This window comes from Stomoxys calcitrans, chromosome 1 (genome assembly GCF_963082655.1).
Source record: "Stomoxys calcitrans chromosome 1, idStoCalc2.1, whole genome shotgun sequence".
Taxonomy (NCBI): domain Eukaryota; kingdom Metazoa; phylum Arthropoda; class Insecta; order Diptera; family Muscidae; genus Stomoxys; species Stomoxys calcitrans.
Genome location: NC_081552.1, coordinates 171,147,691 through 172,281,754, shown reverse-complemented (window position 1 = coordinate 172,281,754; position 1,134,064 = coordinate 171,147,691). Strand labels below are relative to the sequence as shown.

General features: G+C 38.7%; 10 protein-coding genes and 2 long non-coding RNA genes across 25 annotated transcripts; 6 read left to right on the top strand and 6 right to left on the bottom strand.

The window, feature by feature from the left end:
* Positions 1-51,790: 51,790 nt before the first annotated feature.
* LOC106082519 (leucine-rich repeats and immunoglobulin-like domains protein 1) lies at positions 51,791-133,972 on the top strand. 2 transcript variants are annotated; one of them, XM_013245079.2, is made up of 5 exons: positions 51,791-51,927; positions 53,155-53,789; positions 122,384-123,398; positions 132,107-132,305; positions 132,365-133,972. In XM_013245079.2, exons 2-5 carry the CDS (start codon positions 53,488-53,490, stop codon positions 133,312-133,314), a joined length of 2,466 nt encoding a protein of 821 aa, XP_013100533.2. In that variant the 5' UTR covers positions 51,791-51,927; positions 53,155-53,487; the 3' UTR covers positions 133,315-133,972. The 2 variants fall into 2 exon arrangements, with proteins under 2 accessions (XP_013100533.2, XP_013100532.2); XM_013245078.2 differs by having other exon boundaries at positions 51,791-53,789.
* A 12,683-nt stretch (positions 133,973-146,655) lies between these two features.
* On the bottom strand, positions 146,656-153,030 carry LOC131997233 (uncharacterized). Its single transcript, XM_059367860.1, has 3 exons — positions 152,959-153,030; positions 152,580-152,894; positions 146,656-146,808 (listed from the first exon to the last, which is right to left on the bottom strand). The coding sequence occupies exons 1-3, from the start codon at positions 153,028-153,030 to the stop codon at positions 146,656-146,658; spliced, it is 540 nt and encodes a 179-aa protein (XP_059223843.1).
* A 9,669-nt stretch (positions 153,031-162,699) lies between these two features.
* LOC106082514 (uncharacterized) lies at positions 162,700-216,147 on the bottom strand. 2 transcript variants are annotated; one of them, XM_059360403.1, is made up of 5 exons: positions 216,067-216,147; positions 196,500-196,633; positions 196,074-196,388; positions 166,432-166,746; positions 162,700-162,909 (listed from the first exon to the last, which is right to left on the bottom strand). In XM_059360403.1, exons 2-5 carry the CDS (start codon positions 196,572-196,574, stop codon positions 162,757-162,759), a joined length of 858 nt encoding a protein of 285 aa, XP_059216386.1. In that variant the 5' UTR covers positions 196,575-196,633; positions 216,067-216,147; the 3' UTR covers positions 162,700-162,756. The 2 variants fall into 2 exon arrangements, with proteins under 2 accessions (XP_059216386.1, XP_059216385.1); XM_059360402.1 differs by lacking the exon at positions 216,067-216,147 and adding an exon at positions 200,157-200,331.
* Positions 216,148-221,802: 5,655 nt separating this feature from the next.
* LOC131994051 (uncharacterized) lies at positions 221,803-223,316 on the bottom strand. Its single transcript, XM_059360192.1, has 4 exons — positions 223,014-223,316; positions 222,938-222,952; positions 222,183-222,338; positions 221,803-222,101 (listed from the first exon to the last, which is right to left on the bottom strand). Exons 1-4 carry the CDS (start codon positions 223,290-223,292, stop codon positions 221,937-221,939), a joined length of 615 nt encoding a protein of 204 aa, XP_059216175.1. The 5' UTR covers positions 223,293-223,316; the 3' UTR covers positions 221,803-221,936.
* A 12,803-nt stretch (positions 223,317-236,119) lies between these two features.
* On the bottom strand, positions 236,120-1,077,741 carry LOC106082505 (klarsicht protein). Of its 12 annotated transcripts, XM_059361071.1 has the most exons (22): positions 1,076,957-1,077,741; positions 945,872-945,901; positions 866,961-867,801; positions 818,929-819,760; positions 776,530-776,829; positions 776,207-776,368; positions 456,213-456,680; positions 390,123-390,551; positions 382,529-383,998; positions 373,984-374,856; positions 368,188-368,418; positions 312,370-312,558; positions 311,221-312,247; positions 310,756-310,791; positions 303,176-303,323; positions 302,850-303,079; positions 298,189-298,589; positions 298,014-298,119; positions 242,534-242,709; positions 238,835-239,373; positions 238,543-238,765; positions 236,120-238,475 (listed from the first exon to the last, which is right to left on the bottom strand). In XM_059361071.1, exons 4-22 carry the CDS (start codon positions 819,676-819,678, stop codon positions 237,600-237,602), a joined length of 8,634 nt encoding a protein of 2,877 aa, XP_059217054.1. In that variant the 5' UTR covers positions 819,679-819,760; positions 866,961-867,801; positions 945,872-945,901; positions 1,076,957-1,077,741; the 3' UTR covers positions 236,120-237,599. The 12 variants fall into 12 exon arrangements, with proteins under 12 accessions (XP_059217054.1, XP_059217053.1, XP_059217051.1 ...); XM_059361070.1 differs by lacking the exon at positions 945,872-945,901; XM_059361068.1 differs by lacking the exons at positions 945,872-945,901; positions 1,076,957-1,077,741 and adding an exon at positions 939,385-940,195.
* LOC106089625 (uncharacterized) lies at positions 860,726-861,383 on the top strand. Its single transcript, XR_001221661.2, has 2 exons — positions 860,726-860,991; positions 861,052-861,383. It is a non-coding gene; the product is annotated as an uncharacterized LOC106089625 (long non-coding RNA).
* On the top strand, positions 879,556-887,087 carry LOC106089621 (odorant receptor 67d). The gene is made up of 4 exons (XM_013255529.2): positions 879,556-879,813; positions 879,876-880,396; positions 886,557-886,746; positions 886,803-887,087. Exons 1-4 carry the CDS (start codon positions 879,556-879,558, stop codon positions 887,010-887,012), a joined length of 1,179 nt encoding a protein of 392 aa, XP_013110983.1. The 3' UTR covers positions 887,013-887,087.
* Positions 1,075,651-1,076,132, top strand: LOC106089626 (uncharacterized). Its single transcript, XR_001221662.2, has 2 exons — positions 1,075,651-1,075,835; positions 1,075,897-1,076,132. It is a non-coding gene; the product is annotated as an uncharacterized LOC106089626 (long non-coding RNA).
* A 1,678-nt stretch (positions 1,077,742-1,079,419) lies between the features above and the next one.
* On the top strand, positions 1,079,420-1,081,460 carry LOC106089623 (gastrula zinc finger protein XlCGF26.1). The gene is made up of 4 exons (XM_013255530.2): positions 1,079,420-1,079,698; positions 1,079,757-1,080,628; positions 1,080,690-1,081,068; positions 1,081,138-1,081,460. The coding sequence occupies exons 1-4, from the start codon at positions 1,079,564-1,079,566 to the stop codon at positions 1,081,285-1,081,287; spliced, it is 1,536 nt and encodes a 511-aa protein (XP_013110984.1). The 5' UTR covers positions 1,079,420-1,079,563; the 3' UTR covers positions 1,081,288-1,081,460.
* Positions 1,081,461-1,099,819: 18,359 nt separating this feature from the next.
* LOC131997230 (uncharacterized protein K02A2.6-like) lies at positions 1,099,820-1,103,971 on the bottom strand. Its single transcript, XM_059367853.1, has one exon. It carries the CDS (start codon positions 1,103,969-1,103,971, stop codon positions 1,099,820-1,099,822), a length of 4,152 nt encoding a protein of 1,383 aa, XP_059223836.1.
* A 3,088-nt stretch (positions 1,103,972-1,107,059) lies between these two features.
* On the top strand, positions 1,107,060-1,110,320 carry LOC106093099 (protein phosphatase methylesterase 1). The gene is made up of 6 exons (XM_013260080.2): positions 1,107,060-1,107,280; positions 1,107,360-1,107,558; positions 1,107,623-1,107,732; positions 1,108,890-1,109,201; positions 1,109,259-1,109,456; positions 1,109,519-1,110,320. Exons 1-6 carry the CDS (start codon positions 1,107,207-1,107,209, stop codon positions 1,109,826-1,109,828), a joined length of 1,203 nt encoding a protein of 400 aa, XP_013115534.1. The 5' UTR covers positions 1,107,060-1,107,206; the 3' UTR covers positions 1,109,829-1,110,320.
* A 6,127-nt stretch (positions 1,110,321-1,116,447) lies between these two features.
* On the bottom strand, positions 1,116,448-1,125,706 carry LOC106093100 (UPF0193 protein EVG1 homolog). Its single transcript, XM_059361079.1, has 3 exons — positions 1,125,403-1,125,706; positions 1,116,827-1,117,204; positions 1,116,448-1,116,756 (listed from the first exon to the last, which is right to left on the bottom strand). The coding sequence occupies exons 1-3, from the start codon at positions 1,125,572-1,125,574 to the stop codon at positions 1,116,581-1,116,583; spliced, it is 726 nt and encodes a 241-aa protein (XP_059217062.1). The 5' UTR covers positions 1,125,575-1,125,706; the 3' UTR covers positions 1,116,448-1,116,580.
* Positions 1,125,707-1,134,064: the final 8,358 nt, after the last annotated feature.

Genomic DNA, 1,134,064 nt, shown 5'->3' with positions numbered 1-1,134,064 from the left:
CTTCTCCTTCTCCCATTAATGACCTATTACTAGAGATAGGCGATGGGTTAATACCCAAAAGGTATTTACCCGGCAAATTGAGTAAATACCCGGGTATTTCCCCATTTATACCCCAAAGCTGGGTATTTATAATTTTGCAGATATCTTGGGTATAAAAACATTTTCCAAACAATTTTTGATGATTTCGTATTCTTTGTATATAAACCTGACCTTCTGATCTCATAAAATCGGATTTTAGTTATATATAGCCGCTACATAGATCGATCTCCAGACTTAAAGTCTTGAGGCAACATATTGGTAATTTTTCATCATATTTCGATGAAATTTCTGGTAGACCCCTTCCCATTTCTGTGAAGTATGATTCAGAGCGGACCATATTTGAATATATCTGCCCTATAGACCGATCTCCCGATATAGGGTATTGAGGCCATAAAAGATCCATTTATTACCCGAATTCGATAAAATTTGGCACAGTGTGTTCTGGTAAACCTCTACCAATTGCTGTCGAATGTGGTCCAGATCGAACCATATTTGAATATAGATGCCATATAGACCGATCTCCCGATATAGTGTAGTGAGCCTATCATCAAATTACTTCTTGTTATCAAGATATAGATCGTATTTGTTTTACGATTTACATAAAGTTATACGCATGCCATTGTTTAGCCCAAGGATGAACGTTATTAATTTTGGAAAAAATCGGTCCATGTTTAGATATGGATTCCATATACATCTTTCATCCAGTGTGCCCTATCACGGTTGCAATAGTCACAATTTTGTTCCGATCTTTACAAAATTTTGCACAAAGTGTTTGACTTGGTGGTGTAGGGTAAAACCCTAGTAATACCCGACTCCGCCTGACTTTTGCCTTTTCTTACTTGTTTTATATTTGAAGAAAGAAAATAGGATGCTCGTAATAAGTAAAGCTTCTGGGTGCTGAAGAAGTCTTTGAACGATTGGTTTATAGAAGGGCTACATACATTTTCGTGTGACTACTGGAATGCTTTAGTGTACTTCTCATACCAAGCTTTAGCTAAATCTGGCAAAAATTGAAGATTTTATGGGCTCGAAAGACAAATCCGGGGATCTGATTATACGGGGGCTACAACTTTTTATGGACCTATCTGGGCGGTATTTAGTGCAGATGTGGGAGGGCATAAAAATACTTCACATACCAATTTTCAACTAAATCGGATTAAATCATTAAGTCAAGTCGAAGGAACATTGCATATGTGAGCTACAGATATCAAAATCTAAGCCGGTATTCAAAATCAAACGCCAAATATCGATGCGATCATCAACGGACATCACGCCGTGACGGCCTGAAAAGGTAGTAAAGTCCTGTGCTGCAATGCCAAAGCAACCATTATGCCATTGACTGTTAGCACAGCAACACGGCGCTACTTGAAAATATTGGAGAAAAGAAAAATCCTTAAGAAATCTGTATACCTGTTATATTTTAGGGTCATACAATTTTTGACGAAATGGGAAGACAACATAAAACCTTTATCCCTGTTTTGTAATATACGATTTTAATGGTATTGCAAAGTTCTGTTAAAAAACAACTACAGATTTTTGCGGTATTTATGATACCAAATTATGGTCCATATTGATGCAGCATGTGTGTGAGTTTTTCATCTATTCCAACTAGCCATGTATGTATTGGGTTGCCCAAAAAGTAATTGCGGATTTTTCATATAGTCGGCGTTGACAAATTTTTTCACAGCTTGTGACTCTGTAATTGCATTCTTTCTTCTGTCAGTTATCAGCTGTTACTTTTAGCTTGCTTTAGAAAAAAAGTGTAAAAAAAGTATATTTGATTAAAGTTCATTCTAAGTTTTATTAAAAATGCATTTACTTTCTTTTAAAAGCCCAATAAAATCTTCAATCCGCAATTACTTTTTGGGCAACCCAATATATAAAAACTGTAGTAGTTTTTTAGTTTTGTAATTGCGTTTTTAAACGTGCTCAAAGATAGCCTCTGTTCACATAAATTTATTTAAAATAAAATAATGTGACACATTAAAATCAACGCATCGATTCCATTGTCCAATTTTGTTGAAATTTCATATAGTTGCTATTTACGGCATTTATGGTTAAGTAGTATTTTTTCTAATTTTCGTAACAATTAGTTTCAAATTTAGTTTACTTTTTTTTAAATTTATTGAAAAAAAAAACTTAAAAAAAATTTTTTTTTTTTTTAAGCAAAAAAAAATATTTTTTTAGCTTTATGAAGGGTGATTTTTTAGCTTTTATCTTTTTGACAACACTAGTTTAAACAGCTCACGCACGTTTCGTGTTTTGTTTCGCCGTTAAATATCTTCAGTTTGGTCTATAATTTAACCATGAATCGTCTTGAATTTTATTTTCGAAATGCGTGCGCTTCTTCCATTGAGCTACGATGCTCATTTTTGGCTCAATGGGCACCTAAATAAGCAGATTTTGGAGTGCAGATCAGCCAGAAGCATTGACACAGTTTGGTGCGGTGTATGGGCTGGTGGCATCATTGGCCCGTACTTCTCCAAAGATGATGCAAATCGTAACGTTGCTGTGTATGGTGAGCGCTACCGTTAGATGATATCCAACTTATTTGCCCAAAATGCAGATCTTGACTTGCATGACATGTGGTTTCAACAGGACGGTGCCACACAACACGCGTAACAACGGACTTATTGAGAGACGAGTTTGGTTAATATTTTATTTCACGTTTGGGACCGGTCTATTGGCCGCCTAGATCGTGCGATTTAACGTCTTTAGACAATTTTTTGTAGGGCTATGTTAAAGCTCATGGCTGTACAGACAAGACCGCTTCAATTTGCGCATTGGGAGATAACATTGAAGCATTTATTCATGAGGTACCGGTCGAAAGTCAGGTCAACATTTGAATGGAATAATCTTCAATCATTAATTATAGGGACCGTACTATCGATTCAAATAAATATTTCATGCATTTTTCTGAATTTTATGTGTTTTTTCGAAAAACTTTCCTTTTGCTCTTAAAAAATCGCCCTTTATATACTTTATGGGGTTCTAGGTAAATATTTCGAGGTGTTACAAACGGAATGTCTCGATTAGAATACCCCCATCCTATGGTGGTGGGTATAAAAACGAATATCCCCTATGTTGACGAACCCCGCAAATGTGTTGAGGACCATGACGTAAATCATTTGCACCTGGAATGTCCACTCTTTTTATAGAGAGGGTGCAGTATACGCACTGGCGGATGTATTGGAGAAATACAGGGCAGACATTACTGCCATACAGAAAATGCGTTGGCTCGGAAAGGGCTTCACAACAACACCGAGTGGTGATGCCCAATATTATAGCTGCCATGAAACGAGGCATGAATTTGGTTGTGGATTTGTGGTTATTCGGAGACTGAAACACCTTGCCACAATCCGCAAAAAGGCCAAATTCTTCAACATCAGCCAGCCGTATTTGCGCCCATGCCCGACGGAAGACAAGGACAAACAGACCAAGAATATTTTCTACGTCTCCTAGAAAGAGAATATGACCGCTGTCCGGCCTATGATATTCAAATTATTCTGGGAGAATAGAAAGGAAAATTGCAAATTTGCCCATGAACATTCCATTTAGGAACAGAGGCACACTTCTCACATATCAATGAGTGCAGTCCGATTCAAGTTTAAGCACAATGAAAAGGAGCCTCCTTTTTATAGCCGTGTCCGAACGGCGTGCCGCTGTGCGACACCTCTTTTGAGGATACGTTTTTACATGGCATAGTACCACACAAATGTTGCCAGCATTAGGAGGGGATAGCCACCGCTGAAAATTTTATGACGGTCTCGCCAGGATTCGAACGCAGTTGTTCAGCGTCACAAGTGGACATGCGCTACGGTGGCTACGGAATGGAATATAGGGAAGGTAAATATCTTTGGCCCAACAGTCGGAAAATTTAGCCTACACGAGGAAACTTCCCATAATGGATTGAGGCTAATAGACTTCCCCGCGGTAAAGAGCATGGTAGTTAGCAGCAACAGATTCCAACATCGAAGGTTTCACACGGCCACATGGCTGTTACCCGATCAAAACACCAGGAACCAAATAGATCATTTTGTGAAACTGGAAGACATTCAACCATCGATTCGGACCATTATCTTGTTGCAGCAAAGGTTCGCACACGTCTTAGTATGGCAAGAAACGTACGATGGACATCGGAAAGCTGCAAACACAACAGGTGGCAACGGCATACTCTACTCGGCTGATCCAATTGCTTGAAGAAAGCACTCCCTGACAAGCCATTGCCCACTCCATGGAAAGAGCTGCTACATCCGTACTTGGGTACCAGAGGCCTCCCCCAAGGAACCCATGGCACGACCAGGAATACCAAAAGCTACGAAGCTGAATGCGACGTACAGGGAAACATTACAGTCAGTGGCAACGCGTCAGGCAAAGGAAAGGTACCGGGAGGAAATGAGAGAGGCGAAACGTCTCTTCCGCATGAAGAAGAAGGAAATTGAAAGATGTGAGTGTGAGCGAATCGAGGTGTTCAGTAGCCAGAATGAAGTCCGAAAATTTTACCAAAGAAATTAACATGGCCGATGGCATTGATACAGGCACATCCTCCTGCAGAGGTAAAGAAGAAAATCTGGTCCCGGCGCGGGACAACTGTGACCACCGCACAGGCTGGAACATAGAGGTCCGGCCTGTGGTGTGTTCATTGCAGTCACGAGAAGCTTAGCTGCGAGCTATCGGGCGCGTTCACAGATTGCGGATAGTGGAATGCTCCATACGGAGTAGCTGCAACGGCAATCGCGGACATCTGGTAACTGATACAGATAGTGTGCTGAGGATATTGAAAGAACACTTTTCCCAGGTGCTGGTATCAGATGATGGTGGTCATGAGTGTACCGCAGAACCAATCCCTGATGATGGTATGGAATGTGTCAAAAGTAGTACAAAATCCATAATTATTTTCCATACCATGTTTGATATTGTGTCCCCACCTTAGTGCCGGTATCTGTTAGTCGCGAAAGTCGAACAATAAGGTAGCAGGAGCCGATGGGTTACCGGTATGCATAAGCTCGTCTGCGCAATTTGGCTAGAAGCACGCAAACCCGATGATTGGAACCTTAGCATACTATGTCCCGTACACAAGAGATGAGACAAGACGGAATGTGCCAACTACAGAGGAATAAGTCTCCTCGCCATCGCATACAAGATACTTTCGAGCGTACTGTGTGAAAGATTAAAACCTAAAGTCAATGAGATAATTGGGCCCGATCAGTGCGACTTTAGACATGGTAAATCCACGATAGACCAGATATTTACACTGCGCCAAATCCTGGAAAAGACCCAAGAATGACAAATCAACGCCTTTCATCTTTTCGTTGACTACAAAGCCGCCTTCGATAGCCCTATGCGTTTAAAGGTATTTTAGTTTAATTCTGAGTTTAGTATCCCTGCAAAACTGATACGACTTTGCAGGATGACGCTCATCAGTTAAAACAGGAAAGAACCTCTCCGAGCCGTTCGGAACCAAACGAGGTTTCAGACGGGGGTAGCCTATCATGTGATCACTTTAATATCCTGCTGCAGAAGATTATACGAGATGCAGGTGTGAATAAGCATGGCACACACTCACAAGTGGCCTATGGCGACGACATCGGTATTATGGGCCTGTTACCAGAAGAAGCAATTGCAGCCTTTGAAAGTAAAGAAAGAGAATCAACGAAAATGGGTTTGGCAGTAAATGGAGATAAGACAAAGTGGATGATATCAATTCCCACAAAGCCCTGTAAACCCGAGCAGATAAGGAAAATGGAGAAAGTTGGAAACTACAACTTTGAGATAGTCAGCAACATTATCTACCTCGGCACTCGTCACCGAAATGACACTAGCCTTGAAGTAAAACGAAGGATACAATTGGCTAACAGATGCTACCTTGGATTTAGCAAGCAGCTGAGAAGCAAAGCCACCACTCGACAGGCGAAATTTACCCTATACAAGACACTGATACTACCTAACCGTGCTGTTGTATGGCTTCGAAGCATGAGTACTTGCGAAAGCAGATGAGGCAGTACGTGGAGTGTTTGAGACAAAAAAACCGTTGTAAAATATATGGATCAGTTTCCGTTAATGAAGAATATAGGCGTCGTATGAACCACGAGTTGTATGAGCTGTTGGACGACTATAGGATAGTTGAACGCATCAAAATATAACAGTTGCGTTAGATTGGTCATGGCAAGATGGGTGAATACGGGTTTACACGCAAGACGACACGCAGACGCGACCAAGAGCCCGATGTAATGATCTACGTTGGGCTAATGGGACAAATGTTCTGTTATAGCCAATTTAAGTAAGTATCTTTGTATAGCCCCCATATAAACCGTTCTACCGATTTCGGGTCTTAGGCTACTAAAGGTTGTATTAATTACCCGATTAAGCTGAAATCTGGCGCAATGATTTGTGTTAAGATCATCGATATCCTGCCGAATATGGTCGAAACAGGTATTTGTCTCAATATGTCGCCCATATGCACCGATCTCCCGATTTCACTGAAATTTTGCATAGTGCGCTGCGTTAGGCGTTCATGATGAGTATAATTTAGATCGGACCATTTTTTTACCCGATTTTGCTGAAATTAAGTATTTTTAAACGGGCCAAATCGGAACATTTTTGGATATAGCTGCTAAAAATACCAATCTGGCGATTTAGGGTCTTAAGCCCACAAAAGCCGCATTTATTTGGTATTGGCGATATTTGAACCACCATCGGATCCTGCCGCTTGACAGGCTTGCACTTACGGATCGCTGATTTTGTTTTATCGATGCTTCTTCTTCTTCTTCTTCTTGGTTTCATATGCTGCGCATATGAAACATTTAATAAAAGGTGACTGAGACACCAGATCTATGATGCCACCTTTCCTGGGATCCATAGTTGGGGATTATAGTAAATTGCCGGGTTGCATTGTTGAAATTTAATGTTGTTTGATTGTTTGATAGGGTTGATTGTTGAAATTTTTAAAGTAATTTGTTGGAACGTTTATAAAATTTATAAATTGCCATGTACAGATTGCAGTCGTCCTTCTGCAATATTTCCAGACAGCTAGTTCGGTTGATTCCGATTCTTCTGGCCCTGTCAATCAGTAGGTCTCTGGCGTCTAAATCCATGTTGGGGCATTCAAATGTGAGATGGTCTATAGACTGAATAGAGCCACACTCACATAAGTCGGTATCGACTATGTTAATTCTTTTCAGATGCTCTCTGGCTAGTGTATGTCCAAATCTGAGTCTGCAAATGAGGGTTATTACACCCCTAGGTAATTTCCGATCTTTAAACCATGGCGTAGTATTCACCGTACGGGATAGAGAGTAGAGTCTGCGGCCGTGAGGGCTGTCGTCCCATTTTTGTTGCCATCGACAGATAGCATTAGCCTTGTCATATGATTTTATCTCCATATGGGGTATCGCAGGATGGTCCGTGGCATCCTCATGATTCACTGCAACAGAGTCAACGTACTCATTTCCTGGTATACCCATATGACTGGGTACCCACAGAAAAATTATCGTGTAGCCAGCCACGGCCAATTGATGTAAGAGGTGTTTTATTGACCATATGTGTGGATGTGTCCTGTTGTTTCCAAATGTATCCAAGGCCGATAACACCGACCTGCTGTCTGAGATAATAATGTATTGACCAATATCATTCACCTTTATGAATTTTAGCGACTCGACTATTGCGTACGCCTCTGCAGAGAATATTGTATTAACTGGGTGTATCGAGAAGGAAGCCTCTATGTCCATATCTGGAACCCAAAATGCAAGGCCAGTCCTTTCTCGAGTCTTAGATCCGTCTGTGTATATCCTGGTATATTGTCTCCATCTATCTTCAATGATCTGGTTAAATTGCTGCAACACGATCTTCTCATCTGTGCATCCCTTTCGAACATCCATAAATTCCACCTTAGGTCTATACGTAACACTGTCGAAAGGGTGTTGATATCTAGGTATCTTTTCGTAGTCCTCGATCTTAAACTCACGAATTTTCTTTCCATATTCGGACATGAACACAGATCCCGAGAAACCGTTGTTGATATATCTCATTATATATTTTCTTGCTGGATGTGTTCTGTTAGAGATGATCTTGTTGATGTAATTATTCGCCAAAAGTCCAATTCTCTCCGGCACTGGCATGATTTTAGCTTGCTGTTCCAACGCAAGGGTGTGAGTAGAGATCATCGCTCCCAGAGCGACCCTTATGGCCTTGAATTGTACTCTTTGTAAAATAAGAGACTCGGCGGGAGAGCAATCCATTAACAACGGAGCCATGTATTCCATTCTGGGTCTTACCACTCCCTTGTAGAGTAGTAATAAATTTTGCGGATCTGCACCCCACGTAACGCCACACAATGCTCTTAAGATATTCATGAACGCAAAACAGTTTTTCTTGACATATTTGACGTGTCTGTCAAGTTTAAGGTGTGGATCCAGTATGTAACCAAGAAAACAGAATGTACTGACGAATTCGACTGAGGAACCTCCAATCAACAAACATGGATTCAATGGGCCCAAGCGCCTCCTGCCGGGTAATATCAGCATAGCCTTCGATTTACTTGGAGAGAGTGAAAGCTGCAACTCGCTCAATCTATTCTCCAAAATAAATACGTCGTGCTGTACTTTCTCAATACACCTCTCCAATGACGAGTCAGAGTAAAACACAGCTACATCATCGGCGTATCCCAAAATCTCAGATTCCAAGTTGCCAAAAAGATCATTTATGTAAACATTAAAGCTTAAAGGACTGATTACCGAGCCTTGTGGTGTTCCGGTAAATGACCTCCTCCGATAGGTCTTACCGTTCCTCTCCATAAAAAGGTCTTTATATCGTAGTAGGTTGTATAGCACCTCGCATGTATGTCCGCTAATTCCAAGTGTCCTATATCTGGATATCAATAAGTCAATGTTCACATTCTCAAAGGCGCTTTTAATATCGAGAAATAAACAAATTGTAAATTTGCCCTCCTTCCTTGCAACCTGGGCTGCCGACCAGAGGGTCACAACATTGTCGTAGGTAGATCTTCCGCGCCTAAATCCAAATTGTGAGTTATTCATCCTGGTTTCATATTCCAAATGGTGCTCGACTCTGTGACAAATCATTTTTTCGAACAACTTACGTAAACAGGACAGGACGGCTATGGACCTATATGAATCAGGTTGATCATTAGGCTTACCTCTTTTATGTATCGGAGTTATCCTATATTGCATCCATGAGACTGGAATTCGTCTGCTTCTCCACACATCGTTAAATAAGTCAAGGAGTGCATTCCTAATATCACCATCAAATTCCTTGATATGGCCATTGCGAATGCCATCAAAGCCGGGTGTGGTATCCCGAGAGGCAGCAATTACCATTTCCAACTCTGGCATTGAGAACGCGGCGTCGGGAACCTCATCTTCATAGCATGGAGAAATAAAAATAGGGCCCTGAGGACCGGCAAGTGTATCACAAAATGGATCTATACATGAATCAGGTATTGAGGGTGATTTGGGAACGTGCATGCCTCTAAATCTCTTAATGATCTTCCAAAGTTCAGTAGGTGTTATCTCTGAGTCTATACCCTCACATGTCAACTTCCAGCCACGCCTTTTCTCGGACCTGATAGTGTAAAAGTACTCTTTTTTGGATAAAGCAAATCTCTTAAAATTCTCCCTCGATGGCCTCTTCCTGAATTCGCAAACAGCTCGAATTTGTTTAGCCTTAGTCCTCTTGCAATTTAAGTTCCACCATGGCGTGTCAGGGTGATTTTTCATATCAGTCCTTGCCTTAAACTTTTCATAAAAAAGTCTAGAAAACACATCAAATTTCTCACCCTCTTGTGTCATCCTAAAAGTGTCGCTCTGAAGTATGCCCCAAACACCCTGGTTTAAGGTGTCTTTAGGGATAAAACGAGGGACACCATAAGAGATCTTTTGTTGGACCTTAGGTCTTAATTGAAGTGATACCCTTATCACACAATGCCCGCTACCTAAGGTTTCATTCATGGCTGTCCATGTTGCAATCAGAGCCAACGATGGGTTGCATAATGTAAGGTCAATCGCGGTAGGATTTGCGCAACCAAAAAACGTTTTAGATCCATCATTCAGCAGTACTATATCGTTGTCCTCTATGAATTCGACCATCATCGAACCTTTGTCGTCAATATTACGATTACCCCATATCTGGTGATGGCTGTTGAAATCTCCGCAAATTATATAGTGATCATCACTATTAACCAAAGACAACATGTGGCTAAGATCGTTCTTGTTAAAAGTGGCAGATGGTGGTATGTATGCCGACATAATTACGATGTTGCCAAAATGAGTCTCCAGTTTGCACGCGGCAATTTCCAATCTGTTGTTAGTAGTTATGATCGGGATAGCCCTGTATGTCAGTGTTCTTCGTAATAAGATGGCAACACCTCCGCCATTGGTGGTTCTGTCCCATCTTATCATGTCATATCCAGGTATTGTAAAAGCCTCATCCGGGTCTAAGAATGTCTCAGAAAGACATGCTACATCAATTTCGTGCTCCCTCAAAAATTCCATAAGTTGTGATTTCTTGTTCCTGATACTAGTGAGATTTATTTGAATTAACTTCATCTAGCACTTATCTTTATATTGTGTAAAACGTAAGTCCTGATCCTCATTAGGGATTTGGTAGTTTTCTTCAATAGGAACAGATTGTTGGAATTTTTGAAAGGGATCTTGTAAAGACGTTGTGTTACAATTGGTGGTTGATGTTGTATTGCTGGTTTTGGGTTTGACACTTGATGTTATTGGCTCGTCGTTGAGCGTCGTCTTAGTAATGTTTGTTTTTTCGTTAATCACTTCCTCCGTGATAACAATATCTTCACATGTTGAAGTTCCGATCGGTTCCATAATAATCCCGTCGGCGTCTTCTGGCAAATTAAGTGAACTGACATCCTCAGTTGAAAGTTCTGTTGGTGATATATCTGGTATTACAGTTGGTCTCTCGTCAGGAGTCACCACCTCTGATTCAGAGGCATTGTTGTCTTCCTCCAACATGCTAGTATCATTAACCAGTGTTTTCGTCTGACCTCTTCTTTTCCGAGGTCTATTCAAGCGTACCAATTTAGGCCTCTTCGAATTAATAGCCGGAAAATCTACATCAGTGTATACAAACGAATCATTGATTGGGTCTGCTGCCTGTTGATTTTGAAGAGTGGTCCTCTTGGGCATTCTCAGTTCAGCCTTAACTCTCGCCCTCTCACGTAAATCCATTCGAACGTGGCATTCGAATGAAGTAGCCTCATGAGTACCGTTGCAATTCACACATCTCACTGCGCCATTGCAGGTACCAGCATGAGAAGTGCCACAACGCGAACAAATCTCCTCAAATCTGCGACATGCCTTGGTAGTATGACCATATCTCCAGCATCGTCTACATTGTGGGGTGTACTCGATGAACGGTTTAACGGGAAATATTACCCTATCGAGCGATATGTGAGATGGTAGTAAATCGCCGGTAAAGCATATGACTACCATATCGATGTCCAAACGTGTGTCAGCCTTCTCTGGATCGGGTTTTGTCATCCGTTTTACCTCAGTAATACGTGGTTCGCTTGGCAGATAGCCGTATTCAGCACGATGACTTGTTGCTGCGTTCTTAAAAATGTGGGCTTCGGTAATATCAGTCTCAGCTGGAATTTCAACGACAGCCTTCGTCTCACACAGCTCAACCGGAATAAAGACATTACATTTACGGCGAAGATCGTCATCTGCAACAATACTATTTATGGTACCCATATCAGTGCTTATTAGACGTATTTTCCTTTTCGTGATATAATGAATGTCCAAGTCCTTGTATTTGGAGTAGAGGCTCGCACAAAGCTGCATCAATCGAAATTTGGGGCCTGCCCCATGCGGTTGAATGATGGCGATATACTCCGCTTGAAAATGATCGTATCTCCTAATACGCGGTAGTGGGATCTTCTTCCCATCATCCGTATCGAAGTACTTACTTTCGGGATAAACCATTCTAAGGGGTTTTTAATCAATTTTTTCAATTACAAAATTCACAGAAAAAAAAAAAGCTTCCTTTCGCGCCGGATTCTTCTTCTTTTTTCGTTTTATCGATGCGTCTTATCTGAGTATTAATAGGCCATATTTTTGGGATGTCAGCAGAGACTGTGTCATTATTAGTACCGAGATTAACATGGGGTGGGTTAAATACTTCGGCGAAATGTTCCATCCAGCGTAAAAGCTGGTTTGGATCCGTGAGCAATATTCCATTACTGTCTTTAATGGATATGGCCATGTTTGTTTTATTATCAATCATGCGACTGTCGTTAAGCAATTTAGAAGTGCCTGTTGTCGCAGCGAATTTAGCTTCTTTGGCGATTGACTCGAACGACATTCGTTTGTCATGTCTACACATCCGTTTCACACTTGTATCAATGGTTGCGAATATTTACTTTGCTCTACGAACATCGCTTCGGGGATTTGCATTGTTGATGAAATTGTTTGCTATCCTCCTTTAGCCAATTTTGTCCGTCGGAGATCAATTTTTTTTTTATAGGTTTTTGAAATTTTTCCTAGTACTACATCACTTGTGGAAAACAATCCCAAACAATCCCTAATCTCAGTTCCGCAATAACGGGGTGGTGATCTTATGAGATATCTGCACTTCGTTTGTTTCTGCCATCCATTATACTTCGTCTCCACATACGATTTATGCAGAAATGTTCGATTTGGTTTTTTGTTACTCCATCTGGTGACAGCCAAGTTATTTTGTGTTCGGTCTTGTGCGGGAATAACGTGCCTCCAATAGCTGAGTTGTTTGTCCCACAATAAAATCTTAATGAAATTGCAAATCAAATGCATACATTTAGGCGCAACGAATTAGAAGTAGTTCCCATAATTTTCTAAAGCGCTTGCTTTTTGTGTGTGTGCGTGATGGGGCAACATTTGTATATCCTGTCTGTGTTTATGGTTTCAGAAGAATTTGCCGCTATAGTCCAAAATTTTGTAGGAAGATTTCTTCATTAATTTGTTAACCAAATTAATGATTAAAAATTAATGCAATATCCATCATTTTCTTCCTTTTGATGCCAATAAGCAAAATACTAAATGTTACGGCGATCGGTTAACGATAACCCGTGCCGCCACGACTTCCAAATCTGGATGTAGGGCTTTCAATGGTAGAGGCTTCCTGGGTAATAAAACATTTCATTCTAAATTTCGTGCGCATCGTTTAAAAATTGGAGCAACTACGGCCACTTAAGTGAAAATCGAGCGATATATTTATATACAGCTATATCTAAAGCTGAACCGATTTGCACCAAAATTAATAGCGTGTTAATTGGATAACAAATGCTACAGGCAGACAGACAGGCGAATTCGCTCCCAGACGGATATGGCTAAATCGGACTAGAACGTAAGTTTTCTTATTTTAATTTATTTTTGCAAAACAGCTGGCACGGGATAGCTGTGAGCACCACACAGTCTGAAACATTGTGTGTGGTGTTCATTGCTGTTACGAGAAGCTTAGCTGTGAGGTACAGGGCGCGTCCACAGGTTGCGGATAGTGGAATGCTCCATACGGAGTAGCTGCAACTGCAGTCGCGGACAATCAGCAGTATCGAGCGAAAAGTCCCAGTGAGAGACCGGGCGCCACCGGCTCTTGCACAATTACTGATGTTCGATATGACAAGGCGCCTTTAAATAACCAATGGCCATCCTGTTGCGATGGCGAGCGGTCCTTTGGACCGGAACGAGTTTGTTCATCTACAGTAGCATGACGAGGATCACCACCTCCAAATGAAAATGTGGCTACAAAACAACATTCAATCTAAAAAATTATTTTTTACACATTGAGAGAATTAACAAGTACAAGCGTGATTCGGCAGGGCCGAATCTTATATACCCTACACCATAGATCGCATTTGCCGAGTTCTTTTCCTGATATCTCTTTTTAGGCAAACAAAGGATTAAAGAAAAGAATTGCTATTATATTGGAGCTATATCAAGTTGGAGTAGAAGTCATTGTGTAAATTTTCAGTCAATTCGAGTAAGAATAGCGCGATTTGGGGGCTCACGAAGTAAAATAGAGAGATCGGTTTAAATGGGCGCTATTTCATGCTATAGACTGATTCAAACCATATTTAACACGTATGTTGAAGGTCATGGGAGAAGCCGTTGTAGAAAATTTCATCCAAATCGGATAATAATTAACCCCTCTGGAGGGTCAAGAAGTCAAGATCCCAGATCGGTTTATATGGCAGCTATATCTGGTTATGGACCGATTTGAACCATATTTGACAAAGTTGTAAGCAGTCTTATCTTAACACGTCGTTCAAAATTTCAGCCAAATCGGATAGGAATTGCGCCCTCTAGATGCTCAAGAAGTCAATACCCAAGATAAGTTTATATGACAGCTATATCAGGTCATGAATCGATTTAAACCATACTTAGCACAATTGTAAGCAGTCATATCTTAACACGTCGTGCAAAATTTCAAACAAATCGGATAGGGATTGCGCCCTCTAGACGCTCAAAGAGTCAAGATCCCAGATCGGTTTATATGGCAGCTATATCTGGTTATGGACCGATTTGAACCATATTTGACAAAGTTGTAAGCAGTCTTATCTTAACACGTCGTTCAAAATTTCAGCCAAATCGGATAGGAATTGCGCCCTCTAGATGCTCAAGAAGTCAATACCCAAGATAAGTTTATATGACAGCTATATCAGGTCATGAATCGATTTAAACCATACTTAGCACAATTGTAAGCAGTCATATCTTAACACGTCGTGCAAAATTTCAAACAAATCGGATAGGGATTGCGCCCTCTAGACGCTCAAAGAGTCAAGATCCCAGATCGGTTTATATGGCAGCTATATCAGGTTATGGACCGATGGACATATTTGCCACAGTTGTTAGAAGTCATAACGAAACACGTCATGCGAAATTTCAGTCAAATCGGATAAGAATTGCGCCCTCTAATGGCTTAAGAAATCAAGACCTCAGATTGGTTTATATGACAGCTATATCAGGTTATAGACCGATTTAAACCATACTCAGCACAGTTGTTGGAAGTCATAATAAAACACTTCATTTCAGCTAAATCGGATACGAATTGTGCCTTATAGTGGCTCAAGAACTCAAGATCCCAGATCGGTTTATATGACAGTTATATCAAAACATAGACCGATATAGCCCGTTTACAATCCCAACCGACCTACACTAATAAGAAGTATTTGTGCCAAATTTTAAGCGGCTAGCTTACTCCTTCGAAAGTTAGCGTGCTTTCGACAGACAGACGGACGGATATGGCTAGACCGACTTAAAATGTCACGACGATCAAGAATACTTTACTGAACTTTATGGGGTTGTAGACAAATATTTCGAGGAGTTACAAACAGAATGACGAAATTAGTATACCCCCATCCTATGGTGGATGGGGGTATACTAATTTCACATTTTCATTTTGGTCATCGCTAGTCTAATGTACATAGTTCTGGTGGCTGGGAAATTCTAATACTCGTACTTGGTGGATTTACCTGGTCTAAAACCGCATTGATAAGACCCAATAACATCGATGGATTTGGATTTAATCTTTCACACAGTACGCTCGAAAGTATCTTTTATACAATGGGGAAAAGAGGCTTATTCCTCTGCAAACTATCGATGACACTATCGAAAGAACCAAAAGTTTAATTTTTGTATCAATATCGATCATTTTTAACACTACCGATGCCACAGACATTACCTATAGGTGAATTTTCCCTCTCTCAAAAAATGGCAACCACGAACAACGATTAGAAATCTGACGTTTTTATACCCTCCACCATAAGATGGGGGGTATACTAATTTCGTCATTCTGTTTGTAACTACTCGAAATATTCGTCTGAGACCCCATAAAGTATATATATTCTTGATCGTCGCGACATTTTATGTCGATCTAGCCATGTCCGTCCGTCTGTCCGTCCGTCCGTCCGTCCGTCCGTCCGTCTGTCTGTCGAAAGCACGCTAACTTCCGAAGGAGTAAAGCTAGCCGCTTGAAATTTTGCACAAATACTTCTTATTAGTGTAGGTCGGTTGGTATTGTAAATGGGCAATATCGGTCCATGTTTTGATATAGCTGCCATATAAACCGATCTTGGGTCTTGACTTCTTGAGCCTCTAGAGTGCGCAATTCTTATCAGATTGGAATGAAATTTTGCACGACGTGTTTTGCTATGATATCCAATAACTGTGCCAAGTACAGTTCAAATCGGTCTATAACCTGATATAGCTGCCATATAAACCGATCTTGGGTCTTGACTTCTTGAGCCTCTAGAGGGCGCAATTCTTATCCGATTGAAATGGAATTTCGCACGACGTGTTTTGTTATTATATCCAACAAGTGTGCCAAGTATGGTTCAAATCGGTCCATAACCTGATATAGCTGCCATATAAACCGATCTTGGGTCTTGAATTCTTGAGCCTGTAGCGTGCGCAATTCTTATCCGATTGAAATGAAATTTTGCACGACATGTTTTGTTATTATGTCCAACAACTGTGACAAGTATGGTTCAAATCGGTTCATAACCTGATATAGCTGCCATATAAACCGATCTTGGGTCTTGACTTCTTGAGCCTCTAGAGGGCGCAATTCTTATCCGATTGAAATGGAATTTCGCACGACGTGTTTTGTTATGATACCCAACAACTGTGCCAAGTATGGTTTAAATCGGTCTATAACCTGATATAGCTGCCATATAAACCGATCTTGGGTCTTGACTTCTTGAGCCTCTAGAGTGCGCAATTCTAATCCGATTGGGATCAATTTTTGGCACCAAGTATTTCGTTATGATATCCAACAACTGTGCCAAGTATGGTTGAAATCGGTCCATAACCTGATATAGCTGTCATATAAACAGATCTGGGGATTTGACTTCTTGAGCTTCTAGAGGGCGCAATTCCTATCCGATTTGGCTAAAATTTTGCATGACGTATTTTATTTTTACTTTCAACAACTATGTCAAATAAGGTTCAAATCGGTTCATAACCTGATATAGCTGCCATATAAACCGATCTGGAATCTTGACTTCTTGACCCCTAGAAGTCGCAATTATTATCCGATATGCCTGAAATTTTGTACGACGGATCCTCTCATGACCATCAACAAACGTGTTTATTATGGTCTGAATCGGTCTATAGCCCGATACAGATCCCATATAAATCGTTCTGTCTATTTTACTTCGTGAGCCGCAATGTGCGCAATTCTTATACGAATTGGCTGAAATTTTACACAGGTCTCCAACATATAATTTAATTGTGGTCCGAACCGGACCATATCTTGATATCGTTTTAATAGCAGAGCAACTCTTTTCTTATATCCTTTTTTGCCTAAGAAGAGATGCCGGGAAAAGAACTCGACAAATGCGATCCATGGTGGAGGGTATATAAGATTCGGCCCGGCCGAACTTAGCACGCTTTTACTTGTTTTGTTTCATTCCTAAGACTCACCAAAGAGAGAAGAAAAAGGAATGGGCGGAACATAAAAACTGTAGAAAATACAAGTAAATTAACAAAAAGAAGATAACAAGAAAGTTAGTAAGTCATTTGTAAAATTAATTTAAAGTTTAAAAGCAAATAAAATGTCCACAATCAATGGAAACAAGCCAAATAATATTCGTTGATCATACACAGTTTCCCTTGAAATTCTTTGTTTATTTCTAATCGTTGTACTTGGTGCCTCCTTAAAGAGTCGATGGTCTATCTATATCCATTTACTGTCTGTGACCGACACTATCGGTAATATTTAATTTTTTTTTCAAATTTACCTTTTTTTTAATAAACACCAACAATTCCATAATTTAAAAGCCAAATATTAGTTTTGTTATAGAAAACCTTCAAATTGAGAAAAAAGTTACTTTCTCAATAGTAACGACCATGTAAACTGAGCTAAATTATATCCACAGTTTCTGGATCATGATCTTAGGTACTTCAAATTTCAACTTTGGGTGATAGCATTTGGCAACGAGGGCAAAGGTCAAATAGGGTTTAGAGCAGCGATGCCCAGCCCTTTACGGTCAAAGACTCTTGATAAGAAGAATGTCCCATCTGACTCTTTACAAAGCTGCCAGTTGCAATAGAAATAAATGAGAAAATTTGAGCAACCAGTGTTGCCTGTATTTTTCCGTCCCTTGTCCCCGAATTTCGAATGTTTTGTCCCCAAAAATCACCAATTCAAGTGAATATCCCCAACCAAAAAAAAGAAAAACATCGCCGCGTACTTCCAAAGTATAGTTGATAGTGTGAAAAGATTTTAAAGTAAAGAAAAAATGAAACTGGCGGGTAATAAAAGAACAAAGAAAGGAATCACAGGACGTCGGCCAATGCCAGGAGTGTCTACGTATTTCCATTATACGGACGACAACAGATTTATTGCAAATTAACTTGGATATAAATCTGGTAGGCGAGTTCTTAAGTGTTGAAAAAATATTGGGTTTGGAGCAGCTAAAGAAAACTATTGAGAAGAGCAGCAAACGGCGACATAAAATGATCTTTTACACATAATAAATAAAAACAAGTAAAAGCGTGCTAAGTTCGGTCGAGCCGAATCTTGGGAACCCACCACCATGGAAAATTGGTACAAAATAAATTTAATGATTTTGATGTTGACCTTTGGAATTTTATAACTTTGTCTTCTTGATTTGGCTCGAGGTCATCGAACAATTTACAAAACCAGGTGTTGGTGTTTTATATGTAATTTTTACCAATATTCCGACCAGCGCCGATGATCTTCATCAGGGTTTGAAATTTCGAAACAAAACAATAGATTTTTCCTTTACAGAGCACAAGTTTACAGCGAACTTGTAAAGGAAAAGTCTAAAAATAAATTTAGTTGAAGGGCAAAATTTTACTTTAATTTTACAAATCAGCAAAAATTAAAGCTTCTTAGGTTAGGTAAGGTTGAAAAGAGCGTGCAGATATTAATCCGCCCCATACCCCTATGGACATACACCTAAGCCAGTAATCGGCATGTTGTGCGCTCTAAATACTAATGAAGTAAGTATTTAGAGCGCACAAAAATTAAAATTTTGAGTCAGGAATTCCGTGCTACTTACAAAATCCTTCATTGTTTTCCATACCACTCACCTAAGTTGGTTCATGTCTGGTATCGTGTCTCCACCTAAGTACCGATGTCTGTTAGCCGCAAAAGCGGAGCAATGACATAGGAAATGCTACAACATTTCATCATCTTCCCCACATGCCTTACATATACCATCATGTGCCGCACCGATTTTGCATAAGTGAACTCGTAGTCCTATGTGTCCCGTTATGACACCAAAAGCTATATTGACTTCCTTTTTACTTCCTTTCAGTAAAAGCCTCGCCCTCTCACGATCTGGATCACCCCATAGGATTTTCGCCGTCCTACTGACTGTTTCGCTGCTCCAGTGCGTCTGTCGCCCACGCCCTTAAATCGGTCTGCGTCGACCCCAAAGGCTTCGGGTTAACCAAGTTTATGGAGGGTAGTTCTCTGGCCTTCAATGCCAAATCGGCTGCTCTTTCATTCTCCCAGTTACTCCGCTATGGCCCAGCACCCAAACGATGCGTATTTTGCCATCCTCAGAGAAGGCGTTAATCTCCATCTTCTGGTTGTTATTGCCCTTATGGCCGTTTTACTGCCCGTAAAGATATTTACAGTCAGGGTCCTCGCGTTAGTACCATGCCACCTCACGAATTCCGTGATCGCCCGGATCACCGTCTGCAGGACCGTATTATGATCAGGCAGTCTAAAACAGATCTCTGTCCCTGGGTTCTCAATGTAGACCCTCAGGCCCACTCTATCCCCTAGCTTTGATCCATCCGTGTAACATGATATTACAGACGGCAATACTAAGGTTCCGTCTGTCCAAGACTGTGTCGGCCACTCGACCTCAAGTGTCGTCTAAGGTATTCGATCGGAAACCTCTTCCCTTCCTTTCAGGTTTTCTGTTTTCGCCTTGATTATACCCCGATGGGATGAGCCGCTCCCATCCTCAATCCTTTCTCCCATTGCCTTAATATTCATAGCCGTAGTGGCTGCCTCACATTTAATCTGTATGTCAATGGGTCGAATATCTAGAATAGTCTCCAGGGCCCCGGTGGGCGTGGTCCTCATCGCTCTGCCTATGCCAAGACAACATGTTCTCTGAAACTGTTGTATGGTCCTTATGTTGCACTTTTTCTCCATAGCAGTCTTCTAAACTACTGAGGAGTAAGTAAGTATTGGTCTAATCACTCTCCTGTAAAGCCACTGGACTATCCTCGGATTCAGGTCCCATTTCGAGACTACAGCCGGTCTCCATAGTGCCCAACATTTGTGAGCCTTCTCAGTACGCTCCTGAATGTGACACTTTTAATAAAGTTTTCTATCCAAGATCACTCGTAAGTATTTGACATTGTCAAATACCGATCATGGTGCGTTAAATTGGCCCACCAACGTCTTCCTCGTGAACAGGTATATTTCTGTCTTCTCTGGGTTAATATTGAGACCCCTGGGTTTAGCCCAGTCATATGGCATATGCAAGACCTTCTGCAAAGCTCGTTCGGATCTTATCCCTTAGAAGTATTGTAACATTGTCTGCATGGCAGACGTGTTCAAATCTCTCCTCAGCCAGCATCCGTAATAGGTTATTTATGGTGATCACCGATAGGAGTGACATTCAAATGCCCCCCTGTGCCGTGCCCTGTGCCACTTCTCCCTTATATTTATGTCATGGGATCCACAATTTATCCACCTGTTCCTTATCATATGGTTTACCCAGTCTTTAAGGACCGGTTTCACCCGGTACTGGTCTAAGGATTTGATCAATGTGTTGTTCCGTACATCGCCAGGGTGTTCGTTTTGGCATCGAAGGATTTCTCTATTTTATACACAACCTCGTGCAGGGCAGTCTCCACCGACCTTCCCTCGACATAGTAGTTCGATGGATGTTCTACTCTTTATTATGGTATCCACAATGTGTTCCATGGTTTTGAGTTGGAATGACTAGATTAGTATACCCCCATCCTATAGTGGAGAGTATAATTATTGGGTTGCCCAAAAAGTAATTGCGGATTTTTCATATAGTCGGCGTTGACAAATTTTTTCACAGATTGTGACTCTGTAATTGCATTCTTTCTTCTGTCAGTTATCAGCAGCTACTTTTAGCTTGCTTTAGAAAAAAGTGTAAAAAAAGTATATTTGATTTAAGTGCATTCTAAGTTTTATTAAAAATGCATTTACTTTCTTTTAAACAATCCGCAATTACTTTTTGGGCAACCCAATAGTTGAATCAATCTTTTTTATTTGCATCCGCATTTTAGGCAATTTTCAACTAAAAAATTAGTTTATTCAATAATTTTTTTAATTGAATCAGAAATTTTTCCAATTGCGATCGTGATTGAAATTTTTGTATTTTTCAATTGAAAAATTAATTGATTCAATAATTTTTTTAATTGAATCCTAAAAAAGTTGATATATAAAATGTGATTGAAAATTAAATTAAATTAAACACTCAATTCATTCACCAATTCGTTGAAAACAGCTGAGTTAATAAAGGGAAAACTGCTGTTTTCATTGAATTGGAGAATGAATCGAGTAACAAAAAGAAAAAAAAACTTAGTGGTAGGAGGCCACCGTAGCACAGAGATGAGCATGTCCGCCTATGACTCTGAATGCCTGGGTTCGAACCTGTAAAGAATATCAGGAAAAAAAACTTTCAGCGGTGGATATCCCCTTTGTGAGGAACTATGCCATGTAAAAAAAACTGCTCCCCAAAGAGCTGTCGCACTGTGACATGCCGTTCGGACTCGGCTGCAAAAAGGAGGCGCCTTATCATTGAGCTTAAACTTCAATCCGACAGCAATTTTTTGTTATGTGAGAAGTTTGCCCTGTTCCTTAATGGAATGTCATGCGAAAATTTGCATTGGTCTGTGCAGTATGTTCCTTCCATCATTTTTGAATTGAATCGTAAAATTTTTTAAATTCAATTATATTTTTAATTGATCTAATTGAAAAATTAAGTGGATATTTCGAAAATTGCAATATCTGTTTTAATTGAATCAATTAAAAACTTAATTGAAAATGTAAACAATTTCAATAATTTTTTTAATTGGTTCAATTAAAAATTTATTGCAAATTTAAAAAATTTTCAATCATTTTTTTAATATGAAATTTTTTTAATTGAAATTTTTTCAATCACCCTTTTCAAAAAAACTTTGATTGATATTACCATTTTTGTGATTGAAGCAGTTTCAATTAAATAATGAATTGGATCAATTAATTTCATGATTGAAACCGATTTTTATTTTTTTTTTTCTGTGTAATCGTCATAGTATCATGCAAATTAGTATGTGAATCACTATGTCCCGTCGGGTATCAAAACTGATATACGTAGGTACTTTTTTATTAGTATTTCTATTGGAATACCAATTCACTGCAAAAAAATGTGTGCGTGTTTTTTTATACTGTTTCTTAAATCATATTTTTAATAATAGATTTTGATTAAGAATTCGCTGCCTTTTTGAACATTGTTTTTAAAAAAAAATGATTTAGTGACAAAATTGTGTCATTTTACATGTTTTTACGATTATAAAAATGTCAACATAATGTGGGGAATTCATATTTTATTATTTGTGCTTGCTCTGTGTGAAATCGCCCACACTACCGTCACATTTTATACAGCACATTCTTTTTGCGGAATATCATTTTGTGTGAAATTTTGTTGCAAATTCGAATATTTTTAAAAAATTAAAAAATGTAAACAATTTCTAAAAATAACGAATATTTTTTGTTATTATTTTTTGATATATAAAAAAATTGAGTGGGATGCAATGGTCACGTTATGAAAATATATGCATGTATATGAACACATTGTGAAAACCTCATACGGACTGATCACTGAAGCAAGAGTTGGCAATGAAAGAGCTAAAGAAATTGGGTCAGATATTAAGTTTTTGAATAGCAGTTGTTATATACATTGTATGTTAGGTTAGGTTGAAAAAAGGGTGTAGATATTAATCCGCCCCATGCCACAATGGACATGAACCTATACCAGTAATCGGCTTGTTGTGCGCTCTAAATACTTAAAAAGGCAACCTTGAAAAAGAAAATCTAAGAATTTTGTGCTACTGACAAAATCTCTAATTTTTTTCCATACCACACCCTTAAGTGATTTCATGTCTGGTATTGTGTCCTCACTTAAGTGCCGGCGTATCTGAGTAATGAGAAGTTACTTGCATAACAGGGTACTTATCTATAACCCTCAGGATGGAACGAGTGAATATGAGGTCATATTAGCAGAGGCGCAAGGCTCCATACTTGGACCGGATCTTTGGAATGTCAGTTATGATGGAACAGAACTGCCAGACGGAACCATTCTAGTAAAATATGCATACATACATCACGGCAAGACACAGAGAAGGTGCAGAGCGCCAACTACGATAGGTGGTGCTAAGGGCAAAAGACTGTCTGTACTCCCACGGCTTGCAACTTGCGATGCAGAACACGGAGCTGTTACTCCTAACGAGAAAAAATATCCTAGTGGAATGTGCGCATAGACGACATACTCTTGAAGACCAAGAAATTGGTCAAATATCTACGGATCCGACTGGATACAAAATGGACCTATGCAGAGCAAATCAGGTGTAACTCAGTCGGCTGATAGCAAACATGCTTTCCCCAGCAGGCGTAAGCACTTAATGGAGACATGCAACAGCATCCTCTTTTATTGGATCGAAATATGGGGCCAGACACTGCAGACAGCATGCCGAACGAAATCCCTGCTTTCGGTACAGACGACGGCGGCTCTTAGTGTCATATCATCCTACCGGACAGTGGCGGAGCCTGCAGTCTCTGAGATAGCTATAATGGTTCTGATAGACCTACAGGCCAGGGAACTCCTCGAGGTTAATGGTGTAACTCTGTAGACTGATGGCAAACATGCTCTCCCGAGCAGGCGCTGGCAGACATGCAATATCATCCTCTTCTACGGGAGCGAAATATGGGGCTAGAAACTGTAGACAGTATGCCGAACGATGCAGACAGCATGCCGAATGGTTTTGATAGAACAGTCTTCCACATCGTGTGTTTCATTGGAACACATATTCTTCCACTGCGAGCGATTGACGACGTTTCGCCGGGGACATTAGTCCAGAGGATGCTGGACGACAAAAAGAACTGAGACATACGCCGAACAAGTATGAATGTGGAGGTCTGGACGCAGACACAATGAAGAAGATATGGATAATCACCAAATATGGGATTCACTTCGAAGTAATGCAAAGGCGGTTAAGAGGTGTAATTAATAATCCCCAGGGATGACGTAGGTAGGTTTTTAGTCGGTACCGTTGGAAACAACAGAGTCCGGCATAAGGCAAGACACGTACTTGTCGCATGCGTAAAGCATTTCACATCATGATTCGCAAGCAAAAAAAAAGTGCCGGTGTCTGTTAGCCGCGAAAGCCTCCGGGCTATTTATAAAGTTCGTTGTCCTTTGATTTTGAATACCGACTCATATTTTGACATCTGTAGCTCACATAATATAAAATGTTCCTTCGACTTGATTTAAAGATTTAATCTTAACTTTTATCCAATTTAGTTGAAATTTGGTATGTTAAGTATTTTAATGCCCTCCCACACCTACAATAAATGCCGCCCAGTTAGGTCCATAAATAGATATAGTCCCCGTGTAAACAGATTCCCGGATTTGTCCTTCGAGCCCTTAACATCCTCAATGTTTGCCAGATTTAGCTGAAGCTTGGTATGAGAAGTACACATAAATAAACCAATAGTCACACCAAAATGAATGTAGCCCTTATTTAAACCAATCGTTCGATAACTTCTTCAGCACCCAGAAGCTTACTTTATTACCAGTACCCTTTTTTACTTCTTCAAATATAAAACAAGTTAGAAAAGGCAAAAGTCAGGCGGAGTCGGGATTACTAGGGTCACCTTGTGCAAAATTTTGTAAAGTTCGGAACAAAATTGTGGTTATTGCGGCCGTAGTAGGGCCCATCGGATGAAAGATTTATATGAAGCCATATCTTAAACTGGATCGTTTTTCCAAAATCAATAATGTTTTGTCGTTGGGTCAAAAAAAAAAATGACATGTAAATAATTTTATATAAATGGGATAACAAATGCGACGTATATCTTTATTACAAGAAGTAATTTAATGATATCGACTTATACATCCTGTTTGAAGACTTTGTATTGTTAATAAAGTATGCCATTTGTTTAAAATGGCCGAACTTAATGAATGTGACATCACTCAGGCAAATCTGTTCGTGGATAATGTCAATGTTGTAATTGAGGCCAGAGCGCCTAAACGTGATAGGGAGAGTTTCATTCAATGTGCCTACGGGAATCGGAGGCCACCATGGCGCAGAGGTAAGGATGTCAGCTTGTGACGCCGAACGCTTGAGTTCAAATCCCGGGGTGAATATTACAAAACATTTTGAGCGGTGGTTATCCCCTTCCTAATGCTGGCTACATTTGTGAGGTATCCTGCCATGTTAAAACTTCTCAACTTAGTGGTATTGCTAAGCGGCACGCCGTTCGGACTCGGCATAAGAAAGGAGGCCGCTTATCATTGAGCTTAAACTGTAATCGGACTGCACTCATTGATATGAGAGAAGTATCCCCTGTTGCTTAGTGGAATGTTCATGGGAAATTTAGATCAGCAGCCTACGGAAATCAGTCGAAAACACCCAAACTGTTGGATTCTCCTTTCCGTATAGCAAAAATGCTGGATGATCGTTTCACGAAACTAAGTGAAAAGTTGATAGATCAGTTCAAAACGCTGTTAAAGGATTCTGAAAGCCGAATTTTAACTGAGCTCGACCAGCAAATATCAGAATTAAAAACTAATCTGAATCATGTCCATGCATGTGTCACATATCTTAACTAATTCGCCGATGAGTTCACACTGGCAAAATCAGAAATAGAGGAGCTTCGAATTCGACTGCTGAGGCAAGAAAATGCTCGTGTTTCGTGTGAAGGACGCATTAATGGTGTGCCATTTAAAAATGGAGAGAACTTGAGCAGCATTTTTGGGGATATATGCTGCTCTATCCCCCTCCCGAAGCAACAAAACTACTCATAGTCTCGGTTGAGGCTGATTGATTTTGCCGCGGCAAAAGACATGGTAGTTAGTAGCACCAGATTTCAACATAAAACTTTTCACAAAATATGGACCAGTTTGCGATCATGGAGAATATAGGCGACGTATGAACCACGAGCTGTATGACGACGATAGCATAGATACACGCATCAAACTACAACGACTGCGTTGGCTGGGTCATGTTGTCAGAATGGATGAAGAAGCTCCGGCAAAGAAGTCTTTTGAAGGCAAACACGGTGGTACACGCAAATCGGGAAGACCAAAACCCGATGGAAAGATCAAGTGGTGGGAGACACCTCGAAACTTGGTGTCAGAGATTTTAGAATGAGGGCAGAACATCGAGGCGCTTGGAACGCTATTCTACGTTCGGCTAGTGGAATAAATATTCTGTCATAGTTAATTAAAGTAAGTAAGTACTCATAGTCTCAATACTTCTGATAAATCCAACATTAACTCATCTACATATTCATTTTTTATTTTTTTTTACTTTTCTAAATTTTTTTTTATAAATTTATTCCATAAGTCAGTTGATCAACAAACTAGTTATTTTGCAAAATAATATGAAAAACGGTACCCTTGAAGGAAAAAAAAGCATTAAACCTTGGTTTAGTTCCACAACTCGAAACCTTAAGAGAAAGAGATCTTGCTTATTCTAGATGGAATCGTTTCAGAACTCCTAAGCGTCATGACGAATTTCGTGCTGTGAGAAGAAGGGTTAATGGTACAATCAAGTGGGCACAACTGGATTATTACTTATCATGCTACAACTGATAACATGGACATGGACAATAGCTTTGAATATAGGTGTGTAAGCAATGAAAAAGTTTGCATAGTTCTTCCTCAATAAAATATAATGCTGTGGGCCTAGATGATATCGACCCAAAATTTATAGGCATTATTCCCCCTCACTTCCTTCTTTACTTCCTTTTAACTCCATTCTGAATTTTAACATATATCCAACCATTTGGGAACCACATGCCAAAATGATTCCAGTTCCTAAATCTAACACTGAGTTTCGCCCAATTTCCATTTTATGTTACCTGACGAACATAGGATGTACATAGATAAATGACTAAATATATCTTAACCAGGAAACTTTGTTGTCCAAAAGACAGACTGGATTTCGAGCTGATCATAGTTGCATCTGCGCTTTAGTTGAGGTCCCTGTGAGATAGATGACGATTAGTTTGCTCTTCTGGTACTTTTGGATCATTCCAAAGCATTCGATTCTTTTGATCATCTGAGCTTGTGAAGCAAGCTCCAGAGTTTTTATACCAAAGACCGCTACTGTGGTACAGGGTATTATAACTTAGTGCATTTGTTTATAACACCCAGAAGGAAGAGAGAAAGACCCATTGATAAGCATACCGATCGACGTAGAATCACTTTCTGATTCAATTTAGCTATGTCCGTCCATGTTAATTTGTGTACAAACTACAGGTCGCAATTTTCATCCGATCGTCTTCAACTTTGACACATACATTTTTTGGCGTAGGGACGAAACCTATCGAAATTGGAAAAAATCGGTTCAGATTTAGATATATAGCTCCCATATATATGTTCGTCCGATTTGGACTAATATTGCAATCATGTGGTCATTTGTTAACCGATTGTCTCGAAATTTGGCAGGAATTATTTTCTTTTGACTCTTAATAGTACTGAAGAATCTCATAGAAATCGGTTCAGATTTAGATGTAGCTGCTATATATGTATATCGCCCGATTTTCTCTTCTAGAGCCACTGCAAGCGCATTTATTGACCAATCTTCCCAAAATTTTGTACAACACTTGCCTCGACGACAATCACAGTATCTAATAAGTTTGTTCGAAATCCATTCATATTTACATGTAGCTCCCATATATATGTTCACCCGATTTTGATAAATATTGCAATCAAGTGCTCATTTGTTAACCGATTCTCTCGAAATTTAGCGGGAGGGATTTTTTTTTTCTTAATATTACTGGTTATTGAATACTAACGACCTGCTTATACTTAATATTGGTAACACCGCTACCTTTTCTAATAGGATTAGGGAGGAGGTTTTAGATGTGACAATATGTTCGGAAAATCTGAGGTTCAGGATTGGGCGGTTTCCAAGGAGCTCTCCTTCTCTGTCGCTACATCAAGTTTAGAATAGCGTGGCCAGCGCCAAATCCGATAAGTTTCCGGAACAAGTTGAAAACCAAGTGGTCAAAATTCCGAAGACTACTCAGAAGAAGACTTGGACAAGATAATTTAGATTGTCCAAGTATAGAAGACATTGACGACAATGTCAACCAGATTACGACTGCAATAGTGGGGTCTTTCGAAGATAGGTGTCCTCTTCGAGAAAGGAAATCACCCCCAGAAAAATCCTGGATGACCGGGGAGATTCGTAATTGTGGGAAAGGGGTCCGCAGATTTTACAACAGAGCACGTCGTAAAACAGTTGATTGCTTCCTCCTGGAAGCTTTTCTACGAACAGGTCGATAGCGTTAATGACGCCTCCAAGATGAAAAAGTTTCTCTCAAAAACCCATGTCCTAACTCAAACGTTAGTAGACGACATGGGAGTGAGAGCAGAGACAACGGAGACTTTTGAGGAAATCGCATTTTCCACAGGATACGACGGGACTCACGGAGATACTGGAATCTTGGAACAATGAGGTTGATCGAGGGCTTTTCATAACGGAATTTATGATCAAGGAAGCCTTGAGGAGCTTCAAACCATTTAAGTCACCCGGACCTGATAGAACATTTCCGACGTTATCTGGCGCTTCATCTGGCCACTATTTTTGGAGCGTGCCATAGGAATTGGAAATGTAGTGTTTATACCCAAGCCCGACAAGGCAAGTTATGCGACACCAAAGGCCTACGGACCTGTAAGCCCTACGTCCTTTCTACTCAAAACCATGGACTGTATTGTGGATACCATGATAAAGAGTAGGACATCCAACGAACTGCTTAAATACAAACAGCATGCCTATGTCAAGGCAAGGTCGGTGGAGACGGAGGAAAAGAATCCTTCGATGCCAAGACGTACAAATTGGCGGTTTGCATTGACATCGAGGGACGTTTAACAATGCGCGGACCGATACATTGATCCAATCCTTCGACCAGTACCGGGTGGACGAGGTCTTTAGAGACTGTATAAACCATATGCTAAGGAACAGGTGGATAAATTGCGGGTCACATGACATAAATATAAGGGTGAAAGTGGCACAGGGCACGTCAAAGGGGGCATTTTATGTTATAATACTACTTAGGGTCCTGCATAAGGCATATGGCTAGACCGGGGGGTCTCTATGTTAACCCAGAGAAGACTGAAATATGCATGTTCACGAGGAAGACGACGTTTCCTCAATAAAATGATTTTGATATCTGACAAGGTCAAATACTTAGGAGTGATCTTGGATAGGAAATTTAATTGAAAATGTCACATTCAGGAGCGTATTGAGAAGGCTCACAGACGTTGGGCACTATGCCTGTTCACGAGGAAGACGACGTTTCCTCAATAAAATGATTTTGATATCTGACAAGGTCAAATACTTAGGAGTGATCTTGGATAGGAAATTTAATTGAAAATGTCACATTCAGGAGCGTATTGAGAAGGCTCACAGACGTTGGGCACTATGTAGACGGGCCGTAGCCTCGAAATTGGTCCTGAATCCGAGGATAGTCCACTGGCTATACAGGAGCGTGATTTGAACAATACTTACTTACGCCTCAGTAGTTTGGTGGACTGCGTTGGAGAAAAAGTGCAAAATAAGGATCATACAACAGGTTCAGAGAAAATTTTGTCTTGACATAGGGAACTGCAGACTATTCTAGAAATCCGACCCATTGATATACAGATTAAGTGTGAGGCAGCCTCTGCGATGGGCGAATGGATTGAGGATGGAAGCAGCTCATACCATCGCGGTATAATCGAGGCGACGATAAGAAACCTGGAAGTAATGAAAGAGGTTTCCGATCTGATACCTGAGATGATACTTGACGTCGAGTGCGAGGCACTGCTGCCTGTTTTAGATTGACGGAACCATAGAATAGAATCTGGAAGATCATGTTACACAGATGGATCAAAGCTAGAGGACAGAGTGGTCCTGGGAGTCTACATTGAGAACCCAGGGACTTTTATCTGTTTAAGACAACCTGTCCATAATACGGTCTTGCAGGCGGAGTTCCGGGCGATCACGGAATGGGTGAGGTAGTGTGGGATTGACGCGTGGACGTCAAGTATGAACATCCTTACGGACAGTAACCAGGTCATAAGAGCAATAACAACCAGGACGGCAAGATCGCGAACAGTTTCGAATGTAAGAAGGAGATTAACAGTTATGGTATGGGTATGCCGTAGTAGGTGTGCGGTATACTTCCAGTTGTGGTATGGGTGTAGTATGCCGTAGTAGGTGTGCGGTATGCGCCCATATTATAATTTATAACGAATTCTGTGAGGATGTCATAATCCGCATTGTTTGGGTGCCGGGCCATAGCGGAGTAACTGGGAATGAGAAAGCAGACTATTTGACAGTGAACTGCCGTCAATAAACTTCGTTAACCCGATGCCTTTCGGGTCGGCGCAGTCCTAATTTAGGGCTTGTGGAACAGCGAAAGGGTCGGTAGGACGAAAATCCTATGGCTAGATCTAGATCGTCGGAAGACGAGGCTATTACTGAAAGGAAGTAAGAAGGAGGTCAGTATAGCTTTCGGTATCATAACGAGACACATGGGACTATAAGATCACTTATATAAAATCGGTGCGGCAAGTAACAACATGTGTAGGGCATGTGGGGTAGATGATAAGACGCTGGAGCATTTTCTATGTCATTGCCCGTTTTTCGTGGCTAACATATACCGGCACTTAGGTGGGGACAATACCAGACATGAACCAACTTAGGGTTGTGGCATGGAAAACAATTAATGATTTTGTAAGTATCACGATACTCCTATCTTAGATCTTCTTTTTCGAGGTAACTGCATTAGTATTTAGTTCATAACAAGCCGATTACTGGCTTAGGTGATGTCCATAGTGGCATGGGCGGATTTCTATACGCACCCTCTTTTCAACCTAACCTAACTTAGTAAATACGAAATAAAATTTAAAGATAACATATTTATTTTAAAGTTTAACTTCGTTGGCTTATTTTCATTGCTAAAATCCTACAAATAAGAAGAAAATCTCAAATTTTGGGCCTTCTTTTTCTCTGTGTACGGAACAGACAAACAAATAAAGTGCAACACTTTGTCTTTTAAATAAAGGAGGAAGAAGATTTGAAGTTTGGAGAAGATTTGTATTTAATAAGTTCGTTTAGCAAACTCTGCAGCTTTTCAAAATTTCATATAAATATTGTCTTATGTAGCGATTGGATAAAACATCAATGAATACTCGTAAAATTCAAAGCCGACAAGACGCCAAGTAATAAACAGGGAAAATTCCGCAGTTAAAACAGTGGGATTGTTGATTGTTTACTTGTTGCAGGGAAAAACAAATACACAAAAGAAATTCCCGATATCAAGTTGAGAGTAGCTTTCCGACACATGGTATCATAGTAACTAAACGCTGTAGCTGAAAACAAAACGTAGAATTTAAGTTTCAAAAGTGTTTCATCTGCTCAACTTAAGGCGAATTTTGAGAATAGATATTCTTTTTTCATGAGGTATTTTATAGTTCCGTAAACGTCACACTCCCAGCAAGATAGCTTGTGTAATATTTAGATTCCGGGTAACTGAGATATTTTAAGGAATTGTAGAGCAGACGAACTTGGGAAACATGCTGATTGACTTAAGGCTGAGAGTACCGAAGTTATAAAATATCTGTTGCTCGACACTGAGTTTCACTTTAGGCCCTCGTTTCTTTGTAAGCTTTGTCTGAATAAGCAGATGTGAATAGGCAAAAGCTATTGGGATTTTTAAGGCAATACTTACTCAACCTATGGTAGGAACTATGAGGCAAGGTAAAACCTCTTGTTGGTTTGGAGTTTGGTTTCAGACTGCTACCATCGGAGTGTCATTCCCATACCGCTAAATAGGAATGCTCCAAAAAACAAATTTCTATTATTTTTTCAGGAATTCCATGAAAATTGCCTATTGTCGACTTCTTTGGTTTAATTACGCAAACGGATGTAGTTCTTCACTTGCATTACCATTTAAATCATGGGGATACTGATTGGAATTGTGAAAATATGCAAACATTCTTTAAAAAATTTCAATTTAGATTAGACTACTTGGGAAACCCTTTTAATTGAAATTCAACGGCGACAAAGTCTTTATGACGCAAACAATTTTCAAATTTTATTCTTTTGAAATGATTTAAAAGCCTCACTACGTCATTGGTAAAATACCAAATTCCTGAAATTTTTGTGATTTTCCCATTTATCGAAGAAGAATATTAATTTTTGAAAATCACATGAGTTTTCAATGGGAAACCTTTTTCTGGGGATTTAGGCCATATAAATGTGCATACATACGTCATACACTTTACAAGTGGTGCAAGTGGAAGCACACACACATCAGTTGAGGCGCCACATACCCCATAATGTGTATTTAATTGGCGACTTGATTTTGTGTGCGTAAATTGTTGGACAAATATTTAAAAAAATAAAAAAAAATCTATAAAAATTTTCAGTAAAAGAGAGAGGAGAGGTAAGAGAGAGAGATTACCAAACCGTATAAGAATTGAGTAAAGTGGGATGTTGGATAACAAGCAAAGGTAGACAATGACTTTCGCGGGATATCAAAACGGACATTTAATTTGCTCTCTAGATGCTCCAGAAGTCAAATCAGGAGTTCGGTTTATATAGGAAATATATATGGGGTTTTAGACCGATTGCAACCGATATGGATGTCGGAGCATGGCGAAACTATTATAGGTGGTCTCATTTGTACAACAACCACAAATCATATGGTGCCACCCGCCATCGAGATGTCACTTCAAAAACAAGTAAAAGCGTACTAAGTTCGGGCGGGCCGAATCGTGGGAACCCACCACCATGGATTCTGCTAAAAATATATACAAATAAATTTAGTTGGAGGGCATTATTTTATTCTACACACCAAACTTTCGTCAAACCAGCATCAATTAAATCTTCTAGGAACCGGTGATCGAGAGACCGGTTTACATGGGAGCTATATCAGGCTATACACCGATTTGGACCGTATTCGGCACAGTTGTTGAAAGTCGTCACAGAACACCGCATGTAAAATTTCAGTCAAATCGAAGATAAATTGCGGCTTGAAAGGGCTCAAGAAGTCGGTTTATAAGGGAGCTATATCAGGTTATAGACCGATACGGACCGTACTTGGCACAGTTGTTGGAAGTCTAAGCATAACACTACATGCAAAATCTAAGCCAAATCGGACAAAAATTGTGACTTGAAGTCAAATCGGGAGATCGGTTTATATGGGAGCTATATCAGGTTATAGACCGATTTATACCGTACAGTTGTTGGAAGTCATAACAGAACACTATATGCAAAATTTTAGCTACAAACATTTCGGCTTTCAGGGACTCAAGAAGTTAAATCGGGAGATCGGTTTATATGGGAGCTATATCCAAATCTGAGCCGATATGGCCCATTTGCAATCCCCAACGACCTTCATCAATATTAAGTATCTGTGCAAAATTTCAAGCGGCTAGCTTTACGCGTTCGACCGCTATCGTGATTTCGAAAGACGGACGGACATGGCTAGATCGACTCAGAACGACGAGACGATCAAGAATATTTATGGGTTCTTAGACGAATATTTCGACGTGTCATCTTATGGTGGTGGTATAAAAAAGGGTGGTTTGCTGTGAATGTAAAGTGGTTTGCTGTAAATTGTAAACACAGAATTGAAATCTTTATACTGTCAAACTGGTCGGCTGTTTTCACTGTTCGCTTGAGACCACCTTTTTAAATTCACCTTGATGCTGGAGGTTATAAAAGGAACGTTGTGTACATTTTTAACTAAATCGGGTAATAAATATGCCTCTTAGGGAACAAGAAATAAAATCATGACATCATTTGATGAGGGTTCTATCTTAACAAGGGCCGCTGTGTCGTATTTAAAATTCAAATTAACCTTTAGCAATAAATAGTTATATGCTCATGTAGCTTTATTCTTTCAGAAATATCGAGTTTTAGCAGACAGGTTAGTTAAGAAAACCAATGTTTCGAGGCTGAATAAATGTACATCCTCTGGAGGATGTATTTCTGTCGGCACCATCCCGTTTTGTTGAGAAGTCCTTCACGTTTGCAAGGCCGGCAAGACCGAGAAAAAACCACCTCCCCAAGATGGGAAGACGGTGCCTTTTAGACCCGGACATGATCAAAACGAGTGCTTGATCATCTCTATCTCAACTTCATAACCTAAATTTTACATTAATTATTATAAGGGATTTCCATATGGCTCAGCGTACAGCGTCCGGTTATGAATCCTGTCAAGTGATCAGAGACTTCTTATCGAAATCCATCAACTGGTTCGTCCTCCTTCGTTTGATGGTAGGCTGGAGAGTCCTGGCTGTCCTATATCCTTGTACAGGTATTAATTCACCTTTTCATTTTCTGGAATGTCATCGTCTCTGGGAATCATACATAGAAAAAATATTGACTTAAATTTGACCAATTAAATGCGGTTGTAACAAAGTGATTAATTGCTCCGATATTTTTTGACATTGAAATTCTATTTTGTATTGAATCATGACATGTAATTGCTAAAAAAGACGTATGTTTAACAAGTTTTTGAATGTACACATTAAAAACGGTATGTATCTTCTACACATTTTATGCGAACAGAAGTGCAAAATGAGCCATACCCTACCAGATGGAGTCAGCGACGGGATTGGAGTCCAATTCGATTCATTCGGTAGCAGAATGTCGCTGAGACTGCCGATTGACTGTACGGGTTTTCGGGCAGAAACTTTGGATTTGTGTGAACAGTATATCGGCCTTAAGGCATTGTTTGGAAGATTCTCGGAGACCATGACATTCCGGGAAATGAGAAGGTGGGTTAATATATGTACATGGATATCGGATATTCAGGACTCTCCAGCCTACCATCAAACGAAGGAGGACGAAGAAGTTGCTGGCTTTCGATAAGGAGTCTTTGATCGCTTTATAACTAGACGCTTTAAGATAAGCCATATGGGAGTCTATTACATAAAAATTAAATTTTTGCGTTTTGTTTGCTTGTTAGTCTGTTCCGTATAGATTCAAAAACGGCTGAACCGATTTTCATGAAATTTTCATAGATGGTAGAGTTTTTGACATCCGAAGAGTGTGGATACCCCATTTTCAAAAACGCTAGATCTCGAGATTTAAGCGAAGTTTTGTATGCCACCTTATGGTACCCCAAAAACCTAGAAATTGGTATAAAATTTTGGGGTCAAATAACCTGGGTGCGCCCCATCTCAAAACAGACCCGAACGGACATGTTTATCGGTTGGGACAATACGGGTATCAAATGAAAGGAATTTAAGAGTAGAGTACGCACTTGGTATAAAACTGTCACCCTAAGTGTCGGGAGGTCCCCCACCCTCAAAAATACCACCCAACAGGACACTTTTACCCTATTGGGTAATATGGGTATCAAATGAAAGGTAATTAAAAGTAGAGTACAAATGTGACATAAAAATGTATTCCTTAGTGTCTCAGAGGACTCCCCAACCCCCCAAAACCCTCCGGCAGGACATATTTACCGATTGGGATAGTATGGATATTAAAAAAGGTATTTAAAAGTAGGGTAAAAGCTGATATAAAAATTTATTCCTTGGTGTCTGAGGCGCCCCCATCTCCCAAAACCCCTCAATAGGACATATTTACCAATTGGGACAGTATGGGTATCAAATGAAATGTGTTTAGAAGTTAAGTACACATTTGTTATAATAATTTGGTCCATGGTGCCTACGGGGCCTCGTCAACCCCAAAAACCCCCGAAACGGGCATGAATGTCCAACGTCACAAAATGAGTATCAAAAAAAAGATCTTTATGAGTTGACTACGAACCTGGTATACACATTTCGGACAGAGTCTGGGACCGGCCCACCCACTAAATACCCTTCCATAGGACGTGTAGTTCAATCGGGATAATATGTGAATTAAAAGAAAGGTTTATGACAGTAGAGTTCGAATTTAAGGTTGATATAAAGATTCAAGTATTTGGGTCACGTCCTTCCGTTCAGTAGGACATGTAGATCGTGACAATAAAGGACCCAAATAAATAGTCTTTTGGGTTTTAGCGTCGGGTGGAACGACCCTCTCCCCCCCCCCAAAAAAAAAAAAAAACAACACCAAACTGTCATGTAGGACGACTGAGAACATATTGTACACAAATGAAAGGACATGTCGGAGGGCAATCCTCCTCCCCACATCCTACCCAAACCAAAAATGAATTAAAAATAATATATGAACCGATCAGGATAGAATAGAACAGCAATAAAAGGCCTTTGGTAGTAGAGTACACTTTTTGCCTTCACATTGGCATAGACACAGAAGGTCCTGCGGATGTTTAAAAATGTGGTACCCCAAGTGGTAACTTTGAAATATGGTTTGAATGTAAATAACCAAATTATTAGTGTGGATCTGAATGAGACCCGTAGCTCTGAATGTCTTGATCGTTACCTTCAAAATGCTCAAAGAAAAATCCATTTGCAAAAAGGCAATTTTATGTGCAACGAAGCGCACCGATCCAGTTACAATAGATATTCGTAAGTAGAATACGAATCTGATATTAATATAAGGATCCAAGTATTTGAGTCATGGCCAGCAGTTTAATAGGACATGTAGATTGGTGGAATATAGGATTCAAATAAAAGTTCTTTCACAGTAGAGTAAACATTTGTTACTATCATTTGTGTCCAGTGTCTGGGGGACCCCTCCTCCTAACAACATCAACATCAAACTGTCATGTTGACGCACCGGAACTATATTGTACTCAAATGAAAGGAAAAGTGTCTGGGGGCCACCCGCAAAAGCAAAAAAAAAAAGGAAAATTAAAAAAAAAACACATGATGACCGTTCGGGACAGAGTTCGCCACCAATGAAAAGTCTTTGTTGTGGAGTACAATTTTTGCCCTCAAATTTAGGTTGACACAAGATCCACAGATCCTCTTGTGTCAACCCAAATTTGAGGGCAAAAATTGTACTCCACAACAATGGGCCCTTAGCTCTGAATATACAGATCGTCACCTCCAAAATGATCAAAGCAAAATCCACTTTCAAAAAGGCATTTTAGGGTGTAGCGATTCGTACCGAGCTAGCTAGTCCCTTATAAAGTTTGTTTAGTTATAACTCTCATAAATTGATCTCCCTATTTGATCCTATAAGAGGCACATTTATTACACGATTTAGCTTAAAATTTGCACATACTTTTTTTATTTTGCTTCATTCATAAGAACCAGTAACAGATTGGTATTGAAACCAATACCAGTTCCAAACCAATCCAATGCCAGTATCAAACGGTACTAATCATTTTATATTTCATCCATACCATGCGGTATTACTTTGTTGCCACACGGTGTTGCTTTGCTATCGTTCAGCGTCGTGGCGGACATGCTAATCTCTGCGCTACTGTGGCCTTCAACTCAATTTTTATGTGTACGATTTGATAAACTCCCTCTTATGTCCGAAAAGTTTTATAGGAAGCAGCCAAGGCGTATTCCTTTAGTCGGAGAGACGTCTTAACCTTTCATGGAGGATCTCCACCTTAAGATATTGAGGTATGCGAGTTGTGCCTAACTGAATTTCTCCGGTAACAGTCGCTGTCTTACCTTAAGATTGATCAGTCTCACCATTTTTCGAACAAAAATGAAGGGCCAAAAACACTTGTCATGCTGTTGTTTATTTTCCCACTCTGGGGTTAGGGAGCATCCCGACATCTAGGATAGACTTTGCAGATTCTCATTTGCGAAATACTCCTCTAGCCACGCGAATATCCGTATGAGTTAACTTCATAATTATTAGTGTAACTTGAAATGTTACTTATCCTTTCCATTGTAGGGAAGCCATCAAAGTTAAAATTGCCAGACCAATCTGCGCCACCAGATTTAATTTTTTTTTCGGTTTACTGAATACTGTTAACAGATCAACAACTTTGAATGTTGAATGAAGATGCGCCAGAAAAGTCATAAATGGAATGCAATGTATTTAAAAACATAAACATTCTTATAAAAGCGTTATAAAGCGAAATTAGGTGATTGTTCTTGAGCTTATTAATCTCATAAGAATTTGCACTCAAATGTGTTTGTATGCATTCCATTTAATGTTTAATAAATCTATTGGAAAGATAAAAATTGAGAAAGCGTATTTACAATTATCCTATCTAAAAAGTTGAAATCCATGAGGGTTGGTCCTAACTAAGTATTCCGGGGTTTAAAATAGTCAATGGTGCAAAAAGTAGCCCTCAACATTTTTACTGCTTCACATGCCTTTGAGATTATTCAAAAAGAAAGTTTTTCGTGATGGAGTTCAAGCGTAATATTGTGATTGCTTTAAATTTCGTTGGAAAATTACAACCGGCTATTGTTGGCAAACTCAAACATAACAAAGTGAACAAAATGTTTGTGGATGGCGCCATAAATCATTAAAATGATCTGGTAGCGCTGCCAACTGTAACAAAGTTTGAAATGGTTCAATGAGTGAAAGCTTGAATTGAACGAAATCCACTTCGTAGTGGCAATCAAATGGCTAGGTTAGGTTAGGTTGAAAAGAGCATGCAGATATTAATCCGCCCATGCCACTATGGACATACACCTAAGCCAGTAATCGGCTTGTTGTGCGCTCTAAAACTAAACTATAAAGAAATCTCTAAAAAGAAAATTTTAAGTTAGGAATTCCGTGCTACTTACAAAATTCTTAATTGCTTTCAATACCGCTCTCCTAAGTTGGTTCATGCCTGGTATTGTGTCTCCACCTAAGTGCCGGTATCTGTTAGACGCGAAAGCCGGGCAATGACAAAGGAAATGCTCCAACGTCTCATCATCTTCCCCGCATGCCCTACACATGCTATCACTTGTCCACCGATTTTACATAAGTGAGCTCGTAGTCCTATGTGTCCCGTTATGATACCAATAGCCATACTGACCTTCTTCTTGCTTCCTTATAGTAATAGCCTGGTCTTCTTACGAACTGGATCCCCACATAGGATTTTTGCCGTCCTACCGACCGTTTCGCTGTTCCAAAATGTTGCATGCGCGTTCCTCGCGCACTCCCTTAACTCGGACTGGGTCGATCCGAAAGGCTTCGGGTTAACCAATTTTATTGACGGCAGTCCTCTGGCCTTCACCGCCAAATCGTCTGTCCTTTCATTTCCTCTTACTCCGTTATGGCCCGGCACTAAACGATGCGGATTTTCCGATCATCAGAGAAGGCTTTAATCTCCTTCTTACACAGCAAGACTGTTCGTGACCTTACCGTCCTGGTTGTTATTGCCCTTATGGCAATTTTACTGTCGGTAAAGGAGTTCACACTCGACGCCCACACCACTAGCTTTGATCCATCCGTGTAACATGATCTTCCAGATGGTAATACCACTGTTCAGTCAATCCAAGACTGTGCCGAAGGCAGCAGTGCCTCGCACTCGACTTGAAGGTTCATCTCAGGTATCCGATCGGAAACCTCTTCCCTTCCTTCCATGTTTCATATCGGCGCCTCGATTATACCGCAATGGTATGAGGTGTTCCCATCCTCAAACCATTCTTCCATCGCCTTAAGTCTCATTGCCGCAGTGGCTGCCTCACACTTAATCTGTATGTTAATGGGTCGGATATCTAGAATAGTCGACAGTGTCCTAGAAGGCATGGTCCTCATCGTTCAACGTGTTCTCTGAACCTGTTGTATGGCCGTTATTTGGCACTTTTCTCTTCATAGCAGTCCACCAAACTACTGAGGCGTAAGTAAGTATTGGTCTAATCATGCTCCTATAGAGCCAGTGGATTATCCTCGGATTCAGGCCCCATTTCGAGCCTATGACCCGTCTACATAGTGCTCAACATCTGTGAGCCTTTTCAGTACCCCCCTGAATTTGACACTTCCAATTCCTGTCCCAGATCACACCAAAGTATTTGACCTTGTCAGATATCGAAATCGTCTTATTGAGGAAACGTGGTACGTTAAATTGACCCACCTTCGTCTTCCTCGTGAATAGGCATATTTCAGTCTTCTCTGGGTTGAAATTGAGACCTCTGCGTCTAGCCCAGTCATATGTCATATGCAAGACCCTTTCGGCCATTCTGCATAGCTCGTTCGGATCCTTACCCCTTAGAAGTATTATAACATCGTTTGCGTTGCTGACGGGTTCAAATCCCTCCTCAGTCAGCATCCGTAATAGGTCATTTATGGTGGTCACCTATAAGAGTGGCGATAAAATGCCCCCGTGTGGCGTGCCCTGTGACACATTCTCCCTTATATTTATGCCATGGGTCCCACAATTTATCCACCTGTTAGCATATGGTTTATCCAGTCTCTAAAGACCGGGTCCACCCGGTACTGGTCTAAGGATTGGATCAGTGTGTGGGTCCGCACATTGCCAAAAGGCCCCTCGATGTCAATGCATACCGCCAGTGTGTACGTTTTGGCATCGAATGATTCTTCTATTTTATGTACAACCTCGTGCAGGGCTGTCTCCACCGAACTTGACATAGGCATGCTGTTTGTATTTGAGCAGTTCGCTGATGTCATACTCTTTATCATGGTGTCCACAATACGTTTCATGGTTTTGAGTAGAAAGGACGTAAAGCTTATGGTCTGTAGGCCTTTGGTGTCGCATAACTTGCCTCGCCTCAGACGAGGCGCCAGATAGTCTACCTCTTTCTGTAGTAACGCCGGAAATATTCCATCAGGTCCGGGTGACTAAAGTGGTTAGAAGCTCCTCAAGGATTCCTTCACCATAAATTCCGTTATTATAAACCTTCGATCAACGTCATTATTCCAAGATTTCGGTGTCTCCGTGAGTTCCTTCGTATGCTGTGGATAATGGGTTTTCATCAAAAGCCTCAACATGTCCTCCGTTGTCTCTGCTCTCACTCCCATGTCGTCTACTAAAGTTTCAGTTTGGACATGGGTTTTTGAGAGAAACTTTTGTATCTTGGCGGCGTCATTAACACTATCGACCTGTTCGCGCAAAAGCTTCCAGGAGGCACGTTTTGCCGCTCTGGTAATCTTATTGTAGTCCTTGAGCCGTGTGTAATACACATCCCAATAAACCTCCGCTTTTTACGACGTGTTTTTCTTGGGCTGATTTCCTTTTCCGAAGAAGAAAACTATTTTCGAAGGACCCCACCAGTGCATTCGTAATCCTGTTGGCATTTTCGTCAATGTCTTCTATGCTTGGGCATTATCTTGCCCAAGACTTCTTCTGAGTAGCCTTCCGAATTTTGTCCAGTTGATTTTCAACTTATTCCGGAAACTTATCGGATTCGGTCCTGGCCGTGCTATTCTAAACCAAATGTATCGATGGTCAGAGAAAGAGTGTTCCATGGAAACCCTCCAATCCTGAACCTCATCGATTAGATTTTCCAAACATATTGTCACATCTAATGCCTCCTCCCTAATCCTATTAACAAAGGTAGCTGTGTTATATTAAGTGTCAATATTAAGTGTTCTAAGGTCGTTAGTAATCAAGAACTCTGCCAGGGCTTGGACCCTCTTATTAGTGTTGGTACTAGCCCACGAAATGTGGTGAGAGTTCGCATCGCACCCTATTAGTACCCCGTTTCCTGTCTCCGACGTGGGTGGCGGTGTCGTAGAGTCGAGAGGCAGATAAAGTGATGCCAGGTATGCTCCACCGTCTCACCACTGCTGCATCCGACGTTGACAACTCTGGGGAAAATATATAATTCAAAATTTTATGACAGATAACGCAGGTCCTCGGCCGAATACCAGTGTTGGCATAGAATAATTGGTAGTTGATATGGTTCAGTCCAGAAACTTTGTTCTGGTTTAAACAGCTCACGCACGTTTCGTGTTTTGTTTAACTGCCAAACATCTTCAATTTGGTCTATAATTTAGCCATGAATCGTTTTACAAACGAAAAACTTTGGTAAATTATTGGATTTTATTATCAAAATGCGTACTCTGTTAAGAAAGTTCATCGCGTATTTCTTTTATTTTACGACGAAGCTAATTTTTGGCTCAATAGGTACGAAAATAAGCAGAATTGTCGATTTGAGAATAGAGATCAACCAAAAGCATTCCAAAAGCTACCAATGCATCCAGAAAAAGTCACAGTTTGGTACGGTTTATGGACTGGTGGCATCATTAAACCGTACTTCTTCAAATATGATGCGAATCGTAACGTAACTGTGAATGGTATGCTCTACCGTGAAATGATATCCAACTTTTTTTGCCCAAAATGCAAGAGCTTGACTTGCATGACATGTGGTTTACACAAGACGGTGCAACATGCCACATAGCACGCGTAACAATGGACTTATTTAGAGACGAGTTCGGTGAAGATTTTTTTTCACGTTCGGGACCGGTCAATTGGCCGCATAGATCGTGCGATTTAACGTCTTTTGACTATTTTTTGTGGGCCTATGTTAAGCTCACGTCTATAAAGGCAAGCCCGTTTCAATTAACGCATTGGAAGACAACATTGAAGGAGTTATTCGTGAATACCGGCCGAAATGTTGGCAAGAATATGCCAAATTTGACTAAGCGGATGGGCCATTTGAGGCGTAGTCACGGTCAACATTTGCATGATTCTAATTTATAATTTAATAATTTTCAAACATTAAATAATATGGACGTATTATCGATTCAAAAAAAGATTTCATAAATTTTTCTAAATTTCATGTTTTTTTTGAAAAACTTTCCTATAGCTCTTAAAAAATCACGCTTTATTAATATAAAATACATAGAAGACCATAAAGAAGGTATATGTAGGTGATTTAACCTTCGCGGGCCCAAAGATTTGTATGTACGTTGTGGTCCAAAACCCATCCGGGTGGTTCAACTATATAATTTGGAGGAAACTGCTGTATATATACCAAAATTTAGAAAAATTGAAGAAGATAGCAAAATTCAACATCCCCTCCAACGACTTCACCTTTTCAGTAGGTTTTTTTTTGAGAAGAAGAATTGCCCTAAGCCAACCAACTTCTTGGGCTTGCGAAGCTTAAACCTGTGAAGAATTTTAATGGTGGAGGCTAATAATGGCAGTCGATAACGTTTTTTTCTAATCCTATTATATCAAATATGTATTTTAATGGCATAACGGCTTCTTTAACATTGATCTAATTATAACATATTCTCGATAAATTTTTTTCTTTGTGTTTACTTCCCCAATGCATGTACTTCATAAAGTTTCTGCCTCGCTACTCTTTCTTTTATAATTTGGGAAACCATTTTTTCCGTTTCTAAGATGTGATCATGGACCCAAACAAAAACCTCAAATTCGTGTTCTTGGAGTTTAACATATGTGAACCATGTTGCGTTGAAATCGACGGGCGCCCTAACCAGCACGCTTTTTATACCCTCCACCATAGGATGGGGGTATACTAATTTCGTCATTCTGTTTGTAACTCATCGAAATATTCGTCTCAGACCCCTTAAAGTATATATATGCTTGATCGTCATGACATTTACGTCGATCTAGCCATGTCCGTCCGTTTGTCTGTCGAAAGCACTCTAACATTCGAAGGAATAAAGCTAGCCGCTTGAAATTTTGCACAAATACTTCTTATAGGTGTAGGTTGGTTGGGATTATAAATGGGCCATATCGGTCCATGTTTTGGTATAACTGTCATATAAACCGACCTTGGATCTTGACTTCTTGAGCCACTATTTGGCTGAAATTTTGAATTACGTGTTTCGTCATGATTTTCAACAACTGTGCCAAGTGTGGTTTAAATCGGTCCGTAACCTGATATAGCTGTCATACAAACTAATTTGGGGTCTTGACTTCTTGAGCCTCTAGAGGACGCAATTCTTATGCGATTTGGCTGAAATTTCGCATGATGTGTTTTATTATGATTTCCAAAAACTGTGCCACGAATGGTTTAAATCGGTCTATAACCTGATATAGCTGCCATATAAACCGATCTTAAATCTTGATTTCTTGAGCCACTAGAGGACGCAATTATTTTCCGACCTCGCTGAAATTTTGCATGAAGTGTTTTGTTACGACTTCCAACAACTGTGCAAAGTATGGTTCAAATCGGTTCATAACCTGATAAAGCTGCCACATATAGCTGGGATCTTGAATTCTTGAGCCTCTATAGGGCGCAATTATTATCTTATTTGGGTGAAATTTGTATAACATAACACACGTGTCAAACATGGTCTAAATCGGTCTATAGCCTAATACAGCTCCCCTATAAAACGATCTCCTATTTTACCTATATTCGATTTGGCTGAAATTTTACACAATGACTTCTACTATGGTCTCCAACATTTATTCCATTATCGTCCGAATCTGACCATAATTTGATATAGCTCCAATAGCATAGCAATAACTTTCTTTTATCCTTTTCTTTCCTTTACTTTGATTGCCTAAAAAGAGACACTGGGAAAAGAACTCGACAAATGCGATCCATGGTGGAGGATATATAAGATTCGGCCCGGCCGAATTATTATTTATTTTCAATTAAATTTTTAATTGATACAATTGAAAATTAATTGGATATTTTGAAATCATATTTCAACCATGTTTTTAAAAAGATCAATTAAAAATTTATTTGAAATTTTAAATATTTCTTTATTTGGATCAATTAAAAAATTAATTGGAAATTTAACAAATTTTCAATCATTTTATTAATTGAATATGCATTTTTTTTAATTGAAAATGTTTTCAGTCACCTTTTTCAGAAACTTTGATTGGTATTATCATTTCCGTGACTGAAGCAGTTTCAATTAAAAACTTATTTGGATCAATTAATTTTGTGATTGAAGCCCATTTTTATTATTTTCTGTATGAAATCAAACGATTACAAAATTCAGCGGCTTGATGGATCTTTTTCTTAAGAAAGCTAAAGCAAGGTCGAACAGAAGGTTTTGGTCTTGTGCGCTTGTTAAATTTCTGAAACCAAGCTCGTAAACCATCCAAAGAGGGATTCATTCCACTGAGAATAATTCATAAATTCTTCCTGTATTCCACTTATCTTCGAACGGAGGACGAGATGACCATACAATTGAATTGGTGACAAAAATGAGAGTAAATTGCATTTTGAGATGGATGAGAGAGGTTCAAATAGCAAGTGATTTTAGATGAAGGAAAAACTTTGTTGTCATATGTCTAAGTAGATTTCACGAAAAAAATTTTTGGCGTACCTATTTAATCTGATGGCCAGTGGAAGCCTTTAAAAGAAAATGCCACATATTTCAAGTTGGAAGTGGTGAAATAGTGGCAGCAATACTGTGACGTATAAGAAGAACCCCTGGACGGTTGGAAACTACATTATTGCAGTCTCCTAGTCGCCTTAGCCTCTGGTCAATTTCTTATAATGTTTTCCTAGTATGCTTGTTTATTCAGTCGGCTAGAATTGGTTGTTATTTAATACGAGGGTTGCCTTTTATATTTCGGGATTAGAGAAGATATTAATCATCGAAAATCAATTTATTTTTTTTTTTTTTTTTTCAAAATATTCCCCATTAAGATGCATACACTTGCATGCGCTTGAACCAATTGTCGAAGCACTTTTGCCACTCTGATTGAGGTATCTCCAAAACATGTATTCTGAACTCATCAACCGTTTCTTCAGGTGTCGAAAAATGTTGACCTCTCATTTTATTTCTAACGTTCGGGACTAAAAAGAAATCGTTCGGTGCCAAGTCAGGAATTTTCGGCGGATGACTCATCAAATCGATGCTTTTAGTGTTCAAAAACGTATCTGTTTGAGCTGAGCGTGAGGGCTCCCATTGTCGAGGTGAAGAGTGATCCTGTTTTCTTGGAAGGCAACTGCCAAACAAATGGTTGTGTCCTACTCAGAATTGACTGTTCTGCGTTGTTCTAGTGGTACGATTGCGACATGTCCAGTTTTTCCGAAAAAACTGGAGGTCATATGCTTGGAATTGTTTCGTGCGCGAGCTACTTTTGTTGGATTTGGCTCATTGTGGAACACCCATACAGTACGTGTTATCTGAGTACGTATAACCTCAAAAATGCCAAGCTTAACGATAGAGTTGCCAGTTGGCAGATTGCAACACAAGGGTTGTCCAAACCCGAAATATAAAAGGCAACCCTCGTAAATGCTATGTTATAACTATGTTAATAACTAAAAATTAAGGCTGGCGTTTTTTACAGTTGAAAACACTTATTTTCCCTGATTACATTTTTAAAACACTACAAAAATCTCAATGAAAACTTGATACTGCTAAGAAAAAATTTTCATAAGTAATGAGGGAGTGTCCTACTGAATGAAATCAGCAAGTTTCTTTGCTTCAAAATCTATTATCTAAAAAAAGTAATTACGGAAAAGTGTTGCGAAAAACGAATATAGTATCACCCATAAAGGCGTAAACTATCAAAGCTAATGTTTCACGAAGACAAAAGTGCAATCTTGAATAAACGATACTCGATATCGACTCTCTGGATTAGAATAATGTACAATTCGATTGAAAAGCCTAGAAATCGAATGCCGTGAGTTGGGCCATTGTTAAATACATTTAACTTCAATTATGTATCACTATCTTACCTTAAATAATTTGGCCATAGACTTTCAAGCGAAACAAACATATAGCCCTAAAAGCGTTCTTTTATTTGATTTCATAAGCTGTGAAGGAATTATTTTGTTTTTCAAAATAATAAACGAGTATGTATATTTGCAAATTTGTTATTTATTTTGCATTAATCTTTTCTATTTCATAATAATAATAATAATTTATTGAAAACCGCACCGCCCATTCACACAATCGGTCAGTCACTAAGAAGAAGGTGTTATCGCTTAGGAAAGCCGACTTTTTCCAAACAAATGTCGGCTTTCTTATTCGCATTCTACAAATACGCCATGCATTACTGATAAGGATAAGAGTTCTTGCTGTATGACAGTTCTCTCCCTACATTAGGCTCTCTCTCTCTCTCTCTGCCTCACTGTTGTATTTCTGATAATGATATGCGATGATCTTTGGGAAATTCTCCTTTCAACTCTCAAATGAGTTTGTGACACATACATCATGTATTCATATATGTACGCGTATGGCAGGCTTACCCACAGCATTGGTTATCAAAACAATAATCTTGAAGTTCAAAACAATCCATTCATCTCAGAAAAATTAAATTAACGTAAGTAACTATGTGCATATATGCATTTGTATTAATGTGTATGCATGTGCAAGAGTGGATCGGTAATACGGACTTACAATGAGAGTATCTTGTTCCAACCAGAGTTTGCAAGAGATTCCATAAACTGTGTGCGCAAACCAATCCAGTTGCCCTTTTAGGATTTAACTAACCAACTAATTAATTATAATAAGGCAGCAGGACCCAATGAGTGACCAGCTGAGCTCTTTAATATATGGACTAATTTGATTTTACGTAGAATATTGATGTTGTTTGAACATTTGATATAGTAAAGAGTACTAAAGTACCACGGATAAACTTTAATTCTTATGCGGTCCTTTTCCAATTTCTTCTCTAAGGATAGCACGATCCGCACCGTTTAATTGCTGGTGCATAGCAAAGTAAGGGGCAGCAAATATCCAGAAGACTTAGCTGTAAATGTCAAAACAGAATGAGCGCGTAGAGATTTGTGTTTATGCGTTGTGATGAAAAATGCTACCTACTCTGTAAAAAAACTCACAAAAGCAACGTGCAAAATTTAAAGAATTTTCAACTTTGACGACTGAAATCGAGTGCCATTATGTGTTGTAGCCATATGTAAAGTAGTGTTTTTAGGCCTTAACGTTAATAATTGTTTAACATTTGCGCATTGCTTTTTAGCAGAGCATTTTTCAACGCAAAGCTCAAAAATAAAGCTCAACTCTGTTTTGGCCTTTAAGGAGAATGAGTGCGTTGAGGAGCGTCTTGTTGAAAAATGCAACTCTGCAAACAAATGTCAATAAATCAACGCACAAAAGTTAACCAATTTTTAACTTTTACGACTAATTGCACAATCTACATGTGGCAGCACTGAATAACGCCCACATTCAAGCGTCAAAGTGTAAAATATTTTAACTTTTCCGCTTTGCTTTTGTGGGATTTGTGCGCAGTGTTACATTTTTGCAATGCCTTAAAGGCCAAAACAAAATGATTGCGTTGAGCTTCCACAAATTCTACAAAAGCAACACGGAAAAGTAAAACAATTTTCAATTTTGACGCTTGAATCTGAGCGTCATTCAGTGTTGACGGTGTTAAAGTAGTATTTTTGGTCGTCAAAGTTAAAAATTGTTTAACTTTTGCGAGTTGTTTATTAACATTTGTTTGCAGAGTTGCATTTTTCAACGCAACGCTCCAAATTCTTTTTAGGCCATAAGGGTCAGATTATACAGTGGGGTCAGGTAAAACAGTGAAACGGTTGGAAGGACGAGAAAAATCCTATGGCGGATCCGGATCGTGAGAAGACGAGGCAATTACTGAGTGGAGGTAGGTTAGAATGGTTTACGGTATAATTACGGGACACATAAATGAAGAGACTTTAAGCATTTTCTTTGTCAATGCCAGGCTTTCGTGGCTAACTTTATTCGGCACTTAGATGTGAATACGATACCATACTTGTTCAATATAAGAGGCATTGAATAGAGAACGATTAAGCATTTAGTAAGTAGAACTGTATTCCTGCCTATTACTGGCATATGTGTATGTCTATAGTGGAATGGGGCGAATTTTAGTCTACACCTAATTCTTCATTCTAGCCTAACCATAAATCCACAGTCAAACTCATATTCAATATCATCATCACGCTCTTAATACTAATAAGGTAACCTCGAAAAAGAAAATCTAAGTTGGAAGTTCTGTGCTGCTAACATATTCCCTAATTATTTTTCATACCACACCCCTAAGTCGTTTTATGTTTGGTTTTGTGTCCTCAAATAAATGTAGAGGTGTGTTAGCCGCGAAAGCCGAGCAATGGCAAAGGAAATGGTCCAAAATCTCATCTTCTACCCTACATGTCTGCCGCATCTATTTTGCACAAGTGAGCTTGTAGTCCCCCGTTATGATACCGAAAGCTATACTGATCTCCTTCTTACTTCCTTTCTTTAATAAGCTCGTTTTCTCACCATCCGTATCTCCGGGATCATCATCCCACCGACCGTTTTGCTGTTCCACAGTGTAACATTTGCATTTGTCGCCCACGCCCTTAACTTGGACTGCGTTGACTGAAAGCCTTCGGCCAAGGCTTTGACCAAGTTTATTGACAATAGTCCTCTGGCCTTCTCTGCTCTCTTATTCCCCCTTACTCCGCTTTGGCCCGGCACATAAACGATGCGGATCGTGATATCCGTATTAATCTCCTTCTTACACTCCAAGACTGTTTGTGACCCTCTCGTCCTGGTTGTTATATCCGTGAGGCCATTTTACTGTTCGTAAAGATGCATGCATGGAACCTTCATTTGAATCGATAGTACGGTCCCTATAATTTATGTTTGAAGCTTATTTTATGCAAATGTTGACCGTGACTACGCCTCAAATGGTCCATTCGCTTAGTCCAATTTTGGCATACTCTGGCCAACATTTCGGCCGGTATCTCACAAATAAATGCTTCAATGTTTTTTTCCAAAGCGTCAATTGAAGTGGGCTTGGCGTTAAATCACACGATCTAGGTGCCTAATTGACCGGTTCCGAACGTGAAATTAAATGTTCATCGAACTCACCTCTCAATAAGTCCATTGCTACGCGTGCTGTGTGACATGTGGCACCGTCTTGTTGAAACCACATGTCATGCAAGTCAAGTTCTTGCATTTTGGGCAAAAAAAGTTGGATATCATCTGAGGGTGGCTCTACCCATTCACAGTTACGTTACGATTCGCTTCATCTTTGAAGAATTACGGTCCTATGATGCCACCGCACCAAACTGTGATTTTTTCTGAATGCATTGGCAGCTCATGCAATGCTTCTGGCTGATCTACACTCCAAAATCGACAATTCTGCTTATTTACGTACGCATTGAGCCAACTCTCTTTGCAGAGCACGCATTTTGTTAATCAAATTCATAAATTTGCAAGCGTTGTTCGTTTGTAAGACCATTCATGGTTAAATTATAGACCAAACTGAAGATGTTTGAGAGTGAAATAAAACACGAAACGTGCGTGAGCTGTTTAAACCTCGTGCAGGGTTGTCTCCACCGACTTTCCCATCACATAAGTATGCTGTTTCATCAATGCGTGTTCATCAAAAGCCTCAACATATCCCACGTTGTCTCTGCTCTCACTCCCATGTTGTCTACAAAAGTTTCAGTTTGGAGTCGAGTTTTTTAGGGTCAAAAAGATGTGACAAAGTGAATATGTCCCACATTCTATAGTTAGGGTATAAAAAACAAGTTGAAGCGTGCTTAGTTCGGCCGGGCCGGATCTTATATTACTTCCACCATGAAGCGCATTTGTCAAGTTCTTTGCCCAGTATAGGAAAACTAAAAGATAATGGATAAAAATTGCCATGCTTTTGGAGCTGTATCATGGACCGATTCGGACCATACTTAGAGTGGATGTTGGAAACCATAGTAGAAGTCATTGTGTTCATATGTCAGCCAAATTGGATATGAATTTCGCCTTGTAGTTTCTCAAGATATAATATCGGGAGGTCGGTTTATATGGGAGCTATATCAGATTATAGACTATTCAGACCATATTTGGCACGCATGTTGAGGGCCACAGGAGAAGTAGTTGTACAAAATTTCAGCCAAATCGGATAAGAATTGCGCCCTCTATAGTCTCAAGAAGTATGATCGGGAAATCATTTTGTATGGAAGCTATATCAGGTTATGCACCGATTTCAAGAATACGTGTCCTAGTAGTTGGAAGTCAAAACAAAAGACTTCATGCCAAATTTTAGCCAAATCAGATAATAATTGCACTCTCTAGCGACTCAAGAAGTCAAGATCCGAGATCGGTTTATATGGCAGCTATGTCAAGTTATGAATCGTTATGAAAACAATTGACGTTATGAATCGTTATGAAATGTCAGCCAAATCTGTTAGGAATTGCGTCGTCTACAGACTCGTGAAGTTAAGATCCAAGATCGGTTTATATGGCAGCTGTATCAAAACATGGACCGATATGGCCCATTTGAAATCCCTACCGACCTAACTAATAGATAGAGAGACAAACAGCCGGACATGGCTAGATAGACTTAAAATGTCATGGCGATCAAGAATATGTATACTTTATGGGGTCTTAGACCAATATTTTGATGTGTTTCAAACGGAATGACGATGTTAGTGTGCCCCTATCCTATGGTGTAGTGTACAAAATTAATACAAATTACTAAAATATATTTCAATTATCTATTCGATCAGATTTCAGTATTTTCTTAAAGTACCGGTAAGGAAGCGCATATATGGTTATATCGACGCTTTGATGTCATTTGCTATAGAGTTGAACCCAAATGATAGACTTACTATTGACGGATACCACCAACACCACTACATTTTCTACAGAGATCAATATCAGCAATGAGCGCCAGTGTATCATCATCCCAAGAGTTGGCAGTAGCAAGTACCAGCTCAGCATCTTTAACTACTACACATCACAACAACAATGGAATGAAAATACTGCGGCAGCAGCCGCAGAAAATGAAACCACTACGATCGATTCTCGATTCTCCTCCCAACTAAAACATCATAAAACAGCCAGCCAAGTGATTTCCCAGTCGTAAACGGAACGTGTTGGAATACAGACGTCGTCTTAGTATTGATTAAAAACAGCGGCACAAGAAAAAGTTTCCTTAGCAAAAAAATAAGAAAAAAACAACGTTTCAAGCGAATCACAAAATATTGAAGTAAAAACAAAAAATACAATAAAAAATTGTTTAATTAAAAGCAGAAAATAAAATCCAAAGAAGTTATCTTTACAAACAAAACGGGAAAGAAGAAGAGAGCAAGTGACATAGGAAAAAATCAAAACAATTCAAATTCAAGGAAAATCATCCTATGTGAATAAAATTTAAAATTCCATAACGATCAATCGATCGATTGCGACCGATGGACGGACACAAAAACAACAAAGAATAATAAATCTCATGAAGTGTAGCAGAGAGAGTGAGCAATTTTCAAGATTCAGTATTCCGGGCAAGATGTCAATTGTTGGCGTTGTTCCTTTTCGGTGGAATTTCTATTAGATTAATTCAATTGATATATTGATGGGTCAAATGTCAACTTGTTGTAGCAGCACGTAGAACAAATGACTGACTGGTAGACGATTGAAGACGACTGTTGGCTTGCGGTGCTTGTTATATACGCGAACATGGTAGTCGTTGGCGGTGTGACATTCCCATTGAGTTTTGAATATCGAAGTATGGATACCTCGTTCCAGAGCCAATTGAATGACATTGTAATATCGCATTGAGCATCAATCGTAGCCTGGAAAGTATTAGGTTTCCAAGTCTCTAAAAATCGGGGATTCCAGTTTTTTTGGAACATCCTAAATCTCATGTTGTGTATAACACTTCAAAAAAACCCCAAATCTATAGAATAAAACCACCATTATTTTGAAAAACAAAATTAAAAAACAAAACTTTAACAACACAAAAAACAAAACAAAAAAGTAAAGAAAACAAAAAACAAATCTCAACTCAAGTGAATTTTATTGGTGAAATTTGTGAGAATTCATGCCGTCTGGCCTGCAAAGTTGGTGATAATTTTGATGAATGTCTTAAAAGTCGTCCGTCGTCGTCGAATTGATAACAAGTAAGAGGTTGCTGCGGCATTTCGATTCGTAGCCCTCTCGGTTTGCTTAAAGTCGTAGTCGCCTTGCCGCTGATGACCATAGCCGCTATTGACTGCAGTTGCCGCCGTCTTTGCCTACGCTACCACCTCCTCCATCCATCCATCCTCATCCTCAGAGTTTTCTGGTGATAGTAGTGTAAATTTTTGTTAGTGTTATTTTTTGTGTGATGTTTCAAAGATTTTCCCTATGGGAAAACCTAACAAACATCTGTGCCTTCGAAAGAAAATCGTATGTAATTGAGTTGACTAATTTCATTTGAATACAATAAAAAAACCAACAGGAAAAAGGCACATCTTAACTACGAATCGATGTGAAAACCGCCTGGCATTTGTGTGCATGGATTTATTTGAAATGTGACAACAAACCCACAAAGAAGGAAAAAAATCCCCAGAATTATCGCAAGGAAAGCAAATTCCAATAGTTTCAAACTAGAAATAAATGCTCATAAAAGTATTAAAAAAAGAACAAAATTAAGAAAATATCTATGATTGAGTGAAAATGCACTTCCCCGTGTTGTTAAATTAAACAGATCCTTTTTTCGAGTGTATTCAACAAGTGAAGTATAATTATCCCAAATCTTTGCAAAAATTTAAAACCTTGACATTTAACAAATATGGCATCATTTGTTTATGCCGTTTGGAGCATAACCAATGTGGCCTCGGTCCATTGTGCTGCTCGCCCGGAAATTTCACCCTGCACCTGTGAGCCCACCTATACCCATAATCATGTTGAACTGCTTTGCGAAAAAGTCGACTCATTCCATACCATCGTTGATGCTCTGTCTAATAAATTTGATCCGAATATTAATGTGAGCCTAAAAATATCCCATTCTCAGCTGGAGGACTTGGAGATGCGATCGTTTATGGATATGAAAATCAATGTGATAAAACTTCGAATGCAATGGAATGATTTAAAGTGAGTGTAAACAAAAGTTATTTTGTGTGTTTGTTAGGTTTTCTAATATTTAAGTTTTATGGCCTATACTTTTTGACATTGAAACATAAACACCGGCATTTACAAAACTTAAAACAGCTTCATAGTAGTTTTATTTATGGAGGTCACCGTGGGCAGAGGTTAGCATGTCCGCCTATGACGCCGAACGCCTGGGTTCAAATCCCAGCATGAACATCAGAAAATTTTCAGAGGTGGTTCTCCCCTTACTAATGCTGTCAACATTTGTGCGGTATCTACCAATTGGTGTCGCTAAGCGGCACCAAAAAAAGAGGCCCCTTGTCATTGAGCTTAAACTTTAATCGGACTGCACTCATTGATATGAGAGAAGTATCCCCTGCTCCTTAATGGAATGTTCATAGAAAATTTAGTTAGTAGGTTTATTTGACAGTTTTATAAAGGAAATCTGTCAAATTAGCCTACTTTAATCCTACTTTAAGTTTTGTGAATATGGACAAAAGACATTCAAAATATTGGGGAGCAGATTTTATAACTGTGTTATATATGAAAACGTTGCTTTTTTTCTCTATTCAGACAAGAGTTGAATGAAGTATTATTTATTACAATGAACAAAGTTTTCCAATAAGATTGTATAATTTCTTTTGTGTTTGATTGTTGTCCTCACGCATTCAGGGATCGCCCTGTTCTCCGCCTTCAGGACCATATTATGGTCAGACAGTCTAAAACAGACCTCAGTTCATGGGTTCTCAATGTAGACCACTAGGCCCACTCTTTCCTCTGGTTTTGATCCATCCGTGTAACATGATCTTCCTGATGGCAATACTAAGGTTCTGGCAGTGCCTCACATTCAACCTCAAGTGTCGCCTTAGGTATCCGATCAAAAACATCTTCCATTTCTTCTTAATCTGTATGTCAATGGATCGGATATCTAAAATAGTCTCCAGTGCCCTAATGGGCGTGGTCCTCATCGCTCCGCCTATATTAACTGAACCTGTTGCATTATACTTATGTTACACTTTTTCTCCATAGCATTCCACCAAACTACTGAGGCGTAAGTAAGTATCCGTCTAATCACGCTCCCGTATAGCCAGTGGACTATCCGCGGATTCAGGCCCCATTTCGAGCCTACGGCCCGTCTACATAGCGCCCAACATCTGTGAGCCTTCTCGGTACGATCCTGACACTTCTAATTCAGTTTCCTGTCCTAGATCACACTTAAGTATTTCACCTTGTCAGTTATCAAAATCGTTCTATTGAGGAAACATGGTGCGTCAAATTGGTCCACCTTCGTCTTCCTGGTGAACAGGCAGATTTCAGTCGTCTCCGGGTAAGCATTGAGACCCCTAGGTCTAGCCAAGCCGTGTGTCATTTGCAAGTCCTTTCGGCCCTTCTGCATAGCTAATTCTGATCCATACCCCTTGGAAGAATTATAACATCATATGCGGGTTCATCTGCAGTGGGTTATTGATGGTGGCCACCCATAGGAGTGGCGATAAAATGCCCTCCTGTGGCGTGCCTTGTGCCACTTTCTCCCTTATATTTATATCATGGGACACACAATTTATCCACCTGTTATTTAGCATTTAGTTTATCCAGTTGCTAAGGACCCGGTTCACCCGGTACTGGTCTAAGGATTGCATCATTGTTTCCGACGGTTATTATTACCCGAAAAAAATAGTTTGTGTTTTTCTGTCCTCATTTGCTGTCTCGTATCGTTCTGTGGTGTATGTTTATCTATTTTTTCCTTTATCTTCTACTTTCTTCTAGGGTGAACACAATTGACCTTAGGTCTACGAGAGCAGCGGCTGGTAACCGAGGTTGCTAGTCGCATGCCCTCCAACCTAACCTAACGTACGTAAACTTTTTAAGGGTTTTCGTTATGTTTGTACCTTTTCATGAATTTAACGTCTTGGAAATCGGTTATATATGGAATGAACTAAATATATTCCATTGAAGTTCAGTGTAAAAAAAAATATATATCTATATATTAATGAATGGCCACCGTAGCACAGAGGTTAGCATGTCCGCCTATGACGCTGAACGCCTGGGTTCGAATCCTGGCGAGACCATCAGAAAAAAATTTTCAGCGGTGGTTTTCCCCTCCTAATGCTGGCAACATTTGTGAGGTACTATGCCATGTTAAACTTCTCTCCAAAGAGGTGTCGAACTGCAGCACGCTTTCGGACTCGGCTATAAAAAGGAGACGCCTTATCATTGAGCTAAAACTTGAAGCGGACTACACTCATTGATATGTGAGAAGTTTGCCCCTGTTCCTTAGTGGAATGTTCATGGGCAAAATTTGCATTTGCATATTAATGGTGGGAATATAGTATTTTTGTTTGTTAAATACATGTGTACGTAAAGGTTAGCTGAAGTGTTACCAAGTTCATACTGGTGTATCTGCCAAAAAGAAACGACAACTACATGATATTTGTTCTTTTGACAGCTCATTATATTTCCTGCACGCCACAAAAAATATTTACTTCTGTGTTTTTTTTTTTTAAAGGAAGGTTATTCGTAATTCAATTCGTTCAAGCGTAATTGTGTATTTGTGTTATATATGTCCAGAAAATGACAACCGGATATTGTTGGCGAACTTAAACACCTCAAGATGAATAAAATGTTATCGTTGCCAAACTCCATGATTTTGGTAAAAAAACTGCAAAACACCTAAAATGGTTCGGCGAATAAAGGTTCGAATTCAACATCTTCCACGCTGTTATGGCAAACAAATAGTTAGACTACTTGAAAGAGAAAGGAGTTGTTACGTCTGCATGAACGTGAACTAGTTTCCGAACATTCTATGAAAAGAAAAAAATCCCAATTGCCAATTGCCCATGAACATTCCATTAATGAACATTGGCAAACTTCTCACATATCAATGAGTGCTGTTCGATTCAAGTTTAAGCTCAATGATTATATACAATTGGAGGAAATCGCAAACTCCCAAAATGACGTGAGAGGTTTTGAACCTACGAACGACCACCCGAAGTGATGGTATGGGCAGCTGGGACAGCCTTTCGCCGCTCTTCAATCGATTTCATCGATCATGGCGTCAAAGTTAATGCGATAATAATTATTATCGGGAAAACATGTTGGAAGCTGCTTTGAAGCCGTGGGCACGCAAACATTTCTATCGTAGATCATGGACGTGTCAACAAGATTTGGCGCCTTCACATAAAGCACGTGAACACCTAAGAATGGTAGGAAAAGCATGTTCCGCACTTCATTTAGTCCACTCAGTGGCTGTCCAATTCACCAGATGACATTGCGATGAGCTGTTCTTTTGGGCCATTTTAGGCAGCAACAAGGTAGGTTACATTTATAGGAAAATGTTTGCTGAAAATAGCAAGCATTGTTTGTTGAATATTAGTAGTAAATTTTGCTGCTATTGTAGCAGTAGGTCTGCTATTGCAGCAGTAGTATTGCAATTTCAGAGTAGCAGGCTTGCGGAAAAGTATTTTGCTTGCTGAAAATGACTGCTGCATAATTATGAATGGGATGTTAGAAGTAAAAATAGAACACATATGTAAATGTGTGTTTTAGTGGATGTTTATAATCACCACTAAATATACGCTTTCCATAATCTTTTTTCTTCAAATTTAGTTACAAGAGGCCATGCCAGTCATGTTCACAATAGAAGAGCAATAACAAAAAAAAAAAAATGCTAGCTCAGCCACATTTCGAAATGTATACCAATGGATGGAGCAGGTAGCTTCTTTACAGTAAGTAATATTCCAAAAATTAATATTATCTCTTCCAACAATATTTCTAAAAAATGACCTAAAGTAATCAAAACAAGTAACAGGAAACCATAAAAATAGCATACAAATTTTTTTTAGTCGACTTGTGTACTCAGAACAGCAGATTTTGTTAGTTGAAATAGCAGTAAAAAATTTTCGCTAATACAGCAGCCCTTTGTTTGCTAAAACAGCAATAATGTCTGCTTTCCCATTTCAGCAGACAAAAACTGCTGTTTTAGCAAACATTTTTGCTTTTTTGAGTAACAAATTGGTACGGTACAGATCTGACTATATTTGAATTGTAGCTCCGATCTTCCGTTTGATGGCGTTGAACGCACAAAAGACGCATTTTTTATCTAGAATTTACGAAATGTGGAACAGATCCCTTGACACTTGTACCAGTTACAGACTTACGCACTTTTCTCCTGAAATTTGAAAAAGTGAGACAGAACCCTTGAAACAGTATTAGAACCCTCCACGTCCATGTCGAGTATTGTTCAGATTGGAAAATATTTTAATTAACCTGCCATCTGGCTCATAAAAGGCGTTTATTTTATCTGCTTTAGCTGAACAGAGAGTTTATTAAATCCCCGACATCCATGAGAAAAACAGTCTAGACCGATGCATACAGAACGATTTCATGAACTAACATCTTGAGTTTTAACATTAAAAGCTAGCACCGGTACTCACAATATTTAAAACAGCTGTATTGTAGGTTTATTTGACAGTTCTATGAAATAAGTGTGCCAAATAAGCCTGCTGGGCATAAGCGTGTATATATATATATATATATATATATATATATATATATATATATATATATATATATATATATATATATATATATATATTGCGCGTCACGCATTAGCGAGCGTGAATGCGTGGCGCGACAACTCACGTACAGTATTGCCAATCAAGAAAATTATTTCCTACCAAAATTTATGTAAAATCTAAGGAAAACCGACTTAATTCTACCAAATGCTCCCTAAGCTCAAAAATGCTGCAAATGTTTGTATTTCCGCCATCGAAGTTGTCGTTTCCGTTGCAATACATCTAATTACTCACTTTAAACTCTTTAATGTATATATACTAGATCGTCGTAAAGTTCATTGATGTCCGCCCATCTGTCTGTTGAAATAACGCTACGGGCTTTGAAAATAGTATCTATAGTTCGAAGATAATATAGTAAAATGTATTGCCTCCAATACATTTTACCAACTCCGACTCCGGACAGCATAGAAAAAAAAGTTTCAACAAAAAAAAGAAAATATATTCATAAAAAAGAAATTCATCTCTGGCTTTCTTTTTCCATTTGCAAAGAAAATCTCCGATCATTGAGTTCGTCTCGAAAGAGAAACAAACAAAAATTGTAAAATTTAAAGATCTTCGCCCTAACAGGCAAAAAGCTTGAAAATTAAAAAATTCGGCAGAGCCTGGCCGGGATTTGAACCTGGGCAGCGAGTGCCGTTGTCTAGCGTTCGAAGCCATCAATACAACTTCCAACAGATGCATAGGATCATGTGTACCACGGAAGTAGTGTAATTGTAGCAGGAAAAAGTCTGTCATTACACAAAAACACATGCATTGGGAAAAGGTACAGCTGATAGACAGGGTTGTCGGGCGTGGTTAATGTGGTAAATGTATCATAGAGGCGTTTTCGCAATTGATACGGTCCTTGAAGCTATCACACCTAATATCGAAATATGCATTTCCGACCCTATAAAGTATCGTATATAAGTTCTTGATCGTTGTAAAAAACTAAGACGATCTAGTCATGTCCGTCCGTCCGTTCTTCTGTCTATTGAAATCACGCCACACTCGTTTAAAATAGGGATATTGAGCTGAAAATTTGCACAGATTCTATTTTTTTGTCCATAGGCAGTTCGAAGATGGGCTATATCGGACTATATCTTGATATAGCCCCCATATAGACCGATCTATCGCTTTAAGGCCTTAGGCCCATAAAAGCCAGATTTATTATTCGATTTTGCTAAAATTTGAGGCTGTGAATTGTGTTAGGTCACTCGACATCTTTCTTCAGTTTGGCCCAGATCGGTCCATATTTGCATATAGCTGCCATATAGACCGATTTCTCGATTAAAGGTTTTGGGCCCATAAAGGCTCATTTATTCTCCGATTTCGCTGAAATGTGAGACAGTAAGTTGTATAAATCCTTTCAACATCTTTTTTTCAATTTGGTCCAGATTTGCATATAGCTGCCATATAGACCGATTTCGCTATTTAAGGTCTTGGGCCAATAAAGGCGTTTTTTTTATCAGATTTTGCTGAAATTTAGGAAAGTGAGTTGTGTTAGGCCCCTCGATATCTTTCTTGAAGATGGGCCAGATCGGTCCAGATTTGGATATAGCTGCCATATAGACCGATCTCTCGATTTAAGGTCTTGGCCCCATAAAAGGCGCATTTATTGTCCAATTTCGCTGAAATTTGACACATTGACTTATGTTAGGATTTTCGACATCCGTCTCCTATATGGTTCAGATCGGTCTATATTTGGATATAGCTGCCAAATAGACCAACATTGAATCAATGCGGGACATCAAACGACCCACTTTAAAAAGTAATGCAAATTTGCGCATGAACATTCCACTAAGGAACTTCTCACATATCACTGAGTGCTGTCCGATTTAAATTTTAAGCTCAATGGCCCTCCTTTTTATAGTCTGAGTCTGAATGGCATGCCGCAGTGCAACACCTCTCACATATCACTGAGTGCTGTCCGATTCAAAATTTTAAGCTCAATGATAACGGCCCTCCTTTTTATAGTCTGAGTCTGAATGGCATGCCGCAGTGCGACACCTCATTAGGGAGAAGTTTTAACACGGTGTAGTACCTCACAAATGTCCCCAGAATTAGGAGGGGAAAACCACCACTGAAAATTTTTTCCGATGTTTTCGCCAGGATTCTAATCCAGGCGTTCAGCGTCATAGACGGACATGCAAACCTCTGCGCTACGGTTCATAAGAAGTATCAATGCAGCTGACTGAAAATAAATCTCCCAGAAGTGTAAGGAGACCCAAATAGAATGAAGAAAAGGCACAAATTCAGTTTTTAGGTGTTGAACAGTTGTATTAGCCTGCTGACCCTTAACGCCTTCTGTCGTTGCCACTGCACAAGCAAGAGATGGTGGTGGCAAAGGACACCAAGGCATCATATAAGAATGTATCGGTTACCATAAAAAATGTATTTTAGCGACTTAAGTTTAAGTTAAAGGGAGATAGACATGCGTGTTTAAGTTTTGTACAAGTTAACATGATGTGAATCATCATCATGAATTAATAATTGCAATATGGCAACTCATATTGCAATTATTAATTCATATCTTGGTATTTACCTAGGCTATATTGCTTAGGTTGGAGCACCTCATCTCCATTCTATAGTGGTGCGTATAAAATATAGCATGCAAGTGCCCGGAGTCGGTGTCGAGTTCAATTGCTCGACTCGGCAGCCCTGCTCACACCACACACGCACACCTCTGGTGGATACAGATTTATTCATTTAAACTTTATCATTCACATTTTAAACTTTAAGCCCATTCTGCAATGATAACTTATTACAGAATACTTTACAATGAAGAAATATTCTTAGGCCGGGCTCATTACGCAAATTGGTGATAATCAATACGAAGGCGTGTGTCATCACGTTTGCTTGTGTTTGGATCATGTCTGGCTGGGTGCATTAGCTAATTAAGAAATAAATAAATTATTTTAAAGCTTACGCGATCTTCAAGTATGGTCATTAAATAGTTTGTTACTTATGGTCAGACTACATGATATAATATTTTTGTAAAACCATTGCCCTACACCACATTTTGAAGCGGCTGAATTGATGTAGTTGGTACAAGTAATTATGTGTTTATCTGATTGAGGCTGAATTATACCTATATGGTCCAAGGGATGACTTTCTTATAGCAAAATTTCCAAATCCGATATTATTCGTGTTTCCTAGGGGCTCTAAAAGCCAAATGTTATTACTAGTTATATACCCGCCATCATAGGATGGGAGTATACTAATCTAGTTTGTAACACCTCGAAATATTCGTCTAAGACCCCTTAAAGTATATATACATTCTTGATCGTCTCGACCCTCTGAGTCAGTCTAGCCATGTCCGTCCGTCCGTCGAAATCACGACAGCGGTCGAACGCGTAAAGCCAGCCGATTGAAATTTTGCACGGATACTTCATATTGATGTAGGTCATTGAGGATTGCAAACGGGCCATATCGGTTCAGATTAAGATGTAGCTCCCATATAAACCGATCTCCCGATTTAACTTCTTGAGCCCCTGTAAACCTCAATAATTGTCCGATTTGGCTAAAATTTTGCTCGTAGTATTCTGTTATGACATCAAATAACTGTAACCTGATATAGCTCCCATATAAACCAATTCCGATTTGATTTCTTGAGCCCCTGGAACCGCAACACAATTTTTGTCCGATTTGGCTGACATTTTGCATGTAGTGTTCCGTTAAGACTTCCAACAACTGTGCCAAGTACGACCCAAATCGGTCTATAACCAGATATAGCTCCCATATAAACCGACCTCCCAATTTGATTTCTTGAGTCCTTACGAACCGCAATTTTTGTCAGATTTGGCTGGAATTTTGCATGTTGTGTTCCGTTAAGACTTTCAACAACAGTGCCAAGTAAGAACCAAATCGGTCTATAACCTGATATAGCTCCCATATAAACCGATCTCCCGATCATCCTTGTTCGGTTCCTAGAATCTAAAATTTTTGCTGGTTTGACAGAAGTTTGGTTTATAGATTACAATTTTGCCCATCAACTAAATTTATATTGTATTAATTTTTAGCAGAATCCATGGTGGTTGGTTCCCAAGATTCGGGCCGAACTTATTACGCTTTTACTTATTTTTGGCTCAATGGTACTCAATGAAACCACATGCATGACATGTGGTTTCAACAAGACGGTGCCACATGCCACACAGCACGGCGAACATTTTATTTCACGTTTGGTACCGATCAATTGATCGTGCGATTTAACGCCTTAAGACTATTTTTTGTAGTGTTATGTTAAAGCTCATGTTTATACACCGCTTCAATTGTCGCATTGGAAGACAACATTGAAGCATTTATTGGTGAGATACCGGCCAAAATGTTGGAAAAAGTATGCCAAAATTGGACTATGCGTGTGGACCATTTGAGGCGCAGTCACGGTCAACATTTGCATGAAATAATCTTCAAATCAAATAAAGATTTCATGCATTGTACTGAATTTTATGTGTTTTTTTTTTGAAAAACGTTCCTATAGCTCTTAAAAAGTTACACTTTATAAGCGGAATGTAAAATGTTAATGCCTTATTCGCATTCAAAAGAGTTCGATCCGCTTCTAGACTGACTACAGGCTATCTATCGTTCTCTCAGATTACAAATGTTGAGATATCTTCTGCCAAAAATGTGTGCTATTTTGAAAATTATACCAACATATGTCGAAAAAGGCATTTCAAAAATCTACTTGTCCTATGTAAGATGGATCATGAACTTGGAATTTCTTTAGACTTTGACATTCCGCAACGAAAAGTTATGGTGTTCTTGTTTACTATTTCATTTGACTATAAACTCTGTATTTAAATGATAGTCAACGACGTCAAATGGTTTATTATTATTGTTATTTAAATCTCGTCAAAGTAGTGTCAATCGTCACAATTAAATATGACGATTTTGCTTTTTTTTTGAAAGAGAAAAATGCAAGCAATGAAAATTCGTCAGATAGACAAACAAATTGTTTTTAAAGTGAATATGTCGTATTACTGTATTCGGATGCTTTAGGTCTACCGAATGTACTGTGAATTGCGTAGAAATTCCCATTCATTTGAATAGAACTGCTTTGAGAATTTGATTAGATTTTAAAACCGCTCTAAGTCGGTTTTCGCCGAAATTTTTCAGTACAAACATATTTAAATGAGTTGTTTGCTCCACCAAACAGAAACAAATCAGTGGAGCCAATTTTATTTCATATAGGAAAGGAAATGTTTTGTTTATAAAAAAAAAATTAAATTTGAGGGTATGTTGACCTAGGTTATTTAATAAGTTTTGCAATTTTTTTTCAAGGCTAATGAAATACAAATGTGATAAAGATGATATGTTTGCCATTGACATTCAAATTGTCTCTGACAATTCTCTGACAATTCAAACATATATTTAATTACTTAAGGTGGGCAAAATTTGATTTTGATTTGATAGTGGTCGTCTACAATACAATTTGACTCTCTTAGACATTTAAGAGCACAGGAACAAGAGAAGAAAGATAGATCCCAGTTCCTACCATTGAACCAGTTTGATTGCTTTGAAAAGTTCTATAAAATGCTAATGAAAGATCAATAATCAAGTCTAACCGGCGAGTCCTCACTGCTATTGCAGATACCGTTACTTGCAAGTCAACTTGCAACAGAAGGGAAACTTCTGTTCTCTGGCATATATTTCGAAACATTATCTGCTCTAAAAATTCCTGGGAAATCTCTGTGGCCCGATACGCAAAATTTTATTGTTACACGTTTCATTCATCTTTTTGAGAAATGTACTGTAATCGAGGACTGTTCTTATATTTATACCAATCGTCGTTACATTAAAGATCTCCGCTTGATACACACTTCAGCGTAAAGTAGAGTATATCCCAAACCATCCCTATAACAAGTATACGCTCTTCTATTAATGTGCAATCTAAACTGCCTAGAATACATGTTTCGGAAACTGTATGAGTGATAAAACGGTGTCTGTGGCTGTTGCTTGACTAAAGAAGAGCTCCCTTTACTTCACGGCAACAGTTACAGAAATTCATTTATGCATTGATTTCGTGTCCAACAAAACATCATGTCCGTCTGTGAGTCCATGTATCTTGTAATCAAGGTACATGTCGTATTTGTCGTCCAATCGTCACGAAATTTTGCACATGCCACTTTTTTGGCTCAAGGACGAACGCTATTGATTTTGGTAAAAATCGGTTCAGATTTAGATATAGCTCCTATATATATGTATCGCTTGATTTGCACTTAAAAGGCTGCAGTAACTACAATTTTCAACCGATCTGAACAAAATTTAGCATGGATTGTTTTGTTACTCATTTTAACATATCTGCAATATTTCATCAAAATCGATTCACTTATTTGGCCGTATCTGTTCAATAAAAGTCGGTTCAGATTAGATATATCTATTGCCGGAATTTATAATTTTAGGTAAGGTGTAGGGTATTATATAGTCGGCTCCGCCCGATGTTTGCCTTTTCTTACTGGTTTTATTTCGCGTCTAACAGATACCGGCACTTAGGTGGAGACACAATACGAGACATGAACCAAATTAGGGGAGTGGTATTGGAAACATTTAAGGATTTTGTAAGTAGCACGGAATTCCTAACTTTAAATTTTCTTTTTAGAGGTTACTTTATAGTTTTTAGAGCGCACAACAAGCCGATTACTGGCTTATGTGTATGTCCACAGTGGCATGGGGCGGATTAATATCTGCACCCTCTTTTCCTAACCTAACCTACTGGTTTTATTATATGTTTATTTCTATTTCGAGGCGAGCTTAATGGTGCAGAATTTTTAAATGCAAGCAAAAATGAGAGTCAGAGTATACCACACACCAATCATGAGGCAACGCGTTTCGCCCTTTTGGTAAAGGAGGTCGTCATCCGTATTTAGCTAATCTAGTCATTCCGTTTATAACATCTCGAAATATTGATCAGCGATCCCAACAAGTGTTTATATTTTTGATTGTCTTGATATTCTAAGGTGATCTAGCCATGTCGGTCCGCCCCTTTATCCGTCCGTCGGTGGGAATCTTAAAATTTGATAATTGCCCATATCGGTTCAGATTTGGATAAACCTCCCATATAAAGTGGTATTTCGACTATACTTCTTGAGCCACTAGAAGCGGCAACTGACTATCCGGTATAAAATTTTGCTTTTGATGTTCTGATACGACTTCCAATTATCGTGCCAAGTATGGTACAAATAGACGGTGCGTAACCTGATATAACTTCCATAATGTGTGATCTCCCGATTTGACATCTTGAGCCCCTGGAAGCTGCAATTGTTGTCCGAATTGGCTGAAATAAATAGAAGCTTAAATATTTGCCTGATTTGCCAGAAATTTGAAAAATAAAGTACAACGATGCTCTTCAATGAGTTAGGTTAGATTACGTTGAATGGGTTACCCACCATAGGTGAGTTCACTCGAAGGCCCTAGAAGGAAAGATAAGAGAAAATAAGATGTAAGAACTCGGACTATATCCAGAGGTTATATACGAATAAAAGAAACAGAAAGAACGAAGAACCAGAACAGGCGTCGAAACGCCTATCTCTTACGCAAGCGCGTTTGTACATTCGCTTGATCTTAACGCAACCTCCGTCGGAACCATCCCGTCTCGTCCACAAATCTTAGAAGACCTTTCACAGATATTTTTGCAAGATCATCCAGGTCGTAGAAGAACCGGCTTCCTAGCAAGGAGAGCTTGCGTTTTTGCAGACACGGACATGAATTGAGTAAGTACTCGATAAGCTCATCCTCATCAAGACTTATCCTGCAGAAGTTATGACCCCTGTCAATGTGTTCAGGGACCTCGAACGCCAGCAACTCCTTCGTCCTCCTCTGGTCGATGACGGGCCAGAGCGCTATAGCGGTTCGACAATAAACCGCTGAGTACCATCTCGCTACCGATCCCGCTCTGGCCATCTCATTTACTATATTCAGTAGCTCGACAAAATCCCGGTGACTGGTTCGCCGGTACAGACGAACCCCTCGTCCGCTCTTCATTCCTCTGAGTCCCTTCATGTCTGGGAACCCATATCAGCCTAAATCCTAATGCTATTTTAAGTTATGCTCACTTTCACTGCTGATAACATTGTGTCTAAGTAGATATGTCAAACCTTAACAAAAAAAAAAAAAAAAAAAAAAACAAGTAAGAGCGTGCTAAGTTCGACCGGGCCGAATCTTATATACCCCCCACCATGGATCGCATTTGTCGAGTTCTATGCGCGGTATCTCTTTTTAGGCAAACAAAGAATATTAAATAAGAACTATTATGCTATTGAAGCTTTAACAAGTTATAGTCCGATTCGGACCATAAATTAATTGAATGCTGAACATTGTAGAAGTCATTGTATAATGTTTCAGTTAATTCGGATAATAATTGCGCCTTGTAGGGGCTCAAGAAGCAAAATCGGGAGATCGGTTTATATGGGAGCTGTATGAAGCTATTGATTGATTCAGACCATATTACACACGTTTGTTAAAGGTCATGAGAGAAGCCGTTATACAAAATTTCTGCCAAATCGGATGAGAATTGTTCAAGAAGTCAAGATCCCAGATCGGTTTATATGGCAGCTACATCAGGTTATGTACCGATTTGCGCAATACTTAGCACAGTTATTGGAAGTCATAACTAAACACCTCGTGCAAAATTTCAGTTTAATCTCTTGCGAGGTTTTTTACGGTTGTGATGTAACTCATAGAAATAATTTGCACGTGGCCTTTAACGATGTCGTTAGATACATTTTTGGTTTGCGTAGAAGAGACCGGGTATCTGACTTTGCCAGACAAGTATATGGTGTCTCTTTCAACTCGTTCCTTAAGATACGCTTGTTGCAAATGATCCACAAGATAATTTATACCAATGAACCGTCATATCTGGCTTCTGTATTGCGTTTTGCCAACTCTACAAGAGGTAAACAAGTAATACAAATACGTCATCAATATCGTGTATCTGAACAACAGTTCTTTGTTAATGCTATACGTCTCTGGAATAATCTTCCCAATAGTATTCAAATTATAAGTAATGAACGACAGTTCAAATCTTTGATTTATAATCATTTTAATTAATTATTTGTTTTGTTTTTTTATAACTATTTTTTAATTTATTTTATTAGTAACTTTGATTAAATTGTTAAATTTTCTTTAAAGTTTCTTTTTCTCCTTTTTTTATTTTGTTTAAACCTTTTTTTAACTTAAATATTGTATCAGTAACTTTGCTTAAATTGTTAAATATTTTGCACCAATTATTGTTCTATTTAAATGAAAACTTGTTGAACTCATTGTATTTACTGTATCAATTTACTAACCCATGCTTTATATAAGACACTGTCTTTTGTATGGGTTTTATCATAATAAAATACAAATACAAATACAATTGCGCCCTCTAGAGACTTAAGAAGTCAAGACCCAAGATCGGTTTGTATGGCAGCTATATCAAAACATGGACCGATTTGGCCCATTGCAAATTTTCAAGCGGCTAGCTTTACTCCTTCGAAAGTTGGCGTGCTTTCAACAGACAGACGGACGGAAGGACAGACGGATGGATACGGCTAGATCCACTTAAAATGACATGAAGATCAAGAATATATATACTTTAAGGGGTCTCTGATGCATATTTTTAGGTGTTACAAAGAGAATGACGAAATTAGTATATCCCATCCTATGGTGGAGGGTATAAAAATGCATGGTCATCTTTGATGGTAAAGAGGAGAAAATGTTTTGTTTTTGTATTTGCTTAAGTGTGGTACTATATTCGCTTTTATCGAAATTTTTCTATAATTACTCTTTTTAGATAATAGATTTTGAGGCAAAAGAACATGCTGATTTCATGAAATAGGACATTCCCTCATTATTTATGAAAAAATTTTTATAACAGTATTATGTTAACATTATGTTAGGTTAAGTCCATTGTGATACCACAGTATCGACAGACCAAGGCTTCTGGCGGGAATCGAACCCATGACTCCTGCACTGGTAATCCAGGCATTCTACCAACTTGGCTACCGGGGCTCCCCAAGTTTTCATTAAGTTTTTGTTATGTTTCAAAAAAGTAACCGCGAAAACCATGTGTTTTCACCGTTGAAAAACGAACGTAGTACCGGCCGTTAGCAAATAATGAAAGAGAAAAATAGTCGAAGACTAAAATATTAGTGGTGTGGATGAATGCGTAGAGCGTCTGCTTTGTAAGCGGAAAGTTCTTGGTTCAAAGTTTCTTATACCCACCACCATAGGATGATAGGTATACTAATTGGGGATTGCAAATGGTCCATATCGGTTCAGATTTGGATAAAGCTCCCATATAAACTGTTTTCCCGATTTGACTTCTTGAGCCCCTGGAAGCCGCAATTTTTGTCCGATTTGGCTGAAATTTTGCACATTTGGTTTGACTTCCAACAACTGTGAAAAGTACGGCCCAAATAGGTCAAGAAACTGATATAGCTCCCATATAAACCAATCTCCCGATTTGACTTCTTGAGCCCCTGGAAACCGCAATTTTTGTCCCATTAGGCTGAAATTTTGCACGATCAACCGATTTGATTTCTTGAGCCCTTGCAATCCGTGATTTTTATTCGATTTGGAAATTTTGCATATAGTGTTCTGTTATGACTCTCAACAACTGTGCCAAGTACGGTCCGAGTCGGTCCATAACCAGATATAGCTTCCATATTTTAGCAGAATCCGTGGTGGTGGGTTCACAAGATTCGGCCCGGCTGAACTTATATATATTATATATTATATTTAAGCTGCCTTCAAAACAGCTGAGCAATTGGTAGCGTGGGGCGGGCCATTAGTGAAGGTCGAGGTCTCATCCCCCTCAAACACAGCTTTCGCCCTCCATACACCCCTCCCGGGAAAAAGAAACCTGAATATCGTAGTCCCAATCGGTACCGGTCGGAGATCCTCCTCAGTCTACCCTTCGTGTCAAGCATCCAGAGTGGAACTGTGACCGCACTTGTCCTCCTTTAGCATACCGAGCTCCCTCAGCCTAAGCGCGACATTGGTGGCGCAGTTCCGAATACGGGCCTCAATGGACTGCATGTGCAGCATCGTCTCCAGATCTGCCTGCGGTGCGGATCTCAGTGTCCCTGTGAATCCGACGAAGGCCAGTCTCTGGATCTTCTCAAACTCCCTCCTGCGAGTCCTCTTATCCATGGTCCTAAGGTACTACGCTTCCTTCGACAGTTGCTGGGCGATTCCGTCCAAGGGAGGAATCACTCGCATATACAATATGCCGAAGTTCGGAGCACCAGCTCCGTCTTCTTTGGGTTGGTCAGGATAATCTTCTCAGTGACCCTTCCATGATCTTGCCCCATCGTCGACAGAAACCTTCCTCGGACCAAAAATACGACGTCGTCCGCATAAGCATTTATCTTTGTGCCACTTCAAGTAAGTTCATTTTCAATTTACACAAAATTAAAGTAACACTCAATGACCAATACCATAAGGAAGAAACTGTGCCAATTTCATGGTTTCATTCGTTGGCACAAGGTTATAGTTTCCACAGACTAGATCAACTTAGAAGACGGTCAAGAATAAATTTGCATACTTAATAGGCTAGCCGATCAAAACTTATGAGTTAATTTTTTTGGGCTACAAATTTTAGATCCTACCATGAAATTCCTAAACTAAGTACACATTTATGTGGAGTTTACGGTTAAAACATGAACTGTACCCTGTGGCTGTTGTGCAATGTACGGTTCGTCTGTCTGCTTATTTTTTTTTCTGAGGCCATTGTGGCGCAGAGGTTAGCAGGTCCGTCTTTGACGCCGAACCCCTGGGTTCATTTTCAGAGTTGGTTATCCCCTTAATGCTGGCTATATTTGTGAGGTATGCTGCCATGATAAAACTTTTCTACCAAGTGGTTTCGCTATGCGGCACACCGTTCGGACTTCGCATAAAAAAGAGGCCCCTTGTCATTGAGCTTAAACTTTAATCGGACTGCCCTCATTGATATGAGAGAATTATCCCATGTTCTTAAGTGGAATGTTCATGAAAATTTTGTAGTACTAGTAGTTTTTTTGTAATCGAGGTGGAAACCGCCTTTTTTACCCAATCATCCATTTCCTCATATCACTTTCTAAGTCCAAAGACGAACGCAATGAATTTTCATGAAAATCGGTTCAGATTAAGGTATAGTTCCCATATTAAAATTTAGGGTTTTCCAATAACTTATTTTATTCTAAATACACGAACCAAAACTTTATTATCGGCTTGAAGAAGAATCCGAACATTAATTAATGGAACTCGACTTGGTCTATAAGGCCTCGTTCGTGGGCACTACGTTGGACCCAATTTTCGTTCAATGTTGGCTCTGAGCTCTTCCAACGTCGTCAGCTTGTTGTCATAAACCAATGACTGGACATAGACCCACAGAAAATAGTCCAATCTACCGGGCCATTATTTGAGATAACACTCTCATTAAACTCACTCTTCAATGAATCGATTATAACGTTTGCTGTGTGACTTGTGGCACCGTTCAGTTGAAACCACATGTCTTCCAGATCCATAGCTTCCAATTCAGGCCAAAAGTAGTCAGTGAGCATGGTGCAGTAGCGTTGCCCATTCACGAAGTAGTATGGCCCAATGATGCCGCCGGCATGCAAACCTGAACCAAACAGTTTTTTTGTGAATGAAGGGTTAATTCGTGAAGCACATGTGGATTTTCTCCTGAGAAATAACGCATATATTGGTTATTGGCAATCCCTTAAGTCAAAAATGAGCCTCGTCACTAGAGATGACCAACGCTCTTAAAGTAGAAAGCGTCGACTCCAAATTTCGGTAGTAAATTTTTATTTTTTGCAGACGTTGTTCGTTCGTATACTTTGACATGAAAAAATTTTGAGTTTACTGCGCAAATTGACAGTGACAGTTCGATTAGTAAAAGAGTGCGTTCACAAATTAAATTCATAGTTGTCAAGTACCTATTGTACGTCCCGGTAATTCCCGATGTTCACTAGACATAGTTACTACAAATATGGTATGGAATGTTTTATCATCCCCTGTTTAATTTCATTAAAATCGGTTCAGATTTGGATATAACTCCCACCACAATTTTCAACCTACAGTCACTATAGCCCAAAAATTGAAACCTTTGGGCTTTACTTGGCAGCCATATTCAAATCTGAACCGATTTTGATGAAATTTAACAGAGGCTTTCCGATGGGTAAACAAGTAAAAAGGCGTTAAATTCGGCCGGGCCGAACTTTGGATACCCACCATACCTCGGATATATATTGGGTTGCCTAAAAAGTAATTGCGGATTTTTTTAAAAGAAAGTAAATGAATTTTTAATAAAACTTAGAATGAACTTTAATCAAATATATAATTGCCATTTTGTTCGATAACCTTTTGCCATCTTCCTGGCAAATTTAGTATTCCACGCTCATAGAACTTCTGGCCTTTATCTGCAAAAAACTGAACCAAGTGCGATTTTATAGCCTCATTATTGCCGAAAGTTTTACCATTTAAGGAGTTTTGAAAAGATCGACATAAATGGTACTCTGATGGTGCAAGGTCAGGGCTATATGGTGGATTCATCAAAAGTTCCCAGCCAAGCTCACTTAGTTTTTGGCGAGTGACCAAAGATGTGTGCGGTCTAGCGTTGTCCTGGTGGAATATGACACCTTTACGATTGACCAATTCTGGTCATTTCTCCTTGATGGCTGTATTCAATTTGTCCAATTGTTGACTGTAAACATCCGAATTAATCGTTTGGTTCCTTGGAAGCAGCTCAAAATATACCACACCCTTCCAATCCCACCAAACAGACAGAATAACCTTCTTTTGGTAGATATCAGCCTTTGAAGTGGTTTGAGCTGGTTCACCATGCTTGGACCATGATCGTTTTCGACTAACGTTGTTGTAAACAATCCATTTTTCATCTCCAGTTATGATTCGTTTTTAAAACGGATCGAATTCATTGAGTTTAAGGTGCATATCACAAGCGTTGCTTCGGTTTGTAAAATGAATTTCTTTCAATACATGTGGTACCCATATTAAAATTGACGCCAAACAAACAAATGTAAACAAAATTTCGCGCACTTTTTTTCTAAAGCAAGCTAAAAGTAACAGCTGATAACTGACAGAAGCTGATAGAAGAAAGAATGCAATTACAGAGTCACAAGCCGTTGAAAAAATTTGTCAACGCCGACTATATTACTACTACTATATATTACCGACAATTACTTTTTGGGCAACCCAATATGTAAACCACCTTTCAACAAAATCCAGTGAAAATTGCATACCTTAAGTCCCATAGCAGTTATATCGAAATATGATCCGATTTGGACTAAATACTAATAAGTACAAGTCATTTCGTCGACATCGGACAATAAATGCGCCTTTTATGGGCCTAAGATCCTAAATCGGAGGATCGGTCTATATGACAGCTATATCCAAATCTGGACCGATCTGAGCCAAATTAACGATGGATGTCGAAGGGCCAAATATAATTCACTGTCCCAAATTTCGACGACATCGGATAATAAATGCGCCTTTTATGGGCAAAAAACTGTAAATCGGAAGATCGGTCTATATTGCAGCTATATCCAAATCTGGACCGATCTGGGCCAAATTGACGAAGTATGTCGAGGAGCCTAACATAACTCACTGTCCCAAATTTCAGCAACATCGGATAATAAATGTGGCTTTTATGGGCCTACGACCCTAAATCGGAGGATCGGTCTATATGGCAGCTATATCCAAATCTGGACCGATCTGGACCAAATTGACGAAGGATGTCGAGGGGCCTAACACAACTCACTGTCTTAAATTTCAGTAAAATCGGATAATGAATGTGGCTTTTATGGGCCTAAGATCCTAAATCGGAGGATCGGTCTATATGGCAGCTATATCCAAATCGGGACCGATCTGAACCAATTTGACGATGGATGTCGAGGGGCCTAACACAACTCACTGTCTTAAATTTCAGCAAAATCGGATAATAAATGTGGCCTTTTATGGGCCTACGACCCTAAATCGAAGGATCGGTCTATATGGCAGCTATATCCAAATCTGGACCGATGTGGGCCAAATTGACGAAGTATGTCGAGAAGCCTAACATAACTCACTGTCCTAAATTTCAACAAAATCGGATAATAAATGCAGCTTTTATGGGCCTACGACCCTAAATCGGAGGACCGGTCTATATAGCAGCTATATCCAAATCTGATCCGATGTGAGCCAAATTGACGAAGTATGTCGAGAAGCCTAACATAACTCACTGTCCCGAATTTCAGTAAAATCGGAAAATAAATGTGGCTTTTATGGGCCAAAGACCCTAAATCGGCGGATCGGTCTATATGGGGGCTATATCAAGATATAGTCCGATATAGCTCATCTTCGAACTTAACCTGCTTATGGACAAAAAAAGACTCTGTGAAAAATTTCAGCTCAATATCTCTATTTTTGAAGACTGTAGCGTGATTTAAATAGACAGACGGACGGACATGTCTAGATCGTCTTAGATTTTTACGCTGATCAAGAAAATATATACTTTATAGGGTCGGAAATGGATATTTCGATGTGTTGCAAACGGAATGACAAAATGAATATACCCCCATCCTTCGGTGGTGGGTATAAAAATATTGCATACCAAATTTCGCAAATGGGTTAAAAATGGCCACTGTACTTGAGCTGGGTACAGATTATGTTTTAATCATAAGTGTCATATAAATGTATACTTTAACGAATCCTTAAAATCCTTAACCGGATCCCTTAGCAAGTACTATATCCAACTTTGGGCGCCGTGTCGATTCGTATTTGTCTTATTGGAATCAAAAGGATAATTTGTTGTATTGTATTGTACGTATTTCAGATTTTTAGAACGTTATCCATATTATGCGGATAATTGCTTGGACTCAGAGGAAATCTATTGGTGGGCACTAAAATTAATCCACCCTGACATAATTTGTTGGTCTAATTTTAAAATGTTCTCTTGCTAAAACACCCTTCAAAAACATGATGCGGGATATGTCTCAGAGTTTCAAGATGGCACGTTTATAGTGGCAGTGTGAAAGCAAACGCACTTACATTTTGTCCATTGTGATAGCGCAGTAGCGACAGATCAGATAATTTAGTGGGATTTGGATCCACGACTCCCGTACTGGTAATCCGTGATCGCTACCAACTCAACTATCGGGGCACGCAAGAATTTTACGACATTAGAATAAAAAATTGTATTTTTAATTTTTGCAGACTCAGTTCTTGTATTTTGTCGTTTACGATTGCACTGAAACTTAACCCCTGGCACATATTGGCATTTTTTTTTATCAAGATACTGGTAATCCCACTTTGAGTTCTCAAACGCAAAGCTTAATTGGTAATGTTTTTTGTCCCAGTTTGTCTCTAAACTCGTGCGAAATTTTTTTGCGAGATCTGCGATTTACGGTCTTAACAGTGATGGGCACACTAACTCTATTGAAAAGACCAAACAGAGTTTGTGTGAGCATCATCAAACATGAACTAATTGAAATAGCTTTCTAATACAGCGGCCGAACGAAGCCACACGAAGTTTTTATACCCTCCACCATAAGATGGGGGGTATACTAATTTCGTCATTCTGTTTGTAACTACTCGAAATATTCGTCTGAGACCCCATAAAGTATATATATTCCTGATCGTCGCATCATTTTATGTCGATCTAGCCATGTCCGTCCGTCTGTCCGTCCGTCCGTCCGTCCGTCCGTCCGTCCGTCCGTCCGTCCGTCTGTCTGTCGAAAGCACGCTAACTTCCGAAGGAGTATAGCTAGCCGCTTAAAATTTTGCACAAATACTTCTTATTAGTGTAGGTCGGTTGGTATTGTAAATGGGCCATATCGGTCCATATTTTGATATAGCTACCATATAAACCGATCTTGGGTCTTGACTTCTTGAGCCTCTAGAGTGGGCAATTCTTATTCGATTGGAATGAAATTTTGCACGACGTGTTTTGCTATGATATCCAACAACTGTGCCAAGTATGGTTCAAATCGGTCCATAACCTGATATAGCTGCCATATAAACCGATCTTTGGTCTTGACTTCTTGAGCCTCTAGAGTGCGCATTTCTTATCCGATTGGGATGAAATTTTGCACGACTTGTTTTGTTATGATATCCAACAACTGTGCCAAGTATGGTTCAAATCGGTTCATAACCTGATATAGCTGCCATATAAACCGATCTTGGGTCTTGACTTCTTGAGACTCTAGAGTGCGCAATTCTTATCCGATTTGAATGAAATTTTGCACGACGTGTTTTGTTATGATATCCAACAACTGTGCCAAGTATGGTTCAAATCGGTCCATAACCCGATATAGCTGCCATATTAACCGATCTTTGGTCTTGACTTCTTGAGCCTCTATAGGTCGCAATTATTATCCGATTTGCCTGAAATTTTGTACGACTAATGACTCTCAACATACATACATTCTCTCATGACCATCAACATACGCGTTTATTATGGTCTGAATCGGTCTATAGCCCGATACAGCTCCCATATAAATCGATCTCTCTATTTTACTTCTTGAGCCCCCAAAGGGAGCAATTCTTATTCAAATTGGCTGACATTTTACACAGGTCTCCAACATATAATTTAATTGTGGTCCAAACCGGACCATATCTTGATATCGTTCTAATAGCAGAGCAAATCTTTTCTTATATCCTTTTTTGCCTAAGAAGAGATGCCGGGAAAAGAACTCGACAAATGCGATCCATGGTGGAGGGTATATAAGATTCGGCCCGGCCGAACTTAGCACGCTTTTACTTGTTTATACTGTTCGTTTGCTTCTATTCGTTTTTCCTATGCCCGCAGACATTAATGTGTGCGCTGTCCATCTATGAAATCGCGGTAGGGGATTTCAGGTATATTTATACCCTCCACCATAGAATGGAGGTATACTAATTTCGTCACACTGTTTGTAACTAGTCGAAATATTCTTCTGAGACCCCATAAAGTACAATATATATATTCTTGATCGTCATGTCATATTTTATGGGGATCTAGCCGTGTCCGTCCGTCTGTCTTTCGAAAGCACGCTAACTTTCGAAGGAGTAAAGCTAGCCGCTTGAAATTTTGCACAAATACTTCTTATTAGTGTAGGTCGGTTGGGATTGTAAATAGGCCATATCGGTCCATGTTTTGATATAGCTGCTATATAAACCAATATTGGGTCTTGATTTCTTCAGAATTTTTCACGGCGTGTTTTGTTATGACATTAAACAACTGTACCAAGTATGGTTCAAATCGGTTCATAACCTGATATAGCTGCCATATAAACCGATCTTGGGTCTTGACTTCTTGAGCTACTAGAGGGCGCAATTCTTATACGATTGAAATGTAATTTTGCACGACGTTTTTTGTAATGACATTTAACAACTGTGCCAAGTATGGTTCAAATCGGTTCATAACCTGATATGGCTGCCAAATAAACCGATCTTGGGTCTTGACTTCTTTAGCCTCTAGAGTGCGCAATTCTTATCCTACGAGGTGTTAAGTTACGACTTTAAAATTCTGTGCTTAGTATGCTTTTAATCGAGTTATAACCTGATATAGCTGCCATATAAACCGATCTTAAATATTGACTTTTTGAGCCACTAGAGGGCGCAATTCTTATCCGATTTGGCTCAAATTTTGCATGAGGTGTTTTATTATGACTTCTAACAACTGTGTCAAATATGGTTCGAATCGATCCATAACCTGATATAGCTGCCATTTAAACCGATCTGGGATCTTGATTTCCTGAGCCTCCAGAGGGCGTAATTATTATCCGATTTGGCTAAAAATTTGTACAACGGCTTCTCCCATGACCTTTAATATACGTGTCACATATGGTCCGAATTGACAAAATTAAAGACTTTCATCTACATTTAACTGAAATTTTGCATGTGAAATTTTGTTATTGTTTCTAATGTCCATGCCGAATGTAGATAAAAAAGGTGCCTTATATAAAAAAAAGTTTCTATCGGTTTAGAAAATTTGCGGAAATGTTACATAATTTATCCACGAACATCCCATTAAGGAGCAGCTGGCACTTTTTTATTATATTATTGTACAAAAACTTGGCATGGCTAAAATACATATAAATATTGCTAGTTTCCTTCCCAGGCCGACACGGGATAACTATTTATAAGCACCACACAGGCTAGAACTTTGAGCTCCGACTTGTGTGGAGTCCATTGTTACCACGGGAAGCTTAGCTGAAAGCTACAGGGCGCGTCCACAGGTTGTTGGAAAGCTTTGTTTTTATGCGCAGTAGCTGCAAATGCGGCCGCGGGCAGTCAGCGATTTTCGAGAGGAGAGTCTCAGTGCAGTGTCAGATGGTACTGGCTCTTAATTAAATACTGAGTGCCAATGGTACTCGAGATGACAAGGCGAGTCATCGTCGGATCTTGGAGCTAACGACTCTCCACAACGAGGGATACATGTGCAATCCCACAAAACCCATGCGGTTGGGGCGTTGGAACAGTAACCCGCCCCTGGTAAAATATGAGAACTACTATGAGAAACAAAGGAATAGTAAAACCGGACCCCCCAACGTTGACGACCCACGCAAACGAAACAAGTAAGAGCGTGCTAAGTTCGGCCGGGCCGAATCATATACACCCTCCACCATGGATGGTATTTGTCGAGTTCTATGCGCAGTATCTCTTTTTAGGCAAACAAAGAATATTGAACAAGAATATGCTATTGTGTAATATTTCAGTTCATTCGGATAAGAATTGCGCCTTGTAGGGGCTCAAGAAGCAAAATCGGGAGATCGGTTTATATGGGAGCTGTATCAAGCTATTGATCGATTCCATATTAGACACGTATGTTGAAGGTCATGAGAGAAGCCGTTGTACAAAATTTCTTCCAAATCAGATGAGAATTGCGCCCTCTAGAGGCTCAAGAAGTCAAGATCCCAGATCGGTTTATATGACAGCTATACCAGATTATGAACCGCTTTGTATCATACTTAACACAGTTATTGGATGTGATACCAAAACACTACGTGCAAAATTTCAGTCAAATCGAACGAGAATTGCGCCCTCTAGAGGCTCAAGAAGTCAAGACCCAAGATCGGTTTACATGCAGTTATATCAAAATATTGACCAATTTGAAACATACTTAACACAGTTATTGGAAGTGATACCAAAACACTACATGCAAAATTTCAGTCAAATCGGACGACAATAGCGCCCTCTAGAGGCTCAAGAAGTCAAGACCCAAGATCGGTTTAAATGGCAGCTATATCAAAACATAAACCGATTTCGTCCACTTACAATTCCAACTGACCTACACTAATAAAAAGTATTTGTGCAAAATTTCAAGCGGCTAGCTTAACTCCTTCGAAAGCTAGCGTGCTTTCGACAAACAGTAGGACGGACATGGCGAGATCGACTTAAAATGACATGACGATCAAGAATGTATATACTTTATGGTGTCTCAGACGTATATTTAGAGGTGTTACGAACAGAATGACGAAGGAATGTCCGCACCATTTATAGAGAAGGTACAGTATACACGCTGGCGGATGTATTAGAGAAGTACAAGGCAGATATATCCGCCTTACAGGAAGTGCGATGGACTGGGAATGGCGTCACTGCAACACCAAACGGTGACGAACTTTACTATAGCTGCCTTAACAGGAGTCATGAATTTAGCTGTGGATTTGTTGTTAGTCGAAGACTGAAACACCTTGTCTGCAGCTTTACTCCGGTGGATGAGAGGCTAACCGCAATCCGCATAAAAGCGAAATTCTTCAACATCAGCCTTATTTCTGCCCATGCCCCGACGGAAGACAAGGACGAGCAGACCAAGGATATTTTCTACGAGCGCCTAGAGAGAGAATATGACCGCTGTCCCGCCCATGATATTAAAATCGTTCTGGGAGATTTTAATGCGAAGATAGGGAAGCAAGACATTTTTGGTCTAACAGTCGGAAAGTTTAGCCTTCGCGAGAAAAAAACATGGTAGTACGGCAAAAAACCATGGTAGTAAATAGCACCAGATTTCAATACAAAAATATTTTCACAAAGCTACATGGCTGTCACCCGATCAAAACACGAGGAACCAAATTGATCACGTTGTGATAGATGGAAGGCATTCATCCATCGTGTTAGACGTACGATCGATTCGTGGAGCGAATATAGATTCGGATCATTACCTTGTTGCAGCAAAGGTTCGCACCCGTTTGAACATGGCGAGGAAAGTACGATCTGACACTGCACGGGAGCTGGACATTGAAAAGCTGCAAACACAACAGATGGCAAAGCACTCCTTGTTCCGATGATATAAGGGCGCAGTGGCAAACTATTGCCCACTCCATGGAAAATGAAAACAAATCCGTACTTGGGTACAGGAAGCCTCCTCCAAGAAACCCATGGTACGTCCAAGAATGTAGAGATGCTATTGAAACCAAGAATGCGGCATATAGAGCAATCCTGCAATCAATAGCAACGCGCCAGATGAAATTCTACCAAAGAATTAAACATCAAACCGATGGCTTTGGTACAGTCAATCAATGACCCGACTAAAGAACAACAAGTCAGCAGGACCCGACGGGTTACCCGCTGAACTGTTTAAGACCGGAGGCGACACCCTGATAAGGCGTATGCATCAGCTTGTCTGCGCAATCTGGCTAGAAGAACGCATACCCGATGACTGGAACCTCAGCATACTATGTCCCATACACAAGAATGGAGACAAGACGGAATATGCCAACTACTGAGGAATAAGTCTCCTCCCCATCGCATACAAGATACTCTCGATCGTATGAGATAATTGGGCCCTTTCAATCCGGCTTTAGACCTGGTAAATTCACCCTGAACCAGGTATTCACACTGCGCCAAATCCTGGAAAAGACCCGAGAGGGACAAATCAACACCTACCATCTATTTGTTGACTACAAAGACGTTTTCGATACCCCTTTACATTCAAAGGTATTTCAAGCCATGTCTGAGTTTGGTATCCCTGCAAAATTAATAAGACTTCAGGATGACACTTGCTGATACGCTTTCCTCAGTAAGAATAGGAAAGAATATCTCCGAACCATTCAATACCAAAGGAGGTTTCAAACAAGGAGACAGCCTATCGTGTGATCCCTTTAATATCCTGCTGAAGAAGATTGTACGAGATGCAGATGTGAAAAGATATAGCACACTGATCACAAGAGAACATATGCTACTCGCCTTTGCCAACGACATCGACATCGTAGGTCGGTGAACGAACATAGTAACTGCAGCCTTTGAAAGCATCGAAAGAGAGTCAGTGAAAATGGGTCTGACAGTTAATGGAGATAAGACGAAATGGATGGTTTCATAAAGAAAATAGAGAAAGTTGGAAACCACAACTTTGAGATAGTCAGTAACTTTATCTACCTCGGCGCCACCGTAACCGAAACGAATGACACCAGTTTTAAGATAACGCGAAAAATAATACTGGCAAACGGATGCTACTTCGGACTAAGTAAGCAGTTTAGAAACAAGGCCACCTCTCGACAGACGAAGATTACACTATACCGGACACTGGTAACCGCAAACCGGGAAGACCAAAAGCCCGATGGAAAGTGGTGGGAGACACCTCGAAACTTGGTGTCAGAGATTTTTGAATTAGCGCAGAAGATCGAGGCGCTTGGAACGCTATTCTACGTTCGGCTAGTGGAACAAATGGTCTATCATAGCCAATTAAAGTAAGTAAGTAGTTTTCTGCCATGGTTCGAAACCGTACTTTCGGCTTCAATTGAAAAAAGTAAACCACGTAAAGTTCATAAACCGTGATGGTAATTGATCTCCGTAAAGATCGAACACTGCTCCGCATTTTTTTTTATCTTTATCTTTGTAATTAGATTTTTTATGTTTAATTGCTAGAACTGCATACAACAAATGATATGGAATTTTAATAACTTCAGGATATTCATAACAAATAAACACGAGCGGGTTATGCTTGAGTGCAACCATTGAAGAGAGATGCTTTAATTCATTTTTGTGATTGACTTATTAACTTGTTGAGCCTGCCGCCAGCCTATCAAGAATATGATATGATTCTTGCAACGATGACGATGCATTCGAGTAACTCTTTGATTTCTTATTGGCGACTGACTCTGTGCGCAAATAATGAATTGAAAATATTCCATTGGGATTTCTTTAACGCTTGGCCGGTTGTAGATTCGCTATACTGATTACTTTCCACACTTCCATTTCAATGTATGGGCAGAGAGCAGAGCACAAAATTGTTTTCTTATTGTTTGTATTACTCTCATTATACCCACCATCGAAGGATGGGGGTATATTAATTCTGTCTTTCTATTTGCAAACACATCGAAATATTCATCCGACCGTATAAAGTACCAGCTGGCCGGTGTGCTTCGCTACACCAAGTTTTATCCTAAAAAGTATTTGTTTTCCAAATGTTGTCGTAGGTTAGGTTAGATTAGGTTGAAAAGAGAGTGCGGATATTAAAGCGCCCCATGCCACCATTGACATACAGCTAAGCCAGTAATTTTGTCGTACAAAATTTTTTTTTAATATTTACTGAAATTTTTAAAACTATTGCAGGACTTTGGGATATACATTAAGCTGAACCCGGCCCGTTTCGCTGCGCCTTCATCAAATCCACGCAAAAAATATGTTTTTTACCTAATTCCATATGTGAGAACCATTTGTTTATCTACTCCCAGAACCATTTGTTTTTCTACTCGCAAATAATTTTCCCTTTATTTGTACCCTATATAGCTATGATTGGCCAATATTCCGCTTCCGCTTTTTCCGCTTTTATTTTGGGGTGGTGCTTTTGGGGTAAAGGGCTGGTTCCGCCCCCTTACGATAGCAACAATTGCTATAGCCTATTGCTCTTTCCAGAACATATTCGACATCTACTTCCTACTACCTTTAATTTGAAAACCTTTCATTTGAGTCTCATATTGTCCCGACCGGCCCTCTTTTATATTTGGGTAGTTCTTTTGCGGTAAGGGGGAGGGTCCGTCCCCTAACGATATCAACAAATTCTATTGCTTTTTGCTTCTACCAGACCACATTAATAATATACTCCCTAATACTGTTGTGTCCCATATTGTCATTATCGTCCATTATGTATATTTGAGGGGGGTTTTGGGTCGGGGCGGCTATCTGAGCCTAACCTTTAATATCAAATTTGTGCCCTCCCCTTTGAAAAACAACAAAATTAATAAATTTTATCAAAAACAGTGAACATTATAAAATTCTGGGGGGGGGGCTTAATCTTTTCTGGGGGGTGCATAACCCTACCTCCGGTTTAAGTTTTTAGGCCCATAAAAGCCATATTTACTAAACGTCGATGAAATTTGGCCCAATGATTTGAGTTAAGATGATTGAAACCGGTGCTGAATACAGTCCAAATCGATCTTTACCTTAATATAGTCTCCATTAGACGGATCTCCCGATTAAAAGACTTAAGCTCATAAAAGCTGCCCGATTTGGCTAAAAAACGGATCTCGCAATTTAAGGCCAATAAAAGCTCCATTTATTACCCGATTTCGCTGAAATTTAACACAGTGAACTATGCTCGGACTTTCTGCATCCTTCTTGAGCATGGTTTAGATCGAAAAATTTTTTGGTTATAGCCCCCACATAGACTGATCTCCAGATTGTAGGTCTTTTACCCATAAATAGCATATTTATTACCCAATTTTGCTGAAATTTAGTGGAGTGAGCTTTGTTAAACCATAACACGTCCTACCCGAATATGGTATATATCGGATCATACTTGGATATAGATGGTTTATATATCGATTTCCCGATTTCAGGTTTTGAATTCATATAAGTCTCTTTTATTACCTTAGGGTCGGGTCCTAAGATCGGCTCGGCTGAACTTAATGCTTTTAAACTTGTTTGTGATTTTAGAGGGATATTGTCTAGCTGAAGATCATCAGTTAATTTATTTCTAATCTACGAGCAATACTATATGTTGCCAGGTCCAATGTGTCATTTCGATTGGGAAGTTTGAAAACGTAGAATAGATGTCCAATCCACTCGATCTTCTGCGCTTGAACTCTCCACTGAGTCACTCCATCGGAGTTTTGGCTGACTCTTTTGCGTTTTCTTTAATGGTTGATCGAGCAAAGACTTCTTCATCCATTCTGTCAACATGGCTTGGCCAACGTAATCGTTTTATTTTGATGCATTTAACTATGCTATCGTCGTCGTTCGCTCATACAGCTCGTGGTTCATACGACGCCTATATTCTCCATTAACGCTGTGATCGCTATAGTGTGATCTTCGTCTGTCAAGAGGTGGCCTTGTTTTTAAACTGCTTACTTATTTCAAAGTAGCATCTGTTTGCTAGTATTATTCTTCGCTTTATTTCAAAACTGGTGTCATTCGTTTCGGTCAATTTCTCCATTTTCTTTATCCACTCGGTCTCACAGATCTTTGTGAGAGTTGATATCCACTTTGTCTTATCTTCATTTACTGCCAGACCCACTTTCGTTTGTTGTCGTTCGATAATTTCAAAGGCTGCAATTGCTTCTTCAGGTGACCGAGCCATAATACCGATGTCGTCGGCATAGGCGAGTAGCATATGTTATCCTGTGAGTAGTGTGCCGTGCCTATTAACTCCTGCATCCCGTATAATCTTCTCCAGGAGGATATTAAAGAGATCACACGATACGCTGTCTCCCTGTCTGCAACCTCGTTTGGTATTGGTTTGGTTCGGAGAGGTTCTTTCCTATTGAATATATTGAGAAGCGTTTTGCCATTGCGCTGCTTTACTATCGAGACAGGGAGTACTTTCTCCTAGCGATTGGGTCAGCCGAGTGGAGTTTGCCTTTGCCACATGTTGTGTTTGCAGCTTTCCGATGTCCAGCTTCCGTACAGTGTCAGATCATATGTTTCTCGCCACACTAAGACGTGTGCGAACCTTTGCTGCAACAAAGTAATTATCGGAATTGATGCTCGCCCATCGGAACAGTCGTACATCTAATACGCTGGTTGAATCTTCTTCCTTCTATCACATCATTATCTATTTGGTTTCTCGTGTTTTGATCGTGTGATAGCCATGTTATTCGATATAGGAATCTGGTGCTGCTAACTACCATGTTTTTGGCTGCGGCGAATTCTTTTAGGTTTAATCTAATATCGGAAGTTTCTTCGTGAAGGCTAAATTTTTCGATTGTTGGACCCTATTTTCGCATTAAAATTTCCCAGGACGATTTAAACATAATGGACGGGACAGGGGTCATACGCTCTAAGCTCCCGTAGAAAATATCCTTGGTCTGTAGTTCCGTGTAATCCTTTGGGGCATGGGTGCAAATAAGACTGGCTGATGTTGAAGAATTTGACCTTTATGCTGATTGAGGCTCGCATCTCATCCACAGGTGTAAACCTGTAGACGAGATGTTTCAGTCTCCGACTAACTACAAATCCACAGCCAATTACATGCCGCGTTTCATGGCAGCGTTAAATCTGGGTGTTGTTGTGGCGCTCTTCCTGTATGGTGGTAATGTCTGCCCTGTATTTCTCCAATACATCACCGTATACTGCTTTCTCTCTTTAAAGAGTGTGGCGTAGTAACGCAAATCATGGTCCTTAAAACTTTTGCGGGGGTCGTCAACATAGGGGGAACCGTTTTAGATCTTCTTCGTTTTTTTTCAAAGTACTTGCTTCAAGTTTTCCGGGTGATGGGTTAGAAACAATGACTAGAAAATAATTATAATAATAAAATAAAATGGAATTAACTCGTGAATATTTTTGTATGACCACTTTTCACCACTTTCTACGTGGATTATAACTTCAAGAGTGCATTGATGAACTGAATTCTTTTTATTGCGATGAAGAGCGATTCTATAGCACTATGTAAAACTGGTTTCATGAAGTTTGTCGTGGTCGACGCTCGCTCAAAGTTGAATTCTGTAAAGGTCATCCAAAAACTGTCGTCTAACCAGAGAACATGTGTCATGTGACATACCTTTAGATAGAGGCATCCTTGGGCATACATTCGATATTACATAAATACCTTGCCGTAACAAAGGGTCGTTATCGATGGAAACCGCACAATTCGATAATCGCTCAAAAACATCGAGTGACCGTCAAAGTCGAGCCAAATCCAACGAAAGTTGTTCGTGGAAGAAACCTTTCGAGGCAAATGATTGAATGTTTGTTCGGCTAAACTGGTCATGTGGCGAACGCTTGAGCAACATAGGACAGTCAATTTTGAGTAAGTAATTCGAAACACGAACAAGAGAAGAGGAATTGTTGTTCACCATAACAATGCGAGTTTTCACACATCGGTTCAAACCAGCGTCTTTTTGACTGACCATAACGTCGAATTGATGGATCATCCTTCAATTATCTCGTTTTATTCTCGCACATTAAGATTAAAATGCGTGGTCAATGAAAATGCTGTTAAAACTTTGAATAAACAATTAGAGTGGAAATAATGGTTCGACAATTGGTTGCAGCGCGTATAAATCCTGCCGAAGGATATTTCGAAATATTATAAAATCGTTTTTGACGATATAAATTTGCATTCTCATGATAAGGCCAAACATTTATATAGCAGCCCTCGTATATACTCATTATAAGTATGCGAGCCGCATAAGAAGTCTAAGTCCATCTACTCATGCCTGTCTATCCGACTGTCTTTGGAAGAAACTGGTTCCGGTTTCCCTATAGCTCATTCTTATCGCCCGATTTTCCTTACAGAGCCATGACAAGCGTTATGGAAGGCCCTTCCAACTATATTCTCTGACGCAGATTGATCAATATACATTACGGTTCTTTATGTTTTAATAGACTTCGACCATAAAAATGCCAGTGCCAAATTTTAAGATGATCGGTGTGTCTCAATCAGTGATTTTGACTCAATCAGTGATTTTGAGTCGATCCATGTGCTTATTGATTGGTCTATCTCTCTTACTCCTCAGTGTTACAAACAATTGCACTAAGTGATAATAGCCTGAGCCACAGTGGTGGTGTAGTAAGAGAATGTGAGAGCAAAAAACATTTGAATAGTTTTTTAAATGAGAGGTTTCAAATTTCAGCTGGATGTTTTTTACCCCGCAGAAGTTTATTACGCTTTTGCAAATTTTTTTATACATTGTTACAGGATAAGTACGCGATCTCACCGTTATACTATGCAGCAATCGGAAAACAAAACACAGCTGTAAGTCAATAACCGGCACCCATCTGTCGGTTAAGGTTTATCGTTAGGATAAGCAATAAGCATACACTCAGAAAACCAAATTCCTTTAACCAGAAGAATATCGGCACCATAAATTGTATCCGGTGAATGAGAAACACGGCCTTAGTGTAGAGGTTTAACTCGGATTCGGCGCACATTAAAAATTTTGTAAAACTTTTAGACCAAACTCAAAGTTTTAAATCTTTTGTCCAACCATATCATATATAAACAAAAAACTGAATTGTTCCTTATCCGGAAATTTCAAACTATGAACAAAAAAACAATTTTAGAAATTTTATTTGAGAATTTGGTAAACAAAACTCGCCTAACTTAGACAATTCGAACTTTTCTTTATAAATAGCATACTAGTCTCTCATCACTCATTTGTTGATTTATTCTTATCAACCGAAATTAATAAGAAATCGACATTTTACGACTTGGCGCCTTTTTCGAATTAAACTGAAAATTAAACCGCAAATTAAATAAAACTGAATCATAAAAGTGATCGTAAAAATATTTTGTGGCGCCACTATAAGCACATAAAAATCTTTGTTTTTCTTCAGTACATTATTGCTGGGAGTTTGGCATTTAATTTTAAAATCATCAAATTTATATTAGTAGGCTTAAAAAGATTGCGATCTAAGTCAATCAAAACTTGTGTGCAAAACAATGGACTCTGCTAAACACTACTATCAAGGCACGCAGTTTATATTTAAATAGATTTTTTTTTGCAGAAATCAAATTGGGTAATGGTTGCACCCTCGAAGAGCTGATGAAATCAAATAAGAGATCGGTTAAATAGGATCTTGCATATCCATTAAGGACCCTATCAAAGCCACATTGTTTTGGTTGTTAGAGGCCATAAGTAAAAAACCAAATCGGATTCTCAGTACTCAACAAGGCATATCCAATGACCGTTTTTATACCCACCACCACCACCATAGGATAGGGGCATACTAATTTCGTCATTCTATTTGTAACACCTCGAAATATGCGTCTAAGACCCCATAAAGTATATATATTCTTGATCGTCATGACATTTTAAGACATTTAATCTAGCCTTGTCCGTCCGTCTGTCTGTCGAAAGCACGCTAACTTTCGCAGGAGTAAAGCAAGGCGCTTGAAATTTTGCACAAATACTTTTTATTAGTGTAGGTCGGTTGGAATTTTAAATGGGCCATATCGGTCCATTTTTTTGATATAGCTGCCACATAAACCGGTCTTGGGTCTTGGCTTTTTAAGCCTCTAGAGAGCGCAATTCTCATCTGATGTGGCTGAAACTTTGCATGAGATGTTTTGTTATAACTTCCAGCAACTGAGCTAAGTATGACGCAAATCAGTACACAACCAGATATAACTGCAATTTAAACCGATCTGGGATCTTGACTTCTTGAGCCTCTAGAGGGCGTAATTCTCATCTGATTTGGAGAAAACTTTCTGCAACGGCTTCTCCCATGATCTTCAACATAAGTGTCCAATATGGTTTGAATCGATCTATAGCTTGATACAGGTCCCGTATAAACCGATCTCCCGATTTTGCTTCCTGAGCCTTTACAAGGCGCAATTCTTATCCGAATGAACCTCTACAATGTTCAGCATTCAATTTATTTTTGGTTCGAATCGGATTATAATTTGTTATAGCTTCAATAACATAACAGTTTTTATTCCTTATTCTTTGTTTGCCTGAAAAGAAATACCGCGCAAAGAACTCGACAAATGCGATCCATGGTGGAGGGTATATAAGATTCGGCCCGGCCGAACTTAGCATGCTCTTACTTGTTCATATATGTATGCAGGAGCTTTATCCAAATCTGTACCAATCGGCTTCAATGACCTGCATTGATCAGAAATGTTTGCGGCCAAATTTGCATTTACAAAAACTCCCAGAATTGTAGGTTTAACCGACTCGTCTTGGCGTCCTACAGACGAAGGATAGAATTCTTTATTACAGGAATAGGATCGGTGAAGGATATACTAATATACAATTTGTTATATACATCACACAAAGAGCGAAACGGAATGTTTTATTCGTAATTAGATTTCGAATAAAACATTCCGTCAGTCTAAGAGGTATGTAATGTCGAGTATTTCGGAGAGGAATCGGAAATCAATGTGACCACTCAATTATTTCACTATCAATAGGGCCCTAAGCATCAAGCGTCTCCTTTCGAGCGTTAATAAATCAATAAGTTTCAATCGGTTCTCGTAGGGGCAAAGAAATTCAGCTGAGTTCCATGGTAAGCCCATGAATAGCACTTTTAAAATGGGTTCAAGACCACATAACCTTATTCTAATGTAGGCCGGACTAAGCTTCCACATAAATGCATGGTCACAGAAAAATCGTCAAATTACTTGGGCCACCGTTTTATAAAACCCAACAACGACTTTGCCTTATTGATGCATGAGTCAATTTGCAAATTAAAACGTAATCTACCATCCAAAATAACACCAAGATCAGTAAAGGAATCTAAGTTACCCAATATGAAGGGTGATTTTTTTGAGGTTAGGATTTTCATGCATTAGTATTTGACAGATCACGTGGGATTTCAGACATGGTGTCAAAGAGAAAGATGCTCAGTATGCTTTGACATTTCATCATGAATAGACTTACTAACGAGCAACGCTTGCAAATCATTGAATTTTATTACCAAAATCAGTGTTCGGTTCGAAATGTGTTCATTCACCGTAACGTTGCGTCCAACAGCATCTTTGAAAAAATACGGTCCAATGATTCCACCAGCGTACAAACCACACCAAACAGTGCATTTTTCGGGATGCATGGGCAGTTCTTGAACGGCTTCTGGTTGCTCTTCACTCCAAATGCGGCAATTTTGCTTATTTACGTAGCCATTCTACCAGAAATGAGCCTCATCGCTGAACACATGAATGAACACATTTCGAACCGAACACTGATTTTGGTAATAAAATTCAATGATTTGCAAGCGTTGCTCGTTAGTAAGTCTATTCATGATGAAATGTCAAAGCATACTGAGCATCTTTCTCTTTGACACCATGTCTGAAATCCCACGTGATCTGTCAAATACTAATGCATGAAAATCCTAACCTCAAAAAAATCACCCTTTATAAGAACCTATTGATGCATGAGTCAATTTGCAAATTAAAACGTAATCTACCATCCAAAATAACACCAAGATCAGTAAAGGAATCTAAGTTATCCAATTTATTAGAACCTATATACAAGTCACCTAGAACAGATCTAGCCCTGAAAAGAGATAACTTCTTGCACTTCTTAAGAGTAAGCGCCATGCCGTTAACACCGCACCAGTCCACCAGAGAGTGCAGATCGTTCTGCAAGCACAGTGACCGATCTGGAGAATCCACATTACAAAACAGCTTCATATCATCTGCGAATATTAAAATCCTTGAAGACTGAATAACTGCTTGAACATCATTCAAGTAAAGAACGAACAGCAATGGACCTAAATAGCTGCCCTGTGGAACATCAGAATAAGCAGCTATATTATTGGAAAGAATATTATTAAAGTGAACTTTCCATGTACAGTCTTGTAAATAAAAAGCTATCCAATTCAAAAGAACAGATGGGAAACCCATCATGTTAAGTTTAAACAATAATAAATCATGCACCACAGTATCGAAAGCCTTACTAAAATCAGTGTAAATTACACCTGTTTGAAACCTGTTTACAAAACCATCATATGCATGACACGTAATTTTTAATAGGTTGGTCAAAGTCGAGCACACCCTACCGTGTTGGTAGGGTGAAATAATTGGTGTGACAAAATGGGATATTTTACGAAAAACCAGCAGTTCAAACAGCTTTGGTATCGTACTTAACTTCGCAATGCCCCTAAAATTTTCAATAATACATCTGCTACCATTTTTTTGTAAAGGAATTATATAACTTGACCTCCTGGAATGAGGAAAATATCCTGAAGATAATGAATCATTGAATATAAATATGGTAAATGGTCTATATAACTCTTGGCATGGTCTATATAACTCGTCCTCAGTAGTAATAATCCGTTGAAAATAATTCAACCTATTAATGCCATAACCATATTTGGAACTGGAAGACAATTTGGTATAACTGCTTTGGAAAGCAGTTAGCATTCACAAACTTATAAAAACTACTGGGATTACTGTAAAGACAATTCCTCATCCTGACAAGATAGTCCGAATAAAGCCTCATAGTCTGAGTGTTGTACTGAGCCCTCGCTCTTGAATAATTGGTATAATTCAACGAAATATAACATTTCTTAAAAAGTCTACTTATAACATAACGCAAGCGTCTCAGATATGGGATTGACCATGCCGGTCCCCTTTCAGAGTTGGGCCTCACAGTGGGAGAAGATATTTTGAAAGCATCATTCAGCACATTATATGGCATGATATTATTTTTCTGTCCTACGACTTCTCAGTGAAACATTGTTCCGAAACATTGCCATTTAGAGTTTCTGTATAAGAGCCGAGTACCCTTAAAGACTACAGTCGTAAGATCAACAATACTGTAAGAGATTTGATAGCCACGAGAGATGAGGCTTACGGGCAGTGGAAATGCTTTAAAACTACGGAAAAAAATTTTTTTTAAAAATTTAAGAGGGCGCTTTGTAATCGACGTAAACGGCAGGAGGTAAGGAATATTGCCATTTGAAACTCTAAAAATACTGAGTGAGTTAAGAATCCGTTTTACTGACAATGGCTTACCTCATGTTGATGGCCAATAAATTATTGACTCATTATTCCCCATTTGCGGCACTACTTTAACTTTTACATGTATGTCTCAATATAATCCACTTTCGTCAATTCTTAGTATAAAGTCGAATGCCACAGGTCTGGACAATGTTGATCCACGAATTTTGAAAATGCTATATTGCTCTACATATGCATATATTTCGTTCAGACTACTAAAAGATTATATTTTTCGACATAATCTGTTGAATGACAAACAATCTGGTTTTCGCTCAGGTTGTAGCTACGCCAGTGTTGGTTGATGTTGTAGAGGAATTGAGACGAAACATTGAAGATAATAGGTGTTTTTTGTACCCACCACCATAAGATGGGGGTATATTAATCTAGTCATTCCGTTTTTTACACCTGAAAATTTTCATCTAAGACCCCATAAAGTTTATATGTTCTTGATCCTCCCGACGTTCTGAGTCGATCTAGCCATGTCCGTCCGTCCGTCTGTCGAAATCACGATAGCGGTCGAACACGTTGTGCTAGCCGCCTGAAATTTTCACAGATACTTAATGTCGATGCAGGTCGTTGGGGATAGCAAATGGGCAATATCGGTTCAGATTTAGATATAGCTCCCATATAAACCGATTTTACAAACCACAATTTTTATCCGATTTGGCTGAAATTGTGCATGTAGTGTTTTCTTATGATTTCCAACAACTGTGTCAAGTACGGTCCATATCGGTCTATAACGATTTGGCTGAAATTTTGCATGTGGTGTTCTGTGACGACTTTCAAAAACTGCGCCAAATACGTTCAAAATCGGTATATAAGCTGATATAGCTCCCATATAACCCGTTTTTCGGATCATTCTTATTCGGTTCCTACAAGCTTTAATTTTTTCTGTTTTAACTGAAGTTTGGTATGTAGAATAAACTAATGCCCTTCAACTAGATTTATTTTGTATAAATTTCTATCAGAATCCATGGTGGTGGGATCCCAAAATTCGTCCCGTCCGAACTTAGCACGCTTGTACGTCTTTTGATTTTTTTAGATCATTGAAAGGCTTTTAAATTAAGAAATGCGTATGGATTCGATGTAAGAAGTGTACCCCAGTTCCTAAGTGGAATGTTCGTGGGCAAATTTGCATTGTATGGATTTGATGACACCGCTTGTACTATCATGTCTTCTTATTTGAATCAAAGAGAGCACGTAGTGTTTTCCAGGGAGACCTATTCACAATGAATAAACCTATGAAGAGAAGTACCGCAGGGTTCTGTTCTAGGCATATTACTCTTTTCCTTGTATTGTAATGATATAGTTGAGTTGCCTAAAGGCTGCGATATTCATTTATTCGCTGATGATGTTCAGCTGTGTTTCCGGTGGAATATTTTTGATTCCTTACCTTTCATTGAGAATATCAACTGGAACATGATAGGGGATAAATAGATGGGTTGAGATCAATGGTCTTCGATTGAACTCCGATAGGACTATGTATTTGGTTGCATTGACAATACTATTGGCACAGTGTACGGAGTGCTCCTTATTCCTTATGATTCATCAATTTTTTTATCTTTAGAGATTCAAAGAATGATTTCTAAGGCTTACTTCATGTCCAGACTTCTATATTGTTGCGAGATTTATATTTAGTGTGGCTTCGAAAAACGAGAATATGAAGCGAATAGATTTCAAAGCATTTCACCTTCGCGACAAAATTTTACGGTTTGTCTTTTACAGCCTTTTAGTGGACGTCGAACAATGGTCCAGACCAACAAACGACAATCGCTCGAAATCGAATCTTTTTCTGTTTGAGTATGTCGAATTAAATTTTTTGCCTACGCATACGTCAGTCAAAGCTAATTTGATAATTACACTTATAACTAAATTAGAAGTAATGGGTGATTTTTTTGAGGTTAGGATTTTCATGCATTAGTATTTGACAGATCACGTGGGATTTCAGACATGGTGTCAAAGAGAAAGATGCTCAGTATGCTTTGACATTTCATCATGAATAGACTTACTAACGAGCAACGCTTGCAAATCATTGAATTTTATTACCAAAATCAGTGTTCGGTTCGAAATGTGTTCATTCATGTGTTCAGCGATGAGGCTCATTTCTGGTTGAATGGCTACGTAAATAAGCAAAATTGCCGCATTTGGAGTGAAGAGCAACCAGAAGCCGTTCAAGAACTGCCCATGCATCCCGAAAAATGCACTGTTTGGTGTGGTTTGTACGCTGGTGGAATCATTGGACCGTATTTTTTCAAAGATGCTGTTGGACGCAACGTTACGGTGAATGAACACATTTCGAACCGAACACTGATTTTGGTAATAAAATTCAATGATTTGCAAGCGTTGCTCGTTAGTAAGTCTATTCATGATGAAATGTCAAAGCATACTGAGCATCTTTCTCTTTGACACCATGTCTGAAATCCCACGTGATCTGTCAAATACTAATGCATGAAAATCCTAACCTCAAAAAAATCACCCTTTATAATGATTGAAGCCATGACTGCAGAGGTCCTAGGCTTCGACAAGATAAGAAAAAAGTATCCAAGCAATTACAAACTTATCAAACTATAATATGTAAGTTTAAATGGAATAATTAAGGTCGCGAACTTTCAAGAAGTCAGTCAGTCAGTCAGTTTTCTTTATTAAAATTTTACAAAATTTTTATACCCTACACCACTACTATGTTCAGGGTATTAATTTAGTGCATTTGTTTGTAACACCCAGAAGAAAGAGAGATAGACCCATTGACAAGTATACCGTTCGACAGACTGCCATATATATGTTCGTCTGATTTGGACTAAAAATATATCGTCATTTGTAAACCGATTCCCACGAAATTTTGAACTAGTGATTATCTTATAAGTCTCGACATTGTTGGTGAACTTAATAGAAATTAATATCTCCCATATATATGTTCATCCGATTTGGATTAAAATTGCAATTACATCGTCATTTGCAAACCGATTCTCACGAAATTCGCGAAGATTCGCATGAGGGTTTCTCTTATATTCGTTATTGGTGAATTTCATTAAAATCGGTTCAGATTTAGATATGGTCCGATTTGGACTAGTATTGCAATAATTTGGTCGTTTGTAAACCGATTCACACGAAATTGGCACAATGGATTCCCTTATGACTCCCGGTATTGCTATTCAATTTATTGGACATCGGTTCAGATGTACATGTACCTCCCATATATTATTTCGTCCGATTTCGAATAATATTCAATAACATTTTGCCTTACTTTCGAAAGTTCTTTGCTGTGCTATTCTTTGAATAGAAAGCATTTAAGGAAATGGTCTATAGCCGGACAATATCCTTCATATATCAATAATTTAGTATTATTTAGTATTTTTATTATTTAGTCATATAATAATTTAGCAATTTGTTAACCAATCTTCACAAAATTTGGCACGAAGGTTTCTCTTATTATTCTCCCGATGACTGATTAATTTTATGGAAATTTGTTCAGTTTTAGATATAGCTCCCATATATATGTATCTCCCGATTTTCACTATTAAGGCCTTTGCCGACCCATTTATCAATAGATCTGCTTAAAAATTTGCACAACGATTTACTCTGTAGCTCCTACAATATGTACGGAGTTTGATGGAAATTCTACGTATCAAATTTACGTAAATTTTAAATTCGATGACTTGGCTTGCATTTCCAATGTGGTGTGGGGTATCAAAAGGTCGGCTTCGCCCGACTTTAGCTCGTCCTTACATGCAAAAAAAAAAAATTATTTGTGGCAGATTTTTTATCCAGCGATTTTATTTTTGGACAGGAGACTAGATTAGAATTTGTATTTGTTTGCACAGACCACAATGTTTATCTTTTTGTTTGCCTATTATGTGATCGTGGGTGAGTTTGCTGTATCCAGTCTTAAGCGGAGAGTTACAATTTCGTTTTTTCTCATTAAAGGGGTGTCTCTTTTCACGTAGTCAAAAAATACAGCCTTTTGTAGTATTAAGAGTCTTGTACCAGTCAGATGCCATATGGCAGAGTTCACCTTCATATATCAAACCGGGAACCAGGAAGGTTTTCGCTAAAAATACTCGGATTTGATTTGGAGTGAAGGAGTGTCTGGCCCATAGTGCACGCAGCTTCGCGTATGTTTGGCCAAAAATGACATTCACATGATCAGACCAACATAATGTCTTGTTAAACACAACAGCTAAGTTCCTCGTGCTAGAAATAATATCAATATTCTGATTATTTATGACTATATTCGGCTCTTGAAGGGAAAAGTGCTTATTTTTATGGATTATAAGGCATTTAAACTTCTGGGGATTTAGAAGAAGTCCATTCGACGTATTCCACCTATACACTCGGGAAAGCGTTGAGTTTCGTTATGTATTCATTAACCTTATGAACGGAAACACTTGTATATATTTGTACGTCATCTGCATACATCATAACTTTGCTGTGAATTAATTGAAGTGGAAGATCATTTGCGTATAACGAAAACGGCAACGGTCCGATTTTTGAACCTTGTGGAACTCCTATCGGCACTAGCAAGGGCCAAGATCTAGGGTTGCCTACGCAAACGGATTGAAAACGTTTCTTATTGATTTAGAAACCTCGACCAATGCTCTAATACAGCTTTGATCTGCACGAATTCCTGCTTGTCTATTAGTCAACAAAGACTCACTGTGAAGGTATTGAAATGAAACGAAATTCAATTTTTCCATTTTGGAATTGGTATAATTTTGGTGTGTTTCCATATGGTGGGATATATGCTTGAGGTCAGAATAGAATTGAAGAGGTGCGTGAAATAAGATAGAAGTAGGTAGGTAGCACAATCCTTAAAAACTTAGGGTCATTATCATCAACGCCGATGGCATTCGATTTTACACTTGAAAAACTATTTAGTACTTCATCAGGTGTAACACATCTGAACTCAAATCTATTATCAATATTTCGCCTTGTCCATTGTCAAAACCATAAAAGGAATTATCAGTTCATAGATCTGGTGTGTTGGCATGTTATAATATTTTATTTGTTCACCATTTATTTGTGTATGCGTGTGTCACATTCTTTTAAACTTAAATGTATTCTGAATTAATTATGTGTGCCCCTGTTCCACTAAAGAACAGGGGCAAACTCCTCACATATCAATGAGTGCTGTCCGATTCAAATTTCAGATTAACTATAATGGACATACTTTTTATAGCCGAGCCCGAACGGCATGCTGCAGTGCGACACCTCTTTGGGGAGAAATTTTTACATGGCTGCCATATCTCACATGGCGTACAGTACCTCACAAGTGTCGCCAGCATTAGGAGGGAAAACCCCAGAAACTAAAAGTATATTTTCACCAATTCAACTGTCATTCAATTTAATTTATTTTTGTTGTAGTTGCTTAGACCCTTTGGGTAAACTTTGTTTAAATTATTCAGCTTTAAGACCTTTGTAGTTTTGCAAATAAAAGAAAGTTTTTATTGCATTTCTTTCAACGTTTTGTCAATTATTTTTATAATCTGTGATATTACAATAGTTTATTAAGTTTTTTGGTTTTTATATTTAATGTTAGGAAATGGCGTAAATCAGCGTAATGGTAAAAATAAATATTATGGAAAAAAATCGCTTGAAGAAGTTAAAAATTATTCATTTATTTTTATTTTTTTATACCCTCCGCCATAGGATGGGGGCATACTAATTTCGTCATTATGTTTGTAACTCCTCGAAACATTCATCTATGACCCCATAAAGTATATATATTCTTGATCTTCATGACATTTTAAGTCGATCTGGCCATGTCCGTCCGCCGTCTGTAGAAATCACGCTAACTTTCAAAGGAGTAAAGCTATACGCTTAGAATTTTGCACAAATACTTTTTATTAGCGTAGGTCAGTTGGGATTGTAAATGGGCCATATCGGTCCACGTTTTGATATAACTGCCATATAACCCGATCTGGGATCTTGACTTCTTGAGCCACTAGAGGACGCAATTGACATCCGGATTGAAATTTTGCATGAGGTGTTTTGTTATGATTTCCAACGACTATGCCAATTATGGTTCAAGTCTGTCCATAACCTGATAAAGCTGTCATATAAACCGATCTGGAGTCTTGACTTCTTGAGTCTCTAGAGAGACGCGATTCTTATACGATTTGACTGAAATTTTGCATAAGGTGTTTTGCTATGATTTCCCATAACTGTGCCAATTATGGTTCGAATCGAGCCATAACCTGATATAGTTGCCATATAAACCGATCTTTGTCTGGACTTCTTTACCCGATAGAGGGCGCAATTCCTATCCGATTTGGCTGAAATTTTGCATGAGGTGTTTTGTTATAACTTCCAACAACTGTGACAAATAAAGTTCAAATCGGTCTATAACCTCATATAGCTGGCATATAAATCGATCTAGGCTCTTGACTTCTTAAGCCTCAAGAGGGCCTAATTATTATCCGATTTGGCTGAAATTTTGTACAACGTCGTCTTCCACGACCTCCAACATACGTGTCAAATATGGTCTGAATCGATCTTTAGCCTGATACAGCTTCCGATCTCCCTATTTTACTTCTTGAGCCCCTTTACACATACTTCTACTGTGATCTCCAAAATTCAATTAGCAAAGCAATTTTTTTCTTTTATCCTTGGTTTATCTAAAAGGGGATACCGGGAAAGAACTCAACAAATGCGATTCATGGTGGAGGGTAATAAGATTCGGCCCGGCCGAACTTAGTACACTTTTACTTGTTATTTTTATTTTATATATTATTCAGTTATATTTCTATTAGTTAAGTGTAACTTCAACTTTTATTAATTTAAAAAAATTATTTATGTTTTCATTCAATTTTTAGATTAAAGGAATAATTGCAATTGTTATATTAAATTTGTTTCATAGGCTCACTAAGTAAATGTATTGGGTTGCCCAAAAAGTAATTGCGGATTTTTTAAAAGAAAGTAAATGCATTTTTAATAAAACTTAGAATGAACTTTAATCAAATATACTTTTTTTACACTTTTTTCTAAAGCAAGCTAAAAGTAATAGCTGATAACTGACAGAAGAAAGAATGCAATTAAAGAGTCACAAGCTTTGAAAAAATTTGTCAACGCAGACTATATGAAAAATCCGCATTTACTTTTTGGGCAACCCAATAGTATAGTTTACAAGTTTGTACTTGTTTTGCTATTTGTCAGTAAATACTCAAAAAATACAAATTTAGATGACATAACATTCTTAATTACACGCATTGTGGGATTCCCTTAGCCAAAAACATCTTTGTCAGAGTTCCATTGCAAATATTACACTACTGGCTAGTGTCTACGTTTATTTTGTTGTCCATCGTCATCCAGCTGATAGGCAGGGTCAATGTGTAGAAAACATTGATGAGAGAAATATGACGAAGATATTTAATTGAATTTTATTTTTTATGATTACATTCAATCAATGATCAGAAGGCCAATTAGGTCGTGCGACAATTAAATTTCGTATCTGTTGACGTTTCCATTAGCAACTTCTCGGGCATGATGGTGCATAACCACATGACTATGAGTTGGCTGCTGTATTGATTTTGTTATGATAACCCAGTAACAAAATTGTAAAACATTTAAATAAACTATATCAAACTTCTTCAATTTAAATTTTCATAAAATCAAAAATAAAGGTGCTTTAAAAAACTAATGCAGATCTCGGTTTATAAAGAACCTATATCATTACATTAATCGATTTGGTCGACTTATAGGGGTTTTACAATCCCGGCAAAACGAAATAAATATTTTACATTTCCCGGGTTCCCGAGAAATTTTGTTTTTAAATTTCCATAAACATAAAATCAAAATGTAAGTTGAAAATAATAGTTTTCAGTAGTGTTGCCACTTAGGAAAATTATTTCCTACCAAAACTTGAGAAAAATCACACCAAACCCGACCCATACCTACCAAATGGTCTACAAGTATATATGTTCTATACACACCACCGAAGAGTTGGCTATTTTTCTATTCCATTTGCAAAACATCAAATTATACATTTTCAAACATGCTAAGTATAAGTATATATGATGAAATCAGTTCAAAGTTCAAAAATGGCCTTTATCTTGATATAGCACCATTCATACCGATCTCCCGATAAGTAATCTTGAGTTCATAAGAGTCATGTATCCTTTTGTCCCGATTTCAATGAACAATTGTGCTGAGTTTGTATAAACCGATCACCCTATTTAAGGGTTTGTTCCCAGAAACACGCTTTTACTACCCATTTTCGCCGTTACCATAAGTTGCATACACCCTTCAATATCTGAGTATTTACCAGATCTCAACATATTTGTATGCTCCTGCCATATGGCCCTATTTTCCGATTGAAGAGATTAAACAGGTGGATTTCTAACACACAAATGCCGCATTTCTTACCCAGAATTTACGAAATTTGAAAAAGATCCCTTAACACTTGTTCCCGTTACTGTCAATATTAGAACGTACGCCTTTTTTTCTAAAAGTTAAAGCAGTGAGACGCCATGTATCAGTGTTTAGCCCCTCAAAATCCATGGTTTTATTCTGCACTCTTAACGAATACACACACATAAAAATGATTTTGAAAAACAACAACTTTTGTCCAAAAAAACGACGACAAAATTTTTTAATTTTCCTGCAACAATTTAGTTTGAATTTCAACGACCCAAAGTATAAACTTGTTGTTGAAAGACACTCTTTGCAAGCCAACATATAACAACAACAAGAATATGTCTATAAGCACGAAAAAAAAACATTTAACCAGCCACCACATGTGCTTTGCTGCACAGCTTCGGTGTGGTGGTGTTTTATTTTCTTTGTTCGGTTCGCGCTGCTTGTGTCGTTCGTTTACTGCTTTGCTCGCTGGTTCTTTTTCTCTATCAATGCTAAAATTCGTTGAGAATTTAAATTTCAGAAGTGAAATAGTTTTCAGTTATGGCTGGCTATTTTTTCAGTAATTAACTTGGCATTTATATGTTGGAAAAACGTACCAAAAATTGAGGCCAGCCTACCAAGAGAATAAAAACCTACCAATTTTGGTAGGAACCTACCAAAAACGGCAACACTGGTCTTCACATATAAATAGATGTTTTTTGTCCTCAAACATCATATTAATTCAAAATACCCTTGAATCTTCTAATGATTTTTTTTGCAACTATGTCTTATATAGATACTTTTTTTTTTTTTTTTTTTTTTTTTCATTTCATTTATTTGCAATCTATTTATAAATACAAAATAATAAGCAAATTTTGTGACACTTAAAATACTAACAGAGTTGCCAAAATTCAGTAACCTTAGCAATACACTATAAAATATTTACATTTCTGACTTAATATAATTTCTTTAAATATTTACATAGTATACTTAGTATTTTTTTAATTATTTACATAGTTACAAAGGGGAGGTCTAGAATATGATTTCTTTTCAATCTTCTGACTTCATAAGTATCATCTAGTAAGCATATAGCCAAGGCATTACTGTGATTACTTAATCTATTGAGGTAGTTGTTACTTAGTCTTGTTATTTCATTTTTAATTTTTCCTATGCCCAAATCGTTGTGAATACAGTCATTATTCACGAACCAGGGAGCGTTAGTTATCAATCTAAGAGTTTTTGACTGATACCTTTGCAAAATTTCTAAATTGGAATTGCTAGCGGTTCCCCATAACTCAATGCCATATGACCACACTGGCTTTAAAACGGTTTTGTAGAGAATAACTTTGTTCTCAAGACTAAGCTGCGATTTAGGACCAATCAACCAGTACATCTTTTTAGTTTTTATGTCCACCTCCTTTCTTTTCGATTTAATATGCTCCTTCCAGTTGAGTCGCTTATCTAATCTAAGACCAAGATATTTTACGCTATCCGATTTAGGAATCAATTCACCATTTAACGTTAAAGGAGGGCAATCATCTTTTTTAAGCGTGAATGTAACGTTTGTCGATTTATCGGCGTTCACTTTTATATTCCACGTTTTAAGCCATTCTTGAATGCAGTTAAGTTGTTTTTGTACTATTGTTGCCGCTTGAACAGGATCTGTGCTAGAAGCCAATATAGCTGTGTCATCTGCATACGTAGCTACTGTAACATTATCGTTAACAGGTATATCAGCCGTGTATAACGTATACAGCAATGGTCCAACGACGCTCCCCTGTGGTACTCCAGAATTGATATTGCCTACCTCCGATTCTTCGCTATTTACAGCTACATAAAAACTTCTCTGGCTTAAATAATCTTTCAGTAATAGATACTGGGGTGCAGGTAACAATTGTTTGAGCTTGAAGAGTAGTCCGATATGCCACACTTTATCGAAAGCCTGTTTTACATCTAAAAAGATGGATGAGCAAAACATTTTATTTTCTAAAGCATTCCTGATGTCATTTACGATCCTATGGCACTGTTCCGGCGTGCCATGATTGTGCCTGAAACCAAATTGATGGTCCGGTATTATGCGTGTTTTCTCCAAAATTGGAATCAATCTCTTTTGAAAAAGTTTTTCAAATAATTTCGATAAAATAGGTAGTAAACTTATGGGTCTATAAGAGCTTAACAAATTGTCAGGCTTGTTCGGTTTTCTGACCATAATAATTTTGGCGTGTTTCCATTGGGAAGGGAAATGTGATACTCTAATTAGAGCATTAAAAAATGTTGTAAGGAAGACGACTCCCTTCTTTGGTAATGACTTCAAAGCTTTGCCATTAATATTGTCATAGCCTGGCGACTTTTTAGCATTTAACTTTGTTATTTCATGCTGGACCTCACAGAAAGTAAATGGTTTTATCGGAGGAGACATTTGACATGGCACATCAATGAAACTGTTTATTTTATCATAGTTTTCAGGAGAACAAAAATTAAAAGGAGTGAAGGTATCCTCCAAAAAGTTTTTATATGCCTCAGCTATATCTTTGTCTGATCTGCACCATGTCCCGTCCATCTTTTTTATAGGAATTATTCTTCTCTGTGGCCGTTTCAAATATTTAGTCGCTTTATACAAATTGTGACCATTATGTTTGGCAGGACTAAGTTCATAGAGGTATTTCCCAACGCTATCATTTCTCATCTGTTTAATGCGTTTCTTAAGATATTGGGCTGCTCTATTGAAATTAGTTTTATCCGATGAGCGCCTCGTTGTTTGCCAAAGTTTTCTTAATCTTCTCTTTTCCTTTATTAGTTTCTTTATTTCAAGTGTTATTTGCACGCTAGATTTCTTATTGTTTTCTTCCAGAGGAGTAGCTTGATATGCGGCCTCGTGGATAAGTTTTACAAAATTCTCTAAGGCATCATCAATTTCGGTATCAGTTTTAAGTGATATCTTAAGGTTAAGCTCCGAATTAATATAGTTTTGATATCTCTCCAAATTTGTCTTGTACGAAAATAGAGGCTTTTCTGATAGTCTTTGACAGGGAATTGCTCTGTAGTTAAGGAGAATAGGAGTGTGGTCTGAACTCAAATCGTCGCAAACACTTATATCAAGGTATTGTGGAGAAACACCGCAATAAACAAAAAAATCTAGAAGATCTGGTATTTTGTACAGATCGGACGGCCAATATGTAGGTTTTCCTGTAGAAATTGTCTGGTAATTATTCTTGTTGATACATTCATACAACTGTTTCCCCTTAGGGTTATTAAGTCTCGAACCCCACCAAACGTGTTTGGCGTTAAAATCACCTCCAACAATAAACTTGCTTCCAATTTGACCGAAAAAATGTTCATACATACTGCAACTGATACTAAACCTCGGAGGGAAGTATACAGAATATATAGCTATGCTGCTACCATTTTCTAATAAAAGCTTTATTCCTGCAGCCTGAAGAAAACTTTCAGAAATTGCATCAAGTGTTTCATATTTTAAACTAGTTTTGATAAGAATTGCAGCTCCGCCATGAGCTCTATCATCAGGGTGATTTGATATGATAAAATCATAACCTTTTATGCGTAGAAAAGACCTTGATGTCAAATGCGTTTCAGAGACCAAGAATATGTCGATGTTATTCAAATTTAAAAATGTTTCTATCTCATTCAAATGATTGGACATGCCGTTAGCATTCCATTCTTCAATTATAATATCTAATTGCATAATCTTGACATCAACATTGACATCATATTTATTAAGGTATTCGTCAACTCTATTTGCTTTTGCATCATTACTTCAATTTTCTGAAGCAAGTTATTTTCATCTCCTCTTACAGCCTGAGAATAAGACATTGGATTGTGTTGATTTGTACTCGTATAATTTTGAGCATAAAGGTTATTGGTAACGTTTATAGGTTCAATGTTAGCTCTTGGCGTTTTTGAAGTTCTCCTATTTAGAAGATTTTGATAATATTTACAACCTTTATAGCTGGAAGTATGGTTTTCATTACAATGGACGCATTTTGGGGGCGCTGTAGGTATCTTATTGCATTCTGCTGATGAATGGTCAAGGCCACATTTGACACATCTGTAGGGTTTTCGGCAATAAGTTCTTGTGTGCCCAAATTCCTGACATCGGAAGCATTGCACAATATCATCATATTTTCTTGGAGATTCAATAGTAACTATGGCGTTTCAATTGACCGGATGTTATAAATGTCTTTATTATTTGGCCCTGGGTCAACATCAACATAAAACATTGGTAGGGGTATTAATAACGACTCTATACGCACGCTCAGGTTTTAGCTGAAAAGTATGATAACTTTTTCCCTCAGATTGAAGGAGCGTGACTACCTTGCGATAACTTTCTACATTCTTAATATTAAGTTTGACCTGACCATCTTTTAAAGATTTGTAGTTAAATTCAGTAGATTCAATACATTTACTTATCTGAGAAATCATTTTATCTATGTTATCAACATGGGGAATGAATATTGGTGGAGGCTTAGGCTGAACGTCTCCAGTGCTGGTAGCATTTACACCGCTGTCGTTGCTAGCATCATTGGCTTCATTTTCTCTGTCGCCGTCGACAGCGAGGCTGCTGTACCGATTTGATACTCCAGGTTCTTCATCGTGGTGAGGCCGCTTCTGTTGAAATATATTTGGTGAAGCAGAATTTCTTCTCTTCTTGCTCGGCACTTTCTGCCAATCAGATTCACCTTCACTACTCTCAGTGAGATTCGGGGCTTCTGTTGTTACATCGTTCATTTTTAACGCTGCTGTTGTCGAGACGAATGTGCATAGGTAAAGTGCATCAATCGTGCACACAATTGATGCACACACTTGATTTCGTTGACTGCTGTTAATGCAATTGTTTTTGCTTAGAAAACAGTTTTAAAAGAAAGATTTTTTTTTTTTTTTTTCAGGGAAATTGTTGTTGTTTTTCGATGGAAACAAACGAAAAAATATTACTTTTTGGAACTCCGCACAGTACGTCTTTATATTTACGCAACTAGACGACAACTCGTTATATAGATACTAAAAACAATAAATGACCACTTCTTATACACATACACTTTTCACGTTTGATAAACATGCATTAACTATAAACACAGAAATTTGTATAAGCGGTGGGCAAATGATTTAGCGGAAACTATTCCCATTTCAACTTGCTGCCTAATTTTACAGCAGATATCGAGGGGCCACTAAGCTGAAATACTAAAAATGGACAACAATGAGCACCACAAGGATTGGAACTTTGAGTTTCGATCTGTGTGGTGTTCATCGTTATCGGGAGAAACTTTGCTGGGAGCTACCGATCGCATCCACAGGTTGCGAAAAGTGGAATGCTCCATACGAAGTAACTGTAACTGCAGTCTCGGACAAGCGGCAGTATCGAGCGGAGAGTCTCAGTGAGAAGCCGGGCGGCACCAGCCCTTGCTTAAATACTGATCGTCTATGATGCTCGATATGACAAGGCGAGTTATTGGCGCCTTTAAATACTCAATTGCCATCACTTTCTCACAGTGATCGATGCTATGTACCGCCAACTCCACATGCAAATGTGGCTACAACAATAACAACAAAAATGTAGACCGCACAACACGGTAATATCTATCGAAAATGATTAGCTTTTCGCTGCATTCTTACATCTAGATACGGTTGCCAAATTTTTTTGAGACAGATCCTCAAAATTCTAAACAAATTTCCCCAAAAAATCCCCATAATTAATACGTTTTTCTCCAGAAAATGCCCTTACTTACTTTAATTGGCTATGACACAACGTTTTTCCCATTTGCCGAACTCAGAATAGCCTTTCAAGCTTCTCGATCTTCTGCGCTCCTTCTATAATCTATGAAACCAAGTTTTGAGGTGTCTCCCACCACTTGATATTTCCATCGGGCTTTTGGTCGTCCCGGTTTGCGTGTACCATTGTGTTTGCCTTCAAAAGACTTCTTTGCTGGAGCTTCTTCATTCATTCTGATAACATGACCTTCATGGCGACGGCTGCCGAAACGAAAATCCCGTAAAAAAAGGGAAATTACGGATAAACCTTTTTTATACCCGCCACCGAAGGATGGGGGTATATTCATTTTGTCATTCCTTTTGCAACACATCGAAATATCCATTTCCGACCCTATAAAGTATATATATTCTTGATCAGCGCAAAAATCTAAGACGATCTAGCCATGTCCGTCCGTCTGTCTGTTGAAATCTCGCTACAGTCTTGAGCTGAAATTTTGCACAGATTATTTTTTTGTCCATATTTATTTCGGTCCAGATTTGGATATAGCTGCCATATAGACCGATCTCTCGATTTAAGCTGTTAGGTCCATAAAAGGCGCATTAATTGTCCGATGTCGCCGAAATTTGGGGCAGTGAGTTGTGTAAGGCCCTTCGACATCTTTCGTCAATTTGGCCCAGATTTGGACATAGCTGCCATATAGACCGATCTCTCGATTTAAGGTCTTAGGTCCATAAAAGGCGCATTTATTGTCCGATTTCGCCGAAATTGGGAACAGTGAGTTGTGTTACCCCTTCGAAATTCTTCTTCAATTTGGCTCAGATCGGAACAGGTTTGGATATAGTTGCCATATAGACCGATCTCTCGATTTAATGTTTTGGGCCCATAAAAGGCGCATTTATTGTCCGATTTCGCCGAAATTGGTTGTTTTAGGCCCTTCGACATTCTTCTTCAATTTTTCTCAGATCGGTCCAGCTTTGGATATATCTGCCATAGAGACCGATATCTCGATTTAAAGTCTTGACCCCATAAAAGGCTCTTTTATAATCCGTTTTCACTGAAATTTGGGGCAGTGACTTATGTAAGGCTTTTCGACATACGTATCATATATGGTTCAGATCGGTTTATTTTTAGATATAGCTACTTAACTGACCAATATTTTTTTAAACACAATTGAACAATGACTTGTACCGATTAGTATTTGGTCCAAATCGGAACATATTTCGATATAGCTGCTATGGGGCATATGGTATGCATTTTTCATACATGAGGTGGTGGGTATCAAAAGTTCGGCCGGGCGAACTTAACGTCTTTTTACTTGTTCATAAAAAACTAAGTTTTATTTCCACAACCAAAGGATTGGCTCATTTTCATTTTGTCACTGCTAGTAATAAAAAAAAAAAAAACACTAAGTGCAAAATTTCAGCCGATAACAATTGCGGATTGCAGGGGCTTAAGAAGTCAAACTGGGAGATAGTTTTAATCGGTGTATATAGGAGCTATTTTATCAGGTTATAACTCGATTTGGCCCATACTTGGCAGGACTGTTAGATGTCGAACAGAACGTTACGCGCATTTCAGCCCAATCGGATAAAAATTGCAGTTTCTAGGGGTTTAAAAATCAAGTCGAAATCTGAATCAATATGGCCCATTTGTAAATGGCCAGACATTTCAAGGAGATAGCTTCGTTCGACCACTATCGTGATTTCGACAGATGGATGGGGGGACGGACATGGATAGATCGATTTCGATTGGAAGACCATCAGAAATATATATACAACGTATAGATATTTCGCATATCAATATTTCGTAGTTTTACGAACGGAATGACTAGATTAGATTACATTGAATGGTGGTGGGTATAAAACATTTTCAGTAGGACGGACTAGAGCCCATGCCTACTGTCTATATTCATGCACAATTTCTCATCTCGGGAGATACCTTCCTATCGTTAATGTCAGTATAGGTGAACATGCTTTCTATTAAATCAAACCTAACCCAAGGGTATTAACAAGCACAAAACATAAAGAAAATTTTTATACACAAGAAAATTTATTTTTAAGCTATGCTGATGGAATTTCCCCTAGAAAACCCCCAATATTTGCTTTTTTCCTCCTGAAAATCCCCGTACCCCAAATGGCCATTTTTTTCCCCCAATTACGAAAAAACCCCCTGTTAATGGAAATTTCCCCTTATCGTACAACACTGCATTGAGAGCTCAACCTGAAAAGGCATTTGGAATTTTGTTTTCATATCACAGCAGCAAAAGGTTCTTTAAAATTTTTTTTGAAACTTTTGTCGTTTCATACTGTACAGCACAAGTTGTTGAAAGGACACTATCTTTCAAACGAATAAAACGAACCTGCGTGAAGTTAACGACGTCGCTAACTTTTGTTAACAAAATTTTTTCTAACTTCACAGGGTGATACAAAGTGGCAAAAAAAAAATCTAAAAGTGCGTAAATTATCAACCATTTTCTGTCGCTAGCGACGGCAGAAAATTATGAATTTAGGAATTGAACAATGATTTTTGCCAACGACTTCCAACTTGGTGGCCAGAAAAATCCTTTGTACACAATGATATTAGCGTAATTTGATAGAGCAATATCATACCAACTTGAGTCCGGGACACGCCAAGTCCTGAACAAAGTTTTCCAGATTCCATTGGTCATCAAAACACTATTTCCAGCCTGGAGGCCTAGAAAGGACTTCGTTCAAAAAAAGTGCGAATGTCACATGAAAGAGGAGGTCATTACCTTCACAATTTGATGTATTACACTTGGCTGGAATCAGTTTTTCTTTTAACAAAGTTTCTACATTTAATTTTTTTTGTCTGTTTGGCTTTTTAACAGCCGGTCATGCGAGTCAATTTCTGTTTCATTGTTTTTCAAGTCGAGCTTAATGACCAAGCGAATGCAACACCCAAAAAAAAGATAGTTAAATGAGTCTTGAAGAAAAAAAAATTGCCATTAAAAAATTGTCATTAAGCTCGACTTGAAAAAGAATGAAATAAAAAGTTTCTAAATTTGTGTTTAGAACTGGAGGGCAGGACACTGATTTCATCCTAGCGTCCAGGAATGGAGTTCCTTCGATCAAAAAATTGGCTATTGCACATGGGTCATATCGGTTCAGATTCAGATATAGCTCCAATATAAACCGATATTAATATTGAGGTTAAACATTTTTCTAATGACAAGGTTAGTATAAAACCCATCTTACAGAGTATAGACCTAATAAACATTTGGATTTAAAACCAAATGGTGATTTTATTGAATAAATAAATACATCCAAGGTTGTCAACTTATAAATAAGTTGGACAAGCATTGGCTTGGTTGTTACCCCCTGTGGTAAATGTCAGCCAAATATAGCTGATTTTGAACGCATAGACAACGAAAAGAAGCTAAGTTCAGTAACCGGGTTGGTTAAAAAAATAATTTCTTCAAAACATTTGTTATTACACTGCAAAAAATGCTGTCCTAACTCTAAAGATGTCAGCCGATGTGAGAAAATTACATTTAACAAGTAAAAGCGTGCTAAGTTCGGCCGGGCCGAATCTTATATACCCTCCACCAGGGATCGCATTTGTCGAGTTCTTTTCCCGGCATCTCTTCTTAGGCAAAAAAGGATATAGAAAAGATTTGCTCTGCTATTAGAGCGATATCAAGATATGGTCCGGTTCGGACCACAATTAAATTATATGTTGGAGACCTGTGTAAAATGTCAGCCAATTCGAATAAGAATTGCGCCCATTGGGGGCTCAAGAAGTAAAATAGAGAGAACGATTTATATGGGAGCTGCATCGGGCAATAGACCGATTCAGACCATAATAAACACGTTTGTTGATGGTCATTAGAGGATCCGTCGTACTAAATTTCAGGCATATCGGATAATAATTGCGAACTCTAGGGATCAAGAAGTCAAGATCCCAGATCGGGTTTTATGGCAGCTATATCAGGTTATGGACCGATTTGAACGTTATTTGACACAGTTGTTGAAAGTAAGAATAAAATACGTCATGCAAAATTTCAGCCAAATCGGATAGGAATTGGGCCCTCTAGAAGCTCAAGAAGTCAAATCCCCAGATCTGCTTATATGACAGCTATATCAGGTTATGGACCGATTTCAACCATACTTGGCACAGTTGTTGGATGTCATAACGAAATACTTCGTGCAAAAATTCATTCAAATCGGATAAGAATTGTGCCCTCTAGAGGCTCAAGAAGTCAAGACCCAAGATCGGTTTATATGGCAGCTATATCAGGTTATAGACCGATTTGAACCATACGTGGCACAGTTGTTGGGTATCATAACAAAACACGTCGTGCAAAATTCCATTCCAATCGGATAACAAGCGGCTAGCTTTACTCCCTCGGAAGTTAGCGTGCTTTCGACAGACAGACGGACGGACGGACACACGGACAGACGGACGGACATGGCTAGATCGACATAAAATGTCGCGACGATCAAGAATATATATACTTTATGGGGTCTCAGACGAATATTTCGAGTAGTTGCAAACAGAATGACGAAATTAGTATACCCCCCATCTTATGGTGGAGGGTATAAAAACAAAAAGACAAAATCTTTTAATAAAAGTCATAATATAGGTGTCATTTGCTAAGTAAACAAATCTGCGTGAATTTGAAATCACCCGTTTCTAATATCAAACATGTAATCAATTCAAATGCCATATCTATAATTACGTGCCGTTTTAGCAACCTAACGCGAATATTTATTCACAGCCACAGTGCACACCATGTTTCGTACCGCTTGGTAAAATGCTAGAAATTCTTTAAAAAAGTACAGAATTTATTACATCATATTCCTGAATGAACGCCAAGAATAGCGATAGACATTAGTTTATGATGGCAAGCATTTTTTTCAGGAGCATTTGTTACCACGTTATTACAGCAAGGTCTTTAAACTTGGTAAGTGCATCCTCACTCAATATCTAAATATAACTTTAACGGCATTCCGATTCTGTTTGCAAAGGACGTCTGGTTTCATTTTTTGTTTTCGTCCCCAGGAGAGTGTCACCATCTAGTCGGCTTTTAATAGTGCAGTTCAAGTTGCTAGTCTACACTCAATCAAGCTGAGGAAACAATTTGTAATTTTCACCATTGTCTATCGTTTGGAGCCATCAATCAATAAAATTCCTGGCAATCTCTTAGAAAAGAAAACTAAATAAGTGTACGATGTTGAGGAGGACGGACAGCTAAAATGATGATATTATCATCGATGATTTGATCACATTTTAAAGATTGCAGTTGGGATGTGGCTTCTGTCTCCGCCTCATCAACGTCATCTCCGTTCCCATATGAATTATTTATTGAGTGAAAATCAATCTGTTCGCCAAGGCTAAAAGGCATCCTTGTTCCATTATTGAGCAAGCTAGCAGCCATCTAGACACATATTAATTATACACTGGCAAGGCGCCACATAATGAATGACACTCATCCGATGGAGGCCTCAAACATAGATGTTGGTAATTTTTGGATGCGTTGCTGGCATGCAGACGCGCAGACGTGTTAGAATTTCCTTGCTAGGCGCCAATAGAGACACATTCCATTTATAGCAATAGCTTGTCCAGTTTTGTTCTATTTATAAATCAGTGCATGTATGCACAGCTTCTTTCCTAGATCATGTTAGATGGCGAAAACATGTGTTAAACTGCTACTGTCTCAGGTTGTTAGGAGTAGCACCCACTTCTATCGATTAACTATTATAGCAAAGGCCAACAATGGCCTTATTTAGCGTATGATGTGCCTCGTCTTTTGAGAAGACTCTGAAATTGTTGTGATTAACTTTAAATGTAAGAGGAATTTGGCTGTTTAAAGAGGCAAGGTTTTTATAACCAACTTGATATGTTGAAGGTACGCTAATCAGGCCATAATGCTGGCACCTGTAGGTTGTCACCCTTTTCATTGAGTACAGTATGTCACCTCTTCCTTTCAGAGGTTTTGGCAGCAAAGTTAAAATTTTTAATGAAGTTCCCCATCCTCTGGTGGAGTGTAAAGCAACGTAAATCGAGACAATGAAATTCAAGGTGTATCAGTGTAGATGTAAACTGAGAAATTATTCAAAAACTTCTTGGTATCTCATTTTAGCCCTAGCTTGAATAACATCGACCGAAAAGCAATGTTTGTTGCGAGGGTGCTCATATGGAGGTAACACTGTCCTACCCTATAGAGGAGATTTTTTATTTGTAAACTAGCTGAACCGGGCCCGCTCCGCTGCGCCTTCTTTCACTTTATATGGAACAAAATTATCCTTTTACGACAATTAAAGAGCTTTTAGTGAAATACCATGCTACGAAAATAGTATATGTATATTGCTTGACTAACAGTATAAGAATGTAAATGCCTTTATCTGAGTCCCATACGATCTTTATTCATACACCAAGAATTCGCTCGGAGGGTTTAAGATCATTAACGTTTGAGTGTTTGATATACTCTATTCTTAAAAGTCCTTATTTCAGCACGATATTGTCATGATGTCCAATTTGGGGGTGTTTTCGGGGGTATAGTGGTCCCCTAGATACTTGGCCCTGAAAAAAATAGAACCTCATAAAAAACCCCATATTGTCATTGATTTAAGGGGAGTTTATGGAATGAGGTGTCCTCAAACACTTGGCCACAAAATTTTTACACTTTGGGGGGTGTTTTGGAAAAGGGGCGGTGCCTTAAATACTTGGTCCCACATTGGCATTGGTCTCAAAATTGGATATCAAATTCGTTTTCTAATCTCAAATACCTTTCATTTAACCCCTTATTGCAAATGTCACCAAATATGTCCGGTTTGGTGTGTGGGCTCAAAAAACTATCAATATTGAGATTCAGTTCCTTTAAGACCCAAACTGTCATTGAGAACAAATACGTCCCATTTGGGGTTTGTTATGGGGGTGGGACGTCCGCCCTATATTGGAAGGGTCAGCAAATACGCCCTATGTGGGTGGTGTTATGGAGGTGGGGTGGCTCCATAGACACTTTTTCCCGAATATTGATATCAGATTTCTACTTTACTCCCAAAGATCTTTCATTTGAGCCCCATATAGCTATGTTCGTAAATTTGTCCTCTTTTGGTAGTGTTCTTGGGAGGGGCGGCCCCCAAACACTTGGCACCGCATTTAGATATCAGATTCGTATTCTACACTCAAATACCTTTTATTTAAGCCGCATGTTGCCATGGTCAGTAAATAAGTCCTGTTTGGGGGGTGTTTTGGGGATGGGGTGGACCCCCAGAAACGTGGTCCCACATTTGGATGTAAGATTCGTATTCTACTCGCAAATACCTTTCATTTGAGTCCCATATTGCCATGGTCGGTAAATATGTCCGATTTAGTGGTGTTTTGGGGGTTGGGTTGGTCCCCCTAGCACTTGGTCCGACAATTGGATATCAGATACGTTTTCTCATCCTAAATACCTTTCATTTAAGTCCCATATTGTCGTGATTAATCTAAATTAATTTTTGGTAGGTCTTAGGGTAGGGCGGTCCCCCTAGGTACCCCATTCGAAATTTGGATACCAAATTTTTATTTTTAGGGTACTATAAGAGCACACAAAATTTCGCTTAAATTGCGCTACCCATCACCGAGACCGGCGTTTCATAAAATTCGGTATGGGGGAGGATCCGCCCCCCTTCAGATATCAAAAATGTAGTACCCTATTTTCACCATGGGATCATTATGCACCATCAGCAAAAATTTCATGGAAATCGGTTCAGCCGTTTTTGAGTCTATAAGAAACACACAAACAAACATACAAACAAATAAACAAACCGACAAACAAACACAAATTGATTTTTATATATAAAATGTGGAAACGCATACCCCCCACTCGTTTTCTTTGCTTGCCAATAAGCAAAATACGAAATATTATGGCGATCTGTTCACGACACGACCAGTTTTTCTAAGAAAAATATACCTGAAATTTGTACTGCTTTATTTTTTTAAGTTTGCTGTTTTTCAATTCAAGCTCTTGGTCTTTCTGTTTTTATACCCTCCACCATAGGATGGGGGGTATACTAATTTCGTCATTCTGTTTGTAACTACTCGAAATATTCGTCTGAGACCCCATAAAGTATATATATTCTTGATCGTGGCGACATTTTATGTCGATCTAGCCATGTCCGTCCGTCTGTCCGTGTGTCCGTCCGTCCGTCTGTCTGTCGAAAGCACGCTAACTTCCGAAGGAGTAAAGCTAGCCGCTTGAAATTTTGCACAAATACCTCTTATTAGTGTAGGTCGGTTGGTATTGTAAATGGACCATATCGGTCCATGTTTTGATATAGCTGCCATATAAAAACTGATCTTGGGTCTTGACTTCTTGAGCCTCTAGAGGGCGCAATTCTTATCCGATTTGAATGAATTTTTACACGAAGTATTTTGTTATGATATCCAACAACTGTGCCAAGTATGGTTCAAATCGGTTCATAACCTGTCATATAAACAGTTCTGGGGACTTTACTTCTTGAGCTTCTAGAGGTTGCAATTATTTTCCGATTTGGCTGATATTTACCATGACGTATTTTATTCTTACTTTCAACAACTGTGTCAAATAAGGTTCAAATCGGTTCATAACCCGATATAGCTGCCATATAAACCGATCTGAGATTTTGATTTCTTGAGCCTCTAGAGGTCGCAATTATTATCCGATTTGCCTGAAATTTTGTATGACGGATCCTCTCATGACCATCAACATACGTGTTTATTATGGTCTGAATTGGTCTATAGCCCGATTCAGCTCCCATATAAATCGATCTTATTCGAATTGACTGACATTTTACACAGGTTTCCAACATATAATTTAATTGTGGTCCAAACCGTTCCATATCTTGATATCGCTCTAATAGCAGAGCAAATCTTTTCTTATATCCCTTTTTGCCTAAGAAGAGATGCCGGGAAAAGAACTCGACAAATGCGATCCATGGTGGAGGGTATATAAGATTCGGCTCCGCCGAACTTAGCACGCTTTTACTTGTTTTATTTAATTTATTTATCAATATTTCAATGCAATGCATTTTTAAGATATGATATATCCAAATGAAAAACAAGACACGATTTTTATATACGAAATATCGACAAATAATTTAAAAGGAAACAAAAAGACCTCCAGCATGAATTCAGGTTAGCATAGGTTAGGTTTTAAGTGGCAGTCTGCCATCAAATACATTTAGACGTTTTCGTCCATTGTGATACCACAGCAATAGAAGAAGGAAGACGGCTTCTAGTTCCTACCGTAGAACCTTCCAGATCGCTTTTAAAAGCTTAACAAATTGCTAAAGTTTACATTCGTTAAATCAGACAGGTTCTCAAAGAAATGAGAACCTAAAATGGAACTCCTTCTGACTGTCAGTGCAGGACACATACACAGAAAGTGTTCTATGGTATCTTCTTCTTCGATGTCCCTACAGCTTCTGCAAAATTCGTTGCTGGCAACCTTCAGTTTGTCAGCATGTTTTCCGATTAGATAGTGACTGAGATGTTTGTACTAGCCAGCGACAGCAAAGCGGTAGACCTCTTCAAGTCTAGATTAGGCCACATAGTTTTGGACCATCTTTTATTTGTTGTCCTTCGGGCCTGATCCTGAAAACTTAGCTATCATATCGCTAAAGGCATACACACAGATTCCAGTTTGCCTGGAATGTGTATGATAGTTCCTAATCTCGCAAGCTCATCCGTTTTACAATTCCCTGGGATATCTCTGTGGCCCAGCACCCAGAACAGGTGAATTTTGGACAGTTCCGTCATCTCGTTGAGAAATCTGCGACAGTCGAGGGCGGTTCTTGTGTTCAGAAATACATTCTCCAGGGATTTAGTGGCTGTCAGCGAAGATATTTATGGCAATCGTCGTTATGATTGGATCTCCGCTTGATGCACACTGTAGTAGTCGGATAACCTTTTCGATATGACCAGTTGTAGATCTTTAGAATACACCCCAAAGCCCAACTGGTCGTCTGGTTTAAAACCATCCGTATAGAAGTCTATTTAACTTCTATTACCAGGGATATCGTAGTTCCAATCGGTTCTATCAGGAATAGTGGTACAGTACTTTTTACCAAAAAGCGGCCCAGATAGGGTGTAACCACACTGCCTGAAACATCGGACATTGTATCAAGGATAACACGGTGTCGGTAGTCCATGACGCGCGGTCTAACCCCCTTTCTTTTGCTTATGGCCAAGTTCAATTTTCTGCCAAGCAAAACCCCCAGGTCTTTTGCGTTGTGTCACTGTAGGTAACTTGTATCTCCTGCTGAAAAAAACTAGTTCTTTCTTGCACTGATTTATGCCTAAAACACTTTCGGTAGCCCACTTCGCTGTTGGACGTAAAGCTTCCTGAAGTATATCTCGTAGTGTGCTGGGAAACTTTCCCCTAACCGCAATCGTCATATCATCATAATACTCGACCACTTTAACACCCTTTCCTTCCAGAGACATTCATATATTGTTAATGGCTATATTCCAAAGTAGAGGAGATATTAGAGTTGATGCCTAGAAACTCCAACTCCTTCATGGTTGAAGTGAGTTTTACATTATGGAAAGCACCTTCAATGTGAAGAAATGCTACCATTGTATATTCCTTGACAGCAAGAGAACCCTCTATGCAGCCAACTAGGTCGTGAAGGCCGTTTCAGTGGAATGGCCCTTACTATATGCATGTTGCTACCGGGACAGGCGATCTTCAAGGATATTTGCCCTAAAATGTGTTTCTATCAACCTCTCAAGAGTCTTCACCATAATGGATGACCGACTTATAGGACGAAAATCTTTCGCCTTCGTGTGTATTAAGGTTTTCCTGCTTTCAGAATTTAAATGACCTTGTGTTAGAGCTGGCAAATTATTGATAATCGCAACATTCAATATTTTCGATGGTTTTAGTAATAAATATCGATACTATCGTAAAATTCCCATCATCTATATTTCAATCGAAAATGAGAAGTAAAAATCAGGAGATCGATTTATATAGAAGGAATATCAATGCACAGACCAAATAAACCAAGGTTATTAAGGTCAGTTGGAAGTCATGAGAGAAATAATTGTAGAATACAATACTTAAGCCCAATCGGATGAAAATAGCGCCCTCTATAGGCGCAATGTATCTTAAATGATACATTCAGTGATTATTTTTGTTTAGTTTTGCAAAAAATTTAACTTTTGCGATAGTATCCATCGGAAAAATATCAATCGATATTTAGACAAAAAATTAAATATCGATAGTGCCATCGATATTTTGCCACAGGTATATATGACATTCTGATATATGACATTCTAAGCCAAGGAATCAGTCTATCAGACATAGCTTGTAATTCAACCAGTGATACATTATCAGGACCTGACGAATTAAAGGAGTCGAAACTTTATATCGCCCAAAGGATTTTCGGCTCCGACACAATTTTCCCAATAATCTCCGACGAATGCACACCAGTGACGACCTATTCTGGCAGCGCACCCCTTTCGTTGACATCCGAACTTCCCCATATCTGGTGATGTGCATTAGCATCACTTCCTGCAACAAGGTTCTTTTTCCCTGCAGAAGCGGCTTCAACCAGCAACGTAATACTTGAAGGTGACATCTCTGAATCATGTGAGATATATAGGGAAGCCAGCCAGTAATGAGACTTACTGCCTAGTGCTTAGCGACGGAAGAAGAAAAACATTTTTACTACTCTTTGCAAGAATACAGGCTCTGTATCTCACATTCCCCGTCACTTGAGTAGTTTTAGTCCTGGAATTTTTAGTCCACGAACCAGTACTCCAAACATCAATGGTTCCTATATAAGAACCATGCCAAATCCCCCTGCCATCAGGGGGACCTTTAGTGACGCCGAAGAAGCCTTACAATGATGGAGATTCATCTGTAGAAACCGGATCATATTGAGGATTCAAAACTTCCAGCTGTGTTGCGTTAGCCTCGTTTTTTGATTCCGCCAGAAGTTTATCCTCACAAGATTCGTTAGATCTTTTCATGATGAGTTTCCGTGCCCATCCAGGGGCAGGTGAGAAAGCAATGGAACCGCTCTTCCTCAGAACACTGGACACTTGCGGTGTGGACGAGGCTTGTCGGATCTTGTTCCGATGCTTTCCTCCCTGTCTTGATCGTGGCCGGGGGATTTTCAGTCTCCCACTCGCGTCGTCTTTGGACCAGTAGCGGATAAATACACACACACTATTGCACATATTTGTATACGAACACAAGAACATACGCCCATGGTCTTGGAAATATTAGGCACACTAGCACATGTGCCTACCGCTGCTCTGACCATAAAAGATTCCTGCGCCAAATTTAAAGACAATGGGATGAAAATAGCGACCTGTACTTTGTACACAATTTACCATGGACAGACAGACGGACGTAGTGAATATTTCAAATTGTGGGGCCTAATCTAGCCTTGAAATGGTCTATCGCTTTGCTGTCGCTGGCTAGAACAGAACACCTCAGTCATGGTGTCCGTCATGACAGGTCACTGTCTGATCGGAAAACATTCTAATAGACTACCGTGTGTGTGTCCTACACAGTCAGAAGGAGTTTCACTTTAGGTTCTCATTTCTGTGAGGCCTGGTCGGATTTACCGGATGTGAACATTCGCAAGTTGTTAGGCTTTTTAAACGGATCTGGATGGTTTCAACGGCAGGAACTAGAAGGCATTTTCCGCCTCCGGTTCTGTGAAACCACAATGGACGAAACCGTCTAAGTAATTCTGATGGCAGGGAGGCCACTGTAGCGCATAGTTTAGCATGTCCGCCAATGACGCTGAATGCCTGTGTTCGAATCCTGGCAAGAACATCAGAAATAAAATATCAGCTGAGGTTTTTCCCTCCTAATACCGGCGACATTTGTGAGGTACTATGGCAGCCATGAAAAACTTTCTCTCGACTGCAGCACGCCGTTCTGACTTGGCTATAAATAGGAGGCCCCTTATCATTGCGCTTTAAATTTGAATCGAACAGCACTCATTGATATGTGAGAAGTTTGCCCCTATTACTTAATGGAATGTTCATGGGCAAATTTGTATTAACTTAACCTACACGTAAAATTAAGATTTTTCCTTATTTTTAGGATTTTAGCAATGAAAAAGAGCCAGAGAACCAAGACATTAAAATAAAGATGCTATCCTTAAATTGAGTTTCCTATTTACTAATAGATATGACCATCCGTTTCAAATTTTATTTTACTTCCGAGATGACCGTCCGATCATAATTTTTTGAAAAAAAAAAAAAAAATCTTAAACTTACCATCTTAATCTGAAACAAATAAAAGCGTGCTAAGTTCGGCCGGGCCGAATCTTATGTACCCTCCACCATGGATCGTATTTATCATGTTCTCTGCCCAGAATCTCTTTAAAGACAAACAAAGGAAAATGGATACAAATTGCCATCCTATTGGAGCCATATCAGCTTATGAACCATTATGTCATTGTGCCAAATCAGATACGAATAGTGCCCTATATGAGCACAACAACTAATATCGGGATTCGGTTTATATGACAGCTTTATCAGATTATAGACGGATATTTGGCACGCATGCTGAAGGTCATAGGAGAAGTCGTACAAAATTTCAGCCAAATCGGATAAAAATTGTGCTTCTATATGCGCTAGAAGTATAATCGGGAGATCATTTTATATGAAAGCTAAATCAGGTTATGAATCCACTTAGACTATACTCGGCATAGTTATTGAAAGTCGAAATAAATTTTAGACAAATTGGATAATTTCTCAATGATCGGAGATGCTAACGAAAATTTATGAACCGATTTTGACCAAACTTAGCGTAGTTGTTGGAATTCATAATAGAACACCTCACGCACAAAATTATGGATAAAGCTGGGCTCAAGAAGTCAAGATCCAAGATTGGTATATATGGCAGTTATATCAAGACATGGACCGATTTGGCCCATTTACAATCCCAACTGACCTACACTAATACGGAGTATGTGTGCAAAATTTCGTCTTAAAATGTTATGACGATCAAGAATATATATACTTTATGTGGTCTTAAACCAATATTTTGATGTGTTACAAACGGAAGGGCGAAGTTAGTATACCCCCATCCTATGGTGAGTGTATACAAATTAAACATTTACATTGTAAGACTATTTGCGTCTTTAACTACGGTTCACGGTTGTCTTGTCCCAAGGTCAATTACCTAACTTTCAACGATATTTTGACCTTAATTTTTTTTTAGATTTTAATAACAAGACGTGAAGTTAAGGATATCTTTACCTACCATTTAAAATTAAAAATTCTTAATATGTAGGAAAATATGTTTTACTAAAAGGAATTTTTTCTCAGAAAGTTGGAAAATTTATCATTTTTAACCTTCGCAAGTCCAAAACCTTCCCGGATGAGATCGTCGATTTTGGAACATCAATAACTTGTTTTCTCTACAAGAAAATAATAATAATATTTTGCGTGAAAATTATTTTTTCAACTTTTTTCGATTTTTATACGTCGTAGTTTAATTTCTACAAAATATTTTCAACTCCACCATTAAAAAAAGTAATATTTTATTCAAAAAAGTGAACATAACTTAAGTTGCGATCCATAAAATAATAACTCCAATAAAATATACAGATAATTTGTGAAAGTGGGATGAAGAATGTGTTCTCATATAGCTAAGTACGTGCCTTTGCCAAACTCATGCAGAAACTGTCTTAGTGAAGAAGTTGTTTGAATTGGGATAAATTTACTTCTTAAGAAAACCTACTGGAGGGGAGGAGTAGTTGGAACGGATGTTGTATTCTGCTGTCTTTTTCAGTTTTTCTTTCCACAAGTAAGAAATTTTCGAATAAATATGACGGTTTCCTCCATATTATATAGTTGACCCACCCGGGTGGGTTTTGGACCACGACGTACATAAAAGCCTTTGGACCTGCGAAGGTTAAATTAAGATTGCTAATCTTTGGCTCGAATCTATAAAATTAGGACAACATTTTTTCCGTGTACACAAACATCAAATATCACTTTTTTAGCCTAGAGATGAACGCTATGAATTTTGGTAAAAATTTATTCAGATTTATTTATAGCTCCCATATATATACACTTGTGCTCATACCATTAAAAAACTTTACTGGGACGTTGCGAAAGACGAAAAAATATAACGGTCTATTTTTGTCATTTTTATAAGACACCAATACTGTGGTACAGGATATTAAAACTTAGTGCATTTGTATTAAAACTTAGTGCAAACTTCCCTCCTAATGCTGGCAACATTTGTGAGGTACTATGCCATGTAAAACTTCTCTCCAAGGAGGTGTCGCACGGCGGCACGCCGTTCGGACTCGGCTATAAAAAGGAGGCCCCTTGTCATTGAGCTTAAACTTGAATCGGACTGCACTCATTGGTATGTGAGAAGTTTGCCCCTGTTCCTTAGTGGAATGTTCATGGACAAAATTTGCAATTTTTGCAGGGTTTTAAAACTTAGTGTATTTGTTTGTTATACCCAAAAGAAAGAGAAATACCTATTGACAAGTACACGGATCGACTCAGATTCACTCTCTGATTCGATTTAGCCATGTCCGTTTGTTTGTCTGTCCATGTCCAAAGTACTGGTCGCAGTTTTCTTCCGATCATCTTCAAATTTGGCACATATGTTTAGGCCTGTAGACGAAGGCTAATGATATTGGGAAAAATCGGTTCAGATTTGAATATAGCTCCCATTTAGATAAAGAGTGATTTTTTAGCTGTTGTCTTTTTTTGAAAACACTGGTTTAAACAGCTCATCCACGTTTCGTGTTTTGTTTCACTGTTAAACATCTTCAGGATGGTCTATAATTTAACCATGAATTTTCTTACAAACGAAGAACGCTTGCAAATTTTTGAATTCTATTACCAAAATACGTGTGTTCATCGCGCGCTTCTTCCATTTTACGACGAAGCTCATTTTTGGCTCAATGGGTATGTAAATAAGCAGATCTGTCGATTTTAGAGTGAAGATCAGTCAGAAGCATCACAAGAGCTGCCAATGCATTCAGAAAAAGTCACTGTTTGGTGTGGTTTATGGGCTGGTGGCATCATTGGACCATACTTAGAGATGATATCCAACTTTTTTTGCCCAAATGGCCAGAGCTTGACTTGCATGACAGGTGGTTTCAATAAGACGGCGCCACATTATTGAATGGCGAGTTCGATAAAGATTTTATTTCACGTTTGGGATCGGCCAATTGACCGCCAAGATCGTGCGATGTAACACCTTTAGACTATTTTTTGTGAGGCTATATTAAAGCTCATGTCTATACAGACAAGCCCGCTTCAATTGACGCCTGGGAAGACAACATTGAAGCATTTATTCGTGAGATACCGGCTGAAAAGTTGGAAAGAGTATGCTAAAATTGGACTAAGCGAATGGACCATTTGAGGCGAAGTCACGGTCAACGTCTTATATGTACCGTTCTATTGATTCAAATGAAGATTTCATGAATTTTTTTTTGGAATTTTATGTGTCTTTTTCTGAAAAACTTTCCCATAGCTCTTCAAAATCACCCAATATTTTTACCCAATTTTAACTAATATTGCAATAATTCGGTTATTTGCTATCGATCTTAACGAAAATTAGCACCAACTCTTTTGACTCTTTTAAATAGGAATTCATCGAAATTGGTTCAAATTTAGATATAGTTTCGATATATATGAATTGCCCGATTTTGACTTTTAGGGCCTTTGTCAGCGTACATAATTCTCAACTGATTTTCTCAAAAATTAACACAATATCATTTTCTATTACTCTTAACATGTGTACCGAGTTTGGTCGAATATTTTCATCCGATTTTGACTAATACTGCAATAATTTGTTCACTTGCTAGCCGATACTTACTCATGAAATCACAGCCTGCATGGAGGACTTATTAAATTGCCATTTAAGATAAAAATTTCGTAATTCCAATTAAACAATCTTCCACCAAAGGAAAAGAAAAATTTAATAATTTTTAAGTTAACTTCCTCATCTTTGGCTCAAATATTTTAGGTAAAGACAAACACTTATTCAGTTTATAAATATTTTTTCCATTGGAATCTTTTATAATTTTGCTCCTATATTCACCGTGTTGCAGGGTATCATAAGGTCGGCTTTGCCCCACTTCATCTGTATTTACTTGGTTATTATTCGTAGATATATCAAATATTTAATCAGCAATGCAAACTTCTAATTTTAAAAATACTAATTTTTTTATTTATTCCTATTTCAATACAATTCTAAATATAAAAAAAATGACAGAACAAAAAACGTTTTCCATTGCAGATCTGTACCTGAACTGCCATTTCGAGGGTTATCAAATGTTGAGTATTTGGGTATAGGCGATAATGAACTCGAGGAGGTGCCAAAGCATATGCTGAATCATATGCCAATAGTGAAAACGCTCGATATTGGAAGGTGTCGCATACGATCTGTGCTACAGGATGATTTCAAGGGCATACAATTGCTGACGAATCTCTTTATGCCCAGCAACAACATAACGCGACTCGATCGAAACTGCTTTCCGCCTGGCCTAGTGACCCTTCATTTGGGACGCAACTCCATCGAGAATCTAAACGGCACTCTAAGGAATCTCAATAAGTTGGAATCGCTGTTTATCAACATGAATCGCATCGTCAGCTTGGATAGCCAGTTGCCCGAGTCAAATCGACTTAAGCTAATCATTGCTCAAAATAATAGCCTCGAAAGTTTACCGGAGAGCATGCGCAATATGAATAGATTAGAAACACTCTATGTCCAGCATAATCGAATCAAGACCTTAGATCGAATACTAAAGAATGCCTACAATCTCAACGAGCTGTATGCCTCGAACAATCGACTTTACTTGTTGGCCAGTGATGAGTTCCAATTTGCCACCAAGTTGGAGGAATTGTATTTGTGCAGCAATGAAATAACATCATTGAATAGTTCGCTGTTGCCTTTGAAAAAGCTGTACAAGGCGAACTTTTCATTTAATGCCATCGAAGAGTTTTCCATGGATGAAATTAGGGGACTCCTGACTTTGAAACAATTGGACTTGTCGCATAATCGTATACGCAAATTGTCAGGAAGCCAGGAAAATAATATCGACAAGAACTCATACTTGATTGATTTCTATTTGGATTATAATGAATTAACTTCGCTGGATGGAGCACTCATGGGTTTGAATAGTTTGCGAATTTTGGGTTTGACGCACAACCGCTTGCAGCGCATACTGCCGGAAGACTTTATAGGTCTAGAGAAATTGGAGATATTGGAATTGTCACATAATCATCTGCTGACATTGAGAGAAATGCAAACTGTAAGTTCAAGATTTTTAACTTAATTGTTTCAGTAGTATGAGGGTCGTGGGGTCTATTCCGACCAAAGGCGTTGCTACAAATAAATTTAACGAAATGTGATTTCACTTGACTTTACTTCTTAATTGGTCCCAACATAGTACCTTTGGTACTGTAATCAATCTTAGAATGATTTTCAAGCGCTTTGATTTTCTTCCCTAATCCTGTAATTTCTTATACCGTGTTTCGAAATGTTTTCTCGACTTGGATTTTCCACCGTCGTTTTGGGTTTCCCCTTCAGCATGAACCTTCAACAACACTGCGATAGCGAATCTAAGGGTTAGGCAATTCCAAGTAAGGGTGGTGGCATTACGTCAGTCAAGCAAAAACCCAAAATAGGTTTAGAGTTCTCAGGCCAAACCGTAGGGCATTTTATATATATCCTTAATGAAAGACGAAGTGTCCCCATATTTCCTTACTTTAAAATTCCATATATCGTCATATATGTCCGTTTCGGTGGGGTTTCGGGCTTTGGCGAACCCAGTGACTTGGCTCCTAATTGATATGCTATGTCTACATTGGTTCGTTTTGTTATACTTGTTTTGGAAAACATCTGAACCGTTCACAGTAGTTTAAATGTTTTGAAGATTTCGTTCTCCGATGTTCCAATGCTTTTTTATACCCTCCACCATAAGATGGGGGTATACTAATTTCGTCATTCTGTTTGTAACTACTCGAAATATTAGTCTGAGACCCCATAAAGTATATATATTCTTGACATTTTATGTCGATCTAGCCATGTCCGTCCGTCTGTCCGTCCGTCCGTCCGTCTGTCTGTCGAAAGCACGCTAACTTCCGAAGGAGTAAAACTAGCCGCTTGAAATTTTGCACAAATACTTCTTATTAGTGTAGGTCGGTTGGTATTGTAAATGGGCCATATCGGTCCATGTTTTGATATAGCTGCCATATAAACCGATCTTGGGTCTTGACTTCTTGAGCCTCTAGAGTGCGCAAATCTTATCCGATTGGAATGAAATTTTGCACGACGTATGTTGTTATGATATCCAACAACTGTGCCAAGTATGGTTCAAATCGGTCCATAACCTGATATAGCTGTCATATAAACCGATCTTAGGTCTTGACTTCTTGAGCCTTTAGAGGGCGCAATTCTTATTCGATTTGAATGAATTTTGGCACGTAGTATTTTGTTATGATATCCAACAATTGTGTCAAGTATGGTTCAAATCGGTCAGTAACCTGATATAGCTGCCATATAAACCGATCTTGGGTCTTGACTTCTTGAGCCTCTAGAGTGCGCAATTCTTATCCGATTGGGATGAAATTTTGCACGACGTGTTTTGTTATTATATCCAACAACTGTGCCAAGTATGGTTCAAATCGGCCCATAACCTGATATAGCTGCCATATAAACCGATCTTGGGTCTTGACTTCTTGAGCCTCTAGAGTGCGCAATTCTTATGCGAATGGAATGGAGTTTCGCACGACGTGTTTTGTTATGATACCCAACAACTGTGCCAAGTATGGTTTAAATCGGTCCATAACCTGATATAGCTGCCATATCAACCGATCTTGGGTCTTGACTTCTTGAGCCTCTAGAGGGCACAATTCTTATCCGATTTGAATGAATTTTTGCACGAAGTATTTCGTTATGATATCCAACAACTGTGCCAAGTATGGTTCAAATCGGTCCATAACCTGATATAGCTGTCATATAAACAGATCTGGGGATTTGACTTCTTGAGCTTTTAGAGGGCGCAATTCCTATCCGATTTGGCTGAAATTTTGCATGAAGTATTTTATTTTTACTTTCAACAACTGTGTCAAATAAGGTTAAAATCGGTTCATAACCTGAAATAGCTGCCATATAAACCGATCTGGGATCTTGACTTCTTGACCCCTAGAGGTCGCAATTATTATCCGATATGCCTGAGATTTTGTACGACGGATCCTCTCATGACCATCAACAAACGTGTTTATTATGGTCTGAATCGGTCTATAGCCCGATACAGATCCCATATAAATCGTTCTCTCTATTTTACTTCGTGAGCCCCAATGGGACCAATTCTTATACGAATTGGCTGAAATTTTACACAGGTCTCCAACATATAATTTAATTGTGGTCCGAACCGGACCATATCTTGATATCGTTTTAATAGCAGAGCAACTCTTTTCTTATATCCCTTTTTGCCTAAGAAGAGATGCCGGGAAAAGAACTCGACAAATGCGATCCATGGTGGAGGGTATATAAGATTCGGCCCGGCCGAACTTAGCACGCTTTTACTTGTATTATTATTATTTATTATTTATTATTTATTAATAGATTTTTGAGTACACAATGATAGAGGTTTGAGATTCAGTGTTGTTGTAAATCTATAAAGCTGGCATAGCAAGAATGCTGTTAGCCATATAATTCATTGATATTACCAAAGGTTGGCTGATTATAGTATGTTAATCTATGTTATATAAAGTTGTTTACATATTGGAGACTATAAAAAAGAGAAAGTGCTATTTTAAAAGTTAAATTCATTTTGTATAAAGTTTCTATATTTAATACAATTTTCTAAATATTTGTATAGAGATAAAAAATTCGTGCCATTCAATATGCTTATTACTTCGTTTACATTAAGTGTGGGCTTATTAAAGTAAATAATTCTGAGATTTGTGTATATTGGGCACGAGCCGATAAAGTGGAAGGTGTTCTCGGTTTCGTCTGTGTTACAAATTGAGCAAACGCCATCGGTATTGTCTCTGAAAGATCTAGCATTTAAATTAAGTAACCCGCCTCTAGCCTTTACAATGATACTTGTAGCACGTGAAGATAAGTTCGCAGTGAGTTCCGGTATCCTGGTGTATTCAAGCTGTGGGTAAAGGTCATGGAACTGTGAGCCTTTTGCCCTAACCTCAAAATCTAATCTCTCCTTTGATTTAAGTAGTTCTATAACTTCTTTCCAGTACGAGGGTAAATGTGTCGCGTTGTAGTGCAAAGAAAATTGCAGAGATTGGCATATATTGGACCATTCTTCTGCCCAAGACATATTCAGTTCTATGATCTTCAGCGCAAGAATACGTGGTAATCGTCGACAGTCTAGTTGGAGTACTCTGTCAATGTAGCAAAAATGTGTCTTCAATGTAGAACAGAAAAGTGAATTGAATCCAGTTTCCAGATATAACATGTAGTTAGGCGTATTGTTAGGCAGATATAACATTTTCTTAATAAAGAATCTAAACAATTTCTCCACGTCCTCATATCTTACACATCCCCAAATTTCTGCGGCATAACACATTATAGACTTTGAACACGATTCAAAAATTTTAAGTTTATTAGCCTTCGATATTTTTGGGTGATTAATATATCTTGACCAAGTAGAATTTATCGCCATTTTAGACGCAGTGAGCTTGTTCTGAAGATGTTTTCTAAAAGATAAGTTGTAACTTAATTCGACACCAAGGTAAGTGTAACTATTCACAATTTCGATATTCTGATTCCCAAACCGCCAATTCAAGTTTCTAGCGACTCTTGTGCCCTTCCGGAAAATAAGTATCTTAGATTTGGCAAGGTTTACCTTCAGACTCCATGTCAAACAATACTCCTCAAGAACGTTAATCATATCTTGTAACCCTTCTGCAGTTTCAGACAGAATGACAATGTCGTCTGCATACAAAAGAACTTTAATGTTAGTATCTGCTACGTTCACACCTCCTGGTAAAGAATCGGGTAAGTCATTAACATATAAAGAAAACAGTACTGGGCTGAGTGTACAACCCTGCTTCACTCCTGTTTCCACCGAAAAGTAATCTGAGAATGCATTTCCGTCCCAGATTTTACTCGTAGTATTTTCATACAATAGTTGCAATATCCGCACAATCTTCGTAGAGAGTCCATAGCTTGACAATTTATAAAATAAGCTGTTTCTGGGGATCAGATCGAAAGCAGATGAGAAATCTACAAAGAAAGCGTAGGTAGCCTTGTTCTTCAAATTATTCAAATTAACAATGTTAACCAGATTGAATATATTGTCAAGCGTGGAGTACTCTTTTCTGAACCCAGACTGGAACTCATTTAGAATGTCATTTCTTTCTATCCAAGCAGATATCCGATTCAAAAGCAAAGAGTTAAAGATCTTACAGTTAGTGTTTAGAAGTGAAAGTCCCCTATAATTAGCCGCAATGTTAACGTCACCTTTTTTAAACAACGGTATCAAGGTAGATTCTCTGAAAGATAACGGAATCCTTTCATTAAGGAATATAGTGTTGAAGACAGCCAATATTTCTTCTAGAAAATTGCGAGGAGCGTATTTATAGAACTCATAAGGGATTCCATCCAGCCCTGGAGACTTATTTCTTCTAAGCCCTTTAATAACAAAAAATAGTTCACACAGTTCAAAGGGAGAGTCAAGGAATGGGTCGACGTAATAAGGCAAACACCAGTGTATGTTCTCGGATTCCTTTCGGTTAAGTAGTAATGCCTTAAAATGTACCATGTAATCATCAGCATTAAGATTTCCTTTTGAATTTTGTGATCTATTCTTCAATGAATTCGACAAGTTCCACCAATCCTTGCTACTCGTTACTCTGTCCAGTCTTCTGAGGTTCTCATTATAATATTCCAATTTCTTCCTACTACATAGTCTTTGGAACTTGGTTCTCGATGAATAATATCTTTTCTTATTAACATCAGTATGGAGAGCCCTAAACGCTTTAAGGTTCCTGCGCATTACTGAGCGCAAACGGAAGCATGTCCAATCAAACCACGGCTGTTTAGGCTCAAAAAATTTCCTGTTTGTGTTTTTGACATGTGCCTGTCTAATCTTTTGCGTTATACCGCAGATCATGTCGTCCACAGACATATCTGCACGGTAGTATCCATTCACTGAGGTGTTACCCAGATTTAACCCGTATTGAGTCATATTTCTATCGCTCCAATAAAGTCTTCTAGTATCATTCTGTTTAGTCACATTGCTAGAATGCTTTGGGATTTTAAGCTGGAGACAGATGGGCATGTGGTCTGAAAACGGCTTAGCAAGTATTGCAAAATTCTCAATATATTGCAACAAATCAGATGAGCAAATGCAGTAATCTATCAATGAGCTTCCCATTACACCAAAGAAACTAAGTTTTCCATCCAAATCACCTAAAGTCCTTCCATTTACCACAATACCACCTATGTCCTCAATCATATTCAAAAGCCGTCTCCCTTGTGTATTTATATTCTTATCTTTAGAGCACCTAATTACATTTATATGAGGTTGGTCCCTGATTATATTTTCGTCCAGGACTTGTTGTTCACCTATTCTTGCATTTAGATCTCCCATAATACAGAAGCTGGTTGGATTTAGACTGCTCAAAAATGATACAAACTTATCTGCATCGTTCTTCCAGCTCGTACTATTCAGATAGGTCGGGATAAGTTGGAATAAATTTCCGCTTTTACTTGTTTTGTAATATATTTTTCCTTACAATATTCACTTATTTTTTGGCATTTCAATTATTTGTTTCCAACCGTTATAGCTTAGTGAATTTGTTTGTAACACCCAGAAAGAAGAAAGATAGACCCATTTATATACAATTAGTATACCGGTTGACTCAGAATCACTTTCTGATTCGATTTAGCCATGTCCGTCTGTCTGTCTGTCCGTCTGTTCAATATGAACAGTTGTGTACAGTACAGGTCGCAATTTTCAACCTGATCGTCTTCAACGATCATCCGAACGAAGCCTATTGAAATTGGAAAAATCGGTTTAGATTTGGTTATAGCTTCCATATATATGCTCGTCCGATTTGGACTTAAAGTGCAATTATATCAATTATATACATTTGTAAACCGATTCTCACAAAATTTTGCATGAAGGGTTCCCTTATAAGTCTCGACATTATTGGCAAATTTCATAGAAATCGGTCCAGATTTAGTTACAGTTCCCATAAATATGTTCGTCCGATTTGGACTAAAATTGCAATCGTCATTAGTTACCGGTTCCCACGAAATTTCGCACGAGGGATTCTCTTGTAAGTCTTGACATTATTGGTGACGTTCATATAAATGGGTTCAGATTTAGATATTGCTCCTATATATTTGTTCGTACTATTTTGACTATTGCAGTAATTTGGTCATTTGTCAAAGGAGTCCCTTATGACTCCCTGTATTGCTATTGAATTTAATAGAATTCGGTTCAGATTTAGATATAGCTCCTATATATACATATATTTGTCCGATTTCGAATAATTCTCAATAATTTAGTAATTTGTTAACCGATATTCAGAAAGTTTGGCACGATGGTTTCTCTTGTAACTCTTCTGATGACTGATGCATTTCATAGAAATTTGTTCAGTTTTAGATATAGCTCGCATTTATATGCATCTCCCGGTTTTCACTTGTAAGGCCTTTGCTAACCCATTTATCAATCCATCTTCTCAAAAATTTGCACATATGGCTCCTACGATATCTACGGATTTTGATCGAACTTCTTCATATCGATGACTTAGCCTGCACAATCAATGTGTTGCAGGGTATCAATAGGTCGGCTTCGCCCGACTTTTGTCCGTCCTTACTTGTTGAATTTGACAATTTCGCTTTTAAGGAAATTGTTGCTAGCCCCTTATGCGGAGTAAATCTAGAAGCAACGTGTATTAGTATACGATTAACCATTAATCGATAAGGGAGAAAGTGGCACAAGGCACTCCATAGGAGCCATCAAAAATTACTTATTACAGATGCTGACTCTATTACGGATGCTGACTGAGGAGGGCAAGGGGAGGTAAGGATACGAACGAGCTATGCAGAAGGGCCGAAAGGGTCTTGCATATGGCATATGAGTAGGCTAGGCCCAGACGTCTCAATGTTAACCAGAGAAGAATGAAATATGCCTGTTGACGAGGAAGACGAAGACGGGCCAATTTGACGCATCAGGTTTCCTTTCCTAGAAGATTTCGATATCTGACAAGGTCAAATACTTAGGTGTGATCTTGGACAGGAACTGAATTGGAAGTGTCACATTCAGGAGCGTACTGAGAAGGCTCACAGATGTTGGGCACTATGTAGACGGGTCGAATGCTCGAAACGGGGCCTGAATCCGAGGATAGTTCACTGGCTCTACAACAGCGTGCAACATAAGTACCATACAACAGAGAACATGTTGTCATAAGGACCACACCCACTAGGACACTGGAGACTATTCTAAATATCCGAACTATTGACATACAGATTAAGTGTGAAGCAGCCACTGCGGCTATGAGACTTAAGGCGATGGGAGAATGGTTTAAGGATGGGAGCAGCTGATACCATTGCGGTATAATAGAGACGACGATAGGAAACTCGGAAGGAAGGGAAGAGGTTTTCGATCGGATACCTGAGACGACACTTGAGGTCGAGTGCGAGGTACTGCTGGAAGCGGCACAGTCTTGGATTGACAGTGCCCTAGTATTGCCATCTGGAAGATCATGTTACATGGATGGATCAAAGCTAGAGAACACAGTGCGCCTTGGGGTCTACATTGAGAACCCAGGGACTGAGATCTGTTTTAGACTGCTTGACCATAATACGGTCCTGCTGGGCGATCCGGGCGATCACGGAGAACGTCCAGTGTGAACATATTTATGGGCAGTAAAATTGCCATAATAAGGGCAATAAAAACCAGGACGGCAAGATTACGAACAGTCTTGCAGTGTAAGAAGGAGATTAACGCCTTCTCTGAGTATGACAAAATCCGCATCGTTTGAGTGCCGGGCTAAAACGGAGTAAGGGGGAATGAAATGGCTGACGATTTGGCGGTGAAGGCCTGTAAACTGCCGTCAATAAACTTGGTTAAGTTAGTTAAGGACGTGGGCGATGAATGCGAATGTTTAACAGCGAAACGGTCGGTATGACGGCGAAAATCCTATGAGCGGAACCAGATCCTGAGAAGACGAGGCTATTATTGAAAGGAAGTAAGAAGGAGATCAGTATAGCTATTGTTATCATAACGGGACACATAGGACTACGAGCTCACTTATATAAAATCGGTGCGGCAAGTGATAGCTTGTGTTGGCCATGCGGGGAAGATGATGAGATGTTGCACTATTTTCTTTGTCATTGCCCGGCTTTCGATACCAACACTTAGGTGGGAACACAATACCAGACATGAACCAACTTAGGGCGTGGCATGGAAAACAATTAAGGAATTTGTAATCATCACGGAATCCCTAGATAGATTCGAGGTTATTTTTTTAGTATTAAGAGCGCGCAGCAAGCCGATTACGGGCTTAGGTGTATGTCCATAGTGGCATGGGGCGGATTAACATCCGCACCCTCTTTTCAACCTAACCAAACCATTAATCGACATCCTAGTTCAATCGTGTCGCTATCATTAGGTTCGCTTTTCATTGTTGTTATGATGACTTTTCCAATTCATTGCCCATTTTCAAACGCAGTAATATCAGCCGTTTTCTTTCTTAGAACATTTTACAATACATAATACATGTGTACATCTTCTCTGTATAGGGTTCGGACATAACAGGTGCTGGTTCGTGAATCATGATCAATTAACCATTTGCTGGAATCCGCAAAGTTAGAGGGGATCTATTTTCCCTGGTTGCTTCAAAATCGAAACTGACATTACGGGAGGTCTGAAGGCATACTGTCACTATTATCTAAACACAGCTTAAATCTATTACCTTGAAATGTAGCTTAAATTTATTTCCAAAATGTTTATGTTTGTTTTTTTCCGATTTTTTACAGACAGTGCTTCCAAGTTTGAAAATTCTCAAAGTAGACTTTAACAATTTGACAGTGCTCGACAAGGACTTCCATGGCCTACCAGTCTTGTGTCAAGCCAATTTGACACACAATCAGATCACTTCCATCTCCCGTGAGCTGGTGGCCAAAACCAATTGCGCCAACCACAATGTGCCTGGCAAATTGGAATTACATCTCGAAGGTAAGTTGGAGAAATGGACGCTTGTCAGTAGTAAAATGAAAACACTACTCTTTTTCCAGACAATCCACTCAAGTGCAATAAGTTGTTGGATGAATACTGTCCCTTGATGCAAAATACTGAGAAACGCTTAAGGCTACGCACCAAGTGCTTCGAAGCCTACGAAGAACTCTGTAAGAGCCGCCAATATATTTTGATGCTACCTCCTAGTGTGGATCTTAGCCAACAACAGGTGATACCTGTTATAGTGCCCTCGACGGAATTATTGAAAAAGGCTGACAACCTTTTGCCACCACTATTTGCCCCACTGGGAGGAGGTGGGGCCAATATTCAGCCTCTGATAATAGCACCAGCTATCAAGATTATTGAAGCCCCCGTATTGTCATTGCCTAGTACAACAACAGCTACTACTTCAACAAGTACCACATCGACTTCGACAACGACCACAACCACTACCACTACTACGACTCCCTCTCCAGTTGAACCTTTGCTAACAGTCACGCCTTTGCAGCAGCTTGAGTCTGCGGACAAGTTAAGTGAGACCAACGAAAATGAAACCTCAAACAATAAACCTGCAGACACAAGCAACATACAAACCGTTACGGAAAACCTCATAGCTGAGACAACTACTAATTTATCAGTTCGTAATGCTAGTGCTGGTGAAGCAGATTCCGAACAGGTGATTGTGGTGCCGGATGACATAGTGGACCCGGTACAGAAACCGGCAATCCTGGTGGTCAATATCGATGATGAAGCCACCTCCAATGTGGCATCGAATCCTGTGGTGGAATCTGAATACGCAACAGTAGAGTATATTCCCACTGCAGAGAAGCCCAGTCCCCATGTGATGGAGATAGAACAGCAGCCACAACATCCGCCGGCGGATGTTCTCATTGATGAGGATTCCAAATCGAATGCAATACACGAAGATTATCATGCGAAAGTTTTGGCCGATTATGGCACAGCACCGCAGAATCTACTACAACCGGACGAGCCGCCCGAAAATCCTTAAAATCTATTCAATAAATTATCTAATTAATATCATTATTAATTATACACATTGTTTATTGTACGAATATATTGTATTTTAATTAACAAACACTTTAGTTAATAACGCCTGTCTAATCATAGAACTTGAGAGTTTGGAACCTATCTTCATCCCATCCCTCACTTATGTCACAATTGTATTTTGCATTCCTCAGGAAAGCTAGCGGCCCTTCCTTGCCTCTCACTGGCAGTCGGTGATGTATCGATTGATCAAAATCTATATCCCCTAGAATCCCGCTCGCTACTACAATGTTGGAATCTGCACATACCATCATCACCTTGACTACCCAGCATACATCCTACCTAACTAAATACCTACCATAAGCATGCATTTGATTAAGAGACTCTACATATTTAAAAGAAGATTCTTAATGCTAACGTGGCCTCTTAATTGTTCGCCTTTAAGTTTAGTTTAGTCGCTTTTTTTTATAATTAATATTAACAAAATTTTGATTTGTTATCTACTTGCGCTAGCATCGGTATATAGAAATACATCAAAAAAAAAGAAACCCCAAACTCGTATAGTTTGTAGTAAATTGTTAAGATATGCGTACACACATACCTACTGTACATAGATTAGGAATGATTATTTTGAATTAAACTTAGCCATCGATAATTGAAAACTGTTTTAAACTTTGAACTTAAATAACAATTTAGGGATCTATTAACGGTGTTGTTGTCATTGTTGTAACAGTGTGTTGTGCTCTCCTATCTTTTGTCTGATAGGTTCTGTTGAATATCCAGATCCAGGAACTCTGCGACTAAGGTGGGGTGTGTCCAGAGGGATCTAGGTCTGAGTCGAGTGGGTTGTTGTAGAAGTGTGTTGTGTTCTATCTTTTGTCCGCTTGGTTCTGTTGAGTATTCAGATCAAGAAACTCTGCGATTAAGATGGGGTGCGCACAGTGGGATCTGGGTCTGAGACGAGTGGGTCTGGCTGGGCAGTTAAACAGGTGAAGTGTGTCGTATGGTCCCAGGTCACAATGGGAACCCGCTTGATCAAGACGTTCTCACTCCAGATCGTATAGATCTACTTCAAGGTTTCTGACCGGTAGACTCCTAGCCATAAGATGATGATTTGGATGGTCTCTGCGAAAACAGAAGGTACACTTGTAGGATCTTTGTCTCCTGAACTGAGAACTGAGAAGACAGCCCGTCCCAGTTCGATGAGCGGCATTCTGACTGATCTGAATATTATTCCACGGCATGTCACGGAGCTGACGAGACCACACTGGCGCTGCATAACATACCACAGACTGGCCAATTGCTTTGTACGTGGTCAACAAGGTTTCTTTGTCAGCACCCTAAGTGCTGCCGGTGACTTAGCGACCTTGTTTCTACTTTCGACTTTATCGCAAATTGCTGTGGCATGTGAGGAGAATTTGCAATATCTGTTAAATGTGACGCCAAGTATTTTGGGACACTTGATGGTCGGAATTTTCATTCCATCGACCACCACTTTCAGCTCCCTCCCCACCTCATGCGTGTATATAGTGAACAATGTGGCTGAAGATTTGGTGGCAGATATCTTCAGATCTCTTGCAGCGAAATTAGAGGCAAGTTCGTTGAGGTAGACGTTAAACCTATCGCAGATGTCAACAATGGGTACGGGGCCTGTTGCCATGATCGCATAATCGTCAGCATATGATACGATGTCCATGCCGTCTGGAGGGAGTGGAATGAAGTATAGGTAGAGGTTAAACAGTGCCGGAGATATCACCCAGCCTTGGGAAACTCCCTATTTCACTCTACGGTGTTTTGATTTCTTATCCCAAAATTCTACAAATGACTGGCTGCCACACAGACAATTCGCCAAATAGTTTGGCGATGCCCTCAAATAGTTTGACACAGCTAAACGTGTCGAATACAGTGCCACGAAGACCGTCCTATCACATGGCCGGGGCTGATAAAAGCCATGGTAAATGTGTGCGGTGATGGCATTCAAATCAGTTTTTGTGCTTTGCAGTCTTCGCAATCTATGTTGATGCTCTGCGAATGGAAATTCTCAAACGTGACTCAGGTCCCTCAAGCGTCTTGGCTACTGGTGAGAGTAGGGAGAATGGTCTGCACGACTCCCCCTTACTTGGGTCCTTTCTAGGCTTCCGTAGCGATATTACTCTGCCCATCTTCCAGACATCGGGTACTATAAGAGTGTTTAAAGACAGATTGAGAACAGTTGTAAGCTACTTCTCCGTCGGGGACCAACACCTTGGATGACTTGGCGCCACGTATGACTTTTGTAACTTCGTAAATTGTGATGGCTGTCCTTCGGCGCGGAGTCCACGGATACGACGAATGACTCTCCTACTTGCCCTGTCACTCTCGGAATGCTAAATAAATTGTGGGTTGAACAACCTGGCACATCCTTGCGCAGCAAACACAAAAGTGACTGAGGTCCTGTCATCCCGTCTGCAGGTGTTCGAGAGTGCCTTAATAGTGGACCACAGCTTGTCTAAACCGGTACCTAAGTTACATTGCTGGAGGCCACCGTATCGCAGAGGTTAGCATGTCCCTCTATGACGCTGAACTCCTGCGTTCGAATCCTGGCAAGAACATCAGAAAAAAAGTTCAGCGGTTGTTTTCCCCTCCTAATGCTGGCGACATTTGTGAAGTACTATGTCGTGTTAAAACTTCTCTTCAAAGAGGTGTCGCACTGCGGCACGCCGTTTGGACTCGGTTATAAAAAGGAGGCCCCTTATTATTGGGCTTAAAATTTGAATCGGACAGCACTCAGTGATATGTTTGCCCCAGTTCCTTGGTGGAATGTTCATGGGCAAATTAGCATTTGCGATAACATTACTCCAAGTGTTCCAGCCACAAATTTCACTTATGTTCGTTGATTACCCTGTAAATTTCTAGATTCAGTTCGCTGATTCTGGGGTTAGTGGGATCCTAGCAACGAATCCCATCACTCTCGTCTGCCAGTACCACTGCCTGCGCCGGGAAATTGGGCCGCACTTGTGATATTCGACCGGTTGGTATAAAGCGAGCGGCTGCTGCGTTAATGATGTCTCGGAATTTCCTTTCGGCAACTACCACATTTGAGGTGGGTATCAGTTCACTGAAGCGGCGTCTGGTGTACTCTCTGAAGCCAGGCCAATCGGTCTTTTTCTGATTGATAAACGTCCAGCGGTCAGAGGTTATGAAGTCGGGTGGTTTGTCGATGGTGAGAATTATGGGGAGGTGGTCTGACCCCAAAGAGATGTCCTCGTAATATTAGTGGAGGCATCCCCATTCACCGTGCAAGACGTGGAGCCTTCAATCTGCTCTGCTACGCTGGTCGTTACCTTGGGGTGAATACCATGAAATGTGAAGCGCATTAAAGTCCCCTAGAACCAGCTAATAATGCCAGATAGTAACCCACCTATGTCGAGGTTGTAAGCTTGGCCATTAATTGCGACACAGCTACCAACCGGCGGTATGTACACGTTGTATAGCTCTATCTCGGCAGTACCGGAGTTGACTGCTATCCCCGTGCAATCCATGCTGGGGTCACTAGTGACAGACAAAGGCGAGATAGGTCTATACTGCACGGAATGGTGTATCACGAAGGCCAATCCCGCACCTCCATTCCTTAAGCGATCCTTACGTAGCACATAGTATCCGTGACAACTGTGCAGGCTGCAGATGTTGGTCAGTTTTTGGTTCTTCCGAATCATGAAATCCGCTATCTCGTCGATCTTGCCTTGAAGAGCATTGCAAGAAAGATACACTTCCCGGCAATATTGAGATACTGCTGTTGCGTATATTGCCGCACGGGTAAGGTGGGGGGTCACAAAGTCCGACGTCGAGGACGCAGAAGGTGAAAACGACGAATGTGATCCATTGCTATCTTTGTTCGGAGGCCACCGTAGCGCAGAGGTTAGCATGTCCGCCTATGACGCTGAACGACTGGGTTCGAATCCTGGCGATACCATCAGAAAAAATTTCAGCGGTGGTTTTCCCCTCCTAATGCTGTCAACATTTGTGAGGTACTATGCCATGTAAAACTTCTCTCCAAAGAGGTGTCGCACTGAGGCACGCCTTTCGGACTCGGCTATAAAAAGGAGGCCCCTTATCATTGAGCTTAAACTTGAATCGGACTGCATTCATTGATATGTGAGAAGTTTGCCCCTGATCGTAGTGGATGGGCAAAATTTACATTTGCATTTGCTATCTTTGTTCGCACCGCACCTTGCAATATATTCAGTGTGACTGTACTCCCGTAGGGACGTAAGGCCAGAGCAAGATCGGAAAAGCATCCATTTCATGTGCCGTTTACACCACACCGACAGCGACACCGACCAATGATGGAGGCGGGATCCGGGGTTCTTTTCAAACCAGGCTCGGACCAGAAGCTTACGGAGAAGGAACTCCAGGATGTGCCTCTCCCATGACGAAAAAGCATGAACACGTACACCGTGGCGCCAGCCTTTGCCGACGAAGATTCCATTGGGTCAATTCGGTGCGTACAACCGGCTACTATGGAATTGTTGAGTGGGTCTGGCTAGGCAGTTAAACAGGTGTGGTCCCAGGTTACAATCGGTTCACCCATCCTGCACGTAAGCATTAATCCTTGCTCTGTAAGAGTTGAGGCGCCTACATCTGTCGCATCGTAACTGAGCCAGAACTACTCCGGCTTGCCGGAGGAGGTTGGTTTCTTTTAGTAATGTGATATAGGACAGTTTCATAAAGTAATTGCATCTTGTAGGGGCTAGACACAAGTGTTGATTAACAAATTATTTCAATAAATTGGTAATTGTTAAACAAGTAAAAGACCAGGCTAAATATACCTATGAAATGGCGAAAAGAACCCTGCAAGATTTCCTAACGATATGAATTAAAGGGCTGCACAAGCCGAATTGAATGAACCCATGAAAGGTGTGACAGCATGCCATTGTCCCGTTAGGTTATACCGTACACATAAAATACATTTTAAATGTATAAAAGAGAATTTCTATGTGAAGAATAAAATGTTTTTACTCCCATTCAAAAAGGACAACTTACAAAAGTTATTGTTATCAAATAATGTCACGTTTTGGGGAAAAATTGATTTGTCAAAAATTACTTAATTTAAATGAATTTACAAATTCAAAAAAAAAATAGCTTTGAAAATTTTCGTAAGTGAATTTTTTTTGTGGATAGTTCTCTAAAGTCCCTACAAAAAGTTAGCTTGAGATGTGCAATATCTCCCCTGGATTCGGGGATATTCGATATATATTTTTTCGCAATTTTGGCAAAGACCGTATTTTGCAGTTTACGAAGACATTTGTGGTTCGATTTTCATTTTTGGATACGGCCTCGCTAACACCTCAGCTCAAACCATTCCCAATTTGAAAATTAATTCTCTACCCGTTCTCACATGGCATATTTTTAACTGGGTTTTTACTCATCGATATAAGAGAAGTACATATCTCCTATATATTAATGGAATGGTTGTGGGAAACTTTATGTTACATAAAAAAAGGCTTGCATTATGCAAAAGCGTCCACTTAATGCCTTTTTCGTTTGGCGCTAGGTGGTATTTTTTCGGGTTTTTGGTGGCCTAAAAGGCACCAACTCTAGTGCGAAATGCACTAAGTTGGTATTTGTGTCACAATATCCCCTTTGTACTCGCAGCTCATAATTTGTCGGATTTTCACACATGTTTGAAAATCCGTTCGTAAACCAGATCCTCCCCTTGGGACCGATGTTCGGGTGGAATGCACTTTTAAAGACAAACAAAATACTTTTATTACGAGGGGTTTCTTTTATTGTAACAGTATAACGTTTCGACTTAGCACACCAAAAGTCAACCATGCACGTAGCAATATTGAACGTAACTAACTTTGTTTGTTGTAAATCCTTTAGCAGCTTCGCCTACGGCAACAGTATCTCTCTTTTGTTGATAAACCAAAAACTCTTTAATAGCAAAAGTGTTTTAATAGCCGCAAACGATCATTTATTTGTCCAACCAATAATTATTCAGTTCTGTCTCTACTACGAGAAAGAAAGGGGGACAATTTTAGCGTATAGACCAATGATGGGCAAAAATACTTACACTATTGCACATTACTGTGTAAACAAGAAAATAATCCCAAGCAAACCCGTGGGCTCGTAATAAAAGAGTTTTATTTGTCGCTTTATTTTTATTTTCGTGTGGTTGACACGACGCAGTATTCTCCAACAACAACAAATCTTTCTCTCCAACATGCCAAGTACTACCTCGTTTGCTTTCGCAAGTAACGATGCTTCGGAATAACAGTATTATAACAGTAATAACAGGTTAGTATCAGAGTCTTATTGTTAGTTATTGTCTGTCAAGAGCTAGCTTTATTCTAAGCTGCCTGCTGTGGTGATGTAGATCCCAATTCACACCTGCATCTCGGAAATCTTCTCCAACAGGATTTTGAAGAGATCACATGGTATATTTTCTCCCTGTTTAAAACCTCGTTCGATATTTAACAGTTCGGAGAGGTTCTTTATTAGTTGAACTAACCGCCATTTGTCAGCTACGTTAGAACGCACGCCCGAGAGGAGACTTTTTACTCTGTAGTTGGCACATATTATCTTGTCTCCTTACTTACGCACGGGTCAAAGTATGCTGAAATTCCAATCATAAGGTTTGATTTCTTCTATCCAGATAGCGCAGACGAGCTGATGTATACGCCTTACCAGTTTGAAGCCTACGACCTTAAATAGGCAAAACATTGGTCCTGCTGCCTTTTTATACCCAAATACCAATTTGCGGCATTTTAAATATAGTGGGCAATAGTTTGCCAATGCGCCGCTAAGTCATAGTGGCAAGTGGTGCTTTCTTTCTTTACAACCGGGGTCACTCGAGTTAAGTATGTCGTTGCAATTTACTGCCTGTTTCTAACGTTTTGTTTAGGGAGCAACCATGTGGCTATCTTTTTTTTCTTGAATTGGCTATGGCAGAACATTTGTTCCACTAGCCGAACGTAGAATAGCGTTCCAAGCGCCTCGATCTTCTGCGCACATTCAAAAATCTCTGACACCAAGTTTCGAGGTGTCTCTCACCACTTGATCTTTCTATCGGGCTTTTGGCCATCCCGGTTTGCGTGTACCATCGTGTTTGCCTTCAAAAGACTTCTTTGCTGGAGCTTCTTCATCCATTCTGACAACATGGCCTAGCCAACGCAGCCGTTTTATTTTAAAACGTGCAAAACTGCTATCGTCATCATACAGCTCTAGATTCATACGTTGCCTATATTCTCCATTAACGCAAACTTGTCCATGTATTTTACGAATAATCTTTCTCTCAAACAATTCAAGCTCGCTTCGTCTGCTTTCACAAGTACAGATGCCTCAGAGCCAATAGCAACACGGGTAGTATCAGTATCTTGTATAATGTAATCTTCGTGTGTCGAGAGGTGGCCTTATTTCTAAACTTCTTACTCAATTCAAAGTAGCATCTGTTTACCAGTATTATTTTTCGCTTTATTTCGCAACCGGTGACTTTCGTTTCGGTTACGGCGGTGCCGAGCTAGAAAAAATCACTGACTATCTCAAAGTTGTGGTTCCCAACTTTCTCTATGTTCTTTATCTGCTCGTTTGTACAGGGTGTTTTGAGAGTTGATACCATCCATTTCGTTTTATCTCCATTTACTGCCAGACTCACTTTCACTGTTTCCCTTTCGATTCTTTCAAAGGCTGCAGTTACTACTTCCGGTGACCAACCTATGACATCTATTCAAATCTGTATCTCGTATAATCTTCTCCAGCAGGATATTAAAGAGATCGCACGATAGGCTGTCGCCTTGTCTAAAACCTCGTTTGGAATTAAATGGTTAGGAGACGTTCTCTACTATTCTTACTGAAGAACGTGTATCAGCAAGTGTCATTCTGCATATTCCTTTGAACAAAAAGAGGTATCGAAAGCAAACAAAGAGATGGTAGGTGTTGATTTGTCCTTCTCGGGTCTTTTCCAGGATTTGGCGCAGTGTGAATATCTTCTATATGGTTGATTTACCAGGTCTAAAGCCGCATTGATAGGGCCGAATTATCTCATTGACTTTAGGTTTTACGCTCGAGAGTATATTGTATGCAATGGGGAGGAGACTTATTCTTCTGTAGTTGGCACATTCCGTCTTGTCTCCATTCTTGTGTACGGGACAAAGTATGCTGAGGATCCAATCATCGGGTATGTGTTCTTCTAGTCGGATTGCGCAGACAAGCAGATGTATACCCCTTATCAGCGTTTCGCCTCAGGTCTCAAATAGTTCATCGGGTAACCCGTCGGCTCCTGCTGCCTATTCTTCAGTCGGGTCACTGCTACTTGGACCTTATTCTGACTATGATTGGCTCTGCGGTATCCTCTTCGCAGCCAACATCGGACACTAGTAATTGGGTATAATGTTTTTTTCCATATCCTCAGCATGCTATCTATGTCAGTTATCAGATTTCCTTCTTTGTCTCTACAGGAGGATGTGCCTGCACCAAAGCCATCGGTTTGATGTTTGATTCTTTGGTAGAATTTCCGGACTGCATTCTGACTCCTGTACATCTCAATCCGCTCACACTCACGTCTTTCCATTTCCTTTTTCTTCCTGTGGAATAGACGTTCATCTTCTCTTCTTTTCTCCCGATATCTTTTCTTCATCTAGCGCGTTGCTTCTGATTAAAGGTTTCCTCTGTATGCCGCATTCTTGGCTTCAGTAATATTTCGACATTCTTGGTCGCACCAGGGGTTCTTGGGCGAGGATTCTGGTCCATGGAGTGGGCAAAGGATATCAACTGCGCCGTTGTATCATCGGGACAAGGAGTGCATTCATCAATAAGTGTAGTGGAGTATACCGTTGTCATCTGTTGTCTTTACAGCTTTTCAATGTCCAGCCTCTGTGTCGTGTCGGATCGTACTTTCCCCGCAATGCTTATACGGGTGCGAACCTTTGGTGTAAACAGGGAAATAATCCGAATCTATGTTCGTTCCACGTATCGTTCGTATGATCGATCTAACACGCTGTCCGAATGCCTTCGATCTGCCAAAATGTGATCAATTTAGTTCCTTACTTCTTGATCCGGAGGTCATGTTGAGGCTTTTGATGAAAACCCATTTTCCACTGGATACGACGGGACTCATGGAGGCACCGAAATCTTGGAAAAATGACGTTGATCGATGGCTCATCACAACGAAATTTTTGGTCAAGGAAGCCTTGAAGAGCTTCAAACCATTTAAGTCGCCCGGACCTGATGAAATATTTCCGGCGTTACTACCAAAGACCGACTTTCTTAGCGTACCTAGGAATTGCATATACTTCGAAAGCCTGGCAGGAGGTAAGAGTGGTGTTCATACCCAAGCCCGGCAAAGCCATACGTCCTTTCTATTCAAAACCATGGAACGAATTGTGCATACCATGGTAAAGAGTAGGACATCCAGCGAACTGCTCAAGTACAAATAGCATGCCTATGTCAAGGGAAGAACGGTGGAGACTGCCTTGCATGAGGTTGTGCATAAAATACAATAGAAGAATATTCAATGCCAAGACGTACACATTGGTGGTTTGCATTGACATCGAGGGGGCTTTTAACAATGTGCGGACCGACACATTGATCCCATCCTTAGACCAGTACCGGGTGGACCGGTTCCTTAGAGACTGGATAAACCATATGTTAAGGAACAGCAGGATAAATTGAGGGTCCCATGACATAAATATAAGGCACGCCACATTGGGCATTTTATCGCTACCACCATAAGTAACCTATTACGGATGCTGGCTGAGAAGGGATTTGAACCCGTCTGCTATGCAAAGACTATGAGACTTAAGGCGATGGAAGAATGGATTGAAGATGGGTGCTCCTATACCATCGCGGTATAATCGAGGCGACAATAGGAAACCTAGAAGGAAAGAAAGAGGTTTCCGATCGGATACCTGAGACGACTCTTGAGGTCGAGTACGGGGCACTGCTGCCAGCGGCACAGTCTTGGATTGACAGAACACTATTATTGCTATATGGAAGATTATGTTACACGGATGGACAAAGCTAAAGGATAGAGTGAGCCTGGGGGTTTACATTGAGAACCCAAGGACTGATATCCCTTTAGACTGCCTGACCATAGTACGGTCCTAAAGGCGGAGATCCAAAGGATCACAGAATGCGTTAGGTGGTGTGGTGCTAACGCGAAGACGTTGAACAAAGACGTGAACATCTTTACGGACAGGAAAATGGCCATAAGGACAATAACAACCGGGAAGGTAAGGTCACGAACGGTCTTGCAGTGTAAGAAGGAGATTAACGCCTTCTCTGAGGATGGCACAATCCGCATCGTTTGGGTGCCGGGCCATAACGGAGTAAGGGGGGATGAAAGGGCAGAGATTTGGCGGTGAAGGCTAGGGAACTGCCGTCAATAAACTTGGTTAACCCGAAACCTTTCGGGTCGACGCAATTACGAATTAGGGGCGTGGGCGACGAACGTGGATGTAAAACTGTGGAAGAGCGAAAATCCTATAGGGTGATGCGGATCGTGAGAGGACGAGGCTATTACTGAAAGAAAGTAAGAAGGAGGTCAGTATAGCTCTTGGAACCATAACGGGACACATATGACTACGAGCTCCTTTATGCAAAACCGGTGCGGCAAGTGACAGCATGTTGGAAGATGATGATATGTCATTTCTCGGCTTTCGCGGCTAAAAGACACCGACACTTAGGTGGGGACACTATACCAGACATGAACCAACTTAGGGGAGTGCCATAGAAAACAATTAAGGATTTTGTAAGTAGCACGCAATTGCTAACTTCTATTTTCTTTTTCGAGGTTACTTTTATACCCACCACCGAAGGATGGGAGTATATTAATTTTGTCATTCCGTTTGAAACACATCGAAATATCCATTTCCGACCCTATAAAGTATATATATCCTTGATTAGCGTAAAAATCTAAGACGATCTAGACATGTCCGTCCATCTGTCTGTTAAAATCACGCTACAGTCTTCAAAAATAGATATATTGAGCTGAAATTTTGCACAGAGTCTTTTTTGTTCATAAGCAGGTTATGTTCGAAGATGAGCTATATCGGACTATATTTTGATATGGCCCCCCAAAAAGACCGATCCGCCGATTTAGGGTCTTTGGCCCATAAAAGCCACATTTATTATCCGATTTTACTGAAATTTGGGACAGTGAGTTGTGTTAAGCCCTTCCACATCCATCGTCAATTTGGCCCAGATCGGTCAAGATTTGGATATAGCTGCCATATAGACCGATTCTCACATTTAGGGTCTTAGGCCAATAAAAGCCACATTTATTATCCGATTTTGCTGAAATTTTGGACAGTGAGTTGTGTTAGGCCCTTCGACATCCTTCGTCAATTCGGTTCAGATCGGTCCAGATTTGGATATAGCTGCCATATAGACCGATCCTTCGATTTAGGGTCGTAGGCCCATAAAAGCCACATTTATTATCCGATTTTACTGAAATTTGGGACAGTGAGTTATGTTAGGCTTCTCGACATACTTCGTCAATTTGGCCCACATCGGTCCAGATTTGGATATAGCTGCCATATAGACCGATCCTCCGATTTAGGATCTTAGGCCCATAAAAGGCGCATTTATTGTCCGATGTCGCCGAAATTTGGACATAGAGGTAGGTTAAACCCCTTGACATAGTTCTGCATTTTGACACAGATAGGCCAAGATTTGGATATAGCTGCCATATAGACCAATCTCTCGGTTTTAGGTTTTGGGGCCAGAAAAAGCGCATTCATTCTCCGATGTCGCCGCAATTTGGGACAGTCAAGACGCATTTATAATCCGATTTAACTGAAATTTGACACATTAACTTATGTTAGGCTTTTCGACATCCATATTGTTTGTGGTTCAGATCGGTTTACTTTTAGATATAGCTACTAAAAAGACCAATATTTTGTTATACATAATTGAACAATGACTTGTACTTATTAGTATTTGGTCCAAATCGGATCATATTTCGATATAACTGCTATGGGACTTAAGGAATGCAATTTTCACTGGATTTTGTTGAAAGGTGGTTTACATATATACCCGAGGTGGTGGGTATCCAAAGTTCGGCCCGGCCGAACTTAACGCCTTTTAGGTGTATGTCCATAGTGGCATGGGTGGATTAATATATTTACCCTCTTTTCAACCTAACCTAAGAGTCAGTGCGACCTGACCCCTCACTGAGACTCGCCTCTCGAGTCGACAGGGCTATGTGACTATCACGAAGTTGAAATCTGGTGCCACTATCTATATTTTGCCCGACGGCTCGACCACAGACATTTTTTCCTTTTCGTTTTGTTTAACACGATTTTAATGTCATAGTGAGGCACCGGTTTTATGTTCTCTCTAAGTACTCGTTAAATATATGTATCCTTCGTCTGTTCATCGTTGTCTTCCGCATAAGGCTTTTATGCGGATTAAATCTGGTTTTAGTCTCCGACTAACCACAAATTCACTTCCAAACTCATGTCTCGTATCATTGCAGCTATAAAACAAAGCATTTCTTTTTGGTGATGTTGCAAAGCCCCTGGCAATGCATTACTTCACTTCCTTATAAGGCGGTTATGGCGGTAATTCCGCACTTTTACAGCAATTTTCTATAAAAGTTTGCACATTCCGGGTGCAGATTCGCAAAGCTCCTCACTTTTTTTTGCAGGTGTCTTCAACATTCGTTTCGTTCAGAGTTTTTGGTTTACCGGCCCAAAGACTGAAAGGTGTTTTGCTGCTGAAACGAAGACCGAAACTTCGGTGCATTGTTTTGTGTCACATTTTTGACAAAATAGGTTAAGAAATTTGTATGTGCTATACATAGATCTGAATCATTATTCCCATATTTCACTAGAATTTTTTACTAAAATATAAAAAAACTTAAAAAGATTCTACCTTTCGGATGTTACAAACAGTTCCATAAAAGTATTGTATACCATAATATTAGCTTAAAGTATAAACAGGTAAGTACTAACTGAAATTGGGCAAGGCTGAGGGATATAATACAACACACTGTTCCAAATTTCAGCAAAATCGGAGCAATAGTCTTATCTTGGAACTAAACTTTCCTATGGTAAAAAATACCCACGTTCTTATATTCTGTAGCGAAATATATAAACAGACAGACGTGCAGGCATGGCCAGGTCGATTTCGAATTTTACGACAATAAACAATAACAAATAACCATTTCCGACCCATTTCCTTTGCAGGGTCGGTAATGGATATTTCGATGCGTTACAAAGGAATGACAATGTTTTACCTAGCGATCTTTTTCCCCAATATAAACCCTATTTGAAATTTGAAACCTTACCAACACAACATTTATTTTTGCTTGAGGTAACATTTAATACAACAGAATAACATAGTGAATATGAAAACATATCAATCACAACTTGCGTATCCGGCCTACTGCGATGACGTGTATAAAGGACTTTTGGCGAATGCTGAAATCGCCCTTCAGTCGCCACTCCATAATAGGTGTTACAATTGGAAAGTCGTCATCTCTGATGGTATAATTTTTTATCGTATACCATTTATTCTAAAAATAAATTAAAAGAATTAACAGAAGTCACTCATGCTATAAACGATTAAAAGAAGATCAAGGTTATTGATAGCAAATATCGTTGCGCAATTATCCAGAGAAGAAAAATATGTTTTTTCATTAGAGCGTTATTAGGTCTAAATAATCAAGCTCAGTCAAAAAATAATAACTAACAAGTAAAAGCGTGCTAAGTTCTGCCGGACCGAATTTTGGAAACCCAACACCATGGATTCTACTAAAAACTTGACACGGTTCACAATGATGACTTTCTACGCATTCAGGATGCCAAAAGTAAAAAAAACAAGTAAAAGCGTGCTAAGTTCGGCGGGGCCGAATCTTATATACCCTCCACCATGGATCGCATTTGTCGAGTTCTTTTCCTGGCATCTCTTCTTAGGCAAAAAAAGGATATAAGAAAAGATTTGCTCTGCTATTAGAGCGATATCAAGATATGGTCTGGTTTGGACCACAATTAAATTATATGTTGGAGACCTGTGTAAAATGTCAGCCAATTCGAATAAGAATTGCGCCCTTTGTGGGCTCAAGAAGTAAAATAGAGAGATCGATTTATATCGGAGCTGTATCGGGCTATATACCGATTCAGGCCATAATAAACACGTATGTTAATGGTCATGAGAGAATCCGTCGTACAAAATTTCAGGCAAATCGGATAATAATTGCGACCTCTAGAGGCTCAAGAAGTCAAGATCCCAGATCGGTTTATATGGCAGCTATATTAGGTTATGAACCGATTTGAACCATATTTGGCACAGTTGTTGGATATCATAACAAAATACTACGTGCCAAAACTCATTCAAATTGGATAAGAATTGCGCTCTCTAGAGGCTCAAGAAGTCAAGACCCAAGATCGGTTTATATGACAGCTATATAAGGTTTGAACCATACTTGGCACAGTTGTTGGATATCGTAACAAAACACGTCGTGCAAAATTTCATTCCAATCGGATAAGAATTGCGCACTCTAGAGGTTAAAAAAGTCAAGACCCAAGATCGGTTTATATGGCAGCTATATCAGGCTATTTAATCAGCCGATTTAAACCATACTTGGCACAATTGTTGGATATCATACCAAAACACGTCGTGCAAAATTCCATTCCAATCGGATAAGAATTGCGCACTCTATAGGTTAAAAAAGTCAACACCCAAGATCGGTTTATATGGCAGCTATATCAGGTTATGGACCGATTTGAACCATACTTGGCACAGTTGTTGGATATAATAACAAAACACGTCGTGCAAAATTTCATTCCAATCGGATAAGAATTGCGCACTCAAAAGTTTAAAAAATCAACACCCAAGATCGGTTTATATGGCAGCTATATCAAAACATGGACCGATATGGCCCATTTACAATACCAACCGACCTACACTTATAAGAAGTATTTGTGCAAAATTTCAAGAGGCTAGCTTTACTCCTTCGGAAGTTAGCGTGCTTTCGACAGACAGACGGACGGACGGACGGACAGACGGACGGACATGGCTAGATCGACATAAAATTTCACGAAGATCAAGAATATATGTACTTTATGGGGTCTCAGACGAATATTTCGAGTAGTTACAATCAGAATGACGAAATTAGGTGGAGGGTATAAAAATTTCCCCGATCGCTATGAGTTTTTAGCACATGGTAATCGAGAGTACTAATGTTACCGCAATGTATTCAAAACAAAACGAAGAAGAACTATGAGAAAAAGAAACGTTATTAAATATGAAACATTGTGATAAGTGTTAAAGCTCGTGTCGCAGTTGCAAATATTAGTGTATGTTTGGAATAATCTAAGTTTAGTTCTATTGAGTTTTGGACAATCCTCAACAATTGTGGTAAGTACTTATAGAACAAATTTTAGCTCATAAAATTTAATTCATTGAAATAAAAAAACACTTAAACTGCACAAATAAGAACAAAATATTTGTTTTCAATGGAGTAAATCTTGTGAATTTTGTCGAATTGCGCCAAGTGTTTATAGCCAAAATAACAAACAATTCTTCCTGTTTCAGAATCTGAAAACATCTTCTCCCCGTTTTGGCCTGAAAATTTTTTATTCAGTTTTCAAAAATGTCTTTGCCGCGGGCCGTGCTTCTTGATGAGTAGCTTAAAAACAATGAAGATAAAACTGCTTTGGAAAACGTCATTTTAAGCATGATTGGGAGAGATATGAACTACCCGAAATAGAAACAAAAATATTCATAATGTATGTTTTAGCATTAAGAATAGATGGATATGTTCAAATCGAATGAAACCCCGCTTTCAAGAACAATACTCGGAATGGTTATCCGAAAATCAGGATTTTTCAGTCTGCCTTCTTGATGTTAGACCATCTAATAATAACTGTAGCAAAGGTAGGCCAAAATTCAACAAAGAACTTATTGATAATACTGATACCGCGCATTTGTAATGGAATCGGGTGCAGAAATTGAACTACAATCATAAATTGATCATAGCTTAAGAAGATTGTGTATTGCGCAGGAGGAAGTGTTTCTATCCAATCCAGGAATAAAATATGTAAATGCAATTATCAAATGGGGATGTGATGGCCCTGAACAGAGTAGCTACAAACAAAAATTTTCTGAAGAAAACCTGTCTGACTGAACAGAGTAGCTACAAACAATGTTTTTCATTTCAGTAGTGCTCCTCCAATTGCATGCTATTCTAAACGGACGAAAAATTATAATATAAAATAATCCAGCTCCATCTTCTACCAAGTATTTTCGACCTATTAAATTTTTATTTACAAAAGAAACTCGAGATGTTACCATAAGAGAAGTAGAATGTGTCAAACTTCAAATTTCGACTCTTCAGCCAGCACATATTCACCGAAAACCTCCAGATAGAGGTGAGAAGTAAGCTTATATTGTGCATGATTGACGGCAAAATCTGCAATGCACTGTCCGCCTATACATCATCGCAGGTCTGCATATGTGGAGCTTCTCCCAAAGATATGAACAGTTTGGATGCATTGTCAAATCGTAATGTTGACACAAGTATGCCTACTTTTGGTATTTCGCCATTACATTAGTGGATAAAATGTATGGAGCGAATGCTGCACATTGCTTATAGAATCGAAATAAAAATTTGGTGTGCGCGGGGCAAAGAAAATAAAGAGATTGTAGAGAATAGAAATAAGCACATCCAAAATAGATTTAGAAATGAAGTATTTTTGTTAGTGGATATGCCCAAGCAAACATGTGGCAGGACCAATGATGGAAATACTACAAGAAGATTTTTCGGAGATCCTAAAACTACTGCAAGCATAACTGGTTTAAATGGAAATCTTTTAAAAAGGTTTCATACTATACTTCCTTGTATCGGACGTGGGTTCCAAATGAATCATGTCGTTTTTGATAACTATGTACGAGAGACAAGAGAACTTCGTTTGTCCGAATATCCCTGGTACATGATGCCAGTGAGTGCACACAAAATTCTTTTTCATGGAAAAGAAATAATTACATCGTGTATTATTTCTATTGGTCAGCTTTCAGAGGAAGCTCAAGAGTCAAGAAACAAAAATGCAAGAAAATATCGTGAACTCTATTCTCCGAAAACGTCAAGAATAGAAACCAACACTGACTTATTACACGATTGCTTATATCTTCAGAACCATACATATGCAGTTTGCGGAAATCAACTTTAACGATGAAGCGAACAATTTATTCTGAAGTACTTGCTTTATTGTCCGAACCTGGAATTCTGTTCCATCTTGACACTGAATAATTTTTGTCATAAAACATTTTAATTTAATCTGTACATATATAATTTCTCTTTAGGTGTTAAAATTATTCTAATATTGAATAACATGCAAATAAATTTGTTATAAACTTATGGCAAATCTGTTTCTAATTTAGCAAAAAAAAGTGCACTTATCAGTGCGTTACGATAAAGGTATGTTTTTTAAGAAACTATTGTCATTTAAGATTGCAGCATGTACAGGGCTGGAAAAAAAACCTAAGCAACATTCGTTCACTTTTCTTTAACATCGAATAAAAAGGGGGCGGGAGGGAAAACAAAAACTAGCAGCAACAACAACAACAAGCTACTTCCCCTTCCCGCTACCCTTTCTTGTTTGATGTTAAAAAAGGTGAACGAAAGTTGCTTAGGTTTTGCCCAACACTGTAAGTGAAGTAGGTGTAAAAGTGGGCGGATCACGCCCATTATTGTTTTGACCTTTCACATAAACCCTCAGAGTATATATGCCAAATTTCAATTGTGTAGCTTCTTCCAGATGGGAGTTATTAATTTTGGCATCCTAAAAGTGGAAAATGCCACACTGTGCGGTTGTTGGAAGTCGTACTAGAACAAAACTTGCAAAGTTTGAACAAGGTCAAATAACATTGAGGCTTCCAAAAGTCAGATCGAATGACCAATATATATGGGAGCTATATCCAAATCTGAACCGGTGCGGCCCATTTGGCCCATTCCTAACGACCTGCATCCATAAGAAGCATGTGAGAAAAAATTTTAGCGGATATCTTAATTTTTTCGATCGCTATCTTGATTTCCAGTGACCCATGGGCATGGCTAGATCGAATTGGACTAGATCAAGACGATCATGAATATATTTACTTAATGGTGTCCCAGATAAATATTTGGGAGTGTTACAAAGGAAATAATTTTTTTTTCAGATAAAGAACTATTTTTCCTGTCGTCTGCTTTCGCGGTACGAAATTCGAATACGAAGTCAACGTGGTTTATTTGGCAAAAGTATGGGTAACCACACACACGCACACATACACCTAGTATTTTTTATGAGAAAACAGGTTGCAAACGATTTGTGTGATCAGTTCTTACTTTGAAAAATTCAAGTAATTTCAGCAAGTAATTTCTCATATCTGACTGTAGCGGCGATGAAATCGAGATAAAAATACTCCCAAGCACTGAATGGTGTTTGTTTTTCAAAATTATCTACTCCATAGCAACATGTTGGTTTTATTCTTTCTTCAGTGTCTCGCTCTTCAGTAGTCTGGAAATACAACAAGGCCTGCACAAAACCATTCATTGCTCTTAACATTAAGAGCGCTACGTACTCCATGAGTCATTATTGCATCCCGAAACGATTACTGTTTGGTGCGGTTTATAGACCGGCGGCGTCATTGAGCCGTACTTCTTCCGTAATCATCCAGGCGGGCACATCACTGTGAAAGGGTATCGCTACCGTTCAATGGTAAAAGAATATTTTTGGCCCCAATTGGATGATACGAAATTGGAGGACATGTGATTCCAACATGACAGTCGATTGGCCGCCTCGATAATGCGATTTGACACCGTTAGACTATTTCTTATGGGACTGCGTTAAGTCTATGGTCTATGCCATGACTTAACTACCAGGTAGTGTACCATAAACAGCTGAGTAAAATTTTTTCTCGCGAAGTGCACTATCTGTCAACGAGTTTTGGTTGTGTGAATATTATAGTTAAGAAAAATGGCGCGAACTAGCAACATACACAAAATCAGAGTTGCACTTATCACTGATTTTGACTCAATATTTTGTTGTTGGGCAATTGCCACTATCAGTAAATAAATATATCTTGGTCTATGCCAACAAGTCAGTGACGATTGATGAATATGTACGAATATTGAACGCGAAATTACAGCAGTATTGGCCGATTAAATATCCCAAGTTTTAAATCTGGTTAAAAATGCAGTAACTTGAACCAAGCATGTCAACGATTGCACAGTTAATATTGATATCATTTAGTGAAACCGTCTTGGGTTTGGAATATGTTATGTATTTCATATATATTTGAACTGACCTTTAAGAGTGGGCATGCCTTCGGTAAATTGGATACACGGAAGATTTCTCGCCTTAAAATAACCAATAAATTGATTTTTTGACTGTTTTCCAGTAACTCGCAGCCGCTAAATGTTTGGTTCCATATGGGTGATGGGTGATTATCCTTTTTCATCATATCAACACCAACGGTCACATCGAAAACTGGCACATCTTCATTGAAAATAAAATCGTTATACAAGACTTTTCGATTGTAGACATGAGAGTGCAACGATTGAACAATCGCCTTATTTGTAACTGTAAAATTTGCCTTCAATAATTCGACAGAGAAATAGCGCTACATGTAGAATTTATGGAAAACGTTAAGATATATTTTAAAAACAAATTCTTTTGATAAATACCGCGCCATCTATTGATGTTGTTGCCAAAATAAAAATACAGATGACTTTAAGTGTAGTAGAGCTACAGTCCATGACGCCAAATCGTAAAGAAGAATGCGTTTCACACTAATAACTGAAGTTTATATTTCCAAAGGCGCAAAGGTTTTCCGAATTTTGCAATTTAATATAGGCATTAGCATTGAAATGGCAAATAAGTAACTATTGTAAACTTCACGCTTAAAGTAATCTGGTATAATGCATATATGTGTGTATATCATTCCATTATTTAAATTGCAATGATTGTGTTGTTGGCTTTAAGCTTGTACTTATATTTTCCATTTAATGCAAAGAACAGTTAAATCAAATTTGAAATTCCTTTCAACAATGGCCAAAGGTCAAAGACAATCGTTTTTATAAAGTTTTCACACACTTATAGAATTTTTTTTGTTGAAACAGTAGCAAGTCTGCTGAAATGGGACAGCAGTAATTTATTGCTTAAACAGCAAACATTTTCTGCTGTTTTCAAATGGTTAATAGTTAATAACAGCTCGAAAATTTCATAAATATTTAAACATTTCTATATTCCATTTTATTTTTCAACTTTACAAACATATAACTTAAATTTCTTCAAATTTGCTTCAATTTGCTTATTTTTGATCTAATTAAATTATACCAGCAGACAAAATAACTACTACTATTAGGTTTATGCTTTTAAACAACAAATTAACGCCTAAAATGACCAAGTTTTATACCCACCACCATAGGATGGGGGTATGCTAATCTAGTCATTCCGTTTGTAACACCTCGAAATATTGATCTGGGACCCCATAAGGTATATATATTCTGGATCGTCTCGACGTTCTGATTCGATCTAGTCCGATGTCCGTCTGCCGAAATCACGATAGCAATCGAACGGGAAAAGCTAGACACCTGAAATTTTGCACAGATTCTTAATATTGATGTAGGTCATTGAGGACTGCAAATGGGTCATATCGGTCCAGATTTAGATATAGCTCCCATGTAAACCGATCTCCCGATTTGACTTCCTGAGCCCCTGGAAGCCGCAATTTTTATCCGATTTGGCTGAAATTTTGCATGTAGTATTTTATTATGACTTCCAACAAATGTACCATGCACGGTCCAAATCGGTCTATAACCTGATATAGCTTCCATGCAAAGCGGTGCCTCGATCATCCTTTTTGGGTTCCTGCAAGCTTTAATGTTTGCTAGTTTGACAGAAGTTTGGTGTAGAATGAAATTATGCCCTTCAGCTCAATTTATTTTGTATAAATTTTTTGCAGAATCCATGGTGGTGGGTTCCGGCGATCTTAGCACGCTTTTACTTGTTTTTATTAATATGTTGCAAATGCCTCAATTGTTGTCTAGAAGTTCAAAAATTATGAATGGATTTATTGAAAATTTTAAAATATTGAATTTACGGTGTTGGCTGAGCTAAGAAAATACAAGGGCGAGCGTAGAAAGGCCCAGAACTGAAGAAATTCTGCAGCTCCGTGCAGGAAACATCTAAGACCGCTAGGCTAAGTAAGATTCTATCCTCGAGACCTATTACGATGGCATATATTCAGAAGTCAGAGAATGTATACTTAGAAAAAAGTTTGCTGACAATAGCAAACACTGTCTGCTGAACATTAGTAGTTAATTTTGTTGCTATTGTAGCAGTAGTTCTGCTACTACAGCAGTAGTTCAGCAATTTCAGAGCAGCAGACCTACTGTTGAAAAGTCTGTTGTTTGCTGAAAATGACTGCTGCTTAGTTATGAAGGGGATGTTGGAAGAATAAATAAAATACAAATGTAAATGTGTGCCTCAGTGGATGTTTGTAATCACTAGTGAATGTATACTTTCCATTTTCGTCATTCTGTTTATAACACCTCGAAATGTTCATCTCAGACCCCATAAAGTATGTGTATACTCTTGATCGTCATATCATTTTAAGTCGAACTAGCCATGTCCGTCCGTCTGTTTGTCGAAAGCACGCTAACTTTCAAAGGAGTAAAGCTAACCGCTTGAAATTTTTTATTAGTGTAGGTCGGTTGGGATTGTAAATGGGCCAAATCGGTCCATGTTTTGATATAGCTGCCATGTAAACCGATCTTGGGTCTTGACTTCTTGGGCCTCTAGAAGGCGCAATTCTGAACTGACTGAAATTTTGCACTTGGTATTTTGTTATGAATTCCAATAACTGTGCTAAGTATGTCGCAAATCGGTACATTACCTGATATAGCTGCCATATAAACCGATCTTGGATCTTGACTTCTTGAGCCTATAGACGACGCAATTCTTGTCCGATTTAGAATACATTTTATACAACGTCTTCTCTCATGACCTTCAACATATGTGTCTAATATGGTCTGAATCGATCAATAGCTTGATACAGCTCCCATATAAACCGATCTCCCGATTTTGCTTCTTGAGCCCCTACAAGGCGCAATTCTTATCCGAATGAACTGAAATATTACACAATGACTTCTTCAATGTTCGGCATTCATTTATGGTCCGAATCGGACTATAACTTGATATAGCTCCAATAGCATAAATGTTCTTATTCAATATTCTTTGTTTGCCTAAAAGAAATACCGCGTATAGATCTCGACAAATGCGATCCATGGTGGAGGGTATATAAGATTCGGCCCGGCCGAACTTAGCACGCTCTTACTTGTTTCTTTAAATTTAGATACAAAAGGTCATGCCAGTGATGTGCACATTAGTAGAGAAATAACAAAAAAGGCGAGATAGCTCAGCTACATTTCGAAATGCATACCAATTGATGGATCAGGTAGCTTCTTAACACTAAAATCCCACAAATTAAAATTATCCCTTCCAACAAAATTCTAAAAAAAAAATCCTAAAGTAATCAAAACAAATAACAAGCAAACAAAAATGGCATAAATTTTTTTTCAGCAGATTTTTGTACTTCAATCCGCAGATTTTGTTCTCTGATTTAGCTGACCGAAACGTTTGCTAATACAGCAGCCCTATGTTTGCTGAAACAGTAGCAGTCTCCTATTCCATTTTCCCAGACAAAAACTGCTGTTTTACTGCATTTTTATACCCACCACCGAAGGATGGGGGTATATTCATTTTCTCATTCCGCTTGCAACACATCGAAATATCCATTTCCGACCCTATAAAGTATATATATTCTTGATCAGCGTAAAAATCTAAGACGATCTAGACATGTCCGTCTGTCTGTTGAAATTACCCTACAGTCTTCAAAAATAGAGATATTGAGCTGAAATTTTGCACAGAGTCTTTTTTTGTCCATAAGCAGGTTAAGTTCGAAGATGAGCCATATCGGACTATATCTTGATATAGCCCCCATATAGACCGATCCGCCGATTTAGGGTCTTTGGCCCATAAAAGCCACATTTATTATCCGATTTTACTGAAATTTGGGACAGTGAGTTGTGTTAAGCCCTTTGACATCCTTTGTCAATTTGGCCCAGATCGGTCCAGATTTGGATATAGCTGCCATATAGACCGATCCTCCGATTTAGGGTCTTAGGCCCATAAAAACCACATTTATTATCCGAATTTGCTGAAATTTTGGACAGTGAGTTGTGTTAGGCCCTTCGACATTCTTCGCCAATTTGGTTCAGATCGGATCAGATTTGGATATAGCTGCCATATAGGGAGATAAACTCTGCTTCGTATCAGCATGCCGTATATACCTGTACAATGGAGGGACACAAAGTTAATTTTCATTCCAAAAGCAGGAAAACCTCACCACACGAAGGCGAACCTCGGAAACAGCATGCATTCACGATCTAGTCGTCTACGTAGAGGGTTCACTCACTTCCAAGGAATATGCGTACAATGGTACCATTTCTTGACCTTGAGGATTCTTTCAACAATGTTAAACCAACTTCAAGGAGCTAGAGTTTCTAGGCATCAACTCAACCGTAAGAAAGTTTATTAATTACTTACATACTAAAGACGCATTACGGCAAGCTTAGAATCTGTAGATCTAAAAAGATGAATGGATCCTCAAGGATTTGCACTGTTTTCTCTACATTGGAGTATAGCCATTAACAATATATTATTGTCTCTGGAAGAATAATGTGTAAACGTGGTCGTGTATGCTGACGACGTGGCAATTATAGTTAGGGGAAAGTTTCTAGGCGCTCTTAGAGATATACTTCAGGAAGCTCTACGTAGACTACCGAAAGTGGTCTAGGCGAAATTCCGTGCAAGACGGATGTAGTTCTTTTCAGCAGGAGATACAAGTTACGTAAAGTGGTATCGGTCTCTTTGGAAGGAGAGAATGTTCCATTTACTGATAGCGCAAAATACCTGGGTGTTTTGCTGGACAGGAAATTGAACTTCAAAACCAACATTTTGGAAAAGACAAGAAAGGCAACTTTTGCCCCATACACTTGCAAGAGCTATTGGCAAAGGTTGGAATTTTAAACCGTGTTTCATGCACTGGGTGTGTACTGCAGTTGTTCGACCTATAATGTTATATGATGTTTTGGTCGGCGCTTGAAAAGTCCACCAGCTGTTCAATACTAAAGCGGATCCAGCCACAGTAAGGACGATACCATCAGACGCACTGAATTTAATAGTACACCTAATGCCTCTGGACATTGTGGCAAATTGCTGCAACCACTGCTGTGAGACTAAGGGAGATTCCCCTTTGGTCATGCGGCATCCTCGGACACTCTGTTATTCTTGATGCAATGTCCGATGTTAAAGGCAGTGTGGATTACACCCTGCCTAAGCCGACTTATGGTAAAAAGCACCGTACCAATATTACTGATAGAACCGATTAGAACTACAAAATTCCTGGTAATAGAAGTAACATAGACTTGTATACAGATGGTTCCAAACTAGACGACCAGGTGGGCTTTGGGGAGTACTCTGGATACTTGGACTGGTCATATCGGGAAGGCTACCCGATCACAGCTGTGTATATCAAATTGCAATTAAAAAAGTGGTGAAATGACTAAAATATTTATAATGTTATAACGACGACTGGCATAAATATCTTCTCAGATAGCCCCGTAGAACATAGTTCCGAATTCAAAGACCGTCCTCGACTGTTGCAGATCTCTCAACGAGATGGCTGAATAGTTCAAAATTCACCGGTTCTAGGTGCCGGGCCACAGAGATACCCCAGGGAATTGTAAAGCGGACGAGCTTGCGAGACTAAGAACTAAATACACATTCTAGAAAAACTGGAAGCTGTGGTTAAGCCTCTAGCGACAGGCCCGAAGGGCAACGAATTAAGATGGTCACAAAGGGGGGCTGTGAGCTTTCTAAGATTGTGTGACCTAATCTAGACTTGAAGAGGACAAGGGCTTTGCTGTCACTGACTAGAACAGACAGTCTCAGTCATAATGTCCGTCGTGACAGGATCGGAAAACAGGCTGACAGACTGAGCCAGCAACGACAAGGAATTCTCATGTCTTTGAGAACTTGTCTGATTTAGCAGATGTGAACATTGACAAGTTGTTGCCCTTTTTCAAGCGATCTAGATGGTTCAACGGAATGAACTAGAACGCATCTTCCTTCTCCTATTCCTGTGGTATCACAATGGACAAAAACGTCTATATGAGTCTGATGAAAGAACGGGACTTAAACCTAACCTAATGTTGAGGTTAGGCAAACGTAGCGCAGAGGTTAGCATGTCCGCCTATGACGCCGAACACCTGGGTTCGAATCCTGGCGAGACCATCAGAAAAAAACTTTTCAGTGGTGGTTTTCCTCTCCTAATGCTGGCAACATTTGCGAGGTACTATGCCATGTAAAACTTCTCTCCAAAGAGGTGTCGTACTGCGGCACTCCGTTCGGACTCGGCTATAAAAAGGAGGCCCCCTATCATTGAGCTTAAACTTGAATCGGAATGCACTCATTGATATGTGAGAAGTTTGCCCCTGTTCCTTAGTGGAATGTTCATGGGCAAAATTTGCAATTTGCAACCAAATGTTGACTGGCTCTGGGTTTTTTTTTTTTTTTTTGTAACAAATTTGCAAATTACAAGTTAGGCTGATTATACCACTAGAACGATATATGTTCCACAGTCTTGCCTAGACACTATAAATTCCATATTTAACATTTTAAATGTGTATAGTTTCACAGTGCCCAATGTTATGGTCAGGTTTAGGTTGGGTTCACACTTGCCAGAAAATATATTCTTTCGAAATTTCGAACTGATATAAAATTTCTTGTTATTGTTATAATTTAAAGGTAATTGTTTATTTTGATTTAATTATGTAATTGGTAATTATGTAGAAAATGTTTAAGGTAATTGTGGAAGGGTATTTTTGCTTTCCCTCGTGCACTAGAAAGTATAGTTTATCAAAGAGTTATTTCAGCAGATAATAAATTCTCGATTAAATGTTTCATGTCATAAAATTAAGGTTTTAATATTTAATACTCTTGTTAGTTATCCTTTTCATGGAGGAACCTCCTAAAGTAGTTTTCGCATTGATTTGATTACTATGGATGTTTCTTTCTCGCTAGTTTTAGGCGATTTCGAGGATATTTAATGCAATAATGTTCCAATAAAAGTTCCATGGGGTTCATGTTCGTTGATCGAGTGGGTGCTTTCAGTTGGTAATTGGTGGTATATACTAACCACATCTGTACATTCTGCGCTGCATGTTTAGGATCGCAATCCTCTCCTTGATTTAGTTGTTGTGCACTTTGAAGTAAATTTTGTTTTAGAATGTTTAGATAACCACACTGATCCATTGCGCATTCCAAAAACAACAATTTCTTTAACATTCGTACTGGCAGGCACCCATATTTGATCCCCCACCATGTTCAACCGTTGCAACCAGGTTTTCTTTATTGAGTACAGTTCCGTTCTAAGACAAAACTAATTGTTTCCCTTTTATGCCGAATATGCAAAACATGCCTTCTTCAATAAAAAGGACTTTCTCCTACTTCAGTAAAAAGTAGCTTCTCACGATACTCATCATTCATTTTGAAATCATGCCTCTCTCATTAGCACTAATTTTTTAATGCGGAACAACCTACTATTGAACCAAATCAAATCTAATTAAACATTATTTTTAATTGCTTTAGTTATTTTTGCAGATCAAGGTCGTTTTCATTTTCAAAGCGGGGAAACCGGATCACTCCCGGCCCAAGGACTTTAGGCCGATCAGTCTGTCGTTTTTCGTCTTGCAGAATCTTTTGGAAGCGTACATCAGGAATCTTCTTGACCCATCGCTGGTAAGCGGCTACCAGGGAAGATCAGTTGATACCGCCCTCTACTACGTGGTGGGTTACTAAGAGGGGAACCTGAGGGAAGGCGACTTCACTTTCACGGCCTTCTAGGATATAGAAGAGGTTTTTAATAAAATGGTGTTGGGGTTCATTCATCGTTCTCTGGTTAATATGGGAGTCCGGCTCTTCTGGTAAACTGGACTGATCTTATGCTCAATGGTGGGATCATCAATGCATTACATGGCGGGGGTTCGGTGAGGAGGATTGTGACCAGGGGTTATCAATAGGATTCTCAGGAGAAAAGAATGAAAGTGGCTGCCTATGCTAATGACCTCGTCATTTCGAGTGGTGGTCGCTTTCTCTCTATTGTCGCACATATCCTTCAGGGTGTGCTGAGTAAGCTGTCGAAATGGACGAGGGCCAATAGGCAAATTGGAGGAAATACAACGAGTTCAGAGAACCGGTTGGGTTGGATTGGGGCTGGCGCTCTTTTCGGAGGCTACAAACCTGAACGTTATTCTTGACCAGAAATTAAACTGGAGAAGTAGAAGCAGAGAGTCAAACGGGGGCTGAATGCGCTTCACACATGTCGCAACTCGGTGGACAGGAGTTAGGGATTTAGGCCGAGTACGTTTCACTGGATTTACACTGCAGTGGTTTGGCCAATCCTCCCATATGGGTGCAGGGCTATCGGGAAGGTGTAACTTCGCGGAATTTTGTAGAAGATACAGGGTATTGAGATGATGCTGATATTGAGGGCGAGAAAGAGTGGTCCGAGAGCAGCGCTGAATACGAAACTTGATGTGGGAATTGTACGTGGAGTGTGTGGCGTTAAAGCTTGCCCACAGACTGAGGGAGTCGGGGACACAGCGCTGTTCGGATTTCCTACGGTAGGCTGCTAGCGTGGGGCGACTACGTGATATTGGCGGCGCATTGACGGACCGGGCGGCTCTTTGTTCGATGGCGACTTGGAGGTCCTTGGGTCCCTCTGTCTGCACGTATGGGTCCAAGCGGAATGGGGCAGCGAGGTATGAGTTCCTGTTTAATTCGTATGAATTAGGGAGTCACATAAACCTCTGGATGGTTGCAGTATCTTCAGCCAGAGGTTTTCACGATCCTCAGGGCCTTGGATATGATCATGAGTCAGTAGCGGCGTCACGTTTTTTTTGGATAATCAGGCGGCGCTGAAGGCCCTGGTTACGGGTCGCATTAGTACGCGGCTTTTCGGAAGATGCAAGGAGCGTCTCGGATATTTGGGGGCTGCTGTCAGATTGAGCTGGGGTCCGGGCCATCAATGGTTGGCGGGTAACGAGGTGGCCTGGTTTGGATCACGGATAGTCTCTGTGAGTGCGATTCCGATGGTAAACCCTTCTTTGAATTGGCTATTTGGGATGGTGGATTCCTACTATGACAAACGTGCTGATTTGATATGGGCTGGCGTTGTAAGCTGCACGGTTGCCAAGGCCTTGTGGCCGTGATTATCGAGGTGAGGACGCCGATTGTTCTCGAATTTGGGAGGCGTGACCTTGGGTGGTTTATGGGCGTCCTGACCGGCCACTCCAATGTCAGATCGCTGACATGGCTGTGCGCTCAGGAAGATGAGATTTTTTGCAGGGTCTGTGGGAATGAGCTGGAGTTGGAGACGGTTTAGCATCTGCTGTGCTAGTGTCCCGTGATGACGGGAAGAAGGCGTTGTTTTATGAGTGAATACCTCTTCTCTTCACTGAGCTCTCTGCAGTCTCCCGACCACCGAATCATTTTGGAATTTTGCAAGGATCAAGGGTGGCTGTCTGGCCGGCCCTCCAGCCGGTGAGACCTCTTCGGTTTCTATGTCGGCTTTTTAATTTCCATTCATATTTTATTATTGGCTTTCGTTTCTCTCCGTCCTATTTTTTTTTTATTCTAAAGCGAACACAATGAACCAGAGGTCTCCGAGTGAAGCGGTTCGCAACCTAACCTATTTTTGTATATTAACACAACTTGGTGTTGCATCATTTGCGTAGGAATCCCCGAATCGTACTTGTATGAATACTTTTAAGGTCAAAACAGAAACTCTTTTAAAATGAATTGTGGCTGATCAAAATATTCGACAAAAAATTTTCGCTATGAAATTCTACCATAGATCTCTCAATATACATATCAAAACCCAAAACTTAACCTGAAAGCCAGAATTTATTAAAATTTATTTTAGGGTTAAAGTATTACTTATTCTAGGTGCCAGATTCGACAATAAAACTTGACTTTAGAAAGATGATATCAAAGGCAAAAATGTGTTGAATTTCGTTCCACAGCGTTATTGCAACAAAATCGCAGAGTTTGATAAACAATATACATTGAATCAGCAAATCAAATTTGTTTATTTGATTTTTTTTTAATAACAAATTAAAATTTGTTTTTCTGTTGTCTGGTTTTTCAATTATTAGCTAAGAGAAATTTTAAATGATTATGCCATTTCCAATTCTCCCTTTGTAAAGTAGATTTTTTGCCTTTACAATTGCTAATTCCGATCCGAATTTCGTTATACCAAATTTTATTGATTTTATCAGAACAAGGCAAAGTTATTTATTTAATGTTTACTCGTTGGTATAATTATTAAATTTTTTCTGTGATAAATATATTTCATTTTAAAATTTTCGTACTCGTCCATCTATGACGATGGATGCTATCGTTTTGTTCGCAGTGGTAAACTCGATCTGCATTTGCCAAATAACCGTGGGAATGACAGGAGGAAAGTCATTATCCTTTAATGTAAAGTTTTTTAGGGTGTAAATGGTATCCTGTAAGAAATAATTTGTTTTAATTTTATTATAGTTGCAAAATTGATGATTAATTAAGAATATGTTTGAATTTGAACGAAATTTTCCATCAAATAAATCCCATGACTGTAGAGGAAGACCTCTTTGTCAAGGAAATTATGCTAGCAGTAGTCAAAGTATAGCCATTGGGGATTCTTTTGATATCGCCGTCAAGCGTCTTGAGCCACTTTGATCTTTAATACGTGCTCAACTAATATAATCGATATCACTTTCAAATTCTAGCGAGAACATATGATCCAGAACCATGCCTGAAATTTCGATAGCTACATAGTGCAAAAGCTTTGCTGCCGGCTATCAAAGATATATTTTGATAAATCACAAAGATTTGCAACTAAAACCTGCCATATTAGAGATCATGGTATTTAACTGCGTTTCTTGTGATCAGGGAAATCTATTTGGAACAAAAGCCCTGTTTTATATTATGTGAAAATTCTATAAAAATAACATCTATTCAGTATGTTGACGTTCTAGTTAAGTATCTAGTGCAGGCTTAAGTGTGGTATATCGGTTTCCAAGTTTGATATTGGAATTTCCATCTAAGGAAATAAGTCCATCGTGAAGGGCTTAGAAAAGTTTTAACTAATTATTTATAAAATTTTGTAGGTTTTCTTTATACATTTTACAAATGATTTAACCTTTTCTTTGCTAAAATAAAACAGGGCTTATGTGGTGTACACTCATAGAAAAAGTTTACTGAAAATAGCATACACTGTCTGCTGAATATTAGTAGTCAATTTTGTTGCTATTGTAGCAGAAGTCCTGCTATTACAGCAATTTCAGAGTAGCAGGATTACTGCTGATTAATTATGAAGGGGATATTAGAAAAAATAGAACACATATGTAAATGTGTGGGTGTTTATAATCACTCCTGAGTGTATACTTTCCATAATCTTTTTTCTTTAAATTAATATACAAAGGCCATGCCAGTCATGTGCACATTAGTAGAGCAATAACAAAAATGCAAGCTATCTCAGCCACATTTCAAAATGTATACCAATAGTTGGATCAGGTATCAACACAATTTCTAAAAAATGGCTAAAGTGAACAAAGATGTAACAGGCAACCATAAAAAATAGCACACACATTTTTTTTCAGCAGACTTGTGTACTCAAAACAGCAGATTTTGTCGGTTGATAATACAGCAGCCCCATGTTTGCTGGAGCAGCAGTAATGTCTACTTTACATCAATTGGCTAAGACAGAACATTTGTTCCACTAGCCGAACGTAGAATAGCGTTCCATGAGCCTCGATCTTCTGCGCTCATTCTAAAATCTCTGACACCAAGTTTCGAGGTGTCTCTCGCCAATTGATCTTTCCATCGGGCTTTTGGTCTTCCCGGTTTCCGTGTACCACTGTGTTTGCCACCAAAAGACTTCTTTGCTGGAGCTTCTTCATCCCTTCTGACAACATGACCTAGCCAACGCAGCCGTTGTACCTTGATGCATGTAACTCTGCTATCGTCGTCATACAGCTCATACAGCTCGTGGTTCATACGTCGCCTATATTCTCCATTATCGCAAACGGGTCCGGTTTACGGTTTACGAAGAATCTTTCTCTCGAATACTCCAAGCACTGCTTCATCTGCTTTCACAAGTACCCATGCTTCAGAACCATATAACAGCACTGGTAGTATCAGTGTCTTGTGTAGTGTAAGGTGGCCTTGTTTCTAAACTGCTTACTTAGTCCAAAGTAGCATCTGATTGTCAGTATTATTGTTCGCTTTATCTCAAAACTGGTGTCATTCGTAGATAAAGTTTCTGACTATCTCAAATTTGTGGTTCCTAATTTTCTCAATTTTCTTTATCTGCTCGGTTGTACAAGGCGTTTTGTGAGTTGAACCACCCATTTCGTCTTATCTCCATTTACTGCCACACCCATTTTAACTGACTTCATATCATATAATCTTCTGCAACAGAATATTAAAGAGTTCACACGATAGGCTGTCTCCTTTTCTGAGACCTAGTTTGGTATTAAATGATTCGGAGAGATTTTTTCCTATTTTTACTGAGGAACGCGTATCAGCAAGTGTCATCCTGCAGAGTCTTATCAATTTTGCAGGGATACCAAACTCAGACATTACCTAAGATTTTAATCTTTCACACAGTACGCTCGAGAGTATCTTGTATGCGATGGGGAGGAGACTTATTCCTCTGTAATTGGCACATTCCGTCTTGTATGCTGTATGTAGTATGCTGAGGTTCCAATCATCGGGTATGCGTTCTTCTATCCAGATTGCGCAGATAAGCTGATGCATTCGCCTTATCAGCGTGTAGCCTCAGGTCTTAAATAGTTCAGTGGGTAACCAGTCGGCTCCTGCTGCCTTCTTGTTCTTTAGTCGGGTCACTGCTACTTGGACCTTATAATGACAAGGAGGTAAACATTCTATACCATCATCAGGGATTGGTTCTGCGGTATCCTCCTCGCCGACAACGTCGGTCACTAGCAGTTGGGTAATATGTTCTTTCTATATTCTTAGCATGTTATCTGTGTCAGTTACCAGATTTCCTTCTTTGTCTCTACAGGAGGATGTGCCTGTACCAAAGCCATCGGCTTGATGTTTAATTCTTTGGTAGAATTTTCGGACTTCATTCTGACTCCTGTACATCTCAATTCGCTCATACTCACGTCTTTCCATTTCCTTTTTCTTTCTGTGGAATAGACGTTTCTTCTCTCTCCTTTTCTCCCGATACTACTGATTGCAAGATTGCTTTATGCGCCGCATTCTTGGCTTCAGTAGCATCTCGACACTCTTGCTCGTACCATGGGCTTCTTGGAGGAGTCTTCCGGTACCCAAGTACGGATTTCGCGGCATTTTCCATGGAGTGGGCAATAGTTTGCCACTGCGCCGTTATATCATCGGAACAAGGAGTGCTTTCATCAAGCAGTGGAGTATGCCGCTGCCATTTGTTGTGTTTGCAGCTTTTCAATGTCCAGCTTTCGTGCAGTGTAAGATCGTATTGATCCGAATCTATATTCGCTCCACGGATCGATCGTACATCTAACACGCTGGATGAATGCCTTCCATCTATCACAACGTGATCTATTTGGTTCCTCGTGTTTTGATCGGGTGACAGCCATGTGGCTTTGTGAATATATTTATGTTGAAATCTGTTGCTACTAGCTACCTTGTTTTTTGCCGCGGCGAAAACAATTACCATCAACCCATTACTGGACGTTATCTCGTGGAGGTTAAACTTTCCGACTGTTGGACCAAATATGTCTTTCTTCCCTATCGTCGCATTAAAATCTACCAGGACGATTTTAATATCATGGACGGGGCAACGTCGTGATAACGATGGACACCACACAAGTCGGAGCTCAAAGTTCCAGCCTGTGTGGTGCTCATAGTTATCCCGTGTCGGCCAGGAGCAGTAATGTCTGCTTTCCCATTTTCAGCAGACAAAAACGGCTGTTTTAGCAAACATTTTTGTTGTTTTCAATTACAAATTTGATTGAGTATAGAGTGTTTTATGAGCTTCTTACCTTCGAAAATGGGCATTTCTTTGGTAAATTTGTTACCCGAACAACTTCTCGATATATAACCTTAATGAGATTTGCATTTTTGATGCCGTTCAAAAACTCACAGCCCGACATTGAAATATCCATTAGACTGGTATGCCGATTATCTTTTTTAATCAAGTCAAGCTTAGCATTAATTGCAAAACTGTACAAGTCTCTGACGAATTGGAAATCAGCGTAAATAACTTTTGGACTGTATAAACGGCAATTCAGGCTCTGTAAAAATTCCGCATCCCAATGTGTTACACTTGCATTGGAAAATTCAACGGTGAATAATCGCTGCAATGAAAAAAAGAAAACACACACGAAAGGAAAATGGCAAATTAAAAATGTACTACAATAGACAACGGATATAATAAACTCCAAAAACTCAATTTTTATTATTATATTATTGCATATAAGAAACTAGTTTTTTTTATAAAGATACATATACTAAATATATGAATTGTTTTCTGTTATGAGTAGTATTCATATATCTACGTACACAACATAATCTGCAGGGTTCAAAGTAATGTGCGAATGTGTGAAAGTTATTGGGTTGACCAAAAAGTAATTGCGGATTTTTCATATAGTCGGCGTTGACAAATTTTTTCACAGCTTGTGACTCTGTAATTGCATTCTTTCTTCTGTCAGTTATCAGCTGTTGCTTTTAGCTTGCTTTAGAAAAAAAGTGTAAAAAAAGTATATTTGATTAAAAATCATTCTAAGTTTTATTAAAAATGCATTTACTTTCTTTTAAAAAATCCGCAATTACTTTTTGGACAACCCAATACATCATTGCTCTACGAATATCCACATGACAACTCACTTTTGGCTTGCATATGTGTGTTTTTGTTATACCCACCACCGAAGGATGGGGGTATATTCATTTTGTCATTCCGTTTGCAACACATCGAAATATCCATTTCCGACCCTATAAAGTATATATATTCTTGATCAGCGTGAAAATCTAAGACGATCTAGACATGTCCGTCCGTCTGTCCGTCTGTCTGTTGAAATCACGCTACAGTTTTTAAAAATAGAGATATTGAGCTGAAATTTTGCACAGCTTCTTTTTTCGTCCATAAGCAGGTTAAGTTCGAAGATGGGCTATATCGGACTATATCTTCATATAGCCCCCATATAGACCGATCCGCCGATATAGGGTCTTAGGCCCATAAAAGCCACATTTATTATCCGATTTTGCTGAAATTTGGGACAGTGAGTTGAGTTAGGCCCCTCGACATCTTTTGTCAATTTGGTTCAGATCGGTTCAGATTTGGATATAGCTGCCATATAGACCGATATGCCTATTTAGGGTCTTAGGCCCATAAAAGCCACACTTATTACCGATTTTGATGAAACTTGGGACAGTGAATTATGTTAGGCCCCCCAATATCCTTCGTCAATTTGGTTCAGATCAGTCCAGATTTGGATATAGCTGCCATATAGACCGATCCTCCGATTTAGGGTCTTAGGCCCATAAAATCCACATTTACTCTACGATTTTGCTGAATTTTGGGACAGTGAGTTGTGTTAGGCCCCTCAATATCCTTCGTCAATTTGGCTCTGATCGGTTCAGATTTGGATATAGCTGCCACATAGACCGATCCTCCGATTTAGGGTCTTAGGCCCATTAAAGCCACATTTATTATCCGATTTTGATGAAATTCGGGACAGTGAGTTGCGTTAGGCCCCTCAGTATCCTTCGTCAATTTGGCTCTGATCGATTCAGATTTGGATATAGCTGCCATATAGACCGATCCTGCGATTTAGGGTCTTAGGCCCATAAAAGCCACATTTATTATCCGATTTTGCTGAAATTTGGGGCAGTGAGTTGTGTTAGGCCCTTTGATATCCCTCATCAATTTGGTGCAGATCGGAACAATTTTGGATATAGCTGCCATATAGACCGATCTCTCGATTTCAGGTTTTAAGCCCATAAAATGCTCATTTATTGTCCGATGTCGCCGAAATTTGGAACAGTGAGTTAAGTTAAGCCCCTCGACATAATCCTGCAATATGGCACAGATGGATTAAGATTTGGATATAGTTGTCATATAGACCGATCTCTCTTTTTAAGGTTTTGGGCCCATAAAAGGTGCATTTATTATACGATGTCGCCGAAATTCAGGTATACAATTTTCACCGGATTTTGATGAATGGTGGTTTACGTATATTCCCGAGGTGGTGGGTATCCAAAGTTCGGCCCGGACGAACTTAACGCCTTTTTACTTGTTTTTCTATTGAGTTGTTGTCAAAGCATATTTCCAGACGCATTCATATCAGTATCTCATAGTTAAAAAGTTTTTATAGAACACTAGCTGAACCGGGCCCACTCCGCTGCTCCTTATTTAACTGTCTAATGTCTTTTAAGGGTGGGGAAACTTCGCCCTGAATGTGAATATCGAATTCGTACCATTGTGGCATTTGGCGGGTTTTTGGCGGCCCCCAAGGCACCAGATTACAACAATAGAAACCATGTTTTGTTTTTTGTAACGGTAGGTTACGTTGGGTTAGGTTGAAATAGGGTGCAGATATTAATCTGTCCCATGCCACTATACACATACACCTAAGCCAGTAATCGGCTTGTTGTGCACTCCAACAACTACAAATTAACCTCGAAGAAGAAAATTTTAATTTTTAGGAAATGCTCCAACGTCTCATCATCTTCCCCACATGCTCTACACATACTATCACTTTCCGCACCGATTTTGCATAAGTGAGCTCGTAATCTTATGTGTCCCGTTATGACACCAAAAGCTATATTGACCCCCTTCTTACTTCCTTTCAGTAATAGCCTCAGATCACGTGGGATTTCAGACATGGTGTCAAAGAGAAAGATGCTCAGTATGCTTTGACATTTCATCATGAATAGACTTACTAACGAGCAACGCTTGCAAATCATTGAATTTTATTACCAAAATCAGTGTTCGGTTCGAAATGTGTTCAAATTTTGACAAATTTTGTTCAGCGATGAGGCTCATTTCTGGTTGAATGGCTACGTAAATAAGCAAAATTGCCGCATTTGGAGTGAAGAGCAACCAGAAGCCGTTCAAGAACTGCCCATGCATCCCGAAAAATGCACTGTTTGGTGTGGTTTGTACGCTGGTGGAATCATTGGACCGTATTTTTTCAAAGATGCTGTTGGACGCAACGTTACGGTGAATGAACACATTTCGAACCGAACACTGATTTTGGTAATAAAATTCAATGATTTGCAAGCGTTGCTCGTTAGTAAGTCTATTCATGATGAAATGTCAAAGCATACTGAGCATCTTTCTCTTTGACACCATGTCTGAAATCCCACGTGATCTGTCAAATACTAATGGATGAAAATCCTAACCTCAAAAAAATCACCCTTTATATAAGACTAGCTGAACCCGGTCCGCTTCGCTGCGCTTCTTTAACACCACATGAATTTTAACTTTCTTTTCAACTACTCTTCTTTGCATTCGCTAAGTTACGTATATATTTTGCGACCATGTTTTTATAGAACTTTTAGACTATTGTGGAAGCTTGTCACAGGGTAGGACGAGTTAAAAAAATTATACCGAAAACAGTCATAGTTTAGTTCCTTTATTTTATTTATTTAAAGAACAGACAACATGTCAAAACAGTAGTGAAAAGAATGTGATCAACTTTGAACACTATCTCCTGTAAGTCTCGCTCTCTTTTTCTTTGTTCGGGTTTAGTTGGCTATTCAAATAATTTCTATCTCCCAATAGATGGCGCTGAATTTGTTGTTGGTGATGCTCACTGTTGATTGCCATCATTTTGTCTATTTTTGAATTCAATCAAATTTCCACTTTAGTCGGCCTATTTGATGTCACCGTTGCGCATGGATAAGCATCATAGGCTTACCCATGCCAAAAATAAGAAAAAAATTTTGAGCACTAGATATTCCTTCAATACAAGTTGCAACATTAATCATTATCCATTTAAGAATTCAGTACAAAAACTTACGGCCTAGATCACTAAATTTGTTTCTTTTTGTACCCTCCATCATAAACTAATTTCGTCATTCCGTTTGTAAAACATCGAAATATTCATCTGAGACCCAACAAAATATATATGTATATTTTCGATCATCTTGACATTCTAAGTTGATTTAACCATGTCGGCCCGTCCATCTGTCGAAAGCACAGAAACAAACGATGGGATAAAGCTAGGCGCATGCAATTTTGCACAAGTACTTCCTATTAGTGTAGGTCAGTTGGAATTGTAAATGAGTCATATTGGTCTATGTTTTTATATAGTTGCCATATAAACCGATTTTGGATCTTGACCTCTTGAGCCCCAAAACACCGCAATTTTTATCCGATTTGTCTCAAATGTTGTATAAGATATTTTGTTATGACTTCCACCATCCGTGCTAAGTATGTTTCAAACCGGTTTAAACTTTATATAACTCTTTGAGCCTCTAGAGGGCGCAATTCTTATGCTATTTGGCTAAACATTATTTTAACGACGTCTCCTACGACCTTCCACATACGTATCAAATATGGTCTGATTGGGTCCTTAACCTGATATAGCTCCCATATGAAACGATCTCCCGATTTTAATTCTTGAACCATTATAGGGGTCAATTCTTATTCAATTTTGGCTAACATTTTACTCCAAAAGCATAACCAAGCATGGTCCGAATAGGTTGATAACTTGAAATAGCTCCAATAGCTTTGAAATTTTTATCCATTATCCTTTGTTTGCCTATAAAGAAATATCGGGCAAAAAAATGACAAATGAGATCCATGCCCTCTACCATGGATATGTAAGGTTAAAAAAGATAAAGGCTGCATGATAAATTTTTACCACTCTGCCCTCTCTCTGTTCGTGTTGGCGGCTCTATTCAGTTGATCCAATTGCAAACAGATGGCGCTTTTCTAAATGTTAGTGCTGCCATCTGTAAGAGAAAGTCTCAGACTTTAAAACCCAAAAAGTTAATAAAATAACTTAAATGTTCTCCGTTCCATGTCGCCCCGGATCCTTGTGCATACACATATAAACGACTGAGAATTTGACATTTCTCCCATCTGTTGGAGCTTTTTTGAACATATTGTCCAAAGATTTCCTTTGCCTATGCTGCTACTCGCTTGGAGCGGCTTAGCGCCTATAACATTGATCATCATGTGGTAGTTGTCTATAACTGACTTTATGGCTACCTGCTGATCAAATCAAATTGCCATATTAAACGATTCTCAGTGGTAAAGAACTAATTTACCGGTCTTTATATTAGGTGTGGTGGAGACATGTAAAACTTTTAATCATGAAAGTATCGCCCAGCAGCACGTTGTTTGGATTTGTCTAGGAAAGGAAGGCTCCTTGTCGATGTGCTCAAAATGGCGGCCACCATGACGTTAATGTTTGCAACTGCTCCTAACACACTGAACGTCACATCTTTGGAGGTATGGCGGCAGTGTCCTATTAGGCCATTATAACTGATCAACTGTTTCATAAAGATTTCATATTCGCAGTCCACAAACTTATACTTTGAGTTTAACCCCATATTGTCATAATTGGTGTATACAGCCGTTTGGTGGGGGCGTAGGAAATTTGTGCCATCTGCCACTTGAGCACAAATTTTAATAACGCACTCCACTTAAAAATATCTATCACTTGATCTCCCATTGTTTTTATGGTCAAATATACTATTGGAGGCGACTTTTGGAAGTTTAGCACCACCTAGATTCTTGGACACAAAGTTAAATGTCATATTCGTAATCTGCTATCAAATATATTTCATTTGAGGCTCATCTAGCTATGATCGAATTATATTTTCATTTGGGGGTGGGGCGATCCCCAATTACATGGACCTCATTTTTTATGTTATATTAGGAACCAACTGTCTAGGGGACAACCATAAAAACCCCCAAATAAGACGTATTTGTTCACCAAGACAATTTGGATCTTCAAAACAGTTGAGTTTGATATTCATAGTTTTTTCAGGGCATAGTGTTTGGGGGACCAAGGTGGGACTTAAATGAGAGGTATTGGGGGCAGAGCAAGAATTGATACCCACTTTCGAGACCAATTCTCTGGGGGTCTACCCCTTTCCCAAAATACCCCACAAACAGCAATTTTTTACTGACCATCGCAATATGGGGCTCAAATAAAGGTATTTGGGACTAGAATACGAATTCGATATCCAAATGTAGCACCATGTATTTAGGGCATCACCCCTTCCCCATAATAACCCCCAAAGGGTAAAAATCTTTCGACCATGCCAATATGTGGCTCAAATAAAACTTATTTAAGAATAGAAAACGAATTTGATAACCAATTTTGGGACCATGTGTTTGGGGGACGCCTCATCCTGTAAACTCCCCTTAAACCAACGGCAACATGGGGTTTAAATAAATGGTATTTGAGAGAAGAGCACGATGCTGATATTTTTTTCAGGGCTAAGTGTCTGGGGGACCTCCTCACCACAGAAAACAACCCTAAATTGAACATAATTGGAGAAAATTTTCCAACCATGCCAATATGGGGCTCAAATGAAAGGTATTTGGGAGTAGAACACGAAATTCATACCCACTTTCGGACCATGTTTCAACAAACTTAAAAGCCTGACCATTTTCGTAATCTACTCCCGAATACCTTTCATTCGAGTCCCATATTATCATTATCGTCTAATAAACCTATTTTAGGGGGATTTGGGGTCGTGGCGGCTCCCAAGTTACTTGCATCCAATTTTTAATTAGAAATTCTACTCCTGAATACCTTTCGTTTGAATCCCATATTGTCCCGATCGGTTCACTTTTATTTTGGGGTCGTACTTTCAGGATAAGGGGGAGGGTCTCCCCCCCCCCCCCCCCCCACCCGATATCAATAAATTATATAGCCTATTGCTACTTCCGGACCACTCCGCACAAACTGTGAAAATTTGAATGAAATCGGTTTAGCCGTTTTTGAGTCTATAGGGAACAAACAAATTTACATAGATTTTTGGAAGTGCAGTTCTCAGCTTCGGTGCTTTAAAAATATTTATACTCTATACCACTACTGTGGTACAGGTAATTACAACTTATTTTTGTATACGTTTGTTCCACATAAGAGTTGTTTCTTATATAAGAAAAGACAAAAAAAATTTTTTTTCTTAAAAACCATTTTTTTCTTTTACACAATGTGCTTATATCCGTTATACACTGTATTTATTTTATATAATAAAGTTTATTCAAACTCACCACAGTGTTAGTTGAATTAATAGACAAAATTATGATCACGCTAGCAAATGCCGGACAATGGTCACACCACATGATTCTTTGTTGATTTCCACAGTGTTACTAATCTAAATGGGTTGTGCTCTACTGTAATTAAACATTTTGCGAAAATACAAAACTCAAAACCTAAGTAAACGAAATATTTGGATAATTAACAAATAGAGATAATTCATCAGTTTTAAATATGGTCGAATTTTAACATTATGACTAAGAGCAATATTAGACGGACTTTAATCACTGGGAAATTTTTGTAATTGTGTTGTTTTAGCACAATAAATAGCTAAATTTGCAAAGATTGTAGAATAATTAGCACAGACGGTAGGACGAAAGGACTAACATGATCAAATAGGAAAGTGATATGTTTTGCAAACTTATTGACAACGTAATATACCCCATTCTGGTGGGTATACAAAACTAAAGTCATATGTATGTTGCTGTTTATACAACGTATGCATTAAACCATTATTTTGGCTACACTGGTCTCGTTAGACAAAGATGCCTGACGATGACGTGTAGAGTCCGAGTTTTATATGCACTAGCCCACCCCAGCACGATCCGCTGTGCCTTCTACAATACACTGAATAAAAATTTACTTATATATGTAATCTAATGGGTGTATCTTGACCAGTGTTGCCACTCTAGAAAATTATTTCCTACCAAAATTTAAGAAAAATCCTACCAAACCCGACCAAATCCTACGAAGTGTTCTGCAAGCCAAAAATGCGGTGTTTATACCACATGAATTTTGTTCATGCTGCATAAAATATGTATTTTTAATATTTTGAATTTTAACGGAGCACTTCTAAATTGGATTTGAAAATGCCCAAAAATTTAACGATACATTCTGACAGACGTTTGTTATATCAGATATGACATACACACTCATCTCAAACCAAAACCAAGTGGAAAGAGCTATTTCCGTTTAAAAAAATACCTCATTCTTGTTTTGTTATCATCGTTCGACTGGTAAGATCGCTATCCAGTGACAAATAAAACCCTAATTTTTCAATCCATCCCCTAACAAACCTTGTGTTTCTATTTCTTTTGCTTTTGGGATCTATTTGTTCACTACGTTCTTGTGGAGTGCAAAGTCATCGTTTCTGTAGAGCAGTTTTGACTTTGCTTTGGCTTATGAGACGAGTTCCATTTCCAACGGGTGGATTTCACACCCGTATACGCACATTTTGGTCCAGTACGAGCCGGATTATATCTGTGGATTCCATTGCTACATAGGGGAACATCGCTGTGAGAATTCAACTCCAAATCATCATTACCACTCAAATATCATAAATACAAAACAGGTTAGTTTACGTTTTTCCTTCATCTTCGTTTTCATTTCCAAACAAGTGCTGTGAGTGTGTGACATGACAAATTTAATAGAAGAAATTAACTTCAGCAATTAACAAAAGCACGTGTGGTTCTCTTTATAGAGAATTCCGCATATTTTTAAAAGAGAAAAATTATGAAAATTTCATCACAATTTAAAATCGGCTCAACGAAAATTTCGATTTGGTTATCTTGTGGCCCGTCATAAAGAAATTCCTTTAAAGAATAATATTTATTGGATCATCTATAAAAAAGGAGGGACTGCCTAAGAAAGTATAGGCCAAACATATAATTTAAAGTTTTGCAATTCGGTGAGTTTATGTCTGGATTTTTTATCGAATTCCAAACAGAAGACGTACTTGCAAAGAAATTATTGTCCATTCTGTATATAAAGCGAGGTGTTGCGAACAGGAATTCATCCATAATTTTATGCCAGCCAGGGTTTGCCGGCTTTGTTAATGTTTATGCGGCCTATGAAATTTTATCTTGTTTTCAGCAGGATTTGGCACCTTTTTAATTGTTTGTCTTATTCATACTAAATTTACAACCCAATCATTTTTAAAACATTTCCTTCTTCCCATCCCCATCCAGCCATATCAAGCCTCCTGTCTCCATTTCCACCTACTACTAATGCCATCGGTTTAATATAAGAATATCTCTTTTATATTCTTTGCATTTCCTCCTAAGCCTCCTCTTCAGTTTAATATCTCTTTCTTCTCGTGTGCTCTTTTCTCTTAAGTCACTCAACATTTTTTTCAAGTTTCACTCAATAGCATTCCTTCAGTCTTTGCTCTCTGATTTTTATCTCTTTGCCTCACTATCATCCACATTAAGGGAGCCTAACCATTCTCACGGCATAGACCACAGAGATAAAAATAGCATTAGTGAAACCCTCTGTTTGGCTACCCCACAGCCACAACCAAGCCCATATCATTACTTATTATTTTGATTTTTGCTTTTCTTTTGTCTCCACTTATGTGGCGTACTTTGACACAGTAGGCCCTCGCCGAACGTGATATAAAAGGATACTAAGGTACATATTCCATAACTACAGTTCGCGAAATCGCAAAACAAAGGATATTATTTACAGCATTTCGTGTGAACTTTGCTTCGTACATAATCTGGAGTTATCATACTGGTGGACCTGTTAAGGACCTGGTTTCAAGTCGAATTTAGAGATAATGATAAAAGTTTTTATACAGTATATACATATAGAATTTATTTTCTTTTGTTTACTAGTGTGTAGCTGATATTTTAAATTTTAGAGCTCCATTTTTTAATTTTTAAATTTTTGAAAACTTTTTCTTCGAAAACTCAAATTGTCGCAATTATTAAAAAATTTTTTTTTAATTTATTGTATCGAAAACCATCGTTTTCTATTATCTTTATTATTGCATTACCATGGAACGGGTTTTTCGGTTATTAGAGGGCGCACTGTAGTTGATTTGTGCAAACATTTTGGGTTTGCATACAGACTCCCATTGCAGCGGGGGTGATCTGCTGTATCTTCAATTCCCATACTCTCTGCTTCTCTTCCTTCGTATCAGCATCCACACACCTGGGAATTACTCTCAGCGGACAACTCTAATATTGGAAATTCCAAATATAAAAGGGTCATTGATCTACCTTCCAATATTGTGTTTTTATGTTGGCAAACAGTTGACTGGGCAATGGTGTTACATACATACATATATGAAGTGATTTGGTGGATTCTTGAGATACTTTGAATATATATATGTAGATGCCTGTAGGGGCTACCCAGCAAACCTTTTTGAATTTTTTTTGTTCATATTGAAATTTCATTTTTAAGGAAACTTACTGATTTATTGGGAAATTCCCTCCCTTTTTCATCCACATTTTCTTTTTCATCCATATTTTCATCTACATCAACATTTGCATTCAAGGTACCCTTGACTTACGATAACTTGTCTGTCGCATGGAATAACCTTAATTCTCGTTACGAGAACTGGAGAGTCCTGATCAACATCCAACTGAAACATTTGTTTAATATCCCTGTTTTGTCATCCGAGACTTGGCCGGCTTTGAAAAAGTCTCAAAGGGATATTAATTCTTGTATCTCGCTGGTTCGTTTGTATGGCATGAAGATCGAGACTTGGGACCCAATCTTTATATTCCTTTGTTTGAATTGTCTTCCCGATTCTACCTTAACTCTGTGGGAACAGACCCTTTCCGACAAAACGACAGTGCCTAAGTGGTCAGAGTTAGATTTCTTTTTGACAAATCGGCACAGGACCCTAGAATCCGTTTTCAAGCTCAAGAGACGTGAGGTAAACAATTCTACCTCCAAGACAAAGCAGACAGACGGAAAAGGAAATATTCGGCATAACACCTCCAATGTTAGGGCTTTCCAGAATACTGTTTCAGAGGAGCATAAATATCGATTGTGTCCCAAAGAGGCCCATATCATTAGGAAATGTCCCAAGTTTCTTAGAATGGATCCAAATCAAAGATTTGCTGAGATCAAGAGTAGCAATCTTTGCATTAACTGTTTTTCAAAGGTCCATACAGTGAAGAATTACACAAGCAAATTTTCCTGCCAAAAGTGTAACAAACGGCACAACACTTTACTTCATAAAGATCAGTCCACCCAGCCTTATAACACCATTTCCGGTTCACCACCGCTTCCATCCACTTCCAATAATATACAGTCCACTATTTCTGCAGGGAGTGGGGTCGTTCAGACCACAATGGGCTCGTTCATAGCGCAAGGGAGTTATTGGATTCGGGGTCGGAAGCGACTCTCATTTTGCAGAGGTTGTTCAGATTACTTGGACTGACATGCAAAAGGATCAGTGCAAATATTTCTGGCCTAAATAACACCGTTTCCGCCGCAGTGCAACGGGAATGTGGTTTCAATTTGGGTTCAAATACAGATGAAGGTATTGTGTATTTATTGCTGCGCTGGTAGTGCCATATCTGACAGCAAATCTCCCTTCCAGATCTTTTGACCCTCAGAAACTCTCACATTTCCCTGAAATTCCATTGGCAGATCCTAAATTTTCTGAATCCTCCCAACTTGATCTCCTTTTGGGGGCCGATATCCTTCCATCCATCATGCTTTCGGGTGTAAAACACCAGCTTTGTGGATCCCTGATGGCCCAGGAAACTGTCTTCGGATGGGTTCTTACTGATCCAGTTCCAGTTGAGTCGAACTGCTTCACATCTACCGTTTTGTTCTATTTCTGTGAAATCTCTCTTGACAAGGGATTTCACGGTTTTGGGAGTTGGAGAATCTTCCAAGTAGGAAGTTTTTGTCTCCGTCCGATCAGTTTTGTGAGGATCTTCATGTCCGAACAACTCAAAGGAATAAGTAGGGTAGATACATAGTATCCTTGGCATTTAAGGAGGGCTATCCAGAAGACGTCAACATTGGTCGGTCAAGAAGTTCTTCTATGGCACAGTTCTTCAGAAATGAAGCCCGTCTTTTGCGTACTCCAACGTTCAAGAAAGAGTACGATAATGTCTTGGCAGAGTATATATCTCTGAACCATATGTCTAAAGTGTCTTTTTCTGGCATTTGTGGTGAAGCTGACCACTATTACCTTCCGCACCATGCATTCATCACGCCAGAGAGCACCACTACCAGAGTCCGTGTGGTATTTAATGGTTCGACTCCTACATCGAATGGCGTTAGCCTGAATGTTATTTTGCATACCGGCCCAGTTCTACAGAATGAACTTATAGTACTCATTTTGAAATGGAGGTTATTTAGATTTATTTTAAACGGTGACATAACCAAAATGTATCGCCAAATTTTGGTTAATCCAAAACAAACCTCATTTCAACGAATTCTCTTCAGACAGGATACACATAGTCCTATTTCGGACTACGAACTAGGGACCGTTACATTTGGAGTGAATTGCGCCCCCTACTTAGCAATTCGTACTCTGCTACAGTTGGCTGATTCCAGCAAGGCAAAGACACTCGGTATCCATTGGAACGCCTTGACAGATGTCTTTTATTTTGTCGTTCAGGAATTTCCATCTGCGGTCGCTTACACGAAGAGACAAATATTATCCGAAATTTCAAAGCTCTTCGATCCTGCAGGATGGCTGCACCCTGTATTATAGTTGCGAAGATAATAATGCAAGAATTATGGATTGAGCGCACGGATTGGGATGAAGCAATAAGTCCAGAGTCCTTGGAGAAATGGACGACATTTCGTTCTAGAAATACCTCGCTGGTTCGAATACTCTCCGCAAAGTGATGTACAATTCCATGGGTTCTGCGATGCCTCGGAAAAGGCATACGCTGCAACTCTTTATATCCGTGTAAAGACACAACAATGTATATCCACGAAACTTATTTGTTGCAAGACAAAGGTGGCACCAATAGAAACTTTGTCGATTCCAAGACTAGAGTTATGTGGTGCCCTGTTACTAGCTGAAATGGTTGGCCATTTGATTCCTTAGCTGAACATTGATGACTATTCTCTTGAGTGTTGGACCGATTCTACTATAGTCCTATCATGGCTCGCAAAACAACCTTGTTTTGGGACAACCTTCGTTGCCAATAGGGTTTCAAAGATCATTGAGGTCGTCCATCCGACTAAGTGGCATCATATCGAATCAGAATCTAACCCGGCTGATTTAGCAAGTCGAGGTCTTCCTCCCCAAGATTTGATTCAAAGCGACCTCTGGTGGCAAGGACCATCATTTCTTAAAGATCCATGTGACGATTGGCCTAAACTTAAATCCACTTCAGATGAGTTATTTGATTTAGAACGAAAAGCAATTAAAGTAAATTTCTCTTACTTCGCTAAGTTTGAAGATGTTCTAGAGCAGGTTTCTTCTTTTTCTCGGCGATACGTGTGCTTGCGTATATATACCGATTCTTCTTTAATACTCATCCGAAACATCGATCAAATTTTCATCGAAAGAACGATGTGATCTTGCCAAGTGAAGTTTTATACGTTCAAAAATATGAAGCCTTATCCAATAACAAACAAATTTCATCTTCTAGTCCTCTGCTGAGCTTAAATGCTTTCATTGACCAGGAGGGTATAATGCGAGTTTGTGGAAGGCTTGAGGCCTCGCCAGTTCTTACGTACAACGAGAGACATCCTATGCTCCTCCCATATGACTATCAATATTCCAAATTGTTAGTATGATTCATTCATGAAATATCTCTTCATCGAGGGAATCAATTGGTCTTAAAGTTAGTTAGAAGCCAGTATTGGGTACCAAGAATCAAGAATCTGATCAAAGCCACGAACAACAAGTGCAACATTTGTGCGTTGTACAAACAGAAATGTCAGACACAATTAATGTCCGCTTTGCGTCCATCTCGTTCTGACATTTCCCGTCCATTTGCGCATTCTGGCCTCGATTGATGATTGACCTATAGATGTAAAGGCATACTCATGGCGAGGTTGTCGGTTCACAAAGGGGTACGTGTGCGTATTCGTATGCTTTTCAACGAAAGCTATACACCTGGAGGCAACTTCCACTTCTACATTCCTGGCAGCGTTTAGTAGGTTTGTGTTCCGACGAGGCTGTCCATTGCACTTATATTCCGACATCCAAGGTCTTAGCGAGATGACTTCTTTAAACTTCCCGGCAAAGAATCTTTTCGAATTATGCACATCAAAACGTCACATGGCATTTCATTGCGCCTGGCGTACCCTATATGGGAGGACTGTGGGAGGCAGGTGTCAAAAGCTTTAAGTCCCATTTCAAGAAAGTAGCAGGAAACTTTAGACATACGTTCTAGGAGTTTCAAACGTTACTTTCAAGAATTGAAGCTTGTTTAAATTCTCGCCCATTGTGCCTTGCTCGCAAGAGCCTTCTGTTCTTTCCGCTCTTACTCCTGGACATTTTTTAGTCGGTGCTCCTATCTTATGCCCTATTGATCCGACCATTTCAGAAACTCCAATGTCAATTATGAATCGGTGACAAAGGCTAAAGGCTCTCCACCTTCATTTCTGTGCACGCTGGAAGGAAGAATACCTTAAGGAACTTCACAAGCGCCACAAATGGCAACGACCAACGGAAAATTTGAAGGAGGACATGCTAGTCGTCGTCCGTGAGGAGAATTTACCACCAAACTGTTGGCTATTAGGCAGAATTTCGAAGGTGCGTCCAGGATTTGACAACAGGGTACGAGTTGCTGAGGTCTTTACTGAAAAGGGTACCATAACCCGACCAGTCACCAAGCTGGTTGTTCTTCCTTTCGAAACTACATCTCCATAATTGCACTTGCTTGGTATTTCAACGGTCCATTAAAAACAAAAATCCAAGTCAATTTCGTTTTCTTTTAGAATAATATGGGAGCTAATAAAAAATCTAAAAAACGCAACAACACCGTCAATAAAAACCCATATCTATGTCGCATATGTAGACATCCCCATGCTTTACGTAAATGCAAGAAATTTTTAAGTATGAATACCGTCAAACGTCAGGGGATTGTGAAGAAGTACGCTACTGTTCAAACTGATTAGCTCATGAGCATTCAGAAAAATCGTGCTTTACAACAACTGGATGCCGTTATTGCCAAAAAGCCCATCATTCCTTACTGCGCGTCAATTCGATGTTAAATTCCACTTCGAAATCTTCATCGAAATCTAATTTGCCTACTAATCCAAAGCGCAAAACCAAATCACCTGCGAAATCAAATGTCACGCCCACACCAATCCCAACGTTCACATCACCAAATGCAACCCTCTCAGCGATTTTAAGGCCAAATTCTACAACATTGCTTCCAACGGTTTTAGTGAAGGTTTTGACCCAAAATGGATTTGAGACGTTTCGATGTCTTATGGACTCTGGATCTAGATCCAGTTGCATCTCTTCTAAAACGATCGACAAATTTGGGCTGACAACGTTGACACTAGCGTAGGAAACTATATGTTCTCTCACTCTAGTCTCTACTCACGATGCAAATATTTCCATGGATGCCATCTTAAAAGTCAACAACAGAATCTCCATCCACACACTAAACAAATCAATTTCTGCATCTGTCAAACAACACTTCTCCAACATGATTTTGGCCGACAAAAACTTTTATAAATCAGCTCCAATCGACGTTATTCAGGTGTTGATGTTTACTCTCGTATCATAGCCGAGGGTTTTATAAACCGAACTGGTTTGCCGACCGCTCAAAATACCATTTTCAGCTGGTCTTTATATGGAACCTACCCAAATTAATGCGAACTTTCCATTTTATTTCTTTGGCTCTATTCAATTCAGCCAAACCTTTTACTCACATTTTTAAATTCACAAATGAAAAAAGCACTTATATATCGAAATGAAGAAAAACGTAAACTACTCTACACATTAAGAAATTAGAAATTTTATATACTTAAAAATTAAAAACTGAATTACACTAACGAATTGTTGATTTTTTTACTTTAAGTTTATCACTTAATACTTTTACCACTTGGTTTTGTGACATTTTGCAGATATACTGTAAGGCGGGCGCTAATGTTTATGCCACATGAATTTTGTTCATGCTGCATAACATTTTTTTAATTCGGGCTCAAGAAGTAAAATAGAGATATAAATCAATCTCTCTATTTTACTTCTTGAGCCCCCCAAGGGCACAATTCTTATTCGAATTGGTGACATTTTACACAGGTCTCCAACATATAATTTAATTGTGGTCCAAACCGGACCATATCTTGATATCGCTCTAATGGCAGAGCAAATCTTTTCTTATATCCTTTTTTGCCTAAGAAGAGATGCCAGGAAAAGAACTCGACAAATGCGTTCCATGGTGGAAGGTATATAAGATTCGGCCGAACTTAGCACGCTTTTACTTGTTATGTATACCCACCACTGAAGAGTTGGTAATTTTGTCGTTCCATTTGCAACACATCAAATTATACATTTTCAACTTTACAAAGTATCTAGTATGTATACTTTCGTCGTAATAATAAGTTTCATAAATGTATACCATATATATACCATCTAGCCATGTGTGTCCATCTGTATGTTGAAATAACTCTACAGCCTATAGTTCAAAGATGACCTGTATCTTGATATGGCGGTATCTTTTACACCGATCTGCAGTATATTGTCCCGATTGAGAACATATGTAAATGCGCATTTACTGTCCATTTTCGCCGTAACAGCGAGTCGCATAGACCCCTCTACACCTGAATATGGATCAGAACCGACTAGATTTGTATTTTGGTGCCACATAGCCCTATTTACCGACTGAAGGCATTGAACGCACAAAAGCCGTTTTTCATAACCCTAATTTGCGAAATTTGGAAGTGATCCCTTGACACTCGTACCAGAGAACCGCAGCAAATCACCTTAAAAATAGGTGCACATGGTAGACATGGCAAGCCCACACCTTATACCAGCAATCGTTGTTGACGCCTTCGATTCTCACAACCAAAACATAAAATACTCCTTTGAATTCGTTGAGCTATTTTAAGTGTTTTTGCTGATGAGCATAAAATGATTGCTGGCCGTATTTTATATTTCGAGCAATACTCAAGAGGGCTCACATGACCGCAACTGAATAGAAGACACACACACAGCTACCGTTCAAAGTTGTGAGAGCTGAAATTAATTTGCATGTTTTGAAATGACTTGGATAAAGATACAAATAGAAGTAAATCTGTCACTTTGAACGGACGAAGGCACACAGACAGCACGTACGGCACTGATAGAAGCAATTCTTAAACAAAAATAAAAAAGCAAGTGCAAAAAACTGAGTATATCTATGCCGCCCAACAAAACTTGATGTCTGATTTCTCTGCTTGCTTTGGCTTTATACGGCACTCATCTGAATGGTGTTCATTTGCAAACAACATACGATGTCCGTCGACCAAATTGAAAATAACATCCACTGAATGGTTACTGAAACATTCGCGCGACTTGCACTCTATTGTATTTGTGCGTGTGTTTCAAGCTAACTTTGTTTTTATGTGGCATGCAATACAGACAATTGCTTTGGTCAAAGTGGCTATTGAGTGCCGGGTTATAGGTCCGTACGGAGTTTCCATGCTACTTCTCCCATCGGACGCCTCCCCAGGTGGTGGGTTGGTGAAAGCTCATCAGATATGACGGGTACCACAGAAATAAAATATGGGGGGCGAACCAAGAAGTTAGAATAAACAGGAGGTGCCCCGCTTGCACGGATACGAATACAAACACTATGGCTCCGTGCAAAAAGGTCGACAGCGGATGAGCCAAAAGAAATGGCCAACGGTGGCGCTCGCAGATTTTCAAAAACCTAAAGGGGCAAAAAAAACCCAAGGGGGCAGCACTAGGTACCCATACGATGGCCCAATCCTCCATCCATCCAAAAATCACGATCACAGAAAGATCAACAAGTATTAATGGAGCTGGCAACCCCCCATTGACGACCTATGGTTTATGATTGGAACATGGAACGTCAGAACTCTCTCAGAAGCATCGAGACTTTACAAGTCCAGAACGAGATGTCTAACTACAACCTATACATTCTTGGTTTAAGTGAAGCACGATGGCCGAAATCCGAAACTGTGGATCTTCAAGGCAATGAAATCCACCGAATAAATGGGGTCGGTCTTTTACTGTCGCCGAGGGCAAAGCGAGCTCTTCTATCATACAATATTATATCTGAATGCATCGTGACGGCAAGATTAAATTCAAAATTCCGCAAAATATCTATTGTTCAATGCTACCCGCCAACAGAACCCGATGAAGACGGAACTAAGGTCCAATTCTATTCTCAACTCGACTCAGTGGCACGCTCTCTACCAAAAGGAGACAATTAAATTGTTATGGGAGATTTTAATGCTAAGGTGGGCAATAACAACAACAATCTACAATCAATCATGGGAATGCAAGGACTTGGCGTTAGCAGCAATGACAACGGCTCTTTATTGGAGGCACAAAATTCCTCTATAAAAATATACACAATATACTTGGAAATCACCAGATGGTAACACCCGTAACCAAATCGACCACGTACTTGTCAGCAAACTCTTTCTGATGTAAAAACTAGACGAGGGGCCGACATCGATAGTGACCACATCCTCTAGGTGGCCACTCTACATCTACGTCCCGCCGTCGTAAGAAGAACTCAAGCAAAATGCACAAAGTTCAACCTCTTAAAGTAAATACAAGTGCTGATATAACAGCAGCATGAACGCAGATGGCCACCTCTATCATAGGCATTGCTCGACGATCCCTAAAACTATGGAGAAGCAACGAAACTATAAAGGAAAAAACACCGGAAGCGTCTATGCAACGCTCTGCCACGGGCAAAATCAAGTGTAGCAAAAACCGCTGCCAGAACTGAATATCCCGCCACTTCCTCGCTGGTCAAACGCCTAGTTCGCAGATATAAGCGAATATAGTTTAATATGCTGGCAGACAAGCTGAAAATGGAGCTAACATGGGAAACATGTGTGGTGTTTACGAGTCAATAAAACAAAAGAGCGGCAACAACATAAGATCAACGGCAATAATAATTAGAGCAAAGGTGCGGTTTCATAAGCTTCGAAGGACCAGCAACAGAGGACGCAAGCTCCGACCCTCCTTGCCCCCTCTTTTCGCCGGAAAGAGGGGGCAAAATGCAAATGTCTCGCGCGCCAAAGCCGAATCTTAAGAAATTGGCTGTCCTACATGCCAAGTAGGACCACGGCCACGACAGCACCACCTAAATAGTAAATAGGGATTAAATACTAAAACCCAAAACTTTTCATTAATTCCTCATTTGCATGACTTTTTTTAAGGAAAATTAATTTTCATATAAATATATTCGTCGCTTCTCTGGAAAAATATTTTTCGATTGATAACAATTTCACTAAAATCCATTGAGCCGTTTGACCGTAATATGTACCACACCTATAATAGCCAATATTACTCATAGTTGAATTTCAACTGCTGTTGTTCTATGTCTTCTCTTCTAACAAGATTCTCATGGCCATTCAACTTGACCATATTTGGAAAAAAAAACATAATTCGAGGTAGAAAAATGTCTGACTTTCTTACAGTTTATGCATGGTTCCCAACTTTCTCTGTTTGCCGTGTTATAGGGCATTCTGAGCGTTGATACCATCCACTTTGTTTTAACTCGAAATTATTTTGCATGCGGTGGGATGACACATACTCTTCTGACTTGTCTTCTTATTTGTTTACGGGACATAGTGTACTGAGGCTCCAACCATCGGGTATGTGTTTTTCTAGCCAGATTGCGCAGACGATGATCTAATGTATATGCCTCATCAGCATGTCGCCCTGGACTTAAAGAGTTTAACAAGCAACTCGTCAGCTCTTACTGCCTTGTTCTTCTTCACCCTGTTTGCCGTTATTTGGAACCCATCCTTACTAGGTGGTATACCATCGGAATTATAAGATATATGGTATCGTCGTCAGCGCTATTCCATCAGCTGGGGAAAATGTTCTTTCTATATCTTTACAAGCCGAAGCCATTGGATTCATTTTTAATTTTTGTGTAGAATTTCTTTACTTCGTTCTCATTCATGAATATATGCACTCACACTAACACAATTACATTTCTTTCTGCGGAATACAAGTTCATCCTCTCTCCTTTTCTTCCGATACCTCTCCTACGATCGTACCGTTGCAGCCAAATAGCGATTTCGGAGTTCTTTCCATGGAATAGGCAATGGTTTGCCATTCTCCCGTTTTCTCATTGGAACAAGCGTTGCTTTAATAAGGTAATCGAGTCGACTTAAACTTAAATGGCATATTTTTTCGAAGATTAGTTACATTGGGTAGCAATCATTACCAAAATCCTTCGATCAAGGAAAAAAACTGTGAGTAATCTTTTGCTGCGGCATAAACTATTATCCATTCTCTCATGGAAACTAAATTTTCCGATCGTAGGATAATGGTTATTTTTCCTTCCTATAGGTTTCCTTTAATATCATTTGTGGGGCAGCGATTTCGGGGCGCTTATAAAATTATCGTTTCTTCGCTGTATGACTGATATCAAAGTATTTGGTTTTTATGCGGATTGTGGCTAGTCTCTGATTCACCGGAGTAAATTTGGAGACAAGGTCTCCAAATTCATGTCTTGTATCATGATAGATATAGTACATCGCGACACCATTCGGTGCTATTGTGACGGGCCCCCTAATCCATCACACTTGTTGTAAGGTGCTAATGTGGGCCTTGTACTTTTCCAATACTTCCTTCCTTCCTTCAATGCACTTTCTACGTATAGTAGGTTGACCAACTTTTTAGTGCCAGAAAATACTCGCCATTCGGTTATCAAAAACGTAATGTATGAAAGATTCGAAGAAGTTTTGCCCACAAAACCATGGGTCTAAAATCAAAAGCGAGCTTCCGATTTTTAACGAAAGTCTCCCGGGTTCAAACGAATTCATTGCGAAATCCGACGGACTCTATTCATCGTCAGAAAATAAACAGATAGTCTCCATAAAGACCAAACTGCTGATTTAAGATCTTAGTCACATTAAAGCCGCATTTTGTATCCGATTTCGCTGAAATTTGGGACGTGAGTTGTGTAAGTATCCTCGAAATCCCTGTTCAACACGGTCCAGGTCGGTTCAAATTTGGATATAGCTGCCATATAGACCGATCTCTCGATTTAAGGTCTTGGGCCCGTAAAAGGGCATTTATTGTTCGATTTTGCTGAAATTTCGGACAGTGAATTTTGTTAGTACTCTCGACGTCCTTGTTTAATTTGGTACAGATCGCTTCAGATTTGGATATAGATCCAAGACCTACGAAAGGCGCATTTGTTGTCGGATTTCGCTGAAATTTGGGATAGCGAGTTGTGTTAGGCCCTTTGACATCCCTACTAAAAATGGCCCATATGAGTTCAGAATGGATATAGCTGTCATATATAACGATCTCCCGATTTAATGTTTTAGGGCCATAAAATAAAAATTATAAACCGGTTTTGCTGTAATTAGTCACAACGAGTTACATTAGGCCCCTTGACATTCGTACCGAGTATGGTCAAGATCGGTCTATATTTGGATAAAAGTGCCATATAGAGCAATCTCTCAGTTTAAGGTCTTGAGTCGCATTTATAGTCCGATTTCGATGAAATTTAGGACAGTCGGTTGTATTAGGCCGCTCGATATCCGGTCTTGGTTTGGATGTACGTATATGCCATATATATTGCCCAATTTAAGGTTTTAGGCCCATAAAAGGTGAATTTATTAACCAATTTCAATGAAATTTAGCACAATGAGTTGTGTTAAGCTCCTCGACAGTCGTAATGAGTATGGTCAAAATCGGCCGACACGGGATAACTATGAGATCCAAATAGACTAGAACTTTAAGCACCGACTTACCTGAAAGCTATCGTCCTCGGGTTTCGGATAGTGTAAAGCTTCTTTTTTTATCAGCGATTTCGAGAAGAGAGTCTCGGTGAGGTGGCACTGGCTCTTAATTTAATACTGAGTGGCAATAATACACTAGATGGCAAGGATTCGCCTTGTCATATTGGCTACTTCAAATAACCAATGGCCAACATCAGTGTCTGCTCCCAGTTTAGGGACGGCTGGAGGCAAGCATCGGATCTTGGAGCAAGCGGCTCGCGACATCTAGAGATACATGTGCGATCCCACAAAATCCGCCCCCGGATCACTCTGAGAAACAAAAGAATAGTAATGTTGAACCCCCCTAACGTTGATGACCCACGCAATCGAAAAAAGCACAATGAATTGCAAATCTGCACCTGTAATTTCCGCACCCTTCATAGAGAAGATGTAGTATACGCGCTGGCGGATGTATTGCAGAACATATACCTAAGCCAGTAATTGGCTTTCTGTGCGCTCTAAAAACTATGAAGTAACCTCTAAAAAGAAAATTTTAAGTTAGGAATTTCGTGCTACTTACAAAATCCCTAATTGTTTTCAATACCACTCCCCTAAGATGGTTCATGTCTGATATTGTGTCTCCACCTAAATGCCGGTATCTGTTAGACGCGAAAGCCGGGCAATGACAAAGGAAATGCTCCAACGTCTCATAATCTTCCCCGCATGCCCTACACATGCTATCATTTGCCGCACCGATTTTACATAAGTGAGCTCGTAGTCCTATGTGTCCCGTTATGATACCAATAGCTATACTGACCTCCTTCTTACTTCCTTTCAAGCTTTACTTGAGACAAGGTGATTGTGGCTAGCCTCACATCAACCAGGGATGAGAGGGTCCGCATAAAGGCCAAATTCTTCAACATCAGCCTTATTTGTGCCCATGCCTCGACGGAAGACAAGGACGAGCATGCCAAGTATATTTTTAACTAGCGCCTAAAAAGAGAATATGACCGCTGATATTAAAAGATATGGGAAGATATGGAAGGAAGACATCTTTGGTCCAACAGTCGGAAACTTTACCCTCGAAGAGATAATGGGTTGAGGCTAACAGATTTCGCCGTGGCAAAAAAAACGGTAGTTAGCAGCACCAGATTTCAACATAACAAGTAAAAAGGCGTTAAGTTCGACCGGGCCGAACTTTGGATACCCACAATCTCACGTATATATGTAAACCACCTTCGCCATAATCCGGTGAAAAATGCATAATTTATGCTCCCATAGCAGTTATATCGAAATATGATCCGATTTTGACCAAATTCGGCACGGACATTGAGTGGTTCAATTTAAAGAACAAAATATTGGTCTTTGTCGTAGCTATATCCAAATATAGATCGATATGAACCATAAACGACACGGATGTCGAAAAGCCTTACATAAATCGCTGTGTCAAATTTCAGCGAAATCGAATTATAAATGCGCCTTTTACGGGGCCAAGACCTTAAATCGAGTGACCTGTCTATATGGCAGCTTTATTCGAATCTGAACCGATCTGGGCCAAATTGAAGAGGGATGTCGAAAGCCCTAACACAACTAACTGTCCCAAATTTCGGCGACATCGGACAATAAATGCGCCTTTTATGGGCCCAAAACCTTAAAAACCTATATCCATATCTGGACCGATCGAAGCCAAATTGAAGAAGAATGTCGATAGCCACGCAACTCACTGTCCCAAATTTCAGCAAAATCGGATAATAAATGCGGCTTTAATGGGCCTAAGACCTTAAATCGGCGAACCGATCTGGGCGAAATTAAAAAGGGATGTCGAAAGGCCTAATGCAACTCACTGTCCCAAATTTCGGCGACATCAGACAATAAATGGGTCTTTTTTGGGCACAATACTCTAAATCGACGGATCGGTCTACACGGCAGCTATATCCAAATGTGAACCAATCTGGGCCAAATTGAAGAAGGATACCCAGTGGCCTAACACAACTCACTGTCCAAATTTCGGCGACATCGGACCATAAATGCGCGTTTTATGGGCCTAAGACCTTAAATCGTGAGATCGGTCTATATGGCAGCTTTATCCAAATCTGGATCGATCGTGGCCAAATTGAAGAAGGATGTCGAAGAGCCTTACACAACTCACTGTGACACTGTACACAACTCACGGCGACATCGGACCATAAATGCGCGTTTTATGGGCCTAAGACCTTAAATCGGCGGATTGGTCTATATGGGGGCTATATCAAGATATAGTCCGATGTAGCCCATTTCGAACTTTACCTGCTTATGGACAAAAAAAAGAATCTGTACAAAGTTTCAGCTTAATATCTTTATTTTTATAGACTGTAGCGTGATTTCAACAGACTGGCGGACATACGGACGGACAAGGCTGATCGTCTTAGATTTTTACGACTATCAAGATTTTTACTTTATAGGGTCGGAAATGGTTATTTCGATGTGTTGCAAACGGAATAACAAAATGAATATTCTATCGACCCGTGGAGCGAATACAGATTGGGATCATAACCTTGTTGCAGCAAAGCATGGCGAGGAAAGTACGATCTGACACAGCACAGAAGCTGGGCTACAAACACAACAGATTGCAACGGCATACTCAACTCGACTGACTCAACTGTTTGATGAAAGCACTCCTTGTTCCGATGATAGAATGGCGTAGTGGCAAACCATTGCCCGCTCCGTGGAAAATGCCGCGAAACAGGATGCCTCCTCCAAGAAACTCATGGTACGACCAAGAGTGTCGAAATGCTACTGAAGTCAAGAATGCGGCATATAAAGCAACGCTGCAATCAGTAGCAACGCGCCAGAGAGGTATTGGGAGAAAAGGAGAGAGGAGAAACTTCTATACCGTAGAAAGAAAAAAGGTAATGGAAAGACGTGAGTGTGAGCGAATTGAGATGTACAGGTGTCAGAATGACGAAATATGGTTAATATATATGTATATTCGAGGTGGTGGGTATCAAAAGTTCGGCCCGGCCGAACTTAATACCTTTTTACTTTTTTATTTTGTTTATAGAACTCAGCGCCACTTCTGAGAAATGTTTCCGAAATAGAAATAGACTAGAACTTAGTACCAGGCTTTAAACGGGTGTTAAAGGCATCTGCCCCAGGTGATAACACGGGGAGTTCAACGTCCACACTTGAGTTGAAATAGAGATCAAGATTGGCTATGCTATGCTCTGTTAAAGGCACTCAAAACCCTTACCTGATATCCCTCATCCAATATCGGATGAGGTTTGAGCTTTAAGAGTATTCCACGAAGCTTACTTAGTTTCCAAACTTTAAATAACTGAAGCGAAAACTATTTGTAATGTATATTTATTTAGACAGATATACCAGGATAATAATATTAGCACACACATAAAACGCACAAAGTTAAAAACACAAAACATTTTTTAATGTTACATTTTACGCACTCGCCCATCTACGACAATATTAGTTACTGTTTTATCAGCAATACTAAATTTGAGCGTTAATTGCCACACAACGATTGGAAAGGTAATGGGAAAGTCATCGTCTTTAAGTGTAAAATTGGTAATTGCATATGGGATCTCCTGAAAAAAACACAATCAAGAACAAGTCATAGTAAACTTAAAGTGTGATAAAAAAAACGAGTCAGACACCGATAAATATGTACGTATTTCTCTTATATATCTCTTTGGCAACTAACAACTTCATAAATAAAAATTCGTATTTATTTACTTACATATATTTGCCCGATATCTCTTTATAGGTAAACAAAGGATAATAGATAAGAATTACTATGCTTTTGGAGTTATATCAGGCTATGGACCGATTCGGATATTAATCGACCCCATGCCACTATGGGCATACACCTATGTCAGTAATCGGCTTGTTTTAAGCTCTAAATACTAAAAAAATAACCTCGAAAGGAAAATCAAAGTAAGGAATTCCGTGCTACTTACAAAACCCTTAATTGTTTTCCATGCCACGCCACTAAGTTGGTTATTGTGTCTCAACCAATGTGCCGGTAGCTGATAGATGCGAAAGCCGGGCAATGACAAAGGAAGTGCTCCAAAGTCTCATCATCTTCCCCGCATGCCCTACACATGCTATCACTTGCCGCACCGATTTTACATAAGTTAGCTCGTAGTCCTATGTGTCCCGTTATAATACCGACCTATGCTGACCTCCTTCTACTCCCTTTCAGTAATAGCCTAGTCTTCTAACGATCTGGACCTTCACATAAGATTTTCGCCGTCCCACCGACCGTTTCGCTGTTCCACAGGGTTGCACGCGCATTCGTCGCCCACGCCTTTAACTCGGACTGCGCCGACCCGAAAGGCTTCCGGTTAACCAATTTATTGACGGCAGTCCTCTGGCTTTCACCGCCAAATCGTCTGCCCTTTCATTCCCCCTTACTCCGCTATGGCCCGGCAACCAAACAGAACGAATTTTGCCATTCTTAGAGAAGGCGTTAATCCCCTTCTTACACTGCAAGACTGTTCGTGACTTTACCGTCCAATTTAACTGTCCGTAAAGATACTCACACTCGACGTTCTCGTGTTGGCACCACACCACTTCACGCATTCGTGATCGCCCGTATCTCCACCTGCAGGACCGTATTATAATCAAGCAATCTAAAACAGATCTCAGTCCCCGGGTTCTCAATGTAGACCCCCAGCCCCATTCTGTCCTGTAGACCAATCCGTGTAACATGATCTTCCAGATGGCAATGCTAGGGTCCCGTCAATCCAAGACTGTGCCGCTGGCAGCAGTGCCTTGCACTTGACCCCGAGGTTCATCTCAGGTAGCCGATCGGAAACCTCTTCCCTTCCTTCCAGGTTTCCTATCGTCGTCTTCATTATACCGCGATGGTATGAGCTGCACCCATCCTCAATCCATTCTCCCATCGCCATAAGTCTCATAGACGCAGTGGCTGCCTCACATTTAATCTGTATGTCAATAGGTCGGATATCTAGAATTGTCTCCAGTGCGCTAGTGTGCGTGGTCCTCATCGCTCCGTCTAGGCCAAGACAACATGTTCTCTGAACCTGTTGTATGGTCTTTATGTTGCACTTTTTCTCCATAGCAGTCTAACAAACTATTGAGGCGTAAGTAATTATTGGTTTAATCACCCTTCTGTAGAGACAGTGGACTATCCTCGGATTTAGGACCGCCTACGGCCCGTCTACATAGTGCCCAAAATCTGTGAGCCTTCTCAGTACGCTCCTGAATGTGACACTTCCAATTCAGTTTCGCGTCCAAGATCACACCTAAGTATTTGACCTTGTCAGATATCGAGATCGTTTTGTTGAGGAAACGTGATGCTTCAAATTGGCCCACCTTCGTCTTCCTCGTGAACAGGCATATTTCAGTCTTCTCTGGTTAACATTGAGACCTCTGGGTCTAGCTCTGCCAAATGCCAGCTGGTTCGGATTCTCACCCCTTACAAGTATTATAACATCGTCTGCATAGCAGCCAGGTCTATCAAAACTCAATGTTTCAAATTTCATCAACATCGAATGAAAACGTTTTTTTATTGACTCAGTACTCTATATCGGGAAATCGGTCTATATAGCAGCTATATCCAAATCTGGTCCGATCTATACGATATTCGACAAAAAGTTGTAAGAAGGTACCAAAGCTCACTGTGCCAAATTTCATCGAAATCGGATGAAAAATTTTCCTCTTATAAGTTCAATACTCTATGTTAGAAGATCGGTCTATATGGCAGCTATATGCAATTATAGTCCGATCTGGACCACATTTAACAAAAACGTGTAGGGATCAGGGACCAGAGCTCACTGTGCCAATTTTCATCGAAATCGGGTAATAAATGGATGTTTTATGGCCTTAATAACCTATATCGGGAAATCGGGCGGCCAGTCTATAGCACACCCATATCCAAATATGGCTCCATCCGGACCACACTTCAATGAAATGGGTAGCGGTCTACCACTGTGCCAAATTTCATCGAAATCTGATGAAAAATCACGAATTTATTGCCTCAAGACTTTAAGTCTGGAGATCGGTATGTATAGCGGCTATATATAACAACATTCCGATTTTATGGGATCAGAAGGTCAGGTTTATATACAAAGAATACGAAATCATCAAAAATTGTTTCGAAAATGTTTTTATACTCAGGATAACTGCAAAATTATAAATACCCAGCATTTACCCAGTAAATTGGGTAAATACCCGGATATTTACCCAATTTACCAGGTAAATACCTTTTGGGTATTTACCCATAGCTCATCTTACGAATTCGTTCTAATGAAAAAAACGAACTGTGCCCAATATAGAGACATAAATACCGGTGTTTTCACCTCAAAGCAGCCACGCAATGGACTAAAATGATATGACCGGTTATTTATGTTAATAGGTGTGAATTTACCCCAAACATGCTGCAGGGTTTGTAAATAACGTGCACACTAAAAAATGCGCCTAAGCCTCCTTTATGGTGTCAGCTAACTCCTTTAACTTACCTTTCCGGTTTTCTGAAATTATTTTTTGGACTATTTATACCCACCACCATGGGATGGGGGTATACTAATCTAGTCATTCCGTTTGCAACACCTCGAAATAATGATATGGGACCCCACAAGGTATATATGTTCTGAATCGTCACGACTTCTGATTCGTCCGTCCGTCCGTCTGTCGAAGTCACGATAGCGGTCGAACGCGGACAGCTAGCCGCTTGAAATTTTGCACATATACTTCAATTTGGTGTAGGATGTTTGGGATTGCAAATGAGCCATATCGGTTCTAATATAGCTTCCATATAAAACGATCTCCCGATTTGACTTCTTGGGCTCCTGGAAGACTCAATATTCATCCAATTGAACATAGTGTTCATTTACGACTTCCAACAACTGTGCCAAGTACCGTTCAAATCGGTCTATGACCTGATATAGTTCCCATATAAACCGATCTAATGATTTGAATTCTTGAGCCCCTGGAACCCGCAATTTTTGTCCGATTTGACTGAAATTTTGCTCATAGTGTTCCATTGTGACTTCCAACAACTATACCAAGTACCGTCCATATAAACCGATTTCCCAACCATCTCGAGCCCTTACAAGCCGCAATTGGTGTCCAATTTGGCTGAAATTTTGCATGTGTTGTTCTGTTACGACTTACAAAAACAGTGCCAAGTACGGTCTTAATCGGTGTATAACCTGATATAGCTTCCATATAAACCGATTCCACGTTTTGACTTCTTGAGCCCTAACAAGCCGCAATTTTTGTCCAATTTGGCTGAAATTTTGCACTTAGTGGTCTCTCCACAACTGCGCCAAGTACGGTCCAAATCGGTCTATAACCTGAAATAGCTTCCATATTTTAGCAGAATCCATGGTAGTGGGTTCCCTAGATTCGGTCCGGCCGAACTTAGTATGCTTTTACTTGTTTATGTTTTCGTGTGTGACCACCTCTTTTGGGCGACCAGAGCGTGGTGCATCATCTGTGTCCGTCCGTCCTTGTTTGATGTTGGCAAACCACTTCTTAGCCGTTTGTGGCAACATAGCAGAATCTGAATAACTTTTATCATACCATGCCTAAGCTTAAAAAGGTTTTTTCTGATCAAATAGCAATGATAACTAAACACGCGAGATTTCTTTGAATCTGTGAATTAAAAATGACAAAACAAGCCTTACTAAAACCGCTTTACTTTATGAACATATTACAATTTTTTAGTTAATAGACCCTAAAATTGTTATAGACTTGGAGTTTGTAGACTTGGAGTGTTAATGCGATTATTTATATATCCCATTAACATTTCAAAAAAATTTTTGATTTTCAGCAAATATGAAATGAGTTTCAAACAATTTCCAAAGTTCAGCTTAATTTTTCATATCAGCTATTCTTACCTTCAAAAGTGGACACTTCTTTGGCAAATTGGAGACACGATGTACCTCCCGAAGTACTATCTTTAGGAAATTGCCATTCTTGTTGTATGCTAAAGCCTCGCATCCAGACATTGTTACATTCATTATGTTATTTTGACGCTCATCTTTTCGTATGATGTTCAAAAGGAAATGTAAGTTAAATTTGGATAGGTCTTTCGCCAAAGTAAAATCCATTGAAGCCAACTTTGGATTGTATATACGTAAATTCATGCATTTCAAAACTTCTCGGTCAAAATAAGTAACATTTGCTCCGGAAAGCTCTACGCTAAAGAAACGCTGGATTTGATGAAAAGAAACAAAAGTAACCATTTCGATAATTAAAAATAGTGTTGACATAAATTATTACAAACAGTCGCCGCCTCCCATCTCTCGATGATAGGTACTCACCGAAGCATTTATGTCGGTTATGCCGAAAATTATAACAGATATCGCGGAAATTAACAGACACTGATGACACCCCATTTTCAAAAATATTACTGAGTTATTTGAAAGTGTGAAGCAAGTTTTAATACACGTAAACACTGAAATTTAAATGCTGCATTAGAAAATCCAAATAATACATTATCGGCACGAATTACGATTATACCGAAATTCTTAATCTATATATAATGGGAGCAATTGTCCGTATCGTAACTGCACTTATGCATAGAGTAATACTAATGAAATGCCATATGCACTTAATATATTTTCCTTTAATAAATGGTTGTTGTTGTAGCAGTGTGTTATACACTGAGGCGACAGCCCTTGCCGATGAAGGACTCCATAGGGTCAATCCGGTATGCATAACCGGCTGCCATGTGAATGTTTAATTAATTGTGGATTTATGATGTTTAAGGCCTCGATTTGAGTTCTGGCGTTAATATCAATATGGGTCTTAACTACACACCTTTCTTTGAATACATAAACTAAATGAAAGTGCGGTTTTAAGATCTTATAGCCCATTGGCGGGTAGTCCATTGGCCCAGAAGTCATATGATTGACGTTAGGAATGTTCGAGATCTAAGAAGGGTTTCGCTTGATTTTTACATGGCAAATTCCTTTTCAATCTTGGTTCCTCCTTCATATCAACTTAGATTAACATACTGACCTCTTTAACATCCGTAAAAGTTAGTTAAAAGAGAAGTGAAATAGTTATTATGCTAATTAAAGAAGAAATCACTTTTTGCCCCTGTTCCTCAATAAAATTTCCATGGGCAAATTTGCATTTGCACTTCTTGGTCGGATGATGTAACGGCACAATGGTAAATCATAGCCCACTCCATGGAAAATGATGCAGCCAAATACGTTCTTGGTTACCAAAATACCTCCCTATGGAACCCATGGTGCGACCAGGAGAAAGGAGAGAAATTACCCGGTAAAACATTAGGGTAGCTGGAGCTGATGAGTTGCCAGCTAAACAATTAAGACCGGGGGCGAAACGCATCAGCTCGTTTGCGCAGTCTGGCTAGAAAAATGTACACCAAAAAGAAGACAAGACAATATGAGCCAAGTACAGAAGAATAAGTGTCTTCCCATTGCATACAACATACGCAAGAGATTTAAATCTAAAGCAAGATTAACTTTGAATGTGGTTTTAGAACTGGCAAATGTCGTGGACCCCGGAGGGTCCGAACTGTCACTGCGGAGAAAGGGGACACAGTGTGCTGGCGGTTGGCTGTTGGCGTTAAGAGCGTTGCTCAGTCTGGGGCGCGGTTCTTGCCAACACACCATGTCCAGAGGCAGCTGACGGAAAACCAAATTGAAACCAGGTCTGGATGGGACAGAAAACGGGGTCACACCTACATTAAGTCCGTCATATGGGAATTGTCCTCGCTCAGACTTACCGCTATGATCCGCCCTTCAACTGAGAGGCATCTCAGTGCACTGGATGGCCCACCCAACCATGGTATCCGATGTCCAACCGTTTTGGATACCCCATACATGTCTCCCTTGTCCCCCTACAGCATGGTGCACTACCCTTTCTTTACCTTAAAGATCTACTCTTCCATAATGAAATATGAACTCTAAGCCTTTAGGGTCTCGCCTCGTGATGGACTTGACGTTAGAACTGGTGTTGTTGAGCTGAAGTACCAGCCTTGGAACGTTATCGACCCTGCTTGTTTACCCTATATCCTGTCCGTCCGTCTGATAATGGAAAGTATAATGTAGCTATAGTCCTTCGTATGTATTCTTTAAATAAAAGTTTTTTTCTTTCTTTTTATAGGATGTTGTTGGTCAAGGGCTCCCAAGTATCTTTACCAAAACCTTACTGGCTTAAGAGTTAGTTCAACCTAAGCTGAAAGGGCGCTTCCTAATTTACCGGTGCCAAATGAGATAAAAGAAATGATGTCAGCCCTGCCTCTACAACTTTTTAATAATTGTTTATTTTTATTTTAAACCTTTATTTTCAGAAGTTTAGCGTCCTGTAGCTGTCTGTCCATCCGTCCAAGTCAATCGTATTGTCTTGTGTTTAGTATAGGAAAAAGAGATTCGAACTAGGGTACTTTTGGGCGTTGTCGACTGACCAACGACGTGCTGTTACCACCTGGCTGGCGGATTTTCCAATGTTGGGAGAGTGGAGGTGGCGTGGAAACGGGCGTGAACGGTTTGTCTCAGTAAGCATTTCTTTTGATAGGGATTTAAATTGTTTAGCACAGGTAATTTACTCTATTATTGTCTCTTTTGTAATTTCAATTTTTAATTCCCTTTCATGTGTCTAGTCTCGCTTTCTTTCAGGTTTTTAACAATTTTCGATCATTTAATTTCTTTAAGGATATTAATTTTTTTCTCAGTACTTTTAAACCTTTTTGTTTTAGACGTTAGCTTCTTCGTTTTTAGTGTCTTTTAACTTTTCGTTAGATTTCAGGAATTTCAATTTAATCAATATACTTTTATTTCAAGTTTTTGACCATTTTTTACTATTGAACATATTTCTTTTTGGCCTCATCGTGTTCTTCTGGGTTCTTTTTAATATCAGGGTGTTAATATTTTGTCCCTTTTTAGATTCTCTCCGTTAGTGTTTTGTTTGTTGTTTTAATCACATAAAAAAACCAAATTGAATAAAACAAACACTTTGCACCGCGGCTTCTTTCTTTCCAACGCCAAGGATATGCATATTAGCCTGCACACTACACAATCCACCATAGATCAAACTCCAAATTCGAAAAAGACCAAAGAAAGAATGAACGACACTTTTCGTCCACTAGTGTAATTTATTTGACATTTTGCAACCCATTGCATGGTAGGCCGAAGACAGTTGCTTACTATCTGCTCATAATTTTCACTTTTTGTGTTTCCAAAAAAAATTTTGCACACTAAAACAAAACCATTCTATGCGACGTCTCCTCAGTTCTCATGTGGACCACCTCTATCAGGATACAAAGATCCACCAGTGCGAAGACATATACCTTTTGGGCTGTTATCGCAGATCATCATGTTGTGGATAGATATCTACCGCCCAGAAGCCTTAACGTGGATCTACATAATCTAGAGCGTGAGGTTCAGCGCTACAAGAGAGAACCTCTAGATCAAGCGGGTCTAGATAACATTCATGCAGACACGATAGCAGATGCGGTAAATAGAGACCGGGTAAATGTAGTCCTTAGAGAACGACAGCCTCCCATAGCACCTGAAGAAATTGACCTCCCCGGCAAACCAGAGTAGTTCAGGCTCAATTACGTTCCGGCAGATGCAGCTGCCTCAACTCCTACAGAGCTCGAATTGACGTGCACGACTTATGTCCCGATTGTGACCAGGGACCACACGATACACGTCATCTGTTTAACTGCTCAGACAGACCCACTCGACTCAGACCCAGATCCCTCTGGGCGCATCCCATCTTAGTCGCAGAGGTCCCGGACCTTGACACTTAACAGAATCAAGCAGACGAAAGATAGAACACAACAAACTGCTACAACAACAACCATTCCATGCCTATATTTCTTCAAGTTTCATTTGTTGTGTGCATTTGTCATTTTTTATCAATTTGAGGCCAATAAATACCTACTGATTTAAAATTAAAATTGCTTTTTATTAATGTTTTATATGATATAATATATGTTTTACCTTCTTTTAATTTTCTGCCCGTAATTCGTGGAAACCCTTATTCAAGGTATTTGAATATTGCTCCATTTTTATTAAGTGCTTCCACGAATTGCTTTATTAAGCCCAATTTTATGTGCTACGGAGGTAAAATGATGTCTTTTGGATTGACTAACGGGATATTTATGCAATTTTTTTCACCAATTATAGCTGTTGAACGCTATAATTGGCATTGACAAAATACCACGAATACTTTGTGTTACCACCTTGCGAGCCATTCAAAATTGTTAGTACTTTCAAATCAGTCACAATTAGACACTTATGTGTAGAGCATGCTATAGCATTTAGTATTAGAGACATAATGTCATATGATTCTTTGATGTTTTTAAAATATTAGAAAATTTTTATATTACTTTTTATTGAACCGTCAATAAATAATCGCCAATCTTCTGGAATATCGCTATATCCAAGTTGTTCAAACAATACGTTCACATCGTTGCAGAAGGGCAAATTGGCTTTTTTCAATGCTTTCGTTGAAAATTGATCCAAACAAACTAGTTTCCTCGGTCCTGCGTAATGTAATGGTTACATTTTCTTACACATAGTTCCATTGCTTAAGTCTGGAAGCTAGAAGTTCGGTTTGTCTTTTCGACAATTCTAAATCTCTAACAAGATTAAATGTTGTTTTATAAATTCTCCCTTAGAAGGGGCATACTCTGATTCGAAGATTATAACATTGCTAAGAGTGGTTCAAAGCCATTAAAATCTGGTGATACCCCGTAAAGACTTTCGGAACAGCGTCGTTTTCCTTACGCGATACAGTCTTTATTAAACTATCAAAATTTGGATATTTAATATGTTGCCTTATTTTGAAATGATATACTCTTGTTTCAGTCAAACAGAAATATTGATTATTTTTCTATGCACAGGGAATGAAAGCCAATTAACCGGCAATTCAATAGAGCAACGTAAACAATTTCTCCAGGATCTTAGCGTTGAATAACAAAACAAACAGAAAACCGATGGTATATACCATTTTCCATATATTAAGGGACTCTTAACATATTCTGCATAAAGAGAAATAATATGCTTCTTCATCGATACATCTATTTTATGTGGTTTATCCACATACAATCCACATGTGTAAAACAAAAGCTGTTTCTTTTACTACACAAATTTATGTAATTTGATAATATTTTCGATCTTAGGTAAATTTTAATAAATAGACTTTATATTACATCACTTTTTGCACCAAAATCACTCCTATGTTTATTGTTCACTTACAGAAACTAGAATGTACCTGTTTCGCAACCACAAGGTTGGTTCTGTTATATTATTTATCTATTTAACCCATTAACGTTTACCTATTAAACCTATAACAACCAAGGCCATAAAAAATTAAACATTTTTGACTTTATTTATAAGAATCATTAAAAACAAACGGGTATAAGGCTTATAAAGACAGTCCCTTTACACAGAATGCTTGGTACTTTTGTAGCCTCTTCATATTTAGCCCATTAACATCTACCTATTTGACCCATAAAAAATCCACGCCATAAAAAATTGTTTAATTCATTTATAGAGATCATCCATTTTTTTTACCGAATGAAACACTTTTCTGAACCATTCCCTTTACTGTGCTCAAGCAGGTACAACGGCCATTAATGGGTTAATTCGATTTTTTTAGGCCAAAGCATATTTGTTGTTGGTGGGTGTTCAAAAAAAATATGCATCTTTTCCCATTCATTCATGCACAAGTCATTTATTTTAAGAAATTTCTAAATAAAAAAGATAAAACACAAAAAATTGCATAAGTCATCTATTTTTAACCGATTTGATTTTTATTACCCATTTTGGGAAGCTTATTTAATTTTCTTTTTCACAGTAGTAAATATATGTATATTATTTGGTACCCTTTAAGCAGAATAGACAACGAAGAAAATGTTGTTTTGTGTTTTAAGTGCGTTTTTTCATATTTCAGCCACTGTAACTTAGTGATTTGTAGTGACCTTCAAAAGAAGGTAAGAATCATAAAAATCCGTTGTGAATCAAAAAAGTAATGCCCGTTTTAGACGGAAAATCTACGATTAATATTGTAGCCGTTGAGTGAAGCCGACGTGTTTTTATTTCGCTCTTCAAAGAAAAGAAATATCTATCCGTATCTCGGAATAGGTACTACCTATAAAGAAAAAAATTTTAAAGCCTTTTGGAGTAGGCTAGAAATGGACTCGAAAGACAACATCTGCGGTGGTGGCGTCAGACCGTAGCGTGTTGTCCTCCCCTCCTATAGGTGTGGGTGCCTTGGCACCTGTAGTCGAGAGTAATGCTTCAAGCCCACAACTAGTCGTCAGACTAATTAATGAGGAAGAGACCGATAAACCAGAAGGATGCACAGTGCGTCCCAGCCTTTAAGTAAAGGCGGTGTTTCCGACTCGGATTCAGACAGCGACTGTGTCAATGAAACAGTCATCGCAGCCGAATCGAGAGATGAGGGCATCGGGATGACAGCAGAAGTGAGCGATGGCTTTGCTAAGCTCACAAGCATAGATCCGAAAAAGCGGTCCGGTGCACGACGAAGGAGACAGAGGAGTATGTACCAGCAGCGTAATCAGGCAAAAGGAAGGGATAGAACTGACATTCCAAGCACTTCTACGGAAGCTGGAAAAAGAATCAAATCTCCCGAAGAGTATAACACTGCTTAAATACTGAAGAAGGAAAAGAGCTCCCCGCTTTCAAATACTCTGGGAAAACCAAGCCAGCCATCCCGCAATGGAGACTCCAGACAGTGTCCTGCGGAGGTAGACAAAGTTGGAACAGGAACGAAGGAAGCGCGCACGGCCCCTGAGTCTTCATGGAGGACTGTGATTTCCAAAAGGAGGCCATAGCCATCACGGAAGGGGAAGATGATCGCAGAGAATGGTAAGGAACCGCCCTCTTACGCCAGAGTGGCAAGGAGGCACAACAGAGATGAGCTGACTTATGCATTCATCAATATCGGCTGTGCATCCGGTAGGATTCCACCAGATCATCGGTCCCAAGTGGAGGGTCTGTTTAACGATCGGATTTTTGAACATGTGTGGAACTCTGTAGAGGGTCCACCCATACAAATGATGAGCTGCGAGTTTAGAGGGGACATCTTTACGCTGCGTTTTGCGTCGGCGGAATGTATTGATACCGTCAAACAGCTCGTCAGACGTATTCACGCTCCCTGGGAGCTCGACCTGGTGAGAATGATGGATATCCCCCAGCTCACAAAGGCTACGGTCTTTATCGAGAGATGGGGCAGTAAATTTGCGACAGAACGCATGTTGGAATTATTGGACAAGCAAAGCGAAGGTTTTGTCGCAGAGAAGTGGGAGGTCTTCCACAGAGAGGAGAAGGAGGAAGGAACTCTCTTTGTGGTTAGCATTGATCAAGTCTCCGTAACGTGTTTGGCTAAGACTAAACGCATGGCACACTACGGGAGCAAAGCTGTCTTTTTCAAGATTGGGAAAACTAGAATAGGCAGAAATTTTCATTCTGCGACACCAGGCCGTGCAGTGGCAGGTGACTCAGCACCGCCCAACAAACAGGGGTCCGACAACGAGACAATCACGGCATCTCTCTCTATTGGAAAGACTAGGAGATGTAATGATCCTAATACTAAAATATCAGGCAGTGCAGTGTCGAGAGACCCAACACAGCCTAACAAACAGGAACCCGTCGACGGACCCATCACCGACTTAAAGATTCGGAATACTGGGATAGGTAAAGATCCTAATATTGAAACATTAGGCAGCATTAGACTCAATGCAACCCAACGAACAGGGAGCCGACGACCAACTCCCAAGAAGCCGATTTACTTAAGATTTGGAAGTCTAAGATAGGCAAAGATCTTAGTATTGAAACATCAGGCAGTACAGGCAATGGAAACCCAATACAGCTTAACGAACAGGGACCCGACGATAGAACCATTACCGACTTTATAAACTCAATTCAGTGACACGCTCTTTACTAAAAGGAGATATTAAAATTGTTATGAGAGATTTTAATGCCAAGGTGGGCAATAACAACAATAATGTACAATCAATCATAGTATTGCAAGGACTTGGCAATACCAAGAATGGAAATGGCGATAGATTGGTTGATTTCTGCGCAAGAAACCCATTCTTTATTGGAGGCACACAATTCCCCCATTAAGATATATACAAATATACTTGGGAATCACCAGATGGAAACACCCGTAATCAAATCGACCACGTTCTTATCAACAAACTCTTTCTGGGTTCGGTGATGGATGTGAAAACTAGACAAGTAGCCGACATCCATAGTGACCATATGCTCTTAGTGGCCACTCTACGCCTACCCCCAGCCGTAGTGAAAAGGACTCAAACAAAAAGCATAAAGTTCAACCTCATAAACATAGAAGACCCCGAAACAGCGCGCGACTACAAGGCAACACTAACGGGGAAAATGCAAAATAACACCCATGCATGGGCCGACATAACAGCAGGAAATACGGAGACGGCCACTTCTATCATACACATTGCTCGACGATCCCAAAAACATGGAGAAGCAAGGAAACTATAAAGGAAAAAAACATCGGAAGCGTCTACGCAAAGCTCTTCTACAGACAAAATCAAATGTAACTAAAATCGCGGTCAGGACTAAATATCGCGCCTCCACCTCGATGATCAAGCGCCTAGTTTGCAGAGTTAAGCGAATATATTTTGATATACTGGCAGCAAGCCTAAATGCAGCTAACATTGCAAACAGGCGTGGTGTCTAAGAGTCAGTAAAACGAATGAGCGGCAACAATAAAAGGCCAACGCCAACAATAAAAAATGAGGCCGGATCATTACTAACAACACCCGAACAGCAATTAGAGCGATGGCGCAGTTTCTTCAGCTCCGAAGGACCAACAACAGACGACGCAAGCTCCGACCCTCCTTATCCCCCTGAGGATATATCCACAGCCCCACCCACCTGCGAGGAAATTGAGGCCATTCTAGTCCCATAGCTCAAAGCGATCATCCAAATAATTAGAGAGGACTGAGATACAAACGCTGTCCCGTAGGAATGGAAAAAAGCGATCATGGTCACAATCCCAAATAAGGGTGATCTCACCCAGTGTAAAAACTGGAGGGGAATTACACTGCGAAACGCAATAAATAAAGTTATGGCAAGTCTTCTTCTGCACTTGACAGCATTTTGAGGAAGGAACTATCAGGTTTTCGGCCATTAACTCCCCGTGCATAATCATTGAAAAGTCTGCAGAACTTAATACACACCTACACCTTTTATTCATCGACTTCAAGTGTGCGTTTGAAACAGTTTCGAGAACTTCAATGTGGGGCACGCTGTTGAATAAGGGCATCCCTGAAAGGGTTGTTATACTAATTATGGAGCTGTATAGGAATGCTGCAGTTTCAGACTGCTTCAATGGAAAAAGGAGCCGACCTTTCGGGATCGACAAAGGAGTGAATCGGGGTTGCATCCATTCGCCGACGCTGTTTTTATACCCTCCACCATAGGATGGGGGATACTAATTTCGTCATTCTGTTTGTAACACCTCGAAATATGCGTCTGAGACGCTATAAAGTATATATATTCTTGATCGTCATGCCCTTTTAAGTCGATCTAGCCATGTCCGTCTGTCTGTCGAAAGCACGCTAACTTTCGAAGGAGTTAAGCTAGCCGCTTGAAATTTCCCACAAATACTTCTTATTAGTGTAGGTCGATTGGGATTGTGAATGGGCCAAATCGGTCCATGTTTTGATATAGCTGCCATATAAACCGATCTTGGGCCTTGACTTCCTGAGCCTCTGGAGGGCGCAATTCTCGTCCGATTTGGTTGAAATTTTGTGTGGTTCAAATCGGTTAATGTTTTGATATAGCTTCCATATAAACCGATCTTGGATCTTGACTTCTTGAGCATCTAGAGGGCGCTATTCTCGTCCGATTTGACTGAAATTTTGAACGCAGTGTTTTGGTATCACTTTCAATAACTGTGTTTAGTATGATTCAAATAGGTTTATAATCTGGTGTAGCTGTCATCTATCCGATCTTGAATTTTGACTTCTTGAGCCAATAGAGCGCGCAATTCTCATCCGATTTGGCTGAAATTTTGCATGAAGTGTTTTGTTATGACTTCCAATAACTGTGCTAAGTATGGCGCAAATCGATACATAACCTAATATTTTTTGTTTGCCTTAAAAGAGATACTGCGCATAGAACTCGACAAATGGAATCCATGGTGGAGGGTATATAAGATTCGGCTCTGCTGAACTTAGCACGCTCTTACTTGTTTTATTTTATTAGACTCCGCGTTAGAGGGACGCTATGGCATACGCTTTCTTGGAGACATCGACTACCTGGATGACACATGTCTTTTTGCGCATCGCTTGGAGCACATAAAGACGAAATTGGAAAAATTTAATAAAAATGCTGCCAAAGTAGGCCTGAAGATAAACATAGCAAAGACCAAATTGATGAGAATGGGAACATCAAATTTGACGCCGCTCACTCTAAGCGACCATGTCATTGAAAACATTGACAACTTCTCCCATCTTAGCAGCGAAATAACAAAGGACGGAGGATGGGAAGCAGACATACTCATACGTACCCATAAAGCTAGAGGCTCCTTTCTTAAACTCAAACAAGTAAAAAGGCGTTAAGTTCGGCCGGGCCGAACTTTGGATACCCACCACCTCGGGTATATATGTAAACCACCATTCATCAAAATTCGGTGAAAATTTCATACCTTATACTCATATACCTCATACCGATCTGAACTATATACGACACGGATGTCGAAAAGCCGAACATAAGTCTCTGTGTCAAATTTCAGTGAAATCGGATTATAAATGCGCCTTTTATGGGGCCAAGACTTTAAATCGAGATATCGGTCTACATGGCAGCTATATCCAAATTTGGACCGATTTGGGCCAAGTTGCATAAACATGTCGAAGAGCCTAACACTAAGCACTGTCCCAAATTTCGGCGAAATCGGACAATAAATGCCTCTTTTATGGGCCCTAAACCTTAAATCCAGAGATCGGTCTATATGGCAGCTATATTCAAATCTGGACCGATCTGGGCAAAATTGAAGAAGGACGTCGAAGAGCCTAACCAAATTCACTGTCTCAAATTTCAGCGACATCGGACAATAAATGCGTCTTTTATGGCCCCAAAACCTAAAACCTAGATATCGGTCTATATGGCAGCTATAGCCAAATCTGGACCGATCTGTGCGATATTGCAGAAGTATGTCCAGGGGCTTAACTTAACTCACTGTTCCAAATTTCGGGGACATCGGGCAATAAATGAGCATTTTATGGGCCCAAAACCATAAATCAAGAAATCGGCCTATATGGCAGCTATATCCAAATTTGAACCGATCTGGACCAAATTGAAGAAATATGTCAAAGGGCCTAACACATCTCACTGTCCCAAATTTCAGCAAAATCAGATAATAAATGTGGCTATTATGGGCCTTACACCATAAATCGGAGGATGGATCTATATGGCAGCTATATCCAAATCTGGACCAATCTGAGCCAAATTAACGAAGGATGTCGATGGGCCTTACACAATTCACCGCCCCGAATTTCATCAAAATCGAATATTATAAGTGGCTTTTGTGGGCCTAAGACCCTAAACCGGAGGATCGGTCTATATGGCAGCTATATCCAAATCTGAACCGATCTACACCAAATTAAAGAAACATGTCAAAGGGCCTAGGACAACTCACTGTCCCAAATTTCAGCGAAATCGGACCATAAATGTGGCTTTTATGGGCCTTAGACCCTAAATCGGAGGATCGGTCTATATGGCAGCTATACACAAATCTGGACCGATCTGAGCGAAATTGGCGAAGGATGTCGAAGGGCCTAACACAACTCACTGATCCAAATTTCAACAAAATCGGATAATAAATGTGGCTTTTATGGGCCTAAGACCCTAAATCGGCGGATCGGTCTATATGGGGGCTATATCAAGATATAGTTCGATATAGCCCATTTTCGAACTTAACCTGCTTATGGACAAAAAAAGAATCTGTGCAAAGTTTTAGCTCAATATCTCTATTTTTAAAGACTGTAGCGTGATTTCAACAGACAGACGGACGGACATGGCTAGATCGTCTTAGATTTTTACGCTGATCAAGAATATATATACTTTATAGGGTCGGAAATGGATATTTCGATGTGTTGCAAACGGAATGACAAAATGAATATACCCCCATTCTTTGGTGGTGGGTATAAAAAGATTGGAGAGGCTGTGACATCTCACATATTACAAAAGTCAAAATCTTCAACCGTAGTGTGAAATCTATTATATTATATGGCTGTACAATTTGGAGCTTGACACAAGCGACTAACCACAAAATCAAATAAATCACTGCCTGCGACAAAGGCTTCAAATTTCTGGCCAAATCGTATTTCAATGACCAATTTCATATAATAATAAACAGTTCTCCTGTCGATGTAGAAATCCGGAAGAGGAAATGGACTTGGTTGGATCATATCCTACACCGACCGCGCGATGATATAGCGAGAAATGTCCCAGACTGGAATCCGCAAAGATAGCGAAGGAGGGGATGCCCGAAATAACACATGGATCCACTGCACGAAAACAAAATTGGAATCAACCCATATATCGTGAAATCAGGCTAAGGCTTTGGCCAACGAAAGAGCTAGATGAAGAGAGCTTGTTAATGCCCTATGTTCACACTGAACAGTTGACTATTGGTCATATTTTAATGATTTCCTTGTGATAAAAAGTAGTGTGGCTGAAAAGGAAAAGAACAAGTGAGAATATAAGAGAAATGACAAGAATATAATACAGGAGTAGAAGGCGCACAGCGCTTTTATGAGGACTAAGGCCAGATGTTTGGCCTCCTTCGACAACTGCAGGGTATTCCTCTATATAGACAGGAGTTTAAATTTGCGAGAAACCTCCTACTATCTCCACGACCCTATCTCCCCGCTTGTTAAATACCTCTTTCATAATCCAGAAAGATTGTCATTGCGTACCCCTCAGAATTGCCCTTGTGGCACGCATGTTGGGCCTCACTTAAGTTCTACGGCGTCAGTGCCACCTTCACATGTTTTTCATTTCATATTATTGATATTTTTATGATTTGTTTATTTGTAATGTCAAACTCTACATTTTGTAAGAAGCATAATCGCCTCTTTATATTTAGGCAACATTTACGTTATGTTTACGAGAGCACTGCCAAGCTTTTATACTGGAAATCGAAGATAAATTATATTGTAGATGTAAATTTCAAAACGGGCACCTTTTTGGCAAATTAGAAACACGAAATGCCTCGCGAAATGTAACTTTTAACAAGTTGCCATTTTTGACGTTTTCCAAAGCCTCACAGATCACCATCGATGTGTTCATTATATTGTTACGGCGTCCACCTTTAGTAAAAATGTCCAATTTGAATTGTATTCTAAATTCAGGCAGATGTCGAACCAAAATGAACTGCAAGTATACAACCTTAGGGCTGTATAATTTGCAATTAATTTGCATAAAAGGAAAAAACTCGATGATAAGATCAGTAGGTTCAATTTATGCAGTGATTAATTAATTTTATACACAAGGATAGTGAAATTTTCAAACAGTTCTTCTACAGGAACCATAGAACACGTTTTGCGCTGAATTTATTCAGTCTTCAAATAATTCATACAATCGGATATTAGGGGTGTTTTATTTACCCATTTTCTCGCTTGTTTGTGTGGAGAAACATTTATTTAAAATTAAAATGACTTTTTTTGTTTGTGTGTTGATATTTGACTATTTTGGATGTGTGTCAGAGCAGCCAACGTATAAAGTATATAGCATTTAGCGGGAAAAGCGTTTTATGTATCCAAAAGCTAGCGAATCCGCTAGACTAGACAAAACACAGAAATTGTCTAATATTGCCTAACCTTAAAACTAAGCTTTTTGCTTTCTATTTGTAATAGAAAATGATTCTTCATACGGGTAATGCTCAACATCAGCTTATATTTCGTCGGAAACTAACTTCGATATTCGATCTTCTTCCGTTTAGCTGAGGTTGAAAAGAGGGTACGGATATTAATCCGCCCCATGCCAATATGGACAAACACCTAAGCCAGTAATTGGCTTGTTGTGCGCTCCAAATACTAAAAAGTAACCTCGATAAAGAAAATCTAAGTCAGGAATTCCGTGCTACTATAAAATCCCTAATTGTTTTTGTTGACAGACCTGCGACAGTCGATGGCAGTTTTTCGAATACAGAAATACGTTCTCCAGAGAGAACGAGAAAATATTTATGCCAATCGTCGTAATGACATTATATTTTAGCCATTCCAAGGATCTCCGCTTGATACACACTGCAGTGGTCGGGTAACCCTCTCGGTATGACCAGTCCTAGTTCTTCAGAGTACACCTCAAAGCACACCTGATTGTTTGTTTCAAACCATCTGTATAGACTATAACTTCTATCAGGAAAAGTGGTACAGTACTTTTTAATAAAACACGGCTCTGGTAATGTGCCTGGAACATCAGGCCAAAGAAGAAGTTCCCTTAGCCTCACAGCAGCGGTCACAGCAATTTGTCTAGCTACAATGCCCAAAGGTATTAGGTATAGCACTAAGTTAAGTGCATCAGATGGTGTCGTCGTCAGTGCGGCTGTGATGCACAAACAAGCCATCCTTTGGATCCGGTTGACCATTGAACAATAGGTGGACTTTTGAAGCGCTGTCCACCAGACCACAACACCATATAGCATTATAGGTCTAACAACTGCAGTATATATCCAGTGCATGACCTGCGGTCTTAGCCCCAAATTTTTGCCAATGGCTCTCTTGCAGGTACAGGGCATGGGTTGTCTTTCTTGCCCTTTCCAAAATGTTGTATTTGAAGTTTAATTTCCTGTCCAGCCAAACACTCAGGGGTTTTCCGCCTTCTGTAAATAGAACATTCTCTACTCCCAAGGAGACAGGTACCACTGTAGGTAACTTGTATCACATGCTGAAAAGAACTACTTCTGTCTTGCACGGATTTACGCCTAGACCACTTTCGATAGCCCATTTCACTGTTTCACATATAGTTTCCTGAAATATTCCCAAAAGGGCTGGGAAACTTCCCCGAACCGCAATTACCACGTCATCAGCATACGCGATCACTTTTACACCTTTTCCCTCTATAGACAATAAAACCGTCAAACTTCTTTATAACTAACTTCCTTATAACGAATTGTTCTGTATAACGAATACGAATTGAAAACACAACTTTTTTTCAGTCAAGTTCACCTATTTTAACCTCTCTATAACGAACACCTCTCCGTTACGAATTGTTTTTAAAGTGCAAGTTGAATTTCTCACACAAACTAAACTCTCTATAACAAATATTTTGACAATTTTTTAATACTCACCACCATATGATAGGGGTATACTAATCTTGCCCCAATATTGATATGGGACCCCATAAATTATATATATTCTGAATCCTCTCGACATTCTGATTCGATCTAGCCGTCCGTCTTTTAAAATCACGATAGCGGCCGAACGCGTAAAGCTAGCCGCTTGAAATTTTGCACAGATACTTACCATTGATGTAGGTCGTTGGGAATTTCAAATGGGTTAAGATTTAGTTATAGTTCCCATATAAACCGATCTACCGATGTGACTTCTTGAGCCCCTGAAAGCCGCAATTCTGGTCCGATTTGACTGGCATTTTACACATAGTATTCTGTTATGATTTCCAACAACTGTGCGAAGTACCGCCCAAATCGGTCTATAACCTGATATAGCTCCCATACAAACCGATTTCTCGATTTGACTTCTTGAGCCTTTCCAAGCCGCAAGTCCGATTTGGCTGAAATTTTGCAAATAGTGTTCTGCTATGACTCTCAACAACTGCGCCAAGTACGGTCCAAATGGGTCTATAACCAGATATAACTCCCATATTTTAGCAGAATCTATGGTGGTGGATTCCCAAGATTCGGCCCGGCCGAACTTTGCACGCTTTTACTTGTTTTTCTTGAAGTTCACCCAAAAATGTGGAACAGAACGAAATTCATTCAATATTGATCATTAACGCACTTGCAGACTGCCAAAAAATAAAATTGATGTAAGATACGTTACATTTTCATTGACTGCTATGCATAGTTTCTCGTATACACTCAGCAAGGTTTTGTGCTTTGCGTGTTCAAAAATATACAGTGGTGTGTAACATAACTGTTGTAGTGGAAAATTGCGAACAAAAATCGATAAATTTTAGTTTAAAATAAGTTGTGTAGTAAAGATGTATCTATTGTAACCAAAGATGATGGAGGCTCTATAAAACGAAGGAATATCGGTTTAATATATTTAGTAAATTTCCGAACGTTAGGATGCCTGAGTATTCAGATGGCTTACATTGGGTTAGAATAAAAAACAAGTAAAAGCGTGCTAAGTTCGGCCGGGCCGAATCTTATATACCCTCCACCATGGATCGCATTTGTCGAGTTCTTTTCCCGGCATCTCTTCTTAGGCAAAAAAGGATATAAGAAAAGAGTTGCTCTGCTATTAAAACGATATCAAGATATGGTCCGGTTCGGACCACAATTAAATTATATGTTGGAGACCTGTGTAAAATTTCAGCCAATTCGTATAAGAATTGCGTCCATTGGGGCTCACGAAGTAAAATAGAGAGAACGATTTATATGGGATCTGTATCGGGCTATAGACCGATTCAGACCATAATAAACACGTTTGTTGATGGTCATGAGAGGATCCGTCGTACAAAATTTCAGGCATATCGGATAATAATTGCGACCTCTAGGGGTCAAGAAGTCAAGATCCCAGATCGGTTTATATGGCAGCTATATCAGGTTATGAACCGATTTGAACCTTATTTGACACAGTTGTTGAAAGTAAAAATAAAATACGTCATGCAAAATTTCAGCCAAATCGGATAGGAATTGCGCCCTCCAGAAGCTCAAGAAATCAAATCCCCAGATCTGTTTATATGACAGCTATATCAGGTTATGAACCGATTTGAACCATACTTGGCACAGTTGTTGGATATCATAACGAAATACTTCGTGCAAAAATTCATTCAAATCGGATAAGAATTGTGCCCTCTAGAGGGTCAAGAAGTCAAGACCCAAGATCGGTTTATATGGTAGCTATATCAGGGTATCATAACAAAACACGTCGTGCGAAATTCCATTCCAATCGGATAAGAATTGCGCCCTCTAGAGGGTCAAGAAGTCAAGACCCAAGATCGGTTTATATGGTAGCTATATTAGGTTATGAACCGATTTGAACCATACTTGGCACAGTTGTTGGATATCATAACAAAACACGTCGTGCAAAATTTTATTCCAATCGGATAAGAATTGCGCACGCTAGAGGCTCAAGAAGTCAAGACCCAAGATCGGTTTATATGGCAGCTATATCAGGTTATGGACCGATTTGAACCATACTATGCACACTTGTTGGATATCATAGCAAAACACGTCGTGCAAAATTTCATTCCAATCGGATAAGAATTGCGCACTCTAGAGGCTCAAGAAGTCAAGACCCAAGATCGGTTTATATGGCAGCTATATCAAAACATGGACCGATATGGCCCATTTACAATACCAACCGACCTACACTAATAAGAAGTATTTGTGCAAAATTTCAAGCGGCTAGCTTTACTCCTTCGATAGTTAGCGTGCTTTCGACAGACAGACGGACGGACGGACGGACAGACGGACGGACATGGCTAGATCGGCATAAAATGTCACGACGATCAAGAATATATATACTTTATGGGGTCTCAGACGAATATTTCGAGTAGTTACAAACAGAATGACGAAATTAGTATACCCCCCATCTTATGGTGGAGGGTATAAAAACAAGTAAGAGCGTGCTTTGCGCGGTATCTCCTTTAGGCAAACAAAGAATATTGAATATGAACTGTTATGCTATTGGAGTTATATCAAGTTATAGTCCGATTCGGACCATAAATGAATGCTGAACATTGTAGAAGTCATTATGTAATATTTCAGTTCATTCGGATAAGAATTGCGCCATGAAAGGGCTCGAGAAGAAAAATCGGGAAATAGTTTATAGGGAAGCTGTATCAAGCTATTGATCGATTCAGACCATATTACACACGTATGTTAAAGGTCATGAGAGAAGCCATTGTACAAAATTTCTACCAATCGGATGATACATGCGCCCTCTAGAGGCTCAAGAAGTCGAGATCCCAGATCGGTTTATATGGCAGCTGTATCAGGTTATATACCGATTTGCGCCATACTTAGGACAGTTATTTGAAGTCATAACAAAATACCTCAATAACCTTCTTCTATTGGCTGAAGAAGTCAAGACCCAGGATCGTTTTATATGGCAGCTATATCAAAACATTATCCACGAGGTGTTTTGGTATAACTTTCAACAATTGCGCTAAGTATGGTTCAAATCGGTCGATGTTTTGATATAGCTGCCATATAAACCGATCTTGGGTCTTGACTTCTTGAGCCAATAGAGTGCGCAATTTTCATCCGATTTGGCTGTATCGATCAATAGCTTGATACAGCTCCCATACAAACCTATCTACCGATTTTGCTTCTTGAGCCCTTACAAGGCGCAATTCTTATCCAAATTAACTGAAATAATACACAATGACTTCTACAATGTATAGCATTCATTAATGGTCCGAATCGGACTATAACTTGATATAGCTCCAATAGCATAATAGTTCTTATTCAATATTCTTTGTTTGCCTAAAACGAGATACCGGCCATAGAACTCGACAAATGCGATCCATGGTGGAGGGTATATAAGATTCGTCCCGACCGAACTTAGCACGCTCTTACTTGTTTTGTTTATTTTTTCACTTACGTCAAATTAGACCTAATTTTGGTTCGTTACTCCATAACAAAGTTTCTCTACGTAGTATTTCGTCGGTCCCCAACCACTACGTTATAGAGAATTTCGACTGTATATTCTTGCACGTAATGACAGTTTAAGTCGATCAAGATATTTCCGTCTGTCTGTCGAAGGCACACTAACTTTCAAAGCGCTTGAAATTTTGCACAAATGCTTCTTATTAGTGTAGGTCAGTTGTGTTTGCAAATGGGCCATATCGATCCATGTAAACCGATCTTGGATCTTGACTTCTAGAGCCACCAGAGGGCGCAATTCTTATCCGATTTGGCTGAAATTTAGCATGAAGTGTATGGTCTAAATCAGTTTATAACCTGATATAGCTGCCATATAAACCGATTTCGGATCTTGACTTCCTGAGCTGATAGAGGGCGCAATTATTCTCCGATTTGGCTGAAATATTGCATGAAGTGTTTTGTTCTAACTTCCAACAACTTATCCAAATATGGTCCAAATCGGCTCATAACCTGATATAGCTCCCATATAAACCGATTATTTTCGGATTTTGTTGAAATTTTGATCAATGACTTCCACTTTTGTCCCCAATTGGTATTGTTTCAATAGGATAGCAATTCTTATCCATTATCATTTGTTTGCCTATAAAGAGATATTGGGCAAAGAACTTGTCAAATGCGAGCCATGGTGGAGGGTTTATGAGTTTCGACCCGACCGAACTTAGCGCGCTTTTACTTGTCTATACCTACCACCACAGTATGTAACACTTCGAAATATAGATCTCCGACTCAAAAAAGTATATACATATATATGTATATTCTTGATCGTCTTGACATTCAATGTCGATCTACCATGTCCGTTCATCCGCCCGTCAGAACATCCGAATCCCGATAGCCGATCCCTGGAAGGCTAAAGTTTCATCCGATTTGTCTAAAATTTGCTACGGGAAGAACACCTATGATTTCTAATGTATTGGAATCTCGCCATCCTTCATAAAACTATAATAATATTGCCATTGAATGAGTTTGACCATAAGAATGAATATCACTAGACTGATCCAGATCTAGAAATAATCTTGATTTTATCAAATTAATCTACGTTACCTGATACTTCGCTATAACTAAAAGTAACAACAGCATTTACAGGGGAGAATTCCAAAGCTTGTGATAGTCAGTACTGAAAACAGCCACAACTGACAAAACCACATATTTCTTGGCTATTTTTCCAAATGGAACTACACAGATCGAGAGCACAATAAAAACTATTATGATGGATAAAGCTGTCAACCAAAAGTAACAAACAAATAAACATCTACATAAAAACACATTTCCTCTATTTATGATGCCACTAATGATGCGAGATATGTCGTCGATTGTATCAGAAAATATTGTATGCTTTATCGATAATAATGCAAATTTTTATACCCTACACCACTTCTGCGGTACAGGGTATTATAACTTAGCGAATTTGTTTGTAACACCCAAAAGGAAGAGAGATATACCCATTGATAAGTATACCGATCGACTCAGAATCACTTTCTGATTCGATTTAGCTATGTCCGTCTGTGTGTCTGTCTGTCCATGTTAATTTGTGTACAAACTACAGGTCACAATTTTCATCCGATTTTCTTCAAATTTGGAAAAGGCATGTTTTTAGGCCTAGAGACGACGACTATTGAAATTGGATGTAGCCCTCATCTATATGTTCGTCAGATTTTGGGTAATTTGCAATAATGTTGTCATTTGTCAACCGTATTTATTACATATTTGTTCGAAATTTGATACGGATTGTTTAATAACCCATCTGAAAACATCCGCCGAGATCCATCAAAATTGGTTCGGAATTAGACTTCGCTCCGCCCGACTTTTGCCTTTCCTTACTGGTGCGATTCTTATTTTTTGGAATACTAACTTCTCTATTCTGATAATATTTTATCTGTACATATCATTTGTATACCCTCCCCCATAGGATGGAGGTATACTGATTTCGTCATTCTGTTTGTAACTACTCGAAATATTCGTCTGAGAACCCTTAAAGTATATATATTCTTGATCGTCTTGACATTTTATGTCGATCTAGCCATGTCCGTTCGTCTGTTTGTCGAAAGCACGCTAACTTTCGAAGGAGTAAAGCTAGCCGCTTGAAATTTTGCACAAATACTTTTTATTAGTGTAGGTCGGTTGGGATTGTAAATGGACCATATCGGTCCATGTTTTGATTTTGCACGTGGTGTTTTTATACCACTTCCAACAAATGCGCTAGGTATGGTTTAAATCGGTCCATGTTTTGAATAGCTGCCGTATAAACCGATCATGGGTCTTTACTTATTGAGCCTCTAGAGGGCGCAGTTCTTATCCGATTTGATTGAATTTTTGACGGAGTATTTTGTTATGATATCCAACAACTGTGCCAAGTATGTTTCAAATCGGTTCATAACCTGATATAGCTGCCATATAAACCGATCTGGAATCTTGACTTCTTGAGCCTCTAGAGGTCGCAATTATTATCCGATTTGCCTGAAATTTTGTACGACGGATCCTCTCATGACCATCAACATACGTGTTTATTACGGTCTGAATCGGTCTATAGCCTGATACAGCTCCCGTATAATTCGATCAGTCTATTTTACTTCTTGAGCCCCCAAAGGGCGCAATTCTTATTCGAATTGGCTGACATTTCACACATAATTGTGGTCCAAACCGGACCCTATCTTGATATCGCTCTAATAGCAGAGCAAATCATTTCTTATATCATTTTTTGCCTAAGAAGAAATGCCGGGAAAAGAACTTGCGATCCATGGTGGAGGGTATATAAGATTCGGCCCGGCCGAACTTGGCACGCTTTTACTTGTTATTCTTGACATTCTATGTCGTACGAACTATGTCCGTCTTTCAGTATTTCTTCGAAAGCACGCTAACTTTTGTATGATATAGATTAGGTAGATATAGATTAGGTAGAAACGAAGGATTGAATATTAAATCGCCTCATGTCGCTTTGGACATAAATCTTAGCCAGTAATCAGCTTGTTGTACCCTCCAAATACTAAAAAGTCACCTTAAAAAATCGAAGCTTGAAATTCTTTGCTATTAAAAAAAAAATCTCCAATTGTTCTCCATACCAGGCCCCTAAGTCAATTCATGTCTGGCAATGTGTACCCACCTATGTGCCACTATCTGTTAGCCGAGAAAGCCGGGCAATGACATATGTAATGCTCCAACGTCTCATTATCTTCACCACATGCCCTACACATGCAACCACTTGCCGCACCTATTCTGCATAAGTGAGCTCATAGTCCTATGTGCCCCTCTGTAATACCGAAAGCTATACTGATTTCCTTGCTGCTTCCTTTCAGTTATAGCCTCGTCTTCTTACGAGACGGATATACCTATAGCATTTTCGTCATCCTACCCGCAGTTGCGCTGTTCCAAAGTGTTACACCGACGTTCTTAACTCGGACTGCGTTGACCCAGGTTAACAAAGTTTATTGACGGCAGTACTCTGGCCTTCACTGCCAAATCGTCTGCTCTTTCATTCCGCCTTACTGAGCTATGGTCCTGCAACCAAACAATGCGGATCGTGTCATCCGCAGAGAAGGCATTAATCTCCGTCTTACATCTCCAATCTCCAAGACTGTTCGTGACCTTACCCCCCTGGTGACTAGTTTGCTGTCCGTAATGATGATCACACTTAACATCCTCGCGTTAATACCTCACGCATTCCATGATTGCCCGGATCTCCGCCTACAATCCTGTCAGGTATTCAAAAACAGATCTTAGACCATGGGTTCTCAATGTTGACCCCCCGGGCTACTTTGTCCTCTAGCTTTGATCCATCTGTATAGCATAATCTTTCAGATTGCAATACCAGAGTTCCGTTCATCCACGACTGTGCCGCTGGCAGCAGTGATTCGCATTACTACCTCAAGTGCCGTTGCAGATATCCCATAGTAAACCACTTACGTTCCTTTCCGGTTTCCTACCCTCGGCTTTGTTATATCATTCTCCAATCGCCTTCAGTCTCATAACGGCAATGGCTGCCTCACACTTTATGTACATGTCTCCTATTGGGCGTGCTCCTCATCTCTCCGCCTATGCCAGGACAACATATTCTCTGAACCTGTTGTATTATCCTAATGTTGCACTTTTTCTCCATCGCAGTCCACCAATACTTACATAGCATTTTTCTTATCACGTTCCTGTAGAGCCTGTGGACTATGCTCAGATTCAAGCCCTATTTCGTGCCTAAGGCACGTCCTGAATGTGACACTTCCTATTTAGTTTCATGCCCAAGTATTTAGAGCGCACAACAAGCCTATTACTGACTTTGTTGTGTATCCATAGTGGCAAGGGACGGATTAATATCCTAACCCTCATTTCAACCTAACGTAACCTATGTCATGGGAGCCACAATTTATCCACTGTTCCTTAGCATATAGTTTATGCAGTCTCTAAGGAACCGGTCCATCCGATACTGGACTAAGGATTGGATTGCTATGTCGGTCCGCACATTGTAAAAAACCCCCTCGGTGTCAATGCATTCCGCCATTGTTTACGTCTTCTAATTTACTCACTCCAAATGTGGTGCAGGAAAGTCTCCACCGACCTTTCCTGCAGTTTCTATTTCAGCTGTTCGCTGGATGTGCTACACTATATCATAGTCTCCACTATACGTTCCATTGATATGAGTGGAAAGAACATAAGGCTATAGGTCTGTAGGCCTTTGGTGTCGCCTAACATGCCTTGCGGACTTGGGTATAAATACGACTCTCGCTTCCTGTACCATAAATTCTGTAATGATAAGCCTTCAATGAACTCATTCTTTCAAAATTCTGGTGCTTCGGTAAGTTCCGTCGCACCTGTGGAATTTATGTTTTGTCGTCTACTGACGTTTTGGTTTGGACGTGGGGTTTTGAGAGAAGATTTTTCATCTTGGCGGCGTCATGAACGCTTTCAACCTGTTCGCAGAAAAGCCTTGTATTCCTTGAGACGTGTGTAATACACATCCCAATATACTTCCGCTTTTACGACGTTGCGAATTTCCCCGGTCATCCGGGAGTTTTGTTTTTGGGCTGATTTCCTTTCTCGAAGAGGACAACTATCTGCAAAAGACTCCTCTAATGCAGTCGTAATCCTGTTGATATTTTCGTTAATGTCTTCTATGCTTGGACAATCTTAATTATCTGCACAAGTCTTACTCTTAGCAAATGCAAATTTACCAATGAACATTCCATTTATGAACAGGGGCAAACTTCTCATCTATTAATGACTGCTGCCCGATTCAAGTTTAAGCTCAATGATAAGATACCTCCTTCTTTACAGCCGAGTCCAAACGGCGTTTCGCAGTGCGATACCTCCATGAGCAGAAGTTTTTACATGGCTTTTATGCACGTCGTAGAACCCCAAAAACGTCGCACCAGTAGGAGGGGGCAACCACAGCCATAATTCAAATCAAAATTGGAACCTGGTCGTTCAGCGTTATAGGCGGAAATGCAAACCTCTGCGCTACGGTGGCCCCAAAGTAACCTTTCAAATGTTGTCCAGTTTTCCGAAAGATTATCGGATTCGGCGATGCCCATGAACATATTGTCACATCCAGAACCTCCTCCCTCTCACCACCAAATGTGGTGAGAGTTCGCATCACACCCTATTAGTGCCTCATTTCCTGTTTGTATTACCTTCCCCACCAGTCGTTGAAGCTCCGACGTGGATTGCGGTGTCGGAGAGTCGAATGGCAGATAAAGTGATACCACCTTTACTCCACCGTCTCCCTGTAACAGCACTGTAGCATCCGACGCAGACAACTCTGAGGAAAAGAGATGATTGACATTTTTATGACAAAAAAACGTAAGTCCTCGGCCTACGGTGTAGCAATGTCGTTCCGGTGGAGATTTATCTGGATGACCATCAATCATTTGTCCTCCATCAAATAGGCTCCTTGAAAGTCGGTGATTGTCTCATCGTCGGCTCGCTGGTCGTCACTGCAATGCCTGATATTCCAATAATATGATCTTTGCCTATCCTAGCCTTTCCAATCGTGGGAATTTCGAAGATGGTCTCATCTTCAGCGGACTGTTCGTTAAGATGTATTGAGTCTCCTGTTCATGCACAGCCTGATGTTTTCATATCTTTGCCGTTCGTTAGACGAGCAATGTCATAGGAAATGCTCCAACGTCTCATGATCTACCCCACATGCTCTACACATGCTATCACTTGCCACACCGATTTTGAATGAGCTCGTTTTTTTCATTTCCCCTTACTCCGCTAAGTTTCCCATGAACATTCGATTAAAGAACAGGGGATACTTCCCTCATATCAATGAGTGCAGTCCGATTAAAGTTAAAGCTTAATAGGCGGACATGCTTACCTCTGCACCACGACGGCCTCCCCACCCAGTAACTTAATAGCTCTTACATTTGGGAAGCTTTGTTCTACTTCCAAATCATTGAGTCCCTTTTGAGTAAACATTGGCTTTAATTGTTGTTTTTTTTATATCAAATATATGAAATCCCTTTTTTTCAAAACAACCAATTGTATCTCTTTTCGTGATTTTAAGAACACATTTCAGCTCGAAATCATTTAAATTCAATTCATTCGTATTCAAAGAACAGCATAGCAAAGAACTTAAAAAAGTTTAGCAAGTGTGTGCTGTTGTCAAAACACCTGGCATGGTGGATCGCGATTTCTGATACTCCATGTATCTTCATCAACACCTTTGTCGAATTGATTAAAGTGCTCTACATATCCAACGACTATTGAGTACGGTGTAGAGCACGCTCTCAAGCTGGAATATGTTCGAAAAACCACGAAAGGATTTTAAAGATCAAAATAAAAGATAGCAAACAGACTAATCGAATTTTGTATTAAAACGTAATTCACTTTTAGAAAATAAAGAAATAATATTGTTGCCTTATTGAAATAGAGCATACAAAGCATTTTACAAAAAAAACACCTTTAGTTATTTATGTAGATGTTTGTTATGCATATGTAATTTCGCCTGTAACTTCAGAACAAATTGTCTTCGGCCTCTTAACACCCTGTTCATCAAATGCCTCCATCCTTCCGACGATTTTATAGCGACCAAATAAGTTGCGCCCATCAAACGTAAGCTTCACAGCAAAAGGCTCGTAGTGATAGGTGTGCTGCAGTAAATACATGCAATACGATATGACAACGTGTTGTAACAATGGAAAAAATGGGTCTATGTCGTGTCCTCAACTTACTCCAAAAACATTAAAACATTTTTGTTCATCCTTCGGAACGTGTTGGCCCCATACTTTATAAAATAGTGTGTCCTTTTCAAAAAGCTCGATGCACAAATCCTCCGAAACGAGGGAAAAGGGCGTAAGCAGCCAACCCAAACCACCAACTTCTTGATAAAGGGTGATTTTTTTGAGGTTAGGATTTTCATGCATTAGTATTTGATAGATCACGCGGGATTTCAGACATGGTGTCAAAGAGAAAGATGCTCAGTATGCTTTGACATTTCATCATGAATAGACTTACTAACGAGCAACGCTTGCAAATCATTGAATTTTATTACCAAAATCAGTGTTCGGTTCGAAATGTGTTCATTCACCGTAACGTTGCGTCCAACAGCATCATTGAAAAAATACGGTCCAATGATTCCACCAGCGTACAAACCACACCAAACAGTGCATTTTTCGGGATGCATGGGCAGTTCTTGAACGGCTTCTGGTTGCTCTTCACTCCAAATGCGGCAATTTTGCTTATTTACGTAGCCATTCAACCAGAAATGAGCCTCATCGCTGAACGGTGAATGAACACATTTCGAACCGAACACTGATTTTGGTAATAAAATTCAATGATTTGCAAGCGTTGCTCGTTAGTAAGTCTATTCATGATGAAATGTCAAAGCATACTGAGCATCTTTCTCTTTGACACCATGTCTGAAATCCCACGTGATCTGTCAAATACTAATGCATGAAAATCCTAACCTCAAAAAAATCACCCTTTACATGTCAGCTCTAAACTATATGTGGGTATAGCAATAGTAAGAGGATCAAGAATAATATTAAAAAAAATAGCCTTACTTCAATGCGATCGCTCGGCTGTACACCTTCCCACACAACAGTGCTGTTGCCGCTCACATCCACCAGATATTCTTCGTTAAGATCAAACTCCAGATTATCGGTACTCAAGGCAGCGTCAATACCGTGATTGTCCGGCATTTCAGGACAATCTTCAAATATGTCTTCATTATCGAAGAGAAATACATAGTCCGTATATTGATTGTCAGTGCTACCGAGTTGTAGCTGAAGCAGCAAACTGAATGTAATTGTCAATGATAAGAAACTTTTGCTCCCAACCATTGTGAAACACTTAGTTTGCTCGCATAGATTTTTCATTTTATATAGTTGACGAATAAGGAAATTTAATGGGTCTCTTTGGATCCACGGACAGAATTGGTCAAGCTCATTATTTCAGCCGACTTAGTCTCGCGCTTTTAACCGTAAAGATAAATAGATAGCAATACGTAAGCTTAGAGTAACGATGGGCAAACACACACACACATACACATTATTCCACATTATTGTGAACGGTACACAAAAATTATGCCGCCTTGCAAATAATGCAAAAAAAGTGTAGGTGTACCCATAGCTGTTGTAAAGCGAAAAATCTCCTATCATTCAGCTCGTCTCGAAAGAGAAACAAACAAAAAAAATTAAATTATTGGGTTGTCCAAAAAGTAATTGCGGATTTTTTAAAAGAAAGTAAATGAATTTTTAATAAAACTTAGAATGAACTTTAATCAAATATACTTTTTTTACACTTTTTTTCTAAAGCAAGCTAAAAGTAACAGCTGTTAACTGGCAGAAGAAAGAATGCAATTACAGAGTCACAAGTTGTGAAAAAATTTGTCAACGCCGACTATATGAAAAATCCGCAATTACTTTTTGGGCAACCCAATAAATGATCTTCGCCCTAACAGCAAATACGACTTGAAAATGAACAAAAACATTGTAGTTTTACGTATGTAACAGATGACCAGAAATATATCAATTGAATTTAATGAATTAGTGTTGCATATTTTAGGGAGCAAGAATTTCAATATTATTCGGTCGGTCGATGATCATCTTGTCTGAATACAAGTCGACGCGCGTTTGTTTTTTCCGTTTAGACTCAAAACGGATAAACCGATTTTCTTGAAATTTTTTATATCCGATTTGACCCACCTAAATTGAAAAGTTGAACAATCAAGACTCAGGGGTTCCGCTCTGCCCAAAAATCTCCGCAAACAGCCATGTTGACCGATAGAAACAAACATGACTTGATATTCCTTTCTTATGCCTTCATAAATACGGCTGATCGGACCCTCGTGAATATAGAAACCTGGACTACAGAGGAGAAATACTTTCAAATTAGCTGGAATGATTTATATTGTCGAATTTCTGTAGATCAACAACTCGAATATCTTCAAAACAATTTTTGACTTCTATATGATGTAGGGCTGCCAGGCGTGACGATTTTATGTATTGTAATTTAGATTTTTTCCGTCAATAATTGGCTTTTTGACGCTAATATCGATCTGTTTTGTGCGAGAACTTCAAGTTTTGTTGTATTTTTATTTCAATTTTTTTCTTTTGAAAAATCATTGTAATTTTTACTTTAGAGAAAATTTCATTGAAATTTTGCCTTAAGAGAAAATTTCATTTCAATTTTGTTTAGAAAAAAATTTCATTGAAATTTTGATTTTAAAGAAAATTTTATTAATTTTTTTTTAATTTTTCTAGTTTTGCCTGTTAGAGCGAGATCATTAAATTTTACAATTTTTGTTTTTTGCCAAAGATAGCAACACACACCAACCACTATGGGACGCGTTTCGTCTTTGGTTAGAAGACTTTTCAACCATATTAGGTGTGATGGCTTCAAGGGCCGTGCGTTGGTATGTTGTATTTGAATCGTATTAGTAGCGAAAACGTATCTATGCTACAATTAAGACATTCATCAAGCTCGACAACCATGCTTATTAGCTGTACTTTTCCCAATGCATGCATTTTTGTGTAATGACAGACATTCTATCTGTAACAAATTACACTTCTTCCGTACTACACATGATTTTGTTCATCTGTTAGAAGTTGTATTGATGGCTTCGAACGCTAAGACAACGGCAAGGGCTCTCGCTGTTGCTCCGTGTGCCCAAGTTCGAATCCTGGCCGGCTTTGGCTTTCCTTTTAAATATGCATATCCGATCATTAAGCTCGTTTTCTTAAGAGAAAATTTTATTAAAATTATGTCTTTGGATATTAGTAGTGACCATAAATAGGTTTTAGTGAAAATAACAAAAAGAATTCAAGCATCCTTATAATTAAACCCATCAGCCGTTTTTTTGCCATCGATAATCGAGAGATCGGAATGTATTTATATATTTAACTTTTATGTGTGAAGGTTTTATGACGTTTTTTCAGAAAAAAGTGAAGATTTTTTTCTTAAATTAGACGATTTTTACCAAAAACACTGATATGATGCGACCGTTTCTACTAGGATTAAACGTAGTACCTCGAATTGAAAGCCATGGTTTAATTCGACTGTTAAGTCTTCCATAGAAGGTAGGCATAGGGCTTATTCGAGATGAAAACGCTACAGGACGCCAGAAATTTAAGAGGAATTCTGTTCTGCACGTAGAAGAGTGAACGACTGCATCAGCTCTGCTAAGACTGAGTATTATTGTTCTCAGACCCAAATCCCTGTGGACGCACCCCATCTTCGTCGCAGAGTTCCTGGGTTTTGACACTCAACAGAATCACATAAATCAACAAGACGAGACAATTACATTCCGTGATTTTAAAAAACTGAACTATAATCTTCTTAATAGCCTTACTGATAATGTCGAATGGGATTCTATATATCAGTTAAATTCTGTGGATGATCAAACAGCATTTTTGCAGCATTATATTAGCTTAATATATAGTCAATGTGTTCCTGAAAAAACCATTACCATAAAAAATCAGCAACCCCCATGGTTTAATGAACAGTTACGTGCACTAATCGATGAAAGAAATATTGCATACAAACGATGGAAACGATACAGAACAACACAACTGCATGAGCGCTTTAAGTGTGCCAGGCGAAATGTTGGGAAAAGCATAAACGAGGCCAAAACGCTATTCTTTCGGAAAAAATTTCTGAATGCTGTTAATAGCAGATCTAAATGGAAGGAAATTCGTAAAATTGGCATAGGAGCGAAAACCAACACCAACTTTCCGCCCAATCTAAACATCAATGAACTGAATGAGCATTTTGTATCTGTTTGCTCTATATGTCCCCATGAAAATATGAACACTGTACAAGTGGAAAATCCATTTTCCTTTTGCTGTGTAGACCAAACTGACGTTTTGAACAGCATACTCTCAATAAAATCTGATGCAACTGGAACTGACGGAATAAATCCAAGATTTATAAAAATTATCATGCCAAAATTGCTGCCATATGTAACATATATTTTCAATACTGTTCTGACCAAGTCCACCTTTCCGCATGAATGGAAGCTCGCTAAAATTATACCGACTAGAAAATCGAATAATGAATACCGCCCCATTGCAATCTTACCGTTCTTATCCAAAGCGCTAGAATGCATAATGGCGAATCAAATTGAACAATTCCTGTGCACTCAAAATCTATTATCAGAATGGCAATCTGGTTTTAGAAAAAAGAGAAGTTGCACATCTGTCTTAATAGACGTTGTTGAAAATATTAGACAAAATATGGACAACAAGATGGTATCTTTTCTCCTTCTATTGGATCACAGTAAAGCATTTGATACTGTAAACCATCAAATTCTTGTAGTCAAGCTCTCAAAACTATTTAATTTTTCCCGAACTGCCTGTCAACTGATATCATCGTACCTGTCTCAAAGATCTCAGTTTGTATATTGTAATGATATCTGGTCAAATACGCTTCATGTTCCAAATGGTGTGCCCCAAGGCTCAATCTTGGGCCCATTGTTATTCACCATGTACATTATGGTCTGCCCGATGTACCTTTAACATGCAAGATACAAATGTATGCTGATGACGTTCAACTGTATACCTGCACGAAACTGAATGACTTTCAAACATGTATTTCTAATGTAAATAATGATTTGAATTTAATATATTGTTGGGCTGTTAATAATGCCTTACGTTTAAATCCTACCAAATCTAAGCTGATCATCATACACAAAAGAAGTGTAACAATCCCTGACCAAGTTGAAGTAAAGATTGAGAACACGATTGTAAACCGTGTTCAAGCAGCAACAAACTTGGGTTTAACATTCAACTCTACCTTAACTTGGACGAATCATATAAATGCAGCTGTGGGAAAAGTTCGTGGTATGCTGCGGAATATGTGGGCAGCTCGTCTGTCAACTCCTTTCGAAATTCGTATGCTTCTTGCTAAATCTTACTTAATCCCAACTCTTCTATATAATTGTGAATTATTTGCAAGTTGCAGTGCTGATGACAATAGGAAAATCAAAGTTGCCTACAATGATATTGCACGATATGTATACAACAGACCACGGTATGACCACATATCACAATTTGCTTATCAGATTTTTGATCTTTCAGTTGAAAATTTACTAAATGTTAAATGCTTGCAATTACTACATAAGGTTTTTTATAACAAAGAACCTGAATATCTTTACAAACACCTACAATTTGCTAGATCAAATCGAGGGCGCAAACTGATTCAACCTAGATTTGAATCTCAAATCACTGAAAGGCAATTTATTGTAAACAGTATTCGTCTCTGGAACACCCTCCCATCATATATACAACTCATAAGCAATGCTATTGAATTCAAAAAGGAGCTACATGATTATTATAAGTAGAAATTGTATGTAGTCTAGTAGTATAAGTTATAATTAATTAATTTATTTATTTTTTTTATAAGTTATAGTTTATAATGGAATTATTTGATGAAACTGCACTGTTGTGAACCAGCACAGTAAAATATAAGATATAATCTTGTTGTGCTTGGTGTTAAATAAATGAAATGAAATGAAATGAAGCAGACGAAAGATAGAACACAATAAACTGCTACAACAACAACATTATTATACGCATTTTAGTTCTGCACTAGACTCTAAAGTAGATGGAAAACCATCAACGATATAGGAGTTCGGAATGCGAAAGCTTCTGGGATTTATAACGCGACGTGGACGAACTCAATCGGGCTTTCGTTAATGTACCGGGCATTCAAATCAATCCTTCGTTCTAGGGATCTGATGATGGATAACTAGTTGAGGGAGTTTTCGAGTTTCGATGAGTTACTCATGATGAGGTTTTAAACTGTTTTGCTAAGGTTAAATCGAAAGCCATTAGTTCTGACAGAATTGACTAGAAGTTTGTGCGGATACTACTCACTGACCTTTTGCCTCTCTTTACCTACTTCTTTACCATTATACTGAGCTCTGATAATCACTGTTCCCAAATCAAACACGGCATTTCGCCCAATGGCAATCTTATCCTACCTTTCTAAGTATTTGAGAAAATAATACACGAACAGATTTCGGAATATCTCGATCGTGAATTATTATTAATGGCTGTGCTATCGGGTTTCCGAGCTGCCCACAGTTTCACTAGCGCTTTAATAGAAGTGTCCGAGTCAACTTGGAGTGATATTGATGCCCAACAAAGTCTGTTTCCTAGTCCTACTAGACCACTCTAAGACAGTTGATACAATTGATAATCGTAAATTGTGTTTCAAACTTTGCCGTTTTTTTTTTAATTTTTCCAATTCGTCTACAAGACTTATAGAGTCGTACTTATCTAATCGTTCAGACACGGAATCAGCACCTTTGACAGTGGGTAAGGGAGTTCTACAAAGATCTATTATAGGCCCACTCCTTTTCTCTATGTACACAGACGATTTGGATGTGAAAATCAAACAGATGCCATCGGTAAACTTGGTGAATGCGAAGCCTTTTGTGCCACGCAATCCGAGTTTGGGGCATGGGCAATGAGTGCGCACATGGCACAGAGAACCACTGAATCGGTCGGAAGGATGCCGCATACTATATTGGAGGGTTTCCGTATCGGTTAAAGATGAGGCAATCACCGGGTGAAAGGAGAATGTATGGCTTGTAGTATTTTTATAAGACACAGGACTACGGCCGCACTTATTTCAGAATAAATCCGACATATGGGGAAGATGGTAAAACGTTGGAACATTTCCTATGGCAAAGCCCGACATTTTAAGCTAACAGACAACGGCACTTGGTTGCTAATACGATTTCAGACTTAAAAAATCTTAGGGGCATAGAATAGAGAACGATTAGGGAACAATAGGATCTAAGTGTTTAAGGGTTTGCCCCACCCTCAAATAGAATATGTAAGCCTATTTGAGTCTTATGAAAATAGTGTGTCTTCGAAACAATTAGTATGGTTTCTTTTTATACCCAACACCATAGGATGTGGGTATACCAATATAGCTATTCCGTTTATATCACCTCGAAATATTGACCTGCGACCCCATAAAGAATATATATTCTTAATCGTCTTCCAACATATATGCCAAGTATAATCCGAATCCGTATTTAAACAGATATAGCCCTCATATAAACCAATCCCCCGATTTAGCTTCTTGAGATCTTAAAAGCCTCAATTTTCATCCGATTTGGCTAAAATTTGGAACAGACTTGTGTTATGACTTCCAACAATCATGCCGAGTATGATGCGAATCGATCTATAAACAGTTATATCCCCCATATAAACCGATCCCCGGATTTGACTTCTTGAGCCCTAAGAAGCCTCAAATCCGATTTGGCTCAAATTTGGAACAAAGACTTGCAACATCCATGCCATGCAATCTAATCTTGAAGATTAGATTAGACTTGTGACCATCTTGAAGAGGCCTACTGCTTTGCTGTCATTGGCTAAAACTGACGTCTCAATCATTGTTTCGGTTATGACAGATCACTGTCTGATCGGAAAACATGCTGACAGACTAAAGGTTGCCAGCAACGACTTTGACGAAGCTGTGAGGACATCGAAGAAAAAGAGACTATAGAACACCTTCCACATTTCGACTTTAGGTTCTCATTTCTTTGAGAACCTGTCTGATTAGTGGATGTGAACATTCCCAAGTTATTGGGCTGTTTAAACCGATCTGGAAGGTATCTTCCTTCTTCTGTCCCTGTGTCATCGCAATGGACGAAAACGTCTATGGGAGTCGGATGGCAGACTACCACTTAAACCTTTCCTAACACCTTTTTGTTGAACGCGGTCCAGATCGGACCATATTTGGATATGAGTACTGGGTTCATAAAAGGAGCATTTTCGCATTCCGATTTCGATGTTGGAGCTTTTTGTATAACGGTACACAACGTTGAAGAAAGGGACATAATGGGTATGTTACAACCTTGGAACAAGTAATAATCGAGCATAGTAAAATTGAAAATGCTTCTGAAAAATGTATTCTAAGAAGATAACGATCGGAAACATACTAATAAATTGGCAAGAAGTGATATCAGGTCAATAGGGTTCATGTTAAGCCGTGACCTGTTCAGTCTCCTGACCTCAACCCCATAGAACATTTATGGGGAGACATGGGAAATATGTTAAAGAGGACCGAAGGGCGGAAGGGCTATTGAACGCAGTGAATAATGCCTGACACAAAATCCGTTTAAAGCTATCCCAGGATCACCCTGCAAATATATGCCAGGATCTTGTTGAGACTCCATGCATCATAGATGTGCAGAACCCATCAAAAGCAAAGGTTATTTCTCTAGGTACAGATATAATTTAAGTTTTATTACTTAATTTTCAACTTTTGGGCCATTTGCTTTGTATTGGGTTATGTAATCCTATTATTTTGTACAGCGAATTTTTGGGAAAAAATTTATTTAATGTAATATTTTAAAATATTGTAATAATAATAATAATAAACTCCCATATATCACATATAACCAATTGTTAACACCAACAATCACATATTGATCAAATTAAAAAAAAAAAAACAAGCAAGCGTGCTAAGTTCGGCCGGGCCAAATCTTATATACCCTCCACCATGGATCGCATTTGTCGAGTTCTTTTCCCGGCAGAAAAGATTTGCTTTGCTATAAGAGCGATATCAAGATATGGTCCGGTTTGGATCACAATTAAATTATATGTTGGAGATCTGTGTAAAATTTCAGCCAATTCGAATAAGATTTGCGCCCTTTGGGGGCTCAAGAAGTAAAATAAAGAGATCGTTTTATAAGGGAGCTGTATCGGGCTATAGACCGATTAAGACCATAATAAACACGTATGTTGATGGTCATGAGAGGACGGATCCTCTCATGAGGATTTGAGGAGGAGGATTTGCCAAAATTTCAGGCAAATCGGATAATAAGTGCGACCTCTAGAGGCTCAAGAAGTCAAGATCCCAGATCGGATTATATGGCAGCTATATCAGGTTATGAACCGATTTGAACCTTATTTCAAACAGTTGTTGAAAGTAAGAAAAAAATACATTATGCAAAATTTCAGCCAAATAAAAATTGCGTCCTCTAGAAGCTCAAGAAGTCAAGTCCCCAGATCTGTTTATATGACAGCTATAACAGGTTATGAACCGATTTGAACCATACTTGGCACAATTGTTGAAAGTCGTAACAAAATACTTCATGCAAAAATTCATTCAAATCGGATAAGAATTTCGCCATCTAGAGGCTCAAAAAGTCAAGACCCAAGATCGGTTTATATGGCAGCTATATCAGGTTATGGACCGATTTGAACCATACTTGGCACAGTTGTTGGATATCATAACAAAACACGTCGTGCAAAATTTCATTCCAATCGGATAAGAATTGCCTACTCTAGAGGCTCAAGAAGTCAAGACCCAAGATAGGTTTATATGGCAGATATATCAAAACATGGATCGATATCGCCCATTTACAATCCCAGCCGACCTATACTAATAAGAAGTATTTGTGCAAAATTTCAAGCGGCTAACGACAGACAGATGGACGGACATGGCTAGATCGACATTAAATGTCGCGACGATCAAGAATATATATACTTTATGGGGTCTCAGGCGAATATTTCGAGTAGAATGACGAAATTAGTATACGCCCATCCTATGGTGGAGGGTATAAAAATTATTAATTCAATTGTTTTATAAAAAGATGGTACCAGTTCTTACTATTTACGAAGAATTTAAAATGTACGGAAATTATTTTTCACTTTTTCATCAAAATCAAGTTAGGTTCTCCCGGTTTAAATATGTCATGTACCCACCATAATTTTGCATAAGTTTTTCGGTTCTATTGACAAAATACTAGCATTCTAGAATTGGTATATGAATATACATAGGCTTCAAAATGTGTGGTTCATTTTTAATATTCTTAGACCCATGTGTATAAAGAGTTGTCGCTAAGTGGCACTCCGTTCGGAGTCGGATACTAAAAGGGGTCCCTTATCATTTAGCTTAAAGGACAATCGGGTGGCACTCAATGATATGCAAGAAGACTTCTGCCTGTTCCTTAATAGAATACTCGTGGGCAATTTTTAATGGTTGGTGGTTAATGGCCTTTAATAACCAATGGCCAGTCTGTTCCGGCGGCGATCGGTCCTTTGGACCGGAAGAAGCTTGCTCACTTACAGGAGCTTGACGTGGATCGCTACATCCCCATGAAAATGTGACTTTAACAACAACAACAGGACACAATTAATCTATATATCTGTCCACCAGACCACTCTGGAAATTGTTGGATGAAGATGAAAAGATGTTATCACAACACAGAAATATGGTGACAAGCTGTAGGCCATAATTGTGTACTATTAAAAACAAAAATTAAAACAAACATTACAAAAGCAACACGAAGTTCGAAATTCCCTCTCCCATATTTTTCCTCTCCCCATTCAACCAGAATGGGAGGATTTTATTCGAGGGAGAAATTTATTCCCTGCGAGTTTTTTCTCAGGGAGTTTTCATAATTGGGCTGATGGCAGATCCATTTGGATCTAATTAGATCCACCTTCATCTTATCCCAGATATATTTGGATCTGACCATATCCACCATAGGATGGGGGTATGCTAATCTAGTCGTTCCGTTTGTAACACCCCGATATAGTGATCTGCGACCCCATAAAGTACATATATTCTGGATCGTCTCGATATTCTGAGTCGATCTAGCCATGTCCGTCCGTTCGTCGGTAGAAATCACGATAGCGGTCGAACGCGTAAAGATAGCCGCCTGAAATTTTGCACAGTTACTTACTATTGATGTAGGTCATTGGGGATTGCAAATGGGCCATAGCATCTCATATTTAGATATAGCTCCCATACATACCGATCTCCCGACTTGACTTCTTCAAACCCTGGAAGCCGCAAAGTGTTCGGTTATGACTTCCAACAACTGTCCCAAGTACGTTCCAAATCGGTCTGTAACCTGATATAGCTCCCATATAAACTGATCTCCCGATTTGATTTCTGGAGCCATTACAAGCCGTAATTTATATCCGACTTGGCTGAAATTTTGTATGTAGTGTTCTGTTATGACTTTTATAACCTGGTGTAGCTCTCATATAAACCGATCTGCAGATTTGACTTTTTGGGTCTTTACAAGCCGCAATTTTTATCCGATTTGGCTGAAATTTTGCATGCGGTGTTCTGTTACGACTTCCAACAACTGTGCCAAGATTTCATAAATTTTTCTGAATTTTATGTGTTTCTATTTGAAAAACTTTCTTATAGCTCTTAGAAAATCAGCCTTTAGAATAAAATTATTCCCTTCAACTAAATTTAGGGGTCGATTATGGATGGCAACTCAACTATAGTTGCGATGCCAGAGGATAAAATCATGAAATAAACTAGTAAAAACGTGCTAAGTTCTGCCAGGCCGAATCTTGGGAACCCACCACCATGGATTCTGCTAAAATTTTATAAAAAATAAGTTAAGTTGAAGGGCATAATTTAATGGTTTTTTTGGACCGTACTTGGCACAGTTGTTGGAAGTCATAACAGAACGAATGTGCAACATTTTAACGAAATCAGACGAAAATTGGCGCTTTCAGGGGTTAAGATGTCAAATCGGGAGATCGGTTTATATAAGGTTATAGACTGATTTGGACCGTATTTGGCACAGTTGTTGAAATTTGTAATAGAGCAACGCATGGAAAATTTCAGCCAAATCGGACAAAAATTGCGGCTTGTAAGGACTTAAGAAGTCAAATCGAGAGATCGGTTTATATGGGAGTTATGTCAGGTTATAAACCGATTTAGACCACCGTACTTGGCATAGTTGTTGGAAGTTGTAACAAAACCCTACATGTTAAATTTCAGCCAAATCGGATTAAAATTGCGGCTTGTAAGGGCTCAAGAATTCAAATCGGGAGATCGGTTCATATGGGAGCTATGTCAGGTCATAAACCGATTTGGATCGTACTTGACACAGTTCTTGGAAGTCCTAATAGAACACCACGTGAAATATTTCAGCCAAATCGGACAAAAATGTGGCTTCCAGGGGCTCAAGAAGTAAAATCAGGAGATCGGTTTATATGGGAGCTATATCTAAATCTTAACCAATATGACCCATGCAATCCCCAATGACCAGCATCAATGTTACGTATCTGTGCAAAATTTCAAGCGGCTAGCTTTACCGAATCTTATGTACCCTTCACCATGGATCGCATATTTCAAGTTCTTTGCATGACTTTTCAATATATTTATATGATTTATATCAAGTTATTGGCCAATATGGACTGTACTTGTCATGGCCGTTAGGAGCCATAGAAAAATACCACCTCCAAAATTTCAGGCAAATCGAGTAAGAATTGCGCCCTCCAGTGGCTCAGAGTGTCAAATTGGGAGATTGGTTTATATTGCAGCTATATCAGGTTATTAACCGATTTAGATCATAATTGGAACAGTTGTTGAAAGTCATACCAAAACGACCTATGCGGGAGATCTGTTTATATGGCAGCTCTATCAGGTTATAAACTGATTTGAAACACCACGTGCAAAATTTCAACCTAATCCGATAAGAATTTCTCCCTCTAGAGGTTCAAGAAGTCAAGACCCAAGATCGGTTTATACGACAGCTATATCAAAACATGGACCGATTTGGCCCTTCAGTGGCACAGAGTGTCAAATTAGGAGATCGGTTTATATTGCAGCTATATCAGGTTATTAACCGATTTAGATCATAATTGGAATAGTTGTTGGAAGTCATACCAAAACGACCCATGCAAAATTTCAACCAAATTGGACAAGAATTTCACCCTCAGGAAGTTTATTCTGGAGATTGGTTTATGTGGCGGATATATCAGGTTATAGACTGATCATAAGTGGCACACTTGTTGGAAGTCATTCCTCAACGATATGTGCAAAATTTCAGCCAAATCGGATAAGAGTTGCGCCCTTTAGAAGCTTAAGAAATCTTATGGGGACATCAGTTTACATGACAGCTCTATCAGGTTATAAACTGATTTGAATCACTGATTTGAAACACCACGTGCAAAATTTCAGCCTAATCCGATAAGAATTGCGCCCTCTAGAGGCTCAAGATGTCAAGACCCAAGATCGGTTTATATGACAGCTATGGATCGATTTGGCCCACTTACAATGTCAAGAATTTACAATCAAGAATATATATACATTATGGGATTCTCAGACGCATGTTTCGAGGTGTTACAATCGGAATGACGAAATTAGTATACCCCACCCTATGGTGGAGGGTATAATAGTATAAAGTTGAACATTTTTGCTGGTTTCATTCAATATCAGTGTCTTCAAGGTTCAACTACGAAATAAATTGTAAAAAAGTATGCAATTCAATGCAGAATTGGAAATTTCTATAACAAATTTGTCCGTTGGCAACTCAACTGAAGTTGGGTTGCAGTCCATAATGGACCTATTAGTTTGTATATTTTTTTAGCAGAATCCATGGTGGTGGGTTCTCATGACTAGGCCCGGCCGAACTTAGCACGCTTTTACTTATTTAACTTGATTAAGCCAAATTTTTCAGGTATTACCAACTAAGGCGTAGCTTTTAGAGACAGGTACTACAAATATAAGACATTGGCAAAATTCCTTAGACTTGCCATTTTGAATACCCCCAGTTTGAATTAGAAGTATTCAAAAGAAATAACCACACTTACCATTAGGAGATAAGCATTTGCTAGACCAACGTCTGCAAACTTATTGAAGATGAAATAACAATAACAATTGAAGCAAGTTGATGTAGAGCTTGTTTGTTTTGCTTTATTTTTGTTTAAAAATATTCTCATTTAAATTAGTTTAGTTTTGTAAATTATATGTTTCCGTGTTTTTTTTTGTGAATTAAAGTAATAACAATACAATATATATAGCAAGAAAAAAAAAAGAAAGAAAAAGAAGTACGATTTAATAAGAGTAATAACATAAAGAGTTCAAAAGGTAACTCCCTGGGGCGGGAAGTAATATACAAATAAATAGTTAAATACACAAGAAGGTTGACTTTATACAACGAGAGGTTGGGCATAGTGGGAGAAAAGGATGAAATTATACAAGTAAAGATAATATTTAGAAAGTGTTGTTTTTCATTTCATATAGATGCACTAAAGATAACCATACAAACGAATTACTAATACGAAGTAGAATGAAGTACACTAAAATCCGAAACTGTAATTGAACTTAGAATTGTATGTTGTAGAATAGAACATATATTGAATGTCTACATATAAAGAACTAAATCAAAATATATGCTGCTTTTTAAAATAAGCTTAAACTTGGCCAGTTGGCAAATAAAATTTGTTTTGTTTCTTGCAGTAAAACTTCTAATATTTTTCAAAAACAAATAATCGCAAAGTTTTAAACGTTCAACGCTATTTTCGTTAGCTCATTTATTTTCAGAGCTTCCCAAGGCTCAATTCATGAAAAGTTGTAACCACTTGTACAACCCTTCGAAATAGTTTGCGATTTTCTGAATGCTGAATGCTGCTCATGATTTCATTTTAAACGATATTTGGTATGCGAGCTCAAGTAGAAAAGGCTTTAAGCTTAAGCCAACTTTAAGCTGTCTCAAAACTTGTCAGCTACTGCAATGCTTTGTTAAGTCACTGATAATCTATTGATGGTGGATGTCTGGTTTGGACCCCTGTGGCTGCCAAACTGTATCTCTATCTGCAATGGATGATTTATATCCTTGTTTCATGTAGTAAAATAGCTTAGTTTTAGCCCTTCTGTGTATGTGGTGTGTGTTCCGTTTCAGTTTTTCAAAATAAAAACAAAAAATGCATCAATTCATTTAAATAAAAACCTCTTAAAACTGCTGCCAAGGCACTGCGCCGCTTTAGTATGTATTGCCTGGCGGGCCCGAGCTTTCATCTTTAACTCCCTAAAATCTATCATAACCTTGAATACACCTTAAGATACATAAAACAAATACTTAGACGTAGTACTCTGTGTTTGTAGCGTTTGCGGATATCACGCAAACGCTTTGCGCTCATGATGGCCTTTTGGCTCGGTCTGAAGTGATTTGTATTCTGAATGCCCTATTTGTGGTTTTGGGGAATCCCAATGTGTGTGATTGAGGATTCCGTAAAACAAGGGTCCTTAAGCTTAACATAATCCCTAACTTATAGAGACCTTAGTAATGCATGCAAATCATTGGCAATGGCGAAAGGCTCTTCTTTCGCCTCTGCCATTGGCTTATGTGTTCTCCAAGTGAACCCCCTTCAAATGGGTGGAGGACCTCTTATGTAGCGCAATTGAGGCGTAAAGCTCATGGATAAATTGTTGATGTTGTCACAGCAGTTAGGTTGCATCATACAAGCTGCGCAAAAGACGGTGAACAGGGCCAATTGCATGGGCACAGCCACACGAGCAATGCGCCAGGCCCAGCCACGTTTCGACTTAGGATTGAGCTCATCGTCAGATGAGTCTAGATCATAGGTTGAGGGGTCATCGGAGGGATCTTCATCACCATCGCCTGGTGTGGTGGAGGACATTTTTAAGGCATTGCTTTGTGCCAAATCGGCAGAGGCAACGGCATTCGTTGGAGCCGTTGCCGAGGAACGCCGATTTCTACGTCTACGTCTACCCGAGGATGAGGACGCGGAAGTTGAGGAAGCATTACCGTTAAGGAGAGTCATTTGAGCATTTGCACCTGCTGTGTCTTGCTTTACATGGCCATTGCCCATATGAGAGGCCTTTACACAACCATTAGCATGTTGCAAGGATTTGTTTTCATTGCCTTGGTCCCTTTTATCGGCAGCCTGTTCTTGTAACTGCTGCTTTTTACTTTGATGGGAGGCTGCCGTTCTCACTATAAGATCCCTGCAGGTATTTTGAAGACTCTTCAGATCATTCTCAGCTGATTCCATGCGAGCCGCAATGGATTTCATGGCCTCGCTGCCGGGGGCCAAAGCCGACTCCAATTGTTTGGCCAAACGTCGCAAGACACCCAGTCGGCGTTCACGCTCCGATAGACCACCATCAGAAGTAGCACCACCATCGGATATGCCGGAGTCTGAGAGAGAACCATTAGAGGCGGTAAATTTGGCTATATAAAGAATATGATTAGGATCCAAGTAATCCTGCACAGCGGTTAACTGAAATAAGGAGAGCAAGAATTTTTTTTAGAAAAACTTTAAAATTTATTGATAAAAGCCTACATACCTGCTCCTGGCTGACATTGACCTTCTCCGATAATAATTTAGCTACCAATTTGACATTTTGGGCCAATTCTCCGGGAGTGGCCCGGCCCGTCTTCAACGCACCCTCCAAACCTTGCAAAGTGCCACGATCTTGACCCAAAGCCAATTGGAACTCCGAAAGACCACACTCCAATTGACGCCAGGCCGTCAAAGATGATGTTAAAACTTCCAATTGTGAATTAATTCTGCAAACAAGGGAAATAAACCAAAGATTAGTTCCATGGGATGTCTTTAAAATTCGTTGTGATATTTACCTTAGATCCGCCTCGTCCCAGGCTGTGTACATATCGCTGACTTCGTCTTTTAAATGTTTGTGGAATTCATTTTCCGATGTTATCAGTGATTGTAAGTCCCAATTCTTCTCCCCAGCCACTAATGTCATTGGATTTGTGCCGCTGGAAGTAGTGGTGGTACAGGTTCCTACATTGCTGGTTGCTGTTGCCATGGTGGCGGTGTGCGATTCCACTTGATTGCCATTGCTATCGGTGACAGTTATCATTGTGGTTTTGTTAGATGTTGTCGTCGCCATTGTCACCGCTGCGGCCATTGTTGTGCTATCTGCCTCTGTTGTTTGATGCTGCGCTGCGACAGCCTTTGCTGATTTGTGTTCGGACTCAATTTCGTCTTTCTCCTCCAATAATTTTATGCTGCCAACCTTGGCAGCAGCTTCCTTCAATTGTTGTTCAACAATAGCGTTTTGCAGACGTCTCTCCTGTTTCGTTAGCCAACTATGGACGGAGGCATTTAATTTAAGCATGTCCGTGCGATATGTCTGTAAGTGGGCCTTCTCATTCTGCAAACAAAAAAAGGAAAAGAACAGGAAGTTAAATGGGGCTTTTCTTTTTGTAAAGACAAAGAGGACAAATAATGATGAGAGGAAAATTGGAAAGCTTGTTACGATGCCCAAAAACAGGATGAGTTAAGAGAAATTTAAAACCGTTAGAAATCTTCAATCAATAAGTTGATAAAAATGGGAAATGAAGTCGGAAAATGTGGCAGGAACATCGACAAAAGTTGCTTCTGCCATAGACTATAGAACATAGCTGTTATATAATTATTAGATATGACCTCAAATCTGCGCTCAAAGCTATTATTATACAAATGTGGTACAAAATGGAACCACAAAAATTGAATTACAATACGTAATTTTTTGAAAAATCGCACTATCACTAGAACTTAACCTGGATTGCCTCCTCCATATGCATATGTGGTTAAAACAACAACAACAACAAAAACAACAGCAATATCGAATGGAGAGTCTCAATGAGAGGTCGGGTGGCTCTTGCTTAAATACTGTGTGCATATGAAGCTCGATATTGCAAAGAGAGTTATTAGCGCCTTGAATGGTCAATGACCATGTTGTTCCCGCGGCAAACAATCCAATGAATCGGCACGAGCTTGCCCACCTGTGGGTATCAAAGATCATTCGAGTATTGTTCCGAATGGTACACATGTTCTTATAGGGTTTTTTGGAAGATGGGCAATCACCCATAGACCTTTCACTTGAGTACCATATAGTTCCGGACGACCTACACTGATAGAAAAAGGACTGTACATTGCCAATACCGACTGGTATTATTTTGTTCGCGTCATTGGCAAATATTTTTAATACCATTTAGCATCAGTTTTATACAACACGAAGGAGGCTTTTATGAATGGACGTCGTTATTATTATTTTATTGATTAAAATATTGACGTAAAAACGTGTTCAAATTGTCGAAAACAGGGAAAATGGCGAAAAAAGACTGTACTTGTTTGGATTAAAACTAATAACGATATGGTATTAAAACCAATAATACCTATTGGTATTAATAAGGCTAGTACCAAACGGTACTTGTCACTCTTATATTTCACCTATACCATACGGTATTGCTTTGTTACCATACGGTGTTTCTTTACTTTAAATACTGTATGGTACTGAGATGAGCACGTTTGGTATCAATTTTTCGCTTAAATCCCCACATCCAAAATATATCGCTTTTTTAAATTAAGGTAAAGTAAGGGTGGCAGTCTATTATCTAAACAGACTCACTAAGACTGTTTCAATTCACTGTGATATCGCAGTAACGATAGACCAGGCCTATGGTGGGAATCGAAACCACGACTGCGAGCACGCTACCAACTTGGCTATAGGGCGACTAAAATTAAGGTAAGAAGTAGGGTAGGTTAGGTTAGGTTGGATACGAGTGGTAGTCCGTTACAGACTCACTTAGACAATTTGATACCACAGTAGCGACAGACCAAGGCCTCTGGTGGGAATCGAACCCACGACCCCCGCTCTGGCAATCCGAACTCGCTAACAGCTCGGCTACGAGACGCCTAAAAATTAGGGAAAGTTTCAGGATCTTTTGTGTATAAGATATCAGGTTACGGACCGATTTGAACTATGATTGTTGGAACACCAAATTTAAACCAAATCGGATACGAATTACTCTATCTAGGGGCTCAAAAATTCAAAATGGCATACTTGTCTATGTAGGAGCTTTATCAGGTTATGGGACGATTTTGAACCCACATACATTGGTTGGATGTTGGGTGATTGCAATAACAGAAGTCGTAAACACCGCATGCAAAATTTCAGCCAAATCGGACAAAAATTGAGTTTTCTAAGGGCTCAAGAGGCCAAATCGGGAGATCGGTTTATATGGGAGCTATATAAGGTTATAGACCAATTCCGAGCGTACTTGGCACAGTTGTTGCAAGTCATAACAGAACACCACGTGCAAAATTTCATTCCAAATCGGACACCAATTGCTCAATCGGACACAATTCTAAGGGGTCAAGAAGCCTAATCGGAAGATCGGTTTATGTGGGTGCTGTATCTAAATCTGAACCGACATGGGCCGTTTGCAATCCTCAACGACTTACATCAATATGAAGTATATGTGCAAAATTTCAAGCGGCTAGGATTACGCGTTCAACCGCTATCGTGATTTCGACAGACGGACGGATGGAAGGACATAGCTAGATCGACTCATAACGTCGAGACGATCAAGAATATATATACTTTATGGGGTCTTGGATGAATATTTCGAGGTGTTACAAACGAAATGACTAGATTAGTATACCCCCATCCTATGGTGGTGGGTAAAAAAAGGATAACACTCCTTAATATGAGAGAAGATTCCCCCTCAATTACATGGCTGCCGATTGTACACAACGGATCGTACACAGCTAGATCGACTCATAACGTCGAGACGATCAAGAATATATATACTTTATGGGGTCTTGGATGAATATTTCGAGGTGTTACAAACGAAATGACTAGATTAGTATACCCCCATCCTATGGTGGTGGGTAAAAAAAGGATAACACTCCTTAATATGAGAGAAGATTCCCCCTCAATTACATGGCTGCCGATTGTACACAACGGATTGACCCGATGGAGTTCTTCATCGGCAAGGGCTGCCCCTCAGTGTAAAACAAGATTCCCCCTGTTCCATAATAGGTCGTTCGTGGGCAAATTTGCAGACTCAAATCGGCTATCGGAACGCACCGGTACTATATAAATTGAAATTCAAAGTGAATTATATGATTAGTTTAATATTTACTAATCTTTGACTTCAATAAACCACAAAGAAGCGAAATGTTTCATTGTTAAGGTATAATTTTGCAGTTCATTAAGTTTTTGTTATATGTATTGTAAAACTTGTAAAACGCAAGCCACGACGCAGGATATAAATCGCCGATTGGATTTTTTATTACAATGTATCTGCACCGAATAGTATTGAAAGTCAATAGCAAATATAAATGTTGAACAAGATTTCTCCCAAGCTAAACTTACAGACTTAAAATTGATTCTTAATGTATGTTCCCCCTACTGCGCATAACTCCGAGTTAAACACAGCCATTTCTTATATTTGTCAAATTGCAGATATTATAATCAGGTTGGGGGGTGGGTGGGGGCAATTGCCATTATTTTTTCACATTTGATTGATAAATGGGCAACTTACCTTTAGAGCCTCAATGGCAATTTGTATGGATGGTTCTGTATCTAAAAGTTCAAATGATGATTTATTGCCCAAACGATTGAGAGCATGCTTCAAGATGATCATTTCCTCTTGCATTTTACGTGCGGCAGCAGCATTTTCACTCCAACCCAATAAATCCTCCCAGGCAGCCAATAAATCTACACATAAAAAAAGAGAAATAAAATGAAAGAAAAAGAAAATTAGCTTACATTCAAGAAAATGCATAGATTTTGGATGTAGAAAATACAAGACATTTCGTGTGTGTGTGTGTGTGTCTGTGCTTGGGAAATTCAAAAGAAAAAGTCTTCGATTACAATTACTTTAATTAAAGCCAAAACAAAAACTTAGCTTTGGCAAATACTGAAAAACAATCATTATGTTAACACTTAACGAAAGGGAAACCTGCACTACCAAAAACAAACCTTTCGAATATCATGACATATTTTTTTGTAAGTTTCCTCCAACTTTGGCCCTTTCTATTTTGTGTGCAAAAGCCACATTTTGTTTCATGATTGGGTTAGTTACACTACGAATTTGTGCATATCGAAGAAAAAGGTTAATTTCATTCATTGAAGCCTACATCCATGGCCAAAAACACGCAATGGAGATACACACTGCGAAAAAGCATACAATGGAAAAAGTAAAACTAAAAACATTGAAAATCAATTTGAGCATATTTGTCAAGAAATCGTATAATTTATTCTCTATTGCTTGCCAATAAACTTGGGCAAAAGCAAAGGTCATACACTGCAAGGTACACTCACAAAAAGAATAATTGTCCTCAGACATTTGGTGCCAAATATGGATTAGCTTCTATCAATATACTGACTTAAATTCTTTGTTAAAAAAAAAAACTTCTGTTCAATATAATGTCTTAATTTATTTCAATAAAGCGACAAGGAAAGTTTCCATCCATTCTCAAGGTACAATTTCTTTTTAACCATGCCCATAACCATCCTAAAAAAGTAAACATTGTAAATTTCTTGGATAAAGGTGAAACCCCGAAGAAAAATAAATAAATACGAACTACATACGAATTTCATTTCGTACTGAAAGCCAAAAGGTTTCCAAACAAAGAGATATTCAAGGTGTGTTTACGGTTTATGGAACTGAACTCTTGAATTTTATTTATTTATCACATGAAGGCAAAAAGAAACCGCTTCTGCAATTTGTTATAAACAAATCACTTTACACTTTGTGTGTTTACAACACAATCGTCGTCAACGACAACAAGGAAGAAGGGAGTGTTGGCAACATTCGCATCGTGGAAGTGATATGAACGACAGCAGCGGGCAATACACTCAAGTGATTATAATGCCTCAGCCTATCACGATTATTGTAATGATGTGGTCGAGGTAGTGTCGGTTATGGGGCGGCATATTTTTCTGCTGTTTTTCTTTACCATTTTATTTTTTATAAATAAAATTACTATTATTATTATTATTTGTATGAAAGTTTTTCTCCTTTTCCATCGTTTTCTTTTTTCATTTTTTTGCTTTTTGCTTTTATCCAATAAGTCCATCAAAGCCAATTAGTAATTCAAGTGCATTGAACTTTTTTATATGTTAATAACAACAACAACAACATTATCAACATAACAATCATAGATAATATGCACTATTGTATATTAAACAATTACTACATTGATTGGGTGGAAGTTGACACTTTCATGTTGATGATTAAATAATTAATCACGTCAAATGCAACAAAAACTCGAAATTGGGGAGATCAATTAAAATAACAAATGTCACCAGGCCGCACTCTATTACACAGGGAGAAGTGTCATTTGGATATCGAGAAAAATGTTTGCTTTGGTCGATTAGACTTGAGATCCCAATAAACTATTTTCAGTTTTTAACCCAAATGGATCTCTAAATAAAGTATTTGATATTATTTTAAATTACCTTTGAGATGTAATACCCGTTAATAAGCAAAAGTTTACCCATTTAGGAGTAAAAGTTTAGCTAATTGTATAGTAAAGGATTACAAGATAAAGTGGAATTGACTAAAAAATAAGTAAAAACGCGTCAAGTTCGGCCGGGACGAACTTTGGATACCCACTACCTGCGGTATATATGTAAACCACCTTTGGTCGTAATCCGATGAAAAATGCATAATTTATGCCCCCATAGCAGCTTTATCGAAATATAGTCCGATTTTGCTCCAAGCTAATTCGACACAAATATTTGTAGGACAAATAAATATTGGTCTTTTCGGAAGCCATATCCAAATATAGACCGATATGAACTATATACGACACGGATGTCGAAAAGTCCAACATAACTCACTGTATCGAATTTGAGCGAAATCAGATTATATATATGTGCCTTTAATGGAGCCAAAACTTTAAATCTAGAGATCGGTCTATATGGCAGCTATATCCAAATCTGAACCGATCTTGGCCAAATTGTAGAGGGATATCGAAGGACCTAACGCAACTCACTGTCCCAAATTTCGGTGAAAGCGGACAATAAATGCGCCTTTTATGGGCCCAGGACCTTAAATCGAGAGATCGGTCTATATGGCAGCTATATCCAAATCTGAACCGATCTGGGCCGAATTGTAGAGGAAGGTCAAAGGATCTAACACAACTCACTGTCCCAAATTTCGGCGAAATCGGACAATAAATGCGCCTTTTATGGGCCCAAGACCTTAAATCGAGAGATCGGTCTATATGGCAGCTATATCCAAGTCTGGACCGATCTGTGCCATATTCCAGGAAGATGTCGAGGGGTCTTACACAACTCACTATCCCAAATTTCAGCGACATCGGACAATCTTCAAAGTAGAAGACAACCAAATCAAGCACCAACAACAAAAACATTGGACATATCAACGAAATTATTCGACTTCTATTATGACATCCGTTTCAAATACGGGTGGATTAGGTCTACTACGTCATATAGCTCTTAAGCTACTAGTAGGAGAAAAAAATTGCATCCAATTTTCCTTAATGAATTCTTTTCTTTAGAAATATGGTCCAAATTGACTTATAATTTGATCGATTTTTCATATAATCCAATTTCCCGATTTGACTTCTTGAAAACATGCAATTCTTGTCCGATATGAATTTGTTTCAAATGTCTGCTTGGGAAAATATGTTATATGGTTGAAAGTGTAGGTCATAAGATTCGATCCCGCCGAACTTTACGTAATTTTTCTTGTTTTTTCGCTTTAGTACACATTTTAAGTTTTTAACACTTTTTAAAATTAAATTTGAGACAAATAGTTGCTCAATGTACATATCCAATAATTTTAAATTTAGTGTTGAAGTTGTAGTACAGTGTAGAATAAGTAAATTCAATATTACCCTTCATTTTCCCTTTACTACCATTTGGCGACATGAATATTTTTCATGTCATTGTATTCATATTAATTGATTTTAACTTCCAGATACATAAACGTTATTAAATGAAAATATTTAATTTGTTAATTACGATTTTGATCAGATGGCATTACCAAATACGGAACTCATCAAGTGTTTACGAGAATGGTGATGGTTCAGTTCTATTAAAGGCTATATGAGTTACAAAAATTGAATAGAGTTTCTATGGTTAATTAAGGTTGCTAGCCAGCCCAGCCTTAATGGCTGGAATTAATTGGGAGCCATGGGTGGTACTGTTTAAAGGGTGTAAATAAAAAGCGTTTCATTTGTCAATATTGGGGGATTAGCAAGCGCAAAGTAAATAACGGTGAAGTCATTTTTATTGATTTTATAACAAACTGATTACAATTAGTTACGAGATAGGCAACATTCTAGGGTGGTATAACAATTGATTGAAAAAAAGCAATGCCAAGAGTTTTTTTCTTAAATAAACCATCAGATGGAAAGGTGTATGCGGACATTAACAATGCAGGAAAGATTAAGAATAACAAAATTTTTCACAAATATCCCACTGAAGAACTTCCATATTAAGAAGTAAATAATCTTTTATTTTTTTTTTAATGGAAATTCGATCTGATGATTCCGACTTCAGTAGGGAGAGCATTGAATTCCATGCTACTCCTCAAGCATTGCTTTGTTTTTAACTGTTAAAGTTACAGTCAAACTGGCAAATATTTGAATCAAATTTTGTTTTGTCATATTTGTCATATTTGCCCAAAAAATTTCAAGTTTATACAATATTGATTTAGTTTTAACATTGGACGCTTTTTTGACACATTATACTTGTTCAAATATATATCAAATAGAAACAAGTAATTATCAAAAATAGGCTTTTTATATGCCTTAGATACGATTTTAATGCTAAATATGAGCTTACAGTTTTTTTAAGTTAACAAGTCAATCTGTCATAATTGTTCTTAAATTTATGGAGCAAGCCTAGGCGGACGATAATTTCTTCATTGCATTCAACAAAAACACTAAATATTGAACAATTTATAAAATAAAGACGGGATCTTACCAATGTAGTCTTATAAGTATGCAGAACCAGACTATTTAACCTTACGAACTCAGATATTAATACCGCATCTTTCTATATATATGCATTTAAAACAGCATCATTTGTGTATAGATAGAAGAGACATATGTATGTCATCCGCATACATATATAGTCTGACAGACAGATCCAAATTTTGTATGTCATTGAGGTATATTGAAAAACGAAATGTTTCCTTTAGGTACACATATTCCACCTGACCAATGCTACTTGTGCAAGAACCTATTGCTACATATTGACATCGATGTCCTAAGTAATTTTCCAGCAAACTCAATGCGGACTCTGCCACACCATAATATTTAAGCATTAGAATCAAGATGAATAGTAGACGATAGCAATACATCAAAAGCTTTTGAAAAATCGTAAAATATGCCAGCAACGCTATTTGTTCTAAAGTCTCCTCTTCTTTGACGTCATTACAGCTTCTGCAGAAGTCGTTGCTTGCAACCTTCAGTATGTTTTTCTATGAGGGACATAATGACCAAGACATCTGTTCTAGCCAACGTCACCAAAGCGGTACACCTCTTCAAGTCTTGATTGGGCAAAATATTTTTGAAGTGTTCCCAACCTGGATAACCTCCGCTGAACAACTTTTTTTCACCGTGATCTGATCCCAGGCGTTCAGCGTCAAAGGCGAACATGCTAACCTCTGAGCTGCTCTGGATTGAAATCAGTAAATCTACACAGATGGGTTAGTATAGAGACTCCTCAAGGATGTTTCTCGGCATTCTTAGAGACATTCCTTAAGAAGCTCTATATATGACGGGAGTGGTTCTTTTTAGCAGGAAATTTAAGGTACATGTTTGCTTTTGACGCTGAACGCTGACGCTTGGGTTCAAATCACGGCGAAAACATCAAAAAGACTCCTTGGGAGTAGAGAATGTTCCATTTACTCAAAGTGCAGAATAGCAGGGTTATTTGCCGGGGGGAATATTGACAAAAGGAAAAAACTTGCCCATCACACCTACAAAAGAACCATTGGTATAAGTTGGAGCCTTAAACCGTGTGTCATGCATTGACTGTATAATGCAGTTATCAGACCTATAATATTATATGGTATTCTGGACTCTTAAAAAAATCATCTATTGTTCAATACTCAGCCGTATCCAAAGGATGTTTGTGCATCCACAGCCGCTAATTCTAAAATTAATACCACTGGATTTAGTGGCTAGACAACTAGTAGCTCTTGGGGCCACTGCCGTAAATAATAAAGCGTTTTCTTTGGTCAAGCAACAGCTACGAGCACTAAGTTATCCTCGATATAATGTCCTATACGCCAGACAGTGTTGACTACACGTTGTCTGAGCCACTACTTAATAGCAAGTATTGTAGGACAGAATCGATTGGAGGTATAATATTCCTGGTAATAGAAGAGAACAGAAGAAAACATCTATATGGATGGTTTTAGACTGTATGACCAAGCGGGGACCCTAAACAGCTGGGACTAGTTATATCGACAAGTTTGCACAATCACTAAAGTTTGTATCAAAAGGAGATCCTTGCAATATAAGAATTGGTTGAAAGGCTAAGGTATAATGGATTAACTGTTGGTATAAATATCATCCTGGGAACCAGGCAGTATTAAATATTTGGAGATCGTATTTCAGAATACAAAAGTAGACTATGACAGATCTCTCAACGAGATGGCTGAATTGGCTAATATTCACCTATTCTGGGTGCCGAGCCACATAAATGTAGAACAGCAGTGAGGCCACCGTAGTGCTGAGGTTAGCATTTCCGCCTTTGGCGCTGTATGCCTGGGTTCGAACATCAAATGCTGGCGACATTCGTGAAGTACTTTGCCTTATAAAACCTTTTCCCCAAAAAGGTGTCGCTTTGAGGCACGCCTCGGACTCGGCTATAAAAAGGAGGCGCCTTATTATTGAGCTTAAACTTGAGTCGGACAGCACTCATTGATATGTGAGAAGTTTGCCTCTGTTCCTTATGGAATGTTCATAGGTCAACTTGCATTGTAGAGCAGATGAGCTTGAAAAATTATGAAGTACCTTACAAATTCCACGGGAAATAGAATCGAATCTATGGGTATTCCTCTATTGGCATGTAAAGTTAATTCTTCAAGATAAAGCCCAGTACGGATGAAAGATGGCTACGAATTGGGCTGTGAACGCTCCATGATTATGTGGCCTAATCTAAACTTAAGAAGGTTTACCACTTTGCTGTCGTAGGCTAGACTTAGACAATGCATTTTCACGATATGTAGAGTAGAGTTCAATAGAGTAGGACGAGTACTTATATTGTACAAGTAAAAACGTGATAAGTACGACCGGGCCTAATCATGGGTGCCCACAACCATTCAGCTTAATAAAAATCAAATTGGGAATGGGTTGCGGCTGCTATGGTTTTAAGTAGCCATATTAAGGCGGGTTGATTTGTATGGAGGAGAAAAAAATTTAAATTCGTATAGCAAAACCGTAATCTACATACAATTCTAAGAACATTTTCCGAAGAAACCATGAATCAAAAATAAAACCCTAATCCGTGCCTCTCGACTTGGAAAAAGCTATTATTTCATGCATGTATTTTTTGACGAAGGCGGGCATAAACATTTTCAAGTCGAGAGGTGTATAATAGAATTTCATTGAAGATACGTAGTTTCTTCGGAGAATTTTCTTAGAGTTTTATGACGATTACGTTTTTAACCTATATACGATTAAAAAAAATCAACCCGCCTTAAGTCATATAGGGGAATCGGTATTTAAGGGGCCTATACCAGTATATATACCGATTTGGATCATACTTAGCACGGACGCTGGAAGTCACAACAGAAGTCTCTATGTCTGCTAAATCAGGTGAAAATAGAGGCCTATAGGAGCTCAAGAAATCAAATCCGGCAATTGGTGCATATGGAGGCTATATTACTATATAGACCAATTCGGATCATACTTGGCACGGACGCTGGAAATCATAGCAGAAGTCTTTGTGCCAAGTTTCAGCCAAATCAGGTGGAAAATTGAGACCTATAGGAGCTCAAGAAGTAATATCCGGGGATCGGTTTATATAGGGGATAAACCAGTTTATGCAAGTGCTTGTGCCAAATTGCAGCCAAATCGGATGGCAACTGAGGCTTCTAGGGACTCAAGAAGTCAAATCGGACAAAAATTGCGGCTTGTAAGGACTCAAGTCAAATCGCCAGATAGGTTTACATGCAACATTTCAGCCTTGTTAGTGCTCAAAAAATCTTGCTTGTTAGGGCTCAAAAAGTCAAATCAGGAGATTGGTTTATATGGGAGCAATATCAGGTTATAGACCGATTTGGACCGTACTTGGCACAGTTGTTAAAAGTTCCCTAACAGAACATTATCTGCAAAGTTTTAACAAAATCGGACAAAAATTGCGGCTACCAGGTGCTCCAGAATTCAAATCGGGAGATCGCTTTATATGGGAGCTATATCTAAATCTGAACCGATATGGCTCATTTGCAATCCCCAACGATCATCAATAGTAGATATTTGTGCAACATTTCAAGCAGCTAGCTTTATGATCAAGAATATATATACTTTATGGGGGGGGGTCTTAGATCAATATTTCAGGTGTTACAAACGTAATGACTAGATTAGTATACCTCATTTTATGGTGGTGGGTATAAAAATAGATATCAAGCGATGAAAACGATTAAATAACGAGTAAAATAATTATAAATAAAACACTGCATAAAAGTCGCGACAGATAATGCAATAAACAGCAAATTTGGAAATGAGGCTCAAAAACTCCATACTATATTGGCGAAAACGTTCTGAAAGATTTAAAAGTCCAATACTAGTAATTAAATGATATGAAAGCAAATAAATATGGACTTAAGTCGGCTTTTTGATACCCAACTTCGATTGCAAACAGTTAAGGGTATTTCATATTAATGTGAGCACAATTCTAGAATGCTTTACATTTTTATGCGGTTGTTACAAACAAAACGATTATATAATAACTTCATACTATGGTGAAGGGTATAAATAGTCGCCACGGTAGCCGAGTTAGAAGGGTGCTTGGATTACCAGTGCAGGGGTCGTGGGTTCGATTCCCGCCAGATGCCTTGGTCTGTCGCTACTGTGGTATCACAATGGACTGAAAACGTGAGACTGTAAAAGGACTGCCACTCTTACCTAACCTAACAGATAAATCATTCTGTTTATGGTCTACAATGTCTTTAGAACCTCCGTATAACTGGTTAAGATACATTGTATTAGGTCCAGAATTTTCATTCTTCTAAATTATATGTATTCTTTAAACAAATTGTATGTACTTTAAATTCCAATAATCGCAACTTTAAGGTTTTTTAAAATAAATTTTACAAAATTACAAAACAATGCTCCTTTAAACACAACAACGAATTTTGCAATTGTTTTAATGATAATAATGCATGTGGAAAATGCATACAACTGAACCGTATGTAAGTATAAGGCGTAGCTGATTTTTGTGGTTTTCATTTTATGGTTTAATAATAAGCACATCACTGTCGGCATTCTTTTGATAGACTGTCAAGCACTACTTGCCTTATATGATCCAGAGTAATTGAATATGCACTTCACAGTTTGTTATGGAATCAATCGACTAACTATACAAAATATGTAGCTGGAATATTTTCTACTTCTTTTTAGACCTTTGGAAAGCAACGTTTTGTATTCCCTTGTCAGTATTAACACATATCGGTTAAAGCATAGGCTTGCTTTTCCTTTGTTCTATTCACATAAGAAGTGAGCAATGAACAGGTAAAAAAGAAGCTCGTATCAACTTTAGATTTTCTTCTTTTGGTATTCTCCTTCTTGGCACTAATCAGTTCTAAAACATTTCAATCTGAAGATTTATTGGGGTTTTCCTTTTTTCTATTCTTCAGTAAGTATCAAACAGGTAGAAGATTTAATTTAAGTTACACTTGGTGACTTGAATTTTTCTTTCTTTAAGTGAACCAATTTTAAGATCACACCAACGCCTCCTTAGCACACCAAGCTCTACGAAATACTGCGATAAATCACGTTTTGTTTTGAAATATTGTACAAAATTATTGCATTCATCACTGCCTGACCGATGCGTTTATGTGCGTGAGTTACGCGCATACGTAATTTTCTTTACCAAAAACAAGCGTCACGCGCAACAGGTTACTCCGCTTCCATGTGAAATCATTTAATTTTGTTTTTAATCAGGAAAAATGATCATCAAATTTTAGATGGAAGCTGTTGCAAGCAAGGAGCTTTAAATTTTTCTTTTCTTCAACTCCAATCTTTAAACAAAACTGACAACACGGGGAGGTCAAAAACTAGTCAGCCAAACCAAACGCTTGAAGAGTTGCAAGTAAACTGGTTGCAGGTACATCCACGCAGTTACCATAGGGGCAGACAGGTAGAGCAGCTAGAGTTAGTTGGCTGCTTGTGCTGTGCTATGTATTTGTTGCCTAGTGGTGGCGGAGTAGTAAAAATCTCGATTTAACCAATCGACCGGTAATAGTGGGCTGTTTATTTGTATTTGGACAAAAAAACCACATCATTCGAATATAGACAAAAAATTTTAAATGCACTCTTGCGCAGTGCAGTCGATGGTTTGGGATGCACAAAGTATGACTGGAATAAAACTTCGCCTTGTTGTTTAACGGTTGGCACACTCGTAGCAGATAGCCAACGAGCCATGGAATAGATGAGCAGTCCTCATTGAGCACAGTGGTAGGAAACAAGAAAAAACTTAAAATAATCAATATGGTTTAAAGACTTTGTATGATATTGCAAATTGCAGGGGTTTGGCGTGATAGGACATACCCATACCCCAACTATTCCGAATGAGACTTTTGTTTACTATGGGATTGAAGGTCATTTTTAACCTTTGCTTACATGAGGGGTTCTAAGTGGAAATACCAAAAATGAACTTGCTATGAACAGTAGGCCGGTAGACGGGAGGGCGAAGAATAATTGACTGTGTTCTTTGTAACCCATAAAAACATTTCATTCTAGAGATTTTCATTCTTATGGGCATATAGATCGACAGCTTTGAATTTTAGAAATTTCCAAATCGTGATATATAATGGTTATGATGGAGAACGTTTTAACGTGGAAAATTATAAAAACAAACAACATTTTATTCTTCCTCATATAAGATAAAGTTAGAAAATAATATGCAGTCGTATACGTAATTGATTAGCAGATGACACATCGTAACGCAACGCATAAGTAAACATATAGTACTTAAAATTAGGAATACATTTAGGAACAACACCAGTTTTTAACCACAATGCAGCATTGCTCATCGCTTTTTACAATAGTTGTACGCATACATAAAACGTATCACAGTTGAGTAGCACTATACAGCCCAGTAAGCATTGATGCAGAACAAATACGAATTCACTCATGAAGAGAATATTTTCTTTTTTCCAGTTATTCGATTGAATGCAACAATTATTGCGCAGTAGCTTGTAAACAGTATTTTGAATACTTTAAGCAACTCCCGAAATGTGTTGAAATTATAGAGAAGATGAATGAGACGAATTCAATTACCGTTTTGAGAAAAGTAAAATCGGGGTATATAATTTAAGGAAATGACAATTGACAGATATTGACGAGGTTTTAAAGAAACTAAAGGTATTGAGTTTGACCAGTTTTGGCAATGAAACAGGCTGCTTCGAAGTGCTTCTTCCACGAACAATTTTCGTTGGATTTGGCTCGACTTCGAAGACCCACACTGTCGATTGTTGTTTTGCCTCGGGCTCATACGTATAGATCTAAGATTCATCACATGTGGCGATTTTATAAATGTCTTTCTTTGCATCAATCAACAAACCAAACCTTATTTTACGGCCAGGTGTGTAGGCAATATCGAATGTATGCTGGTGGGAGAAATGCACAAGGATGGCTCTATCTCACGGTATGTCCCATGCCGATCTTGCACGATGACGACCAGGCACGGCATCTTTTCTGTTCTCTAGTACAAAGAGCATTTTCGATAGACCTTCACTCATTTCTTTTTTGAGCAAGCGTCGGCCACGGTGCTTGATCGCCATACAAAGTTTTCAGTTCATCAATGCACTCTTGTCGTGAAAAAATGCACTCTTGTCGAAAAAAAGTCACAAAAATTGATAGTCGTACGTCAAAACGTTCTGAGTACGATTATGCAAGAAAATCTTGAACTTTCCTATGGAAACGTCAGATTGCACCTGCCACCTGTACAGAAGCTACCTGATCCATCCATTGGTATGCATTTCGAAATGTGGCTGAGCTCGCTCGTGTACATGTGCACATGACTGGTATGACCTTTTGTATCTAAATCTGAAGAAAGAAGATTATGGAAAGTATGCATTCAGTGGTGATTATAAACATCCACGGAGAGACACGCATTTACATATGTATTTTATTTTTTCTTTTAACATCCCCTTCATTATTAAGCAGCGGTAATGATCGATGTGATCAAGGTTTTCATTAAAACTCAGTGTTCCAAATTTCAGCGATTTCGGGAAATAATTTGGCGTTTTATTAGTCAAATAATTCTAAATCAGCAGATCGTTATACGACAACTATGTGTGAAAGTCAGGAGTGAAATTTCGGCAAAATCGGTTAATAAATGCACGTAATTTGAGCTCAAGACCTTAAAGCGAGAGATAGGTCTATATGACAGCTATATGCAAATATGGTCCGCATTAGCCCATTCAAGAGTTTAAGCTGCATTTGAAAAAAATATGAATCTGTGCCAAACTCAGCTCAATATAACAATTTTTGAAAACTGTAGCGTAACATCAACTGGCAGACGGCCAGACACATGCAACGAATTTTACGAAGATTAAAAATATACATTTTGTTGGATCGCAAATAGATGCTTCGATGTGTGGCAAACGGAAAGACAAAATGATAAACTCTCCGTCGTATGGTGGTGGGCATAAAAAAAGATTATAGAAGCAGTCAGGGAAAGCAAAAGTCGGGCGTAGTCGACTGTCATATTCCCTACACCAACGAGTCTGTCTACTTGTTTAATCCATGGAACCTATGACTGAAAGACGAGGCTATTACTGAAAGGAAGTAAGGAGGTCAGTATAGCTATTGGTATCATAACGGGACACAAAGGACTACGAGCTCACTTATGTAAAATCGGTGCGGCAAGTGATAGCATGTGTATGCCATGCGGGAAAAATGATGAGACGTTGGAGCATTTCCTTTGTCATTGCCCGGCTTTCGCGTCTAACAGATACCGGCACCCAGCTGGAGACACAATACCAGACATGAACCAACTTAGGGGAGTGGTATTGGAAACAATTAAGGATTTTGTAAGTCTCCGAAATTCCTAACTAGAAATTTTCTTTTTAAAGGTTACTTTATAGCTTTTAGAGCGCACAACAAGCCGATTACTGGCTTAGGTTATGTTCATAGTGGCATAGGGTGGATTGATATCTGCACGCCCTTTCAACCTAAGCTAGTATACATCCCAAACTACGAAAGAGTATACAAAAATACAAATTTCCAAATTAGCAAGCACTCAATTTTTTTTAATTCCAGATTTAATTTGTGAAAATATATTTGGCTTAACATATATCGGTGAACTATTGTAAAGACTAACACAGTTTAAAAAATTAAAAATTATTAGGTGCCAACGACATTAAGCCAAACTAATGGGTATTAAGAAAAATCACTTGAGGCTTTTCAGAGGTTAGAAAAATAAACGCCTTAACATGATTTTTAATTTTAATTTTTAATTGATAGACTTCAAGTGGCTCCTGTTTGTGGCCAGTGGCCAGAGTATTAACTCAGAGCCAGTCATCCAGCATGGCGTTGGTATTCATGCAATTCGCACTGGGTGGGGACCTGGAATGTTGCAAATGCATTGGTTTTGGCTTAAAGCCATATTTAGTTAGTTGTTGGCTACAACTCTAGATGTTGGCCTTCATGTCTTTGGTCCGTCTTTCCAAACGTCTGTCGGCTTGTTGTCGTTATTACTTAATTTTTAACAGGCTGTTTATTAATGTTTCTTTGTATTATGCCCCTCCATACATCTCCTCTCATCACAACTACGTATTAGGACTACCACATTTGGTGCGAAAATTGTTGAAAAATTGGTTTTGTGGTTGTTTTTTTTTTTTTCTTTAATGTGCAACAAGGTGTTGGTGGTTTCCAGCTACTTGCAGATAAAATGGAAACGAAGTTGATTGTCTGTGGTACTAGACACTTATGTTGTTGATATTCGTTGAACACCTTTGGCTAATGTTGTTGCAATGTTTATAAAACAACATACCAGTTTTATTTTTGTTAAAAAATTATGATTTTCACTTAAAAAATTAAATAATTTCACTACACACACTGCCATCAGCCTGTCAAGCAGGTAACCTGGCAAATCTAGGTGCGAAGTTTGGCATAGAAGGAAAATAAAGTGCGTTGAAAATGGATGACATACGGAAATGAAATTTCTGCAAAAGCATTGCATATTTGGTTGGGCAAAATTTCTGGGGCTTGGCAAATTTACAACAAAAAGAATTGTACCTGGACCTTAGAATTTTTGAAATTATTCAGGCAACCCAACATTTGTTGTTTAATTAAACATTTGTATACCCTCCACCATAGGATGGTGGTATACTACTGTCGTTATTCTGTTTGTAGCTCCTCGAAATATTTGTCTTATAACCCAATAGAGTATATATAGTCTTGATCGTCATGACATTTTAAGTCGATCTAGCCATGTCCGTCCGTCCGCCTGTCTGTCTGTTGAAAGCATGTTAGCTTTAGAAGGAGTCAAGCTAGCCGCTTGAAATGTTGCACAAATACTTGTTATCAGTGTAGGTCGGTTGGGATTGTAAATGGGTCTTATCGGTCCATGTTTTGATATAGTTGTCATATAAACCGATCTGTGATCTTGACTTCTTGAGCCTCTAGAGGGCGCAATTCCTATCCGATTTGGCTGAAATTTGGCAAACGTGTCTCGTTATGACTCCCAACTACTGTGCCAAATATGGATGAAATCGGTCCATTACCTGATATAGCTGTCATATAAACCGATCTGGGATCTTGGCTTCTTGAGCCTCTAGAGAGCGCAATTATTATCCGATTTGGCTGAAAATTTGTACAACGGCTTCTCCCACGACCTTCAACACAAATATGGCTTGAATCGGTATATAGCCTGATACAGCTCCCATATAAACCGGTCTCCCTATTTCATTCTTGAACCCCTATAGGACGCAATTCTTATTCGAATTGGCTGAAATTTTACACAATGACCTGTACTACGGTCTCCAACATTCAATTCCATTATGAACCGAATCGGACCTTAACGTGATATAGTTCCATTAGCATAGCAATTATTTTCTTTATCCTTTGTTGGCCTAAAAAGAGATACCGGAAAAAGAACTCGACAGATGCGATACATGGTGGAGGGTATATAAAATTCGGCCCGACTTGTTAATGCTTAATTCATACTTTCACAGTTTATTTATTTTATTGTACTTATTTAATTTTTTTCTTGGAAAACCTTTAACCTTTTTTGGGCTCTTTATATATTTTTAACTCAATAACTACTTTATTACGTAGTTCTAAAACCAAATAAATCATTAAAAAACTCACTCAGGCCAGAACTTTGAAGGTGATTACAAGTTAAATCGTTTTAAAAGTTCGTTTAGACTGGCCACAGCACAACAAAACACTAAATGCATGATGTCACATTGCTGATGTAATTGCAATCAGTTTTAACTTGGAATGAATATTTTTTTTTAACTTATATCAGCCTACATGTCTCTTAGAAAAGTAGAAAAGTATAGCAATGTTGGACGATATTCGTTTGTAATTAATGATTAACTTGTTGAAACAAAAACTTAAATAAAATTATCCCCAAGAAAAAAACACAACAATATAGACTCCATATCCACTTTCTTAGTGGAACGACAGGAAGTAAAAAAAAAATAAATGAGTTAAAGTTAGTTATTCATGACCTTGCATAGGCGGTAGGAAAGCCCTAAAGGTAATGAGAATTTTTTTTATTCGGCAATCTCATAACAGCTAATGCGGTTCAACCAAAGTCATTCAAACGACTGGGTAGAACCTTCTTCTTATATCCAAGTTCAAATATAATTTCGTCTGGGAAATTTAGTATTATTGTTTTCTACAAAGAAAGTCGAACTAAATGATTATGGGAATTTTGTTAGAAGGGAAGAATGTAACTAAAAGAAATTCCTTCCTTTTAATTAAATTTTTATGATCATAAAGTTCGACTGCCTTTGGGAAAAACGACCTAAAGGGATTATACACATGACCGGCCGAAATAGCCGAACATAAATAATAATAATCGTATGGGAAACTTAAACGAAATCAAATGAAATTAAAGCCTTGAAAGGGTTCTCCAAGTCAAGTGGGATGGTCGGTTTAAATGAAAGGTTAAATATAATCGTGAACCAATTGGAATCATTTACAATCCCAACTAATCTATAAGAAGTGTTTGTATAGGGTTGAGTAATGGCAGTTTTAAATGAAAGCTTCGAAAATTATTTTACTCCTTTAAATCTTGGTCATATCGTATCAATATTTAGGCTCTTAAAATGGATTACTTATTGGATAAAAAATAATTATAATTGAAACTCTTTGCCAACAATTGGCCCGGCGGAAGCAACTTGGAACATCTGCAAAGACTACGGGACATCTGCAAAAACTAAGGATTCAATTGACGATTGCGTTTTACTTAGGTTAGGTAAGATTGAAAAAAGGGTGCGCATGTTTTCCAAGCCACGCCCCAAGTTGGTGCATGTCTGGTATTGTGTCCCAAGTGCCGGTATCCGTTAAACGCGAAAACCGGACAATGACAAAGAAAATGCCCCAACATCTCATCATCTTCCCTGCATGCCCTACCCATGCTATGACTTGCCGCAACGATTTAACATAAGTAAGCTCGTAGTTAACTGTCCGTCAAGATGTTCAGACTAGACGTCCTCGTATTAAGACCATACCACCTCACACATTCGGTGATAGCCCGGATGTCCGCCTGTAGGACCGTATTATGGTCAGGCAATCTGAAACAGATCTCTGTCCCTGGGTTCTCAATGTAGACCCCCAGACCCACTCTGTCCTCTAGCTTTGATCCATCTGTGTAACATGATCTTCCAGATGGCAATACTAGGGTTTCGTCAATCCCAGAGTGTGACGCTGGCAGCAGTACCTCGCATTCGACCCCAAGGTTCATCTCAGGTGTCCGATCGGAAACCTCTTCCCTTCCTTCCAGGTTTCTTATCACCGCCAGAGATTTACTAAATGAATTTGCAAAAATTTTTAAAGATCAGAACATAATTGTAGCTACAGTAGTCATAGAAGCAAGAATTGGATTTAAGATATATGCGGGAGATATAACCAAATCTGAACTGATTTTAAGGAAAAACAGCACTTAAATCGAAACATGAAATAAAACATTCCATGCAAAATTTTGTATAGATCGGACTTAAATTATGACTACGACCCAAAAAATATTTTTTTTTAACTTATATCAGCCTACATGTCTCTTAGAAAAGTAGAAAAGTATAGCAATGTTGGACGATATTCGTTTGTAATTAATGATTAACTTGTTGAAACAAAAACTTAAATAAAATTATCCCCAAGAAAAAAACACAACAATATAGACTCCATATCCACTTTCTTAGTGGAACGACAGGAAGTAAAAAAAAAATAAATGAGTTAAAGTTAGTTATTCATGACCTTGCATAGGCGGTAGGAAAGCCCTAAAGGTAATGAGAATTTTTTTTATTCGGCAATCTCATAACAGCTAATGCGGTTCAACCAAAGTCATTCAAACGACTGGGTAGAACCTTCTTCTTATATCCAAGTTCAAATATAATTTCGTCTGGGAAATTTAGTATTATTGTTTTCTACAAAGAAAGTCGAACTAAATGATTATGGGAATTTTGTTAGAAGGGAAGAATGTAACTAAAAGAAATTCCTTCCTTTTAATTAAATTTTTATGATCATAAAGTTCGACTGCCTTTGGGAAAAACGACCTAAAGGGATTATACACATGACCGGCCGAAATAGCCGAACATAAATAATAATAATCGTATGGGAAACTTAAACGAAATCAAATGAAATTAAAGCCTTGAAAGGGTTCTCCAAGTCAAGTGGGATGGTCGGTTTAAATGAAAGGTTAAATATAATCGTGAACCAATTGGAATCATTTACAATCCCAACTAATCTATAAGAAGTGTTTGTATAGGGTTGAGTAATGGCAGTTTTAAATGAAAGCTTCGAAAATTATTTTACTCCTTTAAATCTTGGTCATATCGTATCAATATTTAGGCTCTTAAAATGGATTACTTATTGGATAAAAAATAATTATAATTGAAACTCTTTGCCAACAATTGGCCCGGCGGAAGCAACTTGGAACATCTGCAAAGACTACGGGACATCTGCAAAAACTAAGGATTCAATTGACGATTGCGTTTTACTTAGGTTAGGTAAGATTGAAAAAAGGGTGCGCATGTTTTCCAAGCCACGCCCCAAGTTGGTGCATGTCTGGTATTGTGTCCCAAGTGCCGGTATCCGTTAAACGCGAAAACCGGACAATGACAAAGAAAATGCCCCAACATCTCATCATCTTCCCTGCATGCCCTACCCATGCTATGACTTGCCGCAACGATTTAACATAAGTAAGCTCGTAGTTAACTGTCCGTCAAGATGTTCAGACTAGACGTCCTCGTATTAAGACCATACCACCTCACACATTCGGTGATAGCCCGGATGTCCGCCTGTAGGACCGTATTATGGTCAGGCAATCTGAAACAGATCTCTGTCCCTGGGTTCTCAATGTAGACCCCCAGACCCACTCTGTCCTCTAGCTTTGATCCATCTGTGTAACATGATCTTCCAGATGGCAATACTAGGGTTTCGTCAATCCCAGAGTGTGACGCTGGCAGCAGTACCTCGCATTCGACCCCAAGGTTCATCTCAGGTGTCCGATCGGAAACCTCTTCCCTTCCTTCCAGGTTTCTTATCACCGCCTGAGATTTACTAAATGAATTTGCAAAAATTTTTAAAGATCAGAACATAATTGTAGCTACAGTAGTCATAGAAGCAAGAATTGGATTTAAGATATATGCGGGAGATATAACCAAATCTGAACTGATTTTAAGGAAAAACAGCACTTAAATCGAAACATGAAATAAAACATTCCATGCAAAATTTTGTATAGATCGGACTTAAATTATGACTACGACCCAAAAAAGTGCCATGTACAAAATTTGATTAGATTCCGACAACAAATGCGTCATGAATCACAAGAATACGTAGACAGTGACACAAACGACAGTCTCCACCTTTGAACCAATCAGATCGCTGAAAAAGTCTAATAACTTGCCATTGTTTACATCTGCTAATTTAGACTAGCCTACACAGATACAAACACGTAAAGCGGAACCCTTTCTATTTGGCAGTGATAGACAAGTACAGAGCAGGTGTTCAACAGTTTCCTTTTCAGCTTCTGTAAAAATCGCTCCTTCGGTATATTGCATATTAAAGGAGGCAACCGTTGCGCAGAGGTTAGCATGTCCGCTTATGACGCTGAACGCCTGGGTTCAAATGCCGGCGTGAACATCAAATAATTTTACAGCAGTGATTTTCCCCTTATTAATGATGGCTACATTTGTGAGGTATGCTGCCATGTTGAAACTTCTCTACCAGGTGGTGGCAAAAGAAAAAGAACGTCTTTATCATTGAGCTTAAACATTAATCGGACTGCAGTCATTGATATGAGAAAAGTATCTCCTGTTTCTTAATGGCATGTTCATGGGAAATTTAGGTAGATAGTAGTTACCAATCAGAAAGTGAGTGATCTATGAATACACGATGAGCGAGACTTCTGTTCTAGTTCGAGATACAAAAGGTATAGACCTCTTCTAGTTCAGATTGAACTACAAGATCTTGAAGTATTCACAGCCTCCAATTCGTAACAATCTGTCATCTTTTGCCCTTTAGGCCTTATTTCAAAGAATAAACTACATGTGGGTAGAGGAATACCCATAGTTTACTTTTCCTCTGCAAGGTAGTTCCTTGCAAGGATTTCCGCTTGATATACACTACAGCGATCGGCTAACCTTTCAGTTATAACAAGTTCCAGTGAATTATTGTACACCTAGAAGCCTATATGTTCATCCAGTTTGAAGCCATCCGTATAGGAGTTTACACGTTCAATTTAAAAGCAATATTGTTCAATTTAGAAGCGGTATTGTAGCTCCAATCAGCTCTATCGGGTATAGTGGTACTGGATATCGGTCATTGTATTAGGAAAAACACAATGCCCCCAGTCGCTGATAGAGCAAAGGTAAACATCTCTTAGGATCGCTGCAGGCATTTGTCTAGCCCCAATGCCTAGAAGTATTAAGTCTAGCATTGAATTCAGTGCATCAGAGATTTTATAATTAATATTAGAAGTGCAATTCCTTACTTAAATAATATTTTGAGTGTTTTACACCAACATATTACGATTGTTGAAAGCAAACGTATTTGTTTCAAATGGAACTAAAGTGAAGTAATTATAATTCATATCTGTGGTATGGATAACATCGCTCACTTATTTTCCTAAAGTGGTAATTTACTTTTTTTTAGCTATTAAGGCAAGACAAGAGAAAAGGCGCCACTATCCATATTAACACACACAAAATATAAAACTTGAAAAGAACCCGATTATGCTTATTACATTCAATCAAAACCGGCCAACATGACGCCATAGAAAAAAGGCAAACAAGAACAAATGATTTCAAGTTTTAGAATTTCGATTTTCAAATCAGTAGTCAGAAAACTACAAAAACCGCTTAGAGATATATGAAATTAAAGCATTTGGCATGCACAAGTATGTGTGCTTCAGTTAGGTTTTTTTTCTAGACTTTGCTAATTTATGTAATGAAATAAAGGGTGATTTTTTTGAGGTTAGGATTTTCATGCATTAGTATTTGACAGATCACGTGGGATTTCAGACATGGTGTCAAAGAGAAAGATGCTCAGTATGCTTTGACATTTCATCATGAATAGACTTACTAACGAGCAACGCTTGCAAATCATTGAATTTTATTACCAAAATCAGTGTTCGGTTCGAAATGTGTTCAAATTTTGACAAATTTTGTTCAGCGATGAGGCTCATTTCTGGTTGAATGGCTACGTAAATAAGCAAAATTGCCGCATTTGGAGTGAAGAGCAACCAGAAGCCGTTAAAGAACTGCCCATGCATCCTGAAAAATGCACTGTTTGGTGTGGTTTGTACGCTGGTGGAATCATTGGACCGTATTTTTTCAAAGATGCTGTTGGACGCAACGTTACGGTGAATGAACACATTTCGAACCGAACACTGATTTTGGTAATAAAATTCAATGATTTGCAAGCGTTGCTCGTTAGTAAGTCTATTCATGATGAAATGTCAAAGCATACTGAGCATCTTTCTCTTTGACACCATGTCTGAAATCCCACGTGATCTGTCAAATACTAATGCATGAAAATCCTAACCTCAAAAAAATCACCCTTTACAAAAGCTTAAGTTTCGAAATTGTGGCCACTGAAAAATATCAACAATGTGATCAATTACTTGTTGATGAGAGGAATTGCTTGTCGATATGGGAGAATATTGAATATCATATAATCTCGATACAAGGCCGCCAGCTGAAATGTAAAGGCACTTAAATGATGTTTAGAAAAAAAATATTAAAAATGTTTACCATACATTGAAAATATCAGTTACTGTGGGAAATAAATTTGAAAGTTTAAAAGTAGACAGTTTAAGAATAATTAAATATATATTTTTATGAAGGAATCTCTCAGACCTGTTCCGATTTTCGAATTCGCAAAAACAAAAAAATGTTTTGTCTATATTTTCCAAGTCTGCTTCTTTAATGATTTGATATCACTAGAGGTTCATCTTTCTATGCATAAATTTTATGAGAATATGAATTCCAACATCTTATCTTATATATAAAAATCAATTTGTGTTTTTTTGTCAGTTTGTTTGTTTGTGTGTTCCTTATAGACTCATAAACGGCTGAACCGATTTTCTAGGGTACTACATTTTTTGATATCTGAAGGGGTGGCGGACCTTCCCCTTATCCTAATTTTCAGAAACATCAGATCTCGGAGATGGGTGGTGCGATTTAGGCGAAATTTTGTGTGCTCTCTTAACAATTCCTGGGAGTTTATTCCCTACTCCCTTTTCCCCTATTCTGAATAACAATTTACTGGGAGTTTTTTCCCAAATCCCCTTTCCCTTATTCTAAACAAACTTCGAAAAAGGGAAATCTCTCCCAGGGAAAAAGTAGCTATTCTGAATCGATATAATAGGGAGAATGAGGCGATAAAACTTGGGAAAAATTCCCCCAAACAAATGAAAGGGAGTTAGGAAAAAAAATTTTGAATTTTATGTTTTTATACAAAAATGGTACCACTTCTTATTACTTACGAACAATTTAAAATGTATGGAAATAATTTTTCACTTTTTCATCAAAATCAAGTACAAATTTTGTTAGGTTTTCCCAGTTTAAATATGTCATGTACCCACCATAGAAGTTTTTATTTAGTTTTTCAATTTCATTTGCACTTCGTTCCGAGTCGGATTCTTAAAGGAGGTCCCTTATCATTGAGCTTAAAGTAGAATCGGGCGGCACTCAATGATGTGTAAGAAGTCTTCTGCCTATTCCTTAATGGAATGTTAGTAGGCAATTATTCAAAGATACTTGGCGCCACATTTGGCAGCATTTACACCACAGGAGTAAGAATAAATCCATAAGTCGCTTTCCGGCAACACTATGTCCAGCAGCCGTCCCAACCACCAAGAAAAGCGGCCGCCGCTTGGAAATGTCGATTAGATATTCAAGTTGTAGTTCCATAAAAGTAGTCCTTAAGATAAAATGGCGTATCAGGCAGACCACCACAGCATTCATACGATTCAGCTACCTTAACTCCTTTTGAAAAGGGGAAAACGCCAACATGCAGGATGTGTGCCCCGCATGCAACCAGGGACAACACGCCACAATAAATCTGTCTACCAGACCACTCTGGAAGCATCTAATTTAGCCAACGATTGTTGGATGAAGACGGAAAGTTGTTATCACAACACAGAAATATGGTGACAAGCTGTAGGCCGTAATTGCGCATTATTAAAATGCAAAAATTAAAACAAACATTACAAAAGCAACACTAAACATGTTTGTAAACTTTTTTGCCACCGTTATAACTTATTTTTCCATTTTATGTTCTTTTTTCCCAAAAAATAACAATCAAATGTTTAGCCAAAATAAAACAGCTGAAGCAAAACAGCTGTTTTCGAGAATTTGAAATTCCCTCTCCCCATTCAATCAGAATAGGATAATTTTATCGAGGGAGAAAATTTTTCCCTGGGAGTTTTCAGAATTGGGCTGATAGTAAACTAAAAAATAATGGAGTACCTGGGGGGCCGCCCCACTCCCAAAGCCTACAAAATATATATTGAGTTGCCCAAAAAGTAATTGCGGATTTTTTAAAAGAAAGTAAATGTATTTTTAATAAAACTTAGAATGAACTTTAATCAAATATACTTTTTTTACACTTTTTTTCTAAAGCAAGCTAAAAGTAACAGCTGATAACTGACGGAAGAAAGAATGCAATTACAGAGTCACAAGCTGTGAAAAAATTTTTTAAAGCCGACTATATGAAAAATCCGCAATTACTTTTTGGGCAACCCAATATATATACAGACCAATCACGACAATATGGGACTCAAATGAAAGGTATTTATGATTCAAAAAACGTAACTGATATCCAATTGTCGGACCAAGTGTTTGGGGGATTTATCCACCATGGCAATAGGGGACGCAAATGAAAGGTATTTACGAGTAGAATACGAATTTGATATCCAAACATGACTTATCTACTGGCCATGGCAATATAGGGCTTAAATAAAAGCTTTTTGAGTGTAGAATACGATTTTGAGATCTAAATGTGAGATCAAGTATTTGGGAGGCCGTCCCTCCCCAAAAATATCCCCCAAAGCGGACACAATTACGACCATAGCAATATGAGGCTCAAATGAAAGGTCTTTGGGAGTATAGCACGAATTTGATATCAATATTCGGGAAAGTATCTATGGGGAACAGGGGCAGGGGCAGTTTGCCCCTGTTCCTTATTGGAATGTTCATGGGCAAAATTTATATTTTGTATTTGTATCTATGGGGCCAACCCACCCCCATAGCATAACTCATATACGAAGTATTTGCTGACCTTTGCGATATGGGGCTGAAAAAAGAGGTATTTTAAAGTAGAACACGAATATGATATAAACTTTCAAGGCCAAATCATGTTTGCCAACTATGGAAATATGGAGCTCAAATGAAAGGTATTTGGGAGTAGACCTCGAATCTGATATCAACATTCGAGACTAACCCCCAAGTTGAACGTATTTGCTCACCAAGACATTGGAGCTCGATATTGATAGTTCTTGGGGCCCATACCCCAAACCGGAAATATTTGCTAACTTTTGCAATAAGGGGTTTAAATGAAAGGTATTTGAGATTAGCAAACGAATTTGATATCTAATTTCGAGGCCAATGCCAATATGGGGTTCAAATAATTGATATATAGATACATGAGAATAGAGGACGATGCACATATATTTTTAGGGCTTAGTGTTTGGAGGACCACCCCACTCCCCAAAACACCCCTAAATCGGGCATATTTACCGACCATGTCAATGTGGGGCTGCTATGAAAGGTATTGGGGAGTAGAGCACGAAATTGATACCCACTTTCGGGATCAATTTTCTCAAAATAGGCCACAAACAGCAATTATTCACTGACCATCGCAATATGGGCTTAAATAAAGGTATTTGGGAGTAGAATACGAATATCCAAATGTAGGACCATGTATTTGGGTCACCGCTCTTTCCCCAAAAAACCCCCAAAGGGTAAAAATTTGCCGACCATGCCAATATGTGGCTCAAATAAAAGTGTTTGAGATTAGAAAACTATTTGATAACCAATTTTGGGGCCAAGTGTTTGGGGTACGCCTCATCCCATTAACTTCCCACTAACCAATGGCAATATGGGGTTAAAATAAACGGCATTTGAGACAAAAACACGATCCTGATATTTTTTTTAGGGCTAAGTGTCTTTTTAGAATGGTATTAAACCCTCCGAGCGAATTTGTGGTCCAATAAAGATCATATGGGATTCAGATAAAGGCACTTATATTGTTATACTGTTAGTCAAGCGATATGCATATACTATTTTCGTAGCATGATATTTCACTAAAAGCTCTTTAATTGTCGAAAATAAATATTCAAAGGATAATTTTGTTCCATATAAAGTAAAAGAAGGCGCAGTGGAGCGGGTCCGGTTCAGCTTGTATACGTATATAGCAAGGTTTGCGAGATATAAAGCTAAAAACATCTTTCGTTTAGCATTTTCGAAAATAGGAACAGGCCTGTATATATACAGCTGAAGTCCTCGGGGGTGTAGAGGTTAGTTTCACCTATGAAGTAGACACTTGGAGTCATTTTTAGGCGAGAACACCAGAAAATGTTAATGTTAGTTTAGTGTTGGTTATCGCACCGCTCGTGTTGACGATTCTTTTATGGTACTCAGCCATGTAAAACTTCTTTAAAAAGTGGTGTCGTCTGCGGCACTCCATTTGTACTCGGTTATAGAAAGAAGGTTCCTTATCATAGAGCTAAAACTTGAATCGGACAGCATTCATTGATATGAGAGAAGTAGAGAGTTCGTAGAGGAATTTGCATACATCTACATTTCAGTTGCAAATAAACAATACTACCAATTTCGGACAGCTGGTTTCAAAATCTTTTAAGGATTTTTCTTTTTTGCCTGAATGCTTTTGTTTTTAAGTAATCAATCATTAAATATCATTAAAAAAGGTATCTGCTTGTTATACATTTTTGTTATCCAGCCTCCGAAATCAATAGGTACATAAAAAATTATTCCCAAGCTATATAATTAAAAGTCTAAATGTTAAAAAATAAATAAAAATCTTGAATGGCCTTGACGTTAGTTGAGGTTTTTGTGAATGCTTATTTGTTTTTTTTTTTTTTGGTTTCAAATGTTATTTAATCATGATTTTTTGTTCGTGGGTCTTCGCCAGAAACCATACAAACAATCAAACCTTCACACCTAAAATGAGATGAAATGACTTGTGGCTCGGTCTAGCGTATACATTTGCCGGTTTGTTTGATAATTAATTAAAACCAAGACATTTATTTAGCTAATTCTCACTTGGTACGTAGTTTATTGGGTTTCCTAAATAAATTGTTTACTCTGTGTATGTGGCATCTACTGCTAAACGTCATCTCTTTAAAAATAAAACCTTAATTTAGAAAATATTTGCTTAAACAGATGCGATATTTCCTATATGTCAACGAGTCTGAAGAAAATTTCACATATTGATTTGCTAAATAAAAATTGAATTATTCATTTAATTATGCAAATTATCAACCTGCAAAAGTCGCAATTATTGTCAATTATTATAAATAAGCAAAATAAAAATCAATCAACCGCACATTTCTGAGCCCAAATGGTCAAATAGCGCCATATGTTGATATGACTATGGGAGAATACTAATAATGAGGAACATGTGAATATATCCATTGATTTAAAGAAGATTTACAAAAGACTTTTTAAAAAGACGAAATCCACAATAGAACCACCCACCACAGAGCTGAGGTACCTATAGGGCTGAGTTAAGAACATATAAGTACGTGCTGAAAAATACTCAGAACATATAGTGGATGGAAATTTTTAGCTCCGTGAAAGATACATCGGAGATTTTAAAGCTACGGACGATCATTTCCTCAATATACATAAAAAGAAGGCCATCACGCTGTAAAGTAATGCACAGTGCACAGTGGTCGCTGCCATTGGCCATATGTACATACATTAACTATTAACAAATTAAGCATCTCGAAAGTATACATCTGACCGACTCTTTTTAACGGTGCTCTTGAAGAATGGCGCCAAATGTGAGAGAAAAAAATATATTACTGTGAACACCTGAAAATAGTCTCGGACTATATTTCAGCTATATATATAGTCCGATTTGCAATATATATGGACATCGATGGGCATAGCACAACTAGGTTAGGTTAAAAAGAAGGTACATATATCCGCGCCATGCCACTATGGACATACACCTAAGCCAGTAATCGGCTTGTTGTGCGCCCTAAATACAAAAAACTAACATCGAAAAAGCAAATCTAAGTTAGGAATTCCATGCTACTTACAAAATTTCTAATTGTTTTCCATGCCACTCCCCTAAGTTGGTTCATGTCTGGTATAGTGTCCCCACCAAAGTGCCGGTATCTGTTAGACGTGAAAGCCGGGCAATGACAAAGGAAATGCTCCAACGTCTCATCATCTTCCACGCATGCCCTACACATAGCACAACTAACCGTTCAAAATTTCAGCCAATCGGGTAAGCCCAATTATGGGCTTAAGACTAAAAATCGGCAGATCGGCCTAGGTGGCCGCTATATCGAGACATAGTCCAATATGGGTCATATTCGGTTCAGACATCGGTAGACATAGTACAACCGTTCCAAATTTCCGCGAAATTGGGTAATAAATGTGGCAATTATGGACTTATGACTAAAAATCGGCAGATCGGCTATATAACTGCTATATCGAAGATGGAGTAGGGGCTTTGACATTTGTCTTTAATCTCTGGATGTCATAATATGGGGAAACACATTAGCCGTTAGTCTATTCCATGTGCGAAAAAAAATTCTCTTTGTATTGAATATTCTGGTCTGCTGAAGTAGTTCTTCGAGTTTCTGGAATGTCTAGTATTTCTGACAAGCATCCTTACATCAGGAATAAGAAGACGAATGTCAGATGAACACACACCATAAAGACCGGTGGAATAGCGCCAGTCAATCCCTACCTAAACCCTACTGTCTCCAATCAACGCCAATGCTCTTCTCTGAACACGATCCCGTAGCTTCGAGGATGATTTGAAGCCCCAGTTAATACCTATGATTTGTATGCCTTATAGAAGTGGTATAATGTTGAAAAGATCAAAAGTAAGGTAGTTCTGGCACTGCATAAGGAAGCGTGTTTAGCCCAACGAAAATCACACAATCATGCCTGTTCCGGTTTTCGAAAACGGAAAGCGAAAGACTTTCTTCGCCTTATATCTTCCAAAGCTTGCCATATCTATATTGGAATACATACTCTTATCAAGATTTTATATAGTAAGAGAAGAACCGTCAAGTAATATCAAATCATAAAAGAAGAAGACATAGAAAATATAGGCAAAAATTTTTTTCGTTTTGCGAATTCGAAAACCGGAACATCTTCATGCCCAGAACATCAAGAGCTTAAAGCCGAATGAGTATGAATGATTACTCAGAGATTGCAGTCACCCGCAAATCGAATCCATTGATCGGATTCTGACTCAACAGATCATAGATGAAAATAGGAAATAGAGAAGGAGAAGGAGAAAGGACAGAGCCCTCATTGGATGAGAACCCATCTACAACGACCTGTATAGTGCGATCTCTGATAAAGCTCGATATAAATCGATGGAAGCTACCGACATCAAAAGCGACAAGCAATGATAAGAATGCACTGTGCCAGACCCTATCAAATGCTTTGAAGATATCTAGGGCCACGACCTTCCTCTACCCAAACTGGTGAATTGAGTGACTCCAGCATTCCGACAGAAATGCCATGAGGTCGCCCGTGGAACAATTTTTTCGGAAGCCATACTGTTAGTCACTAAGAAGGCTCATAAGATGGGGATTAACCATGATCTCCTTAACCTGGGAGAGAGCGGAGCATATTACAATTGGCCGGTAACTCGCAGAGTTGTTCGCCTTACTTTTCTTGGAGATCGGCTGAATGTTCGCAACCTTCCTAAAAAAAACTCCCGCACAGTAAGCAAAGGTTGTGTAATGGATGAGCGAGCGTCGAAGAAACTTGTTTGGACAAGTATTGATATGCCATCCGGGCCGGGAGTTTTATACACGTCGAGATTCTCAAGAACTCTTTTAACTCCACGTGTTCGAAAATATATCTGAGAGACTATATAAATTACCGATTGCGGGTAGTGGTTAATTGCTCACCGGCAAGCAAGAACTTCCTGCAACTATATCAGCCAACAGTTTAGTCTTATCAACCGGTTCTATGAACGTCTGGTTATCTTTAACAAGTGTTGGGATAGAGCTAACTTTTACACTTTTCACAAACGACCAGAAACTCTTTCTTCCTTCTGTAGAAGTAAGAGCCCCAATACGTAGACGCTGTTCGTAAAGAAATTTCTCGCGTATAAGCATTTTGGCAAACGATGATCTTGCTTGTTTGCGCTGCAGTTCAGTATTGGCGTTTTTATCTTAGCGCCAGTTCCTGAAAGCCTCCTCTTTCGATCTGACAGCATCGCTGCATGTCTAATTACGCCAGCTTTCATCACCTGTTTTAACCTTTAAAGTCTTAACTGGAATAAATAACTTCACTCCATTCAAAAATATATTCTCTATCATTTCAGCAGTTGCATTTTTTTCTGCCACTTAAACTTAAAATAACCATGTAAGTTTTTTTTTCGTGATAAGGGCCAAAGGGCAATGGATGACAGACGTTCATTATTTGGGCATTGTGAGCATTAGGTGACCCAATCCAACCTGGAAGAGATCTACCGCTTTATTGTCGTTGCTGATACACCGAAGACTGCAAGGACGTCGAGGATATAGGAAACTATGAAACATCTATTGTGCGTCTATGCTGCGCTGGCAGGAGGAAGTAGTTCATTGTCGATTTATATTTCTTTGAGGACTTGTCTTAGGACGCCTATTGCGCCAAATAGGCTTGGAAATTTATTCATCATTGATTTCGAATTCTTACAAATTTTCTACAAAAATTTAACTATTTTCCTTAAAGTTTTTTCTCTTTTGGAGCAGGTTAACGCTTAATTTTTTTTAGTTAATTTTATCCAATGTTATATGAGTTAAATATTGCAAACATGGATGTTAGTTCTTTATACAAAAAAAATACCAAAAATCATTATTGCATTGCAGCTATGTATAATTTTTTTTATTCTCTGTAAGTAGACATAAAAAAACATGATACAACAAACGTGCATATTTGAAGATTTGGCAAAAGCCTAAAACAAAAATCATATTGCAATTCCATTGTACACATAAATATATGTACAGCGGTCAAAAAAAGTATTCATCATTAGCAAAATTGATAATAAATTCACTTATTTTGGCTAATTGAAGAAAATTTAAAGTAAACAAATAATGCAGTTTTATGCAATAGTTTATTTTTCGTAATATGTTTTAAAATAAATTTAATTAGCGCAAAAAATGCAATTTTATATAATAACACCAAAAACAGAACAAAAAAAGTATTCATCATTGATGTGCTATCATCAAAGTCAAATTCAAATATTATTTGGGAATCCCCCTTTTCTGTTTTATTTAGTAAAGGAGGCTTTGCCCTTGACAGCAAATATTTAATTTCATTGAAAATATAGTTTTTGTCAAAATGGGTCGTAAGCAAAACGAGGTTTCTGATGAGGTAAAAGTTTTGATAATAAAACACCACAGGAATGGTTTAACTCAAACAACTATCAGTGAAATATTAAATAGACCACGATCTACTATACAATCCATCATCAGAAAGTGGACAGAAACGAAAACTGTTGACAATAAACCAAGATCTGGTCGACCAAAAGCACTTTCAGTTGGAGATGTGCGTTGGCTAGTGCGGCAAGTTCAGAAAACTCCGAAGACAAATGCGACCATTCTTCGTAAAAACACTATGGAATATTTAGGGAAGGATGTTACTACACAAACAATTCGAAATACACTCAAAAGGCATAGTTACAGAGGAAGAACTGCACGTAAGAAGCCCTTTATAAATAAAATAAACCGAGTGAAAAGGCTAAACTTCGCAAAAATGTATGTAAAACAGCCCGAATCATTTTGGAAAACAGTCATTTTTGCAGACGAGAGCAAGTTTAATCTTTTTGGGTGCGATGGAAAGGTCATAGTGTACAGAAAACCAAATACAGAGCTTGAAGAACGAAACACAGTTGCTACTGTAAAACATGGTGGAGGTGGTTTAATGGTTTGGGGGTGTATGGCGGCTTCAGGAGCGGGAAATCTTGAAATTATTAATGGAGTAATGGATCATAAGTATTACATTGACATTTTAAAGAGGAATTTAAAAGATAGTGCTGTAAAACTTGGGCTTGGTAATAACTTTCAATATTATCAAGATAATGACCCCAAACATTCTGCTTTAAATACCAAGATGTGGATGCTGTATAACTGCCCCAAAGTCATTAAAACTCCTCCTCAAAGTCCCGACTTGAACCCAATTGAACATCTTTGGGAACATCTCGAACGCAAATTGAGAACGCGCAATTTTTCGAGCAAGAGTCAAATGCAACAGGTGATAATGGAGGAATGGACTAATATAGACCAAAATATAACCGCTAAATTAGTCCAATCGATGTCAAACCGTTTAAAAGAAGTTATAAGACGCGGTGGTCGAATAACAAAGTATTAATTTTTTTAAATTATGTTATTTATTTTTTTGTTTTTTTGCAATGATGAATACTTTTTTTGTTTAATTTTTTGTGTTCAGCTGTAAAATGGCCCTTTTTGTTCCAATAAATACTATTTTTTTCTTTAAAAACAATGAAATTGTGTACATATATATCACACAAGCACTACTGCATCATTAGTTTAATATGTTTTTATTCCAATTGTCTTTTGTAGACTTATTAAAAAAAAAACATTGAATGATGAATACTTTTTTTGACCGCTGTAGGTAATTATTTTTACATTCGCCAAAGACCTTGTCATACTTTCTTCGGTTAGTAATATGAATTTGTTTTCGACGAATCGTCGTTTTTTATTGTAATTTTATTTATATATGACCTATAGGAAAAAATGCTTTATTTCATGAATGTTTGTATGGAAAATGGCATGACATTGAGTCACGCAAATGCTTAGCACAGTATAGGAAATGATTGCAATCCAAGAATTGTTCACGGAATTATACGAAAAGTAAACACAAATAGGGAAATACCAAAGTAATGCGCTTGTAATAAGGAGTTTGTATATCATAAGCAAACAACCTAAATTATTTGTAAATATGTACATAGGTCAAATAAGTTGTTAGCTATAACTAAGAATGATCAGAGATGACTCAATGACAAAATATCATTTCTTTTTTTATACCCTCCACCATAGGATGGGGGTATACAAGCATCATCATTCCGTTTGTAACAAATCGAAATATCGATCTGAGAACCAGCAAAGTATATATATTCTTGATTGTGTTGACATCCAAAGTCGATTTAGCCATGTCCGTCCGTCTGTCGAAAGCACTCTAACTTTCTCTTGAGCTGTTGAGTCTCTAGAAGCCGCAATTCTTATCCGATTTGGCTGTAATTTTGTATGAGGGATTATTTCCAACAACTTTGCCAAGTATTGTTTCAATCGTATCATAACCTGATATAGCTCTCATATAAACCGAGTCCACCGTAGCGTAGAGGTTAGCATGTCTGCGCATGACGCTGAACGGCTGGGTTCGAATCGGTGCTTATCCCCCCCTAATGCTGGCAACATTTGTGAGGAACTATGCCATTTGAAAAAAATGGTATGGCAGCCATGTAAAAACTTCTTCCCAAAGAGATGTCGCACTTAAAATTAGAATCGGACAGCACTCAGTGTTTATTAATGGAGTGGTCATGAGCAAATTTGCATTTGCATAATCCGATCTCCCGATTGTACTTCTTGAGCCTCTAGAGTGCCCAATTCTTATTCGATTTGGCCGAAATTTTGTATGACCTCTAACATTCGTGCCAAATATGGTCTAAATCGGTCCATAACCTGATATAGCTCCCATATAAACCCACCTCGCGAATTTACTTCTTATGTCCCTATAGGGCGCAATTCTTAACCGATTTGGCTGAAGTTTCGCACAATGACTTCTACTATGGTCCCCAACATGCAAACCAAGTATGGTCCAAATCGGTTCTTAACATGATATAGCTCCAATAGCCTAGCAATTTTTATCTTTTATCCTTTGTTTGCCTATAAAGAGATACCGGGCAAAGATCTTGACAAATGGGATCCATGGCGGAGGGTATATAAGATTCGGCCCGACCGAACTTGGTCCGCTTTTACTTGTTTTAATGGCTTAGTTTTTAAGAGCTACAGGAATGTTTAAAAAAAACACATAAAATTCAGAAAAATAGATGAAATATTTAATTCAATCGATAGTACGGTCCACATAATTTAATGTTCGGAGATTATTTCATGCAAATGTTGACCGTGACTGCGTCCCAGGACCATTTGTCCTATTTTGGCATACTCTTTCCAACATTTCGGCCGGTATCTCACGAATAAATGCTTAAATGTTGTCTTCCAATGCGTCAATTGAAGCGGGCTTGTCTGTCTAGACATGAGCTTTAACATAGCCCCACAAAAAATAGTCTAAAAGGCGTTAAATGGCACGATCTGGGCGGCTAATTGACAGGTCCCGAACGTGAAGATGTTTGACAGTGAAATAAAACACGAAACGTGCGTGAGTTGTTTACACCAGTCTTTTAAATCACCTTTTAGCACATTTAGTACCACAATTGGTACTATTTGGTGCTTTCTTTGTAAATTGAACTAGAGCTCTCAATTGGTACTTAGGTACACTATGGCAACCTTGATTGGGTGACTATAGGAGTTTTTGGAAATTTGTACATTTTGGCATAAAAAAAGTACCAAAAACGTACGAAATGGGTGAACTTTGTACAGGGCGGATGGATAGAGGAAGAACTATGAAATTTTACTCAAAAGACATCTGCTACAAAAGGATGAGGGTGAAACGAAAAAATGGAAAAATAGTACTGGTAACTGGAAAAAACGTATATTTAGTACCTCAATTGGTACCATTTGGTATTTTCTTTATAGATGGAGCTAGAGGTATGAAATATGGCATGCAGGTACAACTAAGAAAAATATGATGGGCGACTATGATATTTTTCCAGTTCGTAAATTTTGGTACCAATATTACCAGAAGGAGGATGATCTGCGCTGATGGAGGTCTGAAATTAGGCATATAGGTGAAATTTGGAAATATATAATGGGCGACTAAATGATTTTTTCACAAATCAAACATTTTGGTACCAAATTGGTACTTTCTCTATAGATAGAGGTCCGAAATTTGGCATGTAGGTACAACTAAGAAATAAATGATGCATGACTAAGATGACTAAATGATCTATTAAAAATTCGTACATTTTGGTAGCAAAATTGGTACCATTTTGTATTTTCTGTTCTGATTGAGCTTGAGGTCTGAAATGTTGGCATGTAGGTACAACTAAGAAACATACGATGGGCAACTGAATGTTCTATTAAAAATTCGTACATTTTGGTACCATTTGGTACTTTCTGTTCAGATGGAGTTAACGGTCTGAAATTTGGCATGTAGGTACAACTAAGAAATATATGATGGGTGACTAATTATTCATACATTTTGCTACCAAAATTGGTACTACTGGATTTTTTTTTACAGATCGAGCTAGAGGTCTGAAGTTTGGCATGTAGGTACAAGAAGGAAATATATATTGGGGGACAAGATAATAAATTAAAAATTCGTACATTTTGGTATCAAAAAGTGAAAAATAGAACGAACTAGCGTATCTACGCCTACAGTGAACGGGAAATGCTAAAATTAAGCAATTTGACTAACATCATCGCAGTCTTGACGACAATATGACATGTGGAAGAAAACGTACTAATTGCGGTGTAAATAGTACCTTGAAAGAATATATACGGCAACTAGAATTTTTTTTGGTATATTTAAGTACTCAAACGTACAAAGTGGTACTTTCTGAACGGAGTGAGCTAAAGCTCTCAAAATTTAGATACAGGTACACGTTGACTATAAATTTTGCACAATCAGAAGAGTTTTTTATTTTAAATCGTATATTTAGGTGCTAAAACATAAGTTATACTTTCTTTGCAGAGTGATCTTAAGCTCTCAACATTTTGGGATACAGCTACACCTTGGCTGTTAATTTTGGGCGACTAGAAGATGTTTTTTTTTCAAAATCGTACATTTAGGTACTAAAACATACGAATTGAGCTCAAGCGCTCAAAATTACGATTCATGTATACCTTGACAATGATTTTCCGATGTTTTGTTATTCTTGTTTTGTTTTTTTTTTGGTTCTATTTGGTACTTTTTTTACAGAAGCGACAGATTTCTGAAATCATATACGCAATTATTACAAAACTTCATAATCTTATGAACTGAGTGACTACCTAGGTTTTTGGAAGTCCTGTACTAAAAAGGTGGTATCAAAAACGCGGGGGTAGCGAAGCGGACCCCTTAATACTGGCGGGATGCTAGTATTAAGATAATTTTCTCAAAACTTTTTGCTTACAATTACCATATTGCATTAAAAGTGGAATCACCCTTTACAACTCCAAGTTATTAAAAACATTTGTCATGTACAGTATTCACTTTATGACATTTTATTGCCATAATATTTTCTTGCCACAACATTGGTTGCATGTGCAACAATTACAGTTACTTCTTGGAATTGTTCTCTTCGTTTGCTTTTTTCGCAGTATTTCATCGATTACCCATTAAGCCGCCAATGGTCAATATTTGTTCCATTTGCTTACAAGCACCACTCATTTGGTCTTAACCTTCCGCCCGCCATAAGGCGGCATTGGGACTGTATACTGCATTCCCCATTTCTTTAGATATTGTTAGCCAAATTGGAAATTACGATAATTAGTGTTGTGTTGTTTTTCTACAAAACAACTTAATGAATGAAATTAACGGTAATTCTTTTGTTGGTCATGGAATGACAAAGTTGTTGTTTTAAAAATTCCAAAAACATTCCACTCAACATTACATTACCACCACTTCGATTTGTGAGTGCTAGAGGCAGACAGGGCCAACAAAAACATTGGTTTTAAGAGGTGGGGCTAACTTTAAATGCATGACCCCAAGAGATATCGCAGCCAGTGAGAGTGTAACAAATGAGACGCATGACACACGTCATGCATACAAAGTGGAGAGTGTTTAAAACGTCTGGGTTGACGTTTCAAATGCCATAATTTTGTTTATGACTAAGCTTTGTTATGCATATTAACCCCACTGACATGAGAATGGGCTGAGTAGTAAAATAATTAAACACCTTTGAATCTTTTCAAATGAATTATTTTAAGAAAAATCATAGATATTTTGGGAATGTGACAAAGTAACAAACAACAACAATAATGTATTGTTATTCAAAACCTCTCATGTCGTTGGTTATAATTTATGGTGAAATTCTTCTGTATGCATTTCTAATCTCCCTCGTTTTAAATCTAACCAGAACGTTGGTGATTTGATACTTTGGAGGACAAAAGCCCACTTCAAACGATCTGCAGATGGTCTTCAACAGGTGGCATCTTCGCCTGCATAGCTTATATGAATATACATGATTATATTCTACAATATTTTTGTGAATTATGACGCAGGTTGTCATTTCATTTCAGAGTTATCATATGAAGAAGATGTAGATTAACAAAGGTGAATATACTACATTTGTATATACTATATTTGTACTTTGTTATCTCATGGATTTATGTTTAGCATGCACCATTTAGATAACGTTGAAGAAAAGAATGTGTATCACAAGATAACACATTAAAATCGTCAGTGATGAAAATAAAAAAAATTACTTATTTTTAGAGTACTAAGGCACAGAATCTTAGGCATTTCTGCAGTGTTGAAGAATCGAAAATGCAAATTTTTTAAATTAAAATCTAGATTGACTTAAAAGTTACATCAATTAACATTAGGACAAACAGAAGCTTATAGTTTCTCAAATATAAAGAAGAAGATTATGATTAAATGTAGATTTTGTAACTCTTAAGCAGATTTGCTAATATGCAACCACTTTATCCAATCCAATGAAAAAAAAAATGATAACAATCAATTTGCTTTAAATCAATTTGCCATCTCATGTATTCCTTATCTTTTAAAATACGTGTTTATAGTCATCTAGAAAAATCAAACATTTTGTTTTTTACTTCGACGGTGTTGACACAAGTGTTTCTTCTTGGCCGGGCCAAACTTCTCGGATATATATATATATATATATATATATATATATATATATATATATATATATATATATATATATATATATATATATATATATATATTTTTTTTTTTTTTTTTTACAACCTTTTAGTCATAATACGGTGAAAAATGCGTTATTCATGAACCCATGACCGGTACTCGTCGAACCATTTCATTTAAGATGCTGTTGCAGTTTGTTTTTTGAACCACCATCTTGGCTTTTGGCAACACTACTAGTATCATTATTAAGATTTAATGTGCGATACACAAATTTTTTGTTCACCTCGAGGTGTTTGCGTTCACCAACAATAGCCGGTTATGATTTTCCAACCAAATATAATGCAATAACACCATTACGTTTGAACATCATCGCGAATAAATTTCTTTTTAAATAAACTCGGAAGCTAATGCCGAGATACATAGTATACAGAGTTTATTTCAGGGGCGCTACAAAAGCTGACCAATAGGGACAGCAAACGACGCCATATGTTTTGCTGCTCTTTTGACATTTCTCTTCAGCAAGGTTTTCCATTGCATGATGGAAAGATATACGAGCCAACAACGAGTTGAAATTATTAAAATTTCCTGCCGAAATTCGGAGTCAGTCGCCTCATCGTTTTCATCGAAAAATCATCTTCAGCGATGAGGCTCATTTCTGGCTGAAGGACTTCGTCAATAAGCAAAATATGCGTTATTGGTCAAACAGCAATTCACACCTACTCTATGAGACATCATTGCATCCCGAAAAAATTACGGTTTAGTGCGCTTATGGACCGGCGGCGGGCATGTTACTGTGAATGGAAATCGCTACCGTTCAATGATTGTGAAATATATTTGGCCCCAATTGAATGAAATGGTCTTGGAGGACAGGATGGTGCTACAAGCCACACAGCGAATGTCACAATCAGTTTATTGAAAACCAAGTTTGGAGAACGTATTATCTCACGAAATGGTCCAGTCGATTGGCCGCCTCGATCGTACGATTTGACGCTGTTCGACTATTTCCTGGGGGCAACGTAAAGTCTATAGTCTATGCCAACAAGCCAGCGACGATTGATGAAGTTAGAGAGAATATTGAACCAAAGGCCCAACAGCTGCGGTGGTGGATCTGATAGTTGAATGTTGTCTACTGCTGAGATCTCGACTGATTGAGCGGGTGCACCATGTTCCGCTAGCCGATAGACGACTGGTCTGCAGGGGCTTTTGACGAAGACATCTGGTTAGAGTCATGAGGATAAGACCGACCCTATCTTATCTTCGCATGCCTAGGCCATCCGTCGGCCTTCTATGGCTAACGAATACGCTCATTGAAGGCGGAATAATAAGAGGCGCATAGCTCTCAGGATTATTGAAAGGCTTGGTGCGAATGATATTACAAATCTTACCGACAAAGAGATAGATTCTCTTGAAGTCCCCTTTGAAGTGTCGATAAATCATTCCGAAAATGGCTCGACAAACGAAAAAAATTCTCAATTAGTATTATATTCTTAAACTACATGACAATCTAAGTCGATATAGCGATGGCCATTACTCAGTATGTCAAAAGCATCTTCCGGTCGATATTGTTATCCGATTCGGTTTCACTTTTGCATGCTTAATTTCGTCATAACTTCCATCATACCAGCATAGTTCGAGTCGGTTCGCAGCCTCCTCAAATTGCCATATAGAGCATAATTCTATAAAAAATTATCTTTTGATAGCACTAGAAAAATATTAGATTTAAAGTTAGTATTGACATCTTATGGATACTTTCATCATAAGCTCAATCTCCTTTATATATTTACAAATGTTCAACAAAAATTACACATGCTTTATATTGAACGAACATGTCTAGAAATTATTTCTTAGCTTTTTAAATACAAGAATTAAAAGAAAAGTCTTTATAGTTCATTTGGAATTATAGGTACAAGAGGAGCAACTGAACACGTGAGGCTGTTAATGTTGACATTATTTGAGGTGATATAAATATCTAAAGCCTTTTCTTATCTTGTATGTTACCCAATCAAGTACGAGTACCCATATTCAATACTACTTTAAGGATTTTTAGTTTTTTTCATTCATAGATAATGGTAAATTTTTAAAAGCCAAAATTTCACACTTTACCTGGCATTGAGGATGTACGGGATGTTGTTGCCGATGAATTTGAACTCGATGACCAAAGGCATTCTGAGAGCTCAGTTTGAACAGCTACATCGAGTTTAAGTACCATTTTTACGGTTTTTTTTTACAATTATTTTCTTATTATACACTTTAAGAGATTTTATATTCAATTTTATTTGATATGTACGTATTGTAGGTATATATGTAATCGTGTAACAAAAAATTAACCACAACTTTAAAGCTGAAATTTCTAAAAATATTGAACACCTTGTGGTTTGTTTTTTTTTTTTATTTTAGTTTCACACATTTCCAGAATAAGATTTCAATCAGGGTAACACTCAAAGAAAAGTTTTATTTAAAATCTTTTAAGCGATTAAGAGATTGAGGAGAGCGTGTAGGAGAGGGGGGGTTCCTAAAAATATTCTCAATAACGGTTGCACTTGAAGAAAACAGCATTTTAGTTATAAATGGCAGGTTATTGAATTGCACGAATATTTTGCAGTTATATTAAGCACTTTTAGCGCTATTGCCATATTTGCAATCTCATTTTGACTAGAAAAGAAAATTACCTTTATAGCACTTAATCCTCACAAAATAGCCTTTATAAACCTGTATGGAAAGGCTAAAGTCGAGCACAGCCGACTATATAATACCCTCTACCTACCCTACAATTATAAATGCGGTCAAAATATATGTGTATATGAGAACTATATCTAAGTTTGAACCGACTTTTTTCGAAAAGATCGTTTGAAAATTGTTTTTAATACGGCCATGTAAGTGCAAATCCGGCGATAAATAAATATGGGAGCCCTATTCAAATCTGAACCGATTTTGATGAAATATCGCAGATCTGTTGGGATCAGTAACAAAGCAATTGGTTGCAATTTTTGTGCAGATCGGTTGAAAATTGTAGTTACTACGGCTATTTAAATGCAAATCGGGCGATACATATACATGGGAGCTATATCTGTATCTGAACCGATTTTCATGAAATTTTGCAGATATGTTAAGTTTAGTAACAATCCGTGCCAAATTTTGTGCAGATCGGTTGAAAATAGTAGTTACTATTCCCAATTAAGTGCAAATCAGCCGATACATATATATGGGAATTATATCTATGTATATCTGAAATGATTTTTACCAAAATCAAAAGCGTTCGTCGTATTTGTTGTCCAATCGTCACGTGCAAAATTTCGTGACAATTGGCAACAAATACAACCTTTTCCTTGATTACAAGAGGAGAAAACATGGACTCACAGACGGACGGACGGACATGACTAAATCGAATCAGAGTCGATTCTGAGTCGATCGGTGTACTTATCAATGGGTCTAGCTCTTCTCCTTCTAAGAGTTGCAAACAAATGCACAAACTTATAATACCCTGTACCACAGTGGTGGTGTAGGGTATAAAAGTAGAAAAAAAGAGTAACCCGCCAATTCATTAAGAGGATAGATAACAAGTCGAGCATGTACTTTAAAATTATGTATACTTAAATATTTTTATAGCCAGCATCATAGGAGGGGGGTATACTAATCTAGTCATTCCGTTTGTAGCACCTCGAGCTAGCCATGTCCATCCGTCCGTCTGTCGAAATCACGATAGCGGTCGAACGCATAAAGCTAGCCGCTTGAAATTTTGCACAGATACTTTTTATTGACGTAGGTCGTTGGTGATTGCAAATGGGCCATATCGATTCAGATTTGGATATAGCCCCCATATAAACCGATCCCCGGATTTGACTTCTTGAGCCCCTGGGAGCCTTAACTTTCATGTGGCTGAAATTCGTAACAAAGACTTGTGTTATGATTTCCAATATCCATGCTAAGTATAATCCGAATCGGTCAATAAACAGATATAGCCTCTATATAAACCGATCCCCGGATTTGACTTCTTCAGCACTTAGAAGCCTCCATTTTCATTCGATTTGACTGAAACAAAGACTTGTGTTATGACTTCTAACATCCATGTCAAGTATGATCCGAATCGGTCAATAAACACATATAGCCCCCATATAAACCGATCACCGGATTTGACTTCTTGAGCCCCTGGGAGCCTTAATTTTTATCCGATGTGGCGAAATTTGTAACAAAGACTTGTGTTATGACTTCAAACATCCATGCCAAGCATGACTATAAACAGTCAACTAATAAAAATTACTAAAAGCTATTTTACTTCATGTCAAAGAATTTTCTTATTTTTGAAGACAAATATATCTTAACAAAGGTAAAAATCGGTAGTTTCTAGGTGATCGACTTTGGAAAGAGAACACCATTGTAGTTTAGTTAAAGACACAAAAATGTTTTACAAATGAAAAAGTCTTGAAATATTTATACTTTGAAAGTGAAGATGCTAAGTTTAGAGAGAGCATTTTCAAAAAAAAATATATTTAATTTAACAGATAGCAACTTGTTTTTTAAATCTCGCTTCTTTGGTTTGCAATTATTACCAAAATCCTTCGATCAAGGAAAAAGCCTTTAGTTTTAAGTAATCTCTCTTTTGTGCGAAATTATAATCTATTTGTTATTACACTTTAGACTGAAACATACATGGTACCTATTCTTACTTTCAGACTTGGAGCATATTCTTTGTTCCATTCAAGGAAAAAACTGTTAATTATTATCTCAAGTCATTGCCAGTTTCCCTCTTTTTTCCTTGATTTTTATGAGGCAATGTTGCCACTTTTATTGGAAAAATTAATTACGCAGCCTTATTCATGTGTGGCAGGCACTTTTTCCTTAATCCCTTGGAAGGATATCAAAAGCTTTATGGATGTCTTATCGAAGCTTTTATCGTGATTTCACCAATTTCCGTCATTTGCTTATTTTGTGGTTTATTATTTGTAAGAGAACCAAAAATTTTTTTGCCCGCTAGACACTACGCTCTCAATGAGACACATTAGCTACAAACTTACGCACTTACATGCATATGTATGTAAATTGAGTTCAAGTGTATTGAGAACATTGACCCATATTTCAAGTAAATAACCACCACCCTCCTTTAACCTCCTCCCCTGAGCATACAACATGCAAGACGAGTTTTTATTATAACAAAACGCACATAGCGCAATGAATGTTGGGAAATTCTCTTCACTTTCAATTCATGTGGTAGATTTTCATTTGATTTATGCTTTGTTTAGTTCGAGAGGCATCATAACAGCAGGCCGGCACTTGGAAAATAATTTCCTTACTGCATTCCAAAATAATCATTAATGATAGTTGTTTTTGCCTTGAAGAGGTACTTGGCATTTTTTTGTTCTTATTTTCCTCTCATTTCTTGAGTGGTATTCTGTTATCTTTTTCATTTTATGAATTGGCATTGGAGAATGGATATGATTGTTTCAAGAATAAACGAACTTTATTTCACATTAAATTTTAAAACACTTGCTTATTATGACTTTTAGGAATGTGTGTATAAACCCACTGTTCATTTACTTTGATGTATTTCTTTATATTTTCTTAAAACACGTGCTATAATAAAGTGATTATTTTTGACATCCGGCAACTCTGTTCGTCCACTAATCCAGCTGTCTGGTCTCCTTTGTTAACATATTGGGTAAACAATGTTGCTCCAAATAGTTTCAAAATTACTTTATTGTAAGATTTATTCAATTTCAACCAACACTTGTTTCTTATTTTGAAAAAAAAACCGTGAATTATTTTTAGATATTAGAAAAACTAATAAACACTAAAGAGATGAACTCATCAACAAGTGCGACATGGTATAGCATCATTCCCAAGAATGGTATAATAAGTAATAATAGAAATTAATAACAAAATTGAATTGACAAAAGTTAAATAAAAAAAACATTAAACCCCGTAAAATCACATAAATCTTTCAACATTTATGCCATTCATCACATCATATTTGTCTAGTCATTGAAATTCTCCACACATCTCGCTCTCTTCATTGAGCTTAAAGAAGATTAAACTTTCTCTTTCATGGTGGCATATGTTTTTCTCCCTAACATCTCACCACCACCACCCATTTCTCTTTGGCGTAACACCAAAAAAACCCTCATACACATACATCTGTAGGTTTTCTTTAATTTGTTTTCTTGGCAATTTTATTTGTTTACCACTTATAACAAATATCACAGTTAATTTAGGAATTTTTGTAAGTAATTCGATTTTCAATTTCCATTGGTAATTTTTTCTTCTTATTCTTCTTCGCCTAATTGAGATTCCGTACATACGACGATGTCATTTTACGTCCGTTACAGTTGTGAAATAAACGCGGTCATTTGCTTGGTTTCATTATCCGACCGAAAGCAACCGTTGGCTTTGCGTGTTGTTCTGTTACTGAAACAGTTGGCAAAATGTGAAAAAACATTGTTTCACCGCTCGACCAAAAATGCTTTGCTCGCGCACAGCGCGCAGTATTCATTCATTCATTTTTCGTCATAGAAGGTATCACTGTTGGGATAAACGATTTTGCACATTACTGGAGGTAGTGCTTTTAAGCTATGCAGCAGTTCTTAAATGGTCAAAGCAGTTGTGATGGGAGAAGTTTCTTAAAGACATATTCGGCATTTCTTTTCTATTACATGGAGGGCGGGAATCAAGAGACTAAAAAGCTTTCTTCCCCCTCATGGGTGTTGAAAATCCCCTAGGGCTTTCCCACATTGATAGAAATTAAAATATGAAATCCCCTTTTTCTGTTTTCGTTTCAGGAGGAACTTTGAGATCACTAATAAATATATAAATATTATCAAATTTTAATGAAGAACCAACAAAAATATGAATAAGATAAGTAAAAAAAATCCTAAATTCAAATGCAAATGCAAATTTGCCAATGAACATTCTATTAAGGAACAGGGGCAAACTTCTCACATATCAATGAGTACTGTCCGATTCAAGTTTTAAGCTCAATGATAAGGGACCTCCATACTATAGCCGAGTCTGAACAGCGTGCCGCAGTGCGTCACCTCTTTTAGGAGAAGTTTTTACATGGCTGTACCTCCCAAATGTCGGCAGCATTAGGAGGGGATAACCACCGCTGAAAATTTTCATGATGTTCTCGCCAGGATTCGAACCCAGGCGTTCAGCGTCATAGGCGGACATGTTAACCTCTGCGCTACGCTGGTCTCCATTAGTTCTAAATTAGCATTTTAAAATGCTTAGAAACGATGAACCTTTCCATTTTTGGCAAAATGCGATCTTCTTTTTTCGAGAAAAAACATACCGTAAAAAAACAACAATCAATTTACATGATATGTAAAACATATTTAATCGCTCCTCACGAAACTTCCTTTGGGGTAGTGTATATGATAGAGATAGACGTACTTGGTTAATCTCCCACCCTCCCTTCTTTTTGGTGTCTCTATTAACAATAATCGAAAATGACACTCTTCGTGTAAAATCTTAAATACATAATCTATCATGATTTTGACCTCCAAAAATTTGTTTTCTTATTTAAAAGCATTTGTTTTGCTCTGAAACAACGAAAACAATTGCCAAAAATGTTTTTTTTCGAATTTAAAGTCCGTACAAAAACACAATCTGTAAGATCACATTGTACTTTGATAATCCGAAGATTATTATTGATGTATAAACAATCCCTTAGATCAACAGCTATAATAAGATTAACCAAATTAGAAAAAAAACTGAAAAAGGAAGTATTCGGTAAGTAAATAAATTGGGATGGCCAGACCAAATCTCATATACAGCCACGAATCACGTGCAAAATTAACTAAACAGTAGGGATTTTTGTCTTAATCCAAGGATTTTGGTGATGATTTCCGATAAAAAAAAAATCCGAAACGTTGGAAACTTCTTGCAAAAGCTAGGCATTGGTACGCATAAATGGAGCTTCATTGTTTCATCGTTTTCTCTACATGCCCTGCACACGGCCCCCACTAGTCACACTTATCTTGCGTAGGTGTGCCTGTAATCCTATGTGACCCGTGCAGAGCGCCGAAGGTCGTACTGATCTCCATCCTATTTTCCTTGGTATTCGCCTCGTCTTGTCCCGGTCTAGATCCCTCTCATCAATTTAAACGGTACAATAGTTTTGGCGCAAGGCGCCATTACGCGGTATGTAGTTGTCTTAAGACATGTCACTTTTTGTGCTCACTTGTAATTTCAAATGTTTGTCAAAATTGTCAATTTACATATGATTCATCATGTTTGCTATTACACCCGTATGTAATTTTCGTATGACATAACCTAAAAATGTAATAAAAATCGATTTTTTTAGGTGTACACATTGTTAAAGTTGTGAGAGAGCAAACTAAATTGTTGTGAAAACAGTTGAATTTGGTGTTGCTTTTATTCGACTGACAACAACAACAGCTGATTTCTTTATGGTTTTATCAGAAGGAATGTGCTCTATTCCTTCTGATACCGAAAAAATAACATGTGCTATTTTGAAAAGTGATTTTCATATGTTAGTTTCATTTGTATCACACAAAATGTACAACTCTAAATATGCTAAATATGACATGTCATAAGACAACTACAAGCCGTGTAATAGAGCCTTTAGCTTTTAAAATATGTTTTGTAATCATTTTGTGGCAGTAAGGCAAATTTCGCACTTATCTCTAAAGTATTTAACGGTCCAACAGTTATAAGAATCGCTTACACAGAGAGAATTTTCCTTCATAAATGTAATGATCGGGTTTCATAACCCACTGTTCATAAATATTATGATAAGTTTTATTATATTAATGAAAAAATTATAAATATTATGAAAATTCTTTATGAAATAAAATATATGAACATGATGGTTTCATACATGTAAAGAAATTTTTCATAATTTTAATAATTTTTATCATAAATACAAAAATCAATGAAAATAATTAAAATTGTCTTATTTACGAATAGTTGGGGCCAATTTTTCCAGTCAAGTTTAAGTAAACTACTTAATTTATACTTGTAAGAAGTTCACCATTTTGTAACTCTTTTCCGTTTGTTTATTTTTTGTCCATTTTTGCTCACATGCTGTGTGCAAAGGAATGAATGAAAAAACACACACACGCATACCTACATGCATGTTTTACATTACAGCAATGCACAACATGCACCGTTACATCCTCATTCTACATAAAATCTTGAAGCAATTGCGTGTTTTTAACTTTGCACCGAAGTGAAAAGTGTAAAAAGTAAGTACTGCGGATAATATAGTGTTTTTTGTGCCAACATAGAATAAACCTGAGGGTACGCGATATTTCATTAGAATTTCATAATCTAATAACAAATATGAGTGAAGCCATTGATAGACCACCAAAAATTACACAAAAAAGATAACCGTGAAGCAATATTTTTTTCAACTTCGGAACAATCATGTTCGTGTACAGCGTCGGTTTTATGTATCGGAACGATCTAGCTTTCCCAGAGGCTGGACAAGAATCGCTTTCCCCCTTCCACATTCAAGTGTGAGTACAACAGCAATATGTACAGCTCCAAAGGACTAAGATCGATAATATCATTCAGAGTCTTGCAGCGCGGCACCGCCGCTGAAATCTGTACCTTCTCTACCATCCTGCGGAGGATACAGCGGTTAAAAGCACGATGCTATGCCCGACATACATAGGTGAGAATCGTTCGAACAACAGCCTATACATACGGTGTATAGGCTGTTTGATTTTCATAAATATTATGACATGTTTCATTGAATTGAGATTTATGAAACGTGTTTCATAAATGGTATGAAAAGTTTCATTGGGACGTATTTACATTTTTTTTTTTCATAAATGTTATGACAAAATCACTAATATCATGAACATTTTTCTTTATGGGTAGTTGCCACAGAATTGGCGCTTAAGAAAATGATTTCCAACTGGATTGTTCAGCATAGAAAGGAATATCATATCAATATAAATATTGTCTGATTATTTTTGTGAATGTATGAGTAAATAAACCAGTTTTTTCTGTGGCTGGTAAATACAACAATTTTAATGAAAATAATGAAATCTTTCCTAATTAAGGGTGATTAAATTTTAAGGGCCAATGTTGATTTTGTATAATTTTAACGCGTTGCTTGATTGTGTATCTTTCCATGGTTCAAATTGAGTTAGTCTGACATTGCCAAAACAGCAAATATAATCTGCTGCTTTCAGATGGTAAAAAGGTGACTGTAGCCTAAAAATGCCGCAAATTCTTTAAAAATTTGTATATCATATATAATCTTTATATCATATCTTTTAATTTGAAATGTATAAAGCGCATAATTTTTTTAATTTTCTCCAATTTCATCAATTTTTAACGATTCGAAATATTGAAAAAATTTGCCTATGAAATGGCCAAAAATGTATTTTTTTACATAGATAATGATTTAATTATTGTTTTGAAGTTCAAAATTTGGAGATAGTTTACTATAATTCTCAAACATTTTATTTGAAATCAGTAGACGATGTGTGCTGATATCAGCAAACTTATTTCTCTGGGTGTTCACATTCAACATCGGCTCTTAAATTATAACCGATTTAGTGAGCCTTTTTTTAAACCTTCCACAATAGACCCAATGACAGATTAACTTACGTCTATGCCTTACCTTCAACCTTCCATTTCACAATGCATAAATATTCGTGCGTAATATTTGTTCTTCCCCATTCTCCCATTCTAACACAGAAAACAAGTTTGAGAACATCTTACTAAATATAACAACTACAACAACAAAAACACAGCTCAACAAACGAGCACAACAACAACAATTAATCAACTCGTACTACGTCATAACACAAAAAAATATTTTGTATACATTTCGTTCATAAAGAAAAGAACAATGATGGCGTTGATGGAGACCGAGAGATTATGGCAGATGAAGGGAAGTAGAGAACGAAGCAAAAGCCGAGAATGGCAGTCGAAATTGGAAAACGCATAAAAATAATTCAGTGACTTCAGAAAAAACACACAATGGCACGAGGAGAGGGACGAGCTGTTAGCCATCCAGACGATATGATGAGCCAACACCATCAACAACAATAACAACAACTGATGGTGTGTGTGACAATGAAACACAAACACGTTGTTTGTTTAACTACAAAAGCTTATATTTTTCTTTTAAAAAAATACAATTTTCGTTGCCGCCACAAACACGACCCCCAATAGTCAAACTATAACATCATCGAGATGAACTTGAAAGAGACATAAAAAAACATGAAAAGAGAATCAAGTCAAAAAGAGAGTTAAGATTTTAAAAAGATGGGGGAAACCAGAGAGAACACATAATACTTGTATTAATACACAAACGCAAACACCCATGTTAAACACAAAGTATTTGGGGGACTGTTCTCACAACAAAACAAAACCTAAAATATTCCCCTCTATACAACAAACACCATATGGCCATCAATAACAGTTCGTTCACACATTCCCCATCACACCCAACACAGGCAAGTAAACTGCGACTGTAAACAATCAGCCATGTGAAAAACTTTAACATTTTATCAACAGCTACACCAAAGCTTGGCAAAGCTTTTACCACCACCCAGCAAAGGTGTGGAGAAAAAAGGTGAATTCAATTGAGTTGCGGTTGAGAGGTTTCTACCAATTCAAATGGTTTTTTAACTTGCCGTTTTTTTATTTGAAATTGAAAAACTGCTGGTCGACGGCTTTGTTTATCTTTAGCAATGATTAACGGTTCATAAAGCATAATTACTGAAGCAGAATTTTTAACATTTTCATTTGAATAATTTAAACGTATCAGAGTTTGCTGTTTTTCCTTTTGTTTGTTCAATCACTTTAGATTATGTAGTTTAGAATATAGATGAGTACATATATAAGAACATACCGACACATATTAATACAATACTATAGAGATATACATATTGGGGTGTGCCGGGTTGGCATAGCCCCTTATAGGATTTGCTTTTGCTGTGAAACTCATTTAAGAAATAGGTATACAAAAGAGAAATATAACATAATATCAGTAATGCAAATTTATAAAATAACGGCCGTATTCAAAAAACTTATGAAGCGCCTTCAAATAGATTTATTTGACAGTTCTATAAAGGAATCTGTCAAATAAACCTATTTTAAATTTATGTAAAACCCCGTATAGACTGCTCAAATCCGGATTAAAGGCTCTCGTCAGCTGATTTTATAAAGCGAAAACAGATGATCGAGCAATTAAATCCGGACTTAAAGAGCAGTGTAAACGGGGTTTTAAGTTTTGTGAACACCGGTGTAAATATATATCATCTTTTGTTGTTGGTTATTGGGTTTGAAATAACTTTTTCTCTGTTCAAAACGAAGTGGAAAAGTTTTTCTTAGTACAAATTAGAGCACTATACGAAATACTTTTCACTTTTTGCTTTGTTATTTCTTAATGTTTGTCATCTTTTTGAGTAATCGAAATTTATTGATCTTTACGCCCCAATGTACAGAACATTCATTAGTAAAGGAAAATATTTTTTCTTGATTTTTAATTTGCTAAATGACGTAAGATCGCCATATACTAATGGGAATTTGTGTTTCTGTTTCAAAACAAAGAAGAGCCTACGCCTACGTGATGCTATTCACGAAATGTTTAATATAGGTACATAGATTATTTGCATACAATTAAAACATTTTGTTTGTTTGGAAACATTTATGTATAAGAAATTGCGCTTTCTAATATAAACTAAAAACAGTATAACGAAAAATTATGTAGAGAAACTATATACAGTAAAACCTCAACCAACTTGTGCTGAAAATATTTTGTAAATAATACATTTTTTCATTTAGTTATTATATTAAGGAAATTACTTATATTAAGCAAATTTTTACTCTTCCAGTAAAAATTTGCAGGAGAGTAAGCCTTAACTCTCTTTCACTATTTATTTGAATAAAACAGCTGGTTCACATAAAACAGTTGTTCGTTGCTGCAAATTTTTGCTGAGAAAAAACGTCCAGTAGAAATTTGCAAGCTATCAATTACAAAACCCTCAAAATTTTACTCGTTCTCACGCACTCTCCCGCTCTCTTCTATTGACAAATAAAGTACGCGAGCGACGACCAGTAACAATTTTTGCAAATTTGAACAAATTTTTGAGTACATTAGGTAGATGAGGTGGTCAGAACCATTGTAGAGAAAACATTTAGCAATTGCACTCACAAAAAATTCTGTTAATAATAGCTAATAATAGAGGTATCGCCCTGCGGCACGCCGTTCGACCATAAAAGGAGGTTCCATATCATTGAGCTTAAAACTTGTATCAGACTGCACTCGTTGATATGTGAGAAGTTTGTCCCTGTTCCTTTATGGAATACTCGTGGGCAAATTTTGCAATTTCACAGGCAGGAGGAAGTGCATGTTACCTTTGTATGGGAAAATATCAGCTGAACGATATGTGACAGAAAAGTTTTGAATGACAACAATTTCTTTGATCACTATTACATTTGCTTCAGCCTAGCTGAAAATACTGTAGATGGTGCCTGCACTCTAAACCAGGATGGTGGATTGGGATGTTCTCTCTTCAACCGAAACTTGTCAATGATCGTTAGCCCACATGCAAGAATGTCGATACAACACCAACTACAAGTCGGATTGGTAAAAGTTTCAGCACACACTACAGTTCTATTCCCTGTAGACCTAAAAAAGAAGTAGAAACTGTTGAGGACATTGATATGACTTTCTAAAGTCCAAATGTTCTAGAAAGGGGGGAAATGGCAACCACAGATCTAGTTAGAGTAAGGAAGGGTCGTGGAAAGCCACAAGGCCACAACAGGACTAGGGAAATCTACAAGGCTGAGTTACCTGCGCGTTATTATTGACCAGAAACTAAACTGAAGAGAGAGTCAAATTAGGAACGATGGCATTATACACATGACGCTCTTCGATAGTTGGGAGTTGGGGACTGAGACCAGAGACAGTCCACTGGATATACAATGCTGTGGTTCAGCCAATCCTCACCTATGGGTCCTGGTATGGCACTGGGCCCTTGAAAGGGGAGGGTCTAAGCGGTATGATGGAAAAGGTACGGGATATTGCGGCGGTGCTGATATCGATGACAAGGAGCAGTGCTCCGAGAGCAGCACTAGATGCGATAATTGATCTGAGACCACTGTACTTGTACATGAAGTGCGCGGCGTTGAGAACTGCCTCACAATGAGGGAGTCAGTGACAAGGTGCTTTTGGATATCGGTCATTTGACTGGCATGGAACGACTAAGTGGCATTGACGATGCGATGGGCGGATCTTTCTTTGATGGCGATCTGGGGGTTGTCTTCTCCGAGAGTGAGTTTTGGGCCGAGAGCGTCCCTCCTTTTTTGGGTACCTCTGTTTACCTGAATGGGGGCACCGTGTGTGGTGTTTTTGTTGATTCCTTTGCGATCCTGAGTCAGGAGCGGAAGTTTTAAAAAGGACTACCTTACAGCTTCTAAAAGTTTGACAACGGATGCCTCTACCGTCTTTATGTATTCCTTCTGAAGTACTCTAGTAAAATATATGGGACGCATGTGAGTGAGTCCCAGAGTCATTCTGGACTTTGGTACGCGCCAGGGATAGCTGATGGGCGGCTCTCTAGACGGTGAGACTATTTTCATTCTCGAAATACATTCGTATCTCTCTTTCTTTGATTTCACGTCTTTCTAGACGAACACAATGGACCAGAGGATTGCGAGTGAAACGGTTGGCAAGTGCAATTGCCATGCGTGTCCTTTAAAGTAGCCTAATACCATAATATACAAAAAAAATACCAGGGCGAGCTGAAGAAGACTTAGAACAGTTTTAGGATGGAATTCTGCAGCTCCGTGGAATTTACATACGATCTCTCGCGGTTACGGAATATCTTATTTTCCACACCTATAATAGTGATCTGATGTATGGAAAATGTCTAGTAAGGAAATAGTAGAACCACTCTTGGTTACATATTTCCCGATAATGGCAAACGGTTGTAAGTACCGAATTTACACGATGGATTCCTTTATCGGCAAGGGCTGCCGCCTCAGTGTACAACACACTGCTACAACAACAACAATCCCCGATAAACCCTCAACGAACAAAGTGGTTTACACTGATATGCATTCGTCAGGGATAGTTGAGGAAATTATGAGTGAGTCGGGAATCATTTGGGTAACATAAGTTCGCTGTTATTACCAAACACCAAATGCAGATATTAAAAAAATTAAAGTTTTTCGACAGCTAAAGGCAAATATATCGCTTGCTATATACATATTTGTATTATTTTTTCAATTCTTTATTGGACATTGGGCGACTACGATCGCACGGTCTATCGGCCAATTAACCGGTCCCGAAAGTGTAATAAATTGTTCATCTATCACGCCTCTCAATAAGTCCATTGTTACGCGTGCTGTGTCCATTGTTACGCATGTCATGCAAGTCAAGCTCTTGCATTTTGGCCAAAAAAGTGGGATATCATTTCACGGTAGCACTCACCATTCACAGTTACGTTATCGCAGTTACGCATTCGCATCATCCAATACGGTCCAATGATGCCACCAGCCCACAAACCGCACCAAACTGTGACTGTTTTTGGATGTATTGGTAACTCTTGCAGTGCTGGCTGATCTTCACTCCAAAATTGACAATTCTGCTTATTTACGTACCCATTGAGCTAAAAATGAGCTTCATCCATAAAGTGGAAGAAGCTCGCGATGAACTTTCTTAACAGAGCACGCATTTTGATAATAAAATTAAATAATTTGCAAGCGTTGTTCGTTTGTAAGACGATTCATGGTTAAATTATAGATGTTTGACAGTGAAAAAAAGACACGAAACGGGAGTGAGCTGTTTAAACCAGTGTTGCCAAAAAGATAATAACCAAAAAAAAGCAACCTTTAATTTCTGGCCAAACCGTATTTCATATGAAGAATTGCAATTAAGAACAAACGCTTCCCCTGTCGATGTAGAAATCCAGAAGAGAAAATGGACTTGGTTGGGTCATATCCTACGCCGAGAAATGTCCTAAACTGGAACCCGCAAGGGAAGTGAAAACCTACCAAATATACATATACACCAATCACGACAATATGGGACTCAAATGAAAGGTATTTAGGATAAAAAAACGTATCTGATATCCAATTATCGGACCAAGTATTAGGGGGACTACCCAACCCAAAAAAAGCCCTAAATCGGATATATTTACCCACCATGGTAATATGGGACGCAAATGAAAGGTATTTACGAGTAGAATACGAATTTGATAGTCAAATGTGGGACCAAGTTTCTGGGGGTCCACCACTTCCCCAAAAAACCCCCAAACAGGACATATTTACCCACCATGGCAATATGGGACTCAAATGAAAGGTATTTGCGAGTAGAATACGAATCTAATATCCAAATGTAGGACCACGTTTCTGGGGCTCCACCCCTTTCCCCAAAACACCCCCCAAAAAGGACTTATTTACTGACCATGGCAATATGGGGCTCAAATAAAAGGTCTTTGGGAGTAAAGCACGAATCTGATATCAATATTCAGGAAAAGTGTCTACCCGACCCCCACAACACCACCCAAATAATAAGTATATGAGGCTCAAATTAGAGGGTTTTTGAAGTGGAACACGAATCCGATATATATTTTCAAGGCCAACTCACTGAGTGGCCGCCCATCCCCCAAAACACCCCCCAAGCCGGCCATGTTTGCCGACTATGAAAATATGGGGCTCAAATTAAAGGTATTTGATATATCAACATTAGGGACCAACTATCCAGAGGACGCCCCACCACCATAACAACCCCGAAAAGGACGACAGTTTTATAGTTTTTAGGGCCAATACCCTAAACCTGACATATTTGCTGACTTTTGCAATAAGGAGTTTAAATGAGAATTTGATATCCAATTTTGATATAAAGATATATGATATATTTTTCGGGTTTAGTGTTTGGGGGACCACTCCAATCCCCAAAACACCCATATTAACCCACCATGTCAATGTGGAGCTTAAATGAAAGGTATTGGGCGGTAGAGCAAGAATTGATACCCACATTCGGGACCAATTTTCTGGGGGTCTACCCCTTTCCCAAACAGCAATTTTTTACTGACCATCGCAATATGGGGTTCAAATAAAGGTATTTGGGAGTAGAATACGAAATATTTAGGTCATCACCCCTTCCCCAAAACACCCCCCAAAGGGTAAACATTTTTCGACCATGCCAATATGTGGCTCAAATGAAACGTATTTGAGATTGGAAAACGAATTTTATAACCCATCTTGGGGCCATGTGTTTGGGGGCGCCTCATCGTGTAAACTCCCCTAAACCAATGGCAATATGGGGTTTAAAGAAATGGTATTTGAAAGAAGAGCACGATGCGGATATTTTTCAGGGCTAAGTATGTGGGGGACCACCTCACCCCCGAAAACACCCCTAAATCAGACATCATGAGAATATCGGGCTGAAATAAAGTATTTTAAGAATGGAGTACACCTTACATCCAAACTTAAATTCGTAGACCAATAAAGACCATATGGGATTCAGATAAAGGCACTTTTATTGTTAAACTGTTAGTCAAGCGATATACTATTTTCGCAGCATGGTATTTCACTAAAACCTCATTAATAGTCGAAAATAAATATTCCAAGGAAACTTTTGTTCCATACAAAGTAAAAGAAGGCGCAGCGGAGCGGGCCCGGGTCAGCCAGTTGTAATATATTTAATATACTTCAAGTGTAAATAATGGACACATGTATAAGACACCTTTTTTTTCTACCTGAGCCCAAACGGTGTGCCGCTGGACGACACCACAGTTTATACACACTTCAAAAATTCTATGCTCTTAGGCAATGATCAATCGCAACAAATCATGTCTATGTAGCAGGAGTCCAATAAAATTAATATAACACACACAGCATACATTATCACTTACTACTAAAATACACAACCATATTACGTGGCATTCTTCATAAATAAATAGTTGCTACAAGATCATTACTATAAAGAAAATAAATAGTACTAATGTGAGCCCATTACCTTCGGATACTGCAATTTCTAAAAAGATTTCTCCAAGAATATATGGTTGCCCAAAAAGTAATTGCGGATTTTTTTAAAGGAAAGTAAATGCATTTTTAATAAAACTTAGAATGAACTTTAATCAAATATACTTTTTTATACTTTTTTTCTAAAGCAAGCTAAACGTAACAGCTGATAACTGACAGAAGAAAGAATGCAATAACAGAGTCACAAGCTGTGAAAAAATTTGTCAACGCCGACTATATGAAAAATCCGCAATTACTTTTTGGGCAACCCAATACAAACAATAGTAATGTGTATACAACAATTGGGAATAAACGATAACAAGCACTTACTACACATACAAATGACAAACACAAGACAAGAAAAATATCAAATTATAATAAAATTTCCGAGTTTAGCATATAACAATATTAATAAAAATGCAGTGAACAGATGTGCTGTTTGATTTTTTCTATGTGAGTTAATGCAACAATTTATTTATTTATAAGTAATAAAGAATTATGTTACAATATTTTATTTTTATATACATTAAAAAAAAAAAATTATATATTTCAAATGACCAAAAAAAATTGGGATGTGAAACAAAAATATTAAAAAAATGAAAAACAAAAATAAAGATCTTGTTAAAATAAACAAAACGTTTGTGAGAAAAAAATAATAACTATAACAATATTTTGAAAATAAAGTTAAAAAATAAGGCCCTTTATAAATGTAATTTGCAATTCATTTATGCTTTGTTCAAGCAAGGATATCACAAAACACATATTTCTTAGAAACAATTCAATGCTTTTCATTTTCATTTACTTTATAAGATATTCCGAAAATACTCCAAAGCTCTTTCTATATTCGTTAATTGACAATTGGCCATTTGGTACAATTGCCTTAAGGTTCTTAGGAAAAATCTGTACAATGTGAAATACTCTAGGAAATTGCTAACATCCATTATGAAATCGATGATGCGAGCTATAAAACGGGTAATGGGCGCACATTTGCAGTCGATATGTATGTAAACGCTCAACTCACCTTTCGATTGGGTAACACATTGCGAGGACAATACCGAACTGGAGGGTCCTTTCAATACTGATTCCAAGCAGCGTATGTTGTCGCGGCAAGTGTTGATAATTTCAGCCTATATTGAAAAACAAAAACATTTTGAGCATCTTCCATTAACAAAAAAAAAAATTCCATAAAAACTCACATAATCCTCGGGCCTTAATAGATGACAACGAATCTTTAGTGCCCTGGTATCGTCCAAGCGATTATGTGATTGTTGCAATAGATTGCGTATTTCCTTTTCATCATCGCTATCATCACCCGATGAGGAGGATGTGGCCGGTATTAGCTTAATGCATTTCTCCAGATTACGCGATGAACGGCGTCGCTCATCTGCTTTGCGACGTCTCTGTGACGTATCACTTTCCGAAGTGCGTCTTAGCGATTGTGCTGAATGACTCATGCCGAATTCTAATTTTCTGGTGGCTGATTCCAATTTATGTTGTGGGAAATTGAAACGTTCAGAATTTTTGGGCGTCAAAGCCTGAGTGGATGAGGACAGTGTGACGACGGTTGGACTTTTGGGATTTTGATATTCAAAAGATTCTGTAAGAGATAAAAATCGATTATTAATAAAAGATTTTAAAGAAACTATCTAACTAGGAGGCCACCGTAGCGCCGTAGAGGTAAGCATGTCCGCCTATGACGCTGAACGCCTGCGTTCGAATCCTGGCGAGACCATCAGAAAGAAATTATCAGCGGCGCTTTTCCCCTCCTAATGCTGACAACATTTGTGAGGTACTATGCCATGTAAAACTTCTCTCCCAGGAGGTGCCGCACTGCGACACGCCGTTCAGGCTCGGCTATAAAAAGGAGCTAAAACCTTATCATTGAGCTAAAACTTGAAGCGGACTGTACTCATTGATATGTGAGAAGTTTGCCCCTGTTCCTTAGTGGAATGTTCATGGGCAAAATTTGCAAATCTAACTAACTAACGCTTCAAAATGAAAGATTGAAAATTGGTATGAACACAAAAATAAAGTTGACTAAGATATTTGGAAGCTTGATGTTATATTTCCGAGAAGAACGGCATAGGGCTGAAGCAAGTAATTTGTAGCGACTACTAAAATTAGTACATAGCTGGCAAATTAGGCCTTTTATTTGAGAACTTTGTTGGCTATGACTATGAAAGTGCTTACTAAGTTTCTTTAAACACAAATTTATACAACTGCTTCGAGAAGATCAAAAGTTCAATTATTGAGGTCATTGCAAAATGGTCAAGCAAAAATGTTTGCTGTACCCACAAAAAAGGATCACCAACCATTTTACGCAACACCATAGGATGGCGGCTTTATTAACATCTCAAAATATTGATCGGAGACCCTATAAAGTTTGCAAATTGCAAATTTTGCCCATGAACATTCTATTAAGCAACAGGGGCAAACTTCTCACATATCATTGAGTGCTGTCCCATCCCAGTTTAAGCTCAATGATAAGGGACCTCCGAGTCCGAACGGCGAACAATGTTGCCTCGGTGGACAAAAATGCAAAAATCGAAAATGAAAATTGTTATGAAATTTTTAACTAATCTTTTAAAAATCCATTCAAATAAAATTTAAAAAAAAATATATTCATATATGAGATCCCCCTTCAACTTATCGATGTTTTCGTACGAAGATTTTTTAACATATTTTTTCCCAAAAATTAAAATTTTTCTTTATGTAAGATAAAAGGATTTTTTTTAATTGGGGTGACAAAATAAAATGAAATTTTAAAAAAAGGACATAACTGATAGCTCATTTGTCAACGACAGGTGTCACAGGCATGAACATATGGTTAGTACCGTTACTTTTAAATAAGTGGCAAAAATAAAGCAACAACCGCCAAAATTGAAATTTTTAGCAGAGTGGATCTAAAAGGGGAGGACTTGGACCGCCCTAATGCCTTTTCAATGTTGTTCAGTGAAGTGTCCGGAATTAAAAAAGCTCAATTTAAGCTGCACAATCTTGCACCAATTCAATATTTTGGATTATTTTGTAAACAATTATTTTTGGGCCGCTTTCTGGAAACAGGGGTAAAAAGTCCTTTAAATTGGGATTCAGGCATAACAAAATATTCAACAAAAATGTTCGCCGGAAAATTCTACGATTGTCCCTTGAATACATCAACGCCCAAAAACTTAACAAAAACACCGGAAATCAATAAAACGGAAAACAGCAAATGACTTCTACAAGCTTAAGAACTCAAATCAAGAGATTGTTTATATCAGGTTATATACCGATTTGGATCACACTTGGCACAGTTTTTGAGAATTGTAACAGAAGTCATTGTGCAATATTTCAGCCAAATCGTATAATAATTTCGAACTCTGTAGGCTCAATATGTTAAATGGAGAGATTGGTTTATATGGGAGCTATATCAGCTTATAGACCGATTTGGACCATACTGGTGGTAGTTGTTGGGACTGTTAACAGATGTCACTATGCAAAATTTTAGACAAATCGTATAATAATTGCGACCTCTGAAGGCTCAAGATGTTAAATCGGGAGATTGGTTTATATGGAAGCTATATCAGGTTATAGACCTATTTGGATCATACTTGTAGCAGTTGTTGAGACTCTTAACAGATGTCACTATGCAAAATTTCAGACGAATCGGATAATAATTACGACGGCTGAAGGCTCAAGAAGTTAAATCGGGAGATCGGTTTATGTGGGAACGATATCAGGTTATAGACCGATTTGAACCATACTCCACTTTTTCTATATTACACTTAAATATATCTCTGTGCAAAATTTCAGAGCTCTATGTTAACTCTAACTATTTTTGTCCAACGAATGCACCAAGAGGCAACACTGTGCGGCGTGCCGTAGAGCGAAACCTCTTTGGGAAGAAGTTTTTACATGGCAATGAACCTCACAAATGTCCCCAGCATTAGGAGGGGATAACCATCGCTGAAAAAATTGTTTCGATGTTCTTGCCAGGTTTCGAACCCAGGCGTTCAGAGTCATAGGCGAAAATGCTTACTTATACGCTACGTTGGCCTCCCTATAAAGTAAACATATTCTTAATCGTCTTGATATTCTAAGTCGATCAAGCCATGTTCATCCATTCGTTCGTTCGCCTGTTAAAATCATGATAGCGTTCGAACGAAAAAAGTTTGAAATTCGAAATACGAATTGCTCTCTCTCTAGGATCTCTAGAGGCATACACGGGAGATCGGATTATATGGGAGCCACCGACGTAGCCCCCCGAAATTATTTTTTTAAAGCTAAATTTCAAAAAGTTTTATTTCCATTTGTAACCACAGTGAGGTGAAAAACTTCCCAATTGAGCAATTCGTTAACTCTCAAAGCGATCGTGTTTACTAAACCCAGCGTACCTAGGAGCATTAGAGCCTACGGACGTCCACCCAAAGTAATTTTCCATTTCAAGTGATGATATGGGTATCTGTGTGGCCGATGGCCGCTATCTCATCGTTTTCATCGAGATTGGAGTCAAAGTAAATGAGACTTATTATCGGGAAAACATTTTGGAAGCTGTTTTGGAGCCGTGGACACTCCAACATTAAGGTCGTAGACCATGGACGTACCAACAAGACTCGGCACCGTCACATAAAGCACCTGTAAACCAAGAATGCCTTAAAAATCATGTTCCGCACTTCATTTCGTCCACACAGTGGCTCTCCAAACTGCCAAATGGCAATCCGATGGACTTTTCTATTTGGACTATCGTAAAGGGCAAGATAAGGACTAAAAAATATGCCAGTAGGGATGCTTTGAGAACAGCCATTGTACGGGAAAGGGCCAAAATGCCGGCAGATTACATTCGCCCAGCTTTCAAATCCCTTTTTGAGCAGCTCAGAGGCCGAACGCCTGAGTTACAACCCCGGCGTGAAAATTTTCAGCGGTGGTTACATTCCCTTACTTATGCTGACTACATTTGTGAGGTATCCTGCCATGTTAAAATTTCTTCACCAAGTGGTGTCACGTCATTCCTATATAGGAGCAAAACAGAATGAGCGCGTTGAGTTTTGTTTTTGAGCTTTGCGTTGAAAAATTCAACTCTGCAACTCCGGCTTTGCCTAATTTAGTTTGTAGAACACATACCCTATGGTGCGAACCACAGCACACCCTATCCCGCACACGGCTCGGGATAGCTGTCAGCACCACACAAGCTGGAACACTGAGACCCGAACTGTGTGGTGTTTATTGCTGTCACGAGAAGCTTAGCTGCGAGCTACCGGGCTCGTCCACAGGTTGCGGATAGTGGAATGCTCCATCCGGAGTGCAGTCGCAGACAATGAGCGGTATCGAGCGAAGAGTCTAAGTGAGAGGTCGGTGGCAGGCTCTTGCACAAATACTGATATGACAAGGCGAGTTTTGGCGCCTTTAAATAACCATGGCTACTCTGTTCCCGCGGCGATCGCTCGTTTAGACCGCTTGCTTACCTACATGAACTTGACGAGGATCGCCACCTTTACATGAAAATGTGACTACAACAACAACAATAACATGCAACCTGAGTTTCCTTAATTTGTTGCCACTAATATATGTTAATGTAACATTTGTATCACTGTGTAACGTTGGCTTTCAAAAGTTTTTAAGCGTTGCTATGTGTCTTCGTAATTTCATAAATATTTTAATGGATTATCCATATTCAATTCCCTTCACATAAGGGAATTCTGTCCTCCTTCGAAATCTTTCAATTATTGTCAGTTTTTTGGCACAATTTTGTATCTTTCATATACTACACGCACTACTCATTTGGTTTTGCCCGAACGTATGTTTCCCTACTTGAAAAATTTGTGTATTTTTTTGAGGCGTTCATGACATTTTCTACAATACTTTGGCCAATATATATTACCTTGACAAGACTTGCGTCGAATTTCTAAATTTTTGCGACGTCTTTCGTATTCTAATTCAAGAGCTCTGCGTCGTCGAGCATGATCCACACTACTGACAATAGTGTCTTGTGTTATGACAATCTTCGATTCGTTCTGCTGCAATGAGTCCATGCGCGGCGGTGAGAGCGAATCCAAATTGTTGGCAGCCGACAGTGAAGAGCAACAATCCGATTGTGAGTCAATGAAATTACTGCAAAAACAAAACAGGCATTTTTGTTATTTATTTTCTTTAATAAATTAATTGATGTCACCCACTGGGCTGTCTATCTGTGGGTCCCCTACTTACCGATAGTCATCACCGAATTCCATCAATTTGCGTGCAGCATCCGAATCAAAACCTTCGGAATAATTTTCGGAATTATATTTCTCTTGATAATTATCCCAGGCTGTCTCTGAGAAGCTGCTGTGGTGATCTTCTGTGCCCGTTGTGTATTCTAGACATTTGCAAGGAGCAGAGAACAAAGAGAAAGAAAGAAGAAAGGAATTATTGATAGTTCTTGTTACGTATTTCTTTGGTTTCGTTTAAATAGTATAAACAAAATATGTGCTGCTCGCAATGAGCGAGCGTCTACTAGCGGGCCGGGCCCATCAATAGAAAGCACTGACCATGCACTCAGCGCTTTAAATTGTAAATGCGAGACAAGGCAAATGTTTATACACTTTTGAAAAGTAAATTATTGTTTGTTTGTTTGTTTTTTTCTAAATTTTCTTTTGAGAAACACAAAATATGCCATTAAAGTTCTCTAATATTTATATTGAATGACCACCATGGGTTTTGGGTTTGATCTCTTTTTAAATGAGGGCGTTTTCGATATGTTGTTCATTACCACAGTCGAGGACATTTATTGATGTACTTTTAAGTTAAATAGATTTTATTTGTTTCTGGATATTTTTCATTAAACTAAACCATGGGGGGGAGTGGTTTTGAAAAGGTCCTTGAGGGCGTAAAAGGAAATAGGGAAGCTTGTTAACTAACTTAAAGCTATTTTATTAATGACGAAAATTAACCCAAACCGCTGACGTTGCCATAAGGCTCGCAAATAAAAATATTGCATGTGACATTTTGTTACAAAAAAAAAGTTGCAGCCTTCCGGACCTGCTATTGATAGAATCTCAAGCAAATTATTTTTAAAATCTCTTATCGTCCAAACAATCACCAAAAAATATTCCTAAAGATCAGGATGATTCGGGTTACATAATTTCAAGTTATCTGATCCAAAAATTTTCATGCGTAAAAAGGGGCAAACTTCATGAACCCATGGTAGCCATATGGAAATATTGTCTACTCTTGACCAAACATGGTACAATTCACTGTTCCAAATTTCAGTAAAACCGAATGGGTTCAAGACCGTTAATCGGGAGGTCGATACATATGGCAGCTATATCCAAATATGATCCGATTTGCGCCATAGACGGGCCCGATGTGTAAGGGTTTACAATAGCTGTGCAGCGGTACAGTGAGCTTAAGTTAAGCTTAATCGGGTAGTAACTACGCCAGTTATGGGAGAAAGACCTTCAATCGGTAGGTTGGTTTATATGGGGGCTATATCCAAGAATGGTCCAATCTAAACCATACTCGGTAAGGACGTCCAAGAGCAAAACAAAGCGCACTGTGCGCCAGCGAAATCGGGTAATAATTGCGGCTTGTATGGGCTAAAGACCTAAAATCGGGAGATCGCTCTATATTGGGGCTACACACAACTCAATGTGCTAAATTTCAGCGTAATCGGGTAATAAATGCGGTTTTTATGGGCCTAAGATCTTAAATCAACGTCTGTTCCCAGGTTGGGGGCGGGCGACACTATCGATATTTAATATTTTGGCTGAATATCGATTGATATTCTTCCGATGGATACAATCGGAAAAGTTAATTTTTTTGCAAAATTATACAAAAATAAGCGATGCGACACTAAATGTATCATTTAAGATACATTGCGCCTATAGAGGGCGCAATTTTCATCCGATTAGGTCAACATTTGGTACAATGATTTCCCTCATGACTTCCTTTGCTTCTATATAAATCGATCTCCTGATAGGGGCTTTCCTTAGGGGCTCTTAATACCACCACACTGTGTTCTACATAGGGGCTCTGAACACCACCACACTGTGCTAAATGTCAACGAAATACCGTAATAAATGCGGCTTTTGAGGGCCTAAGACCTAAAATGGACAGATAGGTCTATATTGGGGCTATATATAACACAACTCATTGTGTTAAATTTCAGCGTTATCGGTTAACAAATGCAGTTTTTATGGGCCTAAGATGTTAAATCAACGTCTGTTCCCAAGTTGGGGCGGCTGGAGGCGAGCGTCGGATCTTGAAGCAAGCGGCTCGTGACATCGAGGGAAAACTATAAGGATTACCCTGAGAAACAAAAGAATAATTAAAACTGACTTCCCTAACGTTGACAACCTATGCAAACGAAAAAAGGGCCATGATTTACTGACCTGCACCTGGAATGTCCGAACTTTTTATAGAGAAGGTGCAGTATATACACTGACGGATGTGTTGGAGAAGCACAAGGCAGAAATAACCGCTTTACAGGAAGTACGATGGACTAGGAATGGCGTCACAACACCACCAAACGGTGACAAACTAAACTATAGCTTCCATGACACCAGGCATGAATTTGGTTTGTGGATTTGTGTAATCGGAGACTGAAACAACTTGTTTCTTGCTTAACTCTAGTGGAAGAGAGGTTAGCCACAATCCACATAAAAGAAAATTTTTTTAACATCATCCCTTTATGTGCCCATGCCCCGACGGAGGACAAAGACGAGCAGACCAAGTATTTTTTTTACGAGCGCATAGAGAGAGAAAACGACCGCTACCGCATCCTTAATATTCAAACCGTTCTGGGAGATTTTAATGCGAAGATAGAGAAGGTAAATATCTTCTGTTCAACATTCGGAAAAATTAGCCTCCACGAGATTAAGTCCGAAAATGGGTTGAGACTTCGACGCGGAATAGAACATGCTAGTTATCAGCACCAGATTACAACATAAAACAGGGAGTTTCCCAAGGCGGGGTGATATCTCCGGCACTGTTTAACCTCCACCTATCCTTCATTCCACCCTCTCCAGACGGCATAGAGATCGTATCATATGCGGACGATTGTACGATCATGGCATTAGGCCCCCACCCGTTGTAGACATCTGCGATAGGTTGAACGTGTATCTCAACAAACTTGCCTCATATTTCGCTGCAAGAAATCTGAAGATATCTGCCCCCAAATGTTCAACCAAATTCACGAGTGAGGTGAATACTGAGCTGACTGTGTTGGTCGATGGAGAAATGATTCCTCCGACCATCAAGTGTCCCAAAATACTTGGTGTCACATTTGACATCTCTTGCACATTCTCCCCACATGCCACGGCAATTTTCGATGAGGTCAAAAGTAGAAAAAAGGTCTTCAAGACACTTGCTGGCAGCACTTGAGGTGCAGACAAAGAAATATTATCGACCGCGTACAGAGCAATTGGTCGGTCTGTGATAAGTTATGAAGCGCCAGTGTAGTTTCGTCAGCTTTGTAACAAGCAGTCGAATAATATTCAAATCTGTCAGATTGCCGCCCTCCGAAGTTCTCATGTAGACCGTCTCTATTAGGAGACAAAGATCCTACTAGTCCTACATGCTGTCTAAGCAATACCTTTTGGGCTGTTATCGCAGAGATCATCCAAATCAACATCTTGTGGATAGATATCCATCGCCCAGTAGCCTTAAGGTAGATCTATATGATCTAGAACATGAGGTTCAGCGCGACAAGAGAGAACCTCTAGATCAAGAGGCATATCAAGCAGGCCTAGACAACATTCATGCAGGCACGGCAGCAGATGCCGTAAATGGCTACCGAGTGAATGTAGTCCTTGGAGAACGACCGCCTGCCATTGCACCTGAAGGAATTGACTTTCCCCGGCAAGTCAAAGTAGTTCTGGCTCAATTATGTTCAGCCAGATGCAGCCGCCTCAACTCCTACAGAGCAAGGATTGATGCCGACGTGCACGTTGTATGTCCCGATTGTAACCAGGGACCACACGATTCACGTCCCCTGTTTAACTGCCCAGCCAGACCCACTCGACTTAGACCCAGATCCCTCTGGACGCACCCCATCTTAGGCGCAGAGTTCCTGGGTCTTGACACTCAACAGAATCAAGCAGACGAAAGATAGAACACAACAAACTGCTACAACAACAACATAAAAAAAAAAATCATTAACCACATGTTTATCCAATTGACCACGTTGTGGCATATGGAAGGCATTCATCCAGCGTGTAAGATGTACGATCGATCCGAGGAGCGAACATAGATTTGGATCACAACCTTGCAGCAAAGGTTTGCACCTGTTTGAGCACGTCGACAAAAAAAAAGAAAACGATCTGACACTGGCACACGGAAGCTGGACATTGCTGTAATGGTGAAGTAAGAATCCATTTGCACACTCCATGGAAAATGCCGCGAAATTCGTACTTGGGTACCAGAAGCTATCCCCAAGAAACCCATTACATCACCAAGAGTGTCGAAATGCTACTTAAGCCAAGAATGCGGCATACAGAGAAACCTTGCTTTAGATAAGGGAGAGGTATTGGGAGAAAAGGAGAAACGCCTATTCCACAGAACAAAAAAGGAAATGGAAAGACGTGGGTCTGAGCGTATTAATGTCTACAGAAGTATAAGTAGGACACTTTTCCCAGTTGCGAGTGTCTGACGTTGGCGGCAAAGAAGGTACCGCAGACCCCATCCCTGCACGGTACGGGATAGCTGTAAGCACAACAAAGGGTAGAACATTGAGGTCCGATCTGTTTGATGTTCATCGCTATCATGGGAAGCTTAGCTGGGAGCTATCGGCCGCGTCCACAGGTTGCGGATAGTGAAATGCTCCATACGGAGTAGCTGCAACGGCAGTCGCAGACAATCAGCGGTATCGAGCGGAGAGTCTCAGTGAGAGGCTGGTCGGCACCGGCTCTTGCATAAAAACTGAGTGCCTATGATGCTCGATATGACAAGGCGAGATATTGGCGCTTTTTAATAACCAATGGCCTACCTGGTCCCGCGGCGATCGGTCCTTTGAATCGGAACGAGCTTGCTCACCTAAAGGCGCTTGACTTCCGCAAGAAAATGTGGCTACAACAACAACAACACCAATCCCTGATGATGGTATAGAATGTTTACCTCCTAGACAGAATGAGTTTCAATTGGCAGTAACCCGACTGAAGAACAACAAGGCAGCAGGAGCCGATGGGTTGCCTGCGGAACTATTTAAGACCGGAGGCGACACGCTGATAAAGCGTACGCATCAGCTCATCTGCGCCATTTGGCTAGAAGAACACATACCCGATGATTGGATCCCCAGCATACTACGTTCCGTACCCAAGAAAAGAGATAAGAAGGAATATGCCAATTACAAAAGAATAAGTCTCCTTCCCATCGCATACAAGATACTCTCGAGCGTACTGTGTGAACGATTAAAATCTAAAGTAAATGAGGGATGGTTAATCCACCACAGACCAGACCTAGGGCTGCTTAATCCACCATAGCACAGATGTTCACACTGCGCCAAATCCTGGATAAGACCCGAGAAGCACAGGTCAACACTTACATCTCTTCGTTAATTACAAAGCCGCTTTAGACAGCCCTGTACGTTCGAAGGTATTTCAAGCCATGTCTGAGTTTGGTATCCCTGCAAAATTAATGAGACTACAGTATGACGCCTGCTGATACACGTTCTTCCGTAAGAATCCGAACCATTCAATACCAAACGAGGTTTCAGACAGAGAGACAGCCTATTTTGTGATCTCTTTAATACCTTGCTGGAGAAGATAATACGAGATATTATTGTTGTCGTTGCAGTGTGTAATATACTGAGGCGGCAGCCCTTGCCGATGAAGTACTTCTTTGGGTCAATCAAGTTCGTACAACGGGCTATCATGGGATTGTATACGATATGTTAATAGATATGGCACACTACTCACAAGAGAATACATGGTACTCGCCTATGCCGACGACATCGATATCATGGGTCGGTCATCGCAAGTAGTAACTGCAGCCTTTGAAATAATCGAAAGATAATAAGTGAAAGTTGATCTGGCAGTAAATGGAGATAAGACAAAATGGATGGTATCAACTCCCACAGCGTTTTGAACATCCGAGCAGATCAAAAAAGTCGAAAGTTAGGAACTGCAACTTTGATTTGGCAAACAGGCGCTTCTTTGCATTAAGTAAGCAGTTTAGGAACAAGGAACCTCTCGACTGTCAAAAATTACTCTTAACAAGACACTGACACCGAGGCATGGGTACTTCTGAAAACAGACGAGGCAGTGCTTGTAGTGTTGCAGAGAAAGATTCTTTGTAAAATTTGTGGACCAGTCTGCATTCATGGAGAATATCGGCGGCCTATGAATCACGACCTGCATAGCGACGATAGCGTAGTTAAACTTATTTAAATACAAAGGTGGCATTGGCCAGGTCATAGTGTCAGAATGAAAGAATAAGCTCTAGCGAAGAAGTCTTTTGAAGACAAGCACAGTGGTGTACGCAAACCGGGTCGACCAAAATTCCGGAACTTCCAAGTGAGGTAAGACATCTTGAAACTAGGTGCCTGGGAGTGGAAAAGATCGAGGCGCTTGGAAATCCATTCTCAGTTCGGCTAGCGGAACAAATGTTCTGTCATAGCCAATTTGGTTTGTTAATAATCTTTCCTTCTAACAAAATTCTCATAGTCAACTTTCTTCCACTATATTTGGACCAGAAATAATCAGTTATTACTTTTTTAATACATGCTAATTAAGAAAATTTTTAATATATTATATATTGGGTTGCCCAAAAAGTAATTGTCGGTAATATAGTCGGCGTTGACAAATTTTTTCAACGGCTTGTGACTCTGTAATTGCATTCTTTCTTCTGTCAGTTATCAGCTGTTACTTTTAGTTTGCTTTAGAAAAAAAGTGCGCGAAATTTTGTTTACATTTGTTTGTTTGGCGTCAATTTTAATATGGGTACCACATGTGTTGAAAGAAATTCATTTAACAAACCGAATCAACGCTTGTGACATGCACCTTAAACGCAATGAATTCGATCCGTTTTTCAAAACGAATCATAACTGGAGATGAAAAATGGATTATTTACAACAACGTTAGTCGAAAACGATCATGGTCCAAGCATGGTGAACCAGCTCAAACCACTTCAAAGGCTGATATCCACCAAAAGAAGGTTATGCTGTCTGTTTGGTGGGATTGGAAGGGTGTGGTATATTTTGAGCTGCTTCCAAGGAACCTAACGATTAATTCGAATGTTTACTGTCAACAATTGGACAAATTGAATACAGCCATCAAGGAGAAGCGACCAGAATTGGTCAATCGTAAAGGTGTCATATTCCACCAGGACAACGCTAGACCGCACACATCTTTGGTCACTCGCCAAAAACTGAGTGAGCTTGGCTGGGAACTTTTGATGCATCCACCATATAGCCCTGACCTTGCACCATCAGACTACCATTTATTTCGATCTTTGCAGAACTCCTTAAATGGTAAAACTTTCGGCAATGATGAGGCTATAAAATTGCACTTGGTTCAGTTTTTTGCAGATAAAGGCCAGAAGTTCCATGAGCGTGGAATACTAAATTTGGAAGATGGCAAAAGGTTATCGAACAAAATGGCAATTATATATTTGATTAAAGTTCATTCTAAGTTTTATTAAAAATGCATTTACTTTCTTTTAAAAAATCCGCAATTACTTTTTGGGCAACCCAATATGTTTCTATTGCTACGTTACGTTGTAAGTAATTACCAAGGATAACTACATTTTCAAACTACTGAAGGGTATAGGAATGGTTCTACCAGTCTTCTACGTATTTTATAAAAAAAATGTACCTCTCGCTTTAAATTTTTGGGGTACCGGAGTGACAGCTTGAAAAGTGAAAAATTATTGATTTACAATAGATAAAATAAGTTTGGTTAAATTTCAAGAGCAAAAAACATTAAAATTTGAATCTTTCAATCAGTTGATTAGGATAGGACAAAGAAATTCATAATGATAATAGTTAAAACAGACAAAAAGTATATGTATCCGATTAAAAGGTAACAGAAAACCAAGCAAAGTATTTTTTGCTCATTAAGAAAATAAAAAAACAGCAAAAGAAAGCCAAACACTTGTAAAGAACAACTAAAAGAACAAATGAAACGAAAGAAAAACCAAATCAAGTAACACCCAAAAACACTTCATGTGTGCGTTTCGATCATAAAACCAAAGTAATAAACTTTTGGCGAAATAAATCATCAACCTGGAGGCAATACAACGAAAAATACTCTCACTCTCTCTCTCAAAATACTACTCACCTCCTAGTTGTTCCTCATCGTTCATGTAATTGGCCAGCTTGGCCAGGGAGCCTAGACGTGCCTCATTGGTCATGTAGGCGGTTGTAAAGGAACCCACACGGAAATTGGGCTTCATCAAATGATTTTCCTCTTCGCCACTCTCCCCATTGGAGGCAGTGCTTGTCATAGTTGCTGAAGCCATTGCCAATGCTGTAGTGCCACAGTGCACCATTTGTTTTGAGGTGTTAATGCCGCCGCCGCTGGTGTTGCTGCCGTCACAGTTTTGGAGTTGCAACAGTGCTTGGGTAATTTCTTGCATTTGCTGAGGCGTCATAGATTCGCAAGACTGCAATAGCATGGCCTGTGGATGTTTGCTGTATTCGGCAGCGGCCGCTTGCTGATTATCTTCCGAGTTGGTGTCGGATTTTTTGCTAGCATTGGCGGTGGCATAATTGAGTTTCTTCTTACGCGTTTTGCGCCGCTTCAACGAACCTTTGCTCTCGTAGCTCTTCACTTGGGCAGCAGTGGACGAGGTGCGTGGTCTGCCCGGCGACAAGGAGTCCAAGGCCGATTCGCTAATGGAGTGCGAAGCCAAACCGGACTGCACATTGGCTATGGTGCTTACTTTGGCTGCCACTTGCTTGGCATCGGTGGTTAGTTGGGAGAGGCAAGACACCGACCAGGGTCTTTCAGACTTGCGTCGAGTCTGTTGGCGTTTGACCACCTTAACATTTAGACTTTGATTGCTGCTCGCCACAACCATGGGTTCGGCTGAGCCACCCATGCGTTCGGTGGAATTGCCATAGGAATTGGTGCTTGTTTGCATGCAAGTGGCAATGGATTCAGTAAAACCTTCTGAGGTATCATCCGAACATTGTTGGGGTATCGAATCGGTTTCCGAGGCCTCACCCGAAGCCTCACAGTCATCGGTGCGTGCGGGACTGACCGCCACCGCCAAACTCGAGGGCGAAGACACTAGCTGATGGTCCTGGTTATGTGAGTGTGTCTTTAATTGAGCCGGTGTGGAAGGTTGATGTTCGAGCCATTCCTGCCGCATGAACCAAACAAAGAAAAAAAGAAAACGCGCAAACCGAAAAGAAAAAAATGTTGGAAAATGGAAAATTAGTTGTGGTGTGGTGCGAGCGATGTGCTGCATTAATGTTTACTAACCTGCACTCGCTTGATGGGACCCGGCATTATACAGACTTCACGTTTTTTAATGGTCGACGATATCTGCACTAGACCGCTGCTATTGATGGAATGCTGCTTTGGCTTGGTTGGTGTTTTCAAAGCTTCGTCACGTACTAAATGCTCTGCTTCGAGTACCAACTGTTTGATGGATTCATGCGATACTTTACCCTGTTATTGTTGTTGTCGTTGTTGTTCATTCGGTTTCGGTTGGTTATTTGTTAAGGAGAGCCAGAGAGGCGGCGCGAACGTAATAAAAGCCGACAATAACAACAAGAGCCACCGACCATACGAACACCAGACATGGATGAATGGAACATGGAAAAAAAGAGAGCAACAAAATAGAAATTAATACACATGAGAATAAAACACAACAAGTAGAAATGATTGAGAAATACAATAACAAAACATAATAATAAAAATAATAACAAAAAAAAAAACATGACAACTACGATGACAATGGCAAAAGCAACCACGACATCGTCCACTAAAAGAAGCGGCCACAATAATAATAAAAAAAAATAATAAAACACAGCGCACTGGTCTAATACGACAGCTACTCAAAGTACCCTACATATGAGGGTATCACCACCAAAGAGCTTGGCCTGGCCTGGCCTAGCCCGGCTTGGCCCCAACACCAACTATACCTATATTAAGCATAAGCTCAGCTTGTTGGTTAACGGTGAAAATGTTATCACACAAAGAAGATCAAAACAGAGAGCTGGAGAGGGAGAGAGTGACTGAGAGAGGGATTACTTTTCTTCACATGTCCTCTAATTAGGGTGAGATTGCAGTTCTTTGTGTTACAGAACAAATGAACTCCCCACACTCTCATGATTGGGAGGTCAAAGCAACGAGTATTTGTTGTAGAGTATGACGAAGATTTTCAGATGCAATGTTATGTTGGCAATGTACACTCAGCGAAATTTGTCACTTAAAATAGCAAAAATGTTTGCTTAAACAACCGTTTTTCTCTGCTGGAAATGGGAAAGCAGACATGACTGCTGTTTCAACAAACAAAGGACTGCTGTTTTAGCAAGCATTTTCCTTTACTATTTTAACTAACAGAACTGGTGAATCAAAGACAAAATCTGGTGAAATATTGAAAACGTATTACTGCTGAACAGGCAACAAATTGTTGCTACGGAAGCAAATATTTGTTTGTATGAAATTTCGCATATGGTATTTTATAGAGTGTTTTTTGTGTTATTTTATTTTATTGATTTAGTTTAATTTTATTTGTTTTACTTTATTTATTTTAGTTTATTCTTTCGTTTTACTTTTTCCTAACAATTCCTTTATAAAATGAGCAGCAGATATTTTAAGCAAACAACAGACGTTTTGGCACGCAGCCTGTTGGTCTGATATTGGAAACATTTTGGTATCATAGGAAAACTACTACGGTCATTCCAGCAAAATTAACTACACGCAATCAGCAGACAGTGTCTGCTATAATCAGATTTTTTCTATGAGTGTAACAAAAATGTTTGCTGTAACAGCAGAAAATGTGCTGAAAGATGCCTATTTTTTCCAATTTTTAAAGAAACATTTCCTTTGTTGGAATATCTTTTACTTGATATTAAGACGTTTTTATCTTAAATTGTTTTTTAAAAGATCCTTAGTTATTGAATTAATTATTGAAAACAAACATCTGAAGGTCAAAATATTGTTGAAAGTTGGCAATTGGAAAAGGACAACATTTCAACCATAAGCAATTTTGTCCCATAAGATTTAAACTGGAGTACAAAAAGATGCCAAACTATCGACATTTGAAGTGATAGTCGAGTCGAGTTTTTGAGGGCGGAGCCGAAGTCGGAGTCAGACTTTTAAGTCGGAGTTTGGTTCGGGGTTGAGAACGCTTGCCCCGACTCCGACTTAAACTTCGACACGGGGTCGGGGTCAAAGGTTAGACTCCGCAGCCCTGATCCGTTAGTAAATTGTGACTCAAATTTGAAGATAGCATCTTTATTTTGAAGCCTTGTAGCTTTGGATCGAGATCATTTTCAAAATCTTCTATTATTTTTAAGCCATCTTTATTGCGGTTACGAATACATGTCAGCTAGTAGGGGAACTTTCCCCCTTTACTCCTTAAAGGACTAAAGGTGGAAATTTTGCATGTGCAGTGTAAACAGTATATCTTTTTGAACAGTCCCTCCATAGACACATTTTTTTTTTAAATTGATTGTTCGATGGAACTATAATTGGCCCTAATTTGCCAAGTCGTCTGCTTGGTTTTGTTGAATATTCAAATCCAGGAACTTTCCGACTAAGAGGGGATGCGTCCAGAGGCATCTGGGTCTGAGACGAATAGGTCTGGCTGGGCAATTGAACATTTGACATGTGTCGTGTGTTCCCAGGTCACAATCGGGACACACATCCTGTTCGTTAGCATCGATTTTTGTTTTTAAGAAGTTGAGGCGGCTGCCAGAACTACTCTGGTTTGCCGGTAGAGGTCAATTTCATCAGATGCAGTGGGAGGCGGTCGTTCTCTAAGGACCACATTCACCCGATAGCTATTCATCGCATCTGCTACCGTGTCTGCATGAATGTCGTCTACACCCGCTTGATCTAGAGATTCTCTCTTGTAGCGCTGAACCTCTCGCTCTAGACCATGTAGATCCAACTTAAGGCTTCTGGGCGGTGCATACCTAACCACAAGATGATGATTTGGATGATTGCTTGGACAGCATGTAGTTATGTCTTTGCACGGGTAGGATCTTTGTCTCCTGATTGAAGTGGTGCACGTGAGAACTGAGGAGACAGCGCGTCACAGTTCGAAGATCGGCATGCGAAGCAATTGTTGTGCTATGCAGTCTTCGAAATTCATGCTGATGCTTGGCGAACGAAATTCTCCAACGAGGCTTGGTAGGAGTAGTCCCTCAAGCGTCTTGGCTACTGATATGAGAAAGGAGATCGGTCTGTACGAATCCCCCTCACTCAGGTCCTTTCCAGGCTGCAGTAGCGGGATCACTCCGCCCATCTTCCAGACATTGGGTACTATAAGAGTGTTCAAAGACCGGTTGAGTACAGTTGTAGGGTACCCAACTCCATGTTGATCCAAATTCTTCATCATCGTCCAGTGGCACAGAGATCACGGATACGACGAATGGCACTCTTCCTAGCCTTGTCACTCTCCGGATGCTTAATGCAATGTCTGGCGAGCTGCTGAACCACCTCTTAATCCTAGTGTGGGCAACCTTAGTCACCGTGCAAAACATGGAGCTTTCGATTTGCTCTGCCAAAGTTGTTCTCCGCTGGTAGTTACCTAGGGGAGAATGCTATGAAATGTGAAGCGCAAGTGATTATGGCCAGACAGAAGACCACTAATGTCGGGCTTTTAAACTTGCCAATTAATTAGGTCTCAACAACCAACCAGCGGCATATGCACGTTGGAATGTAACTCTATCCCGGCAGTACCGGACTTGACTGCTATCCCCATACATTCCATGTAGGGGTTATCGTTCTTAAGACAATATTAACATCTAAGATCCTTAAGGTCTATTTTACATAACAACAACCAACCAGCGGTATGTAACGTTTTATAGCTCTATCTTGGCAGTACCGGACTTGACTGCCATCCCCATACATTCCATGTAGGGGTTATCGGTCTTACCATAGTATTAACATCAAGATCCTTAAGGTCTTTTTTACATTATAGAAAACGTCAATGTCAACCTGGAATGTCAAGAACCGATTAGGAATCCCAAGTAGGCGCCAAAAGTCGACTTTAGACTTCTTAGTCGACTTTCGCAAAAAGTAGATATTTCCACTTTTTGTCAAAAATTTCCAAAATTTTCTAAATAATTTTTTATTTCCTATAATTCTTCGTAGAATTTTGCTATGAAGATATAATCATTTCTTTGTATTTTCATAAAAGGGAGTTATTAGGAAGAATTTAAAATGCAAAATAGAGAATTTTCATATCAGAACCACCAAAGCCAATATGGCTTATTGCAAAAGTTTCTACATTCCCGTCTATTTTCCCCTTTTTTGTAATTAAATTAAAGCTTGAAATGGTGTTACCTAGCCGATTTCCAACTAGTGTTAATCGGAATGTTCAACCCCAGGTAGAACGTAAGATTTTATTACATATATGAAAAACGAACTTTTATTTTCTATCACTTCCTCTTTAAAACCCCAAAAGAAACACAAAATTATCTCTATCTATCCCATTTTATGTATCCGCTATTATCAAAAATCATTTTTCAAAAATGAAATTAAACATGAAAAAAGACCGCTTTCACCAAATCAAAGTCTATCTATTCTAAATTCCATCTAGACTTCGCTAAATTTGGCGCAAAAATCCTTATTTGTGAAATGTACCCCAATATGGGAGCTACTTTAAAATATTGTTTGATTCGTCCATGGATTGGATTATACTTTTACCATACCTAGAAAATGTCGCTGCTAAATTTTAGACAAATTGGAGCAAAAATTTTGATTTCAAAGCAGAAATACCGAAAATTTTGCGTACGTTAGTATGGGACCTACACCTACAGTTTGACCCATGTGGACCACATTCCCATTATATAGGCTTAAGATTTTTAATCTCGGTCATTAAATACTCCTTTTAGGAGCTGAAGATTCCAGATCTGGGATTCAGTCTTAACGGATGCAATGAAAAGATAAAGTCCTTTACAGCCCATCCTCAAACATAAACGCTTAATGGATAAAATATACATTTGTGGCAAAATTTCATAAACATAAAACTATTAAGTTGAATTTTACATTTATAATCCCTAAAATTTTGCTTCGATATGCCACGCATTTTTATTAACATCTGAATGCCGCTACCGAAGATCATCAAATCGATTCAAAACGAGAATTATAAGCAAAGCCTTCCTGCCAAATTTCGAGAGAATCGGTTTCCAAATGACCATTTCATTGCTGTATTACTGCAAATCGGAAGAACATATATATGTAAGCTATATCCAAGTCTGAACCGATTTTTTCCAAACCAATTTCAATAGGCCTCGTCTCTAGTCCTTAGGCCGAAAAACATGTCCATACCAAATATGAAGACGATCGGATGAAAATTGCGACCTGTACTTTGTACACAAATTAACATGGACAGACAGACAGACAGATGGACATAGCTAAATCGAATCAGAAAGGGATTCTGAGTCGATCGGTATACTTATCAATGGGTCTATCTCTCTTCCTTTTGGGTGTTACAAACAAATGCACTAAGTTATAATATCCTGTACCACAGTAGTGGTGTAGGGTATAATTAAATATGCCTCCCAAACTATGGTCATGGGTTTAAAAAGAAAATACATTTAAAAATATATATGTATATTTCGCATAACACATCACTACCATAGAATTTTCTTAGCTGTAAAAAAATCAGTTCAGTATTTTCAAAGGCACTGTTACGTTTTTCTTTATTACAAATATGCTATTCATAGTTTTGACCATAATATTCAGTATATTAACTCTCTTCCTTCTTATACACAATAAAAAAAAAAACATTTATCGCAAAAAATATTCGCAGAAAAAGGTAAATTATAAACCACTTTTATTTGCATTATTTTTTATGGCAAACATAAAATAAACTCTACCCGACACTCTTTAAATATTGCACTGCAAACATCGACAACAACAATAACAACAGTCTTGGACTGTTTCCTCTTATCACCGGTAAAAAATTGAAAAAAAGTTCTTTGTTCCCAACAAAAAAAGTGAACAAATACGGTAAAAATAGTCGTAAAACACTTACTTTCGATGACGAAAGGAGCAATGTTTACTTGGTTGACACATATGAAAAAAAAAAACACACACCAAGCGTTTGGAACAACTTTATGTCGGTGTTCGTTCCAGATGACACGTATACCACATCCTTTAATAATGTAAACCAGAGCTCTTCGTAAAAAACCAAGAAGATTTCTTTCTTCCACTATGGCTTACACTTACTGACTGCACAATCAGATACGGTAAGCATGGACCACCAGACAATTTTACTCCCACTTGTCTGTCCGTTGTTCTGCTCTCCTTGGCGTTTTTCATTATCAAGTGCCTTATCAGATTTTAAGGGGTGTGAATTGCTAAACCCCCTCAGATTCTCACACTTTTCTAATATTTTTCTGACGCTTCTTTGCCACTTGACTCTCAGATGATAAATTTTAGTTGGTTTTAGATTTTGTTGGAAATTTTGCGTTTTGTTTAAAAAAGATAATGAAATTTTAATTATTTATCAATGTGATAAGTTTGTTGTTCTTTTGTAGTTCCATTTTGATTTCTTGTTTTACAAGTTTTTCTTTGTGCTTTAGAAAATTTGCGGCGATTGCATGTTTTATGATCTTGTGATTGTTTTTTTTTTAGAATTTGCCTTTTGATAGGGCCTTCTGCCTTGCGGTAGTTTTCAGAAATGATGACCTCATATTTCTATAAATTATAAAATTTTTTATTTTTGCAAAATTGAATTTATTTTGAGCGAAAGAAAAAGTAATCAATCAATTGATCAGCTGCTGTTTTGTTATTGCATTAACAAAGGGGCGTATTAAAGAATTACATGTGGTCTCTTGTATTCTTTTGTATTTTTGTATAAATAATAGCCTAAAATAAGGTATTAAAACATTGAACATTTGTTTGCAACGCTAAAAAAGTAAATGAACTAGACCAATTGTATGATGAACAGTATATTTCGCTTATAGTCCACACCGCATATAGTAGAATTAAAGATATAGTCCAATATGAGTCGTTTTCAAGCCATATACAACCAGCTTACACCTATCTTCTTTCTTAAAAAGGGTGATTTTTTTGAGGTTAGCATTTTCATGCATTTGACAGTATTTGACAGATCACGTGGGATTTCAGACATGGTGTCAAAGAGAAAGATGCTCAGTATGCTTTGACATTTCATCATGAATAGACTTACTAACGAGCAACGCTTGCAAATCATTGAATTTTATTACCAAAATCAGTATTCGGTTCGAAATGTGTTCAAATTTTGACAAATTTTGTTCAGCGATGAGGCTCATTTCTGGTTGAATGGCTACGTAAATAAGCAAAATTGCCGCATTTGGAGTGAAGAGCAACCAGAAGCCGTTCAAGAACTGCCCATGCATCCCGAAAAATGCACTGTTTGGTGTGGTTTGTACGCTGGTGGAATCATTGGACCGTATTTTTTCAAAGATGCTGTTGGACGCAACGTTACGGTGAATGAACACATTTCGAACCGAACACTGATTTTGGTAATAAAATTCAATGATTTGCAAGCGTTGCTCGTTAGTAAGTCTATTCATGATGAAATGTCAAAGCATACTGAGCATCTTTCTCTTTGACACCATGTCTGAAATCCCACGTGATCTGTCAAATACTAATGCATGAAAATCCTAACCTCAAAAAAATCACCCTTTATATAAAATTCAATTTGTGTTTGTTTGTTTCTTCCGAATAAACTCAAAAATGGCTGAACCGATTTCCTTGAAATTTTCACAGATTATGTATTGTAGGTTGGTCTGGAAGGAAACATAGCCTAAACAAGTTTTTGATATCAGGAGGGGGCGGACCCTCCCCTTTACCCCAAAAGTACTACACAAAAATAAAAGTGGACCGATCGGGACAAGTACCTGGGGGCCGCCCCAGCTCTAAAACCCCTTAAAATAGGTTTATTTGACCATAATGACAATATGGGACTCAAATGAAAGGTATTCGGGAGTAGATTACGAATATGGTCAGGAAGTAGGGATAGGCTTTACAATTTATTGATATCGGAAAGGGGCGGACCCTCCACCGTTACCCCAAAAACACCACCCAAAATCAAAAGTGGACCGATAAGGACAATATGGGTATCAAATAAAAAGTATGTGAGAGTGATAACGAATCTGGAATACAAAATCATGTCGAAGTATAGGGGATCACCCACCCCCACAAAAACGCCCAAACTGGACACATTAGCCAATCACGGATATATTGGGCTCAGTTTGTTTGTTCCGTATAGACTGAAAAATCGAAGAACCGTTTTTCTTGAAAATTTCGCATATAATTATTCGGTATCGGAAGGGGGAAGGACCCTCCCCCTTATGTCAAAAACACAACCCAAAATCAAAAGTGGACCAATCGGGACAATAAAGGTATCAAATGAAAGGTATTGGAGAGTAGAATACGAATATGGCATTAAAATTTGAATCTAAGTACCCATCGGGCCGACGTAATGCCAAAACTCCCCCAAACAGACATATTGGACGTTCATTTCAATATGGGGCTCAAATGAAAGGTATTCGGGAGTAGATTTAGAATCTGGCATACAAAATCAGATCGAAGTATAGGGGGTAACGCCACCCCATAAAAACGCCTTTATGACTATATGATACTTGGTTGAACCGATTTTCTTAAAATGTTCATATATTGTGTACGTTTGTCTGGAAGGAAACATAGGCTATATCATTTTTAGATATCGGGTGGAGGTGGACCCTCCCCCTTTTCCCCAAAACTGCCACCCATATCCGAAAGTGGTCCGATGGGTACAATAAGGGTATCAAATGAAAGGTATTGGAGACCAGAAAACGAATATCGTATTAAAATTTGAGTCCAAGAACCCAGCTCTAAAGCACCCCCTAAACTGAACTTCATTTCCGTTGGGGATAAAAAACGAATTTGATATCTATTTTCAATGCAAAGTGCCGGTGGCCGCCCCAGTTCCAAAACACCCTCCAAACGGTTCGTATTTACCGACTATGACAATATGTGGCTCAAATTAAAGGGATTTGGAAGTGCAGCACGAATTTGATATCCATATTTGAGTCGAAATGTCTGAGGTGCCATCCCTTCCCTAATGATAACATTATCACCAGGAACCGAGAAGGGGCAAACTCTCACATATCAATGTGTTCTTTTCGATTCAGTTCTAAACTCAATGATAAGAGACTTTTTTATAGCCGAGTCCGAACGGCGTCCCGCAGTGCGACACCTTTTTGGAGAAAATTTTTTAAATTACCATGCATGGCATTGTACCTCGCAAATGTCGCCAACATGAAGAAAGGATAAGCACCGCTTTGTACGACGTTCTCGCCAGGATTCGAACGCGCTCTGCGTCATAGACTACAATGGCACGAATACGATATCCGCATTCAGGGCGAAGTGTCCCCACCCTAAACAGATATTAGAGAGTTAAAGAAGGCGCAGCGGAGCGGGCCCGGTTCGGCTATATTCTTATATAATCCATTTTTGCTTATAAGCTATATTTATGAAGCAGTCATGTCATTTCATAAACATAGTTTGTGTATGATAGTCAAAAATAACAATTTAAAAATAGCTAAATTTTGACAGAAGCTTTCCATCCGAAACGTCTAAAAAAGAGCGGGATTACCATTTCTTCGAATAAATGTTATACTGTTATCTCACCATATAGTATGTACAGTGAGCGTCATGATAAAGTGTACAAAAACATTTGCTTGTAAAGTTTTTTTGTTGTGTTAAGTTTATTAAAAAAAATCTTAAATTTAAAGGCTAAATAACTATTTTAAAACAAATGCTTTATTATACTTTATTTTGACGCTCACATAAAACTGTAGGCTCCCTCACAATTTGGCTCATATTCATTACGAAACAAATGGAAGCAATGAATTTATTGCCCCCGGTTCTACTGAATATTTACAATGTGATGATAATGAAATAGACTTTTTTGGACTTTTTCCAATGATGAAATTGTTCTATTTTTCCTTTTTTTTAACATGAAATATGACAATAAAACCACCTTTCTACAGAAAATATAAACCTTTTGCTTCGTATATAGTCAACAACCACTTATTGTATGTGAATAAACTTTTTATTTAAAAAATGGCATATATAAAAATTCGCTTATAGTCCAAATCGCGATATAAGCCATTGATTTCGTGCAACGCACTGTGTGGACTATAAGCGAAATATACTGTACCAAGCAACTGAGAATTATTCTTTGATTCAAGTAAGCCGCTTTGTCTCTCAATGCTTTCTGATGATCAAGGTACAAGATAGGTTAGGCAGTCTACCATCAGACTCACTTAGATGTTTTGGTCCATTGTGATCCAACAGAAGAATGAAGATGCCTTCTATCTCCTAACGTTGAACCATTCCATCGTTTTAAAATACCCAACAACTTGCGAATGTTCACATCCGCTAAATCAGACAGGTTCTCAAAGAAAGTGTAACTCCTTCTGATTGCTAGTGCGGGACACACACACAGAAGGTGTTCTATAGTCTCTTCTTCCTCGATGTCCCTACAGCTTCTGCAAAAGATTTCAGTTTTCCTAGAGTGTGTATTTAGTTCCTAGTCTCGCAAGCTGGCCCGTTTTACAATTCCGTGGGATATCTCTGTGGCCCGGTACCCAGAACAGGTGAATTTTGAACTGCTCAGCCATCTCGTTGAGAAATCTGCGACAGTCGAGGGCGGTTTTTGTTTTCAGAAATACATTGTCCACCCCAAAGCCCACCTGGTCGCCTAGTTTGGAACCATCCGTATAGAAGTCTATGTAACTTTTATTACCAGCGATATCGGTGTAATCCACACTGCATGGAAAATTGGACATTGTATCAAGAATAACACAGTGTTCGTAGCCGCCACATGACCAAAGTGAAAGGTTCCCGAGCCTGACAAAAACTGTCGTACCAATTTGTCTAGCCCCCATGTTCAGAGGCATAAGCTGAAGCACTGAATTCAGTGCATCAGATGGTGTAGTCCTCAGTGCGGCTGTGATGCACAAACAAGCCATTTTTTGGATCCGGGTAAGTATTGATCAGTAGTTGGGTTTTTGGAGCACCGTCCACCAGACTGCACCACCGTATAGTATTATAGGTCTGAAAACTGCAATATCCACTCAGTGCATGACATGCGGTTTAAACCATCAACTTTGGCCAATGGCTCCCCTGCTGGTGTATAGGGCAAGAGTTGCCCTTCTTGCCCTTTCCAAAATGTTGGATTTGAAGTTCGATTTCCTGTCCAGCAAAACACTGAGGTATTTTGCGCTTTCAGCATTCGCTCCTCCTAAGGATACAACTGCCACTGTGGGTAACTTGTATCCTTTGCTGAAAACAACTACTTCTGTCTTAAACGAATTTATGCCTAGACAACTTTCGGTAGCCCACTTCGCTTCCTGAAGTATATCTCCAAGAGTGCTGGAAAACTTTCCCCTAACCGCAATTGCCACGTCATCAACAAATTCAAACGTTTTTACACCTTTTTCTTCCAAAGAATAAATGGCTATATTCCAAAATACCCATATTTTTAGATCCACAGATCCCAAGCCTTCCGTAATGCATTTTTTAGTAAGTAATAAACTCTCTTACGGTAGAGTTGATGCCTAGAAACTCCAACTCCTTCATATATATCTCTCATTCCATATTTTATTAGCGTCATATTAGAAACTTCTTGCGGCGAATAGGTATTATGTAGCCCATCTTCTGATTTTCCTTATTCGTTTTTAGACCAATGAACTGCTGCGTTAACAATTAGGCGGTAATTTACAAAAGAGTTTTTAATTGATGTTTGTTGTCATGGACCCTTTAAAAAGATTTTTAGGTAATAGATAAAAAGCTCAAAAAACTTTGAATTCATTAATAACATTATGGAACAATTTGAGGTTCATGGTTTCGGATGTAACTGAATAAATCGCAAAATTTTGGGACTATTTGTCATGACTAGAGGTGGGAGATGGGTAAATACCCAAAAGGTATTTACCCGGTGAATTAAGTAAATACCCGGGTATTTACCCATACATACCAAAAAGCTGAGTATTTATAATTTTGCAGATAACTTGGCTACATAAAACTGACTGATTTACTATGTTGTCAGAACGTTAAACGTCTCTATCAAAAAAGCAGTGCACAGTGTCATTACTTCTACATTTATTAGCTGATTTAATGTGTAAAGGGTAATTTTTAAGAGCTATAGTTTTCCAAAAAAAAACCCTAAATTCAGACAAATGCATGAAATCTTTATTTGAATCAACACTACGGTCCATATAATTTAATGTTTGAAGATTATTTCATGCAAATGTTGACCGTGACTGCGCCTCAAATAGTTCATCCGCTTAGTCCAATTTCGGCATACTCTTCCGACCGGTATCTTATGAATAAATGCGTCTTCCAATGCGTCAATTGAAGTGCACTTTTCTGTTTAGGCATGAGCTTTAACATAGCTCCACAAAAAATAGTCTAAAGGCGTTAAATCGCACGATCTAGGCGACCAATTGACCGGTTCCGAACGTGATATTAAATATTCATCGAACTCGCCTCTAAATAAGTCCATTGTTACGCGTGCAGTGTGGCATGTGGCACCATCTTGTTAAAACCACATGTAATGCAATTCAAGCTTTTGCATTTTGGGCAAAAAAAATTGGATAACATCTCACGGTAGAGCTCACCATTCACAATTACATTACGATTCGTATCATCTTTGAAGAAGTACGGTCCAATGATGTCACCAGCCCAAAAACCACAACCAACCAAACTGTGACTTTTTCTGGATGCATTGGTAGCTCTTGCAATGCTTCTTCACTCCAAAATCGACAATTCTGCATATTTACTTATCCATTGAGCCAAAACTGAGATTCGTCGTAAAATGGAAGAAGCGCGCGATGAACTTTCTTAACAGAGCACGCATTTTGATAATAAAATTCAATAATTTGTCAGCGTTGTTCGTTTGTAAGACGATTCATGGTTAAATTATGGACCAAACTGAAGACGTTTGACAGTAAAACAAAACACGAAACGTGCGTGAACTTTTTAAACCCGTGTTACCAAAAAGAAAATAGCTAAAAAATCATCCTTTATGAGGAAGTCTAAAAAATGCCACTAGAGGGCGCAATTTATCCGATTATCCGATTTGGCTGAAATTTTGCATGTGGTGTTTTGTTGTGACTTCCAACGAATGTGCTAAGTATGGTTCAAATCGGTCCATAGCCTAATATAGCTGCCATATAAACCGCTCTGGAATCTTGACTTCTTGAGCCTCTAGGGTGCGAAATTCTGATCCGATTTGGCTGAAATTTTGCATAAAGGGTTTTGTTTTGGCTGGCAACAACTATGCCAGTTACGGTCTAAATCCGTTCATAACCTGAAATAGCTCCCGTATGGACCCATCATCCGATTATACTTTTTAAGTCTCTAGCGGGCGCAATTAGCACTCGATTTGGCTGAAATTTGTACAACGTCTTCCTCCATGACCTTCAACATACTTATCAAATACGGTCTGAATCGGTCAATATCTTGACAAAGCTCCCATATAAGCCGATCTACCGATTTTATTTCTTGAGCCCCTACAGGCCGCAATTCTTATCCAAATTGTTTGAAATTTTACACAATGACTTCTACAATGGTCTTCAACATTCATTTCATTAATGGTCCGAATCGGAACATAACTTATCGTACCCATTATCCATTGTTTGCCTAAAAAGAGATACCAGCCAAAAAACTCGGAAAATGCGATACATGGTGGAGGGTATATAAAATTCGACCCGGCCGTATTTAGCACGCTTTTACTAGTTTTTTTATGGGTATGTTATCAAATCATATGAAAGAAGCTTTCATACCCATTCGTCATAATTACAATGTTCTAATAGAACATTTTTCGAAATGAAGTTTTCCGCTTCGGTACTCTAAAAATATTTCTTGTATACGTTTGTTTCTTATACCAAATCATTTTGCAATGAACCACCTAAGAACAAACATGGAATTCTGAAAAAATTTCTTAAAAACGTTTTTTCTTGTACACACACTACGTGTTATTATATATGTTATATACTGTATCTACTTTATGGTGTCGCAGATCAATATTCGAATGATCCCCTTAACATCCAGGTCGAAGATTTCTTCCTCTGATTTACTGGCAACCTCGATATTGTATTCATTGCATTAGTTTCTTACGAACTAGCATTTGCGATCCAAAATCTAAATCAAATAATTTTGGCACTGCCAATGCAAATTTTTCCATGAACATTCCGTTAAGGAACAGGGGCAAACTTCTCACATATTAAAGAGTGCTGTCAGGGACCTCCTTCTTATAACCGAGTCCAAACGGCGTGCCGCAGAGCGACACCTCTTTGGGGAGAAGCTTTTACATGGCAAAGTATCTCAAAAAATGGTGGTTATCCCCACCGCTGAAAGTAGTTTCCTGATGTTCTCGCCAGGATTCGATATGGCTAGACAAATAACAGATATTTAATTTGGACGACTTCTGCACTCTGCATCATCAGTGTCGCTACGACCAAGTAGCGAGAAAATACAAAAGTAAAAGAAGTACAGCATGAACAATTTTTTGGAACCAACACCACGGGTTCTACAGAGAAGCGTGCAATAAACTCATTTCTGCTAAGTTCATTCCCAAACAGTATGTTAGACTCCTCACATTAGGAAGTCAACTTTACTCCGACAATAAAGACTTTGTTTTCCTGGGGTTTTCTCATTTAAAAAGGGATATCATAATGGGCTACATTACTGTAAGGTGCTGCAAAGGAAGCCGAGTGGGTAGGATTACCAGTGCGGGTGCTTAGGTTCGATTTCCACCGGAGGCCTGGTTGTTGTTGTAGCAATGTATTGTACACTTAGGCGGCAGCCCTTGCCGAACAAAGATTTCAGGTCTTTCGCTACTGTGGTATCATAATAGTCGTAGAAATAATCGAAATGAATCTGTTTGAATCTGTTAATCCAACCTAACCTAACCCACCTATTGAACGTAACCCAATTTAAAACCTTACCAAAATAAAAATTAGCACTTCATGGCAATTTGCTTCAATCGATTACTGTGTAGTTCTAGTTACATTAGCTGAATAACAAAAAAAAAAAAAAAAATATATATATATATAAATATATATATATATATATATATATATATATATATATATATATATATATATATATATATATATATATATATATACAACTCTTCTACAGTTATTATGTATTGAATATTTCATCGTTGTTTGTTTGAAGTTTTTATGATTTCATTTTTATTCCAAGTAATAAATAATTTTCTCCCACTGTTAATTGGCCCACCGATATGGAAATTGTAGAAACTTGACTCCCAGTAGAGCCGCGCTTCATTTGAAGCGCTATCTAGCATGTGACCTTAAACCATTTAAAACTTCAAAGTTATGGAAAAAACATTACAAATTAGAACTGGGACAATTAACTTTTTAACAACTATTTTGAGTGATTTGACTTGACTAGGGTTTTGGGAGACTTGGCTGTTTGATCGTTCATCCATATAAGTTGAGCACAAAAATAAAACGAATGCATGTTGAAATCATTTGCTCGAATGCTGGCAAACAAAATAATAAATGACAATAAAACAACAAAATTACCATACAATAAAAACCAATACCAACAAAAAGAACAACAAAAGCATAAAACACATGTAGATTAAATGAAATTACAAATTAGCCTAAATTATTTGGAGCGAAACGTTGGCTATTTTGTTGAGGTTTTTTTTCGCTCTCTCAATAAAGTTTCAAATGACGTCGACTCTAATTTGAATGAGCAATGCGATACGCAAATGGAGTTGGGGGTCATTAGTTGCCTTCATGGTGTTTTTTCTTTTTTTAATTTAAATTATTGTTGGATTGGAAAACGGAAATGTTCCCATTGTGAAAAATTTTCATAGAATACTGAAGAACATATGGGTATTAAAATAGCACCACAAAAAGAACCCATAAATTATGGGTTGTGATTTGCAATGAGTTTGGAAGAACAAAAACAAAACCCTTGAAAAGAACAACAACTAAAATTGAAGCGCTAATATGAAATTAAATCGTGCTGATGATATCATATTTTTTTTTGTTCGTGCATTGTCATATCTGTTAAATTTGCAAAACAGAAATCAATGCAAAATGTGGTTTTAATTAATAAAAGAAGAAGAAGAACAAATAGGAAGGAACTGCACAATTATAAAGAACGAATATGGAAAAATATCAAAATGTGACAAGTAAGATTATGAAAACAAAAAGAAAAAATAATAAGTAAAAAATATAAATAAGAAATAAGCAAATTATATTAAGATAAATTAAATAAAAAAAAATTTGAATAAAATAAGAAATTAAATTAAACTACGCTCAAAATTAAATAAAATTCAAATAAAAAAATAAATTGAAATAAATTTAATTTAAATATTGAACAAACATATTGCAAACTCTTTAATAAAAATAAGCTAAAGTAAAATAAAACGAAATAGAATAGCATAACATAAAATAATAATAAAAAATTACGTAAAAAATAATAGGAAATAAAATAAATGATCTTCGCCCCAACAGGCAAAAAAAAACTGAAAATGAAAAGCAAAGCCCGGTCGGGATTCGAGCCTGGGCAGAAGAAGCAACAGCGAAAGCCGTTGCCGTTGTCTGGCCTTCGAAGTCGAAAATGAAACTTCCAAAAGATGCACAGAATCTTTTGTATACCATGGGAGTAGTAGACAGGGTTGTCGAGTGTGGTTAATGGGGTATCTGTATCATAGAGGCGTTTTCACAATAAGTACGATATAAGTACAACATACCAACGTACGGCTTTTGAAGCTTTCACACTTAATGTGGCCGATGAGTTATTCTAACCAAATAACGAAACGCGTCCGATAGTGGTTGGTGTGTGGTAATCTCGGGCTTTCCTTTCCCATTGCAAACAATTTCCGATCATTGAGCTCATCTCGAAAGAGAAACAAACGAAAATTAAATTTTGATTATAAAATGTTATAATGGTGGAGACGACCCTATATGAAGTGGTACGAGAGGTCGAGATGACTCTCCAACAGTAGGATTATACGATAGCGCCTTTTCTCAATATTGAGGGGACATTTCATTACGTGGAGATTGGATCGATAGTCGCCACACAGGATGGCACGCGGGTCTGACCGAATGTCTCCCGGTGGACGGATAACATGATTCGCGGCACCATTATTAATCAAGTTACAATTTAAAAGTTCTCGTTTACCATCATGAATGGCAAAACTTGGAAAAAACGTCTATAACAGCAGGGGTGGCAGGTAAGTGAAAGCAAGGAAAACTAAACTACTAGCTGGCAAATCTTAACAATATGCGCGTTCAATTTATGATGAAAATTAAGCAAATTGACCTATATTAGGCGCCCTGCCAGCATATTAATTCTAAAAAAATTAGATTTTTGAATAAACTATGCGAGGGAGCTTTATTGGGTCAATGCGGACTTGGGAGAGAATTTGGTCAGAAAGCGAGTGACAAGGGGAACGCCTCAAGAAGGAAATTTTCCTGCGGCGAACATCGAGATTATGGAAAGGTCACTGTGGAGGCTATCACTCGGAGATATAAAGATACCGGATTTCAGACTCCCGACTTTGGACGGGACCACTCTGCAGTTGTCAAAGGAGGGGAAATACCTAGGCAAAGTTCTCGATTCGCAACTGTCCTGGAAAAGGAATACGAAGGAAAGGTCCCATATGGCGATATGCGCCTCCTACCCCTGCCGATGGATGTTAGGTAGGAAGTTGGGAAGATGATTTACTGGATGTACACGGCCATTGTAATACCAGTGCTGACACATGGAGCACTGGTATGTTGGAAGGCTGTGGAGAAGAGTACACGGACTAAGGAACTTCGAAAAATACAGTGACTGGCCTGTGTTGCAATAAAGGGGCGCAAAGATCCACACCACAGTTGGCGATGCTGAATATACAACCTGTTGACATATATATTCGGGGCTGTGGCGCTAAGGCATAGCATAGGCTGAGGGAACTTGGCATGCGGAGGGAAGGCGGACTCGGGCACGTTTCATTCCCTGTCCCAGACTACCACACTATCGTACTACCTCTCTCCCAGACTACCTGCCGCCCAGATCGATTCGGGAGAGGTTGTTCCGGATTCGCTTTCCCGGGGGTGACGAGAGGAAGATGGCTGCTGTGTTTGAGTGGGGTGAGACCTCGGTTTTCACTGACGGCCCAAGGATGGAGACAGGGACGGGATTGGGGGGGTTTACTTTTTATGCCAGTTAAATTGACGTACGACCGCACGATATTCCAGGTAAAGGTCTGTGCCACTAAGTTTACCACAAAAGAGTTCCGGAGGATGGCCCTGCACCTTCGAAACGCATAATATGCATATGTGGACAGTGTGGCGTTCCTCAAGGCCTTATCCAAAAAATTGCATACATCGAAATCGAAATATAGGCCAAATCGCGATATAGGCCACAGATTTCGTACAAAGCACAATGTGGACTATATGCGAAATATACTGTATATGTATGTGGCACCTATATCCAAGTATTGACCTATATGACCCATATAGGGCATGAATATCGAAGAGCTTTACAGGGCTTGCGGTGTCAAATTTCCTTTTATAGGTCCAAGACCTTCAATCGGGAGCTCAGTCTTTATCACAGATATATCTAAACATAGACCGAACTGGGCTATATTGAACACAAATGTCGAAGAGCCTGTTCACAGCTCACAGTATCAAACTTCAGTGAAGTCGCATAATAAACATATTCTTATAGTCCAAAGAACTTAAATCGGGAGATCGGTCTTTATGGCAGCTACATTCAAATCTGAATAGATTTGGGCAGCATTGAACTGGGATATTGAGTGGTAATGCAACTCGCTGTCCCAAAATTCAGCAAAATCGGACGACAAATGCGCCTATTATGATCTCCTGACCTTAAATTGAGAGATTGGTCTATATGGCAGTTATGTCGAAATATAGACCAATATTTACCAAACTCGGTGCGAATGTCGCAACTAATTGTGTCTAATTTCAGCAAAATCGGTTAATAATCTCACCTTTTATGGGCCTAAAGCCTTAAATCTGAAGATCGGTATATGTGCCTGCCATATACACACCCCTTATTGAACAGGTATGTCGAGGAGCCTAGCACAACTCGCTGTCACAAATTTAAGCAAAATCAGGCAATTAGTGTGCCTATTATGGGCCAAAGACCTTAAGTCGTGAGATCGGTTTATATGGCAACTATATCTAAATCTGGGCCAAATCAAACAAGAATATCGAGGGGCCTAATATAACTTACTGTACCAAGTTTCAGTGAAATCGGACAATAAATAGCCTTTTATGGACACAAGACCTTAGATCAGGTGATCGGTCTATATGGCACTTATATCCAAATCTGGGCTGTATTGAACAATAATGTTGGGAGGCCTAACACAGCTCACTGTCCCAAATTTCAGCGAAACTGAATAATAAATGTGGCTTTAATGGGCCAAAGATCGGTCTATATGGGGTTTTATCAAGATATGGTCCGATCCATCTTTCTTCGAACTTTACCTACCTATACACAAAAAAGAATCTGTGCAGTTTCAGTTCAATATCTCTTTTTTTAAAGACCGTAGCGCGATTTCAACAGACAGGCAGACGGACATGGCTAGATCGTTTTAGAATTTTAGGACTATCAAGGATATATATACTTTATAGGGTCGGAAATGGATATTTCTTTGTGTTTGCGAACGGAATGACAAAATAAGTATATCCCCATTCTTCGGTGGTGTGTATAAAAATTAAAGTGCTGCCCTTTGCTTGTTCCGAATAGACGAAAAACGGCTGAACCGATTTTCATGAATTTTCACAGATTGTGCAGTTTAGCCCTCCCGGTGAATATAGGGTGCTTCATTCTGTAATATCCGCGAGAAGGGCGGACCCTCCCCCTAACCACAATTTTCAAAAACGCCAGATCTGGGTGATTGGTGCACCGATTTATGTGAAACACACACAAAGTTGGTATAAAATTTTGGGATCAAATAACCGTGGGGGACGCTCTACCCCAAAACCCTCCCAAACGGACATGTTTACCGATTGGGACAATATGGGTATCAAATGAAAGGTAATTGGAAATAAAATTCGTAACTTATATAAAAATTTGGGATCTATTCCCAGGCGACCCCAAAAGTATGCACCAAATGGACATGTAGGCCGAACGGTACTCATTCAAACGAAGGGTACTTGCGAGTAGAATACGAAATTTGAAAGTAGAATACGAAAATTATACAAAAACTTGGATCGATTCCCGGGAAGTCGACCACCCCAAAATTATGCCCCAAATGGATATGTATGCCAAACGGTATGGGATTCTAATGAAATTTGAAAACGAATATAAATAAAATAAAAAATATAAAAACTTAAATAATAAAGGGTGATTTTTTTGAGGTTAGGATTTTCATGCATTAGTATTTGACAGATTACGTGGGATTTCAGACATGGTGTCAAAGAGAAAGATGCTCAGTATGCTTTGACATTTCATCATGAATAGACTTACTAACGAGCAACGCTTGCAAATCATTGAATTTTATTACCAAAATCAGTGTTCGGTTCGAAATGTGTTCATTCGCCGTAACGTTGCGTCCAACAGCATCTTTGAAAAAATACGGTCCAATGATTCCACCAGCGTACAAACCACACCAAACAGTGCATTTTTCGGGATGCATGGGCAGTTCTTGAACGGCTTCTGGTTGCTCTTCACTCCAAATGCGGCAATTTTGCTTATTTACGTAGCCATTCAACCAGAAATGAGCCTCATCGCTGAACGGTGAATGAACACATTTCGAACCGAACACTGATTTTGGTAATAAAATTCAATGATTTGCAAGCGTTGCTCGTTAGTAAGTCTATTCATGATGAAATGTCAAAGCATACTGAGCATCTTTCTCTTTGACACCATGTCTGAAATCCCACGTGATCTGTCAAATACTAATGCATGAAAATCCTAACCTCAAAAAAATCACCCTTTATAAATAAACACATAAAATACACCATGTAAATTGACATAAAATAAAATATAATAATAACACTAAATTGCTATATAAAAAGTCTCAAAGGTTACACCAGAGTACAACACTGTCTAACTGGATATTCAACTGAAACATTAAAGCCTTGCTAATTAAGTTAAAACAACAACAAAGGAGCAATGCATTGTTATTGCGCTTTTTATCTCTTTTTTACAAACGGAAACAATTTATTTTCCTTAAAGTTGGTATTTTTCACACAAATAAAATATATGTAAGAAAAAACCCAACATGCGTAAAAGCTGTTAAAAGGCATTAATCTGCGCAAAAACCTACAATAAAAAAGTTCGTAACTAAATAAACATTCAAAGAAAGATTACAATCGTTAAATACAAGTTGTAATCAACCCAAAGAAAAATTAGACACTGAGCAAAATTTTAAGTTTCAAAAAAAAAAACGATAATTAAAATTGTTTCTTCCAAAGAAATATTTTATTATTTTATCCCCTTCTGTGGTGGATAGTTCATAAGTGTCCCAAAGCAGATTTAAGTTGTAGTAGCCGATAGCAGTGCTAATAGTGAGCTCTTACTACCGGTAGGAGTTCGTGTATTCATCTGAGGATTAGTTCTGTCACTACTATGGTTTCAAAATAGACAAAATTGTCCGAGTCTGATTTCATGCTGCCACTATAACCAAATTGGTCACCGTAGCACAGAGGCTAGCATGTCCGCCTACGACGCTGAACGCCTGCGGTGGTGGTTTTCCCTCCTAATCATGACAACATTTGTGAGGTACTTCTCTCCAAAGAGGTGTCGCGGCACGCCGTTCGGACTCGGCTATAAAAAGGAAGCCACTCATCATTCAGCTTAAACTTGAATCGGACAGCACTCATTGATATGTGAGCAGTTTGCACCTGTTCCAAAATTTGCATTTTACTATAACCAAACCACCAAAGTGTCCAGCATGCTCCTAACCTGCTTGGAATTAAGTCAACGTTAAACTTGGCACTACGGATTGATATGACAGCTGTTTTTCTTTGTTTTGTTAATTGAAACTTTAAGGCAAATAAGTAAGTAGTGTGGAAATCATTTCTTTCGGTGTATTTTTGAAAATCCATTTCCATTTTCACAAAAGAGTGAGAAAATCAACGGCATATACAACTTGGTTTTCCAAAGACCAATGTCTTACCCTCCCCTCAGCCCCTCAGCCCCTCAGCCCCTTAAGCAACGATGCAATAGGAAGACAGGGAGAAAATGGGGAGGTTAAAACAAGATTGGGCGTTTGTGATAATTAATGACAATTATTAAAAAAAAAAAAATAAACTGAAACGGAGTCAATACAAAACCACAGTAAACAGCAATAAAAACGGGCGACAAAAAAGCAATGCAGCCATGTTACTAAACCGCCATAAGTTAATGCATACTAAGCACACATGGTCAGAAGCGATTTAACTTGGTCAATTAACGCAAAATATAAGCGACACAACAGCAATGGCAACAGCGACATTGTCTAATGGTAACTCCAGCCTAGATGACAAGAGCACAACGACGATGACCACAAACAAGACCACAACAAATGACAACCATTACATGCAGGGGAGAACGAGGACTACAGAGTCGGGCAGAAAGAGAACGCCGATAGAAGTGGCGAAAGGGGATGAAAGAAACGAAACAAAACTGAAACTAAATCTCAATTAACTCCAATTTAAAGCTTAAACTTTGGAGTACATACACGCTTCAGCCTCATCTCTCGGGCCAACGAGTGTTCGATATGCAACTAATATGGACACGAAGCATGGCCTAGGAATGGTCAGCAAATAAAAACCAAAGGAGAAGGAAAAACGAGAGAGCTAACTGGAAGGCCACTAAACTAAAGTGAAAACAGGAATATTGATAGGACTTGGACAATTTGTTAGAGCGGCACAAGAAACACATTAAAGTCGGCCAGGGCATGAGGTGATGCTTAGGCAGATTTTTATTGTACCATAATAAATTTAAATGGTCACCTAGTAATGAAAGCCAACGAGCGGATGCACCTAACATTTAGGTAAAATTGAATGTGAGAGAAGAAAGCTGCTATGGATAGAGCAGGAGCGAGAAACAAACAAAATCGACTTAGTTTGACGATCTATGTCCGTCCGTCAGTTTTAATCTTAGTACAGTTTCTAAAAATGGAGTTATTCTGCCAAAAATTTGCATAGATTCCTTTTTTGTCCAAAGGCAGGTTAAGTTTGAAAATGAGCTATGTCGGACTATACCTTGATATCTCCCCCATATAACCCAATCTGCGGATTGAAGATCTTTCGCCCATAAATATGGCATATACTAGCAGATTTTGCAGAATTTTGGCACAGTGAGTTATACTAAAACCGATCTCACAATTCTCTGACTAAGGTTCCATAAAAGCAGCATTTTTCTTGATTTCTTTCAAAGTTGGCACAGTTCCCAGAGTTAAGCCCTGTATGGTTTATATAGGTGGCGCATGGTGTCCTATACATGACACACGATTCAGAGATGTCGGCTTCAAGCTTTAAATTGCTGGTTGAAGCCGCTTCTGCAGGGAAAAAGAGACTCATTGTGGAAAGTGATGCACATCATCATATGTATATGGGAAAGTTCGGATACCAACGAAAGGGGTGAGCTGCTTATCGAATATATTAAAAGTTGGAATCTGGCGATTTGTAATAAAGGAAATAAACCGGTTAATAGGAATAGGCCGGAGCTGCTAGATGTTCTCATCGTATAATTGCAGGGGTTTCGCGGCTAACAGACACCGGCACTTAGGTGGGGACACAATACGAGTCATGAAACCCACTTAGAGGCATGGTATGGAAAACATTAAAGGATTTTGTAAGTAGCACAGAATTCTTAACTTAGATATTCTTTTTCGAGATTATTTTTAGTATTCAGTGCACACAATAAGCCGACTACTGACTTAGGTGTATATCCATAGTGGCATGGGGTGTATTAATATCCACACGCCATGTACTGCGTGGATACTGCTGTTTCCAGACCTATAATGCTATATGGTAGTGTAGTCTGGTGGACGGCGCTTCAAAAGTCCATCTACTGTTCAATACTCAGACGGTTCCAGAGTATGGCTTGTTTTTGCATCACAACCACACGCTCCTAAACTAAAGGACCAGGTGAGTTTTGGGTGTACTCTGAAGAACTAGGACTGGTCATGTCGAGAAGGTTGCCCGACCACTGTAGTGTGTATCAAGCGGAGATCCTTGCAATGAAAAGGTGGTGGAATTACTATGATATAATGTCGTAACGACAACTGGCATAAATATCTTCTCAAACAGCCAGGTGGCCATAAATTTCTGGCGAACATATTTCTGAGTTAAAAAACGGCCCTCAACTGTTGCAGATTTCTCAACAGGATGGCTGAATAGTTCAAAGTTCAACGGTTTTTGGTACCAGGCCACAGAGATATTCTAGGGTGTTTTAGAGCGGACGACCTTGCGAGACTAAGAATTATGTTCCACATAACTGGAATGTGTAACATAATCTCTAGCGACATGTAAGCTAAGTCTTCAGGATCAGGCCCTAAGGGCAAATATGGTGCGAATATGGTGCACATAGGACGTAATGCCTTTTTAGTAGTTAATTATGGAATTCAGTTTTATGCAGTGTATTTTGATTACTCAGATATTTCTTTACTGATTACACCTCATCGTTGCCACAAAAATTGTTTGTTTTCTTCTACCTTTTCTACGTTTGGCAAATATTTGTAACAAAATATCACACTTGACTCATTGTTGTGAATATGTATGTTGGTTGCTTTCATATACGGTTTTCGTTGAGTTTTTGATGGTTTTTTGCAATAAACCAGATAAGATGATGTCTATTTTAAATAGCGTCAATCCGACATACTATACAATTATGGGTTTTGGCAGGCCAGTCAGTCAGCTAGTTAGCCAGCCTAATCAAGCAAGCAGGCAGCAAACGAGCCAAAGCAGGCATCTGTTGTTAAGATATAACAAAATACCATTTTAGATATGAGCTTGTGCTAAATAAATACAACTGGCAGCAGCACAAGCACCACAAAACGCAAATATTTCACTCTTAAAACCTATTTGCACTGGGGCTTTTCTCGTTACAAAAAAAAAAAAACAACCGAAAACAGCGCTCAACGTATATCGACCAGAGCAATCACAGCGAACAAATAAATTTTAACATAACAGAAAATCAAAATAAAATTGTTTAACTTAATTGTTATTTTACACGCAAAAATTTTATGTGCCATATATGCAGATGTTTGCCCGCCACTCTTTCTTCTTTGAATGGATTATATATATGTTAATATCAGCATTTGTTTGTGTTACAGAATGAGGTAGTCTTTTAGGAATGCTTGTATAGGATTCAAAATGTCTAAATTAAAAAATCCGAGAAATGGGGATTTTCTTCTTTTTTTTTGGGGAAACGAAATTTCAGTGGTGTATTTTATTCCTCAACGACTGGTGTGGAAGGCAATACATACAGTACCGACAGAGAATTAAGCGAGGCCAAGCTCTGTCAGAATTCATGATTACATTGGATCAGTAGAATAATACCAAAAAACGGTTTAGAGTTTCCGGCCAAAGCGAAGGTTCCTAATATTTATGGGGATTATTGGGTGCCATAGTAACCCAAAATCATAAGTCACATGTTCAAATTTGGCGTCAAGTACCTAGGGGCACGCCCCTCCCCAAATCCCCAAACAGGCATTATGCATCATTATGCATAAGTCGATGTTAGCAATTTGACTAGTAAAGCTAGCTGCAGTTTGGTTGTAAATGAGCTAAATCCGACAATGTTCATTGAATTCTTGAGCTCTTACAGGACGGAAATATGATCTGATTTGTTATGGCAACATATTATGGATCATTCTAGTGGTAGATAGATTTGCAATATTAACCGACTATGATTTTTTAGATCCAATACACTTAGCAGTCGCAATTTTAACCGGATTTGTATGAAATTTCGCCTGTAGTGGATTTTCAACAAATTCTTATGTTGCGTTAGTTGTTAAAATAAGAGTACTATCATGTAGCACACAAGACACCCACGCCATTAAGTACCTTCCAAACAAGTTCGATTCCCCCGGCCGTTCAAAAAAATTTTTTGCTATTGTTTCTTTAAACTTATTTAAGAAAATTCGGCTAAAAAATATGTATTTCGTAATCAAAAAAAATTTTTTTATGTGGTTTTTACATTTTTTTTTAATATTGGGTTTGATTTATTACTATGCAATAATGCTTATTGAGTTATTTTATCATGAATAATGACCTCTGTAAGATAGAGGATGCGTGCAAGACAACAAAACGAGAGTTTAAATCACGCGGTAAAATGAATAAAATTGGGTTTTAGGGTAATAGTAGAAAGTGAACAGAGAAAAAATCCGAGAGCAAGCAGTTAACGAACCACACAAAGCGACGCGAAGCGAACAAAGAAAATTAAAACAACACCACATCAAAGCTGTGCAGCAAAGTACATGTGGTGGTTGGTTAAATGGTTTTTTGTCTTGCTTATGGATATATGTATTGTTGTTGTTGTTATATGTTGGCTTGCAAAAAGTGTCTTTCAAAAATTCCAATTAATTTTCTAGTTGATCCAATTAAAAATTATTGAATTTTTAAAAATTTTCAATTAACTTTTTAATTGATCCAATTAAATAAATGATTTACATTTTCGAAATGTCCAATTTTATTTTATAATTGATCCAATTAAAAAAATGATTGAAATTTTCGTAATTTCTAATTCATTTTTTAATAGGATCAATTTAAAATGTTATTGAAAATATGCATATGTGTTATCTTGAAAATTGGACTGCACCCTTTGATATGTGAGAAGTTTGCCCCTGTTCCTTAGTGGAATGTTCTTGGGCAAAATTTGTATTTTGAATCTTGAAAACTTTCCAAAAATCGCGCTGCATAAGGCGCAACCTCGATTCCGATGCAACATGGTTCACATATGTTAAACTCCTGGGGTAAAAGTTTGAGGTTTATGTTTGGGACCCCATGATCACTCTTTAGAAACAAAACACCTACGAGGTCTTGGCTTTTTAATTGATAAAGATTGAATTTTCAGTTACATTTTATGTATAACTAGCCGAACCGGGCCCGCTCCGTTGTGCCTAGTGTCTTTTTAGGGTGGGGACACTTCGCCTTGAATGTGGGTAACGAGTTCGTGTCACTGTAGCCCATATTCGCCATGACGCTAAAAAAAAGAATGGATATCAATTTTCGCACCCGACTCCAACAATAGAAACCATGTTTTGTTTTAGGTCACTGTAAGAGTGCAAAAACATTTCGAACGAATAGCATTACAAATGTCCGATATCTTGTTTTTTGTGAAGTGCTATTAAGGAAGTGATGGCACCTCAGACATTTCGACTCAAATATCGATATTAAATTTGTGCTTCACTCCCAAATCGCTTTAGTTGGAGCCCTATATAGCTATGGACGGTCAACGAGAACCGTTTGGAGGGTGTTTTGTGCTTGGGGCCGCCCGTTGGGTCGTTGGACCCAACATTTTAATACGATATTCGTTTTCTCTAATAACTATCTAGTGCCTATCGGCCAAATTTTGATTTTGGGTGGTGGTTTTTGGGGGATTGGGGAGGATACGCCCCCATCCGATATCAAAAAAATTATATAACCTATGTTTCCTTCCACAAAAACCTATACACTCTGTGAAAATTTGAACAAAATCGGTCTAGATGGAGTTCCATATACTCATAATTGGTTAATATGCCCATTTGGGGCGTTTTCGGGGGATCGGTGTATCCCCCTATACTTCAATCTGATTTTGTATAGCAGATTCGTAATCTACTCCCAAATACCTTTCATTTGAGCCCCATATTGATATGAACGTTCAATTTGTCTGCTTGGAGGAGTTTTGGGGTTAGGGCGACGTCCTGGGTACTTGGACCAAATTTTTAATACCACATTTGCATTCTACTCTTCAATTCCTTTTATTTGATACCCATATTGTCATATCGGTCCACCTTTGATTTAGGGTGGTGTTTTTGGAGTAACGGGGAGGGTCCGCCCCCTTCCGATATCAACAAATTATAAATCAGGATCCTTCCTCCTGCCCATATCCGCAATCTACTCCCGAATACCTTTCATTTGAGTCCCATGTTGTCATGATCGTCTAGAAACTTATTTTAGGGGGTTTTGGGGTTGAGGTGGCCCTCCAGTTACTTGGACCAAATTTTTTATTTGAAATTCGTACTTTACTTCTGAATACCTTTTATTTGAGTTCCCATATTGTCCCGAGCGGTACACTTTTTGTTTTAGGTAGTACTTTTGGGGTATCAAAAAACTTTATAGCCTATGTTTTCTTCCAGACCAACCTACACAATCTCTGAAAATTTCAAGGTAATCGGTTCAGCCGTTTTTGAGTCTATACGGAGCAAACAAATTCATTTTTATATATGAGATTTTTTTTAGATTCAATTAAAAAAATAATTAAATCAATTCATTTTTTAATTGAAAATGACAAAAATGTCAATCACGATTGTAATTGAAAAAGTTCCAGATTCAATTTAAAAAATTATTGAATCAATTAATATTTTAATTGAAAATTGCCAAAATTTCAATCAGAATCGTAATTGAAAAAATCCGGATTCAGTTAAAAAAAATATTGATAAAATTGATTTTTTAATTGAAGCAATAATTATTTTCAATTAAATTTTTAATTGAAAAAATTTTCGTGATATTTTTTTACTGTCTCGTGTTCGTTTATCAATATCAAGTATGATCCGAACCTGATCTAGTTGCTATATAAAGTGATCTTCCGATTTCACTACTTGAGTTTCGACAGCAAGCAATAATTATACAAATAAACAAAGGAATCTCTGTGAACTTTGTTTCTTTATTGGCATCCCTATCCTATAAGCACTTGCAACTGAGTAATAAAGCACGAAATGCACATCACACCTTTTGCTTAGTTTTAGTTGTTGTTGGCATAGTAAGTGCTGCAGTGCTGGTAGTTTATACATCATAGCCAATGAGCAAACAAACACAACACATGCATATTCCATCAGAGAGATGAATTGCGATAACAAACAAGAAATCCGATTGACTGAACAAACACCAATGAATATTTGAAAAACTATTTTTCAACACTTGCCTCTGATACTAGAGATGACAGTTATGAAGTTTTTGTTTGGTTTAATTTATGTATGTTGGTTCATGTTATATATTTTGTTATAAAAGTTTAATTAGTTTCTACACTGTATTGTGTATTAATTAATTTATGAATACTATCTTGATTTGGTAAAAACGATTAACACTAAATATTCTTAAAAAATGTTTTATTAGAACAACTAGTTTCAATACAGTTCACTTTTAATAACTTTTGAAGATTTTAAATATGTTTTTTAATTAACACGTCTTTATACAAAACAAATATTTCAGTATACTTTTGGATATCTCACATGTTGTATTTCAGATTTTTTTCTATTAATTTCAATAATAAACACTTCTAAGGGGAGGAACCAAATCTTGTTAAATTGACTTAGATTCTTTAACTGTAGTAAATTATATTTATTTTCTTTTGGATTCATTTATGTTAAGAAGTACACCAAATTATTTGAGAAGTTCTCAAAAATGAATTTATGAAAAATTAGCATTTCTAAATTTTTTTAATCTATATCCTTTTTGTATTGGTGAATGTATCTTAGAAGAACCACCTTTATATCACATTTGAATTTTTTAGTACATGTTTTCTTTCGATACACCTCTACGTATGTCACATTAAACTGTTAGAAATTTACAACTAATTGTAGATATTGACACATATGTTTCCCATAATGTTGCCATATTTTTGAATATACATTGTGATGCTTATTTCAATTATTTATTTGTAGGGCAATGTTTAAATGTTTCCCATAATGTAGTTAAAATTAACACCACTCATTTCATACTTAATCAAATTAATTTTTATTTGTATTATTCAATGAAACACTGTTATTTTTCCTTTATTTGTTAGTTTTAGTTTAACAACATCCCGATTTTTTCTATTTTTTTGCTTCGAAATTTGTTTATTGTTCCTTGCTTCAAGGGCAGTGATCTTTAAGTAACCAAATATAAAAACCGACCAGTAGCGTTATACTCATGCAGTTTGTCTAGCCTTTACTCAACTAAGTCGAAATCGTAATGAAATGCCATGGAATATCATTCACATTTTATTTGTTGTTGTATATCTGCTGTTCCACACTTTTCCATTATTCCCTCCCCATTTCAGTTGGTTTATTTAAACGACGATAAGATAATAACAATAATAATAATAATAGGATGTATTATAACGCACAAAAACCACAGCAACAAAATTCGAAACTACACATTGATAGATTGCGGGAAAACTGAACAACCGCAGAAATCGATTAAATATTTTGTTATTGTGGCCATATTTCTTTGTTGGTCGTTTTGTCTAGAGCATTCCTTTCTGGATTTCATCTAAAGCAAAAATTCAGTTTTGCAATGCGGTGTGAAGTGATATTGAGCAGATTTTGGGCGAATGTTCAATGCTATTTATTCTATTCTAATTGAATTTTGCTTTCACATTTCAATTGGCAAAATATAACAATTTATAATAATTAAACTAGCCTACAAAAATATTTTCGTTAATTACAATTGAAGTGAAAAGGGCAGTTTATAAGACATCTATTTGAATTATAACCATTATGATATAAAATTTCCTAAGTGGTAAAAAATGGTCGGCACCGTAGCGCAGAGGTTAGCATGTCCGCCTATGACGCTGAATGCCTGGGTTCGAATCCTGGCGAGACCGTCAGAAAAAAAAATATTCAACGGTGGTGTTCCCCTCCTAATGCTGGCAACATTTATGAGGTACTACGCCATGTAAAAACTTCTTTCCAAAGAGGTGTTGCACAGCGGCACGCCGTTCGGACTCGGCTATAAAATGGAGGTCCTTATCATTGAGCTTAAACTTGAATCGGAGCGCACTCATTGATATACGAGAAGTTTGACCTCGTTCCTTATGGAATGTTCATTGGCAAAATGTGGAATTTGGTTACAATTTAACAAAATGGCCACACCCTAGTCTCTTCCAGACGCGGATTCTATCATATTTCCTGATCATAAATGAACAAAATATGAAATTGCAAGTCAAAAGTCCTATTACTCAGCATGGAGCTTATTAGCAATTCTAATCCATCGAAAGTTATGATCATAGGGAATATTGCACAAAATACAAACCACATACATTATTAAATAAAAAGACAACTCTAACAACCAATGGTGAAACAATGTATTACAACGTAATATGGCCATATTGGTTCGCTGTACAACCATTTTTCTCCAGAAATATTGACCATAAATTATCTTCATTGTAAATACTAATCTCTTATTGTCTGCTACTGTGATAAGGTTCGAAAAATAATTACTCATCGGTGATTTGTGAATTCCCATTAATACCAACGAAATAGCAACAAACAAAAAAAAACTTAAAATTGTGCCGTGAAATATATGACTGACGGTTAGTTAATAATAGACGACTGCCGAACAACAACAGAGATCAATTAAAATCAAACATATGCTTCGATTTGGTATTTAAAATATAATCTACGGCAAATTGTAGGAAACTTAATTAGCCTTAGGGCTTGAGATTATTTGAACATAATCATGGTATTCTATGGTTCTTTTGATATTAGATTTTTGTTCATTGAAAATGTTTGAATAAAGTTGTTCATGAGCTAATTTAATGCTAAAAGAAGCATAGCAAATGGATTTCACATGTTTCAATTCCCACGAGATGGTTGATGACCCTCTTTTTTGTTATTTTTTTGTATGCCTCCAACTAATACTCGTAATCGAAGATTCCTAATGTTTTAAAATAGAAATCAATTGACTTTATCATGGTAAGATACTGATGATCTAAGAGTTTACAACGAATCGATCTTTCTAAATAATGTTGAGATCTTATGGCAATGAGGTACACTGGCAAACAAAATTTTGTCATAGTTTTGCTTGAATTTTGCCCTTTAAGTATAATACGAGTTATATGGGTGTTCAAAGCATGCAGTAAAGATTTCGGTTTTTGAGCAGAAATTTTTTTAGTGAAAAATCGGTTTTGCGACTCATTTCAATATTAATAATCGATTTCGGATGTGTTAAGTCGATTAAAACAACGGACTTGATTAACTATGCATGATCACCAAAGGCAGAGGAGTATACTAATGGAATAATGAAAGTGCATTGAATTACTGAAATGAAGAGTATAGTTTTATATCCCACAACATAGGATAGGGCCTATAGTCATTTAGTCATTCCGCTTGCAACACATAGAAATATCAATTTCAGACGCTACAAAGTATAGATATATTTCTGATCGTCGGAAAATTCCAAAAACAAATTCACGATATTCGTGTGTCTGTTCATCTGTGTGTCGACCTGTTTTGATTACGATACAGCCCTTAGAAATTAAGATATCGAGCTGAAATTTTGGCACAAATCCATATTTTTTTTCATCTTAAAGTGTATTTATTGGCGGTATGATATAAGGCCCCAATGCAATAAAACCCCCAAACCCGAAAAATGAAATAAGGGCCCAAATTTTTACATAAGAAAAAAAAAACATCGATAATTGGGGCTTTATTTAATTTTGAAAATTAAGGCTTAATTTCATATGAAATACGACCCCGAATTTGAAAATAAAACAAAGCCCCAAAACCAAATTTTTGGGGCTTTATTTGTTTTGCAAACATTTACAATAAAACAGATGGAGCAGCACATTTCCAAAAATTTACTGGACATTATTCAATCACCCACTTATTGGGGCTTTATTTAATTTTAAAATTGGGTCTTTATTTGTATGAAATATGGCCCCAAAATTGGAGTCTTATTTCATTTTAGTTTGGGATGTTTTTTCATTGTGGCCTTATTTCATTTTTAGTATGCGGTCCAATTTCATTATGAAATAAAGCCCCTTTTTTGGTTTACCCGAAGTCGTTGAAATTTGAAACAGAGAGTTGTACTGAGTCTCCCGATATACGAACCGAATATGGTCCAGATCGGACCTTATTTAGATATAGCAACCATATAGACCTCTCTGCCAATTTAGGGTCTAAAGCACTCAAAAGCCCTAAAAATGTGAGCTTTTGCTAAGACCGTCAAATATTATCTGATTCCGTAATATCAGGAATTATCTGATTCTACAATAGCTCCCATATAAACCAGTATCCCCATTTGACATTTTGAGGTCCTGAAGCCGCAATTGTTGTCGGGTTTGGCTGAAATTTTGCACATAGCGTTTTTTAATCACTTCCAACAGCCATGGTATGAATTGTCAACATTTTTCACTTTCAACAGCCATGGTATGAATTGTACAAAGCAGTTTTAGAAACTTAATATAGCACCTATATAAACCGAAATCCCGATTAGTTTTTTACGGCCCCTACAAGCTTATTTATTATTATTTAGCACAGATTTGGTACCTACAGTACGCATATGCCCTTCAGCTTAGCTCATTTGTGGAAATAGTAGCAGAATGCATGGTGGTGGGGTCCCAAGATTCGGCCCAGACAAACATAGCACGCTTTACTTGTTTACTTCCAAATACCTTTCATTTGAGTCCCATATTGTTGCGATTGTTCATTTGGCGAGTTTTGGGGAAGGGAACACCACCCGAACAATGGATACCAAATTTTAGTGTTTAGGGTAGGTGAGGTAAGAGTGGCAGTCCTTCACTTTGATAATTTTACGTCCATTGTGATACCACAGTAGCGACAAACCAAGGCCTCTATAGTGGGAATCGAACCCACTACCCCAGCTCTGGCAATCCGACCGCGCTACCAACTTGGCTATCGGGGCAATCAAAATTTGGGTAATTAGAAGTTCTTTTGTGGTGTGGGATGGCCCCGCAGACATTCCGCCTCAAATTAATTCGTGCTCTTCCCCGAATATCTTTCATTTGAGTCCATTGTACGGTTAAGGGGTGTTTTGGGACCCCTAAAACTTTGACTCCAAGATTGGATGTCATTAGTCGAATTCAGTAAAATGTTTTAACGAAATCGAAATTTTGCAAGAAGTGTTTTGCTCTAAGTTCTAAAAACTGCGCCATATATGGTCTGAATCGGTTCATTACCTTATATAGCTCCAATATAAACCAAACTCCCGATTATACTCCTTGAGGCTCTAGACGGCGCAATTCTTATCCATAAACTTATATAGCTCCTAATAAACCGATCTCACGATTTTATTTCTTGGCCCACTATAGGGCGCAATTATTATCCGATTTAGCTGAAAATTTTCACGAAGTGGACTGCAAACCCATGGCAGCCGGTTGTACGTACCGGATTGACCCGATGGAGTTTTCCATCGGCAAGGGCTGCCGCCTCAGTGTGTAACACACTGATACAACAACAAAAACAACGAAGTGTTTTGCTAAGTTCATAACCTAATATAGCTCCCATATAAACCGATTTCGAATCTTGACTTCTTGAGACGTTGGAGGGCGCAATTACTATCAGATTGAGCTGGAATATTGGACGAATTGGTTTGATTTTACTTCCGACAGCTGTGGCAAGTAAGGTCTAAATCGGTTCGGTCTTAATCGATCTCGGATCTTGACTACTTGAGCCGCTAGAGGGCGCTTTTATTATCCGATTGGCCTGTAATTTTGCATGAATTGTTTTCTTTTAACTTCCAAAATCTGAGCCAAGTAAGGTCTAAATCGGTACATTACCTGATATAGTTGTCTATATGACAACTATATCAGGTAATGTACCGATTCTCGATTATACTTCTTGAGTCTTTTCCGATTTGGCTGAAATTTAGCACATCGACTTTATATATGACCTTAAACATGTGTTAAATATGGTCCGAATTAGTCCCTAACTTGATATAGCTCCAAATAAACAGATGTCCCGATTTTATTTTTTGAGCCACTATAAGCCACAATTCTTGTCCGATTTGGATGAAATTTTGCTTAATGACTTTTATTTTTGATCTCGAATAGTCCAACCAAGTATGGCCCCAATCGGTTCATACTTCGGTATAACACCAAAAGCATAGCAATTCTTAAATATTATCCTTTGTTTGCCTATAAAAAGATATCGGACAAAGAACTTGAGAAATGCGAACAATGGTGGAGGGTATATAAGATTCGGTCCGGTCGAACTTAGCATGCTTTTACTTTTTTTCTAAAGCGCTCCATTTCGAGTTAAATTTATCACTTTTGCGACTATTGCAAGCATAGCTAAAAAAAGTAAGGCGGCAGAAATAGACATGAAACTAAATCCATTTCGACTTCAAAATCAATTATTTTTGACTTTTGAAAACCGTGAAAAAGTCGACCTTGGCTTTTCGACTTTTTTGCACAAAAAATCGATTAATCAAAAATTAACCTTACGATTCCTAGTTCGACCTTTTCAAAGAAATCCCAGAGGTGTTTCGTTTTGATTTTCCTTACGTTATTGTGAATCCACTTCACTCTATTAAGACAAGCCATGAAATATGATTTTTACTCCCGATTTCTGGTTTTCTTCAAAAAGCTTTAGCGTTCTTGCGAATATACTTCTGGGCGAACTGATTGCTCAGCTTATGGTGATTTCGATTATGGTGATTTCGATTTTACGCCAATGTTACACTTATACGGATCACCATGTTGCAAACGTCACCCCAACGCTCCCAAAGTGTTACACTTTTTGCATTTTCAATCGAACATGTTCACAAGTCAATATGTAGTCATTTTCACCAAATGATGGTGATGGATGAAGAACTTTCTAGCAATACATCCAATATGCCGTTTGCTACATAAAACGAGTTAACTTTTTCCATTTTTATATATATCTTTTAAATATTTTGCCGCTTTTTTCAAAACATTCAACAAATTTTTGTCTTTCTTCTTCTGTTCAAACGAAATTTGATTGAATGATAGCCGCTGATTTTAAGTGAGGCATTCTCCACCGTGGACTTGGCACGCTGTAAAAAATGCAACATTTTCCCACTCTCTGTAGGCAACATCAATATAAACAAACACTACACCCGGTGGTGGGGTTACATTCAATTTGAGTTTAACATGTCGAAAAATTGCCACACTTTTTGGCACAATCGAAATCACCATTAGAAATTACATGAGATTGGGAATATACCACAACTTATATGGAGTCTAGGTCATGCTCAATAATAATAGGTCATTGGATAGCCAACGATCGTAAGGAGTCTTAAAATTTCATGAGACCAATTTGTTTGGCTTTGAGAAAATATTCGTGCTGGAATACTTAAATTCGTTCACTACAAACTAATTTCCAATACTCAATTCACATCACCCTTGCCGGCTGGGTGGCTTATCAACCAACCAAGCCACCCAATTTATGGCTTCAACATTTCTTTGTCAAATAATTCCCACCATTTGAATGATTTCCCATCATAACAATTATGTTTTATTCATAATAAATTAACACACTTATAACAGGCCGTAAAATAATTAATTGCTATTCCATGCGAGTCAATTATCAATTCGTATTCAAATACATACCAGTCAAGTTATGCCTACGTTTTGGCAAAGTCATGCCGACATTGGCTTAAAGACAGCCAAAAATTTCACATACAAAACGAACATTTTACAAATTATTAGGGTAACATTAACGCCTGTGGCGTGTTTACAGGTTTTGAATTAACAAAAATTATTTATATTTCACGACACATTCATACAAGCAGCCCCATCCAACCATCCTACCATTCATACAAGAATTCATGATAAATGGATGGCAAATTTCCAATTGTAGTTCAACAACTATAACAACAAAGTCACGTAGGTACTTGCGCTGCATAGGCATAACTAAAGCGGCACGCATGCGCGCCTTGTCGCTCCTGAATCACTCACTGCGTGAGAGACAAGCAAAATGTTTTGTCACTGTTTGAAGTTGTGGCGCATGTAACAACCACAAGCATGAGGGAGGAGACATTGCGGTGCACTGCTGCTGGTCAAGAGCACCAAAAATTATTTATAAATCTGCACGCATTTCAATGGCTTAAATGTGATTTGTATTCGAAATGAAATTATTTTTCACTGAGATTTTTATCATTTCTTCTCCTCTGTTTCGATTTTCATTTGCGGATTTTGGCGTTGTAATGGCGCATACGTGTGACTAAGTGAGTGCACAAATCCGTTTAATGACGTCGAAAAGTTGACGTTATGCCCATGCGAAATGGGAAAGCCACTTGCCATGATTTATTATCATTAAAAAGTAAAATTTCCATTTACATTTCGGAACATATTTGAAATATTTTCCATAACTATTGAAAATCAATTTGAAATTAATGGAAATTGGTCTGTGCTTTAATTACTTAAAAAATCTAAGGCGAAAGTGTTTTGGGGGAAATGAAAACTAGGGCAGTAAGAAGAGAAACGTTAGTGAGTCACAAATGATTGATAATCCTTGTGTATTAGTAGAATGGTATACCAAGATTGAGAAGTATCTGAAGGTTTAACAACATATTGCGAAAAAAGTCTGTGCTCAGGAACACATCGACTACGGCATTTCTCTCTAATCTATCACTATACATATGGAGAAGGTTAGATCAGGTTGAATGGGAAGTGCACCATAAGTTTTGTTGAATAGGTTGTAGGTAATTGAGCAAGACTATCGTCGGCAAATGCGAGATGCATTCTCGTAATCAGGCGTGTTTAAAGCCTTAAAGATCAATATGTTCCTCTTATAAGGTTTCCATTCGTCACCAACTTGGATTCGAAGTAGACCTTGAATGGAAAGACCTGTTATTGCCTAATGCCCATGATGAAGGCATTGTTTTCCAACTTACTTTATGCTAATTGGAAGGTCACTACTAAAGGTTACTACTTCTCTCATATCAATGAGGGCAGTAAGATTAATGTTTAAGCTCAATGATAAGGGGCCTACTTTTTATGCTGAGTCCGAACGGTGTGCCGCATGCCATACCAGTTGGTAGAGAAGTTTTAACATGGCAGGGTACCTCACAAATGCAGTCACCATAAGTAAAGAGATAACCACCGCTGAAAAATTTCGAACGTTCACGCCGGTATTGGAACCCATGCGTTCGGCGTCATAGGTGGACATGCTAATTTCTGCGCCACGGTTGCGTCCTAATTGGAAGGTTAGGTTTGGTTTATGTGACAGTTTGCCTTTGCAAATGTTTATATCCGCTAAATCAGACAAGTTCTCAAAGAGAAGAGAACCTGAAGTAGAACTTGTTCTGACTACCAGGGCGGGAGATACACACAGCAGATGTTCTTTAATCTCTTCTTCTTTGACGTCCTCACTGCTTTTAAAAACAGTCATTGTTTGCCACCATGTTTGCCGATCGGACAGTGACCTGTCATGACGAACACAATGCAAAAGTTCTGCAAAAGTCGTTGCTGGCAACCATCAGTCTGTCAGCAGGTTTTCCAATTACGCAGTGACCTGTCATGACGGATACAATGACTGAGACGTTTGTTCTAGCCATCGACACCAAAGCCGTATACCTCTTCAAGTCTAGATGAGCCCAACATAATACTGGAATGTTTACAGCCCACCCTTGTGATCATTTGTCATTCGTTGTCTTTCGGGCCTGATACTGAAAACTTAGCTTACATGCCGCTAGAGGCATACCCAAAAATTCCAGTGGAATGTGTAAGATAGTTCCTAGCCTCGCAAGCTTGTCTGATTTACAATTCCCTGGGATATATCGGTGGTCCTGCACCCAGAACCGGTGAATTTTAAACTATTCTGCCATTTCATAAGAAATCTGCGACAGTCCAGGGTGGTTTTCGAATTCTGAACAGGTAAAAGCGCGTTAAGTTCGGCCGGGCCGAATCTTGGAAATCCACCACCATGGAATCTGCTAAATACACAAAGGATTTGGACTGTACGTGACACGATTGTTGGAAGTCGTAAGAGAACATTATGTACAAAATTTCAGGCTCATCGGATAAAAATTGAGGCTTCTTGGGGCTTGATATGTCAAATTATACTTGTCACGATTGTTGAAAGTCATAATAAAACCCTCGGCTCAATCGGATAACAACTGCGGCTTTCAGGGGCTCAAGATGTCAAGCTGGGAGATCAGTGTACATGGGAGCTATATCTGGTTATAGACCGATTCAGACCATACTTAACACGATTGTTGGAAGTCGTAACGGAACAAATCAGTCCAATCGGTTAATAACTGCAGCTTCTAGGAGCTCAAGAAGTCAAGTCGAAGGACCACTTTATATGAGTGCTATATTCAAATCTAAACCGAAATAAAATGTATGTAGCCCGAGGTTGTGCAGACCAATCTCCCTTGAGTGACTCCTCCCGAGCCTCGTTGGCGAATTTCCATTCGCCGCGCATCAGCATGGGTTTCGAAGACTGCATAGCACAACAATTGCTTTGCATTCCATCACCGCACACATTTGCCGAGGCTTCAACCAGCCCAGGCCATGTGATTGGACGGTCCACGTGCCACTGAACCTATGAGGGCATTCGACATGGTCAGCAATTCCAAACTATTTGAGGACATCGTCAATACGTCCTTCCAGCCAGACCTAAAACGCTAGACCTCGAATTTTCTGTGTGGTTGCCAGTTGTTTGTGGAATTTAGACATAAGAAGTCGAAACACTGTAGAGTGAAACAAGGAGTTCCCCAAGGCGGGTGATTTCTCCGGCACTGTTTGAGTTCTACCTTCCCTCTATTCCACACCCCTACAGACACATCAATATCTTATTATATGCGGACGATTATACGATAATGGCATTGTTGACATCTGCGATAGGTTAAAGGTCTACCTCAACGCTTGTTTCACTACAAAAGATTTAAAGATATTCACAACCAAATCTTTAGCCAAATTGTTTAAAACAAATACGAGTGAGGTGAATAATAAGCTGAATGTGAAAGTCGATGAAAACACGATGTTGTTGTTGTAGCCACATTTGATCCTTGCCAAGCTCTTATAGGCGAGTCAGCTCATTCCGGTTTAAAATAGCGATCGCCAAAGGAACATTATGAGCATTGATTATTTAAAGGCGCTGCCAATAGCTGGCCTTGTCGTATCGAGCACCATAGGCACTCAGTATTTAAACAAGAGCCGGTGCCACCTGGTCTCTCCCTAAGATTCTCCACTCGATATCGCTGATTGTATGCGACTGCAGTTGCAGGTACTCCGTATACGAAGCATCCCACTATTCGCAACCTGTGGACGCGCCCGGTAGCTTTCAGCTGAGCTTCTCGTGATAAGTACATATGACCACCACACAGATCGGAGCTACGATTCCTACCATCAAGTGTCCCAATATACTTGGTGTCACATTTGAAAGCTCTTACACATTCTACCCACATGTCACAGCAATATGTGATAAGGTCAAAAGTAGAAACAAGTTCCTTAAGTCACTTGCCGGCAGCTCTTGGGGTGCTGACAAAGAAACCTTGTTGACCTGTCGGTCTGTGGTAAGTTATGCAGTGCTAGTATGGTCTCGACAGCTTTCCGATACGCAATGGAATAATATTCAGATCTGCCAGAATGTTGAATTGCGACGGGCTTCCTACTAAGTTCTCACGCGGACCACCTTCACCAGGAGACGAAGATCCTACCCGTGAGAAGATATAAGTACATGCTGTCTAAGCCTTACCTTTTGGGCTGCTCAGAAGCCTTAAAGTGGATCTACATGATCTAGATCGAGAGGTTCAGCGTTACAAGAGAAAACCTCTAGATCAAGCGACACATCAAGCGGTTCTAAACAAAATTCATGCGGAGTCGGTGGCAGACATGGTGAATAGCTACCGGGTTAATGTGGTCCTTGGAGAACGACCGCCAGCCATTGTACCTCAAGAAATTAACCTCCCTCGGCGAACCAGAGTAGTTCCAGCTCAATTACGATCCGGCAGATGCAGCTGCCTCAATAATGAGGCGACCGATTAAAACTTGAATCGGACAGCACTCATTGATATGTAAGAAGTTTGCCCTTGTTCCTTAGTGGATTTGAAATTTTCAGATGCAGCCGCCTCAACTCCCACAGAGCAAGGATTGATGCCAACGTGCAGGATATGTGTCCTGTGACCACACGACACACATCACCTGTTTAACTGCTCAGCAAGATTCACTCGACACAGACCCAAACTCTCTGGACGCAGCCCACCTATGGCGCAGAGCTCCAGCAAGTGGATACTTAACAGAACCAAAGAGACGAAAGGTAGAACACAACACGCTGCTACAACAAGCAATCCCGTACGTACCGGATTGACTCGATGGAGCCTTTCATCGGAAAGGGCTTTCGCCTCAGTGTACAACATACTGCTGCAACAACGACGACACTTATCTTAGCTATTCCACCACTTTTTTTTCCAAGTATCTCCGCTCGACCGGTAACTTTGTCGATATAACCAGATAAAGTTCACCCTAAAGACTAGGTCGTCCAGTCTGGAATCTTGCATACAGAAAGTCCATGCAATTTATTAGGAAAGCGGCCCAGGCAATGAGTAATCCACACTGCCTGCAACATTGGGCATTATATCAAGGATAACATAGCCTCCGTAGCCGCGGTATGACAAAAGAGAAAGCTCCCGTCGGGTTCCAATGGCCAGAGGCATTAGGTGAAGCATAAAATTTAGTGCTTCAGATGATGTCGTCCTCAGGGCAGCTGTGATGCACAATGGATTCGGCTAAGTATTGCACATTAGGTGGACTATTGAAGAGCTGTCCACCAGACCTCAACACCATATAGCCCCTACGGGAAATGTGTAGTGAATTGCCACAAATATACCGGTACTAAAGTGGAGAATTAGTCACAGAACATGTCCTACAGGGAATGCAAAGTTTCAATTGTCATAACTTATGATTCTTAATTATTATTTAAAAAGTCGCTTGATTATTGTTAAAAATTGCTTATCCGTTATATATATTTGCTAACTAATGTTATCGCCCGTAAAAATATTGTACTTTCCAGGACATATCCTATGGTGTCCGAATGGTGGCAATTCGTCGCCTCGAGCGACAAACTTTTGTATAAAAGTGATAGGTTTTTTCCATGTAAGGGAACGAGAACTGGGACCGGTCCCTATCACCAGAGGACCTATACCGTGACAGGTTTGGGACTTGTCCCATTTACCGTGGGGGCATTATGGGTCTGATAACTGCAGTATATACCCAGAGCAGGACACGCGGTTAAAACCCCCGAACTTCAGCCAGTGGCTCTCTTTATGGGGCAAGAGTAGCCCTTCTTGCCCTTTCCAAAATTTTTGATTTGAAGTTCAATTTCCCGTCGAGCAAAACACCCAGGTATTTTACGCTTTCTAAGCCAATTAAAGTAACCAAATTCTAAACTCTTTTCAATTTCTTAGAAGATGTCAGCCATAGATTATATTACATTGAGTTTCATGAACTTGCGTTTAACACCGTTGCGTAACGCTGAATAACAATATAGGTGTACCATGTGTTTTCTCCAAAAGTGAAATTTCTCCTTAGGTCTTTATGGGAAAAATTTCGCAACAAATTTTTCACGCCGATTACAACGAATATACTTTCGACAAATTATCCATCAATAATAATACCCGGCAATTTCCATCGTATCATACATGGATGACCAAACAACCGAGTATGACATACGACATGTTGGTATACACTACAACATAACATGACCGCCGACCGACAAATTAGTGGGCGTCGGACGTCATCGTGGCAAATAATAGATTATAAAAATTCAACTCACGCGACAATTTTCAAAACCGAAAAGCGAAAATAGAGTCCTACAACAACCATAAATTTACCTTGGCAGTGACATACGTGTTCGCATCTTGAATGTAAGAGCAACGACTGAGGCGTTTTTTTCTTGTTTTTTTTTCATTGCAATCAAAGCATGAACCAAAAGACAATCAAAATAAAGTGCGTGCACTGAGCCAATAAGCAATATGTCGTTGTCGTCATCCTCATGCTCAGCATGGTCTTTTTGGAGGTAACAAGTGTCAGAGCAACAACCATTCAACTGAAAAGTAGTCAACCAGCCAGCCAGCAGCTCCAAGCATATCCATAGCTTACCACACACGGACACGTAACATCCAATATGACGGCATATCATATCATATTAAACATAAAAAACGCGAGCAAACAAACAAACAAACAAAAAAAAAACGCAAACCAAAGCCTACTCTGCCATGCATAAAAATTGGATTTCCATTGCATGGCACGCATGCTGATGGTCTACAAGTGCCTGCCTTGTCTCTGTGTGCGGTGTATTGTATTACATTGGGAATTACATGAAAACTTTGGTAACTGCTATGATTTTTGGCCACTATAACAAAATCAAAAAACAAAAAAAAAAAAGTTGGAAAAGTGGCAATTACCCACACGACTTTGTCGTTGTCCACTCTCGATGCTTTGAAATTGAAATTCCTTTAAAGATCATGAGAATTTGTGATGAGTGCAAGTGCGCATGCGCGCCTGCATATAACACGAAACGAGATTTGGTTGCGTTACATGATTTTATGATGTTTTGTAAGCCATGCAAAAAGTAAACCACACTGAACACACATTTAAAACAGAAAATCTATTGATGCTGAAAATGAATGCGTAAAGGCGTCCGTATATCTTAGTTTTACTCCAGATCGTGCCGAGTTGAATGAATTGGCCACAAAATCAAAAATATGCAAAACAAAAAACACTTTCAAAGGAAATGAGTGACATTAATAAATATTTTCGAGAGCAAAAGATTCAATGTTTATGTCCATAAGAATAGGGTTGTCGCTATTCAAGTCAATCAACTAGGCAGAAGAAATTGGAACCGCATAAATATCTGAGATTCGTACTCTACTCTTAATTGCCTTTCATTTAAGTCTCATATTGTACCGGTTGTTCTGTATGCCTATTTAGGGAGGTTTTCGTGGAGGGGTGTGCCCCCTAGGTACTTGACCCCAAATAAAATCACCAAACCTTCGAATTTCCTCACCCAGATCATGACTTAAACTGTTTTACCGTGTAATGTACTGAGGGTAATAGACATTGCCGCGGCAAATATTTACCAGCAGCACCAGATCAACATCTTGATATGCACAAGGCCATTAGTTGTCCCCTGATCAAGAAGTGAGAAACCAAATTGATCACGTTGGAAGGCATTTATCCATTTCATTTGACCTATCCGAGAAGCGAACATAGATTGTTGATACTGAGAATTGCCCTTGCACGTTCAGGGAAACTGGAGGTCGAAAAGCTGCAAACACAACAGACCTAAATGAAAGCACTCCTTGTTCCGATGACAAAACGGCGCAATGGCAAATCATTGGTCACTCCATGAAAAATACCACGTATCAAATCCGTAATTCGGTATCAAAAACTCCTCCTAGAAACCAATGAAAAGGCCAGGAGTGCCGAAATGCTACTAAAGCCAAGAATGCGGCATACGAGCATTGCTCGTACAGATCAACCGTAATCAGTAGCAACGCGCTACGCAAAGGAGAGGTAGCGGGAGAAAAGGAAAGGAGTGCTAAGTTCGGCCGGGCCGAATCTTTTATAACCTCCACCTTGGATCGCATTTGTCGAGTTCTTTTCCCGGCATCTCTTCTTAGGCAAAAAAAGGATATAAGAAAAGATTTGCTGTACTATTAGAGCGATATCAAGATATGGTCCGGTTTGGACCACAATTGCATTATATGTTGGAGACCTGTGTAAAATATCAGCCAATTTGAATAAGTGCATCCTTTGGGGGCTCAAGAAAGAAAGACCGATTCAGACCATAATAAACACGTATGTTGATGGTCATGAGAGGATCCGTCGCACAAAATTTCAGGCAAATCGGATAATAATTGCGACCTCTAGAGGCTCAAGAATCCAAGACTCAAGATCGGTTTATATGACAGCTATATCAGGTTATGGACCGATTTGAACCATTCTAAGCACAGTTGTTGGATATCATAACAAAACATGTCGTGCAAAATTTCATTCCAATCGGATAAGAATTGCGCACTCTAGAGAACCAAGAAGTCAAGACCCAAAATCGGTTTATATGGCAGCTATATCAAAACATGGACCGATATGGCCCATTTACAATACCAACTGACCTACACTAATAAGATGTATTTGTGCAAAATTTCAAGCGGCTAGCTTTACTCCTTCGGAAGTTAGCGTGCTTTCGACAGACAGACGGACGGACATGGCTAGATCGACATAAAATGACGCGACGATCAAGAATATATATACTTTATGGGGTCTCAGACGAATATTTCGAGTAGTTACAAACAGAATGACGAAATTCGTATACCCCCCATCCTATGGTGGAGGGTATAAAATTACGTGAGTGCGAGTCAATCGAGGTGTTCAGGTGTCAGAATAAAATTCAGGAATTCTCTCAAAGAATTTAACTTGAAGCCGATGGTTTTGGCACAGGCTCATCCTCCTGCAGAGAAAAAGAAAGAAGTCTGACAACAGATACAGTCAAAGTGCTTAGGATAAGCTGGTAGCCGATAGTGGCGGCGATACCACAGAACCAATCCCGCCTAGTCTGAATGAGGTCTACATAGCAATAACACGGCTAAAAACCAGGCAGCAGGTCCCGATGCCTTACCGGCTAAACTATTTAAGACGGAAAGCGACACGCTTGTGAGGTGTATGTTTCTTTTTCAGAACAAAAAGAAAGCATCGAAAAGTCTTTTCCTTAGAAAGAAGAGAGAAATAAAAATACTTAAATCGAAATGCTCAGGAGTCAGAACGAAGTCCGGGAGCTCTATCAAACATCAAACCGATGGCTGTGGTACTGGCACATCCTTCTTCAGAGACAAAGAAGAAAATCTGTTAAACCTACGGCAAATGTGTAGTCAATTGCCCCAAATATACTGGTCCTAAACTAGAGAATTATTTACCTGTCCTACAGGGAATGAAAAGTTTCAATTGTCATAACTTATGATTCTTAATTATTTTTTAATAAGTCGCTTAATTATTGTTAATAATTGCTTATCAATGTAATATATATTTGCTTACTAATGTAATCTCCCTTAAAAATACTTGCAAAGTATACTCATCAACTGTCCCAGGACCTATCCTACAGTGTTAGAATGGTGGCAATTCGTCACCTCGAGCGACAAACCCTTATAAAAGTGATAGGTTTTTTCCATATAAGGGGACGAGAACTGGGACCGGTCCCTATCACCAGAGGACCTATTCCATTCCCCGTAGGGAAATAAGGCCAAAGTAAAATGAGCGCGCTGGGCTTTAGTTTTGAGCGTCGCGTTGTAAAAATGCAACTCTGCACACAAATTCCACAAAAGTAATGCGGAAAAGTAAAAAAAAAACTTCATCTTTGACGCTTGAAACCGAGCGTCATTCTGTGTTGCCACACATAAAGAAGTGTTTTTGGTCGTCAAAGTTAAAAAATGTTTAATTTTTGCTAGGTGCTTTTTAACATTTTTTTGCAGAATTGCATTTTCAACGCGTCAGGATATCCTGGTAGCCGAGAGTGGCGGCGATACTGCGGAACCAATCCCTGATTGTGGTATACTTCCTAGTCAGCATGTGGTCTACATAGCAATAACTCTTTTAAAGAACAACAAGGCAGCTTTGCAAGGCAGCAAAAACGTCAGAAAATTAAGCCAAATCCCATGACAAACACGGTAGGTAGCCAGGCGAACCGGAACGAAATTCTCACCCAATTCAGGCCTCTACAGTACTTCAAAATGATAAGATGATTAATCTAGGCACGGACGATGATTAATTTGGCAGCCTGTTGAGCAGACTACTTAAGGCGTGGCCTGGTGCAGCCTTTTTCGCGCGATGTTCATAGAGGCCACCAAGAAGCTCCCAGAAGGAAGGCTCATTGATTCCGTAGCACGTGAATCACAGATTATTTTCTAGGCAGCTCGTCGGTCGCTTTGTACCCTTGCATCTTCCGATTAGTCTCCACCATAACATAGCAGTCTCCAATCAACATCGTCCTTATTCAAGGAATTCTGCGCTATTGCCGCCATCCAGTTTAAACCCATATGTGTAAACAAAAGGTCCCGGAAAGGGCGAGGAGCCAGAGATTTCTTTTCGGGAAAGACACTGCACCCATCCAAAAAACCTGTGTGATTTCCTTATTCAAGGAATTCCTTATTCAAGGAATTCCTTATTCAAGGAATTCCTTATTCAAGGAATTCCTTATTCAAGGAATTCCTTATTCAAGGAATTCCTTATTCAAGGAATTCCTTATTCAAGAAATTCCTTATTCAAGGAATTCCTTATTCAAGGAATTCTGTATACATATGTGTATACAGAAGGTCCCGGAAAAGGCGAAGTAAACATAGCCCACAGATTCGTTTTCGGGAAAACGACGCATAACATAAAAAATAGTAAAAAATCAGCCACCTAATGTCTTGAAATTCTGCAAATGATATCGATGACAGATTTTTGCTAATTTTATCGATTCTATCCCACTGTCTTACGTTCAATCCGTCACCAAGGAACGAAGGAGTACCATGGTATATAAGCATTTGCGTCGCGAATAGCGGGCTGCCCAAAGCGTCTCTAACTCCAAGCACAACAGATGAAAGGGTAGAGTTTGAGGAGCGCCAGTAACCTGACTACTTGAGTCTAAGAACGATCTTCGTTGCGACACTCACAATCAGTGTTGCCACTCAAGAAAATTATTTCCTACCAAAATTTCAGAAAAATCCTACCAAACGCGACCAATACCTACCAATTGTTTTTCAAGCCAAAAATGTGGCATCTGTTTTTATACCCACCACCGAAGAGTTAGCCATTTTGCCATTTCATTTGGAAACACGAATTTATACATTTTCTATGCTACAAAGTACTAGATCAGCGTTAATTATATAGAATCTAGACATATCCGTCCATCTTTTTTTCGGAATCAATCTATATTGATATAGCACCCTTTATACTGACCTCCCGATAAGAAATTTTGAGTTCAGAAAGTCGTAGTTTTGCCCCGTATTCAGTGCACAACCGCAACAAGTTTGGATAAATCGATCTGTCGATTTAAATGTTTGAGCCCAAAAATTCGCTTTATTACCAATGTTCGCTGTTATGGTGAGTTGCATAGACCCACAACATCTGAGTATGGACTAGATCTGACCATATTTGTATGCAACTGCCACATAACTCTGATTTCCGATTGAAGGCATTTAACGCACAAAAGGCGCATTTCCTACCCAGGATTTACGAAGTTTTAAAGAAATCCCTTAAAATTTGTACCAGTTACAGTCAATATTAGAACTTGCGTCGTTTTTACTGAAATTTGAAGCCTTGTTACAGTATTTGGCTCATCGACATCCATGGTTTTGTTCTGCACTCGAATTTTGAGTTATCATCGACGATATTTGCAGTAATCAACTTGATATTTATATGATGGAAAAACTACCAAAAATTGAGGTCACCGTACTAACCTACCAAGAAAATAAGAACCTACCAATTTTGGTAGAACCTACCAAAAATGGCAACACTGCTCACAATATATGTACTCCCAACATATGTATGTCTCAGGGCACTCATCCTTGCTCCAAAGAGCAGCAGTAACGTGTGCTTTCATGATCAACCCACGGAGGGTACAGTGGTTCAAAGCACGATGCTATACCCGACATCCGAAGGTGAGAACAACAGTCATATACACCTGGTTTACCGTCCTCAGCTTGAGCCCTCAACTCCTTTCACTTTTTGACGGTTTCTTTGACGTTCTTTCACCAGCTTATTTTGTGCCTAAGTACTAGGCCCCGGAGCGAACGGTAGCTCTATGCCATCCAGAGCAGGTCCCCCTGAAAAAACCCAGCATTCTCCTTCTGATGAAAATTGCCATCTCAGTCTTTCTGGGGCCCTCACCATTACTAGGACATATGTTAAGAATGTCACCAAAGACAAAGACTGGAACTGACTAATAACTGTCAAGACTAATAACTGTCACCAAGAAGACTTAAAAAGCGTCTCCCTCGGGATCTTCCTTGCTCGCTCTTCCTTTCTGTAGAGATCAGCATCTGTACCTTCTCGATCATCCTGAGTAGGAGACAGTGGTTGGAAGCACGACATCTATAGGCGAAAATCGTTCGAACAATAGCCATATACATCCGATATACCGTCCTCAGCCTAAGTCCTCAACTGTTTCCTATCAGGTTGATACTGGAGTAAAGCCCATTCAGTCCCCTTTTTACGCTTTCTTCGACGTTCTTTCTCCAGCTTACTATGTGTCTAGAGAGAGAGCGGAAGCTCTATGCCATCCAGAACAGGTCCCCCTGAAAAAACCCAGGTTTTCCATTCACAACTAATAACTGTCACTGCAAGAAGACTGAAAACCCTTGCAGAAACTTGTCATTTGGCATTCTTCAATTTCAGGATTAAGACTCTTCTTGATCATACCATATGTTCCCTAAATTTATTAGGAAAATTTCCGCAATAAATTTAACAAAAAGTATGATTGACATCTCTTAACCAATAACATTAGCCATACAAGTACGCAAGAAAATATAACACAAAAAAATGTGAGCACAGAAAAAATGAAGCAGTAAAAACACAGCTCCCAGGCTGCGATTGACCACCATGGGAGTCAACGAATGAAAACTCAAACAAAATTTTCTTCGCGCACTTCTCTTCTTTCCTCACCAATCTTATCTCTTTCCCAATAATGTACCCACAGACAAATACCAGCCGATTTTATTTCAAAGTAATGCAAATATTTTTCACATTTGCGGTTTGGCAGGAAAATGTTATTGACATTGATTTGTTGTGAAAAGCCAGATGTGAAAGAAATTGCATTTGCTTTTGATTAGAAATTGTGCAAAGAAGGCACAAAAGTGGAAAACTGAAAAAACATCAAAGAAAATCCGTGTTTTCTTTTGCTTGTGGCATTGTGTTGAGGTGTAAAATCAATTAGAGGCAATGGTTTTGTCAAAGAGATCTTAATTTAAAAAAAAATGCTGTGGGGTCTTTCATGTAAGGATGTGCCAGCCGCAATTTTGTCGAACGATGATGTGAATATATAGAGGAATATGTTTCTACTTTGACATGAACTAACAATTTGCTAAATATATCTGAGGCACAATTTGGATATTATACAGCTGTTATTGATAATAGGTTGGCATATGAGGAACTAAGGATACGTTGTTTATATGTACCACATGAATAAAATTCCAAGAAACTGCAGGTAAAGGGAGGAAAATTGGACAATCCTGTCGATAAAATATGAATTTTTGTATATTTTATACTCTTTATTTGAATTGTATATGAATTGAATTGTATTTACTTTACTTTACTTTATTTGAATTAAAAGAATTACTACCAGAATTCTCCAACTCTGATCGAATTGTAAAAGAGTTGAATAACAAACGTCATTTAGTACTGAAAAAACAACATAGAATTGGAACACTTACTGCTAATTTCCTTTCTTACCAACTTAAGATTGATCACTTGTTCATCAGCACTTGACCGGTAAAGTCTTCTTCTCTCTTCATTAACCCCCTTCTCTACCACTTTAGCTCATTCTAACTCTAACACACTAATCTTTTTACCTCAATAAACAAATATTGTTACGTTTACTGAAATTTCTCTGCGTTTTGTTATTTGTTTATTTTCCTGCAGTTCCTGTGTTTTTTCCACGCTTGTTATTCCCCAATCCAGAGAAACAACAAGCATCTACATACTATATACAGTTCACTAATCACTGGAATTTTGCAATTTGTCTTTACCAGTTTTGCCTTTTATATTTCGGATTTGGACAACCCATGTGTTACAATCTGCTAACTGACAACTCTATCGTTAAACTTGACATTTTTGAGGTTATATGTTCTCTGAACGTTTTGACATGCGAGCGATATTTGAGTAGTTTATAGTGACATAAAAGATTCATCTCGTCCAAAAAATGGTATTAGGTTAGGTTAGGTTGAAAAGAGGGTGCAGATATTAATCCGCCCCATGCCACTATGGACATACACCTAAATCAGTAATCGGCTTGTTGTGCGCTCTAGAAACTATAGTGACCTCTAAAAAGAAAATTTTAAGTTAGGAATTCCGTGCAACTTACAAAATTCTTAATTGTTTTCAATGCCACTCCCCTAAGTTGGTTCATGTCTGATATTGTGTCTCCACCTAAGTACCGGTATCTGTTGGACGCGAAAGCCGGGCAGTGTCAAAGGAAATGCTCCATCGTCTCATCATCTTCCCCGCATGCCCTACACATGCTATCACTTGCCCCACCGATTTTACATAAGTGAGCTCGTAGTACTATGTATCCCGTTATGATACCAATAGCTATACTGACCTCCTTCTTGTTTCCTTTCAGTAATAGCCTCGTCTTCTCACGATCTGGATTTCCCATAGGATTTTCGCCGTCCTACCGACCGTTTCGCTGTTCCACAATGTTCCATGCGCATTCGTCGCCCACTCCCTTAACTCGGACTGTGTCGACCCGAAAGGCTTCGGGTTAACCAAGTTTATTGACGGCAGTCCTCTGGCCTTCACCGCCAAATCGTCCGCACTTTCAATTCCCCTTACTCCGTTATGGCCCGGCACCCAAACGATTCGGATTTTCTCATCCTCAGAGAAGGCGTTAATCTCCTTCTTACCCTGCAAGACTGTTCGTGACCTTACCGTCCTGGTTGTTATTGCCCTTATGGCAATTTTACTGTCGGTAAAGATGTTCACACTCGACGTCCTCGCGTTAACACCACATCACTTCACGCATTCCATGATAGCCCGGATCTCCGCCTGCAGGACCGTATTATGGTCAGGCAGTCTAAAACAGATGTCAGTCTCTGGGTTTTCAATGTATACTCCCAGGCCCACTCTGTCCTCTAGTTTTGATCCATCTGTGTAACATGATCATCCAGATGGCAATACTAGGGTTCCGTAAATCCAAGACTGTGCCGATGGCAACAGTGCCTCGCACGCAACTTTAAGGTTCATCTCAGGTATCCGATCGGAAACTCTTCCCTTTGTTACAGGTTTCCTATCGTCTCCTCGATTATACCGAGATGGTATGAGCTTCTCCCATCCTCAATCCATTCTCCTATCGCCTTAGTCTCATAGCCGTAGTGGCTGCCTCACACTTAATCTGTATGTCAATGGGTCGGATATCTAGAATAGTCTCCAGTGCCCTAGTGGGCGTGGTCCTCATCGCTCCGCCTATGCCAAGACAACATGTCCTCTGAACCTATTGTATGGTCATTATGTTGCACTTTTTCTCCATAGCAGTCCACCAAACTACTGAGGTGAAAGTAAGTATTGGTCTAATCACGCTCCAGTAGAGCCAGTGGACTATCCTAGGATTCAGGCCCCATTTCGAGCCTATGGCCCGTCTACATAGTGCCCAACATATGTGAGCCTTCTCAGTACGCCCCTGAATGTGACACTTCCAATTCAGTGTCCTGTCCAAGATCACACCGAAGTAGTTGACCTTGTCAGATATCGAAATCGTCTTATTGAGGAAACGTGAACAGGCATATTTCAGTCTTCTCTGGGTTAACATTGAGACCTCTGGGTCTAGCCCAGTCATATGCCATATGCAAGACCCTTTCGGCCCATCTGCATAGTTCGTTCGGATCCTTACCTCTTAGAAGTATTATAACATCGTCTGCGTAGCAGACTGGTTCAAATCCCTCCTCAGACAGCATCCGTAATAGGTCATTTATGGTGGTCACCCATAGGAGTGGCGATAAAATGCCCCCCTGTGGCGTGCCCTGTTCCACTTTCTCCCTTATATTTATGCCATTGGACACACAATTTATCCACCTGTTCCTTGGCATATGGTTTATCCAGTCTCTAAGGACCGGGTTCACCCGGTACTGGTCTAAGGGTTGGATCAGTATGTCGCTCCGCCCATTGTTAAAAGCCCCCTCGATGTCAATGCATACCGCCAGTGTGTACGTTTTGCCATCGAAGGATTCTTCTATTTTATGCACAACCTCGTGCAGGGCAGTCTCCATCGACTTTCCCTTGACATAGGCATGCTGTTTGCATTTGAGCAGTTCGCTGGATGTCATACTCTTTATCATGTTGTCCACAATATGTTCCATGGTTTTGAGTAGAATGGACGTAAGGCTTATGGGCCTGTAGGCCTTTTGGTGTCGCATAACTTGCCTTGCCGGGCTTAGGTATAAACACAACTCTTGCCTTCTGCCAGGCTTTCGGGGTATATGAAAGACCTAGGCACGCTGTGAAAGTTTTGGCCAGACGAGGCGCCAGATAGTCTGCCTCTTTCTGTAGTAACGCCGGAAATATTCCATCAGGAATTAAATCGTGAACATTTTCACAACTTTCGAAGTGGATTAACTCAACAACTGTGCATCGATGAACTTGATTAAATTTTTGGCGATGAAGCTCCATCAAGGACCAGTGTTTATCGATAGTATGGTGAATTCAACCGAGGTCGAAGTTCACTCCAAGACGAATTTCGTGAAGGTCGTCCAAAATCAGTTGTTGTTCCAACAACCATTGATGCTGTGCGCCAACTTATATTGCAAGATCGTCATGTGACCTATCGTGAAATTGAGACAGCCTTAGGGACCAGCATACATTCAATATTGCATGAACGTTTTACCGTCAAAAAAATTTGTTTGCGTTGAATCCTATACAATTTGTCAATTGCTCAAAAATAGGCTTGTGTCGATTGGTCGAAAGAAACGCTCCAAAAAATGCGAAACAACTATTTGAGCACTCAAAACATCGATTTGATGAGTCATCCATCGTATAGTCCTGACTTGGCACCGAATAACTTCTTTTTATTTGCGTTCGTAAAAAATAAAATGAGAGGTTAACGTTTTTCTACACCTGAAGCAGCGGTTGATGCGTTCAGAATGCATGTTTTGGATATAGATACCTCAAAGTGACAAAAGTGCTTCGACAATTGGTGTATAGATCTTAATGGGGAATATTTTGAAAAACATTAAAACGATTTTCGATGATTAATATTTGTTTTTGTGTTCTCTAATCCCGAAATGTAAAAGGTAACCCTTATTGGAAGACTCCCTCAAGCGTCTGCAGTAGCATATTCTTGGTTTTCGTATCTAAGTAATCTAAGACGATCTAGACATGTCCCTCCGTCTGTCCGTCATTTATCTCACTCACGCGATTACATTCTCCGTCGTCAAATGGAAGAGACACAAGAGATAAACAAGGTGAACGAATCATATTTTCGTGTAACATAGCATCTTTCGCTACAAACAAATTATTATTGGTTTTAAAGCATTTTTGTAATTTTTGGGGTAAATGGTGACAAATTTTTACCACAGACAAAGTTCCTAACGGTTTTACCATTAACAAAGTGACTTTTGTATCAAAAAGTGCCAAATTCACAACTAAATTTTAACAGTGAAGGAAAATGTTGCACAGTTACTATCAAAACAGTACATCCTGAATAAAACAGCTTTATTTGTCGCAAAGAGATTCCAAACGTTTTATGTTTTTGGGTATGCACATACACATTTTGCATATGGTACAGGATCGGACTATATTTTGATACAGCCTTTACTGCCCCCTGAAGTCTCATCTTGCTCTTCTTATTTTATTTCTGAAATTTTTGTTATCAGACGTCATGATGTGCTCGGATTCCGGGTTTTGGTGGCAATTTTAAGGGTGAATCATTCTATATTCGAGTTTTTCCAGATTTTCCAAAGGGAAAATGTTACCCAAAATTCAGTTTCTATATACAATTCAATTTCGAAAACTCCAAATTTTATTTGTGTTGGTATAACTTCATTTTTGACACGGCATCAACGCATCACACAGTGCGTTGATGCTGTATCAAAATCGAAAAAAAAACTAGTAAAAACAAAAAAACCTCTGAAAAACGAAAATACAGGTTAAAATATATATAAATCGTATAAACCGCTGTATAAAATCCTACATCACCGAATCAACGTACTACTTATAATACATGCAACCTATGTTGAAATTCGCGCACCTATTGAAATGTGGAATAGAACCTTGTAAGATTTTTTTTACGATTGGAACTAAGTTGTGCCTTCTACAGCCTTAAAAGAGCATATCGGATGAAATATATCTAAATCTGAACCGATTTTTATAAAATTTTACGCACGTCTGGAATGGCAAATAGAACATCTCCCGTTTAAATTTGTTAAGATACGACCAATACGGTGGCTTCTACAGCCTTAAAAGTCCATATTGGCTCAAAGGTATATAAGGGAGCTATATCTACATCAAATAAAACATATCATGTAAAGATCGGACAAAAAAAGTGACTTATAAAGCCTTAAAGGCCATATTAGCTGGAAGATATATATATATATATATATATATATAGTAGAGATATCTCTACCCTATTTTCAAACGGCATATTTTTACTAGTTATACCCTCCACCATAGGATGGGGGTATACTAATTTCGTCATTCTGTTTGTAACTCCTCGAAATATGCGTCTGAGACCACATAAAGTATATATATTCGTGATCGTCATGCCATTTCAAGTCGATCTAGCCATGTCCGTCCTTCCGTCCGTCTGTCTGTCGAAAGCACGCTAACTTTCGAGGGAAATGTTGCAAAAACACTTCTTATTAGTTTGGGATTGTAAATGGCCAAAATCGGTCCAAGTTTGGATATAGCTGCCATAAAAACCGATCTTGGGTCTTGATTTCTTGAGCCTCTAGAGGGCGCAGTTTTCGTCCGATTTGGCTGAAATGATTTTGCACGTAGTGTTTTGGTATCACATCCAACAGCTGTGCTAAGTATGGTTCAAATCGGTCCATGTTTTGATATAGCTGCCATATAAACCGATCTTGACTTCTTGAGCCAATAGAGCGCGCAATTCTTATCCGATTTGGCTGAAATTTTGCATGAGGTGTTTTGTTATGACTTTCAATAACTGTGCTAAGTTTGGCGGAAATCGGTATAGAACCTGATATAGCTGCCATATAAACCGATCTGGGATCTTGATTTCTTGAGCCTCTAGAGGGCGCAATTCGCATCCGATTTGGCACAAATTTTGTACAACGGCTTCTCTCATGACTTTCAACATACGTGTCTAATATGGTCTGAATCGATCATCCATCGAGCTTGTTTTTTTGTTTGCATTCTATCCCACTGTGCAACGTAGTTTCAAGAAATTATAAGTGGTATTTATAGTAGCTTTACCAATAACATTTTCGACTACCATGTTGTAGCTTATTCAAAAAAGTTATTATATTTCATTTATCAGTTTATCAAACACGCGTAAAAATTTCTTAAAAATGGACTGAAAAAGAAAAAAAATATTAATCCCAAACTTACCTTTACGGGTGATATAGTCGATGTACTGGTAGTGGTGGATGTGTGGGATTTGGCTGGGGAACGTGGCGGCAAACGTTTGCCCACATTATTGCCATGCAACTGTTGGGCATACATCAAAGTGACCGAAGGTGAGCCGTATTGGCTGTACTGGCTGTGGTGGTACTGCTGATTGTCATTGGGCTTGACATTGATATTGGAAAGATCTGCACGTGTATAAGAGCGTATATTTTCCTTAAAAAAACAACAACACAAATAATAATGAGATTTGGCGTGCCTTTTCGTAAAAAGTTTTAAAAATTCAGAAAAAAACTATTTCTAGCCTATTTCAAACCTGCTTTTGTAAGGAGGTACACCAAAGCAATTTGTATGCAATACTTTCAAAATTCATAAACTTTGGGAGAAAAATCACACAATGCCAAGACAAATTGTTTTGGAAAAGAAATGGTAACAAAGTATGTTAGCCGCAGTTGGCTAGTTGCTGCTGAATGGCCCACAAGAAAAATGGAGTCAAAGAAAAAGCGGCTACCATCGATTGCTATTAGCCTTTTGGGAGAAAACTTTGCCTCCGTTTGTCGAAGGCTGATAAGTGTGTGAATGTGTGTGTGCCATGTTTTGCCCATCAGCCTGCCTTTTTGCCTAGCCAACTCCATCTCCATGGGCCTGTTGGCGAGCCGTGGTTTTCTTTAAACTTTACATGATTTCCGCTTATTATTTTTTAATATGTATCTCTAAACTTAAATCATGATCAATGATTTTAGTCGCTTTTCTCTTTGGTGTTGTTTGTGCTTTTGTGCCAACATTGTTGTCTTATTGGCCCCAGCCCCGCTGACTGCAGTGTCAGTCATGTTGTAACGGAAATCATTTGTTAATTTGTGAAAACGTTTACCACCATTAATATATATCAGGTTTACACTGCCGTGCCGCCGTGCGCATTGTGAATTGCGTTTCGTTTTACTGCATTTGGCATGTGATGATTTATGGCAGCAAATCATAGAGATGATTTTTTTTTTCTTCTGGTCTAACAAAAGTCAAAGCCAAGCAATTGCAGTAGCAGACGTAGGTAATTTTTGAACATAATTGAATTTTACACGCAGGTGGTTTCTTCTCAAGAGGATTGGTAATTTGCAAAATTCTGGCGGTTAAACGAACTTGGACAGAGCTGCACTCAAAAATCGATATCATGGATAAATTAACAGTCACATGTAAAGCAGCCTAAAGATTGTAAGCGAATCCATGGTAGAGAACCAGCACATATTCTGACTTAATATTTGCACTGGAGAAAGTAACATTAGTGATGCCACAATCCCAATCAAACCGATACTGCTTGCATAGAATGGCGAAAGGGAAAACACGAAGGTTGTTATTTATATTTGGTGTATTGTCAGCGCAAGCATTATTTGGAGTTTCTTAATAGAAATAGTGACGGTGCAAAATTTCAGCCAAGTCGGATATGAATTACGCCCTCTAGAGGCTCAAGAAGTATAATCGGGAGTTCGGTTTATATTGGAGCTATATCTGGTTTTGGCCCAATTGAAATCATATTTGGCCAGGGCGATTAAGTTCATAGGAATAGTCACCGTGCAAAATTTCAGTCAAATCGGATAAGAATTACTTCCAAGAAGTAAAATCGGGAGATCGGTTTATATGGGAGCTATATCAGGGTTTGAACCGACTCGGACCATACTTAGCACATTTGTTGAATACCATGAAAAACGTCATAGTACAAAATTTCAACCAAATCGGATATAAATTACGCCCTCTAGGGGCTCAAAAAGTAAAATCAAGGATCAAGAATAATAATCGGGAGATCGGTTTATATGGGAGCTATATATAACATGGATCAATATGGTCCATTTACAATCCCAAACGACCTATATTAACCTACTTACTCTACTACTTCGAAAGTAAGCGTATTTTCCACAGACAGACAGACAGACAAACGGAGGGTCATGACCAGATAGACTTAAAATCTCATGGCAACCAATAATGTATATAATTTATGGGGTCTTGGGTTAGGTAAGGTTGAATGGGTCGCCCACCAAAGGTTAGTTTACTTGGAAACCAGTTTGGCCCATTGTGGTATCCTAGAGAGAGAAAGGGAAGAAAAAGGAAAAATGTGAGACCTCGTACTAGAGGTATTAGGTGTTCGGTAATGACCCCTGTCAAAGTACTCATCGACTTCTTATTGAACGCCAGCAACTCCCTCGTCCTCCTCCGGTCAATGACCGGCTATAGTGCCTTCGGAGTCCGGCAACCATCTACCGTGTCCCACTTCGCCACCGAAGCCGCCCTGGCCATCCCTTCTACTGTGTTCAGTAGCTCGACAAATGGCACGTAGACAAGACCGATGACTGGTCCGCCCGGCGCAGACGAACCCCTCCTGGGGTTGGGATGATGCTTATTGTGTGATACACAGAAAAGGTGCTTATTTGTCTTCCTGGTTGCTATTGCCCTAATGACTAACCGTTGGTGCGTAAAAATGTTCCCACTCGATGTGCTCGCATTGACACTGTACTAATTCCAGGTTTCAGTAATCGTTTGACTTTTGCCTGCAGGACCTTGTTATGGTGGGGTAGCCAGAAGCAAACTAGGGGCTGGATTCTTTTATGTAGATCCCATGCCTGTACTGCCTTTGAGCCATCCATGTAGGATGAAATACCGATTGTAATTTCTGAACTTCGCCAAACCATGACCGCGACGCTGGCACCAGTATCTCGCAAGTGGCCTAAAGTGCTGTTTCAGGTCCGATCCAAAATATCTTTCAGTCCAACCGGGTTTCCTATCTTGGCCCCGATTATCCCACAATGGTAAAAGTTGCACCTGTCCACCTTTAGTCTGGTAGCCAGAGTCAATACAAATTTTCGCTCAAAATCATTCCACTAAGGAACAGGAGCAAATTTGTCACATATTAATATGTGCTTTCCGATTCAAATTTAAGCTCAATGATAAGGGACCTCCTTTTTATACCCGAGACCGAAAGATGTGCCGCAGTGCGACACCTCTTTGTGCAGAATTTCGAATTAGGAGGGGTTAACCACCCTTGAAAATTTTTCCTGATGTTCTCGCGAGGATTCGAAACCATGCGTTCGGCGTCATAGGCGGACATGGTAATCTCTGCGCTTCGGTGGCCTACGGTGGGTAACTAGAGGCATTTAGTGCAATATCCAGTGCATCCAGTGGTGTCTTCCTAAATGCAGCTGAGTATTAAACAGTAGGTGAGTATTTTAAATGCCGTCCACCAGACCATAACACCATATAGAGTCAGAATCAAGCAGACAAAAGATGGAACACAACAAACTGCTACAACAACAACAACCATATAGAGTTAAAGGTCTGACAACTGTTGTAAATAGTCAATGCATGACATGCCACTTTAACCACTGTCACTACAAGAGTATAGGGCAAGAGCTGCCTTTCTGGTCCTTTCTTCTCCAGCAAAATACTCAGGTATTTGCGCTTACAGTAAATAGAACATTTTTCCTCCCAAGTGGACGGGTGTTATCGAGGATACTAGAGTGATCAATAAAACGGATTTCTACTAAAACCGGGTTTCGAACTAATTGAAAAAACCGGTTTAAGTTTTTGAAGTTTTTAAAAAAACCATTTAAACCAGTTTATTTAACTTCCAAAAATTTTATAAATAAATTTGAAGTGAAGTTAAAAGTCGACCAGCATATTTTTTTCAGTTTCTGTTATTTCAGATTGACTTATTGCTGAGACAAACTTCTAACGGAAAACATTTCGCTTAAGAAAAGAAAGACAAAATTTTTATATTTTCCGAGAAAACGAAATTTTGAATGAAATGTTCTTTAAGGCAAAGTTTTAATGAAATTTGCTATAATAATAAATTAAAAAAAATAATCCAACAAAGCTAAATTGCATGAAATTTTCTCTCAAGAAAAATATTGAGCAATATATGTTTTTTCTTCAAATTTAAAAAAAAAAATACATTTTACCCAAATTAATTTTTTCAAAAGACAATTTTTTTTTGAAATCTTCTCAATCGAAAAAAAAATTTATAACATTTTTTTACGACAAAATTTCGACAATTTTTTTAATGATTTAGTTTTTTTTTGCCAATAACAGAATAATCTAAAAAACGAAAAAGTCAATATTCAAGAAACCGATTAATACATTGCGCTCAAAAAACAAAACTGGTTATCATAGAGAATGCCTTGTATCTCCACGAAGGTGGGGCAAACGATATATGTGACAAGGTCAAGTACTTAGAAATGATCTTGGACAGGTAACTTAATAATTAGTGTCACATTCGGGAGCGTACTATGTAGACGGGCCGTAGGCTCGAAATGGGGCCTAAATCCGAGGATAGTCCACTGGCTCTACAGGAGCGTAATTAGACCAATACTTCCTTACGGCTCAGTAGTTTGGTGGACTGCTATGGAGAAAAGGTGCAACATAAGGACCATACAACAGATTAAGAGAACATATTGTCTTGGCATAGGCGGAGCTATGAGGACCACGACCACTTAGGCACTGAAGACTATTCCAGATATCCGACCCATTGACATACCGATTAAGTGCGAGGCAGCCACTGCGGCTATGAGTATTAAGGCGATGGGAAAATGGAGTGAGGTTGAGGTCAACTCATATCATCGTGGTATAATCGAGGCGACGATAAAAAACCCGGAAGGATAAGAAGAGGTTTTCGATCGGATACCTGTGATGACACTTGAGGTCGAGTGCGAGACACTGCTGTCTGAGGCACAGTCTTGATTTGACGGAACTATGGTATGCCCATCTGGGAGATCACGCTGTACAGATGGATCAAAGCTAGAGAACATAGTGGGCCTGTGATTCTACACTGCAGGCAGAGATCCGGGCGATCACGGAATGCGTTAGGTGGTGTGTTGTCGAGTGTGAACATCTTTACGGACATCAGGGCAACAACAACCAGAACGGTAAGGTCACGAATAGTCTTAGAGTGTAAAAAGGACATTGCCGCCTTCTTTGAGGCTAGCACAATCCGCATCGTTTGGGTGCCGAGTCATAGCGGAGTAAGGGGAAATGAAAGAGCAGACAATTTGGCAGTGAAGGTCAGAGGACTGTCGTCAATAAACTTAGTTACCCCGAAGCCTTTCGGGTCGATGCCGTCCGAGTTAAGGGCGTGGTCGATGTAACACTGTGGAACTGCGAAACGGTCGGTAAGACAGCGAAAATCCTATGGGGAGATCCGGATTGTGGGAAGCTGATGCTATTACTGACCGTGGGAGGGCTCAAAATTATGTGGCCTTAGATTTGAAATAGTCAATGGTTTTGCTGCGGTTGGTTGGAACAGAACCTGGTCAACAAAGGGCCGTTTGAACTTTCAAACAAGCAAATTAATAAGTCCTGCCTTAGCACCTAATGACTTGATCTTATTCCTCAGACAACCTCAAGACATTGCTGGAGGGATTATTCTTCACATTATTTCCAAAACAGTCTAATAGTCCACAAAAATGTCGTGGTAGAGAGTTCCATTAAACTACTGCTTGTGGTAATATCGTCTAACCACTGACACCGTTAACGAAAATGCGGCCTCCCAGTTATTGGGATTAAGTTATTCCAGCAATGCAACACTAGACGATTGAACGAACGAACATTCAAAGACTCAACCAATCTGACAGCCATTCCATTTCATGCGTCCGCTCCCTAACACTTTTAATGGAAATGGTTTGTTAGTTAGTTTGTCGTGCTTGGTTGTTTGATTCCTTGGCCTAGCATGTACTATTTGCAGGCCTTCTTACAAACTACTGTCTCCTATTTTTTTTTTTTTGTTTTTTGCTGTTTGTGACTTACCTTCTCCAGATTGCCATTGGCAGCATCATCGGAATATGAGGAATTTCTGGCATGTTGCGGTGGTGAGGAAGATGCTGGGGCAATCATGCTGTTGCCATTGTTGATTGTTTTGTGCAGAGTATTTGTGCTGATAGATGGCGATGAATTGGCATCATTGTTGTTGTTGTTGTTGTTGTTAGTGTTATTGACAATATTGTGTTGCTTAGTTGTTGATGTCGGAGACTTGTGGTGGTGGCCATTGCCATGATTATTATTGATTTGTAATTCCATTTCGCGGCGTTGATGCTGCTTATGCTGTGGTTTGGAACGAATCTTTGTTGCATTCGACTTCATCGAAGTTGTGGTTGTAGTGGCTTCCGTCAGCATATCATTGGAAGAGCATGAACTGCTGGTTATACTGCTGGATCGACTACTGCTGCTGGCCCCTACGGCGCAGGAGGAGGATCTTGCCACAGATGCACCAGAAGAATGTTCCTTCAGGGCTGAGCAACTTTCCTCTGAGTCTAGCAGCGATGTGGTGACCACCACAAAAGTTGTTGATGTTGTGGGGGAGGCTACAGGGGAATTGTGGATTTTTGTCAAACCTAAAGCAGCCTGCTTGTTTTCTTTATCCGAGTCAGCGTCACCCAATATGGTCGAACCCACAGCACTGGTGCATGCGGTTGAAGATGACACTGTGGCCGATTGAATGCTACCAGCAGCCGACGTCAGATCGTAGCCATGAAAATCACCTGAAGCTGTCGACGAAATAACTCTGGCGATGTGATTGGAATTCAAGCTGTCATGGGCCGTCGTAGACTGCTGCTGGTGTCTACCCGATGCGGTGTAGAGCCAACCCTCGTCATCCGAAGAGACTTCAGCGGATTTCAGAAGCTACGTCGATCAAGCAACAGCATCACAATTTCAAATGGCCATCATCACACCATGTTGAAACGAAGTCATCACGCATTTTTGTAAACAAAATTCAAAATAGCAAATGAAAATTTCAGCCATAGAAAATGGGAAAGGTGGAAAAACAGAGAGAAGGAAAAAAATCAATGAGTAAATTATAGAAAAACAATTTTTACTTTTTAAATTAGAAGCCTCGCTTGGCGGCAGTTAAGCAGCTATGGATGGATGATTAGTAATTGATGAACATTAAGCAAAAAGACAGCACAAAAGCAATGATAGATTGAACATAAAGTAGGGGGGAAAAACTACAATGCTGGCGATGATGATAATGGTGATGCTTTGCAAAAGAAGCGTTTCAGTTTAATTAGCTTTATAGGCAAGAAACAATACACCAGACACAACATCAGCAATCACAGCTAATGGCAAATTGCATCTCAAAGATGCGCAATCATCGTACTCGTATATCAAGTCGAACACTCAAACATTGCATACATCAACAGAAATTCCAATCAAAAGTCAGTTTAATACAAACATACATAAAAAATAGAAACAACGTTAGATATAACAACCAAGTAAAACAAAGACATATTGCCTCAACACATTCAAGAAAAAAAAAGAACCATGAAATTAGTAGCAAATAGATGAGGCAAACAGTGGTTTTTTACTAAAAGCATATATAAAATGTCAGAATTTTTTAAGTTTTTTATGTTCTCTGCCATAAATGAGATGACAGCTATGTTCAACTAAACATTCCTTAACTTTATGCACGATTATCGAAAATCGAATTTGTCAGGCTTATTCCCTGATATACATGTTGCGACATAAGGCAGCTGTGGCTGCTACAAAAAGGAGCCATGATGTATCATGCAAATAAAATGGAATCCCAATCTATATTTTGACCGAATTTTTAAAGTCATTAAAAACATTGCAAGTGTATTTTTTTACAAGCTTATCTCATTTCAAAATTCGTACTTTAGTTTGCACATTGCAAAGTCCGATATTTTCGTCTTTCAAGTGACAAACAACGACATTCCGATACTGATTGATTAAGAAAATACAAGGTTTATAAAAAAACTCGGGAATTCTGCAGCTAGGTTGAAGATGTAGAAGAAGATCCTACCATACACTTCTTTTACAATAGGTAACATTCAAAGTTAGACAAAGTGTAGAGAATGTCTATGATGAATGATGACGAATGATTCTCCAGAGTGCGCAATTATTATCGGATTTGGCTGAAATTTTGCACAATAACTTCTGCTATGACAGTATATGAATTTGGTCAGACGAGGTCGGATGAAAAAACTTGTGCTCCAAGAAAGACGAGGAAAATTAGGTTGGAAGTCACAAGAGCGGTCAGTATGCAAAATTTTCGACAAATCAGATAATAATTGCGCCCTGTAAGGGTTCCAAAAATCAACACGGAGGAGGTTAATTAAACGTCCACCGCTAATAGTAGGAGTGGCATATATCATATACATAGACTTCAAATTTTGTCAGCGTCGTTTTGAAGCCCTCTCATTCTCTGGGATTTGTTGCCTCTAAAATCGGTTCTTGAGCCCATAGTGCAGTGCCTCGTACATTTTTCGTGAGTCGTGATTTTCTCGTGAGTGCCTGGTGAGTTGTTATTTCAATTTCAGAATCCATTCACTTTTGCTCGTTATGACCACCTTTTGTCCTGACTATTGCTCTGAGTCGATCAAAACACGAGTTGCAAGTTGCATAAATGTAATATGTCGGTAATTTGGCCATTCTCGTACCATGGTTTTCTTTAGCTTATTCATACTGGCATATTGTTAGTCCTTACCTTGTTCTCTTGAGGTCGAGCGCTAGGTACTGCTGCCAGCATCCTTTCGCGGAATATTTTCATATCTTAAGTCATTTATTTGCCACTAAGGGTTACGTTAAACTGGAGTCTTCACTCGTCGAAACATTTTAGGTGTTTTTGCAGAGTTTTTAGACTACCATCAACACGGTTTGACAACGATACCAGTAACATTATAACAATTAATAGTGCGATGCACAAACATTCTGCTCACTTTGAAGTGTTTGAGTTCGCCAACACTAGCCGGTTGTGATTTTCTAGCCAAATAGAACGCAATCACACAATTGCGATTGAAATCCATCACGAATAACTGTCGTTCGAAATAAAATCAGAAGCAATTGTTGTTGGTGGCTCATAAACAATGTAATGAACTGTCAATAAAACAAGCATCAAGCAGCTGTCGTTCTAGTTTGACAAATATACCAGCTAATAGATTCACTTTGTTTCATTTACCTTGTATATTCTGCAAAATTTTTTTGAACAGGAAGGTTTTGGGCTTCTGCTCAGGCACGAGCCCCACAAATGGACTTCATATTCGTAATCCTGTGATTATTTGAAGGGGTGTGCAAAAATCTAATTTTTTTTTGATAATTTTCCTCCATAGCTGAAACTCCTCTTCAATAATTTAGTACAAATCGATACTTATTACAAATTGTATTTATATATTTATTATGATAAAACCCATATAAAAGACATAAGACACTGCCTTTTAAAAGCATGGGGACAAGTATAATGAGTTCAACATGTTGTTTAAATGACAACTTGTCATTGATAAAAATATTTAACAATTTAAACAACATATAAATAATAAAGCAAAAAAGAAAACTTATAAGAAAATTTAATAATTTACTGGCACAATAAATTTATTTAAAAGAAAATATAAAACCAATTATTTAAAATGTTTGTAAATCGCAGTCTTGAACTGTCTTTCGTTACTTGTAATTTGAATACTATTGGGAAGAGTATTCTAGAGACGTAAAGCATTAACAAAGAACAGTTGTTAAAATATTCGATACAATATTGATGATGTATTTGTATTATATGTTTGCTCATTGTAGAGTTGGCAAAACGCAATACAGAGGCCAGATATGACGGTTCATTGGTATAAACTATCTTGCAAATGATCCGCTTATCTTAAGCTACGAGTCGAATGAGACACCATATATTTATATGGCAAAGTCAGATGCCCGGTCTCTTCTACGCAAATCAAAAATGTTTCTAAGGACATCGTTAAAGGCTATGTGCAATTTATTCCTATTGGTTACATCACAACTGTAGAAAACCAGTTTCGGCAGAATAAATTACTTAGCCAGAATCATTCTTATGGACTACGGGGTATCGTAAAACGCCATACATCCTGCCCACTATCTTCCATGAAAGTCTGTCATCAAACTCCAGCCCAAGGTTTCTTACAGATGAAACAATCTCAATTGAAGCTTCAGCAATTGCCGCATCAAGATTGTGCGGCATTGTCACCCGATTCCAACCAATCACAAGGCATTTCCACCATTGGCGTTTGCCCATGTGTTTATCCTATCCAAGTCACTATTATGGCGAAGTACGCTATCGATCAGCCTCCCCGGTGCAGAGCTCATATACAACTTTACGTCGTCTGCATACATATGAATACCACAGTTCTGCAACTGTCCAGAAAGGTAATTGCTTTATAAGGAAAAAAACAGTGGACCCAATACATTGGACCCCTGTGGAACACCTCTTGAGACTGGAAGATAACTAGAACAGCGGCTATCAACACACACCGATTGGCTTCTATTCGAAAGCTAGGAAGATATAACAGGCGTAGTTCTTCAAGAAAATTTAAACAAATGTCTTAGTTTAAGGCAAAGAATATTGGCATCAAGGAAATCAAACGCTTTCGAATGATGTACAAGAACAAGAAAGTAACTTTATCGCTGTCAATATCACTCCTTACATCTTCAACTACTTTCAATAGTGCAGTAGTGCAAATGTGCTTTGGCCGGAAGCAAGATTGATTGATCTGTTAGCAGCAAATTATTGGCAATATATCCTGATATCTTCCGGTTATTTAGAGTCTCAAATATCTTAGAGATCTATGAACGTATTGCTATTGGCCTAAATTCCTGTTTATTCTTGGGTATTGGGACTATTCTTGCCAATTTCCAAGACTGTGTATAGTAACACCCTAAAATAATATTGTTAAAAAGATGACATATATACGGAAGAATAAAGCGTAGAATTATCCTAAAATTTTTTGGATCAATCCATCAGAACCAATGGTATTAGACTTTACTGATTCTACAGCGCCAACGATATCACTCAAAACGCAGGTCTGGTGAGGTGCTTTTACTATTATAGTCTAAGTTAGTAAATTCAGGAAAACATATGTTTAAGAAACTCTTATTTTTTTTCATCCAGATCAACATGACTACCAATTGATGCATTATCACTTTCTATTCCAACTGACTTAATATATCTCCAATTATAATAAGCTATTTTCGTCGCATTTATACTGGAATTGGTCTGATGGCTCACACGCTTGTAATCATTAAAAAGTTCAGGTCTTCTACAACGCTTCCATCGAGAGTACGCACAATTTCTTTTACGTATTAATACTTTAATATTAATGTTCTTTTTACTTTTCAGCCTGTATAGGTAGATCTTATTGTATTGATTAAAACTTAAGCTCGATGCCTTAAATTTGGCGTTTGGTTCTCCAAACTATATATATTTCATCCAATATTTCGTCCTTTCATTGAAGGACATCATTCGGGAAAAAACATTAAAGATTGAAAACAGTTTTTGATACGTGTAAAAGTTTTACAAATTGTTTTTGCTTAGGAGAGCAGTAAAAATTGAAAACAAATCGCAGAGTTTTCTCTAAATAGATTGTCGCCTTGGTTGTATTCTTTGCACTGATTGGAATTTGGCCTTGCTGATCAGCATCCTATAGCTTTGTGCTAGATTGTCTGTGTGGGTCTTGAAGTTGATTCGATGGTGTGTAGGCGTTGAGAGTATGTGAAACGTCGTAGCTGTGATTCTTTTTTGGTAGTTTACTTCGCTATTAAGAACTTTTACTCTCTCAAGCTCGGGATGGTGGTTGTTTCCGCATAATCGGATTTTAGTGCGGTTTTTGGAGTTTATACGTTAGAGCTATGTTTTAGATCGCATTTATGACCTGAGATTTGTGTCTCCAACTTGTTTTTCGTTTTTCCGATGTATTGCATACCACATTTCGTAAATTCAGTTAATTTCCGCTACAGTTAATTTTGTTTGTAAGTTTTGATTTCTTCCATTGTGTCTACTTTTATACCCACCACCAAAGGATGGGTGTACACTAATCTAGTCATTCCATTTGTAATATATATATATATATATATATATATATATATATATATATATATATATATATGTATATATATATATATATATATATATATATATATATATATATATATATATATATATATATATATATATATATATATATATATATATATATATATATATATATATATATATATATATATATATATATATATATATATATATATATATATATATATATATATATATATATATATATATGTATATATATATATATATATATATATATATATTGAAATTTCTACAGATACTTAATGTCCATGTAGATTTTTGGGGATTGCAAATGGTCCATATCGGTTCAGATTTAGATATAGCTTCCACATAAACCGATCTCCAGATTTGACTTCTTGAGCCCCTGGAAGCCGCAATTTTTGTCCGATTTGGCTGTGCCAGATACGGCCAAATTCAGTCTATAATCTGATAAAGCTCCCATGTAAACCGGTCTCTCGATCATCCAGACAGAAGTTTGGTATCTAGAATAAAATTATGTCCTACAACTTAATTAATTTCGTATAAATTTTGAGCAGAATCCATGGTGGTGGGTTCCCAAAATTCGGCCCGGCCGAACTTAGCACGCTTTCTTCTTGTTTTTAAGTTGGTGTAAAGACCTTGTAAAGTGTTGACTGTTTTGCGAGCTTGTTTCATATTTTAGTTCTCGAAGCAATCCGATTTTTCAAAACGCTCTAAAACACCAAATTTAAGGTCTCGAGCTTGAGTTTTAAACAATACAATAAAATAAATACTTTAATATCATTATCAAAAACAGTTCGTGTCTTCCTAGGAACACATTTGTCGAAAATCTGACTCATATCATGTTGATGAAATGCAGTCTGTTCTTCTACGCAGGACGTAGCTGACATTCAGCAGTGCCGATTTCACAAATTGGCCACATTTGTTTCTTTTATTGTTTGAAACTTAAGCTTTATATGAACCATGTTAAAGTTTATTGTAATAATTGTGTTAGTCAAATCTTGGAGAAGTTCTTTGAAAAATATAATGTTGCATGGAAAATATTAGTTATCAATAACATACCAAAACCACAATACATACATGCGACATACAAGACTAAATGACCCATAGAATACTCCAAAAAGATAACTTACAATATACATATACCTATGTTATAAAAACAATGCTAGACACATCAGTATTACATATAAACTAAAAAGTATTCCCATCATTTTTGTAGAACAACTTAAAGACGATATCCTCGACCGCCAACACCATCAATTCGGGAAAAAATGAATGAAAGTCTCTGTTTTGCAATCTGGCGGAATATGTAAATAAAAAAAATCCAACATCCAGACAAGTTAAAGATTCGCGACAAGGAATGACAAGGGAGACCATATACCGGGTGACTCTTACCACAAACCAGGAAATACCATAGATTACACACAATCATACTATGCAATAAATTATTTGTAGACGCAAAAAAACACAACCAACAACACGAAAAAGATGGAAAAAGCGGCAAAAGAAACTTCAAAAACAAACGACAAAAAATGAAGAAAACACTGATGAATGATAAAATATGGAGCATATGCGTCATCATTTCAGTGTCAACAGCAAAGCAATGGGACAACGGAACGGGACGCCAATGGAGCTATCTACCAGACGATACTGAATAAACAATATCACAATGGAAGAAACTCCCGCGGAGGAGAGAAGTAGGTGAGTTAATGCCAAAGACAGATAAGTGGTCACATATAATGTTGATGGTTTGTTTGACTTAGATTACCCCGTAACCAAAAATAAGTAAAAAAAGTCATACCATGATTATAAAATATGAAGATTTGGACCATACCAAAGGCAACCACAGGTTGATGAATGAATTCAAGTCAATGATTTCGTGGTGGGATAAATGATAGGAAATGTTAAGGCACAGTGCTTCGGAATCATAGTAAATATTTGTTTTGAAGCATTGTAGAGTTTTTCGGCATCATTGATTAAAAGAGGTTATGATCACTTTTTATATCACAAAACGCGTGTATTTGGAAAAATGATGCCCAATTTCAATAAATGCGAGCTTTAGCAGCAAAAAAGGTCTTGCCACCATGTGTTGACTAGCTATATTTTCGCCTACTAACACATGGTGACACGTGATATTATATTAATGTAACCAATCTATGAGTTCTTTGTTGCTGATAAAGTAGACATTTATCACAATGGGTGTTATAATACACAAAAAAAAAAAACTATTTCGTGATCCAAACGTTTATCATTAGTTTTCATTCAATAATGCCGAACAAACAGGGTGATCTTTCATTTTCACATAATGTTACTTTATTTGTGTTTCTGTTTTATTTCTGTAAATCCGAAGCACTGTGCATCATGTGACACCTTACAAAGGAAAATGTCACCCACCACCACAACATGACACCCCATGAGATAGGAAATAATGAAACGGCTATATGTGAATTGCGTGGCTATGGATCAGGGACTTCATTCACATTCGTTACTACTTACATCACTTGCGTGCAAAGAAGCGGCCGACGATAGGTGGGCGCCGCCACTAACAATACCATCATCATCGACACCAACAGTAAGGCGGCTGCCATTGTCTACGCCATCGCCGCCAACAATCATATCATGGACATCATCGCCACAGTTGCTGTTGCTGTAGTTGGTCTCGTTGTCGGTGTCCAAGTGCTTAAAATAGAAAATGGCACAATTTTTCGATTTGCGATTTGAACGATTGAATTTTGAAATATCAGCGGCATGATGGTGTTCATGATGATGGTGTTTGCGCAACACCGTAGGCGATTTGTGGTGCTGCGGCGGATGGTGATGATGAGCCTTGCTGCCGCCGCCGCCGATGCCATTGTGACTATTGTTGGGCGAAATAATGGCAATGTTTTTCTGTTTCATGGCACCGTTAACAGCACCTACTACACCTCCCATCACCCCAGCGATGCCACCAGCATTGGGCAGATGGTGATGATGAGGTGGCTGGTGCGAATGGCGATGATGATGGTGTTGCTGATTGTTGTCACTGTTGCTGCTGCTGCCGCCGCCATTCGATAACTTGTGTTGCTTGGTAAGATTGTCGATAAGAGCGCCGGTAGAACTGCTGTTACCAGTTGTCGAAGAGGCTGACGATGCACCCGACGATGACGACGAAGAGGATGAAGAAGAAAGGCCCCCTGAGGATTGAGCCAGATTTGCTGCCGCCGAACCTGTTGTCATGCTATTTTGTGTAATCGCCATAAGGGTCAATCTCTGGTGATTGTGCAGCTGCTGCTGTTGCTGCTGCTGATGATGCAGTACTTTCTGCTGCTGTTGCAGATGATGATCATTGGCTACCACCATTGCATTCACCAGCAACTCTGTCTGGGCAACAACAGTTGTTGTAGCTGTTACAGCTTTTGTTTGCATGTCATGTATTTCACAACTTTCTAGTTCAGTAGGATTATTTGCTACTTCACCGGCTGCAGCCGCCACAGCATTTGTCCCAGCAACTTCAACTCCAACCGTTGCCGGCGGTGAAGTGGCCAATGCCGAAGCACTAGTTGTGGCTGTTGCCAAGACTAATGATGTAGCTGTTAAAGTTGTCGCCGTTGGCTTTTTATGGTGACAGGCGTATTTTTTCGTTGGCGGAAAACTACCGTTCGCTATGAGGTATTTATAGGTGCTTAGCAAACCTTTGCCGTCGCCACGCTGATTGCGTATACGCTGTTGCAGACTCTCCAAATCTGAACTTTCAGAATCTGCTTCGAAATCGGTAAGGCTAAGATTTGTTTTAAATTGATGCCCAGCCAACGAGGATCGATTGCTGGAACGGTCAAAGGTGACTAGAAGTTTGGTATAGCCGCGCTGCTGCTGTTTACGCTGATTACGTTTGGTGGGACAATCGATTTCGTCAGCATCAATGTCGGCCTCGTCGTCGTATCCCTCCTCTTCGTCTTCGTCGTCACCCTCGTCGTCTTCACAGTCAAGCTAAACGTTGTGTGGTTAGAAAGTTTGATACAACACAGGATTGCAGCAGAGTGCAGAGAGGGTGTAGAGGAAGTTGAAAGTAAGAACACTTGTTAGTTTTGATTTAAAACATATACTAAAACTAGACAGGGGTAGGAAGGAGGAATAACTGGTGGGTGAAACTCTAGGGAAAGTTAACCAATTTGACAGAGTTGCCACTTGATAACTAAAAAAACAAATATGATATTGTTTTTCGTATCTCTGATGTCCTATAATATATATTGTATTTAGAATATTATAGCCAAATGTTCCAACTGATTTGGTCGAAAATTTCCAACTGATTTGGTCGAAATTTTGCTAGCCGTCATATCGATGAATTTTGTGTATTTTGAAAGTCTAGCGACTTTTTCCAATCGGTTTGGCTGTTATCTGTTATTTCGGGTTCATATAGAGTAGAAAACACCCTTGCAAAAAGGTTTTATCTCGGTTCACGTCCACCCCCATGCGATGGTTCTATCCGATTTTGGATTTTAAAAGGTTTTTGTCAAATATTCCCAAGTCCCGTGATTCAGGTTACTATAAAGGGGGGAAAGATAGTATGCGCGGTGAATTCATTTGAACCAGGCCTGCGGATTCGACTGAATTCGGGGTTTTGAGGACCCAGTCGAAGTAGGAGTTGGGCTATTGAGCCGGATTTCGGTATGGATTTGAGCATGCTTGCCCCCACTAAATACTCCGTCTCCCACTACAACCTGATGTCGGAGTCGAGGGTCAGGCTCCGCAGCCCTGATTTGAACCCTACAAGTCGACAGGACAGGTTGGTATACGTGAACAATACAACTCCTTGAGGTGATTTTTAAGGAGCTGCGTTTTGCTGGACTATGTGCTGACTGGATGTTTAGATTTTATGGTGATTTTCATCCGAAAAACGGGAAAACCTAGCAACTCCCTGCCCAAAGACCGTTGACGATTTTTTCTCATGTTTTCGCCAGGATTCGAACCCAGGCGTTCAGCGTCATAGGCGACATTCGAACCTCTGCGCCACAGTGGCCTCGCTTTATTGGACATGTAAAAGAAAATTTTACCATGAACATTCCCTTAAGGAACAGGGGCAAACTTCTCACATATTAATGAGTGCTGTCCGATTCAAGTAAAAGCTCAATGATAAGGGACCTCCTTTTTTAGCTGAGTCCGAACGGAGTGCCTCACAAATGCCGCCAGCATTAGGAGGGAATGGCCACCGCTGAAAAGTTATTTCTGATCTTCTCGCCAGGTTTCGAACCCCTGCCTTCATGCTGACCATGCGGACATGCTAACCTCTGTGCTACGGTAGCCTCCATTGTACATAGAACTTTAAATAAAATGAAGGTCTATACAACTCTGTCTGGTGGACTCGCAGCTCCCCCCTCTTTTAGCGTTGAATGGTAGGATTATCAACACATCGCTAGTAGAGGACGCTGACGAATGCCCATTCTCACAAAACGAAAGGATGTGGAAGAGTTACCGCTTTCTCCGGACTACCTGTTGGTGATTTTTGACCAGACACTAACCCGAAGAAGCAAAGTCCAGAAAATGATCTGAAGTTCGGAAACTAACCTGAGTAGGCAAAGTCTGAAAAAGGGTTAGAAGGGGAAAGCTGGGCGATTTTATGTCGTCACTAACCCGAAGAAGCAAAGTTCAGAAAATGATCAGAAGATTAGAAACTAACCTGGAGAGACAAAGCCTAGAAAAGGGTTAAAGGGGAAAGCTAAGCGTAAAGGGGAAATCTAAGCTATGGGGAAGAGTTGACGCTTCCTCCAGAGTATCTAGGATTGATTTTTGACCAGAAACTAACCTGGAGCGGTTAAGTCCAGAAAACGGATACAATGGGAAAGATGTAATAATGTTGCAAAATCGAAAAAAGGGCCAGAAGAGGAAAGCTGGGCACATTTGCATCGTCTGTCCTCGATGGGAAAGAGTTGCCGCCTCCTGCGGAGTATCTGGGAGTGATTATTAATTAGAAACTAACCTGGAGAAGCAAGGTCCAGAAAAGAGTCCGAAGTCGACTGCTGTACTCCTGTCGCAACTCGGTAGGTAGGCTGCCCGAATGGCCGTAGACCCACCACCAAGTTAGGGTAAAGTTACCATTTTCTTGGCGCCCCTGTAGCTGACTTATAGAAAGGACTGCCACTCTAACCTAACGTAACTTAACCTACCGTTTCTCCCGAGTACTTGGTCTTGATTTTTTTTTACCAGAAACTAACTTGGAGAAGGAACGTTGAATAAAGGGTAAGAAGGGAACTGCATGAGCTATATTCCTGTCTCAACTATTTAGGAACGACTATGCTGAAGATATTACACAGAATGTTTATGGCAGTGGTTTGGTCTATTCTCACCTAAGATTCGGGTCTGGTACGGATAGGAGTTGGGGGCTGTCCTGAGGGAGGAAGGGCCATCCCCAGAATGGGCTAGAGTTACAGCTCTCTTCCAAGTACTTGGGCGGGATTTTTTTTTACCAGAAAGTTGGCGGAGTAAGCAGGGGACAGTACACTGGAAGTTTATGGCGGTGGTTCGACCAGTACTCACCAAATCATGTATGATATGGGAGCAGGCTGTAAACCGTTATAACTCGAAAAGAAACAGGGTAGTACGACAGTGCTCGTCACTGGAGCTTAAACGCGTACCCAAAAAGAGGCGCTGAATGTCATACTTGATAACATGCCTTAGCACGGTTTGCGGCAGGGGATTGTTCTTAGACTGTGTGGTCGGTAACCAGGTGTTCCTGTAGGGGACTAGCGATATGTTTTGGTCGTATGGTAATCACTACAGAAGCGTGATTAGACCAATACTTCCTTAGGCCTCAGTAGTTTGGTGGACTGTAATGGAAAAAAGTGCAACGTAAGGATAATACAACAGGATCAGAGAATATGTAGTCTTGGTACATGCGGAGCGATGAGGACCGCGCCCATTAGGGCACTCGAGACTATACAAGAAAACCGACCCACAGATAAACAAATTAAGTTTGAGGCAGCCACTGTGGCTATAAGAGTTAAGGCGATGGGAGAATGAATAAAGGATAGAAGCAGGGCATGGAAAGAAATAGGGTTTCGGATCAAAATGCAAATTTTGCCCATGAACATTCCACTAAGGACTGCACTCTTAAATATCAATGAGTGCAGTCCGATTCAAGTTTAAGATCAGTGATGAGGGGCTACCTTTTTATAGCAAATGTATGCCAGCATTGGGAGGGGGATTGTTGCCAGCATTGGGAGGGGGAAACCACCGCTGACATTTTTTTCGATGGTCTCGCCAAGATTCGAACCCATGTGTTCAGCATCATAGGCGGACGTGCTAACCTCTGCGCTACAGTAGCTTCCATGAGTTTTTTGGATCGGGTACCTGAAACGACACTTGAGGTCGAGTTCGAGGCACTGCCGCCGACCGCACAATCTCAGATTGATGGATATCTGATATTGCCATCTGAAAGTTCATGCTACACAGATGAATCAAAGCTAGAGGACAGAATACGATCCTTGTTAACGGTGTAAGGGAGAATAAAAGAGCAGACGATTTGGCAGTGAAGGACAAAGATTAACCAAGACTGGGATAAATTTTATTAACCCGAAGTTAGTAAGCGACGAGGGCGCATGTAACACTGTGGAACAGCGAAACTGTCGGTAGGATGGCGAAAATCCTATGGGGAGATCCGAAAAATGAGAAGATGAGGTCATTACTGAAAGAGTGTAAGAAGAAGGTCAGTATAGCTTTTGGTATCATAATGGGACACAGGACTACGAGAAAACTTATGCAAAATAGGTGAGGCATGGTTAGGGCAAGTGTCGAAGATGATAAGACATTTGAGCATTTTCTATGTCATTACCCAGTTTTCGCGGCTAACAGACATCGCAACTTAATTGGGGACACAATACCAGACATGAATCAACTTCGGAGGTGATGTGGAAAACATAAGGGATTTCGTAAGTAGCACGGAATTCCCGACTTAGATTTTCGTTTTTGAGGTTACTTTTTAGTATTTAGAGCGCACAATAAGTCAATTACTGGCTTAGGTGTATGTCCATAGTGACATGGGGTGGAAGAACATCCGCACCCCTTTTCCAATCTACCCTAACCAACCTTCTCTTCATTCTTGATTACTGACGAAGTCTGCGGAGGTTGTTTTTGCCCAACATTGTTATTTTTTCGTGTGTGTTTGTTCCTCATTTCCTTCTTATTTCGTTTTACTGATGATGGACCTCTGTTTGATTCTGTCTGCATTTTTTTTATCTTCTCTCTTCCAAGGCGAATACAATAGACTTGAGGTCTCCGTGCCAAGATGTTGAAAAAAAAAAACCATAAATCGGACGGTACCTTAATATGGCGACTTAACCAAAGCGTGGACCGATATCAACCTAATGAGAATTCCCAATGAGAGCTTTCCGGCCAAATATATTGGAACATATGCCTAAAATTATAAAACATGGACCGATATTGTTCATTTTGAATACCAAGGATACTAGAAGTAATATAAATATTTCTGTCATAAAACATATCATGTAAAATATTGAAGACACTAGCTCTTTGGTGTAGGTTGGCTTGAAAATGCCAAACACTTTTTGGGATGTGCTAAGCCTTATTGCGATTTCCCTCAAACCTCATTGTCGGGGGGTGAGAAAAAAAAACCTATTATGGTTTCACAGTGTAACAAAAACGAGTCGGTGCAAGATCCAACCCGCAGAACAACATGGTCAACAATAGGTCAGTACGCGTACTTTTCCAGTAAAAACAAGCAGGAGAGTAAGAACAATTTTTACTTTCTTTTGCTATTTATATAAATTTAATAGGTGGTTTTAATTAAACCGATGTTCGAGGCTGCAAATTTCTGATGGGAAAAAACCTGCAGTAGAAAATTGCAAGCTCTCAATTATCAAACTCTTAAAATTTTGTTCGCTCTCACGCACTCTCCCGCTCTCTTCTGCTGTCAAATAAACGCAAACGACTTCCACCAACAATTTGTGCAATTTTGCACACATTTTTGAGTACACGAACACACTTAATATCTAATCACACATAACCTACAAATTCTTCTTTTGACTATTCTCGTGGCAACTCTGTCTTGCATTCATGTTGTCATGTTTTGCTCCGTTATTTCGAATCGCGTGACAATTTGTAAATTCAAATTCTTTGGCGATACGAAGAGAATGGACACATAAATATATGCCATGTTTTCGGGGCACCATGGGGGAGAAACGAATAAAAAAAAAACAGGAACAATCGATCGATAACTGTCGACATATGCTAAATAGGTAACGAAACTGATGTAAAGCAGGCACCGAAGTGTTGCCAACGTTTTTGGTGGTTTGGTTTGGCAACAGGATAAATACCCATATAAAAATAAATTTTGAATAAATTTGTATTGTCAGTTTGATTTTTAGTATGAATTGAGAAAAAAATAAAACAAAAACTGCAACAATATTACATCATTTTCATCCAAAAAAGGGTAATGCTCCTTAAATCGAAATAAAATCGCAAACAAAAAAGTTGACAATACTTTACATGCATTTTTAGATTTGGTTATTCTGTGTGTTGCATTGTGGGGGCAGGCAGTTAAAACTAAATAGACATGGTACAATTTGTTATACTCCCCCTCGCTCTCTTGAAAACAAAAAATAAATAAAACAAGCCTGGTAAACGACAACACTATTCGCCAAAAATAAATTACAATCTCGAAAAGTTTTAATGCATTGCCATTATTTAGGTAACGCTGTGTATAACTGCTGCTACCCATCTCGGTTGGAGGGTTACTGATTTCGAAGGAGATTTGTATTCAGTCGGCAATTTTGCCGGTTGGTTGGCGGCAGACGTCCTCCAAATGTTAAGAGAGACGAGCATGTCTATCTACCTATCCACAAATTAAATGCCGGTTAGTTAGTTTTCATTCACGGTCTAGGAGCAGGCATTGGAAGTTAGATCGTAGTAGGGGGGAGTGGGGGGTTAGGAGAGGTTGGATATATTTAGTACAAAAATACATTAAAATGTATGTGTCCATAACAAGAAGACATCAATGTACAACAACGTTGCAGCAGTACATCAAAATTGTTGAACGAATGATCGTTACTTGTTTAGTCATAGAGTGAAGCTGATTTGTGGCTCTATTACGAAATCTTACCTTAGTTTGAATACAATCACGTGAAGTCGATGATGAAGACGATGGAAGTGGATGATGTGGTTGTTGTTGCTGCTGCTGCTGCTGTTGAGAAGACACGTTCAACGTTTCAGTTTCCTCGATGTCATTGGTGTTGCAACAACGATGAGAATGATGGTGATGATGATGATAATGATGGATCAGTTGCTGGTGATGGCAGTGTTGTTGATGATGATGCTGCTGTTGGTGTTGTTGCTGTTGCAAATCGTTGTATGACAATGAATGATGTCTTATGTCACTTTCTAAATCGGAAGGCAAATCATTTAAATCATCCTCGGTGGCGCCATCAACTGCTGCTAATGGCTCTACATGACCATCGAAACTATCTTCGTTTGAAGAATCAATTGAATCATCTATATCTTCGCTATCTAGATCTTCATTAGTTAAATTACCCTGAAAAGAGAAGAGAAATGGGAAAAATCATGAGCATGAACTTAGAACAAGAAAAAAATTAAAGACTGTAATACGAAAAAGGCAAACTTTGAACAAATCAAAGAACTGAAGTTGGTAGTAAAACTGATACCAAACTTGTAACCTCAACATTTGCGAGGGTTAATATCTACCAATTAGAATCAGAAGAATTCTTCATGTAAAGCCTTTGTGGATGTGTCAGTGTGAAGCTTCTAAATATATAAGGTATTCTCTAGCTACAAACTTTGGTATCTTTGTAGATTCTACAGAAGTTGTAACTTGAAAGCTTAGTCAAGATTTCCACATATGCATTTATCCATTATGACAGACCTAGAAGGAGTGTAATACGTTTTAGAATACGGCTGTAAAGCTACCAACATTTCCAAAATTGAAGTCGGTTATATAATGTTAGAGAATTCACATCATATTATTTGTAACCATCTGTAGTACGAAACCAATAAATTCTAACTAGAACTGAGCTCTTGTTTTCTGGTCTATTGATTTCGTTTAAGGACGACTGTGCATCGCCAACCACTTCGTCCAACACACTCTGCGAGGACGCCTACTCAAAATAAGTAGGTGGTCCGGCAGCCAGAACAGGGAGCCATATGAAAATCAGCTAACGAAGAAGATATTAATGACCGATTGATCTCAGACAACTTAAACCCAAATCATGAGAAGACTATAAGGTCTATGTTGAGCTATTCTCAGCCATATGTGTGAGTAAGATCGAACAAGGACACAGCCTTGAGTAAGTTTGATTGACAGGCGCACATATTTGCCGTCATTAAAAAACAAATGCCATGTCATCGTATTTCGAAGTATTGGTCCAAGCCCTTGGCTTAGATTTAATGGATAACCAAATATCAAGGTGAGTTCAATTTGAAACAGGTACACTCTGTAAGAGAAAAAGGACGACGCTGTGAGTGCCTAGACCAGACCTAGATACCAGGGAAAGAGAAAAGCGTAGAAAGCCAACGCCTAACCGATACGCTTATATATTCACTGAAAGAAATTTGTTAGTAAAAACGGCAACCGAAAATATGCTGAAAGTGAAACAGAAAAAGAATTTCTGTTCCCGCATCGAAATCATCTCCATAGGGTCCAGGACAGCGTAGATTGAAAGACGCTATACTCGTTCAGCTTTCTTTACTCCAAGTCACTCAATGAAGACTACTGCCTGGTGCTCTATCCAATTTATATCAATCTGCATATATTACAGTAATCATAATGGCCATCTCTCTTGCTCGCCGCCCATAAGGCAACGTACAGTGTCCGGTTATAGTATTTAGTGACCTCTGATCGAAAAGAAGAACTTTGTCCACCTCCTTCCATTGATGACAGACCAGAAAGTTTTTGCAATCCATTCCAAATTTTGCATAAATGTTTCCCATTGTTGCACAGGGTAGCTGACACGAAGTGTTACCAACTCAAACGACCACATTGTTTTGTTTTAAAATATTTTTTATTGATTCAATTGACAAAAATGTGAGGAAGTAATGGAAGACCATTCGTGACCTTATCATCCTGGTTGTTATTGCCCCGATGGCCAATAACAAAGATATTCACACTCGACGTCCCCGAGTTAACACTACACCACCTCATGCGTTCCGTAATGGCCTGCAGGACCTTATTATGGTCAGGACGTCGAGTGCGAACATCTTCACGGACAGTCAATTGGCCATCTGGGCAATAACAACCAGGACGGTAAGGTCACGAACAGTCTTGGATTGGGAGGAGGAGATTAACGCCTTCTCTGAGGATGGCACAATCCGCAACGTTTGCGCGCCGAGTCTTAGTGGAGTAAGAGTGAGTGAAAGAGCATACAAGTTAGCAAAGATGGCCAAAGGACCGCCGTCAATAAATTTGGTTAACCGGAATCCTTTCGGATCGAGGCAGTCCGATTTAAGGGCGTGGAATAGCGAAAACGTCGGTAGGACGGCAAAATCCTATGGGGAGATCCGGATCGTGAGAAGACGAGGCTATTACTGAAAGGAAGTAAGAAGGAGGTCAATATTGGTTTCGGTATCATAACGGGACACATGGGACTTCGAGACCACTTATGCAAATCGGTGCAGAAAGTGAAGGCATGTGGGAAAGATGATGAGACTTTGGAGCATTTCCTATGTCATTGCCCGACTTTCGCGGCTAACAGACATCGGTACTTGGATTGAGACATACCAATTCCAGACATGAACCAAGTAAGGGGCCTGGTATGGAAAACAATCAAGGATTTTGTAAGAAGCATGAAATTCCTAACTTGATTTTTCTATTTCGAGATTACTTTTTAGTAATTAGAGAGCACAGCAAGCCGATTACTGGCTTAGGTGTATGTCCATAATAGCATGGGCGGATTAATATCTGTACCCTCTTTTCAACTTAACCGATCCGGTACAACGTAAAATAACTTTGGGTTCTACATTGTGGGCAGCGTTGTTCTATCGTTTCTTTCATGTCGTGTGATAGACGTTTTCTTATTCCTGGCGTTAGGATGTTCACCAAGAATACAAGACTTGCCAGAAACTTACAACCGTTCTTCAGTTGGTGGGCCAGTTGACCAAACTATGTATTACCAAGAAAATTAATTTTTCGCCCGAACCATTCGTATGTGGAATCTACTTTCAGCTAATGTCTTTCCTACCAACATTGGCGCTCAGGAGTTAAGACGAATATCAATAAACACGACTCTCTTTTTCCCCCCTCCAATGTTAAACTGTCCTAATGTCGATGCAATGCACAGCATATATAAATAGAAGACATCACCAGCGTGTTGGTTACGAGAAAAAAAAAAAAAACTCAAAGCTGACCATCATGAGCGTGACACGAAAGTGGTAGTTTAGACCTTAACTATGAGAAGACTGTAAGCTTAATGTGGAGTATTGTTCAACCAGATTCTGTGGTTTTTAAGCGAACCCACTCTTCAAGTGATTGATTGATAGATGAATATACTCACTGAGACTAATAAAACCGATTCAGACCACATTCGGCACAGATTCTTAGGGTTATTTACCACTCACTGTACCAAGATTCAGCTAAATAGGGCAAAAACTATGCCTCTATGGATGCTAGACAACTAATCACGAGATCGGTCTATATGGTATATATATCTAGATAGGGATCATATTAGGCACAGATATCCAATAGTCTAACGCAACTCTACCAAATTTCAGCTAAATCGGGTAAGGTATGCACCTTTAATGGGCTTAAGAAGTTAAATAGTGTAGTATATGACAGCTATATCAAAATGTATTCCGATCTGGACCGGATGTTGAGGGTTCTTGACGTTCTTGTAGGCTTAATTAAGAAGCAAGTGGGAAGACTTCTCTTGGGAAGAATATCAAATACTTGTTTAGTTTATTAAAAACAAAATGAAATAAATGCAGCAGCCAGAGATAAGAAAAATAGCTGCGATAAATCCCAAATTGGCGAAGATTGAAGTTAGTTCTTCGTCAGTCACTTTATAGTTGCATTCAAGGAACAATGGCATTAGTTTTCTTAAAAAAGACTTTCAGAAAATTTTGTGTAAGATTACTGCTGTGCCATAACAGCCTGCAAAAGTTTTACTTTTAAGGTTTATTTAATTTCTTAATTTCACATCAAAATACTTCATTCCCTATAAGGTATGACAGAGTGACAGGAATATAAGCTAAGCCAATTTAGTTAGGATTAAAAACGAATATTACATCACGTTCTGTCAACTATCTGTACGGCTACCATTGAGTGGCATGCCAAATAAAGATGTTGAGGACTTATTCCCTATTGCATTTCTTGCTCGTAAAACACATAATCGAATATTGGAAAATATAAAATCATCAAACGTCGTTGACCAAAAAAGGAATACAAAAACCGAAAAATGAGTTTCAATATGCAAAGCAACACAAAAAAAAAAACATGGCAATAACACATTGCAATTGTGGGAAAATGAATTGCAATCTAAATGTTTATAAAAAGAAGAAGAAAGACGTTACAAATTTAATCGCAGATGACAGAGTTGTTGAACCAGGATGTTGGGAATGGAGCTATGGAAATGGTGTAATAGACAACAACAAAGTAAACTTTTGTAGTTCAAAGAATATTCATTATGTTCTCCCAATGACAACACCTCAAAATATTGGCCCAGCAGCATCTTAACCGTCATAAATTGAAGTTCACAAGAAGGATGGAAAAACTAAAACTCCAGCATAAAACCCCAACTCAAACTGGGATATTACCAGCTTTTTGTTGTAATATAGACCTGATCTCTCTTTATCTCTAAATGATAATCGTTAAGTAAAACATGACACTTAGCACACGATAAATCGGTCTTAACAACTCACTGATCATACATATTAATGGTGGTTCCATGCCAGCCTGCCTGCCTGCCTGCTTGTTTGTCTTGATTATGAATTTGCGCATGCCCGTTGTACGCTTTTGCCATATCGCAATGTGGGTGTGGTGGGTGTTTTTGCCGCAAACATAAAACTATCGCCAACATTGTGGGCATGGACATATAGATTTACTCATACGACATCTTGTATGGCAAGATATGCGCGACCATTTTGACAGTTCCAACTCGTCGCAGTTGTACATTTCAATTTTTTAGCAGGCTTACAATACAAATGCTACTCGTTTTCTTGTTAGTCATGCCATATGCCATTGTCATTAAAAGTAGTACAGTAGTGGCAGCAGTATTTATGGTTATTGGGACTGTTTATTGTTATCATGTTAAGCTGTCAGCTAATACGAATAAAATTATTAACAACAACAATAAAAGGCAACACAAACAAATCTGACAATGACAAAATGCTCATCACATTGCTTGCAAAAAAAATTTAATTTATTTTAATGGTCATTTATGAAATATATACATATTACAAAATCATATAAACCTACCTAAAAACAAAATAAGAAAAATATAACAAGTAAAAGTGCTTTAAGATCGCATCCTATATGGATCGCATTTCCCAATTCTTTGCATCCAAATTGCAAATTTGCTCACAAATATTCCATTAAGGAACAGGCGGTAAACTTCCGACATATCATTGAACACTGTCCGATTCAAGTTTAAGGGATCTCCTTTTTATATCCGAGTCCGAACAGTGTGGAGGCCAGAGGTTAGCATGTCCACCTTTGACGCTAAACGCCTGGGTTCGATTCCAGGCGGGAGCATTAGAAGCAGATTTTCAGCAGTGGTTATCCCCTTCTAATGTTGGCAACAATTGTGAGGTACTATGCCATCTAACAATGCCACCCCAAAAAGGTGTCGCAATGCGGCACTCCTTTCGGACTCGGCTATAAAAAGGAGGTTCCTTATCACTGGGCTTAAACTCGAATAGCACACATTGATATGCGAGAAGTTAGCCCCTGTTCCTTAATGGAATGTTCATAGACATATTAGAAGTTTGTCCGAACAGCGTGCTTCCTTGAAATAACTCACAAATGTCGGTAGCATTAATTAGGGAAAAAGGTTGAAAAAATGTAGAGAAGAAAGAAGACTGAGAAAAACCACTATTTGTTTTTCTCAGACTTCTTTCTCTCCTACAGACATTTGTGAGGTATTTCACCACAGCATTGTACAAGACAGAAAAAAATCAAACCAACCACAAGAACGGCGAGATTATAATCCCGTCAGCCAATTTATGCCTCTACAGAAGACGTGTTCATCTTTATCCTTCTCGCAATTGCTAAACTGTTTTCAATTCTTCGTCGTCACCGCACATAATGCACAAATCTGTCTTTCTCTGTGTTCAAAGCGACGTCAATGACCTGACGTTGCAATGATTAGTCGAGACACCTAAAGCAATCCGATGTTATGCTTCCTCAGGATAAGCGAGGACCTGAATCGCAAAATATTCGGTCACAGGGCCTTTGCTATCATGCAACCCACAGCAGCAATCCAGGTCCCACTCGCGCGGTCATTGTAGAAAGCGCCCACCCTACCAAGAAGCTAGCACAGCTAAGGGGTCACTGACGACGTAGCACGATTTGCGGCAATTGGTGATCCATTCCTCGTCGGCCACTTCGAGCAATGACCCCTTTGGACCTCTACCAGCAATCCGAAGTCATGCTTCCTCAACTCCAGGATAAGCGATGTCCTCTTTCACGAAATACGTGGCCACAAGGCCTTTTTTAAGCTGCAACCCACAGCAACAGCCCACGCGAATATCGCGTCTATCGTTTAAGGAGTCAATCCTAACAAGGAGATCGCACAGTGGAGGGTTCACTGATTCCGTTGCACGATCTGCGGCAATCAGCGATATTTTTCTGGTCAGCTCGTCGGCCGTCAGCTTGATGGCCCAAGCTCCAGTAGAGCCCGAAAGCCTTTCCCATGGTTCGTAGAAGCTTCTTCCATCATCCCACAATGTGGCGCGACGCCACACAGTGGGATAGAATAGGAAAACACTACCAAAAAAACTGCCTTTTGAGAACGAGTACAGACATCTCTTTCACATCCCAATCATGCATCAAAATGAAAATCGACTCATAAATGCCTTTGCAAATCGCAAAATACAAAAAAACGGTCTCGGCCGAAATTTCAAAAAATAAAAACTTAATGTCGAATATGTATTCCCGATACCAGGATAGATATTTTAGACTCCAGCTGGACTTTTTGTAGGTATTTTTGAGTACTATTCAGCAAAGAAATATTTGGAAACCGGATCATAAATGAAGGTTTGGCAGCGCGAGCAATTCTTGAAATGCCATGGTGACAAACTTTGGGGTCCCTGCCAAGTGACGCCTGGGCCACTGACCAATTTCGCACATGATCTCTATAACAACTCAGCCCTAACTATTTCAAAGAGTTATCTCTATCGGTTCTCAAATGGCATATTTTTGACTATTTTTCTCGATTTTATCCCACTGAGCGACGTCCTTCTTTCTGAAATACAAGGCCATAGAGCTCTTGCGATCCTGCAACCCACAACACCAACCAAAGATTCACTCGCCCGGTCATTCACCCTATCAATAAGGTCGCACAGTGGAGGACTCACTGATTCCCTAGCACGATCTGCGACAATCAGCCATCCATTCCAGGCCAGCTCGTCCGACGCTTGGTTTGCCTCCACACCTTGATGGGCCGGGACACTGCAGAGCCTGACAGCCCTTGCCATAGTTCGAAGAAGGTTTATGCATCTTCTGACCTTTAATGGCACGACGCCAGCACCTTCAGTGTCAGTCTGATCGGGCCGCCGTTCCCGCATCGAAATCATCTCCAGTGCCTTCAAGACCTCAAAGAAAGCCGCCTGAAATGGCGTCCAGAACCCTATTGAATTGCCCGATTCCAAGGAAAGCAATGAAGATTCCTGCTTCGTGCCCCATCTAATTTAGAACGACCCATCCTTGCATACAGCGGTTTGCAGGTAGAGCGGAGACCCACAGCACAGAGATCCCAAATAAAGACTCCCCCGGTTTATAATAAGTCGAGCTGCATACAGCATGCCGCCCCGCCGCATCTCCATCCCCCAGCAGAACAGTAGAATTGCGTCAAGTATCTGACCCCCTTAGTCTTATTGCGATCTTCGTTGCCACACACCCAACTTATAAACAAAAGTCTAAGAACGAGATTAGTATTCATTAGTATTCAGCGACCCCTTTGCCGGTCCATGCATCCATAGGTGAGAATTAGCCGAACAACCGCCGTAAACATCTAGTGCACCGTTGGGGCTAAACCCCTAAATACTACCTATGGGGTTGCTTATTCAGTTCCATTGTGTTGATGTTCCCTCTCCAACTTTGTTTCTGGTGCAGAAAACCGCCTATGTACTAGGCCAACGGAAAGAGGCCAGTGGAGCTGCTCACTTTATCCAGGATAGGTCCCCTGAAAACACCCAGCTTCCTTCTCCTGGTAAAGCCAAAAATCTTCTTGTACGCCAAAAATGCTTCGTTTACAGCAAAATACGATTTTTTACACGAAAAGATGATTGGCCAAACGTAAACCGCTTGTCCTTAAAAATTATGGATTTTGTACATTTTGATTGAACATTATTGTATTAAATTAGTTGCCGCCTGGAAAGCAATCAAGGATTTTGTAATCACGGAATTCCTTACTTAAAATTTTCTTTTTCGAGGTTTCTGTTTAGTTTTTAGTGTGCACAGCAAGCCGCTTACTGTATGTCTTAGGTGTATATCTATAGTGAGCCAACTTAGGAGAGTGGTATCTGCACCCTCTTTTCAACCTAACCTAACTTAACTCTGTCCGTCCATCTGTTCGCTTGAAATTTTGCACAAATACTTCCTAATAGTGTAAGTCGGTTGGGTTTGTAAATGGGCCAAATTGGTCCATGTTTTGATATGCAGCTCCCATAAAAACCAATCTCCCGATATGACTTCTTGAGCCTCTATAGGGCGCAATTAGTATCCGATTTTGTCGAAATTTTCCAAATTGTGTTTTGTTACATCCATGATAAATTTTAACCAAATCGGTTCGGAACAGGGATTCGGAGCACAGCTAGTTTTGCAGGAGCGGGAGCTATAATTTTTATAGCGGTTTTCAATCTCAAAATCCGCTCCGACAAAATAAAAATTGGTTATAGAAATTTTTATAGGAGGTTTATTCATTTAGCCATTTCATTTTCTCACATCGAAATATTAATTTCCGACCCAACAAAGAATATATATATTCTTGATCGTCGTAAAATTCTAAAGCGATTTAATTATGTCGGTGTGCCTATCCGTCCGTCTTTTTGTGTCCGTGTGTTGTAATCAAGCTACAGTCTTCAAAAATTAAGATATTGAGCTAAAATTTGAGCTCATCTAAGCCCCTCGACATGCTTGTCAAATATTGTTCCGATCGCACTATATTTAGGTATAGATGCAGTATAGGCCGATCTGCCGGTAAAGGGTCTTAAGACCATAACATCCGCAATTATAACCCGATTTTGCTAAAATTTGAAACAGAAAGTTTTATTAGGCCTCCCGAAATCCAAAAACGAATAGGGTCCAGATCGGACTATATTTGGATATAGCGGCGAAATAGACCGATATGGCGATTTTGGGTCTCAATTCTGTTAGAGCCCTTGATTTCAATGTCAAATATAATCTCGTTCGGACTATAGTTTGGTATAACTGCCCTACAGACCGATTTACAGCTATTGGGTCTTAAGGCCATAACAACCGCATTTATAACCCAAATTGGCTGAAATTTGGAACAGTGAGTTCCATTAGTCCCCTTGTCAAATATGGCCCCGATCGGACTATATTTAGATATAGCTGCCATATACACCGATTTTCTAATATAGGGCTTTAAGGCATAACAGTCGCATTTATTACCCGATTTCGCCGAAAGTTGAAACAGTGAGATATATTGAGTCTCCCGATATTCCAACCGAATATAGTCGAGATCGGGCCTAATTTAGATATAGCTATCAATTTAGGGTCTTAATCCCATAATAGGATACCAGTTTTCGTTGAAATTTTAAACTGAGATATCAGCATCTAAACCAAATACGATCCTAATCGGTCTATATTTGGATATAGGACATAGTGGAGTTAAAATAACATAGGATAATAAATTTATCCATGGTGGTGGGTATCCAAAGTACGGCACGACCAAACTGAGTACGTTTTTACTTGTTTTGGTTTACGAACTTTTTATGGCGACACTAAATGACACTATGTGCTTAAGAAGAAAAATCGATGGTCCGTTTTCAGCCAAATTGAATGAGTGCAGTCCGATTCAAGTTTAAGCTCAATTATAAGGGGCCTCCTTTTCATTGCCGAGTCCGAACGGCGTGCCGCAGTGCGATACCGCTTTAGAGAGAAGTTTTACATGGCATAGTACCTCAAAAATGTTGCCAGCATGAGGAGGGGAAAACCACCGCTGAAATTTTTTCTAATGGTCTCGCCAGCATTCGAACCCAGGCGTTCAGCGTCATAGGCGGACATGCTAACCTCCGCGCTACGATAGCCTCCATTGAAGCGAAAAACGAAATTGAATGTTGCTTAACGTTGAAAACGTTATAACAAATTTAATTCTAAGGTGTGAAAAATAAATAGTCAGTTTAAATGTAAAGGAACGGGAGCGGGAGCGGAGCGGAACGAAAAAAAAAATTGACGGAGCGGAGCGTGGAGTGGAGCGAAAACACATTTTGCTGGAGCGGGAGCGGAAAAAAGGTGCTCGCTCGGGATCCCTGGTTTAGAACCTGATAAAGCTCCTATATAGATTGATTTCCTTAGTCAAAAAACTCATTCAAATGCCATCCATGGAGATTCGGCCAGGCCAAATTTAAAGGTCTTTAACATGTTAACCCCCACCCTTTGTAAATTTCCTTAAACCTTGAAAAGGTTACAAAGTCAATACTTACAATATTAAAAAGCGATATAATATAAATAAATATATAACAAGAAATCAAGATCGAAGATCGGTTTATATGGCACCTATACCAGGTTATAGACCGATTTGGACCATACTTCGCACAAATTTTGGAAGTAGTTGCGCCCTCTAAAAGCTCAAGAAGTCAAGACCCAAGATCGGTTTATATGGCAGCTATATCAGGTTATGAACCAATTTGAACCATTCTTAGCACAGATATTTATTTCAGTCAAATCGGACGAGAATTGCGCCCTCTAGAGGCTCAAGAAGTCAAGATCCAAGATCGGTTTATATGGCAGCTATATCAGGCTTCGAACCGATTTTGACCATACTTAGCTCAGTTGTTGGAAGTGATTTCAAAACAGTACGTGCAAAATTTCAGTCAAATTGGAGGAGAATTGCGCCCTTTAGAGGCTCAAGAAGTCAAGACCCAAGATCGGTTTCTATGGCAGCTATATCAAAACATGGACCGATTAGGCGCTTTTACAATCCCAACCGGCCTACACTTATAACAAGTATTTGAGCAAAATTTCAAGCGGCTAGCTTTACTCCTTCTAAAGTTAGCGTGCTTTCGACAGACAGACAGACAGACGGACGGACATGGCTAGTTCGACTTAAAATGTCACGACGATCAAGAATGTGGTGTTACAAACAGAATGACGAAATTAGTGTACCCCCATCCCATGGTGGAGGATATAAAAAAAAAACTTTAGTGAGTTAAGTCCCTGCCGTATTTATATCATCACCCTTTTGATTGTTTATTTGTTTATAATCATTTTAAAATTTCCAGTTAAACATTATTTTACTGTTTAAATATTTGTAAACATTCATCTTGGTAAATTTGCATTTGGAATGATTGATAGCAGCTAGAAACTTCCGTAGTGGGGCGTTGAAAGTCAAACAAAGCGAAATCAAACAAATCATAAGATTTTAATTATTTTCATTGGGGTTTTGGTGGCTCCTCCTCATAGGCTTCTTATTCTCAAAAAAAGAAACAATTATCAATTTGTATATAAGAAATAAAACGTAAAACATTAAAAGCTTATCCAAATGTAATCATTACCCTAACCTTGAAATGGCCAGACAAACAAATACTCACAAGAAGAGGAGGAAAGAAAAAAAGAAAAAAATACATAAAAATCCCAAGCTCATAATTTATGTCTTTGCGTAGTTTTTCTATGAACTGTAAAGTGGCGAGTAATTTTTCAGTTATTTTCCACAACACAAATGTTAAAATAGGCCCATTTCAGTGTTTGTGTATAAATTTCACAAGTTCTTGTTTAGAAAAATGTTTTTGCTTTTCTTTTTGTTGTTCATTTTGCTAGAAGAAAATGTAGGGAGGGTCATTTAGGCCCTTTTTGAAACGATGACTAAACTTTTCACACGATTTTTGCTTTTTATTTCACATGTCTTGGCACATCTCCTATGGTTACAACGAGGCGTATATGTGCGTTTTTTAAAAGTTCTCAAGGCCAAGCAAATTTCTTAGGTCTATTAAAACAGATTTTTGGATTTCGTCTAAAATAATAATTTCATCATTTTTGTTTTAAGTTTTGGGGACTGACTGAGTGACTTGGCGTCTGGGTCATACCATGCGATGGATGCTATCTATGTTCGAGACATTTAGGCTAGTTCTCATGATCCGGCCATAAAGAGAGTTGATTAATGTTGCCGTGAATTACGTATATAAATGCGTTCCGCAACAATCATGGCAAATATTTGAAATATTTGACTTTCAGACATTACTATGTTGAAACTTTTTGAAGTGTTATTTATAATTTGGTATGATGACCTCATGAAAATCGCGTGATGAGAAGGATTTAAATAAGAATAATTTAAAAAACCAGAACATAATTTGAAGTGTAAAGGGAATTCTCCTAATAATTTTTGGTGGCAGTTAAGTACGAAGGAGGTAGAATCAACAACAATGTCGAAGCAGTTTAGCCAAATTGGTTGAAAATTGCAGGTTAATACATTATCCCCATTATTTTTGTCATGTAGTCCTAAAAATGACATCGGCGAAATGGCAACCTCCATTGATCATACATTGATTAAGTCGATTTTTGATACTATTCCCATTACCGATATCGCATGCCAGACAGTAACCAACCCATTCACATTGAAGTGAAGTTCACACGGATTAACACCACGTAGCCGGAAATGCGAAAATGAACCTCGTCACTGGAAAAAACTAACGCCTCTTCTGGCCGGCTGTCAATCAGCCTTTTACATGCATTGTGAGAGGCAACAAAATCGCGTTCAGTTAATTATTTCACAACCACCAATTTATAGGCATAAAATTTTAGATCTTGATGGAGAATTCATCGAACAGTGGTGGCAGAAATTCCCATAGCAGCTGCGTGTTTGCTAGCCGAATGCTGGGGTGAACGCACAACCAGGGATTCGCTCCACTTCGACATTTTTGTTTTTTCACTCCGCTCCTTTACATTTAAATTGACTATTTATTTTTCAATTTTCTTCTTATACTCATTTTGTCATTACGTTTACAACATCAAGCAATATTCAACTCCGATTATGTGTATTCGCCGTCTATATCGGGCTATATCCTTATAAAGCCCCCATATAAACCGATCTCTTGAATTGATTTCTTGAGCCTCTAGTGAGCGATATTCTTATCCGATTTAGCTAAAATTAGCAAATTGGTTTCTTTTATGACCTCCATTTTTGAACAGTACAACATTTTTGAAAGGAACAGTCTCAATCGGCCCATAAGCGTTTATAGCTCCCATATAAACCAATCTCTCGATTGTCCTTTTCTTATCCGATTTGCCTCAAATTTTGTATAATTTCTCCTACGGCCTTCCTAAGTATCTAGAGGTCGCAATTATTATTTGATTTGACTGATTTTGCATAATGATTTCTCCTATAACTTCCAACATGCATGCCAACCATGGTCTGAATCCGACATATCGGTGAAGATAAAGTTAACTTTAACTAGCAGAGACACAAACCCATTCAATTAGCAGCACTCTGTTACGAGTTTAGCAGAGCTATGCTTATAATATAACAGAAAAGATCAAAAAATAAAATCAAGAAAAAAATCATCAAAAACGGCAACAAGAGCACTAAAAGGTCCACAAACATTGGAAGTGTTGTAAAAAATTAAGTAACAACATTAAAAAATGCATAACGGACAGATCTACAACACAAAAAAGGCCAAAGCGAAAAGTGCATAAACTGGGAGGGATGCGGGGTACCCGTTTATAGTGAAGGAAGCTATCGATGTCCTCGATGCGATGAATCAAAAAACAGTATATCCAAAAAGGCCACAGAATTTGAGATATTTGCCATTTAAAGTTAAAGTTGGAATGAACAGAATGGTCCACTGTGCAGAAACTAAAAGGGATGCGGGTACCCACTTATAGTGAAGGAAGCCCTCGATGCCTAGGATCAAGAGATTTCTTCACTATAAGTGGGTACCCCCCATCCCTCATAGTTTTTGCACAATGGTCCATTCTGTTAGTTCTAACTTTAACTTTAAATGCCAATTATCTCAAATACTGAGAAAACCACCACCATCGATATATTTATTATCCTATTTTATTATAAACCTATCTATCTATTCAAATGTCCAACTACGGGCCTATTTTGATCATATTCGATTCAGGTACTGAGAAGCTTTATACACAGTTTAAAATTTCACGGGAATCTGGTTATAAATGAGGATTTTAGGGATTTAGATCCGCGATCTGCAAATCGATCCATATGGAACCTTTATCTAAATATGGTCTGATATGGATCATACGTGGTTCGGATATCGGGTGACCTAGTGCAACACCATGTTCCATATTTTTATTATACATGGACTGATCAGGACCAAATTTGGTTCGGACAATGGGAAATCTAGTCCAACTCACTGCTCTAAATTTCAGCAATTATAGAAAATACGGCGTTTTAAGACCCTAAATCGGCAGAATGGTCTATATGGCATATATATCTATATCCAAATTTGTCCGATCTGGACTGTGTTCACTTGGACAATGAGAGGCCTAGTGCAACTCACTGTTTCCGATTTGTCGGATAACAAATCGGACTTTTATGGGACTAAAATCCTAATTCGGCAGATCGGTTTATAAGACAGCTATATCTAAATATGGTCCGATCTGGTCGAACAACGAACAACGAAAGACATATTGTAACTCACTATTCCAAGTTTCAGCTGTTCTTTCTATATGGCAGCTATATCTCAATATATTTCGATCTGGACCAAACTCGTTGCGGATGTCGACAAACCAAATAAAGTCCACTCTTCTAAATTTGAACAAAATCGGCCTTAAATCGGCAGCCCTCCCCTCAGCCCAGCCTTCTGGGGGGAGGACTAAAACACTCTTTTGTAATTTTATGGAGTTCTGATGGTCCGTTGAGGTTCATATCTGGGTTTAGCGAAACTTCCACACTCCCGAAATGAGTTAACCCACGATAGAATCTAATTAGGGCCAGGCACGAGTCTGTGAGGAGGAGTTTCAAAGCGAGAGCATAAGGCACGTTGCATAGAAAAACGCTTTCGACGGCAAGGGCCCGATACTCCCTAGACCAGAGCATGATGGCAACTTACTGGAGAGAGAAACAAACTTGAAAACTTCCCCCTCCAGATGCAACGCCTTTCAACCACCTCCCCGTTCGGGAGTTTTTTTATACCCACTATCATAGAATGGGGGTATACCAATCTAGTCATTCCGTTTCTAATACCTCGAAATATTGATCTACAATAGGAACCCCTAGAGTATATATATTCTTGATCGTCCCGATATTTTGAATCGAACTAGCCATGTCCGTCTGTCGAAATCACGATAGTGGTCGAACGCGCAAAGCTAGCCACTTGAAATTTTATACAGATACTTAATATTGATGTAGGTCGTTGGGGATGGCAAATGGGCCATATCGGTTCAAATTTCAATATAGCTCCTATATAAATTGATCTCTCGATTTGACTTCTTGAGCCATTGGAAGCCTCAATTTTCATCCGATTTAGCTGAAATTTTGCACATAGTTTTCTGTTATGACTTCCAACAACTGAGCCAAGTACGGTTCGAATCGGTCTATAACCTGATATAGCTACGATATAAACCGATCTCCAGATTTGACATCTTGACATCTTGAGCCCCTGGAAGCCTCAATTTTCATCCGATTTTGCATGCGGTGTTCTGTTATGACTTTTAACAACTGTGGCAAGTACGGTTTAAATCGGTCAAGAACCTGATATAGCTCCCACATAAACCGATCTCCCGATTTGACTTCTTGAACACGTGGACGCCGCAATTTTTGTTCGATTTGGCTGAAATTTTGCACATAGTGTTCTGTAATGGCTCCCAACAAATGTGCCAACTACGGTCCAAATCAGCCTATAACCAGATATAGCTCCCATATATTAGCAGAATCCATGGTGGTGGGTTCCCAAGATTCGGCCCGGCCGAACTTAGCCCGCTTTTACTCCTTTTTCCAATAAGTAGGTTTCTCTGGCGCACCCTGTATTTTTGTGGGGCTATGTTAAAGCTCATGTCTATACAGACAAGCCCGCTTCAATTGACGCATTGGAAGACAACATTGCAGCATTTATTTGTTATTCGCAGTCACGGTCAACATTTGCATGAAATAATCTTCGAACATTAAATTATGTGGACCGCACTATCCATTCAAATAAAGATTAAATGCGTTTTTCTGAATTTTATGTGTTTTTTTTGTTTGGAAAACTTTCCTATAGCTCTTAGAAAATCACCCTTTGCATAGAACTTTACAAATGCGATCCATGGTGGAGGGTATATAAGATTCGGCCCGGGCGAACTCGACGCGCTGTTACTTACCCACCGCTATAGGATGGGGGTTATACTAATTTAGTCATTCCGTTTGTAACACCTCGAAATATTGATCTGACATGTCCGGCCGCCCATCTGTGGAAATCACGGTAGCGGTCGAACGCATAGAGCTAGCTGCTAGTTGCAAATTTTGCCCAAATACTTCTTATTGATGTGGGTCGTTGGGGATTGCAAATGGGCCATATGGGTTCAGATTTGGATATAGCTCCCATATAAAGTGTTCCTTTGACTTGACCTCTTGAGCTTCTAGAAGCTACAATTAGCCGATTGGGCTGATGAATGGCACAAGTTGTTCTATTACGACTTCCATCATTCGCGCCAAATACAGTCTATAACTTGATTAGCTCACATAAAAACGATCTCCCGATTTGACATCTTGGGCCGCTACAAGCCGTAGTTGTCATCCGATTGAGCTGACATTTTTAACAATCGTGCCAGGAGGTCCAAATCAGTCTATAGCCGGATATAGCTCCCATATGAACCGGTCTCTCGATTATCCTTCTTCGGTTCCTAGAATCTTTAATTTTTGCTGGTTTGAAAAAAGTTTGGTATGTAGGATAGAATTATGCCCTTCAACTAAATTTAGTTTGTATAAAGTTTTAGCAGAATCCATGGCGGTGGGTTCCCAAGATTCGGCCCGGCCGAACCCGGCACGCTTTTAAAGGGTGATTTTTTTGAGGTTAGGATTTTCATGCATTAGTATTTGACAGATCACGTGGGATTTCAGACATGGTGTCAAAGAGAAAGATGCTCAGTATGCTTTGACATTTCATCATGAATAGACTTACTAACGAGCAACGCTTGCAAATCATTGAATTTTATTACCAAAATCAGTGTTCGGTTCGAAATGTGTTCATTCACCGTAACGTTGCGTCCAACAGCATCTTTGAAAAAATACGGTCCAACGATTCCACCAGCGTACAAACCACACCAAACAGTGCATTTTTCGGGATGCATGGGCAGTTCTTGAACGGCTTCTGGTTGCTCTTCACTCCAAATGCGGCAATTTTGCTTATTTACGTAGCCATTCAACCAGAAATGAGCCTCATCGCTGAACAAAATTTGTCAAAATTTGAACACATTTCGAACCGAACACTGATTTTGGTAATAAAATTCAATGATTTGCAAGCGTTGCTCGTTAGTAAGTCTATTCATGATGAAATGTCAAAGCATACTGAGCATCTTTCTCTTTGACACCATGTCTGAAATCCCACGTGATCTGTCAAATACTAATGCATGAAAATCCTAACCTCAAAAAAATCACCCTTTATTTGTGTTTTTTTTTCTTAGCTACCTGAATATTATATAACTACCTATGCAACCATTATAAAATCTTTTATAGCATTCCTACTATTAATTATCCTAAAATATGATCAATAATTTACGACTATCGTTTATTAATTTAAATTCAAATCTTGTTACAGCGGTTGGCAACATTTGTGTGACAAAAGTTTATATTCTAGGCTACGTATGCATGGCAGCTTTCTCCATAACGCATGCCTCCCGTTTAGTTTAATTACATAAAATCACAACTGGTATGGACATAAAAATTTAATTTTATTAACAAATCCCCTACAAGAAAAATGGTGTTAATCGTGCAACACATTTACCTAACCTGGTATTCTGAGATTTTGTGTCCCTGTTAAATACATTTTAATCTTACACATCTGAAGAGCATATCACCACAACACTGACTTAAGGACGGACGAGCGCATGCGCAATAGCCATGCAAAGTCGCCGCAACATCAGTTAGGTAAGCTGGCGGACGGACGGGTAGGCCAACTGTAAAGGCAATGTCGTTGGTTGGCTCGTAATCTCTATGATGTGACATGTAAGCACGTTGTAAAATTATTTCCCCCAAGCGTTTCTGTTTTTCTCTTTTATTATACTTAAACAACTTTTAAGCCTTAAATCTTGCAGCAATTAAACGAAAATGTCTTCTTAGGAAAAATTTCACAAAAGAAGGCATACAAAAAACAAAAACTTTCCAGAAACCAGAAAAGTTGTCAACAAACTTGAAACATTCTTAGAGCATACAAAGTCGAGAAATTCTATTACATCTATGGAAGAAAAGAAAACCAGAAGTGAGCCACCACCACTGGGTTATATATGTAGTAGGTAGACATGGACAAAGACGATGACCATGATGGCAATAACCCAAACAACCAACGCAAAACCAACCGCTAAGTAGTAGAGGCGGCTGTGCTGCAGATGCGCATGCGTACACGCTGCTTGTCATCTTAACGAGAAAACCAAAAACCTTGACAGACTAGAGCGAGAGAGTCTGCAGTTTGTTTTTATTCTTGATTTTTGTTTCTATTGCTGCCTCCTAGTGCTTATCTACAATAAATGCGAAGAAGAAGAGGAAGAGTAAAGCCATAAATTATTACATTAGAATTTAATAACAAAAAAAAAAACGAATCGACTGAAAATGGGCGACAACTAAGTACATAGTAATAGCATGTGGCAAAAAAAGAAACTGCGATTTTTTCCAGCTAAAACATTCATTGCGTCATTGCCAGTTTTTAATGGAGGCCTTAAATCCCGACTAAAGCTTAGAAAACTGCCGACCTACAGGTCATTGAACTCAAAGTCAAGAAAACCGCATAAATTCCTCTAGGTTTGGATTTCCTGAAACAGCATTGCAAAGCTTTTTTAATTTAAAATTTAAATATTATTTAATCATCTTCCCCTGATTCATCCCACACAATTACTGGTGATTAATCATAGAAATCTTGATTTTAATCAAAGTTACCATAAAGCAAATTTAATACCCAAAACTATGATATAATTTTAACAAAATTTTAAGCATAACAAATTGTTTTTGAAGCCTTTGACCTTCCACTAAGAGTGAACAGTGAACAATGAATGTGTGTCTGACGGACGACTACCTGGCTAGTTATCAAAGGTACCTAGATTATGTTTTGAATTTTCTTGGTTTTAGCATTCAATGGTACTCATATCCCTACCCTATTTCCAGCGCAGACTGCTGTATGCAAACAAACATCTGCTTAATGACATCTACACCTACCTGGGCGGATGAACCAAATAATCTACCTAAGTTGGCAAAGGGTGATCATATTTAAGAGTGATATAATATTCACATTTTTAAAACCATTTTACTAACACCGAATATAAATATATTTTTGGCTAGGTCATAAGAACCACTTGTAAGTGCTTTGTCCATAGTGATACCACAGTCCATGTTCTTTATTTTCCATTTCTTTCAATGGTAATTTTACATTTCATATCTAATTCTTATAGTAATCTTCCTAAGACGTATTTAAACAATTTTTCTAAGCACTCATCTTCCCATTAGGGTGATATCCACACTTCCGAAGGAACCTTATCGCCAACCCTGTCATAGTCGGAACGGCGTGTCGCAGTGCGACACCTCTTAGGAGAGAAGTTTTTACATGGCATAGTACATCACAAATGTTGCTAGCACTAGGAGGGGAAAAACCACCGCTGAAATTTTTTTTCTGATGGGCCCTCCAGGATTCGAACCTAGACGTTCAGCGTCATAGGCGAACATGCTAACCTCTGCGCTACGGTGACCTCCTTATATAAGCATCTATCCGGTGGCATATAAACATCTATTCGAATTATCCCACTCTCATTATAAACCGTCCTATTCGAAGGTCTGGTCCAATAGCCCTCATCCATAAACCTTTCCCTGGTTCCAAAGCGGTGGATAAACACCCTCCTCTCGTACCTACAAACGCGTTCCATTTGGGTCAACGACACCAAACACCAAACGGGGAACGCATACGAATTCGTATGATCATCTTGATCCTCTTAGTCAGTCCTCCTCTCATACGCATGGTCCTATACAGCATCGCATATGCTGCCCTTCCTTAATGCCCCATCAACATGTTTCACAAATGACATGTTCTCCTGTAAAACAACACCTAAATATTTGATGCTTTCACTGTTCGAAAGTATCGCATCCCTTATCTGGACCGACGGAGAGAAGCGCCAAATATTCTTAAATAATCCCAAGCCTCTACATCTAAACATGATGGATCTACACTTAACCAGATTAAATTTCATCCTCCAACGCTCAAAATAAGGGATCAGCTCCCAAGGTAGACCTACATCTTCCTCTGAGCAACCACCGCCCTGGGATGAGTAACCGCTATCGCCACATCATTGGCGTAGGCCATAGCCAAAGCCTCCTTCTGTGGCAGAGGTGTATCTGTTAATGACACACCCCACTGCCAACCGATTGTATCATTGCTCCCACTCTATATTTAGTCTGCCCATGCTCTGCGATGATGGTTTCAGAAGGCGCAGTTGCACACCGCACAGCCAACCGATTGTATCATTGCTCCCACTCTATGTTTGGTCTTCCCATGCTCTCCGATTCAAAGTGTGAGAGCAGTGCAAATATCGAGTGGAGAGTTTCACGCTCACACCGGCTTATTTGAATCGCAGAGTATGGGCAGACCAAATCTAGAGTGAAAGCAATGATACAATTGGGTGGCTATGCGGTGTGCCATTAACTTATTGTCAAATCTGGTCCAAAACTATAACCCTCTAATTTCATGATGAGACCCGTGTGCCATAACGTATCAAACGCCAGTTGAAAGTCCAGACTTACAGCCAACGTTCCACTTCGCCTTCTAAAACTATCAGATACCTTGGACGCCAGCACTATCAGCGCATGCACGGTGGAGTTGCCCTCCCTGGAAACAAACTGATGCTCTCCAATGACATCACCCTCCTCGAATAACTTCCCCAAACTCGATAGCAGAGAGATGGCTCTATAAAGACGAACTGGTCGGCTCCTTTCCCAGCTTCAGGATGGGAATCATGTTCGACACTTTCCATGCCTTTGGAAAGTAGACAATGCTCAGGCGTCGATTAAAAAGAAACGTCCAATCGTCTAAACGTCCCAAATCCTATGGCCCATCTTTCTGATAACAAAGTTTGGAATGCCATCCTCCCCACAATTCCCCAGTTCAGTCTACTGAGAACCGCTCCAACCTCTGATCTCCTCATCATCCTCACCGGAGGTGACACCATTCCCGCACTGCATCATATGCCTCATCGAATCAGCCTTGATATCAAAGTGATCCGATCCGATCTCATCATCATCCTCACCGGAGGTGACACCATTCCGGCACTGCACCATATGCCTCATCGAGTCAGCCGTAATATCAAAGTGATCCTCATCATCAACCGCGCCCTGCATCCTTGAGAAAGTGTACACCGAAATCTCCGCCCTTCCCCCCATGCCAGGCATTGAAATCCCCACCAACAATCACCTCATTGCAACAAATAATGCTCTCCAATTTATCCATGCCAATATTTAATCAAGGTCTACAATACAGCGAACACAAGACAATATTAACCCCGCCTCTACTCCTCATCCTCACAACTGTACCCTCTATACTCCCAAGATCAGCAGTGTTGGTTGACAGAGTGGTTGACACTACTTGTCGAATTGTCGGAAGGAAATCTGAAGTTTCTGCCGATATTTTGACAGATTGCTTACAGAATTCTGAACCAAAATTATGGGAAACTCGGAAGAGAATTTAGAGTTGTCGTTAAGACTTCTGATCGAATTCTGATGTCGACTTGTCTTACCGATTTCAAGCACAAATAATAGACAAATGAAATCTGACACAGAGTCCCGTATTCGTTGCGAATTCCATCAGAATTGTCTGAACAAAAATTTCAAACGGTTCAAACAGAAAAGATAAAAAAACATTTGACACGGAGTTCAGACGTCTTTTAGAATTCCCTCCGAACTTTAAGAAGAAAAATGGATGTTCAGACTTCGTTCAGAATTCTTTCAAAACTGTCGGGACAAAAATTGCCTCAGAATGTTGAACAGCATTCTGAACGAACTCGGTAAGATCATTTCTAAAGACTTTGAAATTAGTTCGGATTTGTCTGACATCAGACATTTGGTACGCTGGGGTGTTTTGAAACACCTAAAAACGTATAGGGTTATTAAAAGCAGCTTTGGAGCAGACAGAACGATGATAAATGCCAAACTGTTTTTTAAAAGTCTGTTCAGGGATATACCTGATATCTTTCGGTCTGAAAAAGTTCCGCCGATAACCCATTGGCTTCTACTACCTTGTTGTTCTTCAGCCCGATTACTGCCACACCGAGATTTGATCATTACCTATTAAACAAATATAGCGCGATCGAAATAGTTACTTCAAAATGTTATTTATATATAATTTATTTATACTTCAAAATTTTGTTGACGATTTTTTACAACTTATCCAAACTTATCGTTTACTCGTCCCAACAAAAACCCATACAACAAATTCTTGGTATCGGTAAAACAAATATTAGAGTTAGAATATAAAAGTCAGCAGCTGCCATTATCACGAAGACTCTGTTTGGAAAATATTATTCAAATTTTTCACTTATACCTACTACACTGTAGTGCAGAATTGATATTATAATGCTTATGTTTGAGAAGGGGGTTCGAGCTTATAGCTATTAGTCTTGACACATGCTACTTTGGACTAAGTAAGCAGTTTAGAAACAAGGCCACATCTCGACAGACGGAGATTACACTATACAAGACACTGATACTACCCGTGCTGTTATATGGTTCTGAAGCATGGGTACTTGTGAAAGCAGATGAGGCAGTGCTTAGAGTGTTTGAGAGAAAGATTCTTCGTCAAATATATGGACCAGTTTGCGATAGTGGAGATTATAGGCGACGTAAGAACCACGAGCTGTATGACGACGATAGCATAGTTATACACATCAAAATACAACGGCTGCGTTGGCTAGGTCATGTTGTCAGAATGGATGAAGAAGCTCCAGCAAAGAAGTCTTTTGAAGGCAAACACGGTGGCACACGCAAACCGGGAAGACCAAAAGCCCGATGGAAAGATCAAGTGGTGAGAGACTGCTCGAAACTTGGCGTCAGAGATTTTATGAGCGCAGAAGATCGAGGCGCTGAAACGTTATTCTACGTTCGGCTAGTGGAACAAATATTCTGGAATAGCCAATTAAAGTAAGTAAAGTAATTAGTCTTGACTTTGCCCGAAATTTTAACACTTCTAACTTCTATAACTGAATTTGACTTTTGAATCTGAAAAATGACTTCAGATCCTGCTATTAAAGAGACGCTTTATCGTTGAACTGTACCTTGGATCCGGAAGCACTAATATAAAGGAATTTTCAATTAACTAATTTTTTTATGAATTAATGACTCTCAGTACAACTTTCTTAACCATATCCAGATGCTGCACATGTGTTCTATGTTTTGACTCTGGTAAGCATACTAAATAACCATATGTCACAACTGGTCATCTGCCTTTCGAAGTTTCTACTACAATACCCATATGCTTCAGGCATGTAAAATGAATCACATAAGATCTTCCTAGTTCTAGATACTCTATTCAAGTTTCAGTTTAGTTTCATTTTTACTACATGGGAACATTGTTAGGATGTGTGTTTTTTTTGAGATCAACTCATTGTAAAATGAAGGAATGTTAGTCATGTGAGAACAAACGTTGGAAAACGAAGAGGGTTGCAAATTCTTGGTCTATAGGACGAAAATGGTTTGCATTGGCCCACATTTGCATACAGCTGTCATATAGATCGATATTCCTATTTAAGGTCAAGACTCCATAAAGGGGTCATTATACCTCTACTTATCCTCGCCGAATATGGGACTAGCTGGGACCATATTTGTATTTGTATATTGAATTTTTCTTCTGATCGTGTCTTGGTATGCTTTACCTAAACAATACGAACTCCTATAGTCAAATCATGTGGATGTTTAAAGCACACTGTGTGATGATTCCTATGGAGTATAATATATTTGATTTTCATAATTTGAAAAGGTGAGCTATGAAATTTGTATGATGTAGAAACAATACTCATTCAATACTCTTTAGGAACATGTCCTATACTTTGAGAATACAAAATTAAGTTACTTAAAAAGCAGATATTCAATGAGGAAGTCTTATGTAAGTGAAGCGAAAGTGAAGCGAAGAACAAACTTTGTGTCAAACGCCTATATTTGTAGAAACTATATTTAACCTTTTCGATTTACCATTTACTTCTATACCCTCTACAATAGGATTTCGTCATTTCGCTTGTAACACAATCAAAAATAGATCTGAGACCTAACAAAGTATATATATATATATATATTGGGTTGCCCAAAAAGTAATTGCGGGTTTTTCATATAGTCGGCGTTGACAAATTTTTTCACAGCTTGTGACTCTGTAATTGCGTTCTTTCTTCTGTCAGTTATCAGCTGCTACTTTTAGCTTGTTTTAGAAAAAAAGTGTAAAAAAAGTATATTTGATTAAAGTTCATTCTTAGTTTTATTAAAAATGCATTTACTTTCTTTTAAAAAATCCGCAATTACTTTTTGGGCAACCCAATATTCTTGATCGTCTTGATATTCTGAGTCGATATTAACTCATTTGGTTGAAATTTTACATGGAATGGTTTATTTTGACTTTCAATAACTGTTTTAAATACAATATCTAAATCGGTTCACAACGTGATATAGGTTAGGTTAGGTTATATTTAAGTGGCAGTCTATCTTCAGACTCACTAAGACGTTCTCGTCCATTGTGATACCACAGGAACAGAAGAAGCCTTCTAGTTCCTACCGTTGAACCATCCAGATCGCTTTAAAAAGCCCAATAACTTCCGAATGTTCACATCCGCTAAATCAGACAGGTTCTCAAAGAAATGAGAACCTAAAGTGGAACTCCTTCTGACAGCTAGTGCGGGACACTCATACAGAAGGTGTTCTATAGTCTCTTCTTATTCGATGTTCTCACAGCTTCTGCAAAAGTCGTTGGTGACAACCTTCAGACTGTCAACATGTTTTTCGATAAGACAGTGACCTGTCAATGACAGCAAAGCAGTAGACCTCTTCAAGTCTAAATTAGGCCACATAGTTTTGGAATACCCACAGCCCCCTCTTTGTGACCATCTATCATTCGTTTTCCTTCGGGCTTGGTCCTGAAAACTTAGCTTAGCTTACATATCGCTAGAAGCATACCTACAGATTCCAGTGTACCTGGAATGTGTAGGCTAGTTCCTAGACTCGCAAGCTCATCCGCTTTACAATTCCCTGTGATATCTCTGTGGCCCGGCTCCCGGAACAAGTGAATTTAGAACTGTTCAGCCATCTCGTAGAGAGATCTGCGACAGTCGAGGGCGGTTTTTGTTTTCAGAAATACGTCCAGGGATTCAATGGCTGCCTGAGAAGATATTTATGGATTCTCTCTACCCAAGGAGACAGGTTCCACTGTAAGCAACTTGTATCTCCTGCTGAAAAGAACTACTACTGTTTTGTCCGGATTCATACCCAGATCACTTTCGTTAGCCCACTTTGCTGTTGCACGTAGAGCTCCCTGAAGTATACCTCTTAGAGTGCTGGGAAACTTTCCCCTAACCGCAATTGCCACGTCATCAGCATACCACTTTTACGTCTTTTTCTTCCAGAGACAATAATATATTTTTAATGGATATATTCCAAATTAGAGGAGACAGTTCACCTCCAAGTGGTGTTCCTTTACTGACCCATATTTTTAGATCCACAGATGACGTCGGTTTTACATTATTGAAAGCACCTTTAGTAAAGTCGAAAAGTAAACTACGTTTAAAAATGCTACGTTTTTGGCTAACGTTTAATATGTTAAAGCCAAACGTTCCATGGTAACAATAAAAGAAAAACTTCGTAATAAAAGTATTTTGTTTGTGGCAAAAATGTCCCAAACGTTTTATTTTTTGCGTGTATGAGCCGATCTCCCGATTATACTTCTTGTGTCTCTAGTGGGGGCAATTCTTATCTGATTTGGCTGAAATTTTGCACAACGATTTTTTCTGTGACTCTTAACATTTGTGTTAAATATGGTCCGAAACTATCCATATCGTCTTGTAGCTCCCATATAAACAGATCTCCCGATTGTATTTCTTGAGCCACTATGTGTCGCATTTCTTATCCGATTTGTCTTAAGTTTTCCACAATGAATTCCATTTTGGTCTCCAACAGCCAATCCAAGTATGACCCCAATCGATTAATAGCTTGGTATAGCTCATATAGCATAGTAATTCTTATCCATTATCCTTTGTTTGCCTATAAAGAGATATCGGCCAAAGAACTTGACAAATGCGATCCATGGTAGATGGTATATAAGATTCGGACCGGTTGAACTAAGCACGTTCTTAATTGTTTTACATATAACGTGATACGGCATACATTTTATGCTATCGCAAATTTTATCACATCTATAATTGATATTTTGTGTCAATTGTCAAATTATTGAAAACTAGTTTCAATAAAAAGTAACATTACCATTACAAAAGAAACTAATAACGAACAAGGTCTCCCTGAATAAAAGCATAATCAAGTACAGTAGAAACGTAAGCCTCATTGAAGAAAGTGTCATCAGCTCAAAAGATGGGTCACATTATAAAGGTTCCACACCAAAGATTTGCCCTTAATATGTGCACTTAAAGGAGTATAAGTATAACGAGTATATATCCGAGTTGCTCTCGTTTGAAATCCATAATGTTGTTGTTGTTGCTCGTTCCGGTCCAAAGGACCGATCGCCGCGATAACAGGGTGGCTATTGGTTATTTAAAGGCGCCAATAACTCGCCTTGTCACATCGAGCATCATAGGCACTCAGTATTTGTACAAGCTGCCCGACCTCTCACTTAGACAATCTGCTCGATACCGCTGACTGTCCGCGACTGCTATACTCTGTAATTGCTAAAATTGCGGAATAAGGTAGGAGGATGCATCTGGTACGGTTTTGGTAACTGAGCAAAATTCTGGACGACACTGACAAATGCAAAAGCAATTTTGCCCATGAGCATTCCATAGAGGAATGCTCAACTTCTCACATATCAATGAGTGCTGTCGAATATAAATTCAAGCTCAATGATAAAGGGACTCCTTTTTTATAGCCGAGTCCGAACGGCATGCCTCTTTGGTGATTAGTTTTTACATGGCTGCCATACCATTTTTTTTCAAATGGCATAGTTCCTCACAAAAGGCGCCAGAATTACAAAGGGGAAACCATCGCTGAAAATTGTTTCTGATGTTCTCGCCAAGATTCGAATTCAGGCGTTCAGTGTCATAGGCGGACATGCTAACCTCTGACCTACGGTTGCCTCCAGAACATTGGCAAATGCTTGGTTATATCTTTCGGATAAATGCAACGAATTCATTATTGAAAATTTAACTTTAACGTTTTCGTTTCACTATACTACTAATAAAAATATTTAAGCCTCTTATTGTCTTACCAATAGTATATGTAAAGTAATAATCCTTATAGTATCCAATATTTCAAAATAGCATATAAACACAAATCCACTGGCTTCAACAAATCATTTTGTATATTTTACTGATATTTCATCATTTTTGTTATCCATCGCATTCAGAAAGAATTTAACCATTAACACTAATCGAAAATAGACAAGATGTAACGTTTCAGCAAACAACATTCAACACTTTTAATATAATCATTTTCAATTCTTTTTATTATTTTTTTCTATCCGTTTTAGTTAAAACAGATTTTCTCTTTCACTTTCGTACTTCCAAACAACCGACCGTCGGTATGCATCAAATGCACTCTCTAACATCCTTCGCGAAACTAATTCCAAATGTTTTGTTAAATAAAAAAACTGGGGGTTGTTTTCCAAATGTAAGCAAAGTCAGGTAAAAGATATTACAAGCATATCTGTCAAAGGATATACAGAAGCGCATGTTTGTGTTACTACCTAGACGCAAACGCACAGCAGACGGACACAGTGAGATGGACATAAAAAGGAAAAAACTAAATACTGGGAAATTTTGAAAATAGTCCACATAAGGCAACTATTTAATATACAAACATTGGCGTTTTGCAATGTTAAGAACGGAGAGAGAAACATATGTTTGGAAATTCCAGGTCCAATATGATTTTCGAATTACAAATTTTCTTATTTTAATTTGGGTTAACGAACTACGGCCATACTTAATAGTTTTCTTTCTCAATACTAAAGGAGCTCACAGTTGAAACGGCAAAAACGTGTGTGTGATTATTGGAATGGAACACTTCTTAAGATCAAATGCCAAATTGGGGGGATACTTCTCTCGTATGAATGAGTACTGTTCGATAAAAGTTTTAGGTCAATGATTATAGTTTATTTAAGGACTATGATTCGCTGTTTAAAATAAATCAAACCGCGTTGATATTGGCTGGCCAATAGTAACCTATACTTGACACGGACAATCTTAAGTTATATTGAAGGTCTACACTTGAGCCATTCTCCCAAAAAAAAGCCACTTAAAAAGTGCTAATTTTTCTTTTGCAATTATACAATATTAAAAAAAACCAAGAGAAAGAGCATGATTTTAGGTCCGTGTAATGCAGGTTTACTATACTGTCGGAATTCAAACATTTTAACAAAATAATTTTCGAACCGCTATAACTTTAAAACAAATGAATGGATTTAAAAACGACCAAAGAGTTTGTGGTTTGTGCCCTATAAGGGAAATTTTGGGACAGCCATACTTGTACGAAAAAGAAAATATTTAATCAGCTCCGTCCAACTTTCTCAATGTTTGTCCTATTTTAATAACATGGTCATCAATTTACAATTCTTACGAAATTTTGCACAAGGGATTCTCATATGACTCCAGATACTCATATGACTATAGAAACCGGTTCAGATTTCGTTGTAGCTCTTGTATACACTGTCGGACAAAATAAAGTGCGGTTGTGTACCCTTCTTCATTAATCCTCAATATTTTTTATCTACGTGTATTATTTACTATTTTTTTATTGTCTGTTTTTATTTTTTATCGTATGGTTATTTTTTGGAGTGCCTCAATTATATCCAAAAACATTTGAAATTTTTAAACTCGTTCGTTCAAGTTTCTGATGTAAAAGTATTGTAGTATAAAAACAGTCTTTGTGACATAATAAAGTGCGTTTTTTTATAAATCGTGAAATTTATAATACCAGCCGAACCGGGCCGCTGCGCCTTCTTTAACTCTCTAATATCTTTTTAGGGTGGGGACATTTCGCCCTGAATGCGGATATCGAATTCGTGCTGACCCAAATTTTAATACCATATTCGTTTTTGGTCTCCAATACCTTTCATTTGATACCCTTATTGTACCTATCGGACCACTTTGGGATATGGGTGGCGTTTTTGGGGTAAGGGGGAGGGTGCGCCTCCACCCGATATCTAAAACTTATATAGCCTATGTTTCCTCCCAGACAAACGTACACAATCTATGAAAATTTTAAGAAAATCGGTTCAGCCAAGTATCATATAGTCATAATGGGTCTAAGGGCGATCTGATTTTGTATGCCAGATTCGAAATCTATTCCCGAATACCTTTCATTTGAGCCCCATATTGAAATGAACGTCCAATATGCCTGTTTGGGGAAGTTTTGGGGAAGTTTTGGGGTTGGGGCGACCCGATGGGTACTTAGACTCACATTTACCATATTCGTATTCTACTCTCCAATACCTTTCATATGATACCCATATTGTCCCGATCGGTTCGCTTTTGAGGTTTGGGTTGTTTTTGACATAAGGAGGAGGGTCCGTCCCCCTTCCGATACCGAAAAATTATATATATTATATATATATATAAATTATATTATATACCTACACAATATGTGAAAATTTCGAGAAAATCGGTTCTGCCGTATTTCAGTCTATACGGAACAAACAAAACTAGTCCCATATATCCGTGATTGGCTAATGTGCCCATTTTGGGCGTTTTTGTGGGGGTGGGGTGACCCCCTATACTTCGACATCCCGCACACTTTTCATTTGATACCTATATTGCCCATATCGGTCCACTTTTGATTTTGTGTGATGTTTTTGTGGTAACGGTGGAGGGTCCGCCCCCTTCCATTATCAATAAATTTTAAAGCCTATTCCTACTTCCTGACCATATTCGTAATCTACTCCCGAATACCATTCATTTGAGTCCCATTTTGTTACGATCGTCAAATAAACCTATTTGAAGGGGTTTTGGGGCGGGGGCGGCCCCCCAGGTACTTGGGCCCAACTTTTATTAAGAAATTCGTACTCTACTCTTGATTAACGTTCAGTAGAATACCATATTGTCCCGATCGGTCCACTTTTATTTTTAGGTAGTAATTTTGGGGTAAGGGGGAGGTTTCGACCTCCTCCCGATATCAAAAAATTATATACCCTATGTTTCCTTCCGGACCAACCTACACAATCTGTGAAAATTTCAAGGTAATCGATTCAGTCGTTTTTATACCCTCCACCATAGTATGGGGGTATACTAATTTCGTTATTCTGTTTGTAACTACTCGAAATATTCGTCTGAGACCCCATAAAGTATATATATTCTTGGTCGTCGTGACATTTTATGCCGATCTGTCTGTCCGTCCGTCCGCCTGTATGCTAACTTTCGAAGGAGTAAAGCTAGCCGCGGTCGGTTGGGATTGTAAATGGGACAAATCGGTCCAGGTTTTGATATAGCTGCCATATAAATAGAGGGCGCTATTCTTATCCGATTGGAATGAAATTTTGCACGACGTGTTTTGTTATGATATCCAACAACTGCACCAAGTAAGATTCAAATCGGTTGATAACCTGATATAGCTGCCATATAAACAGATCTTGGGTCTTGACTTCTTGAGCCTCTAGAGGGCGCAATTGTTATCCGATTGGAATGAAATTTTGCACGACGTTTTTCGCTATGACTTCCAACAACTGTATTTTGTTAAAATATCCAACAACTGTGCCAAGTATGGTTTAAATCGGTATATAACCTGATATAGCTTTCATATAAACCGATCTGGGGACTTGACTTCTTGAGCTTCTAGAGGACGCAATTCCTATCCAATTTAACCGATTTGGCTGAAATTTTGTACGACGGATCCATCCATCAACATACGTGTTTATTATGGTCTGAATCGGTCTATATTCTGATACAGCTCCCATATAAAACGATCTTATTCGAATTGGCTGACATTTTGCACAGGTTTCCAAAATATAATTTAATTGTGGTCCGAACCGGACCATATCTTGATATCGCTTAAATAGCAGAGGAAATATTTTTTCATCCTTTTTTTGCCTAAGAAGAGATGTCGGTAAAAGAACTCGACAAATGCGATCCATGGTGGAAAGTATGTATGATTCGCATGCTTTTAGTTGTTGAGTCTATACGGAACAAACAAACAAACCGACCAACAAACATACAAACAAACAAACACAAATTCTATTTTATATATAAGATATATAGCTCCCACATAAACCGATCGCTATTCTTATCCAATTGGGCTGAAATTTATTATGCAAAATGTCAGCCTAATAGGACAAAAATTGCGGCTTGTAAGGACTCAAGAAGCCAAATCAAGAGAACGGTTTATATGGGAGCTATATCAGGTTATGGACTGATTTGGACCGTACTTGGCATAGTTGTTGGAAGTCATAACAAAACACTACATGCAAAATTTCAGTTAAATCGGACAAAAATTGCGGCTAGTAACAACTCAAGCAGTCAAATCGGGAGATTTGTTTATAAGGTTATAGACCGATTTGGGCCGTACTTAGCACATTTTTTGAAAGTAATAGCAAAACACTACACGCTCAATCGGACAAAAATTGCGGCTTGCGAGGGCTCAAGAAGTCAAAACGGAGATGGGTTCATATGGAAGCTTTATCAGGTTATAGACCGATTTGACCGTACTTGGTACAGTTGTTGGAAATTACAACAGAACACTACGTGCTCAATTTCAGCCAAATCGGACAAAAATTGCGGCTTGTGAGGGCTCAAGAAGTCAAATCAGGAGATCGGTTTATATTGGAGCTATATCAGGTTCTTAATCGATTTGAACCGTACTTGGCACAGTAGTTGGAAGTCATAACAGAACACCACATATAAAATTTCCGGCTTCCAGAAGCTCAAAAAGTCAAATTGAGAGATCGGTTTATGTGGGAGCTACATCAAATTATAGACCGATTTGGACCGTACTTGGAACATTTGTTGGAAGTCCTAAAGGAACACCTCGTGCAAAATTTCAGCCAATTTCAGGGGCTCAAGAAGTCAAATCGGGGGATCGGTTTATATGGGAGCTATATCTGAATCTGAACCGATATGGCCCATTTGTAAACCCCAACGACCTACATTGATATTAAGTATCTGTGCGGCTAGCTTAACGCGTTCGACCTCTATCGTGATTTCGACAGATGGACGAACATGGCTAGATCGACTTAGAACATCGAGACAATCATGAATACATATACATAATGGGGTCTTAGACGAATATTTCAAAGTGTTACAAGTTTATTTCATCCTTTTCTTGACTTTCGTCGGCTTTTCCTACTTTTTCAAGAGGTTATTTATGGCTTGAAATCTGTTAATAAGAGACGCTTTTTTGAATTTATGTTTCTGAATTTCGAGTTTATAGTCTTTATAGTCTGTAAAAAACATATATTTACATTTTCAATAACTTTCTTAATTTATTAAAAAACTGGACATCACAACACATTTGTAATTATAAAAAAGAAAATAAATAAAATGTAAAATATTGCAGCCAAAAAAAAAAAAAAATAAACCTCTATAACAGAACTATGTGTACTCTTTAAACTATACCAACGGAATACTGAAGCTTGGCATTATCTTTGTATTCTTTAGCATTCATCGAAAATTCTCTGTTATATAAAGAAAGAAACATTAACATCCTTTAAACTTAACACTCAGAGTATTTCTCCACATTGTTACACAAATTAATCTAATCGTTTTGTGCTCCTTGCTCCAGTTTTTTAATCTATTATCATTTCCATAGCATGCCTTCAGACATCCCAAAAACTGGGTTACTAAGGTTTCTATGAAAATTACTAACCTACACCTTAGCAAATTCCTTGAAGTTCCCAACATAACCTAAAGCTAAGTAATGAACTACAATTATCTTCCAGATTACTCACAACATGATAGATAGATCTATTGATAGGCCAGCTCTATTACATCTTAGAATCTGAAGCGGAAAACGAAAAAAAGCAAAAAATCTTTTGCACGATTTTTGTCTGTTATTCACTCAGTCTCTAGAATGCCAGACGTGGATGTGCCCTAGTGGGCATTTTCATGCAACACTTGCATTTTTTTTGCAACATGCGCTCTCAATTCCCCTGCAGGCACGTCATTAACAAATAGCTTGGAAATTTAAGTGGTGGATTAGTTTATCCAACATGACAAAATTTAGACAGACATGCTATGCTATGGGACTGACTAGCTGACTATTGAAACTGTTGTTATTCTGTCGATCAATAGTAACTTGCAATTAGCTACAATATTTAGAATCGGCAACTGACATAAATAAGTGCGGCAGAACATTCCCTGAAGCCATCACTAGAAGGCAACAAACAAAAAGCATTGATCTATTTGTTTGTTAAAAAAAAGTGAAAAAATCCAAAAAACAATTGAAATTTGGGAGGAATTAAAAAATAACAATTGGCCTTGATGTCTGTTGAACAAAGAATAATTGAATTTAGCAATGCAATTTGGCCAAAAGGATTGTTGTACAAAGTTTCAATAAAAGTGACAACCCAGCAAAAACTAGGGAAGCACATGTCATTACACACTGGCACCCCAGTAAGCAAATTCTTGTTACTCGTTGGAATGTCTAATAATGGGTTACCTATAATAAGTTAATTCATTACTTATTGGTAATAAGAAGTTAAAGTATACCTAAAAATAAAGCATTAATCCAAAAGAAAATTTGAAAACGAAAAGAATTCTGTTTGATCTTAAGTAATTAGAAAATTCTCAAGAAATCAATCATTTTTTCATTCTTTTTATGATTTTGGGATTTATTTTTGATATTTGTTATTTAATATTATTAATTTATTAAACTCTCTACATCATCTACACTTTTTAGAGTATTGATATTAATTTTCTGTACTATTCTATCAAATCCATAGATAAAGTGGCCCAATGGGCCCTTAATATACCCTTTCCCAAATAAGGTTTTCAATACCATGGTAACTTTCTTGTTCTAGAAACCTCTTCAATAATTTTAGGCCAATATGGGACAATTATATGTATTGAAAGGGTTCAAAATTCTCAAGACCCTCTTGGACCCTTTCCGAGCTTGATTTCTAGGCAGATTTTTCCGCATTCGTGATCTAATCAGAAATCCTTTTCATTTAAGTACCATATCGCCTACATTGAAGGAGCTAACATTTTCAGAACCCTTGTGGACTCTTTTTCCATTGAGAAACAGGGGATACTTCTCTCTTATCAATGAGTGCAGACCGATGAAATTTTTTTGGACTCTTAGCGTGTCCAATTTTTGGCCTAACTTTACCAGTGTATGACAACCAAAACAGACTTCAGATTCGATATCCTGAATTCGAATTATGAGGGTGTTCAGTAAGAAAATCGTAATTCGAAATAAGAAAAAGGGATAGTTTATTATCTTCCCGCCTTCCACCTTCCCTAGGCATGTGCTGGAAGTTGTATAAAACCAGTTAACCCAATTTTGAATTTGAATTTATTATAGCAAGTTTAGAAATAAGTATCCGAACGGGCTCTTCCCCCTTCCGACAGATAAATAATACATTTTTACCACGATACGGAAATGAATATGTTAATATATAGCATGGCCAAGCTAAATATTACACAGCACCAGAAGGATTATTTGCATGTTTTCGGGTATGCCATTATTTTACAGTAATAAGTATTATTAAATCGAATCTATTATTTTCTATACCGAAGGGTATGTTTAGAGGTATGTCATTATTTTTAGCACTTCAGTATTTGTACGAAGAATTCATTAGTTGTCATCTGGTGGTATTTTTACTCTGAAGCACTTTTCTTGCAGGTCATGCCCATGTTAAAGTATTGTATTATTGCGGATATAACTACTAGTAAGTGGTTACAGAATCTTGTTTCGGTTTAACCTCTGACTTACCCGGTAATATGACTTTTTGCTGCGAAAGAATGAATATGGGTAGATAATAAACTTAAAATTATTCTTTTTAATTTATTTGAGTAAATATCACAATCGAGGCTTGGGTTGCAGTCCGTGACCCTAACAAGTATTTTCACTCATAATCTGTGATTCAATTTTAATGTTTCAAATGAAAATTTTTTATAATTTTAATTCGTTTTCAGTTGCACTTTCGTTTCATAGAAGTCAAAGAATATTTTGCTGATATGGATTATGTAAAACTTGGAATTTCAAGAAATTGATTTCAACTTTATGGTTATACAAACCGGAAGCGTTATCGACGAGTTTTCAGAAAATGAATGACATCGGTTACCAAAAAAAAAAAAAAACTCTAGGTAATAGTTTTTTTTATTAACATTTGGCGATAATGTCTGCTAGAGTTAATCATCAGCAATTCTAGCTGCACCAACGTCATTTTTGATTTGTTCATTTCGTTTTCAACCCAGTAGTAATCTTACGGGCATTACATCACCAGCTAACTGTAGAAAACCAAACAAAAAAACTGCAACAGAGTGGTGACAACTACCAGAAGTAAATGCGAGCGTAATCATCATCATTATTTATTTTTACTTAGTGCCAGCCGAGATAGAGATCGGTGCATCTTGGCAAGTTGACATGCGGCAGCCAATCGAAATGACAAACTTAAGGTGGTGTCAAAATACCACACTCCCTGCGGCGAAGGCAGAAAACTCCAACTCAAACTTAAACTCCTCCATTGGGACTCGACAATTTTTATTACCAGATTAAAGTTGACACCTGTTAGTGGTGATATTTCTTTGCTAGCTTCTTGGCATGACTGCTGGGCATCGGTTAGAGATATCTATGGGAGGAGTAGGGGTTTCTTTTTTTTCATCAGCTAATGGTGACGATGACTACAACTATGCTGGTTAAGGTAGTTCCAAATATACATTGTCTAACTTCAACATCGAAGGAATTACTCAAGCGATTGCACTCAAACACCTCAACAATTCTATTGTTAGCGTGGTGGCAACAAGTGCTGCCGCAGTTGTTGCTGCCACAGCTACAGCAGCAGAAGCCAAAGTGCCTCTCTGTTGCAAAGTGTCCCCACACTAATGTCACCATTCATTGTCTTTTGGCTTGTTGAGTCAATTGGAAAAGTGATGAAAATAAAATTTTGTTGGCTGGGTGCAGTGTATCCAAGTTAGGAAGGTAGATCAGCAAATGAAGGTGATTTTTTGGTGATAACGACATTTTGATGATGAGGCAAAACTAAATAAATTTGAAGTTTTAGGGGTATTGTGAAAGATATTAAAGCCATAGTACTTTATTGCTATGGGTGGGCTTAATGGAGTGAAAATGGGATTTTATATAGCCCAAGAAGTGGCAAAGCAAGAAGTTGTTACGATATTTTGGAATGAGAATGGAAACTCCGGCTAAGCTTGTTATCTCGATTATTATGTGGGGAAACAATAAAAGCCAAGTGTGTATTAATAATACAGAGATTAAAAAGGAGGAATTAAGATTGGTATAGATTGCCAAAAAAAAACCACCCAAGCTGGCACACCCAAGTTCGTCATAGTATCTTCCCGGCAAAGTGACACAATAAGAACATTATTTAGAAATTTTTTCGCACTACTGTCATATAAATGAATAATAAGAGCCATAGCACATATCCTACAAAGAAAGAGGTTGCCTTTCTGATACGCTATGTGGGGAAACAACTTGAGCAATTTTCCGATATTTCTTCCAAAGTGGAGTGAGTCGAGCTAGTGACCATGAGAATGAATATCACCAGAAATTTAAGGATTTATTTAATAATTGAAAAGAAATTGGCAGATAATAGATATGATTCGATCACAGACAACATGCCATCGGCATACGTTATACACAGGGCAAGTGCTATCTTCAGTAGCGTAGTGTTGCTCTCTAACTTCCCGTCTGATGGGCCTATAGTTCATAGTTTGATAATTTGCAGCATAAAACGAAGATCTAAATGGAAAATGGCATATTAGACTCAGAGTTTGGCTGCCACATTTTCTTTTCATCGGTAAATAATGTTTTTTTCTGAAAAGGATGATTTGATCATTTCTTAGTCTTAGCCGAAGGATGCCAAGTCTCTCTCCAATTAAGAAGTCCTCAATCTCTCGAGAGACCGGTTTATATCTATAAACCGGTCTCTCGATCATCCGAGTCTTCAAATAAATGATAACTTAAAGATGGCTTATCAGTGCAGAACACGAAGACAGCAGACTTCCTTACAACTTCCGGTGAAATCCTTTCCTCCAATCCTTAGTCTGTTAGCACATTTTTCAATATGCCACCATAACTGACGGAATACCCATAGGATTATAATATCGAATCCAAATGAGATATTCAAAGAACGATCTACATATGTATTTCAAATTGGGTGGCAGAAAGTGGCTAATTATTCCCTGGAATGGGGAATATGTGAAAACCGCAGAATAGCAAGGAGTACTCAAACAAGGAGACGATAATTTTTAGACAAACGCGGCAACAGTCCTGGTTTCACATTCCCTTTTACGCTTGAAAGACCCTTGTCACGCGAATGAAAACAAAAACGGTGTAGCGTTAATTCACCCGTCCGTCCGCTCCTCCTTCTATCCGTCTGACTGTTGAAATCACGCTACAGTACAGTAGAAATAGAGATATTGAGCTGAAAATTTGCACAGATTCTTGTTTTGCTCATCGACAGGTTAAGTTTGAAGATGGGCCATATCGGACCATATCTTGATATAGCTCCCATATAGACCGATTGGCCGATTTAAGATCTTAGACCCATAAAAGCCACATTTATTATCCGATTTTGCTGAAATTTCAAATAGTGAGTTGTGTTAGGCCACTCGGCATCCCTCTTTAATTTGGCTCAGATCGGTCCAGATTTGGATACAGCTGCCATATAGACCGATCTTTCGATTTAAGGTCTTGGGCCCATAAAAGGCGCATTTTTTGTTCGATTTCGCTGAAATTTAGGACAGTGAATTGTGTTAGGCCCGTCGATATCATTCTTGAAGATGGCCCAGATCGGTCCAGATTCAAATATAGCTGCTTTATAGGCTGATCTTTTGATTTAAGGTCTTGGACCCATAGAAGGCGTATTTATTATCCGATTTCGCCTAAATATGACACAGTGACTTATGTTAGGCTTTTTGACATCCGTATTCAAAATGATTCAGATCGGTCTATTTTTGGAGATAACTGTCAAAAGTACCAATATTGAACAGTGCCTTGTATTTATTAGACCACTTAATGTCCATGACGAATTTGGTCCAAGTCCAACTATATTTGAATATGGCTGTAATGGGTGCATACCAAATGCATTTTTCTCAGGATTGTGACGTTTGCATATATACCAGAGGGTGCGAGGTATCCAAAGTTCGACCCGGCCGAACTTAATGCCTTTTTACTTGTTCATCATAGAATTATCAAATAAAATCAAAGAGAAGTTTTTCCCAACAGGAAATGTATTTTGTTTTTTTTTTTTTATTTATGTGATAATTAAGGGAGAAGTAAAGTAAAAACATCCTGGACTCCAGTTCCTTCATGATTGACTACTATTTTACATTATTGAAGATATTCTCAATGTCAACAAATGGTAATATTGTATTTTTTGATAAAGAGAGGGAGAGAGCCTTCTATGAAGCCAGCTATGTTATTAAGCTCTGTTTTTGACTTGGACTTGTTCTCGACTATAGTCTTACCGGTGTCTAGATAGGCGGTGCTTAGGAATCTTCGCCCTGAGAGGTGTATTTATCAAACTCTTCAGTGTTTTCGAAATAATGAGCGACTTAAGTACGAAAGACTTCTGTGATACAGTTTACCTGCTTTTAGTATATAAACGACCTATACCGTCACAATCTGGTGAAGCTGTTGCCAATTTCATAAGAACGTCGGAGTATACTTCTGAAAGTCCATCGACTATCACACTCCACATCACCAAGAAGTTCTTAGTGATATCTCCAAAGGTTCTTCGGCCGACAATACTATATTCGCCGTAGTTCTCTTGGGGATTGAATTTGGACCAAGTGACCACAGTCTTTTGGATAATTAAGAGAGTTTCTCCCTTTTTTTACTAGAGTTTTCGAATTTGTCCCACTAAGTTTCTTGATATACTTTTTCCCAGAGAAGGTCGATGACCTAAGCAATTGGCAAACATGCGGCGATGAGATTGTATCCATCTTATCCTCAAGACAGAAACCAGGTATCTTCGAAATCTTTGCCGACCACTTGCCTTTCACCTAGTGAACCTGGCGCAGCTACTTCTCCACTAGTGGAGGTTTCAATAGCAGACAACATGTTAGTGCCTGATACCAGCATCGCAGCTGTTGAGTCTATGGAGCCCGTTCTTAACCAACTCTCGGACTTTAGATCTGCCGCACCACTGGATATAGACGCTGACCATTAACCGCTTAAACTAAAATACCCTGAGTTGCTGAAAATTGTGCGAGTAAAGTAAGTAGAATGACATTGTGCAGAAATATTGCTACGGAGCGAATTAAAATCTCGTCCGCTTCAATCGACGGTTGAAGCAAGAAATGGAATATTTATTTTATTGCGCCACTTCAAGGGAGCCAGAGAAGGCAGCAAAAAAAATTTAACGAAAATTACAGATTTTTCCATATTCATAGGAGTTTAGCAATGATTCTTTAAAAAAAATTTTCAGTGAAGGCAAGCATGGCATGGGATTGGTCTTGTACTCAAGACCAATCTTCGTCAGAAGCCTATGTATATCAATGGCTTGTCGGCTTGTGGGGCCTAAAGCAGCCACTGTACTAGGTGAGGTTCCCGAAGCAGTCACCATCAGAGCCTTTGTAACACAACATTGAAAGACTACTCCTGGGCAATAAATTCTTCTACACTGGAGAACAGACGTAGACCATCAACCACTCACAGGAAATTTGAATTTCTGTATAGCGTCGCAGGCTGCCCCAGTTAACTCTTTAAATTTGGGACTTTTTATGATTTCTTTAATGGGTCCTTCTTAAGACATGTTTTTTTTCAAAGTAATATGCATACAAAATCCATAACAAATACCCTTAAGTCATATTTATGATAAAGGCTATTCAATTGTCTTTATTTTGCACCTTAAATATAGGAAATGTTTTAAAAATTGCAGAAAACATAACACAGCGATTTGATGCGGCAACACTTTACCATGAAATCGAAGCTCCAACAAACTCGTGGGCTCTATAATTTTCTCATTTTTTATGGAGTAAGGGGAGTAATCCCATTATGTCCATTAAAAACTATTTATGGGCATAATCCTAACAATGCTTCAAAAAGACTACTAAGACAACTTAAAAAAAATTGTGAATAATAAATGAACAAAATCAAATGTTGGAGTAGGAGTTATTGAGGCTACTAAATACAAGAAAAAAACATAAAAAATGCATCAACATTTGATTTTCTGCCAAAGCTTGGTGGTCTTAAGGTTGCTGCTGGCCCAAACACTTTAATTGCTATTTAATGGCATTAATAAGATTTACTGATTTCCATGGCTTCTCCGCCAACAAATTAATTTTTCTGAGTGTATAATTTGCTTGTGGCACCAATTTTTTCCAAATTAAACCATAAAATTGACCAAAGAAAACCAAAAAAAAAAAAAAATACCCATGCGAATGTGTTTTTGAGATTTTGCTCAAAATTTAATAATGATAAAGCGCAAATGGTGTAATACAATACCGCCGGTCAATATGCGAAGTTGGCGAATTGTTGGCAATGGAAAACCGAAGAGGACCATGCCCCACAAGTCCCATTTGGTGTAAATGCATACAAAGAGCATATCGGCGCGCATTTAACACGGAAGTTGATGCGAATTTTCAAACAAGATTCAATTTCTCTTCAATTCATTCGCATAATTGTCCGTCCATCTGTCTCTAGTGTCTTGTGCTATATGGCCAACTGTCGATCAAAGATTCACAGCAAAAGATTTGGTGTAAAGAGGCAACTCTAACTGCAATGAAATGCAGGGATTTGGCTTAGTTTACATTGCCTCTGCTATAATTAGTTTACAATGGTCTCGGGAGAATTGTTATTGGAGACCACTTTGGCTGCAAAGGGGAAAGTATTTTTCCAATTTCCATTTCTATTTTCTCATATGCAGTCTTTGCTTTGCCAACATGTTTGCAAAACAAAACAAAAATTGCATAATTAGACAAATCGGACCAGCTGACCACTCGAGCACAATGAAAATGAACGCTGTCTACCAAGTATGAACCAGAGCAATTTAGAAAATCTCCACTTTATAGCAAAATGGCAAAAGAAGCCTTAGTACTACCAATAGCCATTGATTTGTGGGTCTAGAGAAAAATCAAATAAACGAATACAAAATGTTGTAATAAAACACTTGAGTTGTAAGTCAACGAAGGTGGTGCTAAGTCGAGTGCTAGCTATATGCTAGTAACTTAAGTTGATACTTATGGAATGGTTTTCTTCAACCTTTGTAAATGTTGTTATTATCACAACTTTGGAAATCTTTAGAGCCATATGTTCTCCAAAGCAAATTCTATGCTGCATAAGGCTATGCATGAACCACATCGGAAAAGACAACTCTGAGAGGATTAAACAAAAAACATTGACCATTGATCCCGGAATTACAATAATTATAATCCCGGCATTTAAACAACTATTCTTTGGACATTGCTAGCTTTTACTTGAGACTAAATAAAGTGTTGTAAAACAATGACAAGTTTTTCGAAACTAAAAATTCCTCATACGCAAATAAGGATTTTACAACATTCAAATTCAGCAAGATTTTCACAGATGAAGAGAAAGGTTGTGTTATGAAAAAAGTATACCAAAATATTAATCATATTAGCATTCTCTTAAATTGTGGCTTTCCTTTTCCATTTCCAATGAAAATCTCCGATCATTGAGCTCGGATCATTGAGCTCGTCTCTTAAGACAAACAAACAAAAAGTGTAAAAGTAAAGGATCTTCGTTGAAAAAAAAATCAAAAAAAAACTTAAAAATGAAAATAGTCCACAGAGCCCGGCCGGGATTCGAACCTGGGTACACGGAGCAGCAGTGAGATCCGTTGCTGTCGTCCAGCGTTCGAAGCCATCAATACAACTTTCAACAGACGCACAAAAAATCTGCCATTATACAAAAACATATGCATTGGGAAAAGTACAGCTAAGAGACAGGGTTGTCGAGCGTGGTTAATGTTGTAGTTATATCATAGATGCGTTTTCGCAGTAAATTCGGTGTAAGTGCAACATACCAACGTACGGCCCTTGAAGCCTTCACACCTTATATGGCTGATGAGTAATTGTAACCAAATTACGAAACGCTTCCCATAGATCATTAAATTTTATAATTTTTGTAAAGGCCGTCTACTTGTCTGTCGAAAGTACGCTTACTTAGAAAGGAGTAAAGGCCGAAACAGAATGAGCTTTGTTTTGGGGTGTCACGTTGCAAAAATGAAACTCTGCACACACATCCCACAAAAGAAAAATATTCAACCTTGACGCTTGAAAGCGAACGTCATTCGCCATACGTAAAGTAGCATTTTTAGCCGTCAAAGTTAAAATTGTTCAACTTTGGCGAATTGATTTTTATACCACCACCATACGATGGGGTTATACTAATCTCGTCATTCCGTTTGTAACAACTCGAAATATTGATCTAAGACGCCATAAATTAAATATATATTATTGATCGTTTCGATATTCTGAGTAGAGCTGGCAAAATATCGATGGCACTATCGATACTATCGACATTTAATTTTTTCACTGAATATCGATTGATATTTTTCCGATAGATATTATCACAAAAGGTAAATTATTTTGCAAAATTAAACAAAAATATGCAATCCGGTACTGAATGAATCCATCAAGATACAGGTCGCAATTTTCATCCGATTAGGCTAACATTTTGTACAATGATTTCTCTCATGACTTCCTATTGACTTTATTAACCTTGATTTCATTTATTTTTCTTCTCCTTTAGAAATATAGGTGATGGGAAATTAACGATACTATCGATATTTGTTATTAAAACTATCGAAAATATCGAATGGTGCGATAGTTTGCTAGCTCTTATTCTGAGTCGATCTAGACATGTCCGTCCGTCCATCTGTTGAAATCATAATAGGGGTCGAACGCATAAAGCTAGCCGCTTGAAATTTTGCACAAATACTTTGTATTGATGTTAGTCATTGGTGGCTAAAATTTTGCAGATAGTGTTCTGTTATGACTTCCAATAGGCACGGCCAGACTGAACTTAGCACGCTTTTACTTATTTGACTTTTGTTTACAGAGTTGCATTTTTCAACGAGACGCTCCTCAACGCGCTTAGTGTGTTTATTTTGCACAAATACTTTCTGTCAGTGTCGGTTGGCTGAGATTGTAAATGAGTTAAAATACGTCCATGCTTTGCTATATAAAACCATCTACCAATTTGACTTCTTTAGCCTCTAGAGGGCGTAATTGTTATCCAAATTGTACACCCAGAGAAAAGTTGATACCAAACATTCTCATTTCAATACCAAACGGTATTCATAGTAAAGCGACACCGTATGGTACAAAAATAATACCGAATGGAATGATGAAACATAAAATTATTAGTACCGTTTGGCACTGCCCCTTTTACAGAGCTGGTATTGGTTTTTATACCAACACTGGTTAGAGATAAAAATTGTTTAACTTTTGCGAGTGACTTCTGTTTGCAGAGTTGCATTTTGCATTTTGTATAGGCCTTAAAGCTAGGCGTCTGAAATTTTGCACAAATACTTCCTTTCAGTGTTGGTCGGTTAGGATTGTAGATGAGTTAAATAAAATATGTTCATGTTTTGCTATAGCTGTCATATTCTAACGATTTAACTTCTTTGATCTCTAGAGGGCGCAATTGTTATCCATTTATATGTATTTTTGCAAGTGGTTTTTTTGTTTTAACTTTAAAATCGATCCCCAATCTTATATAGGTGCCATATACTCCCAAATTGACTTTTGGAGCCAGTAGAGGGAGAAATTGTTATCCGATTTGCCTGAAATTTTCCTAGTATCCATGATAAATATGGTCTGATTCGGTTCATAATTTGATATAGCTTCCACATTTGACATTTTATACATGGTATTTTTTATAACTTCTAACAGTCATGACAGGTAGGTAGACTGAGGAGAGTCTCAGACTTGGTGTCCTGGTAAAAAGGAAGTTGGACGAGTATGCCAGGAGGGCAGGGCGGGTAGACCGGTCATGCACATGTGGCTTTTGTCGAACAACTGAACATACTCGTAGTAGAGGAGACGGCCAGTGCGGATGATTGTTGGATTGCCAAGCGACTCCGGCCAGCCGTTGACCAGAAGAGGACGAGGGAGTTGCTGTCTCTAGATAAAGGGGTCACTGAGTATGATTACAGGTTACAGTCATAACCGGACACTGTGCGATAGGTCATATTGCGGAGCGCAACGACTGCTGTGGACGATGTGTTGATGAGGAGGAGATGATCGAATGCCTGATTTTTTCATGCTAGGGTCTACAGGGCATAGGCTTTCAATCATAGGAAGGCGGTTCTTCTCCCATATCGGTGAACTTGCAGATGTGTCTCTGGGAAGTCTTCTCCGATACGTGAATAAGATGGGTTTGATTCGACAAGGGACGCGATGAGATCTTCAACACGAATTACCAATACTTGGCATTTGGAGAGTGAATACTTGAGTGAGTGTGGGCTTCCGATTCGGGGAAACTCCCTATTCCTATATTTTCTGTATTTTTCATATCTCTTCATCTCCCTGTCTTCCCTTCGGACGGAGCGGGGGGTAGTGTTTTTCATCAACATGATTTTTTCGCCAAGTCTTCCTTTTTCCGTTTTTTTCTTTTTCATGTTAGGATGTCAAAATGGGCCAAACTGGTCTCCGAGTAAACTCACCATTCGGGGTGGGCCACCCATTCAACCAAAGAGCCATGACAAGTGCGATCCATAACGGGATATGGCTCCTATTTGTTTGAAAAATTCATAGAAAGAACTTGTCAAATGTGCTCCTTGGTGAAGAGGCTCAACTTTCCTAATTTTCTTTTACCTAAAGTGGAATTCCTTCTGCTTGCCAGTGTTGGACACACATAGTCCCCACTTCCTCGACGTTTTCACTGCTTTTGCAAAAATCGATGCTGGCAACCTTAAACCTATCAGAATGTTTCAGACAGTGACCTGTCATGACGGGCACAATGACTGAGGCGTCTGTTATAGCTTATAAAGACAGCAAAGCGGTAGATCTTTTCAAGTCTAGATTGGGGCACATAGTTTTGGAATGTTCACTTACGGGTCGTGAATACTTTGTCATATGTCATTCATTGCCCTTCGGACTTTTCCTGAACACCTAGCTTACATGCCGCTTCTAGTTTCCCTAGAATATAATATAAGTTAGTTTCTAGTCTCGCAAGCTCGTCGGCTCTACAAATCCCTGGAAAATCGCTGTGCCCCAACGCCCAGAACAGGTGAATTTTGGACGGTACAACCAATTTATTTGAGAGATTTGCGATTATTTAGGATGGTTTTCGAATTCAGAAGTCAGCTCTCTGGGGAACAACATTCTGTAACTAGTGATAGTTAAGTTTCATTTGAAACTGTACCTGATTTTCTCAAAATTTCTAATTTATCGAAATCTTTAATTATTTCTTGTATGTTCTCAATGGGAGTTGGACCCATTACTTTTTCTCCGAGCATTAAATGATTACCAGTTCTTGCCACTCATTTTCGATACGGACTCCAAATTTATTGCATTTCAACTTGGTTTCCCTGCATCTCAAAATAGTCCACCGTAAATTGACCCCAGTTGCTACTTTTGTCGTTAAAATGCTACAGAGTCGTTAAAATGCCAACAAGCTGTAATTTTATTTGAAATTTTGCTTATTTTGGCATGTAACACAGCTGATATACAAATTTATGATGAAGACGAAAATGGATCAAATGAAAGCAACATAAAATGCACTCTCAACCACAGCTCGGGCGCAATCAATTCGTTTTGTTTGCAACAACCAAACCACCAAATGCGGGTTTATTCAGTCATTTTCGGTAAATATTGAACTTTAAAGAGGATTTTACTTCTGAATCTGTGAATTTGTTTTACTTCATTGAGTGGCGGGGTACCGTGGGTTTTGGTTCCTCGTTTCATGGGATTCGATCGAAGACTACTCTCTATAAGTTGCAACAATTGGGTTTTGCTGTTGCAGGCAAAACATAAACATAAATTTAACTTTTACTTTCAAAATCGCACTGATTTTGTTGGTTTTGGGATTTCTCATTTCCATTTCGAAACTGTATTTTGGGATTTTCTTCCTTCTAAACCAACACTGCATTGGCCATCAAGCAATCGACGACAAAGAAGTAGGACTGACCAAAAACCAATGACTTTTGAAAATTTGTTTGCCGAATTTACATTTGCTTGGTGATTCCATTTTTTTTTTGGCCACTTTGATTTTCTTTTTTTTTACATGTTAAACACATTGTAAATTTTGTTACCCCCTCCCCCTCCGCAACACATATGGGCATACGACATCGTTGCTTCAATTTGAGGGCCAATTTGTTGTTGAGGCCAGAGCATAGCCATTATGTGCCTTTGGATAACATACGGAAAAGATTTGCCCGCATCACAGAGGCCAACTGTGGAAATCACAAATTGACATTTAAAATATGTCATGTTATTATCAATGTCCATTTTGTTAACAATTTCCAAGTTTTTGGTGTTGCCTTTGCTTCTCTTGTCTTGTCTTGTGTTTTACGAGTCCCCAGTTGCACGATAATGGGCTGGGGGAATACAGTTGCCAGCTAAATAACTAGCCCCGAGTGTAATTAACGATCCTGCAAGAGTTCAAAGAAACTCTTATAGCCCTCCACTCGTCGCTCGCTTGCTCTCTCACAATGGCCCGTGAGTGATTTGAAGCCATAGAAAGAAGAAAAATGTCATTTTAGTGATCTTTTATGTCCATTTTTAATTCATAACTTTTTTGTGGGTTTCCTCCATACAATTTTGACAATTGATGGACACTTCCAAGCCGCGCAACCATCAGCCAGCCATGATGTCTTGTCCAAAGGTAAAAAAAAGTTTATTTTTTGACTTTTCGCCTTTTTCACATTAGCTTTGAAAATATTTGCTGGTTTTCCTTCGCCAGCTGCCTCTTTGCCTTTTGTGGTTAGTCTTCAAATGTAATTAAAATGATTTACTACCATCAAATTTAAGAGACATAATTTGACAGTCTTATATTTTCGTCTTTTTTTCTTTCTGCGGTTAATTTTAACTCATATGTCGATGGGGTTAATGTGTTACGAATTTTCTTGTCTTTTCTAAATGGAGGGAAATTTAGTGGGGTCGTTTTAAATTGAAGTAGTGAAAAGTTTTCACTTGCAGTGCGCAAATGAGAACTAAAGTTGGAAAACTTTCTCAATTGTTGTAGAGTGTAAAGGTTGATAGCTAAAGCTGCAGTAATTAGCCTGATTTTTGATTCATGCCATTATATTATACTCCTCCCTTTGCCGTTTCCATTTGGTATTGTAAATGCGGCAAAAAGGGCATTTTTATTACATGTGGCTTACATATACATGGTAGCTGATACAAAGTATTACCAATTTAAAGGACCAAATTTTTTATGTGTGCAATATTTTTTAGAGCTCCAAATGACAAAATTGCATTGTGAAAGTAACCTAAATAGCAGAATTCATTCAATTTAATTGGATATACCCACCTTTTGCCTTAGCAATTGCCCATAGGGATGGGATTCTACCGGGTAAATTCCCAGTGCCTAGGTTTTTATTTATACATTTTTAGATATTTTGGTAACTGAATATAAAACTGACTTTCTGATTTCATAACAACGGACTATAATCATAAATATCCGCTATATGGACCGATCTGTACAGTTGAGTTTTGGCAGAGCTCTACACCTTTTTGTTGAATGTGGTCCAGATCGGACCATATTTGGATATAGCTGCCATATAGATCGACCTCTCGATACAGAGTATGGAGTCTATTAAAGGAAAATGTTTCATCCGATTTCAATGAAATTCGGCACTGTGGGTTTTGGTATACCTCTATACCGTTTTGTTGAATGTTGTTCAGATCGGACCAAATTAGGATATAGCTGCCATATAGACCGATTTCCCAATATAGAGTGTTAGGCCCATAAGAGGAGTATTTTTCATACGATTTCGATGAAGTTTGGCACAGTGAGTTATGATTGAATGTGGTTCAGATCGGACCATATTTGGATATAGCCGCAAGATAGACCGACCGCCCGATCACCCGATATAGGGTATTAAGACCAAAACCCCTCAAATCGGGTATATTTACCGACCATGGTAATATTGATCTTAAATTAAATGTCTTTGGGAGTAGAGCACGAAATTGACTTCCACTTTTGGGTTCCCGATAACAATATACAACAGCAGATCTGGGGCATGGGAAATTCTAAAAAGTTCTAGGTCAGCTAAAAAGTACTAAATCTTTGTTTAGGGCAATTTTGACTTAACCTTCACCAAAGGTTATATTTCGCTATATATTCGGGAGGCCATCGTAGCGCGCAGAGATTGGCATGTCCGCCTATGACGCTGAAAGCCTGGGTTCGAATACTGGCGAGACCATCAGCTAAAATTTTCAGCGGTTGTTTTTCCCTCCTAATGCTGGCAACATTTGTGAGCTACTATGCCATGCAAAACTTCTCTCCAAAGAGGTGTCGCACTACGGCGCGCCGTTCGGTCTCGGGTATAAAAAGGAGGCCCCTTATCATTGAGCTTAAACTTGAATCGGACTGCACTCATGGATATGTTAGAAGTTTGCCCCTGTTCCTTAGTGGAATGTTCATGGGCAAAAATTTGCATTTAGCAATTTGCATATAATCGAGATATATCAGAGATAGGTGGACCGATTTAAGTTAATTTTTGTCTTTACCCTTATAAAACAACCAAAAAATAGAAATCTGAATTTGGGACCAAGTACTTGGGAGAAACGTCCCACTCAAAAAACCTCAAACTCTCGGAAGCGGGCATATATACCGATCGGTACAATTTGAGTTAAAATAAAAACACTCAATGGTACAATATGGGTCACAAATGTAAGGAGAGTGATACTAGAACACAAATCTGATATTTAAATATGGTCCAATTATCTGGGGTCGCCTCATCTCCCAAAAATCACCGCAAGTAGAGCAATTGACCAAATATGGGATTCTGCTGAAAGGTATTTGCTCCAAATACCTGGAGGGTCTGATATTTTGTATCAAACTTGTCGTGTCGTATTTTTTTTTTGATCCTATGTAGGTTCAAGTCTGGTATCGTATCCACACTTAGTGTCGGCATCTGATAACCGTAGAAGCTGGGCAGTAGGATATGTTCCACGGAATCGCAGTCTTCACTATACTACACACGCAGTCATTTGCCGAATCTTTTCTGTATAGGTGCGCCTATAGTGATAAGTGTCCCGTAACGATACTGAAAGCCATTCTGATCGGCTTCTTACTTCTCCTCAGTATTAGCCTCATAATGTCATGATTCAAATCCCCATAGAGGATTTTCGTTGCCCTTCCGGCCGTTTTACTGTTCACAATGGTACATGTAGGTTTGTCGCCCAAGCCATTGCCTTTAAAAGCCTCGCACTCACATCAATGACAATCTTCTGAACCCTACAGCCAAGTGGAGTGTCTTCTATCCCCCCTTACTATGTTATGGTCCCGCAACCACGGTTTCTGGCCGCTTCACTCGGAGACGTTAGGTCTCCGAACATCAGCATGGATTGAAAAAACTGCATAGCACAACAACTGCTTTGCACGCCGTCAACGCACACATTTGCAGTGGCTTCAATCAGCCCAGGCCATGTGATAGGACGGTCCTTGTGGCACTGGACCTATCGAAGCTATTCGACACGATCAGCCATGTCAGCGAAATTCAGTAATAAATGCGTCTGTTATAGGCTTAAGACGTAGGGTCAAATCGTCAAATCGGTTATATGACATCTATATCCAAATATAGTCCGATTTAGGCCATTCAATAACTTTACCTACGTATAGGAGAAATACGAGACTGTGCAAAATTTCAACTTAATATCTCAATTATGAATAAAAATGTAGCGTTATTAACATACGGACATGAATTTTACGACAATTCGAAATATATATACTTTGTATGGTCGGAAATGGATACTTCGATGTTATAAGATACACCCAAGTAAGGCGCAAGACACCCTAGTAAAGCGCAAGACAACGCACAAGCCAAAGAAATATGAAACAGGGTGGACCGGGGAGAAACTGCAACCGGTATTAGCAGGGTTTAGCTGGCTGAACCAGGTCTCTACAGAACTCTAAAGTGAAAGAGGACTAAGAGCCTGGAAGAAAACAAGGACACTGTAAAAAGTGATCACCCATTGTTCTGTGTCTTCTCGCGATTGCAGGGCAGTGAAACTAAGGGAGTTCGACTGTCTGCCAAAAGTCTGTATCTCCCTGTGCAACGCGACTTCAAAGGGTCGACCTTGCAATGATCAGTCGGAACTCTTATCACCAGTCGTGCTTTCTCGGTAAGTGACGTCCTATTTCATGAAATACTCGGCCGCAGGGCCTTCGCTAACCTGCACTAATCAGTTCACGCCTCATTCTCGTGGTCATCTTAGAAAGCGTCCTCCTAGCTCAGTAGCCCGGATAGAGGAGGGCTCACAGATTCCTTAGCGCGATCAGCGTTGGTCACCTATCTATTTCTGCCCAATCGTCGACCGCCTCATTCCCTGCCACTCCTTGAGGGACTGGAAACCTGCAAAGACTAACAGACTTTCCTATAGTTCAAAGAAGCTTTTTCCAGCCTTGACCTCAGTCTGTGACAGTGTCATCGAGCCGTCCTGCATCGACATCGCATCCAGTGCCACAGGACTACGAAGACCTCCTCCTGAAAGACGATAAACCCGTTCAAAAACCTGTATTATTCCCAGATTCCAAGAAATTTTATTCTCATACATGTATAAAGAAGGTCCCGGGAAGGGGGGTTACCCCAGCCAGAGATTAAGGCATTCATAACTGTCCCCGACGGGATTAGCTCTGAACCCTATGGTGGGTCTATTTGCAAGGGCCAGAATCGTTTATCAAGCGGTTATCAAAATCGTAATCTACCTTAAATTCTAAAAAGTTTTGCTCGAGAAACCAGGTGACAAAATTCAGTTTTTGGTCCCATATAAATAAAGGTTCCGATTTTTTCGCTAAAAACTGGAAGCTCGATTTTGATTTTAGACCAGCGCTGGGCTTGTGTTCTAGTGTGCGTTTTATTTCCAAACCCATGGGCTTATGCCTTTGTGCACGTACACAAATATGTCCAATAGTGTGTGCGTATTTGACCGTCACTAAAATTTAGACCCATGATACGATTTTGATAACCGCCTACTGTTTACAAAGGGGTTAGATGATGCACCAGGTAGTCACCTTCTGCAGTAATGGCATTAAATCTTGGTATCCTAAAGGATTGAAAGCTCTTTTAGGCTTCTTTTACCAAAAAATGCGTAATGATGAGCCAGCGACCAACCTCATTTTACCTAAAATCCGTTGTATCTGTTATCCAAGAAGTTTTCCTCTATTTGTGGGAAAAGCATAAGACCTGACAACTTATCCCTTTAAGAATTAAACTGTCATATTAAAACATAATTGTGCTTCCCAGGATACACAATCGTTGGGAGACAGAGTTCATTGCCTATTAGTTCTACCTTCTTATCAAGAAATTCAAGTTTAATTGCTTACCCTGTACTTATTTCGACAGCTTTGGCAGCTTCATATCATTGAAGAGTGGGCAACTCTGGTATCGGTGTGTTTATCATTTGATTAGGCTTGTAATAAGATTTCCCAATTTCATGGGAATATTTTTCGGCCATGCTTACCTTTCCTCATTACTATCTTGTCACATATGCTTGTGTCGTGTCCGTCTCTATATTCAAAGCTCTTCACTGTCCATTTCCAAGTCCTTCCCACTGTGATAGCTTTTCGCAGTGCTTTGCAGTTTGGTCACTTGGCTATGCCAAAGAAAAGCCATACTGCATCGGATGTGCGAGTAAAAGTGCACAGACATATGGCAAACATATGTAACAACATTTTGTTGTGGAACATTTACAGATTAACATCAGTTTCTTTAGATGTAACAGTTTTTTTTACAACTCCCCGCTTTGCAGACACAACAGAGTTTTTATTTATTGATGAAATGAGTTTGGCAAAATGTTGTTATTTCACGGTAGTATTGTGCCATTTTTCCACTGTTTAACTAGAAAGCTAAAAATCGGTGGAAGAAAAAGGGGGGCCACATTTGGTTGTGGAGCTAGTGCTGGTAAATGTTAGGGTTCATAAATCACAACTCAGACAAACGGGCCATGCGGAGTTTGAAACACAAAATGCCCACAACAAATTATGTTTATTTTGATTTTTGAGTTTTGTTGGACAAAATGTTCACTGTTTTGTGTCTGAGTGTGTGTGTGTGTGTGTTTTGGTATTTGGTTTGTTTCCCAGAAACCACAGTTTGGGCTGTTATTGATTTGATGGCTAAACGGCTTCAATTGTTTCTGAGCACACACTCGAAAAAAAAAAACAATTTTTTTACGTGAGCGAAGATATAGAATTTTCCAATCGTCTCTATCAGATCGTCAAGAGGAAGGCGAGTTCTAGACATGGCCGCAAGAACTGGTTTACTCGTTATGAACACTGGTAACGTGCCAGCTCTTAGGCGATCCGCGTGCGATGGTACTATACCACACATCACCCTTGTGTCCGAGGAAATCATCGGATAACAGCGACCACCAGTATATTATGTTCTCATTTAATACTGGGAGGGACACGGCTAATGAGGGAAGGAGCACAGGTACACGAAAGTGAAACGTGAACAAGCTCAACAACTCGAACTACCAGCGGAAATTGATCGGGCATCGTAGAGAATGGATGCAAAAACTCCATGCCAAGACTCAAAAGGCCGAGGGCAAATAGAACCGCAGTACACTGGTGGAATGATGCTACAGCTGAGCTACGAGGCAACTGCATTAAACCAAGAGGTAGATATACGAGAGGTCGCCGCAGAAGCACGGCTGAGACAGAACATACGAGGCAAAAAAGTTAGTTTAGGTTTAAGTGGCAGTCTACCATCAGACTCACTTAGACGTTTTCGTTCATTGTGATACCACAGGAACAGAAGAAGAAAGATGTCTTCTATTTCCTACCGTTGAACCATCCATCGCTTTAAAAAGCCCAACAACTTGCGAATGTTCACATCCGCTAGATCAGACAGGTTCTGAAAGAAATGAGAAACAGAAGGTGTTCTAAAGTCTCTTCCTAGGCAAAAAAGTTACTCGCTGCCGTTATAGAAAGAAACAAGAAAGAAAAGTGGGAGGAATTAAGAGAAGATGTATACCGGCACCCTTTGGGCCTAAAATACAAAATTGTTATGGAAAAACTCAGCACATGGAGCCCAACAGCGGTAATGAATGGAAGAACAATGGATAATGTAGTCCACACACTGTTTCCCACTGACAACATAACCCCTTTTACGATAGAGGAGCTACGGAATGCAGCTCGCAGCATTCAGAGCAGAAAAGCGCCCGGTCCTGAAGGAATACCGACCGAAGTCATCAGGCAGATAGCTGAAAGCAGACTGGAATTTCATCCGAAAATGTTTAACCAATGTCTATTGGGAGGTGTTTTTCCGGAGGCATGGAAAACACAAAAGCTGGTGCTCATAAGCAAGGACAAAGGTGATCCAACATTTACATCCTCATACAGACCAAAAAAAAAAATAATTCGTTTCACATAAAGGAAATTTTCGACAAGTAAACTTCTTTTGTAAAAAACGTTGGACTATGTTTTTGACATTGAAATTCCTGCAAGAATTTGTGACAAATATAAAGCTATACTACCCCGACAATCCCTTCATTCTTCATATATTCATATGCAAAATTTTTGTACCTAAGGCGACACTTAAAAAATTTTTTATCATCTGCAGAATTTACCATCTGCATTCGACGAACTGCTCGATATACTGACCGATCTTCGGAAAGTCAAAAAAAATAAATAAATAAATAAAAGCAATTGTTGTGTATGAGTCTATATGTGTCAATACCAGCGACGAGCACACAATTGTAATCATGTGCAAGCCCATGGGCTTGCTTGGGATATGGGTTTGATATGTTGAAGCGAAACGTTATGGAGTTAAAATAAATGAAAAAAAAATTTTAATAAAAGTATTTTGTTTGTCGTAAAAATGTCCCAAAGGTTTTATTTTTTTGCGTGTATGCATGCTGGCTACGGCCGGCAAGCTTTTGGAGCCATGGCTCTAGGACGCCATCATTAAGAGAGATGGGCTCTCAATGAGAGAACATAGCTTCTGGGCTGGAATGTCCACGATCGGAGAAAGAGAGAGATAGATGGAGATAGTAAAGGCGGCTAGGCAAAGGAGCCACGACTCTAGAACGCATTCAATAGCCTCAGATGGTCTGAAATCCTCCAAGCGCTCAGAGAGGACTTTAATATCCCGTCGTGACATAATACTTATCTATCAGGATGAAATGAGTAAATATAAGGTCACATCAGGAGGGGCGCAAGGATCCATACTTGGACCGAATCTTTGAAATGCCAGTTATGAGGGAAAACTTTGAACAGAAATGCCAGGCGGAACCTTTCTAATAGGATATGCTGACGACAACGGTGCAGACGAGAGACAAAAAAGGTACAGAGCGCAAACTACAGCAGGTGATGCTAAGGGCAAAGGGCTGGCGGGACTCCCACGGCTTACAACTTGCCATGCAGATGTCGGAGTTACTACTCCTATCGAGAAAAAATATCCCAGTGGAAGCGGATATGCGCATAGACGACATGCTGGCAAGACCAAGAGATCGGTCAGATACCTAGGAATCGGAGTAGATACCAAACTGACCTATGCAGAGCAAATTCGGCATGCGAAAACAACGGCCGCGAGGATAACGGCGCAATTCAGTCGACTAGTGGCAAACATAGGTGGGACTCTTCCATCCAGGCGCAGACTTTTAATGAAAACATGCAATAGCATCCTTCTCTATAAAAGTGAAATATGGGCCAGACACCTTGAATTAATGCGAAAGCGGTACCAGGGTGGATTTTTAGCCGGCACCGTTGATAACGGAGTCCGGCATATGACTAGAGACGTACTCGCAACATGCGTAAAGCGTTTCCATTCTGACATTAAAAAAAAATCCGTCTCTATCAGATAAAGTGGTATAGTACTTTTTACTTTTGACATATAGGTCACATCAAAGATAACATAGTGTCCGTAGCCCCTCCCTGACCTATGGGAGAGCTCCCTTAATCTTACGATGCACAGTGAGCCAAACGATGAAAAACTTGGAAATAGGTCCACAAATTTTTCTCTGTTAATTTGACCGACGCGAGTGCGAAGCACTGCTGCCAGCGGCACACTCTTGGATTGACGGAACCCTAGTATTGCCATCTGGAAGATCATGTTACACAAAATGGATCAAAGCTAGATGACAGAGTGGGCCTGGGGCTCTACATTGAGAACCCAGGGACTGAGATCTGTTTTAGACTGCCTGACCATAATACGGTCCTGCAGGCGGAGATCTGTGCAATCACGGAATGCGTTAGGTGGTGTGTTACTAAACAGGAGGACGTCAAGTGTGAACATCTTTACGGACAATAAAATTGACATAAGAGCAATAACAACCAGGACGGTAAAGTCACAAACCGTCTTGCAGTGTAAGAAGGAGATTAATGCCTTCTCTGACGATGGCAAAATCCGCATCGTTTGGGTGCCGGGCCATAACGGTTTAAGGGGGAACGAAAGAGCAGACGATTTGCCGTCAATAAACTTATAGTGATTTCGATTCTGAAAAAAAATGTTACACTAATGTTGCACTTATACGGGACAACATTTTGGGAATGCTGCCTTATCCCTCTCATAGTTTTACACTTTTTACATTTTCAATCGAACATGTTAATATGCCCGTATATTGTAATTTCAACCAAATAATGCTGTAAAATGTAGCAATGCATCTAATATGCCGTTAGCTAAATAAAACGCGATTACTTTTTCCTTTTTTTATGTATTTCTTTTTAATATTTTGCCAAACATTCTACAAATTGTTTTCTTCTTCTTCTTTTCAACCAAAATTTGCTTGAACGGTGGCATGCACATGAGATGATAGCAGCTGATTTAAAGTGCGGCATTCTCCATCCTAGCCTAGCCACGGTGTAGAAAATGCAGCATTTTTTCACTTTCAGTGGGCAACACCATTACAAACGAACATTTACCCGGTGGTGGGGTTACACTTTTTTGGAGAATCGAATACAAAATTTCGATTTCAGTGCAACATGTCGAAAAAATGCTGCACTTTTTTCACAATCGAAATCACCTTTAGTTAACCCGAAACCTTTCGGGTCGACGCCAGAGTCAGAGTTAAGGGCGTGGGGGACGAATGCGCATGCTATCCTTTGGAACAGCGAAACGGTCTGCAGGACGGCGAAATCCTATGGGGGGATCCAGATCGTGAGAAGACGAGGCTATTACTGAAAGGAAGTAAGAAGGAGGTCAGTATAGCTATTGGTATCATGACGGGACACATAGGACAACGAGCTCGCTTATGTAAAATCGGTGCGGCATGTGATAGCATGTGTTGGGCTAGCAAATTGTCCTTTCCTATTAAAAGCTATTGGCTTCAGAATCTAAAATATCCCAAAAAAATCATTAGTCTGCTTTATGAGTACGCTCCTGAATATTACACTTCCAGTTAAGTTTCCTATCCAAGATCACTCTCAAGTCTCAACGTTCCAACGAGGAATTGGACTATCTTCTTCTTCTTCGTAGTGAGCCGGATATCAGTTTTCTCTGCGTTAACGTTCAGAACCTTTAGGTCTAGCCCAGTCGTATGTCATCTTCAAACCCCTTCGGCTTTCCAGCATAGATTATTTCGACTCAGGCTTTAAAACCTCGAAGCCAGTCTACTCAGCAGACCTGCTCGTACCATATTGAAATATTATAACATAGTCTGCATAGCAAACGGGTTCAGATCCCGTTCAGCCAACAACCGCCACTGTCATGACAGTGGCCTCCTCTGGCGTGTAGCTTACAATATAATTAGAATTTTTCTGCTTTTCGAGAGAAAGACTTAATAATAACTACTAATTCAAGGTTATATAGAAGAGGTCAGGGATATTGAGTCACTTTCGTTTAAGATATCGGGGTCGCTTATCTTTTAGTGTTCACTATTAGTAATATCTCTGCCTATTTGTGTTATATTTAAAACACATTTTTTTCTGAGTGTAGGTACATGTCTTCATTTTATTTGTTAGATAGAGCTTCAGATAAACAGGAAGAATATTTTGCCAAGGCAAATGTTGTAGGCATGCTAATAAGCTTTCCCGCCATAACGCCTGCCTTCCTCTTTGGTAGATGTGTTTATAAACAAATTTTGTTGTGGTTGAAGTATTGGGAGATTGTTTTGGGGGTGTAATGGATGGATGGTACAAATGTTTATGTAAATAATCTGTCTAAGTATACAAGGCAATCAATTTCAAAGACTTACAACTCAAACCGAAGGGCAATCGCCTTTTACGTTCAGGTTCAATTTCGAAAAATTGATGTTGCAAGAAATGAAGTTACAAGGCAATGGCCAACTTGTTTGTAACTTTAACACAAGTCAATTTCTTTGACGTTAAAAAAAAACGCAAAAACAAACGTTAACGACATTTTGATAAACTTCCTTTGTAATGTTTCAAACTTAACATTTGCAGAATGACTTCATTGTTGTGTTGTTTGAGTGGGGGAAAATATATAAATTATTGTCAAAATGTGGCATGACAAATGACTTGTTGGTCTTCTCCAACACAACCAAATAAAAACAAAACGCCAAAAAATCAGCCAACGCATGCCCTCTACACATTTGCAGTTGGAGGTAACATAAATATTACATAGACTTTGAAAAAAAATATTTAAGGTTTGCCAACTGGTCTCTAAGGAATTTGAGACATCATCTTTGGTTTAAAGCTAAAGTTTGTCCATTTCCTTGTCATTGAGCAAAAAACATCCCACTGTGCGCTGACCATTAAACGTTTGATGGCAATATTAAGGCATGTGCACCACCATGCACTATCTGCATCTTGTGGCAGGCAATCTCTCAATCTATAGCCAATGGAATGCCATGGCTATGTATCTCTCCCCATATGTGTAGAAAAAAAACGTCTCCCTCTTTGGTGTACACTTTTCCCGGCATCCGTCTGTCTGTCTGTCTGAGTGTTTCAACTTCATTGTCACCTTTTTTGGCTTGTAAATTGTTTGAAAACATTGTGTATTGCCAGTATTTCTTAAGTTTTTATTTTGGTCGATTTGGTTTTTTTTCTCGCTTATATTTCACCACACAAAGTCAATTTCAATTTCAAGTTCAAGTTTGTCATTTATCTTCACACATATCGATTTCGTCGCGCCATGAGTTGCTGAGATTTTCCCTTCCCTTTGATTTGGTAACATTTCAGCCAAAAAGTTACAGCATCAAAGGAATTGTTTTTTTTTTGTTTATTTTTGTTGGCATTTTATTTGGGCGCCATTATGGGAGTGATATGAAAACACTTTTGGAATACAATTTTTTTTCTTCAAACAAATTATCAACAATGTTTTTCTCAACCTGTAGTCAAGAAAACACAAACAATTTGTGTGTATTTCCAAATGAGATATAACTTGAGTTTTTCCGTAAAAGCAAATTAAGCAAAACCAAGCCCGTGAGATCGAAACTTATAAAAATTATAAAAGTCTCAAATTTAAACGTCTCCACTCAGTGCTTATTTTAGGTCCAGTTTGAGGACGAGATAGGAAGGAGGAGGGAGCATATGCAGAGGTTGTGGTCCCCTCCACAAGGGAGCTGTAGTCCGAAGAAGGCCTAGCTACGGAGTACCTGAACAAAGTCTTTCTGAAGGCAGGTCCAGAAGGAGTACCGCCTCGTACAACGGAGAAGAGAGAAAACACTGCAGAGGGTTGTGAGGAAAAACGCGTTGCCCTGGTCACGTTCCATATGGAGATGAGGAGAGCGAAGAGGAGTGCCTGGACGAAATATCGCTGTAAAGGATTAGGAAGCACTAGTGAGGAACCTAGGTTGCGCAAAGTTCTTTCTAAGGAACCCAACACAACATGCTCCCTGAGCAAGCATAATGGAACTTACACCTAGAGCAACCAGGAGACGATAGAGCTACTGATGGGAACTCACTTTCCAGGCAGCCAGAATAAGGCCGAGGATGAAGACATCGCAGTACGCACAGGAGCAGCATATACGGAAGACCTCATCGGTGATACATTCGGCAAGGAGAAGATTGTGTGGGCGATTCACACTTGCCAGACATTTAAATCGACCGGGCCTAACAGAATTACCCCGCACTATTGCAGGAATCTTTGCTATGACTGAGACAACTTTTTCGTTCAAGCGTGGCGTAGTCCTACATAGCAAGGGCAGGGTGGTCTTTATCCCTGAGGAAAAATCCAAACCACAGCACGACCAAAGTTCCATTAGTCTGTAATTTTTTCCACTCTAAACAATGTAAAAACTAGTATACCTAAAATTGAGAGAGGACTGACGCCGAGGAACTTTAGTGGTCTACAATTGAGTGTACAATAGAGTAGGTCGTTGGATTAATTAATACGAGAATCCGAGAAGTGTCTCCTTGACGTACTACCTCTTGGATATGGAGGGGTTTTCTAACAACCTGGAGATGGTAACCACCCTGGACTACAGGAAAGCCCACACGAATATCTCAAGGTGGGTGAATAGCATGCTACGCGGTAAGATTATTAATGCGGACGTGGGAGAAGGGAATGACGTGGAGGTATCCTCACCAGTACGATGCTGTGTAACTTCTCAACAAGGATGGCGTGAGTTAATCGCATATGCGGACGATGTTTTGTAATTGATACGAAGTTTCTTAAGCGAGATCATGGAAAGATGACTAAGAGATGGGTAACGACATATGGATTGTGGACTTGACCCCAATGGAGACGAAGCTAGAGCTCTTCACTCGGGGATATCATATAACGGCTTAAGACTCTTATTTTCGCACGGCACTACTTTGCAGTTTTCGATTGAGGTGAAATACCTGCGCCAAGTCCTCGCCTTGAAAGAGAAAACGGAGGAAATAATCCGTAAGGCCCTATGCGCCTTCTACTCCTGCAGGAGGATGTTCGGTAGGAAGTGGGGAGTTAATCGGAAGATCATGAACTGGATGTACACCGCCGTTGTGCAGCCAGTACTGTCGTATGGAGTGCTGGTATGGTGGAAAGCTGTTTATAAGAGAATCGAACGAGGGAGTTCGGAAAGGTGCAGAGATTGGCATGACTCGGAATCATGATCGCGTAGAGCACCACACCGCAAGCATGCTTGGAGGCGGTGATTATGATGCCAAGTTTCGCTAATGCTAAAGAAACTCCCTATGCTGAAGGTGGACGGTAACAGTTCTATTCAGGGTATTATGGCTGCGGAGGGTAGACTGGTCTGCGGAGGTAGAGGGTAGGAAGGTCTCACACTATGCGGTTTAGATACTGATGTAGGATGGGAGCTATCCAGGCAGACCGAATTCGAGGATGAATGCTGTGTGTGTGAAGAATGAGACTTCTGGGCTCACTGATGGCAACAAGATGGCGTTAGGCTAATCCATTCTGGAGCTAATATGGTAAACTTCGCTAAGACTGTCTGACGAGTGTACGGTAAATCAGGATGAGATCTGTACCGTTAATTTGGTTGCAAAAGAAATCAAGGGAATGGGTTTCTGCTCTCGACTGTTGCAGATCTCTCAGCGAGATGGCTTAATAGCTCCAAAATCACCTGTTGTGGATATCGGGCCACAGAGATATCCCAAGGAATTGTAGCACAAACGAATTTGCTAGACTAGAAACTATCTTACACACTGCAGGGGAACTGGAATCTGTGGGTATGCCTGTAGCGACATGTAAGCTAAGTTTTCAGTATCAGAGTCGAAGGGCAACGACGGATAGTCAGAAAGTGGGTCTACCGCTTTGCTGTCGGTGGCTAGAACAGACGTCCAACTCATTGTGTCCATCATGACAGGTGACTGTCTGATCGGAAAACATGCTGACAGACTGTTACAAGAAACGACTTCCTTAGAAGCTATAAAAAGGTCGAAGAAGAAAATACTATAGAACATCTGATATGCGTGTGTCCCGCACAGGCAGTCAGAAGGGGTTCCACTTTAGGTTCTCATTTCTTTGAGAACTAATCTTTATTAGGGGATGTAAAAGTTCGCAAGTTGTTGGGGCTTTTTAAAGCTGTCTGGCATCTTCTATCGCTTGTTCCTGTGGTATCACAATGGACCAAAACGGTCTAAGTGAGTCTGATGGCAGACTGCCACTTAAATCTAACCCAACCTAAGGCGTTTGCCGCCGTCGAAGCTCACAAGTGATGTGAACTGCTTAGTGGCGCTCAAGACCTTCAATTCGAGGACGTGAGGTCGAGGTGCTCGGCTAAATGTTTGCAATCTTTAAATCCACTCTGGTTGTGATTGTAGCCACACTTTCATGGCGAGGTACCGATCCTCGACAAGCTCCTGTAGGTAGCAAGCTCGTTTCGGTCGAAAGGACCGATCGCCGAGGGAGCATGGCGGCCATTGGTTATGTAAAGGCGCCAATAACTCGCCTTGTCACATCGAGCATCATAGGCACTCAATATTTGTGAAAGACTCACTGAGACTCTCCAATCGATACCTATAGCCCACGACTGCTATTGCAACTACTTGGTATGAAGCATTCCACTATCAACCTGTACAGTAGCTCGCAGCTAAGCTTCTCGTGACAGCAATGAAACCCATACAGATTGCACCTAAATGTTCCAGACTGTGTGGTGCTCACAGCTATCCAGTGCCGGGATCCTATCTAGTCTAATGACATTGCGCTTGGCTTCCCGGATACCATAGTACTCTAGGAAATGCGAAGGCAGACGAATATGGCAAGAAGGGCACGCCCACGGCGAGTGAACAAGTCGACGATTTCGCATATGTACCATTTGTCGAAGGAGGCCACCGTAGCGCAGAGGTTACCATGTCCGCCTATGACGCTGAACGTCTGGGTTCTATTCCAGGCGAGAATATTAGAAAAAACTTTTTAGCGGTGGTTATCCTCTCCTAATGCTGACGATATTTGTGAGGTATCATGCCATGTAAAAACTTCTCCCCAACGAGGTGTCGCACTGCGGCACTCCGTTCGGACACCTATGTAAAACGGAGACCTCTTATCATTTGAGTTTGAACTTGAATCGGACCGCACTCAATAATATGTGAGAAGTGTACCTCAATTCCTCAATGGAAAGTTAATGGGCAAATATGCATTTGCATTTGCCATTTGTCGAATTACTAAATTTGGTAGCGGGGATCGTCAGCGCAGAATTGGTGGCGAAGTGGGAATCTCTGGCCTTACGTTCTGCGAAGGAGGACGACATAGCTGCTGGGTTTTGGTAAGAGGTCAATGAGTGCTTTTATAACGGCTACTATAAGATATGCCATTGGGCGATGAACATGGCAATCACGAACAATGGTTATAGCAGAAGCAGACCTAGCTATCGCGGTTAACAGCTTCTGATCCTAGGTGTAAACAAACCTAGAGCATAGAATGCAAAACGATAATGTGATTAGCACGCTGTTCCTGACATTATTAAGAGCGCACGTACAAACTAAATCTTCAATTTTTTCAAGTCTTTCTGCCTGCTAAGGTGAATATCACCTTATTTTATAATTCTCATTTTGTTTCACTTTCGAAAAATGATCGAAGAATTTTTTGCAATGGAAAAGTAAAGACAGCAGATCCGAAACGCGTCATTGTTTGACGCGTTTCGGCCTCTTGGTTATGGAGGTCATCAACGAAAACCTCTAGGTGTGTTGCTAGGTTTTACTCATATGGAATTCATTACGAAAACGATGCACGATGTTTGTGATGTAAGTACGACACTAACCAAGTCTACTAGCATCTGTTTATGTTGAAGTATAGATTTAGTTTGTTTTCAATTTTTGCTGTTTTTTGGCATTAAAGTTTAGTTTTGTTTTTTATATCCTCCACCATTTGTAACACATCGAAATATTGATCTGAGACCCAACAAAGTATTTATTCCTGATCATCTTGGCATTCTAAGTTGATTTAGCACTGTCCGTCCGCCTGTCGACAGTACGCAAACTTTCGAAGGAATAAAGCTAAACGATTGAAATTTTGCATGAATACTTCCTATTAGTGAAAGGCCAAATCGGTCCGTGTTTTGATATAGCTGTCATATAAACCAATCTTAGGTCTTGACTTCTTGAGCCTCTAGGTGGCGCAATTCCTATCCGATTTGGCTGAAATTTTGCACGTAGCCTTTTGTTATGGCTTTTAAAAATGCCTTAGGTAAGGTTATGTTGGGTTGAAAAGACGGTGCAGATATTAATCCGCCCCATGCCACTATGGACATACACCTAAGCCAGTAATGGGCTTGTTATGCTCTCTAAAAACTATAAAGTAACCTCTAAAAAGAAAATTTTAAGTTAGGAATTCTGTGATACTTACAAAATCTTTAATTGTTTTCAATGCCACTCCCCTAAGTTGGTTCATGTCTAATATTGTGTCTCCACCTAAGTACCGGTAAGGAAATGCTCCAACAACTCATCATCTTCCTCGCATCCCCTACACATGCTATCACTTGCCGCACCGATTTTACATAAGTGAGCTCGTAGTCCTATGTGTCCCGTTATGATACCAATAGCTATACTGACCTCCTTCTTGCTTCCTTTCAGTAATAGCCTCGTCTTCTCACGATGTGGATCCCCCCATAGGATTTTCTCCTTCCTACCGACCTTTTCGCTGTTCCTTAACCAAGTTTATTGACGACAGTCCTCTGGCCTTCACCGCCAAATCGCCTGCCCTTTCATTTCCCCTTACTCCGTTATGGCCCGGCACCCAAACGATGCGGATTTTGTCATCCTCAGAGAAGGCGATAATCTCCTTCTTACACTGTAAGACTGTTCGTGACCTTACCGTCCTGGTTGTTATTGCCCTTAAGGCAATTTTACTGTCGGTAAAGATGTTGACACTCGACGTCCTCGTGTTAGCACCACACCATTTCACGCATTCCGTGATCGCCCGGATCTCCGCCTGTAGGACCGTATTATGGTCAGGCAGTCTAAAACAGATGTCAGTCCCCGGGTTTTCAATGTTAACCCCCAGGCCCACTCTGTCCTCTAGCTTTGATCCATCCGTGTAACATGATCTTCCAGATGGCAATACTAAGGTTCCGTAAATCCAAGACTGTGCCGCTTCCAGCAGTATCTCGCACTCGACCTCAAGTGTCGTCTCAGGTATCCGATCGGAAACCTCTCCCCTTCCTTCCAGGTTTCCTATCGTCGCCTCGATTATAACGCGATGGTATGAGCTGCTCCCATTATCAATTCATTCTCCCATCGCCTTAAGTCTCATAGCCGCAGTAGCTGCCTCACACTTAATCTGAATGTCAATGGGTTGGATATCTAGAATATTCTCCAGTGCCTAGTGGGCGTGGTCCTCATTGCTCCGCCTATGCCAAGACAACATGTTCTCTGCACCTGTTGTATGATCCTTATGTTGCACTTTTTCTCCATAGCAGTTCACCAAACTACTGTGGCGTAAGTAAGTATTGATCTAATCACGCTCCTGAAGAGCCAGTGGAATATCCTAGGATTCTGGCCCCATTTCGAGCCTATGGCCCGTCTACATAGTGCCCAACATCTGTGAGCCTTCTCAGTACGCTCCTGAATGTGACACTTCCAATTCAGTTTCCTGTCCAAGATCACACCAAAGTATTTGACCTTGTCAGATATCGAAATCGTCTTATTGAGGAAACGGGAACAGGCATGGTCTAAGGATTGGATCAGTGTGTCGCTTCGCACATTGCCTAACGCCAGTGTGTACGTTTTGGCATCAAAGGATTCTTTTTTTATGCGCAACCTCGTAAAAATGCTTTAGGTATGGTTTAAATCGGTTCATAACCAGATATAGCTGTCATATAAACCGATCTTGGGTCTTGAATCCTTGAGCCTCTAGAGGGCGCAATTCTTTTCGGATTAGGCGGTGTTTTGTTATGACTTCCAACGACTCTGCCAAGTATGGTCCAAATCGATTAATAACCTGATATAGCTCCCATATAAACCGATCTCGGATCTTAACTTCTTGAGCCGCTAAAGGGCGGAATTGTTCTTCGATTTGGATGAAATATTGCATTAAGTATGGTTCAAAGAGGTTCATAACCTGATATAGCTCCCATGCAAACCGATCTCCTGATTATAATTTTTGAGCCTCCAAAAAGCGCAATTCATATCCGATTTGGCTGAAAGTTTGCACATTGACTTCTACTATAGTCTCCAACAGACAAACCAAATATGGCCCTAATGTGTTCATAACTTGGTATAGCGCTAATAGCATACCAATTCACATCCATCGTATTGATATCGATACGATGGATCGGGCAAAGAACTTGACAAATGCGTCCCATGATGGAGGGTATGTAAGTTTCGGTCAGGTCGAACTTTTACGCTTTTACTTTTTTTTATATGCAGTGCCCTTTGTTTTCTGCCATCGGGGTTCTTTATCAATAAACAATTATGTCAATTTATTTAAAACTTACCACTGAAGAAGTTTTCTTTCTCAATAAACCATCCAGCCACAATTGGACCTCAAATGCTTTCAGGTACAATAAATGATAACGATTTTGTAGACGCTCCAAACTGGTTTCCGATTTTCGGGAATTAGATGTTGTTGCAGAAGGTATTGCTGAGTTGGCTACAGAAGAAATTCCCAAAGAATTATTGGCAGTGCTGCCTGGCAAGGAGGTCAGCTTGCTGGACGACTCTATGGAACAGCAGACAATACCCGATGAGGTGGTGGCTGTATCATCTGTGGAAGAAAGTGACGAATTTGTTTGTTCCGCAATTAAACTGGCATCGGAATCGTGTGGCTGTTGCAAATGTAATTGTTGTTGTTGCTGCTGCTGCTGCTGTTGTTGCTGCAATTGCAATTGTTGCTCCTTTTCGGAGGCTGCTCTAATACAGGCACTTACCACTCGAGCGTGTGATACTATTTCATGGTATAACACCTGGAAAGGAAAAGAAGTAATACACAAAAACAAAATGCATTAGTTTCACTGTTTCCCCGCATATAGAGTGTGGTTGCTGTTATTGCTACATTACAATAAAGTGAAAATTAATGCATTAATGATGCTCTCCAATGTAGCGCTGCTGACGATGATCATCCCAGCTATGTGGAGTTGGCAACATTATTTTGTACGATTTGTTTGAACAAAGAAATTACATTAAAACACAAAATGGAAAATCGAACTAGGCAACAACGAATAACCAAACCACGAGGAGCAGCAAACTAAGGAGAAAATGCCAAATAGAAAGTGGAACGAACTTTGTTTGTGGAAATTTTAATTTGAATATAAACAAAAACAACAACAAAAAACAAACAAAATCCAACCAAACCAACACAACTCGACCATGTAATTTTCATTACAAACACCAGCAAGTGGAAAATGTTTAAATGAAATTCAAGGTAATTTAAGATGAGCTTTTCATTTGTCGCAGCTACTGGCATGTTTAGGTGGTTGTTGGAGAATGACAAATTTTCCTTTGTTGCCAAAGGAAGCCAAAAGGTAAACCCCCCCTTTGAAGCTGGGCTACGACAAGAAAAAGAGTTGTGATGTCTGCCTTCTAGATGAAATCGACGTGGGTTTTGGGTTTTGTTGCTGTTGAAAAATTACTATAATCTATAATGAACCGTTCCTTGGTACATGTACGAGCCTTCACACTTTGAACTCATATTCTATGGCAGACATAGTCATATAGATCAGCCAACCAACCAAGCACATGATGAGGGCGAGACACATTATAGTCCTCAAACAATTACATTTAATTTTAGAGTTTTATTATTGAGCCGGAGGAGAATTGAAAGAAGATGATGCTAAGGGACAAACGCAGCCTACCCAATACACCAATGATGCACACCAGTTGTGACTGTTCGTTCCCTAACAAAATAGACACAACCCACATATTTATGTAATAATAACAATGAAGAGTTAATGGATCGTAGCTGGTTGGAAGATGCAAATGCAGCGAACAGGAAAAACTGAAGTACAGATAATGGTGGTGGCCTAGTCGGCACCATTAGCGTAGAAATAATTGATGACGGGTTTTAACATGAGTTGTGAACTTATAAAACAACGATTTTCAGTAATCAAATTCAGATTTGAGCCAAAACCTCAAAGAAATTTAAGAAAGTATTTGAAATCAAGACAATGTGGCGTAGGTGGTTAATATGGTGGAAAGCATTATTTTTGATGGCAATTACTTTAGATGGCATCATAATATTAGGGTGAAGAAAGTCCTTAAGTAAAGATAAATGGCTCCAATTTAACCAAATGTTATCATAATACAAATGCAAATGTGCCATTAGCATTCTATTAAGTAACAGGAGCAAACTTCTCACATATCAGTGAGTGTTGTCCGATTCAGCTTTAAGCTCAATGATAAGGGGCCTCCGTTTTATAGACGAATCCGAACGGCAATAATCACCGCTGAAAAAGGTTTTTCTGATCTTCTCCCCAGGATTTGAACCCAGGCGTTCAACGTCATAGGCCAACATGCTAACCTCTGTGCTACGGTGGCCTCCGGCTATCACTATAATACAACCACCATTTGGTAATCTTGCCTGCAATAAAGCAGGAACATAAACAATAGCCCCTCCTTAAACAAATGACGTGCCCACGCCATTGCTTGCTACAGTGCAAAATATCTAAGTACTAACAACCAGCAACTTTATACTTATCCACTACTAACCCTTTAGCACTACAATACTCGCTGTAGGACCTTAGCCATCAACATTTTCAGCACAATCTCAACCCATTGTCAGAGCTCCGGAAAGAGCTACGCATTTAGACATATTAGAGTGAATGGCACTGACTAGAAATGCAATTCGTTTTTTAGAACTGCTTAAGTAGAATACATTTTTAATATTTGCCTTCGCTTCGATTTCTACGTGACTAAGATGAGTATCGTAAAAAGTTCAAAGTTATTGAAATTATTTTTCTGAATTGGAACAAGTAAAAAGGCGTAAAGTTCGGCCAGGCCGAACTTTGGATACCCACCGCTTGGGGTATATATGTAAACCACCTTTCACCATAATCCGATGAAAAATGCATAATTTATACACCCATAGCTGCTATATCGAAATGGTCCGATTTGGACCAAATTCGGCACGGACATTGAGTGGTCTAAGTCAGTGGCAAGTCATTTTTCCATTTTGTAGTACAAAATATTGGTCTTTTAGTTAGCTATATCCAAATATAGACCGATCTGAAGAAAATACTATACGAAAGTCTAACATAAGTCACTAGGTCAAATTTCAGCGAAATCGGATTATTAATGCGCCTTTTATGGGGCCAACACCTTAAATCGACAGATCGGTCTATATGGCAACTATATGTAAATTTGAACCGATCTGGGTCAAATTGAAAAAGAATGCCGAAGGGCCTAACCCAACTCACTGCCCCAAATTGCGACGACATCGGATAATAAATGCCCCTTTTATGGGTCCAAGACCTAAAATCGAGCGATTGGTCTATATGGCAGCTATATCCAAATCTGCACCGATCTGGGCCAAACTGAAAAAGATGTCGAATGTCCTAACACAACTTGTCCCGAATTTCTGCGACATCGGACAATAAATGTGGCTTTAATGGGCCTAAGATCTTAAATCGACGGATCGGCCTACATGAGGGATATATCAAGATATAGTCCGATATAGCCCATTTTTGCACTTAACTTCGGACGGACGTGACTGGACCATCTTGGATTTTTACGAGGAACAAGAATATATTCACTTTGTAGGTTCAGAAATGTATATTTCGATGTGTTGCAAACGGAATGACAAAATTAATATACCCCCATCCTTCGGTGGTGGGTTTAATAATGGAAATCAGACAGTGATTATCCCAGCTACGGCTTGATGAAATTTAAACTAAACACTACAGGGTAGCTGACACGAAGTGTCAACATGTTCACACTGGTATATCTGTCAAGCTAGAAATAAAAACGACATGATATTTGTTTTATCGACACTATCTTATATTATTTACAAGCATTTGCCGCCGTGTTTATTTAAGAAAAAAATTACTTGTGATGGAGTTCAAGCATACATCCATAGAAAAAATCAAGCTCAGCGTTGACCACTTTGATTCGCAAAAGTGGACACAAACCTCTCCGCGGTGTCACCTGGGTAGCTACATTTAACATCCGTCAATGGTAGTGTGCTAATCTGCTTTACGAGTACACCTATAGAACGATAAAAAGATAGGTTGGCGAAGGCAAGTGCGAAGGCAAGAAGTGCGAAGGCTCGGGAAGGGATCCACAACAACATCGAATGGTAACACCCTATATAATAGCTGCCATGAAACGTAGCATTAATTTGGTAGTGGATTTGGTTTAGTCGAAAACTGAAACACCTTGCCTTCAAGATAACTTCGATGGATGAGAGGCTAGCCACAATCCGCATATAGGCCAAATTCTTCAACATCAGCCTTATTTGTGCCCATGCCACGACGGAAAACAAGGATGACCAAGACCAAGGGTATTTTCTACGGACGCTACGAAGGGGAATATGACCACTGTCACGCCCAGGATATTAAAATCGTTCTGGCAGATTTTAATGCGAAGATAAGGAAGGAAAATATCTTTGGCCCAACAGTCGGAAAATTGGAACTACACGAGATAACGTCCAATAATGGGTTGAGACTTAAGACTTCGTCGCGACAAAGAACATGGTAGCTAGATTTCAACATAACAAAATTCACAAAGCCACATGGTTCTCACCCGATCAAAACACGAGGAACCAAATTGATCACGTTGTGATAGATGGACAGCATTCATCCAGAGTGTTAGATGTACGATTCATTCGTGGAGCGAATGTAGATTTGAGCATGGCGAGCAAAGTACGATCTGACACGACACGGATGATGGACGTTGAAAATCTGCAAACACAACAGATGGCAACGGCATACTCCATTGGACTGACCCAACTGCTTGATAAAAACACTCCTTGATCCGATGATATAACGGCGCAGTGGCAATCCACTGCCTACTCCATGGAAAATGCCGCCAAATCCGTACTTGGGTATCGGAAGCCTTCTCCAAAAAACCCATGGAACGACCAAGAGTGTCGAAATGCTAGCCAAGAATGCGGCATACAGAGCAACCCTGCAATCAGTAGCAATGCGCCAGATAAAGGACAGGTATCGGAAGAAAAAGAGGGATGAGAATAGACATTTCTTCTCTCCGTAGAAAGAAAAAGGTAATGGAAACGCGTGAGTGTGATCGAATTGAGATGTACAGCAGTCAGAATGAAGTCCGGAAATTTTATCAAAGAATTAAACATCAACCCAATGGCTTTGGTGCAGGCACATCCTCCTGCAGAGATAAACAAGGAAATCTAGTAATTGTCACGGATAGTGTGCTGAGATATGGACAACAAGGCAGCAAGAGCCGACGGATTACCCGCTGAACTGTTTAAAATCGGAGGCGACACGCTGATATGGCGTATGCATCCGCTTGTCTGCGCCATCTGAGAACGCATACCCGATGATAAGAACCTCAGCATACTATGTCCCGTACACAAAAAGGAGACAAGACGGAATATGCCAACTATAGGGCAATAAGCCTCCTCCCATCTCATACTAGATACTCTCGAGCGTACTTTATGAAAGATTAAAACCTTAAGTCAATGAGATAATTGGGCCCTATCAGTGCGCCTTCAAAGCTGGTAAATCCACCATAGACCAGATATTTTGCCACAAATTTTCAATTTATGCCCATAGTGCATTGCTCGAATTGCCACAAAAGATGTTAGTACTAACAAACCAGCAACATCAAATTATTCCAACGCAATATTATCCACTTTTCAAAACTCCGGGAAGTGCTACGCATCTTGCCAACTAAAGTTAGCAACGAGTCATTATGATTGTGGCTGTCTAGAAGTGCAATTCGTTGTTTAAAATTGTTCAACTAGATTATTCTTTAGCTTTGATTGCTACGTGGCTAAGATGAATATCACAAAAAGGTCAAAGTTATGGAAATGATTTTTTTCAATGAGTTGAAACTAAAGAAATCTGACAGTGATTATCCTTGCTAGAGCTAGGCAGACTAGACTAAAAACGACAGACAATATGTGATACATTTTCAAAAAAAAAACTTTCTCAGAAACAGCTGTGTCTCAGACGGATTTGCCGAAATTCCCACTAAGCTGATGATAATCTATTCAAATGTCTTTGGCTGGTAGATATCAAACAAAGATTATAAATCTATCATAGTAACTCAATCTTGAATACAATCACAAACAATTGGCATCAATATGACCGAAACAATTTGAGGCTAAGAGGTGTGCAAGAAGACCTTTTACAATCAAATTAATTATCACATGAACTCTGGCAAAAGGATTAAAGATCAACCGTTTGCCATCAGTCAAAAATCAGCAAAACAAACAAATAAGCCAAGGGAAAAAAGAAAATACCAGGCAAAAGCCTATCTCCTCTCAAAGGGAGCGCTATTTTGAGTTATTGTCAAAACCTTAGTGGCCAAATTGAAAACCCCGCTATGGGACTGTCGGCGTGAAGACACAATAATCAGTTATGTACACAACGCCATCATTCATATCGCTTTTCAAACAACCGCCACCACAACCAACGCCACATGTCAATAGCTTTGAGGTTTTCTATACGTTATTGTGACCATATCATGCGACTTTGTCTTCAATGGAGTTATATTAAATCTTGATAAAACACCCGCCAAAATATGGGCAAAGCGATTGAAAGAGAAAAATGATTAGAAAAATCACAAGAGAGACATGGCAAAATAGAAAACCTTTTCCAAACTTCATCACTGGAAATGTGATCGTGTCGTGTTCATAGTTGAGGGATTAGCTTGCAACAATTGCTGGTACATGCTGGCGAATGAATAGAGCGCAGCGGAGGCCAGACAAAACTGTTCGGGGGACAATTCATGAAAACTTTGGATTTGTTTGGATTTTCCTTCATAAATAATGATGTTTGCAATATTTTGTTTTCTTATCTTTACACATTTGAAGACGCCTCTTTTTCGCATAACAATGGAATTGATATTTTAGCGTGTTTCTTGCCGGCTGGACTTTTGTCGAAGCTTTTTGGAGTTACACAATGAGAGTTAAATATGTTCAAGTAAATGAAATAACGCACTTAAAGAAACGAATTTCTGTAAAGACAATCTTTAAACGATTTGTTCTGCAGCTATTGGCTGGGTAAAAATTGTAAATGAGATTTAGAAGAAAACCCCCAAATTGTCTAAAATTCGGCTGGGCTTAACCTTCTTTTTCTAAAGCTCCCGCATTCCAAGATCTCCAAAATTTGGTGCGTAAGTTGGAAGCCTTAAATGCAAATTATATGCAACATTTCAGATAAATTGCAAACATTTGGAAATAACAGCAGAATTATTGCTGAAATAGTAGCAAATTCAAGTACGAAAAGTCAGCAGATGGCGTTGGCTGTTATGAAATACAAATTTGCACATCAACATTCTATTAGAGAACAAGGGCAAACTTCTCACGTGTGAATGAGCGATGTTCGATTCAAGTTTGAGGGTGCAGTTGTTATCCGACTTGGCTGAATTTTTGCACAATGTCTTTTGCTTTGATTTTTAAAAACTCCACCAAGTATGGTCCAAATCAGTGTATAACCTGATATAGCTCTTCTATAAACCAATGTCTGGATTTGAGTTCTAAAGCCTATAGAAGGCGACTACTTTAACTTACGACTTTATCCCTGAATTGTGTTTCTGTTTTACTGATTTTGGGTATTTACGTTAAGTTTTGGGTTTTTATGTATTCAGCGGACTATAGTAGAATTTTCCGGCAAATATTTTTGTAGAAAATTTGATATGTTAGAAACCCATTTTAAAGGAATTTTTGACCCTGTTTCCAAAAAAGGGCCGCAAAATCAGTTTTTAAAAATAATTCAATAATCGAAAAATCCAAAATTTTGAATTGGTACAAGATCATGCAGTTGAAATTTAGCTTCTTGATTTAGGACACTTCACTGAAGAACACTGAAAAAGAATTAGGGCGGACCAAGTCGGCCCCTTCCAGATCCACTCTGCCGCAAATTCCAATTTTGAAAGTTATTGCTTTATTTTTGCCTCTTATTTAAAACTAACGTTACTAACCAAATGTTCATGTGTGTGCCATCTATCGTTGGCAAATGAGGTTCCAGTTGTGTCCTCGGCACAAATTCTGCACGTCTATCCCTTGTAGAGCAGAAATGAAAGTGAAAACTGCGGAGGATATAGGCATAATGGTCAAGCGGGTCACGAAGGTTCCGAATGACTCGCTTGTGTTAGCATGTCATAGTGCCAAACTAAGGGGCAAACAGCGACCGCCATGGTAGACCCCAGAGTGGTTAGTCTAAGGAAGGACTGCAGAAAACTCTTCAACAGGGCGAAAGCCAGAAGGGCACTGCACGACTGAGATGTCTATAAAGCTGAGCTAAGAAAATATAAGGGCGAGCTGAGAAAGGCTCAGAAAAAATCATGGGCAGAATCCTGCAGCTCCGTGGAGGATACATCTGAGGCCTCTAGACTAAGTACGATTCTGTCCTCTAGACCTATTACGGTGGCGTACATTCTGAAGTCAGAATATTTGGACAATGGCTAGTGAGCAAAAACTAGAACTACTCGTTGATACACATTTCCCGGGAAATTCTCCAACGGACAACGTGGTTGTGACTGGTATGCATTCGTTGGAGGTTGTTAGGGAAATTGTGTCTGAGCCAAAAATCATTTGGGTGATAAGAAGTTCCGACTCCTTTAAGTCGCCAGGCCCTGATGATGTATAACCGGTTGAAAAACAAGCTGTGTCTGATAGACTGGTTTCATGGCATAGGGAGATATCTCTGCTTGTCATATATACCTGTGGGATGGAGGGATACGAAGGCCATTTTCATTCCGAAAGCAGGAAAAACTAACCACACGAAGGCGAAAGATTTTCGTCCTATTTGTCTGCCATCCTTTATGCTGAAGACTCTTGAGAGGTTGACAGAAAAAACATATCTTAGGGCAAAGATCCCTGGAGATGGCCTGTCGCTTCAGCAGCATGCATATAGTAAAGGCAAATCCACAGAAACAGCCCTTCACGACCCATTCGGCTGCATAGAAGGATTTCTCGCTGTCAAAGAATATACAATGGTAGTATTTCTTGACATTGAAGGTGCTTTCAATAATGTAAAAACGACGTCAATCATAAAGGACTTGGAGTTTCTAGGCATCAACTCTACCGTAAGAAAGATTATTAACAAAGGAAAAGTTTCCCAGCATTCTTAGAGATGTACTTCAGGAAGCATTGCGTGCAACAGCGAAGTGGTCTGCGGTGCTGCGACCACTGCCGTGAGGCTAAGGGAGCTTTCTCTTTGGTCATGCGGTGGCTACGGGCACTGTGTTATCCTTGAAACATTGTCCGATGTTCCAGGCAGTGTGGATTCAACCTACCTGAGCCGCGTTTTGATAAAAAGTACTGTACCACTATTCCAAATAGAACCGATTGGAACTACGATATCCCTGGTTATAAAAGTTACATGGACTTCTATACGGATGGTTCTAAACAAGACGACCAGGTGGGCTTTGGGGTGTACTCTAAAGATATAGAACTGGTCATATCGAAAAGTTTACCCGACCACTGCAGTGTGTATCAAGCGGAGATTCTTGCAATTAAGGAAGTGATGGAATGGCTAATATATAATGCCATTACGACGATTGGCATTAATATCTTCTCAGACAGCCAGACAGCCATTAACTTCCTGGATAACGTATTTCTGAACACAAAAACCGCACTCGACTGGGTGCCGGGCCACAGAGATATCCCAGGGTATTCTAAAGCGGATGAGATTGCGAGAATAGGAACAACCCTATACATTCCAGGCACACTGGAATCTGTGGGTATGCCTCTAGCGACATGTAAGCTAAGTTTTTAGGACCAGGCCCGAAGGACAATGAATGATACATGGTCACAAAGAGAGGGCTGTGAGCATTCCAAAACTATGTGGCCTAATCCAGACTTGAAGAGATCTACTGCTTTGCTGTCATTGGCTAGAACGTCTCAGTCATTGTGTCCGTTCGATGTGAGGACATCGAAGAAAAAGAGACTATAGAACATCTTCTGTATGTGTGTCCCGCCTGGCAGTCAGAAGCAGTTCCACTGTAGTTTCTCATTTCTTTGACAACCTGTCTAATTTAGCGGATGTGAACATTAGCAAGTTGTTGGGCTTTTTAAAGCGATTTGGATGGTTCAACGATAGGCACTAAAAGGCATCTCCAACTCCTCCTCGTCATCCCACATTCAGCAGAGGTCTGCCTCTTTCTGCGTCCAGCGCCACCTCAAAGGCCCAATGTTACAATGATCAGCCGTGCTTTCTTAGCCTTACGATAAACGACGTTCGGTTTCGCGAAATGATTGCAACCATGCAACAACCCAGCACTAGCCCACGCTTACAAGACGTCCACCTCATCAAGAATCCCGCACAGGGGAGGTCTCACAGATTCCGTAACACTTTCTGCGGCAATCAGCGATTAATTCATTGCCAGCTCGTCAAACGCTTCGTTCCCTGCCCACCTGAAAGCCTTTTGCAAGGTTCAAAGACGCTCTTTACAACATTTAAACAATTTCGGCCTCACATGGACCAACGCCACGTATATCGGGCTGCCGCTTCCGCATCGACAACGTCTCCAGTGGCTTTAGAACTGCGATCTCCATCTGAATTACGCTGCACCTGTCTAGAAATTATCATTCCAAGAAATTCAACGAAGACTCTTGCTTCGATGCCCCCATCCAATTTAGACTCATCCGTGCATACAATAGGTCCTGGAAGGGGTGTGTCCCTCAACCCAGATATCCTTATTCAAGAATCCTACGTCCAACCCAACGCACAGTGGGATAAAAAATGAGAACGAGTAGAGATACCAGTTTTACGTTTGAAATGGTTAGATCTATGTGGTGTTAGCGAGATCGCATGCAAAATTTTAAGGCCCTATGTTGTCGGGTGCTTTTTTGCAGGCCCTAAAGTTGGTCACCTCGGTATTTCGAAAAATTGCTCGGACTGCCAAATCTACATTTCTGGGCCTATTTTTTGACTTCCAAACTGTATAGCTTTTGACTGAATAAAATGAAAAAGGAACCACAAATGACTTCGTAAATTGCTTAATACGAAGCCAATCTCGGCCAAAATTTCAACAAATAAAAATTAAAACACGTACATCCACGAAAACGGTGAGTTTATTGTATACCACCAGTGGACTTTGTTGTAGTGATTGTGATTAGGCCTTGAAATTTTGCAAACTATTTCGGTAACACCTCAGCTCTAACCATTCCAAATTTTGCCCATGAACATTCCACTAAGGAACAGGGGCAAGCTTCTCATATATCGATGAGTGCAGTCCGATTCAAGTTTTAAGGAGCCTCCTTTTTATAGCCGAGTCCGAACGGCGTTTTACATGGCATAGTTTTCCATGCGACGACCCTTTATTGTGGCCCCACCAAGTGTCGGTTTCCGTTAATCGCGAAAGCCGGGCAATGATATAGGTAATGCTCCAATGTCTCATCATCTTCCCCGCATGCCCTACACATACTTTCACTTAACGCACCGATTTTGCACAAGTGAGCTCTTAGTCCTATGTGTTCCATTTTGCTACTGAAAGCTATACTGACCTTCTTCTTACTTCCTTTCAGTAATAGCCTCGTCTTCTCATGATCTGATCGTGGGGCGGATATTAATCCGCCCCATGACACAATGGATATTCACCTTAGCCAATAATCGACTTGTTGTGCACTCTAAATACAAAAAGGTAACCTCGAAAGAGAAAATCTGAGTTAGGAATTCCATGCTACTTACAAAATCCTTAATTGTTTTCCATGCCACACCCCTAAGTTGGTTAGTTCAAGTTAGTTCAATATAACTAAAACTTTTATTTGAATTTTCATTTCCTGAGTTCACAAACACATGCTGGAACAATTAAATAAACTTAATTCTAATGGTGAGACATTGTGTCTAAAAATAGAACACGCCAAACGTAAACAAAAAAGCAAGAACATCTTTGATGAAAAAGAGTTAGAAAATGTTTTGCTTTTGTGTTGTTAGCAAATATTGAAAGGGGCAAATACATCAGAAAAAATGTCAGCGCTGGTTTTCCCCTTACAAATCGTGGCAACATTTGTGAGCTTTGGTGCCATGTTCAAACTTCTCCACCAAGTGGTGTTGCTGTGCGGTACGCCGTTCGAATTCGGCATTCAAAAGGAGGTCCCTTATCAGTGAGCTTAAACTTTAATCGGACTGCACTCACTGATATGAGAGAAGTATCCCCTATTCATTAATGTAATGTTCATGGGAAATTTAGTATCAGTATAAAAGTTTGCGCACAATTCCAATGAGGTCCAAAAAGTAAAGCGAGATTTAAATCCACTATTTTTATCAGGTGTAAAGTTTATTAACTCTTTAAATATTAAATTTGATATTCATTTTACTATCAAGTTAAACCCTCAGTTATATTTTTCACTCCATATTTCATATTTTTAAAAGAAACACAATCTTCAACATTTCTCGGAGTGTAGACGTGCTGTAATACCCATGTAAACACACAAAAATCTGCTAATATGCGTTTGTCTTTTATAGCCAACACATTTAGAAAATGCTATGTTTTTTCCTATCCAAGGCAACAAACATTGTTCGGTTCGTGTTGCATTTGTGATTCATTGCAATGTTGAGAAGTATTTACCCAATCCAACTCCTGAGCATCTTTATGTCCGTCTGTCCATCCCCCATTTCTTGGATGAATTCAACCGCTTAGGATGATGGGTGGTGTTAAACTTTTGAACTCTTGCATCACCGACGAGTGGAGTGGAATGGCAGTGGTCAACAGTGCATCATACATCAAAAAGACCTCTTACACTTGTCCCATGTGCCGAGGCGAGATGAGACAATGAAGGCTGCGACAGGTGAATCGTTAGTTTCGTATACCCCTTTTTCCCTCTTAGGCCATGCGAAAGAAGGAAAACAAAGAGTAATGTGGTGTGGTAACATGCTGTCTATTGCAATGCAAAGGCTTAAAAAGCTGCCGCAAAGCAAGGTAAAGATGCTTGGTGGATTATATTTTGTTGAAAAGGAAAAAAACACACACACAATTGTATGATAAATGAGATTTTTTAGATTAAAGACAAAAATAAAGTATTTACGCAATTGTACAATTATGGCATGGAATTTGCAAAAAAAAGCAAAAAACGGCGTAATTATCAAAACGCTTTTTGTAATCAAATGGAAATAATGCGAATTTTTGTTTTTTTTTCTAAGCAGACAGGCATTCATCAAAGTTGATAATGGCTAAAAAATAGCCAAAGAAGATTATGTAAGAAAACTATGAAACGGAGAAAAATTAATTTTTCATTTCTGACTGCCAATCTTCATTTAAATATGTTTTAACTAGGTAAAAATCACTTCTTGCCTAGCTTCAAACTAAAGAACAATACACATGGCGCGGGGTTTTGTTCAAAGCAATCGCTGGTTACGTAACTGCGAGTATACAGCTCAACCAAATAGAATTCAGAATAGCAGTTAGCCAAATAAATGATAAAAAGGCAGCAGGAGCCGATGGGTTTCCAGCTAAGGTGTATACATCAGTTCATTAGCACAATCTGGCTAGGCGATAGGAACTTTTTCATGCCATGCCCTGTGTGTAATCGGGTAGAACAGCATGTGGCCGCAGGAGAGGAATGAGCTTACTTCCTAGATTAGGTATGGTTTAACTGGCAGCCTGCAATCAGACTCAGACATATTTGTGAATCGTGATGCCATAAGCAAAAGTGAAGGATGATGTCTTCTAATTCCTACCGTTGAATCAGGCAGACCACTTTAAAGAGCCCACAAACATGCGAATGTTCGCGTCTGCTAATTCCGACGCGTCCTCAAAGAATTAGGAACCTGAAGTGGAACTCCTTACAGAACACGCACTTCCTCGACGTCCTCACAGTTTATACAATAATCATTTATTCCAACCTTAAGACTTTCAACATGTTTGCCAATGAGATAGATGTCCGTCCTATGACTCTTACGAATTGCTCAGATACCTGCAGCAAGCATATGTAATGGTGAGATCGATGGAGACCGACCTGAACGTGATTGTCCACAAAATAAAAGAATCTTTCAATGCCAACCTGTATACGTTGGCGGTATGCATTGAAATCGAATGAGCTTTAATACAAACACTGAATAAATCATATGCTATGGAACAGGTGGATAAATTGGGGGTCCTATGACAAAAAGATAAGAGCAAAACAACACTGGGCTTACCACAGGAGGCCACTCCTATGGGTGACCGGAGGCCAACGTAGCACAGGGGTGAGCATGTCCGCCTATGACACTAAACGCCTGGCCTCGAACCCTGGCGAGACCATCAGAAACAATTTTCAGCGGTGGTTTTATCTCCCTAACGCTCGCGAGATTTGTGAGGTACTATGTAAAAATTCTCTACAAAGGGGTATCACACTGCGGCATACCGTTACCGGAGTCGGCTATGAAAAGTAGGCCCCTCATTGTTGAGCTTAAACTTGATTCGGACTGCACTCCTTGATTTGTGAGAAGTTTTTCCCTGCTGAGAAATTTAAACCCATCTGCTATGCAGACGATGTTGTAACAGTTCTGAGGGGTAGGGATCCGTATAAGCTATGTAGGAAGGCCTAAAAGCCTTTGCAGATAGCAAAAGGCTGGGCTAGTCTTGTGGGTCTCTCTCAATGTTCAACCAGAGAAAACTGAAATCTGCTTTTTGACGAGGAATGCGAAGGGGGGCCAGTTAGATATAACACGTAACCTCAATAGAACGATTTCAATATCTGGCATGTTATAATACTTAGAAGTGATCTTAGAAAGGAAACTGAAGTGGAGGCGTCACATTAGAGTGGTTTTATCTCAAACAGAAAAAAATCGATGTAGAATTTTTTTGCGGTACCTCCTAAAATGTATCATTTTATTAAATTTTAAGATTCCCAAAATTTGAGCACAATTGAAAGATGTTAACACGTGCAGCTGGGGCCTCAAAGCTTTTAAAATCTCGATTTTTTGGCTATTTGCCGGCTTTGGTGACCTCGGCGACCCATATCCCTGGAACGGCTACAGCTATTTGCCATTCTCTTTTTAACATTTTATCTTTAATAACGAAGAACTTGAGTAGTACTGAATTCGAGATAATGAAGTCAGTGTCCCTAAAAACATGCAAGGTAACCCTGTCGTTTTTTGCAATTAAGGTAGAGATCGCGTTTATTAACCAATCATCACAAAAATATTTATATATCATTTTCTAAGCCCAAAGACAAACACTATGAGTTTTGGGAAAAATCGGTTCAGACTTAGATATAGCTTCCATATAATTCCCCCCGATTTACATTTAAAAGGGCGTAGTTGCAACAATTTTCGACGGATTTGCACGAAATTCGGTATGAAATGTTGTATTACCCATCTCAAGGCCTCTGCCAATTTGCATCAAAATAGGTTCAGATTTGGATATAGCTTCCATATAAAGCACCGGTTCAAAGAACATGTTATTTAGACATAAGCGGGGCGATGAGAACCACATCTACTAGGGTACTGGAGTCTCTTCTAGATAGCCGATCCATCCACATATAGGTTGAGTGTGAGGATATGAGACTTAGGGCAATGGGAGAATGGATATGGATAGATGATAGGAGCAGATCATACCATCGCGGTATTATCGAGGCGACGATAGGATAACTGGAAGGAATGGAAAAGGTTTTGGATCGGATACTTGAGGCGACACTTTAGGTCGAGTGCCAGACACTGTTATCCGCTGCTAAGTCTTGTATTGACGAAAAACTCACAGAAAGTTTATGCTACATGAATAAATCAAAGCTGGATGACGGATACATTGAGGACTCAGGAAATGAAATTTATTTCCGAGTGCCTGACCATAATTCGGTCTTGCAGGCAGAGATTTGCGGGTGATCACGATGCGTGAGGGGGTATGGTGTTAACACAAGGACATCGAGTATGAAAACTGGCCATAAGGGCAATAACAACCAGGACATTAACGCCTTCTCTCAGGATGGCACGATCCGCATTGTTTGGGTGCAAGGCCATAGCGCAGAAGATGGGAATGAAAGAGCAGACGATTTGGCAGTGTCTGCTGTCAGTAAACTTGGTTAATCCGCAACCTTTCGGGTCGACGCAGTTCAAGTTAAGGGCGTGGGCAACGAACGCGCATGCAGCACTGTGGAATGGTGAAACTGTTGGGAGGATGACGCAAAATCTAAGGGGTCGTAAGATGACGACGAAGATAATGCTGAAAGCGAATAAAAAAGGGATTTGTATAGCTTTCGGTATCATAACCGGACACATACGACTATAAGCGCGCTTATACAGAATAGGTGCGGCAAGTGTCCTACAAACATTTTTCATAATTTTGGCAGAGTGTTCGTTCCCGCGATGATAAAAAACAATAGTCTGAAAGATTTGTATGCAATTGTTTTTGCGAATTTGTCTCAAAACACTCTTATATGATTTCTTTGGACAATTCATTGTTTGTGCGAAAGTTTTAGCAACTCTTCGCGACGATTTTCCCACAACCCATTGCGTTATTATCTTCCGTATGACTCGAGAAACCCTCTTCTAGGTTATCATTAGACAATCCAATGCATGTGCGGAAGTTTTAGCACATCTTTGCGACGATTCTCTTACAATAAAATGCGTTATAATCTTACGTATGACTCGTGAAACACTCTTCTAGGTTATCATTGGGCAATCCATTGCGTGTGCGGAAATGTTAGCACCTTTTCGTGACTATTTTTACGCAACCCATTGCGTTATATTCGCCCAAAAGATGCCTGAGTGAACGTTTCACGATTGTTTCAAATTGCATTAAATTATGTTTTTCGATGCTTCGTTTTGAGTGGACAACTTCCACCAAACAAAATTCTCACTTGGCTTATATGACGATTGGCACTTTTTTTCGAGTTTTTTTTTCATAGTTGTTATGTTTTTGATGAACAACAAATGTTGATATGCATTTTTAGATGTTCTAAGCGAATAACTAGCAACCCTTTTAGAGCAATATTGAATAAATATTCCAAAACACTTATTTGTAACTCGTTCAGGCAAATAATGCGCAATTCTTCTTGAAGTGTATTTTACTAATCTTCTAAAACACTCATTTGTTACTCACTCGCACGATTCTTGTGCGATTCAAAGATATTCCAAGACTCTTATGCAACTCATATGGATGATTCGCGGAACACTCTTCCAGAAGTTTCGTCTTGGTGACACAACTCCTCACGACGGGGGAATCGTCTACGATTATTAGACAAACTCGTCCACGATCGTAACCTTCTTCTAGAAGATTCTCGGAAGATTGTAAGGCGATCAAATATGTTTTAGCATGTGAAGGGCATATGGGGAAGATGATAAGACGTTGTAGCATTTCCAATGTCAATGTCCAGCTTTCCCGACCAACAGACACCGTCAATTAGATGGGGAAACAATACCAGACATGAGCTAATTTTGTCAACAATCCGAATCATGCATGAAAATCAAACCACAAATGCTTTAGTAAATCGTTAAAAACAAAGCCTACCTCGGAAAATAATTTCAAAATAAAATTAAAAATTAAATCAAAAATCCCCTAGAGCAAAATAGATATTGAAGACCTCAAACTGAGGTCAAGCATTAGCCAGCAAAAAATTTTAAAATCGGACCACAAATGACGATTTGGCAGCCCGAACAAATTTTCGAAATAACGAGGTACCCTACTATAGGGACTGCCAAGAGGCGGCCGGACCACCTAGGGCCTTAACATTTTGCATATAATCTTGTTAAGATCACAGCTCCAACAAGAGAGAGGGAGAGAGAGAGAGAGATCTAAGAGATATGCATATTAGTTCTGATTTTTTACTAGTTTTTTTTTTCGATTCTATACCACTGTGCAACACCACATAGTAGAGAATGGCTGACTACCTTACTTCACAAGTGTCGCCTGCACTAGGATAGAATAACTACTGCTGAAATTTTTTCTGATACTTTCGCAGGTATTTGAAGCCAGTCATTCAGCGTTTAACGCAAAGATGCCAACCTCGGCCACCGAATAAAATATCTCAAAATAATCGTTATTGATGTAAAATCGATTTTGTTTCCAAAAATTATTATCCGCATTAATCACTTGTACAACTTTGCAAGGTTATGGGGAAATTGGATGATTTCATGCGTTTGCTTCAATGACAATAATTCAAAAGACAATCATTTTTCTTAGCCATATGAATTTGAAAAACATTAATTTTCCATTTCAAAATGGTGTCAAAATCTCAAAAAGATTCCCCTCGCTAACATACGGTATTACCTCACCTCATTTGCACATTTTCTTACCAACTCTAACAGCAGCGAGCACAAAGATCTGAAAATATTATTTGAATTCTTCTCAATTTGCGTTGGGCAACAATATGAGGAAAATCAAAACGAAGTGCTACTTTCATACCTACCCAATGGTGTTGGTGGCTGGCTATTTTTATAGAGGCCTCTTTAATTTTAAGTTTTTAATTTGTACTATTTTTGCTAAGTTTTTGATGTTTCTGCTGAAAAAATAATTCAGAACAGCGACAAAAATGAATGGCATTCGTAGATGTGGTGCGAGAATAGTGGATATTTTCTTGGACACTAGCCGGCAGAGTGGCGATGTGAGATGTGAAACATTTGTTTCGTGAGCATAAGGCGACTCAGGCGTCCTTCTGTGTGTGTTGGTATAGAAAAAAAAGAGTCATTGTTCCGCTCCTCCTCCTAAGTTGCCTCTTAGGTCCTAAGCAAATCACTGACGCATACGCATTTGCGCCACGCATTTGTTCGATTCGCTTCAAAATTTGTTCGCCGAGATGGTGGATGATGCCCACATCTCGCACTCACTGAGTCTATCTACGATATGTACAGTGTAGACAAAAACTTTTCATATTCAAATGAGAATTCTTTCGCATGCCATTAGAGCAGAGATACTCACGATTTGCTGCTGATGCTGCTCATTCTCAAATAGATGTGGTTCGTTGACTCATCCCCAAGCATGTCAAATGACGAATGAATTCAATGGGGTACTGTACAACCAATTGGGGCAGGGAGCTGGGGTTCAGGGTAATTGGTCTCTACGACACAATGTGTTGAAAATTTCAGTTGGCGTTTTTTTTTCACTAACGTCTCGATATTCTAATTTAAAATTTTTTTGAAAACAAAAAAAAAACCTAAATCTAATTTAATTGATGTTTTCAATTTAGAATTTATCTTATTTTGGTCTAACAACAACAATGATCGCTTGAAAATGAATTCATGTGAAATCCAAGCGAAGTAAGTAATGGGAAATAGCTACAAACATTGGCGAACTTTGATTAATTGACCTCGACATTGTTTCATTTCGGGGAAGGGATCTGTTATAGTGTTCGATTGGGCTAATTAAAGATATTTATTATTGTTGTTTTTCTTTTTTTAAGCACAAACAGAGGGAAAGGTTCATCTGTTTTGTTTTGGAAAACAGAGTATACAAATGAAATCAAAAAAAGTATGAAGTTAATCAATTTGAATACTAAGTTATTGCATACACTTTTAGGGGTTTTCAACATAGACATTGTTGTGGAGAATGTAAAAATGAGCAGCAATACTTGAACTTGAATTTTGCCTGTAGATTTTCATTATATTAGAAAAAACACCAATTTTGACCACCAAACTTGGAGATAGGATTCAAAGCCCAAGGACCGTACTGTGGAAAATACAGAAGTTTGCCTCAAAATATTCACTAATATTTGGTATATTGATCTTTTGTAAAGACCAAATAGGAGGGGGCTAAACTAGTTTAGGTTTTAGCTACCCTTAACAGTACATAAATGCTTGATCTCGATGACATTCCAAGTCGATCGATTTGTATAAAAGTAAACTAGGGTTGCCTAAAAAGTAATTGCGGATTTTTTAAAAGAAAGTAAATGCATTTTTAATAAAACTTAGAATGAACTTTAATCAAATATGTAATTGCCATTTTGTTCGATAACCTCTTGTCATTTTCCTGGCAAATTTAGTATTCCACGGTCAAAGAACTTCTGGCCTTTATCTGCAAAAAACTGAACCAAGTGCGATTTTATAGCCTCATCATTGCCGAAAGTTTTACCATTTAAGGAGTTCTGCAACGATCGAAATAAATGGTAGTCTGATGGTGCAAGGTCAGGGCTTCATGGTGGATGCATCAAAAGTTCCCAGCCAAGCTCACTCAGTTTTTGGCGAGTGACCAAAGATGTGTGCGGTCTAGCGTTGTCCTGGTGGAATATGACACCTTTACGATTGACCAATTCTGGTCGCTTCTCCTTGATGGCTGTATTCAATTTGTCCAATTGTTGACAGTAAACATCCGAATTAATCGTTTAGTTCCTTGGAAGCAGCTCAAAATATACCACACCCTTCCAATCCCACCAAACAGACAGCATAACCTTCTTTTGGTGGATATCAGCCTTTGAAGTGGTTTGAGCTGGTTCACCATGCTTGAACCATGATCGTTTTCGACTAACGTTGTTGTAAACAATCCATTTTTCATCTCCAGTTATGATTCGTTTTAAAAACGGATCGAATTCATTGCGTTTCAATACATGTGGTACCCATATTAAAATTGACGCCAAACAAACAAATGTAAACAAAATTTCGCCCACTTTTTTTCTAAAGCAAGCTAAAAGTAACAGCTGATAACTGACAGAAGAAAGAATGCAATTACAGAGTCACAAGCCGTTGAAAAAATTTGTCAACGCCGACTATATTACTACTATATAACCGACAATTACTTTTTGGGCAACCCAATAATAAGGATTTTCGTTCAAAATTTCGCACAAATACATTTGTACTGGTATCTCTCAGTTTGGATTGTTAAAAGGCCAAATCGGTCTAAATTTTTAAAAATAATTGTCACTTCTAATGCTTTTTGATTTGATTTTTAAAGCGCTAAAGGGCACATTTGACCAGCATTTAAATTAAGTATATCTAGGGGGAATAATTTCTAGAATTTTTTCTATCGTTTTTGCCAAATTTCGAACCCAGCCCACAGGCCTCGGCTGTGTCTTACACGGATTTAGAGATTAATATCTAGGATTTGTTCTGAGTCTTTTTCAGCTTCTTAACTCTGGCTTATAAATATCCTTGTTCTAAGGTGCCCTTGTGGCTTTCGCCTCACTGAAGAGACTTCCGTCAACCAGTTTCATCTTAGACCTGTTCTGTTGAAAACCTGGCGGTCCTTGTTTGCTCCCTTGGTTTGGTTCTAGGCTGAAACTAATGTAACTATGATCAGATAAGCTGTAGTTATACAATACTTTTCTGTTCCTGTTAATTAATCCACAGATTGCAACTTTTTGTACCCACCACCATAGGATGGGCGTATACTAATCAAGTCATTCCATTTGCAACACATCGAATTATTGAACTGGGACCGCCTATTGCAAATTTTGCCCATGAACATTCCACTAAGGAACAGGGGCCAACTTCTCACATATCAATGAGTGCAGTCCAATTCAAGGTTTAAGCTCATTCCGTTAACATCTGAACTTTCCCATATCTGGTGAACAACTTTTCCATATCTAGCGAATAATGTTTACTAAAAATAAGGAACTAAATTTTAAGATGTCTAATTTTAGAACTATTGAAGGATACATTTTATTTGGTGAAAGATTTTTTACTTGATGTCAAAGACTTCTTATACTAAATAAAAGTTTAAAAGATCCTTAAGTTTACGTCTTATTTTTAAAGATTTGATGATCTAAATACAATCGAATGTTAGGAAATTTCCGTTCGGACAGCGATGTACCTAAGCAAAAGATCGTAAGGCTTTTCTATTTCTTTAGATGAATTATATTGTTGTCCTTTGCCCACAGTCAATCTTTAATGATATTTTGACCTCGTTTAAAGATTTTTGTTTGAAATGAAACGCAAAGTTAAGAATATATTGTACTAATTTTTATGATAAAACTTCTTTGGTATTAGTTAAAAAATTTTTCACCGAAGGAAAATTGTCCTTCAAAATTTGTTAATTATGTGTTTATTGCCTGTAGTGGAAATGTCATTAAAAATCTAAATACTTTTCTTTGAAAAGCTTTAAAATCTAAAAAAATAGTCTAACCTCATTTTTATAATTTGTGACATTCACTTTTAGTTCGTTTTAATTCTACAAAAAAAAAAAACTCAGTACAATCACAATTTCTTTTTTCCTCTAAACAAAACGAAAACATTCAACAAAAGTCATAATTGTAAATGATCATAACTGTGAAAGCAGCAGCAGCAGCAGCAGTCTAATCACAGAGACTCTATTTCATATCACCTCAATTTAGGACCCAATTTCAATTTTTCTAAGGATACATTTGCATATCGTTGTCGACGTTAGCTGGCTGCCTTTGTCGTGTCGTTCGATTTCTTTCAATTTGCTGTGGAAAATCAGAGTGATTTTGTTGTTGTTATTGTACCTTAATGTTGATTAGTCACGAGTTTAGTACGCCAAGCAACCAAAACACCATAAAGTGCACAACAACAAAAAAAAAACAACCAAGTTCTGTTCACAAAAGCCCAAATTGTGAACAATTGTTTAGACTTTCAAAGAACTTGAAAAATCGTGCTTAAAACTAAATATTACAAAAATCCCAAGTAAACCATTCACCATTACCAAGTGTTTTAAGACGAGGCATAAAAAAATCACATTGCCCAAAAGTTTAGGTGTGGTTTTGTCTGCAGTGTAGACTAAGCTGCCTATAAGAGCCTTACAAGAGAAAGGAAAATATGACAATGTAGGTAATTTTTCTTCCCTTTCTTGTTGAAAGATGGAAGTATTTTTCGAAAAATAAAATAAATTGTTTAGGGACATATAAAACAAACACTTGAGACGTAAGAAATCAGTTTAAGTTTTTTTTTTTTAATATTTGAGGAAGTGTGGTAACTATACAAAAAAACATCTCAGTTCGCATCACTAGGATGAACTCTGATTTTAGGAACTAGGTCATTATTCGGTTTATATGACTACAAAGGACAACGCGGAGCGTAGGTCTGTGTTCAAACATAAACATTAAAATGCTTCAAACGTAGTAACAGGGCCCTCTATCCAATGGTGGTGGATATAGTAATACATTCCAATATTGATTTGGCTTCAATAGGTTATTGGCCAGATATATTGTGAAAATTGCTTCTTTTTAGAAAAACAAATCCATTTTGCATACTTCGCTATATGAGGGGGCCATCGTTAAATGTATGCTGAAATATTTTCATAACTTCTTGCTTTAATGTCTTACAAACTTTCTGTGAATTATGAAAGCAATGCAACATCAAAAGTAGGCTACTTGGTTGTAGTTTTACGTTTTTTTGTTGTTAACAAACAGTTCCTCAGTACTTGCAGAAAAAATTAGTTTCATTTTTGTTGGACTAGACTTTTTCTCCTTTTTGTTTGGCTAAGTGACAAATCGGCACAACTAAAAACCATGAATAAGTTGTAACCATACCATAACAAACAAACACAAAAGGATAGTTGGATAATAAAGATTTCAAATGGGACTAAAGCCCAACCTAACAACTAAACATTCATTTTTTATTATTCTTTGTTAACACAAGTGTTGTTGCAATACAGTTATCACCAAAAAAAAAAAAAAAAAAACAAATTTAGTTGTTTAAAATTACTGCATTTGAAGGTTATTGTTATGCGGCAAACAAAGTGTTAAGATCGATAAAAACAACAAAGAAAATTTGCAGCCAGTTGCAGGGAGTAATTCTTTTAAAAATAAAAGGGAAAGCTTTTTTTAATTTTTTTTTTGCTAATGGGTTTTGCCTACATTGAACAGTATTTCTTAATAAATTAGCTGTTTTTAATTTTAATTTAGTTTATACGAATGAAAAATGATTGCAAAATTATGATTCATAACAAAGATTGGCTTAACGATGCAAATCTGTTAGGTTAGGTTGAAAAGAGGATGCAGATATTAATCCGCCACATATATTAATCGTAGTCCTATGTGTCCCGTTATGATGCAAATTGCAAATTTTTCCCATGAACATTCCACTAAGGTACAGGGCCAACTTCTCAAATACCAATGAGTGCAGTCCGGTTCAAGTTAAAGCTCAATGACAAGGGGCCTCCTTTTTATAGCCGAGTCCGAACGGCGTGCCGCTGTACGACACCTCTTTGGAGAGAAGTTTTATATGGCATAGTACCTCACAAATGTTGCCAGCATTAGGAGGAGCAAACCACTGCTGAAAATTTTTTCTGATGGTCCCGCCAGGATTCGAACCCAGGCGTTCAACTTCATAGGCGGACATGCTAACCTCTGCGCTACGGTGGCCTCCGTATCCCGTTATGATACCAATAGCCATACTCCCCTTTTTTTGCTTTTTTTAGTAATAGCCTCGTTTTTTCACGATCTGGATCCCCCCATAGGATTTTCGCCGTCCTACCGACCGTTTCGTTGTTCCACAATGTTGCATGCACATTCGTCGCCCACTCCCTTAACTCGGACTGCGTCAACACGAAAGGCTTCGGGTTAAAGAAGTTTATTGACGGCAGTCCTCTGGCCTTCACCGCCAAATCGTCTGCCCTTTCATTTCCCCTTACTCCGTTATGACTCAGCACCCAAACGATGCGGATTTAGCCATCCTCAGAGAAGGCGATAATTTCCTTCTTACACTGCAAGACTGTTCGTGACCTTACCGTCCTGGTTGTTATTGCCCTTATGACAATTTTACTGTCGGTAAAGATGTTCACACTTGATGTCCTTGCGGTAGCACCACACCACTTCACGCATTCCGTGATCCCCCGGATCTCCGCCTGCAGGACCGTATTATGGTCAAGCAGTCTAAAACAGATATCAGTCCTTGGGTTCTCAATGTAATCCCCCAGGCCCACTCTGTCCGCTAGCTTTGATCCATCCGTGCAACATGATCTTCTAGATGGCAATACTAGGGGTCCGTCAATCCAAGACTGTGCCGATGGCAGCAGTACCTCGCACTCAACTTCAAGGTTCATCTCAGGTATCCGATCGGAAACCTCTACTCTTCCTTCCAGGTTTCCTATCGTCGCCTCGATTATACCACGATGGCATGAGCTGCTCCCATCCTCAATCCATTATCCCATCGCCATAAGTCTCATAGCCGCAGTGGCTGCCCCACACTTAATCTGTATGTCAATGGGTCGGATATCTAGAATAGTCTCCGGTGCCCTAGTGGGCGTTGTCCTCATCGCTCCGCCTATGCCAAGACAACATGTTCTCTGGCCTGATATCCGTCCCATTGACATACAAATCTGTTAATGCAGAGAAAGGAGCAATACGTGGCTAGGGATGCGAATAAGTTAGATACTCAAATAGTAAATACCTTGCAAGGTTAATAAAGATATATAAAAGAGAAATTTTTACGCATATAGGGAAACGCTCTTGGCATTGTTGGATAATTTGGACTTGAATAAGGGAAGTAAGATTTGAGTTGTTTAGATAGGACACCGCATGCAAAATTTAGGCCAAATTGGACAAAAATTGCGGCTTGTAAAGGCTTAAGAAGTCAAACCGGGAGATCGGTTAATATGGGAGCTATATCAGGTTATAGACCGATTCGGAGCGTACTAGGCACATTTGTTGAAAGTCTTAACAGAAGTCAAAGCGGGAGATCGGTTTATATGTGAGTTATATCTAAATCGGAACCGATATGGCCCATTTGCAATCCCCAACAACCAACGCATTCGACCGCTATCGTGATTTCAACAGACGGACGGACGGACATGGCTAAATCGGCTCAGAACTTCAAGACGATCATAAATATACATAATGGGGTCTTAAACGAATATTTCGAGGTGTTACAAACGAAATGACTAAATTAGAATACCCACATCCTACTATGTCCAAAGTTAGATGTAGTGCTTTCTAAGGGATCCAGTTGACGATTTTAGGTCTTAGGCATGAAATTTGTTTGCTGGTTAAAATACTGAGTGTACCTAGCGCCATCCTGAAAAAAAAATGTTAGTCCTACTCTTAAAGATGTCAGCCAAATACAAAAGTAAAATAAGTATCAATCAGTGATTAAAATTTGAAGCGGATGGTATTCGGAAAGAAATTAAATTTCGGTTAGGTTAGGTTGAAAAAAAGGTGCGGACATAATTCCGCCCCATGCCACTATGGATATACACCTAAGCCAGTAATTGGCTTGTTGTGCGCTGTTAGTACTTTAAAGTAACCTCTTGGAGCGCACAACAAGCTGATTACTGGCTTAGGTGTATGTCTATAGTGGCATGTGGCAGATTAATATCTGCACCCTCTTTTCGACCCAACCTAACGTGCTACTTAAAAATTCCTTAATTGTTTTCAAAACCACGCCTCTAAGTTGGTGGTAGTGTCCCCGCCTAAGTACCGCGGAAGCCATGAAATGACACAGGAAATGCGTCAACGTCTCATCAGCTCGTAGTCCTATGTGTCCGGTTATGATACGGAAAGCTATATTGGCCTCCTTCTTACTTCCTTTCATAATAGCCTCGTCTTCTCACGATCCGGATCTCCCCATAAGAGTTTCGCCGTTCTACCGACCGTTTCGCTGTTCCACAGTGTAACATGTTTCGTTCGTCGACCAAACCCATAACTCGGACAGCATCGACCCAAAGGCTTCGGGTTATCCAAGTTTTGACGGTAGTCCTCTGGCTGCTCTTTCCGCTCTTTCATTCTCCCTGGCAACCAAACGATGCGTTAATCTCTTCGTACACTCCGAGACTATTCCCGACATTTTCGCAAAATTTTACCTGAGGACGTCGAGTGTGAACATCTTTACGAACAGTAAACTGGCCACCAGGGCAATAACAACCAGGACGGTAAGGTCACACCACCTCACTTCCGTGATCGCTCGGATCTCCGCCTGCAATATCGTATTTTGGTCAAGCAGTTGAGAACAGATCTCAGTTCCTGGGTTCTCAAAGTAGACCTCAAGCTTCTAGCTTTGATCCATCTCTATAGCATGATATCCCAGATAGCAATTTTAATTAAATTTGAAGACACCATCTTAATCTTAAAGTTTTGCTTCTGCGGCTCGTTTTCATTGATAAAATTCTACAAATATGGAAAAATCTTAAATTTTGGGGCAACTTTTTTCTCAGTGTACTACTGTGGCTGTAATAAAATTAAATTCTTTTTCTATCGGCTCAGCCATGTCCATCTGTACACGTATCTTTTTTTAAGCTATTTGTCTGCCTGTCGTTTTTTTGTTACCAAGGTGTATAAAGCAATTTTAGCCCGTCTGTTACGCAGACGATGTTATAATACTTCTAACGGTGGGAGTCCGTACCAGCCTTGCAGAAAGGCCCAAATGTCTTGGAGATGGCATGAGACTGGGCTAGAACAGTGAGTCTTAATGATAACCCAGAGAAGGCAGAGATCTGCCTGTGTATGCGGAGGATGATGTTTGGGCAATTTTTGGCGCCATGTTTCTTCAACAGAACGATTTCGATATTCGACCAAATCAAAAACATGGGAGTGATCTTGAATAGGATGGACATTCTATATTAAGTGCCACATCGAGGACGTACTAAGAAGGCTCATAGATGTTGGGAAATGAGTCCGAGAATCGTCTCATTTCCAAGAATGGACCGACAGGAAGGAGAAAAATTGCAACATAACGACAATACAGAGTAGCTGACACGAAGTGATATCAATTCAAACCACCACATTTTTTTGTGAAAATATTTTTTATGGATTCAAATGGCAAAAAATTGTGGAAATGTTCTAAAATTCATAATCCGTTCACGTTTGCTCGATATGATAAACTTTTGTGTTGAATATTGCTCTGTAATGTAATCTGCCAATATTTTGGCCCATTATTGTGATGCCAGACTTGATGCCAAAGATTGAAGAACAGCTGTCGGTGGCCACAGCTGCTTATGCGGAGGCTTGAGATGGAAAATAACTTCGGTTGGCCGTTCGTAGGCATATATTCTCGTATTGGCAACACTTCCTGTGACTAACCTGCACAACGGGTTCAGGGAACATGTTGTCTTGGCATAGGCATGGTCCGAATCGGTCCAAAACAGCTCCCATATAAACTAATCTCCCGATATATTTCTTAAGCCTCTAGAGAGCGCAATTCTTATCCGTTTTGGCTGAAATTATGAACAATGACTTCTCCTATGATCTCAAACGTACGTGCCAAGTTGATATAGCTCCCATATATATATAAATCGATTTCCCAATTACACTTCTTGAGTCCCTTGAGGGCGCACTATGGCCGAAAATGGGAAAATGTGGCCAAAATTCTATAAAACCCACAAAAGTGCTTCGATGTTGATCAAATTTGAAACAATGCAGAAGACGTTTTGTATTCAATTATTTTGATTAAGACACCCTGTAGTGGGTGGCACAGGACGCAATATAGGGTTTAAACAACCCTATAGCTTCAATAGCATAGCAATTCACATCCATCATCCATCATTTGCCTATAAATAGATAAGGGGCAAAGAACTTGACAAATGCTATCCATGGTGGAGGGTATATAAGATTCGGCCCGGCTGTAGATCTAGCACGCTTTTACCTCTGTATCGTTTTAGTGTTTTGCATGTCAACTTGTAGGATATTTTTTATTTATAACTTTTTTCGTTTGCTTGGAAGAGACCACAACAAGTGGCAGTGTGATAACATTTAACCCTTTTTGTAAACAAATTCCTCGCCTCGCTTGGTGAGTGGCAAAGCGTTTCCTTTGCCAACTCCAGATGCTGTTGGCTGCTTTTGGCTGCTGGTGGCACTGGCCTCAGACACGATGATCGTTCAGTGTTTTCATGCAGAGTGTCTCCTCATGTCTCCTCATCGTGGGGTACATGGTGTGGGTGAAATTATGTATGTAAAAATAATGTAAGTTTGCATTGTCTTTGAGATAATCGCAGCAGATATGTCCGTGGTGGTTTGTTGCCTTTTCTCCGTTTTTTTTTTTTTGGTTAATTTAAATGAATAAAATTGATTATTTGCTTGGAGGCGAGAAAATTGAAGATTGAAAATAAAGCAAACCGAAGAAGACACTTTCTATTTGAGGAAACCCCTGCCTTTGAAAATAATGTTTGTGGAATATCTAATGTAAGGTGTTGTGATGGGGGTTGTTGCCAATGTTGGTGATGGTAAGGAAATTTTGCAATTTCCACCACAAGGCTTCCTTTTTCTTCGATTGCAGACAGACTGGCTGGCTGCGCGGCTACCTGGCTTCCTTACGGCATTAAGTCAAGGGTGCATCTTGATGATAATTTGTCATGACACCAAATGCTCGAAAGAAAAGTACCCCACAAACTTAGCCACGTCTTTGGAGTGAGGGTGAGGGTGGCAAAAGTTGAATGGCACCTGTTGCTGCAGAAGCTAATAACTGCTACCTAGCTATTTTGGTGCATAACATCCAATGGAGAAATGTTAGTGAAAAAGTGAGTGATCTCTGTTGTCAGGATGTGATTTTTAAGCACTGCGAAAAAAGTGAAGGTATGTTGTGCAGCAATAAATGGCCTGAAATGTAAAAACTCACATTGTCAGTGACATCGCACAACATCCGCATTATTTACGAGCCAAATGGTTGAGGCTAAAAACGTTACATTGAGCCTTCTTCTTCTGCTTCTTCTTCTCTGCGACTTTGTGCCATCCCATTTGGCATTGCTATGTAGAGTTCTTTCTTGATTTATACTTTTCACCTAACAAATTGACGCCATGGCGGTGTAACAGAGGACATGCATCTTTGAAAGCCTCTTGCACGAGATCACGACAAAAGTGAAGGCGCACAAAGATGGCATTGGCTGCCACAAACATGCCTGCCGCCCGAGATACAGAAAAGAACAATAGGGAAAGTTTTCTGCTGATCACATTGCCACAGAAATCATCAACAGCCTGATCTTCTTCTTCTGCTGCTGCTTCTACTGCGGAAGGCTCACAAAAAGAGTCAAGAGCCAGGAGGTAACCATATCAACAACACTGGCCATCATTCGTTTAGCTCACATGTGGTGGTGCATTGGAAGAGGCCAGCAGCCAGCGCCATATGGAGGAAAAAGAATTTTCTCCTTAATAAGACTGCAGCACAGTCGGCATTCACTCTCTGGCAATTTATGTGAGAAATTCTAAGGTTACCAAAAGGAAGTCAGCGACAAACAGTCAGTCAGGGTAGCACATAGCTACTCCATATCACACTGGCCTTTCATCCGGTACAGAAAAAGCTCGAGTATTTTTTCCATGGACCACAAAAAAATAGTAAAAACAAAAATTAATGAAAGTTCTTTCGATGGAACAGTGCCGCTTGGTTTCTTATTGATGCTCAACCGTTTACTGCAACCCAACTGCAACCCCTTCATAAGCTTCCAACTACGCTACTGCATTATTTACCATTTTTCCTTTCCCAGTTTGGCGTAAAGCAAACAACTCTGTTGCCGCATCGTGCTGGGTGTCATTTGAATTAACACCATTCTCAACAAATTGAAATGCCTCAGACGACTTTTTGGCATCCTCCTGTCATACTGGGGGGCGACACGGCACATTGGCGACCTCCAACTCCGCCGCCGCCATAACATCCCCATTTCCAGGTGTGCGTTTGCATGTGTGTTAAACTTCATGTATCTGTTGGCGTCTTCATTTTATCTCAGCCGTCTTTTCTGTGTTGGCCCAGAATTTTTTAACAGCAGCCAAAAACAAAAAGGCTGGAGTATAGTTTTTCATTGTTTTTTTTCTGTTTCTCTTTGTCAGTGAATCGTTTGTTTGCTATGCAGTGACACTAAAAAGACAACGGCCGGCCCCAGAAGGCCATCGGGATCATATTTCAAAACAATCAACAAGTCAAAGTAGTCATTGCCTTAAAACCTTTTACACTGTGTGGGGCCACATATGATAAAAGTTTGGTTTTCAATCGAAAAAATTAAATTACGGCGAAATTGGATTGAAAGTTCTGCATGTTTGCTGATGGGTTCTGCAAAAACTCTAAAATATAGTGTTTGGCTCCTTGGTAAGCCCAACGGGGGCTACTGCCTTTAGCTCCTTGGTAAACCCAACGGGGGCCATGCCTTTAATTTTATTTACGAAGACGCCAGATTTCGGATATTGGTCTACCGATTCGGACAGCATAGGTGTCAAATTAATAACATTTGGGAGTATAGTATGATTGTGAATATATGGACCAGCCTGCGATGATAGAGAATACAGGCGATGCGTTGTGGGCTAGAATCGACAAAAAAAAAACCTACTAGTACATCCTTCAATTGAGAACGGGTACAAATAACCCATTGAAATTTTGAATGCTTAGAGCTGTGGTAAATGAGTTTTCAAAAGGGACACTACATAAGTAGGCCAATAGCGTCGCCATATTTTTGGCCGCTCTTTTGACATTTCTCTTCAGTAAGGTTTGCCAACAACGAGTCGAAATTATTAAAATTTACCAAGGAAAACGGAAATTCGGAGTCAGTGGTCTCAATGTTCAAAGCGCTACGTAAAAGGCTCATTTATGTCTGGATGGTTTCGTCAATAAGCAAAATATGGATTATTGGTCAGACAGCAATCTACACGTCCATCAGTCATTATTGCATCCTGAAAAAATTACGGTTAAGGGCGGTTTATGGACCGTACATCTCCTGAGATGATCAAGACCGGCACGTTACAGTGAATGAGAATCGCTATCGTTCAGTGATAACAAAATATTTGTTGGTCCCAATTGGATGATATGGACTTGGAGAACATGTGGTTCCAACAGGACGGTGCCACAAGCCATACAACGAATGTCGCAATCAATTTATTGGAAACCAAGTTTAGAGGACATATTAACTCATGTAATGATCCAATCGAAGCCGTTAGACTTTTTCCTGTGGTGCTACGTTAAGTCAATGATCTATGCCAACATGCCAGCGAAGATTGACGAACTTCGTACGAATATCGAACGTGAAATTGCAGCAGTATCGGCCGAATTATGCTTCAAAACCCTCGAAAATCGGGTGTCCGTGGTGGCTATGCAAAAGAAACCGAGTTTCACAATAATGGCGTCGAACATTTTTTCACGAGAATAAAGAATTTCATTGATTTTATTTTATTTAAAAAAAAAACTTTCGAAGCGCTCTTATTGAGAAACTTTTTACTATCGAGATAAAATGGCAAATTTCAAGGCCCTAAGTGGGCCGGGGCCTCTTGGCAGGGCCCTAAAAATGGTCACCTAGGCAATTACAAACATTGTTCGGGCAGCCAAATAGTATTTTGTGATCCTGTGATGTGATCCACAACTGCCATTAATCGCAAAATACGAACCCAGTCTTGGAAAAATTTAAAAAAAAATAAAAATTAAAAGTTGAATATTCCCTAAACCAGGAGAGATACTGTAGAGGTCAGGCGGAATTTTGTAGCGATTTTTGAGCACTATCCAGCGAATTTTGGAATATCGGGCCACAAACGAAGACTTGGCAGCGCGAACAATTTTTCGAAATGCCGAGGGGAAGGGGAAGCTCCATCGCAGAAGTCTTCTGAAGGCGACCATAAATGAATACGCAAAAGGGAAAGACAAAAACTCCGATGGAAACCCCAAGGGGAGTAAGATATCTCGAAACTGGGTATCAGAGATTAAAGGAGAAGACCAGAAACTGGAAGCGTTTGAAAATCTATTGTATGTTCGGCTAGTGGAACAAATGTTCTATTATGGCCACCTTAGTAAGTAAGTAGGTTAGGTTAGGATGAAAAGAAGGTGCGGATATTAATCCAACCCATGCCACTATGGACATACACCCAAGTGTGTAATCCTACTAGTACATCCTTCAATTGAGAACGGGTACAAATAACTCATTGAAAATTTGAATGCTTAGAGCTGTGGTAAATGGGTTTTCAAAAGGGACACTACATAAGTAGGCCAATAGCGTCGCCATATTTTTGGCCGCTCTTTTGACATTTCTCTTCAGTAAGGTTTGCCAACAAAGAGTCGAAATTATTAAAATTTACCAAGGAAAACGGAAATTCGGAGTCAGTGGTCTCAATGTTCAAAGCGCTACGTAAAAGGCTCATTTATGTCTGGATGGTTTCGTCAATAAGCAAAATATGGATTATTGGTCAGACAGCAATCTACACGTCCATCAGTCATTATTGCATCCTGAAAAAATTACGGTTAAGGGCGATTTATGGACCGTACATCTCCTGAGATGATCAAGACCGGCACGTTACAGTGAATGAGAATCGCTATCGTTCAGTGATAACAAAATATTTGTTGGTCCCAATTGGATGATATGGACTTGGAGAACATGTGGTTCCAACAGGACGGTGCCACAAGCCATACAACGAATGTCGCAATCAATTTATTGGAAACCAAGTTTAGAGGACATATTAACTCATGCAATGATCCAATCGAAGCCGTTAGACTTTTTCCTGTGGTGCTACGTTAAGTCAATGATCTATGCCAACATGCCAGCGAAGATTGACGAACTTCGTACGAATATCGAACGTGAAATTGCAGCAGTATCGGCCGAATTATGCTTCAAAACCCTCGAAAATCGGGTGTCCGTGGTGGCTATGCAAAAGAAACCGAGTTTCACAATAATGGCGTCGAACATTTTTTCACGAGAATAAAGAATTTCATTGATTTTATTTTATTTAAAAAAAAACTTTCGAAGCGCTCTTATTGAGAAACTTTTTACTATCGAGATAAAATGGCAAATTTCAAGGCCCTAAGTGGGCCGGGGCCTCTTGGCAGGGCCCTAAAAATGGTCACCTAGGCAATTACAAACATTGTTCGGGCAGCCAAATAGTATTTTGTGATCCTGTGATGTGATCCACAACTGCCATTAATCGCAAAATACGAACCCAGTCTTGGAAAAATTTTAAAAAAAATAAAAATTAAAAGTTGAATATTCCCTAAACCAGGAGAGATACTGTAGAGGTCAGGCGGAATTTTGTAGCGATTTTTGAGCACTATCCAGCGAATTTTGGAATATCGGGCCACAAACGAAGACTTGGCAGCGCGAACAATTTTTCGAAATGCCGAGGGGAAGGGGAAGCTCCATCGCAGAAGTCTTCTGAAGGCGACCATAATTGAATACGCAAAAGGGAAAGACAAAAACTCCGATGGAAACCCCAAGGGGAGTAAGATATCTCGAAACTGGGTATCAGAGATTGAAGGAGAAGACCAGAAACTGGAAGCGTTTGAAAATCTATTGTATGTTCGGCTAGTGGAACAAATGTTCTATTATGGCCACCTTAGTAAGTAAGTAGGTTAGGTTAGGATGAAAAGAAGGTGCGGATATTAATCCAACCCATGCCACTATGGACATACACCCAAGTGTGTAATCTACTTATTGTCAGGTCAGGAATTCTGTGCTACTTTCAAAATCCCTAATTGTTTTCAGGTCAACGCCTTTAATTTGGTTCATGTCTGGTATTGTGTTCCCACCTAAGTACCGGTGTATGTAAGCTGTATAAATCGGGCAATGACGTATAAAATGCTCCAACGTCTCATCATCTTCCCCACATGCCTTACACTTGTCGCACCTATTTTGCATAAGTGAGCTCGTAATCCTATGTGCTCCATTCATTATGATAACGAAAGATTTTTCTTCTCTTCCGGAACTCTCCATAGGATTTTCATCGTCCGTTTCGCTATTCCCTAGTGTTACAAGCGCGTTCGTCACCCACGCCCTTTACTCAGACTGCGTCGCCCAGAAACGCGCTTCGGGTTAACCAAGTTTAAATAAAATTTCTGCACTTTCATTCCCCCTTACTCCGCTAAGGTCCGGCATCCAGTCCGAAAACTTATTGAGACCCGTATTGTTCATATTAAGCTGCACGAGTTTTATCGGTTACTATATCAAGTTAGGATATCAGATCCCTTTTTCATGCCCTTACCGGTCGGTTTATCCACCGGGTCGGATATGGGTCGGCCCTACATATTAATTTGGTGTTTTGTTGTTGTTTGGTTTTCATATCTTAATCGTATTTACTTATTTACTTATGAGGCAACGATAGGAAACCTGGTAGGAATGGAAGACGTTTCCGATCGGATACATGCGAGGCACTGTTGCCAGCGGCACAATCTGGGATTGACGGAACCCAAGTATTGCCATCTGGAAGATCATGTTAAACAGATGGTTCAATGCTAGAGGACAGAGTGAGACTGGGGGTCTACGTTGAAAACCCAGGACTGGGATCTGTTTTAGACTGCCTGACCATAATACGGTCCGGGTGATCACGGGATGCGTGAGGTGGTGTAGTGTTAAAGCGAGGACATCAAGTACGGGCAATAACAACCACGTAGGTAAGAACACGAACAATGTTGGAATGTAAGAAGGATATTAGCGCCATCTCTGAGGATGCCACAATCCGCATCGTTTGAGTGCCGGGTCATAACGGAGTAACTGGGAATGAAAAGGCAGACGATTTGGCTGTGAAGGACAGAGAACTGCCGTCAATAAACTTGGTTAACCCGAAGCCTTTCGGGCCGACGCAGTCCGAGCTAAAGGCGTGGGCGACGAATCCGCATGCAACCTTGTGAAACAGCGAAATGGACGGTAGGACGGGGAAAATCATATGGGGTGATCCAGATCGTGAGAAGACGTGGCTATTACTGAAAGGAAGTATAAAGGAGGTCAGTGCATCTCTCGGTATCATAACAGGGCACATAGGATTTCGAGCTCACTAATGTAAAATCGTTGCGGCAAGTGATAGCATGTGTAGGGCATGCAGGGAAGATACCGACATTTAGGTGGGGACACAATACCAGACATGAACCAACTTAGGGGCAAGGCATGGAAAACAATGAAGTATTTTGTAAGTAGCACGGAATTCATAGACTAGATTTTCTTTTTTGAGGTTACTTTTTTAGTATCTAGAGTGCAAAACGAGCCGATTTCTGGCTTAGGTGCATGTGCATAGTGGCATTAAGGGATTATTATCCCTACCCTCTTTTCAACCTAACCTACCAAATCCCTAAATAGCCGACTAAAATTTTAAATTTCTAAAAATATTAATACCAAATGTGCCATCATCACCACCAATGAAATAACCGGTAATGAAAGTCGTGATTTTCTCGTGAGTCGTAAGTGCCTCGTGAGTCCTGTGTGTGAGAGCCACGTAAGTCGTGAGACGTGCGTGAGTAAAATTTTTAACATAAAAAAGGCGTGCATGAGTATAATTGTTTCTCGTGACGTGCGCGTAATTTGAAAAATAAGTCACGCGAACATCGCAAGCAACAAACACTCACTATGAGTAAGACCCAAAGAGAACACGCTAAACGATTCCCCCAACACCAGTCATTCTCCCCTTCATCCGATCCACGAGGACTAGGAAACCCCTTTCTCTATGAAACAGCCAATCCCAGATATTTTATGAGCCCTACACTCAACCAAATCTGTTATTCAAAACAGCAAACATGTTTGCTAAAATAGCAGTTTTCTCTGGTAAAAATGGGAAAGAAGACATAACTGATGTTTAAGCAAACATAGGGCTGTTGTATTAGCAAACAGTTCTTACTGCGTTTTCAACTAACAAAATCTACTGTGTTGAGCACAAGTCTGTTGAAAAAAAAAATTGTATGCTACTTTTTATGGTTGCCTGTTTGTTGGAAGAGATAATTTTAATTTGTGGAATATTACTGTAAGGAAGCTGCCTGATCCATCCATTGGTATACATTTCGAAATGTGGCTGAGCTCGCTCGCATTTTTTGTTATTGCTCTACTAGTATGTACATGACGGACATGGGCTTTTGTTTCTAAATTTAAAGAAAAAATATTATGGGAAGTATACATTCAGTGGTGATTATAAGCATCCACTGAGACACACATTTACACATGTGTTCTTTTTTTCTTCTAACATCCCCTTCATAATTAAGCAGCAGTAATTTTCAGCAAACGACAGACTTTTCAGCTGTAAGCCTGCTACTCTAAAATTGCAGTACTACTGCTGTAAAAGCAGCACTGCTGCTACAATAACAGCAAAATTAACTACTAATATTCAGCAGACAGTGTTTGCTATTTTAAGCAATTGTTTTTTATGAGTGAACGTTTCTGAGACTAGCTCCGCCAGATCGATTCATGGTGGTTGGTTTCGGAACATTCCGCAGATGCATGGATTTAAAAGGACTCAGCTAAACGCATCAGCACTGGACCCATCATGAGTTTCCATATATATCAATCACAGATGGATTCCTGAAGACAACCTCGTTCAATGACCTTCCAAACTGTATTACTATCACACAATTCGATTAAATCTTATAACCGCTTATGGGAACCTAATCCAGTATATCCTGTGCACAAGAAACGAGACAAGGTAGTACATATATTGCCAACTATATAGTCACGAGCGCATTGCATGAGAGATAGAAATTTGACTACATTCAAATAATTTATACATACGTGAAAACACTTCGTAAATATTTCAGTTGAGATGAATACATACCTGAAAGACAAAATTAAAAAAAAAATAATTAGTCAAATGAACAAAATAAATTTTTAATAATTTAATAAAAAAATTTTTTTTCGATTTACGCCAAAAAATACACATATCTGTAAAAGTTTGTATAAAGGAAGGAAATAAAGGAAGTTTGTTCACGAATATTCCATTAAGGAATAGTGGAATAGCATACTTCTCTCATGTCAATGATCAAGTTTAAGCTCAAGGGACCTCTTTTTTATTGCCGAGTAAGAACGTGGTACCGCAGAGCAACTCCTATTGGTAGAGAAGTTTTACACGCCTGAATATCTCTAATGTGTCGCCAACTTTAGTGAACAACACTAATAAATTTTTTTCTTATGTTTTCTCCAGAATTCGAAACCAGCTTCCCGGTGGCATCCACAATAAAACTGTTATTTTCCTCAGTGCAAGATACACAGAGCATTCAATGCACTGAATGTTCCCTTTCACCAATTTTATAGAGATAAAGGCACTGTCTTTTCCCAAATTTCTTGATACAAAACTTTAAATAATCACATGGCCTGGCCCCGTATTGCGTCCATGGCTTTAGCGCTAACATTACCACTTTCTGTGACATTGTTTATTTAAAATATTCTGAAATGTCCATGTACACTTTCCTCTTTTCGTTGTTTTCTATTTCTCTTCATTTTAAGTAACAACTTCTACTATTCGCTTGAGTTCTTCTTTATCTCTTTCAAGGTTTAAAGTTGTCTGATAGTTTGTTTTGGAAAAACATTGACATAATCTCCATTATGTCAAGGTGTCACGTTCGAAGAGTAAGAAGAAAAAGTACATGGACAAACACTCATGCCTTCATTCAGAGAGCTCTAAAGTAGGTAATACGATATCATTAACAAGAAATTCTTCATATCTGTTTGTTTTGTTTTCTTTTTTCACCCAAAATTTGTTGGTTTTTTGAATTAGACTGGCATCACGTTTTTTTGTTTTCTCTTTGGAGGAGCGAGAATGTTTGGAGTAGCAACGGTAGTTGTCAAATCTTTAGTTTGTTAATAAAATTCTATTAATGAAAGTGTTAAAAGTTTACACTAAACCAATTAACAACTGGAGAAGGCATTAACACCATGACATTAAGCTTAATGTTAGTAAAACAATTGAAATAAAGAAGTTTTTTGAACAATTGTTCAACACAGAGATGCAGTTTTTTACAATTCCATAATAGTCGAAAAGATTTCTTCTAAGGGATTTTGACTATAGAAACCCCTGGGTCCGAATCCTGGAACCATCACTGAGTTATTTTTTAGTTTTATTCCAAAGTGATACCATAAAAACTGAAGAAGGAATATGTCTGTCCGTTGAACCAGCCATAAAAACGAATGTGAAGTTTCTTATCGGCTAATTCAGCCAAGCCTTATGTCTTTTATTAAATTTAATTCCCTTTTCTTGGCAATGTAAGGTACGCATACAATAGGTGTTCTACAGTTTCCTCTTCCATCCAACGGTTTCTGCAGAACAAGTGCTTTTGTGCATACCCATGGGCTCGCCCCTTGTCCACCTATCTTCTATTAACAGGGAATTTGTAGTTCCAGTCGGCTCTATTAGATATAGTGGTACAGTACTTTTTTAACAAAGCAGTGTAAATTACAGATTGCTTGAGATATCAGACACTGTATCAAGAATAACAGTTCCTTGACGCCAAAGGCCTCGTTTCAAATCCAATGGAAAAAGATCGTAAAACTTTTTCAACGGTGGTAAATTTCCTTAATCATGCAGTGATATCTTATCATTAAGTAAAAAACTTCCAGATGATGTTTTTAAGATAATCAGGCGATCCCCAAAGAGCTGAAATTGCCGAATTGCAAACGTAATTTAAAGACATGGGTACTAATATCGGACTATTTTGGAGAAGATAATACTACACATTTCATGGATTTGGACGGATTGGATCATCACCTTTGTATGAGCTCACCAGCAAACTAGATGATGTCTACATGCAAACTGCATACAGCATATGACAGGATAGATAGGACTTCAAAGTCTCCATTATTTATTTCATCCTTCTGAGACAAAATCGCGGATAGAGGTGAACTTCTGGTCCTGGCTAGGAGGCAGAACTAGTAATGGCTGATATCTGAAGGGAATTACAATACATGCTCGTAAGATACGAGTAGATTATGTTTTCAGGCACATTGCATATAGCACATGGCAGGATATCAATTTAGGATCAATTTAAGGTTTTCATAGCTGTTTGGCCGAGCTAAGCAGAGGTTAGCAAATCCGCCTATGAGACTGAACGTCTGCGTTCGAATCCTGGCGGGACCATCAGAAAAAAAATTTCAGCAGTGGTTTCAGCAGGTGTTCTTCTTGAAGTAGGACACCTAAATCATTGAATTTTTCAACATTATCTAATTCACAATCTCCAACTTTATATGAAGATGAATGAACGTCTTGCGAGAACGTAATTTTCTTACAATTTCCATTATTAAGGGTGATGCCGTTGACAAAACACCAATTGACCAATCTACCAATCGTTGTGCAGGAGTTGAGACTCATAAATACAATCAAGAGATAAGAACAGCTTCACGTCATCAGCATAAATAAAGAAATTAGATAACGATATAAGACAACGGAACCAGGTGGAATGTACAAACCTACTAAAAATAAACCAAAGCTGTGTATTCTAATCTTGACACAAGCTAGCTCATCTTCAATATTACCAGGGATTTCACAAACAGGATTTCGAAGCTATTGAAAATCGCTGGAAAAAGTGTATCGAGCTAAGGAAAATTATTTAAGAAATAAAAAAAATGTGTCGCAATTTTGTTGGTTTCTTTATTAGGCCGGCTACTTGTGGAACCGCCCTCTTATAACCTTAATCGAAAACGAAGAGTTCCAATATTTTGTGCTATATTTGAGATATATCAGAGATAATTGGGCACTAGAAACGGGCATATAGACCGATCGGTACAATATGGGTCTTAAAAATTAGGATCAAGTGTGAGGTTAGTTATACCATCACCCTAACATAGATTTCTTTACCATGAAAAGAAAGAGTTCAAAAAAGACTTCTCATATATTAATTCTACTTAGCATCTCCTAAGCCATTATGATTTTACTGCAAATTCAAATTATGCACCTTTTACGTATTTTAGACCCAAAGTCTTCAAATCAGTCTATATGGCAGCTAAACCGAAATGTGGTCTGATGTAGACCATTTCCTGTGCAATAGACGAAGCTTTTAGAGGCCTGATACCCTAAATCGGTAGATAGGTCTATATGTCAGCTATACCAAAATATGGTCAGATCTGGATCAATTTTAGTTTGAATGTCGGGAGGCTTAATTTAACACTCTGTTTCCAATTTCAGCAAAATCAGTTAAGTAATGCAGCAGGCATGGGCTTAAAACCCTAAATCGGCAGATCGTTCTATATAGCAGCTATATCTAAGTATTGTCCCATCTGGACCACATTTTGGCTGGATGACGGGAGGCCCACAGCAATAAAGTTTCAAATTGGGTAATAAATGCGGCTTTTATGGGCTTAAGACCATTAATCGGCAGATCGGTCTACACGGCAGCTCGATCTGAACCATAGTGGGGTCGAGTGTCGAAAGGCAGATCGGTCTATGTGATCCGGTTTGACCAGTTCAAGAACTTAATACGCAGTTATTAAAAAAATACGATTCTGTGCAAACTTTTAGCTCCATATCTCAATTTTTGAAGGCTGTAGCGTGATTGCAGCTGAGGGACGGACATCGTTTAAACATTTTAGGTTTTTACGATGATCAAAAATATATAAAGGGTTTGTAATGCTTACACCCTTGGTTTTTACTTCGAATTAATAAAGAAATTAAATGAAAGGAGATGTGTCGGGAGTAAAGGAGAAACGTCTATTCCGCAGAAAGAAAAAGGAAATGTAAAGACGGGAGTGTGAGCGAATTGAGATGTACAAGAGTCAAAATGAAGTCCGGAAATTCTATCAAAGAATTAAACATCAAACCGATGGCTTTGGTGCAGGCACATCCTCCTGCAGAGACAAAGAAGAAAAACTACTAACTGACACAGATAACATGCTGAGGATATGGAAAGAACATATTACCCAACTGCTAGTGTCCGACGTTGGCGGCAAAGAGAATACCGTAGAACCAATCCCTGATGATGGTATAGAATGTTACCTCATTCTGAATAGGATATTCAGAATGAGGTCCAAGTAGCAGTGACCCGACTAAAGAACAACAAGGCAGCAGGAGACGACGGGTTACCCGCTGAACTATTTAAGACCGGAGGCGACACACTGATAAGGCGTATACATGAGCTTATCTGCGCAATCTGGCTAGAAGAACGCATACCCGCTGATTGGAACCTCCGCATATCATGTCCCGTACACAAGACCAAACCATGTCTGGGTTTGGTATCCCTGCAAAATTAATAAGATTCTACAGGATGACACTTGCTGATACGCGTTCCTCAGTAAGAATAGGAAAGAATCTTTCCGAACCATTTAATACCAAACGAGGTTTCAGACAAGCAGACACATGCTACTCGCCTATGCCGACGACGTCGATATCATAGGTCGGTCACCGGATGTAGTAACTGCTGCCTTTGAAAGAATCGAAAGAGAGTCTGTGAAAATTGGTCTGGCAGTAAATAGAGATAAGACGAAATGGATGGTTTTGACTCCCAAAAAACCTTGCACAACCGAGTAGGTAAAGAAAATGGGGAAAGATGAAAAACCACAACTTTGTGGCAGTCAGTAACTTTATCTAGCTCGGCACCGCCAATACCGAAACGAATGACTCCAGTTTTAAGATTAAGCGAAGAATAATACTGGCAAACAGATGCTACTTTGGGCTAAGTAAGCAGTTTACATACAAAGCCAACTCTCGACAGACGAAGACTACACTATACAAGACACTGATACTACCCGTGCTGTTATATGGTTCTAAAGCATGGGTACTTGTGAAAGCAGATGAGGCAGCGCTTGGAGTATTTGAGAGAAAGGTTCTTCGTCAAATATATGAACCAGTTTACGTTAATGGAGAATATAGACGACGTATTAACCACGAGCTGTATGAGCTGTATGATGACGATAGCATAGTTACACGCATCAAAATACAACGGCTGCGTTGGCTAGGTCATGTTGTCAGAATGGATGAAGAAGCTCCAGCAAAGAAGGCAAAAGCCCGAAGGAAAGATCAAGTTGTGGGAGACACCTCGAAACTTGGTGTCAGAGTGGAACAAATATTCTAGTGGAACAAATATTCTGTCATAGCCAATCAAAGAAAGTAAGTAATTCACAAAAATGTTTAATAAAAAAAAGATTTAATGTATTCCATGGAAAGAACTTCGTCTTCACGTCTTTATTGCTTCGCCCGTCTTTTCCAACTGATTCTTCTCGACAACTCTTATCCAGAGTTGCCATCTGATGTTTGTGTAGCAAGGCATCCGTATGCACCACTTCCCACATAGACATATATACTCTGTAGGAATATTTCGATGAATAGATATTTCGATGTGTTCCAAACGGAATGACTAAATGAATATACCCCTTACCCTATGGTGGTGGGTACAAAAAAATGGAGAAACCATCTAATGCAACAGTACGCTAACATGTTTTCCAGAAATCTCACTCTGAAGAATTTTTAGCTTTGTAAAATTGCTGACTTTTGTCGAGCCAATTTTCTTCCAAAACATGGCCTTATATGTCGAGAAAATTTTCGTCAACTTTGGATACTTCTTTTCTAAGCAGCCATTCGTCGTTAGTGGGTTAAGAACAATAGATGGACTGTATATTGCGTTTCTGGGGTTAATTTGGAAAGATGTTAAAACAATTGGATTTTTCTTTTGTTTGGGCTTCTGACCGTCAATTCGAAGTTAATTTTTTGTTTATGCGGAAGAGAAGCACTCTCATCGAACAATACTACGGTGAAAAGTCAACACTTTGGATCGATAACTACTTACACGCAGAAAAATTAGTCTGCTTGATATCAATAAACAATATCTGCTGATATTAAATTACAAATTGAGTCATTTGAAAAAATGATAAAATTTACCAATTTTAGTCGTTAATTTTTTGCTTAAAAGCATATATTTAATAGTAGTAGATATTTTGTCTGCTGTTATTTAAATTTGATCAAAAATTTGCAAATTGGAAAAAGTTTTACTTATACAGGGTGGCTGATGAATATTGCTACAATGATGAATATTGCTACATTTTTTTTTCGGTGTATGGAATACATTTTTCTTTTATTCATATTAAATTAAATTATTAAATTAATTATTAAATTATTATTAATTAAATTAATTAATTAATTAATTAAATTAATTATTAAATTATTATTATTAAATAGAAAAAAAGTTATTACATTTTTTTTTGGTAGCGGCTTTCATCAGCCACCCTGTATGCTTGATAAATTGAAAGATAAGATGGAATACAAAATTTTTTCAAATAATTATGACATTTTTGAGCTTTTTTTAACTTGAAATCAGCAGGAAGTGTTTGCTGTTTTAACAAAAAAAATGACCGCTGTCCCATTTTCAGCAGACTTTCTGTTGTAACAGCAAACATTTGTGCTGTTTGTACTAACAAATTTCTACGAGTGTAGCAAAGATGCCCTTTGTTTCATTCACCTCCTCAATATTCTTCTTAGGTTAGGTTAGGTTGAAAAGAGCTTTCAGATTTTAATCCGCCCCATGCCACTTTGAACACTTCACCTAAGCATCTTTCTTAAATAAGTAAAATATTTTCACACTTACCCTTACAAACACAGAATCCTAAAAGAAAGCACAATGTATTGACAGCAAGTTCATCACCACCAACGACTATGCGATCTTTGACCATAATTTGATTACAACACACCATGCCACAATAGCATTCCTAGGAACCAAAAGGAATACATTAAGTGTATAATGGCCTCAAATAATTGTGGTGAAGTTAGCCATAAGAAATAACCAGAAGCTAAAATGTAAATTGCTTATATGTTGACCCCTCCGCTGTTGCAAAAACTGCTAGGAAATAACCAAAGAAACCTTAACCCATTGTCTAAGTTCGAAGACAAAACTCTTCATACCAACGTTCGATTGTAAATTGGCAACACAAATCGAGCTGTGCTGGTATCCAAACTAACCAGCCTAAGGAGACCTCAGGTTGGGGAAATGTGAATGACCATTTCTAGATTTTCATTTAAACATTACACTGAAAAAGAAAATTGAGCCAAAATTTTGAATAATTTAGGGTCTTGAGTGCTCCTGAAAGGACAGAGCTTGTTCTTATATTTAATTCTTAAAACAACATTTAAAGTATGTTAAATTTGTTTTATGTTTTCTAAATATTTTCTAACGGAACAAGTAAAAGCGGCCGTGCCGAATCTTATATACCCTCCACCATGGATCGCATTTGTCGAGATCTTTTCCCGGTATCTCTTTTTAGGCAAACATATGATAAAAGGAAAGACTTGCTATGATATTGGAGCTATAATATCAAGTTATCGTCCGATTCGGACCATAATTGAACTGAATGTTGGAGACCATAGTAGAAGTCGTTGTGCAATTCGAATAAAAATTGCGCCCTTAAGGGGCTCAAGAAGTAAAATAGAGAGATCGGTTTATATGGGAGCTGTATCAGGCTGTAGACCGAGAGAAGTCGTTGTACAAAATTTCAGCCAAATCGGATAATAATTGCGACCTCTAGATGTTCAAGAAGTCAAGATCCCAGATCAATTTATATGGCAGCTATATCAGGTTATGGACCAATTAAAACCATATTTGGCACAGTTGTGCGCTCTCTAGTGGCCCAAGAAGTCAAGATTCAAGATCGGTTTATATGGCAGCTATATCAGGTTATGGACCGATTTGAAACATACTTACCGCAGTTGTTGGAAATCATAACAAAACACTTTATGAAAAATTTCAGCCAAATCGGATAATAATTGCGCCCTAGATCGACTTTAAATGGGGTCTCAGACGAATATTTCGAGGAGTTACAAACAGAATGACGAAACTAGTATACCCCCATGCTACGGTGGAGGGTATAAAAAGGTCAAAATTTTGAAAACGACTCGTGTCACTCTATTGTGCAGAAGTTTGCAAAAGATAGCATACAACATGTTCTTCTTTAGTAAGCCAGCTATTCAATAACGTAATATCTTCACAGGCAATGTATGACTTTTATGATAATGATCGGTGGCAATGATGTCCATAATCATCTCCAAACTCCTCAGAGGCAAGCACTAAACACATTCATAAACTGAAAGTTCAATGATTCGAATTTATTCACCCTCATTTTCAAATGATTTGGCAAAACACCTGTTCATCATACTACAATAAAAGAAAGAAATCCCATAGGACAAATCGTATAAAGATAGACGCTTGCAAAGATTACTCATAGATGTTCCGTTATTTTGAAGATATTTAGTCTTCTTTCTGCCTCGGCAATGGTAATGGCAATTGGCAAGTTTAATTTTGAAAATTGATTTGCGGAACTCCCCGAAGTTGATGTTTTGGTTTTTGGCCAAATATCATGTAATACCAGCATAAAACGAATAGTCAGCAAATTGAGGAGGACAAAAACGAGTCAAAGTACATTTCAGCTCATTATAAGAAGCTTTATCGACAATTTAGTCAAGTTGCCAGCGTCGGCAGCATTGGCTGCAGAAAGTAAAAGTCCATTAAACTAATGCAGCAGCCACCAAGTGTTCACTTTTGTTTTTTTTTTTTTTTTTTTTTTTTTGGACATACACCTAATATACCCTTGAATGAACCAATGGACGGACATTATGTGCTGGCTGGGTGGATCGTTTGCTATTGCGACTAGATGGCTGGCTAGCTGGCTTAGATGACCAAAAGATAACTTAAAAAAATCAGCGCTTGTTTGGGAGTTTCGGTGGTTTGGTTTCCAGAGGTGCTGCAGCACACAGCAGCCGTATCTATTAAAACGTGATTTGCTACCAGCATTTTATTATATTCCACTTAGTCAGTCTCTCACTCGCTCCGTTCGGTTTCTGCCATCTCTTGGCCTGGTCTGCGGCGTACCAAATCATGCTCGACAAACAAAAACACCATCAATAAATGGCGTTATAATTTAAGCTCATTAGTAGCACCAACTTCTGGGCCAAAAAAGAAAAAAGTTGGAGGGCAGGCATGGCGTAAAATCTAATCCTCAATGAAAACCACGAAGATCCCTTTCGAAAAACGCAAAAAAGCCATATAACTTGGGCTTTTATTTTTCTATTTTTCTGCTTATTTTGCTTTTAGAAAGGAAGTTAGCCCTGTTTAGTGTAGACTTTTTATGGGGTCATTATGATGTAAGATGTAATGGTCTGAGTAGGAGGAAGCTGTAGCTGTGGCTCTATTTTATGCCATAATAGCAATTATACCGTAGCATAAAGACTATGATCAATTTGCTAGGGACAGAATGCTTGAGGTATGAAACAAAAACAAAGCAGACATTTCCTAAAGTTTATGATACGAGAAGAGGGAAAATTTATTGATAGAAAATAAAGTTTAGATGGAGAAGAAAATATGAAAACTATGCACAAAAGGAAATAGTTTGTCATGTGACCTTCTCAATTTGTTTCTATGATATGGTAAATACAACCTAACACAGAATACAGATTTGCATTTATTTGTAGTTTTCAGGATTTCTGGTTTCTTAGTCAACCTTTAAAGGACACGAATGCACAAATCTTCTATAACCTTATTCCAGACGCGTTCAGCTGAAGAAAAGAAGTAATTTTTAACCCTCCGACGGTTGAGTCATTCGTTCCCATTGCCGTTGCCGAAGTACAAGTTCGCTACGGTATTCGAGGAAGATGAAGGATCAAGAGTCATCCACTCTGATGATCCGTGACAAGCGATTGATGCGCAAACATAGGTTCCACGTCAGGAAGTACGAGTCTATGATGAAAACTACATGGAACCAATACGGCCCTCTGCTACATCGGACGGGAACTGGAACTGCGCCAACGCAAACACTACACTTGGAAATGTCACACACGCTACAGACAAGACCGAGACCTTCAGTGGAAGCATCGCGGGCATAACATCAGGCCCAGAAAATAGCATAACTGTTAAGCCGAGGCCTTTCAATGATACTGCCGCTAGAGCCAGGAAGGATGGTCAGGTGAGGTCCCGGCAAGGGTACCTCACTCAAATGACAGGCCCAAACCAGGGAATAAGCGGCAGCGAATTGGCGATGCGCAGGCGCCTGATGGCAAAATGGCCAAAAAATTGGCCAGTTTGACATCAGCGCCTGAATAACAGCTGGCTATTTTGGACCGGAGCAATCCTGAAGGCCGGCTATCCACTGAAAGATGGTTGTTAGTCGAAGGGAAGATGCTCCGAGCTCTATCGGAAGCAATTGGGAATGGCTAGGATGACTCCTTCGCGGTTTTCGATAGTCATCGGATGCGGTAATAAGAAAGCTTTGGATTTCCTTTCGACCTGCATCGGTGGCCTTGACCCTCTTTGGCCTGGCATGAAGATAGTTTTGGTCCCGATTGGTCAGATTCCACGCTGGACGACGTTGCGAGTGTGGATTCCCCCTCCTGTATTGAAGGACGAAGCCATACTCAGACTACTTAAAGCATCTTCTATTCTAGCGGAGAGCTGGACAATTGTAAGAGGACGAGAGAGGGATAAAGATAATGGTAAGGATCTCTGAAAAAGGGTTGGTTCAGAATCCTTATCACTCCTAAAGTCCTCGCTGGGAGAGATCAAGTTCGGCTTAAACCAGCTGAGAATGGTCCTGCCCGCCGATGATGACAAGGCCACCCAGATCATACCATTTTGATCATACTTGGCACAGTTGTTGGAAGTAATACCACCACGAACTATGCAAATTCTAGCCAAATTCGATAAGAATTTTTCGTCTAGGACTCAAGAAGTCAAATGAGGAAATCGGTGTATATGGCAGCTTTATCAGGATATGAACTGATTTAGACCATACTTAACACAGTTGTTCGAAGTCATAACAAAACAATAGGTGCAAAATATTTAGCCAACTCGGAAGATTTGCATCTAGAAGCTCAAAAAGTCAAATCGAGAGATAGTTTTATAAGGACGCTATATGAAAACATGGACCATTTACAAACCCAACCGACCTACACTAATAAAAAGTATTTGTGCAAAATTTTAAGCGTTTAGAACATCCTTCGAAATTTAGCGTGCTTTCGACAGATGGACGGACGGACATAGCTAGAACGACTTAAAATGTCATGGCGATGCATTAAATACACATATTTTATGGGGTCTTATACGAATATTTCGAGGTGTTAGAAACGGAATGATGAAATTAGAATACCCCCATCCTATGGTAGAGTACCCTCTACTAAAAGTCAAAAAGTCGGAGTAAAATCGAAATGAATTTAGTTTCAATTCGATTTCTGTCGCCGACAGCTTCGACTATTTTTTTTTTGTCAGATTGCAAAAGATACAAATGTGATCTTTATAGGGAAAAAATACCAAGAATAACACGAAATGGGGCGTTTAAAAAAAGAAAGTAAAAAAACCGAAAAACACCACCCAAAATCAGAAGTGGATCTATGGGGACAATGTGAGTATCAAATGAAAGGGTAGAATATGATATTACAAATTTGGGTTCCAGTACCCATGAGGCCTCTCTAACCCCAAAACTCCTTCAAACAGACATATTGGGGTCCATGCCAATATGGGGCTCTGATGAAAGTTATTGGGGAGTAGATTAAGAAAATCTACCATTACTTAGACATGATTTTTATATCCCCACCTAAAAAATCTCTCCAAATGGGCATATTAGTCGATAATAGCTATATGGGATTCAAATGAAAGGTATATGGGAATAGGTTACGAATATGATATTGCAATTTGTATCCAACTATCTAGGTGGCGCTTTACCTCCTAACATCACCTCAAACCCGTAATTGACCCATCATGTTAATCAGGTATCCAATTTTGTGGCCAAGTGTTTGGGGGTCCCATAACACCCCCAAACGGTATATATTGGGTTGCCCAAAAAGTAATTGCGGATTTTTTAAAAGATAGTAAATGAATTTTTAATATAACTTAGAATGAACTTTAATCAAATATACTTTTTTTACACTTTTTTTTTAAAGCAAGCTAAAAGTTACAGCTAATAACTGACAGAAGAAAGAATGCAATTACAGAGTCACAATTGCATTCTTTGCTTTTAGAAAGGAAGTTAGCCCTGTTTAGTGTAGACTTTTTATGGGGTCATTATGATGTAAGATGTAATGGTCTGAGTAGGAGGAAGCTGTAGCTGTGGCTCTATTTTATGCCATAATAGCAATTATACCGTAGCATAAAGACTATGATCAATTTGCTAGGGACAGAATGCTTGAGGTATGAAACAAAAACAAAGCAGACATTTCCTAAAGTTTATGATACGAGAAGAGGGAAAATTTATTGATAGAAAATAAAGTTTAGATGGAGAAGAAAATATGAAAACTATGCACAAAAGGAAATAGTTTGTCATGTGACCTTCTCAATTTGTTTCTATGATATGGTAAATACAACCTAACACAGAATACAGATTTGCATTTATTTGTAGTTTTCAGGATTTCTGGTTTCTTAGTCAACCTTTAAAGGACACGAATGCACAAATCTTCTATAACCTTATTCCAGACGCGTTCAGCTGAAGAAAAGAAGTAATTTTTAACCCTCCGACGGTTGAGTCATTCGTTCCCATTGCCGTTGCCGAAGTACAAGTTCGCTACGGTATTCGAGGAAGATGAAGGATCAAGAGTCATCCACTCTGATGATCCGTGACAAGCGATTGATGCGCAAACATAGGTTCCACGTCAGGAAGTACGAGTCTATGATGAAAACTACATGGAACCAATACGGCCCTCTGCTACATCGGACGGGAACTGGAACTGCGCCAACGCAAACACTACACTTGGAAATGTCACACACGCTACAGACAAGACCGAGACCTTCAGTGGAAGCATCGCGGGCATAACATCAGGCCCAGAAAATAGCATAACTGTTAAGCCGAGGCCTTTCAATGATACTGCCGCTAGAGCCAGGAAGGATGGTCAGGTGAGGTCCCGGCAAGGGTACCTCACTCAAATGACAGGCCCAAACCAGGGAATAAGCGGCAGCGAATTGGCGATGCGCAGGCGCCTGATGGCAAAATGGCCAAAAAATTGGCCAGTTTGACATCAGCGCCTGAATAACAGCTGGCTATTTTGGACCGGAGCAATCCTGAAGGCCGGCTATCCACTGAAAGATGGTTGTTAGTCGAAGGGAAGATGCTCCGAGCTCTATCGGAAGCAATTGGGAATGGCTAGGATGACTCCTTCGCGGTTTTCGATAGTCATCGGATGCGGTAATAAGAAAGCTTTGGATTTCCTTTCGACCTGCATCGGTGGCCTTGACCCTCTTTGGCCTGGCATGAAGATAGTTTTGGTCCCGATTGGTCAGATTCCACGCTGGACGACGTTGCGAGTGTGGATTCCCCCTCCTGTATTGAAGGACGAAGCCATACTCAGACTACTTAAAGCATCTTCTATTCTAGCGGAGAGCTGGACAATTGTAAGAGGACGAGAGAGGGATAAAGATAATGGTAAGGATCTCTGAAAAAGGGTTGGTTCAGAATCCTTATCACTCCTAAAGTCCTCGCTGGGAGAGATCAAGTTCGGCTTAAACCAGCTGAGAATGGTCCTGCCCGCCGATGATGACAAGGCCACCCAGATCATACCATTTTGATCATACTTGGCACAGTTGTTGGAAGTAATACCACCACGAACTATGCAAATTCTAGCCAAATTCGATAAGAATTTTTCGTCTAGGACTCAAGAAGTCAAATGAGGAAATCGGTGTATATGGCAGCTTTATCAGGATATGAACTGATTTAGACCATACTTAACACAGTTGTTCGAAGTCATAACAAAACAATAGGTGCAAAATATTTAGCCAACTCGGAAGATTTGCATCTAGAAGCTCAAAAAGTCAAATCGAGAGATAGTTTTATAAGGACGCTATATGAAAACATGGACCATTTACAAACCCAACCGACCTACACTAATAAAAAGTATTTGTGCAAAATTTTAAGCGTTTAGAACATCCTTCGAAATTTAGCGTGCTTTCGACAGATGGACGGACGGACATAGCTAGAACGACTTAAAATGTCATGGCGATGCATTAAATACACATATTTTATGGGGTCTTATACGAATATTTCGAGGTGTTAGAAACGGAATGATGAAATTAGAATACCCCCATCCTATGGTAGAGTACCCTCTACTAAAAGTCAAAAAGTCGGAGTAAAATCGAAATGAATTTAGTTTCAATTCGATTTCTGTCGCCGACAGCTTCGACTATTTTTTTTTTTTGTCAGATTGCAAAAGATACAAATGTGATCTTTATAGGGAAAAAATACCAAGAATAACACGAAATGGGGCGTTTAAAAAAAGAAAGTAAAAAAACCGAAAAACACCACCCAAAATCAGAAGTGGATCTATGGGGACAATGTGAGTATCAAATGAAAGGGTAGAATATGATATTACAAATTTGGGTTCCAGTACCCATGAGGCCTCTCTAACCCCAAAACTCCTTCAAACAGACATATTGGGGTCCATGCCAATATGGGGCTCTGATGAAAGTTATTGGGGAGTAGATTAAGAAAATCTACCATTACTTAGACATGATTTTTATATCCCCACCTAAAAAATCTCTCCAAATGGGCATATTAGTCGATAATAGCTATATGGGATTCAAATGAAAGGTATATGGGAATAGGTTACGAATATGATATTGCAATTTGTATCCAACTATCTAGGTGGCGCTTTACCTCCTAACATCACCTCAAACCCGTAATTGACCCATCATGTTAATCAGGTATCCAATTTTGTGGCCAAGTGTTTGGGGGTCCCATAACACCCCCAAACGGTATATATTGGGTTGCCCAAAAAGTAATTGCGGATTTTTTAAAAGATAGTAAATGAATTTTTAATATAACTTAGAATGAACTTTAATCAAATATACTTTTTTTACACTTTTTTTTTAAAGCAAGCTAAAAGTTACAGCTAATAACTGACAGAAGAAAGAATGCAATTACAGAGTCACAATTGCATTCTTTGCTTTTAGAAAGGAAGTTAGCCCTGTTTAGTGTAGACTTTTTATGGGGTCATTATGATGTAAGATGTAATGGTCTGAGTAGGAGGAAGCTGTAGCTGTGGCTCTATTTTATGCCATAATAGCAATTATACCGTAGCATAAAGACTATGATCAATTTGCTAGGGACAGAATGCTTCGTTCCCATTGCCGTTGCCGAAGTACAAGTTCGCTACGGTATTCGAGGAAGATGAAGGATCAAGAGTCATCCACTCTGATGATCCGTGACAAGCGATTGATGCGCAAACATAGGTTCCACGTCAGGAAGTACGAGTCTATGAAGAAAACTACATGGAACCAATACGGCCCTCTGCTACATCGGACGGGAACTGGAACTGCGCCAACGCAAACACTACACTTGGAAATGTCACACACGCTACAGACAAGACCGAGACCTTCAGTGGAAGCATCGCGGGCATAACATCAGGCCCAGAAAATAGCATAACTGTTAAGCCGAGGCCTTTCAATGATACTGCCGCTAGAGCCAGGAAGGATGGTCAGGTGAGGTCCCGGCAAGGGTACCTCACTCAAATGACAGGCCCAAACCAGGGAATAAGCGGCAGCGAATTGGCGATGCGCAGGCGCCTGATGGCAAAATGGCCAAAAAATTGGCCAGTTTGACATCAGCGCCTGAATAACAGCTGGCTATTTTGGACCGGAGCAATCCTGAAGGCCGGCTATCCACTGAAAGATGGTTGTTAGTCGAAGGGAAGATGCTCCGAGCTCTATCGGAAGCAATTGGGAAAGGCTAGGATGACTCCTTCGCGGTTTTCGATAGTCATCGGATGCGGTAATAAGAAAGCTTTGGATTTCCTTTCGACCTGCATCGGTGGCCTTGACCCTCTTTGGCCTGGAATGAAGATAGTTTTGGTCCCGATTGGTCAGATTCCACGCTGGACGACGTTGCGAGTGTGGATTCCCCCTCCTGTATTGAAGGACGAAGCCATACTCAGACTACTTAAAGCATCTTCTATTCTAGCGGAGAGCTGGACAATTGTAAGAGGACGAGAGAGGGATAAAGGTAATGGTAAGGATCTCTGAAAAAGGGTTGGTTCAGAATCCTTATCACTCCTAAAGTCCTCGCTGGGAGAGATCAAGTTCGGCTTAAACCAGCTGAGAATGGTCCTGCCCGCCGATGATGACAAGGCCACCCAGATCATACCATTTTGATCATACTTGGCACAGTTGTTGGAAGTAATACCACCACGAACTATGCAAATTCTAGCCAAATTCGATAAGAATTTTTCGTCTAGGACTCAAGAAGTCAAATGAGGAGATCGGTGTATATGGCAGCTTTATCAGGATATGAACTGATTTAGACCATACTTAACACAGTTGTTCGAAGTCATAACAAAACAATAGGTGCAAAATATTTAGCCAACTCGGAAGATTTGCATCTAGAAGCTCAAAAAGTCAAATCGAGAGATAGTTTTATAAGGACGCTATATGAAAACATGGACCATTTACAAACCCAACCGACCTACACTAATAAAAAGTATTTGTGCAAAATTTTAAGCGTTTAGAACATCCTTCGAAATTTAGCGTGCTTTCGACAGATGGACGGACGGACATAGCTAGAACGACTTAAAATGTCATGGCGATGCATTAAATACACATATTTTATGGGGTCTTATACGAATATTTCGAGGTGTTAGAAACGGAATGAAGAAATTAGAATACCCCATCCTATGGTAGAGTACCCTCTACTAAAAGTCAAAAAGTCGGAGTAAAATCGAAATGAATTTAGTTTCAATTCGATTTCTGTCGCCGACAGCTTCGACTATTTTTTTTTGTCAGATTGCAAAAGATACAAATGTGATCTTTATAGGGAAAAAATACCAAGAATAACACGAAATGGGGCGTTTAAAAAAAGAAAGTAAAAAAACCGAAAAACACCACCCAAAATCAGAAGTGGATCTATGGGGACAATGTGAGTATCAAATGAAAGGGTAGAATATGATATTACAAATTTGGGTTCCAGTACCCATGAGGCCTCTCTAACCCCAAAACTCCTTCAAACAGACATATTGGGGTCCATGCCAATATGGGGCTCTGATGAAAGTTATTGGGGAGTAGATTAAGAAAATCTACCATTACTTAGACATGATTTTTATATCCCCACCTAAAAAATCTCTCCAAATGGGCATATTAGTCGATAATAGCTATATGGGATTCAAATGAAAGGTATATGGGAATAGGTTACGAATATGATATTGCAATTTGTATCCAACTATCTAGGTGGCGCTTTACCTCCTAACATCACCTCAAACCCGTAATTGACCCATCATGTTAATCAGGTATCCAATTTTGTGGCCAAGTGTTTGGGGGTCCCATAACACCCCCAAACGGTATATATTGGGTTGCCCAAAAAGTAATTGCGGATTTTTTAAAAGATAGTAAATGAATTTTTAATATAACTTAGAATGAACTTTAATCAAATATACTTTTTTTACACTTTTTTTCTAAAGCAAGCTAAAAGTTACAGCTAATAACTGACAGAAGAAAAATGCAATTACAGAGTCACAAGCTGTGAAAAAATTTGTCAACGCCGACTATATGAAAAATCCGCAATTACTTTTTGGGCAACCATATTTACCGAGAATGGCAATATGGAGCCTGAAATCCATATCCATAAGGCTCAATGTCTGAGACGCCATCCCACCCCAAAAAGAACTCCTTATTATCCTAATTTACGAAAAAGCCAGATCTCGAAGATACATGGTGCAAGCAAACCGAAATTTTTTTGCACTCTTATTTAACTTAACAATAATTTTGTACCCATTAATTATTCCGGTGGGTTGCCTAGAGTTTGCACCCCCAAAAACCGTAAAATCAATCATGACAATATGAGACTAAAATGAAAGACATAAGAAAAAAACAATTAAAAAGGCATAAGTTCGGCCGAGCTGAACTTTGGAAACCCACCAACTCGGATATATATGTAAGTTAACCGCTTTTCGCCATAGTCTGGTGAGAAATGCATCATTTATGAACCCATAGCAGCTATATCGAAATATGCACAGATTTAAGCCATATAAAGCACGGATATCGACAAGCCTACCATAGGTCACTGTGCAAAATTTCAGCCAAATCGGGTAATAAACGATGTTTTTATTTTTTCTTTAAAAAGTCTATTTTTTCTGCAAAAAAGTCGACTTTTTGATAATCGAAAAGTTGACTTTTTAGTAGTCGAAAATCGACTTTTTGATGATCGAAAAATGTCGAAAAGTAGTTTTTCTTATTATCAGAAAGTCGACTTTTTGATTATCAGAAAAGGCGACAAGTCGGAAAATGGACTTTTTGATTATCAGAAAAAGTCGAAAAGTCGTCTTTTCAATTTTACGTTAAAGCCCTAGTTGTAAGGAGAAGAGACATAATCTTGCGCTAGGGGGTGATGCCAATGCACACCACAATCTCTGGGGAAGCTGGTATACCAACGGAAGAGGTGAGTCACTTTTTGATTATATTTTGAACACGGGCCTGGTTGTATGCAATAGGGACAACGTCCCTGATTTCAACAACCGGATCAGGGAACAGGTTATAGATATAACGCTTGTGAAAGTAGAGGGTAACCCCCAAGATGATTTATTGGAAGCATATGGTCATCGTGAGACCAGTACTGACCTATGGGGCACTGGTATGTTGGACTACGACTACCTGGCACCAGTTGGGTGAGTGCATTCGCAAATCGTTTTCCTGGCAGGGATGAATGGAGAGCTAATGCTGTACTTGAGAAGAATGATCAAAACAGACAGAAGTCTGTGCCATTACAGTAGCCGCAAGAGAAATTCTAGTAAGGGATTTGCAAATATGTCCAAGAACATTTCATTAAGGAACTGGGGCAAACTTCTCACAAATCAATGAGTGCTGCCCGATTCAATTTTAACCCAATGATAAGGGAACTCCTTTTTATAGCTTATAGTCCGAACGGCGTGACGCAGAGCCACACCTCTTTGGGGAGAAATTTTTACATGGCAAAATACCTCACAAATGTCGCCAGCATTAGGAGGGGATAACCACAGTTGAAAATTTTTCTGATCCAGGCGTTCAGCGTCATAGGCGGACATGCTAACCTCTGCGCTACGGTGGCCTCCAAGGGATTTACCGCCCTCAAAACTCTGAATTTATGTGGACAGTATGGCGGCGCTCATGGCCTTGGGCTTGAGGATGGTGAGGTCGAGATGCAAGGCGGATTCTTTGAAGTCCCTGGATAGGCTCCGGGTCCACGATGTGACGCTGACATGGGTTCCTGGAGATGAGCGAATTCCAGCAAATGAGAGGGCGGGCGAGTGCGCCAGGAGGGGTTCACCTGCGCCGGGCGGACCAGCCACCGGTGTTGCCTGCTTCCCATTTGCCGAGCTACTGAACACAGTAGAGGGGATGGCCAGGGCGGTGTCGGTGGCAAGATGGGACTCGGTGGATGGTTGCCGGACTGGCGCTCTGGCCTGTCATCGACCGGAGGATGATGAGGAAGTTGCTGACGTTCTATAAGAGATCGATGAGTGCCTTAACAGAGGTCATAACCAGGCACTGTGTCATAGATCGCATGGCGCATCGGAATACCGCACAATGACTTCTGCCGAAATTGCCTCGATGAGGATGAGACTATCGAGCACTTGCTGTGCTCATGTCCAGGTCTGCAGTAGGTCTGCGTAGGCTCTCCTTTCTGGGGAGCCTTTTCTTTTGCGATTTAGGTGAACTTGCAAAGGTACCTCTGCCATAATCTCTGGCGTAGGTACATCCGTGCTTGTTGGGGATGGGCGTTTCTTCACTCCCGCTCGAGTTCTTCATTCCTCCTGTTTTTTTTTATATTCGTGTATAACCTCTACTCCGAGGTCTCTCATCTTTTGCTCTTTTCCTTCTTTCTAGGGTACCACAATGGGCCAAAACTAAACTTCTGCCAAAGCAGACAAAAATTAAAGCTACTAGGAACCGAAAAAGGAAAATCGAGAGTTCGGTTTATATTGGTTTTAGTCTATAACAGATTTTAGGTTGATTTTAATGAAAATCTATTGACGAAAAATCGAATGACGAACTTTTTTCACTTGGCCTTGGAGCAGTAAGAATTTGGTTAAGTACGATGTGTGATCTTTTACTGCAACATAATGTTGAGAGACGTGAGTCACTATCATGCTATAGTCTCGGCGAACGTTGTTGACCATTGACCATTGCTGACGCTTGGTAGGAGGTCTGGGTCTTTGGCTTTATTTTTGGTTTTCTCAGTTTCCCAAAAGCCTTAGATTGTGGACTTTTAAAAAATGTGAGGCCAGATGCATAGGCAAATGTTGTGGAGTAACATCCAGAGGTTATAGTGCCAATATGGAAGCGTTAGTGGCGGTGATTATTATGGCTTGGTGGTTTTGTTGATGGTGGACTTAGTAGTGGTTATTCTTGTGTAGGCTATGACCTCTTGGTTAATTGCCATTGACATCGCCATCAATATCACCAGCACCATACCATCATCATCATCATCATTTTCAATGTCGCAATTCAAAGTAACTTAACATTTAAAGGTGTAGGATTTTTTTTAGTTAATATGAATAAAAACATGCTTACGGAATTGATATGCCGGTACATGCAACGTTGACATATGACATGCTTTTACATCCAACAATTAGCATAATTTGATGATGATTACCATACAACCAACCAACAACCATCGATGGCAACATGAGACTAAAAGACCTCGTTGACACAACATAGCACCACAAATGTTGCTAAACATATTTAGCAGCAAACCATTATCATTGTCCGAAAAATGTACAGTGGGTAAACATAACAGAAGTCTCTGCTGGCCATGAAAAAGACGGAAAGAACAGTTTGCTAATCAGAGAATACAGACGAAGAATGTCAACGGATTACATATGTGAATGCCATCTTAACTAAATAAAAGTTGACAAAACTCACAAGACTAATGATCACAATGTGGTCACCGTAGCGCAGAGGTTAGCATATTACGCCGAGGTTAGCATGACGCTGAACGCCTGGGTTCGAATCCTGGCAAGAACATCAGAAAAAAATTTTCCTAATGCCGGTGACATTTGTGAGATCCTATGCCGTGTTAAAACTTCTCCCTAAAAAGGTGTCGCACTGTGGCACGGCGTTCGGACTCGGCTATAAACAGGAGGCCCTTATCATTGGGCTTTGAATTTGAATCGGACAGCACTCAGTGATATGTGAGAAGTTTGCCTTAGTTTCTTAGTGAAATGTTTATGGGCAAATTTTGCATTTGCAATGACTACAATGTACAATAAGTGTCTGTAGCGCAAAAGAAGCGATAGCATTCTTCATATTCAAGAAGGTTGTAAGCTAAAACCAATCTACGATTTAGCAAGACATATTGCACCGATCCATCTCAGCCACCACTTGATGCGTCTCTTCCGCACAGGGCTTACCTAAGATTTTATTACTAAGCTGTTTTGCCTTTTGTCATCAAGGCATTTTGTCTAGTTTGGATATAATTGTCAATGCATAGCTGTGCTCTGGGTTGATTTAGTAGAAAGAAATTATCCGAACAACTTGAACGAGATCCGCACTGAAGATTGAATTTAAGGAGTAACATATTTCATTTTGTAAATTATCTACAACTCAATTACTCATCGATCCACTGTATGTTTGAAATCTAATTTCATAAAATTCTGGTGCAAAGACGCAACCAAGCTCACGTGTGTACTTTTCTGTGTTTAGATTTATTTTCTCTCCTGGCCGTGATTTAACTCTGGCTAATAAAACCAAGCTTTTTCTTTATAACAAATTGAAGCTAGTTAATGTTATTGTCGTTGACCTGGTCAGTCGGACGGTAGTCGTTGTAAAATGTTGTTGTTGTTGGGATAATAAAACTTAAGCACTCGGTTAGTTGCTTTTGTTTTCAAGGACTGATGTAATTTAAACTATTTTACTTGGTTTAGGGTTTTTTAGTATCTGAGTGCGTTTTCGTTCCTCTATTTGTTGTATTGTGAAATATGAGACAGTGACACAGATTAAAGCCCTCAGATGTTTTTTGTGAACTGTAATGTCTGTCCTTATGCAAAACAATAGCTTAAACCAAAGAGGGAAAAAGTATGTTAAAGGTCTCATTTTGTGTATGTGTTGAAGGGTTAATTGTTTATGGTATTTGCTCCTTAAGAGATCCCCCATTAAGTTCACTAACATTTATGGACAGAGTTCCCAAGGAATGGATGCGAGAAAAGGGAAAATACAAAAAATGTGCCATTAAAAAAGTTTTTATGGCGTACATTCCATTTGAAATTTATATGCTTCTACAAAATGCGTGATATCAAATTACGGAGATCAACAATTTTGTCAATACTCGTATATAAAAAACAAACAAAAGACCTCGGCAAATAACTTCAAGTATAGAGTAAATAGAGGGAACAATTGAAAATACAACTTAAGCAAAGAAGACAGCAACAATCCATTTTGAAAATATTTCGATAATCTTAAGAGTTTTCAGAATAGTAATAACAGACAAACAAAGGCTGTGTCGAACCTCATATACACTCATAGAAAATTCTGCTGAAAATTGCAAACACAGTCTGCTGACTTTCAGAACAGCAGGCTTACTGCTGAAAGGTCTGTTGCTTGATGAAAATGACTGCTGCTTAAATTATGATGGGTTTGTAAGAAAAAATAATATGAAGAAGAAGATTTTATGAAAGAAAATAAGAAAAAAGGTTCCGATCACAGATCTGCACTGTACAAACAGATGTCATTCTTTTGTTGTTGTTGTTGTTTACTGCACACGCTGTTTGTGAAAAGGTTTTGAGCAAAGGCGCTTGTGCGCTGCGTATGAAGCACTTATGCGACATTTCCCTGTTCAAGATACCTTTGCACTGTTGTTGTTCTACTTTATTGAACGCAAGAGATGTATTGTTGTTGTTGTGTTAAAAGGCAAAATATTAGAAAACCCAAATAAATGGGTTTACTTCCAGGCATGGAGAACAAGTAGGGATAACACACGGGTAGTCCAACTAAATTTTGGCACAGCCAGATTTAAGGAAGTTCTTGACTAGTGATATTGACCAGTAGGCAAATGAAGATGTGTGTTTCAGTGGCTGTTTACATTCCATGTGGATTTTTCATAAAATACCGATATAAGTAGAAATGAGCTACAAAGCCAGTAGCCACAACAGTGAGGGCATTAGCAGATCAATAAAATTGAAGAGGGATTTTTCACTACCTTTCGAAATTAATACCGCAATGTCTATGTGTACAGGGCTCTGTTGATCAGGTAATTTCCCTTTAGTAATATTCCACAAATTACAAAACAATCAAAACACATGACCAGCCGTAAAATGCAAACATAAATAGCAACATAGAATAAAAGCAAACAATTTTTCAATTAAAGTATTTTTTATACCCACCACCGTAGGATAGGGGGCATATTCATTTAGTTATGCCGTTTGCAACACATCGTCGTAAAATTCGTCTGTCCGTCTATCCGTCTGTTGTAATCACTTTAGAGCCTTCAAAAATATAGATATTGAGCTGAAATTTGGCACAGATATGTCTTTTTGATGCACACTGGTTAAGTTTTTGAACTGACCAAACCGGAACCTATTTGGCTATAGCTGCTTTATAGACCGATTTTCCGATAAAGGGTCTAATACCCATAAAAACTTTATTTCTCATCCGATTTTGCTGAAATTTGAAACAGTGAGTAGTTTAAGGCTTCCCGACCACTGACCCAAATGGTTCAGATCGGACAATATTTAGATATAGCTACCATATAGACCGATCTCCCGATAAAGGGTCTGAAGACCATAAAAGCTTTATTTATTACCCAATTTCGCTGAAATTTGCAACAGAGGGTTATTTTAAGCCTCCCGACATCAGACCTAAATATGGATTAGATCAGTCCATAATTAGATATAACTGCCATATAGACCGATATGCAGATTAAGGGTCTGAACCTCATAAAAGCTTTATTCATTACCCGATTTCGCTGGAACTTAAAACAGTGTGTTATTTTAAGCCTCCCGACATCCGAAGTAAATATGGTTCAGATCGCACTATATTTAGGTATAGCTGTCATATAGACCGATCTCCCGATAAAGGGTCTGAAGGCCATAAAAGCTTTATTATTTATCCGATTTCGCTGAAATTAGAAACATTGAGTTGTTTTGACCCTCCCGATATCCGAGGTTAATATGGTTGAGGTCGGACTTTACGTAGATATAGCTGCCATATGGACCGATCTGCCGATAAAGGGTCTGAAGCCCATAATAGCTTTAATTTTTATCCGATTTCGCTGAAATTTGAAACAGTGGGTAGTTTAAGGCCGCCCGCCATTTGACCCAAATATTGTAAAGATCGACTGTTTTTAGATATAGCTGTCATATACACCGATATGCCGATTAAGGGTCTGAACCTCATAAAAGCTTTATTCATTACCCTATTTTGTTGAAATTTGAAATACAAAATTGAAGAGTAACTTATATTTATTAGACAACTCAATATCAATTTTCACCGGATTTTCATATATGCCCGAGGTGGTTATACCCAAAGGTTATATACCCAAATTTCGGCCCGGCCGAACTTAATGCCTTTTTACTTGTTTTTCAATATTTTACCCAATTTTTGTATTTAAAAAAGCAGATTTTGTTAGTTGAATAAGCAATACAAAATGTTTGCTAAAACAGCAGCACTATGTTTGCTCAAACAGCTGTAGTGTCTGTTTTCCTTTTTCAGCAAGCAAAGACTGTTGTTTTAGCAAACATTTTTGGTTTTGAACAACAAATTTCGTTGAGTGTGCACCCTCTACCATGGATCACATGTGACAAGTTCATTGATTGACTCATTGAATGAGTCATAAGCAAATACCACCTTCAAAAGCTGGATCAGGCAAGTTTGATAACAATTGCGCCCTCCAGAGGTACAATCTATATCAAAACCTAGACCGATTTAGCCCATTTACAATCCCAACCCACATACAACACTAATAAGAAGTATTTGTGCAAAATTTCAAGCGCCTAGCTATTCTCTTTCAAAAGTTAGCGTGCTCTCGACAAGCAGACGGTGGGACATGGTTAAATCGAATTATAATATCTGAAACTCATACTTCGTTAGGATTCAGATCATTATATCGATGAGTTGCTGATCTTGATCCTCTTGACATTCTGAGTGGATTTAGTTACGTCCGTCTATCTGTCGAAGCATGCTAACTTTCGAAGTAGTAAAGCAAGGCGCATGAAATTTTGTACAAATACTTCCCTTTAGTGTTGGTAGGTTGGGATCGTAAATGGACCATATCGGGCGATGTTTTGATATAGCTATCATATAAACCGATCTCAGATCTTGACTTTTTTAACCCTCTAGAAGGCGCAATTTTTATTCGATTTGGCTGAACTTTCGAATGAGGCGTTCTATTTTGACTGTGAAAAGAATGGTCCCAATCGGTTCATAACGTGATATAACTGCCATAAAAACCGATCTTGTTTCTTGACATCTTGAGGCTCTAGGGGGCTCAATTCTTATCCGATGTGTATGATGATGTATCTCATGCACTGAATTTAATGCTACACCTAATGCATCTGGCTAAGGGAGCCTTGTCCTTGGTACAATCCCTGATATCCCATGCAGTGTGGATTATACACTGCCTGAGCCGCTTTTTGATAAAAAGTACTGTATCACAATTCATGATAGAGCTCATTGGAATTGCAATATCCCTGGTAACAGAAGTTACATAGACTTTTAAACGGATGGTTCCAAACTAGACAAACAGGTTGGCTTTGGAGTGTACTCTGAAGAACTAGAACTGGACATATCGAGTAGATTACGCGATCACTGCAGTCTTAGTCATTCTGTCCGTGATGGCAGGTAACTGTGAGGACGTCGAGGAAGAAGAGACTATAGAACATTTGCTGTGTGTGTCCCGCACTGGCAGTCAGAGGGAGTTCCATTTTAGGTTTTCATTTCTTTTTTGGCTTATTAACCGATCTGGATGATTCAACGGCAGGAACAAGAAGGTATCTTCCTTCTCCCGTTCATGTGGTATCACAATAGACGAAAACGTCTAAGTGAGTCTGATGGCAGACTGCCACTTAAATCCAAACTAACTTATCATAAACTGGAGATGCTAAACTCTGCAACACGGTGGCCTTCTGATTTATTCCCATAACCTTAAAAACTTTAAACGCAATTTTCAGGACAAAGGTCATGTGGGATTTTCATAACTAGAAACAAATATTTTCTCCCCTCAGGTTATTTAAAAGAAATCACTAGGAAAAACTCAACTAATCACGTGTAAAGCTTCAAGCCTTGACGGCAAAAAAAAAAATCATTATCAAAGTTATCGCTTAAGCAAATGGTCGTAAAAGTTCACCAACACTTGGGGATGTGCATGGGGCACATTTTCTCAACGTTAACGATAAACAGCACAAAAAACCCATATATGGGGGGTTAAGGAAATCCCAAATTACAAAAACATTTGCTAGTGCTATTGCGCCGCTATACAAACGCACAATAAACGCAAGTCTGAGTTTCGTTGCAAGGCGGTGGCCTCGGGAGTGGATGAAATGCAATGCACCATTAGCGGGCGATAGAGTATCAGGTGCAGTTATCTTCTACGGAGGCTGGTCACCGTGAGGAGAATGGCGATGATGCATTTGGTGTTTGCCTTGGCAAAGCTTAATGAACACCTTCTGCAGTGGTATTTTTAAGGGGGATTTTCGAGAAACCATCAGTCGGCCACCATTACCTGGCCCGTTCATCTAGCTTTAGGCTATGTAAGGCCGTTAGCCCAATACGTAGGAAAATTGACAGCATGAACCACAACGGCCGAATGAATTGGCCATGATATCACATTGAAACATCTTCCCAACTGCTGTTGCAGTTGCAGTTGCCATAAAGATCCTCCACTGAAGATGGCGAAAAATGAACGCATTGAACTTTTACTTGGTTGGGGGAAAAAGTGCCGAGGCCGTTGCATTCAGTTAGTGATCCTGGAAAATGGAGGCATTTAAATGAAACAGAAGCAAAACGGCTTCATAAAACTCCCGTTAAAATGGGCTTGGTGTATTTCGTCGACTTAATTCTGGATTACTATTGCTTTTGGCCTGCTACTCTTATTTGTATGGCTGGCCTAATGATGATGCTAACTTGTTTTATTTTCTTTTGCCAGTGTGTCAGGCTTTGCTTGTTGCAGTTGTAGCAACAAAAACAGCAACAACAACAACATTGTTTTAATTAAGTTTTTGCCATGTCTATTGCCATTGTTATGGATTTCATTACGAAAAAAAAGCATTTTATTGGTCCAATTTAGTTATGATGCCTATAAAGATGATGATAATGATAATCTTTACTTGGTGTGACCGTCACTGGTGCTGGCAGCTGTAATGGTGATGGCAATGGCGATGTTGGTGGTTGGTTAGTTGGTTTTGGCTACGTTATCAATAAATTGGGCGTGTTAGTGGCTACTGCTGGCACAACTAGCCGGCTGCATTTCATTTTTTTGACCTTAATTGGCATGACGCGTAGGAAAAGTGTAAAATTTTTCTTTTTCTGCTAGAAAAAGAAAAACTATTTGAAAGGAAATCATTGCAAGCGAAATTCATTTCTTATGGCACATCATACAATTTAGTAAAATGAAAATTCAAAGCGATTTATAATTTCGTTGAATTATTGATCAGGAAATTCATTTTCAGTTCAGCTGGGCCGAAGCTTGGAAACCCAGCACCATGGATTCTGCTAAAAATTTATACAAAATAAATTTAGTTGAAGGGCATACCTTTATTCTATATACCAAACTTCTGTCAAACCAGCAACAATTAAAGCTTCTAAGAACCGAACAAGGATAATCGAGAGAACGGTTTATATGGGAGCTATACCAGGTTACAGACCGATTTGAAGCGTACTTAGCACAGTTGTTGGAAGTCGTAACAGAACACCGCCTGCCAAATTTTTAGCCAAATCGGACAAAATTATGGCTTCCAGGGGTTCAAGAAGTCAAATCGGCAGATCGGTTTATATGAGAGCTGTACCAGGTTATAGACCGATTCGGACATTACTTAGTACAGTTGTTGAAAGTCATAAGAAAAATAACGCATGCAAAATTCCAGCCAAATCGGACAAAATTGCGGCTTGCAATGGCTCGAGAAGTAGATAAATCGGTCAAAAATTGTGAATTTCAGGGGCTCAAGAAGTCAAATCGGCAGATCGGTTTATATGGGAGCTTTATCAGGTTATAGTCCGATTTGGACCGTACTTGACACAATTGTTGGAAGTGGCAACAGAACACCGCATGCAGAATTTCGGCCAAATCTGACAAAAATTGGGGCAGGCACACAAGAAGTCAAATCGGGAGATCGGTACTTAGGGGGGCCTATATCACCAGATTGACCGATTCAAATAAAACTTGGCACTGATGTTGTAAGTCATAAGATAGGTTTTGGGCCAAATTTCCGCCGAATCAGGTAAAAATTTAGGTTCCTAAGTGCTGAAGAAATCAAATCCGAGGATCGGTTTGTATGGGGGCTATATCCGTTTATGGACCGATGCGGATAATACTGTTCCGAATTTCTGCCAAATCGGATGAAAATTGAGTCTTCTAAGGGCTTAAGAAGTCAAATCCGATTCGCATCATACTTTGGTGTTGGAAGTCATAACTCACGTCTTTGTTCCAAATTTCAGCCAAATCGGGGGATCGGTTTATTTGGGTGCTATAACTGTTTATAGACCGATTCGACTCATACTTGGCAAGGAATTTGGAAGTCATAGCTCAAGTCTTTGTTTCAAATTTCAGCTTAATCGGATGTCAATTTTCATCCGATCTTAGGGCTGAAGAAGTCAAATCTACCGACCGGTTTCTATGGTGGCTATATCCAAATCTGAACCGATATTGCCCATTTGCAATGCCCAGGACCTACATCAATAAGAAGTATCTGTGCAAAATTTCAAGCGGTTAACTTACTGCTATCGTGATTTCGACAGACGGATGAACGGACGGACATGACTAGATAGACTCAGAATGTTGAGATGATCCAGATAATATACTTTATGGGGTCGCAGATCAATATTTCGAGGTGTTACAAATGGAATGACTAGATTAGTATACTCCATCATATGGTGGTGGCTATCATTAAAAGCATTTAGAGAGAGAAAATTGTATTTCAAAAAAGGTTAGTCTAGGTTTAAGTGGCAGTCTAACGTCGGACTCACTCAGATGTTTTCGTCCATTGTTATACCACAGAAACATTTCATTCTTCTAATCTAATTTCGACAAGTCAAAAGAAATCGAAATTTTGGGCTGTTTGACCAACAAATGTTACTCCACCACCGGTGATAGTGTTCGTTTGCAATCGTGTTGCCTACTGAAGCTGCAAAAAGTTAAGGTGCACTTTCAAAAGGCTGCTAACATTGCATAGGCACCTACACCTAAATAGTACACCGAATACCATGCATATTCATGATTGCCTTAATTTAGAGAAAGTTCAGGCGTAAAACAGCTGATTGCCATCATTAAAGTAAATTTTGTTTGAATGTTTGGAAATATTTATTTTTCCACGTCCTCTGTTTTATGCAGAGGAATGATAACATGGCCCCCTTTAATGCAGCTTTATAGCTGGTTTATTTGGCATTTCTATAAAAGAAGCAAGAAGTTAATTGAAATTAAAAAAAAAAAATCTAACTAAACTAGTTTTTTTCTACTTTTCAAGCTGAGTATTGAACAGTGAGTGGATTTTTGAAAAGCTGTCCACCAGGCCACAACACCATATAGCATTATAGCTCTGACACAAGCAGTATATACCCAGAACAGAACCGACAATTGTTGTCAGCATTCACACAAACACTCACAAAAATACATATCTGATCTTTAAATTTGCGGTTAAATATCTGAGGGAAAGACTCCACCCAAACAACCCCCTGACATATATACCGACCGCTACAATATGGGTATTTGGGAGTAGGGTACGAATTAAGCACGGTTTCAGTAGTCTAGGCATCGAGATACGCGATTCTTATGGATCTTCACCTTGATATATATATCTATCAATATCTTGAGCTTTTAATACAAAGGGTCACACTCTTAATCTAATGCCTTGTGCGGGGCGAGTTACTCTGTTTATGAAAAAAAGTTAGCATTTTGTTCATACATCCCACAATTATCCATATATGGATAAAAAGTTACCATATTGTTCATCCATCCTACAATTATCCATATAGGGACATGCCGATAGAAGCAGAGCGTATCTCACCTACTCAGGGAGCCAGTCTATCGAGCACAGTTTGTAATTCACCTCGTGATAGGTAAGGTTAGGTGTTAGTGGTATCAAGACACCTTCAGATCCCCTCAGAATCACATAGTTCATTCTAATTAGAGATGTGCGCGTAAGTGGTTTTCTAATCATACTCACGCTCGCTCACGAGAAAAAAAATGTTACTCACGCACGGTTTTTTTACATCGACTCATGTTCATGCTCGCTCACGAGACGAAAATTTTATTCCCGCACGAGTTACGAGACAATCACGAAGCACTCGCGAGAAAATCCAGACCAACGAGACATTCACAACTCTCGAAACATTCACACACTCACACAAATACTAACAAATCTGATCTTTATACTTGGTGTCAAATATCTGAGGGAAAGCCCCACCCAAACAACCTCCAAAACTGGCATATATAGGAGTAGAGTACGAATTTGATACAAAAACTAGAAGACAAGAGTTAAATGGGGCCGCACGACCACAAAAACTACCCTCCTAAAAGGGCATATAAAACGATCGGTACAAAGTGGGACTTAAATGAACGCCACTTTTGAGTAGAGTACAAATCTATATTTATAAAAATCAATCCCATTCTATCTCTCTATCGAGACGAGTTTAATGATCGAAGAATTTTTTGCAATGAAAAGTAAAGCCAGAAGATACCACGACACCCACCAAGGCATGAAGCTTTTCGACCCCTTGGTTAAGGAGGTCATCGTCGGATACCTTTAGGCGTGAAGGCTCTCGATGTAAGTACGACACTAACCGAGTGGAAATAGGCGGTTAATATCACAAATCTTCGTCTTTCCATTCCCCTCTTGTTGTGAGAAAATTTTCTGAAAAAGTATCTTAAAATATTACACAACTTCACCAAAGCTTTTGCGTTTTAAATATCATCGGCTATGTACTGCTTATGGTCTAACTCTATGTCTTCCCAGCTATATGCAAATTTTCTGATTGATAACACATCCAATTACTTTAGCAAAATAAAATATTAACGATTTTAAAACGAAAACCACATAAAAATAAACACCATAAAGTTTTTAGTTTCATATTAAATTGATTTTGGCGAAAAACATTTTTAATTGACAAAATTCCCACTTGCAGTGTGTGGCCTGAGCCAAGCAAGCAATGGCTGACCAGCAAGCCTATATAACGAAAAAAATATGGTTGCATGTTGATGGTCTCTCCCCTGCAAACAATAAAGGTGCTCGCTCCAAAAACACTTGCACCAAAAAAGAAATCCCAAAAATATAAAGGAAGTCCATGTCATGCATAAGAGCCTGCATGTTTGTATAAAATAAACAATAACTATTTTTTTTCCATATGAATATAAATATGAATATGTTTCTCTGTACGTTTTTTTGGTGGGGGGTTTATGACAATTTGCGAATAATTGCACTGCACAGTTATTAGTTTTGTTTTAAACACACACAGAAAAACGAAGGACTGGCCGTGAGAGTTGTCAACACCTTCACTTTACAAGCCAACAAAAAAAGTCTCAAAATACGGCAAAATGAAACGCTTCCCACCACTTGGGAGTCCGAAAGTCGTCTGGACTTTCTACATATCCCCTTGGAAGAAATCGCAAATCAAAAAAAAAAGAAAACCCAAATACAGATGGCACGATCTGTTAAAGCAACAGGAAAAGTCAAAGCACACGTGTTATGTACTCAGGGAGTGTTTGCTTTGGTTTACGGCGATGTGACCTACGAATAACTTAACGCCGGTGTGGTCATCCACCGAGGCAACTGGTAAGAAGGCCACATTTGACACACTGGGATGACTAGAAAACTTTTTCTAAGAAAACTTTTTCACACCAACAAAAAGGTTTTAATGAAAATTGAAATTTCTTTTAAATTAAAAATAAAATTTAATTGTCATTTAGAAACCATAATAGTTATGTTTATCGAAATATGATCCGTTCTGAACCAAACTCGCCATAATTCACTGTTGCAAATCTAAGTGAAATTGGACAATAAAAGATGGGTCTTATATGCATTAAACACCGTAAATCGAGAGATCGGCATATATGGCAGCCATATCTAAACAAGATATTCGGGGAGAATGTGCAGCAAAATCGGGTAATAAATTGGTCATGCAAGAAAGATCTTGAACCGGGTGATAGGTCTATATGGTCCGATTTAAACCATATTTGGCACGGACGTCACAGAGCAAAACACCGCTCACTGTATCAATTTTCGGCGAAATGTGTCAATAAATGCCATTTTTGTAGGCGGAAGCCCTTTAAACTGCGGTATCGTCTATATGAGGGTTAAATTAAGATATAGTTCGATCGATCTCGTCCATAGTAGGCACGACTATTGGGGGTCTTTGCGCTACTCAATGGGTCAAATTTCAGCGGCATCGGATAATATTTAAATGCGACTAAAATCGGTATCTCTTTTTAGACAAACAAAGGATAAAAGAAAACATCACGTTATGGTCCGATCCGAGGCCATAGTAGAAATCATTGTGTAAATTTCATTCGAATAAGAATTACGCCATTTAGGGGTTTAAGTAATATTTGGGAGCTGTAACAGGTTATATACCGATTCAGACAATATTTGAAACGTATGATGAAGGTCATATTAGAAGCCGTTGTACAAAATTACAACCAAATCGGATAAGAATTGGGCACTCTAGTGGCTCAAGAAGTCAAGATCCAAGTTCGGTTTGTATGGGAGCTATATCAGGTAACGGACCAATATGGCCCGTTTACAATCCCAACCGACGTACACTAATAAGAAGTATTTGTGCAAAATTTCAAGCGCCTAGCTTTACTCCTTCGAAAGTAAGCGTGCTTTTGACAGACAGAGGGACGGACATGGCTGACATCGAGTTAAAATGTCATGAAATCAAGAATCTATATACTTTATTGGGTCTAAGACGAATATTTAGAGGAGTTACAAACGGAATGACAAAATTAGAACACCCCCATCCTATGGGGGAGGGTATAAAAATTAAGGTATTGCGCTTTGTTCGTTTGTTCCGAATAGACTCAACAAGTAAAAGCGTGCTAAGCTCAGCCGGGCCGAATCTTGGGAACCCACCACCATATCTAGAGCGTATAGAGCGATTTGGACCGAACTTGACACAGTTGTTGAGAGTCATAATAGAACAATATATGCAAAATTTCAGCCAAATCGGACAAAATCGCGGCTTCCAGGGGCTCAAGAAGTCAAATTGGGAGATCGGTCTGTATGGGACCTACATAAGGTTTTTGACGATTTGGTCGGTACAGTTATTGGAAGTCATAACAGAACACTTCATGAAAAATTTCAGCCAAATCGGGAAAAAAATTACTGCATCCAGGGGCTCAAAAAGTCAAATCGAGAGAATGGTTTATATGGGAGCTATATCAAAATCTGAACCGATATGGCCCATTTGCAATCCCCAACGACCTACAATAATATAAAGTATCTTCGTAAAATTTCAAGAGGCTAGCTTTACGCGTTCAACCGCTATCGTGATTTCAACACGGACGGATGGTCAGACGGACATAGCTAGATCGACTCCGAATGCCTAGACGATCAGGAATATATATACTTTATAGAGTCCTATATCAATATTTCGAGGTGTTACAAACGGAATGACTAGATTAGTATACCCTCAACCGATAAAACCGATTCTTTTGAAATTTTCACAGAATGTGGGGTGTGGTCTGGAAGGAACAATGGGCTGTATAATTTTTTTGATATCGGAAGGGGGGACGGACCCTCCCCCTTACCCCAAAAGTAAGACCAACATAAAAGGTATTCACATAAAAGGTATTCAGGAGTAGACTACGAACTTCATATTAAAAATTGGGTCCAAGTAACTAGTGGGCCGCACAACCCTAAAACCCCCTTAAATAGACTTATTGGACGACCATGACAATATGAGACTCGGGAGTAGATTACGAATATGGTAAGGAATGAGGAATAGGCAATACAATTTGTTGATATAAGAAAAAGTTCACCCAAAATCAAAGACAGACCTATAGGGACAACATGGGTATCAAATAAAAGGTATTGGAGAATATAGATTTGAAATTGGGTCAAGTACCCAAGGGGTCGCCCAATACCAAAACTCCCACAAACAGCCATATTGGACGTACATATCAATAGAGGACTCAAATGAAAGGCATTCGTGAGTACACTACGAACATGACATAAAAAGTGTAGTCCAAGTAATTGGGGGTCGCCCCAAACCCAAAAAGCCCCCCAAATGGGAATATTCTTCGATCAAAACGTTGAGTTCAAAAAAATCGAGGTGGTGCTTTACCCCCAAAAATCGCCTCTATTAGGCTATTTGACCCATTAAAACAATGGGGGATCAAGTGATAGATATTTTTGAGTGGAGTGCATCATTGGATATTTGTTCTCAAGTGGCAGATGGGGTGTGACGTACAACCCTCCAGTAGATGTCATTCAGTAGACGCCCTCCGCCAAACGGCTGCATTACAGAAAATAGCAGCAAGCCACTTTAAAACGAGAGCACATGGTAGACATGAAGTGAATGACACGCGCCCACCTTATACCAGCAATCGTTGTTGACTCTTACGACTCTCGACCACCAAAACACGAAACGCCATTTTATGATTCGTTGAGCAACTAAGTGTTTTTGCTAATGAGCATAAAATGATTGCTGGTCGTATTTTACATTTTGAGCAATACTCACATTAATCACAGCTGAACAAAGAACAATGCGTGCAGTGTTGCCACAACAGAAAATAATTTTCGACCAATGTTCAAAAAACCTACCAAATCTTCAACTAGCCGACCACAATTTAAAATTTCTTACAAATTTACTCTAAAGTCAAAAAAGACAAATTTTTGATAACAATTTCCCAAAGACAAAAGTTTTGATACATTTATTTCTAAATTAAAAAATGTTTACGTTATGCTACTAATAGAAAAAAATTGTCGATTACATTGAAAATCTACCAAAATCGATTTGGGTCGTCCATCCGACCAAATCCCAAAATTAACAATTCCATCCCAGCAAATTCGGTAGAAAAAGACCACAACTGCAACACTGAATGCGTGTGACTTGGCATCAACGCTACCGTGAAGAGCTGAACATTGCAGATCTATGTGTCTTTGCCGTTTGTTTGTCTGTTATGGCATTCCTCTGCTTACTGTGGTTCACATGGCACTCATCTGAGTAGTGCTCATTAGCAAACAACATACGATGTCCGAAACTCAAATTAACAAGCACATCCACTGAACGATTGTTGAAACGTTCGATCAACTTTTGCTCTATTGTCATATGAAGAGCGTTTCTAGCTAACATTGCTTTGTGTTTTGGCACAAGTGGCATTTGAGTGCCAAATTTAGGGTCTCATGCAGTTCTCTGCTGCATACACCAATCATGACAATATGGGGTTCAAATGAAACGTATAAGGTTGTGGAAAGTTATGACGATTCGTTCAGCGTGATAATAGGAGATGCAAATCTTAATGTCAAGTTGGCCACCATTTTAGCCCATCGATAAGAGGCCTTCTTTTTCTGGACAAGTTTAAACGATGTCCAGCGAAGCGGGCAGGGCACAGGTAGTCTATTACATAAAATTGAAGGTGTTGGGCTTTGTTTGTTTGGAGTAGGCTCGTAAAAGGGCTGAATCGATTTTCATAAAAAGTTCCCAGATGGTTGGGTTTGGGCCCCCATTAAAAATAGTGAACATAATTTTGTGATATCCCTCTCCTAACGGCAATTTTCAAAACACTAGATTTTGGGGACGGGTGCATTAATTTAAGTGAAACTTGTATGCCTTCTTATGGTAACGCAAAAACACAAAATTGGTACAAAACTTTGAGATCAAATAGCCGTGGGGGAGGCCCTACCCTTAAACTAATGCAAACGGACATGTTTTCCGATTGGGACAATATGGGCATCAAAAGATAGGTATTGAAGAGAAGAGTACGAACTTGATATAAAAATTTTATCCCAAGTGTCGGGAGCTCGCCCACCCCCAAAATTTACATGTTTTCCGACTGGAGCAATATGGGTATCAAATGAAAGGTAATTGGAACAAGAATACGAAGTCCAAAAGGGCCCCTCACCCCAAAAATGACCCTCAAGAGTGAAAATATGTAATTCAAACGAAAGGTGCTTGAGAGTAGAATAGGAAACTTATATAAAAATTTGGCATCTATTCCCAACCGGATCGCCTCACCCCAAACAAGACAATGCAAGATTCTAATGAAAGGTATTTGAGATAAATATAAATTATGTTCAAATTTGGACCGTGTCAAAAAAGGTACGCAAACACTTAAGGGTGTAAAAAAATTTTCCGATCAAAATTTTTAGAGGCTCAAGAAGTTGATATATTTAGAAGATCGGTTAACATGGGGACTATATCCGTTTTTTGAACGATTGGGACCATACTTTCATATTTGTTGGAGGTCATATGAAAAGTCATCTTTCAAATTGTCAAAAATCGAAAAAAAGTTGAGCTCTCTAATTGGCTCATAAAGTATGCTCTGAAGATCGGTTTATATGAGAGCTATATCATAATGGACGATTTGGCAAATTTACAATCCCAACCAACCCATATTGTTAAAAAGTACGAATAAAAAATTTCAGGCGTCTAACTTTAATGCTTGAGATGTTGATAGAAACATTTCTTAAGGCAAAGATCGCTGCAGATCGCCTGTCGCGGTAGCAGCATGTATATACTAAAGGCAAATCCACTGAAACAGCCCTTGACGAATGTTCTCTCACCGTCAGGGAATATATAATGGTGGCATTTCTTGACATTTAAGGTGCTTTCAATAATGTAAAACCGACGTCAATCATGAAGTAGTTGGAGTTTCTAGGCATCAACTCTACCGTAAGAAAGATTATTAATAACTTACTTACTAAAAGATGCATTACGGCAGGCTCGGGATCTGTGGATCTAAAAAGATGGGTCAGCAGAGGAACACCTCAAGGATTAATCGCGTAAAAGTAGTCGCGTATGAAAATGACGTGGCAATTGCGGTTAGGGGAAGTTTCCAAGCGCTCTAAGAGATATAGTCCAGGAAGCTCTACGTGCAACAGCGAAGTGGGATATCGAAAGTGGTCTAGGTGTAAATCCGTGCAAGGCAGAAGTGGTTATTTTCAGCGCAGGAGATACAAATTGTCTACAGTGGCACCTGTCTCCTTGGGAGGAGGGCATGTGCCATTTACAGAAAGCGCAAAATACCTGGGTGCTTTGCTGGACAGGAAATTGAACTTCAAATCCAACATTTTAGAAAGGACAAGAAAGACCACTCTTGCCCTATACACCTGCAACAGGCAAAAGTTGGGGGTTTAGACCGACCGTGGTCTGGTGGACGACGCTTCAAAAGCCCTCGACTGTCGCAGATCTCTAAACGATATAGCTGCATATTTCAAAATTCACCTGTTCCGGGTGCCGGGCCATAGAGATATGTCAGGGAATTGTAAAACGGACGTGCTTGCGAGACTAGGAACTACACTACACATTCCAGGGATTCTGGAATCTGTGGGTATGCCTCTAGCGACATGTAAGCTAAGTTTTCAGAACCAGGCCCGAAGGGCAACGAATGATGGATAATCACAAAAAACTATTTGACTTCATCTAGACTTGAAGAGGTCTACTGCTTTGCTGTCTTTAAAAAAAAAAAAAAAACGTTTCAGTCATTGTGTCCATCATGACAGGTCACTGTCTAATAGGAAAACATGCTGACAGACCGAAGGTTGCCAGCAACGACTTTTGCAGGAGCTGTGAGGACATCGAAGAAGAAGAGACTATAAACCACCATCTGTGTGTGTGTCCCGCACTAGCAGTTAGAAGGAGTTCCACTTTAGGTTTTCATTTCTTTGAGAACCTGTCTGATTTAGCGGATGTGAACATTCGCAAGTTATTGGGCTTTTTAAAGCGATCTCGATGCTTCAATGGTAGGAACTAGAATGTATCTTCCTTCTTCTGTTCCTGTGGTATCACAATGGACGAAAACGTCTAAGTGAGTCTGATGGCAGACTGCCACTTAAACCTAACCTAACTTTACTGCTTCGAATTTAAGCGTGCTTTCGACATATGGGCCGACGGGCGGATGGCTAGATCGACTTAAAATGTCATGACGACCAAGAATACATACATCATTTTGTAAAGGTTTCTCTCCCCGCAAGCATTTCATCAGCTTCATTCGCTTACGTGGTTCACAATGAATGAACTTACGAACTTGAATTGAATTCATAACTTAGTTTACATAATCCTTCCTTTTGTATATTGAATTACTGCACACCTTTGTTGCACAAACGTTGTGAAAATAAAACCTCCCTCGCCTTATCGCTTTTTTTTCAAATGTATTACAAAATATCACCAATTATAATTTGTATTGTTGGTGGAAAATTTGCGATTTTTCACATACCGTTTCGTTGTGCTGCTGCTGCGCACGCGCACCGTATTATGTGTACATTTTTTGAAAGGGAGGGGGAAGAGAGGAGGAAATTTTCTATAACAAAGTGAAAGTTGTGTTGAGAGTGAAAAAAAGGTTCACAGTTTGGTGGCTAACAATGTATGGCTGATGGGGTGGCTATAGATGTTTTTTTTTTGGTTAAATCAAAATTCACTTTTGTTTTCATTTGGGCATGAACAAAGCCTCAACAAACATTCGAACAGCTCTACAGAAGAAGATGAGAAGCACAATTCAAAACAAAAAATCATAAATACGAAATTATGATGAAAAATTAAAAAATGCACGCAATCCTCCTGAAAGATTTCGAAAACAAAAAATCATTCATTGTTAAAATAATTGCGCTGAGGCTGCCAACATTGCGGACAGCCAGCCACACCAGCGTCATTCAGAAAACGACAGACAACAAGAATGACTTCATGATGATGCTCGCTGGTGGCGGTGTTGGTGGCGACTGTGGCTGTAGCTGCAACAGTCTGTCTGAGATTTGGAGGTGTGGTACATCTGGTGGGTCGAAAAGATAAATGCATAGAGCTGTTTTGATGATGTTACTATTACAAAGCAATTAATTTTTTCCTCTTCCGAGTGAAATTACAAAACAAGAAAATACAATTTCCTTAATTTTAAGCCAATCCACCAGACAGCCAAAGCAAAGACTATACACAAACAAAGGGCAAGAAAGTATGAGGCTTAGACAGTTCCCACACACCTAAGCGCTTTTGTTGCCCACCGCTTCAGCATATTTGAAGTCGAGTACTTACGCAATTTTTTAAATTTCATTGAAGACTGCGTGAATCGATGGAATAATTTACTCACCTAAAACGAAAGAAGGCACAAGGAAAATAATGTAATTAATGAAATGGTTATGAGATGATAGTTGGTAAATTATTTTTGAAATACTTAAACATTTTAACATTATGTCTTTGCCCGAAATGTTTTTTGAAATCCCAGAAACTGCAGTCCGGTCAACCTTTCGACCAAAATTTTGGAAACATTTTGATTTAAAACCAAATGGTGATGTTAGCAATAAATAAAATCACCCACGGTTGTCAACTTATGAATAATTTGGACTATCATTGGTAAATGCCAGCCAAAAATAACTGATCTTGAATGCACATAGACGACAAAAAGAACCATGAAAAAAAATATTTTTTAGTTATCAGGGAAATATAAAGTGTGTTTTTTAAAAGCTATAGGAAAGTTTTTCAAAAAAAAACATATAATTTAAAAAAATGCATGAGATCTTTATTTGATTCGATAGAACGGTTCATATAATTTAATATTTGAAGATTATTTCATGTAAATGTTGACCGTGACTGCGCCCAAATGGTCCGCTAAGTCCAATTTTGGCATACTCGTTCCAACATTTCGGTCGATATTCTGTCTTCCAATGCGTCAATTAAAGCGGGCTTGTCTGTATAGACATGAGGTTTAACATAACCAAACAAAAATAGTCTAAAGTCATTAAATCGCACAATCTTCGCGCCCAATTGACCGGTACCGAAATAAAAAATGAAATAAAATGTTCACCAAACTCGCCTCTCAGTAAGCCCATTGTTACACGTGCTGTGTGACATGTGGCACCGTCATGTCATTCAAGTCAAGTTCTTTCATTTTGGACAAAAAAAGACCGTGGGATATCATCTCACAGTAGCGCTAACCATTCACAGTTACATTACGCTTCGCATCATCTTGGAAGAAGTACGGTACAATGATGCCACCAGCCTATAAACCGCACAAAATTGTAACTTTTTCTGGATGCATTGGTAGCTCTTGCAATGCTTCTGGCTGATCTTCACTCCAAAAGAGAGCTTCATCGCTGAACACAACTTTTCGATAAAAAAGTGGATCTTCGGCCAACTTTCAAAGAGGCCATTCACCAAAAATGTTAAGCCCCATGGATCAGCCTCGGGGCCCACTAGGGTCACGACGGGTCTATCCGTTCAAAGGTTCCAGAATTATTACTAATATTTTTCGATTTGGCATAACTGTACAGTGGTGGATCTTGAAGCAAGCGGCTCGCCACAACGAGGGATACGTGTGCAATCCCACAAAACCCATGCGGTTGGGGCACTGGGCCAGTAACCCGCCCCCGGAAAACTATGAGAACCACTATGAGAAGCATAGGACAAATAAAAACGGACCCCCTAACGTTGACGACCAACGCAAACGAAAAAGGACCATGATTTGCGGATCTGCACCTGGAATGTCCGCACTCTTTACAGAGAGGGTGCAGTATATGCACTGGCGGATGTACTAGAGAAGTACAAGGCAGATATTACCGCCTCACAGGAAGGGCGATGGACTGGGAATGGCGTCACATTCAATACCAAACGGTGACGAACTATACTATAGCTGCCATAACACGAGGCATGAATTTGGCTGTGGATTTGTGGTTAGTCGGAGACTGAAACACCTTGTCTCCAGCTTTACTCCGGTGGATGGGAGGCTAGCCGCAATCCGCATAAAAGCCAAATTCTTCAACATCAGCCTTATTTCTGCCCATGCCCCGACGGAAGTCAAGGACGAGCAGACCAAGGATATTTTCTGCGAGTGCCTAGATAGAGAATATTACCGCTGCCCCGCCCATGATATTAAAATCGTTCTGGGAGATTTTAATGCGAAGATAGGGAAGGAAGACATTTTTGGTCCAACAGTCGGAAAGTTTAGCCTTCGCGAGATAACGTTCAGTAATGGGTTGAGGCTGATAGATTTCGCCGCGGCAAAAAACATAGCACCAGATGTCAGCATAAAAATATTCACAAAGTCACGTCGCTGTCACCCGATCAAAACACGAGAAACCAAATTAATCACGTTGTGATAGATCTAGTGCTATTGTCCGACGTTGGCGGGGAAGAAGATACCGCAGAACCAATCCCTAAAGATGGTATAGAATGTTTACCTCCTAGTCAGAATAAGGTCCAGGTAGCAGTGACCCGACTAAAGAACAACAAGGCAGCAGGAGCCGACGGGTTACCCGCTGAACTATTTAAGACCGGAGGCAACACGCTGATAAGGCGTATGCATGAGCTTATCTGCGCAATCTGGCTAGAAGAACACATACTCGATGATTGGAGCTTCAGCATACTATGTCTCGTACATAAGAAAGGAGACAAGACGGAACGTACCAACTACAGAGGAATAAGTCTCCTCCCCATCGCATACAAGATACTCTCGAGCGTCTTGTGTGAAAGATTAAAACCTAAAGTCAATGAGATAATTGGGACCTATCAATGCGACTTTAGACCTGATAAATACATCCTAGTCCAAATATTCACACTGTGCAAATCCTGGAAAAGACCCGAGAAGGACAAATCAACACCTACCATCTCTTTGTTGAGTACAAAGTCGCTTTCGATACTTCCATACGTTCAAAGGTATTTCAAGCCAAGTCTGTGTTTGGTATCAGTAACTTTTTCTAGTTCGGCACCGCCGTAACCGAAACGAATGACACCAGAAGAATAATATTGGCAGCAGTTTAGAGCTGATACTACAAGACACTGATACTACCCGTGTTGTTATATGATTCGGAGGCATGGGTACTTGTGAAAGCTAATGAGGCAGTGCTCGGAGTATTTGAGAGAAAGATTCTTTGTAAAATATATGGACCAGTTTGCGTTAATGGAGAATATAGGCGTCGTAAAAACCACGAGCAGTATGAGCTGTATGACGATGATAGCAAAATACAAGGACTGCGTTGGCTACATCATGTTGTCAGCATGGATGAAGAAGCTCAAGCAAAGAAGTCTTTTAAAGACAAACACGATGGTACACGCAAACCGGGAAGACCGAAAGCCCGATGAAAAGATCAAATGGTGGGAGACACATAGAAACTTGGTGTCAGAGATTTTAGAATGAGCGCAGAAGATTCGGCTAATGAAACAAATGTTCGGTCATAACCAACTTAAGTAAAGTAAAGTAAGTGCAGTGGTGGAATGGCTAAGACACAATGCCAATGTCACGACGATTGGCAAGAATATCTTCTCAGACAGCTAGGCAATCATTTAATCTCTGGGGAACTGAATTCAAAAACCGCCCTCGACTGTCTCAGATCTCTCAAAGAGATGGCTGAACAGTTCAAAGTTTATCGGTTTTGGGTACCGGCCCACTGAGATCTCCTAGGGAGTTGAAGAGCAGACGAACTTGCGAGACTAGGAAGTATCTTACACATTCCAGGGGAACTGGAATCGATGAGTACGCCTCTAAACACATGTAAGCTAAGTTTTCAGGATCAGGCCCAAAGTGAACCGAACGATAGATGGTCACAAAGTGGGGATTGTGGACACTGCAAAATCATGTGGCCTAATATAGACTTTTAAAAGTCTACCGTTCTGCTGTCGCTGGCTAGAATAGACGTTTCAGTCATTGTGTCCATCATGGCAAGTCACTGTCTGATTAGAAAACATGCTGACAGACTGAAGATTGCAAGTAACGACTTCTGCAGAAGTTGTGAGGGTGTCGAGGAAGATGAGATTATAGAACAAATGCTGTGTATGTGACTCTCACTGGCAGTCAAAAGGAGTTCTATTTTAGGTTCTCATTTCTTTGAGAACTTGGCTGATTTAGAGGTTGTGAACATTCGCAAATTGTTGGACTTTTTGAAACAAACTGGATGGCTCAATGGTAGGAACTAGAAGGCATTTTCCTTTTCCTTTGACATCACAATGGCTACTTAAACCTAACCTAACCAATCGACTTTTTCTATCAATTTTCCATCATGTTCCAAAATTAGAAAGCCACAACATTTTATATACCTACATGTCCTCGAATGGATTGAAATGTATGTGTTCTTCAGTTCCAAAATGGATTTCGTTGCAATAATAAAACGCATGCATTTATTCCCAAAATGTTGATATTTAAATTGATTTCATCGAATCTGTGACAAATCATATAAACTCATTGAGTGTCATGTCACATCGGTGCTACCAATCAATATCACTGTCTTGTGAAAATGAGGAAAAAATCCTTGAAACATGATTCGTGGGCCACTTGAACCCACTCCACACTCATAACTGACAAATGGTCCAATTTTAGACAGACTAACATTAATCCAGTGCCTCACTCACCATAGAAAAGAAAAACGAACACAAAGAAAACAATACAAAGCCATAGATTGACCACAAAGAGATTGTCAATTTATGGAAAAGTGACCCTATCACTGAAGTGATGTCAGTATGGCCCAAGTGCCAATAATTCATGCCCATGTGTGTGAAGTGTTAATCTGACTGAAAGCAATTCTCGAAAGACTTTTCCACCCAACCCTTTCAAGCGATCGGTGGTTGTTGGTGTCAGGCAAATGTGGCACTTTCAAATTGAATCTTTCCAACAAGCCAATATGTAAGGCAAACAACTTTTCTGTGGGATTTGACTGCATTATGGAGTGTGTGTGTGTGTGTGTGTGTGTGTGTTTGGTTGGATATGACATGGTTTAGATGCATTAGCTGCATGGTAATGACTGTTAGAGACCTTGAAGAAGTATGGGAAAAATTCTCTCTCATAATTTCACATCTGTTTTATATTTCATTTGGCTGTATTTCCCCCATTGTTTTTTTGTGTGTTTTTCTTATTGTATGTGGCGTGTATTGTTCTTTTACAACAATTAATAAATTGAAATAACAAAAATGTAAGTTGTTGTTATTGTTGCCAATGGAATCGTGTGGCTGCCCCTGCTTCCACCCTTTCGTCAAAGACATTTGTTCGTTTGGTGGTGACTTAAATGAAATATAATTTCTTTTTTTAATTTTATGACTTAATTGCTATTGAATTTTGAACACACGAAGCAGGGACACAGTGCAGGGAAACCGTGTTTGGAATATGGCATATGAAAGAAACACACTTGCATGAATTACTGTATTTCGTTCATTGCAAATTTGCGCATGAACATTCCATTAAGGAATAGAGACAAACTTCTCACATATCATTAATATTCTATAAACTGTGGAGTCGAACCTTAATCGACATTACCAATGATTATAACGATACTAACGATTGTAGAACGACGGAGCTTTGATTTTCTCGGTTGGCTCCATGATGGATTTGGGAACGGAAAAGTCCTGTAACAGTTACCGCTATCCATATTCTTAAATGAATTCTTCCACCCTTAAGGCTTAAAGAAGTTGGGATCGAAATCTAAAATGTGGAACAAGAACAACAAGCGTATGGAGTGTAATCAGCCATAAAAAGGGATATGAACTCTGCTTTTGGCAGGAGATATCTTGAGTGCTCTAATGGAAGTCATAACTGGGCAAGCTTGCGAATCGCGCTTAATGGTTGCTGAGAAACCTGTCTCAATAAGAAACAGAAAAGAACGATCAAGCGATAAAAGAAAAGAATTGCTATGCTATTGGAGCTTATGATCCGATTCGGACCATAATTGAGCTGAATGTTTGAGACCATAGTAGAAGGCATTTTGTAAAATTTCAGCCAAATCGAATGAGAATTGCGCCCTTTAGGGGCTAAAGAAGTAAATTGGGGAGACCGGTTTATAGGGGAGCTGTATCAGCCTATAGACCGATTCAGACCATATTTGACACGTGTATTGAAGGTCTCTCTAGTAGCTCAAGAAGAACCAAGATCGGTTTATATGGCAGCGATATCAAAACATGGACCGATATGGCCCATTTACAATTCCAACCGACCTACACTTATAACAAGTATTTGTGCGAATTTTCAAGCCCCTAGCTTTAGTTAGCGGGCTTTCGGCGGATAGGCGGACGGACATGGCTGGATCGACTTAAAAAGTTATGACAATCAAGAATATATACACTTTATGGGGTTTTACACGAATATTTCGAGGAGTAGCAAACAGTAAGATGAAATAAGTATACCCTTATCCTATGGTGGAGGGTATAAAAAGCTTGGCACTCGGCCAGTGGATACTTGAGTGAGTGTGAATCGATTCTATTCCAAACTTAAAAAATTTTTCATATGTCATCATCTCCCTGTATTTCATCATCATATTTCACACCAAGTCTTTAATTTTCTTTTTCTTAACAGGGTGACATAATGGGCCGGACTGGCGTTCAAGTGAGTAACTGCCCTACAGGAAATGGGACAGGTCCCAAAACAGTCACGGGATAGGTTCTTTGGTGATAGGGACCGGTCCCAGTTCTCGTCCCACTACATGGTAAAAGCCCATCACTTTTATAAGGGTTGGTCGCTCGAGGTGCGAATTGCCACCGTTTTTACACCGTAGAATAGGTCCTGGGACAGTTCGAAAAGAATGAGTATATTTTGCCAGTATTTTCAAGGGAGAGAACATTAGTAAGCATATATATTAAACGGATAAGCAATTTTCAACAAAAATTAAGCGACTTTTTTAAAAATAATTAAGAATCAAAAGTTATGACAACTGAAACTGTTCATTCCCTGTAGCATATGTCCTGTGACAGGTAACTAATTCTCCAGTTTAGGACTGGTCTATTTGGGGCAGTTGACTACACATTTCCCGTAGGGTGGGTGTGGAAGTGTAATACTATGAAGACACGATTCAAACTGCCGTATCTGCTTACAACTATACTCCCAAACCTTTTCTCTCCTCTCTTGATTTATGATCAAAAGCATTATAAATAATATTGGATAAAAACACTGTGAACTAGCCGACCTAAATGTCTCTTACAGTTGGCGAACTTTGGATTTTGAAAGTCAGTTCTCTATTGAATTAATACTTAAACATTTATTCCTTTCAAAACACTGTGCTTTCTGTACCACCATATGTGGCAGGCAAGTTAAAATTAAATTGTTTCTCTTCACCCCTTTTTAGGAAAGCCATATGGCCAATTTTGATATCGTCAAGTTCAAACTGAATCATAAGATATAAAGTCAAATGTTGGAATTTTTGTGAGGCATCAATATCTGGTGAATGGACACGCATTTGAAATGTGCTAAATTGAGGTTTTAACAAATTCTCATGTGATGTACCACATGTTGTGGGTTTTGGAATCGTTCACGTAGAAAGAAACGGCTTGTTTTCTTCTAATTTCCAAATAAAATCATAGGAGAGTAATTTTTCTTGCATAATAATAATGGCAATGATGTAACATTAAATATGCCAAAAAAAAAACAGGCACACGTCAGAATTGTCTGTCAAGCAGTTGATTTGTGTATTTAAATAGTTTGCATAACACTTCTTAATTTTTTTCTTTATTACACGAATTCACTGCATGGAGTCATAATTACAATTGAGTAACATACAGGTGGCAATTGTTGTTTAATGCTTTTGTAGTTTCTTTTGTCTTAGTGTCACTTATTTGTCATGCATTGTAAATAGCATTGAGGCATTTAAATGAAAAGAAACAAACTTTAAAGACAAATGACACAAATGCCAATATTAACCCATGATGAGACAACTACAACAGCAGACAAATGATGCAAACTTGAACTAAAACCTAATAAACCCTAGGCAATGTTAAGCCATTAGTGACCTTTAAAGGTCTTTCAACTGCAACTTCATTAGATAAGAAACCACAGAACAACGAAAGGGCCTTTTTTATTGGTTATTGTTGAGGAGATGGCAATCATATTCGAAAGAGAGAGAGAGCGCGCGAGAGGATAGAAATATTGATTATTCGCAAACAGTATGTTATTTTGGGTTATAGAAGCAGTGTGCAATCAGACTCATTAGACATTTTAGTTGTGATATTACGGGAAAAAATGCCTTTTAGTTCCTACCGCCGTACCAACCACATCACTTAAGAAAGCCTAGTAACTTGCGAATGTTTCCTAATTCAAATAAGTTTTCAAAGAAATGAGAACTCAGGATGGAACTCTTGCTTGCCAATGCAGCACATGGCAACTGTTACAACTGTTGTGCGAGGGCTGCTATATAAATTTCTGGTCTAATATTTAAAAAGCAAATTTTTATCATCATGGTTTTATGGTTAAAAGTATCCTTCAGCATGATTTATACACATTTTCCACTCCGATTGAGAAACCTCCAAAACATGCTTATTGAACGCTATACCAGTATTTTCTGGCCACGAAAATCATTGACCAAGCATTTTAATCTTAATGTGCGAGTATAAACAAAAGTTATTGGTTGGCAATTCGACGTCCAAAAGGCGCTGGTTTGAGCCGATGTGTGAGAGTTCGCATTGTCATGGTGAACAATGATTCGCTACCTCTTGTTCGTTTTCGAATTTCTCCCAAGACTTTAGGCAATCTAATTGTGGTATACCACTTAGAATTGACTATTCTACGTTGCTCAAGCGGAGCAGTCGCCACAAGACCCACTTCGCCGAAGAAACACCAATGGCCGTATTTGGATGACCTTCACGGAATTTGACTTTGAGCGAGCGTCAGCCACGGCTTAATTCATTATACCATTTCACAGGATTGTGCTCCATCGCCATGCAATGATTAAAGTTCCTCAATGCATTCTTGTCAAGATAATTCATCACGAAAGTTGTGAAAAATGGTCGCACGAAAATGTTAAATTTCTTTGTCAAATTAATTAAACAACCCAAATGTGCACGTCAAAACGTTCTTAGTACGATTATGCTAGAAAATATCAAATTATCCAATGGAAATGTCAGATTGCACCTGGCAACACTTGGTGTTGGCTATGCCAGAAACTTATTTTTCTAATCTCCTATATTTTACTCTCATCGATGCCTCCATAGCTTCTACAGAAACATCTACTTCCGACTCTTAGTCCAACAGAATGTTTCTCAATCAAACAGTGACCTGTCATGACGGACAAGATAAGCCAGACTTCTGTTTCAGCCCTATAGTCGAGCACTCAAAACAGTTCGTTCTACGGAATCTGCGATAGTCGTTGTTGTATTTTAAATCCAGAAATATGTTCCATAGATATGAAATAAAATTGCAAACTTCTTTAAGATATTAGCGATAAGGTACTTCACCACATTTTTAATTGCAAGAATCTTCATCTGGCACACATTACAGTTATGCGGGGGAACCACCTCAAGGACTTATGAGTACAATCCAACATAAACGTGTAATCTAAAACCATTCAGATAGAAATCTACGTACCTTTTATTACCAGGCATGTCATGGTTCTATTTGGCTCCAGCAGGTATAGTGGTACAGTAGCTTTTATCATATAGCGCCAAGGATAAGACAGTGATCGTATCGTAACTGCTGGTCGACTTAGCTTCCTTTAGCCTCTCAGCATTGGTCGCAGAAATTTTTCTAGCCACAATGTCCAGAAGCATTAGGTGTAGCATTTAATTCAGTGCATCAGATGGTGTCTTCCTCAGTGCGGCTGTGATGCACTAACAAACTATTCTTTGGATACGCGGAGTATTGAAAAGAAGGTGGACTTCTTAAGCCCCGTCCACCAGAATAGAATATTCTCTACTCCAAGGGAAACAGGTGCCACTGTGACTAGCTAGCATCTCCTGCTGCAAATAACAGCCTCCGTGTTAGAGCGATTTACGCCTAAACCACTTTTGGTAACCCACTTTGCAGTTGTACGTAGGGCCTCGTCATCTGCATACGCGACCACGTTTACACCTTTTCTCTTGCATAGATGTCAACATTACAAAACAAAGTATACCTCCTTGAGATGTTCCTCTGCTGACCCACTTTTTTATCTACAGATCCCAATCCTGCCGTAATGCAAAGTCTATTAAGTAATAAACTGTGGATGCCTAGGAACTTCAAATCCTTCATGATTGACGTCGGTTTTACAATATTGAAAGCACCTTTAATCTCAAAAAATGCTGCCACTGTATATTTCTTGATAGCGAGAGGACCCTATATGTAGGCGATAAGGATGTGCAGGGATGTTTCAGTGGACTTGTCCTTACTATATGGATGCTGTTGGCGGGACAGGTGATCTTTAGGGATCTTTGCCCATTAGATATGTTTCTATAAACCTCTCTAGAGTCGTCATAAAAATCAAAGACGATCTATAGCCCCCATATAGATTGATCTTCCGATTTAAGTTTTTGACCAATAAAAGGCGCATTTATTAACCGATTTCGCTGAAATTTGGCACAGTTAGCTGTATTAAGCTCTTCAATAAGGCCTAGATCGGTCTTCATTATGATATTACATATTTTAATGTAGCTTCCATAAAAACCGTTCTCCCGTTATGACCTCTTAAAGCTCTAGAGGGCGCAAATCTTATCCGATTAGGCTGAAATTTTACATAAAGTGTTTTGTTTTGAATTCCAACAACTACGCTAGGTTAGGTTAGGTTGAAAAGAGGGTGCAGATATTAATCTGTCCCATGCCACTATAGACTTACACCTAAGTCAGTAATCGGCTTGTTGTGCTCTCTAAAACTAAAAAGGAACCTCGAAAAAGAAAATCTAAGTTAGGAAGTCCGTGCTACTTACAAAATCCTTAATTGTTTTCCATGCCACTCCCCTAAGTTAGTTTATACCTGGTATTCCTCATCTTCCCCGCATGCCTTACGCATGCTACGACTTGCCGCATCGATTTTACATAAGTTAGCCCGTAGTCCTAAGTGTCCCATTATGATACCAAAAGCTATACTGACTTTCTTCTTACTTCCTTTCAATAATAGCCTCGTCTTCTCACGATCTGGATCCCCCCTAAAGGATTTTCGCCGTCCTACCGACTGTTTCAAAAAGGCTTCGGGTTAACCAAGTTTATTGACGGCAGTCCTCTAGCCTTCACCGCCAAATCGTCTGCCCTTTCATTTCCCCTCACTCCGTTATGGCCTGGCACCCAAACGATGCGGATTATTCCATCCTCAGAAGAGGCGTTAATCTCCTTCTTACACTGCAAGACTGTTCGTGGCCTTACCGTCTTGGTTGTTATTGCCCTTATGGCAATTTTACTGTCCATGAAGATGTTCAAACTCGACGTCCTCGCATTAGCACCACACCACCTCAAGCATTCCGTGATCGCGCGGATCTCTGCCTGCAGGACCGCATTATGGTCAGGCAGTCTAAAACAGATCTCGGTCCTTGGGTTCTCAATGTAGACCCCCAGGCCCACTCTGTCCTCTAGCTTTGATACTAGGTTTCCGTCAATCCAGAGTATGCCGCTGACAGCAGTGCCTAGCACTCGACCTCAAGGTTCATCTCAGGTATCCTATCGGAAAACTCGTCCCTTCCTTCCAGGTTTCCTATCCTTGCCTCGATTATACCACGACGGTGTGAGCTGCTCCAATCCTCAATCTATTCTCCCATCGCCTTTAGTCTCATAGCCGCAGTGGCTGTCTCACACTTAATCTGTATGTCAATGGGTCGGATATATATAAAATAGTCTCCAGTGCGTGGTCCTCATCGCTAAACCTATGCCAAGACAACATGTTATCTGAACTTGTTGTATGGTCCTAACGTTGCACTCTATGGCAGTCCACCAAACTCCTTAGCAGTCCACCAAACAAAATTACTTAGGCAAAAGTACATACTCGTAAGAATTGTTCTAATCATGCTTCTTTAGAACCAGTGGACCTTCATCGAATTGAGGTCCCATTCGAGCCTATGGCCCGTCTACATAGTGCCCAACATCTCTGAGCCTTCTCACTACGCTCCTACATGTGACACTTCCAATTCAGTTTCCTGTCCAAGATCACACCTAAGTATTTGACCTTTTCAAATATCGAAATCGTTTCGATGAGCAAACGTGGTGCGTTACACTGGCCCAGACGAAGGTCTTCCTCGTGAACAGGCATATTTCATATATGTCAGTCATAAGACCCTTTCGGCCTTCTGCATAGTTGGTACGAATCCTTACTCCTTAGAAATATTATAACATCGTCTGCGTAGCAGACGGGTTCAAATCCCTCCTCAGTCAGCATCCGTAATACGTCATTTATGTTGGTCACTGTGGCGTGCCCTGTGCTACTTTCTCCCTTATATTTATGCCATGGGACACACAATTTATCCACCTGTTCCTTAGGGCAGTCTCCACCGACATGTTGTTTGTATTTCAGCAGTTCGGTGGATGTCCTACTCTTTTTCATCGTGTCCACAATACGTTCTATGGGTTTGAGTAGAAAGGACCTAAGGCTTATAGGTATGTAGGCCTTTGGTGTCGCATAACGCATAACTTGCCTTGCCGGGCTTGGGTATAAATACCACCTTTGCCTCCTGCTAGGGTTCGGAGTATATGCAAGTGCTAGGTACGATGCGAAAGTAGTGGTCAGGTGGGGCGCCAGATGGTCGGATTACTTCTGTGGTAACGCCGGAAATATTTCAGCTGGTACGGGTGACTTCAATGGTTCAAAGCTCCTCAAGGCTTTCGCCACCATAAATTCTGTAATGAGTCCCGTCGTATCCTGAGTAAGCCTCAAAATGTTCTCCGTTTTCTCTACTCTCACTTGGTGGTGTCTACTAACGTTTCAGTTTGGAAATGGATTTTTGAGAGAAACTTTTTCATCTTGGCGGCGTCATTAACGTTATGTACTGTTCGCAGAAAAGCTTCTAGGAGGCATGTTTTGCCGCTCTGGTAATTTTATTGTATTCCTTGAGCCGTGTGTAATACACATCCCAATATACTTCCGCTTTTTTTCGACGTGATCTGTTAAAAAGTCTACGGACCTCTTTCCCAATATTACGAATCTCCCCGGTCATCTAGGTTTTTTTTCTTGGGCTGATTTCCTTTCCCGAAGAGGACAACTATCTTCGAAAGATCCTAATGGTGCAGTCGTAATCATGTTGACATTGTCATCAATGATTTCTATGCTTGGACAATCTAAATTATCTTGACTAACTTAGTCTTCCGAATTTTGTCCTGTTGGTTTTCAACCTTTACGGAAGCTTATCGAATTCGATGCTGGCCGTGCGATTCTAAACCTGATGTAGCGCCGTTCAGAGAAAGAGTGTTTCATGGACCCACCAATCTTGAACCTCATCGATAAGATTTTCCGAACATATCGTCACATCTAATACCTCCTCCCAAATCCTATTAACAAAGGTAGCGGTGTTACCAATATTAAGTTTTATATTCTGCCAGGGCTTGGCCCCGCTTAAAACCCTATAAGTACCTCGTAGGTTTTTCAAGAATTTTCACGACATTTGAAACGAATTATTTTATAATGCCTCTGAACACCTCTGTTGAAGACCACCAGAGTCGGTTTAGATTTTAATATAGTGTTCATATAATTGTATCACATAATGTATACTTGTAGTGTAGGTGTAGTAGGCAGCTCCTCCCGAATTTTTTACTTCTCTTACTAGTTTTTTCGCCACGTCATTTGAAATAGAAGTTCATTAACTTTTAGAAAGTGTTAACTTGATCTGAATATTGATAACAAAAACACTTTTTAACATTTCCAAAAGCTACAGCGGTGCTTTAGTTCATTTGGACATTTCACGTTTTGTCAATTTCAATTTTGTAAACCATATTAGCTTGCTGTTGAGAAATTATGCATCTTGTCTCAACTATTTAATCTTTTAATATACTTTTGGCGTAGTTCATAAAATATTTGCCACAACAAGAAGGAAACAGCAGAGCCAGCCAGAAAAACCACTGCAAAGAAAAAATTAATTAAAAATTTTGTTGATAGTGTGACCAACAACACCTCTACAATTGCCATATGGCTACATACATTGGTAGAGCAAGGGGGAGGAGGAGTTGGGGCAACACCCCCCTATAGTCAGAAGTTGCTGTTGCAGTATTGGTTTAATATATTTTACATAACATTGTGTTAATTAGCTTGCCAATGTTTGAAAGGAGCTTTTGGGGCGGCTCTCGTAGTGGTTACAACTTCTGCATTTATGGAATTAGAAATCCGGTCTATGAGTTTTTCAAATTACAGTTTTTCATGTTCCTCTTTTTCCGCCGTAAATCATATATGTAACGTTAAATAAACCCAAGAGAGACATAAGGAAAATTTCCAATATTTATCAACACCTTATTTTTTTCTTCGCGTTTTTTGGTTTGAAAATTAAGTGAACACAACGGATTTGAACCATGGCAAATGCATCACATCGGAGTAGCTACAATTGGCTTGAATTAATGTGCAGAAGCAAAATCACGCCGCCACACGGTGTTGGGAAAGTTGATTGAAATTGAAGTTTTGTAATGAAGTCAAAACAGCCAAACCAAGTAACAAAATACCGCCACTCTGGGACGGACAGAAGCCGTTTGCTTGAAAACTATAACAAAATTGACCTTTATGACTGTATTTATAATGGAGTATATAATTAAAAATGCAATTGTTTATGATATGATGGTGGTGGCGATGATGATGAACAATATCACTGAACAAGCCTAAGAAACGCTGGCCAAGGTGCAATAGTTTTGGCTTGCTAGCCATTGGAGTAGCGCTTGTCGGGAATTCGATACCATGCTGTGAGTGTTGATGGAATTTTATGAAATCCATACTTTGCCTCTACTTTGGGCATCTTTTCTCCTTAGGCTTCGTGCCTGGGCAACAGCGGCATTTCAAATACAAGGATCGCAATGCGAACATCATCCCAATCACAATCATCCAGTCAACCAAACGAGCACCAGGAGTGCCTACAATGAACCCAAAATTGAGTATATGGCCAATCGAATCCATTTTATTTAATATCAAAGTTGGCTTCAAAATAACTTATTTGAAATGCTGCAATCAATGATGCTAAGCCAACGAAAAGAAAAGAAACAAAAATCAAAAAAGCCGTTGCAGTACAGTACATTGGGAAAAACAAAATGATTTGAATCAATTTTTTTAAGCCACACAATTAGCATTTTAAAAAAGCAAGCATCGAGGGCCACTTTATATGACTAGGTTTAAAGAAACAACGCCCAGTGGGAGAAAATCGAAAACCGTTCCGTGTGAGAACGGGTAGAGATATCTCTTTTAAATTTGGAATGGTAACAGCTGATGGTAAGCGAGATCGTGTACAAAATTTCAAGGCCCTTTTATCACCGGGCGCTTTTTGCTAGGCCCCTAAAGTTGGCCACCTCGGAATTTCGAAAAATTGTTCGAGCTAACAAATCTTCGTTTGTGGTGCGATTTTCAAAATTCTTTATTTGATGGAAAGTGCTAAAAATATTGCATTTTTATTTTATTTTATTGTCTTTATTTTTATTGTGATAATACCCATACAAAAGACTAGGTCTAATATAAAGTATGGGAAATGTAATCGTACAGTTTTGATTCGCAACTAAGTTATAAAGTAAAAATTAAGTGATATATTTTAATTTTAACAAATTGAAAGCAGCAATGAACATTACAGAGATCAAATTAGTAGAAGAGAAAACAAGTAAAAGCGTGCTAAGTTCGGAAGGGCTGAATCTTATATATCGCATTTGTCGAGTTCTTTTCCCGACATCTCTTCTTAGGCAAAAAAAGGATAAAAGAAAAGATCTGCTCTGCTATTAGAGCGATATCAAGATATGGTCCGGTTTGAACCACAATTAAATTATATATTGGAGACCTGTGTAAAATGTCAGCCAATTCGAATAAGAACTGCGCCCTTTGGTGGCTCAAGAAGTAAAATAGAGAGATCGATTTATATGGGAGCTGTATCTGGCTATAGACCGATTCAGACCATAATAAACACGTATGTTGATGGTCATGAGACGATCCGTCGTACAAAATTTCAGGCAAATCAGATAATAATTGCGACCTCTAGAGGCTCAAGAAGTCAAGATCCCAGATCGGTTTATATGGCAGCTAAATCAGGTTATGAACTGATTTGAACCATACTTAACACAGTTGTTGAAAGTCATAATAAAATACGTCATGCCAAATTTCAGCCAAATGGGATAAGAATTTCGCCCTCTAGAGGCTCAAGAAGTCAAGACCCAAGATTGGTTTATATGGCAACTATATCAAAACATGAACGAATATGGCCTATTTACAATCCCTACCGACCTACACTAATAAGACGTATTTGTGCAAAATTTCAAGCGGCCAGCTTTACTCCTTCGAAAGTTAGCATTCTTTCGACAGACAGACGGACGGACATGGATGGATCGACATAAAATGCCACGGCAATCAAGAATACGTATACTTTATGGAGTCTCAGACGAATATTTTGAGTAGTTAGAATGACGAAATTAGTATACCCCCATCCTATGGTGGAGGGTATCAAAAGTTTATAAATTGTATAACATAACTATATAGTAAATTTTAAGTCCACATGCATTTTCGCATTTTAACAATGTGTATCAACAAAGGGGTTAAATTAAATAAATAAATTTGCTCAAATTTTTGTTGAGCTTATATAAAAAATGGTTAAACTGATTAGTATTCTTCATAAATTGTTTAGAAAAAGATTGAATATGTTAAAAAGATTAAAAATGATCAAAGATTTAAACTGTTTTTCGTCACTTAAAGTTTGGATATTATTGGGAAGAGTATTCCAGAGGCGTATTGCAGTGATAAAAAGAACTGTTGCTCTAATATGCGATATTGGTGTCTTATTCGAATCACTTGCTTGCCTCTAATAGAATTAGAATAACGAAGTATAGCAGACAAATAAGACGGCTAATTTGTGTATATTATTTTGTGCAGTGCCAGCAGCGAACGTATTTTAAGGTATGCATCGAAAGTGACACCAAATAACTGTTTACGAATTACGATTTCCAACTGATACATATTGGCTACGATTAGAAAGATAGGAATGAATCAGATTTGTTGAAGATTTAAGCTTAGGACAGAGCCTTTTGTGGTCAACAGAGTCAAACGCCTTAGAATGATCTAATAGAACCAGAAAAGTGATTTTGTTGCGGTCAATATTACTTCCTATATCATCAACAACTTTCTAAAGTGCAGTAGTGCAACTATGCTTCGGCCGAAATCCTGATTGGATGTTGGTTAAAAGTGAGTTATCCACAGTATGTTGCAAAATTTGTTTGTTCAAAAGGTGTTCAAATATCTTCGAAATATATGAAAGTATGGCTATTCTTGCCTGCTGGACTACTCTTGCCTGTTTCCAAGATTGTGGATAGCAGCTCCTTAATATAATATTGTTAAAGAAATAACAAATGTAAGGCAGAATTAGATCAGATCCTACAGCATTCGATTTAATTGATTTGACGGCATCGATGATTTCAAATGGTTCAAAGTGTCCGAAATCAAAAAGCTGATTTGGAGTAATATCATTGTCAATATTACTTAAAATATTCCCGTAAAAGTTAATACTGGCCCTTGGTAGAGATATATTTAAAAAGCTTTTATTAAATGCATCCAAGTCCACATTATCATCAACTGCTATATTATCGCCCCCCTATTCCAATTGACTTAATATGCCTTCAGGTATCTCCTCCTGAAATTTCCTGCTAAAATAAGCAATTTTCTTTGGCTTTAATTGTGGCAGTTACTAGGTTCCTTGAATTATGAAATTCAAGCATCCTAAAACGTTTCCAACGGGAGTATAGATGATTTCTTCTTTTAATTAGTAATTTAACTTCGTTATCGAACCATGGACTTCCACTACTCAGAATAGTTTTTGTCCTTATTGGGACACATTTGTCAAATAAATAATTTATATTTGGTTGGAAAAAAGTTTGCCTGTTCGTCAACAGAGGACATGGTATAGAGCTGATGCCACCCAACAGATCCAATCTCCCACAATAGCAAGTTGTAGTCAATGTTCTTAAAATCTCCGTAAGTAAACTTCTTCTTATCATCCTCCATTGGAATACCGAATGTTAAAAAACATAAGTCATGCTTCGAAAATAAGGTTGCCGACAGCTGCTCATAAAGTTCCACATCAGATCTTGAACTTACAAAAACCAAGTCGATAAGAGTTTCTGTTGTTGTTGAATAGTGAGTAAGAGTGTGATTTCAACTCTTTCATAAGGGACCAGTACGGCACGATTTGAAGTTAAACTGGCTCTTTTGGCTGCGAAGTCAGGAGACCCTGGGGCTTCCAGCCTCACAATAGAGAGATCGCTTCGGGAACAACGGGCCAGCTGTGGTTTAGAACCAAATCACCGGTAGAGCTATGGTCGTCGTGGAGTTGCGTTTTCAACCGGGTGCCATAACACAGTCACACTCATCGTGTTCCTCATGACAAGTCATTTCTCGAATGAAAAACGTGTTGATAGACTAAAAGATGCAAGTAAAAATTTCTGCAGCAGCAAGCTAGAAGAGACTAAACAACTGCTGGTGTGTGAGTCCCGCACTGACAGTCAGGAGGAGTTCCACTTTAGATACTCATTTCATTAAGGACTAGTTTAGGTTAGATCGATAAATTTCTTTTTGATAAATTTCTATTTTAACGATTTTTCATGACATAATTTATTACAAAAACAACAAATGAGCACTTGTTTAAAAGACACACTGCACTCCTGCGCAAAAGTTAATAGTTAATATACTCTAAAAACGGATCAACAATTTTGCATTGCCATATGGTAACACCAGGGCACCTGTTCGCTCTATAAACTAAAAAAAAAATAAAATTGAAAAAAAGAGAATTTAATTCAGGAATTTCAACCTAAGCTAAGACAGAAATTATATGCTTCTAATAAAATACCTAATTGTTATCCATACCACTTCCCAAAATCGGTTCATTTCTGGTTTAAATATTTCGAATATTATGAGAATAAATTATTCTTTCAGTGCATGAGTTCAGCTTTTGCTCTACCAAGAGCTACGATCATCTTTTTTTGAATTAATGCCTACGTGAATGATGCTGATGCTGACGCCGATGCCGATGCCGCTGTTGATGATGATGGCATGACAAGATGCAAATAATGATGAGAATGACGACGATCATGTCAGAGATGCAGATGATTTTGTGTTATAATAACCTTTGACATGACAGTGCATCATGCAGTCAATGAGATGCAATCGCAACAGCTAAACAAGTCGAATATAATAAATAATGAAAAAAAAAGAAAAATGAAAATGTTCATCTAATAAAATAGGGGGAAAACAATCAAAAACCAAATTTTATGTGATTAAGCATTCAAATTTCAGTTTTTTTTTTTTTGCTGTGACTCAAAGCACGATGGCAACGAAGAGATGCAAATACCTAACAATGCCTTTAATCTTCCTGGGAAATAGTTTTAAAGCAAAAATAAGCCAACGAAAAAGAAAATGCATGAATCTTTACAATGAGCGAATTTTATCCTTGCCTATTGGTTTTTAAGACTAAGACATGAATGTAGGTTAGTTTAGGAAAAAATGGCAGTCCTTTATAGACTCACTTAGACTGTTTTAAGTCCATTGTGATACTGCAATAGCGGCTGACCATGGGATTGTGGGAATCGAACCCACCACAGCCGCACTGGAAAGCTGAGCTATCAACGATATCAATTCAGTTACCGGAGCGCCTGAGTTATGTATGTGACTTAAAAAAATCCAAAAATCTTTATGGATTATCCTTGTAAATAAATTTAAGACAAATAAAAAGGCATTAAGTTCGGTCAAATAAAAGGCATTAAGTTAAACCATCTTTCGTCATAATTCGGTGAAAAATGCATTATTTATGCACCCATAGCAGCTATATCGATACATGGTCCGGTTGGTTGGATCAAATTCGACACGGACATTGAGTGGTCTAATAAATACAAGTCACTGTTCTATTTTGGTTCAATATTGGTCTTTTTGGCAGCCATATCAAAATATAGACCAATCTGAACGATATGGGAAACGGATGTCGAAAAGCCTTACATAAGTCACTACGTCAAATTTCAGCGAAATTGGATAATAAATACACCTTTTATGGCGCCACGACCTTAAATTGAGAAATCGGTCTATTTGGCAGCTACATCCAAATTTGGACCGATCTGGGCCAAGGAGGATATCAAGGGGCCTAACACAACTCACTGCCCCTTATTTCAGCGAAATCGGACAATAAAATGCGCCTATTATGGGCCCAAGACCTTTAATCGAGAGATCGCACTATATGGCGGCTATATCCAAATCTGGACCGATCTAAGCCAAATCGAAAAAAGATGTAGAAGAGCCTCACACAACTCACTGTCCCACATTTCAGCGAAATCTGACAGTAAATGCGCTTTTTATGGGCCAAAGACCTTAAATCGAGAGATCGGTCTATATGGCAGCTATATCAAAATTCAAACCGATCTGAGCCAAATTGAAAAAAAAATTAGAGGGGCCTAACACAAGTCACTGTCCCACAATTCAGCGAAATTGGACAATAAATGCGACTTTTATGGGCCAAAGACTTTAAATCGAGAATTCGGACTATATTGCAGCTTTATCCAAATCTGGACCGATCTAGGCCAAATTGAAACAAGTTAAAGCGTGCTAGGTTCGGCCGGGCCGAATCTTGGGAACCCACCACCATGGATTCGGCTAAAAATGTATACAAAATAAATTTCCCGGCACCACTTAGGCTGGAACATTGAGGTCCGATCTGTGACACGAGAAGCTTAGCTGCGAGCTACCGGGCGCGTCCACAGGTTGCGAATAGTGGAATGTTCCATACGGAGTAGCTGCAACGGAGAGTGTAGCTTAAGACAATTTCTGACAAACATCCTTGCATCAGGAGTAAGAAGACGACTATCAGATGAGCACACACCATGATAGTACCGATAGAACAGCGCCAGGTCACACACATTACGACGATGTTCAAGGGAAGCAATAGAGTTGGATACCGTACTGTCTTCAATTAACGCCATCGCTCTCCTCTGTACACGGTCCAGCCCATACATGAGAGTTGTATTTCATTTTTGACCTTAAGAAGGAGTGAAGTAATTCCTAAACCGTATAAGGAAGCCTAAGCACTTGAATGCTTCTTTCGACACTTCGAATACATGTTTAGCCCAATGGACATCACGCTGCATCTTCATGCTCAGAACATTAAGAGCTTTTGATTGCTCAACATTTAAAGCGTTGATAGACCAAGATGATCGTAATGGGTCAACGAATCGTTTGTGTGACAACAAACAGCACTGAGTCTTCCGTGCATTATATTCTACTCTATTCATTCGATCCCATTCAGAAATGGCCAGCAAATTCTGGCAGAGTGTATCGTCCACAATCCGTCTATTGTCCTCGATCTCCCGAAGACTCGGCCGATGGTCGAATGAGTACGAGTGACATAGGTTACCGTCATCCGCAAATGACCAGATCGCATTCGAAGTCTGACTCAACAGATCGTCGATGAAAATAAGAAATAGGGAAGAAGATAGGACAGAGCCATAGGGTACACCGGTGATCAATTTATGCTCATTGGATGAGCCATCCATCTACAACGACTTGTATAGTGCGATCTCTGAGAAAGCTCAAAATACATGGAACGAATCCATTACTGGCACCAAATGCGACAAGCTTTGATAGTAGTGCAACGTGCCAGAATGCCTTGGATACATCCAGAGCCACAAACTTTGGTTAGGCTTAAGTGGCAGTCTACCATCAGAGGTAGGTCAAAAGTATTGTTTGGGTGACCCTTGGACACACGTAATGTGTGTAATATGTGGTACAAACAAAAAGACGATCTTAGTATACCTCCATGCTATGGTGAAGAGTATAAAAAAATATGAACTTCTAAGACGGAACGATGTATTTTCCCATTTATGATAATTTTCCCAAAATAAATTGGTGAAGTCAAATTTTTGGGGAAAACTTCGAAATATGAAATAGGCATTAGAAAAATATGCCAAAATATCTGGGTGAGCAATTGCTTGAAAATCTAAAATCGTCTATGTATATATGGAGGATCAAAAGTTCACTTTTAAAGTGCAACTTCACACCATTAAGAACACTTCAATGTTTTTGCCGTTCGTCTTTCACAAAAAGGTCAAAGTGGGCATTTTAATGGATTTTGTGGAATTGGCTCAGCTGCAAGCCAAAAGAACACAAAGTGCAGAAAAATGAATTATATCAACCATAGTATTTAGAGCTTTGATGTTATTTTGCTTTTTATTGCAAACTCTTGGTCGCCATACAATCGAGTTTCACCTTTAACATTTCCTCTTGAAATACGAAGCATGTCTCGGATGGGGCTCATCAGCTCGTTCATTTGTCTGTCCTTTTGGAAATGATTGACAAACCATGAAATTAAAATCTCTTTTGTTCCAGCACAACGACAATGAAAACAGCTACAGTTACAGTTAAAAGCAGCCATAGAAAGAAGCATTGGGGAAGCAGATGAAAAAAATTGAGATAAGTATCATTACGATCGCCCCGACTGAAAACGGTGTAAGCCACCAACAATTGTGGTGGCTGGGGCAGCTGTAATGCGACAATAGCAATTTTCATCTGCTGCTTATGACCCCAACAAACAACAAGCCAAACTGGGGAAGAAGACAAATCAAAAATAAAACAATGAAAAATAAAAACACAAAATCATCAACTGTATGTCGATCTGAAGACGAAGATGAACGTGAATATCACACACGGGCAACGCCATCAACAGCATCAGCCCCTCAAACATCTTTCGACATCATTTCGTGGTGGTATTATCTCTTTTTGCCAACATTGATGGCATTGTGGCTGAAATGGACGACTGCATGGATATTGAAGACATTATCAGGTTGTCTTCATCAAGTTATGGTTTTGCTACCCATCATATACTAAGTTAGTCATTTCATTTGCAACACCTCGATATATCGAACCTGGCATGGGTTAAAAGAGGACGACACTGAGACAGAATCAACCGCCAACATATCTCTATTCACCACTGAGGAACTGCAAGCCGCCGCCAAGAGGCTCGATGGTAAGAAGCACTCGGTTCTGATGGCATACCCGCAGAAGTCATTAAAGTGATAGCAAATAACCGTCCCAACGTGCTGCTCGAAATGTAATACAGCTGCCTGCGAGACGGCATATATCCCGACGCTTGGAAGGAGCAAAAACTATTTTTTTTATTAGCAAAACAAACGAGGACCTAGCATCACCATTATCGTACAGACCACTGTGTATGCTAGACACAGCTGTAAAGCTGAGCGACTTACTAAGCCTAGATTTGATGAATCCATCAGAGCCGCGGGTGGTCTCTCTAGAAAACAGTACCGGCTGCGACTCAGAAAATCGACACTAGAAGCTCTAAAAGATGTACAAGACATCAGTCACTTTACAAGACCGATCATATTATTAGCAAAACAGCCTAAGGCGGGCAGAAGTAATACAAGCCTTAGAGACGATCTTCTTCCCGGCACGGGATAGCTGTGAGCACCACCATATTGAGGTCCAATCTGTGTGGTGTTCATTGCTATCACAAGAAGCTTAGCTCCGAGCTTCCGGGCGCTGCAACGGCAGTCGCGGACAATCAGCGGTATCGAGCGAAGAGTCTTAATGGGAGGCCGGGCGGCATCGGGTTTTGCACAAATACTGACTGCCTACAATGCACGATATGACAAGGCGAGTTATGGGTGCCTTTGTAAAACCAATGGCCAACCTGTTCTCGCGGCGATCGGTCCTTTGGATCGGAAAGAGCTTGTTTACCTAGAGGAGCTTGACGAGGATCGCCACCTCCACATGAAAATGTGGTTACAACAACAACCACCATCTTCAATCTACCTACAAAGAAAAAAATATCGCAAAAAAATTTAAATTAAAAATTTAATTGAATATCAAATTATTTACAATTAAAAAATTAATTGATTCAATCATTTTCTAATTGAATATGATTTTTTTTTTCAACTACAGTCGTGATTTAAAATTCTGGCATTTTCAATTAAGAATTGATTGATTCAATTAATTTTTTAATTGAATCTGAACATCCTTTCAATCTAATTGTGTTTGAAAAATGTTTAACTTTCAATTAAAAAATTAATTGGTTCAATTATTTTCGAATAGAATCTTAAAAAAATTTCAAATGTGGCGATTGAGTATATTCAATTTAAGACTATTTTGTCCCCTACAATATAAAAGGAAGAAGAGGGGAACGGAACGAGGAAATGCCCATACGTACCAAATTTCGACAAAATCCATAGAAATACCATGACAGTCGGTTCTACGTGACGGATTAACCTGATGGAGTCCTTCATAGGCTGGTTCCTCAGTGCATAACACACTGCTACGACAACAACAACAAATCTATATGGCAGCTCTAGCCGACACCCGACATTTTTTGGAGAAACCGCTCGCGGGAGTTTTCTTTATACTTTTGTCAACAGACCTTTGCCTTAACAACGCACCTCAAGTTTATATTCCAGGAGGTAAACATCGGTGTATCAATCGGTGTATTGAAAAAAATTGGACTTTTCCAAAAAATTTCAATTATTTTTTAATTGGATTAATTAAAAAATTAATTGAAAATTTCAAGAATTTCAATTATTTTGATACCCACCACTATAAGATAGGGAGAATATTCATTTAGTCATTATGTATAAAAAGGATACATTTCGCATCGTTGTCAAATTCTAAGATGATTTAACGTTGTCCGTGTGTCCGTCAGTTGTTACCACGCTACAGATTTCAAAAATTAAGATATTCAGTTGAAATTTGTATTTCTTCTATACGCAGATTAAGTTCTTCAATGGGCCACATCGGACTATATTTGGATATAGCTGCCATATAGACCGATCTGCCGATTTTGGGTTTTAGGCCTATGCAGGTGCATTTATTACCCGACTTTGCTGAAATTTGGAACAGTGAGTTGTATCAATACTTCCAACATCTGTCCCGAAAATGGTCCCGACCGGGCTATATTAAGATATAGCTGCCATGGAGATGATGAGAGGCTGCTGCTGCTGCTGACAAGACGGCACACTCCTCTGCAGATATGATAAAGATGACATTACCATCCCCACGAAGACGTCGATGAAATACCTAGGGATGAGACTGTATTCTTAATTAGCGTACACCAAACAAATCGAATACGCAATGACTAAAACAGCAGCTATGCAGGCTAATGACCAATATAGGTGGACCTCTTCCAACTAAGGGCATGATACTAATGGAGACCACTAAGAGTATTTTACAATGTGGCTCTAATATATGGGCGCGGACGAGAGCCAAGAGAATAGTATCGGTGCAAAGAAAAGCAGCGCTACGACCTACATTTTCAGAAGAAGTCTTCCTTGTAATCGCTGGCATGAACTCCATTGATCTCCTCATAATAGAGCGATGCAAGGTCTTTAGAACCAAACATGAGGCCGCGGATCAAACTGACCCCTCACAATACGTGGAAGAAAAGACCATCTCAAGATGGCAACAAAAGTGGTTAAACCAAAATTAGGGGCAGGTAGACGCATTCACTAATGCCTGATATACAGAGATATAGAGACAGGAGTCACGATGATGTGAACTTCTAACTAATCTAGATGTTATCTGGCCATGGGTTTTTCAGGAAGTATTTGCATCGCATGAGTAAGTGCACTATTTACATGCGGGTGTAAGACGGAAGAAGTTGAAAACGACGCCGAGCATACATTCTTCGACTGCAGTCATTGGGCTAAGCGACGCAGAGAACTGGAAACGCTGATTGACTACGTTTCATTCGATGACATAGAAATTGAGAGACAGTCACCGCTTCAGTCATAAACTAAATAAATACTGCGTAGAAAGAAGATGGACCTCGAGGCAATGGCATAGGGGACAACGCGGATGTCTGGACGCTGACAATATGTGTAAGGGATAGTTTAGCGCCAAATGAGAAGCTCCACCTCGAACTAATGCGAAAGTAGTACCGAGATAGAATCTGTACTCTGGGGTGATATAGGGTGGGTTTTTAGCCAGTACCGCCTATTAGACGTACCCCGGCATACAACGATAGATATAATCGTTAGGAACCTTAAGAATTTTCCCATCCTATCACGCAAAAAAAAAATGTCAGATCCTTCAACTTAATGAATTGCTATGTGTATAACTACTAATTCCAACAATGGATTTAATTTAATTCAAGTAAATCCAAAGTATTAATTAAGATTCTACAATCCAAATCTGGATAATGCTCCCCATTATCCTTGATGCAGAGTATTCAATATTCTAACAGACCGAACTTGCAGCCATTTTTTTTTGGTTTGTTTAAAGTTATTTACATCATTCCATCTTCAATTTATGGTTTCATGGCGTGTGGTGATGCCAACAGACGCCTAACTTGTTGCAGCCCATTCTACTGTCATCTTCGGAAAGTCGAGGTTGCTACAGCCTTGCGGTTGAACAATTAAAGGATTTTTGGCCTGAGAGAGTGTTATGGCAATCGATGCCACACAAAACCACATTTTGTTTCACTGGAAAAGGGTTTAATTTTACCACCATCACCACGAACACTATCGTCATCAACAGCAATCACAAATAAAACTGTAAAAACTTTTATGGTTTCCATCCAGTCGCAACAAAAAAAAGAAAAAAATGAAAACATCTGAAATTTTTGTGGTTGAGAAAAAGTCAACAATTTCTGTAGCGAAAAGATCACAAAGCTGAAAAAAAACCAGGTTAAATTGCAAAGTTTTAGACCCAAAAAGAGATATTCATTTGTGGCTAGAAATACTATCGACCACAACTACAAAGTTGAAGCTGAAATTCTGGTGAAAATAATACTCAGGGTCTTCAGGGGAGCAAAAAAACAATCTTACTGTTGTCCAGTTGGTGGGTTAAATAGTTCTTTACAGGGTTGCAAGCCATGATTCTTATAGGTTAGATTAGCTTAGGTTGATAATCCGCTCCATGTCACTATGGAGTCATATAACTTAAGCCAAAATCTTCAGAACAACAATGGCTTTACGACGTTGGAAACAAGGGTTAGGGTTTCGATTATCCACCAACGTTGATTAGTCTCATCGTCTGGGTTGGACAGAAGTTCAACCCCACAAGACGAAGGGGGGGAAACAGAAGGGGAACATTGAACGCCAGTGATGTTGACGATTTCTGTTTAGATGACTCGCTATGCGGCTTAATCACCCTCTGTTTACAGATCGACAATTTCTACGGCGCTTGTGAGGTGCTGTCTTGGAAATGTACTCTTCTTCGATCGCTTCGAAAAATCTGTCAACTGAATTCTGCATGTCTCCCTCTCCTTCCCATAAGCATTAACCAATTTAATTTGCAGATTCTTAGACATAAAATTTTTCGACCATAGGCTAAATATCTCTATTATTTGAGGACACAGAAATACACATGAGACTTTGGAAGATCCATTAATAAAAGTGATCGCTTACTTCAGCTCTGTTCTGAACTCACTGCATAAGACCGTTCATTTAGGCGACTAGTTGGCATCATTTCGGGGCGTGTTGTATTGGAGGCCACCGTAGCACCATAGGCATGTCCGCTCATGACGCTGAACGCCTGTATTCGAATCCTGGCGAGAAAAACAGAAAAAATTTTCAAATTGGTGGTTATCCCCTTCTAAAGCTGGGGACATGCCTTTTAAAAACTTCTCCCTAAAGAGATGAAGCGCTGGGGCATGCCGTTGGGACTCGGCTCTAACAAGGAGGCCCCTTATCATTGAGCTTAAACTTGACTCGGACAGTACTCATTGATATGCTAGAAATTTGACCCTGTTTCTTAATGGAATGTTTATAGGCAAATTTGCGTTTGTAAATTCTACGGCACTAAGGGATGCAGGGAGAGGAAAAGTGTGATTGCTTCAATAATGCTTATGATGTGGAGTAAAGGTCATGACCAGATGATAAAGGTAAATGCCACAGGGACACCTCAAGCGAGTTTTATCTAGCCGCTGCTCTAAATCTTTGTGGTAGTTGGTCATCTTACCAGAGGTGAGATGGTGATTGGTGATAAGATCGAAGGCCGCCACGGTGGCCAGCTGAGGTAAGCTTGCCCGCCTAAGACGACGAACGCCGGAGTTCAAATCCCTGCGTAGACATCAGAAAAACTTTCAGTGATGGTTATCCCCTTACTAATACATGCGACATTTGTGAGGTATCATGCAATTTAAAAACTTTTTCGAAAAGAGGTGTCGCGCAGGGGAACAGGGTATTTAGGTGGTGTATAGTAGCACCAGAGATGGCCTGTCAGAAACAGTGACGTATATGACATACATTTCCGACGTATATTACATACGTCGAAAACGTCGTAAACCTAGCCAAAAAACTAGGTTTCTGACAGAAAAAAAAATTCGAACGAAAATATGTCGAATTTTTAATCTGATTAACTAAAAATTTTGGCATAAGTAATTTTTTCCTCTTGGAGACGAACAATATTGAAATTGGAAAAAATCGGTTCAGAATTAGAAAGAGCTACCGTAGGTTTACACGATTTTTACCAATATTGCAATAATGTGGTCATTTGTTAACCGATCTTCACGAATTGTGGCACACGCAAAATCCCTCGCTAAATCCCTCTGGCTGTTGCGAGTTATTGGGTGGTTGCAACATTTGTATTTATTAATTATTTCTTATCCTTTTGCAAAATTATTTGTTTCTCCCGCTTTAATTTGCTTTTTGACAGCTGTTGACAACGACATATGTTATAAAATGAATGACATCTGAGGTAGTGTCAAGTGAAATGGTAGATGGCGTGTTAAGTATGCTAATGTGAGGTAATGTCAAGTGAAATGGAAGATGGCGTGTTAAGTAAAGGGTGATTTTTTTGAGGTTAGGATTTTCATGCATTGGTATTTGACAGATCACGTGGGATTTCAGACATGGTGTCAAAGAGAAAGATGCTCAGTATGCTTTGACATTTCATCATGAATAGACTTACTAACGAGCAACGCTTGCAAATCATTGAATTTTATTACCAAAATCAGTGTTCGGTTCGAAATGTGTTCATTCACCGTAACGTTGCGTCCAACAGCATCTTTGAAAAAATACGGTCCAATGATTCCACCAGCGTACAAACCACACCAAACAGTGCATTTTTCGGGATGCATGGGCAGTTATTGAACGGCTTCTGGTTGCTCTTCACTCCAAATGCGGCAATTTTGCTTATTTACGTAGCCATTCAACCAGAAATGAGCCTCATCGCTGAACAAAATTTGTCAAAATTTGAACACATTTCGAACCGAACACTGATTTTGGTAATAAAATTCAATGATTTGCAAGCGTTGCTCGTTAGTAAGTCTATTCATGATGAAATGTCAAAGCATACTGAGCATCTTTCTCTTTGACACCATGTCTGAAATCCCACGTGATCTGTCAAAACTAATGCATGAAAATCCTAACCTCAAAAAAATCACCCTTTATTTTATTGAATAAGTAATGTTACTTTTAAGTATTGTTATTGAATAACATAATTAACACTCCATGTACCATTTCACTTGACACTTCCTCAGATGTCATGCATTTTTAACATATGTCGTTTACAACAGCTTTCAAAAAGCAAATTAAAACGGGAGAAGCAAATAATTTTGCAAAAGGATACAAAATAATTGCAATTTCTAAATATAATTGATGAAAACTAATAATTTATTGATTTTTTGGTTCACAAAAAAATCCTTAAACGTTACTTTATAAATTGACTTGAAATTTGCGTATATTTCCAATTTATTGTGTGAAAAATGTAAATGCAAAAATTAAAAAAAAAAACTTAATATTTCTTTTATTGCGAAATTTTTTTACATATAAACTCTTCTATATACAACGAATAAGTGACAATAATATTTGTTAAAAATCAAACTTTTACACTGAGTTATTAAGGTTTATGACGTTTGCGACTTTTTCTACGTTTTATACAAGTATACGACGTTTTCGACTTTTACAACTTTTTGACAGTCGGAAACCTAAAAAATCGTCTTACGGACCATCTCTGAGTAGCACTGAATGCGATACTTGATCTGAAAATTGCCCTTAGGCTGAGGGAGTCGGGATCATGGCGCTTTTTGGATTTTGGGCATTCGTTTGTTCTGCGGACGACGCGTGGGAATATGTGCGGATCTTTCTTCGTAGGTGACCTAGAGGTTGTCTTCCTGGGGAGAGAGAGCTTTGGTTTGGGTCGTCCCGCTACTCTTGAGTCCTTCTGTTTGCACGAAAGGGTCCAAGGTGGATTGGGGTGTTTATTGAATTTGTAGGAATAAAGGAATCATATAGACTTCTGAATGGATGCAGTGTCTTTCAGGTAGAGGTTTTTGCGATCCTCAGGGCCTGGATGTGATCCAAAGTCAGTAGTGTCGGCCCTCTCACACTGTCACGAATTATGTAGACAGCCAGGCGGCGCTAAAGGCCTTGTCTGCAGGTCAAGTGAGTTCGATGATTGTCGGGAGATGCAAAGAGAGTCTCCAAAGTTTGGAGGCTGCTTTCAAATTGTGGGATGGCGGGGAACAAAGCGGCTGACGAGCTGGCCAGATTTGGGTGGCGTATGGACTCTGGAATTGGGATGTCAATGGTAAAACCCCTCTGTGTTGGCTGTTTCGAATGGTGGACTCGGCGTGGGCTAGAAGGGTTGCTAGGGCTCTTGGCCAGGTTCTCCCGGAGGAGCTGGGAAGCGTGATGTGGTATTGCTGGTGAGAGTCCTACCCGGCCACTCCCATGTCAGGTTGCTGACATGGCGATGGGATAGGGGCAGTGAGGACTTCTGCAGGGTCTGTGGGGATGAGGAGAGTTGGAGACGGTTGATCATCTGCTGTGTCAAATGCCCCACGATGACGGGAAGAAGGCGTATGATTATGGGTGAACCCTTTTTCTATTTACTGAGCTCTCTACATTCTCTCGACCCACGAGTAATTGTGGAATTTTGCAAGGGTCGGGGATCGCCGACGGAATAGCCCTCCAGTCGGCGAGACTTTTTTTGGTCACTATGACGGCTTTTTAGTTTCTTCTTTATCTCTTTTTAGTGGCTTTCGTCTCTTTTTTCTTTCCTAATTCATTTCATTTCCTTTGTCATTGACCGGCTTTTGCGTCTAACAGATACCGGCAATTAGGTGGGGACACAATACCAGACATAAACCAAATTAGGTGCGTGGCATGGAAAACAATTAAGGATTCTGTAAGTACCATGGAATTCCTAACTTAGATTTTTTTCGAGGTTTCTTTTTTTGTATCTAGAGCACACAACAAGCCGATTACTAGCTTAGGTGTATGTCCATAGTGGCATGGGGCGGATTAATATCTGCACCCTCTTTTCAACCTAACATAATTATTTTTTTCCTATCATGGACCAGAGGTCTCCGTTTTCATTAACCTAACCTAGCCTAGATAGTAGACAAGTGGAGACTAATAAAAGTTTTAGAAGTAAGTAACACCTTTGGTGCAAATTTTAGAATTTGGAGTTTATTCTAAGCCTATTCAGCGGTCTGAATGTCTATCGATTCAATAAAGGATAGATAAAGGCAAGCAATTTTTTATTTGCCTTTGAACATTCGATTGAGGAACATATCTCCATTCAATATGGATAGATCGACCAACTATATTGCATATAAAATGGATTTTAATTGCATTAGCATATGAAAGCCAAAGGGGCGGAAATAGCCACTTTTCCATTCCACTAGTCCACTATGCATGTGGTAGTGCAATTAGTAAAAATAATCAATACTGAATATTGAATGCAATCACAGCAGTCAAAGCTGTGTTGCGTGTTGAATTATTTGGAAAAAAATCATATCGAGTGATGAGTTTATTATTGAAAAAAATTGCAATCGTACAAAACAAGACAATGCACAACACTATCCGTTGGCCAACAATTTGTTGCAATTTTCCTCCTTGACAGCGGAACACAACTAGGAAAACTAATGGCAAGAGAAAGTGTTAAATTACACAAAATTGAGGCAGAAAGGAATACAAATCATGTTCCATGAAATCATTTCTATACGCCCGCATGGGGCCCCCGCTTAAGAGAAATTGTGTTTTGCTGGTCACTGCAACGAATTTGGCCACAGCTTAGCTGGAATAAATGGCCCACAACATAGTTTATGCTCGAATCTAAGGAACAAACCCATATTTTATCTCTCAGCCCACCCACGTGTGAAACAGAAGACGACCAGAGGAGGTACAAAGCCCCATAGATTCTGTAACCAGTCCCACTGTCAGTCATACAGTAAGAAAAAAAAGGCCAGGTTGGAGAAGCTTCTAAATAACAACGCACAAAACCAGGGCCAAGTTTGAGAAGGAAAATAAGAAATGTTGAGAGAGAAAAAAAAAACAATGTTAAATCAAAGCTTACACTTTAAATATCACCAGAGCAAGAAAACCTAACTCAAAAAATCATTAATAACAACGTGTTGTTTTTTGGAGGGGGCAAACATTGAAATATGAACGGCATAAATTTGTAGTTGGTGTTTTAGCAGAGGTTTGTGTGGCATGGCAGCCAAAATAACAAAAAATCGACATCAACGAAAAAAAAAACAAAGTGGCTTCTCTTCTTTTTCTGCCGGCCTTAAAGACCATGAAAGCGCGCACCTTAACATAGTTGTAAATGTTAAAATATTAGAAAAAATAAAAACTAAACAACAAATTTTCCAATGGCGAAGATCAACACAAAATACAGAAAATACAAAGGCACAAAAAATGCAGCATTTTACATGAGGACCGCACCTTAAAATGTATCATCAAAATGAAATCAAAAATCCATAAACCACAAAAGGTCCAAAACAAACCAAGAGGCCAGAAGTAAAGCTCTCCAAAAAACAAAACAAAGCAAAGAACACAGTGGTTAGAGGTTACAATTTCCCATAGAATCAAAGTAAAGTAGATGACAGCTGGTAATCAATCAATGAAGATGTGTGGGAGGAACAGCTGTCAGTGAGGGCACTGAAGTGAAATATTGTAGATGGTGTCAGGATCGAAGACAAAATATAGTTCCCATGGAAAAATGTGACAAAATTAAAATTTTTAACAGTTTTCTTGGTACATTTCCATTTTTCATCGTAAGCAGGCATTTGCGTAGAAAAAAACTGTCAAAAAACTCCAAAGAAGTTAAGTTTTTCCAATATATGGGATTTAAAGTTCAACTATCTGTCCAGCAAAACACTGAAAATGGTACATTCTCTACATCCAATAAGATAGTTGCCACCGTGGATAACTTGTTTGAAAAGAACAACTACCGCCTTAAACGATTTAACGCATAGACCACAGTTAGCTGCCCACCTCGCCGTTCAACTAAAAGAGCATTCGATTAAAAATTTGTACTGATTTTGTACCATTTTTGATTTTAAATATTCCAAAAACAATGCAAAAAAGTAGAACATTCAGTCGGTTTTGCTTCCCACTGTATATATGATCTACACGCAAAAGAAATAAAACGTTTGAGACATTTCTACGAGAAACAAAGCTTTTCTTTTAATATAACTATGTAATGTTTCGCTACAAACGTTAGTCACAAACGATGCATTATTGAATGTAACTAACTTTGTTTATGGTAAACTTTTTAGAAACTTCGTCTACGGTAAAAGTACCTTTCTTTTGTTGTTAACCCTAAAGATCTTTATCGGTAAAAGCGTTTCGATAGCAGCAAATGATTATTCGTTTACCGACCCAATAATTATTGAGTATTTAGGTGATGGACAAAAAGTGAGGAGCGGTTGGTAAACTCGGAAATTGAAAATTTTTAAAGTTTCGCCCAAATACTCTTAGAGCAACATGAAAGGTTTTTACTATAATTGTGTATCATAATATCGAAATAAATTCAAATATACTCTGGAAGAGTTTGAATTACCAACTTAGATCTGCATATAATTGGCAAAAATTTGAGTTAAGTGTGTTACAACATTAAATTGAACTTGTCATCCTTTTCAATATGCACGATGTATTTTAAAATTAAAAAGTAAAGCGTGCTAAGTACGGCCGGGTCGAATCTTATATACCCTCCACCATGGATCGCATTTGCCAAGTTCTTTGGCCGATATCTCTTTCTGGGCGAATAAAGGAAAATGTTTAAGAATTACCATGTTATTTGAGCTATACCAAGTGATGAACCGATTGGGATCATACCAGGCATGGCTGTTGGAGACCAACGTGCAATCCATTGTACAAAATTTCGCCAAATCGGATAAGAATTGCGCCCTAAAGCTCAAGAAATAAAATTAAGACCATACATGGCACAGTTGTTCGTTAGTAAAAACAGCCCAATTGCAAATTTTGCCCATGAGCATTCCACTAAGGAACAGTGGCAAACTTCTCACATAACAATGAGTGCAGTCCGAATCAAGTTTAAGCTCAATGATAAGGGGCCTTCTTTTTATAGCCGAGTCCGAACGGCGAGCCGCAGTGCGACTCCTCCTTGGAGAGAAGTTTTACATGGCATAGTACCTCACAAATGTCGCCAGCATTGGGAGGGGAAAAACACCGCTGAAAATTTTTTCTGATGATCTCGCCAGGATTTGAACCCAGGCATTCAGCGTCATAGGCGGACATGGTAACCTCTGCGCTACAGTGGCCTGTTAAAATAACCCACTTCATGCAAAATTTCAGCCAGATCGGTTAATAGTTGCGCCCTCTATCGGTTTAAGAAATCAAGATCCGAGATAATGGACCGATTTGGACCATATTTAGGACCGTTGTTAACGGTCATGCAAAATTTCAGTTAAATCAGATTACTATTGCGACCGCTAGCGGGTCACGCACCCCTAGCGGCGAAGTCGGGATCCAAGATCGGACTATATGGGAGCCATATCAGGTTATGAACCGATTTGATCCATACAGTTGTTAGAAGTTAGAACAGAACACTTCATGCTTAATTTCAGCAAAATCGGATAAAATATTCGCTCTCTAGCGGCTCGAGATGTCAAGATCCGAAATAGGTTTATATGGAGACATATCAGGTTATGAACCTATTTGGACTATATTTGACAGAGTTGTTGAAAGTAAAAAAAAAACTGGTTGAAAATTTCAAACAAATCGGATAGGAATTGCGTTCTCTAGAGGCTGAAGAATTGAAGATCCGAGATCGGTTTATATTAACTCCTTTGGATGCCAGAAAAACAGATAGGTCGTTTCATTCGAACCATTTCGCACCAGAGAGAACAGTTTCTTACTGTTGGCTTTTGTGTGAACAATTCACCAGAAAAAGATGTTGAAAGTTGAGGATTTTACTCCGCCCACAATGGATTTTAATCTGCCCCTACATGGATGTCTGGACTTGTCATCAACTTGCTAGGTTAGGTTAGCTAAGGTCGGAGTGGCAGTCCCTTACAGATTCACTTAGACAGTTGCGACAGACCAAGGCCTATGGTGGGCATCGAATCCACGATCCCCGCACTGGCAATCCGAGCTTACTTCCAACTCGGCTACCGGGGCACCTATAAATTTGCTAACCGTAACGTTTTAAGGACTCAACATACATTTTAGCAGTTTGTCTGCAAACATTTTGCTGTCATAAGCAGAATGTGTTCGGTATGAGGCCACCGTAGCGCAGAGCACGTCCGCATATAATGCTGAATGCATGCGTTCAAACCCTGGCGAGAACATCTTAACAAATTTTCGGCGGTGGTTATCCCCCCCTAATGCTGCCGACATTTTTGAGGTACTATGCCTTGTAAAAACTTCGCCCATGGTATGCCTTTTAGACTCGGCTGTAAAGAGGAGGCTCCTTATCATTAGGCTTAAACTGGAATACAGGGTGGCTGATGAATATTGCTACAATGATGAATATTGCTACATTTTTTTTTCGGTGTATGGAATACATTTTTCTTTTATTCATGTTAAATTAAATTATTAAATTAATTATTAAATTATTATTAATTAAATTAATTAATTAATTAATTAAATTAATTATTAAATTATTATTATTAAATAGAAAAAAAGTTATTACATTTTTTTTTGGTAGCGGCTTTCATCAGCCACCCTGTAGAACAGCACTCAATTATATGTGAGAAGTTTGTTTTTATTTATAAAATTTATTTGTGCAAAGGCCTCAGCGCCTCAAAGACAAGCTGGCAACAAACTATTTACATTAATGTACAATTTAACAAAGTTTTCAAACATAATAAATTCAATATGTAATTTACATTTAATGTATTGTTCAAATTAACATATTTGTTCGAATCAAGGCAGCAGCGTTTCACAAATATGCATTTTATATGAAACTTTAAAGGCAGAATTACTGCTTATAGCTATCAAGTCATCTGGTAAGTTATATTATTGAATATCACCATTATAATCGATACAATGTTTGGTTCTTTCCAATCGACAACGTGGAACTCTTAAATTGTTTCGATTCCTAGTATTAATTTGACTTGATTTTGGAAAAATGAAAACGTGTGGTGACCGACATTATTAATGAATTTGAACACGAACATAACTACTTGACATTCATGCCGTCCATATATTGGCCGTATATTCCTTCCTACATCGTGATATGCTGATATCGTCGGATAATGATTTCAAAGAATTTTTGTTTTTTTTTTGTGGGCTTAGGCTACGGCCATGTATTTTAAATGTGATCGCACCAAGGATTGACTTTAACGTTTAAGATATTACTCAATTTATGTAATATTCCAATTACCGAAACTATTTTCTTTTTAACCTCGCAATCATGCAAATAAATTACTTTGCAATGTCGGCCCTAGATACTTTATCGAGTCCTCCTCAAACACTTCCTTGCCGCCCATATGAGCTAAAAACATTATTATAACATTATGCCTCATTGCATTTGGCAATAAACGTACCACCTCGGTCTTACTTACTCACTTTAATTGGCTATGACAGAACATTTGTTCCACTAGCCGAACGTAGAATAGCGTTCCAAGCGCCTCGCTCTTCTGCGCTCATCATAAAATCTCTGACACCAAGTTTCGAGGTATCTCCCACCACTTGATCTTTCCATTGGGCTTTTGGTCTTCCCGGTGGTACACGTGTTTGCCTTCAAAAGACTTCTTTGCTGGAGCTTCTTCATCCATTCTGACAACATGACCTAGCCAACGCAGCCGTTGTATTTTGATGCGTGTAACAATGCTATCGTCGTCATACAGCTCATACAGCTCGTGGTTCATACGTCGCTTATATTCTCCATTAACGCAAATATATGGACCAGATATTTTACGAAGAATCTTTCTCTCAAATACCCCAAGCACTGCCTCATCTGCTTTCACAAGTAACCATGCTTCAGAACCATGTAACAGCACGGGTAGTATCAGTGTCCTGTATAGTGTAATCTTCGTCTGTCGAGAGCTGGCCTTGTTTCTAAGCTGCCTATTTAGTGCAAAATAGCATCTGTTTGCCCGTATTGTTCTTCTCTTTATCTAAAAACTGGAGTCATTCGTTTCGGTTACGTGGTAGATAAAGTTACTGACTTTCTCTAAGTTGTGGTTCCCAACTTTCTCCATTTTCTTTATCTGCTCGGTTGTACAAGGCGTTTTGGAGGTTGAAACCATCCATTTTGACTTATCTCCATTTATTGCCAGACCCATTTTTACTGACTAAGTCCAGCTTGGTCCTAGTGGGATTAATCTACAAACGATTCAATTTTGCGAATTCAAAAATCAATGCCACATCTCTTTCTATATAGGTTCGCAAAAAAAAATCATTCTTATATGGATATAAAACAAGCACAAGTCATCTGCAAACATAAATAGTTACCATTGCACACCTCAAGAACAACATTCGCGACACCATTGCCTACATACCGATTGATATGCTGCAAAGAGTGGACACGAATTTCAAAAATCGGCTTAATTAATCGCCATTTACAGGATGTAATTTTCAAGACTGCATGAAAAAAAATGGGAATATAATATTCTCAAACACGTGAAAAGGCATTAAGTTCGGCCGGGCCGAACTTTGGATACCCACCACCTAGAGTATATATGTAATCCCCCTTTCTTCAGTATCCGGTGAAAACTGGATAACTTAAGCACCCAATTTTTTCAATCAATTTCGTAGAACAAAATATTGATCTTTTTGGCAGATATATCCAATTATAAACCGATCTGAACCATATTAAGATCGGATATTGGAAGGCTCAGAAAAACTCACTTTTTCAAATTTCAGCGAAATCGGGTAATAAATAAAGCTTTTATGGGCTTCAGTCCCCTTATCGGCAGATCGGTCTATATGGCAGCTATATCTAAACATGTCCGATCAGAACCATATTAAAGTCGGATGTTGGGAGGCCTTAACCTACTCACTGTTCCAAATTTCAGCGAAATCAGATAAAAAAATAAAGCTTTTATGCCCTTCAGAACATAAATCGGGAGATAGGTCTATATGGCAGCTATATCTAAATATAGTTCGATCTAAACCATATTTGGGTCAGATGTTGGGAGGTATAAATTAACCCACTATTTTAAATAAAGCTTTTATGGTCTTCAGACCCTTTATCGGGAGATCGGTCTATATGGCAGCTATATCTAAATATAGTTCGATCTAATCCATATTAAGGTCAGATGTCGGGAGGCTTTAAATAACCCACTATTTTAAAATTAAGCGAAATCGGGTAATAAATGAAGATTTTATGGGCTTCAGACCCTTTATCGGGAGATCGGTCTATATGGCAGCTATATCTAAATATAGTCCGATCTGAACCATATTTGGGTCAGATGTCGGGAAGCCTTAAGCTACTCACTGTTTCAAATTTCAGCGAAATCGGATAAAAATAAAGCATTTATGGGCATTAGACCATAATAAATGAAGATTTTATGGGCTTCAGACCCTTTATCGGGAGATCGGTCTATATTGTAGCTATATCTAAATATAGTCCGATCTGAACCATATTTGGGTCAGATGTCGGGAAGCCTTAAGCTACTCACTGTTTCAAATTTCAGCGAAATCGGATAAAAATAAAGCATTTATGGGCATTAGACCCTTTATCGGAAAATCGGCCTATATAGCAGCTATATCCAAATATGGTCCGAATTGGCCCGCTCAAGAACTTAACCAGCGTACATCAAAAAGACGTACCTGTGCCAAATTTCAGCACCTTACGGTGGTGGGTATAATAAAAGAATTAAGACAACAACTGGCAGTAAGTTTCTCTAGATCACCCTGTATTTGCAAATTTTTACACAACAAAACACTGTAGTTTTTAAAGACATCCTGAGCTCACAAAATTCCCCATGCCTGCTTGCCAGCTGAGCTGTTAACGGCTGTACAATTTGTATTTATTTCTATTATAGGTTGCTAGATGGATGTGGTGTTGCTTTTGTTTTATGGTGAAAAACTAATTCAAGATCATCTCGATTAAAATGTTAAATGTGGATACGACCATTTTCTTCCTTCAGCAGCTGAATATGAGCGACAGACTATGCTTCCAATTGGAGAGAATTGGAAAAAATTTAAGAAAGGAAGAGGAGAAAAAAATAAAAAACAAAAACAAACGAACACAAAATGGATACAAACATTGACTAAAACTATAACTAATGGCCTATCTATCTGCATCTATCGATTATTACTTATCCAGCACAATGTGGAGGTCGGTCTCCTTCTAAGCTCGACAAAAACAATAAAACAAAAAAATAAAAACTTTTGTTTACAACGACAATTTATGGTAGATTGTGGCCGCCGTGGTTGCTCTTTGCTTGTCTATATCTGCATTATAAAGTTTTTATAGTTGATGAATTGATTACAAATTGAAGCATATGCCACAAAACGCTAAGAGTTTTTCTTCAACATTAAAGTTAGCCAAAAGCCGGCTAGGCTTGAAATGGCAGGGAATTTGGAGTGATGGAATGTGTCAATGATGAAAGGGGGAAAAAGTTATCTAAAGAAAAGTTTTCTTCTATACCTTAATGTATTATTTTTTTTTTTTAATAAAATTAGATTGGAAAAAGCACTTACCACTAAAAGTATTATGAAATAGCATCATAGGGACTTACCTAGAATAAGAAAGAGAAAAAGAATCGTTAGTAACACTTGTACAATATATTTAGTTTATGTATAAAACACTTTTTAGATACTAATCACACCAAAAGTCATACAACTATATCCTTATTCAACCCACCCAGAAAAATTGTCGACAACTTTTATTCTGCCTGCAATAGGGGCATAACTATGTTGAAGAAAATTTGCCAACTCCAATTGCTGCCATAGGCACACAGACATACGTTGTTGTTTTTTTTTTTTTTTTGTTGAGATTGCCGTTGCTGCAGCAACAACATTTCCTTATAAATAACTTAAGATTAATATTTTATTATTTATATCGCTGTCTTGTTTCTTATTAAAAGAGAATTATTATTAAGAAAGTTGTATCAAAACGCCCACCATTTGATGGAAAAAGTCAGAAAATAAACAAAAACATAACTATCGTAGAAATTTAATATCATACCCACGTGATAAAACGATTTAAGAATTAATGGGAATATTTTCTTAATTCGGAAAGTCAATTGAAAAGAAGATGCGGTATGCTTATTGTTGTTATACCCACCACCAAATATAAATTTTTATACCCAACACCACTACTTTAATACAGGGCATTATACTGCATTACTGCATTTGTTTGCAACACCCAGAAGGAAGAGAGATCGACCCATTGATAAGCATACCGATCGACTCAGAATCGCTTTCTGATTCGATTTACCTATGTCCGTCTGTCCGTCTCTCCATGTTATTTTATATACAGAGTACAGGTCTCAGTTTTCATCCGATCGTCTTCAAATTTGGCGCAGGCATGTTTTTTGGCCTAGAGACGAAGTCTATTGAAATTGGGAAAAATCGGTTCATATTCGAATATAGCTCAGATATATATGTTCGTCGGATTTGCAGCAATATTGCAATTAAATGGTTCACCGATTCTCTCGAAATTTGGCAGAAAAGATTTTCTCTTGACTCTCGACATTATTGATGGAAATTGGTTCTGATTTAGATATAGCTCTCAGATATATATCGCCGGAGCCACTGCAAGCCCATTTATTGCCCAAATCTTGCCAAAATTTTGTACAAAGCTTTCCTCGACAACTACTACAATACCCTGAGAAGTTTGCTCGAAATCGGTTCACATTTAGATATAACTCCCATATATATGATCGGACTCGGCGATCCTTTATGGAATATTTAAGAGCAAATTTGGAATTTGAACCGTCGAAAAACACTTTCGGATTCCATAAGAATTCTTTCAGAATTAGGTTGGAATTCGATAAGAAAAGTAGGAAAATACATCTGAATTCTAAATAATTTTATTCGAGAATTCGGTCAGAGATCGACAAGGAAAAGTCGGGGAACAAATCTGTATTCATTAAGACTAAACTTCAAAATTCGGTCAGAAGTCTGAACAACAACTCTAAATTACCTCCCGAACTTTCCATAATTTTTGTTTAGAATTCTATAAGCATTTCATTAGACGCATCGGCAGAAACAAAGGATTTTCCTCCGACATTTCGTTCCGAAGTCGTGTCAACCACTCCATTTATTTTTCGCCAAGAAGTCGTACAGACTTTGGGTCCGTATTCGGATGAATTTTCAGATTTTCTTACAGACTTCTGACTGAATTCTGAACGTTTGGTTCACTGGGCAGATTGCGTGCACTACAGTTCACGCGTAATAGACAGTAGAGTGAAAAGGAGACAGAAATGAAACCAGCGCACGTGATAAGAAAGAATAGCAGCCCCCGCGGATATGAAAGGAGTTCCAATTGGAGAGAATTCTCTCTAGTCCGCTGACTCTGGTCTCTATAGTTGCCTTGAATTAGGTAAGGCCTACTTGTCTGAAGAGAACTCAGCAAAGAAAACAAGTAAAAGCGTGCTAAGTTCGGCCGGGCCGAATCTTATATACCCTCCACCATGGATCGCATTTGTCGAGTTCTTTTTCCGGCATCTCTTCTTAGGCAAAAAAAGGATATAAGAAAAGATTTGCTCTGCTATTAGAGCGATATCAAGATATGGTCCGGTTTAAATTAAATTATATGTTGGAGACCTGTGTAAAATGTCAGCCAATTCGAATAAGAATTGCGCCCTTTGTGGGCTCAAGAAGTAAAATAGAGAGATCGATTTATATGGGAGCTGTATCGATACCGATATACCGATTCAGACCATAATAAACACGTATGTTAATGGTCATGAGAGAATCCGTCGTACAAAATTTCAGGCAAATCGGATAATAATTGCGATCTCTAGAGGCTCAAGAAGTCAAGATCCCAGATCGGTTTATATGGCAGCTATATCAGGTTATGAATCGATTTGAACCATATTTGGCACAGTTGTTGGATATCATAACAAAATACGTCGTGCCAAAATTCATTCAAATTGGATAAGAATTGCGCCCTCTAGAGGCTCAAGAAGTCAAGACCCAAGATCGGTTTATATGACAGCTATATAAGGTTATGGACTGATTTGAACCATACTTAGCACAGTTGTTGGATATCGTAACAAAACACGTCGTGCAAAATTTCATTCCAATCGGATAAGAATTGCGCACTCTAGAGGCTCAATAAGTCAAAACCCCAGATCGGTGTATATGGCAGCTATATCAGGATATGGACCGATTTGAACCATACTTGGCACAGTTGTTGGATATAATAACAAAATACGTGGTGCAAAATTTTATTCCAATCGGATAAGAATTGCGCACTCTAGAGGCTCAAGAAGTCAAGACCCAAGATCGGTTTATATGGCAGCTATATCAAAACATGGACCGATATGGCCCATTTACAATACCAACCGACCTACACTAATAAGAAGTATTTATGCAAAATTTCAAGCGGCTAGCTTTACTCCTTCGGAAGTTAGCGTGCTTTCGACAGACAGACGGACGGACGGGCGGACATGGCTAGATCGACATAAAATTTCACGACGATCAAGAATATATATACTTTATGGGGTCTCAGACGAATATTTCGAGTAGTTACAATCAGAATGACGAAATTAGTATACCCCCCATCTTATGGTGGAGGGTATAAAAACTTGTTCACTCACACATCTCATATCTCCTCTCTCTATTTCAGAGAAATTGCACAAATCGTTAGGTTAGGGCTCGGAGGCCTCAGATCTATTGTGTACACCCGAGAAGGAAGTAGAGAAAAAGAAAAAGCAGAAACACTGATATAAACACACCACTAATATAAACACACAACACGTGACAGCTAAAACGACAGAAAAATTAAGCCAACGGAATCAACAAGTAAAATCGGGCGATTGATTTATATGGGAGCTTTATCAGGTTATAGAACGATTCAGACCATATTTGGCAAGTATGTTGGTTTTAAATGGGAGTTTTATTAGGTTATGGAAAGATACAGGCCATATTTGGCACATATGCTGGAAGTCATAGGTGAAGTCGTTGTGCAATGTTTTAACCAAATCGGTTAAGCATTGCACCCTTTAGAAGCCCAAAAAGTATAAACGGAAGATCAGTTTATTTGGGAGCTATATCAGGTTTTGGACCTATTCGAACCAAGCCTTGTTCATCAGTTTAATGTTACAGGAAAACTCATCGTGCAAAGTTTCAATCAAATTGGAATTGCTTTACCTCTTTGACAATTAGCGTGCCTTCAACAGACGGACGGACAAGGCTAAATCGCCTTAGACGAATATTTCGAAGTGTTACAAACGGAATGACGAATACCGCATCCTATGGTGGTGGGTATAGGAAGGTAGGGAACCAGTTGGAAGAAATTCTCACTCTTCTCGCGAAAAGTGGCATGGCAAAGGCTGAGTCTTCATTGCATTTGCAGGGCAGATTCCGGACCACCTCCAGATTTTTTTATCCTTGCTCAAGTAGGTGCCATGACTATTTCGTATCAACTTTACACCATCCTCCCTACCTTTCCTTCGTTTCTGTTGGAGAGTTTCGTGGCAGATACTGAATCAGACGCCACACTCCTTTATCTCGCCGCTGAAGGACGAGCTGCGACATCATAGAGGGAAATATTGTCCACAAAAGATCGTTCATAGAGTGGAAGATCGTCCGCAGAGGGGAAGTGGACCAAGAAGCTTCGATTTCTTATGTCCTCTCGTGTCGAGGAATCGCTCTCCGGTTGAGTCTGATTTGTCCACCCTCCCCCTGTGTGTGGTCGGACTCTTACCGATTGCCGACCCCTTTTGAGACGCTGGACTCGGATGGCGGTATCATGTATCTTCACAGATTAAGAGGATCCCCACTTTGCATGATCTGTAGGTCTGAACCCTTCAGAAGAGTGAGCTGGGATTATAGCGATCTACAGATCCTCATGCGACAGAGTCAAATCCCCAATAATGTCTACTCGATAAACTTTTGTCAAGCGGATGGTGGAGATTGGACCTTCAGATGGAATTGTTTCCGACGGATTAGTCGGACATTGTAAAATCACCCATGATGCTGAAAGCCTAGATTCGAATCCCGTCGAGAACATCAAACAATTTTTCAGCGGTGCTCACCACCTCCTTATGCTACGACATTTGTGGAGTACTATACTAATGCTTTGAAGCCACGCAAAAACTTCTTCCCAAAGAGGTGTCGCCCTGCGATACGCCGTTCTGTCCCTTATCATTTTGTTTAAAAATTTGAATCGGAACTCATTGATATGTGAGAAGTTTGCCCCCTCTTCCATTTTGGAATTTTTGTGGACAAATTTGCTTTTGTATTACATATCCTAAGAAGGCTTGGTATTATAATAACAAATTTTCAAAAGATCAAAATATCTGGTAGATCTGATAGGAAAGTTAAAGAAAATTTGACTCAAAAGAAAGCAGGAATCTACAGCGGTCAAAAAAAGTATTCATCATTCAATGTTTTTTTTTTTAATAAGTCTACAAAAGACAATTGGAATAAAAACATATTAAACTAATGATGCAGTAGTGCTTGTGTGATATATATGTACACAATTTCATTGTTTTTAAAGAAAAAAATAGTATTTATTGGAACAAAAAGGGCCATTTTACAGCTGAACACAAAAAATTAAACAAAAAAAGTATTCATCATTGCAAAAAAACAAAAAAATAAATAACATAATTTAAAAAAATTAATACTTTGTTATTCGACCACCGCGTCTTATAACTTCTTTTAAACGGTTTGACATCGATTGGACTAATTTAGCGGTTATATTTTGGTCTATATTAGTCCATTCCTCCATTATCACCTGTTGCATTTGACTCTTGCTCGAAAAATTGCGCGTTCTCAATTTGCGTTCGAGATGTTCAATTGGGTTCAAGTCGGGACTTTGAGGAGGAGTTTTAATGACTTTGGGGCAGTTATACAGCATCCACATCTTGGTATTTAAAGCAGAATGTTTGGGGTCATTATCTTGATAATATTGAAAGTTATTACCAAGCCCAAGTTTTACAGCACTATCTTTTAAATTCCTCTTTAAAATGTCAATGTAATACTTATGATCCATTACTCCATTAATAATTTCAAGATTTCCCGCTCCTGAAGCCGCCATACACCCCCAAACCATTAAACCACCTCCACCATGTTTTACAGTAGCAACTGTGTTTCGTTCTTCAAGCTCTGTATTTGGTTTTCTGTACACTATGACCTTTCCATCGCACCCAAAAAGATTAAACTTGCTCTCGTCTGCAAAAATGACTGTTTTCCAAAATGATTCGGGCTGTTTTACATACATTTTTGCGAAGTTTAGCCTTTTCACTCGGTTTATTTTATTTATAAAGGGCTTCTTACGTGCAGTTCTTCCTCTGTAACTATGCCTTTTGAGTGTATTTCGAATTGTTTGTGTAGTAACTTCCTTCCCTAAATATTCCATAGTGTTTTTACGAAGAATGGTCGCATTTGTCTTCGGAGTTTTCTGAACTTGCCGCACTAGCCAACGCACATCTCCAACTGAAAGTGCTTTTGGTCGACCAGATCTTGGTTTATTGTCAACAGTTTTCGTTTCTGTCCACTTTCTGATGATGGATTGTATAGTAGATCGTGGTCTATTTAATATTTCACTGATAGTTTTTTGAGTTAAACCATTCCTGTGGTGTTTTATTATCAAAACTTTTACCTCATCAGAAACCTTGTTTTGCTTACGACCCATTTTGACAAAAACTATATTTTCAATGAAATTAAATATTTGCTGTCAAGGGCAAAGCCTCCTTTACTAAATAAAACAGAAAAGGGGGATTCCCAAATAATATTTGAATTTGACTTTGATGATAGCACATCAATGATGAATACTTTTTTTGTTCTGTTTTTGGTGTTATTATATAAAATTACATTTTTTGCGCTAATTAAATTTATTTTTTGAATTTATTTTAAAACATATTACGAAAAATAAACTATTGCATAAAACTGCATTATTTGTTTACTTTAAATTTTCTTCAATTACCCAAAATAAGTGAATTTATTATCAATTTTGCTAATGATGAATACTTTTTTTGACCGCTGTATGGTATTTGACCATGAATAAATTTAGTCAATAACGTAATGTTTAGCATGGTTCTACGAACTTTTAATGTAGGAAACTTTATAAGATTTAATCGGTATTCATACGAAGGTAATGAACTTCTGTCCCACCCATTTCGACGGAGACAAAATAATAGAAATTGTTTTTGAATCGATTCTATCAAATCAGAATGAATATTGTAGTACGGATCCCATAGCACTGGACCATACTCGAGATTACTTCTGACTAGCGACTTATATAAGTTTGAGAAATCATAAGGTCTTTACTCCAGTGTTTCATGAAGCCAAGAGCACCATGTGCTTTGTTTACAACCATTGAGATGTGTTGACAGAAGTTTAAGCGTTGATCTAGAAGAAATCCAAGGTCTTTAAAGCTATAGACTATTTCAAGTTGATTGGAACCCAAAAAGTAGCTAGTTTTAAGAGGAGTTATTCTTGAAAATGGTATGTGCTTGCATTTGGAAATATTAAGTTCCATAAAGTTCTGGTTGCACCATTCGTAAAGAGTATCAAGGTCATACTGAAGATAACACTGTTCATCAGTCTCTCGTTGACCTGAGGATCTTAACATCATCTGTATACATCAAAATATTCGAGTGATTTAAAGTAAAAGGGAGATCGTTTATAATAAGGTCTATTTTTCTTAACAGAAGGTTGTGGCTGACTTTATCAAATGCTTTACTAAAATCGGTATATATAGTATCCGTTTAGTAGCGTGCCCTAAAGCCATCGTTGACCAAACAAGTAAATTCTAGAATATTTGTCATCGTCGATTTCGATTTCCGGAACCCATGTTGGTGAAATATGTCAGTCAGAATTTTCTCTAATAGCTTCGGAATAGCATTCAAAATTGAAAAGCCCCTGTAATTAGAAACCTCATTGCGATTTCCGGCTTTAAATAACGGTCTTATATAAAATTGCTTCCACAATTCCGGCAGATATGCATGCTTTAATGAACTGTTGAAAAGTGTGCAAAGGGGATACGAAAGTTTGAGAGCGCAATGCTTAAAAATGTTCGATGGAATTCCATCTGAAGTTATCTTCAGTGATCTTAAATTTTCAAGTGCTACGTTTTCGCCAATCCCCGACAGGTCTATAAAAGCTGAATTGTTGATTGTGTATGGATATGTTTCACATAAATCATAATAATTATCTGAGTAACTAGTGCTAAAAAAGTCAGCAAAGATGTCGGCAATACCTGAATCATTATCAGCTACTTTAGCTTTATATCTAAGAAAGTTCTTGCCTTGTCTGGAAATCTTCCACAGAGCCTTTAGATTTTCTATCGTCTTGGAGGTCTACGAAGTCCCCTGCCTGAATCCCGCTGCTTTTTTGCAGCAATTGGGCTTTTTATACCTTAAAGCACAATCGAAAAGAGTCGGAAATTTGAGGAACGCCAGTTTCATGAGTCAGGAACCCGAGCACCTAACATAAAAATACAAGAGCTTTAGCGCGCACAATACCCATTGGATATAAGAATGAGCAAAACTGGCTATTTTTGGAACTCATATTGATGGCTACCCATTCTTTTTTTAATGTCCATTTGTGTCCCATATTGTTTTGATTTGCATGGATGTCGGATTCTTGTTGGGTTTGGGTTGTGTTTGTGTTTCAACTGATCAAACATTTGGTAGTTGGTAGCTTTGAAGGAATTCGGTTTTTAAGTTCAAATTCGTTCAAAGATTTTCCTACCTCTTCGCAGATGTTAGCAAGTATACCAGTTAACAACCGGTTACATTGGTTAATATAAATGTGCATTAAAATCTTTAAATAATTATTCACATTATCAAGAAAAATCTAAATGTCAATGAGCAATGACGAATACAAAAAAAGAAGAAAACAATTTTAAAAATCGTGATTACATCTAACCGATATAGCCTCTGAGGTAAATAGAAATAAATGATAGGTTATGTGAAATACAAACACCAGTCTCTCTCTCTCTCTCTAATAGTCTGAATTTAAATGTAAACAAATTAACTTTTGAATTTAAACAAATAAGTACCGATGAATTTTCCATTGTTGAAAAGTTGAGCGCTTGGCTGAAGTGGAGGAGTAGGTAATTAAGTTGGCTAGGAAAACCTTTCAATACGAATTTTCCACATGAATGGATGGATGAAATGTTTTTTTGGTAATTGATGGAAAAGTGCCATGGAAAAAAGTGATACCCACAAAGCTATAGTCGCAACAAGAAGTTACGAAACAAGACTTTCAAAATTGAAAAGAAAAAAGTCATGGTAATGGGATTTGAAAACCCAAATAAAATACGCTTGTGCTTTTGTAATAGCAGAGAAAATTTTGTATAAAGATTTGATTTCACTAGACCTCCCAACTTTCTACAAAACCAAGACTTATGCTTGGAAACTCCTCATTCTGATTGCTGCTGACGTGTTCTTGGGTATTTCATCGACTAATTAATTAAGACGAACCCCTCAATATTTAATGTTCGACAATTAGAGGGACATTCAAATGAGTTGCCATGAAAACCCACACCTTTAGTGGCCTGAAGGCTTGACGTTGTGATGTGATGTTATAGCGGTGTGCTGTGCTGCGGTTATGTTTTCAATACGAAATTATTTGGTAATCGTCAAGAATTTCGTAATTTTTGTCGGTTTCCATGACTAGCTAGCTGCCTGTCTACCTTGTATCCGATGCATATTCCGTTTTTTATCTTAAAATTTTGTAATTGATATGTTCTTTTTTCCCAAAGACTCTTTTCCAACAAACATTTTTCCTTTTTGCTGTCGCCTCCTATTTGTTTTCCTCCACCATCATTAAGGTATTGAGTGCTTCAAGACTAATTTTGTTCGATTTTCGATTGAACGGCAGCAGTAGCATGCAATCAAAGAGCAGCCCACATGCAAAATGATTTTCCTTCCAAAAATAAAAACAAACCAAAACAAAACTCTCAATTTGTTAAGCAGAAATCTCATGTTTAGCGTGTAATAAGTTTTCATAGATTTCGATAAGTAAGTCAGTCATGTCTGCACCCATGTATGTAATGTGCATTTTGGATAAACAAAACAAACATTAAATAAAAAAAAATTCGCAATAAAATTTTTTAGCTGACAAGTTTAAATTGGAAATGGTGGCTTAACACTGAAAGGAATTAAGGGAAAGGACTAACAAGTTATTTAAAACCCTACTTCTCAAATGTAGAATCTAATGGTGTTGCTGGTATGAGGCTATGACTCGAATAACTTTGAACTTAACATCAGTAAAGCCGTGTCCCTATCCTCTTGTGATTAGAACAGCTATTGGTTGCCCGAAAACTAGATGGAGACATCAGGTTAAAATCCCTGATAACAAATAAGACATGTTGACATGACGAAACGTTTTCTGGAACATGCTTTACCAATCTGTATATGTAAAGTGCTATTTTCGAGTACTGGCGAATAGAATAAAGAAGTATAAGGCCAATATATCTGCGCTTGAAGAACCGCAATGAACTTCAAAAACATTATAACACCACTTAAGGGTGTCTTATCTTAATGGCAACTCATTTGAGTTTCCCTCTAATTGTAGAACATTAACTATTGATGGGTTAGTCTTAATTCTATTTTTTGTAGTTGATGACAACCTTGTGACACACCACAATATAGTTTAAAATTTCGACATCCGGTTTTACTATGCTAATGACAAAGCAGACCAAAGATATCTTCTACGATCACATAAGAAGTGCCTACGGTCACTATCCCAAAAATAATGGCAGGAAAATAGGAAGACAGAATACTTATCCATGATGGGATAATGCAATAGGGCTTTAGAATTTACAACGCCATAGAAATTGTAGCGAAAAATCAATCATTTCGCTATTCCGGTAAGGAAAGGTTTAGTTAGGTTTGATTAAAGATGTGGATGAGGATATTAAACCTGCATATGCCACTATGGACATACAGCCAAGCCCGCCATATGCTAATTGTGCGCTCTCAACACCGAAAAATAATCCCGAAGAAATCGATGCCAGAAATTCCTTGCTGCTTTCAAAATCCCCAATCGTTCTACATTTTATGCCTCTTAAGTGGATTCAAGTATGGTATTATAGGTGCGGATGTGCCGTACGGCGCATGGGCGCGAATGTGTCGGAGTCTGTTACGTGCGATAACCGGGCATAGACATGGGAAATTTATTATATTCAAAATTTAAAAAATAACCCCGAATATATGTATGCCAGGAATTTCGTGTTGCTGACAAAATCCCTAATCGTTCTCTATTATATGCTCCTAAGTCTAAGTCTAGGCCGTATCCGCACCTAAGCAGTGAAAGCTTTGAAAAGGGAAATATTTCAACATCTTATCATCTTCCCCAACTGACCTCCGTTGCCCTTCGACCACTTCACAGTGTTTCACAGAGCTAAAAGTGCGCTCGTCGCCCATGTTCACGCTTTGAGGACTGGGTCGCACTGCTTGGCTTCGCATTCGCAGTCCCCTGGCCTTTCCACCGATATGTCTCGGCATCCAAACGATGAGGATCGTTCCACCCTCAGAGAAGGCGTAAATTTACTTATTATACTACAAGATTGTTCGTGACCTTACCGTCCTGGTTGTTATAGCACTGATGATCAGTTAACTGGCCGTTAAGATGTTCACACTCAACGTCTTCGTGTTAACACCATACCACCCCATGGTCCTGCATATATTGTTATGGAGTCTCAGTCTAGATGCCCAGATTTGTTCTGCCTCTTGTTTTGAACCATCCATCTCTCGACTATGTCGCTGGCAGTAATGAGTGTCGTTTCAGGTATTCAATGCGAAATATCTTCCATTTCATCCAGGTTTACTATTGTCGCCTCGATTACACCTGTTTCTACTCTCTATCCTTTCTCCCATCGCCTTGAGTCGCTTTGTTGTGGTGGCTGACTCATACTTAACATATAAGTCTATAGATCGGATAAGTACAATAGTTTCCAATGCCCTGGTAGGCCTGGTTGTCATCGCCCCAACTTTCCCAAGACTACATGGTTTCTGAACCTGTTTTATTGTTCTATGTTGAACTTTTTCTCCATCAAAGTCTACCATACTACTGAGGCGAAAGTTAGTATTGATCTTATCAGGCTCCCGTAGAACAAGAGGACTATAATCGGATTCAGGCGCCATTTCGATCATACGGCCCGCAAAGTGCCCTACATCTGCGAGCCTTTTCAGTACGCTCCCCAAAGTGACCCTTCCAGTTAATTTTCCGGATGTCGCAATGGTTGTGTTGAGGACTTGAATATTCCTCGGGAGTGGTGGACCCACAATTTATTCACCTATGCCTAAGCATCTAAGGACTTGGTTAATTCGGTACGGGTCTAAAGATTGATTGAGTGTGTCGGTCTTTCCATCTGCCACCTGTCTCCACCCATCTCCCTTTGTATCTGAGCAACTCTCTGGGTATCGTACTTTTAATCAAGTCAATAGGTCTTTGATGCTGCATAACTTGATTTGCCGGACCATCGGAGTATATGTGAATCCTAGGCACGCTGCGAATAAAGCGGCTAAATGGAGCGACAGGTAGTCCACCTCCTCCTATAGTAATGCCGAAAATATTCCATCAAGTCCTACTTAAATGGCTGGAAACACACCTAAGCTTCAATGAACATAAAGCTGGCTGGCAATTATGAACCCTCGGACAATCCCTTTGTTTGTAAATACCGTCTCATCAAAAGCCTCAACTTGTCCTCCGTTGTCTCTTACTCATATGTTGTGTGCTAAAGTCTCAATTTAGACAAAGGCTTTTAAAAGCTAAATTTTCATCTAAAACGCTATCAACCTGTGAGCAGAAAGGCTTCCAGGAGTTAGGTTTCGCCACTATGGTCATCGATCTTTCGCAACCTTTTTCATTACATATGAAGTTTACGAGCTAAAACAACGCGTAAGCTAGAAGTCGATATACTGGAATCGCAACTGACGCCAGACCACGACATAAGACCAGTAAACGATGTTTTATGCAAAGTTTACCTTTGATAATTCCCTTAAGGAAGAGGGGCAAACTTATCACATATCACTGAGTGCTGTCCGATTAAAATTTTAAGCTCAATGATAAGGGGCCACCTTTCTATATCCGAGTCCGAGTGGAATGCCGCAGTGCGACACCTCTTTTGAGGAGAAGTTTTTACATAGCATAGTATGTCACAAATGTTGAATGATGCTCTCGCCAGGATCGGAACTCAGGTTTTCAGCGTTAAAGGTGGACATGCGAAGCCCTGCGCTGCGGTGGCCCGCCGATAAGGAGTAGGAACAAAAACCGAGTCTAATAATCACTACACCCGAAGAATATTCAAATCTAGCACACTAACTAAACTCGACATGAACATTCCATTAAGGAACCGGGAATACTTCTCTCATATCAATGAGTACAATCCGATTAAAGTTTAACTGACAAGGGGCCTCCCTTTTCAGGCCGAGTCCGAACGCCGTGCTGGTTACCTCACAAATGTAACCTACATTAGAGTAAAGAGATAATAACCGCTGAAAACTTTTATGATGTTCACGCCTGGATTTGGACACAGACGTTCGGCGTCATAAGCAAACATGCTAACCACTGAACCACGGTGGCCTCCTACCACCCAGCTGCGGCAAAATTCACCCCACTGCAGATCTACCCTTTGAAAAAGACCAGTCGTGCTGAAGGTATTAAGACAGCAGGTGCCGATGGGTTCCGCATGAAAAGGGATAAAATCCAAATCCAAAAATCATTGCTCCTGAGGAATATCCAAGTTCAACACAATAACGCCAAAACTCTTAGCACATGATCGCCGTACTACAGATCTACCCTTTGAAAAAAGAGCAATTCAAGAGTCAGTGTCAGTGGTTGTGGGTGCCCTTAAAAAATCTTTTAGGAGATATTGAGAAGACAGATATGTACAACAGGCGGAGAGTAAAGAATCCTATTTGTATTTAACTTTAGTTGTGATTTATTGTGTTTTGGTAAATTTTGTGAAATGTTGAAACTTCCATATGTCTGTTTGTTTTATGTATATGAAGTTTTCACAACACTTTTGCGCCCTACTATATTCCATAATGATTGATCATTTCCATTATGAAATTGTATATGAATTATTTTCTAATTTGCATGCTATTTCATATAATTCTGACTAAAATGTCACACATCACACGCCACCACACACGCGATTGTGGGTCAAATTTTAAAGAGCCCCATTGTGCGTTTGTGGTCGAACTGACAAATGTTCGTCAAGCGCAAATCAAGTCAGAGTGACAGTTTGTAATACAAATGTTCAACACTTTAAAACCGACCCAGCGACCAAGTGGACAGGCAACCTAATGACAATGATAAATTGTGGCCATAATGTGGTTAGCCATATTTATAACGGCCAAAACAAGCTCATATGTACTATGTGCATGCATGCATCATCATATGTAGACTTTGTGATGGAAGTTGAATTCCATGCCGAAAAAAGGTGTCTAAATAACAACAAAGGGGGGAAAATTACCCATGACAATTACCATAATATCATTTATAACCGAATTGGTGGAGGAGATTTAGGCAGCAGCACCCAAACAGCGGCACTAAGCTCCTAACACGCAGAAATGCGTGATTGCAAAACCAATTTCTGGCGCTGAGTGCATTTAAGATACAGAACATGTTGTGGACAGTGTTGCCGTCCTTGGTCTTATCTTTGAAACTTGAAATTGTATACCACATAAAAGATGGGAGTTACACTTGGAGTGTTGTCATTTTCCTTTAATAAACTCTTGAAACACAGGGTCTTTCGTTAAGTGATGTCATTCAACGAATTTAAATCAAGCAAAGTGTGTGCCGGTCTCTTTGAAAATGTGAACTAATGATGTCGCCGGCCCAAAATCATAACGAACTGAAAATATGAAACATTTGTTAGCTCGATATAAAGCTCAAACTTAGTTTTACTACTATAGAAAATAAAATTTTGGCATAGATTTCGATGCTTCATAGTGAAATTTTTTTCACGAAATCCAGAATTGTACCAAACATTTGTTTTTTTATACAAGGGCAACTCTGCTTACAATAACAAACATCTAAACAACCATTCATAAAGTCTGGCTCAGGTTTTTCTACAACATTTTCACATTATTTATCTTTAACGTCATCGCCTTTTCCACCGTCTACAACATCAACGTCATTGTCAATGCTCTCCAGTCATTATCCATTTATGAAAACATCAGCCAACAACTGTTAGGAAAATGGCTTTGGAAAATCATTATAAATAGAAATGAAAATCGTTTTTCATTCAATTGCCACGCATATGGAACAAAATACGAAGGGTAGGTAAAGAGGGAAGCCACAAAACAAAAAACACAGTACAAATGATATGAAAAACGCAACAAAAGGAAAATTATGCGTTTATTTACAACAGTAAGCGCGGAAAATCAACGAATTGGAACGCTCTCGAAACTATTGTTATTCAATAATGACAACCAGCCAGCCACCGACAATGGGAAACACCTCTCTCCTTCCCCTCAATAATAATAGAAATCCAAAGCAAAGGTTTTAGCTTTGGAAAGTGTGTCGTTTGTTTGAGGCGGGGGGTTGAAATTCCTCATCGTTGTTGCCTCCATATAACATTTAGGAAAAACAATATCAGCAAACATCAAAGGCCTTGCAACGACAACAAAAGAATTTTCACGCGATTTTCCAATGCAGGAAATCCGTGGCCAGTGTTTGGTTGGCTGGCTAAAAGTCTACAACAAAAAGGGGTTATTTCCCATTGTGTAAAGATAATTGGCAGGCGGCAGCATTCCCCTAGTACGGGGGTTAAAAACAATTAAACTTTTCAATTGCGTTTGTGGCTGGTTGTGGCTAACAAAAATTTAACCACATTTTGTTGTCAATTGCAACGCCGCATGTGTGTTTAGATTATTATCCGTGCAACGTCATTCTGATGGGAGAGGGGAGGAGATTGATTGGAGAGTGACAACATTTAATTTCCTGAGACTGAAATACCAAGTGTCCTTTTTTCATAATTGCCTTGAGTTACGGCAGTCATTAATCATACCAATTCTTATATACTTTTTAGAAAAAAAAGTAACGGAAAATTTATAATTTCCATTAGAAATGTCCCTATCAATTTCATTGAATAATCAATTGCACAAACGAGTAGACATCGATTAGGAACACCAAAGAGGGTGAAAAAAACCAATTATATTTGCTTCAAATCAATATGCAAAATTTGCCCATAAACATTCCACTAAGGAACAGGGGAAAACTTCTCACATATCAATGAGTGCAGTCCGAATCAAGTTTAAGCTCAATGATAAGGGGCCTCCTTTTTACAGCCGAGTCCGAACGGCGAGCCGCAGTGCGACACCTCTTTGGAGAGAAGTTTTACATGGCATAGTACCTCACAAATGTTGCCAGCATTAGGAGGGGAAAATTTTTTTCTGATAGTTTCGCCACGATTCGAATCCAGGCGTTCGGCGTTCATTCATTCAGTGGACTCCCAATATTTCAATATTCGTTAGTTAAAACGCTACACGCAAAAAAATAAAACGCTTGGAATATATTTGCAACAAAAAAATCAGTTTTAGTGGGTAAGAATTATTTGTACTCATTTAGTAACTGAGTACCATTTCCTCCACTATTGACGTTAGTCATGAAATTGTCATCTTTTATACCCTCGACCGTAGGATGGGAATATACTAATTTCGTCATTCCGTTTTTAACACATCGGAATATTGATCGTCTCGACATTCGAAGTCGATTTAGTCCTTCCACGCTAGGTTAGGTTTAAGTGGCAGTCTGACAGCAGACTCAATTAGACGTTTTCGTCCATTTTGGTATCAGAGGAACAGAAGAAGGAATATGCCTTCTAGTTCCTACCGTTGAACCATCCAAATGCAAATGCAAATTTTGCCCATGAACATTCCACTAAGGAACAGAAGCAAACTTCTCACATATCAATGAGTGCAGTCCGATTTTAGTTTTAAGCTCAAAGAAAACCTAAAGTGATACTCATTCTGACTTCTAGTGCGGGACACACACACAGAAGGTGTTCTATAGTCTCTTCTTCTTCGATGTCCTCAGAGCTTCTGCAAAATCGTTGGTGGCAACCTTCAGTCTGTCAGCATGTTTTCCGATTAGACTGTGACCTGTCATGACTGAGACGTCTGTTCTAGCCAATGACAGCACAGCGGTAACCCTCTTCAAGTCTAGATTAGGCCACATAATTTTGGAATGCTCACAGCCCCCTCTTTGTGACCATATGTCATTCGTTGTCCTTCGGGCCTGATCCTGAAAACTTAGCTTACATGTCCCTAGAGGCATACCCACAGAGTCCATTGTCCCTGGAGTGTGTAAGGTAGTTCCTAGTCTCGCAAGCTCGTCTGCTTTAGAATTCCCTGGGATATATCTGTGGGCCGGCCCCCAGAACAGGTGTGAGAGATCTGCGAGAGCGGTTTTAGTGTTCAGAAATACGTTCTCCAGGGATTTAATGGCTGCCTAAGAAGATATTTATACCAATTGTCGTAATGACATTATATATAAGTCATTCCACCACTTCCTTGATTGCAAGAATGTCCGCTTGATACATACTGCAGTGGTAGGGTAACCTTTTCGATATGACCAGTACTAGATCTTTAGAGTACACCCCAAAGCCCACGTAGTCATCTAGTATGGAACCATCCGTATAGAAATCTATGTAACTTCTATTACCAGGGATATGGTAGTGCCAATCGGTTCTATGAGGAATAGTGGTACAGTACTTTTTATCAAAAAGCGGATCAGGTAGGGTGTAATAAACACTGCCTGGAACATCAGACATTGTATCAAGGATAACACAGTGTTCGTTACCGCCACATGACCAAAGAGCGATCTCCCTTAGCCTCTCTGCAGTGGCCGCAGCAATTTGTCTAGCCACAATGTCCAGAGGCATTAAATGTAGCATTCTATTTAGTGCATCAGAAGGTGTCTTCCTCAGTGCGACTGTGATGCACAAACAAGCCATCCTTTGGATCCCGTTAAGTATTGAGTAGTAGATGGACTTTTGAAGCGCCGTCCACCAGACCACAACACCATATAGCATTAAAGGTCTAACAATGGTTGCCTTTCTTGCCCTTTCCAAAATGTTGGATTTGAAGTTCAATTTCCTGTCCAGCAAAACACCAGGTATTTTGAGCTTTCTGTAAATGGGACAATCTCTCCCCCAAGAAGACAGGTTCCACTGGCAACTTGTATCTCCTGTTGAAAAGAACTACTGCTACCGTGCAAGAGGATTTAAACCTAGACCACTTTCAGTAGCCCTCTTCGCTGTTGCACATAGAGCTGCCTGCTGAAGTATACTCTTAGAGTGCTGGGAAACTTTCCGCCAACCGCAATTGCCACGTCATCACCATACGCGACCACTTTTGCGCCTTTTTCTTCCAAAGACAATAATATATTGTTAATGGCTATATTCCAAAGTAGAGACGACAGTACACCTCCTTGAGGAGTTCCTCAGCCGACCCATCTTTTTAGATCCACAGATCCCAAGCCTGCCTAGATACTCCAACTCCAACATGACTGACGTCGGTTTTACATTATTGAAAGCACCTTAAATGTCATGAAATGCTACCATTGTATATTCCTTGACAGCGAGAGAACCCCCTACGAAGCCGACTAGGTCGTGAAGGGCTGTTTCAGTGGATTTGCCTTTACTATATGCATGCTGCTGCCGCGACAGGCAATCTCCAGACATCTTTGCCCTAAGATATGCTTCTATCAACCTCTTATAGGCTTACTTATAGGACGAAAAAAATAGCACGCTACCTTGGGAAGAATAAAGATAGGCGCTTGAAATTTTGCATCTATTGGTGTTGGTCGGTTGGGAATATAAATGGGCTACACCGGTCCATGGTTTGATATAGCTGGCATATAAACCGATCCTGGATCTTGACTTCTTGAACCTCTAGGGGGAGCAATTCTTATCCAATTTGACAGAAATTTAGCATGAAGTGTTTTGTTTTGAATTCCAACAACTGTGCCAAGTATGTTTCAAATCGGTTCATAACCTAATGTAGCTCCCATATAAAGCGATCTTGGATCTTGACTTCCTGCGCCTTGCAGGGCGCAATTACTATCTGATTTAGACGAAATTTTGCGTGAAGTGTTTTGTTTTGACTATTAGATTAAAACCTACAATGAGATAATTGGGCGCTATCAATGCGGTTTTAGACATGGTAAAACCATCCTAGACCAGATAGTCACACTGCGCCAAATCCTGGAAGAGACCCGAGAAGGACAAATCAACACCTACACAGAAAAAAAAAACTTCACAAAAAATTTTCAATTAAAAATTTTATTAAAATTAAAATGTTTTCAATTAAAAATTTAATTGATCATTAATTTTTTAATGGAAACCGGATTTTTTTTAAATAACTAAGATTTTGATTGAAAATCTTGTCATTTTCAATTAAAAATTTAATTGATTCAATTCGTTTTTTATTGAATCTGAACTTTTTTTCAATCATTTTTTAATTTAATTTTAAAAATGTTGTATATAGATGTGATTAATTAAAATATTTTATTTTATAAAGCGAAAACTGCTGTTTTCATTGACTTGGCGAACGAATCGAGTGACAAAAAAAATTCAAGTGGTCTAGGGAGTATGTTTTTTGCAAAAATTGTTTACTGTTAGTCTAGGTCAGTAGTTAGACCTGAACAAGCCTCACTTCTCTTTTTGTCATAATTCGAGAAACAATATTTTCCGTTGCATTTTAAGGAGTGTTCTTGGAACCAAACATAATCCTCAAACTCGTGTTCCAGTGGATTTCGTGATTGAAACCGATTTTTATTTTTTCTGTGTACCATCTCTTTGTTAACTACAAAGTTGCTTTCGATACCCCTATACTGATACTGAGTTTGGTATCCCTGCAAAATTTACAAGTAAAAAGGCGTTAAGTTCGGCCGGGCCGAACTTTGGATACCCCTCACTTCGGATATATATGTAAACAACCTTTTGTCATAATCCGGTGCAAAATGCATAATTTATGCCCCCATAGCATCTATATCGAAATATGGTCCGATTTGTATAAAATTCGGCGGGAATATTGAGTGGTCTAATAAGAACAAGTCATTGTTCTAATTTGTATTACAAAATATTGGTCTTTTTGGTAGCTATATCCAAATATAGACCAATCTGAACCATATAGGACACGAATGTCGAAAAGCCTTACATAAGTCACTGTGTCAAATTTCAGCGACATCGGATTATAAATGCGACTTTTATGAGCACAAGACTTTAAATCGAGAGATTGGTCTATATGGCAGCTATATGCAAATCTGTGCCGATCCGAGCCAAATTGCACAAAGATGTCGAGGGGCCTAACACAACTCACTGTCCCAAATTACGGCGAAATCGGACAATAAATGCGCCTTTTATGTGACCAAGACCTTTAATCAAGAGATCGGTCTATATGGCAGCTATATTCAAATCTGGACCGATCTGGGCCGTATTGAAGAGGGATATCGAGTGGCTTAACACAACTCTCTGTCCCAAATTTCAGCAAAATCTAAAAATAAATGAGTCTTTTATGGGCCTAGAGCTTAAAGTGGCAGATCAGTCTATATGCGGCTATATCAAGATATAGTCCGATATAGCCCATCTTCGAAATTAACCTGCCTATGGACAAAAAAAAAAAAGAACCTATGAAAAGTTTCAGCTCAATATCTCTGTTTTTAAAGACTGTAGATTGGATTCAACAGGCAAACGGACGGCTATGACTAGATAGTCTTAGATTTTCACGACGAGCAAGAATATATATATTATATGGGGTCGAAAATGGATATTTCTATGTGTTGCAAACGGAATGACAACATGTAGATACCCTCATATTTCGGTGTAGATACCCCCACTCTGCAGGATGACACTTACTGATACACGTTCCTCAGTAAGAATAGGAAATAATCTCTCCGAACCATTTAATACCAAATGAGGTTTCCGACAAGGAGACAGCCTGTTGGGTGACCTCTTTAATATTCTGCTAAAGAAGATTTTACGAGGTGCAGACGTGAATGCCAACGACTTCGATAACAAAGGTCGCTCAGCGGAAGTAATAACTGCAGCCTTGGAAAGAATCGAAAGGGAATCAGTGAAAATGGGTGTGGCAGTAAATGGATATAAAACGAATGGCTGATCAGATAAAGAAAATGGAGAAAGATGGGATACTTTGGATTAAGTAAGCAGTTTAGAAACAAGGCCACCTTTTGATAGACGAAGATGGTTCTAAGCCATGAGCACTTGTGAAAGCAGACGAGGCAGTGCTTGGGGTGTTTGAGAGAAGGATATTTCGTAAAATATATGGACCAGTTTGTTGTTATGGAGAATTTAGGCGTCATTTAAACCACCATCCGTAGAACGACGATAGCATAGTTACACGTATCAAAATACAATGGCTGCGTTGTTTTGTTGTTAGAATGGATGAAGAAGCTGCAGCAAAGAAGTCTTTTGAAGGCAAACACGATGGTACACGCAAACCGGGACGACCCAAAGTCCGCTGATGATCAAGTCGTGGGGGACATCTCTAAACTTCGTGTCAAAGGTTAAAAAATGAGCGCAGAAGATCGAGGCACTTGGAACGCTATTCTACGTTCGGCTAGTGGAACAAATGTTCTGTCATAGCCAATCAAAAAAAAGAAAGCATGAAAGGATTATTTGGTATCCATGAGCGTGACCAAATCAAGTGCTGCGCTATTCAAAGCCTTCCGGTCCATAGGACCGATTGCAGCGCGAACGTTATGGCCATGGTTTATTTTAAGGCGCCAATAACTCACCTTGTCACATCGAACATCATGGGGATTCAGTATTAAAGCAAAAGCCGGTGCCACCCGGCTTCTCACTGGGACTCCCTACTCGATACCGCTGATTGTCCGTGACAGCTACTCGGTAAGGAGCATTTTACTATCCTTTACCTGTAGACAGGCACGGTAGCTCTCAGCTGAGCATCTCATAGTAACGATGCACTCCACATGTAACCGGAGTTCAAAGTTCCAACTTGTGTGTTCTTCAACTTTGTTATTAAACTTCATCACTAAGCTTTCCTTAGCGATATTAGCAAAAGTTCTTGGACCCAAACAACTATTATTAGACTTAGTTCTTTAGGAGATGGGATATTCAACAGATGACTGCAGTCTTTTGGATGACTCTTCCAGCGTTGCCAAATCAGGACATGGATCTCCCGGTGTAGCCGGGTCAGCAACCATTCCCCGAATTCAGTAAAGGGACTCTCTCTCTCCTTATTTAAATGTTAATCGAAATGTTTTCCAAAGCATGAGGTTCATATTAACTCCCTTCTAGACATAAAGTACATAGAAATGAGAGAATTTATATGTCGTCAAATATGCCATTGAATGGTTTAACCACCCTTTATTAGAGATGATGCTTAAAAGAAAGTGTAGAAAATGTTTTTAGATTTTCCTCAAATGCCTTATCATCCCACTCCAAAAAAAACACAACTTTCTTTGTTAAAGTGTTTTTTTCAAAATTAGGAAATTACTCTTACTTTCTATAAGTAGGCAAAATCGAAAAACTTGCAACATTTCACATATTGCACAGCATCAAATGTCATTAATTTTAATGTTCCCCTCCCCAAACTAAAGAGAGACCAAGTCGAAAAGACATCTGACACCAATGGGTTAAATTATAATAAATTGTTGTGCCTTTTAAACAAAACATTAAACAAATTATGCCTCATCTTGGTGCGGGGGAAAACGCTTCTACTCTACTCAATGCACCCCCTCAATGGCCCATGGCCTCATCACTGCCAGTTGTTGGATGTGCGTCTGTGTCACAATGAAACTCCTCCTACTGCTCATCTTCTTATGGTCATATGGAAGTACTTGTGGAATTATGCTGGTCTCTCTGTCTTAACTTGGCTAAGTCTATAATCGGCACTTAAGTGTCTCTAAGCATTCGTGTGACCTTACACTTAACTTATTTATTGTATATTAAATTTTCTGTTGGAAATACACAATGCTATCTGCGGATTTTCTACGACTTGCGAAGAGTGTAGTTGAGTTTATTATTTTTTAGTGGCCATTTGTTGTGTTGGCTGCTCGTCTGAAGATGGTAACACCAGTGACCCTGACAAAGCAAACAATTTGTTAAAAATGTCCATAAAAATTGCACATAGGGGCCCCCTTGCATAGCTGTGCGAGTGCAGCAGTTGCATGATGGTTGGATGGTCTTACTTCTGGTACCTTCAACACACCACAAGTCCGGGAGAGTCTGCCTATTCGCACAAGTTGCGACTGACCAAAAACATGCAGAGATCAACAGAAGCCAACAATGACTGTAGAAATTTTTTGAACATCACCAAACATTTCAAGACACTTAGCAATGAAAATGAACCCCTCCCCCACCAAAAAAAAAAAAAACATTCGGAATGACTAAAACAAAGCATGTTCATGCGTTACCAATCACTTTTACTCATGGAAGCTATCATCGGCATAAGGCAGTCGAAGAGGTTTGCTAAGCAGCCAGGGTTCGGCTTTACCACTGCATACCATTGCAGGAAATATACAACGCGAAGCCTGGACTTCCTTTACAACGCGACAATAACATTTAAATTTGCATTTTCTGCTGTTTTTTCCAAAGTCGAAAAATGCTTCCGCTTTGTCCCGCACAACTTAAAAATATGTGTTACTGCATAGGCAGCAGGAGAGTTGAATTCCTTCTCTCACTCTTTATACACTCTGTACAAATTTTTACACATGAACCATTTTGAAATGAAAAATTGTATAAAAAAATGATAAAGCTTTTCATTGCCTTTTTATGTTTTGGGAGGCGTTAACCCAACAAACAAATTTTCAATGTTTCATTTTTACACCATGATGCCAGTACGGGGTGTAATGTGAATGCCTGAATGTGTGGTCGGCCTATTATCATTTGTTTAACAATTTCTTGCCGCTATTATTTCCAAATTTAAGTTACGCCATAAATTATGCTGGCGATTTACCGCTAGTAAGGCGTGTTGCAGTGGGCGTTAAATAAGGAGTACATGGAACTGACATTGTGGAGCAGTGTGGCATGCCACACAAAATACCGTGCACTATTATTTCCATATCTCTATCACCATCGCCATCGCTGCAACCATTACCGCCACCACCACCATCGCCATCGTCAATTTTCATTTCCATTTCCATGAATGAAAACATAATAATAGAAATTATTTTGTTCACTTGTCCACACACAGCAAGCCGAAGACAAGAGCAGCAGTAGAAATGGCAGGTACGACAGTGTGGCCACATAAAAAGTGGGAAAAAACTGGCAAATGTCGCACAATACTGATTGACTGAGTTGATGGACTTGCACCATGACATGCTGTAACATTGTAAATAGGGAAGCTTTCAAGTGCTTGCAACGAAAATAGAAAAATAAAATAAATTCAATAAAGGAATATTCTTCAGTGGTGTCCCATTCAAGTTTTAGTTCAATGCTAAGGTACCGAATCTCTGAGTTAAGGTGGCTTTCCCCAATACCATGATATTCACAAACCCCAGATCTCAGAGATAGAGGAAGTGATGGAATCAATCTCCAGTTTCATTTGTCGTTCTCATTGAAGCTAACTCCAAAAAATGAATTTGACGACCATATGTGATGTTAAAGTATAAGTTAGCCTGTACCAAATCCTTCACACCTCCGGAGGCAACTTTTAGCTCGATTAAGACAAAAAAGGCGTTCCGAAAGGAATTCATCTATCGTGTATGTACGAACGAAAAGTTCGCTCCGTTAAGTTCTGACATTACACGAAAACTGGACGTCGTAAAGGTGCAAACACGAACGTAAACCCAACAAGACAAGACCAAATATGGTCCGATTTAAACCAAATTCGGCACGGACATTGAGTGGTCTAATACATACAAGTCACTGTTCAATATTGATCTTCTTGGCAGCCATATCCAAATATAGACCGATCTGAAACATATGGAACACGAATGTCGAAAAGCCTAACATAATTCTCTGTGTCCAATTCCAGGGAAATCGGAAAATAAATACGCCTTTTATGGGCCCAAGACCCTAAATCGAGAGATCGGTCTGTATGGCAGCTATATCTAAATCTGGACCGATGCTATATCTAAATCTAGGATTCGGAGCCAAGAGGAGGATCTAGTTAATGAGCAGATTTTTATACATCTCTGAAGAGCGTCCACCCATCCAAATTATTAGCTGCGAGTATAGAGGGGACATCTTCACGATGCGCTTTGCACCAGCAGAATGTATTGATACCGTCAAAAAACTCGTTCAAAGTACCCACAATCCTTGGAAGAGTGCAAAGCTTGACCTGGCGAGAAAGATGGATGCATCCGCCAGTTCACAAAGGCGAAAGTCTTCACAAGGGATGGAACAACAAATTCGTGACGGAACGCATGGTGAGATTCCTAGGCAAGCAGAACCAAGGTTTGGTCGCGGAGAAGTGGGAAGTCTTCGACGGGGAGACAAAGGTGGAAGGAACTCTCCTTGAGGTGGGCATTAAGTTTCGTTATGACTGGAGGCATGACGTTCTTCCGGCCAGCTAGTTCGCGACGGAACGCAAGGAGGGATTCTAAGGCAGACAAAGCCAAGGTTTGGCTGCAGAGAAGTGGGTGGTCTTCCACAGGGAGGAGAAGGAGGAAGGAACTCTCCTTGTGGTGGGCATTGATCAAGTCGCTATGACAAGTTTGGTTAAGACTGGGGGCATGGCGCTCTACGGGACCAAGGTCGAGATTGGGGAGACTAGGTTTGGCAAAAATCCCCATATTGAGACATCAGACAGTGCAGTGACAGTAGAGAAAGCTGCCTAACGAACAGGGGGCCTTCACAGCCAAATGATCGCTCCCTCATTGCCCATTACTCCGCTATGGCTCTGCACTTAAAACCAATGCGGATGGTGCCATTCTCAGAGAAGGCGTCAATCTCCTTCTTGCATTCCGAGATTATTCGTGAAATTACCGTCCTGGTTTTTACAGCGCTTAGGCCCATCTGTCTGCGCAATATTAATAGAAGAACGTATAACGAGATGATTGGAGCCTTAGTATACCAAATCGCGTACACAAAAAAGGAGACAAGACAGTATGGGCAAACTCCTTCTCATCGGTTGCAAAACACTCAACACAGTCAACAAGATTATTGGGCCATACCTGGTAAATTCATCATAGAAAAGATATACCAAGTGCGCCAAATCCTGGAAAATATTCAAGAAAAGTTTCTTTATAACTCGGAGGTCATTTTAGCGCAGAGGTTAGCATGTCCGCTTATGACTTTAAACGCCTGGGTTCGAATCCTAGTGAGAACATCAGACAAATTTTTCAGCGGTGGTTATACCCTAATAATGCTGGCGACATTTGTGAGGTACTAAGCCATGTAAAAATTTCGCATTACGGCACGCCTTTCGGACTAGTGGGCTATAAATAGGAGGCCACTTATCATTGGACTTAAACTTGAATCGGAGAGCACTCATTGATATGTGAGAAATTTGTCCCTGTTCCTTAATGGAATGTTCATTCGAAATTTACTTTATTAACTTGCCACCAAAGTTATGGACCATTTAACTGAAAGTTCCTCTTTCAACAACATGTCTTTTATGTCATCACCTCCTCAAGTCCATCTAAGACAACAAGACCAATTTGTAGTTTTTATTTAAACCAATTCATTGGACTGTTGCATGAATTTTGGCAAATTTGTTTTGCAGTTTTTCTTTTCGGCCATATCTCTTATCCATTGTTGCTTTTGGTTGCCTCAAGGAGTGAATAGCGTTATTAAAGCACCAACCAAATGACGGAATATATCAGGGAAGGAATTTCTGATAGGCCCCCTAGAGCTTTAGAGCAAACAGCCACGCAGTGCATTGGGTGCAGAGGTAATGTGATAACACTGCCACCTATTCAACAAAATGTGAGATGCAAGTGATCCTCGTTGAGTGTTGAAACTGTCAGGCAGTTTTTTACAACAGAAATCCACCATCAAGATTGAGATCACTTGCACAGAAATAAAGGGTGATTTTTTTGAGGTTAGGATTTTCATGCATTAGTATTTGACAGATCACGTGGGATTTCAGACATGGTGTCAAAGAGAAAGATGCTCAGTATGCTTTGACATTTCATCATGAACAGACTTACTAACGAGCAACGCTTGCAAATCATTGAATTTTATTACCAAAATCAGTGTTCGGTTCGAAATGTGTTCAAATTTTGACAAATTTTGTTCAGCGATGAGGCTCATTTCTGGTTGAATGGCTACGTAAATAAGCAAAATTGCCGCATTTGGAGTAAAGAGCAACCAGAAGCCGTTCAAGAACTGCCCATGCATCCCGAAAAATGCACTGTTTGGTGTGGTTTGTACGCTGGTGGAATCATTGGACCGTATTTTTTCAAAGATGCTGTTGGACGCAACGTTACGGTGAATGAACACATTTCGAACCGAACACTGATTTTGGTAATAAAATTCAATGATTTGCAAGCGTTGCTCGTTAGTAAGTCTATTCATGATGAAATGTCAAAGCATACTGAGCATCTTTCTCTTTGACACCATGTCTGAAATCCCACGTGATCTGTCAAATACTAATGCATGAAAATCCTAACCTCAAAAAAATCACCCTTTACAAAAAACAAAAACAAAATACAATGAACCCAAAGAAACTGTAAAACAAACCATCATCGAAATGGCCTGCAATAAAAATTGAATCACAATAAAGTTGTAAGGTGAATTGGTAAGGCATATAAGATGGGGGAAGCAACAGCAGTGCGAGGTTACAGTGTTTCGCGGCTGTAGCAAAGCGACAAATTGTTGCGAATAATTGAGAAATTGTTTAGAAACAAGTAAAAATGCAAAGTTCGGCCCGCTCGAAATATGGTCCAGTGTGTAAGACCTACCATCGAACCGTGAAAAAACATAGGTTGGGAAACTATTGCCTGCTCCTTGGATAATGTCGCAAACCTCATACTTAGCACAATGAGACTCCTCCTGGAGTGCCGAAAAGATCCTGAATCCAAGAATGCGATATATACAGCAGAGATCTGCAGCGGTGCACCGCACAAATACTTGCCTTTTTGAACCAACGCAACATTGAACTCTAAACAACGCAAATGTGTATGTGAATGCATCGGTTTGAAGCAAAAGAGCACGACCGAGTTCATGTGCCCCTTCTATATACGATGGCATGATAAGTGTTTGCCAAAAATAACGCAAATACAACAAATTTATTTTTAAAATAACACGACCAACGACCTACTTCAATATAAAGTATCTGTGCAAAATTTCAAGCGGCTAGCTTAACGCGTTCGTACGCTATCGTCATTTCGACAGACGGATCGACGGACGGACACGGCTAGACCGACTCAGAATGTCGAGGCGCTCGAGAAAATATATACTTTATGGGGTCGAAGATCAATATTTCGAGGTGTTACAAACGGAATGACTAGATTAGTATACTCCCATCTGGGTGTCATTAGTAGAAAGGAAGAGGAAGAGGAGAGAACCTTAGCTAACTTAATTGTACTTGTTTGGTTTGAAGTTGACCATGAGAAAATTTTTAGAATGAATGATCACTCATATGGTTTTTTCCACGAAGAAGAACTCGGACCCGGAAATTTTACGCTGTAGGCAAACTGAATATCCCACCAAGGATGGAATCCCTTGATTTTAGGATTTCGTCCTCCTGGGTACGAGTTTTTCACCGAGGTGAAACAAACGAGAAATCAAACAACCAGTAAAAATATACCAAATTCGATAATTCTGAAACATTTTTGGTTGTTCGGAACCGAAAGTAAACCCATTGTACATATACAAATATAAATAAAAACTATTGTCCTATATTTGAGTTTCTACTTGTCCTTTCTTACCGGACGGACGTGTTTCTGGTTGCTGCGACAAAAACAAACATACATCACTGTTGGAGGCGTTTTGTTGTAAGTGGATGGTTGTTGTATTGGAGCTGGATTCCTCAGGAACACCCCTTCACTCAATTATAGACGTAAACGGCGGTGAGTGACACGCAATTTACAAATTAACTTCGTTTTAAATTAAGCCCAAAGGCAATAAATTAATAAAAAATCCACTGGAAGGAACAACAGAGACAAATATCACGGTCTGTCAGCAGTATACTTTGTCAATAAATTTGACGGTATCAGCTGTTCTCTTCTACCCAAATACTGGCTACGAGTTGCATTTACCCAACACCTTATTTAACAGGGTTGCATCTGAAAGTAGTTGTCGAGATCTATATCGGTTGGATAATGTAGTATAAATGGTGTGTGTCCTTGCTATACACTAGTACTGAATTATCGACGTGAGTCACCCGGTGTTAGATCAAATACACTATGAATACAGGGTCATTAACCCCCCGCAACAGCATTGGCTCTTTCCGCTTGAACAAATTACAAGAACTAGAAAAGATAAACGCCGAACTGTCTGAAAGGAATGAAAGATATGAAAGGCTTTGTGGTCAACTCCAAAGAGATGTTGAATCTTTAAAGTTCAAACTCAACAAGCAAACTGAATCATTTGAGACAGATGAAGAAGAGCTCCAACAAGAAATAGGTCGTTTTGATTCTCAACCTCCAAATTCTTCCGAAAACTGCAACAGTGCAGTAGCATCGCCCTACGAATGGCAAACAGTCAGACGAAACAAGCGAGCAAACGAAAGCCCAGAGCATGTTATTAATAATAACACCAAAAAACAAGCCACTACCCAAAAATATTGGTTGAGTAAGACTCCTCAAACTGCCAACCAATATGCGGATCTGGATAATGACGACGGGTCTCAACCCAACTCTAATCCGCCTCAAATTCTTTACAAACCTCCGCCTATATTTGTTGAGAAGGTTGCTAACATACAACCTTTAATATCCATGCTAAAACAAACTGTTCCAAACCAATTTGAAATAAAAACCCTGCGAAATGAACAGGTCAAGATAATGCCAAAAGACCACGAAACTTATAAAAAAATTATTGGTGAACTAGAAAAGAAAAACACTGAGTTCTTTACTTACAAACCAAAATCTGAAAGGGGATTTAAAGTAATCTTGCGAAATATGCACTCAACAGCAAATATAGACGACTTGAAAAACGAGCTCTCCCAACTTGGACATGAAGTCAAAAATATATGGAATATAAGAAGTCGTTATACAAAGGTTCCGCTTCCTCTGTTTGAGGTCGAATTGAGCACCAAGCCCAACAATAAAGATATATATTCCGTAACAAAACTTATGTCATGCGTTATTAGATTTGAGCCTCCGCGTCCTAAGAAAATAGTCCCTCAATGCTCAAACTGTCAACAATACGGCCATACAAAGTCATATTGCAAGAAAAAATCAGTCTGCATTAAGTGTGCTGGACACCATGAATCAAAATCATGCGAACGCAAAAACTGGGCAGACGAGGTAAAGTGCGCCTTATGTAATGGTAATCACCCAGCAAATTATAAAGGATGTTCAATTTATAAGCAAATTTACTCCCAACATTACCCCTCTCTTAGAAACACGAGAGAGAGTCAACAGCCTGAAACCCGAACTTTGACGACGAACCCCACATATTCAAGCGCTGCTAGAAGAACAGATTTTCCGCAAACCTCACAACAAAACACCCAAATTCAGCCACAAAATCTTCAAACGGATCGAAGTCCGCAAGTATCCGAAATACATGAAATGTTAAGCAATTTAGGAACACTTATGCAGCAGATGACAAGCCTTCTTATGAGTCTAACTTCAAAATTAACACAAATCTAATAATGAACTTTCTTAATATAGTGTTCTGGAATGCCAACGGTCTGGCACAACATACCTTAGAAGTGAAAAACTTTTTGTCTTCTAATCAAATAGACATACTTCTTGTGTCAGAGACACATTTTACCAGCAAGCATCACTTTTGTATCCCCCAATACGATTTTTACCACGTTATGCACCCATCTGGAATGGCACGTGGTGGTTCAGGAATCTTGATAAAGCAATCCATTAAGCATCACCAAGGAACCCACTACAGCTCCGATATAATTCAGGCAACAAACATCATAGTAGAAAGCATGCAAGGACCTTTAACAGTGTCATCAATCTATAGTCCACCAAAACATACCATCAAAAAAGAAAATTATATTAATTTCTTTAAGACATTAGGAAGCAAATTCATAGCTTGTGGAGACTACAATGCCAAGCACACAATATGGGGATCACGTCTTAATACGCCGAAAGGCCGACAGTTATACTGGGCTATAAAAGAACTTAATCTTCGGGTTATTTCACCATATTCTCCAACATATTGGCCGTCAGATCTGAATAAAACCCCAGATCTTATAGATTTCTGCGTTTCCAAAGGGATTTCAGCTGGCTCCGAAAAATGTTTTTCAAGCCACGATCTGTCTTCTGATCACACACCAGTCTTTCTATCATTGCACGCACAGCATATACCCCAAGATCAAAAATGTAAACTTCACAATAATAAGACTAACTGGCATTATTTTCGTTACCTAGTCAGCAAAACATTACATCAAAATTTACCTTTAAAATCAGATCAAGACATTTCTTACGCCGTAGACCACCTAGTGCAAACTATACAGAGCGCTTCATGGAACTCTACACCCAAGAAAAGTTTCATAGAATCATACAAATACCCTGCCTTTATACAGAGAAAAGTTAAAGAAAAGCGCAAGGCGAAAAAACGTTGGCAAAAAACAAAATCACCAGAGAACAAACGAAAACTTAATAAAGCAACTGCAGATTTGCAAAAGTTATTAAAATGCGTAGATAATAACCATATTGAACAAGAAATCCAAAATCTTGGGCCAACAAAGTCAACAGACTATTCTCTATGGAAAATCACGAAAAAACTCAAAAATGAGCCAAAAATCAATTACCCAATTCGAAAGTCTGGTAACTCGTGGACAAAAAGCAACTTAGAAAAAGCCTACACATTTGCCAATCATTTATACGATGTTTTCACCCCAAATAGCTCGGAAGAACCGCCCAAATGCTTGGAAACTTTCTTAAATGAACCTCATCAGCTTGACCTGCCAATAAAGAAAATTTCAAAAGCCGAAGTCTCACATGCAATAAAGATTCTAAAACCTGGTAAGGCTCCTGGCTATGACTTAATAACCCCTAAAATACTCAAAGAACTCCCTAAAGAAGGTACTGACTTCATTACGTTCATATTCAATGCCTGTTTAAAGCGCTGCTTCATTCCGCCCCAATGGAAAGTTGCCCAAGTCACAATGATCCAGAAAACTGGAAAACCATCCGATCAAGTCAAATCATATCGACCAATAAGCCTACTGCCAATAATTTCAAAGGTATTCGAATCTCTATTTCTTAAGAGACTAATGCCAATAATTGAGGAAAATAACTTGATACCAAATCATCAATTCGGATTTAGAAAGAATCACGGGACTACTGAACAAATCCACAGATTAGTGGAAACCATAAATTCTGCATTTGAATCAAAGCAGTACTGTACTTCCGCATTTTTAGACATCTCGCAAGCCTTTGACAAGGTATGGCATGAGGGTCTTCTCTACAAGGCAAGGAAACTTCTTCCAATAAATTACTATCTATTAATTAAATCATATATTCAAAAAAGAATGTTCTTCGTCCAAGAGGCCGATGAAATGAGTGATTTAAAATCTGTCAGAGCTGGGGTACCACAGGGGAGTGTGATGGGCCCAATCTTATATATCTTGTTCACATCTGATCTACCACAGACAGAGAACGCAGTGGTGGGTACATTCGCTGATGACACCGCTGTGCTAGCTGTTAATAAAAATCCACAAATAGCAAGCAATATGCTTCAAACCTACCTAAATACTTTGTGCGAGTGGCTGAAACACTGGCGTATAAAACCAAATGAAACTAAGTCTATACACGTAACATTCACACTTAACCACGGAAACTGCCCTCCAGTTCAAATGAATGAAGTCCAACTCCCGCAGGCGAATGAGGCGAAATATCTGGGACTATACTTGGACAAGAAACTAACTTGGAAAACGCACATAAAAATAAAAAGAAAAGCTTGTGATATACAACTACAAAAAATGAATTTTCTGATTGGACCAATTTCCAAGTTATCCTTAGAAAATAAGATACTTATATACAAATGCATTATAAAACCAATCTGGACATACGGTATCCAGCTATGGGGAACCGCTTCACATACAACAATCAAACTACTACAGCAACTACAATCAAAAACATTACGCAAAATTGCAGGTGCACCATACTACATAACTAATAAGCGACTACACGAGGAATTAAATATAAAAACTGTCCAGGAAGAAGTATTGTCACAACTCCAAAATTATAAATTGAAAATTCAACAACATCCAAACCCACTAGCAACAAACCTGATGAGGAACACTGAAACATTTAAGCGGCTCAAAAGAAAAGCACCGCAAGACCTACTGTAAATTTTTAACTCCACTTTAATGATGCATAAATAAATTTTATACGTGGGCCAACCACTGGGTTGGCACCATTAGTAATTATAATATACAAAATAATGTCGATAATAATGTAAATATCTATACTAAGATAGAAAGCATTAATAAAAATGAATTAAAAAAAAAAAAAAAAAAATTTGCATCTCCCGTGTCAAAGCACTGTAAGAAAAACATATCGTACTAAAGCAGTTAACAAGAGTTACTGTTACATTTTCCATGTTTTAGCAGTTTCATTTTTATAATTTTTTTTTTGGTTGAGACTACTTTACAATGCGGCACCACACTTCGTTTCATTTTGCTAACTATTTTATTGTTTAGATTTTGTTCAAAATGTGGAAGCATTCCAGATATACATACAGGACCGACTGCAAGCCAATAGCAGCAAACAAATTTATGGCAAAGAAAAATTACTCACAACTTATAAGGAAATGGCTTAGCCATCATCACTTGTTATCCATACTCAGCCATAGCTAATGGAGTGCTATGCAAATTTCTTTGGGAAATCTCAAAATGATTGAAAAACGAGAGGCCTATATGTGTCTAGTGTTCAGTAGAGAATCTTAATAGGTCTTGTGACATAAGGCCTTATATTGAAATGGAACATTTTACAAATGATGTACGAGACAATTGCTGCTTGCTTTTAGTAAGGCCTAGATTTTTACCTTGTGGTAGAAGGCTCTCAGACTTGTCATAGATGCACGTGGTAGAAGAGAATTTGTCCATTCTATTTATGTATGTATGTAATGGTATGTATGTATGTAATAGTACTCCGGTAAATGGCAAACGCATATCACAACATTGGCAGACGCATTTTTTGAATACTATGTTTAGTGAATAAAACGCTTGATAGCTGAATTGGTAGCGAGCAGGACACGAGGATTAGATTCCCAGCACAGTTTTGATCTGTCACTACTGTATTACCAGAATGAACAAAAATTGTCTGTGACTCCCATTTGAAACTGGCATTATTATCTATTGAGTTCCGTCATTAGCGTAATTCGCCTGAGTAGCCCACAGTTTGGTAGTTCATTAAACTTCGCATTGGTGCGTATATATGTAGATGTTAGGTTAGTTTGGGTTAGGTTGAAAAGAGGGCGCGCATATTAATCTGCCCCATGGCACTATGGACATACACTTAAGCCAGTAATCTACTTGCTGTGTGCTCTAAATACTAAAACGTAACCTCGATAATGAAAATCTAAGCCAGCAATTCTGTGCTGCTAACCAAATTCCTAAAATTGTTGCTCCATAATCCCAAATTGTTTCTCCTAAGCCAGTTCATGCCTGGTTAGCCGCCAAAGCCGGACAATGGCACAGTTTTTGCCCTGATGGCTAGTTTACTGTCTGTAAAGATATTCGCACTCGACGCTCTCGCGTCGAAAATAGATCTCAGTCCCTGAGTTCTCAATGTAGACCCCCAGGCCCACTCTGTCCTCTAGCTTTGATATATCCGTGTAGCATGATCTTCCAGATGGCAATACTAGAGTTCCGTCAATCCAACACTGTACCGTTGGCAGTGGTGGCTCGCACTCGAACTCAAGTGTCATCTCGGGTATCCGATGGGAAACCTCTTCCATTACTTCCCGGTTTCCTATCGTCGCCTCGACAATACCGCGATGGTGTGACCTATTCGCTATTCATTCTCCCATCGCTTTAAGTCTCATAGCCTCACACTAAATCTATGATCTTTAGATCGGTTATGTGGAATAGTTTCTAGTGCCCCAGTGGGCGTTGTTTTCATCGTCCCGCCTATACCAGACAACTTGCTCTCTGAACCTGTTGTATTATACTTACGTTGCACTTTTCTCCATCGCTGTTCTCCAAGCTACTGAGGCGTAAGTATGTTTTGGTTCAATCAAGCTTCTTTAGAGTCAGTGGTGTATCCACGGGTTCAGACCCCATTCGATCCTTTGACCCATCTGCTTAGTGCCCAACATCTGCAGATCTTAAGTATTTCGCATATATGGCTCCTACACAACATACCACATAACCAAGCATCGGTTGCAAGTCAGTTTTCTGACCGACTTTTCTTTGTTAAATTCTAAGGCAACCTAACAACTAAGTAGAAGGCCTGTTTACACCCGTTTTCCGCTGCTGTATATTGCGGATAATTTGCATTCATAATGGAGCATGGCTCCACTAGAGCAATTTTCGCTGACGTTGATGTTTGACAGACAACTAAGAGGCACGCCCCTTACTTCACTAACTGAAGCAGCAATTATAAGGCCCAGGAAAAGTTTGTGCAACTATAAAACAAAATTAATTACAAAAAACAAAAAAAAAGCAGGTATTTCTCCTTACTGTTGTTATATAATGTATCCTTGGGACAAAACTCACTCAAACAATATATGGGGGGAGGTCATAAAAAAACAAAAAAAAAACAAAATCAGGCTTTAACCAAAAAGAAAATGGAAGCTCACACTTGCACTTTCTTCCGCAGAGTAGAAAGTTATCAGTTGCCTCCGTCGTTATGGCTAATTAAAAACTGCCTTGCCACATGGAGGCACAGGTTGTAGCAGTAAGGCGGCTTCCTCCTTGTTTTTTAGAGGTTTACCCCATAATGAAGGTAACATCCTCATCTCATTTACCTCCCAGATTTTTTATTGCTAAGGCGCAAGAGAAGAAAACAACAAATTATTGAAATAACAAAACAAAAAACATGTTTCTTCGAAACTTTTCACTTACATAATTTATGCATCATTTTGGCGTTGTTAACAACATTTTGAGCATACATTCGGGTCAACATATGTAAGCCAACAACTTTGAAGTACCACGGACATAATCTCACGCCAGGCCACACCAATACATTGCTGTTAAAGGCTCGCTTAGCAGCAGCTGGCCGGCTGGTTGGTTGGATGGTTGGCTGGTTGGCTATGCGCCAGCCAACTCGTGAGATGATGCCAATAATCCTTGCAGGCAAATTTATTGGTAATCGTAAAATTTTAATGTAAAGGTGAATCCGTTGTGACATTAAATTTTGTGACAACCCCAGTCCGTGTGAGCCATCGTAAAACAAGAGGAAATCAAGGAGGATACAGCAACACTTTTACCTTTAGAGACTAGTTTCAGTGAAAACGGCAGACAACAAATGAAATCGAAATTTATGAGCTTCCACATGTTGTAATTAGACAATACCAAAAAAAAAAAAAACTCAGAGATGTGGTGTAACACTGGAGGCATAGAATTGATTGTCAAACATGTAAAAAGGGCGAGCCGAACCTAGGATACCCAACCCCCCCACCATATGTAAACCACCTTTCGTCATAATCCGGTGAAAAATGCATAATTTATGCACCCATAGCAACTATATCGAAATATGGTCCGATTTGGACCAAATTCAGCACGGACATTAAGTTGTCTAATAAAAACAAGTCATTTAGAACAAAATATTGGTCTTTTTGGCAGCTATACCCAAATATAGACCAATCGGAACCACATAGGACACGGATGTCGAAACTCCTAATATAAGTCACTGAAAGTCAGCGAAATCAGATAAAAAAACACTTTTTATGGGGCCAAGACTTTACCGGATAATAAATGTGGCTTCAAAGGGCCTATGATCGTAAATCGGCTGATCGGTCTATATGGGGTCTATATCACGATATAGTCCATCTTCGAACTTAACCTGCCTATGGGCAAAAATTCTTGAATCGAACTACTCCAATGGTGATCTGACGACTATACGCTTGGAGACCAGAAACTCTGGCCCATTCCTGATCTCAAGGGTGGTAGTGTGTCCGAGTAGCACTACTTCTCGAACCCTAGATAAATATTCTTCCATATGATGTTGCCTACCGGCAACAACACACCATATAGGAACCACCGAAAAATAAATAGGAAATGCTAAGCTACGGACCAAAAACTTCCATATTCCATTAAGTGACAACGGGGATACTCTCTTATAAAAATGAGTATTGTTTGATTCAATTTAAAGCTCAATAATAAAATACGGTCCGAACGGCTTGCCGCAGAACTAAACCTACTAAGTGGTTGGTGTTGGTGAAGAAGTTCTCGTCAGAATTTGAATTCAGACCTTTAGCGTCAAAGGCGGACATCCTTACGTCTACGCTACGTTGGCCACCTATAATAGGGTGAACTAAAATAAGCTGCGTGCGGACTGGGGCATATACGGAGAACTACTGTACCGGCTAAGGCCACCGTAGCGCAGAGGTTAGCATGTCCACCTATCACGCTGAATGCCTGGGTTTGAATGCTGGCGAGACTATCAGAAAAAATTTTAGAGGTGGTTTTCCGCTCCTAATGCTGGTATTATGCCATGTAAAACATTCTTCATAAGGAGGTGTCGCCTTGCGGCACGCCGTTCGAACTCGTCTATAAAAAGGAGACCCTTTATCATTGGACTTAAATTTGATTCGGACTGCACTCATTGATAAGATGTAAGAAGTTTGCCCTGTTCCTTAGTGGAATGTTAATGGGCAAAATTTGCAATTTACTCTACCGACTGATTGGGTAGAGTTTAGGGTGGTTTTTAACTAAATGGCGGGGAAACCGAGCCCTCTCTACCCAAATACTACAGAGCAATAAGTCTCTCATCATTTATTTTGAAGACCTGGAAAAACTAATTGACGCCGTATTAGGGACCTTTTCAAATATTTTCTGGCGACTATCAGCATGCTTACACTAAGGGCAGGACGGTTGGCAGTGCTTTTTTGAAGTTGTTGACTGTATTGTAGGGAATTTGCTAGTGGCCTTTGGTGGCCTTCTTGGATATAGAAAATTTTTTCATTAATGCCATGTAGGGCGTTCTGGTGGACGTTAGGGTCTCCTCTCTTTTAGTGAGATGAGTTGATATGATGCTGGAAGGACGGATTATCAATCATTAAACTCTGTTTTGAAACAAGCGGAGGATGAGTTTGGCCAGAGGAATGATTGGGCTGAGTTTCACCAAAGGATCAACAAAAGAAGGGGTTTTATCGCCTCATTGATGGCTTTTGGTTATCTATGTGAGGTCTTTCAAGAAGGAGATGGTGAAAACGGTTGCCTACGCGGAGACGTCGTCATCATGACAGATGGCTGTTTTTTTTCTACGCCGCCCCTGAACGAGGGCGTCCCGACAGCTTCCCCGTATGGATGGCTGGGGGCCAACGGGCTTGCCATGAACCCCAGAAAGATTAAGTTGGTGCTTATCACCAGGAGGAGACAGCTGGGTTTTTATTAGGGAGCCCTATTCTGGATAGCGTAGAGCTGCCGCTCTTTCTCGGGACCAAATAGTTGGGCTTAATTCTTGGCCAGAACCTTACCCCGCCCTTCTTGAATCTTTTGTATAAATGAATGGGTCTATAAGAGATGGATGCCTGGGAAGGAATCAGGGAATCATACAGTAGCGGCGACACAATCGGATATGGTATAGGTTTAAAGATGCAAGCAGCTTTTTTGAACCAAGGAAAAGGCTGAGTCCAGGCTCTGCTGAGTCTCTAGTCATTAAGGAGTGGCGGGAAACGAAGTTGCCGACGTGCTGGCCTGAAATGAATTGTTGATTAGCGCAGATTGTAAACCCTCCTCTGTGCGAGTTTATTGGTAGGGTAGACGACCTCTATGATCATCGCGCGAGTGAGGCGCGGCCTTATGCTCTGAGTTGCAGTATATCAAATCCTCTGTTGCCGAGTATGTATTTCGCGAAGCAGGACATCGCTTGTCCTGGCATTGAGGAAATTTGAACTGCTGGTAACAGTACCGACTGGTCATTACAACGTCAGATCATTGAAGTCGCCCAGGATGCAGGGTATGCGATGACGCGGACAACTTCTGCGACACTGTCTCGCAACTGCGAGAAGACACAGGGTAATGGGTGAACGACAACATATTTTTGTGCCTGAATTCACTCCACATACTAAGTCCTGAAGTTCTGTCGATCTGAGACCCAACAAAGTATATATATTCTTGATCGCCTTGACATTTTAAGACGATTTAGTGCTATCAGACGACATTTATTTCTCATAAGATTTAGCATTTCTAAAAGTTGTACACATCGTCAGATACACATATGTATTATACAGATCGTCTGATAGCACCTTAAGTGAGTGAAGCACCGTGAATAAAAATATACACACTTTTTCTATATGGTAAAATGCGTCATACTTGAGTTTGTCTTCTTTTTCCATGAAGTGTAAAACACCTGTGATGTTTTTTTTTGTCTTATATTTTGTTATTAAAGATATTTGGAAGTATTTAAGGAAAAAAACATACCGGAAAAACTCTTATTGCCTTCTATTGATTCCAATAGCAAAGGGTGGGTGTGTGAATAGGTGAATGGCTGAGGGCAAATATTTATTACCTAAACTTAATCTATTTAGGGCACAATGACTCGTTATCTTCTGCAGTTCCATTTTAAGGCACTCCGTAGTTTTTGGACACTCCGTTGTCACATTGGAGGGGCGCAAACGCACTTTACAAGAGGCCTAATTATATGAGTCAACAAAAACGATGACAGATAGGAAAAGTAGTAAACGACTGAACTGGCCAGACGGACAGACACATGGAGTTTTTCTTATCTAGCAATGAAGTTGGTTTTGCTAAACCATTCGAAGTAGAGTTTCGAATTTTATGGGGCATTCCCCAAGTGTTACTTCATCCTAATCAAACAAACGCCAGACATTGTTTTTAAAGCATGCAAAGGGGAAGAACAAAAAATGTAATCCAATCATGATTGTTCAACAAAGATAAGCAACACGAATACAAATTTTATTTGACAGAAAATGGGAATTTCTCAAGTTTTCTTGGTTTTGGAAAAATTAAGTTTTTCTGAAGTTGTGGGAATTTGGTTTCTATATTTCACAAATTTTTTGGTAACACGTGTTTGTTAAAGTTTTGTGTTTTTTTCATTCTGAATTTTCAGTTTGATTTCGTATAGCGCCGCTCCCTTGTAAATCATTTTTTGTCATAATTTTCGTGACACTGCCATCAACCGGCAACAATGGAGTCACTCAGTCACTCTTGGTGGTAATAACCAAATACAAATGGGTGCCCATAATACTTCACCAAAATATTCTATGACATTGGTATTTTGTCATTATCGGCTAAAAATCACATAAATTACAGACCACAAATACACCAAAACACCGCCAACCAAACTGAAAGGCATAGGCCAGGTGAAAAGCAAATAAACATAACTAAGAATTTGGTGGAAGAGTTTTCTAAAGTCACACGCCTACATCACCCACATTAGCAAGGGGAAGGATTTTCGACAACAAATATTTTGATATTTAAGTTTTGAAGCTAAGCTTTTTATGTGCTTGCATCATCAGGCTATTGTATTATAGTCTCTATTGGGGAGCCGTTAGGGAAGAGTTCTACAATGGCCATCAAGAGACTATTTAAGATTTTTAATACGATATGTATAAACAACTTGCATCAAAGAATGAACTACTGCAAGCCTAGGCGCGGTCATTATGTGAACTTAGTAATGCTTCGCCTTTAACCGGAATATTGAGGCATTTCAATAACGACAACATCTATCCAACGTTTTTAGTGGTAATCTTAAGTAGCATCTTTTCATAGTTTTCATATAGAACAAGTATTTCATTATGGCATTTCCTTTATTTAAATATTCATAACTTGATTTTAAACATTTTATTAGTTATACCCCTTTGCTTTTCATCTATTGTTGAACAAAGTTTTCATATTGTATCGTAGCTTATTTAGTTTCGTTTTAGGTCTTGTTGATGTTTTGTTGTTGTCGTGTGTATTGTTGCATTTTGACAGGTTTTCAATCGCGTTTCCATTGTCAGTTATTTTATATTTCCCTTTTTTCTGAGGAGAGGAGTTTTGTGTTATTTCCACAGAAAACTCCTTCATTTGTTGAACAAAAAAAAATCTTCGTTGATGTTGTGGTGGTGGGCTGTGTTGTTAGATCTCATAACATGAAATATTTGGGGCGTTTATAAAATTGTTACAATATGACAATTTACTAACTTCTGTGCTGCAAGATTTGTGGTTTTAAAGAGCTCAAAGATCAACTAACAAATTGACACAATAGCCGTCGCGTGCCTGTGATGGTTTTGCTGGATATGATAGTTTTGTATGTAATTTGACAGTATAAATAAATCGAAAAACTGCAATTGAAGCAACTGTCGATGGCAAAACCACAACTGGAATTGCTTAATAAGTTCTATGGAAATAATTTGAAGGAGTAAAATTAGGTACCATAATAGCTCAATATGTCTCAAGAGTCTTAACAGCTTGTTTGACTGTGAGTGGTGAGGTCAGTGCTCTCCAAATTGTGCCTGGAATCGTAAGGAAATTCATCGTCACAATATTAAATGAATCCTATGAGGATGCATTTTATCGAATACAAACGATGAGGCAAATGCAACGGTGCACAGTGGGAGAAAATCAAAAGAAAACTTGTAAAAAATATGACGTGCCAGAACGGATAGAGATATCTCTTTGATATATGGAACGGTTAAAGCTGAGGTGAGATCGTGTGCAAAATTTCGGGCGCCTTTTGGCAGGCCCCTAAAGTTGTTCACCTCCGTATTTCGAAAAATTGTTCAGGCTGCCAAATCTTCACATGCCGTCCGACTTTTAAAATTTGTGGACAGTGCTCAAAAATCCATTCAAAAAAGTCCACTGGAGGTGTACAATGTCTCCGCTAGTTTTGGGAATATACGTGTTTTAATTTTTTTTGTTCACATTTTGACCTGCTTCGTATTTTGCAATTTACGAAGGCATTTGGGGTTCGATTTTCATTTAATGCATGATTTGGATTTGTGACAAAATTTACAACGACAAAAAGTGTCCGCATCTCATTATTCAGTTAAAAGTTATACAACTTGGAAGTTCAAAAATGTGAAAAAGTGTATTTTTTGGACAAAAAAAAAAATTCATTGATAAGTCTTTATTAAACAAAAAAAACTTGCTTCAATACCTCAACTTTTTCTTTTTTGTTTGTAAAGACAACATATTGAAGATGCATTTTAAGTGTAATTTGAATAAGACATGTCATCTTAAACGGGTGTTATATATACTTCAATGTTTTATTAAAAAAATTGAAATAACCCCTCGAGTTCTCAAATTCCAAAGCAAATTCCTCACTCGGGCTTGTGTTTCTATTACTTCATGTGTCCCCTAAAAAAATTTTGCACCTAACAATATTTGTAGACTCCACAGCAAATTTATCGAAAAATGTCAATTTTGAAACCATTTTGCACTAAAGTGGTATTTTGGGGATTTTTGTAAAAAAAATCGGGCAGAATTTTTTTTCGGTTTTTAAAGGACACTTTAATCTGAACAATTCAAAAAGAGATATTAGGACATCTCTATTCGTTTTTTCCTATAATTTAAATTTCCAAATCTTCTTATGTATGTTTGTTTGTGTGTTTCTTATAGACTCAGAAACGGCTGAACCGATTTTCTTGAAATTTTCACAGATGGTGCATAATGATCCCGTGGTGAAAAGGGTACTAAATTTTTTGATATCTGATGGGGGGCGGCCCCTCCCCCTTAACCTTATTTTCAGAAACGCCAGATCTTGGAAATGGATGTTGCGACTAAGCCAAATTTTGTGGGCTCACTAATAGTAACCTAAAAACAAAAATTTCGTATCCAAATTTCGGATGGGGTACCTAGGGGGGCCGCCCCACCCAAAAACTTACCAAAAATATATAGACTTATCACGACAATATGTGACTGAAATGAAAGGTATTTAAGATTAGAAAACGTATCTGATATCCAATTGTCGGACTAAGTGTTTGGGGGACCACCCAAACCCCCAAAACACCCCTAAATCGGAAAAATTTACCGACCATGGCAATATGGGACTCAAATGAAAGGTATTTGCGACTAAAATACGAATCTGACATCCAAATGTGGTACCAAGTTTCTGGAAGTTCACCCCTTCCCTAAAATACCCCCCAAAGAGGACTTATTTACTGACCATGGCAATATTAAGCCACCCAATTAAAGGTATTTAAGTGTAGAATACGAATCTGATATCCAGATGTGGGACCAAGTGCTTGGCGGTCGCCCATCCCCGAGAACATCCCCCAAAGAGGACATATTTACGACCATAGCAAATGAAAGTTCTTTGGAAGTAAAGCACAAATCTTATATCAATATTCGGGAAAAAAAAGACAGCCCACCCGCATAACACCACCCAAATAGGAAGTATTTGGTGACCATTGCAATATGAGACTCAAATAAGAGGTTTTCTAGAATAGAACACGAGTCTGATATATATTTTCAAAGCCATGACACTGAGTGGCCCGGTCCCATCCCCCAAACCGGTCATGTTTGCCGACAATGGAAAAATGGGGCTCAAATTTAAGGTATTTGGGAGTAGACCATGAATCTGATATCAACATTCGGGACCAACTGTCTAGGGGGCGTCCCACCACCATAACAACCCCCAAATAGGACGTACTTGCTTACCAAGGCAATTTGGGTCTTCAAGGCGGTGGAGCTCTATATTCATAGTTTTTAGGGTCCATACCCCAAACTGGACATATTTGCTGGCTTTTGCAATAAGGGATTTAAATGAAAGATACTTGAGATTAGAAAACGAATTTGATATCCAATTTTGAGGCCAATGGCAATATGGGGCTCACATAAATTATATAAAGATATATGAGAATAGAGCACGATGCTGATATATTTTCAGGGCTTAGTGTTTGGGAGACCACCCCACTCCCCAAAACACTCAAAAATCAGGCATACTTACCGACCATGTCATGGGGTTCAGGTAAAGGCATTTATTTTGGTAAAACTTAAGTCAAGCGATATACTATTTTCGTAGCATGGTATTTCACTAAAAGCTCTTTAATTGTCGAAAATAAATATTCAAAGGAAAATTTTGCTCCATATAAAGTAAAAGACGGTACAGCGCAGCGGGCCCGGTTCAGCTAGTAAATTCATACAAACAAATGTGGTGGTTAGAATTGGTAACACTTTGGGTAAGCAATCCTGTACATTGTTTAAGACTACGTTTCAAAGTAATGAAGACAGTACATCCTTTTGAGGCGTCCCTTTTTTGACCCATCCTTGCAGATCTACTGAACCCAAGCCTGCGGAAGTAAATCTTTGTAAGTAAGTGATTACTCAATTCAATTCCTATTTGATAAACGTAAATTTTACAGTATTGATTGTACCCTCAGTGTCGAGAAATGCCACCATTGTATATTACTTGACAGCCAGAGAAACTTCTCTGTAGCCGACTTGGTCATTAAGGGCTGTTTCAGTGGACATGGTGTTATCGATATAAACGGTCCTTAGGAATCTTTGGCCTTAGATATGTGTCAATCAACCTCTCTAGAGTCTTTAACAGAAAGGACGACACACTTTTCGTTTTCTTACAAAGCATTTCAGTGTACCACATTGCTTGGCGTTCATCGCCCAGGTTCTTTACATGGACTGTGTCGCCTTTAATGGCTTCACGTTCATTCATCGCGTTTAGCAATGATTGCCTCATACTCAATCTATATGTCAATAGGTCGAATATTTAGAACGTTCAATTACGTTCTGTCCTCCCCACCTATGCCAAGATAACACACACATTTTTTTTTTCTCAAAATGGCAATAGGTTTGACACATTTTTAAGGATTTTACTGTTAATTGAAAAAAAAACAAGCCTTCAAGGTCTTTTAGAGCGATAGATAACCTACGTACGGCCTTTTGAGGTATGATTTATACTCCTCTAATTTACATACTTCAAAGACTGGTCAAGCAAAAAATTGCATGCCATTTATTATCACAGGGAAAAATAACTCACGTTTCAAAAGTTTCATGGCGTTTGGTATGTGTGTGTGTGTGTGTGGGCATTTGAAAATAATTAAAGACCAACCATAAATATAAAGATTGTTTCGGCACTTTTTGGTCAGCATAAATGGACAAAATAGTAGATACTATGGGTCAAGAAGTCAACCAACATATGGTAAAAATGAAATGCTAACCACACGAGCTACAAAACAACCACCCAACTATAGGCCATGATTGAAGGAAAATCGCACAAAACATACAAAAATGACAAGAAAAATGGCATTAAAGTCATAAAATTGTACAAGTCGCCAAAAGTGCTTTGTTGAGCGGGTAGAGGGAGAGGGAGAAAAGGAACAATACTCGTATGCAGATACGCTAGATATTGCCACATTTAAAGCGTATAAATATTAGCCATAGTTAATAGACAAATGAATGGCTAATAACAGCCAACTTGGTCATGTAAATGACGATGGTGGTGACCACCAACAAACCGAAGCCAAAATGTCTTAAAGGGGTACCATATACCCACCGCAAACACATAGACAGACAGACACATTAAGCAAACATCCCAATAGCTTTACATTCAAATATTTTAAATCGCACATTTAATAAAAGGATTTTTGATTTGTAAAATAGCCAAAAAAAAAAATTAAAATCAAATGCTTCGAATTTTGAAAAAAAAAATACAATACCTCCCCATAAGAAAACTATCAAAAAATTTACAATGGCAATGCAACCAACGCCTTTTATGACCAAAAAGGCAACACAAATGGGCGGACAGCCATATAAATGGCCAAACATGAGCACAGATGGACAATACATTTTTGAAATAACCACTGGCATATGGAGGCTTCACATTTGGCACTTTAGATTTTTTAAATGTTAAAGGCTTTCACACTTGGACAAAACAAAAAAACCTTTTATTTTGAAATTTATTGAAAAACTGCCAATCATATCGAATGGTTGGCGGCCATTGCCGAAACAACCCAGGGTGGGGGTAAAATCACCTCTAAAAGCAACAACATTCCGCACAAATCAAAGTGTTTTGTTGTTGTGGTCCACTAATGTCTGTCGCATGTCTAAAGTGAAATGAAAAGCTGTAATTTTTTCTTCTTTTTTTTTGATGGGGGGCTGCTAAATGCATTTTAAACAACTCCAAATAAAGAGTTTTTAAGTTGTTTTGGAGTTTTCATGTTTTCGGGAAGTGGTCACTTTATATGGCCACAAATATAGGCATTGATTTGAATTTTACACTTAACATCAAATTGAATTCACTCGAAAATTATGGTTATTTTCATACAAAAAGCGTGTTTGCGAACAGATGGCATTTATTTAGAAGTCGGCCAACTTTATTCGACAACAAACAAGAAAGAAAAAAATAATAATCACAGTCGAAGGTAAAATTGAGTTCACAAAAATGAGATTTAATTTTAGGGATTAAATACAAAAATAAAGTAAACAAGTAAAACAGCATTAAGTTCGCCCGGGTCGAATCTTATATGCCCTCCACCATGGATCATATTTGACGGATTCTTTTAAAGAATTTTTCCAATATATGGAAGATACATCCACAGATACAGATGACCTGTACCGATTTCGACCATTTATGGCACAGTTATCAAAACCAAACGCTTCATTCAAAATTACATCCAAATCGCATAAGAATTAAGACTTTTAGAGGCTTAAAAAGTTAAGACTCCAGATCGGTTTATATGGCATAAAAGGTCTATTTATTACCCGAATTCGAATTCGGCACAGTGTATTCTGGTAGATCCCTACCCATTCCTGTCAAATGTGGTCCAGATCGGACAATATGAGGATATAGCTGTCATATATACCGATCTCCTGATATAGTGTAATGAACCTATAAAAGGAGTAATTTTCATCCCATTTCGATGAAATTTGGCACAGCGAGTTCCGGTACCCCTCTAAACCTTTTCGATGAATATCGTTCAGATAAGACCATATTTGGTCTGATCTGTTGGCGAATTCAAACTCAAAATGTTTGGGTAACGCCGCACCATAAATCAATAAAATTTCCAAAGATCTGACTTTCAAGGAATATTTTCAGACCTTTGCTCATTCGATTGATTAATGGTAGGATAGACAAACATTTTGTTAACCTTGTGGTGTTTGAGTTCGCCAAAAATAGCTGGTTGTGATTTTCTAGTTAAATCGAATACAATCACAGTAGCAAACGCGTTTGGTGGCTGAAAAATAAATTCACAAAAATAATATGCTCAGTTGGATTGGTAGCACATCTGCCTCCTTATTCAGGGTAGAATACTCAGAATACTCGCGCAGGATAGTATACTCAGAGATCTTGTGAAGTTGTTGTCATTTTCTGGTCAATATCATTGGCCTCATTCCTGATGATGATGAAATGTTCTGATTCTTTCATTCAGTTCGAAAAACTACCTGTATGTAAAGTGGTTACCGCATTATTAGACTATCATAATAGCTCGTTTTCTGATTCCCAAAAATGTTGTTGTGTCTAGAAACCCAAGTCTGCATTAGGCATTCCATTCCATTCTCAGCATTCCTTTCCGCCCCGAAAAGAACAACGTTTTTGACGGATAGTGTATGTGACCGACAGTCTCAACAGCAAGTTGAGATTCTGTGTACGGGAGTAGATTCTCAGTTTTGTTTAAAGACCCCGTGTGAAGATTGATATTTCATCTTCCGCAACACCGTATTATAGTTCATCCTTCACCGAGCTACTATCACCTCTTCATTTCAATCGAATCGAAGTGTACACAATAGTGATTATGCACTAGCAAATTTCCGAAGACAAGTCTTTCTGTTTACAGAAACCAATATTACGACTGCCCTAAAGTGGGTTGGTATCTCCGATGCTGTTTAACATCTATCTATCCTCCATTCACCCCCTCCAGACGGCATTGAGATCAGGCCTCCCCCACCATTGATGACATCTGCGATTGGTTAAACATGTACCTCATCGATCTTCCCGCTTATGTATTTCGCTGCAGGGGATTTGAAGATTCCTGCTACCCAATTGGACTGAATGTAAAAGTCGATGAAGTAACGATTCTGACCATCAAGTGTCCCAAAATACTTGGTGGCACACTTGACAGCTCTTACACATACTCCTCACATACCACTGCAATTTACATTATGGCCAGAAGTAGAAACAAGGTCCTCAAATCACTTGCCGGCAGCACTTGGGATGCTGACAAAGAAACCTTGTTGACGACGTGGAAAGAATTTGTGGCAAGTTATGTAGCACCAAATCATCATCTTGTGGATAGGTATCCACCTCCCAGAAACCTTAAGGTGGATCTACATGGTCTAGAGCGAGACGTTGAGGGTTACAAGAAAGACCCTTTAGATCAAACGGCATAACTATGTGGCTGGATAACTATGTGGCTCTTGGAGAACAACCGCCCCATTGTACCTGAAGAAATCGACCTCCCCCGGCAAACCAGAGTAGTTTTGGCTTCATTACGATCCACCAGATGCAGCCGCTTCAATTCTTCAGAGCAAGAATAGATGCCAACGTGCAGGATGTTTGTCCTAATTGAGACCACATGACAAGTCGTCACCTTTTTAACTGTCCAGCCAGACCCACTCGACTCAGACCCAGATCCCTTTGGACGCACATCCCCATCTTAGTTGCAAAGTTCCTGAATCTGGATATTCAGCAGAACCAAACAGACGAAAGATAGAACACAACAAACTGCTACAACAACAACAACACAGTTACTGCCCCGTTTGTCAGTATTGTTTTAATGATGGGTTATCCTAGCTTAACATTTCATACCAAATATTCTCCAATAGGAGTAGAATCAGATTACTTTCTTAGTTTCTTTTTTATGTATTCCTTTTCTAGGAGATCTTCGCATCGAGAATCTGGTTTGGATATTTCACTGTCTTCGATAGTTGTAGAAGAATCATCTCCAGCCTTCCCCCAGCACAAGCGCATAGCTTTCTATCAAATTTGTGGTGTACACTACAGTGATACTGTGATACTTCGACGCAGGCCAATTCCTAGATTCTCGCGAATTTCTGAAGAGAAATCTCGCATTTCGTTACCCAATGCGAGAGTTTCTTCAATGATCTTTCAGTGATCTCACTATTCATAGACAAAAAAAAATGCCTCAGACTGCTAGACATCGTTTGCATGTAAACCATTAGGATTTCGTCAAACACGAGTTTCGAGAAAATCGGCGAGAATATGTCGACCGCCATTTTAATCTCAACATCTTCCAAGTTAGGTTAGGTTGAAAAGAGGATGCGGGTATTAATCCGCCCCATGCCACTTTGGACGTACACTTAAGCCAATAATCGGCTTGTTGTGCACTCTAAAAAGTAACCTCAAAAAAGGACAATTTAAGCTAACTTTTTTTAATTTTTAACATAATGTTTGTGCATGGAATGATACTAGGGTGGATCCTTAAGAAATTTAATCTGTTATTTGTTAAATGCCCCAACCCCAAAAACCAGTAAGTATTTCGTCTGTTGAAGGAGCCTTTTGGCAAAACAAAACAAAATGACCTACTTCGTGAAAAGACATTTCAAAGATCCTGTCTTGAGATAAACATATTGCTCCTTGAAAGATAACCGTTTTTTTGTACGTCAAGGTCAATCGGTCTTTCCAGGAGTTCGAATGAAAACGATGGGAGAAACGCCTTTTTCTGCCTTGCGGATAAATACCACTCTAACTTCTCAACATATGCACCTTAGGATAAGTAAAACCATGCCAGGCTTGCAAGCAAGTCTATATCCGGAGTGTCTGGTAGGTTTCGTCTGGTGGTTAGGGTTATTCTGAATAACAAATTGTACTAGGGCTTGAATCTGGAGTATAGGGTGAGGAAAGCTTTCACGGCTCTCTATTTGTGCCAGGGCATGTTGGCAGTAAATGGGTTCTGCGGCCTAGATTGATGCACTGACAGTAAACGGCCGTAGTGCGGCGACCGTTGCTGTGCGGGACCTGAATAAGGTGGAATGGGTGGCTTTGAGATTTATAAGTGGAGCTATTTCCCCTCCTACATGTAAAACTTATCTCCAAAGAGGTGTTGCACTGCGGCACGCCGTTCGGATTCGGGCTTACCATTGAGCTTAAACTTGAATCGGACTGCACTCATTGACATGTGAAAAGTTTGCCCCTGTTCTTTAGTAGAATGTTCATGGGCAAAATTTGCATTTGTATTTGCTATGGGTACTACTGCGACCAGGTCCTTGGAAGTGTTGCCGGCAATTCAGCCGATTGACGGACATGGCAAATTTTCTGAACTTCACTAGCCAAGTCATATAAAACCTGTCAATCTGGCAACACTTGCTCAGCACATCCCGCCATTCTTTTCCATAAGTTTATGTTTGGACTTTTAAAAATATACTAAATATTTCCAGTTAAATGGATAGTTTTATGCATTTTTTTGAGCAAAATTAACTCCAAAGTAGTAACACGCTACACAAAATACAGTGGCTTGGAACTAAAACGTCACACTTTCGATTGAAAATGTTATTTCGCGGAACACACTTGTTAGAGGAACACAAAAGAAATCCCCATAAACATAATGGAAACTTTAACGATTATCTTACAGCCACACAAGCAGCCTTCATATGTGGCTGCACAAAGAAATTTAGGAGTTGAAAAAAAAAAATGCCGACAACATTTAACAGCTTTATTGGTCATTGCCTGTTAGCTGCTAAGACGAGACAAGATGTCGATGCATCGATGCAATAGTTTGCCAAAAAAAAAGTAAGACTAAATTTTAAGCTGATTTCTGCTAAATAATTTTTTGTGTAATTTTAGTATGTTGATGTGATAAAATTCAATATATTTAAGCATCTATATCGCCATTGTATGGTATTGCTTTTTATTCGCTTAAAACAGATTTTGTATTTCCACATAGAGTTTCCACTTGCTGGGTTTTTTTATTATAGTCATTTCTTTTCGTGTGGTTTTAGAGGCGGCGGCAACACAACAAAAGCCTAACGATCGATCTTAAATTACTTACAGCTCACAAATATGGCTAATAATGTTGTATTTGTCCATAATAGTCAACGGGGGATGAGAGACACTTACCTGCAAAAAGACAAAAAAGCAAAAAAAAAAAAAAAATAAAAAATTTGTCTTAAAATACGTAAGCGAGTATAGGTTTGAATTAAATGTAATAGATTCCAAGTAAATGGCGAATGGAAAATGAATTAGGCTATTGCAGCCGATTTTTGCCAAATAACCTGCAATTAAAACTGTAATGGTAGTCATTAGTGAGAATTTCTTATGTGTAGGAAATCCAAATTTCTTGACTATTTGAACTGAGAAGTTATTTGGTGTGGGAAAAATTTATTAAAAGCCATTGAGATAAGCATTGGTGTGTTCAATGATAAATTAAACAAGTAAAAGCGTGCTAAGTTCGGCCGGGTCGAGTCTTATATACCCTCCACCATGGATCGCATTTGTCGAGTTATTTTCCCGGTGTCTCTTTTTAGGTAAACAAAGGAAAGGATAAAAGAAAACAAGTCCGATTTGTGGCTCTAGAAGCAAAATCGGGAGGTCGGTTTATATGGGAGCTGTATCAAGCTATAGATCGATTCAGACCACATTGCACACGTATGTTGAAGGCTATGGGAGAAGCCGATGTACAAAATTGCACCAAAATCGGATTATAATTTCTCTCTCAAGGAGCTCAAGAAGTCAAGATCCCAGTTCGGTTTATATGGCAGCTATATCAGGTTACGTACCGATTTGCGCCATACTCATCACAGATCCAAGATCGCAAATCAAGATCCCAGATCGGTTTATTTACCAGGCTATGAACCGATTTGAACCATACCTCGCTCAAATGTTGGAAGTGATCGGGTAAGAATTGCGCCTTCTAAAAACTCAAGAAGTCAAGACCCAAGATTGGTTCATATGACAGCTATATAAGGTTATGGGCCGATTTGACCATACTTACTACAGATATTGGAAACACTACGTGAAAAATTTCAGTCAAATCGGACGAGAATGGCGCCCTCTAGAGGCTCAAGAAGTCAAGACTCAAGATGGGTTTATATGGCAGCTATATCAAAACATGGACCGATTTGGCCCATTTAAATCCCAACCGACCTACACCAATAAGAAGTAAAGGGTGATTTTTTTGAGGTTAGGATTTTCATGCATTAGTATTTGACAGATCACGTGGGATTTCAGCCATGGTGTCAAAGAGAAAGATGCTCAGTATGCTTTGACATTTCATCATGAATAGACTTACTAACGAGCAACGCTTGCAAATCATTGAATTTTATTACCAAAATCAGTGTTCGGTTCGAAATGTGTTCATTCACCGTAACGTTGCGTCCAACAGCATCTTTGAAAAAATACGGTCCAATGATTCCACCAGCGTACAAACCACACCAAACAGTGCATTTTTCGGGATGCATGGGCAGTTCTTGAACGGCTTCTGGTTGCTCTTCACTCCAAATGCGGCAATTTTGCTTATTTACGTAGCCATTCAACCAGAAATGAGCCTCATCGCTGAACGGTGAATGAACACATTTCGAACCGAACACTGATTTTGGTAATAAAATTCAATGATTTGCAAGCGTTGCTCGTTAGTAAGTCTATTCATGATGAAATGTCAAAACATACTGAGCATCTTTCTCTTTGACACCATGTCTGAAATCCCACGTGATCTGTCAAATACTAATGCATGAAAATCCTAACCTCAAAAAAATCACCCTATATTTGTGCAAAATTTCAAGCGGCTAGCTTTACTCCTTCAAAAGTTGGCGTGCTTTTGACAGACAGACGGACGTACGGACTTACGGACGGACGGACATGGCTAGTTTGACTTAAAATGTCACGACGATCAAGAATACATATACTTTATGGGATCTTAAACGCATATTTCGAGGTGTTACAAACAGAATGACGAAATTAGTATACCCCCATCCTATGATGGAGGGTATAAAAAGTGGAAAGAGGCCATGTTTGAACGAACCAAATATTCGGTAACCACAACTATGGATTTAACTCTTAAAATATATATACAAATCATCATGTGGATTATAGTTAGTCTTCTAGGAGTTCAAGATGTCCGCCAGGGGCTGTTTTTAGTTTCGAAACCAATGTAAGCCCATCAAAAATCTAATTGATTCATACTACCAAATACTTTCATTAATTTCAATACATTCACCTTTTCAATGTGAATGGCCATTGGCCAATTAAAATCTTCAGCATTCAACAAACGTTTCGTTTTATAGTTTTATCAAAATTTTAAAATTATCAAAATGTCTTGTTTATCACAGTCGTATTCCCAATTATGTATGCGATAACCTTACTCTTCACACTCTTCAGCTCCTCAGAGTTTGAGTGAAACCGTAAAACAAAGGCCATAGTTTAAATAAATATTTACAATTAATTATTTATTACAAAGCAAAGTCATTAAACTTGTGCGTGAATTTTTCGCTCACTCATTCATTAATTCACCAACAGTGAAATTTATTGATAAAATGCCAATAATCACTTAACTATGCAATGATTATCGGCCAAAATGTTTGCCCATACATATTTTTCTCAATTTTCCCAATTAAATTGGCAACTTGTGGTTGCCCAAAGAAAACTAAACAAAAGAAATGGGGGGAAAACATAATAACCGCAACAATGAAAACTTTACAGAAATAATAGTTTTAGCGGTTTGTTAAAAAATTAAAATACTCTCATAAATTTGAACTGAAGAAATGAGCTTCACTGAAAAACAAAATATCGAAAAAAATTGAAGACTCCCGATTTTTTTTATTCAAAGGAAAAAAGAAAAAGTTTGAACAAAGTATCGAATATCGCTACTTAAATATCGAAAATCTCGAAGCAAGCGAAAAAAATGTCCCTTTACTCTTTTTTAGTTTAAAACAAAGTTTAATATGTACTATAGATTAAACAACAGAATTGTTAGATCAAAAACTAAACTTTCGATCATATACATATACATTAGACCGTCCCATGCTATAAAGGAGAAATTTTTTTTTGGCAAATAATAGTATTGAGAAACGCATACCCTCCATTTTTTTCTTTTGATCCCGATAAGCAAAATACGAAATATTATGGTGATCGGTTAACGATACACGTGCCGTCACGTCATCCATAGTTGAATGTAGTGCTTCTTATGGAATCCAGTTGAGTATTTTAGGTCCCACTATGAAATTGGAAAACTTAGTACACATTTATATGAAATTAAATATAATAACTCAAACTTTACTTTTCACCACTCATGTGGCTATGATAAAATGTATAATTTGACTTAGAAATTCCTCTTGATTCCACTTAATCATGTCCGGCTGTACGCATATCCGATTTACACTCATAAGGGCGTAATTACTAGAATTTTCAACCGATTTGCATGAAATTTGGTATAGAATGTTGTATTACCCATGTCTTTGATAAATTTCATTAAAATCAGTTCAGATTTACACAAAGCTCCCTTATAAAGATAGTGCCGGATGTTCAATTATTGGGCTGTAGTGATTGTTGGTTACAAACTGTGATGGCCACTATACACAAATCTAAACCGATTTTGATGAAACTTAGCAGAAGCTAAACCCCTCCTATAAGGTAAGTGTTCTTGCTGTTCTGTAATAGATTGTCCATGGTAATGCTCATTTGTATTACTCATAAATAGAGATTTAATTTGAGATTGAAGAGCTGGAGATCGAGCTTCTATTGGTTAACATATACGTTAATGTACACTTAAGATCACTAGGTAAAGTTTGAGAAAATTATGCATTGCAGCGTTTATCCAAGTTTGCTTCAAAGAGAAAAATCATACATCGTAGTTAGTAAGCATATTTATATATATTGTAAAGGTTGATTTTTATGAGTTAAGTTTTTCGGGGTGGCAGCACTGCTTGACAGTTGTGTCCAAAGAGCATATGTGAAAGTGAAAAGTGTTCAGTATACTATGCCATTTCATCAGGGCAAAACTAACAAACAAGCAACGACTGCAAATCGTTCAAAATTAATTATCATTAATTATCAACAACAGCCCCTGTTTCATCGTAAAAATTGTGTTCTGCGAGGTGCCTCATTTCTGGCTAAATGGATACGCAAGCAAGCAAAACTATCGCATCTGGGGAGTAGACCAGCCACATGAAATATAAGAGTTTCAAAACAACGACAATTTTATGCTGTTGTAGGCTAGTGGCATTTCATTTTCCTTCAAAGACAACTGTGCCCCAATTGGCTGAGTTGGATTTGATTCACATGTGGTTTCATAAAGACAGTTCAATAGACGAATTTGGTAACTACTTATATATCGATATGGCACTGCGAGTTGCCCACCAAGGAATGTGATTTGAAAACCTTTGACTATTTCTTATATATTAAGTGAAATGGTTGGCTTTTATGGACATGCCAAAGACGATTGGGATTGTAAATGGGCTATATCGGTCAATGTTTTGATATAGCTGCCACAAAAACCGATTTTGGATCTCGACTTCATGGCCCACTACAGGGCGCAATATTATCCAATTGAGACCCCATTAAGTATATATATTATTGATCGTCGTGACATTTTAAGTCTAGCCATGTCCGTCCGTCTGTCCATCCGTCCATCCGACCGTCAGTCAGTCGAAAGCACGCTAACTTTCGAAGGAGTAAAGCTAGCCGCTTTTTTGCATTTTGCACAAATACTTCTTATTAGTGTAGGTCAGTTGGGGTTGTAAATGGGCTATATCGGTCGATGTTTTGATATAGCTGCCACATAAACCGATCTTGGATCTTGACTTTTTGAAGGCGCAATTCTTATCCGATTTGGCTGAAATTTCGCATGAAGTGTTTTGTTATGGTTTCGAACAACTGTGCTAAGTATGATTGATATCGGTTCATAACCCGATATAACTGTCATATAAACCAATCTGGGGTCTTGACTTCTTGAGTCTCTAGAGGGCGCAAATCGGATAAGAATTCTGAGCCACGTGGGGGCAGAATTCTTACCCGATTTGGCTGAAATTTTGCATGAAGTGTTTTGTTATGACTTCCAACAACTGTGCCAAATTGGTTAGAATTCTAATTTTCTACAAAATATTTTGTGCCCCACCATTAAAAAAATTAATATTTTATTTAAAAAAGTGCACATAACTTGAGTTACGATCCATAAAATAATAACTCCAATAATATACACAGATAATTTGAGCTAGTGGGATGAAGCATGTGTTCCCATATAGCTAAGTACGTGCCTTTGCCAAACTCATGTAGAAACCGTCTTAGTGAAGAAGTTGGTTGACTTGGGATAATTTTAGTTGTTAAGAAACCCAACTAAAGGGGGGATGTTGTATTATGCTGTCTTCTTCAGTTTTTCTTTGCACAAGTATAATTTTGATAAATATGACGGTTTCCTTCAAATTATATAGTTGACCCTACACCCGTGGATTTTTAATCACGACGTACAAAAAAACTTTTGGACCTGCGAAGGTTTAACACCATATTTGAATTTTTTTTTAACGATTCTATTAAAAAATGATTGAATCAATTAATATTTTAATTGAAAATTTCATAGTTTTTAAACACGATTGTTATTGAAAAAATTTTCAGATTCAAATAAAAAATTAATTGAATAAACTAATTGTTTAATTGAAAATGGTAAAAATTTCAATCACTACTTTAATTGAAAAAAAATATTCTTTTTCAATTAAAAACTGATTGATTCAATAAATTTTTTAATTGAAAACAACTTTAATTCCAATTAAATTTGCAATTGAAAATTTGTTTGCGATTTTTTTTTTGTCTATGTGATAGCATTGCATTCATTGCCTCAGCTCCGCCTTTGGATTCGATTGAGTATTAAACAGTCGATTTTTGAAGGAAATAAGAATTAGTAAGTTGTAAAACTAAAGCCCTTTCACATCTATAAAAATGTGTAGAATTTCGATCGATTCGAGTTCCAAAAGGATTCCATAAATTAGCTCACATAAAAACAAAAGTTATTGTCCTTAATCTGGCTAATTATCACTGATAACAAATCAGTGATCTTTCTTTACAGCTGCTACCACTCTTAATAGCTTATACATATTCATTGTTATTCTTGTAGAATTCTTATTACAATTTTTGTTGTCAACGAAAAAAACAAAATAACAATGTTTTCAACTTTCTTTTGCCTCAAAAAGTTTTCTCTGGTGTATTAATGAACGTTAATTATGATGTTTGTTTTTGCTAAATATCCTCTTAATCATGTTAGTTTTTGTGTTTTAAATTTACGGTTACTATGTTTTGGGACTTTTCTTTGGAATATTCCAACGAGTACTCATTTGTATTTTACCGATTTTTTGTGTGCTTCATTCGACACTATTTTTTAGTTCTTTGTCATTGTTTAAGCTGCCTCCATAGTTTTCCTAGTTGCTGGTTTTTAGTTTTGCGCAAAATCATGTTTTGTTTCTTTTTTCTTGGGATTTTGTTGACATTAAAATCGAAACAGCATAAGTTGATAATGCCGAGTTTTGCGAGTTACTTCAACTTTGTTGTCTGAGTTGGCAATTAAGTTATTTTCTTTACTATGTATTTGCTGTTCATTGTTTTGTTTCTTGGGGGCAATTATTATGTTGCTGCCCCATAAGTCTCGACGTTTTTTTCCCGTTGTATTTTAACGAATGTTGGTTGTCTGCTGGAGTTATTTGTAATTTTCTTACTTGCAGTGTTTTTTTTTCTTTTTGAACGAGGGATTTTTATCATTTACATTTAATTTGTTTAACTAATTTTTATTGACATTTTAAACCTGTGTATAATTTATGTTACATAGATGACATGCTTGTTGATTTGGACAAGGTAAGATTTCATAAATTATAGGTTTTCACAATGCTCGTTTGACATCATGTTGTCATAACTTTAAGATGGTAATAATTTCACTTCATTACACTTAGAGAATAGTTGAGATATTCAAAGTTACACAGTGGACCATAAAGGAAAAAAGTAGACAAAAATTCACAGCTTTTAAACTGATGATATGAGCACTAGTAAATGTTTTAGACAGTTTTAAAGGAAAGGGAAAAGAAACATAGACATTGGCTGTAGCTACTGATTTAACTTCCTTACTGTGTGTCAAAAGGATATTAATGTTATATTGCCAATATACAGTGAGCATCAAATGTCATGGTACCTTATTCAAATTAAAGATTCTTGAACAGCTTTTCAAAAACGGCTGGGCAGAATTGGTAATTTTACTATTTATTTTAGTGAGTTACCTATAAACTACAAATATAAACATATTACTTTGTTTATATTTGTATTTGAATATAATAAAAAAGGAAACATTTATTATGAAGTTAATTTTGATGCACATCATTAGTCTTGCTACTCGGGAACAAGTGAAGATTTTAACAAAATTGTGGAATAGTTTTACCTACTATATGGTGGGGTATCCCTTAAGTCGTAAAATTTCGCTCAACCGATCGGGCATTGATTGAACAAGCTTTTTGGTGTAGTCTTCTGGTGTTTTACTCCTTTCCGCTTTAAGTATCTCTTTCAATTGAGATTTGCTCGAAATATTATAACTTCGGATTCGCTTTTCTAAATGGTCCCACAAATGCTCAATAGGATATAAATCGGGGATCTGTGGAGGGGTGTTAAGCATGTGTGGTGGTGTGTTAAAAGCGATCCACATCTTGACGTCTGCAGCGGTGTGCTTGGGATCATTGTCCTGCTGGAGCTAATAATCGTCGCGAATCTTAAGCTTTTCATCACTTTGTTTTAGTTTAAATATGGTCATATAAACACTTTTAGTCATTGTATTCTCAATAAATATCTAATTGCCAACACCACCTGCTGACATGCAACCCCAGACTATAATTCCACCGCCATCATGTTTAAATGTTTTTCTTGTATTTTTGGGAATTGAGTTCTTCGTTTGGTTTTCGCCACACCAAGGCGAGCCCATCCGAACCAAAATGTTGAATTTTGATACATTCGAGGATTCAACTTTTTCCCAAAACTCTTTCGTCTTGTTTATGTATTCCTTGGCAAAAATCGTACACTTCTTCTTGTTGGTGTCGCTTACATGTGGCTCATTGAGGGAAGTTCGGGCATTATACCCCGCTTTCTTGATTGACCTTAGCACCAAATCCATTGCAATCTTAGGAGCTCCGGCAAATAGATCTTTCTTAATGATGGCTTTAATTTTTGGGCACAGTGGTCGCTGCCATGGGCCAAAATTCGAAAAACTAAAGTCTATTATTTGGTACTATATATGCATACATGAAATCTTAAGTGGTTAAGCATCTCGAAAGTATACATGTGACTGACTAATTCTAACGGTGCTCTTGAAGAATAGCTCCAAAAGACAGAACATGTTATTAGTTGATTTCACACGTGAGTTTAGTGCAAAAGTGAAGTCAAAACAATATAATATTAGAAAAAGAAAACAAATTTATATTGACAAAATTCTGTCTTTAGACTCACTTAGAATGTTTCGTCCATTGTGATACCACAGCAACAGAAGAAGGAAGATGCCATCTAGTTTTTACCGTTGGACCACCCAGATCACTTTAAAAAGCCCAATAACTTGCGCTAAATCAGACAGGTTATCAAAGAAATGAGAACCTAAAGTGGAACTCCTTCTAACTGCTAGTGCGGGACACACACAGATGGTGGTTTATAGTCTCTTCTTCTTCGATGTCCTCACAGCTCCTGCAAAAGTCGTTGCGTTTTTTTTTCAATCACAGCAAAGCAGTAGACCTCTTCAAGTCTAAATGAAGTCACATAGTTTTGGAATGCTCACAGCCCCCTCTTTGTGACCATCCATCATTCGTTGCCCTTCCGGCCTAGTCCTGAAAACTTAGCTTACATGTCGCTAGAGGCATACCCACAGATTCCAGTATCCCTGGAATGTGTTAGATAGTTCCTAGTCTCGCAAACTCGTCGGCTTTAGAATTCCCTGGGATATCTCTGTAACCCGGCACCCAGAACAGGTGAATTTTGAACTGTTCAGCCATCGCGATGAGAGATCGGCGACAGTCGAGGGCGGTTTTTGTGTTCGGAAATACGTTCTCCAGGGATTTAGTGGCCGCCTGGCTGTCTGAGAAGATATTTATGCCAATCGTCGTTATTACATTATATCTTAGCCATTCCACCACTTTCTTAATTCTAAGGATCTCTGATTGATACACACTGCAGTGGTCGGGTAACCTCTTCGGTCTAAATCCCCAACTTTTGCCAATGGCTCTCTTGTAGGTGTATAAGGCAAGAGTGGCCTTTCTTGCCCTTTCCAAAATGTTGGATTTGAAGTTAAATTTCCTGTCCAGCAAAACGCCCAGGTATTATCTGTAAATGGAACATTCTCTCCACCCAAGGAGACAGGTTCCACTGTAGGCAACTTGTATCTCCTGTTGAAAAGAACTACTACTGTCTTGCCGGGTTTATACCCAGACCACTTTCGGTAGCCCACTTTGCTGTTCCAAATAGAGCTACCTGCTGAAGTATATCTCTAAGAGTGCTGGGAACTATCCTCTGAACGCAATTGCCACGTCATCAACATACGCACTTTTTCTTTTTCTTCCATACTGGATATAATGTATGTATGTTAAGTTGTTGTAAAGGTTTTGCAAAATTAGTGTTTTATTTTTATGTTTTGCAACGTATATAATTGAAGTATAATTGCCAGTATAATTGAAGTCCCTATTGATATTTTACACTCTTGTCTATAGTGGCCTTAAGATGAAACATGCAAAATTTTAGCTGCAAATTTTTGCAAACTGAAGTTATGCCCAAAATACTGTAGAGACCTCTATGTTTTTTGTCAGTTTTCGATTTTTTTATATACATACTAGGTTTGGACGATTAGTATGGAAGAAAAAAAATCTTAATAGGCCCTTCGCGTGGAATTTTGGAATTGTACTGAACAAAAAACTCCATTAGACCATACGTCTACGGTGAAAATCAATCCTTCAGATTTAGATTTCTAAGACTTTTGTCACGTTTTTTTGGATATTTTGGCCTATGACAACCAAACCATTAAGCTTTACTGTAGCCAAGACATTAGTTAAGAACTTTCTAGTACATCGCAAAAGCATTGGCCAAAACTGCCTGAAGGTTGTTTTGGCCTTGTGAAAGTGCACATTTTTCATGAAAATATTGATCAATTACTATGAACAACTGAAAATGGTTTCGACAAGTCGGCAAATCCGTCTATATGGCAGCTATATCGAAATATAGTCCGATTTGGACCATATTCGGCTTGGACATCATTAGACATAGACACCGTTCCAAATTGCAGTAAATTTTGCCCATGAACATTCCACTAAGGAACAGGGGCAGACTTCCGATTCAAGTTTAAGCTCAATGATAAGGGGCCTCCTTTTTATAGCCGAGTCCGAACGGCGTGCGGCAGTGCGACACCTCTTTGGAGAGAAGTTTTACATGGCATATTACCTCACAAATTTTGCCAGAATTAGGAGGAAAAAGCCACCGCTGAAAATGTTTTTCTGATGGTCTCGCCAGGATTCGAACCAGGCGTTCAGCGTCATAGGCGGACATGCTAACCTCTGCGATACGGTGGCCCCGCAATCTGGTAATAAATGTGGTAATTATAGGCTTAAGACTAAAAATCGGCATAGTGCAACTCACCGTTCCACAATTCAGTAAAATCGCATAATAAATGCGGCAATAAACTATAAATAGGCAGATCGGTCTATATGGCAGCTATATCGAAACATAGTCCAGTTTGGACCTTATTAGGTTCGGACGTCAGTAGACATAGTACAACTCACCGTTCCGAATTTCAGTCCAATCGGGCAATAAATGTGGCTTTTATGAATTCTTGGACGCTCTTTCCATATAAGTTCGACCACAGGGGTATGGTAAGCTTGAGCGGGCGTCCTGCAAATGCAAATTTTGGCCATGAACATTCCACTAAGGAACAGGGGCAAACTTCTCACCTATCAATGAGTGCAGTCTGATTTAAGTATAAGCTCAATGATAAGGGGCCTCCTTTTTATAGTCGAGTCCGAACGGCGTGCCGCAGTGCGACACCTCTTTGGAGAGAAGTTTTACCTCACAAATATTGTCAGTAGTAGGAGGGGAAAGCCACGACTGAAATTTTTTTCTGATGGTCCCGCCAGGATTCGAACCCAGGCGTTCAGCGTCATAGGCGGACATGCTAACCTCTTCGCTACGGTGGCTCTACGGGCGGACGACCTGTGCGTGGTTTATTTTCAATTACATATTCATATGTGGAAAGCACCGTTGTAATTCTGCCAAGCACTGTGACAACAGGCCACAAAGATGCCAGATTGCTTACTTTGTCGTTTTATCTCACAAAAGATATAGTCAATTCCTTTTTGGCCAGGGGTACCATGATTTATGTGATGCCAAAATTAGGGCATGAAGTGATAACTACATTTTATAGGTATTTATAGAAAATTCTTCTTTCTTAAATTAAGAAATGTATACAAGTATATACATAATTTAAATATAACTCCTGTATAAATTTATTAATATGTTCGAATAAATCGTTAAGTATATACCTTACTGTTGGGACTACCATGACTTTTGCTGCTTACTGTATGTTTAATAAGACGTATAGCAGATTTTTTATGCATACACAAAATCAGTTTTCTGTCACATGTCTGTAATGTTATGATATCAGAAGCTTATATGAAACCAATGACCAATATGCAAATTCACATTCAATATAACAAATTCACATTCAATACTTATTTGAATATTTAACATCGAAAAACAAAATTCCCATTTTTCAATTTGAAATTTGTGACAGTTGTTCTTTAAAATTCTTCATATGTTACCAGTCAACAAAGTTTTTGTATAACCATACGCCTCGCTTACACAAACTATTATGAAAATATGTACTTATGTACTTAATTTTTTACGAAGTTTTATTAAATTTTTTGCCTCAAATTGTCGTTTTTTGAGTTCTCTTAGTTTTGCATAACCCCGCCACGACACATACACCCATTTTAATTTGTTTGATTTCAGAAGCATAAACTTAATGCTCGTAAGCTTTATAACAGACTAATTTTGCAATTAAAACTTTACACAAAAAACTCGCTGTTATGAAAAAAAAATTCTGAAGAAAGAAGAAAAAAAAGGCCAAGTCATAACCATTTTCAGTCTGTCCGTCTTTATGTCCGGCTCCAACGAATGAAGTGAAATAGAGTAATCAACACATAGAAAAGCCAACAATCAGCCCACTGAAACTGCCATATATGTAGCCATGCTGGTGATGGGGAGGAGGAACTCCGGACACTAATCAAATGGAATGGAAAATTGCAAATAACTGACTCAAAAGCTAAGAGCAAAATAAAGGAGCCTAACAAAAAACAAAACAAATATGACGAGCCTAACGGACGTTTATTATGACTCCAATATGGGGTTTTGAGCTTGATGACTGCAGACGGGTTAGGCCAGTTCAGTGGTCACCGCATGTAAGTAACGAGGGAAGTTTGTTTGGGGTTCAAGAGGAAAAATTAAACCATGTTGCATAACTAAGGCAAGCATGAAGGCAATGGAAAATATGTTAAGGCTTTTGATGAAGACACATTTTCTAAAGGATACAATAGATCACATGAAGATACAAGAATTTAGCAACATAGAGATTGACCGAAGGCTGATCTTCATGGACACTACACTCATAGAAAAAGGTTGCTGATAATAGCGAATACAAATTGCTGATAACATAAAAAATTGTCTGCTGACTGTTAGTAGTTAATTTTTCTACTAATACATCAACAGTTCTGCTGCAAACGTGTACAAATTTCAAGTTTTTACACAATGAAAAGGTACCTGCTTTTTAAAACCGAGTCTTAAGTATAAACAACCGCCAACATTTATGAAAGCAAATTTTTGCTTAAACATCAAAGAGCACATGTTCTCATAGCAGACCAATTTGTTAGCCATGTAGCAGCTTTCGTTTGTCAGTTCAGTAGCAGTATGTGTTCAATATTTCAGCAGATTTTGTAATTAAAACTGCAGGTTTTGTTAGTTAAAACAGCAAATCGAAATGTTTGCCAAAACAGCAATCATGGCTGCTTTCCGATTTTCAGCAGACAAAAACTTCTGCTTTAGCAAACATTTTGGCTATCAACAACAAGACCAAGGACTCGTACTCCCAAGGACATATGCCTCGAAGATCTGGCAGGAGCCATGGGTTGTGCTCATACCCAAGGCCGACAAGGCAAGTTATGCGACACTAAAGCCATATAGCCGTATGTCCTATCAACTTAAAACTACGTAGCGTATAGTGGACACCTGGCGCATTTTTCAGATGCTAGCAGCATTCCAACGTCCAACGTTAGTGGGAATCGCCTTGCCCGATGTTATGCTTAAAATAGATGAAATCTTTGACATCAAACTGTACATGCTGGGCATGTATGAAGGGGCATAGAAGCCACCTTCTATCGCCACTCTTATGAGTGACCATTAGAAATAGCCTGCTACGGATGCTAGCCTAGGTTAGTTTGGAGAGGATAATAACCAAACGTTGTCGGGATATCCGCTGAGGGCCTTTATGGCCGATTGTGATTCCTCAATCTTCTCTCTCCTACCGAGTTTACATTGTATTCCATCTCCTCCACATAAGACGGCCCGTCAACGCACCTTCTCATAGCATTTAGACGCCAATTTTAAGTCATTAGTTTGACTAGATTTACCTCTCTTAGCATCTCTAGTGCCTTAAAAGATACAGATCCAAGTATCCTATTATTACTACGACATAAGGCTAGACATTGGCAGAGGAAATGAAAGCCATTTTCTGGAACGTCAGTGCTATGACACCATCGACAGATATCATCATTTGTGATGTCTATGTGGGTTAAATGTTTGCTTATCTTGTTGTGTCTTGTAATGATACCTATTATGCATACTACATACCGCGTCATTCCAGCGATTTAAACATCCCTCCTTGTATCGCATCTCAAGCATATAGAAGATTCTCGAGAGAGGTGGGCATACAGACACCATTGGCAGATTCGGTTCTTGAAGAAGGACATCATCATCATCGCTAAACGATGTTTTTAAACCTCTTAGGGGCAGAATTCGTTATGTTAACGCAGACAGACCGAAAGAATCTTGGATATATATTATAAAGGGTGATTTTTTAGAAGCTATAGAAAAAATTTTCAAAATTCAGAAAAATGACTAAAATCTTTATTTGAATGAATTGTACGGTCCATAAAATTTAATGTTTGAAAATTATTTCATGGAAATGTTGACCTTGACTGCGCCTCAAATTGTGCATCCGCTTAGTCCAATTTTGGCATACCCTTTCCAACATTTCGGTCGGTATCTCACGAATAAATGCTTCAATGCTGTCTTCCAATGCGTCAATCGAAGCGGGCTTGTCGGTATAGACATGAGCTTTAAACAAAGCCCCACAAAAAATAGTCTAAAGGCGTCAAATCGAACGATCAAAGTGGCCAATTGACCGGTCCCGAACGTGAAATAAAATGTTCACCAAACTCGCCTCAAAATAAATCCATTGTTACAGGTGCTATGTGGTATGTGGCACTGTCTTGTTCAAACCACATGTTATGCATCTCAAGTTCTTGCATTTTGGGCAAAAAAGTTGGATATTATCTCACGATATCGCTTACCATTCACAGCTACGTTACGATTCGTATCATCTTTGAAGAAGTGCGGTCCAATGATGCCACCAGCCTATAAACTGTACCAAACTGTGACTTTTTCTGGATGCATTGGTAGCTCTTCTTCTGGCTGATCTTCACTCAAAACTCGACAATTCACCACAGTGGTGGTGTAGGGTATAATTAAAAACATAACATTGCCATTCGCTCTTTAAGGAAATGTCATTAAAATTTGTCTTTAAAAAAATTTAGGAAAATGTCGTTTGAAAAAACCTTGTTGAAATTAATTAAAATTTTTCTTTTATAAAAAATAATTTGGAGTCATAGATAATTGGGCTTTAGAAAAAATTTTATTGACACTTGAAAAAAATATCCATTAAAAATAATTTCATTAAAATGTTGTCTTTAGAGAAAAATGTTTTTGTAGTTTTATCTTTACATAGAAAAAATGTCATATTGTATTGGAATTGTGTTTGAATGGGTTTTGTTTTTGTTTCCATTAAGAATAGAAAAGCAAAATAAAAAGACATTGAAAAAGTTAAGGCAAAATGTGGTGTCGCAAAATGCATTTAGCTGGCACAAAAACTTTAAAATTTTGAATTAAAGAAATTTTACAATGAAAGTTAATCTTTAGAAAATTAAATCGCGATACGGGAAACCAGTCAAATGCTTCTAGCAACAACACACTTTTGTTGACTTTTAAATGTTTTTTGCTATACTATTCTTTGAATAGAAAGCTTCAACAATGGTCTAAAGCAAGAAAATATCCTGCAATGGAATCTAAATTTTTTTCTATAGATACAATTGAAAAAATTTTGAAAAATTTTATCTTTAGAAAAAATTTTATTAAAATTTCTTCATTTCAAATTTAAGCTAATTATAATTTTAGACCCTCCTTACTTGTAAGTTTTAAAAGATTAATCATTTGTATTATTGTATAAAAATGCAAAAACAACAAAAATTTCAAAAAACAAGGCGTTTTACAAAGTGTTGGGAAGATTGGTTAATAAATGCGCTTGCAATGGTTCAAAGAGTGAAAATCGGGCGATATATATATGAGAGCTATATCTAAATCTGAACCCATTTCTATGAAATTCACCAGTTATGTCGAGAGTCATAAGAAAATCCGTCCCGCCAAATTTCGAGACCATTGTATTGCATTATTACTGCAAATCGGACGAAAATATATAGGAGCTATGTCTAAATCTGAACCGATTTAAAGAAAACTTCTCATATATTGTGGTAGTCGTCGAGGAAGGCGTTGTACAAAATTTTGGTAAGATTTGTCAATAAATGCGCTTGCAATGGCTCCAGGAGTGAAAATCGGGCTATCTATATATATGAGAGCTATATCTAAATCTGAACCGATTTCTATGAAATTCGCCAGTAATGTCGAGAGTCATAAGAAAATCCTTCCTGCCAAATTTTCGGCAAGAAGGTTAAGAAATGACCTTTTTATTGCATTATTACTGCAAATCGGACGAACATATATATGGGAGCTATATCTAAATCTGTTCCGATTTTTTCCATTTTGCAATTTGAAGACGATCGAATGAAAATTGCGACCTGTAGTTTGTACACAAATTAACATGGACAGACGTACAGACAGACAGACAGACGTACATAGCTAAATCGAATCAGAAAGTGATTCTGAGTCGATCGGTATACTTATCAGTGGGTCTATCTCTCTTCGTTTTGGGTGTTACAAACTAATTCACTAAGTTATAATACCCTGCACCACAGTAGTGGTGTACATCTTCAGTATCCACAGAATATTTTAGCATAGATGGTAAATATATGCTAGAATATTCTGTGGAAGTTATATACACATTTGTCTAAAGCAAATAAATAAATAAAATGAGAAGAGGAATTCACATTCTCAACAGTCATTATTGTAATTAATTCAAATGTTTTATTATCTAGAGGCTTAATTAAAAAATTGCCTTGTGTTGTTTATCATTGTAAATATACTAACACGATGTTTTGTACTGTAAACTTTCAAAGTCTTCAATTGTTTACGATTCGGCACATTATGGTGAATATTTTCAATTTGTTTATTTCCAAATTATTGTTTACACCTCGTATAGGCATAGCCTAACAGCAATTGCCACAATTAGTTTAATTGTATTATTTCTAGTATAATCAAAATTTCTTGAAAGGGGACTGAGACGCAGCCAGCATATTTGGTGAGTCTTGGACTCCTCCATCTCGCTTCTTTCATATGCTCAGACACAGGAAAATCATAGTTTCGTTTGCCATGAATTTTAGTAGGCTAAGCAATTTTTATTGCAGATCATTGACACTAAAACGAGCTTTTGTTTTTTTTCGTTTTTCTTCTTCTTCGCGCTCTCACTGTTTAGCCTTCCATTATTATTATTTTCTGCTAATTTCTTTCTGTAATTATTTACGCTTTATGTTATGTGGATTAGTGTTCGCACTACGTAAAAATTTTTTATTGCACAGATTTGTTACGCTGGTACTTTACGATTGCTGTGGAAGTTACGTCAATTGGTCGGCTGTTTTGAGAAATGAAATTTGCGGTTTTATTTTAATAACAAATATTATATTTAATTGTGATATTGTAGGAGTTTTCCAGGTTGCAAAAAAACCACAACAAGAGTTTGGATTACAATGGTGCTCAATTTGCTGCTAGCAATTAATGTTTTCCATGTTAATTTTCTATTAATTTTGTTGAAAACTTCCGTGTTTGTTATAACACATTGTAGCCACGAGTATGATTCAATACCGCATACAGGAAGGCAAAAAAAAAACGCAGAAAGTTCAAAAAAATCAAATGTTATGTTTCCATAAAGAATCATTAATTTATTCCAAAGTTTGTATAAAATGTAAACTCTAGAGTTGAATTCAAATACAATATTACCTTTGCCTTTATACTTGTAATAGTACAACATAACCAATTTCTATCAAAGTGTGTCGGAAAAAGATCAATAATAACATTTCTTCTGTTGCATGCTATAGCAACATAAACCACCACTATTGAAAATAGCCTTAGTTGACTTCTTGTTTTGCCAAATATTGTCAATTAACACCAAATGTCTCTTATTCCCTACACTACCTCTGCAAAATGTCACATTCGATTGAATACAACAGGTATCAGCGGGTTGTTATCAGATCTCGTGCAGTCATTACCATCAACTTTTGTTAAAATTAATTTTAATTTCATGTTGTGCGCAGCCGATATTGTAATTAAGCCAAGATTTTTGTCTTTAGCACAGATTCATTGTCCTCATTATTGATTTCGTTGTAGTACAGCTATACAGTAGTAAACAACTTGCAACAGTCTTTCACTGCACAAAGCAATTGGCCAAAACCAAAGTTCAGTTCTTAACAAACATTCCATTCACTTGATTTTAAATTTTGGATGTTTGATATTTATTTGCAACCTTTAGTGGGGGGGGGGGGGGGGGATTGCGTGTCTTTAGCCTAGCTTGTTTGCCTCTGCAATTGGCAACAACAGAGTGTTGCACTGGTTTTCATGAAAAACTTGCTCAAATTTCATTGCGTGTTCAAAGTGATTTTGAATTGCTTATGTGCTTGAATTGCCTTGGTATGACCATAGGTTTTGGAACGAACGCATAACAGCTTATGGCTGGCTTGAAGTGTTTTTTCTCATGTTAGCAAGTTGTTTTTCAATAGAGCGGCGGTGATGCAGCAATTCCATTTACTTAAAGGCATTCAACCATAATGTTCTTGAACGCGAACCAAAAACAAACTAAAAACAGTGCAAGGAAATAAAAATAGAAAAAATGTAGCACGCCATCCCTATAGACTGTGATTGAAGTCAAGTAATGAGCCAAATGAAAAATATGTTGCCTATAACTTCAATAATTTGCCATACACCAAATTTGTTCCAACTTATAAAGCTAGTATATGGATATGGATCATTTCAAATATGTGGGGTAGCTGACGCGAACGAACAGATTTTTTCTTGTGAAAATATTTAGAAGTAATCAAAATCTCAGAATCCATAAACTTTTGTCCGTTATGACTACCTTTTTCCTTGACTATTTCTCTGAGTCGGTCAAAATACGAGTTGCTTTCTTCAGCGCATCCATTGTGGCATATTTTTTAGTCCTTACCTTGGCCCAAATAGAAGAGTCTACCGGATTTGCAACTGGCGAATTGGACATCAACTGTGTGGCCACCATCACATTAGATGGAAAACAAGTAAAAAGGCTTTAAGTTCGGCTGGGCCGAACTTTGGATACCCACCACCTCGATATATATGTAAACCATTTTTCGTCACAATCCGGTGAAAAATGCATAACTTATACCCCCATAGCAGCTTTATCGAAATATGGTCCGATTTGGACCGAATTTGGCACGGATATTGAGTGGTCTTTTAAGTACAAGACATTGTTCAATTTTGTAGAACCCAATATTGGTGTCTTTGATAGCCATATCAAAGTATAGACCGATTTGAACCATACACGACACGGATGTCGAAAAGCCTAACATAAGTCACTGTGTCAAATTTCAGCGAAATCGGATTATAAATGTGGCTTTTATGGGCCCAAGACCCTAAATGGGCGAATCGGTCTATATAGGGGCTATATCAAGATATAGTCTGATATAGCCCATCTTCGAACTTAACCTGCTTATGGACAAAAAAGCATTTGTGAAAAGTTTCAGCTCAATGTCTCTATTTTTAAAGACTGTAGCGTGATTTCAACAGACAGACGGACGGACATGGCTATATCGTCTTAGATTTTTACTCTGATCAAGAATATATATACTTTATAGGGTCGGAAATGGATATTTCGATGTGTTGCAAACCGAATAACAAAATTAATATACCCCAATCCTTCGGTACTGGGTATAAAAATTACTGTGGGTGGCCGTTTGTAGGCTAAGATTGTCGCATGTGCGCTCGGTTAAAAAAAAAAACATGAAGAGGTTTCCGATTGGATTCCTGAGATGGACCTTGAAGTCGAGTGCGAGGCACTGCTGTCATCGGCACAGCCTTTGATTGATGGAACCCTAGTATTGCCATCTGGAAGATCATGTTACACGTTTGGATCAAAGCTAGAGGACAGAGTGGGCCTGGCGGTCTACATTTAGAACTCAGGGACTGAGATCTGTTTTAGACTGCCTGGCCATAATATGGTCCTGCAGGCGGAGTTCCGGGCGATCACCGAATGCTTGAAGTGGTGTGGTGCTAACGCAAGGACGTCGATTCCGAACATCTTTACCGACAGTAAAATTGCCACAAGGGCAATAACAACCAGGACGGTAAGGTCACGAACAGTCTTGCTGTGTAAGAAGGAGATTAGAGCCTTCTCTGAGAATGGCAAAATCCGCATCGTTTGGGTGCCGGGCCATAACGGAGTAAGGAGAAATGAAAGGGCAGACGATTTGGCGGTAAAGGCCAGAGGACTACCATCATTAAACTTGTTTAACCCGAAGCCTTTCGGGTCGACACAGTCCGAGTTAAGGCAGTGGGCGACGAATGCGCATGAAACATTGTGGAACAGTGAAACAATCGGTAGGACCGCGAAAATCCTATGGGGGGATCCAGATCCTGAGAAGACGAGGATATTACTGAAAGGAAGTAAGAAGGAGGTCAGTTTAGCTATTGGTATCATAAAGGGACACATAGGACTACGAGCTCACTTATGTTAAATCGGTGCGGCAAGCGACAGCATGTGTAGGGCATGCGGGGAAGACGATGAGACGTTGGCGCATTTCCTTTGTTATTACCCGGCATTCGCATCTAACAGATACCGGCACTTAGGTGGAGACCCAATTATAGACATGAACCAACTTAGGGTAGTGGTATTGAAAACAATTAAGGATTTTGTAAGTAGCATGGAATTCCTAACTTAAAATTTTCATTTTTGGGGGTTACATTATTGTTTTTAGAGCGCACAACAAGCCGATTACTGGCTTAGGTGAATGTCCATAGTGCCATGGGACGGATTAATATCTGCACCCTCTTTTCAACCTAACCTAACCTAAGAAAACACGAACATTTTGGCAGTTTGCGAATTGGTACACCATATTCGGAAATTCACCAGGGTCATGCAAGCGCATCAACCACTTTGCTCTTTCGAGTCTAACATTTTTGCTTTGCTATTTGATTTTGTGCATTATACCCTCAACCATAGGATGGGGTATACTAATTTCGTCATTCCGATTGTAACACCTCGAAATATGCGCCTAAGACCCCATAAAGTATATTCTTGATAGCCATGACATTTATACCCAATCTATCCATATGCGCGCTTAAAATTTTGCCAAATTGCTTCTTATTAGCGTAGGTCGGTTGGGATCGTAAAAGGGGTTAAATCGGTCCATGTTTTGATATAGCTGCCATATAAACCGATCTAGGGTCTTGACTTCTTCTTCTTCTAGAGGGCGCAATTCTTATTTAATTTCGCTGAAATTTTGCACGTGGTGTTTTGGTAATACTTCCAACAATTGTCCTAACTATGGCTAAAAACGGTTCATAACCAGATATAGCTGCCATATAAACCGATATCCTGATTTAGCTTCTTGAGTTTTTAGAGGGCGTAATTCTGATCCGATATGACAGAAATTATGCACATATCATTTTGGTATAACTTCCAACAACTGTGTCAACTATGGTCTAAATCAGTCTTTAACCTGATATAACCGCCATATAAACCGATCTCCCGAATAGACTTCTTGAGCTTCTAGAGGGCGAAACTCTTATCCAATTTGGCAGAAATTTTGCATATGTCGTTTTGGTATGACTTCCAACAACTGTGCCAAGTATGGTCTGAATCAGTTCATAATCTGATATGGCTACCATATAAATTGATATCCCAAATTGACTTTTTGACCCTCTGGAGGGCGCCATTATTACTAGATTCGCCTCAAATTTTGGAGGTGATATTTTTTTGTAGACATTTACTTTAAGTCTTTAGCCCATCAACTTTTAGCCTATCAACATGTTTTACAATCACACATGGATTTTGATTAGTCATGAAGGACAAGATGAGTAAGATTTCTGTTCTGGTCAAAGACAGCGAAACGATAAACGTTTTCCAATTTAGATTGGGCCTTACACTCGTAGAGCGTACTCAGTAGCCTATCATGACCATCTGTCATCCATTGTCTTATAGGCTATAGATGGGCTTACGTGCTGTAAAGGCCTAAATAGAAAGAGCGCATTAAGGAGCGTCGCGTTGAAAAATGCAACTCTGCCAGCAAATGTCAAAAAAACCAAAACTTTGGTACGATTAGACTAGTTTGGATTGAAACCAGTAGGGAAAGGAAAAAGTCGGGCGGTGCCGACTTTATAATACCCTACACCTACCCTATAGATGCAAAGTGTGAGCTGTATCTAATTCTGAACAAAAACTGCCGAACATTTATATGAGAGCTACAACTAAATCTGAACAAATTTTGACCAGACTTCTTAGATATTGTGGTAGGTATCGAGAAAAGCGTTGTGTACAATTTAGGCAAGATTGGTCAATGAATACGCTTGCAATGGCTATAGAAGTGAAAGTCGAGCGATATACATATATAGGAGCTATATCTTAATTTGAATCGATTTGTATGAAACTCATCAGTAATCCTTCTTCCTGAATTTCGAGACAATCGAATAACAAAATAGCACATTATTGCAATTTCCTCAATATAGGATGAACGTATATATGGGAGCTATATCAGAATCGATTTCGACCAAACTTCCTAGATATTGTGGAAGTCGTCGAGGAAAGCGTAGTAGGACATGTAGGAATATATATATATATATATATATATATATATATATATATATATATATATATATATATATATATATATATATATATATATATATATTGGATTGCCCAAAAAGTAATTGCGGATTTTTTAAAAGGAAGTAAACGCGTTTTTAATAAAATTTGCAGAGTCACAAGCTGTGAAAAAATATGTCAACGCCGACTATATGAAAAATCCGCAATTACTTTTTGGGCAACCCAATATATATATATATATATATATATATATATATATATATATATATATATATATATATATATATATATATATATATATATATATATATATATATATATATTCCGATTTTCACTCCTAGAGCCACTGCAACCTCATTTATTGACCAATTTTCCCAAATGTCATACAACGCTTTCCTCGACGACTTTCACAACATCTAGGAGGTTTGCTCAAAATCGGTTTAGATTCAGATCTGAGTCGATCGGTATACTTATCAAAGGGTTTATCTCTTTCGCTCTGGGTGCTACAAACAAATGCACTAAGTTATAAAACCCTGTACCACAGTTTTGGTGCAGGGTATAAAAAGAGAGGGGATTCTAATTCGACCCATGCCACCATGGACGCACACCTAAGCAGATATTCGGCTTTTTGTGCACTCTAAATGCCAAAAGTAAACCAGATGAAAACTGTGTGAAAAATGCCGTGCTTCTCTCAAAATGTTTAATCGTTCTGAATTCTATGTTCTTAAGTAGGTTTAAGTCTCATATCATATCCCCACCTAAGTGTCTGAGTCTGTTAGACGTTACAGCCTGAAATTGATATAGAAAATGCTTCAACATCTCATTATCTTTTTCACACGCTATCACATGCATAAGAGTACCTATCGTATGTGCCCACTTATAATACGGAAATACGTACAGATCTCTTTCGTACTTCCTTCTGTTATATTCGTATATTCGTCTTCTCACGACCCGGATCCTCGCATAGGATTTTCGTTGCACTGTTTTACAGAGCTATGGTACGCACGCTTTTCGCTCCATCTGCGTAGCCCTGATAGTCTTCGCATTTGCCATTAATGGTGGTCCTCTGTACCTTACAGGCAAGTCTTCCACCCATTCGTTCCCTTTACTGCGATATGGCCCGGCACCCAAACAAGGCGGACCATGACATAGCTAGAGGAGGCGTTAATATCCTTCGTACACTCCAAGACTTTCTGTGACCTTGCCGTCTCATCGACATCATCGCGTCAAAACCGTACCATCTCTTCCGTCTACTGGACCGGTTGCGGTTAGCTGGAAACAATATAGACTCGCAGACCTGTTCTGGCCTCTTGCTTTGATCCATCCGTTTAGCGTGATTTGCCAGAGTTCAGACTATACCTTTTCGACATGCGACATAGTGCTGGCGCCTTCTGTGAGCTACTTTGCAATGCACTAAAGCCATGTGAAAAAAAACTTCTCTCCGCTGCACGCGGTTCGAGCTTAGCTATAAAAAGGAGGTTCCTTGCCATTGAGCTAAACTTTGAATCGGGCAGCGCTTATTGATATGTGAGAAGCTTGCAACTGTTCCTTAAAGGGAAAATTTGCATTTTCAACTCCTACAACGTGATGAAGTCCACTGCCTGGGATATGGCTCATGACACTGTGGCCGAAGCCACTGTTTTATGACAGTAGCCGCATTAATCTGTTTAGCCACAATGTTCACAGGCATTAAGTGATATACAGCTCATCAGATGCTTCAATACTTGTCACGGATCATCACACTGAAGCGCTTTTTGACATATGGAAAGGGAAGGCCTTGGTCCACAATGACAGACCCGTTTAAGTAGAAATGAGTTTAAAATAAGTTTGGCAGGTCGTGGTGTTCTTTGGCCTCATTGATTTATAGTAGAAGTACCAGGAACTGACTACAATACCACTGCATTGAAGTTAGGGTACGATCAAATGAGGGTGCCACCAACCGCTTAGTTTCCCTAAACGATTCCCATCAAATCCTTAGTGAACAAATAATGGGATCTGCATAATGCAAAGCACTAACAAACTTCTTGGTAGTCATAATCTGCGATCTGCATGTTGGTCGTTGATTGCATTAACTCCTCTCACCTACCAAAAAATTGAAGACTACTACTAGATTGTCATTAAATTTGGTGTTTTATGTTTATTTTATTTCTTCATTGGGGCACATGCAACATGGGCAACCAGGATGATGATGACAACAATACCACCGTAAACAAATTTTCAAGTTACCACACCACACCGCCATTGTCATCAATTCAAATCCAGCCCGCTTGCATGGTAGTCCCCATCATCATCGTGATCATCATCACCATTGTCGTCATGAAGCTACTCCACAAGGGAGCTTCTTGGTGCGCACAAACACAACATACACGCTAGCCAAAAACATACCACGCACTTTTGGAGCTCTACGAAATTGCTGTTCTTGCCACATTGTATTTTGCGTGGGTCATTGGCTTGGCTGCAGTTTGCAGCAATGTAGTCGACAATTGCTCCACACGGAGTATGTAATAGCGTCGAGTTGTAAATATTGACGTGTTGTTTGCCACATTTAATTTAATAAAAAGCATTCGCACATTGGTTGGTGTTCAACGGTCGCACCTTAATTTCAAAATGTTCTTTGCAATGGGTAGCCCAATGCAATAATGAGTGGTGCAGCGATGGTTGTGGTGGTGGCGGCATGTTACATCATCTGAGGAGCAACTAACTTCACTGGTCTCTTCTCTTCTGCAGCTACTCCTTTAACATTAATTTCCGTTAGTTTTCGTACAGGAAATTATGACATGCAATTTAAACATTTGCAACTCCCATTTAACTTTGGACATCTAGTCCAAAGAAGAGTGTGTTGGCCGCTGTTTTATTCTTTTGTCGTTTGCCTTTAAGAAATTACGTCTGAAAACAACTGCCGTTTAACTAACACAGAACAATTACTGACCTTTCCCTATGGCAAAGAGTAATGCTCTAAACTGTGCATGCGTCACAAGAAATGTGCGATAATAGGTAATCTACAAAGAGAACTATTAATGTGGCCACGCTGACCACTGCCATATAAAAAGGGACTGACTTTATTGGAGCAAATAACATTGGCTGGTCAACTGTTTGTTATGGTATAACTGCACCCAGGCAATGTACTCAAAGTAAGATGTCTTATCATATTAACCCTATTCGTTTAATGGTTTATGGGGAATAGTTTTAATATTTCCCAATTTCTTATTTGGGCATTCCGTTTATGAAATTTCGAAATTTTAATGTTAGAACTCATAAATAAACTAAAAGTTATTTTAGACGGTCAAGCGGTTATAAATTAGGAGTACTTTGAATGCTTCAGCCTGTGGCCTACATGATACGAGAAAAAAGGAAGTTGAAAAACTTTCATTATTGACACCATTTGCAGCCGGTTGACAATCCCATGGCAGCCGGCTGTACGTACCGGATTGACTCGATGGATTCCTTTACTGCTACAACAACACAAACAACATCACCATTTGTGCATAATTAGGTGTGTAAATACGCGTTGTCAATTACGTATACCAAACGTTATCAACATTATCCCTACACAATGTATAGAGTTGCAGGATTCAAATCGATTATAAGGCTTGTACTTTGGAAATTTGCCTACTTTGATGACATAATTGACTAATTTCAGATGTTAAGTTTCCTTTTGGATTCATATACCCTCCACCATTTTATAGGGGTATGCTAATTTCGTCATTCCGTTAGAAACACATGGAAATATCGATCTGAGATCCAACAAACTATATATATTTTTGATCGTCTTGGCATTACAAGTCTATTTAGCCATGTCCGTCAGTCTGTCTGTAAAGCTTAGCACTTGAAATTTTGCATAAATACTTCCTATTAGTGCAGGTCGGTTGGGATTGTAAATGAGCTATATCGGTCCATGTTTTGATATGCTTATTTGCCATTTAAACCGTTCTCGGATCTTGATCTCTTGAACCTCTAAAAGGCCAGATTTTTCTGAAATTTCGCATGAAGTATTTTGTTTTGCCTTCCAATAACTGTGCCAAGAATAAGGGTGCGATTCTTATCCGATTTGGCTGAAATTATGCATGGGAGGTTTTCTTTGGACTTTCCAATAATTGTGCCAAGACTAGTCTAAATCGGTTCATAACCTGATATAGCTGCCACATAAACCTATATCGGATCTTGGCTTCTTGAGACTCTGGATGGCGCACATCTTATCCAATTTGATTGAGATTTTGCATAAGGAGCCTTGTCTTGACTTTCAATGACTGTGCCAAGAAAGATGCAATCGGTTCATATCCTGATATACCCGCCATCATATGAATCGATATCAGATTTTGACTTCTTGACCCTCTAGAGGGAGCAATTCCTATCCGAAATTATGCATGACAAGTACGGTCCATCTGTACCTGCAGTCGTATTTCCTACATATTTGAAAAAGTCATTAAAGAACATGTCGAATGTGATCCAGAGTGGAGGGCATATAAGATTCGGCCCGGCCGAACATAACGCGCTTTTAATTGCATCCCACTTCTAGGTAAGAATTTTCTAAGAACTTGGCAAATGCGACTACTGGCCGTTCAAATAAACTCTTTGTGTATATAAAAGTCTTAGAGTCATTATTCATTTGTATGTAGAGTATAACTCAAAATGATTAAACCAATTTTTCTGAAATTTTCACAGAATTTGGCCCCTGGTAGAAATGTAAAAATGCACCATCTATGACCCTATAGCAGCAATATCGAAATATGGTCCAATCTGAACCATAATTCACTGTTTCAGCGATTTTGGACAATAAATGGGTCATATAGGGTTTCAACACGACAATAGTCGGGAGATCGATCAATATGATATCTTTATTAAAATACAGATATAAAACTTCCTTAAAATCGGGTAATAAAAATGGATTTTTGGTTCTTAGACCTTACATGGGGTAATCGGTTTATATGGAGGCTATATCAAGATATAGTCCGAAAACTCAACTTCGTACTTAACATGATTTTTTGTTCATAAAAGAATCGGTGGAAGGTTTCAGTTCAATATTTTTATTTTTAAAGACCGTAGACGAGCAGAAAGTAAATTAGACGGACATGGCTAGATGTCTTGAACTTTATATATATATATATATATATATATATATATATGTGTGACAATCGGAACGACAAAATGAGTATACCCCTTTTCTTCGGTGGTGGCTATTAAATAATTGTGGTCAAAAACATAAGGGGAACATCCTATGCTCAAAACCTCCATATTATTATGCAATTCGACGAATCTGATTTGTGATTTTTCGAATATGATCTCAAGCTAGATATTCAATGCGTTCTGTTCATAGAAAAGCATAGAATAATACTTATAAAAGTTAGGCAAGTGCTGTTTTCAAAACACTTTGACTGGCATGGTGGATCGAGATTTTTGATGCGCCATGTATTTTGTTAAAATGTAGAGCAAATACCCAACGACTATTAAGTGAGGAGTAGAGCACGCTGCTTTGAATACCCAATGTCTATTGAGTTCGGCGTAGAACTCGTTTCGCTTTTGAAACAGAGCTTAATAAGTCCTCTAACTCTCCTTAACGCAGTAAGAGAGAAGCCTTACTTTCCACCATTACGATGCAAACTAATCATCAATGCTATGAACAACCAACATCAACATTACCAAACTCTGTTCGCGTTGGATTCCACACAAGTGGGATGTCGTTCGTCGAAAGAAATGCTCCAAAAATATGAAACAACAGAATTTTTGAGCACTTAAAACATCGATTTGATGAGTAATCCACCGCATATTCCTAATTTGGCACCGAATTACTTGAGAGGTCTACGTTTTTCGACACCTGAAGAAGCGTTTGATGTGTTCAGAATGCATGTTTTGGAGATACCTCAATCAGAACGGCAAAAGTGCTTCAAGAACTAATGCAAACGCATGCAATAGTGTATATATATATATATATATATATATATATATATATATATATATATATATATATATATATATATATATATATATATATATATATATATATATATATATATATATATATATATATATATATATATGTATATATATATATATATATATATATATATATATATATATATATATTTGTTTTTGTGTTCTCTAATCCCGAAATAAAAAATGCAACCATCGTATACGGAATAGGAACTTCAAAAACTAAAGCTATGGCAGGATTCGTTTTTCATTCCACGCACAAAAGATGGATCACATCGGTGTCGTATTGCCACCTAAGTGCCGGAGTCTATTACTGTCCTGGTCGTAAAATCCCTAAAGACCAACTTACTGCCCTCAAATATATTCGCACTCAATGTTAATACCGTACCATATTACGCATTCTGTGGCAGCCGGGATTTATTCCTGCAGAACCTTGTTTTGGTCAGCAACTAGAAACTGATCTCAGTATCTCGGTCCTCAAAGAATACAACCAGGGCCGTTCTACTCTCTAGCTCCGTCCATCTGCGCATCTGAACTACCAGATGGTAATACCAGTTCTGTTCTGTTAACCCAACATTAACTGTGCCGGTGGCAACAATGTCTCGCACTCGACTTCAAGTATCGTCTCAGGCATTCGGTCCGAAACCTATCCAATCCATCCGTATTTCCAATAATTGATTATACCACAAAGGTATGACTTGCTCGTATCTTCTTTCTATTCTCCCATCGCCTTAAGTCTCATAGAAGCATTGGCTGCCTTGTACATAATCTGTGTGTCTATGGGTCGAACATGTAGAAGTGCCTCCAGAGCCCTAGTAGGCGTGGTTCTCATCGCCCCGCCTATGCGCAGACAACATGTTCTCCGAACCTGTTGTAATGTGCTTCTGTTGTACTTATTCCAGCTTGCCGTATGCCCATCGATAATGAAAAGGATATCCCATGCCACCACAGACATGCACTTCGCTAGTACATAGTTGGTTTGCTATACAATAGGTCGGATATTCAGATTCAGATTTTCGGTGCTCTAGTGTGCGTTGCTTTTATTGCTTCGCATATATAATACTTCTTTTTTGTGTCGCTGTCTAACTTGCAACAGTGCCGAAAGTCATGATTGGTCTAATTACACACCCATGTAGAGCCAGGCAGTGCATTATTTCAGCATTCATCACAAGGGCCTTAACATAGTGGCCAAAATCTGTAAGCTTGGCCCATGCCCTTCTAAATCTGGCACTTCCAACCCAGTTTCCTAACCAATATCTCTCTCAAAAAGTATCTCTCATAAGTTATAAGTTAGAAGAATGTTTACAATTCATAATAGAATAGGCATTTAGAAGCCTGGAAAGAACACCAGCGAATGAAAGTTTGGCAGAAGCCTTACACTATTCTTCCGACAGAATATTGCCGGTTTTTTCAGACGATTTTCATTTTAACACTTTTCGCGAAGGATGTGTAACGAAATTCTTGTGTAACACCTTAGTGGCTTATTACAGCAAACCCTCTTCTTTCTAGATTTGGTAATAAATCAAGTTGTCGTTGGCTTATTCTTTTAGTTTAGTTTAGGTATCAAAAGTTTATTAAACTCTTGGCGGACCACATTTTTAGATTGAAACTTGTTTTGTGTGAATGCCGTATACGACACGACGACGACGATGATGACGACAAACTCCTTGTTTTGTAGTGTTTTGCCAAAAAACTGAAAAATATTCTTTTTTATTTTGATTTTGTTTAAGACAAACAGGTTTTTCAATAACTTTTTAGGAACAAACTGACAAAAACTGTTCAGAAACGAGAAGAAGAAACAAACGAAGGCAGTTCCTTAAGACCTTAGCACGAGTTTAAGAAGACAACAACGACAACACATGGCAACAAAAAGGCTATGCCATCAAATATGCAGGCTGGCTTACAGGCAGGTAGGCAGATAGGTAGGCCACAAGGTAAAATGCAAAGCGGAACAGTTTGAAGGGACTGAAACACAGAAACAACTCCATGCGGCTTTAACAGAGTGGCCCAGCGGAGCCATAGGAGTGTGGCAGAGGAGACCCTCTTTTTTTTGCCTTAGCAAACAGCCGAAAAACGAGGCATAGACAAACACACACAGCCAATCCTCCTTGTTAGGACCGGCTTCAAATGAGATAAAATTCTGGTGATAAACGCAGCTCCAAACACCACAATGCAACCAGGCTGAGTACAGATAAACAGCAATTGGTAATGGGCAACAGGCACGTATAACCTCCAAAAGCAATGTGGGCCTGAAGATGAAGGAACAAACACATGGACCACGAAATGGGCTGACAGACAAACAAAAGCAAAACATTTTACCTTAGCAAACAAAAACATTCTGAAGAGGCGGCCGGCCAGTCATAATCCCCAAAATCCATAAAAATATTGACGATTGCCTGGCGATGCTATAAACATTTTGTTTTGTTGCCAAGAATACAATGTTTATAAACAATGGCTGATAATACACTTAAGCCAATTTTTGTTGCATCAATAGACCAAGAATGCCCCATGAGGTCAAAGTAAAAACTCTTTGAGCGCAGATAGGTTAGAGCGCCCGATCATTTAGGGCACATGCCACTATTGATTCAGCTCTGACTGTGAACCACAACAACAATAAAGGTTAAATCCATTTAAGATTGGGATTTTTATGATTCTGCAAGGGAGAGGAACAAAACAAAATCTGTTTCCAACATCATAAGATTAGCATAAGTCTTTTTTTGGTATGGAATAAAAATATCGAAACGGAATTGAAAGACATTTCGGTTTCAGAAGGTTTTCACCAAAAGATAGGTCAAGTAAGGCACGACTGGGGGTTCATGTTTTAGTTTATAATCAGGAAGGCATATCTTAGTAACAACTTATTCTATAATTTTATTTTATAACAAAACTAGCTGACTTGGTGTGCTTAACTACACCCATAAGTGGCTTTTCAAAAATAAATATGTATTTGATTAAATATTATTAAGTCGTTGTTCATGACCATGGGTCATTCTTAAATCTCCATCACTTTAATAGTTTATCCTATTTGTAGTTCAAATACATTTCATATAAGTACCATATCCGATACAATAGGTTTTAATTGCCACAGGTTCTTCTTGGATCAGACTTATACCAAATTTGAAGGTACGACACGAACTCTACACTGACAATATTTTTGTCCTAATTTTATTTATTTTATTTTTAAGATTCGAGCCAAAGATTAGCAAACTTAATTTAAAGATCAATTTCCAATTTTTTAATGAAACATTCCCTTAGGTGAAAATAATATTCTTTAATATTAAGGATTGTTTTATTATAAATGGCAGACTAATAAATCCTTAACTTTGCCACAAATCTAAACTGAAGGTCAAAATATCGTTGAAAGTTAGGAAATTGACAATTGAAATTGAAATTGAAATTGATAGGAATTGAAATTGAACTGTAGTTTAAAACGTAAAATAGCCTTACAAGCAGGAGCGTCTTTAAATGTTTAGTTTTTTTGGGTTGCTAAGTTTAAAAGAATAAATTTTCCAAAAGTAATAAATGGACAGTCATCTATGAAGTAAAAAAAGAATCAATCAGCGATCAAAATTTGAAACGGATGGCCATGTCCGTCGGTAGATAAGAAATTTAATTTAAAGATAGCATATTTATTTAAAAGTTTTGGTTCTTTGGCTCGTTTTCATTGCTAAGATCATAAATTTGCGACAACTTTTTATCAGTGTACTACCAAAATCCTTTTATTTGAGAGCCATATTGCTGTGATCGCTCTGTATATCTGTAAGAGAGGTTTTAGGACAAGCCTCTAGAGTTTTTACGACGAGCCCCCATTCTATTCGTTTAAGGGATCTTTGGCAGACCACAAAGAGTCGTCCCTTGATTTGTATTCTACTCCCAAAGACCTTTCATGTGATTTGCATAGTTTTCCGGGTGATCTATATGTTCATTTTGCGTGTTTTTTCCATTGCCTGATATTCACATCCGATTCGTCGTAGTCTACTTCTAATGACATTTCATATATTCTTTTATGGGTTATTTCTGAGTGGGGTCTCAAATTATTTGTCTGTTTGCGCTATCCTGCAATTGAATCTCAAAAAATTTTTACTCTACTCCACTATTTCGGACTAGTTTTCCTTTTGAAACAGGGGGTTTCGGGAGATGGGGTATTTTTAGGTAGTAGCGTACCAGTGATATTTTTATATATCATATTCGTATTATATTCTCAAATACATTTTAAGTCCAACATTGTTCCTACAGGTCTACTTTCATGTTTGGAATTTTTTTGTGCTAGGAGGGTCTCCTAACAAATTACGTTAAAATTTGATATCAAATTCTTATTCTACTCCCAAATACCTTTCATTTAAGTCCCATATTGTCCCGATCGGACTAAAGTCCGTTTAGTTGTTTTTTAAGGTGAGGCGTCCCCCGAGACGTGGACCCAAGAAGAATATCTTACATGGGACCAAATGCCTTTCATTTAAGCCCAACATTGTCTCGATGGGTTCACTTTGCGGTTTGGGTTGTGTTTTTGCCTCAAGGGGGAGGGTTTGCTTCCATTCCGATATGAAGAAAATATATGGCCTGTTAATCCTTCGAGACCATTCTACATAATCTGTAAAAATTTCAAGAAAATCGATTCAACCGTTGGATGCTAGATAGGTATTCTTCCAAATACCTTTTTTTAATCGACAAATAAGCTCGCCGGGAGGTTTTTTGGAGGGGCATTCCCCTTTGATACTTAACTCCAAATTTGCATGTCAGATATCTTAAATGGAGAAGGCTTAGAACTGACACACTGACCATTACCGGGTTAACCGGGTCCTTAGAAACTTTATTATCTCACATGCCAAATAATAGGTGCATAACAATGGATTCTATGACTCAGGGGCCATTTTATAGCCACTCCTATGGATTCTAACTGAAGAGCAATTTCAATCTGTGTACTAAACAGACGCCATTATTACACTTCAAAGGGGCAGAAAATCGAATCTGCTATGCAGAAAGCAAGAAAGTGTTTTTTGTAGATAACAGAAAAAATAACATAGAAAAAAGGATGATAACCACCCCTATTAGGGCGTTGTGAACGTAGATATTCAGATTAAATATGATACTGCGGCTATAAGACATAAGGCACTGGTCGAATGTATAGTAGAATGTAGCAGGTCTTGAATATGTTAGGTTAGACTGAAAAGAGGGTGCGTATGTTGCAGAGAACGCCGGGCAATGATATAGGAAATGCTCCAACGTCTTATCATCTTTCCCACATGCCCTACACATGCTATCACTTGCGTAGCTTGTTTGCATAAATGAGTTCATATTCCTATGTATCCTGTACAGAAACCGGATGCTATACTGTCCTCCTTCTTAATTCCTTTCAGTAATAGCCTTGTCTTCTCACGATTTGGATATCCCCGTGGGATATTCGTCGTCCTACTTCTTCTATTCCTTCCAGGTCTCCAATCATCGCCTCGATTATGCAGCGATGGTGTTAGAAAAGTACTCATTTGAAAATGTACTTGTGCGAACAAAACAAGTAGGCTTTGATTTTGTAAATTATTTTTTTTTGTTTGTTCTTGTCTTTGAAACTTATGTCAATAAAATATTTTCTTCTTTGTTATATCAAATCGTTCAACTGAAAAGACGTATTTTATTTTTGCTCTGCTAAAAGGTTATGGGCCCAGAGAAAATCTGTTAATTGAATATTGTTTTTTCTCGTGGAATTTGTCCTGAAATTTGTGCAATGAATTCGATTGGAACAATACAACAGATGGAAAAACTTGTTGGATCCGAAAATTGGTCAACATGGAGCTTTGCCATGAAAACGCAATTGGAATTAGAGGACTCTTGGAATTGTATTGAACCTTCAGGAGACAATGCCGTTTTGGATGCTGAGAAGGATAAAAGGGCAAGATGCAAGATAATCCTAGCTATTGACAAAAGCTTATATGTTCATGTGCGAGATTGCAACACATCAGCGGAAGTCTGGAAGTCTCTCAAAAATCTTTTTCACGATAGCGGATTGGATAGACGAATTGGCCTGTTGCAGAAATTGTGCTCCATTCAATTGGTGGAATGTTCATCGGTGGAAAATTACGTCAATCAAGTAATTTCAACAGCCCAGAAATTAAATGATATAGGATTCAGTGTGAACGATGAATGGATTGGAAGTTTACTTCTGAAGGGATTGCCAAGTGAGTATCAGCCCATGATAATGACAATTGGAAGTACCGGGAAGCCGTTAACTGCCGATGGGGTCAAAATGAAACTTCTGCAAGATGTCAAATTTGAGCCATCAACTTCAAATAGTGCTTTGTTCTCCAAGAAAACCAGAAATATTGATGGAAAGAACGCAAAATGTCAGAAAAAGTTCTCCAAGCAAGATAAGAAGGGTAAGTCGCGATGTTTTAATTGTGATGGTAAAGGCCATTACGCATCAGAATGCCCATCAAAAGCCAAAGATAAAACTCCCAACAAAGGCGGTTCTATGCTCGCTGCATTAGGCACAAAGTCCTTAGACAACGAGTCGTACATAGATAGCGGTGCTACAAACCACATGACTTCAAGTCGGGAATGCTTCGAGACGATTGGTGATTTCTCTGGAGATATAAAAACTGCAAATAATGCAACCATGAAAGCTGTTGGAAAGGGTAATATATCCATGATTGTTTCGACTCCAAGAGGTAATGAAATCGTTACCGTGCACGAAGTCCTTTATGTTCCATCGTTGGAGATGAATTTATTGTCAATTAAGAATATAGTCGAACACAACAACAGCGTAATTTTCGATAAAAAGGGTTGTCGTATTTTGAATTCGTCGAAGGAAATCATTGCAACTGGAAGTCAAACGAATGGTTTGTATAAACTCGATACACCTTCCCAGAATGCTGTCTTCATTGCAAAAGAAGATTCCATTGATTTATGGCATCGTCGGTATGCTCATCTGGGATCTGATAATTTGAAACTGCTTTCAAAAGGCTTGGTAAAAGGTGTTCGATTTCCAGAAAGTTCTTTGGCGTCATGTACGTCGTCTGCAGAAGGAAAGCAGCATCGCAGCAGTTTTCCGACAGAAGGGTCAAGGGCATCTAAAGTTTTAGAAGTCATACACTCAGACGTTTGTGGACCAATGGAAGTCAAATCCATCAGAGGCAGTCTTTACTTCGTGACGTTCATTGATGACTTCACTCGCAGAGTAAAGGTCTATTTTATCAAAAGTAAAAATGAAGTCATAAACTGTTTCCGTGAGTATAAAGCTGAGGTTGAAAACCAGATGGAAGCTACCATTTAAATAATACGTACAGAAAATGGAACGGAGTACATCAATAAAGAAATGGCCGTCGAGTTGAAGAAATGTGGTATAATACATCAAACTGCAGTTTCATATACTCCGGAGCAAAAGGACTCGCGGAGAGAATGAATCGCAACTTGATAGAAAAAGCACAGACAATGATGTGTGATGCTAATATGCCGAAATTTTTTTGGGCCGAAGCTGTTAATTGTGCAAGTTACATAATAAATAGATCACCTCAAAAAAACCTGCCAAATACTCCAGAAGAAATGTGGACCGGCCGTACCCCAAATGTAAGTTATTTAAAAACTTTTGGTTGCATAGCTATGGCACATATCCCAAAGCAAAAACGTAAAAAGTTGGATGCCAAGTCCGAAAAGTGCGTTTTTGTGGGATACAGTACAACTTCGAAAGGATATCGAGTTTATAGCCCAAAGCGGAGAGAAGTATTTGTATGTCGAGATGTAATATTCCATGAAAGTTCTTTTTATTATTCTGGTATCATTGACGAAGACAAGAAAGATGTTCCTGTGTATGCGGTTGAAGTGGGGGCAGATGATACAGAAACTCCTGACAACCAGAGCGATTTTGAATCATGTTCATCGTCTCCACCACAAAATGAACCTGAAGTGGGGGATTTGGAGAATAGCTTAGATGAGAGCTTTCAATTACTTTGTGACCAGAATAATGAAATTGTAGAGCTTCAAGGTGATAGTGTCAATACTCAAGGTTATAATGTTGATATTCCTCGTAGAAGCGAACGTCTAGCTGGAAAAAAGAAAGCATTGGCAACAAGAAATTTAGATAGCACAGAAGAACCCGTAAGTTTTGCTGAGGCTACGTATTCCCCGGTGGTTCGATATACATCAGTTCGATTTTTAATAGCCATGGCAGTGAAATATGGTCTGGAAATTTATCAGATGGACGCAATAACAGCATTCTTGCAAGGTGAGTTAAAAGAAGATATATATATCGAAAAGCCAGATGGAGTTTCTATTGGGAAACAGGGAGAGTGTTTGAAGCTCAACAAAGCTATATATGGACTAAAACAATCAAGTTTGGTTTGGAATAACAAACTGGATGAAGCTTTAAAGAAATCTGGACTTATACGCTCAAAAGTGGATCCGTGTATTTATATACATAGAAATGGAAAATCTATGACGTTTTTGGCTATATATGTCGATGACATTTTGCTCTTTAGTAATGAAAATTCATTTCAGGAGAAACTTATATCGGAATTAATGTTCCAATTCAAAATGAAGTTTTTTGGAAAGGCAAAGCAATGCCTTGGTCTACGTATAGAAAACAAAGACGGGGACATTTATTTGGACCAAGAAGAGTATATCGACAGAATGTTAGTAAAGTTTAACATGGAAAATTGCAATCCCGTATCGACCCCGATGGATGTCAACGTTAAACTTTCCAAGGAAATGTCTCCGAAAATATTTGCTGAAGTCAAGGAAATGTCGGAAATACCATACCAGCAAGCGATTGGTAGTTTGCTGTTTGCTTCGCAATGCACAAGACCGGATATATGCTTGGCAGTCAACAAGCTAAGCAAATTCAACAAGTGTCCCGGAAAAGAACATTGGTCAGCAGTCAAACGAATATTCCGATATTTAAAAGGGACGAAAGGCGCAAAAATCAAATTTTCTAAAGGAGAAAATGAGAAACTGGCCGCATATTCAGATTCAGACTGGGCAAATGATATTGATGAAAGAAGATCAGTGACTGGGTACATTTGTATATTACAAGGTGGACCAATATCCTGGGTTTCAAAACATCAACCAACTATTGCTCTTTCTACAACGGAAGCTGAATATATGGCGCTATCTGCTACGGTACAGGAAGTTATATGGCTGAGAAATTTAAATGCAGAACTCAACCCACAATCTCAAGATGAACCGACGGAGATATATTGCGATAATCAAAGCGCTATAAATTTGGCATCAACTAATAAGTATTTAGCGAGATCAAAACATATCGACGTTCGACATCATTTTGTACGCGAGAAAAAAGATCAAAATATAGTTAACTTCGTGGGAATCCAAACTCAATTCATGGTAGCAGATAATTTAACAAAGCCAGTACCAAATGACAAGCACAAATTTTGTTCAAAACAATTGGGCTTGCAAGTAATATAAATTTTGTTCGAGTGGGGGTGTTAGAAAAGTACTCATTTGAAAATGTACTTGTGCGAACAAAACAAGTAGGCTTTGATTTTGTAAATTATTTTTTTTTGTTTGTTCTTGTCTTTGAAACTTATGTCAATAAAATATTTTCTTCTTTGTTATATCAAATCGTTCAACTGAAAAGACGTATTTTATTTTTGCTCTGCTATTCTATCCTTGATCCATTCTCAATCGACCTGACCTGATTCTATCCTTGATCCATTCTCAATCGCCTTAAGTCTCAAAGCCGCAGTGGCTGCCTCACAGTTAATCTGTATGTCAATGTGTCGATTATCTAGAATAGTATCCAGTGCCCTAGTGGATATGGTCCTTATCGATCCGCCTATGCCAAGACAACATGTTTTCTAAAACTGTTGTATGGTCCTTATGATGCACTTTTTCTCCATCAAAGTCAATAGAGTGTCATATAGTGACTATTGGTCAATAAGTGACTATTGGTCTATTCAGTGAGTATTGGTCGCATTCAGAAGTAAGAATGTCCGCCTGTAATGCTGTATGCTTGGATTCAAGCGTAACATCCTAAAGCAGGCTCACAAATGTTGGGAGCTATACGCAATGGTTTCCTACTTGGACACTAGAGACAACGCTAGATGTCCGTGTTATAGACATACGGGTTAAGTAAATGAGATAGCAGGACATACCATCGCCAGATAATAGAGACGACGATAGGAAATTGAGGTTTCTGAACGGTTGCCTGAGAAAGCTCTCGAAGTCGAAAGCGAGATACAGTTGATAGTGGAACCGTTTTGGCCTTGTATTGCCAGCTGATAGTTTATGCTACACGGATAGATAGAAGCTGGAGGGGAGAACAGGTCTGGGCGTTTACATTGCGGAGAAAGAATTCTGTTTTCAGCAGGCTGACCAAAATATGCTCATGCAGGCGGAGATCCGTGCATTGACGGAAGCGGGAGAAGGTATAATTTCAATGCCACGCTGTCTAGTGGGAAGATTTCTACGGATAGCAAGATGACCAGCAGCAAAAAGTCTCTAACGGCCGTTAAGTGCAAGAAGGTTATTAAAGAATTCTCCGAACATGACACGGACCGCATAATTGCGGTGCCGGATCATAGCTGAGTCTAAACCCAATCAAAGAGTCAAGAGTCGGCGAGTTGTTTTACAAGCTTATCATTGTGGACTCTCATGCCTCTGGCCTCTGACGCTTGCGTCACGGTTTTTTGTTCCCCATATGAAATTTATGTCAACAAATTGACGAGGCTCTTTGCATGGGTTTAAACTCAAATAGTGAATGTGAGAACATACGGCTTGGCTGTAAGAGCGAGAATACTACCGTTGATAAATGCGAAGCGAATTCTTTCTTTCTCGCAAAATAGTGTGAGGGAAATTTAGCAAATTTACCCACGAACATTCCATTACGGAACAGCGGGGATACCTCAGTTATCTTAATGAGTGCTGTCCGATACAAGTTTATAGGGCTGATTAACTATGGTAGGCACTTCACGAGTGTCGCCAGTTCTAGGAGGGCAACCACCGCTGAACATTTTTTCTAATGTTCTCGCTCGCTGGGATTTGAATCAAGCCTTCCAGCGCCCAAGGCGGACATGCTAGCCTCTGAGCCACTGATGCTCAGCTGTATTAAGGGAAAACTCAACACTGAAAAATGTTTCGATAACCTCGACGGTTTTAAAATTTTGGCCTTTAGGCTCATAATGTCCATATATTAAGAAAACTTTAGCCTGAAATTTGTGCTCAGTGATGCACATGGTATAGATAAACTTATATAACCACACTTTCGTTGACCTCCTGTCTAATTCTCTACACCTTATCCCAATTTCTTGCAATGCAATCGCTTTTCCTTTATGCAACATAGTGGCCTTTTCTCTACACTTTACGCCGTTATAGGTAAAAGAACACAACTCTCCAACAACCATCTACTGTGGTTGCCATTTCCTAGCCATAGCTGTTCGCCATATGACGTTCCTCTAATTCTGGGTTTACGTTCGTTCCTACAAAGTCGTCTGTGTAAATTTGCTTGGTGTTTCCCTACCATGTCATTTTAATGAGGTTTTAACCTGTAGAATAAATGAGTTTCTTGTTGTAACATTTCCTTTAGACCAAAACCAATGATGATGATGACTAGTTTATCCACAATGTTTTGTGGCTGTCGCTGTGTTTTCCTTAACTCTTTCCCAGTTGCGTGTGACAATGTGTTTTATGGCCAAGAAACTCCATAACCATTGCAAAAAAACTAGGCTTTTAACTTCTGGTTCCTCGTTCGCCTGTATTCCGTTGCTTGGCACAGCCGCAAGGTGTGTGCAGGGGCATAGTGTCACTCGTGCTGGAGTTCTTCTGCTTCATGAAAAAAAACAACAAAGTTAACAGCCAGGCACAAAGTATTTGTGTTTTGTTTGGTTCCCTCTATCTCCATTGACCGGTTAGTGCGTCTGCTGGCAGTGCTAAAGATGTTGATGATGGTGGTTCTGGTGGTGGTTGAATTCTTCAAGTGACCAACAACAGACCTGGGCCTGGATGGCTGTTGTGAAGTGGTACTTGTTTGCCTTGGTTTGGTCATAATCTTCCTGCTATTCTCCCTCATTTTCTTTGGGTTTTTATTTCTCTTATCCATGCAATTCTCTTTCTGTGGAAGTTCTTTCTTCGCACATTCATTTATTTATTCATACGTTTCTAAAAAAAATCTTCGTCTTGTCATTTACGCTTCATTTGGGAAGTTGATAAACTAGACATCAAGCAAACGTCTTTATTTGATTTCAGTGTTTTGCTGTTTTGGTTTAATTTTCCATTTTTGCCAATGGTCTTGGCGGTCCGTATCTGACTGCTCGCGATTCTAGTCTTTGGCATTATTTTTTGTGCAACTTTCCCAGCCATGTCTATTACCTCATTCGATGCCGGGATAATAATAATCATGTGATGACTTTTTTGTCATTAAAACTTGGTTCTAAATGTGTTAAAAAAAACAAACAAAACTAATGAATGATGAATTAAAAACTAATATAGGAAGCGACAAACGCATTAGCATGGTGCTTATGAGGGGAAAACCGCCTTTGTTCAAAATCCTATAGGGGACGATGTGTCTATGTTAACGTTAGGTTTTCTAAAGGAACACTTTAACGCAGTCTGGCTGAATAAGGTTTTCCTATAGGAAGACTTTAATTCAGTCTGGCTGAATAAGGGTTTCCTATAGGAAACTTTAATTCAGTCTGGCTGAATAAGGTTTTCCTATAGGAAAACTTTAATTCAGTCTGGCTGAATAAGGTTTTTATATAGGAAAACTTTAATTCAGTCTGGCTGAATAAGGTTTTTATATAGGAAAACTTTAATTCAGTCTGGCTGAACAAGGTTTTCCTATAGGAAAACTTTAATTCAGTCTGGCTGAATAAGGTTTTCCTGTAGGAAAACTTTAATTCAGTCTGGCTGAATAAGGTTTTCCTATAGGAAAACTTTAATTCAGTCTGGCTGAATAAGGTTTTCCTATAGGAAAACTTTAATTCAGTCTGGCTGAATAAGGTTTTCCTATAGGAAAACTTTAATTCAGTCTGGCTGAATAAGGTTTTCCTATAGGAAAACTTTAATTCAGTCTGGCTGAATAAGGTTTTCCCATAGGAAAACTTTAATTCAGTCTGGCTGAATAAGGTTTTCCCATAGGAAAACTTTAATTCAGTCTGGCTGAATAAGGTTTTCCTATAGGAAAACTTTAATTCAGTCTGGCTGAATAAGGTTTTCCTATAGGAAAACTTTAATTCAGTCTGGCTGAATAAGGTTTTCCTATAGGAAAACTTTAATTCAGTCTGGCTGAATAAGGTTTTCCTATAGGAAAACTTTAATTCAGTCTGGCTGAATAAGGTTTTCCTATAGGAAAACTTTAATTCAGTCTGGCTGAATAAGGTTTTCCTATAGGAAAACTTTAATTCAGTCTGGCTGAATAAGGTTTTCCTATAGGAAAACTTTAATTCAGTCTGGCTGAATAAGGTTTTCCTATAGGAAAACTTTAATTCAGTCTGGCTGAATAAGGTTTTCCTATAGGAAAACTTTAATTCAGTCTGGCTGAATAAGGTTTTCCTATAGGAAAACTTTAATTCAGTCTGGCTGAATAAGGTTTTCCTATAGGAAAACTTTAATTCAGTCTGGCTGAATAAGGTTTTCCTATAGGAAAACTTTAATTCAGTCTGGCTGAATAAGGTTTTCCTATAGGAAAACTTTAATTCAGTCTGGCTGAATAAGGTTTTCCTATAGGAAAACTTTAATTCAGTCTGGCTGAATAAGGTTTTCCTATAGGAAAACTTTAATTCAGTCTGGCTGAATAAGGTTTTCCTATAGGAAAACTTTAATTCAGTCTGGCTGAATAAGGTTTTCCTATAGGAAAACTTTAATTCAGTCTGGCTGAATAAGGTTTTCCTATAGGAAAACTTTAATTCAGTCTGGCTGAATAAGGTTTTCCTATAGGAAAACTTTAATTCAGTCTGGCTGAATAAGGTTTTCCTATAGGAAAACTTTAATTCAGTCTGGCTGAATAAGGTTTTCCTATAGGAAAACTTTAATTCAGTCTGGCTGAATAAGGTTTTCCTATAGGAAAACTTTAATTCAGTCTGGCTGAATAAGGTTTTCCTATAGGAAAACTTTAATTCAGTCTGGCTGAATAAGGTTTTCCTATAGGAAAACTTTAATTCAGTCTGGCTGAATAAGGTTTTCATATAGGAAAACTTTAATTCAGTCTGGCTGAATAAGGTTTTCCTATAGGAAAACTTTAATTCAGTCTGGCTGAATAAGGTTTTCCTATAGGAAAACTTTAATTCAGTCTGGCTGAATAAGGTTTTCCTATAGGAAAACTTTAATTCAGTCTGGCTGAATAAGGTTTTCCTATAGGAAAACTTTAATTCAGTCTGGCTGAATAAGGTTTTCCTATAGGAAAACTTTAATTCAGTCTGGCTGAATAAGGTTTTCCTATAGGAAAACTTTAATTCAGTCTGGCTGAATAATGTTTTCCTATAGGAAAACTTTAATTCAGTCTGGCTGAATAAGGTTTTCCTATAGGAAAACTTTAATTCAGTCTGGCTGAATAAGGTTTTCCTATAGGAAAACTTTAATTCAGTCTGGCTGAATAATGTTTTCCTATAGGAAAACTTTAATTCAGTCTGGCTGAATAAGGTTTTCCTATAGGAAAACTTTAATTCAGTCTGGCTGAATAATGTTTTCCTATAGGAAAACTTTAATTCAGTCTGGCTGAATAAGGTTTTCCTATAGGAAAACTTTAATTCAGTCTGGCTGAATAAGGTTTTCCTATAGGAAAACTTTAATTCAGTCTGGCTGAATAAGGTTTTCCTATAGGAAAACTTTAATTCAGTCTGGCTGAATAAGGTTTTCCTATAGGAAAACTTTAATTCAGTCTGGCTGAATAAGGTTTTCCTATAGGAAAACTTTAATTCAGTCTGGCTGAATAAGGTTTTCCTATAGGAAAACTTTAATTCAGTCTGGCTGAATAAGGTTTTCCTATAGGAAAACTTTAATTCAGTCTGGCTGAATAAGGTTTTCCTATAGGAAAACTTTAATTCAGTCTGGCTGAATAAGGTTTTCCTATAGGAAAACTTTAATTCAGTCTGGCTGAATAAGGTTTTCCTATAGGAAAACTTTAATTCAGTCTGGCTGAATAAGGTTTTCCTATAGGAAAACTTTAATTCAGTCTGGCTGAATAAGGTTTTCCTATAGGAAAACTTTAATTCAGTCTGGCTGAATAAGGTTTTCCTATAGGAAAACTTTAATTCAGTCTGGCTGAATAAGGTTTTCCTATAGGAAAACTTTAATTCAGTCTGGCTGAATAAGGTTTTCCTATAGGAAAACTTTAATTCAGTCTGGCTGAGTAAGGTTTTCCTATAGGAAAACTTTAATTCAGTCTGGCTGAATAAGGTTTTCCTATAGGAAAACTTTAATTCAGTCTGGCTGAATAAGGTTTTCCTATACGAAAACTTTAATTCAGTCTGGCTGAATAAGGTTTTCCTATACGAAAACTTTAATTCAGTCTGGCTGAATAAGGTTTTCCTATACGAAAACTTTAATTCAGTCTGGCTGAATAAGGTTTTCCTATACGAAAACTTTAATTCAGTCTGGCTGAATAAGGTTTTCCTATACGAAAACTTTAATTCAGTCTGGCTGAATAAGGTTTTCCTATACGAAAACTTTAATTCGGTCTGGCTGAATAAGGTTTTCCTATAGGAAAACTTTAATTCAGTCTGGCTGAATAAGGTTTTCCTATAGGAAAACTTTAATTCAGTCTGGCTAAATAAGGTTTTCCTATAGGGAAACTTTAATTCAGTCTGGCTGAATAAGGTTTTCCTATAGGGAAACTTTAATTCAGTCTGGCTGAATAAGGTTTTCCTATAGGGAAACTTTAATTCAGTCTGGCTGAATAAGGTTTTCCTATAGGGAAACTTTAATTCAGTCTGGCTGAATAAGGTTTTCCTATAGGGAAACTTTAATTCAGTCTGGCTGAATAAGGTTTTCCTATAGGGAAACTTTAATTCAGTCTGGCTGAATAAGGTTTTCCTATAGGGAAACTTGAATTCAGTCTGGCTGAATAAGGTTTTCTCATAGGGAAACTTTAATTCAGTCTGGCTGAATAAGGTTTTCCTATAGGGAAACTTTAATTCAGTCTGGCTGAATAAGGTTTTCCTATAGGGAAACTTTAATTCAGTCTGGCTGAATAAGGTTTTCCTATAGGGAAACTTTAATTCAGTCTGGCTGAATAAGGTTTTCCTATAGGGAAACTTTAATTCAGTCTGGCTGAATAAGGTTTTCCTATAGGGAAACTTTAATTCAGTCTGGCTGAATAAGGTTTTCCTATAGGGAAACTTTAATTCAGTCTGGCTGAATAAGGTTTTCCTATAGGGAAACTTTAATTCAGTCTGGCTGAATAAGGTTTTCCTATAGGGAAACTTTAATTCAGTCTGGCTGAATAAGGTTTTCCTAAAGGAAAACTTTAATTCAGTCTGGCTGAATAAGGTTTTCCTATAGGAAAACTTTAATTCAGTCTGGCTAAATAAGGTTTTCCTATAGGAAAACTTTAATTCAGTCTGGCTGAATAAGGTTTTCCTATACGAAAACTTTAATTCAGTCTGGCTGAATAAGGTTTTCCTATACGAAAACTTTAATTCGGTCTGGCTGAATAAGGTTTTCCTATAGGAAAACTTTAATTCAGTCTGGCTGAATAAGGTTTTCCTATAGGAAAACTTTAATTCAGTCTGGCTAAATAAGGTTTTCCTATAGGGAAACTTTAATTCAGTCTGGCTGAATGAGGTTTTCCTATAGGGAAACTTTAATTCAGTCTGGCTGAATGAGGTTTTCCTATAGGGAAACTTTAATTCAGTCTGGCTGAATAAGGTTTTCCTATAGGGAAACTTTAATTCAGTCTGGCTGAATAAGGTTTTCCTATAGGGAAACTTTAATTCAGTCTGGCTGAATAAGGTTTTCCTATAGGGAAACTTTAATTCAGTCTGGCTGAATAAGGTTTTCCTATAGGGAAACTTTAATTCAGTCTGGCTGAATAAGGTTTTCCTATAGGAAAACTTTAATTCAGTCTGGCTGAATAAGGTTTTCCTATAGGAAAACTTTAATTCAGTCTGGCTGAATAAGGTTTTCCTATAGGAAAACTTTAATTCAGTCTGGCTGAATAAGGTTTTCCTATAGGAAAACTTTAATTCAGTCTGGCTGAATAAGGTTTTCCTATAGGAAAACTTTAATTCAGTCTGGCTGAATAAGGTTTTCCTATAGGAAAACTTTAATTCAGTCTGGCTGAATAAGGTTTTCCTATAGGAAAACTTTAATTCAGTCTGGCTGAATAAGGTTTTCATATAGGAAAACTTTAATTCAGTCTGGCTGAATAAGGTTTTCCTATAGGAAAACTTTAATTCAGTCTGGCTGAATAAGGTTTTCCTATAGGAAAACTTTAATTCAGTCTGGCTGAATAAGGTTTTCCTATAGGAAAACTTTAATTCAGTCTGGCTGAATAAGGTTTTCCTATAGGAAAACTTTAATTCAGTCTGGCTGAATAAGGTTTTCCTATAGGAAAACTTTAATTCAGTCTGGCTGAATAAGGTTTTCCTATAGGAAAACTTTAATTCAGTCTGGCTGAATAAGGTTTTCCTATAGGAAAACTTTAATTCAGTCTGGCTGAATAAGGTTTTCCTATAGGAAAACTTTAATTCAGTCTGGCTGAATAAGGTTTTCCTATAGGAAAACTTTAATTCAGTCTGGCTGAATAAGGTTTTCCTATAGGAAAACTTTAATTCAGTCTGGCTGAATAAGGTTTTCCTATAGGAAAACTTTAATTCAGTCTGGCTGAATAATGTTTTCCTATAGGAAAACTTTAATTCAGTCTGGCTGAATAAGGTTTTCCTATAGGAAAACTTTAATTCAGTCTGGCTGAATAAGGTTTTCCTATAGGAAAACTTTAATTCAGTCTGGCTGAATAATGTTTTCCTATAGGAAATCTTTAATTCAGTCTGGCTGAATAAGGTTTTCCTATAGGAAAACTTTAATTCAGTCTGGCTGAATAATGTTTTCCTATAGGAAAACTTTAATTCAGTCTGGCTGAATAAGGTTTTCCTATAGGAAAACTTTAATTCAGTCTGGCTGAATAAGGTTTTCCTATAGGAAAACTTTAATTCAGTCTGGCTGAATAAGGTTTTCCTATAGGAAAACTTTAATTCAGTCTGGCTGAATAAGGTTTTCCTATAGGAAAACTTTAATTCAGTCTGGCTGAATAAGGTTTTCCTATAGGAAAACTTTAATTCAGTCTGGCTGAATAAGGTTTTCCTATCGGAAAACTTTAATTCAGTCTGGCTGAATAAGGTTTTCCTATAGGAAAACTTTAATTCAGTCTGGCTGAATAAGGTTTTCCTATAGGAAAACTTTAATTCAGTCTGGCTGAATAAGGTTTTCCTATAGGAAAACTTTAATTCAGTCTGGCTGAATAAGGTTTTCCTATAGGAAAACTTTAATTCAGTCTGGCTGAATAAGGTTTTCCTATAGGAAAACTTTAATTCAGTCTGGCTGAATAAGGTTTTCCTATAGGAAAACTTTAATTCAGTCTGGCTGAATAAGGTTTTCCTATAGGAAAACTTTAATTCAGTCTGGCTGAATAAGGTTTTCCTATAGGAAAACTTTAATTCAGTCTGGCTGAATAAGGTTTTCCTATAGGAAAACTTTAATTCAGTCTGGCTGAATAAGGTTTTCCTATAGGAAAACTTTAATTCAGTCTGGCTGAATAAGGTTTTCCTATAGGAAAACTTTAATTCAGTCTGGCTGAATAAGGTTTTCCTATAGGAAAACTTTAATTCAGTCTGGCTGAATAAGGTTTTCCTATAGGAAAACTTTAATTCAGTCTGGCTGAATAAGGTTTTCCTATAGGAAAACTTTAATTCAGTCTGGCTGAATAAGGTTTTCCTATAGGAAAACTTTAATTCAGTCTGGCTGAATAAGGTTTTCCTATAGGAAAACTTTAATTCAGTCTGGCTGAATAAGGTTTTCCTATAGGAAAACTTTAATTCAGTCTGGCTGAGTAAGGTTTTCCTATAGGAAAACTTTAATTCAGTCTGGCTGAATAAGGTTTTCCTATAGGAAAACTTTAATTCAGTCTGGCTGAATAAGGTTTTCCTATAGGAAAACTTTAATTCAGTCTGGCTGAATAAGGTTTTCCTATACGAAAACTTTAATTCAGTCTGGCTGAATAAGGTTTTCCTATACGAAAACTTTAATTCAGTCTGGCTGAATAAGGTTTTCCTATACGAAAACTTTAATTCAGTCTGGCTGAATAAGGTTTTCCTATACGAAAACTTTAATTCAGTCTGGCTGAATAAGGTTTTCCTATACGAAAACTTTAATTCGGTCTGGCTGAATAAGGTTTTCCTATAGGAAAACTTTAATTCAGTCTGGCTGAATAAGGTTTTCCTATAGGAAAACTTTAATTCAGTCTGGCTAAATAAGGTTTTCCTATAGGGAAACTTTAATTCAGTCTGGCTGAATAAGGTTTTCCTATAGGGAAACTTTAATTCAGTCTGGCTGAATAAGGTTTTCCTATAGGGAAACTTTAATTCAGTCTGGCTGAATAAGGTTTTCCTATAGGGAAACTTTAATTCAGTCTGGCTGAATAAGGTTTTCCTATAGGGAAACTTTAATTCAGTCTGGCTGAATAAGGTTTTCCTATAGGGAAACTTGAATTCAGTCTGGCTGAATAAGGTTTTCTCATAGGGAAACTTTAATTCAGTCTGGCTGAATAAGGTTTTCCTATAGGGAAACTTTAATTCAGTCTGGCTGAATAAGGTTTTCCTATAGGGAAACTTTAATTCAGTCTGGCTGAATAAGGTTTTCCTATAGGGAAACTTTAATTCAGTCTGGCTGAATAAGGTTTTCCTATAGGAAAACTTTAATTCAGTCTGGCTGAATAAGGTTTTCCTATAGGAAAACTTTAATTCAGTCTGGCTGAATAAGGTTTTCCTATAGGGAAACTTTAATTCAGTCTGGCTGAATGAGGTTTTCCTATAGGGAAACTTTAATTCAGTCTGGCTGAATAAGGTTTTCCTATAGGAAAACTTTAATTCAGTCTGGCTGAATAAGGTTTTCCTATAGGAAAACTTTAATTCAGTCTGGCTGAATAAGGTTTTCCTATAGGGAAACTTTAATTCAGTCTGGCTGAATAAGGTTTTCCTATAGGAAAACTTTAATTCAGTCTGGCTGAATAAGGTTTTCCTATAGGAAAACTTTAATTCAGTCTGGCTGAATAAGGTTTTCCTATAGGGAAACTTTAATTCAGTCTGGCTGAATGAGGTTTTCCTATAGGGAAACTTTAATTCAGTCTGGCTGAATAAGGTTTTCCTATAGGAAAACTTTAATTCAGTCTGGCTGAATAAGGTTTTCCTATAGGAAAACTTTAATTCAGTCTGGCTGAATAAGGTTTTCCTATAGGGAAACTTTAATTCAGTCTGGCTGAATAAGGTTTTCCTATAGGAAAACTTTAATTCAGTCTGGCTGAATAAGGTTTTCCTATAGGAAAACTTTAATTCAGTCTGGCTGAATAAGGTTTTCCTATAGAGAAACTTTAATTCAGTCTGGCTGAATGAGGTTTTCCTATAGGGAAACTTTAATTCAGTCTGGCTGAATAAGGTTTTCCTATAGGAAAACTTTAATTCAGTCTGGCTGAATAAGGTTTTCCTATAGGAAAACTTTAATTCAGTCTGGCTGAATAAGGTTTTCCTATAGGAAAACTTTAATTCAGTCTGGCTGAATAAGGTTTTCCTATAGGAAAACTTTAATTCAGTCTGGCTGAATAAGGTTTTCCTATAGGAAAACTTTAATTCAGTCTGGCTAAATAAGGTTTTCCTATAGGGAAACTTTAATTCAGTCTGGCTGAATGAGGTTTTCCTATAGGGAAACTTTAATTCAGTCTGGCTGAATGAGGTTTTCCTATAGGGAAACTTTAATTCAGTCTGGCTGAATAAGGTTTTCCTATAGGGAAACTTTAATTCAGTCTGGCTGAATAAGGTTTTCCTATAGGGAAACTTTAATTCAGTCTGGCTGAATAAGGTTTTCCTATAGGGAAACTTTAATTCAGTCTGGCTGAATAAGGTTTTCCTATAGGGAAACTTTAATTCAGTCTGGCTGAATAAGGTTTTCCTATAGGGAAACTTTAATTCAGTCTGGCTGAATAAGGTTTTCCTATAGGAAAACTTTATTTCAGTCTGGCTGAATAAGGTTTTCCTATAGGAAAACTTTAATTCAGTCTGGCTGAATAAGGTTTTCCTATAGGAAAACTTTAATTCAGTCTGGCTGAATAAGGTTTTCCTATAGGAAAACTTTAATTCAGTCTGGCTGAATAAGGTTTTCCTATAGGAAAACTTTAATTCAGTCTGGCTGAATAAGGTTTTCCTATAGGAAAACTTTAATTCAGTCTGGCTGAATAAGGTTTTCCTATAGGAAAACTTTAATTCAGTCTGGCTGAATAAGGTTTTCCTATAGGAAAACTTTAATTCAGTCTGGCTGAATAAGGTTTTCCTATAGGAAAACTTTAATTCAGTCTGGCTGAATAAGGGTTTCCTATAGGAAAACTTTAATTCAGTCTGGCTGAATAAGGGTTTCCTATGGGAAAACTTTAATTCAGCCTGTCTGAATTAGGTTTTCCTATAAGAAAACTTTAATGTCTGAGTTAATTTGTCTGAGTTAATTTATCTTCAGCCTGGCTGACGATTTTATTTGCTGAAAATAATATTTAATAAAAAAAAAATAAACGATGAAAACTTTTAAAACAAAATGTGCGGATTTTTTGTTTAAATACAATATCCTCTAGAATTCAATTATCGTAAATTATCTTCAATTATTCTTAAACCAAATGTCATCGATTCCAGTATCGGATGCTTCCTCTAAACATAAATTGTAAGACCAGGGTTAAATAGTAATGTATGAAATGATTATGCCCCCGTTGACATAGCCAAAATAAAATCTGCCCTTTAAAAACTGTGCGAATGAAAACATCTGCCGTATGTTGCATGCAATCAATGCCAATGCCATTTCCGGGAATTTTTTTCGCAACTTCATTTTAAGGGTATGTGCCACACTGAAAAAAGGACTGGTCAATGCACAAAGGTTGCCTGCTCCCAGCCAGCAACCACAAATTTGACGAAGAGAAGCACAAAAGAGATAATGGAGAATATAGTAATCATCAAATAGGCATTTGGCTAAATTTTAGAGAGGCACAGTGAAAGCCAATAACAAAATGACAGCCAGATAATCCTAAAATATCAAAGTATTCACTCCAGGATGTGAGTTACATTTGATTTTTACTCCTATAAGCAAAACGAATGCAGAAAAATATCCACATTTATTTCGATCAAAGCTATCTTGCCAGTTAGAGTTTAACCATGCGTTTCTATTTGTCTATGGCATGTCTGTGACGATGGAATTAAAAATATGTTAATAAATTAAATGGTAAATAATTATGGTAAATGTGGAAGACTGGTTTTTTGATGCTTTTCCATTGTTTTGGTCATCGAGAATTGGAGAAATTCAATAAATGAAGAAAATAAACAAAAACGTTTCGAAAGAAATTTCAAGAATTAGTTACACTCTCCAGTCAGTCGGCTAATGAAATGCTGGAGAAAATAAACAAAGTCTATAATGCGTAGTGTTTTCCCCCCTCATTTCCACCCCTTCTCTCTCTTTTGACCATACATGGGGTGATATCAAGAATTAAATAAAACAAATTAAGATGCTATGCTTTAATTTGTTCAAAACGTAATGAGGAATAGGATTTTATGACCCCAAATATAAAAGCCATAAACGAACGGAAAATTGTATGCATATTTAGATGATAAATAGCATAGAAGATGTAAGAAGAGGGAGAGGTTGAGGGAGAGGGGGAGTAAAGAAAAACAAAAGTTTAGCCTTACAAAAATGCTGACGAATGAATTAACATTAATTCATGTATAACTAAACTTTGCTTTAAGAAAGACAAAAATAGTTTTTGCAGTACAATTTCAGTTGCTCGTAAAAGTTTTTATATGCCAAGTAACCTACTTAAGTGAGTTCTTGAAGGCTATATAATATGAGAAGTTGTATAAAAATATAGAAAGGTTAAAAGATTATGAAATCATATTAGGCTTAAAAACAGTTCAATTTGTTTGAAGATCTGAATAAAATAATTAAAATTTTATTTTCCTAGAGACTTGGCATTACAGTTGTTAGAAAGGAAAGGAAGAACAGAAGAAATGCCCGATAAACAAAGACATGGAAAAAATTGCCTTCTAAATAGACATTTCTGGCTTGGTAATGCTCTATAGTATGGGGCGAAACATTGTTTGCCGCAACTACAAATTAGACTCCGTGAGTGAGTTACATAAGTAGGCCGGAATTTTGCCGATAGACTCTAGGAAACATTTCAGAACTTTTGCCAGTCGTCCAATTTGCTGAGGATTCGAAACATCAATACTTCCTTACTGCAATTATAATGGTGTATATTTATACTTTCACCACCACTGTGGTACAGGGTATTATAACTTTGTGCATTTGTTTGCAACGCTAAGAAGGAGAAGGACTCGACCCATCGATAAGTATACCGATCGGCTTAGAATCACTTCCTGATTCGATTAATCTATGTTCATGTATTCTTGTGATCAGGGTACAGGTCGCATTTATTGTCCAATTGTCACAAAATTTTGCACATAACATTTTTGATTTTGAACAAAATCGGTTCAGATTTAGATATAGCTCCCATATAATCTTTTATCTGATATGGACTTTTGAGGCTGTAGAAGCCACAATTTTGGTCCGATGTTTACAAACTTTGGTATGATGTGCTTTATTTGACGTCCTCATATGTGTGCAAAATTTCGTCAAAATCGGAATAGATTTAGATATAGTTTCTATATATATTTTTCATCCGATATGGACTTTTAAGGCTGTAGATGCCTCAATTTTTGCCCGATCTTTACAAAAATTTGCGTGAGATGTAGTATTTGACGTTCTCATATGTGTGCGAAATTCCAATGAAATCGGAACAGATTTAGATATAGTTCCTATATATATTTTTCATCCGATATGGACTTTTAAGGCTGTAGAATCCTCAATTTTGGCCCGATCTTTACAAAATTTTGCGTGAGGTGTTTTATTTGACGTCCTCATATGTGTGCGAAATTTCAATAAAATCGGTTCAAATTTAGACATAGCTCGCATATATATTTTTTTTAATATAGCTTTCATATATATATTTCATCCTATAAGGCCTTTTAAGGCTGTAGAAGTCACAGTATTTGTCCGACCTTTACTAAAGTTAGTTTAGGTAAAGTCCAATAAGTATGCAAAATTTCACTAAAATTGGTTAAAATTTTGATTTAGCTCCCATATATATCAATCATCCGATATGGCCTTTAAAAGCTGTGGTTCTATTCAATATTTCAATAGGCATGCAAAACTAAAAGTTTGACTATACTTCAACATAGGTTCCATATATTGAGAGTAATACGTATTCTCGGTGGTGTGGGGTATAATATTTTTCAATTTAGTCATTGCAAAACAACTGCGCAATTACAGGATAACTGACACGAAGTGTTTAAAAGTTCACATTTGGTATATCTGACAAACTAGAGATGATAATTACATGAGACAGCTCATTATATTGTTTACAAGTCACCCAAAGCATTTGCTTCTGAGTTTGTTTAAAAAGCAAGTTGCTCTTGATGGAGTTCAAGTGAAATAAATAGTATGATTTCATTATATTCCGCTGGGAAATAACAACCGACTATTGTTGGCGAACTCAAACACCTTAAAAAGAATAAAATAATGTGTATCGCACCATAAATCGAGAAAAGAATTTCCAATTGAGCAATTCGTAAAATCTCAAGCTGATCGTGTTTACTTCACCGACCGCACGTATTAGAATTTAAGCCTACGAACGGCCACCCAAAGTAATTCTCAATCACAAGTGATGGTATGGACAACTGTGACCACCAATGGCCGCTCTCAAACCGTTTTTATCGAGTCTGGCATCAAATTAAATGAAGCTGTGGATCCATTTTGGTCGCAGAACTAAATAAAAATATGCCTGTATGGATGCACTGAAGAAAGCCATTGGGTCAAAACGCCGGCAGATTACATTCGTGCAGCTTGCAATCAACATACTCGAGTCATGAGTTTATAACTAAAGTAGCCAATAGTTAACTTTCTTTTTTTTACCCTTCAACCATAGAATGAGGGTACACTAACTTCGTTATTGATCTAAGACCCAACAAAGTATATAGATTCTGGATCGTCTTGATATTTTTAGTATATTTAGCCACGTTTTTAGTATATTTAGCCACGTTTTGCACAAATACTTTTTTTTTAGTGCAGGTCGGTTGGGATTGCAAATGGGCCAAATCGGTAAATTTTTTTTTATAGCTGTCATATAAACTGATTTCCCGATTTAACTTCTTGAGCCCGTAGAGGGCCCATTTGGCTAAATTTTCGTATTATGAGGTTGTTTATGACAATCAACAGAAGTGTCAAATATTCTCTGAATCGATGCATAACCTGATATAGCTCCCCTATATACCACTCTCCCGAATATACTTCGTGAACCTGTATAGGGCGCAATTCTTATCCTATTTGGCTGAAATTTCGCACAATGACTTCTTCTGTAACCACCAAAATACTTGCCAAGTATTGCCCGAATCGGTCTAAAACCAAATATATAGCTCTATCCCCGATGGCAATTCATAAGCCCCTATTGGACTAAATTTCTCACAATGACTTCTACTTTGGTCTCCATTCAAACCAAACCAGATATGGCCCGAATAGGTCCATAAACTCAAGTCAAGTTTATCGAGGCCACGATAGAAGAGTCGGATGAATTGGAAGAGGTACCCCATGGAACACCTGAGATGACATTTGCGGTCGAGTACAAGACACTGTTTGCCAGCGGCACAGTCGACGGAACACTGGTATTCCCATCTGGTAGTTCATGATACACGGATGGATTAAATGTAGAGGATGCAAGAGTTTGAGCTTCTTTATTGGGGATCAAAGGCCTGCGCACGAAAATTCATTTCTGCTTTAAAGGCACACTTACAATCGTAGAGTATTTCAAGAACTTGGTTTAAAAATACAACATTGTATGAGGCAATTTAGAACTGAGTAAACACTTCCTGCAAAATTTCAACCAAATCGGAAATTGCAACACTCGAATTAGAGTAATATTTAGAGTGTTACAAACGGAATGACAACGGATTAGTATACCCCCATCCCATGGTGGTGGGTATAATTAATTGAAGTTTCAATCTTGCTTTTATTCCTACCACTATAGGATGGGGTATACTAATTTCACCATTACGTTTGTAACACATCAAAATATTGATATCAGTCCAAACAAAGTACATACGTCTATTCTTGATCGTCTTGACATTCTGAGTGGATTTAGCCATGTCCGTCCGTCTGTAGGTCGGTTGGGATTGTAAATGGGCTATATCGGTGCATGTTTTGATATAGCTGCCATATAAATCGATTTCGGATCTTGGCTTCTTTAGGCTCTAAAGGACGCAATTCTTATCCAATTTGTCTGAAATTTGCATTAAGTGCTTTGTTTTGTTTTGGCCTCCAACAACTATGCTTAGTATGGTCTGAATCGTTCCCTAACCTGATATAGCTCCCATATAAACCGATCTCCCGATTATACTTCTTAAGATCCTAGAGGATGCAGTTCTTATCTCATATGGCTGAAATATAGCCATGTCGGATGATGCCAAAGATGGTTGGAGTCGGTCTCGAACTTGATATAGCACCCATACAAACCGATCTCTCGATTTGATTTCTTGAGCTCCTATAGGGCGCAATTATTTTGCGATTTGGCTGAAATTTTGCACAATCAATTCTACTGAGGTCTCCAACATCCAAACTAAGCATGGCCCAAATCGTTCTTTAACCTAATATAGCTAGCATAGAAATTTTGCAAAGATCTTGGCAAACGCGATCTATGGTGGAGGCTACATAAGATTCGGCACGGCCGAATGGCTACTACAGCCTTAAAGGGTCATATCGGATGAAAGATATATATGGGAGCTATATAGAAGCTGAACCGATTTTGATGAAATTTTGTACACATAGTGGGACGGCAAATGAAACACCTCACGCTAAACTTGTAAAGATAGGGCCAAAATTGTGGTTTCTACAGTTTTAATATACCATATCGGATGAAAGACATAAATGGGAGCTATATCTAAATCTGTATCGATTTTAATGGAATTGCACTCATATATCATGTCAAGTAAAACACCATATGCCAAATTTTTAGAAATCGGACCACAAATATGGATGCTTAAGGCTTAAAAGTCCATACTACAATAGATGAAATTTATATATGGGAGCTTTTTCTAAATCTGATCTGCTTTTGATGAAATTTTGCACAAGTATTGGGACGGCGAAGAAAACATCTCATGCAAAATTGTGTTGAGAGTGGACCAAAATTGTGGCAACTACGGCCTTAAAAGTCCATATCAGATGAAAGTCATATATGGCAGCTATATCTAAATCTGATCCGATTTTGATGAAATTTTGCACACGTGTTTAGAAGTCAACTAAAACATCTCATGCAAAATTATGTTGAGATTAGATCAAAATTGTGGCTACTATGGCCTTTAAAGGCCATATCGGATGAAAGTTATGTGTGGGAGCTGTATCTAAATCTGCCCCGATTTTTTGAAATTTTGCATACGTTTTGGGACGTCAAATAAAACATCTCATGCTAAATTTTGTTAAGAGTGGAACGAAATTGTGGCTGCTATGGCTTAAACGTTCACATATGGGAGCTATATCTAAATGTGGACCGATTTTTATGAAATTTTGCACACGTCTTGGGACGACAAATAAAAATCTCATTCTAAATTTTCTAGATAGCGGACGAAAATTATGCCTACTAGAGCATTAAAAGTCCATATCGGATAAAAGATACATATATATGGGAGCTATATCGAAATCTGATCCGATTTATGATGAAATTTTGCAAACGTGTTGGGATGTCAAATAAAACATCTCATGCAAAATATTGTTAAGATTGGGCCGAAATTGTGACTACTACGGCCATATCAGATGAAAGTCATATATGGAAGCTTTATCGAAATCTGATCCGATCCTTTACAACATCGATAGCGTTCGCATTTGTGCCAAAAAAGTGACTTGTGCGAAATTTCATGACAATCGGACAACATGCAGTAGTGATTCTAAGCCGATCGGTATACTTATCATTGGGTCTAGCTCTTCACCTTCTTAGCGTTGCAAACAAATGCACAAAGTTATAATACCCGGTAGCATAATAATGGGGTAGGATATGTTAGTCAATTACATTTGGAGAATGAAACTGACATTTTCCGTGTTCACCCCGGCAGAAATAAACTTCTTTAGATTATTTCCCAATATTTTGCATTTGTCAACGATTATAATTCAAAATAGACCCACTTTTTTTTTGTTTTCCTCTGAAAAATGTATTTTTCTATATCATTTGAAAAAGTCGACTTAGCCTACTTTACTATGAACGTATCGACATGTGCAACAGACTTTAAATTGAATAGACAAATAATGCAAAAAAAAAAAACACAAACCAAAGATAATTAAAATCTAAACACATACCTTCTTTTTATTGCTTATTTAAGTGGTAATGGGGCGATATGTGTCGGCTTAGTTGCTTGATTTAATCCTCAGTTGGGGGGAAGTAAATATGCAGCTTTATTTTTTTATTATAAATTAATCCAATTAAAATTCACTTTTGATAAAATCATTAAAACGCTTGACTGGCAAATTAAAATATTGCTTAAATAAAGTCTTTAAGTGGATTTTTAAGTTTACATTTTGGTTTTAGCTTGTTGAACTCAGATTGTTAATGAGTAATCTGTGACAAAACTTTTGACGTGGAACAAAAGTGTAAGATTCTCTAAAGGCTACTTAAGACATTTAAGTCGCCAAATTTAAACAATTTTTTAATTTTATGCTAAAATTTTCAATTTTGTTTAACAAATCAGCAGAAAGTTTTACATATCTTTTTGGTAATTGCACTCTAGATGAAAGTAGAATTTTGTTTTTAATTTCAATATTGTTTTTACATTAAAAAATCCTTCAAATTTTATTGTGGTTGCTATTATTGAGTACAAAGTATTCTTTTTGCGTTGCTGCACTTCCAACCAGCTTTCGTGTAGCAGGGAACACACATATGGTCTGGCCGAGTTACTGCCTGTTTGCCCTGGGATCGTAGCAAATGTTGATGGCTGTGTTGTTGGTGGTGGTGGATCTTCGCCGCCACCAGGAATAATAAATAACGAAATAAAGTATAGAATGTACAACAAAAGCGGAATGAAGGAAAAATATCGCACAAAAACAACAACAACGAAATTCTCATACACTTTTACGTTGCGAGTTTTATTCTTTTATTTGTATTTCTTCTTTATTATGATTATTTTTATTTGGCCGTTTATTAAAACTTGCAGCGCGTTTGTGACCGGGACGGGACTCAGAGACGAAACGATACACGAAACTCGAAAAGGAGATGTATGGTGCAGCAATTGCTTGGTTTGTTGTGTTTTTTAAGCTTTTTCTTATATCTTTTTTTATGGTAGCAGCTTCTTCCTTGTTCTGTGTTGTACTATGCTTTGCGGTCAACTTCGTCTGTTGAAATGTTTTTGCTGAAATGCATGCATATGCTGGTGGTATAGTGAAGTTTTATTATTTTTATTTTTTGCGTTTTGTGATTTAAGATGTTGTTGCTGTTAGGATTGGAATAAGTTTTTGGTTTCCTGTACCGCACACTTTTTCTTCATATGGCGGATATTTCACTCGAGTGTTTTTTATTTGATTTTTTGTTTTTGGTTGGGTTTTGTAAGATCACAAAATACAATAAATGCCAGCCGCGAATGCAAACGATCATGGAACGGAATATTCTTTTCCCCTAAGGCAGTGGTGGTGGTCTGATTGGTGTATATGTATGTACTTTGATTTAATTAAAAGGCAATTAAGGCGATTTATAAAGGCACAATTAATATTTTTGTTTTTATTTATGTATTAAGTTTTTAAAAAGATTATAAAAAAACTTTAAAATATTTGTTTGTGTTGAAATCAGAACGTGTTAAATCATAAATATTTTTTGTAGATTTTTGTTTCAATTTTTTTTTATATGTGCATATGTAAGTTTTTGTTAAAAATAAATAAATTTTAACAAAATTGGTCTCTCCAATATTTTTTTTTTTAGTTTTAAATTGTATTAATTGTTGTTACAACGCCTACAATTTTAGACATTTGTTTTGATATTTCTCTATTTTTCTTATAGAAAATTGCGAAAAATTTTGTTGCACAAAATGGATTTGTTTTCTATTAAAAATTCCGCATTATTTTTAAAAAAATATATATTTATTCATTTGTTGTTTATGTAGACATATTTTTAATTTGTTTTAAATAAAACTACCGCATGATATGTAAATAAATGCCATATATTCCATTTTTGTTTAAGTTGGCATATTTTTAATTTATTTATTTTTTTATAAAATTAAAACGCGTAATTTTATTATTTTTGATTTTCTTCTTTGACCGTATCCAACGATAGTCCATGTGAAGAGCTCGCGTGTTACTAAAGTATCTGCAGACACAACAAAGCAGATACATTTGTTTGTTTGTATCTCAGTGTTGCGAACCGACACTTTTTTGGTACCATATTTCGTACTGTGGAAATGGGTTGACCGTATGCAACAATAGTCCATGTGAGGAGTTCGCGTGTTACTAATTTATCTGCAGATACCTTTGTTTGTTTGTATCACAGTGTTGCGAACCGTCACTTTCTTAATTCTATGTTTCGTACTGTGGTAATGGGTGACGTACCAGCACTGGTTGTTGGGTGGTGTTGCATAGCAACATATGACTTATGTCTTGTATACAAAAACATAAATGTTGAGCAACATTTGCACAACAGTCAATAGAAAAACATGTTGCTTCTTCAAAAAATTAATGCGTGTAGATTTATTTGTGTGCCGTATTTTGTTCCATTTTGCAAGGGACGATATAGTCAAAAAAATTTGTCAATCAAAATACCAAAAAAATTGTGATCTAAAAATGGGGGATGATGGGGTACCCTCCCTCCCCTTTACCCCCACAAAGCATCACCGAAAGTGAAAAATTGAGCCACCGAGACAATTATTAGACTCAACTGAAAGGTATTTGGGAGTAGAATACAAAAATTATATAAACATTTGGAGTCAAGTCCTTGGATGGCCTCCCCACCACAAAACCAACCTGTTGTTAAAATTTTCCGCAACGTCACAGGAGGGCCGCCTCTCCCCTAAACGGAAAAGTGAACCAAAAGGAAAAACATGGACACAAAAAAGGAATTTGAGAGTGGAATGCGAATATGACATAAAAATTCTCACCAAATATCAAGGTCGGCTGCTACCCTTTAATCCCCCTTTTCTAAATATCTCCCTCCCCAAAAGCTTCTCAAACGAAAATGCAGTCTCATCGGATTGTGGCGGCTGGAAATAATTTACTTTGAAATTTAAAATGTTTTTAATTATTTTAACAACTTAGCTTTGATTTTATTTGTTTTTCATTTTTTACGTTGATTTTGTAATTTTCATTCTTTTTAACAAGTCAGCCTTGATTTTGTCACTTTTCTTATTTTGAACAAGATAGCCTTGAAATTTCTTGTTCTGGATGACAAACGAAAATTTGTAAATATGAAGAGTTGGAAATTGTCTTTCAAACAATAAAAACCTTATCACTCTTTTTGTAAAAAACTTAATTGTTGCGTTTCATTATTACCAAATACGTAACAAATTGGTGACCCCTGACGCTAAGATTTCTACAACTACAGGACTAATAATGGCAACGAGCGATAGCAATTCATCAGTGCAAATGCAAATTTCCCGCGTAGCTGTGAAAGCTCCACCATTTTGGCGTGCCGACCCTCTTTTGTGGTTCAAGCAAATGGAATCTCAATTTTTGATGGCTGGTGTTACGCAAGATGCGACAAAATTTCATACCGTCGTGGCTTCAATTGAAAGCAATATATTGGAAAAGGCAGCAGAAATTATTGTAAATCCTCCTTCGGAAAATATGTATGACACGCTTAAAAATAAATTGATTAGCAGTTTTACGGATTCCGAGGAGAAGCGCCTCAAAAAGCTGTTGACAAATATTGAACTCGCGGACAAAAAGCCATCCGAATTGTTGTGGGAAATGCGGTCTTTATCACAAGTTAAGGTGTCAAATGATGTTTTGAAGCACCTTTGGATGCAGCGGCTTCCAACTCAAATGAAGACAATTTTATCCGTCAGCGAAGATGGTCTGGACAAATTAGCTACTATGGCCGATAAGATTGCTGACTGTAGCGAATCAGAAATATGCAGTTTTTCACCTCCTGTGAATCGTTTGGAAGAAATTGAAAAGAAGTTGGCTAGCCTTTGCACACAAATAGAATCATTTCGTTAGTCCAGAAGCCGCAGTAAGTCATCATCTTCAAGACGTTCACATTCAAAATCCGGCAGCAAAGCGAAACCTTATTGCTGGTATCATTTCAAATTTGGAGAAAATGCCAGGAAATGTGTAGCTCCATGTACGTATAAATCTTCAACTTCGGAAAACTAAATGGTGCGCCGTCTTTGGTGACGGATGGGTGCACCCCAGAAGTATGTCGCCTGTTTGTTCGGGATATCAAATCGAAAACCAGGAATTTAGTAGATACAGGGGCGGATTTAACAGTATATCCAGTTTCACTATCCATGCGCAATCAACCACCCAGTCAACTTGTTTTATATGCCGCAAATCAGACACCAATTAAGACGTATGGAACAAAAACTCTTTCCATTGATTTGGGACTAAATCGATTGTTTAAATGGGACTTTGTGATTGCTGATATTCAAAAGCCAATTATCGGATCTGACTTTTTGGGTAAATATGGACTACTTATCGACATAAAGAATAATAGTTTGATAGACCCTCACACGAATCGTAAATGTGGTGGTTCTATAGCAAGTGTTCAAAACTCCTCCATAAAGTGCATATCAAGTTCGACGAGTTACGCATCGTTATTGCAGGAATTCAATGATTTAGCGAAAGTTAACTTCAAATCTAAGGCAAGACACTCAATTTACCATCATATAGAAACCACCAAAGGTCCTCCCGTTTTTTTTTTGCAAACCCAGACGTTTATCGCCGGAAAAGCTACAACTTGTTGAAAAAAAATTCGAAGAAATGATTCGACTTGGTATATGTCGTCCATCAAGTAGCAGTTGGGCTAGTCCGTTGCATATGGTGCAGAAATCCAATGGAGAATGGCGCCCATGTGGGGACTACCGCGGATTAAATGCTCGTACAGTTCCGGACCGATATGCTGTTCCCCATATTCATGATTTTGGAGCATTACTTGATGGTAAGAATATTTTTAGCAAGGTGGATTTAAACAAAGCATACCACCATATACCTGTGGCAGAGGAGGATATTAAAAAGACTGCAATTACGACTCCCATTGGCAATTTTGAGTTTCCCAGGATGACATTTTGATTGTGCAACGCTGCACAAACTTTCCAGCGGTTTATGCACGAGGTAACAAGAGATCTTGAGTTCGTTTACGTATATATAGACGATATTCTGATTGCATCGAAAGGCCCGGAGGAGCATAAAAAGCACCTACGACTACTGTTTGAAAAGCTGCGCGACTATGGTCTCACTATCAACATTAAAAAGAGCGTATTTGGTGTATCGGAGTTGGAATTTTTAGGATATCTTGTGACAGAGAATGGTTTGAAACCTCTTCCTAGTAGAGTGGAGGCTATTCAAACGTTCAAGCTTCCTAGTACAGGCAAGGATCTTCGGCGTTTTCTTGGAATGATCAACTTCTATAGACGATTCTTACCCGGCGCTGCAAAATCTCAAGCAATTTTACACAGCATGTATAATGGGAATGTAAAAAATGACAAAAGTGTTATAAAATGGTCTGAGGAAGAGAAGCAAGCTTTTGATCGGTGCAAACAAGAATTAGCAAATGCAGCCCTTTTGTCCTATCCACGTGAAAACGCTCCAACATCAATTTGTGTCGATGCTTCTGATTATGCTATGGGTGGTGTTCTGCAGCAGTTCGTTAATGGTGAGTGGAAACCGGTTGGTTTTTATTCTAAGAAATTGTCGCCCACTCACAATAAATATAGTGCATATGATCGTGAGCTTTTGGCAGTTTATTCCACTCTGAAACATTTCCAGTATTTCTTGGAAGGTCGACAATTTTGAATTTTCACGGACCACAAACCTATAACATATGCCTTCAGGCAGCGTCCAAAAAAGGCATCTCCGAGACAGCTGAGGCATTTGAATTATATTGGTCAATTTACAACAGATATTCGTCATATTAGTGGCAGTAACAATGTAGTGGCCGATGCAATGCAACGTATACAAGCTGTCAAAGCACCTCAATGCTTGGACTTCAAGGATTTGGCAATCGAACAACAATCTGAAGACGAATTAAGGTCACTATTGACCGACAAAAGTTCTGGCCTGCGGTTGAAACTCATGAAATACGACGGCTATGAGATTTTCTGCGACGTATCGAGCTCTAATATTAGGCCCTACTTAACACCGCCATTTCGGAAATTAGTTTTTGATACTCTTCATGGCTTGTCGCACCCTGGCGTTAAAGGTACTGTCAATTTAATTCGATCACGTTAGATCTGGAAATCATTAAAGAAGGACGTGACCGAATGGGCTAAAAGCTGTATAGATTGCCAACGATCGAAAGTTCATCGACATACAAAAAGTCAACATGCCGAATTTAAACCTCCCACACAACGTTTTAAGCATATTCATATTGATATTGTTGGACCATTGACTTCCTGTCAAGGTTATCGGTATCTATTAACTTGCATCGATAGATTCACCAAATGGTCTGAAGCTGTCCCTCTAGCAGACATCAAAGCCGAAACTGTAGCCTCAGCCTTTGTTAACATATGGATTTCTCGATTTGGAGTACCGAAGGAAATAATTACCGATCAAGGTAAACAATTTGAGAGCAGATTATTCAGACAACTTGCGAAGCTGTGCGGCTCAAGGGTGAAACATACAACTCCATACCACCCTCAAGCGAATGGATTAGTAGAACGGTGGCACCGAACTCTAAAATCAGCATTAAGATGTGTCAGTAACAATGAATGGGTTAGTACTCTACCGCTAATCTTGCTTGGTTTGAGAACACGAATTATCACCGATACTGATGTGTGTGCTGCCGAAATGGTTTATGGATCTAGTTTGACGTTGCCCGGGGAGTTGATTATTGATTCACAACGTTCACAGAATGAGCATGACTGGATAACGCTATTCCAAAATAGAATGAATAATATTAAACCTTTGGTTACGGGATGTCACACGAACAACAAAAGCTACAATGAGCAGCTGAAAACATGCCAATATGTATTCCTAAGATGCGATGCAGTGAAGGCCCATACAAGGTTGTTACCAGGAATGAAAAAATTTTCAAGATTCTTGTTGAAGGCAAAGAAAAAGTGGTATCAATAGACAAATTGAAGCCATACTTAGTATTCCAGGATGATATTGCCGAGTCCCCTGTTACGCGAACGGCCGTCAAGGAAGTTCGTTTTGCTGAATGACAACGCTGGAGGGGGAGTACTGTGGCGGCTGGAAATAATTTACTTTGAAATTTAAAATGTTGTTAATTATTTTAACAACTTAGCTTAGATTTTATTTGTTTTTCATTTTTTACTTTGATTTTGTAATTTTCATTCTTTTTAACAAGTCAGCCTTGATTTTGTCACTTTTCTTATTTTGAACAAGGTAGCCTTGAAATTTCTTGTTCTGGATGACAAACGAAAATTTGTAAATATGAAGAGTTGGAAATTGTCTTTCAAACAATAAAAACCTTATCACTCTTTTTGTAAAAAACTTAATTGTTGCGTTTCATTATTGCCAAATACGTAACAGGATTAATATGGGACTCAATTGATAGGTTGTAGAATTATAATTAGGTTTCTAAATTCGAAACCAAATGTGAGGGGCTGCTCTACTTCAAAAAAATAATCATCAAAACGAGCATGTAACAACACAAATGAAATATAGAACACGAATCTGACAAAGCTGTTAGCAATCAAGTGTCTGAGGACCGCCAAAAATCCCCTTAAACCGACATGCTTTGAGAGTAAAGATCAAATCTGTTATATGAATATGGGGACAAGAATCTGGGGGCCCGCCACAAAACACCTTTAACAAGCATGCATTAAATAAGGGACTTTGAAAGTAGAGAACGTAGCGCAGAGGTTAGCATGTTTGCCTATGACGCTGAACGTCTGGGTTCGAATCCTGGCGGGACCATCAAAAAAAATTGTAAGCGGTGGGTTTTCCCTCTTAATGCTGGAAATATTTGTGAGGTACTACGCCATGTAAAAACTTGGCCCTGTTCCTTAATAGCATGTTCATGGGCAAAATATGCAATTTTACATAGTGCATAGATTTTGGCTGGGAGTGCATAGATTTTGGCCGATACTGCATATCGGGACAATAAGGGACTCGAATAAAAGATTTTCGACAAGTGTCTGAGTAACCGACCTCAAACAATCATGTTGGCCCACAACGACTATATTGTACTGAGCTGAAAGGTCGATGAGAGGTGAGTAAGAATTTGATATCCAAATATTTGATGGCTGCCCAAACCCAGATGTAAAATCACAATGATTTCTTATTGTATAAACATTGGTACTCATTTGTCATTTGCAAAATCAACTCACTTTATTCCTAATGTATATTTTAAAATTTGTTCATTGTTCTAAAATTAGAGTACTCATAATATCTGCAATAATCGACTTTGTTGCAATCATTCCTTGCCTAAACAATCATTTGTTTTTGCTAATGTTTAACTCGTCGATAGAAAGATAATAAGATCCAGCAAGCATACATACGAACATATGTACGTTAATTTTTTCGTCTTTTCTTCGATTGTTGCCGCTAGCCCTAAAGTTGGTGACATCGTTTTGAATTCAGTAAAGATCATTAGAGAATTACCACCAAAGTGACAACAAGTGTTTCATTGCTAAGGGTAATTTTTGTGATTTTGCTGCTTTTGGCTTTTGCTTAAAGACATTGGTTTTTGAATATTCGCAGTTAGTGACAACAACAAAATAAATTACGAGTTGTGAGACAACCATTTGGAAAACAATAGTGCTGCTTGCGAGGAAAGTTGGCTCAACAAGAAGAGGTTTACTTTAAACTGTGGAACAAAAAATTAAGTGACTGGGTGTGAATCGTGAGGTAAACAATTTGTCCATACATAATTAACATCTGCATACTCAAGTCGAACTCTTGAATTAGGAATTCTGTCTCATCTTATATCGGCCAGATTCCGGGTTTGTCAAATCAGGCAAGCCTAAAACACAAGAAAAAACCAACATGTATGCCGTACTCGATAAATTAGGACTGCAATGAAAGGTCTTTGGTAGTAAAGTAAAGGATTTTCCAATAGGCACTTGACAACATTGAACTTAATTTGTGAACGCACTCTACACTACTCATCTAACTATCACTGTCAATTTATTCAGTAAACTCGACATTTTCAACATGGTAAAGTACACGAAAGATCAACACATCATCAAAACAATGTACTACCGAAATTCGAAGTCGTTCACTGCTTTAAAAGCGTCATCGTCGCAAAATCATCTTCAGTTACGAAGCTCATTTTTGGCTTAATGGGTTCGTCAGTAAGCAAAATATAAGCTATTAGTTAGGTAAAAATCCACATGTGCTTCACTCATCAACACTCCATTCAGAACAAAAACTAACTGTTTGGTGTGGATTGTATACCGGCAGCGTCATTGGGCCATACTTCTTCGTCGACGATGCGTTACTGTCAATGGACAACGCTACCACAGCATGCTCACTGATTTTAGGTAAATTTGAAGATGGCATGCTCACTGATTTTAGGAAGATTTGAAGATGAATGACATGTGGTTTCAACAGGACTGTCCCACACAGCGCATTATAGAATCAATGTTGTCGTTTTTGGTACGTTCCTACCATAATTGGTAAGTTTTCATTCTCTTGGTAGTTTTTCCAACGTAGAAATGCAAATTTAATTTCTGAAATAATCGCCGGAGATAACTCATAATTAATTTACTTCTTATCGTTTCTGTATATTTGTTAAGAATGCAGAATAAAACCATGAACGTCGAGAGACCTAATACAAGGAACCTCACTGCTTAAAATTTCAGGCGTAAGTTCTGATAATGACTATAACTGGAACCAGTGCTTGGGGGTAAGTTCCAAATTTTGTAAAGCGCTCAAATTAGTCAAATGTTGAGGGGTCCATGAAACTCACTGTAACGGCAAAAATGGGTAGTAAAAGTGAATTTCTGAGCTCAAACCCTTAAATCGGGAGATCATCTTATTCAAACTCGCCACGATATTCATTTAAATCGGTTCAAAAATATGACTTTATGAACTCAAAATTTTTTTTTATCAGGATGTCGGTATAAAGGCTATATCAGGATAAAGGCCATCTTTCAACTTAAGGCTGTAGAGTGATTTCAACAAACAGACGGACGGACATGTCTAGATCCCCTATGAATAACGACGTTCAAGTATTTAGTAGCGTCGGAAATATATAATGTGATGTGTTCCAAGTGGAATGGCAAAATGACAAACTCTTCGCATTTTTGGCTTATAGAACATTTGGTAGGTATTAGTCGTGTTAGGTAGGATTTTTCTTAAATTATACAATCGATTTATTGATTAGTAAGTATGATAAGCGTGTTATCTCAAGAAATGGCGCAGTCGATTAGCCGTCTTGTGGCTACGCCCAGTGATGGGTCTATGCCAACAAGCCGGCGACATTGGAACAGCTTAGAGCCAACATTGAACGAGAAATAGCGATCGTTTCGGCTGCAATATGTAGCCGAGCCATCCAAAATGGGGTTGAAAGGTGCCAACGTGCCCGCGCTATCCATATGAACGAAGTCGAGTTCCATTCATAAATGTTTTGATTGATCTAAAATGGCTGGCGTTTTATTTAAAAAAAGTTGTTAAGTTCTATTGGAAAACCCTATACAAATTTTGCCCTCAAATGTTTGATATAGGAAGAACTTGTGGGTCTTTGGGATAATCCACCTGTGGATGGTTGGGTTGAAAATATTGTATCCCATGGGGTAACTTTATGATATCACTTTGAAAGTAGATAACAATTACACTTGACAAAACAATTAGTGTGGGTCTGAAATGAACCCATGGCCCTTAATGACATGATTATTATAAATCAAAATCTATTTGCAACAAGGAAAAACATGCTAAATTCGGCCAGGCCGGATCCTGGATACCCACCATAATGGATTTCGCTAAAAATTTGCCTATATTTACTCAGTTCATATTTTAATTATTTTACAATAGTCTCAAGTAGTCATATCGGGGAATCAGTACTTAAGAGGCCTATATCAGTACATAGACTGATTCGTATCATGCTTAGCAAGCATAGAAGTCGTAACTCAAGTCCTTCTTCCAAATTTTAGCCAAATCGGATAAAAATTGAGGTTTATTGGGGCTTAAAAAGTCGAATCTGGGCATCGGTTTATATCGAGGCTACATCCAAATCTGAACCGATATGGCTCATTTCCAATCCCCAATGACATACATCGCTAAGAAGTATTTGTGCGAAATTTTAAGCGGATATCTTTATACGTTCGAACGCTATCGTGAATTCGATAGACTGACATACGATCGGACATGGCTGGATCGACTCAGAATGTCGCGGCGATCAAGAAAGTGGGGTCGCAGGACTAGATTAGTATACACTCCATCCAATGGTGGTGGGTATAAAAAGCAATTTTACGATGTGGCGAAGCGCACCGGGTCAGTTGGTACATAGAAAAACAATTGCAAAAAAATTTCCAATTAAAACTTTAATTGAAAATAAAATCGTTCTTAATTAAAAAATTAATTGATTGAATATTTTTTTAATTGAATATGTATTATTTTTCAAATTGAGAATGTATTATTTTTTAATTACAGTCGTGTTAGAAATTTTTGCCATTTTCAATTGAAAAATTAATTGATTCAATAACCCCATCCAATGGGGTATACTAATTTATCCATTCCGTGTGTAAAACCTCGAAATATTGGCCTGCGACCCCATAAAGTATACATTTCCTTGATCGTCGCGACGATCTGAGTTGATCTAGCCATGTCTGTCTGTCCGTCCTTCCGTACGTTTGTTGAAATCACGATAACGGTCGAACGCGTAAACTAGATGCATGAAATTTTGCACAGATACTTCTTATTGCTGTATGTCGTTGGGGATTGCAAATGGGCCATATCATTTCAGATTTAGATATATGTAGCTCCCATATAAACCGATCTACCGGTCTATAAACAGATATAGCCCTCATATATACAACTAGCCGAACGTAAGATAGCGTTCCATGCGCCTCGATCTTCTGCGCTCATTCTAAAATCTCTGACACCAAGTTTCGAGGTGTCCCCCACCACTTGATCTTTCCATCGGGCTTTTGGTCTTCCCGGTGTTGGCCTTCCAAAGATTTCTTTGCTGGAGCTTCTTCATCCATTCTGACAACATGACCTAGCCAACGCAGCCGTTTATTTTGATAAGTGTAACTATGCTATCGTCGTCATACAGCTCACAGAGCTGGTGGTTCATACGACGCTTATATTCTCCATTAACGCAAACTGGACCATATATTTTACGAAAATCTTTTTCTCAAAGACTCCAAGAACTACCTCACCTGTTTTCATAAGTACCCATGCCTCAGAACCATACAACAACACGGATAGTATCAACGTCTTGTATAGTGTTTTCTTCGTCTGTCGACAGGTAGCCTTATTTCTAAAATGCTTGCATAATCCAAAGTAGCACCTCTTTGCCAATATTATTCGTCGCTTTATTTCAAAACTGGTGTTATTCGTTTCGGTTACGGCGGTGCCGAGGTAGATAAAGTTGCTGACTATCTCAAAGTTGTGGTTCCCCACATTCTCGGTGTTACAAGGCGTTTAGAGAGTTGAAACCATCCATTTTGTCTTATCTCCATTTGCTGCCAGACCTATTTTCGCTGACTCTCTTTCGATTCCTTCAAAGACTGCAGTTACCTCTTCCGATGACCGACCTATGACATCGATGTCGTCGGAATAGCCGAGTAGCATGTGTTCTATTGTGAGTAATGTGCCATATCTATTTACATCTGCATCTCGTATTATCTTCTCCAGCAGGATATCAATGAGATCACATGATATGCTGTCTCTTTATCTGAAACGTCGTTTGGTATTGAATGGTTCGGAGAGATTCTTTCCTATTCATCAGCCCTTAGAAGCCTAAATTTGATTTGGCTGTAATTTGGCTCAAAAACCTTATGACTTACAACATCAGTGCCAAGTCTTATCTGAATCGGTCAATATGGTGATATAGGCCCCCAAGTACCGATATCCCGACATGACTTCTTGAGACTAAAATAATTCAAATACAAACTCATTTAAAAAGGATACATCTTTAGCGCAATCCATGGTGCTGGGTTCCCAAGATTCGTCCCGGCCCAATACGCTTTTACTTGTTTTTTAATTGAATCTGAAAATTTTTTCAATTGCAATCGTGATTGAAAATTTTGTGATATTCCATTAAAAAATTAATTGGTAAAATCATTTTTTAATCGAATCTTAAAAAAAGTAAGTAAAGTAAATTTAATAAGAGCCTATTTTGTCCCCGACATTTAAAAGGAAAGGAGTTTTCAAAGACCCCTACGTCCCACATTTCGACAAATCTATAGCAATACCTTGGCTGCCGGTTCTATGTGCTGGATTAACCCGATGGAGTCCTTCGTCGGTCAAGAGCTGCCGTGTCAGTGCACAATACACAGCTACGACAACAACTATTGGGTTGCCCAAAAAGTAATTGCAGATTTTTCATGTAGTCGGCATTGACAAATTTTTTCACAGCTTGTGACTCTGTAATTGCATTCTTTCTTCTGTCAGTTATCAGCTGTTACTTTTAGCGTGCTTTAGGAAAAAAGTGTAAAAAAAAGGATATTTGATTAAAGTTCATTCTAAGTTTTATTAAAAATGCATTTACTTTCTTTTAAAAAATCCGCAATTACTTTTTGGGCAACCCAATACTAATCTATAGGGTACACCTACCCAACACCCGAAATTTTTCGGAGAACCACCGCGGGAAATTTTTTTTTATTATAATTTTTAGAAATTAATTGGAATTTGCAAAAAAAAATACAATAATTCTGTAATTGGATCAATTAAACAATTTATTGAAAATTTGCAATTTTTTTTTAATTGAATTGCATTTTTTTATGGAAAATTTTTTCAATTGCTTTTTCAAAACGGTGATTGATTTGATAATTTTCATGATTGAAGTAATTTCAATTAACAAACTAGTTGGATCAAATAATTTCATAATTGAACCCGATTTTTGTTTTTTTTTGTGTATAGAATCAATACGCAACATGTTGCTTCAATAGGAATGTACATTCAACAAAGAAACATGGTTGATACATGTTGTGTCATAAGAGCACAAGTATAGGAACACTGTTAACTAACATCATCATGATCGCAATGAAGTTAACATTTTCAATTTAAGATGATGCAGTCTCATTGTGTTGAGAAACCCCTCTTTTTTATGACGACGTAGTAGGTAGAACCTCGTTATGACAACTCAGCAGCAGCCAGCTAAAGTAAAAAACGATCCTTAGTGAAAAAAACACAAAAACTCAAAATCATTGTTACTTCTAATAGTGCTAAACACTTAACAATTTTTCACACAGACACTCAAATGATGGCGGAGGAAAAAACACAAAAGAGAATCGAATGCCAAATGCTCTAAACGATAGAGGTAAAAGGTCAGCGACATGGTGCAGCATAAATTCATAAATGCTAAACTCCAGAAGGTGTCAATTAGAATAATGAGCTAAGGAGGAGTAGTAGTTCAGGGAAAACCCAAACAGAAGGAGATAAACATGAAATAATGGTTCATATTTAAGCGCGGGCACAGTGTGATGAAAAACTCAAAACTATTTTCGAAAATATAGATTCTAGCGGGGGAGAGAATTGCAAGTTTAGCTTTGAAAAAAAAACTGTCAGATATTGTTAAACATTGAAATTTGAGAAATATTTGCTATATTCCCATCATTTAACTACAAGAACAGGGTTTTTAGCCAGAGGAAAGATATAAAATTTCTGAACCAGAATGTCCTGCCTCGGGGCGATCTCTAGCAGGTAAATTTAAAAAGCTTAATGTATTTGCAAGCAATATCTGAACACTCATAATTTAATGTGCTATGGCGAAAATTAGGTTAGCACTTCGTGTGCGATTGCCACATACTTACCCATATTAAAGCTCAAGCTTGACAATGAATGAAATGTTTTGAAGAGTACTTACCTACAAAAAAATGAAAAAAAAAATGGAGTAATTAGATATTTTCAATTAAAAAAAATATGATAGATATGGGAAAAAATGTCAATTCTATTGAAATAAGTAACAACGCAATAGGTGCGCAACACAATGAATATTAACTGATGATCTTAAATTAACAAATTTTGAGTTGAGATATTGACAGTAGGTTTTACTTTTTTCTGCTGCGTTTTCTAAAGAAAGAAAGATTGTAGAATTTATTATTGTCTCTAGAAGAAAGTAGTGTAAAAGTTGTCGCGTATGGAGGAAAGTTTCCCAGTACTTTTAGAGAAACTCTTCAGGAAGCTCTATATGCGACAGTGAAGTGGGCTGCCGAAAGTGGTGTAGACGTAAATTCGTGCAAGGCAGAAGATGTTTTTTACAGTGGGAGATACAAGCTGCCCACAGTGAACCGTTATCCTTTGGAGAAAAGAATGTTAACTGAATGCGCAAAATATGTGGATGTTTTACTGGATAGTAAATTGAACTTCAAATCCAACATTTTGGAAAGGCCAATAAGTCAATTCTTGCCCTGTATAGCTGCAAGAGAGAGCTATTGGTAAAAGTTGAAGGTTTACTGCAGTTGTCAGACGTATAATGCTATATGGTGTTGTGGTCTTGTGGACGGCGCTTCAAAAGTCCACCTACAGCTCAATACTTAGCGGGATCTAAAGGATAGCTTGTTTATGCATCACAGCCGTACTGAGGAAGACACCATCTGATGCACTGAATTTAATGCTACGCCCAATGCTTTTGACATTGTGGCTGGGCAATTTGCTTCAACCCCTGCTGTAAGGTTAAGGGAGCTTTCTCTTTGGTCATGCGACTGCTACGGACAGCTACAGGCAGTGTGGATTACACCCTGCCTGAGCCGCATTTTGACAAAATAAGTACTGTGCCACTATTCCTGAAAAAACCCCCTGGAACCAAAATATCCCTGGTAATAGAATTAACATTGACTTTTATACGAATGGTTCCAAACCGGCTACATTTACACTAGCGACCTATTCGTAGACTTACCAAGAGGTAGGTTTCCCGCTCTGATTATCCTCCAGTATCCATTGAGTCGTGCGTAATATACACATCAATAGACTGCCACTTTTTACACCCTTCACCATAGAAGGGCGGGCATACTAATTTCGTCATTCCGTTTGTCACACATCGAAATATTGATCTGAGAACCAACAAAGTATGTATATTCTTGATCGTCTTGACATTCTAAGTCGATTTAGCCGTGTCCGTACATCTGTCTGTCAAAGGCAAGCTTACTTTCCAATAAGGCCAGGCGCTGGGTATTTTGCACAAATACTTCACATATGTGTAGGTCGGTTGGGATTGTAAAGGGTGATATTTTAGCTATTATCTTTTTGGCAACACTGGTTTAAACAGCTCACACACGTTTCGTATTTTGATTCACTGTCGAACATCTTCAGTTTGGTCTATAATTCAATCATGAATCGTCTTACAAACAAACAATCCTTGCAAATTATTTCATTTATGTTATCAAATTGCGTGCTCTCTTAATAGTGCTTCTTCCATTTTATGGTCAGAGCTCATTTTTGGCGCAATGGGTACGTTAATAAGCCGAATTGTCGATGTTGGAGTGAAGATCTGGCAGAATGTTGGATATCTAAACTACTGTCATTCACACATTTTTAATCACATCTTCATTGAATTATTTTAACAAGCTATTATACTTTTTCGTATTTGAATAACTGTCACATTTTTTCAGTCTCTTTCATTTTTATTCCATAATAAAGACGTTTTGATATTTTTTGTAAAAGACTAGATTTTCTCAGATTCATCATTTGGCTCAAATAAAAAGCAGAATAGAAACGAGTGGAAACAATATAACTAAACAATGTCATGTATCAAAAAAGACAGCTAATGACGATATAGACATATTAATTCCAGATAACTATTCTAATATGAATCCAAGCGTAGAAACAAGTGAACGACACTCAACAGTTATCGAACAAACCAACATCGTAAGCAGTTGTGAGAGGTTAGAACCAGCTAATCAAGCTTCAGGTCAAACCACAATTGTGGAAGCTTCCCAAAATATGCAATCCAACGGACAAGGAACTAGCGGAAAACAAAACTGTCAAAACAGCGAAATGTCACGCCCCTGTGGAAAACGTCGGCAATAGTTTACCCCCAGAAGATCGGAAAGAATTCGGAAAAGATTTAAAGGGAAAGCAAATTAAGTGCGAGGGAATGTTGGATATCTAAACTACTGTCATTCACACATTTTTAATCACATCTTCATTGAATTATTTTAACAAGCTATTATACTTTTTCGTATTTGAATAACTGTCACATTTTTTCAGTCTCTTTCATTTTTATTCCATAATAAAGACGTTTTGATATTTTTTGTAAAAGACTAGATTTTCTCAGATTCATCACAGAAGCTTTGCAGAGCAACCAATGCATCTAGAAAAAGTCGCAGTCTGGTGCGGTTTAAGATGATGATAAGATTTAAGATGATGCGAATCGTAATGTAACTGTGAATGGGGAGCGATACCGTGAGATCCAACGGTTTCTTGTGCCCAAAATGCAAGAGCTTGTCTTGCATGACATGTGGTTTCAACACAGCACGCGTAGCAATGGACTAATTGAGAGGCGAGTTCTGTGAACATTTTATTTTACGTTCGGGACGGGTCGATTGGCCGCTTATATCGTGCGATTTAATGCTGTTAGACTATTTTTGTGAGGCTATGTTGAAGCTGATGTCTATACAGACAAGCCCGCTTCAATTGACGCATTGGAAGACAACATGGAAGCATATGTTCGTGAGATACCGACCGAAATGTTGGAAAAAGTATGCCAAAATTGGACTAAGCGGATGGACAATTTGAGGCGCAGTCAAGGTCAACATTTGCATGAAATAATCTTCAAACATTAAATTATCTGGACCGTACTATCGATTCAAATAAAGATTTCATGAAGTTATTTTTAATTTTATGGATTTTTTAACTTTCCTATAGCTCTTAAAAAACCACCCTTTAAGTAGGCCATATCAGTCCATGTTTTCATATATAGCTGCCAAATAAACCGATCTCGGATCTTGACTTCTTGAGCCCCTAGGCTTCGCAATTCTAATACGATTTGGCTGAAATTACATGTATGAGGTGTTATCGATCTTCCAATTACACTTCTTGAGTCCCTAGAGGGTGCAGTTCTTGTCTGATTTTGCACAATTACTTCTCCTATCGCCTTCACTATACGTGCCAAATATGATCGGAAGCTCCCATATAAACCGTTCTTCCAGTTTTACCTCTTGAGCCCTAAATCTGATTTGGTTGAAATTTTGCACAATGACTTCTATTATGGTCTTCAACATCCGAACCAAGTATGGACCGAATCGGTCCATAACCTGATATAGCTGCAATAGCATAGCAATTTTTATCCATTATCCTCTGTTTGCCTATAAAGAAATACAAGGCAAAGAACTTGACAAATGCGATCCATGGGGGCGGGTATATCAAATTCGGCCCGGCCAAACTTAGTACGCTTTTGCTTGTTTAAGGTTCGCCTTCTTGCCTTGTCAGCGCACATTTTTGTAATGATGCGAATCTCTCCTGTCATCCACGGTTTTTCGTCTGTCTGTCGAAAACACGCTATCATTTGAAAGACTTAAGCTAGGCGCTTGACATTTTGCACAAATACTTCTTATTAGTATTGCTCGGTTGGGATAGAAAAAGGGTCATATCGGTCCAAGTATGATTCGAATCGCTCTATAAACAGATATAGCCCCCATATAAACCGATCCCCGGATTTGACTTCTTGAGCCCTAAGAAGCCTAAATTTTCATCCGATTTGGCTGAGATTTGGATCAAGGACTTGAGTTATGACAACATGCAACATCCATGCCAAGTATGATCCGAATCAGTCTATAAACAGATAAAGCCCCCATATAAACCGATCTCCGGATGCGACTTCTTCAGCTCTTAGAAGCCTAAATTTTCCATTGATTTGACTGAAATTTGGCCCAAACCAATACCTGATGACATCCAACATCAGTGCCAAGTTTTATTCGAATCGGTCAATATGATGATATAGGCCCCCTTTAGTACCGATAACCCGATATTACTTCTTGAGACCAAAATAAATTATATATAAACTCTCTTAATAAGAGTATATTTTTAGCGGCAACCATGGTGGTGAGTATCCAAGATTCGGCCCGGCCGAACTTAGCACGCTTTTACTTGTTCCTTGTTGGTCCCACTGTCTTATTGCATAAACAGCACATTAGAATAACAGGGGATTCAAAGAATCCAGGAAATGAAACCATGGTACTAACTTAAAAAACAGAAGGTGCTAATAGAAAAAGTATACCTGGTACCTATATAATAGAAAAGCAATAATTTACATGCAACCATAAAATATAGACCATAGGCTAGTTACGAGAAAAACCTTTCTATGCATTACTTCTTTAATGATGTCAATAATCCTGTTGAACAATTTCAGGGAAACTGTCAAAATTTTTTTAAATTAATTTTAATATGCGATAAAATAAACATAACAATTAACTATTGTCGCGTTGTCCTATGATTAAAGGCGAGCAGCGAAGAAGAAATGACCATAAATTAAAAAAAAATAACAAAGTTCGACTTTGATCGCATACACAACCACCACCACTACCACCGACTAGCGCCAATTCAAAAGCAATGATCAGACCAGGCTGGCTATTAGCACGCGGGCAGCTAACCAGCATATCTGTCATTTCTTATGCAAAATTATGTAAATTTCCTATGAAACCTACCAAACGGCCGCCTGCCTCAAGTACTTACTCTTGGGCTCCATGGTATTCGTTATTCATTTCCTATTGTTTATGAAGCTGTAAAGCATATCAAAACATAATTTTCAATGGCTTTTAATCTCAATGTTCCCTTTTTCTCTTCTCCCGTATGTTTGTGTTTCCCTAACAAGATAAATACGCTTTTTTTCTGGTGGCCCTGGGTATGTTGCTGTTAAAACCATAAACCATCTTGACCACCGCAACCAACTTAGGCTGCAGGGTAGAGTGGAAGTGGAAAGGGCCATGGCAAGTGTTACCATTGGGAAAAATTATTTTCTTTCAGAAATTCCAATAATTATAAGAATAAAATTAAAAATGATCAGATAATCAAAATTTATAGACATATATTACTATGGTAGGTAAATAAGTCCGGAATGGGGGAATATTGGCGTGAGGTAGAACGTCATATATCATATTCGTTCTTTAGCCCCAAATACCTTTAATTTGAGCCCCATTTTGTCATTATTGGTTTGTATTTCCATTTAGCGGGCTTTTGAGGTGGCGCTGCCCCTCTAGGTATCCCACCCTAGTTAAGGATACCAAATTTCTGTTTTTGAGTTATTGTAAACAAACTAAATTTTGCGTAAAGCGCCCCACCCATCTACGAGATCTGGAGGTTTTGAAAATAAGGTAAGGGGGGTGTCCGCATATTATAGTTTGAATCTTAGATCTTCTTCCTTCTCATGGTTTTGGTGATGGATTGGAGTAGCCGAACCCTTTGCCCCGAAAGTGAAAAGTGAATATCAGATTCATACTCTAGTCCCACCCACGCACTTAGCCCTGAAAAAAATATCAGCATCATGCTCTACTCTCAAATATCTTTTATTTGAGCCCCAATAGCCATTGGTTTAGGGGAAGTTAATGGAAGTTTAAGACGACCACCAAACACTTGGCATCAAAATTGGATATCAAATTTTCTACTATCATATACGTATTATTTATTGCCATAGTAGACAAACAAGGCCGATTATTTCGGGCCCTGAAATAATATCAACATCATGCTAGAGAACGATTTTGTTTGACCCTATAATATCAAGCATTTGTAGGTGGCTATCCAGATATTCAGGGCAACGGTTTTCGTTCAAATCCACAATAATTTTTTTTTTTTGTTTTGGTTATTTACATATTACGAAGCTACCACTTGGAATTTGTCCATCCCAATGTGATGGTAAAAAGTGTACTCTACTACCAAAGACCTTTTAGTCCTGTCCTATTTATTGGATGGGCTGGTCCCAGACTCTATCACAAATATCTTTACCTCGTAATACCCATTTTGTGACGTTGGACATTTACGAATTTTTGGGTTGGAAAGGCCTCGTAGACATCTTGAACCAAATTCTTATAACAGATGTGTACTCAACTTCCAAACACCTTTCCTTTGATATCTATATTGTCCCAATTGGTAAATAAGCCTTGCTGGGGGGTTTTGGGGGGTAGGGTGGCGCCTCAGATACCCAGGAATAATTTTTATATATCAGATTCTTACTCTAATTTTAGATACCTTTCATTTGATATCCATATTGTCCCAATTGGTATATGTGCCGTGCGGGGGAGTTATGGGGGGTGGGGAGGTCCGTCAGACACCAATGAATAAATTTGTATGTCAGATTTGTACTCTACTTGAAAATACCTTGCATTTGATATCCAAAGCGGTGAAAGAGTCCTCTTGGGGGTATTTTGGGGGTGGGGGACCACCCGAAAACTTTGGTCGAAAATTGTATACCAAGTTCGTACTCTACTCTTAAATGCCTTTCGTTTGATACCCATATTGTCCCAATCGGTTAACATGTCCGTGCGGGGCGGTTTTAGGGGTTGGGGAGGCCCTTCAGACACCAAGAAATAAATTCTTGTGTCAGATTTGTACTCTACCTTAAAATACATTTCATTTGATACTCATGTTGCCCAAAGCGCTAAAAGAGTCCTGTTGGATGGTTTTTTGGGGGTGAAGGACCCCCCGAACACTTTGGGCGAAATTTGTGAACCAAGTTCGTACTCTACTCTTAAATACCTTTCATTCGATACCCATATTGTCCGTCCGGGTGGGTTTTGGTTATTTGACCCAAAAATTGTATACCAATTTCGTGTTTTTGGGGTACTATAAAGTGGCATACAAAATTTCGCTTAAATTGGCGCACCCATCTACGAGATATGGCGTTTTTAAAAATTGGGGTATGGGGAGGGTCCACTCCACCTTCGGATATCAAACAATGTAGTACCCTATTTTCACCGGGGGCCCAAACTCTGCCATCTGTGAAAATTTCATGAAAATCGCTTCAGCCGTTTTTGAGTCTATACGGAACAGACAAACAATTTTTATATAATAGAAAAAGAAGATGGCTAAAGATAAAGATAAACACAAAAGTTTTTTTCTTTAAAAAAAACTCCAAATTTCATTAAAAAAAAGGATAATTATTTTCTATGACTTAAAGACTCAATTGAATGTTAACTTTCAAAAAGAATTTTGTTCAAGAGGATTTTTGAAAATCTTAATAGTTGTAGAACATTATATAAAAATTTAAATTTAATAAAAAATTTTATGTTAAAAAAAGAAAAAGGGGTAACACTGACATTTACGACTACCATTCTACAGCCCTAATTTGAGTGCTCGCATTTCTTGGTTGACTTGGTTTTCGTTGAGCTTTTGAAAAGAAGAAAGTTTGATGGGGGGCTTTTGGGTATAACACGGCTCAAAGCCAAGATTAAATACGAAGAAAAAAATCTGTCAAAATGTCAAGACACATTTAAAACAATATAAATAGCCCTATAATCACTTGAAGAGGTTAATTTTCTGTGAAGAAAATGTAACGATGGCTGCTGGTGGTTAAGCAGGCTGGTAATATAAGCCCAGCGCCAAATGGTAAATTTGGGATTGTTATTGGTAACATGTTCAAGCATCAGCATGGACATACAAAAACACAAAAACTGACAGAGACAAGGCCATCACTCAGAATTAAAATATTTTTCGAAAAAATCAACGCTTGTTTTTTTCACAGCCTCATGGAGAGAACGAAGGCAATCAGGCTGGCATAATTTTTGGTAGGTGAAATTCCTACTTCGTTTCTTTAGCACGTGATAGTCATTATTTTTCCAATTTCAGAAATTTCTCCAACATTGTGAAGGGTCATTTAGTAGAAGGCCCGCAAGCAATGCAATTTTAAGTGGAATTAAAGAAACCCACCCATGGCAATATTCTCAAAAATAACAACAAAAACAACTGAAGTCTTTTTATTGAAGTTATTATTTTTTACAATTCCAATACAGAGTTGGAAACATATAAGAGGAAAATCATAAATATGATGATCTTCATCATGTGTGCCAACATTTGAAACGTCATCATCATTTCAAACATTGGTTGTATGGAAGAGCAGCTATAACTATGATCAAGCAAAGAGATCTTACGCTTTCTTTTCCAATAAATTCTAACGACCAAACAGTCATGCAGTCTAGTAGCAGTAAAGGTAAACACCCAGGCTTGTAGTCTAACATCCTTTCAACAATGAAACCATTTTTCGGAAGAGGATTGAATAGGCACTGGTTAAATGATAAGTCGGGACCCAAAATAAAGTAAGCACTTTGGCATTGTGAATTGATAGTGAAGGGAGACATTGGGAGAGATAATGCGGGTGCTTATAACTTGTCTTCAAGATTTACCCTGAGAAGAGCTGGAAGTGCCACATTCAGGGGCATGCAAAGATGTAGATTTGGACGATATTCAACAAAAAGGTGTAGAGGGGTATGTTTGTGTGTTCCTTATAGACTCAGAAACGGCTGAACCGATTTTCTTCAAATTTGCACAGATGGTGCATAATGATTCCGTGGTGAAAATAGGGTACTACATTTTTTTAATATCTGAAGGGGGGGGGGGGGGGCGGACCCTCCCCCTTGCCATAATTTACAGAAACACCAGATCTCGGAGATGGGTGGTGCGATTTAAGCGAAATTTCGTGTGCTCTCATATAGTACCCTAAAAATAAAAATTTGGTATCCAAATTTCGGATGGGGTACCAAGGGGGGCTGCCCCACCCTAAAACCTATCAAACATATATTTAGACCAATCACGACAATATGGGACTCAAATGAAAGGTATTTAGGATAAGAAAACGTATCTGATATCCAATTGTCGAACCAGGTGCTAGGGGGACCACCCCAAGCCCCAAAACACTCCTAAATCGGACATATTTACCGACCATGGCAGGATGGGACTCAAATGAAAGGTATTTGCGAGTAAAGTATGAATCTGATATCCAAATATGGGTTTGGGGGGGCCGCCTCTCCCCAAAAACATCCCCAAAGGGGACACATTTTCGACCATAGCCACATGGGGCTCAAATGAAAGGTCTTTGGGAGTAAAGCACAAATCTCATATCAATATTCGGGAAAAGTGTCTATGGGCCCACAACACCACCCAACCCCCAAAACACTCCTAAATCGGACTTATTTACCGATCATCGCAATATGGGACTCAAATGAAAGGTATTTGCGAGTAAAGTACGAATCTGATATCCAAATATGGGTTTGGGGGGGCCGCCTCTCCCCAAAAACATCCCCCAAAGGGGACAAATTTACGACCATAGCCATAAATAAAAGGTCTTTGGGAGTAAAGGACGAATCTGATATCAATATTTGGGAAAAGTGTCTATGGGGCTACCCCACCCCCACAACACCACCCAAATAGTAAGTATTTGCTGACATTTGCAATATGAGGCTTAAATAAGAGGGTTTTTAGAGTGGAACACGAATCCGATATATATTTTCAAGGCCAACTAACTGAGTGGCCGTCCATCCCCCAAAACACCCCCCAAGCCGGTCATAGAAATATGGGGCTCAAATTAAAGGTATTTGGGAGTAGACCACGTATCTGATATGAACATTAGGGACCAACTGTCTAGGAGATGTCCCACCACCATAACAACCCTCAAATATGACGTATTTGGTCACCAAGACAATTTGGGTCGTAAAGAGAGTGGAACTAAATATTCATAGTTTTTAGGGCCAATACCCCAAACCGGATATATTTGCTAACTTTTGCAATAAGGAGTTTAAATGAGATTTGAAAACGAATTTGATATCCAATTTTGAGGCCAATAAAGATATATGAGAATAGAGCACGTTGCTGATATTTTTTCAGGGCTTAGAATTTGGGGGACCACCCCACTCCCCAAAACACCCCTAAATCAGCATATTTACCGACCATGACAGTGTGGGGCTTAAATGAAAGGTATTGGGGGGTAGAGCAAGAATTGATACCTATCGGGACCAATTTTCAGGGGGTCAACCCCCTTCCCAAAACACCCCACAAGCAGCAATTTTTTAGTGGCCACCGCAATATGGGGCTCAAATAAAGGTATTTGGGAGTAGAATACGAATTTGATATCCAAATGTAGGACCATGTATTTAGGGCATCACCCCTTTCCCAAAACACTCCCAAAGAGAAAAAAATTTTCGGCCATGCCAATATGTGGTATTTAAGATTAGAAAACGAATTTGATAACATATTTTGGGCCATGTGTTTGGGTTCGTGTAAATTCCCCTAAACCAATGGTAATATGGGGTTTAAATAAATGGTTTTTGAAAGAAGAGCAATATGGTCCGACCTTGACGATATTCAACAGAAAGGTGAAGAGCCCAATATACCCTATATCGGCAGATCGGTCTATATGAAAGCCATATCCAAATACGATCCGATCTGGACGATATTCAACAGAAATGTGTAGAAGCTTAGGAAAACTCACTGTTTAAAATTTTACCAAAATTGGATGAAAAATGCTCCTTTTATAGGCTCAATGCTCTATATCGGAAAATCGGTTTATATGGCAGCTATTTCCAATTTTGGCCCGATTGCGACCACATTCAACATATAGGTGTAGGGGTCTACCAGACCCCTATTAATTTTAAGGCTGGCTACTACTGAATCTTCTGTACTTAGGACGGAAGAAGAAAAACATTTAGACTACACTTTGCAAGCATACAGCCTCTGTGTCTCCCATTCCAGGAATTTTTAGTCCACGAACCATTTCTGGATAAGAACCACGTCAAATCCTCCTTCCATTAGAAGGGCCTTTAGTGCCAGACTTACAATGGTGGAGATTTATCTGCAGAAACAGGACCATAGTCAAGATACAGAATTTCTACCACCACAGAATATCCCCACAAGATTCGTTCAATCTTGTTATGATGAGTTTCCTTATGGATCCAGCGGCAGTTGAGAAAGCAGTGAAACCCCTCATCCTCAGAACACTGGACACCTGCGGTGTGAACAATTCCTCCTTAGATGCTTCACTAGCTGCTGACCAGTCTCACCGGATGACCCACTTATATATGGCTTCTTGGGTCCGTTTTGACGCCTTCGCCTCCAGTTTTGATCGTGACAGGTGGATTTTCAATAGACTGTCTGAGTCGTCTTCTGATTCTTCAAACCCACCACTTCTATACTCCATCAGTTTCAACTTGTTGAATTCATAGGATACAACTCCTTCAGACTTTTTGAGGCCGGAGTTTGGTACGAATACTGCATGTCTCCGGTCAACATCAGCACCATCCAATCTACCAATCATCTACTCGGTAGCTGAAAATTTTGGGATTGCATTCACTTAGTCTCCTTAGTATGGATTCAGGATCGGAGCGAACACTTGGTATCCCTGCGTATGACATTGGTCAAGAAGGAATATCTTCTTTTTTTGACTAAACACAGTGCTACGCCTGGCCAGATTTCGTCAATCTTTCTTAGGTAGCAACGATACATACCAATTAAGCGTTGTTCCCCGAAGGCAATTAGTCTGTCACAAATTTGAAGGGACTTAGGGAATTCCGCAAGGACATCGGAGCATACAGATAATAGTCCATTGACTTTCCCACTCCTATTTTTCCTAGATATGCAGCCCTGTTCCTCTCCCTCGTCGACAACTACCATCACCAAGCTGTCCTTAGCGACATTAGCAAAGGTCCTTACTAATGTTCGCCTTAGATCTCATGGGCATGGGATGCACTCCAGGTGACCGTAGCCTTTTGGCTGACTGTGGTGCCGTTTCCGAATCTAAACGTATAGCCTTTGGGGTTGCAGCAAATCTCCGGGCCCTCCTTATCGGTGAGAGTTTTTGGATCATTCGCAAGCCTCTCAATAAACCTGAGAGTTATACGCCTTTTATTATTCCAACCGATAGGCTTGGCAAATTTTAGGTATGCGAAGATAAAATAGGTTCGGCCTTCTCCTTAAGTCTCGAACCGCATTTGATCCAAAAAAGATATTAATCTCATTGGAGAAGAAGCTGGCAATTCCGTAAGGACGGTGGTGTATATCCACATGAGTCTAGGTATGCAGCTCACTTTTTCTCCCTTAAGAATAACCGCCAACATCAAGCAGTCCTTAGCGACATTAGCAAAGATTCTTGGATCCATATTACTAATGTTCGCCTTAGATCTCTTGGGCATGGGATGCACTCCAGGTGACCGTAGCCTTTTGGCTGACTGTGGTGCCGTTTCCGAATCTAAACGTGTAGCCTTTGGGGTAGCCTGTGTAGCGAATCTCCGAGCCATCCTTATCGATGAAAGTTCAAGGATCATTGGCAAGCCTGAGAGTTATACGCCTATTATTTTACTAACCTCTTAAAGAGCGTATTGGCTTGCCGGAGAAGATCGATGGCCTAGGCAAGTTTCAGGCATGCGAAGATAAAATAGGTTCGGCCTTGTCCTAAAGTCTCGAACCGCTGTTGATCCAAAAAAGATATTAGTCACAGTGGAGAAGGTGCTGGCAATTTCGTAAGGACGGCCGAGTATATCCGCATGTGTTTAGGTATACAGCCCACTTTTTCTCCCGTATTAATATCGCCATCACCAAGTTGTCCTTAGCGATACTAGCAAAGGTTCTTGGACCCACGACACTTTTGTTCGCCTAAGCCCTCATGGGAAGGAGATGTTTACCAGATGAACGCAGTTGTCTTTTTTTGGTTGTCTTGTCTTTTACTTTACTTTAATTGGCTATGAGAGAACATTTGTTCCACTAGCCGAACGTAGAATAGCGTTCTAAGCGCCTCGATCTTCTGCGCTCATTCTAAAATCTCTGACACCAAGTTTCGAGGTATCTCTCATCGCTTGATCTTTCTATCGGGCTTTTGGTCTTCCCGGTTTGCGTGTATCACCGTGTTTGCCTTCAAAAGACTTCTTTGCTGGAGCTCCTTCGTCCATTCCGACAACATGACCTAGCCAACGCAGCCGTTGTATTTTGATGCGTGTAACTATGCTATCCTCGTCATACAGCTCATACACCTCATTGTTCATACGTTGCCTATATTCTTCATTAACGCAAACAGGTCCATATACTTTTCGAAGAATCTTTCTCGGATTAGCGAGTCGCTTCCTCGTTGGCGGTAGTAGTCTTGGCATCCCTCGCACCAGACATCTCAATAAAGTTGAGAGCAAAGCGTATTTCATTATTCTAACTCTTCGAGACTTCAATGCTCCTAACAGAGAATGTTTGGATCGTTCTTGCATTTCTGATTACAAGTATACCACCCTCTTTCTTTTGTGACGATCTATACGATCCTGCAAAAAATCAGCTGCCCGGACATAGATTTTGTGCCACAAGAAAATAAACCTATGCCCATTCATTGAATCTTTCTTTGGTAGGTGCCATATGATTGGCTCAAAATATTGCCAATGTTTTCCTCTAAACGATGATCAATGTATGAAAGCTTGGGGAGTAAATGTTTTGAATTTATTTTTTTTTATAATAATTTTTAGCCTGGCTGCTGTCTGCCGGGGCATTAGGCTATGATACCCTCTTGTGCAAATTCATTTTTCTCCTTATAATTTATGAAATGGAAAACTTATATGCTATGGCGGTAGTTAGACTTCTTTGATTCTTTTGCTCCTGGCTAATGTAGATCGTTAGCAGAGGTAGCCAGGCAACAGTCATAGGAAGACAGGGTTTGCTGCTGGTGGGACTAGTATGAACGATGTTCATCGGAAATGGTTCAATTGGATATGCTTCAAACCTAGACGGGCCATGTGGAGCCAGTAACCAACAGCAGCAAACCGGGACGACGGCTCCGTTCGTTTTGTTTCGTTTAGAATCTGAAAGTTGTAAAAACAACAACTTTTACTCGTTGTAGCGGTTGCAACAATGGATGGCAGTATCGCTTGGAAAATGGGTCGAGAATATGATACAATAGAAATGGCAACCATAACAACAACAAAAGAAGCCACAAGAAAATATCATAAATTTCCACTTTCCATAAATTTTGCAGAAACTTAAAAACAAAAAAATATGGCCGCAACAAAATGATAGGAAATCACAGTCTGTCTAATTGATGATGACGATGATGGTGCTGCTGTTTGCAATTTAGCAACAATGCATCCCCAGTAACGATCTTTGAGGAAGATGATGATTACACAAGAAAATGTTGGTGGATGCAAACATCCATTGGCCTATTGAGTAGATGGCTGATGGTTGCATTATGCGTTTCATATAAATCGATCAATAGTTATTTGTCAAAGACTTATCACGAGGAAGGAATGAGGCTGCCGCAGGAGCCAAGCCAAGCGAAGCTACCGAACAACAGCCATTGGCAGTTTCAAAAAATTAACAAAATATGTGGGGGTGGTGAAAGTTTGCTGATATGTACGTACATACATGCCACAAAACATTGGCTCCACCATGAAGTGTGGCGACCAGCCACGTTTCTGTCATGGTTAATGTGATGATGACGTACTGTTGCAGGGTGACGTGAAGCGGCATGATGTGTTCAGATGTGTGAAGGAAGGAAGTGTGCCTTTTCTTCCAAGGTGAGAGATGCAGAAGCCTAGCTGCTGGATATCATCGGCCATTAGGCTCCTGCTTACCGCTACCATTGACTAGGCAGTTGGTACTCGTACACGAGTGCAATTACAACATTGATTTTTATGCTCCGTACCTTACAGATCCATTAATTAATGATCTTTACTAGTTGACGAAGAAGATGATGATGGTGATGATGTTGATACTGGTGATTATGAAAATCATCTACATTATTGTCTGTTTTTAATTTTTCAGGTACTTGCAAAGCCGGCGACAACATCTCAAGAGCCTTAAAAAAATTGCAACATTAAAACGAAACGTGAAATGATCGAAAATATCAACGATAATTTCCAAAGTAAAAAAAAACACACAAAACAATTGTTTTTAATGACTTGAAAGGGAATGCAAACAGAAAAAATTGTTGCCACCAGACATGCAATTTTTGAAAAGTCCTCGTATGAGTTTGCGACTTCGAATATACGAAGTTGCGTTACTTGGGGTAACGCTCACTATCCACTTACTCTTAAGAACCCACTTGTGTAGTTTATGAACTACATTATCCTTCGTATAACCATCTCGTCCAGAGATCAATATGGCATGGGGCGGATTAATATCTGTACCCTTTTTTCAACCTAACCTAAATTGATGAGGAATCATGATTGGCATCTTGGTCCACAGAACTTGTAGTGTAACGAAGGATTGCCGAATACTCTGCAATATGGCGAAAGATACAAGGGCACCACAGAACTGGGGCATCTACGTGTACAATACAGAATTGAGGCAATACAAGAACGAACTAAAAAGGCACAACACAAATCCTGGATGGAATTTTGCAAATTCGTGGAAGATAAATCCAAGGCCTTGCAACGATCCGATTTCATCTTGTATATAATATGTCTTTGTGCCCACTGTGCTGCAGTAGCAATCCCGAATATTGTACGCATTTATACGTCTTTAGTCAACTTGGACTACATATTAACATAATCGTAGAAACTGTGCTCTTTTCACCTCCCTATCCACTGTGCGTTAGTGGCGACATTGAATGTCGTTTTTCGAGGTCTATTTTGAAAAGATAAGAGGAATATAATTCTCACCTGGCTCATTTGACAATCTGTATTTAATAACACACCTTTCCTGACGATAGGGATGAGTCACTCGAGCAGACAAAGCCATTAAACGTGTGGCATGGTCCGCATTTGTTGGCTTATAAGCCGTGGTTCACTTTCCTACGCGTCGTCCGTTCGATGCAACGCGTTCCCGTTGCTCGTCCACTACGCAACCAATTCAACCTTGTTTGCCGTGTGGGAGCGTGTTAAAAGGTTGCAAACGTTCAGCCGATACCCAAGAAGGGCCAGGCGAACAACCCTTCGAATTACCGACTAATTGTGATTTCCTCCACGCTTTCCATAGTTATGAAAGTATCTTGAATTCGATCGACTGTTCAGCGATAGACAATATGGCTTCCACAAAAATCGCTCCACGGGTGGCCTAATGGCAATTTTTACCGGAACGTAGGAGTCGGTCTATTCACCAGTTCAGTGAAACCAAGGTCGTGGCTTCGGATATCTCTAAGGCATTTGACAGAGTCATTTGTCATTCATAGTCATTCGACCATAGACCAAGTCTTCGGGAAACTGAAGACAGAAGGCGTATTATGAATGTATTGGGTTGCCTAAAAAGTAATTGCGAATTTTTAAAAGAAAGTAAATGCATTTTTAATAAAACTTAGAATGAACTTTAATCAAATATATAATTGCCATTTTGTTCGATAACCTTTTGCCATCTTCCTGGCAAATTTAGTATTCCACGCTCATAGAACTTCTGGCCTTTATCTGCAAAAAACTGAACCAAGTGCGATTTTATAGCCTCATCATTGCCGAAAGTTTTACCATTTAAGGAGTTCTGCAAAGATCGAAATAAATGGTAGTCTGATGGTGCAAGGTCAGGGCTATGTGGTGGATGCATCAAAAGTTCCCAGCCAAGCTCACTTAGTTTTTGGCGAGTGACCAAAGATGTGTGCGGTCTAGCGTTGTCCTGGTGAAATATGACACCTTTACGATTGACCAATTCTGGTCGCTTCTCCTTGATGGCTGTATTCAATTTGTCCAATTGTTGGCAGTAAACATCCGAATTAATCGTTTGGTTCCTTGGAAGCAGCTCAAAATATACCACACCCTTCCAATCCCACCAAACAGACAGCATAACCTTCTTTTGGTGGATATCAGCCTTTGAAGTGGTTTGAGCTGGTTCACCATGCTTGGACCATGATCGTTTTCGACTAACGTTGTTGTAAACAATCCATTTTTCATCTCAAGTTATGATTCGTTTTAAAAACGGATCGAATTCATTGCGTTTAAGTTGCATATCACAAGCGTTGATTCGGTTTGTTAAATGAATTTCTTTCAATACATGTGGTACCCATATTAAAATTGACGCCAAACAAACAAATGTAAACAAAATTTCGCGCACTTTTTTCCTGAAGCAAGCTAAAAGTAACAGCTGATAACTGACAGAAGAAAGAATGCAATTACAGAGTCACAAGCCGTTGAAAAAATTTGTCAACGCCGACTATAATACTACTATATTACCGACAATTACTTTTTGGGCAACCCAATAACACTCTGCCAGGACTTGCCGGCCATTTCAAAGTGGCGTCGAATGAACAGAGTAGATTTTAATGCACGGAAGATACTCAATATCTAAAGTAAAAAAATCCTTAATATGAAGGAAAATATTTTTCACCAAAGGGTGCGTTTCCTTAATAAGTTGAAAAACTGATAATCATTAAATTAAGTTTTCTAATCTTTGGCTCGAATCTTTAAAATAAGGCCAAACATTTTTTCAGTGTAGCTGAAATGCTCAAAAATGTCGATAGCAATAGTGAAGGGTATTAACACAGCGGAAGAATGTTTTGATATTTTTACGTAATTTCCGGTTGTTGGGCGGTATTCTAATGTATGAATATGGCGGCCTTCTTTGCTGGATAATTTTCTTTGGGCAGTAACAGATTTGTTTTTTGCTATCATAGAAAATATGGCTTAAAGCGCTTCTTTTGATCTAAGATTTGCCCCATCGAGTCTAGCTTATTGCCATGTTTTATTTTTTTTTTTACTTATACTAACTAAACGCTTATTTCGTAACTTTCAATGATATAATCAGATGTTGCCTGGATCTCTTCTTTGCAATCTCTTGTGGTGTTATGGAAATTCCAATGTTTTGGGGAAAAAAGCAAATGCCGGTGTATTAAAACTGCTAAAATGTTACTTTCATTTTTCTCCCTCTCTCTCTCTAGCTGACTCTAGTGTTGAGGAAGTGATAATAATTCACGCCTCCTTTTAGCTCCATTTTTCTCATTGTCTACGAAATGTGTGATAACACTCACACACAATTTTCGGAGGATGTTATCGATGGAAACGCATAGGCGCCTAATACAAATGCCCATGGAACCTTGGCCACTATGCCCACTGCCATATCCGTTAACAACGAAAATTGGCCAAAGAAAATGCGTTAAAATGCCAGTTGACGGCATATATTATTTTTATTTTATTTACTATAACAAATCTATTCATTGCAACCAACAACCAAAGATATGCGCTGGGGTTATCACTGGGACCGCATTGCCAGCTAGTCAGCAGGCTATATACGAGCAGAAGTACCACCAAATCGTAATATCCTCGACGACATGGTTGTCTTCGAATAAGATGTTAAAACAGCTGCTTAAGTTTCTTTATTTTTTTGTGGCACTCGCTAGCCAACTTTGTTCCATTCCAAGAAAAGTAATGGCTAAGCGCATTGCTGATTCAAAACCAAAAAGCCCCAAAAAAAATAAAATGAAAACGTTTGAGGTCCGTTTGTCTTTCGATTCCTAGACATTGCTTAAGGAAAGCAAGCAATGGGCAGCATTAGCAACGCCTCCTCCACACAGTTTGGCCTCTTATAATGCCGAAAATGAAAACGTTGCCAAGCTTTACATTGGCCACAAATGTTTTTAATTCCCATTTTTTAGCCAAAATGTGTTTTTGTGCGTTAAACGGTCCACTCAGTCTAAACAATTCGAATGGGTGGTTGTTTTTGAAAGACAATTTTTTTTTTTTTTTTGAGGGGAATTTTAGAGTGGTAAAACAGTTGTTAGATTCACTTAACTTTCGGTATTTAAACACACATAAAAATTATGGCCATATTTGGTGATATGTGAACAACGGTAGTAACTGATGCTGATGCTGCTGCTGCCCATTATATTACCACACATTTTCAGTTTAATGAATTCAAATTTATGTAATTTTGTTAATATCGCTGTTTACCGGGAAGCATGAACTTTTCATGAAATCTTTATTTCTTTGGTTTTCCTTATCAAACAAATATCTTTACTCAATATAAAAATTAGTTTAAGATCTCTAATAGAAGTGGGGTTCCCTTTTTCCGGGTTGTTAGGTTAGGTTGAAAAGAGGGTGCGGATATTAATTCTCCCCGTGCCACTATGGACATACATCCATGCCAGTAATCGGCTTGTTGTGCGCTCTAAAAATTATAAAGTAACCTCGAAAAAGAAAATCTAAGTCGGGATTAACCAGGGTTTACGTTTAAGGATCCACAAACCTTAAATAATAACAAACTTAGATATACTCTAGAAAACCTGGAAGGAACGGAAGACGTTTCCGATCGGGTACCTGAGACGACACTTGAGTCTTGGACTGGCAGAACCCTAGTATTGCCACTGGAAGATCATGTTAGACGAGTCGCGTTTGGAAAAATGTTTTCCTTCATATAAAGGATATTTTATTTTAGATATTGACGACTGCATTGAGTCAGCGAATCGTTTTTGTGATTAAAATCTTCTGTGCATTAAAATCTACCCTGTTCATTCGAAATGGCCAGCAATTCCTGGCAAAGTGTCACATTCATAAAATGCCTTCTGTCTTCAGTTGCCCGAAGACTTCGTCTATGGTCGAATGAATATGAATGACAAAGGCTGCTGTCATCCGCAAATGCGTAGATTGGAGTCGAAGTCCGGCTAAATTGATTGTCAATAAAACTGATGAAGAAACGGAGGAAGAACTTAGCCTTGTGGTACACCGGCGGGTCATTGTTTTAGAACCCATCTGCAACAACTCGTATAGTGCGGTCATAAAGAAAACTCATTGCAAATCGAGAGAAGTCATTATCGACTTCAAAAGCTTTTAGCTTCGATAAAAGTGCGCCGTGCCCGACACCGGGATTCATTTACGTCGAGATTCGTTATCACCCTTTTAATCACTCGCGTTCGAAAATGTATTTGAAGCATCGAACTCGATATATTCTCAATAGCAGGAGTTGGTTGAGAACTTACTAGCAGGGAAGAATTCCCCGCAAACATTTCAGCCAGCAGGTTAGCCTTATCAATGGGGTCAGTGAATATTTGGTCACCTTTTACAAGAGTTGGGATAACCGATGAGTTGTATCTTACTCTCTTAGCAAATGTCCAGCAGCTCTTGCTTCCCCTTTGTAGAAGCCATATGTGAGTTGGAATTTGTGTAATTTTGCAAGTTATAAGGCTGTTTAAAGGGATCAATGGTATAACATCGAATACATATTTCTTCTCCTGTTCCTGTGGTATCACAATGGACTACCGGAGCAGCTACATACACACCATCATTATACCCTACACCAAAGTAGGAGAAGGGTGTATGGCCATTTACTTTCACTGAAATTGTTTTGAAATTTCTAAAGAATACTCTCCTAATACCTTCGAATACTTTCGTTAACAAGTTTAACATGGCGTATAAATGTGAGGACAACTATCGCCATATTTTTATTCCCACAACCGTAGGATAAGGGATATATTCATTTAGTTGTAAACACTCTACAGGCTCGTTTTTTTTTTAGAAATATAAATTATCTTGCCTTCTTCTAAGTAGTCTTCCGAATTTTGTCCAATTCGTGTTCACCTTATTCCGGAAGTTTATTAGATTTGGCGCTCGCCGTGCTATTCTACATCTGATGGTCTGAGAAGGAGTGCTACTTGGAGACCCTCCAATCCTAAACCTCATCGATCAAATTTTTCGAACATATTGTCACATTTAAAACCACCTCCCCTATCCTATTAACAAAGAAAGCGGTGTAACCAATATTAAGTGTTAGTAGGTCGTCAGTATTCAAGAATTCAGCCAGGGCTTGGCCCTGCTTAACAATGTTGGTACTACCCCACGAGGTACTGTACCATTTGGTATGGCAGCCATACAAAAATTTCTGCCCAAAGAGGTTAAAGTTTATCTTTGGGATAAACTTTAGTTTTTACAAATAAACGCAAATTGCTCTTCTCCAGCAAAGATAAAAATTTAATCAATATTTAATGTTTTTATAGACTTTATTTTAGATTTTTTCAATTTCCTTCAAATAAGCGAATGTGAATATTCCATACAGATTGACTTTACTTTCAATTATAATAAAATGGTAGAAGGCACAAAACTCTCTCACACCGAGCCACAACACAAACAATAAAGACTGATAAGCGGATGGACGGACAAACAGACAGACAAACTTTGCTGGTCAATTTCAACCGCTTTGACCTAGAAAAGAAACACCATTTCATCGTTTATCTGATAAATAATATTAACTAAAGTTTAGTTTAGTTGGTTTTGTTGCGTTGCGTTGCCGACACACTCTCTCGGCCACAAAACTCATCTGATTGGCTAAACATGCAGGCTGGTTAGAAGCCAGGCCTTCCTGGCCGTGTGACTGCATCACTTTTTTTTAATTTTTTTCAGTTTTGTTTCTATTCTCCTTAACGATTTTTCAATTTATTTATTTTTTTGTTTTCGGTTATTTTTGCCAATATGGTCCATTGGCCATTGGCCATGGGACATGAGACGATGAAGTGGAAAGCAAACTGCATAGGTAATAGAAAATAATGATAAAGATGAGTATCGCGATGAAGATCCAATCAGCAGACATAATTCAATTTCTGGTCAACGAACGATTCTCGGGGGTAAAGTCTTCTGGCAGACAACAACTCAGTTTTTAGGTTAATGTTTCTCTGCTCTGATCTAAATTTAATGATTTTGCTATAGAAGAAAATAAATTAGCAAACGGCTCCAAAACTAACAAATGAGAACACTTTTACAATGGCCAAGAGATTGAACAACAATAATAGATGATTGAATACATTGCAGCGAATAAGAAATCCGCTTACAGAAAAAAAAAACAAAAAAAAAAAAAGACAAAAAAAGTTATGGTGAAAATCAATCAATTTCAATTTGTTTGCATCAAAAAGCACGTTGATTCAATGAATTGGATTATGGGGCACTTTATGATGTTAAGCTTTTTTAAAAGGAATCAAAACATTTATGACTTAAACTGATTTGAGTTTGATAGATTTTAAGTAATAAGCTAAGCTAAGAAAAATTTCAAAGAAATTCGAGAGAGAGATAGAAATGTTCTTCTATCTTCTTCTTTTTCTTATATAAAGAGTGTTTTTTAGCTTTTATCTTTTTGGCAACACTGGTTTAAACAGCTCACGCACGTTTCGTGTTTTGTTTCACTATCAAACATCTTCAGTTTGGTCTACAATTTAACCATTAATCGCTTTACAAGCACACAACGCTTACAAATTATTGAATTTTATTATCAAAAGCGTTCTATGTTAAGAAAGTTCATGGTGTTCGAATTTCGTATTCAGTGACTACGCTCATTGTTGGCTCAATGGGTACATAAATAAGCAGAATTTTCGATTTTGGAGTGAAGTCAGCCATAAGCATTGCAAAAACTACCAATTCATCCAGAAAAATTACAGTTTGTTGCGGTTTATGAGCTGGTAGCATCATTGGACCGTACTTCTTTAAAGATGATGCGAATCGCAACGTAATTGTGAATGGTGAGCGCTATCGTGAGATGATATCCAATGGTCTTTTTTGCTCAAAATGCAAGAGCTTGACTTCATGGCATGTGGTTTCATCAAGACGGTGCCATATGCTACACAGCACGCGTAGAACTGAACTTACTGAAAGGCGAGATCGTCGAACATTTTATTTCACGTTCGGAACCGGCCAATTGGCCCCATAGATCGTTCTATTTAACGCCTTTAGACTTTTTTTGTGGAGCTATGTTAAAGCTCATGTCAATACAGGCAAGCCCGCTTAAATTGATGCATTGGAAGACAGTATTGAATTATTTATTCGTGAGATACCGGCCGAAATGCTGGAAAAAGTATGCCAAAATTGGACTAAGCGGATGGACCATTTAAGACGCAGTCACGGTTAACATTTGCATGAAATAATCTTCAAACATTAAATTATATGAGCCGTACTATCGACTCAAGTAAACATTTCATGCATTTTTCTAAATTTTATGTTTTTTTTTTTCGAAAAACTTTCCTATAGCTCTTATAAAATCACCCTTTAGTAGAAAACATTGTGCAACTTGCAATCTCTAGGAGCTAAAGAAGGCATATCGAAGGATCGGTTTATGAGGCGGCTATATCCAAAAATTAACCCATATAGCCCATTTGCAATCTCCAACGACCGACATCAATAAGAGGTACACTGAAAAACTTTTTGTCCTCATTTTAAAGATGCGAGCCAAAGATTACCAACTTTTCGAAGAAAACATTTCCTTCGGTGAAAAATATTTTCGATCATATTATGCAAAGTATGATGCAAGAAATGATGCGCAATCAAAACAAATTAATTCGAAATATTCCCAACCAAAAATAATGCCCGTAGATTTCAATTCTATGTTTCCGCGAAGCCTTTTAGGCTTGGCTGTTACTGGAACGAAAACGGCTTAAGCCAACATAAAAAAAAGTTGAGCACTTTCTACAGAACCAAATAGAGATATTCTGCTAGTTTCTAAGGCCCACTTTACCTCAAGAAACTGCTTTAGAATAAATGGAATGGATATTCCACATTTGGCGGTTCAGCTATCATTATGCGTAACTCAATCAGAGATTTCTATTGGCCGAATACAGGACCAATCACATTCATGCAACTTAATCAACATCACCTATAATAAAGCTGTCATATCGGTTATCTACTGTGCTCCTAGATACAACATTAATAAAAATAAAAATTTAGAATATTTCTCGACCCTGGGACCGAAATTTATTGCAGCTTCTTCCAAACTGGATGCTATTTCAAGTGGACAACCAACCTATTGGCCCACGGACCTTAACAAAATTCCAGACTTAATTGACTTCGTCATTGTAGGAAATATAAAACGCGAAAACATGATAGTTCGTCTATCCTTAGATCTTCCAACTGATCACTCCACAACGATCCTCACTCTTCTGGTCTTTAGAAATGAAAATAAACACTATAATTCGATTACAGACTTGACTAAACACAAGATATACATTTGCACTCATTAAGCTGGGGAATCACAAGATGATATCGAGAAAGCAGCCAAATTATTCACCGACGTTTAAGCTAACGACTACGATAGTTTCCACCAAATTCCTGTTACATCAAAGCTCCCCATCATTGCAATCAACTAGTATTGACACCCATATCAGAGAGAAAAGGAATCTCCGAAAAGAATGGCAAAGACATCGATTTCTGTTTTAAAAAAAAGTCTCCAAAGAAGTCAGAGGCAACGAAACGCCCCATTAAGAGAAGCTGAAGAACTCGCCTTCAAGAACAACTTACGTAGCTTGGAACCATCAGAAGCAAATAACTTTAATCTTTGGAAAACCACAAAAAGCATGCGCAGACCTATTACTCACCAATCTCCAGACGTCTGGACTCTGGCTCCTGGTCAAAGAGAGAAGAAGAAAGAGTTAACACTTTTGCAAATTACCTTGAAACAGTTTTCACACCTAATGATACTCTAAATAGTTTCGTTTCCTTTAAACTACAGCTTTTGAATCTTCTGTAGTAAATACAGTAAACAATCCGTTGCGTTTGACGCTCAGTGAAATTGAATTATCCATAAAAGATTTGAAGTATAAGAAATCGACATCGATTCAATAAAAATAGGATACGCTGAAAAGAAAAGATACGCCCATGCCACCATGGACATGCACCTAAGCCAGTAATCGGTTTGTTGTGCGTTCTAAAAACCTAAAAGTAACCTCGAAAAAAAGTTTAAAATTCCGCGATACTTACAAAATCCCTAATTATTGTCTATACCAATCCCCAAAGATGGTTTATGTCTGGTATTGTATTCCCACCTAAGTACGTGGGTCTTTTAGCCGCGAAAGCCGGGCAACGACATCATCTTCCCCACATGTTATCACTTGCCGCACCGATTTTGCATAAGTGAGCTCCCAGTCCTATGTGTCCCGTTATGATACCAAAAGCTATACTGACCTCATGCTTATTTCCTTTCAGTAATAGCCGCGTTTTCTCACGAGGATTTTCGCCATCCTACAGACTGTTTCGCAGTTCCAGTGTGACATGCGCGATTTTCGCCCACGCTTTTTATTCGGACTGCTTCGACCCGAAAGGCTTAGTGTTAGCCAAGTTTATTGACGGCAGTCCTCTGACCTTCATTTTCAAATCGTCTGCTGTTTCGTTCCCCCTTACTCCGTTATGGCCTGGAAGCCCAACGATGCGGATTGTGCCATCCTCAGTGAAGGCGTCAATCTCCTTCCTACATTCCAAGACTATCCGTGACCTTACCGTCCTGGTTGTTATTGACCTTATAAAACCTTGACCTTATGGCCATTTTACTGTCCATAAAGATGTTCATACTCGACGTCCTCGGGTTAGCACCACACCACCTCACGCATTCCTAATCGTCCGGATCTCTGCCTGCAGGACCGTATTATGGACAGGTAGTCCAAAACAGATCTCAGTCCTTGGGTTCACAAAGTAGACCCCCGGGCCCACTCTGTCCTCTAGCTTTGATCCATCCGTGTAACATGATCTTCCAGATGGCAATACTAGAGTTCCATCAGTCCAAGATTGTGGACTCTGATGGAACTTCGATCGAAAACCTCTTCCCTTCCTTCCAGGTTTCCTATCGTCGCCTCGATTATACCGCGATGGTAAGAGCTGCTTCCATCCTCAACCCATTCTCCCATCGCCTAAGTCTCATAGCCGCACACTTCAACTGTATATCGATTGGTCGGATATCTAGAATAGTTTCCAGTGCCCTAGTGTGCGTGGTCCTCATCGAAATTTGTCAGCTTTACTCGTTCGAAAGTTAGCATGCTTTCGACAGATAGAATAATATTCTTTCTTTGCTATCGTGTGTTCTATTAAACAGTTCATCCCAGCTATGGTTACATAATATACTACGATTAAGATGTGTTCACACTCACCATTCTTCAAATTCAACGGAATATCATAATAAGCATACTAAGGAAGTTTCTTACCTGAAAAGAAAAACAAACAATTGAGACATAAGATTTGAAATATTATTTACAAAAAAGGTAAAGATCCGAATGCAAAGAATCGCATAAATCTACTTATGGTGGCCTTTTTACATGTTTATATAATACGATGAGGAAAGTTAATTAAAACTGCCTAAGATTTTATAATAGACTTTTCACAAATATACCATTAAGGAACAGAGGTGTCTCTTCCATATAAACGAATAAAATTAAGATCAATGCTGTTGCCACAGAACAACTTCCCATGAAAAAAAACGTTAAAAATTAGTTAACAAGTTTGCCATTAAGGACGTGACGTGTCAGGAAGCAAAATTTAAAATATTCATAAATTTGTTAATTGTTTGCGTTTTATTTCGTTTTGCACCCTTAACCACGTCAATCTATTTGGTTAAGACGTAAGTACTTAACCTAGGTGTTCTACATTAACGGCTTCTATTCAATGAGTATAGCTGGTGCATAGCTTTTCGCTTATTAAACTTTATAACCTATCTTTAAATAAATTGCCCTTCAAAATTATACAACCTTTCTCTGATATATGTCGAACATTATCATCATATATTCACATTTCCTTAAATTCAAAATTCAATTTGATGCTTTCATAATTTATTGTACAAGAGCAGTCGAAGTCATCATCGTAATTGACAGAGGGTAGTGTGGCTACTGTAATCTGTAGCTGCTACTATATTTGTACATAATATTGTATTTTCAACCGTACATTTGCCTTTAGCTACCAAAAAATAAAAATAAAAGAAAAAGAAAAAGCACTTGCTTTTGGTACACATAATGATCTTTTTTTTTAAGTTAGATCAGGCATTTCAGTTAAAACCCCTCAAACAAACTGAGATTATCTGTAAAATCTTCAAAGCTTTTTCTTAATTACCTGCAGAGGTACTTACACATACGCACAGGTGTGTTAGGGTGTACTGATGACATTTTCTATAAAAAAAATTTACAAAATTGTCCATGAAGTCCCACCTGTCTAAACAGACAAAATGTTTGTTATTATTTTAAAGAATCGTGAAAAATATTAATGAAAAATAGTTTCCTTCATATTGGGTGTTTTTTATTTTAAATGGTAGGTTAATACATCCTTAACCTTGCGTCTTGTTGTTAAAGACAAAAATCTAAAAAGAAGATCAAAATATCGTAGAAAATTAGGAAATTTACCTTGGGACAAGACAACAGTGAACCGCAATTAAAGACGCTAAATAGCCTTACAAATAGGAGCGTCTTTAAAAGTTTGGTTTTTTTAGGTTAGGTTAGATTGAAAAGAGGGTGCGATTATTAATCCGCCACATGCCACTATGGACATACATTAGCTTGTTGTGCGCTCTAAATACTAAAAAAGTAAACTCGAAAAAGAAAACATAAGTTAGGACTTCCGTGCTACTTACACAATCCTTAATTGTTTTCCATACCACGCCCTTAAGTTGGTTCATGTCTGGTATTGTGTCCCCACCAAAGTTTCGGTGTCTCTTAGCCGTGAAAGCCGGGAAATGACATAGCAAATGCTCCAACGTCTCGTTATGTTTCCCACATGCCCTATACATGCTTTCACTTACCGCACCGATTTTGCATTAGTGAGCTCGTAGTCCTATGTGCCTAGTTATGATACCAAAATATATACTGACATCCTTCTTTCTACCTTTCAGTAATAGCCTCGTCTTCTCACGATCCGGATCTCCCCATAGGATTTTCGCCGTCGTACCGACCGTTTCGCGGTTCCACAGTGTAACATACACGTTCCTCGACTCGGGCTGCGTCGACCGAAAGGCTTCGGTTTAACCAAGTTTATTGACGGCAGTCCTCTGGCATGCACTACCAAATCGTCTGCTCCTTCATTCCCCTTTACTCCGCTATGACCTGGTGCCCAAACGATGCGGATTGTATCATTCTCAGAGAAGGTGTTAATCTCCTTCTTACATTCCAAGACTGTCTGTGACCTTGCCGTCCTGGTTATTATTGATCGATCGACGTCCTCGCGTCAACACCACACCACCTCACGCATTCCGTGATCGCCAGGATCTCTGCCTGCAGGATCGTATTATGGTCAGGCAGTCTAAAACAGAACTCAGTTCCCTAATGTAGAGCCCCAGGCTCACTCGATCCATCCGTATAGCATGATATTCAAGACTGTGCCTCTGACAGCAGTGTCTCGCACTCGACCACAAGTGTCATCTCAGGTATCCGATCGGAAAGCCCTTTTAATCCTATCGTCGCCACGATTTAACCACGATGGTATGACCTGCTCCTATTTTCTATGCATTCTCGCCTTAAGTTCCATGGCCTCAGTGGCTGTCTCACATTTAATCAGTATGTTAATGGATCGTATATCTAGAATAATCTCCAGTGCCAAGTGGGCAAGGACCATGATCCGTCTATGCTTAGACAACAAGTTCTCTAAACTTTTTGCGTTATTATTACGTTGCACTTTTCTCCATCGCAGTCCACCAAACTACTGAGATGTATGTAGGTATTGGTCTAATCACGTTCCTGTAGAGCCATTGGACTATCCTCGGATTCAAGCTCCATTTCGAGACAACGGCCGTCCGCATAATTATTTATGATAGTCAGATAAAGTGATGCCAGGTATACTCCACCGTCTCCCTGTGTCATCACTGTTGCATCCGACGTTGACAACTCTGGGGAAAATATACGATTCAAATTTTTATGACAAATAACGCAGGTCCTCGGCCGTGCACCAGTGTTAGCATAGAATAATTGGTTGTTGATATGGTTCAGTCCGAAAGTTTGCTCCAGGTCGTCCATGGCTCCTGAATTTAGAAAATATGCATCTTTCCCTAGCTGATTTTCTCCAACAGGGCGTGTGTGGCCGCCTCGCTCCGTTGGAGTTTTATCTGGATGCCCTCGATCCTCCAGTAAATGGGTATCTTGGGAGTAGGTGATGGTCTCCTCGTCTGCTCCCAGTTCTTTAGACTGCATGGAATTTGTGGTCATTGCACTGCCTGATGTTTAAATATTAGGATCTTTGTCTATCCTAGTCTTCCGAATCTTGAGAAAATCGGTCAATGTTCGATAGGCTGTATTAAGTCTTCCGTCCCTGCACTCCCTGATATGCAAATATAAGGAGCTTTGCCTAACTTAGTCTTCCAAATCTTAAGTAGTCCTATCCTAGTCTTCCTAGTCTTCGTGGTTCAACACATGTTCGAAAACCCGTTCGTTTACCAGATGCTCCACTTGGGACCGACGATCTAGTGGAATCCTACACTGAAAAAAATGTTTGCCCAAAATTTAAGATTTTTCCTTACTCAAGCCAAAGAACCAAAACTTTAAAATAAAGATGCTATCTTTAAATTTAATTTCCTTTTTACTAACGGATTAGACCATCCATTTTTTAAATTTTGATCGCTAATTGATTCTTATTGAATTTTTTCTTTTAGTTAACTTAGCATCTTAACCTAAAGAAATTAAACATTTCAATACGCTTCTATTTGTAAGGCTATTTTGCGTCTTTCACTACGGTTCACTGATGTCTTGTCCCAAGGTCAATTTCCTAACTTTCATTGACCTTCATTTCAGATTTTGACCTTCATTTCAGATTTTGTCCTCTTCGGGAGATCTGATTCTCTTTTCAGCTTCCGTAGAATTGCCTGAAATGTCAGTTCTAACCATTCCAGCATCCTTCACTTTCGCCCGATTGCGCTGAACGGTGCATATTCCATTGCTCATTCGTCGTGCCCCGAATTGCTTTCTCAGTCATCTTGTGTGCTTAGCAAAGCCCTCGCTCACTTCTACCGTCATCCCGCTGTCTTCATCGCTCTGTTCGGCTGCGATGACTGTTTCATTCTCTGAATCTAAATCGCAAACACCACCTTTACTTAAAGGCTGGGGACGATCTGTGCATCGCTCTGGCTTATCAGTCTCTTACTCAATTGTGAGTCTACGACTGGTTGTGCGCTTGAAGCCTTACTGTCGACTACAGGTGACAAAGCATACACACCTATAGGAGGCAGACAACATGCTACCGTCTGATGCCACCACCGCAGCCGTTGGGTCTTTGGAGTCCATTTTGAGCCTACTCCTGAAAGGCTTTAACATTTTTCGTAATACGTACCTATTCCGAGATACGGATATTTTTCTTCGAGGACTGGCTCAACGGTTACTTTAAGATTTTTTTTATGGTATATATTTTTTTAAATCGTAACAAAATGTTTTTTAAAAAAAATTAAATATTTTTAAAACGTTTTTTCCAACTTTTCTAAAGTAAAATGTTGAAAAAAGTAGACAAATCTTTCCACAAAATAATGCTATAATTTTTTGATATAATATTGAATAGAAACAAGTAAAAAGGGGGCTAAGTTCGGCAGGGCCGATCTTTGGATACCCACCACCTCGGGTACATATGTAAACCACCTTTCGTCATAATCCGGTCACCCAGTCATTGTTAAATTTTGTAGATCAAAATATTGGTCCTTTTGGTATCTATATCCAAATGTAAACCAATCTGAACCATATGCGACATGCATGTCGAAAAGGCTAAATTTATGTTAGCCTCTTCGACTTATGTTAGCCTTTTCGACTGTGTAAAATTTCAGCGAAAATTATAAATGCGCCTTTTATGGGGCCAAGACTTTAAATTGAGACATCGGTCTTATGGCAACTATATCCAAATCTGAACTGGTCTGGGCCAAATTAAACATGTAAAAGCGTGGTAAGTTCCGCCCGGCCGAATTTTAGGAACCCACCACCATGGATTCTGCAAAAAATTTATACTAAATAAATTTACAATAGTTGAACGGCATAATTTTATTCTATATACCAAACTTCCGTCAAACCAGCTAACATTAAAGCTTCTTGGAACGGAACAAGGATGATCGAGCGACCGCTATATATGGGAGCTATATCGGGTTATATACCGATTTGGATCGTGCTAGGCAGAGTTGTTGGAAGTCGTAACAGAACACCGCATAGAAAATTTCAGACAAAAACTGGGCTTGTAAGGGCGCAAGAAGTGTAATCGGAAGATCGGTTCATGTGGGAGCTATATCAGATTATTTACTGATTTGGACCGTACTTGGCACAGTTGTTGAAAGTCATAACAGAATACTACATGCTCAATTTCAGCCAAATCGGACAAAAATTGCGTTTTCAAATCGGAAGATCGGTTTATATGGGAGCTATATCTCAATCAGAACCGATATGGCCCAATCCCCAACAACCTAGGTCAATATTAAGTATCTGTGCACAATTTCAAGCGGCTAGCTTTACGCGTTCGACCGCTATCGTGACTTCGACAGACGGACGGACTCAGGGTCGAGACGATCAAGAATATATATATTTTATCGGGTTTTAGACGAATATTTCGAGGTGTTACAAAGGGAATGACTAGATTAGTATATCCCCATCCTATGGTGGTGGGTATAAAAAGGTTGTCGAGGGGCCTTATACAACTCACTGTCCCAAATTTCGGCGGAAACGGGCAATAAATGCACCTTTTACCGGCCCGAGACCTTAAATCGAGATATCGGTCTATATGGCAGCTATATCCAAATCTGGACCGATTTGGGGCAAATTGAAAACGATGTCGAAGGGCCTAACACAACTCACTGTCCCAAATTTCGGCGAAATCGGACATGAAATGCACCTTTTATGGGCCCAAGACCTTAAATTGAGATATCGGTCTATATGGCAGCTATATCCAAATATGGACCGATTTGGGCCAATTTGTTGAAGGATGTCGAAGGGCCTTACACAACTCACTGTCCCATATTTCTGCAAAATCGGATAATAAATGTGCCTGTTATAGGCCTAAGACCTTAAATCGGCGGGGAGTCTATATGGGAGCTTTATCAAAATATAGTCCGATAAAGCTCATCTTCGAACTTAATTTGCCTATGGACAAAAAAAGAATCTGTGCAAAGTTTCAGCTCAATATCTCCATTTTTAAAGAATATGGCGTGGTTTCAACGGACGGACGGACATGGCTAGATCGTCTTAGATTTTTACGACGATCAAGAATATATATATTTTGTAGGGTCGGATATGGATATTTCGATGTGTTGCAAACGAAATGACAAAATTAATAGACCCCCATCCTTTGGTGGTGGGTATAAAAATGTTAGCACAATTTTTCATGGCTAACAATTTTAAGAGTAGTATTTTATAGTACTTCATGGTTTTGCTACTTTTTTATTAATTTGCCGTTCATTTGGTGGGTATAGTTTCTAGGGTATTGGGCACCCTTCTGACTTTTATCTCAAATATGGGCGCAACATATTTCTGATCATACATCCAAAAGGCGAAACGGTGCCAAAATAGCACAAAATTCATTGGCCTATATTTGCCGATTGTTCAAGAATACATACAATTTTCTTTGTTATCTATTTCGCAGTACACCCTAATTACTTTTGTTTGGGCTATATCCGTCTAATGATACCATTTATCAAACTACAAATAACAATAAATTCCTTAATTTCTCTTTTTTTGTCTTAGGTTACAGCAGCAAGAAGATCATTAAAGAAAGTGAAACTTGGTTTTTGTGGATTTTTAGAGCTCGTCATTATATTAGAAAAATTACAGCGCCCGTTTTGTTTTCGGGAACAGTATGCCAGAAAGTAAAAAAACGAAAATTGATGGTATTGCTTTACATTGAGTCAGTGTAGTGAACACATCATCATAGATAGGCTCATTCATTACTGGAGGTGGAGAATGCATTATAGGATTGTGTAATCCCAAAGAAAAACATGTGTAATGAGATTGCTTGTTTCGGTGTAACATTTCTCTCTACACACCAGCAGCATAACCACCACCCTCCAATGTTATTGCTTTCATTGGAAATTTAACGGATTAGCCAAAGCTTTTCATCTTAAAAATGTGTGAATGTGTGTGTGTGTGTGTCCCCACAAGAAAGTGCTATTGAAACCCAAGGCTGGACGTAAGGACAGACGGACATTTGTGGTAAGAGCATGCTTAAGTGCATAATGGTTAGTTTGGTTTTGTTGGTGTTTTGGTAAACGTGAGGGTGAACTTTGTTTATTGTGCAATAAAATCCCCATTCATTCTTCAGTGTCTTTGTGCAGCCACTGTATCAGGCAGCCGTTGGAATAAACACCGGCAATATTGGTAATAATCGCAGAAAATCTAATAATAACGATATTAATGCATTGAAGCTATTTTCAATGGCTGCAGTCACTTTTTTGAGGAGCAAGCATGACTCGCATTTGCGTTTGTCAGTCGGATTTAAATGTAATATTTAGTCGCATTATGAAAGCAGATTTTATTGTTGGCACTGGGGTTTGTAGCCACAGTGGGCTGAAATTTTATAAGATATCCAATGCTAGACCTTAAAAAGAAAACATAGATTTTTAAATAAAACTTTACTTTATTTGTCAATGTTCGTTTTATTTAGAGCAGAATTCTCTTTCCAAGGCTTTAATGTCATTCTTGACAAGATACCCAAATTGGTTAGCCTTTCAGCTTACCGAACAAGCTGACTCAGTTAGTTCAGTTAGTCGTGTCGCCTCGATTATACCGCCGATAATACGGGGCAGCGATGAGGACCACGCCTACTAAGGCACTGGAGACTATTCGAAATATCCGGTCAACACAAATACGGAATAAATATGAGGCAGCCACTTCCTGCTATAAGAGAATGGATAGTTTATAGGAGCTGCTAACACACAGAAAAAATAACTCTAAAAAACCAACTACCAAATTTGTTTGTGAAAAAGTTAGAATTAAATTAAATTTCAGCATTTAATTGAAGACATTCATTGTTGAAGTAAAGTAAGTTTACATAGACTTGACAGAGAAAATAATTGAAATTTGGTGGATTTTTAACAAACTCTGTTGTTGAGTTAGCTGTTAAAATACGCGTACTACCATGTAGCTCACTAGACCCTCATGCCATTCATGATTTGCAAACCCAGGTTCTAATCTCCCGACCAGTTAAAATAATTATTTTTGTTATTTCTTCTTTAAACTGGTTTTAAAAAATTAGGCTAAAAAAATAGGTTTTTTTTCAATTGCATTTAATTGACAAATTTATTACAACGCACAGTAATACTTATTGCGTTAATTCATCATAAAGAAAACTATGTTGGTAGGCTAGAGGATGCATGGAAAACTACCAAACATGAGATCATGTATTCAAATCTCCGCGGCGGCAAAATTAATAAAATTGTTGTTAGGGTAATAGTAAAGAGAGTAACAGAGAAAACCCCTAAAGCAAGCAGATAACGAACGATAACAAGCAAGCAGGACACGTTTTAACAAAGAAAATAAAACTAACCACCACACCGAAGCAAGCACATGTGGGGTGGTTGGTTTAATGGTTTTGTTTTGCTTACGAAGGATATTGTTATCGTCGTTAAATGATGGCTTGCAAAAAGTGCCTTTCAACAAAGAAAAAATTTACTTTGGGTTGTTGAGATTCAAAATCAATTGTTGCAAAAAAATTAAGAAATTTTGTCTTTTTTTTCTCAAAAATTGTTGGTTCTTAAAATTATTTTTATCTGTGTACCATCGAGGTATAAACCTCTGCAAAAGGTTTCGGGTCGGATACCTGAGAGATACTTGAGGTCGAGTGCGAAGCATGGATGGATCAAATCTGGTAGGAACGGATGAATCAAATCTGGAAGGCAGAGTGGGTTTGTGGCTCTACATTGAGGGCCTAACGACTGCAATCTGTTTCCAACTACCTGACCATGATGTTGTTGTAGCTGTATGTTGTGTTCTATCTTGCGTTCTGTCGAATATCATCGTCTAGACTGGCATGATTTGTGGTCCTCTCTTGTAACGCTGAATCTCTCACTAGATCATGTAGATCTGATGCCATGATCGTCAAATCGTCCGCATACGATACGATGTTATTGCCGATTGGAGCGGGTGGAATATAGGATAGGTAGACGTTAAACAGTGCCTTAGATATCACCCCGCGTTAGGGAACGCCCTGTTTCATTCTACGAGATTACGAATACTTACCTCTTAATTCCACAAACGACTGGCGAAGGGTAGGGCGATTAGTATAGCAGAGAAAAAAAATAGTTATAGCCAAGACCGTAACTTTTGTCTTGGTTCTTTAGGACATCGCAAAAGCATTGGAACGTTCCTTCAGGCAGTTTTGGCTTTGTGAAAGTGCAATTTTTTCGTTGAAATATTGATAAATTGCCATTTTTAGTTGTTCAGTTGTTCATAGTAATTTATCAATATTGGCACGAAAAATTTGGGCCTTCACAAGGCCACAACGGCCTAAAGGAGCGTTCAATGCTTTGTGATGTGCTAGAGAGTTCTTAACTACTGTCTTGGCTACAATTTTTGCCATAGTATTGCATCGAAAATCTCAATAGTTTGGCTGTTAGAGGCCAAAATATTCAAAAAACGAGACAAAAGTCCAAAGCTGACCTTTGACCGGCTGGTATAAAGCGAGCGGCTGCTGGTTCACTGCGGCGATTGGTATATTCTCTGAAGCCGAGCCAATTGGTCTTCTTCTGATAAATAAACGTCCGGCGCTCAGAGGTTATGAAGTTGGGTGTTAGGCCGATTATGAGGAGGTGGTCGGATCCCAAAGAAATGACGGCTTTCCAGGATGCGTCACATAGAAGATCAGGGAATATAGTGGAAAAGTCTGACGAGCCGCTGCACCTCCTCGTAGTTTTAATGGGCATCCTCATTCACCGTGCACAGAAAAAATTAACTTTAGAAAAAAACCAACTAACTTTAAATTCTCAACAAATTTTAGTATTGAATCGAACACATTATTTGTTGAAGTACGTAACTAAGCCTCTACAAGAGATTTGACGGACAAAATTATTGCAATTTTGTGGACTTTCAACAAATTCTTTAGTTGAGGTAGTTGTCAAAATAGGCAGACTTCTTGCAAACTACTAGTAAACCAAGGTTCGAGTCCCCCGGTCGGCCAAAAAAAATTTTTTTCTTATCATTAAATTTATTTTGGAAAATTCGGCATAAATAATATGAATTTCGTATTCAGAAAAAAAACAATTTAGAGTAGTTTTACCTTTTTTTAATTTAATAATTTGAGATACTTATTACTGTACAGCATTACTTATTGAGTTATTTCATCATAAAGAAGATGATGAAGATGTTTTTAAGGATAATGGTAGAGAGTGGGACAGAGAAAACTCCGAGAGCACCAGTAAAACGAACTAGTCAAAGCAGAGCGAGCCCAACAAAGCTCATGTGGTGGCTGGTTTTTTGTCTTGCTTATGGATATATTGTTGTTGTTGTTATATGTGGGCTTGCAAAGAGTGCCTGTAAACAACAAAATTTGTACTTTGGGTCGTTAAGATTCAAAATAACTTGTTGCAGGAAAATTAACAACTTTCGTAGTTGTTTTTTCGACCAAAGTAGTTGTTGTTCAAAATTATTTTTATCTGTTTGCAGAGGTCACCGGGCGCATGCGAGTTAGTCTATTCTGTACGGAATGGTATATCACAAAGCCAATTCGCCACCTCCACTCTGTATGCGATCCGTGACACTTGTGCAGGCTGTAGGTGTTGGATAAGTAAGTCTCCTGGATCGGTGCAACCAATAATCTGACTCATAAAACCTACTATTTCGTCGATCTTCCTTCAAAGACCATTGCAATTTAATTGCAAGAATGATACACTCTCCGGCACTAGCACGCCAATCTTGAGGCTCTTTCTTATAAAGGGTAAAAGGGAGCTATAGGAACGTTTTTCAAAAAAAAAAAAAAAAAAAACATGAAATTTAGAAAAATGTCTGAAATCCTTATTTGAATCAATAGTACCGTCCATATAATTGGATGTCAATCAAATTGTCCATCCGCTTAGACCAATTTTGGCATACTCTTTCCAACATTTCGTCCGGTAGCACACGAATAAATGCTTCAATGTTGTCTTCCAATGCGTCAATTGAAGAGGGCTGAAAACACATCTCATGCAAGTCAAGCTCTTGCATTTTGGGCAAAAACAAAGTTGAATATCATCACACCATTCACAGTTACGTTACGATTCGCATCATATTTGAAGAAGTACGGTCCAATGATGCCACCAGCCCACAAACCGTACCAAACGGTGATTTTTTCCGGATGCATTTGTAGCTCTTGCAATGCTTCTAGCAAATTCTCTCCAAAATCGAGCAAAATTTTCGCATCGTTGCTGAACACAAATTGAACTTTCTTTAACTTTCTGAACTTTCTTAACAGAGCACGCATTGTGATAATAAAATTCAATAATTTACAAGCGTTGTTCGTTTGTAAGACGAGTCATGGTTAAATTAAAGACCAAACTGAAGACGTTTGACAGAGAAACAAAACGTGCGTGAGCCGTTTTAACCAGTGTTGCCAAAAATAGAATAGCTATCAAAATTACCCTTTATTTCTGCACGGGAGAGGTCGGAAAGGTCACATTGTCCGACGATGAGAATGGCGAAAATGATGACGAAGACGCTTGTGACCCACTGCTGTCTATGTTCGCACAACACCTTGCAACATATTCAGTGTGACTACATAAAACTCTTAAAAAACTTCTTAGAAACAGGGTTTTATCTAAAATAAAATCCCAATCCGAGCCTCTCGACTTGAAAATCTATATGCCTTTGTCAAAAATAAAAATAAATGCTAGAAATAGTTGCTTTACTTTTTATTTATTTGTTTACTACATCGTTATACTTATAAGCTCAATCATAATTATAATGTGAAAAAAATAAAAGCTATGACTACAGAGGTTCTAAAGCTGTCATTAGACGATAAGACATGTCATATGAGCTGTGACTTTCTGTATTCATAAGATTTGTCTTATGTACGTCGAATACGAATAGAGCTCGCTCTAATCGGCATGTATTCTCATATGTATTGTACTTTTTTTATAGACATGTATCTACATATATGTTCGATGAAATAAAAGCATATTTATTTCAAAATCCATTTGTCATATAAAATTTTTCGTGCATATCAGATTTTTAATTTCTTTTTTTTTTCATCCAAACAAATCAACTCGCCCTAGTGACTTACTGCCGTAGAGACGTAAGGCCAGAGGAAGATCGGAAATGCACCAACTCCATGCACCGACTACATCTCACCGACACCGATCGATGATGGAGGCAGTTCTGACAAACCGAACACAACCAGTGTCCGGGATTCTCTTCCATACGGGCAAGCACCAGAAGCGTGCGGAGAAGGCACTCCGGGATGTGACTCTCACATGATGAAAAAAGGTCGCACACGTACACTGAGGCCTGACCACAATACGGTCCTGAAGGCGTAAAGACAGACGGGCACGGAAGAAGGAGATTAATGCCTCCTCTTGGATGACACTATCCGTATCGTTTGGTTGCCTGTTCGCAGCGGAGTTAGGGGAGACGAAAGAGTAGATGGATTGAATGTAGGGACTGCCATTAGCTAATTTGGAGAAAACGATGCGTTTCGGGGCTACATAGTTCGAGTTAAACACGTGGGCGACGATCGCTCGTGGAACAGTGAAACCGTCGGTAAGACTACAAAAAACCAACGAAGGATTCGGAAGGTGAGAAGACGAGGCTGCTACTGAAAGAAATCAGGAAGCAGGTCAGTATGGCTTTCGATATCATTACGATTCGCAAAGGACTGCAGTCGCACCCGTGTAGGATAGGTGCGGCAATTGACAGCGTGTGTAGGGCATGTATGGAAAATTGTGAGACATTGAACCATTTCCTATGTCAATGCCCGGCTTTGCCTGACTGAGCCTTTTGGTGGACGAAAAGAACCGACAGATGCGAACTAGTTTAAATCGATCTTGTTAGTGACCTGTTCAACTCTAAGGAGCATTACTTGTTCCACACCTGTGTTAAAACCTCCCTTTTTAACAGCAATCACAACTAGCATTGAAATGTATACGAATGCCACGTCAATAAAGGTCTTAGCAGACTTCGTTGCCAACTTTACCTACGCTCGATCATTATCCCACACAATTCAATTAACAAAAGGTCAACATATTCCTATCCCTAGCCCACTGTGAGCACTAGCTTCTTATCATGATGCATGTTTTACATTGTTTGTGTTCGCTTCGTTCATGCCTCATTCGTATGAAAACTAATATTTATATGATTTGAAAGTGAAAACGCATTGGACATTAAGTCAATCGAAGAATAATAAACAATATTGACTGCATGCAGGAAATCTCAACGTGTTCCGATGCTGAAGTCGCCATCCTCACATCACCACTTTATCATAAGGCCTAAAACGCCCGACACATGCCAGAAAGACAACACAAGCCAGCATCAAATGTACAGCAGGACAGACATCTAACGAGCGGCTGTATAGTTATAGTAATGAAATAATATTGTTTTTTGGTTAAATTTTCCCCAAATCATGTAACGAAAACAATACATCCATCGCCCCAACTTGAGTACAAATCAAATGATCAGCTAATGGTTGTAATAATGGTTAATTGCTACATTGAATGCAACAGCTTGAGGGAGAGAGACATACACAGTCAAATTTCTTGGTTGGCGGAATATGATCAGCAATATTAGGTGAAAGATACACATACACTGAAAAATCGGCTTGTAAGCAGATTAGTAAAGCACATTTTGGCTTTATTTGGATCATGTGCCTTATATAAATACTTGTATATATTTATCGTTTAATCACGGCCACAGTGGTGGGTAGATGTCAGCGACCAAATCCAGTGTTGAACTTCCTGCGTGAACATTAAATGCTAACGAAAAATATCGATGTCTGTAGGAAAAACAGTTAAAGTCCAACCCACATAATTTTGACGAAATTTCCAAGATAGAAATCTCTTCTCACGTTTCGTATATGTCCTAAGATGATCTGAATATTCAAACCGCAGGAGAAGTGATAATATCAGAGGGGTAGAAGTCAAATTTGAACCAATGATTCAAATCGTGGCAGATCCTACAAAACTTGACCCGTCCGAATACTGAAAAAGACTACTGAATACTGAATCTAACCAACCAAATGGCTCAGTTTACTAAATCAAATGCTTACCGACAAAGACACCTATCTGACTGACACCAACCAACAGCCTACACCTACATCACTTTGATTTGCAGTAACTGAAGTATAGAAACTGTGGCAGAAGTGGACTTTCGGCTAAACAGAAGAAAGGCGTTTCGGGATAAATTTCGGCCCACATTCTGCAGGACTATCTCCTAAAAACTTGAAAAGGAAGTGAAAACTGCGGAGGACATAGACATTATGGTCAAGCGGATCACCAAGGCCTTTAATGTCTGGCTCATGTCAGCATGTGCTAGAGTCAAACCAAGGGGCAAACAGTGACCAATATGATAGTCCCCAAAACTGGTTGGTCTAAAGAAGGGTTGCAACAAACTCTTCAACAGGGCGAAAAACACGAGGGCATCACACGACTGGGAAAATACAAGGTTGAGCTACGAAAATACAAGGTTGTGCTAAGAAAATACAAGGTTGAGCTGAGAACAAATCCTTGGGGGAGTTCTGCAGCTCCGTTGGGGATACATCCGAGGCCTCTAGGCTCATGAAGATCCTATCCTCGAAACTGGAACTACTCGTTGACACACACTTCCCGGGAAACTCTCCAACGGACAACAAGGCACCAAACGAGGTTGTCACTGATATGCGTTCGTCGAAGGTTGTTGAGGAAGTTGAGTCTGAGTCGAAAATCCTTTGGTTGATAAAAAGTCAACAGACCCTGATGATATATCACCGGTTGAATTACAAGCTGTGTCCGATAGACTGTCACCTTGGCTTAGACAAATTCTGCTTCTATCAGCTTGTCGTATGCACCTGTGAGAAGGAGTGACACAAAGGTCATTTTAATTTCGAATGCAGAGAAACCTTATCCCACGAAGGCGAACAATTTGATTCGTATAAGTCAGTCATTCTTTATGCTGAAGACTCTGGAGAGGATGGTAGAAACATATCTTGGAGCAGAGATCTCTGAAGATCGCCTGTCTCGGCAACAGCATGCACATAGTAAGGGAATGTCCACTGAAGCATCCCTTCACAACCTAGTCCTTTCGCTGCCAAAGAATACACACTAGTTGCAGTTCTTGACATTGAGGGTGCTTTCAACAATGTAAATCCGATGTCAATTATAAGGGAGCTGGAGTTCTTAGGCATCAATACTACCGATAAAAAAATTGTGAACAATTTACTAACTAAAATACGATATGATTTGCGCTTAAGGTAAAGTTTCCCGGCAATCTAGAGATATACTTTGGGAAGCCCTATGTACAACGGCGAAGTGTGCTACAGAAATTAGTCTGGGCGTAAATCCGTCTAAGAAGAAAATTGTTCTATTCAGCAGAAGATACAACTTACCAACGGTGAAACCTGTTTGTCCGGGAGGAGAGAATGTTTAAATTACTGAAAGCGCAAAATACATGGTTGTTTTGAAGAAAATTTAATTTCAAATAAAAAAAATTTAAGTATGCTGCAGTTGTCAGACCTAAAATGATATATGGTGTTGTGGTCTGGTGGACGGCCATCAAAAGTCCACGTACTGTTCAACACTTAACAGGATCGAAAGGATGGATTGTTTGTGCATCACAGCCGCCATGAAGACACCACCATCAGATGCACTGAATCTAAAGCTGCACCTGATGCCTGTGGACATTGTGACTAGACAAATTGCTACGACTACTGTTGTGAAAATAAGGACCGTACCAGCAAGACTCGCAACCGTCACATAAAGCACGGATTAAGCAAGAACGGCTTAAAAATTATGTTCTGCACTGCATTTCGTTCAAGCAGTGGCTGTCCAATTCACCAGACGCAAAATTTTTCTCTTTGGGTCATTGTAGGAAGCAAGATAAGGACTAAACAACTAAGAACGTGATAAGTTCGGCCGCTCCGAGTCAAAACAGAAGTCTTTGTGTCGAGTTTCAGCCAAATTCGATGAAAATTGAGGCTCCTAGGGAACTCAAGATTAGAAACATGCTCACCATACGCAAGTTTTTGTTCCAAATTTAAGTAAGGCTCATGAACTCAAAATCAAAGATCAATTTATATGGGGCCTATATCGAGGTCTAACCCGATTGCAAATTGCAATTCCAAACGACCTACATTAATAAGAAGTACCTGTGCAAAATATCTTTATATGACTTGAATAATTTGTACTGAATTTCCTAATATTGCTTTTAACTTTTGGGATACCAAGATCGTTGTGTAAGCTGTTATTACTTATTAACCAAGGGGCATTCGTTATTAATCGAAGAGTTTTCGACTGATATCTTTGGAGTATTTCAATATTGTTGTGCCCCATGCTTGTTGTGCCCCATAATTGTTGTTGTGCCCCATAATTGGGTAATTAAAATGGTTTTATAAAGCAATTTTTGTTTTTTTAACTCAGTTAGGACTTGGGACCTAAAGCCAATACATTTTGCGAGTTTTTATATAAAATTTTTCTTTCTTTTGAAAAATATGCCTTTTCCAATTAAGTCGTCTATCAATATGTACTTCAGAGTGGTAGACAGATGGGATTAGTCATTATAAAATTAGCTTAATTAAAAAAAAAATAGATTGCAAATAGTGACTGCACCTCAAATGGTCTATCTACTTAGTCCAATTTTGAGATACTCTTTCCAACATTTCGGCCGGTATCTCACGAATAAATAATTGAATGTTGTCTTCCAATGCATCAATTGAAGCGGACTTGTCTGTATACACATCAGCATTAACATAGCCCCACAAAAAATAGTCTAAAGGCGTTAAATAGCACGATCTAGGTGAAATAAAATGTTCACTGAACTCGCCTATCACTAAGTCCATTGTTAGGCGTGCTGTGTGGTATGTGACACTGTCTTGTTGAAACCACATGTCATGCAAATCAACCTCTTGCATTTTGGGCATAAAAGTTGGATATCATCTTACGATAGCGCTCACCAATTACAGTTACGTATTCGCATCATCTTTGAAGGAGTACGGTCCAATGTTGTCACCAGCCCATAAACCGCACAAAATTTTAACTTTTTCTGGATGCATTGGTAGCTCTTGCAATGCTTCTGCCTGATCTTCACTCCAAAATCGGCAATTCTGCTTATTTACGTACCCATTGAGCCAAAAATGAGCTTCGTCGCTGTACACAATTTTTCGATAAAACAAGTGGATCTACGGCCAATTTTCCAAGAGCCCATTCGCCAAAAATTCTGTGTTGCGGTAGGTCGTTCGGCTTCAATTCTGCACCAGCTGTATTTTGAAAGGCTTCACACCAAAATCCTTCCTCAAAATTTACCACGTTGTTGAATAACAGAGGCTCAATAGCTGCGAACGGCGACGAAACGATAATTAATGGTCATCATAAACACTGGCCGATACGGCAATTCTTCTTATTTACGTACCCATTGAGCCAAAAATGAGCTTCGTCGCTGTACACAATTTTTCGATGAAAAAAAGTGGATCTACGGCCAACTTTCCAAGAGCCCATTCACCAAAAATTCTGTGTTGCGGACGATCGTTCGGCTTAAATTCTTGCACCAGCTGTATTTTGAAAGGCTTCACACCAAAATCCTTCCTCAAAATTTTCCACATTGTTGAGTAACAGAGGCCCCATAGCTGCGAACGGCGACGAAACGATAATTGATGGTCATCATTAACACTGGCCGATACAGTTGCGACATTATCTTCAGTTCACACTCTACGTAAGCGTGTTGGTGGTTTAATGTCCAACAAGAAAATTTGATGCGAAATTTAGTCACAATAGCCCGAATAGCCGCTTCAGTGGGTCGATTAAAAAATGCAAAATTTTACCCATGAACATTCCACTAAGGAACAGGGGCAAACTTCTCACATATCAATGAGTGCAGCCCGATTCAAGTTTCAAGCTCAATGATAAGGGGCCTCCTTTTTATAGCTGAGTCCGAACGGCGTGCCACAGTGTGACACCTTGTTGAAGAGAAATTTAACATGGCATAGTACCTCTCAAATGTTGCCAGCATAAGGAGGGAAAAACCACCGCTGAAAATGACCACTGCTGATGGCCTCGCCAGGATTCGAACCCAGGCGTTCATCGTCATAGGCGGACATGCTAACCTCTGCGCTACGGTGGCCTCGATTAAACTGACCATAACATAGCATTAGGAGGGGAAAACCACCGCTGAAAATGTTTTTTCTGATGGCCTCGCCAGGATTCAAACCCAGGCGTTCAGCGTCACGCATTCTGATAATAAAATTCAATAAGTTGCAAGCGTTGATCGTTTGTTAGATGACTCATGGTTAAATTATAGACCAAACTGAAGATGACAATGAAACAAAACACGAAACGTGTTTGAGCTGTTTAGTTCCCTGTCCCACAAGCTCTGTGGCCTGGCAACCAGACCACGAAAATTTAGAAATGTTGAGTTATCTCATTGACATGTCTGCATGTAATTGACAGCCTGTCTGAGAAGATATTTCAGCTATATATGATACCCACAAACAGACTTTCAGACACAGGTGCCACAGGTCAGGTTTAAAGTGCCGAATTTGATAACCTTTACACGATTCTCATGTCAATTGACGACAGCGATTGGAGTGCTGACAACACAGTTTGTTAACCTGCCGAGTGAATGTCGTTCTTAGAGATTGATCCCCACAGCACAAGAAGGATAAATTCCTACTGGACTAGGATTGATGCCAATGTGGTAAATGTTTGTTCCACCTGGGACCACATTTCACCTGATCATCTGCACAGCCGGAAGACTTCCCTCTGGACACAATATACTATTACAATAATAACAAGAACAGCCTTTAAAAGTTTAATCATGTCGCACCCTCTAAGCTGTGACCATCTGTGATCCGTTACACAGAATGTGTCAGCTACGAGCTATGGCGTAGCCGCTGCTTGCCAAAGACCCAATTTTACAAGAATATATTTCTTTCTGTGTATAAATAAATGCCTGTCCAAAGCTCACAAACGAATACATGACACGTCCACCGTATTGGTATCAAGTATTTGCAATCCGACAGTAAATTCAATGGATTTATATCAACAAGGCAGGATTTATTGCTGGTTACATGCCATTTTTATGCTCTCTGGGATTTCATTCAATTGCAAATTTAAAGATTTGAATATTTTTTTTTTTATTACAATTTAAAGGCGTTTTATATATTTAGCCATCACTTTGTTAAACCCTCGCGTCACTTGTACACTTGCCGTCGTTGATCAGAAAATTAAGTCGAAAAATTGTAAAAAAAAGTTTTCAGATAAATAGCAGCAAAAGAAAGTGTTGAAATTTTAATGATCGATACAATGATGACTATGTGCTCACTCCCCTGCATGTCCAACTGTCCATGCTAGCATGTATCCTTTCATCTGCCTGTCAATCATGTACACCAAAGATCAGTGCAGTAAGCAAATTGTTACCAACACCCAGACAATTTGAAAATGTTTATCATAAACATGCATTACTTATTATTTTGGTATAAGTTACTAAAGTGAGCCCAATATTTTTGTTATTACATATTATAAAATTAGCTTTGAGCATTTGAAGTTCAGGAAATGTAGGAAAAAGAGAGGAAAGGAAAGGATAGATAAGGAAAGGAAAGGAAAAGAAAGGAAGGGAAAGGAAAGGAAAGGAAAGGTGAGGAAAGGAAAGGAAAGGAAAGGAAAGGAAAGGAAAGGAAAGGAAAGGAAAGGAAAGGAAAGGAAAGGATAGGAAAGGAAAGGAAAGGAAAGGAAAGGAAAGGAAAGGAAAGGAAAGGAAAGGAAAGGAAAGGAAAGGAAAGGAAAGGAAAGGAAAGGAAAGGAAAGGAAAGGAAAGGAAAGGAAAGGAAAGGAAAGGAAAGGAAAGGAAAGGAAAGGAAAGGAAAGGAAAGGAAAGGAAAGGAAAGGAAAGGAAAGGAAAGGAAAGGAAAGGAAAGGAAAGGAAAGGAAAGGAAAGGAAAGGAAAGGAAAGGAAAGGAAAGGAAAGGAAAGGAAAGGAAAGAGAGAAAAGTAAAAGAGAGGAAAGGAAAAATAAGGTAACGCAGAAACCACGTGAAGGAAGATGCCTTCTAGTTTCTACAGTTGAACCATTCCGATTGTCTTAAAAAGCCCAACAACTTACAAATGTTCACATCCACGAAATCAGACAAGTTCTCAAATAAATGGGACCCTAAGTGGAAGTTCTTCCGCTTGTCAGTGCGGAACATACACACACAGCGGATGTTCTATAGTATCTTCTTCCTCGACGTCCTCACAGCTTAGAAAAATTCGTTACTTGCAGCCTTTAGTTCACCAGCATATTTTCCGATCAAACAGTTATCTGGCATGTGTTCATTCGATGCCCTTCGAGCCTGATCCTGATGACTTTGCTAAAATGTCGCTAGAGGTATACCCACAGATTCCAGACCCCTGCTCTACAATTCCTTGTATTATCTCTGTGACCCGGCACACAGAGCATGTCAAATTTGAATTGTTCTTCTCGTTGAGAGATCTACGACAATCAAGGGCGGTTTTCGAATTCAGAACGTATCTCCAGGCATTTAAGGGCTGCCGGATGTCTGAGAAGATATTTGTCACAATCGTCGTTATGAAATTATTTCTTAACCATTCTACTTCTTTAATTGCAAGGATTTCCGCTTGATATACACTACAGTGGTCGAGTAACATTCTAGATATGATCATTTCTTGATCTTCATATCTGGGAACCATTGTACCAGAAATAGTGGTACGGTTCTTTTTATCAATAAGTAGCACAGGCAATGTATAATCAATATTGCCTGGGACACCGCGTATTGCATCAAGGATAAGACAGTGTCCGTAGCCGCCGCAGGACCAAAGAGAAAGCTCCCTTAGCCCCGCAGCAGTGGCCGCATTAATTTGCCTAGCCACAATGTACAGAGGCATTAGGTTGCGGATGGTGGAATTCTCCATATGGAGTAGCTGTAGTAATTTCCCTCTGCTGACCCATGTTTAAAGATCTACATATCTTTTAGTTAGTAAGTTATTAATAAATTTTCTGACGTTAGTATTGATGCCTAGAAACTCCAGTTCTTACATTGTGTATTCCTTGACAGAGAGAGAACCTTATGTATAGCATATTAGCTCGTGAAGGGCTGTTTCAGTGGACAGGTGATATCCAGGAAACTTTGCCCTAAGATATGTTTCTATCAAACTCTCAAGAATCTTCGGCCTAGATTTTTATTGATTACAGAGAAGAAATCGCCAAACATACAGGCAGAATAGACACAGACAACACATCTCTGGCGGACGTTTCGGGTGCCTGGTTAGGGCCCCATCATCAGCGCCAATGTATTTACTGAGCCTTTTTAATTATGTCGTTGTTGTCATCGCCCAAAGGATTTTCAACTCTGTCTATCGAAAGCATACTAACTTTCGAAGGAGTAAGGCCACGTGCTTGAAATCTGACAATTTGACTTCTTGAGACTCTAGAGAGTGATATTTTATCCGCTTTGCACATGGTGTTTTGTTATGACTTCCAACAACTGTGCCAAGTATAGTCCAAATCGATGCATTATCAGATATAGCTGCCAAATACACCAATTTTCAGATTTGACTTATTGAACCTCTAAAAGGGATATTTGCGTCCATATTTGACTGATATTTGGCACGAACTTTTCTATTATGACTTCCAATAACCTAATGTAGCACCCATATAAACCAATCTCGAGGTTTAGCTTCTTATGCCTCTTGATATAATGCCTCTATTATAATCCCGTTTGCCTGCAATTTTGAAGGTGGTCTCTTTTAAGACTTCTAACACCCATAACGAAGACGGTCGATATCGGTCGATAACTTGATATAGCTCCTATGTATTTGAAAAGGTCAATTAAAAAAATTGCCACATGCGATCCATGGTGGAGGGTATATAAGATTCGGTCCGGCAGAAATTAACAGGTTTTTTTTCAAATTTTGGTAAAGATACATGCCCGTTACTTTGCTTCCATAGAGAGCACCTGCTCAATCTAGAACAGGTTCCCTTAAAAAATTTAAGCTTTTGTCGCCTGCTGAAAAGTATCAACTCAGTGTATGACCATCCAAACTTCGGTTTTGCCTCCTGAACAAGGTTTATTATGGTAGGGAAAAAGCGGTCGCTATCATGGTGACGACCTTAACCCATTCCTCTTCAAACGAGCAGAGAATTCCATTGATATCCAAAAGTCTCAAAAGAAGATATGAAGCCCCTACTTACGCAAAATCAAGCTCTTAACTAGTGATACATAATCCTGCCTTTCAGCATCGAATGGAACCAATTCACAAGCAGATAAGGGTTCATGTCCATCACAGAGTCATATATATATATATATATATATATATGTATATATATATATATATATATATATATATATATATATATATCATATATATATATATATATATATATGTATATATATATATACATACATATATATATATATATATATATATATATATATACATACATATATATATATATATATATATATATATATATATATATATATATATATATATATATATATATATATATATATATATATGTATATATATATATATATATATATGGATTTATATATATATATATATATATATATATATATATATATATATATATATATATATATATATATATATATATATATATATATATATATATATATATATATATATATATATATATATGTATATATATATATATATATATTCTGTCTTACTATCGGTCAGTCTTATTTTTATGTAATCGCCCTTAAGCCGTAAAAGCAACGATATTGAACTAAACTCATGTTCATATTTGTCACTCTCATAAAGACCGATCTGCCAGCATGCTGTCTAAAGCTCATAAAACAAGTATATTTCCTAACCGATCTTCTGAAATTTTGAACATTGAGTTGTATTTGACTTCTTATCGTCCTTGCTCAATATGGTTAAGATCGAACCATATTTCAATAAACCTGCCATTTTGACTTATATTCTTAGGTTCATAAAAGGCGTAGTTCAGTTCAGATTTCAACGCAACGCAACGGTACGAAAAAATCCAGCCGGGCTAATTGATTGTTCTATGTTTAAATTTAAAGTTGAAGCTGAAGCAAAAGTTGAGACCAACCAATAAAATTTTTCTTAAATTTGCAACGAGATTTTTGTGACGCTAAGAACTTTTAAGCTATTTCTATAACGAGTATACCGTAATAAAATTCTACGTTACTCACAATACACACTCTTTTGCTAAAAAAACCTAGGTATTGAGGAAATGGCTGTTGGCTTACTAGATAATCTCCAAGCGGCTAGCGGTTATTTAGCCATATTAACATAATTCATGACTTCTGCTTGAACTTCACCATGACCGAATTTGCCAAACTTCCGTTTACAAAATCCTCACCATTTATTTCAGCACCACAAAATCAAGCAACATTAAAGTGAATTCTTCATATTCGATGAATGCGAAAGGGTACAAGCCAATTACAAAGAAGAGGAAGAGGGGGAAGGTACCTTATCATGATTTATAGTGTCTCATAAAATATTCAACAGCATCATCATCAAATTATGACTTTTATGAACTGCTAACGTGTGTTAGCACCACATGCTCATATATAAAAAGATGAAGATACGGTTTTCGCTTTCGAAGAAGGCTTTTAGCGGTATTATTTTACACTCAATAAGAAATCTAACGCCTCCAAATAAATATCGTGAAATTACAAGACAGAAAAAATCGCCCCCGGCATCATATCGAATAGAAATCATCATCGTTGTCAAACAATGCGACCTAAGAAGATCATCATTGTGTATTCCAAAGTAATCATGAGAAGATGAAACTAAAGAAACCGCCAATTGCTTTGGTGGTAAACAGCACACAGAAAGCAGTTCACATTTGCGTGGTTTAAGAAGAAGTGCAAATGAGATCTAGAAAATAAACTTTCTTTTAAAAGCCTCAAACAAGCGCAAACCGTTCCCTCAAAATATAATAAATTTGAAATTTAATTCAGTCATTGTGACTGGAGCGCACTTAAGCTGGGGGCAGTGTTGCCAAAGGCGCAAATTGAGGATCGGACTATAGAGTATATCTAAAATGTACCTTTATCCGAGTCGAATGCCTCCAAATTTAGCTGAGATCGTGGCAATTAACCAAGGTTGGTAAGGTTGGTTAATTTCTATTTCGAGATCAGCTCAATGACCGAAGATACGCCACACCAACCATGATTTGACGCATTTCGAACCCTTGGTAAGGGGGGTCATCATCAGAAATCTTTAGGTGTGAGGACTTTAAAGATCGTAGGTTGACTAGGGATGCAAATTTTAACACATCCCATTCCACTATGGGCATAAACCTAAGTGTGTGAAGTAACCCACCGGAACTTCGTGCAACTCACAAAATTCCCAATCGTTTTACATTCTATGCCTCTAAATCGGTTCAAGTCTGCTATGGTATCAACACCGCCTAGTCTCAGTATCTTTTAACCGCAAAAGCCCTGAATTCACATAGAAATGTTCAACTTTTCTTCCTCTTTATCACATGCCCCACAAACGCTCACTTGCCGAACTTATTCTGCACAAATACACCCCTAGTACTATATGTCCCATAAAGATGCTAAAAGTCATACTTATCTCCTTCTTACCATTTTTCGTCATTATTAGACTATGGGCCTCGATTGAATATCGATGCTGAGGCTCAAGCAATTGGGTAAAGTGGGAATGAAATACCTGACGGATGTCCTAAATCTGTAGGTATGTCGAAGGGCTTCTATTCTAAAGCCTGGTAAACCTGCAGAACAAGGAGAATCATACAGGACAATCTCTCTCTTGTCCACGGTCGCAAAAGCATTTGAGAGGCTGCTACTTCCTGGTCTGAGCTCGTCCCTGATCGTAGGGGATCATCAACACACATGTCAGTCAGGGTTGCATGGGAAAAGGTCTAATAAATGTACTGTCCACGTGGCTCTCGACTTGTCAAAAGACACGGTCGTCCACACCATTCTCTTCAATCACATCTAATATCCCGAACTCGATGACGAGGTGGATTATGAACTAAATGTGCGGCCGACAATCACATGTGGAATTCAGGAATACTAAGTCGAAATGCGGTAGAGTTAAGAAGGGGGTACCACAAGGGGGTGTTCTTTCCCCAATCCTGTTTAACCAACACCTTTCTGAAACCTCGACAACTTCCCCTGAAGGCTACAACAATCTGCGAAAAAGCAAGAAACAAGAACAGAGTTCTCAAATTTTTGGCCGGCAGCAACTGGGGAATGGACAAATAAATCCTGTTGATCGCCTATAAGGTGATTGGGCGGCCGTTGGTAAACTATGCGACATCGGTATGGACCGCGGTGATGTGCAAAACACACTGGCGAAACATACAAACCTGTCAGAACGCAGCACCATCACAGGATGTCACCAAGTTGCGAGCATAGACCATTTACACGAGGAAACTAAGATCCTTAGAGTTAAGAAACACTGTGGATTTCTATCTAAACAGTTTCTCCTGAATAGTTTCCGCCTCCCAGAAACAAGAAGAATATCTGGATGTTTAAGAACGCACTCCTCAGACACCTCACAGTTGCAGTAACAAGTGCGCCCTTATCATACCGACTGAATATAGTCCTTTATAGGCGCCCACCACCCAATTGCTGATGACGAGATAGACCTGCCCAAAGGGAACCAGAACTATTCTGGCCCAACTGACATTGGGATGGTGAAACACGCCAAACTCGTATCGTTCAAGGTTAAACGATACTATTACACATATCTGGTACTACATTCCATGAAACCAATCACCTATATAGATGCCCAGCGAAGCCAACGAATCAGACGGCACAATCACTTTGGATCGATCTTGTTGAAGAAGACAGATTTTTAGAGCTGGATCTAGGAACCATTACCGGATCACCATGGTCTCAGAGAGTGGACTAGGACGGCAAAAAAAGAATCAATGTGCTTGCAACATGTGGCTACAAGAACAACAGCCTCATTTCCTCCCGATCCGCATCATCCCATAGAATTTTATCGTGCTTTCGACCATTTCACCTTTTCTCAGAGCTACGAATGTTGCCCACTCTACTAACTCGGACTGCTTCGTCTTAAAGGAGTTCACATTCACAAATTTTATCGAGTGGCGAGTGCTCTGGCCCTTACGGCCATTTACAACTTTGTCAAATCTAGTTTTTGACAAAGTTGTAAATTAATAAGAAAATAGGAAGAAAAATCATACAAATATTTTAAACTTTCTCAAATTTATGATAATGGCATGGTGCATAGATTATAATAGTCTACAACATAGAAAGTTTGCAAAAAATGCAAATTTTGCCTATGAACATTCCACTAAGGAACAGGGGCAAACTTCTCACAAATCAATGAGTGCAGTCTGATTTAAGTTTAAGCTCAATGATGAGGGGCCTCTTTTTATAGCCGAGTCCGAACGGCGTGCCGGAGTGCGACACCTCTTTGGATAGAAGTTCTACATGGCATAGTACCTTATAAATGTTGCCAGCATTAGGATTCGAACCCAGGCGTTCAGCGTCATAGGTGGACATGCTAACATCTGCGCTACGGTGGCCTGGCGAGACCATCGAAAGCATTTACAGCTATTGTTCCCCCTCACTAATGCTGTTAGCATTTGTAAATATCATAATGTGGTCACACTATAGAAAGATTTTAAGTAAAATCTTTTTATCACACCTATAATTTTGATAATTTATGTAGACGCTGTAGCAACAATAACAAATCTAAAACAATGATATTATGTCGAATCTAAACAAGTAGCAGGGGTTTTTAGAGGTTTATGACGTTTAATATTATACTTTTTATACGTTTCATACAAGTATGTGACGTTTTCGACGTTTACAACATTACGACAATCAAAAACCTAAAAAATCATCATACGGACCATCTCTGATCCTTTGCATTCAAAACAAATTCTTACAATTTTACCGTAAACGAAGTTCGTTTATTACTTATGAACTTTTTTTTGTGTAGCTTCGACTCTACCGTGAACTGCCAGATGACAATATTTGAGCTTGTCGTTATTCCGCGATGGTATGAACTGTTCCTATCTTCTATCCACGCTCCCATTGCCTTAAGTCTCATAGCCTCATTCTTAATCTAAATATCTATGAATTGGGCCTTCATCTTTCATTTGAGTCTTGAGCTGAATTACGGCTCAAACTGTTACGGGACACGTATCCCAGTTGTATGCTATCTCCAAGCCCATTCCGGGCTTTTTCCATAACTGTTTCCGTATGTTATAAATTTTTTTGGCAAAAATTGGCAACACCGGTCATCAAGATCCTTTTTCAAAATGCGCCAAATGTATTCAAAAGAAAATGTGAAGATTTATTTAGCCAAAATACGAGGCACATGGCATAGAGCTGCATTAAGAAAAACACCCACTCATTGGTTCTTGTTAACTGGCTGAATGAGGTGTGTGTCTGCTTGAATTTTTAACTTTGGTTGCGTTGCGTTGTTCTTGCTAAAAACCTTTCAAACAAGATACAGTGGACGACGATAAGGCCACCGAGTATCTGCATCTGATTAATCTACTGTAATGCCTTGCTTTGCTTCAGGAGAAAAGAATAATTAGAGAAATGTTTAGTCAGCATTAAAAGCAGCACCACCAGCACACCAACCTCAGCACCGCCAGGCAGGAAGAAAACTGTGCCACATATACTTGTATTTGGTGAATAGTGTCCTCCTCCGCAGAACACAAAGATTTGTACCATGAATTAATGTCTAAAGGTATAGCCTGAATGCATGCCCGTCCGTCTGTCTGCCTAACAATGTTAACATAATGCTCATACATATGTTAAAGGCAACCTTAATTTTTTTTAAGGAACTATGGAGACGGACAGCAAAACTACAAAAAGGTGTTTCTGCTGTCTTGTTAAGCTTTTGTATTGAAAAAGAAACATCATTTCACCGTTACATTGACTAACATACAGCAACTCTTTGAAACGGAACATCATAGGAAAATAAAAAAAGAAAAGCCTAGCGTTACTTTTTGCTTTTTTGGGACATTCAGGAAGTTCTAAAGAGAAAATATTGACACGCATCCTGTATAACGGGATTATAATCAATTTCAGATACATTGAACGAAATCGGGAATGACATTGGTAATGTTCATTAAACCAAATGCACCATGGAGAAAAACCCAGAATAAAAAATCCCAAATCAAGAACGGAACATATATTACAATTACTGGCTAAATGCCAATGCTGGCATCAATATTTGTAAGAAATTCTCTAAGCAATAAAGCCAAAACCGACAAATACAACTGGACGCAGTAGCTTTCCTCGCATGTTACTAGGCTTTTAAAAGCTATCTGGGTATTTAAACGTGGCTAAACTACGTGACAAAAATGCCAGGCCCTGATGATGTATCAGCGATTGAATTACAAGCGGTGTCCGATAGACTGACACTTGGCTTAGGAAGACATACTCTGCTTCTATCAGCATGTCGTATACACCTGTGGGCAAGAGAGACACAAAGGTAATTTTCATTCCGAATTTTGGGAAACTTTACCACACGAAGGCGAACAATTTAGTCCAATTAGTCCATCATTCTTTATGCTGAGTCTCTAGAAAGGTTGATAGACACATATCTTAGGAGAAAAGATCCCTGGAGATCGCTGATAAAGGTAACAGCATGGACATAGTAAAGGAAAGTCCACTGAAACAGCCCTTCATGACCTAGTCGCCTACACAGAGGGTTCTCTCTCTATCAAGGAATATTCAATGGTAGCATTTCTTGCCACTGGAGGTGCTCCTAATAATGTAACACCGAAGTCAATCATGAAGGAGTAGGATTTTCCAGGCATAAACAATACCGTAATAAAGTTTATTAAATACCTACCTAATAAAAATGCATTAAAGCGGGCTTGGGATCTGTATATCCACAAACATGGGTTGGCTGAGGGACACCTCAAGGAGGTGTATAGTCTTATTTAATTTGGAATATACCCATAAACAATATTTTTAATTGTCTCTGGAAGAAAAAGCGGCAAAAGTGGTCGTGTATGCAGATGACGTGGCTGTTGTGGTTTGGGAAAAGTTTCCCGGCACTCCTTTTAGAGATATACTACAGGAAACCCTTCGTATTACAGCGAAGTGGGCTACCAAAAGTGGTTAAGGCGTAAATCCGTCTTAGAAAGAAGTAATTCCTTTCAGCAGGAGATACAAGTTACCCACAGTGACACCTGTATCCTTGGAAGGAAAGAATGTTCCATTTAATGAAAGCGCAAAATACCTGGGTGTTTTGCTGGACAGGAAATTCAAATCTAACTTCAAATCCAACATTCTGGAAAGTGCACGAAAGGCAACTCTCGCCCTATGCACCTGCAAGAGAGCAATTAGCAAAAGTGACTAGACAAATTGTTGCGATCACTGCCGTGAGGTTAAGGGAGCTTCTCTTTGCTCCTGCGGTGGCTACGGACAATGTGTTATTCTTGATGCAATGCCCGATGTCCCAAGCAGTGTGGATTACGCCCTACCTGAGCCGCTTTTTAATAAAAAGGACTGTACCACTATTCCTGACAGAACCGATTGGAACTGCGATATCTCCGGTAATATAAGTTACTAAGACTTCTGTACGGATGGCTCCACCCCAGGTGGGCTTTGGGGTGTACTCGGAAGATCTAGAACTGGTCATATCGAAGACATTACTCGACCACTGCAGTGTGTATCAAGAGGAGATACGCAGATTCTATCTTCTTAGACAGCCAGGCAGCCATTAAATCCCTGGAGAACGTATTTCTGAACACAAAAACCACTCTCGACCCTCGCAGATCTCTGAATCTCACAGATGGCTGAATATTTCAAAATTCACCTGTTCTGGGTGCCGGGCCACAACGATATTGTAAAGTGAACGAGCTTGCGAGACTAGGAACTTCCTTACACGTTTCATTGAAACTGGAATCTGGGGGTATGCTTATAGCGACCTGTAAGCAAAGTTTTCAGGACTAGACCCGAAAGACAACGAATGACAGGTGGTCACAAAGATGAAACTGTGAGTATTCCAAAACTATGTGGCCTAATCTAGACTTGAAGAGGTCTACAGCTTTACTTTCCTCTGCTCTCACGCCCATGTTGTCTACTAACGTTTCAGTTTGGACAAGGGTTTAAGAGAAACTTTTTCATCTTGGAGGCGTCCTTAACGCTGTCGAACTGTTCGCAGAAAAGCTTCCAGGAGGCACATTTTGCCGCTCTGGTAATCTTATTGTATTCCATGGGCCATGTGCAATTCACATCCCAATAAACGGCCCCGTTTTTACGACGTGCTCTGTTCTAAAGTCCTCTTTCCCAATGTTTCGAATCCTCCCGATCATTCAGGGTTTCTCAGGGTCTGATTTCGAAGAGGATAACTATCTTCGAAGGACCTCACTAACGCAGTCGTAATCCTATTGACATTGTTGTCAATATCTTCTAAGCTTCCATAGTAGTATTCCAAATTGTATCCAGTTGGTTTCCAGCTTGTTCCGGATCTTATCGGATTCGGCGCTGGCCGTCCTATCCGAGAACGAGTGCTCCATGAAGGCCCTTCAGTCCTGAATCTCATCGATTAGATTTTCCGAACATATTGTCACATCCAAATCCTCCACCATTAGCCTATTAACAAAGGTAACTGTGTTACCAGCATTAAATTAACGATAATTCTAGGTAATTTGTTTTTGTGAGAACTTTATTTTAATGTATTCTTTGCTGAGTATCATGCTTGCTGACAGCAATTTTATTTTCCCATGAATGAAAACTTCATACTCTACTTTGTCAATAGCTTTGTGTGACAGTCTTGGCTTCATACATTTAAAATTACTCTTTTACTAGGTCAGTAATGTGAATCTTCAAGTATTCCTAGATATATATGAGCAACCGAATTGGCATCGTCATAATAGTTAATTTAATAAAAAGTTTGACAAAAAAAGCAATGCATTATTGACAGAAGGGCACTTGATATCTCGAATACTGGCATTTTTACTAGCAATAAATGGATGTCAAGAGTTGTATAAAATAAAAGGTATATAAGCGAAAGAAAGCATTTTTCTTCGTTTTAAATTTTATGTTGTAGGTCCAAAACTGGAGATGAGTTCAAGTATATTTTTGCCGAACTTAAATCAAATGATAAGAAAATGTTAATTGGTTGTGTTTATCGACCCAATAATACCGTTGATCTTGGTCTCCTTCAGAATATCCTCCAAACTGTGACGATGGGTTAAAATAATGAATGGAAATGGTGTGAATGTAACAGAAGATTTTAACTCGAATTTCTTAGTTGACTCTTTGTTGCTAAATAATATGCTAGAAACAACGCATTTCTCCTCTTCCATCAGTACACTGCTTGACTTATTATTTGCCGCCTTTGAATCCTAGCACTTGGATTCAAATTCAGGCGTGAACATCAACAACAATTTTCTGCGGTGTTTATTCCTTTACTAATGCTGGCTACATTTGTGACGTATCCTGTCCTGTTGCAACTTCTCTACCAAGTGGTGTCGCTATGCGCATGGTATTAAAAGGAGACCCCTTATCCTTGAGCTTAAGCTTCAATCGGAATGCACTCTTTGATTTGAGAGAAGAATTCCCTGCTCCTTGATGGAATGTTCGTGGAAAATTTATTAGTTAGTAACAATCTCGCTTTACGATTAAATGTCAGCACCTTGGTTTTCCAAACATGATTTGATCTTGTTAACCTATCATTTCAATACGCGTGCAGTTGAGGAGACTTTTTCATATCGTGACTATAGATACTTGGACTAAAGGTACTTGAAAGATATATTTTGTCAAATAAATTTTCTTAAATTTTCATCACTTTTATACAATTTTTTAAAATTTTACCTTTTATTTTTTTTCTCAATTTTTATTATAATTTTGTGCTACAAAGCTTTTGTAAGGGCATTATTTTGCCCACTAGATAGTAATTCATTTATTAATTTCTATTGGCCGACAACTTCTTCTTTTCTTAAGGATCGAATTATTTTCTTATAAGACGCAACGGTACCGATCAAATTTAGACGACTCACTTCCAATGCGAATCTATGGTTTAATTCTGAAATCAAACCATATATCAAATACAGGAGTAGAGCTTATGCGAGATGGAAACTTTGTAGAACACCAGAACTATAGCTAGAATTTCGTTCTGCGCGAAGAGGAGTTTATAGCTCTATTCATATTCAATTTCAAAACGGTATTATATACCAAGAGCAAATAGAAAGTAATCAGGGATATACATAGGTGGTTGATTTTTGTCACGGGTGTCTAAACTCAATGTTTAGACTTAAGTATTTTAAATTTTAAAAATAGCTGACTCTTTGTTCTGTGGCTCACTTATCTAAACTGTAGTTTTAAAATCAATGCAAATAACGAATTAATCTTTTGTAGCTTTGAACTAACCCTATTGTGAATTATTTATATTTATGTATTTCATCTAAATATCTGCAATTGATTTCTTGGTGAGCCATAGAATCAAAACCCGTTCATTTTTTCTTGTATCCCCATCACCGTTGGGGTATCCAACTTAATCCCAATAAAACATATTTGAACTCCAACAACAATCTCCACTTTATTTTTCTTTGACGCCTACTTAAAATTTCTCATATACTGAGCAATTTTAAAACCCGCACACATTCCGTACCTGCAACGTAAGCGGGATGTTCTGTCATCTTTCCAAAAACAACTAAATACAGTCCACAAATTCCATCCGGGTATTGGTGACAATTGTGTACTCCACCATCTCTCTTGTACAACTCCACCATCTCTCTTGTACAACTCCACCAAATCCAGCAGCTGTCACCAACGACGCCCACCCCTCTTTACAACGGGAATGCGGACGGACTCAACCGAACTATTGTTAACATATACTCGGTACCAGCTGATTCTTCCTTCTACCGATCTAACGGTGTGGCGAAAGGCATACTTGGTGACGGCAACTTCGAGGGTTGAAAAACCCAAGGCCTATGATATTTGCCACGGAAATGCGGCCGACCTCAACCGAACTTAACGGCTGATTCTTCTTTCTATGGATCTAACAGTGTGGCGAATAGTATGCTAGGTGACGGCAACTGCGTTACTTCTACTGAAGTACAAAATTGTTTTACCAAAATTAAGTCTAATGCGATAGGTCCAGAAAAAGTTGATTCAAATTTTTTTCGGATAATTCTTCCGCCATTCGTCCGTTTATTGCCATATATCACATACTTCTTTTTAATAATATCCTAAGCTCTAGTATTTATGAAAATTATTCTTCTTAGAAACATGCAAAGGTTATGTCAGTACTCAAGTCCAATAACGAATTTCTTCCTATTCCAATTCTCAATTATTTCTCTAAGGTGTTCTTGAGAAAATTTTGCATAATTAGATGTCAGCGTACCTTCGAAAGGGAATCATTGTTGAAGGATATGCAGTCAGGGTTCCATGCATTACGCCTTTATTGAAGTTCCTGGCAGTTGGATCCTGGTTCTACTTGACCCCTGATAACAACAATTTATGCTTCAAACTCCGACGTTTTTTTAAACTTTTTTACCACGTCGACCAATCTGTTAAAGTCGTACCTTTCAAATCGGACACAATCTGTGTATACCGGGGCAAGAACTTTTAGACCATTGGGGGTGAATAAAAGTCTGGCACAGGTGTCAATACTAGGGCACTTTTTTTTTTGTATGTATGTAAACGACCTTCCTTCACAGTTGTTACATAGTAAAGAGCACACGTAATCGGACGAGTTACCGGCGCATCCACAGCTTGCGGATAGTGGAATGCCCCATACGGGCTGAGTGCTTTTGATGCTCAATATGACAAGGCGAATTATTGGCGCCTTTAAATAACCATTGGCTATTATCATATCATAACCTGCAGCGATCGGTCGTATGGACCGGAACGAGCTTGCTCACTTAGAAAAGCTTGACGAAGAACGCCACCTCCACATGCAAATGTGGCTCCAACGATAACACTGAATGAGGATCTCTACCTTTTCTAGGAATGGGCCAAGGCAAATTTTCTTGAATCCAATCGAGTCGAAGTGTCTCATCATTCATATGAATAGGAATATCTCATGGAAGGGCATTGACATAATTATAAACAGTGGAAAGATAGCTTCAGTTTTCAGCGTCAAGAACTTGGAACTGGTATTTATTAATTTTCTAGGCTGGTCGAACCACATAAATGCTATCGTTGGGCAGGCTCTTGGGAAGTTACGCGCATTGTAGTTAATCTTTTAGCCTACCCCACCTGATATGAGATATCTTTTGGCTAAAACTCTCTCGGAGCCGGGTTGGGTGTGCTGAGTCGGCGTAAATTGAATGTAGCATTCAATGGCATTATTCACTACGTATATGGTTTAAGAAGAACAGATCATGTATCATTCAACATGAATTCTCTACAACACAGAAAAAAATACCGGAAACTATTTTCAGTTAAAAATTGAATTGAAAATACAAATGTTTTCAATTAAAAAATTAATTGAATCAATAACTTTTTAATTGAATCCGAATTATTTTCATTTACGATCATGACTGATATTTGGGCAATTTTCAATAAAAAATTAATTAAATCAATCATTTTTTTAAATTGAATCTAAACTAATTTTCAATGAAGATCGTGATTGAAATTTTCAATTAAAAAACAAGTAAGGACGGACTAAAGTCGGGCAAAGCCAACCATTTGATACCCTACACCACATTGGATATGCAGGCTAAGTCGTCGAATTTAAAATTTGCTTAAATTAAAGTTTTTGGGAAGATCGATTGTTAAATGGGTTAACAAAGGCCTTAAAAGTGAAAATCGGGAGATGCATATATATGGGACCTATATCTAAAACTGAACACATTTCTATGAAATTCATCAAGCATTAGAAGAGTTATAAGAGAAACCTTCGTACCAAATTTTGTGAAGATCAGTTAACAAATTACTAAATTATTGAGTTTTATTCAAAATCAGACGAATATATATGGAAGCTATATCCAAATCTGAACCGATTTCTATTAAATTCAACAGCAATAACGGAAGCCGTAAAGGAATCCTTTATCGTGTGAATTGGTTAACAAATCTCCAAATTATTGCAATACTTGTCCAAATCGGACGATAATATATATGGGAGCTATATCTATATCTGAACCGATTTCTATGGAATTCACCAATAATGTCGATACTTGCATTTCGGGAGAATCGGTTTACAAATGACGATTTAATTGCAATTTTAGTCCAAATCGAGCGAACATATATATGGGAGCTATATCTAAAACTGAGCCAATTTCTATGAAATTCTCCGATAATGCCAAATACTATAAGAGAACCCCTCGTGCAAAATGTCGTGAGAATTAGTTTACAAATGACGATATAATTACATTTTTAGTCCAAATCGGACGAACATATATATGGGAGCTATATCCAAATCTGAACCGATTTTTTCTAATTTCAATAGGCTTCGTCTCTAGGCCCAAGAAAATGCTTGTGCCAAATTTGAAGACGATCGGATGAAAATTGCGACCTGAACTTTGCACACAATTTAACATGGACAGACATACGGACAAAGCTAATCGAATCAGAAAGTGATTCTGAGTCGATTGATATACTTATCAATGGGTCTGTCTCTCTTCCTTCTGGGTGGTACAAACAAATTCACTAAGTTATAATACCCTGTACCACAATGGTTGTGTAGGGTACAACTATGTGATTTAATAAATTTTATAATTGAATCTAAACAATTTTTCAATTGAGATCTTGATTGAATTACAAAATTAATTGATTCAATCATTATTTAATTGAATCTGAAAAAATTTTATATACTCAGAAAAATATCACCCAATTTTTTCGATTAAGATTGCAATTGAAAAACATCGTTTTCAATTACAAAATTAATCGAATCAATTATGTGATTGCAGACTATTTTCAATTATGATCGTGACTGAAATTTCGGCAATTTTCAATTAAAAAATTAATTGGTTCAATCATTTTGTTAATTCACTCTGAACACCTTTTAAATGAAAAATGTGATTGAAGATTTCATTTTTTTCTATTAAATAATTGGTTTTCTCAATCCCATTTTTTTTAAATATCATAAATGATCTTAGACCCAATAAAATGTACAGTCGAAACCGAAGAAGTGAAACGCTTAAAATACATAAATTTGATTTCACTTATCCGAAATTTTCATTTTAGTACAGTTCGGATAAGTAAAGTAAGTTTATAGCTACGCGATATAAGCATAAGTTCAAAGGAATTTTCAAGTTTAAGCACAAATATGTATGAAATAACTATTTGAAAGTTCTTTGGTGTGCTATTCTTTAAATAGAAGGCATTGCATGAAATGGTCTATACCCGAACAATATGCTGCAATGGAATCTAAATATATGAAATAACTTTAGTTGGAAAAGGTAATGCCCAGTAAAATCTTTAAAAGTCAGATACGTTCATTAGCGATATATCAAAACATATTTTTGCTAATTTTATTGACGACGCGAATTTTAATATTCTAGATAATTTCCCATAGAAATAACTTTTCCACTTATGCGATTTCAGATTCACATATAGAAAAAAATTACCAAAAAATTATGATGATTTTTATTGATGATTAAATCGCCCCGCTTGGGCGCCATGGTATCCGAGTTGGTAGCGTGCATGGATTACCAGTGCAGGGGTCGTGGGTTCGATTCTCGCCAGAAGCCTTGGTCTGTCGCTACTGTGGCATCACAATGGACTTAAAATTGTCTAAGTGAGTCTGTAAAGGACTAACACTCTTACCTAATTTTAATTATTATACGATTTATTTTTCAACTACAGTCGTGGTTGAAATTTTTGCCATTTTAAATTAAAAAATGGATTGGTTCAATTAATTTTTTAATTAAGTCTGAACATTTTTTCAATATCGTGATTGAAGTTTTTTTAATTTTCAATCAAAAAATTAATTCATTTCATCATTTTTTAATCGAATCTGGAAGTTTTCAAATATGGTGCTTAAGTTAATTCAATAAAAGGCTATTTTGTCCCCTACATTATAAAGGAATGGATATTTCAACTACGCCTACGTCCCACATTTCAACAAATCTATAGCAATACCAGGCAGATGGCTGTACGTGTAGGACTAACCCTTCTACCCGACACCCGAATTTATTTGGAGAACCCCCATGGGAAAGTTTTTTTTTCTACGGGTGCCCACAGACCTTTGCCCAAACAACAGCGCACCTCAAGTTCATGTTCCAGAAGGCAAACATTTGTATACCAAATATAGAAATTAATTGGAATTTTCAATAATTTTGTAATTGGATCAATAAAAAATTAATTGAATGCGCAGTTTTTTAATAGAAAATTCTTTCAGTTACTTTTTCAAAAACGGCGATTTTTTTAATGATTTTCATGATTATATTGGATATTTCGGAAATTCAATAATTTTTTAAATTAAAACATTAATTGAAAATTTCAAAAATTTTCAAACTTTTTTTTTGATTTCTGTCTACGGTTGCAATTTTAACACCCTGCCCCAAAACGCAAGCCTTATTATTTCTACACAAAGTAATTTATAAACAGAAACCCATATGAATTTTGTGGAGAAGTACAATCATTGATGGATAATTTAGCAGCAGTTTGATTCCAACTGATATGTGGCACAACCGAGTTTTGAGTAGCTAGTTCTTAGTCTATATACACAAATCGAAATGCCAATGGCGCCCAACGTCATGAGGTTTATTATTGCAGCATAATATCATATTGCAAAACCACCCCTTCTTCTCTTTCGTCTCTGCCAGACTAAAGTTTCCGAATTTATCCTTAAATATCTATTTCATACAACAACTAACAGTGATTATCAAAAATTTTAGGCAATCGTTCAATTTGAATTTTTCAATTTTTCCCCAGACTTTTTCTTAAGAAAATTTCCATAAGCCAAACATGGTAATTATGCACGCTTGAATGCACATTTTACAAGTGTTGTCTTAAGATACGATTGTTTGGAAATTTGCGATTTTTGTTTTGTTTCGTTTTTCTTTCACAAAATTGTAACGTTTTTCTGGGTGTTTTACCACAAATAGAGATCTTAAAAATGGACTTTAAATTATGAATGCCATAAAATGTGTTCCTACTCTAGCTCAACGCTGCTAAGACTAGGCTGACTATAACTATTGGTCGCCGCTTAGTTTTAGGCCATTAATGCTGTTGTTATTGTGGCTGATTTTGGGAGGAAAAGCTTCAGCAATAGCAACAACACCAGCTAGAAATAAATGCGATGCTCTAAATGACAGTAACAACAGTATTACACTAAGCAGATCTCCTCAGAGGCAAGATGTTGCTGCTGTTATTGCAATGCAATGGCTGTTGGTGGTGGTAGATGGTGTGCTCTAGTGGTAAAAATCTTTAAACTTCCCCAAAAAACCTAATCGAAATAGGAATGGTCTACCTACCTGCCTTTATTTTGTTGTTATTGTTTTTGAAAAGTGAACAATCTAACGAAACATAACATCATGTAATAGTCCGTATTCATAATATGGCTTAATGCCTAACTTCCAAATGAACATGGAACCCACAGCAACAATAACAACTTCGACTTCAACTAAACCCCCAAAAATGACAAGAAAATCCTAAATCCAAAATCGTGGCAAAGTCAAGTGGCAATGCGATGATTGGCCCGTGCTTTAGAGTACAAACATACAGAAAAGCCTAACATTCATATATATAACGAGGTCTGGCATATCATTGAGAAAAAATATAATGACCTTCATAGAAAGGCATTCAACATTTGTAATTAAACAATTGATTGCATTGGTCAAGCGATGACAGTTTTGGTTTTATAATACATACAATTGGTTTTATAATTATCTAAGCTTTAACGTTTTAGAGTTGTGAAACAAGTTTTCTTTATGAAAATGCATGATTACATTTTAACAAAAAAAGATGATAAAAAATTAATAGGTTAGGTTAGGTTAAGATGAAAAGAGGGTGCGGATATTAATCCGCCCCATGCAACTATGAACGTACATTTAAGCGAATAATCGGCTTATTGTGCATTCTAAATACTAAAGGTATTAAGAGCGTACAACAAGCCGATTACTGGAATAGTTTTCCTAAATTGGAGGGCAATGATTTCGAGCCACAGAAGCAAGACTGTAATTGAGGATCATTACGAAATTTTTATATTTAAGGAATCACACTACTAGCTGGCTTGAATTTATATGGCACATAGGTTAGAGGCGCCGCATTCCAACTAAAAGTATCTGGTGCAAACATCTTCTACCGGGAAAATAACTTCATTGTGAGTCTTGATTCTAATGCACACCACCAGTTCAGGGAAATTCAGAAGCGAAGAACGTCTGCAAATCACAAAAAATTATTACTGAAATTATCAGTCGGTGACCCCTACTTAACTCAAGTGACCTTAACTCAGCGACGAAGCTCATTTTTGTCATAATGGGTTAGTCAAACAGCAAAATATGCGTTATTGGCCAGGTGAAAACCCACATGTGCTTCACGAATCAACATTTTATTCCAAAAAAAGTAACTGTTTGGTGCTGTTTGCATGCCGGCGGCGTCATTGGGTCATACTTCTTCGTCGACGATGCCAATCGTCACGGTAATCTACCTCGAGAACCATCGATATCCTCCTTCCAAAGAACCTCGGCCACAGGGCCTTGGCAACCCTGCAGCAAACACTGCCAGCCCACGCAGGGTCATGACATTCGTCATACTAGGAATCAACCATCCCAAAAAACCAGCACAGAGGGTTTCACCATCGGGACTACCAGAGTTCATCCCCGATCCAAGCATGGCCAGCCTTAAGATATGTTTCTGTTAACCTCTGTAGAGTATTCAGCATAAAGGATGACAGACTAATGGGACCAAAATTTTTCGTCCTCGTATTGTACCGTTTCCCTGTTTTCGGAATGATAATGACCTCTATGTTTCTCCATCGCACAGATATATACGATATACTGATACAAGCAGAGTATATCTCCCTAAGCCAAGGAGCCAGTCTATCAGACACAGCTTGTAATTCAACCGGTGATACATCATCAGGGCCAGGCGATTTAAAAAAATCAACACTTTTTATCGCCCAAAGGATTTTCGACTCAGACACAATCTTCGACGAATGCATATCAGTGATAACCTCTTCAGCCGACACGTTTTCAGTTGGAGTTTCCTGACAAATGTGTGTAAACGAGTAGTTTTAGTCTTCCCCACTGAACATTGTCCATATATTCTCTGTCTTCTGACTGTATCCTACCGTAAAAGGTTTAGAGGATAGGATCTTCCTTAGCCTAGAGGTCTCAGTTGTATTGTCTACGCAGCTGCAGAATTCTCAAGATATGTTATAAGCTTTTTTTTAGCTCGCCCTTGTATTTTCTTAGCTCAGCCTTATGGGCATCCCAGTCGTGTGGTGCCTCTGCGACTTTGGCAATGATTAAGAGTTTTCCGCAAAATTTCCCATCAGTCCTGGGGTTCACCATGGCGGTCGATGTTTGCTCCTTGACTTGGTTTTAGGACATGCTGACACATCGGGTCCCCCGCAGTTTCCAATTTCCTTTTAGATCTAGCGGGGATATTCCTGCAGAATTAGCGCCGAAATTGAACCCAATCCGTCTTTCTTCTGTATAGCTGAGAGACTACTTTTGCAGTATTTTCTTCAAGCCTCAAACTATTATAATGATGGTCACAGAAGCTGTGGTCATCCAACATTTTCCAGTCACATATCCTTCCGATGATTTTCTCTGATACAAAGGTAACATATAGTACCTTCTGCCTGTTTCTAGTAATAAAGGTCGGTTTCCTTTATACCAAATCGCTAAATTGCAACTTATAATATATTCGATAAGCAGCTCACCTCTTTCGTCGATATCCGCACTTCCCCATATCTGGTGATGTACATTAGCATCACTTCCCGCAATGAGGCTTAAAGGCGGCATCTCTGAACTATATGAAGGGAAGGCAGCCAAGGCTAGCTGCTACTGAATCTTCTGTGCTTAGCGATAGAAGAAAAAAAACATTTTGGCTACTCTTTGCAAGAATACAGGCTGTCTCTCCCATTCCTCGTACTCCTGAGTAGTTTAAATTCAGGAATTCAAAGTCCTCGAACCATTCCATCACACACCCATGGTTCCAGGATAAGAACAACGTCAAATCCGTTGCTGTTGAAGCGTCCTTACAATGGTGGAGATTTTTCTGCAGAAACCGTAGTCAGGATTCAGATTTTCCACCCTAGATTTTCCGCCCTAGCAACGAATTTTGAGTCCGTCAGATCATCCTCACAAGATTCGTACAATCTTATCATAAAGAGTTTCCTTACGCATCCAGGGGCTGTTGAGAAAGCGGTGAAACCATTCTTCCTTAGGACACTGGACGATTTCTTCTTAGATGCTTCACTAGTTGCTGCTTTCGAAGTACCTTTTGAGTTCAGTCCTTTCCCGCTGTCGGGTCCCGACTTGACGGCTTGCCCTCCGCTGAAGCGACCTTACAATGGTGGAGAAACCGGACCATAATCAGCATTCAGATTTTCCACCATTGTTATGTTGGCCTCGACATTTTTGAGTCCACCAGGAGTTCATCCTTACAAGAATCCTTCGATCTGGTCCTCAAGCATCCAGGGCAGTTAAGAAAACGGTGGAAACATTCTTCTCCAGGACACATGGCACTTGCTGCGTGGACGATTCCACCTTAAATGCTTCACTAGCTGCTGCTGTTGTTTGCCTCAACCAAATGTTTTGCCAACCGCAACTTTGCTGTTTTGACAACCAACGTTGATGTTGAAGTTAATGTCATGCCACCAAAAATAAAAATTGCTTTAAACCGTCTTTCTAGTGCGCTGCGCTCATTCATTATTTTCTGCTAGCTGTTGCTCTCTCTCGACTTATGACCCTTTAAAATTAGTTCTATTAGTTTTGTCGGTGGTCGAGGGAAGATTTGAACTCATGATGTCATGTTTGGTAGTCTTTCACGCATCATCTAGCCTACCGACATCATTTTCTTATTGATGACACAGGGCAATAAGCATTACTGTATAGTAATAGGTTTCTCAATTAAATTGAAAAAATTAAAATAAAAAGTGTAGAAACCATTTTTTAAAAAAATTTTAATAAAAAATACATATTTTTTTAAGCAGAATTTTCTTAAATAAGTTTAAAGAAAAAATAACAAAAAAAGAATTGGCCGGCCAGGGGACTCGAACCTCGGTTTTCGAATTCTTCATTGGTATGTGAAGATTTTATATGCGGTACTAACTGCCGGAAGGATAGTTAGCACAACTTCCAGTAAGGGGTTGTTAGAACTCCGGTATGGCGGTTAGCACAACTACCGGTAGGGTAATAAGCAAAACTACGGTAAGAGTATTGTGCTAACTCTTTGGTTGTACTGCAAAAAATAAAACGTTGTTGATACAAATGGCAGAAGCAAGATGAATTCATTTTTTTATGGAAATGATTGATGGAACTCATATATCTCTAAGTAGCTTCTTTTTTTAAGGTATCGTGGTTAAGATAGCTACTGAACTATGAAAATAATCAAACTGTGGTTCGAACAATTGAAATTGTTTTGACATTATTATCTTTTTGTTCTTATAATCGAATTCCAACCAATTATTTCTCTGGATGCAGATAACTGTCCATTGACTATCCCACTCCAATTTTTCCTAAGTATGAAGTCCTGTTTGTCTTCCTTGTCGACAACTACCAGCACCAAGCTATCCCTAGCGACATAAGCAAAGGTTCTTGAAATTGTTCGCCTTAGTTCCTCTCAATAAACATGAGTGCGATGCGCCTTTTAATATTCAAACCTATTAGTTTGCCAGAGAAGGACGATGGCATAGGCAAATTATAGGCATGTATGGATAAAATAGGTTCGGCCTTGTCCTTAAGACTCGAAGCAGGTGTCTTTGTTAAAAGCCCTTGCTGACCAGTCATCTGTCGGCTAGTGGAGCCTGGCGCAGCCGCTCCACCAGTCGAGTTCTCAGTAGCAGACTGTTAAGTCTTTGAAGTCCATTCTAAGCCTACTTTTGGGCTCTAGATCTGCCGCTCTAATGGAAACACACGCATATATCAACTGCCTAATGGAATATGGATGTCGATGCTAACCATGAGAGACTTCAAATATTTTTCGATTATAACTATTGGGTTGCCCAAAAAGTAATTGCGGATTTTTCATATAGTCGGCGTTGACAAATTTTTTCACAGCTTGTGACTCTGTAATTGCATTCTTTCTTCTGTCAGTTATCAGCTGTTACTTTTAGCTTGCTTCAGAAAAAAAGTGTAAAAAGAGTATATTTGATTAAAGTTCATTCTAAGTTTTATTAAAAATGCATTTACTTTCTTTTAAAAAATCCGCAATTACTTTTTGGGCAAACCAATACCAATTACGAGTTGCAGAAAATTCTTGCGTAGTGAAATAACAAAACGTCCGCTCCAATCAACTGTTCAAACGAGAAGTTATCCTTGATAATGTCCAATATACCAGACAGTGTGGCCTACACATTGTCTGGGCTGCTATGTAATCAAAAGGACATCATACCAGCGTTGCATTGAAAATATAGTTCTTTATAAATTTTTACCAAACTTAAAAGATCACACCCTCATCTGGCCCCTTCGAATCTTTCAACATGTTGCCAGATACTTGAATTTCTTGTGTCATTGCGCTTTTGGTGCTGCTGTTGCTAATATTGTTTTTTTTTTTTTTTATTATTATAGCCATTTACTGGCTGACTTTGTGTTGCGGTAACGGTGTTTTTTGTTTATAGTTATGGTTTTTGTCAGAAAAATGATCTCTAAATTGTATCTGCCAAAAATCAGACCAACAAAAGCCGCCGAGCAGAAGTTTCAAGCAAAAAAAAAAAAAAAACAAAAAAAAAAAAAAACGAAAAACGAAAGAAACTACCACGTTTACTTGTACATATCGCTTCGTCGTGTCCACCTTCACTTTTTAATTCTGTTTTAATAGTTTTTGCGACTCTGAAGTTTAGTGCTTTAGTTTTTGTTTTATTTTCTAATAACTTTTCCAAGACAATGAGAGCTCTAAACTCCGAGAAGTGAACCATAAACAAAAACCTCCAAAAAACAAAAGAAGAAAACCCCATCTCTTGCTGTGTTTACTGTGTAAGTGTTTTGTTTTACTATTTTCTGTTGCTAGCATCCTTGTATGGCCCAAAATGGTCAACACAAAATATTTTTAAGCCATTTTTTGTTGCCTGGTGCTTTTCTGTTTAAATATGACACTGTGGTACGTGCCTTAAAAAAACGACAATCGCACAAGCCGATCTACATTTGTTCATCAACAGTCCTAAGACGACCCCTTTCACCAGTTGTAACAGCAGGTTGTTTCGGACATACGGCCCAAGTGCAATTCAAGGAAGTCAATTAGAAAAGCTTTAAATAAGGCAAATGTAGCAAACAACTCTTTCAGAGATTAGAAAATCTGCCAGGGTGGGGGAAACAATCTAAGATTTTACTCCTGCTTAATACAAATTTGCATATCAAGCTTAAAATGCATTTTTTCAAATCCCATCAGAAACACACACTGTGTACGTAGAATTTCTTTGTCTGTCTGTCAGCAGCTAAAAACAGTCGAATCCGCTTAATTGAAAAATTCGGTTAATTGAAAAAATCGCTTAAACTAATTGATTTTAAGGACTTTGTAACACATTTCACTCCGCTTATTGAAAACTCGCTTAATTGAAAACCCAAAAATAAAATTTTTGCGCTTCATCAATGTTGCGATTTAATTAATTGCAATAGTTTCTAACTAGCTTCACAGCACACATTCCTCATAATTTTTATAATTCCTGATCTTTTGTTTACAAAGCCATTAACTGACTAAAGTTCGGCTAATGGAAAACATTCTTAATTCTACAAACTTCGATTAATTGAAAGATATTTCAATTATCCGGACTTCGCATAATTGAAAACGTCGGATAATTGAAACCAAGATCTTGTATTTTGCTGTTTTCAGTTAAGTGGACTCGACTGTATCTGAATTCGTTAAATGATGTTTGGGATTCGTTAAAAACTGTACGTCCCCATCATATCGTTGTGGTTGTTGTTGTTGTTACATTGCGTTGTGTTTTATCTTTCGTCTGCTTGCTTCTGCTAAACATCTAAAGATCCAGGAACTCTGCAACTAAGGTGGGGTGCGTCCACAGGGATTTGCGTCTGAGTCGAGTAGCTTTGGCTTAGCAGTTAACAAGTACCGTGTGTCGTGTGGTCCCTGGTCAAAATCAGGAAACAGCATCTCCCGGACCGCAATTGAGCCAGTACTACTCTGATTTGCCGGGCTCACCCGTTCAGTTATTCTCCGCATCTGCTGATGTATCTGCATGAATGTTGCCCAGACCCACTTGATATGCCACTTGATCTAGAGCTTCTCTCTTAAAGCGCTGAACCTCTCGCTCCAGTCCAGTCCATCTGAAGACTTTCTTGTTTGAAGCATTGAATAGGGCGTACGTTTCGCTTCGCAAGAATATTCTGCAACTCCTAATAGGTAGTTATTTTCGGAAAAAATTCAAGTCACTCAAAGATAGCTGCGATATTGTTATCCATGAAGCGATTTATGATCTGCATCTGTTTCCTGCCGAGTGGAAGATCTAGAGACCGAGAGTAGGCTTAGAACGAACTCCAAAGGCCGAACAGCTGTGGTGGTGATATTAGGCCGTAGCATGTTGTCAGCTACTGAAATCTTGACTGGTGGAGCGGCTGCGTCAGGCTTCACTACCCGAAAAACAACTGGTCAGCAGGGAGCGAAGACACCCGGTTCGAGACTTAAGGACAGGGCCGAACCTATTTTATATTCGCAAGTCTATTATTTGCCTAGGCAACTCTTAGAAGAAAACCAACTACCAAATTTGTATGTGAAATTTTAAATTCTCGACGAATTTTAGCATTGGATCGAAGACATTATTTGTTGAAGTACGTAAGTAAGTCTCTACAAGAGACTTGACGGACAAAATTATTGAAATTCAAACATGAAATCATGAGTTCAGTATTCTGAGGCTAGAAAATTATTAAATTTTGTTTTTATGGGTAATAGAAGAGAGTGACAGAGGAAAACCCGAGGGACAGCAGTAAAACGAACGAGACAAAGCAGCGCGAGCCGAACAAAGAAAATAAAAACACCACCACCCGAAGCAAAGCACATGCGGTTAGATGGTTTTTTGCCTTGCTTATAGATATATTGTTGTTGTTGTTATATGTTGGCTTGCAAAGAGTGCCTTTCAACAAAAAATTTGTACGTTGGGTCGTTGAAATTTAAAATGAATTGTTGCAGGAAAATTAACAACTTTCGTAGTTATTTTTTCGACGAAAGTTGTTGTTTTTATACCCTCCACCATAGGATGGGGGTATACTAATTTCCTCATTCTGTTTGTTAAACCTCGAAATATGCGTCTGAGACCCCATAAAGTATTTAAATTCTTGATCGTCATGTCATTTTAACTCGATCTAGCCATGTCCGTCCGTCTGTCTGTCGAAAGCACGCTTACTTCCGAAGGAGAAAAGCTAGACGCTTGAAATTTTGCACAAATACTTTTTATTAGTGTAGGTCGGTTGGGCTTGTAAATTTGCCAAATCGGTCCATGTTTTGATATAGCTGCCATATAAACCGATCTTGGGTCTTGACTTCTTGAGCCTCTAGAGGGCGGAATTCTCGTCCGATTTGACTGAAATTTTGCACGTAGTGTTTTGGTATCACTTCCAACAACTGTGATATGGTTCAAATCACTTCATAATCTGGTATAGCTGTCATGTAAACCGATCTTGTATCTTGACTTCTTGAGCCAATAGAGCGAGAAATTCTCATCAGATTTGGCTGAAATTTTGCGTGAGGTGTTTTGTTATGACTTCCAAGTGCTAAGTATGGTGCAAATCCGTACATAACCTGATATAGCTGCCATATAAACCGATCTGGCATCTTGAATTTTTGAGCCTCTAGAGGGCGCAATTTTCATCCGATTTTTCAGAAATTTTTTACAACGGCTTATCTCATGACCTTCAATATACGTGTCTAATATGGTCTGAATCGATCAATAGCTTGATACAGCTCCCATATAAACCTATCTCCCGATTTTGCTTCTGGATCCTGTACAAGGCGCAATTCTTTTCCGAATGAACTGAACTATTACACAATGACTTCTACAATGTTCAGCATTCATTTATGGTCCGAATCGGACTATTACTTGATATAGCTCCAATAGCATTACAGTTCTTATACAATAATCTGTTTGCCTAAAAAGAGATACCGCGCATAGAACTCGACAAATGCGATCCATGGTGGAGGGTATATAAGATTCGGCCCGGCCGAACTTAGCACGCTCTTACTTGTTCAAAATTATTTTTATCTGTGTTAAAAGGTTGAAATAATAAAAAGGCGCACAGCTCCCAGGCTTATTTAGAGGCTTGGTGCGAATGATCCTAAAACTCTCGTGAATGACGGTGCGAATGATTCGAAACTGTACAGCATCACATACCCAAAACAAAAACTAAGGCCAACAAAAGTGATATGGCTCTAAACAGGCTGTGGTCACCTGAAGGGTCTCCCATCCCCAAAAGAACCAAGGCGTAAAAGAAAAGGATAATGGGTCAAACAACCATTGCAAATGTCGCTAAGGACAGCTTGGTGATGGTAATTGTCGACAAGAGAGAAAAACAGGGCTGCATACCTAGGAGCAATTGGAGTGAGATAGTCAATGGACCCACCATAGCGCAGACGTTAGCATATCCGCTTATGACGTTGAACGCTTGGGTTCGAATCCTGGCGAGATAACTGAAAACATTTTCAGCGCTGATTATCCTTTGCAAAGATGTGTCGCACTGCGGCACGCCTTTCGGACTCGGCTATAAAAAGGAGGCCCCTTATCGTTGAGCTTAAACTTGAACCGGACATTACTCATTGTTATGTGAGAAGATTGCCGTTGTTCCTTAGTACTCAACCAAATTTGTTATTCAAAACAGCAAAAATGTTTACTAAAACAGCAGTTTTTGTTTGCTGAAAATGGGAAAACAGACATTACCGCTGTTTTAGTAAACATAGGGCTACTGTATTAGCAAACATTTCGGTCAGCTAACTCAGCAAACAAAATCTGCCGTTTTAAGCTCGCTTGCTTGCATGACTGGCATGGCCTTTTGTATCTAAATTTAAAGAAAAAAGATTATGGAAATTATACATTTAGTGGTGATTATAAACATCCACTGAAACACACATTTACATTTGTATTTAATTTTTCTTCTAAAAAAGATTGGCGAGATCTGGCCAGGCACAGCACTGGATTTGGTCAAGAAGAAAGATATTCCCGTGGTGAATATAGGGTATTTAATTTTTTTGATATCTCAAGGGGATCCGGACCCGCCCCCTTACCCAAATTTTCAGAAACGCCAGATCTCGGAGATGGGTGGCGCGATTTAAGCGAAATTTTGGATGCTCTCTTGTAGTAACCAAATAACAAAAATCCACATTTCTGATGGGTTACCTAAGGGGGCCTCCCAACCCCAAAACCCACCAATCACGACTATATGGGCCTCAATGGAAGGTATTCAAGAGTAGAAAACGTATCTAATATCCAATTGTGAGACTCAAATGAAAAGTATTTTAGATCAGAAGACGTATCTGATATCCAATTGTCGGAACAAGTGTTTTGGGGGACCACCCCACCCCAAAAAACACCCCTAAATAGCACATATTTACCGACCATGGCAATATGGGGCTTAAATGAAAGGTATTTGAGAGTGGAGCACGAAATTGACACCCACTTTTGGGACCAAGTTTCTAGAGGTCCAACCCACCCCCATTACACCCCTCAAATAGGACGTATTTGCGGACCAATGAAATAAGGGCCTCAAATAAAAGGTATTTTAGAGTTGAGCGCGAATTTGATATATATTTTCATGGCCAAATCACTCAGTGACCGTCCCATTCCCCAAAACACCCCCCAAACCGAACATATTTGCCGACAATGGAAATATGGGGATCAAATGAAAGATATTTGGAAGTTGAGCATGAATCTGATATAATTATTCAGAACCAAGTGTCTTGGGTCCCATCTCAAATAGGATGTTCTGGCTGAACATGACAATTTGAGCTCAAAGAGAGTGAAGCACGATGTTGATAGTTTTTAAGGGCCCTCCGCCCAAACCGGACATATTTGCAGTCTGTGGGTAAAGGAGCTCAAATGAAAGGTATTTGAGAACATGAATTGGATTCCCGATTTTGGGCCCAAGTGTTTCGGGGACGCCTCATCCCATAAACTCCCCCTAAACCAAATGCAATTGGGGGAAAAATAAAAGGAATTTGAGAGTAGAGCACGATGCTGATATTTTTTCAATGCCTATGACGCTGAACGCCTGGGTTCGAATCGAATCCTGGCGAGAACACCAGAAATACATTTTTCTGCGGTGGTTATCCCCTCCTATCGCTGGCGACATTTGTGAGCAACTATGCCATTTGGTATGGTAGCCATGTAAAAACTTCTACCCAAAGAGGTTTGGACTCGGCTTTGAAAAGGAGGCCCCTTATCAGAGTTTAAACTTGAATCGGACTGCACTCATTGTTCCTTTGTTCCTTAGTGGAATATCAATGGGCGAATTTGCATTTGCAAATGTATGGATGGCCAAACTGGACATATTTGATAACTATGTATGAATAACAGTTTAAATCTTCGATTTTTAATCATTTTTAATCTTTTTAACATATTTAATCTTTTTCTAAACAATTTATTGACAATTCTAATCAGTTTAACCATTTGTTATATAAGTTAAACAAAAATTTGAGCAAATTTATTTATTTAATTTAACCCCCTTGGTTGATACACATTGTTAAAATGCGAAAATGCATATGTACTTAAAATTTACTATATAGTTATTTTATACAATTTATAATCTTTTTTTCTCTTTTATTAATTGGATCTCTGCAATTGTCATTGCTGTCTTCAATTTGTTAAAATTAAAATATATATCACTTAATTTTTACTTTATAACTAAGTTGCAAATCAAAACTGTACGATTACCTTACCCATGCTTTATATTAGACCTATGATAATACCCATACATATTATCACAATAAAAAAAAATAAAAAAAAATCTGATATCTGTTATATGGCCAAGTGTTTCAGGGACGCCTCAACTTATATACTCCGCCTAAACCAGACATATATGTATATCGACCATGGCAATATGTGGCTCAAATGTGGTCTTTGGGAGTAGAGTATGAATCTGATATCCACTTTCGGCACAAAGAGTTTAACAACTCCAATCCGCTACCATTAACTTTAATAGGGGGACCCTCCCCTTACCCTACTTTTCAAATGCCAAATCTCGGAGGTGGATTGGGCGATTAAAGAGAAACTTGGTTTGTACTCTTATAGTAACTCAAAACCAGAAATGATGATATCCTAATTTAGGATACCACCTTCAAAGCCCGCCAAATTTTTAATAGTCCAATCATGATAATATGGGGCTCCAATGAAAAGTATTTGAGTGTAGAGCATGAATCTGATATCTGGGGGTCCGCCTCACCCCCAAGATACCCCCAAATACCGGACATATTTACCTATCATAGCAAAATTAGGCTCAAATGAAAGGTATTTGGGAGTAGAGCACGAATTTGATATCCACATTGGGGGCGAAATATCGGAGGGGCCATACCACCCCCAAATAGGACTTATTTCCTGACCGTGCCAGTATAGGGCTCAGATACAATAAGAGAGTGAAAGATGGTTAAAGACAGCTAGTAAAAAAATTAAATTTCTATTTCGAAATTATTCATCCATATAAAGCCATCATTTGAATAAAAAAAATTGACTGTTCTTTTTATTTCTTTCTATTTCTATTTTTTAGTTTAGTAGAACTCGCCTTAGTTTCTTTACTGATCTAGTTTTACAACTACCCAAACACGACTGAAATAAATTCTCAATGTCATGACATGCAATCTGAGATAAACTTTTAACTCCTCATAACGGAGGCTTGAAGAGTAGGGGTTGTTTGGTGCGGCTCATGATAATGAAAATCCATAAGCCAAAGAAAATTGGCAAATTTGCCATGAAACACACTTTTCCTCTGCCTGCACTCGACTCCACAGTGAGGCTCATTTACACTTCTGGGCTTGGGGAACACTCACATAAAAAATATGCACCGCCAGAGCTAAAAGTTGAGTGCTAATGCATCTTTTGTGTTCTTTGGCGGCATGGCCAAAGGCAAGTAAAAGTCAATCTAAATACGAAAACCAAAGGAAAGTCTAAAGCCACCAATGATGCAGTTTAAGCATTTTTTCACTTAACATTAACCTTCATTGTGTCCGCTATGATATATTCTAAATTTTCTAGTTATGCATGGTAAATTTTTACTTTTATCTACCATAGAAAAAACTTTCTTTTGGCAAAATGGTAGCAGTAAAGGCAAAAATTGTATTCCAGAGGAAAGTGATGAGGTCGACGTGGGCTTACTGTAACTAAGGCTTCCCAACTATTAATGGGTTGAATAAATTTGGGCTAAATACAAAAAAAAAATCACAAACAACTTTTGCAACAGCTTCGCTCCAAAGCCTGTAATTAACCACTATTTTATAAAATACCCCACTAAGAAGTGCTAAAGGGGTCAAACGATTTTAGTTTTTAATAATTGTTATGAACTAAGCTATTAATCTCACTTTAGTGATTGTGTGCCATTTTTTTTTTTTTTTTCTTTTGAAAATAATTTATTAATTTTTGCTAAAATATAATGTTTTATTTTACACATTTTTTTTGTGTGAAATTTGTTGCGGTAGTTTTATGTTTAACTCAATTTGCCAAAATCTCAGCACGTCAGAGATTGTAGCTTGGGGAAATTACGAAATCATCGCGGTACCGACTCTTCATATAAAATTGTGGTTAACAAAGACCTAATTTGAGGGTTTTTACCAAATAGGGACTCCTAAGTAGAGACTTATTAAACTGTCAATTAAGCATGTTATTAAAAACTCAGCAAGTAGCATGGGTGGCCTAAGCATTCGATAAATAAGCTTAAATCGCGCATATTCATTTTTCCTTGAGGCAAGAGTTTAATATTAAGTCAGAAAAAACTTCAAAATGCCCATCATGCATTGAAATTAAACCAAAGATAAGCAAAACTATCAGCAACTGTCATCACGTCGTTTCTGAATGACGATAAGGTCTAGCATAAGGGGATAATCGGTGCGCATATGCTTCATAGGAGCATCGGGGGAAATCCTCCTATGACGCTGAACGCCTGGGTTCCAAACCATGGCGAGTACATCAACAAAATTTTCAGCGGCGGTTACCCTCCTTATGCTGGCGATATTTGTGATGTTTTGTTAAGTAAGGTTAGGTTGAAAAGAGAATGTGGATATTTATCCGACCCATGTCACTTTGAACATACACCAGTAATCGGCTTGTTGTGCGCTCTAAATACTAACAAGTTATCTCGAAAAAGGGACTCTAAGTTAGAAATTCCGAGCTACAGTGTTTTTTGTTCAGGGACGCTACAAAAGTAGAACGATAGGGACAGCAAACGACGCCATATTTTTTGCCATTTCTTTGCAGTAAGGTCTGGTATTTCATGATAGAAAGATATACGAGCCAACAACGAGTGGAAATAATTAAAACTTACTACCGAAATTCAGAATCAATGGCCCCATCGTTTTCATCGAAAAATCATCTTCAGGGATGAGGCTTTTTTCTGGCTGAATGGCTTCGTCAATAAGCAAAATATGCGTTATTGGTCAGATAGCAATTCACACCTACTGCACGAGTCATCATTGCATCCCACAAAAATTACGGTTTGGTGTGGTTTGTGGGCCGGCGGCGTCATTAGGCCATACTTCTTCAGTGATGATCACGACCGGCAAATAACTGTGAATGGGAATCGCTACCGCTCAATGATAATAGAATATTTTTGGCCCAAATTGGTTGCAACAGGACGGGGCCACAAGCCACCCAGCACAATCAATTTATTGGATACCAAGATTGGACGCTTCGGTAGTGCGATTTGACGTCGTTAGACTATTTCATGTGTGAGGCTACGTTAAGTCTATGGTCTATGCGACCAAACCAGCGACGATTGATGAACTTCGTAGAAATATCGAAAACTGTCGAAAATTGGATTCAGCGTCTGGACTATTGCAAGCATGTCCGTGGTAGCTATGAAAAAAAATATCCAGTTTCATAAATACCTTCACCTTCCATAAATACCTTCACCTTCCATAAATACCTTCACCTTCCATAAATACCTTCACAGAATGCTTCGACTGACGGACGGACGGACATGGCTAGATCGAATCAGAATGTCGAGTCGATCCAGAATAGCTATACTTCATGGGGTCTTAGACGAATATTTCGAGGTGTTACAAACGGAATGACTTAATTAGCATATCCCCATCCTATGGTGGTGGGTATAAAAATCGCCAAATTGTCATAGTTTTACTGAAAAAAAAGTCACAAAAACGTCACACCCAAAATCCGACTTTTTCATTTAGAATTCTCAATTTTCGATGTGTGGATGACCTCCGGAAGACCAAAATTTCAATTCAATTTTCTTTAACTAAAAAATATCAATGAAATCTTCTCCAGAGACAAAATTTAACTGAAAATTTCCTTAAAAACAAAGTTTCTATGAAATCTTAAATAAATAGTTATAAAAGGAAAAATTTTAATAAAATGTTGACAAAGGCAAACTTTAAGAATGGTAGATTATAGAAATGAAATTTTATTGAAAATTTGATTTTTTTTTTCACGGTTGGATGCTTTCGACAGACGGATTTAAATGTCAAAAATATATATTCTTTGTTGGGTCTCAGATCAATATTTCGCTGTGTTATAAACGGAATGACGAAATTAGTATACCCACATCCTATGGTGGAGGGTGTAAAAAGATGAGCCATTTTTTAATCAAAAAGCCATATAGTAAAAACCAGACTGTATTACTATATTTAGGAAAAAAGTTTACCATATTATCCAATATAGACGTGATGGCCTTCATAATTATGTGACCTTCAAAGAAAAAAATCGTCAAAACGTAAAGGGATTTAAAGCAAAAATAGTCAAGCGTCAAAAGGCCAAGTTTTGTGGAAAAAATTACGTAAAAATCGTCACGTCTGGCAGCCCTGTATGCGAGTTCCGAAGACTTTGAGTTATCCAAGTTTATGGACGGCAGCCTTTTTCTGCTCTGTCTGCTACTTCATTCCCCCTTAATCCGCTGTGAACTGACACCCAAAACAATGCTGATTGTGTTATCCTTAGAGAAGGCGTTAATCTCTCTCTTACACTCCAAGACTGTTCGTGACATTACCGTCCTGTTTGTTATTGGCCTGATGGTCAATTTACTATCCGTTGCACTTTTTCTCCATCGCAGTCCACCAAACTAGGCATAGGTCTAAATCACGCTTCTGTCCAATAGAATATCCACAGATTCAATTCCCATTGCGAGTCTACGACTCGTCTAAATAGTGCTCAACATCTGTGAGCCTTCTCAGTATGCTCCTGAATGTGACACTTCCAATTAAGTTTCCTTCCAAGATCACACCCAATTATATGACCTTGTCAGATATAGAAATCATTCCATTTAGGAAACGTGGTGCGTCAAATTGGCACACCTTCGTCTTCTCCGTAAACAGGTAGATTCCAGTCTCCTCTGGGTTAATATTGAGATCCCTAGGTCTAGCCCAGTCGTATGCCCTCTGCATGACACTGTCGGCCCTCCTGCATAGCTAATTCCGATCCTTATCTCTTAGAAGTAGTATAACGTCGTCTGCGTAGCAAACGTAATAGGTCATTTATGGTGGTCACCCATAGGAGTGGTGATAAAATTTCCTCCTTTGGCGTGTCCTGTGATACTTTCTCTCTCCCTCTCCTTCTCTCTTTCTTCTTGGCATATGGTTTATCCAGTCTCTAAGGACCTGGTCCACCTGGTACTGGTCTTAGGATTGGATCAGTGTATCGATCCGCACATTGTTAAAAGCCCCCTCGATGTCAATGCATACCACCTGTGTGTACGTTTTGATATCGAAGATTTCTTCTATTTTACGCTCAACCTCAGTCAGCAGCAAGGCAGTCTCCATGTCTTCCCTTGACATGGGCTTGCTGTTTGCATTTGAGCAGTTTGCTAGATATCCTACTCTTTATCATGGTATCCACAATTTGTTCTATGGTTTTGAGTAGAAATGACGTAAGGCTTATAGGTCTGTAGGCCTTTGGTGTCGTATAACTTGCTTTGCCGGGTTGGGTATAAATACCACTCTTGCTTCCTGCCAGGCTTTCGGAGTATATGGAAGTTGTAAAAATAGTGGCCATGTGGGGCGCCAGATAGTCAGGCTCCTCAAGGCTTCCTTTACCATAAATTCCGCAATGATACGCCCTCGTTCACCCTTTTAGTACCTCATCTGCCGTAAAAAGGATGCTCCTTATCATTAAGCTGAAAAACTTGAATCGGACTTCACTCATTGATAGATGAGAACTTCGCCCCTGTTCCTTAGTGGAATGTTAATGGGCAAAATTTGCAATTGCAAAACAGGTCCTCGACCGTGTATCAGTTTTATAATAGAATAATTAGTAGTTGATACGGTTCAGTCCAGCAACTTTGTTCCGGGTCATCCATGGCTCCTGGTTTAAGATAATATGAATCTTGCCCTTACTGATTTTCGCCATCAGAGCGTGTGCAGACGTCTCGCTCCGGTGGAGGTTTATCTGGATGATCTCAATCATTAGTCCTCCAGTATATGGGCATCTTGGGAGTAGGTGATGGCCTCATCGTTTGCTCCCTGTTCTTTGCACTGTATTGAGTTTCCTGTCACTGCACTGCCTAATGTTTTAATATTAGGATCTATGCATATTCTAGTCTTCCAAATCTTGAGAAAGTCGGTAATGGTTCCATCGTCGGGTCCCTGTTCGTTGGATTGTGTTGAGTCTCTCGTCCCTGCACAGCCTGATATTCCAATTTTAAGATCATTGCCTCTACTAGTCTTTCAAATCTTGAGTAAGTGTGCTTTATCGTCGGCTCCCTGTTCGTTAGGCTGCATTTAGTTTCTTGTCACTGCACTACCTGACGTCTCAATATTAGAATCGTTATCTATCCTAGTCTTCCGAAAATTGAGAAAGTCTTTGAAAGTTCCATTGTCTAACAAAGAGGTGTTAGACTGTCTGTCAGCCTTTCGTCCCTACACTGTCCGTATTAGGATCTTTGCTTCCCCTAGTCTTCCAAATATTGAGAGTCGGTTATTGCATCGTCGTCGGGCCTCAACTAAATTGATGTAATTTTTATTTAACTAGAACTGGAATTATTGCAAGATCGTTCAATTTTTGGCTATTTTTTTTAACAATTCGTAGGTAATGCGCTAAGCGGAATTCTTAACTCAAGCGCATTGTAGTTATGCGTTTACCACCACTGTATTTCATTTGTAACTTAAATCAACTTACCGAATGTTCAGTTAAATGTTTTTGCAATTCAGCACAAGACAGCATGGTGGCTTCCGACAATGTTGGTGCACTTTCCAGTTTATGTTCCATATCTCTCAACCATTTCCGTAGTTCTTTGGGGTCTTCGCTAGAGCCGACAGTGCGGGTATTTTCATCTAGCATCTAAAAGTATGCAACAGACAAAATCATTAATAAAAACTACAATTCAGCATTTCTGTCAAGCATTTTTTTCCACCATGCATAAAAATTCACCCCAGTATTTCTCAGCCAAATACCTTTTCACCATGAAAATTGACCCCACCCATTATCCAATGATTACTCACCTTGAGACTTGTATCCGTTGTGTTATCCAAGACACTTGTCGCGCCCTCTATTTCATATCTAGCCTCTTTGCAGGTATCCAAAAGGTTTGTGTCCATGATATAATTGTAATTCGTCTGTATGGCAGCCCACAAATCATCTTTGCCCGAACCAATACCCAATGTGGCACTGCTATGCAAAGATGATGAACTGTGGCCACTACCCCAGGAATAGCGGTGGTGCTTGTAGTTACTGTTACCATTATTTTTTCCAGAACGTTGCATGTGACCAAGTTGATTACTAAGATTGCGATCCGTGTTTTTCTGTAAATGGAAATAAAACAAACAATTATTAAAACAAAGTAAAATGTAGTTTCAAATTAAATGAAACTTAAAAAGTATGGGCTGGTAAGGTAGATGGTAAGGTATGATGTCATGTAACATCATGGACGGAATACACTTTCTACGTTAAGTACCAAAAAATGCAAATTGCAAATTTGACCATGCAAATGTCTAAAATACTATCCGATTCAAGTAAAAGCTCAATTGTAAGGGATTCGCCAGGATTCGAACCAACCTCTGCGCTATGGTGGCTTCCAATGACCACCAGGGATGGGCTAAATGGACCCCAAAGACACGAGTTCGAAGTCAAGTTTGGTGACCGGTAACCTATTCCAAGAAAAAGTATGAGACTATATTTTCAGAGCATAACATCTTTTCGCTTTCAGTAATAAAAATATTTTGCTTAACCGTAAATTTCGGCTGACAGTTATTAACTTTAATCCTTGTGTCTCATATAATAAATAAAAAATTTGTGGAATTTATGATATGACGAATATATGAAACCAGTTAAAGTGCATTTTAATCGGACGGGCCAATGGGTAGCATATACACATGTGGATAGAGTTATTTTTTTAATCTAACAGAAGTTTTAAAAATTACTCGATATCAACTACCAATTATTCTGTGCTAACACTAGATCTCGGCCCCGCATTATTTGACGTAAAAATTTGAATTATATATTTTCCCCAGAGGTGTCAAAGTCAGATGCAACAGTCCTAAGACAGGGAGACGGTGGAGCATACCTGGCAGCGATTTATCTGCCTTTCGACTCTCCGCCACCTACGTCGGAGCTGCAACGGCTGATGAGGAAAGTAAAACAGACAGGAAATGAGGTACTAATAGGGCGCGATGCAAACTCTCACATTTTGTGTGGTAGTACCAATACTTATAAGCGGGGCCAAGCCCCGGCAGAGTTCTTGAATACTAACGACCCAAAAAACTTAATGTTGGTAACACCATTAGCTTTGTTAATAGGATTAGGGAGGAGGTATTAGATGTGACAATATGTTCGGAAAATCTAATCGATTGGGTTCAGGATTTGAGGGTCTCCATGGAACACTCTTTCTCTGACCATCGCTTTATTAGGTTTAGAATAGCACGGCCAGCACCGAATCCGATAAGCTTCCGGAATAAGTTGAAAACCAACTGGACAAAATTTGGAAGACTACTCAGAAGAAGACTTGGGCAATATAATTTAGATCGCCCAAGCATAGAAGATATTGACGAAATGTCAACAGGATTACGACAGCACCGGTGGGGTCCTTTGAAAATAGTTGTCCTCTTCGGGAAAGGAAAGAGGTCCGCAGACTTTTTAACAGAGCACATCGTAAAAAGGCGGAAGAAGCGGCAAAACGTGCCTTCTGGATGCCGCCAAGATAAAAAAGTTTCTCTCAAAACCCCATGTCCAAACTGAAACTTTAGTAGACGACATGGGAGTGAGAGCAGAGACAACGGAGGACATGTTGAGGCTTTTGATGAAAACCCATTTTGCACAGGATACGACGGGACTCATGGAGACACCGGAATCTTGGAATAATGATGTCGATCGCAGGCTTATCATAACGGAATTTATGGTGAAGGAATCCTTGAGGAGCTTCAAACCATTCAAGTAACCCGGACCTGATGGAATATTTCTGGCGTTACTACAGGAGGAGGCAGACTATCTAGCGCCTGACATGGCCAATATTTTAACAGCGTGCCTGAGACTTGCATATACTCCGAAATCCTGGCAGGAGGCAAGGGTGGCACTTATACCCAAGCCCGGCAAGGCAAGTAATGCGACACCAAAGGCCTACAGACCTATAAGCCTTACGTCCTTTCTACTCAAACCATGGAACGTATTGTGGACACCATGACTAAGAGTAGGTCATCCAGCGGACTGCTCAAATACAAACAGCATGCCTATTTAAGGGGACGGTCGATAGACACTGCCCTGCACGAGACTGTGCATAAAGTAGAAGAATCCGTCAATGCCAAAACGTACACACTGGCGATTAACATCGAGAGACCTTTTAATAATGTGCGGACCAATACACTGTTCCAATCCTCAAACCAATACCGGGTGAACCCGGTTCTTAGAGACTGGATAAATCATATGCTAAGGAACAGGTGGATACATTGTGTGTCCCGTGACATAAATATAAGGGAGAAAATGGTAGAAGGTACGTCACAGGGGGCATTTTATCGCCACTCCTATGGGTGACCACCATAAATAACCTATTACGGAAGTTCACTGAGGAGGGGTTTGAATCCGTCCGCTATGCAAACGATGTTACAATACTTCTAAGGGCTAAGTATCCGAACCAGCTAAGCATAAGGGCCGAAAGGATCTTGCAAATGGCATATGACTGGGCTAGACTCAGAGGTCTCAATGTTAACCCAGAGAAGACTGAAATATGCTTGTTCATGAGGAAGACAAAGGTGGGCCAATTTTACGCACCACGTTTCCTCAATAAGACGATTTCGATATCTGACAAGGTCAAATACTTAGGTGTGATCTTGGACAGGAAACTTAATGAGAAGTGTCACATACAGGAGCGTACTGAAAAGGATCACAGATGTTGGACACTATGTATAGACGGGCTGTAGGCTCGAAATGGGGCCTGAATCTGAGAATAGTCCTTTACTTACTTACACCTCAGGAGTTTGGTGGACTGCTAGGGAGAAAAAGTGCAACATAGGGACCATACAACAAGTTCAGTGAACATGTTGTCTCGGCATAGCTGGAGCGATGAGGACCACACCCACTAGTGCACTGGTTGTTATTGCCATAAGGGCAATAACAACCAGGACGGTAAGGTCACTAACAGTCTTGCAGTGTAAGAAGGAGATTAACGCCTTCTCTGAGGATGGCAAAATCAGCATCGTTGGGTGCCGGGCCATAACGGGGTACGGGGAATGAAAAGGCAAACGATTTGGCGGTGAAAGCCAGAGGACTGCCGTCAATAAACTTGGTTAACTCGAAGCCTTTCGGGTCGAGTTAAGGGCGTGGGCGACGAATGCGCTTGCAACTCTGTGGAACAGATTGGTAGATATGGTAATATCTGCACACTCTTTTCAACCTAACCTAACCGTAGTTTGGATTACTGATTTTTGGAACATAATTTCCATCAGATAAATATAAATGGGCATTACTACCTGATTACCTGTAATTTCTTCAGGATAATATTCTTTCATTGTATCATGTTTCGGTTCTTATAAGAAATAAGAAAATAACTTCGAGTACATGCGATTAGAAGGTGTATAAATGACAGGGATATAGTATACTCCAGGTGGAAACGCTATAAGATACCGGAACTCTACGAGATATTTCGTCTTGCAAGAAGTTATGCGAATAGTCGGATTCATTCAGCAAAGATTGAATTTTATTCAATCACGTATAACAGACCACCCAAATCATCATCTTGTGGATGGGTATTCACCGCCCAGAAGCCTTAAGGTAGATCTACATGATCTAAAGCGGGCGATCCAGCGCCACAAGAGAGAACCTCTAGACAGAACGGCGTATCAAGCGGGCCTAGACAACATTCATGCAGACACGGTAGATGATGGGAGAATAGCTATAGAATGTGGTCCTTGGACAACGACCGCCTCCCATTGCACCTGAAGAAATTGACTTTCCCCGGCAAACCAGAGTTGCTCTGGCCCAATTACAATCCGGTAGATGAAGCCGCCTCAATTCCTACAGAGCAAAGATTGATGGAAAGGTGCAGGATGTATGTCCCGATTGTGACCGGGGACAACACATCACCTGTTTAACTGCCCAGCCAGGCCCACTCGTCTCGAACCCAGATCCCTCTGGACGCACCCCATCTTAGTCGCAGAGTTCCTGGATCTAGACACTTAACAGAATCAAGCAGAAACAAGATAGAGCACAACATACTGCTACAAAAACAACAACAATTATAACCGATTCGGTTTGGCCGTTGATTCTAAGAGCAAATGGAAGGTTATTAATGATATATGTAGGAGTTCAGAAGTTTAGAGCCTTTGGTTGCTCTGTTGGTGAAGCAGACGAGCTCAACAACACATTCATCAATATACCAACGCTACAGGCAGATGCCTCATTTTATGGGTATAATGATGGAGTGGTGGATGGCTTGCATGATGACGGTGACTTTGAGTTCCGATGTGTTACCCATGAAAAAGTGCTAAGATGTTTTAAATAGGTTAAGTCCAACGTCATTGGAACTGACGGGATTAATCCTAGGGCACATTTCCTACTTCTTGGAAACATGCTTAGATTGTGTCTATGCCTGTGCTTCTGCCTAAACCTAATATGGAGTTTAATCGATATGCATTCAGGTTTTCGAACTGACCACGGTTGTACCTCCGCCTTGATCAAGGTCTCGGAATCCATAAGGTCTGCTTTCTGGTTCGACTTGACCACTCAAAGGCCTTCGATACCGTTGATTACCGTAACTTGTGCTTTAAACATTGTCGATATTTCAATTTTTCTGCTACATCTACAAGACTCATAATGTCATACCTTATGAATCGGTCGCAATTGGTACATATGGAGTCCACGGTGTCCAGACCACTGGTTGTTAGTAAGGGTGTCCCGCAAGGGTCTATTGTCGGTCCACTTCTTTCCTCTATGTATGCTAACGACCTTCTTCTTCAGTCAGTCTAAAGCCGAGTACATATGTTTGCAGATGACGTGCAAATCCAACTGAGCAGCCATATGGATGACATTGATCAGTGTATTGGGAATCAAAATGACGATCTCTTCCGTGTTTGTGAGTGGGCCAAGGCGAATGGTCTTTATTTGAATCATCAGAAATCAAAGTGTCTGATTGTCTACAGAAATAAGAGATTATGTTTGCGCGATATTGGTATAATTTTTAATGATGAAAACGTCGCAATAGCTACTTAGCGCTTAGAATTTGGGTTAGACTTTTAACAGCTCTCTGAGCTGAACAGACCACATCAATGCTGTTGTTGGACGGACTTACGCGAAACTACCGTTATTGTGGCTAACTCACTCGTTCACACCGCATAACATACATTATCTCCTGCCGAAGACATTTTTATGGGTCGATTATGGATGGCAACCTTAGCTATCCTTAATCGACCCGTTAGTGCCAGGTTTGATATACGGTTGTGAGCTCTTTGCCTACTGCGACTCGCAGAGTCGGCGCAAGCTAAATTTGGCGTACAATAGTATTATACGCTATGTGTATGGACTGGGTAGGATGCAACATGAATAACCTTATACCAACTCCCATTTTCGGATTCAGCTTCGACACATTTCCTAATGTGAGAGCACTTCAATTTCTGCAAAGGTTATCTTTAGACAGAAACCACGGTATCTATACGACAGACTCAGACTCATCATGCCATTGAGACGGCGAAGTCTAGTATCCGAATGAGAATATTATATTGGTACAATTCATCTTCCATTTAATTTATAGGGCATCAGCAACGCTTTTACATTAAAAATTACTATTTCCTAGAACATTGAGCTTGCTCACATAGCTTGGCGTGGAAAGCTCTTGTAGTTTTCCTACAATCTGCCATGGAGCTTTTCCGCTAGCTTGGATCGTAAGGGGATTCTTGCTATTTGCGGAAATTCCCCTACAACCTCTCCTTGGCGTTATTCGCTCAACCGGACTTAAGAGCACTTTCTCTTTTTACACCTATGTTAGGAGCGTGTTCGAATAGTTTGGATGTAAAGAGAGACTTCCAACACCCTAACAATATAATTTAATATAAACAAACAAATTTGTTAGTTTTTTCATTCCCCCATTCCATTAAATTTATTTTTACTTAAAGTTTTCCATGTCAAATTTGTATACCTTCTAAATCCTTTAAAATTGTATCCCTAAACAAATAAATAATTAAATTAATAAATAAATATATACCGGTTATTAACTGCCTGGTTTGATGTTAATTCAAAACACTAACACCCATGTACAAATTAATGTATTATATTTAAGTTTTTCCATATACACCTATTTCAGTGTACACATTAAAAACGATGAATTTCTTAAATAAACGTTATTTACCTTTTTAGGTCCTATCTTTACTTTCATGTTTACTTTATAAATTAATCTGCAATATGAAATAAAAACCCTAAAAATATAAAACTATACACTCGTTCAAAAAAAAAACTTCACACCTATGCAAATGCAAACGGCGCAAACAGGATAATATTGAGAGCAGAATTCAGCTTGCGGCATGTTCTTAGATAACTGTCATTTATCTATATTCACAAGCGTCACCAACAAGCCTATGTTCGAACTTTAAATTCGTCATCTATATATATAGTTTATCTTTGAATTCTATTTGCGGAAACTTACCAAAGTTGAATTTTAGAAATATGGTTTGTACAGTACGCTTGGTATAGCAAAGCCATTAACCATATATTAATAAATTATATATAAAGAATTTGAACTTCGCACATAGACTGGTTGGTGGCGTTTGTGAATATAGATAAATTTCAGCTGTTTGCATTTTCCAAATATGCATTATTTCTCTTCCCGTGAAGGAGACTATGGTGTAATCCACGTATATAGGGTTTCGGTAGTCTTAGCTTTCAATATGTGTATCTTTCTATTATTTCTTTTCTTTTTGCTGTAAATTTGATTTTTTTTAATTCCGTTCGGCAGAGCTGCTTACTTTGAAAAAAATTTAAATAATTAACGACACCTATGAGCTTGACATTTGCTGCCAAATCTTGATACTAAATACATTTTATTGATACACGTCATTGGAGACTGAAAATGGACGATATCGGTTCAGATTTGGGTATTGCCCCCATATAAACGCATCTATCCACTTCTTGAGTCCCTAAACGGCGCAATTGTGATCCGATTTGACTATAATTTTGCACAATGGCTTCTGCTACGACCTCAAACATATGTGCCAATTGTGGTGTGGATCGGTCCACAACCTGATATAGCTTCCATATAAACCGATCTCCCGATTATACTTATTGATTCCCTAGATGGTACGACTTTTAACACCTGTGCCAAGTATAGTGTGACTCCGTCTATAACCTAATATAGTTCCCATATAAAACTCTCTCAATTTGGCTTACACCATAAACTTCTCGTCTGAGCACCGACTTTGTTTCAGAAAAAATGCAATATCTGGTAAAGTTGCAGGTAGAGGCAGATTATTCATACCGCAAAATATTCACAAGATATAGTAATTTATAAAAAAGATACTAGATTGAATCCCCGTGAATTCCACAAGTTCCAGTCCATGGCAGTCATAACTTGTCGTCTTCTGCAGTTTTGGTATAACATACATTTTTTTCCTATAACATATAAGCCACAAGTCACAAATATATATATTTTTCTCAATGAAAAGCACAAATTTTCGTTAACTTAGTAGACACAAACGCAAATTTATAACCTGTTTGATAACGCAAAAAAACACGTGGTGATGCTTAGTATGCACCCGCTGAAACATATGTAGGGTTTGACAGCTTACAGCTGTTCTACTGGACCTAATCATTCAATGTATAGAGATGGGCGATGGGTAAATACCCAAAAAAATACCCGGGTAATTACCCATATATACCCAAAAGCTGGGTATTTATAATTTTGCAGATATCTTGGGTATTAAAACATTTTCCAAACAATGTTTGATGATTTCGTATGCTTTGAAAATAAACCTGACCTTTTGATCTCATAAAATAGCCGCTATACAGACCGATCTCCAGACTTAAAGTCTTGAGTCAATAAACTGGTCAGTTTTTATCTGATTTCGATAAAATTTGACAAAGTGAGTTCTGGTAGACCCCTATCCATTTTTATGAAGTGTGGTACAGTTCGGACCATATTTGGATATAGTTGCCCTATAGACCGACCGCCCGATCTCCTGATTTAGGGTATTAAGGGCATACAACATTTTATTACCCGATTCGATCAAAATTGGCACAGTGAGTTCTGGTAGGCCCCCTTCCAATTCCTGTCAAATGTGGTCCAGATCGGATTGTATTTGGATATAGTTGCCATATAGACCGATCTCCCGATTTATTGTATTGAGCCTGTAAAATGGGAATTTTTCATCCGATTTCGATGAAATTTGGCATATTGAGTTCTGGTAGACACCTACACCTATTTGTTAAATGTGGATCGGACGATTTATGGATATAGCTGCCATATAGACCGATTTTCCGATGTAGGGTATTGAGCTGATAAGAGGAGCATTTTTCATCCGATATCGATGAAATTTGGCACAATGAGTTTTAGAACCCCTACCCATTCTTGCTAAATATGGTCCAGATCAGACCATGTTTGGATATAGCTGCCATATAGACCAATCTTCCGATATAGGGTATTGAGCCCATAAAAGTCGTGCTTTTCATCTGATTTCGAGGAAATTTGAAACAGTTTTGGTACCCCTCTACACCTTTGTGTTCAATATTGTACAGATCGGACCATATTTGGATATACCTGTCATACAGACCGATCTCCACATCGGACTTAATACGCTATATAAGGAGATCGGGCAGTCGGTCTATAGGGCAACTATATCCAAATATGTTCCAATCTGTACCACACTTCACATAATTGGGTCTACCAGAACTCACTGTGCCAAATGGGGTCTACCAGAACTCACTGTGCCAAATTTCATCGAAATCAGAAGATAACTGACCAATTAATTGCCTTAAGACTTTAAGTCTGGAGATCGGTCTATATAGCGTTTTGTATATAACCAAAATCGAATTTTATGAGATCAGGTTTATATCCAAAATATCTGAACATTTAAAAATACCCAAATAAATGCCCAAAAAGGGTATTTATTGGGTATTTACCCGGTAGAAACCCATCTCTATCAATGTAGAATCGATTTCTGAGTTCAGTGGAATGTTTATTCTCGATTGGTGTACAATTTTGCCGATTTTAAACAAGTTGAAAATTTTTGTTTTGCGTCGCCAAATCGGTATTTTTGCCCATAGTGCACCGTGGCGCTGAGGTTAGCATGTGCGCCTTTGACGCCGAATGCCCGGGAACAAATTCCGATGTGTACATGAAAACATTTTTTCATCGTTGGTTATGCCTCCACTAATGCTGCCAACATCAATGAGGTATCCTGAAATCTAAAACCTGGAAAGCTGTTGTCTAAAGAGTTCAAAATTGGTTTAGACATGTCTGATATGCGACATTTGGCTTGTTGAGCAATTGGCTATTGGCTCTTCACGAACGTGGTTAGACTAATACTATGGTGGCCAGCAAAAAAACATTACAACTTGTTGAGACAACAAATATATGGCATAATCTGGATGTCGGACTGATTAGCATATAGGCTTAGTATGTGACAGCTATGACACTTAAAGCCATGGGAGAATGAAAAAAAAAATGGATTGCGAATATTTAAATCCCCTGATTCTTCCTGAAAGAAGAAATAACCTAAACTAGAACTTTTTCTTTTGCGTACCACACAGAAAACGTTCGACGTCCTCCCAGCTTTTGTCTGAGAATTATACAAGTGGAATGAGGAGGCATATGTATATGGTTTTCAATATCATTACGGGCCATATAAGATTACAATGTTATGTGCTATTCTTATGTCCGTTGTTCTTAAAATCGTTTACCATGCCACCCAGTATTAAAATTGTTAGGGTAAAATGTTACCCTACCTACGTCGTGAATGTCAGTTTCCGTAACCGCTGTTTATGAAATAGTATGTAGACATATCTGTGCAACTGTAGGTCTGGTTAGGTAGTATACACTCAAAACCGACATCAGATATTAGTTCTGAGGTTTTGCCGTCATCGCCAAAATCGGCAACCAAAAGTATTTAAATAGGGTTTCTCCGTATATTCAGCACACCCTCTATCTTCAATCCTAATGGAGATCTTGCCGGTGCCAAAACCATTTGCCAAATTCTTTCCGGCTGAGAGCTTTGATTTGCTCAAACTCACGTCTCTCCATTTCATTCGTTCAAGTTTTCTTACTTTCTCTATCTCAGAAATCGTTATTTTTACAGCGAAGCATTCTCTTTGAGAATCCACTGATTTCTTCAAGGTAATCCTATGAAATTTTATTTACCCATGTAGATATTGAAAAATTCCCAGAAAATGGCCCATTCATTGACAACTTAGAAACCTAAGAAACTTGTTAATTTTTTTTTTTACGGCAACACTTTGTGTGCTTAAAAAAAGACATGAATACATTTTTACATACACATGTTACATGAATACGGTGAAGTGAACATGGTCAGCAGCATCTCAACCCACATGAGCAATTTCGGCTCGGAAAAACTCGCCACATATATGGGCGAAAAAATAACTCCTTTAAAAATTTTCTAAACATAGCGGTAAATTTGTATCTATCGAATTAAATGGCTCTAGCTAAGAAAAAAAAACACAAGAAGACATTATCGATTACAAATTAAAAACATCAGCATCTATCTCTTCACCTTCATGTTAGTGGTCGGCGCGCAGCGTGGTGTCGTTGTCATCATGCGCAGCATATCCCTCCTCATCATAATGATGCCGAGGAAGATGATGATCGCCAGTATTCAAGATCACAACTACCCGTTGCGCTTGTCACACTTGTTTGCCGGTATTAAGCAAACTATGGAAAGGGGCCAGCCAAGACAATGAAATAGGTGAACAGTGTTCGAAAACCAAATTCGAAGGAGGAGAAGTCATTGTGCAAAAGTTCAGTCAAGTGTGATAAGAATTGAGTTCTCTAGACATTTAAGTAGCAAAAGCTGAAAATTTTGCCCATGAACATTCCACTAAGGAACAGGCGCAAACTTCTCACATATCAATGAGTGCAGTCCGCTTCAAGTTTAAGCTCAATGATAAGGGGCCTCCTTTTTATAGCCTAGTACGAACGGCGTGCCGCAGTGCGACACCTCTTTGGAGAGAAGTTTTTACATAGCATAGTTGTTGTTGTTGTAGCAGTGTGTTGTACACTGAGGAGGCAGCCCTTGCCGATGAAGGACAACCGGCTGCATAGTACCTCACAAATTAGGAGGGGAAAGCCAGCGCTGAAAAGTTTTTTTTTTTTCAAGTAACATAATCGGGAAATTGGTTTATATGGGAGCTTATAAACCGATTCGGAGTACATTTGGCATAGCTTTTGGAGGTCATAGGAGAAATCATCATGAAAAATTTCTGAAAAATCAGTTAAGACTTGTGCCCTCTTGGGACTCAAGAAGTCAACTCGGGAAATCGGTTTATATGGGAAGTATATTAGATTATGCACCGATTCGGAATATACATGATGAATATATTGAAGGTTATCCAAAAGGTTAATTTCAGTCAAATCGGATAAGAAAGGCTCTATCTAAAGATTCAAGTATTATTATCGGGAGATCAAAAAAGGAAGTGGCAGCTGCAGAGAAATAGACATAATGGTCAAGCGGATCACGAAGGCCCTGAATGAAACGACGTCAATCATGAAGAAGTTGGAGTTTCTAGGCATCAACTGTACCGTAAGAAAGTTTATTAAGAACTTACTTACTAAAAGATGCATTACGGCAGGCTTGAGATCTGTGGATCTAAAAATATGGGTCAGGTCAGCAGAGGAAAACCTCAACGAGATGTACTGTCTCCTCTACTTTGGAATAAATCCATTAACAATATATTATTGAGTGTGGAGGAAATAGGTGTAAGCTGATGACGTGGCAATTGCGGTTAGACGAACGTTTCCCACCACTCTAAGAGACATAAATTAGGAAGCTTTACGTTGTAGTGTACATTTCCCTACACCATGCAGTCTTTAGATACCAAGGCAGATTTTTATGGGAAAGCCATAACTGAACATCAGTGTACCATGTACCACAGAAAATAGTTTTTACGATCACTAGGAATTTCATGAGATTTACCAATTGTCCACTTAGTTTATTTTTACCTTTGGGATCAATTGCTTCAATAGCATCTGATTTGCATTTATCCATAGGCCTTTTTTCAGTTATGCATGCCATTGTTTTTTTTATAGTCCATCATTCCATCGTCTTCCATAGTAACCACCAAGTAGTTTTTTTTGTGTATAGGTCTGCAGTTGTCAGACCTATAATGCTATATGGTGTTGTGGTCTGGTGGACGGCGCTTCAAAAGTCCAATTGTCAACCTGATCCAAAGGATGGCTTGTTTGTGCATCGCATCCACACTGAGGACGACCACCTGATGCAATGAATTTAATCCTACATTTAATGGTTCTGGGCATTGTGGCTAGAAAAATTGCCGCGACCACTGCCGTGAGGCTAAGGGAACTTTCTCTTTGGTCAGGTAGTGGCTACGGACACTGTCATACAATGTCCGATGTTCCAGGCAGTGTGAAAACGCGCTACCTGAGCCGCTTTTTGATAAAAAGTACTGTTCCACTATTTCTGATAGAACCGATTGGAACGACGATATCCCTGGTAATAACTTTAAATAAATAAAAGCTACATAGACTTCTATACGGATGGTTTCAAACTAGACGATCAGGGTGGCTTTGGGATGCGATCTGGATGGTTTAACGGTAGGAACTAGAAGACATCTTCCTTCTTCTGTACCTGTGATATCACAATGGACGAAAACGTCTAAGTGAGTCTGATGGCAGACTCCCACTTAAATCTAACCTAAGCTTTTGGGAGATGGGTTTATATGGGAGCTATATCTAAACCTAGACCGATTATACCCATTTGCATATCCCAACCGACTTACTTTAATAAGAAGTTTTGTGTAAAATATGAGCAGCCAGCTTGACTCGTTTAAAAGTTAGTGTGCTTTCGACAGACGGGCGGTGTTACAAACGGAATGGCGATGTTGATATACCTCCAACCTATGGTATAGGGTATAAAAACCCATGTTTATAACTCGAAACTCTACAAATTGTGAAGAAACAAACTGGGATTCACTTAAGCAGACTGGGATTTACTTGGCGAATATTTACATGTATGTATTGACTAACTAATATAAATAAAAATTTTTTTACGGATTGCTGTGTCTCTGTAGAATTATATAGAAATAATAATTTTTCAAAAAGTTGCTGTGGTATTTTTATTATAATTTTTTGAAAAAAAAACCAACAAAAAAAAATTTTCGGAATAAATGTTAAAAAGGGAAGGGGGAAGAAGAGAAATACGTCATAAAATTAATTTTAGTGCATTTCGAAGTCTACTAGAAGATAGGATAGTTAAAAAAAATTTATATATTTTCAATTTTATTTTTGATGTTAAATATACCGTTTTTTCCAACCCCGATCGAGTGCACCATTTATTTACCAGGGAACCGAAAGCTTCCTACAAGTTTTAAAGCGATTGCACCACAAGAAGAGTAGTGGTCTAAAATGAGTAAAGGAATACGATCCGGCACGGGATGGCTAGAGCATCACGTGGGTTTAAACTCTGAGCTCCGATTTGTGTGGTGACCATTGTCATCACGAGAAGCTGAACTGAGCGCTACAGGGCGCGTCCTCAGGTTGCGGATAGTAGGAGGGTTAGTATACGGAGTAACTGCAATTGCAGTCGCAGTGAGAGTGAGAGGTTGGGCGGCACCGGCTCTTGCTTAAATACTCAGTACTTATGATGCTCGAAATGGCAAGGTGAGTTATTAGCAACTTAAAACAAGATGATGTTCACGGAATGGACAGGAATAAGCGTGCTCACCTATGGGTCTTGACAACGATCACTGCCTCCACACACAAAATTGTGGATAGAGCAAAAAGAACCGAATTCGATCAGCTAACAACAACAGAATAATTCGTTATTCAGATTAATTACTCATATTAGGAACCAATTCAGCCATTATTTAATTTTTTTATGCCCTCCACCGTAGGATGGGGTCCTTTCGGTTGTAACACATCGAAATATTCATCCGAGGCACAACAAGGTATATATGTATGTTCTTGATGGTCTTAACGCTCTAATACGATTAAGCCATTCGAAGGAATAAAGCTAGGCACTTGAAATTTTGCAAAAATACTTCTTATAAGTGTAGGTCGGCTGAGATTATTAATGGGCCATATCGGTCCATGTTTTGATATAGCTGTCATATAAATCGATCTTGGATCTTGACTTATTGAGCCTCTAGACGGTGTCATTTTCATACGATTTGGCTGAGATTTTGTATGAGGTAGTTTGTTATGACTTCCAAGAACTGTGCTAAGTTTGTTTCAAATCAGTTCACAGCTTGATGCAAATGCAAATTTGCGCACTAACATTCCATTAAGGAACAGGAGCAAACTTCTCACACATCAATGAGTGCAGTCTGATTCAAGTTAAAGCTCAACGATAAGGGGACTCCTTTTTATAGCCGAGTCCAAACGGCGTGCCGCAGTGCGACACGTCTTTTCAGAAGTTTTTACATGGCATAGTACCTTACAAATGTCGCCTGCTTTAGGAAGGGATAACCACCACTGAAAATTTTATGATGGTCTCGCCAGGAGTTGAATAGGCGGACATGTTAACCTCTGCGCTACGGTGAACTCCCATAGCTTGAAATAGCAAGATCTCCGACCTTGACCTCTTAACCCTCTAGAGTGTGCAATTCTTATCCGATTTGGCTGAAAATTAGCATAAAGTCTTTTCGGCATTCAAAAACTGCCCAAGTATGGTACAAATCGGTTCATAACCCGATATAGGTACCATATAAACCGATCTCGCGATGATCCTCCTTGACACTATAGAGGGCGCAATTCTCATCCGATTTTGCTGAACGTTGTTTTGTACAACGATTTCTCCTATGACCAGCATGCGTGCCAAATACGGTCTGAATCGGTCTATAACCTGATATAGCTCCCATATAAAGCGACCAAGTATGGGCCGAATCGGTCCATAACCTGGCAACGTTTATCCATTATCCTTTGTTTGCCTATAAAAAGATACTGGGCAAAGAACTTGACAAATGCCAACCATGGTGAAGGGTATATAAGATTCGGCGCGGTCGAATTTAGCACGCTTTTAATTGTTTTTAAATAACCAATTTCTCAGCACTGTGCCCATTGAGCATGCGCGTGTGCACTGACTGCTTGCTGTTGTGACGAATTTGATGGGACTGATACATGGGAAGATGGTGGTCTGTGCGATGCTACAAACGAGCTAAATAGATTGATGAATGCACAACAGCTATACCAGCAGCAGCCATAGCATGTGTTAAAATAAAATAGACAAGATTTTATTGACAAGTTTTGCAAGTTGTTTGACTGCTGCTGCAGCTCCACCACCTTTCCTCTGCTGGCATTACAATTGGTCAGCACTTGCTTCCCGATATCGAATGTATGAAGAAATGCTCCCTCGTCTGTCTGCTGCGACAGCTAACAATGAATGATTCTTGTTTGCGAATGTTAGATGCGATCGGCAATGTTGCAGTTGGCCGCTGGTGGCCACTCAAATAAGAAGTCCTTTAGAATTTAAAAAAACAAAAAGAACGAATGTCATTGCTGACTCTCTGACCAAGACTGGATTGCGAGGTAGATCAACGCCAAACTATGCAGACTGGTTTTTGCTTTCAAAGAGCCAACTTGTGGTGTTTTGCAAGAGCCTGCTGAGCGACCACTACAAGTGTGGCTTGGTGTTGCCGTTTTGGTATTTGCCCCGGAAAATGCTACGTGCCTTGTTTTTATTACAACACCAATTACGATTTATGACGACCACCATTAACAGTGCACCCAGTGGTGGAGATATGGTGCTGGTCTGTGTGTGTTTGTGTGCGCGATGCGCACGCGCATCGTTCATAAACCATAAAGCGCGTTATTCTGTTCGTTTCCATGTCGTCGTTCTTGTCACCGATCCGTAGTTCAATTTGACGTCTCTGCAAGTGAGGGCGAAGAGGGGAGCTACATTTGTTATCTGATAACATGTTTGAATTTTCCACAGAAATTCCAACTAAATCGCCTTTTGTTCCCTCCCAGTTTTTTTAAACTAGAAAATGGCAACTTCATAAAAATAAATAATTGTTGTCATAAACGGGTGTCTTTGATTATTGCACAATGTAAGGAAAAGTCATGACGAGTTTTAAATCCCTTGGAAGAGAAAGATTTTTTGTTTGTCTTCTCTTGCATTGCGACATTGTTGCATATGACCAAAGTGAAAATGATGACATACGCGGTCAAAAAAAGTATTCATCATTCAATGTTTTTTTTTTTTTAATAAGTCTACAAAAGACAATTGGAATAAAAACATATTAAACTAATGATGCAGTAGTGCTTGTGTGATATATATGTACACAATTTCATTGTTTTTAAAGAAAAAAATAGTATTTATTGGAACAAAAAGGGCCATTTTACAGCTGAACACAAAAAATTAAACAAAAAAAGTATTCATCATTGCAAAAAAACAAAAAAATAAATAACATAATTTAAAAAAATTAATACTTTGTTATTCGACCACCGCGTCTTATAACTTCTTTTAAACGGTTTGACATCGATTGGACTAATTTAGCGGTTATATTTTGGTCTATATTAGTCCATTCCTCCATTATCACCTGTTGCATTTGACTCTTGCTCGAAAAATTGCGCGTTCTCAATTTGCGTTCGAGATGTTCCCAAAGATGTTCAATTGGGTTCAAGTCGGGACTTTGAGGAGGAGTTTTAATGACTTTGGGGCAGTTATACAGCATCCACATCTTGGTATTTAAAGCAGAATGTTTGGGGTCATTATCTTGATAATATTGAAAGTTATTACCAAGCCCAAGTTTTACAGCACTATCTTTTAAATTCCTCTTTAAAATGTCAATGTAATACTTATGATCCATTACTCCATTAATAATTTCAAGATTTCCCGCTCCTGAAGCCGCCATACACCCCCAAACCATTAAACCACCTCCACCATGTTTTACAGTAGCAACTGTGTTTCGTTCTTCAAGCTCTGTATTTGGTTTTCTGTACACTATGACCTTTCCATCGCACCCAAAAAGATTAAACTTGCTCTCGTCTGCAAAAATGACTGTTTTCCAAAATGATTCGGGCTGTTTTACATACATTTTTGCGAAGTTTAGCCTTTTCACTCGGTTTATTTTATTTATAAAGGGCTTCTTACGTGCAGTTCTTCCTCTGTAACTATGCCTTTTGAGTGTATTTCGAATTGTTTGTGTAGTAACTTCCTTCCCTAAATATTCCATAGTGTTTTTACGAAGAATGGTGGCATTTGTCTTCGGAGTTTTCTGAACTTGCCGCACTAGCCAACGCACATCTCCAACTGAAAGTGCTTTTGGTCGACCAGATCTTGGTTTATTGTCAACAGTTTTCGTTTCTGTCCACTTTCTGATGATGGATTGTATAGTAGATCGTGGTCTATTTAATATTTCACTGATAGTTTTTTGAGTTAAACCATTCCTGTGGTGTTTTATTATCAAAACTTTTACCTCATCAGAAACCTCGTTTTGCTTACGACCCATTTTGACAAAAACTATATTTTCAATGAAATTAAATATTTGCTGTCAAGGGCAAAGCCTCCTTTACTAAATAAAACAGAAAAGGGGGATTCCCAAATAATATTTGAATTTGACTTTGATGATAGCACATCAATGATGAATACTTTTTTTGTTCTGTTTTTGGTGTTATTATATAAAATTGCATTTTTTGCGCTAATTAAATTTATTTTTTGAATTTATTTTAAAACATATTACGAAAAATAAACTATTGCATAAAACTGCATTATTTGTTTACTTTAAATTTTCTTCAATTACCCAAAATAAGTGAATTTATTATCAATTTTGCTAATGATGAATACTTTTTTTGACCGCTGTAAATCCTTTTTTTTTTTTTCTTTCCTAAAGAACGAATTCAGTAAAGTAGATCAAGTATCAGTTCTAGATTGAAAAATCGAATAATTTGTTTTGTGATCTAAGAGAACCGCCTGTCAAATGGTTTATTAAAATTTAAGATAGTGTTGCATAGAGTTTCGAAAGAATAGAGTGATACCACATGAACAGGAGCATGAAAATTCCTTCTACCTCCTACCGTTGAACCATGCAGATCGCTTTTACAAGCCCTACACCTTGCGAATGTTTACTTCCGCTAATTCAGATAAATCTTCAAACTTTATTGAAACTCCTTAAGGAATTGAATAGGAAAATTTTTGAATTAAACCCGGCCTATAATTTTGCAAAATAAATTCATACAAAATTTGAATGAATTCATACAAAATTTGAATGAATTCATACAAAATTGTTAAACTTCTGAATAACAATTGCGGCATTTGCTTTATATTAATTACATAAATATAATGGTAGTAGTATTTTGTATATCGTTATTAAACTCGCTTAAAAATAAGAAAATAAAGTTGAAAAATTTCATGATATATGGTTGTAAAATTGAAAGACCGATCTCCCGATTTGGATTCTTGAGTCCCTACAAGCCACAATTCTTGTCCGATTTGGCTGAAATTTTGCATGCGGCGTTTAAATACGACTTCGAACAACTGTTCCAAGTACTGCCCAAATAGGTCTATAAATTGATGTAGCTTCCATGTAAACCAACCTCTCGATTATCCTTGCTCGATTTCTTTAATTTTTGACTGGTTGGACAGAAATTTGGTATATAGTGTAAAATTATGCCTTTCAACTAAATTTACTTTTGTTAATTTTTAGCAGAATCCATGGTGATGGGTTCCAAGATTCGGCCCGGCCGATCTTAGCACGTTTTTACTTGTTTTAAACTTTTTACCATTTGAAAACAGCAGAAAATATTTGCTGTTTTACCACAAAATAACTGCTATCCTTTTTCAGCAGACTTACTGCTGTTCTGTGTGAAACAAAAGATAATGGATAAGAGTTGCTATGGTATTGGAGTTGTATCAGATTATTGACCCATTCTGGTCATAATTAGTTTGGATTAGGGATTCGGAGCGGAGATGAGCTGGTCTATTTTTCTCGGAGCATGAGCGACATCTTTTGGGCGCGGGGCGGAGCGGTTTCCAATCTCAAAATCCGCTCCGACAAAATAAAAATATTTAAACTACACATTTTTTTGGTTTATGAACATGTTATTTAGGGGAATTAAAACATTTAAATTATTACATTACCATGAGAAAACTTTAGACTTATTATTGAAAACGTATTAGAGAACAGATTTGTACTAATTATAAAAAGTTCGGTCTTAAAGTCACAACAAGTGAAAACCAGCTAAGTGCGGTAGGCCCGAATATTGTATACTAACCACCATTGATCGCATTTGTCAAGTTTTTTTTACAGATAGAAACTAAAAAGGATCAAGCAACAAGCTCTATGTATTTTTATATTCACCAACATAGAAGACGAGGTATATTCATTCAGTCATTCCGTTTGCAACACATCGAAATACCCATTTGCGACCCTACAAAGTATATATATTCTGGATCGTCGAAATATTCTAAGTTGATTTAACGATGTCTGTATGTCTATCCGTCTGTTGTAATCACGCCACAGCCTTTAAAAATTGAGATAAGCACAGATCCGTATTTAGTCTAAACGAAGGTTACGTTTTTTAACAAGCAAAATCGGATCATATTTAGATATAGCTGCCACATAGACCGATCTCCCGGTATCGGGCCATAATTAAAAATATCTGCCATATAGACCGATCTATCGATTTAAGGTACGTTTATCACCCGCTTTTGTTGAAATGTAGAACAACGAGTTTGGTCCAGATCGAACTACAATATATTATGATATAGCTGTAATATGAACTGATCTGGCAATTAAGGGTCTTAAACTCATAAAACCCCATTTGTAGGCCTCTCGATGTCCGACCTGAACATAGTCCAGATCTGACCATATTAAGATATAGTTGTATTATAGACCGATCCGCCGAATTCGGGATTTAACAACTTAAAAGCCCCGTTTGTTACCCGATTTCGCTGAAATGTAAAACAGTTAGTTGCACTGGGCTTGTCCGAACTGAACATAGTCCAGATTGGACCAAATTTGGATATAGCTACCGATTAAAGGTCTTAAGCCCATAAAAAAAGCCGTATATCCATATCAGACCATCTTTGGATATAGCTGTCATATGGACTGATTTGCAGATCTGGGATCTTAAGCCATAAAATCCTCATTTATTACCTGATTTTCTCGAGGTTTTAAACTCTGACTTATATACACTTCTCCGTACCATAACCGAATATGATCCAAATTGGCCCATACTTTGACTTAATATAAATATAAAAGTTTTTTAATAAAATGCAATAGCAAATATATCCATTGAGGTGAAAATCCGTAGTACGGCATGGCCGAACCAAATATATTTTAGCTTGTTTTTTAAAATTTATTTAGGAATTGTTTCCGGTATGTGGTTGAGAAGTAAAGTCGGATGATCTGTTTATATAGGAGCAATAGACACGAGCTCAGACCATACTTGGTATGGATGTTGGAGGTTATAGGAGTAATCCAGACACTTAGGCAGACACTTAGTAAAATCGGGAGTGCTTTGCGTTTTGAGAACGCGAGGGGTTTTTCAATTTTTCAATAAAACTTGCCTATTTTGAAGTGCATATTGCACCCGTTTAAGTTGACACATCTTATTCAACGCATCCTCAATATGTCCTATTTACAAAAAACGAAGAAAAAGTTAAGGCCTGCACAAAACCATTCATTGATGACTGTTTTAGCTGAACTCGTGAACGCTGACCCTACACGATGGTATATTTGAAGATTACTGATGATAGGGTAAAACGAACAAGTTGCTGTTGAGTAGATAATTTTGAAAATCAACAACAAGTGTAGAGGTGTGCACGTGACTCGTGGGTGGCTGTGTCACTCGTGAATCACGAGAGTCACGTGTTTTTTTTTATTTTGTTTCTATTACAGCTGAGTATAAAGCTCATCTAGTAATTTTACAATATTTGTATGATCTGCTTAGTACTAAAACTTATCATTAGTAAGCACAATAGTCCTTTGCAGCCTTCTTGTGGTGGAATAGTTGTTGTAAATATTTTTCAGATCCAAGTTCTCATGCGTATTTAATTTATCAGCAAGCTTTTGGGCATTGAGAGATATTTCTTCGACAATGGTTTTGATTTTAAGATCTTTTTGAAGATCAGTATTTTTAACGTACCATGGTGCATTAACTATGGAACGTAGTATTTGGTTCTGAGTTTTTTGAATTCGGTTCATTTTGTCTTTAGCTGTACAGCCCCAAAGTTGTATGCCATAACACCATATTGGCTTTATGATTTGATTATAAAGAAGTAATTTGTTTTCTGTGAGAATCCGGTAGATTTGACTGATTCGTGAGTGATATCCAAATCTATACCAGTGATCGTGCGTGAGTGTGATTGAATTACAATTTTTCGTGCGTGAGCGTGAATCACTACCCGCAACGCTAATCACGATTCGCGAGATATAACGACTCATTCGAAAATCACGACTTAGGGTTGGTATTCTATTCTGCTTTCGGAATAGTCGCGACAAGTTTTAATTGCTTCGCGAGCGAAATTTTTCAGCCATCAAATGTTTTTGTTTCCATACCAAAACACGTTTTTTTATCTGCCCTTATTGTTTTCTGACTTTATTTTTTTCGGAAATATGTAAAAAACCTCACCGTTTAAACCAATTAGACAAAGAAAATTGATGGTAGTCGTAAGCCTCCAAGCGTTGCTAATAAAATTTTTTATGCCATTTTCCTCACTATAAGCAGAGTATTACATTTTCTCCTATTTTTATACCCTCCACCATAAGATGGGGGGTATACTAATTTCGTCATTCTGTTTGTAACTACTCGAAATATTCGTCTGAGACCCCATAAAGTATATATTCTTGATCGTCGTGAAATTTTTTGTCGATCTAGCCATGTCCGTCCGTCTGTCTGTCGAAAGCACGCTAACTTCCGAAGGAGTAAAGCTAGGCGCTTGAAATTTTGCACAAATACTTCTTATTAGTGTAGGTCGGTTGGTATTGTAAATGGGCCATATCGGTCCATGTTTTGATATAGCTGCCATATAAACCGATCTTGGGTCTTGACTTCTTGAGCCTCTAGAGTGCGCAATTCTTATCCGATTGGGATGAAATTTTGCACGACGTGTTTTGTTATGACATCCAACAACTGTGATAAGTATGGTTCAAATCGGTCCATAACCTGATATAGCTGCCATATAAACCGATCTTGGGTCTTGACTTCTTGAGCCTCTAGAGTGCGCAATTCTTATCCGATTGGAATGAAATTTTGCACGACGTGTTTTGTTATGGCATCCAACAACTGTGCCAAGTATGGTTCAAATCGGTCCATAACCTGATATAGCTGTCATATAAACCGATCTTGGGTCTTGACTTCTTGAGCCTCTAGAGGGCGCAATTCTTATCCAATTTGAATGAATTTTGGCACGTAGTATTTTGTTATGATATCCAACAACTGTGCCAAATATGGTTCAAATCGGTTCATAACCTGATATAGCTGCCATATAAACCGATCTGGGATCTTGACTTCTTGAGCCTCTAGAGGTCGCAATTATTATTCGATTTGCCTGAAATTTTGTACGACGGATTCTCTCATGACCATTAACAACGTGTTTATTATGGTCTGAATCGGTTTATAGCCTGATATAGCTCCCATATAAATCGATCTCTCTATTTTACTTCTTGAGCCCACAAAGGGCGCAATTCTTATTCGAATTAGCTGACATTTTATACAGGTCTCCAACATATAATTTAATTGTGGTCCAAACCGGACCATATCTTGATATCGCTCTAATAGCAGAGCAAATCTTTTCTTATATCCTTTTTTTGCCTAAGAAGAGATGCCGGGAAAAGAACTCGACATATGCGATCCATGGTGGAGGGTATATAAGATTCGGCCCGGCCGAACTTAGCACGCTTTTACTTGTTCTTGTTCTTTTCGCCGATGTTTCAAAAAAAAATTTTTTTTCAATTCATGGAAAAATATTTTTTCAACCGTGTAAACAAATTTTTCCGAGTCGTTTTTTCTTGAGTCGTGTGTGAGTAAAATTTTTGTCGTGCATGAATAATTTTTTGGCTCGTGAACGTGGGTGAAAAATCACTCACGCGCACATCTCTACTTGGGAGTATTTTTATCATGAGTTCATCGCCGCTACAGTGAGTTTTGAGATATTACTCGATGTATATGAAAGCGTTTCGCTGTAATTTTCAATAGATGAACTGATCACACAAATCGTTTGCAAACTGTTTGTTTTCTCATATAAAAAACTAGGCGTGTGTGTGTTTACCCATTTACCCATGCAAAATCAACGACGTTGCCTTCGTACGAATTTCGTACTACGAAAGCAGACGACAAGAAAAATACTTTGTCTAAAGCACAATGTAGCCGAATACATGCATTGTACAACGTGCACACACTGAAATCTGAATCAATCATTCTTTTTGCTGAAGGGCTCATTTTTTTGCATTCACTCATCTTGTTGTCTTGTTATCTGTTTTACTCAGTTCTCAATTCCCTCATATAATGTTGTCAAAACGAAGAGTGCAGTTCTTGAAGTACTCTATGATTGTTAGTGTGTCTTGAAGGCAGAAACGAATGATCTTGCGCAGGTCTTTAATCAACTTTTTTTTAATAAAGGCCAATCAATGAAAATACTTTCTTTTTACCAAAAAAAAAAATCAAAAAATTTACCTTTCACATATATATGTAATTTCTATTACCAGGAATATCGTAGTTCCACTCGGTTACTTTCGGGTACAGCTCTTTTTATCAAAAAGCTGCTCAAGTAATATATAAACCACACCGTCTGAAATATCGGGCATTGTATTAAGGATAACAACATGTGCGTAGCCGCCACATGACGAAAGAGTGGCGTCAAGAGGCATTAGATGTAGCATTAATTTCAGTCCATCCGATGGTGTCGTCCTCAGCTCGGCTGTTGTGCACAAACCACGTTTGTGACTTTTGAAGCCCCGTCCATCATACTACAACACCATATAGCATTATAGTTCTGGCAACTGCTGTATATATCCAGTGCATGACGCGCGGTCTTAACCCACATCTTTAGCCAATGTATCCCTTGGTGGGTAAAAAGACGCTGGACTTTCCGATTCTATGCCTTTTTAGAGGGTACAAGTTTTATTGGTTAATGTAATGTACAAGGACATTGAAGTGATCATGTTGCTGTTGTCGTTGCAGCAGTGTGTTGTACACTGAGGATCAATCCGGTACGTACAACCGGCTGCCATGGGATTTGGTGAAGTGTTCATACTAGTCACAAGTTTTCACTTTTCAAGTTGGCATCTGATCTAGCATGTCTTTACCAACAACTTGTTTGACACACCAGCTATTTTCGGCCCAAATGTTCTTTGGCCACACTAAAAATGTTGACACGATATTTTATCACCAAAAACTGATTTAAGCATCAAAGTATTCAAAAGCTTCCTTATCTTTGAAGATCTTCATATCTTGCCCAACATCTGCACAGTAATTGAGTAAAATTAACACTTAATAAACATTTGCTGGCTGACTGACTGACTGACTGGCTTACCCACTGTCAGCATCGTATGAACAAATGGGTTGAAGGCATGTAATATGTTTGGTGCTGCCATGTAACAAATTCGCTCTAATGAATCCTAATGGGAAATAGCGATAGCGATGGTGATGGCGATGACAACGCCAACGTTGGCTGCAGCAAAAATTATGCAATGCAATCAATTGTCAACCAAAAGCTTAAAGGCAATATTTACTACAGTTTTGGTTGATTTTTTCTTTCATGGCATTTTCTTCGGCGTTTAGTTTTTGTCTTCTTTTTATGAGTTTCTTATGAATTGGAAAAAAACACAACCAAACCTGAAGATATGAAATCATCGCAGAAACAGGAATTACAATTATGCGAAAGACATTGCAAGGGGAATGATGTAGGTCCCACATTACGACTCGCAACAATTGGCGAAAAGGCCTTTAAAACCGGGACTGGTCCCCGTTGGCTCCCCTAGTTTCCTTAGTGCCTGCGCCCACGGTGTTTATGAGCTGTTGACTTGTAGTTGGAGTTACCGTACATAAATTAATAGACCCCCTTTATGTAATTCTCTCTGATCCCTCCCCCTACTTCAAACCATTGAAATGAAGAGTTACAATATGTGTGGCGGCCTGTGTTGCCTGCCAGCCTGCTACTGTGCCGACTTTTGAATTTTTTCTCCCCTCGCCTTCGTCTGATTTTATTTATAAACTTCACTACAAGAGTTACAGACTTTGTTACTCATTCATATGCTCATAATCAACATCATACATTTATTTATTTTCCATTTATATCTCAGTCGTAGGGGCTTTCCCCCATTTTTTGTGCAATGCTTGCAAAAGAGACACAATAATGCACAAGGCACAATGGGATCAAACAACGGAAATTGTAGGAAATTTTGAATGCTGCAATGGCAAGGGTGTAGAAATTGCTGAATGGTTTTCAGAAGACATTGCAAATAAATTTTGTTCGAAAATCCATTAAGACAGGATCTGCATTGAAAACATGTTGGTCCCAACTTTAAATATTTGAGACAAAGATAAAGAATTTTCCAACATTATTAAGAACTATTTCCAGCAAGCGGAAATCCCGGCGTTCACGGAGTGCGTAAGATGGTACAGTGTATTGGTGAGATGGACAGGGCAAAAGCAATCAGAAGGGTAATGTCATTGCCGGGAAATAACGTAGTTATGAGGATCGACGACACAGTTCAAGTTAAGGGCGTGGGAGACGAACGGATTTCTGAAACGATCGAAAGGACGGCAAAATTTCTATGAGAAAATCTGTATGATGGCAGTACTTTGCTAACATAGGTGCTATTAAGAAGTTGATCACCATGGCTGTTGGCATAACTATGGGACACAATGATTATATTGGGCATGAGATAGCTTGTGTAGGGCATTTGGAAAATGTTGAGACGTTAAAGCGATTCCTGTGCCATTACCTAGCTTTCGTAGCTTATAGATTCCGAAGGTGTGGATGCAATACCAGACTTAAACCGAGAACAATTAGGGATGATGTGAATGGCAAGCAGTTCCTGAAATATATTTTTACATCGGTCCCTTTAACTCGGCACTCAAATACTCCTCGTGCCATCCTCAGGGAGCGCCTTCTAACACTTCAGGATCGTCCGCGACTTGAGCGTTCTGATTGTTATAGCCCTGAAGACCAGTTTATTGTAAAACAAAAACACTTTAATTGTAAAACTGCTTCGATTATTCCCTTGTGTCTCTCCTACTAGACAGAAAACGTGAGTATTTGGGCGTATAGACTTGTGGTTAGCAAAAATACTCACTCTTTTGCACATTACTTTGTATGTACACAAGAAAATAATCCCAAGCAGACCCATAAGCTTGAAATAATTGCAATTGTGTGTTCGTCACTGGTGTAGACATATTTTCACACACAACATTTTTCCTTTTGTGTTTTTACTGCCTATGGGCAATCAGTATATTGAGCAGCTCAGACAGGTGCGTATGGTAAATTCGGAAAGGGTAAATTTTTAAAGTTTCGGTACAAAAAGGCTAGTATGTCCAATGACAAAAATCATCAAAGCAACACACAAATAGCTGCCAGTTACAAAGAAACACAACAAGAATTTCTATAGCACATACATTGTTTGGTAAGGCTAACCGATAAAGAAACATGCGTCACAAAGTAAGTATTTAAATGTGCGAAAACAACAACAACAATAAAATGTTTGTCTGTTTTATTTATAACGAATGCATTACATCCTAAAACAAAACCATAACGGGTTGTGCGAAATGGAAGGCTTTATAATTGAGCATCAAACAACAAAATAAATCCAAATATACTCTGAAAAATTACCAACTGAGATCTGCTTTTAATTCGTAAAAATTTGAGTTTGAATTATGTTAAAACACTAAATTGGGCTCGGCATCCTTTTCAATATATGCAATCCATTTAAAACGTTTGACGTAAAACTAATTTATAACTAAAGAAAAACTAGTTAAAACCGCGAATAACATGTTTTACATATACCAACAATTAAAGGTATTGTCAGGGTAAAACAAAAACTTTATATTTGTCACAAATTCCTTCAAGAATTTGTCGCGAAAATATATACTTTTATCGTAAACAAAGTCCAACGTTTTTCAGAAAAGATGTTAACTTGGCTAAAATTTGCTTTATGTCAAGCGAAGTATATTTTTTGCGTGTAGAAAGTGTGGATCCCAATGCCTCGTCAATGCCAAAACAACATGTTCTCTGGACTTGTTGTAAAATTATTATGTTGAATTTTTCTCCATATACGTCCACCAAACTACTGAGGCGTAAGTAAGAATTGGTATCACGCACCTGCAGAACCAACCGACTTTCCTCGGATTCAGGCTCTATTTAAAGCCTATGGCCCGTCTACATTGTGTCCAACATATGGTAAGCTTTTCAGTACGCTCCCGAATGTGATAATTTCAATTTAGTTTGACCTTGTACGATATCGAAATGGTTCTGTTGAGGAAACGAGGCGCCTTGAATTGGCCCACCTTCGTCTTCCTCGTGAACCGGCAGATTTTAATCTTCTCTGGTTTTATGTTCAGACCCCTAGGTCTAGCTTAGTCGTATGCCATCTCCAAGACACTTTCGACCCTTCTGCATAGCAGATTTGTACTTCTACCTCTAAGAAGTATTATAAAATCGCTTGCATAATAGACAGGTTTAAAATCCTACTCTGTCAGGATCCGTAGTAGTCTTTATAGTGGTCACCCATAAGAGTGGCTATAAAATGCACGCTGAATGCCTGGTTTTAATCCCGGCGAGATCAGAAAAAAATTTTCAGCTGTGGTTTTTCTCACCTAATGTTGGTGACATTATTGAAGAACTATGCCATGCATAAAAGTCATTTAAAAAGTTTTTCCCAGAGAGGCGTCGCACTGTGGCACGCCGTTCGGACTCGGCTATAAAAAAGGAGGTCCCTTACCTTTGAGCTAAAACTAGAATCGGACAGCACTCATCGATATGTTCATGGGCATAATTTCCATTACTTCTGTCATGGGACCCACAATTTATCCACCCAGTCCTTAACATGTGGCTTTCGGGGTATATTCAAGTCGAATATAGCGTCCAGATGGGACGCCTTCGGTAATTAGCCGCGTAAAACCCATTAGAGTCTGGGAACTTAAACGGTTCGAAGCTCTTTAAGGCCTCCTTTACCATGATATAAGAAACTAGCATCCCGGTGGTCCGCTTCGGTAACCACGTTTTTAATACTCCCTTTTTAGTGTAGGACTTCCGAAAACCTAGGCAGTCACTCAGTTTATAAGGTTATGAAGTTTTGTAATACTTGCGTATAAAATCTGTCCCCTTCCGTAAAGAAAGTTCCAATAATGACAATACATAAGAAAAATCATTAAGTCGCCCAATATATATTGCGAAGGTATAAATGAATCCCAATTTTGAGCGCTTTAGCTGAATTCGTAAAGAAAGTACCATTTTGTATGTTTTAGTACCTTAATGTTCGATTTTGAAAAACAATTTTCTGATCGCCCAAAATGTATCGTCAAGGTGTAGCTGTATACCAATTTTGAGAGCTTGAGATCACTCCGTAAAGAAGTACCGTTTTGTACGTTTGAGTACCTAAATGCACGAATTACAAACAAAGCTTCAAGCCGCCCAAAATTGACTGTCAAGGTGTAGCCGTATCCTAATTTTGAGTGTTTTAGCTCAGTTCGTTAAGAATGTACCATTTTGTACGTTTTAGTACCTAAAAAAATATTCTGGTTGCCTAATATATACTGTCAAGGTGTACTTGTATCCCAATTTTGAGAGCTTTAGCTCACTTACTAAAGAATGTACCATTTTGTACGTTTTAGTACCTAAATGTACGAATAAAAAATATCTTCTAATCGCTCAAAATATACTTTCAAGGTACCAACTACAACACAATTAGTCCGTATTCTTTCACATATTGCACTTTTGTGTAGACTGCGATAGTGTTTGTATAATTGCTCTATTCTCTGTAGCCGAAGACAAGCTTTAACGTACTATTTTGCAGTTTTCTTGGTTGTACCAATTTCAGACCTCTAGCTCCATTTGTAAAGAAAGTACCAAATGGTACCAATTTTGGTGCCAATATATTAAAATTGAAAATAGATTGTTTAGTCACACATCATTTATTTCTAAGTTGTACAAACATGACAAGTTCAAGACATTATCTGAACAGAAAGTACCAAATGGTACCAATTTTGGTACCAAAGTGTACGAATTGTGAATAAATCATTTAGTCACCCATCATATATTCGTAAGTTGTACCTATATGCCAAATTTCGGACCTCTAGCTCCATCTGTATAGAAATTGCCAAATGGCACCAATTACGGTACTAAACGATTTTTCATTTCAACCTCATTATTTTGCAGCGGATGTCTTTTAAGTCAAATTCCAAAATTCTAGCTCTATCCATCCGCCCAGTAAAAAGATCACCAATTTTGTAAATTTTTGGTACTATTTTAGTGCTTAAATATACAAATTTCCAAAAACTCTTATAGTCACCCAATTTAGATTGCCATGGTGTACCTAAGTTAAAAAATTCAGAGCTGTAGGTCTCTTTACAAAGTAAGTATCAATATACCAAGATGATAAGTCCGTGACCAACCACATTGATCTTAAATCCCGTTTTCACCATTTATACCATCGTATCCTATGGTTTGTGCTTCTATCTAGAGCACCAACATGACCGCCGTTATCTCTGCTCTAATCCCCTCTTGCCTCTTGATGGTCTTAACATTCTAAGTCAATTTAACCATGTCCGTCCATCTGCCCGCTTGTACGTCGAAAGCACGATAGGTTAGGTTAGGTTGAAAGAGGGTGCGAATATTAATCCGCCCCATGCCAGTATGGATATGTACCTAAGCCAGTAATCGGCTTGTTGTGCGCTCTAAATACTAAACCAACACGCCTACTTTTGAAGGAGTAAAGCTAGGGATTTGAAATTTTGCACAACAATTTCTAGTTAGAGAAGTTTGCCCCTATTTCCTAATGGAATATTTGTGGGTGAATTTGCATTTGGATTTATTTCCTGTTAGTATAGGTCGTGTTCTGTTTTGACGTTCCAAACCGTCCAAGTCGGCCCATAATCTGATATAGCTCCCATATAAACCAATCGCTCAATTGGACTTTTTGGTATTTGTAAACGTGATATTTATTTTTGACTTCTGACAGTCATGACCAGTATGGTCCATAACTTGATAAAGCTCCTATATATTTGAAAAATTCATTCAAAGAATGTTTCTAACGCAATCCATTCATGATGACCCGGCCGGTATTTCAAGGATTCCAAGGGCCATTCAGGACTTTTTTTGACTATGCCTGTGATTCTGGGGCAAATTAAATCATATTGGCCAAGTCTCCTGAAGAGTGTTCTTCTGTGTCTGAGTAGCTTTACGATTTTGTCTTGTTAGTTTTCACCTTATTTAGGAAGCTTATCGGATGTTTGTCTTCTCTCCACTATAAGATGGGGGTATGCTGATTTCGTCGTTTCGTTTATGACATACCGAAATATTCCCAGCAAACAAACTTGCTGAATTTTCAGCAGCTTTGTAAATGAAGTTGAAGCCAACAGCGCTATTGGTGCACTTGCTTCACTGGTAAAATTATAAGGCAAATTTCCCATTTTAATACGCTTCCAATTTGTATGCAATTCAGCGCATGGAGAAGCGCAAAATAGAGAATAGGAAGTCATTAACATCCTATATTCGTTTAAAATCGCTACATGTTCTGTTGATCGTTAGAGATGCTGCCAAATACACAAACACAGTACAACAATGTATGCAGATAAAGAAGCACCCGCTTACGCTACAGCACAGAAAATTCCCTAGTTTCAGCATTAAATTTTTTTTTAAGAATCCGAATAATCCATTGCGTTAGAATTGTTAGTGCTTCTAATTTTATGAACATTTTTTGTTAGGTTGGTTCAATACCCCTTAAAGTATATATACATATATGCTTGATCGTCATAAAATTTCAAGTCGATCTAGTCATGTCCGTCCGTCCGACATTCATACTAAGAATGGTCCAAATCGGTCCATAAACTGATATAACTTTCATATAAACTTATCTGGCAACATATTTCTAGAGCGTCTGGCGTACGCAATTCGTATGCGATTTACCTAAAATGATTTCTGTTATAACTCCCAATATATATACCAAGTATCCCAGCGAAAAATTTTCATTGAATTGGATGAACTAACATCTGTAAGCATTACAATGAAGTGCAATAGTTTTTTTGCGCTGAATTCAGCGCTAGGTTTCAGTACTTGGTACTTTCAAGGTACCAACTACAACACAATTAGTCCGTATTCTTTCACATATTGCACTTTTGTGTAGACTGCGATAGTGTTTGTATAATTGCTCTATTCTCTGTAGCCGAAGACAAGCTTTAACGTACTATTTTGCAGTTTTCTTGGTTGTACCAATTTCAGACCTCTAGCTCCATTTGTAAAGAAAGTACCAAATGGTACCAATTTTGGTGCCAATATATTAAAATTGAAAATAGATTGTTTAGTCACACATCATTTATTTCTAAGTTGTACAAACATGACAAGTTCAAGACATTATCTGAACAGAAAGTACCAAATGGTACCAATTTTGGTACCAAAGTGTACGAATTGTGAATAAATCATTTAGTCACCCATCATATATTCGTAAGTTGTACCTATATGCCAAATTTCGGACCTCTAGCTCCATCTGTATAGAAATTGCCAAATGGCACCAATTACGGTACTAAACGATTTTTCATTTCAACCTCATTATTTTGCAGCGGATGTCTTTTAAGTCAAATTCCAAAATTCTAGCTCTATCCATCCGCCCAGTAAAAAGATCACCAATTTTGTAAATTTTTGGTACTATTTTAGTGCTTAAATATACAAATTTCCAAAAACTCTTATAGTCACCCAATTTAGATTGCCATGGTGTACCTAAGTTAAAAAATTCAGAGCTGTAGGTCTCTTTACAAAGTAAGTATCAATATACCAAGATGATAAGTCCGTGACCAACCACATTGATCTTAAATCCCGTTTTCACCATTTATACCATCGTATCCTATGGTTTGTGCTTCTATCTAGAGCACCAACATGACCGCCGTTATCTCTGCTCTAATCCCCTCTTGCCTCTTGATGGTCTTAACATTCTAAGTCAATTTAACCATGTCCGTCCATCTGCCCGCTTGTACGTCGAAAGCACGATAGGTTAGGTTAGGTTGAAAGAGGGTGCGAATATTAATCCGCCCCATGCCAGTATGGATATGTACCTAAGCCAGTAATCGGCTTGTTGTGCGCTCTAAATACTAAACCAACACGCCTACTTTTGAAGGAGTAAAGCTAGGGATTTGAAATTTTGCACAACAATTTCTAGTTAGAGAAGTTTGCCCCTATTTCCTAATGGAATATTTGTGGGTGAATTTGCATTTGGATTTATTTCCTGTTAGTATAGGTCGTGTTCTGTTTTGACGTTCCAAACCGTCCAAGTCGGCCCATAATCTGATATAGCTCCCATATAAACCAATCGCTCAATTGGACTTTTTGGTATTTGTAAACGTGATATTTATTTTTGACTTCTGACAGTCATGACCAGTATGGTCCATAACTTGATAAAGCTCCTATATATTTGAAAAATTCATTCAAAGAATGTTTCTAACGCAATCCATTCATGATGACCCGGCCGGTATTTCAAGGATTCCAAGGGCCATTCAGGACTTTTTTTGACGATGCCTGTGATTCTGGGGCAAATTAAATCATATTGGCCAAGTCTTCTGAAGAGTGTTCTTCTGTGTCTGAGTAGCTTTACGATTTTGTCTTGTTAGTTTTCACCTTATTTAGGAAGCTTATCGGATGTTTGTCTTCTCTCCACTATAAGATGGGGGTATGCTGATTTCGTCGTTTCGTTTATGACATACCGAAATATTCCCAGCAAACAAACTTGCTGAATTTTCAGCAGCTTTGTAAATGAAGTTGAAGCCAACAGCGCTATTGGTGCACTTGCTTCACTGGTAAAATTATAAGGCAAATTTCCCATTTTAATACGCTTCCAATTTGTATGCAATTCAGCGCATGGAGAAGCGCAAAATAGAGAATAGGAAGTCATTAACATCCTATATTCGTTTAAAATCGCTACATGTTCTGTTGATCGTTAGAGATGCTGCCAAATACACAAACACAGTACAACAATGTATGCAGATAAAGAAGCACCCGCTTACGCTACAGCACAGAAAATTCCCTAGTTTCAGCATTAAATTTTTTTTAAGAATCCGAATAATCCATTGCGTTAGAATTGTTAGTGCTTCTAATTTTATGAACATTTTTTGTTAGGTTGGTTCAATACCCCTTAAAGTATATATACATATATGCTTGATCGTCATAAAATTTCAAGTCGATCTAGTCATGTCCGTCCGTCCGACATTCATACTAAGAATGGTCCAAATCGGTCCATAAACTGATATAACTTTCATATAAACTTATCTGGCAACATATTTCTAGAGCGTCTGGCGTACGCAATTCGTATGCGATTTACCTAAAATGATTTCTGTTATAACTCCCAATACAGGGTGGCTGATGAAAGCCGCTACCAAAAAAAAATGTAATAACTTTTTTTCTATTTAATAATAATAATTTAATAATTAATTTAATTAATTAATTAATTAATTTAATTAATAATAATTTAATAATTAATTTAATAATTTAATTTAACATGAATAAAAGAAAAATGTATTCCATACACCGAAAAAAAAAATGTAGCAATATTCATCATTGTAGCAATATTCATCAGCCACCCTGTATATATACCAAGTATCCCAGCGAAAAATTTTCATTGAATTGGATGAACTAACATCTGTAAGCATTACAATGAAGTGCAATAGTTTTTTTGCGCTGAATTCAGCGCTAGGTTTCAGTAATAGTGTTGGGAAAAAGATACTAATTCTACCGTGTTCATAATTCCGATGCAAAAAACTCTATAGGTGAAACTAGCGCAAGTCGGCGCACTAACGCAAGTGGGTGCTTCCTTTTCCGCATACAAAGTTGCAGTTTTTGTACTTTTTACACAATCATTAACGAACGACAGAACATGTAACGATTCTAAACGAACATGGGATTGATAACAACAAATCACTAAAGACCTCAACCACACATGCCCTCCTAACACTCACTAGCAGGGTCACAGAGGGTTCTAATGCCCGTTGTGCTACAATCGCGGTGGGATTGAACTCCGAGAAGGCGTTCGATACCGTCTGGCAGGAGGTATTGTAAGGAAGATGAGAGATTCATATGGTTTCGATGAGCACCTATGTAGGTTGGTCTTCAACTACCTTAAAGCAGGACCCCTTGCTGTTTCTATCGGATAGGCGACCTCAAGAACGAAGGAGATAGTGGCAGGAGTCCCGGAGGGCTCGGCGCTGGGTCCAGTACTTTATAATTTATACTCTTCTCATATATGCCGATGACATACTGGTGGCATCCCACCACCCCAGGGCGAAAAATCAGCTTACCATGCCTGTGGCTTTTTTCAGGCGTAGAGGTGGCCTTAGGGTGAAACTGATTGTGTATAAGTAGCAGGTGGTCAGGCCGGTCCTGTCATATGCGCATCCGGTGTGGGCGTTCATATCATCTATGCAAATAGAAGAAGCGCAGCGAATCGAGCGTCGTATGCTCAAATGCTGCCTTGATATGAGGAGGTACCTTCCAATCGGCAGGTTTATCGTGGGGGTAACATTCCCAGAATAGATACCTTCATACCATCTGCCGCCTTAGACGTTATCCGACCCATTCGAACGGACTTGTCCGAGCATTATATACCTTTTGAATAGATTTTGTTTAGTTTGATTTTGATTTTGCATTTCGTACTTCTATAAGCGCTGAATTGCATACATAGTGGAAGGCCATTCAAATGGGATATTGGCTTTTAAATTCACCAGTGAATTTAGTGCAACATTAGATATGAGTGGCTTGAACGTCCCTTACAAAGCTGCTGAAAATTCAGCGAGCTAGGATGCTGGGATTATTCAACTCAATCTATAACTTGTTAAACTCCCATATAAACCGATTTCCCAATGTTACTTTTTGAGCATATTAAGGGGGGCAATATTATCCGATTTGTCTAAAATGATGCACAATGACTTCTATTATCACTTCTAACAGCTATGCTAAGAATGGTCCAAATCGCGCTATGTTTAGATATAGCTGTCATATAAAAAGATCTCTCGATTTTAATTTGGCAGCCTCTAAAAGGTGCAATTGTTACACGAACTTAAGGCTCTATTATGATGATGGTATGATACAAACAAAACTAACATATGAAAACCACTTTTCAAAATAGCACATGTAATTTTTTCGATTATGCTTTGTCCTTCTGACAAAAGCATAAAGAAATCAGCTGTTTTTGTTGTCAGTCGACTGTAATCAACCGCATATTAATGATTTAACTAGCTTTTTCACAACTTTAATAATTTTTGCGCACAAAAAAATCCGCTTTTGCTCAAATTTTTAGGTTATGTCATACGAAAATAAAATACAGGTGTGATAGCAAAAATGATGAATCGTATGTAAATTGACAATTTTGACAAACAGTTTCAATTACATGTGAATACAAAAAGTGACATGTCATAAGACATGCCGCGTAATAGCGCCATTAACACGCTTTTACTAGTTAAGTTTAAAATCGATTTTTTAAATTATGTCCCTTAACATTCTCCCACAGTGCAATGGGGGCATAGAGTTGATTATGTTGCTTTTGGTATTTGAATATTTGATTTTTTTTTTGTTTAGTATCCACACCAACTACCGTACCGATATGGAGTATTTCCCCCCCACCCAACTGTCCCGGGAGTACAATTTTAAACATACACGCAACATATGTCTTTATGTGACTATAAATCATAGCTACGCAGCATTAATTTAAGTCTATTCGCTGGCGTTTGTGCCACATAAAATTGTCTGCAATCCTCCGCAACAAATGCAGCTGGCACATCATCAAAAGTAACTATCAGCAATGTCGTTAAATATTATGCACTATTTTATTTATTAATACATTTATTGTGCATATTTCAGAGTGGGGTGACTGCCATGTGAAATTGAATGAAATCGATTGGTCATTGAAAACTTTTTGCTTTTATTATAATCCGATTCCGAAAATTTTTACAGACCGATTGGGATGGTAGTTATCATTAAAGAAAAACTCTAGAAACTGGTTATAATTAGCTAAACAATATCAATGTTATTACTTTAACTTCCAGAAGACATTGAAAATTCTATACAAAGACCTTCGTAGTCTAGAAGTATAATATTTTTGTTGTATTAGATGTTTTTCACCACCCGTCATAGGCTGGGGGATTACTAACTTCAAGTATTGTTTGAAACAGTCCATAATTCGATATAGCTTCCGGTCAATTCATTGGCCTATACATTCATTGATTTACATTTTAACACTATTGATTTCAAAATTCTTGTCCATTTTCCAATAAATTTTAAATAAGGTCATTGCTAAGTTTGTATCTTTTCCGGAGAAGGTCTGTAAGAAAACTTTGCAACAACACTACTAGAAAAATATTTGTGATTTAAAAACAACGATTATGTTACATCTAAGAATAACAGAAAGGCCGAGTTCTCATATGAGCATTTAGAATAAATTGCTTCCGTTCCCATTGCTCTTACCCCCGCTTTCCCATTGGTTATTTAATATATCCCCACAAATTATACGCTTTTCTCCACTACACGAGTAGAGATCCTTAGACATGCCAACTTTTACACGATATTATATTTGTTATACATTTTTTCACTTGATTGCTACTTTCTTGGGAAAATTAATTACAAAAATAACAGCGATAAAATTGCAGCAGCATCAACTACCATGATGTGATGGATTGCTAATGACGTCGTTTAATGGTTATTTGATAAACAACACTTTAGCATTTCTTTTCAAGTTTTCAGTTTGTTGCAACAAATTATGGGGCTGCTTTCAGCTTTGCTTCCATATAGTGTGAGAAAATTGTGGCGCTTTATATGGGTGGGAATAAACGTAGCATTTCCTATTTTCTTGATTTATTATTGAATGCATAGAATCAACTATTAGAAAAATTTGTGACACATATTTTGGTTAGGTAGGAGGCTGTGAGAATTCTTACATCTCAGTACATAATGAAAATTATGTTTAAATTCAAATTGCTGTGCAAACATATATTAAACCAGCTATAGTTATATCACTTGGACCATAGCACTGGATAATGAAATGACATCGGAACACCGTCCAGTATTATGTTCAATATCTGCTAGATTACGACAGGATCATTCACCAACTTTTTTGCATAAATACACAAACTGGAACACCTTCCAGGACGTTATTAATGGCGGTATAAATATTTGTATAAGAAATTATCAGCCCTATTCTGAATATCAATTCCCTGGGAGTTTTTTTCCCCTTTTCCCCTATTCTGAATAACTTATTCTAAACAAAGTTCGAAAAAGATAAATGTCTCCCAGGAAAAAAGTATGTATTCTGAATCGAAATAAAAGGGAGAATGAGACGATAAAATTTGGGAAAAATTCCCCTAAAAATGGACGGGAGTTAGTATGAAAAATTATGAATTTAATCGTTTTTTTTTTAATGTTACCACTAAATGTTACCACTTATTATTTACGAACCAATGTACGGCATTTTTTTGTTCACGTAACTTTTTCATTTCATTTTTAGCAAAAACAAGGACAAATTTTGCTAGGTTCTCCCGGCTTAAATATGTCCTGTACCCACCACATAAAATTTTCAGATATATTGACAATAAAAGGCGAGAATTCTTGAATTGGTATATGAATATACACAGGTATGTTGTTGTAGCCAATAGTAGTGTTGTACACTTAGACAGCAGACCTTGCCAATAAAGGACTGCATCGGGTTAATCCGGTACGTACAACCGGCTGCCATGGGAGAAACATAGGTATGAAGATAAGTGTTTCATATTTTGATATTCTAAGTCATGCTAAAAGGGGTCCCTTATCATTGGGCGTAAAGTAGAATCGGTTAGCACTCATTGAAATGCAAAATGCCTTCTACCTGTTCCTCAATGGAATCTTCGTGGGCAAATTTGCCACATTACATTCCAGACTATCAATTACTCAAGAATACTTGGTGCAACATTCGGCAGAATTTACGCCACAGGAATATAAATAAATCCATAAGTCGCTTTTCGGCAGCACTATATCCAAGAGCCGTCCCAACCAACAAGAAAAGCAGCCGCCGCCCAGAAATGTCAATTAGATCTTTTTCATAAAAGTAGTTCTAGTTCCATAAAAGTAGCCCTTTAGATAAAGCAGCGTATTAGGCGGCATTCATAACTACGAAATAGGAGCAAACCTTTATACTACTCACTAAAGTAGTTCTGCCCAAGAACGACTCGGTAGATTCAGCCACTTAAACTCCTCTTGGCATGGGAAAACGCGAACATCTACCAGACCACTCTGGAAGCTTCTAATTCTAGCCATTGATTTTTGGAAGAAAACGGAAAGTTGTTATCACAACTCAGAAATATCGTAACAAACTGTAGGCCATAACTATGCACTATTAAAATACAAAAAGTAAAACAAACATTACAAAAGCAACACTTAACAAGTCTATAAACTTTTTCAACAACATTTATAACTTCTTTTTGCTTATTTTTCCATTTTATGTTCTTTTTCCCAAAAAATAATAGTCAAATGTTTAGCCAAACTAAATCAGCTGAAGCAAAACAACTGTTTTCGAAAATTCGATGTTCCCTCTCCCCATTCAATCAGAAAAGGAGGATTTTATTCGAGGGAGCAATTAATCCCCTCAAAACATCTTAAGACCACAACGAAGCAGAGTGAAAGAAAAGAGATACGGTCCAATAACTTTTCTTAACGTACGTTCTATAGCAATGCTGCAAATTTTTAGTCGGTGGCATTGATGAAAAAATAAATGCTATAAAGAATTGTTAAATCTTTTGGATAATATGCGGCCTTGTGATAAGCGTTTTTGGAAAATAAGCTGATCTCGTAGATGTAAGGAAAAAAAAATATACCACACTTCACAAATGGGAATATGAAATTTTTATCGGACTCAGATAAAGCAGAACAACTTGCACGGGTATTTCATAACCCTCACGGGCTAACATTACCTTACATCCATTCGGTTGACCAGGAAGTAAATCGAACAGTTACTGCTTTCAAATCGGTGCCACCTGTCAAAAGGATATTATACCAATTTCATCAGAAGAAGTTTCGATTCTAATAATTCGGCTGAAATCTTCAAAAGTTTCAGGAGTTGATGGCATAACAAATACAATCTTGAAAAAGCTTCCTATCAAAGCTGAAGAATATTGTTCTAAGCGCTTCAAAATATGATACAGAGATTTTCTGTCAAACACTCCAGGTACTGTCTCATCTGCTTTAGCAAGTACCCATGCTTCTGAGCCATTCAACAGCACGGGTAATACGATTGTCTTGTATAGTGTAATCTTCATCTGTCAGGTCTTGTTTGTAAACTGTTTACCAAAGTGTCATCTGTTTGCCAGCATTATTTTTCGTTTTATTTCAAAACTGGTATCATTTGTTTAGTTTACGGTAGTCCGAGGAAAATGAAGTTGCTGGTTGGGCGGATGAATATCCGCACCCTCTTTTCAACCTAACCTAGTGGTTTCGCTCTGCGGCGCACCATTCGGACTCGGCAATAAAGAAGAGTTCAATGAAAACCTTGACCTAAAACTTGTATCGGACAGCACTAATTGATATGAGAGGAGTATCCCCGCTGTTCCTTGATGAAATGTTTATAGACAAATTTGCAATTTTTGTCAAAAATTAAGAGTGTGCATCGGCTTGACTGCGCAATCTGACTAGTAGAACTACTGGAAAAACATGTCTCCTTCTCAAAAAAGGACACAAGTCAGTAGTATATGTAAACTACAGAGGAATAAGGCTCCTTCCGGTTAGCTACAAAATTGTATCAAGCGTTCTATATGAGATTGAAGTTTAATGTCAATGAGATTATTGGGCCTTTTAAGTGTGGTTTTAGGTTTGGTTAATACGCTTTTGCATAGATAATCTGTTTACTCCAGTTCCTAGTAAAGACAGTTAGTGATCGGAGATAAGACCAAATTATAGGAGTCAACAATCAAAGGTGCCACTAATCTCAAACCAATGATGTCAGTTAAGCTTTAGCAAAAGCTAAAGAATGAGCTCAAGAAATCACTGAAAGTTTGCAGAAAATCTTTTCGTTTATCAATGATTCTGTTAAAAAAATAAATTGTTGAGATTCCATTGCAGGATATTATGCGGCTTTAGACCATTGTTTAATGCTTTCTATTCAAAGAATGGTATTGCAAAAAACATTTAAAGGTCAGTAAGTTGTGTTGCTGTTAGAAGCATTTGGCTGGTAATACCGCATCGCGATTTCAATTTCGACTATTAGCAGCGGTCGATGTCAAATGGATCATGGTGTTTTACAACCATACCAACTAGAATAGACTGTAGAGCTCACATAATGCACAATTTTTAACTAATATTTGTTTGTATATTTAGGCCCGTTGTTTGTTTTTTCATGGAGGAGTAAGAAACCATCGCGTAATGGGATAGAAATGGAAAAAAGTTAAGAAAAAACTAACAGAGATACCATTATAATTTTTTATGAGTTTTGCAGATAAAAGTGTCTTTTATTTATACAAAATAAATTTAGTTGAAGGGCATACCAAACTTCTTTCAAACCAGCAAAAATTAAAGCTTCAGGGAATCGAAAAAGAAAGATCGAGAGACCGCTTTACATGACAGCTATATCAGGTTATAGACTGATTTGTACTTGGCACAGTTGTTGGGAGTCATAGAACACGTTATGCAAATTTCAGCCAAATCATACAAAAATTGCGGCTTGTAAGGGCTCAAGAAGTCAAATCGGGAGATCAGTTTATATGGGAGCTATATCTGGTTATAGACCGATTTGGACCGTACTAGGCACAATTATTGGAAATCATAACAACATTGCGGCTTGTTAGGGCTCAAGATGTCAAATTGGGAGATCGGTTTATATGGGAGCTATATCAGGCTATAAACCAATTTGGACTAGGCACAATTATAACAGAACACTACATGTAAAATTTCAGACAAATCGGACAAAAATTGCGGCTTACATGAGCTCAAAAAAATCAAATCGGGAGATCGGTTTATATGGGAGCTACGTCTAAATCTGAACCGATATGGCCCAGATCGACACAGAGCGTCGAGACGATCAAGAATATATATACTATTTGGGGTCTCAGACGAATGTTTCGAGGTGTTACAAACGGAATGACTAGATTAGTATGGTGATGGGTATAAACACCAAAAATAAAATCTGCCTGATTTTTTTTTAAATTCCCAAAATGCGGGCAAAGATGATTTCAGAATCGGCATTTTTTAGTAAATCTTATGCATGTGTTTCTTACATGATGTAAAAACAATATTAGCCCGAATATCAGATTTCGGCTTTGTATTTTGGGAATTCAAGGGGGGTTTCCAATTTTTTAATAAAAAATTGACTATTGGAGCATACTGCAGCAAATTCATTGCAAATTCCAAATCATGAATGAAAATCGAACCACAAACGCCTTTGTAAATTGTAAATTACGAAGTAATCTCGGCCAAAATTTCAACAAATAAAAATTGAAACTCATATACGTATATCCGAAATTAGTGGATATATTGTCTACCTATAGCACTATCTAGCAAACACAAGAGTTTTTAAAAATCGGACCACAAATGAACATTTGACAGCCCGAACAATTTTTCGAAATGCCGAGGTGACTAACTTTAGGGGCCCATTATCTCGATAACACCTCAGCTTTAACCATTTCAAATTTCAAAGAAATATCTTTATACATATTTTTTAGTAGTTTTTTTTTTTCGTTTCCATCCCATTGTACATCGGTTTATTTTTCTTTTTTTGCTAATGTTAATAAAAACTAATATTACGAAATATTTAATCTGCCCATAGTAGCATATCATTTTCGGCTGACTTTTTCTACTAACCCTTAGTTAACTAAGAAGTTCACTTTCAAGGATATATGCCGAAGCCTATTACATAATTGTTTAACATGTCTAGATTACAAGATTTATTGTACAATTTGTTGGTATACACAAAACTGTTTTTTCAATGTGTAACAAACAGTTTTAAGTCCTTTCGTATTCATCTTAAATATGAAAATGTTTCTTTGTCGATTTAGAGAGTTCCGTAAAAAAAAACAATCTTGAACTCATCATTTTTCTTCTCAATGACAAGGATGATTTGCAGTTGGAAAATAGAAAAAACTGGAAACTTACCTTCAAACTATTGTAAGGTCTCTCCACCTTCAATTTGGCATTAATGCCATCACGACTTTCCTGCTGCTCATCTGGTGGCAATGAAGTCATCGATACTGAGGTTTTCATATTAGATAACGATGACGATGAATCATGACCATGCATGATGTGACCAAGACATTTGGAAGATTTATTGCGTTTCTTCTTGGTTTTCTGTGACAGCGATGAAGAAGCCGAAGCCGAGCCTAGATGCAATAAAATTGATTTATTTTCAGCCGGTTTCTGGGGAGTTACAAATTGATAGGACGCACTAGGGGAGGAGGACATTGTTGCAGTGGATGCAGGACCGGCTGCAACATATGTGCCATTTGGGGGGATATCATTAGCTAAGTTTGCAGTTGAAGTTGTTGTTGTAGTTGCTGTTGCAATTGTTGTTGCATTATTTAATTGAGTGGATGACGAAGAGGCATTTGGAGAATTTCTTGTTACTTCTTCGGACATTATGGCCGCTTGTTCAGTCTCTTGGTTGCTCATTTCATTTGAAGCTGCTCCAGCTATAATCGATGGCTTTGCCTCTATTGTTGAGGAGGAAAGTGTTGTCTGCTCTTCTTTATTTTCTACTTTTGCTTCTTCTTCTTCTTCAGCAGAACAACCTGCAGAGTGGAGCGGAGGTAAATTACAGTCTATTGTGTTTTCAGCCATTGGCAAATTAACGTTTGACGTTTCGTTGTTGTTGTTGCTATTGTTACTTTCATTGGCAGGGTTATCCATGTTGTTGTTATTTCAGCTATTATTCTCATGTAAGCCAGCCTTACAACAGTGTTGCCATATTTACCAACTCACAGTTATACTTCTGCAAATAAAAAACAAAGAGAACGGGAAAACCACATCAAATAAATACCCATTTTCATTAAAGTATCTTAACGGAAGTAAAGAATGCCATGGCAATTCATTGATGTCTAGGCTTTACAACTAAAGTTGAATTTTAATTAGAAAAATTAAATAAAGGAAGTGTTATGGTGGCTGGGCGTTGGTATATATGTGCCAAGAAGCCATCAACAAAACACCTTACAGCGAAAAATAAAAAATAAAAAGTGGAGAAAAACACTGCACTCATTCTAGCGTAGCACTAATGGGACAGAGGTGGCGTAGATTAGAGGAAATAAAATAGTTAACAAGTTAGAATGTATTATCGCTGCCCGGGTAGAACTTTGGATGCCTACCAGTATGATGGGTATATGAATAATGCATAATGCATAATTCTTACCTTATACATCCTGAAACTTTTTGACAGATTTCTGTTTTAACGTTTTTCATGACTTATTTTTTTGACATTAGGTTAGGTTGTGTTGAAAATTTAAGTTAGGAATTCCGTCCTACTTACAGAATTCTTAATTGTTTTTCATGCCACTCCCCTAAGTTGGTTCATGTCTGCTATTGTGTCCCCTCCTAAATGCCGGTATCTGTTAGCTCGTAGTCCTATGCGTCCCGTTATGATATCAATAGCTATACTGACCTCTTTCCTACTTCCTTTCAGTAATAGCCTCGTCTTCTCAGGTATCCGATCGGAAACCTCTTCCCTTCCTTCCAGGTTCCCTATCGTCACCTCGATTATACTGCGATGGTATAAGCTGCTCCCATCCTCAATCCATTCTCCCATCGCCTCAAGTCTCGTAGCCGTAGTGGCTACGTGCTAGTAAGCACGTGCTGTATATTGCAGTTGTCAGACCTATAATGTTTCATTGTGTGGTGGGGCGGTACTTCAAAAATCCACATACTGTTCAATACTCAGCGGGGTCAGAAGGATGGTTTGGGATCAAAGCCACATTAACCACGAAGCCATTCCTTATACTGTCTTTAATGCTATAATAAATGCACTAAACATCGTGGCTAGAAAAAGGTTACACTGCACAATTCGAACAGTTAAGCCGAATATGACATTTGTGGCCGGCTTCAGATAGGTAAGATTATAAGAGGCAGTCTGTATTTAGACTGCTTCATCCATTGTGATCATTACGTCTTTTTCGCCGAAATGTGGTCGTTTGACGCTTGAGATTTTTGGTTGGAATCCCTTTACGATTTTTTTTGAATGTATCGCAAATTGAGAGAAGTTTTTAAAAATTATTGAAGTTTTGTCCTTAATATATTTTTGATATTTAAAAATTTTATCTAGAGAAAAAAAGATAGGCAATATTTCATTGAAATATTTTTCAGGGAAATTATCGAAATTTTTATTCCATTTTATTAAAATTGTTGTCTAAGAAAATTTTTTGTTAAAATTTTGTCTTTAAAGAATATTTTATTGCAGTTTTGTTTTCATACATTTTTATACCCCCACAATGTGATGCGGGTATACTAATTTCGTCATTTTGTTTGTAACTCCTCGAAATATTCGTCTAAGACCCATAAAGTGTATCGTCATGACATTTTAAGTCGATCTAGTCCGCTCGTCCATCCGTCCGTCTGTCTGTCGAAAGCACGCTAACTTTCGAAGGAGTTAAGCTAACCGCTTGAAATTTTATTAGCGTAGGTCGGTTGGCATTGGTAATGGGCCATATCGGTCCATGTTTTGATATAGCTGCAATATATTCCGATCTTGGATTTTGACTTCTTGAGCCACTAGAGGGCGCAATTCTTATTCGATTTGGCTGAAATTTAGCATGATGTGTTTTTTTATCTCTTCCCACAACTGTACCAAATATGGTTGGAATTGGTCTATATATCTGTAAACCGATCTGAGATCTTGACTTCTTGAGCCTCTAGAGCGCGCAATATCAGGATAGCTGTCATATAAACCGATCTGAGATCTTGACTTCGTGAGCCTATAGAGTGCGCAGGTTCTCTCGGTTTCTCTCGTGACCTTTAACATACGTGTCAAATATAGTCTGAAATGGTTTATAGCCTGATACAGCTCCCATATAAACCGATCTCCCTATTTTACTTCCTTTTTTTTAATTTCTGTTTTAGAGAAAAATTCTTCGGAAAGTTGTCTTGACAAAAAAAAAAATTTTATTGAAATTTTGTATTCAGAGAAAATTTAATTGACATTAAGAAAAAATTTATTAAATTCTTGTCATCGGAGATTCCACTAATGAACGGGGGAGACCTCTCTCATATCAATGAGTGCAGCCCAATTAATGTGTAAGGTCAATGATAAGGGGCTTCCTTTTTATGCTGACTCCGAACGGCGTGCCGCATTGCGACACCACTTGGTAGATAAGTTTTAACATGGCAGGATACCTCACAAATGTAGCCAGCATTAGTAAGGGGATAACTACCGTAGAAAATTTTTCACTATCAAACATATAATCACAAGAGAACAACGGCTGCGTTGGCTAGGTCATGTTGTCAGAATAGACGAAGAAGCTCCAGCAAAAAAGTCTTTTGAAGGCAAACCGAGACTACCAAAAGCCCGATGGAAAGATCAAGTGGTGGGAGACACCTCGAAACTTGGTGTCAGAGATTATAAAATTAGCGCAGAAGATCGAGGCGCTTGGAACTCTATTTTACGTTCAGCTTGTGCAACAGATGTTCTGTCATAGTCAATTAAAGTAAAGTAAATTAAGTCAAACTCCTTCAGTTTGATATATAATTTAACCATTGACAACGCTTACAAATTATTGAATTTTCTTATCAAAATGAGTGCTCTGTTCAAAAACTTCATCGCGCGCTCTTCCATTTTACGACGAAGCTCGTTTTTTGCTCAATGGGTACATAAATGAGCAGAATTGTCGATTTTGGAGTGAAGATCAGCCAAAAGCATTGCAAGAGCTACCAATGCATCCAGAAAAAATTAACAATTTGTTGCGGTTTATGGGCTGGTGGCATCATTGGAGCGTACTTCTTCAAAGATGGCGCTAATTGCAACATAGCTGTGAATAGTAAGCGCTACCGTTAGATGATATCCAACTTTTTGTTGCCCAAAATGCCAAAGCTTAACTTGCATGACATGCGGTTTCAATAAGACGGTGCCACATGCCACATAGCACACGTAACAGTGGACTTATTGAGAGGCGAGTTCGGTGAACATTTTATTTCACGTTCGGGACCGGTCAATTGGCCGCCTAGATCGAGCGATTTAACGCCTTTAGACTATTTTTTGTGGGGCTATGTTAAAGCTCATGCCCATACAGACAAGCCCGCTTCAATTGATGCATTGGAAGACAACATTGAAGCATTTATTCGTGAGATACCAGCCGAAATATTGGAAAGAGTATGCCAAAATTGGATCAAGCGGATGGACCATTTGAGGCGCAGTAACGGTCAACATTTGCATGAAATAATCTGCAAACATTAGATTATATGGCCCGTACTATCGATTCAAATAAAGATTTCATGCATTTTTCTGAATTTTATGATTTTTGTTTTTTTTTTTTTTGAAAAACTTTCCTATAGCTCTTAAAAAATCACCCTTTACGATATGCTGATTCAAGCAGAGTATATCTCCCCAAACTAAGTAGCCAGTTTAACGGACACAGCTTGCCATGTCCTGATGTACATCATCAGGACAATTTAAAGGAGTAAAAAGCTTTATCGCCTAAAGGTTTTTTTGAATAATATGCAATTTTTCCAACTACTTCCGAAGAATGTCTTCCAGTGATAACCTCTTCTGGAACCGATAAATGTGTATCAACTAGTGTGACCTCACTAGATATTGTCCATACATTCTCTAACTTCTGAATGTTTCCTGCAATAATTGGTTTGGAGGCTAGGATCTTCCGTAGTCGGATATATCTTCTGCGAAGCTACAGAAATCCCCCAGCGTTTCTTCAGCTTTAGACGTCCCGGTCGTGTGGTGCTTTTTTGGCTGTCGCCCTACTGAAGAGTTTTCGCAACTCTTCCTTAGACCAACCAGTTCTGGGGCCACAACGGCAGTCCCTGTTGGCTCTATGACATACAGACTTAAGCGAGTCATTAAGGGCTTTTCTGATCCGCTTGACCATTATATCAATGTCCAACGCAGTTTCAACTTTCTTTTAAGGTAGCCACCTTCTTTCCTAGCCGAGGGACAATGATCAAAGAAGTTGTGGTCATCCATTCACATATCCTTCCGCTGATATTCTTCGTCACAAAGGAAATTTCATTGGATAACCATGGTGGGATCCAATATTTGATGGTAGATTCGCTCTCGATTGACCTTCATAAATTTAGAGTGTTTTGGATCTGGTGAACCTGACAACTCCCCACACATTTAATTATTTTCCACGCCACTGATAAATTGCATGGCTGGCTGCATGCTTCCATGAAAAAAGCCCTTTCAAATTATTCGCTAACAGCAGCAACATTTGTGAAAATTTAATGGGAAACTTTTGTTGTTTTGCTGTTTTGTTTTTGTTATTTTGTTTCTGTTCTTGCTGATGGCTGTCGTTAGAGAGAAACTCAAGCGTACATAAAGTTCTTAAATTACACCTCAAGTGTAGAGAATAACGCTGCTAACCAAACGTCCAAACCAACCAACCAACTATCAACACACTAAGTGACCGAACGAACCAAAGACCGACTACCAACCGTCCTAAATACTTAAGACGCTAGTAAGCACTTTATGACAGAGGTCTTAGCATGGTTTTTGGCGGGTTTGTTTGTGCTTAGTTGCAAAGTGGGATAGGGAAACCCTCCTTTACCCTGGTGTCTCGAAGGGTAATACATCAAGCAACCGACTGATATTTACCATGAATTATCAAACTCTTAAATCGTTTACGATAAACACCCTCTTCCAATAGAAGCATAGAATTGCAAGACTCTCTTAACCATCGATTATCAACTCCAATGGCTACAATACAGAAAAAACTTGAGAAACCAAAGCAGACTTGGTTTCTTCATTGGGGACAATTGCCAAAGAGCCAGAAAAGAGGGGGAATGTTGGCTTGAATGGATTATTTTCGGGTGCTCAACCACAAGTGATAGACAGACCACAAACATCAAAAGTGCTTGCTTCCAGCTATATTGGCTCCAACTTTGAAAAGCACACGACGCTAGAATTTTACTGAATTGATTACAAGTTTATCTTGGGGCCGCCTTAAACTGGCGACTACCTAAAACTCCAGAAACAAAAACAAAACAGTCTATGTGACAGGGGGACAATACGACACGACAACACCACCAACCAAACAACACTCACATCAACTTCACTTCACATCAAAATCGAAAACAAATTCAAATTCATTGGTTTGGGGTTTTATTGCTATTCGGTTGGATTAGAAAAATTGTATGTCGTATGCACAGTGACACATCATTTTAAATTGGTAAAAATGATAAAATTAAAAAATAGGGATATTTTTGAATGGCATTGGTTGAGTGAAAACAGTGCTTTGACAATGGGTTTGAGCGCATCTTACACTTGAATATTTCAAAGCGTTTTTTTGTTTAAGAAAAACGCTTTTATGAAAATAAGACAACAATTTGTTACAATTGCCATCTTAATTGGCCATTCATTAAAAAATAGTACCTATTTAAGGTAACCTTTTCTTTAAGTTTGTTTAATTTGATTCCAATAGGCTTAATTGTTATTTAATGAGATCTCCATGTAATTATATGAGACCACTGTTTGCTTTGTTTAGTTAATTGTCTCTGTATTACTAAAGTATTTTGAACACACACAAACACACGTAACTAGCTTTGTGCAAAATTAGCAATAAATATTCACATAAATATGTACAAATAACACACATGAACTGTAAACATAGTGGTTTATTGTTTGTTCAAGCGGTGAGAAACAAACTCGGCTAAAATGGCAAAATATTGGCTTAGTGGTTGTGTGTAATATCGGTGTCTCCCTGCAGACATACTGAAAATGTGTACTCTGGAACTCTGAGTTCATATTCGTAGCTGTAAAATAGTTTTCAAGGCATGAGTTACAAAACAACGGACATATTGGTGTTTGGACAAAATGTGTGTGTGCGTGTGTTCTCTTTGTTGCCTTGAATGGAAAATGAAGTGTTGTCAATACATTGTTGAAAAAGGGCATTCATTTATAACACAACGCTACTACAGTAGTAGAGAATGTTACAATTTCATGCATTTGTTTGCAAGGCCGATGAGCAAAATAGGTAAGTATCAAATTCAAATTGCTCACTAATTCATTAGCCAGGTTCATGCGTCACTTAACTGTCCGTCTGTCTGTTGATATCAAGTTATAGTTATTAAAAATAAAGCTATCGACCTAAAATAGGTTTCAATGGCAAAGCAAGTTCGAAAGAGGGCTATATCGGACTATGTCCGAATGTAGCCCCCATGAGGATTAGACAAATTATAACCTGGATGTCAACGTTGCGCAGAAGTTAGCATGTCCGCCTACGACGCTGAACGCCTAGGTTCGATTATCCCCTTCTTATGCTGGCGACATTTGTGAGGTGCTTTGCCATGTAAAAACTTCTCCCTAAAGAAGTGTCGCTTTGCGGCACGCTTTTCGGACTCGGCCAGAAAAAGGAGGACCCTTATCATTGAGCTTAAACTTAAATCAGACAGCACTCATTGATGTGTGAGAAGTTTGCTCCTGTTCATGGGCAAACCCCCATGCCCAAGACAGTTCAAATTGGACCATATTTTGATATGGCTACCATATAGACAGGTCTCTCGCACGATCTTAAACAAATAAATAGTACAACGGATCGCAGGAGACTGAAAATTCCGCTGCCACGATCAAAACAGGAAGCGAAGGCGTCGAAACGTGAACCGACAAGCCGACACCGAAGAACCTGCGTATGGAAGAAATACGAATCTGTGCGAAATTTTCAGCTTTCTATCTCAATTTTTGAAGACTATAGCGTGATTACTACACAATTACACATACAAGACGAAAAGACGAGCCCACAGACGGACGGATTGACACACCAACATAATAATTTGCTTAAAATTTTACGACGATCAAGAATATATATACTTTGTTGGGTCGGAAAATTATATTTCAATGTGTTTAGGATAGTCCTAAACTTTTACTGTCGACTGTAGTCATAATCTAATTTTCAGCACTGTAGCTAGCGGACCATCCATTATATGCACTTACACACACGCACATATGCATGTGCGGGCGGCCACTGGCTACAGGTGCTTTGTTGTTATTTTTCGCTGAATTCCAATGGCAAGCAGAGGCTGCTGGTGTCATCAATTGCAATCATGTTTTTAATGTTTTTCTGTTCATCTAATCGTTCGCCTCGATAGCTCCCCCGTGACAATAACATACGTACATACATACATGCATATATAAAAAAAAGTTAAAGTGCAGTGAACCCAAGAAAAGTAAATAGAAATGAACATAAGGAAAAGTAGAAGTACATAAGTTAAAATAAAACACATAAAGAACTAGACAAAGTGAAAAATATTTAATCAACCAAAATAATTGCTACAAATTTGAACTACTTAAAGCTATATTGCACATTGTTAATAAACCTAAAATTGTGAATTTTTTGTACTTATCTAAAGTTATTTACCTAAAATTATCTACCTAAAATTACATGCTTAAAATACTTACCTTAACCTAAAAATAAAAGGAAACATACATACGAGAAATTAAATACTTACCGAAATCAAGTTAAATATATGAAGCCTAAAACCTACCTTAAAATTAGTATTGCACAAATTGTTACTTAACCTAAGTGAAATTTCTTTTGAATTTCTGGCAACAATAAAACTGGAAGGTGAAGTTTAAATCTACCTCTTGTCAATCTAGAAGGCAACATAAATACAAGGAGCAAAAGGTTTGTCACAGAACATTATGGTCCTTCGAACCGAAAAAGTGAATTTGTTGGTAAAACGAATGTACGGAGTCCAAAGTGATTTAGTCCAGAAGTGATTTTTTTTGGTAAATTTTTAAATAAATTTTAAACAATTCAAACAAAAGGAAAAATACATATGTACTTGGTGAAAATCGGTGCTACTTACCTACTACACAAAAAAAAAAAGAGAAATATATAAATTTACTTACCTATTAAACCTGTGATACTTACCCTATCAAGAACCGTGAGCTTACCTGGTGAAATTCAATGCTTAATAATTAACCCTAACAAAGTTTCATTTTGTGCAAAAAAAAAAAACAACAAAAAATCAATTATACTTACCAAAGAGAATTTTAAACTGAATGAGTGCTAAATAGAGAAAATTTATGTACATATATTTGAATGTGGGTTCAAATTAAACATACAAAAATATTAACAATAAAATAATAACAAAGCTAGAGCGAAAAACATTGTGAGCAAAAATTTAGTGCAAAACCAATTAAACACGCGTCCGGTGTCGGTACAAAAAAAAGAAACACACACAAAAGCAATAACTCGCAGTTCTACATAAGGAACTCTAAAGACTTTGCCAGAAATAAAATTCCGTTACAACGGTAAGGAAGCAGGCACATAAGCGCCAACAAGTGGACAGACAGAGCGTCACCTTACACACACGCAGGCGTATACCCTCACATAATACACACACACATAACAAAATTACAAAGTGAGTACAAGATTGTTTTTTCGTTTTTGGCGCGACAAGCCAACGAAATATATTGGGTGCTGCAAGAGAAATCTCCATTTTGGCCTGACCCTGTGTATTTTGTAAGTTTGACCCGTGCAAATTTGATTTTTATGAAAATTTGTTTGACCCGCGTATATAAAGTTATTGGGAAAGAATCGTTTGAAACCGGAAATTTTACATTTCTGACCCAGCTCCAGATCTCAAGACTCGTCCAATCAGAAATATTTTTTAGCTTTTCGTACACAATCTTTGGAACCGCCTTATAATTACATTGTCCAAACCCTTAAAAGAAAAAAATTGTTTTAAGACGCCTACATTTGCCTTTTTTTAGTATTCAAGCACTAAGTTATCGGTTTTGAGTGTGTTTTGCGAATCGGACCTCATTGTTTAGAAGGTTCTCGTTTGTATATGGATTATTTTACAAAAAGCACCCACGAGACCCGGGCTTAAGAAATTGGTGTTGTGATTGATATTTTTGACTCGCTGGCCTCATATCCCTCGTTCTTCTGGATTTACAGAAAGAATTACCTGTTTGTTTTTCAATCCGCCACTACTAAACGAGCAAGACGTTTTTGCGTATATTTGTCATTCTTGTGCCTGAAATCGGTATCTGACCCTTCAAAAAGTACATTTCTGAAAGGTGGTCATACACTGACTGAGATTACCATTTTGTTTTATCTTCTCTGACTTTGTGTAGTAAAGAATAAAGTTTGAAGCAAGAAACTTGTAGGCAAAATGGACAAGGCAAAAAGGGAGCAATTTGCAAATAGCATAAATGATTTGGTAGATTTCGACAGCACATACTCTGCTGCGAAATATGAGGATAACGTACATGTACTTGAGGCTATGAGAGTAGAACTAAATTCTCTGTGGAGCAATGTCAAGAGAACGTACATGGATTGTCGGGATCATATGCCAGCGACCTCAGAGGAGGCACCCATAGACAAGACTAAGCTTCGGACACATTATAAGGAAGGTCGGGAATGCTACATGAGAGTCATAAGCTCATTAAACGCGGAAATTAACGCACTCAATGATCAGGCTGCCCAGGAGATGGTGGAACGAAACTCTCAGCCGCCACCAGGACCCCAAGATATGGATTTCATGCCAGTTTCAAGACTCCCTCCGTGCGATACAGACACATTTAAGGGAGGATACACAGACTGGCCGACATTTAGAGATCTCTTCACAGCCATATATATTAAAAATTCAAGACTAAGCAACGTTGAGAAGCTTTTTCATCTCACTCAGAAGACTGCAGGGGAAGCAAGGGAAATCATCAGTCACGTTCCTCTGACTAACGACGGGTTTCTACGAGCTTGGTCAAATTTGACTGACCGCTATGAAAATAAACGGATGCAAGTCAATGAGCAGCTAAAAATTCTTTTCAATCTGCCAAATGTTAGCACAGACTCTAGCAACTCAATTCAGAAATTGCAACGCACAGTAAATAGTTGTATTCAGACCCTAGACACACTTAGCGTAGAGGTTAAGGGATGGGACCCAATCCTAATATACCTCTGTTCAATAAAGTTACCAAGATCGTTTTTGGAAGATTTTGAGAATTCATTGGAAGATTGTAAAGTTCTTCCGACGTGGTCTAATTTCGATAAGTTTTTGACAAATAAATTCAAGACTCTCGAGTCTGTGGGCAATATTAGGCCAACCTTTTCCAGGCAGCCACAAAATAAATATGAAAATCAGAAAAAAGACAGATTTGTGAACAATTTTCAAACAAACGTGTCACATAAAGCACAAAGTTCAAGGGTAAGAGACAACAATACGATGACACAATCAGCGACAACTCGAACTGATCAGAGCTGTCAAATTTGCAAGGCCGCACATTTCATTCGAGATTGTCCCAAGTTTATAGAAAAGAATGTGAACGACAGGATTCACGTTGTAAAAATTTCTCACTTGTGTTATAATTGCCTATCATCTAATCATGGGGTAAAGGATTGTAAAAGTAGATTCACTTGTAGAGAATGTAACTCGCGACACCACACAATGTTACATAAAGGCACTCAGACCCAATCTAGCAGTCAAGACCCAGCGAGAGATGCAGTACGTCCTAGTACCAGTGCTGCAGCTCTAACAACAATTATACAGTCCACTTCGAACTTAGAAAATGACAACTTTACTACCTTGACCCTCCAGAATAACCAAATTTGCCAGCGTCATCCTAGGGGGACCCTATTGTTCACTGCCATGGTTCAAATAGAATCGCGAGGACAGTTATACGATGCCAGGGCAATCATTGACTCTGGGTCGCAATCTACATTTATTTCGGAGAAATTGAAAAACAAGTTGAGTCTGTCGACAAGGCGAAATTTAGTTCATGTCACGGGGCTTAGCCAAATGGTAGCGGAGACCTCAACGAAAACTTGTCTTTTTACATTACGTTCACGATTAGACCCCTGTTACGAATTAGAGGTGTGGGCACCCGTTTTGAAGACCCTGCCTTCTAATCTGCCTCCACAGAATTTAGACCTTGCACAACTTCGAGATGTTGCCAACCTTGATTTGGCGGATCCGAAATTTTACATTAGCCAACCGGTTGACCTTCTAATAGGAATGGATATAGGACCCTTAATCTTCGATATTGGATCCCCTATGAAATCAATCGGGTCGCTCTTAGCGCAAAATACTGTTTTTGGATGGATCATTGGAGGACCCATCATACAAGAGACTTCGGACGCTAGCCGAGTCTCATTACACAACACAATCTCAATAGAAAAGATTTTGACACGTTTTTGGGAGGTGGAGGAGACCCCAAAAAAGATTTTAAGGTCAGAAGAAGACCTGTTTTGTGAGCAAAACTTCAGAAAAACGACTCGACGCGACTCAAATGGAAGGTACATTGTGACCCTCCCCTTTAAAGGTTGTGAAGAGGTAGGAAATTCTAGGAATATCGCAATGGCACAATTCTATAGAATGGAAAGGAAGCTTCAAAAGACCCAAGAAATCAAGGAGCAATATGATAACGCCATTCTCGAATACCTAGAACTTGGGCATATGAGGAAGATTTCTGCAAATGAAATATCCAAGACACCAAATTTCTATTTGCCACATCATGCGGTCATCAAACCAGACCGACTCACAACGAAACTTAGGGTTGTTTTCAACGCGTCAAGTCCTTCGTCAAATAAAAAAAGCCTCAATGATAACTTGTTTTCTGGACCCATTTTGCAACAAGACCTTGTTTTACAAATCTTGAAGTGGAGATTCTTCAAATATGTTTTTAATGCGGATGTCACAAAAATGTATAGACAGATCCTTCTCGACCCTAGTCAGACCCGGTTTCAAAGAATACTCTTTAGAAAATCTCCAACAGACCCAGTTGAGGATTTTGAGCTCTTGACGGTCACATTTGGAGTAAATTGCGCACCATTCCTTGCAATCCGGACACTTCTTCAACTTGCGGAAGATGTGACGGACACATATCCACTGGCGTCAAAAATTATACGAGAACATCTGTATGTTGACGACGTATTAGCCGGGGCCCACACACTCGAAGAAGCCATTGCATCTAGAAAAGAGTTAATCGTTGCTTTGGAATCGGCTGGATTTAAACTCATGAAATGGACGTCGAATAATCACAAAGTCATTCAGGATCTACCGGCAGAACAACTGCTTCCCGTAAATTGGCTGGAGCTATCTGAAGACTCCTCAACAAAGACCCTTGGCATAAGATGGCATATTTCTGGGGATTACTTCACTCTTACTCAACCTTCACGAGAATTTAGACAATCTTACACAAAAAGAGAAGTTCTATCGGCAATAGCGAAACTGTTTGACCCCTGCGGGTGGTTGGCCCCAATTGTTGTCGTAGCTAAGCTGGTTATGCAGCAAGTATGGCTAGACAAAATCGACTGGGATGACGCGCTTAAGTCAATAACTCTGATAAATTGGCAGAACTTTGTTAAAAACTCAGAGGCTATAGAATCGGTTAAGATTCCAAGGTAGATACGTTTCACACCTGGATCCAAGGTCGAGGTACACGGTTTCTGTGATGCTTCGGAGAGCGCATATGGAGCCGCCTTATATATAAGGGTGGAGCATGACAACCACCAAACCGACACCTTTCTCTTAGCCGCAAAGACCCGCGTGGCCCCGATCAAAAAGATTTCTTTGCCGAGACTCGAACTATGTGGAGCAGTACTGCTCTCGAAGTTAGCTTCAGCAACCATAACAAACCTTCAGATTTCGAAATTTACGACACAATTTTGGACAAATTCCACAATTGTTTTATCGTGGCTTAGGAAACCGCCGTGCGCTTGGAGCACATTCGTGGGAAACCGCATTTCAGAAATTCTGGAAAATGTTGGCAATGAGAACTGGCGCCATGTAGACTCTGAGAGTAACCCTGCGGATATTGCGAGTAGAGGCTGCACACCTTCCGACTTGCAAGACCATAGTTTATGGTGGCACGGTCCGCAGTGGTTGATTCTGCCTAAAGATCGGTGGCCAGCCTTTCAAGTTCCTGAAGACACAAACCTGGAAGAGAAGACGGTTAAAGTCTTGGCTACATCATCCTTTGAAGACCCATTAATTAGATTTTCATCATTGTCTCGTGCATACAGGGTGATAGCCTACACTTTGCGTATTTGGCGAAATACGGGTTCTAATCGATCACATCTTAGGGTTTCATCTTTGGAGATTACAGCTGAGGAAATTCAGGATGCAAAACGCCGTCTACTCATTATGACTCAACAGAACTATTTCTCACCCGAATATCATGATTTACGACAAAACACTAGAATTTCCTCCAGCAGTAGCCTTCTGACCCTAAACCCATTCATAGACTCTAATGGATTAATGCGGGCTAATGGGCGCCTTGTACAGTCTCCCGTTTTAACGTACGATGAGAGACACCCTATTCTTTTACCATATGAAGCCAGACTCACACAGCTTTTAGTAGAGTTCACACATCGAATAACTCTTCACGGAGGAAACCAACTTATGACCCGAGTTTTGCGATCTGAATTCTGGATATTCAGATTAAAGCCTTTGGTAAAAAAGGTTATCCATAACTGCAAAACTTGTATTTTGTATCGAAAGCATTCGCAGTCTCAGATCATGGCTTCCTTGCCACCTGAGCGAACTACATTGTCTAGACCCTTCAATAACACTGGGGTTGATTTCGCAGGACCCTTCAATATAAAGAACTATTCGGGACGTGCATGCGTTATAACGAAAGGTTACATTTGTATTTTCGTCTGTTTTGCTACCAAGGCCGTTCACTTGGAAGCCACAAGTGACTTGTCCTCACAATCTTTTCTAGCCGCATTTTCACGATTTATAGGCCGACGGGGCTGCCCTTCATGTATATACTCCGACAATGGGAAGAATTTCGTGGGAGCCTCAGACATTTTGAAAAAAGATCGCCTTGAGCTTTTTAAGACTCTTCGGAATCAAGTCTCACAGCTAAACGCATATCAAAATCTTACGTGGAGGTTCATACCTCCGGGCGCCCCTCATATGGGTGGCCTGTGGGAGGCGGGAGTCAAATCTCTCAAAACCCACCTTCGTAAACTTATTCCAAAGATGAATTTTACATTTGAGGAACTTTCTACAATATTAGCTCGTATAGAAGCTTGTTTGAATTCACGACCCTTGAGTGCAGCTAGTGACGACCCCAACGACTTTTCACCGCTTACTCCTGGTCACTTTCTTATCGGAACACCCATTCTTGCGCCAGCTGAGCCCAACGTTTCTGACCAAGACTTGACCCTTGCAAATAGATGGAAACGGCTCAAGATCGTTTCTCAATATTTTTGCATGCGCTGGAAGTCAGAATACCTCAAAGAACTTCACCGTAGAACAAAATGGAAATACCAGCAGGATAATCTTAGAGAAAATGACTTAGTCGTTATCAGGGACGATAGGTTTCCTCCCACTGAATGGGTTATGGGCCGCGTTGAAAAAACTTATCCAGGAATCGACCAAAATACACGAGTCGTCGACGTTAGAACCCCTCACGGTACCCTGAGTAGACCCATAACTAAACTGGTCAAACTTTTTTCCGCCTGACTAGGCTGTTGCGCCTCTAACCAAAAACAAAGTACTCCTCCAAACCTTCTCTTTTCAGATATGGCAGCCTACTTACCACGGCCGGAAGAAGAGCGCTCGAGAGGGAGGGAACGTCGGCAAGGAAGGAATGGTGAAAGAGCAGCAGCCTCACCAGTGCGGCAACATTCGGGCAATCGACGACATGTTGATAGGCATGGAAGACCCACCACTTGGCAGTATTCCTGTGGGCTGTGCCAACAGGATCATGCGCTCAGCTCCTGCGCAAGGTTTCGGGGCCTGACCCCGTTCCATCGTTATGAGACCGTTGAACGTCGTGGTTACTGTCGCAACTGCCTAGCACGGAGCCACTTAGCGCCCGATTGTCCGTCTATCACCGGGTGCCGACACTCCAACTACAGACACCATTCCCTTCTACATGGAGCGTCCCAATTAGACAACAGTCTAGAACCAGCTATTCGGGATGACGGATCGCTCAAGCTGGACATCGTATTCGTCCCCACAGCTACGGTACGGGTATCGGAGGACGGCGTCGACAGGTGGTCTTCTATTCGGGCCCTAGTTAACCAAGGATCCACCATGTCGCGCATTGCCTACTCCACTTATCGGCGTCTTGGTCTGCGTTCATTCACGTATCGTGGCAATCGGTTTGCGCACTTCAGGCTGATGCCCCGAAATGTCAACAGTACCTGGGCGTTAAGAGTGAACGCCTTAATAACTGACAATTTGCCGACCCGACCCTACTCCGATCCAATCATCGATGACCCGACCCAGGACTTCACCAATAACACCCTTGCAGATATGGACCCACGCTCTAATACGCCAATCGATCTGGAGCTTGGCGCTGATGTGTATCCAGCTCTCCAAAGGGAAGGCAAGGTGGCTACTGGACTAGGCGATGTTTATGCCTATCCAACCACTCTTGGCTACATTCTTACTGGCCCCATCAGAAACCTACCTCGAGAGTAATGTTAAACCTAAGTCTTGATATACATATACACTTGTCACGGGGGGTGAGAATGTTTAGGATAGTCCTAAACTTTTACTGTCGACTGTAGTCATAATCTAATTTTCAGCACTGTAGCTAGCGGACCATCCATTATATGCACTTACACACACGCACATATGCATGTGCGGGCGGCCACTGGCTACAGGTGCTTTGTTGTTATTTTTCGCTGAATTCCAATGGCAAGCAGAGGCTGCTGGTGTCATCAATTGCAATCATGTTTTTAATGTTTTTCTGTTCATCTAATCGTTCGCCTCGATAGCTCCCCCGTGACAATAACATACGTACATACATACATGCATATATAAAAAAAAGTTAAAGTGCAGTGAACCCAAGAAAAGTAAATAGAAATGAACATAAGGAAAAGTAGAAGTACATAAGTTAAAATAAAACACATAAAGAACTAGACAAAGTGAAAAATATTTAATCAACCAAAATAATTGCTACAAATTTGAACTACTTAAAGCTATATTGCACATTGTTAATAAACCTAAAATTGTGAATTTTTTGTACTTATCTAAAGTTATTTACCTAAAATTATCTACCTAAAATTACATGCTTAAAATACTTACCTTAACCTAAAAATAAAAGGAAACATACATACGAGAAATTAAATACTTACCGAAATCAAGTTAAATATATGAAGCCTAAAACCTACCTTAAAATTAGTATTGCACAAATTGTTACTTAACCTAAGTGAAATTTCTTTTGAATTTCTGGCAACAATAAAACTGGAAGGTGAAGTTTAAATCTACCTCTTGTCAATCTAGAAGGCAACATAAATACAAGGAGCAAAAGGTTTGTCACAGAACACAATGTGTGCAAACGGAATGGCTAAATGAGTATTCCACCTATAAAAATGCGTATTTAAAAGATTTTTATTTTGTTGGAGCGGAAGATATAAGCGCAAGAATATGCGACTGGGAAGTGTGGGATGACCACAGCTTCTCTGGTCATCGTTATTATTAGTTTCAGCCATCAAGAATATACTGCAGAAGTGGTCTCTCGGTATATTCCTTGGATATATCATATCTTGTCGACAAGGGAGACAAGTGTTGCTGAATACTTGCCTGAGGAACTATCAACCACATCGCCAAAGTGTGGCGGAGTGCAGGAAACTGAAAATCCCCCTGCTACGATCGAGACAGGAGGAGAATGCATCGAAACGGGACCCGACAAGCCCTGTGTGGGAAGGTCATCAGGTTGGATTCGGCTCAAGGTGTGCGCCAGTGGAAAAGGACGGTTAAGTGGATCCACTGCTTTCTCACCTGCTCCTGGATGTGTACGGATGCTTGTCATGACAAGATCTAACGAATCTTGTGAGGATGAACTTCTTGCGAAATCATAAGACGAGGCTGACGCAACCGTGATGAAAATTCAGGATCCGTACAATGGTTCAGCTTCTGCAGATAAGGGCGCTTTGGCGGCATTAAAGATCCTTCCGATAACTGGAGGATTTGACGTTGTTCTTATCCAGGAACCTAGGGTATGTGGAGGATTGGACTAAGAATTCCTGAATTTAAACTACTCATGGATACGGGGAAGGGGAGACACAAAACCTATATTCTTTAAAAGAGTTGTCCTAACATTTATCTTCTTCCGTCGCTCAACAACGCAGATTCAGTAGTAGCCAACCTCGCAATTAACAAGCCTTAATACATGCTGGCTTCCCTATATATGGCACATGACTCACTGTGGGAAGTGATGCTAATGAACATCATCAGATATGGGGAACTTCGGATTTCCATTAAAGGGGTGAGCTGCTTATCAAATATTTTATAAGTTGCAATGTGGGCATTTGTAATAAAGGAAATTAACCGACCTTTATTATCAGGAACAAGCAGGAGGTACTGAATGTTACTTTTGTATCGGAGAATATCAGCGGAAAGATATATGACTAGGATGTGTTAGATGACCACATGTTTAGCTTTGGAAAACCTACTGCAGAAGTGGTCTCTCGCATGGCTATCTCCTCTAGACCTGAAAAAGAAGTGGAAACTGCGGAGGATATAGACATAAAGGTCAAATGGATCGCGAAGGCTCTTAATGACTCGCTTATGTCAACGTGTCCTGGAGCTAAACCAATAGCGACCCCCATGGTGGACCCCAGAACTGGTTGGTCTAAGGAAGGGTTACACAAAGCTTTTTAACAGGGCTATAGCCACAAGACCACCACACGATTGGGACGCCTATTAGTCTGAGTTAAGAAAATTCACATGTTTCCCGGGAAGCTCACCAGCTCTGACGACAATGTGGCGGCAGAAGAGGTTGTCACTGATATGCATTTCTTGGAGGTTGTTGGGGAAGTTGTGTCTGAGTTAAATATCATTTGGGTGATAAGAAGCTTGGACTCCTTTAAATCGCACTGTTTCCGGAAGATTTGCTCCTTGACTTAGTGAGACACACTCTGCTTGCATCAGCACGTGATATATATGTACCTGTGAAATAAAAAAAAAACTAAACCAAAAAGCTTTCCGTCCTATTAGTCTGTCAATTTTTATGCTGAAGACTCCAGAAAAGTTAATAGAAACATATCTTAGTGCATAGATTTCTGCAGATCGCCGTTCTGAAACAGCCCTTCACGATTTAGTCGGTTACACAGAAGGTTCTCTCACTGTCAAGGAATACATAATAAACAACGGCGAAAATTGGGCTACCGAAGGCAGTCTAGACGTAAAATAAGTTACCCACAGAGACACCCATCACCTTGTAAATAAAAAAATGTTCCATTTACTGAAAGCGCTAAAGTCCTCGGTGTTTTGCTGCACAGAACATTTTGCAAAATGGCATGAGAGGCAACGCTTTCCCTTTCCACCTGCAAACGTATCAGAAAACAGTGGTAAACTTTACATCACTGACCCAGTAGCTTGAAGAAAGCTCTACTTTTCCGATGATATAGCAGTGCAATATCAAAAGAACCCATGGTACGATCAAGCAAATCCAAATGCTATTAAAGCCAAGAATGCGACATTATGAGGAACCATGCAGTTAGTAGCATCAGACGAAGAATAAGTATAGGGAAAAAAAGATTAAATATATATTCGTCCGATTTGGACTAATATTGCAATAATTTGGTCATTTGTTAACCGATTCTGCCGAAATTAGGCAAGAAAGATTTTCTCTTGACATTACTGGTAAATTTCATAGAAATCGGTTCAGATTTTGATATAGCTCTTACATCTATATATTGCCTAATGTTGACTTCTAGAGCCACTGCAAGCGCATTTATTGACCAATCTTGTCTAAATTTTGTACAACGCTTTCCTCGACGATTACTACAATATCTAAGAAGTTTGTTCGAAATCGGTTCAGGTTTAGATATAGCTCCTTTATATATGTTCGTCCGATTTTGAGAAATATTGCAATAAAGTGCTTATTTGCTAAACGATTCTCTCGAAATTTTGAAGCAAGGGTTTTCTTATGACTCTTTATATTACTGATGAATTTCAAAGAAATCGGTCCAGATTTAGATATAGCTGACACAATGTATATCGCCTGATTTTCACTTCTAGAGCCACTGCAATCGCATTTATTGACCAATTTTGGCAAAATTTTGCACAACGCTTTCCTCGACGACTATCATAAATCGAAGAAGTTTGGTCGAAATCGGCCCAGATTTAGATAAAGCTCTCATATATATGTTCGTCAGGTTTTGGGTTATTACAGTTTGAACATCTTTGCTTGAAATTTGTATTTGTATTTACTTTTATTGTGATAATACCCATACAAAAGACTAGGTCTTATATAAAGTATGGGTCAGGTAATCGTACAGTTTTGAAAACATCCGCCGAGGTCCATTAAAATTGGTTCAAAATTAGATAAGGTTCCCACTTTGTACTTATGGGGTAGGTGTAGGCTCTTATACAGTCGGCACCGCCCGACTTTTGCCTTTCCGTGCTGGTTTTTTTTATCTACCTATGAATGAGTGCAATTCATGACATGTATTGTCCTTCTTCTATTCTGCTTCTGCGAGAAATGGATCGTGTGTGTAGAAAAGTAGAACGCCAACAGTGCAACGGTATTTTAAACAGGGAAATGACGCATATAAATGTTCCATACCTAATTGATGCATATGACGCATGTGTGCTGTGTATTGTTACTTTTTACTGCGTCTTAAAACGGTTATGTTCTTGCGTGCATAGTGGGTGTGTGACCGCAACCCATTTTTTCTCACTTTCTTTCATTTTATTTCTTTAACAAACCCATCATAACTTAAGCAGCAGTCATTTTCAGCAAACAACAAACTTTTCAGCGGTAAGCCTGATGTTCTGAAACTGCAGAACTACTGCTGCTACTATAATAGCAGCAAAATTAACTACTAACAATCAGCAGACAGTGTTTGCTATTTTCAGTGGACCCTTTTCTATGAGTGTACCAATTGGGGTTTCAGAGAGGGAGACAGCTTATCATGTGATATCATTAATATCCTGCTGATGAAGATTATACTCACAAGAAATCTCGACATTGTCATTATGAATCGGACACTGTAGCCATTGAAAAAGATCAAAAGTAGGTCGGACAGTTAATGAATAAAGATAAGTATCAACTCTCGGAACGCCCTATACGCCGGGGCAAACACAGAAAGTTGGAAACTTTAACTTTGTGAATGAAACGAAGGACACCAGTTTTGTATATGGGCTAATAAATGCTACTTTGGATTAAGAAAACTGATGAGGAACAAAGCCACCTTTCGACATTGAAACGTTTGAGCCAAAGATTTTTCGTAAAATGTATGGACCAGTCTGCATTGATGGAGAATGTCGGCGTTGTGTGAACCACGAGCCTCGTGGTTCAATTGGCTTTCAATTGGACTTCAAAGGAAAGATCAAGTGGTGAAAGAAATGTTGAAACTAGGTGTTAGAAATTGGAGAAGCTGCACAGAAGAAGGAAGCGCTTGGAAATCGATTTTAGGTTCGGCTAGTGAAACAAATTCCAATGTCGAAAATTTGGCTAAACTGAGGACCTTTTTCTTCACTTCTACTAAGATTCGCCAAATCAAAAAAAAAAAAACGCTGCGTTGACATTACTTACATTACACATATGGCCCAATCGATCCAAAGACAAAAAGAACTTAACATAAAAGTAATAAAAAATCGCTTTAGTAATTTTTTGTTTCGTTTTTTCTTGTGTGCTATTTTTACATGTTATTGTTGTTGTTATTTATTTTTAATGGATTTGTTTTCTTTATTTGCTGTTGCTGTTGATAGTGTCGCTTAACGCCGCTATGCTGGCAAGCAGTGCCCAGTCCCTAGGAGACTTTGTCGTTATTCTGCTTCAAGTTCCAAGTTGCCACCAACGAATGTGAGTGTGTGACATGCCTACAAGCTTAAGCTGCCAAGTACCACAGACACATGGAGCATGTGATGCATGATGCATTGGCCCGCCTGTCAGCCTGCCTTTTGTGACACTGAAGCAAGCTAGCCCTCGCATTGGCGGTGGCACATTTATATTCTCGTCCAAATTGCCGGGTAAAAAAAGCAGAACGCTCATACTCGCATATGCCAAACGACCATGGAAAGAATGAATGACTGAGTAAGTGAGTGAGTCTAACTATCGTCTATTTGGAGGTATGAATTTTCCATGCATTTATTTCGCTTTATAGTTGATTTGTGCTGAAAAAGGATTGGGATTTGGTGGATTTCTTTTTTTTACTTAATTTTTTGTCACGGAAACTGAGGAGCGACAAGCTATGGAAATTCGTAGTTTTGGCTGAGTCATAAGCGTACCGGAGACCGGGGACGTCTGTCCGTCTGATGGTCGTCTATGGTGTAGTATGCGCCAACCATATCTGATGGCTATACGGCGTCTTTTTTTTTGGTTGTCATTTGTTGTTGCTTGCTGAACGGCTGGCTGTTGGATTTTGGCTGTAAGTAAACATGACTAACAGAATGGTTTTCAATTAAGTAATAAATTTTTGCACAAAATGAATAAATCAAATTTAATTTAAGATTCCATTTATTGCCGCCATTCTTAAAGTCGACTTCACTAAACCTATGATTGTCTATCAATATGCGATTCGAAATAATTGCTGTGTAGAATTAATAAAGACCGTTTCGGGCTTGTTTTCAGCAATGAGACAGAGTGGTTTTAAAGAGCTCAGATGATAAAATTAAGTGTTAAGATTTTTAGGCCTTAATATTGCTGTAGAAAATATACTGTTAGGCAGGGTTTCTCATTCTCCGGTTATAATTTATTGTTTCAATATTCTTGTTGTTGACGGAATTCGTTTTTCTGATTATATGCTTACTTACAGCGATTGCTGTGAACATTACACAGGCTGAAACATTGAGGTTCGATCTGTGTGGTGTTCATTGCTGTCACGAGAAGCTAAGCTGCAAGCTAACGGGTGCGTCCACAGGTTGCGGATATTGGAATGCTCCTTATGGAGTAGCTGTAATGGCAGTAGCGGACAGTCAGCGGTATCGAGCCGGGAGGCCTTGCGGCACCGGCTCTGGCACAAATACTGAGTGCCAATGCTGCTCGATATGACAAGGCGAGTTATTGGCGCATTTAAATAACCAATGGCCACTCCGTTCCCGCGGCGATTGGTCCTTTGGATGGGTACGAGCTTGCTCACTTACAGGAGTTTGACGAGGATCGCAACCTTCACATGAAAATGTGGCAACAACAACCTAACTGAAAAAGGGTTGCCGGTTAGTGACTAATCGTCCTGAAATAACCAAAAAGGCGGGAATATAAAATCAGCTGCTTTTTTTACCGACTGCTGCGTAATATTAGATGTGTTCGCGTACTTATCCAGTAACAATTTTACGATGGGGAAAAAACCTCCAGCAGAAATTTGTTTTCCGCTCTCACACTCTTCTCTCTCTCTTTCTTCCTTACTGAAAAACGAACGACGTTCCGTAAAAATGTGTGCATGTATTTGAGTACGCGAAAACTCTTATTGCTGCGTAAAGTTACCATATTTACTAAGTTACTTTAGAAGTGTACGAGAAACCCAAATTTATAAACAGGAGGTTTATCCACTAAAAAAAAATTTACCGGTTAGTCATCACGAACTTTACTTTTTCTATGAGAATCCCGTCCTTAGACATTTTAAGATTTGTAAGCCTGTAGAAGAAAGCGTTAAAAAGATCTGCTGTGTCCACTCCTAGCAAAAACAATATTTTATTGTAACTGGAAGAAAATGCTGTTATTTTTCTGGCGACATGGTATTTGTGGTTGAGGGAGAGTTCACAGCACCCTTAGCGATATCCCACCAATAGCGAAACGCACTCCGGTGAAATGGGTTGTTAGACCTATCAGTATATGATGTGGTGGTTGGATCTTCATAATCTATAGTAAGAGGTTCAGCGCTACAAGAGGCAAGTCCTGTTCAATGCTCAGCAGGACCAAGGAATGACTTGTTTGAGCATCATAGCCGCACTAAGGACAACAACATCTGGGGCACTGAATTTAATGCTACGCTTAATTCATCTGGATAGCTTGAAGACCACCGTAGTGCAGAGGTTAGCATGTCCGCTGAGCGCGTCATAGGCGGACATCATTTGAGACAAGCAAAAGCGTGCTAAGTTCGGCCGGGCCGAATTTTATATACCCTCCACTATGGTTGGCATTGGTCAAGTTCTTTGCCCGGTATCTCTTTATAGGCAAACAAAGGAAAAATATTAGGTTATGAACCGATACTTAGTTTGGATGTTGTGGAGACCATAGTAGAAGTTATTGTACAAAATTTCAGGCAAATCGGATAATTATTGGGTCCTATAGGGGCTCAAGAAGTATAATCGGGAGATCGGATTATATGGGAGATGGGATTATAGACCGATTCAGACCATATTTGGCACGCATGATGAAGGTCATAGGAGAAGTCGTTGCACAAAATTTCAAATCGATAAGTATTGCGCCCTCTAGAGGCTTAAGAAGTATAATCGTGAGATCGGTTTAAATAGGAGCTATATCAGGTTATAAACAGGGTTGGAATAGTTATTGCGAGACAAACAAAAAATTACGCAAAATTTTAGCCAAATCGGATAATAATTGCGCCCTCTAGATGTTCAAGAAGTCAAAATCACAGATCGGTGTATATGGGAGGTCATGAACCGATTTGAACCATACTAAGCACAGTTTTTTGAAGTCATAATAAAACATCTGATGCAAAATTTTAGCCAATCGAATAAGAATTGCGCCCTGTAAAAGCTCAAGAAGTCAAGACCCATTATCGGTATATATGGCAGCTATATTAAAATATGGACCGATATGACCCATTTTCAATCCCAGCCGACCTACACTAATAAGAAGTATTTGTGCAAAATTTCAAGCGCCTAGCTTTACTCCTTCGAACGTTAGCGTGCTTTCGACAGGCAGACGGACTTGGCTAGATCGACTCATAACGATCAAGAATACATATGCTTTGTGTGGTTTAGATGAATTTCGAGCTGTTTCAAACGGAATGACGAAATAAGTATACACCCATGCCATGGTGGAGGGTATAGAAATGCTTTGGCAGGCATGTCAAAACTTCGCACGGAGGAGGTATCGTACGGCAGCTAGCTGACTAGACGACCATGTGGACTTAAGGGTATACTTTAAACGACCAGTATAGGGCATATTAGGAAGGTAAACCAACCACTTTTGTGTGTATCACGTGGAGATAGGTGAAATGGCTATGACTGGTAATAGCGGAGGTATTGCTATAAATAAGTTATTATTTTTAAGTAGCAGGTAATGTTGAAGGCAATGATTTCGCTATGAATGGTAATGTTACAAGTAATGGCACGTGCTTACTAAGTTTTTGCTAGAGTATAACGCCTTAAAGATAGTTGTCATACATATTTTCCCAGACAGTAAGGCTGACATTAAATCCCTAGAGAAAGAATTCCTGAATTTAAAAACCTGCTTTGACTGTTGCAAATCTCTCCACGAGATGGCTTTACACATAATTCAGGATGTCAGGATATCTCAGAGAATAGTAGTAGAAACTACATATCTCAGAGAGAAGACTCTAACGTCCGGCCTATGATGTCGGGACTAGGTAGAATATGGAAAGGGTGTCTTCGAACAATGAGTAGGGAAATCAGTGTGTGCTGGGTACCAAAATCAGGAATGGATTACTGATGAGCGCTGCTTGTGCTACAGATTCTGTTAAAACATTCATGGGCTTCTTGGTAGGGTGAACGTTTTCTATGAAAACTTTGATGGCCCTGAACACAGCATAGCATCTTCAAACCAGTTTCGACCTCATATTGCCCATTGCCAGAGCCTTTACCACCGCCTGACTGTTCAGGTAGATCGTGGCGATCTGATCGGGCTGCGAGAGTTGCTTGATCCCGTGTATAGTGTAGTGTGTGGCTGGATGCCTACGGCCAATACATCTCTTTTCGGAAAAACGACGTCCGATGTCGATGTCAAAAAGGAAGAACTCTTCTTATATACAATTGATCCCGCCGCATCTTTCAAGAGTTTGAGGAGCGCCATGTACCTGCCTCCCTCAGTCCTATTTCGATCTACGTTGCCAAACACTCAACATATAAGTGCAAGACCCTAATATCGAGTATGATATTCAGCCCTAAAAATAAACTGAATTCGCACACGTTGACTTGATAGAACTGATTGAGAAGTTCTGATAGACTAGGAAGGGATAAGGCAATTAGATACCTTTCCCGAACTTGTGAGAACATCGAACAAGAGCAAACTTTAAAATATTTGATGTGTGTATGTCTTTTAAGCTTCTAATTTCTTTGGCAAAGCGTTGTGATTTTTATTATAGCCTACACCAGTGCTGTGATGCAGGATACTCTAGCATAGGTCGTTTGTAACACCCAAAAAGTGAAGAAGTAACCTATCGTTAGTATAAGGGCTGCGGAGTCGACCCGAGTCAAATTCTTAAGGCCGGAGTCGAACTATTGAGTCGGACTCGGAGTTTGGTTCGGAGTTGTGCACGCTTGCCCCAACTTCGAACCACTCTCCGACTCCGCCTTAATATTTCGACTTAGACTTCGACCGGGGGTAGGGGTCGAGGGCTAGGCTCCGAAGCCCTGGCATGTATATCGACTACAAATCAACTTTTGACTCGATCTAGCCATGTCCGATGTCGCACAGTCAGATGGGCAAAAAATTAGTCCAATTTTCAAATTTTCTTATTTGCTGGAAAGTGCTCAGAAGACCCTACAAAAAACATGCTTAAATTTGCGGGATATCTTTTATAGTGTTGCAAGAAATTCGACTAACATTTTTTTTTTAATTTTCGCAGAGGCTGGTCCCTTACTTTGTTGGTTGTGAAGGCATTTCCAAACCGATTTTTAACTGATTTGGAAAGCTGATAAATTGTACTATATTTTTGCAGCGATACATGCTAAGGTGTGGATTTTTCAGTAAAAAGTTATGCGAGTTACAAAACAAAAAATATTTTTCATATTTTTTTCTTGTTTCTCTGTAAAGAAAACTTGGCCTAATACCATCGCTTTTGCTTACTGAACTGTAAAGAAGACTAAATTTTTTTTAAATTGTGTGACTCTAGTAGGATATATGTGAAGTACAATATTGGCCCTTTTTTATAAAAAAAAACTGGGAAAACCCTACGAGTTCTCAAAACGCAAAGCTGAGACCCTCAACTTCATAACATATTCCCATTGCCCCAAGTTGTCCCTAATTGCATGCGTATTTACGCCATCCAAGAATTGAGGTTCTTAAGGCTATTTTACTAAAAAGTACCAAATTTCTAAACATTTTTCTCCAGTATGGGGATTTTGTGTATTTTCGTCAAGAAATGTGAGTAAAATTTATATTCAACTTTTTAAGGAGACATTTATGTACAAAACGATGTGAAAATTAAAACGATATATTTTTATTCGTTCCGAACTTATAATCATTTCAAGTTGAATTTTTGTTTTTGCTTTCACAAAATTGCATATTTTGGGCTCATTTTGAGTTGTACTCGAATAGTCCAAAACTATTTTAATATTTTTCTCTCAATTTGAGCACGTACTGACCTCTCCATGTATATATGTTTTATATATAAAATATTTTAAAATATGACAAAAATTGCTACTCAACGTGAACACCTCGGTGATGTTCCTACGCTTTCATGACAATTTACGCATTCAAGTTTTCCGAGGGCGTAATTTGTCGTGAAAGATGGGAAAATCATTCTACAAATTTTTAACGAATAGAGATATATCTATCAAATTTTAAATGTTTAGAGGGAAGGTATTTGTAAGACGATACGCAAAATTTCAGGGCCCTAGAAGGCCTGGACCGTATTTGCGGGCCCTCCTTTTAGGCCATCAACTACAAATCTTTGCTTGCGCTGCGATTTCCAAAATTTTATTTGTTGGAAAGTGTTTCTCAAGACCTATAAAAAACATTATAAAGGGTGCTTTTTTAGCTATTATCTTTTTGGCAACACTGATTTAAACAGCTCTTGCCCGCTTCGCGTTTTAACTGTCAAACATCTTCAGTTTGTCTATAATTTAACTACGAATTGTCTTACAAACGAACAACGCTTGCAAATTGTTGAATTTTATTATCAAAATGCGTGCTCTGTTAAGAAAGTTCATCGCGCGCTTCTTCTTCTTCAGCAACGTAGCCCATAATTGGCTCAATGAGCAAAATTGTCGATTTTGGAGTGAAGATCAGCCAGAAGATAGCAAGAGCTACCAATGCATCCAGAAAAGGTCACAGTTTGGTGCGGATTATGGGCTGGTGGCATCATTGGACCGTTTTTCTTTAAAAATGATGCGAATCGTTACGTAACTGTGAATAGTGAGCGCTTCCGTGAAATTATACCCATATGCCACACTGCACGCGTAACAATGGAATGACTTATTGAGAGGCGAGTTCCATGAACATTTTATTTTACTTTCGGGACCGCTCAATTGACCGCTTAGATTGTATGATTTAAAGCCTTTAGACTATTTTTGTGGGAGTAAGTTGAAGCTTATGTCTATGCAGACAAGCCCGCTTCAATTGACGCATTGAAAGACAACATTGATGCATGTATTCGTGAGATACCGGCCGAAAGGTTGAAAAGAGTATTCCAAAATTTGACTAAGCGGATGGACCATTTGAGGCGCAGTCACGGTCAACATTTGCATGAAATAATCTGCAAGCATTTGATTATATGGGCCGTACTATCGATTAAAATCAAGATTTCATGCATTGTTCTAAATTTCGTGCTTTTTTTTAACTTTCCTATAACTCCTAAAAGATCACCCTTCATTTTGTGTGTCGTTTGTCTGTCCGCCTGTCTGTTCCTTTTTCCGTCCATGTTTTTCTGTAAAATGTATAAATTAAATTCGGCAACTGATCGGTCCAGCAACCTTCACGAAAGCTGCCACAAAGGGTACTCTTATGAAGGTTGGATATTCTAGCATAGATCGTTTGTAACGTACAAGAAGTGAAGAGGTAGACCTATCGTTAGTATACCAATCGATTCAAAATCGACCCTTGAATCGAACTAGCCATGTCCAATGTTGTCTGTTTCCCCATCTGTCAGCCTGTCCATGTCATCTGTGTTTTTATCCGTCTGTCTGTCCGTGTTGTTCTGTGTATAACGTATGCGTCGCATTTGTGATCGCATTTTTTCAAAATTCGGATTCTCTTATAACTCTTGATATAACTGCTCTCTCTCACTCTCTCTCTCTCTCTCTCTCTTATTGGTATGTATTAAGCGAGTTTAACTTCTAGAGTCATACCAAGCCTATTGCACAATATTTTATTATATACATACCAGTGTGAACTTGGTAGCCCTTCGTGTCAACTACTCTTTAGATACTCTATGTCTACTGTTTGCCCCGAGTTTCACTTCTAGAGTCATAGCAAGCGAATTTATCTTCCTAAGCTATTTCTCAACATTTCGTTAGATACCATTCTATGTCCACTGAATTGGGGTCGAAATCGGTTCAGCTTAGTATTTGGATGTATATGCATGGATGTATATGCACGCTATACACTTATAAGGCCGTAGTTACTACAATTTTCAACCGATTGTGATGAAATTTGGTATTGAATGTTTTGGCATTTCCTATTCGACACATAGCAAATTTTCTTTAATTTGGAGCAAATTCATTTCCATCTTTTAACAAAATTTTTTTGCAATCAAATAAATAAATGAAATGGGCGAAAGTTTCTTGTTAAGGGGGCTATCAAATATTTGGTATCCTGGGACTTAAGACTGCCGTGGAATTTGGCTGTGGTAGTTGTCATCGAGATTGATATTAAATAAACCCCCAGACGACAAAGCGTTAATTACCAATCACCGTCACTGCTGCAACTAAACGGCAAAATGTTGTCGGCTGAATTGGTGGTTTGATTTTTTTTCCTTGGCTTATATGCCATGGCCTGGCAAGGAGTTAATGGATCGCTCCAACCATTCATGTGGGGATCATGTGTGCCTTGTAATATGCGCCGCCCCCACTGAACCATGGCCACCATCACCCATTCGCCAGATTGTGATGGCAAAATTGTTGATGATGATTATGGCTCCTTTGGCGATATTTGTTTTTCTTCCCATTTTTTTTTTTTTTTGTTTTGTTTGTTCAGAGTCTGAACTCAACTTTGCACTGTTTGCGGTGGTGGCGTTGATGTTTGCCTGTTTTGTGCCATAGTTTGGGGTTTTAAAATTTGTCTAATCTCTGTTTGACTTGAAAATATTTCATAGTTAAGACATTGTTGTGTTGTGTTGCGAAAAAAAAAATTAACTTGATTTTGTTGAACAAATCTTAAGTGCCATGGCAGTGTTTAAATTAACTCAAAGCTCAACAAATGAAACTAAAAGCTAAAAAAACCAAAAATTGGGGAAAAATAGCAAACAGGGAAGAAACGAGTTAAACTAATTTGCATTACAAATTAGAAAGTGGCGCAACTCATATACGTTTGCTGCAAAAGGATAGTTGGACGACTTACCAAGACACAGAGAGGGTGAGAGACATGAAACTAATGGCTGCTAAAGCGAAGGAGTATGGACTAAGTAATTCAACTATAATGGCCATACTATGTTTCTTAAATCGATATGGAATTCATGATTAATTTAAGGCTATCTATCTCAAGATTTGTGTGGCGAAATTGGAGCTGTTTTACGAAACAAAAATTTATGGAATGTGTTACACTTTCGACTAAAATTATACAGGCAATGAACTGAAATGTTGAATTGGCATATCACAAGACTTACTTATCTAGATCTTGATACTAAATACCCAATGTAGAGAAAATTAACTGTTATCGGCGTTATTGCTGATGTCACCAATCAAAACGTAACTAACTGTTTGTAACAACTCGAAATATTGATTTTAGTTTGATATGTATAGTAGGGTGGGGCGATTTGAATATCTCAAGGGCCCCTCGCGTTTCTGATTCTTGTGATTGCACTGAGCAAAAAAGTCTAAAATACGTCTACGGTGAAAATCTAGCATCCAGATTTTGACTTGCAGTTTTTTCTCAGACTTTTGTCACGTTTTTGGCTATTTTCGCCTATAACAGCCAAACCATTCGACCATGAGGTAGAATGCTGTTTACCATAAAGCGGCTCCGGCGGCGTGTTATCTGCACTATCTGGAACATCGGACATTGTATCAAGGATAACACAATGTCCGAAGGCGCCGCATTACTAAAGAAAAAATTCTCTTAGGCCCAGAGTAGTGGTCGCAGCACATTGTCTAGCCACAATGTCCAGAGGCATTAAGTGTAGCATTAAATTCAGTGCATCAGATGGTGTCATCCTCAGTGCGGCTGTGATGCACAAACAAGCCGGCTGAGTATTGAAGAGTAGGTGGACTTTAGGAGCGCCATCCACCAGACAACAATACCAAATACATTATAGGTCGTCTGCCCTTTCATTTTCCCTTACTTCGTTATGGCCCAGCACCCAAACGATGCGGATTTTCCTATCCTCAGAAAAGGCGTTAATCTTCTTCTTACACAGCAAAACTGTTCGTGACCTTACCGTCCTGGTTGTTATTGCCCCTATGGAAATTTTACTGTCTGTAAAGATGTTCACACTCGAAGTCCTCGCGTTAGCAACACACCACTTCACGCATTCCGTGATCGCCCGGATCTCCGCCTGCAGGACCGTATTATGGTCAGGCAATCTAAAACAGATGTCAGTTCCTGGGATTTCAATGTAAACCCCCAGGCCCACTCTGTCCTCTAGCTATGATCCAAACGTGTAACATGATCTTCCAGATGGCAATTCTAGGGTTCCGTCAATTCAAGACTGTGCCGATGGACGCACTGCTGCCATCGACTTCAAGGTTCATCTCAGGTATCCGATCGGAAACCCTTTACCCTTCCTTCCAGGTTTCCTATCGCCCCTCGATTATATCGTGATGGTATGAGCTGCTCCCATCCTCAATCCATTCTCCCATCGCCTTAAGTCTCATAGCCGCAGTGGCTGCCTCACACTTAATCTGTATGTCAATGGGTCGGATATCTAGAATAGTCTCTAGTGCCCTAGTGGGCGTGGTCCTCATCGCTCCACCTATGCCAAGACAGGAGGTTCTCTGAACCTGTTGTATGGTCCTTTTTTTGCACTTTTTCTCCATAGCAGTCCACCAAACTACTGAGGCGTAAGTAAGTATTGGTCTAATCGCGCTCCAGTAGAGCCAGTGGACTATCCTAGGATTCAAGCCCCATTTCAAGCCTACGGCCCGTCTACATAGTGCCCAACATCTGTGAGTCTTCTCAGTACGCTCCCGAATGTGACACTTCCAATTCAGTTTCCTGTCCAAGATCACACCTAAGTATTTGACCTTGTCAGATATCGAAATCCTCTTATTGAGGAAACGTGGTGCGTTAAATTCGCTCACCTTCGTCTTCCTCGTGAACAGGCATATTTCAGTCTTCTCTGGGTTAACATTGAGTCTTCTGGGTCTAGCGCAGTCATATGCCATATGCAAGACCTTTTCAGCCCTTCTGCATAGCTCGTTAAGATCCTTACCTCTTAGAAGTATTATAACATCGTCTGCGTAGCAGACGGGTTCAAATCCCTCCTCAGTCAGCATCAGTAATAGGTCATTTATGGTGGTTACCCATAGGAGTGGCGACAAATGCCCCCCTGTGGCGTGCCCTGTACCACTTTCTCCCTTATATTTATGCCATTGGACACACAATTTATCCACCTGTTCCATACCATATGGTATATCCAGTCGGGTGGACCCGGTCTTTAGAGACATTGTTAAAAGCCGCCTTGATGTCAATGCATACCGCCAGTGTGTACGTTTTGGCATCGAAGGATTCTTCCATTTTATGCACAACCTCGTGCAGGGCAGTCTCCACCGACCTTCCCTTGACATAGGCATGCTGTTTGTATTTGAGCAGTTCGCTGGATGTCATACTCTTTAGAATGGTGTCCACAATACGTTCCATGTTTTTGAGTAGAAAGGACATAGGCCTTTTGTGTCGCATAACTTGCCTTGCCGGACTTAGGTATAAACACCACCCTTGCCTTTCGAAGTATATAAAAGTCCTAGGCACGCTGTGAAAATTTTGGCCAGACGAGGCGCCAGATAGTCTGCCACTTTCTGTAGTAACGCCGGAAATATCCCATCAGGTCCGGGTGACTTAAATGGTTTAAAGCTCCTCAAGGATTCCTTCACCATAAATTCCGTTATTATAAACCTTCGTTCAACGTCATTATTCCAAGATTCCGGAGTCTCTGTGAGTCCCGTCGTATGCTGTGGAAAATGGGTTTTCATCAAAAGCCTCAACATGTCCTCCGTTGTCTCTGCTCTCACTCCCATATCGTCTACTAAAGTTTCAGTTTGGACATGGGTTTTGAGAGAAACTTTTTTTATCTTGGCGGCGTCATTAACGCTATCGACCTGTTCGCAGAAAAGCTTCCAGGAGGCACGTTTTGCCGCTCTGGTAATCTTATTGTATTCCTTAAGCCGTGTGTAATACACATCCCAATAAACTTCCGCTTTTTTACGACGTGCTCTGTTAAAAAGTCTGCGGACCTCTTTCCCAATATTGCGAATCTCCGCGGTCATCTAGGGTTTTTCTTGGGCTGATTTCTTCTTATCTTCGAAGGATCCCACCAGTGCAGGCGTAATCCTGTTGACATTCTCGTCAATCTCTTCTATGCTTGGATAATCTAAATCAACTTGCCCAAGTCTTCTTTTGAGTAGCCTTCCGAATTTTGTCCAGTTGGTCTTCAATTTATTCCGGAAGATTCGGATTCGGCGCTGGCCGTGCTATTCTAAACCAAATGTAGCAATGGTTAGAGAAAGAGTGTTCCATGGAGACCCTCCAATCCTGAACCTCATCGATCAGATTTTTTGAACATATCGTCACATCTAATTCCTCCTCCCTAATCCTATTAACAAAGGTAGCGGTGTTACCAATATTAAGTGTTATTAGGTCGTTAGTATTCAATAACTCTGCCAGGGTTTGGCCCCGCTTATAAGTGTTGGTGCTACCTCATGAAATATGGTGAGAGTTCGCATCGCACCCTATTAGCATCTCGTTTCCTGTCTCTTTTGCTTTCCTCACCAGCCGTTGCAGCTCCGACGTTGGTGGCGGTGTAGGAGCTAACTAAGTATCCAAACTTAGTAGATCATTCAGTAATAAGTTTCAGAAGAGGTATCGTCGACAAAAATATGCCTTTACCCATGCTTGGTGAAGTGTTTGCTTTTCACAAAGAAATAAGTTGAAGTAAAATTACTAACACCACCTGAGTTTTTATCTATTTCATCTATACTCATGAAAAGTTAGTTTTATTTCTGCAAAGTTAATTTTCTAACCCCTTACGAATTTTTAATTAAACGTGAGTAATGATCATGAAATTATGTGTATTATGTAATAAACTCATATTTATGATAAGCATTTATCTGAGTGAGTGCACATCACCAGATATGGGTAAGTTCGGATGTCAAGGAAAGGGTTGTTTATCGCTGCTTATTCAATATATTATATGTTGCAATCTGGCGATTTGCAATAACGGAACTAAAACCGAATTTATTAGCAGAAACAAGCAGAATGTATTAGATGTTACCCTTGAATCAGAGAATATCAGCGGAAGCTTTGGAAAAATACTGCAGAAGTGGCTAAACAGAAGAAAGGCGGGTTGCGGTAAACATTTTAGACTGGAAAAGGAAGTGGAAGGTTTATAAAAACTGCTGAGGACATACACATAATGGTCAAGCGGAACACGAAGGACCTCAATGACTCGCTTGTGACAGCATGTCCTAATGCCTAACCAAGGACAAACAGCGACCGCCAAGATGGTCGTCGGAACTGATTGGCATAAGGAAGGGTAGCAAAAACTTTTCAAAAGGCGAAAGCGACAAGGACACCATACGACTGGGACGTCCAGAATGCTGAGCTTAGCAAATACAAGAGCGAGCTGAAAAAGGCTCAGAACAAATACTGGGTGGTGTTGTCCAGCTCCTTGGAGCTCCTCTAAGCTAAGTGAGCTACCGAAAGTGGTCTGGGTATAAATCCGTGCAAGACAGAAGTAGTTCTTTTCAGCAGGAGATACAAGTTCCCTACAGTGCAACCTGTCTCCTTGGGTGGAGAGAATGTTCCATTTACAGAAAGCGCAAAATACCTGGGTGTTTTGCTGAACAGGACATTGAACTTCAAATCCAACATGTTGAAAAGGGCAAGAAAGGCCACTCTTGCCCTATACACCTGCAAGAGAGCCATTGGCAAAAGTTGGTGATTTAGACTGCGTGTCATGCATTGGGTATATACTGCAGTTGTCAGACCTTTTATGTTATATGGTGTTGTGGTCTGGTGGACGGCGCTTCAAAAATCCACCTGCTGCTCAATAACTAACCGGATCCAAAGGATGGCTTCTTTGTGCATCACAGCCGCACTGAGGGCGACACCACTGATGCACTGAATTTAATGCTACATCTTATGCCTCTGGACATTGTGGCTATCCAAATTGCAGCGACCACTTTCGTCAGGTCAAGAGAGCATTCTCATTGGTCTTATGGCGGCTACGAACACTGTGTTATCCTTGTTTCAATATCCAATGTTCCAGGCAGTGTGGATAACACCCTGCCTGAGCCGCTTTTTGATAAAAATTACTGTACCACTATTCCTGATAGAACCGATTGAAACTACGATATCCGTGGTAACAGAAGTTACATAGACTTCTATATGGATGGTTCCAAACTAAACGACCAGGTGGGCTTTGGGGTGTACTCTAAAGACCTAGAACTGGTCATATCGAAGAGGTTACCCGACCACTGCAGTGTGTATCAAGCAGAGATCCTTGCAATTAAGGAAATGGTGGAATAGGTTCTCATTTCTTTGAGAACCTGTCTGATTTAGCGGATGTGAACATTCGCAAGTTATTGGGCCTTTTAAAGCGATCTGGTTGGTTCAACGGTAGGAACCATCATCCTGTGGTATCACAATGGACGAAAACGTCTATGTGAGTCTGATGGCAGACTGTCACTTAAACCTAACCTAACCTAACTTAACGACCTTTCTGGCTACTATATTTAGACTGCGAGACCTTTACACTTATTGGGACTTTGGTAATTCAGTTAATGAAGATGAATGAAACGCTACCATTTTCAGCTCGCTCGATCCATGCAACATGAAAGTGAAAAGTCTCATTTATTACCATGCAAAAATGAAAATAACATTTAGTTGAATTGCTTTAATTTTTTTGTGATCTTACAATCGTGTGGTGCGACAACACTTTGTTATCATTGCAAATGATATGGCCAAAAATGTGGTTGATTTACTTGATTCGATAGAAGGTGGAATAGCAGCTGCATGGAAGGTGGTATTGGCTGTGAAGTCTTAGAAAACAGAGACATTCGAAGACGATTGGTTAGAGGCTGTTGGGTGTCGTGGTTGATGGTGTTGCTTATTTTTACAAAAACAACAAACAAAACTATTAAAAATAACCATCATCGTCTGGTTTGTTGATACTCGTAGCAATAAAAGTGTGTGTTTAACGTTTTGTTATTTTGATAGTTTGCCATTTTGCTGTTTCGTGTGTCATTAATGACACTTTTTTACGCCATCGCCACCATAGAGTCGTGGCCAAAGTTAGTGTTCCAAATAGTCAAACAACGGCATTACATGGAACGATAGTGACGAGGACGCGTGTGGTTCATGGTCTAGCCAAAATCAGGTCTATCCTATTGGTGTTGGCCGGGAGTAGCCAGAGACGGAGATTTTTCCTTGACGATGCATAAAATGCATGCGGATGGTGCAACATGTCGCAAGACACTTAACAATTCATTAGATGACAACCAACATGTGGGGGTAATAATCTGAGTTTTCATTGCATTATGTCTGACTTTTAGAGCCTTATCTCAATGCATATACGAATGTGGCCTCTTTCGTAACTTTTGCCAATTGTTATTTTTAACTTTTAAGATTTAAAAGGTAAACGTACATGGTTCTTGGCCAAAATCGTTTTGACCATAGCATGCATGTGGCATGTGTGGGGAGATTTTTAATTAATATTTTGGCTACTTGTTGCTCAATTTGTTGTAATCTTTAAAAGTTTTTAAGATCCAAATATTAAGCTCGGATAGGTAGTATGAAAATGGAAATTGCAGAGTCCAAAGTAAATCTATCTTTACTTCAGAAAATCAATTCACTCAGCAGGATGGGTATGAAAATGTAAAAGATACTAGCTGGCCCATGTGCTTCACTATACCTTCAAATGTTTGATATTTTATATTCGTATTTAACTCTCAATTAGATTTCTTTCATTAGAATCTCATATTGTCCATTTGGTGCATAATTTTGGGGTGTGGCAACCGCCTGGGAATTGACCCAAATTTTTTATAAGTTTCGTATTCTTCTCTCAAATACCTTTCGTTTGAGTCCCATATTGTCCCGTTCGTTTCACATGTCCATTTGATGCATAATTGTGCGTGCAGCGACCAGCCTGGAAATAGACCCCAAATTTTTATAAGAGTATCGTATTATACCTATCATTTGAATCCCATACGGTCCCGATCTGCCTACAATGCCGTTTGGGGGTGGTTTTTGGGGTGGTCGGACCACCTGAGACTTGGCCATAAATTTTTATAAGTTTCGTATTCAACTTCCAATTATATTTCGTTTGATACCCATATTGCCCAACTTGGTAAACATGTAGTTTTTGGGGCGGTTTTTGGGGGTGGGCGGCCCGCGACACTTGTTAAATTTGTATATCAAATTCGTGCTCTACTCTCAAACACCTTTCATTCGATACCCATATTGTCCCAATCGGTTAACATGTCCGTTTGGAATGGGGTTTGGGTAGGGCGTCCCCTAGGTTGTTTGACCCCAGAGTTTTGCACTAATTTTGTGTTTCTGAGTTGCCAAGAGGGGGCATACAAAATTTCGCTTAAATCGATACACTCATATCCGATATCTGGCGTTTTCGAAAATTGTGGTTTAGGGGAGGGCCGCTCTCCTCGCTGATATCTCAAAGTGATATGATTTCACAAGGGGTCAAACTATACCATCTGTAAAAATTTCATGAAAATCGGTTCACCCGTTTCTGAATCTATTCGGAACAAACAAAAAAAGTACCACACATACATTTTTATATAAAAGATATCAAGTCAAACTCAAGCGACATTCGGCTATAAGAAGAAAAAGATAACATTTCACCGCGAACATCCCACAGAAGGAATTTCTTATATCAATGAGTGGCAACGGATTCAAGTTGCAGGGACCATCCTATTTATATACACGCCGTAGAGCAAATCACACGTCTAGATAATGTAGATAATTATTATGAAAATAGATATTAGCAATCGTTGTACATATCGGTGTACACCAAATGTCATACACAGGCTCCATAGAACCTTAAGGCTAACATATATGGTGTCGTGAGTGGTAAAAGACTCTTCAAAAACCTACCTCCTATTCAATAATCTCTCAGATCACAGCCGCACCATCTTTATCGTTACCATCTAATGCTCTTAATGCTACACTAAATGACATAAGGAAACTTTCTTCTGGTCACGGACTGGAAGTGGGGATATCAATTTTACCCAATCGATGTTATCTAAAGTATTTTCTCAGATCACCAGGAAGCTATTAAATCTCTGGATTCTTAGTTCCTAGTTCACAAATCACCCTCGACTATCGCATAACCCTATGCTAGATGGCTGAATAGTTTAAAAGTCAACAGTTCCTTGTGTTTGGCTCAGCGTTCTCAGAGCAGACTGTGGGACTATGAAACTACCTGGGTAGAACAAAGGATGGGTGCGCCGTCAATCCAAACCTGAAGAGGTCCACCGCTTGGTTGTTAACTGGGATAGAAGTCTCAATTGCCGTATCCCCCATGATAGGTCACCGTCTTATTAGAGGAAGGCTGATCGACTACAACATCGAAATAAATATTTCTACAGAAGCTTTGAATACAACAAGAAGCAAAAGGAAATATATATATATATATATATATACAGGGTGGCTGATGAATATTGCTACAATGATGAATATTGCTACATTTTTTTTTCGGTGTATGGAATACATTTTTCTTTTATTCATGTTAAATTACATTATTAAATTAATTATTAAATTATTATTAATTAAATTAATTAATTAATTAATTAAATTAATTATTAAATTATTATTATTAAATAGAAAAAAAGTTATTACATTTTTTTTTGGTAGCGGCTTTCATCAGCCACCCTGTATATATATATATATATATATGTATATATATATAAATATATATATATATATATATATATATATATATATATATATATATATATATATATATATATATATATATATATATATATATATATATATATATATATATATATATATATATATATATATATATATATATATATATATATATATATATATATATATATATATGTGGAACAAATGATAATGACGTATCTTATATATAAAATTCAATTTGTGTTCGTTTGTTTGCCGATTTGTTTGTTTGTTTCGTATAGACTTAAAACCGGCTGAAACGATTACCTTGAAATTTCCACAGATTGTGTAGGTTGGTCTGGAAGGAAACGCTGGTTATATAATTTTTTTGATATCGGGAGGGGGGCAGACCCTCCCCTGTACCCCAAAAGTACTACCCAAAAATAAAAGTGGACCGATCGGGACAATATGGGATTCAAATGAAAGGTATTTAAGAGTAGAGTATGAATTTCATAATAAAAGTTGGGTCCAAGTACCTTGGGGGCCGCCTCAAAACTGCTTAAAATAGGTTTATTTGACGATCATGACAATATGGGACTCAAATGAATGGTATTCGGGAGTAGATTACGAATATGGTCAGGAAGTAAGAATAGGCTTTATAATACACCTAAAATCAAAAGTGGACCGATAAGAACAATATGGGTAGATGGCATACAAATTCATGTCGAAGTATAGGGGGTCATCCCATCCCCACAAAAACGCCCAAACTGGGCACATTAGCCAATCACGGATATATGGGCTTATACGTACCGGATTGACCCGATGGATTCCTTCACCGGCAAGGCCTGCCACGTGAGTGTACAACACACTGCTACAACTACAACAACGGATATATGGGACTTGGAAAAAAACATAGGCTACATAATTTTTCGGTGTCGGAAGGGGGACGGAGCCTTCCCCTTATGCCAAAAACACAATCCAAAATCAAAAGTGGACCGATCGGGACAATATAGGTATCAAATGAAAGGTATTGCAAAGTAGAATACGAATATGTTATTAAAATTCCAGTCCAAGTACCCATTGGGCCGCCCCAACCACAAATCTCCCCCAAACAGACATATTGGACGTTCTTTCAATATGGGGCTCAAATGAAAAGTATTCGGGAGTAGATTTCGAATCTGGCATACAAAATCAGATCGAAGTATAGGGATCACACTACCCCTCAAAAACGCCATTAGACCCAATATGACTATATGATACTTGGCTGAACCGATTTTCTTAAAATTTGCATAGATTGTGTACGTTTGCCTGGAAGGAAACATAGGCTATATAATTTTTAAGACATCGGGTGGTGGCGGACCTGGATTCGAACGCGTTGAGCGTCATAAGCTATAGTGGCATGAATTTAATATCCCCATTCAGGGCGAAGTGTTCCCACCCTAAAAATTTATTAGAGAGTTAAAGAAGGCGCAGTGGAGCGGGCCCGGTTCGGCTAGTCAAATATAATACCCAAATCAAAAATATTGGGTTGCCCAAAAAGTAATTGCGGATTTTTTAAAAGAAAGTAAATGCATTTTTATTAAAACTTAGAATGAACCTTAATTAAATATACTTTTTTACACTTTTTTTCTAAAGCAAGCTAAAAGTAACAGCTGATAACTGACAAAAGAAAGAATGCAATTACAGAGTCACAAGCTGTGAAAAAATTTGTCAACACCGACTATATGAAAAATCCGCAAATACTTTTTGGCAACCCAATAGTAGTAAACTTTGAAAGTTTGTAGTTGCCTATTTTGAAAGTAGCCTGAATGGGATTAATCATTCCGTAATAAGAAACGTGAAAACATTTTGAAAGGTCCAAATAAGTCTATTGGCATATGTGATACATACTAAGTTTGGTTCGATTTCCACCTTTACAGCCGAAGCTAATACAACTTTGCACGGATTTTACAGAAATTTGGTTCGGATTGTTTTATTCTATGCCGAGGTACAACAAAATCACTCCAGAATTAGACATAGCGTAGGAGTAGGGTGTTATGAAGTAGGCGCCGCATACATTTTGCCTCATTATATGTTTTTAAATATCTTATTTTTCCACAAAAAATATATTGTGCACAATATGAAAGCAAAAAAAAAAAAAAAAAAACAATAATTGCTACTTGTTTTCAAGCCATCACTGTAGACGGGTGCTAGCCATTTAGCAAAAAGTCAATACACTTTCGGTTTCTAGAACTTAACAATATGAAGTAAGAACAAAGGCAACTCATAATTGTTGTTGTGGTCTTAATTATGACCTACGACTTCATGTTTCAAACCAACATATCATAATTTCTAGATAACAAACTTTTGGCCAAATATCGTTTTCAGTAATGGCAATGAGAACTTGGACCGACGATGTCGGCACTTGTAAATACTAAAAACCAAATTTAATTAAATCTTTTAGCTAGCACAATAGGTAACAACTAGAAAACATTTAGCCCAAATAAAAATAGAAAAAAAAACAAAACAAATGTTATAAACTGTGGGCGAGCTGCAATTATCTTACAAGAAAATAACATTATCAGTTATTGTGGGAACAGATAGTGGAGTTTTTTTTTTGTGTGACAGCTAAAAAAATATATAAAAATTAATGGCTACGAAACGTGTACCCAATGTACAATTAATAAATTTTATTTATAATTGATGATTCCCCAGGTGAATTGCTTTTGATTTGGTGCCACTGCAAACAAGTGTTATCTGTAGCATGGTATTAAAAACTGCACAAAGCAAGCTGTTATTAAAGACCCAAAAACAAAAACTGTAAAATGATGGCGTCAAAGAAATCGAAATCTGATGTCATTCTATAGCTTTTTTCAAATTAAAACAAAATTCAATTACAAAGCAAACGAATGGAAGTTACTACATACGGAATATGCAATATTATATTATTGGAACTTCCTCTCAAATGGAAAATTTTATTGAGAATGTATATAAGGTATTCAAAAGCGCAGTATGGACAGGAGAGGAATTATCGGAGTATTTTGAGACGAACTGTGGAGTGAGGCAAGGTTGTTTGATGTTAACTTTGATATTTTCCTTACATGTAAATTATCTCCATGACCATCTAGGAGGAGGAATCAATGTAGAAGGTTTGAGTATACGTATTCTTATGTACGCAGACGACATCGTTATGTTAGCGGCCTGCCAAAAATGATAACTCAATTGGAAACGTATTGTACATTATGGAATTTGGAAGTAAATCTGACCAAGTCTAAAATTTAGATGTGAAACCAGAAAATTGGTTTTATAATAATTGTAAAGTTATAATAACTTCCGAGTTCAAATATTTAGAAGTCAAACCCTCACCAAAGCTTAAAAAACATGTCGAAAATCGCAATAAGCAAGTAAAGTTAGCAGTTAACTTAACCTGGCAAAAGACAAGGTCTCGCTCAAAATGAAATGGTGTTTGCTTCTTCTTCTAGTTGTCTAAACGATGGATGATTTTAGGTCGAATTTCTTTGCGGTGCATGCACATATTCATTTTCACCGTCCTAACATTTTAGCTTTTTGTGAGACCCAAGTGCGTGAGGATTCTGATCCACAGAATATTCACATCCCTGGGTACCACGCTCTGTCTCTTTTTATTTCGCACAGAGGCCTCGTGGTATATGTACGTAATGATGTAGTGTCCCAAAGACGGCAACACCTAGACTCACAGGACCCTGAATTTAACTTCCTCTAGATAAAATTCGGGATTGGAAAACATAAACTGCACTTCGGATTCCTATATAGAAGTCCAAACTCACAAAGGGAGGCTTCCATGAACGGTTTTGACACCCTTTCTGATTCTATTACAAATATTTTGGAGGATTTTTCGGGCAGTGAAGTCGTTGTCGCTGGGGATTTTAATGTCCACAACTCCTCCTGGCTTTCCCATTCGAGTCATACGATTTCTAAATGCCATGTGTATGTTTTCTAGTTTCAGCTATAAATGCTACTGCTGAAATGATTGAGGAGATAATTTTAAATGGAATGAAGACATTTATTCCAATAAAGACCATAACGGCTAAATCAGATGACAAAAGTTGGTTTAACCACATATGCAGATATGCTGTCAGATCGAAAGAGGTGGCATTCAGGAACTGGTGCTTGGATAAAAATGACATTACTGAACTGCTGCACAAACAGGCAAGATCTTCGTGTGCTAAAGTGCTTAGGGGCGAAAAATTTCTTTAGGAGCAGCTCCTACGTACCAAGGTTCTTGCTTATACACGAGAAAGTAAGAGCTTTTGGCCGTTTGTGAAACGGGTAAAGGGTAGTTCTTCATCTATCCCAACTCTTGTTAAGGACGATCAAACGATCACTGACCCGGTTGATAAGACTAACCTGTTGGCTGATATATTTGCAGGGAACTTTCCCTGCCGGATAGCAATCAATCACTCCCCTTAATCTAAAATATATCTGGCGTCATGGCCCAGATATTTTTTCCAAAGGGATTCTTGAGAATATCGACGTGAATAAATCTCCGGGCCCGAATGGCATTTCAACACTTGTCTTTCCCAAGTATTCTTCGGAAGTGCGGGAGTCTTTCCGGCGCCTTGGAAGGTTGCGAACATTCAGCCAATACTCAAAAAGTGTGAGGCGAATAACCCTGCGAATTACCGGCCAAATGCGATATGCTTCGCTCTCTTCAAGGTTATGGAGAGCATCTTGTGAAGTATTTAGAGCCTAATGGCCTTCTTAACGACCAACAGTATGGGCTCCGCAAAAATCGATCTACGGGTGACCATGGCATGCCATTTCTGTCGGAACGTTGGAGTCGCTCAATCTACCAGTTCGGTGAGAGTAAGGTTGTGGTTCTGGATATCTCCAAGGCATTTGATAGGGTCTGGCGCGGTGCACTACTATCAAAGCTTGTCGCATTTGGTGTCGGTAATGGCTTCGTTCGACTATTTGCGAGCTTTCTCAGAGATCGCACTATACGAGTCGTTGTAGATGGATTCTCATCCAATGAGCTTAAAGTGACAGCAGGTGTACCCCAGGGCTCTGTCCTTTCTCCCTCTCTTTTTCTTATGTTCATCAACGATCTGTTGAGTCAGACATCGACAGTAATCTCTGTCATTCGTACTCATTTTCTTAACATCTAAACCACTTTCATAAGGCCGAAAATGGAATACAACTCACATGTATGGGCTGGAACTTCGAAATCATCCCTGGAGCTACTGGATCGTGTACAGAGGAGAGCGATGGCGTTGATTGGGGACAGTAGGGTATCCAACTCTATTGCCTTCATTGCACATCGTCTCAATGTGAGTAGTTTGGCTCTGTTCTATAGGTACTAATGTTTTTCCACCCACTATGGCATCCAGAGATTTAAGACAAATGTCAATAAACACTAAATCCTTCCCCCAATATAATCGACCAAATGAGTTTAGAGAAGATAAGCCTTATTTTCAAAGCATATACAGCAGAAGAAGGAAAAAAATGTGTAAACTCTGCAGTGTGCGAGAAAGAGAAACGTTACAACACTCTATAGGAGTTTGCCCCATACTGAACTAGTTTACAATAGCATGTTTCAAAACCCAAATTTTTGCAGAGGTAGAGATAACAACAATATTGGATGGACAGGAGCCAATTTAATTAGTTATCTAAAAAGGGCTTGTAAGTATAGAAAATTCATGTTAACTGAGTTTTCTTAAGAACACCGATGCAAATTCTTATATTAACTTAATAATAGACAGGCGTTCCATACATAAGGAACAATGTCAATTAAACTACAAAATATGTATTAGTTTACAAAATCATCATTTGAATTTTTATAAATATTTTGTATATAAATGGAATATTTTGATGAATAAATAAATAAATACAAATGCAATACAATATAAGAAAGAGGAATATTTAGCTTTCGAAGCTCAATATGTATAAAGGAAAGTAAAAATATTCGCTCGTGGAACGTCAAAAAGTTCTGAATTGTTCTTCTACACGCAAAAAATAAAACGTTTGGGATATTTCTACGACAAACAAAATACTTTAATTACAAAGTTTTTTTTTATTGTAACAAACAAACAAAATACTTTAATTACAAAGTTTTTTTTTTATTGTAACCTTGTAATGTTTCGCTTCAAGATTTTAAAAGTTAGCCATAAACGTAGCATTATTGAACGTACTCAACTTTGTTTGTTGTAAACCCTTTTGTAGCTTCGCCTACGGTATGATTATTCGTTTACCGGACCAAAAATAATCTTTTGAATATCTCCTACTAGAGAAAAAGGGTGAGCATCTGAGCGTGTAGAGCAGTGGTGGGCTAACCTACTTACACTATTGCACATTACTGTGAACGTACACAAGAAAATAATCCCAAACAAGCTCATGGGCTTGCAAATAATTGCAATTGTGAGCTCTTCATCGGTATAGACACATTCTCACTCAGAACATTTTTTTCTTTGACTGGCCAAAGAGCAGTCAATATTTTTGGCAGCTCGGTCGAGTGCGGATGTGCTTAAATCCGGAAAACGATCATTTTTAAAGCAAGGCCTTAGGAATAAAAATGCTGGTATATCAAATGACAAAAATCGTTACAAAAGCGGACAAATAGCTGCTGAGTACAAGATAACACATTAATAATTTCTAAAGCACATGCATTGTTTGGTAATATTTACGCAATAAAGAATTATCCATCCCAAAGTTGGTACAATACAAAAAATCATTATACAAAACTATAATAGAGCAGGAATGGAAAATACAAATATTGAAATGGCACTGAAAATTTACTTTTGGGACCGAAAGGGTACTTTTCAGTTTTGTATAAAGGTTTCAAAAATATTTTAGTGCAGAAATCTTAACTACATTGTTAAAAATTATTTTGCACAACGCAATTTAACCGCCTGGGTTCAAATCCAGTCGAGAATATCAGAAAAATAATATTAGGTGTTGGTTATTCCCTTCTAGTGAGGTATTTACTTTAGGCAATCCGCCGTGTAAACTTCTCTACTAAGTGGTGTCGCGCTGCGGAAAGCCGTTCGGAATCGGCAATAAAAAGGAGGTCCCATATGTGAAAAGTTTGCCCATGTTTTCAAATGGAATGCTCATGGTCAAATTTGCATTGCATTTTGCATATCATTGAGCTTTAACCTGGTTTGGGCAGCACTCAATGATATGTTCACTTTAGTAAATTCGACAGAGGGACTGACATGACCGACTAAAAAGTTACGTAAAAACTATCCAAACTGTTCAAACAATTTGTTGTGATTGAAAAGGTAATAAATCAGTCACGGGAGTACTACAGTACTCCTCGGGTCGAAAAAATTTAGAAAAAGTACTATATTACTGACTTTTCTATCCCTGTAATAGAGTTGTGCCAAAGTGGGAGACTTTTAGTATAATTGAGTATCATAACATCGAAATTAAGCCAAATTAACTCAGAAAGATACTGAATTACCAACTGAGATCTTTTTATAATTGGTAAAAAATTGATTATACAGATATTTTTGTCTTTTTCGATCAACTCGATTATCCGTGATTACCTCTATTATCCGGGAGTAGATGCACATTTTACGACGGCAAATTTTCAAAATTTCCAACCTAACAAGGGCAAACTTCTCATTTATCAATAAGTGCTGTCCAATTCAAGTTTATGCTCAATAATAAGGGATATCCTTTTTAAAGCGGAGTCCGAACAGCATGACGAAGTGAGACACCTCTTTGGGGTGAAGCTTTTACATATCTGTTTTCTCTCAAATGTCGCCAGCATTAGAAGAGAATAACCACCGCTGAATTTCTTCAGATGTTCTCACCAGGATTCGAACCCAGGCGTTCATCGTCATAGGCATTGACTTGTTAACATCTGAGCTACGGTGGCTCCAGTTTTACGATTACGTTTGAAAACTGAAACAAAACGAAATTTGAAGTTTCGCCTGAAAGCTGTTTGGTATGTTATGATGAAGCAGTCGTATATGGGCATTAGGTGTCTCAGAGAGAGCAACTGTATCAATGTGCAAGGCGTTAGCTATTGGAAAAAGACCTCGGACAAAAGTTTTAAAGAATATTCGTGAACTTCCTGTTATTTATAAAGCCAATATAATAGCTTCGGTAACTAAACAAATATCTTAAGAATGGTTAAGCAATCATTTTGTTCCCGTAATAAGAGATCATTCCAACAAAATTTGTCTTAACGATTATCCTACTATTGATAGACAAACTGACTCATTCAGACGTAAATGATTTCAAACCACCGAATTGCATTTCTTTAGTTTATTCGATAGCGCATGGTGCAGCATGGAGCTTTATATGTAATGAACGATTTTTACTTTGAGGAAATAAAAAGATGGGTCAGGTGTGATAATAATGCATATCAATTCGCTGTTTTGTCATATAATGAAATAAAGATATAACAAATGCCACAGAATAGATTCAGGAGGAAAATAATTCAAATGAATCTGATGATGACATAATTCGCCCAAAAAAAATCTTTAAAGGAGACTAGCTATACATGTTTTCCTTCACACAGTGGAACTCTTTGAAGAGTTCTGTTAGCGATTAATTTTTTTCTTAAAAATTTAGCATTAAATCCTTGAATTTTTGATTTTATTAAATTTTTTCTATTAAAAAAACATAAAGTAAAAACCCATACATAATTTTAACTTAAAATCATGTGGTAAAGATGGAAAAAATGTTACTCCATTATCCAGGAAAATTAATTATCCGTAATGGCTTCGGACCCGAGTATACCGACTAATACAGGTCCGAATGTACTAGTCATAAAATCTTGCAAGAGTTTCTCTCAAAAAAAAACATGCACTTTTATCGTAATCGAATGTTTTTCACAAAAGTAGTTTACTTGGCGCAAATTTCCTTTATGTGAAACGATTCTTTTTGCTTGTACTGACGTAGTCAAGTCACCTGAACTTGGGATTTTCTATCTCCCAGACCATGAACCAAAAAAGAAAATAACTGAGTAATACTTGTTATCATGCAATGCATTTTCTTAAATAATACAACAATTTTAAATAAAGCTTATTTAACAACTTGAACTTACCTTTAGTCAGCGAAAAGTTATCTCGTAGTTTTTCCTAGTCTATAAATTGTCAATTAATTGTGGCTTAATGTTGTTGTTTTTTTAGCCAAAGATGCTGCTGCTGCTGCTGATACAAGTGCAGTGATATATGGCAAAAAGGTAGATACTCAATTTTTGGATTTGCGGCACGTGTTTATCAAGGTTTATTCGCGTAGGGGACAGCACACAATTTATCTCCTTTATTGTCGGTGATACGCACCAAATCTTAACTGCAGAGTGATTTGTACGAATTGCAAGCCAGGCCAAAGAAGATCAATGTGGCGTCGGCAGGAGAGTCCAAAATATAAACAAATGCTTTCTTTTAATGGATCCTTATGCAAAATGTTTCCACAACTATGGCATGGATACTTAACGTGTCGTCCATTGAAGGTTTATTTTTTTTTATTATTGTGTTGCATTAAACACTCGATTTTCCAAAGACATGCAAGATAATGACGACAAATGTTGTGTGTTTTATTTTTATTTAATGGTTTTCTTTTTTTTGTTTTTGCAGAGCAAAAGTAACTTCAGACTTAGGTTTTCTTTAGTTTTCCCCGTTTTATTAGGTTTTCGTTTTATTAGGTATATATGGACGTTAATAAGTATTTAAAATTGCCAACATTTTTATACAAGGCCAACTTTTGGGAAAATAAATTCACATACACAGACTTTGGCTAAATTGTACTCCCAAGCAGTCGTCAAATTATACAGAGGGACATGCACATGCAATGATAGATTTTTGTATTAATTTATTTTCTTTTCTTTTTCCTTTTAAACATCGACCGGATCTTGTACAGATTAACTATTTAGGATGCCTTTTTGTCTGCAAGGAAAATTAAGAAAAAAACATTTTGTTTAATATTATTCAGCAATGAATTTAATGTGAATAATAAGTACAAAAAACCTACAAATGTAGATGGAATATTTCTTATGGTAATAACAGTTGAAGATAAACAAGTAACAGCTGCATGACAAATTTTAAATATGTGGAGAAAAATATAATATACTTGTGCACAGAAAAAAATAAAAATCGTTTTTAATCACGACATTAATTGATCCAATTAATTTTTTAATTGCAACTACTTCAATCACAAAAATGATAATATCAATTACCGCTTTTGAAAAATTTTCTATTAAAAAAATTACATTTTCAATTAAATAAATGATTGAAATGTTTGAAATTTTCAATTAATCCACATGTCTTGCGCTAAATTTATTTGGGCTTAAAACAATTCATACAATCGGATATTGTCCAGCTGCAGACCATAGGGTAATCTGTTTCTATTATAAATATAACACAAAAAAACCTTGTTTTTTTAAAGTTGGGCAGAAAATGTGTTTATTGCTTTGACTGGTTTCTTAGATCGCGATTTCGTTTGGAACCACCCAATCTCGTCGGTAGGATTTGTCAAAAAATTTATGTTCTTCTAGGTAGAAACTATGAAAATTTACTCTCATGGTAATCAAGGATTACATAGGGTAGCAGTTGGGCAAGAGTGTTTGTTTGTAAAAGTTGGATGTCTTCATTTGGCAGAAACATATGAAGTGGAGTAATTTTCTTTCTTGCTGCACTACAAACGAAAATACTCTTAAGAGCATAGTTTCAAGCTAGAAGAACATACCTTTTTTGACAAATCCAACCGACGAGTTTGGTGGTTCCAAACGAAATCGCGATCTAGGAAACCGGTCAATTGCTATTACAAAGCAAAAAACACATTTCTGCCTAACTTTAAAAATTAAGGTTTTTTGTGTTCTATTTATAATAGAAACAGATTACCCTATGGATATTGTCCGGCTGCAAACAATATCCGATTGTATGGATTTTCAAATAATGGTTTAATTAATCCAATTAAAAAAAATATTGAGTTTTTTTTAATTTTTAATTGATTCAATCAAAAAATTATTGTCTTTTGAAAATTCCAATCAATTTCAAGATGAGCCACAAAGGATGTTTACGTCCTGGAATATGAGCTCTAGATGCGTTGGTTGAGCAAAGCTCCATCGGTATCCGTATAAAAAAACAACTCCCACGCGGGGGTTCTTCAATAAATTTCAGTTGTCGAGTTGGGGTGCCCGAAAGATTTGTTGTCGTTGTTGAAGCGTTGTGTTGTGCATTGAAGCGGCAGCACTTGGCCTATGAAAGACTACATCGGGTTAATTCGGCATGTAGAACCGGTTGTTATTACTATAGATTTGTCGCAATGTGCACCATATTTGAAAATGTTTTGAGATTCGATAGAAAAAATTATTGCATCATTTAATTTTTTAATAGAAAATTCCAAAAAAAAAATTGTTTTTCAGATTGAATTAAACAATTAATGAAAACAATCAATTTTTTTATTAGTTCAAAATTATATATAGCTCTCACTTTGTACTTAAAGGTTAGGTGTAGGGTATTATACAGTCGGCACCGGCCGACTTTTGTCATTCCTTACTGGTTTTTTTATATAAGGAGCCATTGGCAATCGATTGATCCAAGCATTTCACTATTTCTTACATTTATTTGTATATTTTTCGTAGTATTTTGTGATTTCCAAGTTCCACTATTACAGAAACTTATGTTTAAAATTTATTTTAACTGATTTAATACCAATTTTCTATATATATATTTCAGTTTTCACTACTGTTATTTAATTTTATAACAAATCATTCCTCCTCCTATTTTTTTTCTTTTGAACAGGGCGATTCAAAGACCAAACGAGAATACAATTAATGACATCAAATATATATTGTAATATTTATAATAGGCTTATATTTGATATTTTACTTCTTACAAACCCTTTTAAATATTCTTAGAACATCACTTAATTTGGATGTTGATATGCTAACAAATTTGTCTTGTGAAAGTATGTGGTGGAAGCACTCCTATTATATTGAACATAGCTGTATATGTTATTTGTATACCCTCTACCTTAGGATGGGGCTATACTAAACGAGTCATTCCATTGGTAAAGCATCGAAATATTGGTCTAAGACTCCATAAAGTATATATATTTTTGACCGCCATGACATTTGAAGTTGATGCCACCATGTCCGTCCGTTCGTCTGACAGTGGAAAGCATGCTTACTTTCGAAAGAGTAAAGCTAGGCATTTGAAATTTTGCACAAATAATTCCTATTAGTAATGGATATCCTGTTAGTGTTGGATATCCTATTAATGTTGCCATATCGGTCAATATTTAGATATATGTCCCATATAAACCTATCACCAATTATACTTTTTAAGCCTCTAGAAAGGGGAATACTTATCCGATTTGGCTGAAATCCTATACTATGACGTTTTCTATGACATTCAAAGAATGAACTAAGTATGATCGGAATCGGTCTAAAACTGATATGGCTCCCATTGAACCCGATCTCCCTATTAGACTATTAAGAGCACGTCGTTCTTATCCGATTTGGCTGAAATTTGGCAATATACGTGGCTTGAATCGGTTTAAATCGTGATATAGCTGTCATAAAAACCAATCTCACTAAAGCACTTCTTCAGCCCCCAGTTTAGTACCGCAGTTCTTGTCTGATATGATTCAAATTTTGCACAGCGACTTCTCCTATGAACTTCAACATACGTGTCGAATATGTTCTAAATCAGTCCATAACCAAAGCTCTTATGGTTATCTCCCGATTTTACTTCTTGAGCCTTTAGAGGGCATATGGCTTGAGTACATACCTTCCACTATGGATCACATTTGTCAAGTTCTTTGCCTGATATCTTTTTTTAGGCAAACAAAGGTTAAAGGATAAGAATTGCTATGTTATTAGAGATATATCAGGTTATGAACCAAGTGTGGTTTGAATCGGTTCGTATCTCTTATCCTTTGTTTGCCAATAAAAAGGATACCAGGCAAAGAACTTGACAATTGCGATTCTTGATGGAGGGTAAGTAAGATTCGGTTTGGAAGAACTTAGCACGATTTTACTTCTTATTTTTGTATATATATTTCGTTTCATATGAAATGTTGTGCAAATTGTTGCTTTAATTCGTGCATGAATTTGTTCATTGCTAATATCGTTATTATATGTAATTAGGTTTTCTACTTAGGTTTTCCTCACTCTTAAATAACACATCTTCACATCTAATGGGATAAGTTTTACGGAACTTAAAATTAAGCTTTACTTTGATACGACCTCCCTAAGAAGCACGTTACGCATTATCTAAGATTTCTCGCAATTAGTCAATAGGTCTCTCATGTAATATTAAATGCCTTCTTTGACATAACTATAGATATTTTTTGCTGTGTTATGGAAGAAACCTGCCTTCCTTTACAACATTTGTATCAGGTGAAACGAACACATGCTATTAATTAGCTGCACTTTGTTAACAAGAAAGTGAACACCTTGTGAAAGTTCACATTCGTTAATATATATAACTATACAGGTTATATATTGTTGAAAATACTTATTAATAGATTTGTGAATTGCAGAATAATTTGTACACAGTAATCAAAGGTAGTGTTGCCACAGAAGATAAGTTTTTTGTTTTTATAAAATATTGTACCTAAAGCACAAAACAAATAGAAGTATTTCAGCAAAAGCTTTATGCATCGATCGCAACCAAAAGTTCTCATAAGGAAAAGGGTCCGGACTATAAGAAAGCAAGCCAAAACTTCCGAAGCACTGTTATCAATATAGTTTCTGACCGACCTTAGAAGTGTTACCGATCTGTTGTCAAAATAGGAAGCCTCATGTTTTGTTGAATATTCTGAATATCACGTTTATGTGTTATGATGATCAAGCTTGGGGTTACCGGAAAAATGATGTTGTTGGAATGAAATTTCATTGAGCTCGTCTCGAAAGACAAACAAACAAAAATTTGTAAAATTTAACAATCTTCGCCCTTACAGGCAAAAAACTCGAAAATGAAAAAATTCGGCAGAGCCCGACCGGGATTTGAACCTGGGCACACGGAGCAATAGCGAGAGCCGTTGCCATCATCGAGCGGTCAAAGTCACCAATACAACTTCCAACAGGCGCACTGAATCTTGTACATTGCATGGTAGTAGGTAATTTTTGCAGGCAGAAAATTTGCCATTACACAAAAACAAATGCATTGGGAAAAGTACAGCTAATAGACAGGGTTGTCGAGCGTGGTTAGTTGTATCATAGAGGCGTTTTCGCAATAAATCAGATATAAGTACAACATACGGCCCTTAAAGCCTTCACACCTAATATGGCTGATGAGTAATTGTAATTAAATTACGAAACGCGTCCATTGGTGGTGTGTGTTGCAATCTCTGGATTTCCTTTTCCACCCGCAAAGAAAATCTCCGACCGCTCAATGGTCTCGAAAGAGAAACAAACAAAACAGTTATTTCGTTAACTTAACAAAAACAACTACTACGTCTTTCCAGTAACATACCAAATTATATGCTTAATCTAGAAACTGATCTTAAGTCCCCATTCTCATCTACTCTTGGAATGCATTTATGTTACATCAAGAAGGTTATACGACTCAATGCCAACAGACTTCCTCGCATCTTAACTGAGCAAATATTGGAGTTAAAAGTTTCATGGGCTAGTAGGTGGTCAAATTTAGGCCAAAATTAGAATTTGTATCCTTCCGATAATAGTCTTGCTTTGTGCACTTATTTGTAGGAAATAATTGATATCTTAAACACTAGCGAAAGACTCGTTCTTGAACATACTGCCAGAAGTTCCCAGTTCTATGATCTATACTCGCAACTAGAATATAGCAAAGTTTCATAACTAACTGCTAACCTTTTCGCAAGTGCAAAAAGTTTACATATTAAAGCCAGAGGGGGTCTACTTGACATGAATGCAAGTACTTTTACAAACCTTTATTTACATTTACATTATATTTAGTAAGCTGTATATATCATCTAATATTTAATTAATTTAATTGTTAATATGACGTATGAAACAAATTATATATAATAAGGCACACTGCATTTTTGCTACTAATTATTAATAAATATTCTGACGTACATAATTGTCAAATTTTAATCAATTAATAAATAATAACTTACTATTTAAATCCGGAGTCGACACGCTTATAAAGCGTATGCATCAGCTTGTCTGCGCAATCTGGCTAGAAGAACGCTCGGGTATACGTTCTTCTAGCCAGATTGCGATTGGAACCCCTAGCATACTATGTCGCGTACACAAGAAAGGGAACAAGACGGAATGTGCCTACTACAGAGGAATAAGTATCTTCCCCATCTCATACAAGATACTTTCGACAGCTTACTGGGTGGAAGATTAAAACCTAAAATCAATAAGATAATTGGGCCCTATCAATGCGGCTTTAGACCTGGTAAATCCACCCTAGACCAGATATATACACTGCTCCAAATCATGAAAAAGATCCGAGAAGGAAAAATCAACACCTACCATCTCTTTGTTCGAAGGTATTTCAAGCCCTCTAGTAGTAGTACAAAAAAGATTTTTTCAACAAAAATTTTCAATTTAAAATGTATTCGAAAAAGAAATAATTTTCAACTAAAAAATTAACTGATTCAATTAATGTTTAATTATATCTGAAAATTTTGTAATTTCCAATTAAAAATTTGTTGATTCAATAATTTTCTCATCGAACCCCCGCTGGGGAGTTTTTTTTATACGGGTGCCCACGGACCTTTGCCCTAACAACGCAGCTCAAGTTCATGTTCCAGGAGGTAAACACATAACTACCACATATAGAAATTAATTTGAGTTTTCAAACAATTTCAATAATTTATTAATTGGATTTAAAAAAATCAATCGAAATTAAAATTTTCAATAATTTTTTTAATTGAATATGCAACTTTTTAATTGAAATTTTTTTCAAAGAGTTTTGCAAAAACGGAGATTGATATTATCATTTTCGTGATTGAAGCAGTTTGAATTAAAAAATTAATTGGATAAATTAATATCGTGATTGTGTAGTATTTATTATTTCGATCATTTAATAACTTACAAAATGACATTTCGTTGCAATATATAAAAATTCAGTTTTAAAGTATAAAAAAAAAAGAATAGCATATTGATATTTCTTATAACATTGGCATGTGGCCGTTAGTCTACTGTTCAAATATTAAAGGGTGATTTTTTAAGAGCTATAGGAAAGTTTAAAAAAAAACACATAAAATTCAGAAAAATGCATGAAATCTTTTATTTGAATCGAATCTACGCTCCATATAATTTAATGTTTGAAGATTATTTCATCGAAATTGTTGACCGTGAATGCGCCTCATATGGTCCATCAGCTTATTCCAATATTGGCACACTCCAACTTTTTGGCCGGTATCTCACGCATAAATGCTTCAATGTTGTCTTCCAAATCGCTCATTGAAGCGGGCTTGTTTGTATATATAAGCTTTAACATAACCCCACAAAAACTCGTACAATCTAAGCGACCAATTGACCGGTCCCCAACGTGAAATGAAATGTTCACCGAACCCTCCTCTCAATTGAAACCACCCCTATGTTATGCAATTCAAGCTCTTGCATTTTGGGCAAAAAAAAGGTTGGCATCTCACGATAGCGCTCAACATTCACAGTTACGTTACGATTCGCATCATATTTGAAGAAGTACGTTCCAATGATGCCACCAGCCCATAAACAGCACTAAACTGTGATTTTTTCTGTGTGCATTGGTAGCTCTTGCAATTCTTCTGGCTGATCTGCACTCCAAAATCAACAATTCTGCTTATTTACGTACCCATTGAGCCAAAAATGAGCTTAACCATAAAATGGAAGAAGCGCACTATTAACTTTTTTAACAGAGCACGCATTTTGATAATAAAATTCAATAATTTGAAAGCGTTGTTCGTTTGTAAGACGGTTCATGTTGTAATTATAGACCAAACTGGAGATGTTTGACACGAAACGTGCGTGAATAATAATTTATAAGGTTAGCTAAGGATTTCCAAACAATTATGGGACCATTTAAAATGCAAATTAGATCATTTTCATCAAACGAAACCTTTTGGAAGTATTGAATTCGAAATTTCCTAAAAGCGGGACATCGACATAAAAAGTGTTGCAAATTTTCAGTTTCGTTTATTCACACATTGAGCATCGAGGATTTGAGTTCTGAGAGAAACGGTTTTCAATCAGTTTTACCATGTTGCTTCTGGTCTTATAGATCCACCTTATTTCGCCTTGGGTATAACAGTTGTTCAGGTATAACTGACCTACAGACGGATCAAGGTAACCATAGAGCCTTCTCGCTTCATTTGCTTTCGCCATATAGCCACCATTTTGTTTTAACAGAAGGCTTTTTAAAAACCGCTCACTACCATAGATCCAAGTATGACATAAGTTGCAGTCCAGATGCTCCATATTGTTTTCCAACATAAGTTCATTTATGTTGGTGCCCATTTTCTACACCAGTTTCGAGCATAAGAATATAAGTGATGATGATGGCAATTTAAGGGTTTCCTTGAGAAACTATAAAGAAAGTTTGTCCACTTCTTCGAAATTGGAGCCTTCCATACTTGGGACCCATATGATTAGATTGCTCCACAAACTGCATGAAAAAGTTTCCATATCGCGGTCACTGATACATTGCGCTTACATAAACAATTTTTCCATGTTGAAATAATGCTGTCGTTTAGGTCGCTTGATTTCGTTTTTAGATATGCTTGGTGAAACAAAGTTTTCGTGTCAAAATCATTCTAAGATAACTGTATACAGAGGTGACAATAATTTGTTCGCCATTATAGAACCATATTTCACTTTTTGAAATTCTTCCTTTTCTAAAAATCGTTATTGAGATTCCATATTGTCCATATTGTCCAGCTGTAGACCATTTCTATTCAAAGAATAGAAATGAAAAAAATATTAAAAAAGCCAGCAAAAAGTGTGTTGTTGCTAGAAGCATTTGACTGATTTCCTTTATCGCGATTTCATTTTCAACCAAGAGAAATCATCAGAAGGAGATGTCAAATGGATCATGGTGCCTTACAACCATTCCAACTTGAGTAAGTTTTAAAGCACACATAAAAATCAAAATTTGGGACTTGCTCAGGTTTACCTTTTCATCCCATAAGTAAGTTTCTAATTTATTTATCATCCGTTGCAATAGGTTTACTTCGTTTGCCAAAATAACAATATCATCCTCATAGAATAAGAGACGAATATTTAAGCCCACTCCTTTGTTCCACCGCCAATGAAATCATTCAGGTCATTTGGAAAAGCACAAAAAAGTGGTGAAAGGAGACAATTTTGTTTTACACCTGCATTAGTAGAAAAATCATGCGAAAACTTCTCTCCTGTCCATACTGCGAAATCAGTCTTTTCATAAGCATTTTCAATAAATTTTACCATCTTCGATGATAAACCAATGCTATGTAGCTTATAAATCATTGCCTTTCGTGCTATCCTATCGAAAGCAGCTCAAAAATCAACGTAAAATTTATGTATTCTTGTTTTTGTTTATAACATCCTTAATTGTTTTCCATGCCACTCCACTGAGTTGGTTTATGTCTGGTATCGTGTCCCCACCTAAGTACCGGTGTCTGATAGCCTATTTTCTCCGTCCATGGTGTAAGCCGCTCTATAATTACTCCCATCATTATCTTTGGTAGGCATGGTAGGCAAATAATGCTTTTGAAAAATGATGGATCAAGTTAATTTTTGTCAGAAATCACATTGCAGGACTTGGCCTAAGAAAAAAAGGTTTTCTGAAGCAAATTAAAAAAATTCGTATATTATATGCTCCTATCCGGTTGCCGTATTCAACTTCGCTTTTGGCAGGGCTCCTTTAACCACACGTAGATTAATATCCTTATCCAAATCAATCCAGTACATATGCGCATAGTGTGTGTCTGGGGATAGCTGCGGCTGATTAAGCAACTGTTGAACATTTAATTTAAATTCTGCCGATGTTAAATTTGGAGTTACACAGATATTATTTGGAGTTTCATAATTTCGGATTGCTTTAACAATCTCCCACCAATCTTTCGAGTCTTTAATGTTGTCTTTTTTTCTCTAGTTGAATTTGATATGTTTTGAAGATCTACATATTTCCTTGTGCTCTCTAAATATCGATTTTTGCTTTCAATAGAGCCTTCATGTTTAAATTGGTTCAGGCTTTTAAATTATGCTTCTCTTGCCTTACAACATTTTATATTAAACCATCTCTCAGTTCTGGAGAAATTTATAAAGCCTTTTGAGCAAGCCTTATTTGCGTCTGTTATCAACTTTCCGATATCAGTGAAGGTAAAAGGTACTGATTGTTTTTGAGTTTCGACAAGGTCATGTACTTTGTTTTTGTCCATGAGAAATTTACGTTCATTCCATTTTAATTTTGGGAACAGTGTATTATTTTTATCAGAGCTTTTCCTCTCCGACCAGGTTTGGCTTTCAGTACTGAAAAAGTATATTTGGGACAAAAGTTCTTGGGACACCGCACAAATGTCATTTACGGAGGTTCCGACTGTACTCACGAAGGTATATTTTCCTAGTTTGTCTCTTTCGTCATGCCGTTGGCAATTAGTAAGCCGAAATCATAACAGAGGTCAATGAAGTCTCTTGTTTCGAAATCTTTTGATCTTCTTTCCTCTAATCCAGCATAAAAGTTTGACTTAAAACTATCATTAATTTCATTCTGCATTGTCCCAATTCTAGTATATAAGTCGCCCATTATGACAGGATTAGCTAAATCATGTTCCCTTAATAGGCCATCAAGTTCGGAGAGTTGTTAGGTTCAAGTAGTGCATTTTAAACCGGACAAGCCATGTCTGGGTTGGGCATCCCTGCAAAATTACTAAGACTGCAGGATGATACTTGCTAATACACGTTCCTCAGTAAGAATAGGAATCTCTCCGAACCATTTAATACCAAACGCGATTTCAGACAAGGAGACAGATCTCTTTAATTTCCTGCTGGAGAAGATTATACCAGATGCAGATGTGAATAGATATGGCACACTACTTACAAGACAACAGAAGGTACTTGCCTATGCTGACGTCATCGATATCATAGGCCGGTCACCGGAAGTAGTAAATGCAGCCTTTGAAAAAATCGAAAGAGAGTCAGTGAAAATGGGACTGGTATTAAATTAAGAGTCGACAAAATGGATGGTTTCAACTTTTAAAACGCCTTGCGACACCAAGCAGATAAAGAAAATGGTAAAAACTTGGGAAACACAACTTTGAGATAGTCAACAACTTTATCTACCTTGGCACTGCCGTAACCGAAACGAATGGCAACAGTTTCGAGATAGAGCGAATAATAATAATACTGGCATACAGATGCTACTTTGGACTAAGTAAGCAGTTTAGAAACAAGGTCACCTCTCAATATACGAAGATTACACTATACAAGGGATTGATACTACACGTATTGTTCTGAGGCATGGGTACTTGTGAAAGCAGAAGTGGTAGTGCTTGGAGTGTTTGAGAGAAAGATTCTTGGTAAAATATATGGATCAGTTTGCGTTAATGGATAATATAGGCGTCGTATGAATCTTCTATCTAGTTACACGTGGAAGATGATGAGGCCTTTGAGCATCTCCTATGTCATTGACCGGCTTTCGCGTCTAACAGATACCGGCACTTATGTGGGGTCACAATTACCAGATAAGAACCAACTTAGGGGCGGTGGCATGGAAAACAATTAAGTGTTTTGTAAGTAGCACGGAATTCCTAACATTGATTTTTTTCGATGTTACTTTTTTTAGTACTTAGAGCGCACAATAACCCGATTACTGGCTTAGGTGTATGTCCATAGTGGCATGGGACGGATTAATATCCGCAACTTCTTTTCAACCTAACCTACATGTATCAAAATACAACGGCCGCGTTGGCTAGGTCATGTTGTCAGAATGGATGAAGAAGCTCCAGCAAAGAAGTCTTTTGAAGGCAAACACGTTGGTACACAAACCAGGACACGAAAAGCCCGATGGAAAGATCAAGTGGTGGGAGACACCTCGAAACATGGTGTCGAAGATTATAAAATGAGCGCAGAAGATCGAGGCGCATGGAACGCTATTCTGCGATCGGCTAGTGGAACAAATACTTAGCCAATTAAAAAAGAAGACAAATAAATAATAATAATAATACAAAACTCCTCCCTGATCCCACCAAATACCGAGAATTATCTTGGAAACATGGGTTCGGCTTCGGAATTTTCTTCAAATCATAAAATATTCTGATCCTTTTTCCTTGATTGCAATTTGAATGCAGAGAATTACCAAATGGGTTCTACTTTGGAGATTTCTTGAAATGAGATATGGTTATCAGACTACCGCGTCAGATCGAATTAAAATGTCATGGCTGTCAAAGTCTTCACCCTAGGCCAATATTTCAAAGCTAACATTTTTTTCTTTTAAATGCTTACAAACGGAATGACTAAAATAGTAGAACCTCAACCCACGAGGGAGGGTAAGGAAAAAAATCAATCACCACTGTGCACCTCCCCCATGAAGCATGGTAAACGTTTTAACCGATTTCTTGCAATTAACCATTTACGCTAATGCAATTTTAATTATCTTCTAAGAAAGATCAAAGGATATGTGCCTTTGATTGTCTACAACTTGGTCTCAAGCATAGGAACACTTTATGAAAGTTCTTCGTGAGTTGCGCCCATTGTTGTCTTTTAATTACAAATCATTAGTTCAACGGTCGCTAAGATGGCTAATTCTAGAAACATCATATCACCGTATCAACGTTTTCTTAAACTTTTTGACATAGTCAAACTTTTTGCTACTTCGGTGGGAGCCAATGTTTTTCGGCACGATTATCGCATTGGGCCAATGACAGTCATTGTTACGCTGGCAGTAAACTCATTTTTCGCCCTTAACTTTTATACCGTATACGTGGGAGTTGTAAAGGAAAAACACTATACGGTGGTCATGCAAAGTTTGTGTATTGTGGGTACTGGCATCCAGGTTGGTGCAACCACTTTTGGTAGATTGAAAGAGAAAATAACATCGTTTCATTTCATCAATAGGGCTTCTCAAAACTAATTTGTGCTATTAGTAATCAAGGCATGATGAGATATATCGCCTCTGAAATCGAATTCATGTACAGTGAATATGAGAATAAGAGTCAACGCTATGTGGAGCAACTGAATAAAGCCGTGAAAACCTTAAAGTCCATTCTTTTGGTCATATTCAAAATCTATGCCATCTTAACCATAGCTTTGATTTCAGTACCCGTGTATTACTATCTGATTTTAAATCAAAAGATGTTCATATTTGAGCTACAGCTTCCTGGAATTGATAAGAATACCATTTTGGGCTTTTTTTTGTTGCAAGCTTTCAATGCTCTTTGTGTGGTTCTATCGGGATTTGGTAATTTTGCCGCAGACACTGCCTTCTTTCTGATGGTTGCACACACAACATTGATGAAAGATATACTTAAGTGTAAATTTAATGATCTGGATGATATATTGCGTCAATACTCCAGGGACCGGACAAAAACTGAAACCACATTGCGTGATATATTTCAATGGCATCAGAGATATTTGAAGTAAGTATTGTTAATTGAAAATGTGGAATCGAAAACTACAAAACAAAAGATGAAAGTTCAAAACCGTATGACAACAATTGCACAGATAATGTACCCCACATCTAAATCTAAATCTTGGCAAAGATTTTGAAATTTTAATTTTCGACTACTTTAAAAAATATTTCAAGTAATTTACTACATGCAAAATTTATTTTACTTTTAAAGATTGCCCATTTCCAGTGATCTTAGATATTGTATTTTAACTGAAATTGCCCATTTCTGGACTTTGGAAGCTGTTTTGGAAATCTGTAAGAGATAAAAATGTCCAAAACTATTTCATACCCAATAACGGATTTTACAAATTGAAGATACTTTTTTCTTATACTCTTAGTTCAATATGTCATCCCTAAGAAATAATGATTTCTAAACCTTACGCAATATTAACCATCTATTGTACTTTTGAGACTAGTGATTTTCCTTGGCTTTGTGATAAACGAAATAAGCCTTTAATTACAATACATCCCATGTAATTAGATAGAATGAGCACTTGTTATTAGATGATACAACCACAAACCATTCATTATTTGCACTTTAATATTAACTTCCTTGTGAAAGTATGTACTAAAAAAGTTCTTGGGCGCCTATTGGTGCCGTGGAAATGCAAATCGTTAGTTGAACGCTTGTAGAGATGGATCAATCTAACACCATCACTTCGCCGTATCAGGGAGTTGTCAACCTTTTTCATATAGTCAATGCCTTTGCTACTTCTTCGGGAACCAATGTTCTTCTACAGCGGATTTATATATGACCGGGAAGTCTTATATTCTTCAATCATGTCGTAGGAGTAGTAGTAGCCACATATTTGCAAGTGGAGATACCGATCCTCATCGAGTTTATATGGGTGTGCTAGGATGATTCGATTACAGAATCGACACGACAAAGTGATATATATTTTAGCAAGTGCCTTGGCCGCCGGCCCTCTCACTAAGACACTCCATTTGATACCGACATTATTGTTACATTAGCTTTAGCCTTGGTGCGAATTCTGCAGAAGTGCCCATGCTTTCAGTCTTTTCAATAAGAACGAATGTCACTAGGGCACCACAGGACGGGGGGGCTGAGTTAAGAAGTTACAAGAGCGAGCTTAAAAGAGGCCCGAACAAATTCTGGATAAAATTTTGCAGTTTCTCTCTGGGTTGTGAACGTTTCTATCATCCATACACAAAGAGAATAAAAACGATTAAAGATATTTCCCTTAATCGAAGGATTTTGGTAATAACTTCGGAATATACGCGGGTTTGTAGTACGAACTGTATAGCCCCCCAAATTACCCATCAACCTTCACATCTTTATCGTCATCGAATTTTCCGTTAATATGCTATGACCTCCGTTAATATGCTATGACCTTAATAATTTATGGCGTGGAAAAATTGACAGGTCTACCACAACCGTGTTCGTCACTGCAGCTCCTACGGTCCCGTTTAAACTAAACCACCCAAAACTGTAAAATGCCTCTTCACGAGAAAGACGAAGGTGGACCAATTTGACGCACCACGTTTCCACAATAGAACAAAATCGATACCCGACAAGGTCAAAATAATGATTAAGTGTGAGCCAGCCACTGCTTTAAGGTGATAGCAGAATGGATAGAGGATAGGAGCATGTCATACTCATACCATGGTGGTATAATCGAGGCAACGATAGGAAGCCATACTTGACTCGCCCACTTGAGGTCGAGTGTAAGGCATTGCTGCCAGCGGCACAGTTTTTAATTGAAAAAACTCTGTTATTGCCATCTGAAAGATCATGCTCAACATATGGATCAAAGCTAGAGCTCAGTGTTCATCTGGAGGTTTGCATTGATGACCTAAGGACTGAAATCTGTTTCCAACTCGCTGGCCATACTACAGTCTTGTTTGTAAAGAGGATATATTGTAGATGCTTTTTAAGTGAAATTGAACGAGATATGTCCATCTAAACGGGTGCTTAAGGTTGCCTTTTGTATTTCGGGATTTGACAACTCTTATGTTGCAATCTGCCAACTGACTGCTCCATCGTAAAGCTTGACATTTTTGAGGTTATACGTACTCAGAACGTTTTGATATACGAGCGCTATTTGTGTTGTTTACAGTAAATTACAAGATTCATCTCGCCCAAAAAATAGAATAGAACATTTTCGTTCGATTATTTTTTACAACTTTCGATGTGGATTAACTCAAACAACAGTGCATCGATGAACTTAATTCAATTTTTGGCGATGAGGCTCCATCAAGGACCAGTGTTTGTCGATGGTGTGGTAAATTCAACAGAGGTCGCAGTTCACTCCAAGACGAATTTATTGAAGATCGTCAAAAACCAGTTGTTGTTGAAATTGCAAGACCGTCTTGAAGGTCGTCAAAAATCAGTTGTTGTTCCAAAAATCATTGATGCTGAAATTAGGCATTAGTGAGACCAGCATACATTTAATATTGCATGAACATTAGACCGTCAAAAATTTGTTCGCGTTGGATCCCATACAATTTATCAATCGCCCAAAAAAAGCTCGTGTTGATTGGTCGAAAGAAATGTTCCAAAAATATGATCACGGTGCTTCGAAACCTGTCTATGACATCGTGACAGGTGATAAATTGAAATTGTTAACAAAAATCAACATTTGTTAGAAATTAAAACAAAATGTACGCTTTGTATCTCTAATAACAAAAGACAAGATGTAACGTACAAAATTTTGAACTATTGACACTGCTGTCGCATTTTCTTTAATGTTGTTTCAGCAAACATTTGTGCTGTTTTTACAAACAAATTTCCTTGAGTGTAGGGGTCTTCAGCTGCAAACGCCTTTGAGAGTTTTTTTAAACTGGATTTAGAAAGCCATTGCCCCACGTCCACTTAGTGTGCGATCCTTTCGTAGCACACAGTGGCATTGACAACTGTGCAAGATGCAGGTATTGGTCAGATTTGTTTCCTGGATTAGACCATTTTATTTCCCCGACTCATGAAGTCCACGGTTTCGTCAACCTTCCGACATGTGTTTTTACCGACATGTCGCACATGCTTTTGATACCCAAGTAAATGAACGTCCAGTTTTCGCACAGTGTCGTATCTTGCGTTTCTCAAGGTCAAAAAGGCAATGATCCGAATCGGTGTGCACTTCTTGAATACAGCGGTCAAAAAAAGTATTCATCATTAGCAAAATTGATAATAAATTCACTTATTTTGGGTAATTGAAGAAAATTTAAAGTAAACAAATAATGCAGTTTTATGCAATAGTTTATTTTTCGTAATATGTTTTAAAATAAATTCAAAAAATAAATTTAATTAGCGCAAAAAATGCAATTTTATATAATAACACCAAAAACAGAACAAAAAAAGTATTCATCATTGATGTGCTATCATCAAAGTCAAATTCAAATATTATTTGGGAATCCCCCTTTTCTGTTTTATTTAGTAAAGGAGGCTTTGCCCTTGACAGCAAATATTTAATTTCATTGAAAATATAGTTTTTGTCAAAATGGGTCGTAAGCAAAACGAGGTTTCTGATGAGGTAAAAGTTTTGATAATAAAACACCACAGGAATGGTTTAACTCAAAAAACTATCAGTGAAATATTAAATAGACCACGATCTACTATACAATCCATCATCAGAAAGTGGACAGAAACGAAATCTGTTGACAATAAACCAAGATCTGGTCGACCAAAAGCACTTTCAATTGGAGATGTGCGTTGGCTAGTGCGGCAAGTTCAGAAAACTCCGAAGACAAATGCGACCATTCTTCGTAAAAACACTATGGAATATTTAGGGAAGGAAGTTACTACACAAACAATTCGAAATACACTCAAAAGGCATAGTTACAGAGGAAGAACTGCACGTAAGAAGCCCTTTATAAATAAAATAAACCGAGTGAAAAGGCTAAACTTCGCAAAAATGTATGTAAAACAGCCCGAATCATTTTGGAAAACAGTCATTTTTGCAGACGAGAGCAAATTTAATCTTTTTGGGTGCGATGGAAAGGTCATAGTGTACAGAAAACCAAATACAGAGCTTGAAGAACGAAACACAGTTGCTACTGTAAAACATGGTGGAGGTGGTTTAATGGTTTGGGGGTGTATGGCGGCTTCAGGAGCGGGAAATCTTGAAATTATTAATGGAGTAATGGATCATAAGTATTACATTGACATTTTAAAGAGGAATTTAAAAGATAGTGCTGTAAAACTTGGGCTTGGTAATAACTTTCAATATTATCAAGATAATGACCCCAAACATTCTGCTTTAAATACCAAGATGTGGATGCTGTATAACTGCCCCAAAGTCATTAAAACTCCTCCTCAAAGTCCCGACTTGAACCCAATTGAACATCTTTGGGAACATCTCGAACGCAAATTGAGAACGCGCAATTTTTCGAGCAAGAGTCAAATGCAACAGGTGATAATGGAGGAATGGACTAATATAGACCAAAATATAACCGCTAAATTAGTCCAATCGATGTCAAACCGTTTAAAAGAAGTTATAAGACGCGGTGGTCGAATAACAAAGTATTAATTTTTTTAAATTTTGTTATTTATTTTTTTGTTTTTTTGCAATGATGAATACTTTTTTTGTTTAATTTTTTGTGTTCAGCTGTAAAATGGCCCTTTTTGTTCCAATAAATAGTATTTTTTTCTTTAAAAACAATGAAATTGTGTACATATATATCACACAAGCACTACTGCATCATTAGTTTAATATGTTTTTATTCCAATTGTCTTTTGTAGACTTATTAAAAAAAAAACATTGAATGATGAATACTTTTTTTGACCGCTGTAAATTGTATGTGTTTTTATTATAAGACAAAAAATATTTTTAGTTTTCTCTTGGGATTTTACAAATGTATCTAATTTATGGCTTTTTTGCGATTTTGATAATAGCCATTTTGCCAATGACCTTAAAGTTTGTGTTTTGATTAAAGTCATTGAAAAAACCACCAGTAGTTCATTGAAACAGTTAAATTAGATATTTTGTTTTCAATAAAAATAAAAGCAGTTTTCGTTATGAACTACCAAAATTAATTATTATAACTACTTCTGAGCAGTAGCGATGAGAACTAATTTCCACTAAACCCTTGCAGCATATTTAATTTCTTCCTGCAATTGTGTTCTGAGACAAGAAAGAAAAACATTTTTTGAACAGAAAGAAGAGATAGATATCGAAACTCGCCAAATTCACCTTGGGTCATTTTATTTCATATTTTTGCACTTTTCATTTTTTTTTTCTTGTTACCGCGCACGATTTTTCTTGGCGAATGCGTACATCAGACTGTTTGTGAGACACGGAAATGATTTACATGGTTTCAGCTGTTACCTGTGTGAGGATGCTGACGCCTTTTTTTCGGCGGCACATGCACCTGCATTGCTCTGAATGGTTTATGACATTGCGCATGACTATTTCATTTTTTTATGATGAACACAGTACACACAATAACATAAAAGGGTCACAGGTAAACATGTAGAATGTCCCATAGACAAAGGAATATGTAAAAGGCGGATTTGGCTTTCTAAATAAGAATTTGTATTAGTAATAAACATTTAATGGTTTTAAAGCGCACTTTACTTGGGGTTTCTAACATGGATCGATTGTCCTATACCAAGTGAAGTCACACATCAAACGCTCTTGTATTATGATATCCTACGTTTATAGTCGGTTGATGACCGACAACAACGTGTTTAAAAAGCACCTTTATTAGAGTTGGGTTTGGAATTTCTGAGAACTTAATGGATTTAATCATATCTGTTACAAAATCGGTCAACCTAATTTTATTTGTAACACAATTTTAAATTGTATTGTATTTAAATTAAATTTATTCAATAATGCTCATATTGAGGAAATTCTTAAACTATTCTGAGCGAATTTTTAATAAATTTAAAGAATATAGGTCTGTAGCAAGCGTTGAACTCAACATAACAACATGCTTATATTGGGTAAATGAAAACGTTGTTTGCTATAAGATTATTTAATATGTTGAAAAGAGACTTGGTTAGTAAAACTTATTAAAAATTTGCAATTTTTCCTTGTTTCAATCAAAATTTAACCAAATAAGATTAAAATTGGCTAACCTATTGTATTGTATAAGTATTTAACTTTATTTAATGCGCACCATTTTTTTAACTGTAGAAATTTCTGGTAAACCATTTTGAAATTTTTTTTCAGATTTACCGAAACCAATACGAAAATCTTTTTCTGGATAATTTTTGCTCAGGTGACATCCTCTGTCATGGGCATTATTGGCAATACAGTTTCAATGTTTCTCGGTGAGTGGCCAGTAGCTCCCGTTTATTTAGTATCATCCTTCATTATCATGTACTGCTATTGTGCCATGGGCAATTTGGTGGAGATCTCAGTTAAGTTTTGAATTCTTCACATTAAATTGTGCACTACATTACTTTGGAATTTCAGAATGACGACGTAACTACCGCAATCTATGATTGTCTATGGTATGAGCTGACTGTGCCCGAACAAAAGATGATCCTCATAATGCTAAGGGAATCTCAAAAGACCGAAAGTCTATCTGTGGGAGGAATTCGGCCGTTGACAATGAATACCGGTTTGCAATTGACCAAAACTATTTACACAGTTGCCATGCTTTTGAATGAATCTTTGAATTAATTGGATTTGAAGTTGAAAGGGCGGAAAAGAAGTAAAAAATCGAAAATTGTATGGCATAAAAAAGCCATTAATTAATATTTAAACAATTATATATATATATATATATATATATATATATATATATATATATATATATATATATATATATTCATTGCAAGTTTATACTGCAATGATGTCAATTTATTAGAGACTACCGTCTACTTAGAGATTTTTGCTTACATAGAAACTGTAGCTTGAATAAATATTATCGCTTACTTAGAAGAAAAATAGAAGCACTTACATACAGCAAAAGATTTTAATGATGTTAAGTGATCACCAATTAACCCCGATTCATTAAAAGTACAATACAACAATATAGCAAATAAAACGTTTTGTTTGGAATGATCGAAGTCGGCAGTAGTAAAAACGTAGTAAGTCCGACCCTTTTTCTTTTACAATCCACTGTTCCGAATTTCATCGATATCGAGCAGAAAAGATGTCTTTTATAGGCTCAAGACCATATATCGAAAATTCAGTCTATACAAATATGCTCCGATTTGGCCCGTCCGAAAACTTCACATGAGCATTAGTCAATTTTTTTATTGAGTATCGTGAATGCAACTACACGGTTGGACAGACCGATATACGGACATCGTTAAATCATCTTAGAATTATACAACTGTCAAGAAATGGATATTGCAATATGTTCCAAACACAATAACTAAACGAAGATACCCCCCCATCCGATGGTGATTGGTATGAGAGGTGGAGAAATATCGATAGTCGGCGCCATTGATAGTCGACGATAGTTATTTTACAACCATCGATAGGTGACGTTTGTACTATCGATAGTCGGACAATAGTCCCGTCCACAATAATAAACATATTTGTTTTATTTTTGGTTTGTATTGTATTTGTTCAATTAAAATTCATATACGATCATAATGTTTATTGATCCAAATGTTTTGGCTTAACAGTAAAATAATGTTCACATTTTCTTCCTTAGCCCTGGTTCGCCTCTCCGAAACAATTTACATTACTCTAATTGGCTATGTGTTGTGTCTAAACTGCTTACTTAATCCAAAGTAGCATCTGTTTGCCAGTATTATTCTTCGCATTATTTCAAAGCTGGTGTCATTCGTTTTAGCTACAGCGGTGACAAGGTAGATAAAGTTGCTGACCATCTCAACGTTGTAGTTCCCAACCTTCTCATTTTTTTTATCTGATTGGTTGTACAAGAAGGCATTTTGGGAGTTGAAACCATCCATTTCGACTTATCTCCATTTACTGCCAAACCCATTTTCACTGACTGTCTTTCAAAGGCTGCAGTTACTACTTCCGGTGACCGACCCATGATATCGATGCCGTCGGCTTAGACGAGTAACATGTGTTCTCTTGTGAGTAGTGTGCCGTATCTATAAATATCTGCATCTCGTATAATCTTCACCAGCAGGATATTAAACAGATCAGATTTCAGACAAGAAGACAGACGGTGTCTTCTTGTCTGAAATCTTGTCGTTTGGTATTAAGTGGTTACGAGAAATTCTTCGCTATTGTTACTGAGGAAAACGTATAAGTGTCATCCTGTAGTCTTATTAATTTTGCAGGGATATCAAACTCAGGCATGGCTCGAAATACCTTTGAACGTTTGAAAAGAAAAGGTTGGTGTTGATTTGACCTTCTCTGGTCCTTTCCAGGATTTGGCGCAGTGTGAATATCTGGTCTAGGATGGATTTAGCAGGTATAGGACCGCATTGATAGGGTCCAATTATCTCATTGACTTTAGGTTTTAATCTTTCACATAGTACCCTCGATAGTATCTTTATGCGATTCCTCTGTAGTTGGCACATTCCGTCTTTTCTCCTTTCTTGTGTACGGAACATAGTATGCTGAGGTTCCAATCATCGGGTATGCGTTCTTCTAGCCAGATTGTGCAGATAAGCTCTTGCATATCAACGTGTCGCCTTAGGTCTTAAATAGTTCAGCGGGTAACCCGTCGGCTCCTGCTGCCTTGTTGTTCTTTAGTTGGGTCACTGCTACTTGAACCTCATTCTGACTAGGAGATAAACATTCTATACCATAATCATTGATTGGCTCTCCGGTATCCTTTTCGCCGCCATCGTCGGACACTCGCAGTTGGGTAAAATGTTATTTCCATATCAGTGTCAGTTTCCTTCAGTGACAAACTGCAGGAGGATGTGCAGAGACAAATTGCAGGAGGATGTTCCTGCATCAAAGCCATCGGTTTTGTGTATAGTTCTTTGGTAGAATTTCCGGACTTCATTCTGACTTCTGTACATCTCAATGCGCTCACACTCACATCTTTCCAATCCTTTTTTCTTTCTGTGGAATAGACGTTTCTCCTCTCTCCCTATATTTCTCCTTCATCTGGCTCGTTGCTACTGATTGCAGGGTTGCTCTATATGCCGCATTCGTAGCTTCAGTAGCATCTTGATACTCCATGGGTTTCGTGGGGGAGGCTTCCGGTACCCTAGAACGGATTTCGCGGCATTTTCCATGGAGTGGTTTCCCACTGCGCCATTATATCTTCAGAACGAGGAGAGCTTTCATCACGCCGTTGGGCTGTTGAGTGGAGTATGCCGTTGCCGTTTTCAGCTTTTCAATATCCAGCTTCCTTGCAGTGTCAGACCGTACCTTCATCGCCATGCCGAACGGGTGCGAACCTTTGCTACAACAAGGTAATGATCCGAATCTATATTCGCTCCACGGATCGATCGTACATCTAACATGCTGCATGAATGGCTTCCATCTACCACAACATGATCAACTTGGTTCCTCGTGTTTTGACTGGGTGACAGCCATGTGGTTTTGCGAATATTTTTATGTTGATGTTTGCCGCGGCGAAATCTGTTAGCCTCAACCCATTATCGGACGTTATCTCGTGGAGGCTAAACTTTCCGACTGTTGGACCAAAGATGTCGTCCTTCACTATCTTCGCATTAAAATCTCCCACGATTTAAATAGCATGGGCGTGGTAGCGGTCATATTCTCTCTCTAGGCGCTCGTAGAAAATATCCTTGTATTCCGTCGGGGCATGGACACAATAAGGCTGATCTTGAAGAATTTGGCTTTTATGCGGATTGTGGCTAGCCTCTCATACACCAGAGTAAAGCTTGAGACAAGGTGTTTCAGTTTCCAACTAACCACAAATCCACAGTCAAATTCATGCCTCGTGTTATGGCAGCTATAGTATAGTTCGTCACCATTTGGTGTTGTTGTGACGCCATTCCTAGTCCATCGCACTTCCTGTAAGGCGGTAATATCTGCCTTGTATTTCACTAATACACCATCCAGCGCGTATACTGCACCTTCTCTATAGAGACTGCGGACATTCCGGATGCAGATCCGCAAATCTTGGTCCTTTTTTCGTTTGCGTGGGTCGTCAACGTTAAAGGGGTTAGTTTTTACTATTCCTTTGTTTCTAATAGCGATTCTCATTGTTTTCCGGGGGGTGTGTTACTGGACCTGCGCCCCAACCGCATGGGTTTCGTGGGATCGCAAATGTATCCCTCGTCGTCGTGAGCCGCTTGCTCCAAGGTCCGACGCTTGCCTCCAGCGGCCCCAAACCTGATAACAGACGCTGATGTTGGTCATATGTTATTTGAAGGCGCCAATAACTGGCATTGTCATCTCGAGTATCATTGGCTCCTCCCGAAAATCGCAGACTGCCAGCGGCCGCATTTGCAGCTACTCCGCATAAAAACGGAGCTTTCCACCATCCGTAACCTGTGGACGCGGCCGGTAGCTTTCTGCTAAGCATTCCGTGATAACGATGGGCACCACACAAGTCGTTGCTCAAAGTTCCAGCCTGTGTAGTTACATAGTTATCTCTTGTCGGCAGGAGGCATCATTGCGACTGCCAAATTTAAACTATGTCATAATAAAAGAATTTTTGCATATCAGCGGTAGATATCCAGATTTTAATAAATTGTTAAACATTATCAATAAAGGATAGAAAAGTTGATCGGCAGACTGTTTAAAAATGCTAGCAGGTACACCATCCGGACCAACAAGAAATGTAGATTTTATTGATCTTAAGTTTTGCTCTATAATGTCTTTATCTATCAAAGGCAAATCTACATCAATGGAATTTCTAATAATTTAAGGATATTCATAGTCGAGTGCGTAATGTTTATCAGAATAAGTAAATCGCTGAAAATGTTTGAGATATCTAAATCCGTGTACGCTGATACTGAACCATATTTAAGAAAGTTAGGTAAACCACAAAAGCGGCGCTTAGAATTAACGAATTTGTAGAAAGATTTAGGCTTGGAATTTAAGTCCGATTTCATTTTATTCAAGTAATTACTATGAGCCTGCTTATTTTCCCCATTGTACTTTGAATAGTTTGAGAAGTTGAGTGTAGTTCCGATTTTTTAAATTTCTTATACAGTTTATTTGTGTTATTTTTTAATTTTGATAAATTTCTTGTTTTCCAAGGTGGTCCAGAATTATCACCTGCAATAATTCGAGGGGCTGATTCTATCAAAGCAATCATGTAAAATTTTGATATATGTTCACCAACATTATCAGATCTTAAAACGTTTTTCCAATTAGTGGCAGAAAGCATGAATCTGAGATATATATAATTAGTTTTAGCGAAGCACTATTCTCTTTTCTTAGCTGATAATAGAACTGTAGCGATGACATTATTTGTTGCTAATATTCCCTGGACCATTAGGTAGAAACTGTTCCACCTTGTTGACATATCTTGTAGCAATGTTTAAGAAAAGTCTTCTTGAGCCATTTCAAAATTTTTTCCCGCTATGGTGGTTTGCTCTCTCTTCAACAGAGCGAAAGCCACAAGAGCACCACACGACTGGGACATCTATAAGGTTGAGCTAAGAAAATATAAGGGCGAGCTGAGAAAGGTCCAAAACAAATTCTGGCTAGAATTCTGCAGCTCCGTGGTGGATATATCTGAGGTCTCTACTAGAACTACTTGTTGACACACATTTCCCGGGAAATTCTCCAGAGGACAACGTACCGCCAGAAGACATTTTCACTGGTATGCGTTCGTTGATGGTTATTGGGAAAATGTTTCTGAGCCGAAAATGCTTTGGGCGGTAAGAAGTTTCGACTCCTTTTAGCCGCCAGGCTCCGATGATGTATCACTGGTTTAATTACAATCTGTGTCCGATAGACTGGTTCCTTGGCTCAGGGTGATATACTTTGCTTGTATCAGCATGTCATATATACCTGTGAGATGGAGAGACATGAAGGTAATTTTCATTCCGAAAGCCTTAACAAACGAAGACAAAAGATTTTCGTCCTATTAGTCTATCATCCTTAATTCTGAAGACTCTTGAGCGACTGATAGAAACATATCTTGGGACAAAGATCCCTGAAGTTGGCTTCTGGCGGCAGCAGCATGCATATAGTAAAAGCAAATCCACTGAAACAGCACAAGCTAGTCGGCTACATGGTAGAATTTCTTGACATTGAAGGTGCTTCGAATAATGTAAAATCGCCGTCAATCATAAAGGAGTTGTAGTTCCTAGGCATCAACTCTACCGTAAGAAAGTTTATTAATAATTTACTTACTAAAAGATGCATCATATCAGACTTGGGATCTGTGGATATAAAAAGATAGGTCAGCAGAGGAACACCTCAAGGAGATGTACTGTCTACTCTACTTTGGGATATAGCCATTAACAATATATTATTGTCTCTGGAAGAAAAGGATGTAAAAGTGGTCCCGTATGCTGATGACGTGGCAATTGCGTTCTTTTCAGCAGGAGATACATGTTGCCTACGGTGGCACCATTGTAGATTCCTTGCCAAAATAAAGGGCAAGAAAGACAAATCTTGCCCTGTACAACTGCAAGAGAGCCATTGGTAAAAGTTGGGGGGTTGAGACCGCGCGTAATGCATTGAGTATATACTGCAGTTGTCAGACCTATAATGCAATATGGTGTTGTGGTCTGGTGGACGGCGCTTCAAAAGTCCACCTAATGTTCAATACTCAACCGGATCCAAAGGATAGCTTGTTTGTGTATCACAGCCGCACTGACGACGACACCACCTGATGCACTGAATTTAATGCTACATCTAATGCCCTGGACATTGTGGCTGCAGTGTGTATCAAGAGGAGATACTCGCAATTAAGGAAGTGGTGGAATGGCTAAGATATATTGTCATAACGACGATTGACATATATCTTCTAAGGCAGCCAGGCAGCCCTTAAATCCCTGTAGAATGTATTTCCGAACACAAAAACAGCCCCCGACTGCCGCAGATCTCTCAACGAGATGGCTGAACAGTCCAAAATTCACCTGTTCTGGGTTCGGGGACAAAGAGATATCCCAGGGAAATGTAAAGCGGACGAGCTTGCGATACTAGGAACTTCCTTACACATTCCAGGGAAACTGGAATCTATGGGCATGTCTCTAGCGACATTTTCCTTCCACAATGGTCGAAAACATCTAAGTGAGCCACTTTACCCTAACCATGGTGCTTTGCTTGAAAAATCTGACAATGGTCTTACAACTTATAACCAAGGGTTTTCTAAATCGTCGTTGTCGAATTTTAAACCATCTTGAATCATAAGATCTAACGTGTGAGCAAAGCAAAGGAAAATTTCTAATTTGTAATATTTCGCATGCTTTCAGCAGTTAGCTGGCATTATCCGTAAAAATACAAGCAGTTTTGTTGAGCACATAAAAAATCTTTCAAAGTGCCTGCAATAATTTGAGGCGAGTGGTTAGTTGTATTCAATGGTTTTCTTGTGACAGATATATCAGAAATACCTTCTCTACCTCTAAAGTTTCCTTTAACATATTAAGCATCAGCACATCTCTTAGGTGTGTTTTGCTTGGGAGCTTATATCGGGGATCCAACAACTGACAGTAGTTTACAAAACCTTCGTTTTCATCATCATTATAAGGCTGCACATCCTTAGCTATCATTTCCGTCAAAGCCTTGTCAATGTCATTCTTTCGCTTTGAGTTTGTGTCATACAAAACGGCTCTTTTAAAGTAAGAAGCTACAGAATGTATCGACAATCTGCTGCTTGTCGATGCGATATTGTCAGTATCCGCCGAAATAGCTAGAGTGATGAAATCTGGGGCATTTCCAAGCCAGAGTGGTATATTTTTAAATGATTGTGCAAGTTTGAAGTATTTCCTCTTTTTTTGTACCCCTTTCCGCAGTTAATGCACCTTGAACATTTTTTGTCAGCTGACCTTTTAAAGTATTTCCATACATGTGAGATTTTACTTTTCTATTTTTTTTGTGTTCGCCTCTTGGTCTCCACCTCTCGGTCTCCGAGTCCGTGCTGCTGCTGATGAAGCTACTACGTTTACCTTAAATTCAACGCATTGCCAAAATACAGTTGAACCTCAATTATCCGCCTCGCTCGAGACCGAGCTTAGCACGAGAAATCGAAAAATATGGTTAATATAAATAGTTTTTTTTTTTGTAAAATGTCATTAATTATGTATGTTTATTGATCTCTTCCAATACCATACAGAGTTTCTATGATTTTATATTCATACATTGGTATATAGAAAGCGTTTTAAAACAAATATGTATATTATATGTTATTATTTAAAGTGCTTATGTAGTGTTGTTTGTTTTTGTGCGTGTAATCTTTGTTTGAGTAGATTGGTTTGTATGCGATGTACCTGCATTACCTCTGGCTCAGAAAATTCTGGACTTACTATTATTTGCAAGAAATTCCAATAGAACACTGCATCCCTATATTGCTTGAACTTATGTTGGTGTTTGTGGGTATTTTTAGTCTTCTTCGTCTGATTCTTCGGAATAACTACCAGTCGCTTCGATTTGGTTTGCCACATGTATTATGTCTGTATCAGATACACTATCACAGGATGTGACATCAGCATCGCACTCGATCCACTTTGAGAGGTCATGAATGGAACATAGAGTAGGTATTACAATGTCTGATTGTATAGCAGCTGCATTGTTTGCGTTTCCGTCATCTTGGGACAGCAGGTTGTTACAAACATTGCGTAAAACTTGTGGTGTTACCTTGTCCCTAGATATAACAGCTGTCCACAAAGCTGTCTTAATATTCAAAAACTTGATGAAATCATGTCTGCTGTCTAGAGCCAAAAGTTTTTGGACGAATTATTTTCGGTAATTGCGTTTGAAGCTTCGAATTACCACTTGATCCATAGGCTGAATTAAGCGTGCGCAATTCGGTGGAAGAAATGTAACTGCAACGTTTTCAGATATCAGACATTTACATCCGGGTGTTCTGGACAATAATCTAGCAGCAAAAGCACTTTGTAGTTCCTATCGAAACCAATGTTTTGTAGATGTTCTCTTACTTATGGCACAAAATTGCTGTTGAACAACTCGAGAAAAAGTTCTCTCCTTTGTTGTTGGAGCCATTTTCGAACAAACACCTTGACCGGTAAGTTTTCAATTAGAGACTGTATGTAATTTATTATTCACTGTAAACTAAAAATTAAAATGTAAGGTTAATGGAGGGAGCACAATGAACGGATAATAGAGGTAAAGTACAATAGAGATTCAAAATCAAAAGCGCAACATGCTGGTTAACAGTCATAACAGGTTAATAGATGCCCAGATAATAGAGGTTCAACTGTACTTCGTAAATACTTTTAAAGTAAACATTATAGCTTTTTGAAGAAAGCGATTCATTTTCTCCACCTAAGTACCGGTATCTGTTAGACGCGAAAGCCGGGCAATGACAAAGGAAATGCTCCAACGTCTCATCATCTTCCCCGCATGCCCTACACATGCTATCACTTGCCACACCGATTTTACATAAGTGAGCTCGTAGTCCTATGTGTTCCGTTATGATACCAACAGCTATACTGACCTTCTTCTTGCTTCCCTTTAGTAATAGCCTCGTCTTCTCACGATCTGGATCCCCCATAGAATTTGCGCCGTCCTATCGACCGTTTCGCTGTTCCACAATGTTGGATGCGCATTCGTCGCCCATTCCCTTAACTCGGACTGGGTCGACCCGAAAGACTTCCAAGGGTTAACCAAGTTTATTGACGGCAGTCCTCTGGCCTTCACCGCCAAATCGTCTGCCTTATCATTTTCCATTACTCCGTTATGGCCCGGCACCCAAAAGATGCGGATTTTGCCATCCTCAGAAAAGGCGTTAATCTCCTTCCTACACTAAAAGACTGTTCGTACCTTACCGTCCTGGTTGTTATTAGCCTTATGGCAATTTTACTGTCGGTAAAGATGTTCATACTCATCAGGAACCACAAATTAACGCTCAAATTTAACTTGATGATGTGAAAACCAAACTATCGACGATAGTATCGATGGGCACTATCGATAGTCTCTTGGCCGCTATCGATTGTAGCGATAGTGCCCAACCATCGATAGTGCCGATACTGCTATCGATAGATCTCCGCCTCTAATGAGAATAGCTTTTTTTTACAAATATTGCATAATAACGTTTGAGGCGTCACTGCATTTAATAGTGGAAAAAGAAACAACAGATCATAAATCAAAATGTAACAAAAAACTAAAAGCACTCATTTGTTCGCTGCACTATTGAAACATGCAGCTAATCTAAGAAATCCAGGGAAGGAAGTAAAGGAAATCGAATCGATGGAAAACAAAAACTCATTAAATGGCCAATGGGCAAAAATCTACCAATAACAACAACAATCAGTTTAACCCGTTGTTGAGGGAAACCTAAAGTCCATGCAATGTCTGAGTGAACATTTGCATTTAACGCACTGGCCAACTGAATGAATGACCCCCTAAGGCTGGAAATTATGATTACCGCAATGTTTTAAGGAAATTAGTAAGGATTTTGATCAATTTTATTTACACTTAAAATATCATTGTCGTTGTCATCATCATCATCATGGCCATAGATTTTTCTTTGTTTCTTTGTTTTCTTTTTGGGATATCTGGAAAAACTATAACCAACCAAAACCTTGTAGAGTCCAGGAATTAAATGCAAAATACATCTCTGGTTTCCTTAAGACGCCCAACAAAGTCCGGCCACTTCACAAATGGCACTCATTTGCGATAACATTTCATAATGAAAAATATTTGCAAATGAATGAATGGCATGATCCATCGCTTGAGCGAAAGATCATAATGTGAGCGACAGAGCTTACAAAATATTGGCACAACATCCAGAAAATATTTATGGCCGTTATTAACCTTTTCGAACTCTCACTCTTCGGGGATCATTTACCCACTAAAAGAGGGCGACTGACTATCATAATAGACATGATGACGACGACGACGACGCCAACGACAATGATGGCGACGACAACGAAACAAAACATAAAAATATACAAGAAAATATGAAAACCGCAGACTGTGGGATGAAGTATTTGCAAATAGCACCGACATAAAGGGAAAATATAATGACCGCATGAAGCTTAGCTGTCCACAAATTTACACTTAGAAAATAGAAACAAGAAAAAGCATAAATAGCCTATTGGGATCATAATAAGCTAAGATAAGCATAATAAGCCTCAAGGCTCATAGCTCGCGGAATTTGGAAAGATAGAACGCACAAAGATGCTCGCAATAGTTTTCGATTGACAGTATATGCAATCGAACGTGTTTTTCTCTCTTCGCTATTTATCTATCAGCAATCAGCTGATTAAGAGTTAACAATAATTACAGTTGAACCTCGATTATCCGGGCGCTTATTAACCGGTTACCCCTGTTAACCGGCATGCTGTGCTTTTGATTTTGAACTTCAATTAACCGTGCTTTACCTCTTTTATTCGTGCGTCAATAATGCTCCCTCTGTTAACCGTGCTTACCTCTATTAACTGTTTGATGTAAAACTCTGGAATTCCGCTCTTAATTGATAGTTTAAGGTGATTATTAAATCACATTCAGTCTCTAATTGAAAATTGGCCGGTCAAAGTGTTTGTTCGAAAATGGCTCCAACAACAAAGGAAAAAAAAAGAGCACGTAAAGTTCTTTCAATTCAGGAAAAATTGGAACCGATTAAAGATCAAAGTAAAAATATGCCCACTCGTTTTTTATCAAAAAAATTTGGTGTTGGCAACTGCACGCGATTTAATAAAAAATAAGGAAAAAAATTAAAGTTTGCCTCTTAAAATGAATCTGTAGAGGGTAAAAAAAAAGACATACACTAGAATAATCAGAAAATCCAAAATGTGATTTCGCAACATACGAATGGTTTCGTCAAGAAAGGTTTAAGGGAACCCCAATTTCAGGTGACTTTACTCAGATTTAACAATTTTATTGCCTGACATGAAATTTGATTGTGAATTTTAGGTGAAATAATAACAAAAAAGGCGAAATATTTTCATGAAAAACTAAACATAAATTCGGAATGCGAGTACTCAACTGGTTGGCTAGAAAAATTCAAAAAACGACATGGAATTCGCAGGCTCAAAGCGACAGGGGAAAAAGAATGTGCTCCATATGAATCAGCCATTCTGTTTGTAGAAGACTTACGCGAATATATTCAAAGTGGAAACCTGTCAACTGAACAGATTTATAACGCCGACCAAATAAGCCCATTTTTGGAAGTGCTTGCCTCGGACTTCGCTGGTCACGGGTAAAGAATTATTCATTGATGGGTACAAAGCATCCAAGGAGAGAATAACAGCTTTGCTTTGTGGTAATGCAGCTGGGACACACAGATGCAAACTGATGAGCATTAAAAAATGTTTGCAACCTTCCTGTAATTTATAAACCAAATAAGAGATCCTGGGTAACACAATAACTTTTCCTCGAGTAGTTCAACAACAATTTTGTGCCATAAGTAAGGGAACATCTACAAAACATTCGCTTCGATAGGAACTACAAAGTGCTTTTGCTTCTATTGGGTTGCCCAAAAAGTAATTGGATTTTTTAAAAGAAAGTAAATGCATTTTTTATAAAACTTAGAATGAACTTTAATCAAATATACTTTTTTTAACGTGAGTGAAGAAAAATTCCGACTTTAACTAGTGGAGACACAAACCACTGACTTAACAGTCCTCTGTTACTGCCATTAGCAGAACACTGTTAAGGAACTTTGTAGGCAATTAATTAATTTAAAAAAAAAAAGTATTTGTTCATAAAAATTAAATTTCAAACACACAAAAACCAGAAAAAGATCTAGAAAATAATAAGGTGATCCAACATTAAAATTTAGTTCCCTCAATAACCGCAAGGTGTACTAACAAGATAAAGAAGATTGTAAAATTCATTGATCCACTGTGCGAAAACGGAAAATAGTAAGGCGATGAGACCGGCATCAAACGACAGATAGGGAAGCCTAGTTTCTCATACATATGCCCACATTTTCCAAATAATCGTCCAACTATCGAATTTTAGGCAAAAACTTGAAAAAATTACCCAAAAAACTGAAAAAGTAAATTTTGCGTGAACCACTGTGGGAAAACGGAAAATAGTAAGTAAGGCGATGAGACCGGCATCAAACGACAGCTAGCGAAGCCTAGTTTCTCATACATATGCTCACATTTTCCAAATAATCTTCTAACTATCGAATTTTAGGCAAAAACTTGAAAAAATTACCCAAAAAACTGAAAAAGTAAATTTTGGGTGTACCACTGTGTGAAAACGGAAAATAGTAAGGCGATGAGACCGGCATCAAACGACAGCTAGGGAAGCCTAGTTTCCTATACATATGCAAACATATGTATGAGAAACTAGGCTTCGCATAATACCGACATAATACGTATGGCAAATCAAAGCGAAGATTACGTGACTGATGAGGATTCCGAAGTGTCAGACGAAGGAAACTCAGAGATCCAGAAATACCCACATTGGCTCAAGCAATATAGGATTGCAGTGTTCTTTGGGAATCTCTTGCAAACAATAGAATTTCAGAAATTTCAGAACCAGATGTAATGCAGGTACCACGCATACAAATAAATCTACTCAAACAAAAAATACACGCTCAAAAACAAGCAACACACTTTTATATATATAACATATTGTATATTAATTTTAAAAAGCTATCTATATACCGATGTATGTATATCGCATCATAAAACTTTGTATGGTATTGAAAGAAGTCAAATCATAAAAAGTACAGTGGAAATGTCCGAAGATTTAAACAACAGAAAAGTGCAGATATTTCACGCACCAAAAGAAAAATTCAATTTCGATGATGATAACTACAACAACTCCGTTAGGTTAGGTTTAAGTGGCAGTCTGCCATCAGACTCACTAAGATGTTTTCGCCCATTGTGATACCCTAGGAACAGAAGAAGGAAGATGCCTTCTTGTTCCCACCGTTGAACCATCCAGATCGCTTAAAAAATCCAATAACTTGCAAATGTTCACATCCCCTAAATCAGACAGGTTCTCAAACCAATAAGAACCTAAAGTGGAACTCCTTCTGATTGCTGGTGCGGGACACACACACATAAGGTGTTCTATAGTCTATTCTTCTTCGATGTTCTCGCAGCTTCTGCAAAAGTAGTTGCTTGCAACCTTCAGTCTGTCAGCATGTTTTCCGATTAGACCGTGACCTGTTATGACGGACACAATGACTGGGACGTCTGTTCTAGCCAGTGACAGCAAAGCAGTAGACCTCTTCAACTCTAGATTAGGCACTATAGTATTGAAATGCTCGCAGCCACATCGTTGTGACCATCTAACATTCGTTGTCCTTCGGGCCTGGTCCTGAAAACTTAGCTTACATATCGCTAGAGGCATACCCACAGATTCCAGTTTCCCTGGAATGTGTAAGGTTGTTCCAATTCCCGCGAGCTCGTTCTCTTTACAATTTCTTGGGATATCTCTGTGGCCCGGCATCCAGAACAGGTACCATCTCGTTGAGAGATCTGCGACAGTCCAGGGTGGTTTTTGTGTTCAGGAATACGTTTTTCAGGGATTTAAGGGCTGCCTGGTTGTCTGAGAAAATATTTATGTAAAAAAATGAGAAAGCTCCCTTAATCTCACGGCAGTGGTCGCTGAAATTTGTCCAGCCACAATGTCCAGTGACATTAGATGTAGCATTAAATTCAGTGGATCAGATGGTGTCGTCCTCAGTGCGACTGTGATGCAAAAACAAGCCATCCTTTGGAACCAATTAAGTATTGAGCAGTATGTGGACTTTCGGAGCGCCGTCCACCAGACAAGCAGCAATTATAATGAAGTTCAAGCTGTAGCCAAAATATTGTGGTTGACAATTTGTAGAAGTGTTTACACCTCTGGGATCGAATGCAATTTACAAAAGAATGTCAATCGCAACAAAGATGGCACCAAACACTATATTCGACTGCAAAGACATGATCGCTAAGCTCAAGCAAGTTGAACTAAAATATCACACCGATCCCGTGAGGGATTCGAAAAAATTCAAAATTATTCTATTTGGACTTCCTAAAATTGGCATTGAAACTATTAGTAATGAGTTTTAAAACACCTTCAACATAGTCCCACACAATGTAGTTGAAAATATTACATCCAGATCAAACGCTTATGATAAACTCTTGGCAGTATAATTTGACCGTAACCAAATCACTAAGAAGAAGGTAAGAAATATTAGATATTTCCACACAGTTGCAGTCCAATGGAGAAATCCTCCGAAAAATAAAAAGGACCAACTCAATGTTCACACTGTTCAATGTTTGGTCACAGAGTTTCAAATTGTTTTCGAAAATCCGCTTGCGTTGGATGCGGTATGACAAATAAGAGGGAAAATATTAATCATCATGCCGACGACCCAAAATGGCCAGCGAGACGTGAATATCTCGAAATTCGCCATAAAAAGCTCTTCAAAGGGTAGAGGAAGCAATTATTTTTCAATGGATAATATTTTGGGGGTATTCTGCGATGAAGTTGAATTCTCGCTTTCCTCTAATGCCAGTTACCAAGCCCCTCAGGTTTCTTAAGCCAGAAACGAAATGCCACGCGAAAATCAGGCTCAATTTACAACATACACCCGCATGCTGAGTGTAATGAGAAAATCATGGACATTTACTTTGAAACTACGATTAAAGGGCGTAGGCGACAAACGCAGAACAGCGAAACAGTCGGTAGGACGTCAAAAATCCTATTGGGTGGGGACGAGGGTATTACTGAAAGGAAGTAAGAAAGAGATCAGTATAGCTTTTGGTGTTATAAGGGGTCACATAAGACTACGAGTTTACTTATGCAAAACCGGTGCGGCAAGTGATAGCATGGTAGGACATATGGGGAAGAAGATAAGACGTTGGAGCATTTCCTATGTCGGCTTTCGCGGCTAAAAGACACCGGTACTTAGCTGGGGACACGATACCAGACATGAACCAACTTAGGTAAGTGGTATGGAAAACAATTAAGGATTTTGTAAGTAGCACGGAATTCCAAACGTAAAATTTTCTTTTTCGAGGATACTTTTTATAGCGCAGAACAAGCCGAACAATCCGCCTCATGCCACTATGTCCATAGTGGCATGGGGCGGATTAATATCTGCATCCTTTTTTCAACCTAACCTAACCTACTTTGTGATGTTCAAATATGTTATATAAATCTAAAGTTATTTTAATTCTTCACGTCATGCACTGGAACGCCCAGGGCATCACAAATCAAGCATCTATTGTTCAATTGGAGCAAGTCTGAGAAGAAAAGGGAGTTGATGTAATTATAATGAACGAGAAACTTTTGAAACCTCTTCGTAAATTCAGATTACCAAACTATAAAATCTATAGAAACGACAGAGTAACCCCCAGTGGTTGAGTATTAACTGCAATCAAAAATACAATTCCTCATTTGCAAAAACCCATTGGGTTGCCCAAAAAGTAATTGCGGATTTTTTAAAAGAAAGTAAATGCATTTTTAATAAAACTTATTATGAACTTTAATCAAATATACTTTTTTTACACTTTTTTTCTAAAGCAAGCTAAAAGTAACAGCTGATAACTGACAGAAGAACGAATGCAATTACAGAGTCACAAGCTGTGAAAAAATTTGTCAACGCCGACTCTATGAAAAATCCGCAATTACTTTTTGGGCAACCCAATATAATGAAAGATATGGAGACTCTGTCAGTATACAATCCTCGATATACTGCGCATTTTGTTGGTGCTAAGGTAACGGAAACTTCCTAAGCCAATTCAAAAATGCGAAGGTAGTCCATATTCCGCGACACGAAGACATTTTAAATCAGCCTCTCGCTACTGTCATATTATTATGCTGAGCATAATTAAAAAAATAATATTTTCAAGAGTTAAAGATTTTGCTGAGGCCAACAACATTATAAATAAGAAGCAAATCGGTTTTAGGAAGCGACATTCAATGGTGCACCAAATCAAAAGGGTTGTAAATTTCGTGGCAAAAAGTAAAAGAAACCCTTAAAGTACTGGAGTGGTATTCCTAGTCTTCAAATTAAACCAATTAAACTACCCAATTTACTTGCAAAAAATTATCAACAATTTTTTGAAAGACAGCAGTTTTGCAGTCCCTGTTAATGGTGCATCATGCTCTCCGAAAACAATTCCAGTTGAAGTACCCCTAGATTCGGTTGCTTCATCAACTTTGTACTGGTGTCTGATTACTACACAGGCAATCGGTTGCATCTGCTGTACTCAAGATTCGGTTCTTTCATCAACGGTGTACTAGTGTCTGATTACTACAAAGGCAATTGGTTGCTTTTTATGCAGATGATTCTGCTATAGTGTGTACTGGAAAAATAGATGGATTTCTTCACCGAAATACTTTGATAAATGGAAAAAAAATAAACGAATGACCTGAGAAAGCAATGACCAGTCAGGACTCTGCAGTCGGCAGTCCGATGTCAAACTTTCTCAGCCACAGGATAAGCGATGTCCCTTTTTGCGAAATGCTTGGCTAAAGAGGCTTCGCAAATCCGGTTTTCGTAGAAAGCGTCCATCATACCAAGCTCCCTGTACAATGGTGGGTTCACTGATTCTGAAGCACGAACCGAGTTATCAGCTATTTATTTCTGAATAAGAGCCTGGCAGCATTCACTATGCTTGGTAAAGGCTCCTCGCATATTTTAATCAGTCTCGAACTCACGTTGCTTGACGCTAGAGCCTACAGTTCGATGCCTTCTGAAAGCGTCCACCCTACCAAGCACCCTGCACAATGCAGCGTTTACTGTTATCCGCGATACATATCTGGATAAGAACCTGGCAGCTTTCACTATGCTTAGTAAAAGCTCCTCGCATCTTAGAACAAGTCTTGAATTCTCGTAGCCTGATGCTGGAGTCTATAACTCAGTGCCGTCAGACTAGCTATGTATTATCGTAACAGTCCAAACGGGCCGCCGCTCCTGCATCGACATTCTCTCCTATCCCTTAAGAACCTCGAAAACCACCGTCTGTCCAGAAGCCTGTATGATCATCTGCTTTCAAGGAACTCTACGAAAACTTCAACTCAGGTGCCTCTATTCCATTACGACCTATTCGTGTATTCGCCTCATTTGTCCGGTTATCGTAGAAAACGTCAACTCTGCCAAGTATCTTGCACAGGGGAGGGTTCATTGATTCCGAAATATCAGCGATTCATTACTGGCAGCCTTCGAAAAGGCTTCTCCCATTTTCTAACTTGTTTCGACCTCAAGCAAACCGACACTAGAGCCTATGGCTCAGCACCGCCTGACTAGTCACGTATATAGTGACAGCCCAATCGGACCGTAAATTCTGCAACAGCTTCGTCTTCAGTGTCAGGACCTCGAAGACCTCCGCTTAAAAGATGATATATCACTACAGAAGCCTGTATGATTCCCTGCTGTCAAGGAACTCAACAAAGACAATGGCTCAGGTTGATACAGTTGCAAAGGCTGTCGATAGAGCATGACATTCAGCACCTTTCTCAGGGTACTCCTTCTTGCCCCAGACAACCGCCACTGTACCCTCCACCTCCTCTCGCAAGGGGCACCGTTGTCCCAGAGCCCCATGTTACACCAGACATTCATAGGTGAGAATCGGCCGAAAAACCGCCGTAAACATCCAGTGCTCCAATCTTGCCCTAAACCCCCAACTCCTTCCTATCGAGTTGCGACAGGTGTAGAGCGCATTTAGTCGCCTTTTGACTATATCCTCGAACTTCCTTCTCCTGCTTAGTATCTGCTCAAGACTCGCGCCCAGCTCCACTACAAGCCCAAGCCCACTACAAGCCCAATACGACCGCTGCCCCGCCCATGATATTAAAATCGCTCTGGGAGATTTCAATGCGAAAACATGCAAAGAATAAATCTTTGGCCGGAAAATTTAGCCTACACGAGGAAACTTTCGATAATGAGGCTAATTAACTTCGCCGTGCCATCGTAAATTACAAAATACGAAGTCAATCTCCTCCAAAATTTCAACAAATAAAAATTAAAACTTGTATACCTCAAGCGGACTTTTTTGTAGGGATTTTTGAGCACTATCCAGCAAAAAAAAGGATTTTGAAAATCGGAACAGAAATGTAGATTTGGCAGCACGAATAATTTTTGGAAATACCGTGGTGACCAACTTTAGGCGCCCTGACCATCTCGATAACAGCTCAGCTTTACCAATAACACCTCGATAATACCTCAGCTTTCAAAGAGTTATATCTATCTGTTCTCAAATGGCATATATTTTGCGTGTTAGACGTACCATCGACTCGAGGAACGAACTTTAAGTTAGATCTGGCAGCCAGGCATCCATTAAATCTCTGAAAAAAGTATTTCTGAACTCAAACATCGCCGATTGGCTGAACAGCTAAAACCCGTATTTTGTCTTGATTTCTCTACCAGCCCACTGTTCCTTTTTTGTTTCATTTTGAAGAAATTGCCAAATTTTAGCTGACCAAATATGATAAGATTTCCTCTTTTGCTAGATACTTTAAGTGGACCAGTCAAAGTTTATATCAAGCAATTTTACAACAACATGCACAGGCTATCACAAATGGCGAGGGGCTATGCTATAAAATCGTACTATAAAAATGTCTGTCAGACATTTATTGAGGCTGTCTTAAGTACTGTTTTGTTTTTTCCCTCCATTGCTTTTGAGGCAAGTCTTTGGGGCATTTTTTTCGCAATGGAACCTTTTCACCCAAGAGTTCGAGTACATCAACAAAACGAAATAGAAATTTTGAGAGCGAGAGAGAGAGAAGTTGTGCTGCGGCGTTTAGGAATACCCTCGTCTGCAGCTATGAACGTGTGATTGATTAAATTGCGAAAAATATCGTTTATAGGTAATTTGTAAAACAACTTAACTGCCAAGTTGTTAACGGCTGTGTATGCCAAAAATGATGACAGCAACGTCATGATTATGATGATCAGTCTGAGAGGGCTTAGATGTTGAAATTCATGCAAAATTGATAAAAACAATAGCTAAAAGACATCACTCAATAAAAGTTACCAACAAACCAGACAAGGCGAGATGAAGAGTTTAGGGAAAAAAAAGGAAAAGTAATATCAACTTTCCGCCCCTTCAACAATGAGTTAGTGTTTGGGTATTTTTTTTCCTTCATCTTATACCAGCAACAATCCATCATTATGACTCCTTTTCAATAAAAATAAACGCCCACTTTCGTTGCTTTTCTGTTGGCATTTCTTTCTTAGCCGCGAGAAAAACAAAAGATTTTTCGTTCCTGGTGATCAAAACAAAAGACTTAAGCAAAAAACCTTAGACCTGTGGTTAACACAACTAACCGCCAAGAAATAGAGATCACTTATCGATAGTCAGTTAGGGCAGGGCAGGGCAAGACAATGCCATAGAGAAGCGGGTAAAATGGGTGAACCCATAGGAAAAAGTCTTATTACCATTTCTCCAATCTGTGTTGGTTGTTTAGTTGGTGGGAGTTGGCGCAACCGCAACCTAGTCATCCAAGTGTGTACCAAAGACAACAAATTATGTTAATGCTCCAATAACCTTTTTCCACTATTTCAGCCGCTCATTGCAGCTGCTACCGATAATGATGGTGCTGATACTGGTGGTGGTGGCAGTGGCAGTGGTGGCGCTCTTAATGGATGTTGTTAACAGCTATAGCGTCCGTCCCACCAGCGCGACCTGTGTTGGTTTTTCATTTTCCTGCATTGCGACTCTATCAATGACTATACACATACGTACACCGAGTACCACCTATCATCTGCAGCGAAATGTAATTGAATCTCTTTTTTTTTGTTTTTTCTCCAAAAAAAAAAATTACACATGTTGTTGGTGCTCAGCATTCAATCAACATCTTGGCAAATTGATAATTACCAAGTAAGGTAGCATTGTAGATAACACCTCCTAGCCACTGAAAGAAGAACTGCTGATGGGTGTAATAAAAACACAGTGCCACAATTTGACGCAGGAAATAACCAATGTACAAAAATTGTTTTTTTTTTCCTTACAACGATTGAAGATATTGAGCAGTAAGGGGAGTTGTTATAGAGACGCTCATTTGGTATGAATTTCTTACAGAAGCAGTTAATGAGCTGATACTCCGTTTTCTTAGCCTAGTTATGACTTGTTGAGCTTTGTGTGAAACTTTACGTTAGATTTCAAGGCAGAAAATGTTATAAATTAGTATTCAGACTTTAAAATGCCCTATGTAGCATGGATACTTCCATTGGTCAAAACTGACTTTTTATATAACACATTTATCCGAGATCGGAGTAAAGCCTCCTAAGATGAAAAGCCGTTATTAATTCAGACATAGCAAAGGGTTGATCGTCTCCTCCTCAACTTCAATAAGACAGCTTGAGCAGTAGTCAGCGCTATACCGATGTGAGCGGCCATATGCCATACCACACAGTTCCCGGTTATAACACACGTAATAGTACTCTGTAACCTTTTCTTATAAAAGACCAGCAGTTCCGACGCCAGGCCATAGTATGCAGACAAATCGGCGTTCATGTACAGACGCCCATCTCGCCACCGTCTTCGCACTGACCACGCTCTCTACTATGTTCAGCAGTTTGTCACTGATTCACCTTAAGAGGAGCCCTCCACAGCATATTCGTCCACCCCTTCGTTTCCGAGAATACCCAAGTTAGCGCTGTGTCGTAAGGCCAGAGCTTATTTAGGGATTCCAAACACTCCGCCCTGCAATTCGATTTTGCCATCTGTACTCTGAAAAAAAATGGGCAGAGCGATCCCGCTACTGAAGCCTGGAAAGGAAACGAGCAAAGAGCGGTCGTAAAGACCGATCTCCTTTCACTCACCATTAGCCAAGACGCTTGAGGGACTACTCCTCCCGAGCCTCGTTGAAGAATTTCCATTTGCCGACATCAGCATGGACTTCGAAGACAGCGCAGTATAACCAAAGCATTACATGCCATCACCGCACACATTTTCTGTGGCTTCAATCAGCCCAGGCCATGTGATAGCTATGCCAAACTTTTTGAGGACATTGCCAACACGCCCCTCCAGCCAGGCCTGAAACGCTGGGTCACAAATTATCTATGTGGTCGCCAGTCTTTTGTGGACTTTAGCGATAAGAACTGAAAACCCCGTATAGTGAAACAAGGTGTTCTTCAAGACGGGGTGATGTCTCCGGAACTGTTTAACCTCTACCTATTCTCCATTCCACCCCCTCCAGGCGGCGTAGAGAATATAACATATGCGGACGAGGACTAACACCCATTCGTGACATCTGCGATAGATTAAACGCCTTACTCAACGAACTTGCCGCTTATTTCGCTTCAAGAAATCTAAAAATATCTCCTACCAATTCTTCAGCCACATTGTTCACTATATACACACATGACGTGGGTAGGAAGCTGAATGTGATGATCTATGTAGTGACAATTCCAACCATCAAGTGTCCCAAATTACATGGTGTCACATTTGACAGCTCTTTACCAATTCGTCTCATATGCCACAGCAATATGCTATAAGGTCAGAAAAAAGGGTAATCTTTTTGCTGTTCTCTTTTTGGCAATTCTGGTTTAAACTGCTTAAGCACGTTTCGTATTTTGTTTCAATGTTTGGTCTATAATTGAGTTTGGTCTATAATTGAACCATGGTTCATCGTCTTACAATCGTCTTACAAACGAACAACAGTAGCAAATTATGGAATTTTATTATCAAAATGCGTGCTCTGTTAAGTAAGTTCATCGCGCGCTCATTTTTTTCTCATTTTTGCCCAATGGGTACGTAAATAAGAAGAATTGTCGATTTTGGAATGAAGATCAGCCAGAAGCATTGCAAGAGCTACCAATGCATCCAGAAAAAGTCACAGTTTGGTACGGTTTATGCGCTGGTGGCATCATTGGACCGTACTTCTTCAAAGACTATGCGAATCGTTAGGTAACTGTGAGCGCTACCGTGAGATGATATCCAACTTTTTGTTGCCCAAAATGCAAGAGCTTGATTTGCATGACATGTGGTTTCAACAAGACGGTGCCACATGCCACACATCACACGTAGAGGCGAGTTCGGTGAACATTTTATTTCACGTTCGGGACCGGTCTATTGGCCGCCTAGATCGTGCGATTTAACGTCTTTAGACTTTTTTGTAAGGGCTATGTTAAAGCTCATGTCTATACAGACAAGCCCATTTCAATTGACTCATTGGAAGACAATATTAAAGCGGATGGACAATTTGAAGCGCAGTCACAACATTTGCATGAAATAATCTTTAAACATTAAATTATTTGGACGTACTATCGATTAACATAAAGATTTCATGCACTTTTCTCAATTTTATGTGTTTTTTTTTTGTTTTTGAAAAACCTTCTAATAGGTCTTAAAAAATCACCCTTTAGAAACAAGGTCCTGAAGTCACTTGCCGGCAGCACTTAGGGTGCAGGCAAAGAAACCTTGTTGACAATGTATAAACCAAATGACCGGTTTGTAGTAATGCAGCGTCAGTATTTCAGCGTCTCGTCAGCAGTGTGACACGCAGTGGAAAAATATTCAGATCTGTCAGAATGCCTCTCTTCGAACTGCGACGAATTGCCTCCTAAGTTCTCACATGGACCACCTCCATCAGCAGAATCTTTAACCACGCGAAGACATAACTACACGCTGTCTAAGCAATACCTTCTGGGCTGTTATCGCTACGACCATCCAAATCATCATCTTGTGAATAGATATCCACCGCCTAGAAGTCTAGAGCGAGAGATTCAGCTCTACTAGAAAGAACCTCTAGATCAAACGGCATATCAAGAGGGTCTGGACAACATTTATGCAGACACGGTGGCAGATGAGCTAACAAACTACCGGGTGAATGTTGTCCTTGGAGAACGACCGCCACCCATTGCACCTGAAGGAATTGACTTTCCACGGCAAGCCAGAGTAGTTCTGGTTCTATTGGGTTGCCCAAAAAGTAATTGCGGATTTTTCATATAGTCGGCGTTGACAAATTTTTTCACAGCTTGTGACTCTGTAATTGCATTCTTTCTTCTGTCAGTTATCAGTTGTTACTTTTAGCTTGCTTTAGAAAAAAAGTGTAAAAAAGTATATTTGATTAAAGTTCATTCTAAGTTTTATTAAAAATGCATTTACTTTCTTTTAAAAAATCCGCAATTACTTTTTGGGCAACCCAATATTATGATCCTGCAGATGCAGCCGCCTCAAGTCCTACAGAGCAAGGATTGAGGCCAGCGTGCAGGATGGTGTCCCGATTGTAACCTGGGACCACACGACACCTGTTCAACTGTCCAGTCAGAACCATTCGGCTCAGACCCAGATCCTTTTAGACACACCTAACAAATGCGGATGAATGGTAGAACAGAACATGCTGTTACAGCAACAACAACAGCATTCGACCTTACTGTCCTCAAACCCAAAACCTTGAAGGCCGCTATACAGTCCACATAAGTTTCTGAGTTTCAAAGGCGGTAAATCCCTTCCCAGGATTTCATTTGCGGCAACCGTAACCACAGACATCTGCCTCACAGACCATAGTCTCACCGACAAACCCATGTCGCGTTTTTCGTAGAAGACCCCCAATCTCTTCCCTGACTCCATCTTGAAGCTATCTGAGCAGACCGAGGTCTCACCCTCTTTAAACACAGTGTCTGTCTCCCACACCTATTTTCCGAGAAAACGTTTCCCGAAGATCTCTTCTGGAACGGGTAGTCTGAGACAAGTCCTAATGGTGTTTCACGCGGGCACCTGCCGTGTTGGCTCAATCCAGGGCTCTTAACCCCGGTTGAAAACAATGCGTCCACCAACGCCCCCATCCATAGTCCAGGCTATGCATGGGTACCAATTCGAGTTCACGTTGTTTGGACGTGTTCTACCTCTTGGATAGGAGCAGAGCACTATCTAAAACTCCTTCGGATCTATGGGTAACGGCACCCGGTTGCAATGCAACTCCACATCAAGCTTTTGCTCAACCCGCGATTTGGATCCAAACCACAGCCACAGTCGGACTGGGTTCGAAATTCCAGGGGCTTCCGACTCCCGTGGTACCAGATTAGACCTCGTAGCCAAAGCTACTACCAGTTGAACCCCAAACGATTCCGAACTGGTCACCTAAAGGGAAAACAGCCAAAGCCATTTATATCTCCTAATTCCGCATTGATAATCCGGCCGGGTAGCATACATTCCGTCCACCGAGAGATATTCGGGTTCATCCCGTGTGGTCCAAGACGGCAACTATCGACCCAATTTCCATGTGATTTAATGCCCTCTTAATATCCAGGCAGGTCGCCATCGCGAGATCCTCCTGTTGGGAGAATTTTCCACTTCACATGCCACCTGCTGCAGGGCCATCAAAGTCAACGTCCAGCCAGTATTTGTTCTGAACCATTTTCTTCATATATGCCGCAGCTCTATGGTGCCCTTGTGCCTTTCACGTTGTTTAAGAGCATTTTCTGGGCCATCATGGCCCTTGGTTTGGTTGTAGCATATGCATCTTTAAGCAAGTTATTCTAGGCGTTCAAAATCTACCTGAATGTGATCGGGGTAGTCTTTAGGATTTCTCTGTAAGCTAGCGTTTGGCTAGAAAAGCACTGTTGAATGTGCTGAAACAACTTTAACTAAGTGAATCTATGTTAAATAAATATCTTTATTGCCTTATAACCGAAATACCAATCTCATCATTTTACTTTCTAAGCCTTCAGCAATCAAATTTTCTTCTTCAGCTTCATAGAAACAGAGGTTATTTTCTTTAAATCCTTCATTGTACTAAGTATATATAAGTTCGTTACGTCTGGACGTTATGCTTTTTTTAAGTTTTCTGGTGCCATCTGTTTTGCGACGATTGAAGTCTCCATGTATGCCTATGTTTGTAAATATCGTATTTCGTTTTAGAGGCTTTTGCGTGGCATCTTTGCTGATGTTAGGTCTCGTTTCACTTTCTACTGCTTAAATATTCCAAAAAAATAAATTTAATAAACAACAACAAATCAACAAACGACAGCACCGGCGACGACAGCCACCTCACCACCTCAATTCAATGATTTGTTGCCACAAACAATTGAAGAATTTCTTATTGCTACACTTGCCAATGGCTGGTAGCCCCCACGGCTACAACACTATGCTCAAAGCTTTTGGGCCGCAAATCCCGCTGGCTGATGATTTTATGATTGTTTGCTGCAAAATCCGCAAATTTTTCGCATCCATTGTGTGTCAATGGAGCAAGCGCGTTGCTAAAATTGTTTGAGTGCCTCTTGTTGTCCTCCATTGTGTGGCTGGGAAAAGGTGATGTTGTGCCACAAATGCGCATAGAAAACGCAAGTGGATTGCACTTCATTTCGACCATTTATTGATGCTGCTTGTGCCGCTGCTGATCATGGGAGTTTTTCTTTCCTTGTTGTTCCAACAATCTCAACATACCAAACGAAATGTGTGAGAAACTGGTCTAAACTATTTGGAATTAAAACTCATCGTCATTTTTGCCAACATCAAGATGGTAAATATTGGTGCGTCGGCAATAATTGCCATACACACTTTGCTTAATAAGGAGAAACTCCGATCGAATGTTCAAAGGAAATGCTATGTGCGGCAAACGTTCCTTTATATACAATTTACGGAAATCTTCACACAATTGCATCGTAGGTTGATAATCACATTGATGCGATATTACTTTCACATTAATAAAATGCCACTGAACTGACAATTCTGTAATAATGATTGCAGAGGAAATGATTGCATACAGAAATATACAGTTTAGCTGACACCTAGTGCTACCAAGTTCACAATGGTGAAGCTGTCAAAACGGAAATGACAGCTACATGATATTTGTTAATAGCGTAATTACGTGTGAAAGGTGTCAAACTTGTGTTAGTATCGTGCCTTCGTCGTAGACACGTTTTCGTGGTTTATTCGATATAAGTACGACCTACCAATCTATGGCCCTTGAAGCCTCCATACTTAGTATGGTTGAAAATTCTTCTAACCAAAGACGAAACGCAAAAATCTCGGATAATTTACCTCGCCTCAAAAGAGAAACAAACGAAAAATTGTGAAATGAGATTATCTCTGCCTAAACAGGCAAAAAAGAAAACTTGAAAACACAGCTGGCTGTTGTTGGCGAACTCAAACATCTCAAAGTGAACTATATGTTTGTGTATCGCACCATTAATTGTTATAATGGTGTTGGTAGCGTTGGTGATCCCAAAAACAATGCAACAACACCTGCAATGGTTCTCCTTATGAAGGCTCGACTCCAACGAGATCAACGCCGTAATGACATTCAAATGGCTGAAAATCTGAAAATATTTCGTGAAAATATGCAAAATATGTATATTGAAAAACAAGCTCAATCAAAAAGGCACACGATGACCTATACCAAAGCAAAAAAAAGTTGGTCTCGAAAGAGCAAAGGAATTGCTACGCACTATGGGCCCAATGAGGCGCCCATAGTGACTCTAAGTGGAATTCTGCAGCACCGTGGAAAATACATCTGAAGCCACTTGGCTAAGGAAGATTTTGTCCTTTAGATCAATTACGGTGGGTTATATTCAGAAGTCAGAGAATGCATGGACAATGTATAGTGAGGAAACCCTAGAACTACTCGTTGATACACATTTCCCGGGAAATTCTCCAACGGACAACGTGGCGCCAGAAGAGATTGTCACTGGTGTGCATTCGTCAGAGGCTATTAGGGAAATGTGTCTGAGACGAAATATTACATGAAATAATCTTCAAACATTAAATTATATGGACTGGAACATCGATTCAAATAAAGATTTCATGCATTTTTCTGAGTTTTCTATATTTTTTTTATCAGTTGGCAGCAGACGGTGAATACAACAGTAACACGTTAAACGCAACTCCATATTTTAAAATCCTCGAAAATGGATTGACGACGTCGACCGAAATATTGGAAATAAAATAAGACAACAACAAACTTTGTTTTTTTTTCCCCTAGACCTATAGCCGATACTATACACCAAGCTTCATTTTTTTTTTGAAAAAGTTTCCTATAGCTCCTAACAAATCACCCTTTACAAGAGAATATGCGAATTCCACTCGCTTCTTTAGATTGGTTTCGGATATGTAAGGCTTCCTCCGGGCCACAGTACCATGATAATCGGTATTTTTCAAAATTTTTCGAACTGTGTCTTCATGAATATCTTTGTCATGCGATTCCTTGATGTTCTCTTTAATTTTGAAAGCAGTTATTCTGGGATTTTGTTTAACAGACGCCAAAACACTTCGTTTTTCCCTCTCTGTTAGTATTGAGGGTCGTCCGCTACGATTCCTTAACAGTATAGATTCGGTAGACGTGAAGTTTTTTCTACCACGTACTGGACTGATGAACGACATCTACTATTGATATTTGCATTTTCACGCTGAGTTTTCCCCCCTTTAAGCAATTTTAATATAGTTTCTTTCTCACCAAGGCCGTCTTCATTTACTTTCGGACTTATCGTTAATTTTGCTTTGTAGGGCACAATTATTAACAATTATTTTTTTGGTTTTTACACACTTTTATGCGCTACAATGCATGCGGGATTCCCCGAAATAAACTTGCACGAATACTTTTTCTAGTAGCAATTTGGCAGTAGTTACAACGTCAGCTTTGTAAAAACAAGTAAATAAAAAAATTATGAAAATTGTACCACAAATCAGTGGTACTTAATTGGTAAATAAAAACCTTTCTCTGGAGTTGTGTAAGGGGTCATAAAAATAAATAAGCATGTGCATAAATACTTCTTTTATATTACTGTCCATCGCCTTAAGAAGGAGAATTCTTCACCCCTGCCTTGAAATAATCTCGTATGTGTTAATTTTATCATCTATCAGGTGTTTGTTCCTTATTTAAATATCCGTTGGTAAAACCAAAATTTTTGTTGTGTCGTGTGACCAAAGTTTCACTTCAAGTTCCCACAAAAAAAAACAACAGAAATTTCTAAAAGCGGAAAATATACCAAAACTTTTACTAGGCCGACATAAAAGAATAGATTGTATCATTCTAAATTTAATATGTAATCTCCTAAACTTCAATGCCTTTGATGCTCATGGGATTTCTCATATTTCCCATGCGGATGGATGCTCCAATTATTACATTTGTTTACGTTGAGCGATTAAAAAAAAGAAATATTCGGGCCAGCACTACAAAGTTCAGAAATACGGTAAAAAAGAAAATCCAATCCAATAAAACTAAAACTAACAATGGGATCACTTAAAGAAGCGAAACGATTTTAGTGTTCGAGATAAGCACCATCAACTCATCGTTGATGCCAAACATCAAAACAGCATCATCATCATTAATAGCCAATGTAGACTGAATCCGTTATAGATGAAAAGCCATTGAAGAAGCTGATTATGATGTTGCAATCGAAACAATACATTTCCTTTTCATTTTTTCCACACTTCAACGCCTTCGCCCTGAACCAAACAAACTCTCACGCACACCACACATTGTCGAAAAAATTTTTTTAAATGTTTAAGACCTTTTTCCGACATGAGGTTTTCCATTGGCAAGCAGCAATAAGAACAAAAAGAGACATTCAATGTCATTCAAGAAAAGTGGACACACATCTATGATTTTTGGAAAAACCAAGCACACATTGAATATTCAAAGATCTTCTAAAAATGATGAAGCACTTATCTTGAGGCTTAATCAACCCACAGATATTATATTGTAATGTGTTTTTGAGAAGCAAAATTCTAAAGTCACAGTAAAAATATAAACAGTTACAAAAAATAGTAATAATAACGAAGGTGACATTCAGCTGTCTCAAAAGGGTACTCTTTTTTTGGGAGGACTTCACAAATATCAAGCTCTTCAAATGGATTATAGCAGAAATCCTGTCCTTCTATTACCCAACAAAATTACAATGAGTTTCAATTGTTTTGATTACAGTTTCTTATATCAACAACAACCAGCTAAGTGTACCAAACTAACATCTATGAGACTACAATTTTTATATTATTTTCCAAAGACAACAAAGATCATCTGCACATTCATCATCAACAGCAACGAACCAACTATACAACCAATAATCATTGAAAATGTCTACCCACCAGTGTCAAATAGAAAATGATTATGTTTTAAGGAAAACAAGGAAAGTTGATTGTTTTCCAATGCGTACCTATGAGTGCCTCGTGCAGCTTCACAATTTCACAGAGCAAGAAAGAGTAAGAGAGGCTGGAACAAAAAATGTCCCGGCAGCAGCAAAATGGGGGAAACACAATTTCAACCAGGTGATGGGTGACACATGTGCTTACGTTTTAAACATGCAAGCAAGTCTCTTTAGACAAACCATACAAAAACAAAAATATCTGACAGTCATTCATTCATTCATTTCTTGAATTGTACGGCAAGACATGAAAGATGGCAATCTGACTCCAACTATGAGAAACAATTTTAACTGTCTTCAAGATCGCCTCCTCACAACAGGCAACGCCACCACAAGTAGACTGCCTGACAATAGGGGGAATTGATAAATCGAACTTAACCAAACTTCACATCAACACAGGGGTGTACTTAAAAATACCACAACTGAAGAACTGAACACATGTTATACTTTAAAAGTAGAAAATCCTATTATACCATAAAACATAAAAATCCAAAAAAAAACAACAAAAAAGATTGTTAAAAAAAATTAAAAAAGATTTTACATGCAGAACAAACTTTTTATAGTCATGAAGTATGCTAAAAATTACGCATTAGCAAATGGCTGATAGTCTAAATTTTGGACATTTGTCCAAAACAGAAGAAATTTGTCAACAGATACAGGTATTAGCTTAGGATATAGAAACAAACAATTTCTTAGCTGCTGGTAACCGAAAGTTGATGACGAGGATACCACTGAAGGAATCCCTGATGATGGTACAGATAGTTTAACATCTAGCCAGAATGAGGTCTACGTAACCGTAAATCAGCCAAAGAACATTACAGCAGCAGGAGCCTATGGATTGCCAGCTGAACTATTCAAGATCGCAGCTAATGCGCCAATGAGATGTATACATCAGCTAGTCTGCACGATTGGGCTAGATAAACGCATACCCTATGCTTGTCACCATAGCATTAGCATGTCCTGCAGAAGAAGATTGATGATACGAGATGCAGGTGTGAATAACCATGAAACCCCATTCACAAAGGAAGACATGCTGCTGCAGCCTTTGGAAGAAGAATCAGTTAAAGTGGCTTTGGCAGTAGATGGAGATTAAACAAAGTGGATGACAAACACAGAAATTTGGAAACAACAACTATGAAAGTGTCCTGAAATTTATCAACCATGGCACCGCCTTAAACGGAACGAATTACACCCGTTTTGAAAGCAAACAAATAATGAAATGTTCGACCGGTACCAATCTTATATACCCTCCACAATGGATCGCATTTGACACGTTCTTTGAATGATTTTTTTGGTAAAAAGTACTGTACCACTATTCTTGATAGAACCAATTGGAACTGCAATATCCGAGGTAACAGAAGTTACATAGATGGTACGGATGGTTCCACCCCAGGTGGGCTTTGGGGTGTACTCGAAAGATCTAGAACTGGTCATATCGAAGAGATTACTCGACCACTGCAGTGTGTATCAAGCGGAGATCCAAAGATCCTATCTTCTCAGAGCCATCTAAACACAAAAACCGACCTCGACTGTCGCAGATCTTTCAACGAGCTGGCTGAAAATTCACCTGTTCTGGGTGCCGGGCCACAGAGATATCCCACGGAATTAAAAAGCGGACGAGCTTACGTGACTTGGAACTACCCTACACATTCCAGGAATACTGGAATCTGTGGGATGCCTCTACCGACATGTTAGCTAAGTTTTCAGGAGCAGGCCCGAAGGACAACGAATGATAGATGGTCACAAAGAGGGGGCTGTGAGCACCAAAACTATGTGGCCTACTCTAGACTGCAAGAGATCTACTGCTTTTCTGCCATTGGCTAGAACAGACGTCTCAGTCATTGTGTCCGTCATGACAGGTCACAGGTCTAATCGGAAAACATGCTGACAGACTGAAGGTTGCCAGCAACGACTTTTGCAGAAGCTGTGGGACATCGAAGAAGAAGACACACCTTCTGTCTCTGTGTCCCGCACTAGCAGTCAGAAAGAGTTCCACTTTAGATTCTCATTTCTTTGATTTAGCGGATGTAAACATTCGCAAGTTATTGGGCTTTTTAAAGCGATCTGGATGGTTCAACGGTAGGAACTAGAAGGCCTCTTCTTTCTTCTGGTCCTGTGGTATCACAATGGACGAAAACGTCTAAGTGAGTCTGATGGCAAACTGCCACTTAAACCTAACTTAACTTTGAATGACTTTTTCAAATATATAGGTAGGATACATCTACAGGTACAGATTGATAATACTTGTCATGACTATTATAAGTCATGAAAAGCCACGTTCAAAATTTCAGCCAAATAAATCCCTAGAGACTCAAAAAGTCCAATCGGGAGATCGGTATATATGGGAGCTATATCAAATTACAAACCTATTTGGGCCATACCTAGTACGACTGTTGGAAGCCAAAGTAAAACTGGACGTGCAAAATTTCAGCCATCGTGTTGTAACTGCGCTTTTTAGAGGCTGTTTCTATAGTAGCTATAATAGGTAAAGAACCGATTTGGACAATTCTCTTGCAAAATTTCAGCCACAAGAAGTTAAGATCCGAGGTTGGTTTGTATGGCAGTCAAAACAAAACAGCTTATCCGAAATTTCAGCCAAATCGGATCAGAATTGCGCCCCCTAGAGGCTGTAGAAGACAATATCCGAGAACGGTTTATATGGCAGCCATCCACCGATATGGCACATTTACAATCCCAAACTACCTACACTAACAGGAAGTACTTGTGCAAAAATTTAAGCGCACAGCTTTATTCCTTCGAACATGACATGGCTAAATCGACTTGAAATGTCAACAGATTTATAAAGGGAGTAATGGAAGTGTTTTAACGTGCAAGGTTTACTTCGCATGAACCAAAACAAACTTTTTAAATACTTCCACAAATAGCACCAAGACCTTCACCAGCCACCAAGATATCAGCTACGCTCCTGTGTCTTGCATTTCCTTTGAGATAAAGCCTGTCACCATAGCCAAACAGATCTCAAGACAAGATACATTGCTCAACGTTCTTGAAAGAAGGAAAGTGAATATGTGTTACAAGCCCATTTCTACTCGTTTTTTTTTTGTTTTCGGCAGAGACCATTTTCACTTTTTCACATGAGGACACAACAAACAAAAAGGAAAACTTTTAAAAGTCCATTGAGAGCGAAAGAAATGAAGGAAAACAAAAAACAAAAACACAAGTATTTCAAACATTGCAATAATTTGTTGGCATTGTTACAGAGAAGTGTACCAATGGAGTAGATTAAAGTCAGTTGACTAATTCACTGAGGCAACTGAGGCTGTATGCTTGGAGATTTCATTGGGTCATTGGTGCAAGAGCAACCTCAGTAGCGGCTTAGCAATGAGCGGAGCTATTCATTCATGCATTTAGATACACAAACACACGCCTAGTGGCAGTGCACTGCTTAATATGGCAATAATCACTCTCGTTCATATTGGACAAATTATGTTTTTTGTGAGCAGGCCGCTTTGGTGTAAACGAGTTTTGGAGTTTTGTCTGTCTCTGTTGTCTGTTGTCGGATTCAAAATGTTTCAAATAGGTAATTAGATACCCGCTGCCATATACTGCAATACATGACGATAGGTGGCGTCGGCGGAGGATTGATAATGAATGCGACAGTTGCAAATACAAATATGGCCATAATTTATGCTCAGGTATTTTAAATGATGCCAAAGTATTTTTCTTCGAATCATCATCGTCATCTTCATCAAGAGCTGATCAAACGGAAATTGGAAAATTACGCTTGATTAACTCTGCGGGGGATACTGTGCCGCACGAAGATGCAGTTGCAAGTTCCAACTTTCAATGAATAGGTGCTTGGGTGATTTCTGTATTTGTCAACTAATTGGATAATAATATGAAATTAAGCATTTCATGAATATGGTATTATGAAGAAAATTCAATTAGCAAATGTTAAGACGGTTGCGCTCTATTGGCATTATTTGCCTTTCTTTGTTTCTCTAGTAAGTTAAACGAATTGTACTCCCTCTTTTTGGTCAAGGCGCAAAAACTGATATGGACAAAGTTGCATTGTCAAGGACAAAATTGCTATGGAAATATGGGTTGCCCAAAAAGTAATTGCGGATTTTTTAAAAGAAAGTAAATGCATTTTTAATAAAACTTAGAATGAACTTTAATCAAATATACTTTTTTTACACTTTTTTCTAAAGCAAGCTAAAAGTAACAGCTGATAACTGACAGAAGAAAGAATGCAATTACAGAGTCACAAGCTGTGAAAAAATTTGTCAACGCCGACTATATGAAAAATCCGCAATTACTTTTTGTTTGTTTGTTTGTTTGTTTATTGATACCAGACATCACAAGATAAAAATCTTATAAGTGACGATGCCGGTTTAAGGAATGGATTACATCGAATATGTGTTAAGAAAAATATAAATAAAAAAGTAATTATATTATAAAATTTATCATAAGAGAATTTTTTTAGGAATTATACTTTAAATATAGTGTTTGAAAATTGTTTTCTTGAAAAGAGTAGCATTACTTATGGTTTGGATGTTGGATGGCAAATTGTTCCAAAGACGAATACTGTTGATTAAAAATTGTTTTTCAGAGTTTGAGGTTCGGAAGCGTGGTAGAATGATTTTTAGTCCTCTGCCAGATCGAGCAAAATGGAGATGATCATAAAGATATTTTGGCTGCTTAAGATAGATTATTTTTTGCAGTAAAATAACGCATTTCGCTTTGAGGAGGTTTTCGAAACTAATGTCGAATATTTTGTGGGCGAATTGAGAAATTCGGTCTCTCCTTTTCTTATTAAATATGTAGCGAGCAATGTTATTGTAGCTTACTTTTAGTTTGTTGAAGTCTCTCGAATCACAATTTGCGAAAATTTCACATCCATAAAGTAGAGTAGGTATAAGGTAAGATTTCGCTAAAAGCATACGTACTTGAAAAGGTGTAGAAGTCCGCACAGACCACAAACTTCGCAGCATTCCTTGAACTTTACCAACAGCTTTGTTTATATGATTAGTCCAAGTCAGTTTGGAATTGAATATTACACCAAGGTTGCAGGATGTATCAACAGTTTCTATTACCGAGTTGTTCAAAGTAGCTCTTACAGGAGGAATCTGGGTGGTTGATCGTTTTAAAATTTTCATCAGTTTAGTTTTTGACGGATTTAGACAGAGACTATTTTTACTCGCCCAGTTCTGGATTTCATTCAGATCGCAATTAATATTATTTATACATGATTGTACGCAATTTGGTTTAGCGCTGGAGAAAAGCTGAACATCGTCAGCGTACATTTGCACATTACAATGCATTGGAATATCAGGTAGATCATTTATGTATACAGAAAAAAGTAAGGGACCAAGGATAGAGCCCTGCGGAACACCTCTAGGTACATCAAGTGCCGCAGATGTTGTATCACCGACATTGACGGATTGACGGCGTCCGGTAATGTATGATGAAATCAGTTTACAGGCCGGTTTGGAGAAAAAGAAAAGTCTGTCAAGCTTCGAGATAAGAATATCATGGTTCACTGTGTCAAAGGCTTTACTGTGGTCCAGTAAAACCAGAAATGATACCATATTATTATCCATATTTTGTCTCAATTCTTCCACAACGTCAATTAATACAGTAGAGCAGTTTCTTTTTGTTCGAAAACCAGATTGTCTATCATTCAAAAGACCTCTGAAACTCAGGAAGGCATCTATTTGAGTATTTATAATACGTTCCAAAGCTTTAGAGAAAAACGGCAGGATAGCAATCGGACGGAACTCTGAATTCTGTTTGGGTATCGGTATAATTTTTGCCAATTTCCAGTCTGTTGGGAACGTTGACTTTGTAAGAATGTTGTTATAAATGTGTGTAACAAATGGAAGTATTTTCGGCAGTACCAATTTGGCAAATCTAGGATGTATGCCATCAAATCCCATTGCGTCAGACTTTATGGTTGCAAAACTTTGTAAGACTTCTTCGGGACTAACACATCTAAACGAGAATGTGTCTTCAATCTGTGCTGTAGAAATATTAGAATAAGTGTTTGTGCCAGGGTCCACAGTATTTATTTTCAAAAAGTTCTCATTTATCTCATCTAGGTCAGAGATAGAAAGACAATCAGTGTTGGTATTGGATTTCGATCCAATTCCGATGTTCCTTATTTCTTTCCATTTTCGCTTACTATCAATTGCATTTTCGAATTTCCTTTTATAGTACTGCTTTTTGGACTCGTTAGTCTTTTTGAGCACATCTCTTCTAGCGGATTTAAACGTGTCATACAGTGTAGGCAGTCTATAACGTTTCCATCTTTTATATGCCAAATTTCGAACGCTGATCAAGTGCTTGATTTCAGGAGTAAACCATGGCTGTTGTTTTCTGTTAGTATAAATGACTTTGACAGGAACGCATGTGTCGTAAATTGAGCAAAGGTTATGATTTAGGAAGGAAACTTGTTCGTCAACACCTTCCATATAGAAAATCTCTTCCCAAGGTACTTCATCTAAACTTTGATGCAGAAGTGGCCAGTCAATGTTTTTGAAGTCGCGATATGTCGATGTACAAACAGTGGGATTAATTTCGAAGTGGTATGTGACGAAAAGCAAATCATGCTTGGAGAATGCGGGGGCATCTAGCTGATTGTAGAGAGATATTTTGGACAAATGGCTGACAAAGAACACATCTAGCAGACTCGCGTTACTTCTTGTGAAGTGAGTTGGTGCGGAATCATTCACAGGAAGTAGCCCTAGGGTTTGCATTGAGTCGGCAAGACAGCGCTCAACAAGCAAGTTGCTATTAAAATCACCAGCTACGATTATATTGTCGTACTCGATGGAAATTATATCAATAGTTTCTATTAATTCTTCAAAATCTATTGATGAGTTTGGTCTGTAGACGCAACCCAGCAGTAATCTTTTCTTGTCATCAGATAAAAGTTCCAGAAATAAGTATTCAATGCGGGAAGAGCGGTTTGACATACATTTGAGAGAGCAGCTTATACCATGTTTGATATATATAGCTACCCCGCCGCCATGAGTATGACGATCCGCTCTAAACAGTTTGTATCCCGTAACATGAAAAATGCTGCTATCGATTTCAGGATGAAACCACGTTTCAGATATACAGATGGCGTCGATGTCGGAGTTAATAAATGTATCGCGAAACTCATCCATTTTGTTATTAAGACTTTGGGCATTTATGTGCACCAGTTTTAGGCCTGTTTTTTGTTTTGATAGTATTCGTATCATGCATTTTAAGTTGTCTTTGGAACATTGTTTTGCTCTATCTAATATTATAAGAAAAATAAGTAATGCTACAAAGGTTTGTATAGTTACTTAGGACTACAATGTGAAATTTACTTAAAGTAAGTGGTGTAACATTTATTTTTTCTATGCAGGAAATCAGTGAGTAACAATTTATGTAAATAATAATAAAAAGTTCGAGTAATTTATATATTGAGTCATGAAATATTTTTGGGCAACCCAATAGTTACAAACTAATTGCTATTTATGAGAATTCGACTATGTTGTAAAATTCGGTCCAAGAGTTTTAAAGGAAAGTTAGGCCTTCTCAGTTCCATTTTAATATTCTTCTTTCACTATTTCAACTTATTTAATTGATTACAAACTAAAACACAACATCAATAAAAATATTGCTGTAAAAAACGCAAACGTGCTTACGAGTTTTACGATCGATCATAAAGCTCAGAGAAGGCAAAAAAAATGAATCATTTATGGCATATTTTCATTCTTTATGGCGTGTTGATATAGAACGTTGATACGACATTGACGAAAACCGAGGTGCAGTGTTTAAACCTTCTCCCCAAAACTGAATTATTTCATAATGAAATAACTCTTACAATTGAAAAGAAATAATTGCCCAAATAGAAAATAAAATAAAATAATTCGGCAAGAAACATTGTAGTTATTAACACCAGATATCAACATAAAAATATTCACAAAGCTTCTTCCATTTTATGGATGAAGCTAATTTTTAGCTCAATAGGTACGTTAATAAGCAGAATTGTCGATTTTGGAGTGAAGATTAGCCAGAAGCATTGCAGGAGCTACCAATGCATCCAGAAAAAGTCACAGTTTGGTGCGGTTTATCATTGGACTGTTCTTCTTTAAAGATGATGCGAATGGTTAAAAATTAAATTATATGGGCCGTACTATCGATTCAAATAAAGATGTCATGCATTTTTCTGAATTTGATGGAGCTGTTTTTTTTTTTTTGAAAAACTTTCCTATAGCTAATAAAAAATCACCCGTTACATAGTTGGGGCAGTGGAGAAACACCTATAGAAGATGTGCTGACTTCACTTTTACGGACTCATGCCTCGGAGAAAGTTGTCGACTTTCCGTCCTACTGGAAGTTCTATTTTCGACAGGATAGTGGGCGGACGAAGATGTTCTATGCGTTAAGACATAAGTTGTTCTTTTCAGCAGAATGCACAGGGTACTTAAACAGCCGACTAGAGTTTTTTTTTTTAATTTGTACATTAAGTCACTAAAACTTTCGAAATGTTCTTTCTTTGCTATTAGAATTGCGAGAAAATGATTCATTTAAAACTTGTGGAGTGCACTGGCTGAATACCTTCAATGCTATATGATGTTGTGGTCTGGTGCACGGCAGTAGAAAAATCCACCTGCTGTTCAATACTCAACCGGATTCAAAGTATGGCCTGTCTGGGTATCACAACCGCATTGAGGGCGACCTGACTGTAGAATCCGCAGAATCCGCACTCGACCGCAGATCGTATGAGCTGTGCCCAGGTATATCTCAAAGCATGGTATTAGACATCCCAGGAAAACTGATATCTGTGGGTATGACTCTAGCGATATGTAAGTTCGTTTTTCGAGATAAATCCTAAGGGGCAACGAATTGAAGATGGTCACAAATTGAATGTATAAAAGCTGCAAGATTATCTGGCCTAAACTGATCTTGAAGAGATATATCATTTTGTCTTTATTGGCTGGATCAAAAGTCTCACAGATCGCCTTCTTCCTAACAAGCCATTGCTGATTGGAAAACCTGCTAATGGACTAAAGGTTGCAAGTTGCCCCACTTTAGGTTCCTTTTTTTTCTTTGATGACTTTTTTGAACTAGTGGATGTTAACATTAGGTTGAAATAGAATGCGGATTAAAGTCCATCCTATGCCTTTATTAACATATGGTTAACGTCTGGTATCGTTTCTCCGGAGTGCCGCCTTCTGTTAGCTGCTATTTCCCCAGGTATTCCCCACATGCCCGGCACACACTGTCACTTGTCGCACCTATTCTGCATAAGTGCCCCGTAATGATAACTTAAGCTTGTCTTCTTAGGATATGGAGTCTCCCATAACTTTTCGCCGAAAGAACTCAGGCTCTGGGTCTATAATGAAGACGCCCTGATTTGTTCTGTCCTTTAGATTTGATCCACCCGTGCAGCATGAAGTATCAAATGGCAATATCAGATTTCCGTCAATTCAATACTGTACAGCTGGCAACAGCGTCTTCCGCTCGACCCCTAGCTCAGTTTCTAGTATCCTTTTAAATCCGTTCAAATTTCTTAACGTCGATTATGGAGCGATGGTATGACCTGCTCTTATCGTTCTTCCATCGTCTTATGTCAATGCCGCAGTGGCTATTTCATAATTAATATGAATGTCTATGGGCTGATCTACTAGAATTGTCTTCAGTGCCCTAGTAGGAGTGATGGTCATCGCCGCTCCTATGTTAAACCAACATGTTGTCTCAACGTGTTCTACCATTCCTACAATGCACTTTTTCTCCATTGCAGTCCACCAAACTACTGAAGGGTAAGTAAGTGTTGATCAAATCACACTTCTGTAGAGGCAGTGGACTATCATCGGATGTAGGCATCATTTAGAGCCTATGGCTCGTCTACATATTGCCCAACATCTGTGAGCCTTCTCGGTACGTGGTGTGTCAAATTTGCCCACCTTCGTCTTTCATTTTTGAACAGGCATATTTCAGTCATCTTTGGGTAAAGATTCAGACCCCTAGGTCTAGCCCAGTCGTATGCTAACTCCAAGACATTTTCGCCCTAGCTTATTCGGGTTTCTACCCTTTAGAAGTACGATAACAGACTTGATTTCGACTGAAAAGATTTCAAACATATTTTGTCTTTTGAAAAAATTTGAATTAGTATCGCATTTTTGTCTTCATAAAAAATTTAATTCAAATGTGTTTGAACATCTCCGGAGGAATTTTTCACCTGAGGTTAGTAATTTGCAAATGAAATTGGAGAGAGAAGGCTACATCTTTTATGCAAGTATTATACAATACATATTTGGAAAGGTATTCAGAGAACTATTGCAATAAAAATAGAATAATTCCGGATGTGAATTATATATTTGGGGTTAAGTCGAAAAAAATGTTTTGCCCAAAAATTGTCAATTTTAGGACGGCCTTAACATATATATTTATTGGTCAAATCGGGCCTTCCGTAGCATTATTTGCACCTACACTTAGTCCCCTCTAAATATAGGAAACACGTACTAGAAGAAAAAAAAGTTATGAAGGAAATAATGATGTTAGGTTAAGTTAGGTTTAAGTGGCAGTCTACCAACAGACTCACTTAGTTCGTCCATTGTGATACCCTAGGAACAGAAGAAGGAAGATGCCTTCTAGTTCCTACCGTTGAACCATCCAGATAGCTTCAAAAAGCCCAATAACTTGCGAATGTTCACATCCGCTAAATCAGACTGACTGCTAGTGCGGGACACACACACATTAGGTGTTCTATAGTCTCTTCATATTCGATGTCCTCACAGCTTATGCAAAAGTCGTTGATGCCAACCTTCAGTCTGTCAGCATGTTTTCCGATTAGACAGTGACAATGACTGGGACGTCTGTTCTAGCCAGTGACAGCAAAGCACTAGACCTCTTCAACTCTAGATTAGGCACTATAGTTTTGGAATGATCACAGCCACATCGTTGTGACCATCTATCATTCGTTGTCTTTCGGGCCTGGTCCTGAAAACTTAGCTTACATGTCGCTAGAGGCATACCCACAGATTCCAGTATTCCTGGAATGTGTAGGGTAGTTCCTAGTCTCGCAAGCTCGTCCGCTTTTTAATTCCCTGGGATATCTCTAGCCCGGCACCAAGAACAAGTGAATTTTGAACTGTTCAGCCAACTCGTTGAGAGAACTTCGACAGTCGAGGGCGGTTTTTGTGTTTAGAAATACGGTCTCTAGGGATGTACTACTATAATATTTGTGCTTTTGAACAAAAATTTCCTAATTTTATACCCACCACCGAAGGATGGGGGTATATTCATTTTGTCATTCCGTTTGCAATACATCGAAATATCTATTTCCGACCCTATACGATCAGCGAAAAAATCTAAGACCATCTAGTCATGTCCGTCCGTCTGTCTGTTGAAATCACGCTACAGTCTTTAAAAATAGAAATATTGAGCTGAAACTTTGCACAGATTCTTTTTTAGTCCATAAGCAGGTTAAGTTCGAAGATGGGCTATATCGGACTATATCTTGATATAGCCCCCATATAGACCGATCCGCCGATTTAAGGTCTTAGGGCCATAAAAGCCACATTTATTTTCCGATTTTGCTGAAATTTGGGACAGTGCGTTGTGTTAGGCCAGTCAACTACCTTCTTCAATTTGGCCCTGAACGGTCCAGATTTGGATATAGCTGACATATAGACCGATCTCTCGATTCAAGGTTTTGGGCCTATAAAAGGCGCATTTATTGTCTGATTTCGCCGAAATTTGGGACAGTGAATTAAGTTAAGCCCTCCGACATCCTTCTTCAATTTGGCCTAGATCGTTCCAGATTTGGATATAGCTGCCATATAGACCAATCCGCCGATTTAAGCTATTGGGCCCATAAAAGGCGCATTTGTTATCCGATGTCGCCGAAATTTGGGACAGTGAGTTGTGTTAGGCCCTGCGACATCTATCTTCAATTTGGCGCAGTTCGGTCCAGATTTGGATATAGCTGCCATATAGACCGATTTTCCGATTTAACGTATTGGGCCCATAAAAGGCGCATTTATTGTCCGATGTCGCCGAAATTTGGAACGGTGAGTTGTGTTAGGCCCTTCGACATCTTTCTTAAATTTGGCCCAAATCGGTCCAGATTTGGATATAGCTGCCATATAGACCGATATCTCTATTTAAAGTCTTGGCCCCATAAAGCCGCATATACAATATTATCCGATTTCACAGAAAGTTGAAATAGTGACTTATGTTATTTTTCAGATCGGTCTATATTTGGATATGGCTACCAAAAAGACCAATATTTTGTTCTACAAAATTGAACAATCACTTATAGGTATTAGTGTCAAATTTGGCCCAAATCGGACCATATTTCGATAAAGCTGCTATGGGGCATAAATTATGCATTTTTCACCGAATTATGACGAAAGTTGGTTTACATATATACCCGAGGGGGTGGGTATACAAAGTTCGGCCCGGCCGAACTTAACGCCTTTTTACTTGTTTATTAATATATTGAAAATGCCTCAATTGTTGTTAAGAAGTTAAAAATTGTTGTATGGATTCATTCATTTATTTAATATCAGCAGACAGTGTTTAGAGATATCAGCAGACTAATTTTTCTGGGTGTACGTTGACATGAAAATTCGCTTGCATTTATTGGGTTGCCCAAAAAGTAATTGCGGATTGAGTTGACAAATTTTTTCACTGCTTGTGACTCTGTAATTGCATTCTTTCTTCTGTCAGTTATCAGCTGTTAATTTTAGCTTGCTTTAGAAAAAAAGTGTAAAAAAAGTATATTTGATTAAAGTTCATTCTAAGTTTTATTAAAAATGCATTTACTTTCTTTTAAAAAATCCGCAATTACTTTTTGGGCAACCCAATATGTTTATATCGCTTAACTGGAAACCAATTTCTCTTATCCGAACTACGCTAAACTGATAAGTGAAACTACATTGATGTATTTTTAAGGTTTCACTTGTCCGGTTTCGACTACATATTTTTATCCGTTCAAAAGTTCTAGAATATTTTCAAGATTTTTCGATTTGGCAACACGTGCAGCGTTTGCGAAGCATCCAAATGGAATTCTGTTTTTCCCTAGATCCTTATTTATCTTAGTCCTTATTATCTGTTTCAATATAGCCACCATTTAAACCAACCCCAAAATGTATCTGGGTTTCTACTTGCAATCTTTTGTTTGGTTTTCTCGAATCATTGCTGAAACACCTTGTCTGGTGTTAATTGCGGTTAATTAATTACTTTTTGCAGGTTAAGTAATTTATTATGGCGATTTTTTAACTTTCTGATATTGACCACATCCAAGAAAACTATTAATTTTTAAAATGCAAATTCAATCTCAATAAGAACCAACATTCTGCTCTCGCAGGGAAGACTCATCGTTTTTAAAACATTTTTGTCTACATTCAAACAGTTTAAACTATTTATCGGCTATACGCTCAGTAAAGTTATGCGAATTCGATTTGCAAATGCGGGTTGAAATAGCCATAAAATGGTCTCAAGAACCATTTCTGCTAGGCAATCGACAAAAAAAAGACAAGACAAGGAAATGCCAACGAGCTAACATCAGAGCACTCATTAAAATTCCATATGGATGACCATGACAATCTAAAACTGATCACACCTAACACTAAGCTAAAGAACAAGTGTATGAATATGACTTGACTGACTTCATGGTGGTTTCCACTTAGCCGACGAGTAGTATAGGAATGCGACTGGTAGTCGCATACATGTCGCGTGTACTAGAAAATAACACCAAAGGAAAACCCCCAGTAATAATTGAAGCAAGAGGAAATGTTAATGACACCCAACTTACTACAGTGGACTCTAAAGAAGGACTTCATTATGCCCATCGCAACGAAATTGAACGTGAATTGTTTTTGAAATGAAGTGATTTATTTATAAATCAAAATTACACAATGAACAATAAGCCAAGATGGGAATGACCACAAGACACAAAACCAAAGAGAGGGAGAAAAATCCTCATCATAATCAACGACAAAACCGAAAACATGTACCAAGAAGAAAAATCCAAATCTCAAGGAAAATAAAAAAAAAAACAAAGCGCCAAAATGCCAATTAACAAAAAACATGAACGACACGACTCGTCGGTAGCTAGCAAAACAAACAAGAAAATCGGAGAAAACTTCACATGATAGTGAGATTTTCTTTTCTTAGGTAGCTAGCTGACTAACTGACAGACTGACTAGATGGATGTTTGCATATATGTACGGCTGGTATTCAAAAATACACCAACAACTGGCAGCCAAATTTAAGACGCTTTTGAAAATGTACCATGTTTGCCGGTACCACAGCCAGACCGTCAAACCGCCAAACAGACAGACAGACAGACATTTGTACATTGTGTTAAATAATACTCTGCGCGTTTGTCGCGGCTTTAATGGATTACATGGAACGACAATCAACAAAAAGCAAAAGTGAAAAAAAACGTAAACAAAAACGCCAAAATCCACTTTAATGACGACAATCATCAACGACACCGATATAGCCAAGTTAACCATAAGCTCTCTATTATGGCCAAATATGAATAAATCAATGGATGAATGGCGTTTAGTTAAAGAATCAATTGAGCATGCAAAATAGCAAGCAACTCTTTTGTATTGATTGCTGCTTTATATTTGGGGGGGAGATCAGTGTTTTAATTAACCATTAATTGACCCTGACCATAGTTGGGAAGGTAAATGACTGGGGCAAACTCATGCTCTAATGACAAAATAGCCTTCACAAGGCATTATGATAGGCCACATATTGTTTACGAGCCAACCATTTAAATGTCCATATTCCAAACAATTTGAAAAATGTAAGCTACGGTAAAGGAGTGGTATGACATTTTGTGGATTTAAGTCAAAATATTCTTCAGGAGTTTTTCTACAGTTACAAGTCGATAAGCCCCCGGAACGTTGTATAATATGGCTGAAATAAAGGGTGATTTTTTAGCTATTATCTTTTTGGCAACATCCGTTTATAATTTAACCATGAATCGTCTTACAAACGAACAACGCTTGCAAATTATTGAATTTTATTATCAAAATTCTTGCTCTGTTAAGAAAGTTCATCGCGCGCATCTTTCATTTTAAAGACGAAGCTAATTTTTGTCTCGATGGGTACACAAATAAACAGAATTGTCAATTTTGAAGCGAAGATCAGTCAGAAACGTTGCAAGAGCTACCAACGCATCTAGAAAAAGTCACAGTCTGGTACGGTTTATGGGCTGGTGGCATCATTGGACCGTACTTTTTCAAAGATGATGCGAATCGTAATGTAACTGTGAATGGTGAGCGATACCGTGATATCCAACTTTTTTTACCCAAAATGCAAGAGCTTGATTTGCATGACATGTGGTTTCAACAAAACGTTGCCACATGCTACACAACACGCGTACCAATGGACTTATTGAGAGGCGAGTTCGGTGAACATTTTATTTCATGTTCGGAACCGGTCAATTGGCCACCTAGATCGTGCGATTTAACGCCTTTAGACTATTTTTTGTGCGGCTATGATAAAGCTCATGTCCATACAGACAAGCCCGCTTCAATTGATGCATTGGAAGACAACATTGAAGCATTTATTCGTGAGATACCAGCCGAAATATTGGAAAGAGTATGCCAAAATTGGATCAAGCGGATGGACCATTTGAGGCGCAGTCACGGTCAACATTTGCATGAAATAACCTTCAACCATTGAATTATATGCACTGCACTATCGATTCAAATAAATTTTTTTTTGAAAAACTCTTAAAAAATCACCCTTTACACGCAATCCGTAGGATGTCAGGTGGATATCTCGATGAGTTACAAACTGAATAAATGAAGTTAGTCAAAAACCTTTACTTGTTTTCCTTTTTCAAAAGTTATTGCCCAACTATTGGTTAATCACTAAATATGTTACTTGTCATTTCTATATCTTGTTATATCATTTCAAATCAATAAGAAGATACAATGCTGTATTATTCTCTAAAAGGCATTAAAATTCTCAACTTAAAGGTAGGAAATGTGATATTTTCATAAACATTAGCTCTACTAAGCATGGTGGGTATTCCAACTGTCAATCAATGGTGATTAGTTACCAATGTACGACAAGTAAAAACTTAGAAGACAATAAATAATTTCAACTTCCAGTGACAACGTTCTCAGAATGGCCAGTTACTAAACTAAAAATAAACATTTATTTTTCGTAGTTAAATAAAATGTTGATGACATCCTGTCCTGTACGAAAGCTTCCATATCTACATATAGTGGTGGTAAAACAATTTTTGTTGAAGAAATTTACTTGCAGTTTGGACAATGATTTTGTTTTTGGCCACCTAAGTATGGTAATACACAAAAATGAAATTTATGATTTATTGTCCCGGGTAAAAAAAAAGTTGTAATAATCATAAAAAATAAATTTGTAATAAAACCGCAATCACTCAAAAGGTGTTGCACAATAAAAGTAACTGGTATTTTATATGAAAAAGGGATTATAAAATTTCTTTTATCAAAAAATAGTATTTATTTAAATTAAACCAGGCAAAGGGGACAGCTCCTATGATAACCATGGGTACTGTCCGAATTCAGTCGAACTTTTTAAAGCTCAGTGTGAGTGGCGTAACACTGAATATGCCAAGACGTAAAGTGAGTACATTTAAAAGGGAAGTTGTATATGGTTAAAGACCTCACATGTATCACCTGCTTTTGTAAAGAGGTAACCACCGCTGAAAGTTTTTCTGATGTTCTGGCTAGTATTCGACTGCCGAAGTGAGTAAGATACCATTGAATTCGCAATTACAGTTTCTGTTCTCCACCAATGCGCTGAGTTGGTTCGGAATGGAATCGGCAATAAGCTTAAATGGAATTTGTCTCTGACGCCTTCAGGACCCAAGAATATGTAGCATGTCACACTGGCTGTTGCGTCTGAAATTTTTTCATTTCAATCATAACTTGGAGATCACTTCATGGGACAGTACTCTAGAATCGGAGGAGCCAGACAAGTTTATAATCCTTTCATTGGAAACGATCATAGAATTTCTTAAATCACATTTTTATGATCACAAGTCTATGCGTTTCCAGTTATTCAAATATCTGGAGTATTGCATTTTGTTAAACAATTTTCAATAATACTCTATACACCAACCTACTACCACTGCACGGGATAGCTGTGTGCCCCACACAAGCTGGAACTTTGAGGTCGGATCTGTGTGGCATTCTTTGCTGTCACGAGAAGCTTGGCTGCGAGCTACCGGGGGCGCGTCCACAGGCTGCGGATAGTGGAATGCTCCATACGGAGTAGCTGCAACGGCAGTTGCAGACAATCAGCGTTACCGAGCTGAAAGTCTCAGTGAGAGGCCGGGTGGCTCGTTGCACAAATACTGAGTGCCTATGATGCGCGATATGACAAGGCGAGTTATTGGCGCCTTTAAATAACCAATGGCCGCTCACCTACCCCCACATGAAAATGTGATTACAACAACAACCATTCTTCAGTAAACGGACTCGGCCCAAATAGACGAAAAACAACCATAGAGATCAGTCAGTGACTTATGCAACAGTCTCACACATTAATTTCGAAATAGCTGTTGGAGCGTCAACACGTTTAGGAGAACTTTGCACTTTAAAGACTTCAAAATGTCAAAAACCTTGTCATTAGTCAATGTTATATCAGAGATAAAATCACAGGTCTGAATTTCATAGAGTTTATCACATATGGTAGCAGTAGATTCCACATGAGTCGATTGAAATAAATCTACAAAAATTTGGAAATGAATTCCATCATCAGGAGCCTGAATATCACGAAACCGCATATAGCTAGAAAACCCTACAGTTTTCCTCTTTGCTTTATGTAGTGCGCGAAATAAATACAATGAAGAAAGCGAAAATGGAAAAAATTTATTTACTGTTTATAAGCATGTTAATTATTTACATAAACTAAATCTTAAATTATTTCAAATTTAAGGAAATTTGGTGCAAAATAAACATAGATTCAGTAACAAAATTTTACAAAGGACAGAAAAAATTTTCAAAATTGGTAATTTATTCTGCGTCCGTTGTATTTCTTAACATCAAAAATAAAATTTTGTTTTATTGAGTGGACCAAGTTTTGAAAAATTTCGGCCGGAATTTCGCCCAATGCGGTTCTTAAGACATGTTTAAGTGCGGAAGTAGATTAATACTGCGTTGCATTGGTAAAACATTTTCGTTTTTAAACTCTCCGTAGGAATCCGATGGGATTTACAACTGGACTACCTGCTAGAGATTTTAAAACTTCAGTATTTTTGGAAGAAAGTCACGGTTTTGAAGCAGGCGACTTAAAGAATGCAGCACTATCCTGTTGAAAAATGATGTCCGGGCCCATTTATGTTTCACCAATTTCCCACAAAGATAATTCCAGCATTTCTACATAGTCCCCAAAGATCATTTTATTTGTAATCCAAGCCAGGGGAAGCTTGCCATGAACGGAAAAACTCCCCAAAGCCTGAAGTACTGCTTCCAAAATTTCAGCTTATTCCATTTGGATTTTATTTGCGTAAACCACGCCAGCAACACTAGAAACCAACAAATCCATCAATATCGAACGCTTTTTCAATACATAACATTAACAAAACCTTTTCTATTTTTTCCCAAAGTCCATATGGTTTTTAGACCAAAGCCGCCTTTACCTTTATGAAGACTACGCAGGACAAGTCAATCTCTTTGTAAAAAAAAGGTGATCCGAAGACTTTAAAATTGTTTTCTCGAGTCTGGCAGTGACTGGTAGGGTAGACAGGTTTTTTTTTTGTTTGTGATGCAAACACATTTTCTCGGCAGTATAGTAGCGATTTTTGACATTGTGGAAGTTTTGGGGTTCACCCAGGACTCTTTCTTGTACCATAATCTAGACCCAAATTTAAAAAAATTGTTTAAAACATTCAAGGGTCTTCCTGTTTTCTATTCAATCACCTGATTGGGGAGCCTTTTCACCTTTAAAAACATATACTTTTCCTTTATCTTCCGAAAAAAAAGGATTATTTTCGAGTCATTTGGGCATTTGGGTGTTTCTAAGAAAAAAATTTGGTAAGAATTTACATTTTTCAATGGTCATCAAGAAATCAAGAACAATATGTTCCTCTTTTTCTATGTTCATAAAAATTGCAAATCAAATCTCAAAAATTAACTGAACCTGTATTTATTTTGCACCTGTTTTCCATAAATTTGAAATATTTTAATTATTTTTATTGAAAAACGTAAAAATTTAAGCTTTATACTTTGTAAAAAACTAAAACATCTAGAAATATTAGAAACTGTAAACTTTATTTTTTGAGTTTTTACTTTTCCTTTATGTTTTCGGGTGAAGCTATATTTATTTCGTATATTCATATATGTATATTCATTAGTCATATTTAGCCCATTTATAATCTCAACATTGCTACATCTCTGATTAGATCGGACTATATTTAGTTATAGCTGCCATATAGACCGATCTGCCGATAAAGGGTCTGAAGCCCATAAAAGCTTTATTGCGATTTTGCTGAAATTTTAAACAGTGAATAGTTTTAGGCCTCCCGATATCTGACCCAAATATGATAAAGATCGGACTATATTTAGATATAGCTGCCATATAGACCGATCTCCCGGTAAAGGGTCTGAAACCAACAAAAGCTTTATTTTTTAACCGATTTCGCTGAAATTTTAAACAGTGAGTAGTTTAAGGCCTTCCAACATGGGACCTAAATATGGTTCTGATAGGACTATATTTAAATATAGCTGTCATATAGATCGATCTGACGATAAGGGCTCTGAAGCCCATAAAAGCTTTATTTATTAGCCGATTTCGCTGAAATTTGAAACAGTAAGTTGATTTGAGCCTGCTGATATCCGATCAACTATAATTTGATATTTAAGGTATTTATATACAGCTGCCATATAGACCGATCTGCCGATAAGGGGACTGAAGCCCATAAAAGATTTATTTATTACCCGATTTCGCTTAAATTTGAAACAGTATGTTGATTTGAGCCCGCTGATATCCGATTGACTATATTTAGATATAGCTGACACTCTTTATCCGATTGCGCTGGAATTTGAAACATTGAACTCACTGAAACAATGAACTCACTCACCTCCCGACATCCGTTCCAAATATGTTTCAGATCGAACTATATTTAGTTACAGCTGCCATATAGAAAGATCTCCCGATTAAGGGGGTCTGAAGCTCATAAAAGCTTTATTACTCGATTTCGTCGAAATTTGAAATAGTTAGTTGGTTTAAGCATCCCGCCATCCGACCCACATGTGAATCAGATCAGACTATATGGATATAGCGGTCATATAGACCGATATTCCAATTTAAGGTCTTAACCCCATTAAAAGAAGATTTATTGTCTAAATATGTTACTTGTATATGAGTTCTGGAGACCTGAATAAAATATGATCGAGATATAACTACGGATATAGTGGTGGAGTTATAATAAAATAGGATGATTATTATATCCTTGTTTAATTTGGTCCAGATCGGTCCAGATAAAGTCTCTCCAGATAAAAGCGCAGTTATTATCCGATTTCGTTGCAATTTGACGCTGTGACTTATGTTAGGCTCTTCTACATCTGTGTCCTATATGATTCAGATTTGGATATAGCTGCCAAAAAGACTAATATTCTGTTCTACAAAATTGAAGTTTTCCCATTTTTACAGGATTGTGACGAAAGGGGGTTTACATATATACCCGAGCTGGTGAGTATCCAAAGTTCGGCCCGGCCGAACTTTATGCCTTTTTACTTGTTTTTGTTTGAGTCCGAGTGCTTCGGGCTTGTTTTTTCTATGGTGAGGCATTTGCAATCATGTGATCAAAGATCCTTTAATTTATCTACAGCGGTCAAAAAAAGTATTCATCATTCAATGTTTTTTTTTTAATAAGTCTACAAAAGACAATTGGAATAAAAACATATTAAACTAATGATGCAGTAGTGCTTGTGTGATATATATGTACACAATTTCATTGTTTTTAAAGAAAAAAATAGTATTTATTGGAACAAAAAGGGCCATTTTACAGCTGAACACAAAAAATTAAACAAAAAAAGTATTCATCATTGCAAAAAAACAAAAAAATAAATAACATAATTTAAAAAAATTAATACTTTGTTATTCGACCACCGCGTCTTATAACTTCTTTTAAACGGTTTGACATCGATTGGACTAATTTAGCGGTTATATTTTGGTCTATATTAGTCCATTCCTCCATTATCACCTGTTGCATTTGACTCTTGCTCGAAAAATTGCGCGTTCTCAATTTGCGTTCGAGATGTTCCCAAAGATGTTCAATTGGGTTCAAGTCGGGACTTTGAGGAGGAGTTTTAATGACTTTGGGGCAGTTATACAGCATCCACATCTTGGTATTTAAAGCAGAATGTTTGGGGTCATTATCTTGATAATATTGAAAGTTATTACCAAGCCCAAGTTTTACAGCACTATCTTTTAAATTCCTCTTTAAAATGTCAATGTAATACTTATGATCCATTACTCCATTTATAATTTCAAGATTTCCCGCTCCTGAAGCCACCATACACCCCCAAACCATTAAACCACCTCCACCATGTTTTATAGTAGCAGCTGTGTTTCGTTCTTCAAGCTCTGTATTTGGTTTTCTGTACACTATGACCTTTCCATCGCACCCAAAAAGATTAAACTTGCTCTCGTCTGCAAAAATGACTGTTTTCCAAAATGATTCGGGCTGTTTTACATACATTTTTGCGAAGTTTAGCCTTTTCACTCGGTTAATTTTATTTATAAAGGGCTTCTTACGTGCAGTTCTTCCTCTGTAACTATGCCTTTTGAGTGTATTTCGAATTGTTTGTGTAGTAACTTCCTTCCCTAAATATTCCATAGTGTTTTTACGAAGAATGGTCGCATTTGTCTTCGGAGTTTTCTGAACTTGCCGCACTAGCCAACGCACATCTCCAACTGAAAGTGCTTTTGGTCGACCAGATCTTGGTTTATTGTCAACAGTTTTCGTTTCTGTCCACTTTCTGATGATGGATTGTATAGTAGATCGTGGTCTATTTAATATTTCACTGATAGTTTTTTGAGTTAAACCATTCCTGTGGTGTTTTATTATCAAAACTTTTACCTCATCAGAAACCTCGTTTTGCTTACGACCCATTTTGACAAAAACTATATTTTCAATGAAATTAAATATTTGCTGTCAAGGGCAAAGCCTCCTTTACTAAATAAAAATGAAAAGGGGGATTCCCAAATAATATTTGAATTTGACTTTGATGATAGCACATCAATGATGAATACTTTTTTTGTTCTGTTTTTGGTGTTATTATATAAAATTGCATTTTTTGCTCTAATTAAATTTATTTTTTGAATTTATTTTAAAACATATTACGAAAAATAAACTATTGCATAAAACTGCATTATTTGTTTACTTTAAATTTTCTTCAATTACCCAAAATAAGTGAATTTATTATCAATTTTGCTAATGATGAATACTTTTTTTGACCGCTGTATACCTATATTTTTCTAAATATTTTGGTTTGTTTTCCTAGTTTTAACTTAATGCTTGCTTTTCTTTTTCTTTTTTTTTGAACAGAGCGATTCACAGACCAAACGAGAAAACAATCAATCACACCAAAAATATTACATTTTTTATGAGCTTATATATTTCAAATTTTTCATCTTACATACGCTTCTTAATTCCCTTAGAATATCATTTAACTCGGATGTTGATATACCAACAAAATTGACTTGTAAACATATGAGGTGGTGCACTCCTACTATTGGGTTGCCCAAAAAGTAATTGCGGATTTTTTATAAGAAAGTAAATGCATTTTTAATAAAACTTAGAATGAACTTTAATCAAATATACTTTTTTTACACTTTTTTTCTAAAGCAAGCTAAAAGTAACAGCTGATAACTGACAGAAGAAAGAATGCAATTACAGAGTCACAAGTTGTGAAAAAATTTGTCAACGCCGACTATATGAAATATTTTGAACACAGCTGTAGCTACTTGTATTGTATTGCACAGGGTCTCGACAATTGCGACGAGTTACTATCAAAATGACGAGTTTAGTATATCACCTATCCTATGATTGAGGGTATACAAATCTGATACACTTCTTAAGACCGATAAATTGATTTTACATACCGTTGTTAACAAGATGCCTATAATCCTCCAATATGTTTTGATTTACAGCGGATATTCCAATTCTGCAGCGGTGGCATCAACAATTTAAAATTTTTTCTTTTGTTTTGAAAAAAGAATCACACAACTCGTTTGGTATGTAATTAGCATTGATTTTCCTGCTCACCTCTTGTTAAACTTTTAGACAAATTTCATTATTTTGCACGTAACTCATAAAATAAATCTCCTTGGATTGAAGGCGGTATTATCACACAGCTGTAATTATCGCACAATTCCCAATGACACATTGGCCGGGAGCACGCAATCACTTGAAATTATCCAAAACCAAATTTCTACTCAGTATCTCGATAGGTATTTCGTTAAAGAATTACAATATTTATCATTCATTCTTGAGTGTCGCAAGCAGGCAGGCAGACACATTGACGTAGAAGACACGCAACCGCTTAAAATTCACTTGCGGCCATATAATATTTCTATTTCATTTGTTTACCTCCTCCTCCTTCTTTTGTCGGAATCATCGCTTTTTTCGGCTTTTTTAACTCTTGGTGGACGGACGACAGCCACTGTGTGTAACAACGCCCGCTTAACACATGCATTTATTTACTCATTCCACCGCACACAAATCATTTCCAGCGACAGAACACATGATTTTCTTTCAAATCTAAGCTGCTTTATGACTGGTTTCCAAGGAAGCATCACATTAAACATACACACAAAGGTGATGGATGGATCATTTTCTTTTCTTTTTTCTTTTGCTTTGTGGAATGGAATACACTTCGCTTTATTTTTCTTCTTTCATTTTTGAATTTTATTTCTTTGCTTTGAATATTCACCTTTTTAGCAAAATATACAAATAATTATTATCGGCGATTGAAAACGCGATGTCGACGACCACCACACTGCACCACCACCAACAAGAGGGGGGGCAACAGATATGAAATTTAATTTAATCGACGACGCCAAGTGATTTCTGATTTGATGAACACCGGCAAAATTAAATCGAACACTAAGCGCAAGACTACTTGCTCAACGGAATTTGTCGCAACGCGTAACAACAACACGCTTCGCAAGCAACAACGAACGGACTGATGAAAACAAAACTCCCAAAAGAGAAACAAACGGAAGGTACGGCAGTTGATTTGTGGAATAATCAAACGAAGAGCGCTATTGAGAGGGAGCCAGAGAGAAAGAGAGCAGAGCTCATATATAGAGTTGCCATAGTTTTAAATGTATCTTAAACAAGTAAAAGCGTGCTAAGTTCGGCCGGGCCGAATCTTATATACCCTCCACCATGGATCGAATTTGTCGAGTTCTTTCCCGGCATCTCTTAGTAGGCAAAAAAGGATAAAAGAAAAGATTTGCTCTGCTATTAGTGCGATATCAAGATATATTCCGGTTGGGACCACAATTATATTATATGTTGGAGACCTGTGTAAAATGTCGGCCAATTCGAATAAGAATTGCGCCCGTTGGGGGCTCAAGAAGTAAAATAGAGAGATCAATTTATATGGGAACTGTATCAGGCTATAGACCGATTCAGACCATAAAAACACGTATGTTGATGGTCATGAGAGGATCCGTCGTACAAAATTTCAGCAAATCGGAAAATAGTTGCGACCTCTAGAGTCTCAAGAAGTCAAAATTCAAGATCGGTTTATATGGCAGCTATATCAGGTTATGGACCGATATGAACCATACTTAGCACAGTTGTTGGAAGTCATAGCAAAACACGTCGCGCAAATTTTCATTCCAATCGGATTAGAATTTCGCCCTCTAGAGGCTCAATAAGTCAAGACCCAAGATGAGTTTCTTTGACAGCTATATCGGGTTATGGACTGATTTGAACCATACTAGGCAGAGTTGTTGGATATGAAAAAAAAATGAGGAATCGATTTAATGAAGTTGACTTGCAATGATTTAAAAATTAAATATTCGATTTTTAAGTCTTGTTATTCATTTTACACGCTTTTGAATTGTCCACTTTTTATTATATCTTGTGTCAGCAGTTTGCAAATTGTTCATTCTCTAAAAGATATAGGTTAGGTTGAAAGCTGTCATTTAGTACGATTAAGACTCTTAAATTAAACGCCTGGGTTCAGAAAAATTTTCAAGGGTGGTTATCTCCTCCTTGTGCTTGCGACATTTGTGAGGTACTGTGTCACTTAAAAACTTCTCTCCAAAGAGGTGCCGCACGGCGGCACGCCGTTTGGACTCGGCTATAAAAAAAGAGGTCCTTGTCATTAAGCTTAACTAAATCGAAACCCTCAGAAGACTTACCGATTACACCACGTTTGAAATAATTTGGAGTTTGAGATATTCGCACTAAAATCGACAAGAAATGCAAATTTGCCCATGAGCATTCAATTTAAGACAATAACAATGTTTTTTACAGCATTATTATTGTTGTCAGCATTTTTTATTGTGTTCAGCATTTTTATTGTGGTAAACGGATTTTTTATTGAAACCATTTCATTAATTTCAACTTCAAAATTCAATTTATTTTTTTACGTTATTGTTTTTTCCCAAAGGGATACAGAGTCGAGCTAATATGACCAAACGAATGAACATCACAAAAAATGATTGTCCGACAACAGATGGATTTGATCATTCTTATCAGCACAGTAGTGTTTTAACCTCCCGTCTGTCGAGCCTACAGTTTTTGAAATTAAATCCACATCCGAATGGGAATATGCTTGGCAATCCCTTCAGCCGTTTTACAACATCTCTTTATGACTAGATCTTGCCTTCTATTTCTATTGACACGTACGTTGAAGGTCATGGGAGAAGCCGTTTTAAATAATTTCAGCCAAATCGGATAAGAATTGCGTCCTCTAGAGGCTTAAGAAGTATAATCGGGAGGTTGGTTTATGTTGAAGCAATATCAGGTTATGAAACGATTTAGACCATACTTGGCATAGTTATTGTGAGACAAAACAAAATAGAGGCTCAAGAAGTCAAGATCCGAGATCAGTGTATATGGGAGCCATAACAGGTTATGAACCGATGCAGATCATACTTAACATAGTTCTTAGAAGTCAAACAACTGACGCCAAATTTCAGCCAAATCAGATAATAAGTGCGCGCTCTAGAGGCTCAAGAAGTCAAGACCCGAGATTGGTTTATGTGACAGCTACATCAAGTTATTGACAGTGGTTGAAAGTCGTTACAAAACACATCAAGCTAAATTTCAGCCAAATCGGATAAGAATTTCGCCCTCAAGTGGCTGAAGAAGTCAAGATCCAAGATCGGTTTATATGGCAGCTATATCAAAACATGGACCGATATGGCCCATTTGCAACCCCAACCAACGGCTATTAGAAGTATTTGTGCAAATGGCGAAATTAGTATACCACTATCCCATGGTGGAGGGTATAAATAACAAAAAATTCAGTTTTGATATAGAAAATGTTTAAGATTGGCTTTATGGTGGGTCAATTTGAACATCTTAAGGGGCCCTAGCGTTTCTGATTTTTGGGATTATACTGAACAAAAAAAGTTCAATAGACCATACATCTACGATGAAAATCTAGCCTCCATATGTTTACCTGCAGTTTTTTCTCTGACTTTTGTCACGTTTTTGTTTTGAATATTTTGGCCTATACCAGCTGAATATCCGAAAAAGGTGTTTCTGAATCCAAAAGCCACCTTCGACAGTCGCAAATCTCTCAACAAAATGGTTTAAAATTCACTATTTTTGGGTGATGTTCCACGGAATTGTAGAGCAGACGAGCTTGATAGGAACTACCTTACAAACTCTAGAGGAGCTGAAATCTGTGGATATGCCCCTGACGACATCTAAGCTAATTATACAAAACAAGGCGCACGGGGCAAGTGATATATTTATTTGTTAGAACCGTTACGAGTTTTTGTTCCGACAGTTCTGATGGAACTCTGAACTCTGTGTCGGATAATTTTTGTCTTTTTTTGTGCTTGTTTTTTTATGGCACATTTTATTACGGGTAGAAAATTTTTCCAACAGTTCAGAAGGAATTCTGAACGGTGTCTGAACTTGTTGCCGAAATGTTTTTTGTTCTATTAATTTTTATTCCAGAAATCGGTCAGATATTGATACAAGTGAGAAAAAACATTCCAACTCTTAAGGAATTCCAATTTACTTTTGGTCCGAAACCGATAAGACAATTTAGAAAACCGTATTCATTAAGACTCAACATCAGAATTCGGTCAAAAGTCTTAACGACAACTCGAGTTTCCCTTTCGAATTTCCCGTAATTTTGGTTTAGAATTCTGTAAGAATTATGTCATAAACATCGGCAGAGCATTTGATTTTTCTTTGACATTTCGTTCCAAAGTCGTGTCAACCACTCCATTTATCTTTCGTTAACAATTCAGACAGACTTCGAATCCGGATTCGGATAAATTTTTAGACTTTCGTTTGGACTTCTGGCCGAATTCTGAACTTTGGTTCACTAGGTACTTACCCTTAGATACAAGCTTGGAATTTTTTAGTTCTTCAATTTCTTAATTTAACACAGAAGATCAATGTTTTCAAGCACAGACTACATCTGTCTATTTGCTTGTAAATTAGTTATTTTATAAAAATGTTAAAAATAAATGCTATTGCTTTATTAATCACTAAACCGTATTTGATTTCATAAAGTCGACTTATTGAAATTGAAAACCAACTGTTCTCACCATTTTATATATCTTATTTCTTAAAAGTCATATATTACCTTGATACTCAACTTGTATATAACTATCATGGTGTATGACTTTTTTAACAAGCGTTATCTGGCAACCCTTGCTATCACTTCAATTCGTTAAGCCAAAAGCACACACACACACACCCATGCAATGCCGGGCCAAATCAGAGAAATAGACTGACAGCAGACTGAGCGACCGAATGACAGCTGTGTAGTTTTTGTAATTTTTGTTTACTTGATCAAATTTACTATAACATTGTGGTGTTTGGCTGAGGAGTTTATGAATCATTTGGCCAAAGGTTCATTGCCAGCAAGGCCAGAGTGGCTAATCCCTCCAACCCCCCAAAAAAGTAACCCTCTTTGGACGGGAAAGATTTCTCATACTTATTTAGGGGTATGTTTTTATTTCCTGCCAAACTCTACGACTGCATTTGCCTCCCCTACTTTGCTGTTGTTCCATATCACTTTACTAACAAACATCTCACACAACATGTACGGAATGCTGTTTGCCTTGCTGCATCAGTCGCAGTCACAAAGTACTGCTACTAACTTCTCTTTTCATTCAAATTCTAAACAAATTCAATCGAAACTAAATACTGACACTTCGAATATCGTGGCAGTCGTTGCTCTAGGGGCTAGGAAATGGGTAAATGGAATGAATGAATGGTGGACTTTTGGGAAAAAAAAAGTTGGCCGGCCTAGGCTCTTTCTTTCTTCACACCATGAACCCTTGTCGAACGCCTAAAAGTTGCAGAGTTGAGCTGGTTGATGATGATAATGGTCGCGTGCTATGTGTTAATAAAATGCCCGTTTTAGCATTGACATTCACACAAATTCTACTCCCTTGGCTGGTGTGGTGCCCGGAAATTAATGAAAATGAAACTGAAAATAGAATTAATTTCAAGTTCCCCACCATTAAAGAGACTGCATCATTTTTCAATTCAGTGTTTCTTTACAGATAAAAGAGAATTAATTTTGGACGATAATGAAAAAATACGGGCATGACATTTTTCTTAAAAACTGTGTAGAGCGGAAAACAGCTGTTGGAACATTTTAAATTAAAAAAATTATCTTTTCTTCATATGAAGCCAAGAGGAAAGCCATTTAGCTACATTTCTAGTGAATAATTATACTCTCACCTAATCAAATGTTAGGATTGGCGATTAATTTTAAATAAAAATTAGAATAGATATTCATTTAGCGAGGGATTCATTTACTTATCGTTTATCTTATCGTTAAGTATTATTGTGTGTGTAAATACAAACTTACATATACATATAAAGGATATCACAAAGCGTTTTCAAGTTCACCTTGGTGTAATTGTCAAACTAGAAATGAAAGCTACATAATACATACATACATATTTGTTTTTTTTTGACAGCTCACTATGTTGTTCACATGCCACCAAAAGCATTTTTTCGAGTTTATTTGAAAGAAAGTTATTTGTGATTGAGTTCGAGCGTAATAGTTTGATTGCATTATATCTGGCTGGAAAATCACAACAGGCTATTATTGGCGAACTCAAACACCTCAAAATGGTTGTATAACGCACCATAAATATATGTTGCTGGTACCGTTGCCAAACGACACCATAGCCTCGGTCAGCAGGTGGCGGAACGGCTATAGGCCAGCTATCAATTCGTCTCACTCCCCATTACATTGCAAATAAAGTACGCGAACGGCTTTCGTAAACAAATAAAGTTTTCCTGAACTGATTATACATATAAAGGATCGGAAGTTTTGAAATTCTGTAGGGGAATGCAGTTAATAATTAACAGTTGTAAATACTAATGAAAATTCTGTGGGCTGCTTAGCATATAAATACAAACCTTCTATTATCTTCACCTTCGTATGTGTACCTAAAAAGAAATGAAAAAAATCGTTAACCTATTTGGCAGAAGTAAGCTTTAAAACGTAAAATATAATTATATACAAAAGAAAATTCTAAAACTATTTGTGAACTTTGATTTTTTTATACCATAAAGTAAGTGTTATTGACTGTACTCGAGTGTCGCGTGTTATAGAGTGTTGTTTGAAGTTGTGAAAAATGAAAACGCAAATTGATGAACACTTTTTTAGAACGGCCCAGAGTGTTAGATTTTTGGCTATTTTTAAAATTAGTAGGCCATTTTTTAGCACTCCTGCCACAAATTTGGCTCTTAAAAAATGTTTCGAGTTTCACATTTTAAAGTTTTCCACCTTGGGGTTTCTCAACCACATACATAGAACGACCATAGTTTTATACACAATCACCACCGAGGTCTAAACCAGGTCAGCTCGTGCCATAAAACAATTCATTGGGTACTTGATATCTCGAAGGCCATCGATTCGGTCAGCTTTGATGATAGCTTATGTATGTAAATCGGCAGCACATACCTTCAGCCGGATTTGAATCATTAGATTGCTAACTATTTAATGGTCGCCAGAATTGGAATGTCGAATTTAGGAATAACAAATCCAAGCTTCGCAGTAAAAAATTGGGAGTTCTTCGTGGCGAATTGAAATCTCTCAACTGTCTAACTTTAACCTATTCTCAATTCCATCCTCTTCTGATGCGTATGATCGTGGCACGAGACTTCCACGGTGGTGACATCGATGGAACGATGTCGGAACGCTGAACGTCGGTCTTTCCGATCACGCAAATTTCTTCAATGTCGCCAAATTTTTAGCCGTTTTGTTCACTACATACACACAAAAAAAATGAAACGCTTTGGACTTTTTTTACGACAAACAAACTTCTTTTATCGCAAAGTTTTTCTTTTATTGTTACCGAGTATGGTTTCGCTTCAAAAAAAAAAAAAAAATCAAACGTAGCATTATTGAACGTAACTTACTTTATTCATTGTAAACCCTTTAGCAGATTCGCCTACGGTAAAGGGACCTTTCTTTTGTTGTAAACCCAAAAACTTTTTGATTGCAAAAGTGCTTTGATGGCTGCAAACGATTATTCGTGTATGGGACCAATAATTATTCTCTTGTGACTCTCCTAATAGAGAGAACGAGTGAGCATTTGAGCGTATAGACGACCAGTGGTTGGCAAGAAAACTCACTCTATTGCACATTAGTTTGTACGTACACAAGAAAATAATCCCAAGCAGACCCATAGGTAAGATCAGGTTGAAAAGAGGGTGCAGATACTAATCTACCCCATGCCACTATAGACATACACGTAAGCCAGTATTCGGCATGTTGTGCACTCTAAACACTAAAAAACTAAAAAGTAACCCCGAAAAAGAAAATTTTAGGTTAGGAATTCCATTATACTTACAAAATCCTTAGTTGTTTTCCATACCACTCCCCTAAATTGGTTCATGTCTGGTATCGTGTCCTCACCTAAGAACCGGTATCTGTTTGCCATGAAAGCCGGGCAATTACATAGGAAATGCTCCAACGTCTCATCATCACATCACTACATGCTACCACTTGCTGCACCGATTTTGCATAATTGAGCTCGTAGTACTATGTGTCCCGTTATGACACCAAAAGCTATATTGACCTCCTTCTTACTTCTTTCCAGTAATAGTCTTGTCCTCTCACAAATCGGCGTTCGTTTGTCGCCCACGCCCCTAAATCAGACTACGTCGATCCGAAAGGCTTCGGTTTAAACAAGTTTATCGACGGCAGTTCTCTGGCCTTCACTGCCAAATTGACTGCCCTTTCATTCCCCATTACTCCGTTATGGCCAGGCACCCAAACGATGCCGATTGTGCCATCCTCAGAGAAAATGTTAATCTCCTTCTTACACTCCAGCAGACCCATAGGCTTACGAATAATTGCAATTGTGTGCTCGTCACTGGTATAGACACATTCTCACACAGACATTTTTGTACTTTTATGTTTTAACGTCAAGTGCGGATGACAAACTCGGAAAGTGACAATTTTTAAATTTTCACCTTAGGTTAGGTTAGGTTAGGTTGAAAGTAGGGTGCAGATATTAATCCGCCCCATGCCACTATGGGCATACACCTAAGCCAGTAATCGGCTTGTTGTGCGATCTAAAAGCTAAAAGTAACCTCTAAAAAGAAAGTTTTAAGTAAGGAATTCCGTGCTACTTGCAAAACCCTTAATTGTTTTCAATACCACTCCCCTAAGTTGGTTCATGTCTGGTATTGTGTCTCCACCTAAGTGCCAGTATCTGTTAGATGCGAAAACAGGACAATGTCTCATCATCTTCCCCGCATGCCCTACACATGCTATCACTTGCCCCATCGATTTTACATACGTGAGCTCGTAGTCCTATGTGTCCCGTTATGATACCAATAGCTATTCTTCTTCTCACGATCTGGATCCCCCATGGGATTTTCGCCGTCCTACCGATCGTTTCGCTGTTTCACAATGTTGCATGCGCATTCGTCTCCTACTCCCTAAGCTCGGACTGCGTCGACCTGAAAGGCTTCGAGTTAACTAAGTTTATTGACGGCAGTCCTCTTGCCTTCACCGCCAAATCGTCTCCCCTTTCATTTCCCCCTACTCCGTTATGGCACCCAAACGTTGCGTTTTTTTGTCCAACCTCAGAGAAGGCGATAATCTCTTTCTTACACTGCAAGACTGTTCGTGACCTTACCGTCCTGGTTGTTATTGCCCTTATGGCCATTTTACTATCCGTAAAGTTGTTCACACTCGTCGTTCTCGCGTTAGTACCACACCACCTCACGAATTCTGTGATCGTCCGGATCTCCGCCTGCAGGACCGTATTATGGTCAGGCAGTCTAAAACAGATCTCAGTACCTGGATTCTCAATGTAGACCCCCAGGCCCACTCTGTCCTCTAGCGTTGATCCATCCGTGTAACATGATCTTCCAGATGGCTATACTAGGGTTCCGTCTACCCAATACTGTGCCGATGGCAGCAGTGCCTCGCACTCGACTTCAAGGTTCATCTCAGGTATCAGATCGGAAACCTCTTCCCTTCCTTCAATGTTTCCTATCGTCGCCTCGATTATACCGCGATGGTATGAGCTCCCATTGCCTTAAGTCTCATAGCCGCAGTGGCTGCCTCACACTTAATCTGTATGTCAATGTGTAGGATATCTGGAATAGTCTCCAGTGCCCTAGTGGGCGTGATCCTCATCGCTCCGCCTATGGCAAGACAACTTGTTCTCTGAACCTATTGTATGGTCCTTATGTTGCACTTTTTCTCCATAGCAGTCCACCAAACTACTGAGGCGTAAGTAAGTATTGGTCCACTGCTCCTGTAGAGCCAGTTATTTGGTAACGTTTACGCTATAAAGAAATATCCATCCCAAAGTAGGTATTCAAATGTGCGAAAACAACAACTCCCATAGGTAATTTTTTCCACCTTCCATATATTTTACCTAAGCGGTAGATATCGCAACATCCATCGCAATCACCACCTAATGAATAAGCAGCCATCCCACAGTGTTGACAAATTGAAAAATCTTGGAAATAATTTCAGAATTTTAGAACGAATAGAAATATGTATACGAAACTCTATATATAATCAATGTTGAGATGTTGTCCATTTCAACATTTCGGGACCTAATAAAGATTTGCAATCGGTTCACAATTTCAAAAATGTTAAAAAAATGCAAAGAGTCTAAAAACCAAAAAACCGTAAGAGCTATTCTGCCCTTTTCAGCATGTTTATTTTTGTAGGTTTTCACGAGCTGTGTTTCTAAAAAAAGCCGATCGGCCCATAAATTACTGTTTGACAAGCAATTTAAAATTTCACATACTCGAAGTGACAAACTTTTAAGCCCCATGGAACAGCTACTGGACTACTAGGGTTTCCGAATTTTGGACTACTAGGGTTTCCGAATTTCGAAATTGACTATGTTAGGTTTGGTCTATATTTCTCTATCCGTTCAAATGTTCTAGAATTATTTCTTAAGATTTTTTGATTGGGCAACACTGTGCATTGCCTAGAGAAGTTAGTTTGGATCTTCATGTAGCTTGTTCCGATTATTTTATCATTTGAATTTCCAAAGTCTAAAGATAAACTGCTGGGATGCCTCTTTAAATAAAGTCAGCACATACACTTGGTGAAGTGAGTCGTCCAATTCTTGGTTCACGTCAATTACCATTCATCAAATTGACAACCAGACTTTGAGCATTGACATGTAGGTGGTGTAGGACTCTCTGAAAGCTTGTAAATCAGGATGCAATCAAATCCATCACATTCCGAGACATGTCTTCTGACCATCAATTTCAAATATAATACTTCAAAGCAACATTCCCGATCATCTCAAATGAAATAACAACGAATGGCTACGCATTTTCTTTGTGATTTTCAACAATTTAACGGTAAGGTAACGACTGTCAATTGGCCGGCGGAAGTTGAATAATTTAGAAAGTATTTGGCTGGAGTTTTAAGCGAAAAGTTTTACATAATTCGGATACACACAAACTTAAGACAACGGCAAAACGCATTCGCTTATAAAAATGATATGTTAACAAATGAAGTCATATAAAAATTTACAACTCCTAAGTCATTGTCTTCATTTTCCAGGAGCTTGATTTCCTTACGACTTGACAATGCCACAGAGAGCGCAAGCCTTTTGCCATTTTGCAAATGGCAAGTGTGCCTGCTGCCTCCGTACAAGTAGTGAGTTTTGTTCAAATTGCACAAATCATAAAAATGCGTTTTCCGTTGTTTAGTGGATTTATGGCTCTATAAAGTGAACTTTTATTTCAACTTGCAACGAACAGATTAGATGAAAATGCGCCAATGTGTGTGTCTCTGAGAAGTTTAAGCTGTCTGCCTCGTCAGCCTCTTAATTTGGGTTTTACGCTAAGTGGCGCTAGCGACGGTTTCCAGCTACTATGATAAAGGAGCACAAAAAAAAAATAAAAAAAAAATTACCATTCATCAAATTGACAACCAGACTTTGAGCATTGACATGTAGGTGGTGTAGGACTCTCTGAAAGCTTGTAAATCAGGATGCAATCAAATCCATCACATTCCGAGACATGTCTTCTGACCATCAATTTCAAATATAATACTTCAAAGCAACATTCCCGATCATCTCAAATGAAATAACAACGAATGGCTACGCATTTTCTTTGTGATTTTCAACAATTTAACGGTAAGGTAACGACTGTCAATTGGCCGGCGGAAGTTGAATAATTTAGAAAGTATTTGGCTGGAGTTTTAAGCGAAAAGTTTTACATAATTCGGATACACACAAACTTAAGACAACGGCAAAACGCATTCGCTTATAAAAATGATATGTTAACAAATGAAGTCATATAAAAATTTACAACTCCTAAGTCATTGTCTTCATTTTCCAGGAGCTTGATTTCCTTACGACTTGACAATGCCACAGAGAGCGCAAGCCTTTTGCCATTTTGCAAATGGCAAGTGTGCCTGCTGCCTCCGTACAAGTAGTGAGTTTTGTTCAAATTGCACAAATCATAAAAATGCGTTTTCCGTTGTTTAGTGGATTTATGGCTCTATAAAGTGAACTTTTATTTCAACTTGCAACGAACAGATTAGATGAAAATGCGCCAATGTGTGTGTCTCTGAGAAGTTTAAGCTGTCTGCCTCGTCAGCCTCTTAATTTGGGTTTTACGCTAAGTGGCGCTAGCGACGGTTTCCAGCTACTATGATAAAGGAGCACAAAAAAAAAATAAAAAAAATGCAATTGAAATGTTTAAATTATAAGTGTTTGTTTTTGTACAAAGCCAGTGAATGACTCTATGAATTGTTGGAAACTTTTTGAAAATTATTCCTTAGTAGACTAGCTAGCCCGCTCTGCTTAGCTACACCCAAACGTTTTTGAAGTTGATGCCCATAGGACCAAGATTTTTGGGGACATGGGTTCTTTTCTGATCAACATTATTTAATTTGTGAAGCGTATTTGTCATCTGCTTTAAAAATTTAATAAGTAAAGACCCATCGCTTTTTCCTGGGTTAACTATACCCCAAATTCGGATGGAAAATATAAACTCTACTTCCAAAAATATTTCGAAGGAATTTCAATTTCTTCCCGATCGGCCAGAAAAACTTTATGTTTATGCGGGGTGGGTCGAACCCTAGACAATTGGTCTCAAATATTAATTTCAAATGCGTATTTTTCTCTCAAAGACCATTTTGTCGGCGTTCAGCAGGACAAATGCCCCAACAAATGGGTGTGGTACGGTTCCCTAGGTCCCTTACATAAATACCACATTAATAGTCTACTTCCAATGATTTTTCATGTGAGCTTCGTATTGCCACAATCGGTCTTTATGTTCATTTGAGTTTTTTTGGACGTGGTGCTGCCTCCTAGATCCTTGATAACAAATGTGAATAACAACTTCGTACTTTACTTTCGAAAACCTTACATTTGACACCCATTTGACATCATTACGTTACATGTCAATTTGGGGTTGGTGAGTCTGAGCGAAATACTGACTCTCATCTCTGAATGGTGTCAATCTACAACTACAGTAGAAGGCAAAATGCCTAGGGCAAATTCTCGGTATATGCTAGTGCTTACATATGAAACTGGAACACGATGGGTACAGTAATAGTCTCATTTTGGATACCGGATAATTGTCGGCCACTCTTATACTTATATACATTAGATCCAAGCTTATGGATAGATAGCGTATTCTAAGAGGCATCTTCCTTTTCCTGTTCTTCTAGTATCACAATGGACTAAAAATCTGTTGGTGATCTATGATCTACGAGTACGTTTGAGGATGACGACCACAATCTGGACTGGTAGCTACAACATGGAGTCGGGATAGAATTGGAGTTGTACTCCAAGGCATTTGCTATGGGAATGTCGTTGAGAGTGGTGGATGGGTGTAACTCTTCAACGTTGAGAGTGGTGTATGGGTGTAACTCTTCAAAAGCCATGATTAATTTGTCGGTGCTCAAGGCTTTCAATAAGAGGACGGTGAGATCGAAGTTGCCGGCAGAACTTACAGAATCCTTAAATAAACACCTCATGACATAACGTCAAATTAGGTTTACACGTACACGACAATAATAGGAGAAATAAGAAGACGGACAAATATACCACGAAAGATATTTCTCGGGTAGGCTATGATGATGATGTGAGAACCTATGTAGGGCTGTCGGATTGCCAGGATTACTTTTGGCTTGACGTCGACCGGAAGCAGAAGGACAAACATTTTGCTTTCAACAAGAGGTCGTTGAGCACCACTGCAAGGGCAGTCTGATGAGGATTAGACAATCATAGCAAGGCGGTTATTGTCCAACTTTGGTAGTCTTACAAAGGTGGTCTCGACAGGATGGAATGCTTCCTACAAAGTTCTTGAAAAAAATTCTCTACTGGGACACTAACAATAGTGTGTGGGCATGCAGGGTTACTAATTGGCATACACGAGGAATAGACACTCGGGTGGGTGAGAACCAGTGTTCCTAAAAGAGTTACAAATATTGGGTTGCCTAAAAAGTAATTGCGGATTTTTTAAAAGAAAGTAAATGCATTTTTAATAAAACTTAGAATGAACTTTAATCAAATATATAATTGCCATTTTGTTCGATAACCTTTTGCCATCTTCCTGGCAAAATTTAGTATTCCACGCTCATAGAACTTCTGGCCTTTATCTGCAAAAAACTGAACCAAGTGCGATTTTATAGCCTCATCATTGCCGAAAGTTTTACCATTTAAGGAGTTCTGCAAAGATCGAAATAAAAGGTAGTTTGATGGTGCAAGGTCAGGGCTATATGGTGGATGCATCAAAAGTTCCCAGCCAAGCTCACTCAGTTTTTGGCGAGTGACCAAAGATGTGTGCGGTCTAGCGTTGTCCTGGTGGAATATGACACCTTTACGATTGACCAATTCTGGTCGCTTCTCCTTGATGGCTGTATTCAATTTGTCCAATTGTTGACAGTAAACGTCCGAATTAATCGTTTGGTTCCTTGGAAGCAGCTCAAAATATACCACACCCTTCCAATCCCATCAAACAGACAGCATAACCTTCTTTTGGTGGATATCAGCCTTTGAAGTGGTTTGAGCTGGTTCACCATGCTTGGACCATGATCGTTTTCGACTAACGTTGTTGTAAACAATCCATTTTTCATCTCCAGTTATGATTCGTTTTAAAAACGGATCGAATTCATTGCGTTTAAGGTGCATATCACAAGCGTTGATTCGGTTTGTTAAATGAATTTCTTTCAATACATGTGGTACCCATATTAAAATTGACGCCAAACAAACAAATGTAAACAAAATTTCGCGCACTTTTTTTCTAAAGCAAGCTAAAAGTAACAGCTGATAACTGACAGAAGAAAGAATGCAATTACAGAGTCATAAGCCGTTGAAAAAATTTGTCAACGCCGACTATATTACCGACAATTACTTTTTGGGCAACCCAATACATGCAGGCGTATCGAAAAGTATAATCTTTTACACAGTATGTTCGACAGTTTCTCGTATGCTGTGGGGAGGAGACTTATTCCTCTGCAGCTGGAACATACTGTCGTGTCTCCTTTTTTGTATATGGGACATAGAATGCTGAGTTTCCTATCACACGTATGCCTTCCTCTTGTCAGATTGCGCAGACGAACTGATGCATACGCCTTATCAGTGTGTCGCCTCCAGTTTTAAACAGTTCAGCCTGCAACCCATCGGCTTTTGCCGCCTTATTGTTTTTCAGCCTGGTTATTGCTACGTTGACCTCTTTCTGACTAGGTGGTACACATTTTATACCATCATCAGGGATATGTTGTGTGGTATACTCATAGTAACAATCATCGGAAACAGAGTATGCCATTGCCACCCGTTGTGTTTGCAGCTTTCCTCAATCCATTACCGAAAATTTCTTCAGGTAGGCTAAATTTTCCAACTGTTGGGCCAAATATATTTTCCTTCCATATTTGCGCATAAAAATCTCTCAGAATGATTTGAACATCACGGGCGGGACAGCGGTCATATTCTCTTTCAGGGTACTCCTAGACATGAGCGGAAATGAGGCTGATGGGCTTTATGCGGATTATGCGTAGCCTCTCACCCACCATAGTAAACTTGAAGACAAGATGTTTTGGTCTCCGACTAACCATCAACCACTGCACAATTTATGTCTCGTTTCATGGCAGCTATAATATAGGGCGTCTCCTCTCGGTGTTGTTGTGGAGCCCATCGTACTTCCTGTATGACGGTAATGTTTGCCCTGTACTTCTCCAACACATCCGCCAGTGCGTATAATGCAACCTCTCTATAAAGAATTCGGACATAGCAGGTGCGGGTACGCAAGTCATGGTCTTTATGGTTTGCAGGGGTTATCAACATAGGCGAAATCCGTTTTCAATCTTCTTCGTTTTTTCAAATTAATTTCTTCCAGTTTTCTTGGTGATGGGCTACTAACCCGACTTCCCAATCCATCTTTTTATCATTCTACGGGCGAACTCGGGGCTCATTAAAGTTCACAACCTTCGACGGATGTTGAAGGCTACTACCCAGTTGACACCGCGGGGAGGTTTGTGTCCGCTTTTGAGATGAAGGAAAACCAAGATAAGCCTGGATTTTGCCAAGTTAAAAACAATCAGAACCGTTGCTTGCTTCCTAACATTCTCAAGTCATCCTCGTCATCTTCTCCACATACAATAAACAGGTTGTCACCTGCCGCAAAAATTCTGCATTAGTGCGCCCGTTGTCCTATGTGACCGGTAATGATGCCAAGAGCGATTCTATTCCTGTTCCCCTCATTAATAACCTCATCTTCTCTCGAACAGGGTCTCCCCTGGATTTTCTCGTCCTACTGACCATTTCACTGTTGCACAACGCTACATGCACCTTCGTCGCCCAAGTTCTTAACTCGGAATACATAGGCCCGAAAGGATTCGCTTTTATTGGGGACACCTCCCATTACGTAGGCATGTACACATTCCATAGTCCAAACTATGGAGGGTCAGGGTAATACTGGCTACAGAAATTTCACACTCAGTTTAACACTAGGGTTAAATCAACATACACATTATGTCTAAAGCAACATAGATATTACACAACAATGAAAGGACAATAAATATGTATAGAGTCTTCTCTGGAAACTTCTACAAAAAACTATAGGTGAAGGATAGAATTCTTTAATACATGAATAGGATCGGTGAAGCATTTGTTATATACATCACACAAAGAGCGCAGCGGATTGTTTAATTCATTATTAGATCTCACTAAAGGTAGTCTAAGAGGTATGTAATGACGAGTATTTCGGAGAGGAATATTAAAATTTAATTCGCCCCCTACGAGAAACGAACGAAATTCAACCGAATTCCATGGTAAGCCCTTTAGCGAAATAATTGTACCTGGACCGATTCAATCCTATCTGAATAGCACTTGTAGAATGGGTTGCAAACCATACAAACCGTATTCTAATGTAGGCCTGCCAAAGCTTGTAAACAAACGCTTGGTCACATAAGGATCATTAAACTCCTTGGACCACCGTTTTATAAGACCCACCAACGGCTTTGCCTTATTGATGCACGAATCAATATGCAAATTAAAACGTAATCTACCATCCAAAAGAACACCCAAGATCAGTAAAGGAATCTACGTAATCCAATTTATAAGAACCTATATATTAATCACCTAGAACAGGTCTATCCCTCAAAAGAGCTAATTTCTTGCACATCTTAAGTTTAAGCGCCATGCCATCAATACTGCACCAATCTACCAGAGAGTGTAGATTGCTCGTAAGCACAGTGATCGATCTGGAGAATCCAAATTACAGAACAAAACACATACAAATTCACATTAGCTGCGAACATTAAAATCCTTGAAGATCATTCAAGTTAAGAATGTGGAACACCAGAATAAGCTGCTATATCCTTGAAAAGAATATTATTAAAGTAAACTTTCTGTGTACGGTCTTGTAAATAAGAAGCCATCCAATTCAAAAGAACAGATGGGAAACCCATAATGCCAAGTTTAAACAGTAATAAATCATGCACCACAGTATCGAAAGCCTTACTAAAATACGATTCCCAACAATCCAGCTTCATGCATCTTGGGAATTCCCGAACCTTCCCCTCAGCATTCATAAAAGCTACTGAGATTCTTGTAAAGACAATTCCTCATCCTGAAATAAAATCAGAATAACATTTAATATTCTCAGTGTTGTACTGAACCCTCGCTTTCGAATAATTGGTAAAGTTTAATGAACTATTACATTTCTTAAAAAGTTTACTTTTAACATTACGCAAGCGTCTCAGATACGGAGTGGACCATGTCGGTCCCGATTTAGAATTAGGCCTCACAGTGGGTCCAGATATTTTGAAAGCATCATTCAACACATTATAAAAAGACGAAATTCGCAAATCCAAGTCTCAATCAGAAACTCAACCAATGCCGAATAAAATCGTACGCACTGCCAAAATTAAATCTAAATCCCGTATCCCTTACTGGTATATGTCTCATCAACCAAGCCGCAATTGAACTTTAACGGACAAAGTCGGATGGTATCCATCCTCAGGTATAACACACATCAAGCACGATTGCCCAAATATTTCGTCTTGACGCATAAAAACTCAATGTTATCATGATTTGTAAGTGTAGCCAGTTTAGCCATGGAGTTGTGAACAGCTATAAGCATACCTACACCAAGTCTACCTACCCTATCACATCTATAAACTTGGTATTGATCGGAAGAAGTTCACAATTACCGATGCCAGGTTTAAGCCAGGTTTCCGTGTAAATGAATATCTTGAAGTCACTAACGAAAGACTTAAAATAAATGTCCCTAAGTTTAGTACGAGGGTTGCCTTTTATATTTTGGGATTGGACAACCCTTGTGTTGCAATTTGCCAACTGACAGCTCTATCGTTAAGCTTGACATTTTTTGAGGTTATACGTACTGAGAACGTTTTGACATACGAGCGCTGTTTGTGTTGTTTACAGTAACTTAAAAGATTCATCTCGCCCAAAAAATGGAATTAAATCGTGAACATTTTCGTGCGATCTCTTTTTACAACTTTCAACGTGGATTAACTCAACAACAGTGCATCGATGAACTTAATTCAATTTTTGGCGATGAAGCTCCATCAAGGACCAGTGTTTATCGATGGTATGGTGAATTCAACCGAGGTCGTATTTCACTCCAAGACCAATATCGTGAAGGATGTCCAGAATCAGTTATTGTTTCAAAAACCATTGATTCTGTGCGTCAACTGATATTACAAAATCGTCATGTGACCTATTGTGGGATTGAGACAACCTTAGGCATTAGTGGGACAAGCATACATTTAATATTGCATGAACATTTGACGGTCAAAAAAATTTGTTTGCGTTAGATCCCACACAATTTGTCAATTGATGCATTCAGAATGCATGTTTTGGAGATACCTCAATCATTCTCCATTTACTTTTAAGAAATAACTTAAAGTAAATGTTGATTGCGGCCTCTGTTCCACAAATATTCAAAGGCTACAATCGTGTCCACATAGACCAAGGACTTCATACAACCCCACAAGAAAAAGTCAGAAGGGTCAGATAGCTGAAATCCATGCACTATTAGGCGTGATCCTTATCGCTTATTTTGTGTTTTTATCTTCACGCCGTCAGCTAAATTTTAAGGTGTAAATTAGTAGTGGTATTGTGGTAAAGAGTTGATTATTTCTAGGAAAAACGGTCCAAAGTTCGCAGTTGTGTACCAAACGCTCTAAAGGAGTAGCATACAGGGCAATCCGGCAGATGTATCAAGAGCAAAGACTGATGGACAAATATTCGCAATAGTGTACCGTGATTCATTTTTAAAGTTATCCTGGGTATGAAATTATTTTCGCTTACGAATTTTTTTGATATGCCCCACCTAGTTTGTGCTGAAACCTCATATAATACTGCATGAGTGTAATTACATTTCCAATCCTCACACGTGGTTTTGTTTATTATGGATTCTAGCATTGCAGATCCTCAATCTATATTTATAAAAGAATTCAGTGTCTGACTGATCATCGCCCAGCCCAAACGGCTGAAGCTAGAACCATGAAATTTTGCTCGAATGCTGATCTTGGGTCGAAGGCACGGGATAAAGCTGGATTTGCCCAGCGCGAACGGAAAGGGCTAGAACTATGTTATTGGACTCAAGTCAAAGAGCGTCTCGAAAAAATAAGGTTTCCAAAAAAAAATTGGAAAATCGTACCGGCAGTGGGAGAAATAGTACGTTTAGTACCGCAATTGGTACTATTTGGCACTTTCTTTGTAAATTGAACTAGAGCTCTGAATTTTTGCACTTGGTTGCACTATGGCAACTTTGGTTGAGTGACTACAAAAGTTTTTGGAAGGTCTGAAATTTGGTATGCAGGTACAACTAGGAAAAATATGATGGGTGACTATGATCTTTTTACAATTCTTTAATTTTGTACCAATATTGGTACCATTCAGTACTTTCTGTGCAGATGGAGCTAGGGGTCTAAAATTTGGCATGCAGATAAAACTTAGAAATATATAACGGGTGACTAAATGATTTCTTAAAAATTCGAACTTACTTATTATGTACCGAAATTGGTACAATTTGGTGCTTTCTTTATAAATGGCACGAAGGTACAACTAAGAAATGTATGATGGGTGACTAAATGTTCCAATAAAAACTCATACATGTTGGTACCATTTGGTACTTTCTGTTCAGATGGAGCTTGAGGTCTGAAATTTGGCATGAAGGCAGAATTAGGAAAAATATGATGGGTGACTAAATAATCGATTCACAACTCATACATTTTCGTAGCCTTAGGTATTTTGTTTATAGATGGAGCTTGAGGTCTTAAATTTGGTAGGTAGGATATATATATATATATAGTAGTAGTAGTAGTAGTAATCTTTATTTTCATTATTTTCTTTTTCAATACAATAATGTCTAAATAAACTTAAAATAAAATAAAAGCAATATATTAGCGTATTTCAGAGTTAATCCATCAAAATAAAGATTTACGGCTATGACTTCAAGTCGTCAGCCGGATATAAAGAAACATTTTCAAAGCTGTGTTTAAGGGACATTTTAGTCTATGCTTAATAGTATTAGGCGTACTCGGTTAATATTAGCTTTCGGTATTGTAAGGCATTTTTGGTATATTTTATAAGATTATCCCAGTCTGCTACCTCTCTTCCATCTAAGATGCTAATTAATTCAGGTTCTGTCAGCGTCGGCCTGTGAAAGAAAAGCATGCGTTGGCTTCTTAGTATGGGACATACGGCAAGAAAATGGTATATTGTCTCTCTCTCCCTCAAATTGCATAGCGTGCACAAATCGTTGTCAACCAAATTTAAGCCTCTTTGATTAGCATTGAGGTATATCAAATCGACCCGTGCTTTAAATATCCACGTAATGTCCTTAACTTTATATTCGCCATTTAGGTACAAACACCCTCTTGTGAAATCCAGGTTTTTATAAAACCGTGACCTGCTTTGTAAAGCTTTCTGCAGCAATCTTTGCTTGTTAGCTTGCGATAGTGAATCTATGATGGAATTAGTCATACTGTTCCATTCACCTTGCGTTATATTTCCAACCAATGGTTGCATATCCAGCTCATTTAGAATGTCGTTTAAAGCTTTCACCCAAAATATTTGTTTCTGGACCATTATAAGTGTAAGTTTATGCGGCAGTCTATCCCTTTTATATCTGTACAACGTACTAGATATATACTTCAAATGCAGTCCCAGTGTGTATAAATGACTTTCTTGTAAGTCTGTTTCCATATAGAGAGCATAATTTGGTGTAGAGTCTGGCAAATTAAGAACAGTTTTTAAGAAAAAACGCTGCAATTGGTCAACTTCTTCAAAATATTCATAGCCCCAGACCTGCGCTGCATACGACTGTACCGATCTGCAAACCGCCATGTACAAGTTCCATTTATCTTGCAGGGATATTTCGTCTTTCTTTAAGAAGTTTTTCCATGTTGCTTTTATAGCACTTTTAGCTTGTGTTGTCCGGGACTGAATATGCTTCAAGAACTTCATTTTGGGCGTTAGTACCACCCCTAAGTACTTATATTCTGATACCACTTCTAATGGTTCTGCATGGAAGAACCATTTATCCTGCTGTGATAGTCTTCCCCCGTTTCGGAATACCATGATTTTAGACTTCTCAGTGTTGACTATTAAGCTCCATTTTTTACAAAATTCTTCCAAGTTTGCTATCATTTGTTGCAGGGTAGTTGAATCCTCCGCTAAAATTACTATGTCGTCAGCATACAGCAGGGTTTTTATGTTTATGCCCTCTATATCTACACCTCCTTCCAGTGCATCGCTTAAGTCGTTTATATAAAGAGAAAATAATAATGGCGATAGTAAGCACCCTTGTTTTACACCAGATTCTGTATCAAAATAACCAGACAGCTCTTCTCCAGTCCACACTGCTGACTGAGTGTTTTGATAGACAGCTTCTATCATCTTTATAAATTTGAAAGAGATGCCAATCTGATTTAATTTGTAGAAAAGTAAGTTTCGTGAAATTTTGTCAAATGCCGCTCGAAAATCTACAAAAAACGCGTAAACCTTCTTCTTTTCCGCCAGCTTGATATTGACCATCGAAGCTAAATTATATATATTGTCCACCGTAGAATAGTTTTTTCGAAAACCTGCCTGGAATTCAACCAATATATTGTTTTCTTCAACCCATTGTCCCAGTCTATCATTTAGTACACCCATGAATATTTTAGCCACGGAATTCATAAAGGATATACCTCTATAATTCGATGCATCATCGAGTCTGCCTTTTTTATGAATAGGGAATATAACTGTTTTCTGAAATTCTTCCTCAATTTTGCCCTCGGTGTAGATCTTGTTGAAAATTGCTGCAAGCTGGGTCAGGAATTCATCAGTAGCATTTGAATAGAATTCATAGGGAATTCGGTCTTCACCTGGCGCCTTGTTCGGTTTTGTTTTGGCAAGGGTATACTTAATTTCCTCTAATGTTATGTCTTTATCTAGAATGTCGTTTACGATCAGTGCAGGTGCGTAATGAACTCTCAAGGACGATTGTTCCTGCCTGAGCAGTTCCATAAAATGGGTTCTAAGTATCTCTGCGGATAAAGTATGACTGATACGAAAGTCCTGGCCATTTAACTCTCTTACTAAACTCCACCATTCTTTTGCATTCGATGTATTATTTAGTTTCTCAGAGATATTGGCGTAGTACATTCTTTTAGATACTTCGCAAATGTCCTTATATCTTTTTTTTGCGCTCAAATATGCCTGTCTATCTGTTTCCGACGATGATTTCCGAAATTTCGATAAGATTTCAAATGTTTTCCTTCTTGCCCAGTAGCATCTATCATTAAACCACTTTTTCTGTGGTACGTACTGCTGCGCTTTGTTTTGCTGAACTGCCGATGCAACAATTGTATTTGTCATGTGCTTGAGACATGTTATATTGTTGGACATTAATTGTAAGCTCAGATTAGCGGTGAGGTTTTCCTGGTATTGCAATTTATGACTATCTTTCCAATGCAGCTTCGGTAGTAAATTGAGCCTATTTTGTGGGACTACTGTGTTGTTTAGCTTTAGGTTAAGAGTTATTGGCAAATGATCTGACCAGATTTTGTCTACCACCTTGAAGCTTTCCACATATTGAAGCATGTTTATGGATACTGAGCATATATCATTTACTGAGGTTCCGGTGTTGCTCAAATATGTAAAATTACCGTCCTCATCTCCTAATGTTTGGCCATTTAGAATTACCAGGTTATGTTCATTGCAGTAGTCGATATACCTTCGTCCATTCGTATTTAATTCTTTATCTTTAGACTTTCTCGGCCCAGTACATGCGTGGAACGAATCTCTATATAGATCAACAATGCCTTGTTGTGATTCGCCTATTCTAACGTTTATGTCACCTAGCACTATAAGGTTTTCGCATTTCATTTCTTCCATGAACAATTTTGCTAGGGCAAACTCTCGTATCCAGTCTGAGCCCCTTATATAGAGTGGAACTATCAACAGTTGAAAATTTTCTGTTATAATCTGTAATCCACAGAGTGTCTGATTAAGAATAAATGTATGCTTTATGCCTGCTTTATTTAAAGATTTTTTCACTCCTACGAATACTCCGCCGATAGCACGACCAAATCTATTTATTTTTATGGCATCTACCCAATATATTTCATACTCGGGGAAGTATTTTTCGGTTTGAGATCTTTTTTGTGCTGTGATATGTGTTTCTATGAGGATAATGATTTCAAACTCCTTTAGATAGTTAAAAAAATTAGGGAACAAATATTTATTTGATACTCCGTTTACATTGTACGATATAATTTTAATTTCCATATTATTTTGTTTTTTCTTTGAGCTTTGTCTCCCTTGGAGATCATCTAGTTTTTTGACGCAATTTTTTCAAAAATATTATTGTAGAATGCTGTTGTCAGTTCATTCCCATATAATTCTTTTAATACGGACTCCCCCTCTTCTCGCCCACACATTAATTTTCTTTCGCTGTTCCAATAGAACCACTTGTTATTGATGTTTAATTTATCATCTCTAACTACGATTTTATGTTTTCTTGATTCTTCGAGAATTGACTTTCTTATGAGCAGCATAGCTATCTTGTTTCTCTGCCTTCTAGAGTTCAGATCTCTTTCAATTGAGATTGCAGACCCTGCTAAAGCTTTAGTATTTTTCAGAACCTCGACTACTGCATTTTCATTTGGGAACTCGGCTATTACAGTTTGCAATCCGTTTCGTTCATAAAGGGTTCTTGCCGAAGCTATAGGGGGGTTGATGTTTAGCATGTCGTTACATATCTGTTTGACTATATTCAGAGCAGGCTTATCTTTTGAAATATTTTTAAAGACAAGCTTTGTGTTTTGTATTTGATGCTCCAACCATGCCACATTCCTGTCGCTTTCTTCCAGTTTGTTCTTGAGCAATTCCACTTCCTGTTTTAACTGAATATTTTCAGTCTTCAGATTGGCAATTTCAGAAGTTGCAAATGATATACCGGCTTTAACATCTTCCATATCTTGTTTGGTGGGCAGATTCTTAATTTTCTCTTCAAGTATATTATTCATAGTGAATTTCATAATTTCCATAAGTTCACTGACCTCCATACTACCAACAGGTTTCTTTGCCATGTTATTATTTTCTGGTGATGTTTCGCCTATCTTACGCTTTGTTTGTTGGGATGTGCTTGCAACAGGTGTGTTAGGCATATCTAGTGATTATTTATCCTGTAGCTTTAGATTTTTATAATATGAAGTATACTTTAAGGCGCAATAATAATTGGTTCGAATGACTCAATTGTACTACAGATGTGGACTCGGATGATTAGTTGTGCGATTAGTCCTACAATCGTTTCTACGTTATGTGACAAGTCTCGGATTATACAGTTGTATTTTGCATGCATTACTTGTAGACCTACTGAACATACCACATAAAATCTGTCAGGCGTACCAGCTGTTTTTGTTGTGTTACAGAGTGGTGAAAGTGCAAAAAAAATCTTCCGGTTAACAGCGTGAGAGAGACTTTTCCAATTTTCTTCCAATAAAATAAACTTTTTTTCGCCGATTCTCAAGATTTTTGTTGAAATTATAACAAGGAAATCAGCCAAACCAGTCAATGCATCCTCAGCATTCCATGCTCCAGAGCTTCCGAAGCAGCCGTGGTTGTGGTGTTTCTTTGTTGGGTTCAAGCCAGGCCGGGAACAGGTAATAAACTTCAATTTAATGGAGCCGTGCAAAAACGCGTATGTCTCTTAAACTGTGTCGATTTTATTCCATATATATATATATATATATATATATATATATGGGTGACTAAATGATCTATTCAATATTCGAACATTTTGGTACCGAAAAGTGCAAAATAATAATAAAATTAAGCAATTTGACAAACATTATCGCAGTCTTTGCAAAAACAGGATATGTGGAAGAAAAAGTACTAATTGCGGCGTAATTGGTACCTTGAAAGAATATATTGGGCAGCTAGAAGATATTTCTTATTCGTATATTTGGGTACTCAAACGTAAAAAACGAAGTGAGCTAAAAGTCTCGAAATTGGGACACAAATACACCTCAAAATCGTACCTTTAGGTACTAAAACGTACAAAATGGTACATTATTAACGAACTGTGCTAAAGTACTCAAAATTAGAACACGGCTACACCTTGACCGAAAATATTGGCCGGATAGAAGATTTGTTTTTATTTGTACATTTATTACAAAACTTCATAATCTTATTAACCGAGCGACTACCTACGTTTTTGGAACTCCTACACTAAAAAGCGGGTAGCGAAGCGAACCACCGGGATGCTAGTTTTTTTTATAGTTTAAAAATTGTCATTTATGATCTGCTCTAATCATTGCAATGCTAATTTATTCCCGTATCAGAAAAAAACCTCACATTTGTTTGATAAACAAGTAAACGACTACCCTCTCAACGCAAATGTGCATTATTCAGATAAACTCTCATATGGCATATGGATTTCCTTCCATTAAGACAAGCCAACATTTCGAAAGGCCATGTCTTGGCCTTGGTGGCGATTCATTAGCTGGCTGGATGAGTGACTGACTGAATGAATGAATGGCAGGATGATTATTGGCGGTGTTAAAGAGTTTTCATAGAAATTGGATAACTTTCGCAAAAAATCGCAACTTGCACACAAATTGCAACTCATAAAACAACAATAACAACAAAACTGTTTAACAACAAGTTAAATTGAATTATTAAATAATTATAAACGTGTGTAGTTTCTCATGCATGTATGTATGTACATGTATGTAAACCGCAACCTGGACGTGCAGCGTGTGTGAGTAAATACCGGTGCCGGGAAAATTCAAATAATGTGGCCACCAAACAGTCCCACACAGATCAAAACAAACTCTGCGGGGAAATGACAACAGTCTGTCTCATCGACAAAATGAAAGTTAAAAAATTTTCCTTCAAACTTCAAGGTAAAGTGAGAAACAAAATGTAACACACTAACAAGAAAAAAACAAAAGAAAAGCGAATGTCATGTGTGTGTGACGAAGGAAAAACTTTCGTTGGATAGCAGACAAGGCCAATTCAAAGATATTCCAGGTGGAAGTGTTTTGAAAACACAAGAACCCCATATATATGACAAAGTAATTGAAATTCTTAAGAAATTGTGGCAATTGGGATTTGAGTTTCGGAAATGTTTGGAAAAAATCCGGTCAATAATAATGACGTTTTACACAAATAACCAAAAAAGCGAGAAGACATTATGTATCACCTACAGAGGAATAAGTTTTCTCTTAATTAGATTACTTGGCCCCATGAGTGTGCCTCGATACCTGGTAAATTATTTTGGAATATAGCTATACATAAGAGATTATTGTCTCTGGAAAAAAGTGATGTAAAAATGGTAGCATATGCCGATTGATGATTTGGCTATTGCGGCTAGGGGGAAGTTTCCTGGCACTTATTAAATCTTCCTTTAGAAAGCTCTATGTACCACAGTGAAGAGGGCGGCCGAAAGTGGTCTAGGCAAATCTGTTTGAAACGACAGTTTTTCTTTTCATCAGAAGATATAAGGTAGCCATACACTTTAAAAAACACTGATGCCACGCGAGGCATGTCAGAATAAATGCAGAAGCTCCAGCCAAGAAATCTTTAGAAGGCGATCACTATGGTATACGCAAACCGGTACGACCAAAAGTCTGATCAAGTGGTGAAAGACATCTCGAAAGTTGGTATCAGAGATTTTAGAAGGAACGCAAAAGATCGAGGCGTATGGAACGCTATTCTATTGGGTTGCCCAAAAAGTAATTGCGGATTTTTTAAAAGAAAGTAAATGCATTTTTAATAAAACTTATTATGAACTTTAATCAAATATACTTTTTTTACACTTTTTTTCTAAAGCAAGCTAAAAGTAACAGCTGATAACTGACAGAAGAAAGAATGCAATTACAGAGTCACAAGCTGTGAAAAAATTTGTCAACGCCGACTATATGAAAAATCCGCAATTACTTTTTGGGCAACCAATATGTTTGGCTAATGGGTCAAATATTCTCTCATTTGACCCATTAAGCAAAATGGGAATGTGCGAAGGAGGGGTTCGTCTGCGTCTGGCGAACCAGTCACCGGTCTTGCCTACGAGCCATTTGTCGAGCTTCTGAACACATTAGTAGAGATGGCAAGAGTGGCGTCGATGGCGAGATGGGACTCGGCAGATGGTTGGCGGATCGCTAGGGCGCTCTGGCCTGTCATCGACCGGAGGAGGACTAGGGAGTTGCTGGCGTTCGATTAGAGATCGATAGGCATCTTAACAGGGTTCATAACCGGACACTGTGGCATAGGCTGCATGGCGGCGCGCATGGAAATGCCGCTTAGTGACTTCTGCAGCACTTGCCTCGATGAGGATTAGGAGGGGATTATGGATCATTTGCTATGTTCATGTCCGGCTCTGCAGGCACGCACGCTCTCCTTTCTGGGGAGCCGATTCTTCTGAGAGCTGGGTGAACTTGCCAACGTACCTTTGGGAGGTTTCCTGAGATTCGTTGAGGGGACGGGATGGTTCCGATGTGGGGTGCTTAAACTCCGGCGAAGGAACATCCGTGCTTGCGTGGGGATGGGCGTTTTTTACCCCCGCTTTGAATCCCCGTTCCTCCTGTTTCTTTTTATTCAGGTATAACCTCTGGATTTAGTCCGATGACTCACATCTTCTTCACTTTCTTTCAAGGATATCACAATGGGCCAAACTCGCCTCCGAGTGAACTCACCTATGGTGGGCAACCCAATCAGCCTAACCCAACCAGAGTATAGTGGCCCTATCTCCTTGTGAGTAGAAAATGTTCCATGTACTGAAAGCGCAAAATTCTTTGGTGTTTTGCTGCAAATTGAACTTCAAATCCAACATTTTGAAAAAAGTTTGGGAGTTTAAACCCGTGTCATGAACTGGCTGTATACTGCAGTTGTCAAATCTTTAATGCTATATAGTGTTATATGATGGTGGATAAAGGTAAAAAATCCGCCTACTGTTTAATACTATGCAGGATCCAAGGGATACTGGCAGCTTGTTTTTGCACTTTGCAACCGCACTGAGAATTTATTCCTTCTGGACATTATGACTTAAGAAACAAGAACCTACAGTGAAACTCATTCAGCATGCCTGTGTAAGACAACCACACAGCAGTTTTTCCAAAGTTTCCCCACAGCTTTTGATGAAATCTTTATGAGCAGCTTTAGGCCAGCATCATGTTTTAGAAACAAACTGTGACCTGTCATGATTGGCACAAATAGTTAGACATCGATTTAGTCAACTACCGCACCTTGATATATCTTCAAGTTTAGGTTAGGTTAAGTTAGGTTAGGTTAAGTTAGGTTAGGTTAAGTTAGGTTAGGTTAAGTTAGGTTAGGTTAAGTTAGGTTAGGTAAAATTAGGTTAGTATAGTTTAGGTAAGGTTAGGTTTAAATGGTTGTCTGCCCTCAGACTCACTTAGACGTTTCATTTTCATCCATTATGATACCACAGGAACAGGAGAAGGAAGATGCCTTCTAGTTCTTACTGTTGAACCATCCAGATCGCTTTAAAAAGCCCAATATTTTGTGAAGCGTAGGTGATCCGGGAGCCTCTTGGCAGGCCCCTAAAATTGGTCACCTCGGCATTTCGAAAAATTGTTCGGGATGCAAAATCTTCATTTGTGATCCGATTTTCAAAATGTTGGCCGAGATAAACTTCGTATTTTGCAATTTACGAATGCATTTTATGCATGATTTGAGTGTCCACCTTTGTTCAGTTAAAAGCGTTACAGTTTGAAAGTCAATAAATGTGAAAAAAGTGTATTTTTTAATTTTTGATCAAAAAAATATTTTCATAGATTAGTCTTTATTAAAAAAAAAACTTGCTTATATTTTTTAATTTTTTCTTTTTTGTTTGTAAAAACGACATCTTGTAGATGGTTTTTAAGTGAAATTTGAACAAGATATGTCAACTTATACATGCGCTACATGTACTTCAAAGTAGGTATTTTTTTTATAAAAAAAAACATGGAAAACCCCCTCGAGTTCAAAAATTCCAAATTTTATTCTACATGTCTCCTAAATCCTGTTTTGCACCCAGGAATATTTGTAGCCTCCGCAGCAAATTTACTAAAAATTGCCGATTTTGAAACCATCTTTGCCCAAAAGGGATATTTTGGGGATTTTTGTTAAAATATTCGGGCAGAAATTATTTTCGGTTTTTTAAGTCACTTTTATCTGCAAAATGCAAAAAGATTTACTAAGATAGCTCTATTCGTTTTATTCATTTTATTCTTAGATCACCTAGAGCCTTGAAATTTTTCACACAATCTCGCTAACACCTTAGCTCTAACCATTTCAAAGAGATAAATCTACCCGTTCTCTCATGACATGTTTTACTATTTTTTTCGATTTTCTCCCATTGTGCAACGTCTCATAATCTTCTTCACATGCCCTACACTCGTTGTCATTTGCCCAACCTATTCTGCATAAGTGCGCCTGTAGCCCGTAATTATACCGAAATCCATACTCTGTTTAAAAGTGCTACGTTGTGCGTTTGTTGCCCGCGCTCTTTGCATTAAGGAAGCTTAATGATGACGGTTCTTTGACCACTACGACCATTTTCTCTTCCCTTTCGTTCCCCTTTTCTACACTATAAACCGGCATGTAAACGATGGTGATCGCGCCACCCTCAGAAAAGCCTTTAAACTCCTTCTTACATTCCAAGAACGTTCGCGTCCTTACCATCCTGTCTCTAAAGATGTTCACACTGGAAGTCCTCTGGTTTAAGCCATATCACCTGACTATAAATTCCCGGTTCTCCGCCTGCAGCCCCGTATTATGGTCAAGCAGTTGGAAGTTGTAGAACTCAGGCACACTCCATCCTCTTACTCAAATTAATACCAGAGTTCCTCCAATCCAAGACTGTGACTGGCAGCAGTGCTTCACACTTGATCCAAACCTCTTTTATTCCTTGAAGGTTTTCCTCCTCCTTTACTTTATTCATTGTTCCCTTGCCTTAGTCTCGAAAGCTTAACCTCACACCTAACTTGAATGTTCATGGGCCGGATATTTAGAATAGTCTCCGGTGCCCAAGTACACGTTATACTGATTGCCCCGCTTATGCCAATACAACTTGTTCTCTAAACCTGTTTTAATGTTCTTATGTTGCACTTTCTCTACGTCGCCGTACACCAAACTGCTGAGACGAAACAAAGTATTGTTCTAATCACGCTCCAGTAGAGTCAGTGATCTATCATCGAAATCAGGCCACATACTGCCCATCTAAATAGCGCCAAACATCTGTGGCATTTTCAGTTCGATTTTATCCCAAGATCACTTCCCAGTATTGGACCTTGTCAAATATCGGAATCGTTCTGTTGAGGAAACGTGGCGCCTCAAATTGGCCCACCTTTGTCTTCCCCGTAAAAAGGCAGATCTCAGTCTTGTCTAGTTTTATATTGAGACCCCTATGTCTAGCTGAAAACTTTACATCTATGTTTTGTAACCAGTGACCTGTCATGACGGACACAACGGGTGAGACTTCTGTTCTTGCCAACAGCAAAGTGACAGATTTCTTGGAGCGTTCACAAAACCGCATTTTCTGGACATCTATTATTCGTTGTCCATAGGACCTTACCTGGAAGAATCAGCGTGCATGCTCCAGATCCCGGTTCTCCTGGAATCTTTCGCCCGGCAGCCCTAAAAAGTTAAATTTTAAATTGTACAGCTAGCTCATTGAGAGCTCTGCAACATTCAAGGGCGGCTTTTGCCCTAAGAGAAGAAAATAAGACCAATCGTGGTTATGTCATTATGCATTCACCATTCATGCATTCTACCACTTCTGTAACAGCTTGATACACACCACAGCGATCGGTTAACCTTCTTGTTATACCAACACCATGCTTTCTGGAACTATCCTTTTAGATGTCCATTTTATCACTCTTTTTTTTGAGCGTAAAACCAAGAAAATATTCCATATACGCCAGAAATAGACATTTTATTTATGGCTACTCATTTCATTCAATGACGTTCAATGCTCCTATCCACAACCACATGGAATGGTTTGTCGGAGTTGAAGAAAGCAATTGCTCAAAATATAACCGACTCTGGGAAAGGATAACTTGAGAGCAAGAAAAAAAAAACATCAATAAAATCTTACCAACATAGCGGGTGTCGTAAAAAAACTGAAACAGAAACACATTCACTTGTTGCACCACTAAATGAGTGGTGGTGGTGCAACAATACAGCGGAATTCTTCACCGTAGATGTCATGCCAATGGCACAGTGAATGGTGTAACTATCCATCATTCAATGTTAAAACTAACTTCAAGCTAAAAAAAAATTCGCATTTCGTGAGAAGTGATTATTTTTGCATCAGTTGGAATAGAAAAATTCTTTTAAATCAAAAAGTGTTGTGGGATCCGTAAGCTTGTAATTCCAAACTTTATAGGAACTTTTAAATTCAAATTTTTGGGTATACTCAATTTAATCATGTTACATCTCCCATCTCAACTTTTCTGGCCTCGCAGCACATCCATATATCCATTTTCCATCTTTTGAATGAATATCGTCACCTTAAAATATAATCGTAATCGGCTTTTTATGCGTTTTCATTATTAGGTCAGAAATATATATAGCAACCCTCGCATACATTGGCTTCAGAAAATTCTTGCCTGTATTGTGTGCTTGTTAAAAATCTCTCATCGTTTACCAATTTTATTTCAGAGTTGGTTAAAGTCTGGTGCCGCATCTACACCCAAGTGCCGAAATCTGTAAACCGTGAATGCCGAGTTTTGGCATTAGCAACGGTTCAACATCTGGTCGTCTTCTCTACATGGCCTTAACACACTGTCACTTGGCGCACTTATTCTGCATAAGTATGGTCGTGTGTTTTGTCTCAGTAATTTTGCCTTGTCATTATTCGCAACATCCATGCCCATTATTCAGTCTACGTCGCCTTGAATGGCTTCGTATTCAACAAGGATATCATTGACGGCAATTCCCCTTACCCTTCTAACTAAGCCCTTACGTTTCTTCTTAGCCTGCTCGGCAATAAAATTATGGGAATTCCACCTTACTCATTGTAGATAATATATTCCTAACATCTCAAGACTGTCTGTGGAAAAAAGTAGAGAAATAGGCCGATCTGGGAGAAAATCTCACCGGCAAGGATGTTGCCTAGTCATTTAGTTTATGCATTTATTCCCTATACAGCTCTACAATTATGAGAGAACGAAGTGCTTGCAGAAGGTGCAGGAACGGAAAGAGGTGTTTACCCATTATCCTTTGTCTTCTCCCTGCAATAGAGGAGCAATGACTCAAAAGGCGCTCAACCATCTTCAACTCCATCTCGCCATCAAACACCATGCAAAGTCCAAATTTCCCTATGTCTAGGTCAAGACGTTGCAATCACTAGTTAGGACTGCCATAGACAGTCCAAGGTCACGCTTCCCAAACCATTTAGCATTTATCATTTGTGCGGCCATAATAAAAGCGTTCATTCTGTCATGAACCTGGCACATGGGAGGGTTCACTGATTCCATAACGCGATCTGCGAGCGCGATCCATTACTGACCAGTTCTTCGGCCGTCAAACTTTCCCTCCATTCTTGTATGGTTAGGCACCTACAAATGTCCGTTAGGCTTCCCCATAGGATATGGTTCAATGGGTAGACCAAAATGGAAGGTGAATTTCCTCGGGGCCTAGTCTGGGCTGGCCCATTGCGATAACCTAGTGAATGTGGGTGAAAAGATGCAAGCACTTATCCGGCACGCTCCCTAGAACGTCGGTTCACAATCATCTGAGCGTCTAATTGGTGAGTGAGTGTCAATCAATAACTGCTCGTCTACGCATACATGACCGCGTGTGTAGGATTTCGTCGCGTCGCCCTAAGAAACTATACCGACGTTGCTAAGATGTAATGTAATACCGACGTTTAGCATAAATATCTTATCAGACCGCCTAGCAGCCATTAAATCCGCGGACAACGTTTTTCTGAATTCAAAAACCACCCTCCACTGTTGCAGATCTCTCAACGAGGTGGCTGAACAGCTCAAAATTCACCTGTTCTGGGCGCCGGACCACAGATATATCCCAGGGAATTGTGGAGCGGACGAGCTTGCGAGACTAGGAACTACCTTACACATTCCAGGTGAACTGGAATCTGTGGGTATGCCTATGACGACATGTACCCACACTGGCAGTTAGATGGAGCTCCACTTTAGGTTTCCATTTCTTTGAGAACTTGCCTGATTTAGCGGATGTGAACATTCGCAAGTTGTTGGGCTTTTTAAATGTTCAACAGTAGCAATTAGATGGCATCTCTTTCTCCGCTTCTTATGGTATCACAATAGACGAAAACGTGTGTGTCTGATAGCAGACTTTCCAGAGACAAATCTGCAAGATCGAAGAAAAATCGCTTCCCTTAGATGGAAAGCCTTTCCCCCCGTAGACCCGGATATGAGCAAAGCAAGTGCTCGAACTTAGTCTCATACCACCTTCCGCAGTCCCGTTATGAGGGATTCTCGTGCGTGTCCATGTCGCTAATCGCAGTGCTCGGGTATAATTCCTGTTAGGCAGTTAGTACTAACTGCCCTCTTAACAAACGTCAGTTCCTTTGTCCTTTTCCGTTTGACGGTAAGCCAAAGTGACCTGGAAGTTCGGCATTGATAGACAGACTCCTACCTTGTTACTGACCACCTTTTCCATGTTCAGTGGTTCGTCTTTGGTGCATATGCAAATCGGCGACTGCTTCACTCGCTGTGGAGGAGCCCTTCCATACCATTGTGTCCGGAAACCCACGATATCGCTTTGTCGTAGTTCTGTAGTTAATTCAGGGCTTCTAAACACTCCGCCACGCATTCACCATCACTGCCCAGTGCAAAAATTAGTAAGGCCTTTTTAAATCAAGCCTGATAATAGCACTTCTAATGGAAGGCCGTATGCCTTCTAAAATAAAGTTTCCAAGAGGACTACCGTGACAAAGGATTTCTCTATCGTGTCTTCAACTTCTGGTGTTCTCAAGCATTAATGCTGTTCTTCATAAGGTCCTGTGTTTACGGTGAAAGGCAAGTAGTAACCTAGCAATGCCACCGAATGTTAAAAAGAAATAAACATGGAATTCGGAGACCAGGCATCGCGGATGCAATACAAGAAATTGTATCAGGCCTCGAAGTCGCCGGCTTTTTCCGCTGGGTGTCATCGAAACCAAGGCTTCGGGGGCCGCCACATTGTCTACATAAACCATCTCATTTAAAGGCGGTAAATTCCGGAGGCCACCAAGGAACTTAATGAAGACTCATTCCTACCTTCCGTATATCCTGCTGAAGGGGAAGGCTCACAGTGCTTTTGTTCTCTGTATTCCTTTTCCAGGACAATTTCGAATTGAAGAGTACATTACTTTACTTTAATTGGCCATTAGAAAAAATTTATTCCTCTGAGAGTCTCAATGACCATATCATGATCTGATTGTCTATAGAAATTTTCTTTGTATCAACATTTTCACGCCATCCCTGTTACGATCCACCATCCGTTGATTTTCCTTTTCCTGAGGCATTCGCGATGTCAACCACCTTCTGACTACACTATCTCCCAAGTTAGCGCTGATAATCCTGCAAGCTAGCATACAATCCGTCCTTTGGGAGATACTTGGGTAGACCCTTGCATTTTCCAAAGGTCCAGGGCGGCGACCCTATCTCTCACACAAAATCCAGGAAGGCCACCTTCGCGTATTCCATCTCGTCATCTCGTATCAATTTATGAAGGGCAGTTTCAAACGACCTATCCTTGAGGTATGCATGTTGTGCCCTACTGAAGATCTCTCTATTGTCAGACTCTCCCTCACCTTCAATTCTATTGGTTTTTCCAATGGTTTGAGCAAAAACTATGCCATGGTTTGAAGAATCCTTCAGCCCTCTCCTAACCAGACCCCGAAGCCTTTAGAGTAGATGGGACAGTGACTCCGCATTGAAATCGCCCCAATTCCTACAGAACAGCAAAGAAATCCAAGGAACTAAATGAAGACTCATTCCTCGTTGGCCTCTGCCAATTTGTATCCGTAGATAGAGATGACCGCGAGAGAGGCCGGATACCCGCAGCCCAGAGAACCGTTTCTGCCAACAAAGAAGAAATTCACTGGTAAATAATCTGTAGCGCCGCATAATGCTTGCCACCACGCCAGCAAAACAGATGAATGACCCCATTTCGCGGATCTCCCTTTGAATGATTCCCCCATTCAAAGGGAGATCCGCTGCAAAAGCCTTAGAACGGGCATTGCATTCAGGACCTATTTCGAAGCACTTTGCCTCAAATCTGATAGTTGGAATTTTCAACTGAGATCCTGCAAGCTGAATACTGAGTTGTCGGACCTGTTGTTCTTGTAGTAGCCACATATTTGCATGTGGAGTTGGTTTTCGTCAAGCTCCTATAAGTGAGCAAGCTTGTTACAGTCCATATAACTGTTCACCGCGGGAATGTTATGGCCAGTATTTAAGCAAAAGCAATTGCTTCCCGACCTCTCACTGAGACTCTCTACTCCATAGTGCTGATTGTCCGCGAATGCAGTTCCATCTACTCAACAATTTACTCTACTGTACAACAAATAGAACGGAGCTCAAAGTACCAGCGTGTGTGGTGTTCTTAGTTATCCGGCCGGCTTGTCGGACCTATAATGCTAATGCTGTATGGTATTGTGAACTGGTGGACGGCATTTCAACAATCCCCCTGCAGCTATTATCAAAACAATTCGTTCCTTCGATTTCTTCAACCACAAATGGTTTAAATTTGCATCCCATCTATGCATCGTATTTATTAAGATGTTTTGTTGTGCTGAAATACACTATGCAAAGTGTGCACAAATATGTCTCCAAGCAATTGCTCTTTAAGTTCAGAGCACGCAAATTTCAATACGGTAGTTCCCATAAAACGTTAATCCTTAACCACCCTCAGTCTTTTTCATTTCAAATATTGGACTTCATGCTAAGACATGAGTAGCTTGGCACAACGTCTTCTCGCCAGTTAATCAAACAGAGAAATGGTGCTTGACAACGACAGGCAACCAACAAGCGGCTAGCTAGCTTAGTGACATGCATGGGACTAAGGAGGATGTCTGGGTGGGTTGTAAATTTGCTCCAGAGGTAAGCGATAGTGCAATGGGGTGCTGGCAATGCTTTCGGCCACCTACTTTCATAGAAATTGTGAAATTGTATTCATTTTTTCAAGCAGCCATACATTTATTACAATTTAACGCCCACTTTAGAGCAGGTAATGGACAGATATAAAGGCACTTCTCTTCTCTTCCAATGTGATGACCGCAGTCAAATTGTTAAGCTGCGGATCCAGCTTTGCTTCGACATTCCAACTTTGCGACATAAAATCCCAATAATTTATTGTAGTGCATGACTACGAGCATGTGTGTGTGTTTGTGTGTTCCGATCCACATGGCTCCTTAATATCCTCGGAGAGAGTCAAGGCACTAAATAGGTTTGTGACTCACATTAAATGTGCAACAAATCATAGACGACTTAACGAACGAACGAACGAAAGAAAGCCAAGCTTTCGTTTGAGCTTGAGAGCCTTGGTGAATCCTTAAGGCAGACATTTTATCCACAAAGGCAGAAAGTGTTTAATTTTTCAATTTAAATTTTCCCATTCCACATAGAGAGAAAGGGAGGATGAGAGTCTTAAATCTATCTAAAAGTAAACTCCTAAAAGTTGTATTATTTTTGCTGTAGCTTATCACTCAGTGGCAGAGAAATGCGCTTAGTTTGATGATGAGTAATTTTTACATATTACAGATATCGTTGTAATATGGAACGCTAGAAAATCATTTTTTATACTGAAAAGGAGAAAGGTGGAATGTGTATGGAGTTGGAATTTGAGTGCTGCAAATACAGATGAAAATTTGATCTTCTCTCATATCAATGGGTGGAGGCCGATTGAAGTATAAGCTCAATGATTAACATGGCAGGATTCCTGAAAAATTTAGCCAGCAAAAAGTTCATGCTTTACGGATGGATAAAAGCGGGAGGACAAAGTGGCCCTGGGGGTCTATATTAAGGTCCCATGGACTGATATCTGTTTTCAAAGTTCCTGCAGGCGTAGACTCAGGCAATCAGGGAATGCGTGGTTTGGTATGGTGTAAACGAGAGCCGGCAAACTATCTGTAAACACTACATTCAATGTTTTCGACATTTCTAATAATAATTATCAATACTATCGTTAATTTCCTATAACCTATATTCCAAACGAAAATGAAAAGTAAAAAAGGAAATCGATTTATATAGAAGCAATATCAATGTACAGACCGAATAGAACCAAAATTTAATAAAGACAGTTGAAAGTCATGAAAGAAATCATTGTACACAATCTTAGTCCAGTAGGATGAAAATTGCACCCTCTATAGGCGCAATGTATCTTATAGGATGCATTCAAAAAATTGCAAAAAATTTAACTTTGTCGATAGTATTGATAGGAAAAACATCAATGGATATTCAGACAAAAAAAAAATATCGATAGTATCGATAGTGCCATCGATATTTTGCCAGCTTTAGTGTTACGAATGGTAAATTACCCACCAGGGGGGAACGAATGGGCAGACGAATTGTAATCTTGGTGAATGGGTAGCCTTTCGGAGCGAGGCAGTTCGAGATAAAGGCGTGGGTGACCAAGGCGCATGTAGCACAATGGAACAGGGAATCGGACGATAAAAATCTTATAGGGAAACCGGATCGCGAGAGGACGAGCCTATAACTGAGAGTAAGTAGGAAGGCTAGGTATCATAAGGGGTCTTTAGGTATCATTAGGAGTTGCATAGCACCACGGACGGAAATTATGTCCGTCTTTTGCAGCCTGCAGACGTCTTAGGGTTAGAGAATGAAAAATGGTTAAGGATTTTGTGAGCAGCACGGAACTCCAGATTTTTTCGGGGTTACTTTCGGATTCAAAACGGACAGCAAGCCAATTACTGAGTTAGGTGTATGCCATAGTGACAAAAAACTACGTTCAAAATTTTAGCCAAAACAGATAATGAATGGGCCTTCTAGGGGCTTAGGGAGACAAATCGGGAGAACTGTTTATACATGAGCTATATAAGCTTATCAGAGGGCGTAGTGCAAAATTTCAAATAAACAGGATAATGATTATGCTCGCTAGGGGCCCAAGAAGTGAAATCCAGAGATTTATTTTTATTGAATCGATTTGGAACATTGCTCGTATGGCTGTTGGAGGTCATGAAAAAACTCATCGTACAAAATTTTAGCAAAATTGTATAAAAATATTCGGCCTCTACAAGTATATGGTCAAGAAATAAAATCGAAAGGTTGATTTATGTGGGAGATATATTTAAATATGGGCCGAATTGACTTGTGATGTTTTGACCAATATTTTGAGGTGTTACAAATGGAATGACGGAATTAGTATATCCCAATTCTATGGTGGAGGGTATATCGAGGTTAGACATGGCTGAGGCGTTGGGCCAGTTGTTAACCTTTGTAGAAATTACTAAAATACTCTAAAAACAAGTAAAAGCGTGACAAGTTCCACCGGGCCGAATTTTATATACCCTCCACTATGGGTCGCATTTGCTCAGTATCGCTTTATACACTTAGAGAAAAAAGTCTAAGAGAAAATAGCAGCTGCTGACTGTTAGTAGTGAATTTTGCTGCTATTACAACAGTAGTTCTGCTGTTATAGCAAAATGTTTGCAATTTCAGGCAAGTATGCTGCCTGCTAAAAAGTTTGTTGTTTCTTGAAAATGTCTGTTAAGGACTACCACTCTTACCTTACCTAACCTAGGACAGAGACTGTAATAAAATAGAATAAATAAAATAAAATATAAAAAATTATAAATAAATAAAATATAAAAAATTATAAAAAAATAAAATATAAAAAATAAATTAAAATATAAAAATTATAATAAAATAAAATGCAATAAAACACAAACAAATTTTGTTAGTTACAAAAGCAGAGGGAAATGTTTGCTAAAACAATAGCCCTTTGTTAAAACTGCAGTCATGTCTGCTTTCCCATTTTCAGCAGAAAAAAACTGATGTTTTAGTAAACATTTTTGCTATTTTGATTACAAATTTCGTTGAGTGTAGGCAAGCAAAGGATAATGCTATGTTAATGGAGCCATATCAGGTTATGAACCGATTCGGTTCATAAGTATGTTGAAGGTATGCAAGTATGTTGAAGGTATGCAAAATTTCGGCCAAATCAGAAAAGAACTGCGCTAGGCGCTCAAGAAGCATAATCGGAAGATCGGTTTATTTGGGAGCTACATAAAGTCTAAATGTAAACCACTTTTTTTTTAATTTTTTATAAAGTTTATTTTTCCTGTCCTTAAATGTGGATAAATTAGGAGTATTCCATAGAGGACCTACATTCGTTAAGTGTACTCTCTTTCGAACAGTCTTCGATATATTAACGTACGATAAAACAAGCATAGCATTTCATCTAAAAAATGTCATGATCGGATGCTTGACCAGTGCGTTGATTTCAAAAGTGAATTCAGTTTCAGATAATCTGTCCTTGACAAACAATATGAAGACCTTTCTTGAAAAGACTTTGTCGATAGGAACGATAGAGGAATCTGAATATGTATAGTAGGATGACATATATATATATCTATCTAAGGGTTGGTTAAATGAAGTCCCAACGAGAAATCAAGATATCGCAAGTATGACTTACAAATATAAGATCAAGGTTTATTCCGAAAGAATAATGTATTTTGTTAATCTGTTATAGACCAAAACTTAATAATGGATGTCCATGAAGATAAAGTTAGCTTTAACTAGCAAAGACATAAACCCATTCAATTAGCAGCACCCTGTTAGCAGAGCTTTGCTAACAATTTAACAGAAAAAATCTAAAAATAACTTCAAGAAAAAAAATCTAAAAATAAAAGAAAAACTTATAGTAAAATATTAGATTAGTGGGAAGAAAAAAAATAGCTTGGGCTACTGAGGCCATCAGCTAAGACTTATACTTTCATTCGTTTCCGAGGTTAACAAATATAAAACCATTAAATCTATTTAATAATTGACAGATTAAAGTCACCATAAGTGATTAATATAACATGAAGAATAAACGAAATATGTGCGATGCGAACTCTCACCATATTTCGTGAGGCAGTGCCAACATTAATAAACGGGGCCAAGCCCTGGCAGAATTCTTGAATTCTAATGCCCTAATAACACTTAATAATGGTAACACCACTAGCTTTGTTAATAGAGTAAGGGAGGATGTTTTAGATGTGATAATATGTTCGGAAAATCTAATCAATGAGGTTTAGGATTGGAGGGTCTCTCTCCACTCCAAGATTACTCGGAAGAAGACTTGGGCAATATAATTTAGGTTGTCCAAGCATAAAAGACATTGACGACAATATCAACAGGATTACAACTGCAGTGAAGAGTCTTTCGAAGATAGTTATCTTCTTCGGGAAAGGAAAATAACCCAAGATAAACTCTGGATGACCGGGGAGATTCACAACAATGGCAAAAAGGTCGGCAGATTTTTTAACAGAGCACGTCGTAAACAAGCGGAAGTATATTGGGATGTGACCCGACCTCCTGGAATCTTTTCTGCGACCAGGTCGATAGTGTTAATGACGTCGCCAAGATGAAAAAGTTTCTCTCAAAAACCCATGTCCAAACTGAATCGTTAGTAGACGACATGGGAGTGAGAGCAAAAATAACGGAAGACATGTTGAGGCTATTGATGAAAACCCATTTTCCGCAGGATACGACGGCACTCACGGAGACACCAGAACCTTGGAATAATGAAGTTGATCAAAGGCTCATCATAACGGAGTTTATGGTCAAAGAAGCCTTGAAGAGCTTCAAACTTTACATATTAACATTTAAGTCACCCGGACCTGATGGAAAATTCCCGGAGTTACTACGAAAGAAGGCAGACTATCTGGCGCCTCATCTCGCCACTATTTTCACAGCGTGCCTAGGACTTGCATATACTCCGAAAGCCTGGCAGGAGGCAAGATATACGACACCAAAAGCCTACAGGCCGAAAGCCTTACGTCCTCTCTTCTCAAAACCAAGGAACGCATTGTGGATACCATGATAAAGAGTAGGACATCCAGCGAACTGCTCAAACACGAACAGCATGGCTATGTCAAAGGAAGGGGTGCCCTGCACGAGGTTGTGCATAAAATAGAAGAATCATTCGATGCGAAGACGTACACATTGGCGGTTTGCTTTGACATCGAGGGGGCGTTTAATAATGTGCGAACCGACAATTGAATCCAAGAATAGTCCACTGGCTGTACAGGAGCGTTATAAGAGCAATACTTACTTACGCCTCAGTAGTTTGGTGGACTGCTATGGAGAAAAAATGCAACATAAAGACCATACAACAGGTTCAGAGAACATGGTGTCTTGGCATAGGCGGAGCGATAACGACCGCGCCCTCTAGGGCACTAGAGACTATTCTAGATATCCGACCCATTGACATACAGATTAAATGTGAGGCAGCCACTGCGGCTATGGAACAGCGAAACATTCAGTAGGACGGCGAAAATCATATGGGGTGATCCGGATCGTGAGAGGACGAGGCTATTACTGAAAGGAACTAAGAAGGAGGTCAGTATAGCTTTTGGTGTCATAACGGGACACATTGGACTACGAGCTCACTTATGCAAAATCGGTGCGGCAAGTGATAGCATGAGTATGGCATGTGGGGTAGATGATGAGACGTCCTATGTCATTGCCCGGCTGTCGCGGCTTACAGAAACCGGTACTTAGTTGGAGACACGATACCAGACATGAACCAACTTAGAGGAGTAGGTATTAAAAAGCAATTTTTGTAAGTAGCACGAAACTAACTTCCAATTTTCTTTTTCGAGGTGACTTTTTTGTTTTTAGAGCGCACAACAAGCCGATTATTGGCTTAGGTGTAAGTCCATTGTGGCTTGGGGCGGTTTAATATCTGCACCTCCTTTTCAACCTTACATACAATATACATTTTACAATATCCGATTTTGGATCTGGGGATTTTGAATGAACACTTACGGAGGCCAGAAGTGTTAGCCTTTTTGTTGTCTCTAGCACAATTCGCATCGTTTGGGTGCCGGGCCAACTTTAACCAAATTCGAAAATATTCTAAACTCCTAAAGTTGATTCCATAATCAGTATAGCGGTCACGGTCATCATTTTTTTAAGGAAAAGTATGTGAATGCAATGCAGATTTTCTTTTGTGTTTACAGCGTTTAATTTAATTATTGACATTATTATCATTTAAGCTGTATGTGGAGCAGTGAAATGTTCTCTTAATTATAATGGAAATACAACAGCTATTTGGCTGTTGTTGGTTTATTTCAACGATTAAATATAATGACCATTTCTTGGAGAGGTAATTCAAAACTCTATTCGGCGCAACATAGTTTTCCAGTCATAAATTCATTTTATGGAAAGTATGAATAGTATATTTGCTGTTGCATCTGTTGGATTTCTTACGCTCATCTTTCAGTGGAATGCAATATCAAATGGATTGAATGACGTTGTTGTCTTATCCCACACAGTTGTACTCTGGCATTAAGTATGTCAGGCAGTTAGTCAGTTATTCAAATGGACGCTTATCCATGGATGGATTTAATTTTCTCCACTACGCATGTACAAGTGTTTAAAAATGACTTTTAATGGTTATTGCATTGTTGTCATTGCTGTTTCTTCTAAACTACAGGAAATGTTGAGAAGTAGGTATCACATTACAAAATTGCTTTTGTTGTTAAGAGTTGCATGCATCGCTGGTACTGCCATTATCTAGCCTTTCTACTGTCGCACTTGAGTCTGTAGATGATGGTGATGAAAAGTGGGTTGTTGATAAGCATATGCTGTCCTCCTATCCTTTTAGAGTTGTTTAATTTTCAAAAAGTGCCCACTTTAAATGTTTCTTTCTGGCTTCAATTTTCACAAAGTAAGAGGTATGGTTTATAACTTTGTATTTGTGGTATTTGTTTCTTATTTAAAATATTGTAAAAGATGTCAAATACCCAGTGTGCATAATTGAAAATATTTAAAATGTGTTTTTGTAATTCAAGCAGAAGAACCGATAGTTCCATAAATTAAACTCTTGACGTGAGTACGAGAAAAGGACAAATATATTATAGAGGTTGTTATCCGATCGCCAAAGCTGGCGACATTTATAAGTACAGCGGGGTGGAGTGAACAGTCGGTCGTGTGAAGTCCGCTTTCGCATGAACACCAAATTGCACTTTTGAATCCTGTGTAAAGTTCTCTCAGAAATTGCTACACAAATATTTGCAAGTACACACTTTTTTGTCAACTGCTACATACATTAGGTTAGATTGCAATCCTTGAGTTTGAATGGATTCATCCTCTCCTGGTTACCACAGTGCATGCTAGAAGAAAGATCCAAGTATCCTATTTCTACTAGGACATAAAGCCGAACATTGGTAAATCAACTGAAAGCTCTCGGTAAGTCAGTGCTATCACACCATTGATAGATGTCATAATTTCTGATGCCTATGCTTAACAAATGTATTCTTAATTTGTTGCGCCTTGTAATGATTCCGATTAAACAGCTTAGATGAACCTGTTCCATAAACGGAAGGTCATAAACATTTTGTTAAGACCTTTAATTTCATAGCTTCTTCGTCTATTCACAGCCTGCTGCGTCAATTCCAGCGATGAGAGCATTTTTCCTTGTGTCGCACCTAAAGCATGTAGAATCACCGACACCAGTATTGAAATTTGCTCCTAGTCTCGCTAGCAAGTCTGTCGTTTTGTTTCCTGGTACGTCCCTATGACCTGGTTCCCAGCACAGAGTCATGGCTCTCGTGCAATGGCAGTGGACCAGCGTTCCAGAATTCGTACCAGTGAAAGCCTTTTTTCTTGCCTACCTGTCCCTGAAGCCAGACATGACTTGAAATATCTTTAAAAGTATAGGGATAACGAGAGCGGTTTTGTAGCCAGCGAAAAGATAGAAAGTATTGCTGTAGAGTGAATGTCTGCTCTATGATGGACTTTAGATTATAATCTCAAACAATATCCTCGAAATTGTTTTGAATGCGATGGGAAGGTGACTTATTCCTCTAAAGCGTCTATCCTACCAAGTAGTTCGCACAGGGGAGTGCTCATTCATTCGGTCATGGTCGGCACTTATCTATGATACATTTCTGACCAGCTCGTCAGCCTACATATTCCCCCGCTTATGTCCTAAGAAGGTCTTTGCATTTTGCGGCGCTACAGCCTTCAGCAACGCCTAACTGCCAACCCACTGTGCAATCTGCGTCGAAATCGTATCTAGTTCTTTCAGCGGAGATAGCCGGCAAAAGCCTATTTGAATCCCTTTTTCTGGAACCACAAAGAAGACTCCTACCCTGGTGCCCCCTCCAATCTGAATCAATCTGTGTATACAGAAGGTCTACGGAATGGCAGAATGCCCCCAGATCACAGCTACATAGATAAAAATAAATTTGAAAAACAATAACTTTTGTCGAAAAAACGACGACGAAATTTGTTAATTTTCCTGCAACATGTTGTTTTCAATCTCAGCGACTGAAAGAATGTACAAATTTGTTGTTGAAAGGCACTCTTTGCAAGCTAACATATAACAACAACAACAATATATCCACATGTGCTCTGCTGCACAGCCTCAGAACGCTGCTCTTTCTCGTTCGTGTACTGCTTCGCCCTCGTATTTTTTCTCTGTCACTCTCTGTACATGTACTATTCCTCTAAAAACAATTTTCTATTTTGTAGCCGTCCAGATTCGAAGTCATGATTTAATGTATTGTAGTCTTGTACGCATCCTCTAGCCTACCGCATCATTTTCTTGATGATGAAATAACTCAGTAAGAATTACAATACTGTAGCAAGTGTCTCAATTAAAGTGCATTTAAAAACAACTTTTAAAAATATTTTTTGACCGGCCGGAGAATTCGAACCTGGGTTTGCTAGTCATGCATGAATGGCATGGCAGTTTGGTATGCTACATGGCAGAACGCCTATTTTAACTACTACCTCAACTAAAAAATTTGTTGAAAATCCATTAAAATTCAATTAGTTTGCCTGTCAAATCTCTACCAACCTATTGCAAAAGTCTTCAATTCTGCTAAATATTGCTAAAATTCGTCGAGAATTTAAAGCTTCAGCTGTTTTTTTTTTCTTAGAATTATTTTTTCTGTGTATAGGTGTAAAGAAATTAGATCGGGCATGGCATTTTGCGTCTCTTTCGGGGCCTCCTTACCCTAAATCCTTGCATGCAACATGAGCACTGCAACGGTAGCTTGTAATTTATCGATTATTCTGCGAAGCACACAGCTACTCAGAAACTAAAACACCAGACACCAATTGACAGCCCCGGGCCTAAGCCCGCAATCTTTCCTATCCAGTACCTTATCACACAGGAGTAAAGCGGGGAATAGGTAGAGACTAAACGGTGACGGAGATATCACCTCGCCTGGGGGAACATCCAGTTTCACTCCACGGTGTTTCGACTTCTTATCCCTAAATTCCACAAATGACTAGTGACCATACAGACAGTTGCGACACAGAGTTTCAAGCGTGGCCGGAGACACGTGTTGGCGATGTCCTCAAATAGTTTGGCATGGCACGGTCAGCCAGAGCTGATTGAAGCTCGGCAAATGTTGATGGCACATAAAGCAGTTATTGTGTTATACAGTCTACGAAATCTATGCTGATACTCGGCGAATGTAAATTCTCTAGCGAGGTTCAGTACAAGTAGTCTCCAAGCGTCTTGGCTTTGGCATAGGCGGAGCCATGAAGGCACAGATTGTGTGAGGCAGACACAGTGGCTATGCGACTTAAGGCAATGGGAGAATGGATAGAGAATAGGAGCAGGTCATACCAACGCGGTATACTCAAGGCGACGATAGGAAACCTGGATGGAATAGAAGAAGTTTCCGATCGCATACCTGAGATGACGCTTGAGGTCGAGTGCGAGACACTGCTGCCAGAGGCAAAGTCTTGAATTGACGGAACTCTGATATTGCCATCTGGGAGATCATGCTACACAGAGGGATCAATGCTGGGAGACATAGTGGGCTTGGGGGTTAACATGGAAAACCCAAGGACTGAGTTCTGTTTTCGACTGCCTGACCATAATACGGTTCAGCAGGCGGAGATCCGGGCGATCACGGAATGCGCTAGGTGGCCTGGTGTTTACGCAAGGACGTCGAGTGTGACCATCTTTACGGAAAGTAAACTGGCCATCAGAGATTAACGCCTTTTCTGGGGATGGCATGATCCGCATCGTTTGGGTGCCGGGCCATAGCAGAGTAAGGGAGAATGAAAGAGCAGACGATTTGGCAGTAAAGTCCAGAGGACTGCCGTCAATAATTTTAGTTAACCCGAAGGCTTTCAAGGAACCGCAAAGCAAATTAAGATCGTGGGCAATGAACGCTCATGTAACACTTTGGAACAGCGAAACGATCGGTATGGCGACGAAAATAAAATGGGGAGATCCAGATCGTGAGCAGTCGAGGTATTACTGAAAGGAAGTAAGAAGGAGGTCAGTATAGATTAAGGTACCATAACGGGAAACATAGGGCTACGAGCTTACGTATACAAAATCGGTGCGGCAAGTGATAGCATGTGTGGGGCATGCGGGCAATATGGTGATACATTGGAGCATTTGCGATGACATTGTTGTTGTTGTAGCCACATTTTCATGTGGAGGTGGCTATTGTTTTTTGAAGGCGCCAATAACTCGCCTTGTTATATCGAGCATCATAGGCTCTCAGCATTCATGCAATAGCCGGTGCTGCCCGGCCTCTCACTGAGACTCTCCGCTCGATACCGCTGATTGTCCACGATTACCGTTGCAGCTACTTCGTATGAAGCATTCCACTATCCGCTACCAATGGACGCGCCCGGTAGCTCGCACCTAAGCTTCTCGAGACAGAGATGAAGGCCACACAGATCGGACTTCAGAGATACGGCATGTGTGCTGCCTACAACTATCACGTACCGGGTGCTATGTTATTGGCCGGCTTTCGCGGATAACACACACCGGCACTTAGGTGGGGACACAATAGCAGACATGAACCAACTTAGTGGCGTGGTATGGAAAAAAATAAGGATTTTGTAAGTAAATTAAAATTTTCTATTTTAAGCTTACTTTTTAGTATTTAGGGGCATTTGACCGCACTTGGGGCAGTCGACCAGCTTATAAAAGGTGATTTGTTAAGAGCTACAGGAAAGTTTTTCAAAAAAAAAAAACACATAAAATTCAGAAAAATGCAAAAAACCTTTATTTGAATCGATTGTACTATCCATATAAGTTCATGTTTGAAGATTATTTCATGCAAATGGTGACCGTGACTAAGTCCAATTTTGGCATACTCTTTGCAACATTTCGGCCGGTATCTCACGAATAAATGCTTCAATATTGTCTTCCAATGTGTCAATTGAGGCGGGCTTGTCAGTATAGAAATGAGTTTTAACAAAGACCCACAAAAAATTGTCTAAAGGCGTTAAATCCCACGATCTTAGTGGCCAATTGACTGGTCCCGAACGAACTGGCCTCTCAATAAGTCCTTTGTTACGGGTGCTGTGTGGCATGTGACACCGTCTTGTTTAAACCACATATCAGGCAAGACAAGCTCTTGCATTTTGGGTAAACAAAAGTTGGATATCATCTCACGATAGCGCTTACCATTCACTGTTACCTTACGATTCGCATCATCTATAAAGAAGTACGGTCCAATGATGCCACCAGAGTATAAACCGGATGCATTGGTAGCTCTTGCAATGCTTCTGGCTGATCTTCACTCGAAAATCGACAATCTGCTTATTTACGTACCAATTGAGCTAAAATGAGTTTCGTGGCTAAACACAATTTTTCAATAAAAAAAGTGGATCTTCGGCCAACTTTCCAGGAGCCCATTCATCAAAAATTCTGCGTTGCGATAGGTCGTTCGGCTTTAGTTCTTGCACCAGATGTATTCTGAAAGGCTTCGCATCTAATCCTTCCGCAATATTTTCCACATTGTTGAGTAACCGAGACCTAATTGCTGCGAACGGCGACGAATCGATATTTGATGGTCATCATTAATACTGGCCGATACAGCTGCAATATTTTCTTCAGTTCGCACTCTATGTAAACGCTTACGTTGGTGGTTTAATGTCACCCAATGTAAATTTGGTGAGAAATTTAGTCACAATAGCCAGAATAGCCGCTTCAGTGGGTCGATTAAAGTGGCCATAAAATGAAAGAAGCGCGCGATGAACTTTGTTAACAGAGCACGCATTTTGGTAATAAAATACAATATTTTGCAAGCGTTGTTCGATTGTAAGACGATTCATGGTTAAATTATAGACCAAACTGAAGATATTTAGAAAGTGAAACAAAATACGAAACATGTGTTTGCTGTTTAAACCAGTGTTGCCAAAAAGATAATAGCTAAAAAATCACCTTTACAAAGCGAGCGGCTGCTGCGGCGTTAATGACGTCTAGGAATTTCCTCTCAATGCAATGGAAATATCTGACGAGCAGCTGCACCTCGTAATTCTAATAAGCTCATCCTCATTCCCAGTGCAAAACGTGCCATGAAACGTGATGTGCATTAAAGTCCCCTAGAAATAGGGGATTATGGCCAGACAGTAGACCACTACTGGTAGGCCTGTAAACTTGGCCACTAACTGGATCACAACAACCAACCGGCGGTATATACACGTTGCATAGCTCTACCTCGGCAGTACCAGACTTGCCCACTATCCCAATACATTTTATGCAGAGGTCGCTAGCGCCAGAAGCACGTGAGGATGGTTCGGTACTTCATGGAATGGTGTATCACGAAGATGAATCCCCTACACCAACTCCTTAAGCGATCCTAACGTGGCACATTGTATCCGTGACAACTGTGCAAGCTGCAGGTGTGGATCAGCTTTGTCTCCTGGATCGCCGCAACCAATATGTTCTCCCGACTCATAAAATCTACTATCTCGTCGATCTTGCCTCGGAGACCATTGCAATTCAATTACAAAAAAGATACACTTTCCGGCACTAACCTGGCAATATTGAGGCAGGGATGCCGCTGTTGTTCGAAGGGGTCGCATAGTCTGACAACGAGAACGCCAAAAGCGATGACGACGACGCTTGTTAGACACTGCTGTATATGTTCGCGCAACAACTTGCAACATATTCTGTGCGACTATACTACCGTATTGACGTAACACCCGAGCAAGACAGGAAATGTACGAGGAATGAGGGACTTATAAGCCAGTAGAGCTAGGGCAAGAAGTGCTTCGGTTTCCCCCGGTTTCCGGATGAAAACCACCCTAACTTCAGCAAAACGCTGCTCCTAAGAATCAATCCCATGGCAGCCGGTTGTACGTACCGGATTGACCCGATGAAGCCCTTCATCGCCAAGGGCTGCCGGCTCAGTGCACAACACAGCGCTACAACAACAACCTCATAAGGTTGTATTACACGTTCTTGCTGTATAACATCTGTCAGTCAATTTCTTTTCATAAACCATTGTGATTTTCGGACAATATGATTGGCTTTTGCTATGGGTTTAAAGCACCGTGTTGAGCCCATAAATATTTCTGCGTTCTGCATTCCGCGTCAGCGTACGAGTATACCAATATTTTCTGTCAACGCTCTGAAAGCAATTCAGGCAACTAACTGCAAAATTCTTTATAACTCTGATCTTCGCACTGTCCTTGTAAATTACAAATTCTTTCACTTCAATGTGCATGCAAATAAACCCCACCTTGTTGCTCATTTCGCCAATTGATGGGGGCCATAACAAGAAGCATTTTTATATTCATGATCTGGAGACAACTTTTGCACAAAATTATGCTTGTATGACAAAAATCCCATAAATTCCCTGCAATATGCCAAGGCCCCATCAAAACTGGTCACACAGAGACGGCAGACAGGGGGGACTTGACAAACCACTGGCACACAACATTTTTAGCACGACAGGAAGAAAGCCGAAAAGAGGTGTGGCCTGTGCCTGTGCGAATGCCGTAATTTATGAATTGCACGCATGCGTACAGGTGCGTATAAAGCCAATGCAGATACTTGCTGCCACAATGCCGTCCGAAGAAAATCGCCCCTATTAAAAATTAGCGGCGCTAAAGGGGTTCAGCCGGTGTTTGAGTGTTTGTGTGTGTGTGTTTGTGGCAACTTCAAATTGCCTTCCGCTGTTTTTATCGTCTTCTTGATTCGTTTCTTCTTTTGGACGTTTTATTTTTTCGTGTCGTCTGTCCCCCGCAGGTATGAACTGAACTCTGCTCAATCTGGACCTTGCCTGGATTATGTGGCATGCTACAAGTGTTTTCAATTTATTACAGATTTGTTTCTTGTGCTTCGTTGTAATTCATTTCGTTTCGGCGCGCTCTGTGTGAAAATTCCATTTGGGCATTCATTTGTAACGAAATTAGGTCAAAACTGTCCAAGTCAACTGAGCTGTGTGTGTCTGATACTGAGGAAGCTGGAGGCGAGCACCACCATGTTGGTTTTTTTTGGAAACCAAAAATTGCAAGAACAGCAAGGAAATGCAAAGCCATGAGAAATGGCTTAGTGTAAGCAAATGATTATTTTTAATTCTTACCTTTAATAAAAATAAATCACACTCATTTAATTTTAAACTCAATTTGTGGAATTTTTGTCATTTAAACGGTGCTTTTTGTCTTTGCATGGCCATTAATTTGGCAGAGAAAAAGTTACTGATAAATAATAATTAATATTGCTATCATATAGCCGACAAAAGAGAAAAGATTGGTGTTACAAAGCACAGTGTTATAATTTTGTAAAATTGGGAAATATTTGGACAATCGATCTTTAAATCTACCTACATAACACACAGGGTTTTTGTGGCAGTCTGAAATCAGTCTCAGGCAATTTTGTCCATTATTTGTCCATAATCGTAGCAAAATTTAGCTGCTATCAGAATCAAACAATGTCCATCACTCAATCAGCATATTTTCTAATCAAACAGTGATATATCATGACTGACAATATCAGTAAGACACCTGTTCTAGCCAACGATAGCAAAATTTGGGCCTTATGATCTTTGAACCTGAAAAAAAACTTCCTCATGAACATTCTACCCAGGGACAGGGGCAAACTTCTCACATATCAACGAATGCTATCCGATACAAGTTTAAGCTCTATGATAAGGAACCTTTTTTTATAGCCGAGTCCGAACGTCGTGCCGCAGTACAACACCTTTTTGGGGGGAAGTTTTTAGGAGGGGATAACCACCACAGAGATTTTTTCTAATGTTCTTGCCAGGATTCGAACCCAGGCGGACATGGTAACCTCTACGCTTCGGTGGCCTCCAGCCCCGAATTCTCTGACTATTTGTTCTCCTTTGGGCTTTAACTCGAAGAAAAAGCGTACACGTTTGGGAGTTGGCATTATTTGTTAGCGAAACGATAGATCTCCGTTTTTCTTCTGTATCGTCTAGCAATGCAATAGCTAATGGATTGAAATTGTTATTAAATCTTTCCAAATAGCTGTAACTAAACCTTTTGATTTCGTCATCTCGTATAATAGGAACATCAAGATCTATATGGATAGTTTTAGTTGTAACAAACCACGGTGTGTTGACAATTAGCCTCAATGTTTTCAAATTTGAGTGAAGATAAATTCCGAATTTAACTAGTGGAGACACAAACCACAAACTTAACAGCCCTCTGTTACTCTCAATAGCGGATCAGTGTTAAACATTTTGACACATATTTAAAAATAAATCTAAAAAAAATCATTTATTCATACAAAATTAAATTTCAAGCGCAACAAAAAAGCCTAAATACTATCTAGCAAATAATAAGGTATATGAATAATAAAATTTATTTCCTTCAATATCAATAATACGCTCTAACAAGATCAAAGATTCCCTCAAATCCTGAATCCACACTTGGAAGACTAAGGCAATGTAATCGAAATCTTTCAACCACCGACTGGAAGATTGGTAGATTGGATGAGGCTGATGGTGACCGAAGACATGCAGTATTCTTACTAAACTCCAAGTGTCTCGCCGAGCTCAACACGTCTGAAGGAGTTGTATCCTACGGATTCAACAAGTTGGAACTGAAGGTCTATAGAAACGGTGGGGTTGGGAATCAGGAGACGACTCAGCAGATGTTGCTGAACACTTGCCTGAGAAACTATCGACCACATCGCCAAAGTTCGGCGGATTGAAGGAGACAGAAAATCCCCCTGCCACTATCGAGACTGGAGGGGAAGGCAGCTAGTGAACATCTAAGGAGGAATCGTTCACACCGCAAGTGGCCAGTGTCCTGAGGATGATGCGTAGAGAAGCTTTTCATAACAAGATCTAATGAATCTTGTGAGGATGAACTGCTGTCGGAATCAGAAGACGAGGTTAACGCAACAGTGGTGGAAGTTCTAAATCTTGATTATGATCTGGTTTCTGCAGATAAATCTCCACCATTGTAAGACCGCTTCGGCGGCACTAAAGATCCTCACGATGGCAGGGGGATTTGACGTGGTTCTTATCCAGGAACCTTGGGTGTGTGGAGAAATTGTTCGTGGACTAAGAATTCCGGAATTTAAACTACTCAAGGGTACGGGGAATGGGAGACATAGAGCCTGTAATCTTGCAAAGAGCAGTCTAAATGTTTTTCTTTTCCGTCGCTCAGCACTGAAGATTTAGTAGTAGCCAGCCTTGAAATAAACAAGTCTCATTACTGGCTGGCTTTCTCATTACTGGCTGGCACACGATTCAGAGATGCCGTCTTCAAACCTTAAGTTGCTGGTTGAATAGGCGACTGGGAAGTGTTGGATGACCACAGCTTCTCTGATCATCGTTATATTAGTTTCAGCCTTGGAGAAAATACTGCAAAAGTGGTCCCTCAGCTAAACAGAAGAAAGGCGGATTGGGATAAATTTCTAGACCAGAAAAGGAAGTGGAAGGGGTATATTCAGAAGTGACGGTGGGGTATATTCAGAAGTTAAAGAAAGTATGGACAATGTCTAGTGAGGAAACACTAGAACTGCTCGTTGATACACATTTCCCGGAAAATTCTCCAATGGACAACGTGGCGGCAGAAGGGGTTGCCACTGGTATGCATTCGTCGGAGGTTATGCATAAAGTAAAATCAAATCCATTGAAACGGCCCTTCACGACCTAGTCGGTTACATAGAAGGTTCTCCCGCTGCCAAGGAATATTCAGTGGTAGCATTTCTTGACATTGGAGATGCTTTCAATAATGTAAAACCGACGTCAATCATGAAGGAGTTGGAGTTTCTAGGCATCAACTCTACCATAAGAAAGTTTATTAAATATCTGGATGTTTTGCTGGACAGGAAATTGCACTTCAAATCCAACTTGCAAGAGAACTATTGGCAAAATTTGGGGGTTTAGGCCGCGCGTCATTCACTGGGTATATACTGCAGTTGTCAGACCTATAATGCTATATGGCGTTGTGGTCTGGTGGTCTGTTCATCTACTTTTCAATCTGATGCACTGAATTTAATGCTACATCTAACGCCTCTGGACATTGTGGCCAGACAAATTGTGGCGACCACTGCTTTCTCTTTGGTCATGTGGCGGCTACGAACTCTGTATTATCCTTGATACAATATCCGATGTTCCAGGCAGTGTGGATAACACCCTACCTTAGCCGCTTATTGATAAAAGTACTGTACCACTGATAGAACCGATTGTAACAACGATATCCCTAGTAATAGAAGCTACATCGACTTCTATACAGATGGTTCCAAACTAGATGACCAGGTGGGCTTTATGGTGTACTCTAAAGATCTAGAACTGGTCATATCGAAAAGGTTACCCGACCAGCCATTAAATCCCTGGAGAACGTATTTCTGAACACGAAAACCGCCCTCGACTGTCGCAGATCTCTCAACGAGATGGCTGAACAGTTCGAAATTCACCTGTTCTGGGTGCCGGGCCACAGAGATATCCCAGGGAAGCAGTTCCACTTTAGGTTCTTATTTCTTTGAGAACCTGTCTGATATAGCGGATGTGCACATTTGCAAGTTCTTGTTGTTGGGCTTTTTAAGGTGATCTAGATGGTTCAACGGAAGAAACTATTTAGAAGGTATCTTCCTTCTTCTGTTCCTGTGGTATCACACACGAAAACGTCTAAGTGAGTCTGATGGCAGACTGCCACTTGAACATAACCGCACATGCATTCGAAAAGTGACACAGCCAGTAGGACAAAGTATTATTGTGTTGTATGCATTTCTTTCGCAATTTCTTAGAGACAAATACAACCTATCCAAACCCTTTACTAACACTCCAAATGTTCCTTCTTTTCGTTTTTCAAAACCGACATCACCAAGCTATCTTTACGACACTAGCAAAGGTTCTTGGACCTACAATACTTTCGGTCGTCTTAGTTTCCTTTGGGATGAGATGTTCGCAAGGTATAACAGCATTGATTTGAAATTGCTCCTCTAGGGTATATAGTGCGCCTGTACAAAACATTATTTACCCATTACGTAATCGGAAATATTTAAAACAAATTCGCCTTCAACCCATGTGCGATATATTCGATATGTAGTTGAAATAAACATTCAACAAGTTAACTGCAAGTACATAATTTGTTTATACAAAACCCTAGACGCCCAGTCACTCAATGCCAAAAAAAGACTTGAAAGAACTTTTCCCAACACCTAACTGTGAGAAGTCAATGAAAGCCATAGAAATGTTTAGTAGGCAACAAGAAAAATAACAAATAAGAGCGTGTTAAGTTCGGCCGGGCCGAATTTTGTATACCCTCCACCATGGATCGCATTTGTCGAGTTCTAGGCAAACAAAGAATATGGAATAAGAACTGTTATGCTATTAGAGCTATATCCAGTTATAGTCCGATTCGGACCATAAATGAATGCTGAACATTGTAGAAGTCATTGTGTAATATTTCAGTTCATTCCGATAAGAACTGCGCCTTGTAGGGGCTCGAGAAGCAAAATCGGGAGATAGGTTTATATGGGAGCTGTATCAAGCTATTGATCGATTCAGACCATATTAGACACGTATGTTGAAAGTCATGAGAGAACCCGTTGTGCAAAATTTCTGCCAAATCGGATGAGAATTCCGCCCTCTAGAGGCTGAAGAAGTCAAGATCCCAGATCGGTTTATATGGCAGCTATATCAGGTTATGTATCGATTTGCGCCATACTTAGCACAGGTATTGGAAGTCTAATAAAACACCTCATGCAAAATTTCAGCCTAATAGGATGAGAATTGCGCGCTCTATTGGCTCAAGAAGTCAAAATCCAAGATCGGTTTATATGGCAGCTATATCAAAACATGGACCGGACCGCAAAATTTCAATCGGCTAGCTTTACTTCTTCTAAAGTTAACGTGCTTTCGACAGACAGACGGACGGACCGACAGATGGACGGACCTGGCTAGTTCGACATAAAATGACATGACGATCAAGAGTATATATACTTTATGGAATTTCAGACGCATATTTCGAGGTTGCAAACAGAATAGCGAAATTAGTATACCCCCATCCTATGGTGAAGGGTACAAAAATTCGCCTAAGTACAACAAAGACTATATGCATTGAAAGTTATCATCTCTAAATATTTCCCCCAAAAAAACTGGAAAAAAAAACAAACAAAAAATCATAGAAAAGAAGAAGCCATCGCCTCCGAAGCAAAAATACCAAGCAAATTAATAATGTTGCCCGATAGTCAGGTGTGAGGAAAACGATGTTTTTCATTTTAAGCGAAGCAATCAAGTGAACACCACGGCATATTTGCTTGAAGTGTTTATGAGCAAATAGACCTACATTTTTTTCTTTATGCCTGTGAGTAAATTTTATAATTTTTTTTTTTGAAAATAGGAAATAGCACACACATGTTTCGTTTTCTACAAAAACATTTAAAGCATCCAACTTGTGTTTTTTTTTCAATGCGCTTAGGCAACAACAGCAAGGAAAATCGCATTGGAAAAGGAAAATCGCATTAAAAGGTAATAAGAATTAAAAAAAAAAATTAAACAATTATAATGTTTGTTTTGTAATATGCAGGGTGTGGGTATTGAGTAATACCCTGTACCACTACTGTGTGGTATTATTAGTGAATTTGCTTGTAACACCCAAAAAGAAGAGAGATGGACCAATTGATAAGTATACCGATCATACACAGAATCTCTTTCTGATTCAATTTAGCTACGTCCGTCTGTCTGTCTATGTTAATTTGTGTACAAAGTACAGGACGCAATTTTCATCTGATCGTCTTCAAATTTGGCACAAACATTTTCTTGGGCCTAGAGACGAAGCCTATTGAAATTTGAAAAATCCGTTCAGATTTAGATATAGCTTCCATATAATGTTAGTCCGATTTGGGCTAAAATTGCAATTATATCGTCATTTGTAAACCGATTTTCACGAAATTTTGCACGAGTGATTCTCTTACATAGAAATCGGTCCAGATTTAGATATAGCTCCCATATAAATGTTCGTCCGATTTGGACAAATATTGCAATAATTTGGCCATTTGTTTACCGATCCACACGAAAATTGGCACAAAGGCTTGCCTTATGACTCCTGGTATTGCTATTGAATTTAATAGAAATCGGTTCGGATTTAGATATATCTCTTATAGCTTCGTCCGATTTTGAATAATACTCAATAATTTAGTAAATTTTTAACAGATCGTCACAAAATTAGGCACGAAGGTTTCTCTTATAACTCTTCTGATGATTGATGAATGTCATAGACATTTGTTCAGTTTTAGATATAGCTCCGATATATATGTATCTCCCGATTTTCACTTTTAAGGTCTTTGCTTCTCTAAAAATGACATTTAAACAAAGTTAAAATTCGACGACTTAGCCTGCATATCCAGCGTGGTATAAGGTATCAAAAGGTGGACTTCCATTGTTTAAGAGTTGCGATGCGGGGGTTTAATATGTGGGCCTAGGGTTAAGGCATTCAATTAAGAAATTAATTACCTTGCAATTCCTTTTGGACGATGGTGAAACTAATGTCACTCGATTTCATTCTCCAGAAAAAAATGTCAAAATATAATGAAACTAAACTCAAAACATTTTCTCACGATCTGAATCTCCCCATAGGATTCTCGTCCTACCGACCGTTATTCGTTGCCCACGCCCTTAACTCGAACTGCGTCGACCCAAAAAGCTTCGGGTTAACCAAGTTTATTGACGGCAGTTCCCTGGCCTTCACTACCAAATCGTCTGCTTTCTCATTCCTAGTTACTCCGCTATGGACCGGCGTCAATCTCATTCTTACATTCTAACACTGTTCGTGATCTTACCGTCCTGGGGCCGAATAACCGCATACGTGATCCAGTGCGCTTTCGTATCAAATGAAATTTCAACTCGTATTTAATGGAAGTTATACCACTTTACATACATTTTTATGTCAAAGTTTTTGTAGATAATGGTCGATGTAAACATTCTTGTTCTTAAATTTTAAAAATTCCCATCCAATAACAATATACATAATTCACAATAGAGATTTCGAACGATTTTACTCGTTCACGTTATTGCCCTTATGGCCTGTTTACTGTCCGTAAAGATTTTCATTATCGACGTCCTCGCGTCAACCACCTCACGCATTCAGTAATCGCCCGGAGACAGATCTCAGTCCCTGGATTCTCAATATAGACCACTCTGCCCTCTAGCTTTGATCCATCTGTGTAACATGATCTTCCAGATGGCAATACTAGGGTTCCGTCAATCAAAGACTGTGCCGTTGGCAGCAGTGCATCGCACTCGACCTCAAGTGCTGTCTCAGGAAACCTCTTCCATTCCTTCCAGGTTTCCTGTCTCGATTATACCGCGATGGTATGAGCTTCTTCCATCCTCTATCCATTCTCCCATTGTCTCATAGCTATAATGGCTGCCCCGCGCTTAATCTGTATGTCTATGGGTCGGATATCTAGAATAGTCTCCAGTGCCCTAGTGAACGGAGCAATGAGACTCCGTCTTTGCCAAGACAACATGTTCTCTGAACTTGTTGTATGGTCCTAACGTTGCACTGTTTCTCCATAGCAGTCCAGAAAACTACTGAGGCGTATGTAAGTATTGGTCTAATCACACTTCTGTAAAGCTAGTGGACTATCCTTCGAGCCTACGGTTCGTCTACATAGTGTCCAACATCTGTGAGGCTTCTCAGTACGCTCCTGAATGTCACACTTCCAATTAAGTTTCGTATCCAAGATCACTCCTATGTATTGTATGACCTTGTCAGATATCGAAATCGTTTTATTGGGGAAACGTGGCACGTCAAATTGGCCCAACTTCGTATTCCTCGTGAACAGCCATATTTCAGACTTCTCCGGGTTAACATTGGGACGCCTGGGTCTAGTCCAGTCATATGCCATATGCAAGACCCGTTCGGCCCTTCTGCACAACTCGGATCCTTACTCCTTATAAGAAGTTTAACATCGTCTGCATAGCAGACAGCTTCAAATCCCTCCTCAGTCAGCATGCCCCCCTGTGGAGTGCCTTGTGCCACTTTCTCCCTTATTTTTATGTCATGGGATACACAATTTATTCACCTCTTCCTTAGCATACGGTTTATCCAGTCTCTAAGTCCACCCGGTACTGGTCTAAGGATTGGATCAGTGTGTCGGTCCACACATTGTTAAAAGCCCTCTCGATGTCAATACATACCGCCAAATGTGTACGTTTTGGTATCGAAGGATTCTTCTATTTTATGCACAACCTCGTGCAGGGCAGTTTCCACAGTCCTTTCTTTGACATAGGCATGCTGTTTGTATTGGAGCAGTTGACTGGATGTTCCATTCTTCATTATGGTGTCCACAATACGTTCCATGGTTTTGAGTAGAAAGGACGTAAGATCTTTGGTGCTGCATAACTTGCCTTGCCGGGTTTGTGTATAAATACCACCCTTGACTCCTGCTAGGCGTTCGGAGTATATGCAAGTGCCAGGCACGTTATGAAAATATTGGCCAGGTGGGGCGCCAGATAGTCTGCCTCCTTCTGTAGTTTTGTGGAAACTGGGTTTTCATCAAAAGCCTCAACATGTCCTCCGTTGTCGCTGCACTCACTCCCATGTCGCCTACTAGCGCTTCAATTTGGACATGGGTTTTTGAGAGAAACTTTTTCATCTTGGCGGCGTCATTACGCTACCGACCTGTTCACAGAAAAGGAGTGGATAACCACCACTGAAAATTGTTTCTTATGGTGTCACCAGTATTCGTGCCCAGACGTTCAGCGTCTTAGGCGGACATGCTAATCTCTGCACTACGGTAGCCTCCGAGAGATCGGGTAAATGGCGACCGCCATAGCGCATACACTGATTAAGTCCACTCTTTGCAGCATATCAATCGGTGTTGGCAATGGCGTTGCAAATGTTGTTCGAGGTGTGCTATGGTCTGTAGTCGATCGACATGGGGACTTCCCCATCCAGATGCGCCCATTCTCCGCCCAACTCACGCTTTGGGAGTTTTTTTTTTCGAATAAATAAGTTTCTCTCATGCACACCCTGTATTTCCAATTTATGTCCGCTCTATTTTAAACATGGACATTTCCTTAGACTTTTCCAAATTTATCGAGCAAATGGGGGAGACTCATGAGGCTCAAATCTTTGCCATGTCATGTAAAAATCATAGTTTTTAACAGCCCTTAGCATTCATTCAAATTATTCTTGAAGGCCACTAAACTTCACGGCTCATCCAACTGTGATGCCATATTTCCAAATACAGCAGTAGACTCAGCAAAATGTTTCACAAAACTATGGTTACCTCGAGCCATGCGAAATGGAACGAGAACGGCCATAAACTAATCACTGCCATTAATAAGAAACAGTCATGTACCACCAAAGAGCACCATGAGTGCATCCAAGGTGCACTGTATTGGCGTGTATTGGGCACATGGAGTCCAACGCCACTGCCAACAATTCCAAAAACATTTCCATGACACTCTACGGCTGTGCACAGCTCAGCAGCATACCAGCCAACCATCCAAATGTGTTTCCCCAACAAGGAATGTGGTCGAGTCGACACTTTCAGCCATAGAGCCACAAGCTGTGCACCACCACCAATCGATGGATGGAGCGAGCCATGGAAGGAAATCCAGTTGGAACAAGAATGTTGGAAGTCGGTCCCCCTCCTTGTAAAAAACGTCGGCCGTTTTTCGTCAAGCCAAAACAAAAATATTTTCCTCCGAAAAAAAGGAAAGATACAAAGAGAAGCACAAATCCGACCAGCTAAAAAGACACTTGCATTTTTATACTCTTGCGACTTTTATTTTTAGCTGCGGCGACAATGGCACAAAAGAAATGAAAAATTGCAGTTTCAGCATAGCCACACTTAATGGAGAGGGAGAATTAAGAGGAGAATAAAATATTCATTATTTGATAGAGTTTTATTTAGCACACCAACATTAGGGTCGGATATTTTTGTCGCTGTCGTCGTCGTCGTCATTGTCGAAGCAGAAATCAGACGCCAAAAACTGTCAGGACAGGACTGGGATCGTCGCCTAGCATATATAAAGAATGGTAATGAAGTAAATCTGATATCGAATAGCTTGTCTTTGTGCTAATTGAATGGTAATGAATTAAATTTGATATGGCAAAGCTTGCCTCTGTGCTAATCGAATAACAAATTCATTCAAAAACATTACGAACTTGTTCATGAATTTGAACAATTTAAAACTTTCTTCATGAAATGCATGAAAATCACTATCACTGGAACCTCTGATGGGGTCTCATATTCCGTAATTCGCTTTATCGCATTAACCATAGCAGATCTACCGTTGGGCAAAGGAGACATTCTAAAGCATAAGCTGGTGCGGAGGGACCGGACCAAATCATCTTGGTATTCTTGCAGGAATTCCTCGAAATTATTATTCCATAGCTATAGCAGATCGAATTTAGCTGAAATTTTGCATGTACTGCTTTGTTTTGACTTCCAACAACTATGTCAAGTATGGTCTAAATCGGTTTATAACCTAACATATCTCCGATATAAACCGATCTTCAGATTGGATTTCACGAGACTCTAGAGGGCGCAGCCTTTTCTTTTTGACTGAAATTTTGTACAGTGATTTCCTATGACCTTCAACATACGTGCCAAATCCGGTCTGAATTGGTTCATAATTTTGCACAAATACTTTGCCATACCGGTCCATGTTTTGATATAGCTGCCATATAAACCATTCTTTGATCTTGACTTTTTGAGCCTGCAGAGGGCTCAATTCTTTTCCGATATAGTTGAAATTTTGTATAAGGTGGTTTGTAATGAAGTTGAACAAATGTGCTAAGTATAGCCCAAATAGGTTCATAACCTTATACAGCTGCCATATAAGCCAAATTTAGATCTTGACTTCTTGAGCCTCCAGGGTGCCTCCGATTAGGCTGATATTTTGCATGAAGTGCTTTGTTGCAATATCTATACCGGATATGGTCTACATCATTACATAGCCTGAAATAGCTCCGATATAAACCGATGTCCAAATCTAGTTCTTGAGGCCCTAAAGGGTCCAATTCTTATCATATTTGGATGAAATTTTGCTCAATGACTTCTACTATGGTCTCCAACATCCAAAACATGTATGGCCCGAATCGATCCATAACCTGTTATAGCTTTTAGTACGGCCTTACAATGGAAGAGATTTAACTGCAGAAACAAGGCCATAATCAGTGTTAGCCTCGTCGTCTAAGGTCTCCAGTAGTTCATAGTCACAAGATTCGTTCGATCTTGTCATTCTGAGTTTCCTTAGGCATCCAGGGGCAGTTGAGAAAGCGATGAAACCATTCTACCTCAAGACAATGAACCCTTGCGGTGTGGACGATTCCTCATTAGAAGCTTCCCCAGCTGTTGCTGTCGAAGAACTTTTTGAGTTCCACCCTTCCCTGCTGACGCACACTATGAGACCAATCCAACCGGAAGACCCATCTACACAGGGTTTGTGGGGTCCCATTTCGAGTGCTCCCCCACCTGTTTTGAGGGGAATTTTCAGTCTCCTGCAAACCGCCAGACTTTAGAGATGTGGTTGATAGTTCCTCAAAAAAGTGCTCAGCAACCCCACTGCTTCTATAGACCGAAGAATACAACTCCTTCAGACCTGCTTAAATCAAGTCTGATAAAAGCGCTTCAAACCTTCATACCTTCAGTTGCTAATTGTTGAACCCGTATGTATTGCTGAGTTTAGTACGAATACTGCAAGTCTCCGCCATAATCGCCATCTGCTTGATCCAATCTACCAATCCTCCAGTCAGTTGTTGAAAGTTGGGGATTACAGTCCCTTAGTCTTCCAAGTATGGATTCAGAAACTGAGGGTCTCTTTTCTCTCTATGTGTTTGGTTGATAAGGAATATCCTCCTATCACCAATCATTTTTTGTGCGCAACGATACATTTTAATTGAATGCTGATCTCCGAAGGCAATTAGTTTGTATCGGTCCCGATGCCAGCCTTCCCCACTGGCGCATATCTAGAGCGCGATTCAACCGAATGTCCTACCCACACAAGGCTTGTCGGGTTCCGTTTCGACGTCTTCCCTTCCTGTTATGATCGTGGCACAGGAATCCTAGCCTGCTGCAATCTTGTCATGAACCTTGAGCGAGGGTGATTTCACTCACACGCACAATTGGATTTAAATTTTACTCACTCACCCGCTCCCCGATAAATTTGTGTCGCGCGCACTACTCTCTCAGAGGTGTACTGTTTCCTCAAGGAGGTGTACTGTCTTCCCTACGTTGGAATATAGCCATTAAAAATATATTTTTGTATTTGGAAGAAAAAGGTGTACAATTAGTCGCATATGCTGATGACGTGGCAATTGCGGTTAGGGGAAAGTCTCCCAGCACTCTAAGAGATATACTTCAGGAAGCCCAACGTGCAACATCAAAGTGGGCCACCGAAAGTGTTCTAGGTATAAATCCGTGCAAGACAGAAGTAGTTCTTTACAGCAGGAGATACAAGTTGCCTACAGTGGAACCTGTATCCTTGCGAGGATGCAAAATACCTCGATATTTGGTTGGACAAGAAATTAAACTTCAAATCCAACATTTTGGAAAGGGCAAGAAAGGCAACTCTTGAGGCTAAGGGAGTTTTCTCTTTGGTCATGTGGCGGATACAGACACTGTGTTATCCTTGATACAATGTCCGATGTTCCAGGCAGTGTGGATTACACCCTACCTGAACCGCTTTTTTGATAAGAAGTACTGTACCACCATTCCTGATAGAACCGATTGGACCTACGAATTCCCTGGTAATAGAAGTTACATAGACTTTTATACGGATGGTTCCAAACAAGACAACCAGATGGGCTTTGGGGTGTACTCTAAAGATCTAAAACTGGTTATATCGAAAAGGTTACGCGACCACTGCAGTGTGTATCAAGCGGAGATCCTTGCAATGTCATATCGACGATGTACATAAATATCTCTTCAGACAGCCAGGCAGTCATTAAATTCCTGGAGAACGTATTTATGAGCACAAAAACCGCCCTCGACTGTCGGAGAACTCTCAACGAGATGGCTGAACAGTTTTAAATTCACCTGTTCTGGGTGTCGGGCAACAGAGATATCCCAGGAAATTGTAAAGCGGATGAGCTTGCGAGGCTAGGAACTACCCTACGCATTCCAGGGACACTGGAATCTGTGGGTATGCCTCTAGTTAAGTTTTCAGGACCAGGCCCGAAGGACAACGAATGATAGATGGTCACAGCGGCTGTGAGCATTCCAAAACTATTGGGTTGCCCAAAAAGTAATTGCGGATTTTTTAAAAGAAAGTAAATGCATTTTTAATAAAACTTTAATCAAATATACTTTTTTTACACTTTTTTCTAAAGCAAGCTAAAAGTAACAGCTGATAACTGACAGAAGAAAGAATGCAATTTTTTCACAGCTTGTGTACAGAGTCACAAGCTGTGAAAAAAAAAAATTTGTCAACGCCGACTATATGAAAAATCCGCAATTACTTTTTGGGCAACCCAATATGTGGCCTAATCTAGACTTAAAGAGGTCTAGCGCTTTGCTGTCACTAGCTAGAACAGACGTCTCAATCATTGTCCGCCATGACAGGTCACTGTCTAATCGGAAAACCCGCCGACAGATTGAAAGTTGCTAGCAACGATTATTGCAGAAGCTTTGAGGACATCGAAGAAGAAGATTCAATAAAATACCTTCTGTGTGTGTGTCCCGCACTAGCAGTCAGAAGGAGTTCCACTTAAGTCTGATTTAGCGGATGTGAACATTCGCAAGTTGTTGGGCTTTTTAAAGCGATCTGGATGGTTCAACGGTAGAAACTAGAAGGCATCTTCCTTCTTCTGTTTCTGTGGTATCACAATGGACGAAAACGTCTAAGTGAGTCCGATGGCAGACTGCCACATAAACCTTACCTAACTCTCTCTTGTATGTGGATCTAGGAACAGACAATTAGTTTGTATCTTTTCCCACATTTCCTCCAAATTACCACAATATTAACTAAACAATTTTCAACGTTCATTTGAATTTAGAATGTAATAACCTTGTTATGAAAAACAAGTGTTGTTTTTTGCTACAGAATTGCTAATAGGAGTTTCTAATAATAAAGAATTACATTTTGCTTCTCTCATATTATTTCCCCAGCCAAGTAATATACATTCTATTGAAGATTACGGGTAACCCAAATTTAATAAAAAAGAAAAATGCTGGTTCACTAAACTCATGAATGATTCATTTCCTTGTACATTCTGAAAACACTTTGAGCTCGCATTGAATATAGATAATGAAAAATAAGTTACTAATTAAAGCATCAGGCAATTATAATGTTGTCGGTGGTATACAATTGAGTTGTGAGTGAGGGAACAACGATCGGAAATAGATTTAATGACTTTAGAACAGATGTGAATAATCAACATTTAAAATCAGAGTATGTAACGGCTTGCGGCGATAATACGAGTACATGGAGGAAAAAATAAGAGTGTTGATATTCAAATTAGGCTTACATAGAGAGAACCACAATAAATGCTAGAGAAATAGCAATATTTTGGATCAACAGCAAAGTGCTGAGGAACTACAAAAAGATGAAGGAACTGCAATATTATGATGGAATCGTTAATAAATTAAGGCAGCTTGTACTAGTTGACTCATAATATACCGAAGATTCCACACTCAATGATCCTCAAACGATTCCAAGCTGAAAAAATTTTACCGGTAATTCTCTAAACCATATTTTCTGTAAATGAAATTTTCAATAAAAACAATTAAAATTACCGGGCCGAATCTTACACGCAAAAAAAAAATTATTTGTTTGACACAAAGGAAATTTTCGTCAAGTAAACTTCTATTCTGAAGAATAATTGTATACGTTTAAGTTTTTTATACCCTGGCAATACCTTTTATTCTTGATATATAGAACATGTAATTAGACTACTAGTTTTACCTTATTTATAAATTCATTTAAAAGTTAAACGTTTAAAATGGATTGTGCACATTGAAAAGAATACCGAGATCAATTTAACGTTGTAACATAATTCAAACTAAATTTTTTACCAAATATAAGCAAATCTCAGATGGTAATTTAAACTCTTTCAGAGTACAATTTCATTTATTTCGATGTTATGATACACAATTATATTAAAAGCCTTCCCATTATCCACAATTCCATCATGGTTTTGTATTACGATCAGCAGTATTTCTTTTGCTATAAATAATACAAAAATGGTTGTTGTTGTTTCGCACATTTCATTGGACTTAGCAGCATTTTTGTACTTAAACTTTAAAAATTGTCACATACCTAGTTTACCATTCGCATTCGTCCGAGCTGCTCAATATACTGACTGCTCTTTGTTCAGTGAAAAAAAAAGTAAAAATTTTATTTGTGAGAATGTGTCTATACTAGTGCACACAATTGCAAATATTTGCTAGACTATGGGTCTGCTTGCGATTATTTTCTTAAATTAATGTGCAATAGAGTGAGTATTTTTCCCAACCACTTATTTATACGCTCAAATGCTTACCCTTTCTCTCTAGTAGGAGAGACACAAGATAATAATTATTATTAGTATTGGACTTACACGAATAATCTTTTGCGGCTATCGACGCACTTTTGCAATTAAAGAATTTTTGGTTTTATAAGAAAAAGAAGATCATTTTACTGTAGATGGAGCTGCTTAAGGGTTTAAAATAAACAAAGTTTCATTCAATAATACAACGTTTGTGGCTGACGTTTGGTACGTTGAAGCGAAAAGTTACAGGGTTACAATGAAAGCAAATCTTCGTGATAAAAGTATTTGGTTTGTCGTAAAAATTTCCCAAACGTTTCTTTTTTTTTTTGGTGCATATACATTCCACAATACATCGCATTTGATTAGTTTTTTCAATGACTTTTCTATGTATCTGTACAGAAGCTATATCAACTATAAGCTATAAATAATTGTCATGATTTTTAAGTCATAAAAAGTACCACGTTTAAAATGTCAGCCAAATCGAATAATAATTACGTCCTCTAGAGGCTCAAGGCGTCAAATGGGGTTGTCGGTTAATATGGGAGCTATATTTAGTAAATAAATAGCGCACAAGTTAGCATGTCCGCCTTTGACGATGAACGTCTGAGTGCGAATACTGGCGTTATCCCCCTCCTAATGCTGGCCACATTTGTGAGGTACTATGCCATGTAAAAACTTCTCCTCAAAGAGTTGTCGCACTGCTGCACGCCACTCGGACTCCGTTACAAAAGAGGAGGCCCTTATCATTGAGCTTAAACTTGAATCGGACAGCACTCATTGATATGTGAGAAGTTTTCCCCAGTTTCTTAGTGGAATGTTCATGGCAAATTTGCATTTACATATTACGAATAATAAACCGATTTGGACCATACCTGGCATGGATCTTGGATGATGAAACAAAACTCTACGCACAAAATTTCGCCAAATGGTATAACAGTTGCCCCTTCTAGAGTCTGCAGAAATCCTATCAGGAGATCGCTTTATATGGGAGCTCTACAATGAAATGTATCGATCTGATCTGTACTTGGCACAGTTGATGGAAGTCGAAACAAACCGCCGCGTTAAAAATTTCAAATCGGAAAATAATAGCGCTCTCCAAAGGCTCAAGAAATAAAATCGGGGGATTGGCTTACAATATGGACCGATTTGGCCCATTTAAATCCCAACCAATTTAAACTAATAGGAAGTGCACCCAGAGAATGATAGCAAACGTGCTCATTTCAGTTCCATACGGTATTGATAGTAAACCGTACGGTATAAAAACAATACCGGATGGTATGATTTGGCTTTCCTTTCCCATTTGCATCTCCGATCATTTAGGTCGTCTCGAAAGAGAAACAAAAACGAAAATTGTAAAATATAATGATCTTCGCCCTAACAGGCAAAAAACTTGAAAAAAGAAAAAATTCGGCAGAGCCCGGCCGGGATTCGAACCTGGGCACACGGAGCAACAACGAGAGCCATTGACGTTGTCTAGCGTTCGAAGCCATCAATACAACTTCCAACAGATCATGTGTAGTACGGAAGAAGTGTAATTTGCCACAGAAAGAAAGTCTGCCATTACACAAAAATACAAGCATTGGGAATAAGTACAGCTAATAGACAGGGTTTTCGAGCGTTTTTAATGTGGTAATTGTATCACAGATGCGTTTTCGCTATTAATACGATTCAAATACAACATACCAACGCACGGCCCTTGAAGCCATCACACCTAATATGGTTGAAAAGTCTTCTAACCAAAGACTAAACGCGTCCCATAGTGGTTGGTGTGTGTTGCTATCTTTGGCTTTCCTTTTCCATTTCCAACTCCGATCATTGAGCTCGTCTCGAAAAAGAAACAAAAACGAAAAAAATTATTGAAAATAATTTTAATCAAATTTTATTTATTATTTCGGTGTATTTTGTCCAAAATTCCAAGCGCCTAGCTTATTTTTTCGAAAGTTAGCGTGTCGGAGTCGCCATCACCAATATATCGGCCCCCAACCGTCAAAAAGATGTAATGCCTATGTGTTACTTAGGCATTTACATCTTTTTGTCGGTTAGGGGACGATATGAACTTTGTTGAGTCTCAGATCAATATTTCGACGAGTTACAAACGTATGTCGAAATTTGTATACCCCCGTTCTATGGGTGGAGGATATAATTGAATTGGATGTTTCTTTAAATTGAAAATGGATGTTTCTCTAAACATTTTAAAGCTGGTGATCAAGACACTCAGGGCTATTGGTGAAGCGAACAACCCTGCGAATTATCGGCCAATAATGAAAGCTACCACCGTCTTGTAATGTATTTAGAGTCTACTGGCCTTCTTATCGAACGTGGTCGTGGTCATGGCACTGGATATATCGATAGGGTCTGGCACGGTGCACTCCTATCAAAGCTTGATTTACATCGAGCTTTCTAGAGAATCACACTATTCAAATTGTTATTGGGCCTCAAACGGCCCATCCGGTATCTCACGAATAAATGCTTCACTGTTGTCTTCCAATTCGTCAATTCGAAGCGGGATTGTCTGTTTAGACATGAGCTTTAACATAGCCCCACAAAAGATAGTCTAAAGGCGTTAAATCGCACGATCTAGGTGGCCAATTGACCGGTCCCGAACGTGAAATAACATGTTCCCCGAGTTCGCTTCTCAATAAGTCCATTGTTACGCGTGCTGTGTGGCATTTGGCACCGTCTTGTTGAAACCACATGTCAGGCAAGTCAAGCTCTTGCATTTGGGCAAAAAAAAATTGGATATCATCTCACGGTAGCGCTCACCATTTACAGTTATGTTACGATTCGCACGATGTTTAAAGAAGTACGGTCCAATGATGCCATCAGCCCATAAACTGCACCAACTGTGACTTTTTCTTGATGCATTGGTAGCTCTTCTTCTGGCTGCTCTTCACTCCAAAATCGACAATTCTGCTTACTTACGTACCCATTGAGCCAAAAAAGAGCTTCTTCTTTAAAATGGAAGAAGCGCGCAATGAACTTTCTTAACAGAGAACGCATTTTATATATTTATTAAATCTTATAGTTATAGTGCAGGCATAAGACAGTCATATATCCTTCTTAAGAATTAATAAAACAATTTTTACAGGAATACACTTTTTCGAATATCATTATAGAAAATAAACTTGAGAATTGTGTGAAATAGTTAAAATATACTTTAGGATAAGTTTAGAAAATAATATTCTTTAAAAGAAAAAAAAGAAAATTTTAAAACAGCTAATTTCGAAGAAATATAGAAAGTTTTAGTTTTGTTTTGACGCGTTGCTAATGTTTTGGATATTGTGAGGAAGAGTATTCCAAAGACGTATGGTACTCGTATAAAATTGCGATTCAGATACTAGGCTCCGTCTTCTAAATGGGACATGTTATCAACCCTTCTAGATCGGCAAATATTAATTTGTCATAGAGGTATTTAGGTGTTTGCTTCCAAATGATTTTATGTAAGAATAGTAGAGATCTAGTTCTAAGCAGATTGTCGAAGCAGCTACAGCCATAAAGGGAAGAAACCAAGTGAGAAACATGTTGAGTCCTTCTTATACCATTGACATACCTGATAATGCTGTTGAATACTACATTTAATTTTCGTTGACTTAGTGAATTGCAGTTTGAAAAACGTTCACATCCATAGATCAGACCAGGAATTAGAAATGTCTTTGCTACCAGAATTCGAATTTCGATTGGTGTATAATAGTGTGTTATCCACAGTGCACGCAGCTTTGCATATGTCTGTCCGGCTACAGCATTTTATATAATTTGACCAAGTTAAAGAACTGTTAAAAATCACACCTAAATTCTTAGCACTGGGCACAATATAAATTTTCTGTTGATTTATAGTGATATCCAGGTCTCGCAAACTAAATCTTCACTTTCGATTTCTGGAGGTTCAGAAATAAACCATTTGCTGTGGCCCACTTATAGACATGGGACAGGTCCTCGTTGAGTTTTGCAACGCATTCAAACGTCATCAGCATACATAAGGATTTGGCTATGGACCAGCTTGGTACGAAGATCGTTTGCGTAGAGCGAAAAAAGGAGCGAACTAATTATTGAGCCTTGTGGAACTCTCTTGGGCACTTGAATTGGCTCTGATATTGAATCCCCTACGTACACGGACTGTTTCGGATTACTAAGATATGCTTGAACCAATTTGATAGAAGTATCGCTGAATTTGAAAATTCTTCTGAGCTTCATATATAAGTTATGGTGATCAACCGAGACGAAAGCCTTTGAATGATCTAGAAGGACGAGAAAACTAACATTGCCATCATCAGTTTCACTTCTAATGGATTCCGAAACTTCAACGCAACTATGATGGGCACGAAACTCGGATTGTCTATCGGACAACAAAGATTCATGATGGAGATATTCGGACATTTGTTAATGCAAAATCTTTGTTCGAGAGGTAACATAATATAGAAATCGGACGGAAATCACTATTCGATTTAGGGATTGGGATTATCTTTGATCTTTTTCAAATAGTCGGATATACACTGGAGATAAGAATTAAATTAAAGAGATGATTAAAATAATGCAGAAGGTAAGGAACTAATATTCTAATGAATCTTGGGTCAATGTTATCAAGACCAATAGCATTTGGCTTGACTGATCTAAGACAATGTAAAACTTCGTCTATCCGAGGTTGGAATATTAACAAATGCTTCATTCAATTCATTTATATCACCATGGTAATTAGAAATTGCTTTGGATTTTCCAATTCCGATATCGTTTATAACCCTTCACTTGCCTTTCGTGTCTAACGCCGAATAATATTTGGGTGAATAATATCGTAATTTTGCATCACTAATGAGTGCATTAACTTTATTTCTTACCGTGCGGAATTCCTCGTGAAGTTCAGGCGCTTTGAAACGTTTCCACCTTGAGTAGGCTAGGCCCCTGTTACGAATAAAATTCATAATAGTGGAATTAACCAAGGCTTAGTATCCGATTTCTTGATCTTAGTCCGAATGGGGACTGTTGCATCAAAGATACGTCCAATGTTTTCTTGAAGAAAGCTACATTTCTCTTCGACAGATATATGCCTTTCATCTAAGGCAGAAAAGTCAACATTTTTGAAGTCGCGATACAAAAACTTCTCACACAGTGCAATTGTTAGCCAAGAGCGAAATATTAGAAGTATTATTCACAAAGAACATATCCAAAATAATAAAATATTTGATCATAAAATTCAATAATTTCCAAGCCTTGTTTGTTTATAAGACGATTTATGGTTAAATTTAAGACCAAACTGAAGATATTTGACAGTAAATCAAACCATGAAACGTGCGTGAGCTGTTTAAACCAGTGTTGCCAAAAAGATAATAGCTAAAAAATCACCCTTTCCATACATAAATGTTAAAATTATTTAGATTTTTTTTATGAATTCAAATTTTTTCATTTAATTATCATAGGAGAATAGTTATGATTGACGAGACACACATATGATTAAATAAATAAATTTCTTTGTTCGAGCCAAATGATAAATTCATTGAAGCAATCAATCTTTTCTAGGTTCTCAATCAATATGCAACGTTCCCGTTTGCATCTATGGTCTTGGATATTTTTTTTTTTTTTTTTTTCAAAGTTATGGAGTCCAAGTGTCATTTTAAGCTTTTGACATAAAAAATATCACAGAAACGGCAAACTTAAATTAATTGAATGTTCATGTATTCCGGTTCTAATCTTTGGTTATTGTTTTTCTATTGCGATTGTTAAGAGCAAGGCTTACACGAGTGTGAGACTTAAGCTGCTTGGTGGGCTCCCTGCCTCACTGACAAACCAAATAGTTGAATTTTTTTGCCTCAAAAATGGCTCAAATGTGGCTGCTTCAGAAATAAAATGATGCATGTATGTCGTCGTATTTTTTCTTCATGTTTTGTATTTTTATTGTTTTTTTTTTTTTGCATGAAATTTGTGTTTCTGGAACAAACAACGACGACTACGACGACTGTATACAATGTTCATTTGAAAATTGATTTGAGGTAAACCGCACCATAGCTAACTGCCTTAGTGGCAGGCCAACTCCCCCTTCACCGAGCCACCACTGATGGCCGGCTCAGTGACAATTGTGTTTGTGGCATCACAGTTGTAGCCGTCGTCGTTGCCACTGGATGGATGGATTTGGTGGCCACATTCAGGCCAAAAATGGCAAAATTTTGCCAACCAAGAACAATATTAATGTGCGCATTAACCCAAACGCCTAGGCAGAAAAGTAGGTGGCCGCTGGATTTGAGTTCTAGCACCGACCTCTGAAAAATGCTACCAGAACACCGGCACACTGCAATTGAGCTCTTGAACCGCAACAAGCAAATAATTTTGAAATTGAACAGACCGCTGGAAAATGGAAGCAAAATGCCTCTCAGTGGGCATTTATTTGCTGGTAAATAAAGAACTTGCCAAGCTACGAGATGTTCACACAATTAGCAAGACAATGTGTTTTTGTTGTTTTTTCTAGGGGGTGTTGAATCGATCATTCATTATTCCATGTACAATGGAAATCGATCTGATCTCTAACCGTTCATCAAACCAATATTCATGTTGGCACAAAAACCCACAACAAACCGGCTCGGCACTGTTGTAACTAAATGCAACCAAAACCGTTTAGATAAACCTTTTACTAAAATCAACGAATAAAATAAAATACATCTTAAGTTATGGTGGCTCAAAGTCGTACTAAACTACAGCCACTTGATCCTATGGTGTTGAGATGCCTTCATACTTTAACATATAAACTTAAGATTGAGAAAACATTTAATGCTTGCGTGCATTTGCGTGGGAGGGATTTGGGAGTTTGTAGCGCTAATATTGTTCATCTTGTGGCACATTCAAAAACCATTTTGCTTATATTCACATATATGAAATTTTAGGAATTGCACTTGAAGCCCAGCAAATATTGGCAAATGATTGACAAACAAATTATACTACTTGGACAAGGCTTTAAGGCGGCTGGCAACACCTAACTCAACATAATACCATAGATAAATTATACATAGATAACACAACCGTAGTTGCAGTATTTTCCGACAGAGGGAAACTTTGAGGACAGATAATTTGATTTATCTAAAATCACATGATGTTTCACTCAAATCACACGATAATCCACTCAAAAGCTTGTTTGTTTTGGTTTTATTTCCGAAAACTCAATTAAAACTGCCATCATTAACCGCCATGTTGAGTAAAAGCTTCAACAAGTTGACAACTTTTTCCAATTCCAATTTAAATTCCAATAACGGTTTTCGCCTTTTTCGTTATTGAAGGGAAATTTTTATGGTTTCAGCGCCACCTTGAAAATTTCCCTATATAACGCAGCGGTGAAGAGAGTTTTGTGGTATCTCTGGTTTTTCTTGTCTCTGATAATACTCAGATCGGCGAGAACCTATTTGAAGGAGAGACAAAAAGAGAAAACACGTGAATCGGCGTTTTGAAAGTTTACATCGAAAAGTAACCAAACAGGAAGGAGCAAGTTCCCCCCTTCTGGACATTATTCTAAATTTTCGGCTTACTATTACTCTTTATCCCCTCATTTAAGGTGTATAGTGTATTTGGTAACATTACTGATAAGACTGCGAGCAATATTTTTGTAAAACTTTTTAGCACTCAAGCGTCAAACTAGAGGGGTCTTTTGGTGCTTCTTTTAAAAACAGATTAAAACTCTTTAAAAATTTATTTGCGGCTGTTCCAAATATTCTACAATAATGTTCGCCATGAAGTTATACTAATAGTCTCTGAATACTCCAAAACCCAAATCTTAATATAAACACCAGTAATCAGTAAAAATTTGAAGTACATTTGAGGGTTAAAGTAGTATTTTTCTTAAGTAGGTGTCAAATTCGCCTATAAATCTTCATTTTAGGAGAATGAAGTCAAAGGTAAAATGCGGGTCAATTCAAAACTCCACTATTTTTGCAAGAAAACTACTATTTGGTGGCAAGCGAGTTATGGATGGCAGCATTAACCTGGTGAAAAATTATGTATGGGCCCCATAATGTTGCACCATTTTTCAACAAGGATAATTCCAGCATTTCCACATAATTCCCAGAGATCATTTTAGTTGCAATCCAAATCAGGAAAAGCTTGCCATGAGAGCAAAAAGCTTCGTAAATCATGACGAACCGCAACCACAATTTCTGCATATTCCTATTGTTTTTTTTTTTTGCGTAAACCCCGAACATGAGTAGTAAAAACATCGGGTCCATTAAAATCGAATGTTTTTTCTTATTTTTGCCATTTTTCTCTTAAATCCGTATGTTTTTTAGAATCTTATGTATGTTAATGCCGCCTTTTATTTATATGAAGACTTATTAAGGGAAATTCAATCTTTTCCTAAAAAAGGTGATCCGAAGACTTTATTTAAGCGAGTAGCTTAAACAGCTGATATACATATACGTTCAAAACATAGCTCGGTACTATCAAATAATATGCTACGTACGATCTATTGTGATTGATCCTGGCCAGATGTTTAGTGTCATCTGGACATACATGTTTAAATCTGTCATCTGGACATACATGTTTAAATTTCTTTAAATATTCTTCTTCTTTACTGATTTGTTGTTTTCACTTGTATTGTAACTGTCGATAAGCAATAAAGAGACCTTTTTTACAAAAAATTCTTTTTTTTGTGATTTCGCTGCCCTCTACAGGGAGCGAATACGAATTATTTGATAACCTTGTACCTACAAAGTTACTACAGTCCGCTACAATCCGTAACAAGGATATTCATGGTCCTTCGAGCCGGATATCCAGCCTAAAATAAACTAAACTAAAAATAAACTGTTGTAAACTATATGAGAAAGTAGTGAGCCAGTTCCTTTCGGCGGTCATCCCAATGTATGTATATGTGCCATCACGTGGTACAAAGCTTCACGAGCGCATACTGTAAGGAGACACTGGATTTCATCATGAGCGATATTGTCCACACCGCATATTATTTATTCGACAATTAGTTTTACGAACCAAATTTTAATTGTGGGAAAATATTGCAACTGTTCCTTAAACTAACTTAAACTAACAAAAAACTACATGGCTCACTTATAATCTGTCACCAACAAAATAATACGTATTCCACCAACAACAATAATACATCTATTAATCCTACACCAACAACGAAATAAATTGTTCATCATGAAACAACAGAATCATACAATACAACAACAAATAATGCAGAGTTTAGCTTAAACAGCTGACATACATATACGTACAAAACATAGGTCGGAACTATCAAATAATATGCTGCATACGATCTATTGTGAATGATCATGGTCAGATGTTCAGTGTCAGCTGGACATACATGTTTAGCATAAGTCATTTGTTTACATATTCTTCTTTACCGAATTATTGTTTTCACTCGTATCGCAACTGTGGATAAGTAATGAAGTGACCCTTTTTACGAAAAGTGTTTTGTTTTTTGTAATTTCGCTGCCCTTTACAGGGAGCGAATATGAATTATTTAATAACCTTGTACGTACAAAGTTACTACACTCCACTACAATCCGTAACAAGGTTCTTCAGACTTCAGACTTATTTAAAGCAGGGATTCATAGCGGAGCGGAGCAGGCCTATTTTTGCCGTAGCGGGAGTGAAGTGGGAGCGAATTTTTTTGAACGCGGAGAGAAGCGGTCGTCAATCTTAAAATCCTCTCTGCTCCGACAAAATAAGAATCTTTAAAGTATACATTTTTTGCTTTACGAACTTGTTATTGTGGCGAATTAAAACAAAAATTTAGATTAATGTGAGATAACTTTAGAGTTAACTTCAATTTAATCTTTACCGAAAACATATTAGAGAACAGATTTGTACCAATTTGAAAAGTTTTGTCTTAACGTCAAAACGAGCTAAGTGCTCGTATACCATACCATGTATACCATTGATGGCATTTCTCAAGTTCTTTGCACGGTTTGCACAGAAACTAACAAGTAAAAGCGTGCTAAGTTCGGCCGGGCCGAATCTTGGGAACCCACCACCATGGATTTTGCTAAAAATTTAAACAAACTAAAATTAGTTGAAGGGCATAATTTTGTTCTACATACCAAACTTCTGTCAACCAGTAAACATTAAAGCTTCTAGGAGCCGAACAAGAATTGTCGAGAAACCGGTTTATATCAGGTTATAGACTGATTTGGTACCGTCCGCGATTTGGCACGATTTTTGAAAATGTCAGCTCAATCGGATAACAACTGCTTGTAGGGGCTCAAGATATCAAATCGGGAGATCAGTTTATATGGGAGCAATATCGGGTTATAGACCGATTCAGACCATACTTGTTGCACGATTGTTGGAAGTAGTAACAGAACACTATATGCAAAATTCCAGCCTAATCGGTTAATAATTGCAGCTTCTAGTAGCTCAAGAAGCCAAGTCAAAGGAATAAAATATTCCTTATGGGAGCTATATCCAAATCTGAACCGATATGGCCTATTTGCAATCTCCAATGACCTACATCAATAATTAGTATCTGCGCAAAATTTCAAGCGAATAGCTTTAAGCGTTCGACCGCTATCGTGATTTCGACAGACGGACATGGCTAGATCGAATAAGAATGTCGAGACGACCCAGAATATATATACTTTATGGGGCCTTAGACAAATATTTCGAGGTGTTACAAACGTAATGACTAGATTAGTAAACCCCCATCCTATGGTGATGGGTATAAAAATCGCCAAATCGTCATTTTTTTCTTGAAAAAAAAAAAACAACACAAAATCATCAGTCAAATCGGGAGTTCGGTTTATATGGGAGCTATATTAGGTTATAGGCTGATTTGAACGGTACTTGGCACAGTTGTAACAGAACACTACATGCAAAATTTCAGCTAAATTCGGACAAAAATGGAGGCTTGTAAGGACTCAAGAAGTCAAATCGGTTTGTATAGGAGCTATACCAGGTTATAGACCGATTTGGACATTACTAAGTACAGTTGTTGAAAATCATAACAGAACACTACATGAAAAATGTCATCCGAATCCGGCAAAAATTGCGGCTTGTAAGGACTCAAGAAGTTAAATCGGGAGATCGGTTTATATGACAGCTATATCGGATTATAGACCAATTTGGATCGTACTTGACAGAGTTGTTGAAAGTCATAAGAGAACAATATCTGCAAAATTGTAGCCAAATGGGACAAAAATTGTGACTTCCAGGGGCTCAAGAAGTCGAATCTGAAAATCGGTTTATATGGGAGCTATATCAGGTTCTATTCCCATTTGGACCGTACTTAGCACAGTTGTTAGAAGTCATAGCAGAACACGACATGCAATTTTAACCAAATCCGACAAAAATTGCGCCTCCCAGGGGCTCAAGAAGGTAAATCGGGAAATTGGTTTATTTGAGAGCTTTATGTAAATCTGAATTAATTGTCTATACGAACGATAAATTCATGAAAGAGCAAACTCGGTTCAAATTTAGATATAGCTGCCATATAAACCGATTTTCCGGCGTACGATCTTAAGCCCATAAAAACCGCATTCATTATCCGATTTTGCTGAAATTTGGGACAGTGAGTTACACTAGGCCTCTCGTTGTCCGACCAGATCGGACCATATTTAGCTATAGCAGTCTTACAGAGTGGCCACCGTAGCGCAGAGGTTAGCATGTCCGCCTATGACGCTGAACACCTGGGTTCGAATCCTGGCGAGACCATCAGAAAAAATTTTCAACGGTGGTTTTCCCCTCCTAATGCTGGCAACATTTGTGAGGTACTATGCCATGTTAAACTTCTCTCGAAAGAGGTGTCGCACTGTGGCACGCCGTTCGGACTCGGCTATAAAAAGGAGGCCGCTTATCATTGAGCTTAAAACTTGAATCGGAATGCACTCATTGATATGTGAGAAGTTTGCCCCTGTTCCTTAGTGGAATGTTCATGGGCAAAATTTGCAATTGCAGTCTTACAGATCGATCTGCCGAATTAGAATTTAAAGCCCATAAAAGCCCCATTTGTTACCCGATGTCGCTGAAATTTGAAACAGTGAGTTGTACTAGGGCTCTCATTATCACGCTAAGGAAATAAAATCGGGAGATCGGATTGTAGGGGAGTTAGCGGTCGTAGGAGAAATTGATGTTGTAAACCGAATGACAAAATTAATCAGCCCTATTCCGAATAACAATTCCCTGGGAGTTTATTCCCTATTCATTTTTCCTCTATTCGGAATAAAAATTTATTGGGAGTTTTTCCCCTAATTCCCTTTCCGTTATTCTAAACAAACTTCGAAAAAGGGAAATCTCTCCCAGGGAGCAAAGTAGCTATTCTGAATCGATATAAAAGGGAGAATGAGGCAAAAGAACTTGGGAAAAATTCCCCCAAACAAATAAAAGGGATTTAGGAAAAAAATTGTGAAATTTATGTTTTCATAAAAAAAATGGTACCACTTCTTATTACTTACGAACAATTTAAAATATATGGACATTATTTTTCACTTTTTCATCAAAAACAAGTAAAAATTTTGTTAGGTTCTCCCGGTTTAAATATGTCATGTTCACCCCATAGAAGATTTACTTAAGTTTCTCAATTTCATTGGCACTCCGTTCCGAGTCGGATACTTAAAGGAGGCCCCTTATCATTGAGCTTAAAGTAGAATCGAACGGCACTCAATGATGTGCAAGAAGTCCTCTGCCTGTTCCTTAATGGAATGTTAGTGGGCAATTATTCAAAGATACTTGGCGCCACATTTGGCAGCATTTACTCCACAGGAGTAAGAATAAATCCATAAGTCGCTTTTCGACTGCACTATGTCCAGCAGCCGTCCCCGCCACCAAAATAAAAGCAGGCCTTTAGAAAAAACGGCGTATCAGGCAGACCACCATAGCATTCATACGATTTAGCCACCTTAACTCCTTTTGACAAGGGAAAACGCCAATATGCAGGATGTGTGCCCCGCATGCAACCAGGGACAACACGCCACAATTATTCTGTCTACCAGACCACTCTGGAAATATCTAATTTAGCCAAAGATTGTTAGATGAAGACGGAAAGTTATTATCACAACACATAAATATGGTGACAAGTTGTAGGCCATAATTGTGCACTATTAAAATACAAAAATTAAAACAAACATTACAAAAGCAACAGTAAACATGTTTGTAAACTTTTTTATCAACCTTCAGTACTTCTTTTTGCTTATTTTTCCATTTTATGTTCTTTTTCCAAAAAATAATAGTAAAATGTTTAGCCAAAATAAAACAGCTGAAGCAAAACAGCTGTTTTCGAGAAATCAAATCCTCTCCCAAAAATTTCCTCTCCCCTTTCAATCAGAATAGGAGAAATTCAATTCGAGGAAGAAATTAATATATCACTTTATATGGCACGGTGCGCATAAGAAGAAATTTTGAAAATAAATACTCAATTTAAAGATGAAGGAGCGAGAGCGCAGCGAAAAAAATTGCCGGCGCCGAAAAATGTTTGGAAAAATGGTACCCGCTCCGGATCCCTGGTTTAAAGTATCTGGTAATAACTGGGAGAGTAGACGGGTTCTTTATTTGTGATGCAAACATAATTTCTCTGCGATATGTCAGTATAATTGTCGATTTTTGACGTTTTGAAAGTTTCGGTGATCACCCAGGGCTGCATCTTGTATTACAATTTCAACTCAATTTTATAAAATTGTGTCCCGCACTGGCAGCAGTCCCACTTAAGGTTGCCATTCTTTTTTTTTGAGAACTTGTCTGACTAAGCGGATGTGAACGTTTGCAAGTTGTTGGCGTTTTTAAAGCGATCTGATGATGATTCAATGACAGGAACTTCTCCTGTTCCTGTGGTATCACAATGGGCGAAAACGTATAATTTAGATGCCTGTTGAAAATTTAGAATTGTTCAGAAGCAGGAACTTCTCCCATATGGTTTGGTTACTTTTCGGTGTAAACTTTTAAAAAGCCGATACACGTGTCTTCTCTTTCTGCCTGTTCTTTCCTAATCCGTGCCGTTTTTCCTGATATTTTTGTTGTTGTATACCACACCGCAATTATTCTCATTTAACATCACTGTGACTACTTGCTCTGTTTAGGTCGCAACATGTCGCATTATGCAGTTCTATAGCTAAACAAACATTGTAGGATGCATGAGCTTTTGAGAAACCAAGGTATATTTATTGATAACTATATTCCTATTTCCTTTAAGTGTACCTCTATGGTAAATCTGTGAAGACGAAGAAATATTTTTATTAAATCTATCCAAATTGATGAATGTATATACATATGAAGTTTTTAAAACTCCGAGGATGTCTTCCAAAACAAACTCCTTTGTTTGTATAATGGCCCAATGATTGATGAACGAATCCCCTTCTAGACCAAGAGGAAAAGACAAACAACAATATCGCATGTGTTTTCGGTGCGATTTTATGCTTTTGTACTGTGTGAAATAGGACCACTCAAAGTATTTTCCAAAACACTGCTACCACCACTACTATCTGTCCGTCTGTTTGTCGGAATTTCTGATGGCTGTCAGCTGGAACCATTTATTAAATGTCTCGATTTAACACATGTTGGCTCGTTTATTATCCAGATTCATGGTTTCTACGCTGCATGGTAATGTTGTTATTTTGATTTCTGTAAATTAACATTTCTGCCTTGAAGACATTGTGTGCATTGTGCTGTTTGCTTTGGGCTTCTATCCGAACGGTAAAGTATAATCGTAAAACATAAAAGACTTAAGAAAATCACCATTGACATTTCAATTAATTTGATTTCTATAGGAATCTGGTTCAACTAAAGAATTTGCTTTGATTTGTGTCCGATTCTAAAGTTCTTCAAATGGAATGTTTTCTTAGCTAGAGAGTTGTGGCAAATTATCACTAATGTATGTTTACATTTTGTATATTAGCGGCAATCTTGTTTGGCCGACAATAATGTATCATTAAAAATGGTTATTACACAGAAAAAAATCACTCGAAATTCTTCAATTAAAACATGTAATCTTCATATATATAAAAATCAATTTGTGATTGTTCAAAAACGGCTAAACCGATTTTCTTGAAATTTCACAGATGGTGCATAATGATCCTATTAGTGATGGTATTTCACTAAAAGATCTTTAATTGTCGAAAATAAATATTCCAAGGAAACTTTTGTTCCATATAAAGTAAAAGAAGGCGCAGCGGAGCGGGCCCTGGTCAGCTAGTTGAAAATAAAAATGTTTTGAATTAAAAAATTAATTGAATCAATCCTTTTTTAATGGAATCCGGTTTATTTTCAATTACGATCGTGACTGATATTTAAGCAATTTTTCATTTAAAAAATAATTGATTTAATAATTTTTTTCATTGAATCTGAACTGTTTTTTTCAATTGGGATCGTGATCAAAATTTTTGAAATTTTCAATTAAAAAATTGATTCAATAATTTTTTTAATTGAATCTAAAAGAAGTTTTGAATATGCTTGAAAATACAACCTTTTTTAATTACAGATTAAAGGCAGCCACTGCGGCTTTGAGACGTAAGGCGATGGGAGAATGGATTGAGGATGAGAGCAGCTCATGCAGTCTTGCAGTGTAAGAAGGAGATAAACGCATTTTCTTAGGATGGCAATATCCGCATCGTTTGGGTGACGGGCCATAACGGAGTAAAGAGGAATGAAAGAGCATACGATTTGGCGGTAAAGGCCAGAGGACTGCCGTCAATAAACTTGGTTAACCAGAGACCTTTCGGGTCGACGAAGTCCGAGTTAATGCCTTGGGCAACGAACGCATGTAATACTGTGGAACTGCGAAAATCCTATGGGGTGATCCGGATCGTGAGTGGACGAGGCTATTGCTGAAAGGAAGTAAGCAGGAGAACAGTATAGCTTTCGGTATTATAACATGTCACATAGGACTACGAGGTTACTTATGCAAGATCGGTGCGGCAAGTGATAGCATGTGGGGAAGATAATGAAATGTTAGAGCATTTCCTATGTCAATGCCCAGCTTTCGCGGTTAACAGACATCGGTACTTAGGTGGGGACACAATACCAGATGTAAATCAACTTTTTAAGTAGCACGGAATTCCCCATATAGATTTGTTTTCTTTTTCGGAAGTTACTTTGCTGCAGCACAGAGATGTCCGCCTATGACGCTGAAGGCCTGGGTACGAATCCTGCCGACAACATCAGAAAAAATTTTCAGCAGTGGATATCCCCTCCTAATGCTGGTAATATTTGTGAGGAGCTATGCCATTGAAAAACTGGTTTGGCAGTCCCAAAGAAGTGTCGCACTGCGGCATGCCGTTCGGACTCGGCTATAAAAAGGTCCCTTATCATTGAGCTTAAACTTGAATTGGACCGCCCCCATTGGTATGTAAGGGTTTGCCCTTGTTCCTTAATGAAATGTTTATGGGCAAATTTGCATTTGCAAGAAAATATTTTGCCAATTTCTTAAAACTCTCTTTTTTGCTTACTTTACCCGAAATAGAAATCAGTCTATCTTCTCATTTTCTATAAAACATAAAGCCCAGTAAATTAACCTTAAACTTGATTCACAGAGGCTGATTTAGATGAATAACGCTAAATGTCAATCTCTTTGTCTCTGTTTAGAGATTTTTTGCATTCTTTTTTACCCCATACGTAAGCTTACCAAAAATCCATTCACATTATCTTTAAAGACAAGTTTATGAATGATCTCAACACCATAGCTTTCGCATTCGAATTAGCTGCAGCAATAACGACAATGACAGCTGGTCTTTGTTAATGTTCAGCCACAGTTATCAATTTCCGTTTAATCATTTCGGCCAAACTCCAACCGAGTAGCGCTCCAACAATCGTGGCAGAGATACTGAATGTGATGAAAATCATGTCAGAAATCATGAGGCCCCTATTCATAAACATTACCACCACTTCGACGCCAATCTTTGCTGAGTTCTCCCCACTACGGTAGTCAACAACTGCTTCCGGAATTCCAAATCTTTATATGCTTACACAATATGAGGCAAGTTTGCATTTCATTAGGCTTCGAATTGGAATCTATCAACTCTTAAGTGATCCATTATTATGTAACCTCTTAACTCCAACATAGCAGAGAGCATGAGAAGAATATGCTAAATAGGTATAATTATAGTATAACGAAAGCCACATTTCAAATGAGGCTTGAAATGAAGATAATCTATTGAAATTTTGGCCACACATGAATTATTTGTGTCAAAGTTTCTAAGTGAATATTGTGATTGATTAAGCCATAGACCACAAAGTTTTCTAAGCGTATTTAAAGAAAAATGAATAGTCTTCTAATTGAATACTTAAAGTCATGGGAATGATTACCGTACGCTAATCTATTAGTTCTGGTTGAAAAAAGATCATACTTACGTATGCTTCATAGTTGTATGGATATTAGTTTCACACTTGTACGAAGATGACATACCTAAAAGAGAGGAAAGCAAAACAGGGTTAGGAAATGTGGTACAATAAAAATTGAATAATAAAAAATATAAGGCAGTAAAATAATATTAGTTATAAAAAAAAATATACACGATAGCTGACACGAAGTGTTGCCAGGTTCACCCAAACTAAAGATTACAGCTACAAAATATTTCTTTTATAAACAACTCAATAACTTGTTTACAAGCCAACAAAGGCATTCTCTTCTGAGCTTATTTAAAAAAAAAGTTATTCGCGATGCAGCTCAAGCGTAACAGTGTGACTATAACTCCCATATAAAGGAATCTCACGATAATCGCAACATTCGATATTTCTAATAATAAATGTCGATTGTATCGATAATATTGTTCATTTCCCATCACCTATATACATGTTCAAACAAAAATGATAAGTACAAATCAGGAGATCGATTTATCTAGAAGCAATATCAATGCATGAGTAATAATTGTACAATATTTTAGCTCAATCGGATGAAAATTGCGCCCTCTATAGGCGCAATGTATCTTAAAAGATACAATTAGTATCTGATCGCTTATTTTTGTTAAATTTTGCAAAAAGAAATTACTTTGTCGATAGTATTGATAGGAAAAATATCAATCGGTATTTAGACAAAAAGTAAAATACCGATATTATCGATAGTGCCATTGATATTTTGCCAGCTCTACTTACTTAGCCTCTAGAGTTCAAATTATTTTACGATTAGGCTGAAATGTAGCATGTGGCGTTTTGTTGAGACTTGGTCGTTCCCCTAGATTGCATGATAGTAAATTTTTATATCACCATATAACCCAACATTTAAAATTTTATCGAAACTTTAATCAGGTGCTCGACCATGTAAAACCGGGAGATCAGTTCGCATGGGAGCTAAAGGAATGGATCATCGAAAAACAGAATTATAAAATGATCTTTTAAAATTCAATTGTCGGTATTGGTACGTTGTGAGCCACTGTCTAGTCGTTCTCTCTCTCTCTCTCTCTCTCTCACTTACACCTTTATAGAAGGGATAATAAGAACCAAGTCGCTTTGAGCAACACAGCAGAGAACCATCCGATACATATTTAAGAGGAGAATCATTCGGTGCATCACTAGTCCATGCGGACTGAGTTACAAATGTCATCTGTAGCGTAGGATTAAGTTGAGACGAAAAGCCGGTCTTTAGGCTTTTCGTCTTTTAAAAATAGCAAAAATCGATTTTCGACTTATTTCCGAGAAAATATAGACAACTTGGAACAAAAATTTGGGTTTCAGAGCAAAAGTACCGAAAATTGTGGGTACACATATGGATCATCTTCGCATTTTATAGGCTTTAAATTTTTAATCTAGGACATTAAATACCCCCATTAGGAGCTGAAGATTTGAAATGAGGAGTACAGCAATGAAAAGATATAAACCTATACAACCCAACCTCGAACATAAACGGTTAATAGATAAAAAAAAGCATTTGTGCCAAAATTCAACTCATATAAAAATTAATGAAGCTGAATCTTACACTTATAAAGACGTAATCCCTAAAATTTTGCTTGGATATGACACGAATTGTTTTTACGGTCTGAATACCGCTGCGGAAGATCATCAAATCGATTCAACCATGTAATAATACTACTAAGTTTGCCTTCCGTTTAAATAACGTTTGAACGTTTAAATAACTATTCAGTTTTAAAAATATATTTATCGCCACAAGAATAAACCAAAGAGCAATGAATTGTAGCACTTGAGAATAAAGTACTCAACCCAGCAGCAACATAAGCAAAGCGAAACTTGTATCTCCGTGCAGCTTTCTTTTCGACTATTCGACATCAAAATCGATTATTCGACTTTTTCATCATTGAAAGTCGACTTCCACTTTTCGACTTTTTTACACATAAAGTCGACTAATTGATTAGTCGAAAGCCGACATTGGGATCACTACTGTATCGCAAAATCGTCCAAGGCACTCGACCCCGACTAAGTCTCTACACTGAAGCTGACCAAGGTCCTCAATCTGTTTTATTAATACATTTATTCTTCCTATGCCTATAAATTTTCTCGCTAGTAGCCAAAACACTTAAGGCAATACTTCTCTAGAATAAAATTGAAGAGTTTCCAATTGCTGAGCAGCATATATGGTAGCTGTCACGAAATGTTAACAAGTTCTCACTGGTATGTCTGTCAAGCTAGAAATGACAGCTACATGATCTTTGTGTTATCGACAGCTCATTATATTGTTTACAAGCCGCCAAAAGCATTTGTTCTAAAAATATTTAAAATCGCAATGGCTTTTGTTGGTCATTTCAAACAACTCAAAGTGAACAAAACGTGTTTGTATTGCATCATAAATCGTTACAATGATGCTGGTAGCGTTGCCAAACGCCAAAAAATAATCGGCGGTCAAAAAAAAATAATCGGCGGTTCGACTAGTAAAGGCTGGAATTCTTCGAAAACCACGCCGCGCCGTAGTGGCAATCAAATGGCTGGCATAGGTTAGGTAAGGCATAGTTTGAGTGGCAGTCTGCCATAAAACTCACTTAGAAGAAAAAAAGAAGACTTGAAAAAACCCACTAACTTGTGAATGTTCACATCCGGAATTCCTTCTGACCGCCAGTATGGGACACACACACAGCAGTTGTTCTGTAATCTCTTCTTCTTCAACGTCCTCATAGCTTCTGCAGAAGTTGTTACTGTCAGCATGTATTCCGATCAGACAGTAACCTGTACGGACACAGTGATTGAGACGTCTATTCTAGCCAGCGACAGCAAAGCAGTAGACTTCTCAAGTCTAGACCAGGCCACATAATTTTGGGGTGTTCACAACCGGCACTTAGCGACTATCTGTCATTCATTGCCTTTCTGACCTGATCCTGAAAACTCAGCTTAAAAATTACAGTTCCTCTAGAATGTGTGAAGTAGTTCCTAGTCTTGCAATCTCGTCTGCTGTACAATATCCTGGGAACAGTTGACTCAGAACAGGTAAAATTTTAACTCTTCAGCCATCTTGTTGAGAGGTCTGCGACAGTCGATGGCGGCTCTTTAATTCAGAAATATGAGATTTAATCGATGTCTGGCTGTCTAAAAAGATATTTCTGCCAATCAGCATTATGACATACAGAATTTTTTTCAGGGACGCTACAAAAGTAGACCAATAGAGACAGCAATCAGGCTCATTTCCGGCTAAATGGCTTCGTCAATAAGCAAAATATGTGTTAATAGTCAGACAGCAATCCACACGTACTCCATGAGTCATCATTGCATCCCGAAAAAATTAATGTTTAATGAGGTTTATGGGCCGACGCCGTCGTTGGGCCGTTCTTCTTCCGTGATGGTCAAGATCGACACGTTACTGTGAATGGGATTCGCTACCGTTCAATTGTAACATAATATTTTTGCCCCAATCGGATGATACGGACTTGGAGGACATGTGGTTCCAACAGGACGGCGCCACAAGCCACACAGCGAATGGTACAACCAATTTATTGGAAACCCAGTTTAGAGAATGTGCTATCTCACGAAATAGTCCAGTCGATAGACCGACTCAGTCGTGCGATTTGACACCGTTATTCAATTTCCTGTGAGGCTACGTCAAATCTATGGTCTATGCCAACAAGCCATCGACGATTGACGAACTTCGTACGAATATCGAATGTGAAATTACAGCAGTATCGGCTGATTTATGCATAAAAATCCTCGAATACTTCTGCGAGCATATGACATCGAACGTACTTTCGAACAAATAAAGAATTTCATTGATATCCCCAACCGTTTTTTATTTATAAAAAAAAACTTTTGCAGCGCTCTTATTGAAAAACTCAATATCTTAGATATTCCACGACTTCTTTCATTGATAGAATTTCCTAGTTCCTAGTTCTTCAGATAATACACCAAAGCACACCTGGTCGTCTGGTTTGGAAACATCCATATTGAAGTTTATGCAACTTCTATGATGGACAAACAAGCCATCCTTTGGATTCGTTTGAGTATTGAACAGTAGGTGGACTTTTGTAGTGCAGTCCACCATACCACAGCACGTACTGAAATAGAGTTGGCCTTTGAAAACTGTTTGATTTGAAGTTCAATTTCAGTAGCCACTTTGGGCAACTTGTATCTCCTGCTGAAAAGAACAACTTTTCTGTCGTACGTATGCCTTTCTGAGGCATATCTCTAAGAGCGCTGAGAGACTTTCCTCTTACCGCAATAGCCAATAACTTCTACACCCTTTTCTTCTAGAGATAATAATATATTGTTAACGACAATGTTCCAAAATAGAGGAACATCTGCTGAGCCATCTTTTTAGATCTACAGATCCCAAGCCTGCCGTAAATCTTTTAGTAAGTAAGTTATTAATAAACTTCCTTACGGTAGAGTTGATGCCTAGAGACTTCAACTCCTTCATGATTGACGTCGGTTTAAGATTTTATTGAAAGCACCTTCAATGCCAAAAAATGCTACCAATGCATGTTCCTTGGCAACGAGAGAACCCTCTATGTAAGCGACAAGGTCGTGGAGGGCTTTTTTCCGTGGATTTGCCCTTACTACAGGCATGCTGTTGCCGGGACAGGCGACCTCCAAAGATTTTTGCTCTAAAATATGTTTCTATCTAACTTTCTAGATTTTTCAGCATAAAAGATGACAGACAGATAGAACGAAAATCTTTCGCCTTCGTGTGGCAAGGTTTTTCTGTTTGTGGAATGAAAATGACCTTTGTGTCCCTCCATCCCACAGATACATACGTCATGCTGATACAAGCAGAGTATATCTTCCTAAGCCAAGGAGCCGCTCGCTTGCACACAGCTCATAATTCAACCGTGATACATCTTTAAAGCCTGGCGACTTAAAGGACTCGAAACTTTTTATCGCCCAAAGGATATTCGGCTCAATAACCTCAGACGAATGAATACAAGTGACAAACTCTAATTGAGCCACATTGCAGTGGAAAAAAAACTACTAAAAAATATGCCGTGTGAGAACGGGTAGAGATATCTCTTTTAAATGGTTAGAGCGGAGGTGTTAACGAGATTGTGTGCAAAATTTAAAAGGTCCTAGGTTATCTGGGCGCCTTTCGCCAGGTCCCTTAAGTTGGCCATGTCGGTATTTCGGAAAATTGTATGGGCTGCCAAACCTTCATTGTGGTCCTAGATTGTCCGGGCGCATTTTGCCAGGCCCTTAAAGTTGGTCACCTCGGTATTTCGAATAATTGTTCGGGCTGCCAAATCTTCAATTCTGGTCTGATTTTCACATTCTCTTTTTTCCTGTATAGTGCTCGAAAATACCTACAAGAATTCGAAGAAACGAATAGAGATATTTTAGTACTTCTTTTTGGATGCTGCAAATTAAAGTGTCCTTAAAAACTTTAAACAAATTCTGCCCGTTTTTTTTTTAAATATCCCCAAAATACCACTTTCAAGAAAAAATGGTTTCAAAATCGGTGATCTGGGCTTTAGAAATATTGAACTCGAGGGGGTTTTCCAGTTTTTTAATTAAAAATTGTTTATTTTGGAGTACATATGTATAGCACCCGTTTAAGTTGACATATCATGTTCAAATTTTACTTAAAACGCATCTTCAACATGTTCTCTTCACCAACAAAAAAAATATTAAGGTATTAATGCAAGTTTTTTCAAATAGAGACTTATCAATAAAAATCCTTTTTTTGACCAAAAAATGCAAAAAATTCACATTTTCACATTTTTTGACTTCAAATCTGTATAACTATTAACTGAATAATCAGATGTAGGCACTTGTCGCGGCAGTCGTTGTAAATTGTGTCACATATCCAAATTTTATACATAAACAAGTAAAAGCGTGCTAAGTTCGGCCGGGCCGAATCTTATATACCCTCCACCATGGAGCGCATTTGTCAGTTCTTTTCCCGGCATCTCTTCTTAGGCAAAAAATGATATAAGAAAAGAAAGAAAGAAAAATCTGCTATTAGAGCGATATCAAGATATGATCCGGTTTAGACCACAATTAAATTATATGTTGGAGACCTGTGTAAAATGTCAGCCAATTCGAATAAGAATTGCGCCCTTTGGGGGCTCAAAAAGTAAAATAGAGAGATCGATTTATATGGGAGCTGTATCGGGCTATAGACCGATTCAGACCATAATAAACACGTATGTTGATGGTCATGAGAGGATCCGTCGTACAAAATTTCAGGCAAATCGGATAAGAATTGCGCTCTCTAGAGGCCCAAGAAGTCAAGACCCAAGATCGGTTTATATGACAGCTATATAAGGTTATGGACCGATTTGAACCATACTTGGCGCAGTTGTTGGATATCATAACAAAACACGTCGTGCAAAATTCCATTCCAATCGGATAGGAATTGCGCACTCTAGAGGCTCAAGAAGTCAAGACCCCAAATCGGTTTATATGGCAGCTATATCAGGTTATGGACCGATTTGAACCATACTTGGCACAATTGTTGGATATAAGAACGAAACACGTCGTGCAAAATTTCATTCCAATCGGATAAGAATTGCGCACTCTAGAGGCTCAGGAAGTCAAGACCCAAGATCGGTTTATATGGCAGCTATATCAGGTTATGGACCGATTTGAACCATACTTGGCACAGTTGTTGGATATCATAACAAAACACGTCGTCCAAAATTGCATCCCAATCGGATAAGAATTGCGCACTCTAGAGGCTCAAGAAGTCAAGACCCAAGATCGGTGTATATGGCAGCTATATCAAAACATGGACCGATATGGCCCATTTACAATACCAACAGACCTACACTAATAAGAAGTATTTGTGCAAAATTTCAAGCGGCTAGCTTTAATCCTTCGGAAGTTAGCGTGCTTTCGACAGACAGACGGACGGACGGACGGACAGACAGACGAACAGACAAGACATAAAATTTCACGACGATCAAAAATATATATACTTTATAGGGTCTCAGGCGAATATTTCGAGTAGTTACAATCAGAATGACGAAATTAGTATACCCCCCATCTTATGGTGGAGGGTATAAAAACAATTTGTGTTTGTTTGTAGGTTTGTTTGTTTGTTTGTATGTTTGTGTGTTCCCTATACACTCATAAACGGCTGAACCGATTTTCTTGAAATTTTCACAGATGGTGCATAATGACCCCATGGTGAAAATAGGGTACTACATTTTTTGATATCTGAAGGGGGGCGGACCCTCCCCCTTACCCTAATTTTCAGAAACGCCAGATCTCGGAGATGGGTGGTGTGATTTAAGCGAAATTTTGTGTGCTCTCATATAGTACCCTATAAATAAAAATTTGGTATCTAAATTTCGGATGGGGTACCTAGGGGGGCTGCCCCACTCTAAAACCTACCAAACATATATTTGGACCAATCATGACAATATGGAACTCAAATAAAAGTTATTTAGGATAAGAAAACGTATCTGATATGATAGAATACGAATCTAATATCGAAATGTGGGAACACGTTTCTGGGGGTCCACCCCTTTCCCAAAGCACCCCCCAAACAGGACGTATTTACTGACCATGGGAATATGGGGCCTAAATAAAAGATATTTGGGTGTCGAATGCGAATCTAATATCCAAATATTGGACCAAGTGTTTGGGTGCCTTCTCTACCAGAAAACATTCCCAAAAGGGACAAATTTACCCCCATAGCAATATGGGGCTCAAATGAAAGGCCTTTGGGAGTAAAGCACGAATCTGACATCAATATTCGGGAAAAATGTCTATGGGGCCATCCCACCCCCCACAACACCACCCAAATAAGGAAGTATTTGCTGACTATTGCAATATGAGGCTCAAATAAGAGGGGTTTTAGAGCAGAACACGAATCCGATATATATTTTCAAGGCCGACTCACTGAGTGGCCGCCTATCCCCCAAAACACCCCCAAGCCGGTCATGTTTGCCGACTATGGAAATATGGGGCTCGAATTAAAGGTATTTGGGAGTAGACCACATATCTGATATCAACATTAGGGACCAACTGTCTAGGGGACGTCCCACCACCATAACAACCCCCAAAAAGGACGTATTTGCTCACCAAGATTTGGGTTTAAAAGAGAGTGGAACTAAATATTCATAGTTTTTAGGGCCAATACCCCAAACCGGACATATTTGCTGATTGTTGCAATAAGGAGTTTAAATGAGATTAGAAAACGAATTTGATATCGAATTTGAGGCCAATGGCAATATGGGGTTCATATAAATGATGCATAGATATATGAGAATAGAGCACGTTGCTGACATATTTTCAGGGCTTAGAGTTTAGGGGACCACCCCACTCCCCAAAACACCACTAAATCGGGCATATTTACCGACCATGACAATGTATGGCTTAAATGAAAGATTTAGGGGGTAGAGCAAGAATCGATACCCATTTTCGGAACCAATTTTCTGGGGGTCTACCCCTTTCCCAAAATACCCCACAAAGAGCAATTTTTTAGTGACCATCGCAATATGGGGCTCAAATAAAGGTATTTGGGAGTGGAATACGAATTTGATATCCAAATGTAGGACCATGTATTTAGGGCATCACCCCCTTCCCAAAACATATGTGGCTCAAATGAAAGGTATTTGAGATGAGAAAACGAATTTGATAACCTATTTTGGGGCCAAGTGTTGGGGGGACGCCTCATCCTGTAAACTCTTCTTAAGCCAATGGGAATATGGGGTTTAAATAAAAGGTATTTGAAAGAAGAGCACGATGCTGATATTTTTTCAGGCCTAAGTATCTGGGGGATAATCTTTCCCCCGCAAACACCACTAAATCAGACATCATGAGAATATCGGGCTGAAATAAAGTATTTTAAGAATGGAGTACACCTTACATTCAAACTTAAATTCGTAGACCAATAAAGATCATGTGGGGTTCAGATAAAGGCACTTATATTGTTAAACTGTTAGTCAAGCGATATACTATTTTCGTAGCATGGTATTTCACTAAAAGTTCTTTAATTGTCGAAAATAAATATTCCAAGGAAACTTTTGTCTCATATAAAGTAAAAGAAGGCGCAGCGGAGCGGGCCCGGGTCAGCTAGTCATACTTAAAAATGAAAATCGAACCACAAATGCCTTCGTAAATTGCAAAATACAAAATAGATCTCGGTCAAAATTACACAAAAAATATTAAAATCCAATATCTCCGAAACCAGTGGAGATATTGTAGCCCTCAAGCGATTTTTTTTTTGTAGGGATTTTCGAGCACTATCCAGTCAATTTTTTGAAAATCAGTAAAAATTTTGAAAATTGAAATACCGAGGTGACCAATTATGGGGGCCCGCCAAAAGGCACCCGGACAACGTAGGGCTTTGACATTTTACACACACCTCAGCTCTCAAAATTCAAAGAGATATCTCTACCCGTTCTCACACGGCATATTGTTTATTAGTTTTTTTCGATTTTCGCCCACTGTGCATTGTACGTTGGAGTTTTCCGGAAAATGTGTATCAACGAGTAATTCTAGTGTTTCCTCACTAGACATTGTCCATACATTGTCTGACTTCTTAATATATCCCACCGTAATAGATTTCGAGGATTGGATCTTCCTTAGCTTAGAGGCCTCAGATGTATCCTCCACGGAGCTGCAGAATTCAACCTAGGAATTGTTCTGAGTCTTTCTCAGCTCGCCCTTGTATTTTCTTAGATCAGCATTATAGACGTCGTAATTGTGTGGTGCCCTTAACGTATTTAAAATGTTTTAATTATAGTTCAAGAGTGTATAATGTATAGTTTTTGATAGACATAATATTATAATATGCAAAGTATCTTATGATGCAACGTGGGATAGAATCGAAAAGAACTATTGGAAAATCTGTCGTTTGAAACTTTAAAACCCTTAGTGGTCCAGGCACTCTTGGCAAGCCCTTAAAGTTGGTAACCTTAACATTTCGAAAATTTCGGCCTGCCAAATCCTCATAATCTTCAAAAAGCCTTAAAAAATCCGCGGAGGTCTATAAATAACACTTCTGGTTTCATGGATTTTCGAATGTTAAAAGGATATATCTCCACCCGGTCTCGAGCGGCAAATTTTTAAAATTTTTTTCTCAACTCATTCCTAGAGTGTGATGTAGGCTTTACACCACTTGTCTTAAATTTATGGTGGATTTCAATGGGGTCCGCCAACCTACATTTCAAGTCATTGCTTGGAATACTTGATGTACACCACCCATTGCAGAAGGCATATAAAGTTCCACCCTCCCCAATTCTACGCCTGTATACCAGTATTTGTTTGTATTTTATTCTATTTAATGTAAGGAAATCTGAAATGCCAAAATTCAAATTCACAATTTTGCAATCACCTCTCTGAACGCCATTTGTCAAACCTAATGAGTAATCTCCAAGTTTAAGAATTCAAATGTGGTCATTAAGTGTGACTTATTTGATTTGTATTCGATTGAACAAAAAATTCAATTCCGAGAAACGCGCTACACGCATGCCCCCCAAACACACCGATGTGAATTCGAATAAACACTCACGGATTAAAATGGCTAAGGGGTTTGGTTGGCCCCCCGAAACAAATTCCATTCATACTTAAGCTATGAAATAATTTTAAACACATTTTAAGAGTCGACTTTAATGAGCCATTGGTTGGCTTAAAGAGTTAGAGGGCACATTTAACATAGGAGCCGGTTTAAAAGTCGTTTTAGATGCGAATTTATTGTCGTCATTTGCACTTTTGTTTTTGTTTTCGTTTTCGTTTTTTATTTTGCTTTGTTTTGTTATATGAGTTTTTCTATGATTTTTATAAAAAGCGCGAAAAATTGTTTTCATTATTTTTTTATTATATTTGCTCGTTTTTGTTTTTTTTTTTTTTATTGTGAGCACAGAAAACTTGCATATAATGGTTTGAGCAATTTGTTATCATCATCAACCACCTTTATTTTTTGTAAATTGTTTTTCTTTGCAAAACGATAATTAAAAGGTGGACATGTGTTAAACTGTGGACTTATTCAAAGAAATGATTTCATAGCTTTAACAAGTTATTTATACGCTTTAATTTGCTAAGCAAACAATTTTATATAGTTTGTCGTTTTTATTTCAAAATGCAGTAGTGGAGATTGAAAATTCGGCTTGGTGTGTAAACTTTGTCATTCATAGCAACAAAATCAACGGCAATTGGCAGGTGAAAATGTTCTCCAACTTACCTTTTATTGGCGCGCTGTTCTACCTGTCGTGGTGGTTATCAATATGAACAAGTAAAAGCGTGCTAAGTTCGGCCGGGCCGAATCTTATATACCCTCCACCATGGAGCGCATTTGTCAGTTCTTTTCCCGGCATCTCTTCTTAGGCAAAAAATGATATAAGAAAAAAAAGAAAGAAAAATCTGCTATTAGAGCGATATCAAGATATGATCCGGTTTAGACCACAATTAAATTATATGTTGGAGACCTGTGTAAAATGTCAGCCAATTCGAATAAGAATTGCGCCCTTTGGGGGCTCAAAAAGTAAAATCGAGAGATCGATTTATATGGGAGCTGTATCGGGCTATAGACCAATTCAGACCATAATAAACACGTATGTTGATGGTCATGAGAGGATCCGTCGTACAAAATTTCAGGCAAATCGGATAAGAATTGCGCTCTCTAGAGGCCCAAGAAGTCAAGACCCAAGCTCGGTTTATATAGCAGCTACATCAGGTTATGGACCGATTTGACCCATACTTGTTGGATATCATAACAAAACACGTGTTGCAAAATTTCATTGTAATCGGATAAGAATTGCGCACTCTAGAGCCTCAAGAAGTCAAGACCCAAGATCGGTTTATATGACAGCTATACCAGGTAATGGCCCGAATTGAACCATACTTAGCACAATTGTTAGAAGTGATACTAAAACACTATGTGCAAAATTTGCGTCTAGTCGGATGAGAATTGCGCCCTCTAGAGGCTCAAGAAGTCAAGACCCAATATCGGTTTATATGGCAGCTATATCAGGTTATAGACCGATTTGAACCACACATGGCACAGTTATTGGATATCGTAACAAAACACGTCGTGCAAAATTTCATTCAAATCGGATAAGAAGTGCGCACTCTAGAGGCTCAAGAAGTCAAGACCCCATATCGGTTTATATGGCAGGTATATCAGGTTATGGACCGATGTGAACAATACTTGGCACAGTTGTTAAATGTCATAACGAAACACTTCGTACAAAATTTCATTCCAATCGGATAGGAATTGCGCACTCTAGAGGCTCAAGAAGTCAAGACCCAAGATCGGTTTATAAGGCAGCTATATCAGGTTATGGACCGATTTGAACCATACTTGGCACAGTTGTTGGATATCATAACAAAACACGTCCTGCAAAATTTCATTCCAATCGGATAGGAATTCCGCACTCTAGATGCTCAAGAAGTCAAGACCCAAGATCGGTTTATATGGCAGCTATATCAGGTTATGGACCGATTTGAACCATACTTGGCACAGTTGTTGGATATCATAACAAAACACGTCGTGCAAAATTTCATCCCAATCGGATAAGAATTGCGCACTCTAGAGGCTCAAGAAGTCAAGACCCAAGATCGGTTTATATGGCAGCTATATCAAAACATGGACCGATATGGCCCATTTACAATACCAACCGACCTACACTAATAAGAAGTATTTGTGCAAAATTTCAAGCGGCTAGCTTTACTCCTTCGAAAGTTAGCGTGCTTTCGACAGACAGACGGACGGACAGACGGACAGACGAACGGACATGGCTAGATCGACATAAAATTTCACGACGATCAAAAATATATATACTTTATAGGGTCTCAGACGAATATTTCGAGTAGTTACAATCAGAATGACGAAATTAGTATACCCCCCATCTTATGGTGGAGGGTATAAAAAGCTCATTGACAACAAGTCACAATTGAACATCAGACAATGTACTCTTGGACATAAGGTGCAGTGGTGGTCGCCTGCTTAGGTTAGGTTGGGTTTAAGTGGCAGTTTACCATCAGACTCACTTAGACGTTTTCGTCCATTGTCATAACACAGGAACAGGAGAAGGATGATGCCTTCTAGTTTCTACCAGATCACTTTACAAGGACCAACAACTTGCAAAGGTTCACATCCGCTAATTCAGACAAGTTCTCCAAGAAATGAGAACCTAAAGTGGAACTCCATTTGACTGCCAGAGCGGAACAAACACATAGCAGGTGTTCTATAGTCTCTTCTTCATCGACGTCCTCACAGCTTCTGCAAAAGTCGTTACTTGCAACCTTCAGTACGTCAGCATGTTTTCCGATCAGACAGTGATCTGTAATGGCGAACACAATGACTGAGACATCTATTCTAGCCAGCGACAGCAAAGCGGTAGACCTCTTCTAGGTTAGGCCACATAATTTTAGAGTGTTCACAATCTCCTATGTGACCATCTGTCAGTCGCTGCACTTCGAGTCTGATAATGAGGACTTACTTGTCGCTAGATGCATACCCCCAGATTGCAGTTCCCCTGAATTATGTTAGGTAGTTCCTAGTCTCGCAAGTTCGTCCGCTCTGCAATTCCCTGGGATATTTCTGTAGCCCGGCACCCAAAACAGGTGAATTTTAAACTGTTCAATGTATTGTATAAATGTATGTAAAATGTAAATGTATAAAAAAATGTATTTTCATTGATTAGTTTTTATTGAAAAAACTTGCTTCAATATCTAATTTTTTCTTTTTGTTGGTGAAGAGAACATAGTAAAGATGCTTTTTAAGGGAAATTTGAACAAGATATGTCAACTTAAATGGGTGCTATATGTACTTCAAAATAGACAATTTTTTATTAAAAAATTGGAAAAACCCCTCGAGCTCAAAACTTTCAAACCTCAGATCTGCCAATTGGTGCATGTTTTTTTCTCCATATGTACCCTAAACCTATGCAACAAATTTTTTACACCTAACAATATTTATAGCCTGCACATCAAATTTACTAAAAATGCTAATTTTGAAACCATCTTCGCTTAACCAAGAAATGAACTTCAACGGATCGTCAGAACTCCGGAAAATATCGGAAGAGTGAGACTATCAGTAGTGCGTTCTCCACGGCATTCGGCTTGTAAACAGCTGCTATGCGAATTTCTGACACCATTGTTCAACGAATTCTCCATTAAGACCTTAAATTTCATCCTACACGGGCCATATTTGGATATAACTGCCATCTCCCGATATTGTATAATGAGAGCCTATAAAAAGAGCATTTTTCATCCTATTTCGATGAAATTTGCCACAGCGAGTTCCGGTACCCCTCTAAACCACATAGGTTTCGATCTGGACGATATTCAACAAACAGGTGTAGAGGTCTATCAAAACTCAAATGCAAATTTTGCCCATTAACATTCCACTATGGAACAGAGGCAAACTTCTCACATATCAATGAGTGCAGTCCGATTCAAGTTTTTTAAGCTCAATGATAAGGGGACTCCTTTTTATGGGCAATTCCGAACGGCGTGCCGCAATGTAACACCTCTTTGGAGAGAAGTTTTACATGGCATAGTACCTCACAAATGTTGCCAGCATTAGGAGGGGAAAACCACCGCTGAACATTTTTTTCTGATGGACTCGCCAGGATTCGAACCCAGACGTTCAGCGTCATAGGCGGACATGCTTACCTCCGCGCTACGGTTGCCTGCACTCACTGTATCAAATTTCATCAAAATGCTCCTTTTATCGGCGCAATACTCTATATCGGAAGATCGGTCTATATAGCAGCTATTTATATCCAAATATGGTCCGATCTGGAGGATATTCAACAAAAAGGTTTCGAGGTTTACCGGAAATTCATCGAAATAGAATGAAAAATGCTCCTTTTATATATAGTCTCATTACACAATATCGGGAGATCGGTATATATGGTAGCTATATCCAAACATGGTCCGATCTGTACCACATTTGACAGGAATGGGTAGGGTCTTCCAGAACACATTGTGCCAAATTTAATCAAATTTGGGTAATAAATGGATCTCTAATGTCCTCTATGCCCCATATCGGGAGTTCGGGTGGTCGTTCTAAGGGCAGCTTTATCCAAATATAGTCCGATCAAAAGCGCACATCACAGAAATGCATAGGGGTCTCCCAGAACTCACTGTAACAAATTTCATCGAAATCAGATGAAAAATAACAAATTTATTGCCTCACGACTTTGAGTCTAGAGATCGCTCTATATAGCGGCTATATAAAACTAAAATCCGACTTTATGAGATCAGAAATGCTTTAAAAATGTTTTGAAAATGGTTTTTGTACCCAAGATACCTGCAAAATTATAAATACTCAAAAAAAATTATTTATTGGGTATTTACCCAATAAATACCCAAGCCAAATCTTAATCTGAATGAACAATAGCGTTCGTCCTTGGACTAAACAGAAAATTTGTGCAAAATTTCACAAGCCGTCCTAAGCGCCGTCCAACAGACCACAACAACATATAGCATTATAGGTCTGACAACTGCAGTATATACCCAATGCATGACGCGCGGTCTAAACCCCCAACTTTTGCCAATGGCTCTTTTGCAGGTGTGTAGGCCAAATCTTGGATTTGGAGTTCAATTTCCTATCCAGCTAAGGTATTTTGCCCTTTCTGTAAATGGAACATTCTTTTCTCCCAAGGAGACAGGTTCCACTGTAGGCAAATTGTGTCTCCTGCTGAAAAGAACTACTTATGTACTTGACGGATTACGCCTAGACCAATTTCGGTAGCCCACTTCGCTGTCAAACACAACAGATGGCAACGGCATACTCCACTCGACTCGACCCAACGGCGTAGTGGCAATCCATTGCCCACTCCATGGAAAATGCCGCGAAATCCGTACTTGGATACAGGAAGCCTCCCCCAACAAAACCCATGGTACGACCACGAGTGTCGAGACGTTACTAAAGCCAAGAATGCGGCATAAGAGCAACTCTGCAATTAGTAGCTACGCGCCAGATGAAGAAGAGGTATCGGAAGAAAAGAAGCGAGGAGAAACGACTATTCCGCAGAAAGAAAAAGGAAATGGAAAGGCGTGAGTGTAAGCGAATTTAGATGTACAGGAGTCAAAATGAAATACGAAAATTCTACCAAACAATAAACCGATGGCTTTGATGCAGGCACATCCTCCTGCAGAGACAAAAAAAGAAATTTGGTAACTGACACAGATAGTGAGCTGGGGATATGGAAAGAACATTTTACCCGACTGCTAGTGTCCGACGATGGTGGCGGGGATGATACCGTAGAACCAATTCCTGATGACGGTATAAAATGTTTACCTCCAAGTCAGAATGAGGTCCAAGTAGCTGTGACCCGACTGAAGAATAAGAGGGCAGTAGGAGCCGACGATTTAGCCGCTAAACTATTTAAGACCGGAGGCGACATGCTGACAAGGCGTATGCATCAGCTTGTCTGCGCGATCTGGCTCGAAGAACGCATACGCTATAATTGTATTCTCAGCATACTATGTGCTGTACACAAGAAAGGAGACAAGACGGAATGTGCCAACTACAAAAGAATAAGTCTCCTCCCCATCGCACACGAGATACTCTCGAGAGTACTGTGTAAAAGATTAAAACCTAAAATCAATGATATAATTGGGCTATAACAATGCGGCTTTAGACGTGGTAAATCCGCCATAGACCAGATATTCACCCTGCCCCAAATACTGGAAAAGGAGTTGTGCAAATTTAATAAGACTCTGCAGGATGACACTTGGTGAAACAAGTTCCTCTGTAAGAATAGGAAAGAATTTCTCCGAACCATTCAATACAAAACGAGGTTTCAGACAAGAAGACAGCTTATCGTGTGATCTCTTTAATAAGCTGCTGGAGAATATTATACGAGATGCAGATGTGAATAGATATGGCACACACATGCTACTCGCCTATGCCGATGACATCGATATCATAGGTCGGTCCCCGGAAGTAGTAACTGTAGCCTTTGAAAGAATCGAAAGAGAATCATGGAAATAAGACGAAATAGATGATATCAACTACCAAAACGCCATGTACAGCCGATAAGATAAAGAAAATGGAGAAGGTTGGGAACCACAACTTTGAGATTATCAGCAACTCTTTCTATCTCGACACCGCCGTTACCGAACCGAACGACACCATTTTTGAAATAAAGCTAAGAATACTACCGGCAAAAAGATGCTACTTTGAATTTGGAAACAAGGCCACCTCTTGACAGACAAAGATCACACAGTGCTTGGAGTTTTTGAGTGAAAGATTCTTCTTAAAATATGGACCAGTTTGCGTTAATGGAGAATATATACGCCGTATGAACCACGAGCTGCTTGACGACGATAGCATAGTTACACGTTTCAAAATACAACGACTGCGTTGGCTAGGTCATGTTGTCAGAATGGATGAAACAGCACCAGCAAAGAAGTCTTTTGAAGGCAATCACGGTGGTACACGCAAACTGGGGCGAACAAAAGCCCGATGGAAAGACCAAGTGGTGGGAGACACTTGGTAACTTGGTGTTAGAGATTTTAGAATAAGTGCAGAAGATCGAGGCGCTTGGAACGCTATTCTACGTTCGGCTAGTGAAACGAATGTTCTGTCATAGCCAACTATTGTTAAGTAAGGTTCTTTCGGACATGGGAACATAACTCTTTACGCATTTTGCTACATGTTCTGTTAAAATGATTGCAACTCTTTTTTTTGGGGAGATTCCCCGTTGATTTCCAGAGTGATAAACTGTTACATTTGCGGACCTAAATTCCCCACCATCGGCTAACCATCCTGTTGTCACTTGAGAAACCTGCCAGCATTAATCATTGTTCTATGCCTTACATATTTTAAAATATGAATTGTTTAAAACGAGCGGAAAAGAATGCAAAAAAATGTACTAACCAATAATAACAAACGGAAACGCTTAAATTAATGCAGTTGCCTTTATACTGCTTGGGAAAAGTTTAAAAATAGTTTCAATGCCTTTATTAGATCATTAACAAGCCATATATGTATGCTCTCTTTCGGCCACGTTTGTCTTTGATTTTTTGGTGGCGGCCCAAATTTCTATGAACCACCTACCACTTTGCAGGAAAAATAATGCTTATCTCTAGAATTCCAATGCTAACAATGAGTCTTTATGTATAGCAGCAGTTAACCATGTTCAAAAAGAGCATTAAGTTGGTTTGTGGCTCGCATGGGGTTTTGTGCCATTTTGCCTGGCCCATGCTAGCTTCGACTGTTGTAACCAATTTATTTATGTGCCAGACCAACTCTTTCCATTGGCAGTCCCGAAATAGTTTCAATTTCAGTTGCGTTTTTTCTCGCGTTTATTGTGCGAGACAACATAAATTACAAATGAAATGGAAATTGAAGAAATTGTTTATCGCTGTACTCTTATCTTGGCTAGCAGGTAAGCAAGCAAGCAAACAAACAGCAAGTCCATGGAATGGACGCTCTAACAACATCGCAAAGAGTAAGAATGAGGTATGGGGAAGCCAGTGCACCACAAATCAAAACTTAGAGCCGCGTAGTAAATAAGCAGTTGCACGTAACATATTAGATGGTTGGCGCATTTCTAGCACCAGTAATGCCAAGGCCCCAACCCATGAACAATGATAATGGTGGCAAAGAGCACAAGTTGTTCGGTCAACAAACAATGGGAAGGCAATAAAAATTTAGTCTACTTTAAGAACGTATAGAATAATTTCTTAAATGTTATTAGATATTTAAGAAAAATGAACACGAATGTGGTATTATTTGGCGGGCAACTATAACGTTTGTTTAAAAAATTTCATCGAATCTTGAATTTTAAAGAAAATTTCATTAAATTTCTTTCTAAAGTTTGATTTTTTCGGAGCTATAGGAAAGTTAAAAAAAAGACAAAAAATTCAGAAAAATGCATGAAATCATTATTTGAATTGGTGGTACGGTCCTTGTTTAATGTTTGAAGATTATTTCATGCAAATGTTGACCGTGACTGCGCCTCAAATGGTCCATCCACAATTTTGAAACATTCTTTCCAACATTTCGGTCGGCATCTTACGAATAAATTGTTCAATGTTGTTTTCCAATCCATCAAACGCAGCGGACTTGTTTGTAAAGACATTAGCTTTAACATAGCCCCACAAAAAATAGTCTAAGGCGTTAAATCGCACGATCTAGGCGGCTAATTGACCGGTCCCGAACGTGAAATAACATGTTCACCGAACTCGCTTCTCAATAAGTCCATTGTTACACGTGCTGTGTGGCATGTGGCACCGTCTTGTTGAAACCACATGTCAGGCAAATCAAGCTTTTGCATTTTGGGCAAAAAAAAAGTTGCATACCATCTCACGGTAGCGCTCACCATTTACAGCTACGTTGCAATTCGCATCATCTTTGAAGAAGTACGGTCCAATGATGCCACCAGCCCATAAGCCACACCAAACTGTGACTTTTTCTGGATGCATTGATAGCTCTTGCAATGCCTTTGGCTGATATTCACTCCAAAATCGACAATTCTGTTTTTTGAACCGAAACTGAGCTTCGTCGCTTAGTGAAAGAAGCACGCGATGAACTTTCTTAACAGAACACGCATTTTGATAATAAAATTCAATAATTTGCAAGCGCCTTTTATTTCATGGATAAATTATAGACTAAACTGAAGATTTTTGACAGTGATACAAAACACGAAACGTGCGTGAGCTGTTTAAACCAGTGTTGCCAAAAAGTGAATAGCTAAAAATTCACCCTTTATTTGTAAAAATCTACAGAAAAAAATTCCGGTTTGTATTTCTTATGGCAAAGTTATCTTCAAATGCTATCAAAGAATCTTTTAATACCGACCACCATAGGATGGGGGTTTACAAATCTAATCATTCCGTTTGTAACACCTAGAAATATTGATCTGCGACCCTATAAAGTATATATATTCTGGATTGTGTCGACATTCTGAGTCAATCTAGCCATGTCCGTCTGTCGAGTCCCGATAGCGGTTGAACGTGTAAAGCTATTGATGTAGGTCGTTGGGGATTGCAAACGGGCCATGTCGGTTTAGATTTGGATATAGCTCCCATATAAACCGATCTCCTGATTTGACTTCTTGAGCGCCTGGAAGCCACAACTTTTGTCCAATTAGGCTAAAATTTTGCACATAGTGTTCTGTTATGACTTCCAATAACTGTGCTAAGTACAGTCCAAATTGGTCAAGAACATCATATAGCTTCCATATAAACCGATCCCCTGATTTGACTTCTTCAGCCCTTGCAGTCGCAATTTTTGTCCGATTTGGCTGAAATCTTGCATGTTATGTTCTGTTATGACTTTCACCAACTGAGCCAAGTACGATCCAAATCGGTCTTTAAGCTAATATAGGTCTCATCAGGGACGTAGCCAGGGATGGCCTCGGGCCCAAATATAGGTAATTTATATTGACGTAGCATTCTTTTTTTTAATTTTTTGAATTTTAAAAATTTTGCTTTTTTTTTTCCTAAATCCCTACAATAAAAAAAAAATCATTTTGTTAATATTTTATGGCAAAGAAAGATGGATTTAATGATTTTGGTATAAAATCGCAAAGAGACATTAAAAAGGATTCCAAAATTTCACTCCTAAGAATTTAAAAAAAAAAATTTTTTCGTTTAATTTTTGGGATATAAAAAATTGCCGACTTTCGACAAGCCAATTTTCCCCCAAAACATGACGGGTATAATTGTTGTAACTGGTTTCAGTCCATCCATTTTACGCCAATCCAAATTTCATGACGATACCTCTTTCCTCGAGCTAGAATTTGTCTAAGGCAGCTATATTCTTGGGTATTTTTCGTCGTTATTGGGTTAATGCAATTTTTTTAAAGACCGAATGAAAAGTTATTAAAAGTTTATTTAAGCCAAAAATCTTCATGGAATTTTTTGCCAACTTTTTTTTATTGTTCCGCAAACATGCAAACATTTAACAAAATTTTTTTTAAGACATAATTTCATATGAATTTTCTCTTAATTCTCGTTTTTTAATTGTAATTGAAAGTTTATGGTTAGAAAAAATATTATTTAAAAAATGTTTTAAAATCAAATATTTTGCTTGTTAGTCTGAAAAACTTTTCCAACGAATAATTAGTAATATTTAATTACAAACTATTTGATTTACATCAGCAATGAAATGAACAATTTTAAGGACCCGGAAACACAATTTTAAAACTCCAAAATGATCGGCCAGATTAATTTACATTTTAAAATAGTTATTTCAAATAAAACCATTTCGTTGCTTTTCTTCTTGGAATTCCATAATTCACAATACAGTATTTAAGGCAATTATTACGGAGCTTATAGCGATTAAGGGACGAAAATTCTAGAAGAAATTAGTAAGCTCTGTTGGCGTTGACCGTAGATTTGAGCACAGTAAAATATTATTTAAAATATTTTAAAATTTACTTTTTGAATTATTGATTTTCTTTCAAGAAAATCTTTTTACAATGAAAAGATTTTGCGAATAATTATTTCCTTATGCGTTATGTACGAAAATCTTTAATGCAATTCGACGAGTCAAATTGCATGCTTACAATAAGATGGGTATTTAGTGGAATACCCATGTTTTTCACGATTAATTTTTTAAAAAACTGCAAAAATACCACTGATAACATAACAACTTTTTAAAATTTTATCATAAATAATGGGAATGCCCTAACGAATGAAATCAGAAAGCCTTTTTGCTTTAAAATCTATTATCTACAAAAAGTAATCGTAAAAATATTAATTTTCACTGTGAAACACGGACATACTATTCAAATTAAGAAAGGAAATGCATTAAAAATAATATTAGTCAGCAGACTTTTATCTATGGGAGCAAGTCTTATGGGACATTCACGTTTGTCGCTAGGTCATTTGACATAAATTAGTGGACAAAGAAAGAAAAAAGTTTCCAACTGCAATAACGTGAAAATCTCTTCGTATTTCTAATTTTTAGTTCTACCACCTTTTCTTATTTTATCTCCAATAAATAAGGAAGGCATAATAAAGACATGATGGAAATTATTAGCATATACGGCAATAGTTGAATGCAATTTTTACCTGACATCTTATCCATCAAAAACGGATTTTCGATCGATTTTAATTAAGTTTAAAGAACAGCTTAGCGACATCATTTAAGCAGAATCTAGATGGTTCTTCGTAAAAATTGGTCAACATTTATTTTTTGAAATATTTAACAATTATATTTGCTTAATGTTTCCAGTTTGTTTGCATACAATTTTATGGAAATAAAAGTCATTTAAAACCAATAGACAGACACAAATAATAACCTGTTGAAATCTTAAAACTAGTTTGAGATAAAAAATGAGCGCAAATGAAAAAATTTCATTAAATTGTGAAGCTGTTTCACCGAAACTTTCACTATAAAACTAAATTCGTATAGACAACCAAACTTTGAAGGGTTTGAAAGATTAGGATCGGCCTATTAATAGTGTGTTGACAATCAGTACAAAATTCAGCTCTGACTTTATGACCAAATGTCACCACCGATAGGTCCGTTCCTGCACCAAATAACGACCACAATTTTCAAAAAAAAAAAATTTAAGTATATCTACCAATTTTACAAAAAAAAGAAAAATGTTGGCAATTTTCGATTTTTAAAAAATGTGGGGTGAGCCCCCCAAAAAAAAATACTGGCTACGTCCCTGGCTCCCATATAAACTGATCTTCCGATTTGACTTCTTGAGCCCTTGCAAGATGCAATTGTTGTCAGATTTGGGTGAAATCTTGCATGTGATGTTCTGTTATGACTTGTAACAACTATTCCATGTATGGTTCAAATCAGTCTATAACCTGATATAGCTTCCATATAAACCGGTCTCTCGACTATCCTTGTTCGATTACTAGAAGTTTTAATTTTTGCTGGTTTGACAGATCTTTGGTATGTAGAATAAAATTAAGTCTTTCAACTTAATTTTGTTTGTAAAAATTTTTTAGGTCGGTTCCCAAGATTCTGCGCGGCCGAACTTATCCTTTTTTTATACCCACCACCACACAGTGTATATTCATTTAGTCATTTCGTTTGCAGCACATCGAAATACCCATTTTCGACCCTACAAAGTATATATATTCCGATAGGAGTAAAATTCTAAGACGATTTAATGATGTCCGTGTGTCCGTCAGTTGTAATCACCCTACAATCTTTAAAAATTGAGATATTGAGTTGAGATTTTGCACAGACTCGTATTTCGTATATACGCAGGTCAAGTTCTTGAATGGGTCAAATCGGACTATATTTGGATACAGCTGCCATATAGACTGATCTGGCGATTTAGGGCCCTAACCCCATAAAAACTGCATTTTTTGTCCGTTTTCGCATTTTTGAAATTTGAAACAGTTGTACTAGGGGCCCCGATATTCAAACCACATATGGCCCATATCGGACCATATTTATATATAGCTGCTATACAGACCGATATGCCAGTTAAGGGTCTTAAGAGCCGCATTTGTTGTCCGTTCGATGAAATTAGAAATAGTGAGATGTTTTAAGCCCCTCGACATCCGACTCAAATGTGGTTCAGATAGGTCAATATTCAGATATATCTGCCATATAGAGCAATCTGCCGATTAAGGGTCTTGAGCCCATAAAAGCTAAATTTTTTACCCGATTTCCCTGAAACCTGGAACAGCAGCTAATTTTAAGAGTTCCGTAATTACACCTAAATATGGTCCTGATCGGACAATATCTAGATATAGCTGCCATATAGACCGATCTGTCGATTTAGTGTCTTAAGGCCATAAAAGCAGCATTTATTGTACATATAGTGAGTTGATTAAATCATTCCCACATCCCATCCAAATATGGTTCAGATTGGTCTATATTCAGATATAGCTCCCATATAAACCGATCTGCCGATTACCCGATTTCGCTGAAACTTAAAACAGTGAGTTGATAAAAGCCTTCCATTATCACACCAAAATATGGTCCAGATCGGACAATATTTAGATATAGCTGCCATATAGACCGATCTGACGATTAAGGGTCTTAAACCCATAAAAATCGGATTTGTGGACCGATTTCGCTAAAACTTGAAACAGTCAGTTGATTTAAACCTCCCTCATAAAGCCTACACATGGTCCTGCTCAGACTGCACTTGGATATAACAGCCATATAGACATATCTTCCAATTTAGGGTCTTAGTCCCATAAAAAGTGGATTTAATCCCCGATTTCGCTGAAACTGTGACTTGTATAAGAGTTCTTGAGACCTGAATCAAAATGATCCAGAACAGCCCCCATGTTGTTGGGATATGGTAGTGGTAAAAGAGGATGGTATATTTATACATAGTTGTGGGTATCCAAAGTTCGACACGGCTGAACTTAACACGTGTTCACTTGTTTTTAAAACAAATACCACCGTGCAACTTTAGGTGTTTTCCAATAGATTTTCTCCATGTATGTTTTTGCACATGAATTGTAGATACGTCTGGTCCACATTTGTATAGCAAAGTTTCGTTTTCGCATTATGCATTGCGTGCATTTTAGGCCAAATGTCTGTCCATCCGTTGGTTTACCAAGTGTTTGTTTTTTCGGTTTGTGACAGTTTAGTAAAAGTGTTTATTCAAATGCTAATTGTGACAACTTCGAGGCCATTTCTTTTCAGGCTCGGGCTACATACGAGTATTGATCCCACAAGCATTTGACCAATAGTTGACTAGGCTCTCCACACTCCTACCAATTGAGTATTATTGTATTTTTTCGCTGAAACAAGCAAAAAAAACAACTTTTTCACTGTACCCATTTTCTTACTTTGAGCAGATCGCTGCTGGACAGTGTGCTGTTGAAGGTGTTGACTACGCAGCAGAATGTTCGATGACAATCCACCACATGTGTTTGAATAATTCTCTATTCAAACAAGAAAACAAACAGCCTATTCCCGGCTTTGACAAAAATAACGAGACAATGGAATGCCTCCAAAGTGTCAAAGCGGTTGAACAAAATTTATACCACTTCAGCAAGCATTACCTGTGAATTCAATTAAGTTTCAGTCCGAGACTCATTAGTCTCGTGTCCGTAGTGACACGTTAGTAATATGTAAAAATCCGTAGCAAAATATGCGTATTACTCGTATGTGGCTTTGGGGAACTGGTTTCGGAATTGAAATTACCGGACAACCAAGTTAATTATTTGCATGACATTGAAAGCCTAAAATGTCGTTAATGCTCATGCGCAACGTCAGAGGAGTCAAAATGAATATAAAACAAATTCCCATCAGCCCATGCAGGTAAATTTAAATCGATAACCAAATAATATTTAGTAATATATGAATATTTTAAATTTGTTTTGGCTACATTTACTCAAAACCTGGGAGATATTGCATCAAAGATTTTAATTACAAAACATTGGCCGCTTGGTAAGCATTTTTCTCTATACAAAATAAACGAAAAAATCCGCTTATTGGGTTAAAACAAAAAACTTGCCTGTGCAATTGCCTGTGTTCAATTTCCGTCAACAAGAATGATAAAGGCGGGCTAAACATAATGGGTATGCAGACTAAGTCTTCGAAATAAAAGTAGCTTAAATTTGAAATGAGGAATTTAGCCCAAAATTGGTATATATTATGGGAGTCATAGAGGAATGTCAGCATGTCCACATATGACGCTGAACACTAGAGTTAAAATCCCGGCAAGAATTCAAGTTTTAGCTCAATGATAAGGACCTCCTCTTTGGAGAGAAGTTTTAGACGGCATAGTACCTCACAAATGTTGCCAGCATTAGGAGGAGAAAACCACCGCTGAAAAGTTTTTTCTGATGGCCAGGATTCGAAGCCAGGCGTTCAGCGTCATAGGCGGACATGCTAACCTCTGCTCTACGGTGGCCTCCGCTATATCTAAATTTGAAATCATATGGCCCATTTGCAATCCCCAACGACCTATATCAATATTAAGTATCTGTGCTAAATTTCAAGCGGTTAGCTTTACGCGTTCGACCGCTATCGTGATTTTGACAGACGGAAGGACGGGCGGACATGGCAGGACCGACTCAGAACGTCGAGACGATCAAGAACATACATGCTTTATGGGGTCTTAGACGAATATTTCGAGGTGTTACAAACGGAATGGTGGTGGGTATAAAAATACATAAAGAGAGTAATACACATACAGTTACATTTTCATTTGTGACATCGCTGGTTTGGATACCCTGTACATATTGATAACGTTTAACATTGCTGATGGACCCAATGATTGGTGAGTTTATAAAACATTTTGCCAACAAACGAGGGTTACGTTCGAACTTTTTTGCGGCATATTCCCATGTTCATTATCATCGACCTGATGTCCTCGCTTTATGTGAAAGCCAGGTGGGTGAGGATTCTGATCCACAGGATTTTCACGATCCAGGGTATCACACTCTATCCCTTTTCATTCCCCACAGAGGCCTTGTGCTATATGTACGTTATGATATAGTGTTTCAGAGGCAGCAAGACTCAAAATTTAGTTCCATTTGTGTTAAATTTAGGATTGGAACACACGTACTTTACTTTGGGTTTTTAATCGAGCATGCAGAGATGCTGTCAGATCAAAAGAGGAAGCATTTAGAAACTAGCGTGTGAATAAGAATCCCAAGAATCCCAATACGGAAATGCTGACAGGCAAGAACTTCGTGTGACAAAGTACTTAGACAAGAAAAGTTTTTTTACAAACAGCGTCGACGTGATAAAGTTATTGCTTCTCCGAGGTGGAGCAAGAGCTTTTGGTTATTCGTTAAAAGAGAAAAGGATAACCCATCGGCAATCCCAACTCTGGTTAAAGATGACCAGTTATTCACTGACCTGGTTGATAAGGCTAATCTACAGGCTGAAATGTTTGCAGGAAATTCCTTCCTGCCTTTAAGCAATCAACCACTCCCCGAGATTGAAAGTGTTTCTGGTTCGATGCCTCAGATATTCTTTTGAACGCGTGGAGTTAAAAGGGCCCTTGCGGATCTCGACGTTATTAAAAACTCCGCGCCAGGATGGTATATCAACACTTGTCCTTTGTAAGTGTTCTTCGACGCTTGCTCGTCCACTACGCAACCTTTTCAACCTTGCTTACGGTGCGTGGGATTTACAGCCGCGTTGGAAGGTCGCACACGTTTAGCCTTTCCCCAGGAAGGGTGAGGCGAACAATTCTGCGAATTACCGACCAATTTCGATATGCTCCGCGCTCTCCAAGGTTATGGGGAGAATGGTTAACCACCAACTTGTAAGGTACTTAGGTCCAACGGTCTTCTAAGCGATAGGGAGTATCGGCTCCGTAAAAATCACTCTACGGGAGTCCTAATCCCCAATCCAGTCTACTCATTTGCTGATGACAGTAGTCTGTGTCATTCGAATTCATTCGACCAAAGGCCCAGTCCACAAGAAATTGGGGACAGTAGGCGCATTATGGATGAGGCGCTCTCCCAGGATTTGTTGGCCATTTCCGAGTGGGGTAGAAAAGAGAAAAAAAAACAGTAAGGAAAGGCAAAAGTCGGGCGGAGCCGACTATCATCAATTCGGCCAATATATGAATATATATGTATATGAGAGCTATATCTAAATCTGAACCGACAGATCGTTCGAAAATTGTTGTTGTTATTAAACAGATCGTTTGAAAATTGTTGTTATTACGGCCATATAAGTGCAAACCCGGCGATAAATATGTATGGGTGCTACATCCAAATTTGAACCGATTTTGATGAAACCTCGCTGGTATGTTAAGATCAGCAACAAAACAATCTGTGCAAAATTTTGTGCAGATCGGTAACAAATTGTGTTCATTATAGCCTTATAAGTGTAAATCGCGCGATACATATATATGGGAGATATGTCCAAAGCTTAACCGATTTTCGAGAAATCTCACAAATGTGTTAAGATCGTGCAAAATTTTGTGCAGATCGTTTGAAATTGTAGTTACTACGGCAATTTAAGTGCAAATTGGGCGATACATATATATGTGAGCTATATCTAAATCTGAACCGAATTTTATGAAATTTTGCAGATATGTTAAGATCAGTAACAAAACAGTTGGTGCTTAATTTTGTGCAGATCGGTTGAAAATTGTAGCTACTACGATACATATATGTGGGAGCTATATCTAAATCTGAACCGAAGTCTAGCTCTTCTCCTTCTAAGCGTTGCAAACAAATGCACAAACTTACAATACCCTGTACCACAGTGGTGGTGTAGGGTATAATGAACAGAATAGACTTCACGCACAGAAGACGCAGTGCTGTTTCCTGTCTCACAAGCGATTCACTGACTCAATACAATCGTCAATATCTATCGACGGTATAGTCCTTGAGCAGTCAGATGCTCTTGATGTTCTGGGCATGAAGATACAGTGCGATGTCCGTTGGTCAAAACACGTATTCGAAATGTCGAAAGAAGCATTCAAGTGTTTGGGGTTTTTTAAGCGCTGCAAGAGGTATGGAATATAACTCCCATACATGGGCAGGAGCTCAAAATTCATCCTTGAAATTACTTGAATTACTTGACCGGGTTCAGCGGAGAGCGATGGTGTTGATTGGGTACCGTAGGGTATCCAACTCTATGCTTTTCTTGAACATCGTCGGAGTGTGGGTAGCGTTGTACTGCTCTATCGTTATTTTCATGGCGTGTGTTCCAGAGAAATCCGCCTTCTTATTCCTGACGTTAGGATGTATACTATTCCTGGTGAACATCCTAACGTCAGGAATAAGAAGGCGGATTGCCAGAAACTCACACCCATTGGTAGTTGATTGGCCAGTTGACCGAACCATGCATTACCGAGAAAACTCTTTTTTCGCCCGAACCATTTGTATGTGGAATCGACTTCCGGCTAATGTCTTTCCCACCAGCAACGACGTTCAGAAATTTAAGACGAATATCTATAAACACTACGCCCTCTTTCTTCCCTCCAATCCCTAACTTTCCTAATTGCAACGCAATGCACTGCATACAAAGGGGACATCCACTGAGTGTTGGTAACAAAGAGAAACAAGTAAAAGCGTGCTAAGTTCGGCCGGGCCGAATCTTATATACCCTCCACCATGGATCGCATTTGTCGAGTTCTTTTCCCGGCATCTCTTCTTAGGCAAAAAAGGATATAAGAAAAGATTTGCTCTGCTATTAGAGCGATATCAAGATATGGTCCGGTTCGAACCACAATTAAATTATATGTTGGAGACCTGTGTAAAATTTCAGCAAATTCGAATAAGAATTGCGCCCATTGGGGGCTCAAGAAGTAAAATAGAGAGAACGATTTATATGGGAGCTGTATCGGGCAATAGACTGATTCAGACCATAATAAACACGTTTGTTGATGGTCATGAGAGGATCCGTCGTACAAAATTTCAGGCATATCGGATAATAATTGCGACCTCTAGGGATCAAGAAGTCAAGATCCCAGATCGGTTTATATGGCAGCTATATCAGGTTATGGACCGATTTGAACGTTACTTGACACAGTTGTTGAAAAAACGTCATGCAAAATTTTAGCCAAATCGGATAGGAATTGGGCCCTCTAGAAGCTCAAGAAGTCAAATCCCCAGATCTGTTTGTATGACAGCTTTATCAGGTTATGGACCGATTTGAACCATACTTGGCACAGTTGTTAAATGCCATAACGAAATACTTCGTGCAAAAATTCATTCAAATCGGATAAGAATTATGCCCTCTAGAGGCTCAAGAAGTCAAGACCCAAGATCGGTTTATATGGCAGCTATATCAGGTTATAGACCGATTTGAACCATACATGGCACAGTTGTTGGGTATCATAACAAAACACGTCGTGCAAAATTCCATTCCAATCGGATAAGAATTGCGCCCTCTAGAGGCTCAAGAAGTCAAGACCCAAGATCGGTTTATATGGCAGCTATATCAGGTTATGGACCGATTTGAACCATACTTGGCACAGTTGTTGGATATTATAACAAAACACGTCGTGCAAAATTTCATTCCAATCGGATAAGAATTGCGCACTCTAGAGGCTCAAGATGTCAAGACCCAAGATCGGTTTATATGGCAGCTATATCAGGTTATGGACCGATTTGAACCATACTCAGCACAGTTGTTGGATATCATAACAAAACACGTCGTGCAAAATTTCTTTCCAATCAGATAAGAATTGCACACTCTAGAGGCTCAAGAAGTCAAGACCCAAGATCGGTTTATATGGCAGCTATATCAAAACATGGACCGATATGGCCCATTTGCAATACCAACCGACCTACACTAATAAGAAGTATTTGTGCAAAATTTCAAGCGGCTAGCTTTACTCCTTCGGAAGTTAGCGTGCTTTCGACAGACAGACGGACGGACGGACAGACGGGCGGACATGGCTAGATCGACATAAAATGTCGCGACGATCAAGAATATATATACTTTATGGGGTCTCAGACGAATATTTCGAGTAGTTACAATCAGAATGACGAAATTAGTATACCCCCCATCTTATGGTGGAGGGTATAAAAAGATCGATTGATAGAGGGAGTCGAAAATATGGAAGTTTTATCTAAATCTGAAGCGATTTCTATGAAATTCACCAGTGATTTGAAGAGTTACAGGAGAAATCTTCGCGCCAACTTTAGTTAGGATAGGTTATTGCAGTAGTATTTAAATTCAACCGAACCTATATACGGGAGCCTTATCTAAATCTGAACTGATTTCTTTTTAAATCGGTGCGTTTAGGTCGGCCGAATTGAATATTTTATACCCTTCACCATGGACGGTATAAGCCTTTCTCCAGAGGCAAATCCTTGAAGGCACAAAGAGTATGATATTTATCCGATTTCCAATTCGCCTGTTCAGCAGTTTATCGAAAGCACGATTGAGTTTGTACCTATGAAGGTATCTGCTTGAACGTTTGCATATATACTTCCTATTGATGTGGATCTATGGGAATTGCAAAAGGGCCATATGGGTTCAGATGTAACTTCCATAAAAGCCTTGATTTGAATTTGATTTGGTTGAATTTTGGTTTACAAAGTATTTTTATTCCCTCCAATGTCCAACCCGAATACCACCTAGATAGATCCATAAATAGATACACCCCCTGCTTTAACTGACTAAGCCCATAGAGGTTTCACACAAAATCCCACCCACATAGGTCCATAACTTGATATAGCCCTTTTATAAACCAATACCCATATTTTACTTCTGGAGCCCCTAGAAGCCCTCAATTTCTATCCGATTGGAAGTGAATTACACTTAAAGCTTCCAATGAACACACCATATGTTAATACCTTATATACCGATTCCTCGAAATGACTTGCTGCCAGTGGTCTTGAGCAATATCCTACTTTATTTCTTTAAAATAAATATAAACTGATTTGTGTACCACACATTTTTAGACAAATCCAATATTCGGCTCGATTAATTTTAGTCCGCTTTTACGTTTTTATGTTGTAAATAAAAATTCGATATTTACTTTGGTCTTGTCTTTTTGGAGAATCCCGATTTAAAGTATAGCGTATCCCGACTTCATGCTTTGAGGACCTGGCAAGCCTAGTTAGAAGTCATAAAAAATCACGTTCAAACTTTCAGCCAAATTTAATAGTTATTGTGCCCCTTAGAATCTCAAGGGCATACTCTACTCGACTGACTCAACTGCTTCATGACAGCACTCCTTGTTCCGATGATATAACGGCGCAGTGGCAAACCATTGCCCACTCCATGGAAAATGCCGTGAAATCCGTACTTAGGTGCCGGAAGCCACCCCAAGAAACCCATGGTACGACCAAGAGTGTCGAGATGCTACTGAAGCCAAGAATGCGGCTTACAGAGCAACTCTGCAATCAGTAGCAACGCGCCAGATGAAGGAGAGGTATCGGGAGAAAAGAGGGAGGAGAAACGTCTATTCCGCAGAAAGAAAAAGGAGAGAGAAAGACGATGTATGTGCAGGCACATCCTCCTGCAGTGACAAAGAAAGAAATCTGGTAACTGACAAAGATATCGTGCTAAGGATACGGGAAGAATATTTTACCCAACTGCTATTGTCCGACGATCGCGGCGAAGAGGATACCCCAGAAACAATCACTGATGATGGTATAGAACGCTTACCTCTTAGTCAGAATAAGGCCCAAGTAGCAGTGACCCGATTGAAGAACAACAAGGAGGTGACATGCCGATAAGGCGTATACATCAGCTTGCCTGCGCAATCTGGCTAGAAGAACGCATACGCGATAATTGGTATCTCAGCATACTATATGCCGTACACAAGAAAGGAGACAAGACAGAATGTGCCAACTTCAGAAGAATAAGTCTCCCCATCGCATACGAGATACTCTCGAGCGTACTGTGTGGAAGATTAAAACCTAAAGTCAATGAGATAATTTGGCCCTATCAATGCGGCTGGTAAATTCATCCTAGACCAGATATTCACACTGCGCCAAATCCTGGAAAAGACCCGAGAAGGACAAATCAACACCTACCATCTCTTTGTTGACTACAAAGCAGCTTTCGAAACCCATATGCGTTCAAAGGAATTTCGAGCCATGTCTGAGTTTGGTAGGTAGCCCTGCAAAATTAATAAGACTCTACAGGACGAGACTTGCTGAAACACGTTCCTCATTAAGAATAGGAAAGAACCTGTCCGAACCATTCACCACTAAACGAGGTTTCAGACAAGGATACAGCTTATGGTGTAATCTCTTTAATATCCTGCTGGAGAAGATTATACGAGATGCAGATGTGAATACATGTGGCACACACATGCTACTCGCCTATGCCGACAACATCGATATCATAGGTCGGTCCCCGGAAGTAATAACTGCAGCCTTTGAAAGAATCGAAAAGAATCAGTCAAAATGGGTGTGGCAGTAAATGGAGATAAAACGAAGGAGTAAAGCTATGTGCTTTACATCCATGTATCAACTACCAAACAGCCCTGTACAACCGATCAGATAAAGAAAATGAGGAAAGTTGGGAACGACAACTTAGACATTGTCAGCATCTACCTCGGCACCATCGTAACCAAAACGAATGACACCAGTTTTGAAATAAAGCAGAGAATATACTGGCAAACAGATGCTAATTTGGATTATGTGGGCAGTTTAGAAACAAGGCCACCACTCGACAGACGAATATTACACTATACAAGACACTGATACTACCCGTGCTGTTTGTTATATGGTTCTGAAGCATGCGTACTTGTGAAAGCAGATGAGGCAGTGCTTGGAGTATTTGAGAGAAAGATTCGCCGAAAAATATATGGACCAGTTTGCGTTAATGGAGATTATAGGGGTTGTAAGAACCACCAGCTGTATGAGCTGTATGACGACGATAGCACAGTTACACGTATCAAAATACAACGGTTGCGTTGGCTAGGTCATGTTGTCAGAATGGATGAAGCAGCACCAGCAAATAAGTCTTTTAGAGGCGAACACGATGATACACGAAAACCGGACGATCAAAAGCTCTATGGAAAGATCAAGTGGTGCGAGACAACTCGAAACTTGATGTCAGAGATTTCATAATGAGCGCAGAAGATTGAGGCGCTTGGAACGCATTTCTACATTCGGCTAGTAAAACAAATGTTCTGTCACAGCCAAGTAAAGTAAAGAATCTCAAGAAGTTAAATCGGGCGATCGGTTTATATGGAAGCTATATCACGATAGGAATTGATTATTTTATAAATCATTTAGGGTGTATTTTGGAAGTGGAAACAAAACTCCACGGTAACTTCAGCCAAATGCGCCCACTTGAGGCTTAAGTCAAATCGGCAGGGCGATTTAAAGCAGCTATATCAAAACATGGGCCAATTTGACCTATTGGGTTGCCCAAAAAGTTAATATAGTAGTAATATAGTCGGCGTTGACAAATTTTTTCAACGGCTTGTGACTCTGTAATTGCATTCTTTCTTCTGTCAGTTATCAGCTGTTACTTTTAGCTTGCTTTAGAAAAAAAGTGCGCGAAATTTTGTTTACATTTGTTTGTTTGGCGTCAATTTTAATATGGGTACCACATGTATTGAAAGAAATTCATTTAACAAACCGAATCAACGCTTGTGATATGCACCTTAAACGCAATAAATTCGATCCGTTTTTAAAACGAATCATAACTGGAGATGAAAAATGGATTGTTTACAACAACGTTAGTCGAAAACGATCATGGTCCAAGCATGGTGAACCAGCTCAAACCACTTCAAAGGCTGATATCCACCAAAAGAAGGTTATGCTGTCTGTTTGGTGGGATTGGAAGGGTGTGGTATATTTTGAGCTGCTTCCAAAGAACCAAACGATTAATTCGGATGTTTACTGTCAACAATTGGACAAATTGAATACAGTCATCAAGGAGAAGCGACCAGAATTAGTCAATCGTAAAGGTGTCATATTCCACCAGGACAACGCTAGACCGCACACATCTTTGGTCACTCGCCAAAAACTGAGTGCGCTTGGCTGGGAACTTTTGATGCATCCACCATATAGCCCTGACCTTGCACCATCAGACTACCATTTATTTCGATCATTGCAGAACTCCTTAAATGGTAAAACTTTCGGCAATGATGAGGCTATAAAATCGCACTTGGTTCAGTTTTTTGCAGATAAAGGCCAGAAGTTCTATGAGCGTGGAATACTAAATTTGCCAGGAAGATGGTAAAAGGTTATCGAACAAAATGGCAATTATATATTTGATTAAAGTTCAATCTAAGTTTTATTAAAAATGCATTTACTTTCTCTTAAAAAATTCGCAATTACTTTTTGAGCAACCCAATATTTACAATCCCAACCAACCTGTATTAATAAGAAGTATTTCAAGCACCTAATTTTACTCCTTCGAAAGTAAGCGTGCTCTCGACAGACAGACAGGGCGACATGGCTAAATTGACTGGGAACGTCAAGACGATCAAGAATATATGTAAGTCGTTGGGTCTCAGATAATTATTTCGATGAGTTACAAACAGAATGACGATGTTAGTATACCTTCATCCTATGGTGGAGGGTATAAAAAGAAGACATTTTGATATCACCGGGTAAAACGTGGGCTGACAAAGGCAAAAGATAAAAGTTACCCGCAGTGGCACCTGTCTCCAGGCAAGGAGAAAATGTTCCATTTACAGAAATTTAACTTCAAATCAAACATCTTGCAGTCATAAAAGGCAACTCTTGCCCTAGGCACCTGCAAGAGAGCCATTAGCAAAAATTGGGGTGTTAAACTGTGCATCATGTACTGGGTGTATACTGCAGTTGTTAGAGCTATAATGCTTTATGGTGTTGTGGTCTGGTGGACATCGCTTAAAAATCACAACCACACTGAGGACTACCATCTGCTGCACTGAGTTTAATATTACACCTACTGACTATGGGGTTCTAGTCCGACGCACAAAAATTTAATATTTTTGAAAAGTCTGAGTTAAATTTCAAAGTCTTATCATGTGAATTAATTTTGGAATTTGATTTCCAAAAACAATGTTTGCTTGGATTTGATTTCCCCAGAAAAAGCAAAGGCAAATTTATGGTAATTTTTTTCCAAATTTAATATTTTTGGATTTAAGATGTAATAGCCTCTTAACCTATAGTTCTACATACAAACAACAAAAATATATTCTTCCTTTAAAGTCTATAGAACACACTAGAAAATCTACTTTGTTAAGCGTCTTGATGTTGTTTTTGCTTTTTCCCCATTAGAAATTTCTAGGAAAAATTTCTTTACAATGCAGTTTCTTTTAAATCTCAAAACCTGAATTCTTATTGCCTGAGATTGCCAAAAAAAACAAAATCCAAACAAAAAGCAGCCGATGATGGCAGAAACGTATTATGGGAAAATAAAAAACTTTAAAATGTTAACAAATTTTTAATATGATCATTTAATTTTACAACATTAGCATGCATGCAACCACACAGGGTTGAAGAAGGAGTAGTTTAACATCGACGATTGTAGTAGACAATAATTTGAGCACAGGTCCATAAAAAAACACCATGTTTTACAAAAACTAGCAGGCTGTGTTCGGTCGTTGTTCAACGATTATTTCCAGAGTTTTGTACGACCGCCTGTCGATGCATTCATAACCACACTCTGAGGCCCCCTTTGTCACTTGGACTAAGTGTAATGAAAAACGAGTATTGCTGACTCTTTTGCCCATAAGTTTGGGTTATGGGGTCAGATTCATTTCGTTTAATAAACCTCTGCCTCTTACTCCTTTGTGTATCATTTCACCTTCCTTGGTCTGTTTAGCACCTCACCCTACCCCGTTGCTTTGATAGCCTTCTTCAGATCTTTTTTTTTGCTCTCCCATAAATGTACCTGGGCACGTGAAATGATGGACAGCAACCATGCCACTTGGCGTATGAGCAGCTTCGAAATAAGAAAATGAATGGAAACAGGATGAGGGGAAAAGTAAGTACAAACAAGTAAAAGCGTGCTAAGTTCGGCCGGACCGAATCTTATATACTCTCCACCATGGATCGCATTTGTCAAGTTCTTTTCCCGGCATCTCTTCTTAGGCAAAAAAGGATATAAGAAAAGAGTTTCTCTGCTATTAAAACGATATCAAGATATGGTCCGGTTCGGACCACAATTAAATTATATGTTGGAGACCTGTGTAAAATTTCAGCCAATTCGTATAAGAATTGCGCCCATTGGGGCTCACGAAGTAAAATAGAGAGAACGATTTATATGGGATCTGTATCGGGCTATAGACCGATTCAGACCATAATAAACACGTTTGTTGATGGTCATGAGAGGATCCGTCGTACAAAATTTCAGGCATATCGGATAATAATTGCGACCTCTAGGGGTCAAGAAGTCAAGATCCCAGATCGGTTTATATGGCAGCTATATCAGGTTATGAACCGATTTGAACCTTATTTGGCACAGTTGTTGAAAGTAAAAATAAAATACGTCATGCAAAATTTCAGCCAAATCGGATAGGAATTGCGCCCTCTAAAAGCTCAAGAAGTCAAATCCCCAGATCTGTTTATATGACAGCTATATCAGGTTATGGACCGATTTCAACCATACTTGGCACAGTTGTTGGATATCATAACGAAATACTTCGTGCAAAAATTCATTTAAATCGGATAAGAATTGTGCCCTCTAGAGGCTCAAGAAGTCAAGACCAAAGATCGGTTTATATGGCAGCTATATCAGGTTATGGACCGATTTGAACCATACTTGGCACAGTTGTTGGGTATCATAACAAAACACGTCGTGCGAAATTCCATTCCATTCGGATAAGAATTGCGCCCTCTAGAGGCTCAAGAAGTCAAGACCCAAGATCGGTTTATATGGCAGCTATATCAGGTTATGGGCCGATTTGAACCATACTTGGCACAGTTGTTGGATATAATAACAAAACACGTCGTGCAAAATTTCATTCTGATCGGATAAGAATTGCGCACGCTAGAGGCTCAAGAAGTCAAGACCCAAGATCGGTTTATATGGCAGCTATATCAGGTTATGGACCGATTTGAACTATACTTGGCGCAGTTGTTGGATATCATAACAAAACACGTCGTGCAAAATTTAATTCCAATCGGATAAGAATTGCGCACTCTAGAGGCTCAAGAAGTCAAGACCCAAGATCGGTTTATATGGCAGCTATATCAAAACATGGACCGATATGGCTCATTTACAATACCAACCGACTTACACTAATAAGAAGTATTTGTGCAAAATTTCAAGCGGCTAGCTTTACTCCTTCGGAACTTAGCGTGCTTTCAACGGACAGACGGACGGACATGGCTAGATCGACATAAAATGTCACGACGATCAAGAATATATATACTTTATGGGGTCTCAGACGAATATTTCGAGTAGTTACAAACAGAATGACGAAATTAGTATACCCCCCATCTTATGGTGGAGGGTATAAAAATATAAATCGATAAAGAATTTCCTGCATTTTCCGCGCTGATGTAGTTGAAGCTTTAGTATAAAATGAAAGTTTATATGATCGGGAAGCCACAATGCAATGCATGTCTGTCTTTACTTCAATATTTAGACAAGAATTTTTTTTAACACGTTAACAGTATTACAGGAATGTCACGTGCAATGCGGGCTTGTAATAAACAAATTTAAAAGACTACATTTAGAGATACATGGGCAAACTTCTCGCATATCAATGAGTGCTATCCAATTCAAGTTTAAGCTCAATTATCCTTTTTACAGACGAGTCCTAGTGGCCTTCCGCCGTGCGGCATCTCTTTGGGGAGAAGTTTTTACATGGCATTGTACTTACAAAAGTTCCCAGTATTGGGAGGGGTATAACCACCGCGGACATGCCAGCCGTTGCGCTACGGTGACCTCCTGTTTCTTAGCGAAATGTTTATGGAAAAATTTGCAATATTTAAAAGTTACTCACAGCCATATAACAGCAAGATTTAGACGTTTTTCTCAACAAAATTGTTTTTTAAGTAATTTTTGTCCTTTAACGCATGGTACTTATTTTTCGTTAGTCGTTACAAGCAACCTTCATTCTCTCAGAATGTTTCCGATCAGATAGTGACCTGTTATGACGGACACAATGGCAGAGATGGGTGAACCAAACTTATACCAGAATTAGCTCCCGCCAAGTGCTTTCAGAATAATCAGTCAACATCATATTCAAATTTCGATTTAGACTTATTTTGCCTCGAGGTGTGAGTGTTTGGGTATTATTTAATCAACATCAACAACATCACATCAACTAACATTGTTCGGTTTATCAGGCAACATAGCTCTGTTAAAATGTCAGGTTCTTGTCTTGGCTCAGTTATGTTAAAATTTATTTTTACGGACATAGACAAAATGGCCAATATCTTGGTTTCTTTAATACTTAGGGGTTCAAATTGTATAGCTTTAGTAAGAGCAAAGTCTATTTGATATTTTCTGTGAACAGTTTTAGCCCACTATTTCCCAGTTTGCCACAGAGGGCCATTAACCCTGAAAAATGGGCATCATAAGGAAAAATAACCAAATTTTGGCAAAAATGGCCAATATCTTTGTTTCTTCAATACTTAGGGTTCCAAATTGGATAGATTCGGAAATAGCGTAATCCATTTTTTAATACTTAGAGCTCCAAATTGAATAGATTCGAAAAGAGCGTAGACCATTTGATATTTCCTGTAAACGGGTTCAGCCCATTATTGCCCAGTTGGCCACAGTGGGCTATTTACTCTGAAATAAAGAAAAATGACCAAGTTTTGCCAAAAATGGCCAATATTTTGGTTTCTTCAATACTTTGGTTTCCTATCGGAAAGAACGTGGCTCATATCACATTTTCTGTAAACGGTTTTAGCCCAATATTTCCCAGTTGGCCACAGTGGGCCACTTACTCTGAAATATGGGCATCATAAGAAACAATTACCAAATTTTGCCAAAGATCTCCAATATCTTGGTTTCTTTAATACTTAGGGTGCCAAACTGTAAACCTCTTCAGTATACTATTCCCCAGTTGACCACAATGGGTCTATTTTTATACCCACCACCGAAGGATGGGGGTATATTCATTTTGTCATTCCGTTTGCAACACATCGAAATATCCATTTGCGACCCTATAAAGTATATATATTCTTGATCAGCGTAAAAATCTAAGACGATCTAGACATGTCCGTCCGTCTGTCTGTTGAAATCACGCTACAGTCTTTGAAAATTGAGATATTGAGCTGAAATTTTGCACAGATTCTTTTTTTGTCCATAAGCAGGTTAAGTTCGAAGATGGGCTATATCGGACTATATCTTTATATAGCCCCCAAAAAGCCACATTTATTATTCGATTTTGCTGAAATTTGGGACAGTGAGTTGCGTTGGGCCCTTAGACATCCTTCGTCAATTTGGCTCAGATCGGTCCAAATTTGGATATAGCTGCCATATAGACCGATCCTCAGATTTAGGGTCTTAGGCCCATAAAAGCCACATTTTATATCCGATTTGGATGAAATTTGGCACAGTGAGTTGTGTTAGGCCCTTCAACATTCTTCGTCAATTTGGCCTAGATCGGTCCAGATTTGCATATAGCTGCCATATAGACCGATCCTCCGATTCATGGTCTTAGGCCCATAAAAGCCACATTTATTACCCGATTTTGCTGAAATTTGGGACAGTGAGTTGCGTTGAGCCCTTCGACATCATTCGTCAATTTGGCCCAGATCACTCCAAGTTTGGATATAGCTGTCATATAGACCGATCCTCCGATTTATGGTCTTAAGCCCATAAAAGCCACATTTATTATCCGATTTTGCTGAAATTTGGGACAGTGATTTGCCTTAGGCCCTTCGACATCTTTCTTCTTTTTGGCGCTGATCGGTTCAGATTTGGATATAGCTGCCATATAGACCGATCTCTCGATTTAAGATTTTGGGCCCATAAAAAGCGCATTTATTGTCCGATGTCGCCGAAATTTGGGATAATGATTTGTGTTGGGCCTTTCGATATTTGTCTTCAATTTGGCTCAGATCGGTCCAGATTTGGATATAGCTGCCATATAGGCCGATCTCTCGGTTGAACAATGACTTGTACTATAAGCATTTGGTCTAAATCGGATGATATCTATAGAGCTGCTATGGGGCATAAGGTATGCATTTTTCACTGGATTTTGACGAAATGTGGTTCACATATATACCCGAGGTGGTGGGTATCCAAAGTTCGGCCCGGCCGAACTTAACGCCTTCTTACTTGTTTTCCATTGAATTCGACTTATCCATATTCTATTACTACTGCTGTTTAATACGCAGTTTTATAAGAATTATATTTTTCATCATATTTGTATTTGAATTTTGCATATTTGTATTAGGTTCTTATTTTTTGTTAGGATTTTTTTTGTTAAAGTTTTTTTTTGTTTTAGTTTTTTTATTATGATTTCAAGTTTGATATGTAGGTGGCGCTCTATTGTGAAATTTGTATTATAATCAGTCAAGAAAATTATTTCCTACCAAAATTGAAGACCCAAGACCCATATAGATCCAAGATATGTTGCTGCCATACAGCTTTATTTTCTGATCGAGAATTAACGATATTGGGAGCAGATTCCTTAACACTAGTTATCGTCAATACCAGAACATACGCACTTTTTCTCAGATATTTAAAACCGTGAGGGCCTTTGCAAGAATATTTAGCCCCTCAATATACTTGGTTTTATTTTACACTCTTCACGAATACACAGAAACAATAGGAAGTGAAATAATTTCGAGTTATCCCCGCAATTTTTCCAGTAATTAACTTACAAATTTGTTAAAAAGACCTACCAAAAATTGAGGTCAGCTTGCCAACCTACCAAGAGAATAAAACTCTACCAATTTTGGTAGGACCTACAACAAATATATACAGTGCACCACCAGGTCCTACAGGGAGAATTCCTATATAAGAAGATGCCAAATTATTGTTAACTAATTTGCTGGCACTACCATTGATAAATTGGATATGATATCAACTGGATAAAACTGAAATTTTGAAACACTATCGAATCTGATATTACATAGCCATCTTGAACTATTTTTAAGCCTATAAGTATTCGATAAGGAGGTCACCGTGGCGCAGAGGTTAGCATTTTCGCCTATGAGGCTGAACGCCTGCGTGAACATCAGAAAAATTTTTAGAGGTGGTTTTCCCCTTACCGGGGGTCGCTCCGGTAGCCGAGTTGGTAGAGTGCTTGGATTACCAGTGCAGGGGTCGTAGATTCGATTTAAAATTGTCTAAGTGAGTCTGTAAAGGACTGCTTTTTTTACCTAACCTGACCTCCCCTTACTAATGCAGGCAACATTTGTGAGCTATCCTGCCATGTTAAAAAAGGAGGCCCCTAATCATTGAGCTTAATCTTTAATCGGACTGCACTCATTGATATGAGAGAAGTTTTCCCTGTTCCTTAATGAAATGCTCATGGGAAATTTAGTAATCATTCGCTAAAGCCATACTAATCTCGCAATAAAGAATGTACTGGAAGGTATAGCAAATTAATTAGTAATTTTGAGCTTCCACTAACATTTCTAGCAAGTTAAAATCTATTACGAATCCTATTGATCAACAACAAGTCTCCTCATGACACAAGCAGGAAAAAGTTCACACACAGATTGCTTGGTAGATTTATAAGTTGCCTGATGTTTTATTTTTTGTGCCAACGCGATTGTGTCTTTAATTTAAAAATTCCCCCCAACTTTGCCGCCCAAATATGTTAGAGTTGATTATTACATAATTTATTACTCTCCTATCAAATCTCATCAGCTGAAGAGGGTGTACCAATGATGTGGCCTTTCCCACCCACTCATTTACAATTGGGAAGGGGAGAATGTATGGGTTTTGCCCCATTAAAAAACACTCTTACATTTCGTCATCATCATGATCAGAGACCTGCAAACTTCATGTAAGGATTTCGATGTCGATGTCGAGTTGATGTTTACGTTGTAGCGACCTTAAGCACGCGATCTTTCCTGACCATACTCTTTACTAGCCATTTCGCTTTGGCGGAAGAAAAATTATCATGTTTCTATACTTATTTATCTTCAGGAAAAAGATTTCACGGATCCGCTATGCGAAGGAAAAGACAAAATAATTAAGATAGTTTCTTATGTTTAACATGCATGAAACCGCTTCCATGGGAACAGCATGGTTGTGTAGAGTCTAAGCTAATGGCAATAGAAAACACTTGGAAGAGATGATGATGGTTACATAAAAAAACACAAATTGTGGAAGATTAAAATTTTTTAAAATATTTTTTAGTGCCATATTTAGGAAAGTAGAGAATCCTAGAGAAAACGGTAGTTTTAGACATACCTGCCAAAACAAGTTTTGAACTTTGTTTTGTGGCAGCAAAGCAAAATTTGCACTTATCTTAATTACGGTTAGCTGCCACGCCAAGAAACCTATTTTGGATTCAATTGTTATATATTGAGACCGAATTTGACATCCAAATTTGGAAGAACTTTCGACAAGGCCGCCTTAATAGCCCTGAAACAGATTGTATTTGGTAGTAGAGAAAATCTTGAAACAGTTTTGGAAAAGATAATGACGATACGCTAGTATGGATTTTGGAAAACCTTTCTATCTCCGACTTTATCGAAAGATGTGGGAAATATTTCGAGACGCAAGTCTTGTGTGAACGCTACGCAACAAGTCCTGTCCAACCGGATTAGGCTCAACGAGTTAGCCTGTGGCAAAAGAGAAAACTCAGGTGGTGCTTCGACAGCTGCATCTGGGAAAGCATCTGAAGCAGAATCATCCACACAGCAAGAGTCCAGCGCCCTAAGGACGAGTGATGCTACTGCTTTCTCAATTGCGCCTGGATAAGTAAGAAAACTCATCACTGCAAGATCAAACGAATCTTGTGAAAATGAACTACAGTGTCGGACACAGAAAATGAGGCTAATGCAATATACATATTTTTTCATGAACATTCCATTAAACAACAGCGGATACCTCTCTGATATCAAAGAGTGGAGTCCTATTTAAATTTTACCTCAATGCTTTGGGGCCTTCTTTTTTATGCCGTGTCTGAAAGGTGTGCCGCTTAGTGACACCACTTGTTAGAGAAGTTTTAAAATGGCTGGATACCGTACAAATGTCGCCTGCATTTTTTAGGGCATTACCACCGCTGAAATTTTTTTCTGATGATCATTCCCGGATTTGAACCCAGGCGTTCCGCGTCATGGACATGCTTACCTCTCGATGTAGGTCATTGGGGAATGCAAAAAGGCTTAGACTTGGATATAGCACCCCATATAAAACGATCCCCAGTTTTGAGTTCCTGAGCTCCTAGACATTTCACTTTTCATCCAAAAACTCGGCACAAGGACTTCTGAGGAGACTTCCACCATCACCAGGAGGGGCCTCCCCGTACCCTAATTTTCAGAAACGCCAGATCTCGGAGATGGTTGGTCCGATTTAAGCGCACCTCTTATAGTAACCTAAAAACAAAAATTTTGTATCCAAATTTCGGATGAGGTACCTAGAGGGGGAGTCGCTCCAGCCCCAAAACCTACCATATATATAGACGAATCACAACAATATGAAAGGTATTTAATATTAGAAAACGTATGTGATATCCCATTGTCAGACAAGGTGTTTGGGGGACCCCTTCCCCAAAACACCCTCCAAAGAGGACAAATTTACGCCCATAGCAAAATGGTGCTCAAACGAAAAGGTCTTTGGGAGTAAAGCACGAATCTTATATTGATATAAAGGAAAAAGTGTCTATGGAGCCATCCCACCCCCACAACACCACCCAAGTAGGACGCATTTGCTGACCATTGCAATATGGGGCTCAAATAAGAGGTAATTTAGAGTTGAACACGAATCTGATATAGATTTTCAAGGCCAAGTCATTGAGTGGCCTCCCTAACCCCCAAAACACCCCCAAACCGGTCATGTTTACCGACTTTGGAAATATGGGGCTCATATAGGACCAACTGTCTAGGGGACGTCCCACTCCCATAACAACCCCCAAATAGGAAGTATTTGCTCACCATGACAATTTGGGTCTTAAAGAGAGTGGAGCTCGATATTGATAGTTTTTAGGGTCAATACTCCAAACCGGGCATATTTGCTGACTTTTGAAATAAACAGTTTAAATGAAAGGCATTTGAGATTAGAAAACGAATTTGATACCCAATTTTGAGGCCAATAGCAATAATGAGTTCAAGCAAGTAAACGCGTGCTAAGTTCGACCGTGACGAATCTTATATACCCTCCACCTCGGATCGCATTTGTCAAGTTCTTTGAATGACTTTTTCAGTATATTTTTGAGCTACATCAAGTTATTGGCCGATATGGACAGTACTTTCCATGGCTGTAAGAAGTCATAGAAAAATACCACCTCCAAAATGTCAGGCAAATCGAGTAAAAATTGCGACCTCTAGTCGCTCAGAGTGTCAAATTGGGAGATCGGTTTATATGCCAGCTATACCAGGTTATCAACCGATTTAGACATACACATACCATACCACAGTTGTTGAAAGTCATACCAAAACGACATATGCAAAATTTCAACCAATTGGATAAGAATTGCGCCCTCTAGAAGCTCATGGAGTCTAACCGGGAGATGGGTTTATATGGCTACTATATCAGTTTATGGGCTGATTTATACAATACTTGGCACAGTTATTGGAAGTCATTTCTCAGCGTTATGTGCAAAATTTCAGCCAAATTGGTTAAGAATTGTGCCTTCTAAAGGGTGATTTTTTTGAGGTTAGGATTTTCATGCATTAGTATTTGACAGATCACGTGGGATTTCAGACATGGTGTCAAAGAGAAAGATGCTCAGTATGCTTTGACATTTCATCATGAATAGACTTACTAACGAGCAACGCTTGCAAATCATTGAATTTTATTACCAAAATCAGTGTTCGGTTCGAAATGTGTTCAAATTTTGACAAATTTTGTTCAGCGATGAGGCTCATTTCTGGTTGAATGGCTACGTAAATAAGCAAAATTGCCGCATTTGGAGTGAAGAGCAACCAGAAGCCGTTCAAGAACTGCCCATGCATCCCGAAAAATGCACTGTTTGGTGTGGTTTGTACGCTGGTGGAATCATTGGACCGTATTTTTTCAAAGATGCTGTTGGACGCAACGTTACGGTGAATGAACACATTTCGAACCGAACACTGATTTTGGTAATAAAATTCAATAATTTGCAAGCGTTGCTCGTTAGTAAGTCTATTCATGATGAAATGTCAAAGCATACTGAGCATCTTTCTCTTTGACGCCATGTCTGAAATCCCACGTGATCTGTCAAATACTAATGCATGAAAATCCTAACCTCAAAAAAATCACCCTTTAGAAGCTCAAAAAGTCAATACCCAAGATCGGTTTATATGGCAGCTTTATCAAAACATGGACCAATTTGGCCCATTTACAATCCCAACCGACCAACACTAATAACAAATATATTTCTGCAAAATTTCAAGCGTCTAGCTTTACTCCTTCGAAATTAAGCGTGCTTTCGACAGACGGACGGACATGGCTAGATCGACTTAAAATGTCATGACGATCAAAAATATATATACTCTGTGGGGACTTAGACCTATAATTCGAGGTGTTACAAACGGAACGACGAAATTAGTATACCCCCATCCGATGGTGGATGGTATAAAAATTATATATAGATATATGAGAATAAAGCACGATGTTGATATATTTTTAGGGCTAAGTGTTTGGGGGACCACCCCACTCCCCGAAACCCACCTAAATTGGGCATTCTTACCGCACATGTCAATGTGGGGCTCAAATGAAAGGTATCTGGGAGTAGAGCACAAAATTGATACCCACTTGCAAGACCAATTTCCTGGGAGTCTTCCCCTTCCCCCAAAAACACCCAACAAACTACAATTATTTACTGACCATGGCAATATGGGGCTCAAATAAAGATGCGAGATGCGCCATCCAGTCGTGTAGGTATTCAGACCAAAAAGATCTTCTAACGAGTTTGTTATGGGCATTTATTAAAAAAAAATATCCTGGAGGAAAATGTGGCCACCATGGTCACATGGAAAAGAAGGACCTCCATTCCACCCCCCAGACGGCATAGAGATCGTATCATATGCGGACGATTGTACGATCATGGCATCAGGCCCCCGACCCTTTGATGACATCTCACATTTCGCTGCAAGAGATCTGAAGATATCTGCCACCAAATCTTCTGTCACATTGTAAACTATAAATACGCGTGAGGTGAATACTGAGCTGAAAGTCAATCCCAAGGCAGCCGGTTGTATGTACCGGATTGACCCGATGAAGTCCTTCATCGAAAAGGGCTGCCGCCTCAGTGCAGAACACACTGCTACAACAACAACAACTGAGCTGAAAGTGGTGGTCGATGGAGAAATGATTCCGATCATCACGTGTCCCAAAATACATGGTGCAACATTTGACAGCTCTTACACATTCTCCCCACATGCCACAGCAATTTGCGATAAAGTCAAAAGCAGAAACACTTGCCGGCAGCACTTGGAGAGCAGACAAAGAAACCTTGTTGACCACGTACAAAGCTATTGGCCGGTCTGTGGTAAGTTTTGCAGCGCCAGTGTGGTCTGTGACACGCAATGGAATAATATTCAGATCTCTCAGAATGCCACCCTTCGAACTGCGACGGGCTGTCACCTCAGTTCTCATGTGGACCACCTCCATCAGGAGACAAAGATCCTACCTTTTCCTATTTTTGGGCTGTTATCGCAGAGACCATCCAAATCATCATCTTGTGGATAGATATCCACCGCCCAGAAGCCTTAAGGTAGATCTACATGATCTAGAGCGTAAGGATCAGCGCTACAAGAGAAAACCTCTAGATCAAGCGGCATATCAAGCAGGTCTAGCCAACATTCATGCAGACACGGTAGCAGATGCGGTAAATGGTTGCCGGGTGAATGTAGTTCTTGGAGAGCGACCGCCTCCCGTTGCACCTGAAGAAATTAACCTCCCCCGGCAAACCAGAGTAGTTCTGGCTGAATTAAGATCCGACAGATGCAGCCGCCTCAATTCCTACAGAACAATGACTGATGCAGACGTACAAGATGTATGTTCCGATTATGTCCAGGGATCATACAACACACGTCACCTGTTTAACAGCCAAGCCAAACCCACTCGACTCAGACCCAGATCCCTCTGGACGCACCCCATCTTAATCGCAGAGTTCCTGGATCTGGGGTAGTGGTCTAAAATGGGGTAAGTTAGTGGTTTGTATCTCCACCAGCTAAACTCCGAATTTATCTTCACTAACAGGTGTGTAAGTACCCGCACCACTGTAAATCTTGGATCAGTTCTAAAATAGGTATTTAAAAAAAGATTAAATTTACATCTTTTTCGAGTGTTACGAAGCTGACAGTAAATAAATTTAAATTCCCATCTCTGCTTATCACAAAAAAAATTGATTACATATTTGACAGTTCACGTGAGTCGTCATGGTCTGACTGCCGGTTATTTAATGAAAACAAAGGTGAAACGTTTCTAATTATAACGGATATTTAATTCGTCGTTGTGTGGTGTGGGGAAGATGTGTCTGTAATTGCCCGACTGGCACAAAACCAGTCAATATATGTATGTAGGTAAATTTAAATATGTTTTTAACGTTATTTGCTGTGCTTTCGTTTTGTTTGGAATACTCTAAACAAAAACAATCAAATCTATACCTACTCCAAATTGCTCCACGGATGGCGAAGAAAGATAACAAAATGAAAAACAAAAAATAAATAAATAATCATAAATATCAACACAACGAAACCAACAAAAATTAGCCATTCGCTGAATTTATCCAACTCTCAACCGCAGCAACGTAGAACTTTAAACTCTTCATTCATCCATAAATCCAGCCTGCGCCCGGACCCAAGTTAAAACAGAAAGTACACAAACACTTCGTTTGTTTCCGCCGTCAACAGCAGTGCAGTGCAGTGCAGTGTTTTCAAACACACATGGAAAGAAGTCATCACTTCAGAAGAGAGCGTATCAAGATATACGAAGAAGATAGAGGGCAAATAAACAAAACACGATTATGACCATTAAGCGATGTAGGCTGAAGGCAGAAGTTGGAAGAAAGAAGTACAACTTGAAGAAACAAGTGCAATTAATGGACAGCCAGTCAGTTAGTCCAAAACAACAACAAAAAAAGCAAAAACCATTATTTGATAAAACGAAAAAATGCCTATAACAACATCGCCTGGATGTGGGGAAGCCAGCCAGAAACGATGCGTTTTCTGTGTTCATACGAGATGGAAAAACAAAAAGGGAATAAAAATAGGTACATAAAGGGTGATTTTTTTGAGGTTAGGATTTTCATGCATAAGTATTTGACAGATCACGTGGGATTTCAGACATGGTGTCAAAGAGAAAGATGCTCAGTATGCTTTGACATTTCATCATGAATAGACTTACTAACGAGCAACGCTTGCAAATCATTGAATTTTATTACCAAAATCAGTGTTCGGTTCGAAATGTGTTCATTCACCGTAACGTTGCGTCCAACAGCATCTTTGAAAAAATACGGTCCAATGATTCCACCAGCGTACAAACCACACCAAACAGTGCATTTTTCGGGATGCATGGGCAGTTCTTGAACGGCTTCTGGTTGCTCTTCACTCCAAATGCGGCAATTTTGCTTATTTACGTAGCCATTCAACCAGAAATGAGCCTCATCGCTGAACAAAATTTGTCAAAATTTGAACACATTTTGAACCGAACACTGATTTTGGTAATAAAATTCAATGATTTGCAAGCGTTGCTCGTTAGTAAGTCTATTCATGATGAAATGTCAAAGCATACTGAGCATCTTTCTCTTTGACACCATGTCTGAAATCCTACGTGATCTGTCAAATACTAATGCATGAAAATCCTAACCTCAAAAAAATCACCCTTTATGTACTTAATTCAGGTGAAACAGATGCTGAGAGTGAGAAAGAGAATTTAAGTATAGGATTGCCCTTATGCAAGCGGTAACAAAAACTCTAACAGATCATGTTTTAAGGGTACCCGCTTTAATGGCTGGTACTATGTTCGTTTTTCACTGTTGAAAACCCAGTTTTCGCGATTACTTTTTTGAATCATTACGAAAATGACAATGATAAAATAACCAATTTATTAAAATTTTACCATAAGTAATGAGGGAATGTCCTACTAAACAAAATCAGCAAGTTTTAATTGGTTTAAAACCTATTATCTCAAAAAAGTACTCGGTGAAAAAGGTCGCGAAAAACGAATATATTACCAGCCTTAACCCAAAACAGCACTCAAACTCTAAATGGTCAATCAAGATAGTATAGGACACAAACGAAAGGTATTTGGGAGTGCAAACACCACAAACAAAAAGGTTATTCCATCGGGGTAATATAGGACTCAATTGAAAGGTATAAGGGAGTGGAGAACACAATTGCCATCTAATTCAAGAACATGTGTGTGGCGTTGCCCCACCTTCATATAATCCCCAACACGATCTTACGAACAGGTCGAAATTTATTTCGGTAGATGCCTACCTGAGAAATATCGTCAATAAATGAAAGTCTAAAGTTTTATACCAAATATGTATACATCAACTCTTAAGAGGTTAAGCATCTCAAATACATGCAATTAATTCATTCTACTGGTGCTCTTAAACAATAGCAACAAAAGAGGGAAGGTACAATTACTTGGTTCGAGACGCGAGTTTAGTGCAAAAGTGAAGTGAAAACAAAATATTAATAAGAAAATAATTCAAGTTAATATTGACAACACCTAGAATGGATATTGAGAAGGAAGCTATTATTAACTTAAGTTTTATGTAGTTTTGTGTATGTTAAGTTGCTGTGTAGTTTTATTTAAATTAATGTTTCATTGATATGTTTTGGAATGCTATCTCGCGAATTGAGTTTCAAGTAAGGTTCTAAATAGTTATGTTCCCGCTTGAAATCCCCATGAATATATTCCTCCAATGTCAATAATGGTATTTAGACGTAATTTCAGCTGCAACTTTTTGCAACCTTAAAAGTTATGACCAAAAGACTAAATTCCTGTTAGCTAACCGGAGCATTAATTTTTGGTGGGGATAAACCTTCTGTAAACAAATTTGGTTTTCTCGTACTCTTTCAAGGTAATTTAGAAGATATGGCAACATTACGCAGCAATCAGCAATTGAAGCGTTCGCGTACTCAAAACTTACTTTTACTTTAATTGGTTTTGACAGAACATTTGTTCCACTAGCCGAACGTAGAATAGCTTTCCAAGTGCCTCGATCTTTTGCGCTTATTCTAAAATCTCTGACACCAAATTTTGAGGTATCTCCTATCACTTAATCTTTCCATCGGCCTTTTGATCTTCCCGGTTTACGTGTACCACCGTGTTCGCCTTCAAAAGACTAATTTGCTGGTGCTGCTTCATCCATTCTGACAACATGATCTAGCCAACGCAGCCGTTGTATTTTGATGCGTGTTACTATAATATCGTCGTCATACAGCTCACACAGCTCGTGGTTCATACGTCGCCTATTACCGAAAATCTTTCGTTTTTTGGTAAAAGAGAGTGTGAGAGGTTGCCAATTTTTGTGCTATATATTTTTTTGCCCGCAGAAGTTTTTTTTGGCAAATTGTTATTAGATAAGTACGTAAACACACTGTTATATTATGCAGCAATCGTTAACAAAACATAGCAGTATTTATCGGGACGATAAATCACTATCCGGCACCCATCTGTCGGTTAAGGTTTGTCGTTAGTATAAGCAATAATTGTAGCCGGAGAATGAAAAACCCGACATAAACGTACATTTTGGAAGTTTTCGATGGTGCCCGTGGTATTAGTAATGTGGCATTGTTTTATTTTTTCGGTACTAGCTGAACCGGACTCGCTCCGCTGACCTCTCTAATACCTTTTACTTGAGCTCTATATTGCCATGGTTGGTAAATAACTTCTGCAACTAAGCTTAAGTAACTAAATCCGCAGATTGGTTTATATGGGAGCTATATTAATTTATAGGCCGTTTTAGATCATACTTCCCATGCACGTTAGAGGTCATAACAAATTACTATGAACAAAAAAGGGGACTCAAAAGGTCAGACGAATTTATATGGGAGCTATATCAAAATATAGTCCAATATGAACCATCTTTAAAGGAAAGCCTCATACAACTCACCATTCCAAATTTCATTGAAATCGGATAATAAATGCGACGATTATGAGCTTAAGACTAAAAATCGGCAGATCAGTCTATAGGCAGCTATATTCAAATATCGGTAGATTCTACTATGACGACGAGGAAATGAAAACTATACATTCAAAGAAATGTCTATCGTATTTGTGAGTTAATTACGTAAAATAGGTTAGTTTATTAGTTTTACTCAAATGTAGTCTAAAAAACTTACATAATGTAAAAAAATTTAGTTTGTATTAAAAATGAACTTTATATACGAATGGTTAGCACGGGATAGCTGTGAGCGCCACACAAGCTGGAACATTAAAGTCCGATCTGTGTGGTGTTCATTGCTGTAACGAGGAGCTTAGCTGCGAGCTACCGGGCGCGTCCTCAGGTTGCGGATAGTGGAATACCCCATACGGAGCATTCCACTCCGCGGTATCGAGCGGACAATCTCAGAGAGAGGTTGGGCGGCACCGGCTCTTGCAAAAATACTGAGTGCCTATGATGCTCGATATGACAAGGCGAGTTATTGGCGCCTTTAAATAACCAATAGCCATCCTATTCCCACAGCGATCGATCCTTTGGAACGGAACGAGCTTGCTCACCTACAGGAGCATGACGAGACATGACAACAACATAATTAAAAATCTCAGCTCTTGTAAATTTATTATTTTTACTTAAATGGTTTTTTTTTCGAAATAAGCAAGCAATGCCTAAAAGAGAAATTTAAGGCATGTTGTCCTGATTGCAAATCTTTGTCCAAGTGAAATTGAAATTGTAACAGATAACCGTCTGCCAAATGCGGAATAGCTATGGAACGCAGTGCGTAATGCCTGGCAAAAAATCGGTTTACGGCTGTCCCAGGATCAATTTGTAAAGAGATGTCAGGATCATATTGGGACTTCGTGCATCGTAGAGGTGCCGAAGTGTTCAAACGAGGAGTTATTACTCTCGACAAACAGGCCACCTTAGCGCAGAAGTTAGCATGTCCGCCTGTGACGCTGAACCACTGGGTTCAAATCCTGGCGAGAACATTAGAAAAAAATTTTCAGCGGCGATTATCCCCTCCTAATGCTGGCGACATTTGTGAGGAACTATGCGTTTTTAAATAATGGTAAAGCCAAGAAATAATTAAAGCTTTTATTAAATCATTTCCACATTTGTGCTATTTGCTGTAAAAGTATTGGGTAATTTATAAATACTCCTATTATTTTGAACAATGAATTTTGGCAAAAAAAAAATGTTTTCAATGACATATTTTAAATGGTTGTAGCTTTTTTTAAACTATTTTTATTTTGCTGAAGGAAAAACTCCCTTCTCCTAGGGAATACTTTTCCCGACATATTCGTGTTTTTCGAAAAATCTCTTATTTGAGTAACTATTGTTCATTTTCTACGCCATTTACCTTGAGTGGGAAAATTAGGCGTTTAGAGGCCCCAGACCAAAACCCATAAAAAGGACATCATGTTCGTGTTCCTTTTCTTGTACATAGGGGGTATGTAAAAAATTGGATGATTTGGAGTTTGCGTCATAAACTACATCGGCATTGCATTCAGATTCATTTTTTATCTCCTATGGGGAGTCCAGGAGCCTTTGCCCCAAAAACGGACTTTGGATTCGTGTTCCTGAGGGCAACCCACACCAAATCTCTGCGAATTCGGAGGTGCGCCCTATAAAGTGCAGTTTACCATTTTTCTGGTCTCAAACTACACGGCTGAATAAAATAATCTGTTCGAAATAACAATTTCGCCCGCACTTCCAGACGAAATTTTCAATAAATATTTTAATATATTGTTGTTGTTGTTGTAGCAGTGTGTTGTACACTGACGCGGCAGCTGTTGCCGGTGAATGATTCAAACGGGTTGCCGGTGAATGATTCAAACGGGTCAATTCGGTACGTACAACTGGCTGCCATGGGATTCATTTCATTTATTTATCTATTTTAATCAAGCCAATAAGGCCCATACGCTTACGATTCTGAGCCATTTTTTAAGATTTTGCAGTTTTAATCTACAAAAAAAGTCATCAATCCCATGGCAGCCGGTTGTACGTACCGGATTGACCCGATGGAATCCTTCATCGACAAGGGCTGCCGCCCCGGTGTACAATACACTGCTACAACAACAACAAAACAGTCATTGGAATTATTTGCAATTTTTTTCACACTATATATCAATACGCATGACCTGGCAACTCTAACGTGAGCATACGAAATATTTGCTCGATAAAAAAGGACTTAATTTAGATTTAATCGAGCTAGAACTTTTCAATTTAAACAACACACTAAATTAACGTGTTCTTATTCGAAGTATTATTCTTACTCGAACCTAATTTGAAATTTAAACGCCAATACTTGTTGGCTCTTGTTTTTCAGATTGCAAAGCGACCAATTAGAGACTGAGAGAGTAGAGAATGTCCGTTAGCGCTGTGTTGTTTTTGTATTTGTTCTGTACATTGATCTTTTCAATCTCTTTCTCCACTTCACTTCGCACTATAAACAACATAAAACACACTCACACACACTCAGTAGTATTTGCAACGCTGCAAAAAAGCGATTAAATCAATCCTTTTCTCCATATAGATAAACATAAAAAAAATGTTTGTTTATTTCCTTACCTTTTGATAGAATTCCCCTAATATCCTTAAAGTCAGAAAAAGTAGATATATTATTTTTAGCTGAAATCACAATTCACTTCTATTTATTACATCCTTTAATAGGTTTGGCACACGATTAGACGATTGCAGTGGAGAATATTGTTGGTTAGATTATATTCCTATTCTAATTGGCCTTTATTTTGCCACTGTTATTTATTATAAGTGTAGAATTGAATCAATAGCACTCTATTTAAACACTTTAGTTAACAATTTGCGTTAATAAACCGATGTCCGGCGCCAGACGCATGTGTGGCGGTATTTTTACCCGTATCATAAACGAATCGTCGGAATATTAAATTACATGGACAAAATAAAACATATCCTCCAGTAACGATAATGATTGGTAAAATTCAACTTATTATCGTTGTAATAGAAACTTCTTTCAGTGGAAAAACAAATTGGCAATTGCTGATGATTGCATTACACATTTTAACACTTTTCTTTATTTTGTATCGCTTCTTCTTTCTTTGCTACTTCTTCGCATAATTGCAAACTTCATAGGCAGAAGTTGCAAAACTTTGAATTGTTGCTTCGCATTCGAAAATAAAGTATTTTTTAAAACTGTGCCAGTATTTTATTCTTTTATCCCCTTTAGCACATTTTTATTCCTTTTCAATTTGGGCTTTTGGACATTTCCTGTTGTTATTCTTTTGCCAAAAACTTGCACTCTTTGCTTCTTGTATTTTTCAGATGCACTTACTGCTACTCACTTGCAATTGCATTTCTCATTTTAAAGATGCAACTCACTTTAGGAAAACATTCATAAGCGCATTAAGTGTTCTTGGCACTGCTTATCTGAGATTATCATACAATAATCATTTTTTAATTCTTTTAAATTATTTATCACTTGTCAACTTGTTATTGTTAGTGGTTGGATTGTATGGTGTCTCACTCATTTTGCACACACACGAACACAAGCTGCGGCAAATTTGTTTCCCGATTCCAGACATTTGACGGAAACTTAATCGATGCTTGCAAGTATCGCGATTTTTCAGACTCAACTATAATCGATAAACATATCGAATACTTGACTTTGCACTCTTAAGTAACCATTGAGTTGAGCAGCTAGAGGCCCACTAGGCACAAGATTTGCGAATATTCACATATATTTTGTCACCCCTCTTGTTAGCTATGTCTGTCTTCATTTACTCGTTTTGCTATTGTTGTTTTGAAAAACATCTCAAGCGTTCACACTAGTTGAGATGGTTTCCAAATTGCATGTATTAACACTCCAACATAAATGTTATGACGCACTATTGTTAAGATTTATGTTTTCTTGCTTTAAGGTTAGTACTATACAAGACATAGTAGTGTATAGACCCAGGTAGTGTACAGCGCACAGCTGAGTACAATTTTTTCTCAACGAGTTTTGGTTGTATTTGTGAAAAGTTTTCGTTTCGCTATAACTTGTTTTTTCATCTAGTGGAAATTTACTTTTCACTACGCCCATGAAGAGCACAATCACAAGTCGTTTTCTTATGTAAAATAAACGCAATCGCCAAACTTTTAATTCTAATTAAGTGGTTGTTAGTGTTAGTGATCTTGCTCACATGTACTTACTCGGGGTGAAAAAAAAATTTGTTTGTGGATGTATAAATAAAAAAACTATTGCATTTTTATATAAATATAAAAATATAAATAAATATACTTCTAAAATAAATAAAAAATATATGTTTCTTACATAACAAACTATTGTACGAAGTAATAGCGATTATGAAAGTGTTGCGCTTTTGGTCTTGCTATTACAACAATATTATTTTTATACAAGTGGAATGTGCTGTTAAAGGCTTTTGGAAAGTTGTGTTTATTTAACTTATACCAACAAAAATACCACAAAATTTAACTATTTTTACAAATAAAAGCAGAATTCGTTTCCTTTTTAATAGTTTTATGTTTCTTTATTAATTAATTTCGAAGGGGTGAGTTTTGGTTGAAATTGCAACAACATATATGAATTTGAGTGCGGTCCACACACTCACATTTGCATGTAAACATGTACGTAAGCAGCTGATAAATTGATTTTTTATATATAAATGGCAATATTTTGGCCAAAGAAAACCCAAAAAAAAATCAAATGTGGTAACCTTGCATCTCTACAAACAAATCCCACAAAAGTGTGCGTGGGGAGATTTTTTTGGCGTCAAAGTTAAAAATTGTTTAACTTTTGGACTTTGCATTTGTGGACTTTGTTTGCAGAGTTTGATTTTTAATGCGTTTTTGGTGCTCGCGCATAGTATGTAACTCCACCTTCGGTGTTATTATATCTGAAACTACATATGACATGTCCGATCGTGTAATGGTAGCTTAACCTGACCATTTCATTTTTTATCCACTAAAAGTCAACTTCGATTTCAAACAAAAAATCGAATAATCGATTAGTTGAATCGAATTTTGGATCCATATGTATATAAAGAAACGTGTACATCTTTCTCTTTGACACCATGTCTGAAATCCCACGCGATCTGTCAAATACTAATGCATGAAAATCCTAACCTCAAAAAAATCACCCTTTATATAAAAGCAAAAGAAATAAACAAATGAAGTGAAACATTAATCAACCAGAAAACTATGAATTTGAGTAAACTAGATTGTTTGATTTGCCTGGGCTCATATTTGATGGGCCCCAATTGCATAGCTGTGGAATCGACGCAGTGGTCAGAGCTGGATATAACTAGGATAATGGAGAAACATTTATGGTCCATTGTAACGAAAATTCCTACAAATGCAAAACAAATCAATTCTAACTTTCTCTTTGTTATAGAAACCCAGAACATTATCGTCCTGTGTGTGCGCTGATTGTTGGCAGGAGTTGAATAGATTTCATCTGTTTTATACTCGAGTTGAGGAAGCCCACATCAATAGGGACCTATCTGTAAAGAACGAAATTATAGAAGATCCCTTGCTAGAGGAACCTTTGCAAGAGGACCTAAAGCCTTTCGATCTTTGTATATTAGAGCCGAAAATTGAGATTGAAAGCTTAACCAGTCCAGTCCAGATTGAAGATGAATCCAACAAGAAAGCTCAAATGGATGTTGAACACAAAGACATGGAAAAAAATTTTGGTTTGATTTTTGAAAACAAAAACATCGACAATGAAATGGATTGTGAAAGCAGCAGTTATTCAAAAATCGTAAGCTCCTCAAACACTGAAGAGAATAATTTGCATAAAACCAAACGCATCGCGAAGGGAAAAGGAAGTGCTATTGCAAAGATAAAAATACCTAAATACAAATTAGCCAAGTCTGATGATTTCCTTAAGAAACATTTTGAAATGATATGCCACATATGCCAACAAAAATTTGAAGAATTTCGTTTACTCTGTAACCATTATGATACCGAGCACAACCAACAAGGCTATGCATTATGTTGTGAGAGAAAATTTTTCGAACGTCAAACCTTAGTAGACCATATTCATTACCACCTAAACCCGGAGTACTTCAAGTGTAAAGTTTGTAACAAATCATGGAAAAGTAGGCTTGCACTGTCCAATCACTTCAAGATTCACAAAGAGAAAAAATATTGTTGCGATATATGCGATAGAAGATTTGTCGAAGGCCATCAGCTGGAAGCACATAAGGCCACTCATGTGCCAAAGTCGGATAAAAAATTCCCCTGCAATGAGTGTGGTAAATTGTAAGTATCATGTTCCTATAATAGTTTTAAAAATTGACTTGATTATTTTGCATGTCCACAGCTATGCCACCGCGTTAATACTTTATAGGCACCAGAAAGCTGTACATCTCAAAATATATTCAAAAATTTGCGATATTTGTGGACAAACTTTGCCAGATTCGTCGTCTTTTAAGATTCACATGAAGAAGCATGCTGGTATATCGATAACCGAAAAATGCGATGATTGTGGTATTACTGTGGCAAATAAAAGTGCTTTGAAGTTACACAAGAAAGAAAAGCATCTAAATACTGAAAAGACTGAACACAAGTGCCACATCTGTTCAAAGATATCACCTACGTTGCGAGCCCTTAAGAAGCATATACACGAAGTTCACGCAATGAGCTACCAGTTTAAATGTACATTATGTAGCAAGGAGTTTAAAAGGGCTGATAATTTTAAGGTAATATGATTGAATTATTCAATTGATGTGAATTCAATTGAGTGAAGTATTGTTCTATATTGTTTTTAGGATCACATGTCTAGGCATACCGGCACTCCAATGTATTGCTGCCCTTGGTGCCCAAAAACATTCAACTCCAACGGTAATATGCATCAACATCGGAAAAAAATCCATCCGATTGAGTGGGCAGAGGAACGAAGTAAAAAGGTTACGTTTTAGGCCCTATGGAAAAAGTTCATCAGTTCTGCTTTTGTTGTTCCAAGCAATGCTGCAGCACTATGTACGCATGGAAAGTGTCGATTTCTACATTCTATATAAAGAAAGTCTTAGTTTTAATTAAATACAGCAAAGAGAAATAGACAATGAAGAGTTTGTAGAAATTTTAGAAAATATTTAAATTTATTTTTTTTTTTAAATTTAGCCCTACTAGCGTCTTGTGAGATAGGGAATATAAAAGCGAAATTATGCGAATAGCAAAATTTCAGTGCCCTATAGGGTTATGTTAGGTCTTTCAAATCTAGTCACCTGGGTCCTTTGAAATTTTGTTTAGTGTCAGAAGGGTGTAATTGAGTTCCGATTTTCATATCATATTTATTTGTAAATTTAATCTTATAAAAGGTACTATTTTTTAAGATTAAAAAGATAATAATAGACACTTTACTCTGGCATTCGGCTCGTTTGTATTTTACTCTGCAAATGATAAATATATATATAGTGGATGCTTAAATTCTAAGTTTTAATATGGTTATGAATTCATAGATCTTGTCAATATTCTCAGGAGTAGGTTGACTGAGTGTTTCCCTCGTTGTGCTCTTTCTAAACAATGCAATTCTTATGTTGGTTAGCGAAATCGCACCTCTACATCTTGTGCAAGCCTGTGGTTTTGTATTTTTTAAGATATATAGTGTGCCCAGCCTAAGCCTGGAAAACAATCGGATTATATTCTTATTTATGTTGGTTAGATAAGAAGCTAGCAGAGAATGAAGGTTGATTGACCTGCAATGTGTGTGGTTATTTGGCCGTAGGGCTGAATTGTTGTTGTTGTTGTTGTTGTTGTTGTTGTAGCAGTTTATTGTGTACTATCTTTCGTCTGCTTGATTCTGTTGAGTGTCAAGACCCAGGAACTCCGCGACTAAGATGGGGTGCGTCCACAGGGATCTGGGTCTGAGTCGAGTGGGTCTGGCCGGGCAGTTAAACAGGTGACGTGTATCGTGCGGTCCCTGGTTACAGTCGGGACATACATCTTGCACGTCGGCATCAATCCTAGCTCTGTGGGAATTGAGGCGGCTGCATCTGCCGGAACGTAATTGAGCCAGAATCACTCTGGTTTGCCGGGGGAGGTCGATTTCTCGGGTGCAATGTGTGGCGGTCGTTCTCCAAGGACTACATTCATCCGGTAGCCAGTTAACGCGTCTGCTACCGTGTCTGCATGAATGTTGTTCAGACCCGCTTGATATGCCGCTTGATCTAGAGGTTCTCTCTTGTAGCGCTGGACCTCACGCTCTAGATCATGTAGATCTACCTTAAGGCTTCTGGGCGGTGGGTATCTATCCACAAGATGATGATTTGGATGATTTCTGCGATAACAGCCCAAAAGGTATTGCTTGGACAGCATGTAGTTATGTCTTCGCACTGGTAGGATCTTTGTCTCCTGGTGGAGGTGGTCCACATGAGAACTAAGGAGGCAGCCCGTCGCAGTTCGGAGGGCGGCATTCTGACAGATCTGAATATTATTCCACTGCGTGTCACAAAGCTGACGTGACCACACTGGCGCTGCATAACTTACCACAGACCGGCCAATTGCTTTGTACGTGGTCAACAAGGTTTCTTTGTCTGCACCCTAAGTGCTGCCAGCGAGTGACTTGAGGACCTTGTTTCTACTTTTGACTTTATTGCAGATTGCTGTGGCATGTGGGGAGAAAGTGTAGGAGCTGTCAAATGTGACGCCAAGTATTTTGGGACACTTGATGGTCGGAATCAGTTCTCTATCGACCATCACAGTCAGCTCAGAATTCACCTCACGCGTATTTGTAGTGAACAGTGTGGCTGAAGATTTGGTGGCGGATATCTTCAGATTTCTTGCAGCGAAATATGAGGCAAGCTCGTTGAGATAGACGTTCAACCTATCGCAGATGTCATCAATGGGTGGGGGGCCTGATGCCAAGATCGTACAGTCGTCCGCATATGATACGATCTCTATGCCGTCTGGAGGAGGTGGGATGGAGGATAGGTAGAGGTTAAACAGAGCCGGAGATATCACCCCGCCTTGGGGAACTCCCTGTTTCACTCTACGGTGTTTTGACTTCTTATCCCTAAATTCCACAAATGACTGGCGGCCACACAGATAATTCGCGACCCAACGTTTAAGGCCTGGCTGGAGGGACGTGTTGGCGATGTCCTCAAATAATTTGGCATGGCTGACCGTGTCGAATGCCTTCGATAGGTCCGATGCCACGAGGACCGTCCTATCACATGGCCTGGGTTGATTGAAGCCACGGCAAATGTGTGTGGTGATGGCATGCAAAGCTGTTGTTGTGCTGTGCAGTCTCCGAAATCCGTGTTGATGCTCGGCGAATGGAAATTCTCCTACGAGGCTCGGGAGGAGTAATGCCTCAAGCGTCTTAGCCACTGGTGAGAGAAGGGAGATCGGTCTGTACGACTCCCCCAAACTCGGGTCTTTACCAGGCTTCAGTAGCGGGATCACTCTGCCCATTTTCCAGACATCGGGAACTATAAGAGTGTTCAATGACAGGTTAAGGACAGTGGTAAGGTACTCAACTCCAGGTAAATCCAGATTCTTCAGCATCAATGTAGAGATTCCGTCGGGGCCCAACGCCTTGGAAGATTTGGCGCCACGGATGACATTCGTAACTTCGCCCACGGTAAATTGTGATGGCTGTTCATCGGCTCGGAGACCACGAATACGGCGAATGGCTCTCCTCCTTGCTCTGTCTCTCTCGGGATGCACGATAAATTGACGGTTGAACAACCTGGCGCATCTCTTCGGATCAGTCACGGTTAACTCGCCAAAAGTGACTGAGGTCCTGTCGTCCCTATTAGATTGAAAAGTTTTATGGAAGTAAGTTTGAAAAAATAATTTCTCGAACATACAAATACATAAAATCATTGCCTAGTAACATAATAACAAAGAACGATACAAGTAGATATTAATTTGTTAAACATATACTTCAACACTTTCCCTTGTTTAATTAAATTATATTTAAACGAGTACACAAGTACTGTAAACGTGACTTTGGTAAAGGCTTGGTCATCATAGCTGCGAGTTGATTTTCAGTTGAAACTTGAGTCGTCGACAATAAACCTTCTGTTACCTTTTCACGTACGAAGAAGTGTTTTAGATCAATGTGCTTTGTTCGTTTATGAAATTCTGGATTCTTTGATAGACGAATCGCAGCTGTATTGTCTATATTTATAATTGGAATGTCCTTATAATTTATTATGTCCTTGAAAAGTCGTGTAAGCCATATTACTTCTTTTGCGGCTTCACTTGCAGCTATAATTTCTGCTTCAGTTGTTGAAGTTGACACTGTTGGTTGTCGTTGACTCATCCAAGATAAAGCTCCACCTGCATAAGTTGCAACAACACCTGTTGTAGAACGTCCTGTAGTGACACATCCACCATAGTCAGCATCGCTGTAACATTCTAATAGCTTGGGTCCTTCTTTATTATAAGCTATTCCAACATCTATGGAACCAGCTATATATCTGAATACTCGCTTGAGCTTTTGAATATCTTCACAAGTGTAGTGCTTTTGAATATCTTCACAATAGCGGTTCGGCATCTTGCACCGCTTTCTCTTTAACTAATTCTTGTTGGTATTCATCTTGTTCTTCACCTTCGTGATTATATGGACCGGTGCGTATTGATATTTCTTTCCCATTTTTTTTCTTGGATATTATTGGAATTCTTGTTGTTTTGCTCTTCCACAACTTCATCTTCTTTAACTTCTTCATTAGCACAACCATTTATTTCTTCGGAAAATATCACATCTCTTGATATTTCTACTACAGCGGTCAAAAAAAGTATTCATCATTAGCAAAATTGATAATAAATTCACTTATTTTGGGTAATTGAAGAAAATTTAAAGTAAACAAATAATGCAGTTTTATGCAATAGTTTATTTTTCGTAATATGTTTTAAAATAAATTCAAAAAATAAATTTAATTAGCGCAAAAAATGCAATTTTATATAATAACACCAAAAACAGAACAAAAAAAGTATTCATCATTGATGTGCTATCATCAAAGTCAAATTCAAATATTATTTGGGAATCCCCCTTTTCTGTTTTATTTAGTAAAGGAGGCTTTGCCCTTGACAGCAAATATTTAATTTCATTGAAAATATAGTTTTTGTCAAAATGGGTCGTAAGCAAAACGAGGTTTCTGATGAGGTAAAAGTTTTGATAATAAAACACCACAGGAATGGTTTAACTCAAAAAACTATCAGTGAAATATTAAATAGACCACGATCTACTATACAATCCATCATCAGAAAGTGGGCAGAAACGAAAACTGTTGACAATAAACCAAGATCTGGTCGACCAAAAGCACTTTCAGTTGGAGATGTGCGTTGGCTAGTACGGCAAGTTCAGAAAACTCCGAAGACAAATGCGACCATTCTTCGTAAAAACACTATGGAATATTTAGGGAAGGAAGTTACTACACAAACAATTCGAAATACACTCAAAAGGCATAGTTACAGAGGAAGAACTGCACGTAAGAAGCCCTTTATAAATAAAATAAACCGAGTGAAAAGGCTAAACTTCGCAAAAATGTATGTAAAACAGCCCGAATCATTTTGGAAAACAGTCATTTTTGCAGACGAGAGCAAGTTTAATCTTTTTGGGTGCGATGGAAAGGTCATAGTGTACAGAAAACCAAATACAGAGCTTGAAGAACGAAACACAGTTGCTACTGTAAAACATGGTGGAGGTGGTTTAATGGTTTGGGGGTGTATGGCGGCTTCAGGAGCGGGAAATCTTGAAATTATTAATGGAGTAATGGATCATAAGTATTACATTGACATTTTAAAGAGGAATTTAAAAGATAGTGCTGTAAAACTTGGGCTTGGTAATAACTTTCAATATTATCAAGATAATGACCCCAAACATTCTGCTTTAAATACCAAGATGTGGATGCTGTATAACTGCCCCAAAGTCATTAAAACTCCTCCTCAAAGTCCCGACTTGAACCCAATTGAACATCTTTGGGAACATCTCGAACGCAAATTGAGAACGCGCAATTTTTCGAGCAAGAGTCAAATGCAACAGGTGATAATGGAGGAATGGACTAATATAGACCAAAATATAACCGCTAAATTAGTCCAATCGATGTCAAACCGTTTAAAAGAAGTTATAAGACGCGGTGGTCGAATAACAAAGTATTAATTTTTTTAAATTATGTTATTTATTTTTTTTGTTTTTTTGCAATGATGAATACTTTTTTTGTTTAATTTTTTGTGTTCAGCTGTAAAATGGCCCTTTTTGTTCCAATAAATACTATTTTTTTCTTTAAAAACAATGAAATTGTGTACATATATATCACACAAGCACTACTGCATCATTAGTTTAATATGTTTTTATTCCAATTGTCTTTTGTAGACTTATTAAAAAAAAAAACATTGAATGATGAATACTTTTTTTGACCGCTGTATATTTTGTTCTTTAATATAGACACGATATCTCTCATCGCCGTCATAACCAACAAGATAACCTACTGTTGCCTTCTTGTCCATTTTCTTCCTACGCTGACTGGGAACATGAACATAGCATTTTGATCCAATAATTCTTAGGTGTTTAATTCTAGGTTTCTTGTCGCACCATAGCTCAAATGGACTTTTATCCTTTTCTGACGATTTTCCCGTTCGATTTAAAATATATATGGCTGATTTCACAAATTCGGCCCATAACGACAAGGGAAATTCAACATTCTTGTTTGAGTTCATGAATGTTCTTGCCATCTCTACAATGGTTCTATTTTCTCTCTCAGCACCACCGTTCTGTTGAGGTGTATATGGAGCGGTAAACCGTTGACTTACTCCATGTTTTGCCAGAATTTTCTTCACTTCTGCATTGTTGAATTCACCACCATTATCACTAAGCAATGTTTTAACTCAGGATTCACTAATAGAAGGTTAGGTCACATGCAAAAACACAAAGTGGATAGGCCCCATAAACATCATTAAGGATGTCAAATCTGACGATTGAAAATGTCATCATATAGGAGAAAACGTAAACAAAGAATGAATGTAAAAAGAGAACAAGTTGACATCCTCAATGCCAAGTACTGCCAAATATTAAAAAAAAGTATATCGGCTGATCGCTTGGCTTAACCTTATTTAGTGAATCCTGGTTTTAACTGTGTGTCCTTGAGATCTGGCATGTGCAAGCATTTTTATTAATGTATCCTTCACATCTGATTTGTTCTTCACAACATATCCATAACGAAATTTTGTGTAATCATCCTTATAAACGACAAGATATTTATATTCTCTAAATGAAGAGGGAAATGGTCCCCAACATCTGTCGATATTAATTCTCCTGGAGCTTTTGCAGTCTCACGTCTTCCAAATGGTAATCTTGACAACTTACCAAAAACGCAAGGCTCACAGATTTCACTGTTGTTCTTTACTCGAATTCCCATCTCCTTTTCTAATTTCTCCTTTACATGCCGTTTATCTTGATGTCCCCATCTTTCATGGTATAATTGCAGTTTTGAATTTTCTACAGAGAATGAAACACACTGATTTGCAGACACGGGTCGAAAATCTATTCTGTATAAAGTTCCATTTGGCTCACGGTGTCCACATAAAATTGTTTTTCCATTGAGATCTAGCTTGCACTTTTTTATTGTCGAATAAAACTTACTTGAGGGGTTTCTGTCATGTGAAGCCAATACAGAAAAAAGGTTTCTTGATATACCAGGAACATACCAAACATCATACAACTCCACTGTCTTCTCAGCATTGTTTACTTTTGATAATACTTGAATTGTTCCTTTTCCCATTGCACTTAAAGTCTCTTTACCAGCAGCTTGTATTGAATGTGGTTCTTTGAATGCTTCGTAGTCAATAAAAAATTCCTTCGCATTTGTTACGTGCCTTGTTGCACCATTATCAACCCACCAATCGCTGACAGATGTGCTCAAATTAACTTCATTTGACACCGAATGAAGAGCAACATTGGAGTGCGATGTATCCAATTGTTTTGACTTACTTGGCTTTCCATCAGCTATCCACTTTCTGCAGTCTTTAATCCAATGTCCCTTTTTCTTGCAATAGTGACAAATGTCATCTTTCTTGCCATTTGCAAAATTCCTTTTTTTCCGCTTCTCATTTAGAACCAATGCTTCTTGTTTCTCCGAAATCGTGTCTTCAGATTTCTTAAAATTTCTTTCAAATAAACAAAGTTGCATAAGAAGTTCATCTAACGACTTATCTTCATCTCGTGTGAGCATCATCCAACTGGATTTAAACATTTCAAATGATTTTGGCAATATGTGTAAAATCTTGCATATCAGGAGCAATTCTGGTAATTTTTTTTCTCCTTTTATTACCAAACCAGCATTGATTTCGTTCCATAAGCTCTTGAGCTTGGATATATGTGTAGAAACATCGCTTTCTGCCATCCATTCGAAAGAAAATAGCTCCGTGCACATCTTGAATAATTGATCTTTAGATGTCGCTTCAAATTGCTGATGCAGCGCTTGCCAGACATCACATGCAGACTCTTTATCCATTACCTTCATGAAAATGTCATCCGAAATTGTGTTTGTGATCAGACTCTTGGCATACATAGTTGTTAGCTTTTCTGTAAAAATCACAACGTTTTTTGTGTTCTTTTTCTTGAGCTTCTGTTATTCCTTCTTCCAAGGGTTCCGGCTTTGTAATTCTATGCTCAACCACATCCAGAGCTCCCTCGTAGAAATCTAGAAGATCCTTCACCTTCCGCTTCCAAATTGGCCAGTCCGACTCGACACATAACGGCTTTATGTTTTTGCAAAATTCCATTGTAATTTTCTTTTCTTGATACCTCTTTTTCACAAAATTAATTTCTCCAACATTCTTTTTTTTTTTTTTTTTTTTTTTTTTTTTTCTTTTCACAGACTTCAAAAATTTTCACAATAATTATTTTATTTTCTTCGAGCTTGCTGGGCTCATAACCTATTAGATTGAAAAGTTTTATTGAAGTAAGTTTGAAAAAATAATTTCTCGAACATACAAATACATAAAATCATTGCCTAGTAACATAATAACAAAGAACGATACAAGAAGATATTAATTTGTTAAACATATACTTCAACAGTCCCGTCTACCGGGGTTCGAGAGAGACTTAACAGTGGCCCACAATTTGCTTGCACCGGTGCCTAAGTTACATTGCTCCAAGTGTTCCAGCCACAAATTCCGCTTATGTTCGTTGACTACCCTGTTTATTTCCAGATTCAGCTCGCTGATTCTGGGGTTAGCGGGGTCCATAGCACGAATCCCATCACGCTCGTCTGCGAGTACCACTGCTTGCGCCGGGAAATTGGGTCGCACTTGCGGTATTCGACCGGCTGGTATAAAGCGAGCGGCTGCTGCGTTGATGATGTCTCGGAATTTCCTCTCGGCCACAAGCACATCAGAGGGCGGTGGCAGTTCATTGAAGCGGCGATTGGTATACTCTCTGAAGCCAGTCCAATTGGCCTTCTTGTAGTTGATGAACGTTCGGCGCTCAGAGGTTATGAAGTCGGGTGGTCGGTCGATGGTGAGGATTATGGGGAGGTGGTCTGACCCCAAAGAGATGACGGCTTGCCAGGATACGTCACTCAGGAGATCAGGGGATGTGATTGAGATGTCTGGCGAGCTGCTGCACCTCCTCGTAATCCTAGTGGGGGCATCCTCATTCACCGTGCAAAACGTGGAGCTATCTATCTGCTCTGCCAAAGCTATGCCACGCTGGTCGTTGCCTAGGGGAGAATGCCATGACGAGTGATGTGCATTGAAATCCCCCAGAACCAGACGACTATGGCCAGATAGCAACCCACTTATGTCGGGGCTGTAGGCCTGGCCATTAATCGGGACACAGCTGCCAACCGGCGGTATATACACGTTGTATATCTCTATCTCGGCAGTACCAGACCTGACTGCTACCCCCATACATTCCATGTATGGGTCACTAGCGTCAAGCGCAGGCGAGATAGGTCTATACTGCACGGAATGGTGTATAACGAAGGCCAGTCCCCCACCTCCATTCCTTGAGCGATCCTTACGTAGCACATTGTAGCCGTGACAACTGTGCAAGCTGCAGGTGTTAGTCAGCTTTGTCTCCTGGATCGCTGCGACCGATATGCTCTTCCGACTCATAAAATCTACAATCTCATCAATCTTGCCTCGCAGTCCATTGCAGTTTAACTGCAGGAACGATACATTTCCCGACACTGGCAATAGTAGGGCTAGGGTGCTGTCTTTGCATAAATTGCCGTACGGGAGAGGTCGGGGGGGTCACATAGTCCGACGACGAGGACGCCGAAGGCGACGACGGCGACGCTTGTGACCCACTGCTGGCTATGTTCGCACAGCACCTAGCGACATAGCCAGTATGACTATACTCCCGTAACGAAGTTAGGCCAGAGCAAGAACGGAAATGTACCCACTCCAAGCACCTGTTACACCTCACCGACACTGACCGATGATGAAGGCGGTTCTGGCAAACGGAACAGAACCAGGGTCCGGGGTTCTTTTCAATCCCGGCACGGACCAAAAGCATACGGAGAAGGCACTCCGGGATGTGCCTCTCCCATGACGAAAAAAGACGAACACGTACACTGAGGCGGCAGCCCTTGCCGATGAAGATTCCATCGGGTCAATCCGGTACGTACAACCGGCTGCCATGGGATTGGGGCTGAATTGTGCTTTAGTTTGGTGAATGTAATCCGCCTTATATCATTTTTTTCCACTGTGGGATTTGTGATTAAAGGTTGAACAGAAGTAGATTTAGCTGCTTTGTCGACATGTTCACTGCCTTCTAGACCAATGTGACTTGGTTGTTGTTGTAGTCACATGTTAATATTTGGAGGTGGCGATGCTCATCTAGCTTCTATAGGTGAGCAAGCTCGTTCCGGTCCAAAGGACCGATCGCCGCGGAACAGGGTTGCCATTGGTTATTTAAAGGCGCCAATAACTCGGCTTGTTATATCGAGCATCGTAGGCGCTGAGTATTTGTGCAAGAGCCGGTGCCGCTTGGCCTATCACTGAGACTCTCCACTCGATACCGCTGATTGTCCGCGACTGCAGTTACAGCTACTCCGGATAGATCATTCCACTATCCGCAACCTGTGGACGCGCCCGTTAGCTTGCAGCTAAGCTTCTCATGGCAGCAATGAACACCACACAGATCGCACCTCAATGTTCCAGCTTGTGTGGTGCTCACAGCTATCCCGTGCCGGGTTGGTGTTGTAGCCACATGTCTATATGTGGAGGTGGCGATCCTCATCTTACTACTATAGGTGAGCAAGCTCGTTCCGGTTGATCCTGATTTCATTTGAAGAAAAATGAATTTATAAACGATGTAGAGTCGATGAGTTCAGATAACGTTGATAAAGAAATAACTGAAAGAAACTGGGCAACACAAAGCAATCGCAATGCGGCCTTATTAACCAAGCTAATCAGAAAATCCGCGAACATGAGTATACATAGAACCAGAAACTGGTGTAGTGCAGTTCACTGGTGGAACACGGATTTACCTGCTCTGAGGTCAACGAAAATGAGATTTTGGCATGTATTTCAAAGGAACCCAACACAGGCAAACCTTATAGCATATAAGAAAACTAACGCACAATTACACAGATCATCAAATGACATCAAAAAGAAGGGCTTTAGATTTTTAACGGAACAAATAAATAAAGACACGGCGCTATGTGTCATATGGATATATAATGTCATATTATATATATGTCATATTATATATAAGATAAACCGCCTGTAAGGCTGGTGTGCTGTGGTAGCAGTGTGTTGTACACTGAGACGGCAGCCCTTGCCGATGAAGGACTCGATCGGGTCAATGCGGTGCGTATAACCGGCTGCCATGGTTGTTGTAGCCACATATCTTTATGTGGTGGAAGAGATGCACTTCAAGCTCCATAGGTGTTCTAAGCAAGATGTTAGTCTGCTCGACTTTTCTCATGTCTAATATTCAAGTTCATATTTGGCCGGTATTATGTACAAGATCGATGTGAATTTTATACACACCACCATAGGATGGGGTTATACTAATCTAGTCATTCCGTTTACTACTAATACTAAACTTCACATGAACATTCCATTTAGGAACAGGGGATACTTTTCTCATATCAATGAGTGCAGTCCGATTAAAGTTTAAAGCTCAATGATAAGGGACCCCCATTCTTGTGCCGAGTTCGAACGGCATGCCGCAGTGCGATACCTCTTTTGAGGAGAAGTTTTTACATGGCATAGTACCTCACAAATGTCGTCAGCATTAAGAGGGGATAACCACCGCTGATAATTTTCCTGATGTTCACGGCTGGGTTTGAACCCAGGCGTACGGCGTCATAGGCGGACATACTACCCTTTGCGTCACGGGGTTTGAACCCAGGCGTACGGCGTCATAGGCGGACATACTACCCTTTGCGTCACGGTGGCTTCCGTTTGTAACACCTCGAAATATTAAACTGCGACCTATAAAGTATACATATTCTGGATCGTCTCGACATTCTGAGTCGATCTAGCCATGTCCATAAGCTTGAAATGTTGCACAGATACTATCTATTGATGTAGGTCGGTGGGGATTGCAAATGGGCCATATCGGTTCAGATTTGGATATAGGTTAAGTTAGGTTGAAAAGAGGGTGCGGATATTAATCAGCCCCATGCCAAAATTGCAAATTTTACCAATGAACGTTCCGCTAAGAAACAATGACAAACTTCTCACATATCCTCCTTTTTTATAGCCGAGTCCGAACGGCGTGCCGAACATGCGACACCACTTTGGAGAGAAGTTTTTACATGGCAAAGTACCTCACAAATGTTGCCAGCATTATGAGGGGAAAACAACCGCTGAAAATTTTTTCTGATGTTCTCGCCAGGATTCAAACCGAGGCGTTCAGCGTCATAGGCGGACATGCTAACCTCTACGCTACGGTGGGCTTTAAATCACACGATCTAGGCGGTCAATTGACCGGTCTCAAACGTGAAATAAAATGTTCACCGCACTCGCCTCTCAATCAGTCCACTGTTACGCGTGCTGTGTGGTATGTGGCCTTGTTGAAACCACATGTCATGCAAGTCAAACTCTTGCATTTTGGGGAAAAAAAGGTTGGATATCATATCACGGTAGCGCTAACCTTTTCAGAGTTACAATTCTGCTTATTTACGTACCCATTGAGCCAAAAATATGAGCTTCGTCGCTCAATGGAAGAAATGCGCGATGAACTTTCTTAACAGAGCACGCATTTTTAAAAAAATTCAACAATTTGCAAGCGTTGTTCGGTTGTAAACGATTTACGGTCAAATTATAGACCAAACTGAAGGTGTTTAACAGTGAATAAAACGCGAAACGTGCGTGAGCTGTTTAAACCAGTGCTGCCAAAAAGATAATAGGTAAAACATTACCCTTTATTATTGTCTCTGGAAGACGAATATGTTTAACTTCAGGAAGTTCTATGTGTCACAGAAAAGTGGGCTACCGAAAGTAATCTAGGCGTAAGTAGCTCTTTTCAGCAGGAAATACAAGTTACCTACAGTGGCACCTGTCTAATTGGGAGGAGAGAATGTTCCATTTACGGAAAGCGTAAATGGACAGGCAATTGAACTTCAAATACAACTTTTTGGAAACTTCAAATCCAACTTTGTCTGTGCATCACAGCCGCACTGAGAACGGCACCATCTGAAGCACTGAGTTTAATGCTACAATGAATGCCTCTGGACATTGCTGCCACTGCTGTGCTGTAAGGCTAAGTGAGCTTTCTCTTTGGTCATGTGACGGCTACGGACACTGTGACCGTACCGCTCTAGCATTACTTCGGGTGGCGTTCATTTACTGCTCTTGTAGCTTCCATATTGAATCCCCATCCATCCTTTCTACTATTGATCAGGGGCTCGACTGTAATGACTATATGCATATTTCGCATAATGGGTTTTCTCTTATATGAAATCTGCTCAAATAGTTGCCAAAATTGCCATGGCAACCAAAAACTTAATCCAGGGCTCTATGTATGGAATAATTCTGTACGTCCACCTACCCTGTGCACAGCCAACCCATACGCTCTGCCATTGTTGTAGGAGTCTCCTTCTTCCTTGCTCTAATATTATTTATTTCTCTTTTAGAGTACCCATTTGGTAGAGTTTTCCACTGTTCATAAACGTATTTTCGTTCATCTAGAGTTTGATTGGTGGCATACCTGCAATTCGTTCTATAAGCACATATTACACTTATTGTATATAATCTGTGTACTGTTCCCAGAAGACCGCAAAGTTTCTTGCTCTTTGTTATAGTATTGCTAATAATAGGAGCTGCGTACACCGTTTATGATATGAACTCAGGACGCCTGAGTTACATGATGCCTTTTGCTCAGCAAGAGACCACGTCGATAAGTTGATTAAGGTAGCCAAGAACGACTACTATTATAGACGCTTTACTTCTGCAACAGGCTCCAAGAAAAGGTTATTCGATACATAGGAATTGGGAAAGATACTAAAAGATGTTCAACAAATTTGGACATCAATGGGCTTAATGATGCCTTTGTTAATGTCCCACAGATCCCAGTTGATCCCAATTTCTACGGCTTCAATATCTCCCCCTCTCTTGATGACGCCTCTGGTTTTGGCTTCAGCTGTATGGGTCCGTCGGATCTGATGGCATTGATCCTAGATTTGTATGACTCTTGTTCCCCCTTATTATTCCTCATGTAACCTGTTTTCAATAAGATTTTGACCACGAGTTATTTGCCATTAGCGGGGAAGCATGCCAAGTTCATCCCACTGCCTAAGAATTCCAAGGAATATAGACCAATTCTGATTCTTTGTTACTTGTCATAGGTCTTTGAAAAATTGGCATATTGGCAAATGTCGTATTTTGTCAACGAGAACTCTTTGTTATATGTGAGACAGTCCGGGTTTCGTCCTTACTACAGCTGTGTAACTGCCTTGGCAGACGTCACTGAGAGGATCAGGGTCAATTTGGAGAATGACAAGATAAATTTTCTTGTTCTTCTTACACTGTGGATCATTCCTTGTTATGTGATAAGATGAGACATCTTTAAAATTTTTCTTCTACGTCCGTTCGTCTTATTTTGTAGTACCTGTCACACCGCACTCAGTCCGTCAGTTATAAGTATTCTGTATCGTCGCCTCTGCTATTCTTAAAAGGTGTTCCTCAGGAATAAATTCTGGGTCCTCTTCTCTTTTCATTGTGCAGTAACAACTTGGCGAGTCAATTGTCTTATTGTGAGGTATATATGTACGTTGACGATGTACAGATATATATCGGCAGTCCGAGGGATGAGATTGCTGAAAACATACGTCGGCTTAATCATGATCTGTCAAGAGTCAGCGCGTGGGCGAAAGCCAGTGGCCTGTGTCTCAACCCTGTAAAGTCTAAGTGTTTTTTTTTTTTCAGAAACAGGCTGCCTCTCTTTTCATATGATGTCGGTATATTGGAAAACGTTCCTCATGCAAAGAACTTGGGCGTGGTTATTGATAGCACTCTGACTCGGAGTAATCATATCGACTTTGTCGTTGGTCAGGCATATTCAAAATTGCGTGCTCCCTGGGCCACTCAGTCGGTTACTCCGCTGCGGGCTAGGTCTCTCTTAGCAAAGACTTATCTTGTTCCTGGCATTCTCTACGGCTGTGAGTTTTTTGCTAATTGCGTCTCGGTAAGTAGACGTAAGCTAAACACCTTTTTTAGTAGCGTTACTCGTTATGTATTTGGCTTGAGACGGCGCGACTCCATCTCTGAATACTCTTTATTCCTGTATGGCGTTTCCTTACAGCATTTGTTGTACATGAGGTCGCTTACTTTCCTGCATAAACTGTTCTACACGCAGGCACCACAATATCTGTATGGATTCCTTGATTTCGCCAGATCTATTAGAGGTAAAAAAAATCATTCCCAAAATTCATCGGAGGCTTGTTTCTGAATGGCATATGTTCATATTCGCTGTACGTCTCTGGAACTCACTTCCTAACGATCTGCAATTACTCAGTAACTCGGCAACATTTAAAACCAGACTTTGGAAACATTTTACTGCATTAAGTTGATGAATGTTAAGACTCATTTATTTATTTATTTTTTTTTATATACTTACCTTAATTTCTTTTTATTTGGATCAACTAAGTCTATTAATTCCTTTTTGATTGATAAATTAATTTTTGTTTTTATACCCTCCACCATAAGATGGGGGGTATACTAATTTCGTCATTCTGTTTGTAACTACTCGAAATATTCGTCTGAGACCCCATAAAGTATATATATTCTTGATCGTCGTGAAATTTTATGTCGATCTAGCCATGTCCGTCCGTCTGTCCGTCCGTCCGTCCGTCCGTCCGTCCGTCCGTCCGTCTGTCTGTCGAAAGCACGCTAACTTCCGAAGGAGTAAAGCTAGCCGCTTGAAATTTTGCACAAATACTTCTTATTAGTGTAGGTCGGTTGGTATTGTAAATGGGCCATATCGGTCCATGTTTTGATATAGCTGCCATATAAACCGATCTTGGGTCTTGACTTCTTGAGCCTCTAGAGTGCGCAATTCTTATCCGATTGGGATGAAATTTTGCACGACGTGTTTTGTTATGACATCCAACAACTGTGATAAGTATGGTTCAAATCGGTCCATAACCTGATATAGCTGCCATATAAACCGATCTTGGGTCTTGACTTCTTGAGCCTCTAGAGTGCGCAATTCTTATCCGATTGGAATGAAATTTTGCACGACGTGTTTTGTTATAACATCCAACAACTGTGCCAAGTATGGTTCAAATCGGTCCATAACCTGATACAGCTGCCATATAAACTGATCTTGGGTCTTGACTTCTTGAGCCTCTAGAGTGCGCAATTCTTATCCGATTGGAATGAAATTTTGCACGACGTGTTTTGTTATGACATCCAACAACTGTGATAAGTATGGTTCAAATCGGTCTATAACCTGATATAGCTGTCATATAAACCGATCTTGGGTCTTGACTTCTTGAGCCTCTAGAGGGCGCAATTCTTATCCAATTTGAATGAATTTTGGCACGTAGTATTTTTTTATGATATCCAACAACTGTGCCAAATATGGTTCAAATCGGTTCATAACCTGATATAGCTGCCATATAAACCGATCTTGGATCTTGACTTCTTGAGCCTCTAGAGGTCGCAATTATTATCCGATTTGCCTGAAATTTTGTACGACGGATTCTCTCATGACCATTAACATACGTGTTTATTATGGTCTGAATCGGTTTATAGCCCGATATAGCTCCCATATAAATCGATCTCTCTATTTAACTTCTTGAGCCCACAAAGGGTGCAATTCTTAATCGAATTGGCTGACATTTTACACAGGTCTCCAACATATAATTTAATTGTGGTCCAAACCGGACCATATCTTGATATCGCTCTAATAGCATAGCAAATCTTTTCTTATATCCTTTTTTTTATACCCTCCACCATAAGATGGGGGGTATACTAATTTCGTCATTCTGTTTGTAACTACTCGAAATATTCGTCTGAGACCCCATAAAGTATATATATTCTTGATCGTCGTGAAATTTTATGTCGATCTAGCCATGTCCGTCCGTCTGTCCGTCCGTCCGTCCGTCTGTCTGTCGAAAGCACGCTAACTTCCGAAGGAGTAAAGCTAGCCGCTTGAAATTTTGCACAAATACTTCTTATTAGTGTAGGTCGGTTGGTATTGTAAATGGGCCATATCGGTTCATGTTTTGATATAGCTGCCATATAAACCGATCTTGGGTCTTGACTTCTTGAGCCTCTAGAGTGCGCAATTCTTATCCGATTGGGATGAAATTTTGCACGACGTGTTTTGTTATGACATCCAACAACTGTGATAAGTATGGTTCAAATCGGTCCATAACCTGATATAGCTGTCATATAAACCGATCTTGGGTCTTGACTTCTTGAGCCTCTAGAGTGCGCAATTCTTATCCGATTGGAATGAAATTTTGCACGACGTGTTTTGTTATGACATCCAACAACTGTGCCAAGTATGGTTTAAATCGGTCCATAACCTGATACAGCTGCCATATAAACCGATCTTGGGTCTTGACTTCTTGAGCCTCTAGTTTTGCCTAAAAAGAGATGCCGGGAAAAGAACTCGACATATGCGATCCATGGTGGAGGGTATATAAGATTCGGCCCGGCCGAACTTAGCACGCTTTTACTTGTTTCTTTTAAATTCAAATCTACAAGGCCACAAATGGTAGTTTTTTCCCCGTTAGTGAATTTTTCATTCAAAATCTGTGATGTATTGTATAGCTATAGATTCTTAGTTTTAAGGATTTGTCAGGAACCGATTTGACATGCGGCTCAAATGATAATTTGCTGTCAATGATTACTCCTAGGTATTTAAGACTCGTTTCGGGTATAAATATTTTCTTCTTGTCACAAGTGATGCTTTTGTCTTAGTAGCAGCCAGCGCCAGTTTCCTTGAGGCAAGCCATATTGAGATCCTTGCCGGATCTCTGTGTTATCCTTGACTAAATGTCCGATGATCCAGGCTGTGCGGATTACACCCTGCCTAAACAGCATTTTAATAAAAATTTTAATACCACTATTCCTGATAGAACCGATTGGAACTACGATATCCAAATTAGATGACCAGGTGGGCGTTGGTAATGGTAATGAGAACCTAGGAGTTCCACTTTAGGTTCTCATTACATTAAGAACTTGTCTGATTTAGCGGATGTGAACATTCGCAAGTTGTTGGGCTTTTTAAAGCGATCTGAATGGTTCAACGGTAGGAACCAGAAGGCTTCTTCCTTCCCCTATTCCTGTGGTATCGCAATGGACGAAATCGTCTAAGCGAGTCTGATGGCAGACTACCACTTTAACCTAACCTAACCTAGTCACAAGGTCAAGCAAGTCTTAGTGTTGGAAATCCTGAAAGAAATCTTTAAATCCTGTATATTAATGAATTAAATTATTTATTATTAGTATTCAAATTAGTTTACCAAAAGATTTACTTAGTTGTTGTTGTATTATTGCCCTTATATATAAATATTTTTGCGGAGATGGTTATTAACGAGAATAATTGTTAATGAAATTGCAGGATGCATGTTGCGTCCCTTGCTTTTGAGTAAGGACACAGAATGTTTTATAAAACGTTATAAAACTATATTTATTAAAATCAAAATAACAAAGTTGAGGAGAGCTTAACTGGTGCACTTGTACTTGACTTGAACGCAGAATAAGAGTGTCCATAACCTATGGTTATGTTCATCTTCTGCTCTGCTAACAAACGCACAATGTACAAACAATAACGCCATGACATGTATCGACAAAGTACATAAACAAATCTAATTAGATTTGTGTAAGTAGAAGATCAGTATGTTTGTACGTGTGTGTGTGTACGCCAAAGCAGCAGCAAAAGAACAACAGACATACATGCAGAAATATGAATATGTAAGTATGTATGTGCGTATCTACCGTTCTGCCTGTAAGTCTATATTAAAGTAACAGATCAAAGAATGTTAACAATCGTTTTGTGTGGCAGGGTTGCCATCCACAACATCTCCCCTTTTAGGATGTGTAGTCCCTGAAACGTTGAGGTGCACGTCTGACACGGCTGGAACGACGGACTGATGTTGAAGGGTGTGTAGGTGAAGGTTGTGTAGGTGTTGAAGGGTCACTGGAAGATTCACTTGGCCGTTGCAAAGTTGATGCCGGTGGGTCAAGAGTAGATGTAGATGTTGATGCTATTTCAGATGATGGACGTGTATTGCGAGGCGGTGGACATATCTCAAACATGTCAAACCAAGGGGTATTGCTTGTTGATGTGTCGTTGTGTCGCGTACGAAGCTGATTTGCATGCGATTTCATCATCTTGAAATAAGGGAACACCTTTATTTCCACTTCATAGTTCACTTTACCAATTTGCTTCTTGACTATTGCAGGTGCCCAGAAGAATTTGTTGTGTTTGTACACCTTTGCATAGACTTCAGCACCAATTGCAAAGTGTCTGGATTTTGTATTGAACTTCCGATTGTATTGCGCTTCCATCTTATCATTGCGCAGGAGTACGTCTTCTTTGGGCTTAAACAGCAAATCTAAATTTATTCTCACTTTCCTCCCCAGGAAAAGTTCTGAAGGAGATTTACCTCCAGGTGTGTTATTGTTGTCGGTTGCTCTGTAGTAGAGGAGAAATTCTCGTATGCCTTTGAGACTGTTTTGGTGTTTCTTTAAAGCACGTTTAAAAGTGTCAACAAAACGCTCAACTTGACCATTTGATTGCGGGTGGAATGGGGCGGTGCGAATATGCTCAATGCCGTTTTCACTACAAAACAAAACAAACTCTTGTGAAGTAAATTGAGTACCATTATCACTCACCAATGATTCTGGGAACCCAAATTTGGAACAATAGTCCCTGAGACACTCTATTGTTGATGACGACGTCATCGACTTCATTGGGTAGACTTCAGGGTACTTGGAGAAGGCATCAATGATCAAAAGATATGTTGACTGATTCACTGGACCAGCGAAATCAATATGAATGCGTTGCATGGGTCTTGTAGCAATGGGCCACGAATGCAGTGTTGTTCGTGGTGGTGATTTAGCTGTTGAGGCACATACATCGCATCTTTTGATTATGTCTTCTATATCCTTGTCAATATTCGGCCAGTACACGTAGCTTCGTGCCAATGATTTCGTGCGAACAATACCTTGGTGTCCTTTGTGTAGTTGTTTTAGTATACGCTGCCGCAGAGTCTTGGGGATGACCATTCTATCTTGGTATAGAACACAACCATCACATGCTGACAAACCTTCACGGCGTTGGAAAAAAACAAGCTCTTCGGGGGTCTTCGTGTCTGGCCAGGAATTTTGTAGATACTTGACGATGTTTTGAAGCGTATTATCATTTGATGTAGCTGAGCGGATCATATTGTGTGTGATGGGCAATGCTGTGATATTGTCCTGAACAATATATTTGATCTCAGCTTCCATTTGAGCACATGCAATCACGACGTCTTCTTCGGGTTTTTCGTTTTTGTTGATTAGCCTGGATAAAATATCTGCGCAACCAAATTTCTGTGTTGGGGTATAGCTCAACTCAAAGTCGTAGGACATTAAAGTTAAAGCCCAACGTTGTAGTCGACTGGCTGTGTGCGTTGCTATACCCTTTTTGCTTCCAAAAATCGCTAATAACGGTTTATGATCGGTTCCAAGCTTGAAACGACGACCATACAGCATTTTGTGAAATTTGCTTACGGCAAAAACCAAGGCTAAACCCTCCTTCTCGATTTGCGAATAATTCCGCTCTGCTGGTGTCAAAGAACGTGACACATGATACACGGCCTTCTCGCCACCATCGGGGAAAACGTGGCAAATATAGGCGCCAATGCCTACATTCGATGCATCTGCTGCAACTTTGATTGGGAGTCTTGGGTCATAATGAGTCAGCATCAGTTGGGAACCCAGGATGTTTTTGAATTCCTGGAAGGAGTCTTCACAGGCCTTAGTCCACTTCCATTCACGGTCCACTTTTAGCAAGTCGTCCATTGGTGCTCTTAAGTTGCGCATTTTCCGTATGAATTTCCCGTAGTAGTTTACTGCACCCAGGAAAGATCGAAGCTCTGAAACATTTGTTGGGGCTGGCATTTTCAAAATGGCGGAAATCTTCAAAGGGTCAGGACGAATTCCAGTGCCATCGACCTTATATCCAAGATAGGTGCAACTACGGGAAAAAAATGAACACTTATTAATGTTTATGGTAAGATTATACCTTTGGAACCGCTGGAAAACTTCATCGACTGCGTGTTGATTTTCCTCTTTTGATGGCGTTGCAATGATGACGTCATCAAGATAGGGATGTGCAAACTTAACTCCAGATAAAATTGTGTCAATTGCCTGTTGGAATGCCCCTGGTGCGGATTTGATCCCTGGTGCAAGTCGGTTGAATGTGTAGAGACCTCGGTGCGTGTTGATGGTGAGAATCTCTTTGGTGGCATCATCGACTTCCAGTTGCATGTAAGCATCCGTCAAATCAATTTGTGTGAAAAATTGGCAATTGTTGAAGTTGATAAAAATGTCATCAGGTAACGGCAATGGGTAGGTGTGAGGTTCCATACACTCATTCAATCCAGTGGAATAATCACCACATATGCGAACTTTACCGTTTGACCTCTTTACAACAACAATAGGTGCTGCCCATCTGGAGTAACTTACAGGTGTGATGATATTTGCCTGCTCCAGGCGTTGGAGTTCCTCATCTACTTGTTGTAAAGCGGCATAAGCGACGGGTCGTTTTGGTTTGAAGACGGGTTGTGAGTCTTGTTTGATTTTCAAATTGACCTTGAAAGTTGAGCAGTGTCCAGGTTGTGTGGAAAATATCGATGGATATTTGCTTTTGATATTTTCGATTTCCGACGTTGAAATTGTGTTGCAAATTGTGTCGATAGGCAAGCTCCAGATACCAAGTTTGTCCATTAGGTCAGTACCCATAACGTTCAACTTGTTGTTTGGGGTCACAAAAATTGTTGCTTTAATTGACTTGCCTTTAAATTCAAACTCCACTTCACACTGGCCCAAAAGGTTCAGTACATGGTCTGATGCGTCTCTGGCAATATGAGCTGGTTTCAGTAGCGTTGGCTTGTTTATTTGCATCCACATTCGGCGCGAAATTATTGTTATGTCTGCACCAGTGTCGAACTGCAAGCGCTGCTTGACGCCATTAATTTTGACGCTGACGTGCTTTCTATTTGCAGCAACATTTCTAACTGCAGTAACACTTACTTGCGCTTTGCTATACTGCTTCTTTTTGCTTTTCTTCTCGCTGCGCTGTTTTGATGTTGCAGCGAAACAAGAACAGTAGCCTTCTTTGTGACCTACGATGCCACACTGCTCACACAAGTGTTTGCTGTAGCTGCAGTTTTTAGCGAAGTGCATTTCGCCACACTGCCAACATGGACGTCGCGGTTTTTCACTGGGTGCTGCGCTGCTCTGCTGCTTAACTTTGTGCTGTTTGTGATTGCGTTTGACTGCATGGACGACATTTTGTTCTACCACGGCGGCATCTTTCCTCAAGCTGAGCATACGATTTACCTCTGACACCATTTTGTCAATGGTAACCGTGTCTTCAGTGTTTCCTTCTAGAAAGTGCAATAGGCGGGCTCTAACATCAGCATCTTCTGGTGCTTGAAGTCCTCGCAGAAACATCAAGCACTTAAATTGATTCTCCGTCAGTTTGCCAAATTCGAAATTGTCACAATTTCGGTTTACCATGGCACCATATGTGAAGAAGTCCATTTGTGTTGTCTTTGTAAACTGCATACATGCGACCCGTGAACTGAAAAGTGACTCTCTTCTTCCAAACAGTGTTTTGAGAGTGGACACTGTTGTCTCAAAGTTCAAGTCTCGAGGCACTTTTGGTAGCAAATAGTCGGCATATTTGTCAAAAACCTCCGGTTCCAGCTTCCGCAACACCAATTTCACTTTTTCGGCGTCAGCGAGTTTATTTGCATCTTCGCCGAAAAGATGATCATAGCGTGCGTACCAATTCTCGAACGTTTGGTTTGCCTCCGGATTATATACAAACTCTTTTATGCACTTGGACAGCATATCCATAACACCATCACTGCTTGTACTTGCCCCTCCGGATGGCTTTGCGATTGCCACCAACTGCTCCAACAACCTGGCTTGTTGCGCCAAAATAGATTGCAATAGTTGTTCTTCCATTTTTTTTTGTTAGTACGTTGTTGTACAATTTGAGAAAAAAAAATTGTTTTTTTTTTTTTTTTTTTTTTTTTTTTTTTTTTTTTGTATGAAAAAGACTGACGTCGTCAAAAAAACACTTGAAAATCGTTTAAGAATCACTTTAAATCCTCGTCGCCACTGTTGCGTCCCTTGCTTTTGAGTAAGGACACAGAATGTTTTATAAAACGTTATAAAACTATATTTATTAAAATCAAAATAACAAAGTTGAGGAGAGCTTAACTGGTGCACTTGTACTTGACTTGAACGCAGAATAAGAGTGTCCATAACCTATGGTTATGTTCATCTTCTGCTCTGCTAACAAACGCACAATGTACAAACAATAACGCCATGACATGTATCGACAAAGTACATAAACAAATCTAATTAGATTTGTGTAAGTAGAAGATCAGTATGTTTGTACGTGTGTGTGTGTACGCCAAAGCAGCAGCAAAAGAACAACAGACATACATGCAGAAATATGAATATGTAAGTATGTATGTGCGTATCTACCGTTCTGCCTGTAAGTCTATATTAAAGTAACAGATCAAAGAATGTTAACAATCGTTTTGTGTGGCAGGGTTGCCATCCACAACAATGCACTAATAAGGTGAGGTCATGCGAACCAAAGATCGTAAGAAAGAACAAGAGCTGGCGTTAGAGGGCAATACGGGATGACGAGTGACAAAATTTAAAGACACAACATATTTGAATTGCTTACGATATTTCGTTTTTCCTTAATTCCAACTTTCGGTTACAAAGCAAAATACGAAAAAATGTTCGAACGAATGCCAGAATCAAAACAGAATAACCCGAAAATGTAGCAACCCTCAATGTGAATCCAATTGGAATACAATAAAAATGTTGTGTCTTTAACGCGAGTTATTTTACGGTACGGGGAAGACAAAGCAGAAACCCTCTCTTGTATTAGATCTTATACTCTTTGATGCGAACAGCTGAGTACAATTTTTTTTATTTTTGTTTCGATTTTGTCAATCTAAATGTCAAAGGCTTAATATCACAGCTGTGATATTTTTCTAAATTCTTCAAAATATGTTCTCTTTGATCCGATATTCTACACGTAAGCAACAAAACTGTGTTATAATAATGAAAATACATATATAAAACACATATGAAGAAGATAAGTTGTAAAATCAGGTTTATTTCTAAAACCACGTCGACATTTCAATTTACGGGATATTTTCCTTGGGGCTAGATTTTTGTTGTTGTGCTATTAACCCTACCCCTTAATTGTACCATGAATTAATGTAATCATTTTTGTGATAGCAGTTTCAATTAAAAAATTAATTGGATTAATTAATTTCGTGGTAGGTTACGAATATGACATTAAAATTTGTATCGAAGTATCTAGGTGGCGCTTTTACTCCTAATTTAATAGAACTGTTGTTTTAAATAGGTTTTAAAATCTGCAGTTTATACTGCTAATTAAATCAGGATTTAAGGCTCTCGTCAGCTGATTTTATAAAGGGAAAACAGATGATCGAACCATTCAATTCGGATTTAAAGAGCAGTGTGAACGGGGTTATAGACTACCGGTAATAAATAAGTAATAATTATAGTAACTTTGTGAATTACGTGCATTGGGGAAGTACACCCAACAGACCCGGCACGGGATAGAGGGTCCGATCTGTGTAGTGTTCATTGCTGTCACGAGAAGCTTAGCTGCTAGCAGCGGATAATGGAATGATCCATACGGAGTAGCTGCAACGGCAGTCGCGGACATTCAGTGGTATCGAGCGCAGAGTCTCAGTGAGAGGTCGGGCGGCACCCAACAGAAACACATTTATATAGAATATGTTCCAATTAGATCGATGCTAAAGAAGCTGTTATGCCATTAATATGCATATTTTGATCATAAATAAAATCAGAATTGCGTCTAGAAATTTAAAAAGGTAGTCGAAAGACTGTTTGTGGGGTAGTTTTATCTTCTACCTATATAAAGAAAGTATTTATCAAAATTATGAGCGGCTAGAATTTTTCAAAAATGGGCAGTTATAACATTGCCGTTGAGTCTTAACAAATTTCCAATTCAATTATATAATGATTGAAAGAACTTACTGCCTAGACCACTAACATTATTTTCTTTTTGTTGCTTGATTCGTCGCCAATTCATTTAAAACAGCTGTTTTCCCGTTGTGAAATCAATTTTTAATCACATATGTAACATTTTTTAAAGTTCAATTAAAAATGATTGATCAATAAATTTTTTAATTGAAAATAACACAATTTTAAACACGATCGTAATTAATAAGGTGCAGATTCAATTAAAAAAAATATGGAATCTATTTTTCAATTGAAAATGACAAAAATTTCAATCACCATCATAATTGAAGATAAAGTGCAGATTCAATTAAAAAATTATTGAATCAATTGATTCTTTAATTAAAAATGCCCTAAATTTCAATCACGATCGTAATTCAAACAAAAATTCCGGAACCAAATAAAAAATTGCCGATTCAATTGGTTTTTTAATTGAAAATATTTTTATTTGCAATTAAATTTTGTAATTGAAAAAATTTTGGTGACATTTTTTTTTTGTGTACCTTCCATTTGAGTCCCATATAGCCAAGAATGGCTAATATGTCAATTTGGAAGCATTTGTATGTCATATTCGTAATCTACTTCCCAATACCTTTCATTTGAGTCCTATATTGACATGAACTCCAATATGTCTTCTGAAAGAGTTTTTGAGGTGGAGTGGCTTGTAACCAAGTTTTGATGTCATATTCGTATTTTACTCTCCAAAACCTTTCATTTGATGCCCATATTGTCTCGGCAGGTCGACTTTTGATTTTGCGTTTTTTTTACTTTCTATTTTAAAACGCTTCATTTCGATTTATTTTTTGTATTTTTCCTTGAAAAGATTTCTTTCGAACTATTGCAACCACAGCTAAAAAATAGTCGAAGCAGTCGGCGGCAAAAATCGACTTGAAACTAAATCCATTTCCACTGTTTGTGACTTTTGAACTTTTTTGACTTCGACTTTTCATTTTTTTTTTTGACGTAGTCGACCATTCGATTTTTTTAGTCAATAAAAGTCGACTTTGATATTTTCATACAAAAAGTCGATTAATCGATTAGTCGAAATTGTTATGGCTGAAATTATGTGAGAAAAATATGAAATAATTGGGAACCCGGTTTTTTAAGTAAAAATTCGAAATTGTTTGATTAACAATACCGCTGCAGCATAAAAGAACGAATGTCGAATTTACAAAGAACCATGCTGAAAGGCCGTTTACCTCCCACTATACCAGGTGCAAGGATTGGCAGAAGGTTCGTGCAGCAACTTACGGCAGATTTTTTTTTCATCCCTTACTACTTTATTTATCCTTGCTATTTTTCTGTCTTTTAGTGATTCTTTTAAGAAATCCCGAGTAAGGGACTTTAAACCTACGCTTTGGAGTGACTTTTTTGCTGATAAGGAAGATATAGTAGTTGATGAGAAACGTTCCTTTCGCATATACCGCACAAAGCAACCACAAAAGCCGGGACCAGTACTTTTACTTTTACATGGTGGTGGCTATTCTGCCTTAACATGGGCACACTTTTGTGTAAGTCGAAAATTGGCAAATTTTGTGTGTGTGTTTTTTTTTAATTTTTTGTCCTTTTCTGTAGACCGAGATTACCAGTATGATTCACTGTCAATGCTTATCTATAGATCTACGCGGCCACGGCGATACAATGACAGACAACGATGATGATTTGTCTGAAGATACTTTAGCAAGGTAAGAATAGAACTCATGCTCAATATGCTATCAATGAAAATATTTATGGGAAGCTAAAAGATACCAATTGAACGCATAGATTTAACGCACCAATAACAGGGTGGGATAATTATATACGAACATAAGTAGAACAGAATGAGGTAGTGAGGGAACCCTTGCCCATAAAACCCATAAAAGCTGCAGAAATTCATATGTACTACCTGTATTTTGTTTAAAATACATATGGACAATACTTTGTTCCAACATTCCAACAGTGACGACTTAAGCCTCCAAATTTTAAACTAATAGGTGTGATAAATAATTTTTACACCCACCAGCATTGGATGGGAGGTATACTAATCTAGTCATTCCGTTTGTAACACCTCGAAATATTTATCTGTGTCCCCATAAAGTATATGTATTCTTTATCGTCTTGTCTAAAGCACGATTGCGGTTAAATGCGTAAAGCTAGCTGCTTGACATTTTGGATCTTCTTTCATTCTTATTGGTCTATGAATGTTTAGTTTAGGTTAGGAAATAGCTCTTAGTTGAGCAAGTTCCGTTCCGGACCAATCGCCGCGGGAACATGGTGGCAAATGGTTATTTAAAGGCGCCAATATCTCGCCTTGTCATATCGAGCATCATAAGCACTCAGTATTTATGCCAGAGCCGGTGTCTGACCTCTCACTTAGACTCTTCATTTAATATAGCTGATTGTCCGCGATTGCAGTTGCACATACTCCATATGTAGCATTTCACTATTCGCAACCTGTAGACGCGCCCGTTAGCTCGCAGCTAAGCTTCTCGTGACAGCAATGAGCACCACACAGATTGGAGCTCAAAGTTTCAGCCTGTGTGCTATTCCGTGCCGGGATGTAAAGTGGTCCTTCGGCTTGGCGTCTTGAGCCCCTGGAAGCCCCAACTGTCCGATTTTGCTACTCAATAAGTTTATAACCAGATATAGATCTCATATAAAGTGATCACCCGATTTGCCGTCTACAGCACCTTGAAGTTTCAAATTGTGCCTGTTTTGACATTAAGTACAAATATGCTCTTAGCTGACTAAGATTATATTTTCTACATTTTTAGATACATGAGGAAGATCTCAATATTCGGCCCGTTTGAACATAGCACGCTCTTACTAGTTTTTTTTTTTTTTTTGGTTTCTTAAATTTCAGGGACATAGGCGATCTTATGGTAAAATTGTATCCCTCAGACATGCCTCCGGTTTATGTCGTGGGTCATTCTATGGGTGGAGCAATTGCAGTTCATTTTGCACACTTAGAATTGATACCGAATCTAATTGGTATTACCGTTATCGATGTTGTCGAAGGCACAGCTATGGAAGCCTTGGCTAGCATGCAAAGTTTTCTACGCTCTAGACCACAATATTTTAAAAGCATACCAAATGCTATTGAATGGTGCATACGTAGCGGCCAAATACGTAACATAGATAGTGCCAAAGTGTCAATGCCCGGACAAATTATCAAGTAAGGATTAAGTTTTGCATTTTTATTCCATTTCATTCGCAACTTGCTTGTTTGTAGCTGCACAACGAAGAAATTAGCAACCAACGAGCTGCCTCTCGCCGACGATGAAGCAACTGAGGAGACCGGTGCTTCAAAATTCACACACCCCTTTAGTATTTCTGAAGATGAGGAGGTTGCCGATGAAGGCGGTGAGAGTGAGGCTAAAGTGCCAGATTTTAAAAAACCTCAAATATCTGCAGAAGAAAATACAAAGAAGTAAGTACATGTCCCAAAATTATGTTCTGTACATTTTTATTTTTTTTTGTTTTGCTTTAAAGATACACTTGGCGCATAGACTTATCGAAATCTGAAAAATACTGGGTAGGCTGGTTCTCTGGTTTGAGCGAGAAATTTCTAAACTTACGTTTGCCAAAACAACTTTTATTGGCCAGCATTGATGGCCTTGACAAGGCTCTAACAGTTGGCCAAATGCAGGGACGCTTTCAAATGCAGGTCTTGGCTCGTTGTGGTCATGCGGTTCACGAGGACCGACCCCACGAAGTGGCTGAAGTTCTTAGTGGCTATCTCATACGTAATCGTGTGGCTGAAGCAGCAGGTGATTTTCGTTGTCACTTGCCTGCTTGTTAATCGATGGTTGTTACTACTCCAAGGCAACTTGGGTTGTAGTCACCTTATAGAAATACTAATAGTAACCGTTGATTTCAATTATAATTCGGTTCAAAAGCAGCAACATGTAATGGACTACTTCATTTAGGTTGGGACAGAAGAAATGACAATGATTTTAATTGGCCACCTCGAAAAAAGAAATGTGCTAAATTATAATATTTATTAATATTGATTAAACCCCATCAATATGATATTAACAACAAGATTTTACTAAATCACATACAAATAAGATTCATTTGCGTTACTTGATTTTCTATTTGCTTGAAATAAATTGCATTAATTACATTAACAAAAAAAAAAAAAAAACAAACAAACAAACAAACAAAATCATTTCTTTTTTTCACCTATGACAACAAAAGCGACTCGTTTCCTGCGTTACATACATGGACCAAATAGTTTACTTCTTAAAGTTAAAAGAATAAAATATGTGGACCAGCAAGTATACTATGAAAATGGCTGATTTGATTTGACTTGAAAAACTATAATAATAATAATTAAAAATTAAATAAACTTTTAATAAGAATCAATTTTTCTTCTCAATAAATGTTTAAGGCAAACACACAGTACTTGCAAATCTCGCAGATCATCGAGCTGAATCTGAAAATAGACAGGTTAGTCAAAGAACAAAAGCGGAATTACTGGCTAGAACACTTTGGGCAAGGTAAGTAAGGCATCGGTTTAGGCAAACTGTGCTCTACTGTTAAGTCACACTCGAAACCCGAAAGAAGGAATAACAGGACCTCAGTCACTTTTGGCGACGTAACTGTGACTGACCCAAAGAGATGCACCTGCTTAACTGTTATGCGGTTGTTAAACTCAATTTATTGAGCATCCCGAGAGTGACAAGGCTAGGGGGAGAGCCATTCGTTTCATCCGTGGTCTCCGAGCCGATGAACAGCCAACGCAATTGTACCAAGTTACGAATGTCATCCGATGCGCCAAGTCATTGAAGGCGTTGGGCCCCAACGGAATCTACGCTGATGCTGAAGAATCTGGATCTCCTTGGAGTTAAGGACCTTATAACTGTCCTTAAAGAATGATTTGAACATTCTTATGCTGTTCCTGTTGTAGCAGTGTGTTGTACATTGAGGCGGTAGGCCTTGCCGATGAAGGACCTCAACGGGTAAATCCGGTACACACAACTGGCTGCGATGGGATTGAAGACCGATGTCTGGAAGATGGGCAGAACGATCCCGCTACTGAGGTCTGGCAAGGAGCAAGTGGGTGTCGTACACACCGATCTACATTTTCTCACCAGTAGTCAAGACGCTTGACGGTTATCCCGGCACGGGATAGCTGTGAGCACCACATAGCTTGGAACTTTGAGGTCTAATGTTCGTGGTGTTCATCGCTACCGGGCGCGTCTACAGGTTGCGAATAGTGGAATGCTCCATACCGGTGAAGCCATTCACCGGACATCAATAACAGGTCGTGTAATAAGATGGTCGTCGTGACACTGGACCTATCGAAAGCTTCAACAAGACTAGCCATGCCAAACTATTTGAGCACATTTCTGCACGGGAAAGCTGCGAGCACCACCCATGCTAGAACTTTGAGGTCGGATCTGTGTGGTGCTCATAGCTGTCACGCGATGCTTAGCTGCGAGCTACTGGACACGTCCACAGGTTGCGGATAGTGGAATGCTCTTTACGAATGCTCCACCATGCCTATGACGCTGAACGCCTGGGTTCGAATCTTGGCGGGAAAAAAATTTCAGTGGTGGTTATTCCCTCCACATGCTGGCGACATTTGTTAGGTACTGTACCACTTGGTATGCCAGCCATGTAAAAACTTCTCCACATAAAGGTGTTGCACTGCGGCACGCCGTTCGCCCCTTATCACTGAGCTTAAACTTGAATCGGACAGCACTCATTGATATGTGAGAAGTTTTCCCCAGAGCAAATTTGCAATTTGTAATTGAAAAAAATTCAATTAAAAAAATTGCATATTCAATTAAAAAATGATTGAAATTTTTTAAATTTTAACTAGTTTTTTAATTGACCCAGTTAAAAAAAAAATAAGTAGCCAAAACAAAAGAACGGAGACATATTTAATTTTTTTTAAAATTCCAATTAATTTCTATATTTAGTACACAGATGTTTACCTCTTGGAAGATGAATTTTAGGTGCGTTGTTTGGCCATAGGTCCGTGGGCACTCGTATAGACAAACAAAAAATTCCCCGCGGGGTTCTGAAACAAATTTCGGGTGTCGGGTAGAAGTGCCCTATAGATTTTTTATTGTTGTAGCAGTGTGTTATTCACTGAGGTCGCAACTCTTGTTCGATGAAGGACTCCATCGGGTTAATCCGGCACGTAGAACCGGCTGCCATGGTATTGCAATAGATTTGTAGAAATGTGGGACGTATAGGTCTTTGAAATCCCCTTCCCTTTATAATTTAGGGGAGAAAATGCAATCTTGCCATGAACATTCCATTAAAGAACAGGGGCAAACTTCTCACATATCAACGAGTGCTGTCCGATTCAAGTTTTAAGCTCAATAATAAGGGACCTCCATTTTATAGCCGAGTGCGACACCTCTTTATGGAGAAGTTTTTACATGGCTGCCATACCAAATGGTACAGTACCTCCCAAATGTCGCCAGCATTAGGAGGGGATAACCACCGCTGAAAAATTTCATGATGTTCCCGCCAGGATCCGAACCCTGGCGTTCAGCGTCATAGGCGGACATTCTAACAACTGCGCTACGGTGGCCTCTAGGGGAGAAAATAGACTTTAAATAAATTTCTTAAACATCAAATTTGAAAAATTTTTAAGATCCGATTAAATAATAATTGAATCAATTAATTTTTTTTAATAAAAATTAAAAAAAATTTCAATCACGATTTAGATATAAAAAATTTTCAGATGTCTATTTGAAACAAGTTCAGACTCAATTAAAAAATTATTGATTCAATTAATTTTTTTATTGAAAATGGCAAAAATTTCGACTTTAATTGAAAAGAATCATATTCAATGAAAAATTAATGAATGGAATCAATTTATTTTTGAATTGAAAACGATTTCATTTTCAATTAAATTTTTAATTGAAAATTTTTTTGCAATGTATGATGATCGATATGACAAGGCGAGTTATTAGCGCCTTTAAATAACCAATGGCCACCATGTTCCCGCGGCAATTGGTCCTTGGACCGGAACGAGCTTGCTTAACTACAGGAGCTAGACGAGAATCGCCACCTCCACATGCAAATGTGGCTACTACTGTGGCTAATTTGAGGACATCTGCAGCCAGGCCTTAAACGCTGGGTCGCAAATTATCTGTGTGGTTCCGAGCCATTTGTGTAATTTAGGGATAAGAAGTCGAAATACCGTAGAGTAAAACAGGGAGTTCTGCAAGGCAGGGTGATATCTCCGGCACTGTTTAACCTCTACCTATCCTCCATCCCACCCCTTCCAGAAGGCAAAGAGATCGTATCATATGCGGACGATTGAACGATCATGACATCACGCCCCCACCAATTGCTGACATCTGCGATAGGGTAAAACTGCCTCATATATCGCTGCAAAAAATCAGAAGATATCTGCCATGATATCTTCAGCCACATTGTTCACTAAAAATACGCGTGAGGTGAATGCCGAGCTGACTGTGATGATCGATGGAGAAATGATTCCGACCATCAAGTGTCCCAGAATACATGGCGTCACAATTGTCAGTTCTTACACATTCTCCTCACATGCCACAGCAATTTGCCATAAAGTCACTTGCCGGCAGCACTTGGGGTGCAATCCCATGGCAGGCGGTTGTACGTACCGGATTGACCCGATGGATTCCTTCATCGATAAGGGCTGCCGCTTCAGTGTACAACACTGCTACAACAACTACGAAAAAACCTTGTTGACCATGTATAAAGCAATTGGCCGGTCTGTGGCAAGTTATGTAGCGCCAGTATAGTCTCGTCAGCAGGTCTGTGACACACAGTGTAATAACAGTCAGATCTGTCAGAATGCCGCCCCCCGACAACTTGACAAAAACCTTTTTGACCACGTACAAAGCAATTGGCCGGTCAGTGGTAAACTATGCAGCGCCAATGTGGTCTCGTCAGCTATGTGCGACGCAGGGGAATAATATTCAGGTCTTTTAGAAGGCAACTCTTCCAACTGGGACAGGCCATTTTCTCAGATCCAAAGATCCTACCTATACGAAGACATAACTACAATACATGCTGTCTAAGCAACACCTTCTGGGCAGTTATCGCAGGGCGCATCTAAATCATCTGCTTGTGGATAGGATACAAGAGAGAATCTCTAGATCAAGCGGCATATAAAGCGTGTCTAGACGACAGGTCTGTTCGCGTACTTTTCCAGTAAAAATTTGCAGGAGAGTAAGAACATCCTTTATTCTCTTTTGCTTTTTATTTGAATTAAACAGCTGAATTTCATAAAACAGCTGTTTGGTGCTGCAAATTTCTGCTGGGAAAAAACTTCCCGTAGAAATTTGCAAGCTTTCAATTACCAAACACTCAAAATTGTGCTCGCTCTCACGCACTCTCCTGCTCTCTTCTGCTGGCAAATAAACGACTTCCAGTAACAATTTGTGCAAATATGCACAAATTTGAGTACGCGAATACACATTACATTAATGCTGAAACGGTAGCAGATGCGGTGAATACACAGAAAAACAAGTAAAAAGGCGTTAAGTTCGGCCGGGTCGAACTTTGGATACCCACCACCTCGGGTATATATGTAAATCACCTTTCATCAAAACCCCGCGAAAATTGCATACCTTATATCCCTTAGCAGTTGCAACGAAATATGTTCCGATCTGGACCAAATACTAACAATTACAAGTCATTGTTCAACTGTGTATAACAAAATATTGGACTTTTTAGTAGCTTTATATAAAAATAAACCGATCTGAACCATATAAAACATATATGTCGAAAAGCCAAACATAAGTCACTGTTTCAAATTTCAGTGATATCGGATTATAAATGTGCTTTTTATGGGGCCAAGACTTCAAATCGAGATATCGGTCTATATGGTAGCTATATGCAAATCTTGATCGATCTAGACCAAATTGCAGAAATACGTGGAGGGGCTTAACTTAACTCTCTGTTCCAAATTTCGGCAACATCGGACAATAAATGCGCCTTTTATGGGCCCAAAACATTACATCGAGAGATCGGTCTACATGGCAACTATATCCAAATCTAGAGCTTTTATGGCCCAAAACCTTAAATCGAGAGATAGGTCTATATAGCAGCTAAATCCAAATCTGGTGCGATTAAGGCCAAATTGAAGAAAGATGTTGAAGGGCCTGAGACAACTCACTGTTTCAAATTTTAACAAAATCGGATAATAAGTGTGGCTTTTATGGGCTAAAGACACTAAATCGGAGGATCGGTCTATATGACAGCTAAAACCAAATCTGGACCGATCCGGGCCATATTATCGAAGGATGTCGAAGGGCCTAACACAACTCACTGTTCCAAATTTCAGCAAAATCGCGCAATAAATATGACTCTTATTGGCCTAAGATCCTAAATCGGCTGATCGGTCTATATGGAGGCTATATCAAGATATAGTACGATATAACCCATCTTCACACTTAACCTGCTTATGGACAAAAAGAAAAGAATCTTTGCAAAGTTTCAGCTCAATATCTCTATTTTTAAAGACTGTAGCGTGATTTCAACAGACAGACGGACAGACGGACAGACGGACGGACATGTCTAGATCGTCTTAGATTTTTACGCTGATCAAGAATACATATACTTTAAAGGGTCGGAAATGGATATTTCGATGTGGTGCAAACGGAATGACAAAATGAATATACCCCCATCCTTCGGTGGTGGGTATAAAAATATCAGGAAAATTTTTTCAAAAAAAAAAAAAAATAATTGGATTAATTAAAAACTTAATTGAAAATTTTCAATCATGTTTTTGATTGAATACAAAATTTTTTTTAAAGATTTTTTAATCACTTTTTCAAAAACTATATTTGATATTATCTTTTTCGTGAATGAAGCAGTTTCATTTAAAAAATCAATTGGATTAATTAATTTCGTGATTGAAACCGATTATTATTTTTTTCTGTCTACATACCATTTGGTATGACAGTCATGTAAAAACTTCTAATAACAGTGTTGATGTTTAGACCCAACAGCCCTGTAATGAGAGTTCCCGATTCAATTGAAAAATGATTGAAAGAATTTTTTGCCTAGACTACTCGATTCGTTCGCCAATTCAATGAAAACAGCTGTAAATATAAAATCGGCTGTTTTCAATGAACTGGCGGATGAATCGAATAACAAATTAGAGGTGTAGGCCGTTATTATTTAATTGAAAAAGATTAAATTTTTAATCGCATTTTATATATAAAATTTTTTAAGATTCAATTAAAAAAGTATTGACTCAATCAATTTTTTAATTGAAAACATTGTTATTGTTAATAAAATTTTGAGTTGAAAAAATGTTTGTTTATATTTTTTTCTGTGTACCTCACAAATGTTAGAGTAGAATGTTAGAGTGGCAATCGCACTTAGACAAAAGACCAAAGCCTCTGATGAGAATCGAAACTTCGCTACCAACTCGGCCAGCGGGAAGCAAAACAAGCTTTAACTTCTGTTAGATTTTATGATAAGTTTATTTTTTTTTTGTAAATTATTTCTCTATTTATTTTATAATTCAACCCACTATTCATTCATGTAGCATATCATATCCAAGGCAAATTTTCCCACCTTTACACAAGACTCCTAATCCAAGAAACGTATATTGCCATCCTTCTGAAGTTGCACTTTGGTTTGCAGTGCTTTTATTTGACGCAAACGTTGAGAGATTTGTTCGCGTATCTCATCGCGATAACGTTTGCCTTCGCCCAATTCATCCATTTCGGCCAGCCATTCGGCACGTTCGTTTATTTGATCCAACACTGAAATTAAAAGGATGATTCTCATAGATCCTTTGAAGTCGGAAAAATAGTTCAGATGACCAGTACTTACACTCGTTAATTATGTCATCTGTAGTTGTATTCGACTCGCGATTCGTCTTCGGCTTGCGCTTGGGTTTCAGGTTAGTTTCGGATATTTTCAATCCGGACATAGCTTCTTGTAGCAATTTTTTGGATTTTTCAGAGGGCAATTTGTCATCCGGTTTTGGACGATAACGCGGCATTTCGTAGGCTCCACTTGCTTTAATTTCAGCCAAACTTTTACGTTTTGCATTATGGGCTCTTCGTAAAATTTCCAATGCCTCGCTATCTGGATCTTTGTTTATGTTGATTCGTCGTGGTTCCGGTTTCGGCAGAGGTTCGCCATTACGTAGATGATAATCGATTTGTTTGCGCATTAACATGGACATTTTCGACTCTTTCATCAGTACTGTGGAGATACACCCAAATAAAAAGAGGCACAAAACAAACAAATTTAATGTTTAGATTGATTTTTGTTATAATTTGATTTTCATAAAAAATTGTTTGGTACCGTCTAGAAAAAAGCTGAGATTTCAAAATTCTAAAATTTTTTGGCCCACGTTTTGAAGTGCGTAAAGGCAATAACATAAATATGTGTGCAAAATTTTACTCTGCTATCAAGGACCCTTCATTGTTTTCATTTTCTTTGCCTAAATGTCGATATCAGATACTTAATCTGCTTTAAAACCTTCTAGTCATTTCCTTAATAACACCTCAAAATATGAATCTGTGACCCTATAAAGCATATATACACATGTATTCTTGTTCGTCTTCACATTCTTAGTCGATTGACTATGTCCGTCCGTCTGTAGAAATCACGATAGCGCTGGAGCGAATGAAGTAAGACGCAGACACTTCCGATTGTATATCGTTGGGGATTGCAAATCGGACATATAGGTTAAGATTCGGATATACTCCCATACAAACCGATCCGGCAATATGACTTCTTGAGACCCTAAAGGCCCCGATTCTTATCCGCTTTATTTGAAATCTTGCACAACGACGTCTATGACCTCCCATGCACTTAAGTGCCAAGTGTGGTCTGAATCGGCTCATAACTGATACATATGTAAATTGTCTCAAGAACTCCTTACATATCAATGAGTACTGCCCAATTCAAGTGTAAGCTCAACTATAATAGCCTTATATAGCTCTCGATTGTAATCTTCCTTGACTTCCTCTTCTACCTCCAATATACATGCCAAGTATGTTCTGATTCGATCGATCACCTGTTATAGATCTTATATAAGCCGATCTCCGATTAAGCCCCATATAAGATGTAATTCTTATCGACTTATTGCTTGACCTCCCATTATCCTGTTTTTAGTTTCTGCTAATAAAGAGAACACGTGCAAAGAAATGTGATGTATGGTGCAGGGCACATAAGATTTTGGCAAGGCCGTACTTAGTGCGTTTCTCATGTTTTGGCATACATTTAGATATCACATTCGTACTCTACTCTACCTTTTATTTGGATTCGTTATCATTTTTTTTTGGGGGGGGGGGGGATTGGATCGGTCCCTCAGACACTTAGTCTCATATAACAATATCAAATTTGTACTCTACGGTCAAAGATCTTTAGGTAAGGTTAGGTTAAAGGTCTTGGGCCTGGCAACCGCAGTTGCCAACCGATTCACTCGGAGACCTCTTGTTCATTGGGCCTGACCCCAATGTGGGTAGAGAAAGGGAGAGATAAACGCAATGACGGCGTAGAGACCGAAAAAAAAACTCACCGACTAGAGAGCCGCCCTTTCAGTCATCCCAGGCCCTAACAGAATTTCAGAATGACTCGGGAGTCGAAAGTTTGTAGAGAGTTCATTGAAGAGAAGTTGTGTTCACCCATAATCCTACGCTTTTAGCAGATGCTCGACCGTCTCCAACTCTTTCTTATCTCAGCGATTTGACATCACAGTGGCCGGTCAGAACTCCGACCAGCAACCCAAGGTTGCTCTTCCCCAGCTCAAAGACAATTGACATCCTCGGTCACAGGACCTTGAAAACAGTGCAGCCTCCAGCGTCAGCCGGCGACAATTCTGCGCATTCGCCGTAGTATCCATCCACGATCCCAAACTGCCAGCACGGTGGAGGGTTCATCACTGGTGTTGCACCTGACCAGCATGTTAGCCACCTCGTTCCCCACCAACTCTTGATGGCCCGAAGCCCTACACAATTTGTTAGCAGCTCCCAAATGTCAGACACGCTCCTTGCTTCTCCCGACAAGTCTCGACTTGATATGACCCGCAGCCATGGTCTTCAGCGCCGCCAGACTGTCCACATAAATCGTGACAGTCTGACAGTGTCGCCGCTTCAGACTCACAATCATATCGAAGGCCCTGAGGATCGCAGAAACCTCAGCCTCAAAGACAATGCATCCGTCCAGAAGTCTATATATGTAACTCCTAATTACCAGGAATTCAAGTAAAAATATACACATATATACTTGGGAATCAACAGATGGAAGCACCCGAAATCAAATCGACCCCGTACATATCAGCAAACTCTTTCTGGGTTCGCTGATGGATGTAAAAACTAGACGTGGAGTCGACATTGATAGTGATCACATGCTCTCAGTGGCCACTATGCCCAGCCGTCGTGAAAAGAACTAAAACAAAAGGACGTAAGCTCCGACCCCCTCATTCTTTCAGTGCGCCGAAACCCACGCATGGATTTTTCTACAGCCCCACCCACCTGCGAAGAAATTGAGGCCGATTTGGTCTCACTCAAAAATGGCAAACCAGCCGGCGCCGACAACGTACCTGCCGAACTGTTGCGGTATAGAGCACATCCTATTGCTCAATCAATTAGCCCAATTATCAAAGAGGCCTGGAATACAAATGTAATCCCCTCAATGGAATCTGCTGGAGCGTTTTTCGTCTGCACTTGACGACATTTTGCGAATGGAACAGGTGGGTTTCCGGCAGGACGTTCTGGTGCCGACCACATCAACTCTGCGTTGAACAGTCTGCAAAACTCAATACACACCAGTACCTTTTATTCATCGACTTCGAACGTTCTTTTGACACAGTTTCACGAAGCTCTATGTGGAGTACGGTAAGTTAAGCCATCCTTTCGAGATCGATAAAGTAGTAAAGCAGGGAGAGGCGACAAATGTTGAGGCGCCCTATGGCATTCGATGGGGTACAAACGACTTCGCTGGCGATATTGCTTTGAGCACATAAAAGCCAAATTGGAACGCTTGAATGAAAACGCGGTTAAAGTAGGCCTGAAAATAAACATAGCTAAGACCAAATTGATAGGAAAAACAAATCTGACACCTTTCACTATAAACCGCCATGTCATTGAAGATATTGATAACCTTTCCTATCTTGTATCGGAAGCAGACATCCGCGAACGCATCAAAAAGGCTAAAAGTGCCTTTTTAAATCTCAACAAAGTTTGGAGATGCAGTGACATCTCACAAATACAAAAGAATCAGAATCTTTACCAGTAATGTAAAATCTATTTTATAATATGGCTATATAGCTTGGAGCTTGACACAAGCTACTACCCGCAAAATCCAAGTTTCTATAAATTGGTGCGTACGACAAATACTTTGAATTTTCTGAACATAATCTACGCCGACCTCCCGATGATATAGCGAGAAATGCCCTAGACTGGAATCCACAAGGACATAGAACGACGGGACGCCCGTGAAACACAGGGATCCGCTGTACAACAAGAGAGTTCGAATCAACCCATATATCGTGGAATTAAGCCAAGGCTTTGGCCAACGATAGAGCTTGTTGATGCCCTATGTGCACACTGAACTTTTTTTACTTTTTGTTGTAATATATTTAATATACTCCAATTACCCCTGCCCCGTAGCCCCATCCAGCTTGTACCCATCCCTGTAAACCGAGGGACCCAAGAAGTGCGAAAAGACAACCTCTAGATCGCCATAGAAGAAAAATCCATCTGGCACATAGTCGCACGCTAGCGGTTTTGCGCAAAATAAATGAATATCCGAAATCCGAAGAGCGCCATGTCCGTGACTCTCTTAGTTTGAGTGCCTTACTTAGTGCCGCGCACTTCACCTACAAGTGCAAAAGTCTTCATCAAGTATCGCATTCAGTGCTGCTCTCGGAGTACTTCTCCTCGCCATCGATGTCAGCACCGCCGCATTACTCTGAACCTCGCCCATCATCCTACGTAGATCCACCCTCTCAAGGGCCCGGCGCCACACCAGGTACCCATGGGTGAGGATCGGCCCCCGCTTGACGCTCTCCTCGACGTTTCTTCTCCAGTTCAATTTCTGGTCAAGAATTACGGTCAGAGAGAGGTAACACCACTTTATCAAGGACCGTTCCCCTGAGCTCGCCATACGTTCTCTTTCTTGTGTACAACACGAGCTCTGTCTTTCTGGGGTTTATGCTCTTTCTTGTGTAGAACACCTGCTCTGTCTTTCTGGGGATTGTGCCAAGCCTATTCGTCCTCGCCAATCTAGACAGCTTTCTTAGCGCGCCCAAAGGATATCCGTGATACTAGAGATAAAGCGACCTTCAAACTAAATTACGACGGCATCAGCATAGGCAACCACCTTCACTCTTTCCTCCTCGAGGGACCTGAGCATTCTATTGATAAACAAGAGCTACAAGAGAGGCGATAAACCACCTCCCTACGGTGTCCCTCTGGTCAAAATATTGATTATTCTGCTCTTCATCATAACATCAATCCAGTTCATCAGATGAGGGACTCTCATGTCAACCAGATGTGTCAAGAAGATACGAGACGAAAGACTGATGGGCCTTAAGTCCTTGGGCCGGAAGAGGCTTTGGTATGGAAACGACCACGCCACCTCCCGCCACGCAGTCGGCGCAAGGCCAAGCAAAACACAAGCTCTAAAAATCCTATCCAGAAGCCGCATGGCTGTCAAAGACCTTTAATTGGAGTCCCATGTTGTAGCGATCGGTCTACATGTCAGTTGAAGAGTGTTTTGGATCTACTGTTAATATCAGACTCGTTGTTGTTGTTGTAGCAGTTTGTGTGCTCTATTTTTCGTCTGGTTCTCTCTTGTAGCGCTGAACCTCACGCTCTAAATCATGTAGATCTACCTTAAGGCTTCTGGGCGGTGGATATCTATCCACAAGATGATGATTTGGATGGTCACTGCGATAACAGCCCAATAGGTATTGCTTCGACAGCATGTAGTTATGTCTTCGCACTGGTAAGACCTTTGTCTCCTGATTGAGGTGATCCACGTGTGAACTGAGGGACAGTCCGTCGCAGTTCGGAGGGCGGCATTCTGACAGATCTGAATATTATTCCTCTGCCGGTCACAAACCTAACGAGACCACACTGGCGCTGCATAACTAACCACAGACCGGCCAATTGCTTTGTACGTGGTCAACAAGGTTTTTTTTCCTGAACCCCAAGTGCTGCCAACAAGTGACTTGAGGACCTTGTTTATATTTTTGACTTTATCGCAAATTGCTGTAGCATGTGGGGAGAGTGTGTAAAAGCTGTCAAATGTGACGCCAAGTATTTTGGGACACTTGATGGTCGGAATCATATTTCCATCGACCATTACAGTCAGCTCAGTATTCACCTCACGCGTATTTGTAGTGAACAATGTGGCTGAAGATTTGGTGGCACATATCTTCAGATTTCTTGCAGCAAAATATGTGGCAAGTTCGTCGTGGTAGACGTTCAACCTGTCGCAGATGTCAACAATGGGTGGGGGGCCTGATGCCATGATCGTACAATCGTCCGCATATGATACGATCTCTATGCCGTCTGGAGGGGGCGAGTACCCTGCCTGCACCGAAAAATTGGGCCCCACTTGAAATATTCGACCGCCTGGTATAAAGCGAGCAGCAAGCACATCCGAGGGGCTGGCAGTTCACTGAAGCGGCGATTGGTATTCTCTCTGAAGCCAGCCCAATCGGCTTTCTTCTGATTGATAAACGTCCGGCGCTCAGAGGTTATGATGGTTGGTCGATGATGAGAATCGGGGGGTCGGTTGATGGTGTGAATTATGGGGAGGTAGATACGTCACTCAGGAGATCAGAGGATGCAATGGAAATATCTGGCGAGCTGCTGCACCTGCTCGTAATCCTTGTGGGGGCATCCTCATTCACCGTGCAAAACGTGGAACCTTCAATCTGCTCTGCCAAAGTCATGCCACGCTGGTTGTTACCTAGGGGAGAATGCCATGAAATGTGATGCGCATTAAAGTCTCCTAAAACCAGACCAGATTATGGCCAGATAATAACCCACTTGTCGCCGGTAAACCGGCGGCATGTACATGTTGTATAGCTCTATTTCGGCAGTACCGGACCTGACTGCTATCTCCATGCACTCCATGTAGGGGTCACTAGTGCCAGGCGCAGGCGAGATGGGTCTTTATTACACGGAATGGTGTATCACAAAGGCCAATCCCCCACCCACGTGACAACTGTGCAAGCTGCAGGTGTTGGTCAGCTTTGTCTCCTGGATCGCTGCGACCAATATGTTCTTCCGACTCATAAAATCCACAGCCTCATCAATCTTGCCACGGGTACTGTTGCTGTTTAGTTGCAAAAATAATACACTTCCCGGCATTGACCTGCCAATATCTGGCAATCAGACTCGTACTCTACCAGTGTTGTCAGATTAGGGTAAATTTCCCCAAACAGGGAATTGTTTCGTGATTGGGGAAAATTTTTTCTCATTTAGGGTACGAAGATTTTGATGGGAAAAAAGTAAAAATTAGGGATTTGCTAGAGGAAATTCCGTTAGCATAGCTTCATAATTAATTTTCTTGAGTATACCCTTTGACTAGTTGTGATTTAATAGAAAGCATAATCACATACACTGTTGTTTACTGCAGAAACGTATCTCCCGAGATGAGAAATTATACATGAATACATAGACAGTACATGAAAATAGATATAGGCATAGGCATAGGCATAGGCTTCAGTCCATCGTATTAAAGCCGGAAATGTTGCCAACAATTTAAGATAGGCTAAGATAGCGGCATTATTTTTCCTTGCATTTTTAAATTAAACTCAGTAACTTTTTTCTCTATATTTTTAAATGCACATCTTCCTAAAACTTTAACATATGGGATTACTAAAGAAAAATTATATATTTATCATTTGATTTCAATAAAACATTTTTATACCCTCCACCATAGAAGGGGAATACTAACTTCGTCATTCTGTTTGTAACTACTCGAAATATTCATCTGAGACCCCATAAAGTATATATATTCTTGATCGTCGTGACATTTTATGTCGATCTAGACATGTCCGTCCGTCCGTCTGTCTGCCGAAAGTACGTTAACTTCGAAGGAATAAGCTAGCCGCTGGAAATTTTGCAGAAATACTTCTTATTAGTGTAGGTCGGTTGGGATTGTAAATGGGTCATATCGGTCCATGTTTTGATATAGCTGCCATAAAAACCGATCTTGTGTCTTTAATTCTTAAGCCTCTAGAGGGCGCAATTCTTATCCGATTGGAATGAAATTTTGCACGAAGTGTTCCGCTTTGACTTCCAACAACTGTGCCATGTATGGTTCAAATCGGTCTATAACCTGATATAGCTGCCATAAAAACCGATCTTGTGTCTTTAATTCTTGAGCCTCTAGAGGGCGCAATTCTTATCCTATTGGAATGAAATTTTGCACGAAGTGTTCCGCTATGACTTAAAACAACTGTGCCAAGTATGGTTGAAATCGGTCCATAACCTGATATAGCTGCCATATAAACCGATCTTGGGTCTTTACTTCTTGAGCCTCTAGAGGGCGCAATTCTTATCCTATTGGAATGAAATTTTGCACGAAGTGTTCCGCTATGACTTAAAACAACTGTGCCAAGTATGGTTGAAATCGGTCCATAACCTGATATAGCTGCCATATAAACCGATCTTGGGTCTTTACTTCTTGAGCCTCTAGAGGGCACAATTCTTATCCTATTTGATTGAATTTTTGACGGAGTATTTTGTTATGATATCCAACAACTGTGCCAAGTATGTTTCAAATCGGTTCATAACCTGCTATAGCTGCCATATAAACCGATCTGGGATCTTGACTTCTTGAGCCTCTTGAGTTCGCAATTATTATCCGATTTACCTGAAATTTTGTACGATGGATCCTCTTATGACCATCATCATATGTGTTTATTATGGTCTGAATCGGTCTATAGCCTGATACAGCTCCCATTTAAATCGATCTCTCTATTTTACTTCTTGAGCCCCCAAATTCTTATTCGAATTGGCTGACATTTTCCACAGGTCTCCAAAATATAATTGAATTGTGGTCCGTACCGGACCATATCGTGATATCTCTCTAATAGCTGAGCAAATCTTTTCTTTAAACCTTTTTTTTTTTGCCTAAGAAGATATGCCGGAAAAAGAACTCGACAAATGCGTTCCATGGTGGAGGGTATATAAGATTCGGCCCGGCCGAACTTAGCACGCTTTTACTTGTTTTTAATTAATAAGGGAGTAACTAATTTGTTTGTACTGATTAACATTTTAAGTCATTTATTAAGTGAATACGCTATAAACTCATTGTCAGATGTGTAATTTTTAAGTTTTTTTTTCGTAATAAACGTTTTATTTATTAAAAAAAAGCTCGAGTACTTTTTTGCAATTTATAAACTCGTAATTTATAGCATTGATACTTACATTTAAGTAAATCCGCCGTCTCTTTGCTATACTGAATTTTGGGCGTATGAAAAAGTCCACCCTGTGGTATACGTTCACTAGGCCACATTATGGGTTCATTGCGATCCGTGGTCTTTGCTTGCGATGTTACTGGTCTTGCAGCTGATAATGCCCGCCTTGATGAGTTTAGCATTTTTTGTCTATTTCTCAAAATTTATTTGCGCAAAATATGGAATAAAAATTCAAAAATATTTATACTTTTATGTAAATAATTATCGTAAGTATCACTTGTTTGTTCAACCTCCTTCCGTTGACTGAAATTTCTAGTACTACTATTGACATTTTTTGGGTTTTCTTTTTTTTGAAAAGTTCTTTGTCAAGGCAAACAAACAATAGTCCTGACCCTTTGTTATAGGAGAGCACCAAGGTAACGACGAGCAGTCAGCAGTCATTGAGTGGTGATTGAGTGGTGGCATGTGTAATTTCATTGGTGTTTGGAATGCACTTACGAATTTAAATGCTCCTATATTAGGTATTGTTTATATGCACATATAAAAAATATACATACGTTATAGCTCATAAATACACTCAACGAAATTTGTTATTCAAAATAGCATAAATGTTTGCTAAAACAACAGTTTTTGTCCGCTGAAGATGGGAAAGCCGATATTGATGTTCTTCCAGCAAACATAGGGCATATAAAAAATATACATACGTTATAGCTCATAAATACACTCAACGAAATTTGTTATTCAAAATAGCATAAATGTTTGCTAAAACAACAGTTTTTGTCCGCTGAAGATGGGATAGCCGATATTGATGTTCTTCCAGCAAACATAGGGCTGCTGTTTTAGCAAGCATTTCCGTCTGCTATTTTAACTAACAACATCCGTTGTTTGGAATATAAAAATAATCAGTGGTTTTCAACACAAAAAATCTGCTAAAATATTAAAGACGTTGTTTCTTTTTGCGTCGGATCTTGGAGTAAGCGGCTGGCCACAACGAGTGATACAAGTGCAATCCCACAAAACCCATGCGCTGGGCCAGTAATCTACCCCCCGAAAACTATGAGAACCATTATGAGAAACAAAGGAATAGTAAAAACGGACCCTCTTCCCAACGTTGACGACCCACGCAAACTGCATCTGGAATGAATGACCGCACTCTCTATAGAGAAGGTGCAGTATACGCGCTGGCAGATGTATTAGAGAAGTACAATGCAGATATTAACGCCTTACAGGAAGTGCGATGGACTGGGAATGGCGTCACTACAACACCAATCGGTGACGAACTATACTATAGCTGCCATAACACGAGGCATGAATTTGGCTGTGGATTTGTGGTAAGTCGGAGACTGAAACACCTTGTCTGCAGCTTAACTCCGGTGAATGAGAGGCTAGCCATAATCCGCATAAAAGCCAAATTCTTCAACATCCGCCTTATTTGTGCCCATGCACAAATAAGGACGGAAGACAAAGACGAGCAGACCAAGGTTATTTTCTACGAGCGCCTAAAATATTAAAATCGTTCTGGGAGATTTTAATGCGAAGATAGGGAAGGAAGACATCTTTGGTCCAACTGTCGGAAAGGTTAGCCTCCACGAGATAACGTCCGACAATGGGTTGAGGCTTATAGATTTTGCCGCGACAAAAAACATGGTTTTCACAAAGCCACATGGCTGTCACCCGATCAATATACGAGGAACCAAATCGATCATATTGTGATAGATAGAAGGCATTCAGCGTGTTAGATGTACTATCGATCTGAGGAGCGAATACAGATTCGGACCATTACCTTGTTGCAGCAAAGGTTCGCACCCGTTTGAGCATGGCGAGAAAAGTACGATCTGATACTGCACGGAAGCTGGACATTGAAAAGCTGCAGCGGCATACTCCACTCGACTGACCCAACTGCTTGATGAAAGCACTCCTTGTTCCGATGATATAATGGCGCAGTGGCAAACCATTGCCCACTCCATGGAAAATGCCGCAAAATCCGTACTTGGGTACCAGAAGCCTCTTCCAAGAACCCATGGTACGACCAAGAGTGTCCAGATGCTACTGAAGCCAAGAATGCGGCATACAGAGCAATCCTGCAGAGAACAGATTGCTACCATTCGCTTTTAAAACGCATTCATATTTTCGTTGCTTTTGACTTGCCTTCATTCAAAACGCATTCATTTTTATACCCACCACCATGGGATGGGGGTATACTAATTTAGTAATTTCGGACGGACAACCATGTCCATCCTTCTGTCGAAATCACGACAGCGGTCGAACGCGTAAAGCTAGCCGCTTGAAATTTTGAATAGATGCTTACTAATGATGTAAGTCGTTGGAGATTGCAAATGGCCAATATCGGTTCAGATTTGGATATAACCCCCATATAAACCGATCTCCCGATTTGACTGATCTCCCCTGAAAATCGCAATTTTTGTCCGATTTGGCTGAAATTTTGCATGTTGTGTTCCGTTGTGACTTCCAACAACTTTGCCATGTACGGTCTAAATCGATCTATAACTTGATATAGCTTCCATTTAAACCGATCTCCCGATTTGATTTCTTGAGCCCCTGGGAGTCGCAATTTTTGTCCGATTTGGCTAAAATTTGGCACAAAAAGTTCCGCTATGATTTCCAATAACTGTGCCATGTACGGTCCAAATTAGTCAATAACCTGATATGGCCCCCATATAAACCAATCTTCCGATTTGACTTCTTGAGTAAGCCGCATTTTTTGTCTGATTTGGCTGAAATTTTGAATACGGTGTTCTGTTATGACTTCCAACAACTGTGGCAAGTACTGTCCAAATGAGTCTATAATCTGATATGGCCCACATATAAACCGGTCTCTCGACTATCCTTGTTCGGTTCCTAGAGGCTTTAATTTTTGCTGGTTTAACAGAAGTTTGGTATTCCCCTCAACTTATTTTATCCTGAAAATATCAGTTTCTTGACTACTTTTAAATACCTTTAATTTGAGTCCCATATTGTACGCGCCGTCTGTACGCCTGTTTTTAAGGGTTTTTAGAGAATGGCGGTCCCAGACAATATGACACACATTTTAATACCATTTTCGAATTCTGCCCACCAAAAATTTTTATTTAAGTCCCATATTACCATTATCGGCCAATATGGGTGTTTAGGGTGGGGACGGCTCCCTAGATACTTGGGTCCAATTTTTAACATAAAATTCGTACTCTACTCTCGATTATCTTTCATTTGAGTCCCATATTGTTCCGAATGCTCCAATTTTATGTTTGCTTCCGCTTCCGATATCAACAAATTTTATAGCCTAAAGTCCCTGCAGGCCGTATTAATAATCTACTCTTGAATACCTTTCACTTGAGTCCATTATTGTCATGATCGTCGAATATGCCTATTTGAGAGGGTTTTGCGGTCGGGGCGACTACCTAGGTACTTGGATTCATTTTTCAACATCAAATTCGTACCCTGCTCCCAAATAACTTTTATTTGAGTTCCATATTGTCCCGATCGGCCCACGTCTATTTTGGGGTAAAAATATAAAAAAAAATTGTAACCTATTACTCCGTCCAGATCAACCTGCAAAATCTGTAAAAATTTCAAGAAAATCCGTTTACCCGTTTTTGAGTCTATAGTGAACAAACAAATATACAAACTCGCTCCCAAATCCCTTTTATTAAAATTTCACATTGACCTATATGTACGTTTGGAGTTTTTTTGTATGCAGGGCGGCTTCCCAGACACTTGGCTCCAAAATACTTTTGGCATTCTCTTCCCCAATACCTTTCCCCATTCTATGGTTGTGGGTACAACAGAAATTAACGAAGTATTTAAAAATATACCTCTTGAAAGCTATAAGGCTTTATTCAATCAACATTAAAACAAGTCAAAAGGCGTTAAATTCGGCCGAGCCGAACTTTGGATACCCACCACCTCGAGTATATATATGAAAAATGCATAATTTATGTCCCCATAGCAGCTTTATCGAAATATGGTCCGACTTGGAGCAAATTCGACACGGATAATGAGAGGTCTAATAAGTATAAGTCACTGTTCAATTTTGTAAAACAAAATATTGGCCTTTTTGGTAGCCATGTCCAAATAAAGATCGATTTGAACCATATACGACACGGATGTCGAAACGCCTAACATAAGTGACTGTGTTAAATTTGAGCGAAATCGGATTGTAAATATGCTTTTTATGGGGCTAAGACTTTAAAGCGAGAGATTGGTCTATATGGCAGCTATATCCAAATCTGAACCTATCTGGGCCAAATTGAAGAGGGATGTCCAACACAACTCACTGTCCCAAATTTCGGCGAAAGTGAACAACAAATGCGCCTTTTATGGGCCAAATACCTTAAATCGAGAGATCGGTCTATATGGCAGCTATATCAAAATCAGGACCGATCTGAGCCAAATTAAAGAAGGATGTTAAAGGGCCCAACACAACTCACTGTTCCAAATTTTGGCGGCATCGGACAATAAATGCGCCTTTTATGGGCCAACGATCTTAAATCGAGAGATCGGTCTATATGGCAGCTATATCCCGATCTACGCCATATTCCAGGAAGATGTCGAGGGGCCTAACTTAACTCCCTTTCCCAAAATTCGGCGATATCGGACAATAAATGCGCCTTTTATGGGCCCAAAATCTTAAATCGAGAGATCGGTCTATATCGGTCCGATATAGCCTATCTTCGAACTTAGCCTACTTATGGACAAGAATCTGTGCAAAGGTTCAGCTCAATATCTCTAAGACTGAGCGTGATTTCAACAGACAGAAGGACATGGCTAGATCGTCTTAGATTTTTACGTAATCCAATCCCAAAAAGTAATTGCGGATTTTTTAAAAGAAAGTAAATGCATTTTTAATAAAACTTAGAATGAACTTTAATCTTTCTAAAGCAAGCTAAAAGTAACAGCTGACTACTGACAGAAGAAAGAATGCAATTACAGATTCACAAGCTGTGAAAAATTTGTCAACGCTGACTATATGAAAAATCCGCAATTACTTTTTGGGCAACCCAATATATTTCATAGGGTCGGAAATGGATATTTCGATGTGTTGCAAACGGAATGACAAAATGAGTATACCCTTAACTTTCGGTGGTGAGTATATGAGATAAACAAAAGACATGCAATGCAATGCACGGGTTTCGTCATATACTCTTCCATGAATAGTGTTGAATGCTGTTGTTTCGACAAGATGTGGGGTGACGACGATATGCATTATTTTTACGAATGGATTTACAGGCAATGAAAATGGCATTCAAACCATGCTCTGCATGGTATATATCTGTATATCTCTGAGATATACACCGATGACTTTGGTGCAGGCACATTCTCCTGCAGAGACAAAGAAGAAAATCTGGTAACTGACACAGATAGCGGGCTGAGGATATGGAAAGAACATTTTACCCAACTGCTAGTGTCCGACGATGGCGGCGAATAGGATACCGCAGACCAATCCCTAATGATGGTATAGAAGGTTTACCATAGTCAGAGTGAGGTCCAAGTAGCAGTGACCCGATTGAAAAACAACAAGAAGGCAGCAGGAGCCGACGGGATACCTGCTGAACTATGAAAGACCGGAGGCGACACGCTGATAAGGCGTATGCATCAGCTTGTCTGCGCAATCTGGCTAGAAGAATGCATACACGATGCATACTATGTCCCGTACATAAAAAACGGAACAAGACGGAATGTGCCAACTACAGAGGCATACAAGATACTCTCGAGGGTACTGTGTGAAAGATTAAAACCTAAAGTCAATGAGATAATGGAACCTATCATTGCGGCTTTAGACCTGGTAAATCCACCCTAAACCAGATATTCAACTTTCTAGTCAGCTAGTCAGCAACTTTAACTACCTCGGCGCCACTGTGACCGAAACGAATGACACCAGTTTTGAGATAAAGCGAAGAATAATACTGGCAAACAGATGCTACTTTGGACTAAGTAAGCAGTTTAGAAACAAGGCCACCTCTCGACAGACGAAGATTACACTTAGAAGACACTGATACTACCCGTGTTGTTATATGGTTCTCAGGCATGGGTACTTGTAAAAGTGCAGTGTTTGAGAGAAAGATTCTTCGTAAAATATATAGACCAGTTTGCGTTAATGGAGAATATATGACGCGCTGTATGACGAAGATAGCATAATTACACGTATTAAAATACAACGGATGCTTTGGCTAGGTCATGTTGACAGAATGGATGAAAAAGCTCCAGCAAAGAAGTCGTCTGAAGGCGATCACGGTGGTACACGCAAACCGGTACAACCAAAGCCTGATGGAGAGATCAGGTGGTGGGAGACACCTCGAAACTTGGTGTCAGAGATTTTAGAATGAGCGCATTAGATCGAGGCGCTTGGAAAGATATTCTACGTTCGGCTAGTGAAACAAATGTTCTGCCAAACGCAATTAAAAAATAAAGTAAAGTAAGGTGTTTAAAATTAAGCAGCAAATATTTTTAGCAAACAACAGACTTTTTAGCAGCCAGTCTGCTGGTTTGAAATTGAAATCATTTAGCTATAACAGCAGAACTACTGCTGTAATTGCAACAAAATTAACTACTAACAGTCAGCAGACAGTGTTTACTATTTTTCGTAGACTTTTTTCTATGAGTGAACCACTTTACTGTAGTACCTCTTAGCTGATCAATAAGATAATAGGAACAAACCCCACGTGTAGCATGGCCTTGTGTGTTTTAAATGAAAAAGGAGAGAGAAGCCACACGTGTTTGAGAACCATGTTTTTTGGAAAAAATTTGTTACTCATGTTTGGGATTAAGTACCTAGGGGTTGTTCCAGTCCCAAACGGCCTTATGGGACGACCGAGGGAATTTGGGAAAGATTTTTGGGAGTAAAGTTATAATATGAATTTTTTTCAATTTGGGACGTACAGCCGAACTTCTCTATAACGTAAGAGCTGGGCTCGGACGAAATACTACGTAATAATGAAACTGACAAAAACTGACTTTATATATGACCGTTATTCACAATTGGGGTATATTTAATATATTACAATATAATACAAACAAAAGTAAACTGTTCAGTGGGAACATAGGACATCAACAAGCTCTCACCATCAAGCTCTATCATTGGCCAAAGCTATGGCTTCATTCCGCGATATATTGGTTGATTCCAACTCTGGATCTCTTTTCGGATCCATGTTTTTCGGGCGTCCCCTCCTTGTTGGTTCCAGTCTAGCATATTTCTCGTTTTTTTCATCGCGCGGTCGGCGTAAGATATGATTTGACGGGAAAAATTCACTTTATAGGGCGAACCCCCGATTTTTTTTTCGGCACCCCCCTAATTTGGACCCCAGAAAAACGTATCTGAAGTCCGTTTTTGAGGCAAAGGCTCCTGGCAGACGGCAGATAGAGGACCCGGGAGTAGGCTTAGAATGGATTCCAAAGACCCAACAGCTGAGGTGGTGGTATCAGGCCGTAGCATGTTGTCTGCTACTGATACCTCGACTGGTGGAGCGGCAGCTTCAGGCTCCACTAGCCGACAGATGACTGGTCAGCAGGGGCTTTTGACGAGGCACCTGGTGAGAAGTTTGGTGCAGCACTAGATTTAGCCAAGAAGGAAGATATTCCTTCTCGACCAATGGCGCATGCTTGGATAACAAGGATTCCCTCACATCCTGAATCCATACTTGGAAAACTAAAGGAGTGTAATCCCAATCTTTCAACCACCCACTGGAAGATTGGTATATTGGATGAGGCTGATGATGATGCTGACCAGAGACATGCAGTATTCATACTAAACTCTGGCTGCTTAGCAGACCTCAAAAGTTTGAAGGTGTTGCATCCTACGGATTCAAGTTGAAACTGCAGGTCTATAGAAGCGGTGGGGTTGGCGAATCAGGAGACGACTTAGCAGTTGTTTCTAAACACTAGCCTCAGAAACTATCGACCACATCGCTAAAATCTGGCGGATTTCAGGAGACTGAAAATCCCTCTGCCAAGATCGAAACAGGAGGCGAAGGCATCGAAACGGGACCGACAAGCCCTGTATGGGTGGGCTGGACTCAAGGTGTGCTCCAGCGGGGAAGTACGGAACTCAAAAAGTACTTCGAAAGCAGTAGCTAGTAAAGCATCTAAGGAGGATTCGTCCACACCGCAAGTGTCCAGTATCCTGAGGTAGAGTGGTTCAACTGCTTTCTCATCTGCCCCTGAATGCGTACGGAAGCTCATCATGACAAGATCTAACGAATCTTGTGAGGATGAACTCCTAGTGGAATCAGAAGATGCGGCTAACGCAACAGTGGTAGAAGTTCTGAATCCTGATTATGGTCCGGTTTTTACAGATAAATCTCCACCATTGTAAGGACGCTTCGGCGGCACTAAAGGTCCTCCTGATGACAGGAGGATTTGACGTGGTTCTTATCCAGGAACCATGGCTGTGTGGAGGAATGGTTCGTGGATTACGAATTTCGGGATTTAAACTACAGAGCTACCGGGCGCGTCCACAGGTTGCGGATAGTCGAATGCTTTACACGAAGTAGATGCAACGGCAGTCGTGGTCGTGGAGCGGTATCGAGCGGAGAGTTTCAATGAGAGGCCGGGCGCCAACGGCTCTTGCACAAATGCTGAGTGCCTATGATGCTCGATATGACAAGTTGAGTTATTGGCGCCTTTAAATATCCAATGGCCCTACTGTTCCCGCTGTGATTGGTCGTATATACCGGAAC

Excerpts from the sequence above, each read along its gene's own strand:
- LOC131997233 (XM_059367860.1), bottom strand. The coding sequence starts at position 153,030 with ATGGACTGTAGCTCTACTACACTTAAAGTCATCTGTATTTTTATTTTG. Across the intron at positions 152,895-152,958 it reads CAACATCAATAGATGGCGCG|CGCTATTTCTCTGTCGAATT; the intron begins GTATTTATCAAA and ends TTCTACATGTAG. Across the intron at positions 146,809-152,579 it reads AGGCATGCCCACTCTTAAAG|AATAAATGGTATACGATAAA; the intron begins GTCAGTTCAAAT and ends ATTTATTTTTAG.
- LOC131997230 (XM_059367853.1), bottom strand. The coding sequence starts at position 1,103,971 with ATGGAAGAACAACTATTGCAATCTATTTTGGCGCAACAAGCCAGGTTG.
- LOC106089623 (XM_013255530.2), top strand. The coding sequence starts at position 1,079,564 with ATGAATTTGAGTAAACTAGATTGTTTGATTTGCCTGGGCTCATATTTG. Across the intron at positions 1,080,629-1,080,689 it reads TGCAATGAGTGTGGTAAATT|CTATGCCACCGCGTTAATAC; the intron begins GTAAGTATCATG and ends GCATGTCCACAG. Across the intron at positions 1,081,069-1,081,137 it reads AAAGGGCTGATAATTTTAAG|GATCACATGTCTAGGCATAC; the intron begins GTAATATGATTG and ends TATTGTTTTTAG.
- LOC106093100 (XM_059361079.1), bottom strand. The coding sequence starts at position 1,125,574 with ATGCTAAACTCATCAAGGCGGGCATTATCAGCTGCAAGACCAGTAACA. Across the intron at positions 1,117,205-1,125,402 it reads GACGGCGGATTTACTTAAAT|TACTGATGAAAGAGTCGAAA; the intron begins GTAAGTATCAAT and ends GTATCTCCACAG. Across the intron at positions 1,116,757-1,116,826 it reads AGATGACATAATTAACGAGT|TGTTGGATCAAATAAACGAA; the intron begins GTAAGTACTGGT and ends TTTTAATTTCAG.
- LOC106082519 (XM_013245079.2), top strand. The coding sequence starts at position 53,488 with ATGGCATCATTTGTTTATGCCGTTTGGAGCATAACCAATGTGGCCTCG. Across the intron at positions 53,790-122,383 it reads ATGCAATGGAATGATTTAAA|ATCTGTACCTGAACTGCCAT; the intron begins GTGAGTGTAAAC and ends TTTCCATTGCAG. Across the intron at positions 123,399-132,106 it reads CATTGAGAGAAATGCAAACT|ACAGTGCTTCCAAGTTTGAA; the intron begins GTAAGTTCAAGA and ends GATTTTTTACAG.
- LOC106082514 (XM_059360403.1), bottom strand. The coding sequence starts at position 196,574 with ATGGGGTGTCATCAGTGTCTGTTAATTTCCGCGATATCTGTTATAATT. Across the intron at positions 196,389-196,499 it reads TAACCGACATAAATGCTTCG|CGTTTCTTTAGCGTAGAGCT; the intron begins GTGAGTACCTAT and ends CATCAAATCCAG. Across the intron at positions 166,747-196,073 it reads AGAAGTGTCCACTTTTGAAG|CGATTATTCACCGTTGAATT; the intron begins GTAAGAATAGCT and ends TTTTCATTGCAG.
- LOC106082505 (XM_059361071.1), bottom strand. The coding sequence starts at position 819,678 with ATGGATAACCCTGCCAATGAAAGTAACAATAGCAACAACAACAACGAA. Across the intron at positions 312,559-368,187 it reads CGACTATATCACCCGTAAAG|GGTAAAGTATCGCATGAATC; the intron begins GTAAGTTTGGGA and ends CAACAATAACAG. Across the intron at positions 238,766-238,834 it reads TGGGACGAGGCGGATCTAAG|AATTAATTCACAATTGGAAG; the intron begins GTAAATATCACA and ends CCTTGTTTGCAG.
- LOC106089621 (XM_013255529.2), top strand. The coding sequence starts at position 879,556 with ATGGCTAATTCTAGAAACATCATATCACCGTATCAACGTTTTCTTAAA. Across the intron at positions 880,397-886,556 it reads TGGCATCAGAGATATTTGAA|ATTTACCGAAACCAATACGA; the intron begins GTAAGTATTGTT and ends ATTTTTTTTCAG. Across the intron at positions 886,747-886,802 it reads GCAATTTGGTGGAGATCTCA|AATGACGACGTAACTACCGC; the intron begins GTTAAGTTTTGA and ends TTGGAATTTCAG.
- LOC131994051 (XM_059360192.1), bottom strand. The coding sequence starts at position 223,292 with ATGGTTGGGAGCAAAAGTTTCTTATCATTGACAATTACATTCAGTTTG. Across the intron at positions 222,102-222,182 it reads AATGTTTTAATGTTTTTGGA|CACACCTATCACTACGAGCC; the intron begins GTAAGTTGAGGA and ends TATTTACTGCAG.
- LOC106093099 (XM_013260080.2), top strand. The coding sequence starts at position 1,107,207 with ATGTCGAATTTACAAAGAACCATGCTGAAAGGCCGTTTACCTCCCACT. Across the intron at positions 1,109,202-1,109,258 it reads ATGCCCGGACAAATTATCAA|CTGCACAACGAAGAAATTAG; the intron begins GTAAGGATTAAG and ends GCTTGTTTGTAG. Across the intron at positions 1,109,457-1,109,518 it reads GCAGAAGAAAATACAAAGAA|ATACACTTGGCGCATAGACT; the intron begins GTAAGTACATGT and ends TTTGCTTTAAAG.